This window comes from Sus scrofa, chromosome 5 (assembly GCF_000003025.6).
Source record: "Sus scrofa isolate TJ Tabasco breed Duroc chromosome 5, Sscrofa11.1, whole genome shotgun sequence".
Classification (NCBI taxonomy): domain Eukaryota; kingdom Metazoa; phylum Chordata; class Mammalia; order Artiodactyla; family Suidae; genus Sus; species Sus scrofa.
In genome coordinates this window covers 103,012,233-104,165,665 of record NC_010447.5, presented here as the reverse complement: position 1 = coordinate 104,165,665, position 1,153,433 = coordinate 103,012,233, and the positions used below count along the sequence as shown (strand labels likewise).

Here is a 1,153,433-nt window from a genome sequence, read left to right as displayed (position 1 = left end):
ATCCGTCCGGTATTTTCCCCCCAGCTTTTCTTGGGTGCACATTTCGTGGCAGGCATTGCCAATACAGGTGTAAAGCATCTGCGGTGTCTGACTTTAAGAAACCGATGTCCTTTATCTTTTCAGTGAAGACCAAGAAAGTTTTAGACGTTTGTTCTGTAGATTAATTCATTGCTTCTCAAAGTAGCTTCTGCTGAGCTTTGTTCTTGTAAGCTGCTCTAAGAATGAAACTGGCCTGGCTATAAAACCAGTTTTAAAGAATTTGTATATATACTACATTCCCTCTTACAAATTTAAGTCTCTAATAAATCCCATAGCAAACAAATCAGCTGTTTAATTTTCTTTACCAAAATTACCCACCTTTATTTGACTCCTAATGTCCATCAGCAGTTGAGTTCTTCAGGGCACGACTGGGGAAAAGCTGGCCATACGGAAGAGCCTGTGACATTGAAGATTACCATGGGGTGTTGACAACAAAGAATTTAGAGAATGAAAAGAAGACGGCTTACGGGTTTAGGTATCATTTCATCATTTCAGAAGCATTTTCAGGACGGAAAGGACATTGAACCAATCAATCTGATCTTAATACTAACAAATTAAGAGCTATCAAAAATTGGGAGTTCCCTTCATGGCTCGGCAGTGAACAAACCTAACTAGTCTCCACGAAGATGCAGGTTGGATCCCTGGCCTTGCTCAGTGGGTTAAGGATCCGGTGTTGCCATGAGCTGTGGTGTAGGCCACAGGCATGGCTCAGATCCTGTGTTGGGGTGGCTGTTGTAGCTCCAATTGGACTCCTAGCCTGGGAACTTCCATATGTTGCAGGTGCAGCCCTAAAAAGCAGAGAAAAAAAAAAATTTCTTAAGGATGACATAGTAAGTGCTGTAACAGTCATCTAGGGAGTGGGAATCTTGGACAATGGACGTTTACAACTGTTTTAACAGGATGTGAAATGGTGAGCTTGGCTACAGCAGCAAATTATGGTAAATGATTTTGCATTCCAAAAAATTAGTGGGGGGCTTTTGCAAACCAGCTACACGCTATGCACGCTCTGGAACGCCTTCAACCACAGGTCTTGAAAGGGTTGAGCAAAGGGAGGCAGGAATGGGTTTTGTGCAGTTATGCTGTGGTTGCTCACCCTTGCCTCTTTAGAGTCACTAAGGGGTGTTGCTCACCTTACCTCTTGCCTGCAGTCGTTCTGGTGTGATTCTGGCCTGTGGCATCTGGGAGCGCTCCCAGTTTTGGTAGGCAGAGTTTGTGTGAGGGTTCTGGGCCTTCTGTCTTAACTTCAAATGACGATAGAACTTCTGTTATTTACAGTAACAGGGAGGTCACAGCATCTGGCCTCATGTTTGTACAGGAGCGAGTGTGTTACCCTCATGGACCAGGCTTAAAGGGACCCTGGGAGAAAAACCAAGTTGCTTCCACTGATACTCCATAGTCCCGCCGGATCCGTGTACCGTTTATACCGCTGGAGACAACCAAGACGAGCATGCGTGAGAAGATACGGGTGGATGTCTGCCAGTACAGCAGGGCCCTATTCGAACTTGCCATTAAATATATGCTGGCACACCCCTAATCCAGGGGGGTGTGTGTGCGTGGGGGGGAAGCAGTTCTCTCCTGGGTTATTCTGTCTACATCTGTAAGAAGGAAATCTAAAGACCGGGACGTGATCGGTTGAAAGGAAGAAGCTGAAATAAATTAGAGGCACAAGCCCTGTTGTGTTGGGTCCCACGGTTCCCCCGTTCACTATTTTGGGGGCTTCTACTAAGTCCCGAGTGTTGGGCTTGATACTGAGGTTTCAAAGCTGTTTTCCCCAGCACCTGTCAATTTAGCTGGGGAGATTGACAAAAATGCAACCCCTAACTGACTCCGGAGATAACACGAGCTAAGGAAAGTCAGATTACGTCTGCTTGGAGGTTTACTTAAAAGTGAGGGTTAACAATAGAACAGTTTTTCCCCCTGCTTTTTAGGGCCACAGCCCCAGCTATGGAAGTTCCCAGGCTAAGGGTCCCATTGGAGCTGCATCTGCCAGCCTACACCGCAGCTACAGCAACTTGCCATCCGAGAATTTAACTTTGAACTAAAAGGGTGGGCATTTGCTGGGCTGAGAAGCATTTAACGCTGCAGAGATCATGGAAAGTCAGGGAGGCAGTCTGCCCTCACTGGGATTCTTAGATTGGTTAAGCATCAGAACCATCTGGAAGCTCCAAACCTCCAGAGATTCAAACTCTGGTAGAAATAAAAAACTCAACGGCAGAGTCCCTCAACCCTCCCAAGCCCCCACCTGGTTCTGATAGAGTAAGTGTTTGGGGTTTGGAAACCACTGGAATGTCTCAGCCTAAAGATCTAACTTGGGATTAGGAAGAGCTGGTTGGTCATTCTGCAACTTAGGAATGGTTTGACTGAAACTAGTGCCCACAGGGAGCCCACCAACAAACAACCAGTATCTCTCGTTACATGAATTGATTTTTATTGCTGTTTTATAAAGCTTCATACTTTCCTAAAAGCAAAAAAATTTCTAAAAGAAAAATTTATATAGATAATATAGTCATTAGAAGAGCAGAGCTAAGTAATATGAAAAAAGCTGTAAGCAGCAATAAAATTAAGACCTACATAAAACTAGCAGTGCAATAAGATAAAGCAGAAAGCAGCTTTACATTGGGGAAAAAAGTCATTTAAATACAGAAATAGCACCTCGCAAAAAGGAATCGAGAAATGTAAACTTGGTAGGTAGATTCAAGTATAAACGTTATACCCCCAACGCTTGGACCAGAATGAAAGGGTTTCTCAAACCCTGGACAGTGTAGGGGACACACACCTCCCTCAGTGTGGACTCAAAGCTGCATTTCCTTCGCAGGATCACTGACAGTCATTTATTAACATTTTGCCACATTATCAGGATAGACTCGAGCGTGCCATGGCTTTCTCACTACTCCCAACATGCGAGTGTGGGGAGATGCCAGCTGCCCCAGTACCATCCGTTGGCTCTGTCGCAGATTCCCATTCCTGCCAGAAAGAACCACTGCCTAACTATTTTCTACACATCCCCAAGCCACACGAAGAAATGACTCCTGGGTACAAAAGGACTCTCTTGTTGGTCTTCTCTCTCGAAGCCTATGGTCACAGAATCATACTCTCATTTATCAGCTTGCGGAATACCCCTCAAGAGCTGTGAATCCTCTGAGGTTTATGTGGTCATGTCATGAACAGAATTTTTAAAAAAGGGTATCAGAGAAGTTAAATGGCAGGCAGCCAAAGACAGGGAGGGGCATCAGTGCCTGTCTTCATCTACATGCACATCTCGCAAGAGGAAATGTTTCAAGGAGAGTCCGAAGCACACCTCCGTTCCGTGTGTCCCATACTCTCCTGAAAAAGACGTATTTTTGTTCTGATCGGGAATCCGTCATATTAGTTGAGGGTAACCATTACCATGCGATTAGATCAGCTCATGACGAGAATCACATTTTTCATGTTTAACTCTAGAGAAGACGGGGGGGGGGATCCATCTGGTAAACTTTAGAAGTTTAGTGTTTATAAAAATTCTATATCATGGCAAATTTATTTAACCTGGCTACCTATCTCACATTTTCAAAAATCTTGTGGGGGTGATCAGGCTAATATTATCCTGCAGTTAATGTAAAGCTATTTCACTCAGACTCCCAGAGTCTCTTCAATTAATATGCTTTATTCTTTCATATAACATTTTGTTGGGTCCAAAAATAAAAATAAAGTCCTACACCAAGATCCCACATCTAAGGATCTGAAAAAGAAATCTAAGGAGACAGGAAGAGAAAGAGTGAGGAATGAAGGAAAGGAGGAAAAATGGAAGGGAGAAGAGGAGGGAGGCAGGAAGGAAGCCATTTACTCGGGAGAGACGGTGAGTTAAACAGCAGTAAATCAAAGAATACAAAGTCTAGTTTGGCCGCTTCATGAAACCCTAAAGGAATATGGTTTAACAAAGGGATATTGCATAACAGTTTCCAGAATTAAATTTATGCGAGAACAATGAAGCCCTGCACTCCCTGTTCTTATTTTGCAGAAGGACTTTGAAAAACAACGGGTGTGAATGAGTACTCTTGGATCCTGAACATAAAGTGTTCATTTTCCCTCTTCCTCTTCCAACAACAAAGAAAAAAAGGAAGCGAAAAAAGCTAGGTCTCCCTTATTGTCCTATGTCAATTTCTACATCATCACGTCAGCAGAATCCTACCAAAAGCTCCCAACCAGGTTCCCATTTTTTGTAGAATTACTTTCCACCATCCTGATTCATTTGATAAACAGCAGTTGTTAGGAGGCATATCCCGTACCTGATCCTCTGTAGTTAACATTTAAATTAAAAACCACAAGGGCATGCATGCAGTGAAGGAAACTGGACACGGCAGGATTCTGACAAATCACTCAGTTACCGAGAAGCAGCTATCGGGCTGCTGGGGCTCATCTTAATACTCATGCCCAGGTGGGGTGCGCACAGCTCCTGACAGCAAGGTGTGTCATTCACAGTTAGCGTGGCCTTGGCCTTCCGTCACGCACATACATTTGTCCACATTATTGCTAGGTTGTAAAGTAAGTGCAGGGCAAATCATAGGGAAAAAAGCATAAACATTCAAGTCGTCATACCCTGAAAAACATGTATTTTGCTGTAGATGTAAACTTGTTTGCACTAAATCCCATTTCAGGAAAAAATAAATAATACCATAGGAGTCACAAGTGAAGCTGGCTTCCTGATGAAGCCAAAGGGAGCAGTAGCTTTTCTAAACTGCAGAAAGGAGGTTTCTCACCACAGATCAGCTCAGGGCAAGTGGAAATACGTGTCAAGAACGTTCACCTTAGTTAAGTGCTAGATGCAACCCCCCACTTCAGAAAACCCTAAGGCTCCAGGAGGCTGCTCGGATCTATTTCCGGCATTAAGATGATTCTTGAATCAAAACCACAAAAGTCAGCTGGTGCTTTCCCTGTGACACCACGCAGGGTCCCGACTCTAACTGGTTTTCAATGCACAATGAATGACAACCACTTTTAGGAAAATAGGTGCTTCATGACGATGGGGAGTGAGTGTCTGGATCAGCGGATGCTGCAGAGAGGAAGGAGGCATGCTGAAGACGAGATGGTTTGCATTCCGGTTTCTGTTCGGCAGAGTTAGGACGAGACCTTATCACAGGGAAGCTCGGGCAGCTCCGTCCCCGCCTGCCGGGCAGAGCAGCGGCTTAGTCGGACCCGCCACTGGGTATCTCGAGTCTCCGCTGTGCTGAAGTGGTGTTACGCGACGGATTCCTCTCTCTTTTCCTCAGGACAGGGTCTCCGAGGCTGCCGGGTGTCTTGAAAAATGTATCTCGCTGTGTGCACCGGACGCTCTTGGGGGTGACTGGAGCTGGTGACTGAAAGAGAGGAAAAGAGAATACGTCACAGCAGAAGTGAGGGCAGGTGGCTCCCAGTCTCTGCACGGGAAGGCCCCTCTGGACCGGTGTCCCTGGGGTCCCTGAGCAGGTGTTCCGTCCTGCTCGCTTTTCTGTCACACGTGGCCAGTTTATCTCCTTCACGGCGCTTAGCAGAACTGGAAACGCGCTGGTTATTTCGCGCGGCGAGAGGAAGCCCGACAGAGAGGCCACAGGTGTGGCCCGGGCACCTGGAGCCAGGCTCTGGGCTCTGCCATAACTAGTTGTGTGACCTTGGGAAAATCACGTAACCATTCTGCCCCTCAGTTTCCTCACCCACGAATGGGGATGATACAAGCACTGACATGACAGGGCTGTGAGAATTAAACCAGATCATGTTTATAAAGCCCTTCAGATCATGCCAGGCAAGTGGTACATACACGGATCTTTGCTGTTTTGTTCACTCGCTACCATCTATCCTCTCGTGTTAGACATCTATCCCTAAAAGGGCAGGAGCCATCACCTGCTGGCTGATACCTCTTGATTACCCAGGGCAGTGCCTGGCACATAACTGGTGATCAAAAGGCACAGGCTCTGTTATAACTGCCTGGTTTAAAAGCTACCCTTCATTTGAAGTTTTGCCAGCTTTTGAGCTTCTGAATTACTTGTCTAAAATACTTCTGGCCACAGTATAACTCTATGGGAGAGAAAGTAAGGACTCTGAACAATGTCCAAGGCATAGCAGAATTCAAGAGATGCTTACTGACTGAACTGCAGATGGAGTTTTAGGGGGCAAATAAAGTACTGATTAATTTATATTGATTATATAGACATTTATCTATGTACATCTGTACATACATTATGAGTGTGTGTGTGTGGATATATATATATCCCTTGCCTCCTAAACAATACGTTTTAAGAAATGATAGGTGCTAAAAATCTCTGAACTGGTATCAAGACTTCGGTGTCGCGTGATTGCTGCTACAGCCGCACAGTTAAAATTCAGATGGTGTCCTTTATTGATGTAGTGAAATAAGAGTTTGGAGAAATCGTCTGAATAGTCAGCATGCATCAAAAATCCCCCTGACCCTAGCGCCCAATGGAACTGGCAGCACCTCAGCAGTGCGGGGACACAGGTTTGATCCCTGGCCCAGCAAGCACAGAGGGTTAAAGGATCCAGCATCGCCCTGGTGTAGGTCGCAACTGTGGCTCGATCTGACCCCTGACCCAGGGACTCCATATGTGCAGGAGTGGCCCCCCAAAACCGCAAACAAAAAAACCCCCACAAACAACAAATAAATTAATTTAAAAACTCTCCCTGAACTATTCTTTAACTAAGTCCCTTCTAATTCTAAGGAACAGATTGACACCTAAAGCTGTAAAGCACAGGCTCGCCTGCCTTCTGCCTCGGACTCTAGGAACTAGGCTGACAGTTCTGGGTCTCCAGTGGCCACCAGGGAGAACCCGACCTAAAGCCCCCGTCCCACAGCCGCTGGACTGAAATCTGATCCCACGCAGGCAGCCCGTCCCCAAGCCCTGCGTCTTCCCTGCGCGGGGCTGACACGGACCCTCAGACTCACCTGCTGTGGTTTTGCCACAGACGCTTGATGTCCTCTGTACACGGGGGACTCGGGCTGGGTGACACGGAGGGATCTCGACGTCACCGGACTCAGGCTAAGAGCGCGTGGACCCTGGAGCGGCGCGTCTGCGGCGGGGAGTGGCGGCGGCTTGGGGTTCCCCGCGGCGGCCGGGCCGATGAGGAGCGGAGCGGCCGACCCGAGGCCGGACAGGCCAAAAGGCGCGGGCCCCGCGTGCGGGAGAGGGCCGGGTGCCGCCGGAACCCGCCCGGGCACCGCGGGGGAGTAGACAAGCGGGAAAGGGCCCAGTGTGGGCGACGGCACGACCATGCACGGGACGCTGAGCGGGGGCAGGGGGCCCGGGGACGCCCCCACGGCAGGGGGCGTCTGATGGCCGGATAAAAGCACGTTGAAACCATTTAATGCTGGAAGAGAGGCAGAACAGGGCCCAGGTCAACACGAGGCGAGGACGCCGTCCAGGCGCCCACCCCTCAGGGCCGTCGGCGTGAGAGCCCAGAGCGCAGGAGCCCGTCCCCAGGCCAGGCCTGCCCTCCCGGTGCCCCCCGGCCCCCAAGCCCAAGTACCGCCTCCTTGCAGCCGCCGCCGCCGCCACCCCATCCTGACTTGCACCTGCGTCACAGGTTGGTGGGTGCTCGCCTCTCCCGGGAGTTTATTAACGTGAGCTCCGCGGAAGCCCAGTTGAGGAGGAAAGAAACGTGGACGGGGAAACACTGTCTTTCCTTGGACACATGTCCGACATCCTCGGTGCCCTCATTCAGGATCACGGGCAACGAATCACAGCCGGATAAAGAGCACCCTGACTTTATCACGAGTCGAAAGCACGATCAATTTCATACACTCTTACAGCCAGGGCAGATTTCGTTTAAGCTCACCACAACTCGGAAGTCGTGAGAGGCCTGGGCTTGCTGTCAGATCTTTCTACGGCTACAATTCAGTTTTTTTTCTCACTGGATTTCAATAGAATTGGTTTCCGTTGTAATCCTGTGTATTTAATTCCAAGTCCTTGTAAACATCCTGAGGAGAAACCCACAGGCTTCACTACAGTGTCAAAGGGCCCGCGGCCCGGAAACAGCCCGTGATTCCTGAGCTGGGTTATCTCTGTCCTTCTGAAGAAGCTGGGTCAGTGTTTTTGTTTATTCATACATCGGCAACACGGAGCATCATGCTTAGATGAAACCCTCACACGATATTTGGTAAAGGGATAAAGAATATTTTCTAGACAAATGAATAGTAACAAATATCTACCAACCTGCGAAGGGAACAAGGACTCGAAGAAAATCACCTCAAGTCTCTTTGCATCAAGAGCAGCTTCATGCACACAGTGCATATTTTAAAAATTAGCTATCTGTTGTATTTCAGCTTTATTTCCAAAGAGTAAAAGCATGTATTGAGTCTTACTAAGTGTCAGGCACTATTATTCTAAGTGCTTTAGATGTATTATCTTATTAAATTTAATTCAATTTTCATTGCACCCCCGTGAAGCAGGTGCTATTACTGTTGTTTCACCAACAAGGAGGGCTGAATACTTAAGTTCATGCAGATAATAAGTGGTTTCACCGTCCGGCAATCTCACTCCAGACCTGGCACTCGACCACAGTGGCCTGTCAACACTTCTGGATATTTAAGAGATCAGCGTGCTGGCTGCGCATGGCGGCCATGGGGTTCCTGATGTTACCCTGAACCAACGCCAGATTCCACTGCCTTAGAAAACCAGAATCATCTTTTGCATTCATTATGCTCTTTTACCAAGTCAAGTCAAATGCATTAAAAATGAATTACCTCCCTAATTACTTTCTCATTATCCTTGAGGTTGCTGAAAGTAAAAGCAGCCCCACCTTCATCTCATGGACGGAGGAAGCAAGGGCTGAGGGGTAAAGTGACTCAGAGGTGGCTCATCAACGCACCAGTGTGGTCAGGTGACATGCACACAAATATAAACACCCAGTGTGTGATCTGACGACCCCAAGGGACACGAGGACAGGACGTCCCTTACCTGCTGGCGACTGCACATAGAGATACTGCAGCAAAGAGGGCTCTTTGGTGCTTTCGTTTTCTTTCAGAGGCTTTTCTATCTCTGAATTTCTAGAAGGATTTCCCCACTCAGCAGAAACAAAGCAGTTTGCCACAGCCTTTCCCGAAGCCTCCTTTGCAGCGGAAAGTTGCCCATTCCTGCGAAGGTCTTCCTGGGGTGCAGAGCCCCTTGTCTCCACGTTCTTGGAAGAGGCAATGTCTGTGGGATCTGAGGGTTTCTAAGCACAATCCAAACGGAAACCAGAAAAGCAAGTCAAAACCCCAGGAGTAAACTAACAGTAGAGCTTTCTCAAAATAGCGACACACAAGCGAAAGGGTCAGGCGTGCCATCCCGATGTGTGTACGTCAGTTAGTTCCTGTCATATTTATAGGAAGGGTCTGAAGATGAATGTCACGTCATGTGCTTCTGCAGGCTAGTGATTTTAAAACCTAGAAACGATGGGGATTTTAATTATGAAAACTAGCCACGGTGGTCAGACTGTGAAATACATTTCTAATCCGGATCACATCAAGGCCACTGATGCTGCAGGCTTTTGGAGGCTCGGTAAGAATCGGGTAAGAATTGCAGGGCTGGCCCAAAGCAATCTTGGTTATCTTAGCTGTGTATCTCAGATATGCCAGTCAGCCTTTCTCTTCTCTTCTGCAACCCCAGGCTATGTACAAAATTAAATTCTGGCAAGAGGAAGCCACAGAGAAGGAAGAGTCTTAATTAACGGACTGATTTCCATGAAGGGTGCCTCGCTGACCTTCTGCACAGGGCTGTAGTGACAGTGCTTCTATTTTCTGAGCATTGTGCTGGTCATAGCTCATTAACCTCCAAATGGCTGCTAAGCGGGAGACCCTGACAGCTCAGGTTTCTGTTCTTTTCACTGTGTAGCCAGGAGAACGGCTCTCTGAGCAGTGCCACAGGCACTGACACAGACCCCTAGAGCCACATGGCACCCACATTCCTGACTCTGGACCGCAGGTGCGCCCTGGATTCAGATCGTTTCATCAACGTCTTTAAAGAAAAACTAAAGGACAGCAAAAAAGACGGGGAAAGAAGATACACATATTAACAGTGACTGCTTCTGTGTGGCGGCAATATGCACAGGTTTTTTTTCTTTACACTTTTTTGGCATTTTATGCAGAGCCAAAATCACTTTTATGACAGCACTACTTTACGGCCGGATCTTTCGGGAGAGCAGATCCTGGGCTTTTTACAAGTGACGTGTGAAATCCTCCTCTTCCAGAGGCGGTAGCTTATGACTGGGTCTTCTCTGGAAGAAGCTGGGCCCGTGGGCGGTCGGTTGGCACATTCACGCGAACCCCCTTACCTTGGGCATGACCAGCGAGAGGGGGCCTTCTTCGCAGTCCCTGCTCTGCCTCTTGGTGGCGGGCCCCTCCTCCTCCTGGGGCCTCCTCTCCTCGCCCAGGCGCTTCGGCACCGAGGGGCTGGACGCGTGCTCTGCGGCCGTGACCTCCCAGCCTCTGCTGTCCCTCTCTGGCCCTGCCCCCGGGGCCGGCGCCTCCTGCAGGCCCCCGCACAGCATGAAGAGCGGCGCGGAGGGCACGTACACCAGGGGCTGCCCGGGCAGCAGGGCCGGCTGCAGGCTCTCCGCGGCGTCCGAGGCCGCGGGGCCGAGGGAGACAGCTCCCCGTCCGTTCTGGGCGGAGAAGGCCTGCGAGTCCGTGGGCGCCCCAGAAAGGACGCGGTTGGCCGGAGGGCTGGCACAGGACTCGGAGTCAGCGGAGCGGCTGGGGAGCGGGGCAGCGGCGGCGTCCTGGCCGTCGGATGGGGGCATCGCTCTCCGACGGGCAAAGGCACCCCCCCTGGAATCAAAGACACGGACACGGGCTCATCCGGGTACTGCTTCTCTCCGCCGGGCTCTTCGCTTTCAAGACGCAGGGACCGAAACGGGAGGGAGAGACGCGGCTCAGGCTGAGGCGAAGCGCCCTCCCTCAGCACCTGTCCCCCAGCCCGGAGGCGGCGGCGGGAGCACATCCCGGGACGGTTCGCGGTTCAAGGGCCGGTTGGCGATGGGCCCAGCGACCTCAGGGCGGGGCTAACGCGTGGCTCCTCCCCTGCCCCTGCGCGGCCACCATCCGCAGTCACCCAGCGCGTGCCCTTTCCCGGGCACAAAGCTGCTCTGAGGACGAGCAGAACACTGTCCTAATTTTATATAACTATCATAGCACTAGCTACTGCCCCCCCCCCCCCAGCTTCCTAGAGAGGAAAACTGAAGCTCAGAGGCTAATCCACCGGCTGAAGGTCACCTGGCCGGGCTGCAGGTGACATCATGTGACATCCAGGGTAGATAACAGGAGACTGGACCAGACCCTGATTTAAAGGACACATCTAGTCTGTCTCAGATCCGCTGTGTGAGAAAAGAAGTGGGCAGGGAAGAAACGGGTTTATCGACACAGGTATTTTCTACCATTCTTGTCCCATTTTGCGCTGTTTTACTAAAGAGGTTTTAGGCAGCGCACCTTCAAAATTAAGTCCCATCAATATAGGGGATTCTAAATAATGTCTGGGCTTTTTATGCAGAAAGGTTTCCAAATACTAGAACACGTGTGTGTATTTTTGGTATATTTTGAGAAATAGATGAGGAAATTCCTCTCAGCCTTGGTGATGGAGGCACGGAAGGCAATTTGTGCCTGGGGCCGCAGCGACAAGTCCACCTCTCCAACCGCAGCCTCCCGGAACGAGCAATGGCTACCGTTCGTTCGGTCCAACGGTGCGCCCACACCTGCTGCCCTGCCTCTGGCGCTTCACAGCTTCAGCCTCCCCATCTCCCCTGGTGAGATCACCGGCCCCCGAGACCCAGGTGCTCCGTGCGTTGCCTCTTTCTACCTCAGCGAGTCTTGGTGACTCACTTTCTTACTCTGATCTCCATTTTTCCCCAGCTGACCCGGCTCATGCCAGCACCTTGGCAGGCCAGAGAGTCTGGGAATGCTCCATTCTGGGATTTCCAAATCTGGAGCCTTTCTCTACTCCCAAAGCCCCCTGTTTAAAGCATCCAGAATAGGGGTCTTCTCCAGTGAACCTATGGTAACTCTTTACCATCCATCTGATAAATCTAAATTCTTCCACTTGGCTTCCAAAACTTTTTGCCAACTTGACCCACTTTCTTCCAACACCCCAAGCTCTTATAAATATCTCCTTTATTTGGACTCTATTTGGACATATCATCATGGCTAAACTAACCAGCTTATTTATTTCCCTCTACTCCCTGACACTGGCTCAACCATCTGCTTCTTCCCACACCTATCACTCTAAGCCTCTTCGGTTCTCTCTGGCATTTCCTTGATAATATGTGATTTTCTTCAAAATCAGACCCTAAGTCTGACTCAGCCTAGGTTTTAATCTCAGCTCCGTCACTTATTAGCATCATGACCTTGGGCAAGTAACTCAACGTCTCTGAGTTTCAGTTTCTTCTTTGTAAAATGAGGATAACGGCACCAGCCTCCAAAGGTGGTTGTTCTGATTCGATAATACACAGAAAACTTTAGGGACAGTACCTGGTAGCTCATAAATAACATTAGCTATGAGGATGACAGAGTGATTCATGGGACTATGATGTGTCATTTCTCAGTGTCATTAGTAGCGAATTGTCTTTTCTTGGTGTATGTCTATTTTTTTTCCTTCTAAGTTTTCATAGCCTATGGAGTAAATTTTTCATACTTTTGTGTCCCTGGTGCCACATCCTGCACAGTGTTGGGTACAAGGGGGAAAAATTGCAAAATTTTTAATAAACAAATGGCTGACTTTTGAATAAGACTGCTACATTTGACCTTTTGATGGGTGGCATTTCATAGTTAAAGGTTAAAACTAGGAAATAGAAAAAAAATATACTTGAAGTTTTTAAAGGACTACTTACCGCGAAGTGTCTTCTATTTTCTGTCTGTAGACAGCTGCTAGACTTCCAATTTCTAAGGAGTAGCCACCTGATTCTAAAAAGGAAAATGAAGGTCTGACAAATATAGCAAGGATTTATATACACCAATTACGTGCAGGATTCATTATTCACAGCTCAGGGATTATAAATAAGACTATCTCAAATCCATGCTGGTTTGGCTTCAAAGAGAGAACTGTCTAGAATCTAGCTGTCAATGGTGAACTCAGGTCTCATTAAAAATTAGCTAGAAAACAAAACAAAGCCCGTATTGCTTTGTGAGTGTGATGAATGGCTGAGATGCACCAGACAGGCCAACCATGGCAAGCCAATTGCTCTTCAGTCTTCGAGGCTGACTAGGATCAATTTCATGCACGGGACCATGTTCATACGCTGTGACGTCACCAACTCTTTTACCTCTCCAGATCATTTCATTTCGGGCAGGTGACAACAAACAAAAACCCCCCACCAAAACAGGCAGAGCCTTGAGTCAGCTCCCTTTACACTGCCAGCCCTGGCCGAGACGACAACGCATGGTGGCTGACAGAGTCCATGGATTCAGTAAAGGCAGATACCTTGCTTGTCTCTGTGAGGGCTGCTGGGTTCCGAGTTCACTTTCCTCTGGATCTTCTCCGAAGCCTGAACGGAGTTAAGAGAACCGTGTCGAGCGAGCTTCTGTTTTGCGCAGAACTGAATGTGGCCATATGTGTCTCTTTTCAGTTCTGGTAGGACAGATGCGGAAACATCCACGAGTTCTTCATCTAAATAAATGAGAGCATTGGTAGCCTTGTTATCCAGCTATAACTGAGGATAATTTTAGCCTTTTAAAGATACGGCTTTGAGAACCTCTAGCTGTAATCGAGCTCCCCTGTAAATTAAAAACTAAGGCAATCAAAGGAACTTTGTAAACTTTTTTCAAACCCCAATTTCTTTCAGCATACTAATCTTTTTAAAAAGTCAGTGGGTGACTTTAAAGTAAGACCGAATCCATCTATAGTCTAAAATGAACTCAACTGCAACAAAAGTAGAGCAAGATGTCCTTCGGCCCAAATTAGAATGGACCTGACACCGCAGATGCTTCCTTTGGGCAGAGGCATCAAAGGGAAACCCAGTCAGACTCAGCCCAACACGGGCGCATCAGAGACGTTAACACTGAGATCAGCCTCGTAGGCCAGAGCCCTAGGGCAGTGAGTGTAAGAAGCTCTATTTTCTATTGTTATGCTTTATTATTTCTCTCGGAGTAGGAGCTCAGTTACCAAGGACCAAAGGAGTAAGGTCAGCAGAATGTCAAGGCTGAAAGGCTGCTGAACAGCGAGCACAAGAGAAGGCTGGGCCTCGGAGGCCCATTTTATGCTTAAATAGCCCGCGTGGAATCAGGACAGAAATTTCCACAGAGTCAGGCCTATACTCTGTAAAGGAACAGTCCCCGCTGCTCAGACAGTCACTGCTACCCTGCTCTTCTACGCTATTGTTTTCTAAGTTCAAAGCAGGCACGTTTTAATTAGAAGACTAATTTAAAAAACGGAAAGGCCCAGCTAGACTTAGATTTTCTAAAACACATAAAAATTGAACATCACCTGTATGATTTTGTTTTTCTTATGCTAAAAACCCAACAAATACACTCTTTAGAAAATCAGAAATTACAGAATCGAAAAGAAAATGGGTTGAGTCAGTACCAGGTGTATTTCTTCTCTTTCCTGAAACAGATGAAACAGTGGACAAACTGTATAAAACAATGGCTCTCAAGACACCAGCCATGAGGACATGAGGGACAGTGACCCCTTAGATTCAGGAATTGGAGGAGGTGAGCTCTGAGACTGCCGCAGCTTACTGCCTGGACAATGCGTCCAGGTTAGGGGACTCTGAACGTCTCCCTAAGTTGCGGATGGAGCTGGGAGTGCAGGAGAGCCAAGGCAGCTGGAGTTTGCAGGCACAGTACTGAAGAGTAGAGCCATGCAGAAAGAATGCCGGAGGTCTGCACAGGACCTCCTGTGGGCCCTTGATATCCCCAGGGGACGGATTTCAGGTCCCCCCATGGATACCCAAATCTGCAGATGCTAAAGACCCGTGTAGAAAATGGCACAGTATTTGCATACAGCCTATGCACATCCTCCTGTATACATTACATCATCTCTAGATTGCCTGTAATTCCTAATGCAATGTAAACGCTGTGGAAATAGTTGCTGGTGTGTGGCAAATTTCAGTTTTGCTTAACATGACACAACAGAGTTATAGCTAATAAGCCAATAAGGGAGATACAATGGGAGCATTAGGCCAAAATGAGAGAGACAAAGAGTCAAAAGAAACAATGAGCAGATAGGAAAAACAGAAAACAAACAGCAAGATAACAGACTAAAACCCAACTATATCAATAATCCCATCAAGTATGCATGGTCTAAACAACCCAATGAAAAAGCATTGTTTGTCAGATTCGATTTAAAAAGCCCAGCCTACTGGAAACTTACTTTAAACATAGATACTTTTAATAGTTTAAAGGATGAACAGTAATACACTAAGCTAAGCAAGACACCTGAAGTGCCCACTATCAGATAAAGCAGATTTCGGAGCAAAGAAGGTCAGGTACGAAGAGGGTCATTTCATCCAGAAGGCAGAGCGATCAGCCCTAAACGTTTATGCACCTAAAGATAGCTCCAAAACATGAAGCAAGAACTTGATAGAACTTCAAGGAAAAACAGACAAATCTGCAATTATAAACAGACATTTCAATATTCCTCTATCAATAACTGATAGAACAAAAAATCAGTAAGGACATAGAAGAATTAGACAACACTACCAGCCAACTTGACATTGCTGTCACTTAGAGACAACTGCATCTAGCAAAGCAGGATATACAGTGAAATCTTAACAAAGAGGTTAACCTGCACACAAGTTATAGTTGGCCCTCCAAACCCTCTGCAGATTCAGCCAACTTCAGACTGTGGAGGACTGAAGTATTTACTACTGAAAAATGTCTGCTTCAAAAAGGACGGCACAGAAGTTCCCACCGTGGCTTGGCGGGTTCAGAACCCGACACGAGGTGGTGGACGCAATCCCTGGCCTCGCTCAGTCGGTTAAGGATCCAGTGTCGCCACAAGCAGTGGCATAGATCGCCGATGTGGCTCCGATCTGGGGTTGCTGTGGTTGTGGCGTAGGCTGGCAGCCGCAGCTCTGATGTGACCTCTAGCCTGGGAACTTTGACGTGCTGCAGGTATGGCCGTCAAAAAACGGAAAGGAAAGGTCTGTGCAGGAGCTCCCTTTTGGCTCAGCTGATTGAGGTTCTGGCATCGTCACTGCAGTGGCTCTGGCTACTGCTGTGGCGTGGGTTTGATCCCTAGCCCAGGAACTGCTGCATGCCACGGGTGTGGCCAAGAAAAAGAAAAAAAATAACCTGCACAGTTCAAAGGTCACGTGTATGTTCTCTTTAAGTGCACAAGAAACATTTATCAAGATCGACCACAGCTAGGAGTTCCCTGGAGGTTCCCAGGCTAGAGGTCGAATAGGAGCTGTGGCCCCTGGCATACACTACAGCCACAGCAAGGCAGGATCCAAGCCGTGTCTGTGACCTACACCACAGCTCATGGCAACACCAGATCCTTAACCCACTGAGCAAGGCCAGGAATCGAACCTGCATCCTCACGGATGCTAGTCAGGTTTGTTTCCACTGAGCCACGGTGGGAACTCCAACAATATCAATTCTAAGCAAACTCTGCTCAAACACTGAAGATGACTCTTCCCAACACACTCCAGGAGGCCAGCATCACTATGAAGCCAAATAGGCAGAGAAATCAGCAGTTTTGGGAGTCCAGAGAGTACCATACACATACAGTTAATTTATTTTCAATAAAAGTACGAAAGAAATTTGGTGGAGAAAGACTCGTCTTCAGCAAATTGATCCTGGCACAATGATATTTGCATGCCAAATACGAACAAGCAATACGGTCATGGCTCACACCTCGTTTGTGACCTTGTGTCAGGCAAAGATTTCTTGGAAAGAACACAGAAGTGTGATCACAAAAGAAAAAATTATTGCATTGGACCTCCTCAAAAGGAAGACTGTCTGCCTCTTCAAAAGACACTGCTAAGCGACGGAAAAGAGAAGCTACGGATGGGAGAAAACGTGAAAATCACGCCTCCGGTAAAAGACTCGTGTGAAGAATGTACGCAGTGCACACCCACAACTCAAAAATAAGGAAACAAACATCCACGGACTCAAAGAAGAGCCACTTCCTTAGAGAAGACATGGGGCCGGCCAAGCAACGACTCGAAACGATATTTAACACTGCTAATCACTGGAGAAACAGAAATTAACCCCCCAGTGGGGCTCCAACGCATGCCTATCACAGTGGCTGAAGGTCCCCAAGAAGTGCATGAACAAAGAAGACACCCAACGACGAATCCTCAGCAGTAAAACGGAATAAATGGGAGACGCCGACTCTGATTAATCCCAGAGTCACTCTGTGGAGTGGAAGAGGCCTGATAAGCAGTGTAGACACTACTGCTCTGCTGACTGTCATCACTGTGATACTTCTGTAAAGTCACCAGGAACGTGGAATGAACCAATGCTGAACCACCACTCCTAGAGGAAATAGTTGCAGGTTCCTGCAAGCCTCCGGTCACATTTGCATCGACTCATCGATGCCTCACCTTGTTTCACATGTAGGTCCCTTTAAAGACACCTTATTTAATACGTAGTTTTGGTCTGTCGAACTGGACGCAGTCCACAGCACTAGGCCTCGTGCCCGAAGGAAGCTCCTCGCACGTACATATTTTCTGCATAAGACACATCGCAGCCTTCCTGCACTTAGAACCACTAGACAGCATTTCAGTATGACACCTGGGGACAATTCTAAACAGCGAACTCGCCAAAGCAAACCACAAAGACGTGAAAACATGGCACAAAAAAGACCATGAGAAGAACACTTGTGTGTAGTATGAGTCAAAAGAAACCAGCATGAGAAACAAGAAGGCAGACGGCTGCCTGGTTCGGGCCTCTGCAGGAGGATGTGTGAGGCTAATCAAATCTGCTGCTCTCTGAATGACTCAGAAAAGGCTGTGAGTGTTACTTTTGGAGTTACCGATAAAGTTTCGTGAGTGGGTAAATTTGCAAACAAGGAATCTGAATACTGAGCCTTGCCGGTCTATGATTCGCGTATTGAAATTTCTTGAAAATACAACCAAATCTAGTGTGAAGGACAGCACCCCGGCTAAGGGTGGGGAAAGGGGGAGGTTTTAAAAGGCGTCGGGAGACTTTGCGGGGTGATGGGCTCCCGCCTTTGCTGGTGGAGATTATTTCTCAGGTGCATACTGTGCAGAACTTACAAATATACTGTCCTACGCATAAAGCTGTTAGAAGAAGGACAGGCCATGAGGTGGGAAGGGAGACGAGGCAAGAGACGGCAGTGAGGAAGCCGAACTGTGAGGAACTGCTCATCCAGGAGCAAAGGAAAGTGAACTCGGAAATCAAAGGTAGTTTGACATTCCTAATTTGATTGCTGGCTTGATGCCAGTGGTGCTGCAGTGGCAGCAGGACGTACAGAGAGAGGGCCAGGTTTCAGAAGGGCAGAGAAAGGAAGTGCGAGCTGAGGCTCCTGACCCAGTGCCACATCCTCTCTCCCGCGTCAGATCAGAACTTGCCCAGTTGCTGTCTTCTGTCCCACTGGTTATACAGACCCGTGAACTTGACTTCTCAACACCAGCTGAATGCTTGGCTATCTTATTTTCCTCGATGACATCACCACTTTTGAATCCCTCCTCTCTTTCCATCTCCTTATCTAAAGAACCCTTGTTCTCTGCCTACATCAGGTATAAATCTCTTGGCTTCTTTTTTCCCCCTTTAGGGCCACATGTGTGGCATATGGAGGGTCCCGGGCTAGGTGTCGAATCGGAGCTGCAGCTGCCAGCCTACACCACAGCCACACGCACACCAGATCTGAGCCGTGTCTGCACCCTAGACCACAGCTCATGGCAATGCTGGGTCCTTAACCCACTGAGCAGGGCCAGGGACTGAACCCATGTCCTCATGGATACTAGTTGGGTTCGTTACCACTGAGCCATGATGGGAACTCCTCTTGGCTTAACTTTTGAGATCTTCTAGGAGTTCCCATTTCATACGCCATGAGGTGCATGCAGTCCTTAAAAAAAAAAAAAAAGAAAAAAAGGCAACTTTTGAGGCCTTCCAGTATGTGGTGCCAAGAGATCACATCTCATGTCTCATTATTTCTATTCCGTGCCCACCAGTTAAGTCAGAGTGGCTCATCTCTCCAACACAAACCAGGTATCTTCTTAGGTATCTGTTCCTTCAGCTGAAAAAGAGCTCTCTGTCCCTCTAAAACCTGACAGTCCATTAGAACTGAACCCACATCCCGTCTGAATTCCTACATAGCCAATACTGCCATGTGTGGTGCTTCAGAGTTATTTCATTTTCAAAGGTGTGCTAATTATACAACTTTGAGAGAAGCTCATTACTGAAGCGCCTAAGGTGCCGATCTGGTGATAGGATATAATCAAAGACAGAGACCCCGTCTGGTCTCAGACATGTGCAGCAGGGACTGTGGCACAGTGTCATCACCAAGGAAACAGCACAAAGCTGAACTGCAGGAGTTCAGACGAGACACCCTTTACGCTGGGTCATGAGACATTTGAGCGGCATCTTGAAGGTTGAGTGGCCTGTTTTTACGCTGAAAAGTGAACAGACAGGTGAAAAGACGAGGAGGAGCCAAAGGCAGAGGGGCAGAGGGTGGCAAAGTCGTTCATTGCACGAGAGCGTCTGTGACTCTCGTGGCATCAGTACCGTCCTGTCTCGGAGAGATGCTGGGTTTGGTTCCAGAACACTGTAATAAAGTGAGTCGCATGAATTTTTTGGTTTCCCAGTGCACATAAGGTTATGCTCACGCTATACTGCAGCGTGAAATAGCATCGTATCTAGACCATGTACATAGCTTAGTTAAAAAATACTTGATTGCTGAAAAATGCTAAGTATCACGTGACAACACAGGGTTGCCACAAACGTTCAATTTGTAAAAAACGCAGGACCTGCAAAATGCAATAAAACAAAGTACACCTGTACAGTAATGACGCAGAGTCCACGTGCAGTAAGTACTTGCTGGGTTGAGGTACTTATACTTGGTTTTAAGGGGTTTCATCTAGATCCTAAGTGAATAATGCGTTACAAGTGAGACAGAGTGCTGTGTCTTCTGTGAGCCTGGGTGAAGTGGCAGGAATTTATACACTACGATTACAATTGGAAGGGTCATTGAAAAATAACGGTAAAGGCTTTTTTTCCAGGCAGCACAGTTATGTGTAAAGTAGCCAGTGCAGAAGGATCCAGCCCCCAGTTTCTCAAGGATTAGCCATGGAAGAAGATAACACTGTCTTTTGCTCTAGTTCAATAAAAGTATGACATTTGCAACCTATTAAGTAAATTACAAAAAGGGGGTTCAGTACATGCATACTGTATGTAAAAGCCATCTCACCACACATTATTTTTGTGAGAGTCACTGACTTAGTCATTGATAATAACTTTAACATTATCTGGACCTTTAAAAGGGAACCAACGTTTTCTTCTGCTAATGCAGAAACAACCAGAGTTCCTAAGAAGTGTCATGTTTTTTTTTAAATCCTCAGCCCCAAACCTCCAGAAACTTTGGAATAAAATGAAAAAGGTGAAAGAGGTGTCATTTAAGGCCCAGCGTCCGCTAGGTTCCAAGCTCGCAGGAGGAGCAGCATAACCATGTGTAGACAAGGCTCACGGTCCCAAGCATCCCATCCCTGGTCCAATTCGGAAGGCGATGTGGGTGATGGGAGACGGGGGCGGGGGGGAAGCCCAGTCTCCTTGTGAGGGAGCCGTCGGGTCCGGAAGAGGAGCCGGGGGTGCCGCCTAGGAGGGTGCCCACCGACGGCCCGCCTTACCGCTGGGACTGAAATCCACCGGCCCGATCCACTTGAAGGCGGGTTTGCGGCCTCGCTCTTCGGTCACGTGCACTTTCTTTATCAGCGCCAGGCTGGTCAGCACGTTGGCAATGTCGTAGAGGCGTCGTACCTTTGCTTGAAGATACAAAAACAGGTGTGGTCACCCCACGCGGTGGGCCGCGACACCGTCAGGCCTCCGCTTCCGCGCGGGGTGGCTTTTCTCAGCCTCGACCTCCGCCCCCGGCGGGGAGCGGGCGGGACGAGGAGACGGCGGGGCCGGCGGCACCCGGCGTTGGGTACCCAGGGACTCTGCTCAGGGAAGGGCATCGGGTCCTTCCGTTTCTGCAGCTCGGCACCTCTTGCAAGAGGCACCTGGTGACAGGCCGGGACGGCGGGGACGGCCGAAACACCGAGGGAGGGAAACGGGCCATAACGAAAAGCTTAGGAAACGTCCCTCTGGCCTGTGGCCCATCAGAGGCCTGCCCCGAGCTCGCCCGGCGGGAGACGGCGGCCCCGGCTCTGCCAGGCGGCCGGCCGTGACAGGGCTTCCCCAGCGGGTCTGCGGCGCCAGGTCAGGCGGGGTGACTGCGCGCCAGACAAGCAGCGCCTCCCTCCCGGCCCGGAGTCCAGCCACCCCGAGGCCCCGAGGGGCGGGGGCGCGGTGGGTCAGGCATCCCCGAGTCCAAAGACGGCGGGGCAATTTTTTGCAACTTTGAAAGTATAGGTATTGGAGGAGACATTCAGCGGGGCGGGGGGCGCCTAACACATTCACGGGGCAGGGTGGTGCTCACGATGTCATTTCTATTCAAACATCACTTCATATTCAACTCGGGTCCTAAGATCACGCCAAGGGCTCTGATCCTCGTCTGCAAACACTGCGTTCATCCTGGACGCAGCACTGTTCTCAACCCTGACGGAGCGGCATGGTGCCTAGTCGCCTCTCCCGGTGGGGGGCGGGGGCGGGGGGGGGGGCTACACTTCTTGCTGGAAACAAACAAAAAGCTAGAGGATGTTGAGCTCATGGTCTCCCAGGCTTGGATGAGCTCCCCGCAGCTAGAGGCCTCTAGCTCGGCCCAGGCTTGACGGCAAAAGAAGAGAGATGTGAAACTGGGAAACACTCTCCTTGCCCAGCAGCCGCGTCCCACCACCCGTACCCTGCCCTGCTCATTCCTCTGGTTCTTACCTGTAGACAACTCTCATGTCCACCCATCAGAAGAGTATGCAGGGGGCGAGGAGAAAAGGGAAAGAAAACTCAGACATTCCGTCTCGGATGCAGCGACACTAAAGAGAAACGCAAAGCCTCTGGCCCCTCCCTGACCTGCGCGTGTGGGCGCCACTCTGCTTCCACCGTCCACTCTGCTGGGATCTGACAGAACCTTCACAGGAATCCGAGCATGTGGCCGACTTACCTCTCACAGCACCAAGGACCTTTATGAAGGCAGGAAGGGGTGTACGTCTCAAAACAATTTTTTCTAACTCTCAGACACATGGACTCCCACCCTTTCCGTGCTGGGTGGATTTAGGTCGACACTCACTTTTGAGTTTGCTGTGGTCTGCCGTGTCTTGGCTTCCCTCTGTCAGTACTTTGGCAGCCGCGCCGAGGGTCACAATCTTGGGTTTGGAGGCCAGGAGCAGCATGACAAACTTCTGGCTCATGGTTCTCAGAGACTTGTCTTTTCTACTGCTTGCAGATGCTACAAGAATGGAAGGAAAGCATCAACACATTTGATTTGCCACAAGAGAGGCTGCGCTTGCGGTTGCCGGAAGGGTCCATCAGCAGATGGAAAGACCACTCCTGTGACGGTGGTGGCAGAGGCCCATGAGCCGTCCTAGAAGGATGGTTCCTGAAGAAGTAAGAACCATAGAAACTCACAGGAGGGATAAATCCCGAGGTGCTGTACCCTCCCACTTCGTGGACGAGAATCCACGAAGCCGTTCTCTTGAGGCAGTTTTGGGGAGAGATTAAGTAGGACACAGGACAGGGTAGGGACTCGGGAACCGTTTTCGGAATATGAAACTCTTCCCTCCAGGCGAGGACTCCAGTTTTATGGCTCTGAGCCCCACGAGCTAGAACACACCCTCCACACTGGAGGCGCCCAGCTCCCCCACCGCTTTCCGGGAGTACGTGGAGAAAGAAGGAAAGAGGAGACGCTGGTGAGATGTGCGGCTGCGGATGGCAGGCAAAGCGGCCCCGACGGACAGCCGCCGCCTCGGGTTTTAGGATAAGAACCGGTGCACAGGATGGAATTAAAATGCCTGGGGTGGCAGGTGGAATGAAAGCCAGGTCCACTCTTCCATTCCTGTTTCTCATGCTTGCAGGAGAAGGGGCCTGGGGGATACCTGAACGTTAGCATCTAAGCAGCCGGAAGCAGGGGGAGAATGAAGATGAGGGCTTAAAGGAACGGGCTGAGTATGAGCTGGGAAGGGAATAACAGTGTAAGTTAAAAAAAATGCAGCCAATGAAGCAGGTTGTCTTATCTTTCTAATCAGCATTTTCTGCTAAAGGGGTTCTTTGCAAAGTCATCTACCCCAATGTGTAATTAAAAAAATAGAATCCTCTGAAGGGAGAAATTTTCCCAAGGACTTTTTCCTTAAAGGCTCAGAAAAGCAATCAGCACGGGGCTGTCAATCCGAAACGGGAGCACAGTTGGTGATCGCCGGGCCAAACCAACCAAACACCGGGCAAAGCTGCCACTAGACAGGCTTCCGGCGCGGGTGCACAGGCCGCCCCGGCGAGTGGCCATCTGGCCTCCTGTCTTCAGGGGGGAGAACGAGAGGACAGGTCCCGTGGGGCTGTCAGTCTGGCAGCTCCCTCTTAGCCGGGACTGTCCTCAGGAGAACCCATCACCCTCTCTGTCACGACTCGTGCGCTTTCTGGGGACTCACAAGAGGGACAGTCTGGTTCAGAGAAGTCCAGCAAGTGCGGGTCCTGGGACTCTGCACAGCCGTCTCTTTTGCGTTCTCCGCATTTGTACTCCAGCAGGTCTAGCTCCTTCTGTTGGAGGTGTGCCATCTGCTCTTCGTATCTCTGCTCCTCTCCCAGTCTCTGGAGGTTCCGCAGGGTTTTTGGCAGGCTGTGCCGACCGTGCCAGCCATACTGATTCTTGGCCACCCGGCTGACCAGGTGCAGCGACTCCAGCACGTTCACAATGTCGTAGATGCGCCTTCTTTCCACGCCTGCGGGAGAAACAGGAGCCCACCGTCAGCAGGCTGGTACCCATCTTTAAAAGATGTATTTTACTGGAGTTCCCATTGTGGCACAGTGGTTAACAAATCCGACTAAGAACCATGAGGTTGCGGGTTCGATCCCTGGCCTTGCTCGGTGGGTTAAGGATCCGGCGTTGCCGTGAGCTGTGGTGTGGGTCGCAGACGCGGTTCAGATCCCACGTTGTTGTGGCTGTGGTGTAGGCTGGCAGCTACAGCTCCGATTCGACTCCTAGCCTGGGAACCTCCATGTGCCCTGGGAGCAGCTCAAAAAAGGGCAAAGAGAAAAAAAAAAAAAAAAAAGTATTTTACTGAACCACGGTTGATCCCCAGTGTCGCGCTGATGTCTGATGTACAGCAGTGGTGCACAGGTGCAGACACTCCTTCTCAGCCTCTTTCCCATCACGGTTTCCCACGGGCACCGCACAGAGTTCTCAGCACTGCACGGCATGACCTGTTTGGCCGTGCTCTATAGACTGGTCTGCATCTGCCAATCCCAAGCTTCTAACCCATCCCTCCCCCACCTCCCCTTGGCAACCACGAGTCGGCTGACGAATAGTTTTGAGGGTAAATTTCTTGAGGGCTTGGGCCTCGTCTGTGAATTTTTTTGTGTCATCCTCTACCCAGCAAATATAATTGCTCAACAAATTCACCCTAGAAGAATGCAAGCAACAGAAATTCTCTCTTTTTTCTTCCTGGGATCCAACCCTCGCTAAGATCCAGTATAAACATCCACCTTGAGATGGACGACAGATCCATCTGTATTATACCAACCGTTGAGAAACTTCAAAAAAAAAAAAAAAAAGCATTAAAGAAAAGGAGTTCCCATCGTGCCTTACTGGTTAATGAACACGACTAGGACCCATGAGGTTGCAGGTTCGATCCCTGGCCTTGCTCAGTGGGTTAAGAATCCGGCATTGCTGGGAACTGTGGTGTAGGTCACAGAATCGGTGCGGATCTGGCATTGCTGTGGCTGTGGTGTAGGCCAGCAGCTGTAGCTCTGATTAGACCCCTAGTCTGAGAACCTCCATATGCCACGGGTGTGGCCCCGAAAAAGACCAAACAAAAAAAAAAGGGGAGAAACTGTTAGGCAAACCATACAAACATTTCAGTGGGTTAACACTGGTGGGATTGAGCAATATCAGAGTAATAAACGCTGGATGAATGCTGGGTGCTTGCTTTTGACTTATATTCCTAATTAGAGTATAAAACTGTGCCCAGTAACTGCTACCTTGTTATTGGACAGTACTGTCCTTTCCTGGAGTTTGAAGGATGTGAAAAAATTACCTTGTTAATTTTCTTAATGGCCAGTCAGGAAATCAGATGGTAAATATTTTGTTTCCGATTTTGCCCTGGAAGCGCAGGGCTTGAGAGCTGGGGCACCTTTCTCACGCTGCTGGAAGAAGCTGGTGCCCTGGCTGGAGTAACACATAAGTCTCCCTCTGCTCATCACAGCTAATGTCAGTCCGGTGACAGCAACTGTCCAATTCTCCCTGCTGCCCCCCTCACCACATCCCGCCAAAGAGCCCATCAGTAGGGCACGGGGACTCTGGCACAGGCTGGCCATCCAGTTCCTGAGTTCCCTAGCCACTTTCCGAGCACTCCACAAACAGCTAGGATCCTGAGCAGTCTATTCAATCTCCTAAAAACACTTACACTGATTAAGTGTGGGGGGCTTCAGGGTCAGACTGCCTGGATTTGAGTCCCTGCGTTACCCCTTACTAGTTGGGTGAGCCTGAGAAGTTACTTAATCTTTCTGTGCCGTAGCATTTATCTCATAAAATCATCAGTCTTAAACGCAACCATAAACTCAAAGGGCTTCCGAGAGGTGTTAATTTACCAACTGTTTGCATACTATTTTGTCAATACTTCTGCGTGGCCTGGAAGAGAGCTAAAATCCCCGCTAGCTTAAGAGGTGACAGTAGAAACAGATTTTTAAAATCTCCCATCTGTGTCTCACCCTGTTATGCAACAGTCCCTTTGGAACCCACTGGCCCCATTTGAACCCATCTAGGTAACAAAAGCCTCCAGGCATCTCCCAGAACACCAGCCCAGCTACCAAAATGCCTCCTTTCTCTTCACACCAGGAGCTGTTCCATAACGAGGACAAATTTGGTGCAGGTAGCTTGTGGCCCTTTGAAGATTTAGCACAAGAAATAGATCAAATTCCAGTGCAAACTGTGGCGCCGGGAGAAAGCTCCATCACATGGATGAAGAGGCATTTTGCAGTCAATCCGACACCCTGGCTCATGACCCTGAAAGGCTCTTCACCCTCAAAAGCTCCGGCTTTGGCGCCAGATGCCTGCTGCAAGGGGCTGGCGGGAGCAAGCAGCAGCCCCTGGTCCAGATCTGCCTGTCTCCTTACTCCAGTCTGTTTTCATTTATTAACACATCTTGTTTAGAGTGTAACATCCTATAAACCTTCCCATCCGAAACGTCATGTGAATGCAGCTGAGACACCCCAGGGCCAGCCATGTGCCCGGCTCTTGTGTTATTCTGTGTTAGATACAAGCTGTTCAGCCTCCACCTGGTGGCCAGGCTTCCCAAGAAATAAAGAAAAGACCATTTGGACCCCTGGGGAGTAAGACGATGCTTGACGTACACCATACGTGTTAGTAGGTGGGGCTGGCAGAAGCCCATGTGCAGCCAGTTGCCCGAATCACCACTCGCCTTTGCATCTGGACTGAGTCCCTGGCTGGGCGGACCAAAATGTTTTCTTTCACAGATCTCAAGACCTGCAGGTTACTTTGGGGCTCACTCTGCCAGGAAGGTTCTCCCTCACACTCAGCCCTTTTTGTCTTGCACTCAAAGCAATCCTATTCATCCTAGCCAGGGCAGGAGCTACGCCCTCAAGGACTGAGCAATCGCTACCAAACTGCCCTTAGTCCCTGAAAGAGCCTATTGGGAGCATCTCAGCCCACTGAGCTAGTTTTCCAGGCTGTGTAATTTTCCATTTCCTAACGCCACTCCCAGTTCTTGAACTTCTTACCTAGAGTATCAGTATCCGATCTACCTAAGACCGGAAACTGGGAAGCAGTGCAACATGAATGCTCTCCACATCCTTGGTTGAAATATGGTCTCAAAGCTTGAGACCTGGGATATGGCAGGGAGTTCAGACTCGACCCTAAGAGACGGTCACAGCGTCTAGGAAGGGACCTTAGTTTTCGATTTCACATGAAGCGAGACGGAAGGTTCATTTGGGAGGGCTGGGTAACCATGAGGCAGTAGGAAGCTGCTGCAAAAATATCTGGAGTTCTGCTCCAGGCAGTTATAACCTGGGGATCAACGGCCCATATGAGACCGGGAGTCCGTCGTTCTGTCCTCCCTGGGACCTGTCACTCAGCCTTCCAACATCTTTTGTCTCCTGCACTGACATGAGTGCAAGCCCTCTTGATGATGGCTGCGCACATGGACGAAGCTTGCTTCGTGGAGCCCAGTGAGAAAGGCGTCGTCTGTTCGGTGGGTCCCCCCCCACCCTCCGAAGACTGGTTTCCAGGACCCTGTCTCTCAGCCGCATCTACATCAAGCCTGTGTCCAGCGGGCCCACCTTCCCTGCTTGTTTCGTTGCTACGGTGCCAGAATACTGTTTTCCATTTCCCTCCAAAACGGCTCCCCCGTCAAAGCGCCCTGCTTGACCTCCCAGCTGTAGAGGCTGCCAAGACAGCCTGGGGGTGGTGGAGAGAGGGGTACCTCTCATCAGAGCTGAGGAGAAACTGTTCCACGCAGGGAGAAGAGTCATCCCAGCCAGGCTCTGAACTGGGCACGTTCCTGACATGATGCCTATTTTTCCTAAGGTTCTGCAAAGGATGTGATGGGTCCTATGCTATAGATGAGAAAAGATGAGTTAACTTTCAAAAGCTCTCCCAGTCTACTAAGTGGAGAGCTGGGCTTCAAATGCAGCTCTATCCGACCCAAAGTCCTGCCCACGCTCTTCCCATCACAACACATTGGCTCACTGTCTCAACTTCCAGCAAGTAATACCTTTTTAGCCACTCGTTTGAATAATTCAGATCGGCAGTCATCTGCTGGGTTACATTCTTGGGCTCTAGGAAGATACAGATCAAAGGAACAACCTAAACACAGCATCTATTGTGAAGACTCTTGGGCTGATTTCTTTGAGGCTTTTTTATTTCCCATGGATGTTAACCTTTGTCATCTCTTAAGGGAGCACCCTGACATCTTAAATCACCGTGACTTCTCCTTGTTTATGGTTTGTCAACAGTGTGTTCATCCTGAAACCAAGTGCAATCCGGATCCACCAGGGGTCGCTCTTCTGAGGGAGCCCACTGCCCATCTAGAGCCCAGACGCGGCTGCTCAGGACACAGGCCCAGCCATGTGAAGGCAGGCATTCTTTGCTGCAAGGCTGAGCTGAGTTACATCCAGACGTGCTTTTTCCAGTTGGGCAGACATGCTGCGACTGTCACAGGACATGGCTTCAAGCGTAATGGCCTTGCTTTCACATCGCTCTTTGTGACAGAAGTAACACCAGTTCTGAATTCTTAGAAGCATTTTTAAAAATAAATAGCAGGATGTTTTTAAATATCTTTTGAGTCTGTCTGAGATAAGGTGGAAGTAAGATATTAGATATTAATTTGTCATGTCAGTCTTTGGTAAAAAATTTTTTTGGTCTTTTTCGGGCCGTACCCACGGCATATGGAAGTTCCCAGGACAGGGGTAGCATCAGAGCTGTAGCTGCTGGCCTACACCACAGGCACAGCAGTGTGAGATCCGAGCCGTGTCTGTGACCTACACCACAGTGCATGGCAATGCTGGATCCTGACCCCACTGAGTGAGGCCAGGGAGCAAACCCGCATCCTCAGCGTTTCTGCTGAGCTGCGACAGGAACTCCCAGTAAAGACATTTTTTAAGGTTAAGAAAACCAGATTTTGGCTTGAGCCCGAGCCCAGGAATTCCGCGCAGATGATGAGACACTTAAGGACAGAAGCAAGCTCTGCCTGCCCCTGTGTCCTCGCTCTTTTCAAGAGCCCGCTCTTCACTTTGTAAAGGAGGTGACCCGAAACCTCTGACCTGCTTGAGGAATCAATTTCCCACTGTACCTGGAGACAGGCCTCCAGCTGAGTGGATGATACATACCAAGGCTGACAGCAACTTCATCTAAGGAGATGGTGGTTTTCTCAGTGGACAGTGGATAACTTGGGTAGCGAGCTAAAAACTTCTGGCACAGGAGTCCTAAACTTTTCTGCTTTCTGCTTGGCCTCTGCTTTTCAAATTCGTCCACAGCACTGTCCCCAACAACATCAAGCTACAAAGGGCAGACAGGGAGCAGGGAGACGTCACCGTTAACATCCTGTAGGAGAAACTGCCATTGCAGCGGGTCGACTGGTGAGTCGGGGGGAGCGTAACCCATCCCACCCTGGATGCTGGTTAAGAGACTTCCTCATCTGATTTTCTTAACCTTTCTTTTACCTATTGCTGTCTCTAAGCCCAACTGTTCGTCCTTTGTGCTCTGAGACTGAGTCTGCTGGTTCAATGAAATGCAGATAAAGCAGTCACGCAAAGGTTGCTACACGCTTGCCACTGGTGGGGTCTGAACAGACCGTGCAGATCAGCATCGCTGGGAGCCTGTTAAGAGATGTAAACCTCAGGCCTTATCTCAGACTCCATGTGTCAGAATCTGTCTTCTGCTAAGATCCTGTGTAATTCTATCAATATGAAAATTTGAGATATACTGGCCTGCGTTGTGTCATCAAATGCTTATTTTTTTTTACAATTTACCAAGGGTTGGTGGAACTGAACAAGGGCAGCTAAATATTCTTCTTCCTTATTGTAAGTACCTTAAACTAGTGTCCTTATCTCATCAACCCACATTTGAAAAAGGCTCAATTCAAGCTCCAAGGAAGGAAAAGGCTTTTTGACGAACGTATTCAAGAAGAAAAGTGACATGATTATTTCAGCAGCTTCAATAAGAACCAGTTCCTATTAGCCCAAACGGGAGACAACTCAAATGGCCACAAACCAGGAAATGGATACCTAAGTCATGGTATACTCATGCAATGGAATATCATACAGCCATGAAAATGGGAAAACCATAGCTGTAAGCAGAACACAGATGAATCTTAATGATGCATGCTGATTGAAAAAGAAGTCCCAGAAGACTATATACTATGGTCATCCCTTGGTATCCATAAGAAACTGGTTCCAGGACCGCCTCCTCCCCCCTGCCCCCCACCGGCCATGGAGATAAAAAATCTGTGGGTGCTTAAGTCCCTTATATGAACGGCACAGAAGGCAAGGGAATGATGAATACACATTCTGGAGAGAGCTTACTCTGCGGAAAGGGCAGATATAAATTAAGAGTGTTGTCCGGGTTCTGGGTTGGTAGGCAGATTCATGAGCATTAACGATATTACACATGATAAGTACATTTTATGTGACCAAATAGTCTATCAAAAGATATCAGAGAATCAGTTTTAAAAAGATATTAAAAAGGAGTTGCCGTTGTGGCTCAGTGGGTTACGAACCCAACTAGTATCCCTGAGGATGTGGGTTCAATCCCTGGCCTGGCTCAGTGGGTTAAGGATCTGGCATTGCCGCAGGCTACAGCATAGGTCACAGATGCAGCTTGGATCCTGAGTTGCTGTGGCTGTGGCACAGGCTGGCAGCTGCGGCTCTGATTCGACCTCTAGCCGGAGAACTTCCATATGCTGCAAGTGTGGCCTTAAAACAAGAAACAACCCCCCCCACCCCATGTAATTTGGGAGTTCCTGCTGTGGCGCAGTGGGTTAAGAATCTGACTGCAGCAGTTTGGGTTGCTGCCGAGGTGTGGGCTCAATCCCTGGCCCAGGGCAGGGGGTTAAAGGATCTGCTATTACCACAGTTGCAGCGTAGGTTACAACTGCAGCTTAGATTCAACCCCTGGCGGGGAATTTCCATGTGCCAGGAGAACTGCCATAAACAAACAAACAAACAAACAAACACCTGTGTGATTGGTATTTGTTACATTGTGGTTCTGTTACAATACAGTATACCGAGTATTCTATTCATTTTGTTCTATTGATTTCATGTTGTAATTTGGGATTTTTCTACTCTCCCTTCCCATTTTCTTCATTGTGGTTATTTTTATGGCTTAAAAAAATCCACCAAAAGGAGAAAAAAATGGAAGACAAATAACACATCTGTGAGTGACTTTTCTTAGCAAGTCTGGGAAAAAGTTTGACGGAGAGTGACAATGATTGACCACTGATTTTTTTTAAAAAAGCATGGCTATGCTGCTTGTTCAGTAGCTCTGATTCCCCAGAGTACAGGCAATTTAAAGATGACTCTAAAGTCCCAACCAATGAACTAAACATACATGAGAATGATGAAATTTCCCAAGTCAAAAATATCCAGATTAATATTACCCTTAAAATTGGAGCGAAAATTATAATTTATGGCAGCATTAAAAGTAATGCAAATTTCTTCGTTAAATCAAGATTAGTAAGTATCATTGCTTAAAAATTTATCATTTAAAATGTACTGGTCAAGAGTGTATTTTACAGAAGAAAGCATTCATGTATGAGGAATGAGATACCAAAGGAGAGTTCCATTTTAGCTGTAAATAAATAAAAATATTGAGGATTCCTTTTGAGTCAATAGTAAGCAAAAAGTGGAGAATTCTGAGACTTTTTAACAGTCAAGTAAAAATTTTTAAATTCTAAGAGAGCCCTTAGGAGGAGCAGGCCTGTTTACCTGCAGGGAGTCTGTGAACGCATCGTCCTTGTTCTCAATGGGCCTGAACAGTCCTTTTTTCTTCTCTCGGTCCCTTATGTCCGGGCTGGCAGCACTAATGAGCACCTTCAGATTGGCTGTGGGCGTCCACGGCTCTGCCTGCTGCCTGTCGACAAGCTTAACTGGAGTCATGGGATTTCTTTCTGGAGTGAAGAGTTTTTGCTTCGATAGGTCAATGGGTTCATTTTTTATTGGCGTCTTTGGAGCCATCCTTGAGCGATCAACAAATATATTTTCCTATTAAAGAAAAGAAAACAAAAACCTTGCAGCAAATATGAGAAAGGGCAGGTACCAGCTAAGAGTACACTCTGTTCCCATCACTCACTGAGAACTGAAAATGCAAACAGGCCATACGTTCAGGGCTGAAAGCTACCAGGGCAGGACGAAGGACAATAAGCAAAAGGATCCACGGGAACCAAGGGGTCGCTCCAAAGAGAAACCCACTGTCATCCGCCACTCCTTTTAAACATGTTTTCCCCGGCATTGCTGTGAACGAGGTTGCGAGCGTATCTGTCACTGGCGGACGCCTCTGGCAGCACCAGGAGGCCATCAGGACAAAGGTGGGTGGAGTCCATCTGGCTTGTAAGTGACACATTTTTGAAGCACGACTTACAAGGTTGCCCCAACTAGTGAAGAGCAATTATGCTCTCGCTCAGTGTTCACTGGTGCTCACAGAGCAGTTAGCAGGACCAACTGATGGAGGGCATTTTTAAGAGAATGCCACGTGTGAACCCAGCCAGCCATCTAACGTCACCCGTCCAGAGCAGTGCTTCTCAAACTGCCTGTGGTCAAGGACCGGGCTCCTCTGTCCTAACTCCCACAGGCCAATATGTGGCCTCACCTCATGGGACTCATCTGGAACTCCCATCTCAGGTGGCAGGCCCCTGGCGTGTGCCACTCAGTCTGACCTCGAGCCTGCCTGACAAGGAGAGACCACTGATCACAGGCTTCGAGGTCCCAGGGGCAAGATCCAATGACACTCAGAGGTTCCTGAGTGTTCAACTCTCAAGCACTGGTCTCGGTTTTCTGCAGTTGGGTCACAGTCTGTGGACTAGCACTTGCCTCCAGATCACACTCTGAGCAGGGCGTCTTCGAAAATTTTCAGAAAAGGTTAGTTAATAACGGGTCCACGGATGAATCCATTAAGGAAAAGGACTGAGAATGGAGAAGTCACATTTGGAACCACTAGGTTACTCCAACAAAGCTCTTTCCCCCAGAATAAGATTTCGTCATTCAAAACCAGAAAGACTCTGCTGTCCTCGTGGTTGAATTCACTTCCAGGCAACAGGGCCGTGTGTAACTAGGAAGGCAGAGGGTTAAATACTTGCCACTCCCTTTCCTGTTCAGAGTATCACTCTAGAGCTTATGCACGCTCGGATTTGGGCTGGATTTGGGCTGAGCCATGGTTTAAAAAAAAGGGCTTTCCTATAACTGAGCAACATGTGAAGAGAGAGAAAGAATTGCTTGGCAGAAATTGGAGTTGGAATTTGCAGGATCAGCAGAAGCTGCTTGCTAGCCATGGTGCAGTTCCACCTTGGGGTAGCAGGAGGCGGGTGGAAAGGGGTGACGATTTCTCATGCCACCGCAGGGGGAAGCATCCAACCTGGGGCACTGCATCTAACTCACCTCTCGTAACCCGTCCTATCTGTATACTATTCCGAGGACATCATCTGCACAGGACCTCTCGTGGGAAAGCCTTGAGTGTTTACAAGGTGCTGCACACAACACCTGTTTCGTGTACTTTACCCCTGTTTACTCCTCATCCCATCCTGTGCCCTAGGTACTGTTATTTTTCTAGTGCACAGACGAAGGAATGGAGGCACCACAGGGTACCTTGGCTGAAGTCACATACAGTGTAAAATTCATCGGTCATGCAAGGAAGAGCTGACAGCAGAAGTTTCTAAAATTCTGCAAAAGCTTGTCCTGGGTGTGAACTGGGAAGAAGGTATCTTTTGGAGGCGCCAACAAAAGGTACCAACTGGCCAGTGATGCCCACTGGCACCTATGAAGGGACGACTGGGGAAGTAGCTCTCCCGGCAGGTGGGTGGGGCCAGCTCGCCTGGCTCTGCTCCTCCTTCTCACTGTACTTTAAGTCTCTCAACTGAAAATGAAGTTCATGCAAATAGCAACCACCAGCGCTGTGGGGACAGTTCCTGGCACATAGTGAATTTTCCATAAAACTTAGCTCTTCTCTAAGCCCCCCGCCCTGCCCAGTCTTGCTCTCTGTTACCGTCCATCCTGGCACCGAAGGCTAATATAAGACAGCACTTTGGAAAGCTGTTGACCTTCCTGGATGTGTGTCTTGTCTCGTTAACAGGACTATGTGCTTCTGGAGGCCTGGGAGCTCGTGCCACATGTCTCATTCCCTGCAATTTTTGATGCAATGCCTTGCCCCATGCAGGTGCTCGGAGAACATGGGGAACACGGTGCCTTGATTATCTAGTTATTCCAAAAGCTGTCCCCGCACTGGAGGGTGTGGCCCAGGCTTTTGGAGCTGGACGGAGGTTCGCCTTCTCCACCCCTGCCTCCGTAGGACCTGCCCTCCCAGAACAGTGAGCTCTTACTCTTTCCGCAGTGAGGAGCAATTCAGGGCAATTCAGATGGGTTACTTCCTTCAGCGCTTTGATTTGTTTTCACTGCCACTTAAGTAATTAAGCAGGAGGGGCGTTAGGTCACATGGTAGTTTTGATTCCATCGCACGTCTGCACCAACAGAAAAAACTGCCCAGCAAATCGTTTCCGAGGTCTCAGGTGGGTGGGAAGGCAGGTGCAGTCCACCCACACCCCATTCCCTCTGTCCGTCTGTCCTGCCAGCCTATCGCTGTAGAAGGCAGAGGAGAGGGGATTGTAATGAGAAATCAGAAACCTGGTTTTTGTCTCAGGACAAACGGTTCACTGTGTCTGGGCCCACATTTCCAGATCTATAAAATTAGGCGTTCAGACTGAAGGACCTTTCTCCAAAGCTTTCCAGCAAGGCTTCCCAGCTGGGTGGTGAAGGGGGCTGACTCAGCCAGGATCACGCCCCTTCCCAAGAGGCTGGCTCTGTCCTCAGTGCAGGGAGAGGAGCACTGACGTTTGAAAGCCTGGTCCCCTTGCCCTGTCTCAGGACGACTCGGAGGGGCCATCCCAGAAGCCCCTGCAGGGTAAACACGAGACTTCCACTGAGACTATTCTGCAGCTATGCTTCTCCCTCGAATTCTGCTGCCTCTCCTTCCCTTAAAGGGCACCAATGCCAGGGCCGTGCCCCAATCAGCCCCTTGCATGCTAAACTCCAGGGCAGATCTGTCTACCTCTTCAACCAGAGAGGGCAGGGGAATAAATACCCAGGAAGCAGGTTCTCCGGTTCCCGTATGCAGACTGAGGCGATGCACCCTGGCTCCCCTGCCCATGGAGTTGCTGTGAGCATCAGATGAGATAACGAAAGCGGCTTATGATCTGTGAGGTGCTGTGCACATGTCCGTTGTTGATCATGACTCATTATGCCAGCAGTATGGCTACACTGGGGGCTGGCACGGGAAGGGCCTGCTCATGCAAAGGTTCCAGTCTTGCTTCTGTCTCAGCTTTGTCATCTAACATCATCAGCCTGTGCAAGGGCCCTGGTGACACGTGGCCACCCTCTTCTCCAGTCCATCTCATGCACACCCCCAGTTGTGTCCAAATTGCCTGCTCGTTTTTCTTTAAACCCGCCCTGCATTTTATCACATCTGACCTGCCGTTCTTACCATCGCATCGTCTCTAAAGCCATGGGCTCCGCCTTGCCCGCTGAAACCCGACCTACTGTTTAAGGCTTATTGCAAAGACATTTCAGAAGCATCTTCTTCAAGGTACTGGAAGCTTCTAGCGCCTTCCCTTAGGGACACACTTGCCACACTGAGCGCTCGGCCCTCTTAACTCCCAGGGGTTCCTCAAACCACCGTCGGCTCTGATCCCCGCTCTCACTTAGATCACCTCTTGCTGGACCCGTCAACGGCAAAATATCCCACCTGACCTCATCCGGGCGGCCAAGACTCCTGATCATTCTGTGTTCTTTAAAACTCTCAGTTCTTCTGCACTAGCGCCCTTTCTCTTGGTTCTCTCCCTACTTCTTTCTTCTTCTTCTTCAATGTGATGGTATGAACAGCAGCTCATCTAAGGCTCTGAAAGTCTCTTGGGTAACCAGCTGCCAGCCTGGGCCTGCATTCTATTCATCTTTGGTCTGTCCATTCAGCTGAGTAAGGTGTGAATGGCATGTGTTCTGGGTGCTGTACAGACACCCAAAGATAGGGGCTGTTTATTAATTCCAACTTATGAAAGAAAAAATAGGCTTAGAGAGGATAGGAGACTTATTAAACCACTGTATGCCCAGCACCAGGAACATACATATGGTGTTGAAAGACTGAATGAATACATTTATCTCCGGTTACAGAGCTAATAAATGGTAGTGCAGGAATCAAACCCAGATCTCTGGCTCCAAATCCCACTACACCCTATCCCCAGAAGTCTTTCCTGCCTTTACGCCACAGCAGCGGAAAAAGACCGACAGAAGCCCGACCTGGTATCTCAAGGAACACGCCGTTCTCTTCAAGGGCCTCCTCTTTGACAGGTGAAATAACCCCTGCTCAGGCACACTTACTTCACACATGTAAGCCACCTTCCCAGATCTCTATGACGTCCTTTGAGGTTCTCCACACCCACTAAAACACAAACGCTCACCTGGGCACAGAGGCACTGAGCACACTAGAGTAGGAAGAGTCCCCTTCTGGAAGGTACTAGGCAAAAACTCTGACACAGAGGGAGAGAGGGGGACGCTGACTCTGGCTTTTCATAAGAGTATCCACATTCTTTCAAGGCTGTTCCATCCAGATTATAAAGGCAAACAAAAAGTTTCACTCTGAAACACCCCAAATGAAGACTTTGGATATAAACATTAAAGTCTGAGCACTGCCACCCTCCTGTAGCAGAGGGAATTTTTTAAAAAGTCGTCTTTAAAACAATAATGTTTTGGTATACTACTTTTCCTAAGAAAAATAAATTGAATGCGAGGGGAAAAAAAAACCTACGTGAAAAAGCATACAATTTCACACCTACCCAGAATTAATGGCTGTCAAGTATTCTTCAAAGGCCCCTGTAACAGGTGCTCTGTAACCAGGCAGTTTCACTGAGGATGTTAAGTCAAGTCCAGGAACCTCCAGAAGTTCAGTGCCCAAGGAAGCTGCTAAGCTCAGATTGGTCGTCAAAGATTCCAAATCCAGTTTCATTATATCTATCTGCCTTTGCTGAGAGATGCTTAAATGTTCGCTGCTAATAAATTATTACACCTTTTTAGGAGGGCACTGGTCGGTGAGCACATTGTGCTGACGTGGGTCCAGTGTAGATATTGCTACGGCAAGTTTACGTCCTAATGCTTCTGGTGGACACCACCACCTTCTTAGAAATCGCAAGTAAAACCACACGGAGGGCTCTGTGCAAAACCAGCCGGGCTCTGTAAAATACTCCGAGTATGCTGGGGAGCGCCAGTCACTTTTTCTCCCTCTATGGGAGGCACAGGTTACGATGCTGGGAGAAAGGAAAAGCCTCTAGGAGCTGGTTCAGCCACGTGAAGAACATTTCAGGGCACTTAGTAATCTAGCATCTATGGTACAAAAGTCGATTTGCCTGTAAACTGAGGCTTAGCATTCCTGCCCAGGAACAGCTAACTCTTCCTTCGCAACTGCAAGTACGACAGACCTTAGTACCTCATATCTTTGATTCATATGAATTGATTTCAACATTGCATCTAACCTAGTCTCTTTCTACCGCACAACGCCTGACATTCAACACTGACCGTTGGAGGCCTCGTCCTTTTAAAAGAAAAAGCACAGTTCTGTAAGGGTCACCCAAATCAGCTAGTATGCTTCTAAGACAAATACAAGCGGCATGCTGGAATCCTCAGCTGAATTAGACATCGCCATCATAAGCAAGACCGAGTTTAAAGGACTCCCGTTCACTTACCTTTTGCGCATTTTCCCCGTCTTCAATCGCAAAATCTCGTCTGGGCTGCCTGGGGCTGATCAGGTCTTTTAGTGTTAAGCAATTTACCTCCATCTGTAACGCACGATTACATTAGAAAAATGGCTTTACAACGGGATATTTTCTCTTTCAACAGAAATATCTATTACTTGCTCATGAACAGGAACGTCCCCTCCCTAAACCCATCCTGGGAATTTCCAGGGTCATAGACACCCCACCTCTCTCAAAAGCACATGTAGGAACACAAGCACTTTAAAGAGTGCTTAGTAATTTCCGAAAACTTGGGAAGGAAAAAACCCCGACGAAAAGAGTCATTTTTGTAAAAAGCAGCAGGACAAAATCAAGTTGCAATTCAAGACGGTGTAGGGCAAATCTGTCACAAAGTACAGGGTCTCCTAGGTCAGTTAATTTTGGCGCAAAGAACTGGGAGGAATTCGGCTTTGAGGGGCTTTTGAATCAGAGGGAAGGAAACCTGATCGCTCGACCAAACCCACTCAGCGCTGAGCGCGGCCCCGTCGCAGGCCTCTGCACAGACCCCAAGGATGAACTCTTCCAATGAACCCCCAGATCGGGAGGAAGGGCAAGTACCTTAAAAGGCCGGCCGTAAGGAAGGCTGGAGCCAAGACACCGCACGCGTGCCCGGCCCGGCGGCAGGAACGCCTCGATTCCCCGCCAGCCCCGGAGGGGAGAGGTGGCAGGCTGGCGGACGGGGCGGGAGGGTCCCTTCCCCCCCCCTCCCCGATTCCCGCCTCCCCGCCAGCGCCAGGGCCGCACGCTACTCACTCCCCCTCGGCGAGGTTGGCTTCCTGCGTCTCCCGAGACCTCCACCACCCCGCGGCGGCGCGGGGTCAGCTGCGCGAGGAGATCAGCAGCCGATCGGCGGCATCGGGCGGGGAAAGCGAGGCGCGCAGCTCCCCGCTCCGAGTGCCTCGCGCAGGCGGGGACCCCGCGGCGTCTCGGCCGCGCCAGCGCTCCGACCCGCCGAGCGCGACTCCGGCCTCGGACCGCGGTCCCCGCTAAAACACCTCCTCTGGCGCCTTGAGACCGAATTTGAGAACCCACCAATCAGCGGCGGCCGGCGGAGCGGCCCCGGCCAATCGCGCGGCTGCACGGCCCGGGCTCTCCGCCCCTCGGAATCTTGGCGCTCCTGGGCGCGCGTTTCGCCTTCACCCGCCCAATTGTTGCCGCCTCGGCCCCCTCCCCCTTCCGGGTACCTGGAAACCTCGCGCCCGGGAGCCAATTCCTGCCGGGGACGCGGGCCCCGCGGCCGCGGGAAGCCAAGGTGGGGGCGGCGGGAGGAGGTGCCGGGAAGGAGGGCTCTTTTGTTACGCGCAAAAGACCCGCTCTCGTGCCCTCGGCTTGCCGCGCGGGGAGACCGCGGGCACAGCCCGGGGAGGGGAGAGCAGATGGGGTTTGGAAAACGATATACACCCTCTGGATGCTGCCGCCGCCACCCCTTCCTCCCCCCGCAACCTGCGCGCGGAAGCGAAATTGTCCAGGCTTGTTGGGGCAAACTTCCTAACGCGAAAGCCGATGCGACACGTGAACCATGGTTACCACTCTCTGCGGCGAGCAGATGGCTCGCCAGTTAGTCCTGGAAGTTCGGCTGCCAGCAGAACCAGCTGGGTTTTTTCTTTGCAAACCCAGAAATGCTGCTTGGTGGTGGTCCCTTTTCAGAACATCTCCAGTAACTAGCCTTCTTAAGTAACTTTCTGCAATGGACTAGCATTCTGGGAAACAGTCGAGAAAATTTCCTCAACGTTGCTGATTTGTATTAAGTGTTTCACTTCCCTCAACCTTATTCACTTTAAACGTGAATGTTGATAGAGGCAGCCCTCTGGGTGTGTGTGTTTTAATAGACATACCAAGAACAGAAAAACGGAGAGGATAGTACAGAGTTCCCATGTATCCGGACCCGGTGCCACCTGTTAAGGTCTCTGCATCTGTGTGGCACATTTGTTAAAGTGAGTGAACCAATAGCGCCATATTATTCTTGACTGAAGTCATCATCTTATTCAACTCTCCGGACTCTTTACTCAGGGTCCTTTTCCCTTCTTCAAGATACAGCGTAATATTTAGTCTCCATATTTTCGTAGGCTTCTCTTGGCTGTGACAGTTCCCCACGCCTTCCCCGTCTTTGATGACCCCGACCGTGGCGAGGAGCGCTGGTGAGTCGCTTTGCAGGATTTTCCGCTGTCGGAACGTGCCAGTCTTCCTCGATGTCTGCAGACATCTTCCTACAAGCAGTATGCTTTCGAGCAAGGATGTCATTCTTATTATTCTTTCTGAACCAAGTGCTTTATTTTCCACCCCTCACCTTCCAAATGTATGTATGTAGATATAAGTATGAATATATACACACGTCTGTACATATGTGTGTGCATAAACATACTAAAGAATTCGGAATACTTAATCGAGTGCTTCAGTCTCTACTCTATTTAGATTGCTCATAAATACAGCCTAAAAATCACCGCTAGGTCATACATTAAGAAGATTTTTTAAAAAACGTTGGAAACATTAACCATAAAGATAAATAAGAATAGTAATAAAAATTTGACACTTTTGTAATAAAATGATATTTAGAACTGAAATCTGTCTTGTAGGTAGAAGTATAAGGAGACATATTTAAAGAATAAAATTGCAATTTATTAGTTTGCACTTATGTGGAAGCAGAAAATTAGATGAAGAAATGTGTGGGGTTTTAGTTCCATCTGTGCCGACTTCCTGTGGCTATCATAACTAATTACCCCAAATGGGTTGGTAAGCCAGGGATTTATTCTCTCGTGGCTCTGGAGGCCAGAAGTCCGAAATCAAGATGTTGGCAAGGCTACCCTCCTCTGGTGCTGTGGAGAAGAACCTGTTGCTGGCCTCGGCCGTAAGCAATCCTTGATGTCTGCATGGCTGTCTCACTCGGATCTCTGCCTGGGCAGTTACGTGGCCTTCTCCTCTTCTGCCCTCCCGCGCCCGCCTCTTATAAGGATACTTGTCATTGGATTTAGGTCCCATGTGTATAATCTAGGATGACTCATCTTAAGAGCCTTAATTACATCTGCAAAGACCCTTTTCCAGATTAGGTGACGTTTACTGTTTCCAGGGATTAGGACCTGGGTATGCCTTTTTGGGGGACCCCCCTTCTGCCTTCTGGATCAACATTCCAAATGGTAAATCCGTTCATTTCTCTGATTTTTGAAAATAGTATTGGTTCTTTGAAGTTAGGCAGTTTTATGTTATGGACCTTTTCCTAGCACTTTCAGAGTATTTGATCTATTTCAATTAAAATGTAGCCTCTATCTATTCGAAACAAGCAACAGCTCAATATGTAGCTTCAGACACTTGTAATTTCACTGATTGCTTAAAGCAAGAGTTATCTTAGGTTTGGAGGAGAACTGGAAAATGCATGTTTGATGGGCAAATTCACAGGTAGTATTCCAACACACTTACTTATATTGATGTTTTCAGCTCCCAGAATTTGTAAATAATCTGTCAGTCTCTCCGTTATTCAGTTGATGCTGATAGTGGCTGGGAACTCAGCCAGGGCACCACGAAGATGTGGCTTCTCCGTGTGGCTTGCCTTTCGTCACAGCGTGGTGGTTCAAGGTGGCTAGACTCACACGGTGACCCAGGTCTCCGCATGAGTCTTCCAGCCCACAAGGTGGACATTGCATTGCCCTCCGTAATGTCGCCTCAGAACTAAGCATCAGTTCTGCGATACTTTTAAACATGAAACAGCCAAAGATCAATTTATATTAAAGGCGTAAGAACATGGGCTCTACTTCTCAGTGGGAGGAGTGTCCAAGAGTTTGGGGCCGTATTTTAAAATTGCCGCACCGCATCTCACGCTATTTGAAGTATTTACAGTTCTACCTCAATAACTCTGCCTGAAAGTTCACTGACTTTGGAAGAGTACACTATTTCCTATATGGCCACAATCCCCAGGGTTCTGTATGGTGCTAAACCGTGGTTCTCAGCCCTGACTATGCTTTAAAATTAATCTGGAGAGATGAAAAAAAAAAAAAACCTCTACTTGAAGTGCACACTCAGAGATTTCTAGTTTACTCGATCTGGATTTGGACTTGAGTATTCAGTGTTTTTTCAATTCCTAGTGTCTTGGTCCTTAGGCTCATGTTAATTATATAGTTATTCCTCGACTCCTTTGGATGCTTCTGACTCAGGGATGGATCCTCCGTTCCCATCAATGAAAACAGGAAGCACGGGGAAGGTGTGTCACCCTCTGGAAGAGGTGCGGAGGTTTCCAATGGCTGGGTCTTGCTGCTTTGTGGCCATGTCATCACTGGTTTTCAGAAGGGGTTGAGGTTGTAAATGAGAAATCTGGTGGGTAGGTAGAGATACAACAGAAGAATGAGCAGCGGGGGCTGTGATCAGAAGAAGGTAGCCAGATGAGGCCTGACTTTCCTCTGTGCACAAGCCTTGCTCCACAGCTTCTCAGACTTGCAGATACTCTTGTACCCTTTGGGGCTCCAAGTCTCAAGATTGATCCCACTCTGCAGAAAGAATACACTGTGGTAAAATACAATTCATGTCACTGAGTCCGAGTTGTCTGGTGAATGTATCACCTTCGCCTGATATTTCCCTTTTCTTCCACTGCTGGGAGCGCAGGCATCTCGGTGTAACATCTGTTTGCAAATGCGTGGTCATAGGAGGCAATTAGAAGGTAGTGTTTCACCACATGGATCACAGAGGGACGTTGGCTTCACATCCTGGCAATACTGAGGTCTCTTTGGTGGATCAGTTTAATGCTTCTTCTTAAACTGAGGGCTGCTGTGTACGATGGCCGTTGTCTTTAGCCATTCCCGAGTCCAGGAACGTGACCCATTTGCTTCTCTGACCGCCTGCAAGTTCGGAGAAGGCAGAAGATTTATCCTTGTCTGACCGCAAGCAAGGTCAGGAAAATGAGTCTGTGACTGGTTCCTGCTCATGGGCTTCGAAACATTTTTTTTTTTTTAAAAGGTTGTATTAATACCAAAGGGCAGTTACGGCTCCCATCTCAAATGACATCCAGATATCCATCTGTTCCGAAAAGGTGCCTAAGCTTTGATTACATGTCCCCACAGGGAACAGAGGGGATTCCTTCTTTATAGATTCCTTGCCATCCTTGGCACCGTCGAGCAGCGTCAGTCTCCTTAATGGTTGTGTGATTTGTGTTCTCACTTAATGAAAGAGCATATTTTGGGTGCGTGTGTGTATGCGTGCACGTGTGTGCATGTTTTAGGCAAGGTTGCAGGGAGTGGGTTGTGCTGTCACAAATATTTCGGAACACACTAGGTGGGGTGGATTTTGAGCTGGGTTGGGTCTTTCTAGGAGTCGCGTGATAATGGAGAGTAATAATGGGACATCCCTTTGCATGATGCTACATTTATGGTGCAGGTTTGGGCACGGTTGTTTGGAAGGGTCATGATGTTTATAGAGTGAACATGGGGATTGAGCACTGCCCTGAAACCAGATTCTGGGTAAGAGAGGGTTGAGCTGCCCTTTCATCTCCTGCAGGGAAGGAATTCACTTTGAGCAGGGGCGAGACATAGGTTCTAGATCCAGCTTGGCCATGAACTTGCTGGATGGAACAAAAGGTTTTGCCCAGCTAGACCGCATTTTCTCTTTAAAATGGAAGGTCTGGCTTTTAAAGACTTTCCAGTGCAATTCTGACATTCTGAGTATCTATTGGACACTTAGGATGCCTCTCGAAACCGTTTGCTACTGATGCCTAATCACCTAGAGTGGATAGGAAAGAATGTTTGCTGAAAGCACCTTTCTGTTTCCATATTTGGTGAAACTGGGCACATTGCTATGCATCGTAGCACATATGTACATACACACATGAGTAACGAGCACATTAAAAAGCTTCGGGCCAAAGACGCATGTCTGCCGCCTTCCTTTTTCTAAGCTTAGAGTGAAATGGCTGAATGGAACTTTTCATACCTCCTAACAGCATGCTCGTAATAGCATGTATTGGTTAGAATATTTTGTAGGACCGACTGATAACGGTTTTCATTGGGAAGCGGAAAAAAGAGTTTGGGGTTAGGGGGTCAGGGCCCAGACACTCAACCTTAAATACTTCACCTATTACCTTCTCCCAACTTCTAGCCACCTCATCCTATGCAGGGGCCTTCAGCCTTGGAAAAACTGGACAAACGAAGTATTCAGCCCCCAGAGAGATACACAGCCCACAACTTCACTAAGCAACTGGGGACATGTTGATACACAAAGGCCAAGGTATTGTCTGCAAGAGGCCCCTCTTTGTTCCTGCAAAGAGCAGTCACTTAACCCATATCCCCTCAGAGCCATTGAAACGTCTGTCCTCAGACCACACCTTGGCGGGGGCAGGGGTGCAGCACGGCGAGCGCCTTGGAGTATAAAGCGTTGTTTCTCTGTAATACCATCTCTACCACACTGGACTTTGTAGCCTTGTTCAAAGACTCACTTCTGCCCCACCCCCCACCCCCAAGTAAATCCTGGGCATCCCCAGGCTCACATACTCTCAAGACCACTCAACCTTCCCTGACATTCTGGCCCTCCATATATTGTTTTTTTTCTGCCCCCACTGGGCATGCATGACATCGGGTTTCTCACATGGAGTGCCACCTCCTACCCCATGGAGCTCCTGGCACTCAGAAGGTCAGGGATACTCTGTGATGACCTTGCGGCCTTCATCAAGGGCGCCGCCTGCGGCCGCTGCTATCAGGTGAAGCCAGGTCTGGTTCTTTGCTGGTGCTGCTGCTCTAGATGGGAGGTGGCCTTGGCCCCCACCTTGCGCCCTCCTCCTATCCCCCAGCAAAGTCTTATCGGGTTAGTTCCCTGCTGTGTTGAAATAGGGAGTCAGAGAATATTCTGTGTGTGTGCTTATTTTCACTTCTTGTCCTTATTCCTAAGCATATTCGGGCCTGGGACCTGGGCTGGAGGCCAAGTCTGCCTAGTAGACAGCGTGTTCTACTCATAATTCCTCCCCACCCCAGTGGCTGAGACATGGTACGTGGACCAAGGGTTTTTTAAAAAAATATTATCATAGTTGCTTTATGATATTCTGTCAGTTTCTGCTATTCAGAAAAGTGACCAGTTATACATTCATATGCATTCTCTTTCTCACATGATCCTCCACTATGTTGCATCACAAGTGATCAGATAGAGTTGTCGGCGCTGCACACAGGATTTCTTCGCCCATCTGTTCTGAATGCAGTCGTTTTCATCCACTCACCCCAAACTTCCAGGCCCTCCCACACTCCCCACCTCCCTCTGGAGAATGATTTCACATTGTCTTTTTTTTTTTTTTTTTTTTGGTCTTTTTGCTATTTCTTGGATGAATGATTTCAAATGCTCCTCGCGACTCCTCTAGTTGCAAACCTAGAGGGCCACGTCTTGGGTGTGTACTAGTGGCCTCACTACATCAGATACGTTTATCAGTGAGTCTGTAGATAAGACCTTAAAGGTACAAGGCCTGGAGGGAGCGCTAAGGGCAGGTGTGATTAGTGGGGCAGATGTGAGTGGAATCTGGTAAGATGGGGTTGGGGGCAGGAGGTGTTCCTTCCTCCAGGAGGAAGGCTTGAATGGAGGTGACTCTGCATTCCTGGGGGGTGGGAAGAGACACAGGCTCCCAATAAAAGGAGAAATGTTCAGAAAGGAGGGTGGGAGGGTGGAGGCTCGCATGACCACTTTCGTGGAATCGTTTGGGATCCTGGATTATTACTCTTATCAGAAATTTGAAAGATGTATAAAATCTGCAGTGGATAAAATCTCCAGACAGAGCGTGCCTGTCAAATAACCTGCCACTTCTATGATGGAACAGCTGAGACTTGTTTTTATTCTTTTCTTTTCTTTTTTCTTTTCTTTTCTTCTTTCTTTACCCTTTTTTTGGGGGGCCACCCTGGTGGCATGTGAAAGTTCCCAGGCCAGGGACTAAATCTGAGCCACAGCTATGCCATAGCTGTGGCAACACTAGATTCTTAACCCTCTGTGCCACAGTGGGAACTCCTTTTGTTTTGTTCTTATATTCAGCTGCACCCATTATAAACAATGATACAAGTAGCATGGGAACCCACAAGGCCTTGCAAATTAGGACATATTCTTTTGGTCTATCTTTTAAAGACATGCTTACTTTAACTTCCTTTCTCTCCTTTCCACATGGGTGTTATAAAAGTCCCACCAAAAATGATTGTGTTTTGGGCAAAAGGGTGCCTCTAAATTGTTTCTTTTGTTTAATTGTTAAAAATTGTAAGTCCTTATTTGCAAGGGAGCATAGTTTTCTTTATCTTATATTTTATATAGTTTAAAGTGACAATATTTTCTTATTCCTCATGTGTTTTGCTTTTTGCGAATGAAGTCTAATACTCGGTGGCGTTGCTTTCTCCCCTCGTAGGCCTTCCCCCTATTTAGAAGATGGGTCCAGCATCCTTCGTGAGTGTGTAATTCCTCTTTGTTTTCAGTTTTCATCAGGCTTTAAGCCGATGATGTTAAATTCCGCCTTTCCTTTTGACTCCAGGAGGATTTCCTCCTGTTTCTAACGCCCAATTGACTGGGCTTCTCGTTGTTTCATCGCGTTCCCATGTGGCCACTTTTGTCGTTTTCTTAAGCTTGCTGACATCACTCGGGAGCGCACTTTTCCATTTTACACATTTCTTCACTTGTCTCATGGTTAAATACCTTCCCGATGTTTGCAATTACAGTGGCATGATGTTAGAGCATCCCCTTAGGCTACTGCATGTTTGCTCTTTTCCTAAACTTTTTGTAATCTTGTGATTTAAAAAAAATAATTACAAATTTCAAAAAGTTTCTGTCTTCGTCATTGTCAGCCTAAACCAGGTGAAGCTGCTGGTTGAAGAACAGTACATGTATGTGTAACGGGTCGCCGTGCTCTACGGTGGGAAAAAAACCCAATACGGTTATGTAAATGGATTACCTGCTTTTCCTCCCAGTGGTTCTTCTAAAGGAGTGAAAAATGACCAACTCGGAGTGTAGCTGAGGACGTACGACGCGGAGAAGAGAGCAGACAGTGCTGCCAGTGAGGACACCACGTGCTGTAACACGGGACTAAAATTTTGAAAGGGACAGCAAGAGATGAATTAAAGCTTATGCAGTAGTAGGTAATTCGTTTTGCTCTCACGGTTATCTAGTGATTCTCATGTTAAATATGCAATTAGAAGTTAGAGAGGGTAACCCTCCATACCGTCTGTGAGTCAAGCTTCACTGAATTTCCTGGCTTTCAAATTGACATCTTTGGGAGTTCCCACTGTGGCTCATCAGGTTAAGAACCTGACTAGTATCCATGAAGATGTAAGTTTGATCCCTGGCCTCAGGCTGTGGTGTAGGTTGCAGAGGAGGCTCAGATCCCACAGCTATGCTGTGGCTATGGCATAGGCTGGCGGCTGCAGCTCCAATTCAACCCCTAGACTGGGAACTTCCATATGCCACAGGAGCAGCCCTAAAAAAAGAAAAAAAAAAAAAAACACACCAAAAAAACTGACATCTTCAAACAATTACATTGAAAATGGATAAGCCGTAAGGTCCTAGCGTATAGCATATGGAACTATATCCAATCTCCCGGGAAAGATAATGATGGAAAATAATATTAAAAAAAAAGAGTGCATGAGTATGCATGACTGGGTCACTTTGATGTACAGCAGAAATCGGCACGACATTTAAATCAGCTGCACTTTAATAAGAAAACCCTGACATCTCGATAGTTTTCCCGTTTAAAGTGGTAGCCTGTCAGTTTTGTCTGTTTTGGAATAGTCACAGCTATTGAAAGAACCCAAAGCACTCTTGTCTCTCAGGCCAGTGGCAGTTTTCACGGTTCACATTAATGATGGCACCGAGTATGAATATATTTTAATGCATCAAATCTCATCGGAAAGCTGCTCTGGGCTGGGGGCTCCGAAGCTTTCCTGAGCCTCTGGTTAGTTTCATGGACTTTGTACACATCAGTTATGGATGCCAGGGTGAAACCACACTGCTGTCATGCCTTGACGGGGCCCTTTCCCTGCAGAGACACCAAGTACTTCGGAGCTGCTCACAACCAGTTTCTGCTCTCCATGCATAGAGCCCTCTGACATGAATCAGCCAGAAGCAGAAATATCATTTATGCCTGCATTTCAGACAAGGAGCCTTTGGCACTACTTAATTTTTTCTTCCTTTTGGCTGTACCCATGGTGTGCGGAAATTCCCAGGCCAGGGATTGAACTGAGCCACAGCAGGGACAAGGCCAGATTTTTGCCTACTGGGCCGCCAGGGAATTCCGGCACTGCTTCAAAGATATACCCAGAATCCAAACACAGCTTCCCACCTCCGCCACCACCTCGCAATTCCAAGCCACCTTTACCTCTTCCCCGGACTGTTTGAACAGATCTATTTGTTGCCCCCTGTAATCTGTTCTGAAGCACCTGCTGGAGGGGTCCAAATGTTTCCTTATTCTCCAAACGCTTCCATGGTTCCCCAGCTCATTCAAAGTAAAAGCCAAGTCCTTACAGTGGCTGACAAGGTCTTAAGGATTTGGCCCCTTTTTCCAGCTCTGATCTTATCGGTTCAGCTTTTCCCCTTGTGTGCTTGTCTTTGGTCGTGCTCTGCTCCTTGCTAATCCCTGGACACACTTCTGCTGCTGCCCGAGGGCTGTGCATGTACTGTTCCCTCTGTCTGGAATGCTTTCTGTCCAGGGAGCTACGTACCTCTCCGTACTCTCTCCTTCCTGTTAATTAGGGTGCTCTTAGCTTCATAGCAAAGAAACCTCCAGTTTTCAATGCCTTGACAAAGCGCTTTATCTCTCGCTCACACGACAGCTGATGCTGGTACTCCTGGGTGGCACGTGGCTTCGCTAAAATGGCCTCTCTGGGACCCAGGCTTCTTCCCTCTGTGGCTCTTCAGTCTCTTAGGCCAGGCCTCCAAGGCCTCTATTTCCTTTTTTGTTTTTTGTCTTTTTTGGGCTGCACCTGCAGCATATGGAAGTTCCCAGGCTAGGGGTCGAATCGGAGCTGTAGCCACTGGCCTGCGGCACAGCCACAGCAACGCCAGATTTGAGATACATCTGTGACCTACACCACAGCTCATGCAAACATCTGATCCTTAGTGAGTGAGGCCAAGGATCGAACCTGTGTCCTCAGGGATACTAGTCAGGTTCATCACAACGGGAGTGACAACGGGAACACCCCAAGGCCTCTGTTTCTAGATAGTGGAAGGGAAATCAGACAGTGGACAGGAATACATCACATGTTCTCACATTCTCTTGAGAGAACAACTAGTTACAGGGCCACTCTGGCTTCAGGGGGAGCTGTGATGATTACCACTGTCTCTGGAACATGTCCCAGCAAGAATCTAACAAGAATCCATGAACAGGGAGTAAGGACTCCTGGGGCAGCTGCCCCTTTACGCCACAGACTGCCATCTGGCCACCTAATATCTGTGTGAACGACCTCCTCCCTGAAGGAAAGACCCACATTCCCCCCCCCCCCCCCCCGCCCAGGGACTTCTTTGGTCATGTGTCCCTTTAGTCCAGAGACCAGTGAATTCGAACACGGATTGTCTGCCCACCTCCCCCTTCCCTCGTCAAAAAAAAAAAAAAAAAAAAGGACTAGGAAGAGGATAACTGCAATGGAAACTTGTATTTTGGAAAAGGGCAGACTGGGAGATCCAAGGCGGTGGTGGGTCCGTCGCAAGGAGCAGTCCGACTGGACAGACCCTGGAAGGCTCCCGGCCCCGGAGGTCAGGCAGCTTCCTTCCCTAGACATCGGTCCTACTTGATGGGCAGAACTTGCTTGTTCACCGTTCTCTGTGGCCCTTGCCTCTGGCCTCAGGGCTGTTCTTTCTCACCCATTATCCTTGCTGATGAGCGTGAAGGAATATGACCTCCTTGGAGCTTGCGCAGCTTTTACGGCCTGCTTCCTGCTGCTGGATATTGAGGTCCCTCGGAGAATGTTTTACTGTCACAGGCTTTTTAAGGCCCAGACTTCGATTCTTTAGAAAACTTACTCCCTTGATTTCTAGTCAGCTCCATGTGCAGTAACCATATCCCAAGTTCTTTCTTAGAAATGATTCTTGGACCTGCTCTGTCTCTTTCCTATCTTGCTCCTCCATGTCTCCTCTTAATTTAAGGGGTTCACGGAAGGCAATAGACTTGGTGGGAAGATACTGAGGCACCACGACCTGACTTTCCGCTTTGCACACCTGTGCTTAACTGAGACAGTTTCACGGTGCTTTTGCTCACCGCTCAGGTCTTATCTACAGGCAGCTTTATAAGCCTGCAAGGCCCCAAGCCCACCTTATTTCTAGATTTTCTTTAGTCCCTTCCATTTCTGTCTGCAAGCCAGCCAGTTCTTTCCTGAGCACATTTCTTTCTTGAAATCTTTGTTGAGTGCAGAGAGGAACACTCAGCATCTTTTTGGGCAGAATCCACCGCCCCCGCCCCACTTCGTTATATTGCAGAATCTAACCTCAATGTGACTTACTTAGATGGAGGCACTTGGGGTGGTTTAAGGTTAAACAAGGTAATAATGGTGGGGCCCCAACCCAACAGGATTGGGGTCCTTACAAGAAGAGGAAGAGATCCCAGGAGTACATGTGTACAGAGAAAAGGCCATGTGAAGACACAGGTCTAACCAGAAACCAACCCTTCTAGCACTTGGTCTTGGACTTCCAACCTCCAGAACTCCCAGAAAATAAATGTCTGTTGTGTCAGCTACCCGGTTTGTGGTATTTTGTTCTGGAAACCCTAGTACACTAACACAGCATCTGTTGGCATTCTGGATCTTTCAGACTGCTTCTAAGACTACAGGATCACTACGTACTTGTTCTGTCTTCTGTCTCCATGCGTATGTAATAGTTTAACCATGTAACGTGGGTCTCTGAGTCCCAGCTTCGAAGATCTGTTTTCTAATCTACCTCTTACCGAATTGCTAAACCAAAGCTCTATATTTTAGTTTTTTTTTTTTTTTTAATATTCCACTTCAAGGAGTCAGTTGCTGTAACAAATGGGCCTCAAAACTTTGGAAGATTAACACAAAAGAAGTTTACTTGTCTCTCATTTGATACTAAAATGTGGATGGTTGGAGCATGGCCGTCCTCCACTTGGAGATTCAGGGACACACCTCCACCATACCCCAAACCCGAACTGTCTAATGTGGGGCCACCTGTGGCTACTAAGTGCTTGAAAAGTGGCAGGTAACACTAGAAATATGCTGCAAGTGCAAAACACACACTGGATTTTAGAAAAAGAATGTAAAGTATTCATGAATATTTTATACTCCATACATATTGAAATAAACTATGGAAGTATTGAGTTCAAAAATGCGTAATTGCAATGAATTTAATCCATTAAATCCATAGGTTAAATTAACCCATGAAGACTTTAACATGAGTCACATCTTGGATAAACTTCCTTGGCTATGACACTGCCACTATAGAAAGTGATAGTACGTACATTCTACACTAAATATTCTTACCTGTATTAATATGGCAACTAGAAAACTGAAAATAACGCGTATGGCTCACATATCTCTCTTGGACAGCACTGCTCTAAAGCCTCAGAGACTTCTGCTTCGGTTGGTGGAAAAGGAAAGAGGCAGTGAAGGAGCCACTTCAGGTTCATTAAAAACCTCAACTTTGAGGTGAAGAAAGCGCATCTACTCAGATTCTAGGGAGGGAGTTGATGACAGGGCTCCGGCAGGATGCGAGAAGGGCTGGGAAGTGCGGTCTTGGCTCAGAGGCCCCCGGCAGCAATTCTGCCCTAAGAAGGGAAGGGCAATGTTTGTGGGCAGCTGGCCCGCAAAAGTCTTTGCTGAAACATCACCTCCTTGGTGAAGTCCTCTCTGGCCACCGCACCATCCTCAGTCCAACCCTGATTCCCTGTCTCCTTGCTGGCTTCGTGTTTCTCTAGAACATTCCACCATTTGGCACAGCATGTTTTTATGTTGTTTATTTGCTCATTTTTGTTCTTTCTCACTATATGTAAACTCCTTGAAATAACTTTTTTTCAATTTTTTGTTGTGGTAAAATAGACACAACATAAAATTTACTATTATCCCCCCCCCCTTTTTCTTAAGGGCTGCACCTGCAGCATATGGAGGTTCCCAGGCTAGTTGAATCAGAACTGTAGCTGCCGGCCTATGCCACACCAGATCCAAGCCACTTCTGTGACCTACACCACACTTCATGGCAACACCAGATCCTTACCCTACTGAGAGAGGCCAGGGATTGAACCTGCATCCTCATGGATACTAGTCAGATTCATTTCCACTGAGCCACGATGGGAACTCTTCATAGCAAATTTTTCAAAATTAAAGTATGGTTGACTTAAAAGGTTGTGCTAATTTCTGCTGTAAAGCAAAGTGACCCAGTCACATACACACACACATACACACACATTCTTTTTCTCACATTATCCTCCATCATTTCCATAAGTGACTAGACATAGTTCCCAGTGCTATACAGTGGGATCTCATTGCTTATCCACTCCAAATGCAAAAGTCTGCATATATTAACTCCAGTCTCCCATTCCATCCCATTTCTTCCCCCTTGGCAACCACAAGTCTATTCTCCAAGTCCATGAGTTTCTTTTCTGTGGAAAGTTCATTTGTGCTGGATATTAGATTCCAGCTATAAGTGATATCATATGGTATTTGTCTTTCCCTTTCTGACTGACTTCACTTAGTATGAGAGTTTCTAGTTCCATCCATGTTGCTACAAATGGCATTATCTTGTTCTTTTTTATGCCTGAGTAGTATTCCATTGTGTATATGTACCACATCTTCTTAATCCATTCATGTTGATGGACATTTAGGTCCTTTCCTTGTCTTGGCTATTGTGAATAGTTCTGCAATGAACATATGGGCACATGTATCTTTTTCAAGGAAAGTTTTGTCTGTATATATGCCCCAGAGTGGGATTGCTGGGTCATATGGTAGTTCTATATATCGTTTTCTAAGGTACCTCCATATTGTTTTCCACAGTGGTTGTACCAGCTTACATTCCACCCACAGTGGGAATCTTTTATATTAAAGTATAGTGGATTTACAGTGTCGTGAAGGACACTCATGTTTTTGTACAACCGTCACTACCTTCCATGACCAGAACTCTTTTCATTTTGAAGACGTGAAACTCTACACCCATTAAGCAATAGCTTTCCATTCCCCTCTTCCTTCTAGAAACATCCATTCTACTTTCTGTCTCTATGACTTGGACGACTGGTAAGTATCTCATGTAAGTCGTATTTGCCGTTTTGTGATTGGCATATTTTATTTAGCATAATGTCATTAAGATTCATTCATGTCGTGGCATACATCAGAATTCTGTTCTTTTACTTTTTTAGGGCTGAACCTGAGGCATATGGAAGTTCCCATGCTAGGGGTCGAATTGGAGCTATAGCTGCCAGCCTATGCCACAGCCACATTACTGTGGGATCCGAGCTGCATCTGTGACCTACACCACAGCTCATGGCAATGCTGGATCCTTAACCCACTGAGTGAGGCCAGGGATCGAACCTGCATCCGCATGGTTACTAGTCAATTTTGTTCCTGCTGAACCACAATGGGAACTCCAGAATTTCCTTCTTTTTAAAGGCTGAATACTATTCCATTATATGCATATCACCCTTTGCTTATTCATCCACTTGTCTGTGGACACTTGGATGGCTTCTGCATTTTAGCTGTTGTGAATAATGCTTATATCAATATGGGTATAAATATCCTTGATATCCCAAATATTCCGCAGAGACTCTGATCTCAGTTCATTTACATGTGTACCCCAAAGTGGAATTGCTGAATCATACAGCAGTTCTATTTTCAACTTTTTGAGGAATCTCCAGACTGCTTTTCACAGTGACTGCTCCATTTTATATTCCTTACAAAGTGGGTTCTAATTTCTCCACATCCTTGCTGACAATTGTTATTTCATTTTTTGTTTTGTTTTAATAGTAGCCATCCAATTGAGTGTGAGGTGATATCTCATTGTGACTTTGATTTGCATTTGGCTAGTGATGGGTGACATTGAACATTTTCTCATGTGTTTATTGGAGAAATGTTTAGTAATATCTGAAGGCATTGATTTTCATCTGCGGATTCATACTGTGTTGCTAGTGCCTGGAACCGTACTGCCATATATCAGACACTCAAGGATTGCATGCTGAACAAGTTAATGATTGAACCTTGCTGGTCCACTAGATAAAGCACTGAGGAAAGATTTAGGTACTTGAGATGACGCAGCTCAGAGTTCATTAGTGCAGTCAAGATAAATGATATATTCCGTTGGTTTTCTGGTATAAGGAAACCAGGGTTAGACACATTGTCAGTGTCAACTTACCATTACAGATTTTTAAATCTGAGCAGGAATTTGCTACCCTGATGTTTTGCCTGCTCTGCACAAATTACTGATTTTTTTGACAACTTTAATTTTATTTTTAAATTTTTGTCTTTTTAGGGCCGCATCTGCAGCACATGGAGGTTTCCAGGCTGGGGGTCAAATTGGAACTACAGCCACCAGCCTATACCACAGCCACAGCAACATGGGATCCTTAACCCACTGAGTGAGGCCAGGGATCGAACCTGCGTCCTCATGGATACTAGTTGGAAAGGAATGTAGTTTGGAAATCAAGAAGCAAAGCATACGGTTAAAAAAAGAAAGAAAGCCACAGAAAACAACATAAAAATCAAAGCAGAGGTTAGTGTAAAAGAAAATAAAGATATAATGGAGAGGATAAAGAAAGCCCCCAATTTCACATCTAAGTATATACTCTACAGAAATGCTTACACATTTGCATCAGATAAAATAGACATAAAGGACGGAAATGCATTACTGAAATTGAGATAAATGAAAGTGGACATACATGAAAGTCACAAATAATCAAAATGGATGCAAAAAGAAACACAGAATCTGAATAGCATTATACCTTTTGAACAATTCAAACTTGTAATTAAAAGCCTTCCTGCAAAGAAAACTCTAGTCCCAGATGGACTTCGTCATGAATTCTATCAAAAAACTTATGAAAGAAGAATACCTGTCATACTTTATGTAAGATTTTATAGCTTGCAGAAAATAAGAGAAAGGAACATGTCCCAAATTATTTTATGAGGACTGAAATTCTCTGACAACAAAGATATTAAAAGACAAAATCATTATCCCTTAGGAACACAGACAGAAAAGTTCTTAACAAAATGTTAGCAAATCAAATTTGGTAAAATATATGGACGGGATAACACCTCATGACCAAATTAGATTTATCCCAGACACGCAAGATTTGTTTAGCATTCACAGTCAATTACTGTAATTCAAAAGTAACTAAAAGAATAATAAAAGGGAAAACACTGTTATTTCTGTAGGTAAAGTAGAATTACTTTTAAAAAATTCAACACTAATAAATGATTTTTAAAAATCCTTGGGAAATTAAAAATATAACCCTTCTTTCACTTGACAAAGGGAGTCTGAAGAACCTGCAACTAATATCATATTTAATAATGAACAACTGGATACTCTCCTTGTAAGACTGGGAGCAGGCAGGAGTATATGCTTTCACTACTTTCATCCAACATTTTACTGGAATTCATAGCTTTTGCAACAGGCAAGAGAAATAAATAATAGGTGTATAGATTGGGAAGAAAAAAGTAAAACTTTCTATTTATAGAAGGCATTATAGTATATGTGAAAAAACCCTAACAATCTGTAAAAAAACCTGCTAGAATAAGTGAATTTAGTCAGATGATATGATACAAGTTTGATATACAAACTTTATTGAATTTTTTATACTAGCAACAAGCAATTGGGTAATCAAATTAAGGAAAAACACATGATTTTATAGTATAAAATTAAAATATCTAAAATTAAATTTGACAACATATATTAAATAGCTGCATACAGAGCATTATCATATGGTGCTGAGGAAAATTAAAAAAGATACAGACAAATGAGGATGTATATATGTTAGGTCCATGGACTGGAGGAATCAATGCTTTTGAAGTTTCAAAATTCCCTCAATTGTTCTAGTGATTCAACATATCCCCAGTCAAAATTCCTGTAGCCTTTCTTTTATAGGTATTGGCAAATTCATACGGATATACAGAAAATCTAGAGTATCTAACGCAATTAGAATAATAAGAATCAATTAGAAAATTTATGCTAATTTCAAGATGTCAAAGTTACAGGGCTTAAGATAATGAACATTAGTATAAGAGTAGACATACAGATTAATGGAACAGAATAGTGACTTCGGAAATATATACATACACAGTGATATCAATTTTTGATAAGATTTCAAAATAATTCAGTGGATCAAATGGTAATATTTTCAACAGATGATGTTGGGATAATTGAATATTCTCGTGGGATAAAATGAATCTCAGCACATACTTCATGCTCGACACAAAGATTATCTTGAAATGGATCATAAGACCTAAATGTAAAAGCCCAAACTTTGAAATTTTAGAAGAAAGTATAAGAGAAAATCTCTGTGACCCTGCAGTAGGCAATAGTTTTTAAGATGGTACAAACTCTAAAAATTTTTAAAAGGATAAACTAGACCTCATTAGAATTGAAACGTTTTATACTTTGAAAAAAATCATTAAGGAAATGAGAGTATGCCACCGACTGGGAGGAATTATTCTCCCCCCCATATACACACACATATATATATGTACTTTAAAAAATGTTTTTATTAAAGTATAGTTGATTTACAGTGTTTCTTCAATTTCTGTTGTACAGCAAAGTGACTCAATCACACATGGTCTTCTGCATGTAGAGTAGGTCCCTGTTGCCCATCTATTCCAAATGTAACAGTTTGGATCCACCAACCCTAAAATCCCACTCCATCCCCTCTCCCCCCTGGCAACCACAAGTCTGCTCTCCTTGGCCTGTGATCTGTTTCTGTTTTGTAGATAGGATCATTTGTGCCATAGAAAAAAGGTAGTTTTTTCCCTTGTTGTGGATTTTTTTTTTTGGCATCCAGAATCCATCAAGAATGGTCACAACTCAAAAACAGGAAAACCACAACCCAATAACAAATGAGCAAAAGATCTGAAAAAAAATTTGGCAAAAAGATATATAAATGGCCAGTGAACACATAAAAGGATGCTCAGCACCATTAGTCATCAGAATAATGCAAACTAAAGCTACTGAACCCCTAAAATGCTTAAAAAAAAAAAAAAAAAAAAAAAAAAAAAAAAAAAAAAAAAAAAAAAAAAAAAAAAAAAAAAAAAAAAAAAAAAAAAAAAAAAAAAAAAAAAAAAAAAAAAAAAAAAAAAAAAAAAAAAAAAAAAAAAAAAAAAAAAAAAAAAAAAAAAAAAAAAAAAAAATGACAAAGGCTGACAATACCAAGTGCTGGCAAAGATGTGGACGGAGCACCTGTAACTCACACGTTGCTGGAAGGCATATAAATGGTACACGCACTTTGGTAAACAGCTTTGTAGTTTACGTTCAACATGCAGTTGTGTGACCTAGCAATTCCATGCATCAGCACATGCCTAAGATAAATGAAAATATACGTCAGCCCAAAGCCGTATTCATGAACCCATGGCAACTTTAATCATAATAGCCCTGAACTAGAAACAACTTACAGGTCCATCAGGAAGTGCGCGAACATACAAACTGGTATAGCCATACAGTGGAATAATGCTCAGTGATTAAGTGAAAGGAATACAACAGCGTGAAGAATCTCAAAAATATACACAGCGTAGAAGCCAAAGGAGAGTGACTTCTGTGTGGTTCTGTTTCCTTGAAATTCTGGAAAATGCAGAATGTAGCCTACTGGGACAGAAAGCAGATAAGTGGTCTCCTAGGGCTGGGAGTGGATGGGTTGATTGAAAAGAGCCACGGTGAACATTTTGGGGATTATGGTAGTGGTTACAAACTTGTGGTAGTTAAAAGTTGTCAAGACTCTTCTAATGGCATACTGGAAATAAATGTAGTTTATCATGTGTAAATTATAATTTACTTAAGTATGATTGAAAAGATGGATGGCAAAGAAATCCATGTCAGATCGCCTAGCTTAATTTAACAGGGCTGTTCTGCACGACCAGTGGGGTGTATTCCTGGAAACATGGGTTCTAATTTGGGTGATGTAGTCAGGAAGGCTTTGAAATTACTGCTGGGGTTTTTCCATTCCAGAAATTTCTCTCATTGCTCTTTTTACTGATATCTGTTCTTGTTTCAGTGACTATAATTGCTCTCAAATATTTTGACAAATCTAATTGGAATTTTATTATAGTTTTCTCCAGCCTCAGATTTATCTCTATTTCCTTTGTGGCTATAAAGATACGTAAAAGGAACAGAGCCCTAACTGGCAGCATTTTTCTTTTCCTTTCTCTTCATTCTCCTGCTATTTGAGCCTTGCCTTGAGCCGAATGAGGAAGGATCTCCATATAGTCCTAGAAAATATACTGCCTTGAAATATAGTAATTGTTTCTAGGGTCAAATTATAAACCAAATATGAAATTATAGAAAGAACAGAGGAGACTAGAAAGCTGAAAAGGTGATTGTGCTATCTGTCACTGCGTTATTATTTTTTAGAATTAATCACGATTTCCACAGGTTTATTTGAGCTGTTGTGGCTCTGATTTTTTGTTTTATTTTCCACCATTTCACAAATCATTCTTGCCGAAGAGGTCCTGCTACAATTAGTCATGAAACTATTTTCTTCCATTTAAGTCTGTGTATACATATATCCATATATATTTGTCATTTTAGGGCTACGCCCTGAGGTTCCCAGGGTAGGGGTATAATCAGAGCTGTAGCTGCCGGCCTACGCCACAGCCACAGCAACGCCAGATCCGAGGCGCATCTGTGACCTACACCACAGCTCATGGCAGCTCTGGATCCGTAACCCACCGAGCGAGGCCAGGGATCAAACCTGCAACCTCATGGTTCCTAATCGGATTTGTTTCCACTGCGCCACGATGGGAACTCCCATGTTTGTTTATATTTTGTTAAACAGGTAACATTTAAAATTTTCACATTTAATTTCGGTTCTGCTCTGAATCACCAAGTGTGTGCTGTTTGCTGTGCACTGATGCTGAAAGTAAAGATGGTTAGTAGACCTGTCCTCACAGTGAGAAACACATACAGAAGCAGTTTAATAGAAAGCAGTTCCCTGGAGCACATTTAAAAGGCTGTGAGAACCGACTGAAAGAACATTTGACTCTTCCTTTTGAGAGAGTATCAGAGAGAGAAAGTGTCTGAATTATCTAGAGGTTAAGAAAGTGTCTGAATTATCTAGAGGTTAAGAAAGTGTCTGAATTATCTAGAGGTTAAGAAGGAGGGGGCACGCACTTGGGGAGAGTGACATAAGCAAATAATCAATCAGGGTGTTTTCTCTCCCATTACTGTCGCAAGTTGAATCAAGGAACAAGTTATTTCAACCAGCTTTCCATGGTATTTTCAAATGGCTTTCTAGATTTCCATAAACATTTCATAGATTTCCTTTCTTTCTTTTTCTTTCTTTCTTTCTCTCTCTCTCTTTCTTTCTTTCCTTCCTTCCTCCCTTCTTTCTTTCTTTTCTTCCTTCCTTCCCTTCCTTCCCTTCCCTTTTCCTTCCTTCCTTCCTTCCTTCCCTTCCCTTCCGTTCCTTCCCTTCCCTTCCCTTTTCCTTCCTCCCTTCCTTCCTTCCTCCCTTCCTTCCTTCCTTCCTTCCTTCCTTCCTTCCTTCCTTTCTTTCTTTCTTTCTTTCTTTCTTTCTTTCTTTCTTTCTTTCTTTCTTTCTTTCTTTCTTTCTTTCTTTCTTTCTCTTTGTCTTTTTAGGGCCGCACCCACAGCATATGGAGGTTCCCAGGCTAGGGGTCTAATCAGAGCTACAGCTGCCAGCCACAGCCACAACTGCAGCAACATAGGATCTGAGCTTCTTCTGCGACCTACATCGCAGCTCATGGCAGTGCTGGATCCTTAACCCACTGACTGAAGCCAGGGATCAAACCCGAAACCTCATGGTTCCTAGTTGGATACGTCTCTGCTGCGCCACGACGGGAACTCCTCAGATATTTCACAAAACCAGCTCCTCTGAACTGGCTGCACTGGAGAAGGAAGCCAGGAGGATCATAGAGGCAGTGGGGTGGGCTTTCGGGCAGACCCCTGTGCCTGTACCACTCAAGCAGGTGTTGGTTATCATGCATCTTCATGGGAAAATGGAGAACCCTGGGTCTTGAACAGCTAGACAGTGATTCAAAGCACCGCTGAAACCATGATAAAGAGAAACATTTTATCATGTGGGGAAAGGGAAAGAAAGCACACACAAGGTCAGTGTTAATAGCACAATATCCGCGAGAACCTTGCTGCTGGATTTGTTTTTTTCCTTCAATACCCACAGACCTCTGTACTCTTCCTTCTCAAGGAGGCGCAAATTCATGGTCCTTCATGAAGGATGGTTAGATTCAGAATGTTAATGGTTTCATGGCTCACATTAGTAGCAGGTTAGCAGAAGACTGGGCAAGCTGTTCCAGACCTGGCCAGATACCTGACAGGACAAACAGGGGCTTAAAACTGCAACAGCTTATTGTTTCTCAGTGTTGGTTTGCATTCAGGCTGGGCCCAGCTGCCCTTTTCCTGTTTCCGGTGACTGTATTTAGGGTCCTCCACGAGGCTGAGTTCAACTGGGAGCTCACCTGGAGCAGGACAGGCAAGGCCTTGTGTCTCTCAGGGCTGCTCTCCGCCCTTCAGCCTTTGGCTCGGACCTCCTGCATCACCGCGGCTGCACAGTCGTGCCGTTCATCTTTCATCCAAGCTTTGCTTTCTCTCTCCAGGTATCCCCTCAGCGGGAAAGCAATACGTTCAGGAGACACGCTCATTCATTGAACTCTCTCCGGGCCCTGCTTACCTCCTGCCCTTCGAAGTCTCTCTTCTCTCTCAACGCCGTCTTCACTACCTTTTTGCCGTGACACCCACACGCCTTTTTCCTTTCTCACCTGCTGTCTCGACACCCTCACAGGCTCTCGCAGGATGCGGTCCGCCTCTTGTGTTTTCTTCAGCTGTTTAGTTGATCTGAGAAAAAACGTGGCCCTGTGCATGAGTGCTTATTCTGTGACCCTACCTTTGTGGGGTCCCGAGGAGTCTTCTCTTCAGACGTGTGTCCTATTTAGAGGTCTCCACTTTCATAAGAGAATGTCAACTCTCTCCACTATATTTGTGTTTATGTATTTATTTTTATTTTTTGCTTTGTAGGGCCACACCTGCGGTATATGGAGGTTCCCAGGCTAGGGGTCTAATCGGAGCTACAGCTGCTGCCTACGCCAGAGCCACAGCGACACCAGATCCAAGCCGCATCTGCAACCTACACCATGGCTCACGGCAATCTTGGATCCTCAACCCACTGATTGGGGCCAGGGACTGAACCTGCATCCTCATGGATATGAGCTGGGTTTGTAACCCGTTAAGCCACAGCAGGAACTCCATGTTTATTTTATTTTTATTTTAAAAATTGTGTTGGGGTTAGTTGATTCACAATATTGTGTTAGTTGCAGGTGTATAGCAAAGTGATTGACTTATACATATGGGCATATCCATTCTTTTTCAGATTCTTTTCCCTTCAGATTATTACGGAATGTCGAGTAGCAGTCCCTGTGCTTCACAGAAGTTCCTTGTTGAACTCTGCATTCTGACTGACCAATGAAACATATGAAATTGAGCATTAGAAATAATTTGTACTCCAAGTTCTTGTCAGAGGTTATAACCCCTGAGTCTCTGTTACCCAGGACCTGTCAAAAGCTCAGTTGTGAAAAGCAATATGCACAGACAGTTGCCTGAAGGATATGAAGTCCTTCCATCCTCTGGACATACTCAGTTTGGTTCCTGGATTAACCAAAGCAAGAGCAGCCTGAAGGGCTTTCGATTTGTCCCCCAGGGAATTGCTGGTATGGAATTGCCCTTGGCCGTGCGCCGTAGGCTTTCCTTTTGATGGACACCACGAAGGAAAGCCTGTTCCGTTTTTGCTAATACGTTTGAAAATCTAGATTAAGTAAGTGGCTTTCCAATAAAAATATAAATGGTCAAAATTGACACAAGTGGAGTTAGGAAAACCAAATAGATCATCAACCATGAAGGCAACTGAAAAATATCGCCTAAGACTTATACCCTCCAGAGTGGAGACAGGTTTTGTTTTGTTTTGTTTTGTTTTGGGGGTGTGGATATTTACTGTGGTTTTTTGCCTAACAGCTATATCTCACCCTTCATCTTTATCTCTCCTTTTTCCTTTGGGGGGGTGGCTTCTCCCCCAACTCAATCACATGATATTATGATAGTGGGAGGTTTCAGTACACTGATTCCGCATCCTCGGAGTAAACCAATCATGTCGAGCCATGTTTTTGTTTATCCTTATGTTTAATGATCTGTGGTGGGCATGTGACCCAAATAGAATTAATAAGAGTCCCTTCCAGTAATTTTTTTCTTTTTTTGTTCTTTTTTTTCTTTTTAGGGCCACACTCGCAGCATATGGACGTTCCCAGGCTAGGGGTTAAGTCGGAGCTGCAGCTGGCGGCCTACACCACAGCCACAGCAACACCAGATCTGAGCCTCGCCTGTGCCCTGGACCAGAGCTCACAGCAATGCCGGATACTTACCCCCCGAGTGAGGCCAGGGATAAAACCCACAGCCTTATGCGCACCAGTCGGAATTGTTACTGCTGAGCCACAAGGGGAGCTAACTTTCCAGTGATTTTGTACTCACTTCTTCGGTAAACGTTCTTTTCTTCTTGGTTGCTCTACGGGGACGATGTAAGCCTGTAACTGCACGTGGCTGGAGCAACTCCCTCCCATAGAAATTAAGCTCAGGACTAATAAGGAGAGGCAGAGGGAGAGAAAGGGATGGAAGGCAGGGCTATGGTGACAGGACAGACAGACGCACAGCCAGAAACTCTTGGAACGAGAGGTGGAGCCTGAGAGAGACACACGGACGTGCAAACAAAGAGCTCAGACACAGACATGGAGATAAAGGAAAAGAGAAGAAAAGAGGAGAAAGTTTGTAGCATTGTTTGAGTCCCTGGGGCTACTTTTGTCTTTCCTGCACGTGAAGCAATAAACGTCTTTCTTCTGCCAAAGTTAATTTAATTTAGGAATCATTCTCTTGCAAGTGAAATGATCAAATTGGTTTTATAGGTGAGCTCACAAAGTTAACTAAGGCACAGATCACCCCTCCGTTCCTTTTGCCGTCCAAAGCCTAAGAAACCAAACTCCTAACATTTGTCTACCAATTTTTTAAGGCTAGCGTAACTCTGATATAAAAACTGAAAAATGATAGCACACAAAGGAAGCAGTGGGTATACATGAATACAGATGCATGTATCAAGAATGTGTCCCAGAAAACCTCTGGATGACACATTGCTGTCCCCGCAGGATGACTCTGTTTGACCCTGAACCATTCTGTGCAGAATTCGCCCCCTTCCTTGGTTTGCTCAGAAAACCCAGTCACATTAAAACCAGTCACATTATCTGTCAGGATATTCAAGGTTTTGCTGTGGTAACAAGCCCTGCCTCCACCCTTCTGCCCAAATCCTTAATGGCTTAAAGCAGTGAAAGCTGATTTCTTGATTATTCAACTGAGAGCCAGCTGGGAATGTGCTCCTGCAGGAATACAGGCTTTCAGAACGTCAACCTTTGGAAAATTTTTCAGTGACTGCTACCAGAAGAAGGAAGCACGGGGAATCATACTCTGGCTCTTAATGTGTTGTCACAGGGATGATATGCATAATTTCTACTTAGATATCATTGGCCAAGGCAAGTCACATGTCTGCATCTCACTTTCAAACGTTAAGAACAATCCTGCCTTCATCCTGGACGTGGAAGGGACTGGGATATTTGCACACAATCCTAATAATGGCTGGAGAACTCCCGGTGACCAGTTGTCCTTTCTACATTCAAAGTACAATCGTCCCTTCTCCAGAATAACCCCCCCAAATTCGCATCCTCTAACAAACCAGACTTAACGTCCAAGGTCTCTGGGTGATGGTTCATCAACGAGGAGGCGATGCCCAAGAGCCTCTGTCCAGGCTGGACGCGGCTTCTTTTGATCTGATGCTTATGAGCTAACGGTCCTCTGCCCTCACACGCTCAGTGTACCTCGGATTAGTAATGAGAAAAGAGCCCTGTTCTGGAGGTGGAGGCTGCCCTGACTTGACCCCTTGGGCATCCCTTACTCTTCACTGCTCCTAGTTTCCACCTCTAAGAGATTCTTCCTTCTCGACCATTCTCTTTGGTCATATCTCAAGGGGGCATCAGGGACTATGTCCTTTATTGGCCAGCAGCTTTATTGGCCCACTTCGTGTTCGACGGAGAACTGAGACCTATGGTTTTCTGAAGTCTACAATCTTTTTTTTTTTTTTTTTTTTTTTTTTTGTAGGTCTATACCTGCAGCATATGGAGCTTCCCAGGCAAGGGGTCAAATTAGAGCTGTAGCTGCCGGCCTGCACCACAGCTATAGCAACGTGGGACCCGAGCTGCGTCTGCAACCTACACCACAGCTCCTGGCACCACTGTGATCCTTAACCCTTCAGCAAGGCCAGGGGTCACAGGCATGTCCTCACGGATACTAGTCAGGTTCATTAACCACAGAGCCATGACGAAAACTCCTGGAGTCATTTTTAATAATTTAACTTATGATCATATTCAGTCCAGGTTGGTGGAATTCCGCAGTACACAGCTCTCAAAAACATTCGTGACTACTTTCTTACTAGACTTTGCTCAGTTCCACACACCAGTAGACGTAACCCCTTTTTTTCCTGGACGTGTCCTCATTTTGCCGCATGTCTTTTTTCCTTTACCTTCTGCCAAATGCCTTATCACTGTAGCAAATAGATTTTCATCTTTTCATGTTCCAGCAACTTTTTTAACATCTATCTCCCATGCCTCACTCCAGTGCCAAATCTGATAATGTTTTTAAAAAAATTCCAGCACACTCTACTACCAGCTATCAACTTCCATTGACTGGATTATGTTGCAGTAACAATCTAAAAATTTTAGCAGCCTAAGACAATAAGGACAGAACCCCCCCCAGCCATGTCTGCCGTAGGTTGACTGTGGGTTCTGCCTACACAGGGACAAATGGCATCCGAGATTCTATCACCTAGAACGTGGCCACTGCCCTGAGAGGGAAAAGGAATGTGACCCGTGTCACGTCCGCACATGTTTGCTGGTCGACACAAACCGCAATTTTAAGAGGTTAGGAAAATCAAATCCTATCACATATCTGGAAAGAGAAATAGAGGATCTGTGAACTACGAATACAAAATCACACAGACGCACACGGCAATATTAACGATCTTTGTGGGGACCAGAGGAAGAATTATATCACATGATAAAACCTCTGCATGAAATCTTTCTAGATCTTCTACTGAGGTGTCACCAATGTTTTCTTTTTCACTTCTTCTCCCTCGTGCAGTACTCAGCCTCACAGGCTCCACTGGCACTGCCACTTTTTTCTGTTTGGGACATAACATTCCGTATTCCTTCAGTACAGAGGGAACATTCCATTATCCTTGTTCTTTGCGCATTCCCTCAAGGTCTTATATACCACACCCAAGAGATATACGAAGCATTTCTTCTGAAAATATAGTGCTTTCTCTAAAAAGACTGGTGAACAAAATTTTCCCTCTCTTCCTACAGTAATAACATATTAGCAAGTCAAACCTAGCATTACCAAGTAGATCCTGTTCCAGAAATTACAGATGGTTTAACATTACCAAATCTATTATTTCAATATCTTGCCCTAATAGATTAAAAGAGAATATCATTTTGATCAGCTGATCTGCTTTGTCCAGCAAGGTAGACACTGGCCACACATGGCTATTCCAGTAGAAATTTGAATAATTGCAGTAAAATTATTAAAAAATTTTAGTTCCTCATTCCCACTATCCATATGTCAGTTGCTCAATAGTCACATGGGGCCCGTGGCTCTGGAATTAGCACAGATATGAACACTTTTACCATTGTGGAAAGTTCTATTGGACAGTACTGATCTAAGTAAAACATCATTTGGAGTTCCCATTGTGGCTCAGTGGGTTAAGAACCCAACTAGTACCTGTGTTGGTGTGAGTTCGATCCCTGTCCTCACTCAGTGGGTTAAAGATCCACCGTTGTCATGAGCTGTGACATAGACCAGCAGCTGCAACTCTGATTTGACTCCTAGCCTGGGAACTTCCATATGCCACAGGTATGGCCCTAAAAGAAAAATTAAAAAATGTAAATAAATAACAAGTCACTTGAAAGTAGCAGTCCTTCCTGATTTAATTTGTGTGTGTGTGTGTGGACTTCCCATTGTGGCTCAGTGGTAATAATCCGACTAAGTAACCATCAGGTCTTGGATTCGATCCCTGGCCTTGCTCAGGGGGTAAGGACTGGCATGCTGTGAGCTCTGGTGTAAGTCGCAGACTCGGCTCAGATCCAGTGTTGCTGTGGCTGTGGTGCAGATGAGCAGCTGCAGCTCTGATTCCACTCCTAGCCTGGAAACTTCCCTATGCTGTGGGTGAGGCCCTAAAAAGACAAATAAATGAATAAATACATACACATATACACACATACTTTTTTTTTGTAAATTAGAAGGAAACTTTAAGTTGAGAAGTGGTATATATGAAAGGCCAATGGAAGATAATGAACTAGGCAGTATTTTCATTATGTTCAGGGGAAACGGTAACAGTATCACAGTTGCGTCTGTTGAGGTTTCATTAGTTTTATTGGTCTCTCTTCTTTTGTTGAAGAAACCTGGACACAGGCAGTCAAGGCCGGTGAAGTGGGTCTACCCCACGGCCCCTGTGGGTACCAGGATCATTCTATCCCTAGGGTGGGCCTTCATTCTTCTGCTTTAAGATGACCACTCCAGCTCCAGGTAGCATATCTGTATTTAAGGCAGAAAAATGGAGAAGACAGCAATGGGTAAAGAAGAAAGGAGACCACTGTGGTGTCTGCTGTTTTTAAAGAATGCTCATGGAAGTTGCTACATGATACCTCTGCTGAAATTGCTCAGTGATTGGTTAAATGGCTTCACCTCCTTATAAGGGATGCTGGAAACTGTAGCCTGTATGCTGGGTAGCCATGTGCTCATTTGAAAACTAGGGTTTCCCAACAAGAAAACAAAAAGACAACTTACAGAATGGCAGAAAATAGTTTCAAACAATGCAACAGACAAGGGCTTAATCTCTAGGATATACAAGCAACTTATACAACTCAACAGCAAAAAAGCCAACAATCCAACTGAAAAATGGGCAAAAGACCTGAATAGACATTTCTACAAGGAAGATACACAGATGGCCAGCAAACACAGGAAAAAATGCTCAACATCCCTGATTATAAGAGAAATGCAAATCAAAACTACCATGAGATACCACCTCACACCAGTCAGAATGGCCATCATTAAAAAGTCCACAAATAACAACTGCTGGAGGGAGTGTGGAGAAAAGGGAACCCTCCTGCACTGTTGGTGGGAATGTAAACTGGTACAGCCACTATGGAGAACAGTTTGGAGATACCTTAGAAATCTATACATAGAACTTCCATATGACCCCACAATCCTACTCTTGGGCATCTATCCGGACAAAACTCCACTTAAAAGAGACACATGCACCCGCATGTTCATTGCAGCACTATTCACAATAGCCAGGACATGGAAACAACCCAAATGTCCAACCACAGAGGATTGGATTCGGAAGAGGTGGTATATATACACAATGGAATACTACTCAGCCATAAAAAAGAATGACATAATGCCATTTGCAGCAACATGAATGGTACTGGAGACCCTCATACTGAGTGAAATAAGTCAGAAAGAGAAAGACAAATACCATATGATATCACTTATATCTGGAGTCCAACATATGGCACAGATGAACATTTCCACAAAAAAAAAATCATGGACTTAGAGAATAGACTTGTGGCTGCCTGATGGGAGAGGGAGGGAGTGGGAGGGATCGGGAGCTTGGGGTTAATGGATGCAAACTATTGCTCTTGGAATGAATTTACAGTGAGATCCTGCTGAGTAGCATTGAGAACTATGTCTAGATACATCACAACACAACAATGGGAGGAAAAAGTATGTATACGTGTATGTGTAACTTGGTTCCCATGCTGTACAGTGGAAAAATAAATAATAAAATAAAATCGAAAAAAAAACAAACAAACTAGGGTTTCCTATGGATGAAGAGGGAAATAGATACTGGAGGACAACTAACACTTTCTGTTTTAACGTATTACTTAATATTGTTTTAGAGGCTTTAATCAAATAAATAAAATGGGAAAATGAAGTACAAATATTGAAAAGAAACAAGCACAATTATTTTTCTCTTTAGAAGATATAATTAAAATGCCTTGGTAGTTCCCATTGTGGCTCAGTGGTAATGAACCTGACTAGTATCCATGAGGGTGCAAGTTCAATCCCTGACTCACCTCAGTGTGTTAAGGATCCAGCGTTGCTATGAGCTGCAGTTTAGGTCACAGAAGTGGCTTGGATCTGGCAATGCTGTGGCTGTGGCATAGGCTGGCAGCTGCAGCTCCAGTTTTGACCTCTAGCCCAGGAATTCCCATATGCTGCAGATATGGCCCTAAAAAGACCAAAAAAAAAAAAAAAAAAAAAACCCTCAAAATCCAATTGAATCAACTGTTTCAATGAATACAAGAATTTTAAAATGAATACAAGAATTTAGTCCGATGGGGGAAATATACAGAAAACCAAGAGCTTTCTGATTGATCTTTTTAACCAGCGAGAGATGGAAAATATAGTAAAAATATGGAAAAATATAATGCCTATAAATAAATTTAGCAAGAGATGTATGCAACTCATGTGAAGATAGTAATGTATTGAAGAGTGCAAGAAGATCCAGGTAGATGAAGAACCTTGGCCTGTGCCAACACAGAATGGCTCGGGGTAACAAAGACGTCATTTCTCCCCAAATATGCAGATTTCAGACATTTCTATTCAAAATACATTTTTTAGCTTGTTAAAGTGAATGATTAAATTTAAGTTAGAGACTGAGAAAGCAAGAAAACGGAAAAAGAACAATGAGGCGTTCCCGAGGAGATGGGTTCCCGAGGAGGTGGTTCCCGAGGAGGTGTCTAAATGGCCTGTAAAGCCAGCAGGGTAGTGCGTGACCTTGGGCAAATCCTTTTTTTAAAATTGTTTAAATTATATTTTTAAGTTAAAATATAGTTAATTTATAATGTTGTGCTAATTTCCGCTTACAGCAACGTGACAAGTCATACATATGATTAATTCTTAAATTCTCTGTATTCTTTTTTTTTTTTTTTCTTTTTTGCTATTTCTTGGGCCGCTCCTGCGGCATATGGAGGTTCCCAGGCTAGGGGTCCAATCGGAGCTGTAGCCACCGGCCTACGCCAGAGCCACAGCAACGCAGGATCCGAGCCGCGTCTGCAACCTACACCACAGCTCACGGCAACGCCGGATCCTTAACCCACTGAGCAAGGGCAGGGACCGAACCCGCAACCTCATGGTTCCTAGTCGAATTCGTTAACCACTGCGCTACGACAGGAACTCCTTAAATTCTCTGTATTTTAAATTTCTTATCTATAAAGTGGGGATCAGTGTTCCCTGGTGGCTCAGCGGGATAAGAATCTGGCATTGTCACTTCTGTGACATGTTTTTGACCCCTGGTCCTGGAACTTCCGCATGCCACAGGCTTGGCCAAAAAAAAAAAGGGGGGGGAGAAAGTGGTTCATACTACATAGAGTTGCTATAAGGATATTATATGTAAGTAGAAAAGAAACTATTATTAATGCCAGAATTTAATATATGGCAAAGGTGCCATTCAAATCAGTAGGGGAAGAATGTATTATTTAGTGCATGGTGTTGGAGTAATTGGCTTATATTTGGAAAAAAAAAAGAAAGGAAGAAGATAATTAGAACTCTTGCTCACATTTATTATAAATTAAATAGTAGAAATGAAATAATTATAAAAATCTCCATAAAAATATTAGAAAAATGAAGAATTTCAAAAGTATTCTTGGAGTGTGGCCGTTCTTTTAATGTATTATTCTTATTTTTAGTATTATACCAGCGCAATAAGCCATATAAGAAAATACTGTCTGATTTTACTGCCAATCTAAAAGGAAATTAAGAGGAAGTTGTGGGTAGGGTGGTGGTGATATAAGAGACGGTAGTTGGGCAGCAAGAGATGATGGATCAGAAAAAGTTTATTTGAATACAATGAAAGTTTTATGTCTTATTTCTTTTGTAAATTGTGCTACCCATAAGGTTCACATTTCTGTTGTGAAGTGCTGTGCTTTGATGGCAGAAAATGTCAACGATTTTTTACTGTTTTTTTTTTTTTTTTTTCTTTTAAGGGCTGCACTGTGCCACATGAAGTTTCCCAGGCTAGGGGTCGAATGGGAGCTGCAGCTGCCAACCTACGCCTCAGCCACAGCAATGTGAGATCGGAGCCAAGTCTGTGACCTACACCACAGCTCATGGCAATGCTGGATCCAAGCCGCATCTTCAGCCTACACCGCAGCTTGTGGCAATGCCGGATCCTTAACCCACTGAGTGAGGCCAGAGATCAAACCCACATCCTCAAGGACGCTATGTCAGGTTTTAACCATTCGAGCCACAACGGGGTGTCCAAGTTTTTACTTTTTAAATCTCAGGAATATTTACTTTAAACAAGTCTGATTTAAATTATTGGTTTTATTTTGAACCATGTATTCAGTAGATGCTTACAGAGTTTAAGATTAGATAATAATGATGGGGAAAATATAACAGTTGTAAATCAAATGTATAAGATTTGAACGGCAACACTAGTGCAGTTTGGGTCTTCCAGATTCTACATTGGAAGTGGGTTGTTTGGGGGAAAGGAAGATGACAATATTTTTTTGTATCGTAATTGTTTTTATAATTCACATTTAATCTGGTGGAATCACCACTGCAACAGTCTTCTTCTTTCTTCTGTTTTTTTGAGTCCCCTCTTTTCTGGCAAGTGGAAGTGCCTGGACCAGGGATCATACCTGAGCCATAGCAGTGACAACATTGAATCCTTAACTGGTAGGCCAGCAGGGAACTCCTGCAACTTTTTTTTAAGTTTTATAGAAAATTAGTCACTTAGAAAATGCAAAAAATTAAAGCAAAATGGGCAGAACTTGATATTGCATCAAATATACACTATTATGAGGAAGAGTTATAACAGTACAATTCTACAGGATATAGTTTTTATGCAAAAATTGATGTAGCAGCTTGAAAATTTCATGGGCAAATAGCTACTGATTTTTAATGTGGAGACATTAAGATTTATTGTGTCAGCCTGGCTGCTACCCAATCTGTGCAAAATATTTATAACGCTGAGTTGAAACTCTTTAAAATGTAAGTGTGATAACTTACAATACAAACTAATCTTTATGTAAAAATCTGATTACGTGGATCCCTCCACCCTTTGCCCAGGAATTTGAATCCCATGTGAAACATTAATAGACGTCTCTATTTCATTTTAAAAATGCTTCTAAGGATTACAGAATATCAAAGTGACTATAGATAATAATAGGTATTTTCTTTAGCTGCACAACATGAAAGAAACTAATTTTAAAAAATGAGTTATAAGCAAGACAGTCATGCGTATTTGACACCCTTTGAATTATGAAGAGACACAAACAATCCCAGGTGTTCTTCCTCCAGGGCGATGGTGGAGCTCTTTACCCATCTCCCTCCGCGTGATTTTGCCAGAGGGAAAGAACTGGGTGCCCTTTGTCTCTCACTAGAAGACTGTTAATTTATTAACGTGTTAAAAACATTGTGTCCCCTACTGTGACAAATTAGACACTCACTGGTGTTGCAGGCATCCTAGTCTACCCCTCTGTCTCCTTCCTCTTCCAAATAAACAGACGTTTCCTAGCATGGGTCACATCATGGTAAACACCATGGCAGCTGCTGCTGTTTAAGGGTTGGGAGAATTTCTACTACGACCTTATCAGATCTGCTTTCCAAACTCTAGAGCCTTAAACTGGCATCTGAGTCTTTCTTTAGAGGCTTGTGTGTGTTGGGGTCATCTCTCTTTTTTCAAGGAAATGGGTGATGGATGGAGATGAACTTTTCTCCCCAAGTCCCATCTCCAAACTCTCTCTAAACACATCAGAGTGGCAGAAAACCTCCCACCTTCTTGCCTTGACTGAAGTTCAGCTTCCCTTTGGCTTGGTCCCTCCTTCATGCCTCCCTACAGAGGTAGCATATGGAGATGGCTTAAGAGTTTGCCTCCTATAGGAGTCATAGACCATCAGCTCTGAGGCATCACTGGATTGTTTATTTTGTTAAACAGGTAACATTTAAAATTTTCACATTTAATTTCGGTTCTGCTCTGAATCACCAAGTGTGTGCTGTTTGCTGTGCACTGATGCTGAAAGTAAAGATGGTTAGTAGACCTGTCCTCACAGTGAGAAACGCATACAGAAGCAGTTTAATAGAAAGCAGTTCCCTGGAGCACATTTAAAAGGCTGTGAGAACCGACTGAAAGAACATTTGACTCTTCCTTTTGAGAGAGTATCAGAGAGAGAAAGTGTCTGAATTATCTAGAGGTTAAGAAAGTGTCTGAATTATCTAGAGGTTAAGAAAGTGTCTGAATTATCTAGAGGTTAAGAAGGAGGGGGCACGCACTTGGGGAGAGTGACATAAGCAAATAATCAATCAGGGCGTTTTCTCTCCCATTACTGTCGCAAGTTGAATCAAGGAACAAGTTATTTCAACCAGCTTTCCATGGTATTTTCAAATGGCTTTCTAGATTTCCATAAACATTTCATAGATTTCCTTTCTTTCTTTTTCTTTCTTTCTTTCTCTCTCTCTCTTTCTTTCTTTCCTTCCTTCCTCCCTTCTTTCTTTCTTTTCTTCCTTCCTTCCCTTCCTTCCCTTCCCTTTTCCTTCCTTCCTTCCTTCCTTCCTTCCTTCCTTCCTTCCCTTCCCTTCCGTTCCTTCCCTTCCCTTCCCTTTTCCTTCCTCCCTTCCTTCCTCCCTTCCTTCCTTCCTTCCTTCCTTCCTTCCTTCCTTTCTTTCTTTCTTTCTTTCTTTCTTTCTTTCTTTCTTTCTTTCTTTCTTTCTTTCTTTCTTTCTTTCTTTCTTTCTTTCTCTTTGTCTTTTTAGGGCCGCACCCACAGCATATGGAGGTTCCCAGGCTAGGGGTCTAATCAGAGCTACAGCTGCCAGCCACAGCCACAACTGCAGCAACATAGGATCTGAGCTTCTTCTGCGACCTACATCGCAGCTCATGGCAATGCTGGATCCATAACCCACTGACTGAAGCCAGGGATCAAACCCGCAACCTCATGGTTCCTAGTTGGATACGTCTCTGCTGCGCCACGACGGAAACTCCTCAGATATTTCACAAAACCAGCTCCTCTGAACTGGCTGCACTGGAGAAGGAAGCCAGGAGGATCATAGAGGCAGTGGGGTGGGCTTTCGGGCAGACCCCTGTGCCTGTACCACTCAAGCAGGTGTTGGTTATCATGCATCTTCATGGGAAAATGGAGAACCCTGGGTCTTGAACAGCTAGACAGTGATTCAAAGCACCGCTGAAACCATGATAAAGAGAAACATTTTATCATGTGGGGAAAGGGAAAGAAAGCACACACAAGGTCAGTGTTAATAGCACAATATCCGCGAGAACCTTGCTGCTGGATTTGTTTTTTTCCTTCAATACCCACAGACCTCTGTACTCTTCCTTCTCAAGGAGGCGCAAATTCATGGTCCTTCATGAAGGATGGTTAGATTCAGAATGTTAATGGTTTCATGGCTCACATTAGTAGCAGGTTAGCAGAAGACTGGGCAAGCTGTTCCAGACCTGGCCAGATACCTGACAGGACAAACAGGGGCTTAAAACTGCAACAGCTTATTGTTTCTCAGTGTTGGTTTGCATTCAGGCTGGGCCCAGCTGCCCTTTTCCTGTTTCCGGTGACTGTATTTAGGGTCCTCCACGAGGCTGAGTTCAACTGGGAGCTCACCTGGAGCAGGACAGGCAAGGCCTTGTGTCTCTCAGGGCTGCTCTCCGCCCTTCAGCCTTTGGCTCGGACCTCCTCGCATCACCGCGGCTGCACAGTCGTGCCGTTCATCTTTCATCCAAGCTTTGCTTTCTCTCTCCAGGTATCCCCTCAGCGGGAAAGCAATACGTTCAGGAGACACGCTCATTCATTGAACTCTCTCCGGGCCCTGCTTACCTCCTGCCCTTCGAAGTCTCTCTTCTCTCTCAACGCCGTCTTCACTACCTTTTTTGCCGTGACACCCACACGCCTTTTTCCTTTCTCACCTGCTGTCTCGACACCCTCACAGGCTCTCGCAGGATGCGGTCCGCCTCTTGTGTTTTCTTCAGCTGTTTAGTTGATCTGAGAAAAAACGTGGCCCTGTGCATGAGTGCTTATTCTGTGACCCTACCTTTGTGGGGTCCCGAGGAGTCTTCTCTTCAGACGTGTGTCCTATTTAGAGGTCTCCACTTTCATAAGAGAATGTCAACTCTCTCCACTATATTTGTGTTTATGTATTTATTTTTATTTTTTGCTTTGTAGGGCCACACCTGCGGTATATGGAGGTTCCCAGGCTAGGGGTCTAATCGGAGCTACAGCTGCTGCCTACGCCAGAGCCACAGCGACACCAGATCCAAGCCGCATCTGCAACCTACACCATGGCTCACGGCAATCTTGGATCCTCAACCCACTGATTGGGGCCAGGGACTGAACCTGCATCCTCATGGATATGAGCTGGGTTTGTAACCCGTTAAGCCACAGCAGGAACTCCATGTTTATTTTATTTTTATTTTAAAAATTGTGTTGGGGTTAGTTGATTCACAATATTGTGTTAGTTGCAGGTGTATAGCAAAGTGATTGACTTATACATATGGGCATATCCATTCTTTTTCAGATTCTTTTCCCTTCAGATTATTACGGAATGTCGAGTAGCAGTCCCTGTGCTTCACAGAAGTTCCTTGTTGAACTCTGCATTCTGACTGACCAATGAAACATATGAAATTGAGCATTAGAAATAATTTGTACTCCAAGTTCTTGTCAGAGGTTATAACCCCTGAGTCTCTGTTACCCAGGACCTGTCAAAAGCTCAGTTGTGAAAAGCAATATGCACAGACAGTTGCCTGAAGGATATGAAGTCCTTCCATCCTCTGGACATACTCAGTTTGGTTCCTGGATTAACCAAAGCAAGAGCAGCCTGAAGGGCTTTCGATTTGTCCCCCAGGGAATTGCTGGTATGGAATTGCCCTTGGCCGTGCGCCGTAGGCTTTCCTTTTGATGGACACCACGAAGGAAAGCCTGTTCCGTTTTTGCTAATACGTTTGAAAATCTAGATTAAGTAAGTGGCTTTCCAATAAAAATATAAATGGTCAAAATTGACACAAGTGGAGTTAGGAAAACCAAATAGATCATCAACCATGAAGGCAACTGAAAAATATCGCCTAAGACTTATACCCTCCAGAGTGGAGACAGGTTTTGTTTTGTTTTGTTTTGTTTTGGGGGTGTGGATATTTACTGTGGTTTTTTGCCTAACAGCTATATCTCACCCTTCATCTTTATCTCTCCTTTTTCCTTTGGGGGGTGGCTTCTCCCCCAACTCAATCACATGATATTATGATAGTGGGAGGTTTCAGTACACTGATTCCGCATCCTCGGAGTAAACCAATCATGTCGAGCCATGTTTTTGTTTATCCTTATGTTTAATGATCTGTGGTGGGCATGTGACCCAAATAGAATTAATAAGAGTCCCTTCCAGTAATTTTTTTCTTTTTTTGTTCTTTTTTTTCTTTTTAGGGCCACACTCGCAGCATATGGACGTTCCCAGGCTAGGGGTTAAGTCGGAGCTGCAGCTGGCGGCCTACACCACAGCCACAGCAACACCAGATCTGAGCCTCGCCTGTGCCCTGGACCAGAGCTCACAGCAATGCCGGATACTTACCCCCCGAGTGAGGCCAGGGATAAAACCCACAGCCTTATGCGCACCAGTCGGAATTGTTACTGCTGAGCCACAAGGGGAGCTAACTTTCCAGTGATTTTGTACTCACTTCTTCGGTAAACGTTCTTTTCTTCTTGGTTGCTCTACGGGGACGATGTAAGCCTGTAACTGCACGTGGCTGGAGCAACTCCCTCCCATAGAAATTAAGCTCAGGACTAATAAGGAGAGGCAGAGGGAGAGAAAGGGATGGAAGGCAGGGCTATGGTGACAGGACAGACAGACGCACAGCCAGAAACTCTTGGAACGAGAGGTGGAGCCTGAGAGAGACACACGGACGTGCAAACAAAGAGCTCAGACACAGACATGGAGATAAAGGAAAAGAGAAGAAAAGAGGAGAAAGTTTGTAGCATTGTTTGAGTCCCTGGGGCTACTTTTGTCTTTCCTGCACGTGAAGCAATAAACGTCTTTCTTCTGCCAAAGTTAATTTAATTTAGGAATCATTCTCTTGCAAGTGAAATGATCAAATTGGTTTTATAGGTGAGCTCACAAAGTTAACTAAGGCACAGATCACCCCTCCGTTCCTTTTGCCGTCCAAAGCCTAAGAAACCAAACTCCTAACATTTGTCTACCAATTTTTTAAGGCTAGCGTAACTCTGATATAAAAACTGAAAAATAATAGCACACAAAGGAAGCAGTGGGTATACATGAATACAGATGCATGTATCAAGAATGTGTCCCAGAAAACCTCTGGATGACACATTGCTGTCCCCGCAGGATGACTCTGTTTGACCCTGAACCATTCTGTGCAGAATTCGCCCCCTTCCTTGGTTTGCTCAGAAAACCCAGTCACATTAAAACCAGTCACATTATCTGTCAGGATATTCAAGGTTTTGCTGTGGTAACAAGCCCTGCCTCCACCCTTCTGCCCAAATCCTTAATGGCTTAAAGCAGTGAAAGCTGATTTCTTGATTATTCAACTGAGAGCCAGCTGGGAATGTGCTCCTGCAGGAATACAGGCTTTCAGAACGTCAACCTTTGGAAAATTTTTCAGTGACTGCTACCAGAAGAAGGAAGCACGGGGAATCATACTCTGGCTCTTAATGTGTTGTCACAGGGATGATATGCATAATTTCTACTTAGATATCATTGGCCAAGGCAAGTCACATGTCTGCATCTCACTTTCAAACGTTAAGAACAATCCTGCCTTCATCCTGGACGTGGAAGGGACTGGGATATTTGCACACAATCCTAATAATGGCTGGAGAACTCCCGGTGACCAGTTGTCCTTTCTACATTCAAAGTACAATCGTCCCTTCTCCAGAATAACCCCCCCAAATTCGCATCCTCTAACAAACCAGACTTAACGTCCAAGGTCTCTGGGTGATGGTTCATCAACGAGGAGGCGATGCCCAAGAGCCTCTGTCCAGGCTGGACGCGGCTTCTTTTGATCTGATGCTTATGAGCTAATGGTCCTCTGCCCTCACACGCTCAGTGTACCTCGGATTAGTAATGAGAAAAGAGCCCTGTTCTGGAGGTGGAGGCTGCCCTGACTTGACCCCTTGGGCATCCCTTACTCTTCACTGCTCCTAGTTTCCACCTCTAAGAGATTCTTCCTTCTCGACCATTCTCTTTGGTCATATCTCAAGGGGGCATCAGGGACTATGTCCTTTATTGGCCAGCAGCTTTATTGGCCCACTTCGTGTTCGACGGAGAACTGAGACCTATGGTTTTCTGAAGTCTACAATCTTTTTTTTTTTTTTTTTTTTTTTTTTGTAGGTCTATACCTGCAGCATATGGAGCTTCCCAGGCAAGGGGTCAAATTAGAGCTGTAGCTGCCGGCCTGCACCACAGCTATAGCAACGTGGGACCCGAGCTGCGTCTGCAACCTACACCACAGCTCCTGGCACCACTGTGATCCTTAACCCCTTCAGCAAGGCCAGGGGTCACAGGCATGTCCTCACGGATACTAGTCAGGTTCATTAACCACAGAGCCATGACGAAAACTCCTGGAGTCATTTTTAATAATTTAACTTATGATCATATTCAGTCCAGGTTGGTGGAATTCCGCAGTACACAGCTCTCAAAAACATTCGTGACTACTTTCTTACTAGACTTTGCTCAGTTCCACACACCAGTAGACGTAACCCCTTTTTTTCCTGGACGTGTCCTCATTTTGCCGCATGTCTTTTTTCCTTTACCTTCTGCCAAATGCCTTATCACTGTAGCAAATAGATTTTCATCTTTTCATGTTCCAGCAACTTTTTTAACATCTATCTCCCATGCCTCACTCCAGTGCCAAATCTGATAATGTTTTTAAAAAAATTCCAGCACACTCTACTACCAGCTATCAACTTCCATTGACTGGATTATGTTGCAGTAACAATCTAAAAATTTTAGCAGCCTAAGACAATAAGGACAGAACCCCCCCAGCCATGTCTGCCGTAGGTTGACTGTGGGTTCTGCCTACACAGGGACAAATGGCATCCGAGATTCTATCACCTAGAACGTGGCCACTGCCCTGAGAGGGAAAAGGAATGTGACCCGTGTCACGTCCGCACATGTTTGCTGGTCGACACAAACCGCAATTTTAAGAGGTTAGGAAAATCAAATCCTATCACATATCTGGAAAGAGAAATAGAGGATCTGTGAACTACGAATACAAAATCACACAGACGCACACGGCAATATTAACGATCTTTGTGGGGACCAGAGGAAGAATTATATCACATGATAAAACCTCTGCATGAAATCTTTCTAGATCTTCTACTGAGGTGTCACCAATGTTTTCTTTTTCACTTCTTCTCCCTCGTGCAGTACTCAGCCTCACAGGCTCCACTGGCACTGCCACTTTTTTCTGTTTGGGACATAACATTCCGTATTCCTTCAGTACAGAGGGAACATTCCATTATCCTTGTTCTTTGCGCATTCCCTCAAGGTCTTATATACCACACCCAAGAGATATACGAAGCATTTCTTCTGAAAAATATAGTGCTTTCTCTAAAAAGACTGGTGAACACAATTTTCCCTCTCTTCCTACAGTAATAACATATTAGCAAGTCAAACCTAGCATTACCAAGTAGATCCTGTTCCAGAAATTACAGATGGTTTAACATTACCAAATCTATTATTTCAATATCTTGCCCTAATAGATTAAAAGAGAATATCATTTTGATCAGCTGATCTGCTTTGTCCAGCAAGGTAGACACTGGCCACACATGGCTATTCCAGTAGAAATTTGAATAATTGCAGTAAAATTATTAAAAAATTTTAGTTCCTCATTCCCACTATCCATATGTCAGTTGCTCAATAGTCACATGGGGCCCGTGGCTCTGGAATTAGCACAGATATGAACACTTTTACCATTGTGGAAAGTTCTATTGGACAGTACTGATCTAAGTAAAACATCATTTGGAGTTCCCATTGTGGCTCAGTGGGTTAAGAACCCAACTAGTACCTGTGTTGGTGTGAGTTCGATCCCTGTCCTCACTCAGTGGGTTAAAGATCCACCGTTGTCATGAGCTGTGACATAGACCAGCAGCTGCAACTCTGATTTGACTCCTAGCCTGGGAACTTCCATATGCCACAGGTATGGCCCTAAAAAGAAAAATTAAAAAATGTAAATAAATAACAAGTCACTTGAAAGTAGCAGTCCTTCCTGATTTAATTTGTGTGTGTGTGTGTGGACTTCCCATTGTGGCTCAGTGGTAATAATCCGACTAAGTAACCATCAGGTCTTGGATTCGATCCCTGGCCTTGCTCAGGGGGTAAGGACTGGCATGCTGTGAGCTCTGGTGTAAGTCGCAGACTCGGCTCAGATCCAGTGTTGCTGTGGCTGTGGTGCAGATGAGCAGCTGCAGCTCTGATTCCACTCCTAGCCTGGAAACTTCCCTATGCTGTGGGTGAGGCCCTAAAAAGACAAATAAATGAATAAATACATACACATATACACACATACTTTTTTTTTGTAAATTAGAAGGAAACTTTAAGTTGAGAAGTGGTATATATGAAAGGCCAATGGAAGATAATGAACTAGGCAGTATTTTCATTATGTTCAGGGGAAACGGTAACAGTATCACAGTTGCGTCTGTTGAGGTTTCATTAGTTTTATTGGTCTCTCTTCTTTTGTTGAAGAAACCTGGACACAGGCAGTCAAGGCCGGTGAAGTGGGTCTACCCCACGGCCCCTGTGGGTACCAGGATCATTCTATCCCTAGGGTGGGCCTTCATTCTTCTGCTTTAAGATGACCACTCCAGCTCCAGGTAGCATATCTGTATTTAAGGCAGAAAAATGGAGAAGACAGCAATGGGTAAAGAAGAAAGGAGACCACTGTGGTGTCTGCTGTTTTTAAAGAATGCTCATGGAAGTTGCTACATGATACCTCTGCTGAAATTGCTCAGTGATTGGTTAAATGGCTTCACCTCCTTATAAGGGATGCTGGAAACTGTAGCCTGTATGCTGGGTAGCCATGTGCTCATTTGAAAACTAGGGTTTCCCAACAAGAAAACAAAAAGACAACTTACAGAATGGCAGAAAATAGTTTCAAACAATGCAACAGACAAGGGCTTAATCTCTAGGATATACAAGCAACTTATACAACTCAACAGCAAAAAAGCCAACAATCCAACTGAAAAATGGGCAAAAGACCTGAATAGACATTTCTACAAGGAAGATACACAGATGGCCAGCAAACACAGGAAAAAATGCTCAACATCCCTGATTATAAGAGAAATGCAAATCAAAACTACCATGAGATACCACCTCACACCAGTCAGAATGGCCATCATTAAAAAGTCCACAAATAACAACTGCTGGAGGGAGTGTGGAGAAAAGGGAACCCTCCTGCACTGTTGGTGGGAATGTAAACTGGTACAGCCACTATGGAGAACAGTTTGGAGATACCTTAGAAATCTATACATAGAACTTCCATATGACCCCACAATCCTACTCTTGGGCATCTATCCGGACAAAACTCCACTTAAAAGAGACACATGCACCCGCATGTTCATTGCAGCACTATTCACAATAGCCAGGACATGGAAACAACCCAAATGTCCAACCACAGAGGATTGGATTCGGAAGAGGTGGTATATATACACAATGGAATACTACTCAGCCATAAAAAAGAATGACATAATGCCATTTGCAGCAACATGAATGGTACTGGAGACCCTCATACTGAGTGAAATAAGTCAGAAAGAGAAAGACAAATACCATATGATATCACTTATATCTGGAGTCCAACATATGGCACAGATGAACATTTCCACAAAAAAAAAAATCATGGACTTAGAGAATAGACTTGTGGCTGCCTGATGGGAGAGGGAGGGAGTGGGAGGGATCGGGAGCTTGGGGTTAATGGATGCAAACTATTGCTCTTGGAATGAATTTACAGTGAGATCCTGCTGAGTAGCATTGAGAACTATGTCTAGATACATCACAACACAACAATGGGAGGAAAAAGTATGTATACGTGTATGTGTAACTTGGTTCCCATGCTGTACAGTGGAAAAATAAATAATAAAATAAAATCGAAAAAAAACAAACAAACTAGGGTTTCCTATGGATGAAGAGGGAAATAGATACTGGAGGACAACTAACACTTTCTGTTTTAACGTATTACTTAATATTGTTTTAGAGGCTTTAATCAAATAAATAAAATGGGAAAATGAAGTACAAATATTGAAAAGAAACAAGCACAATTATTTTTCTCTTTAGAAGATATAATTAAAATGCCTTGGTAGTTCCCATTGTGGCTCAGTGGTAATGAACCTGACTAGTATCCATGAGGGTGCAAGTTCAATCCCTGACTCACCTCAGTGTGTTAAGGATCCAGCGTTGCTATGAGCTGCAGTTTAGGTCACAGAAGTGGCTTGGATCTGGCAATGCTGTGGCTGTGGCATAGGCTGGCAGCTGCAGCTCCAGTTTTGACCTCTAGCCCAGGAATTCCCATATGCTGCAGATATGGCCCTAAAAAGACCAAAAAAAAAAAAAAAAAAAAAAACCCTCAAAATCCAATTGAATCAACTGTTTCAATGAATACAAGAATTTTAAAATGAATACAAGAATTTAGTCCGATGGGGGAAATATACAGAAAACCAAGAGCTTTCTGATTGATCTTTTTAACCAGCGAGAGATGGAAAATATAGTAAAAATATGGAAAAATATAATGCCTATAAATAAATTTAGCAAGAGATGTATGCAACTCATGTGAAGATAGTAATGTATTGAAGAGTGCAAGAAGATCCAGGTAGATGAAGAACCTTGGCCTGTGCCAACACAGAATGGCTCGGGGTAACAAAGACGTCATTTCTCCCCAAATATGCAGATTTCAGACATTTCTATTCAAAATACATTTTTTAGCTTGTTAAAGTGAATGATTAAATTTAAGTTAGAGACTGAGAAAGCAAGAAAACGGAAAAAGAACAATGAGGCGTTCCCGAGGAGATGGGTTCCCGAGGAGGTGGTTCCCGAGGAGGTGTCTAAATGGCCTGTAAAGCCAGCAGGGTAGTGCGTGACCTTGGGCAAATCCTTTTTTTAAAATTGTTTAAATTATATTTTTAAGTTAAAATATAGTTAATTTATAATGTTGTGCTAATTTCCGCTTACAGCAACGTGACAAGTCATACATATGATTAATTCTTAAATTCTCTGTATTCTTTTTTTTTTTTTGTCTTTTTTGCTATTTCTTGGGCCGCTCCTGCGGCATATGGAGGTTCCCAGGCTAGGGGTCCAATCGGAGCTGTAGCCACCGGCCTACGCCAGAGCCACAGCAACGCAGGATCCGAGCCGCGTCTGCAACCTACACCACAGCTCACGGCAACGCCGGATCCTTAACCCACTGAGCAAGGGCAGGGACCGAACCCGCAACCTCATGGTTCCTAGTCGAATTCGTTAACCACTGCGCTACGACAGGAACTCCTTAAATTCTCTGTATTTTAAATTTCTTATCTATAAAGTGGGGATCAGTGTTCCCTGGTGGCTCAGCGGGATAAGAATCTGGCATTGTCACTTCTGTGACATGTTTTTGACCCCTGGTCCTGGAACTTCCGCATGCCACAGGCTTGGCCAAAAAAAAAAAGGGGGGGAGAAAGTGGTTCATACTACATAGAGTTGCTATAAGGATATTATATGTAAGTAGAAAAGAAACTATTATTAATGCCAGAATTTAATATATGGCAAAGGTGCCATTCAAATCAGTAGGGGAAGAATGTATTATTTAGTGCATGGTGTTGGAGTAATTGGCTTATATTTGGAAAAAAAAAAGAAAGGAAGAAGATAATTAGAACTCTTGCTCACATTTATTATAAATTAAATAGTAGAAATGAAATAATTATAAAAATCTCCATAAAAATATTAGAAAAATGAAGAATTTCAAAAGTATTCTTGGAGTGTGGCCGTTCTTTTAATGTATTATTCTTATTTTTAGTATTATACCAGCGCAATAAGCCATATAAGAAAATACTGTCTGATTTTACTGCCAATCTAAAAGGAAATTAAGAGGAAGTTGTGGGTAGGGTGGTGGTGATATAAGAGACGGTAGTTGGGCAGCAAGAGATGATGGATCAGAAAAAGTTTATTTGAATACAATGAAAGTTTTATGTCTTATTTCTTTTGTAAATTGTGCTACCCATAAGGTTCACATTTCTGTTGTGAAGTGCTGTGCTTTGATGGCAGAAAATGTCAACGATTTTTTACTGTTTTTTTTTTTTTTTTTTCTTTTAAGGGCTGCACTGTGCCACATGAAGTTTCCCAGGCTAGGGGTCGAATGGGAGCTGCAGCTGCCAACCTACGCCTCAGCCACAGCAATGTGAGATCGGAGCCAAGTCTGTGACCTACACCACAGCTCATGGCAATGCTGGATCCAAGCCGCATCTTCAGCCTACACCGCAGCTTGTGGCAATGCCGGATCCTTAACCCACTGAGTGAGGCCAGAGATCAAACCCACATCCTCAAGGACGCTATGTCAGGTTTTAACCATTCGAGCCACAACGGGGTGTCCAAGTTTTTACTTTTTAAATCTCAGGAATATTTACTTTAAACAAGTCTGATTTAAATTATTGGTTTTATTTTGAACCATGTATTCAGTAGATGCTTACAGAGTTTAAGATTAGATAATAATGATGGGGAAAATATAACAGTTGTAAATCAAATGTATAAGATTTGAACGGCAACACTAGTGCAGTTTGGGTCTTCCAGATTCTACATTGGAAGTGGGTTGTTTGGGGGAAAGGAAGATGACAATATTTTTTTGTATCGTAATTGTTTTTATAATTCACATTTAATCTGGTGGAATCACCACTGCAACAGTCTTCTTCTTTCTTCTGTTTTTTTGAGTCCCCTCTTTTCTGGCAAGTGGAAGTGCCTGGACCAGGGATCATACCTGAGCCATAGCAGTGACAACATTGAATCCTTAACTGGTAGGCCAGCAGGGAACTCCTGCAACTTTTTTTTAAGTTTTATAGAAAATTAGTCACTTAGAAAATGCAAAAAATTAAAGCAAAATGGGCAGAACTTGATATTGCATCAAATATACACTATTATGAGGAAGAGTTATAACAGTACAATTCTACAGGATATAGTTTTTATGCAAAAATTGATGTAGCAGCTTGAAAATTTCATGGGCAAATAGCTACTGATTTTTAATGTGGAGACATTAAGATTTATTGTGTCAGCCTGGCTGCTACCCAATCTGTGCAAAATATTTATAACGCTGAGTTGAAACTCTTTAAAATGTAAGTGTGATAACTTACAATACAAACTAATCTTTATGTAAAAATCTGATTACGTGGATCCCTCCACCCTTTGCCCAGGAATTTGAATCCCATGTGAAACATTAATAGACGTCTCTATTTCATTTTAAAAATGCTTCTAAGGATTACAGAATATCAAAGTGACTATAGATAATAATAGGTATTTTCTTTAGCTGCACAACATGAAAGAAACTAATTTTAAAAAATGAGTTATAAGCAAGACAGTCATGCGTATTTGACACCCTTTGAATTATGAAGAGACACAAACAATCCCAGGTGTTCTTCCTCCAGGGCGATGGTGGAGCTCTTTACCCATCTCCCTCCGCGTGATTTTGCCAGAGGGAAAGAACTGGGTGCCCTTTGTCTCTCACTAGAAGACTGTTAATTTATTAACGTGTTAAAAACATTGTGTCCCCTACTGTGACAAATTAGACACTCACTGGTGTTGCAGGCATCCTAGTCTACCCCTCTGTCTCCTTCCTCTTCCAAATAAACAGACGTTTCCTAGCATGGGTCACATCATGGTAAACACCATGGCAGCTGCTGCTGTTTAAGGGTTGGGAGAATTTCTACTACGACCTTATCAGATCTGCTTTCCAAACTCTAGAGCCTTAAACTGGCATCTGAGTCTTTCTTTAGAGGCTTGTGTGTGTTGGGGTCATCTCTCTTTTTTCAAGGAAATGGGTGATGGATGGAGATGAACTTTTCTCCCCAAGTCCCATCTCCAAACTCTCTCTAAACACATCAGAGTGGCAGAAAACCTCCCACCTTCTTGCCTTGACTGAAGTTCAGCTTCCCTTTGGCTTGGTCCCTCCTTCATGCCTCCCTACAGAGGTAGCATATGGAGATGGCTTAAGAGTTTGCCTCCTATAGGAGTCATAGACCATCAGCTCTGAGGCATCACTGGATTGTCGCCCAATTTTCTATCACTCCCGGCAAACCATCTCTCTTTCCCCTTTAAGCAAAACCTCCTTCTGTTTTGGACTCTACCTTCTGAACACACCGTCTAACCTTATCCTAGCTGTCATCTAGTTGAGGTCACTGCCCCTCACTTATCGAGGGCTTTGGCGTCTGGATCATGGTCTTACAAGTCATGCCGTGATCCTGGGTGACTTTGCCATCTACATGGATGACACACTCAATACCTGAGTTTCAAATCTTCTTAACCTTCTCATGGTACAACTACCTGCCTGGCTACCTGCTGGATTCAATCAGCACCCCTTCCAGGATATTTAATTCAGTCTTTCCCCCCAGCCTTCAGTCATCTAAAACCTGACCCACTGCTTCCTCCTGTTCTTTCCTGTGCCTTTATTTTGCTCTCTCAACTGGTTCTTTCCTGCAGCTTTAACTGGCCCAGATCTCTTCAATATAGAACACAGCATCATCCCTGATCACAGCTCAAGCCCTAGCTGTCTCTTAATACCTCTTATTCCCTTGTGAGGCAAATGCCTCGCAAAAATTATCTTTATTTTCTTCCTTGGCTCAGTCTTTGGGAATCAGGCAATGGATTCCACCAAGTCAATGAAATGGCCATTTTGGCCATCATCAACAAATTATCCTAGTCAGTGGGGCATTTGCAGACTTTATTACAGCTAAATTATTAAGTTATAGTTAACTCTATTATAGTTAATGCTCTGCAACATTTGACCTACAGTCACATTCCCTTCCTTGGCTTTCAAGGCACAGTTCTCTCAGTGTCATCTCATGGGTTCTTTCCAGCCCCCTTTGCCAGTTCCTCCTACTATTTCCCCCCTAAAATGTGAACGAATCATGTTTCTCTCTCTCTCTCTTCTTTTTTTGCATGGCTCACAGGATGTCTCCTTCTCTTCTGTAACCTTCATTTGTAGGTTGAGGATTCATAATTCTAAAGGGACGTAAATGAATGGACAAACAATTATTTTCTAAACAATGCTTCTTATCTCAGGAATGATTTAAAACTGTTAATAAGGATATAAGAAAGTACAGCTGAGAAGCACAAAATAATAGGAATGAAGAAGAATAAGGGAGAAAACAGAATACCACCCAGAAGAGGTGAGGCTTAACATGCTGTAAGTCCTAAATTTGTTCCTAAGCTTTTGAGAAACCAATGAGATGAGGGTGAAGTCTCATCATGGGTACACAACCTAAAATGCCTGTAAGGTGCACAAATCAGTTGTTCAGAAACACAACCATTGCTGCTACTGAAAGGGCCAGGAGTTTCTCTCAGAGCTGGGTGAGAAAACCTCCGAAGGGTAAGCATCAAATCCTCCAAGTCTTTCCAGAAGATGCACTCACAAGTTCCCTGGGTCTGTATCTTATTACCACTTTCCATTTAGACAATGGCGTCAGAACAAGATTCAATTTAGTTAAGGCAATTCTGTGACAGTATAAAGCCAACACAATATAGTTCATGTCCCCATGGACATTTTTTTTTTAATTTTTTTCCCCGCTGTACAGCATGGGGATCAAGTTATTCTTAGATGTATACATTTTTCCCCCCACCCTTTGTTCTGTTACAATATGAGTATCTAGACATAATTCTCAATGCTACTCAGCAGGATCTCCTTGTAAATCTATTCTAAGTTGTGTCTGATAAGCCCAAGCTCCCCATCCCTCCCACTCCCTCCCTCTCCCATCAGGCAGCCATAAGTCTATTTTCCAAGTCCATGATTTTCTTTTCTGAGGAGATGTTCATTTGTGCTGGATATTAGATTCCAGTTACAAGTGATATCATATGGTATTTGTCTTTGTCTTTCTGGCTCATTTCACTCAGTATGAGATTCTCTAGTTCCATCCATGTTGCTGCAAATGGCATTATGTCATTCTTTTTTATGGCTGAGTAGTATTCCATTGTGTATATAGACCACATCTTCCGAATCCAATCATCTGTCAATGGACATTTAGGTTGTTTCCATGTCTTGGCTATTGTGAATAGTGCTGCAATGAAACATGCGGGTGCATGTGTCTCTTTTAAGTGGAGTTTTGTCCGGATGTATGCCCAAGAGTGGGATTGTGGGGTCATATGGAAGTTCTATGTATAGATTTCTAAGGTATCTCCAAACTGTTCTCCATAGTAGCTGTACCAGTTTACATTCCCACCAACAGTGCAGGAGGGTTCACTTTTCTCCACACTCCCTCCAGCAGTTGTTATTTGTGGACTTTTTAATGATGGCCATTCTGACTGGTGTGAGGTGGTATCTCATGGTAGTTTTGATTTGCATTTCTCTTATAATCAGGGATGTTGAGCATTTTTTCCTGTGTTTGCTGGCCATCTGTGTATCTTCCTTGTAGAAATGTCTATTCAGGTCTTTTGCCCATTTTTCCATTGATTGATTGGCTTTTTTGCTGTTGGGTTGTATAAGTTGCTTATATATTCTAGAGATTAAGCCCTTGTTTTAAAGTATCTTGAAGTGAAGACAATTTTGTCTTGCAAGCACTTCTCCCTAAATATTCTTTTTGTTTGTTTGTTTTAATGATTTTTATTTTTTTTCCATTATAGCTGGTTTACAGTGTTCTGCCAAGTTCCTACTGTACAGCAAGGTGACCCAGTCACAGATACATATATACATTCTTTGTTTCTCACATTATCATGCTTATCCATTCCAAAGGCAATAGTCCACATCTATTAACCCCACATTCCCAGTCCATCCCACCCCCTCCCTCTCCCGTCGGGCAGCCACAAGTCTGTTCTCCAAGTCCATGAGTTTCTTTTCTGTGGAAAGGTTCACTTGTGTTCTATATTAGTTTCCAGATATAAGCGATATCATATGGTGTCTTTCTCTTTCTGACTTACTTCACTTAGTATGAGAGTCTCTAGTTCCATCCATGTTGCTGCAAATGGCATTATTATGTTCTTTTTTTACGGCTGAGTAGTATTCCATTATGTATATGTACCACATCTTCTGAATCCATTCATCTGTCAATGGATATTTAGTTTGTTTCCATGTCTTGACTATTGTAAATAGAGCTGCAATGAACATGCGGGGGTGCATGTGTCTTTTTCAAGGAAAGTTTTGTCTGGATATATGCCCAAGAGTGGGATTGCTGGGTCATATGGTAGTTCTGTATATAGTTTTCTAAGGTAGCTCCATACTGTTTTCCATGGTGGTTGTATAAATATTCGTTTAAAATAGTGTTTGATTCCTGTTGAGTACATTGAGCATGAGATTCCATTGTGTGGCAAGTATTCAGTCTCCTAAACTTGTATTTCTGGCTTTTGTCTGAATACTTAGTTATCACTACCTCGATGTCCCACAGCTACCTCAGATTCCCAAGCTGGACCCATTATTTTCCTCCAGACTTATTTCTCCTGGTCTTCTGGTCGGGAATTATGACATCCTTGACTCATTTTTATCAAGAAATCTCGAAGTCATCCTGGACCTTCATCTCTTTCTTCTCATTCCTCACTCATGTTAAATGCCCACATCCTTCTGATACACCGCCCTTATTTCTCATGTCCTGACCCTGCTTCCTAGCTCCAAGGCCACTGTGTGGGGTCATTCAGGACCTTATTATTTGTTGTGTGTGAATTACTGCCATACTGTCTGAACTGGCTTCCTTGCTCCTAGTCTGGCCCTTCCTCCTCCAGTCTAGTGTCCATCTGATTCACCTTAGCATCTCTGGCATATACCAGAGATTAGCACATGGTGATTAGCACATGGCAGGCAAATAAGGTATTTTTGTTGGATGGATTCACGTGTGGTTGAATGAATGTACACACATGAGCCTTATAAGGGGATACTACTGAAAGCTGCTTTGTCATAGCAGAGGAATTATATCTATACTCATTCGTGTGCTTTCGGGACTAAGGCAAATAGTTGTGCAGAGTGGTAAGCAGCAAAATGTTGTTTTCTAGATCTTGAGCCTTCTTTTCATCTGTCCTGTGGGCAGACACTTGAGGAGGAGACCAAAGGACTCCCTTCTCACATTTTTGTTGGGAGAAACTCTGAAAGATGCCTAAAGAGGAGAGGGTAAGATGAGCCATGTTCCAGCACCTGCACATCCACCAGTACCTGGAGGTGGGAGATAAGAACCGACTCAGAAGAGTAGTCGGGATTTAACTGGAGACCCAGACAAGTGCGGAGAAAAAGGGAAGAATACTCACATGCCACTGAGTGGTATTTATTGGAAAAGTGTGAAGGGACGGCAGTTATATGGAGATTAAGAATATGTGGGGATGTGTGAGGCCGCTCATAGTGAAAATTGTAAGATAAGTGCATGAAAACAGTGATTGGTTGAGAGTGTAAAGCAACACTATGAGAGGCCCTTGATGGGAGTGCTTGCACTAAAGCAGTTGTTAGCTGTAGCCTATTATCTGTTCGAAGTAGGCTGCCTGCTGTGCTTTCGTCCAAGTAAAATGGTGCCATGACTAGTTAATCGAAGAGTGTTAGAAATCCATGCATTTTGGGCTCATCTCTACTCAGCCCGTGTTTGAGAGAAGGTAATGAGCAGGAGTAAATCATTCCAATAAGCGTCACTTTATTTATGACTCTGGTCCTGGAGCTCACAGAAGCAGCACGAGGACTTCAGTGCTGGTCTTACTGAAGAACAAGCGTGGACAGGAAAATAGGTTTCCCACTCGTGCCAACTCTTGATAAGTAGCCAGGCTGTGGCTTAGAGAACAGGCTGTTTTACAGGAACTGGGCACTGATTAGCAGAGAAGATCTCCTAGAGGAGGAAGAGCATTTATTTAAATCTCAAATCATGGAGCCACTCCTTTCTCCTTACAGGCGTATTGTATCTCTTACTTCCTTTGGGCCAAGAAAGAAGAGAAAAGGAAAAGAAAAAGAAGGTAAGTTTATTAGCTCTTAAAATATCTGGCAGCAGTAAAAACCACATTAAGAGTTAAATGCCATTTGCAGCAACATGGATAGAACTACTAAGTGAAATAGCTCAGAAAGAGAAAGATAAATACTGTATGATATCACATATCTGCACAATATACAGCACAAATGAATCTATCTACAGAAAAGAAACAAACTCATGGACTTGGAGAACAGACTTGTAGTTGTCAAGAAGGAGGAGGAAGGAGTGGGATGGACTGGGAGTTTGGGGTTAGTAGATACAAACTATTGCATTTGGAGTGGATAAGCAATGAGATCCTGCTGCATAGGACAGGGAATTATAGTCAGTTGTGATGGAACAAGATGGAGGATAATGTGAGAAAAAGAATATATATATACATATGACTACGTCACCTTGCTGTAGAGCAGAAATGGACAGAACATTGTAAATCAACTATGATAGAAAAAAGAAAATCTTTAAAAAAAGAGAAGGAATGAATAAAGAGCATGATCCTACTGTAGAGCACAAGGATCTATATTCAGTCTCCTGCAATAAACCATAATGGAAGAGAAGAAACAAAAATAAATTAAAAAATTTAGGTTCATATTAAAAAAAGAAAAAAGTTAATATGGGAGTTCCCTGGTGGTTTAGCAGGTTAAGGATCTGGTGTTGTCACTGCTATGGTGTGGGTTTGATCCCTGGCCCACCCAGTAACTTTTGCATGCTGTGTATGTCCAAAATAAAAAAATTAAAAATTAATGAATATTTTTTAAAAAGAGCTAATATGTATGAAACACTATGTTTAGGGCACAGGTCTCAGTGTTTTAGTTGTGTTATTTAATTTATTTCGTCCTTGCATCAACTTTGGGGTAGGTACAATTTCACCTCCTTACACAGCCGTCTTAGATCATAATTGTGGTAAAATGGGATTCCAGCTGGTCACACTGCTTCTGTAGCTCCTCAGGTGATCTAGGGAAGACTGCCTTGCTTAAAGCCTTGGTGTGCTCACCTGTAAATTGCAGATGTAACAGGTACCTTGAAGTGGTATACTGAGGGTCTAACCTCATGGCTAGCACAGATGAAGTGCACAATGAAAGAGGATTAATGTCAGGGCCTCTCTGATTAAACTCTTTCACACTCTGTTTGTTTGTTTTTGCTTTTTTAGGGCCACACCCATGGCCCATGGAAGTTCCCAGGCTAGGGATTGAATCAGAGCTACAGCTGCTGGTCTATGTCACTGCCACAGCAATGAGGAATCCGAACTCTGTCTGCAACCTACACCACAGCTCACAGCAATGCTGGATCCCTGACCCACTGAGTGAGGCCAGGGATTGAACCAGCATCCTCATGGATACTAGTTGGATTTGTTTCTGCTGCACAACAATGGGAACTCCCATGCTTCATATTTTAAAGTCAGAATAAATTTAATTATCACTCTTTCCTCTTCCAAGCCCTGATTTTTTTTTTTTTTGAGTCTCAGAAAAGGAAGCAGGAGATCAACAGAACAGCTATCTCATCATGAGAATATTCTTGTCTCTGGCTAGTGATTTTTAGCCACTAGTTATATTAGAGCCTAGATGCTAAAGAGTTAACCATGTATTTATAATTTCCCACAAGTCCATGCCCAAATGACTACTAGTAGAGGCTAAATCAGAAAGAAAAGTTCCAGGTACCCAGGATTGAGCCAGGCCAGATTATTTTAAGTAATTATTTGACTTTCCAAAGGGCAGAACAAAGCACAAACAAAAGACAGATCAAGCCGCAGGCAGCTCTGGTTACATATTTCCCCAAAGTGAACTCAGGTTGATCTTGGTAAAATGAAGCGATGCAGATTGGTTTTGATAACTTCAAATGGTCAAAGGGTATGTAAGTGTTTTCGGGAAAACAAAAGGCAGGAGTGATAAATAGTGCCATACTATGGGGATGGTTCATGGGAAAACTAGTAACACGACCAATGTCTATCATTAGCATTCTGGGGAAGCTGCAGAATTATTCAGAGGCTTGGTCTTAATTATCTTCTAATGAAGATTTGATTTCATTTGCTCTTCGTAATCTCTCAATCTTAGTTTTCTTTCCATATACTTCCTTTGTTTTTAATTTCATGGTGTTAAAATGTTCCATACTTAATATTCCCAGTGCAGCAGCTGAGCTCTTCAGCAGAAAGATATGTCAATCTCACCAAGTAATCTAACTATAAGAGGCTAGTTATATGAGGACGTGGCTTAACTGCTTCTGGTCATAGTTTTATGTTAACTCTGTTTAATGAAGGAGTTAAGGAGGGGTTCAGAGGGAAGTGATGTGATAGCTACTCTATTCAGCTACTGCTTTCCTAATTTCTTTTATCTCTGTTAAAAAATAACTTTTATCCTTTTTCATACTTTTTAAATTAAAATGCTCCTTGAATGATATAATGCCATTTGCAGCAACATGGATACAACTGGAGACTCTCATACTAAGTGAACTACGTCAGAGGGAAAGATAAGTACCATATGATACCACTTATACATGGAATCTAAAATATAGCACAAATGAACCTGTCTATAAGACAGAAAGAGACTGAGAGGCTGGAGAACAGACTTGTGGTTGACAGGGAGGAGGGGGAAGGGAGTGAGAGGCACTGGAAGTTTGGGGTTAATAGATGCAAACTATTACATTTAGAATGGATAAGCAATTAGGTCCACAGGGAACTATATCCAGTCTCTTGGGATAGACCATGATGGAATATAATATGAGAAAGGGAATGTATATATGCGTATGCCTGGATCACATTGCTATACAGCAAAATTGGTACAACATTGTAAATCAACTATACTTTAATTAAAAAGAGAGAGAGAAATTTAAAAAATAAAATCTTCCTTGCATCAAAGTACTACATTCATATTGTTTAGAGAATGAGTTCTATAAGGCTTGTTATGAAAAACATCAATCCTTCAACCTCCCACAATGTTGGTGGGAATGTAAATCGGTGCAGCCACTGTGGAAGATAGTATGGAAGTTCCTGAAAAAACTAAAACTTCTAAAAGTATAGAAATTATTTCAAGTATCTTCTCTGACCACAATGGCATGAAACTAGAAATCAACCACAGGAAAAGAAATGAGAAAAAACTGACTACATGGAGACTAAACAACATGCTACTAAAAAACCACTATGTCAATGAGGAAATCAAGAAGAAAATTAAAAAATGCCCTGAGACAAATGATAATGAAGACACAACCTGTCAAAATTTATGGGATGCTGCAAAAGCAGTGCTCAGAGGGAAATTCATAACAATATAGGCCTTCCTCAAACAAAGAATAAAAATCTCAAATTAACAACTTAACGCACCACCTAAATGAATTAGAAAAAGAAGAACAAACAAAACCTAAAGTCAGCAGAAGGAAGGAAGTCATAAAGACCAGGGAGGAAATCAATAAAATAGAGATTAAAAAAACAATAGAAAAAAATCAATAAAACCAAGAGCTAGTACTTTGAAAAGGTAAACAAAATTGACAAACCTCTGGCTAGACTCACCAAGAAGAGGAGAGAAAAAACCCAAATAAACAAAATAAGAAATGAAAAAGGAAAAGTCACAACAGATATTACAGAAATACAAAAAACCATAAGAGAATACTATGAATAATTGTATGCTAACAAATTTGACAACCTAGAAGAAATGGACAACTTTCTAGAGACTTACCACCTACTAAAACTGAATCAAGAAGAAATAGACCAACTGAACAGACCGACAACAAGAAATGAAATTGAATATGTCATAAAAACACTCCCTACAGGACCAGATGGCTTCACAGGAGAATTCTACCAAACATACAAAGAGGAACTTATACCCATCCTCCTTAAACTTTTTCAAAAGGTTAAAGAAGAAGGAACACTTCCAAAGACATTCTATGATGCCACCATCACCCTAATTCTCAAACCAGACAAAGATACCACCAAAAAAGAAAACTATCAGCCAATATCTTTATGAATATAGATGCAAAAATTCTCAACAGATTTTAGCCAAATGAATCCAACAACATATAAAAAAGATCATACACCACGACTGGTTGGGATTCATCCCAGGTTCACAAGGATGCTTCAACATATGCAAATCAATCAACGTCATACACCATACTGACAAACGAAAAGTCAAAAACAACATGATCATCTCAATAGATGCAGAAAAAGCATTTGACAAAGTTTGACATCCATTCATGATCAAAACTCTTCCCAAAGTGGGTATAGAGGGAACATTCCTTAACATAATCAAAGCCATTTATGACAAACCCACAGCAAACATAATACTCAATGGAGAAAAGCCAAAAGCCTTCCCACTAAAATCTGGAACAAGACAGGGATGCCCACTCTCACCACTGCTCTTCGACATGGTATTGGGAGTCCTAGCCATAGCAATCAGACAAACACAAGAAATAAAAGGCATCCAAGTAGGAAAGGAAGAGGTAAAACTGTCACTATATGCAGATGACATGATACTATATATAGAAAACCCCAAGGACTCAACCCAAAAACTACTTGAACTGATCAACAAATTCAGCAAAGTAGCAGGATATAAGATTAACACTCAGAAGTCAGTCGCATTTCTGTATACCAGCAATGAAATATTAGAAAAGGAATACAAAAATACAATACCTGTTATAATTGCACCCCAAAAAAATCAAATACCTGGGAATACACCTGACCAAGGAGGTAAAGGACCTATATGCCGAGAACTATAAAACATTAATCAAGGAAATTAAAAAAGATGTAAAGAAATGGAAAGATATTCCATGCTCCTGGGTTGGAAAAATTAATATTGTAAAAATGGCCATATCACCCAAAGCAATCTACAGATTCAGTGCAATCCCCATCAAATTACCCATGACATTTTTCATAGAACAAATGATCCAAAAATTCATATGGAATCACAAAAGACCCAGAATTGCCAAAGCAATTTTGAGGAACAAAAACCAAGCAGGAGGCATCACTCTCCCAGACTTCAGGCAATATTATAAAGCCACAGTCATCAAGACAGTGTGGCACTGGTACTAAAACTGACAGACCAATGGAACAGAATACAGAACTTTGAAATAAACCCAGACAACTATGGTCAAAAATTAATCTTTTACAAAGGAGACAAGAACATAAAATGGGGAAAAGACAGTCTTTTCAGCAAGCATTGCTGGGAATCCTGGACAGCTGCATGCAAACCAATGAAACTATAATACACCCTCACACCATGTATCCAAATAAACTCAAAATGGCTGAAAGACTTAAATATAAGACAAGACACCATCAAACTCCTGGAAGAGAACACAGGCAAAACATTCTCTGACATCAACCTTATGAATATTTTCTCGGGTCAGTCTCCCAAAGCAACAGAAATAAAAGCAAAAACAAACCAATGGGAACTAATCAAACTGAAAAGCATTTCCACAGCAAAGAAACCCAAAAAGAAAACAAAAAGACAACTTACAGAATGGGAGAAAATAGTGTCAAATGATGCAACTGGCAAGCACTTAATCTCTAGAATATACAAGCAACTTATACAACTCAACAGCAAAAAAGCCAACAACAACCCAATTGAAAAATGGGCAAAAGACCTGAATAAACATTCTCCAAGGAAGATATACAGATGGCCAACAAGAACATGAAAAAATGCTCAACATTCCTGATTATTCGAGAAATGCAAATCAAAACTGCCATGTGATACCACCTCACACCAATCAGAATGGCCATCATTCATAAGTCCACAAATAACAAATGCTGGAGGGGGTGTGGAGAAAGGGAACTTTCCTGCACTGTTGGTGGGAGTGTGAGCTGGTACAACCACTGTGGAGAACAGTATGGCTGTACCTTAGAAATCTATACATAGAACTACCATATGACCCAGCAATCCTTCTCTTGGGCATACATCCAGACAAAACTTTCTTTGAAAAACACACCCACACCCACATGTTCATTGCAGCACTCTTTACAGTAACCAAGACATGGAATCAACTCAAATGTCCATTGACAGATGAATGGATTCAGAAGATGTGTTATATATACACAATGGAATACTACTCAGGCATAAAAAAGAACAAAATAATGCCATTTGCAGCAACATGGATGGAACTAGAGACTCTCATCCTGAGTGAAATGAGCCAGAAAGACAAAGACAAATACCATATGATATCACTTATAAGTGGAATCTAATATCCAGCACAAACAAACCTTTCCACAGAAAAGAAAATCATGGACTTGGAGAACAGACTTGTGGTTGCCAAAGGGGGGGGGGGAGGGAGTGGGATGGATTGGTAGCTTGGGGTTAATAGATGCAGACTATTGCCTTTGGAAGGGATTAGCAATGAGATCCTGCTGTGTAGCACCGGGAATTACGTCTGGTCACTTATGATGGAGCATAATAATGTGATAAAAATGAATGTATACATGTATGTGTAACGGGGTCACCATGCTGCCATGCTGTATGGTGGAAAATTGACAGAACACTGTAAACCAGGTATAATGGAAAAAAAAATCAGTATAAGATAAATAAATACTGGTGAAGAAAAGTTTGCAGAACAAAATAGTGAAATTCTTGGATAACAGTGTTGTATTTCTGCTTTAAAAATGTTTATTTAGCAGATGAGAAACTTGCCTTCAACCAGAAAATTTTAAATCATTAAATAAATACTAAACTACCAAAAACCCCCCAGCTAAAACTAAAAATAGATCTACCATATGATCCTGCAATCCCACTTCTGGGCATTTATCTGGAGAAAACTCTAATTTGAATAGATACATGCACCCCTATGTTCACTGAAGCATTATTTACAGTAGCCAAAACATGGAAGCAATCTAAATGTCCATCAACAGATGAATGGATAAAGAAGATGTGGTACATATATACAATGAAATATTACTCAGCCAGAAAAAGAATGAAATAGCACCATTTACAGCAACATGGATGGGCCTAGAGATTATCATAGTAAGTGGAATCAGAAAGAAAACGACAAATACAATATGACATCACTTATATAGGAATATAAAATATGACGCAAATTAACTTATTTACAAAACAGAAACAGACACACAGACCTAGAAAACACACTTACAGTTACCAAAGGAGGAAGGTGGGGAGGGATGAATTAGAAGTTTGGGGTTAGCAAATACTAACTGCTGTATATAAAATAAATAAACAACAGGGTCCTGCCATATAGCACAGGGTACTATATTCAATAAATGTAATAAACCGTAATGGAAAAGAATATGAAAATCATACACACACACACACACACACACACATATCCAAATCACTTTGCTGTACTTCCATATACAGCATTGTAAATCACCCATACTTCAGTTTAAAAAGTCAGTCAGTCCCCATACAACTCAACAGCAAAACAGCCAACAACCCAATGAAGAATGGGCAAAAGACCTGAATAGACATTTCTCCAAAGAAGACGTGCAGATGGTTAACAAGCACACGAAAAAATGCTCAACATCATCGTGTATTTCCAGTTTGCTTTCCTCTTGTCTGTTTATTTTGTCTCTGTTTTTCATGTCAGAAGCTTTCTTCAAATGTTTTAGAACATACCATGGGGGGATTCCATTTTTTCCCCTTCCTTCCTTCTTTCCTTCCTGCCTGCCTGCCTGCCTTCCTGCCTTCTTTCCTTTCATCCTTTATTTTGCTTTTTAGGGCTGCACCCGTGGCATATGGAGGTTCCCAGGCTAGGGGTCAAATTGGAGCTACAGCTGCCAGCCTACACCAGAGCCACTGCAACATAGGATCCCAGGCGCGTCTGTGACCAATGCCATATCCTTAACCCACTGAGCAAGGCCACAACCTAATAGTTCCTAGTTGGGTTAGTTTCCCCTCTGTGCCACATGGGAACTCCCCGGGGGGATTCCATGTTGAATAGTGACCTACCACCCAAACTGAATCCTCTCTTCTTGGGAATTTTTGAGGTGAGACACAGCAAAATTAGTAGTAGTAGAGGGAAAACAAAGTTGAACCTGTGCCAAGACAGGAAGCTAAGTCACAAGAATGAGTCAACGGTTGATGACCACTTTTCAGGGGATTCCAGATGGGTTCTGCTTGGTCTCTGGAACTGTTGCTGTCGTTTTCTGAACAGGGATGAATGACTTGCCAGGCTTATGAGATCAAACTGAATGGCTACTGAAAGAATTTTCTGGAGCTTCCATTTCCTTGTGTATCCAACCAACTCCCACAACCAGGTTAGACTGGGTGCTTATATCTTGCAGCAAACAAGTCTTAACATATACATATAATAGAAGGTTTAATTAGTAGAAATAATTGATGTAAAGTATAAAGTTTGCAGGTTATACCTGCTAGGCTAAAAGCATCACAAAGCCCTCATTCTCTGTGTCAGTGAGGCCTATGATCACTAGGAGTGTGAGTTCTGTGGTTAGAACTCCTGGATTTGAATCCCGGCTGTGTGACATTGGGTGTATCACTGAACTTCTCAGCCTGTTTCCTTGTTTGTGGGAATAGTAGATACAGTGCCAAAATGTATATTTAGAAGTAGGTTGTGCTGGCAGTTTGATTGGAAGGGGGGTTTGCGTTGAGTTTGTATAATGCTTTTAAAAAAGTCAATTGCCCATATCAAAAAATTGGAGTGGCTGATGGCAGTTGTGTGTGTGTGTGCGTGCGTGCGTGCATGTGTGTGTGTGTGTGCGTGTGCATGTGTGTGTGTCTGTTAAAGAAAACATTGGCATCATCATTCCTAATAGCAATGTTGGTTTATCCTGAGGATAAATAAATGAAATGATATATTGTAAACATTTAACATAATGGCTAGTAATAAATATTCTCTACATTATTAATAAGATGATTAACTTATTATAATATTTTTATCATCAAACATATGCGTGAGGTGATATGATAGAAAGGAACAAGAAGTTCTTTAAGCGACAGGCTAGTCCTAGTGTTTGCGTGTTGGTTCTTAACAGCAGGCGGAATTAACCTCTACTGCAACCTTGGAATTGGATGAGTGTTGGTCTGTTTGCTGTACCACATCCTATCTCTTTAGCACTCTAGAGATCTCCTTTCCTGTGGCTACTGTGTGTGGTTGAAAGTACTTGCTCAGTATTTGCTTTATTACTGTATCATGCCTTCTTCTACAACAGCATTCCAGAAAACTGTCCATATTGGATGTGGTGACTTTTTGTCTTTTCCGGATATATGCCCAGGAGTGGAATTGCTGGATCATATGTTAAGTCATTTTTATTTTTTGAAGGAACCTCCATCCTGTTCTCCATAGTGGCTGCACCAATTTACATTGCCACCAAAAATATAATTTACATTCTCCCCACCCTCTGAAATCACGAGTTCTCAACCTTTATCTATAGCAATGGTTGTGAAAGATAACTTTCACAAACACAACACACTCCCATGAGTGTAGCTGGATTTTGTGCAGCTCATACCATACCAGTAATGTCTTTACTCCTTTCTCTCTCACTCAAGAATACAACTGGAAATGTTGGTGAGAGTGACATTATTAATGAGATACATTAAAATCTACTGCAGTTTATAGGAAATTTATAAACTGCATTATGTTATGAGATAAAAAATTTGCTTAGGTTTCACTTCATCATTTATCAAGATGATTCAGTGAATATTAAAGCTTTTTTTCTTTTTTAAAAAATTTCTTAACAGTAGAATTCTTCTTAGCCAGCACTAACATCTGAGAGGCCCCAAATACACAACAAATTGAGAGAAAATTTCACTGATTGGATTGGGTTAAGGAGCCAGAACTCTATCCCTCCAGTAGTCTTTGAATCCTAACCGCCCTCCATAAAATCTTTAGGGCTTTGTGCAGAGTTTGAAAACCCTGTGTCCTTGATTACATCATAAGCTGCAAGCAGTGATTCCATGAAGTTGAACCACAGTGAGAATTCGCCCGGTTATGAAGCATGTAGGAAAGCATTTTAGAAACACACTGTTGAGCTTTGACAGCAAAGTACTGTTTGGAGTGTTGGAACTTGAATCTTTTTATTTATTTTTTCACATAATAAAATTTACCATTTTATTTGTTCAGCAAGCTTTTTGCATCCCAGACCCTCTCAGGTGATCTGACTTCTTCTTTTTAAATGTTTAATTTTTATATTATTTATTTTTTATCATAGTCGATTTACAATGTTCTGAAAATTTCTGCTGTATATGTTCTTTTTAAAATATGATTTTCCACCTCGGTCTCTCCCAGGATGTTGGATATAGTCTCTGTGCTATACAGTAGGATCTTACAGTGTATCCGTTCTAAATGTAGTAGTTTGCATCGGCTAACCCCAAACTCCCCGTCCTTCCCGCTCCTTTCCCCTCCCCCTTGTCGACCGCAAGTCTAGAACTCAGCTCTTAGTGCGTTGTGCCACTCCGTCATTCCCAAGTCTCTCCAGGCGATTTTGTAGTTTTCTGACATTTGTCCTTGTGATTCATGCTTATCATCCAGAGGGCAAGGATGCCGGGCCCACTCTCCTCTCCCAGACTCTCACTGCCGCCTCCTCACATCCATCTCAGCTCCGCCCATCTGGCTCTTGGCTTTCTGACTGCTCACCTGTCCCCTCGGCTGTGTCCCGAGACCCTCTCTTCCCTTGTCAATACACTCCGCCATGCTCTGCACACCCAAACAGCTTTCTCCTGTTCCTTCATCTTGCACAGTTCCTTAACGACGCCACGAACTTCTTGCTTTCCGAGGTATCGTCCCAGGTGACGCCCTCTCGCATACCCTCCACTTCACTTTAGTCACCAGTTCCTGTCCATTCTAAGTTTAAAAATGTCTCTCAAGTCTGAAATGATCGTAGCCTCTAGGCTGTTAAAGTAAGTCCTCGCAGGGAGCTTTGAATGTAGTCTGTACTCCAAAACATTTGCAGAGTGCAGCACATTAGGTTTAATCTTTTGCAAACATCTGTACCATTTTTCTTGCCTTCTTCCTGCTTGTTTATATTCTTCCAGGCTTCAATCCTGTATTTGGATGAAGATATTTAAGTTTTTTTTTCCTATTTGGGCTGTCTTTTGAAAGATTAATTGTTGTAACCTTAAGGTAGGCTTTTTATGGGATATATAGCAAACTTTAGCAATTTTAATATATAGAGCAGCCATTTCCAACCTTGACTTTATTTTGATCATGTAATTACAGAGATCAATGGGAGAGGAAAAAGTAAAGTGGCCCATTTGGTGTTGCACATGGCTCAAAGTCATTTTTACATTGCAGTCAAACAGAAATCTGCGTGTGCCCTGGGAGTGTGACGTGTTTGATGTTGTTATCTAATGTGATTTATTTATTTATTTAGAATGATTTTAACTTATTCCACTATATTTAGTTCACAGTGCTCTGTCAATTTTCTACTGTACAGCAAAGTGACCCAGTCACACATACATATATACATTCTTTTTCTCACATTATCCTCCACCATGCTCCATCCTAAGTGACTAGATATAGTTCCCAGTGCTATACAGCAGGATCTCATTGCTTATCCATTCCAAAGGCAAGAGCTTGCATCTATTAACCCCAGATTCCCAGTCCATCCCACTCCCTCCCTCTCCCCGTTGGAAACCATAGTCTGTTTTCCAAGTCCATGATTTTCTTTTCTGTGGAAAGGTTTGTTTGTGCTGGATATTAGATTCCACTTATAAGTGATATCATATGGTATTTGTCTTTGTCTTTCTGGCTCATTTCACTCAGGATGAGAGTCTCTAGTTCCATCCATGTTGCTGCAAATGGCATTATTTTGTTCTTTTTTATGCCTGAGTAGTATTCCATTGTGTATATAGACCACATCTTCCGAATCCAATCATCTGTCAATGGACATTTAGGTTGTTTCCATGTCCTGGCTATTGTGAATAGTGCTGCAATGAAACATGCGGGTGCATGTGCCTTCTTCAAGGAAAGTTTTGTCTGGATATATGCCCAAGAGTGGGATTGCTGGGTCACATGGTAGTTTTATATTTAGTTTTCTGAGGTACCTCCATACTGTTTCCCATAGTGGTTTTACCAATTTACATTCCTAATGTGTGTAATTTAACTCCCAGTGTTTAAGTTTCTTCATCTGAAAGTTGGGTATCTTAATGTTACCCAGATCAGTGGTACTCGGATCATAGGAATGGACATTCACTCATAATTAATGCAAAATTCTTAGCATGGGGCACTGGTCAAAGTAAGCCCTCAATAGTTAGGACATATTACTATCAATCCAGAGGAGAGAACTAAAAAAACGGACAGTTACAGGCTTCATTTGACCACATATGTATTTAGTTAGGCTTTCACAGTGTTTTTTATATTTTTAAATGAGTGAGTTTCCAACCTTTAAAAATTTGGGAGATATATAAAATTCATGTTTGGCACTTCTTTTGAAAAACTGGAAGACCTGGTAACAATGCTTAGCAGTGGTCAAAACCTGTCCAGTTTGTCCTAGTTGCTATTATCCTCTACTATATTTTATGATGATACCAAGGTGTATCATTCTTTCATGACAGCCAATTTCCACCTTCTGGACTAGAAAGTTTTTGCAGGCCTGTCTTATTTTAGAGATTTAAACATTAGTTTGGGCAGTGTTAACTTTTGTGAATGGCAGTGTTTTCACTTCAAAGTGAGGTGATGAGTCCCACTTCTGATGGCTTTTCTGATGTAGTTTAACAAGTTTCAAAACTGCTGATACTCATTAAACAGCTACTATGTGAGAAACAGCTACTAAGCTCCTCCTTGGAAAAACCTAATTCTTACCTTCAAGGAGCTCACTGTCTTGGAGGAGGGAAAAGGCAAACACACATATAACCACACATCAAGGAAAAACGTGGTGGGTTATTTCTTTTCTTTTTTGTTTTTTTGGTCTTTTTTTTTTTAATTGTTGTTGTTGTTGTTGTTGTTGCTATTTCTTGGGCCGCTCCCGCGGCATATGGAGGTTCCCAAGCTAGGGGTTGAATCGGAGCTGTAGCCACCGCCCTACGCCAGAGCCACAGCAACGCGGGATCCAAGCCGCGTCTGCAACCTACACCACAGCTCACGGCAACGCCGGATCGTCAACCCACTGAGCAGGGGCAGGGACCGAACCCGCAACCTCATGGTTCCCAGTCAGACTCAACCACTGCGCCACGACGGGAACTCCGTGGTGGGTTATTTCAATGGGAGAGTTACAGCGGGCTCTGGGGCCCCAGGAAAAAAAGAGGTTAATTGAGGAGTTCCCATCATGGCTCAATGGTAATGACCCCAACTAGTATCCATGAGGATGTGGGTTCAATTCCTGGCCTCACTCATGGATTGAGGATCTGGCATTGCTGTGGGTTGTGGTGTAGCCTGGCAGCTACAGCTCCGATTAGACACCTAGCTTGGAAACTTCCATATGGCACAGGTGCAGCCCTAAAAAAAAAAAAAAAGGAGAGAGAGAGAGATTTATTTAATAGGCTCTAGGGGAGAATAGCGCAGGCCTCACAGAGCGGTTTATTGTCAGCAAATGCATTCATGGACACCAGGTAGAAGAATCGGTGGTATGTGCTGGGCACACAGTGCCTTCCTTTGAGTGACCTGGAGTCTGATGGGGGAGGTGTCTATAAGTGAGACCAGCAAAGTTTGACAGAGAGAGACCATGAGAGGAATATATGGCAGATAATTTGGTGCTGTGATCAGTTCGACCTGAGGTTAGGGAGGCAGGAATTCAGTCTTTGGGAGCTTCAAGAAGGAAATAGCCTTTGGAGTTTAATGGTGAGTAGGTGCTCAGGTAATAAAGATGAGCTAAGAGGGAGTTTCAGGTAGGTTAAACCAAAGAAAGTAAGAAATGTTATTTGCATTTTACGAAAGGGGTAATTTCATAGCCGTAAATGGAAAGGGCGCACATCAGGTGTAAAGAACAGCAGCGACCAAGGCTTGTGCTTTAGGACACGTTCAAAACTGATCAGTAGTTGTCTCTGACCTCATGACAGGGCGTACTGAGAGCACACGGTGGAATGAAGGGGGTTCCAGACTGTGGAAGGCCATGACAGCCAAGGTAAGGAGTTTGACTTTAGGGGTGGGGAGTGCCAGAACTTTCTCTAGCATGGACAGACAGCGCCAAAGCTCAGCTGTGAGGTGAGCATTCTGGTGACATGTTTGAGGACTTGGTTGCTGTGGGAGGAAACCTCTGCAGGGGTGGGGGAATTTGACCGACCTTGAGACTGATGAGTCTCTTGATGATTATTGAAGACTTTGGTGGGCATTCCTAAGATGTAGCCATAAACTTATCTTCTGCTTTAGAAGGAAAGTACTATGAAAACATAGAGGAAAACTACGCAAATAAATGTGCAGGATGCTCTACGGTTTCATTTTTTGAGGGACCACTGTTGCTAATGAACTTTGCTTGGGGTGAGGAGGTGGACTGGGAGCAAGGGAGAAACTGGTGTGAGGAATATCACTGCTGTTGCAGTAACTGCCTGATCACTGAAAAGCTTTGCTGAATTTCTTCCCCGTGCCAGCTCCCCTTCCGGCAACCTATATCTGCCAAAAGGGGAAGCTATTGTGGAGGAAAATTTAATGAAAATATGAGCTAGGCATTGGTTCACACTAAGCAGTACTGGACATTCGACAGGTTCTAACTTGTTTAATCCTCATACCAACACTATGTGGTAGATTTAAAAAAATTTTTTTACAGTTGAATTAGCCAACAGGTCAGTGACTCATACAAGGTCACTTAATGAGTAAGTGGCAGAACCAAGATCTAAACCCAGGAATATCCAGATTCAAAACCCATTCTTCCTCCAACAAATGCATCATACTGCTTTGCATTTTTGTTTATCTTAAGAAATGCTTTTCTTCTCTTAGGAAATACGATTGTTAATATGTACCTTCTAAGTTGACTTTGTATATTCCAAATCTGGGCAGTAAGGAAAGGAGCAAATTAAAGAAATCCACACCAACAAAAACGCCCTTTCATGCTTTCGTTCATGCAAGTTTAAGTTTTATACACTGAAAATCTTGCTGCCACAAAATTATGCCAGCCATGAATGTAAGTGACACTTTTTCCCTTTTCTTGTCTGGTTGCCAGAGTTGATCTCAGCTAAGATTAGAAAATATTTTGGTACATCACCACTCATGGGAACATAAAAAAATAAACTGAGAAACTTATGCACTACTGTGAATTCTTTATGACTGGGTTGTCAATTGCTTCCTTCAGGCAATGAGCCAATATTTATTAACTACCCACAATGGGCAGAGTGTTTTTTGCAAGGCTTTGTGGAAAGTTTAAAGAAATAGCTGTCGACGTGATTTCCATCCCAAGAGGGTTACGGTATAATGAAGAAGAGGAACAAAATATGTAAAAATAAAGGAGAATAAAAGTTTGTGTATAAGTAACAGGAGATCATGCATGCATCACTATAATGTGATTAATAAGTGACATAAAATAGAAAAACTTCAATTCAAACCAGTTTTGGCATGCAGTCTTTGACATTTCTGGTAGAACTTATAAAATTTATTTTTTTCAGAATCTCTCAAATTTAAACCCAAAGAGATAACTAGAAGGCTAGAAGGTACAAGTGAACCACAGTACACAGAATCATCAGAACAAATATTTATATTATGATAAAAGTTGCTCATATTAACTCCTCATTAGAAGGTTCATTATTTTGAATTTAGCAGTAAAGTAAGGCATTACGCTGCTGTTATGCATCAGTGAAAAATACATTAAAGTGGCAGCTATTCTGTCTTTTGCAGTTTGAAAATACCTGTGAATAATGACTGATTAAGAATTAATAATCACATTTAAATTCGATGAATCTATAGCAGTGATGGTATGTGGTTCACAATAGTCACGAAAGGCAGCAACTTTGGAGTTAGGGTTTCGGATTCTGCAGGTCTTTAGTATTACAGTTCCACGCAATGTATTGTGAGAAAGGCAACACTTTATACTCCTTTAGGAAAAGGGTGATACAGTGGCTGAAGTGCTAGATGAAAACAGAGCGAATTATGGATGCATTTCTGGCTTAGAAAATTATTCAACTTTTACCTTGAAGAAATTGTATATTTTCAAGCCTCAATTTCTTCATTTGCCCTTTCATTCCTTCAACAATTTGTGATGTGGGCCTACAATGTGACAGGCATGGTTATAAAGTGATGACATCAGAACCAGCCTTTGTCCTATGAGACTTTACATAATAAGGAAGAAAGAAGTAGACAAAAATAAAAAATATAATTTCGGGTTGTAAAAGATTTGAGGAGGAAATTAACAGGACGCTATGCTAATGGCAAGCCATTTTAGATTTGCTGGTTGGAAAGATCTCTCTGGGATGTGACAGTGAGCAGAGACTTGAAGGTTGAGTAGGAGATGGCCAATTTCAAGAGAAGAAAGAGGGAATCCTGTACCAGGAAAGGGAATCCTATTTGCAGAGGTTCTGGTGAGAAAGGATGTGGCCTGTTTGAGGAACTTAGCGGAAGCTGACGGGGTTGTAGCTTAAGAAACAAGAGAATAGTGGTCATTGTCTGGGCTGAGGTTTGAGCACTTTAGCTCAGTTCAGGGCCTCTCAAATCCCGGTCATGTTCAGGGCATTGGATTTTATTATAAGTGACATGGGAACCCGCTGGGCTTCAGATGAGGAAGGACGCGAGCCTCCAGGCTGCTTTGTGGGGATGGATGGAAAGGAGACAAGAGGAGACAGGGAGACTTATTAAGATGCGTAATGCATTGTCCAGTTGATAGTGATGGTAGTGGACGGTCCTTTAGGGTCGGCAAGGTAAATGGAGAGAAGGGGAGGACCCAGGATGCAGTATAAGGGCAGAGTGGACAAAACTCACTGATACATTGAATGTAGGGATGAAGAGAAAAGAGATGCCAGAAACGATTCCCGGGTCTCTGGTTTAAGTGACTGGGGGCCACAGTGCCGTTATTAAGGTGGGAAGGCTGGGCGTGATGATGACCCTCGTTCCTCTGTGTTGCTTTGAGACTGTGTCTGGAAAGGTCCGTATGTTTTCTGGGGCGGGTTGGTACATAAACAAGAGCTGTTTATGGAAATTCGATTCTGGCTTAGCATAATTTAATATGTATCAAGGGCGTTGCTATTGATACTTATAAAGGTAAAGGCAAACTTCTTTAAACATTCAGATAATGGATTTCTTTTTTATTTTAATACTAAGTAACATCTTGGAAAAATTTGAATATTAAAACAAATTATGAGGGAAACTGAATTTAAAGAAAACCCTTTAATTGATATGTAGAAGACACTGGAGGAATGTGATACGTAGGTTGCAATTTTATACAAATTCCTTGCAGGTAGAATGTCAGGATGGGTTGTTAGAGAAATTTTGTGGAAGAGTAAAGAGTTGATTATTCTGAGTCAGCAAGGACTTGGTCATACACGGAATTCTAAGAACGTGAGTTTATCTTAAAATTCATATAGCGTCTCAAAGGACCCCAAACAGCCAAAACAATCTTGAGAAAGAACAAAATTGGAGGTCTCACAATTTCTGGTCTCGAAACTTACTACATAGCTAGGGTAAAAATAGTGTTACTAGCATGGCGTAGATATGTAGGTCACCGGACTACAGCAGTGAGGCAGAAATAAGCCGTGGCATATACAGTTAAATAATTTTTAACAAGGGTGCCAAGACCATTCAATGGAGAAAGGACAGTCTCTTCAACAAATGGTGTTGGGAAAATGGATATCTACATGCAAAAGGATGAAGTTGTACCCTACAGCATTATCACATAAACATAGCTCAAAGTGGTTCAAAGGCCCAAAGACCCAACACTCTAAAACGCTTAGTAGAAGGCACAGAGGAAAAGTTTCCTGATATGGGATTTGGCAATAATTTCTTGGCTATGACACCAAAAAGCACAGGCAACAAAAGAAAAAAGATAAATTGGACTTCATCAAAATTAAAGGCTTTTGCACATCAAAGGACTGTATTGACAGAGTGAAAATGCAAGCCACAGAATGGGAGAAAATATTTGCAAATCATATATCTGAGAAGGCATTAATATCCAGAATATATGAAAAACCATTACACATCAACAACAAGAACCAAACAGCCCAGTTAAGAAATAGACACATGACTTGAATAGGCCTTTCTCCGAATAAGATGCACAAATAACCTGTACTCACAGGCAGATGTTCATCATCACTGACAATTAGACAAATGCACATTAAAATCACAGTAAGAGTCCACTTTACACCCATTAGGATGGTCATTATCAAAAATCCAGCAAATAACAGGTGTTGGTGGGGATATGGAGAAATTGGATCCCTTGTGGCTTGCTGTTGGAGAGGTGAAATGCCGCAGCCGCTGTTGAAAACAGTGCGGTAGTTCCTCGAAAAATTAAAAACAGAATTACCATATGCTCCAACAGTACCATTTCTTGGTATTTACCCCAGAGAACTGAAAGCAGGGACTTAGATATTCGTACACCCATGTTCCTAGCAGCACTGTTTACAAAAGCCAAAAGGCGGGAACAATCCAAGTGTCCATTGACAGATGAGTCGTTTTTTAAAGAACGTGGCACATCCATACAGCGGAATGCTGCTCAGCCTTACAAAGGAAGCAGATCTTAACACCCTTTCAAGGTTCACAAATGAGCCTTGACGACACTACGCTAAGGGCAGTAAGTCCGCCACAAAAGGGCACATATTGCATGATTCTACTCACATGAAGTACCTCCGGCAGTCACGTTGTCAGAGACGGAAGATGAAATGTTGGTTGACAGGGACTGGGAGGGCAGGAGAATAGGGAGTTAGGGTTTAATGGGTATGAAGTTTCAGTTGAAGAAGATGAAAAAAACTCTGGAGATGGATAGCGGTGATGGTGGCAGAGGATGTGAATGCACTTAATGCCGTGGAACTGTCCACTTGCAAATGGCCAAAAGCTCCCATTGTGGCTCAGCAGATTAAGAAGCCAACGCAGTCTCTGTGAGGAAGCAGGTTTGATCTCTGGCCTCATTCAGTGGGTTAAGGATCCGGCATTGCCTCAAGCTGTGGCTTCCCTAGTCTAGAAACTTCCATATGCCACAGGTGTAGCAGTGAAAAGAAAAAATATAATGGCTAAAATGGTAAATATTATGTTATGTATGTTTTCACACAGTAAAAATAAAAAAAAGAGGAGTTCCCGTCATGGCTCAGTGGTTAATGAATCCAACTAGGAACCATGAGGTTGTGGGTTTGATCCCCAGCCTCACTCAGTGGGTTAAGGATTGCATTGCCCAGAGGTTGCAGACACGGCTCAGATTTGGCGTTGCTGTGGCTCTGGCGTAGGCCAGCAGCTACAGCTCCGATTAGACCCCTAGCCTGGGAACCTCCATATGCCTCAGGAGCAGCCCTAGAAAAGGTTTAAAAAAAAAAAAAAGCGAAAGAAAAAAGAAAAACAGGCATGGATGGGCTGGATTTGGGCCATAGGCCAGGTCTGTGGCCTCCTGATCTATGTGAACTGAATTCACTATCTGTGTGTCTGTGTGCAAATTAGTCAATTGCAGTTGTGGTTTTCTTTTAGGAAGAGCACCTGCCTTATAGTTTATGGTAAGATTAAATAAGACGATGCATTTTTTTTACCAAATTCCCTGATGATCAGAATTCCAAGGAGTGCTTACTAAAGATATGAGGTTTCCAGCTCCAGCCTGGACCCAGTGTATCAGAATCTCCAAGGGTAAGAGTCTGAGAAGCTAAACAAACATGAGGAAAACTGGGAAAGTACTGCAAAAATTCATATTAAAATATGTAGTATGCTCCCTTGCCATAGTAAGTGATCAGTAAATAAATGTAGTTTGTTTTTTTTTTCTTTAAATCCCTAACACCTTCAACCCAATTTCCACATTGGAGCCTTTTGCTATTATACCACTTCCTTTTCTTATATTTCTTTTCTTTCTTTCTTTTTTTTTTTTTGGAGTAAAGATGTAGATTTTATTTTATTTATTTATTTATTTATTTTTAATTTTATTTTCCCACTGTACAGCAAGGGGATCAAGTTATCCTTACATGTATACATTACAATTACATTTTTCTCCCCACCCTTTGTTCTGTTGCAACATGAGTATCTAGACAAAGTTCTCAATGCTATTCAGCAGGATCTCCTTGTAAATCTATTCTAAGTTGTGTCTGATAAGCCCAAGCTCCCGATCCCTCCCACTACCTCCCCCTCCCATCAGGCAACCACAAGTCTCTTCTCCAAGTCCATGATTTTCTTTTCTGAGGAGATGTTCATTTGTGCTGGATATTAGATTCCAGTTACAAGTGATATCACATGGTATTTGTCTTTGTCTTTCTGGCTCATTTCACTCAGTATGAGATTCTCTAGTTCCATCCATGTTGCTGCAAATGGCATTATGTCATTCTTTTTATGGCTGAGTAGTATTCCATTGTGTATATAGACCACATCTTCCGAATCCAATCATCTGTCAATGGACGTTTAGGTTGTTTCCATGTCCTGGCTATTGTGAATAGTGCTGCAATGAAACATGCGGGTGCATGTGTCTCTTTTAAGTGGAGTTTTGTCCGGATGTATGCCCAAGAGTGGGACTGTGGGGTCATATGGAAGTTCTATATATAGATTTCTAAGGTATCTCCAAACTACTCTCCATAGTGGCTGTACCAGTTTACATTCCCACCAACAGTGCAGGAGGGTTCCCTTTTCTCCACACTCCCTCCAGCACTTGTTATTTGTGGACTTTTTAATGATGGCCATTCTGACTGGTGTGAGGTGGTATCTCATGGTAGTTTTGATTTGCATTTCTCTTATAATCAGCGATGTTGAGCATTTTTTCATGTGTTTGCTGGCCATCTGTATATCTTCGTTGGAGAACAGTCTATTCAGGTCTTTTGCCCATTTTTCCATTGATTGATTGGTTTTTTTGCTGTTGGGTTGTATAAGTTGTTTATATATTCTAGAGATTAAGCCCTTGTCGGTTGCATCATTTTCTCAGGTCAGTCTCCCAAAGCAATAGAAATTAGAGCAAAAATAAACCCATGGGACCTAATCAAACTGAAAAGGAAACCAAAAAGAAAACAAAAAGACAACTTTCAGAATGGGAGAAAATACTTTTCTTGTATTTCTAAAGTCTGGGGTTCACTTTGAATTTTCATGAAGGATTAGAAAGTAGATTCTGCAAACTGTTGGACAATGAGCCTGATGCCCCAGGAAAAACTCTATAGGACACATTATTGAAGGTGTCATTTATAAAGAATAAGAAAACTTGCCTCCCTTGGCACAGTGGGTTGCTGCAGCTGTGGCACAGGTTGCAACTGCAGTGTGGGTTCGCTCCCTGGCCCAGGAACTTCCAATATGCTGTGGATGCAGCGAAAAAAACCAAACCAAAACAAAAAAGAAGAAAAACAACAAAACAGCCCTAAAAAGCAAAAACAAAAACAAAAACAAAAAAAGAAAACTTGCATCCCTGTATCAACAGTTGCAAACTGGGATGCCTGCTGATTCCAGCCTGCGACTTCCAGGCCCTGTCAGATGGTGGAGAGCGAACAGAGTTCCTGGCTTTTTGGAAGGAAGCCTTGTATGTCCACTGTATGCAGTACATTGTATATATTCCACTCAGCTCCTGCCCTTTATTGCTGTGTATAGCTTTCCAAGGGAAGATATGAACTTTTAAAATGTCATTAGCACATTTTGATTATTTTTTTTTAGCCTATTGGGCTCCAGGTTCCCACCATGAACCAATTCTTTCAATGACGGTTCTGATCCCATCACTCTGTCTGAGTCTTAGGGGTATATGACCAATAAAAGAGAAGTCCTTGCTTCCAGGAAACTGGAGATCAGGCCCAGCTCTGACGGAGAGGAATCCGAGCTGGAGTGATGAGAGTGGTGACTGAGTGCAGTGGCAGCATTACGGAAAGACTCTTCCTTTGTTGGAAGGTGAGGCTGCCCTGTTTGACATGGTCTTCTTGGTGGAGAGATGACCTAATACTTACCCAGCCCCGTTTGATGTCCCTGGACAGGGACTTTGGCAATAATCCAATGCAAGCACATTGTGGTCTGGGGGGGCTCACTAATATTTCATCCCCTGGGGGGGGGACGTGCCTCAATTGTGAGCCACATGGGGGCCAGCTGAGGTAGGGTCTGGAAGGAGATGGCTAGTTAGTGCAACTTTCTTCATTATTCGCAGTACTTAGAGTTAGGATTCCTAACTGTCTTTCAATTCCCACAGCTGATGGCTCAATTCACCCATACCTACGGCTGAGTTAAAGAACTTCAAGTGGCCTGTGCTTAATTCTTCTGGCCAGTTTAGAAAGCATTTTGCAACAACTGGAAGTGAGCAGATTTCACAAATCAGTGAATGAGGTGGCTTGTTCCCCCACCTCTTCTCTCCCTGCCTTCCTTTCTCCCTCCTCCCTTCTCTCTCTCTTTCCCTCTCTTTTCCTCCTTTCCTTCCTCCCTCCCTCCCTTCCTTCTTTCCTTTCTTTCTTTTTTGACAGTTACTTGTCCGAATGACCAGAATAACTCATTGGTGACAGAGTGCTGACTTTTAGGTAGTCATTCTTAAGGTCCCCCTCTTTTTGAAGAAGGGTAGAAATACAAGTTGTGCAATAGGACAAGCAGCCTTTTTCTCGGAGACTTGGATGGAAAAAAAATCAAATTTGTGGATAAACCTTGACAGTATAACTAACATATTAGACAATGTGTTTGAGAACAAGATTTCTATGGATGAATCCTGGGCATAACAGGAATTACTCCAGTCACATTGGGAACGTGCCGCCTCATGAATGGCCAGTGTGGTTGCTATACCAGGAATACCCTTGGTCACTTCCCGTCTGTGGTTTCCTTGGCTACCTTCCTCTTGTTCTTTGAGATTCAGGTTGAGAGGTGCTGTTACTTGTGAAAGGACACACATGCCCATATGTTCACTGCAGCACTATTCACAATAGCCAAGTCATGGAAACAACCTAAATGTCCATTGACAGATGAATGGATTCAGAAGATGTAGTATATATACACAATGGAATACTACTCAGCCATAAAAAGAACATAATCATGCCATTTGCAGCAACATGGATGGAACTAGAGACTCTCATACTAAGTGAAGTAAGTAGAAAGAGAAAGACAAATACCATATGATATCACTTATATCTGGAATCTAATATCCAGCACAAATGAACCTTTCCACAGAAAAGAAACTCATGGACTTGGGAAACAGACTTGTGGTTTCCAAGGAGGAGGGAGAGGGAGCGGGATGGACTGTGAATCTGGGGTTAATAGATGCAAGCTCTTGCCTTTGGAATGGATAAGCAATGAGATCCTGCTGTATAGCACTGGGAACTATATCTAGTCACTTAGGATGGAGCATGGTGGAGGATAATGTGAGAAAAAGAATGTATATATGTATGTGTGACTGGGTCACTTTGCTGTACAGTGGAAAATTGACAGAACACTGTAAACCAACCTTAATGGAAACAATAAAAAATCATTAAGAAATCATAAAAAAGTGAACCATTTCTCAACCTTGTCCCCCACTGAGGGTTCTTTGTTAATCTGCAGTAACACTCTTTTTTTTTTTTTTTTAAACTACTTTTTTTTTTTTTTTTTTTTTTTTTTTTGCTATTTCTTGGGCCGCTCCCGCGGCATATGGAGGTTCCCGGGCTAGGGGTCGAATCGGAGCTGTAGCCACCGCCCTACGCCAGAGCCACAGCAACGCGGGATCCGAGCCACGTCTGCAACCTACACCACAGCTCACGGCAACACTGGATCCTTAACCCACTGAGCAAGGGCAGGGACCGAACCCGCAACCTCATGGTTCCTAGTCGGATTCGTTAACCACTGCGCCACGACGGGAACTCCTGCAGTAACACTCTTATGCCTACTTATTTTATAACTCTTACCAAACTATAAGAAAATGAGGTTGTTTTGCTTTTCTTTGCACCCCATCCTCCTCAACTCGGAGCTTTTTGATGTCAGAGACTGCTCATTTCTACTACCTTAGCGCTAATAAAAATGCTGGACAAAATAGGTATTAAATCTCTTTGTTGACTGTGTGAAATGATTTATACCTTGGTAAAAAACATAATAAAGTACAGGCAATGCCCAATTGCATGGAAAAGGGAAATTTGGCTTAGAAATAGCATGTAAAATGTCACTTTGTAAGTGGTGACTCTGTGAAGGAAACTCATGCAAACTTGTCTGCGTTAGTAAGAAGCACAGTGCTTAGAATCGTGGGGAGAAAAAGCTTCCTCTGTTCCGGGCAGAACCCACCTGCAGTCTGTTATCATCTCTGGTCACCGTGCCTTGAAAGAGACATGGGCCAATGGGAGTGTGTTCGGTAGGTTGGAGAAAAACATGACTTGCGCCGTTTGATAACTGACTTCAAGTATTTGAGTAATATTGCGAGAAGAGGGAACCAACTTGCATTTTACAGGTCAAGCGAAAGGCCGGGACCAGTGGATGCATTTTGCAGGAAAGTGGACCGTGGCTGCTAAGGTTGGAGGTCATGACCTCGCTGTGGTACCGCTCTTGCCACTTGTCCAGCCTGCAAGAGCTCAGCCACGGGGTGACTAGTTGCAGTGAACAGGGGATTTAATGATGCATTTGGGATTGATAGTTCTATTGTAAGTCTATGGGTAGTCATACTACTTTTAGATTTAGATTTTGCATTTGTAGGTTGATATTTTATACAACATCTTATCAAAGTGGGAAAGAACTGGGATGATTTTTTAAATGTTGGTGGGATTGTGACTGAGTTTTTCCTGTGCTCAAGGGGCAGAAGAAGAGTAAAGCAAAGTTCCGTGGTGATAGCAACAAGAAATTAGTTACACCCGTGTTATGACTGGAAATTAAACACAAAGTCCAGTATTTAAGTTCCTAAATTCATTCTAAATAGCTGCTGTTTTGTACAGTGGGGGACATTTCTCTGTGACAGAGGCTGCTCTGATTTCGTGCTGGAAAAGGCGCTGCCGGCTGCACCTTGAACATGGGGCTTCGGCGGGTTCTTTGATGTCACTGAACCCGTGTCTTCATTTGTAAAATAGGGACTGTGATAAATGCCTACCCCAGGAGTATCCTAGAAGTCCTGTAACATTTTCTTTGCTTAAATGCCTACTACTAGGGCTATGGCTCAGTAAATATTTATTGAATCTGAATCACAGGATTTTTTTTTTTTAAATAGCACATATTGTATATCTATGGGTAATAAAATCATAGTGTTTTTAGGTTTAAACTTTGCATTTTTGACATTTTATACATCTTATGAGAATTCTTTTTGGGGGGGATTGGTTGCACCCTTGGCATATGGAAGTTCCCAGGCCAGGGATCTAATCCAAGTCACAGCTGCAACCTGTGCCACAGCTGTGGGAGCACTGGATCCTTAATCCACTGTGATAGGCCAGGCATCAAATCTGAACTGCTGCAGAGACAACACCAGATCCTTAACTAGCTGTGACACAGCAGGAACTCCGGAGAGTTCTTAGATGCACTTTCTTTTTGTAAATTTTTTATTCTGAAGTGTTTTGATTCATGCATAGTTGTAAGATATGTTACAGAGAGATGCCAAACACTTTTGACCCAGTTTCTCCTAGTGGTAATACGTATACTTACATAACTGTAGTGCAGTGTCACAGCTGGGAGATTGCCGTTGATAAAATGAATCAATGTTATTTACAATTTACTGCCAGCTTTACATGCAGTCATTCGCATGCGTGTGTACTGTTTAGTCCTGTGCAATTTTGTTGTATGTGTAGATTCACATGAAAACGTCACACCAAGGACCGGAGCAGCTCCAGCTCAAGGATCCTGACCCGTTTGTAGCTGTGTACTTACTCCTTCCTTCAGCATCTGGTCGCCACTCGTTGGTCCTCCACCTCTATACTTCCGTCGTTCCAAGAGTGTTGCATAAATGGAGCCACAGAGGATGTGATCTTTTGACATTGACCGTCTTTCACTCACACAAGTCCCTTGAGAATCATCCATGTTGTGGCATCCGTCAGAAATTCATTCTTTTTTATCGCCCTGCAGTATTTAATGGTTTGGACGTACCATCGTTTGTTTACCTTTTCACTTGTATGAAGGATATTTAGGTTGTTTGCGGGTGTTGGCTATTGAGAATAAAGCTTCTGTGAATATTCATGAAGAGATTTGTCTGTGTGTGAATCTAAGTTTTTATTTGCACTTTAATTAGTTTGAGGTACTTAGTATTTTTGGCTAATAAAGAAAGAAAATATACAAATTAGCGGTGACTAGAGATTCTGTCTTTGTTGGAGGTATTCCGCTTGGTCAAAATAGGAATATTTTTGACATTTATGTCAGTGGAATAATTAAATAATACAGCTGACACACAGGACCTTGTATATTGGCTGCATATATATCTAATGTATTAACATTATGCAGCTCTACCAGCTGCTGGATAGAGTGCACGACTCTACTTGTGCAGGAAAGACGTCTATATGCCAATAAAGCCCATGTGCTTACAGACTATCTCCCAAGTAACACCCTCTTCCCATTACAATATGGGCGAGAATTTAATGCATTACGGCAAAGAAGTACAAACCTTTGCACAATTTCCTCTGTGTACCCCCCTCTCTAATTCAGAATGCACAGAAGTGTCCAATAATTGAAATCCTTGGCACCCGCCCAGACTACATCAATTCTTACTCATCTAGTACCACTAAATGAGAAACTCTTTGCATGGGTGGTCATTAGTAAAGTTGTAGCCCTGAAACAATTGTTAAATGCTATTAGCAAGTCACAGAGTGCTTACTATGCTTACTACATAGCTTACTATATACCAGTCGCTGCTCTGTGCCAACACTGCTTATGTGTGGGAACTAATCTCCACTAGAACCCTACGGGTGTGCACCATCAATATGCTCATAGCTTGGAACCTGGAGGCACCAATGGTGATTACGTAACTTTCCAAGGTCCCACAGCTGGTCATTGGCAAACCTGAGATAAGCTGAGTCTTGTTCCAGAGTCTCTCCCTTAACTGCTACAGTCTTTGCAAGATTAGAGTCAATAGATCCAAATAAACCAACACACCAAAATATGATATTTTAATTAAAATTGGGGTTCTGGATTCTTCATTTGTCAGAATGGAATAAGAACTTACTACTTCCCTTCAACTAAACTAGATTTTTACAGAACTATAATGTGGTGTGCATTCCCAGCAAAGCCTTAATGCTGCTCCCCCCAGAATTAGATGCATCAGGGCAGGTTCATGCAGTCTGTTTGGAAGAAGTTCTGAGAAAACTCTTGAGAGCAAGAATTAAACTTGGGCATTAGAAGTCAGGGCCAATTTTGAGTATAACATGCTGTCTGCTATTGAGATTTGCTTTTCAGCATGATAGTCATGAATTAATCTCTAGGAGACTGAGGGCTGAAGATAAAAACAGAAAAATCCGTTATTGCTAAAAACTTAGTCATGCATTAAGTGCAGTAAGCCCCTTTGCATTGGTGGCAATTAAAAAAGAGCATGGGAGTTCCCATCGTGGCGCAGCAGAAACGAATCTGACTAGGAACCATGAGGTTGCGGGTTTGATCCCTGGCCTCTCTCAGTGGGTTATGGATCTGGCATTGCCGTGAGCTATGGTGTAGGTAGCAGACATGGCTCAGATCTGGCGTTGCTGTGGCTCTGGCATAGGCCGGCGGCTACAGCTCCAATTAGATCCCTGGCCTGGGAACCTCCACATGCCGCGGTTGCGGCCCTGAAAAGACAAAAGACAAAAAAATAGAAATAAAAAAGAACATGGGAGTTCCTGTCGTGGCGCAGTGGTTAACGAATCCAACTAGGAACCATGAGGTTGCGGGTTCGGTCCCTGCCCTTGCTCAGTGGGTTAACGATCTGGCATTGCCGTGAGCTGTGGTGTAGGTTGCAGACGCGGCTCAGATCCCACGTTGCTGTGGCTCTGGTGTAGGCCGATGGCTACAGCTCCGATTTGACCCCTAGCCTGGGAACCTCCATATGCCGTGAGAGCGGCCCAAGAAATAGCAACAACAACAACAACAACAACAACAAAAGACAAAAAAAAAGAACATGGTTAAAAGTTTGGAGCGATGCATAGGTGGGTGAGGGATCTAGAACCTTGGTGCGTTTAGGGCACTGACATCTAATGATGTCTGGTTGCAGCAAAGCACTGCCCTCAGCGCCGTGAGGACACTCAGGACCTTTCACAGCAGCATCTGGCAAAATCCAGTGTCTGTGTCTGGCTCTGATGTCTGGGATCAATGGATTCATCCATGTGACAGGAGGCAGTGCTTTGTGTCATTAGGGTACAGTGACCTTGGTGCAAAAAAATTAGCACCATGGACAGCAGATGCTGGCCCCGTGCTGGAGCACCACCCTCCCCAGGCTCCACTCCGCAGGGGCTTCAGCACTAGATACTCCGAGATGTGCCGAAGAAGTGCGGGGTGTGGGGGTGAGTGCCGGGTGGAAGCGAAGAGAATGTGTTCTTCTCAGAAAAATTGGGATGGGGAAGGGGAACCTTTATTTTTTCCTGTGGCATTTCTTTTTTTTTTCTCTATTTTTATTTTTAAGTTTTATTGGGGTATAGTGGACTCACAATGTTGAATTAGTTTTAGGTATATGGCAAAATGAATCAAATCTCTCTATATATCTCTCCATTCTTTTTCCCCATGTAGGTTATTAGTAACTACTGAGTACATTTTCCTGTGCTACACAGAGTTCTCATTAATTTTTATTTTATACAGTAGTATGTATATGTTATGCCCACCCCCCTAATTTCTCCCTCTGTCCAATGGTTTCACCCATGGTAACCATAATATTTGTTTTGAAATCTGGGAGCTTGTTTCTGTTTTATAAATAAGTTCTTTGGTATCATTGTTATCAGATTCCACATGTAGGTGGTGCCATATGATATTTGCCTTTCTCTGGTTGACTTGCATCACTGAGCGTGAGAACTGGGTCCCCTGGGAGCACTTTTAGAGGCAGGCTCTCAGAGAAGGTAGCGCTATGGCGAAAGAGATGCCATTCGTCACTATTAACATTGTTAGTGTTAACGTGCCTGGCACACTGACATTGTCAAGGAAAATCACCCTATCTAAGAATGGGTTAGGAAGATTTTTGTCTTGGTTGTTCTCAACATGGTCTTGACTAAAGATGAAGCAGTGTGTCTTTTAGATTTCGAGCTCAAGGATACCATAAACGAAAATGCCTTTGGATTCAGGGACTGCATCTTACTTTTCCTTTAATTTTGCCTGAACTGTGAGAGGGACGCAAGCACACACTCACAGTCAGTGTTTTCCTCTGACGTAGAAAATTCTTTGGAAAGTGGCTGGGTAACAGAGCATGTTCCAGTTACCTCTTACTGTATAACAAAATATTCAGTCTTAATTGTATGAAAGAGCTAACATGTTCTTATGCTATGGGTTCAATGGGCATGGAATCCAGGTAGGGCATGGTCGGGTGATCTCTGTAATACGGCTCCACCAAGAAACAGAGCCAGTGGAACATATATTAGGTTATATGCATATTGCAAGGAACTGGCTTACGTGATTGTGGGGGCTGGCTAAACTAGCTGAAATCTGTAGGGCCGGCTATCAGGATGGGCAGGCTGGAAACCTGGGCAGGAGCAGATGCTGTGTTCCACAGGTGGAATTTTTTCTCCCTCAGGGAAACTTCAGTTCTTACAGTTCTTAAAGTCTTTTAACTGACTGGATTAGCCTAACAAAGATTATATAGGATAATCTTTTTTTTTTTTTTTTTTTTAACATAGAGTCAACTGTCAATGTTAACCATTTCTTACCTTCTCAGAAGTACCTCCATTAGTATTTGTTTGAATAACTGGGCACGCTAGCTTAGCTAAGCTAAGGATCCTTAACCTGCTGAGTGGGGCCAGAGGCATGTAAGACTGACCAGCACAGTTTGTCTCTGCTCCACGATGCCTACGAATTCAGCCAGGAAAACCCAAGTGCTGGGGTGATCCAAACTATGGGGGAAGCACGAGGAGACCTCCTCACTCGTGGGACCAGTGCCTGGCCTAAGGGCTGGGCTCACCGACCCTTCCTCTGGAGCCTCTAGGTGGCCTTGGCGTCTTACAGCATGTTGGTGGCGTTTGGAGGGCGAGCAACTTGAGAGAAAGTGTCCTGAATGGATGAGGGTGAGGAAAACCAGGCAGAAGCGCATGGCTTGATCGGATCCAGCCCTAAAATCAGGCAGTGTCACTTCTACGCATTTTGTTTATTATTACTATTTTGAGGAGTAAATTAATTTTATTGACTGGAAAAAACTAAAGTGACAAAAAGTATGGCGAATAAACAATAACCATTGAGTTCTGCTGGAATTCTGTTTCCCTCCTTTCACTTTCAGCCAAACGGATGTAAAATTGTAGACAATTAGTGAGCTAATCATTTTAAGTTTCTTCAACAAAAACTGCAGAGTTTAGCAGTTGCCCAGCATTAAATATATACGTTTTTGTAAAACCGCAAAAGCTTTCATTTTTGTGTGGACCTGGAGGCTAATGGAATCATCTACATTCTGGTCAGATTTGCAGGGCTGGTGTTTCCTTTTTGGCCACGCTGATATTTGGCTAATTCTGCTTGTAATACTCTTATTTTAGAGCTTTCTTGTTCCGGTGCCACATGAAGTGAAGTGATTTCATTCTTGATACTCTGCGATTCATCACTTTACCGAAGCATTTCCGCTTTATCTTTCATTTCGCTTTCCTGAAGCATTTCTGATAACTGTGCATTTCTTGCTTTATTTCTTCATCTTTGCCTCCCCTTGAGTGATTACAGTTTTCAGCTTCTGAATTTTAGCATCTTTCCTTTCAAGTTCCAACGTCCAATCTTCCAATTCTTGTGTCTTTTAGAACTACCTCCTGGTTGTGTTTCTGATTACAAACACGTCGCAAAGACTGGCCCAGATCTAAGAGGAGGGGAGCTAGACCCCCCTTTTGCTGAAGGTGTGGTAAAGTCACACTGCGTGAGAGCGAGCGGGCTGGAGGATATGGTTGCAGCCATCTTTGAGAAGCACAGTTTGCTGCAGATGATGACAATGAACATCCCTGTCAACTGGGGAAAAATATTTAGTATTTCATTAGCTGTTCAACTTGCCTCAGACACTCAAACATGTCAGAAGTTAATGGCATTAGAAATTGAGCTCTGTAAATATACTTTTCTTCCCTCATATTCAAAAGACTATCAAGTTTTTAAAGACTTATTATTAAAAATGCAACAACTTGGTACTGGCCTGGGACTAACCCTCCTAAATTCAGTGCTATTTTGGTATGGGGTAGATATTAGAAACTGTTTTTTTGGTTTTTGCTTTTGTCTTTTTAGGGCTGCACCCTGGCATATGGAAGTTGCCAGGCTAGGGGTCGGTTTGGAGCTGTAGCCGCTGGCCTATACCACATCCACAGTAACTGAGCCACGTCTGCAACCTACACCACAGCTCACGGCAGTGCCGGATCCTTAACCTGCTGAGTGAGGCCAGGGGTTGAACCTGCGTCCCCATGCATAGGTTAGGCTCATTACTGCTGAGCCACAGCGGAACTCCTAGAAACTATGTTAGTGTAACAAATTCCCACAAACTTAGTCACTTAAAACAACACACGTTTTTTATCTTCCAAGTTTCTGTGGCTCAAGATGTGGCTTGGCTGAGTCTTCTGTGTCAGGGTCTCTCATGCAGCTGCAGTCAAGGTTGTTGGACAGGAATGGGGTCTCATCTGAGGCTTGACTGAGGAAGACGCATCTTCCAGGTTCGCATGTTGTTGTCCAGACCTGAGACAAAGGTGTGGCAACCAGGTGGCAAAGACAATTCGGGGCCAACGTAGTGTCTGTCCCTTATTGGAATGTTAGACACGGTTGCTGGAGCTTGGGAGGTGCCCTCTGTCTCAGAAAGCATTCTATGTAAATTAGACGGGCGTCTACTCCAAGATGCTAAGTGATTCCCAGCCGAGAGCTGAAACACAGCGCTGGGATGTGCACAAGTGATCTGGACTTCCAGGGGTCGGGCAGATAGGGAGCCTGGCAGTTCGCGCCCTCTGTGGCTGTGGTGTATGGTGAATGGTAATACTCCCACACTGTTCTCTAGAAGGGTTGTCCTAGCTTGTACTCTCACCAGAAAATGCTTTGCGGGGAAAATTAGGCTCACCTCTCCATACTTGCCTTCTTTCCTGGGTATTTGCTACCTAACTCCTCACTGCTTTGGAACCTCTCATATGTCTTCAGTCAAGTCTTTAAAACATATTTTGTCTAGCTTTTTAGGTTCTCCCCTGCCCCAGTAGGAAGTGGTTCTGCAGCAGCCTAACCCACTCTTACTAAAAACAGAAATCCCTTATGGATGTCCTTTGAACCTCAGGCACAGTAAAAGCTAACTTTCATTTTACTCTCCTTAAAGAAGCAGCGAATGAGTGAAAATTAGACGGGCTAAGGAGTGTAAACAGAGAAGGAGAAGAGAGAATAGCATCCATAAAGAAAAGGGCATAATGTGTGCGGGGAATCCCAAGTAGTTTAGCATGGATGGATCGTAAATTGTGAGACGGTAGTAGAAAAATTATAGAAGCCGTGTTATACAAGACCTTAATGTCAAACCAAAGAGCTTGGATTCTTATCTGAAAGCTGTGGGGAATCATTGATCATCTTAGTGCAGGAAATAATGGGATCAGATTTTAATTTTCCAAAATTTATGTTGAAAGTAGTATGGGAATGTATATGAGGGGCTGAGACAGGACTCCAGAAATTTAGTCTCATAAAAAGGCACAAAGGAAAGGTTAGGGCCTAAATTAGAAAAAAAGGGAGCAGATTTAAGATATGATTGGATGGTTAAGTCTATGTGGAGAGCGAAGAAAAAGAAAAAGTTAAAAACGACTGCCCCAAGCAGAAACAGATCGGGGACAGAGAGAACAGAGTTGTGGCTTCCAGTAAGAGGGGAGGGAGGGGAGTGGGCTGGATGGGGAGTCTGGGGTTGGTGGATGCTAATGGGTAGTCAGTGGGCTGCTCCTGCGCAGCACAGGGAACCCTATCCAGCCTCTTGGGGTTAGAACATGATGGAAGATGGTTTGAGGAAGATTGCGTGTGTGTGTGTGTGTGTGTGGTGTGTGTGTGTGTGTGTGTGCGCGTGTCTAGTGACTGGGTCACTGTGCTGCATGGCAGAAATCGACACAACACTGTAAACTGACTATACTCTAATTAAAAGAAGTGACTGCCCAGTTTCTGGATTGGGTGGTCAGGTGGGTGATGGTGTCAATAGCTGACCCATGGAATACAGCAGAAGACCTCTGGGCCTGGAAAGAGGGGCGATAATGATGAATTATTTCACTCTGTACAATGTTGATTTCAAGGTGCCTTTGGGAAATACAGGCACCTGCATAAATTGGAGCCTGAAGGTATGGTTCAGGGCTGGAGATCACTAAGACTCAGGAGTTTCAGTCTGTCATAGATGGTCGTAAAAACTTTGAGAGCAATTCGATAGCTCAGACAAGACACTTCACATAGAGTGAGAAGGAAAACGCACCAAAGACAAAACACCAGTATAAGAAGAACCAGCAGAGGAGGTAGGAATAATGAAGGAAATCAAGAAAGCGTTGTCAGAGAGGTGGGAAGAGATCCAGGACAGAAAAATGTAATCAAACCACTTGGGTCTGTATTTTAAAGGGGGAGAGATCAGCAGTATTAAAGTTGGAGAGAGGATTTTTGAGAATAAGAAATGTGTTCAGTTTATTTAGATGCTGGAACCTCACTGGCTTCAGTTGAAAAGAAGGGAAAGAGACAAAATCAGGGATCTGAGAAATGACTATAACTTACTCTTGAGATGTTTAGATGAGAAGAAAAAGAGAGCAAAATTGTAGGGCTAAGAGCCTGAAGGGTCAAAGGACTTTTTTTTTTTTTTTTTTTTTTTAAATTATGGGGGAAGTTTAATGGCAGATGGGCTGGAAAGGTACACCTGTAGAGTGAAAGAAGCAGCTGGGCTGATTTCAAGAGGTCAGAAGAGGGTTAATAGGTTGGGAAAATCTGAAGCTGCAGTTACAGATTTTTTTTTTAAAGAGTAGCAATTCTGAGTAATTGCAGGACTCTTGGCTTTCCATGCAATGCTCTTCTGAAATATTTCAGTTTTTATGGTAGCATGCATTATTCTTATAATCAGCAAAAGCAGTAAAGGTGAAAATAATGATGCAGTGAAGCATCAGATTTTCTGTAAAGATTTAAGAAAATTAAAGTGAGAAGCATCCTTAAAATGTGAAATTAGATCATTGAACATTATTCTCCCTATACACTTGTTATATAAAGGAAAACACTTTTTGAAAACCAAGAATTTATACTGTTTGTGTGGGGTACATTCTGATTTTTCCAAAGCCAGTAAAGGAGCATTTCTCTGAAGGGAAAATAGTTCCCTAAATATCCATGTTATGTAAGTCATTAGAAAACACTATCCTAGGAAGACTACATTGAGACATTTAATCATCTATTATTTTTCTCTCTCTGAACAGTATTTATGATATTATTTGCGGCACAATTTGCTTGATTCAATACTATGTTTAATAACTCCAAAAATAACCAACTGACTCTGGCAAAAAATCTGACAAGGAAAAAGCGTTTGGCAGAGAGAAATGTTACCCTTCACGAATTAGTGCCTCGTGCCACTCACTCATTCCCCCCCTTTGCTAGATTGTCCCTTTTGGTCTAGCTCAGAAGCTAGAAAATGAAAAATTGGCCATCATTAACTGAGCGATGGAAAAAGCAAGATGCTTATGTGAAGTCGTAGGATATTATAAATTCGCGCAAAATTCTGAGGACGCCTTCACTTTCCCCTTCCTGTTTCCTCCTTCCTGCACTGGGTGGAACCAGGGCAGAACATCCGATGTCTTCCAGAGCAGTGTGCTGAGCAGACTGCGCCAAGCCCGTGGTAGTCCAGTGCCGAGCATCCAGGGCCAGGCTTTGCTTCTCTGAGATGGACAGCGTGATTCCTCCACGTTTCCTGCATCCAGGGAGACACACAGTCTTTGTGTGGACTGCAGCTCTGGGCAGTCGTTCCTGGCTGCTTGGGGCATTTCAGTGAATGGGCCAGAGGCAGAAAGCGTGTTGGGAGGGTGGTGGTGTCTGCCGTGGGAAGGCGGTGTAACGGTGGCCTGCGGCTGACAGTGAGCATGGCAGGGCCTCTTCCCCAGGGATGGTACACCCTGCCTATTGGACCAGGATGAGCACGTTATGGGCACTGCCTGAGAGGTTCGGAGGTTAGCAGCACAGGTAGGGAGGGGAGCAGGAGCTTAGTGGGTAGAAAACATGTGATGGAAAATTCCCTGGATCTGGGCTCAAGCCCCGGGGCTGCTACCTTCCAGTTGTGTCATTTGGGTAATTCATTTATTCTTCCATCAGCGGTAAAGAGTGAGCAGAAAACAGTTTTCTGTGTTTTGTCTTAACAGGTGGTTGCAAGGATTTGTTTATTCTATACGTAGATGAGACATAGCTTTGTAAACTCTTGAGCACTATTCCTATTTCAAAAATTCATTAGTAATGACATAGTTATGGCGTAAATAGCGTTTATGGCACTTTTTCATTAAAGTATGGTGTCGGGAGGGTAATGTATCAAGCGCTTTGAGAACATAAACAAGAGAAAGATCACTTCCTGCTAGAGAGACTAAGGAAGGCTTCATATAAAAGCAGAGTTTCTGCTGGGCCTCAAAGTTTGCAGATTGTTGGAGATAAAAAGATTCTCCTAGGGAGAGAAAACTGGGTGAGGCAAGGCCCAAAGTGAAGAAAATAGAAGATAGGAGAATAATAAATAAACCCTCAAGTTTCATGGTGCTTTATGATTTATAATCTATTCTCACTGATTGGTAGTAATAACTAATACAATTTAGGAGTTCCCATCATGGCTCAGCGTTTAATGAACCCGACTAGTATCCATGAGGACGCAGCTTCTATCCGGGCCTTGCTCAGTGGGTTAAGGATCTGGTGTCACCGTAAGCTGTGGTGTAGGCTGAAGACAAGGCTTGGATCTGGCGTTGCTCTGGCTGTGGTGCAGGCCGGCAGCTGCAGCTCCGGTTCGAACCCTAGCCTGGGAACTTCCATATGCCGTGGGAGAGATCCTGAAAAAAGAGACAAAAAAATAATTAATGCAATTTGCCTGTACCTTGACGTACATAAATGGGACAGGAGAGAGAGAAGGTTGGAGACCCAGGTTAAGACAATATTTTGGAGGAATTTGAGTTCTTTCTGAAGGAATTTTCATAGAAATGAACCATCCAGGTAGATAAAAATGTATTGAGCCAGCACTGCAATTCTCTCTTGTCACAGCAGATCATGTGATATGTGTTTTGTATATTAATAGGCTGTATTTCACATATTTTATTTATTTTTCTTTTCAAGGGCACTTTTTTAGAACTCTATTCTTTGCAAAACTTAGTGATACCTTTGTACTTTGCCCCTGATTTTTAATGCCTCACCTGGGCAATTTTACTACTTACCTGGGCATGCTGCTGGCGGTCTCTTCACTCCACAGTCCTTCCTGCAAGGATTCATCTTACTGTTCTGACCATACCGCTCCCCTGTTCAAAAGCCTGCCACGGTTCTCCATTGCTTTCTGGATGAGGTTTGTATCCCTGAGCCTGGCCTTCAGCTTACCTGGCCGCAAATCACCCTTCCAGGCCTATCTCCCGTCTCTGGCATATGCCCTGTAGTTATATACACACCTCTAAGCACAGTTTGAGCATTCATGCCACCTTGGCCTAACCCCACACTCCTATCCCCCACATCCAAGCTGTCCTTACCCTTCAAGAGCAAACTCAAATGCCAGGTCCTATACAAAAATTTCCCTGGCCTCCCAGCTAGAAGGGGTTGCTCCTGCCTTTAACACACAACCGCTGACACTGGCATGCAGCTTATTCTGCACTAGGCCCTCTCCCTAAGCGTTTATGTGTGTAACTCATTTCATCCTTGCAACATCTACCACAAGGCAGGTGTAACTATTGTTCCTGTTTTACAGATAAGAAAACGGAGGCATATCTTTATGTTGCCCAAGGTTACACAGCAAATAACGGGCATCGTGTGATTTGGACTGAGACACTCTGACAGCAGGATCTGTGCTGTTGTGTGCCCTGTTGTCTGTCGTGCCGTCTCATATTATTTGGCTCCTTCCTAACCCTGCTGGGTACTTTCCATCTGATTGCTTGTGGATTTACCCTGCTTGTCTGCTCTGCTTGACCTTGGGCCTTTACCCCTGCTGACTCCTCCCATTCCAGGTGGAAATGAGCCCGTTGAGAGGGGATGCTGGGTTCCCTGGTTCTGACAGTGGCCAAATAGCCTTTTAAGTTTTGTCCCAGGCCAGTCTTGGCTCCTAATTCTTGCTGCACAACTGTGTTTACCTAGCCTTTGTCTTCATTTCATCTGTTGGCATTTGTGCTTGCTTCTGGTACCTGATGACAAAGTTAACTTCTCGTGTTGTTTCTTCTTTTCGTTACGCATGTTTCTGTCCTTCTTGAGTTGCTGCTGTATCTGGTTTTCAGACCTGAGACCCTAGGCTGAGAGGAGCCTACATGGCTGGCCCTCCTCCCCAGATTTTCTTGAGAAAAAGAGTCAGAAACGCCCGGATTATAAATTATGTAATTTACGTATTTATTTTTTTGTTTTGCTTTTTAGGGCTGCACCTGCTGCATACGGAAATTCCCAGGCGAGGGGTAGAGTTGAAGCTGCTGCCGCAGGCCCATGCCACAGCCCCAGCAATACCAGATCTGAGCCACATCTGCAACCTACACCAGAGCCCACAGCAACGCCAGCTCCCCGACCCACGGATCGAACCCTCATCCTCATGGATGCTCGTCAGACCGGTTTCCACTGCACCACAGGGGGTACTCCTGGATTATACATTCTTACAGGCAGATATAGTGTCCGCCTGTATCTCACAGAGTGAGTACAAGGTCTTAGACACTGGGACTCAGTGATATTTACGAATAAAAGGACGAGCAAATGAAAGGGGTCACCATCCGCTTAGTTGTCCTTGACAGCATGTTGTGCCTTTTCTGATGATGTTCAACCTATTTCTCACACCAGTCTTTATGTTGCGTTCAGATTAGGCATCAGCTCTCCACTGAGTTAAGACAGCAGGTGATTACTGAATGCCATTTTAGGCGGGGCACTGAGGGGATGTTGTGGGAGATTCAGGTAGAGATTTTAAAATAATTTTGTTCCTGTTGTCTAGTCAAGGCTTCAACGACATAAAAAGTTAGAAATGCTAACAATTTCAGACAAAACTAGTTGTTTCAAGGAAGCACATGACCAAGCAAGAAGGACAGGGAGTAATTTGGGGGAGTGGGACAAGATTACTTCAGGCAGGGATGGCTAAACAAAGGATTTCAGAAGAGTGTAGAACTTTAAAAAATTTATTTATTTATACATTTATTTGTTTTTAAATATTGAAAATAAATATATATGTATTTAAATAAATACATTAATTTTGCTCTTTAGGGCTGCACCTGCGGCATATGGAGGTTCCCAGGCTAGGGGTCCAATCGGACCACAGAAACTCGGGATCCGAGCTGCATCTGCCGCCTACGCCACAGCTCACAGTAATGGCCACTGAGCGCGGCCAGGGACCGAACCTGCATCCTCATGGACACTAGTCTGGCTCTTAACCCGCTGAGCCACATTGGGCACTCCTAAAATTTATCTTTTAACTGTGGTAAACATACAATATTTACCATCTTAAGTATTTTTAAGTGTATAGCCAGTAGCATTAATCACATTCAGATTATTGTGCAGCGGCTCTGTAGGGCTATTTTGTCTTGTCAAACAGAAACTTTATACCCATTTAATGACAGCTCCCCATTCTCCATTCCTCCCAACCTCTGGTAACCACCATTCTACTTTCTTTCCTTTTCCTTTTTTTTTTTTTTTTTTTAGGGCCTCACCTGCAGCGTATGGAGGTTCCCAGGCTAGGGGTCTAATGGGAGCTGTAGCTGCCGGCCTGCACCACAGCAACATCAGATCTGAGGTGCGTCTGCAACCTACACCACACACAGCTCATGGCAACACTGAGCGAGGCCAGGGATTGAACCCGAAACCTCATGGTTTCTCGTCAGATTCCTTTCCGCTGCGCCATGACGGGAACTCCTATTCTACTTTCTGTCAATTCGATTATTTTAGCTCCCTCAGATGAGTGGGGTCATATAGTATTTGCCTTTTTAAGAAGGGTGTTGATTTTCAGCTATGTATTTAGAGACGAGAGGGCTAAATAGGCAGAGATACAAGTGACGACATAAGGTGACCGGGTTGGTGTCGTGCCACAGTGTGTGTTTGCCTCAGATATACTGAGGTAGATGGTAGCCTAGGCATCACATTCTGTATTTGTTTTCCTTGGGGCAGTTTCCTCTGAGATTATGGATATTTTAGTTCCTGCGCACCGTAATTGTCCATATGTGTATGTGTGACTTTATCTGCCTTTCCCAGCTCAGGGGGGATCTCTGGGCATCAGTTATATGGCTCATCAGTGTAAACTGTGGTCCAGAAGCCAAAGAAGCGGCTGCCTGGGTTCTAAAAGCATGGACACGAGGTTTGTTTGTTTTTTGCTTGAACTGTAATGGAATGGAGCATTTTGATTTGGCTTTGAAACGAAGGTTTGTTTGTTTTTTTTTCTTCGAAGAACCAAAACATGACAATGGGAAATTTACACATAGGTTAATATAATAATGAACACAGGTGCATGTATAACAAACTTTAACGTGTGTTTTGCTGTTGTGTTACTCTTTTTAATCAGCAATTTCATGTCATTAGGCAATGCTAGATATTTTTAATCTATGGTTTGCAAGAGAGACAAGGCTCTGGCCCAGTTCTCATTCTTTCAGGTGCAGCATCTTCTCCTCCCCCTCCTCCTCCCCTGCCCTCCCCCCTCCTCCTTCTCCTCCTCTTCTTCTTCTTCTTGCTTTTTAGGGCTGTACTCGCAGCATGTGGAGGTTCCCAGGCTAGGGGTCTAACCAGAGCAGCAGCTACCGGCCTATGTCACAGCCACAGCAACTCGGGATCCAAGCTGCATCTGCAAGCTACACCACAGCTCATGGCAATGCTGATCCTTAACCCACTAAGTGAGGCCAGGAATTGAACCTGCATCCGCATGGATGCTGGTTACCGCTTAGCCACAATTGGAACTCCCTAGGCGGAGTATCTTCTTGAGTTTTGTGCTTCATCGTGCTCGACCTAACACAGGACTCTTCCTGACGTTTGGACAGGACCAGACCTCTAATGAGGGATTTACCACAAGTCCGTACGACGCCTTAGTGTGAATTAGGAAAGGTGGTTCCGCAAGACACACAACTGCTGGCAGAGGTTGTCTCAACGGAGCAAAGTGGTTTGCGCTCATCTGCTGGAACCTTGTAATAATTCCCGGTCACCAGTGCGACCAGTGGCTTCTAGGTGTATACAGCACACAGCCAGCACAACTGTATGCAAAAACACAGTGGCCATGGACAGAACTGGAGCAGCCTGGCTGGGTCGCTCTCTGTAAAGGCATAGGCGTGAACAGCAGTGGATTTGTATTCTCTAGAAGTGTCAGAGGGCGAAAGCAAGATGGAAACCTGGAATTTGGGTCTCAGCATCATAAGACAGGCAGAAAATGAGAGCTAAGTATGACGCGAAAATGGGGAACTGGGAAGTTGGGGTTGCCAGGAGTTAGAACTTAGGTGGATAGATGAAATGCACGTGTGCAGAAAATTCAGGTAGGAAACGCAGGTATCTAAGGCAGTTTTTCACAGCATCGTAATGCCAATTTGCATAGGGGTGAAGTTAATTTAAAAGGGCAAGAAGGGGGCATATGTCACTCGTGTTAATAGAAATAATAATAATAACTGGCATCTATGTGCTGCTTCAGAGCTCACAAGACATTTTCATAAGATGTTTTTAATACATGTGGCATTTTGATATTTTCATGTACCTTTTAAGGCAGGAGAACTCTTATTTATTCCAATTTTATAAGTGAGGATTAATAAGTTTGCATGACCTGCTTAAGGTCACATGTTTGACAAATTTATGTATTTATTTACTTACTTACTTATTCCAGCTGTACCTGTGGCATATGGACGTTCCCTGGCCAGGGATGGAGTCTGAGCTGCAGATGTGACCTACACGACAGCTGTGGCAACACCAGATCCTTTAGCCCCCTGTGCTGCAGCTGCGCAGCAATCTGAACCACTGCAGTAAATCCTTAGCCCACTGTGCTACAGCAGGAACTCCCTGACAAAGATCGATTTTTAAATCGAATTCTTCTGAGTCCATAGTATTTTTAAGTATACTATGTTTTCTTTTTTCTGATAAGGTTCCACCAAAGTATACTGGTTAAACTGTTCCCTAGAGTTCTTTGGCGAGGAATCAGCGTTATTTCCCTTTATTTCTGGGCACAAAAAATGGACTCCATTCCCAGCCAAATTACTAAACGGCAGAAACTGATGTTGGCCACCTCCGGACCTGGGCCGTAATGGGATGCCCTTCTCCCTCTCTCTTACCCTCTTTTGTCAGCTCCCCTGGAAGTTTTAGAAATCGCATACTGCAGCTGGGAGAGCCTCCCTCTGTTCTCAGTGGCTGTCAAGTGAGAGTGCTGAACCCTAACCACTTGATGTAGGTCCCCAGAACTTTGTCTCTTTGGAGAAAGAATTCGGCCAAGAGACTGAGGATAGTGAGGCCAATAAATTTTATTTAAAGAGAGAAGAGGGAAGATCGGTGTGGAGCAGCTTGTGGGTGGTGGGTGGAGCGGGAGAGAGGAAGACGGAGGGAGAGAAAGCGAGAGGGCGGAAGAGAGTGACATGCTCCGGGCTCCTTTAAATCACTTGTGGGGGGCGGTCCTTCCAGACTTCCTCTGGCCAATCATCTTGCTTTGTCTGGCTTGGGCCTGACTCTGGGCCTCCCCTGTGTGCAGGAGCATCTTTTAGCCAGGATGGATGCTCGCACACGGGTCTTGGGAGTGGGCTGGATGTGCTGTGGTCTAGTGCCCCTCCTTCCTCTGAGCCCTGAGGAATCGTTCTGTGAGTTTGCAGTTCCAGAGGTCTCCTTGACCTCAAGAATGAGAAATAGGTGGTCTCTGTCGTTTATCCATGCAGCTTTTATCTTGGAGTTGTCCTTCCACAGGGAATAGATTACATTTGCTGAGCCTGGGACCCGTCTACCTCCTGCTTCACCTCAACTTGAGTCTTCGAATAACTGCACGGAAGAGAGTCCTTCCTCTTCCGGGAGATGCACTTCTCTTGAGTTTATTAAGTAAGAAATAAACTTCTATGAAGTTAAGCCACTTAGCTTTGGGGTTTTCTCTATTTCTTTTTTTTTTTCTCTTTCTTTTTGTCTTTTTTTTAGGGCCACACCTGTGGCACATGGAGGTTCCCAGGCTAGGGGTCTAATTGGAGCTGCAGCTGCCGGCCTACACCACAGCCACAGAAAAGCAGGATCCGAGCTGCGTCTGCGAACTACACCACAGCTCACGGCGATGCCGGATGCTTAACCCACTGAGTGAGGCCAGGGACTGAAGCTGCAACCTCATGGTTCCTCGTTGGATTCGTTTCCGCTGAGCCACAACGGGGACTCTGTTTCCTCTCTATTTCCTATAGCAGCGAGTGCGACCTTAGAAAGACACTCTCTTTACATTATTTACATTTAGCCCCTACTGTGTAAGCATTTCTCTCTCGGTTGCTTACCTGTGACTCAAGTTATTTAGGGTGGGTGCCCCCCTTTTCCCTCAAGACTGCTTTGATAGTCTTAAAGTCGGCTTCCTCTCTGATCCCTCTGCTCCTTTGAAGCACATGGAGTTAGGCTGTACGTCTTTGCCCCCACCCCAATTTTTTACTTTTTTCTTCTCCATCATTTCCCCAGTGCATTAAGGATTTTAGTAACTTTCTCGCCATCTCTATTTCTGTCTATTCTTTGACCGCCTCTTCTTTTCTCTCCACTTCACTTAGTGTAAATGAGTAAGCGGAGAATGATTCTGCTCCAGTAATTCTCAGACACCATCTGGAACCCCAGTCCTTTGACCTTCCTGCTCTTTCACTGGTGAACATTCATCTTTATTTGGTTGAGATTTCTTGGTCTATGGAGTTCTCTTATAGTGCAGCAGGTTAAGGATCCAGCTTTGTCCTTGCAGCCACGTGGGTTGCTATTGTGTTGTGGGTTTGATTCTGGCCCAAGAGCTTCCATGTGCCATGGCCCCAACCAGAAAAAAAAAGTCTTGGTCTATTGTTAAATAATTTCCATGCACATGCATTCAGCCTCCTTGTCCCACTTCTACTGTTTTCACCTGGCGAAATTTCAACCCTCAGTGAATTCAGCTTTCTTCCTATTTTACGCTTGCATCAGCACAACTGCATATAGCTGGAAAAGATACAAAGTGCTTGTTGGTCTAACTTTAAGTTATGCCCATAAACCTCAACTGGATTTGGTGTCTGGCCTTTACTACTTTCCACATACACTTTCCCCCAGTCATTCCATCCAGTCTGTGGCTTCAAATATGCCATGTGTGATTGACTCCCAGCAGTAAGTACTTTTGGTCTGTTACAGCAGCTCACCTCGCCCTTGTAGTGTGAAAGCAGCTACAGACCCACGTCACTGTGTTCCAGTAAAACTTTACTTACAAAGACAAGTGGAAGGTCCCCATTGACTTAACAGGCATAGATTGCCAACCTCTGATTTAAATCATTGTTGTATGGCTGGAATTAAATGAGTGACTGAACCAAGGAATGGACCAGTGAACGAATGAATGACAGCCTCTTTGGCAGCAGCCTCTCCCTCTTTCTCTCATGAATATTCATGAGACTGCTTGAAAATCATAACACCATATGGGTTAAAAACACCACGGTCACTCTTTAGGGCTGAGTGAGGAGCCCATGAGAACAAACCTTACAAATGTAGTGTTTTGCTCCCGAGATGGGTCAGGTGAGCAATGTTATCTGGCTAGTCTCTCCTTGGATGGTTAAGGAGCAGGGCTCTTCGCTGGCTGGTCTCTCCTTGGATGGTTAAGGAGCAGTGTTCTTCGCTGGCTAGTCTCTCCTTGGGTGGTTGAGGAGCAGTGTTCTTCGCTGGCTAGTCTCTCCTTGGGTGGTTGAGGAGCAGTGTTCTTCGCTGGCTAGTCTCTCCTTGGGTGGTTGAGGAGCAGTGTTCTTCGCTGGCTAGTCTCTCCTTGGGTGGTTGAGGAGCAGTGTTCTTCGCTGGCTAGTCTCTCCTTGGGTGGTTGAGGAACAGTGCTCTTCGCTGGCTAGTCTCTCCTTGGATGGTTAAAGAGCAGTGCTCTTCGCTGGCTAGTCTCTCCTTGGATGGTTAAGGGATCTAAATCACGATTGTCTGTTTAGGGAACCTCTTCCATTCAGGATAGTTCTAACATTTCTCACCAGGGCCTTCACCATTTGTTCTGTGTTTAATTGTCCAGTGTCTTCATTATGTCTCCTTTACCCCCTCTAGCAACATGAGAGAGCTTATAGATTTGGAGTCACGCAGGCTCCCTCTCACTTCTAGGTCTGCATATCCTGTCCTTTCTGCCTCGAAAACTCTTAACTGCCTCCCTTCAGTGCCCAGGCTCACCATAATTTTTTTTCCCACACCCATGGCATATGGAAGTTCCCAGGCTGGAGACTGAACCTATGCCACAGCAGTGAGCCAAGCCTCTGCAGTGACAATGCTGGATCCTTAACCCACTGTGCCACCAGGGAAGTCCCACAATTTGTTCTTTAGGATTCTGCCTGGGTGCTATTTTTCTTCTGGAAATTGTTCTGAACTTCCATGACAAGTGGCTGTCCTTGCTCTCTGTCCAGTAATCTCTTGCTTATTTCCGTAGTTCCAATAGCTTTTGTTGCTCTGCATGGAAACACTCTTTTGCTAGTTCGTCTTCCTACTGCTGTGAGGATCTTGAGGGTGGGCACTATCTCATAGTCTTTAATTAAGGTCAGCACGTTATACAGTGCGTGGCAGGAAGCAGTCCACCAGTAAGTGTTTGTTGAATGAATGAGTGATGAACATCAGACTTTTCCTAGGAGTGGCTGAGAGAAACGTTACTCCTATTGTGTTCTCTAAACACAATTGTTCCCACCCTCTTGATGTCTTGGGTGGGAGGGAAAATGCCCTCTGTTCCTGGCTCAGGGTGGGCGACGACTGTGTCTGGTTCTAGCTGGGAAGCCACAAGTATAGCACTTGTCTCTCACGAGTATTAGCCACCCCAGAAAAGCAGGGTTTCTTAGAAAATAGGGTTGGGTGGCTGGCCTCAGTCCTAGAGGTGTATAAAGTCAGTGGCTGTGTGTTTATGGGAAAAGCCTGACCACGCCGTCAGCCTAATTTAGACACATCATTCTTTCTACTTTTGAAGTTCTCTGAGGTTCAGTTTCTTGACCTGTAAAATACAGACAAGGATATATATCCTGCAAGACTTCATCAGTCTGGGAAAGAGGTTGAAGAATATGACTGGCACCATGTCATCTGGTAGGTCCTGATCACAAGGGGTAGCTCCAGCCACGGAGTCTTATCCTAACCCTTCGATCATCCACGGAGGGAACCCCAGCGTCAGGGCAAATTACAAAAAAGGAAGAGGCTTCTTGAGTCAATTCACGACAACGCTGGCTTGCATCTAATAGCAACAACTTCCAGTGGGGATTGTCCACATTGCTGGATTTTCCATCCCTGGTAAGTCTGAGGCAAACATCCAAGGCTCTAAACTTCCCATAACTATCTTTTAAAGTGTAGGTCTTGGCTAGCTGAAAACAAAACATGTGAATCACACATGTACTTACGTGTGTAGACACACTCACACACACACACAAATCCCAGCAAATTTCTCCATTTAATCCGTTTGTGCTTGATTTGCATCATTTAGGAATGCAGGAAAGACATGAGAGCCATCTCTAAGCCACATAATACTTTTCTTCAACACAAAAGCACAGACGTAAGGGCTGCTGTTCCTTCCATCTCCTCTTTCTTGATGTTAAAGTTTGCCCAGAAGGTAATCAGTCGGCAGAAGAGCTTACCACCCGTGAGGAGAGTGTTCGAGCACAGGTACTCCTTTTCTGGTGGAGAGCTGTGAGGCTGGGGAGGAAGGCATTTCAGGTGTTTTCCAGGGCTGCCAGCTCCCCTGATGTCTCGGGTGCTGCAGAGCGAGTTCCCTCTGCCAGCACATTTAGTTTACAAGACGATCTTCGCACAAAACACTGTGGTCACGTTTATGAGAACATGTGCAAAATTAAACCACTGACCCAGGAGTCAAATAAAACCTCTCATAAATTACTGAGCTTGTTCTTTGCTTTTATTAAGGCAAACAAGCCCTTTGTCCCTTCATTTTCTAAACAAATGCCTTTGCAACAAAGAGGAGCTTTATGGGTCCAGAAGGGGGTGCAAGCTGCAGACGTATGGCTGCCCCGGGGGATCAAAGACTTCCCCCTGCTTGTTGGACTCAGACTGGGACTCCTGTGCCTTGTTCTACAAACACAGGCCTGGCATCTGTGGCAGCTCCTTGGGACACTCCGCGGTAAATCAGAGCCCTAGGAAAGCTGGACATAAGGTCTCACGATGACTTGGACTTCGCCCAGACAGGCTTCAGGTAGAACCTGCTCCATATGGTGACTTGCGGTCAGCAGATAAAATGCCTTATTTGGCACCAGAAGGAGCTTCTATGTTTCTCCATGGGCAGCAGAAATAGCAGATATGTCAGCCCCCTCTTTTCCTGATGACACTGGGGTAGAGAGAATGGGACTAGGAAGTGCGCAGGACGTATGTAATAGGCTATCCTCTTCCCTAATCACACTTGTCATAGAACTTTTTTTTTTTAATGGCTGTCCCTCGGCCTACAGAACTTCCCTTCCCAGGCGAGGGACTGAATCTGAGCCACAGCTGCAACTTCTGCTGCAGCTGCGGCAACACCAGATTCTTTAGCCCACTCTGCTGGGCAGGGACCCAGATCCACTCCTCTGCAGCCACCTGAGCCACTGTTGTGGATTCTTAACCCACTGTGCCACCCCAGGAACTCCAGGAATCCTTCTTATGTAGGACATGCAAGTCTTGTTAGAGACTGACTGGGGAAAGGTGGGGGAGCTCTGGCCCTGGTAAGTCAGGCCCCAAGGTTTTGATTATTCCTAGGGCTGCTGAATGAAAACCGAAGTGAATAAGCACAGTGTAAGGCAGTATCTCATGTGCGCACAGAGGGTTCGTGTGCGGTACCCAGGAGAAGTTCTGGTATTTGCCATCGGCGTCTAAAAGTTTATGCCCGTTGGGTAAGGAATGGCCCAGGCAAACCATGCTTGCATTACGAGTCCTTGTCAAGTTGTCCCAGCTCCTCCATTTAATTATCTGCAACACTTCCCACAGCTCTGGCAGGAAGGTGGAGACCCTTAGATGCCTGCTCACAGCCGGGAACTCACGTGCTCAGATGTGATGGGAGACCTTTCCCTAGGTTTCTCCCCAGACCTAAGTCTGAACTGACAACTTCCTCGTCTCTGTTTTCTAGCTCAGCACTTAGTGCGATGCTTTCCTGCGCTTGTGCGTTTCAACTTTGGATTATAAGCCTTTTGAGGATCTCTCATCACATCTGCATCCCCAGTGGCGAGCGCAGTGCCGAGTACAGAGACACCCCCCCGTCAATGTCCGTACGCGGGCATTTAGAAAGCCTTCCCAGATTATGGGGAGGGAATTCCTGAGCCTCATCCGCCCTGGTTCTTCTTGGCAAGTGTCTGCGTCACCACTGCGACCTGCGCTTCCGCGTCAGGGTAACCTGAGGGAACGAGCAGTGTGGCGCGTCTAAACCCACTACGTATGGTCTCAGAGTAGCTGGTGGTGACACTGCTTTACTTTCACAGTAAGCTAAATCCACATTAATTAACGTCCACCCCAAAATTCAGCTCGGTTAATGGGAGGGGAAGCCGGTCTCAGGTGTGTTGGGTTAGGGACGTGGCTGTTTGTCAATGTTTCAGCTGGAGAGTTTCCATGCGGTTGAAAATCTATACTATGTACGTCCTGATAGAATACACGGTTTTTATTTTCACTTTCTATTGACTGCCTACTGTGTGCCAAATACTCTCTTGGCAGGCCGTTTCCTGAGTGAGCTCATAATTTACTTCAGGGATTTGGCGAGGGATGTAGTTTAATGGGATTGGATAGAAAAGTGACTCCATTAATCAAACTGACGTACTTGTAAATTACAGTATCTGAATCGAGATTTATGCTCCTCCAGCATATTTATTATAATAAATATTAGAAGTCGGGTGCTTGCTTTGGCAGCACGCATACTGAAATTGGAGTGACGCATTGAAGAGTAGCCCAGCCCTTGTGATAATCTGCAAATTCGTGGGGCACCATATTTAACAAATAGATTGGAAGTCTACTGTATAGCGCAATAAACTACATCTCATCTCTTGTGATATGGCATGATGGACGGTGACATGAGGAATAGAATGTATACACGTGTGACGGTCATTTTGCTGTATAGCAGAAATTGGCACAACGTTGTGAATCAACTATAATAATAAAAAAAGTCTGCCTTTAGGCTACAATAAATTAATGAATATTTTAATAAGGAAAAGTTCATTTTAAAAAATTCACTTTCAAGTTATTTGGCTTATAGGGTTTGTCCTAAGTCTACCCATAATTTGAGAACGTATGTGTAGGCTGTATTTTCTTTGGAATCTGACTGTTGTACAAAATGATTTTCTAGTAACTGAAATAGTGCAGAACTTTCTTTACTTTGAAATGAATGTATGTTTGGGCGTATTTCTGCTGAGGTCATGCAGTGTGATCATTTTCTTGGTTTTTCTTGTATTAATATGGCAAAAACGCTGTCAATGGAAGCCGGATGCAATTTTAGCTGTAAAATAGGCAAAGAACGTTCAGTGAAAAACGAAATTCTGTGTAATTGACCAGAAGGAGGCTCCCTTCTACCTCACTGTAGGAAGTTAGACTGCAAGTGTCTAAACTCACTTCTTGGTGACTCTAATATTCCTCATTCATGGTGGTAGGAGCAGCACTCTGGAACTTGCCCTGGGGAAACCATATTGAGATTTCTTCACGGCTAAGAAGGGAGTGCGAAATGCTCTTTCCTGCCACCAGCTCAGTCATAAACTTCTCTTCTAGTTCAATAACAATTAATAAGAATGTCAGGATAAAATTCTCCTCACTAACTTGGACTATCTCAGCATTCCTTAGCTAAACCCTTATAGCTTTATTGTCTCCAGATTGTCCATAAATATCCAATATAATATTTGACAAAATAGTATTTTGAGGAATCAGTAAGGCATTTGGATTTTTTCATTTTTTAAAGATTTATTGAAGTATAGCCGATGTACAATGTTGTGATAATTTCTGCTGAACAGCAAAGTGATTCAGTTATATGCATACACCTAGCCATTCTTTTCCAGATTCTATTCCCCTTTTGCATATTTTTTTTAAAGTATGGTTATTGCCTCTACCCATCTATCCCTCTTAGTTTTTGCCCATCTCTATGTAAGAGAATTCATGTTTATAACATCGGATAATCACATTCACCCCAAATGCTCTAATTATATTGTTTTTAAAGAAGCCACTATTCAATTTAGAATACTGAACAAAAAGTCCAAAATCCTTGGAGCGTAAAAAGGAGTTTGAAGACGCAACCACCACAGATACAGAGTCTACCATCTCATGTCATGAGAGCAATTTGAATCAATTGATTTGTGAGTTGTTCTCCTTCGCTGTCAAGGAAGGCGGTTTATGTGGTTATTGCAAAAAATAGCGATTGCTCTTTTGAGAAGCTTTGCCCTTTAACGATGGAGCAGAACTGGTTATGAAATACCCAACTGTGACTAATTCTGGAGGAGCAGAATCTCACATAAATTGTCTCTTGGAGATGCTATTGGAACAAGTGAACAGGGAAATGATGATGAGTTTATCTGTGCTAATTGCGCCTTTGAGGGCTCATTCCTAGACGGCACAGAGTAGGTCAATGCTGTGCTTCTAATCTCTCTTCGCCCTGAAGATGCTGGTTGTGGAGAACTACGGCAGGCAGAACGGCCCTGACGCTGTCCCTGCTCTGGTCTTGTTAATATGCTTTGCTACAGGGAAAAGGAATTTCATGGCGTTAATTCAGGTTGTGGATATTAAGATAGGAGATAATCGCGGGTGGGCACCATCTAATCACATGATACCTTAAAATCAGAGAATTAAAAAAAAATAAATAAAATCAGAGAACTTTCTCCAGCTATGGGGAGATACAGCAGAGGGAAGTCAGAGAATTCCAACTGTGAGAAGAATTTGACACCCTGTTGGTCACTCTGAGATCTGAGGGGTCGCATACGAGGACTGAAGAGAAGTTTTCAGAGGCAAGGCCCACGCCCTGGTTGTCAGCCTATAAGGAAATGGGGGCCTTAGTCCTACAACCCCAAGGAACTTGGGGTTCAGCCAACAACATGGATAAGCTTGGAAATGGATTCTTCCCCAGAGCGCAGGGTGAGAAGTGCAGCTCTGCCAAGACCTTGATTTTAGCTTTGTAAAACCCTGCAGAAACTCAGATAAGAAGTCTGTGTTGTTGTAAGTGTTGTAAGCCACTAAGTTTGTGGTAACTTGTTATAGTCACAACAGAAAATGAAATTGCAGAAAATGTTGGGAAGGAAAAGGTATTTGTGTGGGATTATTACTTCAGTAGTGGACTGTTACAGTGAATCATGCTTCCATGAGTTTAGTCCAGGAACCTGCCTTTCACCCCAGGAAATTAACAGGTGGAATAAAAAACAGAGGCTTAACAAATGTATTTGTTTCCGATCAATGTTTTAACAGATTACACACGTTTTACGGGCTTAAAACCAAACTTAGTATCTTATAACCCTGTAGGTCAGAAGCCTCACTGAGCTGAACATCAAGGTGTCCGCAGGGCCACATCCCTCCGGAGGCTCTAAGGGAAGTCTTTTTCCTTGTCTTGTCCAGCTCTCAAGGCTTCCCGCATTCCTTGGGTTGTGGCCCCGTCCTCCACTTTCAAAGCCAGCGGCATGACATTTTCAAATTTCCCCACTTTTGCCTCCTCCTTCTCAGGACTCTCATGGTTACATCAGGACGTTTTGGATAATCATGGCTTATCTTCCCATCTCCCCTAAACTTAACCACGTCTGCACAGTCTCCTTTGCCCTGCAAGGTAACACATTCACAGGTTTTGAGGATTAAAGCACGGTTATCTTTGCAGGGAGCGTTGTACGACCTGCCTCAAAAGTCTTGCCTGGTGAGTTTATATTCTTGGAATGTTCATTCTTTGAAATACAGTTGCTGTACTGTGAAGAAGTCCGAGCAACCGTATAGAGAGGACGCCATAGGGAAGAATCAAGGCTTCTGGCCAACACTCTCAACTGACCTCCCAGCAAGCAGCCAACATCAATTCCCTGCCGTATGAACCAGGCCACTTGAGGTCTTCCAGCTAAGGAAGTGCTCCAGCCATCACCATAGAGGCAGAAATGTCTGGTCAGTCCACAGAATCGTGAAAGCTAATGAATGGTTGTTTTTGCACAGCAAGGGATAATTGAAATAACGTCATAGTGTCTTTTATAACTACCGCACTACCTGAAACTGAAGGATTCTGACTAGAGGAAAATAGGTTCCTCCATCAAATATTCAGATGAGGAGTTCCCACTGTGGCACAACAGGTGAAGGATCCATCCTTGTCTCTGCAGGGGATTGGGTTGCTGCTAAGGTAAGAGTTCGATCCCCAGCCTGGCACAGTGGGTTAAGGATCTGGCACTGCTGCAGCTGTGGCATAGGCCACAGCTATGGCTCAGATTCGATCCATGGCCCAGGGATGCCACGGTGCGGCCAAAAAAATATTCAGGTGAAATACATGACATGGGTCAAAATACTTAAAATCCTTTGTGCAGTGCCTGGCTCACAGTAGGTGTTATAAAAATATTAATTAGCTTCTCCCAAGCACTCTATCTGATGCAGATATTTCCCCCTGCCACCTTATTAAAAGAGATTTCTTTCTTTTAGAGATGTATTTGATTTAGCACATAACAAAATATCACATGTTTTCTGATAATTTTGTGTGGTGGTCCATAATTTACGTCAAAAAGTCTTAACCTGAGAATGTCTATATTTTTTCTAAAAATATCACTTCTCAGGAAATACATCATAACTGAATTTTTGACTATGAAGTGTAGAGTCTTACAGTTCATACTGTTTAATTGCACTGTCACGCAAGAATCTTAGCTTTTTTTTAGTTTATTCAATTGCTGTAATGATTTCTCATAGTGTTATAATTACAACTTGTACTGGTAAATGCATTCATAGAATTCATGGGCAAGCTGAATATGTAACTGTTCATTTGGAGCCGAGTCGATTACCATTTGAAAACAGTTAATGGAGTAGCTGATTAGAATACGTTGCAAAGAGTCATGATTTAGTTCTGCATCACCTAGAAAAAAATCTGATGCCACGCGTGTTAATGGCAGTTTTGCGGGGCATAAAGATTGACATGTTTTCCTGAGCTGAGCAGTATGGCCGTGCTGACTCAGTGAAAAACTCACATTTCAAAATACGTGAAGTAATACAAGGCAAACTTACCCGGTTAAATTTACCACCTGAGTATTGAAAATACGAGTAAAAGTGAAAGTTATAGGTAAGGTTTAAGCTCATTTACAGCAATGTGCTGTGAGATTTGGGCAGAAGTCCAGTTCGATGGCGGCTTTTAAGTTTTCCTAACTGTGCTTGACTGGGTTATGTTCACTTCGTGGGCCCCCTGCTCTTCTCACTCTTTACTTTGGAATCTCCACATTGAAGCTAGAGATTTTTTTTTTTTTTTTTTTTAACTCGCAGGTCTGTCATGTCATTCTCCTGCTTAAAGCTCTTCAGGGGTTTCCTGTTGCCACCACACAAAGCCTTAGCTCAGCACTTAGGGCTCTGTTTGAGCTGCCCCTGCTGATCCTGCAGTCTTACCTCTTACCCATTTTTCTTACTTTCTGTGGCCCCCGGCCTGGAGAAGGACTTGTCCTTCCCTAACCTCTCTTTTCTCGAGGCACATGGCCTGGCTATTTCCCCGCACATCTGTAAAACCTTGTTTAAGGGTCGCTTCATCTAGGAAGACTGTCTCGACCCTTTTTCCCCAAGTAGCCCAAGGGCACCTCCACCTGCACCTGGAGTACCTTTTGACTCATTTGATGGCTCTGATCAAGCTGTCACAACTGCTTATTTAATTGTCAAATTTCTCAATTGAGCATACGTGCCCTTTTGGAAGTCGAGTGTCAGGTTCATAATGGAATCAAATGCTAAGTACAGTGCTTGGCACATAGAAGAACTGGATGCAAATTCACTGGGTGAACAATGGATGTATTTATTCCAAGTGAGCACAGTGTGGACAAGCCTAGTCGGTGCCTGGCGTGTAATAGGCCCTGGGTGTGTGGTTTCTGTGCATCCCTCACCGTGGATCCGCACTGCAGGACCTGTCACTAATCATATGCCATTTCCCGCGGGTTTACCCTGTGTTGTCTACAAAGCAGTAAGCTGTTGGACTGTACAGTCGCATCTTATAGAGCAATTTCATTTATTTATTTTATTTTATTTTATTTTTTTATCTTTTTACGGCCATATCAGCGGCATATGGAGGTTCCCAGGCTAGGGGTCAAATTGGAGCTATAACCTCTGGCCTCAGCCACAGCTACAGCGACGCAGGATCCAAGCCACGTCAGCAACCTGTACCACAGCTCATGGCAACGCCAGATCCTTCTCTCACTGAGTGAGGCCAGGGATCGAACCTGTGTCCTCATGGATACTAGTCAGATTGGTTTCTGCTGAGCCACGACAGGAACTCCTAGAGCAATTTTTGTTTGAATTACATCAGCTAGATTTTTCAAACTGTAGCTATAGCGTCTCATTTCTAGACCTTGGCATCTTATGACTTTTAATGGGCCCCTTGCAGGTCTAGCTGCTCCTTTGGATTCAGTTCCCAGCCCAAATGATTTCGCCTCAGAGAGCCTTTCTTGACCACTCGCTGCAAATTGCCCCCCTTCTCCTGTCTCCAGTTGGTGATTTTCACTACCTTGCCGAGTAGGTTAAGTGTTTTCCATTATGCTCATCGTGGCATGAAGTCGTCTTGCTTATATATCCCTTTTGCTTACTGACCCTAACCACCGTCCTGTACGAAACCCCACGAGGGCAGGGTCTTGCCTGCTGCGCCAGTGCTTCGAACACTGGCCTGTGGCGTGGCGTGTGAATCCCTGCATGGATGAGCCTTGGAAGAAAGCTTCACCAAGTGGGCCAGCACCCTCAGGATCACCTCGATTGCCGTTAAACAAGCAGAGGTTCTCACCAGACCAATACTCAGACGCACAAAGGAAGTGGTGTACTTGACGAAATTTGCACGTCCTTCGATGACTTTCTACCAGCTCAGCAGAAGAGATGGCTGATGTTATCGTCGTAATTGTTAGTGACTTTCACTGACGAAGAGAGAAAATGGCCAACGACTTTGTGCAATCTGTAGATTTTGGAAAGTACTGTGGCAGAACAATAGAGTTTCCCCTTTAAAAAAAAAAAGAACATGAGCAATATGAAACAAAAAAATTTTCATAAATTTAGCTTTGGGGGGAATACTTTGTCATTTTTCTTCGATTTTTCTTGAGAAGCCTGTGCTCTACACCCTGAAAGGGAGGCAGTATTGAAGCGAAAATGTCCTGATTTTCTCTGTGTCACTCTCTGGCTTCTTCCTGTATGACATAGTGATCGGTGAGATGGCTCGAGGTCCTCAGTGGTGCCGTCACCATGTGGACCTGCCTCTGGCACGCCCCAGGGCATGTGAGAGTCCATGATGTTCCACTCAGGTGTTTGGCTAGGATGCTTCTGTAGCTTCAGCTTTTGCCAAGGTGGAGCCTAAGGTCTACATTTGGGGAAAGAGGAGGGAGACTATTGAGAGCGTTACCATTGCTCTGATGCAGGCGGCCCCAGGAAATGCTGGATCCATTCAGCAGTTTGTTTTGATCCCCGTCTAGTCCCCTTTATCTGTTTCTCAAGTTCATCCAAACCAATACGGGAAAGGATGCAAGTGTTTCTATAACCTGCAGCACTTCCTCTGGAATGGGAATGTTTCTTTAGTTTCTTTTTCTTTTTTTAACATGCATTAACTCATTCATTTATTTATTTTTTCTGTTCCATGATTTTTTTTAATGATTTCCCCAATACAATTTTTTTTCTACTGTACAGCATGATGAGCCAGTTACACATACATGTGCACATTCTATTTTCTCACATGATCATGCTCCACCATAAGTGACTAGACATAGTTCCCAGTGCTACAGAGCAGGATCTCATAAGGCAATAGTTTGCATCCATTAACCCCAAGCTCTCAATCCACCCGACTCCCTCCCCTCCCCTTTGGCAACCACAAGTCTATTTTCTAGGTCCATGATTTTCTTTTCTGTGGAAAGGTTCATTTGTGCCTTATATTATATTCCAGATATAAGTGATATCGTATGGTATTTGTCTTTCTCATTCTGACTTACTTCACTGAGTATGTGAGTCTCTAGTTCCATCCATGTTGCTGCAAATGGCATTATGTTGATCTTTTTTATGGCTGAGTAGTATTCCACTGTGTATATAGACCACACCTTCCTAATCCATTCATCTGTCAATGGACATTTGGGTTGTTTTTATGTCTTGGCTATTGTGAATAGTGCTGCAATGAACATGCAGGTGCATGTGTATTTTTAAAGCGAAGTTTTGTCTGGATATATGCCCAAGAGCAGGATTGCTGTGTTACATGATAGTTCTATGTATAAATTTCTAAGGTACCTCCATACTGTTCTCCACAGTGGTTGTACCAGCTCACACTCTCACCAACAGTGCAGGAAAGTTCCCTTTCTCCACACCCCCTCCAGTATTTGTTATTTGTGGACTTATGAATGATGGCCATTCTGATTGGTGTGAGGTGGTATCTCGTGGTAGTTTCGATTTGCATTTCTCGAATAATCAGGAATGTTGAGCATTTTTTCATGTGCTTGTTGGCCATCTGTATATCTTCCTTGTAGAAATGTCTATTCAGGTCTTTTGTCCATTTTTCAGTTGGGTTGTTGTTGGCTTTTTTGCTGTTGAGTTGTATATGTTGTTTGTATATTCTAGAGATTAGGCCTTTGCCAGTTGCATCATTTGACACTATTTTCTCCCATTCTGTATGTTGTCTTTTTGTTTTCTTTTTGGGTTCCTTTGCCGTGCAAAAGTTTGTCAGTTTGATTAGTTCCCATTGGTTTGTTTTTGCTTTTATTTCTGTTGCTTTGGGAGACTGACCCGAGAAAATATTCATAAGGTTGATGTCAGAGAATGTTTTGCCTGTGTTCTCTTCCAGGAGTTTGATGGTGTCTTGTCTTATATTTAAGTCTTTCAGCCATTTTGAGTTTATTTGGATACATGGTGTGAGGGTGTATTATAGTTTCATTGGTTTGCATGCAGCTGTCCAGGTTTCCCAGCAATGCTTGCTGAAAGACTGTCTTTTCCCCATTTTATGTTCTTGTTTCCTTTGTCAAAGGTTAATTGACCATAGGTGTCTGGGTTTATTTCTGGGATCTTTATTCTGTCCATTTGTCTGTCTGTCTGTTTTGGTACCGGTACCACACTGTCTTGATGACTGTGGCTTTGTAATATTGCCTGAAGTCTGGGAGAGTTATGCCTCCTGCTTGGTTTTTGTTCCTCAGAACTGCTTTGGCAATTCTGGGTCTTTTATGGTTCCATATAAATGTTTGGATGGTTTGTTTTAGTTCTATGAAAAAAGTCATGTGGCATTTGATGGGGATGGCATTGCATCTGTAGATCGCTTTGGGTAGTATGGCCATTTTTACAATATTAATTTTTCCAAGCCAGGAGCATGGCATATTTTTCCATTTATTTACATCTTTTTTAATTTCCTTGATTAATGTTTTATAGTTCTTATATTCCCAGGTATTTGATTTTTTGGGGTGCAATCATAAAAGGTACTGCATTTTTTGTATTCATTTTCTAATGTTTCATTGTTAGTGTACAGAAATGCGACTGACTTCTGAGTGTTAATCTTATATCCTGCTACTTTGCTGAATTTGTTGATCAGTTCAAGTAGTTTTTGGGTTGAGTCCTTGGGGTTTTCTATATATAGTATCATGTCATCTGCATATAGTGATGGTTTTACCTCTTCCTTTCCTACTTGGATGCCTTTTATTTCTTTTGTTTGTCTGATTGCTATGGCTAGGACTCCCAATACCATGTCGAAGAGCAGTGGTGAGAGTGGGCATCCCTGTCTTGTTCCAGATTTTAGTGGGAAGGCTTTTGGCTTTTCTCCATTGAGTATTATGTTTGCTGTGGGTTTGTCATAAATGGCTTTGATTATGTTAAGGAATGTTCCCTCTATACCCACTTTGGGAAGAGTTTTGATCATGAATGGATGTCAAACTTTGTCAAATGCTTTTTCTGCATCTATTGAGATGATCATGTTGTTTTTGACTTTCCGTTTGTCAGTGTGGTGTATGACGTTGATTGATTTGCATATGTTGAAGCATCCTTGTGAACCTGGGATGAATCCCAACCAGTCGTGGTGTATGATCTTTTATATGTTGTTGGATTCATTTGGCTAAAATTTTGTTGAGAATTTTTGCATCTATATTCATAAAGATATTGGCTGATAGTTTTCTTTTTTGGTGTTATCTTTGTCTGATTTTGGAATTAGGGTGATGGTGGCATCATAGAATGTCTTTGGAAGTGTTCCTTTCTTTAGTTTCTTAATAGAAGAAAAATTTAGAGAATATCAGGATTATATGCTGCTACCATCAAAAACCATTGGAGTGATACTACTTTCTCTAAGGAAATGTAATGTGTGTAATTTAGAAGTGGCTTTTTATTCAGAACTTGCATTTAAATGATTTCTACAGGTCTATGGTTTTCATACCATGAGGATTATGGAGCCAGGCTTGGTAAAAGGCTGCATTTGACAAAAATCAGCAAAGGTTACTGAACAAAGCATTTCTGCTGTCAACTATTAAGTAGTGTACTGTTTCTCCTTATTTTTAATAATTCCGTTCACTTCTGCAATGTGGCAGTGGAAAGTGTTTGTGATAATTGCTGGGTTTCTGTATTTGTTTCAGAAATTGATGCTTCAGAAACATCAAAGTGCTGTTTCATAGGTGCCATGTTTCCATATGTCTAGAAACTGAGAAATCATCACTCTCATTACCAGATTATAGAGAGATGGGAAGTCCAGTAAGATTGTATCATTATTGTCACTTGAATTTGATCCCACTCTAAACTCCTGTGACTTTTGTGGTCTCATTTGACTGTAATTCAAATTTTAAGAAAGGGCCCAAATACTTTGATATCTAAGGATATGTAAGAACCTGTTATAATTTGACATTAAACTCTTCTTTTTTATGAAGATGCTTAGAAAAAACTGCCCCTTAACCTATGAAGGGCTACTCCCAGTAGGAGATGACAAAAGAATAGAAAGTGACAAATTCTACCTTGTCTTAGCAAAAAGCTACTCATCTTTTAAGTTTCAAAAATGGGATATGCAGAAAGTTGTCTAACATTTTAGAAAGTGGAAGATTTAAACCCAAATCCTTGTATGGGTTATTTTGGATCAGCCTGTGGCATTTCTTAGATAACCTTCAATTCTTATCATCTTCTGACTCTGATATGGAAGAAGACTGATAAATAAGGGTGCAGATCTTTGTTTTTCCTTTTCCTGGGCTTACAGAATCAGAAGGTAAACCTGCCTATTTTGTGATCTAATCAATTTTCTTTGGTTTAACACCAAGACTAATGCATCCCCTTCTTAGGTTCTTCCAGCTTATTTGAACTTAGCATTTTAGTCATTCATGTAAAGCCTTTCACGCCAGTTTTATATTTAAAAATGGATCCCAGCTGCTCTGGCTTTCTTAATCCCTCTCAGAAAGGCGTATGTGACAGCGTCTCCCCCAGGGAGATGGCAGCGCCAAAGCTTTCTCTCCTAGGTAGGAAAAGTGCTAAGCCACACGCTATTATCCTGCTTACTTCCCTGGCCGGCTAATTAGATCCGTACATGCTTTATATTTTTTATGAAGAGACACAGGAACATAAGAACAGTGTGTGTGTGTGTGTGTATTTTATGATTATGGAAAATATCATTTTAGTAAGTACTTCTATCAGGTACTAGCATGCGGCAAGGTTTCAATAAATGTTGAATGAATGAATGTGTGAAGACATCAAAGTATTAAGTAGCCAACACAAGGGATTCTCTGAATAAGTTTAAATATTTCACCTTATTTTTCACAAAAGGTTGAAAGCTATTAAATATTTGACTTAATATATTTATTAATCCAACCAAAGAACTGAACACCTATGGGTTTGTTCTCTTTTTATAATCATATAACCCTGGTTTGGAACCTACTCCCTGAGAATTTTTAAATTGTTCTCTCTCCAAAGAACTGAACACCTATGGGTTTGTTCTCTTTTTATAATCATATAACCCTGGTTTGGAACCTACTCCCTGAGAATTTTTAAATTGTTATCTCTTATCTACATTTAATAATACTAAATCACTCAATTTCACATTTAGACATTTCAGAACAAAAGAATTCATAGGACAAATTTTTAATTTGAATACACATATCTATACATGCTGTATAGTAATTTGCTCCAGAATAAAGTTACATTAATGGACTCCATTCCTATATTCTAGATTACATCAGTAATATATGTTCATACTCAAAGTAGATACTTATATTCTTCTAATAGGTGTAGAAACAATTAAAATAATCAGTTTGGAATAATGAATTCAATTTCTCATCTTGAAGCTTAAAGAGAGTGTGGAGCTGGCCCCAAATGGTAGAAAATATGACTGTGAAAAGAATTTATCAAAATGTAGATAAAGTATCCTTAGGCTTTGAATCTATGTCTGGGAGAATGATAAGGAGGCATTTCACCAGTGCTCTTTGTCTTATTCCATTAATTCAAGCTGTATTGGACATTCTGTTGTCCCTTTGAGGGAGGGCATAAAGGGACCCAGAAGGGTGGAGCCTTATTTGGGATAATGCTGGTCTCATGAGTCACACCACATCATGTACTGGCTGCAGTGCTGAGACAATGCAGAAGCTAAAGCTTCCCAGATAGCTTAGTAAGAGGTAATTCTCCTTCTGTATGGAAGTGGAAACGTGTATAATCGCTCCTCGGTATAATTGCATCTGAAAACTTTAAAATGTCCTTTTTATTTTAAATATATTCCTTCACTGCTGAAAATAATCTTCAAGGCAACGTCATCTTAAACCTCAGTCGTCTTTTCTTCCATGTTTTGAGTGAATAAGTGGTCATTCTCTCTGCTACTACTTGTTGCTGCTTGACTTTCTCTAACTGCACACTCTGTTTAAGCACATCGTTGAGTGAAGATTAAAAAGAGTGCATTATGTTTGTACCGTAAAAGCATGAGGATATTATCCATTCAAGACAGGAAGACATTTCTGAAGACAAATGGAGTGGTGATCTCGTTTTTCATCCTTCTTGTAGGCTAACTTTAGCAGTGACAGTGTTTCCGTGACGGTGCAAGAAACTGATTTACATTTCTCCTTTCTGACGACCTGACATAAAGAGCAAGGGCTAATTCATTGCTCTCAGGAGTGTTGGCTTTCTATTTTCTCTGCCATTAGAAACACCAACTCTTGCTTTTTTTCATTAGCATCAGCTACTAGGCGTCAACACAAAGCCCTTAAATATAGTGCTTTGCAGAAGAGGATTTTAGATACAGTTTCTAGAGTTAGGAAGAGGGTAGCCCTAGGTACCCTGGACAAGAATTTGCAGTTTGCTTAATACAGCTGTTGGCCATAGCTCCATTTTATTTTAGTGAACCTTAGAGGAGAAGGGGAAATAAGCTGACGTTCTGACGTCTAACCTCTTTGTGTGTCTTTGAAATGGATTCAATGAGGAAGAGCAGTTAGTGCAACAGTGAAGGGACAGCAGGAAGCACGGGAGCCAAAATACGCCTTCTTCAAGCATCTCAGTGGAATTGAAGACAGCTACTACTCCTTTACCAAGAAGCAAAATGAGGTCGTAAAAGAGGTTCACGATACCCAGTTAAGCTATCTTCTATCAATCGAATGAATTATTATTACAGTCATCTTGACACACAAGTAATTAAACCTTTGTTCTGAGTGGATCACCGTGCAGGTGAAAAACACTTTTTAAAGCTATTTCTCTTTCTGTGTGAGATCTGGGGAGATGAGTCACTGTTTGTCTTCTTGCTGGTTGAGAGCAACTTTGGCTTTGCCCTGTTGATTATTTTTTTTTATTTTTATTTTTAACTTTTTTAATGGAAGGCGCTCTCTTGTGGTAACAGAGAGAACTGTGGGTTTATCTTTCACCCGACCTTGTGGAGGCTGAATAGAACTCTTGACCTCTGTTTCCGCCAGGCAGTCCATGTGAGCTAAAACTGGGGACAGGAGTACCGTGGTTAAATGCTCAGGAGAGATGGGCAGGAAGGGAAAAACACTGAGATGTCACTAGTTTACTGTATGTATGGTTGCTAAACCAGGCTTTTAGACACACACAATGTTAGAGCAGGATCGCTTGGTTCAATCCTTTGATTATACAGAAGGAAGCCCTGATCCCAGAGAGATGAAATAAGAGAGTAACTCAAATGTAAGTGAAGCCGGCTTTTGGAGATGGGGGTGGGTGGCAGTACCTTCTTCTCAACTCACGCTCGTGGATAGGCAAGAAAATGGGACCCCTGCTGTCAGATCTTTAGTTGAAGCCAAACATCCAGATTTTAACGTGAAATTTCCCAATTTTTAAATATTGGTGACCACATAGTTCAAACATTTTGCCACATTAAGCCACACAATTACATACCTGTGGGTCTCTAGTTTCCAACCTCTGGGTTAAGACACCTGATATAATCCAGAGAGTTATTCTTTATCTAACAACTGTAAAATGTGACCGATGTTTCCAAGAATTTTAATTCAGCGAACATGTTTAGTACCTGCCAAGTGTCTGACATGTTATTTGGTACTATGGTGGGTATGGAATAAATGATTTTAGCAGATTATAATTTAGTTAGGAGCAGCAACGAAGCATCCGTGGAACAATTAGAAGACGTAAGTAAGTATGTGGCTTCATGACTTTGAGATGAGCAATTATCTTGCTCGTGCGCATTGTAGGAAAATGTCGGAATAATTCATCAGCATGCCCAGCGATCTTAGGAACGCAATTTTTAATGGTGTAAACTGTGAAAGTCTGGGTCACCGCCGTTTCCTATATATATAGGTGTATATTTATATGTATATACCTACATGTATTTACGTGTAGCCTGCCAGCACTGACACCAAGCGGAGGGCCAGTCCCTTGTATTGGCAGGACCAAACCCATGTATTGAAATGTTTGGACTCGCATATCCTGCTGTCTGTCGCCCAAAATGGGACTCAAATTTTCCCGACTTCTAAACCTGCTTCACTCCTTTTAGGATTGTTCCTCCTCATGTAACAAAAAAAATCCAAGTCAAGGTGACCTAAACTGTAAGAAGCCGTGTTATCTAACATCATGACTGGGGCGGGAACCAGGGTTGTTTGAGCAGTTGCCACGGTCCTTTCTCCTTACACGCTTTGTTCCTTCATCCTCATCAGCTCCACCCTCACTTGGCCTCCCTCTTGTCCGTAAGATGTCTGCGGAAGTTCCAGGCATCACGTCCAAACAGGGAAGGGACCATTTCTTCCCTTTCTCTCCCCTATGGGTAAGGAGCCTTTCTCTAGAATATTGCTCTTCGCGTCTTGCTGAGGAGTCGCGGTCTTTTCCTGACCCGATTATCAGCGCGTGGAGCGGGAGTGTCGTAACAGGCCTCGGCCAGGGTTTCTCAGCAGCGTGTATTGGTGCACAGGTCATATCTTCGTTGTGTGAGCCTGTCTCGTGCATCTCAGGATGTTTACCATTCTAGAACACCGAATGAACAATACCAGAAACGCTTCTTAGTCACCAGGAAAACCCCAAACTTCCTCTACCTCTCATTTTTCCAAGAACGCTCCTTCCTCCAGGCCAGTAGGGGGGTGCGGGGTGGAGGAGAAGCGCGTGCCCTTTTAAGACTACTGGCTTAAATCAGTCAACCCTTTCGAGGGACTGAATTGGGGGAATTAACAGTGGAGACTAAGATGCTCTCCCCTTCATGGCTCCTTATTTCAGCATCATTTCCTTTGATGTCCAAGCTGGATACTCAAGCAGCATTCTCCAAACATGACTCTTCCCCATCCACAACATCTAAGAATAACCACGTCCACTAAAACATGCCTTCACTCTGTCCACCACTCTTCGTCATCTCTGTCATCGTCACAGGCCAGGCCATTATTAGCGTTCACTCAGGCCATTGTCAAGGCTTCCTAACGGGTCTCCCTACCTTCATTCCTGACCTTTATTCGCCCAACAGCAGCAGATCTGGTCTTCAGTATATTTAGTGTGGGAGTTCCCATTGTGGCTCAGTGGTAATGAACCCGACTAGTATCCATGAGGATGTGGGTTTGATCCCTGGCCTTGTTCAGTGGGTTAAGTATCTGGCATTGCTGTGAGCTGCGGTGTAGTTCTGCAGATGCAGCTCTGATCCTGTGTTGCTGTGGCTGTGGTGCGGGTCAGCGGCTACAGCTCCAATTCATCCCCTAGCCTAGGAACTTCCATATGCCACAGATGCAGCCCTAAAAAAAAAATGTATTTAGTATATGTAACGCCACTAAATTTATTCAGTGAATTCCCAACGAATTAATAATTATTTGCTAAAAGTCGTTTTCCTTTTACTTGAGCTTCATGAGCACTCAGTTATGCCTTTACAGTAGACTGGATTATCTTTCCTAATTCTTTTGTTGTTCCTTGTGTAAAATGTATATATCCATTTTTCTCCGTGTGACCTTTCAGCTCCTTCCACCAGAGCAGGCAGATTTTGTTTCCTTATTGCACTGATGTTTGACTTGGCCATGTGCTTTTCTTTGGCCAAGGGAAAGTTGACAGGCATAGCTGTTTCTAGAATTGTCCTTGCGAGGCATGGTATGTTTCCACTGACCCCCTTGCGGTCCTCCTTGTGGAGATCATATTACGAGTAGCTTCTGGTCCCGGAATGAAAATGCTTGGCGTGAAACAGAACTCAATGCAACCTGGACTCAAGCCCAGTTGAGCCCTTAGTGACATGCAGACCTATAAACAAGAAAAATATATATTTGTCGTTGCAAGCAACTGAGAATTTGGGTTGTGTTATGCAGAATTATTTCACCAATAATTGATTAAATTATCCATAGTTAGTTGACTAGACTTATTCAGGGTTTTAAGCTATTTTTTTTGGCACAGGGCAGGTATTAAATAAGTATATATCAAATAAATATACAGATTGTTAGTTTTATGATAGGAAACTATCTTTGAAATTATTGAAACTGTTTCATCTTCATTTTTTGTTGTATTAAGCCATATCAGATTTCTCTAAAAATGCTATCCCATTCAAATTAGGCTTAGAAGGAAAACATCTTAACGTAAAAAAGTCCATATGACAAGCCCAGAGCTAACATCATACTCAATGGCGAAAGCTTGAGAGCTTTTCCTCTAAGATCAGGAACAAGACAAGTGCCCATTCTCACCACTCTAATTCAGTATAACATTGGAAGTCCTAGCTAGAACAGTCAGACAAGGGAAAGAAATGAAAGCTATCAGCATTGGAAAAGAATAATTAAAATGTTCTCTCTTTGCAGATGGTAGGATTTTATATATAGAAAATCCTAAAAGTGCAATTAAAAAGCTATTAGATCTAGTCAATGAGTTCAGCAAAGTTGTAGGATATGAAATTAACATACAGCAATCAGTAGCAGCTCTACATGCTAAGAACAAAGTTTCTGGAAAAAAATACAGATACTGATCCCATTTACAATAGCATAAAAAATAATTAGAAGTAAATTTAAGTAAGGAAGTAAAAGATGTCTATACTGAAAACTACAAGTCATTGTTGAAAGAAATTTAAGAAGATGCAAATAAAAATGGAAAGCTATCCTATATTCATGGATTGGAAGAATTAATATTGGAAGAATCTACCAAAAGCCATTTATAGATTCAGTGTAATCCATATCAAGTGGCATTCTTTATGAAATAGGAAAAACACTCTTAAAACTTATAGAACCACAAAAGACCCTGCAAAGCCAAAGAGATTCTGAGAAAGAAGATCAAAGCAGAAGGTGTTATACTTCAAGTTATGCTATAAAACTATAGTCATCGAAAGAGTATGGGACTGGCTTAAAAACAATGGCACAGAATCGAGATCCCAGAAATAAACCCAGTCATATATGGTCAACTAATATTTGACAAGGGAACCAAGAATCCTCAATGAAGACAGTCTCTTCATACAATGGTACTAGGATAATTGGATAGTCACACGTAAAAGAATGAAACTAGACCCATACTCTATACCACTCGCAAAAATGAACTTTAAATGAATTAAAGACTTAAATGTAAGACCTGAAATCATGAATCTCCTAGACAAAAATATAGGCACAAAGCTCTTTGACATGGGGGAGTTCCCGCTGTGGTGCAGTGGAAACAAATCTGACCAGTATCCATAATGATACGGGTTCTATCCCGGGCCTTGCTCAGTGGGTTGGGGGTCTGGCATTGCTGTGAGCTGTGGAGTCATCACAGACACAGCTCAGATCCCACATTGCTGTGGCTGTGCTGTAGACCAGCACCTGCAGCTCTGATTCAACCTGGGAACTTCCATATGCCATGGATGCGGCCCTAAAAAGCAACAGCAGCAACACCACCACCAACAACAGCAAATCCTTGATGTGGATTTTGGTAATGATTTTTAAAATATGACACCTAAACACAAGAGCAAAATATAAAGATAAATGAATGCAAAGCTAATCAAAGTAGAAAGCTTCTGCACAACAAAATAAATCTCAACAAAGTGAAAAGGTAGCATACAGAATGGGAAAAATATTTGCAAACCATACATTAGATGGGGGGTAATACCCAAAATATGGAAATAACTTGTACAACTTAATAGATAAAACCCAAATAACCCAGTTTAAAAATGGACAAAATATCTGAATTTTTCCAAAGAATGTATATGAAAGGCCAACAAGTACATGAGAAGATGCTCGGCATCACTAGCTATCAGGGAAAAGCAAGTTAAAATCACCGTATAACACCTCACGCCTATTAGATAGCAATCATCAAAAAGAAGAGACAGCAAATAGCAGATGGAGGTGGAGAAAAGGAAATGCTTTGCGCTCTGTTGGCGGGATGGTGAGTGGGTGGAGCCACTGCAGAAAACGGTATGAAGGAACTTCATAAAATTGAAGATAGAATGACTGTATGGTTCAGCAATTCCACTTCTGGAAACGTATACAGAGGAAATGAAAAGACTAACCCCAGAAGGCAGCTGCACCCTTATGTTTATAGCAGCATTATTCACAGTGTGCAAAACGTGGAAGGAACCTAAGGTTCCAACGATGGACGAATGGATGAAGAAGTTGTGGTATTGGTATATATTTATATACACACACACAACACAGAGAGGGATATTATGAATGATTTTTTTGAAAGTTAGGAAATCCTACCTTTTGTGACCATATGTGGATGAATCTTGAAAGCGTGACGCTAAGTGAAATGTCATGTAGAGAAAGACAAATACTCTATGATCTCACGTGTGACATCCAAAACACAACAAAAAAGAACTCATAGAAAAAGAACAAAAAAATGGTTGCAGAGGTGGAGAGTGGGGGAAGGGGAAGTGGAGGTCAAAGACCGCAAATGTCCAGTTATGAGATGAGTAAGTTCTAGGGACAGACTGGACCACACGGGGATGAGAGCTGACCCTGCTGTATGACACACAGGAAAGTGGCTAAGGGTAAATCCTAAGAGTTATTGCAAGGAGAAATTTCTTTTTTCCTTCGGTCTTTTCTCTTTCTTGTATCCATGTGAGAAGATGAGTGTTACAACCTATCGTTGTACCGCATGTTTATAAATCACACCATTATTTTTATGCCTTAAACTTACGCAGTGATGTATGTTAGTTATTTTTTACTAAAACCAGAAAAATGTTATCCTGCTGAGTACGTGGATAGATCCTTTTGGAAAACAGCATTCTAAGACTCCCTTCTATTAAATTTCATTCACATTTTCAGGTCTGTAATTCCTCCGTAAATGAAATACCGTGTGTGTTTTCATTAGGGCTGTGTGGAAGTCTGTGAGTTAGGTTGTTCTGCATAAAAGTAAATTTACTCCGTCCTGGAGTTCTACCGTTCAGCATGCCTGTCTCTTAGCACAGACACGCACCTAGTGCCATCTTTGGTGGAAACTTCTTTCCTTGGGCTTTAAAGTCGATGGCATGGAGACCAAGCCCACATTCAGTTAGGGATGTTTTAGGTGAAAACTGTGTGTCCGCATCTGGGCAGGATGGCCACAGGGGGATGATAGGACATGCTGGCTCTGCCCTCAAAGAGCTTCTGGTTTCGTGGACAATGGGGCCAGTGCCTAGGAAACCATCTTGAACGATGCCAGACCATTTACTTGCAGAACACAACAATCTTTTGTGCCCTTGGAAGTAGCTTTTTAATTTGTGTGATTCTCATCACTCCGTGCTGATGACTTTGTTTGACAGGCCCCCTGCGTTGATGGCTGTCGTGTCGACAGTAACTAAGGGATTTCCCTATTTAATGTTTACACTGATGGTTACAGATGGGGTTCCCTGCTTCAGTGAGGCTGCTGGGAATTTCGTTCAAATGGCTCCATTCAGGCATGGTTGTTTTCTAATTGAAGGAGAAAACTTAGCCCAGAGGGAAGAAGACAGAGGGGGCATGATAGCTGCTGTCGAGTATTTTAAGGCCTGTCATCTGGAAGAAAAACTGAATCTGAGATAGGGAGACCGGACTGAGTGTAGGTTGTGTTCGACGTGGGACTCAGCATTGCCTGGAATGGCCTGGAGGACTTTAACGCGATTAAGGGAGGAGGTGCTTTCCAGGGTCCATGGGTAAGAGCCTGATACCATGTTCACTGCTCTTGCCCTTGGTTTGGAATGCACCACTGTCCTGCGTCCGGTCCCAAGGTCCTGGACCTTACACCTTCTGAGGAAATGGAGAGCAGCTCTGGCGGACCCCTCCCTTCCATCCTCCAAGCTGTCCAGGGGTGCTGCTAGGGGAGCAGCATGTTCTTCAGGACTGAAGGTCGACGATGAGGCATGCTAGAGAGGGGGGATCACAGCGTCAGTGTGGGGGCAGAGTGGGCAGCTCACGGGGTGGTCACCGTTTACATTTTTGTCTATTTTCGATTTTCTAAAATGTTTTAATTATACTGGAGTATAGTTGACTTACAATGTTGCATTAGTTTCAGGTGTACAGCAAAGTGAATCAGTCATACATATAAATATATCCATTTTCTTCCCATATAGGTTATTACAAACTATTGAGTACATTTTCCTGTGCTGTACTTTTTAAAACTAGGTTGCAGGGGTGGGTCCTCTGGGCTGGCCTGAGCTGGCATCACTGCAGGGTCACCTTGTTTGTGGCAGTTCTTCCCATGACGCTTCTTACACTCTATGTGGATCCCAGAATGGGGCTGTTGTCTGCTCTCTCTCAGACCCAAATCATCACCCCCTTCCATCCTTTCTCTCTTCATCCCTGGGTACCGCTGTGCCACTCCTGACCAACCCTCAACTCAAAATGCTCATCCTATGTCCTCTAACAATTGATCTGTTTATTAGAAGAAACAAGACATTAGAAACTACACAAAATCGTATTTACTCTCCCCTTGTAGGAGGGGATATCTTATGTGTTTCTCTATATTAGGGGAAAGAATTCATTCCCAAAAAAGATAATTGAGTTATCAACAAATTTTAAGGGCAGGAGTCTGTGTCTGGGGAGAATTACGAGGAAGGGTAACAAGAAGGCTTCTAGGGTCTGTAAGTTAATGAATTAGGTCAGATTCTATCCTATGGATTGTTTTGTGTCTCAATGTCTGCAGACTCATATTTAACTGTTTAGAGATGCCAACCACCGTTTTTGTTTTTGTTTTTGTTTTAAATGTGAACAAAACCTTCTAAAGTTGTCCATGCTGAGCTCGTCTGTCTTGGCCAGAGTTACCTGAGTAGCTCTGAGCATCTGTGCTCAGCTACTCTCAGCTGGCCTGGTTCACAGGGCCCACGACCTCCACCTCCCTGTTCCCTCCAAGGCGTCAGACTCATGCCGGGTCTCTTGAGGCCTAGGTCAGAACTGTTACAGTGTCATTTCTGACACACTCTGTTGGTCAGGGCAAGCCGAAAGGTCAACCTAGGTTCTAGAAGCGGGGAGATGTACTTCTTGCTGGGGGAAGATGCAAATGCAGACAGTTAAGAGAAATGGCTAAAAGGATGGACAGAAATTGTGCAGTTTGCCTCGGTGTGTTCCTGACTGTCAAGTGTTCTCATTTATGTTGTTCTTTATGAGCCTGCCAAATAATTCAGTGAGGTGAGTAGTACAGGTATTACAATTCCCTTCTTACCTAGGAGCAAACAAGAGCGTGAGAACCGAGAGACCTGTCAAGGAGCTCAAATGTCTTTTAAAAAACATGTAACTGAAGAGAGATGTTTCTTTGATCAAAGGGAGGTTTTCAACACTTTGACCCATGCAGACTCATTGAGCCTTATTTAGTTAACTTTTGGGAATTGGGACAATGGAAGGTTGAATCTTTTTCTAAATATCGCCTAACTCTAAATGTTAACCTAAGTGTTAAAATTCAAGTAAAAGAGAGAGAGGACAAGATGGCAGAGGAGTAGGGGGACATGCTCGCCCTCTCCCACAAACACAACAAAAAAAGCACATCTACAGAATAAATGACTCGCACAGAACAGCAACCAATCACTGGCAGAGGAGCCTAAACTCCAAAAATGGCAAGAAGTTCGTGACATTACTGGGAGAAAAGAGGAGAGTGAGAGAAGGTGAATCCGAGCGGGACGGGCGCTCCCGAAAGGGAACTGCGGAGGAGAAAGGGATCCCGCACCCTGGAAAGTCACCTACCGGGCGAAAGATCAAGCGAACCGGAGGAATCTCCAGATGCAGAGAAGAGTGTAGCAGTAAGTTGGAGTACGGAAAAGCCGATCAAGAACCGAACGGACCATCTGAACTAAGGGCACAGTCACCAAAAATTGAGACGCCTGGGTGGGGGCTGGGCACTGAGACCTCACCTCCGAAGGTTAGTCCCCGAGAAAGGGCCAGGGGACGCCTGGGAGGGGGGCTGGGCACCGAGACCTCGCCTCCGAAGGTTAGTCCCCGAGAAAGGGACGGGGGACGCCTGGATGGGGGCTGGGCACCGAGATTTCGGCTCCAGAGGTTAGACCCTGAGAACAGGCTGTGGGGGCGGGGCGGAGCGGAAACTGCTTGGGAGGTCTAGAAACCATTTGACGGGGCAGAGACTGCCTGGGAGACTAGAAAACAAAGCTGTCGCAGAGGAAGGGAGCAATACTCCAGGGGCGGGGAAGTGGAAAGCCGCATCAGAGGGAACCTGGGAGAAGAGCCTGGTCTGCGCCCGTGCTGGGGAGGGGAGAGAAGAAGGGGTGGGTCCCCATAGAATACCCCCCACGCCACAGCAAGCTTACAGGCCTGCTAGCTAGCTGAAAGCTGTGCTTCCCAGTGCATTCCCTCCCCCCACCCCCACCACCCCCTACGCTCTCACCGAACCTGGGGCTGCCTGCCATCCAGGAGGGCTGGCCTCAACAATTGCCTGAAGCCTACCACCACAGGGGCTGTCCCTGCACAGGCCTGCTTGCCCTTTGGAGGGGCTACACTTCTGCAGAGCAGCACCAAACACCACCAGCCCCTGAGAAAAGGCCTGCAGCCCAGAAGAGCCAGAACAAGCCTAGCCAGGCCGTGAATGGATCGGCCTAATTCTCGGATGGTTTTTCTGAGTCGGGCTGCCCCGGGGAGGAGCCTCTTGGGTCTCCAACGGCCCTGCTACCCGCCCAAGCCCCCAGGGGGTGCCCTAGTGGATCAGCTGCATAGGACTGCCAGCTCCAGGCAGGACCCCCTGCAGCCCAGAAAAGCTGCAACAAGCCTGGCTGAGTCGGGAAAGATCTCAGATGGTTTTTCTGAGTCAGGCTGCCCCGGGGAGGAGCCTCTTGGGCTTCCAACGGCCCTGCTCCCACCCAAGCCCCCAGGGGGTGCCCCACTCCCATGAAATAACTGCTCAGCACCACCAGCCCCCTGGAAGAGCCCCTGCAGCCCAGAAAAGCTGCAACAAGCTCGGCCAGACTGTGAAAAGATCCGCCTACATTCTCAGGCTGTCCTTCTGAGTTGGGCTGCCCTAGGGAAGAGCCTCTTGGGTCTCCAATGGCCCTGCTACCCGCCCAAGCCCCCAGGGGATGCCCTAGTGGACCAGCTGCATAGGACTGCCAGCTCCAGGCAGGACCTCCTGCAGCCCAGAAAAGCTGCAACAAGCCTGGCTGAGTCGGGAAAAGATCTCAGACTGTCTTTCTGAGTCGGGCTGCCCTGGGGAGGAGCCTCTTGGGTTTCCAGTGGCCCTGCTACCCGCCAAAGCCCCCAGGGGGTGCCCCACTCCTGCAGAATAGCTGCCCAGCACCACCAGCCCCCTGGAAGAGCCCCTGCAGCCCAGAAAAGCTGCAACAAGCTCGGCCAGACTGTGAAAAGATCCGCATACATTCTCAGGCTGTCCTTCTGAGTTGGGCTGCCCTAGGGAAGAGCATCTTAGGTTTTCAGTGACCCAGATGGCTGCTCCAGCCCCCAGGGGGTGCTGCACTCCTGAGGAACAGCTGCCCAACACCGCCAACCCCCTGCAAGAACCCCACAGCCTAAAAACACCAGAGCAAGCTCTGCATGACCAAGTGAAATCTGCTACCATCGTGGTGTGGACCTCCCAGTCCTGCCTGCCCTCAGGAAGCCCTCCTTTGCTTCAAAGAAACACTGTTAGCCCCATCAACACTCCAGAAAAGCCACACTGCCTCAAAAAAGATTGACCAACAACGCCAGCCCTCAGGAAATATTCCACGGCAGTGACAAGGCAAACATTGCCCGATCACGGAGAGTACAACTCCCTCAGGAGAAAGAAAACAACAAGCAAGATGAAGAAGCTGAGAAACCACCCCCAGTCAAACCAACAGGAGAACTCACCTAAAACAGTCAACAATGAAACAGATCTCTGCAGTCAGACAGACCTGGAGTTCAAAAGAGAAATAGTGAAAATACTGAAGGAATTAAGAGAAGATATGAAGAGTAATGCAGATACCCTCAGAAAGGAACTAGAAAATATAAGGAGGAGCCAAGAAAAACTAGAACATTCATTTGCAGAGATGCAAACTGAACTAAGGGCAGTAAAAACCAGAATGAATAATGCAGAAGAACGAATCAGTGATATAGAAGATAGAATAATGGAAATCACTCAATCTGGTCAACAGACAGAAAACCGAATCAAAAAACTGGAAAGCAATATAAGAGACCTATGGGATAATATAAAGCGGGCCAATCTCCACATAATAGGAATTCCAGAAGGAGTAGAAAAAGATAAGGGGATGGAAAATATATTTGAAGAAATTATCGCTGGAAACTTCCCAAATCTAAAGGATACTGGGTTCAAGATACAAGAAGCACAGAGGGCCCCAAACAAACTGAACCCAAACAGACCCACACCAAGACACATCATAATAAAAATGGCAAAAGTTAGTGATAAAGAGAGGATCCTAAAGGCAGCAAGAGAAAATCAGAATGTTGCCTACAAGGGAACCCCCATAAGAATATCAGCTGATTTCTCTACAGAAACACTACAGGCCAGGAGGGAATGGCAAGAGATATTTAAAGTGCTAAAAGGAAAAAATATGCAACCTAGAATACTCTATCCAGCAAGAATATCATTTAAAATAGAAGGGGAAATAAAAATTTTTCCCAACAAACAAAAACTTAAAGAATACAGCAACACAAAACCCAGGTTAAAGGAAATATTGAAAGGGCTTCTCTAAACCAAAAAGAAAGGAAGGAAAAGGAAGAAAAAAGAAAAGAAAAAAAAAGAAGAAGAAGAGGAAGAACTAGGACTGAGGAAGCCGCAATCAGAGAACAGTCACTCAAATAAGCCAGCATACAGATTTAATCATGAACATGCTTCAAACAAAATAAAATTAAAAAGGAAAAAAATAAAAAAGAGTCATCAAAACCATAAAATGTGGGCAAGGGATGTTCGGAAGTAAATAACCCTTCTTGTTTGTTTGTATGTTTCTCTTCTTAATTTTAATATAGTAATGAAGTGTTTGAACTTACAGGACCATCAGGCTAAAACACACAATTATGGGAAGGGTTAGCATACTTAAAAAACAGGGCAACCACAAGCCAAAACCAAATATTGCATTTGCAAAAAAAAAAAAAAAATACACTCAAGCAGATAATAACAGGAGACCATCCAACCAAAAAAAAAAAAAAGAAAGGAAGAATGGAGAACCATAGAATCAACTGGAACATGAGGTTCAAATGGCAATAAATAAACAGAAGAAAGGGTGGGGGAAAAACTGTCCTTGTAATGTATACATGTAAGGATAACCTGACCCCCTTGCTGTACAGTGGGAAAATAAAAAAAAAATGGCAATAAATAATCATCTATCAATTATCACCTTAAATGTCAATGGACTGAATGCCCCAATCAAAAGACACAGACTGGCTGAGTGGATAAAAAGGCAAAAACCTTCAATATGCTGCCTACAAGAAACTCACCTTAGGACAAAAGATACATATAGATTGAAAGTGAAAGGGTGGGGAAAAATATTTCACGCCAATAGACATGACAGAAAAGCAGGAGTTGCAACGCTCATATCAGACAAATAGACTTTAAAACAAAAGACATAAAGAAAGACAAAGAAGGACACTACTTAATGATTAAGGGATCCATCCAAGGAGAGGATGTTACTGTCATCAACATATATGCCCCAAATATAGGAGCACCCAGATACATACAACAAATATTAACAGACATAAAGGGAGATATTGATGAGAATACAATCATAGTAGGAGACCTTAATACCCCCCTCACATCAATGGACAGATCCTCTAGACAGAAAACCAATAAAGCAACAGAGATCCTAAAGGAAACAATAGAAAAGTTAGACTTAATTGATATCTTCAGGACACTACATCCAAAAAAATCAGAATACACATTCTTCTCAAATGCTCATGGAACATTCTGAAGAATCCACCACATATTGGGACACAAAGCGAATCTCAATAAATTTAGGAGCATAGAAATTATCTCAAGTATCTTCTCTGACCACAATGCCATGAAATTAGAAATCAACCATGGGAAAAAAAATGACAAAAAACCTACTCCATGGAGACTAAACAACATGCTACTAAAAAAACCAATGGGTCAATGAGGAAATCAAAAAGGAAATTAAAAACTACCTTGAAACAAATGATAATGAAGACACAACCTCTCAAAATCTATGGGATGCTGCGAAAGCAGTGCTCAGAGGGAAATTTATAGCAATACAGGCCTTTCTCAAAAAAGAAGAAAGATCCCAAATGGACAACTTAACCCTCCACCTAAATGAATTAGAAAAAGAAGAACAAAAAGTCCTAAAGTCAGCAGAAGGAAGGAAATGATAAAGATCAAAGAAGAAATCAATAAAATAGAGACTCAAAAAACAATAGAGAAAATTAATAAAACCAAGAGCTGGTTCTTTGAAAAGGTGAACAAAATTGACAAACCCCTGGCCAGACTCACTAAAAAGAGGAGAGAAAGAACCCAAATAACCAAAATTATAAATGAAAAAGGAGAAATCACAACAGATACAGCAGAAATACAAAAAACCATAAGAGAATACTATGAACAACTATACGGCAACAAGTTTGACAACCTGGAAGAAATGGACAATTTTCTAGAATCTTACAGCCTGCCAAAACTGAATCAAGCAGAAACAGACCAACTGAACAGACCAATCACTAGAAATGAAATTGAAGAGGTCATAAAATCACTCCCTACAAATAAAAGTCCAGGACCAGATGGCTTCACAGGTGAATTCTATCAAACATATAAAGAGGAATTGGTGCCCATCCTCCTTAAACTCTTTCAAAAGGTTGAAGAAGAAGGAATACTCCCAAAGACATTCTATGAGGCCACCATCACCCTCATTCCAAAACCAGACAGAGATACCACCAAAAAAGAAAACTATCGGCCAATATCATTGATGAATATAGATGCAAAAATTCTCAACAAAATCTTAGCCAACCAAATCCAACAACATACCAAAAAAATTATACACCATGACCAGGTTGGGTTCATCCCAGGTTCACAAGGATGGTTCAACATGTGCAAATCAATCAGCATCATACACCACATTAACAAAAAAAAAGTCAAAAATCATATGATCATCTCAATAGACGCAGAAAAAGCATTTGACAAAGTCCAACATCCATTCATGATCAAGACCCTTGCCAAAGTGGGTATAGAGGGAACATTCCTTAACATAATCAAAGCATTTATGACAAACCCACAGCAAATATAATACTCAATGGGGATAAACTGAAAGCCTTCTCACTCAAATCTGGAACAAGACAGGGATGCCCACTCTCACCACTGCTCTTCAACATAGTTTTGGAAGTCCTGGCCACAGCAATTAGACAAACAAAAGAAATAAAAGACATCCATATAGGAAGAGAAGAGATCAAACTGTCACTGTATGCAGATGACATGATACTATACCTAGAAAACCCTAAGGACTCAACCCCAAAACTACTTGAACTGATTAATAAATTCAGCAAAGTGGCAGGATATAAGATTAACATTCAGAAGTCTGTTGCTTTCTGCATACCAGAAATGAAACATTAGAAAAGGAATACAAAAATACGATACCTTTTAAAATTGTACCTCACAAAATCAAATATCTCGGAATACACCTGACCAAGGAGGTAAAGGACCTATATGCCGAGAACTATAAAACTTTAATCAAAGAAATCAAAGAAGATGTAAAGAAATGGAAAGATATTCCATGTTCCTGGATTGGGAAAATCAATATTGTAAAAATGGCCATACTACCCAAAGCAATCTACAGATTCAATGCAATCCCTATCAAATTACCCATGACATTTTTCACAGAACTAGAACAAACAATCCAAACATTTGTATGGAACAACAAAAGACCCAGAATCGCCAAAGCAATCCTGAGAAACAAAAACCAAGCAGGGGCATAACTCTCCCAGACTTCAAGAAATACTACAAAGCCACAGTCATCAAAACAGTGTGGTATTGGTACCAAAACAGACAGACAGACCAATGGAACAGAATAGAGAATCCGGAAATAAACCCTGACACCTATGGTCAATTAATCTTTGACAAGGGAGGCAAGAACCTAAAATGGGAAAAAGAAAGTCTATTCAGCAAGCATTGCTGGGAAACCTGGAGAGCTGCATGCAAAGCAATGAAACTAGAACATACCCTCACACCATGCACAAAAATAAACTCAAACTGGCTGAAAGACTTAAATATACGACAGGACACCATCAAACTCCTAGAAGAAAACATAGGCAAAACACTCTCTGACATCAACATTATGAATATTTTCTCAGGTCAGTCTCCCAAAGCAATAGAAACTAGAGCAAAAATAAACCCATGGGACCTCATCAAACTGAAAAGCTTTTGCATAGCAAAGGAACCCAAAAAGAAAACAAAAAGACAGCTTACAGAATGGGAGAAAATAGTTTCAAATGATGCAACTGACAAGGGCTTAATCTCTAGAATATATAAACAACTTATACAACCCAACAGCAAAAAAACCAATCAATCAATGGAAAAATGGGCAAAAGACCTGAATAGACATTTCTCCAAAGAAGATATACAGATGGCCAACAAACACATGAAAAAATGCTCAACATCGCTGATTATAAGAGAAATGCAAATCAAAACTACCATGAGACACCACCTCAGACCAGTCAGAATGGCCATCATTCATAAGTCCACAAGCAACAAGTGCTGGAGGGGCTGTGGAGAAAAGGGAACCCTCCTGCACTGTTGGTGGGAATGTAAACTGGTACAGCCACTATGGAGAACAGTTTGGAGATACCTTAGAAATCTATACATAGAACTTCCATATGACCCCACAATCCCACTCTTGGGCATCTATCCGGACAAAACTCTCCTTGAAAGAGACACATGCACCCGCATGTTCATTGCAGCACTATTCACAATAGCCAAGACATGGAAACAACCCAAATGTCCCTCAACAGATGATTGGATTCGGAAGATGTGGTCTATATACACAATGGAATACTACTCAGCCATAAAAAAGAATGACATAATGCCATTTGCAGCAACATGGATGGAGCTAGAGACTCTCATCCTGAGTGAAATGAGCCAGAAAGACAAAGACAAATACCATATGATATCACTTATAACTGGAATCTAATATCCAGCAGAAATGAACATCTCCTCAGAAAAGAAAATCATGGACTTGGAAAACAGATGTGTGGCTGCCTGATGGGAGGGGGAGGGGGAGGGAGTGGGAGGGATCGGGAGCTTGGGCTTATCAGACACAACTTAGAATAGATTTACAAGGAGATCCTGCTGAATAACATTGAGAACTTTGTCTAGATACTCATGTTGCAACAGAACAAAGGGTGGGGAAAAAATGTAATTGTAATGTATACATCTAAGGATAACCTGACCCCCTTGCTGTACAGTGGGAAAATTAAAAAAAAAAAATTTCAAGTAAAAGAGCTTCTTGAAGTTTGGTTAGTGTGAGGATATTGTAACTTCTTTCAGGATCCTTTGACCGATGCGCTTTATTTCTAACTGCAATAGATTTTTTTTTTTTTCAATCTCCTCTGGAGCTGTGTGATCAAAACACTTGAAAAAAACCCGCTCACTTGGCTGTTCCTAAGCGGTATCATTCTGCTAAAGATTGGTAGGGAAGTTTCAGCAGAACACAAGTGAGGAACTTCTCCACATCTTTCATTTCCCTTAGGTGCAGCAGAATGCTATCTCCAGGTGCTTATTCTTGGGGGTTTGCTTTCATATATAATAATTATGCTCTTTGAACCACTCTCAAGGTTTAAATTCCATTATACATGATTTTACAAAAATACAAGTTTCCAAGGAAATGAATCCTAAATTCTTGTTTCTAGATTCTGGATATCCTCCTAATTATCAAGAGGACACAAATTGCATAAACTGGCCCAAGTTTTAAGACCCACTCACAAACTGAAGTTCTACCATTAGAAATGCATTCCTTTTTGAGGAATTAAATGAAATAATTTAATTTGTATGAAATCCCATAACATGCTTTTTTTTGTTTGGTTTTTTTTTGGCTGCACCCATGGCATGTGGAAGTTCCCGGGCCAGGGATCGAAACCGAGCCACAGTTGTTACCCAAGCTGCCACAGTGACAACACCAGACCCTCAACCTACTGTGCTACAAGGGAACTCCTAACACACTTCTTGATACACATCAAAATTCCAAGGCAAATTGAAAGGCAGATGTCCTATAAAAAGTTAATCTTTCAGAACACTACCAGTTGACACATCTTCTCATTAGCCATGATGTTTGAGACATGATTCTGGGATGTCACTCAATTTTCACGATACCTTTTTGAGGGGTACATTATCTTAATTTTATGAAAGAGAAAATTGGGCTCAGAAAAAATACACACGTGTTAAGGTAAGCTAGGAAATGACTGAGTTGGACGGAAATTCTAATTTCCTTGCCTCTCAGGATCCCATTCTCTTTCCTCTGTGCCACAATTTACAACCAAGAGAAGGCAAGGCCCTCTCGGAATGAGATACAGGTTGAGTGTTTAGGGACGCAAAGACAGGAAAAAGATATTAAAACTGAGATTAAAGAGTCAAAGTCACAACTTTCGAGAGTCTACCCCATGAGGGACAAGAAATGCGCCACTCTCCGGTGGCGTGGTACCCAGGAATCAGTATGCTTTTGTTTCTCTTCTGCAGTAGAACCGTCTCTCACATGTTTCTCTGTGTACCAACTACTCAGTCGGTTTTAGACGCTCTTCGATAAGGAACAGGGCTGCAAGTCATTCACCTTTTTTGGTCATATTTTCTCTACCTGTGTTTGTACTGTTTCTTGCCTTTTCAGAAAAATAATCTACTTTTTTTTTGTACTGGTTATTTTATTTCCTACAATGATTTGGATTCCTATCAAATTCCTTCCTGGTTATTGTTAAGCTAGTGTCATAAACCTAGACTCTTGCTTTTTTTTCCATTAAAAAATTAAAATGTAGTTATTTATAATGTGCCAGTTTCTGCTGTATAGCAAAGTGACTCAGCTGTGCATGTATGTACCCATTCTTTCTACTATTCTTTTGCATCGTGGTTTATCTCAGGAGCTTGGATGTAGTTCCCTGTGCTCTACAGTAGGGCCTCATTGTCCATCCATTCTAAATGTTACGGTGCGTATCTACTGACCCCAAACTCCCAGTCCATCCCTCCCCTTCCCACTCCCTCTTGGAAAGCACGGTCTGTTCTCCATGTCTGTGAGTCTGTTTCTGTTTTGTAGGTAGGTTCACTTGTGCCGTGTTTTAGATTCCACATGTAAGTGGTATCATATGGCATTTGCCTTTCTCTCTCTGACTTATTTCACTCAGTATGAGACTCTCTAGTTGCTTCCACGTTGCTATGAATGGCATTATTTTGCTCTGTTTTATTGCTCAGTCGTGTTCTATTGTACACGTGCACCGCATCCTCTAGCCCACTCATCTGTTGATGACCATTTAGGTTCTTTCCATGCCTTGGTTGTTGTGAATAGGGCTGCAGTGAGCATAGGGGTGCATGTATCTTTTCGAATTATGGTTTTCTCTGGACATATGCCCAGGAGTGGGCTTGTTGGATCATATGATAATTCTGTTTTCAGTTTTCTGAGGAACCTCCTGTTTTCTGTTTTCCATAGTGGTTGTACCAGCTTACATTCCCACCAACAGTGCAGGAGGGTTCCCTTTTCTCCACACCCTCGCCAGCATTTGTTATTTGTGGACTTATGAATGATGGCCATTCTGACTGGTGTGAGGTGGTACCTCATAGCAGTTTTGATTTGCATTTCTCCAATAATTGGTGATGTTGAGCATATTGTCATACGCCTTTTTGCCATCCATGTGTCTTTGTAAAAGTGTCTATTTAGGTCTTCTGCCAATTTTTCAATTGGGTTGGGTTTTTTGGTTGTTGTTGTGACTCTGGCTTTCTGTTTCCTTTTCTATGTAAATTATATCTTTCAGTTTTATGTTATTTTATTTAATTTTAATTTTATTTTGTTTTATTTATTTTTGGCTGTGACTGCAGTATGCAGAGGTTCCCAGGCCAGAGATCAAACCTGAGCCACAGCAGGGGCAATGCTGGATTCCTAATTACTAGGCCATCAGGGAACTCCTATACCTTTCACTTTAAAACATTGCATTTGTTGATCAGCTTTGTGTCTGTATCTAAAACAATTGCTAATATTTAGGTGTCTTTTAATTTTAATGTCAGCTTTTTTTTTTCTATGACATTTTTCTCATAGCTCATCCTTGATCTCATTCTGACCTTTCTGTTTTGCTGTGGGTTAAAGTAGGTTTTTTTCTGGAAGTATATTTGGGCGTCTAGTGTATTTTCTGAATCCTTCCGTGTCTGAGATTGTCTTTTTGTTTCACACCTTAATGACGGCTTTGCAGATGTTGAATTCTGGTATCATCACCTTTGAATCTGTAGCAGTAAACGCGGTGCCCTACGACTGAATGTTATCCAAAGAAAACTGTGTAACTTGGTTTTATTTCATTTTGGGCCCTCTGCCTCCTCTTTATTTTTGTAATTTGAAAATTATGCTAAGTACGATTTTGTTGATTAGGTTTTCTTAGGCTATGAAGCACATCGTGAATTTTTAGACTCAAGCCTTTCTTCCTTTCATCACTTTAAATTTTATTTTTATTGCTGTAAAATTTACATAGAGTGAAATGCGAAAATCTGTGGCTGCACATTTGGGTTGTTACCAGTTTGAGGCGATCATGGACTAACTGTCCCTGGACATTTATGCAGCTCTTCCGTGGACGTCTTTTGTGTCTGCTGGAAAAATACGTGGGCAGTGGAGTAGGAGGGTGTTAAACACTGCGAAGCTGCCACACTCTTTCTGGAAGCAGTTGTGCCGTTTTATACCCCGTCAGACACGGATGAGAACTCTCATGGCTTCGCGTCCTCAGTGGCATTTGGTATCGTCAGGATCCTTTATTTTATCCGGTAGAGTTGGTAACGTGTACTGTGTACTTACACGGTTTTACTTTATGTTTCCCTAAAGTCTGATGGCATTACACAAAATTCTCTCTTATTGCCATTTGTGTATCTTATTCTGTGAGATGTCTAAGTCTTTTGCCCATTTCTATCGTATTGTTCATGTTTTTATTTTGAATTGCAGGAGTGTCTTATGTATTTGAGATACTCCTAACTAGTTATACGTTAGTACTGTGAGTGTTTTCTACCAGTCTGTGATTTGCCTATTTTTTCCTAAAGTGTAGTTGGCTTAGCATGTTGTGTTAGTGTCTGGTGCAGCAAAGTGATTCAGTTATGTGTGTGTGTGTGTGTGTGTGTGTGTGTGTGTGTGTGTGTGTAAATATAATACATATATGCGTCGTTTTGTAAGTGTGTGTGTATACACTTTTTCAGATTCCTTTCCTTGATAGTTTATCACAAGATGTTGAATAGAGTTTCTTACGCTGTGCAGTCGGGCCTTATTGTCGGTTTTGCCTGCAGTAGTCCGTATCTCCTAATCCCAAACTCCTAATTTATCCTTCCCCTGCCCCTCTTTCTTCTCTAGTAATCATGCGTTTGTTTTCTAGGTCTATGAGTCTATTTCCGTTTTGTAAATAATTTAGTTTGTATCATTTAACCATTTTTTAATTATTTATTTATTTATTTTTCTTTTTTAGGGCCTGCACCATGGCATGTAGAGGGTCCCAGGCTAGGGATCTAATAGGAGTTACAGTTGTTGGCCTACGTCACAGCAATGCCAGATTTGAGCCGCATCTACGACCTACACCATAGCTCATGGCAACACCAGATCCTTCACCCACTGAGCAAGGCCAGGGATCAAACCCGCCACCTCATGGTTCCTAGTCGGATTCCTTTCTGCTGCACCACGATGGGAACTCCCTGCATCATTTGTTTGGATTCCACATATAAGTGATATCATATATTTATCTGTCTGACTTACTTCACTTAGTACAATAATCTCTAGGTCCATCCATATTGCTGCAAATGGCATTGCTTCATTCTTTTTTATGGCAGAGTAATATTCCATTGGGTGTGTGTGTGTGTGTGTGTACTATATCATAATATACAATATATATTATATAGTATATATAATGAAATAGTAATAATAATAATTTTCTGTTTTTTTAACTGCTTCCATTGTGGCTTTAATTTAGTGATTATGTTTTCATCAGTGAGTTTTAAATCTTAATCTGCCCTCTTACTACACTCTCAGACTCATTGGTTCCTTGAATCTTGCTGACACATGGATTAGATATTTTCTAAAGGTTTTTTGATTTTGGTAGTAAATCAACATTAGAGGTAGCCGACTACCTCCTCCTCAGAAGAAACTTGTCTGGACTGTGTTATTTGTTTCTTTTTTCACCTAGCACCATGGCCGGCACATGGCAAATGCTGAAAAAAAAAATACCTGCTGAGTCAGCGAGTGTGTCCTTTTTCTAAGAGATTCCCTTCATGTACACTCTAAAAATTTTTAGGTCTCATGATTTTTCAGTTTCCTATTACTCCCAGAAGGTTGCCTGGGCTTGCCAGCAATTCTAGGAACTGAGTGAGTATTGCTAGAAATTGGTCTGCTTCTTGTTCTCCCCAAATGTTTCACAGAGCTCCTTCAAGTCTAGACGGAAGCAAGTAGGGGCAGAAGCAAACAACCACATCAACAAAATACCACAGTAAGTTACCAGTGCGAGGGAGTCCGAGAGCGAGCTGGTGCTGGAGGTTGTCAGGACGTAGGGCAGGGTCTCTGAAATGCTGTGAATTACTTGTCTTCCGTGTCCCATGTGCCCAATTCCATGCCCGCCTTGCTTCTGCCTGTGCTGGACACACACCACGGAGCCACCCGGTGTCGGCCGTGGGTCCTGCCCTTGTCTCTGGATGTCCCCTTGGTTCGAAAAGGTCATTCGAGTTTCCTCTTACTTATTGCCCAGTGGTTTGGTTGTCACAGAGCGTTCCATCCTTTTTATTTCTGGTGGGGAGCGATGGGCCGTCTCTTCCAGGGGCCGGTGCTGAGGCAGCGTTTCCAGTTTGACTATTCCATGGCTCGTTTCAGTGGTGTTTTGGAAGGAAAGTTAGACTCGTGTGCTTATGTCATCTTTTTTTCCCAGACGTCGCATAGGCTTCCAATGTCCACGTCCAGCACAGCATCTTATTTTATAGCTTGAAATAGGAAGCACTTCTCAACTTTCTTTGGATCCCCAGCTGTGCCTGAATGACTGAGAGAAGGGTTTTCCTCCGCCCAAGACCTAAAAATATCGTTCATGTAATGATAGGATCCGTGTTTTTAAGCGAGTAGTGTCCTGAGTTCATAGCTTAAAATGCATCCTATTAATTTTCTTCTCTTCCGTAAAATAGTATTTTACTTCTGAAAACACAGATACGGATGAATCAGGGACCTCTGCCTCAGAAATGTACGCGTGGTGACATTTGTCTGATGTACCGGGGAGGAAGTGATGTCCTTGGCTGGGCTTCTTTTGTCAAGAATGATCGAACGTCAGAGTACTTGCGTTCTGGCTGTTTTTCTGACTTTTTAGCTCCCTCACCACATCGGGGCCTGAGGCAGAAGGAGCAAGAGCAGCAAAATAAAATGGCTGTATTTTGCACAGAAGGAAATTGCCCTGTACGGAATTCACCAACGAGAACACAGATTTGACCCCTCGCAGAGTGTTCTTACTCATCAGACCTTGTTTTCGTGGTGCTTTACAGCTCCTCTGCCCTCAGAGATGTTCCTAAGAGCAGATGAACTTTGCTGCCAGTTTTCAGCCCCAGCACATCTCCCATTAGAGCTAAAGCTGGCAACAGCTAATGAAGGTTGCATATTGCAGAGGAACCACAATTTATTTGCCTGCTGTCTGATGTGAAGCTTCTGTCATCACACTGACGGGTGACGCGAGGCTGTGTGACCAACACCAAAGAAAAACGACCACTTCGCTACAGTATTAAATGGTGGTGCTTTTGCTTCGTCTATACAAAATTTCATGAAGGTAAAAGAAAATTGATCCATAAATATTTGTTGAACCTGCTGCTTTAAGTTCTGTGCCTTGCTGAACCCAGTGAAAGGAACAAAAGGGCATAAAACGCAGTACTTACAGGAAAGCTAGAGAGGAAATCCTTTTCTTTTACCCTTTGAAGAAATATTTATTCATTTGCTAAAATTTTAGCGAAGTGTAGTTCATTTACCAGGGTGAGATGGTCTCTGCTGTACAGCAGAGTGACCCAGTCCTGCATACGCCCCTACCCATGCTCTTGCAGGTTCTTCTCCCACATCGATTATCACAGACGACCAGGTGGAGTTCTCTGTGCTACACCCAGGTCTCCTCTGGCCAGTCATTCCAAATACCTCCACGTGCATGTGCTCATCCAAACGCCAGTCCGTCCCCCCCGCCCCCATCTGTCCCTTTAGGTAACCACATGTTTTGCAAAGTCCGTGAGTCTGTTTCTGTTCTGCAAAAAAAGTTCACTTGCGCACCCCCCCTTTTAGATTCCACATATAGTTGATATCACATGAGTGTCTTTCACTGTCTGACTAACTTTGCTTTGTATGACGGTTTCTAGGTCCCCCCATGTTGTTGCAAATGGCATTATTTCATCCATGCTCTAACGCACTGTCAATAGTTAGGGTCAAGTCTAGGTTAGAAATCTCTTTATCTAGGCCTTTAAAAATGTTCGCGGTCCTTCTCTCCGGCCACACTTTTTCTTTAATGAGGAGAATCAGACAGTGTGTCTAACAAGCAGATGGGGCTGCCTTCAGCCATGGGCTAGACCCTTTCTGCTTGACGAGTGAATCCAACATGTCAAGCATGGGAGGGATGAGTAATCCCTGCACCTAAGTGCATTCTATTTTAGTGAGTGAATAACAAGCAAACCAATAATTTCAGCACAAAACGTGGTTGAATGGAGGTTTGCAGGCATTCTTCTGTGGGCGCCTCACCTACTTTAGCTTAGAGCGTCAGGAAAATTCCCTGAGAAGTCCAGGGAGTTGATCTGAGCTTGAAAGTGGAGAAGGCTGTGGTCATTCTTCCTGCTCGTGGATTATCAGGCATTTGAACGCACGCTAGTCTCGTCTGTCTTAAAAAAAAAAAACTGCCCACATCTTCCCGGGCCCCACAAGACCTTCCAGCTGTGGCCCCAGCCGGCTCCTCCGCTTCACGGCCACACCTCCTCATCTGCGCTGGACTCGGTTTCAACACTGTCTACTTCCCCTCACACCTTTTCACCGCTCGGCTCCGGTCGAAACCACCAGTGGAGTTCCCGGCGGGGTTCAGGGGTAGTGAACCTAACTTGTACCCATGCGGATGCAGGTTTTGATTCCTGGTCTTGCTCAGGTTAAGGAACTGGCATTGCCATGAGCTGCGGTGTAGCTCTAAGCCAAGAGGAGGAATGAAATCCTGTCTATACCAGGTGAAGTGGCCAATTGATTCAGTCTGTTTCAACAAATATTCAAGGGCACTTTGTATAGGCCTGGCATTCGGGTTGGTGATAAGGAGACAGCAGTGAATCAGACGCAGCTCCTAAAGCATACATGCTCACAGCCTCGCGGGATTACACACCCTGAAAAGATCACTTCGGCCTGTAAAGAGCATAGCTGTCGGCACACAGACAGGTAGTAAAAGTGCCTGGATCCAAACTCTAACTCTACCACATACTTATATGCTGCTTGAATTCACAGTGCCTCCATTTCCTCATCTATAAAATGGGAATAGTAATTGTACCTGCCTTAAAGGGCTGCTGTGAGACTTAAATGAGAAAACGTATTCAAATCCCTTAGAATGGACCCTGGTTAGAGTACACGATTGCGAGCTATGGTCTGCGAAGTGAAATAAAATTGTCCAGGGAGATAAGAGAGGAGGGTCCTGGTGGGTATTTGGTGGTGATGGAATTTATACCTGTGGTGGAATGTACATGGTAGATGCCCAGCATCCAAAGGTTACACCTTCTTTGGGAAACATTATCCATTTGGCTGTGGTTTGCTTACCTGTGTTCAAAGTTATGCGATTAATCTCATTTTGCAGGCTGTGCCTTAGGCTGATATTACAAGGATGCTCAAGCAATCATCTTTGGCAGCTGAGCTCTCAGCTGGTCATCTTCATGCTCTTAAGAGGTACTTGTTTTGATAAGCATCAGAACGAGGCAAGAAGTTATCAAACCCCTTGGATTGCTAATACGTATGGAAGGAAACGGATAATGGTTCGAGAAGACCAATTTGTGTTATGTCATGTGTGTGTGTCTTTTTAATGCCAGTCTCAGCCGCCCTTCTACATTTTCTAATCTTTGGGGTAGGTAGAGGAAATTAGCAGGGATAGCAATTTGAGTGCTTCTCATTACCAATGACTTAATCTGACTTTCTGGAAGCAGTCACCTTTGATGTGCTCGCAATAGCACAGAAATAGGGTTTCTTTTTTATGTCCCTAGCTGTAGAACATGAACTACAGATGGGAAAGGTTCGGTTGTTGTCTTGTTTTGTTTTGTTTTAACCCCACAGAAAGCAGAGATTTAGACCTAGCGAAAGGCTAATTACGAGCACTTTGGGTTACACCAAGGCTGTCCCGTTCACAGTGATTTATGACAGTAGACAGGCTTCGTTTGGGTATGACCTCTACTGCAGCCCCCTAGCATCAGTGCTGGAGTGATTTCTCCACATACCAAAATGTTTAGCAAAGCCACTTGTTTCCCTAGCCTTTTATCCTGGGCACATGGGAATGGTCCACTGTAAGCTGAGAAGAGGAAGGAGGGTCTTCATAACTGCTTTGCATTTGACTTTCAGAATTTAAATTTATGGAATAGAGATTATGTTTAATTGGAAAGGGACTTGCGTTTGGAACATGCATTCGATATGATTAATAAAAAAAAAGAGCCTCAACTGTAATTTCGTCAATGGCAAACATGAGTATCATAAACCACAACGCAGCTGTTTTCTTTTATTTGTTCTCCCATTTAGGGAGTGTGCCATGAACCTCAGAATGGAAACCAGCACAGCAGTACTAAGCACTGCTAAAAGGCCTCAGACCACTTCTCAAGAAGTGTGTAAAACGAAGGCCTGACCTTTCCATACTGATTAGAATTTGCTGCGTCTCCTCAGGCTCTGCTGGGGCTTCCGTCTCTGCCGCTGCGGCAGAGCGGTGTCCCTGTCATTTCTTCTCACTTCTCTCACTGAGCAGCTGACACAGTAAGTGAATTTCAGAAGGCTTGAGAGGCGCACGAAGACTCGTTTCTTTTCTCACGAGAAGCTTCCGCAGAGCCCGAGGGTAAGGATAGCTGGCAAGATGTTGAGCAATGTCGCTAAGAAGTGCCAGTGGCCACCTTGGTTAGAATATGCAGACGAGGCTCAGTGATGAAGTCCAAAACAGCAGTGACTTCAGCAAAAGAGGGTCATTTATTTTGTGAGTAGTGGTCCAGGGGGCAAGCAGACCCGAGCTGAAGGCTGCACTTTACCAGGACCCACTGGTTGCTCAGCCTTCTCCACCTGTGGTTTCCACTTTCTGGTCTGCAATAGCTGTTTCAGCGCTGCCGTCACGTCTGCCTTCGAGTACGCAGTGAGGAAGGACGATGAAGCCGAGAGAATGCGTCTTTCCGTTACCGTACAATGCCGACACTGTCCTGGTCGTTTCCACTCGCATCCCATCAGCCAGAGCTTGGTTACGTGGACCAACCAGCTGTCACAAGGAAAGGTGGTCTCTGCCTGGCTGAAAATCAGAGGTTTTCTGGTGGAGGGAAAAGGTGCAGAATGGATTTTAGGAGACGACTGATGATGCTCTAATTACTTCTGTTTAAACCAAGGGAGTAGAGGAGTGAAATGGCAGAGGGGTTAGCAGGTCACCCTCTAGTTCTGGCAACCTGTGAGAGTAGAAGGTACAGAGCGTAAGTGTGGCTGACTAAAGCTGAGAAGATATTTCCCGGCTAGACAATACAGAAGTGATGAAAATGCTGGAGAATGAGGCATAGAACTGGGCTCAAGACAGTGCCGCCATGGATACAGGCAGATCACACCATGGAATGATCTACTTTTCAGAGGGCCACTGGCGACTCCTAGTTTCTTGATTTTGTTGTGAATATCATCACTGGAAACTAAGGACCGGATGCTGTCAAAACTGGAAATGAATTTTAAACTTATCTCTCTTCGAATCTTTGTGCCAGATTCAAAATCCCAGGTTGGGACACCAGAGTGTTGAATGCAGCACGTGAGTCTGCACCCGGGCTGCCAGGAGTCAGGGGTACAAGTGGTCTGACCTTCTGGGCCTTGGCAGCAGGAGGGGGAGCTGTCTCCTGGCAAGACTGACTTACACAATTTCGTACCCAAAGCACGGACAGGGGGTTCATTAAAAAAAAAAGCCAACGTGTGTACTCTAATGACTTAATAAAATTAAGCCCCCTAGGTTTTTGTGGGCAGCATTTGTAAAGTCGATGCTTCATAAATAGAGGAAATAAGGGACACTACACACATTAACTTTCGGATGTAGTTTGGAGAATTTAAAAATTTTTCTTCCTTCCTAGGCCATCTTAATATTATCTGTCCATCTGTATTGTTAACCGATTAGCCATTATTTCAATCAGTTAGCCAACACATACACGCTGAGATCCTAAAATGAATTTGGAATCCTGTAGTAAGCCAGGCTGAGAATCAGGCCCGTTTGTACTCGCCCTGATCTCCCCCAGATTTATGAGTAGGTGATAAAACTATTGTACACCATTTTTAAGAGTAGACTCAAGACAGCACTTGTAATCTAGAGGTATATGGAACAATGTCTCAAACACACACCCCAGGAAAAGTCTCTGTAGTTAGCGAGTGAACGGCTTTGTTTCCTCCCCTCAGAAGTGAGCTCTCCTCTGCTTTTGCGTTGATGACATAAGCATGTGAAACTCGATTGTTTCCACCAACTGTTCACACTGCTCCTCTAGAAATCACCCTAAGCAGCAGCCAGGAGAATGACAGAGGCAGGGCTGCGTTGCTCTGCAGGCTGCCGGAAATACAGGTGGGGTGGTGTTCGGCACCTGCGGAGGTCATTGAGAGCAGACGCCGCCGTCAGAAGTTCAGGGCACTGGAGGAGACAACTCCCTGTGGTGACAGCACTGGAATAAAAAAGTCCTGGTAAACAATGGCTCCAGGGGATTACTGTGGTCCTTCAAAACGCTGCAGGTTCTGCTGTGAGCAGAGAGATTACAAACTAGAGGAACTAGGTTGTGGAATACAAGGGACAAAGCTGGAAAAAAGTCTCTGGGCAGGTGTGAGATTGGTGTCTTCTCATCCAGCCTTAGTTTTCAGGAGTCCTATTCTTATAAATCTATCATGTCTATGCATATAGAGGGGAGGAGTGCATGCAGTGGAATAAAATTCAGCTCTTTTTTGTTAGTTTGATTTCTGCTAGTCTTTGAAAGACCGATCATTTGTCCAAACTTGTGTATTAGTAAAATTAACACCAAATAGAAATGGCCTGAAATTGTGAAAATATTTTAAGGTGCCACAGACACCTCTTTGAAAATTAGAGTTTGTGCCATTTGAATGGTCATTTCAGAGCTTCGTGGGAACAAAAGAGTAAGCTCTATGATATTCCTTTTTAGACAGTTCCAAGAAAAAAAATTCCTTTTCTTTAGGTTCGTTAGCTGAGACTTGCCAACTGATGTACAAAGTCTATCTACGTAGTGACCGACCGACCGACCTACCTACCTATTTGTCTGTCTCTCTTCCCAAGTTCTGCATGGTGTTATGTAAAGATTGGTAAATAGATCTGATTTTGTAGTTTCTGAGAGTGTAAGCATATTGTAATACTATGATATTGGCAAAATAAACCTAGGATATTACTGTAGTATTTCTCTGCCATCAAAGAGTAAGCAGAGGAAAAGTGATGAGAAATTTGTAAAATTAAGGAAAACAGACAAAAGTTTTGAAATGGAAAGAGGCAACATACATAATTTGTTAAGAGAAAGTTTTGATTTGTCCCACAGAGAAACCCTAATTTTAGATTTAAATAAGAAGCTATTACATGTGTGTGTCTGTTTTTGTGTGTCTGTGTGTCTTGTTAGAGTGCTAGCTGTTCTATTTCTTTCAGTGAAATGACCAGCAGCTTTCTCTTTATTCTGACCACAAGGGGTAATGGAAGCTTTGTAGAATCCTCAATAATTTAAAAAGAGCCATTATGGGACCCTGCTACCTAGAAGAAGCTCAGCCTCATGTAGGAAAGAGTGAGAGTATTTTTTTAATTAACTTTAGTTTTCTAAGCATAAAAATAGTACCTCCTAATTGTTGAAAATTTGTAAAACACAAACAAATAAATATGAAAATAAATGTCACAGTAAATTTGCCATTTAAATTTACCTGCCAGCAGTTTGGTTCACTTCAGTACAATCTTTTTCCCCCTAAACATGCATAGAGTGATTTAGAGCACCCATTAATGTGATGTTTGTGAAGAAATTTGGGTGACATGGGAATTCCAGGAAATCTTGGGAAAAAGATTCAGAGCTATATGAACACAATTAGAATGATATGAATAATTGAGAACTATAGGAACAAGTTGCTCCAGAGTATCCTTCAGTGAACATTAAACAGCAGCAGTTCTTTATTTACACACAGTCAGCTGGGTCCTTTTTAGTAGGCGTTTCCATATGAATGGAACCAATTACCTGTGACGGCTGTGGAGTTCCTGCAAAGCCTTCAGCTCTGTGATGGAGGAACTGTGCGGCAATCGTTGACGCCTGCCAATGTGGGGAGTCCCCAGCTATGGGAACCTGACGAGGGGCTCAGAACTCTCATCCTGTGGGTGAGCCTTTCCAGTCTGTGGATTGCACACCTGGCTGTTAGGTACATTCATAGTTAAGACAGTTATGTCTTCTCGTGAATTCACTCCTTTATCAGAATATAATATCCCATCTCATCCTCAGTTTTTTTATAGTAGTCTCTTGCTTTTCATCCATTCTGACAGTTTCTTTTAATTGGTGTGTGTAGATACTTTATATTTGATGTAATTGTTAATATGATTGGTTAGAAATGTACCATGTGGCTAGTAGTTTGATAACACTGTATTTCTTTGCTCAGATCCAAATTCTGTCTGGTATCATTCTTTATTTCTGCTAAAATTAAGAAAAATTTTATCCTATTAGTGTTCTCTGAACTTCTTGGGTATGCGTTCAATGTCTTTTATTAATTTGGGGAAATTCTGGATCATTATTGCTTCCAGTATTTTGTTCTACCTCTTTCTCTTCGCATAAGACTCCAATTGCATATATGTTAAATTGTTTAATACTGCACAACTCTTGATCTCTCTGTTCTGTTCTTTCTCTTAAAATTTTTTTCTCATTGTGTTTTTATTTTTATTTTTTGGTAATTTCTGCTGACCTGTCTTTAATTTCATTGGTTCTTTTCTCAGCTGCCTCAAGTATGCTGATTAGCTTATTAGGAACATGCATTATCTCTGCTACCTTTTTTTTTTCATTTCTAGCATTTACATTTGATGTACTGTTATAGTTTTCACCATTCTGCTGAAATTCTCTAATTGTTTATGCATACTGTCCACTTTTAACTCTAGAGCCTTTAATATAGGAATCATATTTTAATTCCTTTGATAATTGCAAAGTCTATGTTTCATCTGAGTCAGGCCCTGTTAACCGCTTTGTCTTTTGGGTTTTTGTTTGTTTACGCATTGTATGTTTTATTTGAATATTGAGCATTTAATGTAGAACAGTAAAGACTGAAGTTGGTGTTATTTGTGCTTGGAAATGTCTGCCATTTGGGGGCTAGGTTTTAGAGGGGAGAAGATACTGAAATAATCTGATCAGGAGTGGAGCTGAGTGTGGGTATATTGCTATCGGCGTCCTCAACATATCACATGCTTTAAATTTCCTGTCTTTGGGGTGGAAGCTGTTTGTTGGAGAATTTTTCTCAATATCTGCTGCATGACAGCTTTGGGTCTTCCCATTGTGCCTGTGCCTCAGACAGGATCTCCTTCCAATCTCTTGTACCTCCCCCAGCAACACACTGCTGTTAGTTTGCACACCGTGTTTGCTGGTTTGTCTGTTCAGGATGGGGATGCAGGCTGTTTTCTGTTGTGCTGGTTCACCCTCAGTCACAGGCAAGTACTGTCTCCCTTGGGGTAATACTTTCAGATGATTTTTCCTTCCACTAGTTGTAGGACAACACTAATCACCTGAGCCCAGATGACTTCCTGCCCTCCTGGAGGGACAGAAGAATTTTTGCAACCAGTCTCGAGTTTTTGTCCAAGAGGAACAGGGTTCACTGTATCTTTCCTCACTGGCTTAAGGCTTTTGTTGCTTAAGGAAGGTGGGCAGCAGAATCCACTGCTCTAATGGATGGCATTTCCTTAACTCAGGGATTCTCTACAAGAAAGGCTTTCTTCTGACTCTTTATTCGTCTCAAGTCCTTCTTGTGAGCACTTGATGAGGTTCCTGGAGAGGAGCTTGGGAGTAGGCGCATGTTCTTTTGTGTTTGTGGTTCCCAGAGGTTCTATGCTCTGATAATAGATCACACTTGGCTTTTAGCAATTTGTTAAAACATGTGGTTGCTTAGTCTTTATCATCGTATATGTTTCCCAGAGTCTTCTGTATGTAAGGAAGGACTTGCCCTCCTCATCACCTATCTTTCTTTAGGTTTGGGGTTCAGTTTTTGCTCTAAGATCTCAAATGTGTAATGAAAGTTATGAATTTGCAGATTTTTTTTTCTTTAAAGGACAGGGGCACTACTCTTTCTAGAGTAATACATTTTAACTAGAAGCCTGAATATAATTTGAGTTATTATTAAATGGGAAAAAATCCCTTGTTGACTTAATATGGCTTTGGAAAAGTTTAACAAATAATTGTGGGGTTTTTTGTTCTACATCATTTTTATTGATATATTTTTATTTTTAATGATAAAAGAATTGTTTTAATTCTTTGCCTGGAAGAGAGATGGGCCATAGATAGGGTCTTTGGAGAGATAATCATTGGATTCATTCCTAATCAAGCACCATGGATGCTGGCAATTCAGGGAGATGGCTGGAAGTGGTCCCTAAAGAGCTGATAAGTCAAAGCTACAACCATAGGGAGTCCAAGAGTGGGTCATCCTTTGCCAAGCTTAGCCTGAGGAAGAAGGATGGGGCTATGCTGCAGAACTGAGGTGACCTGCATGATGGCCTCTGGTGGGTACCACCGTACATTGGGCAGCTTCACCTGTCAGACTTCGAAGGACAATTTCCAACAATAACACCATGTGGCGGCTAGCCACCTACTAAGAGCTAATATTCACTGCCCACTTACTAATGCAGTGCACTGTTCTAAGCTCTTTACAATAGTTAATTTATTTAATTCTCACTACATGTTTTTCAGATGAGGCAGCTGGAGCCAGAGCGGTAATAAATTAGGAGGTGACAAAGCCAGAATTCAAAGCCTGGGATCCAGGCAGTCAGTCTCTCTCCAGAGACCACATTACTAGCCATTGCGTATGTTTCAGGTACAAATGACCTCTCTCACGGGGAGGAGGTGGCAGACAGATCCCCTTTCGCACCATGTAAACCTCGGGACTTTCCATAATTCAGAGGGAGACGGGGCTCTGTGGGAGGGATTTCTTGCTTTCCTACCACATGGAACATGACCATACTGATAATATTATTATCATAGTTTCTAGATAATTTTCTGCATATGCTTAGTTTTCCCCACTTAAACGTAAACCTTCTCAGAGAAATGGACTGCTGCCAATTTGCTTTGTATCTTGCCCCTCTATACTTTATGATACTTTGAAGAGTATTCTCCTTCTAGGATATAATTGGTAAGGTTTCTGTGACAGAAAAGTGGGGCAGGGCCTAAAACCTTAGATTTAGACAGATAAAACTTGGAATAAAACCTTAAAACCCATGATTTATTTAGGCTTCTGGTGATAGAAGCCTTCAGTTTCACTATTGGTAAGAAATCATTTATAAAGGAGCTCTTGAACCACAGTTTGCAAAAGACCTTCCTGAGAAGCGGTCTAAGCGAATGGTTAGAGGAGTAAACCTTGTCTCTTTCCGTGGGTAGAGACGCGCAAATGGAAGATGGCAGTGACTGTCTGTCCACGTGAATCCACTCAGAAGAGAGACTACAGATGAAACATTGGAACATTAATTTTTATGCCCCTTGAGCTCTTCTGTCTCTTGGGAACATATCTGCTGACATAGAACTTGACATCAAGGCTACCTGAAATAGTTCCTTCTAAAATGACAAAGGAAAAGCGTTTTACCCTTGCTCTTTCTGTATGCTGAAAAGAAGTGCCTGCAATTCTCAAATAGCCAGAGGAATGTCGGGTTTTGTAGGTATTCTCAAAAGAATAACCAAGGTCAGTGGCAGATGAAAAATCAAAGTATAATCATTTTTTTTTCAAAAAATGACAGAAATTAAAAGTGGGTACATTTTTTTTTCCAAAATGAAGGGAAAAAGTAAAAAAGAATGCCAGTAGCTTCCTACAAATCCTTAGAGAAAATAGTAAATATCACTATACTCTAAAAAAAGGAACTTGTTGAACTTTTTATAGTACCTTATATTTTCTCATTATAAAAACTATACTTTGTTTCTTAAAGTACACACTTTTCCTATTGGATATAAATGAAGAAATAAGACTACTCGTAAACTCCCTGTTTATCAGTAGCCACTGTCAATATATAATTCTAGATTTTCTATTCTTCTAGATCTACAAATACGTAAACATCTCCTACACATCGAGCTCTCTCTGTCAGTGCACATGCTGTATGTGTGTGAGTATAGATATTTAAAAGGAGTAATCACCATAAGCCAGCTATCCCTGTGGTAATATTTCTGACACCTCCTGCTTAAAACCACAAGTTCAGAAGGATCGTGAGGCCCCCCTTTCCCGGTCTGTGTTCATACTGAAAATCAAGACAAAGCAAGCTTTTGCTCTTCTCCTGCACGGGAGGTTTCTGTCCTTCCTGAGCTTGCCTTAGGATACTGTGTATATTTAACATGTTTCCTTCATGGCAGAAAAGGCCAGTTGAGTTTCAAACATTTAAGCTTCCCTTCCACAGTGTAGAGTTGTTTTGGGGAAGCAGCTTCCCAACCAGGGACTGCATTTCTTAGCCCTTTTGCAGCTTTGTGGGGCCACATCATTGGCAGAAAAGTGCAGTAGGAACTAAATGGACGGGCCACACCTGAGGTAAGGAGGTTAGGCGTCCGTGTTCCTATCCTTTCACCCGCTTCCAGAGTATGCTTGGAGGCCTCGCTTGCATCTCTCCCATTGCCGTGAGCAAAACAGGACCTCTGCATAGCCTGCTGGTCCCAGGAGAATAAAAGACACAAGGAGCAGAACTCCCAGCTTCCCCGTAATGTCCAATCTACATGCTGAAGTGGAGCTGCCCTGAATGCCCTGAAGGCCTGTAATTGGGAAATAAGTAATTACTATCGCATTGCCTTAAGTGTGCTTCATAGAAGCTGAAGTGCATATAATTGAGTCTGCGAAGAGGGGGTGTGTCTCAGAAAGAATGGCGAATGTGGTTTTTGGCAAATAGCCTTGATTGGAATCAGATACATGGGAATACCCCAGTCTCTTGGAGCAGATCATGTTGGTCTAACCCCAGCCTCGCTAAAAGGGCCTAAGACAATGCAAGTTATAAAAACGATATCTCATCATTCCATAGGCGAGAAGCAGGCTGAGAACTTAGTCAGGATGCAAGAATGGTGTATTCTCCAGTGGCCTTGTCAGAAAGCCAAGGAAGAGAACGTAAAAGGAGGATCCCCAGTGCACTCGGAGAGGCTTCGTCAGCTCTTCTGGAGAGTAATGGGCCAGGCAGAGACTTCCCGGGTGAGAACTTGGACCAAATCGAGGAAGATTTTCTTTCCCCAGGAGAATGTGGCAACGTTTATAGTGGGCTTTCAGAATTGCTGTGGACCATTGATTGCCATGTGCTTCTCATTCTTCCCTTTTCTCAGATGGGATTGTTTACTGTGGTTATCCTGCCTTTATTCCATTGCTGTATTTTGAAAGAGTAGGGAGATAGTCTATTTAGGTCATGGGTCTCTGAAAAAGACGAAGCACATCTAGATTTGATGGAGGTCATGAGATCCTAGACTTTGTGTCTGATATGATCCAATGGATGAGATCTGGGGGGGACTTGAGATGGGGGTGAGTATATTTCCCATATGCAACAGATATGACATTTGTAAACAATAGGGAGGACTGTAATAGATTAGATTTTGTATAACAATATTCACTTTATCCCCCATCTCCATCTTTCTATATGAAAGATTATGTCTCCCCAGTTTGACCTTGAGCTTGGCCGTAAGGCTTCTTTTGGCAAATGGTATGTTCACATCCACAGTGCAAACAAATGCTTGAAATGTGCTTGAGTTTGGATCTTGCTGTTTTTGGCTTCTGCCATTGTCATGAAAAGAACCAGTCTCTGAGCATCCCCTGGTCTTGGAAGAAGGACAGGAGACAGAGGAAAAGCACTCCAGTGACTGCCCTTATACGTCTATAACAAAGAGAATACAAGAAAATAAAACACACATGGAACATTAAGTAATCTTGTAAATAGCCCCCTGGGAAGACATGCTCTTGTTCTCTAGGGTACCCGTCAGTATAGTGATGTAATCCTAGTAGGAACAATACTAGTCGGATGGTTTGGCCTTTGGCAGATTACTAAGCTCCACTTAGAGGAGCTGGACTAATTGCATGAAGCTGCTTCCACTGGGGGAATGTTAGCTTCAGGGCTGAGACGACCAAGCAAAACTAAACAGTAGACATAAAAGATGAGAGCCATTGGATGACACCTCTTCTCCATTCATCTACTCCCTTCTCCCCTTTACCACCTATTGGAAGACTAGGGAGGCTGAGCAGTAAATTCAGAGCCCCAGTGCCAGGTAAATTTTCTTAGAAGAGAGTGGTTTATCTTGCTTGGCACAAGTTTCCTGTGATTCACAAGGCGGGCCACGGCTTTGGGTGAAAGTTGTATGGCGTAGGGGTTAACAACATGGGGATTTGAAGAAAGATGGAATTTGACTTAAATTTCAGCTTCACCACTTACTAGCAGTATAGCATTTTCAATGAAGTAACTTTTCTTTTTTTTGTCTTTTTGCCATTTTCTTGTGCCACTCCCACAGCATATGGAGGTTCCCAGGCTAGGGGCTCAAATCGGAGCTGTAGCCACCGGCCTACGCCAGAGCCACAGCAACGCGGGATCCGAGCCGCATCTGCAACCTACACCACAGCTCACGGCAACGCCAGATCCTTAACCACTGAGCAAGGCCAGGGATGGAACCCGCAACCTCATGGTTCTTAGTCGGGTTTGTTAACCACTGCGCCATGACGGGAACTCCCTGAAGTAACTTTTCTGAACCTCACCTTTATCATCTGTAAATAGGAGAAACAAGAATTAAATGTGATGCCATTTGCAAAGTGCTCACATTGTGTAAAATCATTATCAGGCATTTAACAAATTCTAGCTGCTATTATTACTTAATTGCTATGATTTTCTTAATTAATACCTGCTTGGTTCACCAGGAGTCAGGCTGCCACACTGGTCTCCCGGAGAATGAAGAGATGGAGAACTTGCTGCAGATGATTAAGTAATATGTCCAAGGGTCTCAGCTCCGTCCCAAGTGAGGGCGGCTGACCGCCCTGTCGTTCTGAGGTTTGACTGTATAGTCGTCACAGCGTCATGAACTTTCCCACATCTTGACCTTGAATGATGCTATTTGAGCTCAGCTTTTCTTTGGGTGTTTCAGCAATCCATACCTGTCCTGTATCCCAGTCATGGTGATCAAATCTGTATTTTATTTTTTTTATGAAAAAAAAAAAGAACCTAGAGCAATACCAGGGTGGAGGATTGCAGAAATTTCCCCTGATAAGCAAGTGAAATGTGACATTCAGTAGGCGGACTGCAGGGAGTTATGAAACACCACCACAGACAGTGAAAAACAAAATCAGGGAGAAGCTAAGTCATTCATATCACACATTTTCCTTTTATCAAGATTTCCTCCAGTTAAATGTAAGGCGACGAGTGCTGCAGACACCCATGTGATACTGAAATAGCTGCTAGCGTCCTCAAGGAGTCAGCCACCACTACCTCCTCAGGGGCCCCTTTGCTGCGCTACTGCTTTTCTTTTGTTTTTGCGTCGAGCCTCATTACATTAATAGCTGAAACCTTCTCAGGCAAGTTAAAAATAGATTGTAGGGGCATTGAATGCAGCGTTTCCCTCCTCCCTCCCACTCCTTTTCTCAGCTGTAATATAATGGCACTCTCCAGAAACAGTCCGCGGAAATCAGGATTTTCTCAGTGCCTTGTGTGGGAAGTGCAGACTATTGTGAGCAAGTGTTGCAGCCCACTGCTTGGCAGGAAGTCGTTTTTGGAAAAGTTAACCCAACAAACACCTTCCATTGTCTACAAAGGTTGAAAGTCCAATGAAATCTCTTTATTTCTCTCTCTAAACCAACTTGGTCGCTGTTCATACATTTAACTCTTTTGAGTCTAGAGTCTCAGGTTTATTGAAACCTTTTTCCTTCAGTGATTCTTAACCTTTTAGGATTCATGGACCCCCGTGAGAACCCAGTGGGGCAATAAACTCATGTGTTCTTTTTCAGGAGCTCTGTGGTTCTTCCTCTATTCCTCCCCCTGCCCCCACCATGTCCAGTTGTCCTGTAGTTGGTTTGAGTAATTAATCGTCAAGGGAAAAACTTAGAAGAAGAGGTGAGCATCTCCTGCCTCCCATGCTGCTCTCTGTTGCATAGTTCTCATCTCTCATCTCTTTATTTGCTAGTTTAGCCAAAGAAAGAAGGAAAGAAAGAAAGAAAGAAAGAAAGAAAGAAAGAAAGGAAGGAAATAAAGGGCCCAGCTTTGCTGACAACACTTTTAAGAGCCGTTAATCACTTTCAGAGTCTCATTTATTAAAATGATAGTATATAGGCTTAAATTCTGCCCAATGACATAAACTGAAAACAGTAACATTATTCAAAAGATTTAGGCCAGAAGGAATCGGTTGTGTTCAACTGGGCGTGACTATTATGACCCTCTCTAAATATTTGAAGGGCATTTGTGGGGATGGAACAGCCACAGAATCACCATTTTATCTTGCTTCAGAGGGCATTTGCAAAAGATTTTTTTTAAACACGTTTTACTTAAATCTCAGATCCTAAGATTTAATGTTCGACCATGGAATTGGCTGACCTGGTGCTGTGACGGGACTACTCAAGAGAAGGATGCTCCCATTATCTGACAAGAGGGCTGGAGAAGGCGTTTTTGTTCTCTGCAGCTAGATAACCTCTATATCATGCTTTGGCCCTAGAAATCCTACAAGCCTGCCCAAACGTTAGCTGGTCCATTGGAAGACCTCTCTGGAGATGTCTTTCCGTTTCTCCCTGTACCTACACCCAGGCGAGTGGGTTTAAGCAGTGCTCAGATGGAGCTTCGGTTCCCCAACGTCATTTATTTTCTGGCAGCCTTAGCTATCTGTGATGCTATTTCATGGGAACTACAACTTCTTTCCCCATATCTTGAAAGTAATAAAGTGCCCTGTTATTATCCACTGGGAATTGATTCCTGTCATTTGGAAAGAGTGAAACCACAGTCTGACCTTCAAGGAAAGAAGACATCTGAATTAACTGTCTTATCAAGAACTTTTTTTTTTTCCTCAAGCATTTTCATTTTCTGTTTGAGCATTTATATATATATCTTAAAAAATACATATATAATTATTCTTTTCTCATCGAAGATCATACTATCTTTTGTTTTCTGCGTTGAGTATATGTTGAGTGTATGTTTAACCTCCGGCGTTATATTCCAAATAGATTCCTCACGACAGGGGCTCTGTGCAATCTGGAATCCTCTACCCTGACGTTTTCAGATAGCCCTGACTTTGGCATATGTTTTAGTTACTGGGCTGCCGAAACAAAATACTGTAGACTGAACGATAAACAGGAGAAGTTTGTTTTATAACAGTTCTGGAGGCTGGAAGACTGAGATCAGGGTGCCAGCCCTGTTAGGTTCCGATGAGAGCTCTCTCGCCGGCTTGCAGAGGTCTGCCTCTTTGCTGTGTCCTCACTTGGCCTTTCCTTGGGGAGAGGGAGGGGGTGTGTGAAGGGGGGGGGGAGAGAGAATCTTTCTTCTATCTTCAGTCCCAGCAGATTAGAATCTCACCTTTATAACTTCGTATAACCCTAATTACCTCCTGAAAGCCCCGTCTACACATACAGCCACATTGAAGCTTAGGGTGTCACGAATTTCGGAGAGGAAGAATTCAGTCCTCAGCAGTATAGTGTGTCTCATCTAAACCTTGACAAAGTCTTGGACATGTGTCAGTGGGGAAATGGGACACAATTTCATTGTAACATCCTCTTACTTGGAATCTGCTCTTGTGACTTTTACTAGGAAGACATCAGGTATTCACTATAATTAAGAGTTTAAGACTAAACATTAAAATTTTACAGAAAAAAACAGAAAAGTTTAAAAAACTAATAAAAATAAACAATAAACAATAAAAATGAAAAATAAAATACAATGTGGGGGGGGAGGGAAAGAGAAGATAATGTAATCAGTCAGCATGGAAAACTACTTACTAAATACAGTGCAGAGTCAGGTGTAAGGAAAGAGATATCTTCCCTCCCCTGTAATAAACAAACACAAACCAGAAAGGCATTGGCTTTGCTCTCAGGGCTTTGGAATTTATTTGGGGAGCCAAGAGCTAAAAACTATCCAAATCAAAAGTCCATGAAAAAGAAAAGCCCATTTCTGTTCATGCCTGAGTAGCTGCGCTAGAAAAGACGAGCAATTAACACTCCGAGGGTCCTTGTGCAGGGAGAAGACCAGGGAGCGTCTGGCCGCCGCGGCTGTGGGATGTGGGGTGAGCTGGGGCGGCGATGGGCGTTCAGGATGTGAGCGGATCAGGGACGTCTTCTAAGAAGAGGTGGTGGCTACGCACTCAGGGCAGAGAGCGCGGGCCGGGAGCCTGCGAGCGTCAGCAGCTGCCTCCTCCCGGCGCCGGAGCTGGAGGACGAATCGGACGCGGAGCTGGTCGGAAGGCACGCGTCCGAGGCTCCACGGGCCTGCGGACTAGAGGTTTGCAAACAGCACAAACTTTTCTTCAACTGGAAAGCTTAGGTGCGAACGTCCCGTTTATGGCAGAGGTGGCCCCGCTGCTCTGGTTAGAGCCAGAGTGGGGCCTGGAGTCCGCCTGCTCGTCCCTCGTCATCCCCGCAGCTCCCCTCGCCGTTGGGGTTCAGGCGGACCGCCCGTCCCCCGGGGTTATAGCCGCCTCTTCCAGGCTCGTCTCCTCTCTCTCCCACCCCCTACACGGCCCCAGACAGCCTTCTGAGGGCACGTCTGATTTTGTCCCTCCTCTGCTGAGGTCCCTGCAGGGGTCCCCGGCGGCGACGCGGAGGAGCCCAGACTTCTGGGCCCGGCCTCCGGCGTCACTTTCTCTTCCTGCCCGCTCTTCCCCAACGCCCACCTGATTCAAAAGGCTTGCCCCGCGTCTCGTTCGGCCCTTGGTAGTGTGGTCACCTCGGCCCGGAAGGGCCTCCATGCCTGCCTCCTCTGGCGCCCCAGCTCAAGGATCACCCCCTTCTGCGAACCCGCATCGACCCGGCCATCCTTTTTTCACCCCGCCTGTACCAGCGAGTGCGAATCCGCTTATCGCGCTTTGCTCGGGGCCAGGCAGGGACGGTGTGAAGAGTCCAGCGAACAGGATTCAGTCAGAGAGTGGACACGGGCGGGAGGATGCGGAGGAGCTGGGAGGACACGCGGGTTTCTACGGGGATGAGACTACGGGGCGGAGGGTGTGACAAGGGGACGACAGTGCCTCCTTGGTGAAGTCAAGTTCGCCACGTCTGTGGAGGCCCGGGCTGAGCTGAGCAGTGGACTTGGGGAGGAGTTCTGGGGGCCCGTGTTGGGAGGTGGATAGACACGCAGTAGTAACTCGTGAGGGATGAATGAGACTGTTCGGGGTGTGAGATCGTGTGAGAAAGGAAGAGAGAGGTGGCAGAGGCGATGGCGAAGGAACGTGGGGTGGAAATAGATGCCCTACATAATCCCAGTTTCGCTTTAGCCATCGCTGTGGTCCCCGGGACCACGAAGATCACAGTGCAGCTCGATAAAAGCCCCATAAACAGAAACGCTGTGTTTGCTGCTCAGGGCCTCGGGCCACTCCAAGCTCCCATGACGTCCTGGTGGCCGTCCTGACAGTTGCAGTGAGGGACTCCTCTAACCTCATCCTGTATGATTGCCTACAATATCAATACAGGGCGTTCCCGCCGTGGAGCAGCGGAAACGAATCTGACCAGCCACCGAAAGTTCGATCCTTGGCCCTGCTCAGTGGGTTAGGGATCCAGTGTTGCCGTGAGCTGTGTTGTAGGTTGCGGAAGCGTCTCGGATCTGGTGTTGCTGTGGCTGTGGCACAGGCCAGCAGCTGTAGCTCCAATTAGACCCCTAGCCTGGGAACCTTCCCATGCTGCAGGTGAGGCCCTAAAAAAGCAAAAAACTAAAAAAACAAATATTTATATACACGCATATATATGGCAGTACAGTTATAATTCAATATTCAAAAAAAGTACAATTAGTAATACTGAAACAGCACTGTGTTTTGAAATATTTCTGGTTAATAAAGACTCATGTAATTTAGAAACCTGTAGCAGGAATATCCCTGAATGCTGTTTAGATAGAGCAACACTTGCCCACGAGACTTTCTTTTCCAAACGAATATGTAAGCAAACACAATACATTTTATAGCAAGAGAGGCATAGGTATGGATCTATTATTCAAAAAATACTGTTTTCTTTACCAAGAAGAAAGAAAGATCTTCTCAGTCACAGGACGCAAGAGAATAGTGAGTTCGGTATCATAATGTAGAGACGAAGTGACTTCATCCTGTGATAAATGGCAGTGAGTTGAGAACCCCCTTGAGCCGCGTGCCCTACGTTAAATCATGCGAAGCCATCTGTGGTGGCTGACGTGCGGGTCTGCACAGCCGCTTCTGAACCTTTTCAGGCTCCCTCCGGCGTCTTCAGCCGCTGCAGAAGAACGTCCCTACCCGCACACAAGGACCTCTTGGCTTTCTGGAGTACCATCCTGGTCAATAGAAGGGTACCATTTTCCACGTCTGGGACATGCTGGCCGGTCTCCGTGGTCTAGGGCACCGGGTAGGAGCTGACGGTTTTCATGGATGGGTCAAGGAACAGGCAGGGCGGGGGGCAGCTGCCTCTCAGCTGAATCGGTTAAATCCATCTTGGCAAATTGAGTAACAGGCCTCAACCGGGCTACTCTTATCTTTATGTGGTCAATTCGAGGAAGAGCTCATGAGAAAAGAAAAGGAAAAAGAATGATGTAATTTCTTTTATGGCCTCCTTGGTATGATTCATATGAATGTCCATTATTACACATGGGTCGTATATATATCACCAGCCTGGGCTTAAATGTAGAGGCACCTTTGTGAAGAAAGAATAATTAAATATGAGCTATGTATTTGTTTTAAGGAGCGATGAAGTATTTCAGAGCACATGTAAATTTGGAACATAGGCATATGCCAAATTGTTTTCAAATGTGTTATTTTCTGCTACATCCCCATAATTATCTAATTTTGGCAGCGACTATTTTTGTCTTAAAGTGCAAAGATGCTTTCCGTTCAAGTAAAAAGTTATGTGCAATAATTCTCAGTTACTTTTACAAGAAATAAGTATTAGCATTAGGTAATATCTTTAAATTAAAAAAATTTTAATTTGAGCTCTGTAGAGATTATAGACCTATGTTTTCATCTTTATTACATTGTGTACTTGTTGGTTTTTATAAAAGCAAAGGTTTTTCATGTCACCTTTTCAGATGTCTTAAGAAAGAAGTCTTAAAAATATTTTAAATTATCGATAGATAAGTACCAAGTCCTATACTACATATGTAAAAAAAAATAATAATTTACTGATGAATAAATTAAATAGGAGAAATTTAAATGACATTCCAAAGTCAAAACAGAACTAGGGCGAGAGCCCTGACGCCTGCTCTCCCAGGCCTGGGTGTGAGCGCGGCTTAAGTGTCTAAGACCTCCGTCCGTGCGCATGAGGAGAACCTGCATGATCTTCTCCCCCACCTGCTCCTCCACAACCCTCTTCCCCCCGAGACTGTGGTATCCACAGCCATCCATCCAACTGCTTCGGCCAAAAGCTTTCCATCTTTTATGTAAATATGTGCACACTCCTAGTCTCGGACCCACCTGGACGCGCCTGTCCCCTTGGCTCATTATCTGTAACGTCGCTTTGCCGTTACATCCACCCGAGTCTGAAGCACCAGCCCTTCACTGAGATTGCTGCCATAGCCTCCAGGAGTCTCTGGTGTAAGTCAAATCATTTAAGCTGTCTCTGTTATGTTTGCCCTTTTACAGTCCATTTTCTGGATCCCTGGTGGCCTAGCGGTTAGGGGCTCAACATTCTCACTGCTGTGACTCAGGTTCTGTTCCTGGCTGAGGAACTTCCGTATGCCATAGGCATGGCAAAAAAAAAAATTTTTTTTAATTTAAAAATAAATCAAGAGTCTGAAAATCTAAAATAAAAATATATTTTCTAAGGGAACCCTCCTGCACTGCTGGTGGGAATGTAAACTGGTACAGCCATTATGGAGAACAGTTTGGAGATACCTTAGAAATCTATACATAGAACTTCCATATGATCCCGCAGTCCCACTCTTGGGCATCTATCCGGACAAAACTCTACTTAAAAGAGACACATGCACCCGCATGTTCATTGCAGCACTATTCACAATAGCCAAGACATGGAAACAACCCAAATGTCCCTCAACAGATGATTGGATTCGGAAGATGTGGTCTATATACACAATGGAATACTACTCAGCCATAAAAAAGAATGACATAATGCCATTTGCAGCAACATGGATGGAGCTAGAGAATCTCATACTGAGTGAAATGAGCCAGAAAGACAAAGACAAATACCATATGATATCACTTATAACTGGAATCTAATATCCAGCAGAAATGAACATCTCCTCAGAAAAGAAAATCATGGACTTGGAGAAGAGACTTGTGGCTGCCTGATGGGAGGGGGAGGGAGTGGGAGGGATCGGGAGCTTGGGCTTATCAGACACAACTTAGAATAGATATACAAGGAGATCCTGCTGAATAGCATTGAGAACTTTGTCTAGATACTCATGTTGCAACAGAAGAAAGGCTGGGGGAAAAATGTAATTGTAATGTATACATCTAAGGATAACCTGACCCCCTTGCTGTACAGTGGGAAAATAAAAAAATTAAAAAAATATATATGTATATTTTCTATGTGGCGACCAAGTGATACTTACTGAAACAAACTCAGAGCCGATCACTGACCCACCTAAAAACTTTCGCGTTTAGAGGAAAATGCGACCTGTGGAGCCGGCGCACACACCCTGCACCATCTGTCCTCTGCTTTCCTCTGGCCACCCTTCCCCTTCTTTCACGTGTTCCTCGCGTTAACAGCCACCGAATGCTAAGTGCAAGAAGAGGCCCTCTATGCATTGGTCAAATGCGTGAACAAATACTTTTATTGATTTCCGTGAACCTAAGAATAAATTCTCCTTTGAGTTTGGTGCTGAGCAGAGTTCAAAGTAAATCCTTCGGTGTGTGCTCCTGTGAGATTTTGGGACTGATAATAGGTGAATGAACACTTAGGTCCATCAGGGCCTCCTTTACAAGCTGTACGGTGTCCCTTCCTTGACCCCTTCTGGAGGATTAGCTGCACTTGGGCTCTGTGGCCAATCCTGAGTTAAGACAGGAGCAATTCAAGGCCCTTTGTTTTACCAGCAGGTGATTCAATTTGACCATTCCTTAATACGCGCCCTGCCATGACCTTGTGAATTTTTGCCTTATTTCTGGGCCCAACTTCCTATCTTGATACTTATTTTGGTAACTGAATTTCTCCTTCTTTCTTTCTGCCTTAGCATCTGCTCTACAATCCCTTCTTCCTGGTCTGTAAGCTCATGTCCCCTTCAGTTGACCTCTATCCAATGTTTTACCGTAGTGGACATTACCACAGATGTCTTCTAAAACCAATTTAGCGTCGTAGCTGAGACCCGAGAGTACCAAAGCCGCCCCTTGGAGGACGAATGAACAGCCATAATATTGGAATTAATCCTTTAGAAAACACCCAAAGCTATTTATGCACGAATCTGGTGAAATCTCTCACAAGCAATTAAAAAACAATTACATCAAAATCCCCATGGCGTGCCGTATTTGCATGGTCCCCAAATACTTCTAAGCTCCTTTAAAAAAGGAAAACCAGAATCAGGAAAGAATTTAGAGCAGCTTGTAGCATTCTGGAAGGCCCATCTAGTGACCGGCCAAGAGGGCGATGCTGGTAGTAACGCACTTGGAAGTTGCAAGGAGAAGAGAGTCTAAGTGGACGACGGGGTGGGGGAGACTAACAAAAGAATATACTTTGGGGTAAATAACTAGACTTCTAGACTTTGATTTGCTTTGGAGCATAGCAATGGAATACGAAAATAGGTTGCTTAGACATAGTTATTTCTTAAAATAGCATGTTCAATTCAAATGACTGAAATATTTCAAATGAGGTCTTTCACCACTCCAGATTGAGTTGAAATTTTCCAGCATTTTTTTTCCCAAGTGTTGTCTTGCCCAATCGTCTCTGAGATTTGGGGAGAGGTATTAACAGGATATTTTCTGATAAAGGTGGAAATCTGGTGGCAGCACCTCGAAAGGAATCTAGACGGAGTTCCTGAAACCTCCTCCTGTAGACGGGATGGTCAGGGTGGCCTTAATCCAGTATGACTGGGGTCCTTTATAAAAAGGGGAAATGTGGACACAGACTGACCCGCACATGGGAGGAATGCCATCTGAAGACAGAGGCAGAAATCAGGGTGATTCCAGCCAGGGAATGTTAAATGTTGACAGCGAACCACCAGAAGCTGGGAGGGGGCATGGAGCAGATTCTCCTCATGGTGCTTGGAAGGAAGCAGCCCTGCTGACACCTGAGGCTTGGATTTCTAGCCTCCAAAGCTGTGAGACAATACATTTCCAGTACTGGAGCCACCCCGTGTATGGTACTTTGTTATAGTGGCCTAGGAAGTTAATATAGCTAGTCATCTGTTTCTCTAGGTTAATTGTCTGTTTGTCATCAGCTTTCTATCTATTGCTTCAGAGTAACAGCAGTAGAACTGTTCCTTCCCCAGATTTCTACCTGAGAGCCATGCCGGTTATCCTCTGTGCATCCCCTTCTGTCCTTTCATTACTCCCTTTTTCTCTGCTCTCTGCTCCAGGAAGTACCCTGTGAGCAAAGTCAATGGATCGCTTTGGCCTCTGGCTTTCACTTGGGTTCAGCCAAGGACAGGACAGGCAGCAGATCCAGAGGCTGAGAGGCAAGTGGGGTTGAGGTGGTCTTTTCCTGGGTCCTGCTCTGCCTTCTGGCTGAGTCCCTTTTCTGCAGGTCACTGTTCTTGCCAGATGCCCCCCTCCTCCCAACACAACTCTCTCCTGAGACCACTGCCCCTCCCTCGTGCCCCTTCGGGCTCAGGGCATGGCCCCAAATCCCATGGTTTCCCCACGCCCTGTCCACACCATGATCAGACCCTCCTCCAATCATTCCACCTTGAAGGAGCCTTCTGTTTCCTGCCAAAACGGATTGGTTTAAGGTCAGGAAGAGGATCTGGAGCCCAGTTCCCTAAACTACTAAGACAAATGCCCTCGAGGCTCTAGAACACTGGATGGTGCCTAAGAGCTTTTAAGCCGAGAGCCATAAACTCAAATGCCCAGGAAGGCCAGTCACGCAATGAAAATGAGAAGTATGAATTGGTGGGGGAAGCACTTCAGAGAAGCTTGGAGAACAAGCTATGGCTGAAGAGACAGCAACTACTCAGCTCCGGCTGACTTTTCACCACTTGGGAATGTAGATCCAGTGTTGCCAAACCCAACTTTTTTAAAAAAGAGAAACCAGAAATCAGGATTTTTTTTTTTTTTTAATGTGGACATTCTTGGTGTTTCAATGTTGGCGACTAGTTCAAAAATATTCAAACCCAGCAGGCCAAGCAAAATACCTCTTCAGTCTAGACTTGTGACCTTTGTGTCAGCATTGTCTTTGTACCCTTCTGGATTGCCAGAAACTACCTGGACTGTGTTACCTCAGACTCTCCAGAGCAATTACAATGAAATAACAGGCCTAGAGTTGTTATTATGATTATCGTTATTAAATTAAAGGCTGAGAGAGAAGGAAATATCTCAACCCCTTGTGTTAGCCACTTTTGAAGAGGTTTTTCACCAGATTATTTGTTGTTCTTTCCTGGGAGACGTATGGAATAAATTTCCCTCAAGAATTTAGCACCAGAAGAAAGTCTCTATTGCTTTTGGAAAGCACATACGTCTTATTTTATTGGTAAGGGATAAGTAATAGAGTGGCTTCCATGTCAGGCACCATACTTGGTGTTTTATTTAGAGCTGGCGAAGCTCGTGCTGTGCCAACAGACGCCTCCAAAGTCTTAGTGTCTTAACACAAAGTCAGGGAACTCTCCAGACTGGCTGTCTTCCTCTGTGAACCAAGCTACCTAGACATGCGTGTGCTGCATGGATGCGTGTGCTGCATGGATGTGTGTGCTGCATGGATGAGAGGCAGGGCCTTGCATGGCCTCAGTCCGGAAGTGACATGCGTGTTTCTGTTCTCCCCTCATTGGCCAAAAATGGTCTCCTGCCTGCCCTGCCCAACTGTAAAGGGGTTGAGAGGAGATCATTTTACCTGAGCTCAGGAAAGAGAGTGGATCAGGACTGGTGAGTGCTAGCAGTATCCTCTGTCGTGTCTTCAATATTATCCAAATGCTGTGAATTCTCTTTTTGGTTTTGACTACAGAAGCTCAGAGCCGCCAACTGTAAATATCCTCCAGGTATTTTCTCCTTCTTTCCTATATTAAGTCATGTTTTTATATATTTTGTTGTTGTTGTTGTTGTTGTTGTTGTTGTTGTTGCTATTTCTTGGGCCGCTCCCGCGGCATATGGAGGTTCCCAGGCTAGGGGTCCATCGGAGCTGTAGCCACCAGCCTACGCCAGAGCCACAGCAACTCGGGATCTGAGCCGCGTCTACAACCTACACCACAGCTCACGGCAACGCCGGATGTTAACCCACTGAGCAAGGGCAGGGACCGAACCCGCAACCTCATGGTTCCTAGTCGGATTCGTTAACCACTGCGCCACGACGGGAACTCCTGTTTTTATATTTGAATGGGACCTTATTGTTTGTATCCTTTGTTATTGTAAGCTGCCTCTTATTTATCAGGGAAGAACAGGAAATGAACTGATTAATGAAAGTAAATAGGAAAAAGTTAAATATGCAGATGTGTGCTTCACAGCAACATCTGAGGCTGACCCGGGCCACCGCAGACTGCGGAGCGGCAGAACATTAGGAGGTGTGAGTGCCAACAGTGGTGGCCACGGGCACAGCCTAGTCCTCCGTGCCCAGCAGGGGCTGGCGCTTCTGACACCTTTTCCCTTCATGCCCTTCCCTTCTCTTGGTGCAGCGCTGAGGTGGCTCGTGCGAGCTCACGACTGTGGGTTTGCCTTCCGGTGGGTCCCGCTGGACCCTGGGAGCCGTTGCTGGCCACGTCTCCGGTTACAGCCTCACACTGGTACCTCGCTGTTTCCACCCAAGGCTCCTCCTTCATACTGATTCTTCTCCCAGGATCCCAAGTGTGGCGTCCTCATTCTGACAGTTTTCCCATAGCCCTTCCTCTGCTAGAATGATTCTAGATAAGCATCTCCAGAGGCTTTTTTTTTTTTTTCTGATCATCCATTTATAAGCTTTTCTGAGGATATTTCAAAACCCTTATCTGGTAAGGCCAGGGGTTTCCTCTTAGTTGCTTTCATAAAGTCCAGGCCTATTCCACCTCGGTGTCTTCAACCAACAGAAGGCGTCATGCTGGTGACTTTTGTTCTTCTCCCCATTTTTTTTTCTTTTTAGGGCCACATCCATGGTATATGGAAATTCTCAGGCTAGGGGTTGAATTGGAGCTGCAGCGGCAGCCTATGCCACAGCCACAGCAATGCCAGATCTGAGCTGCGTATGCGACCTGCACCACAGCTCATGCAATGCTGGATCCTTAACCCACTGAGCAAGGCCAGGGATCAAACCCACATCCTCATGGATACTAGTCAAATTTGTAACTTGCTGAGCAACAAAGGAAGCTCCTCTCCTCCCATCCTGAGCACACTGTTAGTCCTAAGGGATTCTCCCAGGGGGCTGTTAAATTTGCGTGCTAGGGAGGAGGAGACTGGCTAACTGCCACCCAGGTGTGCGTATTGGTGGCAGAATAATAATAAAGCTTTTGTTGTTATGATATTATGTTATTCAGCCTTATTATATCATATATATTATACAATATATTCATTTATATTAACATATTATAAAGTCTTGTTATAATAACTATAACTGCTAGTGATCAAATGCCTACTATGTGGCAGGACTTCTTCATATGTTATTTAATTCCTCACAACAGTCTATGAGACTTACAGTGTAACCCACTTTGCAGATGAGAAAACTGGGCCTCCAAGAGATGAATTCCCTTACAATTTAGCGGCTAATACTATGGCACAGCTGGGAAACGAACAGCCAGCCCCTCTAGGATATATAAAAGTGTGCTGTTGCCTCCCTACTTTCTTGCATCCCACCCCAAGGAGTAAGTGCGCATAACAGCCTTCCTCTGAAACTCCGGCTACACAGCAATGTGTTTATTCCATATATAATAAGGAACAATACTCCACTATGACCTATTTTTTTTGGTAAGTTGTCAATAAATCTGATTCCTCAAGTTCCCCAACTTAAAGGGATTAAAGAGGAATGGATTCTAATGAAGGTATATTATTTATAAAAAGCTGATGTAGAAAACAGACTTCCCTTTCAGATATAACGCTTTTCAGCATGAAGGAAAGGCCACCTCGACTTTCTTAATCAGTACCTTCTGTAGAGCTACTTGGGTGACAGAGATAGGAATGTAGGAAGGGACCAAGCGAGGTGTTCTCTTCTGATGCTGCAGCTGAGATTTCATCTTGCTGGGGTCTGCAGAGCCCTCTCAAGCTCAGCAGGGAAATACTGAAGTTAGGTTTTCTCTCTCTTCTGAGCCTTATCGGATTTTCATGCCCGCAGCACAGTGAACTTGCTAGAGAGGCAGAGATACATGAAATATCCCCGTTGGTGAGGAAAAGAGTGAGCACCTCCAGTACAGCTGTCTTCCACATTTTCTGCTGATAACAAAAGGGAAGAGTTTAGTTAACCAGTAACTGTCGTGTCGCACGGGAAACACGTGAGTTCATCTGCTTATTCCAAGGAGCAACACATCTCTTTGATCTCCTGTTGACTTCACGTAAGTTTCATTAAGTTTTAAGTTTCCAACCCTCTTTTTCCTGGGGGAAAGACTAGGATCTGCCAGAAATGACACTTTGATGCTTGTATTAGTTGCTTGGGCGGTCATAACAAAATGCCAAAGACTGGGTGGCTTACCAACGGGAATGTATTTATCACAGTTTTGGTGACTGGAGGTCCAAGATCAAGATGCTGCCTTTTTGATGTGTTCACACATGGGCCTTTCTTGGTGAGTGCAGGTGGAGGAGAGAGAGAGAAAGAAATGGGGGAGACAGGGGGAGAGGGAGACGAGCTCTCTGCTGTCTTTTCCTGTAAGACCACCAGTCCTATCTTGAGGGCATCACCCCATGACCTCAGCCAAACCTGATGCCCTTCAAGAGGCCATCTCCAAACACCATCACATCGGGGATTAGGGCTTCAACATATAAGTTTGGGGAGGACAAGATTATTCATGGCCTTCTACCCTTGCCCCCTCAATTCGTGTCCTCACCTACAAAATATATTCATTTCACATGAGTAGCCCTCAATGCCTAATTTAGTTCTAAATCCAAAGTTTCATCTAAATATCATCAAAATCAGACATGGGTAAGACTTGAGGTATGATTCATCCTGAGGCAGAATTCCTCTTTTGCTGTGAACCTGTGAAACCAGACGAGATATGTGCTTCCAAAATGTAATTGTGAGACAGGCACAGGATAAACATTCCCAATCCAAAAGGGAGAAATAAAAGAGAAGGAAGAGGTGACAGGTTCCAAGTAGTCCAAAACCCCGCAAGACAAACCTTAGCCATTGGATCCTAAGACTTGAGAATAACCCTTTTGGCTTGAAGTCCCACCTTCTGGGCGCTGGGTTGGCAGTATCACCCCCACGGCTCTGCAAGATGACCCTACCCCCCGCTTCCTCATTTCCCATAGCATGTTCCTCAGTTCCATCTGAGACTTCGCCAGAATCAGCCTTACCACCCACGTTTCTGGCATGTACCTCCAAACTCTTCCAACCCTATCCTTTACCTAGTTCCAAAACTGCTTCCACATGCTTAGGTGTTTGTTACAGCAGTGCTCTTTTACATAAAATAATTTCATGAGAACTTTTGATAATGACTTCTGGGAATTTGTAGTAATCAAGATGGTTTTAGAAGTCTTCCCATTATTTTTATGCTCCAGAACCTGCTGACTTTTGCAAGAATAAAATTAATCCAAACCTGAAAGCATACTGTGGGTTTCAAAGAAAGTATTCCTCTTCAAATAATAGGATCTGTGCTTTTAGAATTCCTATAAACTTTGGGCCACTAATTATTTTCTATTTCCCTATTGATTAGCATTTAAAAATCAAATTTATATGTGCACATAGTTGCATTAGTCAATAAATCCTATAAGATATATTATGATTAATATAACGAGTTTCTCCCCTTTATTTATGGGGAGCTGGCTATATTAATCAACGCTAACACTTGAAAAAAGAAGGCAGAGCTAATTAACTCCTGTTTTGCTTCTATTGTCTCTAACATAAACAGTGGTCTTATAGGAAAGGATTTATAAAGTAACATAAAGAATAAGTTTTAGCAGTTTGTATCGTGGCTCAGTGGTAATGAACCCAATTAGTATCCATGAGGATGCAGGTTTGACCCCTGGTCTCACTCAGTGGGCGAAGGATCCAGCATTGGCATGAGCTGTGGTGTTGTTTGCAGACATGGCTTGGATCTGGCATTGCTGTGGTTGTGGTGTAGGCCAGCAGCTGCAGCTCCAATTTGACCCCTAGCCTAGGAACTCCATAGGCCAAAGGTGTGGCCCTAAAAAGACTGAAAAAAAAAAAAAGAGAGAGAAGAAATTGTAGTTTACTGTAGGTTAGGATGTAAAGAGAACACAGCAGCCTCTTTAGGCTGAATTCAAATATTATGAAATATTATTTAGTTGAGTTCAAGTATTGAGGTCTTAGCAATTTATATCTAAGGGTGCTGAAGAAAGTTTTCGGGTTCATTTTAGAACCCTTTGATATTCCAAGCAACCATTGAAAGTGAGAGACATTGTGTGTGATGGCTAAATGTCATTTTTTTTTTTTTTGAAGAAGGAAATGTCTGATTAAGTTCTAACAAGCATTTTCCAAAATACAACTCAAGAGCATTTAGAAGCAATTGGAGTGGTTATTAAGGATAGTCCAGTTTCTGTCTCTGGATTCCCAGGTTAGCCAATGGATAGGGAAGCAGAGTAGGTGGTCTTGCTTCCTTTGCTCTGCTCTGCTCAAAACCCTACCTGCCAACATCCCTTCAGCTTCATTTAAGGACTTTGCAAGAAACCTCTTCTCAATAAGTTTGAGAACACGTATTATAGCAACGACACAGCTGGGTTTCACGAAACCATTTGAAAACATCAAACTGTCTTGATGAATAATATTGGAGACACACAGGCTGAATGGTGAAAGAGTGCAGTGCTCTTGTGGTTGTCTGAGCAGTCATAGCTCCTTCCTTCTTCCCCACCTCAAAAGGCTACTCTAGGAAGATGTCAACCCTCTGTGCAATGGGGTGCATGACGGCTGTTGAGATTTCAGGCACCTTGGGGGAGGCAGGGAGACTGTCTTCACCAGGGTGTCCCTGGCACCCGTTGAAGTTAGATCAAGCTGGCAGCTTCGCGGTTATGGTTCCTGAGGATAGTATCCTTTCCGTAAATATTGTGAAAGCCACAACATGAGCTTTGCAAAGAATGAGGAAAGCACAACAAAGGACTGTTTCATATTTAAGATTTAAACCTCTGTTCTTGGCCCTGTGCCCGGTTCTGTCAAAACAATGCTATCCATCCAGCAGATCCTGTGCAAACCATCCTGTGGTGAGTACCTGCAGAAACGCTGGTGTTCCAGTTCAACTATGAATGCATAAATGAAAGCTCTTCCATTTCTCTTATATTTCTTTTTAAGAAATAAGTTCAAAAGTTAAATGTGCTTTATCAGTGCCACCTCAGAAAACTTCTCATTTTCACTGTGAGATGAATGAGAAGATGGTTTTGTTCTGTTGTAATATTTTTACTAATGGCAAATAAAACTTTGCAGAATACATGAGTTTACCAGTATGATTGGGTGAAAAAACTGGTATAGATCAAAATTTATCCTTTTCTTTTTTTTCAATGGGAATTCCTTAAAAAGATATGTATTCTGGGACACTGGCTTATAAAATGTTTTTTCATTGTGATATTTTGCTAAACTTATGGAAATCTTGCATCTAGGTTCTGACCATTTGAAAGCAGGGCTGATGGTGGTTTGGTTTCCTGGTTTGGGAGCCACTGTTTGATTGTGGCGATTTAATAAATTTCGCCGTGCGGTGGATCAGCTTTATTTAGTTTGGTGCTCACCTAAACTCTTGAGAATAAACCATATCGCTTTCCTTCTCTAGTGCTATATGCGCTCTGTGCCTTGAGTAGAAGTTAAATGCAAATATGCTTTCATTGCACTATCCCCTTGGTAATGTCTCACATCTTTAAACACAGCAACATATTGGAGGACCTTGTTATTTCGTAATCTTCAGATTCTTTGCACAATGATATTAAGAATAGAATAATGAGTAAAGATAAGCCGATGGGAAGCACATGTCTACGGGGCAACTGGCAGCATTCCCACAGCCATTAGTCTGCGGCATTGGGTGAAACTGCTGGAGTCAGCTTGCACTCCAACTGCGTGACAGAGCAAAAAAGAAGGAAGAAAAATCTCTCCAAAGTTAAGGGAGGTGAGCGAAGCATAAGATTCAAGGCTTAATTATGCTCGTTTTCACCTTTAAAATGTAGGTTCTGTTCGTGCTCTGTAGCAGATTAATGAAAAATTATTACTATTATTATTATTGTAAACACTGAGTGCCAACTTCCAGGAAAGGAGAGTTGGAGAATTGTTTTGCAGAACATAGTACCGGAAGGTTCCCAGTAAGGATACGTGGAGGTGATGGATGGTGTGCGAGGGCAGTTAAGGGAACTAAGCTGTTCCACTGTTGTCTTGATATACGGAGGGCGGGAGTCACAGCCACATGTTCTGGGACTAAATTCACGGGCAGGGCTGTGCGCTTGGTGGTGACTATAGACCCCTGAAGAGAGAGGTGAGGAGGACATGGTGTCGGAGACTCTTTCTTAGCACATTTTATCCATCAGAGTTGGTTTTCAAACCTGCCTTAACATAAGCAAGCACCACCCCACATGCATTTAGACGACATTTTACAGACAGCTGCATCCAGCAGCTTCCTTACGTAGTATTTACCACATTGTTCTGGACTTGACTCAGTTTCTGTATCTCAATATTCGTCTTTCAAAATAGCTAGCATTGCTTTCAGTAGACTTTTTACTTTAGCAGAATATTAGTGGACTTGATTGCATGTTAATTCACAAGACATTTTAAATGGACTGTGCTGGCCTGGCATATTCGCTTGTTAAAAGAGTTGACGCTCAGAGTTCCCACTGTGGTGCCGTGGTTAAGAATCCGAGTGCAGCGGCGTAGGTCACTGTGGAGGCCAGGGTTGGATCCCCGGCCTGGTGTGGCGGGTTAAAGGACCCACACACAGCTTGCCTCTGTGACTCAGATTCAGTCCCTGGCCTTGGAACCTCCGTATCCCAGGGGGGCAGCCATGAAATGAACAAAACAATGTCGGTGCTCTGTGATACTTGCCTCTCATTCTTAAAACGTAGTTTAAAATCTGGATCCGTGAAGCATGAACAATGCTCAGAGGTGGTTTTCAGCACCGTTTGGCCCACCGAAATTCTATTGAAAACGTTGTTTCTGCTTCTGAACTTCCCTATACACATTATTCGCCCATGAACTACAGCCCGTTCCTTTACGTCCTGCTCCCTCCCGCGCTCCCCCCGCCCTCCATTTCCTCCTCCTTCCAACAGGGTGGGGGTGGTACAGTCAGTGGGATGGGAAAGACAAAAGAAAGAGAAGGCTTTGCATGAAGGTGTGTCATGTTCCAGACCTTCCCCGATCTCCAAGTGAAGATGCCGAGGTGCCGCGTGTATAAGAAGGGGTCCAGAGGAGCGGGACGGGCCTATAGATGTTCAAATTGAACGCCAATAGTGAATTGAAATGGTGAAAGCCGCAAAATTCAATAAAACCATTTGAAGAGTGAGTGCAATTAAAGAGGAGAAATGGCTAAGGACCAAACGCAGGACATTTTAATATTTAGTATTTAAAGACTGGGAAGAGAAACGGACAAGGACATTTAACTGTTTAATACAATTTTCTTTCAGAGTCTACCATCCCTATGGACCTATTGATCCCTATTGGTATTTATTTGAACCTGGCACAGGACATGATTTTCTGTTCGCAGAACTTTAAAAAATTGACTGTCTGAAGTCTAAGGAAAGTTTCTGATACAAGTTGTTTGGTCCGATACTGTGAAGTTAATCCATGTTAGTGCTGGTTGTGAGGCCGGTTCTTAGATGATGGGGCTTCCCAAGACTGAGCCCACTAAGGTACATCATCAAATACTGGAACTGCCAAGGTGTCAGTCCATGGCAGATGGAAAACGTAAGATGCAGTTTCGGAAGGAGACAAGAGAGTCTGTTGCTGGGAGTCTTACAAAAGCGGGAAGGTAAAACAGGCAGGAAATGAGATAAACAAAGGTAGTAACTGTAGGTCAGAGCAGGCTGTCCGACACGAGGCGGTGGGTTGTATTTAGTCTCCCGAATGTATCTGGCATATGCCTTTTAAGCTGTGCTTGAAACAGCCAAACCACGTCAGACAAAACCTACCATCCGCCTCCTCTGGCATTTCCAGTTTTAAAGTGCGTAGTCATCTTCTCCCAAATGTTCTCGCTTTCAGTTCTGATGGTTAGAATCATGTCCACTGCTTCTTTCTAAGTGTGAGACTCAGATTCAGATTTCATTACCACGACTGAGTGTCAGATATCCACCAGGCACTGGGCTGGTCACTCACGCATACATCAGTTCTTTTGGGGATTAAATTGTTATCTTGGCCAAGGCAGAAGCTCATATAAATAGCTTGTACTGCCACAGTTTAAAAGCCATATGTAAATTTCTTGAATCCTCTTGTATGCAATATTTGCTTAATAGTTTGTTTCATCTGAAATATTTGAAAAGGAAGTCATTTTTTTTAGGGCCACAACTGAGGTATATGGAAGTTTCTAGGCTAGCAGTTGAATCAGAGCTGCAGCTACCAGCCTATACCGCAGACACAGCAACGTGGAACCTGAGCTCCATCTGTAACCTACGCCGCAGCTCGTGGCAATGCCAGATCCTTAGCCCACTGAGCAAGGCCAGGGATCAAACAATCAAACCTTCATCCTCATGGATACTAGTTGGTTCTTAACCCGTTGCACCACAATAGGAGCTCCCAGAAGCCTATAGCTAATTTTCTTCTTCCACGCAGAGGACACATCTGACGTCATGTGACAGGTCACATTGCCAAGATGAGAATAAATAGCAAACTACTTAAACAAACAAGTAAGAAACCAAGTTATAAATGAAAGAGCACTAGCAATGTGGCCAAACACTGTCACACTGAGTCTGGTATGGCATTAAATTAGGTGAGCCTTTGATTAGGTTACGCAGGTAATTGCCTCCTCTGAGACCAGCTATTCCTTCTTGGGTTATCTGTGTCCTCAGAGCCTTTCCGTGACTTAGCAGCGTCAGAGAATTTTTCTTAAAACTTGGAGAACCGAAAGAACACTTTCACTTACTCATCGGGGACAGAGCGTTGTATGTTTGCCCTTAGCTTCATTTTCCAATTGTATCCGCTCACTTTTGGCTGCCCATATGCCCCTGGAACCTTTGCCTAGTCTCAGTTCCACATCACCTTTCCTGTAGGATGCAGGTTATTTTATCATGAACCACCACTATGTCTTCAAACCAGAAGACATGAGTAAGCCAGTGGTTACCCACTACATCCTGTGGACTCCCTATCATATTCCCCAGCTGGAGTGAGCCTGGTCCTCTGGAGCGAGGAGTTGGGCAGCAAGAGCAGCCGAGCTTTCCCCCCTGGCATCCTCCATGCCTAGATGCCAGGAGAGGGAGCATCCACCGTTTCCCCTTCCAGGGTTTTCCAGTTCCCTTGCTGGAGGTGATGCTGCTGTTCACGTCCCAGGAATCCTTGCAGGAGGTACCTGTATAATTTATTACTTAACCGGGGTGGTAGAAGAAACAGGGTGCCATGGGACTCAGAAACTGATGTGCTCAAGCTGAACACTTTTGTACTAGACGCGATACTCTCCCCTACAGGACGACATTCTTTGTCTCTGGTACAACCCTCCCCCCCGCCCCCGAAGAGTTTCCTGGGAGAGACCAGTGGTTTTCAACATCATGATAAGAACTATAAAAACCAGCATTTTGAAAGCTCCTAAGTAATTCCACTGTACAGCCACGTTGAACACCGCTGCCCTAGTGCTGCTTCCAAGTCCAAACCAACGCGACCAAGAGGAGCCCTTCCTCTAATCATCTCATTCTTATTTGCGTTTTCTCCCTCTGCCATCATTAGGATCAGATAGAAGCTACCGAGAATGGAATTTGTGAGGCTGAGTTTGAGGAAGACGTTTTGCCTCCACTCTTTTCCATGCTCTTGGCTGAGCTCACTACTGAGGTCAAAAGAATGCAAACCACTCCACATTTCTGCCAGTATGCTCTTCTTGTTTTGTTCTTCTCTCTCCACAGGACCTGGCTCTCTCTCTTGAAATTCTGATCAATCTATGAAATTTCTCCAGAATTTACTGCTTAATGCTTTGAAGCCTTTCCCACTTCTAAAATACTTGGCTTCCCCCTCTGTTCAATATTTGCTTCTCATTAATAGATAATATTTTACAAACCTGGTCTGATGGAGCAAGAGAACGAAAGAGACTGTGGGTGGTAAGAGGGTTGTAAGTGTAGAAAAGGCCGGCTCTTTGGTCAGTGATGGACATTGTCAAGGACCTAACCAGGACCTTGGCTAGAATCAGCCTGCAAAGCCACAGACCAGGGCTCCATCCCTGAGAGGGATCAGCCTGGTTTGACCTTGGTGATTTCAAATTAGGTCAGCTCTTCTTGGCTTCCCAAGGCCTCCCACCATATCTGGGTGCTCAACTAATATTTGTACCAAAGCCATTTATGCTAGAATTTTCCGTGAAAAATTAGAGTTAGTTCATCCCTTGTGCCCCAGATACATACACTTCTCCGGTTATCTCCTGCCTGTTGTCAATCTGGGATGCTTATTATGAGAAGGACCTCTCTCTCATAACTTTGATGCCATCATAAACCAGCTCTCCTGCATCGTCCTGTTCTTTGCAGAATGCTCTTGCTGCTTCTTCATCGGAGTCAACTGTGGCTCTCCCATGCATGCATCATTTTCACTGCATCTCCTCCACTGCAGGGAACACAGGATTGAAGGATGTTGTCAGTTTTCTGCATTCTCTACAAAGCGGCATCTCTCTTTCCATGGTCCTTCCATTTCATAAAAAAAGATCTGCCACTCTGAGGATTCTGCCATCTGGAATGACATCTTCTGTCTCTTCTCATCCCCATCACCTGCTTTCTGACCGATTAGTCCCTCATGTGACTTAAGAATGCAGGTAACTGTTTCCCTATTATTCTCTCTAACCCAAATCGTACCATTTTCCTGGCTGCATTTACAAGGACATTTTGTCTGCAAGCACAGAAAGGTGAAACTTTATTCCCTGTGTTTAACATGTGAAAAACCTGGAATATTTAAAATATTTGTTTGTAATTGATCTCATCATGCACTGTAACCTCCATTGCCTTCAGAGTGGGAAAAATAAAACCAGAAAACAAAACCCTCAAAAGCTGAATTAGACCCTTTTGAACTATGGAGTTGTTTCAGACTTTGAAAATTATTTTTTTGTTGTTTCCGAGTCTTCACTTGGGCAAGGGGTCATTCAAGTCAAGGTTGTACTCCTTATTGGGGCAGTCTCTCCCCTTTCTTAAAGATGAGTTCTTTCCTCTCCTTTTTCTCAAGAGAATCAGAATATAGGGTGATGCTAACAGAGCCTCTGCCGTGGATGCAGGAGCTCCTGGTCTGCGCTTTCCCAGGGCCGTTTCCAGTTTTAGATGAGGTGTGGCCAAGCTGATTGTACCACTGCGCGTTGGTGTCAGCTGGGGTATAGTTGACGTGCCTGGCTCTCTGGGGAAGGTGTCCTGTATTCTCGTCAATCAGTGGCTCCCACTGCAGTTGCTGTCCTGTGGCCCTTGCATTCTGCGGCCTTCTCAACTCTATCCCAAGCACCTCCTTGGCTTATTGGTTCTTTTAGCACCTCTGTGTACCCTTAAGGGTCAAAACAGGGACCCCTCAGCTGCTTTCTCTGTGCCATGCTGGACTGCGTGCTGTCAAACCGTTGTCAGCCCTTTGTAATCCCAGGTCACAGGTCTCCATACAGATTTCCACCCAGAAGGCGAAGCTCCAGCCCTCTCTGTTTTTAATGCTCCCTTCAAATACTCGAATTCTGCCTTTTGCACCTTCCTTTCTTCCCATCTGGGCATCTCAAAGGAGTGGCTTCTGCTCCCCCATGTTACCGAGACAGCTCCTCATATGGCCATGAGTAATCATCGAGGTGCCCAGATTTCTTAGCATTTTGAGTATTTTTTTTTTTTTAACTGGAGCTCTGGGCTTCATTTTACACCCTGATCCTTTAATTTTCTAAGCACTGGACTATCCTGGTTTCATTAAGAACTTTTTACCCATTTCCTGTGTTGTTTTCCCTTCAATGCTGGTGTTTATGGGAATTCTGCCCTTAAATGGTTTCCACTCTTGTTATGGTGAAGTCTGGGAAGAGGGGACTTCTCCCTGGGGGATTGCTTTCATTTTCATGTTAAACTGGATTCTTTTTTTTTTTTTTTTTTTTTTTTTCCCACTGTACAGCAAGGGGGTCAGGTTATCCTTAGATGTATACATTACAATTACAGCTTTCCCCCCACCCTTTCTTCTGTTGCAACATGAGTATCTAGACATAGTTCTCAATGCTATTCAGCAGGATCTCCTTGTAAATCTATTCTAAGTTGTGTCTGATAAGCCCAAGCTCCCGATCCCTCCCACTCCCTCCCCCTCCCATCAGGCAGCCACAAGTCTTTTCTCCAAGTCCATGATTTTCTTTTCTGAGGAGATGTTCATTTCTGCTGGATATTAGATTCCAGTTACAAGTGATATCATATGGTATTTGTCTTTGTCTTTCTGGCTCATTTCACTCAGGATGAGAGTCTCTAGTTCCATCCATGTTGCTGCAAATGGCATTATGTCATTCTTTTTATGGCTGAGTAGTATTCCATTGTGTATATAGACCACATCTTCCGAATCCAATCATCTGTCGATGGACATTTGGGTTGTTTCCATGTCCTGGTTATTGTGAATAGTGTTGCAATGAACATGCGGGTGCATGTGTCTCTTTTAAGTGGAGTTTTGTCCGGATAGATGCCCAAGAGTGGGATTGCAGGGTCATATGGAAGTTCTATGGATAGATTTCTAAGGTATCTCCAAACTGTTCTCCATAGTGGCTGTACCAGTTTACTAAACTGGATTCTTTATACTGCTGCTTGGAAAAAAAAAAAAAAAGTCTCTATCATCAGAACGTTTCTCCAAGCTGTAGACGCGTATCGTCACCTCCGGGATGTTTCCAGGCCTTTCAAATTCTGCAGGTACAAATGGAGCTCGTTATCCTTCTCAGCGTCTCAGGATTATTTTCAGTCTGGATTGACACAACCTTATCCCCAGCCACCGGAGCTAGAGAACCTGGGACCCATTTCTTTTTTGGTTTCATTCTCTTATCTCCCACATTCCCACGATGCGTCATCCACCTGCCAAGTTCTATGCCAATTTGCCATGGATCTCTCAGTAATCATTTCTGTATCTGTTATGTATCTACATACCCTTTTACCCACCAGCATCCATCAGTCATCCACCATATTTGTCTGCAATGAAAGTTTGTCCCCCAACTTTTACGTATAGTCAAATGGTTAAAAGTAAATAAATGTAATAATTCAGGAAATGTAAACGTACATTTTCTAGCAGGGAAAAAGAAATGCATAGCTTATAAAGACCCACATTGTTAGTTATTGTTGCTCTAATTAAGCCTCAAATTTGCACTGAATTTTGGGGGAGCTAAGGTGAAAATGAGACTACCTACTTTTTATCAGAGTTACTTATATACTAACTTTTTATCGGTTACCTACTTTTTATCGGAGAAAACGAAGGAATTTTCACGGTTTAAGTTACAAATTCTGATTGGCTGCAGCTTCGTGTTGATAAAGTTTTATCTTTCCCTTTAAGCTATAGGTCACCCTAAACTGGCCCTTTGAATGAGTTCTCGCTCCCCTAAGGCCAGTCTCCTCTGAGCGTTTAAGTGTTTTTAGACTTCTCTTTCTGAAAAAGAGATCCTTTTCAATTTTTCTCAATCTGACTGTCCCAAGCTTAGGACTTGTGTTCTCTCTTTATAGAACCCCCCCCCACTCCCCACCCCTGCTCCTCCTATTTGTCCTATAGTCCCATTTTGTAATCTTGTCTCCCTTTCATAAAACCCAGGTTTATTTGCAACTCAGTATTTAAAAACCATCAAACTAGATTTCAAGCAGATTTATATATGTCAGGGATTATAGCTTGGGTCCAAGCTGTGTTCTCTTTTGGGCTCACACATGCCTAGACAAGTTCCCGGGCCTGCTGGGGATGGCTCCCCAGAGCTTTATTTCCTGTAATGATGGGAGACTCTTTGGTGAGGAACTGTGCTTGCATCAATGCCAGCCATGGGAAGAACATGCCATTCACAGTTATTACTTGCAAATGAAGCGAACGTAGTAGCCTTCACAGCGGGAGTTGTTAGCCCACATCTAACCGCTGAGCAGAAGATGACAGTGTCTTCTGGAGTTAAAGCGGGACGCCATGCACACAGTGCTCACGGAAGCGGCACCACCCTCCTCCAGGAACAGGGTTGGCTGCGGCGTGCCTTCCCAGGGGTCCGAGGATGGTGAGCGGTGGAGAGGCAGGCGGGGGTGCCAGACAGACCTCATGGGAGCCCTGGCTTTGCTCCTTCCTTAGGTACAGACTTAGGCAACTTCCTTAGCTTCTCTGAGCCTCTTCTGAGGACTGAAAACAAGGCACGATGAGTACTTGGCATCTAGTAAGTGCTCAATAAATGGCAGTTGTTATTACTATAAATATTATAGTTTTCATGAGAGGAACAAGGAGCCAAGGAGGAAGTAAATGACGAGCTACATGGAGATGAATGGATGGCTTTTATCGCCCGATGGGGAGCTCTGGTGAAACACAGTTTGAGGCACTGTAAAGTAGTAACTGGGGAGAGGAAGCTTGAGGAGGTCGGAATTTTTGCATTTTATAGCGTACCGGAAGCTGAGGAGGTCTGTGTGACCTCACTTCCTAGGCACAGGGACTGTGGCCAGACTCAGGTGTACAGCGTTTCTCCTCACAAACACCAGGATGATACAGCTATTCCATAGGGGCTCTCATACCTCGGGAGCAGGTTTAATCTGGAGGGTGTGGGGAGTTTGGTTGGTTGTTTGTTTGTTTTAAGCTTAAAAATGTTTCTGAGGTTGGGTATGTCCTATGAATACTGTATGCGCTATGAAAACTGTCCAAAGATATTTGAACTTTTTGTAACATTTTGCAGAGTTGACACTCCTCTCTTGAAACTGTCTCCTCTTTGAACCTGTATAAAACTAGTTTCTTCTGGGTTTCCCCTGCCACTCAGATCTTTCCTTCCTGGTCCTCCTCCTGGAAGCTAGGTCCCCTGGTTTCTCCCTCTCTCAAGCTCTTCACTCTGCATATTTTCCCAGAAGCACGTTAACTCTTTGGTCTTCTCCGTTTTTAATGACCACTGGTACATCCAAACCCCAGGACTGAAAGCACCATTTGCAGGTATATGACTTGCAGTTTTGTTTCTAGAGCCCAAACCCTTCTTCTGAGCTAAGGGGTCTGTATACCCAACCATGCAGCATCAGCAAAGAAACTTTAAACAAAATTGTTGGGCATGAGATGCAGCTCTTGAAACAAGATAGGGGCATTTCTGTTCACATGGGTGCCCACTTGGCCCCTGGTCTAGGTGTAGGCATCTTGGTGGGAAGAACACAGATACTGGACCTGAGAACTAGGACAAATAATTTCTACCACTTGTCAGTTTTGTAACCTTGGGAAAATTACTTAACTCCAGAGAGCTTTCGTTTAGTCATCTTTAACATAAGGAGAATGTATACACTTAACTGCTCGATTCTTAGCTCAGCGGATGCTTCCAGGATCTATATATGTTCTTTTGTTAGGTTTTATAATTTTTCCTCCTGGAATATTTGTTTTTAAAGGGCAGTGGGCTCTATATACAATTATGATCATGTCCAGTAGTATCTTTCTTTGGCGCTATTTCATCTTGAATTACCTCTTCCCTATTGGTTTAATCCAGTTTTTTAGAGCATGTATTATGCTGTTACCGTGGAAACCCAGCCTTCACACTATTGGTGAGAAGGTCCCGAGGTTGTTCATTATATTGCATCACCTTCTTACCCTCAAGAAAGCAAGTATCCAACATGTTAGAATGAGCTTATAACATCTAGCAATCTGTTACCTACATGTAAAATTTTGGTGTGGTTTTTCATTCCTAAATTGTTTTATAGACATTTGGGGAATGGAAGCAGAATTCACCTCCTCCACAGTTTTTCTCTGAATGCTAGTCTTTGTAGTCTCCAGTTTTTATACGCAAGATGTTTATTTTCTGTTGATAAGAGAAGTAATCCGAAGATGTTCCCTTCTCTTCAGCATGCTTGCTTTAGCATTTCAAGCTGGGTCAGCTTGCTGTAGCTGGGTGGGGACACCGTCCCTCTGGAATTGCTGCCATGCTCAAACAGAAAAATAGGTTGAAAAGAGAGCGTTTTTACCTGCCATCTCCAGCCGATAGAAGCCAGTTTTTCCCTTCCTTCCTTCTCTGCTCTCCTGGGGAGTCTGGATTCCTTGGCCTTAGTGAAAAGAGGATGGTAGCCTTTCAGACCCTCAATATAAGCCATCCTGATGCTCATTGCCTCTTAAATCTGTTTGTTTCTTTGGCATCAAGGTCCCCAAATGTGTGGTGGTTTACTGGCAAACGCGATGTCTACCTCATGGCCCTTGAGATCACTTTCTTCACTCCAGATTATCGGCATGTGAAAAAGTGGATATTGATAAATAAAATACACTAAGTTAACACTGAGTCCTGTTAAAACGACAGATATCGCTGTTCCTCGAGATTGAATTCTTGTGAATGCGGTCTACTCAGTGTTTATGTCCAGCAGTCTTTTCTTTCTACAAATTGTCACCTAGGTTAATCTGCATATATACATTTCCACATACGATTTTTTTTTCTTCTTATGACTACACTTGCGGCATTTGGAAGTTTCCAGGCTAGGGGTCGAATGGGAGCTACAGCTGCTGGTCTACACCACAGCCACAGCAATACGGGATCCAAGCAGCATCTGCAACCCACACTGCAGCTCACGGCAACACTGGATCCTTAGCCCACTGAGAGAGGCCAGGGATCGAACCCTCATCCTCATGGATCCTAGTTGGATTCTTAACCTGATGAGCCTCAACGGGGACTCCTCCACATATGTCTTTTTGGTTTGTCTGGTTTTTTTTATCATTTATTTTATGTATATCATAAAATAAATATACGTTTGTGGCAACAAAATGCTACCAGGACAGATTAGTAAATGTGATATTTATAATATTCTAAGCCACATTCTCTTTTTTGAAAAATAAAGTAGCATTTAAAGGAAAGTAATGTAAGACATTCATGTGGCTGCCGCGCTTCCATTTGAAGTCCTCTGTACTGCCTTGTGCCGCAGTCCTGAGAAGCAGACTGGCATCAGAGAAGGGGCATTTCTCTGGGCATTCACTTACCTCATCTGAGCTGGGTCAGGTACCAGCTATGGGACTTTGTTCATTTAAATCCCCTTTGTGGGCTTCGGTTTCCTTACTTACAAAACACGCACAGGCTAATAATATATTCCTTATTTGCTGAAAGGGTTATTATGAATATTTGATGTACATACAATGCAAAAGTACTTTAACCTCAAAGCAAATGTGGACAGAAATAAGAAATACTGGGTATAAGGCAGATCATCTAACGAAGAGTCTAACAGGTCCAGGAAGAATTATCATATTACATTTACCATTCAGTTTTTCCTACTGTTCAAAGAGAAATTGAATGTGTGTTAGATCTAACATATATGTCTTCCACTGTCAGCATTTTAACTCTTCTCAAACCACAAAGTTTCTCACATACTTTTGAAACACAAAGTTGTTTTCCACATTCCTTTTTCTTCACAGGTGGTTTCATCATTTCAGGAGCAATTACCCTTTCCACTTTTGCTTGTTATCGGTATTAGTCCAAGAGAAATCTCCCGTGTTATTTATTCACACTTTCCTTCTCCTTCTTCCATATACTTGGAAGGCAGAATGATAACTGAAAAGACACTGAATTGGCTGAAATCCAGGAAGTGGGTTTTAGGTTCGGTTCTAACACTAACTAGAAATTTGATAGCATTCAGCGTCGTTGACTCTGTCTATGCCTTGTACTTGTTGAGCTGTAAGATCTACAGGTTTGAAAGATAAACAACAACAGATCGTTGATTTTCCTGCTCCTGGGAAAAGTAAAAACCTGCTTAAATCTTTTACACAGTATCCCCAGTGACAGAAGAAAGTATGCTATGATAGACCTGGGAGTCAGAATCCAGTTTAAGTCCCTGCTTAGCTCTACGCTACCTGTGTGACCCTGGGAAATTCATTTCTAAAGTGGAAATAGTGATAGTATAGGGCGTAGCTAGTGGTGAGGACTGCCTGAAATAACCCATGGAAGGTGCTTAGTGTGGAGCCTGGCGCATGAGGAATTCCACAAACGGTGTTGCAGCTTCTTTCCTTCCCTCCCTATCCCGTTTCTTCTCTTTCCCTTCCGCTTTCATCTTTTCCTCCTCCTCCTCCTTCTGCTCAGAGCCAGTCTGAGCATGGCCAGTAATGGAAAATTTTGTGTTCTAGGATAAGCGCACTCTAATTTTCTCAAGTTATCGCGGTTAGGAAGTTTCCTTCTAGCCGATCAAAATCACACCGCTTTATCTCTGTACATACTTTCTGTCCAGGTGCCGACTTCTGGGGCATGACTACCTTTTACGTATTTGCGGATGGCTATCATGTCCCTCGTGTTACCTCTTACCTCTTTGATTTTTGTATTTTCATCATTTTCTTCCCACGATCTTCAATCACGTTTTGCATATCAACTTTTGACTAACTCGTACCCTTTTGCCATTAACTTGATACCAACCCTTTCAATCAAAATTTAAATACTAGGATGTAATAGCCTTTGGTTCTAAGACATGTAGTGATTCTTCAGATCTTCCTTCTCTGCCTCTGGAGGGAACCAGAGTTCACTCAGTGTATGGGCCTGTCTTCATTTGTATGCTCATTCTGCCCATTTTGACTCTGTACCTGAGACGAACCCTTTTCTAATTTAGGGTTGTAGGGCTCATTATAGAATTTATAGATATTTTTATACAAAGAAACATGTGGAAGCCCTCATAACATTTTTATGTACCCTAAAGGGTTACACTGACTAATCAAATTTCATTTTTATGGAGCCCTCCCAAAAGTTGAATCTTATCCTACAATCCATCCACAGAGTAAGCCTGTAAAACAGAGGATCTTAAGCATGATTTCCCTCAACTTTACGGAGATCTGAACCGGAGATTTCTCGGAGCCCATGGCCAACTTTCTTCTGTGGAACAGATATATCCTAGGTAGCTGGCCATGAGTGGGCTTATATATGCTGTGATAGACTTGGCAATTTTGAAAGCATATTTGCTCTTTCTCCACAGAATTGTCCTTAATACAGTGGAAGACAACTTTGTACCTCCCTTTGACACTCACTCTTTTGCGTTGTATTGTTGTAATGGCTTCTTATACCCTATCAGACCGTAAGCTCTTGGTGGGAAGAGAATTTCTCTTATTTTCTTTTTATGTCTTGCTCTGCCTAACATAGTACCCCACTCCAGCCTTTCGCTCAGCAAGTCTTCTTGAACTGAACTGCAACAAGGACTATAAGCGCTGAGTGACCAGCTAAGTTTAGTTCTGAAGGAGACAGAAGATAAGTCGACATTATATTCTCTCTGAAGTAAAAAACAAAAAAATCGAAATCAAGTTGTCAATTTATATTTTTCATTTTTATCAGTTGATTATAGCATATATAGATCAATTTTGATCATATTTAATGTCAGAATAATTCTCCAAATTGTATTAGAATGAAACATTTTTTATTATTAGAAATAAAATACAATAATTAAAATTGCATTTCCCACTTTTTCTTTCTCTGCCCACTGTTAATGGTAATTCTAGCATGTTTTAGGAAACAAAGACGCCCAGTATTGATTTTTTTTTTTTTTGGCTGCGTCTGTGGCATGAGGAAGTTCCCATGCCAGGGATCAGGGCTGCATCACAGCAGCAACCTGAGTCACTGTAGTTACAATACTGGATCCTTAACCCACTGTGCCCCAAAGGAACTCTAATTTTTATTGAAAAAATTTCTTTCAATTATTTGTTTCAACTTTTGTAGAAATAGTGATAGAAAAAGAAATGGGAAAATTGTGCTTACTAATGATCAGTTTCCATGTGAAAAAATTGAGAGATATCTTTTATTTAGTGGCACAGCTAGCCACAAAAGTAGGAAGGTTTTCTTTATTTAAAAAATTCTCGGGAGTTCCCTTCATGGCTCAGTGATAATGAACCCAACTAGTATTCATGAGGACATGGGTTCGATCCCTGACATTGCTCAGTAGGTTAAGGACCCAGCATTGCTGTGAGCTGTGGTGTAGTTTGCAGATGTGATTTGAATCTTGTGTTGCTGTGGCTGTGGTGTAGGCCAGAAGCTGTAGCTCCCATTTGACCCCTAGCCTGGGAACTTCCATATGCCAACAGGTGCAACTCTAAAAAACACAAAAAATATTCTTACATAAAAGGTTATATTCCAAAATATGTTTGAGTGATTGTCCAGCAAACAATAGAAGAACACCACAGAAATGATGGCAGGTACCTAGTCTACCTCAGATGCTAGATCCACAAGGCCTTGCTGTAAAATATCTTCATTTTCCCAGGGATAACTCTTTGTTCCAATGAACAGAAAGAAAAAAAGATTATTACTTTTTTTTCTTGTTAGGACTGCACCTGCAGCATATGAAAGTGCCCAGGCTGGGTGTCAAATCAGAGCTGCAGCTGCTGGCCTATGTCACAGCCACAGCAACGCCAGATCTAAGATGCATCTATGACCTGTGCCGCAGCTTGTGGCAACACTGGACCCTTAACCCACTGAACAAGGCCAGGGATCAAGTCCATATCCTCATGGATACTAGCTAGGTTCTTAACCCACCGAGCCACATTGGGAACTCCTATTTTTGAAGTTTCCTGGTTGCTCAGAAGAAGGTTAAGAATCTGGCATTGTCACTGCTATGGTTCAGGTTGAACTCCTGGCCTAGGAACTTTTGCATGCCTCAGGTGCAACCCAAAAATTAATTAATTAATTAATTAAGATAAAAAGAAGATTATTTTTTGAAGTGCGCTAATGGCCAGACAGACTAAATCCCAACAAGCAATGTTTTGAGTATATGAGTAATTCTTGTCTACTCTTCAAGGCTAATTATACTATGATCTTTTTTTTTTTTTTAATATATGTGATATTGTAATAGTCCACAGTAAGTAACACTAAGACTCTTCCACCTGAAGGCAGGTAATGAAAGTAGGACGTAATATGTAATTAAAGGGAAAGAGAGAAATGGATAGCTATTTTTGCCTTTATCCTCATCTTTTCTAGTTTCGCCTTTAATCTACATCATACTTTCCTGCTTCAGGGATTGGTTTGGCATATCCTTAACCTGAGGATCCAGGAAAAATTTATTCTGAAAATTGGTAATCACTTGGATAACCTGGCAGGGGACCATCTTTGAATGTGGGAATTCTGCTCAGTCAACAAATATTTGATAGCATCCAACATGTACCTTCACTGTACAACCTTAGGTAACCAGAACCTTATGTAAAAGAGGAAAGGGGGCCCTGTGTGGTGTACCTCTGTAACTTTGGGGTGCTCGGCATTCCTTCACTCTCTATAACATCACAATTTTATTTGAGGGACTAATCTGTGTGTATAGTTTTGCAGGGTAGAAAAATCCAGATTTGTACCTTTTATCCTCAAGCTTGATGGGACTGGAGACTCTGCCCTCAGTTTGCCCAGGATAAGATAGGTAACTTCTGTTCATCCTCTCATAATGTCCTCACTGGCTCTTAAATCTTAACTAATTGAATCACACAAAAGAGGGGTCCTTGGCACTCACTCATGATGATAAGGATGTCCCAAATAGGAGGCCATTGCTGAGATTTTTTTCTTCGCCCCCTAAACTCTCTTTCCTGTCCAGGACAGAGCCTTATTTCTCTGGTCTTCTGTCAATTCTGGGGATATATCAATCCTACCTTCATAATCTTCGTATACATTTTTCATGTTTAAGTTAGGCAGAAATTTTCAGCCAAGGGTCCTCATTGATGAATCCCAGCCCAGAGCTAGTGACCACTCCATCATCCCCAAAGCTCTAAGGACAGAGCATCACTTTAGGTTGGTTCAGATGATTGATCACTCTGATTTGTATTCATCCTTGAGCACACCCAACTTGCAACTTGTAGTTAGACCCTGGTGGCGAGAGCACCGAGTTTCATTGACATCATAAGATCGTAGGCAAATATAGGTGATGGAGTTGCTTTTGGATGAAGAGGATGAAAGGGGAAAGGGGGTTCTGTGTTATAAATAATTACCAACAGAGGGAAGGAGGCAGAGGAGAAGCCTGTGCAAAATGCAAGAACAGCAAAACCTAGCTCAGCCTCAGGATGAGAAGGGCCATCAGAAGTGAACATAGACATTGCAATATTTTCAGATGGAGCAGAGAGAGAAAAAGGGAAAATTAAATTCCCATAAGTCTTGAGAGAGCTGTGTGGGAATGTAAGGGAGATAACTGCCATATTCAGAAAATGACATGCCCAAGGCCTTGTCTTAGGGGAACCCCTGAGCCTATTAGCAACCAGGCTTTCTTGGGAACATTCACTGACACAAAGGCTCTCCTTATCTGCCCACACACAGGCACTATAGGCTTTCCTTGTTCTAGACCGATCCTACAGTGATTGTTGTGCAGGGTGTTTCCACGGCCTCACCGTGTGTGTGTGTGTGTGTGTGTGTGTGTGTGTGTGTGTGTGTGTTACAGAGACACAGAGAGAGAATGAGAATATGTATTAGAGAGAGGACTAAGTTCTAACTTCTCAGGACTTTAGTCTCTTTTTTAGAGAGAAAACCCTCTCCTGAGTTTCTGATTTAGTCCCCCCAAATCACCCCCTTTCCCTGGGCTCCCCTTGTTGCCTATTCTCCCTTCTCCTTCAAACCCAGTGCTCTTGCCTCTTCCTTTACTGTTCATTTTACTCCTGTTTCCACACCTTTCCTTTACCCTTTTTGGAGGATGTAGACATGCTCAATTCTAGTTCTTTTCTTCTGCCAACTAAGTAATTACCCTAATATCTTATTCAGTGAGAAAGCTCTTCTGGAAATCTAATTTTCCTACCAAGAATTGCAAAACCAATTTGGGAGCTTCAAACATCTGTAATTTCAGGAAAACTTCCTGAATTAAAAAAAAAATTAGATTTATAAAAATGTTAAAACCGTAAAGTTTCCAAAGTGAATGTCTTCTCATTCTTGATATTTTTATCTATCCCATGCAGTTTCACAGGAGCTTTTCCTTGCTATTCTTTTCAAAGTACTTCTTTGCAGTTACTAATATTCAGCCTCAGTGTCTTTTCAAAGATGCTTTACTGGGGACTGTTGATTTCAGGCCATTTAAACTACATGAGTTATGCAAGTGTGAAAACTTTTTTCATTCTAAAAAAAAGATGCTCCAGCCTTTTTTTACGCTCATAATAAGGGAAAAGTATGAGAACCGAAGTTGGGCATTGATGGAGTCTTTGCAAGGAAAGGAAGAACTAAGAAAAAACTTTTCCCAAATCCATATCACAGTTACCGTTAGGAATGGATGACTGATGACAAAATGGAGCTTCAAGTTATGCATAGAACTACATTTTAATTTTACTTATACTTACATTTTTATTAGCATCACTTTTTTGCCTCCTCAGACATTTAGGGAAACACAAAACATTAGTAAAAGTGTAAAAAGTTGTGTGAAGACCTAGATGATACAAAGGGTCTGCAGTATAAGGTGAATATTTGTCAGTTTTTCAAAGGTTCCTTTTCATCAACTAATATTAGTTCTCCAGCAAGTACATTAAACAGTGGATACTCACTACCTTTGAGAAATTTAGAATCTAAGGGGAACTCGGTCTTTAAATACAATCTCTCTTTCTGTGTCTATGTGTGTATACACGCACATATTTAAATGAAACCATAAAACATATGTGAGGCTCAATATATATGAAGCATCTTTTAGGAACTCTCTGGGCATTACTGAATTCCCTGATGTCTTTTAGAAATAAACATCTGTTTCTAATAAACTTATTGATAGAAATGCCAGATGAAACAAAATGTCACGGGCATGACAGAACTGATTGAAGAAATTTGTTGACTCTTACCAGCGATTTTTCCATCTCTGGTGTTGCTGCTTTTAATGGAGGGCATGTGTCCTCTCACATGTGAATGTGGAAAACTTCATTATCAGAGGTAGAGATAGCAACGATGGACCCCTGAACGTGGGTTCCCTCTCCTTTGTGCATCAGCAGAACTTAAATCTTGATCTCCACTCTCTTCTCCATGGCGGCCACTGCAAAATGGGCAGTGACTCTCCATCCATAGAATCATGGAGTCCTCTTGCTTTCACAGTCTTAGTTTTTTTGTCAATTAACATCATCCAGCAGCAAGTTGTATAATCCTCAACTAACAGAGACTCAAGAATACAGGCCTTTAATTTTCCTGCAGGGTGAGATATCTGGGAGTAGGTGGTTCTAGATTTGGTAAAGAAGCCCAAAGGCAATATCAAGGAAGGAGGAGTTTTCTGTCTTTGGTCCCTGCCACCCTCAGCCTGCTGATGTTTTGGTCCTTAAGCCACGATGGCTGCCGAGGAAGCATGCCCTGTGAAGTCATGTTTGATTTGAGAATGGACTGGAAGGGAAGAGTTTTCCTTGTGTCAGGAAGACAAACCTCTCCCAGGCTCTTTTATTTTAGGCTTTCTTTTGTGACTCATGGAAGAGCTGGATCACATGGTCCCCCATTTCTGCCCCCAAAGCTGCACAAAATATTGGCCAAATGTTAGCTAGCAAAGGGGACTAAGATTGCTAAGATTATATTAAACAAACCAGAGTCATCTCCTGGCATAAGGACACACCATCCTCTCCCAAAATGATGAGTAATCCCTTTGGCAAGGAAGACGGGGAAGGGCTGTGACTAATTAAGTTCTGCTGCTTCCCAAGCTGTGACTGCCATGACACTTCCCTCTGTCTCTTGTGACTCAGCAGCGGGAATCTTCTGGATGTTCACCTGGGTTCTTCCAATGAGGAAACCTCTTTACTGACTCAGAGAGAGAGGTGCTTCTAACTCACTCTTTTATAGCTTATCACATCTATTTCATGACTTTATATTTATGCGCTTTCTTAGCTCATTCTTTTTAACCTAAGAGAGTCTAGCGTCAAAATATGCTTTTATATTCTCTCCTATAGTTGCTTCTATCTGGGTACAAAATATAAGGGGGAAAAGTCTGTTTATCTGGTTATTTTCAGTTATCTTCTCTGATTTCAGGACCCATAAGCCTTTGGTGGGAGGTAGTTTATGATTCAGGACATTCATATTCTCTTGTTTTTACCTTTAAACACTCTGCAGGCTGCTCTTTCTTTCCCATGAATGTTTAACTAACATGTACAATGATCCTGCCGGAATTGATTTTTAATTACATAAATCATTTTCCGAAGAGATTTGCCCCATGTTAAAAATAGCATTTTGGCATGTTCATAAAAAGCAGTTCTAACCTCAGTTTTGTGTAACAGTTTGTTTTTCATGAATAGAAGCAAGGAATATTTTTTAGACATTTCACATTATTCATTCATTACTGATAAGTTAGAAGATATGAAACTAAAGTCCATTTAGACTTTAACAATTGACTTCTAAACAATTGAAAGTACAGGCAAACTGATAAATTATACATGGTCAGGGGTACTCTGTGATGTTTACAAGTCAGTAATCTGACACTAATATAATATATGCCATCTAGGGAATAATCCTGAATAGTCCTTCAATCCAAGATGAAAAAAAGAGATATAAATAAAAATATCTTAGCTTCAAAGTGGATCTCTTTTTTAAACCTTTTTTTTTTTCCTATTAGAAGTCTTTCTCATTTGGATTTTAATTGTCCTTTCTTCTCTGATTATTTGTTAATTTTCAATTTAACTAGTATTGGTAACAGAATCATACGTTTTCATATTATATTGTCCCATTGTCTTGATCACCTGGAGTCAAGTTCAGGTGTCATAGTTGTTTCTCACTGGGGAGGTTCGAGGAGGTGCTGGTGCTCAGGAGGGAAATAAGGCTTGAGAGGAGGAGCCCAGATTGCCCTCTCTGATAATTTAATATTCAAAAAATTAAAGCTCTTTCCTCCACAAGTAAAAAACACTCAAAAGGACTTCCAGAAATAAATGAAAGATAGTTGGTGCTTCCTTGGGCCCTAAATCTTGTCTGCAAATCTTTAGAGTGAAATGAGGGGGAAGAACAAGTCATCACTTCTTTACTTCATGTTCTCCAGAGCCATGTATCCTAAGATATCATAGAACTTAGCAAAAATGCTGATGAAAGGCAGACTCAGAGTCTAGAAATGCAAAATAACAGTCCATATGCCAAACCACATGTATTGTAAGCCTTGATGCTTCTGAAGGAAGATTTAAAAGGCGACAAAGAATTCCAAATTTGGAACCCACAGAGACATCTGGTATCTTAGAACTTTCCACTTTTTTTTGGCAGATATTTCAGCTAATTTTCCCACCTTGGTCAGAGTGTGTAATTCTTTCTTAAGCTTGTTCTAATTTTAACATATTCTCTCTCTTCAACTGTTACTGTGAAATGGCCCAACTCTCAGGACCCACCATTTAATTTTAACAGATCATTTAGCAATTTCTTAGAACAAAAATAAGGGGTAGAGTTTAATTAACAGAACAGGTACACCATCAACTTTTTTTGGTGACTTTACTTTTGTGTATATTTCCAACACTTGGTCTTCAAACAGACGCATGGGGGAAAATGACAGATGACTCAAAATGTAGAAAAAAGTGCATTCCAGATGGTGGTTTTCATCATCGGTGTGCACGTGGTGGCTCTTCAGTATCAAAGAGAGGGAACCAACACTATGCTGAGAGGCCTCATCATGCCCTTTACTTCCTACAGACCAGGTGCCAGGAACTGCTCTGTGTCTACACGAAGAAGTCATCAGTCTGGGTCCACATCTGCCCAATGTAGGTGGTAGAATGAGACGAGGGCTTGAGGACTGGTGAGGCTTTGGGATAATTACGATAAATAATGTACTAGGAGGCGCATACGATAATTACTATTAAGGAGGTCTCAGTTGAATACTTTGAGTATTTAATAGGGTCAACTATCCCTAGTTAATGTCACTCATGAACAGTATAAATGTCCATCAACAGATGAATAGATAAAGAAGATGTGTACATACATATAATGGAATATTACTCAGCCATAAAAAGAATAAAATGATGACATTCACAGCAACGTGAGTGGGTAGGAGATGATCACACTAAGAAAATTAAGCCAGACAAAGACAAATGTCAATGATATTGCTTATATAAGGAATCTTAAAAAATGATATAAATGAAATTACAAAAAACAGAAACAGACCCATAGACACAGAAAACTAATGGGGAAATGGGGATAAATTAGGAATTTGGGATTAACATATACACACTATTGTATAAAAATTTATAAATAGGAGTTCCTGTCATGGTGCAGTGGAAATGAATCTGACTAGGAACCATGAGGTTGTGTGTTTGATCCCTGGCCTCACTCAGTGGGTTAAGAATCTAGCGTTGCTGTGAGCTGTGGTATAGGTGGCAGATGTGGCTCAGATCTGGTGTTGCTGTGGCTGTGGTATAGGCCATCAGCTGTAGCTCCAATTAGACTACCTGGGATCCTCCATATGCTGCAGGTGCAGCCGTAAAAAGCAAGATAGATAGATAGATAGATAGATAGATAGATAGATAGATAGATAGATAGCAAGGACCTACTTATAGGGAACTCAATGTAAAATTCTGTAATATATATGGGAAAAGAATATGAAAAAATACATATACACAAAGTGTATAACTGACTCACTTTTTTGTACACCTCAAACTAACACAATATTATAAACAAGCAATATTATAAACACTCCAATATAAAATAAAAGAAATTAACACATTGTAAATCAACTATACTTCAATAAAATAAAATTTTCAAGTCAAGAAACAGTATCAAGAATTGTGTTCATTTTTGAGGTGAAAGGAACTATTTTATTAAACTCTCAACTGATAGATCAAGAAACTGAGGCACAAATAAGTTGAGTTACTCAAGTTTGCATTGCAAATGGCAGAGGACTTCTAACTTCTAGATTATATCTGAGAATAGTATTTATGGGAATGTCAGAGTATGACTGATTTTCTTTATTAATAGAATCCTAGTTTCATTCAGGGTACCAAATACCATGTTTTCAGCTTCTCTTATAGCGGTAGTGACCATGTGACCAAGATCTTTCTTTTTTTTTTTCTTTTTCAGGGCTGCACCCACAGCATATGGAGGTTCCCTGGCTGGGGTCTAATTGGAGCTGTAGCCGCCAGCCTGAGCTGGGGCAACAGCAATACCAGATCCGCGTCTGCAACCTACACCACAGCTCATGGCAACGCTGGATTCCTAACCCACTGAAAAGGCAAGGGATTGAATCCGCAACCTCAAGGTTCCTAGTTGGATTCTTTAACCACAGAGCCATGACAGGAACTCCCAGGATCTTTCTAATTTGATATAAGCAGAAGTTGTTGGGTGAGACATCCAGGGAGAATCCTTAAAAGAAGAAGAACTGTTGGGTTTCAACTAAGGGTCTCTTTAGGTCTTGTGCCTATTTTTTTTTTTTTTTAACTGGGTAGTTTATTTCTTTGTTATTGAGTTGTATATATATTTTGGAAATTAAGTCCTTGTTGGTTGTATTGTTTGCAAATAGTTTGTCCAGTCCTTACATTGTCTTTTCATTTTTTTTTTTTATGGTTTTCTCTGCTCTACAAAGGCTTATAAGTTTGATTAGGTCCCATGTCTTTATTCTTACTTTTATTTCAATTGCCTTGGGAAACTGACCTAAGAAAACATTGGTATGATTTATGTCAGAGAATGTTTTGCCTATATTTTCTTCTAGGAGTTTTACAGTGTCATGTCTTATATCTGTTTTTAAGCCATTTTGAGTTTATTTTTTATTTTAATTTTTTTTTGTCTTTTTGCCATTTCTTGGGCTGCTCCTGCGGCATATGGAGGTTCCCAGGCTAGGGGTCTAATCGGAGCTGAGCTGCCAGCCTACGCCAGAGCCACAGCAACGTGGGATCCGAGCTGCGTCTGCGACCCACACCCCAGCTCACGGCAATGCTGGATCGTTAACCCACTGAGCAAGGGCAGGGATCAAACCCGCAACCTCATGGTTCCTAACCGGATTTGTTAACCACTGTGCCACGACGGGAACTCTGAATTTATTTTTGTGTATGGTATGAGGGTGTGTTTTAACTCCACTGGTTTACATGCAGCTGTCCAGCTTTCCCAACACCACTTGTTGAAGAGACTGTTTTTTCTCTATTTTATATTCTTGCCCCCTTTATTGAAGATTAATTGACCATAGATGTGGGAGTTTATTTCTGGGCTCTCTATTCTGTTGCATTGATCCATAAGTCTGTTTTTGTGACAATACAATGCCATTTTGATTACTATGGCTTTGTAGTATATCTCACATCTGGGAGAGTTATGCTTTCAGTTTTTTTCTTTTTCTTCAGGAAAACTAAAGTCAGCAGCAGAAGGAAGGAAATAATAAAGATCAGAGAGGTAATAAATAAAACAGATTATTAAAACAATAGAAATAATCAGTACAACCAAGGATTGCTTCTTTTTTTCCTATTTATTTATTTATTTATTTTTTGCTTTTTAGGGCCATACCTACAATATATGGAAGTTCCCAGGCTAGGCGTCAAATTGGAGCTGCAGCTGCCAGCCTATGCCACAGCCATAACAATGGGTGATTGGAGCTGAATCTGAAACCTACACCACAGCTCATGGCAATGCCAGACTCCTGACCCACTGAGAAAGGCCAGGGATCAAACCCACATCTTCATGGATACTTGTTAGGTTCATTGACTGTTGAGCCACAATGAGAACTCTCAAGAGCTGATTCTTTGAAAAGGTAAACAAATCTACAAACCTCTGGCCAGGCTTACCAAGAGGAAAAGAGAGAGAACCCAAATGAACAAAGTAAGAAATGAAAGAGATAATAACCAATACCACAGAAATATAAAAAAACTGTAGGAGAATGCTATGCCAACAAACTGAACAAGCTAGAAGAAATGGAAAAGTTTCTAGAACATACATCCCACTGAAAATGAATCAAGAAGAAATAGATACTTTTAATAGATTAATCGCTATAAGTGAAATAGAATCTGTAATAAAAAAAATAAAGAACTTACAAACCAAAGTCTAGGGCCAGATGGCTTCGCTGGGGAATTCTATCAAACATACAAAGAAGAACATATACCAATCCTTCTCAAACTCTTCCAAAAGATTGAAGAAGAGGGAATACTCCCAAAGTTATTCTGTGAAGCCACTATCACCCTGATACTAAAGCCAGACAAAGACAGTACTCCCCCCCAAAAAAATTACAGGCCAATATATTTGATGAATATAGATGCAAAAATTCACAACCAATATTGGCAAACTGAATCCAACAACATATGAAAGGTATCATACACCACAATTAAGTTGGATTGATCCCACGCTCACAAGGATGGTCAACATATGGACATTAATCAATGTGAAACACCACATCAACAAAAAATACATGAAACCACATGATCATCTCAATAGAAGCAGAAAAAGCATTTGATAACACTTCAGGATCCATTCATGATAGAAACTTTTACCAAAGTGGGTATCAAGGGAACATATCTTAACATAATAAGAGCTATTTACAATAAACCCATAGCCAACGTACTTAACAGTGAAATGCTGAAAGCTTTCTCACTAAAATCTAGAACAAGAATGCCCACTCTCACCAAGTCCAAGTATGAAAAGTATTTTTCATACTTTTTCTTACCTGTTAAGAAAAAGAAATAAATCGGATAAGAAAAAAAATAAAAGGTATCAAAATTGGAAGAGAAGTACAATTATCATTATATCCAGATGACATAATACTATGTATAGAAAACCATAAAGACTTGAGAGTTCATGTTGTGGTGCAACAGACACGAATCTGACTAGTATCCACGAGGATGCAGGTTCAGTCCCTGGCTTTGCTCAGTGTGGTGTAGGTTGCAGATGTGGCTCAGATCCTGTGTTTCTGTGACTGTAGACTAGAAGGTGTAGCTCTGATTTGACTCCTTGCCTGGGAAATTCCATAGGCTGTGAGTGCACCCTGTCCCTCCAAAAAGAAAACCCTAAAGATGTCATACAAAAACTACTAGAACTGATAAATTCGGCTAGGTAGCAGGATACAAGATTAATATAGAGAAGTCTGTTGTATTTCTTTACACTAACAATAGTTTTTGTTTCCTTTTCTTTTTCTACGTTCCTTAGGTGTGAGGTTTTATTGCTTATGTGAGATTTTTCTTGTTTTCTGGGGTAGGCTTGTATTGCTATAAGAATCCCTCTTAAAACTTCTTTGCTGCGTCCCATAGATTTTGGATTGTTATATTTCTATTTTCATTTGAATCTGATTATTTTTTGATTTCCAATTTGATTTCCAATTTGATATCTTCAGTGACCTATTCAATTGTTTTGTAGTGTGTGATTTAACCTCCATGTGTTAGTGGTTTCTGCAGTTTTCTCCTTGCAGTTGACTTTAGTTTCATAACATTGGGATCAGAAAAGATGCTTGATATAATTTTAGTCTTAAACTTATTAGGACTTGTTTTGTGGCCTAGCCTATGATCTGTCTTGGAGAATGTTTCATGTGCACTTGAAAGGAACATGTTTTCTGCTGCTTTTGGATGGAATGTTCTATATATATCTTCTATATAAATAGTAAGTCTGTCTGGTTTAATGCATCATTTAAGGCCAGTGTTTTCTTATTCATTTTCTGAATTCATATCTATACATTGATGTAAGGGGATGCTAAAATCCTCTACTCTTACTGTTTTACTGTCAATTTCTTTTCTAATTACTGTTTGTATTTATGTGCTCCTATGTTGAGTCTATATGCATATTTATAAATTTAATCTTCTTGTTGGATTGATTCCTTTGTCTTTACACAATATCCTTTTTTTATCTTGTCTCAAAGTCTTTTTTTTTAAGTCTTTTTTGTCTGAGATAAGTATTGCTACCCAACTTTCTTTTTGTTTGCATTTGCACAGAATAACTTTGTCCATCCCTTCATTTTCAGTCTGTGTGTGTCTTTAGATCTGAATTGAGTCTCCAGTAGATGGCATATATGTGAGTCCTTTAAAAAAAAAAAAAACTATTAAACCATTTGGTGTCTTTTGATTGAAACATCTAGTTCATTTTCATATAATAATCATTGATATGTATAAACTTATTGCCATTTAGTTCATTGTTTTCTGATTATTTTTGTAGTTTTGTTTTGTTTTGTTTTCTTCTTTTGCTCTCTTCCCTTGTGATTTCATGACTATCTTTAGGGTTTTATTTGGATTCCTTTTTATTTTGTGAGTATCTGTTATAGTTTTTGGTTTTGTATTTATAGATGAGGTTCATATAATTTTAAGTTGATGACATCTTAAGTTCAAACACATTTTAACAACACTACATTTCTACTTCCCCCATTCCCCACATTTAATGGTTCGACATCATATTTTACATTTTTCTCTTTTGGGTATTAACACTTATTGTGGATTTAGATGATTTTACTACTTTTGTCTTTTAACTTTTATACTAACTTTATGCATTTGATCTACTATCTTTACTGTATTTTTCCTTCACCATTGAGATTTTTAGTTTTGTAATTTCCATATTTCTAGTTGTGGTCCTTTTTTTTTTGCACTTGGAGAAGTCCCTTAAGCATTCTTTTGTTTGTTTGTTTTTTTGGTGAAGCCAATTTAGTGATGCTGAACTTTTTAAGCTTTTGCTTCTCTGTTAAAATCTGTGTCTCCTTCAAATCTGAATGATGGCTTTTTCTGGTAGTATATTCTTGGTTGTAGGTTTTTCACTTCACCATTTTGAATACATCATGCCACTCTTTTTTGGTTTGTAAAGTTTCTGCTGAGAAGTCAGATGATCATTTTATGGGAGTTCACTTGGTGTAACTAGTTGCTTTTCTCTTGTTGCTTTAGAAGATCCTCTCACTACTTTAACTTTGCCTTTATAATTATAATGTGTCTTAATGTTGACCTCTTTGAGTTGATCTTATTTGGAACTCTCTATACTTCCTGAATCTGGATGTCTGATTCCTTTTCCAAGTTAGGGAGGTTTTCGGCTATTATGTCTTCAAATAATATCTCTTCTCCTTTCTTTTCTCTCCTCCTTCTGAGGCCCTTGTAATGTGAATGTTAGTATGCTTGATGATACCTTAGATGTCTCTCTCTCTTTTCTTTTTCTTTTTTTTGTGGCCACACCTGCATGTGGAAGTTCCAAGGCTAGTGTTGAATCAGAACTGCAGCTGCCGCCCTATGCTACAGCCACCACAACACTGGATCTGAGCCATATCCATGAACTACACCATAGCTTGCAGCAATGCTGGATCCTTAACCCACTGAGTAAGGCCAGGGATCAAACCTGCATCCCTCATGGACATTATCAGGTTCTTAACTCACTGAGCCACAATAGGAACTCCTGCCTTAGAGTTCTCCTAAACTACCCTTTTTTCTTGTTCAACTTGGATGATTTCCACTAGTCTGCCTAAAGTTCACTGATCTGTCCCTCTGTATCTATTCTCTAATCTACTATTGAATCTGTCTAGTGTATTTTTTGTTTTAGTTATTGTACTCAACTCTGTATTGAACTTCTCACTCTGTTCATCAATTCTTCTCCTGTGATTATTGAACATATTTATAATTATTAGCTTGAAGTCTTTATCAGGTAGAATGATTTTTTCTACTTAATTCTTCTGGGGTTTAGTCTTGTTCCTATTTGGAATGTATCCCTCTGTCTCCTCATTTTTTCTAACTCTTCATTTCTGTGTATTATATAGGTTAGTTCCATTTCTTAAGCTTGGAGACATGGCCTTATATAGGAAATATCCTATGGGTCCCTACAGCACACTCCCCTCTGGTCACCAGAGCTATAAGCTCTGGGAGTGCCCCTTGTCTAGGTTGTCTGGGACCTTTTATTGTGGTGAGACTGACTATTGTGAGCGCACTGTTATTCAAGGATAGATACCAACCTGGTTCACTGCCAGGCTGTCTTGTGTGATGACTGATGAGCCATTGATAGGCAAGGCCAGGGCCCAGCATGGCTGGCTGCATGAACTAGTGTGTCCTAGAGCTGGTGTCAGCCCATTTGGAGGTTGGGCCCTGTCCTGGGGCAGCTGGCTGCTGGGGCTTGTGGTCCTAGAACTGGTGCATGGGGCCGGGTCTTCATGAAACTGGCTGCTCGGCCCTGGGATCCTTGGGGCTGATGCTGGTGGGCTGGTAAGCTCCTCATTATAATGGGCTAGAAGAACTCCAAACGGTACTTCCCAGCACCACTGTCCTTATGGTAGAACTAGATACATAGACGGCTACTGCCATTATCTGTGTCCCCATAGGAGTTCCAATGCCTCCTGCCTTTCTGGGAGGCTCTCCAAGATCAGCAAGTGGGTCTGACCCAGGCTACTTTCAGATTACAGCCTCTGTGCAGGGACTGGTAGTATGTGGGATTTTATGTATCTTTTTTTTTTAGGGCCATACCTGCAGCATATGGAGTTTCCCAGGCTAGGGGTCTAATAAGAGCTACAGCTGGCCTACAGACACAGCAATGCAGGATCTGAGCCACATCTGCAACCTACACCACAGCTCATGGCAATGCCAGATCCTTAACCCACTGAGTGAGACCAGAGATCAAACCTGCAACCTCATATTTCCTAGTCAGATTGGTTTCTGCTGTGCCCTGATGGAAAATCCTATATATCCTTATTAAGAGCAGAGTCTCTACTTCCTCCACCCCTCAAATTCTCCCATATGTAAGTCTGTGGGGTCTGAATCCATTGCTTCTTGGAGAGAATATCTGCAATTGTGATTATTCTCCCATTTTCAGATTGCCCACCTAGGGGTGTGAGTCTTGACTATACTGTGTCTCCTCTCCTGTACCCATCTTGTTGTGTTTTCTTCTTTGTGTTTTTAGCTGTAGAAAAATATGTTCTGCTAGTCTTCCAGTTATTCTCATAGATAGTTGTAAACAGTTGCAATTGTGGTGTGCTTGTGGGAGGATGTGACTTAGGGTCTTCCTATTCTGCCATCTAGGCTACACCCAAAGTATAACTAATTTTAAAATAATTGGATTTAGGAATTTTCTATGGATTTTCTCTTTCTCTTATTCTCATTCAAAGAGAAAATCTTGCTAGAATATAATCAAGATAATTTTTTGTGTTCATGATACCATTTCTTGAACTATTGTATCATCTTATCAGAAGTAAGAGAAAATGATAAACCAATTTACCTGACCAAAGACTTATGATTAGTAGATTGTCTTTTTAATTTTTAATATATGTATCATATTTATCTAACAATTGATTGATAAATTTAATTTTCATGTTCCAAGTTCAATAAATTGCCATTTTCCTGAGGAAACTTTAAGAATTGGAATGAAGAGTTACTAGGGCCAGAATCCCTTTTGGACCACTAATTCCCGTCAATGCCTGGTGCATAGCTAAAATACCACTGAATGCATGCATTTACCTCATTTAATAATACATCTTCAGATGTATCATTTCTCCTATATAAACAATGAGGAAACTAACACTCAGATTAAGTAGATAATTAGTGGCTAAACCAAACTCTTCTTTATACAGTCTAGTTTTTTTTTAATGCCTGAATTGTAAATAGGTTACATATCTGACCTAGTAATTTTTAAAGAATAATGTTGATGATGCTTCAAAAATTGAAAAAGTTCAAGATCAATTTGCATAAGGAAACTTTCATTGAACAAATTGCAGTCTATGCAAGAGTGTTTCATAAATTGGTCAGTAGTTACTACCAACTGATGAAGTCCCTAGAGACATATTCAGTTTGAAGTAGAACTGGCAAGTCACTTATTTGACCAGGTTGTTCAGGAAAATTAGTCAACATAAACACAGTGTAAGATAAGTATCAACTTATACCTGGATGTCCCCAGGAGCCTGCAAAAATTGTCATTAATGATTTCTGGCTTAAAGTGTAAATTAATTTCTCTGTAAAAATTCTAATATTAGAATTATTTTCAATAAAATCCAAATGGGCAAAAGTAACTTTCATTAAAATAATGAAACGTTATATTTAAAAGGCATGGTGGCCACATAACATTCGAATATGGTTGAAAAATCTAAGCTTGCTGAACTGTAGAATTGTTTCACAAGAACCTTCTCTACAAGCAAATTTTTCTGATACTCTATTTATGCTTCTTATTTGAAAGGAAGAACAACATGAAGTTATTCTTCATATTCCAAATACCAAGTTATTGGTATTCAGGTTCTCTTATTTTATCACTGGATGAAGCAAAGATAATAATATTTTGCTTCTTAATTAATGTAGATAAAAGAATTATTGGTCTCTTTATTCTCACACAACTTTTATGGGATAAATACCCAATTAGTAAGGATTACCAGAGACTCAAATTAGTAGTTTTTGAACATAAAAATGTTTGGAATACTGCTTTGTTTGGTGTGTATTTTTGTCCCTCCTGAAGTTTAAAAAGGCATTATAATTGGTTGGGTATAATTGCTGATCAAAATAAAAGCACTTAGTGCCTCTTGTCTTACATCTGGCTCTCTTCATATTTTTATATCACCTGTTGAGCACTGGTGGACATTAGAAACTGTCTAATGCAGCTGACCCTTCGATATGGAATGTAGTCCTTTTTCTAAAATGGGATATACTCTGCGATAAAGTATAAATAGTGATGGTAGTCAATGCTACATTAAGATATGACTCAGGATCAACAAATAACAAATGCTAGAGAGAGTGCAGAGAAAAGTGGACCCTCCTACACTGTTTGTGGGAATGCAAGTTCATCCAGCCTCTATGGAGAACAGTATGGAGGTTCCTCAGAAAACTAAATAGAGAACTAGTATATGATCTATCAGTTCTGCTCTTGGCCTATATCTAGATAAAACTACAATTAATAAATATACAAGCACCCTGATATTCATGGTAGCACTCTTCACAATAGCCAAGACATAGAAATAACCTAAGTGTCCATTGACAGATGAATGGATTAAGAAGATGTAGTATATATATGCAATGGAATACTACTCAGCCATAAAAAAGAATGAAATAATGCCATTTGCGGCAACATAGGTGGACCTAGAGATGCTCATACTAAGTGAAGTAAGTCAGAAAGAGAAAGACAAATACCATGTGATACCATTTATATGTGGAATCTAAAATATAACACAAATGAACTTAATTTATGAACGAGAAGTGGACTCATAGACATAGAGAAAAGACTTATGGTCGCCAAGTGGGAGAGAGGGTGCAGGAGGGAAGGATTGGGATTTGGGGATTACTAGATGCAAACTATTATATATAGAATGGATAACGTCCATGTCCTACTGTATAGAACAGGGAACTATATTCAATATCCTGTGATAAACCATAAAGGAAAAGAATATTTTAAAAATGCATGTATTTGTATAACTGAATCACTTTGCTGTACAAAAGAAATTCATACAACAATTGTAGATCAACTATACTTCAATAAAAATAAATAAATTTTTTAAAAAGAGGAAAAAAGATATGATAGGGACTCCAATGTAGTAGCACTTAATAGTAGGGAAGGATGTTTAAGTGTGAAAAAACTTTTTAAAAATAGATATCCCATGAAGTATCTATGTAATTAAATTTTTAAAAGTTATTAGTAATTTGGGTAAATCGCAAACACACATATATATATTTCAAAATTTTTACAAAAATTGGTCCTATCTTAAATAAGAAAAACACAAATATTCCTTTTGCTATAAAAATAACCATGTAACTATACAAATTAAAGCATAAAAAAGGAAATCTCCCTGGCCAGGCTAACAAATAATAGTCAAACACATCACGGCTCAGAGCCTTTGGATGTTTTCAAAGAGGAAAGATGGCAGAAGCAATGTTTTACTTTCATGACTGACATTACAGCGAGTAGTGAAAGGAGAATGAGAAAATGCATGAGCAAAAATACAATGGAAATAACTTTAAGGACAATAAGCTTTGAAATACTATTATCTATGATGATAAAGTACCTTTTTTGTAACATGGAAGCTAAGTTGATAATGTACTTTCACACACGGGGAAGATAGATAACCAAAAAATCAGATGTAAGAATCAAATGGGGTAATATTAATTTACATTATTGAAGCATTCATTTGTCTTTGTTAATATTATTTCTTCCCATAGAATAGTTTACACAGGAGATGTTTTCATACATAGTGTCCGATTTGGTACACACAGTATTGTAAGATAGGCAGGGCAGTTATTTTTAACACCTACTTAATAAAAGAGGAAAATACTCCAAGAGGGCAAATAACATGATTGGGCAGAAAAGATGGGTTGATATCTTTTTATAATCTGATGGCAAAAGCACCTGTTTGTTTAATTATATCTTTGTGGATTGATTTTTTTTTGCCCTTCCTCATTCTTTTCTTGTCAACTGAAAAGTTACCCTTACTCTTGTTGTATTTCTGTTTCCAAGTTTGCATTATTACTCAAGTTCTTTTGATCAAAAGTGAAGGTAATATTTAAAATATTTAGTAATCAGAATGATGTGTGTAGCAAATAATCAGAACAGGCCCAATTCATCAGGATGTCCCACAAACAAATGGTGTAGCCGGATAGTTGTTTTAGCTAAATGTCAACCTTATGACAGAAAACCCATCTTAAATTGTTTTTTCCCTTCCTTCCTTCTTTCCTTCCTCCCTCTCTCTCCCCCTCTCTTTCTTTCTCTCTCTTTCCTTCCTTCCCTCCTTCCTTCCTTCCCTCTCCCTCTCTCCCTCCTTCCCAGCCCCTCTTTCTTTCTTTTCGTCTGCTCCCAAGGCCTGCAGAAGTTCCCAGGCCAGGGAGTGAACCTAACCACAGCAATGACAACACCAGATCCTTAAACCTCTATGCCATTAGGGAACTCCCAACTTAAACTGTTTTAAAGAATTCAGGGTAGTTTTTTGACACGTGTATCTGGGTTGTCCAAAGGTAGGCTGTTTTTAGATACTAGGATACAAGGACTCAGATGAGGTTAAGTCTTTTTCTACTAGTTCACCTTTTCTCTCTCGACTCCATTTTCAGAAGAGCTCTCTCCCTATAATGCAATATGACTTCTAACAGCTCCAGATTTATGTTCTTTTTCCTTAGCAAAAATCAGCATCTCTCTATTGGTTGCCTCAGTAAAAATCTTAAGACTGACTTAAAATTGGCTGATTAGTGGCCATCCCTGTGGCCAAAGAGATGTGATGCAATAAGCACTAAAGATGACAGTCAGCTCCAGCTAGACCATTAGGGTAAGAGCGGAGAAGGAGAGTTTAGCTCCAGCTAGACAATTAGGGTAAGAGCGGAGAAGGAGAGTTTCTGAAGGAAATCCAGGGCTGCACCCAAAAGAGATGGGGAAGGTAGTTGTCAATGAGAAACTGTAAGTGTCCACTCCACTCGCTCCTTCTGAGTTCTCCTACACCTTTGTTATTTAATTTTTTTCCTAAATTATAAACAAAACATACTCTCATTCAGGAAACTTGAGAGATAGAATAATATATAAGAACAAATTATAAAAGAAAGATAAAAAATCAGACATAGTATTGAATTAGAATGAAAAAAATTATGATGTCTGTAGCAGCATAATTCACTGCAAATAGTCAGGTGTAGAAGAGTGAGGTAATTTAATATGACTTATAAACCATATCAAACCACTAAAACCATAAGCAGGTTTTAGACTGCTCCCCACAGTCTTTAATATTTTCCTTTCTTAACCAAACTGGAGCCATAGGTTTATGCTGGCATTGTAAAATAACACTAACTATAAGTAAAAGGATTTTTTTCATAGTGTTACCAGAACTTAGTGAAAATTCTTAAAATATAAAATAAAGTGTATGGTATGTGTACTAAAATATTAAGTAAACACTAAGTTATTTATAGAAACAAAGAACATAGTACATTCTTTGTATAATGTATATATTGAAAGTGGAAAAAGAACAGATCAGATATAAAAAAATGGCTTCTAAAGATTCAAAATGTGATTAGAGTTATTGGAAATTGTATTGCCACAGTTATACATCTTTGAAAAACTATTTTTACCACATAAACCTGATATTAATCCATATACTAACTCTATTAGCCTAATACTTGAAATTTTTAATCAGCATTTTTGGGCCTTGACCTAAACGAGTGACCCTCTTGATGGAATCTTTGGTCAAAAAAACAGCCATGGATGACCAAGAACTTTGTCGTTGAAAATCCGCTACATACTGCAGTGTCCAACAGAAAAATAATGAAATCCACAACTATGAACTACATACGTCATTTAAAAATTTCTAGCAACCACATGAAAATAAAGAACTTGTGATAACATTTTATTTAACCCAATGTACTGTTATTTCAAAGTGTAATCAATGTAAAAGTGTTCCCTCGTGGTGCAGTGTGTTGTCACTGCAGCGGCTCAGGTCACCGGTGTGGCACAGGCTCAGCCCCTGGCCCAGGAACATCTGCATGCTATGGGTGTGGCCCAAAATGTAATCAACATAAAAACTTTTCATGACATATTGCATGTTCTTTTTTTCATGCTAAGTCTTAAAAATCCAGTGACAGTTTTATGCTTATAGCACATCTTAATTCTCAGGTGCTGGATAGCCCCATGTGGCTAGTACCTACCTCACTGCACCACACATATCTACTGGAACAGGCCAAAGTCTTTTGATCAATATCCAAAGTCTTCTCCTTTTATTATTATTAAGGCCTAAATTCCTAATGCATTTCTTGACAATATCATTCCTCAACTTGACTACCTATTGTTGGTCCGACTTCATGAAATTTGACAAGATTATCTGTTGAGATTGTATAAGGAGGCTATAAGACATCACTGTAGATTATTTTCATGTATATTACTTATCCTGAATTTACATATCAATTTTTATTTTTAAATTTCTGAGACCCAGCATAGTCTTGCTCAAGGTTCTTATCCTTCATTCCAAAGCATGATGATCTAATGTGAAGAGAACGCGACATACCCAATAACAGAAAGGGGAAGTCGAAGGTCTTGGAAGTACAGCAATGCTTCAAAGTGGTTAGGAGTGTTTTATTTTCCAGGTATAAGCACTTCATAAGTGTTTTAATAAGGTACAGCTACAGAAAGTCTTTTACATGGTGGCTTATTTATTAAATGCCTTTTCATATTCTTATTTTACTCATAAAGAAAGAATTTTAGTATAAACCAATATCCCCAAAATCTTGGCAAAGAATGAGCTTGGTCCCGCATCACAGCAAATCTGGGGATGTATAGGGAAGGTAGGATAGAGATACAAGTTGATTTTATGTTTTTTAAAAAATAAATCTAAGGATAGTTAGATGGATCAATTTTTTAAGCAAATTTCCTGGGATGACTTTAAATACATTAAATAAAAAGAGTAAATGACCTTTATTTTAACCTAATATATTAAATCAATAGATATCCAGTGATTTTTTTAAAGCCCAGATATATTTATAATGGCTATATGTTCCTCATTTACCAAAATGATTCCCATTCAAATATTCCTATTCCATTTTTGTCTCATTTTTGACTTAACAAAGCTATTCCACGTCTAAAGTATATGTCTCTCTTTTTGCCCTCAAAAACAAACAAAAAATACAGATTTAGCTTCTGGAAAGATTTCCAAGATAGGTCCAGTGGTCATGAAATTTTCCTACCTACGGTAGAGTTTGGAACCAAGAAAAAATGTTTGTGTTCAATATCCATTTCTCCTGAAATAATCATCATGCTTGCTTAGCAGAAGCTAGTGTAGATTAAATTATTATTCATTAGCTGTGAGAAAGTACATTGACGTCATGTCTTTAGTGGGAAAGGCACATTAGAATTGTTACATGAAGCATGTATGTGCATTTATTATAAATAGTTATTAGGCTGCCTTGAGAAAAACATTTATGATAGAAATTAGGAAAGAAGGATATTGTTGCACTGACTTACCTATATTAAACCTCAATAGAAATAGAAATTATTCATCTTATAATTTGTATTACTTTCTGAATCTGAGGATCTTGTTGAAACACAAGAACACTCATCGTTTATGGAACATTATCCTTCATAGCGAAATACTGCTTCTTTCCATTTTTTTTCTTTTCTTCTTCTGAAATTCCAACGGTACGGACGTTCAGTCTTTTCCTCTCCATGATGTTCATTTCTCTATTTAATGTGTGTTGGTGATGCACTCTGGTAATTTCATCTGATTTGTCTTCCAGTCTAATTCTTTTATTTTGTAAATTTCAGCTCTGCTTAGTCTGTTCTGTAAACTGCAGAGATTAAAACCAGGATCTGTGAAGGCTTCTGTGTGCTGAGTCTTTTATGCAGTATCTTATTCTTTAGTTTTATTTAGAAAATTAACATGAAATATACCTACATATGAGTGTATAACTTACTAACCATACTACATGTATTTTTCAGTGAGTTTCTTTCAGATGCTTTTATTTCAATTTTTTAGTTCTTTTTTGTCTACTCCCTATGTTTAGAAATCATATGTCCTCTAGCTAATCATTAGCAGACACACACAAATGCGTTCAATTGTGGTAAAGCAAGATAACATTAATTTTGTCATTGTAATCATTTTAAAGTGTACAATTCTGTGGCATTCCATACACGCGCAATGTGCAGCCATCGCCACATTGCCCCCAACATACAAGTGGAACTCTAGTTTCAGAAATTTTTTATTGCCCCAAACAGAAACTACGTACTTACTAAGTGGTCACTCCCAATTCACTACTTTCCTAACCCCTGGCAACCACTAATCCATCAACTTCCTGTCTCTATGAATTAACCTATTCTGGATATTTCACGTAACTGTAACCATACAATATGTATCCTTCATATCTGGCTTCTTTCACTTGGCATGTTTTCAAGGCTATCCATGCTGTGGCAGGTATCAGTGAAGCACGCAGTAATTTTCTCCACAGCTGAATTATTTTCTATTGAACAGGTACTCAATACTTTGTTTACTCATTTATGGGTTGATGGATATTTGTTTCTACCTTTTGATTATTATAAACAGAGCTACCATGAATATTTTGTACAAGTTTTTTGAACACGTGTTTTTAATCCCTTTGCAGAGGTATTCATACCGGGAGGGAAGTTATTAGGTTATATGATAATTCTATGTTTACCTTTCTGAGGAACCAGCACATTGCTCTCCACAGCACTGTACCATTTTACATTTCCACCAGCAGTGCACAAAGATTCCAGTTTTTCCATATCCTTCCAAACACTTGTTATTTTCCTTTTTTTCTTAAATGGTCATTCCAGTGGACATGATGTCTCATGTCACTAACCACAAGTGGTCTCAGTGTGGTTTTCATTTGTGTTTCCTCAGTGACTAATGTCATTTAACATATTTTCATGTGCTTTTTGGGTATTTGCATATATTTTTTTGGAGAAAATGTCTATATAAGCCATTAATTTTGTCATTTATCAGAGTTCCCATGGAGGAGCAATGGTAACGAGCCAACTAGTATCGATGAGGATGCAGGTTTGATCCCTGGTCTTGCTCAGTGGGTTAAGGATCTGGCATTGCCATCGGCTATGGTATAGGTCACAGATGTGGCTTGGATCTGGTGTTGCTGTGCCTGTGATAGGCTGGCAGCTATAGCTCTAATTCAACACCTAGCCTGGGAACTTCCATTTGCCATAGGTGCAGCCCTAAAAAGACAAAACTAAATAAATAATTAGGGTGGTGGTAGCTTCACAAAATGTCTTTGGGAGTGTTCTTTCCACTTAAACATTTGGAAAAGTTTAAGGAGAATGGGTACAAGTTCTTCTCTGTATGTTTGGTAGAATGCACCTGTGAAGCCACCTGGTCCTGGACTTTTGTTTGTAGAGAATGTTTTTATTACATATTCAATTTCATTCCTAGTGATAGGCTGTTCAGTTGACCTACTTCTTCTTGACTCAGTTTTGGTGGGTTGCATGTCTCTAGAAAGTTGTCCGGATTTCTTCTAGGTTGTCAAATTCGTTAGCATACAATTGTTCATAGTATTTTTCTCTTACACTTTTTTGTATTTCTACAGTCTCCATTGTGATTTCTCCTTTTCCATTTCTTATTTTGTTTATTTGAGTTCTTTCACTCTTCTTCTTGGTGAGTCTGACCAGAGGTTTGTCAATTTTGTTTACCCTTTCAAAGAACCAGCTCTTGGCTTTATTGATTTTTTTCTGTTGTTTACCGAATCTCTATTTTATTGATTCCCTCTCTGTTCTTTATGATTTCCTTCCTTCTGCTGACTTTAGGTTTTGTTTGTTCTTATTTTTCTAACTTTTTTAGGTTGTAGGTAAGTTGTTGATTTGAGACTTTTCTTCTTTTCTGAGGAAGGCCTTATCGCCATCAACCTTCCTTATAAGCAGTGCTTTTGCAGCATCCCACAGATTTTGAATGGTTTTGTTTTCATTATCATTTGTCTCGAGGTATTTTTAAATTTCCTTTTTGATTTCCTTATTGACCATTGGTTTTTTAGTAGCATGTTGTTTAGTCTCCATATAGTCATTTTTTTCCCCAGTGGATTATTCTAGTTTCATGCCATTGTGGTCAGAGAAGATACTTGAAATAATTCCTATACTCTTAAGTTTGTCAAGGTTAATTTTGTGCCCCAGTGTGTACTCAATCCTTGAGAATGTTCCATGTGCACTTGGAAAAAAAATGTATATTCTGATTTTTTTTTTGGGTGTAATGTCCTGAAAAGTAAACAAAATCTAACCTTTATATTGTGTCATGTAGGATCTCTCTTGCCTTACTGATTTTCTGTCTAGAGGATGTGTCCAATGATGCGAGTGGGGTGTTAAAGTTTCCTGCTATGGAATCTAACATAAGGCACAAATGAACTTTTCCACAGAAAAGAAAGTCACGGACTTGGAGAAGAGACTTACGGTTGCCAAAGGGGAGGAGGGAGTGGGGTGGTTCGGGAGCTTGGGGTTAACAGATACACCCTATTGTCTTTGGAATGGATTAGCAATGAGATCCTGCTGTGTAGCACTGGGAACTATGACTAGTCACTTAGGATGGAGCATGATAATGTTGAAAATAGAATGTGTACATGTATGTGTAACTGGGTCACCATGCTGTACAGTAGAAAAAAAATTATATTGGGGGAACAACTATTAAAAAACAGTAATAACAAAAAATTAAAAAATTAAAAATTAATTAATTAACAAAAAACATTATCTCCTTTAGGCTGATGTTCTCCTGTTTCACTAGTACAGTCTCTCTAGGAGTGTATTTCTTTTCTTTTCTCTTTAATCCTGCTTGAAGTACGTTGGGTTTCTTTGATCTGGATTTTGGTGTCAATAATTTTGGAAAATTCCAAGCCATTACCCTTTAAAAAGATCTCTTCTCCATTCTTTCTTTTATCACCTTTTGGAACTCTGAGTAGATATATATTAGACCACCTCTTTCTAAATTTCATGTCTTTAAACTTCTCTTTGTTAATTTCTATATTTTTATATCTTGGCTATAGTCTGTCAATCTATTGTTTAATTATCATTGAGTATTTTTATTTAAACCATTATATATTTTAATTCTAGAAGTACTGTTAGGTTGTTTTGGTCATTCTTTGCTCATATATTCAAGCTTCCCTTTAAATTCTTTGAATAGGTTAATTATAGCTGTTTGTATATTCTGACATTGTCAATATGTGATGTCTTTGCAGGTTCGTTTCTTAATCTGTTATTTCTACTTGTTTTCACTCATGGTATCGTTGGTTGGCTTTTTTTTTAAATGTGTTTCATGACACTCCAGTGTAAAGTGCTTTATTTTCGGAACTTTATCTGTAAGAAATTTTGAGGCTCAAGTTGAAGCTGAATTCTAAGAAGAGGCTTTTCATTTGTTTTTGCCAGTTACCTGGGAGCCATGATTAACCCAGAACCACTTTAACGTTTCCATTTAGGAACTTACACACACACACACACACACACACACACACACGTATGAATTTGCAACAAAAACCTGCATGTTTACTGGCTTATGGCTGAAAATTTTTAGAAGAGGGTTTTTTTTTCTTTTCTACCAAATAGAATCTGAACTAGGGAAATTTCTTGGCTTTCCCCTTCTATATGACAGACTTGTTTCTAACTCATAACCCCACTAAGGGGTAGCCTGCGGGTTTCACTTTACCTAGGATCTCCCATTATGTTCCTAACTGACTTGGAACCAGGCTGAGAATCTCATGCAGAAATTGCAGTGGAACTCCAGTCTCCAGAGGAGCGGCAGTAATCCTCAGGACAAGAGCCAGTTTCGATGTTACTTAACTTTTAGGATTTCAGTTTTCAATGACTGTTGAGGACTTGCAGATTCTTTGCTTTTGTACCAGTTCAATAAAATGCTAAAAATATTTTCTTTATATTGTATCCAGCATTTTGCTTCTTTCAATCAGTGGATCATTCAGTGTATCTTGTCTGTCACAATGTTAGAAAATAAATACTTTCTCATGTTTTCAGTTCCATCTTTTATTTCTCAGATATTTTTAATATAATTATTTCGTAGTTTGTATTCAATAATTCTGACATCTGAAATTCTTTTTAAAATTTATTTATTTTTCATTTGTAATGATTTTTATTTTTTCCATTATAGCTGGTTTACAGTGTTCTGTCAATTTTCTACTGTACAGCAAGGTGACCCAGTTACACATACACGTATACATTCTTTTTTCTCACATTATCAGGCTCCATCATAAGTGACTAGACATAATCCCCAGTGCTATACGGCAGGATCCCATTGCTTATCCATTCCAAAGGCAATAGTTTGCATCTATTAACCCCAAATTCCTTTTTACTTATTAAAATATTGTTGATTTATAATGCTCAGCCAGTTTCTGCTGTATAGCATCTATATACATTTCCTTTCTTACATTATCTTCCATCACGGTCTCTCCCAAGAGACTGCGTATTGTTCCCTATGCTGTACAGTGGGAGCTCATTATCCATATTCTAAATGTAATAGTTTGCACTAACCCCAAACTCCCTGTCCATCCCACCCCCCCTTCCCCTTGGCAACCACAAGTCACATGTTCTCCATGTGAGTCTGTTTCTGTTTTTTAGATAGGTTAATTTGTGCCATGTTTTAGATCCCATATGTATGTGATAGCATATGATATTTGTCTTTCTCTTTCTGACTCGCTTAACTTAGTATGATAATCTCTAGTTGCACCCAAAATGCAATGAATGGCATTATTTCTCATTCCTTTTTTTGTGGCTGTATTCCATTGTATATAAGTATCACATCTTCTTCATATGAAATTCTTGACAGTCTAATACTGTGTGCTGTGCTGCTGTTGTTCTATTGACCCTTGTTCACAGGAGTTTTGTTCTCTCATATGTTTTTTAAGTTTGAATTGTGAAGCATGCTTACCAGGTCTTCATATGTGGGAATCTTGTGCAATTTAATCCTTGCAGAATTAATGTGTTTCTCTTTCAGTAGTTCAGCCTTTGACCAGTTTGGGACCACTTTAAATTCTGTCGATTTGGATTTGGGGTTTCTGGAACGGTGCATGCTATATAAAATCAAACACCAAATTAATGGGAAGGTAGGTCTGTAGTAGTTAATTCTTTGGCTGTCATGTGATACCCCTGCTTAGAGTTTGGGCTGGGACAGAGACATTTTCTTGCTTTTGCTGGTCCATGCTGCATTGAGGATGTAGCCTTCCCAGGTTTGTGTAGTGACCCCAAACGTCTTGCTTGCTTCCAGTCCCTCTGGTGGCTGCTAACTCCTAGCGTCTTGGTTTCAGGTTTAGGAGAGGATCCAAGATGAACCACAGTTTTAGCACCAGGTCGGTTTGCTACTCTGCTTTCCAGCAACCTGGTCTTTGAGAATTTCTTGTTCCTCTCTATTTCTCATTTTGGATTTGTTTGCCCTTTCAAAATTTATATTTGACAGAAATTTATTTGTTTAGTTATTTCGATCCAAGAGTCAGCTCTTAGACTTACTTTTTTCTTCCATTGTTTTGCTGTTTTCTGATAAATTATTTCTGTTTTTAGCTTTATTTTTTTAATCCTGCTTTCCATTCGTTTGTTCTGCTTTTATTTTTGTTGTTGTTGTCCTTTGTTTTTCTCATCTGTTATTCCCTACTTTTACTTGTGAGATCGGTATGTCTTTCTGTATCGAATGTATTTTGTTAGCATACATTGATTATCTTTGTTAGCATTTTTGTATATTATTATGTATCTTCAAGTCATCAACTAATAGAATTAAAATGTGATATATTCCTTTTAAGCAAATAAAAATATAAGTAATTAAAACACAGCTTATGTCATGAAAACTTTTAAAAGTAAGTGAAAAGACTCTCATTGAAGGGAACAAAAGATTTCTTATCTACCAATTATGGAATAATGACTTCAGTCTTTATTGTTAGCATAGAAATTTAAATTACTTATACATATTTATACCTGATACATTTCATGCTTTGTGTTTGTTTTTGTCATTGCTTTGTTACTTATTTTTTGTTCTGACTTTTGCTACTTAAACTATAGTTTGACTATTTAGGCTATATGTTTTGACCAAAATAAGAATATGAGCATTTTTATAAACATTTCCTTGAGATTTGAAAATAAAGATTTTTACATAGCTAACTATATAACTATTTGTTTGGTTTAATCAATTGCATTATTCATTTTCCATGCTATTTCACATCTTTTAAAACGTGTCAAAGGCAGGAAGAGATATTTTGAAGTCTCCCTCAAAAATTGTATTCTTATCTCTTTCTTCTTCTATTTCAACATCTTTTTGGAGTGTGGGTGTGTGTGCGTGTGTGTGCGCATGCACACTTGGGGCCATACTATTCAGTCTGCTAAAGTTTGTGATTTTTATATCTTTATTGAATGTTGCACTTTTTGATTTTAAATCTTGAATCGCATAGTATTTTACCTAAAATTATTCAACACATATTTATAACCAGTTATAAATATCAAAAGTAAATTATCATCTTGTAAGTTTTACTTATAAAAAATGAAGAACTTAACCAAGTTTTACTTGCTTTCATTCATTCAATCAAAAAATACTTCACTAATACCTTCATGATTTACTAGTCACTGTTCAAGTTGTAAAAAAAATTAAGGAAAAATAAGGATAAAATCTCTCCCTTCTTGGAGATTAAGGGGGAGAGATAGGTAATAAACAAGTGAATAAATACATGACCATATTTCACTGATTCAGAGAAGTATTTTTTTCACAGTGTAACATCTTTTAAATTAGGATGCCTCTTACAGGTGATGATATATCGCATTTTAATTGGCTATGCTTTTTTGGATAGAATAGTTTTAAAATGATAAGTCTTATAATTAACAATGTTTTACATTAAGTGAAATATTGTAGTATGTCAAATGGTGATAAATACTGTGGAGAAAAAGAAAGCAGAGGAGGGAGATGGGAATTTCTAGAGAAGGGTTGCATTTTTAAGTAGGATGGATTTCCTGAGAAGGTGACTTTTGAGCAAAGAGCTGAAGGAGATGAGAGGGTGAGTAAGATCTCTCACATCCACTGCTTCATTTCAAGATTGCCATTCGTGTGGATTATGTGAAGAGCATCGCAAACATGCTCAGTGCCTACGGGGGTATCAAGGCGAAGTGTACTGGGCAAGAGGACATCGTAGGCGAAGGCATCGGGGCTGGGGTGCACCTGGCGTGTTCAAGGCACAGAGCAAGTGCAGGGAAGAAGAGTAGACGACGCAGGAGAGGGAAGCAGAGGCCAGCACTTATAGGGTCCTTTGGCCACTGTAGGACTTTGAATTCTACTTTGAAGGAGATGGGCAACAATCTGAAAATAGAGAAAGTACAAATGATTATATCTGGCTTATTTTTCAAAAGGACAGCACCAACTGCTGTCTTGTGAAGAGACTGAAACAGGAGGCAAATAGAATACAGTGAGATGGGCTAGCAGGCCTATTGCAATAATCCAGGTGTGCACTGAGGCTGTCTTGGTAGAGAAGGTGGAAAGCAATCAAGGTCTGAGTGTTGGAGATGTGAAGGGCCAGCAAGGTTTGCTTAGGATTAAGTGTGGTGTGTGCATGAAAGAGCAGAAAACCAAGGATGTTTCTAAGTTTTGGAGCCTAAGCAGTTGCTCTCACTCCCCTGTTCGCTTATGTAATTTGGAGTTTAAAGCTCAAATTATACATATAAAATTGCTTTTTAATAACATACATCTTCTTTAAAGTACCGTCATTTATATATAGGTTCAGCTTAATAATCAAGTTTATTGTGTTCACCTGGCATTAAGTTAAACTGGTTTTAATTCTCATCTGCTTTATTACCATTCCTGGGTTCTTGACCTTGAGCTGTCTTTTGAACTATCTCCACATCTGACCTTCATCTACAATGTCCTACTCTGTCTTTTGGTACTTGCAGTTTCCAGTTGGATACGGGGTAGGATGTGTAGGCAGTGAGAGCAAGGACCATACCAGTTTTTTTTTCTCTGTCTCTACATATGGGAGAAAGATAGCTGCTTAGTTTTCTGCTTGGTATAAACTTAGCTTTCTGCTTGTGTTTCTGAACCAGAGGAAAGACAAAGGATGAAAAAGTTCTATCTACATACCTATAACAAGGCAGGACTACCAATTTCTGGTTGTGTAACAGGCAGAGGTGTCTGATGTGATCTCTTGGTCTGGTTCCATTGACCTTGCAGTGAATAGTTTCCCCCAGTTCTGGAAGTGGTGTGATTATCAGCACTTGTTTTTGTTGTTTCTCTTTCTCTTTATCTTGTTCTGTGCCTTCGTATAATCTAATGGGACGATGGTGCAATGTCTGTCAAGAGTGGCTTGTTAGGCATTATTTTAAGTGAGAATCCTGAGATTTTAAACTTAAAACTAATAGAGCAAGCTGTCTTAGTTGAAAAGGCACCAGCCGAGAATAACTAAATTTGTTAAAAGGGACTTTATTTCCAACAGACTCAACAGGGGTCTGACTTTTAATATTTCAAAATGGCGCTATTACCTTCACATACAATTATCACATGGAGCATTTGTGGGGAATTATATTGTGTGATATAGATATATATATCTATATCTATCTATCTATCTATATCACCCTACTCCTTTATACTAAATAGCTTTCAATTTGTGTGTGTTGAGCAAAATTTAAAAGCAAAATCACCCCTATACATGCGAGACCACAACATGAAGGCTAACGGAAGTAGATTGCTTTCATGGAGACCAGAGAACTAAGAAGTTTATTCAGAAACTTAGGGGGTACCATGTGAACTGTATGCTGATGTGGTTTGGGGGCAACATCCAGCTCTGCCTCAGCTGTTTTGTGCATTTGTCATGTTGAGGTGTATTTATCAACTTACGTACTTATGAGCTCTTTACCTGCCGTGATGGGAGAGCCCGTGATTCTGGCTCTGTACGCTTCCTAAAATAACATCTCTAGGAATACTGTATATGTGTGCCTGTGTGCATGTGTGCATATGCATGTACGTATGTATATGTGTGTAGGTGTACAAATGTATGTATGAGTGTACGTATATATGAAAAGTCCATTTCTGCATGTTTCTGTTTTACTTTTATTCCTATATTATATACAGACACACCTCAGATATATTGTGGGTTGGGTTCCAGACTACCACAATAAAGCAAATATCACAGTAGAGTAAGTCACACAAATTTTTGGTTTCCAAGTACATATGAAAGTTATGCTTATACTTCGCTATATTCTATTAAGTATACAATAGCATATGTTTTGAAAAATAATGCATATATCTTAATCTAAAAACACTGTATGGCTAAAAATTGATGACTGTCATCTGAGCCTTTAGAAAGTCATAATCTTTTTGCTAGTGGAGGCTCTTCCTCAGGGTTGATGGCTGCTGACTGGTCAGGTTGTTGGTTGCTGAAGGTTGGGGTGGCTTTAGAAATATCTTAGATAGGAGTTCCCGTCGTGGCGCAGTGGTTAACGAATCCGACTGGAACCATGAGGTCGGGTTCGATCCCTGCCTTGCTCAGTGGTAACGATCCGCGTTGCGTGAGCTGTGGTGTAGGTTGCAGACGCGCTCGGATCCAGTGTTGCTGTGGCTCTGGTGTAGGCGTGGCTACAGCTCGATTGACCCTAGCTGGAACCTCCATATGCTGCAGGAGCGGCCAAGAAATAGCAAAAAAAAAAAAAAAAAAAAAAAAAAACATTAAAAAAAAAAAAAAAAAAAAAAAAAAAAAAAAATATCTAGAATAGACAGCAGTGAAGTTTGCTGCATCGGTTGACTCTTCCTTTCATGAATGATTTTCTGTAACATGCAATGTTATTCAACAGCATTTCACCCACAGTAGAACTTCTTTCAAAACCAGAGCCAACCCTGGCAGATCTAGCCCTAGGAGGGAGAGAATATGCTTCATGGATCCTTGCCCATCCAGTTCCTCATCTGGCCCCATGATGAGCACATCTGGGCAGGAGATGACAGAACTCATACTGCAGTACCCATGGGATCCCCCCAGAGTCCTGAGCCCCCTCCCTCATATCCTACATCAGGCCTCTCTCAGATGCCTCTTACAGCCTCAGTGGTGCGTCTGATCTCCTACAAGTCCTCTGCTCTCCTCTTCCAGTGGGGCTCAATTCACAAGCCCCATAGTGTCTAGTCCAGTGTTCTACAAATAGTAGCTGTTCAATCAATGTTCCTTTCATTAAAAAAAAAAACCCAGAGTCAATCTTCTTAAGGCCAGCCACTGCCTTATGGATTGTTTATGTAATATTCTCAATCCCTTTGTTGTCATTTCAACAATCTTCACAGCATCATCACCAGGAATAGATTCCATCTCAAGAAACCACTTTCTTTGCTCATCCATAGGAAACATTTCCTCATCCCTTAAAGTATAATTATGAGGTTGCAGCAGTTCAGCTCTATCTTCAGGCTCCACTTCTAATTCTGGTTCTCTTGCTATTTTCGTCAGGTCTGCAGTTACTTCCTCCGCTTCAGGTTGGAATCCTTCCATGAGGGTTGAAATCAGTTTCTTCCACAGTCTCGATAATGTCGATATTTTAGCTGCTTCCTGTGACTGTCATTAAAGGCGTCTGGAATGCCGACTCCCTTCCAAAAGATTTCCAGTTGACTTTGCTCGGATCCATCGGAGGAATCACTGTCTACGGCAGCTGTAGCCTTAGTCAGTGTATTTCTTACACAGCAAGACTTGACGGTTGAAATAATTCCTTGACCCGTGGAGTGCAGATGGATTTTGTACTGGTGGCATGAAGACACCGTGAGTCTCACTGAACATCTCCATCAGCGCTCTTGGGTGACCAGATGCATCATCAGTGAGCAGTAATATTTTGAAACAAATCTTTTTTTTTCTTCAGCAGTAGGTCTCAACAGTGGGCTTAAAATATTTCGTAAACCATGTTGTAGACATATGTGCTGTCATCCAGGCTTCGTTGTTCCATTTATAGAACCCAAGCAGAGTAGACTCAGCGTTAAGTCTTAGGGACCCCAGGGTTTGGGGGATGGTAAATGAGAGAGGACTGGTTTCAACTTCATGTCAGCAGCTGCCTTAGCTCCTAACACGAGCCTCAGCCTGTCCCTTGACACCTTGAAGCCAGGCATGGACTTTTCCTCTCTTGCTTTGAAAATCCTGGATGGCGTCTTCTTCCAGTAGAAGGCTGTTTTGTCTGTATGGAAAGTTTCTTCTTCGGTGCAGCCACCTACAGGAATGGTCGTAGCTGGAAATGGAAATAGGAAATAGGAATGGTCGTATCCTATTTCTGGATAACGTGCTGCAGCTCCTACAGCAGCACTTGCTGCTTCACCTTGTACGTTTATGTTCTGGAGATGGCTTCTTTCCTGAAGCCTCATGAATCAACCTCTACTGGCTTCGAGCTTTTCTTGTGCACCTTTCTCACCTCTCTGAGCCTTCCTGGAATTGAAAGTTAGGGCTTTGCACTGGATTAGGCTTTGGTTTAAGTGAATGTTCTGACTGGTTTGATCTTCTACCCAAACTGCTACAACTTTCTGCAAATCAGTAATGAGGGCGTTTCTCTTCCTCGTCGTCCGTTTGTTCCCTGGAGCAGTGGCTTCCTTTAAGAATTTTTCTTTTGCATTCACATCTTGGCTAACTGGCACAAGAGGCCCAGCTTTTGGCCAGTCTTGGCTGTCTACATACCTTCCTCACCGAGCTTAATCGTTCATAGGTTTTGATTTAAACTGAGAGACATGCAACCCTTCCTTTCACTCAAACTTAGAGGTCACTGTAGGGTTATTAATGGGCCTTATTTCAACATTGTTGAGTCTCAAGGAATAAGAAGGCCCCAGGAGAGGGAGAGAGACAGGGGAATGACTGATTGGTGGAGCAGGCAGAACACACCCATTTATCCGTTAAGTTTGCCGTCTTATGTGGCTGTGATTTGCGGTGCCCCAAAACAATTATAATGGGAAAATAAAAATCACAGATCACCAACACAAATATAACAATCATGAAAATTTTTGACATATTGCAAGAATTCACAAAATGTTACAGAGACACAGAGTGAGCATATGCTTTTGGGAAAATGCAGCAACAGACTTGCTCAGTGCAGGGTGCTGCAAACCTTCCTCTTGTGAAAATATGCAGTCTCTGCGAAACTCAATAAGGTGAAGTGCATTAAACCAAAGTGTATCTGAACAAGAACAGCAAGCATTCCGGTATGAATCTTTACAGGTAAAATACTATTGCCTCTTTTTAAATGTTGGAAAAGGCTAATGCCAGCCCACCAGGAAGGCCTGAAAGCCCGGCCATCTGTCAGCAGAAAGAAGTGATACCAGCTGAAAGAAATTATCTTTGACTGAAGGGAGGTTTCCTTAGCATAGTCTAGTTATCCTTTGTGAATTTTGCTTCACTGAAGAATAAAAACAAAAGCCATTCCCTATACTTTGTGCTCCTTTAACATAACTTCATGATTCCGCAATGGAGACTTGCTTTCATGCGTGGTTGTGGTTGTCAACGTTCTGAATGATATTTTCATAAAATCTAACCCTGATAAGGTTAGAAAACGTGGAGCTGTAGACCTAGCTTTGTCATTCCCAGGGCAACTTTAAGAAAATATGTTCACAGCTGATGGAAATAACAAATAGTGTGTGTTAACTTTGCAAATAACCTCTCAGCCAGAGGATATTAACAGTAGAAGTGGAAAAAAATGATAAAGGATAGTGATGATTTGTTTTTATGTCTTTGCTCTTCCCCAGAAAGAGACATGTGCTTATAAAATCGGGTGGGTGGTGAACATTTTAGACCATTCTGTGAAACTGTTCTCTTGATTAAGAAAAATTATGATGAATGCAAGTGTTATTTCTAAGCACCTTCTATGTCTACTGTCCGTTTCTAGGTATCTTGAGAAATTAAACAGAAAAACAAACAAATGTTGGACTAAAAGGGAAATGTCATGTTCTGTCCAAACCGTAGTAGAAAATAATCAGAATCCACTTGCTTTGTCATTCCTGTCTGTTGCTAGAGAAATAACTTTATTTTGTGGAGTATGGGAACAATATTTTATAGTTGTTCTGCAGAATATGACTAATTTTCTAAAATGAAAGCAAAAAACTCAGTATTAGTGTTTATAATTTCTCAATTACTTTTATCTTTATTGTGTTCTATGAGCAATATTCACAACCTTCTACTAATGTCTTTTAACCTCTGTAACTTTTTAGGATATTAAGAAGTTGTGAAATTTCAATATCACATTTCAGTGTTTAAAGCCCAATGAATAACTCAATTAATGAGTTCACTCTGTGCCATTCTGTGTGTAACACAGTGTGGCTTGCTGTCTTTTGTCAATATTAGTTGAAAGGGTTGTGGAAAGGGAGTAAATTAGACTAGGTTTTAAAAAAACAATAGAATGTGTAAGAATAAATTGTATTTACCTTAGGAGGCATTGAGGTACATTCATTTCTCCTGTTCTTCAGCCTGAGTCTCTGTTGGTGTCTGTCCCTGCTGTCATGGCTCGGTAACCTGCTGAGGTCTCAGGTGGAGAAGCAACACTTGCCCAGCTGTTCTAGGTCATCTGCAGAATTCATTATCTTTCTGTGGACAATGCAGAGGCTCTCAGCATAGACTCTTTTAAGACAATCTTTGCTAAGAAGACCACCTCTTGAGACAGTCCTGAATAGATCACTGCAGAGGAGTTTGGCAGGGAGGGCTTTACAAAGATTCCTGCAAAAATCAATCTCCCCTGTGCAATAAAACCCAAATTGACTGTCACAGTTTCTTTCGACAGAATTTTCAGGAGGGCTTATTGAGAACTCTTTCCAGGCATTTTTAGGAAGGGGTTTTTTAATTGGAATTGAAGAGATCCTCAAAATTGTTATTCCTTACAGTTTTGTCATTCAGATTTGGGACAAGGGGTTTTAATTCTAGATATTAAATATATATTGATATGCATTCCTCTCTTGAATTGCTTTCCTTACCACCCATGGATGGACTTTTGGCCAGGAAACTTATGGGTTTTTAGTGAAATGATTTACTGGTTTATAATTTGAATAGAAGAAACCTATAGAATATCAAGTATAGAGTATTGGTAGGATAATTACCTACTCCTACAAGACATTGCACCTCAAGTTGTAAATGCTTTTATTCTTTGTGTTCGTGAGCGCGCATGTAATAGGCATGTACCTGTGTACACACACACACACACACACACACACATAACTACAAACTTTGTGTAGTTATGACAGTGGGGATAACAATGCTATATTTTCTCATTAAAAAAAAGAGTAGGAAAAGAATGCATGACGGGATCACTTTGCTGTACAGCAGAAATTGACAGAACATTGTAAATAAACTATAATAGAAAAAATAAAAATCTTAAGAAAAGAGTAGGGAATTCTCATATCTAAAACTTTAATATTGGTGTCAGTGGGGTATACACACGGGAATGTGAGGTACAGAATTGGGTCTTTTATTAGCAGTGCTAGATTGGAATGCTTTCTAAAGCCAGATTGAAATCTCTTCTAAAGCAAAGGAAGATATTTACTTTATGAAGCAAAGGCACAGGAGCTCTACTGGAGACTGTTTGCTGCACAAATAAATGCTAATGCAGTGGAATGTTATTTGCGTCAGTCTCTCCTAAATACATCAATTTTCTCTTTTGGTATTCCAAATGCTCAATTAAATTCTTCAATTTTTTTCCCCCTAAGGAGAATAACTTGAGCATAGAATTAGTTCCAGCTGAAGCAAGACTATATTAACCTGTTATTTCTGGGCTGCATTTGTATACTTTATATACTAGTATGAAAATAATTCAGAATGAATTTGCAGATCATGACATAAAGTAATACTGTTAATGAGGTGGAATATGTGGTTAAACAAGCACTGATTTTAAAACAAAGGTTATATTTTAACGATTTATCATTAAGTTTTTCCTAACTATATATCTTTAAAGTACATTTTTTTTTCTGAGCCTGTGTTCATACTTACATATCTTGCTAAAAAGAAACTACACTAAATGGAAAAAAAAAAGGATTTAACATAAAGATCCAGGAGTCAGGCTATGTAAATTGGAGATATAAGAAGATAGTATGAGATACCACCTCACACCAGTCAGAATGGCCATCATTAATAAATCCACAAATAACAAGTGTTGGAGGGAGTGTGGAGAAAAGGGAACCCTCCTGCACTGCTGGTGGGAATGTAAACTGGTACAGCCACTATGGAGAACAGTTTGGAGATACCTTAGAAATCTATACATAGAACTTCCATATGACCCCGCAATCCCACTCTTGGGCATCTATCCGGACAAAACTCTACTTAAAAGAGACACATGCACCCGCATGTTCATTGCAGCACTATTCACAATAGCCAGGACATGGAAAGAAGCGAAATGTCCATAGACAGATGATTGGATTCAGAAGAGGTGGTCTATATACACAATGGAATACTACTCAGCCATAAAAAAGGATAACATAATGCCATTTGTGGCAACATGGATGGAACTAGAGACTCTCATACTGAGTGAAATGAGCCAGAAAGACAAAGACAAATACCATATGATATCACTTCTAAGTGGAATCTAATATCCAGCACAAATGAACATCTCCTCAGAAAAGAAAATCATGGACTTGGAGAAAAGACTTGTGGCTGCCCGATGGGAGGGGGAGGGAGTGGGAGGGATCGGGAGCTTGGGCTTATCAGACACAACTTAGAATAGATTTACAAGGAGATCCTGCTGAATAACATTGAGAACTTTGTCTAGATACTCATGTTGCAACAGAAGAAAGGGTGGGGGCAAAATGTAATTGTAATGTATACATGTAAGGACAACTTGATCCCCTTGCTGTACAGTGGAGAAAAAAAAAGTTAAGAAGATAGTATAAATGAGTATCTTTTTTATAAAGCTAACGGCAAAGAGTTAGGATTCTATTGTGCTTTTATTTTATCAATTAAAGGACACTGTTATCATTTGGATAGTATGTTGGAAAACACCACTCTTTTTGAAATGTTCATTTTCTACAATATGTTGTGTATTAAGAGTTAACCATTTTATATGACAATAAAGGAACAGAAAAATAATGTAATAAAGAGCCATTTATCACTGAAATAAACTCTCCTTTTGAGAGCTCATATTGGAAAATATGGAACAGAGTGATGTAAACAATATCTATAAACACTGAATTTATTATACAAATGATGAATTTTCATTTTTGTGAAATCAAAGGCCAAGAAGGGAGCATTTGAGGTCATCAAAATCAAGATCGCTGCTTCATATGCCCCTTCCAAAAGAAGTGAGAGAGAGAGAATATGTGTGCCAGAGAGAGAAAGAGACAGAAGTACAGAGAGAGACAGAGACGGAGAGAGAGAGACAGAGAGAGAGAGTAAGAGAGAAACAGAGAGAGATAGAGTGAGACAGAGAGACAGAGGGAGACAGAGATAGAGTGAGACAGAGAGAGAGAGACAGACAGACAGAGAGAGACAGAGATAGAGTGAGACAGAGAGAGACAGACAGACAGACAGAGAGAGACAGAGATAGAGTGAGACAGAGAGAGAGAGACAGAGTGAGACAGAGAGACAGAGAGAGTGAGACAGAGAGAGAGAGACAGACAGACAGACTGAGAGAAGGAGACGGCATTACTTCTAGCTCTTTGAACACTGGAAAGGTCTCCCCCTTGCCTCTTCCTCCCGTACAATCTGTCTTTTGTTATAACCATTGATTCTATCATTGATTCCTGTGAGAAGCAGCACTGACTCCTCTAAAAGGGTGCCTTATTCATTCATTAAACGCCATCCACCTTGCTATATGACACAGCATGAGCGCACCTTACCTGACCACTGGGACAGTGAGAATAAATGCAGTCACTTCCTTTCTTTCCCTAGGGGCTCAGGACTACCTGGCCACACTAAGGTGTGAAAGTAGCAATAAACTCAAAGCTTATGCTTACGCACACCCCACTCACACCCAGATGAACGAGATCCCATAGGACTCTAGTCCAGACAGAAGTCATTGCAGAGGTGCCCTTGATGCCGCAGGTCCCTCCTTCCTCACCACCTGCCTGCACCGGAGATTGCTCTGCTAGTGATGCTACCGTGGGGAAAGACACAACCACGGGGACAGAAGGGAGGCAGACATCAGCAAACACTCTTTCTTCTTTTCTTCTTCATAGTTCTCACAGTCCTACTGTATGCCTGACATCTGACACAATGAATGCATCATCAAATCCTTAGCCCTCATCAAAATGCGATGCCTGGATCTCCCGTCAGTCAGTGCAGTATAGATTCAGGGGAGAGGTAGTTAAGTGTTAATGGATTTGCTTTAGGCATTTTGCAACCTATTGGTCCTAATTAGACTGAGAAGGGGTTGCTATAGATAACCTGGAAATTTAAATAATGCATTTATTCTCATATATCCTTCCTAAACCTGTCAGTAAGAACTTAAAAAAAAAAAGACCAGAGACGTATCTTAAAACAATGTTGGATTTTGCGATTTCAAAACATAGAGCCAAAACCTCACGGATTTTTTATGTGCAACTAATTGTTTGACTTGGCAAATCTTAAGATGGTATTTCAAGCAGCGCTCATGCAAGACGCTTACCCCATGTATCACCTAAATAACATGGTTACAAAAGATATTTGAATTGATCGGTAGAAGGGCGAAGGCTATATCCTGAGATAGACCATTGTGGAAAATTATATAAATATATAATAAAAGAATATGTACATATAGGTATGACTGAGTCACACACACACACACACACACACACACACACACACACACACACACACAGAGAGAGAAAGAAAGAAAAGAAAAGAAAGGCAAAGGCTAAATTGCAGAAAAGCACGGATTCTCTAAACAAGGGGCAGGGATGGGATCTGAAACCAGCCTGGGTCTGTTTGATGTTAAGCCTGGAGAAATGAGAGCAGAGGGGTCAATTATTATATGAGATTTAATGAGCTGCAAGAGAGCGGTCCAGCAGTGGAGGTCCTTTGAGGTACCCAGAACCCTCAGATGAGGGTTGAGAGAGACATACAGACATTTGCAATAATCAATAGTATCAGTGGCACAAGCATTAATTAAAGCTGCTGCAGTTTCCTGCAACCCAGTGAGGCTGAGGTTTCAGATCATTGTACTACAGTAAATACAGTAAAGAAACAAAAGCTATTTGTCTCATATGCAGGCCATTTTCCATGCGCAATCAAATTATACTTCCTATATTCCTTAACAGCAACTCTAAACCCATGAAGGATTTAAAAATTGTGATACAATATTAGTAAGAAAATTAGACCGGTGGCAAATCGCTAGCTGCTTTCTGAGCAGCACAGTAGGAGGTCAGTTAATATTAGATATCTACAGCCTGTGTGCACAGCTCACATTTCCTGGGAGAGTCTAAGCAAAATGCAGCCTTCAGGGATACACTCTTAGCAGTTTTGCATATTTGCATAACAATAACCAATGCTGATACCAGCTAATGAAATTCTGATGCTAAAGAAGGGTTCCCAAGGCTCAGAACAAGACCCTCTAGCAAAACAGGGATAAACTTCATATTTAAAAAGTAAACAGTCAGTGTCATTTATTTGTTCATTCAACACGTATTTATCAAGGACTTTATATCACTTTGCAAAAGCCCTGGGAATGTCAGAGTGAGAAAACACAGACTCTGTCCCCGACCTCATAGAGTTTAAAACTTGAAGGAGATGTTTTACTGGAACATTCACATAAGTAAATGTAGAGTTACAAACTGTGAAAGTGCATTGAAGAAAACGCACTGGGTACCATGGAAGCGTGTAATAGAAGACCCTGGCCTTGAGTGGGAGGTGAAGAGGGGATATGGGGGTGATAGGAATTCCAGAGAAGAGGAATTCAACAGGACTCTTGTTAGAAAGGAAAGTATGTGCAAAGAGTCTGTGGCCTGAAGGAGCACAGTGCTTTAAGAAACTCAGAGAGCCAGGATATTTGGTGGGCACAGAGCCAGGACCGAGCTGTGAAATGAGTTGGTGATACATAGGCAGACACCCGATCCTGTAGCCACAAGAATTTTTTACCTCATTAATCAATGGGAGATCTCAACATGATCCTGCTGTATAGCACTGGGAACTGTTATCCAGTCACTTCGATGGAGCCCGATAATGTGAGAGAAAGCAATGTGTATGTGTGTGTGTGACTGGGTCACCTTGCTGCACAGTAGAAACTTGACAGAACACTGTAAACCAGCTGTAATGGAAAAAAATAAAAATCATTTTTTAAAAAAAGGGAGATCATTGAAATGTAGGCAGAAGAAGGTTAGCAGCCTTTTGAAGTGATCACTTTGGATAAAACGTGAAGAATGGATTGGAAGAAGTTAAGAAGTTTACTATAGCCAGTGGCCCAGGGAAAGGAATGGCAGTTTGAACAAGCATGGTAATGAAGCACATGGGGAGCCATGAGCAATTCATAGAGAGATCTTTAGGAGGTAAAGATAAATATGAGTTAATAAAATTTTAGATATGGGATTGGCAAATGAGAGGGAGGTGTTGAAAATGACTCTTAGATTCTGATTTCTATAATGAGATGTACAAGGGGTGATTTCCATGGATAGGAAACCTTGGAAAACTGACCAGTTTACTACAATTTCATACCTAGAGGCTGGGAGTAATTTTGACACAGGCAAGTGGAGATTTTTGACACCAGCTGGATATTTGCGTCTGGATCTAGGACAAGAGTATGTAAATCTGTGTGTCATTGACGCAAAGCTGATAGTTGAAGCTATGGGTGTGCGTGACCTCATCCACAGGAAGATAAGAAAGGTAAAAGGGAAGACGGCGAAGATTAAGCCTGGAAGATCTATATCTGATACAGTGGCTCCCAGAGTGTAGTCCCCAGACCAGCAGTGTCAGCATCACCCGGGAATCTGCTGGAGAAGAAAAAGAGACCTCCTGAATCACACACTCTGGGAGTGGAGCTCAGCAGCATATCTTCAGATGGTTTTGATGCTTGCTCGAGTTCGAGAACCACTGATAAGGGAAGAGTGGAAGATGTGTCTGTAAAGGTGATGGAGACCCCGCTGATGGCCGGATGTTCAAAGGAAATCCACGCAAGTCCTTGGAGGCCTTAGGGAAAGGTATGGAAGAGTTTAAGGGAAAGGTCAAGGTTAACAGAGGCAACGGCAGTGGGGAGATCAAGCGAAATGGAGATCACTTTGGACTTCAGAGAAAGCCGTTTTGGTCGAGAGTGGGATGGAAACAGGCTGGGGAGCGTTGGGGAGTGCGTGGGAGGAGAAGAAAAGGGTACAAACTGATGACTCTTTTGCGGTTTGAATAGGCTCTGAATCTAGAGGAAAAGTGGGATGTGTTTAAGACGTCATTAGCATGTTGAAATGCTGATAGAAAAGAGCAGGTTGAGAGAGAACACGGAGGAGAGGACTCTAGGAAATCAGCACTGAGAGTTCTTGGGAAGAAGGCAAAGGGCTGGGGTCAAAAGCCCAGATAGAAACACCACGTCCAGATCAGCTCTCGGAGTGTAAGTGATGGATAGAGGGCCCGTCTCATTCCATTCTCCTCCTTCCTGACTGTGCTCAAGTCACGTGAAACTCTTTTGATGTTGTTCCTTGAACATGTGATCAGCTCATCCCTCTTTAGGGCCTGGTTGCTGCTTTCTCTCTTGCTCTTGCAGCAGCTGATTCACCCCAGTCATGAGTCATGTCTGAAGTGCCACCTCCTCAGAGAGGCTTTCCACGAGCACCATATTTTAATGTTTCCACTTGTTATTGCCAATAGTGGCCCACGCCGTTATCCTACCTCTGATTCCTCTTGGCGCTTTTCCCTCTCTGAAATCATCTCATTTATTGATTTACCGGTTGGTAACTCCATGGGACGGAAGGACTTTGTCCTCTTCACAGCCGTTCAGTTCTGGTTTTCAGGATGGAATCTGGAGTGTGGTAGATACTCTGTAAACACTTGCGGGTAGAAAGAATACAGACTGAATGCATATATTACATCTATCCTTGTGTCTTTGAAAGAGGGAGGTAGGAGGATTTCCTTCTACTCGATTTTACTTTCCCTCAAAGGAATAAAAGGGAGGTCATCTTCTAAGGGCAAAGGTCGGGGAAATCGGGGATGTTGGTTTTCTGAAGACTGGAAACTATCTCCTCTAGTCCTGAAGGTGGGAGAGTGAGTAGACCACAGACCCCAGAAGGAAATCCAGGTATGTTGAGTCATTTGAGGATGATGAACTTAGCCTGTCTCACAACATTGTTGCTCTGCTGAGGGACTTTCTCCAGTGGTGCTCAGAAACAAGAGGATAATATGGAAAGAAAGCAGGGGTTTAGGTACGCCAGTATTGAGGTTTTTCCAAGTACTGTGGACTTAAGGGCCTGACAAGGCTAAAGGGTCATGGTAAAAATAGAGGTACAAGAAACGCGGAAGTTGTGCCAAAGAATAGGACGTCTTGTTCTGAGTCACAGCCTCCATGATCTTAGGAAGAGGGTTTGGTGGAGGTGGAGGTGGAAGAAGTCATTAGAAATGCAAGTCAGTGAATTGAATTTCTCCAAAATGTTTTGAGGGCCTGGAATGTCTTATAAACCAGCCAGGTATTTCTCATCCTAATACAAGATACTTAATAAAAATAAGCACAGATAAGAATCCCTCTAAATCCTAAACCATGATTGTAATATATTACCGTGAGTGTAATGTGCTACCCTAACAGAGGATGCCGTTTTTGTGCAGGCCTTAAAGTTGCATCTCTGAATTATGAATAACAAAGTGAAACCTCATTACCTCATTCCAGTAATGAAGAATTAGTGATAATTTGGTTACAAGCTGGGCTGATACTTTGTTTCATTAGTGAAAGAGCTATAGGGTAAAAAGAAATGGATTTGTATATTGACTCTGTCGCTTTCTCTGTGCTGTGGCCTTGGGCTGGCTTCTTCAGTCTACTGATTTGTCATTTTTTGCGTCTGTAGAAAGGAGGGAGAGTTAAGTGTCTCACAGCGTTATTGTGAGGATTAAATGAGAACGTGTAGGTGAAAGTGTCTGGAAACAGTAAATTCCTGTACAAACAGGTGTCTTTTTTACAATCTACAGAAAATATATTTCTGAAGAAAGTTTACAGGGTAATAAAACCATCCAAAGGCTTATTACAAATTTTTACGCATCTTAGAAGCATTGTTAAGCATCTTAGAAGCATTGTTTACAAATAATACGTAAAATTACAGTCATAAATACATAAAGTGCCCAAAAAGCTTCCATCTTGCCAATTGCACCTGAGATCAATGAAAACACACTTATTAAAAATAGTTTATAAAAATGTTTTATAATCCTGATTTTTCCAGATGTCAAAAGAGCTCCTAGAATAGAAGCTTATTTTGAAATATAGCAATTCCAGCACATGACGCTGTGTGTGTATGCAGCATGCCGGTAACTTCTGTAATTTTTTCTTTTCTGATCAAAGTTGGTACCTATAATCATTATCCTCATGTAGACTGGTTTAATTAAGGAAGTATCGATTTTCTCTATCAATGAATAGACTGATCAATGCATCTTGCTTACTAAAATCTACAACCTGACCGGATATTTCAAGTCATAGTATAAAAATGCTGAACTGAAAATAAGAACACAGCATTATTCTAGAAAATATACATAAATTATTTTGTTATATTTTAAGGCATTTTTTTATTTTTAGGGAGCTGTGCATTGACCCAAGCTTAGTATTTGGTGGTGTGAGTAGAAAGAGAGGAAGGGAATGGGTGATTTTATTTATTTATTTATTTTTGTCTTAAATTTTTTTTTTTAATTTTAGGGCCACACCCTTGGCATATTGAGGTTTCCAGGCTAGGGGTCAAATTGGAGCTGTAGCTGCAGGCCTACGCCACAGCCACAGCCACAGCCACGCCAGATCCGAGTGACGTCTGCGACCTACACCACAGCTCACAGCAACGCCAGATCCTTAACCCACTGAGCAAAGCCAGGGATCCAACCTGCGCCCTCACAGATGCTAGTCAGATTCGTTTCCGCTGCACCACGACGGGAACTCCTTATTTAGTTAGTTAGTTATGAAGAAACGAGGACACACATTTTTACAGCATATGATCAATGATGATCCCTCCACGTCTTCTCTTTACTGACTTGACAACCCCAATATACCTCCCGCCACACACACTTTTCCGTTGTTAGCACAATGAGGGGAAATTGGAAACAGACTAGTCACTCCTATTTTTGAAATGTGACGGCTGTATCTGCTCGAGTTGTGCTGTCCAGGCACTGTCAAGCGAAGATGCCACTTGAAAGGTCTATGAGTATTTGTTTTGATTACTTACATCTAGGCTGTCTCAAGCCATTAAGAGAAGGAAGCTATGTTCCTTTCCACATCAACGAACGTCTGAGCTCACTTATCCATCAAGTGAAAATGGAATTTAATTGGTAGCTGCTGAGAAAGTTCAACGAAAAGTCACCCGTACAATTTCCCAGGCTGTGGATGGTTCCCGAGGTAAACTTGCCAGGGTGCCAGCAAATGTGAACCGTCTTTCAGTAAACATTCCGTTATTTTAAAGTTTTTGGTAAGGAAACTCTTGATTTATGCTTTTTCCTCCACATGTTTGGGAAAACATCACTCAGGAACAATACAAATCATTGTACCACAGGCCTGAGGAAGGGAAGTAGAATATTCAAATAACATTAGGGGAAAAACAGGTCAAACACAATAATATTTGTAACAATGATGCATAGGTTGTTTTTCTTTTCTTTCTTCAAGTTGGATACATATTAGGAAATGTAATTAGGTGAACTAGATTAGTTTCCTATGAATGCTGCCTCCTGATTGAAAAAAAGCAGTGGTTTGAGTTCTCGTTCATGTTTTTCCATCTTGTTTTAGAAGATACTAGAAGCCAGAGCCCAGCTATGTGGTTCACAGGGAGAGCATTGTCCAACACTCCCTTCCAAGGGGAAAGTCAAACCTGACAGCACATTAGATGCACACATGGGCACACATCACCCTGACTAGCTCTGGCATGGTGTTCTGTAGTGCTGGGGACAGTTGGGTGCCGTTGACCAGACACTGAGCAGGAATGGATGCTTCAGGGACTTTCCGGTCAATGGTTTGTGGCAAGGCAGAGCAAGGGCTAAGGACAGAAATCCCAGGTACTGTCAGGCCCTCAGCATGCCATCCTTGTCATCGCTGTACTCAGCACACCTCCTCTTCCTATGAGTTTCAGCTCCAGGGAGCTCCTTTCACTTCCTAGAATAGTGGTGTATCTGAAACAGAGGGACTAGAGGGTCTTGGGCTGGGGGAGGTGCAGGGGAGACAACGGCTGTCCTCAGCGCATCTCCAAAAGGAGGATCTCTTCAGACCATAGTGGGAGAAGCTAAGAGTGACCCCCATCACCTGGTGGTAGATTCGGACTGTATTTATGATACAAAGGGCCCTTTTTTTCACACCCTCTCTCCTCAGTCTGTCCACGTGCTGTTCCTCTTTCATACCTTTCATTTTTCTCTTGGAAAACTCTTACTCATGCTCCAGGCCCCAGCTTAAACATGACTTCTAATAGGAGGCCTTCCCCCATCTCCCCCCGCCTGGGCTAAGTCCTTTCCTTTGTAGCCATTGGCCATTCTACAGCTCAGCCTTCTTCACAGGGTGTTGTGACAGCCTGTAGATTGGCTCCCACACTAAACCATGTGCTCTCTAAGGAAAGAAGCGTTATCTGCCTGGTATCCGCAGCCCCCTATCCTGACATCCCTATTGGAACACTGGAGCATAATAGGCATGTGGTAAATATTTGTTCAATGAATGAATGAATGAATGATCAATGAACTGCAACAATGTATACATCATCGCAGGTGCATTTGAAATAAGGCCTCTTGCTTACTTTGAATCATATCTGTGTAAATAAAACTTCAGAGCTACAATGTCAGGGGAAAGTACATTTGTTTTGTTTTGGCCTAAGCATTGATTAGGAGGCCTTAAAATGAGACTTTACAGACTGATCTCAGTTGACAGATTAAAAGTAACTGTGGGAGGGGGTACCCATCATGGCTCAGTGGTTAAGGAATCCAACTAGGAACCATGAGGTTACGGGTTCGATCCCTGGCCTTGCTCAGTGGGTTAGGGATCCTGCATTGCTGTGGCTGTGGTGTAGGTCGGCAGCTACAGTTCCGATTAGACCCCTAGCCTGGGACCCTCCATATGCTGCAAGTGCAGCCCTAGAAGAGACAAAAAGATATATAAAAAAAATCTATGGGAATTCTCATAGTGAATTAAGAATCTGACTGCAGTGGCTCAGGTTGCTGTGGAAGTGTGGCGCAGCCTGGCGCAGTCAGTTAAAGGATCCAGTATTGCCACAACTGTGGTGTAGGCCACCGCTGCAGCTCAGATTCAATCCCTGGACCAGGAGCTTCCATATGTCATGGGTGTGGCTATAAAAAAAAAATCTATGTGAGACTTAGTTATTATTTGTGAAAGAGTAGAATGTTCATATGTTCATGCCTGATGGTATAAGTTAATATTTATACAGTTCAAATTTTCTACAGATATCAAGTATTTATAGCAATCAGTATAAAATTTGAAATAATAATAACTGTTACATTAAAGTTTGAAATACATAGGATACCAAGAAAGCTATGAGAAGAAGGAATATTATCTTGTTTAAGATTGTGTAAGAGGAGGTAGGAAGACATATTCTAGAAGTCTTGTCACTTAAGATAGAAGGAATTTCTCCTGAGGGTCAAGTTTGGACTGAAGTATGATGATTGAAAATGGATGTTGGGAAAACTGCTAGAGCGTAATAGCAATGGATTTGGGCTTTTCTGTTGAGTCTCTAATGGAGGTTTGACAATGGTCTGCTTTGAATGACACAAGGATTTTTATTTTAATACACAATTTTTTTGTCTTGTAAATAGAAATTTTGCAAAGGGACATATTCCTCTACGATCTCAGTATCTCTATTGGGGTAAAATTTCTCAACTGGGCTCATTTCTAAAGAGCTGAATTGATCTTTAATATCTCCCCTTATGTTTATCCCCACTGGGGATAACTAATTTGGTTTAGCCCCTTTTATCTCTTTTACCTTGACCACCAGGTAGCCTTCTGATTGGCTCTTGTTTGATTCTATTCTCTTCATTCTTTAGCAAATTTGCTGCATCCATTGACTTGATCATCTAAAGCAAGAATGGCAACTCTTTCTATAAAGGGCCAGACAGTAAATACTTTGAACTGTGGACCATATGATCTCATTTGCAGCCATTCAACAAGATTGCTGTACTGTGGAAGCATCTCTAGACAATACACACATGAATGACTGAACACGGCTCTGTTCCCATGCAATGTTTATATGGGCATTAAATTGTATATAATTTTCACATATTGCAATATATTATTCTTTTTTTGACTTTTTTCAGCCATTTAAAATGTATAAAAATTCTTGTTCATGGGTTATACAGAAATAGGAAGTGGGCTGACTTTGCCTTGCAGGTCATAGTTTGCTGACTCCTGTTCTAAAGCATAAATTTAATCGTAACATCTTCACTTTCTGACCTTAAATTCTCTGGTTACAGATGGGTTATTGATTCACCTGCTGTGATAAGAAGCCACTCTACATTGACTTAAACTGGATCGAAGTTGATATTTATTTTTGTGCAATAGTCCAATGTAACTATTTCAGGGTGTGTGTGGGGACCCAGCCATCTTCAGTCTAGTTGCTCCTATCCTCAGGGCACCGCTCTCATCAGCATGGTCTAAGTTGCCTCCCATCACTATGTTTACCTTCCTGCTAGGGAGGGGAGGTGGGGAAGGGGAGGGGGAGCTCTTTCCTTCCAAGAGTGTGACCCCCAAATTGCATATATTACTTTTACTCACTTCTCATTGACCAGAATTTTGTCACATGGGCACGTCTAACTATTAAGAGAAGCTGGCAAATGCATTCTTAATTCTATGCATTGATGTGTCTGGTTTAAAATTGTGAATGCTGACACTATGAGAAGGGAGGAGAAATACGGGGGAGAGGGCAACTAGTAATATAGTGATATCTGTCTGTTTTCACCTCTCCACTCTATTACGTTCTTCTATTGGTTTTTTTTTTGGGGGGGGCACACCCATGGCAAGTGGAAGTTCCCCTGGCTAGGGATCAAACTTGTTCCCACATCAGTGACTGAAGCCACAGTAGTAAAAACACTGGATCCCTAATCACTAGGTCACCAGGGAGCTCCTTTCCATCATATTCTGAGTGAATAATCTGGTTTTGGAGTTCTCCTATGGCAGAGTGGGTTAAGGATCTGGTGTTGTCACTGCAGTGGCTTGGACTGATGCTGTGGCTTGGTTTTAATCCCAAAGAAAGGGATACAATGGCTTACTTAAAAAAAAAAGGGTGACCATCACAAAGATTTGTAGTGGCCATAGCATATTTCTAGTCCACCACTGCTCCCTGGAGATGCTACTCTTACCCTGTTGTAGGGTAGCATGTTAGTCTTGAAACTAAGTCTACACTGAAATTAGAAAGACAGAGGAGAGGAAGCTCTTTGATAAAGACATCCTGATAATTCTTTGTACAATGGTAGATGACTGAGTATAGGGCTTTGGAGGGGACAAGTTATATTGAGGGAAAGTGTGAGCAGATTTGTAGGAAGTTGTACCAGGTATCACAGATATGGGACAATGCACTAGACAGGGAACAGTGGAATACAGAGAAAATTACATAAAAAGTCATACATCTGTTAGAGTTCAGTGCAAGGAAGGAGAGCATTCCATGCTTTTAACTTAATACATGACATTTTATTCTCATGAATTATAAGGCAGAAGAGGTGGGTTCTAAGATGGGCCTCCAGGAATGACTTCTAGAAGAGGTCATAAGTCACTTGGAGCTACTACTTCTAATGCTATAAATGGTGCTGTAAGTTCAATAACAGAGCCCATAACTGTGGTGCCAAGATTAGTCCTCTCTAGTAAAGCAGGTCTGTCATGAAGCTGCTGCTGTGACAACCTCCCCTCATCACACAGGAAGCTGCTGAATGGGAGACCAGTAGCTGTGATCCAGAGATCAGAAAGCCAGAAGCTTATCCAACCATTTCTTAACAACTAGGTGGCTGGAAAACAGGCCCTGCGTCATTGTTGCAGAAAGCACCTCCCATTTCTAGGCATTGCTTGAAAGCAGAAAGATCTAAAGAAGAACAAGCCAATTCTTTCATTTTTCTTTGTCTCCCTATTTCACATAGGTGCATTCAAGAATCTTATTTGCAACAAGAATCTTGGATTCACATCAAGAATCTTAGATTCAAGGAAGTCTAAATATTTAGTTTAAGGCTTTCCAGCCAGAAGGAAGATAAAATGGAACTTGAGAGAGCTAAAGCTAACCTTCGATATCCAGCATGTATGTGTGGTGTTTATTTATGTATATGTATAAATGTGTGTTTGTGTCATTCAGATGTATCATGTATGTATATAGTTATACCATGTAAAGCCTAACTGTGCCTTATACATTTGTACTGTGTGTGTGTGTGTGTGTGTGTACAGTGCTTAACTTGAAGCTAAAATGCTAAGGTAGGCTTAAAGCTCTTTGGAAAATGACACCTATGGGAAAAAATATATATATTTGCAGTTAGCTTTACTTGTAGCCAAAGGGGATGTAGGGAAATTTCTATGAGGCTCAATAATTAATGCATTTATACATAAAAAAACATGCTTTTTTTGGGGGGGGGAGTGCACCTGTGGCATATGGAAGTTTCCAGGCTAGAGGTCAACTCGGAGCTGCAGCTGCCAGCCTACGCTACAGCCATATCAACACAGGACCAGGCCACTTCTGTGACTTACACCACAGCTCACGGCAATGCCAGACACTTAACTATCTAAATGAGGCCAGGGATGGAACCCACATCCTCGTGGAAACTAGTAGGGTTTGTTACAGCTGAGCCACAATGGGAACTCCCAAAAACATGCTAATTTTTAAGAAAAGCCTCCAAAAGTCAATAACCACTATCTTCAATGGTGCTTTGACTCATTTATGTATAGATTGTCTTTCTTACTTTCTCACTTTCCCCTTATATCACAGGAACGCTGGCTTAATAAAAAGTGCTTGATCTTTGCAAGGTATCATCTCACACTTTGCTAGTCTTCTCCTTTATGCAGCAATAAAAAAGAATATAATCACAATGAGCTAATTTTTACCTAATTTCCTTCTCCTAGGGAACAAAAGAAGGGAATGTATTTTGACCTCAATAAAACAAAATGGATTTGTACTAGTGGCATACTAGAGAAAATCCGTTAACGTCCTTTCAGATGATAAAAAAAAAATTTGAGATTTTCAGACCACACAAAGGTTTTCAATATGAAATAGCTAATTTTCCTATCATCAGAGTAAAACTAAAGCTCAATTCTCTTCTCATTTCTCTGGTTAGAAAAAAAGTGCGGCGGTTTGGGCTAACCACGCTGCTGAACTGAATATACAGGAATGCAAGTGAAGCTTTTCAAGATTCGAGGGCAATTCATCCAGGAGACAGATTCTTTTGAGGCTGTTCTTTATCAGTACTTTTTGAGACTCAGGAAACAGTGCATTGGAGAAGGAAGACTTGGGCTTGAGGAATAAAGGTTCCCAAATAAAAACAAATAAGCAAACATACATATTAGTAACTTTTTATAAAGGAGGCGATAGAAAGAATTAGGAAGGAATGTGCTTTGTGGTCGTTGCCACCAGGGGATTTTTGATGGGCTCTTCTACTTGATAGGGATGAAGACCATGTTCAGCTCACTTTCTATTGACTAAGAGAGTGTTTCAAGCAGCCTTTACTCACTGCAGGCCAAGAAGATGCACTGGGCCGACTCAGAGCCAAAGGCTATCTGAGCTCGACGGAGAAAACTTCTCTGGTTTAATAAATAATTTGTGGCAAGCGTTTTACAGAGCATGCTAGTTGGAGAAAATATACTTAGGGATAAAAAATGGATACATAATTCTAAGTCAAGTCAACTTTTAGCAAGTCAATAAATGGAGATTGGAAATGATATCCTAATGTAAAGAGGCAACATCTCAGAACAGGGCAACATGGAGCCGGGAAACCGGGGACACTGTGGAGACACTGGCTAGCTAGCTGTTTAAAATTCAATCCCTTGGTATTTTGCTTTTCTAAATTTCCCAGCTCCCTTGCACATGATCACATTCTGATCAATGGCCTGTATTTAAAAGTGATGCATGCCTTTTTCAGGCATGGCTCACACACCTCCCAAGAGAATGTGCAGATCCCTCTCGGATTTTTTCATTAGTTAGTCTGAATGTAGAGACTCCAGTAAAGGCACTAAGGTTTAGTCACTACCTAGAGCCCAGAAGGACCACCAGTTGGAAGGAGCTTGGTCCTTGTCATTGACCACCCTGCCATGTCATTGAATCTGCATTGTCTGTGACCCAAACAAGACTCCCTTGTTGGTTTAAGCCACTGCAAGCTATGGAGTTTTCATTGTAACCATCAGCCACTCTAAGTGATAAATCACACAAGAGGAACAAGAGAACTTGGAAAATGAAAGAACAGGTGTTCAGACCAAAATATATGATAGAAACTAGAATAGAATGGAGACCTGCTGATAAGAATTTCCTAACAGAAATCCTTGGATGGCGTTTAAAATTACTAATTACGAAATTTGATCAAATTTATTCTAAAATTCTCATTTGTTGCCTAGGTTTACTTAGTCTCCCTCGATTTTTTTCCGTAAAGTATTCCAAGTTAAAGACCCTCTCCAGCTTTTATTAAATTCCCTGAGGTGAAGTTCTGATGCCCCAGGTGCCTAATACTGTTTAGATAACTGTGCCTTGTGAATGCATGATGTGATACTATCAAAATCATTTGTTCATTCAGTCAGCCACTCAATCAACAAACCAAAAATGAACAATACATGTGCCAGGTATAGTGAATGGGTAGACAGGAGAGAAGGAATTATTGCTTCCTTCCATGGATGGTGGCCCAAGGACTCTACCTGTTTATCACGCCCCTTTATCAGGAATCCTTTTCGCTTCAATGCGGGATCCTGAATGGTTGCTTCTGAGTTAGTTACTATAACTTTATTCACTTTACTCTAAGATACTCCTATCTTAGACTTGGCAGTTTAAACAAACAAACAGAGAACATAAAGACTTCAGTGAAAGCAAAGTTTGTTCATCTTAGTTTTCATCATGATTTGGGGGTTTTCCTGTTGTTGGTCCCTGGCGATTACTGTACCTACTTGAGTAAAACAGTCCAGCAGAGTCACTGATGCCTTTGAGGTTTGGAATAGAGAAATAGGTTGTTTGTTGGTCCCGAGTAAGAAGGCAATCAGAAGAGAGTGTCTTTCACAAACAGGTTTATAAATATTTTCTTTCAAGTCTAAGTGTTGTAGCAGCAGCTGTGCTGCAGACATTTTTGAATGTGAGCTGGAGATTTTGTTTCTTGAGTGGAAGAATGAGTCATTTTCATATAGATGACCAAGCAAAAAAAAAAAAAAAACACTGGGTATCTTGATACAGAATCACCAAATCGATTTTACATGAGTCCTTCTCCCAACAAATCACATAGTTTTTCTTCTTTAAAGCCGGTGTTAATAAGATTTCCTTTGACTTCTGCTAGAGTTCTCCAATGTCTTTACTAGAAAGAAAAATTTTTTTGTAGTGTCATTGTCCTGCTTACGGTCTTCCTCATTAAAATTTTTAAGTGTTCTTTAGATTACATTTAAAAATTCAGCTTCTTCAGTATATCTTTTGAATAGCATCCCAGGAATGTGCTAAGGACCACCAGAAAGTATCGGTTTTTGCCTCGTGGAATGGTGGTGCTGATATTCATTAAAGAATCAAACAACTTTCGTAAGTATAATGAAGGAGAAGCATGAGAATGAGACCTGGTGAGAGAGCTGAGCAAGGGCTCTCCTGGCTGACGTGACCTCAGAGATGAAATCTGAGGGTATCCCTCGCCGTCTTCCAGGGAGGGGACCCTAGAGGAAAGAAGTGGGGAGAGATTGCCAGTGTGTTTCCAGTCCCAGAGGTGGAAGGAAGCAAAGACTGGGAGAAATTGGAGGAAGACCGTATGGGGGCTCGCAGAGTAGAAACAGATGTGTGGGGGTCTCTGGAGAGTAAAAGTTGATACCTTGAGGTAACAGAGGGTGGAGGCATGGGGTTGTTTTTTCCCCAATAATAATTAAAATTCATTAGCATCATTAAGGAGGGAATGGGGGATGAAGGGTACATTTAAGATGATGTAATTTTTCTTTGGTTTATTTTTTTTTTCAGTACAAGCTACTGCTTATTAGAAAATTATCATATTTCCTGTTGTCCCACACAGTGGAACCCACTGAAGTATCTAAGTAGGTAGTTCCTAGTCATAAAATTAGGGTCAATTTTATTCTCCACAGGAGCAAGAGTATTCTTTTTTTCAGAAACAACAAGATTCTGAATTGAAGAATGAAGCTATAATGTGACCATACCAAAACCGAACCTAAAGTAGAGATAAATCAATCTATTCTAAAAGCATTAATTGCTTATTTGGAGGGTCTTCTCAGTCTTTTCATTATCATCTTGGGTAAGATCATTCAGCTGGAAGGGAGACTGAGTGCTGTGTTTATGAAAACGCTTTGAAGATGGTGATATCTTATTCCCAGTGGGTTGAAAGCTACAGCTGCCATTAAATTATGTAAAATGCATCAGAGGAGCTCACTGTGCACGGCGATCTCTACCCAGAGATAAAATTTTGTTGGTAAATATGCAGTAAAGACATTGAACGATGACTTGTTTCTGGACCTTTCACATACAAAGAAAGAGACCTATCAGTCGCCTGAGTGTCTGGATTCAGAATGTAAACGTGGATTGGAAAGATAGCATTGGCGTGATTTCTGCCAGGCAGAGATGGTGGAGGGTTTCATTTCTTTGAGCGCTTCTGCCTTAGAAAAGGGTCCTTGGCTGATAATAAGGAGAGCAACTTGGTGAAACCCATGTCTTCAATCTAATGCCTAATCTGATACAAAGCAGGTGGCGATGCTCTCATGGTTGGTAACACCGTGGCTGTGAGGCTGACAGAGACCAAAAGGGAAGTGTGATGCTAGTAGGGCCAGTCTGTTGTTGAGTGTGCCACCGAGAGATGGTGGGTATTTTTTATTTTTTGAACATCAGTTTATATCTTTTGTGCATCATTTTTTTCCTCTTCCTCTTGTTCTCTGAATTCTATTTTTTGACCCTATTTTTCCTATAATTCTGTTGTCTTATAGGCAAATAAGATGCTTCCATTTTATCATGAAAATAAATTTTTCATAACTTATCGCCCCACCAAGAATAGAAATCTGCTATTTGTGTTGTTTGTGAAGGGTGACGTGTTCAGTGTTACCCTTCCATGAACTCGTAGTTTCTTGACAGACTTCATCCCCTGGGAAGTTTTACTCATTTTTCGCACAGTAGGTTCCTCTCCTGCATTCAAGTACTCGGATCTCTCTCTTCGATCATTTTAAGGTGCTGTTGGAAACCCTTGGTGCTATGGGTTCCTTTCCTATGAGGCTTGTATTAAGTGCAGAAATGTGGATTCCTAGCCTTTCTAAATTAAGCAAAACCTTAGAGGTCATCCCCTGCAGTCTCCTCATTTTAAAAACTTGAAGTAGGATTTCCCACTGCGGCTCAGTGGATTTAGGACCCAGAGTTGTCTCTGTGAGGATGTGGTTTTGATCCACGACATCGCTCAGTGGGTTAAGGATCTCCTGTTGCCACAAGTTGTGGCTTAGTTTGCAGATGTGACTTGGATTTGGTGTTGCTGTGGCTGTGGCGTAGATTGCAGCTGCAGTTTCAATTTGACCCCCAGCCCAAGAATTTCAATATGCCACAGGTGCAGCCATAAAGAGAAAAAATAAAATAGAAATTCGAGGTAAATAAGGCTTTGGTATATCTCGCCTAGAGAAAAGATTTCGGAACTTGAAGCCATTCATTCACGGATTTACCATCCACTGTCTGCCTGGCATTGAGTCTACAGTGTTCGGCTGTGAGGATATTAAGGAGAGACAGTAATAACCTCTGTTTTTAAGAAGCCAAAAACTAACGAAAAATGAAGACACACTAATCTGGAATTCGTACAGGTAAAAGCATATCAACAGAGACTGTTTCCTTAACTTTTAATTGGGAGTAACAAAAACAATCATAAGCTGTTAGGGTCAGATTGGGGAGGAGGGAAAAACCAACAGCTTGGACAGAAAGTCCCTTCCAAATCCCCTCTGTTTCTAAGACAGGGGATGAAACTGAAGAATACAGCAGGGCAAGGTTGATAAAGAAGAGCTGTGTCTCTCATCTTTCTCTCTGTAGTAAGCAGAAAAGACTGCCATTGTATTTCAAATCTCTTCTCTCTTGGCCTCTGGCCTCTGGCTAACACTGAGGTTTCTTTAGTGCTATGATTCGGAAGTTTGTTTAAGTGAAAGGCCATTGGTTTTGGTCACCAATGGTCTTTGGTACAGAGATGGAGCATCATTGGAGGAGAATTGAGTTTGAATTCTGATTGCACTTATCAGCTGTTTGACTATGGGTAAGTTTTAATATTTTCTGAACTCTGTTTTTTCATCAGAAGAACGGAGTATTAGGGCATTGGTATGCACTGGCTAGAAGAAAGAAGTATATACGTTATTTCTTCCTCTTACCCCGTCAGGATTAATCTTTTATCTAAATGAAATTAGTTGGGTGATGTGAATTGAGAGGCAGACTAAATTATCCAGTATTTCTCAAAATTCTGTTAGTTATATGGAATATAAAATGATACAAACATTGGAAAACTCTTTTCTTATAAAGTAAATATATACCTACCTTATAACTCAGATTGACCCCAAAAGTGAAAACATGTTAGCACAAAAATTTCTCCATGAATATTGAGCAGTTTTATACATATTAGCTGCAAATTGGAAACAACACAAATGTCTATCAAGAAGTGAATTGGGAGTTCCCGTAGTGGTGCAGTGGAAACATATCCAACTGGGAACCATGAGGTTGCAGGTTCGATCCCTGGCCTCGCTCATTGGGTTAAGGATCCAGCGTTTCTGTGAGCTGTGTTGTGGGTCACAGACATGGCTCAGATCTGATGTTGCTGTGGCTCTGGTGTAGGCTGGCAGCTACAGCTCTGATTAGACCCTAGCCTGGGAACCTCCATATGCTGCAGGTGCGGCCCTAAAGAAAAAAAGCACACACACACAAAGAAGCGAACTGATAAACAAACTGTGGCATATCTATGAAATGGGATAGTACTCAGGAATAAAAAAAGAGAATAAACATCTGAATGCATTTGTAGCAACATGGATAAACCTCAAAAATACTATGCAGGAGTTCCCACTGTGGCGCCAGGGTATCAGTGGAGTCTCTGCAGCGCTGGGGCACAGGTTCCATCCGCAGTTCCGGTTCTGCACAGTGGTTTAAGGATTCAGTGTTGCAGTGGCTGTGGTGTAGCTCGCAACTGTGGCTTGGATCTGATCCCTGGCCCAGGAACTCCATGTGCTGCTGGGTGGCCAAAAAAGGAAAAAAAAAAGCTATGCAAATTGGAGAAAACAAGACACAAAAAGTATATATCATATGACTCTTTAAATGAATTTCAAAAGCAGCCAAAATTAGTCTCTGGTGATAGAGCAGTGGTTTTTTAATGGGAAGGTTAGAATTGATTAGAAGGTGACCTGAGGAAACTTCCTGTTGTCTAAATCTTGAGTAGAGTGGTGGTTACAAGAGTGTATGTAATATCAAAACTCTCCAATTTTTGCACTTATGACCTGTGTATTTTATGTAATGTACTTTATGTATATAAAGTTTACTTAAAAATATGTCCACCAATTAAAGATCTATTCAACTTGGCAAGTTAAACCAACTCGGCAGGTTAAAGAAGAGTTAAACAGGAAGCATGGTGATCATTCCTTTCGTAGTGTGAATTGGTTTATTGTTAGTTGTTTTGCTTAGAATTTGAAGTTTAGAACTTGAAACATCTCTGTTGAGGGTAGTCATGGAGTCAAAAAATGTTTCCGTTTTATAAATATGTGGCTCTGAAGACCGGCCGAAGACATGTCTGGAGTGATAGGTTTCTTATGAGACTGTGCATGTCTGCCAGGAAAACGAGCCCCTCAAATCATCAATGACAGGGAGCATCACTGACTGAAAGCCCCACCGGTGGAGTTCCAAGCTTCATCACCAACTCTGTGCTGAGGCCACGCCTCCCGCAGGCAGCTCTCAGCCAGTGGCTGAGCCCTCCTGGGGTTCGAAGGCAGACCCATCCGCGTGAGACGTGGGGCTCCTCCGACAGGTCACTTTGACTTGAAGCCCTTCCCTCCCACCTCCTGTTCTCCGCCAGCCCCGCCTCCCAGGACCCCGCCAAGCTTTCCTGAGACTGGGCTGCGGAGTAAGACCCTCTCCGTCCAACTTTCCTCTCTCCCCGCAGGCAGACCCGCATCAAGGTTCTGCTGCCTCCCCGCCTCTTCCCATGTCCTCTTCGAGGTGGGTCCCTAATAAATCTCTTAAACATGTCCCTCTGTCTTGGTGTCTGCTCCTTGAAGGATCTGACTAAAAGCCATCTGTGTTACGTGCGTGTGGGGGTGCAGGCAGGGAGTGAGAATCGTGCAGCGTCTAACCATACCCCACCCCTGCTCGTGCAGTACCATCTCAGCTGTGTCCTAACCCTGCCTAATTTTTTCTCAGGGCCTGTGTTAGCTTCTGTACTTATAGTGTGTAGTTTTATTATGACATGGCATAAATCTAATTCTGGCTCATGTGGGCCTCTAGACTTTTTTTCCCTGATAAGGCCATTAACGACTTCGATATTTAAAAGAAAAGTCAAAGTAAATATAAGGGTTTCGTGATCCCTGGGAATATATAATAGGGATACCTGGGGGTGATTTACCGGAGTAAGTGTTTTGTCACTTGAAATTTGATTTTAGGAAGACACATTACTTCTCCCCGAGAATAAGTTTTAAAAGTCCCTTATAGGATAAAGACGGAATGAGCTGACCGTGGTACCCAATGTTAAGGCTAGAGCCTGATGAGGATTAATACTTAGTGAGATATTTTAAAACATACTCTGCTCTTTTCAAGTTGTGAGAGGAAGCCTCCTGAATCAAATGACCTGATTTAATCCACTCAGAAGATTCGGGGCAGGTCAGAGTCCACGCTGCCAGAGATCGTGGTCTAAAATTGCGAGGACGCTAACACCGAGTAAGAAGGATTCGTGCTTCAGGGGAAAGGGAGTTCTTTAAATGGAGACTGGGTGATATGTAAAATATTTCTGAAAAGATGCTTTCAAAGTCTTCAACACCATTTGCTTCAGAGAACCCGGACAGTGACCTGGGCTTGCTAGGAAATTTACACTTTGCATCTATACCTGCATTTGCTGGGTTTTTAAATTAAAACGTGTGACTATCTTGCTTTTTAATAAATAATAAAATGTTCAAATGAAATCTAGGACATGCAAGAAAGGATATAATAGGGATATAATTTTGGTGAATTCAGTTTACAGTTATAAATGGAGCTCAGAAAAATGAGTAAGTGACTGGACATCTTCTTGCTAATGTTTGGAAGAAAGAGTGACTATTGCAAGAGAAATAGAAGGAGATTGTTCAGTTATGATATATTATATTTAAAAAGACTCTTCACACAAATCATGGTTGTAATTCTATAACTGAGTCATTTGGTGTCTGCTGGTGATTCATAACTTACTGGATATTCTGGTTAAAATGTCAACATCACTTAGAATGAAAATGCAGAGGTATCAAAAGAAGAAATGCAATATTTGGGGGAAATCAGCAGACCATTACTCTGTGACCAAGCTCTGCTAAGTGAGCATGAGCTCATAGTTTTTTGTGGAATCGGTTTCAGTATATGAGAGTGTGATTAATACCATGCATTAATTACGACAGCTAATGCCCTATATTCTGTTCATGATTCTATAACCACAGATTTTTTTTTTTTAAATGAACATGCAGCACACACAGGGACGAGTATTAAAGGACACTCATTGGGAAGCAACTTTATTAAATGGGGTTCCATGTTTGTTTTCTTTCACTGGGTACCAGAAATCTTGTTGATTTAAAAATCCACAGCTAATCTTTTTAAACACCAACAAAAAGATCCAAAAATCCAGCTGTGTCCTCCTCTGCCTTTCAGTTTCTCACAGAACTCAGTCGGAAACTATATGATTCTTAAAGCAGGGTGCAATACACCTGGTTCTCTCACCATCCTAGGATAGACCCAATGGGGAAGGCCACGGACGTGGACTAGAAGATTATTTTAGTAAATCTGTCACTCACTGACTTTAGCAAATTGTCCCCTAATCTTTGTGCCTCATTTTCTTACCTCAGAGCATTTGTGAAATTAGTGAAATGATAGATTATCCAGGGAATGTTTTTGTTTTAAACTTTTATGGAAAAACGAAATCTGTGAAGTGAGTAGAATGGAAACCCCCTAAAAGATATATCTACCCAGAACCTGTGAATAATACCTTATTTGCAAAAAAAGGGTCTTTGCAGATGTAATTAAGGATCTTTTTTTTCCCCCTGTCTTTTTAGGGCTGTATCCGTGGCATATGGAGGTTCCCAGGACAGGAGTCAAATTGGAGCTGTAGCTGCTGGCCTGCACCACAGCCACAGCAATGTCAGATCCAAGCTACACCTGCGACCTACACCACAGCTCATGGTAATGCTAGATCCTTAACCCACTGAGTGAGGCCAGGGGTCGAACCTGTGTCCTCGTGGATGCTAGTCAGATTCATTTCTTCTCAGTGACGATGGGAACTCCTAAGTTAAGGATCTTGAAATGAGGTCGTTCTGGATTCCCTTGTGGGCCCTGAACCCAAGGACAAGTGTTCTATAGAAACAGAAGAGGAGAGGACACAGAGGAGACCATGCGAAGACAGAGGCAGAGGCTGCAGCGGTGCAGCACAAGCTGAGAAACACCTGGGGAGCCCCCAGAAGGAGGATGAGGCAGGACGGATTCTCCCTAAGTCCTCAGAGGGTGTGTGTCTCTATCAACACCTTGATTTCTGACCTCTGACCTCCAGAACTCCAGAATAAATCTTTTACCTTAAGCCATCATGTTTGCGGTAATTTGTTAGGGCAAACACAGGAAACGAATACCCCATGATCCAATATTATCATTGTTATATACCTACAATGATATAAGGAAGCATGGGAAAATTATGTGAAAAGTTATGAAAGTGCTATGATAGGAGTTCGCTGGTGGCTAGTGGGTTAAGGATCCAGTGCTGTCACTACTGTGGCTGAGGTCACTGCTGTGACACAAATTTAATCCCTGGCCTGAGAACTTCTGCATGCCCTGGGTGCAGCTATAAAAAAAAAGGAGGAGGAGTTCCCATCGTGGCTCAGTGGTTGACGAATCCGACTAGGAACCATGAGGTTGTGAGTTCGATCCCTGGCTCTGCTCAGTGGGTTAGCGATCCAGTGTTGCCGTGAGCTGTGGTGTAGGTTGCAGACGTGGCTCGGATCCCGTGTTGCTGTGGCTCTGGCATAGGCCAGTGGCTACAGCTCCGATTAGACCCCTAGTCTGGGAACCTCCATATGCTGTGGGAGTGGCCCAAGAAATGGCAAAAAAGACAAAAAAAAAAAAAAGGAGGGGACGTGATGTGTGGCAGATTCTCAGGTAAGAGTGGTTTTGCCCCCAAGAGACATTTGGCAAAGTCCAGAGACGTTTTTGTTGTCATCTTTGGGAGAGGGATGCTGTTGGTATCTGGTGTCATGAGCCAGGGATACTGTTAAACATTTTGCAATGGGCAGGACAGCCCCCATCTCCAAGCAAAGAATTATCCTGCCTGTAATGTCAGTAGTGCTGATGCTGAGAAATCCTGGTACAGGAGAGAGCCTGACATTGTGAGCTTAAAACCTTAACGCTGCCATGAATGTGTGAGCAAGATGGTTTACTCCAGGCCACAAGCCCTCTGGAGATTTTTGGTTTTCTCGTCTGTAAAACAGGGTGACACTAATAGCTGCCAGAGCTTTATAAAATTCCAATGAGATAAGGTTGGTCAAATAATTTTTTACTTTGTGTTCTTTAACAATAATCTTTTTTATTATCTCTGTATTTTTTAGTGCCAATAAAAGCCAACCTTTGATTTTTAATTAATATAGTTAGAAAATCCACAACGAATGGATGTGCTGAGCCACAGGGGACTCCCTTTTACATGTTTATGATTATTGCCTCATGTAGAATAGTTCTTGGGAGTTTCATGACTGTTGTTGTTTAATGACGTTTTTCAGTGGCAGGGATACTCCGGAAGCACTCATGAAATTTCTCTGGGGAACTTGCAGTTTATGTCAGATGAGTAACAAAATCGACGCCAAGTCGAGTGTTGAACAGAATTTTAACGCGTATAGTAAAAGCAGAGATAGCACTCTTAGAGTGGTTTTTTGCTGCGTGTACTTTTTCTAATTGTGAAGTGGCTCTGCGAAGCTAGGTGAACAAATGGCATCTTCTTCAGACTTATGAGAACCTTGAGGATTCGGGGAGCATCGTGCTTGGTCAGCAAATGGCAGGGTTGCGATTAGGACTCCGATTTTTTTGCTCTTATTTGGAGTGAAGTGTCTGTAAACATCGCCCTATCGGCATAGGGTTAGGAGAGTGTCGGGAAAAGCGGATACAGGCTTACTTCATTTTGCTGTGCTTCACAGATGTCATGGTTTTTAAAAATGGAAGGTTTGTGGCAACCCTGCGTTGGGGAAGTCTGTTGGGCCATATTTCCAACAGCATTTGCTTATTTCCTGTTTCTCTGTCACATTTTGGTAATTTTCACAAAACTGTAAACTTTTTCTTTATTAAGATATCTGTTATGGTGGGCTGTGATCTTTGATGTCACCGTTTTTATCAATAAAGCATTTTTAAAATGAGGTATGTACATTTTTTAGACATAATGCTATGCACACTTAATAGGCTACATGACAGTGTACCTCTGGTGTTTATGTGCACTGGGAAACCAAAAAATTCATGTGGCTCACTTTGTGGTTTTCTTTACTGCTGTGGTTTGGAACTTGACCCTTGACCTCTATGAGGTATGCCTATGTTTGTATGAAATTAAAAGGCAGGAAATTCTTTAAAAATTTTTTGTTATAATTGATTTTCCATGTTCTATCAATTTCTGCCGTATAGCAAAGTAACCCAATTATATATTTATATACATTCTTTTTTTCACAGTTTCCTCCATCATGTTCCACCACAAGTGATTCGGCACAGTTACCTGTGCTATACTGCAGGCCTCTTTGCCTGTCCATTCCAAATTTGCATCTACTAACCCCAAACTCCCAGTTCCTCCCATTCCCTCCACCTCCCTCTCGGCAACTACACGTCTGTTCTCTGTGTCCATGAATTTGTTTCTTTTCTGTAGATAGGTTCATTTGTGCTGTATATTAAATTCCAGATATAAGTGATATCATATGGTATTTGTCTTTCTCTTTTTGACTTACATTACTTAATATGAGAGTCTCTAGTTCTACCCATGTTGCTGCAAATGGCATTATTTTGTTCTTTTTTATGGCTGAGTAGAAGAAATTCTTTAATAGACATTTTAGGAAGAAAGTTTAATCACAGGACAGAACATAAGAATTAAAATTGTTTTGGAAGCAGGCTGGGAAATTGCCATGGTTCTCAGACCTGGACCTTTATGCGAGAACTTTCACTGACAACGTAGAGGACATTCAAAAACCATGTCCTAGACACCATGGGGAGGACAGAGAAGACGAAATCGGCACAGTCTCTTGCTCAGAGGGTTGTATACTAAGAAACAATTAATCATTGAAATGAATTATGCCAAAGAATCATGTGGTGTTGAGAAGGAATGCATTTAAGTGACTGTTTTTCAAGATTCGTGGAACACTGGTACCTTGAGGTAGTCTTTAAAAAGCGAGAGATTCTTCCATGGTTAAATACGTTTAGGGAACAATGATGTTTTCGTTGATTTTAGATGAAGTGTGTGTGTGTTTTCAATTTGGACATCTCCGAACTTCGTATATATGTTACAGATGCTGTCAACCAGTACCAGTTGTGGGCGGAGCTGTCCTTGGCTACACGGGGCAAACCTCATTATTACTCCTGGTATCAAACTGGAAAATGATAACCTCTAGACACTGGAGTCAATTTACAGGCCTTCTGAGCCCTTGGCTGGTCTCTGAAACTTTCTTTGACATCTTCTGATACACCCAAACTTCCAGAATAGGCGTAAGTGGCTTAGAAAAATATTCTAGAGACCATACTGAAATCTTGAGAAATATTTCGTTAGTGCTGTAGGTGGCACGGGGGAAGTGTATGGAAAGAAGACGGTGAAACTCAGTTGAAAAGTGACTCAGAACAGGGAGATATTTTCTTGATGCCGTGATCCATGCCTTTCACTCACCATTTCCCCTTTTATATATGCATGTGATCAAGTCTACCTATGAACCCGTAAGAACTCAGTCGTAGCGAAGAAATCATGTGACTCACAAAACACTGTGTCGTGTTTACGCGGCATCATTATTTTCTATTCAGCGGTACCTAAATTGGTACGTCTTAACATTAGACGGCCATTTTAGATTCAAAGGAATGGTATGTGTCCCTCTTGGCAGATAGAGAAGCATATGTCTACCTAGTAGCATCTAGAGGTGCTGATAATTAGCATATTAAAACTCTAAGAAGTTTCACAGTAGAGAAAGTTGTTTAATTTTCACATATGTCTTATGATAATCCTTCCCTTTTCCTATAAAACTTATATTTAGGATGACTTAATTTTAGATTTTTCATACCAGTTCATAACACAGTTTTGATAAAGGCATGCAACAGAGGCCAAGCTTAACCTGCAGAATTTCATTTTGAGGTACATGTTGTCATCTTTAGATAAAAGGGTTGTTTAATTCCCCCTAAAAGCAGGTAATACAATCAAATCCACATTACTCGCCTCCTTAACTTATGGGCCAGGCTCATCATAAGTTAGGGGTTTGGCAATATTTTAATTAGATTATTAGTACTTGGTTGTAATAAAGAATGCATACATTAGAGTAGCAATAGCACTTGAGATGGTTGACTTTATGGGTCAACCTGACTGGGTCTTGCGGGGCTCAGCTATCTGGTCAGACATTACTCTGGGTGTGTCTGTGAGCGTGGCTTTGAATGTCTAACTTTTGGATGGGCAGAGAAGTAAAGCCGATTGCCTTCCCTAACGGGCGTGTCCCTCATCTAATCAGCCGAAGGTCTGAATAGAATGAAAAGGCTGAACTTCCTGCAAGTACGGGGCAACTCTGCCTTGCCGCTTGAGTGGTACCTCAGTCTTTCCCTGATTTTGGACTTGAGCTGAAACTGGCTTTTCTCGGGCCTCAAGCCTGCAGGCTTTTGGGGGAGCTGTGCCATGGGTTCTCCTCAGTCTCCACCTTGCCAGCTGAAGATCTGAGGACTTCTCAGCCTCTAACTGCGTGAGCCAGTTCCTTACAATAAATCCATCTCGCTCATCTGTGTTGGAGAGGATGGCTCTAGTTCTCTGTGGAACCCTAACTAGTACAGTGCTCAGCGTTGGTAACTTTTTAGACTCCAGAGTGCGGCCCTGGGCCAGCAGGAGTGACATCCCTTGGAAGCTTGTTAGAAATGTAGACTCTCAGGCCCTCAGGCCCTCAGTCCCCAGCCCAGATCTACGGGAACAATCTGCATTTTCTTCTTCCTTTTTTTCCCCCTTTTTAGGGCCACACCTGCAGCATATGGAAGTTCCCAGGCTAGGGGTAGAATTGGAGCTGCAGCTGCCAGCCTGAGCCATAGCCACAGCAACACTGGATCTGAGACTCATCTGCGACCTATGCTGCAGCTTGTGGCCGCACTGGATCCTAAATCCATTGAGCGAGGCCAGGGATCCAACCTGCATTCTCACAGACGCTATGTCGGGTTCTTAACCTGCTGAGTCACAAAGAGAACTCCAGAATCTGCATTTTTTTTTAATTGTTATTTCCCCAATACAATTTTTTTTTTAATTTTCCCACTGTACAGCAAGGGGGTCAGGTTATCCTTACATGTATACATTACAATTACAGCTTTCCCCCCACCCTTTCTTCTGTTGCAACATGAGTATCTAGACATAGTTCTCAATGCTATTCAGCAGGATCTCTTTGTAAATCTATTCTAAGTTGTGTCTGATAAGCCCAAGCTCCCGATCCCTCCCACAGAATCTGCATTTTGACAAGATCCCTAAGTGATTTGTATGCACGTTATATTTGAGAAGCACTTTAGGGTATTTTGAAGTCTTTGCGTATAATTTGTGTTGCTGAAGAAGAATACAAAAAAAACCTTGTAATTATTTGGCATTAATACTTCAGGAGAGGCATAATAGGGAGATGGCAACAAAGGGTTTTCTTTTTTTTTCTTTTTTAGACTTTGCATACCATTTGGTGAATAATTTTGCTATGACAAGAAGAAAAAATTTTACCTTTGAAATTTGTGTTCCTAGAAAATTTCTAGATTTACCAGTTTCTAAATAGCACAGTTAACATCTGCTTATCCTTAGGTATTAATAAGATGATTTCTGAAGTTAATTTTACAGACAAACCTTATGGATGTCAATGTAAGCACTTCCAAAGACTTTAACATTTATTTAGAGTGGATTTCACAGCTGGCTAATGATAAACTGTGGCCAGTAGTGGCAACTGTTTAATAAAAATGTTTCAGATTTTCTTTTTCTTTTTTTTTTTTTTTTTTTTTAGGGCTGAACCCATGGCATATGGAAGTTCCCAGGCTAGGAGTCTAATCAGAGCTGTAGCCGCCAGTCTACACCACAGCCACAGCAATGGGGAATCTGAGCCACGTCTGGGACCTACCCCACAGCTCACGGCAACACCGGATCCTTAACCCACTGAGTGAGACCAGGGATAGAACCTAGTCCTCCTGTATGCCAGCTGGGTCGTTAACTGCTGAGCCACGGTGGGAGCTCCATGTTTTGGATTTTCTAGTGGGCAGAATAACATTTACGTATCACTTTATAATTTTCCATGTAGCTTCACATACATCAATAACTTATGAGATTCTTTCAACAAGCTTGTGAAATAGCTGTACGAATTATTCAGTTGTATTTTCACCTTTTTCAAGTCAGAAAAGTCAGCTTGAATTTAAATGTAATATATATTTATTGACACTGCTTGAATAATTTTACGGCTTGCAATTATTTTTAGTTCTATTGCCCAAGCAAGACTAGATTGGTTTGTGGTTGCTGATGACTGAATTTTGCTCTGCTTTCTCTTTGATGTGGCAGTGAAACCAATAGCTGTTTCTTTTCTTTTCTTTTCTTCTTTTTAGCCCACTTTCCTCCTTTTGTGTGCAAGAGGAAATTCTCGTGTGTGATTCATTTGACAATCTCAGCTTCTTCTTTCTGGGGAAGTAACTCTACTTAGTAGTCATCACCTCAAAGTGGCTAGCTGTTGGGCAAGAAGTTGCTATTGCATCCGCATGTCTAGGATTTAATCTTCAGAGAAGATGATATTCTATCGCAGTGAAATTCTGTCTTGCCCAAGGGACTTTAGGCATGGGAGGTGAGCCAAGCGCTGTCAAGGGGGAAGCTGACGCAGTCGAGGCTGGTTCTGGTTCTAGAGAACTGTGTTGCTGGTGCTTAGAGGAATGGTGGAGACTAGAAGGTACTTACTTGTCTTTTGCTTTAGATAAGACAGTATCATTCTGACTACAGGAAACAAACTGCCATTTTAGAGTATTGCATTATAATGCTTGGTATTTGGAAAGCTTAGTAATGCAAGAAATGAGAAAACTGCTTTGTGGTAGTTTTTACATCACAGATACACTTATGCAGTTCTTAGAATACATCAGTGCCTAATGAGTCAAGATGGTTTGAGGAAGCAGGTGTACACTGCTGTGAGATGCAACATTTAAAAATTTTTATTGCAATAAATTATGTGACACACATATGTTTGATTTTTTAGGGACAATTTGAAACTCCCTGGTTGATTTTTTTTTATAATTTATAAGTGTCAGACCGGGTCAACAATTAGGCTGATTACTCAAAATTTATACTTCTTTGTGAAACCGGTTAACTTTTCAAGGGTACAGTGGAATGAAAAAGATGATTTTTAAGAATGCAAAGCCATAAAAGCAAAGGCAGGGAGGCAAGGAGAGCTGATAGAGAAACAGAGACTCGTTGTATGCATAATTAAACAAAGTTAACTCTTTGGTAGAGAATACAAAATTCTAATTATTGGTAACAATGCTAAAACTTCAACTTTTTAACATTTAGCTTTGCAATCACTTAGCTTCTGTCATAACCCCTAATTTCTTTCTGGATAGGTTTCTTCCTCCCTGCTTTCAAGCAAGTAGAGACTGTTCCATCCTGATTACAAGAGCATCCAGCTTGACCCTGCTGATCCTGAGTCAGCACTCTGCACTGCTCTGCTCTTTCCACACCAAAACTCTCTGTCTGGTCTCCACATCCAGCGACAGTGCTGAACTTTTGCTTCATACAACGTTTCGAGTAAGTAAAAGCACCCATTACATAGTTGGCACTCGCATATTTGCACCTTTTCTTTCATATGAGATCCAAGGTTTCATTTGTAGACTCTTTGTGCCCTCTCTCCATGATATTTCATACTGTCGACGTCCAGCTGGTTGAATTTCTCTTCAGGTTTTCCGTGTTATCTCTCTTATAGATTTCTGTGTTACTCTAACATTCGTTTCCATTACCAAGATAACACTACAGGGCTGTCTTTTTGACCATACAGGTGGACCTTGTTTTGTAGCGATTTGCTTTGTTGTGCCTCTCAGGTATTTTGTTTTTGACAAGTTAAAGGTTTCGGGCAACTATGCATTGGGCACATCTATTGGCACCGCTTTTACCTTTTAATCTCCTCCCCTAACTTGCTCCCCACTGGTGACTACTAGTTTGTTATCTTTTTCTGTGAGCCTGTTTCTTTTTTGCTATATTCACTAGTTTGTTGTATTTTTTAGATTCCACCTGTAAGTGATATGTAGTATTTAGCTTTTTCTCTCTGACTTATTTCACTTAGCGTAACACAGTAAAGTTTTTCTTGGGAAATGCTTCTGGTTGACATTCAGTCAAGTCATGTCCATTCCCAACACCAAGGTTAATACCTTTTTCCCCAGATCTTTGTTAAATCACCATGACACCTGCTTCGCAAATAGGAGACATATTCCAATTTTATTAATCTGACATATTCCAATTTATTATTCTGCATAGCAGATTATCCCATCAGAGTTTACCTTTTAAAAAAAGTTATTTTATACTACTTTTTTTTTGCAAGACATGTAGTTTTATTAAGTAAAAGTAATGTTAGCATTCCGGCTGTGGTCCAGTGAGTTAGGAACCCGACGACAGAGGCTTGGATCACTGCAGAGCTGTAGGTTCGATCCCTGGCCTGGCACAGTGGGTTAAAGGATCCAGTGTTGCCACAGCTGTGGTATAGGTTGCAGCTGCAGCTTGGATTCAATCCCTGGATTGAATAACGGGAACTTCCATATGTTGTGGGTGTGGCCATAAAAAATAGTAATGTTGTCACTTTCTCTCCGAATTTTTTGTTTTATTTTTCTAGTCCCTTAAAAATTATTTTCTAGTTTTATTGAGAAATAATTGACATACATTATCGTACTGTTTTAAGGCATAAAGCGTGATGGTTTGATTTGCAACTACTGTGAAACGATTACCACAAGTTCAGCCATGTCTTTTATACAGATAAAATAAAAGGAAAACAAAGACAGATTATTTTTCCTTGCGATAAGAACTCCCAGATTATACCCTGTTAACTTTTCTGTGTATCATAACCAGCTGTATCATCATGTTATACGTTACACCCCTAATACCTATTTATCCTATAATTCTTAAAATCTCTCTCAAGAGAGGTGCCAGAATTCAGCTTTGGAATCATAAGAAGTATCATCGACCATCACCTTTCTCCAAAGGTGTGAGGTTGTTCAGTGGCAGGGTAAATTGTCTTTGATTGACAGAGTATTACCATCCTCAGAAGAGTAATAACTTTGTGTTTGGAGAATATAAGATGGAGAACTGCCTGACATACTTGGAGGGAAACTAAAGTGGTCTCTGGGTGGTTGACATTGACCTAATCCAGACCTCAGAGTCTTGAGAGCTAAGACCTGCAGGTGCTGGGAACTCAAGTGAGAGGCACTCTCGCCCCCGTCCGGCTCTGAAGAAGTAGGAGCCTGTTTCTTTGCAGAACCACAGTAGCCTGAACTTGAATCTGGATTAGAAAGTCATTGGAGTTCCCATCGTGGCGCAGTGGTAAACGAATCCGACTAGGAACCATGAGGTTCCAGGTTCGTTCCCTGGCCTCGCTCAGTGGGTTAAGGATCCGGCGTTGCCGTGAGCTGTGGTGTGGGTCCCAGACCGCTCGGATCCCACCTTGCTGTGGCTCTGGCGTAGGCTGGTGGCTACAGCTCTGACTAGACCCCTAGCCTGGGAACCTCCATATGCCGCGGGAGCGGCTCAAGAAAAGGCAAAAAAAGACCAAAAAAAAAAAAAAAAAGGTCATAATCTCAGCAGTGGATTGGTGCTGATCTGGAGTTTTGTGGAACCCAGCTTCAACAGGGCATCCACAGTGAAGAAAGAAACAACACACAGGACTCCGGTGTTCTCCCCAGTTGAATGTGCAAGTTGCACTGTGCACTCACTGGAGGGTTTTATTGATGGAGAGAGGGTTCTGAAGAAGAAGGTTAATGAATCTCTATGGAAAAAGGAATTAGGGTCTCAAGATATTATTTGGAGACGTGAAAGAGACCTCACTGTATTTACATTCTCAGATCTAGCGCATTTTATACCAGTCTCTTACGCGACCACACTGTAATTTATAGGATAACACAAGTTCACTCAGGATAGTCTTAGTCTATTGTCCTGGTAGGGTTTTAAAGAATTTTCCTTTCACTGTCAAATGTATCCTCATTTGAAAGGTATATGACATGGTTAACCTCTCTGTAAACCCCAATTCTGGGGCTCTGGGTGGAGGAGGAGCCTTTTACTTCCTGTGAAGAATCTAGATCTTGGGAATTTGATCCTAAGACAGCAGCCTGAATATTTTAAATCGACTTGATTAACAAGTATCTACCTGACCAATAAGCTTCCAAATAAAGATGAGGAGGTCGGCTCACAGGCCCATTTTTCTGCAAAGCAGAGAAGGAGGACAGTTTCCCATTCTTCCATTCCCCCCGCCCCCGACATCACCTCACCAAAGGGTGGGATGTACAAACTCTGCTCTGGAGGGTTTATTCTACAACAACAAAAAGGACAGAGAGTTCTCTCCTGAAAGGACAGCCGGGTTAATTCAGGCTTTTGAGGAACAGAAATCAGGACCACAACGGGACACCGGCTCAGTTAATCACAGGCTCTGACCAATTGCACGTGCTCGTCCCTCCTTCGGGTACAGGTAAGAATCCTACCGTCAGCTCTTTCTCCTTGTAAAGGCAAGACCTTGCGTGGACACTCACCAAAATACATGCCGTGTCTCTTCCGGCTGCGCTTTCCTGACTGATGCCTTGCTTCTCACATCCTGTCTTCTAAGCATACTTCCTGTCTCTGGCCACTGCAAAGACGAACGTGAACTCAGCTGAACTTCTGGGACCCTTCGCTGTCTGACTCTGCTCACGACTCGAGCTGCACCTACTTCGTATTTTCAGCCCAGATCAAGGACTCCTTCCTCAAACGGAATGGGCATGCAGTGGATTTCGGCATCTAGTGAAAAAGAAGATACTGATTCACAGGTCCTGCTTGAGTCCTGAGATTCTCTCTCTGTAACTGGATTCCAGGTGGTGCATTTACCACTGGTCCTTTGGATTACATGTTGCATAGCAAGGTTCTATTTGGCCCGTTAAAAATCACTCACTCAGATTAACCCATTTCTCAGAACATTCCGATTAAGTGTTGCAGACTTATCTGTGGTTATTCTTAATCACAGACCACTCATTTGAAATGCATACTCTTTTCTATTACTCTTTAAATATTTTATTCTTATAAGCTGTCATCCCAGGTAGACAGAAAGCTTTTTCATACAGGAATGTTTCCCTACAACTTTTGTAATCACTTACAGTGGGGTGACTCTGGCTTGCATGCAGCAGGTCCACACCAAGTGTGTTGGTGGATTAATTATTCACAAGAGAGTCCTTCTTACTGTTCTATTGCACAAGAGATCCTGAGATACATTTCAATTTACAGTTTGGCAGCAAGCAACTATTTCAAGCAAAATTATAAAATATATTGAAGTGAGGAAATCTGAGCAATCTGAATAAAATGCTACATTTGAATTATTAAATTACCATGCTAAAGCAAGAAGATCTTTGCTGTATAAAATAGAATATAAATCTGAATTAGGCTTTATGAACCAAGTTAGGGGAATATATATATATCATTGTATTATTGCTTTGCAAAACACACTATACATGTGTTTTGGAAAACTCACATTCAAAAAATTACAAGTTATAATCCTGAACATTAGTTCCAAACTTAAAATTTTTAAATTGATTTATTGGATGTGAATATTATCCATTTATATGGGTAGAATATATTCTTACAGAGAGTCCCACTTAAAGAGTTTTGAAAGATCTGAAAAGTTGATGATCTAGGTGTTCTTTTGTGGCAAAGTGGGTTAAAGATCTAGCATTGTCCCTGCAACAGCTTGAGTCACTGCTGTTAGACAGGTTTGATCCCTGGCCTGGGAATGTCCACATGCTGTGGGCAGAACCAAAAAAACAAAAAAAGTTAGGCTATCTACAGAAATAACATACTGTAAACGTTCTTCTTTTGAGAACCTTGGAACAGAGTTGGAAACCTCCCACAGACATCAGGATGTAACAGCCTATAGAAAAGATGGTGAAATTTTAGGGAAAAAATAATATGGTCATACATCCCGATTAAAGACTTTGCATCTCAGTTTTCAAATAAATATATTGATTGAGTCATTTCTGAAGACTTTCAAAGGAAGTCAGATGCTCCTGGGTAAATCTGACGGATATAAATGTTTCAAAATATGTGCTTTAATAAGGGTTTGCACTTGGCCTCAATGGAACAAATCTAAGTCTGCAACCACTTTAACTTTTCCTCATGAAAATCTCATCATGATCTCAGAGTTGAAGAAGTAAATTGAAAGGACCGTCTATTTTCTCATCAGCTACACATCATTCTCTATGAGCTTTTTGTTCAATTCTCTTCATTTTTAAATTAATGAGAGTTTTGGGGCATGTGTTCTTATAAACAGCATTCGACTTACATTTCTCCACTTGTACCCTATTTGGTAGCATTGGCAAGAAGAAACGGTTCTTAACTGGATGTTTTTAAAGATATTAGTGGAATTTTCTCGTAAAGGAAATTATCATTTATCTTCACCAGCATCTGTCATTCTATCTGGTACAGCTCAGAGTGGAAGACTTAAATAAACTTTGATTCTTGGATAGATTAAATAAACTTTGATTCTTGGATAGATGAATGACAACTGGAATTAACACAGAATAAATGTGGTTGTTACAGTTATTGTGGTAAGTGGTAAGGGTGGCCCTTTTAGGTAAGATTCCCGATGAAGCTGGAACTAAAACTGGCTTCCTGAGCACTTATGACTTCAACAGGTTTATAAATGACCGAGAAAGCCTCACTCGTCTGCAAAACATCAAGGAGAGACATTAGCATTTCACCGCTGCTCTCCTAGGACGGCTGTTGCAGGGGCTGAGTTATGACCCTGAATTCCGTGTCATGGGACCCAGGCCCCATCCACCCTTGCAGCATCTCGGGTTCTAAACTGCGACTTGAATCAAGTGTCCATGCGGAAGCGCTCCACAGTAGTAAAGTGTCAGGGAGTTGCAACATGAAGTGTCGCGGCTTGTCGTAAAGAGAGGGGTTCTCATCAAGCTAAACAATGCATTCCTTTTAAGATACGAAGTGGTTGAGAATTCTGTGCGAGTAGGACTTTAAATTAAGCCCATATGTGTATGCATACTCTCATCTACATGGGTTTTGACACTATGTAGGTGCCAATAAAAAAGCACCTAAATTGCAGGTATTAACGAAACATAAATCAGAAACACAAGAGCTCGTTTTCATCAAATGTGTACAGTGGACCCGCAAATGTAATATATTAGGAACACTGAGGTTTAAAAGTTTTGGATGTAGTAAATCAGACTTACAGCATAGGTTCAAATTCATGTCTATCTTTCTATCTATCTAACTGTTGCATAAAGTGATAAGTAGCTTTGGAGTACATGAAGTTGTGGGGAAAAAAGCTGTCTTTGTGTTATTTTTAGATGGTTGTTTTGCCTGAGGGCTCTATCTGCTATTTTGTCCATTATCTACATTATTTATAATAAGTAAATATTCTGTGTTTGAATCCTCAACAGCTATGATTAGAGGGGCATTCTGTGAGTGGAATAAGCAAATCAATAAGACGGTCTATGCTGGTTTTTACTTCCTAAAGGTACCTTGCTAAAAACATTAGAAAAAAACCAATAATGCATCAATGGAAGCTAATAAAATTCCTCTCCAACCTGGCCTTCGGTGATCCCTTGGAAGGAGAAAAAGTTGCATTCCTGTCACCATGCTCGGTGGAATAAATATGAGTAAAAGTCGTTGTCCTGGCTGCTTCATAGGCAGGCAGCTGCAGCTCCCGTTTGACCCCTAACCCAGGAACTTCCACACGCCACAGGTGTGGCTGTAAAAAGAGAAAAAAAAAATGAGTAAAATTCCACCCCACTGCAGGAGTTCATGACTATTCCCTCACTCTTCTGTTCCACGTAACTTTCTGCTTAGGACTTGGAACTCGAATGAATAGAAATAAACAGGACTCTCTTTAGGGGAGATGAATTTTACAAAGACCTGTTGACTCGAGAAGCAAGACCCTTCAACACATTCAGTTTAGACTTTCCACAGGGCCGAATAACTCAGAGGTGACCCCAGCTTTCTATTTACGGCTTACACTTACTGAGTGTTCCACAGGAGTGCGGCTCTGTATTCACCGACAAGGACAGTTGAAGGTGTACTTCTTCTCCCGACATCTTGAACTACTCAAATAGAAACTCCCTTACCTGATTTCTTTATTCCTGAAAGAAAAGGAGAAATCTCTTGGCGTTGGCAAGCACGTCCTGAGCTTTCATTGTGCCGTCCGTGTGCGGCAGGAAGTGATGAACCTTCCCTAACTTTATCTTTTCTCTGGATCCTCTGGCAAGCAGGGGAAAAAATCACTCTCTGTCCCATTTTATTTTCCTGCTGGATAATTCTCCCATTTTTTTCTTTCCCCTAGAATAAGAAATCTATGCAAGTGCATGGTGACCAGATATCAAAGTCAGAATCTTTTTCTCTCTGCATCACTTGGAAAGTCAGGATTGTTCTCACAGAAACAGGGCAGTCACTTTGAAAAAACAGAATATACCTTGCTTATTTTGATTCCGTTTTTGTAGGTTATTTGTGGGCATGCGTATCTGCTGGGGAATTCTAAGTCATAAAGCTTCAGGTAGGTGTGACTTCCTCTCATGTCATGAGCTGTTGTGATTCAGAGTTTGGGGTTGCTCGTTGCAGAGATTTTTCGAGGAAACCTTGGTGTGAGTTGGTGGAACAGCATCCAGGAAGACATTAGTATAAGGAGGGACATTTTTGAGGATTGAAATATTCATGAAAACAGCAGATCAAGATGATTTAGTGATAGAAAAATGTATGAATAATTTGGACACATCCTAGTTTCAGGGGTTATGTGCACTACACTTTCTAGAGGTTTGTAATCCCACTCTCATGTACGACTGGGTCCCTTTGCTGTACAGCAGAAATTGAAGGAATATTGCAAATCAACCATACTGGAATAGAAAGAAATTTAAAAATTCTACTCTCATGGTTGGTGATACATAAAAGTATAAAGCCAATTCTCCTGGTATAACACTAAGTACCTCTGAGGAGCTCACACAACTGCTGGTAGCTCTTAAACCTGTCCTTAGAGGAGGTTCTTGGTCCTGCTGCTCTCCAGACCACCAGCAAGGGTGCACGAGGCCTCTGGGAGAGAGAGAAATGTGATTCTGAGCGCTGATGAGCAGGGAAATGCAGGACTCGCAGCTGGCCCGTCTTGCTCGTTGCCTTGTCTTCTAGGTAACCAAGGCTATAAACAAGGGGCAGCAGGAATGGTCTGGAAATCAATTTGCAGATTATGTAAAAGGTCACCATGGTGCAGAGTGGTGTGCTGCGTTTCGTGGAATACATGCTCACCGCTTTTCCAATGACAGTAAGTGTCACACGAGAGGGGACCGTGCTGCCAATCTCCCGTTAATGCTTTTTAGAACAAACTAGAAGTCAATTTTTAGGACCCTCATTTTATTTTTTAAAATCTTTTTTAAAAATTGAAATATTGATTTACCATATTGTGTTAACTTCTGTACAGCAAAGTGATGCAGTTTTATATATAAACATATATATAAACATATTAATGTATATATATACACATTCTTTTTTTGTTTTATTATTATTATTATTTTTGTCTTTTTGCCATTTCTTGGGCACCTCCTGTGGCATATGGAGGTTCCCAGGCTAGGGGTCGAATCGGAGCTGTAGCTGCCAGCCTACACCACAGCCACAGCAACGCGGGATCCAAGCAGCATCTGAACCTACACCACAGCTCTCACAGCAACACCAGATCCTTAACCCACTGAGCTAGGCCAGGGATCCAACCCACAACCTCATGGTTCCTAGTCGGATTCGTCAACCACTGAGCCATGACGGAAACTCCTACGCATTCTTTTTTAAAAAATTCTTTTCCCTTATGGTTTATCACAGAATATTGAATATATAGCTCCCTGTGCTATATAGTATGTCTTGTTGCTAGTACCCTCATTTTAAACTCTTTTCATATTTTTTCTTTCAGTAGTTTACTTTTTAAGAATTTTATCAGTCACTTTTTAAATTAAACTTATGTTGAAAACATTTGAAGCCTGCAGAGAAGTTAGTCTATTACAATTTCCTTAGTTTTACCTACACATACTTTTATTAACCCATTCATCGTATGTGCATCCTCTTTCTCCATATATTAGACACATTCTTATTCTTTTTTTAAAAAAACTTGTATTTACTTATTTTAATTTTATCGGCATATAGTTGATTTACACTGTTGTATTAGTTTCAGGTGTACAGCAAAGTGAAACAGTCATACATATAAATACATCCACTTTTTCCCCACGTAGGTCTTATTCGTGTATAAGCGACACTCATTCTCATCTAAGCACTTGTTATTACTATCGTTCTTTGCAGCTGTTTCAGGGCACGCTCAGCTGAAATCTTCTGAGATACGTTCTCTTGTTTGATTTCACTGCTACTTTCAAATTCAGGCAGTAACCTATTTTTAAGAGTCCTCTGATTTAAAAATTTAGCTTTTTTTTCCCCGAAGAGATCACCTCCTTCATGACGCAACTCCAGCTGCCTCTGTGAGGGACCCTGTCCAAGTGAAGTCCTGCCACTCACAGCCGCTCCCGCCCCAGTTTCTCCACATGCCCTTTCTTTTCACCCTCTTTATCGACTTCTTGTTCTCTTTACATTTTCCCCCTCACCACTGATATTCTCATAGGCCATGTCCCCACGTTTTCGGTTCAGACCTTTGGAGAGTGAGTAGACCAGTGGCTGATGTAGGAATTAGCATCATGGCCATTTGAAAAAGCACAGGCAAACGCGGGCTGGTGGGTGGCTCTCAGAAAGCCTCGTCTCTTGTCAGCAGCTCAGCACCTGACGTTCAGCTGGCAACTCAGAGCTCTTTTAGGGTCTTCTCCCTGGAGCTCTCATCTGTTAAAGCAGAGAAATGCCATTGATCCTGAAGGTGTCTCAGAAAGAAAATGCAGTTTGGCAGCCTATTTCAGAACTTTTCAAAAGCAACTGCCACGTAGAGGCAGGGTCTCATACTATTAAAAAAAAAAAGAAAAAAAAGAAAAAAAAAGCCTATCCCCACAGATCCTCCCTCAAGGATCCAGGCTAGTAGCCTGAAATCAATTCAAGCAGCTAAAAGGATGAAAGGCGATTTCATGGTCCGGGGTGTCTTCTTTTGAGTGCTCTGCTCGGGGGTTTTCTTTGGCTGCCTGACCAGAGGCAAAGATTAGGGACACAGTGCTTGCTTTCAGTGATCTGAACTTCTATGCTTCTCCCTGGAAAGAAGCCCAGGCTGTGGGAACCAGGGTTCTTTTAATGTCTGTGGGTTAGGGTGGACAGGGTTTACATAGCTACATGGACACCAAGGCGCTAGGAAGAAGGGTTTTGCCTTTTGAGAAGGAATAGGTTTTTCCTTCTTCTTACAGCAATTACAGGGAGAAGAGTGGTCTCTCCGAAAAGGCAAATTGGCTCATTTGTGTAGCCTGAGAGGGCAAAATTTTCATCAGCAGTTTTCTTCTGCCCTGGATCAGTGCTTTGGTTTGAAGAGAGAGGGATTATTATTATTATTATTTTTTCCTCTGAGGTTTTCCTGCAGTCTAGTATCGTAAAGGGACTTTTTACAATCGCATCCATGACTATGGCGCCCGTAGCTTTCAGTGCTGAATGCAAATGATTTTTCTGACCCGGTTAGTTAGAGTAGATAAAAAATGCAATACATAATCCTTCCATAAATTTTTACTTAAGGAATAAGGTACAGGAACTTTCTTTTAACATACTTGATTGAGTCACAACACATGGGTTTTATCTTGGGATAATTTCCTTCTGAACACAAACAAAAACAAACCTCAAGATTATTGATACTTAATTACAGGGCCTGGCACCTCACAGGACAATGATTCATAGACTGTGACCTCTGATCCTGCAGCATCACTCCTGGAAGCGTCTTAGAACCACCATGGCAGGGATTCAAGGATGTGTGCTGGAGAAAATGCTGAGTTCTTTTTTCCTTGTCTTTTTATAGTTTTATCGGAGCATAGTAACCTACAATGTTGTGTTAGCTATAGGCACACAGCAAAGTGAATCAGCCGTACACACGCATATATATCCATGCTTTTTCAGAGTCTGTGTGCGCGCCGGCTACCACGGAGGCGTGAATCGATTTCCTCAGGCGGTGTAGTTGGTCCTTGCGACCGAGGGATTTTGTATATAGGGTGTGTGCGCCTGTCCCAACCTCCCAATCTGTCCCTCTCCGCCAGCGTTTCCCCAGTGGTGAGGTAATTGTGAGTTCTTGGTTCCAAAAGACAATGACGCTACTAATTCTGTGTCGTGAGGCCGTTGTTCCCAGGTTCCAGGGCACATTTTTCAGGACTTATAGACTTCTGGACCCGCCATGAGCATTGCCAATCCACTAGATCTGGGGGCGAGGTGGGGGTGAGGTGAGGGTGCAGGAGGGGTGCAGGAGGGGAGTCCTCATTTCTAACACGTTCCCAGGTGATGCCGTGGTGCTGTTCTGAGGGCTGAACTTGGAGAACCTTTGCTCGAAGACCATAATTCTCAAATCGGGCTCAACATCAGAATCCCCTGTGGTTGCCTTTAAATATAGAAGGGAATGGGCCCCGCCCGAACCAAGTCAGAACCTCAATAGGTAGGTGTGGGCATGGTAGCCTTGCAAACGTCCCAGGTGATTCTAAGGAAGAGCCAGGTTGGACTTCTTCTGCAGATCGTCTCAGAAGAATTGGTCCTCAAGTCTGGTGTCCATCAGGATCACCTGGCAGGCTTTAAAATCCCTGGAGGTTCTGATCCAATTGCTTTGAGGTACAGCCTGGGCACTGAGATATGTGAATGCTTCCCAAGTGATTCTACGATGCAGCTAAAGAACCACTGCCCTAAAGATAGCTTCCAGCTGTAAGAGTGTCATGGTTTTAGCAAAATCCTATGGAAAGGACACAACATTCAAGGAAAATGAACCTTCCTACAGAGAAGTACTAATTTATTGTATGTCACTGCATGGTTGCCCATTTTTTAATGAACTGATTTTATTAGCTGTGGGAGGTGGCTTATTTGTTCCAAATTAGCTGTATTTTTCACTGAAGCCTTATCCCAGATAGCCATAGAATCTGCTTTCGAACTAACTCACTTCTGTTATATCTATAACAGAGTAGACATATACACATGTGTGCTATATGTATAGACAAATATCCAAAGGGAGCAAGACTAAATTTACTGCTCTTTTGATTTCCTCATGTATTTTCTTGCTATTTAATATTTACCTCCACTATGGTAGAATGCAGTGCAGTGGAAATACAGACAAATAAAGAACTCTGGCCTGTCCCGCTGACAGAGGTCTACCTGTCTGGCTTGGTTGGTTGCTAACAAATTTATATAACGTTCAGAACACAATACACAGCTAGAGCAAGACCACACAGAATGGCGCTCAGCAGCCAGAGAAGCCCCTCACTGCAGTGGACTGCTGAGTCAGAGAAGCATCAGTGAAGACTTAGAGGTCCCTGCCCTTGCCTGTGAGACAGAGTCACTTCTGGAGGGAGTGAGAGGGCGAGTGACATTTATCAAAGTAACAAAAACTTATGAACAAGAACGAGATACACAGCAGACACATTTATGCAAAACTGTCTTTGTGGTGCTTATAGTAAAACGTAAGCTCCCTCCCTTTGCATCATGACAAGGACCAAATAGCTGTGTGATATTAACAAGCTGCTGAACTTTTTCATACTTGAGATTTCTTATACATGGGGTCATATATATCTTGCAGGGTTGATAAGAAACAGATGAGGTAATATAGATTGTCTTAAACCTTTCCAGCTGCTGTAACAAGAAAACCAGGGACTGAGTGGCTTCAACAACAAACATTTATTTCTCACAATTCTGGAGGCTGGGCAGTCCAAGATCAAGTAGCCAGCAGATTCGGTGTCTGGTGAGGATAAGCCTCCTTTTTCTCTTTTGGCCACAGCCATGGCATGCAGAAGTTCCCGGGCCAGGGATCGAACATGAGCCAGAGCAGAGAGCCACCAGGGAACTCCTGGACATGCTTCCTAGGTCATAGGTGCCCATCTCCTCACTGTGCCCTCACTTGGAGGAGGGAACCTAATCCCCTCCGAAGACCTTCAAAGACCATCACACTGGGGATTCGATTTCAACGGACGAATTTGGGGGACGTAAACATTGTCTAGAGCAGACGTGGGAAGCATTTAACCCAGTCACTGATACATGCTAGGTGTTCAGAAATATGAATTCCTGTTTTCCTGTCCTTTCTAGTGTGATTCCTAATTTCCTGTGTCGCTCTGTCCTCTGTCTGTGATTGTCGTCACAATCAGCACTGCTGTCCTCCTCCTCTCCCTCTCTCTACCCGCCCTCTGGTTCATTTATTTACTGAGCCAAAATACCGCAGCCAGTGTTCCAGGTACTTGGGGATACAGGGCTAAAGGACCTATCCTCCCTGTGCTTAGCACGCCCAGTCTAGGGCCGAAGCAGACAGGGGAACACAGTTGTCATACCGAAGGGTGAAAAGCAGGTACGGCGACTGCATGGGACTGGCACCAGACTCAGATACGGGTCCCAGGAGTGTTTGGAGAGGTATCCTCAAGGGGTTTAGTTTTGGAGGTTGGGTGAGCGTTACCAGGCATCATGGTGGGGGACGTGGGGAAAGGCAGGGGAGAGGGAATTCCTGGCAGAGAAACAGCGTGGGACAGGTGGGGGTGCGTGGGTGCAGTTTGGGAAGGCATGGATGGCATCAGGTAATGAGCCTGACTTGCTCAGCAGCTGTGGGGCAGGTGTGAGGGATAAAGGAGGCGTAGGTAGGCGGTAGATCGTAAATGCTCTCTGCCTGCGGTCGTCCAAGGGCGGGTCCCAGGCCAACAGCATCGGCATCAGCTGGGGTCTTGATAGGACTACAGATTATCCTGCTCCACGCAGACCATCTAAGGGGAAAAGGCGAACGGGGATACAGGGCCTAGAAATCTTTACTAAGCCCTCCAGGTGATTCTCATGCATGATAAAGGCTGAAAAACCCTGCTCTATACCATAAGGAGAAATCTGGCTATTTTCCTGAAGGGTATGGGCCAACTACAGGAGGACTGTAGATAAGACTATTATTTTTGAAGGCTTCCTCTGGAAGCAAGGTAAAAGACAAGCAAGAAAGGTACATGGAACAGGTGTCAGTACTGGAGGTAAGTCCATGGGGTGATACAGGAAGGCATTTAAGACACTTGAGTTAGAATGTAGCACCTTGCTTTGTGCTGGGCTCATAAAATATGTAAATTCTATGGTAGAGAAATAATACTCGGCTCCTAGAGTAGGATAATCTAGACATAGTAGATTCATTCCTTCTGAGAATACATTCTACCAACCCAAGAGAGTGCCATTCCCATCTATGGAGCATCTGCTACTCTTCCCAAGAGTGACTGTGGAGTCAGTTTGATTGCATCTACGTAAGACCACAGAGAGAGCCTCTTTATCCTCCCTGCCACCTCTGGAGAATCTGGGTTGAACTGGTACCACGGAAGCTGCTTAGCATATACAGCAGTGAAAGCTGATGCTTAGACCAACAAAATAAATAGACTGGACACAATTTCTCTGGTACTCCAAATACATACATGGTGGCATTAAGCCACGTGAATTTATTAACATTCTGTCTGGGCTGTATGTTGGGAACAGCAAAAATCTGAGCCTTATTTGCAACAGCAGTGAGAGAACTGCCCACTGAAACTGGTTTTCCGATAGGGCATGAAAAGGGCCAGCCAGACTAGATGCTTCTTTCCACTGGATTCTTGCTCATTCTCAGCAACAGAAGCAGACTTGCATTTATGGCTGTAGAGAAAAGGTGCCTGCGGGAAGGTGAGCTGTCGGATGAGGCTGGACTAGAGGTGGGATATACCTTCAAGCCCGTTCTCCAGAAGGGAAAAGGAGATGCTTCGTGGACTGAGAAAGGAAGAGGGGAATTTTTTTTTCTTCCCAAGATGTTTGACAGCTGTATTTTCCCGCCACCACCTTTCCTCCAAACCCACGAGTTTCTGCTTGGATTCTGACATAAAACAAGGAATGACCGTCCCCACCCACCCCATTTGTCTCCCTGTGCTTTCGGTGAAAAAAGTCGGTGCCCAGGGACGGAAACGAGCGCGGCTGAAAATAGGTGCAGGACTTGTTGAGCATACAAATCATTTCCCCCCTGGCCTCCAAGGGAGAGAAACAAAAATCCTTCCTGCTCTCTCCTTGCAGCCTGTGCTCTGCATTCGGGAGAGGCGGCGAGGCGGGTCTCGGGCGCTCCCCCGCCATCCCCGCAGGAAACTTCGCCGCAGGGCCGCCTGGGGCCCCCCTGCGCGGGCGGACGCGGCGGGAGTCCCGCGTGCCCTTCGCGGGGGCGCAGACCCCGCGCCCGCGAGGCGCCTGTCCCTTTAAATTCCAGCTGCGCGGCTGGGAAACAGCGCCACCCGCCGCCCGGCCGCAGGCGGCGGCGGGCTCGCTCGCGCTCCCGCTCCCGGCTGCGCGCCGCGCAGGCTGCTCGGCCCGCGGGCTGCTCGGCGGCGGCGGCGGCGGCGGCGCGGGGCGGGGAGGCGCGGCCCGGCCGAGGAGGGAAGAAAGACGCGCCCGGCCGGGAGAGGCGCCGCGCCCGGTCCCGCGCCCGCGCTCGGCGGTCCCGGCCGCCTCCTTCGGGGGTGACGAGCATGTGCCTGGCTGGCGGCTGCCCCCCCGCCGCCCCCTAAGGCGGTTTCCGCAGGAACCTGACCGAGGGGCTCCGTCTCGCAAACCTGAGGATTTCCGCGGCCCGCGGCCGGACCCCAGCCAGGTAACGCGGGGTCGCGCTCGCTTCCATTGCAAATCGCGGCGCCTCCTCGAAACTTGCTTTTGTGGGAATCGCCCAGCCCAGCGCTGCCCGGGCGTTTGCACCAGCGTGTTCCCTCCCAGGTGCCTGCCGCGGGTCTCCTCCCTGCTGCTCTCCCACGACCGCGACCACCTTATTTAAAAAACGTGTGCATGTATGTAGATCTACGCGAGGTCGCCCCCCGTCCTCCTCCTGCTGGTCCCACCTCTGCGCTCTCGTCGGCTTTTTCGCTGCGACCGGTGATGGGGGCGCGGGGGGTTGGTCGGGCGGGGGCGGGTGGCGAGCGCGGTCCAGGGAGTGGCGGGCTCGTGTGGCCGGGCTCTGGTCGGCTACTTGGGGCATCTCGGCTCTGCCTGCACCCGCCTGGGACCGCGGGGAGGGCTGTCAGCACCAGGGCGGCGGAAACGGGGAGCCCCACGTCTCCAGACGAGCGAGCGAGCGAGGGACGCAGGCTTGGGGGTGATGGAGCGCTCGGCTGGGTGGCTGGCGAGCGTCCAGACATCATCGCTTTCCTTCCTACTCCCCCGCCCCTCTCCGGCTCGCTCTCTCATTTCTTTCTTCCTTTCCTTTCACTGGCTCCATTCTGTTCCCTCCCTTACCTCTTTTTTTTTTTTTTCCTCATTTCCTTTTTACCCCCTTCCCTCTTGAGATAAAAGAAAGGGGAATCGTTTTGCAACCTTGCATTCTAGGAGCATGGGAAGAGCAGTGAAGCCTGCGGCGTGGCCACCTCAACCTGGTCGTTTTCAGACTCGTCGTCATCCATCAACATGTTTGTGTCCTGAGTCTATTGATCTCCCCTGATTTTGCAGAAATGCATTCTGAGCCGGGCGTCTGGATGTCAAAAATCAGAGCTCGCTTCCTTGCTCCCTGTATGACACGTATTGTAAGGGCTCCATGTGTTTTAAATCCACATAAGCCATGGTTATAAAGAAACCCATCTGTAAAAAAATTCGGCCTTATTCTAGAGAAACTTCTCTCTTAAATTATTGATAGACCCTTTCCCTTCTTTGATATTTAATTTTAGGAGACTTGGGAGACAGTTGTGTTTTTTTTTTTTTTTTTCTTCCAGTGTATGAGGACCATGCAACTTCTATTACCTTAATTATCTCCTCTTCTAACCTCATTCAGTTTTATCCTTGGTCACTGGAGTGAGTATTTCATAACTAAGGTTTAGAGGCTTGCTTCCCTAAGTCAGGGCTGGCTAAGAAAACCAAGTGGGGGGCCAGGGTATTCAGACCTGCCAAAGAATAGAAGAGGCATCTTTTGAAACTCTAGTGTCAAAAGCATAACTAGATTCTGACTTGAATACTGAAGACATGAAAATAAAATAAATCCAGACGGCTTTTGGTTCTTAGCATGTGTGTAACCATAGTGGATAGGAGTAAGTGAAAACTTAGGGAAAAACGGAGCCTATATTATAGAACCCATTCAGCCTTGTTTATGTGGAGGCGCTTTTTCACGATGGTTTTCTTTTTCTTTGAAACTTAAGATGTCTGTGACATGTGAAAACAAAGGGAAAAAAGGACTTGTTTAACCAGAAATAGGATTTATATAGATTTCTTTTCTTTCTCAACAGATCTAGTTGCTCTAAAGTTTTCCTGAGGTCAGACTATTTCATGGTTGAAAACAATACTAATCAATGATTTTTCCTTCACTTTGTTTCAGCGGCGTACACAGTTCCTCTAGAAAGAGGTCTTAGTTTTAGAGAGCTCCCCTTGCCTTCTTTCCTTTGTCTGCACATTTGTTTTTAAATTCAACTGTTAATATAGAATAAAGGATCTGGGAGCAGAGAATGGATCAGGAAGAAGAGAAACTGCTAAGATGATGGAAACTATATCCAAACCAATAAAAGATAGATATTGCCATGCCGACCCCCCGTCTTTGTTTTTAGTCAGTTGAGAAGCTGTGGGTTTTAACTGTGTTTTCCTCTTCTTAATTCTGCACCTAATGCTTTTCGTACCTGAGGTCATGTTTATCCAGTTCAAATGATTATTTACAAAAGACTTAAATCCGCGTGCCAGTGAAACCCCAAAAGCATGCTTTTCCTCTCATGTTTTTGTCACCTAGTGATAGCGGTGGTGGTCTTACATTATTGGTTGCATCTGACTTTGGGTTTTTGGTGTTCTTTGGTTGGGTGGCTGGGTAGGTTGCTTGAGATACATTTATAGGATAGTCCTGGCAGGCTGCATGGAACTTGAATGCACAGTTAATTGTAGATGCAGTAAAGTGTTTGTTTTTCTTGTTGTTGGTTTAAGAGATGTCATGCCTTCCTGCACATTTCATGTTTTGGTGTGACTACTCCTTTGTGTGTGTGTAAAAGGTTCACCATAAAGCAGGGCCTGATGAAGGCCTGTGTGATTTGAGGTTAAAAGGTAGATTAGTGACAAGACATAAATTACTTTCTTATTCGTATACATTGATCCTGGAACTGTTTTCTCCCCTTGTGATTGCGTCTGTATGTGGATCCTTTAATGAAAGGTTGGCAATGTGAACTGTCTATTTATGTAAAGAGGAAAACGCCCTCAAGTTTACTTGCCTCGGCTCCCCCTTTTTCATGCAGAGGGATTAACAGATGCTTTTGATGTGGTATTTCAACAGCTGTTTTGCTGAGCACTGCTAATTGCCAAGAATATGCTTTCTTGATTCTGGCATTGGTATAAGACATCTCTCAAGGTGTCTGGAGGGCTCCCAGTGACTCGCCCTTGTCACCCATGGTGACCCGACGTGGCAGGCTGAAGTCTGGACACAGATGGACACTTCGTGATCCTTCAGAGACTTGATAGGAAAAACGTGCTGCCTCCTTTACGTGGACTGGCAGTAACTTTTGGACTTGAATCAGGACGACTCCCAGCTTTGCAATTCCCCTTAGCCCTCATTCACCTGAGGAGTGTGTGAAATCCTCAGAAAACATGTCAGTGCCTTTTTCTTTTAAACTGAAAAGAATTTTTGAAGACCTGTGTTTGTGTATCTGACTTTGTGTGCAGCCGGGACACTTAGGATCAGAATATCACCAAATCAAACACGAGAGGCTGTGTCAACTTTAGAAACGTTGGGAGCCAGGGAGGTGTGTTTGGAAATAGGAGCCAAGAGGCCAAGGTTAAATTCTTCCTTCTTACTGCAATGCAAAGTTATTCTTGGGGTGGCCTCCTTGTTCATAGAGCTCCTTTAGCTTTGTTTTCTCTAGAAGAAAAATGGGCAGCGTAGTCTTTTTCCTGTTTTTGAATTGTCACATATATGTGAACGTGACATAATCATGTGTTCACACAAATCACGTGTACACAGAATCAGGTGCATGTACTGTACGTATGCAGCAGTGGTGGATACTAACACACACACACACCACACATTCGGAGGCAACAGACAAGACTTCTGATGAGAGGAAGGAAATCTTTCCTGTACCTTTGACACATGGGTAATGACACTAAGTATTTCCTTACCTGCCGGAAAGGGCAAACAAGGTGCTGTCTGTTCTGTGGGTATGGGTAGTGGGTGTGCAGGGACTAACCGCCTAACGTAATAGGCAGAACTGAATGACCCCAGCAGGTAATACCCTTGTGCTTACATGAACGTAAGTAAGGAGTACATTTGTTTAACAAACCACTTAGGATTGACTCCTTCCCCTCCCCCGTTTTGTAAGGAAAAGTAATTTTCTGTAAGGTTAAGTGGACCTCAGGGTAGGAAGAATCCCCGGAGCGCTCTTGCTGCCCAGACTTCATTTTTCCCTCCCGAGTCTGTCAGCAGTAATATCTGATATGAGCCTCTGGTGGTGATGTTTCCATAGGTCATCATCCTTCTCTGTCCCAGATGAAGTCTCAGGACAAGCCCTGCAGTAGCACAGATTCTGAATTCAGTGCATCATTCAAGTTGGTTACATAACTCAGAGGCCTTGGGTTTGTTTTTTTCCCCTTAAAGCTCCAGGTCTTTGGAATTGGATCTATTTACTCTTCCCTTGTTTTCTCTAAACATTGCAAAGTTGATTTTACAATAAGCCCCGTGCCTGTCAGGATTTAAAAGCTGCTTGTTCGTGTCATTAGATTTACAATGTTTGGACAATGATACTTTTATTTTCAGTCTGGGCCACATTTTCACAAGAGCCATAGCGATTAGGACAACTGCTGGTCATGTGCGTTTGGGAGACTACTTGAGATCGTGGCACCTGGAGATTTCAGGGCTGGAAGCAATACCGGTGACGTCGGCCGAAGTTCTCCAGAGAATGGACTGGAAAGTCAGCAGTTTTGACAAGAAGTGATTTGCAACAGTTGAGGTACAGTCAGGATTTGAAAGAAAAGTTCGTTTCTTTGCTCTTGCTTCGTAGATTTTTAGATGCAGTCCATTTCTATGTACAACTTAGATCTGCTGTTCAGTCTCTTCTCTGGGGAACGTCACTGAAGCCTCGGGCATAACTTAGTGGCTTTTGATAGCTTTGTAGGCATAGCACTGAGGAAGAAATGGTACCTTTTCATATGCTCATGTTGCAGTTCCAAACATGAGCATGAGGTCCATCCTGCTAGGAGTTTTGTTTTTTGTTTTTTCCAGTCGCAAGAAATATTTATGTTACTGTCTTTTGTTACCTCATGAAGACAGGATCAAACACCTTGGCTGCCTGATTGTATTGATCCATGTTAAGGCAGTATTGTAAAATACTTAAAGAGGTAGCTTCTGGAGTAGATGCTTGAGTTTGAATCCCAGCTCTGGCACTTGCTCTGTAGGTTATTTTTGGTAGTTTTCTTAATCCAAGTCTTAGTTTTCTCATCTGTGAAACCAGTGTTGAGGGGATCTTGGTAAAGATTAAAACTGGAAGGCTGTTAATGTATTTAGGACTGCTTCTGACACGTAGCAAATCTTCATTTCGCATTCACTGCTGTTGCTTTACGTCTCAACAATGGCAGCAGTATCAGAATCCAGTTATTTTTCTGTTTAGAGTTTTCCTTCTAAGTCTGACCTGAACGTGTGTCATAATACTCGTCCACATGGAACTTGTGCCATCCCCTCCTCTCCACCCCCAACCCCCAACCTCCCGCCTTAGCTTTTCTCTATAGTCTCAAGCTGAGAATAATGCCCGCGTGCCTGGGAGATAAGAATACATTTATTTAGAGGGGATCCATTGTTCTCATTTCTAGAAAAGCTTATTTTATATTCAGTGGCAACTGAATTATCCATGGATTTTTTTAATTCAAAAATTGAAACACAACATCAGGATTAGCTGTAGAAGCAATATAATATGTCGGCCTAAAAAACTGACAAACGTAAAACTTCTAGTTTTAGTACTATAGTGCTGTTGACTCACAAGCCAGAACCTATTATCACCTATTGTTAAGCCTGCTATTATAACCCTAACGTAATCCTAAAGCTACAAACTTTTACTAAAGAAGGGTGCTGAGGAATTTTTTTTGTGGAGACACTTGGAGGCTCATTGATGACAAAAGTTGTTTGTTTAAAGATGGGATGTTTCATCCTTGCTTCTTGCTTAGGGTGCTCCAGGATGAAGAGATGCATTGCGTAGGTGTAAACTTCTTTGCATTTTAAGGAGATGTCTTCATCTGCAAAATGAATGTATTGCATTAGTATATATACCTCTTTATTCAAAACTTTTCATAGTGAAAAATAGTAAAAGCAGAAGTAGAAAGGATGGTATAATGGAATCCCAAGGGCCTGTCCTCCAACGGCAGCAAATGAGGTAACCTCCTAAGATCCTCCCTGATTCCGTGATTCTCTGACCACGGAAATTCTGATGCAGTGTGGTTTTGAGGATCTAGACCACCTGCTTCTTAAATAATATTGATCCTGCTGTCAATAATATTGATACTGAAGTGATAGGTATTAAGTGATAACATTGAACATTTAATGGCAAGTCAATAAAATAACAGACACAAAATGATACGTAAGAAATGTATTGGAATTGAATAAATGCAATGCCAGGGTTAAAAACTCTGGGCCTAGTTTGATCCAACAGACATTTAATGGCTCCCTCGAAGATGTCATCCAGTAGCCTGATTGATGCCATGTTGTCATATTTAAGAATACTTTTCAAGAAACAGAGCTGTAATGAGCAGTTCTAAAACTGTATTGAGCATTGTCTTTCTTTCACTTGGAAGCTTATTTCAAGATCGTAAAAGCCAGCCTCCAAGATGGTCCCCAGGGAACATTGCCTGTTGCTAGTCATTCTCCTATGAATTCCCCTCCCATATTTTAAAAGCCCGGTTCTGTGTGACTGGTGGAACTTGGCAGTCGTGATGGCGTATGACGTGTGAGGCTGAGTTGTAGAAGACATTGCCCCTTGGCCTTGCTCTCTTGGCTGACCCACTCTGGGAGAAGCCAGCTGCCATGGTGTGGGGACACTCAAGCAGTCCCTAGAGGTTGACGTGGGAAGGAAGTGAGGACTGCTTATGGCCAGTTTATCAGCCAGATGCAGGCGCCACCTTGAAGGAGGGTCCTTTGGCCCTGGTAAAGTCTTCAGTTGACTGCAGGCCTTGGTAACACACTGACTGTATCGTCTTGAATCATCTAACTAAACTGCTTCTGAATTCATAACCCACAAGAACTGTGTGAGTCATCACATGTTTGAAACTGCTAAATTTTAGAGTGACTGGTTATGTGGCAGCACTGCAAACCCCCTAAACTGCCTCTGGGTTGTGGTTATAAGTAACTAGTTATCACTGTTTTATGGAGGGTAGAAGTTAATAGAATTCTGGCAAAATACTGTTTAAATCTGCATTTACCCCAATGATTTACTGGCACCCTAGCCTGCCTTTAAACTTTTGACTCATCAGAACAGACCTTTTCTGGACATTACCCATAATTAAATGAGGGCAGAAGGCATGATGTCTCTTGTTTCTTAGGCTGCTAACCTGGAACTTAATCCTAGCACTGCCATTTGGCAGTGCATCTGCTTAAATTTTCAACTGTTAGAGTTTTGCAAGAAAGCAGGGGTGGAGGTTTAGCCGATGCTTGGGTAAACCTGGAGTCAGTGTCGTAGCTGACGTTCAGGTTAGCCCTCAAAGAGCTCTCTCCACTCTCAGACATAGAGAAACCCCCTAAGATTGTGGCTTTCGTTGCTAGAGAAGCTATTCTTCTCTATTGTTATCTGCTGAACAAGGTAAGATTTAAAGAGCTCCAAAAAAAATATGCCTCAGATAAGGCTGTGGTCATTTTACCTAATGTAGCCATTCTTCATGAGTCTGCACTTTGGTTTTTTGTGTATATTGTTAGGCTTCCCTTCTTAAGCATGGTTTTGGATTATATGAATCAATCTGGTTTTCTCATTGTTATAGGTTTAAGGGAATCTAAAAATTGGATATTTTAGGTAAAATAGATTCTATATAGGTACAATATTTTGGTACATCCAAAATGGTATGGATTAGAGAACCAAAAAAAAAAAAAAAAAAGACAATAATCTCACTTTTTACTTCATGGATCTGTTTGATTTTATCTCCCTAAATTATCATCCCGTAAACATTTAAAAGGTGACTGAATTTCTAATATATATTAAGCAGGTACTAAGCACTTGGAGAACACTAAGAAATAACGGTTTTGAACCTTTAGATTAGGGTGAATATTAGAGTATTTTCATAATCAGGCCATCAGTCGTCTTACGGTTTGGAGCATAAGGTTTTAGTACCTTTGTTCTTTGATTTGTTAGGTGAGGTTACGAACAGGATTCTTGCCCCTGAGAGTTTTTTCAGATCCAAGGTTATCTTGGCATAAAAGAGTGATGGTGTTTACTGACGTGTATCGATATCATGCTCTCTGGGAATTGAAATTGATTTTTTTTTTTTTTTTGGTCCTTGGCATGTACATGTGCTGTGTGAACAAGCATCACCTGGGAGGACTTAGGAACATCGCTAGGCAGACATTCAGAAATGAGTTTTTAGGCCATCACGAATGAGCTGCATCACAAGCCTCGGGAGAAAGATAATGAAGTCACTAGTTCTTCTTGATATTTTTATGTTTGAGCACAAGGTGCAATAAGAACTAACTTTAGAATTGAGAATAATCAGTGTGCTTGATAACTCTGTTCTTTTTGTGAAATATGTGGAAATGAAGCTACTCTTAGTTGCTGGTGAAAAGAACCTGTGGCAGATGTGTGTAGAGTCCAGGAGTGTTTTCATAGGTCTTCTGCTAACCAGGCTCTTGTTTCTGTTGGATGATGTGTCTCATCTTGTGTGCTTGTTTTATGTATTTGCACATTATTTGGCCTTGTTTTAATTTACCCCATGAAGTAAACACGATTTTTAACAAAAAGTTTGTGGATATGTAGTAATTGCCTTCTGTAGTGTCATGATCCTAGCAGGGGTACAGTAGTGAGTAAGGAAAGGCCCTTGCCATAGAGGAGGTTGGAATGTGCTTAATTGTGAAAGTTTTTTAATTTTCAGAGTGTTGAGCTGCTTATTTGACTTTGCAATTTATTATGGTTGGGCTGCATTCAACACAAGATCCTGCTGATTTATGTTAGCATAATTGAGAGTGAGCTTGAGTTCTACACTGTTAATGAATGTTCATGCTCTTTTAGAGGTCTCCTGTAGCTGGCCCCGCTAACCACAAAGGCTTTCCCGCCTTCAGCGGATAAACTCTCAGTGTCACAGGGCGTGGCACTAGAAATTATGCCATCACCTATAGCTCTTTCCTTTTTAGCCAACTAGCTAGTAATGTCTGTTCAGAGGATTCCCTGTAAGACAAATGGGTGTATCATACTGTATGAATATGTGTGTGTGTATATATGTAAACACACACACACATCCATCCAGAATGGAAATGCATCTTAAGAACATTTAAGTAAGTTTCCTGATATTTGTGCTTGCTAATTGTATATTTTAAGAACTGAAGTGGAGTTTAGGTAGTAGTGTGTCAGAATCCCCCAGAATACCTGAATCCGTCCTGCCACTTAGCTCTGTCCCTGTGCAAATGGTCATCAGAATATCACTTGATTAATAGCTGGGAGATGTTCCAGTCCACCTTGATGCATGGTTCTTTGGAAAAAGGTGATTTTGAGCATGTACTCTCCAAACCTGTGTACGTACCTGCATATACTTGTAAGCTTGGGTCCAAGTATACATGTTTTTAGTCTCGATGCGCTCTGTTCTAGCCTGAGTTTGGGACAGAAGTCAAAAAGAGAGAGAAGTGGTCATGTCCCAGGAGAGAATTCAACTTAATTATATAAAACTAGGCAGCAGAAAGAGAGAGGGCATGGACTTTGGTTTTGTGCTCTTTAAAGCATAGTGGTCCTGTTCACTGATTATTGAAGTCCAGTCATTGTTTTTATATCGGACCTATTAGAAGAGCAATTCCCGCTTTGCAAGAGGTGGACAAAGGTGGCCCTGGTGAGGGAGGGAGAGATTCAGCAATGCAGGTAAAGCATCAGGTCCAGTTACGAGAGACCTTTGGATTTTCAGAGCTTTTTAGATGATGGAGTGCATGGAGGAATTGTGGCCCTATAGAAGGAATTTGGAGCTTGATGTTTTAACTGGATGACCTTATGGTGTTTGAATTAATCATGGGAGGGAGGCAGAGTTCTTTAGAAGAAAGCCTTTTAGTTGTTAGCATCCTATGCCTTGAGCCTTTGCTGATTTCTTTGCATGCATGTCCGTTGCCTTCATGGACCTTACACTGGGTGATGGTGGCTCTGGCCAGCTTGCCCGACTCTGGACCTTGGTTCACCAGGAGTCAGGTTAAGATACTGTACGAGTCAGAGCTGGTATCATTATTCGGAGGGACCCAAACTCTAAGGTACTGCGAATGTTCGTTGGTCTTACTGATTATGTTTACCATTGAGCAGTTGCGTCCCTTCTAGTGGGGCTGGAGGAGCAGAAATACTGCAGGATAGGCTTGCAAATGTGGCAGTGGGATTGCCTCTTCCTTCTGGCTGCCAGGATCCTTCCTCTGTGTCCCAGTCTCTGAGTGTGTGTGGCCCCAAGGGAGGTGGCATCTGGGATGAATGCCTCACCACAGAAAGACTGGGTGCCCTTGGCCTCATCCATGTAGCCCATTGTCAACCGTTTGATGACCTTAAATTTTTAAGTGAGGAAGAAACACCATGTCTTGCTCCTTCTCATGGCAGAATCAAGGGCAGAAGTAGAAAATAACCCATAAAGTATATAGCATGTTTTTATTTTTTGTTTTTCCATTTAAAAGCATATTTTAGAATATAGGGCAGCCATTCATGCTAAAAAGGCGGTACATGTTTTTGTTGTGAGGCTGTGTCATTGTTGTCGATTTCATTATTATGAAATAGTTGTAGTTGTCTGATACACATTTGAAGGTTATGCTTTCAGGGAAGTGTCTCAGAATAATGATGTCTGATTCAAATTAAAATGCTAACTTTTGAGCATGCACCTTACACTGTCATTGATCTGTAGCTGAATCTTTAGGAACAGTAATTTTCCTATTGATTCTTTTGATGCCCATGTGCTGGGGGAGTGCGTCGTCTTCTGCCTGGCGTGCGTGTGTGTGTGTGTGCATGTGCATATGTGTGTGTGTGTGTGTGTGTGTCTAGTTGTGTCACTCTTTTTCCTTCTCCTAGAAAATTCCATCGACCTAAACTATTTTACTCACTAAAGATACATATATCCTCTCTGTCCCTGTAACTACAGTGACCCTGCCCATAACACAGTACTTTTCTCTACCAACATTTGCAGTATGATACACTTGAAATATTTTCTAAGCTTTTGACAAAAAGCTTTAAATACAGTTTTACAACTTACTCTAGGTAAGAAGCTGTGTTGAGACTTCACATCTGTATGATCAATAACAAGATGGCTATTTATGCAAAGTTTGGTGCACAAGTGAAAATCTAGCATATTGGGAACTCTGGAGAGAAGTTGTGTCATTTGAAATCCATCCTGTAATTTCTCTGATGTATAATCATAAATTCATTTTAATGCTCATAGACGCTACTGAATTTTGATTTAAATATATGTATTAAAAATAGTCTTAGATCCCAGAGAGTGGATTATTCTTCCCAGTACCATGTAGTGGGCTCTGGGCTATGTTTGGAGAGTAAGTGACAGGAAAAAGGATACAGGCTTTGCCATTAGTGACTTTCTGTCCAGCAGGTAAGACTCGTGCAAAGGAAAAAGTGGCAAGTTTTGTAGACAAATACCAGTGTCTGCGGAGAGGAGCAGATGAAGGCACGTGCAGAGTGCTTGACACAGGAAGCGGTGTTTGAACAATTCACGCGAAATTCAGTTTATTCCATGGCATGTGAACCTTTAGAATTTGGCCTTGCCTCTTCATTCATCTGGCCATCTTCATCTCACATTTCAGCCATGCTGAGCTGTTTGTAGGGCCCTGCAGGTATTAGGCTTTGTCCACTTTAGACCCATGCTAATGGGCATACCTTCTGCACAAGGAGGTTTCCATGCTGAGTATTTATTTTTAAACTCATCCTAAAATCCAAGCATTACTCTCTGTAAATCACATCTTCATAGTTGTTCAGTCTTTCCGGCCACAAAGTCCTGGAATTCCAGAACTTGTATGCAGGGGATGTTCATTGTTCAATAATGCCACTTACACATTCTTGCCTTTTTTGAAGCATGTGTACTGCTGAAGGGATGACAGAGCAGATAGTTGTCCCTAAGAAGTTCCCTACTGGTGAGAGACTGAGTTTTAATGTGAAACTTTTATGGCTGTCTAGATGTTTGAAGAGGAGGGCACAAGAAAGCAGAAGTGGGAGTGACCGTTCTGCTTGCTGGCTGGGCGTCGGGGAAGAATGCCCAGAGAGGAGATGCTTGAAGTGAGTCATGAAGGATGAGTGGGAACTGCCAGATGGACACAGTGGAGGAGGGTGGGACTCTGCAAGTGTGCAAAGGCATAAGGGAGCAGGAGAAGTTACGGCACACTTAGTCCCTGCAAGCAAAAATAGGTGTCAGGAACAGGTGCATGATGGCGAAGCTGGAAAGGTAGGCAGTCCAGAAAGTGTATCGGTTCTAGATAAGGAGTATTTTATCCTGCAAGTTTCAGTGGTCATGTAAGAATGCTAAACAGGGAAGCTCTGTATAATTCCCTTTGAAGGCAGGTATTAGGGTTATAATATCTTAATATAAAATTGTTCAACGCAAAAGTGGTACCCTGTGCCAGCCAAGAGCTCTAACACTTCTTAGAAGCTCTGTGAAGCATGTGTTGTGACGTCTCCACGCCTCCATTTGTTTATCTGCAAGGTAGGTGTGGGAGTGGCCCCTGTTGCAGAACTGATGTGAGAATGAGGTGGTGTGAGAATATAGTTGCTAAAGAACCCAACTGTTAGCCCAAGTGTACAGTAATGAAGTGCACACTTACTGTGCACTCTGATTTTACTAAGAATGCCACCCGGTGTCCAGCAAGACCATGGCAGGGTGGGAAGGAAAGGGTCCTTCCAAGTCAGCGGCAGCGCAGATTATTTTAGGGGCCTGATAAAGACCAAATGCTGTAAGCCGACTTCTAAATATGTCTTGAAGTCTGAGATTGTCTTGCTTACCTGCCTCAGGAAGGATCATCAGAAAATGAGGTGCAGAAAGCAAAAATCAATTGGAGTGTGGCATATCGCATGCAGGGCCTTGAGTGGCGTTAGCCAGATTTGACTGATGGGGTTGAAAATCCCACCCACAGTCAGCCTTATTGTTTTCTGTTATCAGCAAAAGCAGAGTCAGCCCAGGAGGCAGTCAACAGAAAACAGGGACTGTTTGAGACTGAAAGAGCTCCTCCTGCCATGACTCAGTTGGTTCAGAGAAACAGCTGATTCCTGGGCCACCAAAATTGGCGTGACTTCTGCTGGCCTTTTAAGGGCAAGTCGTTATCAGTGCAATGGGGATAACCCCAAATGTGCGTTTGCAAACTCGCTGGAAAAGTCCCTCACGCATCCTACTTGGATACGACGGTTCAGCTGGCAGTAACCACTTAAATGGAATGACGCTTTTTTCAGGAAAGAATTAGATGTACATGAATACTTCAGCCAGTAAACGTGAATGCGTATCGGTGAGCATACCGCTTTCCAGCAGTAGGAGGCTCCTATCTACCAAGACATCTTCCTATATCATCGGTTTCTTAGTGAAAAAATTAAATAATATTTTTTATAAAGTGGAAGAAGATGGACACTTTATAGCTTATCTATGGCTTTATTAATTGATAATTATGGTTTTTTTTAGTTATTTGGAAAAGTGTTTTGAAGTATCTCCCTATTACTATTGCAAGATTTTAGGCTAAAAACATGATAAAATTTTTGGTGGGGGAATGGTGGTGGTTTTATCTCGCTGACTTTCCACTTAGTATTGAGATGTTCATTTTCATCAGTTTAAACAGGACCTTCAAGTGTTGTAACTCCTCATAGACACTGTCGAATGTAGTACAAAGGTGAGGTCAGTCAGACCGTGGTCCTTTTTGCTGAGCAGGTTTGAAAGATTGAACGGTGAATAATTGTTACTCTCCTGGCCCTGTGGAAGGCACAGTCGAGCAAAGGGTTTAATGATGAGGTGGTGCCGTTGATGAAGCAGAAGTGGGTGGTAAACTCTAGATCCCAGTCCTTGAAAATTAACCCCAAGCACCTAATTAGTTTCCTTTTTTTTTTTTTTGCTTAGAGTTTAATTTTGGGGTAAAGTAGTTTATTGCCCTCGAAAAGATACTCGGAATAGGAAAATGCTTCTTTTTTGGTGCTTACCCCACCCAAAGCGATTTACCAGCGGCAGTGCTGTGGGTGCTGCTCATCTGCGTTCTGAAGCCCCCGTTGGAGGTCTCGTTAGGCACCTGCGTGGATTTACTTAGAGAGGACACATCCAACTGGACCTCAGGATTTAAATGAATTCCATGGATTAGAAGGATGACCTTGTGGACAGAAAAAGATTTCGTTATTTGTCTTCCCTGCTTTCAGTGTAAACAGAAGTTGGGTGGTGTGCGTGCTGCTCGACCTGTGTGTTACACGGAAAGAATGAGTAGAAATTCAGCACCCCAGCAGTGGACGATGCGTCGACTGAGTTCGAATTCTGAGGATCGTAGCACCACGTTCTATTTTTCCTCCTGTCACGCTCAGCCAGTAATCCCATCCACATTTCAGCCTCCAGACATGCTTGTGTCTTTGGGCATGATGGGAATACCATGTGGGCAGAGGATTTTATGGTTAGAATCCTGGTTATATGGGTTTTATTTCTTGTGTGTGTAGCCAAGTAGTATAGTGTCTGCCTTTACACAGGTGTCAAAGCTTTGCGGGTCCAAGAGAGGATAAAACAGAGGCGGCTGAAAGCCTTGAACTTCCAGGGTCTGTTTCTAGTGGAAACGCAGCTCACAGCTATATGCTGAAGGGAGAGGGCTTTGGAAGCCGCAAAATGATCACAGCAAATGGAAAAGTTCTAACAGTGTACTGCTAATTGATTAGCTTTATATGTGAAGGGGTGCAGTTGTATGCTATTCCAGCCAACTGTCTTTCTTTGTTGGTTTGTTCTTGGTAGGTTTATCTGACTCTTAAACCAGATCCCTTCACTGCCTGTTCAAAGCAGTTTTATTCTGCACCACGGCCTGATCGATTTGACCAGGGGCTGCGTCTCCATGACAGCTAGCTGTGGCGATGGGGGGTAAATTAAAATAGCCTATGGCCAGGGTCAGGCCAGCTCTGACAGGTGCCCTAAGGCCTGGCAACAAAGTGCTCAAATTCTATTTTCTCCTCTAGTTAAAAACAAGTTTTAAAAAAAGGTATCATTTAAAGTACATGAGATGCAGTAAGTCATTTCCTCTTTCTGCAGATTGTTGATGGAGAATCTACAGGAAGGCCTCGCAGGGATGTTGCCCTGTTCCCACAGCAGTTCGATGCTGATGGGAAGTACGTTTTTGGTATTTGCTGCAGCTTCGTTTATGTGGTCCTTTTGCTTTATTCCGAAGTACTTTATTTAGCATAGGATGGTTTCAAGTTTGGAAGGTAAGTGGTACATGTATTTGCCCCAGTTTAAAGGTAACGAAACCGATGCTTGGAATAAAGTTCAGTGGTCTCTTTGAATTCGGAGCAAAGATGATGGGTAGAGTTTTGAACGAACTGTATTTCTGATCAAGAGAGGCATGTGGCTGCTGAGGCGATGGGGTGGGGATTCTGTGACTCCTCACTTTGGGGCATTCTCCACCACGAGAGGACTTTAATTATACCTCTGCAACATCGAGGGGAGCCTTGCTTATTTTAAAATCAGTAATGACAGCTGGAGGAAAAAAAGCACGATCTGCTTGTTTTGTTGGGGCGGCGGGAGTGGAAAGGACAAGCACATTCTTCTTGGGAGGACGTCTTTTCTGCTTGTGTTTTGGGGCCCGTGTGTCTGTCTTTGACATAGGCTTCTGCACCCTTGAGTGATGGTAAATCGTAGTCATGTGAAGCGGTCTCTTGCTTCTCTACATCATACGTGGGTCAAGTATGATAAGATTTCCATTCTCGCTGTGAAAGATCATTGTGGATAACGTGCTTTTCTCAGGAGTGTCGACTTGACTATCACTTTTTTTTCATTCTCAAAAGGGCTAATAAAACCCGCCTCTGGAATGAATAAGTACATTATCACAGGTGTTTAAATTGTTCAAATAGCATGTTTATCCCCTCCTCGAGTAAAGACGTATCGTCCCAGCACAAACACTGTCAATCGAAGAGCTCGAATGTGTCCTTCAATCCGCTCAAGATCACTTTGGATAGCTAGGGTTCAATCAGATACCGCATTTAATCAGCTAATTACATACAGCAGAGGTTTCTCTGCCAAACAAATGACAGGGGAGGAATAATTCCATAAGTGTGTAGCCCTGAATGGTTTTTTTTTTCTTTCTTTTCACCCCAACGAAATAGTCTTTGAGGAAATCCTGCTGACAAGGTTAAAGTTGTATATGCCTCACATTTTGAAATGCTTGCTCGTTACTTTAGGAGAAATATGGGAACATTTTATTGTGTTTAGGAAAGAAAATTCATTCGGGATTTCCTCCCTTCCTCATCCCTGGTGCCCTCATCTCCATGTTCCCCTTTCTGCATTAACCTTTTCTCTTCAAGGTGTCCTGAGGCTCGGTCTTTTTGGCTGCATCATTGGTTTGTCATAGGGACAGTTTCCTGGTCCTTAGAACAGACGGTAAAGCTTTCTTGTGGTCCTTCTTTAAGTCTTGTACTTGTATACGGCTTTAGGTCATTCCAGAAGCCATGCTTAGACAACTCTTCCAAGTTAGTAGGGTGCAGATTCAGCTCTTTGAGGCCCAGTGAAGCTAGAATTGGCCCAAGCAGGTGAATGTTGCCGTGGAGATGGGGACGCAGGTCTGTCTGCTCCAGATCTTTGCCTTCGCGCTTGAACATTCCAGAGTAGTGCCGCGGCCAAGGTGAAATAATCTGCTCATCTTCCTCCTCACAGTGCAGTCTTGGGTAGGAGGGGAAGTCCTGTCTCAGTCAGGGATCTATTACACCGAGCATGTGCAGTGAATGTAGTTGTAAGCCTGCAGGAGTTGGGAAGATAGCACTGCTGTGGTCCTGGGACTCTTGGAAGCTCTGCTCCAGCTGTTCTCCTTGCTGTTGCAGGGCTTGTTGCCTACTTCTAGTGTTGGGTTTTTCTCCTGTCACCAGTAAGGTTTCATGTGAGCATTTGTCAGATAGTCAAGGTTGACAGGATTTTCTCATATAAACAACTTAGCGTGGTGCTTGGAACCTGGGAGCACGCAATATCGGCAGTATGTATCCTGAGCATAATCCCTGTTCTTTTCTCTCTGCATTGCATTTTCTAGGAGGCCCCTGGGTTTGGAGGCAGCGTGGCTGTGCTGAGGCGACATGGCTGGGTCAGCGTTTGTGGGGCAAGGATTAATCTCATCCTTCAGTGAGTGTCAGGAGTCTCTTTCTCCTTGCTATCAAGAAGTCCTGCTTGGATGTTAATGGCCCAAAGGGGACTTGGTCCTAAGGGTTGGTGAAAAGGCAACAGCTTTTTCAAGGGGGCAGAAAATAAGGGAGACTCCATAAAGGGATGAGGTTACATTCTGAGAAGCAACGATAGTGACTACCATGGCAGGTGGCTGTGTTGGCCATACAGAGCTGTCATGGAGCACCTGCCGGAGTGTTGATCCACCTGCAGATGAAGAAGATGGTAAATACACGCCTTGAGGTTCGTGGGGCTGGTTTATGGAAACAAGCAGAAAATGGCTGTGAACCCTCACACTTCACATGGAAAGTGAATGCAGATTTTGCGTATTTAACGTCATCATTTTGGAATTGTTATGTACACTATTTCAGAATTAGTGAAATAGACAATCTAGAAATAAGAGCTGTGTTTATACTGGGAATTCCTTCTGTTGCATGTCTCTGGGTCACTTCAGGACCGTTTTCACATCTCAGTTTAAGTCATAACTAATGATAATAAAAAAAATCCAGAGTTCCTGTCAAGGCTCAGTGGAAACGAATCTGACTAGTATCCGTGAAGATGTGGGTTCGATCACTGGCCTTGCTTGTTGGGTTAAGGATCTGGCATTGCTGTGAGCTGTCATGTAGGTTGCAGACGCAGCTTGGATCTGGCATTGCTGTGGCTCTGGTGTAGGCCCTGGCTGCAGCTCCAATTGGACCTCTAGCCTGGGAACCTCCGTATGCCTTGGCTGCGGCCCTGAAAAAAGGCAAAAAAAAAAAAATGTAATAAAAAAGTCCAATGATCTAACATAACTTTTCAGAAAGGTCATACAAATAGGTTCTAAGATGTTTAATATCTTAGGCAGGAGTTCCCATCGTGGTGCAGCAGAAATGAATCCGACTAGGAACCATGAGGCTGCAGATTCGAGCCCTGGCCTTGCCCAGTGGGTTAAGGATCTGGCATTGCTGTGAGCTGTGGTGAAGGCTCAGATCTGGTGGTGTTGTGGCTCTGGCATAGGCTGGCAACTATAGCTCTGATTAGACCCCTGAAAAAAAGACAAAAGACAGAAAAAAATACCTAAGGCAAATAATCAGTGTGGAGTAAAAGAAGGAAAATATCAAGTGATGATTTCAGTATTTTCCACGTTCATTGTTAGGTTTCAGTAGAATTATTGTCCTTGTTGGTGAAACAATTACAGAAAGCAGATAAAAACATTTTCTTTCTGATGCGAAAGAGGCGAGGCTGGTGCTGAGTAGTGGGACTCATCCTGGGAGACAGGATGGGTACTGGCGGAACCACCGGGAAGCTGGACGCTGCGGCAGGTCTGTGGCTTCCCCGGCTTGAGTGACTCCGTGATGCGCTGTCCCTCCGTGGAAATGCTGTGCGAAGTGCCAGCTGGTCCCCAGGCCTGAAACGGACCGTCCTGGGCCAACCCCTTACCCTGTCTTCTGCTCTCCGTGTTTGCTGAGGAAGTGAGATGGTTGCAGTAGGTTAGATGTTGAAGTACTTGTTTTTTTCTTCGCGAAGCCCCCGATGGAAAACCACCGTTCAGTATGCAGCGTGGTCGGGCCGGATTCCCGTGCCCCACCCTCCCTTCCACATGCGTGCCCCACCCCAGATCCGAAGGGCTTCCTGGAGCCCAGTTGGACGCCTCTGACTTTCCCCGAGTGTATTCCACCTGCCGTTTGCCCTCAGTGGGATCCCATGCCGCATGTGTATGTCCAGAGTATGGAGGCGAATGCAGACCCTGGCAGGAGAAGATATAATCTCACCTAAGCTGTTCCTTTGGGCCTTCACGCTCCCATCTGTGCCCTTTTAAATGAAATTAGCTTTGGTCTTTCTCTCTGGAGCAGTATCTTGGGTTCATGTTATTTCCTGTAGCTTGTTTTTACCCTGTCTGCTTAGAAAGACCTGAACCTGCAGAGTGTAAATGTGTGTGTGGGGGGACATCAGTACAGCCTTGGAAAACAAATAACAAATCAGAGTGTCTGTGTCCAGGAACGTGGTCAGATGTTCCCTGACCCTCTGTAGTCCTCAAGAAGAAGGTCTCAGTGCTGAGACCCCGGTCACATGCAGTGAAGAAGTCAGGCTCTTCTCAGGGAGGTGTGCGAAGGCACACGAGCAAGGGACAGCCGTGATTCTCCCATGGGTCGCCTCGCTGTGCATCATCGGCTCGTTCCGTCGCTTGTTCTCCGTGCCCGTGTTCCTCGGCTGTCTTCTTGTCCCTTTCTGGTCCCCTTCCTGCACAGGTCGCATTCACAGTCCCACGTGTGATTGGACGGCATTGCCCCCAAGATGGCCCATCCCTGGGTTGGTGGGGTCCTCTCCTTTCAAATCTCCTCTCCGACAGGTCTGCAGCGTCCAGCAGCAGGACTCCAAGTTCCTCGCGGAGGAGGTGGAATGAAGTCAGCACACCCTCCGAGTCCTGGCAGACAGGCTGCCCGCAGTGATTTCAGCACCCCATCCTGACACAAACCGCAGCAGGAGAGAGGGGAAACCAGCTTCATTGATCCTCCTGATTCTGTGTGGTCGCTCATTATTGGCTGGGGCAGGCAGGCTTGAAATTTTGTGTCTCAGCTTTTCTCAGGGATCACTTGGAGGCTCCTTGTTGTGGATGCCATCAAATTTGTGGCCTCAGTAGTCTTAGACCTGACCTGAGGCAAGCAGACGTGCTTTTTGTTATTTCTTTTCAAAGCACTATGGGTTTTTTCTGCTTTGAGTTAGAAGACCGCCTTGGGCTAGTGGGCTAAACCTGTCTAGGTTTGCTCTTCTTCAAAATTCAGCTGCTGCTTGGTTGATGGTACCTCCCTTTCTGGTTCATTTAGTGATCTGGCCTATTTCAGGTGCAATTATCTGAGAATGAATGGTTAAAGGCAGATATCTCTGAAGAACTGTTTGGTATACAGTAGGAGGCATACAGCTTGCTACAGGGAACAGGCATGAGCTGCAGTGGGAAACTCGATGACTGTGGGTTCTCAGAGGCATGGAGTGCCCCAGTCACTGCATCTGTCAAGTACAATTCATGGAGCTCCTACTGTGGCTCGGCAGGTTGAGGACCTGATGTTGTCTCTGTGAGGCTGTGGGTTTGATCCCTGGCCTCTGTTGTTGGGTTAAGGATCTGGCGTTGTCACAAGCTGCTGCGTAGGTCACAGGCGTGGCTCAGATCTGGCATTGCCATGGCTGTGGCATAGGCTGACAGCTGCAGCTCCGAATCGACCCCTTAGCCGGGGACCTTCCATATGCTGCAGGTTGCAGGTGCAGCCCCTAAAAAAAAACAAAAGCAAAGAAACAAATGTAATCCAATAGCCGTCTTTTATTCAGAGCCCGTCATGTGCCGTGTGTTCTGCACATACTTTCCCATTTAACGCATTGATAAGGTGGTATGTTAGTATCCTATTACTGCTGTAATAAACACCAGTGTAATAGCCGAAAGCAACTTAATAAGTGTGTTACAGTTACACATTTAAAAGATCACAGATTTCCTGGAGTTCTGAGGTCACGAGTCTCCCAGTCCAGGTGCCGGCAGGGTTGGGTTTCTCTTGGAGGCTCTCGGAGAGAATCTGCTGTCTTGCCTTGCCAGCTTCTTACAGGCTGCTCGCGTCCCTTGGCTCCTGGCCCTCTCCTCTGTTTTCAGAGCCGGTGGACTGTCATCTGCAGCTCTCTTTCCCACCTCTGCTTTGGTCCTCACGTCTGCGTCTCTGATTCTGGCTCTCCGCCTGCTTCTCCTGGTGAGGACCCTGTGAGGCCATCTAGCCCCCGGATAATCCAGGATCATCCCCCATCTTGAGCCCTTTCCGCACTCACTTCTACGAAGGCCTTTTTGACATGGAGGGTGATGTAGCCACAGGTTCCAGGGATCAGGATAGGGGTAATTTGAGGGGACCACTGTTCGAGGTCGTAGCTCCCACCACCCAAATGAGAGCGTAGGTCTTAAGTTCCTCCTGTGTTTCGGTCAGGTCTTAGTGAGCCTTCACAGCCGCTGTAGGTATCGTTATTTTACAGCCGAAGGCCTGAGGCTTGGAAAAGTTAAGTAACTTGTCTACAGTCACACAGCTAGCCGGCCACAGACCAAGGACTGCAATCCATGCTGTTTGTGCTCACTCTTCTAACCATGATGCATTTCCACAGTTATTCCCTCACTGGTACAGCCAGGTGTAGGCTTTCTCTGGGTCACACAGGGGGTCAGTGTCAGGGTCAATATTCAGACTGAATCTCTGACTCCAAAGCCTCAGTCTGAAATGCTAGTCTGCAAGGGCTGGTGGTATTGGCCCCCTGTTCTGAGATTTTTGCTTTCAGCTGTGGTTACTGTGACTTTTTTTTTTTTTTGGTCTTTTGTCCTTTTAGGGCCACATCAGCGGCATATGGAGATTCCCAGGCTAGGGGTCTAATCGGAGCTGTAGCTGCCGGCCTATGCCACAGCCACAGCAACGCCAGATCCGAGCTGAGTCTGCGACTTACACCACAGCTCACGGCAACGCTGGATCCTTAACCCACTGAGCGAGGCCAGGGATTGAACCCGCAACCTCATGGTTCCTGCTCGGATTCATCTCCACTGTGCCATGACGGGAACTCCTGGTTACTGTGACTTCTGTGGGTTTGTTTTGTTTCCCTTCCTGGATGGTCATTCCTTATTGGTGAAGTCAGGTTGTGGTGTCACAGGGTCGGAAGTTACCAGGTGAAGGCCTTTGGCCCAGAGCAGCTGAGCTCCCCTGGATGGTGGCTGATACTTTGCTCGGGTGGGGTTTGTTCCTGGAGTGTCTTATTGTAGGTGGAGGTGCTTCGTGCTGGCTCGTTTGGAGCAGAGACCCTCAACTCACCCTGAATCTTAAACACTGTCCGTGCAATGGAAGGCTAATGTTTTATGGAACCAGCCACAATTTAGTTACCATAACAACTTGGTAATACTCATGCTGTCTTGGCTTACTGCTTCAGAATGTGATGGGCAGCAATCATTCTGGGCAGCTGAAATGGACTCTCACTTGATTCTCATCAGGCATATTGATAAATGGCTCTGTTTCCAGACACATAGCTCAAAGTCATCACTTTTTTATGCGGCTGCAGGTTGTATAGAGCAAAGGTGTTGGAGTAGCGCTGTGATGGTGCTGCTTTTCTGCTCCTGAGCTATTTTATTGTCACACTGTGTGTGTGTTGATGTGCGGAAGTGGAGTGAGGAGAGAAATAAGTAGATGGTTGGCTCCAATTCTTGGAGCAGAATATCAGAGTGTCATAGTTGTGTTTGTATGTCATCTGCCCCCACCCCCCAAAAAAGCTTGAAATAATGTTAAATTTAATCCCATGATTTATGCAGTAAATTTGACGTACTCTGGAAAAGGTGTGGGCAATGCAATTGAAGGGAGGGTTCCTTTCTTTCATTTGAGCATTTTATATGCACTATTAATGTCCAGCGTTTCCTTGATGATAAGTAACCTGTAGTAGAATTTAAATTTTGCACTTGGGGAAATTGACAGTCTGGTGGGAATTTGAGGGGAAGCAGACATCCGGATGTTATTTTGTATCCTAGTAGGTAGGAGAGTGTTCTTCCCTTCTAGGAGGGGTTAATAGGTATTCCTCGAGGAAGGTGGGAAGGAAGAGGCAGGGTAGTGATGCATTCTTTATTTCTCTCTGGGAGATGCAGAATCTATATTCACATTCCAAGGCTCTGGAAAGTCCGGTGGCAGAGAAAGCTATTTAATTAGCTCTTTCACTCAGCCATGGGGGCCGTGGGAGCCCCTTTCCAGCAGAGCATCTGTGAGTGTCTCGTAGAACGCTGTTGGGGAAATGGTGCTTTCAGAGCAGTAGTGAGGAAGAGAAACCAACGTCAGGATTCCACCTTCTGTTTCCAGTCGTCGCTGTGGTGATTCAGTTCTAGGACGGGTTCAGCGCGTTTCTTCTTCGTTGTAAGCCGATGCGTTGCCTCTGCTTCCCTCCCCAAATGTTGAAATGCCATTTCTTGTGATTCGTGCCATGCAGGGTTCCATCTATGCGTTGGTTTTAGGCAATTTGCTCAACACTCTGTGGAGCTGCTGCTTCTCTAAGTGTGTGTTTGTTGCTATGGAAAATTATGGAGTCTCTTTTGGAGAGTTCCAAGGAAGAGTACTGATCAACATTTTTTTAATGGCTGCACCTGTGGCATATGGACATTCCTGGACAGGGAGTGAGTCCAAACAGCAGCTGCAGCATAGAGTGAGACCTGTGCTGCTCTGGATCCTTTAACACACTGCCCCAGGCTGTGGACTGAACCCACACCTCTGCAGTGACCCAAGCTGCTGCAGTTGGCTTCTTAACCCACTTTGCCACAGTGGGAACTCTGTCATCAGCATTTTTATGGAATGGCTAGAGTTCGGTCTTCTAAGAAACAGGCAATACAGACACAGAAATCTGTATTTTTTACCTGATTACTTTATGAAAAAAAGTGGAAGTCTAGTGCTTATATTAAATTCTAAGCTCTTTGTATGCATTGGAGACACTCTTAGAATAAATTAGTTATAGCTTTCTTCCTCTAATGATGAAAAATGCATGTCTAAAGAAGTGAATTACTCATTTGGATCTTCCAACTCCCCAAGAATGCATTTCCGTATTTTGTTATTGGTGATCTTAAATTGCGGTAAGCAGAAATTCTTAGGAAAGGGCTATTAAATCCCTCTCGGCTACAAACCTCTTTTTTCCCCCCCTTTTTTGCCACACCTATGGCATATGGAAGTTCTTAGGCTAGGGATCAAATCCGAGCTGCCGCTGCGACCTACACCGTAGCTGCAGCAATGCTGGATCCTTAACCCCCTGTGCCACAGTGGGAACTCCTGCAACCCTTTTTTAAAGAGGTACGGTGGAAAGGTTGTACCGTTACTGCTGTTGGCTCTCTAAGGCATGGATTGCTTAAGCTGATGAGAAGTAGAATGTTGAGGATGCTTCCCTGTGCACACGCCTGTGTCCAGTGGTGCTTGATTTTCTTCAGGCCCGAAGAGTTGGGATGAGTGGCTTGGTGCAGTCGTCGAGCAGTGCTCACTTCGCAGCCGTTCTCAGATCCGTTCTTGGCCCAGCTGGCTTGCTGGATGTATGACCACAATCTAGTGGTCAGTGTATGGTATGTGATTTAGCGGAGTCAGTAGCTTTTAAATTCAGAACAGCCTTTGTGTGCTGTGCTGTCTACCCATGGTTAACATTACCCAAGAAACAATGCCATGCCATGGTTTTGAGGCGGTTGGTAATTAATCTCCGCCTCATGAAGCCTGCCCATGTCCCGCTTGTTAGGACATATTGTGCCTCTCTCTCCCTTTCTTTACAGTTCTTGGCCTCAACACCATTGTCTGAAATTTTGAGATAGTTGATTTTTGCATTTACATTCTGGTCAGAAAAATGGATTTATCTAGGACAGTCTATATTGTCGGCCAAAAGAATTGCACACTAGGGTGGCTTGATAATGGAGCACCCAGATGCATACTTAAAATTTTCAAGGAATTTCTTTTTTGATAATACAGAATTAGAGCTAATGGCAATAAGCGCACAAGAACCCAAAGTGTCGACCCAACATGTTTTGAAATATTTGGGTATTATACACAGCTCAGGGGAAAGAAATAGACACTCATGTGTATGACTGCTGAAATGCTGACTTTGTTTATTTTCAATAAACATAATAACTAGTTTCATATGAGGACATAATTTCTTGGAAGAAATTAGGAAGAGCTGGAGTAAAGTGAAACATATATAAGCCATATATGTTTACCCGCTAAAAATACATTTCCTGGTACACAGTCCCTCAATTTTTATTTTTAGGAGGGAAATCAGATAAAGACAATGTGTTAAAAATCCTTCTTGGCTTCAGAAATGGTAGTACTTTGCATATTTTCTTAGGTGCACGTAGCACAGTTACTCATTTCCTGGCATGATGTGGTGAAAGTATGTCTCGATGATGATTACAATGAGAAGGAAAAGGAGTATAAAGATGGGGTTTTGGACAGTTATCTCCCAAGGCGGAGCAGACAAAGAGAGACATCATCTCTCTGGCTTCAGTGGAGCTTTAGAAAAAGAAGACTCACTGTAGGCATTAATAGGGTTGGAACCCAGTGCAAATCTGATAGAATAAAGACAGAAAACTTGTCGACACTGTCATTTCACGTGCTATGTTTTTATCTTTGTTTTTTTCGGTCCCCATTTAAAAGGACCATGCCCTGGATTGTGGTGACATGGACGGGGTTTGAAGCCCACCCTTGGGCGGGCATCCAGGTGGTCCAGTTCAACCCCCCCTGCTCCCAGCAAACTTCTCTGCGTTTGGCCATGTGCTGTGGGAGCCTCAAGAGGAAATGCCTGCTTTTGGTTGCCATTCTTGATGGGTGATGGTTGCTGTGGGGGTTGCGGGGGGTGTGTGTGTGCGTCATAGAAGTCTTCCGAGGAGGAGATGATATTTGAGTCTTGGAGGATTTGTAAGAATTTGCAGGAGACACAGAGGGTGAACCAGTATGGCACATGTACGGTACCGAAAATATCCTGGGAGTGCTACGTGTTAGCAGCCTGGAGTGCATGGTTGGGAGGGCAGCAGTCCAGTCTCCAGAGGCAGACAGGGACTAGACCACGTGGGGCCTCATGTGCTGTGCTAAGGGCCTGGAATCCCTGTACTGGGGAGAGTAATGAACTCAGTCGTAAGGGTTCCAGTGGCATAGCGAATGGGAGGCGTGGATAAAGAAGATGTGGTATATGTGCACAATGGAATATCACTCAGCCGTAAAGAAGAGCAACATCATGCCACCTGCAGCACGAGGCTGGACCTAGAGATTGTATACTGTGTGAAGCAAGTCAGAGAAAGACACATATCATAGTACTGAGATGTGGAATCTCAGAAGATGATACAAAGGAACTTATTTATGAAACAGGAACCAGTGTGCCACAGGAGGAACTCCAGTTTGTATCAGTGGCGTCTTGGGAACGCTGGGATGTGGGTTTGATCCCCGGCCCAGCACACTGGGTTGAGGATCGGGCATCGCCACAGCTGTGGCTTAGGTGGCAGCTGCAGCTTGGAACTCCATATGCTGTGGAGCTGCCAAACAAGCAAGCAAAAGCCAGAAACGAACTCACGGATTTTGAAATCAAACTTACGGTTACCGAAGGGTAAACCGTGAGGAAGAGGGACCCACCGAGAGGGCAGGATTAACACACACACTACGAAGTGTAAAACGGAAACTAACAAGGACCTACTGCGTGACACAAGGAGGTCTCTTGGATGTTCTGTGAAATCCTATGTGGGGAAAGAGAATGGGTGTATGTCTGCGTGTGGCTGGTGCATTTTGCTGTACACCTGAAACCAGCACAACAGGGTAAGTCAACTCCACTCCAGCAAAACGGAAAAAAAGAGGGTGGAGCCTTGAGAGTAGGAATTTAGTAGGAAGCTACATTCAGCAGTTTATGTTCAGGGAGACTAGGGCCTAAGTTAATGCAGTGGCGGAGGGGGTGGAGAGGGGGAATGAGTAACCAGAACGACTAACCAGGTGCTGTGATCCTCAAGACTTTGTAACCAGTGTCTTAGAAACGAGAAGCGAGAGAGTGTCAGAATTAAATGCGATTCTGTATTTTAAGGCGTTTAGCACACTGCACGGTACCCGGCACATCGCGAGCACACAGGAAACGAGCCCTTGTAGTTCTGTTGTTACCCATACAGTCAGAAACATCTGGGAGATTCCTGTTTGTCACAGCAGTAACTCAGGACTTCCCCTTTGTAGAAACCTACCTCCGAATACCCACGCCACCCGATTTCACACTCGTGGTTTTGCTTGTTGGGGAGATGGTGGCCCTCCACTTTACCTGGTGCCCTGGGAGTAACACTGAAGTATGTTCTAGCTGTCGACGGTACCTTACTCTTTCCATGCCCTCATCGAATGATCTGACACATGCTTGAAATGCAGTTCAGTTGTGGACCGCATCTGTTTGCCCTGATGCTGTTATCAGAGAAGAAAGCCCCACCGCACCACTTACATTTGGTTCTTTGTCTGGCGCTTTATTCTGCAAGTGTTTTCTTTTGCTCTGTGTCCTTGGGGTGCCTGCAGATTCTGTTCCTGACGAGAGCCCTCTTCCTCGCCTGGAGATAAGCCTTCTCTCTGTGCCCTCCCTTGGCAGAGAAAGATGTCTTCTCTGCCCAAAAACCGATGAGTTCTGCCGTGAAGGCCTCACCCTCATGACCTCATCTAGCCCTGACCACCTCCCCAAAGTCCCGTCTCTACCATGACCCTGGGGGTTAGGGCTTCCACACACGGTTTTGGGGGGAGGAAACTGGTGTAGAGAAGTGATTAAGGTATTTGCTGCCTTTATGTCCTGCTTTTTTGTATTCTACCATTTTCAGACCATTCTTGATGGTCATCTCCAGCTGGTCACGCAGGTTGTTTGAGGCATCTTGAAGGTATCTTCACTGACTCATCACATAGGCACAGAGCTAAGGTTTAGAAGCCAGTGAGGTGGTTTTGTGCTTAGAAGCTCGCAGAGCACAGCTGTACTTTCTTAACTGGGAGGAAAAACAAGTCCATGCAGATGGTGTCGCTGGGAGTCATTGTCTCTTTGGGCATGGGACTCCGGGAAGATGCAAAATCAGGATCTGGGCAAGAAGGATGCTCGCCAAGATTCCTTTCAAGGCTAATGACGTACTTTATGTGCTGCTGAAGTTGACATTGCAGATAATGAAGTTTTGTCCTCTGATGAAGTTAATCTTCGTTGTGAGCATAGTTAATTTCCCTTCAGGTGTGGCCCTGTACTGAAAGGAAGCTGTTGATGTAATTACTTGTATTTAGCATCATGTTTAAATGTAATGCCAAAACACATTTTTTCCATATTAAAAAGTTCTCTGAAATCAGGATATGTCTTAAATCAATGATGCATTTTGGTTAATTACTCCCTTTGGTTTTTTATTTTCTTTCCTGTTATGTAGTATTTCTTTTCTATTGCTTATTCTTACAGTCGTGTATTTTATAACGGGTGGCACAGAGTAGTGAACTGCAGTACTGAAAGCTGTGGTGATGTGTACCTGAGTGAGCTCTTCTGTTATTAGCTCATTTAGTGCGCTTAGTGACCTGTCATCATGTTCGGTTTACAGAAGGGATGTGAAATGACAAGCTCAAGGTCATTTTTTCTCTGTTAGTTGATTTCTTCGTTAATTTTTCCATGAAATAAACACACATAGTTTTCTTAAAATACCAAGCCACAAATCTTTTGATAACTCTCAAGACTGCATATTTTAGAGGAAAACATGGATGAATTCTGCCATGAACTTCACAGGAATTTAAATCACAAGGTTGTTGGATGAAAGGTCTATCCTCTTGTATTTGCTGGTGCTCCGTATGAGATGTGTTCACCGTTTTGTCCTTCACAGTCCTGGAAGAGGAAGAGCTGAAATGAACAGCTGAAATGACTCACCTGGGTTTGTGGCTTCCTCCACTTTCAGTCTTCTCAGCCCTCCATAGCTCAGGCTGCTTAGCTCTTGCTTGTAGGTTCATTCTCATCTCATTCTCTGAGGGGACTCTTAGAGGGAATTTCAGAAACCCAGGCAATTAATTATCTTGGTTGGCTAAGCCTGAAATTAGCCGTGATTCTTGTCCTGCTCTTTACCAGATCTGGGTTCCGCTCACTGAGGTCCCTTGTGAACAAGCTTTGAACCTAGTTAGCTTGCCTGCCTTTTCTCATCACATCAGTACCTCTGCCCAGGTCATCCAGGACACAGGCCAGTCCTGCCTCCCTTGTCTCTAGACCTGTTTTCTGACGCCAGACACTGGCCCCCTGTTCTTCCTGACTTTGGGGAAGACCCGTTAAGAGCTCTGCTGGCATGGCCTGACCCTGCCTGTTGCATGGAGAGGACTGGGTCTTGCTTGTGGTCTCAGTTCTCTTTACTCTCTGCCCTGGGCTCTGATTCAGGTGTCAGAGACATGCCTGGGACACTCCCTAGCTCAGCCTTAGCCTGGCAGTCACACTTTCCAGAATCTGCCACTAACATTTCTTTCCAACAATTTTGTACTACCCACTACTATCAAACTTCCTCTCTTATAGAATTTTTTATTACTATGTTATGATTTCTGTATTTGTTTAATCTTGGCGAGCATACTCTAAGCCCCTTGAACAGGGGGCCATGTCTCTTATCTTTATATGCTCCCACAGTGACTTACACATGGGTGAAGGGTGGTGGAGCTGATAATCGTTGGGCATCCATGTGCACCTGGTGATTAAAGGTCGTAATAAACGAAAGCGTTCACAGGGAGTTGTCCTGCATCACATAATCTGTGCCTCGTGGGCCGTGTGTTTGGTCTTTGGAATGATGCTTTTGAGTGTTTGGTTGTATATCTTTCCAGTCCATCTTGTATGTGACCTATTATTAACATAGAATTTTGCTGTGTTTTTTTCCAACTTCTGGGTTGATTATCTTATGCGTGATTTGTACAGGAAATATGTATATACCTTTGCATTATATAGCTTTCTTTATAAGTGAACGTTGATAATGCTTTGAGTTTTTTCCATAGTTCAGTACTTTTTAAAACATTTTATTGGAGTATAGCTTACTAACAATGTTGTGTTGCTTTCAGGTGTACAGCAAGTGAATCAGGTATACATTCTTTTTTCCCTGGTTCAAGTACTTCAGAGCTGTTTAAATGTGTCATTAGAATATGAGCCCATGAGGACAGTGCCTTTCTTTAGCTTATTTCTGCATACTCAGTTCCTGGAACAATGCCAGGCACATAGTAGGTGCTCAATAAATATTGAGAAATAAAACTTAAAACACTCTCCTGTAATAATGCTTTCCTGGGGAGAGGAAAAGAAATCACTATTTAAAAATCCTGCAGATTTGGTGTATTGTTTGCAGTTTGATTCACCTTTAATTTCCAAGTTGCATGAGCTTATAGACGCTTCACTTCGGAAGGGGACGTAAAGCTGTATATACTCGAGCTTCTTTTTTTACAGAACAGCTCATGAGTAAGTAGCACACATGTCAGTAAGTAGAATATTCAGGAATTGTCACAGGAAGCACATGACCGTGAAATGCCAGTGAGAAAAGACCAATTCCTCAAGCACTGCCCCACTTAGCCTGCCACTTAAAGGACTGTTTATGTGGGAACTGTAGAAAATTACGTTGTATTAAAGTGATTTGTGATGTCAGCTGAAGGGGCACAAAAGTGGCTTGTTGTTGATTTGAGAGATCAGAACCAATTCTTGTGCTGTGTTTATTTAGCCTGTTTCTGTTCCATGTTCTCTGCCAGTGGAAAATGGCCTTGGGATTAGGAGACGGAAACGGAAATGAAATACTTGAGCTGCGTTTGGGGCCAGATTGCAGGTTTAGAGCACTTTCTTGGTTCATTTGCCTAACCCTATTTTGATGAAAACCATATTTTTTTAAAAGGAAATATTAATAACTTAAATTTTGTAGTTGGCCAGTTGGCAGCAAGTACCTGGGTTGCTCACTAGTTCTTGAAGTGTTTCAGAGTAGAGTCTATCGTTTTTCGATTCGTGGCTAACAGCGTTTCCCAGTGATCAAATATCATAGCCTGTCTAAAAAGACCTAAAAATATTAAAGCGCTTTTTGTGAAGCATGAATTTTCTCTATAAACTCTTCCTCGCTTTCTAGATAATCCTAAATACACTAACTTACAAAGGCCTTTTCATCCGTAAAAAGCACTAATTGTTAAAAATAGGAAGTTTCCTTATTTTAAGTTGTCGTTTGTTTGCCTTACCTCCTACCTACGCATTACTGGTGGGATACCTGATGCCATCAAGAGCATATCTAAGAGTTCCCGCTGTGGTGCAGTGGGACCCGTGGCATCTTGGGAGTGCTGGCTTGCCTGGCACAGTGGGTGAAGGATCCAGTGTTGCTGCAGTTGTGGCTGAGGTCGCTACTGTGGCTCAGATCTGATCCCTGGCCTGGTAACTCCATATGTTGCAGGGCAGCCAAAAATGAAGGAAAAAAAAAAACCATATTTAATCCCCTCACACAGATAGCCCTCTCAGGCTGAATCTGCTTTCCCAGGTTAAATAACCATAGCCTTGAACAACTGCTCACCTGCCCTGGCTCTTTCCTCTACTATCCCTCTGTCTTTAGATTAGCTGTATCTCTTGTGTTATATACTGTTTAAAAAAAATTCTGGAAAACCTGAGCATAGGGCAAGTTGTATTCTTGGATGTAATCTTAGAGGCTTTCTCTTGAAATGAATGAAGTTTTGTGTAGTGAGTCTTTACACAAATGAAGCAGCCATCCCCTTTCTTCAATGTATAGTGTTTGAAAATGGTCACTAGTCTCGGTGTGTCCTACTGGGGTCTTTACAACAAACTCAGTGACCCTGGGTTCGTCCTCAAATACGAATCAACACCAACAGGCGGGACATAAACCTGTAATTGCATAGCTGAGACTTAATGCCGGGAAGATTGTTTAATGTGTATTTAGCATACATAAATGAGATTAAAAATGAGAAGCAGTGTCATGTGCGTTTGCTCCAGCCCTAGTCTTGTTCATTAAAATGAAAGACGGTTCATTCTCTTTTGGAGCATTGCCATTATAAAGATAAATGTCAATATGTTTCGTACTTGCAGAATTTTAGCACTTGTCTACAAAATGCCAAAGGATGACTACACCAGCCCTTCTGGGTGTGGGCTGTGTATTCACAGCAGAAAGACACCAATTACTAAACTGCAAGCTTGTGCTCTGTCTTAGAGGAGTTTCCCAGTGCAGTGTTTCTCTACACCAAATGCTTTCTTAATGGGCGAATTCAAAGGAGAAAGGTCAGAGCAATCTCGGTGAGAATGTACTTGGAGGTGTTCTCTCTACTCCTCGTTCTCATCCAGCTCCTGCTCTTTTTCCATCCCCCCCTCCCCGGCTTTTCTGACTCTTTCTGTCTTCAGTCATTTTTCCCCTTGCCTTGCACTGAGCAGCACGGGCATGACTTGGTCCCAGTGGTGGCAAAGGGATTTAATAAGATTGCTGACCTCTGGGCCAGAAGGACTCCTGGCGTGCCGACAGCTGTTAACTCCTAGTGGGACATGGAGGTAAGAGAAGTGACGTGGCAGGATTTGCAGGAGGGCTTAACCAGCTTTGAACAGTGGGGGCCCTCTGTTCCACACTTTTTCTTCCTTTCTTTTCTGGCACGGGGTCTGGATGGGCCTGGTCTAACTGGTTCAGAGGTTAACACCGGAAAGGGATCGGTAGTGTTGCGTTCCGTTTGGCCTGTGGTCGCGCGTGCTCAGTGTTCTCCAGGCCTTGGTGGGTAGAGGGGACAGAGAACAGGATTCAGAGGTGCTTAGAGACCAGTGGTGTGTTCCTTGTCCCCGTCCTTGGTGGGTTCTGGCCGTGGGTGTGGACGTGGAGCGTGTGGGTCACTGCTCGGGACTGGGATCTGGCAAGTGGGTTTGGTTCGGGAGTTTCTGGGAGCGTTGTTAGCTTCCAGGCTCTGAGCACAGTGGAGACCTGTAAGAGAAATACTAGTCCACTGTTTGTACAGTTGAGGTCAAGCAAGCTTTGCAGATGATGTATTTGCCTGACTTATTGCTATTCGCAGTAGAGCTGCTATGATTTTTGCACGAATAGAAAATCCCTCTCTAACTTTTGGGACTTCTTAATACCAAATACATAGATAGGTTTTTTAAAGTAATAAAGTATTTCATTCTAGATGTTGTTATTCTGTGACTTCTTAATACTTATTATATGAATTCTCCCTCTTATGTATCTAATTTGCGATAAAAGATAGTTTAACCCCAAACTGGTCTCATACACGAGGTACCTTTGGATAACTGGTCTTGGGAACAGATAGGGGGAATTCAGTGAAGCAGCTTGCTCTGCTCACTGGCATGTAAGCATTTGTAATCCATCCGTAAAGACCCGGGGGGCATAGTGGGTGGGTGGAGAGTTTTCTGTAACCCACTGAGTTTTCCTTACCCAATACGAAAGCAGAAAGCTTATCTAAGGCCATCAGTTTCTGGTCATCCCCCCCCCCCAAAAAAAAAACCCTTACCTAGGATATATGATTTGGAATTTAAAAGCAATTCTGAAACCATTATGCGAATATGTGTCTGCTCCGAGTGTTTAAAGGGAGAGGTCTTTGGACTTGCTCGATCTTCCTCCCTTCCCCATCAGCCCATGAAAGAAAGTAAGACTTTGGATTAAGTAAGTCTCTGGTTAGGTCAGCGGTGATCCGTGGGGAGCCATGAATGTACTGCACAGACAGGAATTGTCCAGATTGATGCATCAACAAAGCAGAAGGGAGAAAACACATTCTCACCTCTGGTTTTCGTGAGTCAGGGAGAACGCCCCCCGCCCAGCCGTGGTAATAGCAGCCCCGCTAAAGAGAAAGCAAACCGGTTTCTATTTGTGCGGATCTCCTATGCTGTGAAAATGCTGTGTGTGTTTTCGCCCTTAGAAAAGGTTTCTGCAAACAGAGTGCCCAGAACTGAGCGTAAAGGATGGTGGAGACTGCTCTGTTCCTCCGCGAAGCAATATCCTTCCTGTCAAAGCGAGGGTTCAGGCGGAGGAATCAATAAGCCGGTTGCCGCGCGGGACTTGCCAATACACAAGTGAGTGTGTGGTGCCTGTGAGCTCGATGAGCTTGAAAGGCCTTGTTCTCCCGGTGGCTTATTGCCATGCAGTCAAACGAAGGAACAGATAGAAACAACGTGAGGGAGTGAAACGATAGCTATCGTCATCTTCCCAGGATGTTAATTCGCACGTGTAGCGGGGACAGCTGGCGTCTCAGTACTACCTGGTTGTGGACAGACTCCTGTGACAAATCGCTGGGATGGTGTATGGTGTGCTTTCCTAAAGCAAAACAAACAAACAGATAAAACCTGTTAGTTTTTCATGAGACTGCATCATCCTTTGGCGGGTACAACTGGGAAGTGTGGGCAAACGGACACCCGGCTGGGAGGTTTATTCCCTGAGATGCCCTTTTCAGGGTCCTGTGTGAGATCGTTAGCTGTGTCGATCAGCTGAGATGAAATGACGTAATTTATTGACCGGTGGTGATAACTTTCTAAATGCATGGAACATTTGGCGCCACATAACTGAATGCCTGGCTAATTGCTCAGACGCATGCCTGCTTTTGTAATCAGTGTGCTACTGGGGCCAGCCTCAGCGGGATTTATTGCCTCATTTTCTCTTTCAGACTGCTTAACTATGCACTGGGTGGTGTCCCTGAAAATGACAGTCCCGAGGAGATGAATCTGAGTGTCAGGGGGCAGAGGTGTCTGTCCCCTTTCCATGGCTTTGGAATCACTCTTTCATGTTCTCAGAGCAAGGCAGAGCCGGCAATTTGCATGTAAAGCACTGCTCTCCAAGGTTACCTTCTGTTGAGCGTATCTTCAGATAGTGGGCATCTATCACGGTGTAGCTCTCGCTTCTGAAATAGCTGCCAAAGGTATAGCCGAGGCGCCATCGCAGTCCTGGGGAACAAGGTAATAAGTCAGAAGCTGCCACATGATCACTATGGCAACCGTCAGGCCCTGCCACACAGCAACCACCATTGAAGGGGAGGTGCACGGCTCAGCTCGTCAGGTGTTTGTGGGCATAAACCTGTTGACATTATAGATACGACATGAGCACATTACTGTCTTTGTGAAGAGAAAGGGACTGCTTTCAGACCCCACAGGGGCAAAAACAGGGTCGTATGTAAGGGAACCTTTCGTGAGTGTAGACATGAGCTTGTCAGTATCAGCTGGCGTGATACAGTAGCATGTAATTTTTCTTTTTAAAACTAAAACCTAGTTTTTCAATACCGGGACATGAAATATTTTTAGACATTTCATGCTGAGCTGTACGTGTAGACATATGTAATTTTATCCATATTAAAATGACTAGTTATAGTGTTTTAGCTATTGAAACACCTAGTGTTTAGTACTATTTGACGTAATTTCTTCATGTATGATTATCAGAAATAAGACACCTTGAGATAATGCATTCTTCCAACTTTATTTTTAAATACATGCACATAAATGTATTTTGAAATTTTGTAACATGGCATTTGGTTTAGATAGCATCTTGGCAAAATTGTCGATGAATTTGTTCTGACGCAATTAGAATATAAGGCCAAGATTTTGAAAGGTAATATTTTCCATTATGAGAACCAGTAGTGCATTCTCAGAAGTATAATAGCAACTTTAGGGAAGTAGGTGTCCCCGAAGAGTGAAGTTCAAGTGTACAGTACATTTTATACGAGTGGCGCGGGTAGCAGTATTTCCAGTTACATTACTCGTAGTAACGTATGTGATTGTTTAGCATTTTAGTAAAGCACATAATTTAGAACTAATCAGTAGGGAGGAAAATTTTATTATTAGGATTTATTATTCTGATAAAATTGTTGGTATTTTCATAATTATTATTGAATTTTAACATCTTTCTTTCCATTGACCAAAAGGGCATTACACAATGGTAATAGCAGCCACCTGGGTAATCCCCTGTAAGAGAGACAGAAACTCATTAGGAGGATAATAGAGCAGTGGCTTCTACACATCCCTCCCCAGGATCTGAATTCTCTTCCTTTCCCTCTCCCTCCTTTGCAAAGAATGATCCAGCATTAAATCAGTTCTGTCGTTATGTCTTCAGAACGACCTGTCTAAAGGACAGGCCTGATACACCGTCATGTGTGCACTGAGCGGGGTACTTTGCTCCGTGAGTGTGAGAAAGCAGGCAGGAGTGAAGGGCAGAGGGAGGGAAGCCCTTGAGAATTTCCTGCCTCCTTGCTTGTACACGGCATGGGTTTTGAATCAGTATATCTCGTGACTAGCAGAGGAAGAGGCACAGCACATATTTAGCACTTTCAAAAAAAGGCTTCTTCCTGCCTTCTCTCTCTTCATTGGAAGGGCAGCCGCTGGGGCTGTTGCTGCTGCAAATGCAGTGGAACTCAGGATGTGGCTGGCACAGTGGAGGCTGAACTGGCTTGTGAGCACTGCCGTTTCATGGGGGATGCTGAGCCGCTGGCAGATAGGGAGCTCCTTTGCTCCATTTATGGGCTGGAGTTGAAGTAGCAGCCTGGAGAGGACAGACGGGGAGGCAGTCGGCTAGCTTCTGAGGGCTCTGCCTGAGAGAGTGTTTAGAAAGGCAGCAGTTACATGTGAGTTGCTATCTTGACTCCGTTCACTTTCCTTAGTGTCAGTTTCCATTATTCTTAGATTTCTGTTCAGAGCCACTTGCTCTGGCGTTTTTGTAGCTTAGCAAGAAGTTCAGGGTCATTGTGCACTGTAGCAGAAGGGTCCTGATGCGTCCCGCTTACCCACGGTGTGCCAGGTGCTCTGATCGGCATCTGCATATATACTTTAATCCGGAGGGCAACCCCAAGGAGGCAGTGTTACAGTTCCCATTTTGCTGATAAGAGGGCTGAGCCTAAGAAAGATTTAAATGCCTAGAAAATGGCTGAGCTGGATTTTCAACCCAGTTCTCTCTGATTCCAAAGTCTATGCTCCTTCTATTTTTTTCTGTACTGTTTGCATGAATCTTGAAGAAGGCATAACTTCTTCCCAGTTCTTTTTTTCTTTTTGCTATTGTGGTGAGAACACTTAGCATGAGATCTACTCTCTTAAGTACACGACACAGAAGTGTTAACTGTAGGCTCAGTGTTGCACAGCAGGTTTCTAGGACTGCTGATCTTACATAAGTGAAACTTCGTACCCAGTAGCAGGTCCCTGTTTCCCCCGGCCCCAGTCCCTGGCAGCCACCACCGTCATTTCCGCTTCGATGACTTTTAACCACTTTGGATCGTTCGTCTAAGTGGAACCGTGCCCTATTTCTCCTTCTGTGTCTAGCTTATTTCATTTAGCGTCATGTCCTCCTGTCTCATCCCTGATGTTGTGCATGGCAGGATTTCCTTCTTCTTTAAGGCTGAATAATACTCCATCATGTGTGCGTGTATCATATTTTCTCTATGCTTTCATCTGTCAGTGGCTGCTTCTATGTCTTAATTACTGTGAATGATACTGCAGTTGACCAAAGGAGGGAAGGTATCTGTGTTGAGATCCTGATTTCCATTCCTTTGCATATGTATCAAGAAGTGGGATTGCTGGATCATATGGTAGCTCTATGTTTAATTTTTTGAGGAAACTCCATATGGATTTCCATATGGCTACCCCATTTTACATTTCTGCAAGTAGCATCCAATAGCTCTGCATTCTCACCAACACTTATATATATTTTTTTTCAATAATAGCTATCCTAATACATAGGAGATGATACCTCATTATGCTTTTGACTTGCGTTTCCCTCATGATCTGTGCAGCTGAACATCTTTTCATGTGCCAGTTTGGCATTCGTAGGTTGTCTGTAGAGAAATATTTGTTCAAGTCCTTTGCCCATTTTTAAATTGGATTATTTGGTTTATTTTTTGCTATTGAGTTGTAGGAGTTCTTTATGTGTTTTAGATATTAACCCCTTATCAGATACTTGGTTTGCAAATATTTTGTCCCCTTCCACAGGTTTCTTTTCACTGTGTTTCCTTTGTTGTAGCAAAGCTGTTCAATTTTATGCAGTTCCACTCTTCTACTGTTGCTTTCATTACCTGTGTTTTTGGTGTTATATTCAAGACTGCATTACCTAGACCAATGTCATCAAGTTGTTCCCTTGTGTCTTCTTCAAAGACTTTTATGGTTTCAGTCTTAGGTTTAAACCTTTCATCCATATTGACTTGATTTTTATGTATGGTATAAGGATCTAATTTCATTCTTTGTGTGGCTATTCGGTCCTCCCCGCACCACTTGTTGAAGAGACTCTCCTTTCCCCATTGTGTGTCTTGGCTCCCTTGACTAAGAGCAGTTGACATACATGCCTGGGATCATTTCTGGGCTTTCTGTTCTGTTCCATCGGTCTGTGTGTTTGTTTTTATGGCTGTACCACACTGTTTTAATTACAGAAGCTTTGTAATATAATCTTGACCCTGGAGCAATGCAGAGGTTGGGTGCTGACCCTTGGTGCAGTCCAGAATCTGAGTGTAAGGTAAAACTGACCCTCTGCATACATATGGTTTCACATCTGCAGGTTCAACTAACTGTATATCATGTAATACTCTAGTAATTATTGAAAAAAAATCCTTGTATAAGCAGACCTATAGACTTCAAACCTATGTTGTTCAAGAGTCACTGTAATTTGAAATTAGACGATGTGATGCTTTCAGCTTTGTTTTTCTTTCTTAAGACTGTTTTGGCTGCTTGAAGTTCTTTGTAAAAGATTCTGTATAAGTTTTCCATAGGAGTTGATTTTTTCCCTACTTCTGTAAAAACATGCCATTGGGATTTTGATAGAGATTACACTGAATCTGTAGATTGCTTTGGGTAGTATGGACATTTTACTCATATTAAATCTTGCAATCCATGAACATGGGAGAAATAAAAGGCATCTGAATTAGAAAGGAAGAAGTAAAACTATCTCTGTTTAAAGATCACCTGGTCTTGTATGCTGAAAACCCTAAAGATTTGACAAAAATCTGTTAGAATTAACAAATTCAGTAAAGTTGCATTATACAAAATCAAGATGCAAAAATTCATTGCTGTTCTACTCTTTTTATCAATTGAGATACTGTTGACATAATGTTATATTAGTTACTTCTCTATATACCAAGATGGACTATTCAAAAGGGAAATTAAGAAAATAATCTCATTTAAAATAACATCAAAAAGAATAAAATATTTAGGAATTAATCAAGGAGATGTAAGACTCATACACTGAAAACTGTGTAATATCAATGAAAGACATCAAAGAAGACATGAATAAATGAAAAATTGCTTTCGGTTTCATTGGTGTGATTTTATTGATTGATTGATTGTCTTTTTGCCATTTCTTGGGCCACTCTCGCGGCACATGGAGGTTCCTGGCTAGGGGTCTAATCGGAGCTGTAGCCGCAGGCCTACGCCAGAGCCACAGCAACGTGGGATCCGAGCCGCGTCTGCGACCTACACCACAGCTCACGGCAACACCGGATCGTTAACCCACTGGGCAAGGGCAGGGATCGAACCCGCAACCTCGTGGTTCCTAGTCGGATTCGTTAACCACTGCGCCACGACGGGAACTCCACGTTGGTGTGATTTTAGATCTTTCTCCTTGTAACTTGCAGTTCGTCCCTTCTTAGCATCACCTTTCAGACCTTGAACCTAGTACAGAGGGAGTAACCAGTCCAGGCTTTTGGAATTCCATGGGGTGTCAGCACAGAGATGACCAGGGGAAGGTAAGCCGCTTCCGGCAGTGGCACCCTTGCACCAGAGCTCTAGACGGTGGCGGGGAGGAGAAGAACCCGTGTCCGCAGAGGCGGATTAGGGTAAGAAAATCCTGCTTCTGCCGTCATATTTGGGGTTGGATTTGAGGCCTTCTTCTGAGGTACTTCACTCTGATTTTGGACGAACAGCGTGTGGATCAGTTCCTCATCTGTGCGGAAGAGATCACAGTACTTGCCTCACCGTGTCGTGAGGGTTGGATGCGGTCATGGATCCAGGGGCCTGGTGTGGGGTGGGTACTGCCGACCTCCATTCTCACTGGCGGGTGTTTCCAGTTGTAAAGCAGCTAAAGGGTAGGTTAGAGTGAGCCAGACATTTTAGGTCAGGGTTAGTATTCATTTTCACGCAGCTGCGCTGTATTTAATATATTTACGGGTAGAGTATGTGGTACTCACGGGAATGGTATAATATTTATATCTTCTTCTCAAAGGTTACCTTAGTCATCTGTACATTTGACACTGAGCTATTCGGTTCCCACCACTGGAGGCAAATGCGGACGATCAGATGGGAAACACTCTTCTCCCCAAACCCAGATCTGCAGGCGAACCCTGAGGGTCTCTTGCCGTGGACCCTGGAGCCTGTGCAGAGGAGCATACGCTGGTGGTGACCACCAGGAAGGCAGACGCTAACGTGCTCGTCCCCTACCCTTTCTCCAGGAACAGGGTCATACCTCCGGGGGCTTCTGCTGCTCTGCCTGCCTTTGTTTTCCGGTCGTCTCATTCTTGAGAACAACATCTTAGGTTTTGTACTTTTCACCTTCTCTTTCATTTTGTTGGAAGCCCTGCTACTCAAGGGTGGCCAGTGGCTTCCTTTCACCTGGTTTGGTGGTGTTGTGCTGGCCTTGTAAATGGTGGGCTCCTGAGTCTGCAGCCCCAGCACCTGGGCACGTCCAAGCAGCGTGTCAGTAAAGGCTCAGTTCTGCTGGGGACAGAGGCAGTCAGCATGCTCCTGAAGGCCGCTAGGGTCCCAGGTACAACTTCGTGTCGTTGCCGGCCTCATTGCACATTCTTTGGGAACGATGGCAATTAATTAACTGAAAGATCCTTCTCATAATAAAGGATTGGTTTTGAAAAATATTCAAAAGCTTTCAATTTTGTAATAATTTTGTCTAACACCATCAATTGACGGTGATCATCTGTGTTTTGGAGTTTTTTTGGTGTGTGCTTTTTATTCCATAGGCTTATGGGTTTGTGTAGAAAGCAGATACAATTCTTGAGGGTTTTGTTAACTTAGGTAATGCTTAAAGTAGAACTGCTGTGGTAAGACATGTTTTGGGGAGAAATTCTCATGGTATTGACTTTCATCATCACCAATTCTGAACAACAGGCAATAGCTTGAAATTCTCGTTTCTGTTAGATGGAAACCTACCCTTTTACTGAAATGTTTTATTTTCCTTGGCTTTGCCTTTCCGATGGTAAACAAATAAGCAGTACTGTTTGTAGAGTCAGAGTTAAGTTTCTAGCAGGTCTTTATATTTAGGCTTCTTGATCTAGTCATGCTGTCACGTATTTCCTTTCACTGCTTTCTAAGAAGTTGAAACAGAAAGATACATAATTGATGAACAAGGGAGTGCTGCGATTAAGTGTTTGATGTATGGGTGCCCTTGTGCTTGCTTATTGGTTGTCTGGTCCAAAAGTGCTGCATTTTCATAAGTGATTTGGGAGCTGAAAGCAGGGCAACAAGAGACTTATTGAAGATATAAAAAGTCCCTTATTTTTTGAAATTTGCATGTGGTAAGAGTCATTTTTGGGGTATAGTTATGTGAATTAGACAAACTGCAGGGGGTATTGTAACCATCAGTGCCATGGTCAGACAGTTCGTTCCCTTTGAAAAAATCCCCTCATAGGCTCCCCTTTGTACTCAGACCCGACCCCTCACTTCTAATCCCAGAAACCACTGATTTGTTCTCCTTCCCTATAATTTGACCTTTTTCAGAACGTGGTAGAAATGGAATAATATGTAGCCTCAGAAGTTGGGCTTTTTCAATCAGAATAATGCATTCGAGAGCCATCTAAGCTGCTGTGTGTGTCAGTTTTTCCTTTTTGTCGACTAATACCCTAATACCCCATCGTATGGATGTGCCATAGGTTGCTCCCTCACATACCGCTGAGCCATTTGGGATATTTCCATTTTTCAGCACTTAGGAAAGAAGGCCGCTGTAAGTGTTCACATACAGGTTTTTATGTAAATGTAAGTATTTATGTTGCTTGGATAAACATCTAGGAGTAGGATTGTTGGGCTGTATGGAGTGCGTAAAATTAACTTTATAAGAAACTGTCAAACTTTATTTTTCAAAACAACAGTAGCATTTTGAACTCTTCCCACCAGCAAAGTAGGAATGTCTTGGTTGCTTTCCTTTGCCAGCACTTGGTCTGCTCTTATTTCTTCCTTCCTCCATCCCTCCCTTCACCCTTGCAGTTTAGCTGTTCTGACAGGTATGTAACAGTATCTCCTTGTAGTACTGGTTTGTATTTTTCTAATGGCTAATGATATTGAGCATCTTTTCATTTAATTATATATCTTCTTCAGTGAATGTTCAGACTCTGCACATTTAAAACAAAGTTGTTCTTATTTTTGAATGTTCCTTATGTACTCTAGTTATGAATTCTTTGTCATTTTGTGACTCGGTGGCTCGTCTTTTAATTCTGTTAATGGAAGCTTTTGCAGAGCAAGAATTTTACTTGAAGTTATCTGTATTTCTTTTTGGGCTCAAACTTTTTAAGAACTGTTTGCCTAACCCAGAGTCAGAAAAAAATTCCTTCTGTGTTTTCCTGTAAGAGTTTTATACTTTTTTGAATTACATCTAGATATATAAGCTGTTATCAGGTAAGTTTGTATGAGGTATACAAAATGTGGCAAGACTTTTGTTTTCTTCGTGTTCCTTTCCTTTTTTTTTTTTTTTTTTTTTTTGCATATGTATGTTCACTTATTCCATTCCCACATGCTGACAAATTCCCCTTCATCGAGTTGCCTTTGCATCCTTGTCAAAATAGATGGTCCATGTGTGCCTTTGTCTCTAGTCTCTCCATTCTGATGCACTGATGTGTGTGCTTCTCCTTTGGCAGTGCCATACTGTCTTGATTCCCATAACTTTACAAAAGCCTCAGAATCAGGTACTAGAAATCCTCCAACTGTGGTTTTTTTTTTTTTTTTTTTTTTTCCTGTCAAATTGTTTTCACTATTCTGGTTCCTTTGCCTTCTTATGTGATTTCAAAAATCAGCTTGTTTGTTGCCTTCAAAAAATTTCTCCTGGCATTTTTATAAAACTTTCATTGATTCTATAATGCAATTTCTGTATAGCAGTTTGGGATAATTGATACCTTAATAATATTGAATCTTTCAGTGTATGAGTATGATGTATCGCTCCCTTTATTTTTTATTTTTCTTACATCAGTGTTTTGTAAAGTTTCAGCATACAGTTACTGCATATTTTGTTCAAGTTTTAAGATAAATATTTTAGAGTGCTATTATAAAATGGTAGTTGAAAATATTTTTGATTTCTAGTCACTTATTGTTACTTACAGAAATAGTAATTTTTGCATTTCTGCCTTGTTTCCTGTGATCTTATTAAAACTTAATTACTAGTTAAAGAAGCTGCTTATGAGGATTTTTTGATACAGGCAATCGTGTCGTCTACAAATGGAAACAGTTTTATTGCTTCCTTTTCAATCTCTATGCCTTTTCTTTTTTCATCTTACTGCACTTCGAGATGTTGAAAGGAAATGGTGAGAGCAGATTGCTTTACATTTTCCCTAATTTTAGGTGATAACATCCAGTCTGTTAAGTTTGATGTTAGCTGTAGGGGTTTTTGTAGATGCCCTTTTTTACATCAAGAGAATCCTATTATGCTACTAAAGTAATTTAAAAAAATTAGGAATGGTGTTAAATTTTGTCACATATTTTATTCTGCATTTATTGATCTCGGTGTAATCAGGTGGTTTTTTTCACTACTTAATATGGTGAATTACATTTATTTTTAGAATGCTGAGGTAAACTCGTATTATTGGAATGAACCCCAATCAATTATGAAATTTTATATATATATATAATTTTGTGTATGTATAGTGTGTATATACATCCATGCATATGACATAGTGATATTTTCTTGAGGATTTTTGCATCTATATTCATAAATAATATTTTTAGTTTTCTTCTCATGTCTTTGATTTTAGTCTCAGTGTAATGCTAGTCTCATAAAATGAGTTGGGAGGTGTTCTTTCCTCTTCCATTTTTCTGAAAGAAATTTTATGAAACTAAGAGGTTTTTCCCCTTTAATACTTGGTGGAACTTCTCAGTGAAACCATGTGGGCCTGGAGTTTCTTTGCTGGAAGGATTTAGTGGTGAATGGAATTTTTTCACACGGTTGTAAGCCGGTCCAGGCTCAGTGTTTGCTTCACTTTGCTAGTTTGCGTCTTCCAAGGTATTGCCTGTTTCACCTAAGCTGTCAAATGCGCTGTTGACAGTGTTCCTTTGTTATCCTCTTGACGGGGTAGGGCCTGGAGTGATGTCGTCTCTTTCGTTCCTGTTACAGGTCGTTGTAGCTTTCTTTTTTCTTTGCAAATTGGGTTAGAGTTTTATCAGTTTTACTGATAAAAACTTTTCAGAGAACTAGATTTTGGTTTCAATGATTTTTTTCTGCTATTTTTTGGTCAGTTTCATTAATTTATGCTCTTACCTTTAATATCTCACTTCCTTCTGTTCATTTTAGGTGTGATGTGCTCTTTTTCTAAATTCTTAAGGTGGAAACTTCTGTTAGTGATTTTGAACTTTCTTATAAGCATTTAATGATATCATTTATCCTCAATGCACTTGTTTAGTGGAATCTCCCAAATTTTGATATGTTGTAATTTCATTTTATTTAGTTCAAAATATATTCTTATTTCTCTAGAGACTTCCTTTTGACCTGTGGATTATTTAGAAATGTGTTGTTTAATTCCCAAATATTTGGCATTTTCCAGATATCTTTACATTACTGATTTTTGCTTTAATTCAGTTGTGGTCAGGAAACATACTTAGTAGCATTTAATTTCTTATTAATTTGCTTGTTTGGTGGCCTAGGATGATGTGTCATCTTCCCTTGAAAAGAATAGGCATCTGGCTCTTAGTGGTGTGGTGAATTACAAAATGTCACTTCAAGTCGGTTGGTGGTATTGTTTACTCTATTTTTATAGATTTTTCTGTCTGATGTTTCTGAGAAAGGAGTGTTGACGTCTCCAGGTATAATTATGGATATATCTATTCATGGTTTTCATTTTATCAGTTTTTGCTCCATGTATTTAGGTGTTCTCTTGTTAGAGGCATAGAAAACAATTAGTTAAAAAAAAAAAAACAAACCTTCTTGTTGAAATGATGCTTGTCTCATCATATGTCCTTTTTGTCCTTATTTTTTTGGGTTCTTATACCTTCTTTACCTGATATTAATATAGCTACTCCAGCTTTCTTTTGAGTTTGCATGATAGATTTTTCTCTCTTTTGACTTTCAACTCACATGGATCCTTGTATTTAACGTGGATTTTTGTAGACAACATAGAGTTGGGTCTTTGTTCTTGTTGCTTAGTCTCACACTTTATCTTTTAATTTGTGTGTTGAGACCATTTGCATTTAATGCAACTACTGATATAGTTAGATTTAAGCCTACCATTGTATTAGTTTCCATTTTTATCTTCTGACCCATGTGTTCTTGAGATTATGTTCACTAAAACAAAAATCACCGCCTTTTTTTTCAGATTGGTGAATTTCCATTGACCTCAGGCCCACTGACAGTTTACCTTTTCATTTCCTTTTTGCTATTGAGACAATCCACTGACTTTTTAAAATTCAAAATTTTAAATATCAGGTTTTATTTTTTAGTGTGTGTGCTTTAAATTTATTTTTTTAAATTTATTTTCACTTGGGACAAAAGAAGAAAGAAGGAAAAAATACCTAGTAAATTTGTCCTTTCTTTTTCATGTTTTTGTCTTTTCTTTTTTGGCCACCCCATGGCATAAAGAGTTCCTGGGCCACGGATCAGGTCCAAGCCACAGTTGCAACCTTCACCACAGCTGTGGTAATGCTAGATCCTTTAACCCCTGTGCTGGGCTGAGGATTGAACCTGCATTCGGGTGCTGCAGAGACACATGCTGATCCTGTTGTGCCATTGTGGGAACTCTTTTTTTTTTTTATGGTTTCTTGATCTCTGTAGAGACTTTTCTCTTTCAGTTCATTTTAGGCCTTGTTTATATTTACCACTGTTATAACTGCTTTTTAAAAATCTTTATTAATCTTAAGATGAAGGTCATCTTAGGTTGGGCTCTATTGTTTGTTGTTTTCCTTGTGAATTGGTCAGAATTTCCTGGTGTTTTGTGTATGTTGAATGAGTTTGGATTTTATCCTGGACTTTTTGAAAATGATTTTATGAGGCTCTCAGTCGCATTCCCCTTGAGAATGGGGACTTCTTTTGTTTCTTTGTTTCAGCACGGAGACAACCCACTTAGGTTTGTGCCACTTCAGTAGGTGGTTTTCCCAATGTCAGTTCTGTTTTCCAACTCTGTGCTGTACTGCTCGGGGTCTGCTTCATGTGTTCTTCACTCTGGGTTTCATTTGAGACTTGGTGGTGGTTTGGATCATAGTTTAATTATCAAAGCCTTTGTTGGATTTCTTTGTGTTTATGTCACTAAGTGCAGGTCAGGATGGGCTGGGGCTTGTGTTGGTTTATACATTAGAGGATCCCTTTCTCCAGACCTTTCCTCACTGGATTTTCTCCAATGCTTTCTGACTCATAGGAGTCTGTTTTCCTATTCTCCTGGAGAAAGAAGCTAGCATTTCTGTGTAGCACCCTGTGCTGTTGCACAGTCCTGCCCATCTGGGCTGCCCTTGCATAGAGGAACAGTGTGGGACGGGGTTGGGAGGTTCGGGGTAAGACAGAGACAGAATGAGAAATGCTGATACCTCACATTCTTCAGACCACTTGTATTCATGTGCCCAGTTTCTTTGAATCAGGAGATGGGTTTTCTCTCCAGATCTTACTGCCAGAGTCGTAGCTGTGGCAAAAGTGCAATGATCTGACTGTAACAGGTGTCTGGGCAGGGCTAGGAAAGAAAAAAAAAGACAGATTCCCTCCATACCCTCCTGTTTTGGGGGGTCCCTTTCCCAAGCCCTCCGGAGAGAAAGAAGGCTTTTTCCTGGAAGTTTTTTTGGCCATCTGTACCCACTGTGTAGTTTTGAGATTCAGGTCCATCCTTGGGTAAAAGCAAGGATGTAAAGAAGGGGGCGGATCTAGAAATCACCATTGTACTGTTTAAGTTTTGACTTCCCTCTCTATCACCTGCTCTTTTTATTTCTTAGAGTTTTCTAGTAGTTGCATTTTGTGTTTTGGTCGTGGTTTTCAGTTATCATCAATGAGGAAGAGAGACAGAGCATATAGAGGACTTACCATCTTGGATGGTATCAGGAGACCAAAAATAAGGTTTCTAAAATTTAATATGTTATTTGCCCATAGTAAAATACATATTATAGAGAATATGGGAAATGCAAAATTATAATTAAGGAAAAAAATACTCATATTCTTCCAACTTAAAATTAAGTGCCTCTAGCATTTTTATGTATACCAATTCTCACTTTTTACTATACAGGTAGTTGTGGTTTTAGAAGCAATAGTAGTATATATAATTTCATATCTTCTTTTTTTTCATTTATTACAAAAGCTTGTTTGGTGTTATTAAAATTATACTTACAATGACTTTATAATGAGTTCATTGAATAAATCCATCATAGAGTTATTCAGTCATTTCTTTATTGGACATTTTTATTTCAAATATTTGCTGTCATAAAATTGCTGTGAGCAGCATCTTTGTGTATAAACATTTCCCTAAATCTAGATTATTCTTTGAGCTGTCTTTCCAGATGCATGATTACTAAGTCAAAGGGTATGAAAGTTTTGAAGGGATTGCCTGCATAATTCTAAATTGTCTAACACCATCATCTTAGCAACACACTATCCCACTGGCAATGTGTTAGAGTGCCCAGATCCTGGTAGTTGAGGATGCGCCACACGTCTTTTATCCTTATCTGAATCAGGGCTCTATCCATTGCCCTGAACCTGCCACGGACCTAATCAGCCATCTACACGCCACTGAGAATATGCACAATATGCCACTGTCTTGCTGTGCCTTAAAAGCTTCATTGTATGTTGCCTTGATGCCATAATACTTGTGCAAGAGTTGAACTCTTTGAGCCGCTGACTTGAGTATCACAACTATGACCACCTCACTTTCCTCTTATGAGCCATCCATTGCCTGTGGACCAATGTTCAAGCTTCTGAACGTGGCACAAAAGGCCCTTCACCATCAGCCTGGTCCACTGGTGATGCTCCATTTCTAAGCACTCTGCCTCACAAGTTCAATTTTAGTCATTATTTGTTTGTTTATAATGTACCTTTTTTCCTCATCTTCAAACATTTATTCGTGCCCTTCCTTCCATGCCCTCCCTTTGCTTCTTTCCCTAATCCCTGCCACGTAATTCCCATCCCACACGGACAGAAGCAGACACACACACTTGTGGGTTTGATGATTTAGTTGAGGTATCACTTCTTGCACAGGGTGTTCTTTCCCAATAAAACTCTGTACCACTCAACTTGCCACAATTTTATATATGTGCATGGATAAAATTATATGTATGTGTGTATATACATATATGTGTATATACACACGTGCACGTGTGTGTATGTATAGTAGTACTCAGATTATTTTTATTATTTTTCCCCTCCTCAGTAGATTACCAACCCTGCAACCTAGGAGTGTTTTATTTTATATTCCCCAGAACCCAACACAATGCCTGAAACATTGATTGATTGAATTAATGCATGAATGAACACATGCCTATGAAATGTCCTTGCCTCTGCCTTTTTTTTTTTTCTTTTTGGCCTCGCCCACAGCATTTGGAAGTTCCTGGGCCAGGGATCACACCTGCATCACAGCAGTAACCAGAACCACAGCAGTGACAGTGCTGGATCCTTAACTCAAAGAGCCAAGAGGGAACTCTGCTTCTGCTCCTTTTTTAAGGTTCTGGTGCCATGGAAGAGCATCTTACTTTGTTTTTGTCATTTCCCTTGTGTGAGCATCTGGCACTGGCGATGGTGGCCAGTTTTGCACGGACAGCTGTTTTAGCACCGCTACGTTGTGAACGGTCGTTCTTGAATCGTAGGATCATCATGAATATAGGTTCATGTGGCTCGACAAGTTTTTTCAGGCTTTGGAGTATGACAGCAGAACGCAAGTCTTTGTATATTTTGTGGTAACTGATGTGTGCCATGGAGTAATTTTTTTTTTGTCTTTTTTGTCTTCATTTTTTCCCCCTACCCTTTGAAGTTCTACATTTTGTGCCTGTAAAAACTTCAGTATGTATAATTGAAATTATTTTACAATTGATCAGTTAAAGAACTCAGAGAACCATTTGGCTTCACTCTTCCAAAGTAAAAACAGATTTTAAAAATGATAAAATATGTAAGTGGTTATTTGGGGAAGGGCATTTGGGGTAATAAAATTGTTCATTTATAAAAAACTACATAGGCTTTTTGCTTTTTTCTCTCCCCCTAATTCTCTAGGAAATGCCCAAACTTGGTTAAATCCATATTTTGATGATTTCCAAGTAGGTACTCAAAGTAAGCAGGCTGTGAAATAAGATGTAGGCAAATGGGTAAAACAGAGTATAAAGTAGACGTAACATGAGCAGAAATCTCGCCGGATTGTCAGCTACGTGCATTCTCTTAGGACCTTAACTCATTAATGTGGACTAAAAGGCCAGAATTGTCATGGTCGCTTTCACCTGTTTTTTCCCTGGCAGTGTTTTCCATTTTTCCCTATTACTAGGCATCCTTTCACATCCTTCCAGAGCCTGGGGCAAACGTCCACCTTTTTCTTTTCCCATTAAAAAAAAAATAATTGTGCTAGCTTCAAATTGCCTTTAGGTAATCCTGAATTCTTTAGAAGCTGACTCCAGCTCATGCTGTGTTTGGACCACACAATGAATTTGGGTTTAGAATCTGCCAACTGGTTTGGCCTGTATCATTCATTCATTCAAAGAAATTATTGGGTGTCTGTTATGTGCCAGGTCCGTTACAGGCGTGGAGCATCCATGGTGACAAGCGGGACACAGCGTCTCCTCTTATAGATCTCGCATGGGGACAAGTCAACAGGTCAGCAAGCACTTGCAGATCACACTGTAATATGTCAGCATAAGGGTGAATTTTGTTTTTTAGATTTTTTTCATTTTGAAGGTTTTATTTAAATATAGCTGATTTACAAGGTTGTAATAACTTCTGCTGTACAACAAAGTGATTCAGTTATACATATATACACATCATTCTCTTTCAGATTCTTTTCCCATTTAGACCATCACAACGTATTGGGCAGAATTCCCTCTGCTATACAGCAGGTCTCCAGTCATTCCCTATACCACAGTGTGCACATGCCAATCCCAAACCCCTAATTCATCCCGTTCCCCCCACCTGTCCTCTTTAGTACCATAAGTTTGTTTTCAAAGTCTGTGGGTCTGTTGTTCTGCACACACGTTCATTTGTCTATCTTTTTTTAAGATTCCACGTATAAGTGGTATCATATGATGTTTGTCTTTCACTGTCTAACTTCACCTAGTGTGGCAATTTCTAGGTCCATCCATGTTGCTACAAAGGGCATTGGTTCATTCTTTTTTATGGCTGAGTAATATTCCGCTGCATAAATGTACCACATCTGCTTTATCCATTTCTCTGTCGATGGACATGTGGCTTGCGTCCATGTCTTGGCTGTTGTACACAGTGTTGCTGTGAGCGTTGGGGTGCATGTCTTGGCTATTGTACACGGTGCTGCTGTGAGCGTTGGGGTGCATGTCTTGGCTGTTGTACACAGTGCTGCTGTGAGTGTTGGGGTGCATGTGTCTTTCTTTGAGGGCATCTGGAGAGACCTTGGTGACTAGGAATAACTTCTTGGAGGCGGTGAGACGTTAAACTGTTGCTGTTACTGAGTTGCAATTTGAAATATAGAAACATTCCTTCTGTGCTTCCGGACTTGGGTTTTGGCTCTTCCCGCTGCCATCGTAAGTCTGTCCTTATGACTCCGTACCTTGGTACTCGAGCAGTCTGTCCTTTCTCTTTCTGGCATTCCATCTTTAACACCATGAAGCATCCAAAGAACTCTTCTTGGCATCTGTGATGAACTCCATAAGGCACATTTATTCACGGCACCTAGCTTTATCCACCCTCCCTCCTGCCCCCATATCCTTGGGCCAACTGGGAGTAGTATCGCCATGAGCACTGGCCGCATGCAGTTTCCGGGAGGAGTGTTGTAGGAGGAAGGGGGTCAAGGTGAGGTTATGTTGCTTGGCTAACTTGTTGGCTATTGACAAGTTGTAGTTTACCCAGGGGCAAAAGAGGGAACTTGTGTCAGCAGTTTTGAATAGAGGGAAAGTGTTGTCTCTAGAGAAACGATAATTTAAAACATACTGTTTTCCATTTTGGAACTGGTCCTAGTAGCTGTGTGTATTTTCTCTTCCCAGCTGGGTGAATGACACTCTGTAGCACTCCAGCAAATTGGGGTGAGTTTTTTGGCTCCAGCCCTAGGGTTATAGCTGAGTAAGTGCGAGTGCCATGTTGGCTGCACACTCTCCCCTTGGACCATACATGTGCGATAGAATTTCACATCCAAAAGCAGGAGTCTGCTGGTCTTGGATATCACTTCTCCAATCAGTTCTTTGGTATAATTTTTTCGAAGGAGGTTACATTTAAATGTAACGTATGTCCCTTTGTGTGTTTATCACTTGGTATAGTCGGTGTACATCAGGGTGATTCAGTTACACGCATTCTTTTTAGGTTCTTGTTCATTGTATGTTATTTGCCGATGTTAAGTTGAGGTCCCCGTGCCATGCAGTAGGACCTTGTTGTTTACCTGTCTTATATGTAGTCATGTGTACATGTTAATCCCAAACCCTTCAGCCTGGACTGGGGGGTTCAAATTCTGGCTGTGCGTAACCTTGCCGCGTCAGTTAATGTCTCTGTGCCTTGGTTTCCTCATGTGTAAAATGGGGAGATTCACTTTCTGTAAACATTAGTAAGTTTATATACATAAAATACTTAAAACAGTACCTAGCACGGGAAAAGTATTCAAACACTGTTTGAAATCATTAAACATGGACCACACTGAACGGTAGAGTATAACTTCAGAGAAGAACAGGTGGAAATAGGAACTGATCAGTTTTTGATAAAGATCTGCATAGCCTTTGAAAATTGCCGTATAAATTTAAAGCAGTCCGATTCTGACAGCAGTTTCTTTATGCCCTGTGTCATGCAACTTGTCACCTGCTTTACCCTCCCTGCTCCATAGTCAAGGGAGCATTTTGGTCCCCTCTGACTTACCTCATTTTTATCACAGTCATCATATAAGTTAATTTAAATCACTCTTAAGGTTTCCTAGTCCAATGGTAGCCTGCGGCAGCCTTTTTAATTGTCTCATCTTATAAAATGGGTTTTACAGATCAAGCTTGTGCGTTAGAGTCTGGGTTTGTTTGCACTTTCCTTCATGTTATTTAGGTACTTACCCTGTTACCTCTTTGGAGTGCCTTTTTCTCTTGGCTTGAACTTACCATGTTTTCTGCATGGAGGGTCTCCCTTTGTTTATAACACGGCTTTGCGATGCTTTTTGTCCTTCTGGTTTTTCTTGTTTAATTTCTTACCATTTGGTGGATAATTTTTCTTTTATTTACTAATAAAATGAAAGGCTTGAAGTTCACTTAATTCAGCTTCTGCATTTTCTTATTGTTGTTTGCATTTGGCAATTAGTGCATCTTGGGTTCAGGGACAGCTGTTGCCCTGCACGCAGTGGACAGCCTTAGAAACGACGTAAGGGGCAGTCTTCACTTGGTGCACTTTGACCAAGCTCTCGTCTCCACCCAAGTTCTTTCACGTCATTGGTGAGGCTCCTTTCTGAGTACTTTGCTGTATATGTGAATTCATAATCCATGAAGAAGCTTTTAACATCAGTCTGTTTCGTTCCTAAACTAAAAGGAACTTTTTATCGGGTCTCATTTCAGCCTCCATTCAGGGAAGACCGGGGAATATGGCCCTTGGTTGACTCCCCATAGCTCATATCAAAGTTAGTAAGCTTTCACTGAAATGCCTTCCCCGCAGCGTATATGGAAATCTTACTTAAAAGATAAAGGGATGCTTAGCAAGGGAAAACATTAAGTATCATCTATTGTGAATATTCTGGCCAGAGGTCACTGGAGGTGCCTAGCAGTCCCATTCTCCATATATGAGGCTCACATTTGATTAAAAAAACATTTTCCAACTGTTGTCAGATACTTTCCCCCACCATGTAGGTGGAATACTCTTCCGTGTCCCTCCGGTTGGACTTTTCCTACGGAGTCCCCTCAGTTTTACACCCTTTTTACCGGCCGGGACACTTCGAACACACTCAGCTTGTTCTGCATGATCCTGGCTTCCTCTCCTTTTTCTTTCCTTCCTGAGATTCTGTATGGACATGGTTGCTGAGTCGTGCGGTATCACATGGAATGGTAAACTGGAAGGTGCTTTGTTTTGTTCCATTCTCGTCTGTAGTCGTTTCTCACGTGCCTGTGCTGTGCCATGCAGAAGACGCCCCCACACGGAACAGGTACATGCTTTGGAGGTTGAAACCAGCGGTGGAGCATCTGTCCCTCACGGTCAGTGTAATGACAACAGCGCGGATGGGAAGTGCCGTACAAGCTCAGAGAAAGAGCACTTTGGCAGACGGGCTGGCCAGCCCTGGAAAGCTCTCTGGATCAGTAAACCCTAAGGGAAGGTAGGATTGAACAAGAGAAGGAAAGAGTGAACTGAGGCTGAGATGTGGGGAGGGGCCTCTAGCCAGTGTGTGAAACACCAGAGTGTGTCTGTGGTGACTGCCGGTTAGAGTCAGGTCTGCTGTAATGTTACAGACACATATTAAAAATCACTGTTGCATCATCACACAGTGAAAAACCACGGGGCTTATGGGAAACCAGAGGTCGGGGCAAAGCAGTCAGAAGCTTCCTAGGAGACTTACTGATAAGGAAAGAGAAACCTAATAAACATGATAGCACCCTTTTACATATGGTAAAAGGTAAAGACACACATAAACACCACAACAAACGCGGCACATTTCATTGGAAAGGACCTAAAAGTTACCTGCGGGAGTTGGTGTCGGGAGGGTGGTAGCTTGTGCCTCATGGTGAAGTGGCGCCTGGAGGGCCATCTGAAGTGGGAGGGAACATTGTGACACTGGATGTGCATAGCGTGGCTCACAATGCAGGAGCTGGTGGGTCTTGCAGTGTGTGCTCTGCAGGGCTTTTTGCATTCCTTCCTGCCTTGGTTCAGTGGGGTGCTGTTCTCTGTTACCTTGTCTTTCCCAAAGGTGACATCACACATGAGCAAAGGCAAGATTGCTTATGCTTCGGTGTTTCCTGATGCAGTCAGTCACGTGGGAACAAATGTGTGTTTTCAAAGCAAGAGCTGTAAGAGAACCGGACCGTTGAGGACAGGACGTCTGGACAGGAGGAGATGTGGGCTGTGGTACCAGCCAAAGATGTGCCTTTCCTTCTGCAGCATCTTTTTCATACTTGGGCATTCAGTAAGGTCCTTATGATTTCTTTAACCCTTTAGCAAGTCTTTTTGGTCTTTCGTGACCTTCCCGGTGTTCGGGTCGGTTCTTTGTTGGCTCTTCAGTATTCCATCTGGTACCCTAGTGGGAATGGCCCCCATGACCCTGTTTTCTCCTTCTGACGCTTGTTGGTCCTGAGAGTGGCCTGCCCTGTGGTCAGCAGCCCAGGCTTTTCCTTGGCCTTCCGTCCTCTCTGCCAGGTCTTTTCTGCACTAATGTGAGGGCTGCTGGGAACTCAGTCCTTGGCCGCAAACCACTCTCCAGACCTTGCTTTACCTTGGCTGTCTGCCTTGCTGTGGTTTGGTTTCTGTGTGGACTGGTCACTCTTATACCTAATGTGTGGTTGCTGGTATGTTTTGGAGGCCATGCTTTTCAAAAAGTTGCCCTCAGGTGCTCACTGAGTCTGTGCTCAGCATTGAAATGGATTTAGGGGGAACTAGTTCTTTTAGATCATTTACCTGTTTGGAAAATGTAAGACCACACGTATGTCTCAGCTGTAGTCATGGTAAGCAGCTGCTCACATTTCCCGAACATGTATTGTGATGTCAGGCCCTGTTATGTAGTTTATCTGGATTATCTTATTTCATTCTCACAACTGCAGTAAAAAGTAGACAATCTACTACTGTTATCTTTATTTTACACAGAAAGCAACGGAGAGTGAAGAAGTTAAGTGACTTGTCCAAAGTCACACAGATACTTGTTCAAGGTCACATGGTCTGATGTACACAGGACTCTGGGGAGTTTGATCCAGAGCCCACACGATGAGCCACTGCCGCATAGGTGAGATCGCGCCTTTCGGATGCTGTTAGAGGCGTCTTGAACTTACACTGGGAAGAAGGCGAACGTCACTGTGAAGGACCGTGGTGTTCTGATACTTTCCAAATCAGATACAGTAGCAGTTAAGCCTCTGCCCTTAGCTGCATGAACGTATCATTTATCACAATACATGTATTGAAAACTCGAATAGATGGCAGTCAGCGTTTTCCTCCGCGTTTTTGCTAGTCTGCTTTTATTAATAGCTAGACTGGGCTTGTTGACGTGGCATAGATGAGGAGGGAGACACACGACCCCGTAGCTGTTGGACGTCACGGAGCCCTTCCCTCTATCAGAGTGGAAAGTCCCCATGTGCATTCTAGGCGGGGGGAGGGGCGTGGTCCACAGCATACCTGAGAAACGGCTCCTGTGTGAGATCTGAGAGTTCATGACTCTAAATAAATCAACTGCTTGGTTCTGTGTCTGGAAGCAGAAGACCGAAGATGGAAGCTGCAAAGGAGGACGCTCTAGTGCCCTCTTGTGGAGACACCCCCGAGGTCAGGCTCTGCCCCGGGGGCCTGCTTCTGCTGGTGGCCCTTGGTGACGGTGGCCTTTGGATGGGGGTGTGGCGATGTGTTCGCTACTAAGCACCTATGTTTCCAGCCAAATATTTTGCCTCTAACAGAGATGAATGAGATTGGATACCTCGTGTAATGGGTAACCTTGACAGTTGACAGGGCCATTGCATATGTATAGTTTTATTTATTGCATTTCTGTAATGTAGGCAGGGAAGCTATTATTCTCATTTAATACGAGAGGAAATGGGTATACGGGGAGGGTTAATTTGCTTGCCCAGGGTCACAACCAGTAAGTGATAAAGCTGAGACGTGAAATACAGGCTTTTGTGTCCTAATCCAGGGGATTTTCTTGCTCTCCCATGTTCTTCATGATGTATGAGACTCTTTCATGTGCAGGCGGCAGCTGCTTCCTCAGACAACTGCTTCCGCATCTTCTTTTCTTTATTATTGTCCCGTATTTCGATGCCTCTCTTCATTTCTGTGTGACTGGCAGTCTGGTATCCAAGGACTTCATATTCTTAAGGAAGCATTAAAACTTTTTTCTAGACTTAGGTAGAGAATGGCAAGTCTTTATGTAGAATCTTTGGAATTTGCCATCAAGGGGTCTTTGGTGGGGAGAGCGAGCCCTTTCTATCTGTAAGGGGAAGCAAGGTTTAATTTTGACTTTTAAAAGAGAACTCAGCACATGATTAAACTATGCTTTGCACTGGGCTTAGTTAAGGGAATCACAATTTCTTGAACAAACACAAAGCTCTTGTTTCTGCTTTGTCCTTGTGGACTTTATCCTCAAAGACGCCAGCTGACCCCTAGAGTCTCATTCTGGACTGGTTCTTTAGTTGTCTGGGATCAAGGCTCCTGACTGTGGTCTTCACTGCTGTGTTCTTAGCGCTTGGGAGACGTGCAGGTAATTGAAGGATGAATGAGGGAATGTCAGTTTCTGTCTTTCTTGCATCACCACCCTGACTCACTGGAAGTTAGCATGTAGCACAGTGTTAACGCCAGACATGGGCATGGGAAAAGAATTTGAGAAGGAATGGCTGTATGTATAGCTGATCCACATTGCTCTACACCTGAAACTAACACAGTGTTGAAAGTCAACTATACTCCAGCAAAATTTAATTTAAAAAGCTGGACTTGAGAGTCAAGTATACCTAGGTTTGATCCCTAAATTTGACTCTTGCTGAGTATTACCTTACCCCTCTGAGCCTAAGTTTTCTTTACTGTAAAATAGATAGTTTATAATAACTACATAATATTGTGCCTGTAAAGAATTTAGCATGTATTTGGCACAAAGGAAGTTTTGAACCAATGCTGGTTGCTCTGCATTATCATTATCTGCATTCATTGGGACTTCCATTCTTTTCATAGGATGGGCTGAAAATCCCAAGTTCAGAATGTCTGCTTGTTTTATCGCTAAATATGGATGCAGTTCTTACGACTGTGGAACCCCTCCAGTTTATAACTCTCGTTCTTACCAAATCACTTTGCATATTAGGGTGCCGGTGCACTGGCTCATGCTCCTAATCTGGGGTCAGTTGGGGGTGACGCTGTGGGTAGCAACCAGACCCTTTCACATGGGGGTCAGCAGTTGCCCTCACGAAGTTTCAGAGAAAACATTGGCCCCTTCTGGGCTGTGCAGTTCAGCACATGCAAAGTAAAATCTTGCCTGGAGAATCTTTTTGTACCTAGTCAGAGATTCTTCTTTAATTATTCCTGCAATCATTTTCCATATTTTACAAAAGTCTAGACCAGAGTTTCTCACCCTCAGCAGTGTTGGTGTTCTGGGCTGGGGAGTTCCTTTCTAAAATTTAAAAAATTTTTAATTGAAGTCTAATTGATTTACAATATTATGTTAGTTTCTGGTATAAAACAAAGAATATGTATATATATTTTTTCAGATCCTTTTCTATTTTACATTATTACAAGATACTGAATATAGTTATCTATGGTCTAGGTTATTATAAGATAGTGAATATAGTTCCTTGTTAATCTGTTTTATACCTAGTAGTATGTATTCATTAATCCCAAACTCTTAATTTATCCCTCTCCCTCCCCTTCCCCTTTGGTAGCCAGAAGGTTGTTGTCTTATGTCTGTGAGGCTGTTTCTGTTCTGTAAATAAGTTCATTTGTATCATTTTTTTTAGATTCCGCATTTAGGGGATATCATAAGGTATTTGCCTTTCTTGTCTGACTTACATCACTTAGTATGATGATCTCTAGGTCCATCCATGGGCCGGATCATTCTTCATTGTGGGGTAGCTGTCCTGTGTATCATAGCATCGTTAGCAGCATCCCTGGCCTCGTTGGCTAGATTCCAGGGTATTCCTCCCCTCCCAGCTGTGGCAACTAAAAAGATCTCCGGATTGTCCTGATGCCTCCTGGGGGACAGAGTCAGCCCTGGTCGGGAACCCTGCTGCAGGTAAGTTACCAGCTGGATGCGGCCGCCTTTCAGCTGATGACTGACTTTTCTCGTTGATTTCTTCCGTTCTCAGTGACACGCGTTCTCTTGGCTCCCTCCGAGAGCACCCATTTGCTTAGGTTGAAACCAAAGTGCTTTGTGTGAGTGAGAGGTCTAGAATCCAAGCTGTGTCGGAAGTGCTCAATGATTATGAAAATCTCAAGGGCCACAACAATCTGCAAAAAGTACAAATCGTGTTTTTGCCCTTTTTCATCAAAGAAAATTCCTCCTTTTGAACAGAGGGTAGGGTTTTGTCACCATTCGGAGGTGAGTGAATTTGTCTGGCTTTCTCCTTTTCTTCTCTCCTGTCTTCCAGGCTCCCTTTCCAAAATTCAGACTTACTGCTTATTTGCCTTCCATAATGCAAACTATTTTTACTGGCAGGCCTCACTTGATAAGCAGTTCCATAGGTATCAAATCTCAGCTAATGAGTAGAGGAGCCAAAGTATCAGTCTAATTTATTGGAAATTAGAAATACACTTGACCCTTGACCAACACAGGTTTGAACTCTGTGGGTCTCCTTATGTGAAGATTTTTTAAAATAAATACACAGTATAGTACTACATGTGGTTGGTTGAACCCAAGGATGCAGAATCTCAGGTAACACGTTAAATGGAGATTTTGACCGTGTGGAGGGTCTGAGCCTCTACCCCCTGCGCAGTTCAAGGGTCAGCAGTGATTTGAAGGACTTACTGTATTGCTCCTTGTGGCACTTGCAGTTTGTTAACAGTAAAACTTTCTCACTTAAAGAAACACATCTATGGCTTGTGCTACAACGAAAAAGAATTTTGAGCAGAAGAGTGAGGTCATTTTAGACAGAAGAGTCTTCCTTGCACCTCATGAGCCATGTCTCCCAGCCAACCCCTTTTTCTGTTTGGGGGCAACCAGCATCCATTTCAGAGGTTTTAAAATAGAGATTGTGTCACGTGCCATCCTGTAGCTTCTCAGAGTCTTCCTGTCTCCTCTGATGATGCTGTTTTGTTGTTGGTGGTGTTGAGGAGCTTTGCCCATATTCGTGGTCTATGCGTGGATAAGGTTGGTGAGCAGAGGAATAAGTCGTGCATCGGTCCAAGTTGCTGGAGGGCAGAAACGAGGTTTGAAAATTGCAGGTGACTGATACAGTAGGCTTTGGAGGGGGTGCTGGTGCAGCTCTGGTTATGGGAAAGAGTTAATTGATTCTGGAGATGCGCATAACTTGAGAGGAGAAGAGACAGCTGGAGAACATTCTTCTACGTGGCAGAGATGACACGCTGAAGCGGAGGATGGGGGGAAGGTTAGAGATACTGTGGAGAAACATTGGAAACCTTGTGGGGAAGAGCCTTTTGAGGGCTTCTGTATTATCCGTAAAACCAAAGTGTTGGCTTCCTCCCTTCTGAGTCTCATGCTCTGTTATTACTAGAGGGCTTTCCTGAGAAGCTGGGAAGGCGGCAGGTTTGCTGTTTAATCCCAAAATGCCATCAGAGGACCTCCTTTCTGTGCTTCATTGCAGTGAACGTCAAGAAGCAGACAAACAACTGCCGGCTGTGACTGTTACTTAGGCAAAGACCCAGGCGCGTTTCCTCCTCTCATTTCGGGCTTGAGTATGTTCTGTGTTCATAGACTTAGGACTCCCAGGTATCTAAAGTCAATTCAAAAGTGAGTTTGTCATTTGAAATATTTTCATGGGATGAATTCGCTTTCTTAGGTCTCGCTTGCTTTCTGGATGTTATAAAGTAATCACGGAATACTCTTTTGGGGTCACTATCCTCTTTATTTCCAAAATTCGTATGAGATAATCCTTAAAACCTACTGACAGAGCCGGTATAGATGCAGTCAAGACAATCACAGATAGAACATAACATTAAAAAAAAACTATTCTTCAACAAGCTTTTATTAAATGCCTACAATATGCATGGCATTTTGCTCTGTGCTGGGGCTATCAAAGGGGAAGTGAACAAACAAACACAGCAGCAACCATTTCCAAATTATAGTTTGCCTTTCACAGTTGGCAAAAGCGTGCTGATTAGAATGGAGCCACATACACAATACTTGGGACCTGCAGGCTGGAATACAGATGGCAAGTGAGGGCCTTTTGCTCAGGCATCTCTCCACGTGGGGTCAGCTGCAGGGGGAGTAACTGAAGGCAGGAGGAGAAGTGGAGAATGGTACCTCCCCATGTGGGGGTGGCCCATGGTGCCCTGGGTTCCCCTTCTGTTGTTCTGGGGGTGCCTTGGAACACCCTGCCCATTTAAGCTTCTCTGAAAGATTGATGGTGGGCTCACGTTCCATCTGGAGGTCTTGCCATTCTTGGATCTTTACCATAGTTTGGAATTTGACACAAAGAGCAGATGGAAATTGTGGAGAGCTCTACTTTCAGATGGTTCACCTGCGTGCTTTTGCTTTTGTGGGGTCGTCAGGCTGAACCCACCACGTCAGTCTTTTTCAGAGAAGTTCCTGGTACTCAGCCGCCCAGGTTTGAGAGAGAGGCTTCGCACAGGAGGGCTAGAGGTGCGTTGTTAACAATGGTTTAATGTAATCAGTCATTATCCTGGTAGTTAAAATGTCTGACTGGTTAAGAGGCTGAGTTTCATCGCTGACTTGCAGCTCCCTCTGTGACTCTGGGCAAGTCATATTTATTCTCTGGGACTCTGTGTTGACATCTGTAATGTGAGGAAACCAGCCTCCATCAATTCTGAAGTTGATCAAAGCAGAAATTGTCTGATTCTATTAGAGACAATTGTTTGGTATTTCTGTTGTTTTTTGGGTTTGTTTTTCTAAGAATAGGATTGGTTCTGACACCATTTCTGCAACTCCACTTCACTGTAGTTTGCTTGTAAAATTCTTACCTCTTTGCATTAAAGAGGGTGGCTTTAAAAGGATGTGAGTGAGCACCCATCCTTCCTCTTTCTACTAAGATATCCTAATTAGCCCTACTGCTAAGACCAAGGCGGATTCTTTAGCTCACCTGTAGGTAGCATCATAGGAGAACAGCAGCAGCAAAATTGGGAAGAATGAGTTGATTAATTTTTATTGCTGCTTGAGCAGACACAGGAGTAATGACAAGATAGCAGTGACTGGCGGCCTCAGAGTTTCTGGCCACCAGTTATGACTATCTTGTCATTCTTTCCCCAGCTATAGAGAAAATGCAACTGAGATGAGAGTTATGCTTCCAAGCTAGAGATGCACGGGGTAACTTACAGCAGGTCATATTTCTGCATAGAAATAAATGCGCATCAAGGTGAAATGGCAGCCACCTTCGGGAAGTGCAGGACTGGCTCGAGATTAAAACATGGTGTCCACTTTTGATTTTGTCATTGCAGTATGTTCTGGCTGAATTTGTCATCAGCCACAGTGTTGGAGCCATACCTCCCTCCTTTCATAGGAAAAACGCAGTCTTGCTGCGAGCATCCAAGAAGCAGTCCACATCGAAAGAACGACCTAGACTCTGTCCCTTGCACCATCTCCAGAGTGTGACTGCAGAACTTCTCTTAGTGTGGCAGGAGTAGAAGCAGAGAGAGATTCCAGGTGGGCTGCTTCTGACTGGCACTTCTATCCTAGGTTCTGACTTAAACTCCCCGTTCATGATTTTGTTGTTTTTTAAGTGTTCCCACCAAATCTGTCATTTTGCTGAGTTATATCAAATTTTGTAACTTGTTTCAGTGCAGTTTTTTCCCCTTCCCTCTTATTTAGATAAACAAATGCAGTGCTCTCATTTTTTTTGAAAGAAGTTTCCAGAGTGTATTGTATTTAGAGAGAATCATGAATGATTTATTTACATGCAGTATGAGAATTTCCAGAACAGTGATTAAAAATGCTTTCAAATTCTAGATTAGAAGTATGGGAATTTCCTTTTGGGCTAATTCTCTTTAAAACAGTTATAATTATAATGTGACTCACAGGAACCAGTTAAAATTAGGTCATTTGCATTTAGTCTCTTCTCTTCATGGCAGTGGAACCTTTCCATGGGATTGTTGATGCTTTTGTAAAAAAATTTTTTTTTTTTTGGATTTTTAGGGCTGCACCCGTGGCATGTGGAGATTCCCAGGCTAGGGGTCTAATTGGAGCTACAGCTGCCAGCCTACGCCAGAGCCACAGGATCCGAGCCACGTCTGTGACCTACACCACGGCTCACGGTAATGCTGGATCCGTAACCCACTGAGCAAGGCCAGGGATTGAACCCGACGCCTCATGGCTCCTAGTTGGATTCATTTCCACTGTGCCACAACGGGAACACCCTGTAAAAATGTTTTTACCTTGTCAGCAAAATTTTAAACATTTATGGGTACTTAGAAATGGTAGTTCTCCCTGATTGAATGGAGTTGAAGCCATTCCTGGGAGACACACCTCCTATCCACTGGTTAAACCTAATTTTACCTTTATCATCTTCAAACTGCTCACTCAGAATTAGGGATGTTTAGGTGGGAATACAGCATAGAATAATCATCAGTAATCCTTCTCCAGGATTCTCTGCTGAAAACATCTGGAGCATGACTAATGGTTTGGGAAATAGGCCCTGTGAGCAAAAGTTAACAGGCATTGAGAACTATTTCCCATGCAGATAAGTAAATGGTGATTTAAGTACAGATTGTAAGTGCATAGGAACGGTTGGAGGAAGGACAGGAAATGTCATCCGTCTCCCAAATACTGAAGAAGATCTTATGTTACAGGAGAAATGAGTGGTACGAATAAAGTCGAAGACTTGTCGCAGTGGCTCAGAGAGACTGCAGATTCTTTGGTGTGTTAGAAAAGGGACAGGTAACTGCCTAGGAAGTGCCAGGACCTGGGGTCCTGGACAAAATTATTTCTCAGATCTGCTGAAGTTGTCTTCACTTCTCAGTGAGGGGGTTAAATGCGCACCCGTGACCTTCAAGCTGCGTGTCCCTCGATCCCATCTCTCCGCACAAGTGTGACGAGGTCAGCAGGTCCTCCGGGAAGCAGACCCGAGGTACGTGGAGTTGGTTGCTGCAGAAAACAAATTGCAGGAGTCACAGAGCTTCTCCTGAGGATATCAGAGGTATTCTGACAAGAAGCAAACCACAGGAAGCCGTCTTGAACCGGAAGGAGTCACGGATGTCCGAGAAAGGAAAGAATGTGACCGGGGCGTCCTAATGTAATGGAGAGGAGTTGTGCATAAAGAGAACTCGTGGGTTTAGAAATCACCCTGGAAAAAGTGCATTTTTGTTGTAATTGGACTTCCAGTGCCGAAACCATGGCCGAGATGAGAGGCTGCAGTTAAAGCGGAGCGAGAGCAGTGTGTTACACACTCTTTCCATGTATTTTGAGAAAGTGCTAAATACTTTGAAGGCACTTCTTTCAGTGGCATTCTCCTTTGATTCTTTATTTCTTAGAAGGATGTTTTAGGATGATTCTTTTGGTCCACAACCACCCATTTTCTTCCTCTCTGCTTTTGCCTGGGATTGAAATAAACTGAAAAATGGAGAGCTGCCCAAGGCTGTCAGGCCGACAGTGCATCTAGCTTTATTTATGTGTGCTTAGCGGGCCTAGGGACGTCTGAGCTGCTAACTGTGGTGTTAAACAGTGTTTGACACTTTGCCCCCTTAAATCCATGGAAAAGAGCTCCTTTTTTTAATGTTCATGCAAAGGAGCCCTTTGAGGCTCGTGAGGGAGGCCTGTGGTGTGCTCATGCACAGGCTCATCTTATCACGATACACCCGGTGCAGTTGTTAGAGGAAAGAGCCGTGGCATAAAGTAATACCGAGCTGTTGGCTGCGGGGTGACGGCCAAGTGCGCTGCAGCTTAGGAAACTGGCGGGAAGCCTTGATCACGCCTGTCGATTTCAGTGGTGGGGTGTGTGACCGTGTATTAGGGCATCCATGTGATCATAGCATGGGAATGAGACATGGATCATCTCTCTTCGTGTATTGAACACACATTAATTTAAATGTCTGGGCAGTTTATTGTTTCCAAACAGCCTGAGTATAAGTGATGATTCTAATGATGATTTTTATTAATGGGGCTTTGGCCCCTAATATCGGAGTTGACTTTTTCCGTGAACCGCTGCCTAGGTGTTACATAATCAAAGCTTATGTTTGCACCAGGGTATGGTTGATAATTTTGTGGGAAGGGACCAGGGTGCCTCACAGTTAGCAAGAGGAATAACCAGAATGGAAAAAAAAGTGTTAACTAACAATTGGAATGTAAGGATACAGGCAACTAAGAGGCTGTAGAGAAATACGCTGTTCAAATTAGCAAGATCTGCAGCCTAGGTGTCACCTGAGAGCTTGGTAGAAGTGCAGAGGCTGAGTTGCCTCCTCGGACTGCTTTTGCCAATTGAAAATCACCACCTGTCACAAGCTTCCAAGGTTGTTGGTGTGTGCTACAGACGTAATGGTGTGTTACTCTCAAAATTCCCATGTCGAAGCCTAACCCAAGGTGTGTTGGTGTTGGGAGGTGAGTCCTGGAGAGGTGATTGGGTCCAGGGACAGAGCCTTCAGGATTAGGCTTAATGCCCTCAAAGCAGAGACCCCAGGGAGCTCCCTCGGCCCTTCTGCCGAGTGAGGACATAGCAAGAAGCCCGCTGTCTAGGAACCACGTCCTGACCGACACTGAATCTGCGGTTGCCTTTGTCCTGGATTTCTCAGCCTTCAGTACAGGGAGAAATGCATGTCTGCTATTTATGAGCTACCCACTCTGTGGGATTTTGTTATAGCAGGCCGAACTAAATAGTGTGCACGTTCCTCCTCCAGTGGAATAGGCCAGAAATTGAGATTCCATTTAGAATATGCAGAGTGATTGGAAAAGATACATGCACCTCTGTGTTCACTGCAGCAGTGTTCACAATAGCCAAGACATGGAAACAGCCTACATGGAATAGTACTCACCCATAAAAAGAACAAAATAATGCCATTTACAGCAACGTGGATGGAACTAGAGACTCTCATACGAAGTGAAGTAAGAAAGAGAAAGACAAATACCATATAATATCACTTATATCTGGAATATAATACACGGCACTAATGAACCTATCTACAGAAAAGAAACAAATCCATAGACTTGGAGAACAGACTTGTGGTTGCTGAGGGGGTGGGGGAGGGAGTGGGATGGACTGGGAGTTTGGGGTTAGGAGATGCAAATTATTGTATTTGGAGTGGATAAGCAATAAGATCCTGCAGTATAGCACAGGGAGCTCTGTGTAGTCACTTGTGATGGAGCCTGATGGAGGATAATATCAGAAAAAGAATGTACGTATGTATGTATAACTGGGTCACTTTGCTGTACAGCAGAAATTGACAGAACATTGTAAATCAACTATAAAAAAAAAAAAAGAAAGAAACAGATACCCAGGGTAAGGGAGATTGAGCCTGGGAGGCTCAAGTAAATCAAGGGAGTCAGGATCGAAGGGAGGTATAAGAGTCTGTGTTCAGTTTTAGTGATGAGGAGGGTGGGGGTAAGGGAAAAAGACGCTGAGGGGCATGTGGGTGTTTGCCTCTGTGTGTGTGTGTGTGTGTGTGTGTGTGTGTTGGGGATGAGGGTAGGCCCTTTGCTTCTGAAGATGCTTTGTAAATGTCTTTGGTTTTCATCTCTTTCTCCTTTCCTTTGTCTGCAGTCGGTTGGGTTCTCCTGTGCACCAGCGCCCTAAGTGACAGCCTCTGGCAGTAATGAGGTGTCTTGAGTGTTCACCACAGCTGAAACTACTGTTGTTGCTTGGCGTTTGGTTTTATGGAGTGTGCATGGGATGAATTTGTTTACAGTTGGGGGTGCAACACACACACTGGATGACTATGGAATTTTGCAGCTCTTAAATATTAGAACAAGTCATAAACTTGGATTTTTGGTCAGAGTGGAAGAGCCCCTCTGAGTCAATTTGGGAGAAATGGATGTTGTTGACTGAGGGTGGTGCAGCCTTCTGGAAGTGGGAAACCAACCAAAGAAAAGGCACGTTATTGGTGGGATGTTTGCTGGGTCTGGCTTAGCCGTGTCTGTCTCCCAGGTCTTAGGAGGAACTGTTGTATGGGTTTCCTACAGATGCCAGTGATCTGGGTCACTGAGGGGCAGGCCTGCAGATGGTGGTAAAAAATGTGTGAAGCTGTTTTGCATTGAGATGTGAGAACAGTAAGACAAACATTCTCTACTGGAAATAACAGGAAGCACCCATCTCATGGTTGGAGAAATGTCAATAATTATTTTCTGTTAACCTGAATTTAATGTTTTTTGTTAATTTTACCTGTTACCTTTTTTTTTTGGCTGTGCCTATGATGTATGGAATTCCTGGGCCAGGGATCAAATCTGAGCTGCAGCTGCAACCTGAGCCACTTCAGAGACAGTGGTGGGTCCTTAACCCTGTGAGCCACAGTGGAAACTCCTAATTTTACTTTTAAAAAATGCATATCTGGTAATATAAAAAGTTAAGAGTAAACATGTAAATCTTTACTGAACTATAATATAAAAATACTTAAGCTGTATCTCTTTATATATACTCCTTCGTAATTTCATTTCCTCTTCCTTTGCATTGGTAACTGTACTTATGGCTTGGTACATAGCTTACCATATCTTAGGAGGAAAAACGGCTCTTACGATAGCATTTGGAATTTTCGGAAAGGAACAAAGACATATTTTAGTAACAACAAATTTTATCAATAAGAATCCTATGGGGTATTTTAAGACTATGATAAAGACCAAAAGACGAGATCTTTCTTTGAACTGCTAGTACTGTAGGCAGGGAATGATGAGGTAGTTGCAGTGTATTTTGGTCTGTGGCAATTATGTCATTGAGATCAGAGGCATATATAAGCTATATTTTCAGTGGTTGCACAGCCCTTAAGCTGTGGCAGTCCTCATCCTCCACCCTTGGGGTTTAGCTCGGCAGATCCGAGATGACACACGGGCCACAAAGCGCTGTGGGTCTTAAGACATCATGAAGTCATGCGTCATGGTAAAGAGTAGGGAGAGGGAACATCAGCATTCTGCAGGAGCTAAGCTCTGCACGTAGAGGCTGAGATACGCATCACTCTGTGTCTCTGTAGTCGATTAAATCTCTGTAGAGATTGCCTTAGTAGCACCACCTATAACTTTACAGGACTAAGTAGCTTGCCTTTGTTCATGTTCCTGGGGCCACCCAGTGCTGTATGGAGCTCCTCCATATCAGAAAGCAGCGATCTGACTTTTCTTGGTATGCAATGAGTGTTACATGACCCAAGTCTTTTTTTCAGTGGTACTGTGTTGGATACTCGTAGCGGAACTTCTTGACCTTGTAGCTAGTGAGGAGCTACGGGGTCATTGGGGAACCATGGAGGTCATTCCCTCGACTGCAGTGGTGAGTCTGGGCGAGGGGAGATGGTGTGGGCAGACTCCAGCCGGACACGGGACGATGACACACCATTTGTGATCAGGCAGCTAATGGCTCCACCTCCCTGGTCCTCCTGGTCCTTAGGCCGTAAGGAGAATATGACAGCAGGAGCTCCTGGACTGTGAATAACTAGGAGGACGAGGAAGCCTGTGGCCCAGGTCCGTATTTCACAGTGGAAATTACCACCATAGTACAGTCGTCCTGGTCAAAGGATGCTTTGTCCAATAAGCTAATCGCGTTGGGGTTCTAATTACTTGTAGATGGTAGGATGAGAATGTAGGCTCTGGTATAAAAATGAATGGAAGTGTTCATCCTTCAGTTTCTTCCATTGTGTTTTCCGCCCAGAATCATAACTAGCTGTGTTTCTGGCATCTGCCTGAACTGGAAGAGGTCTTAGTATGAATCCCTTGTGGAAAAATGATGACTTGTACTCACTTTTTTTAGTGTAAGGCTTATTGGTCTTTCAAGAGATAGTTTGTTGGTGTAGGAGTGTCCACTCATTTGAGATGTTTTCCTTTCGCGTGTTCCTTGTTGTTTTAGCTTCACTTGACCTAGTCATGTATGCTCTGTGCATTCGTGTATTATTCCTTCTAATTTGTGGGGTGTACGCCAAGGCTTAAATCAGTTTCAGTTGTACATGTTTATTATGGATTCAGGAAGGGCAGCTGAAAACTATCCTCAGAGTAATCCTGAGAATTTTCTATTGCTTCTTTTTTAAAAAAGACACTAAAGCATTAGGATTAATTAGAATTAGCTCTGCTAAAGTTGAGTTTGTTTCTGAATTTGTTTTTGTAGGTAATTGGAAAGTAACTCAATCATTATTTAAACATGGGTTCTTCTGGATTCACCTACAGATGTTTTTCTAGGAGAAAAAATGTCAGCTTGTAATTTGCTGTTAAACTATCATAAGATTATACTGGACATGAGGCATTCAGGGTGTATGTTATGTGTTAAAATTTGAATACATGCATAGTAGATGGACTGTTGTTTTATATTAGCATTTTTATTTTTGGTATCAAGCCTCTGTTTTTGAATCCATTGGTTAAACGTATACTTGTCTTTAAGAAGTAGAAGATTTTTTGAGAGAAAGAGAGGTAGCCTTTTGTCTTTCATAAGTAAATTCATGGAAGGCATTTTAGAGATGGATTTTCTGTGGCAAGACTTTATCCCACATGATGTTGAAACTTTTATTAGTCAGGCCTTATCAAATTTCCATTTAGCACTTTTCCCCCTCCATTTGAACATCAGGACATGAAGAGAATTTAAATAGCCTATAAATTCGCACATAACGATTCATGGAATCCAAATGCTTCCTCTTACATTTTTGTTTTGACTTTGTAATGAAGATGATGTGGTGAATGGTGGTCAATGTTAATAAGACGATGTGGAGGGATGGACCAGGAAGGCAGCAGTGCCCAGTAAAGAGACTCACAGTTTATAATGGGATTTATTTTTCGTAAGGATAATATTTAAGTTCCCATTTTTAAAATCATCTTGACACTAGCTCTTAATTAATAGCATTTCTGCCTAAAAGTCCTCCATTAATAAGCAACTAGCAAGCCAGGCTAGAGGACACTCCACTGTGTGTAAATAGGAAGATCTCGTGCCTGTGTGCATTGGCTTATAAGTAGAGCTGAGGGGCACGTGGGTGTTTGCCTCTGTGTGTGTGTGTGTGTGTGTGTGCGTGCGCGCGCGCGCGTTGGGGATGAGGGTGGGCCCTTTGCTCCTGAGGATGCTTTGTAGATGTCTTTTGTTTGCATCTCTTCCTCCTTTCCTTTGTCTGCAGTGGTTGGGTTCTCCTGTGCACCAGCGCCCTAAGTGACAGCTACTGCCAGTAATGAGGCTGTGCTCCTCTGTAATTGAACCCTGTCAGCACTGCCCATTAAGGCCGCGTGTGTGTGCCAGCTCATTAATCCAAAGCCCATTTCTTCCCCTCCGTCATTTCCCTTTTATATCATGGCACCGTTTCAAGTCCTGATCCCCCTATTGTGCATGTGGAGGTTCAGGAATGGAGAGTAATTGGTGTTATTGCACTGTCTTGAGAAGGAACGCTTTTAATGAAAGACATGTTCACATCTGCAAACTAAGATCATTGTGTCATGATTGCATATTGTTGGGCTTCTTGGATCGTCTGTTTGCAGTCAGAGGTTTTTTTTTGTGGGTTCAGATCCAGCATCTCAGACTCTCATAGTTCATGAGGTCTTTATGATTAAAACACACACTCATGTGTATGCATATATATATGTATATACCTGTGTCTCTCTATATTTTCCTTTATAATGGATTAGACATTATGAAATCCCAATAGAACATGAAACTGCTCTGTGAGTGTACACGTCCTCCCATGCACCAGTGTGAAAATAATGGCTTCTTTATTATGACACTCTTGGTTAGTCAAACTTTCCTTCTTTCTTTAGCTATTTTTAAGTGTTGTGATATTAACATCAAAGGAATGGCTGGTTAATACTAGCAGGCTTTCATCTTCTTTACTTTCTCCCATGCAATGCATTCAGATTTTATCATTGTTTTCATTCTGTGCTTTGCGTACGTGATCCTTTTGCATGTTCAGATTGGTGATGGTCGGAGCAGAGATGGCTGAATTATCACTTCTATGGAAAAATGTTTCTAACGTTATTGTGAGTAACTCGGCTTAGAGACTTTCTTTCATCCCGCGTGTTACATACACTCTTCCTTTTGCACTCCAAAAATGTAATTAAATTCCTTTTCTAATCATTTTGAATCTGGGATCTAGTTGAGGTGTATCTTAACATGCTTGCTAAGTAGGAATCAAAGAAAATACAGTTTGGGCTTTAGTGTAGGGAAGGCAGTTGAACTCACGGTATCATCTGATCGAAGTGAGGAGTCTTCCAGGATGCGGATCCTGGACGAGAGGGAGGGTGCTGGCAGGTAGACAGGAGAGGGACTGACAAAGGTCATCAAATTCAGGTGAGTCTGTGGAAATGCACAGCTCCAAATGAGTCGTATTTGTCAGCATCATCACTTGCTGGTAGGTCACTTTGAAATGTATTGCAGTGATGTTAGGAACACTTTTTAAAAACAATTCGAATGGAAATTCTTGCTATTTGTTAAATTATTGTCTATGAAGATACTAGGCAGACTAACTTGGGCATAAGTATCCTATGCTCTTTATATAAAGTGAAAAATAGGGGAAAAAACAAAAATAAATGTCAGGAAAAAAGAAAAAAACAAGGACACTGCACCTTCTCCAGGTGAAGATTGTGTTTTCTTCATTGTTAATGTATTTGCTGTTTAGGTCAGTGTCTGAAAATGGAGTTTTCAGTCAAAACTCAGTCCAAAGAATGAAAGTTGTATGTGGGCAGATGTATTTTTCCCTTCTTGTCTGCAGTTCCTCTAACTCCCAGATTGGTGCCTGGCATAGAGGAAGGTACTCAGTGAACATTTTTTGAATTCATTAGTTGATTTACTTTATAAGGTGGAGACAAAGATGAGTTTTGAAAGGAGGATTTTCAGTCTAGCTTCTTGATGATATTTAGGATGACATGGAAAGTAAAGAAGAGGGTGTAGCAGAAAAACTGGAGAAAATATCCTTTTATTATCCAGAAACATAGTATCCAGAATGAAACCCAATCTCCAAAGTAAGCCTTGCAACTTTTCTTAACCAGGCAACTTTGTAATTGTTTCTGTTAGTGTAATCAGATGTGAAAATTACTTGTTTTAAACTCTACATTTTTTTGAAACAAGAGGTTTTTGTTTGTTTGTTTCACTAGTTAGTTGCTGTCAGGTAAGTGATAATGATGTAAATTCAAAATTTAATTGTTTAATCTCTATTAAAAATGTAACATATATTTTTTTAATTTTTAGAAAAGAAAACTCAGAAAAGGCTCCTTAAGTTTATGCAGTTAGTTTGAGCTAAATGAAATCAGAAGATATTGGAGTTTTTGAGGTGTGTGTGTGTGTGTGTGTGTGTGTGTGTGTGTGTGTAAGGAGGTGGGGGCAAAGGAAAATTTAAACATGGAATGTAGAATAGGGAGCTTTATCGTGTAGTTCTAAATAGATCGACCAAGAAGCCAGAATGCTTAAAGCCTCTTTTTATGCTAAAAAAAAAAGTTAAGGTGGGTGTGGCAGTCAGATGGTCCCCACCCTCTAATTTCAGGGGTCTCACTGATTTTGGTGTCATTAGCCCTTTGACCCTTGATGATAACCATATGACTGGGAGTTTTCAGTAAAACAGAAGTGATCCAATGGTTTTTTTAATAACAGCCCAATTATAGTGGAAGGAAAATAAACATATGTTGTATGTCTTGCAAAATGCTTGAAGAATGTGTCATCATGAAAGTTTTATACACTATTTAAATGAAAACAATATTTAAATTAATCTGTGGTGTTTTGATTATTTATATGAAAGAAGACATCAGCCGATTATTTTCCTAACATTTTCCTCTATATTTTCCCCCCAATTTTTGAAGTTGGCCACTATTGTACGTCCTACAGATGTCACATTCTCAAGGGGTGTCAGAGACCGAGCCTCTGGGAGCCATAGATAGTGTGTGCTTAGAGGTGGGTGTATTCTCTCCTGTGTAGAAGCCACAGATCTTGCAGAAGAGAGAATCATGCTTAAACAACAACAGAAACAAAACACCTGTCTCCCCCTTTTCCTGCCTTTCCTTTAGGTTCAAGAAAACTAATACCTCCAAGGTCTCACAGAGTCTTAGTTCCGAAACTTATCACATTCCTCTTTGACCCTCCCTTCAGACCTTGGTGGCCTCCAGACCAGCTAAGGGTTGTATTTTCACGAGTGCGACTTAGCCTTGGGTCTGGTACAAAGATCATTGCTTGGGTTATGGGATGGAAATCCTGTGAAATTGGATTGTTATGATCATTATACAACTACAGATGTGATAAATTCATTTGAGTAATAATATATATATATATTTGAGTAAAAATATATATATAGTAATTGCTCGCCAGTGACTTAGCTGGGGTTGTTGGGTGTGTGGATTCATTGTTGGTGGTAGGGAGCCAGTGCTGATTCTGCTAGAAGGTGCCTGACCTCTAGGTGTGTGGGACCAATGTCAGAGTCGTGAGCAGATGGAGGTCTGTGTATCATGTTCCAGAGAACCTCCTGTCCATCGCTGTGAATCGGTCAATACCCAGTGGGTCAATTTATGCCTACATTTTTGATGATCTTTCCACTGAACTTTCTAGGTGCTTTGGTCCTTTTGTTTACTGTGCTAGGATTAATATTGCCCATTAGATTAATATGATATGAGTGTTTTGATTTAGCCATGTTCTAACTTAGGATTTTATTTTGGGACTGTCCTCCAGTGTTCTTTGCTGCCAGCATTCCTCAGGTCTGGTTCCTCGGGCTCCTCCATCAACGTGGAACAGTGCCTTTCCCCTCAAGCACATCAGCTCGAAGCGTTACACAGAACTTGTGGTCTTCTGAATGAGATAAATGAGTGATTTTTCACTTTTATTTTCTTAGTCCTCTCATTGGCATTGAGTTCCCAAAATCAAATTTTACCTGATAAAACTCTTTCTTCTCTTCTTAGTTTTTTTTCACACTGTGTTTTTTCTTCTGCATTGAGCCCTGGGATTTTTTTTTTTTTTTTTTTTTTTTTTTTGCCTTTTATGCCTTGATTTATGGTACTATCATTTGGTTGGTTTTCCGAAGGGCAGGTTAGATTTTTAAAAATCTCGTGTAATATACGTCATTGCCATTATTTAAAGCTTGCCATTTGTTGATGCTGAGATAGGAGGTTCTGAAGGTGTGGTTCTTGAGTCATAGCTTCTGACTTTTACCTACAATTGTGAAGATGAATCACCTGAACTGCTTGTTGTGGTGTGAGAAGTTCAGCCTTTCAGAAGAGCAGTTTGGAGATGCACTACAAGGCTTTACATGTGCATGTCCTTTCAGAAACCTTTCCTAAAGAAACTGTTAGGGAATGCATGAAGACTTGACCAAAAGAGTATCTCTTTCCAGACAAAGGGAAGATGGTAAGGGAGGAGGAATAATTGAAGTTTCAAGAGTGGAGCCACTTCTTAAATTTCATTTTTTCATAAAATGATTTCCTACCTAGACATTCATAATGACACTGAATGTTATGTTGTACCAGTAACACTAGGGAGAATGTAGCATGGAGTATGATTCCATGTTTATTGAAAAATTAAGTGTCTTGGGGTTCCCATCGTGGGTCAGTGGGTTAAAAACCCAACATAGTCTCCATGAGGACATGGATTCTATCCCAGCCCTCGCTCAGTGGATTAAGGGTCTGGCGTTGCTGCAAGCTGTGGCGTAGGTTGCAGATGCAGCTCGGATCCAGTGTTGCTGTGGCTGTGGCATAGGCCTGCTGCTGCAGCTCACATTCAGTCCCTGTCCCAGGAACTTCCATATGCCGCAGGGGCAGCCATGAAAAAAAGAGAAAGAGAAAAAGAAGAAAAAGTGACTTGAAGTGTGTACATATACCCTGATGTGCAAATGGATGGTGAAGGTCAACTGTGAGTGTTAGGAGTATATTTTGCTTTTGTTTCTTTCTTCTTTTTTTGGGGGGTGCGGGGGGGGGGCAGGTGCACCCATGGCGTATGGAGGTTCCCAGCCTAGGGATCAAATCAGAGCTGCAGCTGCAGGCCTAAATCACAGCCACAGCAATACAGGATCTGAGCTGTGTCTGTGACCTACACCACAGCTCATGGCTCCTTAACCCACTGAGCAAGGCCAGGGATCGAACCTGCATCCTTACGGATCCTAGTCAGGTTCATTAACCATTGAGCCATTACAAGAACTCCTTTGCTTTGGTTTCTATATCCTTTCTTCTTCTTCTTCTTCTTTTTTTGTTTTTTGTTTTTTGTTTTTTTCTGTCTTTGCCTTTTCTAGGCTGTTCCTGCGGCACATGGAGGTTCCCAGGCTGGGGTCAAATCAGAGCTGTAGCCGCAGGCCTACACCACAGCCACAGCAACGCAGGATCCGAGCCTCATCTGCAACCTACACCACAGCTCACGGCAACGCTGGGTCCTTAACCCACTGAGCAAGGCCAGGGACCAAACTCGCAACCTCATGGTTCCTAGTCGGATTCGTTAACCACTGCACCACGACGGGAACTCCTTCTATATCTTTTCTGATCTTTCTCCAACAAATACACTCTCATTTGGTATAAAAATGTTGTTTTTCATGTAAGAGTCCTGCACATGTATCAGAAAGTCCATCGGAGGCTTAGTACCCATCAGATACTGTTCTTGGTGCCAAGGGTGTATTCGTGAAATAACAGCCAATATTCCAATAGACATCATATACCTAAAATGGACTTGCTGCAACTATTAGCAGTCATTCTCTATGAGTGAACAAACAGAAAGACCATTGCTTTTACTGTCTTAGCAAAATGATCATGGTTATTTTACAGACTTGTGGTTTTTATGGCCAAAGACATTCCCGCTGCCAGTGATGGCTAAAAGAAAACATGTTGAGGACATAATCAGTGTTTTTGTAGACTTCCACCTGATTCTGTTTGTCCTGAAATCCCTTTAGGTGTGGAGGTGAAATTGGTCAAGAAATTGAACATGCGGGTCCTCCCCCATCCTCTCTGACTTAGGAGCACTTGATACTTAAAAGTCTCTAATTGCTTACAAAGGAAGGAAGTATGATTTTTGTGAAAAGAGAACTCGACGTAATTAGTGACTTTGAATACCAGGTGAGCTGTGATGTTTCAGTATGGTTTTCATTAGTGGTGGGAGGGAGAGAATCTACAGTCACAACTCTGTGATCTAAGTTCCAAATTAGCCTTTAATAAAATTGTAAATGGTAAGGGTGTAGGCCCATCCTAAAATACTGTGGTATTGTGTCAGTGTGGCTTTTTTTTAATGCTTAAATCATGTTTTGCTGCCAAAACAACCATTCTGCTGTTAATAGACGAAGTCTCATCTTAGAGAAACATGCATAACTTGTTGCAAATTAGAATTGCTCGAACTGTTCAGGCTCGTGGTAATGAGTGCCCCTCAGGTTAATTACAATTAGTACTTAATCAGTATTTTTCAAATGGCTGAAAAAGCAAGATGCCTGCATGTGAAATCATTTGGGGGAGTGAACCCAGACCCTGGCGTCCACACGGCATTATTCTGTGAGATGCGGTGATGGTGGTGGTGGAGGTGAGGGTTTTGACAACAAACGCTGTGGGCGCCATTGCCTGCTGTTTTCTTGGAGATACAGAAGCACACAAGCATGTTGAAGGCGATGAGAAATTCGGCAGTAAAGAGGCCACTTCAACTTTGTTTAACGCAAAGTTTAAAAAATTTACTTAGGAAGTTTAAAAAACTTTTGTAATATGCTGTATACTGGAGTTCCTGTTGTGGCCCAGTAGAAACTAATCTGATTAGTATCTGTAAGGACACAGGTTTCATCCCTGGCCTTGCTCAGTGGGTTAAAGATCCAGCGTGGCTGTGAGCTGTGGTGTAAGTTGCATACGTGGCTCGGATCCTGTGTGGCTGTGGCTGTGGCGTAGGCCAGTGGCTACAGCTCCAATTTGACTCATAGTGTGGGAACCTCCATATGCCCTGGGTGTGGCCCTAAAAAGGCAAAAAAAAAAAAAAAAAAAAAGCCAAGTTCCCGTCGTGGCACAGTGGAAACAAATCCGACTAGGAACCATGAGGTTACGGGTTCGATCCCTGCCTCGTTCAGTGAGTTAAGGATCCCTGTGTTGCCGTGAGCTGTGGTGTGGGTTGCTGATGCGGCTCAGATCTGGTGTTGCTGTGGCTGTGGTGTAGGCCTGCAGCCACAGCTCTGATTGGACCCTTAGCACGGGAACCTCCATATGCTGTGGGTGCAGCTCTAAAAAGACAAAAAAAAAAAAAAAAAAAAAAAAAAGCCACACACTGGTATTCCAGGAACCCTCTTTGGCCAGGATGGTCTAAGCTCTAGAGCAGTGCTTCTGAAACTACTATGGTAAAATAACAACGTAAAAAATTCTTCTGTCCTAACTGGCCATGAGTGATGACGAGTGAGTACACAGCTTGTACCGCGTGCATCTGTCCACGTCCCACTGACCTGTATCCCGTTCAGTACGATGAGTACAGTGGTCATGCCGCTGGGTGTTGCAGCAACATCTGATTATAATAGTAGTTTCTAAATGTTCATCCCATTCTCTTCGGTTTCTGTACCTGCCTCCTTTGAACTGGTAACAGACACCTGCAGACCAGCGCTGGTCCGTATGGCCTCCTTGGGTAGCGGCGGTCCAGAGCCGGACTCTCAAAGTGAGGTCTGTGGACCAGCTCCGTTGGGATCACCTGGGAGTTTGTTCAAGTGCAGCACCGTGGGCCTCACCCAGACATGACGAATCATGAATCTGCATTTTATCAAGATCCCAGGGGAATTTGATACACATTAAAATTTGGGAAACGCGAATCTGGAACTATGCTGTCCAACAGAATGCAAGCCACATACCTAATTGTAAATTTCTCAGTGGATTCACTAAAACAGTCAGTTGAAATTAACTTTATTTATTTATTTATTTACTTTTTGTCTTTTTTGCTATTTCTTGGGCCGCTGCCGTGGCATATGGAGGTTCCCAGGCTAGGGGTCAAATCGGAGCTGTAGCTGCCCGCCTACGCCACAGGCGCAGCAACGCGGATCCGAGCCGCGTCTGCAACCCACACCACAGCTCACGGCAACGCTGGATCGTTAACCCACTGAGCAAGGGCAGGGATTGAACCCGCAACCTTATGATTCCTAGTCGGATTCGTTAACCACTGCGCCACGACGGGAACTCATGAAATTAACTTTAATATACCCTGTTTAACTCGGTATATCCCAAATAATTGTCATTTCAACATATCTCTATAAACTGTTGATAAGATACTTGCATTTTTCTAACATCTTTGAGATTTGGTGTGTATTTATATTTACAGTAAATCTTGGTTCATGCTAGTCATACTGCAAGTGTTGAGTAGCTACGTGTGGCTGGTGGCTATCATTTTGGATAGCTCAGAGTGTAGCATGATAACTGGGACATAGTAGGTGCTTAGCAGGTATTTATAAAAAGAAAGTGGTGTGGGAACATTTTTATTGAAAGCCAGATGCACCCCAGCTACATTGTCTCCTCGTCACTTGTGGAGATTGGTGGTTTTAGTGGAACAGCACTTAAAACTTGGCCTGACTCCTTCCTCTACCATGTTCTTTTTACCTCTTGACAGCTTTTGATTTTTGTTTCTGGTGATGCTCTTTAAGTGCTTTAAGTGGATTTTTTTTTAATGAATTCTTAACAAACCTACTTCCCCAAATATGCTTATATGTCTATTTTAAATCCTTTTTGGAAGGTCAACTATAAAAAGATAAATAAGCAAGGCTGAGTTTTTATTGTTTCTTTGTTCCTCTGATATTATCCAGATCACCTCTCTATTTTACTTGTTGCAGTTTGTAACTTGAATCCACTTTAAGACCACTGCTCAGATATGTTCTCCATTCTAGAAATACTTTTTCCAGATTTGGTGAGAAGAAGTCTTAGGAAATTGAAAGCAATTGGTCGAGTAAATTATAAATCATAGCACTTTTCTTTTCTTTTTTTTTTGTCTTTTGTCTCTTTTTAGGACTATACCTGCAGCATATGGAGGTTCCCAAGCTAGGGGTCAAATTGGAGCTGGAGCCACCGTGCCACCGCCACAGCAACAAGGGATCTGAGCCGCGTCTGCAACCTACACCACAGCTCATGGCAACACCGGATCCTTAACACACTGAGCAAACCGCAGGGCAGGGATCAAACCGCATCCGCATGGATACTAGTTGGGTTCGTTAACCGCAGAGCCATGATGGGAACTCCAAATTATAGCACTCGTCTTTGTAATGTGGGACCAGTGTGATTAAACATCCTGTGATTCCTGGGATCCCGGAGATACTGAACCTTGTCCTTGGACAACAAAGCAAAACACGCACGGATGCTGAGGTAGTGTCCTCCCTACAGATTTCAGTATCGTAGATCGGGAGAGGCAGGTCATTGAGAACTTCTCAGAGCAGAAGAGGGCAACTACTTTGGAATTATTTTCTTCTAAGTGTCATGATTAGGTTTTGGCAGAATCAAGACAGAAAACAAAACTATTTCTTGTACTGTCTCCTAACTTCTACTGCCACTTTGAGGCAAATAAAATCAGAATATTCTGGGCACTTTCTAAAAAGCTGTTCCGAAGCTACTATTGCAACTTGGTCATCTCCTGCTTGCCTTGGTCGGTGAAACCTCCCAAGATAGCTGGTGGGAAAAGTTCCTGAATTTTCATTAAGAATCCACAGTCTGTTGACTCACGTGGGAACTTAGGATACTGAGAAAAAGCTTGAGTCCAGGAATTAGGCACCTCAGGTTTTCATCTTGGGTTTGCCTCAGCCCGAGTTCTCTAAATCTCACCTTCCTCTCCATGAAAAGGAGGATGATCCAAACTAGAGGATCGCGTTGAGAGGAGTAAGTGAATCAACCTGTTTCAAGATGCAAGTTGGGCCAACAGGACTTAGTCACCATCCGTTTCCTGAGGGAGGGCATGGAGAAGTGGGAATTCGCACACACCAGTGCTTGATAGAGCATTCATCAGGGAAAGCTTTTTTTTTTTTTTTTTTCTTTTTTTGGTCCACACTGCGGTATAGGTATATAGAGGTTCCCAGGCTAGGGGTCGAATCAGAGCTGCAGCTGCCAGCCTACACCACAGCCACACCTGTGACCTACACCACAGCTCGTGGCAACACCGGATCCTTAACCCAGTGAGCGGGGCCAGGGATCGAACCCGCATCCTCATGGATACTAGTCAGGTTTGTCACCACTGAGCCACAATGGGAACTCGCAGGGCAAACGTTATGTAGAAGGCAGTTTGGTAGGCTCTTGGCGTAGCAGTGCTACCGTTCATGTGCTTGGGCAGCCAGAGGATATAAAGCCTTAGGAAATATGGACATGGGTGCTCATGATACGGCATTGTTTTGTAAAATCGAAAACTGCGACAACCAAACCGCTCCTACGTTAGGAAGTGATAAGATTATGGCAAGTCTGTACAGTGAGATGGCTAGGTATTACGAAGAATGACATGACGTATATTAGATACATGTGGAGAAGATTGCAGGGCACTCTTCTTTGTACAGAAAGCATGTAGAATAATGTACAACAGCCTCTCACGTGGTTCACTCTTGCGGAGTGGAGATGGGATTTGGAAGAGAGGAGAACATTCATTTTTCACCCTTCGGTGCTGAGATTTTTGTTAGGAGCAGGCATTACCTTTTCAGAGTATTTCTATCAATATTTATAATAGGGAATGTGCTGCCTTCTAGCTAACGATTCTGAATTTTGGAAAGCAAAACACTCTGGGGGAGGGCGCTGGGCGTCTTGCAGTGTAAGAAGCTTGAGGTTTTGCCAGACACGTGCTACAAAATCAACTCAAAAGCCTGCATCCTTTTTTGAATTTGATTCCATGTGTGAAGTTGGCCTAGAAGTGATTGTTCCAGCGCTTTTGTTTTAAACAATCGAGTGTTCTACCTTGGGATTCAAGCCTATTTTGAAACAACTTAATTTGATAGCTTGCAAGGATTCAAATGCTTAAAGGGGATACGAAAGTGCACCCTTAATGTTACATTGATTCCGTTTCTTCTCAGTTGAATATAAACTCATTAGATCTGATTAATCTTTCCGGGGAGGTCAGTTTCTAAACTCATTTTGTTTGCACTGCATAAAAAACCATGAAAGACAAAATAAATTCAAATTGATTTATTATAGGAGGGGCATATTCTGAATGAGCTTGGCTAAGTAGATATTAAAACAAATGCGGTTTATAAAAAACGTGATAAAGTAAGGATTTTTTTCCTAATCCTGATTAGATTTCAAATTGTCCCTTCAGTACTTTGCATAATTATTAGGCACTGCCACAGAATTCGTAACAATAGAAAATACCTCATTAATGCCTGTTTCTCCCTGGCATTGTTCCAGGGCGTGTGGCTTGATGTTTGCGGAGGAGAGTCTGTAGCATTTCCCCGTCTGATAGGGAGCATCAAAGATGGCTGGGATTTCTCTGGACTCAGACATTCCTGAGTTTGTCCGAAGTGCTAATATCCTGAGGAGCCCACGGCAGCATGAAATTTAAAGTATTTTGGCACTTCCTCTTTCTTGTACTATTTTCAAATGTAGCGACGTTAGGGAAGTGGATTGAGATTTCTTGGCTTTTAAACACAGTGAACTATTACGCACGCTGGGTTTTAAGCCCGTTTAGAAGGTCGCTATGATGCTGGTGACCCACGGGAATTGCTCTCCAGAGCCAGGTTTTAAATACCCACCTCGTCAAAGCCACCGTTTGATTAACGTTCGTGCATTAGCTGAGACATCAGATATGCATCCCTCATTAATAAATGAGGAGATATTGAATCTAAAGCATTGGAGTTTTATTCCTTATGCTGTAACATTTTAAAATACACTACGGCTAGCACAATATGAATCAGGAAATAGCTGTATATATAGCTGAGGATGTGCAAATACTTACAATGTAAGACGTTCCTGTCTTAAAATTATTAAATCATCGCAAGATTCTGTGGGTTTAATCTGATCAGCTCCACTTAGAAGAGGAGAGCCCTTTGATATGCAAGTGTGAATTCAAATGCAGACCCTAAATGTATGTGTATTCTTCTTGAGACAGGTACTGTGAAACCGATAAATACACTCCCTAGTGGTTCCGTACAAGGCTATGGAGTAAATATTGACAGTCTTAACCAATTAGCCATTTGAAATAAAATTCCTTACTGTTGTTTCTTACTGATAAATGCTAAATTTATCAGTTTGAACCACTCAGAAATATTCTTTAGATCTCTGCCTTTTTTTTCTTTTTACAGCTGCACCCAAGACATATGGTAGTTCTGGGCTAGGAGTCAAGTCAGAGCTGCAGCTGCAGGCCTACACACCACAGCCATAGCAACGCCGGATCTGAGCCACATCTGCGACCTGTGCCACAGCTTGTCGCAACACTGGCTCCTTAACCTACTCAGCGAGGCCAGGGATCAAACTCGTATCTTCATGGATACCAGTTTGGGTTCTTAACCTGCTGAGCCACAATGGGAACTCCATAGAGCTCTGATTTCTTTAAAAAGTATATTCTCTGGCTGTTGGTCTATTTGCAACTTTTTTTTTTATTACGATCGCCCAGTGAAGTTTGGATATTCAACAAGGACTATATGGTTTGCTAATAAATATCACAATAAGATAAATGTTTGTGTATGTATTTATATGTATGTAGTACTTCACTCGATAATAATAATAGTATTATATTAGCAATTTAATTTGAAGGTGTTAGGGTATAGATATTGAAAATTTGTTTTATCGAACTCTTGGAAGAAAAAATTCACCTTTTTTTTTTTTTTTGCTTTTGAGGACTGTACCTGCACATAGGAAGTTCCCAGGCTAGGGGTTGATTCAGAGCAACAGCTGCAGGCCTACAGCACAGCCACAGCAACTTGGGGTCTGAGCCACGTCTGCAGCCTACACCACAGCTCACGGCACCACTGGATCCCCGACCCACTGAGTGAGGCCAGGGGTCAAAGCCGCATGCTCATGGATACAGTTGGATTCCTTTCTGCTGTGCCGCAGTGGGGCCTCCTCCTCTTCTGACTTGTGACGGTGAATACGGAACTTTATCATTTGTGCGCAGTATCCTTGCGAGTGTAGGAGAGACTTCCCTTTGTGTTCCTCACCTGAGTGTGCGCCTTACCAGGGCCTGTCCCCCTTTCTGGTCACCTGGTTATGCGCCCCAAGTAGCGGGAACCCCAGTGACAGTCGGCGTCCCGAGGCTGGGAGGCCACTGCCTCTGAAATGAGACTCGTAAAACAAGTAAGGCCCTTACGGACCGGACCTGAGGGTGAGGATAGGAAACCACATTCAGTAGCACAGGATCTTCGGGACCTCGTTACTCCGGAGTTGTAGACGACACTTCCCTGTCTGGAAAGGTGGAGCCGTGGGTCCCTTGGCTGCTGTGTGCCTTTGGTGGCTCCTGAACAGCTCTTCTTGAGTTCCCCCTGTGAGGAGCTTCATGGTGAGCCCTGGGAGTGTGGAAAGAACTCAGTGCACATGAAGCAATAGCGCTGTAGCCACATAAGGACAGTTTTAGTTTCAAGCACATAACGGTGTTACTTTCACACCATCGGTTTGATTCAAAGCAGACGGATCGTGACCTAGAATTTCAAAACAGGGACAATTCTACCAGCATTCTTCTGAGCTGTATGTTCTGAAATGTCCCCTGAAGTATCTGGAAAGACGTAATCCCGTATGCAGATTTTCCAGACGTGGGGCGTGCACTTCCACCCCGTCGAGTCACTGAGGGTGCTGTGAAGTGAGGACCTCTCTGCGGAGTTCTCCATTTCAGGGTGAGGCGCCTCTGACTTTGATGTATTTTGTTTCGAGAGTATTTTCCTTGTTCCCCCCTTCATTTTCCTCGACTAGTGGATATGAATTTGCTGGATGAAACCTGAAATTCTACTTAAAAAACCATATACAAGTGAACCCATTATGAAAGATGTTATTAAAGAGAATAAGTTATTGCTTGACCTCATTCATTACATTAAGCCAGTATATAGTATCTGCAGATACGCCATCTGTGTCTGTTTCCTAGGACCCTGCCATAACACGGCACCAAAATCTAGATGGTTTAAAACCACGGAAGTTGATCGTCTTACTGTTCCATAGATGAGAAGCCTGAGATGAAGGGGAGAGTGCTTCCTTGATTCTGTCAGCTTCTGGTGTTTGCCCACGAGGCTCGGCCTCACTCGGCTTCTAGAGGCTTCATTCGAGCCACGAGGCCATCTTTTCCGTGTGTATCTTTCCATCATTACCTCTCTGTGCGTGTCCTCCTTGTCCACACCTCCCTTTTTCATAAGCGCAACAGTTATATTGGCCTATGGGGTACCTTAGTGCCCTCATTTTAACTGCATTTCCTAAGGTCACGTTCAGAGGTACTGGGCCTTAAGACTTCAGCTTATCTTTCTTTTTCTTTTCTTTTTCTTTTGGAGAATATACCACCTCATGCTGGAAATGGGGAGGACGTTTTTCATTCATTTAGGACGTGCTTACTGGAGTCAAGTTACGAGACAGAGACACACAAGCCAGGTAGTGGCAAACCTTTAAAAAATGTCTATCATTATTCATTATTTATTCACTTATTTAAACGATACAGACAAACCTCATGGATTAAAGCAGCACAGTTAGCAAAGGGTGTGTTTTCGGGACACTGGTGTCAGAGATTGTCATCATGTGAGAAAAGGTTTCTAGGCCTAAAAAAAAAAAAGGACGAAATGTTGGGTTAAATAGTTCGAAATGTTCATTACTGCAAGACTTCTCAGAGCCTTGAATATGCTCTTGGGCTCTGAGAAGCACCAGCAGGAGGCCAAACAAACTTACTTATTTCCCAAACTTACTTGACCACAGAACTTTTCTTTATAATCAGAAGAATTACGTTTCCTAGGAAAACACTGGAAACTTACTTAGTGTCAAACCATATGATCTTATTTAAAATGTCATGACAGAGTTACAGTAATCTAATGGTTACAAAAATAATTCATGGCCCTTGGGAGTCGACCAGAGGTTTTCAGAATTCACAAAACTCTCATATAAAGTCCGTCCTCAAGAGAGCGCAGATTGCTTTTATGACAGATGCAAGAAAATTCTGTTTAGAGGACTGAATTCCGTGTGTTACCCAGCAAATGTGATTAACTTCTAAATCTAATAAGCAAGGAACCCGTTCTTGAAACAAAGCAAAGAAGCATATTTGCTTCACTTTTTACACACACTATTTATTGCCATGGTTGAGAGACACAGGATGCATTCTAAACAACCCGTGTCAAACTCTGCCTGATATCCCTCTAGGGAATTTTTATTACCTCCCCCCTCCCAATTTGGCTGTGGTTGGAAAAATGTGATAGACATTATTCTGGATGTTGAAAATATGTGCCTCCCATATACTTTAGAGATGATGCCACATTGCTGATGATATATCAGCTTGAGGAAATGTGAAGTCATCTACTAAATTATATTAGGAAAAAACTTAGTGACTGTACTTATATTGGCAAGGTAGAGGTGGGACAGTTACCCAAAACCATCTCCACCATAAGAAACCTGGAAAATGAGTTCATCGTGGCTCAGTGGTTAACGAACCCGACTAGTAATCATGAGGTTATGGGTTCGAGCCCTGGCTTCTCTCCGTGGGTTAAGGATCTGGTGTTGCCATGAGTTGTGGTGTAGGTCACAGATGCGGCTCGGGTCCCACGTTGCTGTGGCTGCAGCCAGCAGTTGTAGCTCCAATTCGACCCTTAGCTTGGGAACCTCCATGTGCTGCGGTGCGGCCCTAAAAAGACAAAAGAGAAAAAAAGAGAAATCTGGAAAACGAGGTAATTGTGTGTTTGTCTTCATCGCACTAAGAACCACAGATGAGCTGAGAGGTGCTTAACAAGCAGCTGGCCCCACGTCTGCTTGGATTACGGGGTTGGGATGGGTGTGGCTCCTGCAGAGAGAAGTAGTTTCGTTAGGACTGCTTGCCTTCCCTGTTGGCGACACATTTGGATGCATGAAGTTACGGCCAGTCTGAGGAGCTGTGGAGACTTTCAGACACATCTGCACCCTCGAAATATGGAAGTGGCAGTCACATTTACTGACGACTTTCCAGGGACAGCATCTGCCAGTGTTACCAGGCCACCCCCGGGTCTGCGTACCCGCACAGGAAAGCCAACCCACTGACAGCGGGTTTTGGTGAAGGAAAGTGCGGCATTTACTGTACAGCGCCGTATTCTAGTCCGGGACAGCCAGTGTGGACGGAGCCCACACTCCCACTGGGTCTCCGTGGAGGAAGTAGGTTCCACGGAGGAACGCGTTTTTTAAAGGTCAGGTGAAGGCATCACAGGGTGTGTGATCCGCGCGCGCAGAGTTCTCTGATGGGCTGTTGGTGAGGTGATAGGGCGGTGTCGCGTTTGCCATCCTTGGGCTCCAGCGCCGTGCTCATGGCCGTCAGGTGGTTCACATCTTCCACTGGGTGGGGGCTTTCTCATCTGCGGAACTTGGGGAAATGTGCGTCAGGTCCCCTTGTCTAGATAGTTGAGAGAGGCGCTAACGCAAAGGTATGGGCAGGGTCTGTCTTGGGAGGCCGTAGGCTTCTGCTGATTATGCCCGAAAATCACCAAGTCGTCCTCCACGTGGTTTCTCCCTCTGAATTCCACGGTCTTCTAGTTTTCTGCGCTCAGTACTCCGTACCTACTGACAGGGCTAGCTGAGTGAAACCCACCTCGAGATGACATACTTCGTCTCTAACCGCGGGTAGGATAACTTTGCAGGACGAAACATGAATTCTTTGGACTTCTAAGGCCCAGACAAAGGATTTTCCAAACTTCCAGACTCAAATATCTCATTAAATCTGTCTGTTTTGAGTTTGCGGATGATGCTAGTAAATTAAAAAAAGGATCATCTCTCACGGACTTTTGTTTTGTATGTGACATCATGGTGCCCAGAAGATTTTTTGTGCCTGGCACAGCAGTTGCTAAAGCGAGTGCGAATGTTGCTGATGTATAGGTGCACAGGGAAACTGAGCGGCACTCTGCAGAGGCAGACAGCAGTTGGAAAGGTTACAGTGGTCTTCAGAAGCGGAAAGCCCCAGGACTGGACAGGGGGTCTCGTTGCTGCCTCGGGGCCTCTGTTGAGTCAGCCAGCCTGTGCTATATACTTTGGTTGCTGAGCAAATCTGAGGGGCTTGATGCTTCCTCCGCTGGCCTCAAGCATGCCTCAGTTTCAAAAGTGGAGGTGGAGACTTCTGTATTTCTTAGAAATGTTTCCGTCTCTTCAGATGAATAGCAATGTAGGAAGGTCACACATTGTGTATTATTGATGATTAGCATCTTCTTCAAGGCCACTCCCTGTAGGGAGAGAAAGCCAAGAACGTTCCCTTCATTTAAGCTTATTAGGAAAAGCAGAGCCCTGGACAGCAGGGGAATTTCTGGGATGCATACAAACGTCCCTTTGCAGTGGCCAACCAATGTTTCCCCTCCACTGGGCTCAACCAAGCAGATGTTCTTAATCTTTGGCTGATAAATGAAAATGCAGCTCATCATTTCAAAAATGCATATCATTGACCAGTGTTCAAGCAGTACTGTCTGGGTGGAACATTTTTACAGATTGCAGACCTCTTGGAAGTGGAAATGAGAAGAGATTTGAGTGTATATTAAAGAATACCACTGGGGTGTGTGTTCAACTTCTGGGAGCAACGACTGTGTAGCTGATTGAGTCCTAAGCGTGAATCCACGAGACGTGGTTGCTGTTACTGCGATCATATGCAGAAGTTTTTGTTTATTTAAGTTATTCTAGTTCAGTTGGAGCAGCTTTGGAAATGTGCTTGGGTTACTTACCTAAGCTTAGAGCAAACTTTTCATGAGCAATCCCATTGAGGACTGGAATTGTTCCTTCTTCCTTGAACTGGGACCTCCAGTTTTAAATACAAATAATTAAACTGTTTTCAAAGCTTTAGGTCTTCCATTTTGTATAGTTAACTCATTGTTAGCCAAGGCAGTTGTCATCAGGCAACTTCGTATTGTTTCTTTGGGTATCCAGTTAAGAGCCTTACTGTAGGCAACTTGATAAGTCTTCTACCCAATCCAGAAGGTCTTGAAGAGTTCCTAAAATTACTTCCATGGAGAGGTAGCTACCCAAGTCCTATCAAACTGTGATGTAGCACTTTTGTTTGGCAGGACTGAAACCATTTACATGGATAGAAATTTATACCAAACAAAAATATATTCAGGGTAATCTATAAATGTATTAGGTGGACACAAACACAGAGAGGACCAAGTGGCTTTGAAATGATTTGCATCCACCTCTGGGCCATGAGTTCCTTGAGGACAAAAGCGCCTCTTATTTGCTGGTGTCTCCAACCATCCGACTGTGTAGTTCAGCGTGAACAATAGTCTCAATCATTTTGAGGGGCTTTCTTAATAACCATTGAAAGGAAGTTTTACACCTGCTTTATGACGCCTTTCGCATCGCTGTTAGACACTCATAGGTGTGAATATAATTTGGCTGTGATGTCTGTCACACATGACTCTGTACTTCCTCGTTCCTGGTTTGTTTCACTTAGCAAAACGTTTTTGAGGCGCATCCATGCTGTAGGCTGTATGACTAGTTCATTTCTGTTTTATTGCTGAGTAGTGGTCAGTCGTGTGGGTACGTTGCATTCACTTTTGTTGGACATTTGGATTTTTGGGCCATTGTGAAGAACAGTAGTGTATGAGCATTTGTGTACAAGTCTTTGTGTGAACATGTTTTCATCCCTCTTATGTAGACTCCTAGGAGTAGAATTGCTGGGTCATATGGTATGTTTATGTTCAGTTTTACAGAAACTGCTCATTGCTTTTCCAAAATATCTCAACCATTTCTCTCCAGAAAAGTACAAGTGGTCCGTTTTCTCCGTGTCCTCACCAGTGTTTGGTATCGTCTGTCTTTGATCTCAGCCATCTGGTTGATGTGTAATGGTATCATCGTGGATTTAGTTTGCATCCTCTAATGAACAATGGTGTTGATCACCTTTCCATGTGCTCATTAGCCACTGTTCTTCTTCGGTACTACTGAGTTGTACGAAAGAACTTTGTATAATCCACATACAAGTCCCTTATCAACTATATGACTTACAGATAATTTCTAAATGTCTCTGGTCCATCTTAAAGTTTTCTTACTGGTGCCTTTTAAAGTGGAAAAGTTTTAGCGTTAAGTCCAGTTCATCAATTTTTTAATTTTATGCTTTGTGGTTTTGGTGTCAAGGTGTTAAGTGGTAGTATTACTATAGTTTTTGAGTTCAGCATCCCTACTAACTTCTGTTTAAACAATTGAGAAATGAAACAATAAAATAGAGTATGAAAGATATTCTGGGAGAAATTTTCTTGATAGAAATTATTAAAGGAAAGGAATCTGAGCTGAGTGTTAAAATGCAGGCTTATGAACTTGTTGGCACCTGGGACTCGTGGACACCTGCAAACAGTGGTGATGCCCAAGGACAACCTCAATTTTTTTTTTTTTTTGGTCTTTTTGCCATTTCTTTGGCTGCTCCCGTGGCATATGGAGGTTCCCAGGCTAGGGGTCCAATCGGAGCTGTAGCCACCGGCCTACGGCAGAGTCACAGCAATGTGGGATCTGAGCCGCATCTGCAACCTACACCACAGTTCACAGCAACATCGGATCCTTAACCCACTGAGCAAGGCCAGGGATCGAATCCGAAACCTCATTGTTTCTAGACGGATTCATTAACCACTGCACCACGACGGGAACTCCCAATCTCGATTTCTTGTAATGCCTGGGTCCTTGAATTTAAATGGGTTTGTGCAAGAAAAAAATGGTAAAATCTCTATGGGAGAAAAATCCACTCATCCTGCTAATAACACTCTTATGTTTTAGCTCTAATACATATAAGCTTAGTTTTAGAAAGAGCAAACTCTTGAGCTTAACATCTCCCATAGGTTATTCTGGTCAAAAATATGTCTGCAAGAATTTGGTGCTGTAAATGTCTTTGGGCTTCCTATTATTTGTCTAGTTATTTTAAAAAGGAAGGCGAGAGATATAAATGATCACTGAAGCTTCTTTTCAAAAGCAGGGTCTCATCTGATTCAACTTGTCCTCTTGCAAAGTGACACTCTCTGCTGTAGATTTTTTTTGTTCTCACCCTGTCAACAGGCACCCGGGTATCAATGCCACGATTAACTGATGCCTGTCGCGGTCATGTTAGAGAGGTGTGCTGTTAGAACCCACTGGAGAGAATGCTGCTGCTGGGAAGGAATTCGCGTCAGGAGAGGGGTCGTGCCGGAAAGAGAAAATACCTGTCCTCTTGTGTGTCACCTCCCTTGTCCCCCCTCTTACGCCCACATCACCGCTTGTCTGACCCCTTGGTCTTTGGGTAAGGGCTTTTTGCCAACTTTGATTTGATTTCTAGCTCTTCGGGTTACTAGCTGAATGACCTTGGACAGGCTATTCAACCTTGTTGAGCCTGAGATTTCATTGCCTACAAAACGGAATAGCTGTACCTACCTGCACTGAGTTGTTTTAAGAGGAGAAAATATACCTAGGTCCCTTAGCATATGGAAGGTGCTTTATTGGAGATTGCTGTTATTTTTATTGTTAATGTTTTATCTTCTAGATTCTGTATAATTCAAAGAACTCTTGTAATATGGAGAAGGAGAAATGATGATACTGAAAGTAGAACAAGTAGATTGACCACTCTAATGAAACTTCAATTTGAAAAAAAGTGTTGTTAATTGTCCCTAATATTTCATATGCAAATTCACACCTTTCTCTTCTATCTCTCTTGCTCTATTTCTCTCTTCTTTTTATATTCTCAAAAATAGTCTTTAAGAAGTTTAGTTGGAGACACAGAGACCCTGGAATAAACGTAGCCTATACCTTTGAGAGATTTGAGTCTTCCGTAAAATCTATAGAGTGCTCTGAGGTCTATTAGATTTCCATATTTGAGTCACTTTTTTTCTACCTAAGGACCCTCAAAACTTTCAAGGTCAGAAGAGACAAGACTCCTCTTTTGTTTTCTTTGAAATATCACCTCATTTTCGATAGTAATGCAACATTTTAAAGCCCAAACATGAAACTCTTTCTCAATTCATTATGAACATGAGTTAAGCTCTTGCAGCTTTAACATAAAATCAAGTTAAAATTCTATTATATAGAATAGAATTATAGTCAGAGTTCAAACATCACGAGATACCCTAGACAAGAAATGAATAATTTGTCTCTTGATATATATGTATCAAGCATTATTAAAGCAAGTGATTTATTTAATTATTAGCAGCTGCTCAAAAGACTGGTTTTTCTGTCTTTCAGATTATTATTACTAGAGTGTAGAAAACGAAAAGATAAAATGACTCTCTTCTGTGTGTTCTCATGCTTAAAATTCTTCATTTTCCTTCAGCATGTATTTCTTTCCCTCATAATTACACATCTACATTTCTGAGCTCAAGTACAGATTCATCCATACTAATAGAAATAAGAATCTCTCCTTCTGAATTATTGACTCTTACTAAATATTATAAGGCACTTAATTAGTTCTCATGTCTACCATTAAAAATACTGCTCAGGTATCTTGACAACTATGCTGTGTTAGGTGTTGAAAATATTCCCGATTTGTATGAATTTCATGTCTGGGCCAGTCTCAAGTATTAAAATCAGTTATGGCAGCATGTGATTCACATAAACAGGAACCAGCCTTGTAGAGGTCCCTTCCTATAAGTAGGTGAGCATGTTCCTTACCTGGTCTGCACCCTTGAAGCACAGAATCCCAACCGTAACTTGCAGCTGGCTTCACCTGGCTCAGGTCACTTTCCTTACCAACATCTAAAAGAGTTACTTTAATTTTGGAAAAGAAGGATTTGACATTTATCACCTGCCTGCAGTATACAACAGAGGTGCTAAATGTTGTATTTGGTCTTATTTTATTCATACAGGCTAAAATATTTAAACCGACATTTGGTATCAAATGGCAAGGAAGTAGGCTCGACAGTTCAAATGTGAAAGCAAACCTAGAAGAGTAAGATGAAATTAGAAGGTGATTTTGACAGTCAACTACTTTCTCTGCCTGAGGGACTGGTCCCGACCCCTGACCCCCACCCCGCACCTTCAGCCTCATTTGGTTTCCCCTGGTCTTGATGCTTTTCTTCCTTTATTAACTTGCTTTGTGTTTCTCACTATCCTTTGTGCTGTGTTATCCTGCATTCCATGGTGAGGTTTCCTTGATTTGCCCTGTTTGATATGGTAGTCACCAGCCCCACGTGGCTGTTTGAATGAAATACGATTAAATAAAAAATCAGTCATTTAAAGTTTAGGTCCTGAGCTCCACTAGCCATGTTTTGGTCGGCCAAGAGCCGCATGGATGAGTGGCTCCATATTGGATGGGGCAGAATCGACCCTTCCTGTGGTCACAGAAAGCTCTGCTGGGTAGCACTGCATCGAGTCAGCTGTGTCTCTGTTGGAATTAATAGACTAGCTGCGGAATGTTTTTACTTTCTCTTCCTGAAATAGATGAAAATGGAGAGCCTGGTCTTCACTAACTCCTGGTTTGTTGTCTTACCTGCTGTTCTGCATATTTTACTGCCGCACTGCTGTGTGAAATGTTGGAAGTTAAGGTTCTTCACTCTTCTCTTGGGAATGTGATAACTGCCCTGTAACTTGCTTTATATGACTCTTTCAGGAGAACAGTCTTTCTCATTGGCCAGAATGATCAAATCTTTGCTTATTCTAGATGACCTAAGTCAGACTGTCTTTTCATTGAATGTTTTTTTTTTTTTTCTGAAGTACGCTTTAATATTTGACTTTTTAAAAATGTTTTTAGTATTCAGTACTCCAGACAAAAAAAAAAAAAAAAAGAAAAAAACCGAAAAAACAGGTTGTGATGTCATATGTTTCTGCTTGTAATTGAGATGAGACCAAAACCAAGAGAGATGTTTATTACTACAAGGGGGGTGATGGACATTGTTCTTTCTTAATGCCTCATCAGTGGCAATTATAATAAGTTAATTAATGCACTTACTGATACATTCAAACTATGAATAGTTTAACTTGTCTGTTTAAACACCACCTGGTGAATATCAATAGGCCATCAATGAATCATTGACCCAGTTATGATAATCACTGCTTCAGATGCCTTGGAAATGACAAATAATTTTATTTTGATTTAAAAATATTCTAATGAACTATATAACTGTATTTGCACATATAATAACTTCCTGGGATGTTTATAGAAACAGGAAACCATTCATACACCATTTTTTTTTTTTAGGGCCACACCCACGGCATATGGAGGTTCCCAGGCTAGGGGTCGAATCAGAGCCGTAGCTGCCAGCCTATGCCACAGCCACAGCAACACAGGATCCAAGCCACACCTGTGACCTACACCACAGCTCATGGCAATGCTGGATCCTTAACCACTGAGCAAGGCCAGGGATCGAACCTGTGTCCTCATGGATGCCTGTCAGATTTGTTTCCACTGAGCCATGGTGGGAACTCCAATATTCCATGTTTAGTGCAGAATTTTGTCTTTATGTTAGGACCCTGAGCCCACGGTTTTTCGTTTTCTGCCTGATTCCATGTACTTCATTTGTTCCACTTGATCAGTAAAATGGTTAAATTCTCTTAAGTGGACTCCTGGGAAAATTCCAGTGACCTAAGTGTTTTAATGTGAGAAAGAAACTGGGAAAGCTATGTAGTCAATGACATGTAAGATGCAACTATAATGGCACCAAGAATGGCTGTAACTGCGTTTCTGTCTGTTGGTCCCAGTGTAGCTGAGGCGGAAGTGATGACGCCCGAGCTGGCATCACCCCCACTGTGGTCCTTACACTTCACCATGTCGATGCTGCTGTGTTAATGTTCTTGCAGGAGGAGAAGGCCAGGCCATGTTCACATGCTCGAGCAGTTTACAGGCACACAGAAGAAAAAGGTAACTTGAAAATATTTGTAAGACTAATGTGTTTTATTAAAAAATGGCCTTGCTGGAGCCAACCATAGCACTACAGATTTGGGTCCCGAAAAAGTTGTTATGGGACAGTAGCAGAATGTGCTGTGCTGAGCTCTGCTTCCAGCGAGGCAGTTCAAAACGTGGTGGACAGGTGGGTACAACTGTTGGGGGTCTTGAAAAAAAAAGAGTTTTAGGGAACAGAATTGTATGTAAAGTGAGTATCATGTTCAGTGAGAGGTTAATATTCTTGTCTTGCTTTTGGAAGCAGAGCCTTGAATTAATTAGAATTTATCTAGTGTATTAAAATACACTTTTTGAGAGTTCCCGTTGTGGCTCAGAGGAAACGAACCTGACTAGTAACCATGAGAACACAGGTTCGATCCCTGGTCTCACTCCGTGGGTTAAGGATCCACTTGATTGCCATGAGCAATCAAGCTCAGTTTCCCTGAGCTGTGGTGTAGGTCACAGATGCATCTCGGATTGGGCATAGGTGCAGCTGTGGCTCTGGCATAGGCCAGCAGCCGCAGCCCTGATTTGACCCATTGTCTGGGAACCTCCATATGCTGTGGGTTCGGCCTTAAAAAAACAAAAAATAAATAAATAGGAGTTCAGCATGGTGCAGCAGAAACGAATCCAACTAGGCACCATGAGGTTGCAGGTTCAATCCCTGGCCTTGCTCAGTAGGCTAAGGATCCAGCGTTGCTGTGAGCTGTGGCGTAGGTCACAGACGCAGCTCAGATCTACGGTGGTTGTGGCGTAGGCTGGCAGCTATAGCTCCTATTGGACCCCTAACTTGGGAACCTCCATACGCTGTGGGTACTGCCCTAAAAAGACAAATAAATAAATAAATGAATGAATAAATGAATAAAATATCCTTTTTGGAAATATCCTCTGATTTTCATCAAGTCATTTGGGGAAAATGTCAGTGTTTTCCTTCAGAGAAAACACTACCTGCATAGGGATGGTACTTAATAATTACGAAGTTCAAGGGGTATGCAGGGACCCAGAAGGACAGGCCATCTAGTAAATGATGCTCCCTTGGCTGAGTGCAGGAAGAGAAAACAAAACCCCCAGGCATCTAAAAGGGCTGCTTAAGCCCCCTGTACTCCCCCTCTTTCCTCAAACGTGGGTTCTTAGCCCCTGTGGATTCTTGCTGTAAGCGATTCCAGGAAACTTAAAGCACATTCTCCTTTTCCAAAGAAACAATACTTTTTTAAAGAGTGTTGGGCTTCTGCCCAAGGGCCAGATAATTGCGACAAACAATGGCAACGACATTCAGAATCCAGCTAAAATTTGCTGTGGTCTAAAATACTGAATTTGTTTTTTAGGCCTATAGACTGACTTTTGAAATACTGTATTTCTATTAATTTTATGTGGAGTTTTAATACAATATAAGTTAAATATGCTCAGGACATCTGACGCGCGCATAGTTGTTTACAGTGAATATTTGATGACCAGTGGCCTCCTCGCCTGAGAATTGAGAAGCGTGTTCGCTTTCGCAATGTTTTGGATTGTTCTTCTGAAATTTCTTTTTACATGGATCATTCCCACATAGTTGCACATACTCAGATTATTTGAATCTCCTAACAACCAAGCACGGATGTTTTAATCCATTCCACAGCTCAGGAGACCTGGGCTCAGAGAGTAATTCGCCTAAAGTGCGTGTGTTTAATCAAGATTTATTTACTGCCATTTTATTTTAAAAGTCATCTCAAGCTATCATGAGAGATATGCTATGCAGTCTTGCAGACATGGAAGACTTGGAAATGAAGTCTGTTTGGACCTGTCCTTACAGACTGGGAGCTTGTTGTCTGAAGGTTTTTTTTTTTTTTTTTTTTTTTGTCTTTTGTCTTTTGTCCTTTTGTCCTTTTGGGGCCGCATCTGTGGCATCTGGTGGTTCCCAGGCTAGGGGTCTAAATGGAGCCGTAGCTGCCCCACAGCCACAGCAATGCCAGGTCCGAGGCGCATCTGAGCCCTACACCACAGGTCACAGCAACACCGGATGCTTACCCCCTGAGCAAGGCCAGGGATCGAACACGCAACCTCATGGTTCCTAGTCGGATTCGTTTCTGCTACGCCACGATGGGAACTTCTGTCTGAAGATTTATAAGGATGAATCATTTACTTTTCACAAGCATGACTGCACTTTCACAGGGCAGTAAATTGGGGTTATTTCCAAATAAGGATGTGGGTAGGATCGGCGGCTCTAAATGTGGCTGCTACCCAGCGAGACCAAATCCACACCTAAGTCTTCTGATTTCCTGTCACGACATCCTTCTCATGTCCATGTGGTAAAAGTTAAAGTGATTACCTATTTTAAATACTTAGAATAATTTCATAAATCCTGTAATTTTAGGTTTTTATCATCCTTTTAAATAAAACACAGGACCTAAATGTTTGGAAGCTTTCAAGATTTTAGGTGTGAAAGTCTGAATATGGTTTTTTTTTTTTTCTTTGACTTCCTCTCTCTCCATAAATAACATTAATAAAACTTAGGAAGGTTAAATTAAAAAAAAATCCTTAGGGCAGAGAAAAAGAGTCAAGGAGTCATACTTCTTTCCTGCCATATTCTGGCTGTAGAGCATGTGTATAAGTTGGAAAATGATTGCAGGACCATGGGAAAAACATATTTCTTAACTTGCAAACTTTAAGCTCTGCCGGTGTGCCTCTATCAGCCTAGGCTGGCATAAGCTGCACTAACCACCCTCACATCTTGACCCCTTATAAAAATAAACATTTATTTTTCACTACAGAACATCTCCGTTGTGATTCCCGCGCAGTGTTCTTCCACATTTTTTCCAGTTGCTTCCCTGCCTACAAGGCAGTCCAGTACTGCTGGTCTTAGGGCAGGAGGCATTAACGCGCAGTGTCCGGCTCTCAAGCCAGGTGGGTATACCTGTCACCTCTGCCGACGTTTCATTGGCCCACTCAAGTCACGTGCCTCTGGCTGAGTTGACCCGCACGTCTCCCTGCGGCATCGCAGGGGTTGCCTCAAAGTGAACGCGAAGGCCAGTCCGCCGCGGCCCCGTGGCACCGCCTCAGTCGTTTCCCAGAGTCCGCAGAGGCGGGTTCAGGATCCGGCCTTGCTGCGAGCGGTGGTGTGGGTCGCAGCCACGCTCGGATCCCGCATCGCTGTGGCTGTGGGGAGGGCCGGCAGCGCAGCTCGGATTTGACCCCTCGCCTGGGAACCTGCCCGTGCCATGGGGGTGGCCTAGAAAAAGAATCACCCGAGGCAAGGGGACCTTCGTGAGTCTATTCCGTTACATTACTCAGAGAGGATGTATGCGAATATATAGTAATTTCTGCACACATAGGCATATGCGTGAATGCGAATGGAACAGCGACCGTTTTGTTTTCAGATTTACATTTATCATGCTTACCACCAAGACTCACTGCCTTTTATCATCAGTATTGATGGAGTGTTTCCAGGGTACTCGGCAGAGTACAACATGCAGAATATATTCCCTCTGCTCTTCAGGAGCTATGTTCTAAAAAGCTGTATACGTGCCTGCTTGTTTTTAAAAATGGGCTTTGCACTTACAGGTTTTGGTCACAGCAAAATGGAGGGGAAGGGAGGGCGGTTTCCCGCGCATCCCCCGAGCCCACACACGCGCAGCCTCTCTCATCATCCACCCCCTCCGCTGGCTGGTACGTTTGTCTCAATCGATGAGCCTGCACTGACACATCCTTGTGGCCTGAAGTCCATGGTTCCCAGTGGGATCCACTCTCGGTGGTGGACATTGTCTGGGTTGGAACCCATTTATGCTGACAGGTATCCATCGTTGTGGTATCATCAAGAGTAGTTTTCATGGCCCTGAAAACCCTTTGTGCTCCGCTTACTCATCCCTCCTGGCCCCCTAGTCCTGGCAACCACGGATCTTTTTACTGTTTTTCTGGTTCTGCCTTTTCTAGAATGTCCTATACTTGGAACTCTATTCAGACTAGAGTCTTTTCCCTTCGTCTTAGGATTTTGTTTCCTGCGTATCTGTTAATGACTGGATGGCGCCTTTCTTTTCAGCACTGTTGAAAAGGCATTGTCTGGGCACGACAGTGGGTTCATTTCCTGAAGGACATCTTGGTTGCTTCCAGTTTTTGGCACTTCTGAATAAAGCTCCTATAAACATTGGTGTGCAGGTTTTTGTGTGGATGTAAATTTTCAACTTCTTTCAATAAATTCCAAGGAGCGAGATTGCTAGATCATGTGGTTAGGATGTTTAGTTTTATGGGAAACCATGGAACTGTCTGCCAGAGCAGCTGTACTCTTCTGCATTCCCACCAACAGGAGTTGTAGTGTTCTGCATTTTGGCCATTCTCATTTCTCATGGTTGTTTTTTGTTTCTTTGTTTGTTTTTGCTTTTTAGTGCTGCACCTGCGGTATATGGAAGTTCCCACGCTAGGGGTCGAATCGGAGCTATAGCTACAGCAACACAGATCGAGTCTCAACTGCAACCTGCACTGGAGCTCGCGGCTGGATCCTTAACCCACTGAGTGAGGCCAGGAGTCAAGCCTGCATCCTTGCGGATAGTAGTTGGGTTCGTTACTGCTGAGTCACAGTGGGAACTTCCTCATTGTTTTTTAATTTGTGTTTTCCGGATGACATATGATGTAGAGCATTTTTTTCATATGCTTATTTGCTGTCTTTATATTTTTGATGAGGTGTGTTTTATGATAGGTTAATTTAAAATTTTTATGTTTTATTATTGTTGAATTTTAATAATTAGTCTTTTACCGGTCTTTTACATTTTTTGAAGATATTTTCTCCACGTCTGTGGCTTGTGTGTTCGAAAACTTCCTAACATTGTCTTTGCCAAAAAAAAATTTAATTTTGAATAAGTCTAGCCTACCAATTCTTTCTTTCATGGATCATGCCTGTGGATCATGGCTGTGGTGTTGCATCTAAAAAGTCATTTGCCAAATGTTAAGTCATCTAGATTTTCTCTTATGTTTTCCTCTAGGAGTTTTATAGTTTTGTATTTTACATTTTGGTCTATGGTCTACTTTTTTTTTTTTTTTTTTTTTGCCTGTGAATATCCAGTTGTTCTAGTACTATTTTTAAAAAAAAGAACACATTTTTTTTCGTTGAATAATTCTTTAAATTTTTAAAAAAGTTTATACAATTTTTAAAAGTTACAGTTCATTTACAGTTATTACGAAGTTTTGACTACATGCTTTGTGTTGTGCAGTGCATCCGTGTAGCCTCTCTTACATCCACTGTTTTGTACCTCCCACTCCCCTCCCCTACATTGTCCCTTCACCCCCTCCTCACTGGTCGTCACCTGTTTGTTCTCTGTATCTGTGAGTCTGACTTTTTGTTACATTTCACTAGTCGATGGTTTTTTTAAGACTGCAAGGGTAAGTGATATCATATAGTATCTGTCTTTCTTTGTCTAGCTTTACTTAGTATGATAATCCCTAGATCCATCCATATTGCTACAGATGGCATAATGTCATTTTTTATGGCTGAGTAGTATCCCATTTTATATATGCATATATATTATATATATACATAACATCTTCTTTATTCATCTGTTGATGGACACTAAGGTTGCTTCCATGTCTTTGTGGTTGTAAATATGTAAATAATGCAATAAGCACAATTCTGTAAATGGCATTTTAAAAATTGAAGTATAATTGATTTATGATACTGTGTTATTTTCAGCTATAGAGCAAAGTGATTCATACATAGGTATAAAATGAAATATTCTAAAAATATATATATTTAGATTATTTTCCATTGTAAATTATAAGATACTGAATATAGTTCTCAGTGCTATACAGCAAATTCTTATCTACTTTATGTGTAGTAGTTTGTATCTGTTAATCTCAGACTCCTAAATTTATCCCTTCCTCCCTCTTTCCTCTTTAGTAACCATGAGTTTGCTTCCTATGTCTCTGAGTCCGTTTCTGTTGTGTATATAGTTTCATTTGTATCATTTTTTAATTCCACATAGAAGTGGTACCATATAATATTTATCTTTGTCTAACTTATTTCACTTAGCATGATATTCTCTAGGTTCATTCGTGTGGCTGCAAAAGGCAGTATTTTATCTTTTTTTATGGCTGAGTAATACACCATTGTATATCACTGTCTATCTATCTCTTATATCACTGTCATTATCTATCTTATCTATCCATGTCTTCTTAAGCCAATTACCTGGTGATGGACACTTGGGTTGTTTCCATATCTTGTTAATAGTGCTCTGAACTTTTGGGTGTATATCTCTTAGGATTAGAATTTTTTTATTTTCCATTTACATGCCTAGGAGTGGGATTGATGGATGGTAGTTTTCTTAGTTTTTGAAAGAACCTCCCTACTGTTCTCCATAGTAGCTGCACCAGCTTACCTTCCCATCAACACTGTAGGAAGATTTCCTTTCTACATACCTTCTCCAGCATAAAATGACATTTTTGTTTGATGGTTTCTGCAAAATGCCTAGGAAATATCCTTGCATATAACTTAGCCCCATTTTTTAGAGAATAGAGGAAGAGAAAGATTATAAAGATTAAAGGCAACTCTATATTAGCCCTTATGTTACATAGTGCATTTATATTATTTAGACTTTGTAATAGACTGTGATGTAGGTATTGATGTATTTGTACAAGATATGAAATTTGAGATGTAGAGCTTAGATGTTGCTTCCAGTCAGATTTACATAGTGCACGGAGAAGGCACCATATGTCCTAGGGAGGAGCACACGCTGCGCACCAAGTGGCCTGCCTTTGAACCTGAACCTTGCCACTTTCTAGCTGTGTGGCCTTTGTCAGGTTATGTACCTCTCTGTTGCACTTTCTCGCTTAATAGAATGTGGGTGATAAATTCTCCTTTATAGAATATTCGTAAGAATTAGTATATGTGAAGTGTTTACTGCCTGGTCTGGTGCATAGTGATGGCTCAGCAAACTAAATTTTAGCTCTCATTCAAACCCAAGTGCGTCTGTTCTTTCCATCTGATAGATCGTATTAGTTTTGGGATGTGAAATAGCAACAGTAATTTAGCCTGATTGTACGGATGCAACAGTGAAATTTAAGAGAAGCTGCCCATGTTACATCACATAAGATGATACTCAAGACTCTTCCACATTTAGGCATAAAGTAAGAAAAATAGCATCAGATGTAGCATACCTCTTTGAAAACTCATGTTTCCATATGAAATAATAGAGAAGAAACAGTGAAAACTGACAATGGAGGATTAAAACTTAGCGTCAAAATAAGACACATCTGTTGAGATGATATCAAAAAACTGATCACCCTTTTAAACCTAAGTCAAAATGAGCCCTTGTCTGCAAGGGATGGCCAGCGGTTAATACACCATTCCGCTGAAGCACTTGTTTCAAAATAAATAGTTAGAAGACATCTTAATCCAGTTTCTTGTTGGGGAGCTTTTCTTCCAAAGAAGACATCAAGACAGTGGATTTATCAGTGGTCAGTCTGGGGACCGTTAGGAATCAATTGTGTTCAAACAGTGGTTGTGGTCATGCATCCTTGTGGAAGACGCACGGGGTACTGGGTTTATCTGGCAGTTACTTACTCCTTCCAGCAGTCCTGCGAGGTAGGTGCTGCCTTCATCTCCTCTTCCCCCTTTTACAGATAAAGAAACCGAGTTACAGAGGAATTATGGAACTAACGAGGATGTGATTGTAGCTGAAATGAAATTCATCTCAATATTGTTCTGGTCCCAGAGCCTGCATTTAGCCACTCTCTAATGATGTGTGTGAATGATTTTTAATCTTTGAAAAACTCTAACATGACCATTGTTACTGTTGCATACGCTGTTTAAATTGTCCTTTAGTTCAGGCTGCGACAGATTCTCTCCAACATACAGAATCTGAGGGGGAAATTGCACATGTGAGGTCCTGGTGGGGAACTATGAGATGAGACTCGTAGTTAAAGCAGGAGTTAAGAATTGACATAAACAGTGGCCTGAACTCAGTCTGTAGAGGTATTGGTTTACTTCAAACATAATTAAAAAAAAGAGAACCAGGAGTTCCCGGTGTGGCGCAGCGGTTAACGAATCCGACTAGGAACCATGAGGTTGCGGGTTCGATCCCTGACCTCGCTCCGTGGGTTAAGGATCCGGCGTTGCCTTGAGCTGTGGTGTAGGTCACAGACGTGGCTCGGATCCCGTGTTGCTGTGGGTCTGGTGTAGGCCAGTGGCTGCAGATCTGATTAGACCCCTAGCCTGTGAACCTCCATATGCCGTGGGTGCCGCCCTAGAAAAGACAAAAACAAAAAAAAAACAAAAAAAAAACAACAAAACAAAAACAAACCTTACGTCCTCCCATCCTCAAATCATTCCCATTGGGTGTGAAGTCCCTGGTCTAAAGAGAGGCTCCTGGTTGGTGTCCTGAAGTCTTCTCATTCAAAATGGAGCATTTCTTTTAGTACTAGTCTTCATTTACTAAATTTCTTGAGACGATATAGCTTGAAATACTATGTAGTGTTTGCTCCCGAGGCTAGGACGTTGTGTTCACAGTCACCTTTTTTGCAAATACGGGGTTGGTGAAAGTTAATCCCTTCCACACTGCTTGGCGGTGAGGCCTGTTAAAGAAACATGTCCCATGAGAGGTGCTGGAATTCTAAGGGTCGAAGTTGGGTAGCTAATTCTTGAATGACACTGAGGAAATGCTCTTCTGACCTGTTCATTGTCGTGGTAGTTTAATCACGTGTAAATGCTGCATTAAAACTCGAGCGGTGCTACCGTTTTGCGTGTTGTTCTGACATGTGCTTTGATTTTTGTGTCAACGCCGAGTCTTCAACAGCACGTGTTGGCTTCACCACCGAGCCTTTGGTGATGACCGTTATCATCACACACCGGGCGCAGGGAGGCTGTAGCTCTTAATACGGAATGTGTGTCGCTGCCCAAGTGCAGCACATAAAGAAGTTGCTGAAAATTCATTATTTTGATTATGCTGTGAGATTATAAATGCTTTCTTTGGTGCTAGTGTAAGCTTTGACTTTATTGTAGAAATGTTACCAACCCTTACGGCAGATGTATTTTGGGGAAAGATATGGGGAAGTAAATACTGAAAAATTGAAGTTGAAATTTCAGGAAGTTCCTACTGTGGCTCAGCAGTAATGTGCCCAACTAGTATCCATGAGGATGGGGGTTTGACCCCTGGCCTCGCTCAGGGGGTTAAGCATCAGGCGTTGCTGTGAGCTGTGGTGCAGGTTGCAGATGTGGCTCAGATCCTGTGTTGCTGTGGCTGTGGCGTAGGCCAGTGCTATATCTCCAGTTCGACCCCTAGACCTCTAGTCTGGGAATTTCCGTATGCTGTGGGTGAGGTCCTAAAAAGCCAAAAAAAAAAAAAAAAATTAAATTCTATAGTATGTCTTCTTTGATATTCTACTGACTAACCTTAGGTAGCATTGGGATGGAATTTAGTGTACAGCTGAGAAGCACGTGGGATGGTGGTCACAGAGTCTGGACCCACACTGCCTGAGATCGCATCCTGGCTCAGCCCGTCCTTCCTGTTAGTTTCTGTGCTTCCATTTTTTTCAGCTCTGCAAGAAAGATAAAAATAGTATCTATGCTCATACAGTTGTGTGACTCGTTAACCTGAGTTCATGTATGGAATCTTCTCAGAGCAATGCCAGGCGCTCACAGATGAAAGGAGCGCGCTCGGCAGCCTTCTCGTTGACATTATTTATTGAGAACATCCTTGATTCTTCAATACCAGAGAAAAAGGTAAACACCACGGCAAGTATCCATGGAGTAGAAAATTGGTTTTGAACTCTTCATCCTGCAGCATCTATAGAAATAATCTCTGCTGTCCTTGAGAAGGTGCTTGCATTTAGAAAACCTCCGCTATTCGTGGTGAAATTGGAGCAGCGCCACACAGAGGTCAAGGCTTTTGAGACAGGGTCCCCGTTCATCACATACTCCGAAGCCAACTGTAGGAAAGGATGGAGTCTCTCCCCCCTCATAATTATCTTTTTAGAAGTGCATTCAATAGCAAAATATTTGACTCTTGTTTCGGTAAATAAGTGGAGAATGAATGTGTGAGGGTTTCGGCACACATTCTGCACCACCACTACATCAGTTGTTCCATTCTGGCACAAAGAGTTGGTGTCATCACTAGGAGCTGAGACTGGCCTGAAAAGAGCTAAACCTTTATAAGATGTTGTGGGTGCCTTTTTTTTTTAATGGTAACCATGGCCTAAAGTTAACAGCAGGTCTGTATTTCACTCAGTACATCTGGAGTCAGACTGCATTTTCTTACAAAATTTTGCATTTATTTTTTAAATTGAAATACAGTTGATTTACAGTGTTACCTTAGTTTCTGGTGTACAGCAGTGATTCAGTTTTTCATATTTTTTTTTAAAATCTTTTTAGGGCTGCACCCATGGCATATGGAGGTTCCCAGCCTAGGGGTCGAATCGGAGCTGTAGCTGCTGGCCTATGTTCCAGCCACAGCACCACCAGATCCCTGCACACAGCCACAGTAATATCAGATCAGAGCCACATCTGTGCTCTACACCACAGCTCATGGCAATGCTGGATCCTTAACCCACTGAGCGAGGCCAGGGATCGAACCCTAATCCTCCTGGATACTAGTTGGGTTCGTTAACCGTTGAGCCATGATAGAATCTCCTAGTTTTTCATATTCTTTTCCATTATTGTTCATTACAGGATATTGACTATAGTTCCCTATGCTATAGAGTAGGTTATTTTATGTGCAGTAGTTTGTATCTACTAATCTCAAACTCCTAATTTACCCCTCCCCCACCTTTCCCCTTTGATAACCGTAAGTTTGTTTTCGATGTCTGAGTCTGTTTTTTATATAAGTTCATTTGTGTCATATTTTAGATTTTCCATATAAATAATATATGATATTTGTCTTTCTGACTTCACTTCACTTAGTATGATAATCGCTAGGTCCTTCTGTGTTGCTGCAGATGGCATAATTTTGTTCTGTTTTATGGCTGAGTTTTCTTAAAAGTTTTAGATTTTGGATGTTAAGATACTCTACCCTCTGAGGATTGACAGTAATCATTTCACATCATACAGCTCCTGAGCCTCCTGCATCACCACCGTTGTGCTGTAGCATTGCTCTGCTGAGGAGCCCAAAATTTGGCATTGACTTTGGGTGGCAGGAATCAATGGGTCTTTTTTTCCCCCGGGCCCAGGAGACGAGAGGGTGTGCTGTTAAGTAAGATAGAAATAGAGATGAAGTGGGAGTTTCCTGGCTCGTGTATTCCTTGGGGGAATTAAAACATTTCATGCAAAAGACGATTTTTCTCTCGCTCTTCTGTAGCAAAACTCTGTGTTGTCTGCAGAACAGAAAAGAGGAGCTCTGCTTTCACCAGCTCCTCCAGCTCCTTGTAGACAGACTCATACAGAAACAAGGAGCGTATTAAAATTACACTTCCTCTCCTTTGCACTCCCTCCCTGCATCTTTGGGCGGAGGAGGTGAGAAAAGTCAGGAAAGCCATGAAAATAACCTCTCTTAAATTAGCTCAAATCTTGGCAGTAATACACCTTTAAAATAAACATGTTCTTTTCCTATGTATTCCTATGGTTCTATGAAGATTTGTTCAAGTAGATCTTTTTTCTGTGTGAGCGCTTGTAATTCCAGGTGGGTCATGAAATGTTTTAATTCCCCCAAGGAATACACGCTGACAGCTTTTCAGTGCTCTCCCAAAGTGGACACTAGATATTTTAGGGTAGTTACTGTTTATGCTGCAATTATTTGCACGTCATTACCTGTGAGCTGCTGCTTTAATTGTTTTGGCCTTGTTTCTTCTTGCATCTAGTGGGGTATTTGGAATACACGTTGTTCATGTCCCTGGGCACCTGATACGCCTTTGACTTCTTTTTCATTCCCTACAACACCCAGCAGTCCTGGGCACTGAGTAGGTCTTCACTAAATACTTGATGCATCAGTTTTACTTTCCTGGGCTTCTAGGGGAATAGGGATCACGGCTTGCTTAGATTTACTCCCCGGAGCACTGGTTATTTCCTAAGTCCCCATGGTAAGTGGGGTTCCCATCTGTGTCTGTTGTTTGGATATAAAGCTTCCATTTGTGATTGCTTAGGTTTTCTAATTTACAAAGGATGGGAGTCCGTTCTTTCCTTATGGTTTGGTGGTTGCTTGTCTTAGCCGAGGCAGCATCAGTGGTGGCTGAGAGCATGGGCCAGTCCCGCTTCCGCCACCTAGCAGCTGTGTGACCTCTGAGGTTGTAATTGTACCTACCTTTTGTTTAGAGAGTTGAATAGATGTAAATAAGTTAGCAAAGAACTGGCTACATGGTAATGGCCATGGTGGTGTTAGCTTTTATTAGCAGCTTTTTAAAGCGACAGTTATTTAGTTCCATGAACTATGAGAATATTGCAGATTTGACAGGCTCTGTGGGAATGCAGCTGCTACATTATTTCGACTAATTTGAGCCTTTTGCATTGGGTTTATTTCCCTTGAACTTGGACTCTTTTCTTCAACAGAAACGTTTGTCCTTAACGAGTTAACTCCTAGAAAAGACAATAATCTTTATGTCTAGAGGAGACAGACTGAATTACAGACAGAATATTCCTTATTTTTAATCGTTTCCTCAGCAGTATATTGAATATAAGTATTCTCTAATTGGTTGATATGACCCTTGAAACTACTGCTATGTAGCCAGTTTAGACTTTAAAGTAATAATACTTTTGGATTAAAAGGGAGTTGGGGGTATTTCTTCTTACCTAATACAATTTTATATAAGAAGAGCATTGTAGGAGTTCCTGTCATGGCTCAGTGGTTGACAAACCCGACTAGCATCCATGAGGATGCAGGTTCGGTCCCTGGCCTTGCTCAATGGGTTAAGGATCCGGTGTTGCCATGAGCTGTGGTATAGGCCGCAGTCGAGGCTTGGTTCCATGGGACCCCTAGCCAGGGAACCTCCATATGCTGCAGATACGGCCATAAAAAGGACACACACACACAAGAACATTGTAACTTGCTCTTTTCCTAGTTAAGTGCTTTTAGACTCTCGGATCTTTCTTGATTTTGATGTTGAGGTATTATAAGAGCATTCTTCTGGCTGTGGTAAATGTGATAACATTGACCAAGCACTACAGAAGCCATCAAATACCACCTTCTAAGGTCTATAGACCATTAGTTGAGTGTTTTAAAAGTCGATCTCAGAAGCTAAAAAGGAACCTTTTCTCCCCATTAGACCTACACAGACTTGAAAGACTTGGTTTTCGTGTCCTATTTTTGAAATATATTTATTCAGATCCATTCTGAAGCTGGGGTTTGTAAGAACCTCTCTCTTTAACTCCAGGGAAATTGGCCTAACTTTGCAACTCATCTGCAATTCCAAGTTATCAATTAGCTGTCAAGTTTGCTGCTTTAGAAGTCAAATAAATAGCCTCTAAAATCCAGCTCTAAATCTCAGTAGATTGCTTTCTGACCGCATCTGAATCATGGTCCACTGTTGTAAGTGCTGAATAAAAAGAACCTGATACTATTTTTGACTCTACTGCTCTCCATCAAAGTGAAACTTCTAGTGGATCAATTAGGAAACATATTGATTTTTTTTAAAGGGCTCTTATCCTAGATAGAACTTATAAACCACAAGAGTATCTCTGTATATTTATGTACAGATTTGATCAGCAACTCAAATGGTTCCCCATCATTTGCCAATAGGATACTGGACTGCAATTTGCAGTGAACTAAGGTCTGTTTCTGTAAATGGGTCACCCCTGAGGATTCATTGCTTAATGTGAGCAGGAAATGGAGGTATCATATTTAGAGTGTGCATTTCATTTTAGGAAGATGTGTTTCAACAGTAGGTAAAGATTTAAAAATATATCTGCTTTGCTTATTTATAATAATCTGTGTTGGTTATGTCTATTTTGAGTGAAATAACTCAATGGGAGTTTTAGGTTATTAATAGTTGAAATGAGAAAAAAAAATCTTGTGCTCTGTGTTTAGTATTTACTAAAAAATCCTTCAAGAGCATTGATAATCACAGTTATAGACACTGAAGTTAAAATATACCTTATTCAGGAACAAACCTATATATATATATAGTACAGAATGCAATTGGATTGATGTCATAGCATATCGTTTTTGTTTCAAAGATAGTACATATAACCTCTTGGTTTTTCCCATGTGAACTCTGGTATTAGGTAAAAGGACTATTTTTATAACAAACTATCAAAAACATACAGCTGAATACTGCTTTAAAATAAGCATCACCTCGGAGGTTAAGCACTTAATAAATGTGGCTGCTGTCATGAACATTGTTGCCCCTTCTGTTTTGGAATTACAGTTTGACTCATGCACATGAACTTTACAGCTTTCTCTAAGCACAGTGCCCAAGATGAGTACCAGTGTCATTCAGGAACTTTTGTAGGAATGACTTGGCTGCAACCCAAAATCGAATCTTCAAGTGATGACGATATTCCTGGGACAGTGATGCAGATTTTGCAGACAGTTCAGCCTTGGAGCCATACTTACCTATGACTCTGGGGACTTTTATAAACAGTCTTGCCACTGCCGAAGGAGGCAAACATTTATAAAGAAAAGAGGAGAGGTTTGCTGTTTGCTGAATAGAGGAGACGGAGGAGAGGTTGAACCAGCACTTACTTCCTAATCCCAGACCTGACTGTATTCCCTTTTCTTCCTTCAAATATGTCTTAATGCTGTTTCCTAAATTCTCAGGAGTGGTCTCAAGTCTCTTTGTGAAATACCAGATTTTTTTTTTTTTTGAGGGGGATGATGGGGTCGTCAAAACAGTTGTTGGTCCTATATGGAACTCTTTTAAGTGTGAGGAATTGATGACTGTAGGAAGTATGGAATCTGAAGTTAGATTACCTTTTCCTGAAGTAGTGGTGATTAAAGAGTAAATTAATAAAATAGTTTAAACATATTTATTAAATGCCACATTTTCCTGGTCGTTGTTGCAAATGCTCTTCATCTGGGAATCTTCTTTGCTTTCATTTAATGACGACTTGCTGAGGTTGTCGCTGTGTAAATCACGGTGCAAGAGCTAAAAACTGGAAAGGAGAAAGAGCCGAAGGCACCCCGTGGTTTCTTGATAGTACTCGGCATTTGTTTTATGTTTTGTAATTGTCAAACTCCATTTACCTCTTCTTATTTGCTTCTTAGAATAACCAGGTACACAGGCTAGATATTATTATTCTTAATAAGTAATGATAAATAGACCAGATTAAGAGACTTATATGAGCTCATAATTACTAAGTGTGGCACTAGGGGTAAAATGAAGATTTTTTTTTAAAAAAATACACTCTCTTGGATAAGTAATCAGATCCTGCTGTACAGCACAGGGAACTATATCTAGTCACTTGTGATGCAACACAAGGATAACCTGAGCAAAAGAATGTACATATGTGTGTGTGGCTGGGTCACTTTGCTGTACAGCAGAGATGACAGAACACTGCAAATCAAATATAATGATAATAGTAAAAAACTGATTCAAACTGACACGCCCAGAAATTTTTTTTTGAGATTGGAATTTAGGGTGGATCTTGAAAAAGATCAATGAAAATGAGAAAATCTAGCAATAGTCTAAACTATAACTGAAGATTTGTTTTGCTGCCTTAGAAGCTGTATATGGGGGCCTGTTGGTAAAAATTCCTGGCAAGATGGATTGTGTTAGGTCATTGATTTTCAGCAGGGGATGATACTTGGTGATGTCTGGAGATGTGTTTGGTTGTCACGACTGGAGAGGGGCGGGGGGGCTGCTGGTATCTGGTTTCTAGGGGCCAAAGTGTTCCCCAGTACTGTATAATTCACAGGACAGTCCCACATAAATACTTTTCTGGTCCAAAATGTCAGTAGTGCTGAGGGTATGAAATCCTGAGCTAGATTGTGGAGGGCCAAAAACATCAATTCAAGGAGTTAGAACTTAACCCTCTATGCATTAGGGAGATGTTGGATTTGGGGGGGGGTTGTTTTAAGGAGGGAGAGGCTTCCACTACCCTGTGGAAATAGGTCAGAGATGGTAATCTCTAAAATAGATGTGATTTTCCAAGTTCTTTAACAGAAATAAAGCTTCAAACTGCTCCCTTATGCTCATAGGAAATTACAGAGTCGCTTTGTGGTAAGTTTCGCAGGCGCTCCTTGGAGGGAAGAGGGAAGTCTTAAAAGGCACTCCAACCTTACAGGCAGATCCTTGCTAGGGGTGTGAGATAATGAGAATTCAGCTCACAGAAAGGTGGAATTGAACAGACGACACAAATTTCTTGCAGCAAAAATGACTCTGGAGGTTCCTGATGCGCCCAGCAGAGCTGAAAGGGCACAGTCCGTCTGCCGATGCCTATAAATCACAGAGATGCTTTCCAGCCAGGGCAGGCTGTGCTGATGTGACGGATGCTCTCCAGACCGTCAGTGGGATGGTTCTCATGGTGATGAGATGCGAATGTTGCCGGGGTCATGAGAATCTTGAATTTCTCCGACTCGCCTCTACTCCTAGCAGCTTTACCCGGAGCGAGGTATCACGGCCTCAGCTTCCATTTTTAACCTTCAGCTGCATGAGATTTCAAATCTATGAGCTGCACATGATGAAATTTAGAGGCTGGCTTCTCCTCCATCTGTAATCATCTTCCCATTGCTTTCCCAGCTTTTTACTTTTCACTTATGTAATGCTAGTTTTCATTCTGTCATTGAGCTGTATGCACTAAAAAGCTGGTTCTCTCTTTTTTGCCATCACATGTATCTCTCTGTAAGACATGTCTCATGTGAGAAAAATGATCCACTAACAACGTAAGATGTCTCTTGCTTTAATGGGGTAGGGAGAAATGAAAGATAAATGCCAGGTTGTGATTTGATAATGGACTGGATACTAGAATTAATGAGCACGTTCTTGAACCAGAGCAGCCCCTGCCTGGGCCGACTACCTGGGCAGAACATGACTGACATGAGGCAGACTTCCCCCAGTCGAAAACCTGTAGGTTTCCAGTTTTCTAGGATCAGCTGCCACTTGCTCTAAGCAAATGTGGACATTTGCTACAGCTGTAAACTGCCTTGAGGACCAGGAAAATATTTATAGATTGCTGCAGACTGATTCAATCCCGGAGAAAGGTCAGTCTGCAAAAATTTTATTTTGTATTTTTCTAAATCATCTGGCAGAGAATAGCTGTGTCCTGAGGCATAGACATGAGCTCCAGGGCTTGGGAAGAGTGTCGTCATCTTTTATTAATATTCTTGGTTTTCATCTATTAATATTCTTGGTTTTCTGTGGCTCTCTTTCAAGTCTGGTCAGATTGATACTCTGGACCGATGCTTATTTATTGGGGAATATGAACCTATTTTAAACTAGTTGCACTCACCCAGTCTTTAAGGGAAAAGAATGTGACCATTACTCAAGAAGATATTTTAAGGCTTTTAGGTTGGAGCTTTACTCAAAACCACAAATGCAGTTGGAAAATGACTTAGGAAAGGATGGAATGTGGTGGGTGACCCATTTTGTTGGTTTGCTACATCAATTCAGAAGAAATACATTGTAAATACCAAGTATTAACATAAGATCATGAAGGGTTAGGCCTATATTTAGCTGTTAGAATAAGGCTGCTTACAGTTTTGTCAGTTGCACTCCTTATTAAAAACACAGCTGGGGTCACCGCATAGCCTCTGAATGTCAAGAGGCGTGCTGGTTGAATGTGTTTCCTAATAGATTGACCAGGATATCTCCTTCAGATGCTGAGGCAATACTAACACATCCTAATACACACACCCAGCGTTTTATGGTTAGGTTTAAATTTTATTTTGTTGGCTTTTTAAACTTTTTATGATATTTCAGTTCAATAAATTTAAGTTAATGGGTTAGATTGAAAAAAGCAAATCTAACTACTTAGTGATTTATAGGTACATATTACTTGGCAAACTTAAGGTAAGTTTATACTTTGCATAGCCAGTTTTGAGAAGATGAATCCTACTTTGGATATTCTTGAAAAAGGCTAAAACTTGATTTGAAGAAAGTTGGTTTGCTATAAGGGAATCTATAATTAAAAGCAAGTAAAACATGCCTAGGAAAGAAAAGTCTTAAAATTCTCAGGAGACCTGAAATCACTTTGATGCTATCTGTAAAAATGTTTCTGAAGAGTCCTTTTGAATTTTATGGTGCTAGGCTTGATGAGAAAACAGTAGAACTCAGGTTATATTAGTGCTGGGTCATGTCAAATAATATATGATAAGATATAACAATAATATATAACAAGATTAGTTACTAGACTCCTTGGCTTCTATGAACTTTGGAAATTTTTATGCTACATAGTACAGAAAATGTCTAAATGCAGTGATTATGGTCATTTCTATAAAAAGTTAGGCAGTTGAACCTTGAACTTGAGTGTAGTCTCCAATTATAAAATATTCATCTTGCTTAATTTATGCTTATAGATGCTTCCTTAGAAAAAGCAAGTTCCTAGAAGGACACATCCATCAAAACTCAGTCAAGAAGAAATAGATAATTTGAACAGATAAATCACTAGAAGTGAAATAGAATATGTAAATTAAAAACAAAACCCAAAACACCTCCCTGCAAACCAAAGTCCAAGACCAGATGGCATCACTGGAGAATTCTACCAAACATAAAAGAAAACCTTAAACAATCGTTCTCAAACTTTTCCAAAAGATTTAAGAGGAGGGAACAGTCCCAAAACATTTTATGAAGCCACCATCATCCTGATACCAAAACCAAAGACACTACCAAAAAGGGAAATTATAGTCTAATATGTTTGATGAATATAGATATAAAAATTCCCAACAAAATATTAGTGAACTGAATCTAACAACATATAAAAAGGATCATACACCACAGTCAATTTGGATTCCTCCCAGTGTCACAAAAGTTTTACCATATGCAGATCAATTAGTATGATACACCACATCAACAAAAGAAAAGATAAAAACCATATGATCATCTCAGTAGATGCAGAAAAAGCATTTGATGAAATTCATTATCGATTCATGATAAAAACTCTTACCAAAGTGGGTATAGAGGGAACATATCTCAAAATAATAGGTTATTTATGACAAAACCATAACCAGCATAATATTTGACAGTGAAAAGCTGAAAGCCTTGCTGATACATTCTGGAGCAAGACAAGGATATTCACTCTCACAGCGTCTATTCTATTGGAAGTCCTAGCCACAGTAATCAGACAAGAAAAAGAAATAAAATGTATCCAGATTGGAAGGAAAGACATAAAATTGTCAGTATATGCAGATGGACGTGAGTTTTTTTACATATAAAAAATGACATGATACTTTACAGATAAAACCCTAAAGACTCCACAGAAAAACTGCTAAAACTGATAAACTCAGCAAGGAAGTAGGACACAAGATTAACATACAGAAATCTGTTGCATTTCTTTACGCTAACAGTGAAATAACAGAAAGGGAATGTAAAAAAAAAAAATCCCTTTTAAATTGTGTTAAAAATACTTAGGAATAAACCTAACCATGGAGTGTAAAACACTTACATGCTGAGAACTATAAAACATTGATAAAGGAAATTGAAGATGAGATTCAAAGAAATGGAAAGATATTACATGCTCTTGGATTGGAAGTATTAATGTTAAAATGGCCGTACTATCAAAAGCAATCTACAAATTTAAACTGATCCTTATCAAATTGCCCTTGACACTTTTCATAGAACTAGAACAAATAATCCTAAAATTTGTATGGAACTTTAAAGACCCTGAATTGCCAAAGCCGTCCTGAGGAAAAAGAAGGAAGCAGGAGGCATAACCCTCCCAGATGTTGGACAACATTACAAAGCTGCAGTAATCAAAATGGTGTGGCACAAAACGGACAAGGATCAGTGGTTCAGAATGAAGATCCCATAAATAAACCTACCCACCTATGGTCAATTAATCTTAGACAAGGAAGCAAGAATATACAATGGAGAAAAGACAGTCTCTTCAGCAAGTGGTGTTGGGAAAGCTGGATGGCTACATGTAAACCAATGGAGCTAGTACACACCCTCATAGCACACACAAAAACAAACTCACAATGGCTTAAAGACAAATGTAAGACATGGCACCATGAAACTCCTAGAGTAAAACATAGGCAAAACATTCTCTGATGTAAATCATACAAATGTTTTCTTAGGTCAGCCTCCTAAGGCAATAGAAATAAAAAGAAGAATAAACAAATAAGACCTAGTCAAACTTATAAGCTCTTATAGAGCAGAGACAACCATAAATAAAACAGACAGCCTATGGACTGGACAAAATATCTGCAACTAGAAAAAAACCCACAAATGTTGAGTCTAAACAACATTCTGCTAAATAGTCAATGGGTTATTGAAGAAATCAAAGAGAAAATAAAAAATACTTTGAAACAAATGAAAATATAACCACAATATTCCAAAATTTATGGGATGCAGCAAAGGCAGTTCTAAAGAGGGAAGTGGATAACAATGTAGGCCTACCTCAGGAAACAAGAACAACCTCAAATGAACAATCTAACTTTACACCTAAGAGAATAACAGATAAAAATAAAGCATAAAGAAAAAAACAGATAAAGAATAAACAGAACCTAAAGTTAGAAGAAAGAAATAATAAAGACTATAGCATAAATAAATGAAACAGAGACTGAAGCACAACAGAAAGGATGAGTGAAACTGAGGCCTGTTCTTTTGAAAAAGATAACCAGATAAACTTTTAGGCAGACTCATCATGAGAAAAGGAGAGCAGGCCTAAATAAATAAAATCAGAAATGAAAGGGAAATTAAAACTGGCATCACAGAAATACAAAAGATCATGAAAGATTACTATGAACAATTATACGCCAACAAACTGGCCAACCTAAAAGAAGTGGATGAATTCCTTCTAATAGACAACCTTCCAAGACAACCAGAAGAGCTAGAGATATGAACAGACCAGTCACTATTAATGATACTGAATTCGTAATAAAAAATTCTACCAGAAGTCAAAAGTCCAGGACCAGTCACCCTTGCAGGTGAATTCCACCAAAGATGTAAAGAAGAGTTGGTACCAATCTTTCTAAAACTATTCTAAAAAAATTGAGGAAGGAACACTTCCAAACCCATTCTTTGAGGCCAGCATTGCCCTGATCCCAAAACCAGACAAGACACCACACAAAAAAGGCCAGTGTCACTATAAGCATGCAAAAAGAAAAAAAAAAATGCCAAAATTCTCAACAAAATATTAGCAAGCCCCATTCAATAATGTATTAAATGAATCATAAAGTGGGAGCAAGTAGAATTTATTTCAGAGATAAAAGGATGGTTCAGTATCCCTAAATCAACCAGGGTGGTACACTGTATTTACAAAAGGAAGGATAAAAACTCTCAAGAAAATGTTTATAGAGGGAGTATATCTCTACATAGTCAAAGGGCATTTATAACCCACAGCTAATATTATACTCAATTGTGAAAAGCTGAAAGTTTTTCCTTTAAGGTCAGGAATAAGACAATAATGCTCACTATTGCCACTTGTATTCAACGTAGTGTTGAAAGTACTAGCCACAACAATTAGACAAGAAAAAGAGATAGAAGGAATTCAAATTGAAAAGGAAGAAGTAAAACTTTCACTATTTGCAGATAACATGATACTATATATAGAAAACCCTAAAGAATCCATAAAAATTTATTAGAACTAATAGATGAATTCAGTAAATTTGCAGAATACAAATTCAATATACAGAAATATGTTGTGTTTCTATACAGTAATAATGAACTATCAGAGAATTTAAGAAAACAATTCCATTTATAATCACATCAAAATAACTAAAACACCTAGGAATAAATTTAATCAAGGAGATAAAAGACCTGTACTCAGAAAACTATAAGACATGGGTGAAAGAAACTGAAGATTCCACAAATAAATTGAAAGGTAAACTATGTTCAAGAATGGGAAGAATTAGTAATGTTGAACTGTCCATACCACTGAAAGCAGCCTACACATTCAGTGCAGCCCCTGTCAAAATACCAAAGACATGGAGCTTCCATCATGGCTCAGTGGTTAATGAATCTGACCAGCATCCATGAGGATGCAGGTTTGATCCCTGGTCTTCCTCAGTGGGTGAAGGACCTAGCATTGCAGTAAGCTGTGGTGTAGGTCTCAGATGCAGCTCGGATCCCGTGTTGCTGTGGTTGTGGCGTAGGCCACCAGCTATAGCTCTGATTTGACTCCTCGCCTGGGAACCTTCACATGCCAAGGGTTGTAGTCCTAAAAAGCAAAATAAATAAATAAATAAATAACAGACATTTTTCAAAAAACTGGACAATTCTAAAATTTGTGTGGAACCATGAAAGACCCTGAATAGCTCAAACAACCTTAATAAAGAGGAACAAAGCTAGAGGGGTCATGTTCCTTGATTTCAAACTATATAACAAAGTTATCATCATCAAAATTATATGGTACTGGCACAAAAGCAAACACAGATCAATGGAACAAAATAGAGATCCCAGGAATAAACACATGCTTATATGGTCAATCTAATTTATGACCAAGGAGCCAGGATTATACAGTGGAGAAAAACAATCTCCTCAATAAATGATATTGGCAATATGACCACTTTCCCACACCACAGAAAAATAAATTCAAAATGGATTGCAAACTTAATTGTAAGACTGTAGTCATAAAAGCCCTAGGAGAAAAATGGGCAGTATAACTCTTTGATGTTGGTCTTGCCTTTTTTTGGCAGGAGGTATCTGTCTCCTCGTAAGAGCAACTAAAGCAAAAATAAATAAATGCAACTACATCAAACTAAAAAGGTTTTGCATAGCGAAGGAAACCATGAGCAAGATGGAAGGAAAGGCAACCTACTGAGTGGGAAAAGGTATTTGCAGATGATATGTCTTATAAGAGGTTAATATCCAAAATATATAAGTAACTTAGACAATTTAGTGTAAAAATCCAGTTAAAAAATGGACAGCAGACTCGAATAGAAATTTTTCCAAGGAAGACATGCAGATGGCCAACAAATATGTGAAAAAAAGTTCATCATCACTAACCAGCTGGGAAATGCAAGTCAAAACCATAAGATAACACCTTACATCTGTCAGAATGGCTGCTATCAAAACAAGTAAGTGTTGGCGAGGATATGGAGAAAAGGGAACCCTCTTTCCCTGTTGGTGGGAGTGCAACCTAGAACAGCCACTAAGGCAAACAGTGTGGAAGTTCCTCAAAAAATTATACATAGAAGTATCATATGATCAGGAAATCCACTACTGAGTATTTGTCAATGAAAATGAAAACACTCATTCAAAAAGATATACACATCTCTGTTTATTGTGGCATTGTTTACAATAACCAATATATGGAAGCAACCTGTAATAACCGATAGAGGAATGGATAAAGATATGGTGTGCGGGAATGTTACTCAGCTATAAAAAGTGTAGCTTTTCTACAACATAGATGGACCTAGAGGGTATTATGCTAAGTGAAATGAGTCAAAGACAAATACTGTATGAGTTTACTTAAAAGTGGAATCAAAAGCAATGGAGTTCCCTTGTGGTACAGTGGGTTAAGGGTGCGGCATTTTCATTCCAGGGGGGCCCAGTTGCTGCTGTAGCAGGGTTCAGTCTCTGGCCCTGGAACTTTCACATGCCATGGGTGTGGCCAAAAAAAAAAAAAAAAGTGAACCAACAAACAAAACAGGTACAGAGCATGAACTGGTGTTGTGTGAAATAGGTGAAGGGGAGTAAAAAGCAGAAAGTTCTCCTTATGCAGTAAGTCACTAGGATGCATGGGTGCTGTGGTCAGTAATATTGCAATAACTTTGTATGGTGATAGATTTATTGTAGTAATCAGTTCATAATGTATATAAATGTCAGATCACATCGTTGTACACCTGACACTAAATATTGTAGCTTAATTCTAGTTCAATTGAAAAACGATTTCATTAAATGAAAAAAAAAAGCAACTCATACCTGTGGATTATTTATATATAGTCATGTCTAAATTGTGGTCGGTATATGATTTAAATAACATTCCATCTTCCATAAATAATAGTCTTCCATATATAATCACTTGATCAGTAGTATTTGAATGTTTGCTAAAATGTTTAAGTCCGTTTGAATGACAGTCTTTGCCCTTGGACTAGTTTGTTTTATCTGTAATAGATACTCAGTGCTTTTCACTGAGATTATTTTTCTCTTTTTGTGCTCGGTTTTATTAACTGGTTTATGTAAAAGACTCCTGATGTTATAATTCCAGTTGATGGTGATACCAGAAATAATAGAGAAGTGGAACTGTGATCATGAGCAATGAAAATATTTATTTTATAAATTTCAGTGCGCTTTCTGCCAGCATGTAGCAGACTTACTCAAAAATATTTTGTTTATTGAAATTCCACTTGACTACCTCCAGGTTGGGTCATCCCTGCTGCCTTTTTCTATTTTTTTTTTTTTTTTTTTTTTTTTTTGTCTTTTCTAGGGCCGCTCCTGCGAGATATGGAGGTTCCCAGGCTAGGGGTCTAATCAGAGCTGTAGCCTCCGGCCTAGGCCACAGCCACAGCAACGCGGGATCCGAGCCGCGTCTGCAACCTACAACAGCTCATGGCATCGCCTGATCCTTCACCCACTGAGCAAGGCCAGGGATCGAACCCGAAACCTCATGGTTCCTAGTTGGATTCATTAACCACTGCGCCACGATGGGAACTGCTCCCTTTTTCTGTTTAGCTTCACTAGTTCATACTTACAGTGTAGCCACAACTACCACCTGGATTTGGCCAACATCGCTTTTCAGAGTGATGGGTGTATTAGTTTTCTGTTGCTGCCATAACAAATTACAACAGATTTAGTGGATTAAAACAATATCCATTTATTAGCTCATAGTTCTGTGGGTCAGAATTGTAGAGTACAGTGCGGCCCAAGGGGTCGATGGCTTAGAATCTCACAAGGCTGATAGCAGAATGTTGGATAGGCTGCGTTTCTTCCTGGGGATGGATTCACTTCCAAGCTCTTTCTTGCTCGTGGCTGGATTCAGTTTCTTGCAGTCGTGGGACAGAGGCCACCGTTTCCTGGCTGGTCTTTGCTGCTTTCCGTGTGTCTCCTCCTCTTCACCCTCAGCAGCAATGAGGCAGGTCCCTCTCATAATTCAGATTTCTCTCGCTCCAGCCAGAGAACTTTTGAGAGGCAAAAGCAGAGGCAAAGTTCTCTGCTTTTAGCTTGTATGAGTAGATTTGGCTCACCTAGATAATACAGACTAATGTCCAATTGTAAAGTCTGTAACCTGTCGTCTACAAAATCTCCTTTGCTGTATCGCGTATTCCTGGGCTCCAGGAATTAGTATGTGGGTGTCTTTTGAGTGTGACTCTGCCTACTTAAATGGCAATAAAACAAAACCCAAAGAACTGTCCCAAGTTCTCTTTGGTCTCTCCCATTGGACAGTTGGGTGGCCTTGATCTTTCTGTTTGCTCATAGGACATGCTGGACCATGAAATCTTAAAAGCCCTGTATAGTTTATACAAGGAGAGCTTGGACCTTTTCGCCCTAACTTTCTTTTTCTCTATATTCTTCTTCTCTTTCTCATATCATTTAATTTTTGCTCACATATTTTCATTTGATTTCACTTTTTTGCTGCTGTGTTTGCATGCAACTCAAGGGGCTCTTGATTGGAAATAGATATAATTTATATATATTTAATCATAATGCCTAGCCTGAACTGATGTGAGACTATTTCTAGTCCTTATTCCAGTTAGTGTATGTTGTATGTTTCACAACAGGATATTAATGTGTTTGATAATAGCATGATACTTTAACCCCCCAGAGTTGTGTAACATATGGTATATAACCACACTATTTTCCTAAAATCTGAAAAATTTTGAGTTCTGAATCAAACTGATCTCAGTCGTTTGGCAAAGACAGCTTCCTAAGTGTTGTAGTCTTGACTTCCTATGATATGCCATATGGTTTTAGGAACTTTTTTCTCTCTTTATGGTGCTAGGTGTCAAATATTTGTTGAAAATGAAAATGAATCATATTTAACTGTGGTTTATTTAAAGTGCTTTTGCAAATTGCCCACCCATTGTGCTAATAACACACATCACTTTTGAGAACTGATGTCACAGAGCTAGGCCAGTGAAATATAGTCTCCAAGAATGTGTTGCCAAAACTATTGAGAAGCAAAATGTGCATGAACTATGGAGGGAGGGGACCTCTTTCTTTCAGGGATACGCTTGGTTTTCACTTAACAGAATATCCTGGGCATTGTTCCAGAATTTAAATTTACAGTGCTGATTGCAGCATATGAATTTGAAAGTTGGGAGATTATGCTACGCGTAGTCTATTCTCATAAGATGCACTGGACCTCAGCTCTGCTAGATAGAACTCGTGATGGGAAAATTTACTGCATATTTCTAGCAGCCTTGCTAATTGACTAATTTGTTTAATTTGTGATGCTAAAAATAATGTATTTCTTCAGCTTGAGTTCTTTTATCTTGAATGTAGCTCCTGTTAACACGTCATCTGGTTAATTTCTCTGCTTAGTTTTTAAAAGGCTAAAGGAAGCTTATTCAAAAACAAACCTATGCTGACTTTTAAATTGTTAGTTTGCAGAAAGTGTAATTGCTTTTAATTTTTGGCAGTGTTACACAGTTAATGTTTAAACCAGGAATCCCATGCATGGGAGCTGTGAGTGTGTTGACTTTGAGTTCAATGTCTCCAGAATAAAGGACAACCTGTATGAGAAAATGCTCTGCCTCCTCCCCGTCCCTTCTGGAGTTTTACCAGATAAGCTTCAGTTAGTTATGCAATAAGTCTCTGGCTCTTGTATTTCTATCAGGAGTTATTAGGATCTGGCCCAGAGAATGTTGCTTGGGTACCTTGAGATGTGTGCTAAGAGGATAAAGATGGACTATGAACTTGGAGCTGTTTTTTATTTATGGTTCTCTATGATTGCTAATTTTTTTGCCTGTAGTTCTCCCTGTACTTCCTAAGAACCAGGGTAGGGTGTGGTGTTGGTGCTGCTGTTTTTACTATTACTACCTTTTTTCATAACTCTAATTGACTGATTTCTGAACTGAAATAACCTTATTTAGATATCCAAGCACCCATTTCAATTAAAATAGATCTGTAGTGGCAAATTATTACTGCTTAAAATATGGCTAATTCACTTTTACTCTAAAGTTCTATCATAGTGTTGCAGATAATTTGGTATGCCAATTTTCCTTGTCTTGGCTGATTTTTTTTTTCCTCTGGAAAGTAAATAGTAGATAAAATGAAGAAATAGTTCTTGCTGCTTGTTCAGTACCTCTTTACCGCTTTTGAGTGTGAAACACTTGTGGGAATGGAAATTTTACTCCATTAGCCATTATGAACTTATTAGTATTTCCAAGTTCCTTGGATCAAAATTATTTAATTCCTTTAAACCCAATTATCTCTTTTCACATTCTAATATTTATTAAAGCTTTAAGTTTATCTTGTAGTGATAAAAGAAGCGCTTCCCTGTGTTTGTTTGAAAAACTTATCTTTTAAGCTTCAGAATGAGTATGGTGGGTGGGTGGAAATGATAGTTCTGGTATTCTGTAATTTTATTATTTTTAAGATTACCGGATAATTTAAAGCATGTTGTTATGTCACAGGGTTACACTTTGGTCATAATCGTTAGCTTCTGGGAAGAAGGAATACCCCCCTTTACCGGTGGTTCTCATTGTTGGGTCTGGGGACCTTTGGCGATCCCTCAAATTTTTTAGGGGTCCGCAAAGTGGACCGACTCTTTTTCAGCTACAGATCTATGTGAAGTCAGATTATCTCTATATACTTTAAGTAAAACATTGTGTCTCAGTAGAATCCAGCTGGCTTTTATTTAAGCCAGATTATAACGAGCTTTACGAAATGGTAGAATAATGCCACTCTTCTCAATGATTATTTTTGTTTTAGAAGAGAGAGTTACTTTTCACAAAAGATGTGTATGTATGTTTTAACATGCAAAGGGCACAATATTGTTATTTAAACACTTCTTAGTTTCAGTTAATAGGTAAATGCCCACAGATGCAACCCACATAAATGAAAGGTCACTGTGGTCCTCGGTAATTTTTAAGGGTCTGCAAGGGTTTTGAGACCCCAGAATTTGAGAAGACCTGCCTTATACACCGTTCATCGGGCCTGTTAAACTTGTATTTCCTGGAGACCTCCTCTTTGAGTTCCAGCATCTGGGCAACGGGGCTTTATAACTATTTTCTGTTACTTCTGTTTAGTTTTCTGTTCTGAAAAAAGATCAGAAAAGCAGTGCTCTGTTTTCTTATGCCTTTCCAGAGAGACCTGACTGGTTTAGGGAGTGGAGGTCTGGAGGGGGAGGTTTCAGTTGAATGTTGGGTCTGAAACGCTTGAGGGGATCAGAGAGTAAAGGACAGAGAATGACGAACAGCTACATGTCCACCACTCAGCTTTGCCAAATCTCAACATTTTGTGGCGTTTGATCTCCTTGACTTTGACCTTCTTACCTCCTCTTTCTCATAAGAACCCCTGTGATTATGCTGAGGCCATCTGGATAACATCCCGTCTCAAATCTGCAGAATCCCTCTTGCCATGTGATGGACAGACTGTGCTCACGGGTTTCAGGGATGGAGAGGGAGGCATCTTTGGAGAGGCCGTCATCCTGCCTTCCCATGGATGTGCACGTCTTCGACTTTGCTCGGTCTTAACACATCCTTCTCCAAAGCGCTCTTACCAGGTTTTTCTTCTATCTGCACTGTAAGAATTGATCGACTTCTTTGCCAATACCTTAATATTTGCAGATTTACTATTTTTACTACTTTGAGTATAACAGCTTTTGTGTTTTCCTTACGAGTAAGGTTGGCCATCTTTTCAGTGGTATATTTTGCCCTTTTGCATAGTCATTCCCTTCTTCTATTGTAAGTACCATCATACAAGCATAACTTGGATTATTTTGACTAAGAATATTTGCTCGCATTTCTTCTCACTCACATAACTTTTTGTATTCTTCTTGCAGTGTATTTCTGTATTGACGTTTTGCTAGCCAGAAATACTTAGTGTCATCTACATACTGAAAGACATTTATCAAGATGTAAAATAAAACCTATCTCATACTTAGTGATAACTGAAATTAATCCAGAGATTTGCCAGAAAACTACTTTTTTATATAATGCTCCTCTTTGAAAGTCTATCCCTGGAGATTTAAAATGTATGCATATTTATAGATTCATTATGGTTATACGTAATTGTAGCAAGGACATTGTTGCTTTCGACAGAAACTCTGAGTTGCCTGATTTAAATGCTGTCTGTATCTTTTCTAGCCTGGGTACTGTCTATAGTCTCTGACCTGATTTCTCTTCTCTTCATTTAGTATCATGTACTTTCTGCCCAATTTATATTCAGTCTTGGGTCTAGACTCATATCCCCAACTGTATAACTTGAGGAAAATTTCCCTGCAGATGCTCCCAACAGATTTCATAACTTTTATTCATTCATAGACCCCTTTTAGAATTTAAAGCCTTTTCAAATGTGTATCTGCGTGCGCACACTCACACACACACACACACACACACATATTCTGTAATTATGGTCCCAGAGTGTACATTGAACATATACATGGTCTCTGTCTTCCAAATTAAAACATCTGACTTTCAGGAAAATGATGAAACTGATTAGCCAACACATCAAATTGTGATGTCTTTTATGACCTGTTTCCTACATACCTTGGTTTCCAGATCAATTTCCCACTGCTGTGTCCTGCATAAACATTCCCACTACTTGAAATTCTTCAAATGTTTTGTGCTCTTATCAGTTGATGCCAACTCTGAAATTCTGGCTCTAGGATCTTGATATCTATTTCTGGGCATCCAATGACCAGATTAATAGTCAGAAGACTGTTCATGCCTTCCTTTGCCAAATACTTTGGATGGCTTTCAGTGATTTCTTTAGTGTTTTCTCTTTCGTTGCTCTTAGTCGTTATTTATCCGTGTATCAGCTTTGAATACTTTCATGACAACAGCCCTGGACAAGGGAAGACTATTTCTTCCATTCCATGTGAAAACTTTGGGGTTATTATCATTATTTTTTGGGCTTCACCTGCGGCCTGTGGAAGTTTCTGGGCCGGGGACTGAACCCGCACCACAGTCGTGACTCAAGCCATAGCAGTGACAATACCAGAACCTTAACCCACTGTACCACCTGGGAACTCCACTTTGGGATTATTATTTGCTGCCAGTTGTCTTATTTTTTTTAAGTCTCATTTTTTGTTTCTGTGCAGTGTTCTACACGTACCAGCTGTTTTGGGTGCCTTACAGTGGTAAAAGTATAAGCCAGTGTGGTGCAATGGCTACGAAGAAGGATTCTAAAGCCAGACGGACCATGTCAGTCAGCAACCTGAGACTTGCGAGTTTCAGAAAATGCACTGGAAGGTGGCTTAAATAAAGGCATTTTCTGACTCATGTAACCAAACGTCCAGCAATATGTTTTCTTCAGTTGTGGTTTGAGCTCAGCTCCAGCACCATTTATCTGTGATTATCTTGGCTGTGTCATGCTTTCTGAAGTTGTCTTTTCTTCAGAATACTTTCTCTCATAGGAAAATAATTCCTAATTCTAGGTCTCATACCCTATATAAAACCATCCAAAAGTGCAGAATATACCCTTTCTCAACCCTGAACAGGAGCTTTAGAACTTTCTTTATTTGAAGCCCCTTAGACCACATGCCAATGCCTGTGGCTAAGGAAATCTCATGCACTAACTGGCGTGTAGTGGGGCTAGAGCTCATCAATACAAACAATTGTCTTTGAATAAATAAATAAATTTAGCACATTTGAAAAAGATGTCTGCAGGATAAAAAATATTTAAGATCAGTCCCCAGGGCATAGATCCCCCCAGGCATCATGCCTGGACCCATAACGCTTAGGTATAGCTTGAATGATCCAAAAACAAAACACAAAACACAAAACCCTAACAGAATGTTTACGAAGCCATGCTTTACGTGGCAGAACCTCATCTGAAAAATGTCTGCTTTCAAGGTTATAAGGGTCGAAAAATGTAAACAGCCTGAGATTTTGCAGTACTTGCAAGCTAGTATGTTAGCCTGCTACAGTGCATGTTTGCTGGCAGACAAGACTTCTGGTTCAGATATAAGGGGTTTTTATTACTCATAGCAATAGCAATAGCTGAAGTATTAGCATTCACACTAGTTCCCTCAGCCCCTATTCCCACAGACAATTCAAAGAGGGCCTGATAACACTTCTCCCTGCACGGGGCTGCATTACAGGAAGGGAGCATGCCCAGATTAGGGGAACTGAATTTATTACACTGTCTTCTCAGCAAACCTGCCTGAGCTTTGCCTTGGCCAGAGTCATTGTCACTGTTACCCTGGACCGTAAATAGTCCTGTGCGTGGCTTCAGAGAGAGATGCTGTTTCTGTCTTCCAGTGCTGTTTTCTGCACAGACGTTCTTGAAGAGATAGTCCAGGGCAAAGACTGTTAGTGCTTCCCCTGTAAGACGTATGCAAAGGTGATGGCTCCGTAACAGACTGCCTCCCCTCATAGCCTTCTTTCATTTTCGACTTCCTCTTAGCTGCTAGAGAATTTTCCCTTGAGTATGCCACACTGTTGACCGTTCTGATCCGTCTGGCCAGCAGAAGGTATATCAGATCTGTTTAATTTTTCTCATGCAGCGTTTAATGACGACTAACAACAGAATTCCAAGCAGCATGATGAGGACACCCCATTCCCGAGGGGTGCACCAGGCACTCCCGGGGCCCAAACTAGCTAACTGTACAAATCCCGTAAAATACCAGGGCCGGTCTTAGAAAACGTGGTGCTTTCTCTTTAAGTCCGTGTCTTGACCTTTCCACCTGGCTTAAGGCATTAATCCAGGCATCAAGGATATATTAGTGATTGTGCGTTCTCTGCCTTGGCCCTAAAATGAGTAGGTCTGTGCTTTTCTATCATCCATAATAGCCTTGGCCAGTGAGCGAGGCTGACCCGAAAGCTTTCCAGGGCTTAGTTGGTGTCATTGATCATTTCAGCTGTAGTCAGAAATAAATTTCTCACTACCTTTTCTAATTATATGGCTCCTCTTGTAGGAAAAACTGCCCACGGGGTGTGTATAAATAACAAGTCAGTTATCCCTCTGAGAAGCTCACCCAAACAATGAGGGTAACATTTATATAGGTTTCTGCGGTTCTCTGAGGGCTGTGTGATCGAGTGGTGGTATTTCTGGAAGCAGCTCTGGGATTGCTTAAAACCTTCTGTGGTTCCTCATCCCTAACAGAACTGAGAAGTCCCTGTGTGGTCTGGCCTTTGCCCACCTTACAGCTGTATCTTGCCTACAGCCTTCCCCCCATTCTTGGCATTCTTTAGTACCCTTCTGTTGACCATGCTGTCTCTTATCCCGTAGTTGTTGTATAAGCTGGGCCCTCAGTTTAAGATGAGTCTCTCCCCAGTCTCAGCCTAGTTAATTCTCATTTGCCCTTGTTGTCTCTGTCTTCACCTACCCTTATTGTCCTGCTACCCTGTACCTTGTACGTTCGAGGGTTGTGTACTACTTCATGGCATTTGTCGTAGTTTTAGTTTACATCTGTTGGAGTTGTTCCTTAGCGTCCAGTCACGGCTAAGCTGTATGCTCCGTACGGCTGGCATGTGTTTTGCTTGCTTTTATATTCCAGCACCTTCCGTGCACAATCTCTGGGAAGTACTCAGAGATTCAGGACAGACTGATGATGAATGGGTTTTGTCGTGGATTCAAAATGGAGAAAAAAAATGAAGAGAAAAGAAAGGATGTTAGTGTCCAGCCATTGGGCAGTCGTCGCTCAGTCGTCCGAGGGGTCTCCCCAGTTGGCTGTAGCTTGATTGACTAGGAAAGGAGACCTGGGAGTGAGACGCCAAGTAAGTTACAGGTCGTGAAGTGAGCGAAGGGAGCAGCAGGGAAGGTCAACCAAAGAGGCTTTTGAAGCATTCGGGAAAAAGCACCCTGAGGCTGAAGAGAATGTGTTTCCTTGAAATCAGCAGCAGTCCACCAGATGGACAGGTAACACTTAATCAAGAGGTGACTTAATTTGTAACTAAACCCCCGGCTGCGTAGATGGCTTAACAGAGAAGTCCTTCTAAGAGCCAGGGTGTGAGATGGGTGTCGGGTGATGCTGGTTCCTCCAGGGACTCAGGGAGGCATAGGCCTGGAGGGTGAGGCCTGTGCGTTGGCTCTGTTCAGCCAAGTAAAGAGTAGTGACATTCCCATGAAGCTGCTCTTCCAAATTTACCTGGAAGTTCTTTTTATTTCATGTGTGCTTGTATTTTTTTATTGTGATGGTTCATTATTAGAGTGTTTGTGCTTGTATTTTTTAATCGCGATGGCTCATTATTAGAGTGTTTGTGCTTGTATTTTTTAATCGCGATGGTGCATTAGTAGAGGGTTTGTTAGGGTTAGTGAAAACACTCAGGTTCATTTTATTATTTCCCCGGTTGAGTCGAAGCTGCTCAAAGTCAGGACCCTATTTATTCTCCACGTCCCAGCTACTTAGTGTGGTGCCTGGGAGGTGCTGAGTAATAGCTCTCTGAGCTCTGGAGAGGGACTGCCGGTTTCAGCCAAGCTCTGCCTCCTCTTGCTGTGTAACCATGGGTGTTTACTCTGTTTGTCTCAGCTGCAGCTTCCTCAGGGGGAGAGTAAGGCTCATACATTCTCGTGAGGACTATCTGCCAGAATGGATAGGAAACACTTCGGAAGTGCCTTGCCCCTAGTCAGCGCTCAGCAAGTATCAGCTCATTTTTAGATGTATAACGTCACACCCTCCCTACGTTTTGATCGAGTTGGGGAGTCTTAAAGTTGGAACGTGAACAGCTTTGTTAGTGCAGGTAGTTAGTGGTAACTGCGGGTCAAGAGGCTCACCTGGGTTGTTCTCCTTCAAGCTGTGATTCAAGGGTTCGGAATCCTTCTCTTGTGGTTCTGTCTGTGCCCTAGAGCATCCTTGGGATTCTAACTGGAATCCCAGCCCCCACCCAGCTGGGCAGTGAGTAGAGGGTGAGTTTGCGGGATCAAGTTGACAGATTTAGGAGCCTGATTCTAGCAGTGATAGACTTCCCTTCTACCACTGTTCCCCTGGCTGGGATTTAGTCCTAAAGGCCCACGTGGACCTCTAGAGGACTGGAAAACATCTTCCTGTGTGCCTCGGAAATGGAATGAGGGACTCAGTAGGTTTCTGTTGTAACAAATTTCATTATTAATTACCAAGTGTCCATGATCACCCTGAAAATAATTCCATTTTCCCTGCGTTTAATCTAGTTTTATCAATGTTGTTGTTGTTTTTCATTACCCTTGTGTTCACAGATTGCCTCATATGGCCGTGTCCTGCCTGTGGGTAAATTCATTTTGACAGCTGGAAGAACAGTAGGAAGGATGGAGAAAACAGGGGACGTGCCTCCAAACAGGCACCGTGAAATTGTTGAAGCTGTTTGAGGTCTTGAAAACCATAAGAACTACAGAGATACTTCTTTATGAAATCTACTGATTTCTCACTAGGCTCTCCTTTGATTTAATTGTAGATTTAAATGGATCACAGTTTAGGCACTAATAAGCTCCAACAGCTTCGTGCTTGACTCTGAGATTCTAGTTAATCTAAACTTTTTCTAGTAGGGTATGCGTGGTACATTGTACTTGTTAGTTGTACGATAAGCTTTTAGCACTTACTCCTCCAGAGACGGGCTCCAGAGGTCAGATGTTACCTCTTTTCACCCCTTAATTCTTGCACGAAGGCAGTTGACCATGTTGGTTTGACATCCATTGATTCTTTGACATTATTCTTTATTCTCTACAAAGAATGACTTAATTCATTTGATGAAGAGGGTTTTGGATTCCCACAGCTTAGAAACAAAAGCTGCCGACTGTCCTCCTTATCGTTTTTAAACCTGAGGGATTATCAGATGCATTACAACTCTGTTAGGCTCAAGGCAATTTAATAACTTGCACATTCTGAATCATAAGAACATATAAAGCAATTAGGACAGTAACAGCTTAAGTAGGACATTTCTTTTCTAAACACAGAGGTTAGCAGCATTAGCCTGAGCTCTAGTGGAAATAACCTCTACTTGCACACCTTGACCTTGGCAATCACCGAAGACTCAGAAAATGTCTGTCGTGATTGGCTAGTTTACGGTTGAGTCTTACCAAGTGCTTTTCTCATATATCATCAAAAGCATATGTGAAATGTTGATGGTTAGACGTGGGTCATGAGGTTATGTAAATACTGCCCTCCCTTGGGGACACACACCCTCTTGCTAATACTAGCTGCTGGTATGGGACTTCTGATCTGGGAGCAAGAGTTGAAAGAGATGAGTGCAAGCCTTAAATTTCCTGCTCCTTGCTCTTGGAGAGTCATGAAGCTAGATCATAAAACTGCAGTAATGCCTGCTGGGTGATCTTTTGTTAGCATTCATGATATTAAGAGTAAAGGCTCATGTAATGGAATACATTTCCCTTTAAGCTATATTCCTTCATATTATCTGTGCCAAGAATCCTGAAAAAGGGCTAACGTTGAAGTCCAAATATTGTCTCTTCTGCCCATGGTTTCCAAGTAGCTCCTTATTCAGCTGTATTTAATGACCACATCTCGGAGCTGTTTTAACAGCCTCTGTGTAAGTAAGATTGTTTTAAAGGGATTTGTTGGTCAGCATGAAACTTTTACCATCCAGGGAAGTGTCAAGGGCATATTTTTGTCAGTGAGACCTTTCTGGACCTTGGTTGGAACCCAGGGATTCAGAAGGAAGGGCAATGATGTTTTTCTTTGATTTCTTTTTTTCTTGACTGTTGTATTTTCATGCTTTATGTCTGCGTAGCTCTCTGCACAGTTTTGTTGACTTCTAAACTAAGCAAATAAAACAGACTCTAGTGGTGTAAAGTGCTAAGTGAGTGAGCTGCAGGGAGCACATCACACCGAGGCTGTTGGCTCCCTCGGCTCTGGCTGCCGGTTTGCCTTCATGTGCAGTTCAGGAAGCTGGTTGGGGTCCATCAAGCCCTAAGTAATCTAGGCCTCGTTCACCCTGGAAGTCAGCGCCTTCTGTTTATGCTGTCCCTGCAGTTAAGCCTGGCCCGTCGTTGCCATGTCATATGTAGGAAGGTTCTGCCGGTGTGTCATTGCATGCACTCTGCCTAGAGCATCAGCCCCTTGTTTATAATGAGTGGTGGTGCGGACGAAGAGTTAGGAGCTGGACTTTTTTGAGAGTGGGGTTCACATTCTGTTTCACGGCATAATAGCTGTAGAATGTTGGTCAACATACTGCAACTGGTGATATTATTCATTATAAAAGCCAACATGGAACACAGCTGCATGTCAGATACTTTTGTAAGTTGTGACAAATCTTAATTCTTTCACTCGTCACTCCCAAGCCTGTTCTGCAGCTGTTACTGTTTCCCGATTTTGTAGGTGAGGCAACTGGAAAAAATGCTGAATATTAAGGTCTTCCTGTTTAAATGGTAATCTCATCAGACAGCATCCTCACAGAAGCACCCAGGACAATGTTTGACCAAATTCTGGGGTGGTCTGTGGCCCAGTCAAGTTGACCCTTGAAATTAACCATTACAATGGTCTATCTGATATAATAATTCATATTAAATTTATTTTCCCACTAAGTATAATGTTCTTAGGGAGGGGCCATGTATGATTTATTTTTGCTATTTAAGGACTTTATTCTCACCTGAGGTAATATCATCAAAGTCTGTGGATATGTGTGTGTGTGTGTGTATTATGTTCAGTTTGAAACCATCCATTTCTTCCATTCAGACAAGGACATTGCCTTTGTTACTTAATTGAGGAAGGGAGTATCTTTCTTAACTCCTGGACCCCTGGGAATTTAGGCATCCCTGAAGGATTTTGAACAGTAACTCTAGTTTGCTCCAGATGTGACTGCTTTCAGGTGGGGAATGTGCCTAAAAGCTGTTTGCACGAGTGTCTGTTCTAAGGCTGAGACCCAGAAGAACACTTGTGTCAGAAGTGTTTTGGCCCAGAAATGATTTTGTAAGTTCACTTTAAGATTTGGAAGAATTCAGTCAAAAATCAACACTTACAATGCTATTGCAGTTCAGTTTCTCTATTTTAGTTGTTAGAAAAAGGGAGAGGAATTGATACTTTCTGTTTGTAAAACTGTTCATGTTTTATGATGCTCTTATCCCCACAACAGCATCTAGTTATTTCGAGGCCTTGAAATGGACCCTGGACGATGTAATTTTACTGGGTTTGTGTACAAATATGCAGGAGCCATAATGAAATCATTGCTTCATCTCATTCTGTAGAATCACACTGTAACATGTATCTTTGTATGCCATTGAAATTACTTGAAACAAAATGCCGTTTAATAAAAAGACCTCTGATAATTAATCATTTCCTGTACCTACATTTCCCCCCTAGACTTGTTTGCAAAAACTCAGGCTCCCTGTACTCACTGTAACTCTATTTGGCTCATTGTTTGGTAGCATGCTTTCCATGCCAGAGCTGCTCTGTAACTTGGTCTCTTCTGTGATAACTATTAATTTATACATCCCATGCTGTTTTTGAACCTTCAGAACTACTCTCATCCTGAGATTGCTGATTGTAAGAGGAAAGTCAGAAGAAGGTTGAAATATTGAAAATTTGACTCTGTACAGCAGGTTGAATCCCACCATTAAACATAACAATAGGAAGTGGTGAGTGAGGCTGTCATTGGGAAAGGCGGGGGGGTGGGGGGGGGATATGAAGAAAAACAGTGAAATGACCAGAAGAAAACAAAGCCCCGAGATGATCAGAAACGCTAAACAAAGGGCACCTATTTCTACCATTCTGCCAGACCCTGTCTTAGGCACAATGAATCTGCTACCATTCTGCCGGATCCTGACTTAGGCACAATGAATCTGCCTAATCCTCCTTCAGAATCCTTTCGGTAAATAACTACAGGAAGGGAAAAAAGCAAAAAGAAAGAACTTATATTAAAGCAAGTTTTCCTCTAGCTTATCTAATGCCCTATTGCTCTCTCTTAGAAGCAATTCAGTGTCCTATTGTGAGTTTCTCTGTGTTGTGTGATTTGTGTGTAAGGATCGCCAGTGGATTCTGTATTGTAATTGGCCAAAGAGCACACTGCTTTCTTTTTTAAGATTCTGGTGATTTGCTGGTTTAAAGACAGAAATGCCTGATGACTTTTGAGGTGATGGATCTAATGGTTCTAGCTCTTGGCTGTCACTCAGGAAAGAGTGTCTTTAGTGTTTGTTTTTCAGTGGTTCCTTGTGACTTCACAAGGACAGGGACCTTCCCGCGTTCAGGTCCATGGTCTTGAATAAAGACTAATCTATGTGGTTAAAAACAGGCAGAGGGCGGGTAGAGTAAAGTATATGTATTTTTATTAGTTTTTCTCTTTAAAAGATGTCTGGATAGGAGACAACCCTGGAAATAATTTAACAAGGTTGACTTCTGCTCTTGACCTGGAAAGTCTTCTTGATAGCCATCTCTAAAAATCAACTTTGAAGAAAACTTACTCGTCTCCACCCCACTGTGTGTTTGGATACAGCCCTGGTTCATGAATTTTCTTAATTTAAATACAGTAGCTGCCTGTCTGTGGTGAGAAGAAACAACATAGCAACTATTGGCGAGGAAAGGTGGTTGCAAAGGCTTGAGGTGGAATAAATACCTTGTACTCTCTACTCTGGTAAAGAATGTTCGTGCTAATGTCTGGAGAGTCTTGCCTGAGACCCTGGCTCTACGCAGAGCAGCCAGAAGCTGAGACCTTTCCCTGAAGATTCACGCCGCTTGTTAACAAATCCGTTTCCACTGATACCTACTCTTCTGTCAGCGTCATTCTGCAAGAGAAGCTCTTCCAAAGGCCCCAGAGGCTCCTTTCTGCCTCAGGGCCTCTGAACTTAACATTCTTTTCTCCGGAAGCTCTTGACCCAGATATTCTCTAAGCAGGTGCTTTTCTCCTGTTTAGAAATCAGTTCAAATATTTACTTTTCAGAGACTTCTTCCAGGCCACAAACTAAAGCAGCGCTCAGTGTCACTTCGGCTGCTGAAGCGAAACATGTCACTCTGTTTGTGTATCTGTTGGCTTTTTCCATATCCCACGCCTGGAATGAGAGATCCAGGAGAAGGGGGCTTGCCTTTGGATTTGGTGCTATACTCCATATAAGCAGATAGATGTAGGTGTAGATGTAGTGGGTGCTTTAAAATAATGGTTGAAAGAAGTGTTGGTTTTCAGAAGACAGAGCCATCCTGTGGTTTCCACACACAGCTATTAATGAGTAATAAAAGCAGTGACACCACCACCCTATAACCTATGTTTTGGGAGCAGTGTGCCAGGTACTCTGCCGTAGCACAGTGCTTTACCTACATTTTCTCCAGTCAACCTTAAAATAATCTTAAAATTTAGACACTGTCATTATCCCCGTTTCTTTTTGAGCTGCTGCCGTGACAACCCTCGATACGTAACCCACTGCGCCACAGAACTCCTGTCTCCATTTTATAGATGCACAGACTGAGGTACAGAAGGGTTCCTGCTGCTTGGCAAAGCTCACATAGCCGGTAAGTGGTAAAGATAGGATGAAAATGCGGGCAGTTTGGAGTTCCCATCATGGCACAGTGGGTTAAGCATCTGATTGCAGTGGCTTGGGTCACTGCGGAGGTGCACGTTCAATCCCTGACCTGGTGCAGTGGGTTAAAGGATCTGGCATGGTCACAGCTGTGGCTTGGACTTAACCTCTGGCCCAGGAACTTCCAAATGCCGTGAGTGTGGCCATAAAATTAAAAAATAATAATAAAAAAATAAAAAAAGACGCAGGCCAATTTGATTCTTAAGACTTCAGAGCTAACTGTGTATTTTAGGTCCAGGGATATTTTCCTTTGCATCATGATACAGTTTCTGAACTTTGCTTTTAAATGAGCAAGTAAGAATATTTGGTGCTTGGCAGTTTGATGTGCTGTGATAGTGTGGAATTCTACTCCGAGTGACATTAAATGACAGAGTCTCTGAAGGTGGCTCTTTTTCCCCATACAGACTCTGCAGTCCATGTTCTTAGCTTCTGTTGATGGTGCAAATGCTGGTGGTTATTGTTCAAGGCATATTATGAAGCTAATGTTTCCTTTATGCTGTTGCTTATTGGCAGTTTTTTTTTGTTTGTTTGTTTACTTTTATCAATTATTTGTACAGTACGATGTACCCTTACTCTTTGAAGCTGGTTAGTAGTGTTGTCACATTGGCTAGAAGCTTCTTTTCAGTTGTTATAATTGTCAAATTTGGTTCAGTCGAGGGCTTTAGGAAGAAGTTACCTGTGATCTTCACATGTAACCAAACCAAATGTAATATATTCTGTTAAAAATCCCTCAGATCCTATGGTTGAGGCATTTTTTATGTTTATGTCATATGTAAGTAGTAGCGTCTAGAGTGGCAAATCCATCTGAATGATAAAGTGAAATGAAAAACGTACCCTCAGCTGACCCATGAAATCACTGAATGCCCTCATCTTCTGTGGAGCTAGGATGGTGAGAGGGCTTAACATTGCAAGTATTTGATTTTGATAGACTCTTAGAAAAACATCAAAATAGGTAGCTCATCTGAATCACCCTCTGTAAACTTAAGTACATGGAAAATGCTACCTTCATTCTGCTTTCCATTTTCCAGAACCTAGTGAATGCTGGGAAACCCAAGCTCATTAAAGATTATATGTGCTCTCCTTCCTCCATGGCTGTGCCGAGGTCCCAGGTGATGCAACCCGGTGAGACAGTGGTGTGGGCATCGGTGCAGTGGTGGCCACGGTGAGGGATAGCCTCATTTCCAGACCAGCTGTTTCTTTGGGGTCCTCACTCCATTAATTCAAGGCTAGACTTGGGGTTTAGGGATCTTAAGCAAAGTTGGGAATCTAGGAACCGTGGCGGCTAAGACCTGTTCTCTCTCTGTGTCCCACCCAGCAGTTCACCTGCTCTCTGATGCTGAACACGGTACCAGGTACCGGACCCCTGTCTCTTTCCTGCTCTCAGGAAACCTTCCTTCCTCCCCTCAGTTCTCAGAATTACTTTAAATGGGCCAGTCCAGCTCTCCAAACTGAGAAATGACAAAGGAAGGTAATTTAACATTTCAAAAGATTATTTTGTCCCAATGCATTTGAATGCCTTTTAGAAAATTAATCCTAGGATGTGACTGGTATCCTTTACTTTGTATAACAGCCATTTCGAAGATGAGGCCTGGGTCTAGACGATGTCTCAGCTGCAGGTCATGTGAAACGTCAGCCCACACTGTTTGGAACCCGGCTCAGGATAGTCTCGTGACAAATGCTGTTGTCGTCAGGGCCCTATTCTCATCCTGGGAAAAGGTTTTGCTATTTAAAAAAAATTTTTTTTTAACGTTTTTTGCTTCTTAGGGCTGCACAGGTGGCATATAGAAGTTCCCAGGAGGGGGGCTGAAGCCAAGCTACAGCTGCTGGCCTACTCTACAGCTCACAGTGACACCGGATCCCTGACCCACTGAGCGAGGCCAGGGATCGAACCCGCATCCTCATGCACACGAGTTGGTTTTGTTTCTGCTGCACCGCACTGGGGACTCTGAAAAGGTTTTTTATTAAGGAGCAAACAACAGCCAAGGAAAGCACAGATCTTTGACGAGTGAGGTCCTCAGAGCCTCCATACTCTTCCGGCCAGTCCTTTTTTTCCTGCCTGAACAAAGGACCGAAGAACTCAAAGTGGCTGGTAGTCCTCAGTGATGTGGATCCTAGAACTCACTGGCCTGCACCCCAGAGCAGCTGAGTGATGAGACAGGAGGGAGCCCTCCGCACCCCTTTCGGCCTCCTTAGCAGCAGCATTCTTGGAGGAGCTACTTCTTCCGTTAGCTAAATAACAGCAAGGCTTACAGATCTTTGATCGTTATAACATGATAAACACAGGCTGGCCTTAGACAAATAGGAAAGAGACCTAGAAAGAGGGCTTTCTCTCGGTGTTCATGCAGATTCGTTAGAGATATGTCTTTTTCCATCCTTTTCATTACCGTCATTGTAAATACTCTCATATGCGTTTGGCGTTTGGATGAGAATAAGTATCGTTCACATTATTTACTTGTGGCAATTCTCTTGCCTTGGCTTCAACTGTTATTTAAGCCTTATTTCTAATTTCACTTTGAAAAGCCCATGACAATGGAATTCATTTTGCTTTGATGCAGGGCCTTCTCTGATGACTGAATACTGTAATTTACCCAGTGCACTGACTCTGATATGTTTTTCTTGGTTAAGCTTACATAGGTATTGCATGTCACAACTGGTGGGGCTCTAATAATTTTCCTGTTCACTGGATGTCAAATTAAAAATGTCTGTGAGATAGTTGAGGATCCTGTCCCATTAATTATTCTCTTGGGATTTCTGAACTTTTCTGTTAATGAGCTGAAACATTCTGAAGACCAAATGGCTGAATATTTTAAAAGGGAGAGTGAATGAGAAAACCTGCAAGCTGGAAAATGTACGTAAAGAAGAAGAAGATAATACATAAATAAATGTGGTGCAGTCACTTACCTATTTTTTTTTTTTTTCCGGGGAGGCAGTTGCCTGCTTTTGGGAATGGACAGCAGTCTTGTTAATCAGTTCCAGTTAGTGTGTCTGCGGCTGAAAAGTCATGTGCACTGGTATAGCCCTCCTGCAAAATAGATCGAGCTTCTCCATTGAAATTCAGTGCATGGTACCTGGCAGATAAATGAATGGATGAGCCAGTAAATTCTTTTTTATTCTGTTGCCCTCACTCATATTTTGACCAAATGAAATCTGTGACTCTAAGGATGATCATGAGCTGTGTCATCAGAAATTTCTAATTCTGGGCAAGACTGGGGCACGTCGTTTACTTCTCTGAACCACTCTTCCTTGGTGAAATATGGAAAGGGATTTCCACCTCCTGGTGGTCCTTTGCGGTCTGAGGAGGTGGATTTACAGGCAATTGCTCTGTACAATCTAACGTGCTTGGCAATACTGGGTGTTTTGTGTGTGTGTTCTACCTTCCCATTGGGGTTCTTGGAACATGTCTGTAATTTCTCAGCAATGCATGGCCGTCTTAATTAACTGAGGAGCTTTGTAAAGTATGTTCTGTGTGTTGGTTGCTCTTTTAATTCATAGAAGGACCGTCTGATAATCGCTTTTTCTATTTCAGCAGAGGAATGGTTGATTACAAGTGTAGCTGTAGGAAGTAACCCTCATTTGGGGGATTGAAAAAATAGACTGGAGGAAGAGATGTAGCCTAAGAGTCCCGAAGACATTATGGAAAGTTCGAGCTCAGTAGTCATGGTGATAGGATTTTGCTCTAAGCAGCCAGGTGGTCCCATATGGCAGAGGACACTCTAAATGAAAGCTTTAATTCTGAAACTGCAAAGAATCTTCATTTTTAGCCCTTCATTCATTTTGCACGTGAGTTCCCAAAAGCTTTACTCAGAAATTTGTAGATGCCTGTGCTTGGCTGGGTTTCTCAGTTATTCAGAACCATGACATGTAGCTCTGTTGTGAGAATACATATACCACAAAGGAGTTACACGATGTGAGCTTATATTTGCTGTTTCGGGCGCAATGAGGATGTTCTTTCACCTCATTTTACTTTTGTGAACTCTGAAAATGAAGTCAAAGCAAAGGGTGGTAGTAAAGTTATATGGGCTGTTAAGTGGTTTGGAGGCGCGTAGGGTGAAGCCTGACAGACTGTTGGGTGTCTGTGGTTTTTTCACATGAGTCTTTAAATGAGACATTAAAGAATTAAGGAAATTTTTGAAAACTTGATACCTTTCATGGTTTGAATTCCGTGGAAAGAGGAGGTAGCCCTTCTTGGCTCTTTGAATATCCGAGAGGGAGGAGAGCCTGCAGATGTTCTCACCTAGATGCCGTTCCGTGACATGAAGCTATGTATCTAGGGCCACTTTTGCCTCGTCTGACTCCCTACTCTCGGACCTGCTAATTCATGCTACATTTTATGTGTTTGGTATTCTTATCTGAACCTTTATCTTAATCCTACAGATACCCTGTATTTTCTTTTCTTCTAGTTTTTTCAAACATGTCTGAAAGTGTTTCTATATTCTTTTTTTTTTTTTTTTTTTGTCTTTTTTGCCTTTTTCTAGGGCTGCTTCCCACAGCATATGGAGGTTTCCAGGCTAGGGGTCTAATTGGAGCTGTAGTTGCTGGCCAGTGCCAGAGCCACAGCAACACGGGATCTGAGCCATGTCTGCGACCTACACCACATCTCACAGCAACGCTGGATCCTTAAGCCACTGAGCAAGGGCAGGGATCGAACCCGCAACCTCATCGGTCCTAGTTGGATTCGTTAACCACTCGGCCACAATGGGAACGCCAGTGTTTCTATATTCTTAGCTTCCATTGAAATGTTGCCCCCACTAGGGTAGATTTTCTGTGATGCTCCTGAGGCCTAAACTTCAGGCCTTTCATTTGTATGAACCCTTGCTAGGCCCTCATAGGGTCTGCCGCAATTTTGTATTCATACTTGTGTCCTTTGAAAGGGGACTCTAAAATTTGTTACTTTTGAGGTTCCTGCAAATCTGAAGCTGCCCCAACTTCTATTGCTGTATGCTACCAATAGGTTGTTGCTAAAATTATCGGTAGCTGGAAACTCCCACTGCGGTGCAGTGGGTTAAGAATCCAACTGCAGCCGCTGGGATTGCTGCAGAGGTGTGGGTTTGATCTCCAGCCTGGTTCAGTGGGTGAAAGGATCTGCGGTTGCTGCAGCTGTGGTGTAGCTTGCAGCTGTGGCTGGGATTCAGTCCCTGGCCCGGGAACTTGTAATATGTCCTGAGTGTGGCAATAAAAATAATAAAACGAAATTATCAGTAACTGTAGGATTCTAATTTTTGCCTAGAGAACTTCCTTGTACCAAACTCTATTTATTCATCTGTTTTCCAGGAAAATCTCTTTCCATTGGTCCTTATTTTTCCCAGTTTCTGTGATGTGTTTTTAAAAGATCATCCTCATCTCAGACGGAGGCTGTTTTTCCATCATCTCTGTTGCTATTATCCAGGGTTCCATTTTTAGTCCTTCCTTCGTATTTTATGTATATTTCCTTTGTAACGCACCCATTCTCAAGTCTCCAGCTACCCTCAAGTGTGCCGTGTGCAGTGTACAGGGAGGTTGCCACTAGCTGTATATGGAGATTTAGCACTTGAAATACGCTGAGAAAATATTTTGGATACATTGGTACAATAAAATAGAACTTCACTTGTTCCTTTTTTCTTTTTGACAATGTAGCAATTAGAAAATTTTACACTTCATCGGTGAATTGCACTATGTTTCTATATGAGAGCACTTCATTTATTTATTTATTTTTGTCTTTTTGCCTTTTTCTAGGGCTGCTTTCCGCAGCATATGGAGGTTCCCAGGCTAGGGGTCGAATCCGCGCTTTAGCTGCCGGCCTACGCCAGAGCCACAGCAACGCGGGATCCGAGCCGTGTCTGTGACCTACACCCCAGCTCACGGCAATGCCGGATCCTTAACCTACTGAGCAAGGCCAGGGATCGAACCTGCAACCTCATGGTTCCTAGTCGGATTCGTTAACCACTGCGCCACGATGGGAACTCCTATGTGAGAGCACTTTAAAGAGCTGCCGGTGGTTGCCCGCTCTCTGGCTCTCGTCAAGACCCACCCCTCACTGGGATTTCAGTTATGAAAATCCTGCCAGATATTCGCCTGGGCATCTTCTGAGACCCTGGACTGAAGCCATCACCTCCTTAGCCAGTTCCTTCTGTTTTCTTTATCTTGGAGGAATTCTCTGTTGAATAATTCACCCAGACTGCAGACCTGGTTTCAGACTTGATCTCACGTTCTTGCTTCTGTGCATATTCAGTCAATTACAGGTCCCAATCAATTGGATCTCAGGTATTTTTCAAGTATTTCCTTTTCATTCTCACCACTACTTACCTGGTTTTGTTCTCATCATTTTCTACCTGAACCACTGTTAACAACCAACCTTCCAAGCATTTCCCCCACTTGGACCCCCTCAAATATGTTTTCTGGTGACGATGGTTTGTATAAGGAAGGGAATTCAGGAAGTCTTCAGAAAACCCCCAGACACGAGGCTTGGCAGGAGACTATGCCCTCACTCTGGAGAAAAGCGCTCTTCTAGTATAAAGCGCATGTCTTGGATGTGTGGAGTGGGTTGCTGGCTCCAAACTGCCAGCACATTGACCCAGCAGTGTGCCGCTGAATTCTCTTCTGAGAATGTGGGTGACCTTATGACCTCCTAGTGTTTTCCGTTAGCTCAGAACTTAAAAGATGTGCTTCCTCTGGTTTTGCTGCTCACTTTGATAAGCTGAGACTACGTAGACAGCTGCTAGGAATATGACAACCACTGTTTTATTTTATTTTTCTATGTTTTCTCCTTATGGGTGTACCCACGACACATGGAAGTTCCCGGTCTAGGGGTTGAACTGGAGCCATAGCCACCGGCCTGCACCACAGCCACAGCCCCGCCACATCGGAGCCCTGTCTGTGAACTGTGTTGCAGCTTGTGGCAATGCTGGATATTTAACCCACTGAGTGAGGCCAGGGATTGCACTCGCATCCTCACGGACACCATGTCAGGTTCTTAACCTGCTGAGCCGCAGTGGGAACTCCAGCAACCATTGTATTAATACCTGTGTCACTGCTCTTCTGTGACGTCTGTAGGTTGTAGATGCCTAGAGTATAAAAAGTAAATTTGCTCAAACAACCTGTGCGTGTTGGAAATCAATACATTTATTTTAATTATGTTCTCCTATTAATATTTATTAAGGCAAGTGCTCAGGAAAGTAAATATTAATCTTTAAATAATGAAGGTTCTTGGTGAGAAAAATTAAATAACCAGTTAACAAGATATCTTCCTTTAATTGGTAATTCTGTTGCCTTGAAACCCCTTCTTCCTGGGTGCAGTGCGTGAGCGTATCTGCATCGTCACTGGTCCTTCTCTCGAGGGTCTTCGTGTTTACCGAGTTGGTCGCTGGTGTTCCGGGATTCAGACTTTCTGGGGGTAGAAACACTAGAGAGAACCTATCCTCTTTGCCTCACTTGGAGAAGGAGGAGTGTTTTATTCATAGAAAATGCCCAGCATAGTAAAGATACAGAAAGGGACCAGTCGTCTTCAGATACAGAACTAAATCATCGTGGTTGTATGTCAGGACTGCAGTGTACGTGGTTAGAGTCATGTTCTGTCTTTTAAGGATATAAAGGATGTCTGTTCTCCACTGACAGCCCTCTACTTTGGTGTGAGCCATTGCAATTTAAAATTTGTATCAAGTATGCATTCAATTATTTAGATTTCAATACAATTTAATAAGCATTCTTATTAACGTTCTCTATTGTGAACCCTTCAATTTTACTTCTGAGCTGAACCAGGCTTGCGGGGATGATTGCATTAATAATACATCGCTATCCAAAATTAAAGTGCCGAGGAGAGAACATGCTAATAGTTTTCATTGATTTCAACTTGGAAAGGGGTGCAGGCAATCAGAAGGCAGGTGCAGACCTGACTAGCAATGAACGACTCTGAGAATATTGAGCCGGGATCAGTAGCAAGATTCATAGCTGTGATCCGAGTTAGAAAAATGTTAGACTTAATGAAGTTGGAGCGATTAAAGCCTTCTGGGAGAAGTGCGAATGCCGCAGGACGCTTTTCAGATGGCGATTGAGTGATGAGAGCTCCAAACTCTGTCCTAGGGATTTCTCTGGGTTTCTTCTCTTTTCTGTGCTGTTATCTGCTCATATGCGACTAAAGTGCTGCCTGCCCATGGCGCTAACGAGACACCTTGCTATCTGCACAGAGGTTGTCTGTCATTTTAATTTTCTAAAATGCAGAGATGAGGTTGAGGACACAGCTCAAAACATCCTAATATCATACTATTCATGTGCTTTTCTGCCATTTGGATTTAATCTCAATATTTGTAAAACTGCTGTGTCATTTTGGCGAATTCTGTAGTTGAGTGTTTACTCCTTTTATATTTACTCCTTTATTTTTGGCCTTAACAGTGTGAAAGAATGGATGGTGATATTTGTAAGAAGTGGTTTTAGAGTTAATTGCAGGGGAAGTTCTCTTAAAGTGCAAAGCAGAATCAGTAGTAATTCTTTTTCTGTTTCTTCTGCTTGAAATGCACACTTTCGGGCACTGTACTTCTTGATACAGCTAATAATTCAAGTGATCATCCTCAGAAGCCTTCAGTAACATGTAGAAATGGATTTGTTCACCAGAAACTAAGAGGTTCATTTGATTTTGCCATACAGTTTACAATGGGTGATGAACTGAAAGATGAGACTTCAGTTCTCTATTAGTTCACATTCTGTAATACCTGAGTGCCTAATTCCTAAAAATGTTGTATATGGCTGAGAGGTTGCTACATTGGAATGTCTGTAGAATTTGGAGCACATGCTTCGCCCACGGCCTGAGTGTTAATCCCTGCTCCAGTCACTTGCTAGATAAGTGATTTTGCTCTCAGTTTTCTCATTTAGGAACGGGGCTGATAAGGATGTTAGAACAACCTGTAGAGTTGTTAGGAAGATTAAATGATTTAATTCACTTAACCCTCTTGGAGCAGTGCCGGGCACATGCTCCGTTCCGTATAAATATTAGCACGTATGGTAGTTGTCATTTTTGTTGTTCTGTAAAGTTCTTGTACCTGCTTTTCCAAGAATGGCCCGCCAGCCGGTGTGGCTCCACGCTGATACAGCTCCCATCATCACTCATTCTCGCTAAGTCTCTTTCTTGGGTATTTCTCTCGAAATACTCTGCTACGTCTGGTTTCTTCCTTATTCCTGAGAAGTTGGGATTTGACTTTCTGACCGTTTCTGCCAGAGCCTTCAGAGTGGGTGTGGATAATGCCCAAGAATGCATTTTATTGGAGGAGAAGACTGCTCGTGCTCAAATAAGGACCGTGTCGACCTCGGTGGCTGATTCCTACACGGGGAGTGTTGTAAGGGTGTAAAAAGAGTAACTTGGCCGTAGTCAGGAGGACTCTCCCTCCTGAGGCTGTTTCCTTGAATCTCCTCAACCATTATTTGACCGGTACAAGTGTGGTTTTGTAATCTTTCGGCATCTAAATGAGAGGAGATCTCTTAGTTACTTATATCACTTCCAGTTGTGTGGTTTTCTTAATCAAGTTGCTTAATCTCTCTTAAGCTGTCCTATAAAATAAGGATGAAAATAGTATCAACTTCATAGGACTAGGATTTACCGAGTCAGTGGATTTGATGTACCTGGTACATCATGTGATCCTACTAAAATGTCACTATTATTATTAACTCAGAAATAGTCTTTATAGTTAGATTCCTAGCAAGATCCTGACAAGTCCCTTGGGCTGCAGCTCTGCTTCTGACTCTAGTACTTAGTGAAGTGGCCTTTGAGCGACACATGGGACATACGCTTAGGCCAGCTCCAGGCTGGACTGGGTACAAAGCCCATGCCGTGGTCCACACCTCCTCCTAGCCTGCCACCTCCCCCTGGCTAAGAATAGTCCTGGTTCTCTCTGCTTGCTTTCCATTTGATTATCAATATTAATTTGTTCATTTTTACACAGTAAGCATTGGTCTTGGTGAGCCAGTGCTCAATATTTGCTTCAGAAAGAGGAACAATATTTAATATGAAATAACTGAAGCAAGAAAAAAATAGAGTAATCATAAATCATAAGAGACATGCCAAAAACCTGGCTGCCAGTGGTCTTGTGTGCTGTACAACAGAAGGACGGGAGAGAAAAGCAGGCGATGAGAGATTCCTATTCTTGACTAAGTGTCCGGTTAAAGAGCCGTTCTGGCAAAACAGTTCTCTTGGTTTTCCCGCCTGCTCTACGTGCTGGTCACTAAAATAAAGGGGAAGAAATTGAGGCTGTGTAAAATTCTCACTCTAGCAAGGGCGGAACCAGAATCATAGCCATTGATTCGTTGCAATCAAATTATTCCCTTGCGGATTTTGCCTTCTATCCCGGAAGGTGCCTGAGGCCATTGGCGAGCGTCTTAGGAAGCCCTGCATCACCGTTTCTTAATTCACTGGACGGCAGTGTCCACTAGGGGTTTGTGAGGTGTACATGGAAGGCACGATTCGCTGGTGTTAAGCTGCCAGTCCACATGCTAGGGCTTTCAATTAGGTAATAATTTCTCCAATTCCTCGTTTTAATTTTCTAAAGCCAGGGTCCCGGGAACATGTTTTCCTTGAATGAATGAGCACTGGGGAAATCATCTGAGGCCACCGTGCTCGAAAATAGTCCATTTTTCTTCTGTGGAAGAGAATCCAAGAAGCTTTGAGGAATAACTCTGACTTTGTTTTGGATAACTAAAGAAAAAAAAGAAGCTTGCAAAGAATCATTGTGTATTTCCTTGGCTACTTTTGGGGAAGAAATTCAGCTTGGTCAATTCTGGATATGAATATGCTACAGAAATATTATTTCACTCTTGTCAATTGGATATTCATAGATACAGCCTTAAGTTTTTAATATCACAGTGGATTAAATGAAATTGTGAAGAATACCTCTGTAAACCATATCTGCTATTCGGAAAGACTTATTACATGACTCCACACAGATTTATTTTTAAGTTTGACTCTGACCCTTTCTATAATGAGTGTAAATGTACGTGCGCGCGTGTGTGTGTGTGTGTGTGGGAGCGCGTGTATTTGTCTTATATTCTCCTCGACCACAATTCAGTTGAGGGAGGGTCTCTATTTTCTCTTGATACTTGGTTTTATTCTTTCCATTTTGGTGACTTCTCAGGTGTTTGCTTTATAGAAAGTGTCATGTTAAATTTGTTTTCCTTCCACACCATAAAATTAGAAATATCAGGCTACAGACTCAAAGCAGATTTGCTGATTAGCTTCCTGCTCTGGGAAATGGAAATTATAAAATCGACTTGCTCAGTTGTCCATCCTCCCAGCTTCAGCCCCATTCACACCTGGTCATCTTTGATTAAGAGTGTGTTTTGCAAATCTATACATAGAACTTCCACATGACCCCGCAATCCCACTCTTGGGCATCTATCCGGACAAAACTCTACTTAAAAGAGACACGTGCACCCGCATGTTCATTGCAGCACTATTCACAATAGCCAGGACATGGAAACAACCCAAATGTCCATCGACAGATGATTGGATTCGGAAGATGTGGTCTATATACACAATGGAATACTACTCAGCCATAAAAAAGGATGACATAATGCCATTTGCAGCAACATGGATGGAACTAGAGACTCTCATACTGAGTGAAATGGGCCAGAAAGACAAATACCATATGATATCACTTATAACTGGAATCTAATATCCAGCACAAATGAATATCTCCTCAGAAAAGAAAATCATGGACTTGGAGAAGAGACTTGTGGCTGCCTGATGGGAGGGGGAGGGAGTGGGAGGGATCGGGAGCTTGGGCTTATCAGACACAACTCAGAATAGATTTACAAGGAGATCCTGCTGAGTAGCATTGAGAACTATGTCTAGATACTCATGTTGCAACAGAAGAAAGGGTGGGGGAAAAATGTAATTGCAATGTATACATGTAAGGATAACCTGACCCCCTTGCTGTACAGTGGGAAAATAAATAATAAAAAAAGAAAAAGAGTGTGTTTTGGAGTTCCCATTGTGGGGCGGTGGGTTAAGGAGCCAGCATTGCCATAGCTATGGTGTAGCTTGCAGCTGCAGCTCAGATTCAGTCTCTGGCCAGGGACCATCCATATGCTGTGGGTGTGGTCAAAAAAAAAGAGAGGTTATTTTTTGGGCAATTTCCCCACCTCATTGACTGGGGGAAAGGAACCAGTGAGGTCTACATTGCGCCTGTACAGCCTGTTAGTGGTGGTTCCAGTAAATACTATTTAAAGAAAAACCCAGGATGCTGCACTTAGATATTCACTCATTCATTCAACAAAGTTATTGAGTGCCTGTGTGTTCCAGAGGGATTGTGTAGGTAAAGACATGTTTATGGAGCACGGCTACTGGAAGTTTTTTGCGGTATGTCCATTTCAGGTGAAGTTTGCATACAGAACAGGAAGCTTAATTTCAAGTATTTTCTAATACAGAAAAAATGTGGAAATTCAAATACAGAAATGGAAATATGGAATATGGAAACCTACAGCATTCACGCGTAGAGTAAATGTAATAATGGTGCTGGCACATTTTCCTGTTCAACGGTTTTCTAATATGTACACATAGACTCTTGTGATTGCTGTGAAACCTCACCTTTATAGATTTCAAAAACTGGAAATAATTTCTCCTGTATTTTTGTTTTTCTCTGTCATGTTTTTATTTTTATTTTTTATCTTGCTGTGTTTAGAGCCTTTTGTTGTGGCTTTTATTGCATTTTTTTGGGTATGAGTATCTATTTCTTGACAACCACTGTGTGATTCCTGAGTACATAGATTCAGACCCTCTGCAGACTCTTGCAGATACTTCAACATGAAAAGAGTGACGATAGCAGGTGCTGTGTGAAATGCTGCCACAGTATTGATTTTCCTGCCACACGAACAGGAGCAAACTGAATTACTGCCATCATCCAGGCCTTTTAGTGATTATGGGCAAAAGCCAAGGTTAAGCTGGAAGGGGAATTGCATTTGGAATATTATATGACATATGGATTTTTTGGAAAGGATGGAGGCTGAAGACAGAGAGATTGTGGATTTTGCCCTGTTACGTAGTACTCATTTCTTTGGCCAAGATGAAAAACGTGTTGTAATAGGCAGACATGTCTCTTTGTCAAATAGCTATTGTTTGAGTTGTAAACGAGGAGGCTGAAAAAAATCACTGCCTGAAAAAACGAAGCAGAACTCATAGCCGGTTGTTAACACAGCCCTTTTGAACTTTGTGAACTGGTGTGGGTTGACCAATTTTTAAGGTGCCAGAGAAAATAGCGAGAAGACAGTATTTCACACACACAGGTCAATGCAGTTGGAACTCTGGCCTATATGGTTTTAAATTTCAAAGTAAAATTTTCTGCTTTTCCTGCGTTGAAGTTTCCTCAGAATTGTTTTATTTTACTTCTCAAGAAACTGAATTCTTCATAGACAGACACTTCGTTTCCTTGCAAGCAATTAAAAACTTGAGTTTGTGTGTGAGTATGTGGCAGCTGAGATAATAGTCAAGTTACTGTTTCTAATCATCAGGATATTAAACGCAGCATTTTTTCCTGTTTTCCTGTAAACATTTTCCCATTTTTAACATCTCAGCCACTTACCTTGGAACAATACAGAAATAATCTTGTAGGCTGTGGTCTTACGGTGACATTTAAGATGGGAAACTTGCTAGGAATAATTTATACTTTTTTTGAAAAAGAAAACTTTCTGAGCTGTGGTTATGGTCTGTCTCAATTGCGTTCTTCCCTTGAATTTTGTCGTGTTTTGTATTCGAATGTCTTCTCTCCTACGTAATGGTGAACACCTCCAGGGTAAGAAACATAAAATCCCCAGACATGACAGCTTTTCTGAGGCCAGTGCACCACAATACAAATTGTGTCGTGCTATGAAAAAATGAGAGAGAAAATGAACGAGTTCGAAGTCCACGAGCGTTGCAGGTCCAGCTGGCCATGGGGTGAGGGGGCCTCGAGGGTAGGTGTGTTGCACTCCTCTGGAGCCAGGCCGTGGTGGCAGGAACCGTCGGGAAACAAGGCCAGGAGCAGACAGCGATGGAAGAACAGGAGGTGGCAGAGACGCCGCAGAAGGAGCAGGGCTATTGGTGGTCATGGAGGAGGAGGGAGACGGCGACGAGCGACAGCAGGTTTTCGCACCCGCAAATCGGAAAGGCACCGTGTTGGTCGGGTAAGTAATCACGGCCTCTAGGTGGAAGATTACAAGTCTCATCCCGTTGCAGGATTCAGGATGTAGTGAATGACTGTTGATTTATGTCGTCTAGTCCAGCGCTGTCCAGGAGAAATACCACACAAGCCACGTATGCAATTTTAAAGTTTCTAGTAGCTGCTTCTCAGAGATAAAAAGAAACAGGAAATTGGCGTCATATAATTGACTTAACCCAAGGTCTCGAATATTGATCATTTCATCATGTAATAAACTGAAAATTGTTTGTGAGCTACTTTTTTTTTTAAGTGCTAAGTTTTAGAAATCTGGTTAATGATTATTTAATGCCCATCTTCATTTAGACTCATAATCGCATTTCCAGTGCTTGTGTCTAGCAGTGACTTTGTAAGATAGTGAAATTACGAATTTTTTGAAAACAAGAAGTACTCTTTGCTGCCTTCTGAAAGCAAAGGGCACCCAACATCTGGGCTCTTCTCGCATCTGTATGTTGCCATTTATAATATTAGAAGAATTCTTTCATGTACAGTGTGAAAGAAAGACTTTAGAAATTTGAACAAAATGTTCCGAGTGTTTCTAAGGTCACACCATGTCCTTGGGATCTAACTCTGGCCGTGAATAATCAGGAACTCCAGGAAGTTCCTGAGAGTGCAGGTAAAATTCTGTGTGTGTGAATGTGTGATCTGTATTCCCAGATGCTTCTCTGGGAGGCGAGTCTGTGCCTTCTGCTTAATTCTCAGAGGGGTTGTGACATCATCAGTCCTCCCCCCAAAAGAGATTAACAGCTTTTGTCAGTGTCTGCATTTCCTTTATGTAAAGAGCCCCAAATTAAGATAAAGTTGGTGGAATGAAAATTGGGACTAGAATTAAAATTGGCTAGAAGGCTTGCCGTCTTGGCTTGAATACCCGTTGTGGCAAATACCTAATTAGGAATCCGTGTGTCTGATGCACAGGATGAGTTAGAATGGTGAGGCTCCAGCCTTGTACTCGGTATTAAAATATGACAAGTCATTGTTTTCATCCTTTACAGCTTTTAATGAGGTATTTACATAACTTGCAAATGACACAGTAATTAACATAACTTGTTTGGGGGCTCCGCAGTTTGTTCTTTGATGACATTTTTCTGGCTAGGTTACCTAGTCAAAGAGTGTGGTGAAAATAACTTCAGTTATCCAGGAAGATTTATTTCTGGTAGAGCTTGTACCTTAATGATTTTCCATCTAACTTGTCCGTGCGAGAAAAAATAATGAAATTCTTTTGTTCCATGATCTGTGCCCTAGAATTTATGTTATTTTATTTTGCAAAGGGTATTGTGTTTGTTTAAAGAGATGTGAATTACAGTATCATTGCACCTTGCAGTTGTGGGGCTGATGAGAAGTCTGTGTTGCCATTGTTGGTGTATCAGAGGTAGCAGGTGCCGAGGCCTTATTTCCTCTTCTCTTTCTAAGGAATCCTATCTTTAAAAATGCCTTTGGAAAAAATTTAAAAAATAAAAATCTTTGAAATGCAGAGACTAGAAAACATTTTTTAGCCATTTGTAATTATTAATTGATTACCTTTATATTACACAAACTCTCTAGTGACTTGGCTGGAGACGACTGTGATACATCCTAGCATCAACATAAATGAATCATGAAGGAAAATAGGAGACACGTGGAGAGCTGAACATAAGATTAGAGGCGACATTTCCTCTGGAAAATAACAGGATGGGAACAAAGGCTTTAGGGAGGATGGCAGTAGATAAGCTCACAGGCAAGGAAGGATGAAGAGCAAAGGACAAAGGTTCGTAGCCCAGTGTGCAGAGAGGGTGCAGTGGGAGGGAGAGGTCCCGGTTGCAGGACAGCTGCAGGGGGGTAGAGGAGAGTGAGTGCTGTCAGTGGGCCAGGACGTGAGAAGTCAAGTCTAATGCGAAGCCATTTGAACGTTCTGAAGTGGAGTCAGTACAGATCATTGTCATGGAGAGGGAAGGATGACGTTACGCAGAATAAAAAAGAGGAAATCCAAGAAATGCGAGCTAAGAGCCACAGCTGGCAAAGCCGGCGCTCCTGAGGCTGAGCTCCATTGTGGGGTTTTGGATGGAGTTCTCTTCAAGTGACGTGGGTCTCCAGCCTTCCTCGGAGGGACAGAGGCTGCAGTCACGGTTGTGATGACAAGACGTGGATTTGAAGTCGTGTTTCTTCGTCCGTTGGGGCGTCTCATAGAATACCACAGACTGTGTGGCTTATAAACAGTAAAACTTTATTTTACGTGGTGCTGGAGGCTGGGCAGGTGAAGATCAAGGTGCCAGCAAATCTGGCAAATTTGGTGGCTGGTCAGGGCCTGCTTCTTTTTTCTTTTCTTTTTTTCTTTTTATGGCTACCCCTGTGGCATATGGAAGTTCTCGGGCTAGGGGTGGAATATGAGCCGCGTCTCTAGTCTATACCATAGCTTACAACAGTGTCAGATCCTTAACCCACGGAGCAAGGCCAGGGATCCAACCCCCTCCTTACTGAGACTATGTCAGGTTCTTAACCTGCTGAGCCACAACGGGGACTCCAGCGTCTACGTTTCAATTCATAGATGGTTATCACCTTGCTGTATCCCCGCATGGCAAAGGGGCAAGAGAGCTGTCTGCGGTCTCTCTCTCTCTCTTTTTTTTTTTTGTCTTTATAGGGCCACACCCGCAGCATATGGAGGTTCCCAGGCCAGGGGTCTAATCAGAGCTGAGGCCACAGGCCTACACCACAGTCACAGTAACATGGGATCCAAGCCACATCTGCGACCTACACCACAGCTCATGGCAACGCCGGATCCTTAACCCACTGAGCGAGGCCAGGGATCACACCCCCAACCTCATGGTTCCTAGTTGGATTCGGTAACCACTGAGCCGCGATGGCAACGCCTCTGGGGTCTCTTTCATGAGGACACTAATCCATGCGCAGGAAGACTCTGGTCTCATGACTGAACCACCTCCCAGCGGTGCTCCCTTCGAATGTCATCACGTTGGGGAGAGGCTTCAGCATTTGACCTGGTGGAGGACACAAACCTTCAGTTAATAGCAATGTGGCGTTTCTCTCCTGCATGTTCTACCAGGAGGTTGACTTTGAACACCGCACTCAACACAAGGACACGCTGTCTGGTGCTGGTCTCATCCTTTCAGTAGCCAATATCACAGTTAGAGGAGCCCTTGTGGTTCTTAACTGTTTTTGCACGATGCCCTCCTGCTGGTTAGATCAGGAAACTTTGATGAAATAGAGGAATGTTCCTTAAAAGACTTAGAAATTACAAAGCACACAGTGAGGTTGGGGGTTGGGGTTCATGGGGAAAGCAAACAGCAGGGCCTGAGGTTCTACCTTTCTTGGGGGTCCTAGCGTTTCTGGGGCACATTTTTATTGGTGAATTTGAAGCATTAACAGTGGGAATTTAAAGACTGATACAAGAAACAAAACAAAAAGCAGCTAGCCCAAGTGGTCAGGTGTTGAAATCAACCAAGATCTCGAAAACAAAGTGGGTGTCAGGGAGGTGGCCTGGCATTTTACCCAGTCTAGTGGCTGGCCGTGTGTTCATGTGACGTAGCTGAGTCTGGAGTGGACAGCGCCTTGAACTGGAAGCCTGGGCCATCACAGCTTAAGTCAGGCACTTGTGTGACAAGAAAAAGAAAACCTGTCGGCCCTTAGACCACACACACAAAGGGAAGTGTGCGAATGCCAGGACCTTCTGCGGTTGAGCGGATTGAAGTGCAGATGGGTGCTGCTGCCACACCAGAATCTGTGTTTTTTCCAAAGGAGTCCAGAAGCTGACGTGGCAGGGCTTTTCCTACGGCTCATGCGAATTGGTTTGTGGGGTGTTGGCTGAGGATAGGGGTTTCACTTCAAAATGGGCAGAATTCTTAACAAGGAGATGGGCTTGGTTGATGGCCTCCACGTCGAACCATCACAGTCTCTCCCCTGATGACTCTTGCTCGGTGCGTGTGTGAGGTGACTACTGGCTTGGAAAGGGAAGTGGGCAGCCGCATGTGAAATAAGCCAACACGTAGACAGATGAACACTCTGCCTGGGTGTTGATTTATTAGGAGTTTAGTAGGTCAGATTCTCATTTTTACAGCAAATATTGATGGATTAAGAGTTATAGCCAGAGAAGTCTGAATCCAAACAGTTCCTGCAGGAGCAGTCAGAGGGTTGCTCTCCCCTCTGGGGCAGGCAGAAGGGAAGGCTGCTGGCAGAAGCTCTAGCAGTGTTGTCTGTGCCTTTTCCCTGCCCTCAAATACTGGTTTGCTTCATTTTATAAAAGAATCTCTCCAGGGATCTGGTACGTCCTTCTGATAGTCTGTCCTGAAGATTCTCAGGAAAACCTTGGTTAATTTCTCCTTCTACACCATGAGCATGCATTTCTTCTCTTGGAACCTCTGAGACCTCAACAATAAAGTTCTGAGTTACACCCTGTTATGACTTGTCTTTTTAGGGCCACACCTGCGGCATATAGACGTTTCCAGGGTAGGGTGGAACTGGAGCTGCATCTGCTGGCCTACGCCACAGCCACAGCCACACAGGATCCCAGACATGTCTATGACCGACTCCGCAGCTCACAGCCATGCCAGATCCTTAACCCACCAAGCAAGGCCAGGGATCGAACCCGCATCCGCATGGATGCTAGTCAGGTTCATTACCGCTGAGCCATAACAGAAACTCCTGTTTCAACTTTCTTTAGCTTTAATTGACCCAGTTTCTTATATTTGAAAGTTCTTAACAACGTTTGTACCCACGCTTTTTTGTAGTAGTACATAATTAACCCTTGGGTTCTTTTGCTTTCTTTCCAGCTTTATTACAGTGCGATTGACATATAATGTTGTGTAAGCTGTACTGTAAGATGATTTGATATGGGTTATTTCTTTGATGATTCCTTTATACATTTCTTCTAACTGCAAGTCATTTTTGGAAGAGAGACTCAGCACTTTCTGGAAGATGAAGGTTTGTTGAATTGCCTAATAGAGCGTGGGTACATCCATCATCTTACCATTTATTTATTTGACTGATCATACCCAGGGATGGATGGGAAAGCTGTGTTTTATTTTTACTACTATTTAAGAAATAAAGTGTGCCAATGAAATCTCTGCACTTTAAGGACGTTGTAACAGTAAGTTTGTGTTGGTAATAACAGAGGTAAATCAGATTTTCTGGCCCACAGAAATAACGGGCCGCTGATGGAGCAGTAGAAAAGGTATTTCAGCATCCCTGTGGTGGTTCATTGGTAGCAAACCCAAGGGGTATCCGTGAAGACCTGGTTTCGATCCCCAGCCTCACTCAGTAGGTTAGGGATCTGGCGTTGCTGTGGGCTGTGGTGTCGGTCGCAGACACAGCTTGCATCCCGCACGGCTGTGGCTGCGGTGTAGGCCGGCAGCTGCAGCTCACATTTGACCCTTAGCCTGGGAATTTCCATATGCCTCAGGTGTGGCCCTAAAAAGGATGAAAAAGAAACCACAACTATTTCCCCCTGATCACAGAACCTGATGTCACAGAACCTGAATCTTTAAACAGTGACCTAAGCTGCAAAATAGCAAAACGTGCCTATGCAGTTTTTAATGTCTAGGACCCTGAGTCGGTCCATGTGATGGGAATTTGTTTTCTTTCACTTTACTTGGAAAACGGAATCTGAGTAGAAGATGAAGTGGTCTTAATAAAGATTAGTGGAAGTTGGTAATCTGCATTCTGCTATGGGTAATGAAGTTGACCAATGGGAAACTGCCTCTCCAGTAACCTTCTCAAAGTAATACTTAGTCATCTTTCTCATCCCCAAGGTCATACACTATAGGAAAGATTTTTTTCCTCAATGCTTCAATAGATGATAAATTTTCTCCTCAGCATGTGGTGTATTTTAAGAGAATATTGGTTTTGCTGCTTTGGAGTATTGTGTGTCTATAAACAATGTCATCTTTCAACCTGAGCCAAAATATTTGCATCTGAGAAATAGCTCATTTGTTTTATTTATTGTCTCCTATTTCCTCCTGTGTCTGGTTACACACAAGCTCAGGGAAAAAATGATGCTAAAACTTGTGGATGTGGACTGCTCAAACCACTTGGATCTGTGTTCGTTTTGCAGTGTTTTAGATATATTGTCTTTGCATGTCCGATTGTAGAGGAAGGACTAAGAAAAATTCAATTTAGATAGCATCATTTTCCTTGTAACTGAGATAAAAAGGTGAACACTTGAACAGTCTTTTTTCTCGTTGGATGAGAGAAAAACATGTTGATTATACTGAAGGACTGAGCAGTTGTTCATCAGAAAAAGTAAATTCATGTTTCTCTCAGTGTGTATAGATTTTTGACACTGTCGTGTATTATTAACAGTTACACCCATTGCTTTAATTTTAGAGATAAGTTATCCAAAATGTTTCGAGGAGACGAAGTAAAATTCATTGAGGATATCATATTTGAAAAGGTAACTAACAAACTCTTTAAAAATAGTTTTTCCCTGTGTTTCCTGACTTTTCAGATGCCCTGAATGTGCATCTAGCCATGCCACGTGATACTGCAATGTTGAAAGATATTTCCAAATTCCACCATCTAGGTAGCATGTGAATGGTAAATATAAATTTAAAAATATTAGCTCCAATGTTGTCATGGACTGGCAGGCAGTCTGTGTTGAAGAGAATTCAGAGTTATACTAAATTAAGTTTTATAAGGTTGGCAGAGGATCTGGAGAGATGTTTCATCTCCATCCAGCTGCTCCTGCTGTTGCATCTGAATTTCCTGTGTGTTCTAGTCGGCACCGTGCAACTCCTTCAGTGGGTGGGAGGTTACACATTCCCTCAGCTGTGCTCACTAATGCAGCTCCACTGATCCAGATCTGTTGGTGGAACACCTGACAGCAAGACATCCCGCCAGCTAGCTTTTGTGGAGCCAGAGAATATTCAGGAAAAAAAGAATATGATCAGAAATTAAAGAAACAGCATGCCCATTGAGCATGAATATAAATTCTAGGGATGGGGTCACTTTTTGTGTCTCTTTTGAACCTACACCCAAAGGAAATGAAATCGGTCCCTTGCTCTCCCATGCTTATTGCGGCGTTATGGACAGTAGCCAATGCAAGAAAACCTGAGTGTCCATCTGTGAATGAATGGATACGTTGTGATTATATATGACTGTGTGTTGTGTGCGTATGGATGTGTATGTATATAAACACAGGTATATGTATATAAATATATAGTATTTATTATAGTTTATTGGAATTGATAAATTCCAGGGAGATCTTGCCGCTTGTGATAACTTGGCGGAACCTGCAGGGCCATCATGCTAAGTGAAACCAGCCAGACACAGAATGAACGTACTGCATGTGGGATCTAGAAGAGTTGAATATATAAAAGCAGAGCGTAGAGTGGTGGCTGCGGGGTGGGGAGGTGGAGGAAATGGGGAGATGATGTTCAGAGGGTACCAAGTTGCGTCACGTAGGATGAATAAATCCAGAGATGAACAGAGCGATAACCCTAGTTAACACTACTGTACTGAGTCCTGGAAACCCGCTTGATTGTCGTTTTCACGTGCTCTGTGTAGTTTTGCGTGTAGTTTTCACCCACACACAACGTGTATGAGGAGACGGATGTGAAAATTGGCTTGCTGTGCAACCTTTTAATTATGTGTATGTGTCTCAGAGCATCATGTTGTACACCTGAAATAGGCGCGGTTTTCATTTACAAGAAGTCCTGTGTTTCTTTCTCGACAAAGTAAAAAAAAAGCTGAAGCTCATCAGCAGCCTGTGACACTACGTTGCAAACAGTGGCCAGCCAGGCACCTTGCGCTCCAGCTGCAAGACAAGGAATGGCCCTCCTGTACCCATCTTGCGGATGCATCTGTGGACCTTAGAAAAGGTCCTTGGACATCACTGCATCCTTGCAACCGTTGGTATTTCTGACAGAACAAAATGGAGGATTGATATATATCTGTTTTTCCATCTATTGTCATTTTTAGATAATAGAGATAGTTCCTCAAGCAGGATAAAAAAAAGCAGTTTCATGTGTTGTCAGTTATTTTACTGGGAACCTGCTCAAGTAAAGGCTAATATTAAAATCAGCAACCTTCAAGTCATCTGGAACTCGGTAAAGTAATAGGGATAAAGTTTGCCCAACAAAGGAATTTGGAAGAGAGAAAGATTTTGGTCCCACGGCACTCATAGTTAGGTCAGTGCGTTTCTGGGAGGCAGATTAACAGCGAATTCTGCCGCCACTATGTTATGTAAAGGCATGGTTCCTATGGGATAAGGAGTATCTTCTTCTGCGTTTTTCAGAAAAGAAAACATTCAAACTGCATCTCCCATGGTGATGTTTGTTTAGTGGACGGTGTGTGGGATGCTACCCTTTGGGATCATACTAGGTTTAAACTGGAATTTGGAAACTTGAGGCCAGGCATCCCAGTTTGTCTTAGGGAGATGTTTAGGGGAAAAAATAAGCTGATGTTTAAAAATGAGAGGTTTTAGTCTCAATACTTAGAGTTTATTTTTAAATTTTTTTCATTTTTTAAAGTTTTATTGAAGTATAGTTGGTTTACAATGTTGTGATAATCTTTGCTGTATAGCAAAGTTATTCAGTTATGTATGTCCATACATCCATTCTCTTTCAGATTCTTTTGCCACACAGATGATCACAATATTGGGTAGAGTTCTCTGTGCTGTACCGCACGTCTCCATTGGCCAGTCATTCCAAATACATCACTGTGCATATTGCCAATTTCAGACCCCCTGTCCACCCCACCACCACCTGTCCCCTTTGGTAACCGTGAGCTTTTCAAAGTCCGTAAGTCTGGTTCTGTTCTGCAAATAAGTTCATTTGTATCCTTTTCTAGAAAGAGTCCAGATATAAGTGATATCGTATGATGTCTGTTCTTCACTGTCTGTCTAACGTCACTTAGTATGATAATCTCTAGGTCCATCCATGTCTCTGACTTCTCACAAGATTTGGAAGGTCAACCATGCGAGCCTACACTCTTATGTGGCAGTATTTTTCTAAGACAGTCAGTCTCACTGTCGCCTTCAAAGGGAGCATGTTCCCTACTCTACATTCCCTGTAATTATCTCTTGTCTAAAGGTGAGGCCATGTGCAGTGTTTACTTGGCCCCGCAGAAATGAAAACCCAGCTTTGTAGCAGTTGCTGAATTTCCTGCCAATTTCAGGTTAGTGTGAAGTCTTTGACCAAGGAGTAGGGAAGACCCTCTGTCTGGTGTGAGCTGGTTCTAGCAAACCGTGGGCAATCTGCATTTGGCATCACACTTAAACTATTTTTCATGTGGTAAAGACCTCTTTCTTCATTCTTAGCTCTGTCAAAATTGGGAACATGGGAGACAAAAGACTCATATTCTTACAAAAATAAAAGGGAGGAAGATGCTTTCTGGTCCAATAGGCATACAGCTGGCACAGTTTACTAGTTTGTGGTACCTGTCTGGGTCTTCTAGGTGTTTGTTTGCTCCCTGTGGTCTAAAGGACTCAGAACACAAAAGCATTCTGGAGAGTTTTAAGGAAGCTGCGCTAGAGTGGAAAGCATATTGGAGGAGCTCTTAGAAGTTCAAGTTTCAGTCTTCTGCTAACTTGCTCTTGGATCTTCTGCAGGTCACTAATGCCACTGGAATGTTTTGAATCATAGGCCATTAGAATTGGAGGGAGCATAAGAAACTCTTTACTAACTGCGCTGGGCCGAGCTCTGTGCCTCCCCAGGCCTCGGGAACTTGCTAACGGAAGGCTCCCTCCCACTGCCACTGTGCATCCTCTGTCGCATCCTCTGCTGGAGTGATGGCTGCAGAGGCTCTGACACCCAAGTCCAACCTCCAGGCCCAGAGTGATGGCTGCAGAGGCTCTGACACCCAAGTCCAACCTCCAGGCCCAGAGTGATGGCTGCAGAGGCTCTGACACCCAAGTCCAACCTCCAGGCCCAGAGTGATGGCTGCAGAGGCTCTGACACCCAAGTCCAACCTCCAGGCCCAGAGTGATGGCTGCAGAGGCTCTGACACCCAAGTCCAACCTCCAGGCCCAGAGAGACAGGACTCGCAGAAGGTCCTCTTACAACTTTTAGTCTCAGGAAGTGCAGTCCCATAATATGTAGAGTCTGTCTCTGACCCAACAGCGATGTAGAGGGCAGGACAAAGAAAACAGAAGACGTTGGAGGGTTACCAGGACATGGAGCTGACCCTGACCCATGACGAAGTGTGCAGATAAAATTCTCTCCTGATGGTCCCAAAGTGCTGTGGTTGCACATGGCCTCGAGGACAACCCCTATGGGTCTGAGCCACTGCTGTTTCCTTGTAAAGCTTTGATTTTTCCTTTTCCTCCTCAGTCTTGCTGGCTTGGAATTGCATCTTCTCTTCAAGGCTCAGCCTATGATGTTTGTCTCAGATGTGGATTTTTAAAGAATCGGGATTAAGATATGACTCTTCTGTCAAAATAGGAATTTCTAGTAGATGGCTGGGTGACTACCACTTGAGTACATATTTACTGTATCCTAAAAACAACACTTTTAGGGAGTTCCTGCTATGGCTCAGTGGGTTACGAACCTGACTAGTATCCATGAGGATGTGGGCACGATCCCTGGCCTCACTCAGTGGGTTAAAGATCCGGCATCCCCGTGGGCTGTGGTGAAGGTCGCAGACTCGGATCCCCTAAAAAGCAAAAAATAAATGTCATTCCTGTTTCACATGCATTGAAAGAGGAAATGTTACAGAGATGATTTAGGGCTGGGAGCTCCTGGAATCAAGGAGACCTGAGATCCGATCCTCTCTCCAGTACCTGTTCAGTGGGGAATTGTGACCAAACATACAAAGTCTTGTCCAGCTTCAGTGTTTTCGTCTTCTTTTTTATTTTGGGGGGCTGCACCCATGGCATATGGAAGTTCCCAGGCTAGGGGTTGAACCCGAGCTGCAGCTGCCGGCCTACACCACAGCCACAGCAACACGGGATCCGAGCCGTGTCTTCAGACTACACTACAGCTCATGGCGGTACCAGACCCCCGATCCACTGATGGGGGCCAGGGTTAGAACCTGAATCTTCGTGGATACCAGTTGGGTTCGTTACCTCTGTGCCTTGGTGGGAACTTCCCAGTGTTCTTAAACGTGGGTCTGTGACAGTTTTACTGTTCGTTCTGGTCCCTGATGGAAACTGCCATGGGCCTGAGAAGCTCGGCCTTTGAATGACAAGAAGGGAAGGAGCTGGAGGTGGCCGAAGCACGGGTGGTACAGCTGGCTCCTTGGCCCTGGACACAGTCAAATGGATTCAGGCAGGGAGATGCTCTGACCACAGCATCTGTCCTGCAGACTGGAAGGAAAAGGAAAACTTCAGCTAAAATTAGAAACTGCAGTTGTGCTCATCAACTTGTCAGCTAAAAAAAAACCCCCCAAAAACAGTAAGAGGTTAGTAAACAGCGTGCGGCAATGTGAGGAAAGATGCGACGTGACAGGCTTGCCAGGAGGCTTTCTCGGGGCTGTGGAAGAAGCAGAGGTGGAAAAGCACGTTAGGTTCGGCTCCCGCTCTCACGGGCACCGCCTGGGGGGCACCTGTGTGTTGGAAACCTCACCTCGAGCTCTGTCTGCTGTTCCTTCCGGGCAATTTACCAATCAGTGTTTATGGATTACTATTGCTGTTAGTATGTTTATTGATATACTGAATATTTCATTGGAAAATATCCAAAATTCTAAGAGGAGAAAAGATAAGGAAAAAAAATACGTCAACATAAAATCATTTTTTTCCTGGCTAGCTGACATCAGTTAAGGGAATCTTTTGTCTGTGAACAATTACCCATTACTATATTTTGAAAGATTATTAAGTGCCATGAATTTCAAGCTTTGTGACCAAAAAAAATATGTTGGAAGTTAAAAATGTCTTTCAGGGAGCTCCTGTCGTGGCTCAGCGGAAACAATCTGACCAGCATCCATGAGGACACAGATTCCATCTCTTGCCTTGCTCAGTGGGTTAAGGATCCAGCGTTGCCCTGAGCTGTGGTGTAGGTTGCAGATGCGGCTCAGATCCTGTGCTGCTGTGGCTGTGGCGTAGGCCAGTGGCTACAGCTCCGATTCCACCCATAGCCTGGGAACCTCCATATGCCCCAGGTGCAGCCCTAGAAGTGACAAAAACATGTCATATATATATGTGTGTGTATAAGTCTACCATGTAAGATTTTTTGAACCACTCTCCACTGTGTAGTGTTTTCATTTTATGAACAAGGAAATTGAGGCTCTGCTGATATTTAGTGTTTCACAGTGCTAGAATGTGAGTTTACTGAGTCTTAGCTGCACACCTTAGAATCCATTTGGCAGAAAGGAGTTCATTACAGGATATCCCGTGACCCAAAGAACATTTGAGCAGCTAGATCGAGAGCTCAGGGCTCAACTTCTAGGACAGAGGCTGATGTCAAGCTCCCTAACTGGCCTGTTGAGGAAGGTAATGCCTCAAGTAATTAATGCCAGAAGCTTGAATTTGTTACACTGATGCCTCTTGAACGTGAAGAACTTGACCTTGTAGCCACCGAGGCTCCAGGAAACTGGATGCCTACCGTGCTTACCATTCCCCATGCTGGCCGTATAAAAACTTCTTTGAGAGCCTGTTTCCACACATTGCTCACTTGTAAAGTGGTGGCTCAGTGGGTGCATCTGGTGAGTGAAGCATAGGTCACACATCTGCGTGTTGGCTGCAGCTTGAGTTTGACCTCAATATTATGGACATAGGACCGATTGCATGGGAATATCTGTAAATATGGAAAAGTTATTCAAAGAAAGGTAGACTACCACTAATCTGCTGAATTTAATATATTGGGAAACTCTAATGACCATGTATGTGTTTGGTCCAAAGTGTGTGCTCTTCACCATAATGCAGAGCAGCCTTGGTCCTGCCTCTGCTGATGCCAGTGCTTTGCACACTGTAGTTCCTGGGCCAGCAGCATCAACAGCCCTAAACAAGCCATAGAAATGCAAATGTGTGGATGCTTCCCCAGATCTATGGAATGAGAAACTCTGAAGCTGAAGCCAAGCAATCTGTTTAATCAGTCAGTCCTTTGGGTGATTCCAAAATGCCTGAAGCTTGAGAACCTCCGCTCCATGCAATATTCTATTTTACCAAAGCTTCCTTTTTGAAGGACTTTCTACTTTTTGAAAGCTGCGGAGAAAGCAATTAAAGAATGAAGAGTGTTAGAAACCATTAGCACACTTTACACAGCTTCTTTGTGATTCTTAGCCACGTGTCTTCACTTATTGGGACTTTTCAAGTCATGGTAATTTACCAGAATTGAAGTGCATCCACTGGACAGAGGATGGGTTCACCTGAGCTTTTAAATGATGATGATAGCATGCCGGGGACTTTTACCTCTATTCTGCAGACCAGAAGTTCTCACTGTAATTGTACTTTAGAAGCTGGATATTTTAATTTTATAGAGGTCCCGGGGGAGGTCTCTCAGGCTGGTTACTCTCTGGTGTTCTTGCAGAACAAGCGGCAGTTGCCTCCAAGGGTGGGAATGTGCATGGGAGCTGGCGTTAAGCCGGCCTCTCCTCCTGGTCTGCCTGTGTGCTTCGGTCTTTTTGGTGGTTTGTTTTAAAGTCTTAGCTACGTCTGCAATGAACGGGAGAGGAGATGAGAGCATAGATTGCAAAGTCCTCATTCATAAACTATTTTTCAAGCAACCAGTACAGGCATACCTTATTTTATTGCTCTTTGCTTTATTGTGCTTCACAGATAGGCAGAAACTGTGTTTTTAATGAACTGAAGGTGTGTGGCAACCCTGTATCAAGCAAGTGTATTGGCACTAATTTTCCACAGGCCTGAAGTACCCAATGAGAATATTTCACTGTTTTTCCTACATTTTTCATCAGGAAGTATCTTCAGGAAGCAGCATATTATTTACTGTTTACTATTTACTATTATTATAAGGTATTTACTATTTACTATTATGTCCTGAATGTTCATCAAAGGTTGTTAAAATAAATGGCCATAAGAAGTTTTGCCATTCTGTATTCAAAAGTTTTGCCATTTCATATTCATATTTCATATTCATTTTTATCCCATTTCCAACATCTTCCTTGCATATAAAGATCCACAAAATATATTCTTCCTAAGATTTAACGCCGGCAAAATCTGCCTCAAATGAGCTTGCTTGCAGACAAAGAGGACTGTAAAATATCCTGAAATTTAGCTGAGGGGTGCACTTGCTCTTCAGTTGCAGAATTGTTTTATGCCCTTTTTCCTAGGATCTCTCTTCTCTTTCTCTAGATAGTTTCTGGTCTCTCTTGGAGAAATGTGTATGTTAACTGCTCTTCCTCTGTTATAAATGTTCTTATTGTAAAACTTGTCAGGTCTCTTTTTTTAAACACTAGGTTGACTAGGTACTGTAAACAGTCAAAACTGCCGGATACTGAGTGACAAGAGCCGTGAGTGCAGAGAAACATTTTGACGAGCTTGTGGAGCGGTACCGTCTGGAAGGGGTTGTGCTCCAGTCAGAGCTGCACGTTTTCTCCCCCTGACGCTTTCTGTGTCTGCCTCATTTGCATTTCCCCACACAGGTGTGCCAGTCGGTGGTAAGAGGAGGAAGACGAGGATGACTTCGCTCCTTGGTGTCAATTCCAGGTTCTCAGCGTTGACATGAGGCTGTCATTCTTTTTCCTCAGATGTGTAGTCAGTATGAAGCATGAAGCATTCTTTCTTTCTTCTCGGGAATATAAGTTGCTTCTCCAAATGGCACTTTCAAGGAAGAAGCATAATTGTGGATTCCTTTGGAAAATGCCAAGGTGAAAGTTGGTGTGTCTTGAAAATATTGCGGAAGTGAGCCTCCAGCTAGTCTAACCTGCCCCCAATCTTCATCTTAAACATGTGGCTTTATAGAAGTTTCCTTGCTTTGCTTTGCTTTTTTTGTCTTCTTCGGGCCGCACCTGTGGCATTGGAAGTTCCCAGCCAGAGGTCGAATCAGAGCCGTGGCTGCCAGCCTGCACCACAGCCACAGCAACTCAGGATCTGAGTCACGTCTGTGACCTACACCGCAGCTCAGGGCGACGCTGGATCCTTAAACCTCTGAGGGAGGCCAGGGATGAACCCGCATCTTCATGGGCGCTAGTTGGGTTCATTACCAGTGAACTCCTCCTTTCTTTTTTAATGAATGACTTACAGCTAAACAGATCTAAGTTCAGTAAGCAGGACACTATGTTCCCAAGCTGAGCATTTTAACTTTTATTTTCATGGTGGATTGCAGTGTGCTCTCCTTTAGGAAACATGGCAGAATGGTGGTCACTCACCCCACAAGAGGGGGAACTGATTTCATTCAGTGACCTAGTACTGCATGTCGAGAGTGGTCCATCCACTGTTTTATTTCATTTTCATAATAGCTTCATGAAAACATTATTTCTATTTTTCATGTATTACAAAATGAGACTCAGGGGAAAAAGTTGTCCAATATGACACAACTGGTGGGTTTGAAGCATGTGCCCATATGTCTTTCTGACTCCAGAGACTACATGTATCCCCTTGAGTATTGTGCTGAGTTGGATAGTTGAGGTCCTCAGGCAGTTTGCAAGGAAGGCACGTGGAGGTCGATGGTGTTGGCTGCTGGTGGTCCTGGTCCACTTTCACCCAGCGGTGCTTTACCGCACAAAGCCTTACCCACCAGAGCCAGCCCAGTCGTTCTGCTTGAACTTTCAGGTCTCCTTGGAAACCACAGGTGCCATCTTTGCCAAGAACCAAGTTGGAGTCCCCGTTGTGGCGAAGCAGGTTAAGAACCCAACATAGTCTCTGTGAGGATGCAGGTTTGATCCCTGGCTTTGCTCAGTGGGTTAAGGATCCAGCACTGCCATGAGCTGTGGCATAGGTCCCAGATGCTGCTTGGATTCTGCATTGCTGTGGCTGTGGCATAGGCTGGCAGCTGCAGCTCTGATTCAACCCCTAGCATGGGAACTTCCCTGCAGGTGATGCGCTAAAAAGAAAAAAAACGAAGAGGTCTCAGATTTGAGGGAAGGCCTCTTTCTCCCACCCAGTGGCCTGTAACTGTAACATCTCATTTGTAAATTAACTTGACCATAAAACTTTTTTTTTTTTTTTTTACTGCATGCACAGTACTGTGCCTTGTTACAGTGTCTTAGGAATGCAATAACAGACATATGGTCTCATTTCTCATGGGGTTCATTGTTTGTTGTGATAAATAGTAAGCTAATCATCATACAGGAAATTCATTAGAAATGCGGACAGTATTGCAACAGAGAAGTAGAGGGTGTTAAGAGCATGTCTAAAAGGAGAACTAACAGGTCTGAGGCTGAGGAGTGGTCAGCTAAGCGAAGGCGGTGGGATGGGCCGAGTAGTCCAGCCAGAGCGTCCAGATGGATTATAGAATAATCACGTGGAAGTAGGCAACATGTGTGTTAAGTTGCAAGAATAAAACATGTGATTACCTGGGGCTGTCAGACACTTTCCCTTAATTTTGCACTAACTCTGAATTCTATCCTTACCCCAAATAGTTTTATAACGCCGAGGAGACGTTGGCACAGCATGTGTATGTGTGTGTACACACGTTTTTCCTCACTTTTCATGTCGATTATTGCGTGTGATAAGCCATTCTCAACTTAGTAGCACACGATGAAGAGTTTGTTAGTGAACTGTCATGGTTTTGCGCATCGACTGGGTCCAGGGGGGTGTTCCAAGAACCCCAAATAGAAGCTGTAGGGTTTCTTCTCTAGCCTTTTCGGTCTTGGAACTTCACTTCTGCCATGCTCTTGCTCAAAAAAAAAAAAAAAAAAAAATCACTACAGAAAGCCCAGGATCCAGGGAAGGGGATTAGACTTGACCCTTTAGGGGTGGTTTTAGGACTTCAGAAATGGGCAGGCCCATTGGAGAAGAACGTGTGGGAAGGAAGATACTGTTGCCACCATCTTTGAAAAACAGCCTGCCGTTCTGAATAAAGGAGCGGGATGCTACATGGACCAAGATACAGTCGGGGGGCTGGCTTGTCTGCTCCTTATGGTCTCAGGTTTCTGATTTGATTCTTATTTTAGGAACTGCCAAGATTGATCTGTCTCCTTCCTTTTAAACAGATCTTACTCTGATTCATACAATCCCTGTGATATAGAATTACAGAACAGATCCTTGCTAAGTATTTTTGGTGAACTTATGTTATTTTTCTAAGTTAAAAAAAATCTAGTAAAAATGTAGGCTGTAAAATCTTCCGTATCTGCTACATCAGGTTGTGGTAATTTTGTCAGCGATTCACTCATTTATTCAAAGCAGCAATAACAATAAACAATTAGGGTGCTTGCTATAGGCCTGAAACTCTTCCATTAGTCTAAGGTCTGAATATAAAGTCTCATAACAGGATAGGGCCACCCATGTGCCAGGCAGCATGCTCTGTTCTGGGTATGTAAATACTAACAGGAAAAGGTAGAGAGCCCTCATGGGTTTCAAGTTTAAAGGATGAGTTAAGTGAGCTAAATGTTCACACAGATAGGAATTTAGATCTAGTGCACAAAAGCGTATCATGAGGAAAACAGCAGCTTAGCTTAGCAAAGAGACACCTACCTCGTGCCAGGCCTGGAATAATTTAAATCAGTGGAGGATGGTTCATCCCATGAACGACACGCTAGGGTCATTACTTAGGGAGTGTTGGGCGCTTGCAGAATGACTTAAAGAACTTAAGCGTCTGGCTAGGTCAGCGTGATAAAGGAACTGAACTACAATTTCGATGATGAAGACTCTTGGAGTACTTTTGTGGTGTTTGCTCCTTGTGGTATTAATTTGAATGGACAGATATGACTGAAGAGCAATGGAAATTGCTTAAAAATAGTGTTTCTTGGCAAATTCAGTCATTGTGATATATTTGTCCACTTTTTCCTCCTAAAAAATAAAAATACAGTTATCTTTCTGGCCTCATAAGTTAGAAAGAAAGGTTACCATTCCGCAGAAGTAGTAAAGAAAGCTACATCTCTGACCTTTTTACTAAAGTGATCATAAATATTCTTTAAAAGTCACAGCAGTACCATTGAGAAAACCGGAGTCTTTCTGTTTGGAGCGAAGATTTGACTTTGAATTTTATATTTACCATTTCTATACAAACACCCTAGGTGTATTGCTTAGCACTTGTGAGCCTCAATTTCTACATCTATAAAGTGGGGTAATAATATCTTTATATAAGCAGTAAAACACAATGTAAAACATTATAATATCACATTATAGTTGTCATTTAATAATATTTGGCAGTAGTTGGGATTGAATGTTGTTTCCAGCTTAGACAAAAGCCTTTGTATCTCATGTATATATTCTATTTTAAGATCAATAATTGATTTTAAAATAGTATTGGACTTTAATATCAGTTGTGAGAGATGGTGGCTAATTTTTACGTAAGGTCACATTTTATGTGATTCTTTGAGTGTTTTGCTAATTTGGTCACCTGTGGTTTTAGTGAATAATCAGCTTATTCTGCTTTATGATATGATAATAATTTTAGATTGATATGCAGAGAGTCCTTATCATCCATTGATAAAGTTTAGTAGGGAGAAAAAAATTGCTATAATGTGAAGCCGTTATTGATATTTACCTCAAAAAATAGTCTCCATTCAAACATCTCCTGTGTTTAATGATGCCGTCTTTTCCTGAACATGATTATCAAATTTCGCAGTGGGCAGTTGTTTAAATAATAATGCGAGTGATGTGAAATCATTGGAAAATGAAATGATCCTTTTTTTGAGTGAATCAGAAATGAACAATGCCTTGTAATGTTCTCATGCAAATTTGACAGAAAAATAGTGCTTCTGAAATGATATTTGATTTACTTTTAGTTCTAATTTACTTTTAGGTTTTACATTTTATAAAATATAAAATAGCTTGGAGTTCCCATCGTGGCTCAGTGGTTAGCGAATCCGACTAGGAACCATGGGGTTGCGGGTTCCATCCCTGGCCTCGCTCAGTGGGTTGAGGATCTGGCGTTGCCGTGAGCTGTGGTGTAGGTTGCAGATGTGGCTCGGATCCCGTGTTGCTGTGGCTGTGGTGTAGGCCAGCAGCTACAGCTCTGATTCGACCTCTAGCCTGGGAACCTCCATGTGCCACGGATGTGGCCCTAGAAAAGGCATATATATATATATATATATTTACATAAAATAACTTAAAACCTTTTTGCTTTCAAGGAATGCTATCAGTACAGATTTCTCAATTTATTTATTACAAGATGATGGTAGCCTTTTCATCAGGTGCTCTGGCTACAACTGTCCTCTGATACAGAGCACTTATTTTATGTTAAATTAGAACCTGGCATCCAGTTTAACAAAACGTATGAAAGAAAGATGCTAGAGATCAAGAAAAGAAATGAGCATTTGAGGGCTAAAGTTACGTTAGGAATTTTTGAAAATGGTTTTGTATGTTTTGTGTTAGTGTATCTAAACCATGTATCAAAAAATGCAGCCTCTTAAAATCGTTACTCGTTTAATGAATTCTTATTAATGGATTTGATTGTTAGTTCAATAAAAATCATTATTCCTCTGCTGAGACCTGGGATTAAAAGAAGTGATGATAATTTGAGGATGACCCAGGGAGGAGTAGATAAAATATAATTTACAGTTTTTCTTCTAATTAATTTGATTACTTTATACCCCCCTCATTGCCATCGCTTCAGTTGAAATCACACATTGTTTATTATTAGCTGTGACTGGTGGTTCACAAAAGAGGTTAGAAACTTTAGAATAACCTGGGGAAATTTATAATAATACCAATCTCCAGGCCCCACCCAGTCCAATTAAAGAATCTCAGGGGTGGGGAGGTAAGGCCTAGGCCTGACCATTTTTAAGGCTTGTTGGAGGGACTCTAACGCATGACCAAGGTTGAGACCCCCTGACTCAGATCCTGACACAGCAGCCTCTCAGAGCTGGGTGTGGGGTGGCACTTGGCAACCTCTAGCTCTTGGAACCTGTTGGTTCAAGAATATCTGCAGCATTCATCTCTCTCTCCCTTCTTTCCCTTCTTTCTTTGTCTTTTTACGGCTGCACCTGTGGCATATGGAGGTTCCCAGGCCAGGGGTCTAATCTGAGCTATAGCCGCCGGCCTACACCACAGCCACAGCAATGCAGGATCCAAGCCCGGTCTGCGACTACACCACAGCTCATGGCAACACTGCACTCTTAGTCCACTGAGCGAGGCCAGGGATCGAACCTGCAAACTCATGGTTCCTAGTCGGATTCATTTCCAATGCACCAAGACAGGAACTCCTGTTCTCTGTTCCCAGCTGTTCCTCCTTTGCTCCTGCGTAGGAAATGTAAGTATAGCAACAGGATGATAGGGCTAATCATTCAAACAAGGAATAAAGATGAGAGCACAACTGCCCCGGGATGCAGTTTCATCCAGATTCCAGCTTGTCTGCCGTTGTTGACTGGAATTGCCATTCTTCTCTCCAGCAATGTTAAACTTCATACGGTCTCAGACTGGCAAGGGGGAGACAGCTGTCTCATCTTCTAAATACCCTCAGATTTTTGTGAAGCCTATTAGCTGTTACATATTGCCCTTGAAATGGACCACTAAGAGGTCATGATGGGAATTTTGCTGATTTTATACAAGGAGGTGTCCAGACAGGCTGTGACTTGGAAAGACCCAACTGCTGAAAAGGATGAAGGTGCCAGCAACAGCTTTAGTGCTGAAGCCTGGAACCAGGTCTGTCTTGTTCACTGCTGGTTCCCTGGCTCCTGGAATAGTATCATGCACAGACTATGCGCATGATGAAAACTTGTTGAAGGAAGATGTAAAGCCCGAAAAACATAAGTGATGAATGACTTTGAGAGAAGCTGTTAGCCCTCTCCCTCTCCACACACCTGAGTGATTATATAGTAGTGGTTGTTACTGCGTGCTGATATGTGCCAGACATGGCACTAGGATTCCACACACACATACATGGGTACCTGGACATGCATACGCGGATCATATTCTTTCCTACTTAAAATCGTAACAGCTGTTAAACAAGTGTCTTCATGTCATAATTGGGGGAGACTGAGGCCTAAACAGGCCAAGCAAAGTTTCCAAGTAACACAACCAGTTTATAGCACAGTTGGCATTAGAGAGCAAGTCTCCCATCTCCAAGCCTGCTTGATGAAATAGCTATACAATACGAATCTTTCTTTCTGTGGGTCCAGCTTCAGCTTCCTTGGGAATTTTCTCAAGCATCATCCGTTTATAGCAGTTATCACCCTCAGAAGTTAGGTTATTCCCGTGCTTGTTGGCTTACCTACTTCTATGAGAAATTCAGTTTCAGTAGAAGAGTTTGGGGTTTTTTTTGTTGTTCACCTCATTTCCCCCAGGGAGTGATCAGATACCTCATCGATAGTTGTTGGATGAATGGATAAATGAGCCCCTTCTCATCTTTATTCCTTGTTTGAATGATTAGCCCTACCATCTGTTGCTCAATCAAGGTAGCTGGGCATCAGCATTGACCACTGTTCAGCTTTCTTCACCACCCATAATTGGTTGCTTTACTTACCTCTCAGATGTCAGCAGACTTCTTTTTGTCTACCTCTGCCTAGTTCAGGCACTTACTCTCCCTTTGCAGTACCCTTTTGATGCATCTCCCTGCCTTGAGTTTCACCTTCTGATCACGACACTTGGAGTGCAGTGATTCTCAACTGGAGGGAACTTTTCACCTGCTGTATCCCCAGTGCAGTTTGGCAGTGTTGACTCTCACAACTGGGTTGTACTGGCTTCTCGATGGGAGAGGCTAAGGATACTGCCAAACGTTCTGCAGCATGCAAGACGACAGTGAAGAATTCCCTGGCTAAAATGTCAACATTGCAAATACTCGCCTCTGTTCTAGAGAAAGCTTTTAATTTATGCATAGTCAAGCCTTTCATTGACTGCCTTGTACAAGAGGACAAGACACAGAGTTCATAGCCTACCACGTGGAGCTTAATTATGATTTGCTTCCTCCTTGTGACATCAGCTACATCTCTCATTTTTCTGCCCAGTGTGCATGAAATTCCAGCCACTTAAAAGCAGTTTCAGTGTTGTCAAAAGCTTTCTGTTATTTCCTGATTTCACTTGTTACAGTTCCCAGGCAAGCTTCTGGAATGAGCTCAGACTATCCAAGGTACAGCCATTCAGTAAATATTGGGTGACTGAGCGTGCAGCAGAGAGTAAGACAAGCACCATTCCTGCCTTGGAGCTTCCTGTCTTCATCTGATGTAATTAACTCCGAGCCGTATGGCACTTAGAGCTGTCCTTTCATTGTTAATAGACCACAAAAGAGACTTTAATGATCAGATAAAATGAGCAAAACTTACTTCATGTTATTCTCAGTTCATATCAAATTCACCTTTACTTGTTTGTCTAAGAAATGTGTGTATGTTTTAAACGGTTGGTTTTTCAATTCAGGTTCCAAACAAGAGCCATTCCTTGTATCTGGTGGTGTTTGTGAGTCACCTGAGCCTTTGACTCTGAGAACCAGCTTCTTCCATGAGCCCCGTCACCCTCCCTCTCTCCATTCTTGCTCACCTTCCTCCCTACCTTCCTGTCTTCCTCCCCGTCCTCTGCCCCCATCTCCTCTTCCTCCAGTCGTCCCTCTTCACTTTCTCCATCCCTCTCTGTCTCGTCATCCCATCTTCCCTCTCTTCCGTTCGATTATTTTGTAGAAGCCATCAGTTAGTTGTTGTGCAGAAAGTCCCATGTTTTGGAGTTTAGATTTTATCTGACTGCTTCTTTGTCCAGGTATTTAACGCATTCCCCTGTTGTATGTGTTTCCTGTAGACTGGATGTGAGATCAGTCAGTCGGCCGATCTGTCTGTCCATCTGTCTATCGGAATAATTCATAAGTGGTGCTGTGTATCTCACATTTCATCATACCAGTGGTAAGCAATATCTAGTTGTTTCCCTTTTATTGATACTTAGATTGGGTTTACATGGTGTTGGGGGCAGCCCGAACTTCCCCATCAACTTGCACCTAATGATTTTATCATTCATTGATGGCTATTGATTACGCAAATCAGGTGTTGACTAGATATTAAAAAAGGGTGGCAGTCTAATTATTTCATTCTGTTTGCATTTATTATATAGGATTTCCCAATATAAGCTTTTTCATATTTACTGTGAAATGCAATTTAAATAGGAATAGCAGCGTTTTTCTTCTTTTTATTCATTGGTTTTTGAAGAAATGAGGTGGTACTTTCACATTCTCTGATGGCATTCACCTAATTTAATTTTGATTTTTCTCTTTATCCCTCTCTTCCTCTCCCCCTGTCTGATTAGGAGTGAATGCCCCTTATATCTGTTACCTTATTTAAATGGTAAGTCTTCATTATTTAATGTGAACTTTTGTCCATAAGCAATGGATGTTTGTAGTTTTCTCTCATAATTGAAGTCATCTTTGTTTTAGAACTTGGGGGGAATTCGCTTAGAGAATGAAACGAACAATAGCTCTTACTGTTCTTGGTTTCTTGCCTCCCTCTCATAGACACTTGCTGAGTATCTCCTATGTGTCAGACACCAAGCGAGACAGTATTTTTGTCACAGGTTTACTTTTGGTCCTAGTATTGAGCATTACTTAGCATCAGGTACCACTGGCATGTGTATTACTAGGTAATCTGGAGATGTCTCCGGAACTTCATGCTTTGCACAAGGTCCAGGGAAGCTTATGGGTCACAGCGGAACCTCTCTATCGTGTGTATAATTCCCTTGTGTGAGCAAGTGTTAGAGGTTCTTGGACAGCGGCATTTTCCAGACGAACTACTGGTTAGAAAGGACTTCAGCCAAGTTAAAACAGGAGCAGGAGTTTAAAGTAATTACTCCAATATTTTAATTTGCAGTTGATTTCCTAGACCTTCTCGATCAGCTCTTTCCATCCCCAGTTTCCCTAACTGCTTCACATTGAACAAATGGCATTTGTGCCAGCCTATGTATCTTTCAGAGGTATGCTGTAGTTTAATCAAGGTTATATAAAAACACGTAAGTTACAGTTGAGTTTTCAACATCCTATTCCTGTACGGGTCTCGATGCCTTATAATCTTACCTGGCTGATGCACACAGATTTCCTGTGTGTCTGTGGACTGTTACATAGCTGACTTTAGCTTTAATTACCTTTCATTATTGGAAATTGCAATACAAGGAACACTCTGGGGTTTTGCTTGTCATATGCCAATTTAAAAAATTGTAATGATGGAATTCCCGTTGTGGCAGAGTGGAAACGAATCTGACTGGTATCCATGGTGGTGTGGGTCTGATCCCTGGTCTCGCTCAGTGGGTTAAGGATTCAGCATTTCCAGTGAACTGTGATGCAGGTTGCAGGTGCAGCTCGGATCCCTCATTGCTGGGGCTGTGGCATAGGCTGGAGCCTGCAGCTGTGGCTCAACCCCTCGCCTGGAAATTTCTAGGTGCCATGGGTACGGCCCTGAAAAAGCAAATAAACACGTAAATAAAATTTGCAATGAACACAGTAGTTACATGAACTGGCAATAACGATAGGATCCCTGGATGGTCCTTGTCCAGCTGCTTTTTACAGCAGAAACATTTTCTGCTTTATCTACTCACTTTCTCCTGATAAAATGGACTCTAGCTTTGAATTACATGCTTTAAAGTACTTTTAAGGCTTGGAGAATAATTTTAATACAGAATAGCTTGTATTCACAGATACTTAGTCTTTGCTAGGCCTGGGATATTGCACTAAGTTTGTTTTACCTTTTTTTCCTTTAAAATTTTTGATTGGCATGTGGTCGATTTACAATGTGTTAATTTCTGCTATACAGAAAAGTGACACAGTATGACGTATGTATGTTCTTTTTCATATTCTTTCCATCGAGGTTTATCACAGTGTAGTGAATATAGTTCCCTGTGCTTTGCAGTAGAACCCTCTTAATCTCTCCTGTGTATAGTAGTTTGCATCTGCTAGCCCCAAACTCCCCGTCCTTTCCTTCTCCAGCCCCCTTCCCCTTGGAAACTCTAAGTGTGTTTAAAAATGTCTAATATTATTTGATTTTAAAAACACCCTAATGGGTTTTCAGAAGAAAATTGAGTCTTATATGGGTTGGGTAATTTTCCCAGTGTACCATATATAATTGAAAGTGAGGTTGGGATTAGCTGAAGTCTCCCTGACTCTGTAATTTATGCTTAACTATAAGTTTCTGTCATCTCTAAAAAAGACAAATTCCTCTTCCATAGGGAGTTAAGTCATCTTTTCCAATCATAATAAATGCCTGTTTGTATGAATGAGCATATATTTGTAAGTATGAATAAATTATATGATTCTGAATAACCTAGAAACTCATTACTTAGTATCAGAGCAGCATGGCATACAAGAGACAAAGTTTGTAGTCCAAAATAATTAAACATACACTCTACTCTTTACTTGCTCTGATCCTCAGTAGACATCAAAATAACCTAAATACATAGCTCACAATCAGAATCTATCAAAGTTCCCTTTTTTCAAAGCTCTTCTCTCTTCAAGTTAATTCTCCAAATTCCTTTTCCACAATCTGTCTTTTAGAAATACTCCCCTTTCTACCTTTCTCAGTTCTTTCAACTGAGAAGAGTTATTTTTGTTTAAGAGAGAGCTAAAGGAAAATCAATCTGTGACTCCAGTAGTGGCTTTCAAACTTTCTTAAACATATAAAATGAGTGAAAAGTGTCAGAAAATAATGCAGTGGACTCCAGCATCTCTCTTTTATTCTTTTCTACTCCACTCTTCCCCACCCTTCTATTCTCCTGTGTCCTCTGTTTAAAATTTTCAGTTTCAATCCATCCAGCTGATTTTACGATTCATTAATGGGTCATAGGCAGCAATAAGAAACCAAATTACACAATTATCTTTGATTGGAGAAAGAGAGAAGTCTGTGAACATGGCTAAATTAATAATTTTGCTCCTATCACCCATATAGATACATGTCACATTAATTGCTTTGCCAAGAATTACTGTAGTGGGAATTTACATTTTGAAAAGACGTATTAAAGTCATTATTAATGAAATAAAGGATAATGATTGGGTCAGAGGGGAATGCAGTAAAACACTTTGAAAATAAGAGGATAAAGATGGATTATGGGTATTTAGTATATTTAGTATCACTTAAAACTTGTTTTGTGAAATTGTTTGGCAACATAGGAGTTTCCATGGAAGGGAGACCAGAAGACAACAATTTTAATAGGGAGTAATGACCAAGTATTAAAAATAACATGTTTTGGGAAAGATAATGACAAGTGTTGGGGGAAATGTAGACAAACTGGAACCTGGTGTGTTGCTGAATGGATTGTAAAATAGTGCAGTCAGTTTAGAAAGCAAAATGCTAAATGTGGAGTTACTGTTGGATGCAGCAGTTCCACTTCTAAGTATGTATCTGGGGACAAGGAACATGTATGGCCACACAAAGACTTGAACACAAGTGAACATACATCGTGGCTTTACTCATAATAGCCCCAAACTGGTAATAACCCCGACATCCATCAGCTGATAAGTGGATAAACAAAATGTGGTCCATTCACTCAGTGGAATAGTACTTGGCAGTTAAAAAGGGCTTGCTGATCCATATGCTGCAGCATGGATGAGTCTTGAAAGCATCATGCTCACGGAAGCTAGTCACAAAGGACCACATGATGTATAATTTCATCAATATGAAATGCCAGAATAGGCACATTTATACAGTTAGAAAGTAGATCAATGGTTGTTTGGAATGGGATGAAGCTTGAAGAGTGGTTGCTGATGGTTATTGGGTTTCTGTTTTGGATGATGCATATGTTCTAAAATTAGATCGTGGTGATGGCTGTGCAACTATGGTAATATAATAAAAGCCACTGAATTGTATACTTTAAATGGGTGACTTTTACAGTGTATGGGTTATATGTCAATAAAGCTGTTTAAAAAGGAAGAGGAAAATGGTATTTCAGGGCTGTGTGAAAGTATTAAATAAAAGTTATTATTTGATCAACCAAGTGATAGTCTTTGTGTTTTGGATGTAGTTTACGTGTTTCTTTTAGGGTTGTAACCCAAGGTGCATGGCCGTTTGGCTCGAGTTTGTATAAAATCTGCATCCATAAGCATATAGCCAATTAATAAAAAATGGTATTTTCAGAAAGACATCTAGAGCTAAGTCCAATAAAATGGCAGAAATAGTTTAAGGACAGAAGGAAGGAAGCTATAAAGAGAATGGTCTTAACAGTGTAGGCAGTACATTTCATGTTGCTAATTTTAATTCAAGATTTTTATATTTTCCCTTCAAAATTAACCTTTTATTTTGTTTTTATGCTTTAACTGGGGACGTGATTGCTTCTTTTTCACCAATGTAATTACAATTTGAGGTAATTCAGAAATAGATACCGGCGTTTTCGTTTAATTTCTTATTTTGAAAATAAGTTTATTTTTAAATAAACTTTGCGTATTGCGATTTATATTTCTAGAAAAAACTGTGACGACAGTAGAGTTTCCTTATCCCCTTATTTACTTTGCTTAAGGTTGACGATGGCGTAACTTGTCAAAACTAAGAAGCCAATATGAGCGCTGAATTTCAGAATTTGTCTGAATTTCTCAAATTTTTCCACTATGGCCCTTTTTGCTGTTCAGTGATCCATCCAAGTTACTGCTTTACATGTAATCATCATGACTTCTTAGTTTCCTGTGAGCTGTGACAGTATTTTAGCTGTTCTTTGTCTTTTGCATGAACTTTTTTTTTTTTTTTTTTTTAGGGGTACCAGTTCATTATTTATTAAAGTATTCCTCATTTTAGTTTTGACTGATAGTAGACTTGAGTCGTGAGGCTTAGGGAAGAGGCGAGGTTTCCTTTTGCTCACTTCCTAGCAGGAGGTACGTAGTATCAAGACTCCTGGTGATGTGAACTTTGATCACGTGACCAAGGGAGTGTTTACTAGGACCTCCAGACTGGAAGGTTTCTGTTTTCCCTATCCTACAGAAGCGAGAAAATAATTTTATATGATAAAAAGGGAGCCACGTTTTGATTTTTCTCTTTTATTTAGATCCCAATACACCTTGTAAATCTGCGAAGGAGGAAGATTCTGTTTGTTTCATTAAAACATTCAAATGATGCATTATTATGATGCTTCAGTGAAGTTTGATTTTCATAACAGACCAAAGATTCCACTGTAAGTAAGGGAGCTTTTTACTGGTAACAGTGGAGATGTTAATGTAAGATGAAAATTCCAAAGAGAAAGTACATTGAGGGCAATCCGTGGAAAAAGCTCTTTGAATGTTGTTTCACACAAACAATAAAGAGAAAATACTCTCCGTGGGCTTTTGTGTTGTATCTGGGAAGACGTGGCTCTGCTTTTCACCTGTTTGTCTTCCCATTTGTGGGATTTGGGTAATTCTTGGAAAGAAGAATATTTTTTCATCATCCATCATCCACTTTTTTAAAAATGATTTTTATTTTTTCCATCATAGCTGGTTTACAGTGTTCTATCACTTTTCTACAGCACGACAAGTGACCCAGTCCCACACACATTCACACATTCTTTTTCTCACATTATTCTCCATAATGCTCCATCCTAAGTGACTACATATAGTTCCCAATGCTATACAGAAAAAAAGCCAACAACCCAATTTAAAAATGGGCAAAAGACCTGAATAGACACTTCATCATCCACTTTTTAAGTTCTACATCAAGAAATGTATTTCTTCCTCAGAGACCTTTGCTTTAAAATTATCTACAAAACTTCTCCTATCCAAGGGTAATTGCTCTTGCTCCAGTTACTTCCTTTCCTCCCCAAGAATTGATTAGTTCCTCTTTTTATTTAATTTTAAACTTCTTCTTTTAAGTTTTTAAAAAATTTTATTATAGTTGATTTAGTGTTGTGTCAATTTCTGCTGTATAGCATAGTGATCCAATAATATATCTATATCTATCTATATATAGTATGTATTACATTATATTATATGTACACTTTTTTCTTTAATACAGATTTCTTCACTGAGGCTAGAAACAAGCTATCTGGCTTAGCCTTTATTTTATTTTATTTTATTTAATTTTTAAGGCTGCACCTATGGCATATGGATGTTCCTGGGCCAGAGGTCGAATCGAAGCTGCAACTGCAGGCCTGTGCCACAGCCACAGCAACACCAGATCCAAACCACATTTGCGACTATAGTGCAGCTTGCAGCAAGGCCAGATTCTTAACTCACGGAACAAGACCAGGGATCAAACCCACATCCTCATGGACGCTATGTCAGTTCTTAACCTGCTGAGCCACAACAGGAACACCTATGGCTTAGCTTTAAAATGAACGTGTGCACAGGGGCACCCATGTGTGAGTGTGCGTGCATGTACACACACACACACACACACACTCTCTCTCTCTCTCTCTCTAGTCCTTTCAGGCCAAATTAGGTTCTTGAGGCTTAAGGGCTCAGTCTTACTGTGTCTCTAAGTCTTTCACCTAAATCTCTTAAAAGGAGAGGTTACATTTATCTCTGTTACATCCTCATTTGCCAAATTTAAACCAGTTTCTTTCTGACTTCTACTGATACCCTCTACTGGAATTACTTTGTCACCAATCGTCTCCACATTTCAACTGGATTTCTTCTGCTGGAATTTGACCATCACCAACACAGTGCTCTTTTACTACGTCAGTTGATTGAAGTTGTCGGAACTTTGAATACTCAAAATGCTGGCATATATAAAAATGCCTTTCCCAGTATTGTGCTTTTTAGTTTTCTTTATTTATTATAACTAATGCCTTTCCCCTTCCATTGATGTGTAATCCCTAAACATGCATCTGAATGGAGCAGGAATGTCTGGTATGGTGAGACGATGGCATAGCCCTTGGAATGTTTCTGTGGGTGATTACTGAGTATTTTTAGTTAGTTCTCCACTGGTAATTTTACTAAATGATGTGGGGCCTGTTAGATCAGTACATGTCTGTCTTTTCTCCAACAACTCTACTTTTTGGCTACCTAAAAGAAATTTGAGCTTGTTCTGAACAATAGAAATTGGACCAAGAGGAATATACCTTTCCCAGAATAGGTTACCTGTTCTTTTTCCTGAGAAAGATCACCTGATCATCTGAACTAAAGACATGAATACTTAAAAATGAAGGGAGAGTCCTAGTCTCTGGTCACAGAGGCAGTTAGAGTACCCAGCCACAGCAGGGGAGGGTTTTTAAGCAATGTTAGAGAGTCTGCGGTCAGTCCTTAACTTGGGAAATATTTTCTCAGGCTCAAATACTCAGAAGAGGAGAATTCTGCATCTTTATATAAGGCCAAGCTGCTTTTCACTATGGAGTTTTATCTATGCTTGTGTGGTCCTGGTGGGTCTGCTCAGTGGTTATCTCCCTGTCTTCCCTCATAATTATACCCTCATTTATGCTTTTCTGTTTCAAGACTCATTGTAGAGAATAATGGAAGAGATGTTCCTACTGGAAAGAGGTGTGTAGCGCTCATCTCAATATTGTCCACATTTGGCTGGGACCACAGTGATACTAAAAATATCAATAGCAGCAACCATTTATTGAGTACCTACCATGTACCTGTAGAAGCCATCCAGGCATCGCACAGATACTCTGAAGTCAGCAACCATATCTCTCTATTTCACTGCTGTGTCTCCATCCTTGGTGGAGTCCCTGGGATGTAGAAGGCAGTTAATATGTGTTTATGTCTATACCTTGAGACATTATGGCTTTGGTTCCAGCCTCCTGCAATAAAGGGAGTCACACGAATGTTTTGGTTTCCCAGTGCACGTAAAAGTTCATGTTCACACTGTAGTCTATCAAGTGTGCAATAGCATTCTGCCTAAAAAATGTACAAATGTAATTTAGAAATACTTTTTTTTCCCCAAAATTGCTAAACATCTCTGAGCCTTCAGCAAGTGGTAATCTTTTTGCTGGTGGAAGGTCTTACCTAAGTGTTGATGGCTATGACTGATCAGGGTGGTGGTTCTTGGGGGCTCGGGTGGCTGTGGCAATTTCTTAAAATAAGACAGTAGTGAAGTTTGCTGCCTTGATTGCCTCTTTTGTTCAGAATGATTTATCTGTAGTCTGTATTGCTTTTGGATAGTATTTCACTCACAGCAAAACTTAATTTCGTAATTGGAGTCACTTCTTTCAAACCCTGCCGTTGTTATATCTACTAGGTTTATGTAATATTTAAATCTTTGTCATTATTTCAGTGATCTTAGCGCCTCCACCATGGGTAGATTTTACCTCAGGAGAACACTTAGAAGAAGCTCACTCTTAAGAAGCATCTCCATCCATACAGGTTTTATCATGAAATTTAGTCCCATTCACTTTTATTTTTCTTGCTATTTCCACGTCTGCAGTTACATTCTTCCATTCAAGTCTTGAACCCTTCAAAGTCATCCTTGAGGGTTTGAATCCACTTCTTTTTAACTCCCGCTAATCTTGATATTTTGACCTCTTCCCATGAATCATAAATGTTTTTAGCAGCATCTTGAATGGCAAATCATTTCCAGAGGTTTTCAAATGACTTTTCCCAGCTCCATCAGAGGAGTCACTACCTATGGCAATGATAGCCTTAGGAAATTTATTTCTTAAGTAATAAATCATAACTTTAAATCCAAACTTACTCCCTGATCCATGGGCTGCAGGGTGGATTTTGTGCTAGCAAGCATGAAAACAACATGGGTCTCTTAGGTCTCCATCAGAGCTTTGGGTAATCGGATGAACGGTCAGTAGGCAGTAAGGCATCTTTTTTTCTGAGCAGTGGGTCTCAACCTTGGGCTTAAGCTATTCAGTAAATCATGTTGTAAACAGATGTGCTGTCATCTGGGCTTTGTTACTCCACTTACCGATCAGAGACAGAGTCGAGTCAGCATAATTCTTAAGGACCTAGGATTATCAGAATGGTAAATGACCATTGACCTTGACTTTAAGAAACCTGCTGCCTTAGCTCCTAACAAGGGCGTCAGCCATTGACACTTGGAAGCCAGGCAGTGCCTTCACCTCTCTAGCTATGAAAGTCTTAGATGGCATCTTCTTCTAATAGAAGGCTCTTTCATTTACATTGAAAGTGTATTGTTAAGTGCAGCCACCTTCATGAGTGGCCATAGCTGGATCTTCTGGATAGTGTGCTGCAGCTTCTGCAGCAGCACTTGCTGCTTCTCCTGGTACTTTTATGTTGTGGAGATGACGTCTTTCTTTCCTTAAACCTCATGAGTCGGCCTCTGCTAGCTTCAGAAACTTCTGCAGTTTCCTCGCCTTTCTCAGCCTTCATGGAATTGGAGAGAGTTAAGGCCTTGCTCTGGAGTAGGTGTAAGGAGGTGTTGTGGCTAGTTTAATTATCTATCCAGACCAATACACCTTTCTCCGTATCAGCAATGAGTCTGCTTCACTCTCTTATCATTCATGTGTTCACTGGAGTAGCACTTTTAATTTCCTTCAAGAACCTTCCTTTGCATCCACAACTCAGCTAACTGGTGCAAGAAGCCTATCTCTTGGCTTTTCTTGGCTTTCCACTTACCTTCTTCACTAAACTTCATCATTTCTAACTTTATTTAAAGTCGGGGTGTGGGCTTCTTCTTCTTTCCTTGGACACTTAGAGCCTGTTGTAGAATTACTCCTTGGCCCAATTTCCATATTACTGTGTCTCAGGAAATAGCGAGGCCCAGGAAGGGGGAAGGACAGGGGAAAGTCTGGTTAGCAGAGGAGTAAGAACACACATTTATTGACTAAGACTGCTGTCTTCTGTGAGTGCAGTTTGGGACGCCAAAAGAATTGCAGTGGCAGCATCAGAGAGTATTGATCATAGATCACCATAGCAAATATAATAAAAAGTTGAAAAAGTTTGAAATACTGCAGGAATTTCCAAAGTGCGACACAGAGACATGAAGTGAGCAAACGCTGTTGGAAAGAGGGTGCTGATGGACTTGCTTGATGCAGGGTTGCCGCAAACCAACTTATTAAAAATATGTAATTATCTGTGAAGGGCAGTGAAGGGAAGCACGATAAGACAGGGTGTGCCTATATTAAAGGAAAGAATTGGTCTCATCCTGAGAACAATCCTAAACAGATTTATTATTTCTCTTCTGCAGATAGAGAAACCGAAGCTTGCAAATAAGTAACTTTCATAAGGCCATTTAACAGGTACTTGGTAGTATCATGTTTGAGCTCAAGTATGTACAACTTCAGAGCTGTAAATATTTCTGTTCTGCCATGTGGTTAGTAGATGGATAGATGAAATAATAGAAGAATGAGTGAATGAATGAATTGTTCTTGCCCTCTGTACTTGTATTTATTACTCAGCCATCCCTAGTCTACCTTGCCCATAAGATATTGTTCCTTTGGTGAGAATAATAGAATTGCATTTGCTGCTTGCACACTGCACTCGCACTGGGGAGAAGATGACTTTGAATACTGTTCCCTCTTCTCAACAGCCACAGGGTCCGTGGAGGTGAGAAAAAGCCAGTGGATACTGGGTTTCCAGATGGTTTCACACTATGGAGGCTACCTGCTTGGGCAGCAGTAGGTCTCTAAGTATTCCCTCTGTGTAAGTCATGAGAGCTTGTCACCAAAGGTTGTCAAGAGTATCTTGTTACAAAGGTTGGGTGTGTGTGAGTGAATGATCTGTTTTTTTTAGATGCCCGTGTCATTCTTTGGGCCTTGTGAGTTCAGGTTCCAAATATATTGTACCTAGGTAATTGTGCTCTGTGCTTTGTCTGGCCCAGAATCTGGTTAACTCTCCAAACCTGGGGAGCTCACAGATCAAGACAGTCGATTTCCAAAAAGAGTGGCGTGTACAAATGCAATTCCCCTCAGAGGAGAGGTCTGTAATAGGGCAGGTGGGAGTGGAAGACTGAATGGGCAAAGACGGGAGAAGGGCCTTCTTCCCAGAGAATAACAGGTTCATTATCACACTTGGGTATCTTCAAATTGTGATACTTTTATTTCCCTTTTCTACTTTTTTCACCAGAAATTGCTAAGCAAATTGGCTGGGAAGTAGGGAGAAGACAATAAAAGGCCATAAATCATCTACAAGTTAGTAATTCTTACCTGCATCTGAAAATTTCAAGTTATTGGATATGTAAATGGAATAAAATATGGAAACAGAATTAGAACAGCCAACATCATCTCAGAATGAATAGGAAGGATCTATTTAGCAAAAAAACAGTCTACTGGGTCTTTCAGAATCTGCCACGTTTCCAGCGAAAGACAGTTGTAGTGCCGACAAGGTGTATCCAGTTTTACTACTTGTTTATGAGAGAGTTGTCGTTATTCAGCTGGAAACATAGTATTTTAGTTTCTAGGCAAAATATGCCTGTTGTAAGCAATAATGCTTTTACATAAATGTATCTGACATTATGGGAGAAATTAAATTCAGCAGATTCTCATTTACATCTCTAATGCGTGCCTTTTGACTGTGCTGAATCTAAAGCCTTGGTTAGGACTTTGTGTTACAGTGTTAATTTATACAGTGGCACACTGTCTATAGGCTGCCAGCTTCTGGGATTTGAGGCAGTTTGAAGAGGACCATACTGCTTCTCTTTGTAACCTTTTGTTTAAAAGAGTAAAATATTTTGAGATTGCTGAATTAGAATGTTTTGAAGATCTTTGAATGCATTTTATTTCATATTTAATCATTAGTACTTTGTGCCTTTTTTTACATATAAAACAAACACTTAGAAAACAACATTTTGGAGAAGGCTTTTTTTTATCACTTCTTATTCTTTTTATGTTTAAATTTTTTTCTTCTTTTTCTAGGGCCACACCCGTAGCATATGGAGGTTCCCAGGGTAGGAGTGCAATCGGAGCTGTAGCTGCCAGCCTACACCACAGCCACAGCAACGCGGGATCTGAGCTCACAGAAACACCAGATCCTTAACCCATAGAGCAGGGCCAGGGATCGAACCCGCAACCTCATGGTTCCGAGTCAAATTTGTTAACCGCTGAGCCACAACAGGAACTCCCTGTCTTCTATCACTTTTATGTCTGTTCAAACTTAGCAACTTTATAAATATGAAATAAAGCTATTTCTTGTATGGGCATAGTTAAATACCTCATGAATAGTGTTTTGGTGTAGGTAGAGTAGGTTCTGAAGATGAACTTTCTGGAATCTTAGCTTAACTTCGTCGTTTACTAGCTGTGTGATTTTAAAGCAGTGTATAAACTTTTCTGTGCGTTAGGTTTTCTAGCTTTTCCTGAGGATTACAATAGCACCTCTTTGCTAGCCTTGTTCTCAGGATTAGCAGAGTTCCTTCCGATAATGTGTTTACTTAGAATGATAGCTGACATGTAGTAAGCATTATTTCTATTATAACTTATCTTGGCAGTTTCCTAATCTAAATCTAGTCCTGATTGGTAATTAAATTTCTAGTAATGAGAGTATTTGAATTAGTCTCCCTGTTCTTGACCGAGCAGCTTTCCATTTCCTGTATTTACTTTGGGCTCCTATTTTAGCAATTTGTGGAGAATATGCTTTGAGAGAATGCAAAGATAATGCACAGTGGGAATCAAATATAAATATTTATGTACATATATCATCAGCTTGTACCATTGTTTTGGAAATCTAAGACTGTCAGTTTACAGCGCTTGACGACTTCAGAAAATTTTGTTACAGCTGTGTCCTGTACTATTTTCCTGTGTTCCTGACTAATCGAAGCTACGTTCTCCATAGATGAGCACTTCATACTTTTAAAATCACTGAAGTAGAATAATGTCCTTCATTTGGTAATTTATGTTTTTATATTTGTGCCCCTTCTTTGGAGGAATATTAAAGTTTTATGTTTGAAACTTTACAAGCCTGTTTTAATAAGGAATGGAGTGAAAAGCTCTAAGATATGGTAATGCCTTGATTTTGTGACATGTTATTAGGAAATGATGTATTCTAAATAAATGCATTTTCAGGTGATTTCCCCTCTCTAGTGTAGTACACTTGTCCTTGCCGTTTGAAGCAGTACACAGCGAAAATAATATAAATCTTCCTTCATATACAAGGTTGTCATTAGGCATCTTTATTATCACACTGCCTAGTGATGACACAGCATTATCCTCAGGATGTGTTATAATATGTAGACCTGCCTGACCACGTGCTAAATGGATCCAGACAACTGTCTTTTTTGTGAATTCTCATATCTGCTGTTATTTCTCACCCCTGGCAATGTGCCTACTTGTAGAAAGCCAGTCCTCTTCATTTGCTGATTCCAATTGCAAGCTATGCTTTCTGGGATTGTATCTAAAATAACACTGGAATAGAGCTTGAGTGAGGATTTAATGTTTTTGCCAAGTGCAATTCATGCAATAGGAGAGGTGTTGGTATTTGTATATGGGCACTGGCTGCCTTAGCTTTGCTTTAGGATTTTTTTTTTCTGGTACATGATTCTAATATACAATCAAGTACTCTTTTTTATGATTTTTATTTTTTTCCATTATAGTTGATTTACAGTGTTCTGTCAATTTCTGTTGTATAGCAAAGTGACACAGTTGAGATCTGAGGATGAAGAGAAACTAGAAAAAAAGATCCTTCTTTACAGAGTAAACAGCATGGGAAATGCTTAGGAATGGAAAAGAGCTTGGCGCATTGTCAACACTGGAAGAGGCCAAGGTAGCTGGAACGCAGTAAGCAAGGAGGCCGTATGTTAGGACATAAAGATGGAGAAAGGTGTAAGAGCCGGATCATAAAGAACTTTGTAAGGATTTTAAGTATTTTTCCTAGTGAACGGACATTGAAGATTTTTAAGTAGAGAATGGCATAATTCGAGTGGAGATAGCAAATATTCTCTGCTATTCCTTAATTAATGGAAGTTATTAAAGAGCAAGGGGGGAAGCGATGATGGACAAAGTCAGGATATGCAGGCGCATCCCTCAGTTTCATTATCTGTAAAATGGGGATAGTTGTGTTTGGTACAGGGTATCTCGGCACACACTGGCTACTATTATTATTTGTATTATCCAATGGGATTTGCACTAGTTGGTTAGTTAATTGAAAAGGAAAGAGAAATACTAAGTAGTATAGATGCATGTCCTATATTTTATTTTAACCTAAAGAATATAAACACCTGTTGACAATATTTTGATACAATTCGGGACTATTTGTTGAATGTGAATCTGTGAATTGGGGTTCTGACCTGATTTTATTTGATTTTTCTCTTGTGTAAACCATACCCATGGCTACATCTTCCATAGTTTCTGTTTTTGGTTCCTTTATATGAAGCAAGAATTTAAAGATATCCATCAATGTCTTTATGAAGCAGGGGTGAGGATGAGAACACAGAACTTGGTAATTTCTTTTTCTTCCAATTTTGCTGAAATATGATTTTATTTTTTTATTTTAATTTTTTGGGCCTTTTTTAGGGCTGTACCCATGGCATATGGAAGTTCCCAGGATAGGGGTCAAATAGGAGCTGTATCTGCTGGCCTATGCCACAGCCACAGCAATATTGATCTGAACTGCACCTGCCACCTACAACACAGATCACAGCAATGCTGGATCCTTAACCCACTGAGTGAGGCTAGGGATCAAACCTGCATTCTCATGGATATTAGTTGATTTGTTTCTGCTGAGCCACGGTGAGAGCTCCCCAGATATGATTTAAAAATAATTCATATAGCAATTTTTCTTGGAGAGTTCTTGGAGCACGCTGTGGGCTCGGCCAAAAAAATATATCCTACCTTGTTTTTGAAGAATCACACTGTTTACAATTCAAAATTCACCAGTTTATGCAATATCTAGTTTGAATATAGAATTTCTTTAATAAGTACATACTGATACCAACAAGTTTGAAGACAAATACACCTGCCTTCTGGCACAGATGTTATTTGATTGGAAGGAGTAGAACTGTAGGGTAATGCTAGAAATAAACCTCGCATTGGCTGCAAGCATTCAGTGTGCCATGGTCACAAGTCACTGTCTGTTTATATAAGAAACAGGAAATAGCAGTTAATCTAATAATCAGGTAACTGGAGAATGGTTCCAAGGGCTGTCATTGGGTTTGGAGGTAGAATTGACATGACAGGCTCTGGGGTGTGGTAGGAAAGGGGGAGTCCTGAGAATGGTCCCCATGTATCTGCAGCCCCCCCCGGAAGAAGGGGCTGGTAGATGAGTGGGAAGTTGGGAAGTGGCGTGCACATGTGGGTTTCAGCTGAAGATGCCCGGAAGGCGTTCCTCTGGCAAGACGATAGAAGCCCTGGCGGTTCATCTCCAGAGTTTAGAGGGAGGTCTTGGCTGGCGTTGCTTGCAGAGCTGGAAGTGTGGTGAGGCCTGAACCATGAGACAGTGGCCCAGGTGCTCGGCTGGACATACAGAGTATAGAGTTCTGGTGGCTGGAGGTCAGGTGGGGAGAGGGGGGGTCTGAGTCACGCCTGAGTGAGGAGGCGGAGGATGCCGCTGCAGAAATTGTGCTGATTGTCAGGTATCAGGCTGGGCAGAGCTCCAGATGCGAAAGTGAATCAGAAAATCACACGTCTACAGAATTAGGAGATCATAGTGAAGTAGGGCAGGAAACGGATGCAGGAAATACGCTTTGATAGTAAGACCGTGAATAACGCCGAGGTGTTGCAACGCTGCTTTTGCGCGGCACGGATTGAACAGTGGGCAGGCCATCTTGAAATCTCCTCTCTCTGGTCGCTCAGACATACATACTAATTTTACTTTCTGGATGTGTCAGCAGCCTTGATACAAGGACACCCTGTCATAAGTTGTATGTGTTTATGAACACGTTAGTCTGCGTGTTAGGGGTACTCGCCTAAAGAAAGCCAGTTCGAATTCCCTTCAAAAAGGACTAAGTTCTGGGAGTTCCCGTTGTGGCTCAGTGGTTAACGAACCCGACTAGGAACCGTGAGGTCGTGGGTTAAGGATCCGGCATCGCTGTGGCTGTGGTGTAGACTGGCGGCCACAGCTCCGATTGGACCCCTCACCTGGGAACCTGCATATGCCACGGGAGCAGCCCTAGAAAAGGCACAAAAACAAAACAAAACAAACAAACAAACAAACAAAAGGACCATGTTCTGGGCCTCGGCCTTATTACCTTATCCTGTAACAGAATAAACTCGGATCCTACCAATTTATCATCTGCCTGCACAACCGTGCAGCTGTTTGTTATCCCCAGAGCCCTGCAGTTGTATCGATGTGCGAATCATCCAGTTGTGTTGGAATTCACATTGAAAACACAACACGTTCAGAAACTGGTGGAGTTTATAATTAGACCTGAAAGTAGTCTGCCAATCACCGTGAACATTGTGTTGCCTTACCCAGCTGAGTTAAGAGGCAAATTGTGGTAAGGAAGGAAGCGTTTATTTTTAGTCGATGGGTATAGCTGATCTGGCCTCTCAGTGTGGGGGTGCTGTGCTCTGATAGGAGAGACAGTTTGGCTCAGTGGCCACGTGATAACTTGTTAAGTAATTCCAGACACACCAGCATGAAGTTTCTCATTGATTTCCCATTTTCTGAAAGACTAGATAGCTGAATCTTGGTATCTTTTCTTTCTGAAGAGGCAGTTTCTTAAAGGGTAGTTTCTTCATTCTGATGGGAATATTTATATATTGACTGTTGAAACTGAAACTAGCAACCATAGATTTTGGGGAAGGGGGTCTTGATCGCTTTCCCACATAATGAAAAATATTTCCTAAATGTTTTAATATTTAATGTATAGGTATTTGATGCTTATTAACTTTTCTCTAAGTATCTATTTTTAAAAACACCCCCAAAGAAATATTCTTCTGTGTGAGAAATCTGTCACTTTCTCCTGTATATGGGGTTTTTCATTTTATGTTTAGAAGGAGCTAAACACTTCATTGTGATTTACCATTATCCCCCCCAAAATTACCATTTGATTCCTTTTTTTGTTTTCTTTTTAGGGCTGCACCTGCGTCAAATGGAGGTTCCCAGGCTAGGGGTCGAATTGGCACTGCATCTGCTGGCCTACACCACAGTCACAGTAATGCAAGATCCGAGCCACCTCTGCAACCAACACCACAGCTCACGGCAATGCCGGATCCTTAACCCACTGAGCAAGGCCAAGGATTGAACCTGCCTGCTCATGGATGCTAGTCAGATTGGTTAACCACTGAGCCACGATGGGAACTCCCATTTGATTCCCTTTCATAGGTTCTGGTGCTACCATTCAATCCCTGGCCAAAGTCAGAAACCTGGACTTCATCCTTCACTCCAGCTTTTCTCTTTCTTACTGTTTGACTCATTCAAGAATCTGTTCATGATCTTCCATCTCCACAGTGACTGCTTACTTCAGCCCTCTGTCTCCCTAGATTGTTGCAGTGGCTTTCTGCGTTCTCTGCCTCTGCTTTTTAATCCATTCTCCCCACGTTAGTCAGAATGGCATATTATCATGCCACCTCCCTTCTTAAAACATCAGTGCTCTTCAGGTAAGAAACAAATGACATAGTCTGTTGCTAAAGTCTTTGAGGGTCTGACCTCCTTCTCTTTCTTTAGCCTCAGACTCACCTCTTATTTCCTCACATTCTGAGCTCAAGTATACGTAGAAACTTCATGTAAGTTCTCAAATGTTGCATGACTGTATGCCACCCACCCCCAGCCTTCACACATGATCTTGGTTTATGCCCACTTTGCTTTCCTTAATTTGATGCCTCTCCAAAGAGGAAGTCTCTGAGGACCACAGGTAAGGATAGATGTTCATGCTCACACCCTAGTGCAGCCGTTTCCCTTCACCATGGCGCTTCGTAAATCTTTTTTTTTTTTCATTTTTTTATTACTCAAATGAATTTATCACATCTGTAGTTATATAATGATCATAATCTGATTTCACAGGATTTCCATCCCACAGCCCAGGCACATCCCCCCACCCCCCAAACTATCTCCTCTGGAGACCATAAGTTTTTCAATGTCTGTGAGTCAGCATCTGTTCTGCAAAGAAGTTCCGTCTGTCCTTTTTTCAGATTCCACATGTCAGTGAAAGCATTTGATGTTGGTGTCTCATTGTATGGCTGACTTCACTTAGCATTATAGTTTCTAGGTCCATCCATGTTGCTAAAAATGCTGGTATTTCATTCTTTTTGATGGCTGAGTAATATTCCATTGTGTATATGTCCCACATTTTCTGGATCCACTCCTCTGTCGATGGACATTTAGGTTGTTTCCATGTCTTGGCTATTGTAAATAGTGCTGCAATGAACATTGGAGTACATGTGTCTTTGCGAGTCATGGTTTTCTCTGGATAGATGCCCAGGAGTGGGATTGTTGGATCAAATGGTAGTTCTATGTTTAGTTTTCTGAGGAATCTCCATACTGTTTTCCACAGTGGTTGCACCAATTTACAATCCCACCAACAGTGTACTAGGGTTCCTTTTTCTCCACACCCTCTCCAGCACTTATTGTTTGTAGACTTTTGGATGATGGCCATTCTGGCTGGTGTAAGGTGGTACCTCATCGTGGTTTTGATTTGCATCTCTCTAATAATGAGTGACGCTGAACATCTTTTCATGTGTTTCTCAGCCATCTGTATGTCTTCTTTGGAGAATTGTCTGTTTAGATCTTCTGCCCATTTTTGGATGGGGTTGTTTGTTTTTTTGGTATGGAGCTGCAGAAGTTGTTTATAAATTTTGGAGATTAATCCCTTGTCAGTCGATTCATTGGCAAAGATTTTCTCCCATTCTATGGGTTGTCTTTTTGTGTTGTTTAGGGTTTCCTTTGCTGTGCAGAAACTTTGAAGTTTGATTAGGTCTCATTGGTTTATTTTTCTTTTTATTGTCAATACTCTGATAGGTGGATCTGAGAAGATGTTGCTGTCGTTTAAGTCAGAGAGTGTTTGGCCTATGTTTTCCTCTAGGAGTTTGATAGTGTCTGGTCTTATATCTAGGTCTTTAATCCAGTTGGAGTTTATTTTTGTGTATGGTGTTAGGGAGTGTTCTAATTTCATTCTTTTCCATGTGGCTGTCCAGTTTTCCCAGCCCCACTTATTGAACAAGATTTCCTTTCTCCATTGTATAGTCTTGCTTCCTGTGTCATAAATTAGTTGGCTGTAAGTGCATGGGTTTAATTCTGGGCTTTCTATCCTGTTCCACTGATCTATATGTCTGTCTTTGTGCCAGTACCATGCAGTTTTGAGACTGTTGCTTTGTAGTATAGTCTGAAGTCCAGGAGCCTGATTCCTCCGGCTGCATTTTTCTTTTTCAGGATGTCTTTGGCTATTCCGGGTCTTTTGTACTTCCAAACAAACTTTAAAATATTTTGTTCAAGTTCTGTGAAAAATGTCCTTGGTAATTTGATAGGGATTGCACTGAATCTGTAGATTGCCTTGGGTAGTATAGTCATTTTGATAATATTAACTTTTCCAATCCACGAGCATGGTATATCTTTCCATTTATTTGTGTCATCTTTGATTTCTTTCATCAGTGGCTTGTAGTTTTCAGAGTACAGGTCTTTTATTTCTTTAGGTAGGTTTACTCCTAGGTATTTTATTCTTTTGGATGCAATGGTAAACGGGATTGCTTCCCTAATTTCCTTTTCTGCTTTTTCATTGTTAGTATATAGAAACGCTATCGATTTCTGTGTATTGATTTTGTATCCTGCAACTTTGCAAAATTTGTGGATGAGCTCTGACAGTTTTCTGGTAGAGTCTTTAGGATTCTCTAGGTATAGTATCATGTCATCTGCAAATAGTGATAGTTTTACTTCTTCCTTTCCAATTTGGATTCCTTTTATTTCTTTTACTTCTCTGATTGCTGTGGCTAGGACTTCCAGAACTATGTTGAAGAGTAGTGGTGAGAGCGGACATCCTTGTCTTCTTCCTGATCTCAGGGGGAATTCTTTCAGCTTTTCACCATTGAGAATGATGTTAGCTCTGGGTTTGTCATATATGGCCTTTATTATGTTGAGGTAGGTTCCCATTATGCCCACTTTCTGAAGGGTTTTTATCAGAAATGGGTGTTGGATTTTTGTCAAAGGCTTTTTCCGCGTCTATTGAGAGGATCATATGGTTTTTATTCTTCAGCTTGTTAATGTGGTGTATCACACTGACGGATTTGTGGATATTGAAGAACCCTTACATCTCTGGGATAAATCCCACTTGATCATGATGTACAATCCTTTTAATGTATTGTTGGATGCGGTTTGCTAGTATTTTGTTGAGGATTTTTGCATCAATGTTCATCAGTGATATTGGCCTGTAGTTTTATTTTTTTGTGGAGTCTTTGTCTGGTTTTGGTACCGGGGTGATGGTGGCCTCATAGAATGAGTTTGGGAGTATCCCTTCTTCTGCAATTTTTTGAAAAAGTTTCAGAAGGAGAGGTGTTAGCTCTTCTCTAAATGTTTGATAGAATTCGCCTGTGAAGCCATCTGGTCCTGGACTTTTGTTTGTTGGAAATTTTTTAATCACAGTTTAAATTTCAGTTCTTGTGACAGTCCATTCATCTTTTCTAGTTCATCTTGGTTTAGTCTTGGAAGATAATACTTTTCTAAGAATTTGTCCATTTCTTCTAGGTTTTCCATTTTATTGGCATATAGTTGAATATAGTAGTCTCTTATGATCCTTTGTATTTCTGTGGTGTCCGTTGTTACTTCTCCTTTTTCATTTCTAATTTTATTGATTTGAGTCCTCTCTCTTTTTTGCTTAATAAGTCTGGCTAGGGGTTTATCAATTTTGTTGATCTTTTCAAAGAACCAACTTTTCGTTTCATTGATCTTTTCTATGGTTTTCCTTGTTTCTATTTCATTGATTTCTGCTCTGATCTTTATGATTCCTTTCCTTCTACTAAATTTAGGTCTTGTCTGTTCTTCTCTCTCAAGCTGCTTTAGATGTAAAGTTAGCTTGTTTATTTGAGCGCTTTCTTGTTTCCTGAGGTGGGCTTGTATTGCTGTAAACTTTGCTCTTAGAACAGCTTTTGCTGCATCCCATAGGTTTTAGAGTGTCATATCTTCATTATCATTTGCGGCTAGGTATTTTTTAATTTCCTCTTTGATTTCTTCAGTCATCCATTGGTTGTTTAGTAGCATGTTGTTGAGTCTCCACATGTTTGTGTTTTTTGCAGTTTTTTTCTTGTTGTTGATTTCCAGTCATATAGCATTGTGGTAGGAAAAGATGCTTGATATGATTTCAATTTTCTTAAAGTTACTGAGGTTGGATTTGTAGCCCAGGATGTGATCAATCTTAGAGAATGTTCCATGTACACTTGAGAAGAATGTGTATTCTGTTGCTTTTGGATGAAATGTCCTATAAATATCTCTTAAGTCCATCTGGTTTAATGCTTCATTCAGGGCCTGTGTTTCATTATTGATTTTCTGTCTGGTCGATCTGTCCATTGCTGTAAGTGGGGTGTTAAAGTCCCCCACTATGATTGTGTTATTGTCAATTTCTCCTTTTAAGGTGGTTAGCAGTTGCCTTATATATTGTGGTGAACCTGTGTTGGGTGTGTAGATATTTAAAATTTTTATAACATCTTCTTGGATTGATCCTTTGATCATTAGGTAATGCTCTTCTTTGTCCCTGAAAATATTCTTCATTTTAAAGTCTCTTTTGTCTGATATGAGTATTGCTACTCCAGTTTTCTTTTGATTCCCGTTTGCATGAAATATTTTCTTCCATCCTCTCACTATCAATTTGTATGTGTCTCTAGAAGTGAAGTGGGTCTCTTGAAGACAGCATATATATGGGTCTTGTTTTTGTATCCATTCAGCCAGTCTATGTCTTTTGGTTGGGGCGTTTAGTCCATTCACATTTAAGGTAATTACTGATATGTATGTTCTTATTGTCATTTTATTAACATTTTGGTTTTGTTTTTGCTGCTCTTTTTCCTTTCCTTCTTCTCTTGTTCTTTTCTGCCTATAGAAGTTCCTTTAGTATTTGTTGTAAGGCTGGTTTAGTGTTGCTGAATTCTCTCAGCTTTTGCTTCTCTGTGAATGTTTTGATTTCTCCTTCAAATCTGAATGAGAACCTTGCTGGGTAGAGTAATCTTGGCTGGACATTTTTTCCTTTCATCACGTTAAGTATATCATGCCACTCCCTTCTGGACTGCAGAGTTTCTGTTGAAAAATCTGCCGATAGCCTTATTGGGGTTCCCTTGTATGTTATTTGTTTCTTTTCCCTAGCTGCTTTCAAGATTTTCTCTTTGTCTTTAATTTTGGTCAGTTTGATTAGTATGTGTCTTGGGGTGTTCCTTTTTGGGTTTATTTTATATGGTACTCGTTGTGCTTCCTGGATTTGAGTGAGTGATTCCTTTCCCATGTTAGGGAAGTTTTCGGCTATTATCTCTTAGAATATTTTTTCTGTCTCCTTCTCTCTCTCATCTCCTTCTGGCAGCCCTATAATACGGATGTTGGTGCATTTCACATTGTCCCAGAGTTCTCTGAGACTCTCTTCATTTGTTTTCAATCTTTTTTCGCTTTTCTGTTCTGCATCCATAATTTCTACTAATCTGTCCTCCACCCCTCTTATTTGTTCTTCTGCATCCTGTATTCTGCTGTTAGCTGCTTCTAGTGAATTTTTTATTTCAGTTATTGTATTTTGCATCTCTTCCTGTTGAAGTTTTATATCTTGTATCTCTTTGGTCAGTGTTTCCTGTAAGTTATCCATCTTTGCCTCCAGTTTATTTCTAATATCTTGCATCATCTTCAGCATCAACAATCTAAAGTCTTTTTCCTGGAGGCTGAGAATCTCATCTCTTAGCCGATTTTCTGGGGTTTTTCCTTTCTCCTTCATCCGAGATATAGTTCTCTGTCTTTTCATTTTTATAGGTTTTTGGTGTGGTGACCTTTTCACAGATAATAGAGTTGAAGCCTCTCTTGCTTCTGGTGTCTGCCCCCCTTATGGCTGAAGTCAGTATGGGGGCTTGCTATAGGCTTCCTGATGGGAGGGGCTGATGCCTGCCCCCTGGTAGGAGGAGCCAATTCTAATCCCTCTGGTGGGTGGGGCTTAGTTTTTGGATGGGATTAGAGGCAGCTGTGTGCCTGAGGAGTCTTTAGGCAGCCTGTTTACTTAGGGGCGGGGCTGTGATCCCACCTGGGTTGTTGTTTGCCCTGGGGCTTCTCAGCAGCTGGCTGATGGGTGGGGCCAGATTTTCCCAAAATGGCCACCTCCAGAGAAAGGCAGCTGCTGAATATTCCTGAGAGCTTTGCTTTCAATGTCCATCCCTCACAGCAAGCCACATTCACCCCTGTTTCCCCAGGATGTCCTCCAAGAACTGCAGTCAGGCTTGACCCAGATTCCTATGGAGACTTTGCTTTGCCCTGGGACCCAGCACATGTGAAAGTCTGTGTGTGCCTTTTAAGAATGGGGTCTCCGTTTCCCCCAGTCCTGTGGAGCTCTTGCGCACAAGCCCCACTGGCTTTCAATGCCAGATGCTCCAGGGGCTCTTTCTCCCTGTGCCAGATCCCCACACTTGAGGGTTTGATGTGGGGCTCAGAACTCTCACTCCTGTAAGTGAGTCTCTGTGAACCAGTTCATTTCCAGTCTGTGGGGCTTCCCACCCAGGAGGTATGGGGTTGTTTATATCATGGAATCACCCCTCCTACCTGTGGATGTGGCCTCCTCTTTTTCTTCTGGAGTAGGGTATCTTTTTTAAGGTTTTGGTCCATTTTGGTGAAGTGTGCTCAGTCTTTAGTTGTGAATTTCGTTGTTTTTAGGAGAGAAGTTGAGCTCCAGTCCTTCTATTCTGCCATCTTAATCCCGTCTCCCTTCGTAAATCTTTATTGCCATGCCTTCTACAGCCTATAGGAGACGAGACCGTATCTGTTGCTCTGGGTGTCTGTTGCCACACGTTTTAGGTTTGTTATGACGATACCCCACTTAGAGGAAGCACAATCTGTTCCTATTACTATTTTAAAAAGTACCTCAAAACTGAGTGGTATAGAACAGCCACCACTTTGTATGCTCATGGGATACGTGAATAATAAATTTGGACATGGCATAGCCCAAACGTGGGGATGGGTTGTCTTTGCATGGTGTTGGAGGCATTAGCTAGAACGACTAGAAAGGCAGGGGCTGCTTTAATGACTACGGGATGAAATTGTCTGAAGACTTCTTACCTCTTTACTTGTGGTACAGTCCTAATGATCTGTTTTCTCTGTTGCTGCTAGTACTTTTTTTTTTTTTGTCTTTTTGCCACCTCTTGTGCTGCGCCCGCGACATATGGAGGTTCCCGGGCCAGGGGTCCAATCGGAGCTGTAGCCGCCGGCCTATGCCAGAGCCACAGCAATGTGGGATCTGAGCCACGTCTGCAGTCTACACCACAGCTCATGCTGGATCCTTAACCCACTGAGCAAGGCCAGGGATCGAACTCACAACCTCATGGTTCCTAGTTGGATTCGTTAACCACTGAGCCATGACAGGAACTCCGCTGCTAGTACTTTTTGCGTCATATCTAAGGAATCACTGCCTACCCCATGAGCATGGAAATTGACTCCATCAGGTTAATGTGTTGTTCCCACATATAGTCTTTATCCACAGTAGTTTTGCAGGAAAAAAAATATCTCGTAGCCCATCACTTTTTCTTATCTGTAAATTAAAAACACATGCCAAAATTCAATTCTTTTCTTGTTTTTGGTATCTTCCATTAACTAATATTCTCTTGAAAAGTACTTGGAAAACAGCTTGGCTAACTTAAGTCAAAAGCATCTGAGGAATGCATACATGTGCAAAGCTCTGTGCAGGAAGCAGGATGGTTTTATCCCACACAAGGAGACAAGTCATGATGATATTAATGATGTTAGGAACCACCTGCTCAGACAAGCTCAGTATATCCAGCAGTTGTGTAATTTGTGTTGACCTAGCTATTAAACAGCCTCTCCGAGAAAGCTTACCAGTTTTCACTTACAGAGAAATCGTATTAGAAAACAAGATTAAAATCTGTAGTGAGGAGTTCCCATCATGGCGCAGTGGTTAACGAATCCGACTAGGAACCATGAGGTTGCGGGTTCGGTCCCTGCCCTTGCTCAGTGGGTTAACGATCCGGCGTTGCCGTGAGCTGTGGTGCAGGTTGCAGACGCAGCTCGGATCCCGCGTTGCTGTGGCTCTGGTGTAGGCCGGTGGCTACAGCTCCTATTGGACCCCTAGCCTGGGAACCTCCATATGCCGCTGGAGCGGCCCAAGAAATAGCAACAACAACAACAACAAAAAGACAAAAAAGACAAAAAAAAAAAAAAAAGATAAAATCTGTAGTGATATCTTTGGAATTGACTATATAAGTTAGGCTGCTTTTTTCTCCATGCAATGCATTGTTATGATTAGCTTAAGCAAATAAATGAATTTCCTTGAGGTTTATGGTGCACCTGAAAGGAATACTGCAAATCAGGCTTCAGATAGGGTAGAACCAGGCATACTCATGTGGCTTTTGGGAGTCGAGACATTTTTAACATCTTTCTCTGGCAGCTCCATGGGAGATATGAACTAAGATTGTTTACTCTGCCCTTGCACTACCTTTCAAGATTTCTAAGAGCTTCCATTTTGGGTTATTCCCACAACTTATCTGCGAATGGATGGAAAAAGGAAAAGACCCATCATGAGACCTCCAGGCACTCCATGGAGGGTCTGTCGTGGGAATCCATAACACCTTGATGTAAGCAAGGTTTTATAGAATCAAACTGGATAACAGTTAGCAAAGCAAAGGTCTACCAGGCAGCTCAGAGGCAAGGGCGGTCCATTATACTGGCTGTTTTAATAAATTTAAGCATTTTGAAGCAGGCTGGCTTTAGATAATTAGTCCTGCTTCTGCTTATATAGTTCTTGAAAAGATGAACTATTGTACTGGGTCTTCTAAGTAAATGAGTAAGTGTTTTAGAACTTTCCTCATAATATTGTCATGAAGAGTCAAGGTGATATTATGCTTAGTTGTGCTCTATACCTAGAAAAAAAGTTCCAATTTTAAAACAAGCATCATCTTTGAAATGAGAGGAAAAAATGTGGTTGCTACCAATTTAAACAAGAAAATCTTAAAAAAAGGAACTACAACCTTAAATCTATGGTGGAACAATTAGAAAATTCAGTTATTAGCTAAATTGATAAACAGTTGCACCTAAGAAGCTGCAGAGTGTTTAACAAGGTTGCTAAGATAATTCAGTGGGGGAAATAAGAGCCTTTCCAACAAATAGTGCTGGAGTAATTGGATATTGACATGTAAAAGGATGAATTTGGTATACTTCATACCATAAACAAAAGTCAACTTAAAATAGATTATAGACTTACAAGTAAGAGCTGCAAATATAAAATTCTAGAAGGCAGAAGTAAAATTTCATGATCTTAGGTTAAGCAGTGGTGTCTTCAACATGACACTGAAATTATAAGCAACAAAAGGATAAATAGATTAGACTTGATCAAAATTAAAAAATACTGTTGTGCCTCAACAGACATCATCGAGAAAGTAAATTCATAACCCATAAGATGAGAGAAAATGCTTGAAATTAGTTTCTCTGTGAAGATGCTAGTACCCATACAATAAAAAGAACTCTTAGAGTTCAATGATAAAACAACCCAATTAAAAATAGGTAAAATATTTAAATATAATCTTTAAAAATTTATTTATTCCGGTAGATTTACAAAGTTCGACAAATTTCTGCTGTACAGAAGGGTGACCCAGTTATACATTTATATACATTATTTTTTTCACATTATCCTCCATCATGTTTCATCACAAGTGGTTAGATATGGTTCCCTGTGCTATACAGTAGGATCTCATTGCTTATCCACCACAAATGCAATAGTTTACATCTCTTAACCCCAAACTCCCAGTGCATCCTGTTCTCTCCCCCTCCCCCTTGGCAACCACAAGTCTGTTCTCCATGTCCAGGAGTTTATTTCTCTTCTGTGGATAGATTCTTCTGTGCCATGTGTTAGATTTCAGATATAAGTGATATCATATGGTATTTGTCTTTCTCTTTCTGACTTACTTCACTCAGTATGAGATTCTCTAGTTCTATCCACGTTGCTGCAAATGGCATTTTTGTTCTTTTTATGGCTGAGTAGTACTCCATTGTGTATATGTACCACATCTTCTTAATCCAGTCATCTGTTGGTGGACATCTAGGTTGTTTCCGTATCTTGGCTCTTGTGAAAAGTGCTGCAGTGAACATATGGGTGCACATATCTTTTTCAATGAAAGTTCAGTCCAGACATATGCCCAAAAGTGGGATTGCTGGGTCATATGATAGTTCTATATTTAGTATTCTGAGGTACCTCCATACTGTTCTCCATAGCTGTTGTACCAATTTACATTCCCACCAACAGTGCAGGATGGTTCCCTTTTCTCCACACCCTCTCCAGCATTTGTTATTTGTCGATGTGTCAATGATGGCCATTCTGACAGATGTTTGGTAGTACCTTGTAGTTTTGATTTGCATTTCTACTCAGCCATAAAAAAAGAAGAATATAATGCCATTTGCAGCAACATGGATGGAACTAGAGACTCATACTAGGTGAAGTAAGTCAGAAAGAGAAAGACAAATACCATATGATATCACTTGTATCTGGAATCTAACATATGGCACAAATGAAACTGTCCACAGAAAAGAAACCCATGGACTTGGAGAACAGACTTGCAGTTGCCAAGGGTAGGGGGAGGGAGTGGGATGGACTGGGAGTTTGGGGGTTAATAAATGCAAACTATGGCATTTGGAGTGGATAAGCAATGAGATCCTGCTGTATAGCACAGGGAACTGTATCCAGTCACTTGTGATGGAACGTGATGGAGGACAATGTGAGAAAAAGAATATATTTGTGTGACTGGGTCACTTTGCTATACAGTAGAAATTGACAGAACATTGTAAATCAACTCTAATGGAAAAATAAAAATCATAAAATAGAAAAAGAAAACCTATTTCACACAAAGACTTGTTCAAAAAAGTTTGTAGCAGCATTATTTATAGTAGCCAAAAAGTGAAATCCATCCAAATATCCATCAGCTGATGAATGGTTAAATAAAATGTAATCATTCATACATTGGAAGGTTACTTGGCAGTAAAAAGCAGTTAAGTAGTAAGATATACTACAGTACAGATGGACCTTGAAAATATGAAAAGTGAAAGAAGCTAGTCACAGATGACCAAATATTGTGTGATTATTTATATGAAGAGTTCAGATTAAGCAAATCCCCAGAAACAGAAAGCAGATGAGTGGTTTCCAGAGACTGGAAGGTTGAAGGAACGGAGAGTGACTGTAGTTGGCTTCAAGGTTTCTTCTCGAGCTGAAAAAATGTTCTGAAATGATGTCCTGTTGGTGATTGCACAGCTGTGTATATGCCAAAAACTACCCTGAATTGCTGGATTTGGGGTTATGTCAATTATATGTTGGTGAAGCTGTTATTGGGAGAAAAACCAGACAAGAGTGCAGTCGTGATCTAGGCTTGCGTCCTCGCTAGTTTATGAGAGGAGAGCAGCTTTGCCCTTGATTCTCAAGAGACGTGTAGTTTCCTGGTATGTAGACTGATTTCAGCCGTTTGCTGGCCATGGCTGCAGTGTGTGGAAGAAACGGGCCTTCCTTCCCTTTTTGGAATCATGACTGAAAAGGAGTATGAATTATCATTTGGTGAAAATTTGCAGTGGTTCAAGCCAACAGACATTTATTGGGCACCTAGTGTTGACAGCCCATGTGCCAGACACAAGATGCAAAGATAACCTGATGCCTTTTTGTTATTCATGAAACTCATTTGCTGAGAGCATCAGTTCCCACCTCTGCTGACAAAATTGCTAGAGGTTCAGAAGAGGGGAGAAAGGGAGCTTCTCTATTCTGAAATGAAATTGGATGGCATTTCAACAGAGATACTAAACTGCATAAAGCACAGGCATTCATTTCCAAATAAGAATAACTTTATTCACTTAATTGGATGCCTAACGCTATAATTTTGAAGCCGTAATAGCTAGTGGCTTAGTTGCTATTTAGAGTAATGCAACAATAGTAAAGAATGTTTATTTTGGCTTGTTGGATTCTGTATATTTGTTAATAGAAATCATTTCTAGATATTTAAATAATATGAAAAATTACAGTCTGCTTTTAATCTGTATGTTTCAAATAGTTCAAAGATAATTGTATATTTAGAATAAAACTAACATTCTGTTGTGTTTTACTTGGGAGTAATTAACATCATCATGCCTTGTAATTCAGCTAAAAGCAGAAAATCTATTTTCTTCATGTAGGTGGTTGCTCTCTATTCTCACATTTCCCTTTTATGGGAAAAATGCATGCACTACTCTCAACATAGAAAAAGATATAAAAAATGAGATATGAGTAGATTATTTGACACATGTATACTAAATAAAATACCGTTGTGAAGGAAGGGAGTTAAAGCCAGCAGTATAAATGAGTTTGGTAACAAAGTGGGAAGAACGAGTTAAGATAAATGTGAAAGAGCAAGTTTGGCGGGCATTTTGGTATGTTTTTCATGTCCTCAGTTGCTTTCAGTCAGTTTTTCTGCTAATGGAATTGGATAGTTTTTAATGTTATGGATTTGTACTATTCAATAAATTTTTGGTAAAGGTCAAAAATTAAGTGTGCTCTTTAATGTATATTCATGAAAGAAAATGCATATTTGTAACTAAATCTAATAGCTTATGTTGCATATAAGTGGTTTCATTTGAAAATATATGAAACCCCAGAGTAAGTTCATTGTTAAATATAATCATTAATCTGACTCTGCTGGTAAAGCAAAATATTTTACAAATAACCTATTCTTTAAGATACCTGGAGTCTTATATGGTGTTAAAAATGTTCTAATGTCATTTTTCTACATGAAGCTTTTCAGTTTTCCCAGCACCATGTATTGAAGAGACTGTCTTTTTTCCATTGTACAGCATTTCCTCCTTTGTTGCAGATTAATTTGCCATAAATGTGTAGGTTTATTTCCGAACTCTCTTTACGGTTCCAGTGATCTGTATGTGTCTGTTTTTATGCCAGCTGTACTATTTTGATTATTTTGTAGCTTTGTAGTATAGTCTGAAGTCAGGGAGCATGATACTTTGAGCTCTGTTCTTTTTCAAGATTGTTCTGGGTCTTCTGTGTTTTCTTAGAAAATTTAAAATTATTTATCCTATGTCGGTGAACAGTGCCATTGTTATTTTGACAGGGATTGCATTGAATCTACAGGTTGCCTTAGGTAGTGTGGTCATTTTAAGAACATTGATTCTTCCAATATGTTAACATGGTATATCTTCCTTTCTCTGTCACCTTCAATTTCTTTCATCAGTGTCTTAAAGTTTTCTGAGTATAGATATTTTATTTTCTTAGGTTTATTCCTAGGTTTTTCATTCTTTTTGACTCAATTACAAGTGGGATTATTTCCTGCTTTCTCTGAGTATTCATTGTTAGTGTATAGAAATGCAACAGATTTCTGTGTATTAATTCAGTAAAGTTGTATCCTGCAATTTTACTGGATTCACTGATAAACTCGTCGGGTTTTTTGGTGGTGTCTTTAGGATTTTCTATGTATGTTATCATTATCATCTGCAAAGAGTGACAGTTTTACTTCTTCCTTTCCAATTCATCATCCTTTTATTTATCTTTTCTTATCTGATTGCTATGGCTGGGACCTCCAAAATTATGTTGAATAAAAGTGGTGTGTGTCTTGTTTCTAATCTGAGGAAATACTTTCAGCTCATTACTGTTGTGTATGATGTTAGCTATGGGTGTTTCATAATGGTCCTTATTATATTAAGATATGTTCTTTCTATACCCAGTTTCCAGAGTTTTTTTTTTTTTTATCATAAATGGATGCTGAATTTTGTCAGAAGGTCTCTCTGCATCTATTGAGATAATACTATAAAAAAAAGAAACAGACTCATAGATACAGAGAACAACTAGAGATTACTAGGGGGAGAGGTGAGGTGGGAGGGGCAATACTGGGGTAGAGGATCAAGAGCTATGAGTTACTATGTATAAAATATTTTATAATACAGTTTTTATTCTTCAGTTTGTTAATGTGGGCTATCACATCTAATGATTTGGGAATACTGAAAAATTATTGCATTCCTGAGGTTATGCATCCACTTAATTATTGTGAATGATTTTTTTAATGTATTGTTGGATTCTTTTTCCTAGTATTTTGTTGAGGGTTTTTGCATCTATGTTCATCAGTGATATTGGCCTATGATGCTCTTTGTGTGTGTGTGGTATCTTTGCATGGCTTTGATATCATGGTGATGCTGGGCTAGCATGAGTTCAGAAGCATTCCATCCTCTACTAGTTTTTGGAGTAGTTTTAGAATACCAGATGTTAACTCTGGATTTAATTTTGAAAAACATGATATTTCATATAGTATTCCGTATGAGCCCCAAAATGTTTCTAGTCCAACTAGCTATATTCGGCAGCATTTATATTCTGTGACATACAATATAAAAATAAGAGGATGCTGGTATGGTCTTATCTTTATGTACTTTATTTAGAAATTTGAATATTATTGATAGGGAAAAGAAGGCACATTATGACCTATTTCACTACATGATATAAAGAAAAATGCTACTATGCCATGATTCAGTGCGTGTTTGTGTGATAAATATGGACATTTTCAACTAAAAACATGAATTTTGTAAAATTTCTGATTACTCAACATCCATTGCCAGCTTCACATTTATATACTGATGATCTCTTGCTATCCAACATAATTGAAAATGAGATCTCAAGAGATATTTGCACAGCCATGTTCATTGCAGCATCATTTATAGTAGCCAAGAAGTAGAAGCAACCTAATTGTCCATCAGTGGATGAATGGATAAATAAATGTGTTATATACACACAATGGAATATTTTTCATCCTTAAAAAGAAGTTTTTAATATGCTAAGCCATGAGTGAATCTGAAGGACTAAATGAAGTCAGTCAGTCATAGAAGGACAATTATGCATAATTCCACTTCACATATGATATATAAGGACCCAAACTTATAGAAATAGGAAGTAGGTAGTTACTAGGGACTCAGGGAGAGGGAGAAATGCAGGGGTGTGGGGCTATAGAGTTTCAGTTTTTCAAGATGAAAAAGATCTAGTTATTTATTGAATTACAGTATGTTAACCACCCTGAAGTGTACCCTTAAAAATGATTGATACTAAATACTACATTATGTGTTTTTTTTTTAAATCACAGTAAAAAAAAAAGTTCTAAAAATACATGTATGGGGCACAGAGAAGTGGTGTGATATGGTTTTTAGACCCTGTCTTTCTACCAGAAGGTGAATGCTAGGGAAATTTTCTCTATAAACTGGGGCAAAATTAGATATTTTACAGATAATAAAATGATACTGAATAAAACCTTTGTTATGAAAATTTAGAACTGCACATTTTGAGCTGTAAAAATTTTACCTCATAGAAAATGGTCAGAAAGTAAAAGCAGCTATGCAGTTTATTTCTCCATGGATGTTTTCCGTTATCAATGTCTGACCAGTGAATAGCATCTTTCTTCTTAAAATAGTGGGTATGGACAGACAGGAAAAATTCCACATTGAGTCTGTCTTGCATAACATGCCATCTAGTGTGGCAGATACATGCCTAAATAAATAGTGATGGTTACAGTCAGTGCAAGGAGACCGTAGACGGTGACGTAGGGTGGAGCACGGAGGATGGAGAGACTGACGGCCAGAGGCGGACAGAGAAGGGGCTGGCAAAAGACGGGTGGTCCCTTCCGTGGTGGAGAAGGATTAATGCCTCTAGGTAAGGGAAAGAGCACCAGTAAATCCCTGGAGGTGTGACGGAAGAGCATGCCTTGAGGATGGTGAGAGATTCGACGTGTCTGGAGTTTGAGCTGCATGCAGAAGTGAGAACATTTGGAGCCAGATTATCTTCTCTGGGAATTTTATGTGCGTCATGCTTTATTCTCAAGGAGTTGAGGAGCTATGCTGACAGGGATTATAATTACCACGACTAATTGAGAGCGAACCATGGGCAGTGAATTGTTTAAGTTATTTGCCTGTATTACCTTATTCCTATTTGGCAGACAAGGAAACTGAGGGGCTAAGTAACTTAACTAAACGCGCATTGCAAATGACCTGCCCAGCTGGATTTGGGAAGCACAAGTCTAAGATTCCAAAGCTTCTGCCTTTAATGTAGTACTTCACTGTCTTCTAGTGCAGTTTTTAAAGAGGGCAGATAACAGACTGAGGTGAGAGGTGTTTAAGGACAGTATTGCAGAAGCAGCATCGAGGAAGCCTCTGGAGGAAAAGTCAGGCAAAGCAACAATGCAGGAGGAAAAAAATAGCATTGGTGGGAAGTTGCTGAATCTGATACTAAAGGATCTTCCTTTGATTCCTCTGCCTGCTCTTGGAACCCATTCCCCCTCCCTGCAGAGTCAGAATGGCTATCATCAAAAACAAACAGACAAGCAGAGAAAAAACCCATAAATAACAAAAGGTAGCAAGGATGTAGAGGGAAAAGAACCCATGTACGTTGTTGGTAGGAATGAAGATTGGTGCAGTCATACTGGAAAACAGTATGGAGGTTACAAAAAAGAAACAAAGGAAACCCCTAAAAACAGACCTACCATATGGCCCAGCCATTCCATGCCAGGATATGTACCCAAAGAAAGTGGAAACACTAACTTGAGGAGATACGTGCACCTCAGTGTTCAGAGCAGCACGATTTAAAACAGCCAAGACAGAGAAGCAACTTGTGTGTCCATCACCGGATGAATGGATCAGGAAGATGTGCTGTCGGTACCTAATGGAGGAGTACTCCGCCTTAAAAAGGAGGAGGTTCTGACACCTGCAGCAGCACAGTGGACTTTTACGGTACTGTGCTAAGTGGAAGAAATCAGAGAAAAAACAAACGCTGTATGATATCTCTTATATGTAGAATGTAAAAAACCTAAAAAAGTAAGACTCGCAGATACAGAGAACAGACTAGTCGTGCCCAGTGGAGAGACGGAAGCGGGAGGGGCAGCTTGGGCAGGGGATTAGTGGGTACCGAGGATCATGTGTGAAGTGAGCGAGCGCACAGTAGGGAATGCCACCAGTACTTTATAAAGCTATAAATAAAGTACAGCCTTCAAAACTTTGTCAGTCACGGAGTCCTCATTGTGGCTCAGTGGGTGAAGAACCGGACTCATATCCATGAGGTTACAGGTTCGATCCCTGGCCTCGCTCCATGGGCTAAGGATCCAGCGTTGCTGTGCTATGGCTCACATCTGGCATGGCTGTGGCTGTGGTGTAGCCCACGGCCGCGGCTCCAATTTGACCCCTAGCCCAAGAATATCCATATGCTACAGGTATGGCCCTAAAAAGGAAAAAAAAAAAAAAAGTGAATCACTCTATTATATACCTGTAACATATAATATTGTATAAACTGTACTTGAATAATTTTTTTTTTAAAAGTGAGCAGACTTCTTATAAACCAAAAGCCCCGTGCCATTGTAGTGTGTGTGTGTGTGTGTGTAAACACTAAAGAACAGGAGACCTCTGGATCAGAGAACAGACCGTTTCCTCGCAAAGCGTCTTAGCAGCGCTGATTCCGCTGTGCTCTGGTTCCTCATGGGGCAGAGCAGTGTGGACTGGACACCTCTGTGCATGGAAGGGCTGTGTCAAAGGAGAGGAATCTCTGAGTTAGGACACTCAGAGCTTCTCTGAAGCAGCAAGTGTATTTTCCCCTCTTCCCTCATGGAGACATACATACTGACCGGCGAGGGAAGGAAGTTCCCCAGATTTTTATTACCCTTAAAATGTAAGCAGATATCTCTGTGGGAGATAAGCCCTTAAATCTCTCTGGAAAAATTCATTTTCTGTAACTTCCATTCACTCATCCTTTAACCCAGGTTGCCAGTAATCTTTATTCAGAAAGTGCTGCCTGTGCAGAAATATGAAACTATTCCTGGGGTGTAATCTCCCAGTAGTGGTTGGAACAACCTTTTGAAATGGGAGAGAATTTCTGCAGCGTTTTGAAGATGCTGGAAGCTGTCCATCATAAGCTTAGAATGTCTCCTACTACCAGTTGAAGTAGACAGGGGTTGAGGCCACATTGTCTGTAACATTCAGTTTGAAAGGTGTTTTTCAAACAAACCTCTGGATTGATCAGGTGACTGTTGGACTATGTATATTCTTATGTTGAGTACCAATGCAGAGGTTTTGAAGAGAATCCTCTTTCTTCTGTGACTTGGAAGTTTCTGAAGAAATACCAATAAATGGCCAACAGAGGGACAAGGAATGCTGCTTTTATTCAGAAACCCAGGCATTATCACAATTTCAGGAATACAGAAATATATCTCATGAATATATTCTATGTAATAAAAAAATTACACAGGGCGTGGAATTTTTAAAAAATATTAATTTTAGCTGGTAACATACATCATCAGCTTTTCTCTAGAACATCTAGTGCAACTCAGTTCTGTTTCTCTCAAAAAATGTGAAGATGCATTATTTGCCTGTGTTTTGTAAGGATCATCTGGGCAGGTACCAAAAAACAGAGGTTCAACAAATCTAAAAGCACATCAAACCTGCTGAGTCGGAAATTTTGAGAGTTAAAACAAGTGGTTATGAGTCTCTAGTATAATGCAATGAGCTTTCATTTCCAATTTTTTTCTTTCTGTTTTGCTTGCTTGCTTGCTGGTTTTTTGTCTGTGGGTTTTGGCCAAGGGGTAGTTAGGAGAGAGATCAGAAAGTAAGTATGGAACTTCCACAGATCTTCAAGTGCTGGTATTGGTAGCAAGTAACTTTCCAAACATGTGACATACAAAATTCAACTGTAAGGGGTTTTGAATTTCTTTTCGTGTTTCTCTGCCCTTCTCTTATTGCTGGAGATGATAGGAGCCTTGATTCTGTTACTTAACATGCTAGAGAGAAGAGTGTTAATACCAAAATCAAGAACTGCAGCTTAGTTGAAGGCCAGTCTCCAATGCATAGGCCTTACTTTTTGTTATATCTATATCTAGCTAGATAGATACAGATTTTTTTTTTTTTTTTTGCATTGATGATAGCAGTAAAAAGTCATGTTGGCTCAGTGGTTAACGAACCTGACTAGTATCCATGAGGATGCGGGTTCAATCCTTGGTCTTGTTCAGTGGGTTAAAGATCCTTCTATGCTATGCCTGTGGTGTAGGCCAGCAGCTGCAGCTCCAGTTCAACCCCAGATGATATGTCGTGGGTATGTCTCTAGAAGGAAAAAAAAATTTACTGACGCCTCCAGGAAGAAATCTAGAGGCCAAGTGGGTTTCAGGTCTGGCTCTATTAGGACCCAGCTCTGACTCTTCCTGGTTTCTGATCTTTTTTTCTCCTGTGTGACATGTTACCATGTCCACTTCTTATGAAGTAGCTATATGGCCACAATGGCCATTGGACCTGTGTGTTCCTTATTCATATTCAGCAGTCACTTTTATGACTTTCCTAATCTTTCCTGAATCTTCCAGGCTCAATGGCCAGAGCTGGGTCACAGGTCCATCTTTAAAATAATTACTGACATAGGAAATCAAATCACCATGATTGATGTAGACTTGTTCTTTCTTATCCTTGAAGCTGAAGTCAAGTTTATGATCTGCCTGGCCTATTGCTCAGTGGGCAAAGGTTAAGCAAATGTGGTGAAAATTGAAAGCTACATTGTTCTGTTCAAGAAAAGGAAGAATTACCTTCAGTTTAATTTTTTGATTGAAATTGTGGAAATAGTTATTGGTTTTCTAAAAACCCTTTTGTTATTCTTTTCTTTTCTAAACGCTCAGTTTAGTAATCTCACACTGAGGTAATAGTTTAAAGTGTTTTTAATATGTTAGAAAGCACCAAAGAGCAAGTTTTTATATCGTAATTTAGCAAATGTTCTGTTAAGAAATTTAATTAATGCATCCCATTTATGTCACGTCAGCTTACTATTTTTAGTAAGTCTCATTATTAACTATCGCTTGCTTGGTCTTGGCCTCCGATAAATAAGTCCCTGTGGCCATGCAGTGTGCTTTCAGCTCTGGACTCAGACATGTATGCAGATGAGTGCTGTATTGTCTTGGTTCAGGGTCTGTAGCAAGTACAGTAGACTGGGTATCTTAAGGAACAGGTATTCCTGGTCTGGAGGCTAGAAGTCTGTAAGCAGGTTGCAAGGATTATTGTTTTTCTTGGAGAAAACCCTTTTCCTAGTTCTGTCCCCACATGGCATTTCCTTGGTGTAGAGAATGAGGGGTGGGGGGAGACTGGGGAAAGGGAGGGAGAGGAGGAAGGAGCAAGAAGAGAGGGAAGAAGGGAATGAGAGGGAGAAAGGGGGCGATCTCAAGTCCTTTAACCTTTTTATAAAGACATTAGTCCCGTCGTGGGCTCCTTCATGACCTCATTACCTGTCTAAGGCCCCAGTTTCAGATGCTGTGCACACTGGGGGTCAGGGCTTCAGAATGTGACTTTGTGATGTGGGGACACAAACACTTGGTCCACACCTGTTAGGGTGCCGTGATGGGGATGTACACGAGGTGCTGTGGAGCTGGGTTAGGAGGGACGTCTAGCCAGGATTCAGAGCAGTGTCAAGCGCCCGAGGAAATAGTATATAAAATTAATCCTTGAGCAGAAATTACATGAAAAGGGCTAGAAAAGAGAGTTCCCAGAAAAAGCAAAGGCAAGAAAGACACAGTTTGGTTGAGGGTACCTGGCATTCAGTGTTTCAGTGCTTTGGAGCAGAGCTGGCTGGGTGGGTACAGAGTAGCCAGGGATGTGGCTGGACATATAGCCAGTGCCAGATTCCTAAGGGCTTTTGTCAGTTATACTGCAGAGTTGAGACTTCGCTTTGGAGCAAATAGGAAGCTAATGAATGCCATTTAAAGAAGGAATTGTGGGGAATTCCTTGATGGCGCAGCTCCTTAGGGATCTAGTCTTGTCACTGCTGTGACTTGGGTTGTTGGTGTGGTAAGGTTTGATCCCAGGGAACTTCCACATGCCATGGGCGTGGTGAAAAAAATAAAAGAAAACAAAGAATTGCCTTTATAGAGTCTGTACTTTCAAGGAGTGACTCTTTCTCTGTGTGAATAGTAGATTTCAGAGGGTAAGGTAAATAGTCTGAAAAGTTCTTAGTGATTCAAATGAGAAATGAAGGAGCTGAAAGGTCAGATTGAGGCAACAGAGGAGTTTAAGAGGTGGAATCCTGGGGCTTTGTGTTTAAATGATTCGGTAGATTAGGAAGGGGGGACTTTGAGGAGAAACGCGTGGGTGCCTGACCTGGAAAACTGCCTTAAATTGAATGATGCTTATGCAGCCTTTTCAACTGCATAGTATCTCTAGGATGTGAAGATAAATGCTTGAGCCTGGCAAAGGGATACAAATGATGTTTGTTATCAACTCTTTTGTTTTACATTCAGGTTTTATGTCAATTCTACTAATATACTTAAATATAAAAAATGTATTTGTGTTTTCTTTTTAAATTTTATTTATTAGAGTATAGTTGGTTTATAGTGTTGTGTCAACTTCTGCTGCGCTGCATAGTGACCCAGTCAGACATATATGTTGCATTTAGAGTGGATAAGCAATGAGATCCTCCTGTACAGCCCAGGGAACTACAGCCAATTTCTTGGGATAGAACATAATGGAAGTTAGTATATACATATTTTCCACTCTTCCTTGAAGCCTTCCTGATTTATATCATTTAAAAATCACTAATTTTCTTGGGTATTTAAGCATATTTCACCGCATAGCTAGATGAGTTTTGAATTAGGTAGAGGTTTTGTTTATATTTTCATGTATCTTTGTTTTGGTTGTCCTCATTACCTTTTTTTTTTTTTTGGCTGCACCTGTGCTATTCAGAAGTTCCCAGGCCAGGGATCAAATCTATGGTGACACAGCAGCTGCCCTGACTACTGCAGTGACAACACGGGATCCTTAACCTGCTGCGCCACAGCAGGACGACCTCATTACATTTATTATGAAGCACTGGGGAATTTCTTAGCTTCTATTCCTTTTGTACATTATTGATACCTTTTTTGCGATCAATTAAAATGTAACATAAAATGTAAATGTGGATGCTGTCAAGGCTAAACATTATGTAAAGTTAAAACACAAATACACGCTCCAGGCTTAGAAAGTTAGATGTGGGGGAAATTCATGCTACTTTCACAATTAATGTATAAAGAAGCTATAAGGAAATTACTACCTTTGTAATTTTTGTTCTATATCACCTAGATCCAGAGCACTAATAAAGGAATCATTACTGGGTCAGAGTTTTTGCACAATAGTTATTTTCTCACTGCTGCAACAGAGGGAGCTTTCTGAAATAAAATATATGTCAGATCTCTATCAATAAATCCAAACCATATCAGACTCATCTCTCACACAATTATTTCTTCCTGCCCATCCTGAGCTTGAAATTCTTTGTCAGCTGCAAAAAGATGTTACCGTAGCATCAAGAAGACTATGTGAAGAAAATGAAATACATGATATTGCTCTCAGTTGAGCATAAATGTTGACAGGACTGACAGTCTTTATACACACAAGCTCTTCAATGCAAAACACGGCTGATTCAGTAGTCAGACACTCAGAATCTTTTCATCCTCTCTTAGGTTTTACAGTCTTTTTGTTCGTGTTATTATAAAGTGCCTGGGATTCCACTGTAGTTTCTGGTCTTTTAAGATTTTGACTAAATAAATAAAAGAAACTAAACTGCTTTCCTAAAAATCCTATGACATTTTCATATTTAGACAAATCTGCATTATAGATACAAGTTTACTTATTGCTTAAAATTTTAAGCTCCAGTATTATACTTGGTATACTTTTTATTTATTATGTTTTGTAATGTATTATTTCAGGGCAAATGATTGTGGTTTTATTTCTCTTTCTTTGTGTGTATCCTTGTTGGATGATTCTTTAATCCAGTTCAGCCCTGTTATTCTATCTCTTAGTAAGTCTGACTTGTATGTGCTGAGTCTTTTCACCTGGTCATGCAGGTCATTATTTAGCTCTGTTTAGTATGTTGGATTATCATATTTGTTCTGTTTGTCTTCGTCTTCTCATCAAGGAAATACCTGCCATCCATGTGTTGAAAACCAGTTATCTTTAACTCTTTGCTGGAGTTACCGTTTGTATTTTTCCTTTCCATCTTTGGAGAGCTTATCAGATTCGACTGATAATTCTTGATTTGGTTTTTACATTGTTTATTACCTAATGTTCTTTTGAATTCCACCATGGTTTTGTAATGACCCATCATTCTTTATTTAGTCCCCTTACACATTGCTTCAGTGATAGCATTTGTACTAAGCAGGATGGAATGGTCCATGCTGCAGGATCACATGCAGGTGTCTTTCTTCTCATGCTGCATATTCACCTTGAGGTGATGGTGTGCTCTGCTCCACACAGCCACGCAGTGATGAAAGCTCATGGAGCCCCACGTTTTTACAAGCCCCACCTGGGACATGCCACATGTTCAGTCACAGTGTGGTAATTCAATTTTTCTAGCTTATTAGCCAGAAGCAGTCACTTAGCCCACCGAATACTGTGTGCCTGGAAGAGGAGAAGAGGAAGATGTGAATGAGCATTAGAAATCTCTGCCAGAGAGTTTGTGAACTCAGTGGTTGTTTTAAAAAATTGCTTTGAGTATGTAAGGCAGATGCTATCTAATCTTTGCTTCTGCTTTTGGTCGCAAAACGTTTTTGGATGTGTAATTGTTCTCTCCCTTTGGCTTGGTGGAATCTGGAGGGCAAAGCCTCTGAATCTCATGCATTAGTTGGAAGTTAATGTATTTTACTATGGCTAAATAAAACTTATAGTATGTGAAACACTTACAGATGTCTTAACTTGCTTTCCCAGGTTGAATACTAGCCACTTGCCCCTTCATACCACTTATTGGGTATTTCTTTTCACCACTGATTTGAATTAAATCTTTGTATACTAAATTCTTAGGTCTTTCAAGCGACTGGTAGGGAAAAGCATTACTTTTTTTCTGATTTCTTTACTATTTATATTTATTTGACTTTCAAGTGAATTTTAGAGTCATTTTATCACTCTAAATTAAGGTTTCTAACAAAATATATAAAGTGGCTTTATCTCATTAATGTTATGCATCATTTGTAGAAAGACTTGGAAATGTTTTCTTTTTGTGGAGTCAGATTCCTGGGTTCTTATTTCCACTCTGCCGCTTAACAGCCATATGACCTTGGGGAAGTAGTAGACTCTGTCTCAATTTCTTCACCTATAGAATGGAGGCAATAGTATCATCTGCCTTACGGGGCTGTTTTGAGGATGAAATGAGCTAGTATTTGTAGAGCTCTTAGTACAGTATCTCATATATATTGAGTTTTGTATTTGTGGTTTTTAAAAATATAAATGAAGTAAATTAAAAACAGAGTCCTGGAATGTAGTAGGAATGCGTGAGATTTTTAAGAATGCTGTATTAAGGATAGGAGGAAATGGCAGCATGTGTGAGTGCAGGCAGCACTATTCTTTTGGGGGTTGTTTTTTGTTATTGTTATCTCCCCAGTACACTTTTTCTCCTACTGTACAGCATGGTAACCCAGTTATTATACACATGCACACATTCTGTTTCCTCCCATTATCATGCTCTGTCATAAGTGACTAGACATAGTTCTCAGTGCTACACAGCAGGATCCTCATTGCTCATCCATTCCAAAGACAATAGTCTGCATCTATTAACCCCAAGCTCCAAATCCATCCCACTGCCTCCCCTTCCCCCTTGGCAACCACAAGTCTATTGTCCAAGTCCGTGATTTTCTTTTCTGTGGAAAGGTTCCTTTGTGCTATATGTTAGATTCCAGGTATGTGATATCATGTGGTATTTGTCTTTCTCGTTCTGACTTACTTCACTTAGTATGAGTCTCTAGTTCCATCCATGTTGCTGCAAATGGCATTAATTTGTTCTTTTTTATGACTAAGTGGTATTCCACTGTGTATATATATCACATCTTCCGAATCCAATCATCTGTCAATGGACATTTTGGTTGTTTCCATGTCTTGGCTATTGTGAATAGTGCTGCAATGAACACGCGGATGCATGTGTCTTTTTCAAGGAAAATTTTGTCTGGATATATTCTCAAGAGTGGGATTGCTGGGGCATATGGTAGTTCTATGCATAGATTTCTAAAGTACCTCCATATTGTTCTCCATAGTGGTTGTACCAGCTTACATTCCCACCAACAGTGCAGGAGGGATCCCTTTTCTCCACACCCCCTCCAGTATTTGTTATTTGTGGACTTATGAACAATGGCCATTCTGACTGGTGTGAGATGTTACCTCATAGTAGTTTTGATTTGCATTTCTCTAATAATCAGAGATATTGAGCATTTTTTCATGTGCTTGTTGGCCATCTGTATATCTGCCTTGGAGAATGTCCATTCAGGTCTTTTGCCCATTTTTCAATTGTGGTGTTGTTGGCTGTTTTGCCGTTGAGTTGTATAAGTTGTTTGTATATCTTGGAGATTAAGCCTTTGTCAGTTGCATCATTTGAAACTATTTTCTCCCATTCTGTAAGTTGTCTTTCTGTTTTCTTTCTGGTTTCCTTTGCTGTGCAAAAGCTTTTCAGTTTGATTAGGTCCCATTGGTTTATTTTTGCTTTTATTTCTGTTGCTTTGGGAGACTGACCTGAGAAAATATTTGTAAGGTTGATGTCAGAGAATGTTTTGCCTATGTTTTCTTTCAGGAGTTTGATGGTGTCCTGTTGTATATTTAAGTCTTTCAGCCATTTTGAGTTTATATTCGTGGATGGTGTGAGGGTGTGTTCCAGTTTCACTGATTTGCATGCAGCTGTCCAGGTATTCCAGCAATGCTTACTGAAAAGACTTTTTTCCCATTTTATGTTCTTGCCTCCTTTGTCAAAGATTAATTGACCATAGGTGTCTGAGTTTCTTTCTGGGTTCTCTATTCTGTCCATTGGTCCGTATGTCTGTTTTGGTACCAGTATCACACTATCTTGATGACTGTGGCTTTGTAATATTGCTTGAAGTCTGGGAGAGTGATGCCTCCTGCTTGAATTTTTCTCCTCAGTGTTGCTTTGGCAATTCTGGGTTTTTGTGGTTCCATATAAATTTTTGGATTGTTTGTTTTAGTTCTGTGAAAAATGTCATGGGTAATTTGGTAGGGATTGCATTGAATCTGTAGATTGTTTTGGATAGTATGGCCATTTTTACAATATTAACTTTTCCAAGCTAGGAGCATGGAATATCTTCATTTCTTTATATCTTCTTTAATTTCCTTGATGAATGTTTTATAGTTCTCAGCATATAAGTCTTTTACCTCCTTGGTCAAGTGTATTCCCAGGTATTTGATTTACTTGGATGCAATTTTAAAAGGTGTTGTATTTTTGTGTTCCTTTTCTAATATTTCATTGTTAGCATACAGAAATGTGACTGATTTCTGAATGTTAATCTTATAATCCTACTACTTTGCTGAATTTGTTGATCAGTTCAAGTAGCTTTTGGGTGGAGCCCTTGGGGTTTTCTATATATAGTATCATGTCATTTGCATACAGTGACTTCTCTTCCATTTTGGATGCCTTTTATTTCTTTTGTTTGTCTGATTGTTGCTGGGACTTCCAAAACTATGTTGAATAGCAGTGGTGAGAGTGGGCATCCCTGTCTTGTTCCAGATTTTAGTGGGAAGGTTTTCGGCTTTTCTCCATTGAGTATTATATTTGCTGTGGGTTTGTCATAAATGGCTTTGATTATGTTAAGGAATGTTCCCTCTACACCGACTTTGGGAGAGTTTTTATCATGAATGGATGTTGGACTTTGTCAAGTGCTTTTTCTGCATCTATTGAGATGCTCATGTGGTTTTTGGCTTTTCTTTTGTTAATGTGGTGTATGACCTTGATTGATTTATGTATGTGACCATCCTGTGAACCTGGGATGAATCCCACCTGGTCATGGTGTATGATCTTTTTGATGTGTCTCTGGATTCGGTTGGTTAAAGTTTTGTTGAGAACTTTTACATCTATATTCATCGAAGATATTGTCTGATAGTTTTCTCTTTTGGTGGTGTCTTTGTCTGGTTTTGGAATTAGGGTGATGGTGGCATCATAGAATGTCTTTGGGAGTGTTCCTTCTTCTTCAACCTTTTGGAAAAGTTTAAGGAGGATGAGTATAAGTTCCTCTCTGTGTGTTTGGCTGAATTCTCCAGTGAAGCCATCTAGTCCTGGACTTTTATTTGTAGGGAGTGTTTTTTATGACATATTCAATTTCATTTCTAGTGATTGGTCTGTTCAGTTGATCTATTTCTTCTTGATTCAGTTTTGGCAGGCTGTAAGTCTCTGGAAAGTTGTCCGTTTCTTCTAGGTTGTCAAATTTGTTGGCATATAATTGTTGATAGTATTCTCTTATGTTTTCTTGTATTTCTGTAGTATCCATTGTGACTTCTCCTGTTTCATTTCTTATTTTATTTATTTTTTTTCTCTCTTCTTGGTGAGTCTAGCCAGAGGTTTGTCAATTTTATTTACCTTTTCAAAGAACCAGCTCTTTGTTTGATTGATTTGTTTTATTTTTTTTTTTAATCTCTATTTAAGTGATTTCCTCTTTGATCTTTATGATTTCCTTCCTTCTGTTGACTTTAGGGTTTTTTTGTTCTTCTTTTTCTAATTCATTTAGGTATTGGGTTAAGTTGTCAATTTGAGATTTTTCTTCTTTTTTGAGGAAGCCCTGTATCACTACAAATTTCCCTCTGAGCACTGCTTTTGTGGCATCCCATAGATTTTGAGTGGTTGTGTCTTCATTATCATTTGTCTTGAGGTATTTTCTAATTTCCTTCTTGATGTCTTCATTGGCCCATTGGTTTTTTAGTAGTCTCCATGTAGTAGGTTTTTCCTCATTTCTTTTCCTGTGGTTGATTTCTAGTTTCATGCCATTGTGGTCTAAGAAGATACTTGAAATAATTTCTATACTCTTAAATTTGTTGAGGTTAGCTTTGTGCCCCAATATGTGATCATTTCTTGAGAATGTTCCATGTGCACTTGAGAAGAATGTGTATTCTGACTTTTTTGGATGTAATATCCTGAAAATGTCAATTAAGTCTAACTTTTCTATTTTATTGCTTCCTTTAGGATCTCTGTTGTGTTATTGATTTTCTGTCTAGAAGATCTGTGCACTGATGTGAGTGGGTATGTTAAAGTCTCCTAGTATGATTGTACTCCCATCCATTTCTCTGTTTATGTCTGTAAATATTTGTTGGAGGTATCTAGGTGCTCCTATATTAGGGGCATATATATTGACTATTATAATATCCTCTTCTCAAACAGATCCTTTAACCATTAAATAGTGTCCTTCTTTGTCTTTTTTATGGCCTTCATTTTAAAGTCTATTTTGTCTGATACGAGTATTGTAACGCCTGCTTTCCTGTCTTGTCCATTGGCATGAAAGATCTTTTCCCACCCCCTCATTTTCAATCTGTATGTGTCCTTTGTCCTAAGGTGAGTTTCTTGTAGTTAGCAGATTGAAGGTTTTTGCTTTTTTATCCCATTTGCCACTCTGTGTCTTTTGATTGGAGCATTCAGTCCATTGACATTTTAAGGTGATTATTGATAGATATGTATTTGTTGCCATTTTAAACCTTATTTTCCAGCTGATTAGTTTCTCCTTCTTTTCTTTTTTTTTTGGTTGGATGGTTTCCATTTATTTTATGCTTGAGTACTTTTCTTTTTGTGAATGTAGTGTTTGGTTTTGATTTGTGGTTGCCCTGTTTTTTAAGCACGTTAAGCCCTTCCTATATCTGCTTGCTGTAGCCTGAGAGTCATATAGGCTCAAACACATCATTAAAATAGAAAAAGAATCTATTTTTTTTCTTACTTCCCTTGCCCACATTGTATGATTTGATGTCTTTTTTTAAACATCTTCATGTTGGATCTGTGTGCTGGCTTCTTTAAGTGACTGCTTTTCAATTGTGACTTCCTCCATCCTACTTCTTCCTTTTTTTTTAATTTAGAGAAACCCTTTCAGCATTTTTTTTTAGAATGGGTTAAGTATTCCCATACTCTTTTAGCTTTTGTTTGTTGGAGAAAATCTTTATTTCCCCTTCTATTTTAAATGATATTGTTGCTGGATAGATTATTCTAGGGTGCAGATTTTTTCCTTTTAGTGCTTTAAATATGTCTTGCCACTCCTTCCTGGCCTGTAGTGTTTCTGTAGAGAAATCAGCTGCCTTTTCTCTCACTGCCTTTACAATCCTCTCTTTATCTTTAACTTTTGCCTTTTTTATTATAACATGTCTTGGTGTGGGCCTGTTTGGGTTCAACTTGTTTGAGGCCCCCTGTACTTCCTGTATCTCAGTGTCTATTTCCTTTAGGTTTGGGAAGTTTTCAGCCGTAATTTCTTCGAACATATTTTCAATCCCCTTTTCTTTTTCTTCTCCTTCCGGAATTCCTATTATGCATAGATTGGGCCTGCTTTATTTTATCCCATAGGTCTCTTACATTGCTTTCATATTTTTTCATTTGGTTTTCTGTCTGCTGTCCTGTTTGGGTGATTTCCATTATTCTATCTTACACATCACTAATTCGTTTCTCTGCATTATTCATTCTGGTGTTTATTGCCTTTAGCTCAGTTTATAGCTCTGCACATGAATTTTCTTGTTTTTCTTGGCTCCTCTTTATGTTTTGAAGTTCCTTTCTGAAGGAATCTGCATTTCTGTTCATATCCTCTCTTAATTCCTTTATTATTTTCACTATCTCCCTTTTGAACTCAAAGTCTGTCAGACTGCAGAGGTCTGTTTCATTGTTGACTGCTTTAGGAAAATTCTCCTGTTGCTTTAACTGGGAATTGTTTCTGAGCTTCTTCATCTTGTTTGTGTTGTTCTTTTTTTGTGAATTTGGTTAAGCCAAAGTGTAGTTTGGCACAATCCAGGGCGGGCCAGCGAGTAGCTTCCTTCAGCCGTGGGGGCCAGTCCACAGAGGATGGCAGATTACTTCTGGCTGCAGGAGTTGGGGGGGTTGTAGCGGGAATGCTCCACTCTTTGTGAGCCGGTAGGCAAGCATGCACACTGGGGCTCAAGGAGTTTCCTATGGCAGCGGCCCACCCCCCTTCCTCTTCCCTCCCCAACAATGGTGCCTTAACTCTCCTGCGGGTCTGGACCTTCTCCCGGTTTCCCTCTGCCGCCAGGCTTTCCACTCCCTGGCCCTTAGCGTACTGCTTCCCCCACCCACGGTGCACCACTCACTAGTCCCTTAGGCTGTCTCCACACCCCCAACCCCAGCCCCCACCCAAGCATCTCAAGCTGTGGTGTCTGGGCCAGTGGTTCAGATGATCTGTGCTTCTCTCACTCTGCCTTTCGGTTCTCAGGCCTGCTGCTGCGATTTCCTCTGTCTCGGAGGTCCCTCCGACTCTGCTGATCTTTCCGTTGTTTTGGTGACTTCCCAAGGTGTGGGTTCCCTTTCTCCTTGACAGCTCCCTCTCGGGAATGCTAGTCCTGTCATGGTCCCTTTTCTCTCTCTCTCTCTCTTTTCTTTTGTTCTGTCCAGTTATGTCAAGAGTTTCTTGCCCTTTTTGGAAGCAGAACTTCTTCTGCCAGCATTCAGTTGATGTCCTGTGCAAGTCGCTTTACATGTAGATGGGTTTTTTGATGTGTTTGTGGGAGAGAGTGAGTGCTTCCTCTTGTTCTTCCATATTGCCTCCTTCCCCCAGGGATTGTTTTGGAGGGAGGATGAACTGTCGATGTGCCTCATGTGATGTGTGCAGTGGTCCAAGATTGGAGCACTGGATGTTCATGAAGAAACAGTAAAATCCTTGTCAAGGGATCCAGACATTCTTAGGGAAAGGTTACCTAACCCTTGCCCTCAAATCACTGTCTTTTGGGGTGTGTGTGTGTGTCTTCTCTAGGGCCACACCCATGGCATATATAGGTTCCCAGGCTAGGAGTCTAATTGGAGCTGTAGCTGCCACCCTACGTCAGAGCCACAGCAATGCGGGATCCGAACCATGTCTGCGACCTGCACCACAGTTCATGGCAAGGCTGGATCCTCAACCCACTGAGCAAGGCCAGGGATCGAGCCCGCAAACCCATGGTTCCTAGTCAGATTCGTTAACCCCTGAGCCACGACAGGAACTCCAAAGCACTGTCTTTATTGGGAAGTCCTGCTCTAAAAGTCTGCATCTTTAGCAAAAATAGACTTGGAGTTTGAAATTTTTTTTCACCCAAAGGTAGCCGCTTTTTAAAAAACAGCTGTGTTGGGGAAGACCGACATGGTGTGCTGGAATATTTATGTGATGATGATGTTCTGTGAAAAGTGGACTTGATGTGAGTTCTGCAGAGGAATAGCACGATCTGACTAATGTCCATTATAAACTAATGTTGAAATATGGAGCTCTACAAACCGAGACGTGGAGAACTGAAAAATCACGTGGATCGACTCTTTTTAAATGTTAAGGATCCCTTGCCTTACACTGAAATAGGAAGAAATGAAGGAGATAAACTAATATTGCAGTGCCAACACAGAGCAATATACCTTTTTTATTGCAGAATCAGGGAACAATCCTCTGAGATTCTTATTTGAAATAGAAAGGACTGCATTTTTATTGATTTGTTATTTCATTTAAGACATCATTTTGCCCTCTTGTTTTCTTGTAGTATGCGTGTTCAATAAAGAATACATTCTCTCTTCTCCATGTTGCCACCTAAGAATTTGTTTGGCTCAGCATCAGCCAGGTGTTTCCACAGCTTGCTGTTCTGGCTTCTCTGTGGTTTTGCCTCACAGCTGGCGGGACTGGTCGTCTTGATCATTGTGTGTGTGGTGTGAATTCGTTGTGACATCAAAGGGGGTCTGGGGTCACTCTCTGAGTGGCCCTTGCCCAGCTGCCATGATAAGGACAAGCACATCTCATATTGTCCCCAGCTGATTGCGATGGTGGCTGCTGACCCCTGCCTGTTTCATGTGCCTGGTAACTGATGGATGGAATCCACCTTGGACTGATGATCAGTAGCCAGGCCTGAGAGGCTGACCACAAGCAGATATAAAAGTAACATTACAAGTAAGACTCTCCTTTCATGGTCTGATTCAGCAGGGATCTTGGCTGCTTGACACAAGCTACATTTTCATAGTCAGAAAAACAAATGGCTAGACTCTCTTTTTCAGAGAGTGTTATTTATGTATTTCATCAATGGTTCCTTTTGCTTTTAATTAGGAATATTAGAGATATCGCTTTCAGAGTGGGAGGCCTGAAGAAGAAGGCAGAGGGTACAGCTTTATAAACACATAGTAGGATTTTTGTGAGTGTTTAATGGAATTCAGAAAGCATCTTTGGTTATTTCCTGAAGTTCGTGCTGCTGTGAAACTGCTGTGCTGTCTTGTGAAACTGTCTGTATACAGATAGGTTTCAATGGGGATTTTGATGGAAAGAATCATACCTTTCCCTTCTCAGGTCTTACAGCACCCCCACTTCAATTCTTTCTTCAGTAAGGAGTGTGTGTTATGGAGAAGAGAATGTGATTTTTTTTTTTTTTTTTGGCTTAAAAAGCACAACACGAATGTTGTGCATTAGTTTTATTTGGGGTCAGGGTGAGGACTATAACCCAGGGGGCAGCATTTCAGGTAGCGCTGAGAAACCACTCCAAAGGGATATGGGGAAAGGTCAGTATATATGCGATTTTGGCGAAGGGGGAGGTACATAGAGTCAGGTGCACATTTTGCTGGTCTCATGAAAGTTCCTGCTGCTCTCGTGAAGGTTACTGCTAGTTACGAGGAGAGATGTCACCATGAAGGATTTTGGTGCTTTTCTAGATATGAGGATATGTAAGAATTAGGCTCATAAAATATTCTCCTGAAGATATGTACCTATCTGAAGACCTATTCTGTTAGTTTTTCCCAGAGCACAGAATGCCTCACTCCTTATCTCCACCCTGAGCTCCTTTCAGGGGGTGTTGAAGGTCAGCAGAGTCGGCAGCTTGTGATTCAGTCCACGTCGAGGCAGATGGCGAGTGCCAGCCTCCAGTTTGCATTTGCGTTACATTAACTGCATCGAGCTCGAGGTTCGATTCTTCCTGTCAGCTAACAAATTTTTGGAGAGAGTATGTTTGTTTTTATTCTTAGTATTCCTCTGGGTCCTTCCCTGTCACTCTTATAAGAATTTAGTTTACTATATTCCATACTTGATCATTACAATCCAATTTTATAGGATTTCCATCCGGCTTGCTTTTGTAGATGGAATTATAAATGATATCACTGCACAATTTGTGATACATGATTTTTTTCATTAATGGCTATTTTAAAAACCCGTACTTACTACAATTAAGGATTAAGTGATTTTTAATTTTAGTATTTTTATATTCTATAATATTTTATATTGTCTTTTGCTGTAATTACCTAAGTGTTTTCCTAATATCAGAAGATAATCTAAATATTTAGTAAAGGTTTTAATATTTCTTGGAAATATCATTTCATAGTATATGTATTTTGTCTAGTATTTTAATTCTCCAACTCAAAACCTGTAAGAAATTAGTAAAATTATGTGCTTTGCATTTTCAATTGTTACATAATAAATTTCTGTTAAAAATTTCCTCTGATTCCTGGACCATGTAAAAGTCGTAATAACTTTTTGAAAAATATTGCCAAGCCAAAGCAAGGCTGTCTTTTAGCCAACTCTAAAGGTCACCAGACCTTGACCACTTCCAAAATTAAGTTGGTAACTTGCTTAAAGTAAGTGTTGGATTTGCATTACTCTTTGGAGGTAAGAGGTTCCTGTTACTTCAGAGGGATTGATTTTTTTTTTAAATCAAAGTTACATTCTAAAACATCTTTTCAGGATTCTGTGTTTCGTTTCAGTGAGATGGATTTCTCAGAAGCAGTTTCCTATCAGTATTCTTCCTTTCTGAATTTAACTTTAACAAGGGGAAAAGTATTTTTTTCTGGGTAAAAGGTTAGTCTGCAGGTCAGAATGATAAAAGTATAAACCCTACAATTTCTCAAACTTGACAGGAGAACTCCTTTATTGTCCACTATTTGGATCAATAAAACATTGCTTTTATAGAAACAGATGCAGAAAACATGGCATTTGTAGAAAATCGGCCACTCTCCTTTACTGAGGAATCAGCTTCGAGTCCCTTCGTGTTAATTTGCTTGGACTCAGAAGGTCTTTTCTGAGATGTGGAATGTATACAACTTGTTTCTTAAAATTGCTTTAAGTTTCTTTGGAAAGGTAGAGATTTGTGGACTATTTGAGTAAGTCCCTCTTTTGGCTGTGACAGCAGAAGTGCAGCTTTACTTAAGGGTTAACTTGTCCTCTTCACACATCTTCTGCTTCTCCTTAGATTTACTCTCCAGCTCTCAAAGCTGTAGCAGCCTTGAACTGAGGGCTCCCATCCTCCTCTTCTCTGTCCTCTCCCCATCTCATCATCCCTTCTCCCTGCCTTGCTCTGTCTTCTCTTCTCCCTATATTTTTCTTCCTTTCTTCTTCTGCCTTCCACCCCTTCTGCTTTTACTTCCTCTCTCCCCCATCTCTACCTCCTTCTACCTCTTTTTATCTCTTGTGTCCTAGAATGTGCAATTCCAAAGCCAAGGTGGCCAAATTAACATCAAAATTACAGAGCATTTTTAATTCGTTCCTCTGAGCTATTCATCCTGGTTTTTACTGCCCTTAGCTCCGTTTGTATCTCTGCAAATGAATTTTCTAGTTTTTCTTGAGTCCTCCTTATATTTTCTAGTTCCTTTCTGAGGGAATATGCATTAACTGTTCATACCCCCTCTTAATTCCTTCAGTATTTTCACTGTCTCCCTTTTGAACTCAAAGTCTGTCAGACTTCAGAGGTCTGTTTCGTTGTTGACTGCTTTAGGTGAGTTCTGGAATATAATACATGGCACAAAGGAACCTTTCCACAGAAAAGAAAATCATGGACTTGGAGAATAGACTTGTGGTTGCCAAGGGGGAAGGGGAGGGAGTGGGAGAGACTGGGAGCTTGGGGTAAATAGATGCAGAATGTAGCCTTCTCGGTGGATTAGCAGTGGGATCCTGCTGGGTAGCACTGGGAACTCTGTCTAGTCACCTATGATGGAACACAGAATGTGTGAAAAAAGAATGTATACATGTAAGTATAGCGGGGTCACCATGCTGTAGAGTAGAAAAAAAAATATATATATATAAATAAATGATAAAAAAATTACAGAGCATTAAATTCCATGGCCTCTTAAGTTGCTGGAAAGAGTTGAAAATCAAATGATGAAACTACCAGTATTAAACAGGAGACTGGCGAGAATCTGTCTTATTTCTCTTCATGCTTCAGTTCTCTTCTGTGGTTGTAATTTGAATGTGTTCTTGGGAAAGAGCTTCAGTGGAAGAAGAACTGGGGCAAAAGTGTGGGATCATAAGAACCTAGACAGTGAGACAAACGGCTTCCCTTGATGGAGGATGTGAGAGCTTCCTAGAGCTTCACAGATGTATTTGGGCTGGGACAGTGCCGAGTGCTTCCAGGACACAGCCAGCGAGGGGGGTCCAGAATAGTGAGGCAGAGTATAAGGCCAAATCAGAATTCTAAGCCAACAGTTTTATCTAAGGAAAACTGGAAAAGAAGACTATGGTTAAAATTTCTGGAAACGGGAACTGGTGGGAGTGGAGTAGATCAAGAGAAGTCTCAGGGATACTGTTGGAGAGACGTCCCATGGGGTGAGGGTGGGTGCCAGTTCAGGTACAGTCCAAGTTGCTGTTACCTGTAATTCTCCCCACCCCTCAAAATGAAGCTGAAATAAGAGAAGTTTTCAGAGTGTGTATGTGTGTCTGTTCACACGTGTGTATTTTTTCTTACATGATAATCCGGGGTAAACCAGGCTGTCGTGTCACTTCTCACACAGCCATGCAGGGACTCTGACTCATTTAGTCTTACTGTTACATTCTTCTCAATATACAGCTTTCACGTCATGGTCCGAGATGGCTGCTCCAGCTCCTGCCATCGTATGTATACTTCAGATCAGGGGAAGAGGAAAGGTCAGGGGAGCATATATCCATTTCTTCTAAGAGCAGTAGCATACATCAGTTCTGCACAGGACCCACCAGCCAGAAGTGAGTCATATAATCAACTATATAAAGCTGGGAAGCCTCTCTAGCTAGGTAGTTGTTTACCTATTTAATTTGAAAATTTTAACTTGGTATTTTGGCAATTAAAAGAAGAAGGGTGATGCATATTCATTCAGGTATTCTATTCACTAATCACACAGTGCTGAGCTCAAGCTACTGGTTCTGATACTCATTGGGCCTGAGCAATATCATTTATCACCTACTATAATTGGCAGGGAGGGCAGGAGCACATTCCTGAAAGTAACTGAGTAACATCTTAAAAAGTTGACATGGGAACTCTGGGGAATAATGACAAGGAGAGTCACCCCAGTTGGTTGTGAGTTTTTTGAGAGAAGATGATGAATATTATTCCCAAAGTTTCACATGACTCCTAGCCTATGTTTTATCACTAAATGGACAGATGAAAATATATCCATTAAGGTGATAAGAAGGGTTACCATACAAGGGCTTAAATTATTTAAATCATGGCATCTTTAAAAAAAATGGTTTTTTGATTTTTGCAGGAGACTTTCCCTTAATATTTGAAATTGGTGTTCCAAGACACATACTTTTTCTCCGAACTTCATGTAAGGCTAAAATGTATATGATGAGTTATAGAAAGAACATGATTTTCTACCCAAATATGAATGTAACCTAAATTGCACATCTCAATATAGCCTAATTTTCAACGCTGAATTGATAACTTTGAAACCATTCCACAAAAATGGAGGGACTCTGCCTTTGTATTATATACCATATGTAACATCAAAGTCAACTGTTGTATATTCAAACTAAGTTTCAGGATTTGCCTAGCTTTTAGAGTGCGGGGATATAGTTCTTAAACTGCATAAATTGATTTTTCTTGTCATATCTTCTAGTGGTACTTCAGTAAACAGTATTACATAACAAAATTTGTATAGTCTATATAAAAAATTGCCTTTTGTGATATCGAGGTGTTATTCTATCCTCAAGTATATGTTGAAACATGTTTAATAAATATATATACTTATTAATATATACTAAATATGTGTAACACTATAAAACTCCTAGAGGAAAATATACACAGAATGCTCTTTGACATAATGACAGCAATATCTTATTTTTCCCACTTCCTAGGATAATGACAACAAAAACAAAAATAAGTCAATGGGACCTAATTAAACTCAAAAGCTTTTGCACATAAAAAAACGAAAAGACAACCAACAGAAAGGGAGAAAAATATTTGCAAATGATGCAACTGACAAGGACTTAGTTTCCAAAATATAAAACAACTCATACAAACTCAACAACATAAAAACAATCAAATTGAATAATGGGCAGAATACCTAAATAGCTATTTCTCCAAAGAAGATATTCTGATGGTCAACAGGCACATGAAAAAATGCTCAACATCACTAATTATTAGAGAAATGCACATCAAAACTACAATGAGATACCACCTCCCACCAGTCAGAATGGCCATCATTAACATGTCAACAAATAACAAATGCTGGAGAGGGTGTGGAGAAAAGGGTACCCTCCTACACTGTTGGTGGGAATGTAAAACTACTACCACTGTGGAAACAGTGTGGAGCTTCCTCAGAAAATTAAATATAGAACTACCACATATCAAGCAATCCCACTCCTGAGCATAAATCTGGACAAAACTGCAATTGAAAAAGATACAGGGACCTGTACTTTGCTGCACTATTCACAATAGCCAAGACATGGAAACAACCCAAATGTCCATTGACAGAAGAATGGATTAAGAAGAGGTGGTGAGTATATACTACTTGGCTATAAAAAAGAAGGAAATAGTGCCATTTGCAGCAACAGGGATTCAACTAGAGATTATTATACTAAGTGAAGTAAGTCAGAAAGAGAAAGACAAATACCATATCATTCACTTACATGTGGAATCTAAAATATGTCACAAATGAACCTATCTTGCAAAACAGAAACAGACTCACGGAAATAGAGAACAGACTGGTTTTCAAGGGGAAGCGGGGAGGGAGTCAGATGAGCTGGGAGTTTGGAGTTAGTAGATATAAACTATTGCACTTAGAATGGATAAGCAATGAGGTCCTACTGTGTAGCACAAGGAACTATGTCCAGTCTCTTGGGATAGACCATGATGGAAGATAATTTAAGAAATGGATAAAATATATATATGACTGGGTCACTTTGCTACACAGCAGAAATTGGCCCAACATTGTAAATCAACTATGCTTAATAAAAAAATATATAAATTTTGAATTCCATGTGTATCTGTGTGCATGTGTGTGTATTTGCATACATGTATACACGTGATATTCTACTAGATGGAAATTTTTCCAATTAAGGAAGTACAAGCTAAATTGCCTTACTGGGACATATATCTTTTATACTTTTAAATGTAAAAAATTTAATGCAGTTTATTTCTTTCTACTATGAAAATAAATTTTATGCAATAAAAAGCACATAAATAAGATAATTTATAGAGAAAGTTTAAACATCTCAATTAGCTTTAATTATAGTCAGAGCAGGAAAATATTCCATGTTGTATATAGTATAAATTCTGTGCATTTTTGCATATATGGTATTTATAGCACATCCTTTATAGTATTTTTTTCCCTTTGGCCTAAATAGCAATTGTTGTCTGTAGCTTATTCATTTAAATACTATATTTTGAGATTTTTATGTATCCCTCACAATACCTGTGGGAAGGTGCTTTCATGTACAGTATACTTTTTAACCTTCTAGAAATAAAAGGTGGTGTTTTTTCTTCCTATTTTACTGATGAGGACACTCAGTCTAATGCCAGAGGAGAGTGAAATACAAACCTAGTTCTGATCACAATCTCCTGCTTGTTGCAGTTCACTCTCCATCCTTTATTCTAATAGTTACCAATTATTGTCTTGTATTTTCTGTTTTGAACTCATCTGCTCAGGTGTGAGCTCCCTGTAGATAATGACTGAATTATAGAAAATAAAAATAATTGTTTTTTACATGTCAGCTATTAAAGCAAGTAGCATTTGTGTGCCCAGAAGAGTAAAAGATGCTCATTTTGGGGAGTTCCCGTCCTGGCACAGTGGAAACGATTCTGACTAGGAACCATGAGGTTGTGGGTTCGATCCCTGACCTCACTCAGTGGGTTAAGGTGCCGATGTTGCCGTGAGTTGTGATGTAGGTTGCAGACACCCGTGAGTTGTGGTGTAGGTTGCAGATGCAGCTCAGGATCTGATGTTCCTGTGGCTGTGGCGTAGCTGCCGGCTGTAGTTCTGATTGGACCCCAGCCTGGGAAAGGCGGCTGTAGTTCTGATTGGACCCCAGCCTGGGAAACTTGATATGCCACAAGTGCAGCCTTAAGAAAAATGCTCATTTTAATTTGGAAAATCTATCAAGACTGTTGATTTTCCTTGTGGATATATAGTCTAGGTTGCATCATATGCAAAAGACCTAGGGAAACTTCCCTGAAATTTCTGCTGTACTTTCATCTTAAGTAGTCCTCCAGGTCTTGAGGACTTAATGATGACTTCCAAACAAAATAGAAGATACAGGATGAAGCCATTAAAAATTAAGCGGTAATTAAAATGGATAGTTTTGATTTTCCTTTTAACATAAACAGACTGTTTCTATTTTTTTTAAAAAACTAAGATTTCCTCTTCTGTTGTGTTTAAGTTAATATCACTTAACTAATTTGATTAGTAGAAATGTATTTGCATTAAAAATTTGTTACCATACACACACTGAAAGAAATGGGTGATTTTCTCTTTAACTGTTATGTAAGAAATGCCACATCTACTTATGACTCAAAATTCATAGGCAATAGAAGAAAAAAATTGATAATTTTGACACCACACACACACAGCTCATGGGATAAAACATCATAAGCAAAACAGAGCTAATTTATGAACTGGCAGAAAATATCTGTGACACGTGCCACAAACAGAGGGCTTAGTACATCCTTAATATGTAAAGAATTCTTAAGAGACTAAGAAACAAAAGACTGAAACTCCAAAAGAAAAATGGGAAAAGTTATGGACTAACAATTTAAACTTGCAAGTAATGATACAAAAATGGCATTTGAGCGTCTGTAAAAGATTCAAATTCACTCATAATTTAATAGTTTCCAATGAAAATAATATCGAGATGTCCTTTCTTAACTGTTAGGTTAATGAAAATTAAAAGTTCGATGGCATTCCTGTTGATGAAGCTGTGAGGAAATAGGTTCTCTCAAACACTGCTAGTATGAACACAAGCTGGTACAATTCATGTAAGTGGGAATTGGACAATTACCATACCATTATGTTTACCACTGCCTTTTGACCAGCAACTGCACTTTTAGGACTCTTCCTTATAACTATACCTCCAACACTACGAAAGTACCTATGTAAGTATTCACTGCAGCTTCAATCAGAATTGCAGAATACCTGTCCAGTCACTTGTGATGGAACGTGATGGAAGGTAATATGAGAAAAAAGAATGTGTATATATATGTATATATATATATATATATATATATATACACACATATATATAAAACTGGATCACTTTGCTATATAGCACAGACTGACACAACATTGTAAATCAACTATAATGAAAGAATTTCAAAAAAAGAAAACAAGCCACAAAAAAAATTAAAGATGAATAGAAAAAAATACACACCAGGATACTCTTCCAGTAGGTACCAAAATAACTGAAGAAAATTCGGCATTTTTTTCTTAAAATGAGAACATAGAGTTCCACGGTATAAGAAGTCATAAGAATGAAACTCTCACAGAAATTTATAGAACAAAATGTAGACGAAATCCTCCAATTAAAGACCCATGTGTCGTTTCAGTGCTTTCTAACCCGCTTTTCACAGCGAGGAATTAATCCCCCTGGGGGATGCAAACACACTTCAAAGAGAAAATTATGCCCAGATATTAGTACTGTAGAGCATAAATTTTATACCTAAGTTTGCTCAGATATTTTGGTAGAGATCGGAGATACAGATCCCAGGAACAAGGACTAATTTTAAGGTAGATTCTTTGTAATAATCTAAATGGCAAAAATTATGCATTAAACAATATCAGAAAAAGGCAAAAAAAAAAAAAAAGAATTACACAATACTGGAAACAACCCAAATGCCCATGAGAATAATTGAAAAAGCTATGGTCTATTCATTGAATGGAATACTATGCAACAATAAAAGAGTAAAAGAGCAAAGTGTAGAAGACTGTATTATGCTACCCTTTATATCAGAAAAAGGAAATCCTTTTATATCAGCAAAAGGAAATATAAGAAAACAATTTGTCAGTTCATTTGTCCAAAATAAATACAGGAAGGATAAACCAGAAACTACTGAGATTAACACCTAGAGGTGGTGAGTGAGAAGAGGGTTGAAATGAGTATGTCAGTTTCTTAGCACCTATTTTGTAACTATAGTAACTTTCACATATCCCCTCCCCAGTAAACAGTTTGAATCAGCTGAAATGGAATTTGGGGAGAACTCAAAATGGACTGTTAGAGAGTAATGAATGTAACTATTATAGATGAATGACATAACCACACTGAAGGAGATGGGAAAAGAAATTTAGCTGATTAGTAAATTTGGAAAATAGCACTTTGTTGCATACTATAAGGTTAGAGACAAAAATGAACATTATACACATATACTCTAGTTAGTAAATATATTTGTCAGAGGGGTCTGGGTTAGTGATTCTGAACTACTTCTGTGTATATTAGAACTGAAAAAAATATGTTGTGGATAATGGGAGCTAGATTTCTCACTGTCAGAGAAATAAGTTACAAATAGAAAAGATAGAAGAGAAGGTTAGAATCTGAGCTATGAACAATTGCCAACAAACTGGATAACAGATGAAATGGATAGTTATGTAGAAACACAAAATTTATCAAGACTAATTTGCAAAGAAGTAGCAAATCTGAATAGACCTATAACTAGAAATGGGATTGGGTAAGTGATCAAAATTCTCCTGACACAAAAAAAGGCATGGACCTGATGGCTTTATTGGAGAATTCTACTTAACATTTAAAGAAGAATTAAACCTTCTCAAAATTTTCCAAAAAATTGAAGAGGAGATGACTTTTTGACTCATTCTATGAGGTCAGCATTACCTGATACCAAACCAAAGACACTGCAAGAAAACTACAGACCCATTTCCCTTTTGCGCATTGATGCAGAAATTCTTCAGACAACAACAGCAACAACAAAAACACCACTGCCACCAAACAAACAAAAACAAAAACCTAGCAAAAACAATTTAGCAGCATGTTACATGGATTAACTGAGATTTATTCCTAGAATGCAAAGATGCTTCAACATAGGAAAATTGATCAATATGCCACATCAACAGAATGAAGGTAAAAATTCACATGGAAATCTTTGACACATAGAAAGCTTTTGACAAAATTCAAGCCCCTTTCATGACAAAAATACTAAAAAAAAATGAAGAATGGAGGAAATTACCTCAATATAATAATAAAAGTCATGGATGGAAAACCCACAGCAAACCTCATATTCAATGGTGAAAGACTGAAAGATTTTCCTCTAATATTGGTAATGAACTAAGGATACACACTTTCACCACCTCTATTCAGTATAGTACTGAAAGACCAAGCCAGAGCAATTAGACAAGAAGAGAAAGTGTGCAGACTGGAAAGGAAGAAGTAAGATTATCTGTTTGCAGATCATATGATCTTATATAGAAAACCTCAGAGAGTCCACCAAAAACCTCTTACAACTAGTAAATAAATTCAGCAAAGTAGTAGTGTACAAAGTCAACACACAAAATTACTTGTACTTATATTTGTGAGTGAACAATTTGAAAGGGAAACCGCAAAATAATTGCATTTATATTCTTATCAAAAAGATGGAGTTCCCATTGTGGCTCAGCAGAAACGAACCTGGCTAGTATCCATGAGGATGCAAGTTCAATCCTGGGCCCCATTGAGTGGGTTAGGGATCTGATGTTGCTGTGAATTGTGGTATAGTTCACAGATGCTGCTTAGATCTGGTGTTGCTATGGCTGTGGCATCGGCTGGCAGCTGCAGCTCTGATTTGACCCCCTAGCCTGAGAATTTCCATATGCTGTACCTGGGGTTGGCCCTAAAAGAAAAAAAAAAAAAAAAAAAGAATAAAATACTCATGAATTAACCAAGTTTGTGGAAAACTTATATAATGAAAATTACAAATCATTATGAAAAATTAAAAAGTATGTAAGTGGAAACATATCAAGAATTGTAAGTCTTAATATTGTTAAAATATCAGTGCTACTACCAAAAGCAATCTACAAATTCAGTTCAATCCCCATCGAAATCCTGATGACATTTTTTGCAGAAATAGAAAAACCCATCCTAAAATTAACACACAATCTCAAGGGACTCGAAAAAGCCCAAACAATCTTTAAAAAGAACTAAACTGGATGGTGCTCACTTCCTGATTTTAAAGCTTATTACAAAACTATAGTAATCAAAATAGTGTGGTGCTGGCATAAAGACAGATATGTGGACCAATGGACTAGAATAGAGAACCCAAAATATATACTAACGTGTATGGTTACATGACTTTTGAAAAGGTGCCTAATGCATTCAATGGAGAAAGGACAGTCTTTTTAACAAACAATACTGGGAAACTGAATATCCACATTCAAAGGAATGATATTGGAACCTCGCCTAACACAGTATATAAAATTTAACCTAAATGAATCAATTATCTAAATGTAAGTCCTAAAACAATAAAACTCTTAGAGGAAAATGAAGGATACACCTTCATAACATTGGATATGGCAATGATTTCTTGGATATGGCACTAAAGATGCACAGATAAATTAACCAATTGGATTTCATGAAAAAATATTTTAAATTATGCATCAAAATATACTATAAACAGTATAAAGGAAAGCAACTGAGTGAAAGAAAATATTTGCAAATCATGTATCTGATAAGGGATTAATATCTAGAATATATAAACCCATTTCAAAACTCAACAACAACAAAACAATCAGATTGAAAAATAGGCAAAATATTTAGGTCACCAAGGAAGATAATATGAATGGCCAACAAGCACATGAAAAAGAAGCTCAGCATCACTAATCATTAGGGAAATGCAAATGAAAACCACAAGATATCACTTCACACCCATTAAGACGGTTGCTATTAAAAACAAGAGAACACCAAATGCTGGCAGGTATGTGGAAGAATTGGAATTCTTGATTATAAAATTGTACAGCTTCTGTGGAAAACATTATGAATGTTTCTCGAAAATCGAAAATGGAATTACCAGAGCTCCTGTTGTGGTTCAGTGGGTTAGGGACACGACATTGTTGCTGTGATGATGTAGGTTCGATTCCTGGCCTCTCTCCTTGGGTTAAGGATCTGGCATTACTGCCAGCTGTGACGTAGGTTGCAGACGAGGCTTGGATCCAGGGTTTCCACGTCTGTGGCTTAGACTTCAGTTGTAGCTCTGATTCCACCCCTAGCCTGGAATCTTCCGTATGCCTTTGGTGTGGCCCTAAAAAGAAAAGAAAAATGAATCACCATATGATCCTGCAGTTTTATCCCTTGGTATATGACCAAAGTAATTGAAAGCAGGGTTACAGAGAGGTATCTGTAGACTCGTATTCATAGCAGCGTTATTCACAAATGCTGAAACGTGGAAGAAACCCAAGGGTCCATTGATAGATGATTGGATAAGCAAAATGTGGTATATACATACAGTGGAACAGTATTCAGCCTTTAAAAAGAAGGAAATTCTGTGATATGTTACAACATGGGTGAAAATTGAGGACATTATGATCAATGAAATAAAGCAGTCACAAAAAGGCAAATGCTGTATGATTCCACTTGCATGAGGTACTTCGTCAAAGTCATAAAGACAAAGCATAATGGTGGTTGCCAGAGGCTGGGAGCGGGGCAGAATGTGGAGTTACTGTTTTATAGATACAGAGTTTCTGTTTTACAGGAGGCAGAGGATCATAGGGATGGGTGGTTACAGTGATTGCACAGCAAGGCCAATGTGTATCACACCACTGAAGGGCACACTGAGAAATAGTTTGGATGGTAAATTTTATGTTTATATTTTATCATGCTAAAAAGTGACGCAGGTGTTGAAAGGATATAAGTGCTAACCTGAGGGAGCGTCTAGTGGTCAAATCTGGAACAAACTGAACACGAAAATAGTAAGTGTAATGAATTATAATTCATAGAATAAAGCAAATATCCATACCAACATAAATAACTGAACACTTAAATTATGGAGAAGAGACAGCTTTTTCTTATGAAATAATTCCACTAAGTTCTTTCTTCGGCATTCTAAGACCATTTTTAGGGAGGCCCATGTATTTTTAGTGACATTTTGAAACGTATAAAAGAGAAGGGCAATTTGTTCCAGGGGAGTCATATCTTCTGAGTTTATCTGGTTAATCTGCCACTAAAGAAATGAAATAACAAAGAAGTGTTGGCCTGGGAAATTAAGTGTTTTTAAGAGTCAGAGGCATGTAAGAGGGGAAAACAGAATAAAGAACGAAAGAGCATCAGCTGGAGTGGAACAGCTGGGAATTTTAATCCAGGGAACAAAGCTTGAGGAGGTGTATATTGAAGAAGTTTATATAGGAAAGTTTGTGTTTGAGGTTAAAAGCCTGCCCTCTCCCTAGATAGCCATGAACAAACCATTTTGAGTGAGAGAATCATAGACATTTAGATGTCCTTTTGATTTCTTATTTTATGGAGGAGGAATTTGAAGAACAGGTGGAAGCAACTGACTTAAATCATAATTATTTGCTGCTATTATATTAATTATTGTACACAATTTGTTGTTTTAATAGGGTTTTCCAGTGAAATAAGGGATGAAAAAACACCTTAAAAATTAGAATATACAAAGGTGGTTAATTTGTCTCAAAAATCAATTATTCTACTATATTTATGATATAGGTATTATTACTACCTCCCTTTCACTCACCCAGTAAATACTCCCTGAAAACCTGTTGTCCCAGGAGGGGGAATAAAATGGTTAAAGGCCCCATTTAACTCAGAATTAGGCTGCCTGTCTCCTGGAGTTCCCTGGTGGTTCAGCAGGTTAAGGACCTGGCATCGTCACTGCCATGGCTTGGGTTGCTGCTGTCCCACTGGTGCAATCCCTGGCCCTGAAACTTCTGCATGCCCTGGACACAGCCGAAGAAAGGCTGCCTGCTTTGACCATTTGCTACCTGTATGGCCTCTCGTAGGTTGCCTCTCCTCTGTATGCCTCAGGTTCCCACTCTGTAAATTGGAAAAAATGAAAGTCCCAAATGCACAGATTTGGGTGAGGAGGTAATGAGATGATGCTTAGGTGAGAACATGGCTTAAAGAAAGTGCTATGTGTGTAAGCTATTGTTAGAATCTGTAGTCCTTTTGAAAGATTCTTCTGTAGGATTATCATTGAAGCACAGATCAAATCAGAATTCATGTTCAAGCTTAGGTTCACTGCATGCTTTTAGGTCCTAGAAGAGTAAGCATACCAGGGGTTATCTTTATTGAGATGCTAAAAAGCTTTTCTGTACTATTGCTGAACAAATTGGTTAAGAAAATTGCCTTTATGAAAAGGTTTCAAAAAATTTTATGTAGTGTTGTTAAACTCATGTAGCCATTTTTTGTTAGATAGTAGTCTACCATGTGAACTAATGTTGCTAAATTCATTTATGTAAATAGAATACATATTTGTATTTTAAACAGAAGTGGGCGGGTATTTCTGTAGTGTTTCCTGTTGCCAGTTTAGCACAACGAGATTTGCTGTCCTTTGGAACCAGTATCTTCTCCATGGTCTAGCACCAAGGTCATTTGATTTTTGTTGTTCTTTGTTTAAAATTTTGTTTAAATTTTGTTTAAATTTTGTTTAAAATTGTGTCATGCCAGCTCCTCTTTATAACTTGACTGTCAAGATTAAGAATATACCACTTAATAAAGAAAGTGCTTGCCATTCTTTTTTTTTTTTTTCTTTTTTGGCCATCCAGTGGAGTTCCCAGCCCAGGAATCACATATGAGCTAGAGTAGTGACCTAAGCCACGGCTGTGGCAACACCGGATTCTTAACCCACTGCCCTGGGCAGGTGTCAAACCACATCCCTGCCTCTGCAGACATGGTCTATTCTATTACACCACTGTGGGAACTCCGGTCCTTTTTCATCTGAAGTTATGAAATGAAAAAATTTAAATACAATCATTTCACCAAAATTTAACCAAAGTAGGTAATTGAGGTCAGGATTAGCTTGCCGTTTTTGAAAGTCTGTTTTCTAGAACATATTTGCGCAAATGTCATTTTATTGTGCTATTATAAAGCAGAGTTGATGCTTGATATTTATTAGGTGCTTGTGCGTATTTATTGAATGAAGGGACACCTGTTTTGTTTATGCATATAGTAGCCATTTGTAATTGACGGGTCATCACTTGTAAACAGATTAGTTGTAGCCGAGGTGCTTTGAAGCAGCTGGCGCTTTTGTTGAAGTGCTGTTTACGCTATTATGTGCTCTGAAATTCCTTTCAAAACTAATATTAAAGAAAAATTAAGTTCAATAATAATTCCAATTTATGAATATAAATTCAGTATGAGTGTGGATGGGTTACTGGTGATCCAAATATTTTAAGTCGTGATTTCCCTGCTTATTAAACAGTCTTTTTTGTTCACTATCTTTATACAGAGCTGGATTTTCAGAAAGATAAATACAGACTATTCACAAATAATTGACTATTCAATTTCTTTGATTGACTAATACAGTCTTTTGCCTCTCTTCATTCCTGTTTTTTTGTTTCTTATTTCCAGAATCATTTCTTAAATGGTGTGCTGAGATAACTTAGGCCTAAAGGATAACTCAAGATAGTTTCAATTGTCATTTAAGTAACATTGTTTTGGAGGGTACTGGAATGGATATATCTCATTTGACTGTACTTCCTATTTCTTTTTTTCTTTTGTCCTTTTAGGGCCACCCCCACGGCATAAGGAGGTTCCCAGGCTAGGGGTCTAATCGGAGCTGTAGCCTACACCAGAGCCACAGCAATGCCAGATCCGAGCCCCGTCTGCGAACTACACCACAGCTCACGGCAACGCTGGATCCTTAACCCACTGAGCGAGGCCAGGGACCGAACCTGCAACCTCATGGTTCCTAGTCGGATTTGTTTCCGCTGCGCCACGACGGGAACTGCAGTCTATCCCATTTCTTAAGCTATGTTTATACTCATTGTGAATGTTTAAACATAAGAGCGTATATATTTGTGTTTAAGTTTTATTTCTTGATGCCCAACATGTGTGAGCGTATTAAAACACTTCATTAGTAGTGATTGGAAACCTTTTCTTTAATGAGATCAGGACTCTGTAACGCTCTAGCCTGTTTGGAAACGGATCGGTGGCATAAAACACCCCTTCATCCTCCTGAGGACCTTCCGAGTAGCCCAGGAGTGGGCTTGTGCAGCGGCATGTTGTGTGTTCCAGCAAAAATGGGAACTTAAAAAAACCGTGCACTTTCTCAGTTCAACCAGATTTCATGGATGTACATGGGAACAACAACAACAAAAAGAGGTTTTCAGTGTGTGATGGTCGGATTCCCCGATTCCAGCAGAGAGGAAGAGGAACCATGCAGTGCTCTGGGGGATAGGGCCAAGGGATCCTATTTCGTAAGAAATGCCACATGTCAGTGGCATAACACAACACAGGTGTATTTCTCACTTGTATCACTTTCGGATGTGGGTTGGACCACTCACCTTGGTGGCTTTTCTTCACCAGTAACTCTGGGATCCAGCTGATCCCCTTTCAGCTGCACAATGGGAGAGAGTGTATGTAACAGTCGAGTTTCAGAAGGAACATCTTTTGCTGTTGAGAAATGAGCAATGTGATCCCAACCCTGTGGCTGAGAATTGTGGCCTCCTACACGCAGATGAGGAGCAAATGCTGCGATGAAGGCACAGCCTCGCTGCTTCTGCATCTGTGGATAGTGATTCACACAAACACACAACTGACGAAAGAAGAAGGTGCACAAAGCAGCTCTTCCGCTGGACGCACGTTACTACTGACCGCTCCCCAGAGGGCCTCGCCTCTCCCCACCCTTGTAGAAATCTTACTATAAAGGAATGACCTCTGCCAAGTGCTAGTCTGTCTTTGTTATCGCTTCGGAATATATCACTAGTCGCTCCAGTAGAAAGTTTCCAGTTCTACGTCCTGGCCAGACTTTTGATTCTATGCTTTGCATAGAGTTCTGATATTTAATAGAACTTGCTCCTTTTTTGTGTTATACTAGTGTCCAAAGTATAACGAAGGTTGGCTATAACAGAAGGCAGTGTAGACCATTGGGCTCTAAAATGACAAACGTCATGACTTAGGATGATCTGAAATCAAGGAGGGCTAAGAACATCTTTTAAAAAGGGGAATATTCTTCTCATCAGAATAGCTGTAGGTTGAAGTCCACTGATAAAAATAGTAAAAGGCTTTGGCTAAGAAAGTGGCAAAAATTAAGGGAAGGTGTACAAAATCTTAGAATATTAAAGTTGTATTAGAGATTGTGTATTTAATCCTTCTGTTCGGAAAATCAAGAAATTGAGTTGAAACCATGATGGCTATACATGGAAGTTCTGAAAACCTCTAATTCCAAATTCATGAAGTACAAACTGTTTCCTTTAATCTACCTCTTACCTTTCTTTTCAGTGCTATATATTCATTCAATGCTATTGCCTCATCTCCCCGTCATTTCCTTCCTCCACATTCAGTAGCTTAGAACAGCAAGCATTTATTTTCCTCTTAGTGGATCAAGCTGGGTTTGACTTGAATTTGCCATCATGCTATGGATTGGACTTAAATTTTCTTGATGTATTTCCTCTTTCTGCATGATCCACGAGCACCTGAGGCATGCTCTTTTCACAGAGGACCATAGGAACTCACGAGGCACGCTGATTTAAAACCTCTGGTTGCATTAATCTACTCTTGTTTTCTTGGGCAAAGCAAATCGCATGGACAGGTCCCAAGTCATTGAGGCAGGGAAATGAGAGAATATTTACTGAAAACAATCCAGTCTATCATGTTCTTTATCAGGCCACGTTTTCTGTATTGTTGAGGGTGAAGGCTTATTTGCAGTATCAAAAAGACCCTGTGGTTGGAACAAGATTGTAACTCATTTTTCACGCTCCTCACGCTTTGGAGGGAGGTCAGAATTCCAGGGCAGGCGAAAGGGTCTGCTCTGGGGCCCAGGTTCCTTTCCTCTCATTCCCTGACGCTCCATAGGGCGGTGTCCTTATCACCTGCTTGAGGCTTTCTGACCAGCACAGCTTTACATCCCAGCCCATGGGAACGGGCGGAAGAAAGAAACTTGCCGCAGGAGCGATTCCCTTTCAAAGTCATTTGAAAGTGGTGTATGCCAGCTCTGCTTGCGTTCCATTGGCCAGAGCATCGTGAAATGGTGAGACCTTGCGACCAGGTAACCCGGTGAATGTTAGTCTCTCATGTCGAGGCCCGTGTGCAGCTAAAACCTTGAGGAGAAGCAGATATAAATAGATAGTGGGTGACAATCAGCAGTCTATGCTCTCAGGAGAGTTTGTACTAATTACACAGATTTGTCTACACAGCCTGTATAGGGAATGTGCATGGGTGGAAAAGATGAAAAAATGCTGCCTTCCCCTTGGGAGCAACTGTAGATAACCGTCTTCCACAGCCGGAAAATGAGGAAGATTTCTAAAACTTTCCTTAGTTGGCCAGCTTTCAGTGTAACTTCTATGGTCACCTTGGTAGAATGATTTTCCTTTTGCTCTTATAACAAGAAACAGCCCTGTGTTTCGAGTCTCCCCTAAGGGAGCCTGTATTTTCTAAATAACCAAGTCCACGTACAGACTAAATGTGAGAACCTGATCAAATAAAAAGATTGATTAAAGTGACATAATAAGGCCTTGCCCACATCACAATTTTATGCACATAATGAATTGCTGTGTCATCTGGGTTGTGACCTGAATTACTGGAAATTATGTGTGTGTGTGCGTGTGTTTCGCCTCTCTTTTGAGCTTGGAAACTCCATTTCAGAACTATTACTGAAGATCGAATTGATGTCAGCCAGGAAACTGTAATTTCCTGTCACTTGGCCTTGAATTACTATGTTGGGTTTTCAGGCAATAAACAAATTTAGCTAAAAGATGCAAGCTTTTTTTCTACTTATCATTAGTACCTAAGAATATGAATGTTTCATACTCTTCCGTCTCCATTACAGCTACGGTTATTGGCTCAGAATCATATTCAAACCTCCTTGCATCCTTTTATCTTGAACTAATCAAGTCCCAACTTCCTGCTGAAAACCCATGTATGTTCTTTTAAATGTGGGCTGCAGAGCCAATTTATCTGATAAAGCAAATACCATTTCCAGTCTACAGAAATGAAGCAAAGCAGCCATGTTGCAAGGAACATAATGCTTTCCCTGCTGTTTTTATTTCTCTTGCGTATCACCAGTGGGAAAGATGAAGTTTTAGAAGAGTGTAGCTTATGAAGCATGATACAAGGCAGTTTTTTGAAAAGCACTTTTCCTGCACATGTGGTATCCAAGAGAGAAAATAGTTTTGTTTTACAAAACCTTTGAGATTTGTGTTATATTTGTGCTGACTCTCTGGTGGCCAGGTTCTGTGTTGCACCTGAAAAGGGATTTATTTATGGGGCAACAGTAGCACTAAGGCTCTGTTTCATTGTGTCGAGATGAATCAGGTAGAACATAAAGATTTCCTGCCCACCTCTTTGGTTGAGAGGATGAGCTGGGAACTCAGCTTAGGAGGAGGGGACAGGGCAGAGCCTTAAGCATCTTTTCTTTTCCTGATCTTAGAACAATCTCTGACACATAGGAAGCTCTGGGGGAAAATGTTATTAAAGAAAGAACCCCAAGGAAGGGGCCATGCTCTTGTGGTGAGAGTCTTGAACTTGCGCTGCGGTCAAGTCAGGCATACTCCAAAGCTGTTTGGTACCGTGACTGTGTCTGTCCACGGGAGATCTAGGCACCCTTTTTCCTGGTGCTGGATTGTACCAATTGCCTTGCAACACGTATGTCATTCCTCGCCCCCGTAAATGTCCTCCAGTTAATGGAACAACCAAAAAGAGCCCTTTCCTCCTGGCACATTATCAAGTGCCACCCACCTATAGGGAGGTGCCAGTCCTGAAGGAAACTATGTGTTATACTCTAGTTGGTTAGTCGGTTGATTTGTCTATTATTAATACTTTTACATTCTGTAACTTCTCACTTTCGTTGTTTTTCATAAATGTTTCTTATTTTTATTGTGGACTCTTAAGTATTAAGAAAAGCACAGCGAGTAAGTATAGAGAATACACAGAATTAACACTTCTTTTTTTTTTTTTTTTTTTTTTTGTCTTTTGTCTTTTGTTGTTGTTGTTGTTGTTGTTGTTGCTATTTCTTGGGCCACTCCCGCAGCATATGGAGGTTCCCAGGCCAGGGGTTGAATCGGAGCTGTAGCCACTGGCCTACGCCAGAGCCACAGCAACGCAGGATCCGAGCCGCGTCTGCAACCTACACCGCAGCTCACAGCAACGCCGGATCGTTAACCCACTGAGCAAGGGCAGGGACCGAACCCGCAACCTCATGGTTCCTAGTCGGATTCGTTAACCACTGCGCCACGACGGGAACTCCAGAATTAACACTTCTATGTACTCAGCATCTAGCTTTGCTACGTTTTAACATCTGGCTTGAGAAATTTTTTAAAGACATGGAATCCTGCATCATTATCAAAGCTTCCTTTGCAGTCCTTCCCAGTCTCGTTTCTATGTCCTCACCCTGGGGGGAAAACAAAAATTACAAACCCTGCTCTCTTGATGTTAGATTTATTATCTCTCACACGTTTCTATGCTTTTGTCATGTTTCTGTATGTTTCTAACTGGTAGTTGGTATTTCTTAACATGATATTACACTCTGTTCTTGTGCAGCTTCCTTACTTGATGCATGATTATGTTATCAGTATTTGTCTTTGTAGATAGGTAGAGCTTTAGACTATTCATTTTAAAATCTATAAACCATGTAACACAAACATATGCCATAATTTACTTATCTGAATTTCTGATACTTGGATGGAGTATTTCTAACTTTTAATCAGTGCCAAGTGTGCTATAATGACCATTCTTATACATGTCTTTTAGTGTCTGCATTTCTTCCTAGGAATTCGATTGATGTGTCTGAGGATCTGATGACATTTCACTCTAACTAGTTAGCTGGCAAATTACTAACTATAGTACTGGCCATATACTAGCAGGACAGTTACCCACCTGCGATTCGTGAAAGTTTTAGTATTACCACATCTTTTCTAACAGTTGCTAGTGGTGACATATAAAAATTTTTAACAAATTGTCATCTGGAACATACTTTATCTCCCCAGTTTCTACTTTTCATCTGTTTTCATCTCATCCATGCTTGTAGGTGTTACCTGTTCATATAATTTGTTCCTTTTTTCTACTGGGTCTTTTGTCTTTTTTTGTAAGAATTCTGTTTTTAGTATGTACACGAACAAATACATATATGTAGTCAGCAAATAGCTGTTGTCAGTTTTATCTACCTCTTGTTAGAGTTAGCATTTTTTTTTTTTTTTTTTTTTTTTTTTGCTTTTTAGGGCCACACCCACAGCATATGGAAGTTCTTGGGTTCAGGGTCTAGTCAGAGGTGCAGCTGCTGGCCTACACCACAGCCAGAGCAATGCAGAATTCAGGCTGCATCTGTGACTTAAACCACAGCTCACAGCAACGCCAGATCCTTAATCCTCTGAGCAAGGCCAGGGATTGAACCTGCATCCTCATGGATACTAGTCAGGTTCCTTACTGCCGGGCCACAATAGGAACTCTGAGCATATTTTTATGTATTGTGTAAAAAAAAATTTATCTATTAATCTTATTTTTTTCCATGTAGCTAACTAGTTGTCCCAAAATCAGATTTTAAAATTATTTCTTTCCTCAATAAATTGCAACGAATAGTCTTCATGAGGGTGTGTCTGTTTCTATGTCTGAGCTACATATTCTGTTCCAGTAATTTGTCTTTTCTGTTGCCTAATATCTCTATGTCTTAAATGTCCTTGTTTTATATATATCTTAATATTTATGAAAGTGTGCATTTTTCAAAATTGCCTTGCCTAGCCTTATCTTTTTGTTCTTACATAGGAATTTAATCATCCTTTTTAGTTACATAAAAGTTATAATTTGAAATTTTAATTGGAATTGAATTTACAGAATAATTAAAATATAACTGTTCTCTTTGTGATGTTGAATTCTCCTATCCATAAACATGTCATATATCCCTTTATATAGAAAATTTTCACGTTTTTCAATTTAAAATGAGATCTTTCTACCTAAAGATATTAATATACTTAATATAGTTTTTATAGTTTTATTTTTATCTCTAAGTATATTATATTCTCTGTGACTCTTACTAATGGAATTGATTTTAAAATTATGTTTTTTTCACTATTTCTGTTGTTGTTACTGATATGAAAGCACATATTTTGTTGCTGTTTCATAAGTGATAGCCTTGTTTGATCTAAATTATTATTATTATTTTTTTGGCTTTTTTATGGCCACACCCACAGCATATGGAGATTCCCAGGCCAGTGGTCTAAACCGAGCTGTAGCCACCAGCCTTTGCCAGAGCCACAGCAACATGGGATCCAAGCCACCTCTGCGACCTACACCGCTGTTCACAGCAACGCCAGATCCTTAACTCACTGAGCAAGGCCAGGGATTGAACCCACAACCTCATGGTTCTTAGTCAGATTCTTTAACCACTGAGCCATGATGGGAACTCCTCTTCTAAATAATTTTAAATAAAATTTTCAAACTCTCCATATAACCAATAATATTATATGCAAATATTTTTTTACCTTTTCTATCCTTATTATTTTAATTTTTTTTTTTTTTATTATTTTCCCACTGTACAGCAAGGGGGTCAGGTCATCCTTAGATGTATACATTGCATTACAGTTTTTTCCCCACCCTTTCTTCTGTTGCGACATGAGTATCTAGACATAGTTCTCATGCTATTCAGCAGGATCTCCTTATAAATCTATTCTAGGTTGTGTCTGATGAGCCCAAGCTCCCGATCTTACCATGGTGATAAGTACCTGTGTATAAAGGTTTTTAGTTATATGGTTATAGACATTATTTTATTCCTGATTTTTAAGACACTTAGCATCACATACATGATTTTATATGTTTCGCTCCATTTGTCTTTATTTATAAGTAATGATTTGCATTTTTTACACTCTATATAAATGGTGTCATATTCTGTACAGTCCTCTGTTTGTCATTAGTATGATATTCTCTGCTCTAGCTATTTGGCTTCTTTCTATTCCATGATATTCTCTGCTCTAGCTATTTGGCTTCTTTCTATTCCTGTTTCTCTAATTTAAAATTTTCTTTTTATATTTAAATCATGAATGGGTATTGATGTTTATCAAAATGTTTTTAAGCATTTTTTTACTGCAGCCATATTATGCCAGTAGTTTTCTAGTATTTTTATAGTGGTAGGGTCCTTGATTAGATGTTACACTGGAGTCACAGCTCTGTGACTGGTTGGTTGGAGGGCAAGTGGAACTTCTGGCCCCAACTCTCTTTTTTCCTGGGGAAACTTTTCATCTTAACCCTTTCAGTTTGGGCCTGGATCCTTTTCTTTACCCCTTGGAAATATTTAGTTACGTAGAGATGACTGTTGACCCATGAACATTTTTTAATTGCCTGTCCACTTGTGGATTTTTTTCGCAGAATGCCTTCTGCAGTACTACACTGTCCACAGTGGGTTGAATCTGTGGACGTGGAACCATGGAAGTGGGGGACCGACTGTGGCGTTATACTTGGATTTTCTACTGCACAAGGGGTTGCTCCCTTCGCCCCCACTTTATTCAAGCGTAAACTGTATTGAACAATTCATTATCACAATTCAGAGCATGAACAATGGCCATTTCACCTCGGAGTAATAGTTAAAATTCCAAAAGAAAGTTCCGGTCATTTTTTAAAATGGTTTCCGGATCTGGTTTTATTACTCAGTCAGCAGTGTAGACATAGAAACTGTTGATTCTTTGGCATTCTCTTCGACTTCAATAGAGGTCATAGATCCTGGGAAAAATATGTGAAATAAAGTGCACTTCTTTATTTTCTTCATTTGTAAACAAGAAGCGTCCAGGAAGCCTGAAAGGATATAGAGTTCCAGATGATTACAAATTCTGGTGGTAAACTGGGCTTTATTTTTGCCACGTGCATGAATTGGAACACATAAGCACAGACTCCCACCCACAGAGCAAAAGAAAGTAATGAACTACTGTTACAATAAAATGACTCATGTGAAGCCTCCAGATTTAGTGTTGAAAAAAAGAAAAGCAAATTGAGTACACACGTAATAACAAAGTGTCAGGAACAGAGAAAGCAAATCTCTGCTGATAAAGCCGAGTAGTAGTTACCTTAATACTGTTGCAGGAGGGAAGAATTGGGCGTTTCATGGAGTTTTGGAAATGTTTTTTAATCTTGACGTGGTTGGTGGTTAACTGAGTGAATTAGAGGCTGTACACTTAAGATATTTGTACTTTTTGTATGCATGTGATGCCTTAATTAAAAAGAATGGCTAAAATACTTTCAGAGAGGGCTTGTTGCCTTTTCTAAACTGTAAATATGTTTTAATAGAAAGATAACTTTGAAACAACCTTTTCAGGTGTATAGGGTATTATAATTGGCCATTCACTGAGGTTTGAACTGTGCAGGTCCACTTACATGTGGAGTTTTTTCCAGCAAAGAGGTACTACAGTTTTACACAGTCTGCAGTTGGTTGAACCCATGGATGCAGAGGGCTGACTGCAAGGTGGATTTTCAATTGTGAGAGCATCAGTATTCTTAAAACCTCTGTTGTTGAGGTTCAGCTGGATTGGTTAGTGTTCTTACATTCACGTAGGCGTGTATGCATACATACATTTTATACGTTTTCATCAGAATCAAGAATCTCTTAATGAATGGCTACCAGTCTCCAGGTGTTATGTCATACCTTGGAGCTTTTGAGAATGTATGCAGGGGCTGACAGTCTAGGGCGGACGAGTAACTAGGTAAGCGTGATAGCATCAGGAAGTCTATAAATGCTAGTAGAACACTGGGGAAGACAGAGCTGACTCATCTAGAATAGGGTTGGAGGCATAAATGAAGTATAGCCTTCAGAGGGGATGCAGATTTGAGGAGACATTTTGAGAATGAGGGAAAATTTGTCAGGTGGACATGTGGCACTTACGGATGTGGTAATGCTCAAGTTGTAGAAGGACACATTGTCCTCAGAAACTCTCAGGTTTTTTGGTTTAACTATAAAAAAACAGAGAAGCTCAGAAGTGGTAATGCATGAAGCTGGAAAGTTAAAAAGGAATTGTGTTGGTGTAGCCTGTTCAATAACATATTAAGGCAATTTGATTTTGATTTTTTTTTTTTTTTTTTTTTTGGCTTTTGGGGTTAGAGAAGCATTGAAGACTTTAACTAAGTGTCAGGATTGTGTTTGCATTTTTCAGGAAATTTTGGCAATAGTATTAAGGTAATTTGGATCTTCCCTGGAGGTATGCCTTTGGTGCTTTTCTCAATTTATGTAATTCCATGAGTGATCTTCTCTTTTGACTGATGACTCTTAAAGCTAAAGCTAAATCTCTATTCCAGACTTCTCTCCTTTTTTTTTTTTTCAAACTTCTGAGTAGAATTTTTTTTCTGTCCCTGGATGGAAATGCGAGTTATTTCAAGTCTTGTTCACCTTTAGATAATAGAAGCTTTATGATCACTTTAGGTCACAAAATACATTTTAATTCAGAATTTAGAATATTTATTCAAATATATGTATGAAGATGTCATTATTCCACAGCTCTCCCTCTTCACCCAAATCGTCTGGGTACCAGTGCCCCTCCTTACCACATTGAGCTTGCAACATCTTACGTAACTGTAGTTCAGTGTCAAAGCCTGGAAATTGGCATCAGTGTAATCCACAGGTTTATTCATATTTCACCGTTTTATATACATTCCTATGTGTGTGTTGTTCCATGAAATGTTATCACATGTATAGATTCATACAACCACCTCTACGATCAAGATTCCATATCGTTCTCTTACTAGTAAATAAGACCTTCTTGTACTATGCCTTGTAGGCGCCCTTCCTTCTCTCTGATTCCTAACCCTAGGTAACCACCAGTCTCTTCTCCATCCCTCTTATTATTACTCTTATTATTGTCATCACCGTTGGGGCCCTATTCAAATATTTTCCATTGTTGCCTGTCCTTGCTTGAATTTTGGATTTTTTATATACAGTTATATAACAAGTACATTTTCCTACTCCGAGTTGCATTTCTATTTTATTATTGGAATATTCTGATGAATAAAAGTTCTTGATTTTAATTTAATGTTAATTATCTCTTTTTTCATTATGTGTAGTGTCTTTTGTCTCTTCTTTAAGAAAGCTTTCCTTAGATCATGAAGTAGTCTCCCAGAAGCCTTATTGTTTTGTCTACAATCCACCTGGAATTGATTATTGGGGCGATATAAAGGTCAAGTTTTATTTTTTTCCATATGAATATCGAATGGACCAGAACATTTTTTTGAAAAGACACTTACCCCATGGCTTTGCAGGTCCATTTTTGTAATTCATCAGGTGGCCGTATGTGTTAAGAGTCCTTCTCTGGGCTTTTGGGTTCTAAACTTGTCTACCCTTGTACCAGTTATATACTTTTAAAAAAATCATATTTAATTAATAAACACATTATCCCAATGGTGATTGACATTCTTTATAAAAAATGACCCAATATTTACAAGTTTCAAACACATTATAGGTTCTACACATGGTCTAGTAGTGGGTATTAGATTCTTTTTTTTTTAAATTTATTTCCCCAGTACATTCTTTTTTTTTTCTTCTGTACAGCATGGCGACCCAGTTACACATACATGCTTACATTCTTTTTTCTCACATTATCATACCTTTTTATTTACTGTTGTTTGATAACAGGTCTTCACATCTGGTAAAGTAAATTGTTGCAACTTGTTCTTTGTGCGTGTCTTGCATTTTCTTCGTCTTTTACATTTCCATGTATATTTTAGGAGCATCTTCTAGAGTTGTAAAAAGAAAACTGAAGATTTTGATTAGTAATGCACTGAATCTATAAATCTTTTAGACATGAATTGACATTTCTGTACTACTGAATCTTAGCTTATTAATATGTCATTGCTCTCAATTCATTTAGATCTTAACTTTTTGATGATATTTTATTTCATTGCTTTATCCTAAAGTTTTTAACCTCTTTTATGAGATTCAGCCCAAGATATTTGATATTTTTAGTGACAACATAAAATAGTATCTTTTTTTTTTCCACTGTGCAGCATGGGGACCAAGTTACACATACATGTATACATATTTTTTCCTCCCATTGTTGTGCTGCTATGTAAGTATCTAGACATCATTCTCAATGCTACTCAGCAGGATCTCACTGTAAATCCGTTCCAAGAGCAACAGTTTGCATCCATTAACCCCAAGCTCCTGATCCCTCCTACTCCCTCCCCCCCCCCCCCGCAGTATTTTTTTAAAGTTTCATTTTCTTAGTATCTGCTGCTGTTATAAAGAAATGTTATATATTGACTTTGTATCCAGGAAACTTGCTAACTTTGCTTACTAATTCTAGTACTTTATCTCTTGATTCTTTAGTATTTTCTGTATTTATCATCATTACATTTGCAAATAATAAGTTTGTTTCTTCCTTTTCAGTGCTTCCATTGCTTGCCTGCATCCTTCTCCCTCTTTCCCTCTTTCCTTCTGTCTCTTTTTTTTCTTTCCCTCTTTCATATTTTCTTCTCACCGCAAGGCTAGGACTTTAGGCACAATATTGAATAGACATCATGTTAGTGGATGTTTATAGGCTGTTCATGAGCAAATGGAAAGCCTTTAACTTTTCACTATTAAGTATGATGTTTACCATACATGTTTTGTGAATATACTGTCAGATAAAGGAAGATTACAAAAGTCCTCTTTTAGTCTTCATTTGTCTAGAGTTTTTTCTCACGAATCATGTTTAATTTGTCATATTCTATTTCTGCACCAAAAGAGATGAGCATATCATTTCTCTTCACTGTCTTGTTAATGCGGTGAATTACACCAATTGACGTTCAAATCTTAAACTAGTCTCTTATTCCTGGGCTGATACCAACCTGGAACTGGTGTGCGATTTATTTTATACTTTACTGGATTCAGTTTGCTCATGTTCCTTTAGGATGCTTGCTTCTGTGTTTGTTCATCGGTGAGACTGGCTTGTAATTTTCTGGATTTTAGTAGGCACCTTTTGTTTGCTTTATAAAATCTCTGATCTTCCCCATATCTTGAGTGCTTCTCTTGTGGGATTTTCTGCCTCAGGTAAGGATATCATCATCCATTTGCTCAGGTGCCCTTGAATCACACACCCACACTCAGGTCCATTCCAGTACCCGTTCCAGCACCTCCTCCCTTTAAACACCATATCACCCAGCTTCGTTATTCTTTCCAACTCCTCAGCTGCTGCACTAGTTCAGAATTCTGTTGTCTCTTTGATTGTTCTGATAATCCTTATAAGGTTTCTCTGCCAAAAATTTTGTTCTCTCCCATCTATTTTCCATGTTACAGTTAAGGTAAACTGGAGTTCCTGCTATGGCTCAGCGGGTTAAGAACCTGACACATAGTGTCCATGAGGATGCAGGTTAGATCCCTGTCCTCGCTCAGTGGGTTAAGGATCCAGTGTGGCCACAAGCTGCAGTGCAGGTTGCAGATGTGGCTCAAATCTGGTGTTGCTATGGCTGTGGCATGGGCCTGCAGTTGTGGCTCCTATTTGACCCCTAGCTCGGGAACTTCCATATGCTACAGGTGCAGCCATGAAAAGAAAAAAGATATTAAAGTTAAGAAGAACTGTTAAAGTCAAGAATTCTTTTATGTTAATTCTTTCTTAAACATTTGCAGTGACCATTTATTGAATTTCTTAGAACTCCTCAGATTGGCTGTGTTTTATCTCTCACACCCAAACCTTTGTTCTTTCAGTTTCCTTTGCTGGTAACATTCACATAGTACACAAACCTGTGCAGCAGAGCAGAGGGGAAACCTATGCAGCAGAGCTGAGGGGGTGTAGAAAGAGCAAGGGTTGACCAAAGAAAGACTAGTCAGGAAATGGGTCAGGAGCTGATTTTTCAGACATTATCTGCTTTATCATGGAATTTCTGTTTGACCTGGGATGTTTGTGGTACCTGGAGGTGAGTTCTTAAAGGGAGCATGCCATGCTCGACCCTTGTGCTCATTTCTGGATAGTACAGTTTATGGGTCATGTCAAAAATAAAGTCTATTAAGTAAATAACCAGGGTGGTGAGGAATTGTTGCAGCCACTGGGGATGGTTAACGCTGCTAAGGTGATACTTGAAGAACTGTCAAATGAAAAGGGAAATTAAAAAGATTTTGTGTACATTGATGACTAGCAGGATATAAATAATTGCAAATGTGCAGAAACATTCAGGAATAGAGACTTCATCTCCAAATTAGGAAGAAGAATCTAAAGACTGGAACTGCCCCAGTATGGAAGGTGCTGCCTCTTGAGACACTGAGTTTCCTCTTGTTTGACGTATTAATGCTGTGGTTGGTCACTTACGTAAAGAGAATTTATATATTAGGGTAGTGGGTACAAGACTCAGACTGCATCTAAGACTAAGTAAATTACAGACTCGGGATGAGACACAAGAATCAGTAGTCTGTGAAGCTTCACAGATGATTCCAAAATGCAGACAACTTGACAAGTGTCCTGCATTAGGGGAAGATTTCAACGCTTCTGTGGTTTTCTTGCATCAGAAGTGCTTAGAAGAGATGGAAAAACAATAATAAGAAGAACAGCCAAAACAGAATTTGAAGCACTACCCTGTAGCTTCCGAATTAGCAGGGTTGGGTGGACCAGGAATCTGTGTGATTAAGGTGGATTCCCAGGTGATTCAGTTTTCTAATTGGGTTTGGGAACCACTGGATTATAAGGAGAATGCCTCGAGCCTTCATAATCCAGCAAGGCACTTAATAAACTCATTAATGGTATCCCTGTGGACAATAAAATATGCAATATGAAATAAGACAACTGTGTCTAGGACAAAGAATGTGTTTGGTATTCAAAGGTATCTGAATTCAAATTCTAGTCCTGCTATACTGAATAGGCTTGAAAAATTTACTTACCCTTTCAACCTCCTCATCTCAAAATGGAGTAACATTATCATTTTATAGATTAATTTTGGAGTTTAAATAAAATTATTTATGAATAAGGAGTTCCCATTGTGGCTCAGTGTTCATGAACCGACTCGCATCCATGAGGATGCGAATTTGATTCCTGGCCCCACTCAGTGGGTTAAGGATCCAGTGTTACCATGAGCTGTGGTGTAGGTCGCCGACGTGGTTCACTCCCACATTGCTGTGGCTGTGGTGTATACTGGTAGCTGGAGCGCCAGTTCAACCCCCAGGCTGGGAACTTCCATATGCCACGGGTGCAGCCCTAAAAGTAAAAAAAGCAAAAAAAAAAATTATTTATGAATAGTGTCAGTTATATTGGGTTCTTTCCTAAATTCTGAAGCTCTGTGAATACTGAAATTAATCAGTGGGACCCTGGAGCATATACATGTTTGGTGAGTGTCCGTGTATTCCCTTTTGAGTTCAGCTTCAGTGTGCTTTGTATCCCTGATTTTAATATTCTCTTTAGTACAGGTATTATAATAGGTATTTTAAATCCCATAGGTTTAAAGAATAATGCCTTTCACTTGCTATTACTTTTATGTGAAATAGAATTCATGCATACATTTTTTTTTCGAAATTGGATGTTTCAGGTAAGAATTTTTCATTAATTGTGCTATGAAAGGCAGAGAATTAACTGTGTGCTTATTTTTTTTATCACAGGTTTACAGGAACTGCGTAATTATTTATTAAAATGGAAAACTGTGAAGAAAGAAGAAGATAGCAGTTGGAGTTAAAATTCCTGGATGAATATTTTGCTTTTGAGAAGTTAGCATTTAAAAACGATATGCTGATTTGGAAAGTCCTGGGAGTAGATTACCAAATTCATTTTTTCCATTCAATCAATGGATTTTTTAATCATCCCTTGGAGTTGATGAAGCTCAGAGACGTGTGTGACGGGAAATGTGGCATGCCAGTGTTTTCCTAGTGATTGCATCTCGGATTAGTTTGCTGCTTTTTTGAAGAGATTCCATTTTGAAGGGTAAGAACCTAATGTGATGGATTTATCTTCAGAGATGAACAGACATGAGAAGAATCCAGTGAGTCACAAGCTAGAAGATCAGAAGAAGGTAATGCAAATCCATTTTCTTTTGCTTGGTCCTTTTTGGTTAGGCTTACATAGAATTTTGCAATGTAAAATGAATGTGCTTTGAGAGATAAAGTAACCTACTGTCTTATGGAGATGAATGCTGCCATATAGCCATGTGTTGCTGTGGGTCCGGATTTGATTATCAGTCTTCGGAATTCATCCATCCAGTGGGTTGGGAAAGGGTTCTGCTGTATGCGTTCACCCTTGACTTGAGTCTAGTGCCAAGCTGGCCTGACCTCATGTGAAGTTTGCTGAGACTGAAGGTGAGGTGTGTGTTCACCTTGAGAGCTCCCCTAAAAGAGAAAAAAAAAAACACCTACCTTAGAAGTTTTCTGAGATTCAGGGTGAGGTGTGAATGATGGAGCAAGTTAGAGCTCCCCTAAAAGAGAAAAAATGCCTAGTTCAGAAGCTGTAGCTTGCGTCGGAAATTCTGACTTCATGTCCTTGGGGGCATGTCGACTTCTCATTTTTATAGCTAGCCTGGAAACAGAGTCATGAGGCAACTATGAGCTTCTTTGGTTTGCCTCCTCCTGTGTGATGTAGGAGGAACTAATGGGAAATAACCAGCAAGACCTGAGCTAATATTTCTTAAAAGAACAGGCTTAGAGAGCAACTGAGGAGGAAGCTGGGAAGTGAATACTGAGGATTGCATTTCAACCTCATTTTTCACCTTTTTAGAAACTCTTACCTGCCAAACCCTTACACTGTTGTGAGAACCAATTAGAGAGCGCTTATCAGAGGGGTCAGGGATGGTACCCAGGAGAGGAAACTTGCTCATAAGGAAATATATTATTTTTGTGGTGCTTTTATTGAATCTATTAGTACAAGAGAGGTGTGTGGGGACTCAGTGGCTAAGGCACAAAAGTGAAGAATAATGAGGTCATAGAAGGAAGATTTTTACTTAGACCTGGATCTGTGGGGCATGATTAAGGTTTGTTTTTCCATCTGTCTCACCTTTTACTTGTCACTTTGTGCTCCCAGAAGACAACCAGCTCTTTCACAGGGAAGACATTTAGAAAAGGCCGTAAAGAGTCCATAGCTTCTTAATTTGTTCTGACATTATGACCAGTGCCCCTAGAATGAAGGCTACAATGATCCCTTTGCATCGGTCCAGGCAGAAACAGGTGGATGGTTTTTATTCAGTTTGGTTCCTTCGTTGAGTTTACCTTAAGTATATCTCAGAAAACACTAAGTACTGTAAAATCCAAGATGCCTAGGATCAGTTGTCCATTCATGGTTGGATATAAATTTCTGCACAAAGAACTGTGTTACCAAGAATGCTATTGTGTTTTAAATGGCTGGCATTTTTTCTTGCTATTGGCACGAAAGATATTAATCCAAAAGAGCTGGCAAGGTAAGTTTCCGTCTAAAGCATGCTCTTCAGTTTCTTTCCTCCTGAAGAGCAGTGTAACCCCTTTCTCTATGCCTGCGTTTAAAATGTCCTCACGCTGATGATAATTTGCCTTATATACTGGGCGAGGGAGAGGAAGTGGTTGGGTAAGCAACTAATACTGCCGAGTTCACGTTTGTGATAGAAGTCCTGCCTTTCTGGCAGGAAAGCAAAGTACCTCCACAAAGGCTATCCTTTCATTTCCTGAATGAGAACTATTTTCTGCAAATGCAGAAAGGATTGCAAGCTAAAGAATGGACTGAATTTTAAAAGTCACTTTGAAAACTTCTTGAATGAGGCCTTAAGCAATGGTTTGTAATGCTGCTTAGGTGCCCAGATCAATTCACAAAGGATTGTTCAGCACATAAAGAACAGAAATAGAGTTTAGGCAAACTATGGAGATACACGATTCTGTTGGGGGGTGGGGGACCAACAAAAAACAGCTCGGTGTGTGGGACGAGATAATCCCCACTCCACTGAAGGCTCACCTTCTCGTTGGTAGGGAGATAGGGAAGGGGTGAACATTTTCAGTGAGTAGTATCAAGATGGCAAATGGGATTCTAATGATTTCCTGGCCACCCAGTTGGCGTAGACATGGCAGTGAATAAGCCAGAAACTCGGATGTTGATTGATCCATTGATCAATACTTAAGATTCAAATTTGTTAAGTGTCAGCGGGAATACCAGTCTCAGTGACAGTTTTGTGGGTCTGTATTAAGGAGAAGAATGAAATACAGCACCATAAATCTTGGCGGACTAAGCTCTGGGCACAGCCTGACGCCACACAATTGCCAGTAGAGATTGTAAGACATTGGTGTAATTAAGTGTGTGTAGTCCTTTGTGACGGATTAATTTAACAGGCACAGTGGTTCACATCAGCGAAATAAAATGCATTCCTTCTGACCTACAACTTGAGAATCCAGAGGTGAAACATTGATTTGGTTTTACTAAGAAATGTGGTCTTTCCCCACATTTGGCGCGTGGTAGACATTCAAAGCAATGTGCACTGGACTGGCTTGAATATAGGTTCCTCTTCTGAACTCTGCACAGCTCATTTCTTGTTCAGTCTATAAGTAGCTCACTAGCTTTTGTTCTTAATTTTAAATATGCGGATTTGTACTAATTGTGCCCTGTTTCTAAGTGGAAACTTTTAGGTCGCTGAGCGTGCGAATGTGTGAATCTGTTTTCTAGTGCAGTAAGTAGGCGGATGTCGGTGAAGAGGTCGTTTGTGGGGTGCTCACTATACACAAGGCACATGTTTGGACCTTACTGACTTATTAAGAAAGTGTCTTCTGACAAAGATAAGCACCCTTTCTCCTCCTTAATATCTTTGATCCTGTAAAAATAATGGCAAGAATATATATACTAAAAAAAATAGACACACTGTTTTTCAAAATTAAAGCGTTCAAAAGTGTGTGTGAATTCTTGGGCTTCCTTTTAATTAATGCCTCATCACCTTACTTAGTCTGAACAGAGGAAAACATACTTGAAAGTTAAAAAGGCATCATCTGGGCAAATTCTGCATTGAAGTGTGCTCTTCATTATGCGCAAACCAGAAATGTGGATCTTAAAGAGGATGAGAATACGTCTGAGAATCTCAGATCAGCTCGGATTAGTGTAGGACTAGGTGGAATTCAGTTGTCTTTTTGATTCCTGTGGTTTTTATCAGTAGGACTTTCAGTTACGATTGGCCCATAATCCTGCTTGTGGCATTCAGCTTGGAATGTTCCAGATGGGAAAATTATGATGGCATCGCAAAGCTCCTGAATGCCCATAATGAGGTGTTTATTTTTGGAAACTTTACCTTTTGACCCTTGCATGCTTATTGTTGCCAGTTAAATTGGTATATTGCTTTTGACTAGTTGTATTGCTTTGTGGCATTACTTCTGCAAAAGCCCTGGGAAGAATGAAAGCCCTCTAGGTACAAATGTCACTTCTGTGTAATTAATTGTGACCTTGGACCGAAAAGCACAGCTTGGTAGATTTTACTGTCAGTCTAATTGTAGCAGTTTGCCATTCAGACAGCCCTGGGACACTGCTTCATTGCTCCATGAGTATTTTGTGTATTAAACCAAACCATTTGTCATAGTTAGCAATTTACTAGATACCGCTAAGAGTAGCAGGATACACATTTTGAAATGATGACAATTAAACACAATTAATGTAGAGTTGGGAGTTCCCATTGTGGTGCAATGGAAATGAATCCAACTAGTATCCATGAGGATGCGGGTTTGATCCCTGGCTTCACTCAGTGGTCGGGGATCTGGCATTGATGTGAGCTGTGGTGTAGATTGCAGACATGTCTCAGACCCCATATTGCTGTGGCTGTGGCTGGCAGGTGCAGCTCCGATTCAACCCCTAGCCTGAGAACTTCCATATACTGTGGGTGCAGCCCTAAAAAGCAATCAGTTGATCAGTCAGTCAATCAGTCAGGCAATCGATATAGAGTTACCTGTAGGAATTATTTTGTTTCTCTGTTCTCTAAATCAGAAAGGGATGAACAGCATTTTTTGCACATTACATGGAGATATTTGCTTTTATGGAATTGTACAGGATTGATGCCATCTGTTTTTCACTTCTGGAAATCATGCCTCTTACATGTTAGTATTGTTTTTACACTGCCCTGAAAAAAAACTCAATGTAATTTCCAACACATCATGTCTTTCTTTCTAAGCGATGACAGTTACTTCAGAAGTGACATACTCTGGGTATAGTCTGAGACATGGAAAATCATGGAAATGCGAGAAATGATTGTATTTATTAGTAGAAAAAAGGAATTCTGATTTTGCGAGGCTGTATTATGGGCAGCCCCTTTGATATTGTGGGGCTTAAAATCAAGTTTAATTGGGATGTAGAGAAAGCATCGTCTGTAAGTGACAGAGAGTGCTTCATCACTGTCTCTGCATAGACTAGTTTTCTTTTTTTTGCAGTTGATGTTATATAGAAGTGTGGTCCAGGTGTGTATCTGCATATGACTGGGTTAGACTATTCTAATAATTTTACCGAAAACCTTACCCAGTTATGGTTGCCGATGCTTTATAGAGTAAAAGTACTTTATCAATTTAAAGCTTGTCTCATTTTTACCTTTTTTTTTTTTTTTTTTTTTGGAGTGTGCTGATACTCTTACTTTAGACTTCATTTGCAGCATTTTTTTTGCAGTGATGATATATAACATAGCCTCATAGAAGAGTCAGGAAGTGTATTGGGATTATTCTCACACGTGTTGAAGACTACTTGAAATTGGGTATATTGTAAACTGATAAAGTTCTGTCTTCTTAAGAGAAAATATGGAGATCAATCACTAAAGAAGAGAGGCTTAGGACAGATCCAGCCCCTGCATTCTTTGATATTCGTGAAGGTTGGACTTTGAACTTTATTTTCATAAATCTGTATGACTTCTTTTTTGTTACTGTGTATGATACATGTTAAAAGGACCATGAGGAAGGTGAGGTTTCTGAAGCAAAAACCACATCATTTATTAATCGTCCAATCCTGAAGTATGACTGCTAATATGAATGGATTATCTCAGGATTTCTTGAGACAGGTCATCCATTTACTGGTTATGAAACGTTCAGTTTTTAAAATATAGTTGATCTTTTATTAAGACTTGGCTTGAACTATGTGGATCTGCTTAGGTGCACATTTTTTTCAATATGTACCTACTGCAGTATCACATGATCCATGGCTGGCTGAGTCTTTAGAGGCAGAACCTCGGGTAGGGAGTGTGAGTGGAAAATTATAGGTGGATTTTGGACTTGCAAGGGCGTCGATGCTTCTAACGATGCATCGTTCGAGAGACAGCTGTACATTGAGCAGCGCTTTTGTACCATTATTTATTAAGGAGACACCAATGTGAATATCAAGCTCACAAAGAAAACAGTACTGTTACATCATCGTGATGTTGGTTAAGCTGCCCCGAACTTCTCCCTCTGCCTCGTCGTCGTCTTTTATAAAAGGATGCTGTCAACAGCCAACTCTCAGGCTCTTGATCTGGAGTTCTCTATGGATGAATTAGGTAAGGTGAGGTCTTTTCCTGCTCAGAAATGATCCTAGAATCTTCTCTTTCAAATGCAAACTTGGACGGACCCTCCTTTAAAACTTCCTCTGCCGTATTATTGATGTTCCTCAAATAGACTTCTGTAAGTTTGTGTGGCCACTTGCCTTTTTGTTTCTGATAGCATATGTTTTCAGTGTAAATAGCCTGGGATAACAGAAAGAACTGGAAGTAGATAAAAGTAAACACTGAATAGTGGTGTTCCTTTGTTCTGAACTACACCGTGTTCCTTTTCCTGATTGGCGGATTGAAGATGTCAGTGGATATAATGACCATATAACCTGCATATAGATGAACAGACAAAGCAGATAAGCCTGAAATATATGACACTTGAATTAAATATGTTTTGAACATTCCGAAGGCAGAATAATACTGCACTTCGTATATTGTAAATTGTTATGGTAATTAGTTATCATAAAATATCTCAGTGTTAATTTTACTAACATAAGGTTTAGTAAGGTTTAATTCCTGTTTTTTTTCCATACGTACCTTCCTCTGTCTTAATGTTAGTATGTGTTATTCAAGCTTTTATTATTTCATGAAGGAATGACTGAAACTAATTTTCTTTCTTTTAAAATAGACTGAAAGGTATTCGTACATATGCAATGTAGAAAACTTGGAATATACCAATGCCCCAGTATGCTCTCACCTTTCTATACATATATCATTCAATTTTATATATACATTTATATCTAGAGTATACAAAAATACAACTTTTTAAGGAAATATTAAATATTTCGTGACCTGTTTTGAATGGCAAATTATATCATTGTTAGTTTCTTTTTAGGATTGTGTTTCTAAAGGGGCTGGGGCTTGTTTCCTTTGGACCATAGGAATATATACATTTGAGCATCACACAATAATTTAAAACCAATAGTTTGCCCAGGTCCAGTTATCTCTCTTTAGATTCTAGTTGAGTATAAACATGAGGACTGAGCTTCCAGAAAGCTTACCCTTGGGTAACCAAGTGGGTAAGAGCTGCATGAAATGAAAACATAGCATTTCGTTTATGCATGAAAACATGCCATTAAAGAAGGCTGAGGTCACAGGTGTGGCTCGGGCTGGCGGTTGCAGCTCTGACTTGATCCCCAGCCTGATAACTTCCATATGCTGAAGGGCGATGCTCCCCCTCCCCCCAAAAAAAGAGGGCCGAGGAGTCCCTGCTGTAGCTCAGCAGGAGATTGAGGACCTGACTAGTATCCATGGGATGCAGGTTTGATCCCTGGCCTCACTCAGTGAGTTAAGGATCCGGCGTTGCCACAAGCTGAGGTGTAGCTCACAGACATGGCTCGGATCTGGTGTTGCCGTGGCTGTGGGTAGGCTGGCGGCTGCAGCTCCACTCTGATTTGACCCATAGCCTGGGAACTTCTATATGCTTCAGGTAAGACCCTAATAAGAGGGTGTGAGTATCAAAATCAGGAAGATAGACTTATTCCTCATTTACAGAGGCCATAGATTTGTGAATCCGCACAAAATCAGAATACAAGTTGGCGCTATAATGGAGGGAGAGCAAGAACAGAAGGTATAAGCAGAGAAGAGTTGGAGGTGTTGGGCGAAGGCTGAGATGCTTCATTTCGTTTCATGGCCCCTCATGAGCAGGGCCATCTGGTTCAGTAGCACCAGAACAGAGTGGACAGACGTTTCTGTTTCTGTTTTCCTTCTGTAGAGACTGGCTCAGTACTTCCAGGACTGAGGCGGCTCAGTGGTGATGCCGTGTCTGGGATAAGGGGACATGACAAAGGAGATGTAGTGATGCGTTATAAAAGCAGTGGACATACATTTTGTCAATTTGATGTGTAAATTTGAAGTACTTAAAGGAGAAAAAATCAGGACATCATCAACATCTTGCTCTTCAAGGGATGTTCTGAGGAGCAGCAGCAAGGGCATTCTCAGCTGGGAGCACGTAAGGAGCCGAGCCTCAGACCCCACGCTAAATGCCCTGAATCAGAACGCATGTTTGCAAGGAGGTCTCGGGGTGATTCTGAGGCATCAGCGGTCTCTGTCCTAGCGACCGTGTCTGAGAGGTCCGCAGTGGGATTAAGCTCTAGTCATCTACAGTCGTGATAAAATGCCCTTTATTTCCTTTCTTCTGGTTCTGGTCCCTTTGCTACTTTCCTTCCTGTGTTTCCCGGAATTGTCAGCCACATCAGCTACTTGCATTTCAGTAATTGTTTCTGTCCAGCTCTGGGGAAACCTAAACTGAGACATTCTATATCGAGAGTTCTGGGCTCATGTTTGGCTCTGTGTTAACACAGCTGCTTGGAACTGAAGTTTTTGAGGAATTCTGCTATCCTTTTTATTCATTCCTGTTTTATCCGTGGCTATCCCAAGTGCATACCCAGACAGATGATAACATCAACATGTGTGCAGTAAGACTGACCCTGACTTATTAACTCTCAGTTGACAGGTAACCCACTCCCAGGACAGCTGCCGCCACCTCCCACTGTCACCCCTTTGGGGATGGATTCTGCAGCTGAAAGCATCCCAAGCAGTTGCTAAAGGAGCTGCCTTCACCTCTTTCCATCTCCCCCTTTACCCCATTCACTACGAAATAAACAAAACTGAATCTGGTATTTGGGATTTGGGGCGAGATTTTATGTGAAATCCTCCTATTCACTCCTCTCTACAAGTAAGTTTCCCTGCTGTGGAAGCTAAGTATACACACAACAGTGGTTAAATGGGACCAAAGGGTAGCATTACAATAAGCGTGTGTGTGTGTTTGTGTGTGTAAATATGTATGTGGTGTGATTATTAGAGAAATGCAAATCAGTGCTATGAGGTACCACCTCACCCCAGTCAGAATGGCCATCATTAATGAGGAGACAAATAAGGAGTTCCCATCGTGGTGCAAGAAAACAAATCCGACTGGGGACCATGAGGTTGTGGGTTCGATCCCTGGTCTTGCCCAGTGGGTTGAGGATCCAGTGTTGCTGAGAGCCATGGTAGATATTGCAGATGCGGCTCAGATCTGATGTTGCTGTAGCTGTGGTGTAGGCCAGAAGCTGTGGCCCCAATTCAACCCCTAGCCTGGGACCTCCATATGCCGTGGAAGTGGCCCTAAAAAAAGTCCACAAATAACAACTGCTGGAGAGGATGTGGAGAAAAGGGAACCCTCCTGCACTGTCGGCGGGAGTGTAAATTGGTACAACCACTATGGAAGACAGTATGGAGGTACCTTAGAAAACTAAATGTAGAACTACCATATGACCCAGCAACCCTTCTCTTGGGCATACATCCAGACAAAACTTTCCTTGAAAAAGACACATGTACCCGTGTGTTCATTGCAGTACTATTCACAATAGCCAAGACATGGAAACAACTAAATGTCCATTGACAGATGAGTGGATTAAGAAGATGTGGTATATATATGTACACACACACACACACACACACACACACACAATGGAATACTACTCATCCATAAAAAAGAACAAAATAATGCAATTTTCAGCAACCTGGATGGAACTAGAGACTCTCATACTAAGTGGAGTAAGTATGACAAATACCATATAAATACCACTTGTATCTGGAATCTAATATATGGCACAGATGAACCTTTCCACAGAAAAGAAAATCGTGGACATGGAGAACAGACTTGTGGTTGCCAAGGGGGAGGACACAGAGTGGGGTGGACTGGGAACTTGGGGTTAAAAGCAGCAAACTATTGCCTTTGGAATGGATAAGCAATGAATCCTGCTGCATAGCACTGGGAACTATGTCTAGTCACTTGTGATGGAGCATGATAATGTGAGAAAAAGGAATGTATATGTGTATGTGTGCCTGGGTCATCTTGCTGTACAGTGGAAAATCGCAGAACACTGTAAACCAGCTGTAATGGAAAAAATAAAAATCATTAAAAAAATAATATATATGTGAGTGGAAAAACATGTGGAATACTACTCCTAAAAGTAGATTGTCACTGAGAAAATGTGGTATCTTAGGTCCAGAAGCCAAACCTGGGTTGTCTAGTCCCTCTCAGCTAGGATCGCTGCTCCACTAAGCAGACCTGAACATACTAACCAAGTTGGTTGTGTGGATGATGATGGACAGAGAGAGAGACTTCCCAAAGAGAAGGACCCTGTTAGGTAAACTAACAAATAAGCAATGCAATGGAAAACCCATTTATGCTCATGATGCTACTGTTTGCAGTAAGAAAAAAACAACTGACCAATAATAAAATACGGTCAGTAAATAATAAAATAATGTCTTTGGGAGGATCCAGTAGAAAGTAGTGTTGGGATAGTTAGGAGCAAAGGATCCAGTATTTGATTCTTGGCTTTGGCATGCCATCAAATTACTCAACTTCTGTCTTCTCCTAGTTTTCTCATTTGCTTCATTGCATAAAATGGGAGTAATGAAAATGATAATATACAAAGCATTTGGAGCAATGCCTCACACACAGAAAACATTCCTTAACTGGTGGTTGTAGGGGTGAACTGAGGAGTTAGACATGGTCTCTCTTCTGTGGACAGCAGCCAGCATGTGAGCCAAAGGGCAGACTTCTCATGCTTAGACTTGCTGTGAGGACTTGGAAGTGCTGAAGCTGAGTGGCTTCTGGTTAAGTCTCATCACAGCAGCCCATTTTAGATGTCTCTCATCCATCAATTTAAACACTCTTAATGACAACTTCCTGAAGGGTGAAGGCTTCTTTATTTGAGAATAGGAGCAAAACACACACACACACGCACAGAAAGATGGAAGTGGAACCTGGCAGTCAATCTTCATTTATCCTAACTTGCTCTAGGGTGAAACTTCTCTGTGGGTCTGAGCACTCTTTCCTACTTTCCGTTAGACTTGGTGTTAGTGGTTCATATCTGAGGCCAAGGCTCAGGTTGCCTGATTCCTGAAGAGAGTTAGGAGTTGGTGCTTAGAATATTTTATCTTAAAATACGGATCAAGGTCAACCCCATGTGACTGGAGCTCAACCCCAGAGCTGGTCAGAGGTAAAGTTGTGCGTTCAAAGACTTTATTTCCCTTAGGTGATGAACTTGATAAGCTGAAATACTTTCTGGCCATGGCATATTGATGAGTAAGAAGTTACATTTAGTTAATGGTACGTTTTAAATAAAATTTACCCTCCAAATTCTAAGCATGAATATGGGTTTTGTTTCTGTTTTCAAAGTGTATCAAACATAGGGAAAATTCTCAATTCATCCACTGGACTTGTGCTTTATCAGAATTTCCACAGTGAGAGTGAAAATGATATGTGATAAAGCAAACATAATAAAATGCTAATTGTAGAGCCTAGTGGTAGGTATATAGGTGTTCACCGTAAAATTATTTTAACATCTCTGTGTGCATGGAAATATGCACAGCACCGTGGGGGATATGTTAATGAGGAATGACGCTTGCTTGCACCATGTTTATAATCTAGTAACAGTAACATTTCTCTAACTTTTCTGCCTTATTTGTGCAAGCCTGATGCTCCTCTTCAGTGTAACTTAGGGATCAAGGGAATTTAGAGGATTTTAGAAGGGTTACGGGCGACGCTGCTACTCTTTTTTTTTTTTTTTTTTTTTAGCTGCATTATGTAGTTTTTTTCAATTGGCCTGGGATCCTAAGCAGCATTTTTTGCATGCTATAAATGGGAAATACACTCATAATTTTCAACAGTTGACTTTAAAAATCAGTTTTAGGACTCCATCCTATATGTATTGATTTTTCCTTGACTTAAAAATAAATTCTGTGTTCAATCATTTGCATGTTTCATAGAAACATATTCATTTGAATATGGATATGATCATTCTAAGCATTGATGCAATAAAAGGAAATGTATTTTTGTGGTTTTTGAAATCATTCTCTGTGACCAATTTTTTTTGTATTTTATAGCATAAATTCCTTTATAAGTACTTCTCAACACATATTTCAGTGGACAGTATAGTTGGTTAAATACATTAAAATGCATTAAATGTGCAATATTTAAAATTGTATATTTAGAAGCTATTTCTTGTTTTTTTTTTTTTTTTTTTTTTTTTTGGCTGCACCTGTAGTATATGGAAATTCCCAGGCCAGGGATTGAATCCAGGTCGCAGCCATGACCTACTCCGTAGCCATGGCTACGCCGATCCTTAACCTACTGCACCAGACTGAGGATTGAACTTGCACTTCAGCAGTGATCCGAGCTGCTGCAAAGACCACACCTGATTCCCAGTCCGCTGCTCCTCAGTGGAAACTCTTCTTGTGAGCATTTTTGTGTAGTGGCAGAATAATGCGTTAGTGCCCAGTGGATGCACTTCTTGGCTAAGAGTTTTCTACAGTATTTGGAAGGTTCTACACATTGCTTGCTACCTTCCAGCTGATTAACTGGGCTTTGGAAAGTGATCGAGAGCTAGAGATAGAGCTGAGTCGAGTGAGTGGTAATGCTACCCTTTGTTGTATTTTAGCATAATATTTTGTTTGAAGGTGAATATTATCAATTTACAAATTGTACACAGACTTAAATGGTGCACTATTTTGGCCGAATGCATTGTGTATTTTTGGAATGCCTATAGTGCCCTGTGGTAGGTAACAGGAATGCACTTTACTCTCTTGACTAATGAGTTTATCCATTTATATCCATCATCTTCCTTTGCATAACAAAGGTAGTCTCCTAACTAATATTTGAGTATCAACCTGTAGTTTGTTCGATTTTAAAATTTTATTTTAGTGTCATTGACTTACAACGTTGTGTTGGTTTCAGGTGTATAGCAAAGCGAATCAGTTATATGCATACATATATCCATTCTTTTTCAGATTCTTTCACAGGTTTTTCCAGAGTATTTAGTAGATGTCCTGGTGCTATGCGGTAGGTTCTTGTATTTATCTGTTTTGTATGTAGTAGCGTATATATGTTAATCCCAACCTCCTAGTTTATTCTTCCCTCATGGTCTCCCCTTTGGTAACTGTGAATGTGGTTTCGAAGTCTTTGCGTCTGGGTTCCTGTCGTGGCTCAGTAGAAACAAATCCGACTAGGAACCGTAAGGTTGCAAGTTCGATCCCTAGCCTTGCTCAGTGGGTTAGCGATCTGGCGTTGCCGTGAGCTGTGGTCTAGGTCGCAGACGCGGCTCGGATCCCACGTTGCTGTGGCTCTGGTGTAGGCTGGCAGCTACAGTTCCGATTAGACCCCTCATCTGGGAACCTCCATGTGCCACAGGTGTGGCCGTAAGAGGACAAAAACCAAACAAACAAACAAAATCTTTGGGTCTGTTTCTGTTTTGTGAATAAGTTATTTTGTATCTTTTTTTAAGATTGAACATATCAGTGATCTCATATGGTATTTGTCTCTCTCTGACTTACTTAGAATGGTCATCTCTAGGTCCATCCACGAGCACCTGTAGTTTAGAGCACTTTTCCTCGCATTTCTCTCCACACCTGCAACACAGTGGAGCTGAAAGGCAGAGATATTTTTTATGTACATTCTCGGGAAGTACTTGCCCATCAGAGAACTCACCAGGTTGCTTCTTGTTTTTTGCTTAGTGGTCTATGATTTTATTTAAAAGTTTATCTACCTGTGTTTAGGGTGTTTTTTATGTGCATGTAAATCAGTAGCCAGTCATCTCTCTTCTTTCTTAAAGACATCTAATTTATTGATGTTTTGTTAAAAATCCATTCGAAGAATGTAAATATGTTGAAGCCTTTCTCGTTTTCTTTTTTAAAAAAATCGTTGCAGTATAGCCGTCTTGCAATTGGTGTTCATTTTAGGTATAGAACAATGTAAATCCGTTATATGTATATCATCCCTTTTCAGATTATTTTCTCATATGGGTTATTATCCAGCATTGAGTAGATTTCTCTGTGCCATACAGTGTGAGTCTGCATAAGGTATCGTGCTCCGAGCAATGTTTTTAAGAGCTACTTCCAAAACGACTTTGAAAAGGTGGGAAAAATGAGACTCCAGATCTGGGAAACGGCCCTTCTCTGTCAGCATTCAGCCTGGTTTGGTCACATTAGACCTGTCACACTTGGGAACTTAGAGTCAAGGTTCTCTGTCTTATTAAAGGTGACAGATTTCATTAAATCAGACTAAGCTTCATTTAATTGCCAGAAAATATGTCGTAAGGAACAGAGGTCCTGTTTAAACTTGATAGGCTACACGGAAAGGTAGGGCCACAGTCCATCTCAGCTTCTCAGCTTTGCCAGCCTCATCAGGCACCAGAAAACCCGCAAAGCTTGGCTCCCTGTCCTCCTGGCTGTGCCAGTGACACATGTGAGTACATGCAGGTGAGGGGGCTGCCTGGCTTCCCTGCAGTGAGGCAGGATGTTCTCTTGGATCACAGAAGTGTGCGGGGTTTGCTCACCCTGATGGAGACGGATGGGGGGTGGGGGCCATTTCCAGGCCCGGCCACGTCGTTTCTGAGTCAATAGTCAAAATGAAGTAAACTAGAGATGTGCCCATCTTTGGACCCAACATTTTGTATCTTATTTGGTGCAACAGGGAGATGGCTGGGGTGTTCTCTATCAAGGGCCCTTTTCGATTTTCTACTTTTTTTTTTTTTTTTTTTGTATTTTAGCCTTTTCTAGGGCCTCTCCCACGGCATATGGAGGTTCCCAGGCTAGGGGTCGAATCAGAGCTGTAGCTGCCGGCCTACACCAGAGCCACAGCAACGGGGATCTGAGCCGTGTCTGAGACCTACACCACAGTTCTTGGCAACGCCAGATCCTTAACCCACTGAGCAAGGGCAGGGATGGAACCTGCACCTTATGGTCACTAGTCAGATTCGTTAGCCACTGAGCCAGACGGGAGCGCCTCGATTTTCTACTTTGACAATGCTTTGCACTGGTGCTTCAGCCGCAAGCATCATCTTTTCCTAACGTTCATGTTTTTTACAAATGCTAGTAGCTGTAGGGTATGAACTGAAACGTGCCCATTCAGCTCTGAGGCAAGGCTGCTCTTCTTCAGAAAGTGGTGGAAACTGCATGAATTTGTCTGTTTTCTGCATTTTGCTGCTGGTAGTTAATTTTATACATTATATTTTCATTATTAGATGTTCTCCTTGAAACCCTTACCAGCTGTTTGATTACACAACTTGTTGGCTACGCTGTACTAGTTTTAGCTCATCCTGTCTTGGTAAGAGGCCTTTCTGTTTTAATAGTTGCTGGTATTGGCAAACCGTAATGTTTGCGAATAACAGATAAACAACACCTCGTTTGTACGTGTATATCCTCTAGCAGTGGGAAAGGGTTATTTAAGGTTAAACTTGAAAAACAATGTGAATGTTGTAATTCATGGCTGAACTTCTCTCTGTTAAATGTTTTTATATAATTATGAACTGGTGGAGTGATGTCCACATTGCTTTGGGAGAAAGGTGTAAAATAGTGGGAATAAAAACTGTAACCTGGGAGTTCCCATCATGGCTCACTGGTAGCGAACCTGAGGAGGGCTCGATCTCTGGCCCTGCTCAGTGGGTTAGGGATTGGTGTTGCCGTGACTGTGGTGTGGGTCGCAGATGTGGCTCAGATCCCGAGTTGCTGTGGCCGTTGTGTGGACTGGTGGCTGCAGTTCCGATGCGACCCCTAGCTTGGGAACATCCGTATGCCTCAGGTGTGGCCTTAAAAAGGCAAAAAGAAATAAAAACACCTACGCTTGGAGCTCCCGCCACGGCTCATTGGGTTAAGAATCCGACGGCCGCGGGTCAGGTCGCTGTGGAGTGTGGGTTCAGTCCCTGGCCCAGTGCAGTGGGCGAGAGGATTTGGCATTGCCACAGCTGTGATATGGGCCGCAGCTGTGGTTCAAATCAGCCCCTGGCCTGGGAACTTCCCAATGCCGTAGGTGTGGCCATAAAATGAAAACAAAATCCCAAACAGAACAAACCCCTGGGCCTTAACATTTCTGTAGCACTTGCGTTTATTCGGTGTCTTTCATGGTCGTTTCAGGTACGAAGTTAGCAGTCACTGGGATCAGTGGTGTAAGGGATGCTTTAAAAGGCGCGGTGCCTCCAGGTTTATCACTTGCCTTCCTCAAACTTGCAGTGCCTTCAGGGCACAACCTGAACTCCCTGCCACGGCCTGCAGGGCCCTTCGTGATTTACTCCCCTCCCCCTTCAGTCTTGTCTCCAAGCTTCAGGGCTCCCCGTTCCTCCTTTTCAGGTCCCACGTGTATGCACGCCCTTGCCAAGGATCGCAGGCGTCAGGACCACCACATCAGACCTGTTTCCGGTTTCTCCTTTTCGAGCATTTTCCTTTAGACAGCAGCCACTGTTTCGTTTTCTCCTGTCAAACAGTGTTGGATTATGCTCTCTGTGCCTGGGTGGTGGGCTTCTAGTAAAACTCCCTTGGACTCTGGACAGCGTTAGTTTCAATAATTTCCAGTAACCCTTTTGCTAGGGAAGAGAACACGAGCAGGTGCACACACACACACACACACACACACACACTCTTTTATGGGCCATACTGATATGTAAAATACATGATGTCAGTAGCTCTGTTGATTTCCTTACCTCTATCAGTTCTTGAAAACTTGCCCTAGTGTTACTTTGTAATTTACACTGACCACCTGCTCCTTCTACATGGGTTCTATTCTGTAAAGTCTTACAATATTGATTGGCTCCAGTGTTAACAGTTCTTTCCTGGAAGAGTTTATTGCTGGTGCTTAGGCCAGCACTTTGCTAGCAAGAAGATGTAATCAGCCCTTTGTCTGTTTCTGTTACGTGGTTAGACTCTCTCCGGTGTTCAGAATGACTAGGGGTCCGTTCGCACACAGCGCTATTTTATTTTTTTCTTAGATATAATGGGCTTTCATACTCTTGTTTACAAACATAATTACAAATAGGCTTTTGTAGAGAGCAGCTTAATTCTAATAGAATGTTGATTAACTGAAGTGTTACTTAGTTTTTTTCTCAAAGTGTTAGAGAGCACCTGACAAAAATTTAGGGTTATTTTCCAGAGAAAGCGAGGCTAGAACAGCTACTACAGAATAGAAGCCAGAGCTTAGAAAAGATTTGAATACTCTATCTGTGCTTAATGATACAGTATTCACTGGCTACTGTGTATATGACAATTTAAATTAATTAAATAATTCAGTTCTTCAGTTGTGCTAGCCATATTTTAAGTGCTTCATCTCTTACGGCGAGCAGCGACCATACTGGATGGTATGCATGTACAATATTTTCATTGCTGCAGAAAGTTCTGTGGGACGCCGCTGTTGTCCTGGGTAAAATGCAGTGGATGATGGGATGCTAGGGAGTCAGAGTCAGAGTTAGACAGTGAAAGTCAGAGGAAATGCAGCAGTCGTGGAAGGTATTTTAACATTTTAGTGCACAAAATTAGAATGGGAGACCATCACTGCCCCCTGAGAAGGAGGATAATAACCTTTCTCCTGCTGGCTCAGTGAATAAAGTGCTTGAAAGGATCTTAAGGGTCAGCTATCTCCGTCAATATTATTAATCTCAAATTAATATTTGAACTGTTTATATTGCTTATTTCTCTTTCTGTGGAATAACCCCAAAGCTGCCAACCTTAGGAGGCAACGTACATTGAATAATGAGTGAGAATCAGTTTTGCATTATATAGAAAGGAATCATTGAATTATGACCCATCGTTATGCATAATAAATTATTCGACAACAGGGTTTTGCTACTGAATGAACATGAAGACGTTCTGAAATTGTTTTCCGTGACCTCACAGGGAACTAAGTGCTCTTTCGAATCTTAGAACATCATAAGGCCAGCCAGGAAATGAGTGTCCGGACAAACGTATTGAGGTCAAAGAAGAATTTTAAAATTCTCACAAAAATACATGCATAATATTTTCCATAATTTGTCAAATGATTTGAAATCATAATCGCACCCATTTATAGCGTAGTTCAGCTCATCTGTTGTATATTTGTACTGTCTTCTTGCCAGCCGATAAGATCAACAGAGCCGTATGTTTCCTAAAGTCCTCTTAGCAATTTTACTAAAACTAGAACAATGTTTAATGTTAGCCAGTCAGCAAAGGCATCATTAGTTAAATTTGTGCTTCAGGAAGCATTGGTCCAAAGTATGTATTACAGAGGCCCGTTTTCAGTGAGATAATATCAGACCACTTTAGGTACAAAATGTAAAACCGAAGGAGTGCCAGAAAAGCTTAGTGACACCATTATATTCATTAAAAATGAAAGAGTAGCATGGAGATTAAATAATGCAAATTAGATACATGAATACTTAATTTGCCAGGAATGTCAGGTCTTGGTAGACTGAAGTATGTGTTCCATGTAACAGTCACAAAATTTTAAAGCCAAAATAAATCTTGGCGATTACATGGTTCACTCTGGAGTCAAGAAATCTGAGGCCCAGGGTGGCCGTGTGTAACTTTCTCAAGGTCGTCGTGTCAGAGCTGTGATCGAAGACACATACACTGATAGTTTCTATTTCATCAAGTGGATTTTTTTAAAATGAGGGTGTTCATTGCAGTGTTTATCAGCTTATAATTTTCACGTTTTTTAAACATACATTTATATACACCAGTCATTCTCAAATTTAATAGAGAAGCTTGTCTTTATGTTATGAGGCAATACATGTTTAGTGTTATATGTGACCCGGGATGGGCAGGAACAACCCACCAGAGCACTTACACGGCCTCCTTTGCTGTCTCCTTGGCAATTGCAGACACTGGCGTCCACATCCCAACCTGTGTTGTGGTTCTTCATGGAGAGTTTGGCTTATAACCACAGGGTGCAGGTTCTTTAAGTCCTAGGTCCATATGTCCCCCTATATCCCTGGTGCCTAGCGTCAGGCGAGTGCAGGCCACCTACAGTGTTTGTTGAATGAAGGAATGAATGAATGGCCATAACCTCCTGTCCAAAAAAGGTCGTACTTTGGTAAGTGCTTATAAAGAAAGAAATTCACATGAAAAGCATAGGGCTAATTTCAGAAATACTCATTTTTCTCTTTTTCTAAAAGCAATGATAACTTCGATTCTCCTTTTCAAATTTTAAATCCCTTTTGGAGTGGAGTTTTAGCTGGCTCTCTGGACAGAGCAGTAGGAGGTGAAGGCAGGGAGTTCTAAGGACTGGGCACAGCAACCCAAAACTCAGGAGCAGCAGGTGGGAACACGCCAAAGAGATCGGCCTGTGGGTGTAATGGAGCTTTAAGCAAAGACAGCTCAGTATCCCAGAACCTGAACTTCTGTAGGTGAAACAGGAGCATCAGACTCCATCAAAGCCAGAGCAGCCTGGATTAATTTGAAGCTGGAAACAAAGTGTCTAAATCCTGAGACAGAGATTGTTTTAGGGAGGAAACTTTCTTTTTTTGGCCGCCCCATGGCACATGGAGTTCCTGGGGAGGAGGGGAATCAGCTCTGAGCTGCAACTGCAACCTACGCTGCAGCTGAAACAATGCTGGATTCTTTAACCCACTGTGCTGGGCTGGGATCGAACATGCATCCTGAAGCTGCAGAGATGCCGCCAATCCTGTCGCAGCACAGCAGGAACACCAGGAAGGAAACATTTTATAATTTTCCCCCTGTAGGAGGATTGTAGTAACATGACGTATTAGGAGACACACAGACCTTGGAAAGAGGCAGACAGTCGTTCAGATTGTGGCTCCCATACTTACTAGCTCTGTGAGTTTGGCTCAGTGAGTTAACCATACTGAGCGTCCACTTTCCTTATCTGTAAAATGGGTCTGCAGTGTTAGTTCCCCTTTTCATAATATGGCTGCTCAGAGACTCCTAGTCAGCAAGCATTCTCTGACATAAGGAAAATAAGGGGGAAGCGGAAGGGGTGGGATGGACTGGGAGTCTGGAGTTAATAGATGCAAACTGTTGCATTTGGAGTGGATGAGCAATGAGATCCTGCTGTAGAGCACTGGAAACTATGTCTAGTCACTTACGATGGAACATGATGGAGGATAATGTGAAAAAAAGAATGTGTGTATATATGTGTGTGCCTGGGTCATTTTGCTGTACAGTAGAATTTGACAGAACACTGTAAACCAACTATAATGGAAAAAACAAAACTCATTAAAAATATATGGATACTTTTCTCAAATTACATTTATCATCTCTTTTGTAGATGACGGTAGTCAAACGAGCGGTTCCAGCAATTGTACTGGACATTTTCTTAATAGAAAGGAAACTTGCAAGATTACACTCTCTTAAAAAACACATTGGCAAATAATATTTGTCCATGCTCAGATCGACAGAGTATGTGCACATATGTACAGTGCATGTATCCAGATGGAATATGTGCAGATGACAGCTAAGTTTATAATCAGATACCATAGGTAACAAAAACCAGCCTACTGATTTAAGCTATAAAAGCATGAACTTATATTTGGGTCAGAGTTCAAAAGAAAATTAAGACATCGTTTTGTAATAATTTTAAATGGAATGTAATCTCTAAAAATGCTGAGTCACTATATATGTTGCACACCTGAAATAACATAATATTGTAAACCAGCTGGATTTCAATACATTACATGAATAAACTGAGTTAAAAGAAAGTTAAAAATTACGCTCTTCTTGGAAATCACTTCCCAATGTTCCTATGAAGAAAATCTCTTCCTTTTTCTGGACTCTGGTGACACTCGGGTGGCGTGTGCAGTGGTGACGGATTGCTGCTGGTAAAGGCCTGTGATTATGGCGGAGGGTAATTGTCTACAGGCCCCTGAGAAAGGCCACAGCACTCTTGACCCTGACAAAGATGTCAGTAGACTCTGGAGAGTATTGTTTTAATTCATCTTTGAACTTTTTGAATTTTTTCCATCAAAAGCATAGTCTCTTGCTGAAGCCTTTTTCTTTTTTCATATAAATTATATGAAGAACCACAGCATGGAACATCTTAAACTGACATTGAATTTAGTTGATGACTCAGGATGTTTTACAAGAACTGGATGTTGAGCATGGGCTCTTTTTTTTTTTTTTTTTTTTTTTTTTTTTTTGTCTTTTGTTGTTTTAGGGCTGCACCTGCAGCATATGGAGGTTCCCCGGCTAGGGGTAATCAGAATTGTAGCTGCCAGCCTACACCAGAGCCACAGCAACGCGGGATCCGAGCCGTGTCTGCGACCTACACCACAGCTCACAGCAATGCCGGATCCTTAACCCACTGAGCGAGGCCAGGGATTGAACCTGCAACCTCATGGTTCCTAGTTGGATTTGTTTCCACTGCGCCATGACGGGAACTCTGAGCATGGGCTCTTGAGTTAAGCGGGCTGGATGTGGACAGCACTGCTCCTCTTTCCTAGTTGAATCACTCCAGTCAGGTGTTTAATCTTGGTGTTTGAGTTTTCTCATCTGTAAACTAGGGGCAATAATAGTTTTTCCTCACAGGGTTGTTGAGAACACAAAAGAAAACCCCTCATGTACACTTGGAATTGCGCGTGCGTGAGCGGGTAATGTAAATTAGGGTTAGTGGTCACTGTAACTCCTAAGTGATATGAGGCCGAAGCAGTGGTCTTAAAGGAAAGAAAACACCATCTCGGTACCGGGTCATCATTCCACAGGGTAAATAACACTTCCAGGGAGAAGTGGTGTGCCCGTATCTGTGTCTGGTACTTTGGGTGAGGTGAGGGCAGAGTGTGGGCACCTCAAGGATGGGACTGAGGGTGCTTCATCAGCGGTGGGTTAAGCTCCCAACCTGCTTTTGCCCAGGTCCTCCTCCCTGATTAAGATGGAAAGACGCAATAGCAGATGCTACAGTAGGAGTGAAGTTAAGATCCCACTCTCGTGGTTTGAAGTATTCACATCAATGTGCTCATTCTTGAAGATGGATCGTCAGGAATTTATTCATGGAGACTTAGGCGACATTCATGAATGGACAGAGAATTTTATGGTGATTAACAGAGAAGCTTGTGGAGTCCCACAGATCTGGGTATGAGTGCTAACATTATTCTTTTTCTTCTGTGTGATCACAGCCCTTTTCGCTTCAGTTTATTTATCTGAAAAATAGGAGTCATAATAAGACCCACCTCATTGGGTGGTTGTGATAAGGGTGCTAAACCACGGAATCCCATTGTTTTGAGCCGTAAGAGCGGCTCAAAGAAAAGAGGACGAGGAGGAAATGGTGTCAGACAGACAGGGTGACGTGCTGACTGAATTCCCCTGAACGGTGCTTAGGGTCGTTTAACTGGAAAACTGGGTGAGATGGCAGACAAGTGGATAAGACAAATACTGTTCTCCTCGTGTATATTAGGGATTTTTTCTAAGTTCGTTACTCACTGAAGTCACTGTCTTCTTAATCTCTCCATCATTTTTGAAACCTTATGTCTTAGAAGTAGCAGTTAATTGAAAAATGTGTTACTTTAATACATTTCAAATACACCGAAAGAGATGTATCTCTTTACTTTACTCTTATGGACAATGGAATATATCTTACCAGCCACACTTCCTTTATAGTTTTTAGGATTCTTTCCTGTGGGGAAATGCTTGTGATGGTCCCTTTTTAATTCTTTTGTATGAGTTGGAAGTAGGAGGTATTTCTGGGAAAAGATGTAAAATATTCAGTCAGTGATGTCAGCTGTACATCTGATGTCTACACCTGCAGAGGAAGAGGCGAAGGAAGCCGGTGCTACAGATTTCTCTAGAGATAAAGTGAGTAGTCAGGAAATCTTATTCAGCATTTGATCAGCTGTATTCAGATGTGTCATTTGATTTTAAAACTGTTTCAACATCAGGCAGACATAAAGCAAATTCTTCTAGATGGCCTTTCCAGAAAGGAGTGTGCCAGGAGACTGTCCTGTGACTATGTGCACATTTATATTTATAGAAGCCGGGACTTAAGTATGTGTATTATGTGTGTATTTCTATGTATGTGTGTGTATTCATGTTTCTCTGTATCCAGGTACATGCACAGGCGTCTGAGTAAAATACCAGTATTTACTATTGATTGACCTGAAAGTCTACCCAATCTTTAGTAAAATGTAAAGACTACTATGAACTTTTGAGATGGTTTATGGATGGTAAAACACTTTTCTGTTGAAACAAGCCTTCCAAAATAGGATTTAATGGTAGGTTGTTGCATTAGTGTGAGAAACTAGAAATTCTGGGCTTCTTAATGGGCAGGCACCATGGGTGCTTTGCACAGTATCTGGCTCCAAAGCCAGCTTTGGATCCTGCCTGGCTCACTGGGCTTTCCTCCCAGGTTTTCTGATCAGAAAATTGAAGGCCAGCTGCTGCCTGTCATTAGGAAGCTTACTGAAAGTCAACATGGGGTGGAAGCTGGCTGGGGGCTGATGGGGCACTGTCCACACTCTGACCAAAGGCTCATCAAGAGCGGGCCTATGCTAATGCTACTTAGGATTGCTGCATGATGTCTCTGCTCTACAAGCAGCTCCAGAGAGGTAACAGGCCAGTTTCAGAATGTTCTATTATTGTAGATATATGTCACATGTCATATGGCATTCTTTGTTCTCAGGCAAAATAAAGAGATTCCCTTTACGTTGGTCTAGAGCTTTTATTGAAGTAATTCCTTGTCCTCTCGATTTTCAACAGGAGTCTAATCATGCCTGTCAAATCCTTTTTGTGATAGAGCAAAGCCTCAAAGGATGATTTATTTTCTGACCTTCCTTAATGAAGATAATCAGATCATGCCCCGTAGCCTAAGAGATGTGTCCTTGGTCCGTTGTCGTGGTTAGTGCTGCTGCGTATGTTGTACTTGGTCTCATATGCTAAACTGCAAAAATCCTCTAAATCCCTCTAAATGTCTTGGCTGAATGATCTCCTCTGGCAGTTGATTACTCAGGTCGCCCATATACTGGGTATTCTGAATTTGCCCTACTTGTATCAGACTGTTTCATACAATGTCATACTTTTATTTAGCAAAGGCTATTTGAATAAAAAGAAAATGCTGACGTTGAATGGAAGGGCCAGAGGCCTTATGGAATGCCAGAGGAATTCTACAAATACTCTTTCTTAGTGGCCTACGCAATTGGGATCTAATTCTTCTTGGGCAGCAAGTAAAAACTGAGCTTCTAAATGGCATGAGTCACTGAGTCAAAGGGCTTGGTGCTGTGCCATGCAAACAGCTCTGCTTTTTTGTAGCCTGCAGCAAGGATGGAAGCCAGCTTTCAGAGAAGACTGAGCCTCTCAGAAAGAAGAGAAACTCAAATCACTCTTAGGTGACAAGAAATGATCATAGTTGAAGAAATAATGAATCTATTGAAAAGGAAGGCCACCGTTACACCAACGCTGTTGACACTCATCAGCTCTGTAGAGTGTGTGTGTGCACCTGTGCCTGCGTGTGTATATTTTTATCTCTAGGTTTTAAGTAATAGAAAGCTGATTACACTTCTTCTAACATTCTTAACTTCTTCCTCACTCTCAGGCTCTCTCCCCCTCTTCCTCTGTCCTCCTCTCTCTGTCCTTGTCTCTTCCTCTCTCCTTCTCCCTGTTTCTTTTCCAAACAGCCAATGTGTTACATTTTAGGGGAGAAGGGGAGTCTGTGGGGTAGAAGGAAAAGAAAGCAGATGTTTATACCTTGTTAAATTGTCAAAAGTCTTAATGCTCTTTTCTCAGTATTTCACCTCCTCTCTCATGTCACATGATTCTTCTACCTTTGCAGTCTTGAGCACACGAAACTACTTATATACTGGCAGAGTTTCTGTCACATGTTGAGGTACTAATTTTTAAACAAATTTTGCATAATTTATGTCTCTGCTTATTTTCAGCCAGCAGGTCTGTTTAATGCTAGTGGCAAACAAAATCCTAAAGGGAAAATCTTACTAAGACCTTGCTGTTGAAACAACAAAAAAAAAATGCTAATAAATTTTATGTCTTTTAGCAGAGGATTATGGGTGCTATTTCACACACTTGCAATTACGGACATTTTATTTGATCATTGCTATTGCCCACGGTGGAGGTGGGGGCGGGGCATAGCTAGTCTGCTGTCCTGAAAATGTTGTCATGGAGAAGGGAACAGCCACTCAGGATTCTGTAAACATCTATCCTCGTCTATCTGTGCCAAGAAAAAAAGGGGGGGGACCAACTTAGCCCGTCTCCCAGTGTTTAAATAAATGCACCCAGTTATTTTAACCAGTTTCCACTGACTTGTCAAAAATCATTGTGTATAATGAAGGTCTGCCATTGGTAAGACTGGATGGAAATATTGTGCAGTGTTGGATTTTGTTAGTTGAAATCTGGCAGGACAGTCTGCATTTTTACTTGGAAAGAGGGTTCCTCAACCAGAGTGAGTTTGCTGTTGGGTTTTAGAGTGCTAACATATCAGATCAGGTGGCTCTAGGCAAAAACAAATTGGTCCCAACGGGAAAGTGAGTCAAGAAAGAAAAGCAGGAGGAGGTGAGACACTTTTCACGTGTGGATAGAAGATTAGAAGACACTTTTCCAGAGCCTCCTTACTGGGCCTCACAATGGAAAGCAGGCGATACACAATAGGATAATTGTTTTTACTTCATATGATTTGCAATCGCCTATTCTTTTTTTTTAAATACAATTTTGCTTTAATACATCCCAAGTGAGGAAAACCCAAGTAAGAGGGGAAAAAAAAGAATTCATGAGCAATTTAATTCTGGCAAAATACGTCTGTGGTCTAAGAGCCTACTGATTGGAAAGCAATACTGATGGTGATAGTTTCTGGACTTGTTTCTTATTTAACGTCGCTGGCATGTGTGTCTGTGGGTCAGGTGTTTAATTGTTTGTGTCATAAGTGCATGATTTTAACAATAATGAAAAATATGCAGTGTGTTCTCTCACCCTGACTTCCGTAAGTGGGCTCTAAGTTAGAGGTTGTGCTCAAGACCATAGAATGTTGCTGTGGGCATTTCTGTTATTTAACTCTCAGGATCTTGTGGTAGCATATTAGTTTCTTGTTGGATATTAACAAAAACGTCATCCAGGGGAACAGTCAGTTGTATTAAGCATGAGTGGTAGGGTGTGCTGACCTGACCTCCTTATTTGTATTCCTCAAATTGCAGCAGTTAATTCATGGTACCTACTAAGGTGGACTTCCCAATAGACTGAGACTGCCTTGTGGGTAAGACTGCAGCATACCAATATTTATATTCAGTGCAGTTACTGACATATAGTAGATATTAAGTGAATACTTACTGAACAGATCCCTCCATGATTTATATTTATTTCCAGCAAATCTTTTATCATGTCAAAGAAGAAGTTTATGGAAGAAACGGACCATCCCATACAATTGTGAACTGTATTTGCTTTGCTGTGTGTGTGTTTAACTTGAATATTTGTCATCTTCACACAGTTCTAATTAGCTCTATGCCAGAGACATTTGTCTGGCAGATGAAGAATAAGCAGGAAAGTTATGTACTGAATTGTAGAGTTGTTTATCTTAAGTAGGGGGAAACTTACCTTAAGAACACAAGATTTACTGCGTTTATAGCTTTTATTTAAATGTCTGGTCCATTCGCCATCTCTGAGCAGCATGTCATTTTGGTCACATAACTAGTGACTCAAAGTTGGGGCTCTGGGTCCACGCAAATCCGAGTCCAAATCCCAGCTCTACTCCTTTCCTAAAATTGACACTGGACAAGGGGCTTGATCTCTCTGAATCTCTTGTACTCAAGGAGAATAATAATAGCATTCAGGGGATGGCTGCAATGTACTCTAAAGCCTTTGCAAGTGTGTGATACATGCAAAAACTCAAAAAATGATAGTTTTTGATTATTTGAATGTATTAAATGAACAGGTTTTCTTTGTACAGATCTTGGATTTGATCAAATTTTAGCCTTTTTAAAAGTTGTAGTTATTTATAATGTTGCGGAGGTATAGCAAAGTGATTCAGTTATATATACATACATACATATATATATACACACACATATTCCTACATTCTTTTTCAGATTCTTTTCCATTATATATTATTGTAATAAAACAACCTGAAAAAGTTTAGCCTTTTTATCAAATCGTCTCTCTCTATATATATATGTATGTATTTTTGTCTTTTAGGGCCTCATCTTCAGTATATGGCAGTTCCCAGCTTAGGGGCCGAATCTGAGCTGCAGCTGCTGGCCTACACCCCAGCTTTAAGTGGCACCTGCAGCCTGCACCACAGCTCGCAGCAACGCCGGGTCCTCACCCCAGTGAGCAAGGCCAGAGATCGTGGATACTAGTTGGGTTCATCACTGCTGATCCACGATAGAAACTCCCCATCTTCGTGTTTATTGATAAATACATTGGGACATAAATATTTTACTCTTTAAATACCAGTACAGTTAAAATTTAAATGTATTGCCACCAGCGTATATAATTTACAGTTCAGCTATCTTAGTTTTCAAGTAAAATTGCATAAAAATTTTTTCCTCAGATTTATTTCTGATACTCACATATTCAGCCAATTTCATAGATGATGATAGAGTGGGTCAGTATATTTTAGCATATCTTTATACTTTTAAAGACTCCTTAAATGCTCAATTCTTGAAGCAGTCATTTCCAGATGCTGTACTGGGTCCTGAGAATGGAGGATGTAAATGACACCTCTCAGCTTTCCAGGCACTCAGAGGCTAAGAAAGAAAAACATTTCAGGAAGGTCCCATCATCATGGCTCAGCGGAAACGAATCTGGCTAGTATCAATTAGGATGTGGGTTTGATCCCTGTCCTTGCTCAGGGAGCTAAGGATCCAGCGTTGCCGTGAGCTGTAGTGTAGGTCACAGACGCGGCTCAGCTCTGGCATTGCTGTGCTGTGGTGTAGGCCAGTGGCTACAGCTACAATTCAGCCTCTGGGCTGGGAACCTCCATATGCAGCAAGTGAGCCCTAAAAAGACCAAAAAAAAAAAAAACCCACTTTTTAGTACATTAGTCACCAAAACAGAGAAGCTTGTATAATGTACAGAAATAACAGGAAGTAGTGAGTAACTGTTGAGGGGGTGGTGGACCTAGGTAGCTGTTTTGGGGGTTGTGTTTGAACGAGGCTGGTGTGTTTGGGCATCCATGTGCAGTTTGACTTTGCCAGAAAGTAGAGTTGATAGGTTGGGTGGAGAAAGGTAAAATAAAGTTGTTGATCCGAGTGAGATCATGAAGAGTTAAGGCCGCTCCTCCGTGTATCCGTGGATTTGATTTCCTGCCAGTTCAGGAGCTTGGAGTCATGATCAGGCCACCTCAAAGGGCAATAGGCTGATAGGGATCTGTGTCCATCTTTCTGTAAAACGGTTTTCACATAGGGTGAAATGAGCATGTGATGTGGAAGCCCCGAAGAAGAACTCTTTCAAAGGAGAGAGTTGATAGAAGAGTTAAGTGATATTTGGGGTCCAAAGGAGCAACTCCTTCCTAACGCCTGTTCCTTCTCTTTGGGGATAAGTTTGACACCACCAATAAAATACATCACTACCCGCTTGTCTGTGTTCCTGTATCAGATTGTATTGGCCCCTGATTGATAATAGTCATGTGATGCGAAATGACTTTTTCTATGTCTCTCTTGTTCACTAAGCCATAAAATCTTGATATCCCCAGTGTACAGAGCAGATACTCAATAAATACTCAAACTCTTTATCTTCTGGGCTTAGAAATGTTCAGTGACATTAAGAAAATATCATATTTTTAGTCAATTGAATAAATCTTGGCCAGCATAGTGATTATGGTTGTGATTAAGTTTTAGAGGATCTTGAGTTAATTGTATTTTCAAGGAGGGGTTTTAGTAGACTTTTATATGAAATTCATGGGACAAATATTGGGTGTTGGGAACAGTTTGAGTGCTGGGGATATAAACATGAAAATACACACCTTCTTGTTTCAATAGCTCCCAGTTTCTGCCCTCTCATACATGCAAACAATTGAAATACAATAAGAAAACAGAGGTGTGTACAAAATACAATATGTGGGAGTTCCCATCGTGGTGCAGTGGAAACAAACCTGACTCGTGTCCATGAGGATGCAGGTTCAATCCCTGACTTCGCTCAGTGGGTTAAGAATCTGGCGTTGTCCCGAGCTGTGGTGTAGGCTGCAGATGCTGCTCGGATCCTGCATTGCTGTGGTTGTGGCTGTGGCCGGCACTTGCAGCTCCAATTTGACCTCTAGCCTGGGAACTTCCATATGCAGTGAGTGCGGCCCTAAAAAAAAGAAAAAAAAATACAGTATGTCAAGCTGCACTTGAGTCAGCTTGATATGGTAAGAAAACTTTGATGGAGTTAAGGAACATTTGACCTGGTTGCAAGATAGTTTTTAGGTGAGTTTGCAGGGGATGGATTAGGAAGTTCACTGAGGAGTTAGTCCTGGATGGGAAAATGAAAACCTTCTTCCATCTCTGACAGTGTGGACGAAGGAAAAAGGGAAAAGGTGGCAACAAGACAGGTGTAAATGAAATAAATTTATGAGAAAATCTGAGTACCGAAGAAATGCATGTCTGGTAACCATGGTATTTCAGTTGTATAAAATTCTGTTCCTTCTTTCTATAAATAGCCTAAAATTTTAAAAAGTTGTATATAGTCATACATACTTCTTGTGGAAGATTAGACCTTTGAATGTTACCTTTGAATATATTTATGTGCGTTTTCAGCAAATTTGTGATTTTATTACATCTCCTATTTTGTCATTGGGCTTTTTTATCTCAAAATAAAGTGGCCATTTAAAACACGCATAAGATTTATTCTACAGCATCCTTTTAAATGGTTGTATTTTTTTGTTTGTTTTTTGCCTTTTTAGGGATGCACATGTGGCACACGGAGGTTCCAAGCTAGGGTCAGATCGGAGCTGCAGCTGCCAGCCTATGCCACAGTGAAAGCAACACTAGATCTGAGCCACGTTTACCACCTACACCACAGCTCATGGCAACCCCGGATCCTTAACCCACCAAGAGAGGCCAGGAATCAAACCTGCGTCCTCGTGGATACCAGTCAGATTCGTTTCTGTGAGCCATGGCAGGAGCTGCAAATGGTCCAGTTTTTTTATTGGATGTATCTCAACCCAAGTAACCATTTCACTGTTGTTGGGAATTTAAGTTTCCATTTTGATTTGCAATGTATCACACCGTTGAGATTCCTAAGAGCTAAACATTTTGCTAAATAATTCAAAATATATTTCATTTTTAGAGTAAATTTGAGGAAGTGGAATTGCTAGATAATAGTTATATATGTATTTGAATTTTTTTTTTTCTGGCCACACCTTCGGCATATGGAAGTTCCCAGGCTTGGGGTTGAATTGGCGCTGTAGCCACCGGCCTACACCACAACTCACAGCAACATGGATCCTTAACCCAGTGAGCAAAGCCAGTGATCAAACCTGCATCCTCATGGATCCTAGTTGGGTTCATTACTACTGAGCCATGACAGAACTCCCGTGTATTTGAAATTTTTATAATAGTGCCTAATTGTCCTCCAAAATTCTTGGGATAATTTAGAGCATGACTATTCATTCATTCATTCATTCATTCATTCAGATACAGCTTGATTGAGGTATTGGTATATAAAGACTGCACATATTTAATGTATACAATTTGATGAGGTTGCATGTACGCATACACCCATGAAACGAATACCACAATCAAGGTGATAAACATACCTCCACAGATTTCTTTATGCCATTCTCTTTTTTTGTTTTTTGTTTTTGTGTTAAGAACATTTCATATGGGGGGTTCCCGTTGTGGCTCAGTAGTTAATGAACCCGACTAGTATCCATGAGGATGTGGGTTTGATCCCTGGCCTCACTCAGTGGGTTAGGGATCTGGCGTTGCTGTGAGCTGTGGCATGGGCCCGCCATCTGCAGTTCCAATTGGACCCCTAACCTGGGAACCTCCATATGCCATGGGTGTGGACCTAAAATGACAAATGACAAAAAAATTTCATATTGCATCTGCCTTTTTAACACATTTTTAAATTGCAGAGTATAGTGATGTTATCTCTGGACACAAGCTCATGCAGCAGATCTCTGGCTGGAACTTACTCATCTTGTACAACTGAAACTTTATACCCACTAGGCAGTGACACCCTCAGCAATCATTACTCTGCTTTCTGCTTCTGTGAGTTCCTTTTAGATGCCTCATTTAAGTGATTTTATGCAATATTTGTCCTTTCTGAGAATGGTTTCTTTCACTTAGCATTAGGTCCTCAAGTTTCGTCCATGTGGTTGCATACGGCAGGATTTCATTTTTTTTTTAAAGCGGAACCCTGTGCTATACCATATTTTCTTTATCCATTCATCCATCAATGGGCATTTAGCTTGTTTCCGTATCTTGGCCATTGTGAACGATGCTGCAGTGAACACCGTATGCAGATCTCTCTTCCAGATCCTGATTGCCATCTTTTTTGGGCACGCACCAGAAGTAGGGTTTAGGCACGAGTTTTATTTTTCATTTCAACCATGCCAATGGCATGTAAAAGTTCCCCATCCAGGAATCGAACCCATGCCACAGCAGCAACCCTAGCCACAACAGTGACAACACTGGGTCCTTAACCACTGAGCCAAGAGGAACTCCTAGGCATGATTTCCAATGCTCTACTCTGGTATAATTTATCAGGTGTACTTACCAATAATGTGACTTATAAAGGTAATACTGAGCCATCATTAAAACAACTTGTGTGCCGTAAATTTCTCACTAGTCAAAGATAAAACAAAAACCTGTAGAAAACCATTTCAAGAGAGAATATTCAATTTTTGAGTAATAGTGATAAATATTTATTCAAGTATTTTCGAATCCTTGTGTTTCATCATTATCATAGTCCTTTTGACAGTTGCAGTTGACAAAGTCTTAGTATTTTTCTCCAATTTTATCTCTTTATACATGTTAGCATTACTAAAAGAAGATTCAGTTCATTTCCCTCGCTAATAAACTGCTGTGATTTACATTTGAGAGATTGTAAATTTTTAATCAGGTTAGCTTCCAGTTTATAAGAAGCTAAACACAAACCCAAGAAATAAAGAGCAGGAAGGCACATTAATGATTATCCAGTTTTTAGTCCAATCCTCTCACTGTGAATAGAAAGTCAATTTGCAGAAAGATTTTGCCATTAGGCCAGTAGAGCAGAGTTTTAATTATTAAAGAAGACTGTCAGATCTTTGAGAAACTACACAACATCACAGATTTTTTTTTTCTTCTTTGTAGCCATCCTTGCTGTCAGAATATATTTAGAAGCGTTGATGTTTAAGCACATGTGTAATACATGTGGTCAGAGTAATGCAGCATTAGGCAGTAAGTTTACCCCAGAGAATGCAAACCTAGAGTTTTGATGTTTGTGCTTAAATGTTTAGTACCTAGGCCAGGTCTATGCAGAACTGGTAAAATATACCTTTGGCATTCAAATTTTTTCTTTTCTTTTAATTAATTTATTTTTTTTTGGTCTTTTTAGGGCCGCACCCTCAACATATGGAGGTTCTCAGGCTAGGGGTCGAATCAGAGCCATAGCCACCAGCCTACACCACAGAGACACCAGATCCAAGCTGCATCTGTGACCTGTGCTGCACCTTGTGGCAATGCAGGATCCTTTAACCCACTGAGAGAGGCCAGGGATTGAACCTGCATCCTCATGGATACCAGTCGTGTTCTTCACCCACTGATCCACAGCAGAAACTCCCTGGCATATTCACATCTTCTTTCAGCTTTGTTCTCTACAGGATTACTGCTATGCTGGTCTGATCTGTGGTCTAGTACTGATCGCTGCCCAGTATCTCTTAATTCCCTTTTACTAAGTCTCCAACACAGGTCCTTCTGCCCTCCTGTCTATTCTTTCCAACCCGTCTTCCCCAAGCTTCATATCCAACCTTTGGTGTAGGAATTGGGTAGGGCAGTTGGGGATGGACTGTAGGTACTGTGGGGAAAACCCACAGTGTGGGTATGACCTGTGTGTCTGAGGTCAGACCAGAGATGGGGAACTTAGCGGAAAAACAACCGGCAGGTGCATTTTCTCAGAAGGGGATAGAAACGCATCATAACTCAGGGAATGAAAATGTGAATGGGGCACTAAAGAAAACAAGTCCACTGGATGGTAGAGCTGGAGAGGAAAGTGCAGGAATTGGGTCAGAGAGACAAATCAGTTTCATCCCCGAATAAGTGATGGTGAATGATCATGAACTAGGAATCAAGAGCTGGTTCAGAACCAGTTTAGCAGATACTGGCTTCCAGGGTCTCTGCAGATATCTCTACAGGTATTTGTACATATTCTGGGCCTTAAAGGAGCAGCCTTCTTCCAGGTGTCCTACAACATTTGAAACTTAATTATCTAGGTAATAATTAGCCAGTTGTAGAGATGTATCCTTACCAGATAACACATAATTAGTCATGCCTGCTGTTCACGCAAACCTCCAAGGACCCTCTTTATCATTTCTTGTAGCATTTTCTTTTGGAAATTGTAAGAATAGCTAGCTTTACGTGGTGCTTAGTGTGGTGGTTCCTGTTTTAAGTGCCTTATAGGTAAATTCATTACAAATCCAATTCATTTACATTTTATTAGGTCTTTATAACTCGTTACAAATCCAAACCTATGATATCCTCACAAATACCACTTGAGGTAGGAATTCAGATGAGGAAAGTGAAATTCAGAGGGTAAGTGACATGCCCGGAATCATAGGACAGATGAGTGGCAGAGTTAGGATTTGAAACGAGGCCCTTGGATTTCAAAGCTCATGCACTTTACTCTGCCTAAGCTACTGTCTCGGCCAATGCTTTTCCTCTTGTAACCAGAAAGAGGAATTTGATGGGGGGGGTGAGTCTAGGCTGAATATAAGGGAGCACTATCACCATTGTATGTTTTCATGCTGATAGGGTGCTTCCTGACATTCATTAAATCAATCTTTGAGAAGTGCTTAAACTTTAGAAAGATTTATGAAGTTATTCAAAAAATATTTACTACTGTTCAGCACATGCCAGGGTACTAGAGATGCAAAGGTAAATAATGATTTCCATCCTTCAGAAATCTAGAGTGAGTCAGACATGCAGACAGGTAAATTAAAATATGGTTATGACTGATGTGACAAAGGTATGAGCAAACTCATGTAAATAGAGCACAGACAATGGAGCAATGATCTTAAGGAAAGATTTCTGAGAGTCTTCATTGATGATACGCCATTTTTACTGGGACTTAAGGGTTAAGTATGTGTTTTCATGGCCAAGAAGGGGAAAGGGGCTATTTCAATCAAAGAAACTTCATGAGAAAAGGCGTAGTGTCATGAGAAGGCTGAGATCATTGTGGAAATAATGGGGGCTTCTGTGTAACAGGAGCGTGAGGTGCACAGTGAGGAATGCTGGGAGGTGAGAAGGTCTCTGTATACCAAGGTGAGGGATTGAGATCATATTTGGTAGATACTAGGAAACCTTTAGAAAATTTGATGCTGAAGACAGGTATCAAATACTTTATGCCACAGGCTGTTGGAAAAGAGACTGTAGTGTAAGGAACATCAAATGGGAGACTTAGAAAATGCTAAGCCAAAGACTTTGGCATCTAGAGCTCAAGCAGTATTGGTGCACTCGGAGAAGAGGAATTGATTTGCGCTTTTTTTAAACTTTGTTTTAGATCTTTTAAATTGAAGGATAGTTAAGGTACAATAGTATATGTTACGGGTATACAATAGAGTGATTCACAACTTTTAAAAGGTTAGAGCCCATTTACAGTTACTATAAAATATTGTCTCTATTCCCTGTGCTGTGCCTCTATTCCTTGTAGCTAATTTTATACCTAATAGTTTGTGCCTCTTTCTCCTCTATGCCTATATTCCCCTTCCCCCTTCCCTCTCCCTACTGTTATCCACTAACTTGTTCTATATATCTATGGGTCTATTTCCTTTTTGTTATATTTACTAGCTTGTTGTATTTTTTAGGTTCAAGGTATGTTATATTATACAGTCTTTCTCTGACTTATTTCACCTACCGTAATGCCGTCCAAGTCCATCTATGTTGCTGCAAATAGAAAAATTTCGTTCTTTGTTATGGCTGAGTAGTATTCCATTTATATATACCACATCTTCTTTGTCCATTCGTTTGTTGATGAACATTTAGGTTGCTTCCATATTTTGGCAGTAGTAAATAATGTTGCTATGATCATTGGGGTGCATGTGTCTTTTTGAATTAGTATTCTTGGTATTTTGATATATACCCAGGAGTGGAATTGCTGGGTCTTATAGTGGTTCTATTTTTAGTTTTTTGAGAAATCTCCATACTGTTTTCCACAGTGGCCATAGCATTTTACGTTCCTACATTTCGTGTGCAAGGGTTTCCTTTTCTCTGTGTCTTCGCCAACATTTTTATTTGTTTTCGTTTTTCCTGAAGCCATTCTGGCAGGTATGATGGGTTACATCACTGTGGTTGTGATTTGCATTTCCCTGATGATTAATGATGTTGAACATCTTTTGATGTTGGTTTGGCCATTTGCATTTCCTCTTTGGAAAAATGTTTATTCAGTCTTCTTCCCATTTTTTAATTGGGTTGATTTTTTTGATGTTGAGTTGTATTGGTTGTTTATATAAACTGGATATTAACCCTTTATTGGTCATGTAATTTGCAGCTATCTTCTCCCATTCAGTAGGTTGTCTTTTTGTTTTATCGATGGTTTCCTTTGCTTTGCAAAGCTTTTTGGTTTAATTAGGTCCCATTTATTTATCATTGCTTTTCTTTCATTTCCTCTAGGAAATAGATCCAAAATATTGCTATGATTTATGTCAAAGAGTGTTCTGCCTGTGTTTTTGCTCTATGACTTTTATGGTTTCTGCCTTACATTTAGATCTTTAATCCATTCTGAGTCTACTTTTGTACGTGGTGTTAGAGAGTGTTCTAATCTCATTGTTATACATAAGCTGTCCATTTCCCCAATGTCATTTATTAAAGAGACAGTCTTTTCTCCATTGTGTATTCTTATCTCCGTTGTCATAGATTAATTGACCAGAACTGTGTGGCTTTATTTCTGGACTCTCTATTCTGTTGCTTTGATCTGTGTGTTGTGTGCCAGTCTTGTGTGTTAGGTTATGAATTTGAGATTTGAGATTATTTTCTCAGATAGAGTGACCAAGTTTTGATAAATGATTGAAGCTAAGGGATAAGATATACAAATGAGCAGTTCCTCTGAAATTTCTACCTTGAGATGGGGTGTGTATTCTTTAGAATACTGCTTAGGTGCTCTACCAAAGATCCAACTTAATAATCCTTGTTTCTACAAGGCAGATGTTGATGGATAGATGGATCTAGAAAATGTGATGTGTATATATACACAATGGAATATTATTAACCTTAAGAAAGAATGAAAGCCTACCATTCGTGACAGCGCAATGAGCCTAGAAGACATTGTGCTAAATAAACTGGATGAAGAAAAACAAAAAACTGTATAATGAAGTTATATATGTATAACTTCAGTTATATATGAAGTCTGAAATAGTCAAACGAATAGAATCAGAGAGTCGAATAGGGAGATGCTGGTCAGGGATCCCAGAGTTTCAGTCTTGTAGTTTGGACTTAGGTACAACGTTGCCACTCTAGTTAACACTACTGTATTGTATTTTATGCTTGAAATTTGTTGACAACAGAGATCCTAAGTGTTCTTACTGCATTAAAAAGGAGGACAGCATGTACTTGTGATGGGTACTAATTAGCATGATTGTGGTAATTATGTCACAGTTTATACATACATCAGTCATCAAGTTGTGCACCTTGAATGCATGTAGTTTTAAATTGTCAACTATTTTTAAAATTAGGCAGAAGTTAATTTCTGTTACAAGGGAACGATCCAGGTTTAGCAGTCAAGAGATAATACGGGCTTCTGTACTATTTCAGATTCAGATACACTTTTTCTTGCTTTCTCTTCCCTTAGGGTGATACCCTCATTCGTGTAGTTGAAGAGGTCTCTTTCCCAGTCCATCAGATGGGAGGAAGCATGATCAGGAAGTCTGCTCACATTCTGTTGGCGACCACTTAGACACACAGACATTTCTAGAAGCAAGGAAGGCTGGGAATTGTAGTCTCTATTCTGGATGACCGCGTACCCAGATAAAACTTGGGGGTTCTATTGTTGAAGAAAAAAGGGGAACTGGATTTTGAGGTATAGTTAGGAGCTTAGCTACAGAGTGTCTGATGACCACATCCATAGATGTCTGAGATGAAGGAAGTAGGAAGATTGAGGAAGACATGGGGAGATGATGAATTTGTTCTGGATACGTTACTTTTTATTTTTTTTAGGGCTTCGCCCGCGGCATATGGAAGTTACCAGACAGGAGTCCAGCTGGAGATGCAGCTGCTGACCTAGGCCACAGCCACAGCCACAGCAATATAGGATCAAAGCCACACCTGCAACCTACACCACAGCTCATGGCTATGTCGGATCCTAAACCTGCTGAGAGAGACCAGAGTTTGAACCCACATCCTCATGGATGCTGGTCAGGTTCGTAACCCCTAAGCCACAGCAGGAACTCCAGGTATTTTAATTTTTAAGGTGTCTCTGAGACTGCTGATAGCTGTGTCCAATAGGTAGTTTGGAATAAGAATTTTGATCATTACAGAGATAAATTTGATAGTCGTCAGCAGTTTATTGCTGTTTCAAGTGAAAACTGGGGAGGGTGGTAGTCGTGAAGATTAAAGACTTAACAGCAGAGCCTTTTAGATGATCTGCTAGACAACGACCTTGGAAGGACGGATTAGAGGTAAGAACAGAAGCCAGTCAGAAATGTGAATAGGGTAGAGGCGAAGATGGGGAAAATGGACATTAGATTTCTCCTCTTGAAGTTGGAGACATTTCACTGATCCTCTGTCAGCAGTCTACAGCGTCCTTGCACAGATTACCATGCCCTTAAAACTAGTTCCCGTCGTGGTGCAGCTGAACGAATCCAGCTAGGACCCATGAGGTTGCGGGTTCGATCCCTGGCCTTGCTCGCGGGTAAGGATTCAGTGTTGGCATGAGCTGTGGTGTGGCATTGCTGTGGCTGTGGTGTAGGCTGGCAGCCGTAGCTCCGATTAGACCATTAGCCTGGGAACCTCCATATGCCACGGGTGTGGACCTAAAAAACAAAAATAAATAAATACATAAATAAAATTGATTCCACTCAATAGCCTCCTTTGGATCAGAAAACAACTTCCAGATACCCTGAGTCCGGTCACAGTGGCCTTCAAACGTGGCCTCAACTATATCTCACTTAATTTTGCGAAGTGAAAACCAGTGCAACAGGGAACTCTTAAATTTTGCAGCCCTGAGCCCTCAATTCAGAGAATTGAATCATATAATATTTCTCCATTCCTTGCAATAATTGAGCATTTATCTCCATCCTTTTCATCATTAAGGAAATGGCCAAAACAGTGCCGTGGGCATCCTGGACCTTCTGATGCTGAACATGTTGGCTTTTAAGGCTGGTAGACTTTAGAATTGACTCACCTGAATAGGTTCACCTGAAGGCATGCCCATGCATGCTCACTGGTACGTGGAAACCAAGGAAGGAGTACTGGGAGAGATAGGTAAGGTGAGGGCTAGAACTAGGCATGGGGCATGGCATTGGTGAACTCTTTGGTGACTGCGGCAGGAGACGTTTTTGTGCTCTTGTGCTAGTAGAAGATGGAGGAGCAAACGTGTGGTGTGACGCATGGTGAGCTGTGGTTTAACAACAACTGAGCAGAATGAAGTCAGAAAACACTTCTGCTGAGGAGCAGAAGCTAGGTGGGTGATTATGATGGAGGGAAAGGGGGGGCAGGATAGAACCATGAATTGAAGACAAATCTCTAATGAGTTGTAGTCTTCTTTCTTCCCCTCCTTCCTCCTAATTTCCTCCTTCCCTTCTTCTCTTCCACGTGGAAGTTTTCAATGTGTCAGTAGTCTGAGAGGAAGGAGCCAGTGAGAAGGGAGTCAGTTAAAGCCTCAAAGCGCAGGCAGGAGCTGTCTAGTGAATGGAGGAAGTCCTTTTAAGAGAGATAGGAGAAAGGCGTGTGAGAAAGTAGACTGTATTGGAAAAGTTCCGAGAGGATGTTTGAGGAGGACAAGTTGGAAGTGTTCTTGTTTGATGTTCTCTATGAGTTAGAAAGATGGTTTATCAACTAAGTATGATGGGATGGTTGGAATGGAGGACCTCGGAAGAGTAAAGGGCTGCGGCGGGAAACGTAAAAAGGAATTCACTAAGGACAGATGTGACGAGAAGCTGAGCAGTGCTGATGGCCCACATGGAGTCAGAAACCATCAGTTGTACATCAGGCATTATAAATGATTTTTTTCAGCAATGCTTTTGATTGTAAGCATTCATGAAGATATATATTTTATTTATATTTTTTTTTTTTTTTTTTTTATCCAGGGCAAAAGAGTAGGCACAAAAGAAGAATATGAGAGAAAGTGAATCAAGAATGCTGAAAAATTTTGAGTTTCCAGGTTGGCTAGGAAAGTAAGTAGTTTGAGATGAAAAGTCAAAGGAATAGGAAAAGGATTAACATTTCCAGAATGGTGAACCATATATATGCTGTCTTAATAAAACATGAACAGAGGTTTGATAGAGAATCTAGAACAGTGCCTGGCATAGAGTAGCCACAAATTAATGTTCTTTAAATGACCGATCTTCCTTCTAAGAACCATACATTTATCTTTACACTAGTGTTCAGGGTGGAGAAAATCAGCTCTCTGGAGTACAACTGAAATGCAAGTTGAGCCCTGGATTGTTGTCCTTTTTCTGTGATGATGCTTTCTTCCTTTTGAGTGTCTCCTAGATTGTCTAGTTTGTGCTGATGTAGTTCTTAGTTCACTTCTGTTTCTTTTGCCCTTATTTAGATGGGTTTAAACTTTATATAGAGAAGCAAACTTTGTGTATAGTTGGTAGAATTTTTACTGCTTTGGGGATGTTTAGGTAGCTGATTAAGAAATTTTATTCACTATCTCTCACAAAACTGGACCCTTGTATCAGTGCTGCGCTATGCACAGAGATAAACCTTGTTCCTTTAAACTATGACTTTAAGTAAAGACTTACTTAAAACTATTTCGGGTGATGCACTAAAGGAGCAAAACTAGTGGAATCCTGTGAAATGCCTGTTTGCTTTAGAAGTTGACTGCATGTTGCCATTCTTTTTTTATTTTATTTTATTTTTTTATTTTTTGGCTGTGCCTGTGGTATGCAGAAGTTCCCAGGCCAGAAACAGAACCTGTGCCACGGCAGTGAACCCCGAACCCCAGCAGGGACACCAGATCCTTAACCCACTGAGCCACAAGGGAACTCTGCATGTTGCCATTCTTTTTTCAGCATTTATTAAGAGCTAGTATCTAAGTTGTAATGAAGAGGCTGCATCATCATTAATGATGAATCATTTCAAACACCGTTCAGTTTTCTGTGCTGTAGAAATGCCTTTTAGCTACAAGAATTCTAAATAAAATGATTATGAGATCAGTCAGAATCACGTCGAGAAAAAGGCCTTGCAGTCGTTTTTCTCCGTCGGGTCATTTACGCTCTCAGAGTCTGCATTTCCTCATCTATAAAATGGCACTGCTCTTCCCAACCGCGTAGCTAGGAAGATAAAGCTGGTGGCACGCACCCTCTGGAAATTGCCTTTAAATGTTTGTTTTCTTGCCCACGTCCTGTTACACTAGAAGATCGGTCACTCAGTTGTCTGTCATTGTACCCTCTCCATGACAAAGAGTCGAGGAAGCAAAAGCTGCAAAAGCCCTGCCTCTGCTCTCAGATGTACAAACCCCAGGGAGAAGAGTAGGCTGTCGGTCCTTATCTCAGCACATTAGTGTGCACTGGGCCTTCTTTACCATGCTCATTTGTCGTCCAGGATTGACCAGAAGAGGGAAGGGCGGGAGATAATCACAACGCCTGCCTCTCGGATTATAGTGGCAGTGTCCACTCTGGAAGGCTGGCAGTAACCGGTGTTTGTTTTGTGTGCTTCGTCTTCTTTAACTTGCTTTCATATCCTTTACCGCGTATGATGCCATAGGGAACAGTTCACTCATACAAGAATATGTTTTAACATGCAAATACTGTTTTACCACTGTGGCTGAGAAAATCTCAGTTAATGTTTGCCTTCCTGAATTTGTTGGGTTCCAGATCCCCAGAGAGTTCTCCCGAAAAACCCCTCGAGTGAAACAAGTTACCTGGTAGTGGCCTGAGTTAGTGCTTTGCATTTTATTCTCTGGAATGTCCTCATCATGCCACACAGCAAATGACGATTTTTTTCAGGAATGAGTTGTGATTTTAGGAGGCTCAGTGTTGGGTGAGAGTATTAGTATTTGGCTTTCAAACCATAGCCGTTTCGTATTGAAGGCAAGGAAATAGCCATGCCGTTAATAGCAGATGATTATATAAAATGATGATGTGGTTTATTCTGACTTTTTAGTGTTATTTTTATTAAACCAGCGCTGGATCAGGTCCCTTTCTTCCATAATATTCTAATATTCCTTTGCTTACCGTTCTTAATTCATCATCACACTGTATTGGTTTAGTTCTTCCATTTCTTTTTTTAACTCTTCTGCTAGTGTGTGAGCAACTTCAGGGAAGAATTTATGTGTCATTTTTTGCTGTATTCCTAGAACCTGGCATGGGCTTAATGTGTATTTACTGAATTTACTGAATTTATGAGTCAAATGTATTCAGTTTCACATTAAGGGAAAATCTGCTAGAAATGCTTTGAATAAAGGAATTTGACTTAGTAATGTAGCCTCCTTTGCTCAGGACTCCTATCACCTCTTCCTGTGGTTTGTTTAGCCCTTTACATCCTCAGAGCAAAACTTCACACTCAGGCCTGCTTCCCTCAGGCTGCAACAGGCACCCTTACAGATCAGGGCAAGAGATAGGGTCAGGGTCCCACGATGCTGGAAGGAGTCCTATGTCTCACCCCAACGGAATTCCCTTGGGTCACATGCCATCCCTAAACCCATGACCATGGTCAGGCAGAGAATGTACGGATTGGCTTTGCTGGATTGTTACGTTCTACCCCCAAAAGATGATAGGAGTCAGGAGACAGATGCATTTAAGAAGATTACAAGAAAATGTTTCCTACAAGTAAGGAATGGAACTCCAAATCTCTTGTGCATTTTAATAAAGTGTAGTAAAATGAGACGGTTGAAAGAAATTAATAGTTCAAAAATAGTTGCACATACATTTAAAATTTGTTAGTAATAGTTCTAGCCACCAATGAACTGAAACCCAAGACTTAGTTTAGCAAAAGTTATACAATTTTTTTCATGATGCAGTTTGGGAAAAATCTGCTGACATCTGCATCTCCACCAACCTGTCCTCTTAACTCGGTGAAGAATTTCAGCTTCCAACAAGGAATGCATTTTTATTTCGGTAATGGGAGAGTGACTGGATAACTGGATAAGGGAAAAGAAACAGAAAGGGAAAATGGAGAGGCACAAACTTAAAGGCACACAGTTGTGCCTTGAGTAATCCCGTTTATTCCTGACTTCTTGAAAACTTGATTTTGTGTGAGCATTTATATTTTGCCAGAATATACATGAATGAAGGAAGGGTCTAAGGGGGGAAAGTGGGAGAGTAGCCAGAAAGCCAAAACCAATATAGTGGGAATGATAAGTATGCATAAAACTTGTCATCTTTGGAGTTCCTGTCGTGGCTCAGTGGTTAATGAATTCGACTAGGAACCGTGAGGTTGCAGGTTCAATCCCTGGCCTTTCTCAGTGGGTTAAAGATCTGGCATTGCCATGAGCTGTGGTGTAAGTCGCAGACGGGTCTCGGATCCTGCGTTGCTGTGGCTCTGGCTTAGGCCGGCGGCTACAGCTCCGATTCGACCCCTAGCCTGGGAACCTCCATATGCCACGGGGTGGCCCTAGAAAAGGAAAAAGACAAAACAAAACCAAAAAAAACCCTTGTCATCTTTTAGAATGTGTGTTTATCAAGTATTCACCTCCATGGCACTGCCACTTTCTTCTGTTTCAGCCACACACAAATTCTTCTGTCTGGTCCATTCTTGTCTTACTCCTATACTGCCTCATAATATCATTTGACTGTCTTCATTTATATGTATTGTCTCCCTAAATGGCATGTAAATATTCTGAGAGCAAGGACTTTGTCCTCCTCTTCTCAGCATTTTGTAGAGTTTTATAGTAAAAAAAAAAATGGTTGCTGAATAAATGCTTGTGGAATTGGGTCAGATGTTCTCTTTGGTAGTGATTTGGGCAAGGGTGCTGGGATCACAATGATGTGAAAATGTTTGCCTAACTTTTTTTGTCTTCACTGAGAAACTAACTTTAAAACTTAAATATTGACATGCAAAGGAAAAGGTCCAGCAAGAAAGGAGACTGTTACAGACTTTCAAAGGGAATGGAAACATTTGAAATTATTTTCATTGCTTTTCTGATGCCAGGTTTCTAATGACTGTCAACTAAATAGATAATAAAGGAAGAAATTTGATGGACATGTCACTGCATTTATATTACTGCCGTAAAATTCATGAGCAATGTCAAGAAATGGACATCCTGCAATATTATTCAAACATTCTTCTTAAATAGATGCAGGGCGGTGAGGAGAGATGGTGCAGTATCATTATTGTTTCCATATCTGTGGCTGTAAACAGAGAAGTTCTTGTTTTTTGTGAACTGCCAGCTTAAAAGGTTCTGCCAAAAACCTTCTAAAGCAAGTCCTTATTAAAATTAATCACAAGTGTCAGTTGAGATAGTATTCCCCCTTCCACGTGATTTAAACAGACTGTTGTAGCCTACGTGCAAAACATTTGCTTTGTTTGCGATGTGGATTTGGGCCATAACAAGATGCTAATAAGAGAAGGACAATCTTTTGCCTTGGCTGAGGCTCAACATGTTGAGCAGCTGAGGTCGTACCCTGTCGTGCGTCGTAGAGATATTTCTGGGCCTCGGCCGAGGTTTACCCAGGCTGGTAGCAGCATTTCCCCAGTCGTGATCCAGAGTCAGCTGGGGATGCTCCGTTTCCTTCTCCTTGTCTCACTTGTCAGGTCCCATCCGTCGTCTTTATGCAGATTCTGGGTGTGTTCTTTCTCCTGGGACATGGCGAGCAGGAGCCCCCGTGGACTGGGAGCCACAAGGCTTGGCCTTAGGTTTACGCTTCCTCCAGACCTTTGTGTGACCTTGGGCACGTCACCTAGCATTTCTGGGCCTCGGCTTCCCGACTCTGAAGGTCCGCCCAACTCAGGTGTTGTGCTGCTTCCGTGAACATGCTGCCTGTCCTTTCGTCACATCTCACTTGGAGGCAGTGACAACTTTTCATCCTGTATCAGGCAGGGCTTCTGACCATTCCATTAAATCTTCCTGAAACATTGATTTATCTTCTTAAAAACCTGCGGTTTTTTATGTATTTTATGATACTTTATTGATTTGTACATGTAATGCTTGTGAACATTTCTATACATGGGTGTTACATTTCAATAAAGAGGTTAAAACCCTGATGCTTAATGCCTTTCTGTGACCTCCGCCTCAGGTCTGGCTCATCAGACTTGCACTTAGGGCTCTCAATAACCTGGCCTCAAATTAGTTCCTGTGTAAGCTTTCCCTACCCCAGAAATTCCCACCGTGCACTACCTAGCAGTATATTACCTGGAGAATTTTTTCTTTAGCTTGAAAACCTTTGCTGTGGAACAGAATTCTTTTTTTTTTTTTTTTTTTTTTTTTTTTGGTCCTTCTCACTCTGGGTGATTTTGATGCTTCTCATCCACTGCAAAGCATTTGAAAAACATTGTGTTGGACTCCCTATGCCTTTATTTGTGACAGTGATTCTGAAACTTCGGTCCACATGAGAAACCCCTGGAGTGATTTATTATTAAATTTTACATTGTTGGGTCCAATGCCAGGGCTTCTGATTCGGTAGGTTAGGGATGGGGCCTGAGACTGGGCACTTCTAACCGTTTCCCACATGGTAGCTGCCAGGCCAGGGACCCCCTCTGGGGAGCCACTGGCTTATGCTGGGGCTTTGCCCTGGCTGCCGTTTCCCTACAGCATCCTCACCTGCCAGCATGGTCACCGTCACCGCGAGGCTGCCTTCCTGCAGCCGCCCTCACGGTCCCGGAGAGAAGGGATCTCTTCTGCGTTCGGCCCGACACTTTGCTTCTGCCTCTGTTTCCACTACTACCTGCTTCAATCAGAATTTATCATTGTCCTAGCCTCACGTCTATGGTTGAAGGATTTGTACAAGAGAGGGAAGTTCAATAGGCATTTTTGAATGAATGTCGACCACTCCAAATTTCTTCCTCCATAATTTTTTTTCTACTTTTTACTTACAGTTTTCTGTTTCCCCTTCCATTTTTTTAATCTCACAAGGCATTGTTCAAGTAATATTTCTGTTTAAATGTTTAAAACCTCTGTTGAATGCTATTTTCAAGAAGACAGGTTTTGCCATTACTATACTGGTTTCTAAGATATGCTAAATCTTGCCTCCATTTAAAAAAAGTTGCTCCCATAGTTACTCTTCTTTACCCTCAAGAGCTGCCACTTAAGAATACATTACGTCTGGAATTGTCTTTCTGCTGTGGTCCTGGTTCTCCTTTTCTTCATTTTCAAACTACAGCCTTTCTTTGACCTCCACACCCTCCGTGTCAGGTACCTCAGTAGATAAGTAGCTTTGGTGCTGGAGGGAATTCTGTTCCATCTGTTTGCAATGGACCAGGAAATAGAAAGTAGCCCTCATGGCATAGCTCACTTAGAACCTGAATTTTATTGTTGGGAATTGGCCAGTAGATGACTCCATTCCATTTCATATTTTCAGAGAAACACCCTGAAGCCAGGTATAATGGGAAGAATTGTGCTGGTCACAGATGGGACTAGTGCTGGATCTGTGACTCTGTAGTTGAGATCTCGACCTAAAACTCCATCAGGAATCAGTTGGACTCTATGTATTGAGATTCAAAAGAACATTTCTTTTGGCTTGGACCATAGTTCCTTACCTCCAGACAGCACTAATAGCGTCAAGTTCTGCTGAAAGGCCTGAGAAGGGGAACCCAGTTTCCACGGACTCAGGAGTGAAGCACCTCTTTCTGTCTTTGTATTTGAAAAGTGGGAAATTGTAAGAGACTAAGTGTTTTTGACCAAGGATGTGTGTGACCATTACACGCTTAGAAATAAAATAGACAAGAAACTAGAGTAAGTGAGAAGTAAAAACTAAACTGTTGAGAGGATGTCCGATTTTGAGGTAATTGTGAAAAGCAACATTTAAAACAGTTCTTCCAGATTCATTAGCTTTTCTAATTGACAGAACAGTGTAAACCAGCGATAATGGAAAAAAATTAAAATCGTTATATAAAAAAATAAAAAAGTAAAACAGTTCTTTAGCTCTGCTTGATAGTAATACTCATGTCTGCTAATTTTGACTATGTTAGTAATACTGTTTCACTTTAAATGCCAGTGTGAGAAGAGTTTAGTTTTCTACCTAATAACCCCCATCAGAGGGTGAAAATAAAAGTGCTTTCACCAGGGCACCCTGCAGGGCGGTGTTTCCCAGTGAAATCTCCCTTCTGACAAAGCAATGTTGTTTTCTAATGTTCCATTTATTTTAATGTTCCATTTTGTTTATCTTTTCCTTCTGTCAGAAAGCTTTTCCCTTGAGTTGGAGAAAATGAGTTTCAACACCTAGATTTTTATGCCTCTACTTTCTCGGAAAAAAGAATTATAATTTCATTGAGTTTGATGAGACTGAGCAGAAGAGTGAAAGGCTAGTATAAATACTATTTTCTTACTTTGAAAAAGCTGAAACTAAATTTTGTTTTAAAAGAAATAGGTGCATGCTGTAGAAAATTTAAATGCACACAAATACCTAAAATGAAAATTCTTAGGAGATGTTGTGCCAGTTGCCAGTTCTTCTCTTCAGAGGCAATCACCACTCACAGGTTTTGTGCATCGTTTCAGTTTGAATCTGAGACGCCCACACTGCAGAAATCGACTCATGTTCCCTACATTTACAAAGCCTTGATTTTCTTTGGAGGTATTTTAAAGTGTATACTTAAAAAAGATGAGTGAAACTGCTATAATAAACAGAAATAAATAATCGAAGATAGCTCATTAAGAAAACTGTTTTAACCTAAAATGGATTAACACCTGTCCTTTGGGAGAAGAGTCCTTTCATGTTTTAAATGATCGATTTAGGAAGCTGGTATTCGTTTACGCAGAGATGTTTGCTACCACTCCTTGTTTTTTGGTTTTGTTTTGTTTTGTTTTTGTAAGTGCTCTTACTGAGCGAAGGAGATGATGAACCCAGAAACATCGTATCAGAGATTTTGGATGGCGTTTATTTTGAAGATTTCCTTGTCCATTTCTTGTTTTGATTTGTAATGAGCTATTAGCACAGATAATTTTTAGATGTGTTTGCCAGAACAGACTAGACCTTATGAGTTCCTAATCCTACGGGAAATAATGTGAAGAGACTCTGAAGAGTAATTGCTGGAGAAATCATTTTATGTTATAATAGTACTTTATGTGAATTCGGTGAAAATCCAGCAACTGTTTGGCCTTGTTGTGAAGAATCACTTCTCAGTTACTCTTATGGCAGGTACCGCCAAATGCTGATCTACACTTGTAGAAAATATGCGATTTTGAGTTTTTATAGAGTAGAGTGAAGCTTAAGTGTCTGATTCCCTGTGGGATAATCTGCTATTTCTGTAATTATTTCTGCCGTTCTTCCTGGCAGAGGTGGTTATGGCAAATGGTATGACCTCACGGGCAGGACCCTGTCAGTTTGCACTTGCTCTTTGCAGTCTCTCAAAATGAGTATTTTCTGACTCACCCTGCAGGTGGGAGGCAGCTGGAGAGATGGGTCCCCTTGGTGGTATCAGCTTTTCTTTTCCAGGGTAATTTGCCTTGACGAGGGCATGCATTTGTCAAAATCTATTACTATTTCTTGTGGGTTCAGAAAGCACCCCAACAGATTTTAGAGGAAGGAGATGTTTTTCTCTAAGGTTGCTTTATTATTTTAGAGAATTATAGTTTTCCAGAAATAGTTTTCATGATCTCTAGTTTTCTCATTTTAAAAATGCCTCCCCCTGCCATTTGGAAGGACTCTCCTTTAGTGGCAGTGACCAATTTCTCACTGAGCTCTAGACTCCTCTTGCCTTGGAAGCAGAATATTTATTTATTTATTGCTTTCTAGGGCCACACTCACAGCATATGGAGGTTCCCAGGCTACGGGGTCTAATTGGAGCTGTAGCTGCCAGCCTAGGCCACAGCCACAGCGACTCCAGATCCAAGCCACATCTGCAACCTACACCACAGCTCATGGCATTGCCAGATCCTTAACGCACGGAGTGAGGCCAGGGATCAAACCTGCAACCTCATAGCTCCTAGTCGGATTTGTTTCCACTGTGCCGCGATGGGAACTCCACTGGAAGCAGAATAAACTAGATTTTATTATTTGTTTTTTGGCCAGTTACTTACATACTTTGCTCCGAATTCTAAATAGTGCCATGAGGGGGTTTTAAGCACAGTTGAGTCCTCTGCTATTGTAATCTCTTCTTCGTTTAAAAAGGAACCCAACACTTTCATTTCTGTTTATCCATGTTTTTAGCGTCTGAGAAGTCTGTTGCATCCGTGCATAGTTTGGGGGCATTTGGGAACACTTCAGTCAAGAGAAATCTGGGCGATGAATCAAGGCGGGGTCAGCACCCTTTTTACAAGAAAATTGTGCTCTGGGGACTCAGGTGTCTTGAAGTGCGCTGTCTCCTCTCTCATAGAGTCTTTTGCCCTTGGTGTTGACTTCGCAGAGTACAGCAGAGGGAAATTCTTGGTATTCAAGGCAGCCTGTGTTCTTCCAACACTTGTGCTAGCGAATTAGAAAAGGGCCTTGTTCTCAGTGTTTGTGGGTGAGGCTGGAAGGAGTCTGTAGAGGATAAATGGCCTCTTTAGAGTCTAAACTCACATATGCTGCCATTTGTTTCTGTGTTTCCCTTGACAGTTCACGGAAGCTTTGTCACTTCTCTGCGGGTTGGTCTTTTTGTCCACTGGGAACTGCAGGGTCTTTCTTCCAAGAATCCATTATTTAACTACACACCAAGTTGACCTGGCACCTGTTTGCTGATTTGATACCAGGGGGCCTGATCTTCTGGCTCAGCTTCTCTCATAAAACATGAATGTGTGATCATGCAAAGGGAGAGCTTGGGCTCTGGACCCGGCACCTGTGTGTCTGGGCCTTGTTACTTCATTCAGCCTGTGACCCCAGCAAAGCTGCTCGGCCTTTCCAAACCTTGACCCCGTCTTGTGTGAAATGTATGTGGTGCTAAAATGTTTGTAGATGCCCAGCCCATGGCCTGAACCAAGTAGGTGCCTTCAGCGAATAACTCTCCTTCTGGCCAACTTTGCTTTTGTTGTCTTAATGTTCTCGGAGGTCAGTGTTTATCTTCCCGGCATTGGTTCACTTTCCAAAGCATTGGTATCTCTCTCTTGTCCTTCGAGACTTAGGATATAAAACATTATGGAATTTGAAGGTCGGTGGAGATTTATTAAGTGTGAGTCAGTATACTAAAGTTTCAGAGGGAATATACATTCAAGACCAACTTGCTCTGTGGTGTCACGGACATTTTAAGTTGCACAGTCTTTGCTGTGGGTGGCTCTTTTCCACGGGTGTGTTGCTTTGCAGCATCCCTCGCTTTATCCACTAGATGTCAGTAGCACTACCCTCTTCCCTGCGGCGACTGAAAGTGGCTCCGGCCATTGCCAAAGGGCACCGGAGGGGCAAAACTCACCGCTGGCTGAGGACTGTTGATCTGTAGGAAAAGGAAGTCTGGGCATGGATGCCTTTTGAACACAGAGCCTTTATATTACAAGTGTCATCCGTTATTGCGGCACTAAGAGCCCTGTATTCTTTAGAAACTTTTTGTCAGTCTGACTCTATTAGTGAGAAGGCACTTTTAATTAAGATTTAAAATATTTATCACTATTATATTTTAAATCACTTATTTAAAAAAAATGGAATGGAGCACCTTTGTAGACCAGGCACTGGCCTATGTAATGAGTATCTTAAAATAAATAAGATGAGACACTATTCACTCAGCACTTAAAGAGTATGTGTTTTAGCGTCAGATTGCCTGATTCAGTGACTGGTTCTAGCATTTCTGGCTATGTGATCTTCAACAGTCAGTAACTCGGTTTCATCATATGTAAACTGGTAGAAATAGTACTGCCTGCTTTCACACCCTTTTTGGTAAGGTTAGATAAAATCAGAGGCAAAGCACCTACCTCAGTGCTTGGTGCATAGTAGTGAGTGCTTAAAGAATGTTAGTCGTAGTGGATTTTATAGTTATCTGCACCAACAGCATTACGATTAAGGGTGCAATGCTCATTCGGGAGAGTGGCACTTAGTCTTGATGAGGGGTTAACAGCATAACTCTTTTTGGAAAGAATGAGCTCTGAGCTGAGACCGGTAGGACTAGGTCATTCAAAAGGACGGTGAGGTGAAGAAGCAGGGCGAAGGGCATTCCAGCACAAGTATTACCTTTTCTATTGTGTGCAGTCTGTGATATAGAAACAGGTATTATCGAAATATTTTAAAATGTAGTATTTATTTTTTAATCCGTATTTCCCAGGCCCCAACTCTCTATACTTTATAAAAGGTTATTTTGCTGTTAGAAATGCTTCGTGAAGTTTTTTTATACTGTTTTCACAAAGTATTGATTTTAAATGAGAACCTTATTTTTCCTTGAAAACTATGTGATAGTCTTGTCTAATTTTGCATTCCTTTTGATCCCAGACTGAAGGAAGCCTGGGCATTTCCTACTTCCTTTTGCTTCTTTTCAAATAATATCAAAGCCCAAGTTTTATTTAATGGATTTTTTTCATTCTCATGTTAGCTGTTTTATTTATACGAGAGAATGGGTCTAATCATCCTTAGGCAATTCTTGGTGAATGCTCAGCTGTCCTGGTGATTTAAGTATAATATTTAAAAATAAAGCATACCCCTTCCAAACACTGGTAAGACGTGATATTATCTCCAACATATACTTAGGCTTCTGGGACTCCTGTGATAACAGTAGGCCAATTTTGCAGGTAGGGAAACTGGTCTCAGAAGTATTGCAACTTGTCTGTGTTGACTCAGGAAGTATCAGAACTGGACAGGGACGCCAGGTCTTCCTGCCCTCGAGGCTGCCGTCTGTGCAGACACCGTCGTATGAGGGCACACCCTGTGCAGTCGTGCTCCTCCTTTTCAAAGACCTCTTATTAACGGTCATGTTAGGATGATGGGAAAAACAGCTCAGCGTCTTTTATTTCTTTTATATTTTATAGTCCTAAGCTAGTTCTAATGGACTTAAATTCCTGATTCTTTTAACTCTTCGCTAGTGTAATGACTTTTTTTGTAATTCAGTAGCAGTGTGTTGGAATCCATTTGAACATTGACATGATTCCGAATAATCATTTATCTTGCTCATTCTTGGGAGCTTCTTGAGGACACCTTCTGTACCATTATCTTTGACACTTTTCACAGGTTTGCTCAGTGAGTTCCACACCTACTGGAAGCTCTTTGGACAGCTGACTATTGAATTTTCTAGGGTAGGTAAGACAGCTCTTAAGTTTTGACCATCTTCTAAGTGATTGTAGTGGCCAACTTCCACATGATCCCCAGTGATCCCTGCCCCTTTGTAGTCAGGCCCTTCAGTTCCATCTCACATGGAGTAGGGCTGACCTATGTGACCAAGAGGATGCAGCTGTCAGACAGAGACGGAGATCCACGCCAAGCCTGGGTCAGGAAACTGCCATTTCATGAAGATGCAGCTGTCTCAGGAGCAGCCCTTATGGAAAGGAACACTCGGGAAGGGACTTACACAGTGTAGACTATGTGAGGAAGCCATCTAGGAAGTGAATCACTCCGCCACAGCCGAGTCTTCAGATGGCTGCAGACCCTGGCCACCATCTGGACACAGCACCATGAGAGATGCTGAGCTGGAACCCCCCAGCTAAATGACTTGCTCCCAAAGTCATGACCCGCAGAAACTACAAAATAATAAGTGTTCATGGTCTTAAGCCACTCGGTTTGGGGATCGTTTGTTTTACCGAGCAGTAGTTAACTCATATAGTATTTATTTGAAATGATTTTAAACCTCTTGATAGTCAGTTACTCTTAAAACATAAGGGAAATATAAAGTACTCTACATATTGTTTTGTCTAATCCAAATGGAATATGCCTTTCATTTGTTCATCTATGCGTAATAGTATAATTAAACAATGATTCTTTAATTGGTTTTACTGATTGTCATTTAGTATTTTAATTTAAATAAAAGAGACAAATGGAAAACATTCATAAAACTAAAGTGCTAGGCAGTTATAATCTGTTGGGTTAAAATCATTTCTAAACTGTTCCAGTGTGCTTTTTAACACATTTATATGGTGTCTCGTACATTAGCAAAATAGCTTGAAGCAATACCCCCTTAATAAAAAATTGATTGTAATCCTTGAATATTACTTTTGGCTTAGTATTTTATAAGATTTATTCATTGATCTTGTGATGCCTCAGAGAAATAAAGGCAGAAGAAAGGAGGAAAGGTAAGGCAGTAAATACCATTAGCCTCATTTACAAATCAAGAACTGAAAGCACATAAAATATCAGTTGATTGTCAGTAGCCTGGTAGAAGTTCCTGCTAGTACCCAAAGAGCTTATGTTTCTTTTATTGTTGCATCGTCAGGATAAGCTCTGTATTACGTAACCAAAAAGTGTAGCTTTGAAATCTAAGGACATAAAGGTTGACTCGGGAGATTTGCTCACAAAATGAGAATCTTGTTACGATAATCACTGAAAATACGTTTTATAAGCCAGGTTAGTAGTATGTCAGATGCTTCCAGAGTGCAGTTTAGTGTTTAGTATACCATCTTGTGCTTTTGGCACAATACACTTCCTTCATAAAATCATTTTATTTTACTTTGCTCCCTTTTGAAAAAGTAGTTTATTATGTTGGCATAATGTAGTGATCAGTGGCAACCTTACTTCTTCATGCTTCCTCAGACAACAAAGCTGTCTCTTTATCCCTACTTAAGTTTATGAATACTGTCAAAAGCCACAAAGCTTTCTGAAATATTTAAAAGGAATGTGTATTCATCCACAGTCTGTTTTAGATTCCTTAAGTTTCTGCTGATTAAGACCATAAGCCATATCACACAGATCCAAAAATCAGACTCGAAGTCTTTATTGCTCGTCCTTTGTTCTGAGCAGAGCACTAGGCTTTCATTATGTCCTCTCACTTTGACCGTTTTCTCTACTGGCAAAATAAGTAAAGTGTATGTACTAAAAATGTAGCTGTGCATCTTGGCATATTTTCTTGCCTTGAGCTTTGATGGCAGGTGCGCTTGGTCTTCCAAGCGGGCCTTTCATGGTCGCTGCAGATGGTGTGTCTTGTCAGTTGGATTCGCACATGATGTGTGGCATCAATTGTTTCTGGACTGTTGAAGGAATGGATGCTCTTACTATCAGAACACGTGGGAAAGAAAAAGGAGTAAGTCGAGCTGTCGTGTGTGAATTACTTTCTTTAAATCACCATTTTTCTTCATGTCTGTTTCTTTTTTCTCTGAAGGAACATGAGGAGGCACTCCATTCTCAGAATGACTTTGTAGTAGAAGCATTTTTTAAGAGAGGAGTAAAATTGCAGGTTTGGAATCTGTCTGTCTGTCTATATGTCTCTTTCTCTCCCCTCCCCTCTCTCTCTCTCTTACACACACACACTCACACGCTCCAAATGTTCATCCACTCTTTGGGTAAAGGATTTATTTAAAGAATGTGAAAGATAGATAATTCTGTGTTTACTGCTATTACCAAAATAGAAATAAATGTTCTTAATTAGTTAAAGATGGTTTCCATTTGGAGAGTACCTTTTAGACCAAATCGTAAAAATTAATGTCATTTTTGGAAAGACGAGAGATCTTTCAGCTTCAAACCAGAAATTCAGCCTTCCCCTCTTCCTGTGCCTGACTTTGCCACTCACCTCTTGTGAAACCTTGGGCATCTTACTTCCTGAGCGTCATCTTTCTCATCTTTCTAATTTTTTTTGAGATAAAAGGTGCTGAAAACTTCTCATCCCATGCTATTTCTTAGAGCAGTTGCTCAATAAATGTAGTCACTTTTGCTCCTCATGATGATGTTGGCAGGTGTTGCTGAGTCACAGAAGCAGATACTCCAATGGGATCTATTCAAAGATTTACTTGTACCCAATCTTCAAAATCACTCTTCTGATTTTGAACATCCATTTTGTGAGAAAGAGACCTTTTGGATGTTGAAAGAGTCCAAAGGAAAATATTTTGGCATTTGTATGAATGAGTTGAATGGAAAGTTAAAAAATTAGAACCTAGGAAAATAAAAAATCATTTAACAATTGAATGAAGAAGATGGTTAAGGAGTTCCCACTTTGGTCAGTGGGTTAAGGACACAACAGTGCCTCTGTGAGGATGTGGATTTGATCCCTGGCTTTGCTCAGTGGGTCAAGAATCGGGCAGAAGGTGTAGGTCGTAGATGCGGCTCAGATCTGGCATTGTTGTGGCTGTGGTGTAGGCCAGCAGCTGCAGCTCCACTTGCCCCCTAGCCTGGGAACTTCCCTCTGCCACAGTTGTGGCCCTAAAAAGAGAAAACCAAAAGAAACAAAAATGTTGCGGAACAGGTGACGTCATGGTGAAAGTTTGGAACAGATGTAGATATGGCAGCATTAGTGGGAGAGAAGTGGGAGAGACTGAGGAGGGGTAAACAGGCTCACATTTTTAATGATTCAGAGAAACTATTCTTGAGGAAGGATTGGATTTTTGATGTGATGGAGTTCATTCCGAAACTCATTCTTTCTGTGCAAGGTGTTAGAAGTGATAAGCAAACAATCATGTTTATCATTTATAAAATTATTTCCCCTGTTTTTTGGGATTAATCACTACGAAACCCCAGGGGATGGTTAATTAAGAAGGCTTCCCACACCGTTGGGCCCTATTTTGATGGTGAAGCTACAGACACTGGCACGTGTAAGCACTGTCCCACTGACAGAGCACCCAGCAGCACAGCATCTCTGAGAAGTGAACCCCTGTGGCCTCTGCATAAAGCGGACACTTTGTTTACCGCTGAGGACGTAGCCAGAGCTAATACAGCCTTCACTGAACTCTCACTCTCAACAGCACCCCTCCTTTGCGTACCGTCTTTGAACTCAGGATGTCTCATCAAAGGAGGACCACCCCCCACGACAACCACGTAATTTACATTTTACTGCCCATCATTACATCATTTCATATCTTCGAATCCAAGAAGTAGTATTTGGAAGAATGCAGTATGTAAGCTCCTAGGATGGGCACGGGGAATGGTGGACACATTCAGATTTAAGGTTCTTGTTTTTGACCAGGACGTTTTGGCTCCTTATCTTTCTAGGATGGCGCTTGTCCCAGTCATTATTACTCAGTCACACAAGGAGGAGCATGAGTAGAGGAGGCAGGAGACGCATCATTATTACTCAGTCACACAAGGAGGAGCATGAGTAGAGGAGGCAGGAGACGCATCATTATTACTCAGTCACACAAGGAGGAGCATGAGTAGAGGGGGCAGGAGACGCATCATTATTACTCAGTCACACAAGGAGGAGCATGAGTAGAGGGGGCAGGAGACCACAGCTTTGAATTTCAAGACCTCAGTGTTTTGCCACCACATCACACTGACTCAGGTCCATTGTGCTCTGCTTGATGCTCATCCCCATGAATTTTTAATTGGAAGTTGGAGGAGAAATGATTACGCATGCACCAAGAAAACATGATGCATGGGCCAGTTGTACTGTTTCCAAAATATTTAGAAAGGCAATAAAGTCCTCATGGTATAGTTCCTGACTTCAACACGTTGTTTTCTGTCAGTCGCACTAATTTCATTCCATTTACTAAATGAATTTTTATGTGAAGAGTTTATGAAACATAAAGTTGGATGGAATATGTATGTGTGTATGTATAGAACATGTATATCTATAACTTATGTGGTTTAAAGATAAGTGTTTGGAGAACTATGTCTAGATACTCATGTCGCAACAGAAGAAAGGGTGGGGGAAAAAACTGTAACTGCAATGTATACATCTAAGGATGACCTGACCCCCTTGCTGTACAGTGGGAAAATAAAAAAAAAAAAAAAAAAAAAAAAAAAAAGATAAGTGTTTGGCGTCTGAAACAGTACTGAGAATTAGATGCAGACATAGAATTATTTTGTCATTTATGTGTGCACATGTGCAAGTGCAGAGCTGTGTGTACCCAGGGAATGGGGGGTACACACATAGTGTGTTCGGTCGATGATACTTATGGCACAGTTTTATGTGAGACGATCTCATAATAGAAGGTAATGGATACCAAACTGTATTTACAGAAATGTGACTTGGCAAATATGAGGGCAGGAAAAGGAAAGCTTCATCAGCATGCCTGCTTTAGAGGTCTCGGTACAGGATGGCTTTGAGGCCAGAACACATTGCTATTATATAAGTATGTTTTGTTTTTTTTTTTCAAATCAAAATACAATATTTTTCCATTACCAGAAATTGATTCTTTTACTAAAATACTGTAGGACTAAAAATAGAATGTTGAATTAAATGACGTTGAAGATAACAAGGGCCTGTTTTAACTCAGTGTCTCTTAGGCACCAGAGAGCCTTGTGGGCATCTTGATTAGAGATGTGCTTCAGGAGGCTAATCCGAGGATAATCTATTCAGCAGATTATAAGCAAACAGAGAATTAAGCCAGACTGGGAGGAGAATGTTACAGAAAAACAACAAGAAACCTCAGAGGCTTACGGTTTATCACAGGTTCTTAACTGGGGGTATGGAAATGGCTGGACGCATGTTGAGCTGTTACAGTGCCTGGAGGATGCCCCTGGTATTGAGGTGATGGGAATCGGGAAAGGGAAACATGCTGCACTGTAAGAAATCTGCACAGCAGAGACTGTCACTCCTGGCGCAGGCACAGCCCTCGAGTGAGTGCTGTAACAGGCAGAGGAGTTTGGGGGGTGTTATCTAAGAGGCAGTGTAACTGGAAATGCAGAACTTCAGGGGAGTCTGCTTTATTTCCGAACACCATTATGCAGTGTTCGCTGAGACAGAGGTAGTACTTGTTCTTGGAGAGCACTCAAATGCTAGGATTCTTCCTTAAGTTTTCTCCTAAAAGAGAAGCAGGAAGCTAATTCTTACCAGTAACATAAAAACAAACATTCCAGCCTTTAAATTATTGAAAGCATTTTACAGGAGAGAATTATAGATGAAAATATCTGTTTGAAATTCAGGGCATAAGCTTATGAATCAGTCTCCTTAAGTAAAATAAATGAAGAACTTGATTCATTTACTGCTGTGCTGGTGAAATGATTATAAGAAGAATTTTTGTCACGAAACTCGTTCATTCTTTTAGCGCCTTTCCCCACATCGACTGTGCGTCAGCCCCGCTCTAGGGCTTGAGCACTCAGTCGTGTCTTCGGGGAACTTAATCGTGGGGAGGACTGTAAATGATGTCGGGGGGGTAATCAAAGCACCGGGAGCGCAGGGAAAGTGCAAACGGAGTGACAGTGGCGTGTTTTAAAAGGGCCGGCCAAGGGGACTGTCTTGAAGAGGTGAAATCTTGAGTAGAGACCGAATAAAGGACAGGTGTTGGCATGTGAATATGTGCGTGGAAAGAAATTGAGCAGAATCAGCAAAAGGCCTGAGAATATTTGGTCATGTTGTAGAGACCAGTGAGCAAGAGGAAAGCTGTAGAAATAAAGCTGGAGAGAGAGCCAAGTGCCCAGACAGATGGGAACTCCGTGCTAGCCCATGGAACAGCTTTTATTTGAAGGCACCTTAAAGGCCACTAGAAGATCCTGAGTATTAAGAGAGGTGCAATCTGAAAAATGTTTCAAAAGTTTCACTCTGAGCTCCATGTAATTTTTTAAAATTTAATTTTAACTTAATATTGGAGGATAATTGATTTAGAACATAGTATTAATTTCAGGTGCATGGAAAAGCAGTTAACTTATACATATACATATAATCCATGTTGTTAGGTTCTTTCCCTGTCTAGGCTATTACGGAATATTGAGCAGAGGTCCCTGCGCAGTGCAGTAGCTCCTTGTTGATTTTCTCTGGTCCATGTTGTAGTGTGCGTATGTTCACCCAAACTCCCAATCCATCCCTACCACATTTCCCCTTTGTTAACCATGTCTGTTTTCCAAGTCTGGGAGTCTGTTTCTTTATTTGCAAACAAGTTCATTTGTATCATTTTTAGATTCCACATATAAGTGATATCATATGATATTTGTCTTTCTCTGCCTAACTTCACTTAGTATGATAATCAGTAGTTGCATCCGTGTTGCAGCAAATGGTGTTATTTCGTTATGTTTTATGGCTGAGAGGTATTCCATTGTGTATATGTACCACATCTTCCTTATCCATTCCTCTGTCAATTGCCATGTAGGTTGCTTCCGTGTCTTGGCTGCACTGAGCATTGGACTGCATGTATTCTTTCGAATTATGTTTTTTTTTTTCCTCATAGACGCCCAGGATCCTATGGTAGTTCTGTTTTTAGTTCTTGGAGGAATCTCCATACTGGTTTCTATAGTGGTTGTACCAATTTACATTCCCACCAACACAATAGGAGAGCTGCCTTTTCTCCACACCTCTCCAGCATTTATGGTTTGTAGACTTTCTGATGATGGCCATTCTGACTGGTGTGAAATAGTACTTCATTATAGTTTTGATTTGCGTTTCTCTGATAATTAGTGATGTTGAACAGCTTGTCACATATTTTTTGCCCACCTGTATGTCTTCTTTGGAGAAATGTCTATTTGGATTTTCTGCTTATTTTTCAGATAGAAAGTGAAGAAAGAAACCCACACACCTATGGTTAACTAATCTATGACAAAGGAGGTGAGAATATACAATGGAGAAAAGAGTCTCTTCAATCCATAAGTAGTGCTGGGAAAACTGGATAACTACATGTAAAGAATAAAATTAGAACATTCTCTAACACTAGACACAATAATAAAGTCAAAATTGATTAAAGACCTAAATGTAAGACCAGATACTATGAAACTCTAAGAGTAAAACATAGGCAGAACATTCTTTGACATAAATTGCATCAATATCTTTTGGGATCCACCTCCCAGAGTAATGAAAATAAAAACAAAGATAAATGGGAATTAAGTAACTTAAAAGCTTTTGCACAGCAAAGGAAACCATAAACACAATGAAAAAAACAATCTGCAGAATGGGAGAAAGTATTTGCAAATGAAGCAGCCAATAAGGGATTATCCTCCAAAACAGACAAACAACTCACGCAACTCAATGTCTGTGTTGTTTTCTTGGTTTGGTGAGAGTAGAAGCAAAGGTTGACTTGGGCCAGGTGGAAGGGCAGGCAGAATTGTGAAGCGGTTATTTAAGGTAGGGCTAAAGGATATGCTGAGAGATGGAATATAGGCTGGGAGAGAAAGAGAAGACTCAAGAATGACTCCAGGGTTTATGAATTACTTTCAATTAATGGAGTGTTCATTTGAGAAACTAACATTGTTGCAGAATTAAAACTGACATTATCTATCATATTTAGCCTCTTTAAGCCTTTTCAAATACTGTCGTATAATTAAAGACAGTCACCCTAATTCTCAGGGATATTTTAGCGGCTTTTTCTAAATGGCAGATTTTTCCAGCCTTTGACTTTGGTTTGCCATAGTTTTCTAAATATGTAGAATGAGGCTCAAAAAAGCATGTAAGAAATACTTCGTGGAGGGATGAAGTATAAAAAATAGAGAAGATTTTAAGACTGCCTGTGTTTAAACGCTGAGGTCACCGCTAATGAGCTTTCCAGTGTTAAGGAAATTAGTTGACCTCTTTTTCCTCGTCTGTAAGTTAGAAATAATGACATTGTCTACTGTAGAGGATCATTGCGAGGATGTCGGGATTTACTGCATATAAAACGCTCTGAGCAGTGCTTGGCGCACAGTAAGTTCTTGGTGTTAAGGTTTTTATCTATTAGTACGTTTGTTGATAAAAACAGATATGTAGTGATTTGAATTTAAAAGGAGGCAGGTTCAGAAACAAAATGTCTGAATAATCTGTAAGCTGAACAAGCCAAAATGAATAATTGAAAATGAGTTCTGCATAAAATTCATGAAAGAAACAAAACTTAGTAGATAAATTTATGTGTAAAAAGTTCAAAATTGTATCAGACTATTCTTGTCTAAAAATATGCTTAAATTTGTAACCTGGGGGAAGAAACACAATATCAGCAAGAGATCCTTTTTTTTTTTCAATGATTATTTGTATCATTAAACCGTAATTATGTTATGCATTTGCTGTTTTTTTTTTCCTGTTTGCAGATTGTTTCTGAGGCACAGAAATTCTATTTTCTGCATTTTCCAGCATTTTCAATTACTTTTTTAATATTTATGGCCACACCCACATGTGAAAGTTCCCAGGCCAGGGACTGAATCCGAGCCACAGCTGTGACCTATGCAGCTTTAACCCACTGCACTAGGCTAGAGCTCGAACCCGCACCTCCACAGGGACCCAAGCTGCTGCAGTCAGGTTCTTAATCTATTGCACCACAGCGGAAACTCCAGAATTTTAAATTTCTTAATAGCATTCTCGAATACATTGAAGTTACTAAATTGAATATACACATAAGAAAACTTAATTGCTCATATAGTTGAACATAATTCTGTCATACTAAAAATGTTCTTAAGAATGCTTAAAGTATGGTTTCATAAGATGCTGATCAACACCTATACTACTTAATAATAATTTTTCCCAGCACAGAAATGATAAAGTTGTAAAAAATGAAGGCTAACTCATTTACAAGCCCATAAATACTGTCTTTCTTTTGAGTCTAGTAGTAGCATTCTAACTGGCTTGGACATAAGTATTCAATAAATATTTTCAGCTTGATTAATGTTTAATTTATAAATTTCGTGTGCTAAATGAAGTGAAATAGAGATTCTGAGACTGCTCTATGAATCACACAAACAGAGCAGAAAATAATGTGCCTTTTGAAGTGTAATTGTGATAAGTGGCCTTTAGTTTGACATTTTGAAGCTGACCTGACAGCGTCGGGATCATCTACAAATGTTTATCCAGTATCCATTATTTAATGTGCATTGTGATTGGAGCTTAGGCATTGCATTTGCAAAGCTGTGGGTAAATAGGATTCTTTTCTGGTTCCCTTTATCTCTTGCTTGGACTCATACAATGCCATTTACTCTAATTTTCCCCCTGGAAAAATGTCCAAAACATTAAATCTTCTCTGCAATGTGGTACCAACCTAGCTTTCCAAGCATGATGTTATTTATTTAGTAATATCCTGTTTTACTGTCACGATGCACTTTATTGCTTAAATATATGTATGCCAGATTAACTTTTGTACTTTAAAAAACTCTCTTCTGTGTTTAAAATGACTTTCTGCTTCTTATTCTGTGTTTCGGGTATGCCAGGGATACAGAGTGCTGAAAGTTGAAAAAAAAAAAAAGCCAGCTCAGGAGAAGACAGGAAGAACTAACCTACCAGGTTGTAGTAGTTGCAAAATTTCCATTGTTGCACAACCCAGGTCTTTTTAAGGCAATCTGCATTGGGGCCAACTCATGGCAACAGTGGTTACAGAAGTAGTCGCTGGAGGAGGTCCCATAGCTTTAGCACCAAAGGTGATGGAAGCCAGGTGAGAGAAAAAAAAAAAAAAATCAGGACTTGGACAGCGGACTCCAGGCCTTAACTGACCAAGGTCAGCGTTGGATAGGGAAGCTGCAGCCAGATTCTCTTTGAGATGCTCTGACAGTAGGAGTGTGAAGAGCAGGTCACGCAATTGCAGATTCCTCTCCCTCTTGGTAAAGGATTCTCCTAATGCAGTGTCCGTACAAGCTTACTAGTGGAGTTCAAGGGGTGGCTGTGCCTACAGATGATCAAGATATTAACTCTGCAGCTATGAGCACCTCAGTGGGCCAGGAGTTGAACCACCCTTCATGGATATCAGCTGAAAACTGTTTTCCTTCCGTTTCCTGGTCTGTTTAATCTGCTTATCTTCTGTGTTCTCAACAGCATGCTTTCTGCAACTCCTTTATGGAACCTCATGTGGGGAATCGGCTTGGAAAAGAGTAAAACCGTGCACCTTTGCACCAGCCTCCACTTCTCTCCAGTAACTGGCCCATAGTAAACACTCAATACATGCCTTCTTGAGTGCATTGGGTTTGTGAAATATTTTGATGAAGTGAGGGAAGAACAGATTTTTTTTCCCCTTTTCCCTATTGTCTTAACTGCTTGTATTTAAGGTTTTTGGCTCCATAAGCCTCCCATTTCTGTTAAGATATATGGGAAAAAGAGAAGTCTTTTATTGCTTTATTTCAGCAGAATTGGCAGATTCGCACCTGAAGATTTAATCATCTATTTTCAGGCCTCATTCACCCTCTGCAGGCTGGGTGAACAACTTGCTGCTCGTTAAACAGATTGTACATTAAAGTATAGAGTATAAAAGCAGAAATATCATACATTTGGTGATAATTAGTAGTGTTCATTTCCTCACTAAGTACTCGGGCATACCACACTGTTTCCATAGCAACCTCTATTCTGTTCAATTAACTGCCTAATGTGAATATATGCATAAGTTTCTGTGTTTAAGGAAGAAGCCCCCAAACAATGGGGTGATTTAAGAGTTTACACTTACAGATGTAAATATATCAGTTTTGCCTTTTTTTCTCCTTTACTTTGGGAAACACATTTTTGTTTTAGGTACTGGTCATAACTGTAAAAAGCATAGAAAGCGAATGAATTTGAATGAATTTCTAAATGGCCTACTGAACCAGATCCTCCCAGTCCCCAGCTACTCCCTGGTCGTAAATGATGCAAATACACAGGCTGCCTTAACTCTTTCAGGACACTAGGGTACCATTTGGCAAGGGGTACTCCGGGGTCATCCATCTAGGGGGAAAAAAAAGAAGAAAGAAAGGCCATTTCATAGTAATTAAATCAGTGTTACTTTAATTTATAAAATGTCCCTGGAAAGCAGGGTTGGCATTAGGTGGGTTTTCTCTGAAGAGAACAGCTTAGGTATTTTCAGCAGCGTCTTGGGTGCTGTGGCCAGCAGGGCACTAGAGAGGAGGCAGCCATGACTGTGGCGTCAGCGATCTAAGCTTGGATTTGGAGCCGTCATGCACTAAGGTGGAGACTGGAAGTGCCAGCTTCCCCTGCTGTGAGCACAGCAGTCATACTGGTAACAGTAAGTTGATGCTTCCTGTCTTTCACCTTCGCTGCACGACTGTGTCAGGGCACAGCAGTGAGTCAGGAGGGACTGGTTTGCCTCTTCTATCCCGCGGAACATTATTAAACTGTCGTATTGACCCTAAAGGAAGTAGTTTCCATGTGGTTCGGTTTAGTACCTGGGCGGGAGACACTTGGGCACAGGGAGGCCAAGGGAGGAGCACGATGTCACATGACCAGCCGAGGTACACCAGGGCCTGCTCCCTTCTAAACCACTAATATGTGCTCTTTGGCGGAGTAGTCTGTGGCCTCACACATTGCAGTAACCTGGAAATCATTGGTACCTTTTCAGTTGCTGATCATTGGTTGGGTAATGGGTAGAATGTCGACCAGAACAGAGTTTTCATCTGCCTGGTGTTGCCTACATGGTTCGGAGCTTGGTGGAAGGATTGAAATTGGCTGGGGAATCAAGAAAATTGTTTTACATCCACTCATTCCGCTAGGAGACACTCCTTGAGAGCTCAACCATACTCTTCCTTTATTATCTAAAATGAGAATGGTGATGTTTATGTATTTGTTTCAAAGGGTTGCGATCCTTTGATGTTCTTTGTGAAAAAAAAGCTAATAAGTTTATCCTACTCATACAATTATATGTTACTGTTAAATGTTCATCACCATCTCTCTCATCTTTACTGGCTATTTTAAAGAAAAAAATCTCAAGTCCATCGCTTATACCACCAGAAATGAGGAATGTTTTAAAAGAAAAATATCAAGTTTGGGGTTTTTTTTCTATTCTATAAATGGCTATAAATATTCTGTATATGCATATACAAAAAGATACATCTATATTGATTTTTGAATATAGTATGTATAAATGTTTTAGATAATTGTATGTTGAATATATCTTAGGAAATATACATATATGTATCCCATTATTTAGTATCTTCACTGATGTTTAACATGCCTAAGCACTCAGAAATATTAGTTGTCATTGCATCTGGTCTTCTCTTATCTTTCATATAATGACACTAATTTGAACAAAATTATTTTTCAGATATTTCCAATTTTGATTTATTAGTTCATATTAAGGGAGAAGTGAAAAGATATTTCTATCAGAATGAATTCTGTTATTAAATGAGTTTTATTGATTTAAAAAAGCAATATACTAGGCAGAATGTTAAATGCTTTACATGTATTATCTTTCATTGTTTGTTTTTTAAATTTTATTTGTTTCTCTCTTCCCATTACAGCTGATTTACAGGGTTCTGTCAGTTTCTACTGTGCAGCAGCGTGACCCAGTCACACATACACATACTCTTTTTCTCACACTGTCCTCCATCATGTTCCATCACAAGTAACTATACAGCAGGATCTCACTGCTTATTGATTCCAAATGCAAGAGTTTTCATCTATTTGCCCCAAATTCCCAGCCATCCCACTTCCTCCACCTCCCCCTTGGCAACCACAAGTCTGTTTTCCAAGTCTGTGAGTTTCTTTTCTGTGGAAAGGTTGAATTGTGCCATATATTAAATTTCAGATATAAGTGATATCATATGGTATTTGTCTTTCTCATTCTGGCTTAACTTCACTTGGTGTGAGAGTCTCTATCTAGTTCCATCAACATTTCTGCAAATGGCATTATTTTGTTCTTTTTTATGGCTGAGTAGTATTTCATTGTGTATATATACCACATCCTCTTTTTTTTTTTTTTTTGTCTTTTCTAGGGCCACACCTGTGGCACATGGAGGTTCCCAGGCTAGGGGTCTAATCATAGCTGTAGCCACCAACCTGCACCACAGCCACAGCAACGTGGTGTCCGAGCCGCATTTGTGACCTACACCATAGCTCATGGCAACACCAGATCCTTAACCCACTGAGCAAGGCGAGGGATTGAACCTGCAACCTCCTGGTTCCTGGTTGGATTCGTTAGCCACAACAGGAACTCCCACATCTTAATCCATGGACATTTAGGTTGTTTCCATGTCTTGGCTATTGTGAATAGTGCTGCAGTGAACATACAGGTGCATGTATCTTTTTCAATGACAACCTACAGAATGGGAGGAAATAGTTTCAAAAGTTGCAACTGACAAGGGCTTAATCTCTCAAATATGCAAACAACTTATATAACTCAACAGCAAAAAAACCAACAACCCAACAGAAAAATGGGCAAAAGACCTGAATAGATATTTCTCCAAAGAAGATAGACAGATGGCCAACAAGCAGATGAAAAAATGCTCAACATCACTAATTATTAGAGAAATGCAAATCAAAACTACTATGAGGTACCACCTCACCAGTCAGAATGGCCATCATTAACAAGTCCACAAATAACAAATGCTGGAAAGGGTGTGGAGAAAAGGGTACCCTCCTCCACTGTTGGTGGGATTGTAAATTGGTACAACCACTGTGAAAAACAGTAAATGGAGGGACCTCAGAAAACTAAATATAGAACTACCGTATGACCCAGCACTCCCATCCCTGGGCATACACACATGTCTTATCTCATTGTATTCTCACATTACACTGTAAGATCCATTTAGTATCTTAAGTGTATGTCATAATTGTAATACTCTCATGAATCTGTAACCATTTCATTATATATTTTACAGAAGCAGAATGAAGCATTCTGATTAAAAAGTTAAAAAAACTTTTTTCTCAATACTTATTGTTAAAGTCAATGTATAACTAAACTAATATAGAACACTTCTTTTGCTAAAGTTAATCTACAATTGTTGCATATATGTAATTGTTCACAATGTGAAAATTAAAATAATAATTTTTTCTTCAAATATTAAGATTTGGATGAGTTCATAAAGGTGTTTATCAAAGAAAATTAGATATTGATCTTGACACCATGCCAGAAAAAATCTGAAAGATTCAAAACACTTTTTAGATATTAAATAATTCACTTAAAATTTTTGGAGGAGAAACTGATTTACATTGGAAATAGTAAATAATTGTTAGCATTGAGCTGCTATTTTTAAAGTGCTAGAGAGTTCTTGTAAAGTTCACAGTCAAAAATATTTCATTTATAAATCATTATTTCAATAAAGAAGTTTGCAAGATAACTATTTCCACTTGATACTTATTTCTTGTGGGTAAGGATATGTTAGGTAAGGTCAAATATGCTGATTTTATTCTACTTGAAAAACAATTATTATAGGAATGATCATTGGAATTGCATCAAATATATGTATTTTGGATAATCTAACATTTTTATGATAAATTTTCCCATAATAGAATACAAAATGAATTTTTAAGTGTTTAAATTTTGTTCTATACCCTTCAAAGATTTTTTTAATCTTTTTTTTATTATTGTTATTAAAGTATAGTTGATTTACAATGTTTTGTCAAGTTCTGTTTTACAACAAAGTGGCCCAATCGCACACATTCCCCTGTGCTGTATAGTAGGATTGCATTGCCCATCCATTCCAAATACAACACTTTGCACCCCCAAAATGCCCATCTACCCCACTTCCTCCCATTCCCCCCACCCCAGACCCCCAAGTCTGCTCTTCTTGACCGTGATCTGTTTGTTTTTTGGTTACTGTTTGTTTGTTATTTTTAGATAGGATCATTTGTTCCATATTTTAGATTCCACAAATAAGTGATATCATATGGTATCTGTCTTTTTCTTTATGGCTTAACTTAGTATTAGAGTCTGTAGATCCATCCATGTTGCTGCAAATGGCAATAGTTTGTGTTTCTTATGGCTAAGTAATATTCCATTGCATATATGTACCACATCTTTTTAATCCATTCATCTGTTGATGGACATTTAGGTTGTTTCCATATCTTGGCTATTGTCAGTAGTGCTGCAATGAACATATGGATGCGGGAATGTTTTTTAGTGAAAGTTTTGTGCAGATATATGCCCAGCAGTAGAATTGTTGAATCATATGGTAGCTCTGTATTTAGTTTCCTGAGGTGCCTCCATGCTATTTCCCACAGTGGTTGTACCAATTTACATTCCCACCAACAGGGGAGGAGGGTTCCCTTTTCTCCACACCCTCTCCAGTATTTGTTATTCGTGGACTTGTTAATGATGGCCATTCTGACTGGTGTGAGGTAATCTTCAAAGGTATTTTGATGTTTTCTTCATATAATCTTTGTCTCTTTTGAAAAATTCATTTCTAGATTTTAATAGATTTGTAGTTAGTATAAATGGAATACTTCTTCCTGCGTCCGTTTCTCACTTCTTTATGTGTGTTTTGATTTTGTTTCCAGCCACCTTAGCAAATCTCATTAATTCAGGCTGTTTCAGAAGAATCCTTTGAGGTTTTGAGAGGATAAAAGTGAGATATGCTATTTTAAATCTTAAGTGATGCTGATACAGAGCGAGTCCTCAAGAGACAGTGTCTGTTTTCCTAACCTGAAGCTCCGCTTTCAGGCTGCATGGTCTTTACAGAACAGCCTCTTCAGCATTTGGTGCATCCACTTCTATTCTGAGGTTTGATAGATTCACTTTACTTTTAAATAGCTCTTACTGGGTTTCTGCCATTGCATGTTAGTTGCTTTTAAATAGATGCTTTTGGATCACTTTGCGAAGCAGCATGAGAAATAATTTCTCTGTTTTAAAGGCTTTCACACCATCATCAGTACCACAAGGGACCGGCCTCAAGGTGATTTTAAGTTGGAGCTACAGCTCATGTTAGTTAATTAAAGAGGGTTAGGGCTCACGCTGAAAAAGATGTGCTTTTCCTGGGACCGTCTTTACCTTTAGTAGATGACAGTTTGTGTGTCCTGAAGCACAAATATCTGTATGTTTTTAACATGTAAAACATGGTACGTACAGTTTGAAGCTTTGAAGTAGTTGTCCCCTTTATTTCCATTTTTTTGAATTCTCTTAAAAATATTATGTGTTTATGTTAGTGATGAGAATTCCCTAATCCTTTCATGTATTCTTAGATTTTAATAGTAATTAAAAAACATATTTTTCGGAGTTCCCGTCATGGCTCAGTGGTTAACTAGGAACCATGAGGTTGCGGGCTCAATCCCTGGCCTTGCTCAGTGGGTTAAGGATCCGGCGATGCCGTGAGCTGTGGTGTAGGTCGCAGACGCGGCTCGGATCCCGCGTTGCTGTGGCTCTGGCATAGGCTGGTGGCTACAGCTCTGATTCGACCCCTAGCCGGGGAACCTCCATATGTCGCAGGAGTGGCCCCAGAAAAGGCAAAAAGACAAAAAAACAAAAAACAAAAAACATATTTTTCTATATGACTGATAAAATTTACAAAGACAATAAAAGTCTAGGAGAAAAACAATGAAAAGATAAATCATTCATGTTTGAAGATTTATAAATGGTACTCATATCATAACCCTGGGAAATATTATTTTAGGGACAGTGTTGCCTTGTAAATGAGTGGAATGGTTTATAAGATGAGAAATTTAATTTAATTTGGGGAAATACATATAGATCAAATTTCCTCCTGAAATGTTTCTCTGGCAGTTTGGTGTTATAGCTATAGTTGTTTAAAAAATAAAAGATGGAAGATGTTTTCAGATGCTCTAAGCCTTCATCATGTGACTTTGCTTAGGACCTTCTAATAAGCTGGGACTGGTGAATTTCTCTAACTTACTGAAGAGGCAGTCAAAAACTGATTAAAGAGCATTTGACTATAAAAACTACTAATTTCTGTATCATTTATTGAACACTACTCCATTCCAGATTCTGAGATTAAACACTTAATCTTTTCAACAAAAATAACCTGAAGTAGGAGCAATTATTTTTCCAGTTTTGAAGGTGAAGAAGTTAAAGCTATGAGAATTAAATATACTTCCCCAAGTTACAGAATTAATATAAGGCTGGTGGATACTCAAATTCCAAAATCATCCTCCCATCCCCTGTATCCTACTACTTCATTACATTAGAAATAGTGACATAAATAAGTTTTCTTTAAAAATATTTAAGTAGTTTATAAACATCTAGGGATGCATTGCAGATTTAATATGTAAAATACATCAGCTCTGTAAATGTTTGATTACTAATGTTTGTGACCAAAAATATTGACCATAGAATTTGTAATACTTAAACCATCTCCGAGATTTAAGATTTGTGTGTGACATTTAGAACTGTAAAGATTAAGTCTTCGTTAGAATTTTAGGGGGAATATATCCTTGTCATCTGGAAAATTGCAGCATATTTTTTACAATTTTTGATCTTCAAGGATAGAGTTGAAGCACTTTCCAGTATTGACATAATCATGTATTTTTTTCAAAGATGTATATGTATTTTTTCCCAAGTAATTGTTATCATACAGATATATAGTAACTGCTATACTCTAGAGACTGCTAAACATTTATCAATAGTAACTTATTTAATCCTCACACTCCTGTGAGGCAGGCCATGAAGCAGGCACTACTGTTATTTCCATTTTACAGAAAGGGAAGTGAGGTGTATAGACTTGCTCATGTTGACATAGCTAGTAAACATGGCCATTGGATTTCAATCTAGGCTAATTCCAGAATCTATGCTCAGTGCTGCCTTTCATCCATATAATCTAAATACTTATTTCAGTAGTCTAGTCAGCACTTTATTTTAAATGTATTGCATGTATTTTACAGTGTTCTGTGTCCTAGTAAGTAGCTGATGTCTGCCAGTTGTAATTTCAAAGAATGTAATAATTTTTCTAATTGTGCTGTGATATGGCAAAGTCATGTTTTTAAACAGTGTATTCTTATTTCCTCATTTGACTACTGTCATAGACTTTTTAAAAATTAATTGACACGTTAATTGACAAGTCAGAGGTTCTCAGTAGACAGTGTTTGATGCATCATAAAGTAACCTTGGTGGTGTGCTCTGCTGCCAAATGCCGTCTTACTTGTGCACTAGAGCATGGAACATAATGTTCCCTGTCCTCAGAGATTTCTTTAGCAATTGATCATTAATTGAAAACCATAGCATGGCTAAGTCCTAAGAGAGAAATTAATGTCTTGTCACAATTAAATGCATTAATTTAAAAAAATAGGATGTAGAAAGGATTTTTCTGAATTGCCAAACTTCACTTTATACTGCAGTCTCGTCTCAGGTATGATGGGGAATTGTTTCTGCTGCTTTGAGAACAAAGGATAAAATCTTGGAATTTGTCTTAATGCATTTTACCAGCCCCATGATAGGATAATTCATTGCTCTTCTGCATCATTATTCTCTTGAGAGACCAGGAATCTGTGCTGTGTACTTTTGTCAGCTTACTTCTACCTTACACTACTTCTATGCTTTGTACCTTCTCTTTGCTGCCACGTCCCATGTGGCATCTGCTTTCTCTGAGAAGTCATGGTCTCATGGGTGTGCTCAGTCTTTCAAAGGCTTCCAAAGGTGATACCTCAGGAGCTGCAGTTCTCTTATTTTCTAAGCACTTTCATTGTTGAGAACGGAAGTGCTTAGAAAATAAGCACTTTGTTTCTTTGTTTCTTTCTTTTCTTTGTTTCTTTCTTTTTTGCATGCGCAGCATGTGAAGGTTCCTAGGCTAGGGGTTGAATCAGAGCTGAGCTGAGCTACAGCAGCAATTCTCTAAGCACTTTCTTGATATTCTGAAAATACCAGTTGGGGAACAGAGCAACTTAAGAGAAGATTCTGGCACTATTTTTTTGAACTTGTAACATTTTTATATACTAATAGTTTGGCCATTGGACTTGAATAGATTCAGACTCTCCAAACAACAATAAAATTAGTAATATCTATACTGCCATCACCAGAGCAGTGTCTTCAGTGACCAGATCATGATCTGGGAACTTATTTATTCTTTACCTCGTTGCTCTATTGTTACTCTATTCAAGTTGTTATCTTGAATCTGCTCTCTAATGTAATTAGGTGACATTGCTGAAACATACTCTAGAAAGGATGACTTTATTTGGATTCATGCTTTTCTTTTTAACCTTTAATATATCCCACATGGCATGTTCAAAGTCCTATCTGAAGGACTTTGGGGTGGGAATTCCCTTGTGGCTCCAGTGTTGTCAGTGCAGTGGCTTTGGTTGCTGCTGTGCTGTGTGTTCAATACTTGGCCTCCGGAACTTCTGCATGCTATGGGCGTGGCCGGAAAAGACACTGGGGTAACTATTCAGCAAAGGTTTTCACATTGATGAATGGGCACTGAGCATCCTGGTTTAGAAGCACCAAGGAAGATTCGGGGGAAATACCCACAGAGATAAAGTTTGGGGAGCTGGACCATGTCCCATTTAGATCTGGATTTCCAGTAGATGGAAGATCTATGAACAGTTTTCATTTACCTTAGTCTTCCATTTATAAAAGACTACCTGAGCTTCCTTCATTTATTAATTTGGCCAGTTAGCAGTCTAATCTAGGTTCTAGGCACTTGTGTGGCTATAAATAGCTCAGAAATGAGCACGTTAGACCCACTCTCTGTTTTGTAGAGTTTATAGTCTATAGAGGAATACTGAAGCAGAAACTGAATGATTCATTCGTTCGGCTATTCAACACACTTTATCTGTAGCGCTCTTTGTGATCTGACACATTTTAGATTTAGCAGCTTGTTTCTTGGCTGCCTCTGCCAGGAAGGATGTAAATTCTAGGAGGGCAAGGGTTTGTCTACTTTGTTCATTGCTGAAATTCCACTGCTAGAACCCTGGCTGGCTCCTGATATGAAAACAGGGTTGAAGGAGAAAAGTTAAGGGACACACATTTCCTCTTCATCTGTTAGATGTGCATATGCTCAGTGTCCGGCGTTGAAAGATGAACGGGAACCACAGGGAGTAGGAAAGCCCGTGTGGGAATAGGCAGTCCGGTGAGAGGTGCCACATGCAGTGGCCGTCAGAGAAATCAGGTACCAGGAGAAGCACAGAGAGGGCTAAGTTCAGGTTTCGGAGGTGAGGAATAGCTTCCCAAAGGAAATGAGGTCTGACTGAGCAAAGCAATCCTAAGTCTTAAAATCCAAGACTCTGGGATCTCAGCATTAATCTTCTCCCTACTTGCCCACACCCCTGACACAGACACTTGCCCACACAGAAACAGAGCACATGCACTGTTCCTCAGAGACACAGAGGGAGCAGAGATGAGAGTCTGACTGGTGACATAAAAAAGACCTGCAAATGACGAACACCTGACCTGAGCTTTCAAAACGGGGGCACTGGTTATGGAAAAGAACCCCCACGGCTGAGGGACTGGCCCAGGCAAAGGGACTTGCATAGACTCTTCCTGACCACCATCCAGTTTTTTGACCCACATGTTAGAGATTAAGCCTGTTGATGACTCTGGTATCATGAAAAACCTCCCCCCCCCCCCCGTTTAGATATGCTGCTGTTTGCTTCCCTTAGCTAAGTTGTATGGTACTAAAATGGACCAGGGAAGTAGAAGATTTTGATTGCCAAGCGTACTGTACAAAAGAAGTGATGAATTTGGAAAGCTAATCACAGAGATGCAGAGCAGAGAGAAAGAGACTTGCCTTGCAACACACAGGATGAGGCAATTCCTCAGTGGGGGATGAGTAATCGTGTCACAGAAAAGACTGGAGAAAAGCAAAACTTTCTTTAAAATACTGCTGATAAAGAAAATATAAATTGCAAAGCCACTTTGGAGAGCAATTTGGTGAAACCTAGTAATCCTGAAGTGACCCAGCAATTCTACTCCTGTTAAAGCAAACTGTGTAAAATTGCTGATACTTAGCTGTTTTTGACCTTCAAAAATGGCAGTTTTAGGTGGTCTTTATCTGTCTATCCATCTATCTTATTTATCTATGTCTTATATGTCTATATATCTATATAAATTGATGTGTATATATATAAATAGGTATATAAGAAATAAGTATCTCTAAGAAATATATTTTTTTTTCCTAGAGAAGTTTGTCCATGTGTTCAAGAAATACAATAGTAGTAGCAAAAATCAGAAATAACCTAAATAATGCCATCAAGAAGAGGGTGTATAAATTACTGCATATTCATACAATGAAGAATTTAAAAGCTGAGTATGAAACTTCTTCATAGTATAAAAAAATAAAATGGGGGGGGCAACATTTCTTGGTAAAGGGAGAGCAGCTCCTCTGAAAGGCTTTAAATGTCTTAGCTGGTACACCAAATTGTATTTTACTCTGTTTTGCATCAGCTAAAAATCACAGTAAGCTCAAGTCATTAGTCTTCTGAAACAACTCCGGGCTGTAACTAGATGTAAACTTGTAGCACATTATTTTATTTTATTTTTTTTTTTGCTGGAACTGAATATACATTTTTTTTTAATCTCCGAAATTGGAGAAAGTTTGGGGCTTGAGCTTACTTTCTCCATCTTACCCTCCTTCCATCCTGCCTTCCAGAAACACTTGAAAGGGCACGTGATGAGAATCAAGTGACTGCTTGTTTAGTGCTGTTTCTGATCCTCTTCTTTCTAATATGAAATGAGGTTGATTTATTAACATTTTACAGCCAGTAGTATGGTTATCCTGTGCCAGCCCCTCCAAGGGATGCAAAGAAGTAATGCAGATGTAACCACTCCTTCTGGTAATGCTACTACTGAATCGTGTTTTACTACTGCCGAAAAATAAAGCCTGCCTCTCAGGAGATTGCTGGATTTAAAAGCACAGCTCTACCACTTCTACACCGTATAAAAGAAGAATGTGGTTTTCTGTACCTTAATGTACAGTGTAATCTCAACTTCTCCTAAAACAGATGGGGAAATGCAATAAGATTACACTTTGGGTCCTCAAGACCAAGGAGAAACCTGGCCGTGGTTCAGAAATGACATAACAAAGAGAAGAAAACAGATCCTGATTTTTCCCTGATGTTGGACCCCCTATCATTGCCCCAACAGAGATTTTGGCCCATTAGAAAAGTCATGCCTTTTTGGAAAGGCATACAGAGTATAATGGAGTAGTGCAGCTTTGTCCAGTAAAAGTAAGTCCTCATTTCAAATGAATTTCTTTGGAGGAATATAAAAGCCAAGACTCTGCTGGCATTTATTACCAAACATGGTCTGATCCTGAATTACGCTCTAATTCAGCTGTAGTTAGAGAGACCTGATCTTTATTATCTTTTCATTGAGACATGCACATGTACACACACACACACAGACACTCTTAATTTTCCTTAATTAACTGGGCTCTTGGTTGGAGACTTTAAGTCATGTATGGTGTTTTAAGTCAAAAACATCGAAGGTGGTGAACGTTGCAGACAAGCAATTTAATAGTGGTATTTATATCTCACAAATTACAGAGTCTTGGAGTGTAGTACTGACGGGTTATTAAATGGTAATCGTTGGATCAGAGCCAAACTGATTATTCAAGTGTTTCTGCGTCTTGGTTATGAGCTTGGCACTCAGTGGAGGAGCCTTCTCAGACTGCGATTGTTCATCCAGCTGCAGAGAACCTATGAAGAAACCAGCACATCCAGCACATCCCCTAAATGTCATAAAATTTGGGGTGACTGTTTGCTGTAATAATCATCTCAGTTTTGCCTCGCGTGTGAAGGCTGTAGACCCAGTGAGGCCTGTTAACGTTTCTTTCAACTCTTAGTCTCTATGAACTTTCCTGAACGTTCTACTTTTGCTAGCAAATTTCATTGGTTAGGGTGTCCACTGAGGAATTTTTTTTTCCTTCGGAGCCCATTAGAAGTCCTCGGATTGCACCACATGTTGCTTTTGATGGGATTCATTCTGTGAGCACGTCATAGAGTACGCTGTTTGGGAGCTACGAAAGTACCTGGGAGGTGGCGCAGGTAGAATCGGGCTTAGATAATGAGCTGTGATCATCGGTCATTCCCAGTATCTGGTCTTCCCGGGGCTGATTCTCCTTCAATTTCTTAAATAAATTTCAGAATAAAGTTTGGGTTAGAACGTGTTTAAAACAGTAGCTCTGCAGAGAGACTGTTACCACATAGACGGACCTAGGCTGGAAGTGAGAGATTCATTCATTCCGTCAGTCAGCCTTTACTAGCACCTCTTAAATGGGAGGCATTATGCTAGGCACTGAGGATATTTTAGTGAATAAAACATAGGCTGCTATTGACCTTAGATTGTTCGAAGTCTGATGGTGTTTGTGTATTTCAAGTTCTATATTGAGAATTAATGAGACAACTCATGAAATGTAACCCCTGTGTATGCTATATTACTTTTTGTTCTATGGGTACTTACTTCAAGTTATAATTTATCTTGTTTGGTTAAAAGGAATAAATTAGCACATCATGTTGTTTGCATCAAATTATGCAGCTGAGTAGTTGGCTTATCTTTGACTCACAAAGTGACTTCAACATATATGCAAGGAAGAATAAATTAGAAATATAAAGAAACTTTCAATTTGAATTTAAAATAAAAGAGTGACATAGACATAGAGAACCAACTTGTGGTTGGCAAGGGGGAGAGGGGAGGGAGTGGGAAGGAGTGGGAGTTTGGGGTGAGTAGATGCAAATGATTACAGTTAGAATGGATAAGCAGTGAGGTCCTGCTGCATAGCACAGCGAACTACATCCAGTCTCTTGGGATAGATCATGATGGAAGATAACAGAAGGAAGGGAATGTATGTATATGTATGACTGTGTCACTATACTGGACAGCAAAAAATTGGCACATCATTGTAAATCACCTATACTCCAATAAAAATTTTTAAAAGTGAAATTTATATGCACTGTAGCCACACATCATTGTGACATTTACATTGTAATCTTATTAAAAAATGACCTTGTTATGACAGACCACATGAACAATCTTCTGTAGTGTGGCAAATTCAGACTCATTTTACCAGTGTCACTTGCTGTCCGCTGTATTTTGTATGATGAAACATTTTTAACATGCCTTTGAAAATGATTGATTTAATAGCCCTTTGTTTTCAAAATGATAGTGTATACTTTTGTTTCCCCTTGCAATTATGCAAATTCTTTTCTTTACCATTTTGTGTTTCTCTTTCATTTCAGTTTGTGTCCCTTCATGAATCATTCAGCCAGAATATGCCGAACAAAGATCTTTCAGCTCAGATAGACTGAGATAAATCTTTGAATTTCCATGGTATGGCTCTGGTCTTCTCTTTGTCTTATAAACTTGTCTTTTCCAGGTTTGGTCCCTATCAAACCTGTCTGTCTTTCCCTTTCGAGATATTTCCTAAGTGCCAGGCTCTGTGCCAGCTTCTAGAGATGATGTGATGAGGCGGTTAGTCACATCCGCCTTTGATCTGATAATAAAAGAAAATTCCTTAAATAATCACGTACAGTAATTGAACTTCTTGTTTTTAGTATCTTGAAAGGAGAAGTATGAGGTATATTGAGAGGTGTAGCTGGGGAACTTACCCTGGGCTGTGGAGCAGGGGTGGGGAACGAGGAAGTCTTCCCTGAAGATCCACAGTTAAGCTGAACCTTGAGCATTTCTTAGTTGGAGAGAACAACAAAGGACTTGAGGAGAAGCAGCTCCAATTGCCGCTTCTCTGCTGTCAGGAGATACTTCGCTTGATGCTGAGTTTCAAGGAGGTACAGCTGGAAGCCTTGTTACTTGCTATGCTGAGTTAATCTAATGCATGATTTGAAGAGAGATTTGTCTTAAGTGCAAAAATCTGATGGAGAGAAGAACATTTTACCATATATTATGAGCCATGATAGTATTTCTATATGTCCTTGAGTTGAGTTAGTGTTGCTTATTACATCCACTTCAAAATTATATACATTGTAACTCACTTGTGGAAGGGTGTTTGTTTCATAGGGGTGATGAATCTGAAAGTGTTCTTGGAACCTGGTATCAGTTGTAGGTAAACATCAGTTACTGTTAATAATGTAAATTTCCTATTTATGGTATTGTTTAATAACAAGCTAATAAAGATCATAGAGATAATGTTTGTAATACCTATTATTAGGTCAACCATAAGATTAAAATCAAACTAAAGGTACTACTAATGATAGGAAGTCTTCAGACTTTCCACCTGTTTTCAAATGATTTGATCCAATTGAATGAATACGAGCATCGAAAATCCCATTTCTCATAAATATTTAGTAGCTATCTTAAATCTACAATGAATTCATCCAGATAACTCTGATTGTTATTAAAACTTGCTATTCAACCTTTTAGACTCATCAAAGTACAAATGTGTTGCACATTGCTTTTCTATTTTAATGAAGAATGCCTGACACAACACCTCCCTTTGACTCAAAGTAATTGTAAAGCTTTTCTATTTTTAAATCCAGCTGCTTCCATAATTATCTATTGGCAGACATTATCCGTTTCTTAGAAATTTTTTGGTCATTCAAATTCAAGGGAATCCCCCGCCATATTTATATTGAATTATAAAAATATTAAGGTAAAATTTCAGCTGCCTTTTCTCTGTGAGCCCTTAATTCGTTCAGACGTAGCCTGACTGATCTGTTCTTTTGTTTTCATCACTTTGCTGGTGACTCAGTTTGTTACTACCAAAACATTTCCCAGGCTTTCTTTTTTTTCCGTTAGTGGTTCTGGCTGCTTCTGTGAGTTACTGGAATAGATTATTTAACTGTCGCAGGGATTTTAAAGCACCTTAGAAAAATCTCTGAAATTTGGTCCATCATTAGGGCAGACTTTTCCTTTCGCCTTAACGTCACCAAACCCTTATCCCATGTGGTGCATAAGGATGTAAGACCAGGTGACTACTGCATCAGGTGGCCAGTGGTCCTTCCATATTTTAAGACTCCATAGTATAGAAGCAGAATTTTAGCAGTGCTGGTGTTTATTATTTTTTAGGTGACTTTAGTTACATACAACAGAGTAAAATGTGGCCATTTGAACAAAAATTGAATTTACTAAAAGGATGTCTGGCAGCTCAAAGGATGTAGAAGAAGGAGAAGACAAAGAGCCAGGCTTTGTAAAACGGTGGGTCCGCAGTGCTTTGGGCTGTGCGTAAGCAACAACGCATGCCTTTTGCTTGGAAATCTAATTTTAGGGAGAATCTAATTAGCTTATATGAGTCAGTTTTTCAACTGCAGCTAGTGAAAGGCAGGTCCTAGTATGGAAAGGGTATCTTTCAAAGTAGTAGTTGGGGTATGATGCCCAGAAGGAAATGAAATGATACAGGAAGGGAAAAAAAAGAGTAGCTTTCTGCTCTGCTTTTGGGACTTAACTTCTCTCTAGTATCTTTGTCTATAAAAAGGAGATATTACTACCTCTCTTAGGTTGAAACAATAGTGAAACTAGAAGCACTAAGTACAGTGCTTAACAAATAGTAAGTACTGTATAAATAAAAAACAGAACAATTTATCTCTCTGTACATCCATATCTGGATGTATATATTGTACATGAATGCATTACAGCTCTGTATACTTGCATGCATATATTTGAGTTTCGTGTTTGCAAACACATATATGCATCTATGTGGGAAGGGTATTAGGAAAAATTCTGGTTTTCTGAATCAAAAGCATGCAGATATCCCCTGAAATGAGAAATACCAGATAGCCATCTTATTTTATGGTAATTATATATATAAAATTAATGTGTCAAAAATTACTTACTGTGGGTAGAGCAATGTCTAATTGAAGTTCTTCAATGCACTACCACTATCGGTTTAAATGTGTGGTCTGTTAAATAGGATAGAAAAATTTTAGTAAGTAGGTATCAGTCCTGTTTTTCCATTTGAATGGAATTCGTTTTATCTCAGCATTTATGTCAAATATCATGATGTCATAACTAAATTACTGGTGTTGGGAGTTTGGGGAAAGTCAGAACGATTCACTTCTGTGAACCAATTCTGTGGCTTTAACAGGATTTTAGACTTTTTTGTATTTCTACCGTAACTTTTCTGCATGAATTGTCTAAAGGTATTTCTTTTAACAGTTTTTTTGAAGTATAATTTTCATATCGTGTAGTTCACCATTGAAGTTTACAGTTTGATCTGTTTGAGGAGATATGTACAGTTGTGTAACTGTGGCCCCAGTCCAATTTTAGACCATGTCTGTCTGCACCAGAAGCTCCTTCTGTGGGTCTGTGCTGTCAGTTCTCGTCCCCATCCCTGGCCAACTGCTACCCATTATGGGCAAAATGTTTTACATTCCCACCAGCAATTCTTGAGAATTCCAGTTTTCCATATCCTCAACAAACTAGTGTAAATAGTGGTATCTTACTGTGGTTTTAGTTGCATTTCATAACTGTGGATCAATGTTATTAGGTACAAATTAAATGTTTTCTCATAGTGAGTAGCTTATGTTTTCACTTAACAGTGTTTTTTTGAAGAAAAGGATTTTAATTTTGCTGATGTTAAATTTAACGCTTTGTTTCTCTGATGGATCATGTCTTTGGAATAATACGTAGGAAATTTTTGCCTAACTCCAAAGTCAGGTGATTTCTGCTTTCTTCTCCTACTGCTACTAGACGGTTTGTAGTTTTAATTTGTACATTTGGATGTATGTTCCATTTTGAGCTTATTTTTGTAAACGGCATGAGGCTAGATTGTGTATGTGTTTTACATATAACTACCCCATCATCCCAGTGTCCTCTCATTGTCCTTTACTGAAAAGGCTTTCTTTTGCCTTGGCACATTTATCAAATCTCAGTTGGTGTAATCAGAGGGTAATTTTCCAGACTTTCCATTCTGTTGCCTTGGTATTTATGTCTACATGGAAATTTATATCTATCTTTATGGAAGTAGCATACTGTCCTGATTGAAATACCTTTTAAAATTGCACTCCCCAAAATAAAATACCTGGGAATACACCTGACCAAGGAGGTAAAGGACTTACATGCTGAAAACTATAAAACATTAATCAAGGAAATTAAAGATGATGTAAAGAAATGGAGAGATATTCTATGCTCCTAGCTTGGAAAAGTTAATACTGCAAAAGTGGCCATACTACCCAAAGCAATCTACAGATTCAATGCAATCCCTATCAAATTACCCATGACATTTTTCACAGAACTAGAACAAACAATCCAAAAATTTATATGGAACCACAAAAACCCAGAATTGCCAAAGCAATGCTGAGGAACAAAAATCAAGCAGGAAGCATCACTCTCCCAGACTTCAGGCAATATTACAAAGCCACAGTCACCAAGACAGTGTGGTACTGGTACCAAAACAGACAGACAGACCAATGGACAGAATAGAGAGCCCAGAAATAAACCCAGACACCCATGGTCAATTAATCTTTGACAAAGGAGGCAAGAACATAAAATGGGAAAAAGACAGTCTTTTCAGTAAGCATTGCTGGGATACCTGGACAGCTGCATGCAAATCAGTGAAACTGGAACACACCCTCACACCATGCACGAATGTAAACTCCAAATGGCTGAAAGACTTAAATATACGACAGGACACCATCAAACTCCTGGAAGAAAACATAGGCAGAACACTCTTTGACATCAACCTTACAAATATTTTCTCAGGTCAGTCTCCCAAAGCAACAAATAAAAGCAAAAATAAACCAATGGGACCTAATCAAACTGAAAAGCTTTTGCACAGCAAAGGAAACCAAAAAGAAAACAGAAAGACAACGTACAGAATGGGAGAAAATAGTGTCAAATGATGCAACTGACAAGGGCTTAATCTCTAAATTACACAAGCAACTTATACAAGTCAACAGCAAAAAAAGCCAACAACCAAATGAAAAAATGGGCAAAAGACCTGAATGGACATTCTCCAAGGAAGATATACAGATGGCCAATAAGCACATGAAAAAATGCTCAACATCCCTGATTGTTAGAGAAATGCAAATCAAAACTACTATGAGGTAACATCCCACACCAGTCAGAATGGCCATCATTCCTAAATCCACAAATAACAAATGCTGGAGGGGGTGTGGAGAAAAGGGAACCCTCCTGCACTGTTGGTGGGAGTGTGAGCTGGTACAACCACTATGGAGAAACAATATGGAGGTACTTTAGAAAAATATACATAGAACTACCATATGCCCCAGCAACATCACTCTTGGGCATATATCCAGACAAAGCCTTCCTTAAAAAAGACACATGCACCTGCATGTTCATTGCAACTCTATTCACAATAGCCAAGAGCTGGAAACAACCCAAATGTCCATTGACAGATGATTGGATTAGGAAGAACTGGTACATATATACAATGGAATACTATTCAGCCATAAAAAGAACAAATTAATGCCATTTGCAGCAACATGGGTGGAAGTAGAGACTCTCATACTGAGTGAAGTAAGTCAGAACGAGAAAGACAAATACCATATGATACCACATATCTGCAATCTAATATACAGCACAAATGAACCTTTCCCCAGAAAAGAAAATCATGGACTTGGAGAACAGACTTGTGGTTGCCAAGGGGGGGAAAGGGAGGGAATGGGGTGGATGGGAGCTTGGGGTTAATAGATGTGCTCTATTGCCTTTGGAATGGATTAGCAATGAGATCCTGCTCTGTAGCACTGAGAACTATTTCTAGTCACTTATGATGGAGCATGATAATGGGAGAAAAAAAGAATGTATACACGCATGTGTAACTGGGTTACCATGTTGTACAGTGGAAAATAAGGATTGGATTGGGGAAACAACATTAAAAAAAAAGATGAAAAAAAAAATCAAGCAGTGTAACTGAGTCACCATGCTGTACAGTAAAAAACTGACAGAACACTATAAACTAGATATAATGAAAAATTATTATATTAAAAAAGGAATGCTAAGAAACAACAAAAAATTTTCTTCAAATAAACTTAAAAAATTAAGCAGTATACGTATACAAAGTTGAAATTTTACCTTTTTTAGAATTGTTTTAACTATTCTAGGTCTTTTCCCTTTCTATATGAAATTTAGGATTAGCTTATCAATTTCTACAGTAATGATTGCTGGTATTTTGTTTGAGATTCTGTTGAATGTGTAAATCACCTTGGAGATTAATTATATTGAATCTTCAATTCCATGAATCTGACGTGTCTCACTTTCTTTTTAGGTCTTTTAAAGTTTTTCCCAGCAATGCTTCATTTTCAGTTTTTGGGTATTGCACTTGTGTTAAGTTTATTCCTATATATTTTTTTCTTTTAATGCAATTGTTAAAAATTGGTTTTTTTAAGTATATTTTTGGATATTTTATTAATATCATGTCAAATACAATTGATTTTTATACTTATATCCTATAAAATTGTTACTTATTTTTTTAGTTTTAGTAGTTTTTTATGGAGCCTTAGTACTTTTATAAGACACCCCATTCTGAATGTCTCCCAGAAATAGTCTGTACGCTACTTGAGAATAGATACCCATGCCTAGCACATAGTGAATACTTGATACATGCCTATTGAATGATGGCATGGATCTTTGCATATATTTCGCCTATTATGCTTTTCTAACTAAAATTAACAGGTACTTTAAAAAAAATGAGACTTTGCCCATGGGTTTGCTGATTATATATATTACATTTTATTACAATTCCATTGCAGATGTTTCATTCTTTAGACTCCATTCCTAGGCTTTACAGACACCAGGAAAACAAAACAAAATAAAAAACATAAATTGGCAGTAAAATAGAGTTGTTTTATCCAACAGCGTTTTGGTAAAAGGATTCACATTTTTCTTTTTTCCCAAGAGGATGAATATTTTAAATGAATATATGATCAATACTAAATGCATTAAGAATGCATTCCTTATAGTCAGGTTTAACTTCATGAAAGAAAAGTGTTATACCGTACCATGTTTATTGCATAATTTACAATTTACAGCAACAATGCATCTATTTAATTTTCACTTAAATGTTGTAAATTATGCTCTTTAAGAATACATTGAGTACAGATCTTTTCTATTTACTTCAGTTTTTTTTTAATAAACAATCTGAGTCATTTTAAACATCTTACATTTTACTAGGAAGATATTTTTCCTTAAATAATTTTTGAGTGAAGATATTTAATTGTATAAAACACAAACACCTGTTTTCCCACTGTGTTAACTTATGTAATGCCAAGCATCCATCATAATCTGACTACTTTTGAGTTGTGTCATAACGTACCTCACTTTTCAAGCCAAACACAGGTTTATGGAGTTTTTAATTTGTCAGTTCTGAAACTGTATCAGCTTGGAAACTAAGGAGACAAATAAAAAAATAAACACAAACAAAAGATCCAGCATACAAAGTTAACTTTTTCAACTACAGGTAAGGATTACCCTACATGTGAAGCAACATTTTTTTCAAGTGTGTGTGGGGAGCCTGCACAGTGAGTGGAGTGCATGGATGTATATCCGTGACCCGTGTGTTTTAATACTGTACCTCAAGTTTAGTCAGTATTAACCCAAGAGTTTTTACAAAATTGATATTTTTTCGTGTCATCATCACTTCCATTCAGCCCATCTCTCTGCACCACCTGTGTTAACTTTTTTTTACCATTACTCCCAGAGAAACTGTAAGCAGTCGGTATGAGCCAGGACTCTGGACCGTACTTTCGAGGCTCATATTTTTGGCTCAGTCACTTACTAGCTATAGAATCATGAGCACTTTATTTATACTCTGCAATACCATGTTTTCAATCTGCAAAATGGAGATAAGGATTTACCTTCTTGGGTAGATGAAAATAGATACGTATTTAACTCTGTGTATACATGTGTGTAAGTGTGTGCCTGTGTGTTAGGGGCACTATATCTACTTGTAATCTCTGTGTCTGTCTGTCTGTCTCTCTACCTATCTGCATATACATATGCATACATACAGACGTAAATATTTCTGCCTGTGTGTGTGTAAATATTTATTGTTTGAATAACAGTGATTTGTCTGTAAGTGATCAGTATGTTTTAGCTATCCTTATTAGATTTGGCTGAAATGCCCTGGTGTAATATTTCTCAGTTAATGGTATGTAAACCGCTTCTTAGTATTAACCTTATAACTTGGTGTGAAGTTTGATGAAAATAAACATGATGGGAAACAAAATCAACTAAATTGACAAACTATGAAATTTCTCAGGTTTTGGCATATGCCATTGGTGAAGTACATGTGAGATGGCTAATGACATGTTTATATTTAATTTAGATGTTTGGATCCACATTATTTTAGCGACGTGAGAACCGTGCATCCTTTTAAGTGCCCTTGATCATCCTGCTTGCCCAGTAGCAGGATAATTTTCTACCCTGTACCAAATAATTGTGATAGTCAATGAGAATTAGGTCCTGTTCCACATAGTGTTGTTTTTGTCCTGGAGAGTTGGCTAAATATTCACTAGATCTGTATTCACAGTGCTTGAGCATATTTTAAAGTACTTTTTGACCCTTTTAATGTACACTTGTAATTATAATAAAGTAATAGGAAATCGGGCAGTGTCATTATTAATGACAGATATGATCTAGTGAAAATATATCATTTTAATAGCACTCTGTGAAGTCATAGACGATAATGTTCTCATTTACAGTACTATTATAATTCTGTCATAAATCACATCGAATTTCAAAAGTAAAGTACTTGTTACTGTATAAATCTTTGTTCAAACTTCTTTATCAGTTGAAATGTGCTATCCTAACTCGTTCTCCCTTTATGTATATTTATTTACATTAAAAAACAAGAATGGAAATGCTATAAAATCAGATCATTGTACAACTACGAATATAATAAAATTCATTGAATAATTAAAAAAAACCAAGAAACCAAAAAGCACACTAAAATCTTGCTAATCTGTATAGATTCTTCTCTGATAACACGTTGTCTTTGTAAACTGAAAGTAAGTACTGGCAACAGTTTCTGTAAATCAGTTTTCAGTGCTCCGCTGTGCATAGGAGCTGTGATTTATGTCAGCGCTTTTGGAGCAGGGATGCTCGACCTTTTGTGGTTGGATTATGTATCCTTTTGAGAATCTGTAACGTAATCTGTGAAAGCCTCAGACCTTTTCACCTGAAGAAGCATGTAGGCACTAATGCAAATACAATTTTGTGTAGTTCCTTTAGGTCACTGGATCTTCTAAAGCTAAATCAAGGACATATCCATAGCATAATTCTTACTCCTTCAAGAAACCCAGCTCTACTTTTTCTTTGTAAATCAGAGCCATAGTTTCTTCTGTTTAGTCAGCATCGCAGAAATCTCACTGCCTTCCCTGTTTTACGTGTTTAGTTCTAAAGACCAAACTATTAGGGGCCTTGTGGCATTACTTCATATTATAGGTTTTGTATAAGGATTACACATTTTCTAAAGTTACTCTGGGAAAAAATAAGCAGTCTCTTTTCATCATGTTTTCTTATCGCGACATTATTCTTCTCTGTCAGGAAGTTGTGAGGAAGTCTGCATTTTTGGTCAAATATCCCGGTATCTTGGGAAGAGAAGAACTGTGTAGAGCTTGTACATCTTGAAAAGTTTTATATTCTGAAATTCACTTGTAAAAATTAATTTTGACTGTTAAGCATTTGCTGCATGCCAGACTTTATATGTGGCACATAATTGATATAATTTCATCCATCCTCATAAAAACCCCAGCAGATCTGTTCAGGCTGCTGTAACAAAAACATCATAGACTGGGTGGCTGAAATACGATTCTGGAGGCTGGGAAGTCCAAGTTCAAGGCACTAGCAGATTTGGTATTTGGTGAAGACAAACTGCCTGGTTCGCAGTCAGTCGTCTTCTGGCTGTGTTCTCACCTGGAAGAAGGGACGGGACAGGATTGCTCTCTGGGGACTCCTTTATAAGGATACAAATCCCGTTCTTGAGGGCTCTGCCCTCATAACCTAACCAACTTTAGAAGGTCCCACCTCCTAATACCGTTACACTGCGGTGCTAGGTTTCCACATAAGAATTGGCAGAAGAGGGAGCAGGAAGATGGGACACAAACATTAAATTTGTAACGAGTATACATGATCATTTCATTTTTACAGTCAAAGTACCTGAGGCTGACAGAGTTGCAGTAAGATTCCCAGGAATACTTATTCAGTAATTACTCTGAGTAATTACTCGATTATCTGTAGGACAGACGGGGAATTTCCTGACACTTTGTCTTTCTGGCCTCTAATTTGTGAACATTCCACTGCAAGCTAAAATGGTTTGTCTGGGATTACCAAAGAAATGCTGTTTTGATAGTTTCTCAGATTAGAGAAGAAACAAATTTAGGTTGCTTCTGTGTCTTCGTTACTCTAAATAGTGCTGCAGTGACCATGGGTTGCATGTATCTTTTTGAATTACAGTTTTCTCTAGATAGATGCCTAGCAGTTGGATTGCTAGGTCATAAAGAAGATACATACAATGGAATATTACTCAGTCATAAAAATGAAATAATTCCATTTGCAGCAAAATGGGTGGACCTAGAGACTACCATGCAAGTGAAGAAAGACAAATATCATATATCACTTATATGTGGAATCTTAAACAAGTGATAAAAATGAACTTATTTACCAGAGACAGAGTCACAGACTTTGAAACCAAAGTTATAGTTACCAAAGGGGAAATGCTTCGGGAAGGGATAAATTGGGAAGTTGGGATTGGCGTAGACACACTACTATCTACAAAACTGATAAGTAACAAGGACATACTGTAAAGCACAGGGAATTCTACTCAATACTCTGTAATAATTCATGTGGGAAAAGAATCTGAAAAGGAATGGACATGTGTATATGCATAACTGGTTCACTTTGCTGTCCACCTGAAACTAACACAACATTGTAAGTCAACTGTACTCCAATAAAATTTTTACAAAAATGTAAAAAAACTAAAAGAAATACACACCATGTGACCTCTCAAAATCTTCACATATTTCATAATAACTCATTTGTTCAGTAAATATTTACCTAGTGTTTAGGTTTAACTGTCCTTACTTGATAGATGAGAAAATTTGAGGAGCCAGCGCCCTTGTGATTGTAATTAGTTTATTGTCCATTAATCATAACGTGTGTACAATTTTTTCCTAATCTCTGTTTTTTGCAAAATTCTTTTGGGTATATTCATGTAGACAAATGTAGCCCCAGGTTGTTCCAATCAACTTTTGTTTGTTATACAATCAGAGACTTCTATTGAATCTTTTCAAGCCATTGATAAACAATTTCTTTTCAAATTACTGGCAGAAGAGTGGTCCTTGGATTGTGAGTTCAATAACTACTCCTATTAAACTAAACTCCTTGTTCATAGCAGACAAGAAACAAAACTTAGAGAATGAGTGACTTAATGAATAAATTTGTAATGCCTAGACTACAAAAAAATGAAGATTACTTAAAGGGACGCAATAGTTTAATCTGATGTGTGTTAAATAAGCCAGATTCTTGAATATTGTCTTATTAGGAAAAAAATACTGCAGAAAATGATGGCTTTAATTGAATGCATCCAGAGAATGAAATCAAAGATTATAGAGCAATTGACTTGCGCTAAGTATGTCTAAGTATTCTGCTAAAGTACTAAATTGAATTATGAATTAAATCCTCTTATTTAAACAAATGTATTATGCTTCTTTGAGGTTTATTCTATCTGTATTCAGTATTTTTATTTGATTTAGACTTTTCCTGTGATACTTAGATAAGAGGATAAAATCTATTTGAAAGAAATTCTTATAAGTTTGGTGTGATTTATTATACTTCTATTGAAAGTTTTCTTTTTCTTTTTTTGAAACCTGTTAAATCTTGACCCAGAATTTATTCGCCAATCTGCAAGTATTCAGTCATGTTTTGGAATTCTGTCATGGAATTCTGTCATGTTTTGGAATACAATAGCTTTTTAAGTTTCTTTAAGTAAGAAGTAAGATAATAATCATTAAACAAATTTTGCATTTATTAAACTGCCCTCACACTTTTAGGCCTGGGGGTTAGACAGTGAGAACAAAGGGCCAAGGCTACCGTCACTGAATTTGGGAAGTGGGATGGCAAGGCAGTGTTTCAGTACCCTTGGTCCCTCCAAAATAATATAATGTAAACAATTTTTTCTTTTTTTAAAAAAATGTTTAATTTTTTTTAATTGTTATTTCCCCAATACAATTTTTTTCCTACTGTACAGCATGGTGGCTCAGTTACACTTACATGTACACATTCTATTTTCTCCCATTATCATGCTCCATCGTACGTGACTAGACATGGTTCCCAGTGTCACACAGCAGGATCTCACTGCTAATCCATCCCAAAGGCAACAGTCCACATATATTAACCTCAAGCTCCCAATCCATCCCTCTCCCTCCCCCTCCCCCTCCCCCTTGGCAGCCACAGGTCTATTCTGCAAGTCCATGAGTTTCTTTTCTGTGGAAAGGTTCATTTGTGCTGTGTATTAGATTCCAGATATAAGTGATATCATATGGTATTTGTCTTTCTCTTTCTGACTGTCTTCATTCAGTATGAGAGTCTCTAGTTCCATCCATGTTGATGCAAATGGCATTATTTTGTTCTTTTTTATGGCTGAGTAGTATTCCATTCCAATCAGATTGAACATTTTCTATGTGTTGCTTATAATGGTGTCTAGCAATGGGTTTCTTTTGGAAGCAGATTTCTTTTCTGGATGTTTCATGTTTAATTTCTTAAGGAAGCCAAAAAATTTAAAATAATGGTATCCTATAAATAAAGAATGTATTAAGCTCATATTATATGAACTAAAATGGAGTTTGTGAGTATTGAGTACTGAATTACTCAAAATAATACTTAAAAATTAATTTTCAGAGTGTGAAGTTTTTTTTTTTTCTTTTAAATCCATTAGTCCCATGTCCAAATTCCTAGAATAAATTTCCAGTCACAAAGAATGTGAAGGGGGAATGCAAGGAATTCTGTGGGAAAGGAGATACCAGTTTTAGTCATTGTGAAAATGGACTTAAAAATTTTCTGTCTATTTTACAGACAGAAGAGAAATAAGAGAAAAGAAAAGAAAAAACTACAGACTCCAAATAAACTGTGCTCGCCTTTGTTCTTCCTATTCTTTTTCTTTTTTGCACTTTTTAAAAACTGTTATGTATTTTCACATTAAGGAGTCTTTGTGGAAATTAGTAGTTCTTACTTGTGTTTGCTCATATTTACTGGTAATCAAGTGTAGTTTGCTTTATAAATTGAATTTTTTAAAATTCACCCTTAATCATTAATTCAGAGATACTAGCTCATGGGATGATCAATTTTTTCACTTGTCTTTTTTTGTTGAATGATGTTTCTTTCATTTTGATTAAAAACTCCTTTGGCAATGAACTTTCTTTTCACACATATTTGAATTTAAAATTACTCTTTTTAATCAAGTTGCATTGCAAGACCTTCATTCTCAGTGTGCTGTATGAATGATTAGACAAAGCTTAACAGCTGCCATAGTAATTTCTTTTGCTTCATTGAAAGGGGTAACAGTGGCAAATACTAGTATCACTGTTAAGATTTTCTCTTAACATTATACCCAAAGCATAGCATACGTTTCTCAGTTCCTGTGCCTACTTTCAAGCATGAAATCTTCCTTGAGCCAAAGAAGGTATCTATCTTAGCGGATATGGAAGACGCACTAATTTGTTCAACACCTATCCAAGTGATTTGACTCACAAGTGGCATCAAATCCATTTGAAAATGAATATTATTTCTGAATTTCTATATGGTATGTTTGATATCAGCCTTTCTTAAGACTTACCTACTTAAAAAATGAATGAGGTGGGAGTTCCTGTTGTGGCTCAGTGATTAACAACCCCAGCTAGCATCCATGAGGACGTGGGTTCAATCCCTGGCCTTGCTCAGTGGATTAAAGATCTGGTGTTGCTGTGAGCTATGGTGTAGGCTGCAGACATGGCTTGGATCCCATGTTGCTGTGGCTGTGGTTTTGGCCAGCGGCTACAGCTCCTATTTGACCCCTAGCCTGGGAGCCTCCATATGCCTTGGGTGCAGCCTTAAAAAAAGACAAAAAGGCAAAAAATAAAATAAAATAAAAATAAATGAGATAGTTGAAGATCCTTTTCTTATGAGAAGGATTTTCAACACAGAAAAAAATTTCATTTCTTAAACTGGAATATCTAGAATTAAAGGAGGTGGTATTTCATATCTACTTTTCTTGCTAATATATTATGATCAATGTCTAATGTTAAGATTGTGCCAAAAGGACAAGAATTTGGTCTGCCTTTAGAGTGTGAATATAGGTTTTTATTAAAAATATTTACAACTCCCTATATTCTCATTCCCTAATATTAACTTCCAAATTAATATCCCAAGTTATGAGATGAATCATTATTTCCAAAGGGATCTTAACATACTATTAAGAATGTCATAAAATGTGGTGCCATTTAGCTGTCTTGGAGAACCATAAAAATCTCTGTTTCTGCGTAAATATAAAATTGGCAAACCAATTTATGAGCTCTTCTTCATGCAGCACTGGCTTTGGGCCCTTTTCGCTCCTGTGATTTGGGTCGTATTACCTAAAAAGGAGTTCAAGATCTCTGTGGTCTGAATCTACCCCTCACTGAGATGTTAAAACCGAACTCCCAAGGTGATATTCCGGAGGATGGGGCCTTGGAAAGGTGAGGCGGTCAGGAGGGTGGAGGCCTAATGAACAGGATTAGTAATCTTATGAAAGAAGACCCTAGAAAGAGCCCTCATCCTTTCCATGGAGAAAACTCTGCAACCAGGGTCCCAGCATGGCTCAGCGATGACGAACCGACTGGTACCCATGAGGACGCAGGTTTGATCCCTGGCCTCACTCAGTGGGTTAAGGATCCCCATTGCTGTGAGCTGTGGTGTAGGTCACAGATGTAGCTTGGATCCTGTGTTGCTGTGGTGTAGGCCGGCAGCTGTAGCTCCCATTTGACCCCTTGCCTGGGAACTTCCATGTGTCGTGGGTGTGGCCCCCCCCCAAAAAAAAAAGGTAAGAAAAGTCTGCAAACCAGAAGAGGGTTCTTGCTTGAACATCAGGCACCCTGATTTGGGACTTTGCCTGGTAAAACTGTAAGAAATAAATATCTGTTGTTTATAAACGACGCACTCTGTGCTCTGTTATTACGGCAGCCGAGACCGAGTAACAGTGAGAGGTAGTAGGCTGCCTACACAGGTAGAGCGAATCACACCTGTGTTTCTTCTAAATTCCGCCTTCTGTATCTCACACAGGTGCTTTTTGAAAGGTATCACTAAGGATCAACTATCAAATGCAGATATTTTCAAATTATATTCATATTTGGAATGTGGGATATTTTTTAACACCATGCATTCATTCAGTATTTATTGATCACCTGCTGTATGTCCTTGGCAGTGTGCGCGGTAGTGAGGCTAGATCAGGGACCAAGTCAAAGCTGTCTCTTTCTTCACAGGGCTTAAACTTGAGAGGGGAAGACAAATGAACGTCACATAATGAAACATTCACTTCCACCATAATAAGTGCTGCAGGAGGGGAACAGCAGGATCTGAATTTGATGGGTGGTTAAAGCAAGCATTCCTGAGGGACATAGATCTGTAGACGGGAGCAGATGCCTCTCCTCTGGATGGAGAATAGGATAAGCGTCTTTCGAGCAAAAAGGAGGAGTATGCATGAAATCCTCCAGGTGTGAAGGCCTTATTTACACATTAAATTACTTATTACAAGCCAAATGTGCATAAAAATGTGATATATACATATTTATCATTATTTTGGTTTTCTCTGTGGCTGTTTGATTATATCAGTCCACGTTCAGCCAGAGATACAGAAATCGTAGGAGATATGTATTGAGAAATTTCTTATAAGCAATTGGCTCACACAACTGAGGACATGCTAGGTAAGTCCATTGGCACATCCGTAGGGCAGCCTGTTACTCTTGGCAGGAGCTGGAGCTGCTGTCCAGGGCAGAATTTCCTTTAGCTCTGCTTTTAATACCTGTCAACTGAAAGACCCACCCAGAATGTCTAAGATAGTCCTGCTTACTTAAAGTTCACTGATTCTGGATTTTAATCATATATACAGAACACCTTCACAGCAACACCCGGGTTATTGTTTGAATAACTGGGAACTCTAGCCTAGCCAAGGTGACACATAAAATTGACCATCGCACCAGTACAATTTAAATTTGTCCAGCATGGGAGTTCCTGGTGTGGCTCAGCAGGTTAAGGACCCAGCATAGTCTCTGTGAATATGTGGGTTCGATCCCTGGCCTCGCTCAGTGGGTTAAGGATCCAGCATTGCTGGGAGCTGCAGCTCAGATTCGGTGTTGCCCTAGCCTGGGCAACTTCCATATGCTGCAGGTGTGGCCCTAAAAAAGGGACAAAAGGAAAAAAATTTTAAAACGTGTCCAGTATGAACATTTACGCAGTTCTTTTAGGTAAACCCCAGACTCTCATTTAGATAAAAAATGTGCTCCTTGAACTACCTCCTTCTCAAGCCACTTCCCTCTGTGTGATGGGATCCCAGTATCTGAAGCTGACTCTTATGGGAAGGCCGTGCCTTATGGGGTCTGAAGTCGTGGGAGGGGTGCCGTGCTGCCCCTCATGCTGGTTCTTGCGTGTATGTGTACACTAGCTGATGTGTGTACCTTCCAGATGTCTGTGCGTGATCTACCCGGTTGATGTGTGTCTTCTGTGTGTCTGGAGAGTCCCCTCAGTGGCGGGTCCTGCAGACCTCTAGACCTCACCTTTGTCCTCCATTTGGCTCCTGGCCTGGGAGTTTTCTTAGCCCCTCACTCTCCAGGAGGGCTCAATGGTAAACCCACCGGTTCTCAAGACATCACCACCTTGACATGGGCAGCAGCTTTGGAATGCTGGCTATAAGGTTCTCCTCTGTCTGACAGACTCCACCACCTTGATTCCTGGGATGCCTGGCTCGACAGAGGGGAGCCGAGATTGCAGCCTCCTTTCGTGGCCTCTTTCTGGCAGATGAGATGCTGCCTTCAGGGCTTCCCCTGTAGAGCCAATAAGCATGTCTTTGTCGGTTTTTATTCTTATTTTTTTCTTCCCACAATCTCCCAGGATTAGAAAGGGGTGGGCTTTCTTTCCTTCTTGGCAGAACTCTTCCGTGCGCTTTGTTAACCCCACCCCTTGATGTCTTTTGAAAGGCAGAGTTTAAGTATCAGTCACGTCCTACACCAAGCCGAATTGAGGAGAAAGAACCTCACTTCCTTCTGCTGGCAAACTTTACTAGGGAAAGTCAAGAGCTTGGGGCGGGGGTGGCCAGGGCTGGGAAAGTGAGGAGTACACTCATTAAGCTTCGCTCAGAGCCTCAGAATTTAAATGTCAACTCCTGATATGAATGACAATTCGATTTTAAAAGAGCTTCTTTACAGCAGTAAAAACTCCCAAACCAGCGCAAATGGAACACAAAGTGTTTCTAACAGTGGTGCAAATGGATTCCTAATGATCCGTTTATCTTAAAGACGTCTCCACATCTAACCAGAGGCATTGTCAAGTCTAAGTTATTGGAGAGAGGGTTTCAATTTGAGGCCTAGAAGTTAAGTTTATTTTTCAACAAATGTGAGCGAGTGTCGAGCACAGCCTGTTATATGAGTTCTGAGTCTTAGTATAATTGGTTAATTAGCCATTGCAAAGACTTATTCTTTGAAGAATAAAATGAAGATCAATAAAAAATAGAATTTCATACATTTTGTGATCTAATGGAGCAGAGACAGGGCTGACTTGTGCTTAGAAGAGCCCACACTTGGTTTAATGCCCTGCTCTGGTCATCTTAACATTTTTAATTGTTCTAAAATTAGAAAATGACATACAGTCATTTTTTAAAATTCTAAAGTGTTGCCCTAACACTGCCAATCTCTATTTTCTAGTCTGTGGTTAGTTTTCTTATGACAAGTGATGGGTTTTTGTTGTGTTTTCTTGCAAATTTCAGTGAAAGTTGGAATATTTTGTTTCTTATAATGTTAAGATTGCAAAATAGCAAAATTTTCTAAAGGAAAGCTAACGGGCTTTGCTATTATGCCTTATTAGCATTGGCTGTTAGGTATTGACTATTTAGCTTCTATTTTAAGGAATTAATATTTGATATAGAGTTACAAATTAAGCACATATAAACTCCAATAAATAGGGAAGGAGCTGTTGGAAAAATGAGAGTGGTAGATTAGGAGGAAGCAATAGACATAATACGGTGATACTGTATTTTAGAAATGTATAATCAACCTTATTTGAGAAAGAATTGGAAGCAGAATACCATTCAGCATACCAGGGGAATGGAGAAATAGACTTCTCATAACTGGTATTTAAGCACTTAGATGTTTGCTTTAGCGTATTTTAATGGAAATTATTGTTTCTATGGAAATCTTAAGTATTGCAGGCATCTGATTCAGAAAATAGAATGTACTACCCATAGTGTTTCTTTTATTAGTAACTCAGGGTCACCACTGTGAATATCATGTCTTAACTGTTTTCTCTTTGGGAACTATAAAGGGGCATAGGAGTCTCTTGCATCTCTCAAGGAGGCCCTCCAAGCTCCTGCAGAGTTCTAGCTGGTACTTATTTGTTTCATATGTTGGCATGAGCTCCGCTTTCTAATAACCCCTTTAACTGATGTGAGTAGGTTAGTTTCTGTGGCTTCCCCCTTTCTCAGGATTTTGAAATAATTTGATTCTGGTCAGTCTCTTTATGTGATTGGAATTAAGAGATCTGTAAAAATGCAGGAGCCATACCTCAGCCATCTCATACCATATGGTACCCTAAGAAGGATAGAAATCGAATCTCAGAGAGTTGAGAAGTAACAGAAGGACAAGGAGGAAGGAGAGAAGAGATGGAGAGAGCTGCCCAGATTCCTGAAGGCTTTCTGGCTTCTGTTTCCAGGGCCTCATGAGGTCATGCTTGCTTTGAGATTCTTTAAGCATCTCATTATCTTTTAAGTAACTCCAAAACTTAAAAAAAAAAGTTTGCATTTGCATCCTTTTACGTGTGAACAGAGGCATCGTAAATTTGATTGTGTCTGTATTAGACTTCTGAGCAGCTACTATTCAATGTTAACGCATTTGAATTTGCAGTTCACAAGCTCTGGCTCTTTTTGTTTGCCTTAACCCCAATTCAGGACTTTATATATAACTCTTTTTACTTCCAGTATCACTGACGTTATGTGTATGAATATCATAATAGTCTAAGTAAATGATGATAAAGGCCTCGGCTAGTGTTAGGACCCTAAGGGAGATTCTGGGTAACTAGGAAGGGCAGGATAGTATTAGAGGGGGCTTTATAGACCTTTAACAGGTGCGATGAGCCGAATGGGAGGCTGAGTCTTGCAGAGGCTTATGAAGGAGTGGGTGGAGTTTGATGCTGGTCACGACAATAGAGCACAAAGAAGGTGTGCATGGGATGATGCATTCCTTTCAGGTTCTGTTGAGTTTGCTTCCCTTGAGGAGGAAAGTATTTGAGTCTGGAGCTCCAGAGAACAACCTAAATGACAGTTAAAAAAATCCGGAGTTATCCAATTTTAACTGAGAATTGACTCCAGAGTGGTTAAAGAGACTACTCAGCAAAGGTGTGCAGTGTAAGAAGAGAAAGCTAGAGGTGGGGCACTGAGAACAGCTTCCAGTGGAGGAAGCGAGGAGCTTCTGGGAAAATTGCGAAGCAGCAGCCTGGGGGGCATGAAGGAAGCCAGAAAAGAAAGCATCAGAAAAGACAATCAAGAGATGTTTTTGAGAAGGAAAGAATAGTCAGTGCTGTCAACTGACCTTGGAAAGTCTAGTAGGTGAGGAGTGTTAGACACCCATAAGCCGTGATAGCTCAGAGACAGCTGCCGCCTTGAGGTTCCCTGCTGCTAGTGGATTGATGGGGGGAAGGACAGATAACAGTGGAAAGAGACCAAAGGGACAGTGTGGAGGTGGACATCAAGTATCTGCCTTTCAGAGGCTGAGCCGAGAGTGCAAGGAGAGGATTTATAGATGCAAGAAGGTGCAGAGATGAAGGGAAAGGCTTTTTAACAATAGAGATTGTGTGCTGTCCCACTGAAGGAAGAAGGAAGTCAAGAGGCACAAGGGAAGGGGGGGGATTAACTGATGCGGGGAGATGGAAAAGGACAGGTTGTAGAGCCTTAGTGTCTGAATTTACTTCCGATAAACGTTCTGGACAGACACACTTAGGTCAGCAGGGAGATATGCAAGGATGAAGGTGTACTATCCCCAACCCAGGGGTGGTATTTCCCTTCGTAAGGAATGGCCACTTAGGAGGGTACCATTGCTTCTGTCTACCTTAGGGGGAAGAGCGAGGCATAATTTATTTAATTTGTGAATTGGGACAAACCAGCCTTTTTTTTTTTTTCTGCCGTACAACAAAATGAGCATCAGTTATCTGTATACACACATCCATTCTCTTCCAGATTCTTTTCCCATGAGGGTTATCACAGAATACTGAGCTGAGGTCCCTCGACTATAGAGCAGGTCCCTGTTGACCACCATCCATCCATGTACAGTAGTGTGCATATGCCAGCCCCAAACTCTCAATCCATCCCTCACCTCCCACCTTTCTCATATGGTAACCATAATTTTCTTTTCAAAGTATGTCTGTTTCCGTTTTGTGACTGATCTTAAGTTTTTTTTTATCACTTATTTTAGATCTAACATATAAGTGATACCATATGTTTGTCTTTCTCTGACTTATTTCTCTTAGTATGATAATCTCTAGTTGCATCCATGTTGCTGCAAATGACATCGTTTTGTTCTTTTTCATGGCTGAGTAATATTCCTTATGTATATATACATCACATCTTCTGTATCCATTCTTCTGACAATTTTTGTCTTACTTCTCAACTGTCTCAGAATTCAGCCAGGAAAGAGGCATCCTTTCTTCTTGGTGCTCTTTATTAATTTTTAGCAAACTTTTCTTCCAAAATATGTGGGGAATGGTTGATAATAGAAGATAAAATTTCTCTGTGTGTATGCAAATATAAAGCTAAGAGCATCTCCACCTTTTGCCTTCAGGTAGGAGGCAAGGGTAAATACTAGGAGAAGGGATCAGGAGCATGGTAGAATCTGAAGAGTCAAGTGTAGAGGAGTTCCCATTATAGCCCAGTGGAAACAAATCCAACTAGGAACGATAAGGTTGCGGGTTCCATCCTTGGCCTTGCTCAATGGGTTAAGGATCTGGCATTGCCGAGAGTTGTGGTGTAGGTCGCAGATGCAGTTTGGATCTGCTGTTGCTGTGGCTGTGGCTGTGGTGTAGGCCAGCAGCTTCAGATCCAATTAAACCCCTAGCCTGGGAACCTCCATATGCCATGGGTTCGGCCCTCAAAGGACAAAAGACAAAAAAAAAAAAAAAAAAAAAAAAAACATGTGGACACACAGAAAATGTAGAGACTGGCATTTTACATCAGGTGGAGGCAAGAACTTATTAAAATAATTTTCCTTTTTATTTTTCATCATGGTTGACCAGGATCATGAGATAAGTTTTCAGCACGCTCTTTGTTAGATTTCTGGCAATGGGTCTTCATCTTTTCTATCTTTAACTTTTTCGGAAGTTGCACTGTGTCTACAGATATCCAGTATTTCCATCTTTCCTGTTACACCCTCCAAGATGGCTTGATCCTTTCTCTGGTGAGCTCTTTACCTTGAACATCTTTTAATTTTTTATGAGGTTTCAATCCCAAACAGTGGTTCCCCAACGTACGTCATCTCCCTTTGGAGCAGTGAAATTGAAGGCTGGTGGAAGCAATGTTCAGTCCGGAAAAGCAGACCCCATGCCCTTTTGGCGGAAGGCAGGCAGGTAGGAGGTATTCATGCTGGTGATGCCAGAGCTGACGAGGCTGCGGTCAGCAGGGGTTCTGGCCAGCAGGTCCCCGGCGTTGCCTTTTGTAGATGGAAAGGATGATTTTCTCACGGGCTATTATCTGGCTTCCTGGGTGGAATCATTGTTGCAGTGGTCCTTGTTCATGGGACGCAGGGATCTAGAAGTCACATCCCAGGTGCCGCAAAGCTTGGCACCTGACAACCCCTTCTCATACGCTCCCTCCTTCTCTGCACTCTGGACACTGGTTTTCTTTGCCATTTGGAGGCCTTTGTTCATGCCGGTCCTCGAACAAGAAGGTCACCCTTTCCCGGCACCGTATCTTCTTGGTTAACTTCTGTTTTCAGACTTTTAACTCAGACATAACTCACTCAGAGAAGCTGTCACTGATCTCCCAGATTAGTTCAACTTTCCCTTATTATTATTTCTTAAAATTATGTGTCTCATTTTCAGTCTTATTTTAGCTATAATTTCTGTGGTTCCTTGATTAGCACATATCTCTCCCAATAGACCAGAAACTCTTTTGGAGGCAGAAATGTATTGATGCCTTAAAAAAACTTTTATATTTTTGCACATTGTTCTCTCTCTTGTATATCACAGCACTCAAAAACAACCAAAAAATGAATGACTGAATGAGCTAATGAAATATCATTACTATACCTTTGTATAAATAACGAAACCTGCTTCTTTGCCCCAAGCATTGACTGTTAGCTCAGAACTGTCACTAACAATGGTGATGGATGGTGCTGGGAAGAAGCTTTTGGACCCATCACGAGTAGCACACAGTGCAAGATCCAGAGTGTACAGCACACCGTGCTCAGTAAAGTGCTTGGGCAAATTCCTCTGATCCTTATCACAATCCTATAACAGTCGGTGTAATACCATTTCCTTTTTACAAAGGTGGCATACTAAGGTTAGAGGGGAAATGAGTTTGCTTAATGCGAGTGCGAGGAGGTAGAGCACCAAAGCAAAAGGATGAAAGCTGGCCTTTATTATCAGTAAGACAAAGCCTTATTTGGTTAAAGAAATGTTTGTTTGGAATTTTAATTCAAAAGAGACTCTGGTCTGTGTTGAAAGACCTACGTGTGAGTGGCATTTGCTGTTGACAGAAGATCAGAGCTTACAGAGGAACACGTTAAATAATCCACTCTTTTCCTCAGTGGGTCTCGATTGGGCATTTTCTCCTCTTTCGATGGTACACTTTCAAACAGGAAGATTCACTGATCTTAGGTGTTGTCCGATGCATTGTGATAAATGTATGCACCCATGTAGCCAAAACCACAACTAGAATACATGGCGTTGCCAACTTTGCTTTTATCCCACTCTCTCCCAGAGGCAATGGCTCCTCAGGTTTCCGGCTTCATAGAATGATTTCATTTGTTCTCGAACCAGTTGTAACAATGGGTTATACAGTAGGCATGTTTGAGTGCCTGGGTTCTCCTGAGCCTAAAGTCTTGGAGATTCATCCATTCATCCTCCGTCAGAAGTTTATTCTTTATTGTTGCTGAATAGTGTTTGATTGCATGAATATATTGCAATTGTGTATTCATGCTCCTGATGCGTGAGCCTGGGTTGTTTACACTTTTAGGTTATTATGAATAAGATCACCATGGATATATGTGTGTAATATTTTGAGAGGCATATTTTTATTTATTTTTCGTGAATTTGTAGGAGTGGAAATAGTGGATCATAAGATAGCCGCGTATATAAATTTGCAAGAAACTGCCTCATGATTTTTCACAGATGTTGAGCGGTTTTATACTCCGACCGGTAACATCTGAGGGTGCTATTGTTCTGCATTGTCTTCCACAGTGAATTCTGTTAGTCGTTACCTTCAGCCTTTCTAATGAGTGTGAAGTAACATATTCTGGTGGCTTTAATTTGCATTTCACTGATAGTTCTGATGAACGCACTGTCATGTGTTTGTGGACATTCGTCAAGTCTTTTGCCCTTTTTTTAACTGACTTGTTTGATCATCATATCATTATTTATTTGCGGATATTATTTAGATAGTCTGGGTACAGTGATATGATTTACATACTGCAGATATTTTCTTATTTTATGATTTGGTGTCTCGTTTTCTTATGGGCGTCTTTCAATGAGCAGAAGTTTTAAGTTTGATGAAATCAGATCTATTATAATTTCTTTTATCATTAGTTCTTTCTTTGGTTCTGTCTAGAAAATCCTTTCCTAGTTGGTCACAAAAATAATTTCCTATGTTTTCTTCAATGAACTTCATAGTATAGCTTTTGTATTTAGGTTTGTAACCTGCCCCTGATTAAGTTAATTTTTGCATGCTGCCTGTGATATGAATCATATTTAATTCAGCCAAATATGTTGAAAAGACTTTCCTCTCCTGACTGAATTCCACTGAAATCTTTTCAGAAGTCATTTGGGTTATTTATGGACATTCTGCTCTGTTCCATTGATCTTTTGGTCTTTGTGTCAGTACCCAGATTATTTTTAACATTATAGTAAGTCGTAAACTAAGATAATGTTAATCCTTTAATTTCCTTGTTCCTTTTCAAGATTCTGAAGCTGGCATTCTGTACTTATGTGGAGCCTACTCTTCTTCCTGTGTGCTAATTGAAAATGACTCTTTCATGAATAGGTTATTGAAGAATTCCAGTACGTAAACACACATGCATCTTTTCACCATGCTTCCTAGAAGCAGTGTGTGACGTGCCATGAAATTTGTCAAGTGTCTGAGCAATTCTTTGGTGCAGTGAAACAGGTTTCCTTACAAGTGTGCCATCTGCTGTCAGTGTTGGCCAACTGCATTCATTACAAGACGATAAACTTAATTTCCTTTCTTTGTTCATTCAGTGCCTTCAGCGACAGACTATCTAGCCCAGTCCCTAACACACTCCTAACAAACACACACACACACACACACATACAGTGTGTACACTGGCAAATAGATGTGCCATTGTTTTGTATCTTATTTGGGTCCTGGCTAGTGTGTTCTTCCCTTCCCAGGAGTTTTTTGGGATGCCCGGAGGATTCAGATTTCTGCTTGGAATAAGCCTCGGAGAACTCTTAAAAATGACTTTTTGTCAGGTCATTGCCAATCTGTTCCAAACCTCATTATAGATAATTACTTTCAGTGTTTTTTAAAGTATTCTGTGTCGTCTCTAAGACTTCCAGGTAGTAGGATCCATTAACAACATGAAAAGTTGTTTTTAGACATAACAATTTGTAAGTAAAAAGTTCAGACACATCAAATATATTTTGCTTCCCTATTCTCTTGCCATTTGGAGTGCTTAAGAAACTTGAGAAAACTTGAAAAGGTTTACCATGGGCAGGAACTATTACTTGCTAGTAACGTGTTTTTAGCATTACCAGCTAAACACGAGGTCAGTTTTTGAAAGTCAGTGTTTAATTGGAGAGTGATTGATTGACTGATTAAGCTATCGTCCTCCTCTTTGAGTCCTGATATGTGACTTTCCAGGCCTACCTTTGTGATTAAACTTAGCCACAGTGAGTACTGACGATTTTTTTTGCATTAAAATCAGAGATTTTGTTCTAAAGTTGGTTTTATAGTTTGGCTCTTTTTAACAAATGTGTTTTATACCTTTTTGTAACATTAGAATTAGATTTTATTTTGTAAGGCCATTTTAAGCCTCAAAATCAATGATGAGTCCACACATAGCACCCATGAGTGCTGAATGCTTTGTGTTTCTTCTGTCTTTCTTTCTTTCTTTCTTTCTTTCTTTCTTTCTTTCTTTCTTTCTTCCTTCCTTCCTTCCTTCCTTCCTTCCTTCCTTTCTTTCTTTTCTTTTCTTTTCTTTTCTTTTCTTTTCTTTTCTTTTCTTTTCTTTCTCTTTATGGCTGCACCCACGGTATGTGGAGGTTTCCAGGATAGGGGTCCAATCACAGCTACAGCTGCCAGCCTCCACCACAGCCACAGAAACGGCAGATCTGAGCCGCGTCTGCGACCTGCACCACAGCTCATGGCAGTGCCAGATCCTTAACCCACTGAGTGAGGCCAGGGATTGAACCCACAACCTCATGGTTCCTAGTCGGATTCATTTCCACGACGGGAACTCCTATTTCATTTTATCATTATCCCCATTTACAGAGGATGACACTGTGCTTAGACAGCTGAGATAATTTACCCCTGATCGTAAGCAAATGGTGGAGCAAGGCCAGTATTTTTACTAGGTCTATCTGAGTTCATAATAATCTCTTCATACACATTACTATTTCTCTATTTCAGACATTTGCTTTTTAAAACAGCTGTCCATAAAAGCTCTGAAGTTTTCAAATCTCAGCTATTTTCTAATTAAAATTTGTGTTGTTAATAAATTTATAAATTTAACATGAAGGAGAATTTTTTTAGAAAAAGAAAATGTAATGGTGTGTACATGTCTAGAACATAATGCTGCTTCTCAGCGGGGTCTTTCTTTTTTCTATAATTTTGCATCTTCACTACTCCATCAGCCATTGTTCATCTTGTCTTAATCTACAATTTCCTGCAAGTATTAGCATATGCATTTGTCAGTCTGCTTATAAGCTTTTATTTTTATCTTTTACAATTTGATACGTAGTTGACTTATGGTGTAAGTTTAATATATACACCATAATCATTCAGTACATGTATAAAATTGGATTTTTCTTCCTAACATTTTCTGAGTCTTATTTCTGGTCAACTCAGCTCTCTAATTTTATACCACCAGGATGAAAGAATGTGAGCAGGTGACGTGCAGTATTCTCTCTCTCTCTTTTCCTTGTATGACAGCTAATCCGTTAAGAAGCAGAAAGTGGCCGGTGCATTTTATTGTCTCAGGCCTGCTTTTCCATTTTTGTGAGGATGCTCTGCGCTCTTTGGACCTCTGTGTGTTCACGTCTGAGAATGGGGGTCTGTGTGTGGACACGTAGCGCCCGCATTACCAGCACGTCCTGAAGTGCACACTTCATCCTCCCCCTGCTGGGTCCATCTCAAATTCATGTCTGGGAGTCCAGGATCTGAAAACACTTGATGTGTCTGAATATGCAGACAATCCAGAGATGGCTCATAGGCCCAGGAAATGCCTGGAGATAATGAAAGAATCAGTCTAGCTTCTATCTGCCAGAGTTTTCAATGGACCATTTAGTTACCAAGGAACAGGTCAAGTATGAGCAAAAAAGAACAGCATATGGAAGCACAGCATTCTAGCATAGTAAAAAGGAAAACTCCTGAGAAAACCAAATTCTTAGGCTCTACTACTGAACTTATGAATGTAATATGAATTTAAATTGATATGACTTTACTGATACAAATTCAGATTTAAAATATGAATTTAGGTGGGTTCCTCAAGCTCTATATAGTAAAGCAATGGTAATGCCTTTGACTATAAGCTCCTCGAGGATCAGGACAGCATCTTATAAATCACTGTATTGCATAATAACAACTTCGAAAAACATCAACATGTCATATAAGGATTTTAATCTTTTTGACCAAGTATTCCTTCAAAATAATTTTGAAAAAAATGTACTCTAATCTATATCTTAATTTTTCATTATGTCTTCATAAGGATATAATTTTCTCTATATCATAAATATTGATTCTACATAAAAGTGTTATATCACAGTTTCAATTGTATGCAGTAAAATATAAACATCATAGCAAATTAAAATTCACTGATATCCATTTAAACAGTAGAAGTACAAGCTCAGTTTTAAGAGATGGAATTTTAAGGTGTTAGTTTTCTTCTTAAAATTTTCCTTCTGGTTCAGTTCCCCCCCCCCCACGTAATTATTATTGGTCCACAACGTTCGAAAAACATTAATGTATTTAAAATGTTTATGACTGCTAAAGATTTATATGAAACACGTCTCAATTAAGTGAAGAGGTGCTGCCAGTGATGTTGAATTAAGGAGAATTCAGGCTTCTCCTCATGAAGACCATTCCTGACCCCCTGGACCTGGTTAGACCTGCTCAGTTTAATTCTATTGAGCCATCAGTAAGCGAAAGAGAGTAAGAGCTGACAGAAATGCAGCTAGGAAAGAGAAGTCATAACAAAAAACAGTGGCCAAATAAAGCATAGTTAGAACAAGAAGTGATTTACTACAGTTGCATGATTTTGGAGATTGAAGTTTCAGCAGAAGACAGTTAATGGAAGTTAGATTGGAGAGAATATTAAAGAAGGGTCGTGGAAAAGGAGAGGCAGTAAATGAAAAGAAAAATTCCATGAAATTGGGGTATGTGAGCTTGGCGGGGGGGGGCTTATGGTGACTGCTCCAAGCAGTGCCACATCATCGTTAATGGATGAATGAAAGGCTTTCTAAGATGTTATAAGAAGCCAGCTGGAACTGGAGTTCCTGTTTTGGCTCAGCGCATCAAGAACCCAGCATAGTCTCTGTGAGCATGCAGGTTTGATCCCTGGCCTCCTCAGGGTTAAGCAGCCAGCACTTCCACAAGCTGCAGTGTAGGTCGCAGATACGGCTCAAATCTGGTATTACTGAGGCTGTGGCCTAGGCCTGCATCTGTAACTCTGATTTGACCCCCTAGTCCGAGAACTTTCATATGCCACTGGTGTGGCTGAAAAAATAAAAAAATAAAAATAACAAAAGAAAAGAAAATGGAGTTGGAACATCTGAATTATCAGTAGGCCAAATTTACATAGTTCTGTGTTTTTTTTCTCAGAAAGGACTCAGCTGAAATCAAGACCATCTGAAGTGTATAGTAGGGTAATCCAGGATTTAAGACTGGATAGCAGAAGGGTTAAGGAGGCAGTGGGGTTGAGAGCATTATTCAAGTCCTTATTCATAGAAATATGGAAGATCTCAGCACCCTGAGCAGACTATTTCCAAGTATTAACAAGTCTAAAAAAGATAACATTTCCTGCTGAAACTGCTGCTTCTTTTCCAAGCAAAATATGTTATTCTCATGTCTTGAACATCTGCTGCCAGGAAAAAAAAAATCTCAGAAAGCTCAACATTATATACCAGTGTTCGAGCCAAAGCAATGTAAAATCACTGAATGAATCAAGATCAGCTCGTCCAAGCTTCCATTTTTGAACATGTCCTCTACCAATGGTTGAAGTGCAATGAACATTGTAAACTAAACATTTCAGCCTCTTTTGATGCCATAGACTAGTCTGAAATGTATAACCAATACAGGAGAGCCCAGATTTCTCTAGGCAGTGGCTTTTATGTCGGATGTTTCAGGAAGGTGGTGTAAGATGTCTGTGAACCCAGAACTTTTAAGGGACTAGCAGATGGTGGTTACCGTAGCAACTGTGCAGTGTACGCTACTTAGATGTTTTCCCTGAGAGCCCCTTGTAGAAACCCTCTCCTGGCGTTTAGAGGCAGTAAAAGGGAAAAGCGAGTCAAAACCCAAACGGAGCTGAGGGTTTATCATAAAGGTAACATTTCCAAATGATCACTGCTAAAAGCTTCATTTTTAGCTGTTTTTGTTTAAGGTAATAATTAAAATGGGGAAGCAACATTTTGAGTAATTCATCTATTTTGTACTATTAGGCTTTTGTGACACAATTGAGTTTTTCCATTCTTTCAGAAATCACAATACGACTGATTATCACCATCACCAAGTCAGCCACTAGATTTCGGAGTGTTAACTATTAGTTGCAGTCTCCATGCCCAAGAGTGATGATCATACCCAAAATAAATATAATCATACGTAGCTTTTTTTCCCATTTGCCATTCTGAAATGAAACTGAATAATCACAGACATTTGAGCGGTTTTCTCCCTCTCAGATAAGTGGGTGTCATACTTCGGGGTTTATTAACATTCAGCTTTCATCAGGTTCTTCTGGGGCCATCTGCATCAGAATAATTTACGGATTTTTTAAAGCATGGACCTATAGATTTTCAGGTCCCATTCTCAAGCATTCAGAATCAGTGCAGCCTAATTTTTTTTTTTTTAATTTCACAAGCTATTCTGATGCAGATGGTTCCTAGACCACACTTGAGAAACAAAGTGTCTCAGCTTGAGGCCCCAGGGAAGTCTTGGGTCACTTTGACAAATGAGAGACTCCAAAGGAAGCAAATAAATTTAGTGTTGATTGTATGAGGCTTGGAACATAAAAGCACTGCTAAAATGTCTAGAAAATCCATTCTTGAGAAAGGATAATGTTTAGTTGCCATTTCTAACAAGGTAATTAAGTTCCAATAAATCCTTTAAAATGTTTTCTACTTTGAAAACATCATTCTAATATAAATACACTTTAAATTCCTAAAACATACATTTTAACTACTTTCTGTTATCAAAGACATTCTTATCTCTGCCCCATGTGGAGCAACACGGTAGAATGAAAAGAGCTTGGGCTATACAACCAGACAGCTAGGCATTCCATCCTGAACTCTGTCATGTGACAGAACGATATTAGGCAAATTATTCACTTTTCTAGAGCTTCAGTTTTCTCCTTCGTTGAAGTGGTAGTTACCTTAATTATAGCCCTGGACAGCTGTGAATAATAAATAGTAAAATATATATGTGATGTCTGGAGTGATACTCAGAAATCGCCCCCTTTTTCCTCTTTCCTTCATATAAAAAGGAGCACTCATTTAGTGCTGACAATTTTCGAAGTTTATGTTTCAGCAGTTCAGATTGCTAAAATTAAAACCAATCTCTTCAGCTATACCTACATATTAGCAGTAAATTGTACTCTACATTTGTTGTCGTTCACATAGTTTTTTAAAATGATATCCATTGTTTCTCTTACATTAATTTTCCAGGTCTAAGCCAAATCAAGTAACGTTATTTTATGTTAATAATGGATTTATTAAAAAATAAAGATTCTATATAAAATAATATTAAAAATATTAGTGAATAATAACTGTATGACAGATAAGAGATAAAACTTCAGGAAGCCAAAATAAATTCATTACTCTTTGTTTTTTAGCACCTGCAGCACTGCTTGGTACATGGAATGAATAGTCAGTCAAGCCCTGGTAAATGGAAAGTGAAATCAGATGAAATGGAAACTTCAGCTTAATAGAGTAGAAAGTTGGCTACTGTCCTGTTTGTATGAGAAAGGAAGCAAGTGATATTGTCCTGATAAGGGTTCTGTGAGTGAACATCTTTCCTATCACGTCTGCTTTAAAATCGAGGACATTTAAAATAGCACTTTCAAATGCGACATTACAGTGAGGTAAAATAAAACCACATCAGAGGAGACCAAATGGTTAGATGTCATAAGATGGGGCAGCAGGTGGCAAGTCGGTCAGAAGGGATTTCATCATTGTCAAGCAAGTTCTTTTAGAGCCATTAACAACTCAATTATTGTATGAATTATGGCTTTAGGATTCAATTACTGTATGACATTCCCTTATAAATGGCATCCTTTATTTCTGCTTGGTTTATTTGAACCTGAACCTTTAATAGTTTAGGGATCACAATGCAAACTCAGATGGCAGGTTCTGGCATTACCTCTATAGGACGCCGTAGAGAGTCATGTCCTGAGAGGAAGTAGGCACAAAGCATCAAGATGGAATATTTAAGGTGCCGTTACAAAGCCAAGAGTGACTCTTCATTTATATAACTCTCCCTCGAGAGATTCTAGTACATAACTTAGGAAGTTTCTGTGCCTAAGATTGTGTCTAAAACACTGGAATATATAAATTAAAGATGAGAATAGGAAGGCCCAGAATATTCAGTATGAAATGTAGCTGTTTTATACAATGAGCCTTTTGTTTTACGTAGAGATACAATGACTATATTTTAAATTTATATGAGAAATCCATAATGAAATATTTCCCTTTTATGGTTTTACACTATACGAACACATAAATATTTTGAATGAGAAATAGACTAAGAAGCAACTTGGGTCAAAGGCAGTGCTCTACCATTTAAGAGCTCCATAGCATTAAGTAAACTCATTTCCCCTCTAACCTTAGTATGCCACCTTTGTAAAAAGGAAATGGTATTACACCGACTGTTATAGGATTGTGATAAGGATCAGAGGAATTTGCCCAAGCACTTTACTGAGCACGGTGTGCTGTACACTCTGGATCTTGCACTGTGTGCTACTCGTGATGGGTCCAAAAGCTTCTTCCCAGCACCATCCATCACCATTGTTAGTGACAGTTCTGAGCTAACAGTCAATGCTTGGGGCAAAGAAGCAGGTTTCGTTATTTATACAAAGGTATAGTAATGATATTTCATTAGCTCATTCAGTCATTCATTTTTTGGTTGTTTTTGAGTGCTGTGATATACAAGAGAGAGAACAATGTGCAAAAATATAAAAGTTTTTTTAAGGCATCAATACATTTCTGCCTCCAAAAGAGTTTCTGGTCTATTGGGAGAGATATGTGCTAATCAAGGAACCACAGAAATTATAGCTAAAATAAGACTGAAAATGAGACACATAATTTTAAGAAATAATAATAAAGGAAAGTTGAACTCATCTGGGAGATCAGTGACAGCTTCTCTGAGTGAGTTATGTCTGAGTTAAAAGTCTGAAAACAGAAGTTAACCAAGAAGATACGGTGCCGGGAAAGGGCGACCTTCTTGTTCGAGGGCCGGCATGAACAAAGGCCTCCAATTGGCAAAGAAAACCAGTGTCCAGAGTGCAGAGAAGGAGGGAGCGTATGAGAAGGGGTTGTCAGGTGCCAAGCTTTGCAGCACCTGGGATGTGACTTCTAGATCCCTGCATCCCATGAACAAGGACCACTGCAACAATGATTCCACCCAGGAAGCCAGATAATAGCCCGTGAGAAAATCATCCTTTCCATCTACAAAACTCTGTCCCTTGTGGTCCAGTCTGTACTCTAGAAATCACTTGGGCCAACATCTGTCTGTCTGGCATCAGCTGAGTGGATACTTTGCGAAGATGCCATTCATGCTAACCATGGATCCGCTCAAAGATGGAGGTTCCCTTGTTGGCAGCCTGTTACCTATTATGGCTTCTGGTTTCTTAGTGGAGACTGGGAGGCCCTGTTGGAATTAGCCCTTTGTACTATTTTGGTGTAATCATGGGGCTGAACAAGAGTATATCACCTATTCTTCTGACGTGGATCAATACCTGTTACCATCCCCCATACCGGATTAGCCTTGAAAACAGCGGGTTCATAGTCCTATTGTCCCAGTAGCTATGCTTACAAAAATTATCTACTTTATTTCCTGCTCTGGGCTTTCACTCTTCCCCCAAAAAGGCATCAATCCCTATGACTTTCTGGATCACAGAATTCAATTCATTTTACTTCTCTGGGTGCCCTTTTTAACATCCTTCAAATGAAAGAGAATCTGCCTCTGCTTACAGCCTTTAACTCCAACTGACACAATGTTCTAACAGAATGTATGAGAACTATGAGGATGATGTGTCTCTTATTATCTGCAGAATAATTGGGGACTGTGCTGGCCCCTGAAGTCTTGCCACAGCAATGTAACTCCCTACTCTGTCCTTGATTGTCAAGCTTCATGATGCCTGTGATCTCTCTTTCCTTCTGTCTCCGTTTTCTCCTCCATAATCCTAGTACCTGCAATAGAATTCTGTGATTGAGTGTGATCATGGCCAGTTTGCTACTCCAGGGGTGGTTATAAACAGGTCCCTCCTTCCTTTGAAGCTATTATCTGTCTGCACACAAACCTTGACAGCCAATTTCAATGTCCAGACCATGTGGACAGATGAAAGCCAACTCCTGGACTACCTTTAACTTGAATAGTCTCTTCTTGAACTGTCTCTGGTTTGCCTAGCCATCCAGATATTAGGAATACCTTTTAAAGGAAAAATTGTTCAGACATTTGTTGAAATGCTGAGGAAGATGTCATTAAGAACTGCTGTGATACGTGTCAGTGTTATCACAATAAGGGGGAGAGAGAGTGCTCAAGACTGAAGACAGCAAAGGTAAGTGGGCCTTTTAGTCAAAGATCAGGAGGAGGTGTCAGTGGATAGAAAAACCTAGGAGGAGGCATCAGGGGTGGAGGAAGGGTTCTTTCTGAAGTCGTATAACCAAGGTGGGGGGATTCTCACTAAAAACTGAACTCAGCAGACCGATGACAGGGCCAAGCGCAAGTCTTGCTCAAAAAGAGGGCTCAGAGGAGCCTATCTAAAGTTTGATCAGAGAGTTTTTGTCATCGTCTAGTACTTTGGTCTTTTTCCCGATCCTATTCCTGTGTTTCTCCGGCTGATGGCTCTCTGAACTACGTGTGGTATATAGTTAAAGTTAGGGAATTTGGATTCAAAAAACACCAGGAATCAATGCACAAACCCACCACGTGCTAGGTGACCATGGACAGGTTACTGTAAACTGGGTATAGAATAGGATCCAACGTATAAGCAAATTAAATTATATAACGTATTCAGTAGAAGAGACATTTAAAGATAAAATACAGGGAAAACAGCCCCTTGGCTGACACCCAGTAGGCACACAGCAACAATAACCGTAGTCTTTTATCAAACCTCTAAGTCATCACAGAAGCTCTCCCCTTACTTGAATGCAAGCTTTTTAAGGACAAGGCTTTGTCCATTTTGATGCTATTGCCATTTCTAAAATTAGAATAATGGTTCTAAAACAATACGTATTTGTTAAATGAATGAATAGAAAACTCACATGTCATTAGCGTAGAAATTAAAAGGAAGGAAATCTATGATACTACTTTCTAAAGCGATCTGCTATCACTCCGCATAATCTGGTCCTGTAGCCTAAAAACGCACCCCTTCCCCGTGTACCCCCATTATTGGTGTGGTTTGAAATTAAGGTTTTGAGGAAACAAGCTGCTATGTTAGATTCATGTGACGTTGAACTAAGAGGTGGCCTTTGGTCAACAGCCAGCAAGAAATGAGACCTTCAATCTGACAGCCCGCAAGGAATTGAATTTTCCCACACTCATGTGAGTTTGGAAATGGATTTCTCCCCAGTCGAGTCTTCAGATGAGACCCAGCTTTGAGCAACACCTTCACTGCAGTCTTAGTTTAGACCTTGAAGCAGAGGCTCCCCTTAATTAATTCTGCCTGGTCTCTTGACCCACAGGAATTATAAAATGACAAATATGTGTTATTTCAAGCTGTCAAACTTGTGGTAATTTGTTAAGCAGCAAAAGGTTGTGCGTACGTCAGGCTCACCATTGGCAACACTGGGAGATTAAGTACAGGTGGAGCAAAGTTGGCAGCACTGCCATATTCTCTCACATCGTCGCCTTGGACCGCCTCCACCTCAGGCACTGACACTCATCTCATGGCAGGTGGACTGTGCTCTCAGCACATGCTGAGACAGCCTCCTCACCCCTGGAGTGAATTTTATTCTAGGCGGCTGGCCTCTTATAGCCACATCCTGGGTTTGGCACTACAGGTGTATCATAGAGAACAGGTGGTAGTCAGAGAACCTCTTGTATCGTTCACAGATTGAGGACCCCTAAGAATTTCCAGATGACCCCATATCTCCTCTTGGGCATAAAACATAAGACAAAGACATCTATCAAGGAGGTCAGTATTTAATGGGGTCAATGAAGACTTGAGCACCATCCATGCTTTCCAAATTTTCTGTAGAAACTGTGGCCAACACAGAAAGACACTTAGCTGTGTTTTCTTGATTTTAGAAACTTTCTCTGGCTTCCTAACAAGTGGCATTGGCTTCATCCTAAGTAGGAATTTCTGGCAAGTCACAGCCCTTTCCTTGAATATTTTTTTCAGATTTAAGGATTTATTGTTATTAACCTCTTAATCTCTAAACTCCGATTACAGAATTTTGTGACAGGCTTTAAGAGGTCTTCGAAAGCTGAATTTTTGGTATGTGTGTTTATTTTTGTCTTCAAAGGTTCCATAGGCTTCATCAGATTCTTAAATCTTCTGATCACCACGGGGGAAGCTGGTGGCAAGGGAGGGATTAGGAGGATAGGAATAACAAACACAGAACCTATTGTGTAGCAGGGAAACTATTCAATAATTTGTAATAACTTATATGGGAAAAAAGAATGTTGTGTATATGAAAAATCAGTTTATATAAAATCAGTTTGTTTCTTTTAAAATACATAAAATCAGCAAACTGATTCACGTTTCTGTACATCTGAAACTAATATAACATTGTAAGTTAAAAAATATATTTGAAAATGTTTTTTTAATTCCCAAACATACCTAGAGTATCTTTTCTCTGTTGTTGCTAAGTAAGACTATTGTGGTTCTCTAGGGTGTACAGCATATGATGCTCTTATACTTTCTTTGTGACACATGGTAAGACTCTGAGCTACGTGGGTGCAGGGGCCATTCCTCTTTCTTCCTCTGATTCCTGGTGACTGTCCTTGCACCTGAGACATGATGGGTGCAAATAGCTTTGCTAAATGAGTAAATAACGACATGGAGTGATGTATGCATAGGCTTCCTACATTCATCTGTTCACCTGCATATAATCTAATTCTGCTTGAGCACAAACATACTAGAAATGATTGTGCTTTATCACTAACTCATATACTTTCCATAATTATTTCCAACTACTACCAGTTCAAAAGCAGCATATGTTTAGCTCATTGGCTTCCTCTTTGGTAATATAGCTGACAGTCTCTTATGGATGCCTTTACTGTGCCCTCTGTGTGAAGGCTGAGCTCTTCACCATATTACAGAGCTGCATTTCTCTGCTTCTGACCCAGTTCCCTCCCTCAGAGCGTTAGCACACTTTGCTGTCTTGTGAACCTCTTCCGTCCTGGAGGAGCCTGGGTTGTGTAGTTAACCCAAACAACCCTCTTTCCATCCAGTCACCTCTCTTTCCAGGCTTCCTTGAGCCCCTGGCTTTCCCAGCCCTCTCTCTGCCTCTAGATGTGCCATCACTGTGTCATCATCCATCTCTTCTTCCTTCTCTACAGCTACCCTCAGGCTGGTCTTGGGACATCTCCCAACAGTGCTGAGCAGGTTGAAATGGCTTCAATTAACTGACCAAGCATGATAGCTAACACCAGGGGCACTGCAGTCAGACTTTCTGGGTATAAACCTTGATAACTTGTGAGTTATAACAGTGACCAAGTTGCTGAATTGTTCTTTCTCAATCTTTTCATCTGAAAAAGGAAGATGATAATTCTTTAATTTTTTTTTTTGCCTTCAGCTTCCATTTCTCACCTTAAGCTGGCATAAATGTCCTTTGAATTTCATATTTTCATTGTTTTAGAGTTGTATACAATCACGGATGTACATTTCATTTTGACTCATTCCCTTACCCCCTCAGGCATTAAATAAAATTTTAGTAAGTGCCTACATGTGGCAGACCCTATGACAAACACATGGATGAAAGGAGTAATGAGATTTATCCCTGCCCTCAGTACTTACAGACTGAAATGAATGAGCTCATATACAGTGCTGTACGTTAAGGAATAAGATATCTCTCAGGAGCTTAAGGAGAAAGAGCTGGGAACAGTAAACTAGGGATTAAGGGCTTCCCAAAAGAGGTGCTTGATGGTAGAACTGGTCCTTGAAAGATGATCAGCAGTTTATGTTAAAAAGCAATGGAAATGAGAATCTAGTTAGAGAAATAGAATTTGCTTTAAGTTGCTAATTTTTATATATTCTTAATTTAGACACTTAACTGAGAAACCATGTTTTTCTAATATAAGTGTTTGGATGTATAAATTTCCTTCTATCACTATGTGAGCTGTACCTCAAAATTTTTTGTTAAATCTTCTTTATTCTTTAAATTATTTTCTGGTTCCCATTGTTATTTCTTCATCTCACAGATTTTTTTTCTGTTTTTAATGTTTTTCTTATTAAAGTATAATTGATTTACCATGTTCCTTCAATTTCTGCTGTACAGCAAAATGACCCCATCATTCACATATATATGTGTGTGTGTGTGTGTGTGTGTGTATATATATATTTTTTCCTATCATGTTCTAACCCAAGAGGTTGGACATAGTTCCCTGTGCTGTACATTAGGACTCCATCGGTTATCTGTTCTAACTGTAATAGTGTGCATCTACCAACCCCCAATTCCCCGTCCATCCCACTCCACCCTCCCCCTCCCCCTGGTTTTGTAGATAGGATTATTTTTGCCACATTTTAGTTTCTGCATATAAGTGATATCATATGGTATTAGTCTTTCTCTTTCTGACTTACTTAATAGGAGAATCTCTAGTTGCATCCATTTCGCTGCAAATGGCATTATTTCATTCTTTTTATGGCCGAGTTACTAGTAGTATTCCATTGTATATACGTACTACATCCTCTTAATCCATTCATCTGTCAGTGGACATTGGGCTGTTTCCATGTCGTAGCTGTTGTGAATAATGCTGCAGTGAACATAGGGGTGCATATGTCTTTCCGAATGAAAGTTTTGTCTGGATATATGCCCAGGAGGGAGACTGCTGGATCATTACGGCTGATCTGTTTTCAGTTTTCTGAGGAACCTCCATGCTGTTTTCCATAGTGGTTGCACCAGTTTACATTTCCACCACCAGTGAAAGATGGTTCCCCTTTTACCACATCCTCTCCAGCATTTGTGGTTGTTGACTTAATGAAGGCCCTTATGACCAGCTGGAGTTTTGATTTGCATTTCTCTAATAATTGGTGATGTTAAGCGTTTTTTCATGTGCCTCCTGGTGATCTGCATGTCTTTGGAGAAATGTCTGTTCAGGTCGTCTGCCCATTTTTTGATTGGGTTTTTATGTTGTTAAGTTGTATGAGCTGCTTGTATATTTTGGAGACTAGGCCCTTGTCAGTTGCATCATTGGCAAAGATTTCCTCTCATTCCATAGGTTGTCTTTTCATTTTTTTTTTAATGATTCCCTTTGCTGTGCAAAAGCTTTTGAGTTTGATTAGGTTCCATTGGTTTATTTTTGTTTTATTGTCATTATTCTAGGCAGTGGATCAAACAAGATGTTGCTGTGATTTATGTCAAAGAGCATTCTGTCTATGTTTTTCTCTGGGAGTTTGTAGTATCTGGCCTCACATTTATGGCTTTAATCCATTTTGAGTTTATTTTTGTGTACGATGTTAGAGAATGTTCTACTTGCATTCTTTTACATGTAGCTGTCCTGTTTTCCCAGCACTGCTTATTGAAGAGACTGTCTTTCTTCCACTGTATGTTCTTGCCTCCTTTATCATAGATTAGTTGACCATAGGTGCTTGGATTTATTTTTGGGCTTTCTAAACTGTTCCACTGATCTCTATTTTTCTTTTTGTGCCAGTAACATATATTCTCAATAACTGTAGCTTTGTAATTTAGTCTGAAGTCAGGGAGCCTGATTTCTCCAGTTCCATTTTTATATTTTTTTTCAATATTGCCTTGGTTCTTCAGGGTCTTTTTGTCTCCAAACAAATTTTAAAATATTTTGTTCTAGTTCTGTGAGGAATATCATTGGTAATTTGATACAGATTGCATTGAATCTGTGATTGCCTTGGGTAATGTAGTCATTTTGACAATATTGATTCTTCCAACTCAAGAGCATAGTATATTTTTTCATCTGTTTGTATCATCCTTGATTTCTTTCATCAGTATCTTAGAGTTTTCAGAGTGCAGGTATTTGTCTCATTAAGTAGGTTTATTCTTAGGTATTTTATTCTTTTCGATATGATGGTAAATGCAATAGATTCCCTAATTTCGCTTTCCACTCTTTCACTGTTAGTATATGGAAATGCATTCAATTTCTGTGTATTAACTTTGTATCCTGCAACCTTACCAAATTCATTAATAATATATATTGGTTTTCTGATTGTGTCTTTAGGATTTTCTAGTATAGTATCATGTCATCTGCAAACAGTGATGGTTCTACTTCTTCTTTTCCAATTTAGATTCCTTTTATTTCTTTTTCTTCTCTGATCGTTATGGCTAGGACTTGCAAAATTATGCTGAATAACAGTACTGTACTGTACTCCCTCAAGACCAGGCAGGTTCAATCTGGATTTGGGCAACTTCAAGAAGAGCCAAGATACTGTGGGTAGGCCAGATATCCCTTTAGCTTCACTAGCAGTGGCAGCAGGGAGAGTCCGACCCACCTTTATACTGGTTCGGAACACAGGTGGCAGTTTGCCAAAGTGTTACGTAAGAGGTGGTCCTCATCCCTCTACTGTGCATGCACATTTGCAACTATCATTATATAACGGTTGATGCATTATTCTTCTCTGGAATAACATGGCGGCTAGGCAGAAAGAGCCTGAGTCACTCCATTTTCTCCACACTCCACCCCCTCAGGGTTTTTCACCTTATAATCTAATGCATTCATTCTTCAGCAAGGTCCCTTGGCGAGGAGTGAGGAGCACTCTACCCATAGGCTGCAGCAGCATTAAACACTATAACATCCTTCACTGTTGGTGGGAATGTAAGCTGGTCAATCAGTATGGAAAACAGTATGGAGGTACCTCAGAAAACTATACATAGAACTACCACATGATCCAGCAATCCTACTCTTGTGTATATATATATATGGACAAAACTTTCCTTGAAAAAGACACATGCACACGTATGTTCATTGAAGCACTATTCACAATAGCCGAGACATGGGAACAACTTAAAGGTCCACTGACAGATGAATGGATTAAAAAGATGTGGTATATATACACAATGGAATACTATTCAGCCGTAAAAAGGAACAAAATGCCATTTGCAGCAACACGTATGGAACTAGAGATTCTCATCTAAGTGAAGTCAGAAAGACAAACACCATGTGGTATCACTTATATCTAGAATCTAATATACACCCCAAATGAACCTTTCTACAGAAAACAAAACCATGCACATGGAGAACAGACTTGTGGTTGCCAAGGGGGAGAGGGAGGGACTGGAATAGACTGGGAATTTGGAGTTAATAGCTGCAAACTATTGCCTTTGGAATGGATAAGCAATGAGATCCTGCTGAATTGCACTGGAAACTATATCTGATCACTTATGGTGGAGCATGATAATGTGGGAAAAAGGAAAGTATATGTGTATTTGTGACTGGGCCACCCTGCTGTACAGTGGAAAATTGACAGAACATTGTAAACCAGCTATAATGGAAAAAAATAAAAATAAATAAATAAAAGAAACACCACAACAGCATGCTATCAGGAAACATGCCATTCCTCCTAAGATGACTAAAGCAGTGTACCAGCTGGTATTGAGGGAGGCCTACTTCTGTAAAGGCTCTCCTGTTAGTTTTCCCATAGCTACCATTTCTGTAGCTAAGGCATCCAAGGCTTGGCTACCGTTAGAGTGCTCCTCTGGTGTATACACAGCATTCTGAGCCAATCGTAGTGCTACTCAACCTTCTGATGCCTTTAACATATCCAGGACCATTCTAGTCTGTAAGGTCACCTTCTGTAACTGATACATTTCATCATTAAGGAGCCCTATGGCTTGGTATGTAGCGTTAAACACCCAGGCTGTGTGCAGGGCAGGGGCAGTTCCCTCTGCTTCTGTCACAGTGGTGACTCCTTGTGGTGTAAAGAGGGCCAGTGGATAGTAGCACTCTAGGACTGCTTTACCCAATGTTAGGCTCTGAACCCTCCCCAATTACTGGGCTATTCCTGCAGGGGAGGGGTCCATTGGGCCAGGAGGAAATGCCATCTCCAAGTGCAGCAGCCTGTCCAATTTCCCGGTAACTACGGCCAACCATACTGACTACAGACCCCTTGTTTCAAAAGATCATTGTACCTTAATCATCTCTGCTGCTTTGGGATCATGGGAGACATGGAAAATTCATTGCACACCCATGTCTCTTGCCCACTGCTGCACCTTCGAGCCTGTGAAAGGGGCACCTTGGTCACTTTCTGTGACTAGAAGGTGCACATATTTTGCACACAGATGGGCTAAGGTGGCTAAAATTGCCCTTTGATCTGGATGTGGGGCGGGATACGTAGCCAGCAAGCCCATGGCAGTGTCTCTGCATGGCGTTGGCCCTTGGAGCATGGTAAGGCCCAATTATGTCCAGTCGCCAACATGTAAGGTGTAACTGTCCAGTCCTTTACCTATCCTGCTGTAGGGTACCACAACAGGAGCAGTGGCCGTTCTGCTTCCAGTTGCCGCCATATATGGCCACCAGCTGCTTTTCATCTAGCGAATGTTGCATTTCAGCTCCTTTTCACAGGTGGGACCCAAACCGTGTTAGCTATTGCAACTGTCCTAAGCCCTGTCCACACCCCATCTAACTCACATGGGTGTATAGAGTCAAACACCTGTAGGGTCTGGGCTGCATTGACAGCCTATTTGATAACCAGAAAGGCAGTCTCAGCCTCTGAAGTCCAGTCCCACTTTGCCCCCTTTTGTATAAAGGCAAATAGTGGTTTCAACACCTAAACGGGAGATACCCTAGGAGTGCCTCAAACACTTGTAACTGTCCAGCTGTGGTTGGGACAGGATATGCCCGTATCTTATCTATAACAGCTTTGGGAATAACCTTTGTCTTGCCTGACCAGACAAACCCCAGAAACTTGACCGACAGTCCAGGCCCTTGCAACCTGGTTTCATTGATTGCCCAGCCGCTTGACTTCAGATGTGTCAACAAAAGGGGCGCCGCCTTCTATCAGTCTGGAAGAGATTAATGAAATGTCATCAGTATAAGGGTACATGTGGACTGGCATCAGTTTATCCCATTTGGCCAGGTCTGTGGCCATCAGGCCATGACACAACACGGGACTATGCAGATATCCCTGTGGTAACACGGTGAATGTCCACTGCCAGCCTTCCACGTGGATGCAAATTGATCTTGACTCTCGGGCTGTGTCAAATGAGAAAAACACATTGGCCAAATGTGCCACAAAATGATAGGTGCCCAGTTTGACTCAAATGATCCATCAATTCAGCTACTTGGGGCACAGCAGCATGCACAGGAGGGACAACTTTATTTAGCTCACAATAGTCTACTGTCATTCTCCAGGTGCCATCCAGTTTCCGCACCAGCCACATAGGTGAGTTATAGGGGCTGTGAGCTGCCTGTATAACACCTACCTAGTCCAGCTATGGTCTCCATAATTTCCTCGTGGCCACATGGGGGACGATGATGTTTGGTGGTGACCTGTCCCAAAACAGACAGCCGCACAGAGGCATGCTGAGCATGTCCTCCTACCACTGTCTTTATCGTATGCACCCGGAGGCAAAATTCGCCCGCTGTAGTCTGCAGCCATTGCCCTTGGAGCACTCTGTTCCAAGTTATATTCTTGGACTGGCGACACACACACCTTATGTTCCCTCGGCGGCAGTCATCCAGTTCCTAAAGGTAACTTTATAGCTGGGACCTTAATGCTGTGGCCACCATATCCATCTACACACCACACGGGACCTTAGAATTTCTCAGGAGTGCCATGTAGGAGCATGCAGTCAGCTCCAGGATCTGCCAGGGCTAGCACGCATTGCACATTTGCTGAGGACCAACGTATAGCTAACTCCACATGCGGTTTCTGGTCCCTGTTTGTCTCCTGCAAACAAGCACCTTGGCCTTTGCCCTACTCAGAGGCAAAAAGGGCATCTTCCCCTGCTTGGGGCTGCAGATAACACATGGTCCTCGAGATGCAGGACCCATGCCTGTGCTATTGACTCCTTGAGTCCTTCTTTAGACGTGGCCCCCGCCTCATGGATGTGAACTTCTGATCGCCCTGGAGCTGCTGCCACAATTCCAGCAAATATGCATTAGACTTGCCTTGATCAACCCCTGCCCTTTAGAGGTCTGTCCACGTTTAGGTGTGGGTAACTCCCATGGGCTTATTCGTCATCTTTCTGGGGGTGCTAGCATGTTTGATAACAGTATGAACCCCTCTTCCCTGGTGCTGGCTCTGCCTCACCTAGAAGTGCCACCGTTGTGGTTACATCTTTAATCCTTCACGCCACATACGAAGCCAAAACAGTCATTAAAGACCCAACGGGTGCTAAGGGGGCACTCCGTGGCACGAGGTCCCTCATTCCTGCTGTAAAACACGCCTCATGAGGCCCATGAGCATTAGGATTAAACACGGCTTGTTGCATCCCCCGTTCTCATAACACTTGTACCACCTCGGCATACATTTGCCCCTTACTCACAGTTTCAGGTCCATCTCCCACGTTGGCCACGCAGTCCTCAGGGCTGCCATTATCCAGTCCCAGAGGGAATGGTTACCTTGACCATGTCGCCAACCGTTCTGCCACAGGTCTGCTGCTGCTGCAGTGAGGGGCATACGGTGACGGAGGCTAACTTTTCCATTTCCTGGGTGGAACAAATAACACATCCACCATTAAATTCCATAACCTCGTAACCAGGCAGCCAGCATTTCGACTGGCCATTGCTGGAACTGTTTGCTCTGGTCCACCAGCTCTGCCTGAGTGTAAGGGCACTAAGTGGTAACTCTGTCATTTGTGGAGGCCCAACAGCATGACTCCCCGGGGCCATCGGCTGCTGTAGTTTCGTTTTCTGGCCTACTACCAGATGCACTGTAGCAGTGAGGTAGGCTCTTCCTCTTCCTCAACCGAAGGTCCTTTCTTTGGAGTGTCTGTGGACTAGTCCCTGGAGTTGGCACCCTCCTACTGAGCCTCCAAACACTCACAGAAGGCTGCCACCTCGTCCTGTAGGTCTTGTACTTTGCTGGACTCAAGCAGCAGTCATGCTCTGCCCGCAGGGTACCCATAGCCCACCCACACCCACAGCTCATCCCACAGCCCTGTGCGAGCCATTTTTCCAAAGCCTCCCCTACTGCATGCAGGGCTTTCTCTCTCTGCACAGGGGACCTGTTCACCTCACACCATTTCTTGGGGTGGGAGGGTGGGGTGCACCCAGGTACACAGGCTGGTCACTGAGTACTGCAGGCTTGAGGGCGGCCACTTCTGGACACCTCCCAAAGGGGCTGAAGGTTGCGGTGAATCCTGCCCACTATGCCCACTGTTCTGCTCTCTCTTGAGAACCAGGCAAATTCAGTATGGATTCAGGCAACCTGAAGAAGAGCCGAGGTGCTGTGGGTAGGTGAGACATCCCTTTGTTAGCTTCACAGGTGGCAGCAGCACAGCGGGGAAAGCGCCGCTGGCCTTTATGCTGGTACAGAACAAGGCTGGCAGTTTGCTGGTGTTGCCTGAGAGAGGGCCTCCTCCCGTTGTCCTGCACATGCACGGGTGTAACTATCATCATACAACAGCTGATGCGCCGTCACTCCTCACCGGAATTCCGTGGCGGCTGGGCAGTCAGCCTGAGCTCTTCCACTTCCCATCCCTCTCCAGGCATCCATGTCTTGTTCTTGATCTTGGTGGAAATGCTTTCGGCTTTTCACCGTTGAGAATGATGTTCGCTGTGGGTTTGCCACGTATGGCCTTTATTATGTGGAGGTAGGTCCCTCTCTGCCCACTTTCTGGGGCGTTTTTATCAGAGATGGTTGTTGAATTTTGTCGAAAGCTTTTTCTGCATCTATTGAGATGATAATATGGTTTTTATTGTTCAGTTTGTTGATGTGGTATATCACATTGATTGATTTGAGGATATTGAAGAATCCCTGCATCCCTGGGATAAATCACACTTTATCATGGTGTATTATCCTTTTTTTTTTTTTTTTGGTTTTAATATTGACATGATTGCTTTTTCTTAAGTAATCAAATACCTGATAAAGACAGTGTGAAGCACAGTAAATTATTTTGGTAGGACACAAAGTCTTTGCTTTCTAAGCAGATTATTTAAAAGGTAAAGAAAATTGTTTGTTTACAATTTCTTATTAAGACCAGAACAACAATCTTTTAAAAAATTTTGTCCTTTTAGCAGAGAGAAACTAAATTCTAATTTTGCTTTGAAATACTTTTGATATTGAAATTTATTTTTGGAAAACTTCATTTCAAAAAAAAAAAACCTTCATTTCAATCTCGGCCAGTTCAACTGCACATAAAACTCCTTTTCCAAGATTCCCTTTCCACAGATCTTCTACAACTTTCTTATATCTCTTCAGAGTTTATCTTATTTTCCCCCTTATTTCCAATTCTGGAATAACTAGTCATTTTACTTTGGGAAAAAATTACTTTCTCTTTTCCCTCGCCAAAACAAAATAAAATGAAAAACAAAAAAAAACACTCTCCATACGTTTTCTTATCCAAAAAATAACTCTGCTTTTCTTACCTACTTTTATACACAGTTGTTTTCTTTCACCCGTATTAGTTCTGAGTATTTGGGGGGTGGGGTTGTTTGTATGTTTGTTTGATTTTTAGGACACACCCATGTGCATGTGGAAGTTCCCAGGCTACGGGTCGAATTGGAGCTATAACTGCTGGCTTGAACCACAGCCACAGCAACCCCAGATCCAAGCCTTGTATTCCACCTGCAACAGCTCATGGCAACACAGCGTCCTTGAACCACAGCCACAGCAACCCCAGATCCAAGCCTTGTGTTCCACCTACAACAGCTCATGGCAACACAGCGTCCTTAACCCACTGAGCAGGGCCAGGGATTGAACCTGCCTCCTCATGGAATGATCCTTTTTTTTTTTTTTTTTAATAATGATTTTTATTTTTTCCATTATAGCTGGTTTACAGTGTTCTCTCAATTTTCTACTGCACAGCAGGGCGACCCAGTCACACATACATGTATACAGTCTTTGTTCTCACATGATCATGCTCCATCACAAGTGAGCAGACATATTCCCAGTTCTATATAGCAGGATCCCATAGCTTATCCATTCCAAGGTGATAGTTTGCAGCTATTAACCCAAAATTCCCAGTCCATACTAGTCCCTCCCCCTCCCCCTTGGCAACCACAAGTCTGTTCTACATGTGCCTGATTTTCTTTTCTGTGGAAAGGTTCATTTGTGCTGTATATGAGAGTCCAGATGTAAGTGATATCATACAGTATTTGTCTTTTTCTTTCTGACTTACTTCACTTAGTATGATTTGTCCTTTATTATGGCTGAGTAGTATTCCATTGTGGATATATACCACGTTTTCTTAATCCATTCATGAGTCAATGGATATTTAGGTTGTTTCCATATCTTAGTTATTGTGAATAGTGCTGCAATGAACATGTGGGTGCACATGTCTTTTTCAAGGAAAGAGCTTTCTGCATATATGTCCAAGAGTGGGATTTCTGGGTCATATGGTAGTCCTGTGTATAGTTTTCTAAGTTACCTCCATGCTGTTCTCCATAGTGGTTGTACCAGTTTACATTCCCACCAGCACTGCAGGAAGGTTCCATTTTCTCCACACCCCCTCCAGCATTTGTTATTTGTGGATTTATGAATGATGGCCATTCTGACTGGTGTGAGGTGGTACCTCATAGTAGTTTTGATTTGCATTTCTCTAATAATCAGTGATGTTGAGCATTTTTTCATGTGCTCGTTGGCCATCTGTATATCTTCCTTGGAGAAATGTTATTCAGGTCTTTTGCCCATTTTTCACTTGTGGTGTTGTTGGCTTTTTTGCTGTTGACTTGTATAAGTTGCTTGTGTAGTTTAGAGATTAAGCCTTTGTCAGTTACCTCATTTGAAACTATTTTCTCCTATTCTATAAATTGTCTTTTTGTATTCTTTTTGGTTTCCTTTGCTGTGCAATAGCTTGTTAGTTTGATTAGGTCCCATTGGTTTATTTTTGCTTTTATTTCTGTTGCTTTGGGAGACTGACCTGAGAAAACATTTGTAAGGTTGATATCAGAGAGTGCTTTGCCTATGTTCTCTTCCAGGAGTTTGAGGGTGTCTTGTCTTACATTTAAGTCTTTGAGCTATTTTGAATTTATTTTTGTGCATGAAGTGAGGGTGTGTTCCAGTTTCGTTCATTTTCATGTAGCTGTCCAGGCTTACTAGCAATACTTGCTGAGAAGACTGTCTTTTTCCCATTTTGTGGTCTTGCCTCCTTTGTCAAAGATTAATTGACCATAGGTGTCTGGGTTTCTTTCTGGGTTCTCTATTCTGTTCCATTGGTCTGTCTATTTTTATGTGTGGTGTTTTGTGCCTTTTTTTTTTTTTTTTTTGCCATTTCTTGGGCCACTCTGGTGGCATATGGAGGTTCCCAGGCTAGGGGTTGAATTGGAGCTGCAGCCACCGGCCTATGCCAGAGCCCCAGCAATGCGGGATCCCAGCCGCATCTGCAACCTACACCACAGCTCATGGCAATTCCGGATCCCCAACCCACTGAGCAAGGCCAGGGATCGAAGGTACAACCTCATCGTTCCTAGTCGGATTCATTAACCACTGAGCCACTGTGGGAACTCCCTGTATGTCTTTTTTGGTACCAGTATCACACTATCTTGATGACTGTAGCTTTGTAATATTGCCTGAAGTCTGGGAGAATTATGCCTCCTGCTTGGTTTTGTGGTTCCATATAAATTTTTGGATTGTTTGTTTTAGTTCTGTGAAAAATGTCATAGGTAACTTGATAGGGATGGCATTGAATCTGTAGATTGCTTTGGGTAGTATGGCCATTTCTACAATATTAATTTTTCCAACCCAGGAGCATGGAATACCTTTCCATTTCTTTGCATCCTCTTTAATTTCCTTGATGAATATGTTATAGTTCTCAGCATATAAATCTTTTGCCTCCTTGGTCAAGTGTATTCCCAGGTATTTGATTTATTTGGATGCAATTTTAAAAGGTGTTGAATTTTTGTGTTCCTTTTCTAATATTTCATTGTTAGCATACAGAAATGCGACGGATTTCTGAGTGTTAATCTTATATCCTGCTACTTTGCTGAAGTTTATTTATTGATCACTTCCATTAGTTTTTGCGTTGAGTCTTTAGGGTTTTCTATATATAGTATCATGTCATCTGCATACACTGACAGTTTTACCACTTCTCTTCCGATTTAGATACCTTTTATTTCTTTTGTATGTCTGATTGCTGTGGCTAGGACTTCCATACTATGTTGAATAACAGTGGTGAGAGTGGGCATCCCTGTCTTGTTCCAGATTTTAGCGGAAAGGCTTTCAGCTTTTCTCCATTGAGTATTATATTTGCTGAGGGTTTGTCACTGATGGCTATGATTATGTTAAAGTATGTTCCCTCTATACCCACTTTGGTAAGAGTTTTTTTTTTTTTTTTATCATGAATGGATGTTGAACTTTGTCAAATGCTTTTTCTGCATCTATTGAGAAGATCATGTGGTTTTTGACTTTTCTTTTGTTAATGTGGTGTATGACGTTGATTGATTTGCATATGTTGAACTATCTTTGTGAACCTGGGTTGAATCCCACCTGGTCATGGTGTATGATCTTTTTTATATATTGTTGGATTCAGCTAAAATTTTGTTGAGAATTTTTGCATCTATATTCATCAAAGATTTTGGCCTATAATTTTGTTTTTTGATAGTATCTATGTCTGGTTTTGGTATTAGGGTGATGGTGGCATCATAGAATGTCTTTGGGAGTGTTCCTTCTCCTTTAGTCTTTTGGAAAAGTTTAAGGAGGGTGGGTATAAGTTCTTTTTAGTTTGGTAGAATTCACCTGTGAAGCCATCTGGTCCTGGACTTGTATTTGTAAGGAGTGTTTTTATGACATATTCAATTTTATTTCTAGTGATCGGTTTGTTCAGTTGATCTATTTCTTCTTGATTCAGTTCTGGCAGGCTGTAAGTCTCTAGAAAGATAGCCACTTCTTCTAGCTTGTCAAATTTGTTGGCAGACAATTGTTCATAGTATTCTCATACAGTTTTTTCTATTTCTGCAGTACCTGTTGTGATTTCTCCTTTTTCATTTATTATTTTGTTTATCTGGGTTTTTTCTCTCCTCTTCTTGCTGAATCTGGCCAGAGGTTTGTCAATTTTGTTTACCTTTTCAAAGAAACAGCTTTGGTTTTATTGACTTTTTTCTATTGTTTTTTTTAATCTATATTTTATTGATTTTATCTCTGATCTTTATGATTTCCTTACTTCTGCTCACTTTAGATTTTGTTTTTTCTTTTTCTGTTTCATTTAGGTGTTGGTTAAGTTATCAATTTGAGATTTTTCTTCTTTTTTGAGGAAGGCCTGTGTCACTATGAATTACCCTCTGATCATTGCTTTTGTGGCATCCCATAGATTTTGAGTGGTTGTGGCTTCATTATAATTTGTCTTGAGGTATTTTTTAAATTTCCTCCTTGATTTCCTCATTGACATAGTGGTTTTTTTAGTAGCATGTTGTTTAGTCTCCATGTAGTCAGTTTTTTCTCATTTCTTTTCCTTGGCTGATTTCTAGTTGCATGCCATTGTGGTCAGAGAAGATACTTGAAATAATTTCTATACTCTTAAATTTGTTGAGGTTAGCTTTGTGCCCAGTATGTGATTGATCTTTGTGAATGTTCCATGTGCACGTGAGAAGAATGTATATTCTGATTTTTTTTTTTTGGGATGTAATGTCCTAAAATGTCAATTAAGTAACTTTTTTATGTCATTTAGTATCTCTGTTGCCTTATTGATTTTTCTGTTTAGAGGATCTGTCCCTTGGTGTGAGTGGGTGTTAAAATCTCCTACTCTGATTGTGTTCCCATTGATTTCTCCTTTTATGTCTGTTAGTATTTGTCGTAGGTATTGGGGTGCTCCTATATTACAGGCATCTATATTGATGATGGTAATATCCTTCTTGAATGGATCCTTTTACTGTTGAATAGTGTCCTTCTTTGTCTTTCTTCATGGCCTTCATTTTAAAGTCTATTTTGTATGATATGAGTATTGCAACTCCTGCTTTCCTGTCTTGTCCATTGACATGAAATGTCTTTTTCCACCCGCTCACTTTCAATCTATATGTGTCCTTTATCCTAAGGTGAGTCTCTTGCAGACAATAGATTGTAGATTTTTGCTTTTGTATCCAATTTGCCATTCTGTGTCTTTTGATTGGAAAATTCAGTCCATTGACATTTAAAGTGATTATTGATAGACATGTCTTTATTGCCATTTTAAACCTTGTTTTCCAGTTGATTCTATGTTTCTCTTTTCTTCCTTTTTTTTTTTTTGGTTGGGTGGTTTCCATTTATTTTATGCTTGAGTACTTTTCAGTTTTTGTGAATGTAATATTTGGTTTTGATTTGTGGTTGCCCTGTTTTTTAAGTATGTTAACCCCTTCCTGTATCTGCTTGCCTTAGCCTGAGAGTCATAGAGGCTCAAACACATTATTTTATTTTTATTTATTTATTTTTTTTAGCGGGAATCTCCTTTTATTTAAGACAGGAAAATCAGGAGTGTTTTTCTTACAGTTGTGACAGCTCACAAGAATCAAAGTCCTCCTCATGTCTAAGAGTCTGCATATCCAGAAAAGCAAACAAACAAAAAAAACAAAATAACAAAGGAACAAAGCCAGACATGTTTGTAGAACAGAGTGGACCCAGGGCAGCAGATACAGTCTGATGACTGTAAGGTGGCTGGGCAGGTTCACAGAAGATGCCAGCTGGGGTTGCCTCAAACAGAGAAATCAGAACTTCTAGGAGGCAAGGTGTCCTTTTAGGCATGCTGAGCTCAAACACATTTAAGATGGTGTGGGGGAGGGGAATAATGGTACAATGATGGGATCAGATCCTCTGGGTGGTCAATTTCATGTACATTACACCACTGCAAGCCACTGAGTTAAGTATGGCTTCCCTATTTTACAGAGAGGAGCCTCCACCAGTTACATTGAAGGAGTCCGTGTAATGTGTCTGTGCCTACTCTTCCTCTGCCTCCCCAGAATTTAGCTGGAACTGGGTAAATACGTAGTGAAACTAGCAGGTGCACTCATGAAGTTGACATTTCAACAACTAAAGACTGTAACATGGAAAAAGGAAGCAAACTGTCTGGTGTCTGCACACAACATAGAGCACAGAGACAGGTGTCATCTTGATAGCTTATTCATTCTGCTTCTGGACCTACGGGACCGTCACACTCTCCTATTAGCAGAGGGCTGGTCAGTTGCCGATTACAGATTGGGACTTTTCCCAAGACACAGTTTAAGTCGGACTCTGTAAACAGTGGGGAATCAGAAAGGATTTCTATAGTTTCTGTTGTGGCTCACTGGAATCGAACCCAACTAGTGTCCAAAAGGACATGGGTTTGATCCCTGGCCTCACTTGGTGGGTTAGGATCTGGTGTTGCCATCAAACACATTATTAAAAAAAAGAATCTATATTTTCTTACATTCCTTCCCCATATTATGGTCTTAAAGTCCTTTTTTAACATCTTCATGTTTGTCCTTTTGCTGTTCCTTGTGTTTATCATTGCTTTTACAGTAGGTTCTTTCATTTTTCCTTTTTTTAGGTCTGTATGCTGATTTATTTAAGTGATTGCTTTTTAGCTGTGGTTTCCTCCATCCTATTTCTTATACTTCTTTTTTTTTTTTTTTTGTTTGGAGAAGCCCTTTCATTATTTCTTTCGAATGGGTTTAGTATTGCTGTGCTCTTTTAGCTTTTGTTTGTTGGAGAAATTCTTTATTTCTACTTCTATTTTAAATGATATTCTTGCTGGATAGAGTATTCTAGGCTGCAAATTTTTTCTTTTCTGAACTTTAAATATATCTTGCCACTCCCCTCTGGCCTATAGTGTTTCTGTAGAGAAATCAACTGATAGTGTTATGGGTTTCTCTTATAATTAATATTTTGTTTTTCTCTTGCTGCCTTGAGAATCCCCTCTTAATCTTTAACTTTTGCCATTTTTATTACATGTCTTGGTGTGGGCCTATTTGGGTTCAACTTGTTTGGAGCCCCCTGTGCTTCCTGTATTTTGATATTGATTTCCTTTAGATTTAGAAAGTTTCAGCCGTAATTTCTTCAAATATATTTTCAATCCCCTTTTCTTTTTCTTCTCCTCTGGAATCCCTATTATGTATAGATTGGCCCCTTTCATATTATCCCATAGATCTCTTATGTTGCTTTCGTGTTTTTTCATTTGGTTTTCTGTCCGATTGGGTGATTTCCACTACTCTATCTTCCAAGTCACTAATTCGTTTCTCTGCATCATTCATTCTGGTCTTTATTGCCTTTAGTTCAGTTTGTGTCTCTGCAAATGAATTTTCTAATTCTTCTATGTTCCTCCTTATATTTTCTAGTTCCTTTCTAAAGGAATCTGCATTACTGTTCATAATGGAATGATCCTTTTAATAAATGGTTGGATTCAGTTTGCTAAGATTTTGTTGAGGATTTTTGCATCTGTATTCATCTGTGATATTGGCCTGTGATTTTCATATTTTTTTGTGTGGTTTCTTTTAACTTTATAAGATACCACCAAATTTTCCCAAGTACCTGTAACATTTTCCATTTCCTCAAGCAAACTATGAGGGTTCAGATTCCTGAAATGACAAGTTCACTTGGCCCAGTTTCAGTCATATATGCACACCTTGGCCGTAAGAGAATAGGATTGCTTTTCTGTCAATTCCACAAAGTTAAAGTCGATGAGAAGGCAGTAATCTTCCAAACAAAATGAGATCCTGACGATAGAAAAGTGATTGCCCAAGGAGTTCCTGTCATGGCTCAGTGGTTAATGAATCCGACTAGGAACCATGAGGTTGTAGGTTCGATCCCTGACCTCGCTCAGTGGTTTAAGGATTCGGTGTTGCCGTGAGCTGTGGTGTAGGTTGCAAATGCAGCTCGGATCCCATGTTGCTGTGGCTGTGGCGCAGGCAGGCAGCTACAGCTCAGACCCCTAGCCTGGGAACCTCCATATGCTGTGGGAGTGGCCCTAGAAAAGGGAAAAAGACAAAAAAAAATTGGAAAGTGATTGACATAGATGGGGTTAGTAGCAGCAGTCCCAATCTGGAGTTTATAGGGTGTTGTTACCAGAGCTTGCACTTTGAATATGAAGGCTACCATGTCCTAAATGCTATTTAGTTAAGCACCCCGATCCCTATTTGCTTGATTTCCAAAAGAGTATTAGGTGGACATCCTCTGGAAATCCCAAGGTAATCCAGCAGTCATTGCTCCTAAATCTTTTAAAAACTGGGTACAACTCCATAAACCTGCCTTTTAGACAGCAAAACATATCCGCCTCTTCTCAGGGGAAAGATGAGTCTATGGATTTTCCTATCCTCATTAGTAGCTCAGCGTAATACTACTACTAATAAATCGACTCCAAGTATCTGCTAACCCGGAGTGAGCTGGACTCCATGTTAGCAAGTTGAACGTTAGTAAACTAGACTGGCCCAAAGCTGTGTTACAAAGAGTCTAAATGAATTAAAGAACTGCGTAAGAGGTTTTTGATTTATCACATTTGAAAGATTCATTCATCTACCTGTGCTCTCTGAACTGTCCTATCAGATCAAAGATCCTCAGCGTATCTAGCAGTTTACCACTCATAGGTAAGTTTCTGGGTAGCATTACCTTCGAGGATATTTGAATTTTAAATCTACTTTATATTTGTGAAATGAAATATTTTATGATATGATTTTAGAAATTTAATAGCTCATGATAAGTTATTTTTAGCATGCAAGAGGCAGTGATGGCAGAGTGGAAGAATCCTGCTGTTGTCCTAATGTTGCACTAACCCTATTTCTATATTAGCTTAAAGGCGACTGTGTCTTTGTCGTATTTGCCTATTTACTAATCAGGACTCTTTCCTGCATGATAATGAATAAATGATAGAAACTAGCTCAAAACAGGCTTGAAATTAAAAGGGAATTTACTGGCTAACAATACGTGTAAATTTAAATTATGGTATAGCTTTAGACCTAGTCTCCTAAATTATATTTTAACATATTATCTCTCCATTTCTTAGCATTAATCCGTATGGTTCCATTCTTGGACAGCTTCACGAAAAATAATAAATAAAAGGAGATTCATGTGGCCATCAGCAGTTGCAACCAGATGGGGTGCATTAGCTGGTTTCACTTGGGTCATTTGCCAACCTCAAGTTCAGGGATGGATTTAGCCTCTCTGAAATCATAGGTACGGTTTAAATGCTAATAACAAACAGTCCAAGTTTATGCCATCAGGGAGCTTAATGTCATAGCCACAGTGTGCAGATGTAGAGCTGTCGGATATCAATCAATAATGGAAATTTTTTATAAATGGGATTACACTTGACATTTTTCCTTAGCCTTATGTGAATTTTCAAATATTCTACAATATCCATCTTATTTCTGACTTTAAGTTGCATATTTTCACAAGTATTTTTTCTTCAGCTAGAATTAATTCTTTCATACATGTATCCATTTTAATTGTGTTTTCCCCATCAAAGCTGTTAGAATAGGGAGCTTTCTTAGAGTGCATGACATCCATAATTGAGAAAATACCATTTTTTTCATAAAGACAAGAAAGTTATTGTTGAACAACCTCTAGCTTTTATGATTCATACTTCAAATCAAAGATTACCCTGTTGTGTAGTGAAGAGATATGATTTAATAAAAAGTTAATGAAATTTCTGGTAGACTTCTCACTGTGCAGACTGTTCCAGAAAGCCTGGTATATCCTTCTGGGGAACTTAATTAACATTAAGAGATCTCCATTATGAATGGTGACAAAATAATATTGTAACTTTAATGAGTACTTTAAACTTCGAAAAGTGCATACTGTATTTCCTGAGAGTTGTTCAGACTTTGAGATCATATTCTCATTTCCACATAAGACTTTCTTCAAATTAGGTGTGAACTCAACATTTTGATCTATACCTCTGTTATATTTTTGAAATACACCGGGACATCTTTGAAACTTGCCTTTCAGTGTTCGTGCCCTAATACCTGCCAGGTGTTACGATTTCGCAATCGTCTTCCCTGGACCTGATCACTCTTCCCACACTGGAAATCAAAAGACAGAACAGACCCAGGGCCAGAACATCTAGGGGAAAGGTGTGGTTTTTTACGTATTATAGTATGCATGTCTCTGTATGTTTTGCCTCCTTTCTTTTATCTACTAATTCTATCTTTTTTCTTTTTACTACCAGGCAGTTTTAACTTTCTTTTCTTCTATGATTCACAGCATTTTCCTTTACAATGACCGGGTGCTTACTATGTGTCTGCTCTGGAAGGCACTGTGATTATAATATCCAGTGACTTTAAGAGACCTGCAGTAGAATATGTATTCAGTCAGGTATTTTGGGTACCGCAAAAATATTTGCTTGCTAGGGGTTATATCAACCATTGTGGACTTTATTCTGATACAAAGATTTAATACCTATATTTTCCAGGTGTACAGCATAGTGGTTCAGTATTTTTACATAGTATACTCCACTTAAAGTTATTGTAAATTAATGGACATACTTCCCTGTGCTATATAATGCATCCTTCTGCATGTTTGTTTTATACATAGCAACTTGTATCTCCTAATGTCCTTGCCCTTTCTTTTCCCTCCCTTCTTCCCTCTCCTCACTGGTAACCATGAATTTGTTATCTATAAGTCTGTCTCTATCTTGTTATATTTATGCATTTGTTTATTTTTTAGATTTCACATTATTTGTCTTTCTTTGTCTGACTTATGTCACTAAGTAACACCTTCTAGGTCAATATATGGTGTTGCAAATGGCAGAATTTCATTGTTTTTCAGAGCTGAGTAATACTCCATCATGTGTGTGTCTCTTTATCTGGTCGTCTGTAGATTGACACTTAGGTTGCTTCCATATCTTTTTTTTTAATTTACTGGACAATAGTTGACTTACAATGTTGTGTTAGTTCCAGATGTATGGCAAAGTATTTCAGTTGTGCATACACATATATCAATTTTTTTTCAGACTCTTTTCCCATGTAGGTTATTCAGTGTTTTAAAGTATAAAAAGTCCTTTATGTTCAAAATTTATACGTAATTACAACAAAATGGTGAGTTAGTTATAGCCTCACTTGGTCATTTATAAACAGAGGTAGTGAGAAATTTGGGAATATGCCCATTGCCATATTCTGGAAAAGGGCTTTTGAATGTCAGCATTCGTTCTAAGGTTTATTTCCTACTCTCCTGTTAAATTGCAACCTTCTCACTATTGATTTTGTATTTCCTGCAGTTAGCATTGTGTCTGACATGGAGTAAACATTCAATAAATGTTTAATCAAAAAGTGTGTGTTTTCCTTCCATGTATATTTTCCAGCTGCTTTCAGTCTCTCTGTGTCCAGTCAGCTAATGTTAAAGACTGAGCCCCACCCTGCAGACCAGTTATACACATGAACCTGAAGAGCTGTACGGAATCTTGAACTCTTCAAATATGGGCCTAATACGAGCATCAGCAGAGACAGATCTCAGCTGGCATTACTGCTTAAAGTAATTATTTTTCGCAGTAATGTCTGTCTTAGAAAGATGCATTTTGAAAGCACATTGTTATTTAATGGATCCTAACCAAAGTGGAAAAAAACAGCAACAACAGCAACAAAAAACAGACAATGATTATTCTTTCTAGGGTGTACACTTTTTTCTTTTAAATACCCTAAGGTATTTCAAATATAACACACTTCAAGTCATCAAAAGATTCTTCCCTCTCCAGAACACTTAAAATCACTTCAAAGCAAAATGCTTTTGCATGGACTCCTGATTACAAAGTAAAAATTATAAATTTGAACATAGATTTAGTTTGTGAATCTTAAACTTTTTTGAGTTTTCCTGGGCTTCATCCTGGGCAACTGTTTCCTGTCCCAAAATTAACATTTTGGATGCCGTGCAGCTTCCTGAGACTCATGGCTTAGAAGCAGAAGTGGAAGACTGAGTTCAAGTTTGAATCTGGGGACGTTCTTTGTGACATTGAAACTCGTCTTCCTTAGGCTACTGATTTTTACATCTGGTAAATGGAGGCTACTATAATTTATCCTGCTCCCCCCAGAGATACTCATAGAAATTATTTACAAGTGCCTAAGAATATGTTTCACAAATCTCGTTTAATAAACAAACTAATGGAGGTGTTATTCTGTAACTTTTCATGAACAAAGTCCTGGAAGGGTGTCACTGACACACACAGACAAGAACTTGAGTTTTTTGTTCCACTCTCTTAAATCTTCATAGAATTACACCAACAAGAAAGATAGCACTTCATGTGACCTGTGTTTCTAGAAATGGTTTGAGTGTTTCCTTGTTTTAGCTCTTGGCAGTGGATTAAATGAATTAATATAATATGCTTGGCAAAATTTCTTTGAGTCAGGTTTTCTTTTTTTGGCAGCTACCTTTAAACATAGTTTAAACCATTGTTTCTAAGAATTTTTAAGTTATTCAGTTTTTGTTGGTCAGAATTTTATACCGTGAAATTTCTTGGTTCCATTTCAAGTCAATGATCTTATAAAACAACAAACTGAATAAAAACCCTCTTCAAATACTATGTCATTTTGCATCTCAAAGAAATGAAGTTATCTAGTCCCTGTGCATTTTGGAAATAATTGCTGAGTGAACTGACTCAGTGCACAGCAAAATTCTTTGAGTGGTTCGCATGTTGTGAAAACATCAAACCCACCTAGAATCTCCCAGTCAACTCCAGACCTCCTCTGACTTTGCATTAGAATTACTAGTGGGAGCCTCAGAGACTCGTGTGGATAACCCATGCATCTGGACAGAAGTAGAAAGTTACGATTTTTCTTGTGTCTTTTTTCCTGTGGCCTCTGCCCTGGCTTTTTGCTCTCTGTGCATCCTGAGTCTCATGGGAAATTCCTTTTTGTTATTAGTGTTATTCTTTTCCAAACTGCAAGGGAAACAGTGAAAGCAAGAATGTTGTGTTAAGTGTTTCATAATCTCTTTATTTTTAAAATTTGGGAGATGGACAAGAACTTTGAACTGATCTTGAAATGATGGCTTAAAGACTGGAGGGATGACCCACAGGATCTGACCTCTGGCTGCAGCATGAAGTGGGGTGTCAAGGGGAGCTGAAGGGCAGACATGCCGCAAGTCCTGCTGGTCTCGTTTCTTAAGCTGGCTAAAGAAGGTTAGCCAGGATGTCAGTGGGACTGGGGGTCTCTGAAGAAGGGAGGTGTCCACAGACTGGAAGCTTTTAGCTGGAGTCCTCGTTGCTGTGAATCTGGTGATAATTTTTTTATCACTATCCCCTGGGAGCCAAAGGACAGCTGCTGTCCTTCTGAGCCCCTGATGCCTGTCTCTTGCGTCTCTCTCTCTCTCCCTCCCAGGGGCCCAAAGCTGTCCTGTAAATCCCTGAACCTTTTTTCTCACAGAGGGAGGAAATTGCAGAGTGCAAGTTATACTTGCTTGTAATAAATTTCATGTCAGTTCCTTTCTTATACTCCGTTAGCTGCAGGCATGCAACGTTGGACAATCTACTCGGGCACACCACTGTCATTCCCTATTTATTAGTTTTCGGTGCTCATCTTAGCAGTGGTCCTGGACTAAGCTCTTTTGGAGCTCTAGGTTTTGGGGAGAGATGTCTTTATTTCCAGTCTAGGTATCTTCTTGAAGCTTGAGATAAAAGCTGCTATTCTAGCAGTCACTAAACGGCCACTAAATCAGCTCTCAGGAAATTTTCTGCTTCATCTTCGGCCATTATGCCAACAAATAGAGCTCAGGTTCTTCCCCTTCAGCTTGATCTTCCTGTTTCTTTATTCATCGCCTCCTGTATTGAGTTTTATGCTTTCTCTGGTGGGCTGTTTTTAGAGCTCTCTATTTCCATTGAACGCATTTTGCCTTCCCTCTCTCTCTCTCTCTCTTTTTTTTTTTTTTCAAAACCCACAAATCCATTAAAAAGCTTTTAGTTCTTTTGAATTAAGACTGTCTGCATTTATCCTTCGACCCCTAGGTCATTTAAACTACCTGTAACTTGAGCATGTTAAAAGCAAATGCTGGTTTTAGCTGTCTTGTGTTATTTTCTATGGTTGCATTTTATCATGTCTAACTTTGGTACACCCTGTAAGTCATAGTCTCCTTCTTAGGAGATAGATATTTTTGTGAAAATAAGCAGCAGAAACTAAGGGGAAGCTAAGAGAAAACAAAATTACTGGACCAATGAAAGATATTGCAGTTTAAGTAGGAGGAGAATATCATCCTGCATTTATCATATAGGCTTTTCCCCTTGTGAATTTGTTCCACTTTTAAGAATACTAATTGTTTCCAGCAAGTGCCAGTTTAAATGAACCCAGGCACCTCCCATGTGAAATTTATCGAAAGCACGATCCTTACCTCAAAGCTCAGGAAACACGGAGCTCCCGTTGTGGCACAGCAGAAATGAGTCCGACCGGTATCCATGAGGATGTGGCTTCAATCTCTGGCCTGGCCTTCTCAGAGGATTAAGGATCTGATGTTGCTCTGAGCTGTGGTGTAGGCCAGCAGCTGCAGCTCCAATTCAGCCCCTAGCATGGGAACTTCCATATGCTGCACCTGCGGCCCTAAAAGCAAAGCAAAACAAAACAAAACAAAAATCCCAGAAACAGGAAGATGTCAGTCCCATGATAAGTTCAGAACCATAAATGTTGGGGCCCAAAAAGTGTTCCCAATGAGAGGCCACTTCTAATTAGAATTGAGTCTCTAGTAAGATAAGTATTAGTCTGATGTCATAGCCAAAATATGGTTACAGTGATCCAAAGGTGCTTAATATCTTAGTTTTGACTGTTGTAGTTTTTTAACTGATGGTTGCAATAAATCCCCCAATATGGACGTTTCTTTTCAAAGGGGATTTATTTTAACTCCTATAAAATGCTTAAACAATTCACATTTCCCTGAGAGAGTAACCATTGCCTCAGAGTTTGCATGGAAATAAAGCAAACTTATACATGCCCATTACTTATGTTGATAAACTGGCAAAAGCAAAGTCATGGAAGTCACTCCACACAATTACATATGGTGAAATTTCATAAATCATGTTCTGGAGCAAATAGCTGCTTTTCTTAACAAAGGGAGCAAGTGACTCAGTGCTGTGTGACTGTCCCCATGATGGGTCTTCTCGAGCAAAAGCTCACGGCCACCTGGGGTTGCAGCCCCAGGCGTCTGCGGTTCAGACATGGACTGTCCTACCGCTCCTTGGAGTCAGGATGGTCTCCATGGAAGCCAGCTGAGCCCAGGGGTCTTCCGTTGATCAGGAGGCACTGATAAGACCAAGAAATGGCCTTTTCAGTCAGTTACAGGTGACGGAAGCAGCGCACCTCTGTGCATGGGTTCACACGCTCATTTAGGTGTAAGGAAACAACCAGAAGTCCATTGCTTTAAAGAGGAAGACTGATGTGTGCCTGCGTTGTTCTCTGATGTTTTAAGCATTTGTTTTTCTACCCAATGATAGAAATACCTTCATTGACAAAAATATGGTGTATTCTGAAATTACCTAAGCTGTGTATCGGTATCTTTCTGTTCCTTTAGTGATATAGTTTTAAAATGTTGTTAATGTGTATGCAGTTTTTTCGACTATTTTTACCTTACAGAGTGAATAGTTTTCACATCATGAAAGAGTACTCCAACACTTGATTTTAATAATACATTCTTTCTTAACTACACGTGGAGGGGAAGTTAGTGACTCTGCTGACTGACGTGTATTGAGTACGTGAAGGTCGTGAAGTGTGGAGGGGAGCGCCCTGCTTACTCTATTCTGTGCCCTTCGTCATGTTTTAAAGTTTCCCTTAATCATCTTCCTGAGATCTTTTCTAAGGACCTTTGATGTCTTTATTTCCCCCACTGCATCCTTTTTCTCTCTCTCCAGCCGAAGGTTGAGTATGTAAATGTGAAATCCAGAAATGGAGATAAAGCAACTGTACCTGCTTTGGTGGTGGCTGCTGGCATGAGCTTCACAGTCAGAAAACCCGGATCTGAATTTTAGCTCTAATATTTACCAGTTCACTGGCTGTGATGAGCTAAGTAATCCTTTAGATTCGTTTTCATCGTTTCCACAGTGGAGACAAGAATGTTTCCTAGCAAAATTAAGAGTCTAATTAGTTTTAGTTATTATTATTACAGTTATTATATATTTTATAACATTACATTGAGGAAATACTTTTTCTGCATAATAAAAATATACTATTTTACAGAGGTAAGAGATATTTTCTCAGTTTTCTTCTGGGAATGTAGTGATATATCTATAATTGTATGTGTGTATATATATATAAAACGCATAGCTCGTGACAGGCGTTTGAAGACATTCGAAAGAAATTGATGTTACAGACGCTCTTCTCAAAATCTTGCCCAGAGATTGAGGATATCAAGCATACAGATGTCAAATTCCTTTAGGAAGTTTGGGACATGAAGCTATGAAGAAATATCCAAAATAATACTGCATGAATGGGTAGAGAAGATCCAGGGCAGCTCTGCCCTGTACTTAGATTTACCCTAGAAAACTTATCAGTTAAGGCTATTAATTTTTCAGCTCCTAGCTGCGTGCTTAACTGCAATGAACCCTATATACATCCTCTGCTTAGTAGATCTAATTCCTGGTCTTCTTGACCTTATTCAGCTTTGTGTCCTACAGACTGTCAAATCTTTTCAGAATTGAAGGCACAGCCCCATCTATGGGTGAGATTCAACTCTTATTTTATTCCTCCAATATATACTTGACTAAGGCCACCTTAGAACATTGGCTTTTTTTAGAAATTTCTATAATAGGACCTAGTAAAAGACATCTGCCTATTGGATGTTGAAACATTAAAATGTTTTAGATTCAACAGCATTTATATATGGTTTGTTTATAATAGAAATTCTAAACATCCATGAATTCAATTTTTTATTTTGGATTTAAATGTTTTGTTTTCAAATCTCATTATATGCTATTTGGAAGGAAATTTGCAAAGACATTCCTTTTATAAACTATCCCTTACAATTTTGAAATCTTTGCCATTTTAAATACACTGCAAGATGTAAGTTTATACAAAAGTTATTGAAAGTTCCATTTGGCTTCAAAGAGTTATATATATATACACACACACAGATATATAAAAACATTTTTTCAGATTCACAAAGTGCCTTTATTTAAAAATATCACATTTACTTTTCATAATTAGTTTAACCCACAAGAGATTAATTTAGATGAATGCTAGGGTATTAAGTGCCATGTAAGTACAGATAAATGGCAGGTCACATTGGGCTCTCCCATTGAAATTGTAACAGTGAGAAATATAAGACATTAGTTATAATGCCATCTGTCAATAGAATTATTTTGGTAATCCACCAATTGTGATATTAAATTCATGGGAGTATTTCATAAGAAGTATGATTTGATAATTAAATTAGAATAAAATGTAGCTTTTGTGAGGTATAAGTCACATATATCAGTTTCAGGTGTCTAACATTAATGGGTTAATATTTGTATATATTCTGAAATGATGAGCACAATAAATCTAATTAAAATCCATCACCATACACAATTATAGTTTTTTTCTTGTGACGAGAGCTTAAGATTTACTCTCTAAGCAACTTTCAAATATATAGTACAATATTATTAATTATTATTAACTATTCATATTGAAAACATCACCTGTCTTTACCATACCTTTGAAAATTACCTCTTCAATCAGTGAATATTCATTAATATATAGTTAGTATATAATGGAATCAAACCTTCAGTAAAAAAGTGCACATTTCAGGTGTTGAAATAAACTTTGAAACTTTGATTTTTAGGTCCATTTTGTATCTACATCTGTTTTTGTTGCTTTTTGAATATGACTGTCCAATAGTTTAAAAAATGTACAAATTGGCAAATATTTATACATAAATGCACTATCATGTACCTATATATATTAGATTATTAAAACATTTTCAAATTTTAGCTGGTAAGACTGTTTTTTACTCAGAAAGAAGTAGAGTTACTTGATTACTGTGAATGGACGTTATCAGTGAAATGCACTCTACCGTTGCTGAGGACACTAGTTTTAGATACATTAAACCGCTGATAATTCTTGAAGTCTTTTTTCCAATGTCTTTTGTTACTATATGCGGGGTATCTTATTAACAAAGTGGGTGCCTATGGGCTGAGTAGCAAACCTTTGCTCACTCAGCCATTTTTTACTTCTTGCATATTTTCTCTGCCTTGTGTGCCGTTTTGGTGAATGATGAAAAAGTTACGGAAGCCTCCAGTCATTCATGTAGGAGTCCATTTATTTACATCATCGGAACATGAGGTCTTTATAAAATCAGGCCTTAGGTACATTTCTAGCTACTGCTTCATAACTGCAGTAGAAATTCTCAGAGCCATAGATAGCTAAGACCGTTACCGAGATTTAGAGGCAAAAGGAAAATCACTGTACTTCTCAAGTCCAGTGTATTTACAAGTTGTATTTGCAATATACAAAACCTCTAACTGTAACTTTGGATCTTTTAGGACATGTCAGATTCTTAAAATGAAATTTAGTCTCATCTTTCAAGTTGAGTTCATCAGTATTTTTTCTTTTCTTTTTTTTTTTTCATTGTGTGTGTGTGTGTGTGTGTGTGTGTGTCTTTGTCTTTGTCTTTTCAGGGCTGTGCCCATGCATATGGAGGTTCCCAGGCTAGGGGTCGAATCAGGGCTGTAGCTGCTGACCTTCACCCCAGCCACAGCAACACCGCATCTGAGCCGCGTCTGTGACCACAGCACAGCTCACAGCAACACTGGATCCTTAACCCTCTGAGCGAGGCCAGGGATCAAACCTGCATCCTCATGGATGCTAGTCAGGTTTGTTTCTGCTGAGCCATGATGGGAACTCCAGTATTTTTTTTTTTTTCTAAATGGGGGTTTAAATTACGTATTGCAATATCTGTTTTTTTAAAGTAACTGTGGAATTCAAGAAATCTAATTGCATTTCTCAAAAGGAAATAATGAGATTTTCTTTTCTTTGCACATCTGGGCAGTTGTTTTTGCCCTATCTAGCATGCAGTCACTGATTTAGAGGAAGAGCAGAAATTATGACCTTTACTTTTCCTGCACATTTTTTCAATCATGACGTGGAAATTTATAAGCACCTTATCTAAGCAACTGAAATAATTTCTCATATGTAAGTTCAGGGTCATAACGTAACAAATCAAGTTACCAATGAATAAATCTAAATTCTCTCTTTTTCTTTTGGACTAAAGTTGTGGCTAGAATCCTAGACTGGAAATTCCACATACCTACTTTCAATCTCAACTTTGTTATTTATTCACTCTTGACTTGACATTTATATACCTCAAGTTCCTCATCTGTGAAAAGGGGGGTATAGTTCCCACCACACCAGGTTTTGATGAATACTAAATGAGATATGCATGAAGCAAACTCCATCTGGGAAGAAGATTAGACATCTCATATTGACAGCGCAAATCCTATACGATAAGGCTTTTAGGAAACTGCTTGTAATGTTTATTACACAGTAGTAAAAGCGCTGTAGTAAAAACGAGTATAGCAACTACATTTTGCAGCTTGCTGAAAATTAAACATATGTTTGTGCATGAGTGTGTGCATATGTGTGTATGTAGGGAATTATTGAACAGCTCTGATTTTTTATGCTTCTTTCTATTGTAGTAAAAATATGTAGCATGGAGTCTGCTCTCTAAAACTTTAAGTGTGCAGGACAGTATTGACTATCGCACAGAGCTGCACAGCAGCTCTCTGGAACATTCTGATGCTGAATGACCGAAACTGCGTACTCTTCAAACAGCAACTTCCCCTTGGGCTCCTGATTAGCCTCTGCCAGTCACCTTCCCATCTTCTGCTTCTAAGAGTCTGACTCCCTTAGATGCAGATCAAGAGAGTCACGTGGTATTTGTCTTTCTGTGACTGGCTTGTTTCACTTAATATAATGTCCTCCAGGTTCACACATGCCATCGTATGTGACAAGATTTCTTTCCTTGTGAAGACTGGGTAAGAGCTCTATTATTTGCATATACATTTCCGATGTCGGAAAGTGTGAGGCCTCCAGCTTTGTTCTGTCTGAAGAATGTTTGAACTATGCAGGGTCCCATGTGCTTCCATAATTATTTTTTCTGTTTCTACGGAAAATTATCATTGGGATTTTGACAGGGATTGAAACCTTAGCAGGATTAAGTCTTCTAGGACATAAACATGGAATATCTTTTAATTTATTTACATCATCATTAATTTCCTTCATCAGTGTATTATAGTTTTCAAAAGTGTGTTATGCTTTCTTATTTCCCTGATTAAGTTTATTTCCAAATATTTTGTTCTTTTTGGTGGTCTATTTCTAAATATTGTATTTTTTTGGTGCTACTGTATATGGGATTGTTTTCTTAATTTCATTTTTGTAATATTTGTTGTTAGGATATAAATGTACAGCTGCCTATTATATATTGATTACGTATCCTACAACGTCACAGAATTTGTCTTTTAATTAAAAGTTTTTATATCTATGTGGGATCTTTATGAATTTCTACATTTAAGATCATGTCATTTGTAAACAGATAATTTGAATTGTTCATTTCTAATTTGGATACCGTTTATTCTTTTTCTTACCTACCTTGCCTTGTTCCTGATTTTAGAGGAAAAGCTCTCAGTTTTTCCCATTGAGTGTTTTAGCTGTGGATTTTCATATATGGCCTTTATTATGTAGAGGCAATTTTTTCTATTCCTAGCTTGTTGAAGGTTTTTTTATCATGAAAGGGTGTTGAATTTGTCATTTTTTTCCTGCATTGAATGAGATGATCATGTGATTTCTATCATTTATTCTGTAAATATGTTATATTATATTGATTGACTTCCATATGTTGAGCCATCTTTTCCTCCCAAGGATAAATTCCATTTGGTCATGGTATATAGTTGTGCTCTTGAATTTGGTTTGCTAGTATTTTTTTTTTTTTTTTTTTTTTTTTGAGGATTGGCCTGTATATTCATCAGTTGTATTGGCCTGTAGTTTTCTTATAGTATCTTTGTCTGGCTTTGGTATCCGGGTAATTCTGTCCTCCGAAGATGAATTTTGGAAGTGTTCCCTCCTCTTCAATTTTTTGGAAGAGTTTGAGAAGAATTGGTATTACTTCTTTAAGTGCCTGATAAAATTTACCAGTGAAGCCATTTGGTCCTGGATTTTTCTTGGAGGAGAAGCTTTTGATTACTGACTCAATCTTCTTTCCAGGTGTAGGTCTGTTTTCCCTTTCTTCTAGGTTATTCAATTGTTTTTAGCATGTAATTATTCATAGTAATCTTTTATAGTTCTTTTTCTTTCTGTGGCATCAACTGAAAAGTATCAGTAGTATCCGTGTTCATTTGCGACTCTATTTTTTATGTCCTCCTTTTTTGTGTAGTCAGCAAATGTAAAAATTTGTTAACTAATAAACTTGTCCAAAAAATCAACCCTTAGTTATTTTGATTTTTCTACTCTCTATTTTCAGTTATTCCTGGTCTAATGATATTATTTCTTTTCTTCTGCCGACTTTGAGCTTAGTGTGTTCCTTTTTTTCTAATTCCTTAAAGTACAAAATTAGGTTGTTTCACATTTCTCTTCTTAAATATAGGCATTTACCACTCTAAACCATCCTTTTTTTTTTTTTGCATAGTGTAAGTTTTGGTATTTTGTGTTTTCATCTTATTTTCATTTGTCTCAATATATTTTCCAATTTCCCTTTTGGTTTTCTTTTGATCAAATACTTGGTATAATTTTAACCTTCTTAAATCTGTAAGACTTGCTTTGTGAGCTAAAATGTCATCTATCCAGGAGAATATTTCATGTGACCTAAAACGTCATCTATCCAGGAGAATATTTCATTCCTCGAGAGGAATTTGCGTTCTGCTCCTATTGGATAGATTGTTCTATACATGTCTGTGAGATCCCTCTCGGTTATCGTCTTCATCAGGTCCTCCACTTCCTTCTTGATCTTCTCTTTGGATGTTCCATTTATTATTGAAAGTGGGGTATTGCAATCTCCTACTATGTTTGTGTTGCTGTCCATTTCTCCCCTCAGTTCTCTCAATGTTTGCTTCATATATATGGGTGCTCTGATTTGGGTTCATATGTATTTATAATTTTTCTATCTTTATAATGACAGACTCTTATTATTTTACAATGCTCTTCTTTGATTTGTGACCTTTTTAAATTTAAACTTTATTTTGCCTTATATATATATGGGATATCACTACTCCATTTTGGTTATCATTTGCATGGGTTATGTTTTCCCATTCTTTCACTTTTAGCATGTATGTGTCCTTAAATCTGGATCTCCTGTAGACAGTAGATAATTGGATTTTTAAAATCGATTCAGCCATTCTGTGCCTTTTGATTTGAAAGTTTAATCATTTACATTTAAAGTAATTAATGATAGTTATGAATTTGCTATTGCCATTTTGTGAATAGTTTTCTATCTTGTAATTCTTTTATCCATTTTTTTCTTCTCTTGCTGTGTTTCTTTGGATTTGTTCACTTGTTAAAGAGATATGGTTTTTCTCTTTCGTGTATCTCCTATAAATATTTTCTTTGCAGTTTCCGTGGGGCTTCCATAAAGCATAGTTTTAACAGTCTTTTTCAATAGTAACTTAAGTCACACGAAAAGCTCTGTTCTTTTACTCCTCACGCCACGTGCACTATATGGTATTGATGTCACATGTTACATCTTTGTATATTGTTTAGTTATTAACATGATTTTATGTTATACTATCTTTTATACTTTTGTCTTTTAACTCCTCTACTAGACTGAAAAGTGGTCTGTGAACCACTGTGATAGTATTACAGTATTCTGGTTTTTTTGTGAGCTCAGCAGTATGGTCTGAGTCTGATTTAGAGATAAATTTGTTTCTCGATCATGTTGCTGATGCGAGAGGATGATGGTCCAGATCCAGATCCAGTGGATTCGCGATGAGCCGGGGACGAGGGACAGTCACTTAATGTCTCTGAAGCTCACATCTTCCATTTGCGAAATTTGGACACTAGTCAAATTCTCTTCAGTACTTGTGGGAGTGCATTGTTAGAGTATAAACTTGAAACTTATTTACTGTATGTCATGACTATAGGATATATTATGAATATGTGCCTTCTTTTCCTCCAGTCTAATTCGTGCAATTAGCTCATTTTGACAGTAGTTATTTTGCTCTGTGTTAGCATAAGGAAGAAATTTGAGTCTACTGCAAATTCTGGGTAATTAAAATCTTGTTGAATTTCTGTTTTATATTTAAGTCTCTCTCATATGTGAATGCAGCCATATCCGTTTCAGATCTGTTAAATCCTATAATTCAAGGTAGATTACACTTAAATCAGTGCTAGTTGTAAGAAAGAAACATGGCTAAGAAAACATGAGGCAATGAATTGAGAACAAAGAGAGTGGCTTTATTTATTTTCTTTTTAAAATCAGTAATTGTTATTATGCATCATTCGTACGGAAGTTATGACATTATATGTAAGATCTGAAATGCTGACAGTCATATCAGCCATGGATACCCAGTTTTGGAAAGTTCTCTGTAAAAATGTAGCAATTTACATAGCAAACACTCTCAGGGAATGCAAAATAATTCGTGACCATTATCTGATTTGTGGGAGGTAATTAAGGAAAAGGGGCTTTCCTGATTCAGGAGAGCCAACCCTAGCCTTGTCTGGAAACAACTGTACTGCTGAGGTTTTCTGTGAGTAGAAATTTAAGAAGAGCTCACTTGGAAGAACTGTGATTTTTACCCTGTGCCAACAATTGCCATAAACCATGTGCTCTGTGTATTTAAATGGAACTGAAACCCAACTCAATTTTCTGCTAGACAGATGTTTGCATTGAAAAAAGCATTGACAATGCCCACAAACAACCCTTTCAACATGATGCACATTTTTGTCTATTCTCTTGTTTTATTGTAAGAGTGGGATTTCTGTAGAAAACGAAAGACATGAAAATGATTTCAGTTGTGTTTGGTAGTATTTTTCTACACTGTGTACTGGGCTGTAACTGACATACTTCATTTGATAGGAATTATAAACACCTTTTGTTCAGGAGAAAGGGAATTTAGACTTCCTATAATTAATGTACTTGTACCCTTTCAAGCAAAGTACATGCTGTGTATTTATATGTTAAAGCACAGATATTATAAAAAATGCTGTTGACATGGTATGTGATAACTTTCAGCTTTTGGATGTTTAACCTTTGCTTCTACAAAGCATTATGCTGGTAATGCTGTTTAACAATAACTTTTGATTACTAAAGGGTTATGAAACTTTTTTAAAATGAGCAGTATTTGTATTACACGTAAATTGCACTAATGGAAAAAAATGAAAAATATTCTGCTATAGTCTGGGAGAAATTTTGTTAAATAATGTTGTTATATGGGTCGTTGAGTTCTTCAGAGTCTTTTGAAGAGTGTCCAGGCTGTTTCCATTCTTTATTTATATGGGGAAATGGTTTAAATAAAAGAATGATCTGAACTATTCTTGAATTAAGCCAAATATTTATCTTATGGCATTATTGATAGAAATTTTGTCATGTTCCTTGGAAATCATGCAATGTTTACAAGGATAGCAGTTTTCTAGCCAAAACCTTACTCATGAAGTTCACTGAGTCTTGAAACAATTGTTCCTTTTCTCCTTCTTTATACTTGGCGTCAGCCTCAAGGAGGTGAGGCATAGATGAATGTGTGCAGAGTTTCTGTCTGTCAGTGACTCTGTATAGCAGTATGGCTGTAGCTTTTATGTGACAAGCGGTAGTGATTTTAAATAATTCTTCTGCCTTTCAGGATCTTCCTCAGTATTTTTATAGTTTTTGATGCACTCTCTGTAAAATATATAAGCCATTTCCTGTATTTATTGTCCTTCATTCTTCAGCAAATATTTGATTGTCTACTATGTGCCAAACACTGGGCAGGTTACTGGGTGCAGAAGTGACAGTGGCATGGTCTCTGCCCTCTTGGGAGAGTGTGCGATGTACCAAAACATCACGGAGTCCCCTTTCCTTTGTCTGGCCCTGCCTCTTACTGATGTGCTGGTCATTACAGTAAACTGAGGAGAAGATCCCTGTATGCGGTGTTACCCTTTTACTTTTGCAGAATCGCACCATGTAGTCATTATACTGAGTGCTGTTTATTTGAAAAGTATTGAGAGTTTTGGCTGCATAGAATAGTGCCTAGGATGGGATGGTCCTTAAGGAGACAGGCTGCATAGGCCATAAGAATCATTGAGCAGATATTTAGCAAGTCACACTGTGTGCCCAGAACCCTGTTGGCTGTGGGAGATCAGTGATAAAATAAAAATGATCCTGTTCACCTAAAGTAAATATATTCCAAAATTTAAATTATGAAAGATGCTCTGAAGAGCTTGAGTCTTCTGGATCACGCGTCTAATCGCTACTGGAAGTCCAGGTGAAAAGCCATATTATAATTGCTTGGATGCTTAGTGATTATGGAAATAGAGGATTAATGGCTAGATCCTGATCACTAGCCGGCGGACGCCCTTTCTGTGTTTTTGTACAGGTTTAGGTGCTTGTTTTCTAGGTGATCTTGATATCTGGTACCTATGTGCCTGTTATGACAAATTCCCTGATATTCTGATTGTTTCATTCTGCAGTGTTTGCAGCTCATAAAGTGAATGTTTTCAGTATGGTGATGAGCCATGTTCATGTTAACGTCTCAGTGTTTGATCCTTGGTATATATGTGATTTTAAGTAATGAATGCATGTATCCATTTATTTATCCTTTGGATATGAAGGTAGTTTGAGTCTTTGTCTCTTAAACTTTCCTATTCATTATTTAGAGATATGCCAAATAAATCACACTTTTCTGCATCCATTAAATGTGGATAATAATACCTATATATATCATTAGCTTTTTGTATAACCAAATGAGATTATGAATAACTTATTTTAACATTATTCCAAGTATTTGTGTAAGATCTCAAGAAATGTTAGATATTACTGACACTAAATTATACCACATTCTGAAACTAATATGGAAAAATAAGTCATGTTTATCTTAAAATTGCCTCTTTCATACATAATCCAGGCTGAGCTCACATATGTGGGTACTTGTGTTTTTTCTGTGGTCCTGTTATTTGATTCTACCTTATCCAACTTTACTTTAGAGAGCAGAAATTCAGGAAACTCACAGTACCTACAAATAATTAACTCAAAAATCTGGAACAAATCTTAAAATTATCTTTTATGATATGGTCATATTATGAATGTATAACTGTAACTACAGAAAAATTAAAAATATGTAGGCTGCTTTAGGGGAGAATCAAGGTATTGAGTGATACTTCAAGCTTTGAGTAATGTTTGCAGTAAATTCTTCCTGTCCAGGCTAAAGGATTCAGCAATACTCCATGTGTGCCACCAGAAGGTGCTAGAAGGAAATGAAACCGGCTCTGTGGATGCTTTGCACTAGTATTTTTGTTTTGTTTTGTTTTGTTTTTTCCATTTGTTTGGTGGTGTTCTTTCTAAACAGTTTCCTCTTTTTGGTGACAGTTTTCATATGGTTTCAATATTATATCTATGAAGTTTCAGGGATTTGGCCATGTGCAAAAACAAAAGCAGAGTTTTAATCTGTTTATTCACCAAGAAATAACTAGAAAAGGCTTTTAGAAAAAAAATGTGCACAGACTATTTGAGAACACAACAGTCATGTAACTGAAAACAAATATATTGTGCTTCCGTATAAAAATCCATCTTTTAGGTCAACTTTATAGAGAAACCTTATTTTCTGTCCTAATTTAAATCTCAGATCTTTCAAAGGCCGGTTTACCCTCCAAAATAAGATAGGACTGCCATTGGTATTGTTGATCTATCTAATCTTATAAGTAAATTCATGAACCTTAAAGGCTTTGCTGTCCTCCAGGAGTCCTAAATATGAACTAGCATTAGGTATCCGTGTGTGTTTTATTCAGATAGTTTATTTCAAGATCGTTTAAACATCGAGGAGATGCTGACATTAAAAAAAATTCCATCTAGGATTTCCCTTTCCTTTCCCATTAGGAACTACAACACGTTCCTCAGATTCCGAAATCCAGTGCTTGTTTTTGTTACTACTGCAAAGACATTGAAAGGGGGTAAAATAGTAAAAGGGTAATAATACCTATCCTGGCAGTTATTTCTGTCTTTCAGTGCTAAAGGTGACCAGGCTATACAGATGCTTTTTAAAGTCCTCTTGTAATAGTAATGTCCCTGATGAAAATTTATTCATTCACAATTTTAGTGAGAAAAATTATGAAATTTCTCTGCATAGTTCTCTGGATATTTACCATCTATATTTTCATTTAACGTGTTTAGGAAGAAAAAAAACTGTTGCATTTGTGAGCCAGATAATTTCTCCAGCTGTTTTTAATTTCATACGTTCGGTGGAAAGATGACAGTCTTAAGCACAGTGCTTCAAACTGTGCTGGTGAAATAGAGCTAAAAGCAGGGAAAGGCGAGGTTGCCGAGCACTTGCCTACAAAACACACAAAATTTGAAGAGAAAGCAGGACACCTCTCCTACCCTAATACATCCTATTGTATTAGTTTCCTATTGCTTCTTTAACAAAGTCCCATAAACCGATTGCTTAAAACTCCCAAATATTTTATCATCAGACATCCAAGATGGGTTTCACTGGGATAAAAGTTAAGAAGGCAAGACGGAGTTCTTTCTGGAGGTTTGAGAGAGACTTTTCCTTGCCTTTTTCAGTTTCTAGAGGCTTTCCGCTTTCCTTGGCTTGTGTTTTCCTCTGTCTTCTAAACCAGCAGTGGCTGATGGACTCTCTCCCACCCTACTTGGCTCTGACTCTTCTGCTTCATCTTCCGTGTGTAAAAGACCCTTGTGATTGTGTTGGGCCCAACCAAATCATCCAGGATAATCTCCTTATTTTAAGGTCCACTAGTCAGCAGTCTTAATCGCCCCATCTCATGTAATACAACATGGTCAAAAGTTCCAGGGACTACAATGTGGACCTCAGGGAGGGGGTTGTTGTTCTGCCTCCTATGTCTATGTCCTGTGTACTTTTACAGAATTGAAGTACCATGTGTATAATTTTTATTGAGCATTTTCTCACACCAACAGTTTTTAGTATGTCTTTTTACAACCGCACAACACTACATTGACAGAATTCACCATATTCGCCTGATGTTGGCCATTTCACTTATTCAAAAAATACTTACTGTGTCCCAATTATGTTAGAGGTATTCTGCAGAGAAATGGAGTTTTAGTCATAAATTTAAAAAAGGTCTGCCTTTGGGTAAGTTGTTGAAAAATGTAAAAGAAAGGAAAATAAAGAATTAACCAAATAATTGATAAATTAAATTTTTGGCACGAAAGTGAAAAACGGGGTGCCATAAAGATGGGAAGGCTCCTCCCTGGTTTCCCTGATAAAAAGGACATTTAAGCTAAGCCTGGAAGGATGGATGGATTTGTACACTTTAGGGAGTGGGGAGGAGTGTTTGAGGCGAAAAGAAGAGCATGGGTAAAGAACAAAGGTCGGGAAGTTGCTCAGCAACTGAAGAAGTCAAAGAAATCTCCTCCTTGGTGAGTAGGAGAATGGCTTGAGACAAGGATGGAGAATGGGGCAGAGTCCAGATCATGCAAGACCTCACACTTCAGGATGAGAACATTGGGCTTTGTGTTAAAGACAAAGGAAGGCTACTGCGTGCTCTTAATCAAAGGAGAAACACAGTAAGGATGCATTCCAAACGCTCCCTTTGGCTGCAGCCATTCGTGAAAGAAAGGAGCAGCAGGGGCACTGGGGAGGAGGTCTGTTGCGGAAGGTCCCTAAGTCGTTGAGGAAGCAGGTAGCGAAGGGGGCCGTTTGAGAGTTGATTCTATTTATAGGTACAGGCAGAGAAAAAGCAGTTGTGCGGGAAGGCTGATTCAGCCTTGGGTGCACCGCGTTTGAGAGGCTTCGAATCATCAATTGAGAGGCCGTCCAGTCGGTCTGGGATGGAGCTGTATCTGTGGAAAGCTTTGGTCTACGTAAAGCCGCAGTACACATGGGACCAAAGTAAGGGGGACGGGGGGGCATTCCTTCACCCCTTAAGGGGGACAATTAAAGTATTGCATAATGGAGTTCCCATTGTGGCTCAGTGAGTTAAGAACCCCACATGGTGTCTGCAAGGATACAGGTTCAATTCCTGGCCTTACTCAGTGGGTTAAGGTTCTGACATGGCCACAAGCTGCAGCGTAGGTTGCAGATGCATCTTGGATCTGACATTGCTGTGGCTCTGATTTGACCCTTGGCCCAGGAACTTCCATATGCCACAAGTACAGCCCAAAAAAGAAAAAAAAAATCATAATTTTTTTACTATTTTTTATAACATTTAAATGTTCCATTACCAAGTTGAAGTACAAATATTTTAATATTGAAATGAAACTTCCACGGCACCTAGGCTGATACAACTAGGGAAAGGCATTCCAGGGAGAGAGAATAGCATGAGCAAGGGTCAAGAGGTGTCGTGGTATGTATTGCTCAGCATAGGCTGGAAATGCTGGATAAGAACAGGACAAGAAATGATGCTGAAATACTAAGCAGGGTATAATGGGCTTTCTTTGTCTTGGTAAGAAGAATTTTGTTTACATATGACTAATATTTCTTTAGTACTTACTCTGGAGCTGAGACTGTTCTAATATTTTACCCTTATTAAATTAGTAAGTCTAAGAAGTAACTACTGTCGTTACTTTCATTTTATATGTTAGACAGGTATTGCACTGAGAAGGTAAGTGACGTGCCCTCGTTACACGGCCCGGGAGGAGCTGTGCTGGGGCTCAAGCCCTGACAGTCAGTGTAACATACACGGCAATGCTGTTGCCCACCATTCTTCCAATTGTTCTTTCTGTGGGAGACCACTCCCCCATTCATCCTGTCAATCATTTCCACTCCGATTGCCTATCAGAGCAGGCAGGAAACCCAAGCTGGCTTCGTTACTCTCTTTCTTTGGGATTACAAATTGGAAATAAAAAGAAATTCCCCTGTGGAACTGTTGCAGAAACCGTGGCCGCGGAAAGAGACCAGCGGCGCTCGGAGATGTGGAATAGCCAGGTTTATTTGGCACAGCACCGGTGTGGGCTCAGAGCAGTCGCCTCCAGAGACTGAGTACCAAGGCTTCGTCCTGTGTATCTTTTCTATAATACAGGCTTCCAGGTCTGGTTTCTCCTGCGCAAGCAGCCTGGCACCCCCCCCACCCCCCGCTTCCCCAAACAGACTGTGTTCCTGCCTAAGAAGCTGAGTAAACAAGATTACAAGAAGGAAACTGATGAGCAGTGCTTGGTGCACCAGAGCTGCTAGCAAGACATAAGGCACATAGTTGCTACAAGGTGACAAGAAGGGTGGTTTGGGGCGAGCAGAGCTGCTGTCAGGCGCTTAGCTGCCTCTTTAGGCAGGGATTGTTTCTCTAGTTAAAACTCTTACTTCCTCCCCCTCTCTTGATGTTCAGGGTACATCTGCACCCATCAGAATGGATCCTGACAGGGTCGGGGGACCAGATTAAGAGCACACAACAAGCATCTCCGGGCAGCCGGTTCCTGGAGCTTCAGCCGTGCGTTGACTGCCCAGCCTCCTGTGTGGGCAGGGCAGAGCACGGAGTTGTTGTCTCCTCCTCTGCATTGGCAGGCGTGGCGCTTTCTCCGGGTCAAGGGCAGCTCTCCGTCCTCACAGCCATTAGTTGGGCAGCCAGTTTAGCTCTGGAGAGAAGGATCCAGGTGTCTGTCCTGTTACTTTGAGAGCAGTGGGGGTGGCTACAGTATAGGGCCCTTTCCTACTGGCTTTAAAGGCTCCTTCTTCCAGTCCTTTATCATACCTGGTCCCCCAGGTTGTGGGGGTGCACTGTTGAGCCCAGAGATACAGGCATTCCATCTGTGACCCATTTGTGTATTTGTGAGATGGGAGTGCCAATCCTTGCAGTTGCCTTTGTAAGCCTAAGTCTCCCAGTTCTCTGGTGGTTCCTCTCAAGCTGATCAGTGGAGGCAGCCTTGCATATAAGATTTCAAATGGCGAGAATCCTATCCTCGCTCTCAGCAAGCATCTCACTTTTAGGAGGGCCACTGGCAGCATATCTACCCAGGGCAAGCCAGTCTCCTGACATAACTTTGCTAGAGTCTGCTTAAGGTTTCGGTTCATGCATTTTGCTTTCCCTGAGCTTTGAGGGCGATAGGCAGAATGTAGCTTCTGCTGGATCTGTAAGGCTTTTGCCACCTGCTGCACCGTCTCAGCCACGATGCCGTCCATTGTCTGACCCGATAGTCAGAGGCATTCTGTATCTGGGAATGATCTCTCAGGAGTGCCTTGGTTACTTCTCTTACCTTTTCAGTTCAGTTGGGAAGGCTTCTACCCATCCCGAAAAGGTGCAGACAAAAACTAGCAGGTATCCCTGCTTGGGGTGACTTTAGTGAAGTCCACGTCCATATCCTCAAATGGGGACAGCCCACAGTGTTGTGTCCCAGCGGGTCTGCTAGGCCCCTGCTGAGCATTATTTTGTAGACAAGTTATGCACTGTTGGGAGATGGAGGAACAGAGTGTGGGAAGATGTGCAATGAGGTAGTGTTGACCCAGTAAGGTCTCTGCAGTTTTGCCCATGTGGGTCAGTTTGTGTTGCTGGTGGACAGTTTGTAGACCAGCTGTTCTGGAACATAAACATGGTGGTCCTGTGTGACCCACATCCTGTCTTAGGTGTGGTTCCTCCTTCCTCTTTTATCCCCTTTTCCTCTTCTAGAGAGTACCTGGGGACAATTGGCACTTCTGGGGCCATCAGGTCTTTGGGTTTGTCTGGTGGTTGCCCCGGGCTGCTTGTCTGGCATCTGCATCAATGCTGCGGTTTCCTTTTGCCATCACATCGTCTCCCTTTTGGTGGCCTTTGCAATGGATAACTACCACTTCTTGAGGTTCCCGTACTGCCTCTTGGAGCTTTAAGATTTTGGCTTGGCTTTTGATCCCTTTTCCTTCCGCAGTAAGGCTTCCTATTTCCTTTATAAGGCTCTGTGGACATGTAAGTTGCAAAGGCATACGGTGCGTCGGCATAGATATTAACTCGCTGGTCTCAGCTGAGCTCCAGCGCTCTGATTAATGCCCATAATTGTGCTCTCAGTGCTGACCAGCCTTGAGGAAGTGCCTCTGCTTCCATCACTTCTGGGTCAGACACCACAGCATATCCTGCCATCCTTTTTCCACCCTCCGTGAAGCTGCTGCCATCAGTATATAGAACTAGGTCTGGATTTTGGAGCTGTCTACCAGTTAAGACAGGCCTGGTGGAAAACACCTCATCTAGTACTTGTAAGAAATTATGGTCTGGGGCCCCCGCTTCATCGGGTAGGAAGGTGTCTGGGTTCGGGGTTTGTGCAACTTCCAGCTTTATCCATGGATTTTCACATAGTAACCCTTGGTACTGAGTCATCCGTGCATATGTGAGCCAATGGCAGCCCCGATTGTCCATCAGGGTTACGACTGAATGCGGGACTTTAACATTGAGGTTCTGTCCCAGAGTCAACTTGTCAGCCTCCCTTACTAACAAGGTGGAACTGCCAGCACTCAGAGGCAGGGAGGCCATCCGACTGAAACTGAGTCAATTTGCTTAGAGAAATGTGCCTCTGCCAAGTCCCAAATTCTTGGGTTAGGACTCCCAAGCCCATTCCATTTTTCTCATGAACAGAGAGGTTGAATTCTCTGGTTACATCAGAAAGTCCTAAGGCCAGAGCCTCAGTGGGTTTGGTCTTGATTGTCTGGAATGCTGCCTCCTGGCTCGGTCCCCATTCCAGGGGAGCCTTTTCTCCTCCTTCTAGGGCCTCATACAGAAGTCTGGCCAAGTCTGAAAGCCTGGGGATCCATATCCTGCAGGATCCCGCTGCCCCTGGGAACTCACAAACCTTCCCGTGGGTGGTAGGGACTGGGATGGCACAAACGGTGTAATTTCTGCCAGTCCCCAACATTCGTTGGCCCTGCGTAATGTTAAAGCCCAGATACTTGACTTGTTTCTTACAGATTTGCAACTTTTTCTTTGATACCCGATGCCCAACCTCCATTAGTAGGGAGAGGAGAGCTTTTTCTCCTTCTAGGCATTGAGCCTGCACGGTGCTGGCCAGCAAGAGATCATCACTATACTGCAGCAAGACACATTCTAGTTTTGTCCCAAAAATTCAGCCAGGTTTGCAGCAGGAGAGTTCTTGAATCCTTGTGAAAGTCTTGTCCAAGTGAGCTGCTCCTTTGTCCCAGTGTGTGGATTTTCCCATTCAAAGGCAAAAAGGGGACACCTAGCAGGAGCCGCTTGGAGGCAGAAGAAGGCATCGTTTAAGTTCCAGCGAGTGAACCCCTCGACAGTGGAAGGGCTCCATCCCAGCACCGTGTACAGATTAGGCACAGACAGGTGCAACATGATTGTGGCCTCGTTTATGGCCGTCAGGTCCTGAACCGGGCGGGAGTCTTGTGTCCCTGGTTTCTTTACAGGCAATAAGGGGGTTTTCCAAGGCAACTGACGCTTTATCAAAAGTCCGTGCTCAAGTAGCCTGTCCAGGTAAGCCTGGATTCCCTGCCGAACTTCTCTGGGAATCGAGTACTGTCGTAGCTTTACTGGTTGAGCTCCAGGTTTCAGAACAATCAAAATAGGAGTGTGTCTGGTTGCTGTGGCTGGGACTTCCAATACTAGGTTGAATAGCAGTGGTGAGAGTGGACATCCCTGTCTTGTTCCAGATTTTAGTGGGAAGGCTTTCAGCTTTTCTCCATTGAGTATTATACCTGCTGTGGGTTTGTCGTAAATGGCTTTTACCATGTTAAGGTATGTTCTCTCTGTACCCACTTTGGTAAGAGTTTTTATCATGAATGGATGTTGGACTTTGTCAAATGCTTTTTCTGCATCTGTTGAGATGATCATGTGGTTTTTGACTTTTTGTTAATGTGGTGCATGATGTTGATTGATTTTGCACATGTTGAACTATCCTTGTGCACCTGGGATGAATCCCACCTGGTCATGATGTGTGATCTTTTTAATATATTGTTGGATTTGGTTGGCTAAAATTTTGTTGAGAATTTTTGGACTTGGAGACTAGACTTGTGGTTGCCAAGGGAGAGGGGGAGGGAATGGGATGGATTGGGAAGTTGGTGTTCATAGATGCAAACTGTTGCCTTTGAAATGGATAAGCAATGAGATCCTGCTGTGTAGCACTGGAAACTATGTCTGGTTACTTAGGATAGGGCATGATAATATGAGAAAAAAGAACGTATACATGTATGTGTAACTGGGTCACCTTGCTGTACAGTGGAAAAAAAATTGTACTGGGGAAATAACAATTTAAAAAAAAGATGAAGAAAAAATCAAGCATTGTAACTAGGTCACCATGCTGTACAGTAGAAAATTGACAGAACACTATAAACTAGATATAATGAAAAAAATCATTGTATTAAAAAAGAAGGAACACTAAAAAACAACAAAAAATTGTTCTGCTTTTGAACCAATAGTATCAGACACAGTATTGTGTCTGGTAGCAATAATTTCAGACACAATTGAGAGTCTGAAAGCAAGATAATTAATCAGAAATGTATATACTAAATAGAGAAACCATTAAATACTTCCTTTTACAGGATTCTGCATCTAAACTTTTAGTTCTCCTGCTGAGGCAATGATAGATTTCTTTCTCAAGAAAGGCATTTCTAGATAGCGACAGGTGAAGCTCCTCTGTTGAAAACATACAAACTCCACCCACTGACTCTCCTGGAAAACCCATGAACCAAGAAAGTCTAGCCATTCACGCAGGTCCTCTAATCTACCGTACAAGCCTGCAGTAACAGAGAGACTTCCAAGGATCCCGGGACACTTGAGGAGTTCCTTTAATGTGGGACAAAAAACATGGAGGAAAAAATCAGGAAAAATAACTCAGAAGAAATGAAAACATTTACAATACGCATAGCAAAAGAAAAACAGCCATGCTTGATAAGCTCAGAGGAGAAAAAATAGAATATTCATGAAAGAAGAATAGGGTGAGATTTTTTTAAAAGAATATTTAGTGAACAAACAACCATTTTTAGAAATGCTGAAGTATTCCAATAAATTTTAAAAAATAATAAGGTAAAGTGTGGCCGTTAAAAGTGAGAAAGACACTTAGTAATAGTGAAAAAAGACATGGGAGAACCATAATAGGAAAGAGAAGGTAAGGAAGGTAAACCAAGAAATCTAGTTTATCCTAATTAATATATCAGTCAATTCTGTTGAACAGGATTATGTACCATCTATTGTTTTAGAGGCTAGGGACACAGCAGTGAAAGAAAGAAAATCCTGTGATCGTGAGTTCTCGTAAGAAGAATTGGGAAAATGTAAGTGAAAAAATGAGGAATGAAGTAATGTAAAACTCATCTAGCATGAATTATTGATGTCCCAGATACAAGTGCCCAGTGAATTAGATGATATAGTGAATTTTTTGGGAAAAAAAAAAAGCAAATCATGATGAAGTTTTGAATAGTCAGGATAAAGAGATGTCAAAGCTTTCAGAAAGGAAGATAATTTTCAAAAAATACGATATGCTCCAAAGAGGTGCTTGAAGCTAGAAAAAAAAAAATGGAACAATTCCTGAAGTACTCGAAGGAAAGTGATGGCCAACCTAGAATTTGACATTTAACTAATCTCCAAATAACATGAGAATGGAAACTAGAAGAGCAATGAAAGTGTTTGAGAAAACACACGGCAGTGACATTTTACCACACACAGGGCTCCTCAGTCCATCAAGTCAAGGGAATGAGCCAAGAATGAAGACAGTGTGAGATTCAGGAATGGGATCGAACTCAGAAGGCAGGTGAAAATAATTTCCAGAAAAAAAGAAGTTTAAGGCAAGAGCTGTGCCTGGTGTCAGAGGCACAGAGCAGCCAGTTCCAAATGTTGCGGTGTAAGGGAGGCTCCAGGGGAAGGTCTCGGAGGAAAGGAAAAGTTAAAATGACGATGGTCCTGTGTGCTCCACCACTGATATTTATAAAACAACTTAGTGGTAGGAACAGAGAAAACTATGCAGATTTTTAATCAATTAATTCCAAGGAAAACAAAAAACTTGGGTAACAGACTGATTTTATAATGCAGTGCACGATCCAGCAGTAAACAAATTTACTTAGTTACCGTAATATAAACACTGAATATTGATTTCTACCCAAATTATGATTAAAGAAACTCATCAGAGAGTAAGCTCATAGGAGAAAGAAAAATCCCCATCTTCCATTCAAGAGATTGTTCAAGTTTCAAATAATAGGAAATAGCCTGGATATTATTTATGTCTTTGAGATAAATTCTAGAAGAGTTAACTAAGAGAGTTAAAATAATTGCCTTTCAAGGAATTGAACGCTGTGCTGACTCTCACATCTGCTGTATTTATTAAAATCTTTCCAGTATTATTTAACTTATTTAAAAGTTTGCATATAACATTTTGAATATTTAAAGTAATTTGTATTATATTCGTTAAAACAGAGGAAGAACGCTTGAGGGAGAGACAGCAAATGTATAATTATACATTTATACATTGTAATAACTATACAGAATTATCCATTGCACACAGTTGTAGCTTGAACTGAGCTATGAGGGCGGAAGAGAAGTGAGGAACTATCGCCGTATTTAGCAGTTTTAGTGTGGGAGAAGTTTGAATCCGTTTGTAGGACACAGAGAATGAAAGGACGAGAGAGGACGAGTTTGGAAACAAGGCAATAGAGATGAGAACCAACAAACTAAATCCCCCAAATAACAGATTTTGCATGGGGACCCCGAAAAGGATTGGGGTCACTGCAAGTTAATATTTCTCATGCTCATCAGGATTCCTAGTGCCTTTCCCACCTACACTTAGTAGCCTGCTTTGTAGCCCATATGTAGGGTCCTCAAGTAGGATTGTGTCCCTTAATGAGAATTTCCAGAAAAAGTTGTGGCTTTGAAATGGAAGGAGGAACGGATGAGGAGGCATTTAGGAAGGGAGGTGGACACTAACTGAACTTGAGAAGAATTTGACTGAGAGAGAGTGTCTGTCTGCAGAGGGAGATTTGAAGGGAGGCTTTTCTTACTGTTTCTGAAAGTTCCTCCATGGGTGTGTGGACCAAGTTACAAGACCTCAACACTGTGTCTCAGTTGTTTGATTGTTTTGTGACATACTCCTTGATCTAGAGAGGATTCAGTACTTCCTGTAGATTCATTGCATAAGTGTTTGAAGATTCCTGCTAACAATTACTGAGGGGTTACTACTACCCTGTTTTCACTACTTCATATAGATTGTCATGCTAATCCTTGCCACAAGTCTCTGCAGTGAAAGTTTTTCATCCCATTATACAAAAAAGAAAAACGAGAAGTTTAATTGGCAAGTAGTCACCCCCTAGTGAATAGAGGAGCTGATAATTAAATCTAAGTAGGCAGACTCTTGATCCTATGTGGTGAATCATCATCCTATGTCAGCTATAACTACATTGTAGACACAGGATAGCAGGTGCATAGATTGAAAAAAGAGTGTATTGGGGCAATTGAAAGTTGGAAGATAGGCTGTATGCTGCACGTGTAAAGGGAGTATGTGGGGAGCTGGGAGAGAAAGTCCGTAGACATCAGAGAACCCAGCTCCCGAAGAGCCTTGTTGTCATATCGAAAACCTTGGAGCTAGAAGGAGCCTTTGAAGGAGTTTAAGTAAGAAAATAATGTGATTGGATTTGTTTCAGAAAGTCCCTCTGCCCTTATAGATGAGACGTTGAAAATGTTTGAAGAAGGCGTGTAGCACTGGGAACATTTAAGAGACTGATACTGACTGAGGCGAAAAGTGCCAGTAGGCTAGAGAAGAGGGGACAAATAGAAGAGGCACTAGGGAAGTACGTTTAATCAGACTTCGTGAAACACTGAAAAAGGAGATGGTTCTTCTGCTTTTGCCTTGGGTAACTAGGTAGCTGAAAATGCATTCGCTTATGTAAGAAAACCAGGAAGAAGAACATTGAGAGACAAGGAATAGTGTGTTTAGTTGGAGACATAGCAACTCTGCGTGACCTTGGAAGTTTCTCGATGGACACGTGTAGTGGTTGTTGCTTTAAAGTCTGTGAAGTGTGAGTGTGTGTGTGTGTGTGTGTGTGTGCCGCGCGTGCACACACATGGGGGGGCGATGATATGATTGAATGAATGAATGAGTATGCATGACCTATTTTGGCCTGTATTTCATCTCTATAAATCACCTGCACATATTGGATACATTTGTAACCATCTTAGGGGCGTAATAAAGTTCCCAAACATCGCCTGGGACAATCTGACAAAGATGAACTGAGTGGTAAAGGGGAATGTGGTTCCAGTTTGGGGGAGGGTCACACTTAAATAGTAGCTGCAAATAAAGACCACAGAGGAGACTGAAGAGGAGCCAAGTTCTGAGGGAAACCAACAAGTAATGGTTTCGTGAAAGCTTTTTCAGGAAGGGTGATCAGTTTTACTGAACAGCCACTAAACCTTTGGGCACTTAGCAAGCCATTGCTGACTTGGTTTAGATTACACTCTTTGAAGATGTTGAGTTAAGAGCTTGTTTTCGGTTTATAATAAAAGAGAGGTAAGGAAGTAAATGTGATTTGTTCAGATGAGACATCTCCAAAGTAGGAGATAAGTGAGGGGAAAATAGAGCCAGTTTTTTTGTCTGTTTTTGAGATGAGAGAGACTCAAGGAAAAGAAGCAGAAAAGAGAGGTATATTTGAAGATTCTGAGCAGAAGGAATTATGGAAGAACATTTAAATAGGAAGAGATAACATCCAGAATAGAGGGGCCATTTGACTAGGATAACAGCTGATAATATCTTTGTTCACTAATATTATTAAGAACTTGGTAGAGAAAATCTAGCAAGATGTCAACTTGATAAACACAATTTTTTCACATTCTATCCTGTCTTCCATAAACTAGTCATTTTTCCTTTCTCTGAATTCCTGTGGTATTTGTGGTCATTTTATTTGCATATTTAAATAGGTTCTTAGACCCAGTTGCAATGTGCATGGGCATGGGGGGTGCCCCTCAGCTCCAACAAGCAGTTCTCAGATTCCATCAAGGTGTCCACAAATTCAACTCCATTCTGAAACAGTTTACCCAGAGATAGCATCAGATTCCATAGGAATGTAGGAGTGTGCCCTCACTTCAGACATTAGTCATAAGCCCCGGTTGTTAACTTGACTTCTGAGTGACTTCCTATACATCAGAGGTTCCCATAACGTCCTTCTGGGGTTTGATTAATTTGCTAGAGCAGCTCATAGACTTAGAGATGTTTTTGCTTACTAGATTACCACTTTATTATAAAAGTATGTAACTCAGAAACAAGCAGATGGCAGAGAGGCGTAGGGCAGGGTATGCGGAAAGGGCACAGAGTTCCCTCGCCACTCCCCCATCTCCACAGTGTTCAGCCTGGAAGCTCTCTGAATCGCATCCTTTCGGGCTTTATAGAGGCTTCATTATGTGGGTGTGACTGATTAAATCGTTGACAGTTGGCAGTCGATTCAGCCCCCAGTGCCTCTCCTCTCTCCAGAGATCAAGGAGTGGGATGGAAGGTTCCAACGCTCCTACTGTGGGGCTGACTCTTTGGCCACCAGCCTCATGCTTAGGTGCTTTCCGAAAGTCGCCTCATCAGCATATCACTCTCCACACGTAGGCAGTTCCAGCAGTTTTGGGAGCTATGAGCTGGGAACTGCGGACAAAGATCCAATGGACGTGAGAAACACAGAAGATTTTTATTTATTTATTTATTTCCCCAATACGCTATTTTTTTTCCTACTGCACAGCATGGTGACCCAGTTACACATACATGTATACATTCTTTTTTCTCCCATTGTCATGCTCCATCATAAATGACTGGACATAGTTCCCAGTGCTACACACAGAATCTCATTGCTCATCCATTCCAAAGGCAGTATATTTTGATCATCCAAATGACCATATATATATTTCTTTTAAATCAATATCACAATGCTTTTTTATCTTGAAGGCACAGTCCATGTCTGTCTGTCCTTCTCATTCCTCAGATTCCACATGTGTGCTAGCCACATGGTAATTTTTAAGGAAAATCTTGCTGAGCTCTATATGAGAAATACTTGGCATAGAGTGAGACCGTGTTATGAAGCACTGACTGATGACCTTTCTAGAAGTCATAGTCACAGCAACTAAGTTTGAGGGTTTTGATTTGCGTATTTGGATATAATTTTGCAGTCTGAGCAGATGGTCTACAACCTGGCCTCAGAGATCCTCATGCAGTAAATTGTAAGATGTGCTTTCTTTTCTTTTTTTTCTTTTCTTTTTAACCTCCAAAAGTGGAAGGGATGAGTCAGCCTATCTGGGATTTTAAACAGCCAGTTCCAGGGACACCGTACAACCCAAAGCCATGCCTCTAGCAAGTCACTATTAAAAATATTCTCTATTGGGCAAGACCTCCTAATGTGTCAGCCTTGACTGGTTCCTTTTAAGTAAGAGGAAACATTAGGAAGCAAAAACAACGGAATTATTACGGAAAGCAGTGATAAGGTTACTTCCTTCATTTGCCTTTAAAAAATCTGTTTTTTTTTGTTTTTTTTTTTTTTTTCCTTGAGAGCCTTGGAAGTTTTACATGAACAAGCAGATATAACTCATTCTACCAAGGACAAAGTGAAGCCGAATCAACTTTCTCTCTGAAAAAGCTAATAATATGTAAATGGATTTGCAAATATCAGTGGCTATACCGTTTACACGCACTTGAGTGATGCTATAAGCTTTTTCTGCACAGGCATAAAGAACATGATATTATTTCCATAATTGCAAAGATGTAGACACAACAGGACAAAGATATTTTGAAAGAAAAAATGAGAAATTTTGTAAATTTTGGTAGGGCCTTTTAATGCCTTATAAGTTACATGTTGAAAATCGGTTCCCTGAACATTGTTCTAATGTTAGTAATAGAGTGCTAGAAAGTGATACTTTCCTTTGAGTATAAACACTTCGTTTAATTATTCTTAAGATGTGAATTTCAGTACAAGTGAGTATGTACAAAAATATTAGTGATGAATGGATTAAAGTAGCGGAAAGTGCAGGTCACTGTTCATAGTAGGAGCCCGGCAATGGTTAGCTGAACTTGACTGATGTAGATAAGAGGGAAAACGCGTTAAACCCTCCTGAAAACAGAAGGTCCCCGGAAGGAGTCCTTTTTCCTAACTTGATTAAGGATTTAGGGTGATTATTTCTCTTCTTTAGATTTTACAGTGTCTGTTTAAATTTTCTGCCCTGTTAGATATGACTTTGTCATTATAATCTGAAATATATGTATTTTTAACGTTGGAAAGACAAACTGCTTCCTCATATGGGCTTTTAAGGTAGTGCTGCATGAAATGCCTGTGCTTTGACTCTGCTGTCACAGCTCCACACACAGCGTCTCCTGAAGTGAAGTGCCATGTGCAGCATGTGGGCACATATACACCATTACTCCAGCTTACACCGGAAATAAAACCCTGAAAACGAGTTACCAGAGTCGCAGCAGGGCATCTTCCATCACCATCACTCACAGGTTTAGTGGGCACGTCTGCATCTTTTCAGTGTCCGCCCTCTGTCAATGTCTGCCCTTCCCGTCTGCTCCTCAGAGAGGGACTCACAGGGAGAGGGTGACAACAGAGGCATGAATACTAGAAACTGTGGTTCACTGGGGGCCACCCATGACTTCCTGCTATAAAGAAACTCCATTAAAGTTTTATTATGTGTTCTCTTGGCTCTCAGGAAGCATTGCTAGTTACCATGAGAATTCTGATTTTTGCCCCCAGTGGTTGAAGCCATCGCGTGCATTTAGGTAAAGGAGTGAAAAGGTCAGGCAGGTCTCTTAGGCAGCCCCGTAAATGATAGATTTCAGAAGAACAAGACTATTTAATGAGGCCAATTCTAAAGTAGTACAATAACATTGAGGTACGAAGTGATTTGAGCCTGAAATTATGCTGCTTTTATTTTTTTCCCTAAAATTTCCTTTGGTTTCCTTTTAACTCTGGAAGAGGGTGAAGAAGTAAAGATTAGGGGGAAAGAGAAGAATGGTATGATTCTCTGTGTAGCGACGCCATTCGCTCAGATGAGGGAGGCACAGGAAACTTTGTCTTTTAAAGATGTCTTGACATTGAGGTTTCTTTGGACATACAAGGAGAAATATGTCCTGGTCATATCCTGCCTGGACTTTGAACAGAGAGAGATCTAGAATGGTGATGGAGATTTAGGAATCATTTGCGTACTGATGGTTTTTAAAGCCTTCGGAGAGAGGGAGCTCACCCGAGGAAGGCACAGAAGGGTGCTATAGAGAAGGGAGGAGTAGCAGAATGCACTGGGGGCATTCGCAGACTCGGCGTTCGTTATGCTGCCCTGCCTCTTAATGGAGAAGGAAGCACACGTGCTTTGAAAAAGCTCCCAGGGCCTGCTTTTGTATGCCTTCTTCTCCTGAGAGGGATGTGGGCATTGCTACTGTTTCAAAAGTTCTCCAGGAGCTTCTGAGGTGCACCCAGGATTAAGAACCGCTCAAGGAAAGTGAAAACAGAAGAATGAGCATTCCATTTAGGGGAAGCTATAGTCAAAGGAAAGAGGCCAGACCTGATAATGTTATCTGCAGATGACAGGAACAAATATACAGTATTAGCAACGGTCACAAAGTTTTTCCAGACATGTTTTTAATTTTTTTTTTTAAGTTTTACTGAAGTACGGTTGATTTATAAGGTCGTGATCATTCTGCCACATAACGAAGTGATTCAGTTGGGCAGGCACACATACCCACTCTCTTTCCGAGTCTCTTTCCACATAGATTATCACAGACTACAGGGTAGAGTTCTTTGTGCTACACAGTGGGTCCCTGACAGCCAGTCACTCTATATACCTCAGTTGCGTATGCTAATCCCAAATGTGCCACAGATTTAAGGATAACTTTATGTATGTAATTTCTGTGAAGGACTCACAGCCATGCATGGGGTTCTTCCACTGCTAGTATACCCTCTGTCATGTAGGAATTCAATAGCCACATTTTTTTCTAGAAATACACGTGTTTCTAGTACTTCACATTGATTTGGTGACTGAATCTGACCATATTTCAGAAACTTTCAAACATGCTCTCCTGTGTTTCTATAGCTCTCTTTTTCCCTAGCTTGCTCTTCTCTCTTTTCTTTCCTTGACGTTGCACCTCATCCTTCTAAATTTTGGCATCCTTTAGAAAAGTTCCTGTCTCCAGCTTATTCTTCCTCCCTGGGTTCCTGGGTGTTTACTTTAGCTTTAGCTGTTTATGTTTGTTCTCAAGTGCATCTTTCAAGATGTGCAGTCTAGTCCATGTCCAATTAGATCCTGATGGCAAATCAAATTTAAGTGTGAACTGTGGAATTTTCCTTGGCCTTTTAAAACCTCTCCTAACAGCCATCTCTCTCATCATCTCTTTTTACCTTTTACCTTTTTAACTGATCAGTTAGGAGAATGAAAATGCCAAGCCTTACTGCGTCCTCCGAAGCCTCTCTGCACTTCAGTTGCTCTGTGAAATGGAGACATAGCAGTATCTTCCTCTGGGGGCAATTAAGAGGCTTATAGAAGGCAGTAGACATAAATTACCACGCTTTGGCATTGACCAGTTAGTGAGCACTCAGTAAATATTAGTTGTCATTACTTCCTAATGACACCTCCTTTTCCCCCCAAAGTTTACAAGCTTTTCTAAATGAATTAACCAAAATATAATTAATGGGAGCAATACCCACAAGTACACAGTGGCACATACACACTAGCACATAGGCACACACATAGGTATCCTGATTTGGGTGGTGGTTACACAGGCACATACATGTTCCCAAGCTTATCGAGCTCCGTACCTACGATGTAGGCGTTTTCTAGATGTGAGCCACACCTCAGTCTGCTACTTGTGGAAAAAAATGTAATGAGGAGCAGAGTAGTAGAGCAGTTAAAAGTGTGGGTTCTGGAACTAGATTTAGGTTTACATCCTGGCTCTAGTACCAACTAGCTGTGTGATTGGAGGCACGAGAAGGCCTGTGCTTTTGTTTCCTCATTAGTTGGATCTGGATAAAAGTACCTATCTCATAGGGTTGCTATGATGACTGCAGGAAGTAATCTAAAATAGTGCTTGGCGTATCCTAAATAGCATATAAATATTGTTTTTAAATATAGTTTCCTAAAATAACAGCATTGCGTGTATCTATGATCTATATCCTTTTCTTTGAATTGCCCCTATCTTTACTTGGGTAGTGTCTTTTTTTTAATGCAGCGAATAAGCCTTTATACGTTTTGCTACCTCTTTGTAAATCCAACGTTTAGCATGGCACTACATTTACCAAGAGCAAGATCAACATTCATTGACTAACTAAATGTTGACCAAGAAGGTCATGTCGGATCAAAATATGACAATTTTTATTGGAAAAACTGATTAAATTGAGGATTTCTAACGAGTAGTGACATTGTATATGACTGATTTTAACCAAATTTCCCCAAAGCATAATTATTCCTTTAGCAGCAAATTTAAAAATGGTATGAAAATAAGTTTGTGAGAAGTAAACAGATTTTATTTTAACCTCAACTATTCTACTCAACCTTTCAGATGCCAGAAAATTATAGTAATAATAAATTGGAATAACGTCAGATGATGGAAAATTCAAACCCACATGGACAGTGGTCTCTTGTAAATAGAGTGGCTGTGGATCTGGAGCTTTAAACATTTAAATCTGAAAGGCAAATGTCCGAGTGTCTTGGGACTCATAGTGGCCTTTTTCATTATGCGTTCGAATTGTTTAAACCACATTTTAAGGTGGAGTGTAAAATCTGTTTGATCTAACAGTCATTTGCATGAATTAGGAGAATGTCATTGTGCCTTAGGAGAGAATTACAGACTATATTTTTTCAATTTTAGCTGATGGTAATCATATTATTAATGTGACATTGTCTCTTCTCTCCGTTATACAGTAAAAGGAACAAGATGCCACTTGATTCCTAATTCTCGGTTTGGGAACTGATAATTACCACTTATGGCATACCAGTTATTTTTCAGTTCCTGTCCTTGGTGGATTTCACAGGTTTTATTAAACCGTGGCAGTATGATTATTATCCCTGTGTAGACATAAGAACACTAAAATATAGCTCTCAATTTAAAGCTCGAACATCCTTCACTGGATGTGTGAACATTTTCCTCTTTAATGTGATATTTCTAACATTTAGAAAATTGACATACAGAACCAGAATAATTTAAAAACTGTGAAATAACTATATAGAAAGTGATAGGATGATATGTAATAAAATAAAGGCTATTATAGAAGTGAAAAAATACATTTTACTGGTTGCAATAAATCTGATTTTGAAAAAAAATGTTTATGATGTATATGGGGAGAGGGAGAGAGTTATCCTCTTACAAAGTAAATTTGAAGCAGTACGTTAAATAGTTTGGTTTGAGCAACAGAACAACAGTGAAGTTAGGACTCATGGCTTCAGACAGGTGTATTTCCAGTTAAGGGAGTATTTCACCCCTGGTAGTGTCCTGATAAAGCCCATTCTGTGGTTCTGACCACATTTGGAGTACTGAATCCATTTCTAGGGGCCATGAACCCAACAGGCACAGCCACACAGGATCTGAGCCTTGTCTTCGACCTGCTCTTCAGCTCACGGCAACACTGGATCCTCGACCTACTGAGCTAGGCCAGGGATCGAACCCGCATCTTCATGGATGCTAACTGGGTTTGTGAGACATAAGGGGAACTCCTGGTTTTAATGGTGTATTAATAAAAAAAGTCAGGGGGAGGTGTATCAGGAAACTAATATTTAAAATATTCAAATATCTTATGGACAGTGAAAAGTCCTACCAGGCTTTTTTCAAAGATAAGAACTTAAAAGAGTGCAGTAGTTCTAACATAGGTCATGAGAATATCTCTGGATACGACATAGCTCCATCTTTTTGTATAAAACTTGCCTTTCAAGGGGTGAACAATACTCTCTCTATATCTTATTTTGGTCAGTGAGATAGGAAATACGTATGACGAGGAACTTATTTTATTTTTAAAAATTAACACTTGGGACTAAGGTGTCTTTTGGTTCCAAACTAGTGTTGCACTAATTTGTGCTGATTTTAATATCGTTAGACTTTGTCAAATGAATGGGTAGCTAAACCGTCCCTTTGTTAGTGGTCAGTGTTACGTCATCCGTTCTGCACGCAGCTGAGGCTGTCTCTCGTCCTCTCATTATCCCAGTAAGAGTTCAGACCCCTTAGCCAGGTAGTAATCACTGGTTCTTGAGAAAGCTGGGAACGTTTGAGTCAGTCAGACGAGCGAGAGAAACAAAGACAGTGATAAAGGGAGCAACGAGCATTTAGTGGAACAAATTGCCTGTGAGAAGCCTGGGGATTGGCCCAGGAGCCTTGGAAAGTGGAGCTCGGTGACAGGACGCCTGCAGGAGAAGCCAGCCACATCTTCAGGTGGGGAGGAAGGGGCTTGCAAGATGTCATGGTCTTCTCTATAAATTCAGAAACAGGTCCTCTGCTCGGTCAGTACACCTTGAATGAGTTGAGGGATTTAGTGAGGGAAGAAAAACTGAGTTTTAATGGGCACGGCAAAATTCAGCGTTAGGCATGGAGACAAATGCGGGAAGGAGTCATTGAGGAGCAACGGTGAGGTCTTGGCGTGTTATGACGCGATCAGGATGGCTCTGCAAGCTTTCCGGTGGCCCCTGACAGAGAAGGACAAAGGGAAATACAATTCCACACTAAGTGAGACGACAGCAGACTCTCAAGTGGCGGGGAGACCAAGGAATTATGTGGGGAAGGTCAGATTCGGAAATCTTAGACCAGAAACCCATACGCTCCATAAAGTTAGCAAAATACTATGGGCAAAATATGGGACCATATTCTAGGAGCCGCTAGTAAACGGTAGTAACCTGCTGCCCTAGTCTCTGATAATAGCAGTCGAAAGAAAAACTGTCAGGTCAGGCCAGTAGAGCTTCTACCATTACTCTGTTAGTGGAGGGCTCTCTGTGTTGTATATTCTGCCTGTTTGGGGAACGGGCAAACATTTTTTTAGAGATAGAGGGTATATGCTTTCCACTTTGTGGGCGTATTTTCTATCACAGCTGCTAAAATCTACCATCATAGCAAAAAAACAGGTTTCGAAAATCTGAAAATGTGTTTATGTGAAAACTACAGGTGGTTGCCCAGAAACTCAACTGTGAAATCCCTGTTAGAAATCAACATGAAGAAGTACCAGTATAGGAGTTCCCTTGTGGTGCCGTGGGTTAAGGATCCAGCCTTGTCAGTGCTGTGGCACAGGTTCAATCCCTGGCCTAGGAACTTCCGCCTGCTATAGGCACAGCCAAAAAAAAAAAAAAAAGTAGCAGTATAAAGAGTGTTGCAGTCCTTTTAAAGTAAATAAACTACCTAGCCTACTGGATGTTAAATAATTTTTTCAATATACCTACAAGAATCTTTACCTGTATGTGTATGCATATGTGTGTGCACATACACACATTCATTTGTGTATGTCTGTATTTTATATACCTAAGGCTGTCTTCGTCTCTCTAGATAATACATAGAATCTAAAGATATAAGCTCTCTACCAAGGAATGCCAATCTGTTTGGAGAAGGAAATGGGGGAAGGGAGATTGGAGGACTGCAGATAATTATAAACTATCACGTAGTTGGACAGTGAACTGACTGCTAAAAGGTGACTCAGTGACTGCGAGTGCGGAATGCCTGTATACCAAGCAGGAAGGTTTATCTCCCTTTGGATTTGAGATGTGAGACTGTAGCCAACCGGGAACTCTTTTCTCACATAGAGTATTTCACGTACTCTCATGCTTTGGAAAGATGAAATAATAACTCATTTTTCCAGGATTATTTAATTTCTCCTTCTTAGTTCTTTCTGCTCAATGTTATGGAAGCTGAATAGTTATTTAGAGTCAGAAAAATGTAAAAATTAAGGAGTTTCCATCATGTCTCAGCAGAAATGAATCCTGGCTAGCATCCATGAGGGCGCAGGTTAGATCCCTGGCCTCGCTCAGTGAGTTAAGGATCTGGCGTTGCTGTGAGCTGTGGTGTAGGTTGCAGACACGGCTCAGATCCCTCATTGTTACAGCTGTAGTGTAGGCCAGCGGCTATAGCTCCAATTTGACCCCTAGCCTGGGAACCTCCATATGCCAAGGGTGCAGCCCTAAAAAGACCAAAAAAAAAAAAATCTAAAAATTAAATGGATCCTTTTCAGACTCAGTCACATTTTGACTGGTATAATAAAAGTCTCCCACAATATTTGATGCATTGAAAGTAGTGTCTTGATGTATTCGATATAAACTTTTTTTCTCCTTTTAAAATATTTTACTGAATTATAGAACAAATTCATGGCAATAGATTAAGTCTGTTGATTGTATTTTGGGAAGTTATACCTATGAAAAATAAAGACCAGTAGGTAAATCCTATTTAGTATTTGCCAGATTAAAATGATCATTTAAAAATCATTAAACCATATTTTAAAAGTAATCGGAAAGTAACATGTAAAAAAACCAGTATTATAAATTTGTTCCATTTTGATATGGTGAACAGTCTGTTGGAAGGGCCCAGTGCTGTCACTTTCTGCTAGTAATTTACAACAAAATAGAATCTGAGATTCTAAATGGAAAATTACATCATTGATCGTTCAGCGTCTCACTGGTGTCTCTGTGAAGCTGCCTGAGCAGGTGGGTTGTCACACTCACTGTGCAGCTTCTATTTGTGTTTTGCTTTGTTCATTGTCAAATTCAAGATTTCTATCATTTTGGTTGATCAAAAATTTTTGTATGTCTAACTTTCAAGATGGTGGGTGAGATTCAAGTTGGCCTTTTAAGATAAAGATGGCGCGAAGCCTCTGCTAGAAACGAAGCACCCCAGGCTGTCAACAGTAAACCCTTGATGGCGCAAAGGGAAGTGGGAACGAGGAATCATGACCTGACCCAGAACTACTGAAAAGAGATACTCGTCTTGAGAGATACAGGCACGATGAAGGGAAACCTGATAAGAAACACAGTGCTGAAGAGAGGGTTCTAGCCAGACCGTGCTGATGGGTATCAGACGAACAAGGAAGGAAATTTGTTCGTAGATGAAAAAGGAATTTGTCATTTCTAACAATTATTTTTTCTGTCTTTTTAGGGCCACACCACAGCATATGCAGGCTCCCAGGTTAGGGGTAGAATAGGAGCTGTAGCCGTCGGCCTCCGCCACAGCCACAGAGACTGGGATCCGAGCTGCATCTGTGACCCACACCACACTTCGTGGCAATGCCAGATCCTCAGCCCACTGAAGGCCAGGGATCAAACCTGCATCCTCATGGATGCTAGTCAGATTCATTTCCCTGAGCCATAGCGGGAACTCCTTGTCTTGTCTTGTCGTATCTTTTAACAATCCTGTTATATTGAGGGATATACAAGGATCTGACCCTGAGAGATGCAACCCCAAGACTGGGGTTAACATTTAAAAACATTTTTAAATGTTAAAACCTCACTGACATCATAACAATATATAATCAGGAGTTCCCATCCCCGTGCAGTGGAAATGAATCTGACTAGGAACCAGGAGGTCGTGGGTTCAATCCCTGGCCTTGCTCAGTGGGTTAAGGATCCGGTGTTGCCGTGAGCTGTGGTGTAGCTTGCAGACGCAGTTTGAATCCTGCGTTGCTGTGGCTCTGGCGTAGGCTGGCGGCTACAGCTCCTATTAGACCCCTAGCCTGGAAACCTCCATATGCTGCAGGTGCAGCCCTAAAACGCAAAAAAAAAAAAAAAAACCAAAAAAGAAAACAAAACTGTAATCAACTTTTCGTAGATGGTCGAAACGTAAGAGGGGCACTGATGTCACGGATGACATCATCAGTGCACATAGCTAATGGCTTCAGTTGAGGGATTGCATCAAGTTATGGGATTACACTTGAATGTAAATATGTATTTTAAAAATCTATTTGAACAATTTTAAAGTAGCAGAAACACAACTTGATAGCAAATGATGCTTTTTAAAAAGGTTAAGATGGGTATTTTTATATGACTATAAGGTTGATATGAGCCAGGAGTATCAAGCAGCAGCTAAAAGTAACAACCTTAGGCATGATAGAAAAGTCGTCAAGATCAAAAGAAGTCCTGGACCCACTGCACGCTGTGAAGTTCAGGCTGCATCCAGAGCATTGTGCTGCTGTGTTTGAGCCTTTTTTGAGAGGGCTTGATAGGCCAGAGTGGGTCCAAATGAGGCTGGAAGCTGACCAGTTTCTTCAGATATTCAAATTGCCAATGGAACCGGTGCTAGAATTATTTTCTTTCAAGTAAAGCTTCAAGAAGCAGACTTGATTCTCCTGGGAAGTTGTGGGCGGCTGCCGCCAGAGAGGTATTCTTTGGTTGGGTAGAGATTAAATAGAATGACTTTTATTTTCCTTTTAAAAGTTGAGGACGCCATGATTATTTTCTTTCTTTTTTTTTCTTTTGGCTTTTTAGGGCCTCGCCCACAGCATGTGGAGGTTCCCAGGCTAGGGTCAAATCAAAGCTACAGCGCGGCCTACCCTACAGCCACAGCAACGCTGGATCTGAGCTGCATCTGTGACCTACACCACAGCTCACAGCAATGCTGGATCCTGACCCCCCCCCCCCGAGCAAGGCCGGGCGTGGAACCCAAACCTCATGGTTCCTAGTCGGATTTGTTTCCTCTGAGCCATGATGGGAACTCCGATTATTTTAATGTCAATGAAATATTGGAGAAAGCCAAAAGAAAGACAGCCCTGGGTAAAAACTGAGATGGGTGTGTGACTGGGGGCGTCTCACCCATGAAGAGCTTCTGGGCTTATACAAGCATTCGTTTGAACCCCAGGTCTCCATTTAAAGGTGGAGTGTGATACAGGGGTGAGTGGTGAAAGCATATCGTGAAGGTATATTGCCAGCATTCCAAAGGGAGACTCAGGAGTAGTTTCACGTGTACTCTGTCCCAAGTCAAGCCATTCAGTGAGGAGCAATAAAAAAACACAAGACTCACAAGAAATGAGGACGCTCTTTGGCAATTTTCATGTACCTACAGGACTACAGTTTTTTACACTACAGTTCACTTAGCATTGGAAATAAAGGTGCCTTTGGGTACGTGACTGCCCTTATGATTTGCGTAGTGAGTCCCACAGTCTCATGGCTAATTGTAAGAATTTTCTTTTTCTCCTTCTCATTTATTTTAGGGGAGATTTCCCAAAGAGTTCTGTTCTTTAGGGTTTCACAAAGATGTGGTAGAGCTTAGTTTCAGCAAATTTCATCCTCTTGTTTCTTTAGACTCTGTTAAGCATATGAAAATTTAGTTTGGTGTGGGTCAGGCCCAGGCAGTATAAGGACCCTGGATAACAAAAGAGACAAGAAAGAATAACTAATGTGTTACGCCCTCATAAGCCTCTCTATTTCAAAGGTACCTTCTTGGCGAGAGGTCCATTGAAAGGACTCTTTTTTTCCTCCCTCAAATCCAATAACCACCACCACCCGGGCACACACGGGTGTATTCACATTTTTCCTTTTATAATCTAGAAATGTTAAACGAATCCAGAATACATTACTTATTATTAAATGACACTTTTCAGTGCAAGGTGTTTTTTCCTTTCACAATGGAGCTCATAGTCAGTTGTTTATAGTCAGTTGTTCTGTGACATTAGCACATTACAGTTATCCTTAGTTTGTTAGTCAAGAAACTATTGGGAATATTAGACATCTCCAGGGAAATTTTTTAAGCACATATTACCAGCTGAGTGAACATTTATCCTTTCCAAGAATATAAAATTTGTGACTCATTTTTATCTTTGGTTTTCCACTGTAAAGAATGGGTGTCAGCTTCCTATGTAATTTTGATTTGTTTATCCAGCAGTTTTGTTTGTCCGTGCAGTTTTCTGTGTGCCAATTGTGGTCAATAGTTGGTTTCCATAAAAGGTATGAGTTTTCTTTGAGGCTGTCTTTCTTGCTGTTGCCAAACCCACAACTGATGCACCATTACTTCGACTTTTGTTCTTAATTTAAACTTGGCACCAATCCTTTCCTTGGTGTAAAACATGAAACAAACTCCATCTTGACCTGGAATCTGGGGAGGAAACTATTTACTTGACATTCTCTAAAGGGATATAGGAACAGAGTGTTTGCGTTGCTCTTATAGGGACAAAACTGTTACCTGGATGTGCTAGTACCCATGAGTTCAGGGTTGGCACTGCTAATAAAAAAAAGATCTGCCCAAGTCCCTTTTTCTCAGTTTTAAAGGAAAAGCAGATAAAGATGCATCAACATGCCTCAGTTAAATGGAATGCAAAGCAATCCATTGAAAAAGCCCTAGGGCCTTTTCCTGCTGCAGTCCTACTGGACAGAGTCAGTATTGTGTAGGGTTTAGATCAAGATGGCCTGGGTTTGAATCCTGACTCTACCAGGGATACGCCCCGGTGAATTGTTTCACCTCTCTGAGTTAGTTTTCTCGAACGTAACATGAGACATCAAATTTTTGGCCTCATAGAGCCCTTGTAAGGGTCCACGTAAGTGATTTAGAACAGGGAATGACACAGGAGCCTCCTCCTTCTCCTCATCTTTCAAAATTAAACAGGCAAGCTACGTTCCTTTTTGGCAAGACTGGGATTCAGAGCTGTAAAGGGTTAGCTTTGGGCGTTCTGGCCTCGTAATCTCCCTGCTCTAACTCACCTGGTCGGTGACATAGTCTTTGCTTCTTACGTAGCAGATGGATGGTAACCCTGTGACCTGAAGGTGCTAAGATGTCAACCATTCAATCATATTTTATGAATAATTTGGGTCTTGCAAACTCAGTTCATCCATACTTTGGAATTCGTTCAATCTTCAGCTAACAGCAATGTGAAGCAAGAAATTGAAACCACATAAAAAAAGTAAAAAAAAAGAATTCTGACCAGCCTTTACCTGTCAGATCAACCCATTTATTCATATTTATTGAGTGTCTAGGACCTTCGCAGTGGAGAAAACTACCTATCATTCTCATGAGCTCCCTGCCTTGCACATTGTAGGCACCTAATAAAATGGGTTTTTTTTCAATTGAAGTTTATGACCAAGCTTTTCACAATAAATATTCCTTTTGAAATATTTTCTAAATCTCTTCTTTTAAAAGTAGATACCCAGGCAGAAGTGGAGAAGTAGCAATTGCTGAGCTTAGCAGGAGCCAAAAGCAAACTTCATCCCTAAGTCTAATGACAGCTTCTTGGATGCAGCTCATGTATGTTTCTCTTCTCTTTTTAAAGACAATCCCTAGGTCTGGATCCACTGCTGATTTTGCAGTTTTTACTGGTTAGGTCATAGTGAGAATGATGATAGCACTGAAAATGAAGTGTTGTATTCTTTTTTATCCTTTGCCCCAAATGAGTGGAAAAGGGAGAAAGAAGATGGGGCAAACCATTACTGTTGTCCTACAACAGCCAACTCGTTGCTTTTTAAGAAACGGCGTGACAGTTGTACACATTGTATAAAAAATTCTTATCTAACTTGAAATTATTTTATAGAAGAAGATAATGAGCACTTCTTGAGGTAATAATGCGTCAAATTATGCTCAAAGAAGAACTAACTGAAAGGTATTTTGTCATCCCATGCATGATTCCACTAACGAGATCCAAGTTTTTTGACTGTGGTCAGGCTGCCTCTTTTCGTGCCACCAAGTCAGCTGGAGTTTCCGGTGCCGACATGCGGGGCAACCCTTCGCCAGCACACTTGAGTGTGTCTCCGGCACAGTTAGCAGCTCCAGGTCTGTCACTGAAATGTAAAGACTTCCCAAGGAGTCTCTCCAAAGACCTCTCCTAGGCATCACGTCGTTCAGCATCACGCTGCGTTTGTGAGTTTTACGTGTTTGGAGCTCCTGTTTTAGCCATTTACGCTCATGTCCTTCATTCTCCTCAAGCTGATCTTAACACAGGATTAGGAATTCCAAAGCTTTCCGTCCCGTGGAACCAGTGCCAAAGAGATCAACTGAATTATCTAGGGGCTTAATTCACCATTTATGCTGACATGGAAAGGGATGGCAATATATGTGAAAGTTCTTTCATAGCTACATTTCAAGCCAAACTGTGGCTGTGAGCGTTTCCCCATATTGGCTCATTATGGTGACTGTCAATGATCCTAAAAAGCTACTCTACCTAGGCTTTCTCTTCCGTGGTCTTAATCCAGAGCCTACAAATGTAGGTGTCTGTATGTGCACAGCCTAGACTTTGAGGGTAATTGAATGTCTCATTCTTACCTACTAAAACTTGGACAGCTGCAGAAAGCAAGCATCTTGCAATTTCATGTTTCTTGCTGCTATTAAAACAGGCAGGAAGGCAGGCCTGTTAACTATTATTAGGGAGACTTTGTGAAAACCTAGGAAAACATCAACGTTCCTTTTGGCTGTGTTTCCAATGAATTAGCTGTTTATATGAAACTTTGCCTCAATTGCTCATGAAACCAATGATGCTATGAGGTTTTTCCCCCTTGCTGGAGAAGAGTGTTGCCAGAATTGTGTCCCTTGGAATACTGTTACTTTATTCCTGATTTTATACTAAACCAAGGACATAATCAGGTAGTGATTGAGGAAATAAGAAAATAAATTTAAAACTGTTGGCATGAATAGAGAATATTTTATCAAAAGATTTAAATATGGTATTCTAAATCATTTTTTTAAAATCAATGTTGGGGAAAGTTTCTTTCCTGAATAAAAAAAAACCTACTAGTTTAATTTCCCCCCATTTTTCATTTAGCCGGAAGGTCAACCTACAGGTGAACCTTTTCATACGAATGTGTACCTCGTCATCTTGATGTTTCTAAGCCTCTTTTTCCTGATTTTACTCAGTCTTTTTTTCCCTAAGGGACTGTTTCTGAAGTTGATGCAGATCTCTTATCTCACCATTAATAATTTCCAGTTTATGTTTTCCAGTAAACCTCTTCTGACTAAGGTAAAATGAAATTCATGACTTTAATTTAATGTAGGGTACATGTGTTTTGGTCTCTCTGCGCATCTGTATCTACTGTGTGCACTTGTGTCCTGGACTTGCAACGAACAGGTGCAAAGCTGCCTGCTTGTAGCTGATCGGACTTACGGCCTCCTTTTTGAGCAACTACTGAATGGTACCCTTAACGAGTTAAAATAATAAGTCAGTTTGGAAATCCTTTTAAGAAATATTTTAAAATAAATGTGCTTTAAAGATCTTAATACACTACAGAAAAGCACAGGAGAAAGCCTAAAACACTAACTTAGGATGGGCTGGGAATAGAAATGTTAACTTTGGAATCCTAGCACTGATACTTAACAGGCACGCATGACACTGGCCTTTTTGCATTCTCGTTTTGTTTTCTTTAAAAAATGGACCTAAAAATAGTATCATCTTCAGAAAGAGAAAGACAAATACCGTATGACACCACTTATATGTGGACTCTAAAGAACGGCACAAATGAACCTACCTGCAAACAGAAACACACTCGCAGACGTAGAGACCAGACTTGTAGCTGCCAGAGGGAAGGGAGGGGGGAGTGAGATGGGCTGGGAGTTGGAGATTAGGTGATACAAACTGTTGTATTTGGAATGGATAAGCAACCAGTTCTCCCTCTCTAGTACAGGAACTACATTCAATCTCCTGGGACATACCATGATGGAAAATAGTATATAGAAAAAGAATGTATGTGTATGCATGCCTGGGTCACTTTGCTGTACAGCAGAAATTGGCACAACGTTGTAAGTCAACTATACCTTAATTTTAAAAAAGTATTAAGTTAAAAAAATAAAAATTTAGCCATGTGATAAGTCAACTTCCAAAAAAAAAAAAAATAGCATCATCTTCATAGAGGTGTTTGAGGCTACGTGATGTAATGTGCACAACACCTGCCAGCGGGTACATTCTTTCTTTTTCTTTCTTAATTTTATTGGAGTGCAGTTGCCTTACCATATTGTATTGGTTACACCATGTAGGTTTTTAATGCATCATGCCTTTTATTTTTATTATCAATGTTATTAAAAACAAGAACTTATTAAATAGTTACAAAAATTTGAAAATTATAGGATAGAATAATCTTTCAGAATGTTGGCTCACAAGACTTTTGAAGTTTATGTCTGTCATGCTTATTTAACTCTCAGATTTATTTTTAAAATTTCAGTTCCCTCTCCTGCCTCCAGGAAGCATATATTTTTGTTTGCCTACACAGTATGTTGTCCTACTTATTATTTTGGACATGGGAATAAAGGGGTGCTTGGAAATGTCTAGATTATCTTGGCCATTTTCTTGTTACATTCAGTTGCGTCAGTAAGACAAGCTCCCTCAGGAGCTCTCTGGGTTATGAGTCTGGAGTGTCATATAAAAAAGAAATAGCTATAACTCTATATTTTATGGCTGGAGATTACATAAAGATTCTTGCCTGACTTTCTTTTGAATTAAGTATTTCAGTAATGTTTAAAATTGAGACTCTAAATTATTTTTATTATCTATTGTTTTGCAGTTTTCTGAAAGCAGAATTTCTGATAACTAAAATAGTTTGGAAATATCTATGAGATACACAGTGTCCACAGAGTCTGCCAGTCTACATGTAGTGGGTACGTTTTAGCTGTGGTATTTATTTAATGGTTCCCTGCCATTTAAGAAAAAATTATATTTAATGCTTTATCTCATTCCTGAAAAGATCTTCTTGGTCAGGCTTCTTGCTGGAAACACCTAACTGCGCTCTTAGGTTAAGGTTTTAGCTACTGCCTCCGTGAGGTGAGAACCTCCCCATTTTCAACTGATCCAGCAACCTCTTTCCATTCGTTAGGCGACCTTTGCTAGTTTCTACTGTGCGAAGAAAAGCCTTCGGGAAGTTAAAGCTTTCTTCCTTCCTCATGTTCTGTATGGTGAGCATCTCCCTTCAGGTCCTTGTCCCTGTGGGATCCACGCTGAGGAGCAGCTTTTTTCTGAGCCATGCCAAGACGGTGGCAGGAAGGGAAAAAAGGATTGTGAGACCACGTGCTGGCTCTTCCAGCATCTGCTCACAGGAAGGCCAAGGTTCATGCCTCTTCCACTCCCACTTCCTGAGCCCCAGTCAGTCACATGGCCAAGCCTGATGACGGTGTGGTGGGAAGGATAGGCGCCCTGAGACCCTGGGCCTGGTTTGTGGGGGGAGGGAATCATAAGACTCTTGAGACAAAATTGCAGTCTATCCAGTCTGTCTCACTGCCTCCACACCGCTGTCCTTACGTGGTGAAAGGTCCCTTCCTCTCTAATTCTGAAGTATCACGGATTCATTTTTTAAACACATATTGGACACAGTCAGTGATTGCGTAGGCTGTAATTTAAGGGCCATAAACTGAAAGAAAAGTCTGCGGAGGTCCTTGGCTCTTACCCTCCTGGTATTTCTATTCACACGGAAGGACCTTCATGTTTTCCTTGATACTTTCTTCTCATTTACCTTTTATGATGCCAAATTTCAAATGGATTTTTTACGTAAGAGAGATAGTATCTGAATTCTACGTCTATAATTCATTAGTTATGTGATCTTGGTTAAGCTATTTATTCTCTTTGATCTTCTAGTTTCCTGAGTACTAAAATGGAGGTATTAGATGTCTGCAATTTAATTGCACAAAAAATGTGAGTCACTTTGTGCTGTCACCTTGTTGCATTATAAATTTTCAGCAAGTCGTATATTATCTCACAAGATAACCCTCTTAGGCTTCTCATTTCACTCCGAATTACAACAGAAGTCCTTTTGGTGTCCTACAAACTGCTCAGTGATCTGTCCCCATGGTTCTCACCCTTGCTTAGTTTGCTCCAACTATGAGGGACTTCCCAACAATCCGTAGCACAAAGAGCACAGTCCAGGCGTGGCACTTCTGCTGCTGCTGTTCCTGCTGGAATGTTATTCCTCTAAATATCAACAAGACTTGCCTCATCATTTTGTTCTGCTTAAATGTCATCTCATTGGAGAGGCCTCTGGCCACTTTAAGATATCAATCTTTCTATTATTCTCTATCTGCTTTCCTTGACATTTGTTTTCTATTCTGGTATATGGTCACTTGACATGTATACGTGTTTGTTTACTGGTGTATGATTTTTTCCTCCCTCTAGAATTTAAACTCCATAAGAACAGGGACTCTTTGTACACAGTGCAGTCTGCCACCTGCAATGGTTCCTGCCTATAGCGGGTGAATAAATTATGAGTGAATAAATGTAACATAGTATACCATTCAAAAGAATAAGATGGAACAAAGAAGACAAAACAGGTCCCTCATATTATTTATCACTGTATACTCCAAAACTAATCTACAAAGAGACATAATTACAGAATTGATGTATTTATCTTCAAAGTCACTGTCCAACTGAATGCAGTCTAAGTAAATGGAAATTACTGACAGCTATAAAATATACATGATTATGTTACTTTTTAAAGCAATTTCTTCTAAATACTATTTCTTACAGGTAGAAACTGGTTTATTTGAAATGTAAGCTATGCTTATGCAGGTGGGCTAAAATAGGAGTAAAATTGCTTCCTTTCTTGGACAATAGATAAAAGGAAAAAAAATCAAACAGTACCTTGAGTTTAGAGCAGTGACTTTAATAATAAGGAAGTTAAATAATTTCACAATATTTGAAAAATTTAAGATCTAAGGTCTTTTATTTAAGAAGGTAAGGTTTTTCATTTAAGCCAAGGTATTATTTCAACATATCATCAAACAAAATTGTTAATAAGGTCATTTACTTTTTTGAATTTTTAATTCTTTGAAATTGATGTGTGTTTAGACTCACCACACTTCTCAACTTGTATTGGCCACATTCCAAGTGGTGAGTTGCCACCTGCGGCTAGAAGCTACCACACTGGATGTCGTAGTTCCAGTCTGATCATACCCATACGTGCAGATGCTCTTTAACCGCATCTTTAATTCACTGCTGTGGCATTCTTTTTTTTTTCAAGTTTAATAGACAAAAACATTTCATCATTTTTAATTTCCGGTTTTGATTACAAGGAATATTAACCATAACTAGTAGTAATTGAGAGCGACCTGTATGCTAGGATTGCACTAGCTGCTTTACAAATGTCACCTAGCTCTTCACAAAGAAATGAAATGTGTTAAAAGGAAAATGGGGCCCAGAAGGGTTACAAAATTTGTCAGAACTCACACAGCTTAAAATGGCAGAGCTGGGATTCAATCTCAGATCTTAGCTTTTGGGCTGATTTCAGGAATTTGTGTATGATCTGTCATCTTGAGATTCCAGGGGCTATAAACTGAACTTTATTTCATATGTAGTGAAACTGTGTTAATTGAAATCAAGTGTGAAGCTTTAAATACGGTCCTGTGACTCTTAGGTAACCTGTCAAATGCAATCATTCCAAGTGCCAATATAGCTGACATTAACCTGAGAAATCTGCTATAAATGGATTAAATTTCATCATTTTGGTTTTTGGCTATGTTTCTTTAACTGGACAAATATTAAGTAATCCTGTGTGGGTAATCAGTATTCTACTAATAGATACGCAGGAGTTAAGATAAAATAAAGCTGTTACTGATAAAGACAAGCCTGATTTTTCAAAGTATTTCTGGCATACGTCTCAGTTTGATTCTGGAGAGATCAATGACTTTTTCCTAGTAAAGCATTTTACCTGCCCAGTACTGCTGTTTTTCTAGATTCTGAAGAACTGTCACGTAACTTCTCAGTAAAGTTAGGCTTCAGTATGCAGTGGGCCCCTGTTTGCAGCAGACACCCAAGAATGAGTTGAAAGTGTCTCCTTTGTTTGTATAAATTAATGTATAAAAGCTTCTTTCTCAGGATCCTATTTAAATCCAAGGAGTTGGAACATCTTAGTGATGATTGAACATCTAGACTCTGAACACAGTGAGCAGCAGAAGGTCTCTGGGTAGAATGTATTTAATGTTTGAATCTCAATTAGAACCAATATTAAATCCAGATAGGGCAGGAAATATCCACGGGTATGAGGAAAGCAGTATCCTTCAAGTCACTGAGTAGCCATATAAAAAACGTTTGAATCTCATGCCAGAATAATTTTCCTTTTGTCAGGATTTCAGTTACACTCGAGTGGAGATCATTTTTACGCCGAGGAAATACCTTGGTGCTGGTCCCACTGTCCTCAGTGGGACAGGAGTGGGCAGCAGGATTTCTGGGGAACTGCACGGCAGCCTGCACGTTTGCTTTGGAGGCAGACTTTCTTGCTCTGCGTGTGAATTGCAAAGTAAAAAGTTGATCTGCCTTAGCATCTCTAAGCCTTCCCTGTTGATTTTGGCTACTGTTTCGTGTCGCTTGTACTAGAAGCACTTGGAGAGCTTGAAAAGGCGTCTCTGGCCTTGTTTTTAATATTACTCTAGCTGTCAGTAAGTAGAACCTCAAAGCCATTGTTGTGAAGAAGTTGCATTGAAAATGAACTCCATTTGAGATGAAATTCTTGGTAAAAGCAAAAGAAACACTGTCATATAAGTTTTATGGTATGCCTTTTTTAGTGTTGACTTGGAATGCTTCAGTATGTGTTCGGGAGAACATGGAGCATACATAAAACGGAAGGAAGGTAGAGGGCACAGCCCTGGGTCACTGGGGCACCGAAACTTTATCAAGAGCATGTGCACACCAGGAGTTAGGATCGTAGTTAGTTCTGAGGGATAGGGTTTTCCCCAGGACACTGGCCTTCTGGGAAACAGAGTTAAGTGATGTTTAACTCTGACCACTTGAAAAGCCAAAGAAAACCCACCCTACTACTCTGTCTCTGACTGAGGCCTTAAGCTTACCCCAGGTTTCAGGTCAGGCTTTTTGGCATCCGCAGAGATGGAAGAAACTAGAGGATTCCAGCAGAGGCCGTATCCCCCACACAGATTCCATGGACCTCTCAGGAGGTGAGAATTTCCAGTTACGTCTGTTTTCTTTGGTTGAGCATGTCAGCAGGAAGTACAGGCAGTGAACAGGTATTTGAGGGGGTAGGGTGGAGATGGAGGGACATATCATAAGCAGAGTGCTCTTCCACAGAGAGGGCTTGGCATCCGTAGAGGGGTTTCCGGTCTCCCTCACTGAATGCATTTCAAAGTAGGGCCCTTGTCCCAGAGGAGTCCAAAATCATTTACATGGTAATGAATCAGGGAACCTTTAGGGAAAACATGGCAGTAGGTCTTTTCACTCCTGCAGGAGGGCACACCAGGAAGACAATCTGCCTATGTGTGGATACTGGGTGATGCAAGAAATCGGGGGGCAGTCCAGGCCCCTAAATGATGTGAGCAGTGCCACGTACTGGAAATTGACTGTAGGGCTGCAGGAGAGTACTGCTGAGGGCTGATAATCCAAACCAAGACTGGTCTAGACATAGAAGCTGAACGTCAGTAGTCGCAGTGAATCCTGACTGAGATGGGTTGCCATGGACATAAAGAAGGCACGGACTCTGTACTAGACCTTGTAGGAAGAGCAGGGATGTCTCTAGACCACCCTCCGAGGTAGGTCCTGAGTACCGTATAAATAAGAAAAACCATTTACCGTTTAAAACACACTGATCGGAGACTGCGTTAGTACAGTGTCTAACATGTTCGCTAGTCCAGCTCTTCCTCCTGTCGCTGTGCTGGTCTCTGCTAGGTTGTTGCATGTTAGGACACAAATATATATTGGTACTCAGTAATTCCATCTGAATTTAGATGCACTTCAAAATCGAATATATCTTTGCCAAAGTGAAGAAATGGAGTATCTGAGCATATCTGAGGCCTGTTTGACCATGGGGATGATGACAATGATTTTTTTTTTTTTGTCCAGAATATTTAATTATGTTTTTACCTGCAAAATGGTGGGATTACATGGCCATAGTGATGGAACTAGATGATTCAGAGAGAAGAGTGAAGGAAATAGGATAAACCACAGATTCTAGAAACTAGAAAACTATCTTGAAACCACTTTGGGAATTCCACTGTCTCCTGTCAAAGAAGAGATCTAAGACCATTGTATTCCAGCAACATCTTAAATATCTTCTGTTTCAGTCTGCTACATGGTGTAACTATCCACTCCCAACATTCCTGGCATCTGGTCGGTGACATTTAAACGCTCTTGTGGAGTTCCCGTCGTGGCTCAGTGGTTAATGGATCCGACTAGGAACCATGATGTTTTGGGTTCAATCCCTGGCCTCGCTCAGTGGGTTGGGGATCTGGTGTTGCGTGAGCCGTGGTGTAGGTCACAGACGCGGCTCGGATCCCGCGTTGCTGTGGCTCTGGTGTGGGCCGGTGGCTACAGCTCTGATTAGACCCCTAGCCAGGGAACCTCCACATGCTGTGGCAGTGGCCCAAGAGATGGCAAAAAGACAAAAAGAAAAGAAAAGAAAACTCTCTTGTAATGGAAAGTGTCCAAAAGTAACTGTTCCACGTGTGAACGGGGGTAATTTCTGCAGAGATCTTTTCAGTCAACAGAACCCTCCCCCTAAATCGCCACCCACATTTTCGTGCTCCTTATTGTTAAATGCAGGTTTCGGCTAATTGATTATTTCCCCTGTGAACACGGCTGTTACCACTTTCAATGCCACAAATCTTCAGAACCTCTTTATACTGACACAATAGGCATTTTGCCTCTGCAGGTCCATGATTCCATGTATTGAATGCCCGTGAGATTCACGTCCCTGCATTATCCATTGTTCTTTCCACGAATTCTGGTCTCTGGTGGCTCCCTCAGAGGTCGCCTGTGTAAACAGTAATGACCATGAATGGACGTCTTACTCAGAATATGGAGGAAAACGTGAACCATAATTTGTTTTCTAGTCACGTTAAATTTCCTATTCGGCATTTGGCGTGTGGACAGAGGCTGATACATCCATCTTTCACTTACATTTTTTCATGGAGTCTTTGGACCATAGTCACCACATTCCTAGAATGTGACCATTTTAAATGTGGCCTGTGCCCCTGCCTCCCCCCAAGGCCACCCATATCGAGAGGATGAGGGGCTTTGGGGTAGAGAGAGAGGAATTGCCTCTTCATGTAAGAAATAGCTCTCCTTTGACCCTATAGCTTAAGACTGGCCTGGGAAGCAAATCGATAGGAGCTAAGAGAGGATTTTGATCCCAAGGGCCCGTTAGCTTTAGAGACAAAGGTTTTGAAAGGCCTTTGAGAAGATAGATTTGGCCACCACCAGAGGAATCCCTGACAATTAGCATGGAACCTGCAAGTAAGGAGGGATATCAGCCTGGATGCAGTGGACATTGAGCCAGTAGGATAAAGAATGCCCACCGCACCTGCTTCCCTCACATGCTGCAAACCAGTAGCATCACCATAGTTGGAACTTGAGCCTAGTGATACATGGGACCACACAGCTCAAGTCCTAGGGCCGTGGTAGACCACTGCTTGCCCAGACCCAGATCTTGCTCTCTGACCAGCATAATTAAACATTATTCAAAATCAGTTATACATGCGCTATTTTTATGACTTGACCTGGGGCAACCCTATGAAAGAAATACTGCACTGACCAGTGAGAGGGATCCCTTTCCAGGCTGCTTTCTAGAACCAGGCTGCGGTCACTAAGCCCTGAAATAGGTGTGAGTCCCTGAACTAATTGGAACAGTAGTTCACACCTTACTCAGATAAAGCGTAGATGAAGACCTCACATGGAGAAGACAGGGATAGGTCCCATGGGTTTCTGGCCTGAGCTTGGAGCACCACACCCAAGGAGCACTGTGCAGGGACCCCAGGCACCAGTGTGGGACTTCCTTAGAAATTCAATGAAGTGGTATAACGTTTTAGTCACACAAGAGGAGTAAGTTCTAGAAATCTGTTGTACAACATGGCACCTATAGTTAATTGTACCGTGTTGCACACTTAAAAGCTTGTCAGGAGGATAATCCGCATGTTAAGTGTTCTTAACACACATGCACACAAAAGAGGGAGGAAACTTTGGGAGTGATGAAAGTGACTGCTACTCTGGTGACAGTTTCTTAGGTTTATGCATGTGTTCAAACGCATCAAACTGTGTACATGAGATATGTGTGGTTTTTTTGCTTATTAGCTATATCTCAAAAATGATATTTTAAAAAGTAAAGGACATTTCAAGGAAGGCACTTCAAGAGTGGGAGCACCCGAGGACTGTCACCTCAGGAGCCTCACTTGCTCGATTTCAAAATGTAGCACTGCCTAGGGTGGCCGTTTAACCATGCAAAATTATTTCTTCTTGGTTCTAAGTCGTCTTCTCTTGTCCTTCTCTGTGTCTTCAACTCTTCCCACAAGTGGGTAAATGTGTCCTGAAGTGTAACAGCATGTCATATGCGGTTCTTTCATGTGTGTGGCCATCTGGGCACGGGCGTGTCTTTTCTAATTAACTTAGTACCATCATCTGCCTTGTGTTATGTTTTGTGCATTCACAGACTGTTATAGAACCTATTCACGATCAGTAAAGTCTCCCCAGTTGTCACGCGTCAAATGCGAATGTTGCCACACAGGCAGTCCAGGTTCTGGGGGTCCACGTTTGAAGACCCCCACCACTTTCTAGGTGGGGCCTGCCTGGGTGCTTTGGACAGGTAGATAAAAATGAAGTGTTTAAGATGACTTTAATCCAGCTCCAAAATAGAATTTAACCTGGTTTAAGTTGATACTTCATTGATTTGGACATGAAATAAATTTTCATTATGCTTCCTGGCATTTTTTAAAGAGATTTTTATTAAATTGATTTTACACTGTTATTAAACCCACTGCATCATTTCATTGTTATTAGCTGTCGGAAGGAAGAAATTTTCTTCTCCCATCTTAGGTTCTTCTGGCTGGCTAAGAATTAAATTAAGGAGTTCCCGTCGTGGTGCAGCAGAACAAATATGCCTAGGAACCACGAGGTTGTGGGTTCGATCCCTGGCCTTGATCGGTGGGTTAAGGATCTGGCATTGCTGTGAGCTGTGGTGCAGGTTGAAGACGTGGCTCTAATATGGTGTTGCTGTGGCTGTGCTGTAAGCCGGCGCTACAGCTCTAATTGGACTCCTAGCTTGGGAACCTCCATATGCCGCACCCTCAGCCCTAAAAAGACAAATAATAATATAATAATAATAATAAATAAATTAAACTAAGTTCACATGAGACAGATTGATAGGGAAACATCAGAGAAGAGATTAATGCACATACATCACAGAGACCCAGGAAAATTAACTTGCCCAAATGAACAAAGCCTTCACCTTTGCAGCTAAAGCCAAAAGGGAATGTTGGGGATTATAGTTTGGGACTTCAGCTGGGAGGAAGGCAGTTGACATGGAGATGGGAAAGCAAATGTTTGGCGACAAATGTTGGCTGGTTCTTCCATGCAGAAATGATGGACCCCAGACAGAAATTGTAGCAAATAGACTTGTCTTTCTTTTTTTGTCCTTTTAGGGCCACACCCGTGGCATATGGAGGTTCCCAGGCTAGGGTCTAATCGGAGCTGTGGATGCTGGCCTACACCACAGCAGTGCCAGATCCAGCCACATCTGTGACCTACACCGCAGCTCATGGCAACGCCGGATCCTTAACCCACTGAGCAAGGCCAGGGATTGAACCTGCAACCTCATGGTTCCTCGTCGGATGTGTTTCTGCTGCACCACGACGGGAACTCCAAGACTTGTTGCTTCCTGTTATACACCTAGTTCCTACGGCAGTGATCTGTGGAAGCAGTCCTCTGTACATTGTTTTAGGCAGTTAACAGGAAGGTCAAAGATTCTTCCTTAGTCTCTTGTGTCTTGATTGTTTTCAGCTTGAATAATCCACATGCCAGGGTAGCAGGTTTTGCTGTCCTGCGTGATGGCATTATTGCTTCTTATCCTGCTTTGACAGTTTTACCCTCTTATAGGTCTGTATCTCTGAATTAACGAATGGACCTTTCATTTATAAGTGAAGTGAGTAGGTACATAAATTTCTGCATGTTCGTGTCTCTGGGTAAGTGACATTTGGCACGTCTGGGCCATTGTTTTGGAAGCTACCCCAGTTCGTATAACAGATACCTCATCCAAGAAGTATCTGCTTGTGCACCAGCAAGCCAGTCCTCCTCATGCCCTCTTGTAAAATCTCTTAATATTATTGTCAGTTATTCTAGGTTAAGAAACCTACTTAAAAGTTTTCATGAACATAAAACATTGTGAAGGCTATTAAATTAAAAAACAGTGTTTGGAAAGTGGAAATCCCCAGAAGTCCTAATCTTTTCAGCGTTCTCCTTTATTCACATCTTGTTGGAACAGCACAGCATTTTCATACCCTTAGCTGGAGGAAGACTCCAGATAAGAGTGTTGCTGCCAGACCTGAATTCTTTAGTCTCCAAGATTCTCTGACCTTCTTGAGGCCCTCGGTTGCTAGTCCCTTTTCCAGCCACTTCAGCCTCTGCTCTGTGCTCTTAGTGTCTCTCTGAATGTCCGTGTTAGGAGCTTACCCCATGATTCCAAATTTGTCCACTGATCAGACCGTCAGAAACGAATTGTGGAAGAGTATTATGACTAATTTCTAGGTATTTTGACAATTACTTAGGCCTTGAAGATAAATGATCTGCTTCACAGAGGGGCCTTTGAAGAGTACTTTCTGCTGGAAGATAAGTCCAACTACAAAAGAAGGGGATGGGTGCCACAGAGACTTATGAAAATATAGAAGCAGCAGCAGCTGCTGATTGTGTTTCAGACATGCGTTACGATGATTTTTAAGCTGAGTCACCAGGAAGCCAAAGAAGAAAAGGACCGTGTGAATAAAAGGAGGAGCATGACCAAAGGCATACCCTTCTGAAAGACCGTGGGGGTCTGGGAAACAGGATGGCTGGAGTCTAGAGTGGTTCACATGGGAGCTGTTAAGAACTGCAGCTGGAAAGGCAGAGGGGGTACAGTGGAATAAAAGGAAGTTCAAGGTGGGCTTGCAGACTAAGAGTAGAGAGAAGGCCGACAAGGAAAGTGACTAGAGAAAACTGACTCGGTAGGAAGAGGATACCAAGACCAAAGAGTGAGAGAAGAGGAAGAACCAAGAGCAGATTGTAACACGGGAATAAGAGAAAAATGTAACGAAGGGACAAGAATCAACAGGGAACTTTCTAGGAGGAACATGAAACGAATGAGATATGGGAAGTGATTATTGAATATCAGGTCTGGATCTGTTTCAGCCGACTGATTGGGAAAGAGCAACGGTTGAGAATGTTAAAGGGTGTGAGAAAGAGGAAATGCTGAGTGGTCAAATTTGTTGAAGAAAAAAAAAGAGAGCGAAGAGGTAGGAACCGAGGTCTTATCCAGGCAGGCTACTTTTCCCTCCCAGATAGAAAAATATAGGTGACGTTGCTTGCACAAAGGAGAAGAGCTAGAGGAAAGGAAGGCAGTGAAGATACAGGAGATAGGGGAGATGATAATTACTTTTAAAGGAGGAGTGGAAAATCTGTCAGTTCCTTTTACACATCAACACGGCTTTTCTCTCTCTCCATTTCCTTTCCACGTGAAACGTAACTCCCCCTTTGGCAGGACTGTAATCCGCCAGCAAACTCCTCTTTTATCTCAGTCTCGGAACCTGACTCAGCACTTTCCTTAGTGGCTTCCCTTTCATTCCCCAGCTCTCGTGGCCTCATACGTATCATCACATCACTGTCCAATATGGATAATGGCCAAGAGAGTGTTTTTAACATTCAAAGAGGATGGATTTAGTGTGAAAACATTGATAGCTGAAGAAAGTAAAAAAGAATAGCCACATGGCCTCAGGACAAGTCCCTTAAACACGCTGAGCTCTAGTCTCCTTTTCAAATATTTTTTAAGGGTAGGTTCAGGTTTGCAATTAAATTGAGGGAGGCACATCTGCCTCCTGTGCCTACACACACAGTCCCTTCATTATCCACATCACTTACCAAAACGGCACAATTTTTTTAGCAAGAACGAACCTATATCAACACATCATAATCACCCGAAGTCCATAGTTTACCTACTGCACATCCAGTAGGCTTGGGAAAATGTTGACATGTATCTACACTACATGATCATATGGGGTATTTCCATTGCCCTAAAATTCCTCTGTGCTTTGCCTGATCAACTCCCCTCTCTTCAACCCCTGAAACCACTGATCTTTTTATTGTCTTTATAGTTTTTCCTTTTCAAGAATGTCATATATTTGGAATCACACAATATATAGTATTCTCAGATGAGCTTCTTTCACTAAGTAATATGTAGCTAAGCTTCCTTCATGTCTTTCATGACTTGATAGCTCATTTTTAAAAAATGCTGAATAGTCCATTGTCTGGACATACCACAGTTTATTTAGCCATTCATCTGTTGAAGTACATCTTCGTTGCTTCCAACTTCTGGCAATTATTAGTAAGACTGTTGCACAAAATTCCGTGTGCAGGTTTTTGTGTAGACAGAAGTTTTCAGCTCCTTTGTGTAAATACCAAGGAGAGTGATTGGTAATTGCATGGTAATGATATGTTTAGTTTTACAGGAAACTGCAAAACTCTCTTCCATAGCGGCTGTACCATTTTGTATTTCCATCACTAGTGCATGAGAGTTGCTATTACTCCATACCCTCACCAGCATTTGGTAGCATTAGTGTTTCAGATTTCAGCCGTTCTAATAAGTATGTGGCAGTATCTCATTTTAATTTGCTTTTTCCTGACTATATATGATTTGGAACATCTTTTCACATGTTTAATTGCCGTCTACGTATTTTCTTTGGTGAGGTATCTATTGAGGTATTTGCCTCATTTTTTAATGGCCTTTGTTTTAAAGTCTGTTGTGTCTGATATGAGTATTGCTCTACCCCTTCTTATTGTTTCCGTTTGTATGAAACAGCTTTTACCATCCCTCACTTTCAGTTTGTGTGTGTTTTTTGCCCGGAAGTGAACCTCTTATAGGCAGCATTGTAGGTTCTTGGTTTTTGTTTGTTTTTTTTTTTTTTTTTTTGTTTTTGGCAAAGTTCTAGGTCTTTATTTGGCTATTAATTTTTTTTTTTTCCCACTGTACAGCAAGGGGGTCAGGTCATCCTTAGATGTATACATTGCAGTTACAGTTTTTTCCCCCACCCTTTCTTCTGTTGCGACATGAGTATCTAGACATAGTTCTCAATGCTATTCAGCAGGATCTCCTTATAAATCTATTCTAGGTTGTGTCTGATAAGCCCAAGCTCCCGATGTTTGTTTGTTTTTTAATAACATCTGTCACTCCATGGCTTTTGATCCATTTTTAAAACTGGGTATTTTGTTTTCTTATTATTTGGTTTTAAGAGGGTTTGTATGTGCGTGTGTGTTTTGGATGGGCAGTCCTTTATCAGATGTGTCTTTTGCAGTATTTCCCCCAGTCTGTGGCTTATCTTCTCTGCGGAGCAGGTTTTCATTGTAATGATGTACACCTTATCATGGATTTCTTTTATGAGCCATGTCTTTGGTGTTACATCTAAAACACATCACTCTACTCAAGGTCACCAAGGTTTTCTCCTATGTTATCTTCTAGGAGCTTTAGAGGGATTTTTGGTTTTTGTTTTTCACATTTATGGCTTAATTTTTGATAATTTTTGTGACGGGCATAAGGTCTGTTTCCTCCATGTTGTTCTTTTTTTTTTTTTTTTTTCTTTTTGTCTTTTTGCTATTTCTTGGGCCGCTCCCGAGGCATATGGAGGTTCCCAGGCTAGGGGTCCAATCGGAGCTGTAGCCACTGGCCTACGCCAGAGCCACAGCAACGCAGGATCCGAGCTGCGTCTGCAACCTACACCACAGCTCACGGCAAAGCCGGATCGTTAACCCACTGAGCAAGGGCAGGGACCGAACCCGCAACCTCATGGTTCCTAGTCGGATTCGTTAACCACTGCGTCACGACGGGAACTCCTGTTTCCTCCATGTTTAAAAACGATAACTTTGGATAGATTATACCTAAAGTGTATTCCAGCTAAAAACTCAAAATTAGTATTTTATTAATTTTATACTAAAATTAAGCTCCTAATAATTTTATGAAAAGCAGTTAAATGTGGCAGTGTGGATGTGTGGTAGAAAGTCAGGGGTCAGAGGAGCAGGTTCTGATGCTGGTGTCTCATACGGTAGTTTTCCACCTTTACCTAAGCTGTTTGAACTCAGTCTTGACTTTAACTTCTTCCTGATGGGTAGGAGTAATTTCCTGCAAGACTACTGTGAGAACCACAGGAGATGATCTGGGTAAGACAGCCAGCACACATGTGTCACATGATGGGTGCCTAATGAATATGTGTGATTCTCTTCCTCCTAAGGTTAATTTTGCTCATTGGTAGTACCTTTTATCAAGAAAATACTGACTTTGAAAAACGGTTTCCAAAGGAGACCAGTTAGGGGCTGGGATGGGCCGGAGGTTTGGGGTGGAAATGCTATAAAATTGGGTTGTGATGATCATTGTACAACTGTAAATGTAATAAAATTCATCGAGTTAAAAATGTTAAAAAAAGAAAACACTTAAAGCAGGCAGTGAATGAAAATTTACTATGAACAAAGCTTTGTTTTGTCCTTTGCGTAAATTAATATGTCTCATCCTCTTGGAAATCCCTTTGCGACAGGTATTATTTTCACTGTCATCATGTAGTTGAGGAAACAGGCATAGAGAAGCTAAATGATTGGCTTGGGGTCACTCATACAGTGAAGCACTAAGCCCACGCTGAAATCCGGCCAGATTAGCTCCAGAACCTGTGTTTTAAACTACTGCAACTGATGTGTGTTTATGAAATAATTCTTAGTCAGATATGTGCTTGATGTAAATTATATTTGATATGAGGCTCGGCTATATATGGATTCTAAACTTTCAAATATAAGTTCTAGTATAGCTTCAGACATGTGTAAAATGCCCAGTTTGTCAGTAGTAAGTAACAGGACAGCACAGGTCCCAGAGCCGTCGTGCCATCTGCCAGAGCATGTTCTGATAGTGCAGGGTTTTCTGTGTTTGGAAAGGGATGTTGATCTGTCTTGTATGGTAGCCAGGTAACTACTCTGTACACTTTCATTCTTAGCCTGAAAGAGCAAACAGTAAATCCATCGAAGAAAAGTCACAATAGTATTGAAAAGACAGGGAGTTCCCGTCGTGGCACAGTGGTTAACAAATACGACTAGGAACCATGAGGTTGTGGGTTCGATCCCTGGCCTTGCTCAGTGGGTTAAGGGTCTGGCGTTGCCGTGAGCTGTGGTGTAGGTTGCAGACGCGGCTCGGATCCTGCGTTGGTGTAGCTCTGGCGTAGGCCGGTGGCTGCAGCTCCGATTAGACCCCTAGCCTGGGAAGCTCCACGTGCCACGGGTACGGCCCTAGAAAAATGCAAAAAGACAAAAAAAAAAAACAAAAAATTGAAAAGGCAGTAGTGATCATGGATTAACAAACCCCAATTGTTACAATTTTTTAAATTAGTAAAGAAAATCTTGACTCTTTATAATAATTTAGTAATAATCTCAACTAAAATGGTTTTCTTTTATAGTTTAATTAATGTCTTTGAAGTGAATGTTTGAAATTTACTGCCGTTATAGAAAGTCAGATGTCTCAGCAAGGAAGTTATTTTTAAACAGTTACAATTATTATTATCAGATCTCTTAATAGAGCATATGCTACATCGATTTTTTCCAGTTAACTTAGCAGCGAATATTATTTAAAAAAAAGAAACCCTGTCAGTTCCTATTTTGTGATAGTAACTTCTCATTAGTATATCTAGTAAAATGAATATTTAACTAGTTACGAGGGTATTTGGGTTATTTTTTTCAGTAGAATTAAGGAGCTAGAAAGAGAAATTATCTTTTTTAGAAAAAGATGACGGGTTTGAATGTGGGTATGTTTCCCCGAGAAGCCAGTAGGTATGTGAAAGCATAGGACACAAGACGGTTGTTGACGCTAGCGTCCTAAATTTTATTGATTTTACTTTTTCCATTGGCAATACTAAGGGCCCAGGGCTGAGGGCTTTCTCTAGTTTAGGAGACAGGATCCTGTCCCAGAGGACAGCACATTCGCAGGAGCGAACCAGTCAGCAATGAGAACGCGGAAGCGCGTGTAGGCAGAGAAGAGGTGGTGCGTTTGCAGCTGTGGAAGAGGAGCTGCAGTCAGAGACCTGCCGGAGGCCTGTGCTAAAGCCGCCTTGGGCTTGGTTACCACTGGGATCGAGCAGGTTAAGGGACGGGGAGTCAGTCAGCTGTCCTCCCAAGTCGCCGGAGACTGTTACTTAAGAGGGACGGCTGCTCCATCAGCTTCCAAGCTCCTGAGAAACCGGCCTCAAAGTTGAACTTGCCTTGGAGGTGGCTGGCCTCGACCTTGGCCAAGAGCTTCAGGCCTCAGCAGTTAAGGGCAGCCGTCACACCCCCCCCCCCCCACGGCCTCTGAAATCTGCCCTTGCTTCCTTGTGTTTATATGAAGTCCAAGATTTGCCGCTATGGATTTAGGTCAGCCCAGAATATGATCAAATATGAAAAATTAGTACAATTTTCAGCACTGATATGTGCCAATAATATCTAATATATATCACCCCCTTGTGATGTGCCAGGCATTGGGCTAAGGGTCTCTTCAGACTTCACATCAGCCCTGCATCTCATAACATCCTTGGCTCCATTTGCAGATGGAAATGCTGGGGCTTGGGGAGGCTGTATGGCTTCCTCCAGGTGACAGTGCTAACAAGGGGTAGACCAGGATCCATCCAGACATGGTTCTGTCTGACCTCTCCGTTATACTGATGCTGTGAAGGCTTTTCCGCCGGGGTTAGTAGAGGCAAACTACTGCATTGAGAGTGGATAAGCAGTGAGGGCCTATGGTACAGCACAGACGACTCCATCCGATCTCTTAGAATAGAACGTGATGGAAGATAGCATGAGGAAAAGAACCTTACCATTAATTAGTAAAAAGCAATCACTTACCACCAAAGTAAGTTTTCTTGTTCGCAACTCTTTGCCTTGGACCTGTCGTTCCTTTTGCGCGTGTGTGTCTTTCTGTAAGGAAGTCTTCCGCGCCATCAAATCCCTGCTAAAGGCTGGTGATGGATAGGGTTGACACCGACATTGAGTCCACTGAGCAAGATTCGTAAGGCAGTGATAGCCATTTTCTTGGTGAAAGCCCAGCAGAGGTTTTTTGTTTAGCTCTCCTTTTATCTTGAATTTCAATTCTTCTTGGTTGGCGAGCTTCTGTTTTGATGGGTAAGCTCACAGTCACATGAGAAGCTGTTTAACAGGAGAATCCTTGATGGTTCAAGCAGGTGGAATCTGTGTTAAATTCTTCCTGAGGTTTAGGATGACTCTTGATGGCCAAAGTGAGCTTGTGGGACAGACATGTCACTTGATAGCACACGGGCCTGACTTAATGAACTGAGCAGACTTGGTCTCTTCTATCAGCTGGCCCAGTCTTTAGCTGTTTTCCTTACGGCTCTTCGTGAACACCAGAGAAGGCCGGACCTTTCGATAGCATGTATATTATGTGAAGAAATAGGAATGTTGGAAGAAAAACCAGGCTAGTTTCTGACACTCTATCATACCAGTATTTAATCATTTCAAATGGCAGAAACAGATGAGCTCTCATATTGGCTACAAGGCCATCCAATGTCATACCTATGATGTCTTCGTGGGATATGTATCTGGTTGGCATGTACTTCAGGAAGAAACAATCCGAAATTATTTTCTCCCAAAGCATTGATTATTTACCGTATCATCTTTTTTTTGCCAAAAGCATCAGTTTTTTGTTATTTTCCCTAATGATGATCGCGAGGGATAAGGATGTATTGAAATTATTGTAGACAAAAGCAAAAAGGCTGTAACTGTTACCACCAAGATTTCAAAAGAAAAACAATATAAACAAGAACAACGTTCATTGGGAAATTCTATTTTATATCTATATTCATTGACTTTGGTTTTTGCAAGTTCTTTCATATATTGTAAAGAAAATTGATTGCAAGTCATGCTGTTTATTTATTCACAGATATTTATTGAATATTTACTAAGTGCTGGGAACACTTACACAGTTGGAGATATACAATCCCTGGCTTGGTGAAATAGAAAAATAATTATTGTCCTAGTGGAGTTTAAAATCTAGTATGGGAGTCAGACAATAAATAAGATACCGAAGCAAGATACATAATATGTTAGAAGGTGATAAGCGATGTGGAGAAATATATTAGGAAAGGCAAATAGTGAATGCTATTGAGGAGTTACCAGGAGGTGCAATTTTAATGGATTAATTATCGAAGATTAACGCTCAAGTATGTATTTTGACAACTTTATATATGCTATTTTCACAGTGTACATAAATATTATTTTGATATATTCATCTACTAAATTATATAATTATACTATATGCTATTTTTATATTTATGTCAACCAACCCCTGCAGTTATATTAATGGACAAAAAGCTGTAGGATTTAGTACATTCACGAGCTGCTCTTCTGTCTCAGAATCTGGTAGGTATTGAATGTTTACTTTAGAATTAATTGTGATTATACTTTTTATTATGTTGCCAAAAACTCTGTTTTGATGTATTTACCTTACCTGTAAATCTCATGATCGGAAATAATGAGTCATGTGTTAAAAATGCTTGAGTTCACACAACATTTTTACATCAGCATTACTGAATTAATGTCAGTGAAATCATTTTCTTGAGAATGACATAGCAACTTCCAGTTATGATGTTCATGCCCAGGTGAACAGCATGTACAGTTGCCTGCCCAGCTGTAGAGACTAAAAAGAATAAACCTGCTGTCTTCTACTCAGATGCTCAGATGGTTATATTATCACATTGGGAAAAGTGTCAGGAAGCGTCTGAGATTATCTAGTCATTGCCCTGCTTTGATCCACTTCCATGAGGAGGTAGGGTGGACGTCATTAGCCTTCAGAAGTTGCTGCTGGTCGTGTTATTCTTCTGTATTACCACTGCTAGCTCAGCAGCGTATACGAGCGGTAGTCAAGGCACTTCTCAGCATATTATTTTGATGTCACTGCTCCAAGTGTTTATCAAAAGCTGGAATGAAAGAGTATTTATGCAGGATTCCTGGAAGGAGGTGCAGGTCGTTCCTACTCTGCATGGATTATTACAGATTTAAAGGACTAGAGAAGCCAAAGAAGTAAGAGAATGGACTGAAGGAAAATATGTGACTTGTGGCATCCGGGTGTCACGTTCCCATCCGAGGGATAATTATTTCACTCCTCACGCCACGAAGCACTTGCAGGTTGACTTCTGCAAGCAGATGACCACTTTGAAAATGTGCGTTTAATTTCTTCTTCTTCTTTTTTCTATTTAGGGCCTCATCCACAGCGTATGTAAATTACCAGGACTGGGGCTCCTGCAGCTATTGGAGCTGCAGCTGCTGGCCTACTCCACAGCAATAGCAATGCCAAATCTTAGCTGCATCTGCAACCTACCCCACAGCTCACCTAAGTGGGACCAGGGATCAAGCTGGCATCCTCATGGATATTAGTTGGAGTTGTTACTGGTGAGTCACAACGGGAATTCCTGAAACCATGCATTTAAATTGACTAAAACCAGAGTTCCTATTGTGGCTCAGCAGGTTAAGAACCCGGCTAGTATCCATGAGGATGTGGGTTCAATCCTTGGCCTCACTCAGTGCATTACGGATCCAGTGTTGCCACAGGCTGTGGCATAGGTATCACATGCAGCTTGGATCTGATGTTGCTGTGGCTGTGGCATAGGCTTGCGTCTGAAGCCAGATTCGACCCCTAGCCTGAGAACTTCCAAATGCTGCAGGTGTGACCCTAAAAAGAAAAAAATAAAATAAATAAATAGATAGATAAATATATAGATTAAAACTTTCCTCTGGTTACAATAGGCTGGTATCTGATTAAGATACCCGAACCTGGAGTTCCTGTCATGGCGCAGTGGTTGACGAATCTGACTAGGAACCATGAGGTTGCGGGTTGGATCCCTGGCCTTGCTCAGTGGGTTAAGGATCCGGTGTTGCCAGTGAGCTGTGGTGTAGGTCGAAGACGTGGCTTGGATCCCGTGTTGCTGTGGCTCTGGCGTAGGCCGGTGGCTACAGCTTCGATTAGACATCTAGCGTGGGAACCTCCATGTGCTGTGGGAGCGGCCCTAGAAAAGGCAAAAAGACAAAAAGAAAAAAAAAAAAAAAAGATACTGGAACCACATTTTCCCAGACTCTGTTAAAATATATTTTTATGAATTCTAGTGTATTGTGAATCTAAAAGTCTACACTGAGGAAGTTAAAAGATAAAATTCTATGAAGCCTGTGGTTCTATCTACCATAGTTTATATATCACAGAGTATTCTTATGAGCAGCCTTGGGAGAAATTTCTGTCTGGTCTTAGTACCAGGATTAGTTGAGCTTCTGCTTAAACAAATAGCTGATTCTATCTTATGAATAAAACCAGTAAATTTGTACCATTCTATACCAGGAGCTTGTTGCTTTAGACATGGATATCTTCCCTAAAAAGAGTCTGTTTGTCAATTTGTGCTGTTTCTTGCCAAAGTTAATTTAAATTCATGACCAAGCTCTAGCCAGTGCATCTCATCTTAAAAATCTTAAAATCTTGTCTGTCAACTACCCTCCTGATTTTATTGTATCTTTCTTATTTTCCCTATGATCTGTTTCCATATCTATTTATTGAAAAATTTGTATCTTGCTTTTATTGTATATAACTATATAGAACACCTTAGAACTCTGGAACAGGTGAGATTAAAAATAAATGAAGAACTTCCAAAATCTATACTGGTTGACATGTTTCTTAGCATAGTAGCATTGCACACTAGTATATGAGGTTGGTCACAAATGCCAATAATTTTGTCACCAAATTAACCTAATAATAACAAAACATTTACATTTTGACAAGGATTGACTGTTACTAGACGGCCCTTATAGTATGAGATTTTAAATAAGATTATTGTTCACTTTCTTAAGTTTGACAAAAGAAATGCTGGGAGTGGTGTGTATACATGATTGCCACTAGCTCATGTGGTACCTTTCTATGATTTAAAAAAGGACATTCTGTCCTCTCAGAGAATACAACCCAAGATCAGGACACAAATTTTATTCTCAGGATATGGCACATATTGCAGTCCCCATCTCTCTCAGACCAGGAATTATTGGGGAAGGCACAACCTATTGGACCATTCACAGAAATCTTACTAGTCTATTACATGTGAATTTCATCTGCTGCATGTGTCTGACCAAGGAAAACTAGACTAAGAGCCAAAGGAGTAAATTCTAGGTTGTCGACATTTTATAAACATGTAAACTAAACTGGACAGTTCTAATCTCATGGAAAAGGAAGATATGACCATATGTCATATATGTTTCATATAACAGATTAGTAATTTTTTGGTATGTATTGAAGTCTTCCTGCATTTACTAGCTAAATGCTTTTTGCTAAGTCATAGGCTTCTTGAAAATCTGATGCAAGCCATGGTCCCTCTCTCTAGAAAAATGTGCAAAGGCGTAAGCATATATATTTTTATTAAATTTCTGCAGGTTATCAAATGTTAGGAAAAAACTCCAGCTATTAATTACAGAGAGCTCATTCACTATCAGTCCCTTGCTCCATGGAAGATTGAGAAGGGTGACCTCTTTATGAAGATATTGTACTTCTCTGACCCTATGTCTCAAAATCATCAATCCTAAACTAATTAAAGCCATGCCCTGTGGTTGTACCACTGATCAATGTGGCTTCTGAGCAAGTCTGTAAATAGGAGCAGAGAATTTTACACCGTTCACACAGTGATTAATAGGAATGAGTGTAAATATTCTTTTCCTTATCCGTCCAGTCAATAGTTCAGCTTCTACCAAGTGTATTATGATGCTCAAGCATGTTTAATAGGAAAGGGAGGATTAAGTACATTGCACATTTAGTCAGTAAAATATTATATGGTCATTTAAAAGAAGGAAAAGAATCAGTGATCATTTAGGAAAAAATCCTTGGTTATAATATTAAGATATTAAAGTAGACTGTGTAATAGTTTAATCAGTATGATTATTAAATTTTTCTTTTAAAAAGACTCGAAGATACTACACCAAAAATATCAGATCCTCTTTGATAAAATTATATTGTCTCTTTTGTTATACTGTCTTATTTTCCATATTATTATAAAAACATTATTTTATATTAAAAGTAGGAAAACAGTTTGTTTTAAATGTATAAAAAGTAGTTTGCTAAGAAACGAAATTATGTAAGTATAAGATGTTGTCTTCAAGGAGTTCCTGTTGTGGCTCAGCAGAAACAAATCTGACTCGCATCTGTGAGGAGGCAGGTTCAATCCCTGACTTTGCTCAGTGGGTTAAGGATCTGGCATTGCCTTGAGCTGTGGTGTAGGTCACAGACACAGCTTGGATCTGGCATTGCTGTGGCTGTGGTGGAGGCCAGCGGCTACAGCTCCTATTCGACCCCTAGCCTGGGAACCTCCATATGCGGAGTATGCGGCCCTGAAAAGAAAAAAAAAAAGTTGTCTTCAAGCAAGAATGGTCCTCAGTCCTCACTAATGAACGCACGTGTGACCATGTACAGCAGTTATTGTCTTTGGGGCAAAGAACGACAGAATCATTTTAGTGATAATCGGGATAGAGTGTCTCAAATGATCAAATTAAGCTGTCATATATAATGTGTGTTGGTATTTGTAATTTTCTCAGATTATTATAAAACACACATTAATAGGTTTTGAAAATATAAATTAGGAAAAGTGTCCTTGCTACTAGCCTGTGACATCTTGTATATTTGAAAATAAATTACTGGAGTCTACACTTAAATATTGCTTTGTAATGACACTTTTGCAGCCGTTGGCTGTATTACTTATTTCTGCTACAAGTGTCAGTTTTGGATAAATGTTATAAAACCACTAAGATTTGTGGTTTGGGGTTTAAATTTTGTCAGAAAAATTTCACCCAAAGGATATGAATTAAATTTTTGGCTTCTACCCACGAATTCAGGAAACTAACACTAAAATAATACCTCATGAGTATAAAACCAGCCATCCCAATAAGATGGACATACAGGCGTATCTTGTTTTACTGTGCTTCGCTTCATTGCTCTTCACAGATACTGCATTTTTAGGAATTGTACGTTTGTGGCGACCTTGTGTTGAACAAATCTACTGGCACCATTTTTCCAGTAGCATTTGCTCACTTCATGTCTCTATATGACATTTTGGTAATTCTCACAGTACTTCAGACTTTGTCATTATTACTCCGTTTGTTTTGGTGATCTTTGATGTTACTGCTGCAAAAAGATGATAACTCAAGGCTCAGATGACAGCAATGACGTAGCTCTTGGTTAAAGTATATACATTGTTACTTTAGACATAATGCTATCGCACACTTAATAGACAGCAGTATGGTGTAAACATGAGTTCTTTATGTACTGGGGAACCAAAAAGTTCATGTGATTCACTTTATTGTGATACTCACTTTATCACGGTGGCCTGCAACTGAACTCGTAGTATCGCCAAGGTGTGTGTATTCCGAAACTGAGTTTTGTGTAGCTTGTAACTACTCAGAGCATCCAGGACTGCTGAGGAAGAGAATTTTCAACAATCTTGAACTCCTCGTGGGTAAGAATTCATAGGTGCAGCTGGGCCACCATCTTGCACACCTCCATGCAGTTCAGTGTGAGCAAAAGTATGAATGGGACTCTTGGAATTGGGCAAACACTGGATGGAGTTAAACAAGGAAGGCTTTACTACTCACGGCTGTTGCAATAAGGGCCACGACTGTTGCAGTCAAGTTCAAGATTATACAATAGAGGAGGCAGATGGTTTAGATTTGACTAAGCCAAAGGAGAGCAGAATTTTCAAGGGCTGCAGTGAGCTAGTGGGAATGGTTACGGAACATTCGTTGGAGGTTGCAATGCACTGCAGTGCGTTTGCAGGGTAACAATTTACCTTTTAGGCTCCTACCCTCCCACAGAGACTGGGAGATTGAGGCTCAGCCTTGATCAATGATGAAACTTCAAAGGAATGGTTTCCAGATCCTTGAGAAAAACTTTGCTAAGTAGTAGAATGAGCCAGAGGCTGGGAGAAGATTTATATCTCAAAGAAACAGAGAAACAATTACAAATTCAATTTTTCTCTAAGAAAAGTGAAGGCAGAGGCCGAAAGTCGGGAATAAACGTGTGTAAAGTTTAATGATACCCAGGGATGATTAAGGCCGTCCTGCTCCCCTTCGTTTTCCTCAGAGGCAGCACGGAGGTAGAGGATTCTAACCAGAAGAAGCAGGTTTCTCCTTGGCTCTGGCTTAGGTATGTTTTGGGGATGTTACTTCTTCTCTATAAGTTTTCTATACTGTGTAATAGTGACCACCCACTTAGTGGCTTAAAACACCAGACATTTATTTATTTGTGTCACAGTTTCTGATCTTTTGGTTAGAAGCAAGTCTCATTTTCCATATGCACACTGAATGGGAGACTTTTACATAAAGATGCAAATGTCAGGAGGCTTCTGGCATCCCGCATTTGCAGAATTAAAGCTGTATTACTGACAATAGTTTCCTCAGATCCATAGGAATCTTCAAGTTGCTTCTAGGGAAGTCTCTCATGGTGGTGGGGCCCTCTCCTTCCTTATATCTACTTTAGCCTAAGCAGCATGTTTAGATTCCTGATGAAATTTGTCTTTTCCTTTCTTCTCTTTTTTCTTTCCTTTTTTTTTAAGTTCTTCTCTTTCCTTAAAAATATAATTAAAAATGCACTGCACCAAATAATAATCGTGATCACAGTAGCTAGAAAAGCTAGTTTCAAGTAAAATTTAAAATGAAAACTCAGTACATAAACTAAAGCTTAGCCTTATGAATTTGACTAGTCAAAATTATGATGTGACTTATCCTGGAGAGAATTTAAAGATTCTCTATCTTGAGCAAACATCTATAAGCTGGTAGCTTACTTTGCCCAGAGGTACATAGAAACAATTCAGTCAAACTTTTCCAAACAGCTTTTATCCTCTGCACGTTCTTGTGTCTTTCATAGCTGTGCCTCCCCAAAGAGGTCATCACACTTGAAAGAGCAAAGTCTAAGAAAATCCTAGTGGAGCTGAAAGTAGTATCCAGATGAAAAAGGATCAAGTCATACATTGATATCTTCAGGTCTCTTTATTACTTAGTTGAGCTTTCACCTTTGAGAACATATTTTAATTTCCCCCCACTTTTTATTTGCAGAGTTATCTTTTCTTTCTTAGTGTGAAAATGAAGCATATGCTGATACAGTGTCTGAGGCTGTTTTTGCAGACTCTCCGGAGGTAAAGTGGGAATGGGAGGCAGTGTGGGAAGAAGCAATTCCTTGGCCACTGTTTTTCTCATTATGTGGTTAGGCAGCCCATCACGAGTTACCCTCAGAACATATTTTTTATATTCATTTATGCTGGTGACTCTACCTCTATGTGATTATTAATTTTTTTTAAATTTACAATACGAAAGGCGTCATCTTAAAGGGTGTGGATTCCAGCTGCTTTGTGTTTTCCTTATTAGGACTGTTGGAAGCCATCCTCTCCTTTATACTCATAAAGTGTAAGCACATGACCTTTCCAGGCCTGGTAGGAGTAGCTCCCCAGATGGAGCACATGAAGGCAGCAGTTGTGAAGAAAGAGGAACAGGTGCAGATTTGGTGGCCTCTGATTGCCAGCATCTGGCAACCACATTCCCTTCCCTTAAGACGTGCTGGGAGTGTGACCAGGCAGAGGCACAGTAAGTGCATCCAAGAGGTGAACTTAGCATAGATGAGCATGGAGCACAGAGGGTGCCTGGAGCAGAGAAGATCACAGTGTCCGCCTCCAAGGGGCTCAGTGCCTTGTCGAACTGGAGGGATGTGGGCTATGGGGAGAGGGAGTAAAGTGTTAAGGGAATTAAAATAAGGGGCATATTTTAATAGTGGGGGAGTGGGGAAGACTCCCTGGAAAAGGATGTGTTTGGTTGGGATCATACGGAATGAATAAGACTGAAAGTGGCGGTTATTGGGGGAGAATATTTCACATGAGAGGAAACCTGCGTTAATAAAAGGATGGCCATCTGTGATGTAGGGCATATAACTTACTTGTAGATACATGCAGTTGAATTTGCCTGAAGTTCAGATTCCATGTGGCTGAGAGAGACAGGTAGGGGCACAGGGAAAGGTACCTCTGCAAAGGCAAATAGAAGCACATCATGGGAGTGGAGGGGACTCAATTACCATGTTAAGAGCTGTAGATTTTTTTTTATTATTGGTTTGTGTGTTGGGCGCAGATTGGATTTACAGTGATTCAGACCCGGGACTTTGGGATCAGAGTAACCTGGGTTTCCACCTGACTCCACAAGCTACATGACCTTGTATAATGCATAATGCCTCTGACCTTTAATTTTCCCACCAATAAGTGAAGATCAGTAATGCCAATTTAATTAGGAGGTTATGAGGATCAAATAAGATTATGTGCCTAAAGTGCTTTGGCCAACACCTGTTAGTAACAACACTCTGTGAGCAGCAGCTGTGATCATGCTAAAGAAAGAGACGGCAGTGGCACCGACCTCAACGCAGCTCTCGTCAGTTGCAGATGTTGTAACGGTCCTTTTCTCCCAGATAAGCACACACCGTCCCTGCTGGATGGAGCTTATTGCCAAATGGATTAGAACACTGGACTGAGCAGGAGGCCAGTGACATCACGGAGAGAAACTTGAATGAAAATCGTATCGGAGCACATGTAACAGAATTATCAGTGAAGAGAGGAGAATCTAGAGATAAGGCAACAGCACGCAAAAGGGAAACTAAAAGAGATAGAAAGCCTGTAGAATTGAGCCCAGAATGAGTTCCTTGAGGTGACAAGGCTGGAAGAGATTCTTTAGGAGCCTGTAACTATGAGTTGTTCAACGAGGAATCTATTACGGTGCTTCCCTGGTCTGGACAGAAAGGAATGGTCATTCTTTATCCCTTCTATTAACCTTTGTCGTTCTGAGTAATAGAAACTGAAGACCGAGAGACTCACTAAGATACACACCATGAATGGAAGCTCGACCACATACTGATGGAAGTTAGGATCTGAAAGTGTTGATAGTTAAGCACCTCCGCTGTCAGAAGTTAGGCCGTGCAGGGAACACAAAGCTAGGACAATGCTCCCTAAAGGAAGGACGATGTAGCTCATATCCCATCATTGAAAGCAGGATGTTCCCTGCGAAAGGCACATCAAGGTTAGAGGTGAAGTGAGAGTCATCAATAAAGCTCAGCCTATTGCCGAGTCAGTCAGTCTGCTCAAGGAAGCTGTTCCTTGAACTACTATCTTGTACTTTCTATTTGCTGTATAGTTGGTGAAGCAATAAATTAGAAAGATCAATTTGGGTAGAGCTGACATTGGCAGATGTGTCAGTCAAGGATCTTAGCACCAAGTCATGGACGTGAACTCCCAAAAGTGAGATGGGAATTAGTAAGGATGATGCCGGTTCAGTGACTCAGGGGGAAACTGCAAGTACAGATTTGGAAAGTGGAAGGAACTATAGACAAGCAGAGGGGATGAGCAGGAGCTGCAGTGAAGGTCATGTAGTCTGCATGACCTCCAAGAGTCCCCCTAGTAATTACGGTATCACTTACCGGCAGTTAAAACCTCAGAGGGCCTCTGACTGACCTGGACTCTGCCCATGTCTGGCCCCTGTCTGTCCTGATCCGGGCAGTGAGGTTATTACCACTTTGACTCCCTTAGTGAGAAGAGGTCACTGTTTCTTAAGACTGTGCCGTGGGAGATGCCTAAAACAGAGACTGGGTGCTAATGGAAAAAGATTTGTATGGTAGACAGTTATGTTCCTAGAGGGCATGAAGCAAAGGAGGAGGAGAAGGGCAAAGGGAACTCAAGAGGGTGGAGGGACGAAAACACAAGGCAAGCTTCTGGGAGACACACCTCAGGGCTGACAACACGTTCATGTTTGGGGTGTGGGTTCAAGGGGAAGATTTGAAACTGAGCTCGTCTGAAGGGTTTGTGGAGACACAAGCAAGAAGACGTCCGGAAAACAGAAGTATGTGTGTGAGTAGAGGGGCAACGCCTGTAACAATTCCTACCCTGTTTGCAAGCACGGAGTTAGGATTCCTGGAGTGGGAGTGCTGGGTACACGTGGGCTGCTTAGTCCACAGCCTTACTGATGAGAGCAGTGTGGGAAAGGAACACTTTTACTTCTCTCTGGTTCCCTTGACTGGTCTAATCGCTAAATTGACACAAGACATTATTAACAGGAGGAAAAAACCCCACAAATTTAAATTTGAATCTGCATGGAGCTCCATGAAAGAGGAGAGTCCAAGAAGTGACCAGATCGGGCAGCTCGTGTACCTTTTAGACAAAGAAGCCGTGCACTTATGAAGAATTGACAAGACAAAGAAGTGTGGGCAGAAGGTGGTAAACTGGTATAGAAGTAGCCGGTTTGTTTATACAGCCTTCTGGGCTCTAATTCTCTCTCTCTGATGATAAGGATGTCTCTCTCAATCTTTCACAGGGAAGATTCCTTCCCTGCTTTCGAGAAGACAGAGCAGAGTCAGTGTTCTCCTTGTACCAGCTATTCCTTTAGGAACTTTCATTCAAAATAATCTATATACCAAATGGCACTTTGGGGGCAGCTTACTCTGAACCCCATCAGGAATAATGAAGGGCTGCTATAGTAGCTGTTATACAGCTTTTTATCAGCGGCAATGTGCAAAGTACATACTGTCAAAACCCAAGAAACCTGTGGTCTTCGTCCTTTCATATCCCTTAGTAACAGAGACTCTGGAGACTGAGATGAAATGTTTGTCATGCTGAACCTTAAACAAGTTAAGGCTTAACAGGAGCTGAATGATCTTTTTTGATGAGTGTAGATTCATAAGCATTTTGGCTTGGGGCTTGGAATTGAATTCTCTCACCTAAGCTGTGGGAGCCCGTGAAGTCTTTCCAATCAAAATCATTGCAATTGGGATTTTTGCCAAATAGCGCCTCTTTAAAAAATACCTATTAAGTCATTTCTCAAAAATAATTGAAAATGTGTACTTTGTCATGCTCCTAATTGCTACGTGGTAGGACTCATTTCTTTTCGAGAAGTATGAGAGAGAATAAGATAATTCTGATGATGGTGAAATATGAGAACACTGATACTATTTGATTTGGGTTTTTTTTTCCCCTGATTTAATGCTCTATATTTTTGGATTGTTTATCATATATCTCTTTGCCTGCTATCATTTCCAAATGGTGACTATTATACATGCATTTTAATATTCTTCATATGTCATTTTAATGTTGTTCATATGTTGAAACTGAAGTGACTTTTTTTTCGTCTTTGTAACACTAGGATAATTTAAAGAGAATGTTTTTGAAACATCGTTCTATTTTATTGTAAAGTGGGCCAAATAGAATATTTTTGTTCATTTGGGCAGCCTGTCAATAGCCATGGAGTTCAAATAACAAGTACATTCCCCTTAACAGTTTGGAGCAGTTCAGGTGGAGGCGGCATACAAGGTGGGTGCTGGTAAAGGTCCCGCTAAAGCTGACGTTGAGAGTTGGGGGTACAGATGAAGGACAATATGGAAGAAATCCCTGAGTCTCTCATTCTCTCCTCTTCCTGCCCTCATCATAGCCTGTAGTATTTCCAACTGCTCCAAGTCTCTCCTTCCTAATCCTACTCCCAGCCCATGTTATCCTTGGTTCTGTCATGCCACTTCCCTGCTCAGATTCCATCTATTGTTCTCCCTCTTTCAACAACACCCGAGAAGGGCTTTGATGTTTTGAGAACTATTTTCTACTTTGAAGTTGATTGAAAAGTACTCCCTCTATCCTCTCCTCTCCTCCTGAGGTTGCCCAGCTGACCAACTCCAGGGACACCTGTGGAGAACAGGCTTCCTGTTTGTGTGGCTCAGCTGTCCTCCCTGTCCTTGAAGTCCAGCAGCACCTGCTTAGATGCTGTGAAGGTAGCTGAGGTGCACACACTGGAGTGACCAACATAGTTTACAGGCATCGTTTCCTTTATGAGCTATTCGTTGTCTAATGGCTATAAATTCATAAGCCTCCACCTAGTAGAGATTCTTTGAACTAATAAGTTAAGCAGTTTTTAAAAATGATCTTCTATGTTAGCAGTTTGGAGAAAACTGTTCATTTTATGTAAATGTGACCTACCAAGATTATTTTCTAGAGATCATCCATTGTGGCTCAACAGAAATAAATCCAGCTAGTATCCATGAGGATGCAGGCTCAACACCTGGCCTCCCTCAGTGGGTCGGGGATCCGGCGTTGCCATGAGCTGTGGTGTAGGTCATAGGTGTGGCTCGGATCCTGTGTTGCTGTGGCTGTGGTGTAGGCCAGAAGCTACTCTCCGATTTGACCCCTAGCCTGGGAACTTCCATTTGCCACTTGTTTTGTAGGTTATCTTAAAGTTTGTATGGAGTGTGCAGTTTGATAGCTTTGCAGATGTTCACATTTTTCAACTTATTCATGGACTTATCTGAATAATGATTAGATCTGGATTTAAAAGACAACATGTTTGGAAATATTTTCACTATTGTTATTATTTTGTCTTTTTAGGGCCACACCTGTGGCATATGGAGGTTCCCAGGCTAGGGTCAAACTGGAGCTGTATCGGCTGGCCTGTGCCGCAGCAGTGCCAGATCCGAGCTATGTCTGTGACCTACACCACAGCTCAAGGTTTTGCCAGATCCTTAACCCACTGCGTGGTACAAGGATCGAATCTGCATCCTCATGGATATTAGGTTCGTTTCTCCTGAGCCACGATGGGAATTTCTATTTTCAGTATTATTGAAATGTTTTACTAGCCCTATTTGAGAACAAACTAAACAAAATTTTAAAAAAGCAAAATATTAAAATATTAAAAATAGCAAAATATTAATAGTGATTATCTATGGGTAGTGGATTTCCTAGTAATTTTTTTGTTTTTTTTTTTCCTGTGCAACTAGATATTCCAAATGAACATTATGTTATCATTATAATTAATAAATTATTAAAAAATGCTGCCTTGAACATTGATAATAAAAAAAATAAAAAATAAAAAAAATACAAAAAGAAAGAGATGATTGAAAGACAGTATATTATAGAGTTGAAGATTCTGGAGCTAGATTACTGGAGTTCCAGCTCTGACTACACAAATTATTAGCTCTGTGACCCTGGATAATACATTTAGCATTGATATTCCTTGCTGTTTTCCTCTTTAAAGTATGGGATTGTGGTGAATATCAATAGACCTAAATAATGTCTTTACTGTGGGTTTTATGGAAGTGTATTATAAGAACATGTGCAACTTTCTAACTGTTCTTGGAGTTATTCCAAATGATGTTGAGATGCTTCTAGTGAAATTAGAAATCCTGCATATTAAAAAGAAATGCAACTACTAAGTGAAGTAAGTCAGAAAGAGAAAGACAAATACCATATGCTATCACTTATATCTGGAATCTGATATACAGCACAAGTGAATCTTTCCACAGAAAAGAAACTCATGGACTTGGAGAACAGACTTGTGGTTGCCAAGGGGGAGGAGGAGGGAGTGGGATGGCTGGGAATTTGGGGTTAATAGATGCAAACTATTGCCTTTGGAATGGATTAGTAATGAGATCCTGCTGTGTAGCCCTGGGAACTATGTCTGGTCACTTAGGATGGAGCCTGATAATGGGAGAAAATAGAATGTACATGTGTATGTGTGCCTGCATCCCCATGCTGTACAGTAGAAAATTGACAGAACGCTGTAAACCAGCTATAATGGAAAAAATAAAAATCATTTTATATGTACAAATACATATGCACACACGACAGGTAGAAAATGTGCTGCATTCAGGTCTCGGTCTGTGATAGCTTTTGCCTTAAATCAGCGCCGAGTGTGGCCAGCAGAGGCAGCAGCACAGCCTAATAGGAAGAGCCCTCCTGAGAGGGGCTCCTGTGCGTGACCTTGACCAGGTTTCTCAGCAGCCTCTCTACCCCTGTTGTTGTGTCTCCATGAAAATGCTAACTTGGGTTCCACGAGGGTCTTTCCGCTCTGAAAGTCTGTGACTCTTTCAGCATACTTTGACTTCATGAGTTTTACACCGGGAATAGTCTTGAAAGCATTAAGTTTAAAAAAATAAAAAAAAATTAAAAAAAAACAAAGAAAAAACAAAGACGTTTTTCAGGTGTTTCCTCTTCCTCCTCCTCCCCACCCACCCCTGTGCCTTCTTCTTCCTTCTATTATGTAGAATTGGTAGAGATTCCGGCCCTGATGACTGCTTACAGGATGGTTAAATAGGATTTCCATTTCTAAGACACAGTAATTAGGATTCCATGAGATTACATTCTTCTAGCAGATTAAAACAATTGGAAAAAAACAACAACTTTATTTTGTCTCTGAACTGAACTCATTGTCTTCTCTGTTCTTAGCTCCCAAACTCAGCCTCTCCCCTGCTTTCCATCACCTTGCTCAGGCATCCCCTTCTCCTCAGTCTTCTCCAGCGGGGTTCTGGAAGCTGTGGGTGGTGCAAGTTTCCCTTACCTCCTCCCCCATCCACAGCAGCTGGTAATAAAGTGGTGACCCTTCTACTTGCTTAGCGTAAGTCCTAGTCCATCCTCTCCTGTCCATTTCCTTTGCCACTGGCCTACTTCAAGCTCTAATCATTTCTAGCCTGCTTATTCCCACCAACCCCTTTTCCCTGTTTTGGTCTCAAATCCTTCCAACAAATTTTCTACTTCTCTACCAGAGTAGCATTTCCTGAGTATATGTCTGATTATAGCATAGCCCTTCCCTAATAAATTTTTTCCAATTTCTTCCCAGCCCTTCATCGACTGCCTCCTGCCTATGTTGCCATGGGATTCATTTGTCATCAGTCCCTCTTTTCCCTGACTCTCTACCCTCTAAGTTTTATTGAACTGCTTTCTTTTCCTGAGTACTTTTTGCTGGTACCCACTGCCTAGCTATTTATGCTCCTGTTCCCACTGTCTGGAATACCTTTCTTTCCCTCTTCTGTCCTGTGTCTGCCAGGTGAGCATCCATTAAGCTCTCAAGATTCCACAAGTCAGTTTTGCAGATTCTACTCCTGGGAGAATTTTCTTACTACCCTGTTAGCTCATGCCATTTGTGAGTGAAATAAATAAGGTCATTTGTGACATAAATAACCATAAAAAAATGATAGCAAACTTTATCGTACTACAGCTGAGATCCACATGGGACACATGCTTTCTATAACTGACCTGATGTCTTTCACAAAGCCCCATATCTTCTGACTCTCCAGAAAAAAAAAAAAAAAAAAAAAAGATATGTAAAACTGGCTCTTCAGATGATGCTCAGCCTTTCTAGGAGAAAACATTCCGTCTTGGATTCAGACATCTGCTCCATTTTAGGCTTTTTTCCTAGACTGTCTGAAGATAAAACATTGAGAAGTAAGTGGCTTGCATACTCTTATGGGTAGAGGTGAGGTTTCTGGGTTCTGAAGCTTCTGTTTTCTTTGATCCCTGGGTGATAACCCTTATCCACCTGGTTGCTGGTCTCTGCAGGTGGGAACAGCTGCCAGTGTGATGTGCAACCGGCTTCATGGCTTGGGCAGGACCCACATTTGTCCTCAGCTCACCAGGCTTAGCTTGTTTTAGAGCCTTGCTGGCCTTGGAGGCTTTTCAACCTCCTCTTTAGGATTTAAAATTCTGGACATTCATTCGAGCCTATGGGATTCACACCAAAGGGAGCCCTCAGGAGGCCCAGTGACTCTCTACTTAGTATCTAGCGTAAGAACATTCTGGAATTAAAACCACAGCCTCTTTGACCACTCCACTCAGGCAACCTCTGCTAACTGAAGACCCCCTTATCTTTTTGCTTTCTTCCACTTACCTTGTTTTTTTTTAAGGTAAAACACATATATCTCCATATACCCTTTTGTGTCTTGTTTCATAGGAGGAGGAAAAGGAAGTGACGCCAGAATTCGGCCTCTGTGTGTTGGTGCCGAATTGAAATGCAGAGACAGTTTTGGGTAAAGGTGAAAAAAATAGCTTCATTGCTTTGCCAGGCAAAGGAGGGTCACAGCAGGCTCATACCCTAAACACTGTGCCCCCCCCCTCAAAGAATTGCCAGGAGTTTTATAGTAAAAAGGAGAAAAACATGTTTTAAGATAAGAATCAGAATTGGGACAAACATGCATTGTTCTTTTGGGAATCTTAGTCATCAAAGCTGGAGTCAGGAGATCTTGGTATGATCATGACAGAGCTACCATTTGATCCAGCAGTCAATGGGTTATTTTGCCTATAATAGTGTACTTGAGAAAAAGTCATGTTGATCAGAGATTAGAAAAACTAGGAAAGTTCCTGAAAAACATCATGTGCTAATAATCTTTAACCCACAGGCGTTATGCTGAGGGCACCTAATCTTTAGTTTACAAGTGATTGTGTTTAGGGTGCACTTAAGGCAAGGAGAAGGACAAGGAAGGACTCTAAGCTGTAAATTTTGAAATATTAATTTCTTTCTTTTCTTTATTACTCAATAAATTTATTACATTTATAGTTGTACAATGATCATCACAACCCAATTTTATAGCATTTCCATCCCAAACCCCCAGCGCATCCCCTCACCCCCCAACCTGTCTCCTTGGGAGACCATAAGTTTTTCAATGTCTGTGAGTCAGCATCTGTTCTGCAAAGAAGTTCATGCTGTCCTTTTTCAGATTCCACATGTCAGTGAAAGCATCTGATGTTGGTATCTCATTGTCTGACTGACTTCACTTAGCATGATAATTTCTAGGTCCACCCATGCTGCTAAGAATGCTGGTATTTCGTTCATTTTAGTGGCTGAGTAATATTCCATTGTGTATATGTATCACATCTTCTTGATCCACTCCTCTGTCGATGGACATTTAGGTTGTTTCCATGTCTTGGCTGTTGCAAATAGTGCTGCAATGAACATCGGAGTACATGTGTTTTTGCGAGCCGTGGTTTTCTCTGGATAGATGCCCAGGAGTGGGATTGTTGGATCAAATGGTAGTTCTATGTTTAGTTTTCTAGTTTTTCTCCATACTGTTTTCCACAGTGTTTGCACCAGTTTACAATCCCACCAACAGTGTACTAGTGTTCCTTTTTCTCCACACCCTCTCCAGCACTTACTGTTTGTAGACTTTTGGATGATGGCCATTCTGGCTGGTGTAAGGTGGTACCTCATAGAGGTTTTGATTTGCATTTCTCTAATGATGAGTGATGGTGAACATCTTTTCATGTGGTTTTTTGGCCATCTGTACGTCTTCGTTGGAGAATTGTCCGTTTAGATCTTCTGCCCATTTTTTGATGGGGTTGTTTTTTTTTTTTTGGTATTGAGCAGTAGGAGGTGTTTATAAATTTTGGAGATTAATCCCTTGTCAGTTGATTCATTTTCTCCCATTGTGTGAGTTGTCTTTGTTTTATTTAGGGTTTCCTTTGCTGTGCAGAAACTTTTAAGTTTAATTAAGTCCCATGTGTTTATTTTTATTTTTACTGTCATTACTCTAAGAGGTGAATCTGAGAAGAAGAAGTTGTTGTCATTTATGTCAGAGAGTGTTTGGCCTCTGTTTTCCTCTTTAATCCATTTTGAGTTTATTTTTGTATATGGTGTTAGGGAGTGTTCTAATTTCATTCTTTCGCATGTGGCTGCCCAGTTTCCCCAGCACCCCTTATTGAAGGGGCTAATTTTATTTATTTGAGTCCTCTTGTTTTTTTGTTTTTGTTTTTTGATAAGTCTGGCTAAGGGTTTATCAATTTTGTTGATCTTTTCGAAGAACCAGCTTTTACTTTCATTGATCTTCTCTATGGTTTTCTTTGTTTCTATTTTATCAATTTCCACTCTGATCTTTAAAATTTCTTTCCTTCTACTAACTTTAGGTCTTGTCTGTTCTTCTCTCTCTGGCTGCTTTAGATGTAAAGTTAGCTTGTTTATTTGAGCTTTTTCTTGTTTCCTGAAGTGGGCTTGTATTGCTATAAACTTTCCTCTTAGAACAGCTTTTGCTGCATCCCATAGGTTTTAGAGTGTCATATCTTTGTTGTCATTTGCTTCTAGGTATTTTTTAATTTCCTCTTTGATTTCGTCAGTGATTCATTGGTTGTTTAGTAGCTGGTTGTTGAGTCTCCATGTGTTTGTGTTTTTTTTGCATTTTTTTTTCTTGTTGATTACCAGTCATATAGCATTGTGGTCGGAAAAGATGCTTGATATGGTTTCAAATTTTCTTAAAGTTACCAAGGTTGGATTTGTAACCTAGGATGTGATCAATCTTAGAGAATGTTCCATATGCACTTGAGAAGAATGTGTATTCTTTGCTTTTGGATGGAATGCCTTATAAATATCTGTTAACCCATCTGGTCTAATGCTTCATTCAGGGCCTGTGTTTCCTCATTGATTTTCTGTCTGGATGATCTGTCCATTGCTGTAAGTGGGGTGTTAAAGACCCCCACTATTATTATGTTATTGTTGATTTGTCCTTTTGTTAGCAGTTGCCTTATACATTGTGGTGAATCTCTGTTGGGTGCATAGATATTTAAAATTGTTATATCTTCTTCTTGGATTGATCCTTTGATCATTATGTAGTGACCTTCCTTGTCCCTTAAAATACTCTTCATTTTAAGGTCTCTTTTGTCGGATATGAGTATTGCTACTCCAGTTTTCTTTTGATTCCCGTTTGCATGAAATATTTTCTTCCATCCTCTCACTTTCAATTTGTATGTGTCCCTAGAAGAGAAATGGGTCTCTTGAAGACAGCATATATATGGATCTTGTTTTTGTATCCATTCAGCCAGTCTTGTCTTTTGGTTGGGGCATTTAGTCCATTAACATTTAAGGTAATTACTGATATGTATGTTCTTATTGTCATTTTATTATTTGCTTTGGATTTGTTTTTATTGCTCTTTTTTCTTCCCTTCTTTTCTTGTCCTCTCCTCTTCTGGTTTGATGACTACCTTTAGTGTTGTATTTGAGTTGCTTTTTCTTATTTGTGTGTCAATTGTAGATTTTTGGTTTGCAGTTACTCTGAAGTTTTGATATAAGAGTCTGTATATATACGAGATTGTTTTCAGTTGTTGGTCTCTTAATTGCAAGCGCATCTCCAGTGTCCTGAACTTGTACCCTCCTCTTCTCATGATTTCTGATTTTAGTGGCATCATTGTGCATGGATGATTTCATATTTTGCATCTCTTGCTTAAGTTTTATTTCTCGTATCTCTTTGCTCAGTGTTTCCTGTAAGTTATCCATCTTTGCCTCCAGTTTATTTCCAATGTCTTACATCATCTTCAGCATCAACAGTCTAAAGTCTTTTTTCTGGAGGCTGAGAATCTCCTGATCTCTTAGCTGATTTTCCAGGGTTTTTTCTTTCTCCCTCATCTGAGTTATAGTTCTCTATCTTTTCATTTTTATAGGTTTTTGGTGTGGTGACCTTTTTACAGATAATAGAGTTGTAGCATGTCTTACTTCTGGTGTCTACCCCCCTTGTGGCTGAAGTTGGTACAGACACTTGCTGTAGGCTCCTGATGGAAAGAACTGATGCCTGCCCACTGGTAGGTGGAGCTGATTCCTATCCCTCTGGTGGGTGGGGCTTTGTCTCTGAGTGAAATTAGAGGCAGCTGTGTGCCTTGGGTGTCTTTGGACAGCCTCTTTACTGATGGGCAGAGCTGTGATGCCACCTGGATTGTCGTTTGGCCTGGGGCTTCTCAGCGCTGATGGGTTGGGCCAGGTTTTCCCAAAATGGCCACCTCCATGTGCTGACGAAGATTCCCAAGAGCTTTGCTTCAGTGTCCTTCCCCCACAACAAGCTACATTCATCCTCTGTTTTCCCAGAAGGCCCTCCAATAACTGCAGTCAGGACTGACCCAGATTCATATGGAGACTTTGCTTTGCCCTGAGATGCAGTGCACATGAAAGTCTGTGTGTACCCTTAAAGAACGGGGTCTCCGTTTCCCCTGGTCCAGGGGAGCTCCTGCGCACAAGCCCCACTGGCCTTCAATGCCAGATGCTCCAATGCCAGATCCCCAGCATGGGGACTTGACATGGGCTCAGAACTCTCATTCCTGTAGGTGAGTCTCTGTGAACCAGTTACTTTCCAGTCTGTGGGGCTTCCCACCCAGGAGGTGTGGGGTTGCTTATATTGTGTAATCGCCCCTCCTACCTCTTGATGTGGCCTCCTCTTTGTCTTCTGGAGTAGGATATCTTTTTGAAAGTTTTCTGTCCATTTGGCTGAAGATTGCTCAGCATTTGGTTGTAATTTTGTTATTTTTAGGAGAGAAGTTGAGCTCCACTCCTTCTATTTCACCATCTTAATCCCATCTCTCCTGAAGTAGTCATTTCTAAAATAGGCATAAGGAATATAACTTTTCTCTTAGGTATCTAAGATGCCTGTATTCTTATGAGTATTCCTTGAGAGGGAACCAGGATCCTGCCCCAAGGCTGTACCAGTGTTGCTTGACTGTTCCCTCCTTCCCTAATTAGCAGCTGTCTGAACCTGTCCCTAGGAATTCAGGGAAGGTCATGGTGGCTGAATGAGGCCCTTTTCCTAAGAACAAAAATGGGGGACACAGAAAGGCTTTTGCACCCAGGAGCCCCACAGTGCTGTGCTCAGTTTCAGACAAGAGAGAAAAGGAAAAACCTTGACCTCAGCTTGGTGTTTTCTTAGTTCCTGTAGGACAGTGAGAAGGGTTGACTTTTATTTTGTCACTTCTTCCTTCTGACACAGCCTAGGATAGACCCTAATGATAAAAGAGGGTATTTCCCTTGCATTAGGGTACAAGTTCTCTGATATGATCCAACAGGCTTAGCTCTTAGAAACTAACTATGGATGTTTTAAACATAATTGCCCCTTTAGTCTTCATAACTCTCCTACAATGTAAGTGCTGTTATTGCTCCTATTTTCAGAAAAGGAGCTGAAGCTTGCAAAGGGTAATAAGTATCCCATGACTTACCAAAGACACGTGGCAGAACCTCACATCTGTATGTACTATTCTAAAAACTGCCTAAGCACAGAGCATCTTAGATTTTTTTAATCTTATCTGTCTAACATTAGCATCATTCTCACTTTGTGTGCTACTGTCAGACTTATTTTCTTCCAATTCCTCCAAACTGTCTTTTTTTTTTTTTTTTTTCCCTTCATCTCTGGACCATCTGCTTTTTCCTCTGTTTGGAAATTCTTTATCCTCCTACATGTAGCAGATATAAAGCTTAGTTTGAAAATGCAAGTGCTAAGCGATAAAATAGTCTTCCTTTCATAGCTCGATTTAATTGTGACTTTTGCCAACCTCCTGTCAACTGGCCAAAATTAATCTTCAGCCTTTTTAGGGCCTGCTCATGTACTCACCTACCATGGTACCCAGGTATCATGCAGGGCTAAGGCATTGGATGTGGATCATGGTAGCCATGAGAACAGACCTCTCAGGCCAGAAGCTACAGGGAGCATGACTGGACCATGACCCCTGCTGCTGGACCCTAAAATCCATCACTGCATTGATACAGGGTTCCTGGGCAGTTTCTTCTCCCAGCCAGTTGCTAAGCACAACAGGGATATTAAGGTAGACCTGTTCCTGGAAAGTATGGGATTCCTTTGATGGGCAGCTTTGGTTCAAGGACTCCCTGCAGCCTTGCTGAACCATCCTTTGACTGTCCAAGATACTTTCATTCCCAAGGGTCCTTCCCTCTGTCCTCCATTGGTATCAGACTGGTACAGTCTGAAGGCAATCACAACCCTCTAATCCTCCCTCCTTACTTTCTTTTATTAATGTTTCCCATAGTAAAATCTTAGCACATTTCATCCTGCCTTGGCATCAGTTTCTACAAACCCTCTTATAAATATCTAGGGGATCTGGACATCAAGTTATCACTTCCTGCCACTTACTACCAAGAGCCATGTCTTTCAGTGGATGTGTTACCAAGACCCTTCAAGTCTGTTGGCTCTTGGCCAGTTCATTCCCTGATTTGAGTGCAAGAGTCTTCAGAGAGTCATCCATGATTCTAGGTGCCTAGTTAGCCCAGGACAGGGAGTGAAAACTTTTCTTGGGCTTCGCTGATGCCAAACTGCCCCCACCCATACCCCAGATAAGGCTGCCTCTATGAACTTGAATTCTACTGAGAAAACACAGATGTTGATGCAGTGAAATGAATAAACGAGTGAATAAATGATTATAGCTCATTGTTAATGTTATGAAGAAAAAAAGAACAGTAGAGATAACAATAAAAAGAGTTAGGTAATGGTCTGTTGAAATCAGGAAAGTTGCATTGAGAAGGTGGCATTTTGTCTAAGACTGAAAGAGAAGTGGTCATTACTTCTTAACATCTCCTGTTTAAGGTGCTGAGGGAGTTAAGTTGTAGCTTCCCATGTCTTATAATATAGGAGAAAAGCGCTGAACTTAAGGAATCTGTTCATAGCCAAATTTTCTTTTCAATCAAGTAAAACCTTGGGCAGTTAAGTAAACTCTTAGAGACTCCGTTTTCTTATTTTTATTTAAATTGAGTGGCTTTTAAGATCACTTTACCGCTAATGGCCCCCAAATTGAAATCATTCTTCCACTTAGCTGTGGATTGAGAAGACTGATCTTGCCAGCTATCTCTCTAAAACTGTATCATTTTAACATCAAACTTTGTATTTTTCAGAGCACAATACAGCAGGGTCAGAGAAACTTGGTTTCATCTATGATGTGTGACCTTGATAGTGGTTTTCAACTTCTTTTTATTAAAAAATGAAAACAATAACACTTTTTCATACTGGGTGTCAGATTGGAGAGTATGTGTGTACATTGCCTAGTGCAAAGCAAGCAGATGTGCAATCAACAGTGTCTCTTCATTTTTTTCTTTCATTTACCAATATTCATGGAATATACATTATTGCCCTTATATTACAAATTAAAAAACTGAAGCATAGAAAGCACAACTTGCCCAAGTAGTGAGTATCAGAGCCAATAAGAGTACTTACTAATGAAGATGAGGACTGCAATTTGTTATTTCTGTAACCTATCATTTACATGTTGTCTTCTTCAAAAGCATCACTTGTGGGTTCTCAATACATATGTATAGGTGAATGTTAACCTGATTCAGAAATTATAATGTGACTGTATTTCATTATTACTTGGGGTAAGTAAAGCAGTAACTAACATGTTCACTGATTTAATTTCCTGTACCTAAGGATTAAACAGAATTTTTATAAAGTAGAATGTAGTGACGTATGCACACTGAGGTGTATGGAATGACTGGCCAACGGGGACATGCTGTGTGGCGCAGGGAACTCTGTCCAATATTCCGTGATAATTTATGTGGGAAAAGAATCTGAAAAAGAACGGATGTGTGTGTATGTGTAACCGAATCACTCTGCTGTGCAGCAGAAATGATCACATTGTAAATCAGCTCTACTCGATTAAACCTTGAAAAACAAACAAAACAAAAGAAAGTAGTTTAAAGATCACATATTGCAAAACCTTCATTTGTTCGATGAAAATTAAGTTCAGGGTAAGTAACAGACACTGCATGTTTAATAAATTTGCTTTAGTAAAGACAGCTTGAAATTAAGCATTTCCATTGATCTTTCCCTTTTGAAACAGATTTGTGAAATATAAATAAGTTTAGTATTAAGCTTGTCATAAAATCATAAACATAGAGAAATGCCTAACTTTATATAAATATGTAGTTGTTAAACTATATGTAGAAATTATGGGAAAACAGTCCATTTGATAGTTGTGTGACATCCAGCAATGCCACTCCTGGGCATCTACCCGAGAAAACCATGACTCAGAAAAATACATATGCCCCTATGTTCATTGAAGCACTATATACAGTAGCCAAGACACGGAAGCAACCTAAATGTCCCTTGACAGAGGAGTGGATAAAGAAGTTGTACTACACATACACAATTTACTCAGCCGTAAAAAGGAATGCAACAATGGCATTTCCAGTGACATGGATGGATCTAGAAGTTATCACATTAAGTGAAGTTAGTTGGACAGTGAGACACAAATGTCATACGCTATCACTTATACATGAATCTAAAAATGGGATACAATGAACTCCTTTCCAGAACTTTCCAGAAAGTGACTCACAGACTTTGAAGAACTTATGGTGAGCAAGGAGACGGTTGTGGCAGGGATGGACTGGGGGTTTGAGATGCAAATGTTGTAAAATTGGGTTGTGATGATGGTTTTACAACTATAAATATCACTCATTGAGTTTAAAAAAATAGTCGTGTGGCAAATTACTTAACGTCTTGAGACTCTCTTGCCTCCCCTGAGGAATATGAATGAGAGTAAAACCTTTTTTATAGGCTTTGTGAGGATTGAATAAGATAGTGTATAGTGCCTGAATGTGTAAGTGTTAATTTTATCATTATTTTTAATGATAACTAAATATCGTAGTTGTTATGATTGCTGTTGGAGGAGACCTCCTTTCCTCTGCTCTCGTGTCCCTGTGAGACTCTAGGGGCAGGTATATGTAAGATTTGACTTTCCAGTGTTGATGTGCCATATACGTATACTCAGTTAATGAATTCATGACACAGAAACACTTTTTCATCCAAACGAGTAACTTAGAAACGTCTTCATCGGAGGAGAACCACACCATCGATTAGCTTTGCTACATGACCAAGCCACCGTTCATCAACAGATTGTTCTGTGGCTCGATGGAATGGCCTTTCTCCGCCCACGTGCTTTGGCTGTACTAAAGCATTAGCACTGGGTTGGCTCGTCCCACGTAGCTGCCCCACGTGTCTGGTAGAGCACAGCTCTCCCCTGGGCCGCCTGTCTGTGACAGCCTAGCTTGGCCCTAAACAGCAAGAGGCAGGGTGCACCCCAAGAGGTCAGTGTAATGTGCAAACATCTGCCTGTGTGGCGTGTGCTCTTCTTCCATTGGCCACAGCACATGTGGAAGGAGTCGGTGCGGGGGGAGATGACACGGGGTGTGGATACCAGGGAGTGTGACTCACGGAGGCTCTTCCTTGTAACCAGTATGACAGAGTACTTTTGAGCCTCGCTCGCTTTGTTGGATTTTTACCTTGCGTTGGAAGAGGCTTTGGGTAGCTTTCCTGTCCACGACGTCAAGTGGGTGAACCATTGAACAGGATTTTAAACACCTTAGTCAGCATGATCCTTTATTCAGAGTTATTGCCCAGTTATAATTCTTGGAGTTTCTGTTGTGGCACAGCAGAAATGAATCCGACCAGTATCCATGAGGATGCGGGTTCAATCCCTGACCTTGCTCCATGGGTTCAGGATCCAGCGTTGCTGTGAGCTGTGGTGTAGGTCACAGATGCTGCTCGGATCTGCCGTGGCTGTGGCCGTGGCTGGCACCTATAGCTCCGATTGGAGCTTGGGAACTTCATGTGCCATAGGTGCGGCCCTAAAGAGGGAAAAAAAAAAAAGGTTATTGTCCAATTATAGTTCTTAGGTCAGGTTGTAACTGAGCCAAAGTTCGTTGCTACGACGGGTGATAAATCCTCAGATGTATCCCTTCCTCTGCGATGGTGATGACCGCGCCTGACAGGAAGCAGGTTCCTCACGCGCCTCGCGTGGCATTAAGTTCTTCACTTGGACGCTCCCATCTCAGGAGTCTTATCGTAGACTGCTATTATTTTTCAAAACTCAAGCAGGAAGGTGAAGCACGTGGAGGCTATGAACTCCCCCAGGAGTAGAGGTGATAATTGACATCTGTTGGTCGGACATCCGAACAGACTTCTGATTACTACACAGTCTCATAGGTTGTATATGTATATACATACTTTTGTGTATATATATATATATATATAACATTAAATGAATATATGTAGTAGCAATGTTTTACATTATCTGTACTTAGTTATAATGCTCTTATATTATTTGATTCTTCCAGAATCTCAGCAGTAATTTCAGTGAATACTCAGTGTTGCAAAATAATGACACGAGTAGATCAAATGTGCTACAGCCATCATGCTCACATTCGCATGCACTTGCTTTCTGACGGTAAAACATGTCAAGCTCTGGGCGAAGAAGAGTTTAATAACAGGAGACTTGGACTTTCATGCAACATCAGCAGTGGTGTCATGCAACGGCTTTGGAGAGGCCTTGAACTTGGCAGCCACTGCGAAGATGCAATTTGGCCCGTTAAGCATGGGTAAAGGCCAAAAGGGAAGAGGGTAAGCAGGAAGGGACTGGCTGTATTTATGGGTGGGCTTTAGAAAGGAAGCTGTTCCCAAAGCAGAAATGGAACATGCACTTCAACTCCCATAGCTGGTAAACTGAGACATTCAAATCTATAAATCACACCAACTTCATTTTGGCTGTTGTTGTGGGAAAGCGCTTTGCTTCCATGGTGTAAAGTAAGTGGGTTCAAGGGAGCGTGCAGTGGTCCGATGTTCTCTGGCCTCACATTTTTCTTGAGAGAATGTGAAAATTTTGATGGTTACTGAATATTTATAACTAGAGGAAGTTCCCGATGTGGCTCAGTGGTAACAAACCCTACTAGTATCCATGAGGACTCCGGTTCGATTCCTGATCCCACTCAGTGGGTTAAGGATCCAGAGTTGCTGTAAGCTGTAGTATAGGTTCTAGTTGTGGCTCAGCGCTGGCACTGCTGCGGCCGTGGCTAGGCTGGTAGCTACAGTTTTGATTAGACCCCTAGCCTGGGAACTCCCTTATGCCGCAGGTATGCCCCTAAAAGGACAAAACAGCAAAAACAACAAAAACCTATCGCGTTCCCCTCACCCCCAAAGTCATTGGTTTGATATTAACCTTAGTTTACTAAGATTTACTAACAAAAAAACATAGGCATTTTTTTATAGTAGGCACTATTATTGTCTGTAAAGAATTTATAATTTTATTTGGAAATGATTTTGTAACTATGCTTTAAAAATTAAAATTAACAACGCACTTTTGCATCTACAGAAGTGGCCTACATATCTGAGTTTATACCAGGATAAGTTGTGAAAAATTAATTGGGATATTTTTAACAACTGCTTTTTAGTGGGCACAGATCTGTGAGATAAAACACATAATAGAAAACCCTCCTTTATTTATATTTGTTGTATTTATTTATATTTATTTATGCTTTTTAGGGAAGGTAGAAGCAAGCATTCACCAGCCTTTTCTTTTTTTTCCTTTTCTTTTCTTTTTTCCCACTGTACAGCAAGGGGATCAAGTTATCCTTACATTTTTTTTTTTTTTCCTTACCCTTTGTTCTGTTGCAATGTATCTAGACATAGTTCTCAATGCTATTCAGCAGAATCTCCTTGTAAATCTATTCCAAGTTGTCTGATAAGCCCAAGCTCCCAATCCCTCCCACTCCCTCCCCCTCCCATCAGACAACCACAAGTCTCTTCTCCAAGTCCATGATTTTCTTTTCTGTGGAGATGTTCATTTGTGCTGGATATTAGATTCCAGTTATAAGTGATATCATATGGTATTTGTCTTTGTCTTTCTGGCTCATTTCACTCAGGATGAGAGTCTCTAGTTCCATCCACGTTACTGCAAATGGCATTATGTCATTCTTTTTTATGGCTGAGTAGTATTCCATTGTGTATATATATCACATCTTCCTAATCCAATCATCTGTTGATGGACATTTGGGTTGTTTCCATGTCCTGGCTATTGTGAATAGTTTATCAGCCTTTTCTTTGTTCTTAATTCATTTTATTAATCTAGAATACTCCTCATTTTTTTGAACATTACAAGAATTCACAGTGGATTCTATGATTCTGTTAAAGGAGCAATTAGGTAAAAAAACATGACAACCTCTTTTCACACCAGAAATGATATATTTCTTTGCTTTCCCTTCCTGAACATTAGAATGTGGAAAAAAAATTATTTTTGAATTCAGATTGTGATCCATCCAGCTTGACCTTGGCTACAATATTTCATCTCGGAGTGTTCGTTCCATACAACAAAAAATTGATCTGTTAACCTCCCTCGAAGTGTGGCGCTCAGGGTCAGTGAGCGAAGCATGTGACAGCCACCTGGCAGAGTGGTTGTCATCTAAATATTACTCAGTGACTGTTCCCTCCTTTCCTCCACTTGTGTGGTTACATAGCACGCTGTGTGTGTGTATCTAAGTCTGTATGTATGTACACATGTGATACTGTATATATAATTTATATCGTTACATAGCATGCACTAAAAATGCTATCGTTGTGAACAAAAACTCAACCATAACCGAAAGTGATTTTAGAGATATAGTGGATTTAAAATTTTCATTATTCATGGATTTTAATGTCCTGTTTCTAAAATTCACATCCTTACCCTTTATTTTCACCTCCCTCACACAAATATACATCCAGAGGGAGAGGGGGATCTTTGCTTTTCCCGGGACTTGAGAATTACTGTGTTGACACGCTGTACTTAGGGTATTGATTTTCAGGGCCCAAGAACACATTAATACTTTTTTTTCCCCATTCATTCTTTGATGAATAAAAATGCAACCTGGGATATCTTCACTAAAACGCTAACAAAGTAATGTGCTCCATCCAAATTGGAAAAATGAGTATATAAAATACTTTTTTTTTTCTTTCTTGGGTTTTTTTTTCTTGCTTGCTGGTGCAACCTGGAGTGCTTGCTGTGACTTCCCTCTGAAGACACCAGTTTATTGCTTGGAACAAATGAAAGTTGCCCCTGATGTCTGCACTTCTTCATTCACCAGCCCTCTGGGGTTGCCCTTAGCCTGTGAGAGAAGTTCGTCTTCACTGCTTTGCGCTTTCTAAGCGACAAGGCCCTGTCTTAGCTTCCTTCTCACTGAGAAAGCTCCTGACGGACAGACTCCCTCTTTGCAGCACCTTTGCTCGTAGTTGCAGCTGACTTAGTATTTGATAAATTAATGGTCATTTAGTCTCTCACATGTCCCATGTCAAACATCCCGGGGTTGTATGGGTAAATACAAACACAGGCTGAAGCACTACTTTAAAGAATCCATCTTTTAAAAGTGTTTGCATGGGTATAAGAAAATGAGAAATGATTCCTGCCCAGAGAGTTTGGTATTTAATTTGATCTTTGGTATATATTTTGAGACTCATGCCTTTTTATGTTCATTCTCTCCTTTCCCACGTTAGCCTCAATGTGCAAGAGTTACTGGACAGAAATCAGCTGAAATTGCAGTAATGACTTTCAATAGCAAATACAATGAATCCTTCTGCAATAACTGACTTAAGGAACACCAGACCTAAGAGTCTTGAGAAGTTTGCTGTGCCATGAATTTTAGGTTAGATGAACTGTGTGGTTGACATTTATAGCTCAGTCAAGCTTATTTCTGATGTTTAGAAAAGAAGAGACGGGTTTGCTGTTATTTCCAGATATTCAAAAGGAAAACAAAACTTTTGCTGAGAGGTTTAAATAATTGTTTTATATTAACAGATATTGGAGTGATAGAATGTTTCAAGCAAACTAACTTAATGAAGCCCAAAACAATATTTAAAATTACATTGTCCTTATTTACCTAGCACCTTGAAAATTCCTTCAGATGATTTTAAAGGGTACATTCATTATACAGCATCCTATGTTGGAAATTTGTTTGTTTTGGTCATGCCTGTTGCATCAGTGAAAATGCCAGATCCTGAACCTGCTGGATCCTTAACCCACTGTACCAGAAGAGAACTCCTGGAAGATGTTTTAATAGCAACATGACATTGTCTAGCTTTCTTCCTTGCTGTATTGTTTGCATTTCAGCCAGTGAGCTGAGGGATGAGTTTCTTTCTTGCTTTTTTTTAGTAATGAAAAATTTCAGAATAAAAAATATTTTGCTGATGTGGGTTGTTTATTCTTTATATTTGAACTCTGTCCTTTCAGTGGGGTTGAATTGCTGATTTCCATTTCATACCAAAACCACTGTTGTGTGGTTTTTTCCACGGTGAATTACAAATCATTGTGGCCTTAATGTTTGACAGATATATACTTGAGCTGTGTATCGGATCTGCTTTTCGTTGGGTTCCTGATTGCTCCAGTACAGCAGAAATTGAATAGCTGAATATTTTTATTGGCTTGTCACCTTTGTGTTGTTTAAAAAAAAAAAAAAAGCTAAATCAAGTATCTATTAAAACCAGATTCTCAGATGCCTGACTGTTCAGAATGGTCTGTTCAGAATTGATCCAGGTTTTGCCTTCTTTTTCAGTTTAATTTCAAATTCTTTTGGTCAATTTTCTGAACTTCTTAGTCATTTTACACATTTCTGGTAAAAGATCCATTATATGTTTTTATATTGATCCATAATCTTTTATTACTTAGTGAATAACTCAATCTAGTCCCCCCAGACTTTCATCACCTCGAAAGGAAAACCTTGGACTCATTAAGCAATTGCTGTGCATTTTCCTCCCTCTGCTCAGCCCCAGGAAACCACCGGTCTGGATTCTCTCTCTGTGTGTTTACATATAAGGGATAGTTCATAGAAATTGGAGTTGTATGACAGATAACCTTTCATCTGACTTCGTTCACTTAGTGCAGTGCTTTCAAGGTTCATTCACACTGTAGCATTATCAACACTTCACTCCTTTTGAAGGCGGCATCCTTCGCTGTGTGTGTCTACCAGTTTGCCTCTCTCTTCACCTCCTGAGGGGCTTTGGCCTGTTTCCACCTTCTGGCTACTATGAAGAGTGCTGCTGTGGACATGAATGTGCATGTAATGTTTCAGTATGTTTTGAATGCTTCGAATCTTATTTTTAGTGCAGTACGATTGACTTACTGAGTTTCAGGTGTGAAAGATTGTGCTTTGAGGTGTTTATGCATTACGAATGACCGCCCTGTCTTGTTATCTGTCGCCGTGCAAAGTCATCGTAATGTTATTAGCGCTGCCCCTGGGCTGTGTTACATTCCGGAGACTGCTCCTCTTGATCTCCCTCCCCTATTTTTCTCCTCTTCCCACTCCATTCCCCTCTGGAAACCACCCTTTTCTTCTCTGAATCTGTGATTCTGTTTCTGTTATGTTATGTTTGCTCATATGTTTTGTTTTGTAAGTGAAATATTATAATATTTGTCTGGTTCTGACTTATTCCAGTTGGCACAGTGCCCTTCAAGTCCATGCATGTTGCTGCACATGGAAACGTTTTTTTAATGGCTGGGTAGTGCTGCATTGTCTGCATGTAGATGTACTTAACCATATCTGCTTCCATTCATCTGTTGATAGGCACTTAAGTCACTTACATATCTTGGCTCTTATAAATAATACTGCACTGAACATAGGGTGCTTATAATTTTTCCAATTAGTGTTTTTGTTTTCTGCAAATACCCAGAACTGGAATTACTGGGTCATATCATGGTTCTGTTTTTAATATTTTGAGGAATACCCAGACTGTTTCCCACAATGGTTGGACCAATTCACATTTCCACCAACAGTGCACAAGTGTTCCCGTTTTTCCCACATCCTCCCCGACACTTGGTGGGGACTCTTTGATAATAGCCATCCTGACAGATGTGAGGTAGTGTCTCATCGTGGTTTTGATTTGAGTTTCCCTGATGTTGTGTCATGTTCTACATCTTTTCATGAACCTGGAATTTCTTCTTTAGGAAAATGTCTATTCAGGTTCTCTGCTCATTTTTTAATCACTTTGTGTTTTTACTTTTTTGTGGGTAGTTTTTTTTTTTGATATTGAGTTGTATGAGTTTTTGGTATATTTTGGATATTAACCCTTTAACAGGCCTATCATTTGTAAATACCTTCTCTCATTCAGCGGGACTGCCTTTTCATTTTAACAGTGGTTTCCTTCCCTGTGCCTAAGCTTTTTAGTTTGAAGTAATCCCATCCCATTTGCTTATTTTTGCTTTTGCTAACTGTGCCTCAAGAGACAGATCCAAAAAATATTGCTGAGACCAATGCCTATGTTTTCTTCTAGGAATGTTGTGGTTTCAGGTCTTACATTTGTCTTTAAGCCACTTTGAATTTATTTTTTTCATATGATTGTAAGGTTGAGTTAAATTCTGTTGCATGTAGCTGTCCAGTTTTCCCAACACCATTTATTGCAGGGTGTCTTTTTCCCTATTGTATGTTCTTGTCTCCTTTATCATAGGTTAATTGCCCATATGAGTATGCATTTATTTCTGGACCCTCTATTCTGATCCAATGACCTATGTGTGTGTTTAGGTTCCAGTACCACGCTCTTTTGATTACCATGGCTTTGTAGTACAATTTGAAATTAGGGAGTGTGACACCTCCAGCTGTGTCCTTCTTTCTCAAGATCACATTGACTATTTGAAGTCTTTCGTGTTTCCATACAAATTCTAGGAAATTCTAGTATTCAGGAATAAAATTGTTGGACCATATATGATGACATTATGCTGATTTTAGGGCAAACTATGACCAATTATTTATTTGATATCCTAAGAAAAGATAATTTATCGAATATTATGATTGTATTCACTTTAACTTTTGCATTAATATGATTTTAGTCATAAACATCTTATTAAAATCATGTTCTACTGTATCTGAGTTTAAAATAAAAGTTTACTTCTTGCTTTGTTTTAACTCTTAAGCCTTCTATCTTCTTAATGTTCAAATTAGTGATCTAGTAAGACGATTCTTCTTTTGAAGGTGCTGTTTAATTCTGAGCCTTGATTGTATCATCATGCTTTTATTTACCCTCAGCCTTGATGTTTCTTTATAATATTCCCCAAGTCGGTAAACATAAGCATAGACAATTTTATTCCTTCCTCCTAGGATTTCTTCACTCAGTCAGACGTATATTTTCCTTTATTTCCTTTTCCTGCCTTAGCCTGAAATAACAGCCCCATATCCTGTTGCTAAACTTCATGCCATTCAGATTCTTTAACTGTAATGAACTTCAGCTTCAGTTTTGCTCCTTCAACTGACCTTGTACTCTCCTTGGACTGGGGATACCTGCATTTCCATTCTTAAGGAAATTCAACTAGTTAAACATCAAGATAAATGACTCAAATAATGAAATGCTATTTAGAATTACTTTTTCTCCCCACCCTCACTTCCGTGATCATAGCAGAGATCAGAGGTTTAGTCCCACAAAATATCAAGGACTTTCTTTTTTCTAAAGTAATAAAAATCGTATTTGCTCATTGAGCAAAACTCAGGAATTGACATAGACATTCTTCATAAATAAAAAGTGACCAACTTTTTATGGGTACTGAGATTCTCTTAGCCATTGGGACCTGGGCAGAACGTTCACACAAGCAGGGAGTCTGTGTGTTTGCCTCTGCCCAGCATTCACTACTCCTTCTTTTGTTGACAGCACACTCATTTCACTTTGGGGAACCAGCCAGCACAATGGGATACTGTCTTGGTAGGACGGATGATATATCAAGGGACGCTGCTTTTCCTGGCCACGGGGTAGGGATGTGACCCAAGTTTTGTGAATCACGTTTTTCTCCCCAGGAAGGCGATTCCTGAGTGGAGTAACAAACACGTCTGGAACTGACTGGGGGGCCCTGAAGAAAGTGCCCATCAGTCCCTGCCACTTGCCAGATCTGATCAATTTTTTTTTTCTTCAGTCCTATTTTCATCTCCTCTGCATCCTCCTTCCAATGGTTACACTCATACATGGAGAGGTTACCCCAAATCCTAAAGCCATCCTTCAGAAAAGAGCCTAGGAGAAAGATGAGCCCACCAAAATAAAAGGGCTTAGGCAAGATGGAATTGCATGTTCTTAGGAGTTATAAAGGATTGGGCTGGTCTGCAGTCACAGGGCCAGTACTAGATTGGTTCACATGACTACACTCCAAAAATCGGAGTCTGGCCCTAATCCACAGTATTTCACCGAGAGGAGAAAAGTTTAGAACTTCAGTGTCCTCATTTCTTTCAGTATTTTTTTCTGGCATCTAGGGTAAATGCATCTAAGTTACTCTCAAAAGTAAATCCTCTTTCTCGCTCCTCTCTTTATTACACATGACGAAACAGTGGCTCACAGAGTAAGGATTCCAAATCAACAATGCTTAGGAACTTGTTGGAAAAAGACATCCTCAGGTCTCACCCCAAATTTATCATTTCAGGGACTCCGGGGGTGGGGCCCAGCCATCTCTGTTTTAGGACCCCTGACCTAATATCATGCTAGAGTTTAGTAGCCACTCACACATCCAATTTCCCAGAGGAAGTAACGTGTTAATTAATGCCCAGCGAGACTCATGGCCCTTCATAGGTTGAGGAAAAACTGATTTGGAGAGAACATTCCAGTGTCTCCTCGTATTTCCTACCCTGTGATAAATTTCACGAGAGTCTTTTGGGAAGATGTGGTCTCCCAGCCAGGCATTCTGCTTTCTCTGCCGTGGCCTGGCATTGAACTCTTCTTCCACCAAACTCTACACCGTGTAAGTCAAAAGAGGAATAAAGTGACACCAAAGCAATGGAGATCTTTATTTGAAATGTTATACCAAGAAAACATCAACAGGGACAGAAGGTTGAATTCAGGGGGAATGAGTGGTTTAGAGCCAATAAAAACAACTGATGTGTGGTAGGCAGAGGCAGTTATAGAAAGAAGGGAAACACTGGATCCTGTGGAAAGAACTACAGAACCATGGAGAAGTAGTTTGTAAACTGAGAAAGTGAGTCCCCAACAGCACAAGCCTACTTTCCTCCTTAATTAGACTGGAATTGTCCATTAGTGGGACCCACCTACAATTAAAACTCAACAGAACAGAGTAAACTACTGGATACACAAGCTTCACAACAAGTTAAGGCTGTTTTAAGTGCGTTCATGGTTTTTAGATGTTGATTAGCTTGCTGCTACTGCTGGTGCTAAGAATCACCGAGGCTGGGATGTGAACCCCCAGTTTGGGAAGGGGAAGAGGTTTTTTCCCCGAAGCGCTGAGATGCATGCAGCAAGATGTACCGCCTTTGCTGTCATTTAAGTTGGCACTGTTAATGGAGCGGGTCCTTGAAACCCGTAGGGCTGGGTACTGACAGGAGCATCAGCTTAGGACAGTGTGGTGGACAAGGCGGTGAGTGCTGGTGGTGGAAGAGGGGACACAAGCTTCCTGAATTTTAGTTCTGGCTCTGTTCCGTCCCACTCAGATGTTCTTCATTATTTCAAAGTAAAATTTTAGGCTACATAAATAAATAATGCAAAAAAATGTAGACTGACTAAATAAATAATGCAGTTACAGTAGACAGTAATTTCAGTCATAACGTACTACTTAGCCCAGTGCAGCTTTTTTTACTTATGGCATGACAGGTTACTTATGTTGTTTATATTGCAGCAAATGAGGCTCTGCCTTGACTGGAGGATGCTCGAGTAGGCAGTGATGCCATTACCAGTACAGTAAAAACACAAGTGGTGAAACTTGAATATCCCATCTTGTGAAGAGGCTGCTATGTTATTATGCTACTATCTTCTCATTACTAGAATTACACATATGCATTTTCAGGAGCACATAGTAAATATTGACCTTCCATTTTAAATATTTGGGTAGCTAAGGATCTCCACCATGAGCAGAGAGGTTAAGTATAATGCATTACAAAAAATCCTGATATACCCCTGATGAATGGCTTTTTAAATTATCATGTATATCATCTCCAGTAAGTTGTAGCTTTTGAAATTACACCGTAGTCTCATAAAATTTTCACTTTATGTTAGAACATCTGAGTTCTAATACAAAGTGCGGTCATGGCTTCCAGAGATGTCGTAATTCATCAAACCTTCGCTCTGCATCCCATCTGCACATCCTTTCCAAGTTGTACACTGTGATTTTTTAGACTGCCAAGTATGATCTAGCAAATCTGAGAACTCGGGTGGGGTACTTAGCAATTTTTTAGATATTCCAATAAAATAATAATCTGATGTTTAAGGAAACTGGATAATAATTTTCTATTGATATTTTATGGTATTTTGGAACCTTTTAATATATACCAGAATTCATGGAGAAATGAAATACATTATGTGTCAAGATGGTCTCATATATTGAGTGATTTTAGAGGACAGGGGATAAGAGCAAGAATACTGAGGAAACATAAGACAGAATTTCAAAGGCGGTAAGAAGTTGGATGGGAGAGTAATTGAGAATGAATTGGTGGATATTTGTGGATAATTACAAGGCACATTCTGGGGGAATGGTATTCATTGGAGGGGTTAAGAATGAAGACTGTTAAAAATATTAGAGGCGTTCCCATCATGGTTCAGCAGAAATGAACCTGACTGGTGTTCTTGAGGATGAGGTTCGATCCCTGGCCTTGCTCAGTGGGTTAAGGATCTGGTATTGCCGTGAGCAGTGGCGTAGGTCTCAGACGCGGCTCGGATCTGGCATTGCGGTGGCTGTGGCATAGGCCAGCAGCTACAGCTCTGATTCGACCCCTAGCCTTTGAACCTCCATATGCTGTGGGTTCAGCCCTAAAAAAAAAAAAAAGATTTAGAAATAGAAAGTCTGGGAACATGAGCTATTATTTTATGATTTTTTAACTGTAGTATCCAATTATTATCTAATGTATCTTTTCAAACTTGTTGACCACTTTCTAATGTGGTCAACATGTAAATAAGTGGTTTTAGCCTTTTTACAGAGAGAAGGAATTTGTCAATCTTCTGAAAAGTGAATACACTGGAAAACCACTTTTTCACCTTCTAGATAGAATTGGCACATGGTCAGAACTTTCAGATCGGTTCCAAGATAATGACATTTATTTCTTTTGGTCCCCGTCCTATGAGTGTATTATTCAGGATTTTCTAGAAGCTCTTTACCCAGTGTGAGCACAAATGACAAGAAAAATGGAAGGTGAAGCCACCAAGTAGCCTCTGACATGCTTTGGCATCTTCCTCTCCCTCGACTGGCGCCCGGCTGCGGACCCTACAGGCTTTATGCCCTTAGCCTTTGAGTTTTGCTTATAAACACAGGATCTTGTCCCTTTCAGCTTTATATTTATTTGATTTTATTATTTGCCCCTCCTCCACCTTCCCTAAGCCAGACTTGAAGAAGAAATGTTTTATGTCAGTGGGCAGCTGTTTTAAAAGTTATTGAAAATAAATAATGTAGGGTTTTACGTTTCAGCTCAATTCTGAACATCTTTAGGACCTCCAGCCTCTGGCGGGATGCTCATTGTTTTCCAGTGAACTTGTGGAAGTGCAGAGAAAGTAGTAAAGGGCCATGTAGGTGTTAGCAACCCTATGAATTCTTGCTGATTGACAAATTCAGTTTTGTGACCGTGTGTCTGCACAGGTGGTATTTTACATGCTGCTGTCACACTGTGGTTGCTCCTGTTGATTGCAGTTTTTTCATTCGCTTTTCCAGTTACTATTTCTGTCTTTTGGGTGGCTCTCTATTGATCCTTAATCCTAATTTACTGCAGATACTTGGGTGATCAGTTTTGGAAGGATTTTTATAGGAGCTCAGATGCTGAGGCAGAAAATATGCCAATAAAATGTAAATGGGAGAGAAAGAAAGTGAAAAACCAAACTTTAAACCTTATCTAAATAGAGCTCACTATTTTAATTGCCTGGAATAAGTATGCCCTCTTTAACATGCACTAGTAATTTTACACTTTTATGGAATATTCTGTAAAGGAATAATAAGCCTGTTCTTTGCCAGAGTTGTTTTGTTTAAGTTAGATCCTCTGGAGAAAAATTCAAGAGGAGAAGCTGCGGAGCGTAATTTTTTTTAAGTTTCTTTCTGTATATGTATTTTTTTCCTTTAAAGTTTCCTTCAGGGCCTTGGTTTTGATTAAAACATTGTGCAAAGTTCCCCCAGTGATGTCGTCAAGACCACACTCTGCTTTTCTTACTGCAGAGGCAAGTGTTAACCTCTCCTGAGCATTTTCCCTTTTTCAGTTCTTATCATTGCCAGATGCGCAATTAAATGGTCCCTTCACCTTTATTGTAGTTTTTGGGGCATGGTATTGGAATTATTTTTCTTGTTTATGTACACTGTAGCAGTTGTGGTCTCCATATGCTTATTTGGTTACATAGCTCTTAAAACCCAGCTGAGAGATGCAAACTGGTGGGGAAAAATCACCACTGGTCCCTCTTTATCTCCTTTTAACCCTCAAAGGGGTAAATATGTTTCTAAGCATCTTTCAGTGATCAGGCTATACATATACATATATATACACATATACATATACACACACACACACACACACACATATATATACATTTTTTTTTTTTTTTTTGCTTTCGCAAAAAAGCCTACGGAGGTTCCCAGGCTAGGGGTCTAATTGGAGCTGTAGCCGTCGCCTACACCACAGCCACAGCAACGCCAGATCCGAGCCGCACCTGCAACCTATACCACAGCTCACGGCAACACCGGATCCTTAACCCACTGAGCAAGGCCAGGGATTGAACCTGCAACTTCATGGTTCCTAGTTGGATTCGTTAACCACTGAGCCATGACAGGAACTTCCAGGCAATATTTTTGTATAGTTCCTCAGTATCAAGAATGAAGAGGCCTAAACTATTGAACTTAACCTTGTCACTTAAAAAGCATTGGGCTATTGAGATAGCACCTTTTAGGTAAGATACCATAGGAAGATAAGTTACAAGCTGAGATGTAGTGAAATCAATATATGTAGAAACTAGGCTTTTTGTGTTTGGGGAAGGGGACACGTTAGAATATCTTGACATATATATATATATAAAGAAAACAACTTCAAAGAACACTGGGGTTTAATAATTTAACTTAAAGTCATACATTGAATTGAATTAATTTTTCATAATGCTGTGGTTAGAGAAAACCCAAATATCCTGTTTTATGAGAATCTGGGGTATGGACAGTAGAAAGTACTAATATGCCACCATCGCTGAAAGACTCACAGAAATAAAACCGCTAGGATGCACATGCTTTTTGGCATGATTTTTTAAACTTTCCCATGAAAGCTATATATAAATAATTATAAAGACAATATATATTTGTCTTTTGTCTTTTTAGGGCCACAGCCAAGGCATATGGAGGTTCCCAGGCTAGAGGTCAAATCAGAGCTGCAGCTGCCAGCCTGCGCCACAGCCATAGCAACGCCAGATCCAAACCATGTCTGTGACCTACCAGATCCTTAACCCACTGAGCAAGGCCAGGGATCAAACCTGTGTCCTCATGGATACCAGTCGGGTTTGGTGACCACTGAGCCATGACAGCATCTCCCAAAATGATATATTTTTAATGTGTGACTGTTCTGTCTAATAGGAAGCAAGGAAATTGGCTTTAAAGGAGAGGAGTCTATCCCATCCCATTAGAATCATGAAACTTTCCATTTCCACTTGTTCAGAGTGTTTTATGTTGTTTTGTTTTCTTTGCCTGTTTTTGTCAGAAAGTGTGCAAAGCAGGCGGGGTTGTCCCTAAGACTAAGAGCATGTGAACCCCAATACCCTTTGTTTACAGTGGCCGCCGTGTGGAAGGTCACGCGTCCTTAACAGAGTCTGTAGTGAAGCAGCACATGTGGGAGGATCAGGGGAGCATCTCTCCGTCCGAAAGGCTTTAGAGAGGGGGTTGCACATAACACATGACCCTGCGTCTTAAACTTGCCCTCTTCCATTCTGCCTGCGTCTCAGAGAAGAAAGTTTCGGGGTTTTTCTATTGATTCCAAAAGCATGTGTGAGAGGTTCTGTATTACTTATGATAAAGAAGATGAAAATAAATGCATTTATTATAAGCCAAGTTTAAGTCAGGAAAAGTGAGGGTACTTTAAAAGTTAGCAGACTATTCCTTTGCCTGGTTCTATATTCCAAGTGCACATGTAGGTTGGATTAGGGCAGTTGTTGATAGATTGATAGATTTCAGCTCATCCCCCTTTCAGCAAATCTAATGGTACTTTATTGCACTTTACTTTGGCTCTGCAAGGGTTCTCCATATTCTTAAAATCCACTGCAGAGCGTTTGCACAGACGGGGGGAGATCTCTGTCAGTGATAGGGAAGCTGATCAACGTCAAAGCTTCTTGGTGCTGTTGGGGAACTTGGCAGAGAGTAGGCTCATGGCAGCAGGAGATATTTCTGTGCACTTTTCATGAGTCTCATGGGACACTTGTAAATGATTTTGGTGGTTCCTTCTCACCCTTTTGTTCCATTTTTGTCTGAACTGAATATCGATGCAACTGGGGCGTAGAAGCAATGCCAAGTAGTTCTGCTGGGAGCCACCTGGGAAGTCCAACACAACACTAGCATAGATATGCTGCTCGCCCTCAAAGTGCTGGAGTTGACTGGTGATGAGGTATGAAGCTGAGGCTCCTGAGTCCGTCTTCTATTAGATAAAACTCTGCTTTTTTGCCGTCTACTTAATAGCATGTTACCTTCCTCATTTTCACGTCTTCTAAGTTTGTGGAATCTCTCTAATTCTTAAAAATATAGCTATTAAAAATGAAAAGCAGGCTGAAGTTGTAGATACTAAACTGAATTACCCTTTTTTCCCCTATTCTCATCCTTGATCCTTGCCCATTCCCTAAAGCTTATAAATATTTGTGGAAGAGCTGTGGGGGGTATAAGAAACAAAATGTTTTTGTAAAAATATTTACCAAGAGAATATGGATACAGAGAATAAAATGAAGAAAACAAAACATCTTAGCCTAAATTTTCAACTTTGTTAAAAATTGGAAACTTCTAATCTTTATTTTATATTGATAATGATAAAAAAGCCTTAAATTAAAACTCGTCTTTACAGACATCTATTGTGCTTTGTCAACATGACGTGATGCTTTTCTATTCAGCCATTTTCAAGCTTCCAAACAATTGAAATAGAAAAGAGGAAAATATTTTATGGCAACATATATATCATTCGTAAAACCGATAATCAAAAAAAAATACGTAAGGAAGAGTTAGGCAACAGTTTCTATTGCTGTCAGAAATCATTCTTCCATTGTGAAATTTCAAGAAAAGAGGAGTTCCCATCGTGGTCAGCAGTTAGCGAGCCCGACTAGCCTTCAGCAGGATGCGGGTTTGATCCCCAGCCTCGCTCAGTGGGTTAAGGATCTGGTGTTGCCATGAGCTGTGGTGTAGGTCACAGATGTGGCTTGGATCTCATGTTGCTGTGGCTCTGGTGTAGGCCGGCAGCTATAGGTCTGATCGGACCCCCTAGACTGGGGAACCTCCATATGCCTTGAGTGTGGCTCTAAAAAGACAAAAAGACTGGAAAAAAAAAAAGGGAAAAAAAGAAACTCTTGAGACTTGGATGATATGAAAGTGAAGGGAAGGTATATTTGGACATAGACATTTTAGTAAGAAAAGAGATAATCGAGATAGGGATGAATACAGTGCCAGTCAGAGGGATGAATACATCAAGCTGCGTTGGTGAGAGGCGGATGAAAAAGGAAGCTTCGAAGTGTGCCCTCAGACTTTTTCAAGCTTGCATCTTTTATGGAATATTTTCTGTGTATTTCTGAATCTAACGGATTAGGGTCCCTGGTACAAAAACCCGGTTTTCCAGTTTTTTGTCCTGTTGTATTTCTGGTCTGTTGTGAACAGAACCGTTGCGTACAGCTGGGAAGATTACGCACTGCACCAGTCCGGGTGTGAAGGTGCTGCAACCACAGGTGGTGGCCCTGGCTCAGTACTTCCGCTCAGGGGAATAAATAAACAGGTGCTCTTAAGGTATATGTATTTTATGCTGCTGACCAAGCACCCAAATAAAATGCTCAGGATATTAGAAGACTAGTCTTTAGAGCTGATGTTTTCATCCTTTCTTCCCGATTCCCTGTTTCTCGTTTTAATGTCTACAGATGAGATGAATAACAGGTGATCTTTCTGAATCTCTCAGTATTTCTTCTCTCCTCCCCGCTACCACACACACAGCTTTTTGAAATGTTCCCCAGGGTTCCCAGTAAAACGCTGCATCGTCTGATAAAGACCACCTTTGTGAAGCTGTTGATTTGGGTGGGTCTTCTGGGTGGTCTCCTGGAATGGGAATGACAGTTAGTTACATCTGATATTCCCTTTGCTAAAGCTAAGGGACGTAGCTCCTGATCATAGGTAGTGATTAATTTAACCCACTTTTTGGGTTAAAATACAAAAAAAAAAAAGTAAAAAGAGAATGGTAGAAAAGATTTCATCTGAATTCCTGAAAGAATTCTCACACACCCTCAGTGTGTCTGAAATAAATCAGGGGATAGTTAGCATTTTTATTCCGAACAAGGGCAGTGGTTCTGTATCATACCCTAGGATGCTTAGGATATGAGAGTGTGTAAAATTCCAAGTGATAGTCCTACAAATTCTTCAGAAAGTACATTTGTCCACAGTATTTTTACTGATACCATTTAAGCAGTTAGGTTTTTTGGGTCATCTCTTTATCTTAGCAAACTCATTTTTATTTATTTAAATCTTAAAATGTTATTGAAGTAGAGTTGATTTGCAATGTCATCCTGATTTCTGTACCACAAAGTGATTCATTTATACGTATACCTATATCCATTCTTGTTGAGATTCTTTTCCCGTAGAGGTTATTACAGAACATCAGGAGGTTCCCTATGCTAAGTACCGGGTTCCCACTGAACATTCATTCCATTTACAGTAGTGTGCGTCCGCCAGTCCCAAACCCCCCATCCATCCCTCCTTCTCACCTTTCCCCTTTATACCACAAGTGTGCTTCCAAAGTCTGTAAATATGTTTCTGATTTGTAAATAAATTCATTTGTATCATTTTTTCAGATTCCACATATACATTTATATAGCTCAGGTGACGTTTGTCTTTGTCTGACTTCACTTGGTTGGATAATCTCTAGGTCTATCCCTGTTGCCGCAAATGGCATTATTTCATTTTTATGGCTGAGTCGTATTCCACATATGTATAGATCACATTTTCTTTGTCCATTCTTCTGTTGATGGTCAGTTAGGTGGCTTCCGTGTCTTGGCTATTGTAAACAGTGCTGCAGTGAACACCAAGGTGCCTGTATCTTTTTGAAATATGGTTATCTCCAATATACGTTCAGGAGTGGGATTTCTAGATCCTGTGGAAGTTCTATTTTTAGTTTTTTGAGGAACCGCCATACTGTTTTCCATAGTTATTGTACCAGTTTGCATTCCTACCCATTCATATTTATATATAATGTTCAAAAATAGCTAAAAATAATGAAAAATGTCAAAGGAACAGTCGTAGAAAGACGATACTTTCATAAAATAGTCTCTTTATATATAGTTATGCTTAAAATTATTCAGCTGCATTTACTTGGGACCAGACTGACAGGACTTGGGCTAAGGTCCCTCTCTTTACTGTCACAACACAATGTATTTTTATACTTATGTGCCAATAGGAATAGTCTTTTCAAGTATAACTGTTTTTAAATTATTAATGAGCTTTTTGAGGAAGATTTTCTTTCTTACTGGAGCACTGAAATTTATCTGGCACGACTACTGAAGTGATTTTTATCTTAATGAAATAGCTGTCCTTTCTCCAGATGTGTATATTTTTGACGCTGGTGGATGATATTCTGGAAGGGAGAGTATCAACATGCAGAGCCATTTCAAAGTTTACTGCATTTGCTTTTCATTATACTTTGTGGTTAAGAGGCCCTCTGAACTTGGTGAATTTTATTTTCTCAATTACCTATTATCAGTAGAATATTGCAAGGAAGCCTGTACGACGCTAAATGTATGCCATAGAGCAAATGTAATCAGTTTTCACTTCTCCTGCACTGGTCCTCGTTTTAGTGGGTATCATGTACACTTCCAAATGTCCATTGGCCATTTTCCTATGGGCTCCTTTGCACTCATCACCTTCCTTTATATTTGAGCCAGCTGGTTTACTTTATTTTACCCTGCCTAGTACCACAATAAAGGCATATTTTGGCTTATTGCCCCCTCAAATATTCTATATGGCCAATACTTCTCTCCGCATCAGATTTTGCCAGATATCTGAAAAAAAAAAAAATGATGCCAATGGGGATTCTGGAAGGAAACATTCTAAAACAGACCTCTGTGTTTTACGTGTTTCAAGCCAGGTCCAGAGAATAGTTTTAACTCCATGCTCATTGTATCCTGCATCATTTTTTATTATGTAAATGTTCTCATTAGATTTGGCAGACGATATATCCCAATCAATCAAACATTTTGCAAGCTGTCAGGACAAATTGTTTCTTCTCTAAGGTTTATGCAAAGTTAAATGAAGGAGGCTAACCAACAAAGTTTTTGAGGTTTTTTTTTTTTTTTCATGAAAAACTACTAACAGTCAACAAGTTTTAAGGTAGATTGGAGAAAAATATTAATGTCTGACTCTTTACTTTTGGTTCTAACCGTTATAAATTAACAGAGATCTAATTTACTCTGCTGTCCTAAAAACCTGGCAACTGGACAGAAGTGTATGAAACAACGTCCCTCGGCGATGGGAAAAAAGGCGACATAGGTGTGTGACGTTTGAGAGCAGGACAGTTAATACATAGTCCTCCTGTTGTGCCCGTTGACTTCCTGGAGGCATAGCCAGATCCCGGAGTAGGGTGGACAACTCACGTAGAGCCCGGCACGGTGCTGAGTTGCAGAGACTGAAATCATAGCTCAGGAGAGCCTAGAGGTCGGCAATTTTTCAGACAGAGTATCAGGAGGGAAGGGAAAAATGAATGAGAGAAAGAAAGAGAGAATGAGAGCTAACACTGGAAACTCCGAGAGGCATTTCCTCTAGTGTTTGATGGAGGGCGACACTGTTATATGCAGGAGAGGAAGCAAAGTTCAGGGAAAGAAGAACAAGCAAAAAGTACGATAAGCAAGTCCCACAATTTATGTAAGTTACTTGGTGTTTTCACCTAGATGGAGTGGAGAGAACACTGAATACCTGAGCCTTTGCTAGAGTTCAAAACAGGGTACTTATTTAAGAGTGGTGTTAAGTTAGCCCTGGACAACAAGCTGATCCATATCTTTAAAAAAAAACAGCTTATAAGAAAGCCTTGAAAGTAACTTAATCGTGTCATTCCAATGTCATATACTATGTGAAATCCAGCATACAACAGTGTATAATTTAAAATGTCTCTCATCCAGTAAAAAATTTACCAGGCATGTAAAAAGGAATATAACAAGACCATATCCAGGAAGAAAAAGAAAGATCCATTAATAGAAACATACCCCCAAATGACAGAGATGATGAAACTAATATATAACAATATTAAACAGCTATTATAAATAGTCTCCATAAATTCAAGAAGAGAGAAGAGAACTTAAATATGATAAGAGAGAAATGATAGATACAAAGGACACTCGTGGAACTTTTAGAGATGAAAAATTCAGTATCTGAAATAAAGTACACTAAGTAAGACGAACAGCAGAGTAAGTACAAGATCGGTGAACTTGACGGTGTGGCAGCAGAGGTTTACTGATGGCGCAATGAAGAACAGAGAGTTAAAAAGACGTAAAGAATAATGAGAACCTTAGTAACCTGTGGTACAAAAGCAAATGGTCTGACACATGTGTAACTGGAGCCCCAGAGGAAGGAGGAGGCAGCAACTGTTTTAATATCTGTTCAGTATTCTCCAAACTTGACAAAACTATAAAGAAGAACAACAGATAGGGGGAAAAAAAAGGAGAAGAAATATAACTAAAGTAAAATTGCTAACAAAAACTGGATAAAATAGCCACAGTATGTAAAGAGGAGCCAAGATCAAAATTACAACAGACTTCTTAGAAACTGTGCAAATGAAAAACAATAGAGTGGCATCTTTAAAGTACTGAAGAAAGATAATTTGGTAACTTAGAATTCTGTGCTCAGAAAGTTTCTATTAAAATCTGAGGTGAAGTAAACTTTCTCCTACCAAACAAAAGGTGAGACAATTATTACCAGTAAGTCTTACATAAAGTAAATGTTTCAGGAGGTTTTTCAGGGTGAAGGAAGACGATACCAGATGGAATTCTGCATCTTAATAAAGGAATGAAGACCACCAGAAATAGAAATTTTGTGGATAAATATCAAATGCATTTTTATTCATTTTCGTTTTTCTTAAAAAGATAAATGACATTTTAGAACAAAATAGCAATGTGCCATTCTAATGTATTAGAAGAGATAATAATAATAGCACAAAAATGTGAGGGGAACAGGAAAATAAATGTCGTGACCTCTGTATTATATTTAGCCTCTCACTTACTCTTACTTGCAGACGTATGTAGTGAGTTAGAGGTTCATACGGTTAACCATAGAGCAAACATTAGAAAATGTGGAGACAGAACTATACGTAATTAAATCAGTAGCAGAGATAAGAGGCACAGATTGTCAGAGAAAGTAAAAGAACAAGACTGAATATGTATCACCTACCAGAAGTCCACTTTAACCGTGAAGACAAAGGATAGAAAAATTGTACCAAACAGTAATCGAAGGAAATAACAAATCATTGCCACCGTAGATGTTAGAATAAGAAGTATTAATAAACATAAAGCATTTTCAAAGTTCCCTTGTGATGCAGTGGGTTAAGGATGCAGAATTCTCACTGCAGTGGCCTGGGTCCTGCTGTGGCAGAAGTTTGATCTCTGGCCAAGGAGCTTCCACATGCTATGGGCATGGCCAAAAAAAAAAAAAAAACGAGAGAGAGAGAGAGAGAGAGAGAGAGAAAGAGCATTTTCATTATGTGTATTAGAGGAGTCAACTCATCAGCAAGAGTTAATAATCCTAAATATGTAGGAAGCCATGATAAAGCTTTTTTTTTTTTTTTAATTTTCCCACTGTACAGCAAGGGTGCCAGGTTATCCTTACATGTATACATTACAATTACATTTTTCCCCCAGCCTTTCTTCTGTTGCAACATGAGTATCTAGACAAAGTTCTCAATGCTATTCAGCAGGATCTCCTTGTAAATCTATTCTGAGTTGTGTCTGATAAGCCAAGCTCCCGATCCCTCCCCCCTCCCCATCAGGCAGCCACAAGTCTCTTCTCCAAGTCCATGATTTTCTTTTCTGAGGAGATGTTCATTTGTGCTGGATATTAGATAATAACAGGAGACCATCCAACCAAAAAAAAAAAAAAAAGGAAGAATGGAGAACCATAGAATCAACTGGAACACGAGGTTCAAATGGCAATAAATAATCATCTATCAATTATCACCTTAAATGTCAATGGACTGAATGCCCCAATCAAAAGACACAGACTGGCTGAGTGGATAAAAAGGCAAAAACCTTCAATATGCTGCCTACAAGAAACTCACCTTAGGACAAAAGATACATATAGATTGAAAGTGAAAGGGTGGGGAAAATATTTCACGCCAATAAACATGACAGAGAAGCAGGAGTCGCAACGCTCATATCAGACAAAATAGACTTTAAAACAAAAGACATAAAGAAAGACAAAGAAGGACACTACTTACTGATTAAGGGATCCATCCAAGAAGAGGATGTTACTATCGTCAACATATATGCCCCAAATAGAGGAGCACCCAGATACATACAACAAATATTAACAGACATGATAAAGCTTTAAACATAAAAAATAACTGATGATGTTTAAAAGGCTTTGTTAGGAAAATTGTGGGGCATCAAGAACTGTGCCAGGTCTGAGATTTTACTGTCAGCCAGCTTACAAAATAACTTGGCATATATTCATGGGTGCTGGCAGAGACATTAGAGACCAGAGACAGTGTACTAACTAGAGAAAGAGCAGTAGCCAGAAGATCATATTTTCTCGGGCAGGTTTCTGCGCCCTCAGTTTCTACAGCACAGGTGATAAGGACCAGGTGGTCTGCAGGTGCGGTGGATTGGCTAACAGAAGAGAAACGCTGAGCCTGGGGTACGTAAGTATTTTCTCACTAGTTACAAGCAAACCCGAATCACCTTTTTTCCTGGAGAGAAGCATGGTCTCTATTAAAATATACAGTAAGCAATCTACTCTTTGCCTCAGAGGGAACACCACTTCTATCTTTGAAGGCTTTTGGCTACTAAAAATCTAGAAAAGCTAGTTTAGCCTAAAAGCACAGTTGGTTAGGGGTGCTGCTCACAAGACTGAAAAAGTGTGAGAACTATAAAGAGAATTGTCTTCCAACAAAACACCGTTCACACACTAGGAGACAGTGGTTTCAAAAACATTTCTAAGAAAGGACCTATATCCAAAATATGTGAAGTGCTATTAAAAGTCAGTAATCAACAAAACCATGGGCAATATCTTGAAGCGGCAGTTCACCTAAGATGGTCTGTGGGTGACAAGCCACATAAACCTGGGAGAAGATGCTCACATCAGCAAAGCATTGGAAAGCTCCCAGGAAAACTGCAGTGACACAGCACTGCCTCTCCGTAAAATGGCCGCGGACAGTGACCAGCGGGGACGCACCTGGAGCCCCGGGACCTCTCCTGCATTGCGACTGCTGCGTTTCGGAAACGTTTGCCAGTTTCCTGTACAGTTGAGTATATACTAACCAGAGGACTCAGCAATCCCTCCTAGTTATTAATCCATGAGAAAATAATATCAACGCAAAAGATGTACTCACATTTATAGCGCTTTATCATAACGTCCTCACACTGGAAGCAGCCCAGATGTTTGATGATTGCATAAGCAAACTGTGCCTCATCCATGCAATGGAATATATCCAGCTCTACAAGAGAAAGAACTATTCATACACATAACATAGATACATTTCAAAAGTATTATGCTACCTGAACACAAATCAGAAAAAATGCTGCATGATTTCATTTAAATGTGTGCTAAAAAAGGCAAAACTTACGTGAGAAAGCACTTGGTCGGTTCCTAAGGTGGGCGTGGATGTTAACTGCAGAGCGGCGAGCGAAGGTGCTGGGATGAGGACGGGGTCCGCGTGCTGGTTGTTATTTCTAATAGCGGAATTGTTTCCCTCGAGTTGCTGAACTGTGTTATGCGTCATTTTTACTTTAATCCAAATGTTCAATATAAGAATATGACTCTATCTTCATCTTAGCAAACGTGAGATCGGGCTAACCAATCATATTTTGTCTTTTTGCAAGAATGTTTTTAGGGTTGACTGTTGGTTATTTTTCTCTCTCTTTCTTATAAATAGCAGTTAGCAAATTGTCATTTCATGAAGTTTATTATTTATTTTTAAAAGCACTGATACTAAAATCTGGTTAGAATTCTTTTAATACCTTCAACTTAAGCATGGCTTTAGGAGGCAGTGTGTTTTAGGAGTCAGTGCTGCTTTTCCTGTTAGATTTGATGGGGAAAAAAATGACTATTAGCTCATTTTTATTTTCAGGATTTTCTCTAGTTCAGTTCTGTTAACCCTTATGATCTGGCCACATTTGCAACTATGCTTCTTAATCTTACCACAGTAATTCTCAAGGCTATTTCTTATAATATTAGTGGTTAACTTTTATTGAGCACTTACTATATGGTGAAAACTGTTCCTATGGCTTTATCCATTTATCTCCTTTAATTCTCATAGCTACCTTGTGAAAGAAGTATATTTTTTCCCATTTTACAGAAGATGAGACTGAGTCGCATCAGCTGCCAGATTCACACAGCTAGTGAGGAAACAAAGGTTTGACCGTAAGCCATTGAGCTTTTTAGAGCTCATTCCCTGAACCGTCAAGCTATAAGTCAAGTAAAATACAGATTTTAAACTTTAATGTATAGGAAAATCCATCCCTCTATTTAAATTCAGTTCTCAACCTTCTCTCTCTCCCTCATGATTCTGATTTGGTAGATTTGTGATGAATTCAGGAATCTGTGTCTTTAGAAAGCACCCAGGTGGTGGTTTGTTGAACCTCGTTTGAGAAACCCCGTTTCCTGTGACTTTAATTACTGCTCAGCGCCTTTGTCTCCTACTCAAAGGCAGTGTTCTTTTAGGATGAAAATGATGACAGCTCCTGGCACACAGTAAATCTTCTGCAATAAGTTAACTTGTTCTTACTGTTCTTGGGGGTAGATGTTATTTCATAGACTATCGACAGGAACAACTATTTTCAACTCTACATTTCAGCCCTAGTGAAATGACATTGTCTAAAAACAGCAGACATTTTAGAGTGAAAAGACGCCTTACTGAATGCGAACATTGTTTTCAACATGGTTGTGTCCATGTTCCCCCCCGTCTATGTTTCTGAAACACCCGTTAACTTATTTGAGATGGGCACGTTGAGTTGTGTCGATTTCGTGTGAAAGTTAGGTAGCTTTCTACAGGATACATTCTGGGCCAAGGGACACAGAATAGTCAAAGCAGAATTATAGCCTTGAGTAGGAAAAGAAAGCCTTAGCTTTAATACTTTCATACTTTGGGCTCAGTTTTACGAAAATCTAAAGAATAAATCCCTGCATCTAGCGATTCCTTACCCAAGAGCTTGCCGCTTGTCTTGTGTGACTCTTCAACGTCTGCATTTGGCACTGGCCCCTGTGCCCATTTCTGTGACAGACCTTTTGGCTCAGAGTTTGCCTTCCAACCTGATTTTTTTCCCGCCAATTCGAATTAAAGTACGGCCAGCACTTCTATTCAATTTTCTTGTTTGTTTGCTTCGTTTTTAACTCTGAGATGAACTGCTTGCTTGGGTGGTCCAAATTATCCTCCAAAGTACCAGTCTTATTTTTGCTAGTGGTCTGTTCCCACAGTTACATGTGTTTTGAATGGTCATCCAAGAACGCTGTTTCCCCGAAAGGCTTATTACTTTAAGTATGCCATTTCGTTTGCGTTGTGTGGCTTACAGGATGCAAACGCCTTCTCATAGAATTTAAATCCCATTTTAGGAACTTAAACATCTCCTGCTTTGGAATATCTTATAGCCTGAGGAAGGGATAGTGTGTTAAATGGTTCATAGATGGTGAAGTAACAAACTTCTTAAGAGTGATCATTTCATTTCTTCGGCACCACTCGTGTATTTGTTCCTTATTATCTCGTTATGCAAAGCCCACTTGGGTTACTTGTTTTGAGTCTTGGAGTTCCCACTGTGGTACAGTGGGTTAAGGATCCACGGTTGCTGCAGCTGTGGTGTAGGTCGCAGCTGTGGTGTAGGTTGCAGCTGTGGCTCAGAGTCCATCTCTGGCCCGGGAACTTCCATATGCTGTGGGCGGAGCCCAAAAAAGAAAAAAAAAGAAAGTCTGCAAGATTCCTAAGTTGTGTTTTAAGATTTTCTATACTTATATCAAAAGAACAAATCTTACTTTAGCTGCTGGCTCCTTCTTTTGTAATTTACCGCTTGTTACATAAAAGAACATAATAATTTTAGAGCTGGAAATAGTAAACAAAGAAAATCCTTCCTACAGAGATATCTTCTATAATAGTGATTATAATTTTCATAATTTCCACTGTATCTGAAAGAGTACCAAATGTTTGCTAATTTTATGGGGATGGTATAGTATTACTAATTACTTGTAATAGTACCAGTTCTTAAGAGAGTTGATATATAAATATAGCAAACTAAATTTTAAAAAAGAGGAGGGAATCTGTCAATGTCTTACAGATTCCTTCAACACACAGGATATAAAATCAAATAAATTCCTCTTGTTAGGCAGAAATTTTCTATTGACATCTCAACATTGTCTCATAATTATATTTGCTAAATGAAAGGGGGATTTTTCTGGGTACCCATTATCTAACTGCGACTACTTTCTAGACAATAATGCTGTGTCAGATGCTTTCTTAAAAACGTATCTCTTGTCGTCGGCCTTGTGGCTTAGTGGGTTAAGAACCCGACTAGCATCCATGAGGACGCCTGTTCGATCCCTGGCCTCGCTCATCGGGTTAAGGATCTGGCTTTGCTGCCAGCTACAGTGTAGGTCACAGATGTGGTTTGGATCTGGCGTTGCTGTGGCTGTGGCCTAGGCTGGCAGCTGCAGATCTGATTTGACCCCTAGCCTGGGACCTTCCGTATGCCACAGATGTGGACCTAAAAAACAAACAAACAAACAAACAAACAAAAAGAACTTACCCCTTGCTTTTGTTATAGATCCTAACATGCTTTTACCACAAATGGAAATTATCATAAAATCATTTTATGACTAGAAGGATTATCGTTCACAGTCGTTGACTATATCACTGAACACTTTTTAGAAGTTTAGGAATTTTTTTTTTTTGGTCTTTTTTCTCTTTAGGGCCGCACCCACAGCATATGGAGGTTCCCAGGCTAGGGGTTGGAACTGTTGCTGCCGGTCTACACCACAGCCACAGCAAGGCCAGATCCGAGCCCCGTCTGAGACCTACACCACAGCTCACGGCAATGCCGGATCCTTAACCCACTGAGCGAGGCCAGGGATCGCACCCGCAACCTCATGGATCCTATTCGGATTCATTTCTGCTGCGCCACGATGGGAACTCCTAGAAGTCTAGGATTTTAAGTTGGATTTAATGAGCATGAGTAATAGTGTTAACAATTTTAAATGTGTTTCTAAGTGGCTATTAAAGTTACTCGTTAAATGGTACAGGCTCTTCCACTTTCTAACTGCCTGATTTTGGTCAAATTATTCAAATGAACCTGAGTTAACCTCTTTCTGAAGTGGAGAAAATAAGTGTGCCTCTTCTTGAGTTATCCCATTGGTTCAACGTGCTGATGCGTGAAGTGCTTGCCCAGTAACTGCTGTGTAGTGTATTTCCCATCTGTATTAGCTTTAAATGTTTTTATTATCACCATTATTAAATTTAAAAATGATTACGATATAGCTAGTGACCTGCTCTCTGTATTTACTATATTTTCATAACCCAGGCAGGCAGATTGTGCTGAATGATTTAGCAGCTTTAGCTGCCATTGCATGAACTAAACCTGATTTCATGGGATAAGACAGAATGAGCACCGTGGTTCATGGCTGTCAGTAGTGAAAAATAGCTGGAAATCAGACAAACGGCTTCATTGCTGAGATTGTTTCCGGGCTAAAAGTTCTTCCAACAGCTGTTTGTGTTGGCCATTAATCGTGTCCTTTTTTTTTTTTTTTCCCAAAGCTGAGGGAAATACAATTTTCTTTAAAAAGAGAGTGTAAGCCGGTTATTTCTGAAGTCAGGAAGAACGCCTGTCCTTCCCCTTCCACTCTTGTGGTCTTTTAGCTGCTTTGACAGTTGAACTGAAGGGCTTTCCTTTTGTTCTTTTTCATTCTCAGTGCTCAGACTCAGACTGCTGTAGTGAGAAGAAGTAAAACTAGCAGCTCTTTAATGCTAGAGAAGGAGCTTTGTAGCAGTTACCCTTAAGAAAAGTTTTCTCCCCAAAGGAGTATTTAAGATTACATGGGCGCTGACTCTCTGAACAGAGAGAGAGAATGAATATATGAGAGAATGAGAATAGGAGAGTTCATGTTCGCAGGAGAGAAAGACCCTTAACTAAAGATGAAGGGGAGTTTTGCCTCTTCCTGAAAGTAATGTTATTAGTTTTTTTTGTTTTGGTTTTTAAATCATGATGACTGCTAGTTCTGTGTAAAGTATTTGTTCTGGAAATACTGAAGTTGGAGTCTACCAGACTGAGGTTAGAAGCATTTTCTTTGGCAGCAAGAAGATACTTTATAGAAGCCATGCCTGTACTTGGGGTTGCCTCAAAACTGAGGCAGCCAGCTGTTGGGTCAAAGCCTGTTCATACTGCTCTTCCGATACCCAGTCTTGGCACTCCTGGGTCACAGCACTATTCTTCAAGCCCTTTGGAACTGACTGAATCTGAGAGCTCAGTGCTTTCTTGCAAGCTCACATTACATTCAACCTGCGAATGTGAAGAGACGAAACCCGTCCAAGGAAAAGCTGAGGAGACAGAAGACAGCAAGGTTAGTGTCTGAAGGTTATCTACAGACCTATGAAGCGAGAATGCAAATTTCCTTTTTGGTGGACTCTAAAGTGTGTTGTGTAATGGAAAGCAGTAGAGGAGTGCCCGTATAAGAAAGTAAGTAGTTTGCAGAGCTGGAAAGCTAAATATTTGGCCTGTCTTGAGCTGTATTTATAATTACGCTTGTTGCACACGTTGTGCACAAAGTTCTCTGAATATGCATACATGTTCGTTACTGCTCGTGGGTGAAGGGCCTGGTGAAATCCCGGGTATCTCTCTTCCTGATAACCACAAGCAATCACAATTAGGAGGAAAGGGGGAACTATTTTTCAATATGTTATAATGTGAAAGAAGATTTGTTTGTAAAAACTCATAGAGATGCCGTCACTTTACTCTAAATGTCCTTTGCATCTAAACACTTTCTTGTCGACTGTGTGAATCCTGGACTGCTTAACTCTTCGCACCATGAAGGAAAATGAAATATGATTTTCCCTGATACTGCCCATTTGTCTGTGTTCTCACTCGTACACTGAAACCCTGCTGTTTCACTTACTACTGACCTGGTTTTCAGTCACTTAGCTGAGGGCATTTGTGAGCAGTAGCTCACAGCTCTCGGGTGTAAGTTGTGCTCCACTCGAGTTTTCTCCAGGTGCTGGGGAGGAGGGGTCTCCGGTTGGTGAACTTCAGAGGACCATTCGTACCTGGAGAAACTTCGCTTTTTAATGCAGCCTTAATTATGATGTCAAGCTTTACAAGTCCCCCTTCTCACCTCTGGCTTCTTAGGGAATGGTTTTCTTTTACTCTACTACCCAAGTGTAATTTAAATTTTAATTTAAGAAAAAGCCTTCCTCTAGAAATCAGTGAGTTAAAAAGAAAGTCACCCTTTTTGTCTGAAATGTCCGTTCCATCTGGTCTCCACCTTTTCGTTTCCTCTTAGGGGCAACCCATATGCAGCCTTAAAGTCTTGGCCAGTTACCCTTTTCCCCTCGTCCCTCTCCTGGGATTCTTCATCTGTAGTAATGCTTGCGAAACCTTAATCTATATTGTATTTTCCTTATCTGGACAATTTATTTCTATGCACACTAAATTGAAACGATGTAGAACCCAGGGCCTTTCTCTGTGCTCCAGCTCCCTCTCCTCAATGCTTTATGCATAATAGTTAATAGTAATTGAATGGATTAATACATGAATGAATGAGCAGACAATTATACTGAGAAAGATTTAGTTAAGTTCATTAGTTTCTTTGGGTCATTCAATCTATAAAACATAAGGTTTGAAAGGAATGATTTTTAAAGTGCTTCTAGGGGTAAAATTACTCCTTTGTGTTTTAAGAAAGCATTATCTACCCAAGGAAAAGCAGTTAAAAATAATTAATTTTAGGCTTAGAGTGCTCAGTCCAACATAAGCAATTCAATGAAAAAGTAGGAAAGTGTAAATTATCAACAAAACACTAAAACTTTAACATTTGCAAATAATTAAAAGCAAATGCCTTGCCATTCTAATACTCTGTATACCCACAGATTAGATGTAAGAGAAACCGTTTTTCCTCTTGACCATGGCTATCATCTCTGCAGGTTTAGTCAAACTTCCGCTTTGATAAATGGCCTTGGCCTAAGACTTGACCACTGTAAGTACTGTTTGTAATAGAGTTTTGGTTGATCTCTTTGGTTAGAGAACCTATCACTCATGCATTTGATATGCCAACAAGACTCTGTGGTAAGCCATGCTGTATTTATAGGGATGTTTTTACCATGCCACTTATCAGATTAAAAACTTTTTCAAACAAATGTATAAAGAATGCCTGGTCAGCATTTCAGAGTATCTCTAAATGTCAAAAAGAATATTTAAAGATTGTATAAACCTTTGAAAAAACAGAACTGAAATCAGTAGCAAAAAAGATCAAGGGAGTTGTGTTAGAGATAATTATATTTGGCTGCAAATAGTAAAACATCAGCATAAAAGTAGGGTGACTTCATGAAGTTGTCAGGGAACCAGGCTCGCTCTTCTTTGTCCAGCATCATCGTTTTGGCATCTGTCTCTCACACTTGAGTAGATAATTGAGTTCCAGTCAATTAAAAGGACACATCCTATTTTGTGAAGGGTTCTTCCGTCCGTTTGGCCCATTTATTTTGTAATTCCAAGGCCTTATGTAGTTGCAGTGGAGACTGGAACATGTAGAGTTTATTCTAGGCAACCATGTGCCCAAACTGAAAATTATGGGTTCTATTTCTAAGCAAAAGCCTCCATGAATAGTAGCCACAATAGACGACTGTCATTAAGAAGCGTTTATGTGGAGTATTCTGCTAGTCCTTGCACCAAACAGCCTCACGATCTGGTTAGAGAGAGCAAACCCACATAGGAGAAGGTTGGAAATGTGTCTCCAATGCAGGACGCCCTTCTCCTGGCCTTGTTTTTGATGAGTGTGCATGTGTCGTCATTCTGAGCATCTATCCTTGAATTCCTGGTGTAATTTCTAGCGGTGCGCCTCGCTGTCGCACATTCTGTACTTGGCTAGAAACTGGAGATTTCGATGGATCCCCTACGTGCATCCCCATGCTTTGACCCTTGTTTTCTGTCAACTCTGTAATAATTCCAAATTGGTCTCTCTTCCTGTAGCTCTCCATTACATCCACCCAACACATTCACCATCCTGATTAAAGAAAACCTTAGTTCCTTCTTCTGTCTTACAATCGTCCCCAGGCATTGTCACCCCGTTTTCTATCCTAACTCCATCTACATGTGCTATGTCTCATTATTGGATGTCCCACCTTTTTCAGACTGCTTAATCTCACTGTTCTTTTTTTATTGAAATATAATTGATGTAAATATTACAGAAGTCCTAGGTGTACAGTATAGTGATTCACAATTTTTAAAGGTTATATTCCATTTACAGTTATTATAAAATATTGGCTATATTCCCTATGTTATACAACCTATTCTTGTAGCTTTTTCTTTATACCTAATAATTTGTGCTTCTTTACTGCCTCTCCCCCTTCCCTCTCCCCAAAGGTAACCACTAATTTGTTCTCCATATCTATGAGTCTGCTTCTTTTTTGTTAAATTCACTAGTTTGTTGTATTTTTTAGGTTCCACTTTAAGTGATATCATACAGTATTTGTCTTTGTCTGATTTGTTTCATTTAACATAATGCTCTCCAAGTCATCCATGTTGCTGCATTTCTGTTCTTGTTTGTGGCTGTGTAATATTCCATTATTTGTATATGTACATTAACTGTGTGTGTGTGTGTGTGTGTGTGTGTGTGTGTATTCTGCATCTGCTTTATCCATTCGTCTGTTGATGGACACTTAGGTTGCTTCTGTATCCTGAGTATTTAAATCATGCTGCCATGAACACTGGGGCTGTGTAAATTTTTTTTTTTCAGATATTAACCCAAGAGGGGAATTGCTGAGTCATAGGGTAGTTCTATTTTCACTGTTTTGAGAAACCTTAATACTATTTTCCACAGTGACTGCACCAATTTACATTCCTACCAACAGTGTACGAGGGTTCCCTTTTCTCCACATTCTCCCCAAGATTGTTACTTGTGTTCTTTTTTATGATAGCTATTCTGACAGGTATGAGGACATATCTTACTACGGTCATAACAAATGAGTAACTTTAATTACAGATTCCATGTCACATAAATTTTCAAATTCTACCATGATATCTCAAGGATTTACAATTTCTCTCTTACTCTGATTTCTTACTTTCCTTAGATTTTTCTGGCGTCTCCTCCCGTATGGATTGTTTTCTCCATTCTTCCTGGACATTCACCCACGTGAGAAAGAGAGTCAGTTTGGTTTAGAAACTTTACTTAAAGATCAAGGTTAGAAAAGAGTGTTTACATCCTCACTGTTAAGCAAATAGCATAAACTGAGCATCAGACATCACTGTTCATGGAAATTCCTCAGCTGTACCAGTCGCTAAAAAGGGACCTTCACTTTTTATCCCCAACTTCCTTTAAACCTAACTTTTACCCCTGTTTTCATTTCCACCTTCTTTCAGCCTTGGGCTAACTCACCCCTTCCTCCTTAGATTACCTGTACAGACTCAAGATTCTTTTTTACGTTATTATAGAAAACAATTTTTTGAGCACTTCTCTTCTACTTTATAGGACATTTCCCATTTTAGTCTCACAATGTTTCAGATGAGGTATCTTATCCACATTTACAGAGAAATAAACCGAAGGAGAGTGAATGACACTCGTAAAATCAGTTAACTGCTAGCACCAAAATCCAGAATTTGAATCTAGATCTGTCTCTAAAGCCTCTTTTTGTCATTTGCATTACACTCTTTCTTTCTGATACACTTGCAGTATTTTTTTCTATTTATACTCTTTCCTCCAAATTTCACCTACTCTTTAGACTTATTTCAAAAGTCAAGGAAAAGAATAAACAGCTGCGGAGGTTAAAAGGAAGGAATGTTTACATCCAGGTGGGGAGATAGAAAAAAAATTCTTGGAAGAGTAGTGACATTTATATTTGTGGTAGAAGAGATGTTTGTTTTATCTTCTTACCCTGCTAGTTGTAAGGACAATCGAAATAGAGATTATCTCTTACTGTTTTGTTAATATGTGTCGACACTAATGCTTTGAAAACAGAAGGTACTCGAAGCAGTGCATGTAATATTTTTTAAACATAAATTACGATATGGACAAGAAAATGTATTTTATGGATAATATTGCTAATGTGGGCAGTTATTTTGTAGGATTTTAGATTTGAAAGAAATCCCATTGGGTGGGAACATTCAGAAAATACTTCCTCAGGTGGTTGGAATTTAGTGGACAGATAGGCCTGAGATAGAGAGCGGAAACAACAGCATTCCTTAGAGGACAGGGTTTATGGAGGAAAACCAGTGAGAAAGCCATTACAGTTTGAGCAGACCATTAATGAAAAACAAGTAGTTTGGGGGCAGATTATAGCTATAGGCAGACTTCATTAGGAAGACGGTGAGGAAGGCTCTGACGTAACAACGAGACAAAATTACACTGTCACTGACATTTAGGAGAAATCGTACCAGAAGGAGACTGGCATTAACTAACGTTTATAGAGGCTTGCAGTACCCCGTTTCCTGGCCCAGGCACTTCCTGGAGCATTCCATTCCGTCCTCACAATAGCCTTACTATTCACGCACTGTTACCATCCCCGTTTTACAGAGGAAGAAAGTGAGACTGAGGTTAAATTTGCCAGTATCTCAGTGTGGGTGAGTATGAACTCAAACGCAGGCTGTATGGTTCCAGAAAACACTGCCCTTTTGCAATCAACAACACTGCAGCAGTGAAGTCTTCTTCTGGTGCCAAGGGGAGCGAAGAAGCACTATTGGTTGACTTGACTCCTTGATATGTTAGTAAGGTTTGTGTTAAGGAGTTAGCATTGCTAGTGAGTTGCGAATGAATCGGTGTGCCCAAGTGCCTACAGTGACCAGGAGAAGACAATTAAGATGACACATGGCCTCTACCAAAGTGTTGGAAAACCAGAAATAAAGAGAAGTGCTGCAGGATGTCAGTGGCTCTGGCCACCAGCTGTTTCCTTCCCGGGAAGGCGCCTAATTGCCGAGGTCTGTGGGCACCCCGGCACCCCACTCGATTGGCTTGCTCACGTGGCAGCACTTCCCGAGCTGGCCAGGCCCACAGCGGCACAGGTCAGCCCTCAGTCTCTAGAGGATTCCGCTGCTCTGCCTGTTTCTGCTGCCCTTGCACATTCAGTTATTTGTAACTGAAGAAATACGATGATTTCTTTTTCTAGTTGTCGTTCATGTTCCCAGTTTCATAGTGAAACTGTTACTGCTCTTCTGTCGTTGATTTTGCCTTTGTGGCAGCAACGATGTGAAGAATGGGATAAGGATCCTTGAGTTTCACCTTTTTCTCTGCTAGGCGAAGACTCCGGTTTTCAGTGTCATACATTTATTTTCCTTAAGTACCAATTTGCAGAAATGTGGCAATCTAATACTATTGTCTACAATTTTAGTTTGTGTTTTACAAAGTCTTTGAAGAATATGTGTAATTCATTAAACTATGAAATTACCAGAAATTCTGGAGTAAATTATGTGTGATTAAATGTTATTGAAAAGATCATACAACTTTTACACTGTTCTTTTGCAAGCGCCAATATTGGGAGTGTATTTGATGCCAATTTTGCCAAATACATACTTCTTAGTTAATTCCTTTCCAATATACGGACATTTTTCTTTCCTGCAATAAAAAGGAAGGCATGAAGGAACTCCCATTTTGGTTCAGCAGGTTAAGAACCCAACCGTATCCATGAGAACACGGTGGGTTGAGGTTCCGGAGTTGCCGCAGGTTGTGGTGTAGCTCACAGATGTGGCTCAGACAGATCTGGTGTTGCTGTGGCAGTGGAGGAGGCTGGTGGCTGTGACTCCCATTTGACCTGGGAACTTCCATATGCCCCAGGTACAGCCCTAAAAAGACAATAAAATAAATACAATACAATAATAAAATAAAAACAGTGTATTTAATGTCTTCCTTTTTGATTTGTTTTGATTTTTCTTTTTACGGCCATACCCACAGCATATGTAAGTTCCCAGACTAGAGGTGGAATTGGAGCTGCGGCTGCCGGCCTACCCCACAGCCACAATGAGGGATCTGAGCAGCAACTGCAACCTATACCACAGCTCATGGCAATGCCAGATCCTTAACCCACTGACTGGGGCCAAGGATCAAACCTGTGTCCTCATGGATACTAGTCAGGTTCATTACCACTGAGCCACAACAGGAACTCCAAGTATGTTGTTTGTGGAAACATAAAATCAATAGGTACATCATTAAATTTTTCACAAAATAATTGTTTTATGGCAGTCTTGCACTTAAAATATAATATGGTATAATTAAAAGAACATCAAATTAGGAGCTCAAAGATTTGAATTAGGTATCTGCTAGGCTTTGAAAGGATAAGGTCATTTAAACTCTTTGAGCTTTAGTCTGTGTGTCTATAAAAAAATGAAAGGCAAATGAGCAAAGAGTTCTTGATAAAGATTTTCTAAGGGTAATTTTTTTAAGGATGATTTTTTTTTAATCTTCTCTCTTCCTTCTTCTTCCTGATTTTGCTCTATCTTCCATATTTCTCTTATTTTTTCATTCTCCTTCTCTGCAATGGATTCTTCTGACCAAGATTTTCCGAACTTGTCACATTGGGACCTGATAATTCCATGACGTTGCTCTTGTGCGACAGTGAGCACCGTCCCTGCCATTTTCTGCTCCACGCCAGGAGCCTTCTTCAATTACGACAACCAAAGGTGTCTCCAGACGTTGTGAGGTGTATCTCTGGGGAAGGCAAAATCAAACGCAGTTGAAAAGCATTACATTAGAATCAGCTTCTAAAAATTCTCGGATCTTTACTATTTTTAATAATGTGAAAAATAATGGTAATTATTATTATTAATATTTTCAACCAGCTTCAGATGATCCCTCAGAATGTCTTTGTAATTTTGCAGATACATTTCTTTGAAGAGTGGTTTGTGGGAGTTCCTACTGTGGCTCAGTGGGTTAAGAACCCAAATAGTCTCCATGAGGATGTGGGTTCGATCCCTGGCCTTGGTCAGTGGGTTAAAGATCTGGCATTGATACAAGCCATGGCATAGGTCACAGATGTGGCTTGGATTTGGCATTGTTGTGCTTGTGGCACAGGCTGGCAGCTGCAGCTCCAATTCCATCCCTTGCCTAGAAACTTCCATATGCCACAGGGGTGGCCCTAAAAATAAAGAAATAAATGAAAAGTGGTTTGTGTCTCTTGCCACTATTTCAAGCCTTAAATTTGCTTTACTCTTTGTGGTTTCTGACTTCTGTTTTTTTAGAGGTTATCAATGACTTTAAAAAGATACCTCTTCTTGGCTAACATTGAGCCTTAAATTTGCTTTACTTTTCCTGGTTTCTGACTTCCGTTTCTTTAGAGGTTACCAATGGCTTTAAAAAGATACCTCTTCTTGGCTAACATTGACCTCTTGTTTTCATCCTGTTTGCAGCACTTGACATCTGCTGACTGCAATTCTCATTTTAGAATGCCCCAATATTTACTTAACAAACGACCTTGGCAAGTCAATTAACACTTATGTCTCAGCTTCCTCATCTGTAAAATGAGGGCAATGATAAAAATGAACCACGTAAAATTGTTACAAAGAATAAATGAGATGTCGTATGTAAACTATATGGCAGCAGAGTGCCTCATATAGAGTTGGTGGTCAATTTATTACCTATTATATTATACTATACAAGTATTGAGTAATTGAATGCAAAAATTAGTAATATTAAGAATTGATAGTAGAACAAATGTGACAGTGATTAACTTTCCATATATGAGCAAAGTTAACATTTCAGCCATGTTTTGAAGAATGCATTTGTTTAACCAAATAAATATGGAAGAAAGGGCATCTTACATAGAATAGCATTTCCCAAAGGATGAAATACTTGGCTTTATTTAGAAAACTACAACTTTTGTACCAATTCTAGGACGTAGTTAAGAGAGAGGAAGTTGAAATAAGGCAATTGGGAAGATGGCTTTAAATGCCCAGTAAGGAGGTTGGACTTACCCTGAAGAGAATGTGGGAGGATGTCAAAGAGACATGATCAAGTCCACGTTTTAAAAGCTGAGGATAAATGGAATATGGAAAGTTCCAGTTAAAGGAGAGTTCAAAAGTGCAAAGGATTAGGAAAATGTGCTGGAACAAACTTTTATCTAAGATACCTTGCTCAAAAGCTATGGAAAAAGGGCACGTTTAGTGAAATAAGCTACAGCTGTTTGGATTAACTTATTAATTATCAACAGAACACAAAATTCTACGTCTTGCATGATACCTTTTTCTTCACACAAAAACTTGGAGTTTTTTAAGAAATGATAATTTTGTAATTTGGCAGCAACTGGCAATCAAAACTAGCGATAATTCCTAACATGTTTTGGGTACCTACCACATGCTAGATGCTATAACCACTTTATTATTATTACAATTAAATATATGTAGAAACTTAGGTCTGGGCTTGGACAGTGCGGGAATTCCAACCTACGTCTATTTAACTCTTTTAAGTCCTTACTCTTCAACCTCCCTCTCTGTCTCCCTCTCACAACAATTTTTAAACCACAATCAAAATCAGTGTTATTCTTATTGCTTTTTGTGGATCCTGAGTTACATAATGGGAAAGAAGAAAAACTGTGGATTCTTACAGGAATGCTGAATTTATCTTTGACAGATTTCACTTTGAACTCTTCATCTTCCCCCAGTCCCCACTGTTGCTCCATTTTTTGCTTTTAAAAAATGCTTTTCCTTGGATTCCTAGTCACTGGAGCCAATGGAGAAACTCAATATCTGTGGGAGAGATCATTAATTGGACACATGGCAGGATTTCTCCACCATTCTCAGTAAATAGAGTGATTTGTTTAAAAATGTTGCAATTCTGCCTGGAGATAGTCACTGGATAAGATGGCCGTGGCAAAAATTCACCTAATTTTTTAATAAAATAAATGATTCAGTCTCCGTCAAAGAAAAAACCAAACAAACGAAAACAATAAGCCATCTCTGTCGCCCCCTCTCCTTTTTTTTTTTTTTTTTTTTCTTTTTTGGAATGTATTTTGATGTCGCAAAGGACTCTTTTGTAAAACTGAAAACCTGGGGTGGGCAAGTTCACAATTCCCATCACAAAATGTGTTAGAGTAAATTTTGTCAACAGGACAATGTGTTAGTTAAGGTAAAGCTAACTTCTCTACCAGAAAACTCTAGGTCTCAATGGCTTAGCACAGTGGGAGTTTATTTTTCACTCTTTTGGCTCTTCCATATCATCAGAGGTTGAGAAAGCATGGTCCATAGGTCAAATCTGGGATGGCACCCAATTTTAGTAAGTAAGGTTTTGGACATTCGTTTCTGTGTTGTCTGTGGCTGCTTTTGTGCTATAATAGCAGAGTGGAATAATTACAACAGAGACTGTATGGCCCACAAAGACTGAAATATTTACCGTCTGGTCCTTTAGAGGAAGTTTGCTGACCCAGGCTTATGGTAACTCAGGAAACCAGATTTTTTTTCTTTTTTAGCTTGTGGTTCCATCATCCCACCTTTAGCTAACCATCAGCGAAAGAGAAAGTGAAGGACCGGGTAAGAGATTTAGAAATTCCGTGTCTCACTTACTCTGTCCTGTTGGTCAGAATTCAGTCATGTGATGATACCTACTTGTTAGAAAGGCTAGGAAATAGAGTCTAGCTGTGTGCCTAGAAATGGTTTGGTGAACTATTAGCCAGAATTTAGTTAGCCCATGACTGCCTCTTTAGATCTTCAAGATTAAGCAAAAATTGGCCATATGAAAAATAGTCTAGGGTGCCCAGAAATGTCTTCTAGATTGTGAACAAGTTGCCTTGAATTGTAAGGGCATGTCTTACAATTGTAAGAGCAGAGCATTGAATGAGTGGGGGAACATAATTATATTCAAGTTACTAAATGCACAGAAATCAAATACCTTATGGTTAAATCTGCTTTCAAAAAATAGGCCAGAGCTATCTGTAGAAACATACCCGTAAAAAGCTCGTTGTGGGATTGGGACTCCTCGGGCTTCCTCACTTTGTGACTTTGCTGACCACCTTCAGTCTCTGCCATTCCAACTTGCTGATCCAGATTCACACCCCGAAAGCAACTCTCTCTTGGTCCTGTGCCCTTGTTTCTACTTATATTACTCCTCAGCTTGTAGCATATTTTTCTTGCTAGATCTGGAAACGCTTCATCATGTTGGGAGCCAGAAAGGCCAAGGCAGTGTCAGATCTGAATTCTAGACGTGAAATTTATAAAGAGTAGGGCTGGAGTCAGGCATCCCAGTGGGAAGGAGGCATTTGCTGGCTTCTGGATGGGCAGTGGGTGGCTGCATAGTTGTGTGCGAGAGATCTGCTCTCTTGGCCCGGAGGAGCGGTGTAGCTTCTCTCTGTACCTTGCAGATACTTTCCAGAGGGGACCTAATGAGGATTATGAATGGATCATTGAGAAAGCTACCGTTGGTATTGAAAGAAGCAACTCATTTTACAATCCTCTCAGACCCTGGTGAGCAAGGAAGAAGAACAGTGCATAAAACCTCTTTTCAAGTGCAGTGTAAATTTCTAAATGACTTAATTGGTCTTTATATTTAGTCGTGCATCTAGGACTAGCCACTCAGGTTTGTGCTTCTCCTGGAGAGTGTTTATTGAGCTTTAGCATGGATCAATTTAAACTGCTCACTTTTAGACTCAAAAAAATATGCAGGTAGTAGATATTTATCTTTATTGCCCCCAAATGCTTCTATTTTTAATCTCTCTGTGACTCTCTCTCTCTCTCTTGCAGTTTGTCACATTTCTGCCAGAATCTTTTATGTTATTGTTATGACCCATATATTTTTTTGGATTCTGTTTTCCATTTCCTTTCTCTTCAAACCATCTGCTTTTTATAGCTGTTTCTTCCTTCCTCTGGCTGCCTTTTCGATATCCACACTTGTGTGTTGCCTTCTTCCGCTGAACACAAGGTTTATCATCTCTGACAATACGTTCCTCTGCTCTTTTCCCCTGATTCAGGCTGGATCCATTGTCTTCGAAAACAAAGTTGCTATTTCAAAAAATGGCAGCCCCTCGATCTCAACTTCTTTGTCTACATCATGTATCCTGGATGACTTTTCTTATCTTTATTGATCAGCCCATCATCAGCTGTGTATTGTATACTTACCATGTACATAGAAGAGTGTGTGTGTGTGTGTGTGTGTGTGTGTGTGGTGTGTGAAAGCTCATTTTAATATGATAGGCTTTGTGGGAAATACACTAGCAACAACTGGGACTCTTTCTAGGAATATGTATCTAATCTTTTGGCAACATTGAATTCCTGTTTGACATTACCTAGAAATATCAGAGATAAATATAATTCAGATTTGCAATCATAACTTACACATAACGTACCACAGCATATGCTTGGGGTATGTTGTTTGATTTCAAACAGGTTTATTCTCTCCACTTGTATCAGTCAGAAATGTCTCCAGATATTGCCCGTTCCCTTCAGGGGAAGAAATTGTCCTCAGTTTCATATCACTGATTAAAATCCTGTCTTGTTTGAAAAACAAGGATTTAGTAGTTTTTTAAATATACAACATATAAGATTTTAATACACACACAAATAAAATAGGACTGTAGGAGGAGTTCCCACCGTGGCGCAGCAAAAATGAATCTGACTCGTAACCATGAGGACACAGGCCCAACCCCTGGCCTTGCTCAGTGGGTTAAGCATCTGGCGTTGCTGTGAGCTGTGGTGTAGGTCACAGGTGGGGCTCAGATCCCACATTGCTGTGGCTGTGGTTGGTGTAGGCCAGCAGCTGTAGCTCTGATTCAACCCCTAGCTTGGGAATTTCCGCATGCTGTGGGTGTGGCCCTAAAAAGACAAAATAATAATTATAATAATAAAATTTTAAATAGGACCATTAGAGTTAAAGAATACTAGAATAGGACAAAGCTGGTACGGGAACTTGCGTTGTGATGTTTTGTGCAGTTGCTAAAGTCATCTCCACATTTGGTGATAAGTAAAGGTTAAGCAGGTGATTTTTAGTCAGTGCCCAAAGCATGAGCTAGTATTTGCCTAGGAGGTTCACATCTTTGTTTGCTTTCGGGTATACAAGAAATATTCCCTAGGGGATTACAGAGACATTAGTGTTTAATTAAAATAACAATTTTCTTGAAAATATTTTCTTTTCTTTTTACAGCCACACCCATGGCATATGGAAGTTCCCAGGCTAGGGGTTGAGTCAGAACTGCAGCTGCCAGCCTACACCACAGCTACGGTAATGCCAGATCCTTAACCCACTGAGTGAGGCCAGGGATCGAACCCCCATCCCCACAGATACTGTATAGGGTTCTTAACTCACTAAGCCGCAATGGGAACTCCTTGATAACAGTTTTATTCCAAGTTTTACTTATTGTTTTCTCCCCTTATTCCCACCTTCTGTGAGGAATGAGTATGATTAAAAAAATAATAGTTAGGTCCACAGAAGGTGTCCACCTGCAGTGGTTTTCCCAGAACTGTCCTGATTTTAGCACTGAAAGGTTTTGTTTGGGGAATCTCTTAGTCCAAGGCACACTGGGATGCTAGGTCACCCTAATTCTGGATCAGATTTTTTTTTTTTTTTTGCCTTTGTCTTTTATAGGGCCCCACCAGTGGCATATGGAGATTCCCAGGCCAGGGGTCTAATCAGAGCTGTAGCTGCTGGCCGACACCACAGCCACAGCAACGCAGGATCCGAGCCGCATCTGTGACCTACACCACTGCTCACGGCAATGCTGGAGCCTTAACCCACTGAGCGAGGCTGAGGATCAAACCTGAAACCTCAATGGTTCCTACTCGGATTCATTTCCGCTGCACCACCATGGGAACTCCTGATCAGATTTTCTTGTGTTCCTTTTTAATTTTATTTCATTTTTGTCTAATTATTCATTTTAATTTTGTAGTCATTGAAAATCCATTTTATACTTATCAATTTAAACATATCACCTTGGAGTTCCCGTTGTGGCGCAGTGGTTAACGAATCCGACTAGGAACCATGAGGTTGCAGGTTCCATCCCTGGCCTTGCTCCGTGGGTTAAGGATCTGGCGTTGCTGTGAGCTGTGGTGTAGGTCGCAGACGTGGCTCGGATCCCGTGTTGCTGTAGCTGTGGTGTAGGCCGGCGGCTACAGCTCCGATTCAACCCCTGTACTGGGAACCTCCATATGCCGCAGGAGTGGCCCTAGAAAAGGCAAAAAAGACAAAAAAAAAAAAAAAATAAAAATAAATAAATTTAAAAAAATAAAAATATCACCTTATGTAATTAAGGCGCCCTTGTCACTCTTTCAGTTCTTTAGTGAGCTTTAACAGAACCTGTCCTTTATTGAATGACAGTCATTCAAATAAGAAGTAACGTTTTTTAAAAGCTTAGTTTTTAGTTTTTATTAAAGGACAGTTGGTTTACAGTATTGTACCAATTTCTGCTGTACAGGAAAGTGACTCAGTCATACATATGTATATACACACAAATAAGAAGTCGTTTTTGTTGAGGTTTTAGTTTTGAATGGTTTTTTGGAGGGGGTTTCGCGTATCCTCCTCTGAGCCGCTGTAACTCGTGCTGGCGGTAATGACTGTCCCGTTGCTGCCTTTGGAGTGAAAGGCTTAGAGCTTCGATGAAACAGACCTACAGAGTTGCCTGAGTTCCTGAGGTGTTTCCAGCACAGTCCTGTGCAGGCTCTGAGTTGCATCTGGAGATGTCTTGAGGTCGATGTGTTTTCTCTGCACCTTCAGAGACCCTCCACCCAGACAGGACTTTGATTTTACTTCAGCAGCAAGCTTCTCCCTGAGAGAGGCAGGATGTGGTCTGGGAGAAAGGCCACACTTCAACAATAGACCGCTGACAAGATGTTTGGAAGCTGCAAAGGGGGAGCGAGCATCTGTCTACACCCAAAATCATCAGAGGCATTTGTGTGCGTGTGAATCTTAGGTTTCAGAAAAATGTTTTTTAAGGTCACCCATTTTCCTTCTGTTTTTATTGGACAGGGCAGATTGCCTTCAAGATAACAAAACATGTTAAAGTCAGGGAGAAATTGCATCACACTGTCTCATTATCCCAGGCAGAAAATTAATTCCCTCAGGCCCTAAAGACATTTTGTTTAGCCCTTATGGATGGTGTGTGTGAAGCAAGCCAAGAGAATTAAAAGAAGGAGAAGATAAAATCCAACCAGAAGATGATGCTGCAGAGGATTTGGCAGGAAAGGAGTCCTTTTTGGGCAGAAAGTGGCCCAGGTGCTGACATTATCTGCAACTCACTCTGCATAAAATATGAGAAAGATGCTGCACAGAGTAAGGGTATTACAAACACTGATACAGTGATCCTCTCCCGCAGCCTTGATCAAAAAGTCATTAAAAGTTTAATTAAGGCGTTCCTGTTGTGGCTCGGTAGGTTAAGAACCCAGCATAGTGTCCGTGTGGACACAGGTTCGATCCCTGGCCTTCCTCAGTGGGCTAAGGATGCAACATAGGTCCAGATGCAGCTCGGATTGTGCATGGCTGCGGCTGCAGCGCAGACCAGCAGCTGTCACTCTGATTCAACCCCTAGCCCTGGAACTTCCATATGCCACATGGAAAAAGAAAAGAAAACATTTTTTAAAAAATTAAATTGACTATCTTAAGGAGTTGCAGTACTATCTTTGTCATCATTTTCCTGTGTTCATTCTGGTGCATCTGAAGCTCCTTTCACCTTGCGGGGAGCGCTCCCGTGGACGCGACCCTGTGGCCGTGTTGACTTGTGTGAGCATATCCAGTGGGTACGGCTGCCCTTAGGTTGAGAGAAGAGTTAGAACAGGTCCCAGTGTGTACCTGGGCTTTGTTTCTCTTCACGGGCGGTTGTGTAAAAACTTCCATTCGATGTCTTACCACTGAGTCCTCCTGTGGCTGTGTCCCTGCTCTGCAAAGGACTTGGCAGTGGGTGCTTCCTGTTGAGCAATGGGCTTGCATTCACAGGACCTCTGCAAAACCGCACATGAATAGAATAGCCGTAATCGCAAACATCGGCCTTCTGACGGACGCAGTAAACCTTCAGAGCACGTTCTCGCGCCAGGAGAAAGTGCCCTCAAGAACCGATGTGATTTAGGATGAGTGAGACGCGTCAAGGTGCAGGTCTTTTCGTCTCTACCCGAAAACAACACTCGAATTTCCTGGCAGTGCCGTTGTGTAATAGCTGTGGTTTCTTTCTGTAAACCGTGTCTCAGACAGAGAGGAAGGAGGAACCAACTGGATTGCGTAACTTTATAAATAGAAACAGCCCTGTTAAAACAACAAGACTGCTCTGAGTCAAGCCTTGCTACGCGCTGCAAGGCAAGGCCACTGACTGAAGAGCAGATCCATTCTGTGGGGTGATTTTGCAGGTTTGCCCAAGACTATGCTTCCTGGGAAAATCCATGAGACAGTCCCACCCTCCTTCCATTGCACTCCAAGTGTTTCAGTCCAAGCAAATCAAAACCTTTCTCTGTTGGAAAGAGCCAGGTTGGAGACACACAGGAACGTGGTCCCCCACTGCAGAAAATAAATACGGAGCGCTCACCCGTGTTCATACACTGCATCATTTACTAAACCCTTGGAACAGTTTATCCTGGCCGTGACACAAGGATAAAGAGGTACCTACCTTTTTATCTGTCGAACAAAGTGTTTGCTCCTTTTGCCATACGTTCTGGGACCCTAGATGATTTAAATTTCATTGCTGTTCTTCATTTCAGAGGGCAGAACCCAGGTAAAGAGAGATAAATTTCCTTAATAAAGACTGAAGCCACCGGTCTTCTCAGCGTGATTCCATTCAATTTGATATACATTCCAAACAAGAGATTGTGCTGTGTTCGCCAGGTCTCTGAGGCTTGTAGATCATAAGGTTTGAATCTCTCAGGAATGACTGTGTAACAGCAGTGTTGTCTTTGATTTTTATGACTATAAAAGTGATACTAGTCCTTCCTAGACACTCTTGACAAATTAATCTTCCCTAGCACAGCTGGGAGTCTTGGCATTCATTCAAAGTTCTCCCTAATCGGATTGAAATGAATTTTCTCTTTAAACTCTGACTTTAAGAGCAGGCCTGATTAATTCATATTTCTATCCCCAGAGATCCCTTGCATGCTTAAGAATTTAAACACACTTATCGAATTTAAAAAACTAATAATGATTTTTGTAATTTTGGTTTTTTCACTCATGATTTGTTTTGTGACTTTTTTCCAAAAAGAGCTATCTGGACCCTCTTCGTGATTGCTTGGATGTAAATATGGGCTCTACTATTTTGGTGTATTTCTGCTATTTTGGTGACTGAAGGTCAAAACCTTTGTAATTTTGGCTTTAGTAGAGTGTCCTAGTCCATCTGGAGTGACTCTCTCCCAATTCAGTGGTGATTTGATATATCTCTGATTTTCATGTCTCCTCAAATGTGTCATTTTAATAGTGGGAAGGATAGCAGAGGGTTTTCTAATACTTGTATCTCTTTTTGTACGTTGGTAAAATTAAGATCCAGCCAGTGGAGATGGACTGTCTTAAAGCCTATCTCTTAACGAGTGAAAAGAGGAGTCTTGACCTGAGTGTCCCATTTGTTGCTAACTCTTACCCGGGTCGCTGAGGAAACCTGGAGAGAGAAGACTGACTTGAACATTAAGTCCAAAGCTCCTTGTTTCCTAGAAACAAGCCGTGGCTTTGGAAGGGAGGATCAGTAAGGACGGAAGACGTTCCCGCCCTGCGCCCACACCTGACGCCATCTTGGTGTTGTCTGATTCTCGTGTCAGTTGGGACTTAGTGGGTAAGGTCCCTCTGCTCTGACTCGGTCCGTGCTCTGTCACCAGGATAGGTTTAGAGATGTTAATACAGCTTTCCTTGTCTGGGGTGATGGATGATCCAGATATTCCTGTAAGCAAGTCCATTGCCGTGTGGTAAATTCAGCCAAGTGCGTTGTAATTTATATGTTTGACTTAAAGGGCTTTAAGACACACTATTTCTCTGATGTATAAAAAATATAATTTTGTATTTTCTATAGCATGTCTATTCTCCATTCCTACTGAGGGAGGAAGAAAAGGAGATTGGTGAGGATGGGAGAAGCTTACCTAGACTCCTTTTTACTTCGTTTACTTGTTTGTTTGTTTAGGAAGGCCTCATTAAAGTAAATATTTAGTCATGTGAAGGTCAGACTTCTTGTCAGTGCTGCTTTCCCTTCTCTCTGAGGTTTCTCTCCTCTTATAAAGTGACATCTTTTCTCATCTGTCAAATGACATCATCTGAGAGAGGAACACAATATGTCTAGGGAAATTGTCCTTAAGTTAATAGCAGGTGGCGTGGGAAATGCTCTCTGGTTTGCTTGCAACCGTCTGAATCCTCGCAGTTCTGTGCTGTGATGGCCCCACACAGCTGGCTCATTGGGCACGCGGTGCCACTTTGCGCAGACGAGGGCTTGCCGTGCTGTGTGGACACCTCCTGCTGGTAACCGTTGCCTAAACTCTCCACAGGTCTTGACCTAATGCCACCTCTGGGGAGCTCATCCCGTCAGCACTTTGGCTCATCCTCGCTGGGCACACAGGAACCCAAGATTCAGCTCTGATCGGGCGTCTGTCTCAAGCCCGATCTGGCTAAGCCTGTCCTGTTGCCACTTGCCCTCTACTCTGGCTATTAATATTGGCAGGGGCGCCCTGCTTTTTAGCCCTCCCACCTACCCAGTGGGAAAAGGGACACATGCCCTCTTTGCTTTCACCCTGATCTTCAACCTGTCTGAGGACTTTTCTTATCTAGTCGTCAAGTGTGAGAGTATTTCCATCTTGGATCCTGATGCTGTCTTCTCTTAGACTCACTCCCTTTGAATCTTCTTGCTTCCTTTAGGCTATGTGAACTTTTAAAAATTCTCACCGTCACAGGTAGTCTCTCTGGAAATATCTCCTGCATCGTCTGCATTGTATTCAATAGTACAAATCTATGCCGGGTTTTCAAGGGTTTTCCTTTGGTAGGTAAAAGGAAGCTTTTGCAGTCTGGTCTGGAAAATGCTTTTCCATCCAGTGAATGCTAGCTTTTGAGATTATTTTGTCACTGTGGAATTAAAAAATATTTGAAATAAAGTTGAGCGATTGCTCTCTATTATGTGCTGAATTCTGTCTTCTTGAAATAACAAATGCCATTGTTTCAATGGATGAAGGAACCGTATGTCAACTAAGAAATAGAGATAGATAAGGACAGAATATGTTGTTTTAATATCTCAAAAATACACTCCAGCCTACATAAATACAGTGACCATATATTATGATTTTGAGAAATTCACAAGTTATTGTATTTCTTCCCTAGAATGTTGAAAACATTTTCTGATTCTGGTCTATTAAATCCCTCATGAAAGACCACTAGAAATGATTAGTTATTAATGAAAAACATTATTTGAGATACAAAATTGAATATGTATAACATGCATGATACTTTTTAATATAGAAACATACACTAAGATGTGCAGGATTGCTCATTGTGTAGAATGGAGATAATCTTACCTGATTTTTAAAATATTAATGTCAGGGTTTTTTGTTTTTTTTTTTTTAATCTTTTTTTTGCCCTTTTTAGGGCCGCTTCTGCAGCAAATGGAGGTTCCCAGGCTAGGGGTCGAATCAGAGCTGTAGCCGCTGGACTATGCCACAGCCACAGCAATGCGGGATCCGAGCCGTGTCTGCGACCCACACCACACTCACGGCAACACCAGATCCCTAACCCATTGAGCGAGGCCAGGGATCGAACCTGCAACCTCGTGGTTCCTAGTCGGATTCGTTAACCACTGAGCCACGATGGGAACTCCAGTTTTGGTTTTTCAAGTTGTTTCTGAATTCATCAAGCAATACCCCTAAACTTCTCATTTTAATACAGGTATCCTTCTCCATTAAAATATTGATTAGTTGGTTTGCCAGAACCCTTCCACTGACCAGGAGTGAGTGTCTTACAAGGTATACATTTTGTCTTAGACTGAGGGAAAAAGTGCCTCTTTTTAACTTCCATTTACTGGTTCTAGTTCACGAATGTATTGTTTCATTTACTTATTCATTCAAAAGACATGTGAGTCCTGTCGCATTTCAGACTCAAATAGGTTTCAGGGACACAAAGACGTGTAAAACCCTGAGAATCTCAGAGTTGACCTTGGGACAGAGGCCTCCTGAGGGCACACGCGCTCACAGCCATACACGGTGGAACAGAAATGAAAGCGCCTCACCCCAGGATCCCCTTTCTGCGCGGGCCTTCAGCCAGTCCACACACAGTATGGCTTCGAGGCTTCTTAATGTCTTGGCTATTTAGTTATTGACATCTTTACACTTAAAATGTAAAATTAGTAGTGGCAATTGTCCCAGGATGTGTTACCAGCAAAGAGGCTATGGTTTCCTTAGTTTCTACAACCAGAAGGCCTCCTGTTTCTGTGGTTTCAGCTTCAAGCAGCTTTATCATATTTTTGGCAGTGCTCATCTAATTTGGACGTACTCAACTTGATTTGAATAAATCTGAGTAAATCCCATAGATCTTGTTCTTTTGATTATCCTCTGACATCTTCAGCTAATTTTTGTTACGCAAAAACTGTGTGTCATTATAGCCCCTGCTTTCTAGGAGTATTTAATGGTGCAGGAGCGTAAAGGTCATTGAAAAGGTTAGGATATGAAGTTGTGTGATGATCGAGACCCAATTATGTCTCTATATGTATATGTGTGTATTACATGTGTCTTTGGATACTAGCATGTAATTTTATACCCAGCTATGCTAATTTCCAATTTTCTTACCAGTCATGCTAGCTATTCCTATTATTTAATCTTTAAATCAAAGAGGAGCACATCTAAATCTTTTAAGTCTAAGTATCCATTACTTAGAAATTGATTAGTACAACGCGTCTGAGACCTGTGTTTTCTAAAAATTCAGGTAGATCATGTCACTGATTAGTTGTATTTCTGGTTCGATCCCTGGCCTCACTCAGTGGATTAAGGATCTGGCATTGCCACAAGCTGTGACAGAGGTCACTGATGTGGCTCAGATCTGGCCTTGCCATGACTGGTGGTGTAGGCCAGCAGCTGCAGCTCCAGTTTGAGCCTTGGTCGGCAGGTGCAGCAGTAAAAAATCGACATGAAATGTTGTAGCTCCTCTCATCAAAGTGGGGTAAGGGACTCTACCCCCATTTTGCCTCTGAGCCGACTTTGACATTTACTTCTAGCGATAGGAGGTAAACATTCTAAGCGTTGTAGGCGGTGTAAGAATTCTAAGCATAGTAGTTTTCCTCCTTTCTGCTCTTGGCAACCCTGAGTGACCAAGCCTGGGCTTGCCTACTGGGCAGTGAACGGCACATGGCCCAGGTCCCCAGTCAACAGCACCCTAATTCCAGGCTCACTCAAATGAGTGAGCCATTGATCTCCAGCCCACTGCAGATACCCAGGTGAGGCCAGCCAAGGTCAAGCTAAGAGCTGCTCAGCTGATCTTAGCCCACAGTGTCAACCCACAGCATCATGAGCTACAAAGCAGTTGTTTCAGGTTACTAAATTGTTGATAGTGTGTTTAATACCAAATACTAACCGATACAGATATGCCCTGGATTTTCATAATAATGTTATAAAGTTTATTTCTGGGTAAGTTGTATTGTTAAATTTTCTTTTCCATAAACATTTTGAAATGTTACTGTTTGGAGGTAAATATAATTTTTCAGAAATTCATTTTATCCTGGCACTTATGCATGAATTGCAAAAGGATGCTTTATAATTCTTTTAACCAATGGATATACGTTAAGATCTAAGTATATGCTGTTTGTTCTTTTTTAGGAAAATCATAGCTCATAGATCTTGGGCTTCTATTTTTAGCGAATTCTTTTCTGGGGTGGGCGCACTCGTGGCATATGGAAATTTCCAGGCTAAGGGTCAAATCAGAGCTGCAGCCGAGGGCCTACACCACAGCCACAGCAAGGCCAGATCCAAGCCGCGTCTGAGACCTACACCACAGCTCATGGCAATACCAGATCCTTAACCCACTGAGCGAGGCCAGGGATCGAACCCGCAACCTCATGGCTCCTAGTCAGATTTGTTTCCACTGCACCACGATGGGAACTCCTATTAGGGTATTATTATTTGTTCTTGTTACCTTTACCTGTAGCTGTTTAAGTTTGAGTGTAAATACCAGTTTATGAAATGATAATGACAGGGTGAAATTAGGAGAAAAATAGTGATAAATTGCTCATAAATTCTGAAAGCTGAATGTTGGCATCTTCTGAGTCCCAAGAGCTATGATCTCACACAGATGATCCACCCAAAATTTATCTTTATTTTTACGGCTGCATCTGCAGCATATGGAAGGTCCCAGGCTAGGGACTGCATTGGAGCTGTAGCTGCCAGCCTACAGCAAAGCCAGATCCGAGCCACATCTGCGACCTAACACCGTAGCTTGCAGCAGTCGATCCTTAACCACTGAGCAAAGCCAGGAATCAAACCTGCATTCTCATGGGCACCATATCATGTTCTTAACCCACTGGGCCACAGTGGGAACTCCCCAAATGTGTTATCTTTAAAGTGTTAAGGTACATATTGGAAATTTGATTTGTTTCAATTAAGACTATTGGTTTAACTCAATCTTTTGAAATTTTTAACTCCAAAAATAATTGAAAAACATTATCCTGGAAAATTTTGTAGTGGAAAGAATGTCACAGAGCTTTGTGTTTTTTTTTGTTTTTTTTTTTTTTTTTTTTTTGGTCTTTTTGCATTTTCTAGGGCCAAACCCTTGGCATAAGGTTCCCAGGCTAGGGGTCTAATCGGAGCTACAGCTGCTGGCCTACACCACAACCACAGCCACAGCAACATGGGATCCGAGCCCCGTCTGCAACCTACACCACAGCTCACCGCAACGCCAGATCCTTAACCCACTGAGCAAAGCCAGGGATCGAACCCACAACCTCATGGTTCCTAGTCGGATTTGTTAACCACTGAGCCACGATGGGAACTCCAGAGTTGTGAATTGCTGTAACAAAAAGTAAAATGATAAAAATGAAATTCTTACCATTATATTATTTTACTTTGGGGTACTATAGAACATTAAAATGGTAAGTTGAAAAGAGGAAAAATAAAGTTAATTATCTACTTTCTTTTCTGAAATAAATAGTTGAATATTAGAAATGGCTTTTAAAAAAATATCCCCAGATATTGTGGAATTAAGCATTTTAAAATTGAAATGGTTTGGATTGAAAATAAGAAATGTTAGTTTCTGAAAATAAGATTTTACAGATCTTAAAGTGGTTTTAAATGTTTACTCTTTGGGCAGTGAAAGGCTAAGAATAGTTAAATTCTAATGTTTAGTCTTCATATAGCATTATCGAATATTTAAAACTGTTTTTCTGGCTTTGCATTGAATATATTTTTTAACTTTTTTTAAACAAATACATTCATTTTGACAACCTAAAATATGAGATACCAACTAAGACAAGTTCAAACCTATGTGTTTTTGATAAATTTAGGGAGGAATTCACACGTGAAAGTTGGAACCTGACAGTTTTGCGTGCAAATTCTAGCCCTGCCGCTTATTAAGGGCGTAACATTGAATATATCATTTAAGCTTTCTGTGTTCCTTGTCTTTTCTCTCTAATATGGAGATTATCATATGACCTTCATGAAGTTTTCGTAAGGGTTAGATATCTTTTTTACCGTGTCTGGAATAAATGGAGCCTTTGATGAATAATAGTTATTGTTATAGACTCTACGATTTTAGTTTAAGCTTTCATTGAAATCCTAATTGTGGGATTTCTGTGTTATTTTTAGTGGTGATGATTGCATGGCATAAGGTTTCAACAAAATTTTTTTTAAAATATTAAGTCATTGATTCAGCAACTAAAATTATAATGTAATCAATTCTATTATTTTCAAATATTCAACAATACTTGTAATGGTGAATTTAAAATATCATCCTTCTGGTTCCTAACAGTTCCTTTTGTCTGAATTTTGAATCATTACCTTTAGCTATATATAATATTTCTTGGATTTTTTAAGGACAAGAAGAAAACAAGGTTTTGGAAAAAGTCTGCCTTGGATAATCTTTTCTTCAGAGAATTAACCATATTAAATGTCCTTGCAAAAAAATTTAATACTCAGATGTAAAGCTGTGTCCTAAAACTGAGGGTAATGGGAAAGCTGTGTTATGTGCCTGGAAGATTTAGGTGGAAAATGGCCTTCCTCATGAAGTCCTACATTTATGATGCCACAGCGTTGGTGACATGTTTAATGACGCAAAGTTGATGAGTTTTCTTATTGTTACGTTGGCTTTTATTTCTAGTATATTTGTAGGAACAGAGATACAGAAGTGAAAAAATTCACAGTAGACACCAAATATATCTATGAATTTTGCCAAGACTAAAACACATTCTGCGTTTTGGACAAAATACAATCCACATTTATTTCATGGGTTTAAGAATTTCAGGGGGTCACTTCTGTAGGAGAGTTCCAAGGGAGTTAGGCATCTGGCCTGTGATTTTTACTTTTGGCAGTGGCTTCTGAAATAAAACACAATAGCTTATAATATTTCAAAAAGTTATCCATCATTCACAGTGTAGAGCGCATTGCAGTATTTTAAGCTCTGGGGTATGGCTTCAAAAATTCGCTATTCATGGGAGGTGGAAGACATGAAAAGAAAGTGAAAGTAGGGGACGGAGGCTTAGAGGGGATTGAGTTCCATGTGGATGAAGAATCTGACTCAAAATACATGTGTTCCAGGAAGTGTTTCAGGAGGACGGCGTTGTTCACTGAGATTTCCAGAGGTTCAGTGAGAGCTCAGGTTCTCAGGACGTGTGGTGCAGACAGCCACCACGTTAAACTTAGTGTCTAAGCCTCCCAGCTCTGTACATACACAATGGATTTACCAGGAGAGCAGGGGAGAAAGCAGCTCTGCTGAAGACAGACTGGGAACTCACAGCCCTATTTTAGTACCACTGTCTCATCGTGGTTTTTCACACGGTGGGAATTCCGCTGCCAGAACGAGGGCAGCCTCTCTGCTTTCATTTCAGTCTGACCACTTTTCTTCAGGGAAAGCAAGAGCTCACAGATCACACGTTTGCTCATGCTGAACCCCAGGAAATATTTAAAGGGAAAAGCCTGCTACCTAAGCCTGCTTATCCACATAACAATAGCTGCTCTACCCACCCTCAAACCAATCCAAATAAAATCTTGCAAAATCTCATTAGGTATACAGTAAGGGCATATGCAGTGCTGAGCAGAGGCATTGCCCTGGATAATTCTGTTACGGTTTTCTACTTATAGAGATGCAAGCTTCTTTACCCCAGCCTAAAATCCTAAAGCTTTTGTGTTGATTGACTGGCATTACAAGGTATTTAGTATCATTACAACTAGAGAAAGTATAGATTTTTAGTCTATTGTTTCAATCCGTAAGGCTGTATCATTCACAATAAAATCTCTTCAGTCACCCCCAGTCCAAAGATGAGAAGAAGAAGTCGTTTTTCTAATTGGTTGAGATCTCTCTTCAGTCTTTCAGAGAGGAGACAAAAGTTGCAGTTCAGCTGTGATTTTCTTTAATCATGAAACCCTTAGTACGTCTTCGCATATTCATCAAGTTTCCTTTATGAATGTTCCCAACTTGGCAACTTAGAAATGATATTGTAAAACCCTGAAAATGATTATGGCAAACGTGTCTCAGAAGCAGGATAAAATGTAACTCCAGTCTTCGGAGTTTTCGGTTTTGTCAGGGAGAACTGTAGTCCATTGCGATAATGGTTTTATGACAGAGTAGTTTTCCAGGCTTGAGGAACGTCAGAGGTGGTTCTCTTGGAAGAGCAATATTTCGGGTAACAGCAAAGACTCAGTGGAGAAGCTTTGGAAGCAAGGGCTAAATTGATCATCTCCTCTGTGGTACCTCTCTTGATGGTCAAGACGGTGTTCAGAATGGACACTGCACCCAGTGTGAACTCCGACACGCCCGTCGTTCTCGTCTTTCTCATTTCCTTCTCTCGCTCCCACTGTCACCATGTCAGTTACTGTTTATGCTTCCTGGTATTTCCTCACAAGTTGAATCAGCTTCTCCTACCCAATGGAGCACATTTTAAATACATCCATGTTGATTAAAAATAATGTGGCTGATGCACCTGTGCTGGTAACGGACTAGACTCAAGGTAGGTCAGGTGGAACAGTGGGGTGGAGACTGTGGTGGGGAGGATGCTTCCCTTTTTGTTACCACAGACACACAATATGTATTTGCATGTGTATGTCCTTATGTATTTATGCACGTACCAGCTCTGGAATGATACATCAGAAATAGCAATGATCACCTCCAGAGAGAGAGAAGGAAGCTGAGAAATTGGGGGGTCAAGAGTACAAGTAGTCTTACTTTTATATAAAAATATTATTATACTGTTTTATATAATTTATATACATAAAGGTAAGGTGTGTATACACACACACACGCACACACCACACATGTATATATGAAACTGACAACACTTAGGACTCCAACCTTAACCGGAACCCAGATTGGGACTTGAATGCACGTGCCAAGACTTGAACCTACCCTAAACCCGCTTTGGGACTTGAACCCACCTGTCAGCCTCCTATCCAGTCAAAACCCAGACTGGGACTTGAACCCACAGTTTTTAAATTAGAATCATTCACCCAGTGTCTGGACTTAACTGAGGTTCAGATTCTTTGTGCCTCAGTGCAAATGGAATTCAGTGAGAGACAAAGTGATAGGCAAGAAATAGATTTATTAAGACGGTTCTGAGAGATACAGGCAGTGGAGGCTCAGTCCCAGGATTAGGTGGGCTACACTTTCACCATCCAAAGGAAGTGGGAAAAGACCGCCTCTTCCTTTCTCCAAGTGGTAGCTCCTTCTTCGGATCCGGTAAGAGAGTATTTGACCCTACAGGGTCAAACTAGGACTCTCAAGGTGCTTATTCAAGCCAGCAGAGGGCTGGTCCTTAAGGCTAATGACCTGAGGCATCTCTCCTGCTTTTGTTTGTGCTACACCTGCTTTGTTCAGATGGCTTTCCTGAGCAAGTGTTAGCTTATGGGGATCTCTCCACACTCCCTAGGTCTCCCTCTCTGTCTGCGGTCCCCTCCTGGGACGTCCCCAACTGCCTGTGTACCTGTCCTACTCCATTCCTATCATATGTGTGTATGACTGAGTAAATATGTTAAGTTAGTGCCTTAACATGCACATATGTTTACACACACACTTTGTATTGTTTAAATGTTTATTATGCAAGTTATTTAAAATCAAAGACTAGTAAAATGCTGCTGATGTTTAGAAAATAAATGTTAAATCCTTTGTCATACTTGAATTAGAAATAGCCATTTCCAAAGTTGTACTGAATGACAGACAATCCTGAGTATTCCAACAAGCAAAACTCTGTATTTTTCTAGTTGCTGGACAGTATTTCTATTTTGTTAACAAACATTTTCTTAAGTGCTTTCTGGGTATAGGAGGCAAGTTGTGAGTATTCAGTAAAGCACTATGACTTTGGAGTTGGAATAAATTGGCATTATTTTCTTGGAATAAAATACAGTCCTTCCAAGGCTTCATTTGACATTTAAATAGAAAGAAGTTAGTTTTTACTATCGAAATATTAGGCGAGGTTGTGAGTGCCTCAAGTCAGGTTTAAAATTTTAAATAGAACTCCGCAAGGGTTTCAAATTGAATGGGAAGGGCTGCTGGCGGTGTCTCTGGCAATTGTGAATGGCAGTGAACTCAGCATCTCAGTAATTCTTAGTCAGTCTGCTTTAATTGGCCTCTAACAGGGAAGTCAAGGGCTTGGTGATCAAAACTACCCTTCACAGAATATGGGTAAAGACCGTGACTCCAGTCTGGGTTATTTGGCTGCTTGGTACACTATTCATTTGATGTGTTTGTCGAGAAATGATGAAGAGCCATTTAAAAGCAGATAGCAGGAAATCTTTTTAAAACCTTTCTTGATCTCGGAGACATTTGTTTTGGACACTCATGTGTTTCAGCTTGATGCTGTTACCAACAACGAAAAATACACAACCTGCAAGCTGAGAGGGAAGTTTTATTTGGGGTGAAGTTAGGACTTAGGCCCTGGAGACAGCATCTCCGGGAGCCCTGAGAAAGGCTCTGAGGCGGTGAGGGAGGAGCTGGGATGTGCAGGGGGGTTTGCAGCAAAGGTCAGGGAGCAGGAACAAAAGAGGCCTGGGCTCCCTGAAACCGTCCCTTTGATGTGCACCCCAGCTCTCAGGGCCAGCATCCGGAGCTTTCCAGCCTGAGGAACTCCCCGCTCTCACCCGGAGGTGACTGTATTGGAGGATGACAGTGACATTCTTTATTCTTAACCTGCAGACTGGGCTGAAATGCCACCCAAAGAGGAAGGGGGGATGTCGGGAGATGATAAAGGGGAGGGGAGCTGCATGCAGCATATACACACTTGACAAAAGTCTGGCTGGTCTCCTGAAGGTCACGACCAGTCACGGGGAGCAGACATCACCATGAAGGATTTCAGGGTTTTTCTAGAAATGAGGAGATGCAAGAACTGGGCACATGAAACCTTCTGAAGACATCAGACTCTCCGAAGGCCCATTCTTCCGGTTTTCCCAGAGCTCACGGTGCCCACTCCTGGTCTCCAGCCCGAGCTCCCCCCAGGGGTGCTGCGGGTTTGTAGCTGAGTGGCTCATGTTTTACTCCATGTACACGCCTAAGGCAAGTGCCAGACTTGAGGTGACAATGCCATAAAACTGCCCCCTCTATAATAGAAAGTTAGCAAACGAGTGCAAAATCATATGGCCCTGTGGTGTTTATAGGTTTATAAATGATTAAAATGTTTCCTTGCTCAAAAAGAGGAACTCAAACTTTCTTCCCTTTTTTTTCCTTCTGTTTTGTGCAGATAGTTTTATATATTCGTCTGCATGTAACTCTTACGTAATCAGGACCAAAGAGAAGTTTTGCGACTTTTTGTCCAATTTTCTGTGTCGGGCATGACTAAAGAGGACAGTATTTAATGGGTTAAATTAGTAGCATTCACATTCTGATCAAATGCTAAGAAACCTGGGGTGATGTCTGCTGCACCCAGCTTGTGCGGCTCCCTTAAGAGCACATTAGGAAATGCTTCAGCATTGTCAACAGAGCTTCATACAGCACCCCGACGCTGCCCGAAAGATGACACCGTCATCCAGGTTCTTGCTCATGGCGCTGGAGGACTGAACTCTGCAAACACACTGGCAGCGAGCAAGCAGAGTCTTTATTAAAGAAAAGCAAATAGCTCCCAGGACAGCTGGGAGTGGGGAGAAGAGCCCCCCTTCTCTATTGTCCTGTAGGGGTTTTAATTCCTGAAAGATGGGGAGGTACCAACGTGGGGTCCAGAGAGAGGTGGTTTTCTTCCGTTGGCCTTGTTCAATTACCTATATCAGTCCTGGTCCAACAGGGTCCCCGAAGTCTCATGGTTTCTTGGTCCCTTTCTTCCGGTAAACTGCGTCACAGGGGGTTAGAGATTAATGTCCCTCTGGGTGTAGGTCCACTCCCTAGAGTAGACAAGACCTGTGGGGATGCTACTCCCTGGGGCCCTTAAGCCACACCTGTTCATCCGTGGCCACATCAGAGACGGCCTGGAAGCCCCTGCTCCCACACTGACGACCTGAGTTAATATTCTGCCTCACTGATAAAATAAAGCACATGATTAAATAACGTGAAATATGGCCCCTGGATAGCTTGAGCCTTTGCGACCTGCTGCATACGCAACAGGCTAAGTTAGAATTTCTGTTGCCTTCTGGCCAGATATCATGGAAGCCAATCTGGCTTTAAACTGTTGGGACTGGGGAAAGGGTGGCTTATGGAAAAAACAAAAACACAAAAACCTCCAAAAATCTTAGTGGAGGCTACAAAATCTCCTGGTACTTTAAATAATTTCCATGAAGTTTATTTCCTAGTCTACATTCTATTACCTATTATGTTGAAACGACATTATTCTACCAAAGAAGTTCATTTTTTGAGCCATTAGGAAAGCCATCATTCTCTTCCAAGGCTCATAGCAGTGTGAATAAATATTAGCTAGGACTTCCATCATGTTGATCAACTGATATATAAATTTTGTCTGTCTAAGAGTCCTCTTAAAATATACAATCAGAAGTCAAGAAGGAATTCCATACAAACCAAAAGATACTTTCCCACTGTCTCTTTCTGACATGTTTTCTAATTTTTCCAATGGATGATATTTTGACGATTGTTATTTTAAATAATAAGCAACTACCGCTCTTCGGAGGTTTCTCCAGATGTGGACACACATTAAAAAGAATTATGTTGCTATTCATGAGTCTGTGGAGGAGTACTGAATAAAGTAACAGTCTATTAATTTTCTTTTTTTTATATCATTATCACAATGTTTTTTAAATGCTTTCAAGTTAAGTCTGTAGAGAAGAGCAATTCATCAGGTGTCCCTGAAGAGCCTTTTGAACAAAGGAGAATGTGGTGTGACATTTTAATTACCTAAAGTTTAACGACAGAGCTGGTGCGATATCTTGAATCAGTTCTGCTTGTCAACAAGATGAATTTGCTTCCAGTTTTGCAATGCCAGAGAGTCTGGGGGGAAGGTGAACAGAAAGTTGGACAATCAACTGAAAGTCATGCTGAATCTACTCTGGCCAGTCTGTAGAATCTGTTGAATAACTTGAGAGTATTTCCTTTGGCTTGATGTTCTATTTGGAGATGGACCCAAAGTGAAAACATGTATTCAATTCATAATCCTTCCTGTAATCCCTCTTCGCAAAGTCCAATGAGTGTACCAAGCAAATGATAACAAAAAGTATTAAAAAGACAGCTTCATTATTCTCCTTTTGTTTGAATTCTTCAAGTAAATGAAAGCCCAAAGGGAAAGTTTCGTTTCATTGGTAGTGAAATGTGACCTTTTTGAAAACATTATTTTGATTAATGATAGCTTATCTAGCGTTTCCATATTAATCAGGCAGAAGTTTCTTGGATGAAGCAACTAGTTATTTTAAGACTTGAATGGGGACAGGATGAAGGAGGATCTATCACACTCAATTTTAGAAGGTCCTGAAACCCTGTCTTCCTTTTACTCTCCTCTTGAAACAAAACAAAGCAAAACAAAGCGGGGCTGAAGTATTCCATTCCTTGATTTCGCCATCCTGAACGCTGCGTGTTACCCTTCTGTTTCCTTTCTTCTTTGTTAATGAAAACGTTTTGCCAATGACTTGATGAGCTCCTCATATTCGTGAGGAGCTGACCTCCTGAAAATCTTTGCTGAACTATTTGCAGCACTCACACCAAATGCAACTGGGTTAGATGTAAAACGGAGGGGCGGAGAGTGCCAGCTCTCCAGGTGTCAGAGACATGAAGTGCGAGGTGTAAACAAGTAACAATTCTGTTGATGTTTAGCTGGACCAGAACACATGCTTATTTGACAAAGTTGACTTTTATTTATCGAAGGATCCTTGAAATGAATCATCCACATTTAAAGTCGTAGAAGCTCAGTTCTCTTCAGTAGATGCCGAGAAGATACGCTGACGACTGATTAAACTTTTATAGACCACCCCGGTTTTTGGGTTTCTTTATCACTTTGTATTTCCTTCTAGTTTTTGGTAAACAGTTTTTGAAGTCCTCATAATTAAGTATTTTAGCTATTTTTTTCTAAAATAAGTAATACTGTAAGTTACTCTACGTATCATTTCAGAAACATATTTTTTAAATCTGTTGGTTTGATTTGTGGTAAGTCTAACTCTTCAGTTTTCTTTTTGCTGTGACCCTCTGCATGCCCCTTTGACCTAAGTGAGTAAGGGATTCATTCAGCTAGCAACATTCCTACGTCTTAAATTATTCTTTTGAATGAAAAAGTTTGAATTGACTACATAGGGGAAAAAAATTGCTCTAACCAGAAAGAGAATGTTTTAAGGCTACAGTGAGTATATTACAGACCTTTGAAAGTAGGGAAATTTAGAACTAAGCCTAAACAGTTAAAGATAATTTTCTTACAATCGATTTTGGTTTTTTCTTTTTTAATAATGGTGCTATTAAATCAGAAGACAGGAAGAGGAAACAAAAATCATTTAAGGGAGGAGTTCCCCGCTGTGGCGCAGCAGAAACGAATCCGACTAGGAACCATGAGGTTGTGGGTTTGACCCCTGGCCTCGCTCAGTGGGTTAAGGATCTGGCGCTACCGTGAGCTGCGGCGTAGGTCGAAGACACGGCTCGGATCCTGTGTGGCTGTGGCTGTGGTGTAGGCCGGCAGCTACAGCTCTGATTAGACCCCTAGCCTGGGAACCTCCATATGCCGCAAGTGTGGACCTAAAAAAAAGATTAGAAAAAATAAAAAAAAATTAAAAAAATGTAAGGGAGTCATGCAGGGTGATCAAGTTCACAGTAACAGATCCACGGGTTCTCAAACATTTCAACTGATATTTCATTGATCTGTAATTGTACGGCTGTGCTTTAAGATTCTTTTCCCATATAGGTTACCAGAGAGTACTGAGCGAAGTGCCCCATGCTGTGTACACTCAGTCCTCATAACCCATTTACTCTCTGTGTGGAAGAGTGTAGATAGCAGTTCCAAGCCCCTGATTTACCCCTGCCCCTGCCACGTTTCTCCTTTGGGAAACATAACAGTGGTTTCAAAATCTTTGAGTCTCGTTCTGTTTTGTAAGTTCTATTGTATCATTTTATTTAGATTCCACATATTAGTGATCCCATATGAAATGTGTCTTTGTCTGACTTCACTTAGCATAATAATCTCTAGGTCTATCCCTGTTGCTGCAAATGGCATTATTTCATGCTTTTTAATATCCCATTATGTGTGCGTGTGCGTGTGTGTGTACACACCCCACATCTTCTTTAGCCAGCCCTCTCTTCGCTCTTGATGGATGTTTAGGTTGCTTTCATGGCTTGGCTCTTGTAAACGGTGATGCAGTAAACACTGGGGTGCATCTGTATCTCCGCATTATGGTTTTCTCCTCCGTGCCCAGGAGTCGGATTCCTAGAACATATGGTAGTTCTGTACTTAGTTTCAGGAACCTCCGTACTGTTTCCCTTAGTGGTTGCATCAGTTTCCATTCCCATCAACAATGTAGAAGGGCCCCCATTTCTCCACACCCTCTCCAGCTTTTATTGTTTGTGGACTTTTTGATGATGGCTCTTCTGGCTGGTGGAAGGTGGTACCTCATTGCAGTTTTGTTATTTGGTCATTAGTAATGTTGAACACCTTTTCATGTGCCTTTTGGCCATCTGTCTGTCTTCTTTGGAGAAATGTCTGGGTTTTTGGTTTTTTTTGTTTGTTTGTTTGTTTGTTTTTTGCTTTTTACGGTCACACCTGTGGCATATGTAAGTTCCCAGGCTAAGAGTTGAATCAGAGCTACAGCTGCAGGCCTACACCACAGCCACAGCAATGCGGGATCTGCGTTGCCTCTGAGACCTGCACCAGAGCTCACGGCAACGCTGGATCCTTAACCCACTGAGCAAGGCCAGGGATCGAACTTGCAACCTCATGGTTCCTAGTTGGATTCATTTCCACTGCACCACAGTGGGAACTCCTGAGAAATGTCTCTTTAGATCTTCTGACCCTTTTTTTAAATTGGATTGATTGTTTTTTGTTGTTGTTGTTTTACATAATGCTGTAGCTTCTTTTAAAAAAATAGATGGTTTAACTAAAACCTATTCAATCTACAGTTCAAAACTCTTTTGTAGTTTATATAAATGCCTCTGTGTGTTTTCCTCCTATTTTTATTTTACTTTATTTTACTTTGAAAAAGGAGGAAGAACTGTTGTGTGAAATATTCCTATTGAACTAGAAAGAACAGATGCTTCCCTTTATTCTCACAGTGTCTATAAGATGCTGAGTATTTCAAACCTTTTCAGCAAACGTAATACAACTTGCTTTTGTCTTCCAGCTTTCTATTGTTATAAACAGACTTTCCAAGGAGTAGTTTATGTTTCTTTGGAACTATGTCTATCTGTGAAGTATAGCAAAATACACATTAGTCAATATTTGATCCCTTATAATGTATTTAGTAACTGCTGTTGACTATAGTTAATTTAAAACATTACTCCTGTTTACGTATTCCATATGTGATAATTTAAGGAAATGATGTTAAGTGTAATATACAGGGATGTTTGTAAGTTTTAAAATATTGTATTTAACAAAAAAGGAATGAAAAAATTTCTATCGTGTAACTGTCTACACCATGAAACAACCAATTGCTTCTCTTATTCTGTATGCATGCTTTTGTCATCCTAAAATCCATTTGCTTAGTGACGACTTTCAAGCAGACTTTCCCATTTGCTCCTTTTCCCTAAGCGTTGAGGGTTCTTACTTTGTGTTCGGTAGATAATCAGTATATGCTTTTTAAAAAAATGCCTGAGGAGTTCCCATCGTGGCCCAGGGGAAACGAATCTGACTGGTATCCATGAGGACACAGGTTCGATCCCTGGTCCCACTCCATAGGTGAAGAAGCCAGCAGCGCCGTGAGCCGTGGTGTAGGTCACAGATGCGGCTTGGATACCACGTTGCTGTGGCTGTGGCGGAGGCCAGTGGCTACAGCTCCAATTGGACCCCTAGCCTGGGAACCTCCGTATGCCGCGGGAGCGGCCCTAAAAAGACAAAAACAAAACAAAACAAAAAAAGCGTGAACAGACCATCCACTGCTCTTGGGGGTGTTCCCCTTGACCTCACATGATGGGAGTTGTCAGCTTGCCCCCAAAACAATATGAGGTAAGATTTTCCCATTATTTGTTTACCAAATACAGCTTATAAAGAATAATTAATAAAATTCCAAGCTCATTATTTGAAACCAGATTTTAATTTAAAAAAAACCCAAATTCAGAAAAAATAATTATTGAGCACAGTGGATATATTAATGCTGAGCGATTGGTTAACTTGGATGAAATATGAATAGTGGTAAAGGAATTCTATGGATGTGAGAATTCCCTTATCCTCCTATATCCTCCTATAGAATTAAGATTGAATACATAAAGCTTAAGGTTTCGTTGGAATGGTTTTGAGGATTTAGACAGTGATACTGGATACAAGAAGGCAGTGTTTGTTTTTGCTTTTTAGGGCCGCACCTGTGGTATATGGAAATTCCCAGGCTAGGGGTCAAATCGGAGCTGCAGCTGCCGGCCTACACCTCAGCCACAGCAATGTGGGATCCGAGTCACATCTGCGACCTACACCACAGCTCATGACAACGCCACATCCCTGACCACTGGGCAAGGCCAGGGATCGGACTTGTATCCTCATGGATGCTAGTCAGATTTGTTTCTGCTGCATGACAAAGGGAGCTCCAGGAAGGGAGTTTTTAGGTTTCATTTGCTTTTTCTCTTTTCCCTTTTTTGCTGAAGTATATTTGACATGCAATACTTATTTCCTGTGAACACCGTAGTAATTTGACGTTTGTGCAGACTGTAAAATGATCACCACAATAACGTAGTTACCATTTTTCACATAAAAGGTAATACGGTATATTATTGATTGGGGTCCCGAGGCTGTGCATTACATCCCCATGACCTGTTTGTTTTCTAAGTAGACGTTTTTAGGGAAGGGAGTTTTTAAAAAGACCTTGATGCAATAGGGACAAGTTAGTCTAAATGGCTGCTGGCTCCCCACATTCCACAGGCCCCCTGGTCCATGGGGCCATGGAGGTACTTTGACTTGATTCAGAGAAGCAGCCACATGATGCTGAACCAAGCAATGTATTCATCCCATGTCAAGGCCAATACCTAAGAGGGATTATAATTATAGAAAATTTTTGAGTACAGACTTGAGACAAATTTACTATGTTGGTTAGTTATAAGAAGTTTGCCATTTGATCAAGATTTGAAATCTCTTGTTTATAACATAGAAGGTATATATTTGCTCTATATTCTTCTTGAATAACTCAGCACATTACTTGACTAGCTCACCTAATAGTTGTAAAAGGAAAGAAATCCTCTTAGTTTCCAATCAAAGCTTTGGCGTATTGCTACATTCGCCTATCAAATAATAGGAAACCTATATTCCAAATGAGAGAAGTCTGTCAGATTGTCTCCTTCATGTCTAACACCTCCTCAGTGTGACCAAATAAGATTGTTAACGGGCATATGTGTTCTTTAGAACATGCACATAACTCAGTGAGCGTTAAATGTAGCAGCATGGCAGTCAAAACAGCAAATTTTACAGTTTAAGGGGAAGTCAGTATTTAGGAACGATAAATGCAGTTATTCAAGTTGGGAGTGGATGGAGTTCAGGACACGTGACAATTCGTTGTTCCTCTTGACTATTGAATTTCTTATCACATATTGACTTTCTCTAATCTTTTCTCTAAAAGAGTTTTTTGGAATTTTTAACCTGAATGCATATGTGGGACTTAAGTACATTTTAAAAATATGCAAGTGTTGTAACTAAAATATAGGTTAGTGTATAAAATCCCAAGAGTTATTGTTTAAAGTAAGTGAAATTAAAATTTAGCTGAGCCTTCTGCCTTGCTGTGGTGCAAGCCAGCAGCTGTAGCTCCTCTTCGACCCCTAGCCTGGGAACCGCCACAGGTGCAGCCCTGAAAAAACAAAAGGTGAAAAAAAAATTTAGCTGAGCCTAATGGTTACAGAGAGGTGAATACTGAATTATCCTTGGAAAATAATGGATAGTGTGAGGAAAAGAATGGAACACATGATGTGCCTTCAGACAGGATAAGCGATGGAGAATATTCTAGAGTATGAGAATAAACCGCGAACATTTCCTAGTGTGGCAAGCAGGTCCTTCCTGCAGCCGTAGACCCGAAAGGTATAATCAAAATTGAAATACTGATGCGATCAGTTTGAATAATTGTAGTGGAGAACAAACTTCTTCTCCATAATGGAATAACCCTTAGAGTGCTGTTGTGACCCCATCCCTCAGGCTCCAAACAGTAGAAAAAGTAGGCAGCCTGGCGTGCCTGCTGCGGCATAGCCAGACGGACGGCATCTTGGGAGTGTCAGGCGGCAGTTCGATCCCTGGCACTGCTCGGAGGGTTATTAAGGATCCAGCTGCAGGGTTGTGGCAGCTGCAGTTTTTGGTCGTGACTGTGGCTCAGATCTGATCCCTGGTCCAGGAACTGCATACGCCACAGGGCGGCCAAAAATGAAAGTTAAAAAAAAAGGGGGGGCAGCCTTCAGTTCTGGGCTGCACTGACCTAGCAGTTTGCATGGTGCCAAGGGCACTCAAGCACTGAGGAAGCCTAGAGTGAGGTCTGCTCCCCCCAGGTACTGTCCCTCTCAGACACAGGCTCAGCATCGTGGACTTGCTGGTTCTATTGTGTTTTTTGTTTTGTTTTGTTTTGGGGGTTTTTTTCTTTGCTTTTTTTTAGAGCCACACCTGCAGCATGTGGAGATTCCCAGGCTAGGGATCTAATTGGAGCTGGAGCTGCCGGCCTACACCCCAGCCACAGCAACGCGGGATCTGAGCTGCGACCTACACCACCGCTCACGGCAACACTGGACCCTTAACCCACTGAGCCACGCCAGGGATTGAACTCGCAGCCTCATGGTTTCGAGTTGGATTCGTTTCCGCAGCACCACAGGAACTCCTGCTGGTTGTATTGTAAATCAACATTTGCCATTTTCTCCTAGTCTTCAAACCTTGTAGTTGGCTCCAACTCAAAGAGCTCTTAATATGAGGGAGATCCGAGAAGCGTGAACGGCGTGCTGGGATCCCTGGATCACAAGGTGGAGAGACACAGATCCAGGAGGTACTGTGCCCAAACTACCCTTGCAGGTCCACACACGCCGTTCAGAGTGACTGTTTAAGGAGAGCAAGAACGATCTTCTCAACCAGCTGAGAAAACAGGTTTGATTAATACGCTGGAAATGCCATCAGGTGGAAAGAAGCTGGGCTTTGGGCAGGGGCCACTTACTTCGTAGGTTTGCCCCTTATCAGCAAAGTTGCATAACTGTTCTAAACAATTTCCCAGATGTAATTGGATTCCATTAAATAACGATCTAAAGGGAGGAAAAAATCCTATGTGGGATGAGTGCCAAGTAGAAACCACTTGGTCCTGGAACACACGCTGGAGGAGTGATCGTCTTTTTCCGAAGCCACCCGTCCGGTGCGCTGATGTAGTGACCTGCAGCCTCTTGCTGCGTAAATGAGCCTGGGTCTCCGTCCTCAGGAGTTTTGGACGTGCCACTTTCCATCTGCAGCTTTCTTTGCTTGTCCTTCACCTGCTTAGCTCTTACTCCTTTTCAGACTTTAGTTCAAACTTTACTTCTTCAGGGTCAACTTCCTTGACTACCTGCCTCCACCATCCAAAAATAGATTAATTTCCTAATTAATGATTAATTATATCATATTCTTTCATCAAAACCCCTATCTCAATTTTAATAATATATTTATTAGGATAATTATTTCTTTAAGTATTTTTCCCACAAGGTCATAAATTTTTTGGAGGGAAAAACTGATTTTTTTTTTGGCCCGCTAATGTATTTCTAATGTTTAACATATACAAGGCGTATAGTGTTTGGTGATGAATGAAGAAGGAATGTCTGTGGTGCACTCACTTCTGTTCTGCGTATCATTTCGGCATCACGTAGGACTTAAGTAAATATGCAGTCTTGTGTTGTTACCTAACTCAAATTTTTTAATCTAAGACAGTTTACCAAGAAAATATCTGAATACATTACGGCAACATAAAATATAGAAATAGGATGTCTAAAAATTTCAAGTGGTCTTCACATCTCTGTAATTTCAGGCAATGATACATAGGGATCAAATTACTATATTTTAGGTGACTGAATACGTTAGAATAAAACAGAAAATTGGAACATTTTCTTTTTACTAGGGAGACCTTTAAGAGTCAAAGTCAGGGAGAAATATTGGGTCTGAAAATGAAATTTTATCAAGTAAATGAGACAGTCATGATGCTTCTGCTACTGATTCTGGAACATGTCTGGCCAGGGAAGCTTCCATTCACTGAGGGCAGAAAAGAGGTGAGCAGGGAGGGAAACTCCAGTGTTTAAGGAGCATTGGGCAGAGGAAGACAGGTAGTAGGAGACCTGGCAAGAAGTTAATCCATGAATATCTTAAAAACCACACCGCGAGAGAGAGGGGGAGAGAGAGAGAGAGTTTAAACTGAATTCTAAAAAACTCCAGTCTTCCCATCTTGGCTCAGTGGTTGACAAACCCAACTAGGAACCATGAGGTTGCAGAGTCAATCTCTGGCCTCACTCAGTGGGTTAAGGATCCAGCGTTGCCTTGAGCTGTGGTGTAGGCCGCAGACGCAGCTCGGATCCAGCATTGCTGTGTCTGTGGTGTAGGCTGGTGGCTACAGCTCCGATTCAACCCCAGCCTGGGAACCTCCCATGCTGCAGCCCTAAAAGACAAAAATAAATAAATAAATAAATTGTAAACCTCCAGTCATTTTTCATGAAATTCGTAGAGATTCTAATCATCTTCAATTTAAAAGCGAGGAGAAAGCCTGTGTAAACTTTGCTTCATTTTCACCATTTCTTCGCCAAGTGTTCTGTTATACTTTTACGGTTTTTTGGAGACAGCAGGGAATAAAAAATACACACCTAGCTGTGTCCACGCACACACAAGCACACCCACAGGTGCGAAGGATGAACTAATGCAGCCCTTGAGAGTAACCGACCGGTGGTAGAAAACCTCCTTCTCCTTGAATCGGATCGTTTGTAAGGACATTAAACGAGGAATACGCCCAGCCTCACTCACTGGCAGCATGTAGTCTATTTTTTATTTTAAAGTTTTTTTGAAGTATAGTTTGTTTACAGTGTCGTGGTGGTTTCTTCCGTACAATAAAACGATTCGATTATCCATATACACACAGGATTCTTCTCCCCCATAGATGACCACAGACTATTGGGTAGAGTTCCCTGTGCTGTACAGCAGGTCCCCACTGGCCAGTCAGTCCACACAGTGTGAATACACGAGTCTCAAACCCCTAGTCCATCCCTGCCACGAGCTGTCCGTTTGGTGGCATAAGTTTCTTTTCGAAGTCTGTGAATCTGTTTCTGATCTGCAGAGAAGTTTATTTGCATCCTTTGTAAGATTCCAAATGTAAGTGCTGTCTCGCGATATTTGTCTCTGCCTGACCTACTTCGCTTAAGTGAAATGCATTTTAATACACATCTCGGTGGATGGACTCTTATCTGAGAGGTAACGCCGATAAAGTAGCGTATAAGTGGGAAATAAACTTTAGAAGAAGGTGCCTTTGAGAGTTTCTTAAATCGAAGAGTAGCACACATGATAGTTTCGTGTATTATACTTTGCATGCAGTTTTTTGGTCAGTTTTTTTTTCTTGAGCCTGGGTGCGGATTGCCATTCCTTTAACTGAACACAAAATAGGTATGATGAGTCCAACTAATATGAAAAATTAAAAATAAATGATAAGCAAGATGCTGCCTAAGTAGATTGGTATTTTTGCTAACTTTGCATATACTGTAACTTCACTCTGAGCGCTAAATTTCTGGAAAACAAAAAAGCCTTCAAAGGCTATCCCAGTGCGGGTGACAGTAGTGGAAAGGCATGTATTACAGCTGAGGGTGAAGCCTGAAATGTTTCTGGGGAAGGGCCGTGGTCTTGGGACACAGACCTTGGACTCAGGAAAAGCTCCATCTGGAAATTCTAGGACCCAAGGCCAACTAGGCCAGAACCACCAGTTAATGACGATCCTAGAGGAACAAGAACATGTATAATAGAGGCACAACTATTGCGAAAAGTCACTTGAAGCTTTGCGTTTGCTTCAAGCTGAGGACTTGGCCCCTGGATCCCAAGTCATGTTTGCCAGTATATTAGTATTGCCTTTGGTAGACCTCTTTAAAATTTGGAACCCTCTGAATATGTGCTTATAGCTCTGATTTTAACCAGTGTGGAACTGTTTTTTTCATACCATTTTTCTTTTTCTATCATGTTGAATAAATATAATGTATGCTTATTTCAGAGAACTTGAAAAAAATAGATAAAAGTTTAAAAAACCTCTAAACCATTCATCAGATATTACTTTTAATATATAATTAGCTTTAATTTTACTATCCATAAAGATGTACATTTTATACATATCCTTTTAAACTAATCTTTCTTAGATGTTTTTCCATATCCATACATATTTTGAGGAAGCTGATTTTTTAAATTGAAGTACAGTTGTTTGGAATGTTGTGTTAGTATCTGGTGTACAGCAAAGTGATCCGTGTTTGTGTGGGTCTGTTCTTTTCATATCCCTTTCCAAAGAAACGGTAAAAACTCAGCCATGCTTATTTCTTCTTTAAAATAGTTGAACTTCCAAAAAGGACTTTTTTTTTTTTTTTTTTTTTTTTTTTGGTTTTCTGTAGGGCCGCAGCTGTGGCATATGGAAGTTCCCAGGCTAGGGCATCTAATTGGAGGTATAGCTGCCAGCCTACACCACAGACACGCCAGATTTGAGCTGCATCTGCAACCTACACCAGAGCCCACCACGAGGCTGGATCCTTACCCCGCTGTGAGAAGCCAGGGTTGGAACCACCATCCTCACGGATCCCAGTCGTGTTTGATACCCTCAGCCGTGACGGCAACTCCCACCATACATTTGTTTCTATGCCTGTGAGTCTGCTTTGGTTTTAAATAAGTTCATTTGTATCTTTTTTTAGATTACACATAGAAGTGATACCATATGATATTTGCTTTTCTCTGTCTGATTTGCTTCATATGATAATCTCTAGTTTCATCCATGTTGCTGCAAATGGCATTATTCATTCTTTTCATGGCCGAGTGTAATTCCATTGTGTGTATATTACACAACTTTCTTTATCCATTTTTCTGTTGATGGACATTCAGTTTGCTTCCATGGCTTGACCATTGTACATAGTACTGCTGTGAACATTGGGGTGCCTGCATCTTTTGTTGGGAGGTTGATTTTTAATGACTGAAAAGTATCTCTTCTATAGATCTGTTAAAATGTATCTCAGTATATACCTGGTGTTTAAGGTTTGTTATGTGTAATTTTTGCAAATTTTTATAATGTCATAGCAAAGAAATGTGACTTTTAAAAATTTAGGGTAAATATCTAGAAAAGAAATAATGTTAACATTTTAAAACATGTATTATATTTTATCATATTACATTATATTGTATTATATGAAATTTCTCTTTCTAAATATTTTATCAATTTGTTTTTTCAGGAACAATGTCGTAAGTTATTCATTTCTCTGTAACTTAAGCTAATACTAGGTGTTAACATTCTTTTTAATCTTTTAAAATCGGTTGGGTGGATTTTAAAAATACCTGAATTTATTTATATTGTACTAATTGCTGGTGAATACTTGCATGTGTGTAACTTAACACATTATTTCTGAGTAGTCTGTAATGTTCTTCCTCTCCATTTGCGTGTTCCTCTACCAGTACACAATATGTAAAGAGGCTCCTCGTCCTTGTATATTCGGGGAAAATACTAAATATTTGGGAAGTACTTAGCATTTTAGCTTCTAAGTCTTTTTCTAAGGCATAGGGTAGAGTGAGAATGGCACTGTGAGCTATTATTGTTATTTCCATCAAAATTCTAAAGTAAATAATGTAGACAGGAAAATAAATGTAGAAATGCAGTTGGTTTGTGGTTCTCTCACTGTTGTGTAGCCATGGTCTGAGAAAATGGCACAGCCAAGCGGAGCCTCGGCAGACACGCCAGCTGAAAGTATTATGGTGTCCTAAATGAGATACAGACAAAAAGACATTAAGTAAACTGAGGAAATAAGAATTATATATGGACTTTAGTTAGTAATAAACACTGATTCATTGATTGTAGCAAATACACCGCAGTAATGTAAGATGTTAATAGAGTAATTTGGGTGCTTGGTGTATGGGAACGCGCTGTAGTATCTTCTCAATTTCCAGTCAATCTAAGACTTTTCTGAAAAAAATTATCTATTAGAAAGAAAGCAATGTGATCTGGTTAAGAGGTCTCTGGCAGGCGGAGCTTAGACATTCTGGTTTCATTTGTTTTATTTTGTCTTTGTTTTGGTCTTTTTAGAGCCGCACTCACAGCATATGGAGGTTCCCAGGCCAGAGGTCGAATTAGAGCTGCAGCTGCCAGCCTACACCACAGCCACAGCAACACAGGATCTGAGCTGTGTCTGCGAGCTACACCACAGTTCATGGCAACGCCGGATCCTTAACCCACTGAGCAAGGCCGGGGATCGAGCCCTCATCCCATGGATACCAATCGGGTTCATTAACCACTGAGCCACGACGAGAACTCCCATTTGTTTTATTGTAATGGTGTGATGGCTTTTAGAATTCCCATGACACGTACCCTTTGCTCTAGAAGCAGCTTTTGGCTGTCAAATTCTGACCTGCACTGCTTTTTGAGAATGGCTGAGAAAAAATAATCTTCACATCAATCTCATATATGTTAACAAAGCGTTCATCGTGTGGAGACCTGAAGTGGTAGATTTTCTGCTCCCCACTGAACACATTTGTGTGATGCCTGCACACACCTTGTGCCAGAAGAGGCCGTTTCTTCTTTTCTAATGATTCCTGCCAGAAGCTGCCGCTCCTAATATAACAGTGGGCAGTGCCTGGAGCTCCATGCCACCAAACATAACGATGCTCAAGGGGGTACTTATGGGTTAGTCAGGGGGCGTTGCACCTTAGTCCAGCCTCAGCCTGTCCCTCTTCACGTCTTCTGAGAACCACAGCCTTTTAAAGGACCGAGTTGTTTGAGTAGACATCTAAAATCAACTCTCTTCGTAAGGCGAGACTCCTGGTCGCAGAATTCAGGTTGACTGGGAATCAGTCATATTTCACTTGCAGGGCTGTATAAGCAGAATGAAATTGTGTAGGTGGACACTGTTGTATAGCTGTAAAGTGGTCCGTGTGGATGACGTAATTGTGTAATCATCAGAGCTCAGGGTCTCCCAAGACAGTTCGCCTCCCTGCTGGTTCGCTGTAACTTTGTTAATCTTTTTATTATTCCTGCTAAAGTAAAGTTGATTTACAACGTTTCTTCAAGTTCTGTCGCACTGCAGAGTGACCTAATCACACACGCTTCCCTGTGCTATGCAGCAGGGCTATAACTTTTTAAAAAGCACTTCTCACGTTAAGGCAAAGGTGTCTTTTCTCTCCCTTCATAGTACACAGCGGGTGAGCAGGAAGTCCACGCATGTGGGTTAAGATGCTGGCCGACCTACTTACTGGTCAGGACCTTGGATGAATGACAAGTTTTCTACTCTAATTTTCCGCATCGCTAGAGTTGTGATGATCTCTGCCTTACCCAATATTATAACTGTGATAATATTTGTAAAAATGTGTCCATTCTAGGTGGCTAATGCATGGTAGTAGTTATTATTATGTGAATTTTCCTTTTCTGTTTCAATAGTAGGTAAGAATCAGTGACTAGGAGCCCCAAGCCTTCCCAGCCTCCCGGTGGCAGTTCGTAAAAAAATGTCTGAACCTCGTTTCCAAGTAATAAAGACACAACAAGTGGCATAATTCTGTTCCTCTTGCTGTACTTCTCATTCTAGAAAGACATCAGCAGGAGGCCTGAGGGGGAGAAATCTTTCTTTGGCAAATGGCTTCTCTCCTAGCGGTGTTGCCCCGTGTAAAACGTGGTTCCCTCATTGTCTGCAAAGTAGACGATTCTGTTAGCACGAAGTTACTTTGTACTTTACAGAGATTCCGTATTAGTTAGAAGGGGGGTAAACCCTGCAGGCAAGTGGCACTTCTTTCAACTTTCAGACCCTCAGTGCTGTGCTGCTCCAACTTTAGCAAATACCATCTACGTAGACAGGTGTACACGGTGCCCCTGGAGCTGTGCTGCGCGTTGATGCCGGCTCCACCTAGTCTGCCAATTAATAACCAGCCCTTTTATAGCTATTTTGAGGCAGAATGCCTAGAAAGCTCTGCTTCGCTTTAGGCTAACGTAGCGGATCTCAGACCTGAGTGTGCTTCTGTATGAGTTTGTTGGTATAGCACTGCTTTTTGGCTGCACCCACTGCATGTGCACGTTCTCAGGCCAGGGATAGAACCCCAGCCATGCCCATGGTTGTGATCTGTGCCACCGCTGTGGCAATATCAGCTTGTAAACCCACGGTGCCACATGGAACTTCCTTGGGACGACACCTGTGAAAGGAATGTTTGTTATGGTGATTTTGACCTTAGGAGCTGGCCTTAGTGTGGGTCTCTCTTGCCACCCTGTTCTAAGGCTTGACCCCACTGCGCTGGTGAAACTTTAAGTCATTCCAGTGTTTGCAAATGGTCAGTAGCTCAATTGGAACCTTCCGTGAATTGCACACCCGCATCAGATTTCACCATCCAGCAGCATTCATCGAAAATGGTGGTGCGTCTTTTACAGCTTTCCCGCTGGTCCGCAAAAGCATTGGACGTAATTTGGTTAAAGGGCTGTTTCCTTCTAACATGTTTCCTGAGAGAGAGTGTGAGAGAGAGCAGGCTTAACAGCGAAGAGACTTATTTTCTCTCTTCTTTTCCTCGAAGACAGTCTCTGCTGCTCTACACGGCTACTTGGTTTTTCTCTTTCTCTTCACTTTTGGTATATACCACAGGGAAATCAGAAATCACTGGTCCAGCTGGAAATCTTTCCCAGACAAGATTGATTATACGTCCATGCCATATTTTTAAAAGAGTTGTAAAATAAATGACCTTTGGCCACCTGAAATGTTTTTTTCCATGTGATCTGGTAGTGGTTTGAAATAAAGCTAAAAGTAACCTCTCTGGGAGGCCCAGAACCTACCATAGCTTGAATACTTGTTGTGTTCATTCAGTTAAAAAGGCAGGCAGAGCTGGCTTCTGAAGCCAGTGGGTTCCTTTAATGACTGGGTGCCCTTGGCATGGTGCTTAGAAGCAGCTTCCTGTGATTCTCAGAGTCACCATCAATTTAGTAAACTTTAGAGGAGGAAATAAATGTTGACAGTGTGAAATGATGCACCCCATTTTCAGAAATGTTAAGTTATGACGAATGTATTATCACATTAAGTAATAAGGGTGATGATGATGGATGGAGCAGTTCTGGAATCTCATCTTTACTGTTAAAAAGTCATTCTTTGTGGACTAGATCAACTACCACGAGAAGTATGTCACGTCAAATTTTGTGTCCTTTGTTTTAAGGTAAAGGAATCCAACCATTTAGTTATCTCATCATTGTTCCTGAAAATCTGATGATATCTTTATGTAGGGTAGGGGAAAATTAAAATATTAAGCTTTTTCTGGGGGTTTTCTAGTGTCTTATTACAGTGAAGTGTGATAAAATTCCTCAGCTTATGTCAGATCACAGAGCTTAGAATTCAGTGGTGTCATTGTGCAAATGATCAGTTTGAAGTCTAAAGAGATTCCATAGTTTTCCAAAGCTTTCGCGCCATCATTTTTTTAGCTATATATGCATATGTGCCTCCTATTTTCAGAAAAAAGATAGCAGTACACAGTACCTTGCACAGAATGAGTGCTCAATAAATATGTATTATTTTATTGTCAGTAAACATCTCTATAGTTATTTCATGTATTGGTCATATACGAATGTTCCTTTCTCTCCAACAGACTTTTTGTGAATCAAAATTTTTAAGCGTGTGCTCCGATCTTCAGTGGGAAGTGCCACTCATATTCACTCTGTATATCTCTACTTATGCCCATCTCCTTCCCTTAGCGTCTAAGTCGAGTAGTTACTGATTATTAGGCAGTTAAATACCCTGGAGTGGTCGCAGTCCTAAAAGAAGAGAACACTGCTGAAGCAAAGAATGTGCTTGCATTTTGAGTCACTTTCTAACTGTCCTCTTGCTTAAGACTAGTTTTATTTAAAGTGAGATACAGCTCTAGTTCCGTGATCTTTCTCATCGTTTTTGACAGTGGGACCGACTAAATCTTTCCATTTAAGAGTGTTTCTGTTAAATAAATAATACTTTTGGCAGCTCTTCCTCTCAGTTGAAAGTGGCATCATTCATCTGTTTATCTAAGCCAAATATACATTCTCCTTTGCAGGTATCAAATCAGTCACCACATCTTGCTTACTTTATGTCCTAAATATTCCTTCCGCCCCCTCCCCCATCTATCTCTTTTGTCACTGTCCCCGTCCCTCCACGGTCAGCTCTCATCATCTGTACCCTCCAGTCCCCTTGTCCCAGTCCAGTCCTGCTGCCTCCCCACCAGTCTTTCAGCTGTGGCCTGAGAAACGTCGGTTGCATCACACAACATCCATGCCAGTGCTCCTTATTGCCACAGGGTGAATTTCTCTCTGCTCAGTGTGGGACACCAACCAACAGCAACGGCGGCAACAACTGTGGTCTGGTCTGTGCATTCACTTCCAGCCTCATCTCTCTTCTCTAATAACGCTCAATGGCTCCTGCTCACACCATCTGCTGTCTAATGGTTAAGCTTTTCTTTTCCCCATCTCCTTTCAATTCTGTATCTTCTCCCATTATCACTACAAAGTACGTGTCTCTATCTTAGACTTGACGTAGTATATTGATTTATATTATCCTTCTCTTGGTCTAGCACAGACTCAAGCATAGTGACCGTATTTGAAAATATCTCAAAGTGGCCTTGAATATCATTTAAGGATTTTATTTTTTCTATCCCTAAACAACTTGATACTGAATTCTTCTTTCTTGAAGGTAGGTTTTAGGTCATTCTTATTTTTAACACTTGTAGCTTGCTGAATAAAAGCCACTAAATTTGGTATAGGTTTAATGTCATTCCTTCATCTTTTTGGATGGAGGTACTTTAAAAACTCTTTTCTTCTTAAATAAACATCTAGCACGGTGCCTACCACATAGCCAACTCTCTGTAAGTAACGACTCGGCTGAAATGAGCTGTGTAATTGTGGTCCTAGGCGGGTGTTGCCTTTGACGTGATATGTGACTCTACCTCTATAGTCAATTTAAAAGGTCTTCATATGAGCTTTTTCAGTTGCTTCAACTTAGTGTAGTGTGGACTCCAAGCTCTTTGAGAAAAGAAAATTCTTATCTAGGCTAATGGCGTTTTGACAATAGTTTTCCATGCTAATGAAATAAGCACTTATTAAGTTCCAGCTACAGTGGCAGATGCTGAGGGTGCACATTTGTCCTTGCCCTAAGGAAAACCCCATCCTCAAAGTACGGATGCGCCCCTCATGTGGGTGTTCCCTCAAAGGTGCATTTAGTTTAGAAAATTTCATTTATAGAAGCTGGTAAGAGTGAGAGAGAGCGGGAGGATGGGATTAGACGTTGAGAGGAGAGAACTGCGATGCTACGGAAACTGGGGCCCATCATTTCTTTCATTCATGCCCATGCGTAGCCATGCGAGGGAAGGCCTGAGTCCTTGCTTGGTTTCAGTTTCTACGCAACTACATAGACCTGTATACTTAGGACTCCGCACGCTCCCCTTTAGGGGGACCTTAAATATTTTCAAGGGGAAATTGGACTGTGAGTAGTATGCGCCTCATATAGTAACTTCAGAACCGGTATCCAGATGTGGAAAGATGTGACTCACTGTGTTTATCAAAATTCATATTTATTTGTGCGATTGTGCAATGCCTGTCTTCTCCACTGGACGGTAGGTTCCGTAACTCAGAGACCACGTCTGCTTTGTTTGCTCTGAGGTCATTAGTTTTTAGCAAAGTGCCCAAAACTTAATAGGAACTTAATGAATATTTGCTGGAAGAGTTAGGGGAGTTATTACATGTAATGTGATTTTCCCCTTAGATGTATTTAGATATTTGCAGTGCTTTTGTGATCTTTAATTCTGGATTCCTTTTTTTCTGTAACTTGTAAGTTATCTTTTTTAAACTACTAGCTTGATCAATATATGATTTAATTTATTTTTGAAATAATCAATACAGTGTAAGAGAACTTAAACCCTGCGTTTCATCTTAAAAATTAATGAGGTTAAGAAAGAACATCCACCTTTAGGTGGCGCCACAGTTAACTTCATGTATCAGTTGATTGGGCCGCAGGTGCCAGACGTGCGGTCCAGCAATGGCTGTGAGGATTCGATGGGTGAGGTGACATTTGGCTCCGTGGACTGAGTAAACCCGCCCTCTCTAACGTGCATGTGCTGCATCCAGCCGTCGAAGACAAGAAGGCTGAGTGCTTGCGCTCAGATGCCACTGTTTTCCTGCCCCGGGGCTGGAGCTTATCCATTTGGTTTCCTTGGTTCTCAGGCCTTTGTCTCAAACTGGAATTAGGCAGCCCTCCCCCCGGGTCTTCAGCTTGACGAAGGCAAACCTTGGGATTCTCAGCCTCCACACGCGTCGATTCCTTATAATAAATCTCATTATACATAGGATGTATATTATATACTGCATAATATATAATATGTATTATATAGCACATATATGTTATATATTACATAATATAATTTTGTGTTACATATAAAATATACACATTATATATATAAAGTGTATATACACATTATATATGTATATAAAATATACCTTCTATTTTCCTAGAGAACGCTGACTAATACAGATAGATTTCCCTAGGATTAAAAAAATATAAATGTTGGACAATTTATGGCAAATGCAACTATTTTAATACCATAAATTATTTCAGTGATAACTCAGTAGATACTCTCTTGTTTGTAATAATTACTGTTGTTCTGAACTCAGACCACATGATGCCAAATTTAAAGAACTTCGTCACTGATCTTCATCTTCATCACCAGTAGTTACAGCTCAGGATTAATGGCTGTTGAGTGGCTGGAACCGGTTATTATTAGAGATGTACATGAGCAGGAGCTTGGGGTTTTTTTCCTTAATATTTTTCCTAAGTACAGTTCTTATCTTCAAGGTGGAAGAAAATTCAAGTCTTCTCATGAGGATAAGAAAATAAGTCCAATAGTTATTATCATTCATCTGCAATTGCTAACTTCTCCAGAATATAGAAAAAATAGCTATTATAAATTTGAACTCTATAAATACATGCAGTAGTTACCACTCTTGTTCTGTAGCTCTCTGAAGCCTGGCTAATTATTCACAGCTGAAACCAAACCCAGTGAGTGCATAGAATAAGAGAAAAACCTAAGAACTAGAAGTTAATCTTTCCCCAAGAATCCCACTCTTGGGCATATATCCAGACAAAACTTTCCTTAAAAAAGATACATGCACCCATATGTTTACTGCAGCATTAGTCACAATAGCCAAGACATGGAAACAACCTAAATGTCCATCCACAGATGAATAGATTAAGAAGATGTGGTATATATACACAGGGGAATACTATTCAGCCATAAAAAGAACAAAATAATGCCATTTGCAGTGACATGGATGGAACTAGACACTGTCATACTGAGTGAAGTAAGTCAGAAAAAGAAAGACAAATACCATATGATATCACTTGTATCTGGAGTCTAACATATGGCACAAATGAACATTTCCACAGGAAAAAAAATCATGGACTTGGAGAATAGACTTGTGGCTGCCAAGGGGGAGGGAGAGGAAGTGGGATGGACTGGGAGTTTGGATTTATGGATGCAAACTATTGCACCTAGAATGGATAAGAAATGAGATCCTGCTGTATAGCAGTGGGAACTATATCTAGGAACTTGTGATGGAACATGATGGAGGATAATGTGAGAAAAAAATGTATATATATGTCACTTTGCTGTACAGTAGAAAATTGACAGAACACTGTAAACCAGCTACAATGGAAAAAATAAAAATCATTTAAAAAAGAAGTTAATCTTTCATTTTATTTTACGTTAGTCTCATAAGCCTTCAATTTATAAATTCTTGTCCTTAACAAATTATAATTTATATTCAGTCAAATCTTAGTTTTGGTTAATTTTGTCTTATTAATGACCTTTCTGAGAACTTGGCTATTTATAGCCTATTTTGATTTTTTTAATTTTAAAGAAATTACGAAGTATAGAAATCAAATAAAATTTTTATGCTCAGCTTATATCTAATTCATTCTGGTTATCCATGGCTGGAATTAGGAAAACACATCTAGGCATTCCCATCATGGCTCATCAGTAATGAACGCAACTAGTATCCATGAGGATGTGGGTTCGATCCCTGGCTTTGCTCAATGGGTTAAGGATCAGCATTGCCATGAGCTGTGATGTAGATCACAGACACAGCTTGGATCCTGCGTGGCTGTGGCTGTGGCTGTGGCTGTGACTAGCGAATGCAGTGCTGATTCAACCGCTAGCCTGGGAACTTCCATATGCCACAGGTGTGGACCTAAAAAGACCAAAAAAAAAAAAAAGAAGGAAGAAACCATGTCTGTTTTTTTACCTTTCCTTTTAAATTGAGAGAACATTTGTTATGCTTTGATATTTATATAAAACCTCAGAGGGTAAATAGCCTACTTGATTTTGACTTAGAAAAATATTCCTCAATCTCAATATAACAACTATAAGATTAGAATGTAAAGTATGCAGATGAGTTTTTGCATAAAGTAGGTTCTGCACAATGCGAATATATTTTAAAGAGTCTTAAATAGCTAGCTGTAAAATCTGTAGGAAGACTTTAAGTTCTTATGAAAGTAGCTTCAAGTCACATCAACATCAGAAATGCCTATAATGTTTCAGAAACGAGTTCAAAGGGAGGGACTCATGCCCAGTATTCTAATATGATAAATGGTTTAATAATCTAGGCACAAGATATTTCTCCAAAGCAGCCTGTGGTTAGTCAAATATTTCCCACCCTTTCTTCTCTTAAGGAAGATTATCCTATTTTATAAGTAAGACTCCCTGCTAATTTAGTGCTCACGATGAAACAGTAAAATCTTCCTTGGTATTTCTGCTTTAAATATTGGTGAGTGAAACAAACTGAAATAACAATAACTTCAATATATTTTCCTAGTAATTGAGATATGGTTTCTGTATCTATGCTGCGATTAATATAAATGTACTACCGAAGATTGTTTTGATCCTAACGTAGTCATTGTTTATGTGGTAAGGATTGTTTTCATGTCGCCTGGAATGCAAAATATTCTGTGAAGTGCTTTTGTTCTCGACTCCTTGTTTATACTCTTGGCAGACAAATATAGATATATTTTCTCTTTGAGGTAATGGCCAACTAGTTTCTTGTACTCTCAGATCAAGATACAAGCATACCTTGGCGATACTGCAGGTTTGTTCCAGACCACTGCAATAAAGCAAAAATTGCAGCAATTCAAGTCACAAGTGTATTGGTTTCCCAGGATATATAAAAGTTATATTTAGACCGTAATGTCTTCCTTTAAGTGTACAAAACATTATGTGTAAAAAAAAGTACCTACCTCAATTAAAAAACACTTTATTGCTAAAAAATTCAAACCATCCTCTGAGCTTGCAGTGTCATGATCATTTGCAATAGTAACATCAGAGGTCCCTGATTCTAGTTCACCATAACAGGTGTCACCATATAGCAATAGTGCAAAAGTTCAAAATATTTTGAAAATTACCAAACTGTGACAACAGAAACACAAAAATGAGCAAATGCTGTTGGAAAAATGGCCCCAATAGGCTTGCTTATTAGCACAGGGTTGCCACAAACCTTCATATTATAAAAATGCTTTTTCTACAAAGTACCATAAAGCAAAGCACAGTGAAATGACATATGCCTGTATGTTTTTCCGGAACTCTTTAACAAATTTCCTGTCGTATTATTTGTGGCTCATTACATTTTTGAAGCAGCAGAAACCTGAGTTCGGTGATTTAATGTGATGCCCTGTATCATGGAAGTCGCAGTCAGCAGTTTAACAAATGCGTGTACATTGAAACAATTTGAGTGAAAAGATTTGCGCACACCTCCAAAAGCCAGTGGCCGTAGAAATAGCATGAGACTCCTGCTTTTGCGTTGACACCTGCTGCCTTCCAGAGACAAGCCATTGACCCCGAGGGCTGCCTTCCCTGGCCCGTTTATTTTCCTTCGCAGGAACGGTGTCATGATTCTGCCAGTTTCTCCCCTTTGCTGCTCTGTGACCAGCAGGCGTACAGGTGTAATTCCTCATCTCCCAGCCTAGCAGAAGCCTCTGAGGAGGCTAGTCATCCACTCTAACTTTCATGGGTTTAGAGGTATTGACCTACACAAAAATTTCTCAGATGTATTTGACCATGGGACACTTTTGTAAGTGTAATTTTTTGTTAATTACTATACTAACCAGATACAATAATGGAAAGGAATAATCCAAACCACGATTAAAGTAGAAAGCAAAAATGGTCTCCCAAATTAATTGCTTAATAAATGATCAAAACATGACATTTGGTATAAAACAAAGGTAAAGATGTAAGCCCACATTACAGCCTGTAATCACTGAGTAGAAGCATTTAGTGCAAAGGTGAGTTGATGAATGCTGCCTGTGCCTCCTTGCTGAAGGTAAATAAGTTCTTTATGTATCAGATGATCACCGCAGGTTTCCCAAGGTTCATAGAGGAGGTGAGCGGTAGAAACAGACCCTCTGGATTTCATTTCAGCTTTACTGTTTATGATCTGTATGATTTTGAGAAAATTATTTAACCCCGATTGTCTCATTTTCTTTATCTCAAAATTAGAGTAATAATGAGGATACAGGAAATGCTTTAATAAGAGCACCTGGTTAAAAGTAATGAATATATGTTGGCTATTAAAATGGAAAAGCAGAAAGGAGAAATGAGTATTTGGTAGGGAACCAGTTTTGGCATCAGTTAAGTAAGGAAACAATGGCCCAACTGATGAATTTCATGATAATCTTTCAGTGCCGTTGGGAAACAACTAGTAATACCTCCGTGGATGTTAGTTTTCTGAAGGAAGGTGCGTAGAAACACCGACATAGTTAGAAGAACTTTATATCTAACTCTAGCCTTTTTCCTTACACGGTGTGGAAAAGGCTTTTATAAATATACAGTAGGATTCAAAGGAACATAAAGACACTAAGGAAAGAAATTTGTTCTTTTTAAGAACCTCAGGAATGAGTTAAATAACCAATTGCAGTTTATATCGTGTTACAAATATTCGAATGTCAAAGGTTACGGAGGTCCCTCCCCTTCTACCAAATCAAGCATTTTCTTAGGAATTTACTGTTAAGTCAGACTTTCTCTGCTTCTTAATATGAAGTTTTTTCCTCAAGGATAAAACCCAGAAAAGTAATGGAAATTGTTTCTTTACACTGAAGTATAGGTGATGTACAATGTTGCGTTAGTTTCTTGTGTGTAACGGTCATTCAGTGTGTGTGTGTGTGTGTAACAGTCATTCAGTGTGTGTGTGTATGTGTATGTAACAGTTATTCAGTTTGTGTGTGTGTGTAACATTCAGTATGTGTGTGTGTAACAATCATTCAGTGTGTGTGTGTAAAAGTTATTCAGTTGATGTGTGTGTGTATAACAGTTATCCTGTGTGTGTGTGCGTGTGTGTATAACACTTATTCAGTGTGTGTGTGTATGTAACAGTTATTCAGTTGATGTGTGTGTGTATAACAGTCATTCAGTGCGTGTGTGTGTGTGTGTGTAACAGTCATTCAGTGTGTGTGTGTATGTGTATGTAACAGTTATTCAGTTTGTGTGTGTGTGTGTGTAACATTCAGTATGTGTGTGTGTAACAATCATTCAGTGTGTGTGTGTAAAAGTTATTCAGTTGATGTGTGTGTGTATAACAGTTATCCTGTGTGTGTGTGCGTGTGTGTATAACACTTATTCAGTGTGTGTGTGTGTATGTAATAGTTATTCAGTTGATGTGTGTGTGTATAACAGTCATTCAGTGTGTGTGTGTGTGTGTGTATAACAGTTATTCAGTTTGTGTGTGTGTAACATTCAATATGTGTGTGTGTAACAATCATTCGTGTGTGTGTGTATAAGAGTTATTCAGTTGATGTGTGTGTGTAACAGTTATTCTGTGTGTGTGTGTAAAAGTTATTCAGTTGATGTGTGTGTGTAATAGTTATTCCGTGTGTGTGTGTAACAGTTATTCTGTGTGTGTGTGTAAAAGTTATTCAATTGATGTGTGTGTGTAATAGTTATTCCGTGTGCGTGTGTAACAGTTATTTAGTGTGTGTGTGTATAAGAGTTATTCAGTTGTGTGTGTGTGTAACAGTTATTCTGTGTGTGTGTGTAAAAGTTATTCAGTTGATGTGTGTGTGTAATAGTTATTCCGTGTGTGTGTGTAACAGTTATTCTGTGTGTGTGTGTAAAAGTTATTCAATTGATGTGTGTGTGTAATAGTTATTCCGTGTGCGTGTGTAACAGTTATTTAGTGTGTGTGTGTATAAGAGTTATTCAGTTGATGTGTGTGTGTAACAGTTATTCTGTGTGTGTGTAATAGCTATTCAATGTGTGTGTGTGTATAATAATCAGTGTGTGTGTGTATGACAGTTATTCAGTTGATGCGTGTGTGTGACAGTCATTCACCGTGTGTGTGTAACAATCATTCATTGTGAGTGTATGTGTATAACAGTCATTCAGTGTGTGTGTGTGTATAACAGTCATTCACTGTGTGTGTGTGTGTGAGCGTGTGAGAGAGAGATTCTTTTTCAGATTCTTTTCCCTCATAGGCTATTACAGAATATTGAGTATGGTTCCCTGTGCCATACAGTAGGTCCTTGTTGTTTTTCTATTTTATGTGTAACAGTGTGTGTCTGTTGATTCTAAACTCCTAATTTATCCCTCTCCCCTCTCTGTATGTTTTATTTTTAGATTCCACATATAAGGATATAAAGTATTTGTCTTTGGCTTACTTCAGTCAGTGTGATATTTCTAGGCCCATCCATGTTGCTGCAATGGCATTGTTTTTCATTCTTTATGGCTGAGTGATATTCCAGTGTGTACATCTATATATTTATACATATCTGTATCCATCTCTCTGCCCACACACACCGCATTGTCTTTATCCATTTCATCTATGGATGGATATTTAGGTTACTTCCATAAGAGTATTTCAAAGAAAAGAAGAAAGGAAAGAGCCAGTAGAAATCCGTAATGTCAATACACTGATACTCGAGTTGAGCTGCGCACTTACACTGACTTCGTCACGTCATTGGAATAAAGCATCTTATCAAAAGCGTACTGATAAAAATGAAGTCTCCTGAGGTCAGAAAAATCGGGTAGCCAATCTAAGAAAATTGGGGGGATTGAAAATGTGCAGGTGTGAAGCTTAACCTGACTCTCAGAGGACGAGATTTGATCACAGACAAAATCAGGGGTTTAGGATCATAGGCTTTGGAATAGCGACTTAGGCCAATTCCATCCAAATGTGTCCAGTTGTGTTGAAAGAAGCGTGAGTTTGTCAGAGCTGTAAAGACGCATCTTCAGGGGGCTCTGAGAGCTTGTTTTTAGCGGTTGCTAGTACAATGGAAACGCCCACTGTAAGCACACTTCTGTTCTCCTAGTCGCTAGTCACACTAGCGTGCTCTGAAACAGAGACACACAGCTACCTATTTTCTCCAGGAAGCACCAGGGGCGTCATGGGGCTGCTCATCTGTGCTCATCGGTGTTGCTGCCCTGCTCTGACGCCTTGGCGCTTACCTGTTTCCCCTCCAATCTATGATTTCGTCTCCTGGGTCCCAGAACTCTCGCTCCCTTCTCGCCTCCCAACTTTCTGAAATGACAGCAGCGTTGTTTTGGTTTGTCGACGTTGGGATTCGGCCAAGCACGTTCCTAGATATTTTTCGACTCGACTAACACCGCACCGGCGTGTTGTCACCGCCTTCCCAGCATGACAATGATGAGCCTGAGAAAGTTTTCTAAAATAAGATTCAAAATGGGTTATAAGCCAAGATAAAAGAAAATATACATCCATTACAGATCTTGGAATCTTCTAAGTGATAGCTCATGTTATTATAAAAATACCAGTAATTTGGGCTAGGAAAACAGTAACCTACTGATAGTGAAGCCACCTCAATTATGAAAAAAAAAAAAATCCTTGGGATTTCATTATTTGAGCCACCCCTACCAACTGAAGGTAGCAGAATTGGATGGGACTCGCCAATACCTCGCACGGGGAAGGTAAAGTCAAAGAAACGTCTCTGGGAGGCGTGGAGAATAAATGTGTGAAAAGTGCCGATGACGTGAAATCACAGGTAATGGTGCGGAGAACAGCCAACTGAAAAATAGGGCTCCATATTCAAAGGGCAGCTCACTGTGGACATGCAGGCCTGGGGCCTGGTGCTGCCAGATCTTCCCATTTCTCAAAAGAAGGCAGACGTCTGAAATATTCTGAGTTTTAAAAGCCAGCTAAAACCTTTGGAAAACACTGTGCTTGCAAACAAAGCATCTTTGGAGGACCTGATCCCCTGAGTACCCCTTGAATTATCTTGCTCTCACAGATATATCTGGAGGACTCCTTTTCTCTTGACACCAAATGCATCACCTGTACAGGAGTAACTCACTAAGATAGTAGCACCTTAGGGCGCGTGTGATCGAAGAAAGACGAGAGAAGCACAGCCGTGTTTCTTGGAAAATGTGTATCTTCCCAGAATACTCCAGCGGCCAATTTGCATGGCTAGGCTCCTGGTGATGGGATACAAGGGAGGGAACTGGAGCAAAGAGAGTTATGGGGACGAGGAGTGAGACCTCAGCAGAGACTTGCTGATTGGTCTGGGACTGACCGAGTTTAAAAGCATACTTTAAAAGCAAGGGTTGGGGGGGTGTTTTGTGAGAAGGAGGAAAGAAGGAAATATGAGCAGACTGTGGATGGTATGATGTTCAAAATGCTGCTCATGATAAACACTAAAGGGAACCTTTTTGGAGTCGTGGACGTGCTGGAGAATATGGCATGTACATTATGCTCTCCAAACACACGGTCAGCATTTTGATTAGAACCTGCCTTTCTCCTTTTTGGCTTTGACTTTATGTTGTGAATGTCCTCAGCAGTTCTCGTCTCAAGGCGACATTTTACTCCTGAGCTTTATGTAAAATATATTGTTTTATGTTTTCTTAAATATTTTAAACTGCCTACTTTAAATAGGCATTATGATTCTGTTTCATCTGCCTTCCTTCCATACCACGCCACCCTATACACGCAGACACACAGACACACACACACACACTTTAAAAAATTCTGTCTGGAAACATTTACGCAAATGTTCCTTTTAAGAAAATACGCAGATCTGATAAGACGAGTCGTATTTCCCACTGCATTGCAAAGATCTCATATAAAAGTGTACATTATGATTTATAAGCACGGAAAGTGGGATTTGATTTTGTTCTGAACTTTCGTGACCATTGAGTTTGTCTTTTGATCTCAATTTCCAGTAAAAAGGAAAAAAAAAAAACCGTCTTTAATGCTATTCTTAGGACAGTGGAAATCTGTCACAAAACAGAGAAAGTGGTGCTGTTAGAAAATTAATAAATTAAACCCTTTATAGTAAGGTCGTGCTTTTTATTTTATCGTCATTCCCGTTAGCAGGAAGCAAGATTGTTTTCAGGATCACTACAGCCCCATTCTCTAGTTTGTCAAGCCATAAATTTTATCTAAAAGATTGACTCTGAACCTCTCTCTGGGTTCGCTGTAGGTAGGTGTAAGTACAGCTCCTGAACCTGCCTGCACGTTGAAACCACTGGAAATATTAGTGTAACGAACCAGAGGACTGCGAGGGGATCCAAAGGCGGCTGGCTCTCAAGTCCAGCTCTCTGTTTTCTATTAGACGTTCATTTCGCAGCACTGTTGGCCCAGCTCTGTCTTAGGGCCTCGAAAAAGATGAATCAGACCGTGTATTACAAGGTCAGAGAGGTAAAGGGCATTAAGTGGCAGGTGATATAAACGATTGCTCTAGGCAAAGTGTACAGTGTGACACTTGGTTGAAGCTTTCGGTCTCAGTTTCGGCAGGCACGGGTACGGAAAAGCATCTCTCTGTAAACAAAATCAACCATTGCACGATGAATAGACGTGGTCTCTGCCTCAGTCAGGGATGTGCTTGGTGGTGAAGGGGGCTGTCGGGCATCAGGGGGACGTGCTTCCCGCAAAGGGACAACGCTCCCTCGGCTCCAGTGTCCCCAGTGGTGGACAGATGCAACGATGCACACTGTCTTAGGATATTGAGGGAACGGGGAGACCCAATCTACGTGAGATCTCCAACTTTTTCAGGAGGCCAGTGAACAGCCACTGAAGACCCATGTCAGGTTCTCAAGTTTCCTGCACCTCAGTGCCTCACTGGTTAAAGTGTGGACCCGTGGTAGAAGCCTCCTCTGTGTCGCCTGGCCTATGAATGTGTGAAATATGCAAGGTCTCATGCCCTGCCTTAGATTTCCTGACACAGAATCTACATTAAATAAGTCACAGGTAATTTCTAGGCTCAACAGCATTTGATAAATTCTGTTCCAGGAAGGCATCAGAAAGGAAAAGTTTATTTTTCTCTATCGTGACTTGAAATTCTTGGCCCTTCCCCTTTTCTTTTTCTTGTGCCTTTCTTATGCCCCCTGGCCTCGTTTATTGATTCTTGGTTTCTCCTAGAGAACAGCTCATCTTAGCTTTCATGGAAATAAATCTTCTGAAAGAACTGCAAGATGTTTTAATGAATGGCCAGTGCAGACGGTCACACGACTCCATCCTTTACCTTGACAGGAGGCTGGAGTCTTTCCTGGCATCTCCATGTCGCCCTGGAGCTCCGAACTCATTCTCTCTTGCCCTCTCTTGCCCCATCTCTGCTCTCTCGTATTGATTTTACGCAAAGACAGAGTGGTCTTTCCGCAGCTAGACCTTGGTCACGCCTCTGTGGACTTCGCTTTCCAGGTGCGTTGTCACAGCACTTTAAACTGCAGGCTGTAGGCGTCCTGGGCGTGCTACTGATCCGGCTGCTGTGGCTCTTTCTTCTGCTTCTTTTCATCATGAACTGAACCTGGTCTCCACCAGCCACTTCTGAGCGCCTCTTTTGTCCTGTTTTCCTCCTATGGGCAAATGGCGTGTCCGGGGCTAGGTGGCAGGTGTGGAGGGTGTGTGTGTGTGTAAGACATCTGTGTTCTCTGGTACTCGTGTCACTCAACACATGGTGGGAATGGCACCGTTCAGAGGAGACCTCCAGAGAGAAAACCCACGTACGTATTTTCCTGTGGATTCTACACTCATCGAGCTCACCTGTCAGTCTCACAATCCTTTGTTTCTCTGTGGGTCTGTCTCCAAGTGGTTTGCATCTCAGTTGACCCTCCTACTGGAAGGCTCATCAATAATTTGTATTATAACTACCTATGTTTTTGGCATTTCGATGCTTTTTGAAATTTACATTCCATTTTTTCCTATAACAGCCATTATAGACTTGGTATCTGGGTATCTCAGTTTCACAGACGAGAATATGATGATTATGAAAATGAGCTGATTAGACTAAAACCACATACACTTGAACCAACACTGAATTTTTGGCCTTTGTTACTTTTCTGGAATCATGTTATATCACATACTCATCACAGGATAAAGAAACGCCCTTATAGGAGTCTCCGCTGTGGCACAGTGGGTTGAGGATCCTGCATTGTCTCTGCGGTGACACGAGTTGGATCCCTGGCCTGGTGCGGTGGGTTAAGGATCTAGTGTCGCCGCAGCTGCGGTGTAGGTCACAGCTGCGGCTCTGATTCTCTCCCAGCCTGGGAACTTCCATAGGCCATGGGTGCAGCAAAGAAAATAATGGTAATAATAATGCCCTTATGTCTTTGCATTTCATTTCATTTCAGCTCTCATCAAACCAGTCAAACTGAGTGAATGTAAGCTTTCATCCTATTAAACACATAATTAAATATTACAGAGCGTAAAGTTTTCAGAGTTTGTGGACAGATCATACATAGGAAATAAAAGGAAGAGAAGAGTCAAGGATGCCACTGAGGTTTTAAAATGACTGGCTAGAAGGATAAAGTTGCTGGGAAGTGAGTTAGGGAAGAAGGCAGAAGGAGCCAGTTTGGGTAAGTTAGAGATCAGAAGCTCAATTCTGGGAATATTAAGTTTGAGATGTGTATTAGTCAGGGCTCTCCAGAGAAATAGAGTGTTTTACATATACTTATATATATGAAGATATTTGTTATAGAGATGTATTATTTACTAAAAGATGTTGGCTTGCAGTATTATTGCACTAGTGGCTGAAAAATCCCGCTCATGGCTGGAGACCCGGGAAATCTGATGGTGCAGTTCAAAGGCATGAGAGCCAGAGAACTGTCAGTGCAGATTCCAGTCCAAATGTGAAGCCCTGAGAGCCAGATGGCTTAGAGAAGAAGACGAATGTCCCAGCTTAGTTAGTCAGCTTGGCAGCCAATCACCCTTCTCTGCCTTTGGGTTCTATTTGGGCCCTTAGTGCACTGGACGGTGCCCACCCATGCTGGGGAGACCCATCTGCTTTACTCAGTCCATCAGTTCAAATGGTAATCCCTTCCAAACACCCTCACAGACACACCCGGAAATAATTATTTTATCAGATACCTGAGCATCTTGTGGCCATATCAGGTCAGTGCATGAAATTAACCATCGCAAGATGCCTTTTGGATACAAATAGGGATAGTGTGTTGGAGGTGAATCAGTGCATCTGGAATATAGGGAGAGACGATAAGTATAGTTCATAATTTTGGAGTCAGTGATGTACAGGTAGTATTTAAAGTCATGATCCAATTCGGTCTCCAAAGAAGAGAGTGTAAATTGAGAAGAGACAAAGTTTCACTGATGATACTGGAGGCATGTCAGTGTTTAAGAGTCAGGGAGATGCGGAAACAAACAAACACGCAAACAACCAAACAGTAAATGGAGACCAAGACAGAGCAGTCGGGGAGGCCAAAGGAGAACGTACAGACTGTGGTGCCCTGGAAGCCACATGAGGAAGGGGTCCAGGGAGGGGAAATGACCATGACCTCAAAGGCCACTTATATGTCATGCGTATGAGAGCAACAACAACAAAGAGCCCATGAATTTCACACTTAGAAGTCATTGTTGACCTTTAAAAGGCAGTGGACAGGAAGGATGGAAGATGGGCTCATAAAACTCAGTGGGCACATTGGATGCTGGAGGATACAGGATCATCTGTCCAGGGCTTCTTAAGGAGACGTAACTGACCATTCCTGAAGATGTAACCTGAGTTTGGAGAAGGGAAGTGTGCAAAATCTAAAATTTTAGTGATAACCTGGATCATAAAATGATGCTTATGAAACAAAAAGGAGTTCCCACCATGGCACAGTGGGTGAAGACTCCAACTGCAGCAACGTGGGTCACTGCAGAAGCATGGATTCAGTCCCCGGCCCGGTGCAGTGCGTTAACGGATCCAGCGTTGATGCAATGTAGTCGAAGTTGTGGCCGGGATTCGATTCCTAGCCCAGGAACTTCCATCAACTGTGGGTATAGCCGTAAAGTTTTAAAAAGTGAGGCATATTTTATATGTTCAAAATTTTAACTGTTCATTCACTAGCTACAAAAGACGCATAATGTAGTCAACTTAATTTCTGTTCCTATGTTTCTTTTTTTTTTTCTTCTGTTTGTTGTCGTCTTCTCTGTTCTATACTAACTGTCCTTCTTTTTTTGGCTTTTTCTTCTTGAAGTCTTGACTCTTTTTGTTCCTTTCACCTCCAAACCTGCTAAGTAGATTTCTCGACGGAAGGGATGGTTTTCTTCTACCCTGGGGTCACGTCAAAGCTTCCGTGTAGGAGGACCTAGAGTCTGCCTCTTTGCTTCTCTATGGAGGGACACTTTGGCCATGGTAATGCTTCATTCGTCTGATCTTCTTCAGCATGCTGTCCTTAACTCTGCTTTACAGCATGGTCATCTTGGTTTTCATTTCATTCGTTGGCGTATAGTTGATTTGCAATGTTGTGTTAGTTTCACTACGAATCAGCCATACATATATCTGTTCATTTTCCCATACAGGTTATTTCAAGCTATTGAGTTGATTTTCCTGTGCTATAGAGTAGGTTCACGTTCATCATCTGTTTTATACAGTAGAGTGTATATATTATTCCTGCCCTTCCAAATCTTCCCTCCCCCCAGCCGTTTCACCTATGGTCACCATAATGTTGATTTTGAAAGCTGGGAGTTTGCTTCTGTTTTTGAAACGAGTTCTTTTGTATCATTTTTACTAGATTCCACACATAAGTGATATATGATATTTGTCTTTCTCTGACTTAATTCACTCAGTATGATAGTCTCGCGTTGATACATGCTGCCCTAAATGACATTATTCTGTTCTTTTTATGGCTGAATAATATTCTTTATAGGTTCCGTATCTTTTTATCTTCTTTTGATGGACATTTAGGCTGCTTCCATGTCTTGGCTGTTGTACGTAGTGCTGCATTGAACGTTGGGGTACGTGTATTTTTTCAAATTAGAGTTTTCTCTAATTTGGATGTATGCCTAGGAGTGGGATGGCTGGATCATATGGTAGTTCTTGTTTTATTATTTTAATTTTATTTTTTTCCGCTGTGCAGCATGGGGACCAAGTTACTCTTACATGTATACATTTTTTTCCCCACCCTTTGTTCTCTTGCAATGTAGGTATCTAGACATAGTGCTCAGTGCTACTCAGCAGGATCTCCTTGTAAGTCCATTCCAAGTTGCATCCAATGACCCCAAGCTCCCGACCCCTCCCACTCCCTCCCTCTCCCCCAGGCAGCCACAAGTCTATTCTCCAATGTGGTAGCTCTGCATTTAGTTTTCTCAGGAACCTCCACGCCATCCTCATAGCGGTGGCACCGTGTATACCCCCACCAACAGTGTAGAAGGGTCCCTTTTCCTCGCACCCTCTCAGCAAGGTCACCTTGAGGGCAAGAGCAGGCACAGCTTCTGAGCATGAGGGACACTTAACACAGGTAACGTCAGCAGTTACAGAGTCCACGCGAGTCCAGTGCAGGAAATGAGGTTCACACGGAGAGCTCGCTGGGTGTAACGTCCCAAATCCGGGCCGCCCTTGCCTTCGATCCTTCCTTTTCTGGTTCTCTGGACGAGCCGTCACTTTTTCTTTCAGCTACCTCCTCTCTCCTCTGCGTCATTCTCAGACTGAGCTGTTGCTGCATGTTCTCAGCTGAGCTAACCGTAAAAAGGAAGCTTCTCTTTCATTTCTGTTTGGGGGTCTCTGGGTTTGCTTAAATATGCTGCTCTGAGGTTAACCAGCACCGTCTTCCTGAGGGCACACAGCCGTGCCCTCTGCTTTAGCAATGTCGTCACCGAATGAATATACGTGGGGCGTTTGCGGAAGGAGAGATGACCCTGCGGGAAGTGATTTCATCGTCATTACTTTACCCTTATTTCTCTCTCTCAAACAGTGATTTATGTTCTGGAATTACATTTTAGTTGCTATAGGCTTTCTAAAATTATCCTGAAACTTTGACTAGATATATATATATATTTTTGTCTTTTTTGTCTTTTTAGGGCCCCACCACGGCATGTGGAGGTTCCCAGGTTAGGCGTGTAATCGGAGCTATAGCTGCTGGGCTACACCACAGCTGCAGCAGTGCCAAATCTGAGCCATGTCTGCGACCTACACCACAGCTCTCAGCAACGCCGGATCCTTAACCCACTGAGCGAGGCCAGGGATCCAACATGCAGCCTCGTGGCTCCTGGTCAGATTCGTTCCGCTGTGCCATGGTGGGAACTCCTTGACTAGATGTTCTGCTGATGGTGGAATTACTCTGAATTATCTCCCTTACTTAATCATCTCTAATTAGGATGCTGCTCTGCCTGAAACTGGTTTCTAGACGGATCGTGCTCACTCCATGAAGGGGTCAGTCCCACTAAACCAGTAGTGTGACTGGCCAACCAGCCACTTGATGGACTAAACCACTGTGTGGTTTTATGCATGTAGACAGCCCCCATGAAACTGGGTCTGCGAGAAATGCACGAAAGATTATCCCAGAAAGTAGGTGGTCATGAAAACCGAGCCAACAGGGAATAGAAAATACAGCGGGGTCCTTATTAAATTTGCTTTAGAACTACTGCCAGTTTCTTTGAATTCTATCCTAACTTATTTTGGGCTCAGGACCAAAAGTTGTTTTCATGACTCTTTCATTATACTTCTGTCTACTCTAATTTTCGTTCTATACTCTTCCCAAATAAGTGTTGGTATTTGTTTTCTGACCGTGTTGGTTATGCCATATGGTTGCATTAATTTGAGCAGGTAATTTTTGTTTGAAGAAAATGCCAAGAAAGAGATCTGAAATACGTGTGTATCAGTGGTGACAGTGCATACATCAAGGAATAAAAGTTATTTTCGTACTGCTCAGTGGTAGCAAAGTCAAAATGCTATCCCGCAGTGTCTTTTTTTTTTTTTTTTTTTTCTTGTCTTTTTGCCATTTCTTGGGCCGCTTCCACGGCATATGGAGGTTCCCAGGCTAGGGGTCGAATCGGAGCTGTAGCCACCGGCCTACGCCAGAGCCACAGCAACGCAAGATCCGAGCCGCGTCTGCAACCTACACCACAGCTCACGGCAACGCTGGATCGTTAACCCACTGAGCAAGGGCAGGGATCGAACCCGCAACCTCATGGTTCCTAGTCGGATTCGTTAACCACTGCGCCACGACGGGAACTCCTATCCCACAGTGTCTTAGTGACCCAGTATATCTGAAATTATTTCACCTTTCCACAGAACAAAGTGTTGTCTATGTCTTCAGGGATTTGGTGATTCATAAGACCAACTGGAATCTCAATGTTCAGAGTCAGAGTGGATCGACATACTCTAAGCTATAAAAATTCCTTTGGGGGAAGCGGTGTTCCTGTTGTGGCTCCTCAGGTTACAAGCCTGACTAGTAGCCGCGAGGTGGCAGATGTGATCCCTGACCTCGCTCAGTGGGTTAAGGATCCGGCGTTGCCACAAGGTGTGGCATAGGTGTCAGATGCGGCTTGGATGTGGCCTTGCAGTGGCTGTGGTATCGGCCAGCGGCTACAGCTCCGATTCCACCCCCAGCCCGGGAACTTCTATATGCTGTGGGTGTTGCCCTAAAGAGACAAAAAGAAAAAAAAAGAATCTTCCCCGAGAAGATACGACTTTAAGAGAGTATGGAAAAGCCAAACAGGGCCTCCACGTCAGAAGGGACACAGCGCACGAAAGCCCGAGGTCAGGAGAGATGGAGGCGTTCGTCCAGGTAACACGTAATCAGTCCCAGTTATTCATTTCTGTGGAAAACCTTTCCTCCGGGCTCTCTCCAGGCCGAGGTGGGTTGGCACGATGTCTAGCAGCCACCAGGTGAGGGCTCTTGGCAGCCCTGTCGTCTTTCAGGACCTTCCTCAGCCGGGTCTCTTCCGTGGAGCTTCTCTCACACACCCCAGGCCTCTCCTGGTTCTTCCTTTGTGGTAAATAGCAGCGCGAGTCACTGGTCACCTCCCTCGCACAATTTTCTGCGACTTTCATGTCTCTTCATCTGTTCATTGGTTTCATTCCTCACATACGTATGTCCTCCCAACAACTCTGTGAAATAGACATGATGACACCTGACCTTTCAGTGAAGGAAGCCGGGACCCCCTACCCTCTCCTAAGGGGCGGCTCATGCGGCCAGTGAGCTTGATACTGGGCAGGGGAACAAGCTCAGGAAACATTAACTGACACGTTATTTCTTGTGTGGATAACGTGGCTTGCGTGCCACACACTTGTAAGTGTGTGTGGATGTACGTGACGTGTTCTTCCGTCATATCAGGGGCTGGAGAAACGCAGCGCCCTCTGTACGAGACGTGGTTTCGTTGCATGTGTTCTTCCATCATGTTCTGGAGGCTGGGAGTAAACCAGGCCTATTAAAAACTATAGAACTGTGGTTCACAATGGTTTTTCGCTTGTTTTCTTATGTTTTAGTCTTATTGTAAAACATAATGAAGCCTTGGTTGTAAGCAGCAATCACAAATTATATATTTATTTGTCAGCAGGCTATTCCAAGTAACATGTATTCAGAATTGCTTATTTCCACATAGACTTCTAATTTCATATTGGAAAATATACATAAATATTAAAATCACCATATTGTAAATATAGTATAAAACCAACACCATATGTTTCTAGAAGGTATTGGAGCTGACATATTGTTTATGACTTCGTATGGTCTAAATACATTATGCTCCACTGAAAAGTTTGAAAGTCTTTGCTTTATTTATTTTAGTCCTATCAAATGGTTTCCAAATGGACATCACTTACCAAAATGTGCATCAGTGTGTTAGAAGAAAAAGACGCAATGACACAATGATGCAAATATTTTTTAAAGGGAGGACAGGACGTTTTGAAAGAACACGTCCCTGCGCATCTCTGGCTTCTGGTGTTCAGACAGTTCTTGCCCATCATACCGATTCCGTGCTGTAGCAATGTTTGGATTTTCCACCGTTCTGGAAAGAGTAGGCGTCATGAAAGGAAGCACGCTTTGCCCTCATGAGCGGCTTAGACAGTTGCGAGCGCTTGATCAGTAGGTGGGTTTTTACGCTGCTTTACTATTTACAATGTTTCAGAGACGCGGTCAGCATACCGTTCCGAGATTTTTTCTCCGCATAATTTATAGATCAGATTGCTCCTTCTGTATAGCAACAGCACGTTATCCTTGCCTGGGAAAATAGGCTGAATAGTTTGTCTTTAAAGACTTTGAAAGTGAAAGCAAACCATGCCTGGTTCAGGGACACGGAACATGGACTCGGAAATAGGTGCCTGGGACCGAATCATGGTCTTGGCGTTTGCGTAAAAGCCATTTAGTCTCTCAGCCTCAGGATCCTTACTTGTAAAACGGGACTAATGCTGTTTACCTTAGAGTGTTGTTGTGAGGATTAAGCCAGACACTCAGTATCAAGCCCCTATTATAGGTCCCACCCTATAGCCAGTGCTCAAAATGCGGCTACTGTAATTATCGATTACGCTTGCGGGTATCGGATTTTGTAACTCCCTGATCATTAAAGATGACATAAACGTTAACACAGAAAGTAAAAACCAGTAGCGTATCTGAACACACATAGTTGAGATGTTTTTAGGGACCATTTTCATCCTTTGTTTTGCTAAAGCACTGGTGTGACGTAGGCCTGTTTCCGGCCAGATGATGACTGCATGTTCCGTGCCATTGCAGCTGACTCGCAGAGAAGAGGGAGGAGCACCAGAGCTGCCAATTCAAAGTCTATAAAAAGAGGAAGCAATGTTAGGAGGTCACGGCCCTACATGCCGGTGCTTGCGCTCATGGAAGGACGGGCAGATGCCCTTGTGTTCTTTTAAGTTGAGTCGTTCTTTATTGGAACATACACAGGTACACACACTTTGACTTTTTGTTGCTGTGGTTTGGCTGCGCGGTGGTAATGCAGACGTTCCCAGGCCAGGGCGGGACCCCAAGCCACGTCACAACGGTGGGCCAAGCCTCGGCAGTGACGATGCTGGATCCTCAACCCACTAAGCCACCAGGGAGCTCCTGCTTGTGCCTTTTAAAATCAGCTATTGGCATGAAGTTCCGTCAACCTTTTGAATGTAGCATTCATTATCTTGTGTGACTCAGTGGAAGTGGAGAATTTATTTTATGGCTTTCTTATACGAGTAATCTTTCATGAGTGCTTCGTGTATTGTGGAATAAGCTCTCCAGTCTTTATAACTAGCAGATTATTCGAAATGATTGGATTAGCCTCAAAGTTTGCAGTGACAAGCTGCATTTTTAAAGGTATCACAATTTACCTTAACATGAAATTGAATATCTAAAAGAAGTGTTGAGCATCCATTTGCCCTGGTGGTGTGGATACCTTCAGCGATGAAGCTAACATCACGATATTTAAGCTACCATGTGAGTGGTTTCACTCTTGTCATTCCTGACACATCTTTACAGTGTTTCTGCTATTTTTATTTTAAAGTTCTTTGCAGAATAGCACTATTTTACTGTGAAGTTATTCTTAAACTATGCCCCATAGGGAATTCAATTTAGAGAGGATGGCTTAATATGTGGTTATTCTTACGTTTAATAAAATTGGAATATTCTTAAATTTCACAGATTTCGAATAAGGTATTATCATCTACAAACTCTCTCTTGCCTTTGTCGAAGTATCTTTGCTCCAAATTTTAGCAGCATGCTAGGATCTGGTCACAAGAAACACTGAATCCTCATAGCTGAGAAACTGTGGATCCAGCAAATGCCTCTGCACCTGAAGTTGGTGCCATAGGAAGCCCTGGGTACCCCAAACAGATGCTGTCCATGGAAGAACAGGGCTGAAAGGCCCCCACAGACTGTGCCCTATTATCTGTATTCAGGAGCTTCCCCTAGAGCTTGGCTGGGAAATGGACACCCGTAGGCTGGTGATGTGCTTCCAAAGCCATTTTGCCTGAAAGCTAAGGGATGAAAAAAACCTGGGAAACAGGTAAAGCAGGGAGAGAGAGGGAGGGAGGGGAAGAGGGCACAGAGCATGAGCTAACCGGGTCCTGAGATAGTAGAGATGCTTGTCAGCAGAGACAAACAACAGAGCAGAGGGAAAACTCCCCAAACTAGAACTGAAGAGCCATCTTTTTATACTTTATCTGCCTGTGGCATGATGCCTGGAAGAGACTATGGGCTAATAAAGAGATCAAGAGGAGGGAGGAAGGAAGGGAGGGAAGGAAGAAGGAAAAGAAGAGGAAGAGAGAGGAGGGAGGGAGAGGGAAGGAAGGGGGAAGGGAGGGAAGGAAGAAAAGAAGGAGAAGAGAAAGAAAGGAAAGAACGAAGGAAAGAAAGAAAAGGGAAAGAGAGGAGGGAGGGAGAGGGAAGGAAGGGGGAAGGGAGGGAAGGAAAAAAGAAAGAAGAAGAGAAAGAGAAGAAGAGAAAGAGCAGAAAAGAAAAGAAAGAAAGGAAAGGAAAGAACGAAGGAAAGAAAAAGGGAAAGAGAGAGGAGGAGGGAGGGAGAGGGAAGGAAGGGCGGAAGGAAGGAAAGAAGGAAGGGAGGGAGGAGGGAAAGTGGAGGCCCTTAGAACAGTACTGCTGTGGTTTCAGCCGAGCAGAAGCTGTAAGAACTCACTAGCAGTGTGTCTGAGGAGAGAGCCAAGAGCAGTCTTGATGAGAAAACCGATCAAGTGCCTCAAGACTTCGTGATCAAGCAAGGTTAGAAATGAGGTGTATCCTAACCTGTGGACATTCTAGGGTTTCCCTGGGGAAATGCGACTGGACTCCGGCATTTTCCTAAAATTTATCCAGGTTGTTGACCGGGGACAGCAGGCAACGTTACCACCAAAAAATGTGTGACTTTCAACTTCTCATGCCAAAATTGTTTTAAGATTTTTCACTCAATCTTATGTCTTTATTTTCTATTAGAATGTTCAGTAATAAGAACAGATTGGTTTATTATCAATTCAAATTCAAAGAATTGAATCCTGCACAGGACTTTCTGCAACTTTCTGACAAATGATAATCCATCCTATTTGTGTATGTGTGTGTGTTTGTGTGTGTGTGTGTGTGTGTATATATTTAAAAAAACTATCATTCTGGTGATGTTTCTCTATTTTAACATCTATCTACAGACTGATGTAGTGAATATTTTCTTAAAAGAGTTTGCCAAAAATTAGTTCTCTAAACTTGTTTTAAGGCTAAAATTGTTTGTAATACCCTATGCATATTTAACATTCCATTACAAACTGTGTTGATTTTAAAATTAATGTCTTTAAATCGCTGTCAGTAGACAAAGTTGATTTCCGTGGAAGATGGACCATGTTAGTCAGAAAGGTGCTTATACCGCTGGTCACATATTTTGTGTCTCCAGGATATTAATGCCTCAGTTTCAGAATCACGGGCTTTGTAGTCATGCAGTTCCATGTTTATGTATTTTTAACTTTTTAAAATTATTTCCCCAATATAGTTTTTTTTTTCTACTGTACAGCATGGTGACCCAGTCACACATACATGGGTACATTCTTTTTTCTCCCATTATCACGCTCTGTCATAAGTGACGAGACATAGTTCTCAGTGCTACACAGCAGGATCTCATTGCTAGTCCATTTCAAAAGCAATAGTTTCCATATTTAAAATGAGACTCTGGGGAGTTCCCATCATGGCGTAGTAGAAACAAATCTGACTAGGAACCATGAGGTTGCGGGTTCAATCCCTGGCCTCGCTCAGTGGGTTAGGGATCTGGCATTGCCGTGATCTGGTGTTGCTGTGGCATAGGCCGGCAGCTGTAGCTCCGATTCTACCCCTAGCCTGGGAACCTCCATATGCAGGGGGTGCAGCCCTAAAAGTACAAAAAGACAAAAAAATAAAAAACAAAAACAAACAAGCAAGAAACGAGACTCTGCCTCCTACTTGCTCTGTCTTTCCAAAAGTAGATTAAGCTTAGCGAGCTTTCTTTTCATCAGTTAAAAGGGAATGATGCCTATTCCCCTGAGTCAATGGCAACCATTCATTGAGGCAGCATAGTGTAAATTGCCTGGAATTGTGTCCCTCTAAACCGTATGCGGGAAGTCCTAACCCGCTGTACCTGCGAAAGTGACCTTATTTGGAAACGGGGTCTTTGCTGATATAATCGAGTTAGGATGAGAGCATCTTGGACCATAGGGTGGACTTTCATCCACTGACCGACCGGTGTCCTTACGAAAAGAGGGGAATTTGGACACAGACACACAGGGAAGATCCCACGGAGAGAGAATCGAGTGGGCGCCAGAACAGAGTGAGAGAATAGTTAAGAAGCCTCTTAACCCTTTTACCGAGATACGCTGTTAATCTGATTTGTTCCCAGTAAACGGTCGGATTGCTGGAAGCATCTTTGGTATGTAAATGATCATAAATCAGTTGCTTAGGAATCCATGCTAGAACTTTTCCATGAGTCAGCATCAAGTTAAAGATTTGCAAATACTCATTTTCACCAGTTTTGAAAATTGGATTAATCTCTATTTCTTTCTTTTTTTGTCTTTTTTGCCATTTCTTGAGCCGCTCCCACGGCATATGGAGGTTCCCAGGCTAGGGGTCCAATTGGAGCTGTAGCCACCGGCCTACGCCAGAGTCACAGCAACGCAGGATCCGAGCCGCGTCTGCGACCTACACCACAGCTCACGGCAACGCCGGATCGCTAACCCACAGAGCAAGGGCAGGGATCGAACCCTCAACCTCATGGTTCCGAGTCAGTATCGTTAACCACTGCGCCACGACGGGAACTCCTTTTTTTTTTTTTTGTCTTTTCTGTCTTTTTAGGGACACACCCATGGTGTGTGGAGGTTCCCAGGCTAGGGGTTGAATCGGAACTGTAGCCACCAGCTACAGTTGAAATTCCTAGTCGGATTTCTTTCCGCTGTGCCACGGCGGGAACTCCAATCTCTACTTCTTAAGATGATGATTGCCGTTGTTATTGTCTCTGCATTTTTTTTAAGAAGTTTGGGAGAGCAGTGTGTGCGCGAAGACTTCAGTATATTTTAAATATCTCGATATTTTGAACTGTATTTTTTCTTATCTTCTCTTATTTCAGTGACCCTTAATAATGTTTTCCAGTTCCAGGTTGTAAGTTATATTTGAATCACCCCTTCGTTGAATGTAATTTCAAAGTCCATTTATGGTTTGAACAAATGTACCCCATCGGGGAAAAAAACCCTTAACACAGCTTCATTGGCCCCGTGGATGGTTTTCGTGTTTGGGTGTCCTGTGCACACATGCCTTTTCTTCACACATTGTGTGCACAGCGCTTCTTGCACTCAGAGGAGAGCCACGTGGCCACACCACAGGAAGGGACGGAAGGGCAGTCCAAATATAAATGTCCAGTAGCCCCCAAGTCTGTCATTGAGACGGCGCTGTGTGTAGACTCTTCTAAACAGTCCTGGCAACACGTGCTCCGTTCAGTAAACCGCTGGGAGATTCACGTCCTTTGACAAGAAGAGCAGCTGTGACGATGCTCACAGTGGCCACTTCGGGAGAGTTCAACCACGTGCTAAGCGTTGTTCCCAGAGTTTCCTGTGTCCTGCGTGAACTCTCTTTAACTGAGTTCTTAGGATATGTTGACTTAGGTTGTAGTTTATCAGATGTTTATGAGGCTCTGAAGTCAGGGGCTATGTCTACGAATGAGGCCTTAAGAAGCTAGATGCAAAATAGGATTGGCGTGTCTTTATCTTCTCTCACTTGTCCTGAGTTTTGTGTTTAAATATAACCAATAAAATGTTTATACAATTTTTACACCAGGCTTCAGGCATCTTATAGAGGGTTTTTACAGTGTGTTCTCTTAGTTATGCGCCTCTGCTTTCTGTCTATTGTACCTACCCTTTTTCAGTCTATCCTGGATTTCTCAGGCAGCTTTCTTCTTTTTTTCAGCCCTGTGCCTAGGATATGATACAGATCCATTGAATGGTAACTTTTTTTCTTAATTCTTTGCGGGTCTTAATCATATCCAGTGCACAAGTCCCTCGTCACCTCTGAGCCATGACATTTTGGGGAAGCCAGGTCGAGGTTTTATGAGGCTCTGCTTTTAATTGAATAAAAATTTCAGCAGATGTTTAGCTGGTTAATAAGCCCCATAATTTTTACATTTTGTATCTATGCCAACTTTTAAAACTGCTTCAGGAGAGAATCATCTAACAATCTCTTCTGCAGATGAATACCTCTTGGTCTTATTGGCATGTGAAGAGAGCATGGCATTGGTTTACTATTAGAAGCTTTGACTGTTTATTCACTCATCAAGCAGCCCATCGGTCAATCATGTGAGAAGGTGTAAGATGTTTTTGGAGGTTCAAGATGATTTCGACTGCTTGTACTTCAGCTGGCCCCTGCATTTAACAGTTACTTTGATATCTTAGTGAGGGATGCTCTCTAGTGTTTTGCTGCAGATGTTTCTGTGTCATGAAATGTAAGATAAATGATTTTGCTTTTATCTAAAAGTCATACTTGAAGGATAATTTCTTGTTTGGGGGATTCCATTAAAATAAATTATGGCCACAGGCATGGATTAAATTCCCTCAAAGGGTCAGCTAGAGCCCTATGGGGTAGTCTCTATATCTGACTTTTATTTTCCTTGCACAAATATGAAGTTACAGTCCGCAGGGTCTTGCCTAGACTGTCGTGGACTAAAATGAATGTGGAATAGTTTGTAAAAAGCAATTTTCAGATATCTGTTCTCATTCAGAAAACAGACATTTAAAACTCAAAACAATAAACTTAAATGCATTGCCCATTTAAGAAAGATGTAGGTGCTTTGTCTTTGTTTCATGATCTGATGTTTTCCATTTTGTGTCTGACGCCTGCGTTGCAGCTTGCATATTATTTTCCAATATAAGTCGCTTAAATGGCTTGTAAAAATCCAAGCCAAATGCAGTTCATTAATTTCTGAAGATCGTTTAGTTTAGTTATGCAGTGTATGTTTAAGAGAGATGCTGCATCTTTGGATTCCCAGCTGCCAGCATCTTGAAAACACCGTCACAAAGCCTAAACGTCTTCCTTCGTGCTGCACGATCCTCCCTGCTTCCAGTGCTCTGCAGAAATTTCTCCACCCTGGATTTACTCCCTGGCCAGCTGCAAATTTTCTTTGACTTTTGCCTCCTCCCAGAGTCAAGTGGCTTAATTTCCATGTGAAATTAATTTTTATTTTTAAATACAATAGTGGACACATCACAGAATTTCACACTACATGCTTTATGCAGAAGAATGCATCATAAGTAGCCGTTTGTGTGTATATTAAATTAAACGTAACATTTATATAATGGTTAAAAATTCTTCCTGGCATTGCATAGAGCTGTGGAGTTTGTTTAGGGCTTTTCTGAAATTTCCACTTGTATAGCCCTCTGGAGATTTGTCAAATAAATAACAGATGTAGAGATTATCAGTTACTGTTGAATGTTTGACAAAAACAGGCATGCAAGCCAGGGATTTCCCACTGGGCCTCTTCATGTTAAAAGAAGGAGAAGGTCTTCCAGCCAGAATCAAGTTAATTCAACTAGATAGTATATCCTTTGTATCGTTTAATGTAATTTTTGCCATTTTACATCTGTAAATTTTGTCAGGACCAGGCGGGCAAATTTCTATGATCTTTGAAGATAATCACATTATCTCTGAGAAATCATTTGACTGCAGCCTCATCCTCTCCAGTAGAGCCATAAAGACATGGCAGTTGTAAAACTGGTAAGACGTTTCCTCTGTGTACTTCATGGCCTCATGGATTCCTCATTCATTCATTTTATCCCGTCAGTATTTATTGAGCACTTCCTGTGGACCAGACCTGGTTCAAGCCCCTGGAGACAGAGCAATGAACAAGGCAGTGTTGAAAGACATGAAACTTACATTCTAGTGAGGCGGACAAATCTACAGACTCTCAGGTGATGCTAAGCACTTGAGAAAATAAAGCAATATATGTAGTTACACAGTGACAGAATTACGTTGTGGAGAGAGTATTTTATCAAGAAATTTAAGGAAGGCTTCTCTGAGATGGTGATTTGAGCAGAGACAAGAATGAAATGAACACATGAATGGTTAAATGAATGATTCATTGATGGAAAAGCATTATGAGCAAAGGGAGCAGTGAATGCAATAGGACTTACATGACACATTTAAAGCTAAAACACAAGGACTATGTATTATTTGAAAGTCTTTGGAAAATAGGTACTATTGGTCCAATATTTCAGGGAAGAGGAAATAAAAAATCCAGAAAACGGTTTTGACGGGAAAGGTGAAGGCTCTTTCTGGTTGCATCTTGTGGGAGTCCCGTTCCTTCAACTAACGGAAGCAAAGAGGAAGGAATGATTCATCCTGCCCAGAGAGGGGCGCATGGTGTAAAGGTTGTATTAGAAACAGAATACAGGCTCCTAGGCATTAGCTGAAATAGAAGGAAGGCAGGTTTTCCATAGACTTCAGTGAACATTTCAGCACAAGTCTAAATCCCCAGTGCACCTGTTGTATTCAGTATATTTTAATCTATGAATACTTGTGGTGGTAGGTTGGCATCTTAGACAGCGAGCATGTCTCCCTTCCCTGGTTTCCTGTCTCATCGGTTGGCGCTGCCATCACTTGTCTAGCCTGTTCCCTCTCGGTATAGAAAGTGAGAGGGCTTTCTGCTCCTGCTGAAATCTGGATTAAACATGCTTACTTGTCTTCGTGGTCGTTCCGTCAGTTCAGTCAGTGATACGTAAAGTACCTGGGTTGGTTTCTCTTTTCCTGACTGGACCCTGACTATTCCCATAATTTTGTACCCAAAGGCGGCGACCGAGTGGATCCTTTAAATCTGTAGTTTCTGTCCTTGAACATGGAAAGCATGTAGTGGCATTGAGAAAAGCCTCGCTCAGCTGCACATGGTCAGCAGCATTATTTTCTAGCCGGAGGCCAATGAACTGTATAAAGTCTAGGTTGAATGAATCAACATCAAGCATCAACACCTGAAATTTATACTTAAAGAACAGTATTCTGGCCTTTGGTATAAAGTGGTCAATTGTGATATTTTTATCTTCTTTCTGGATCCTAGGGATTCATCCTACTTTAATGATTAGAGCCCTTCTTGAGTGAGATATGAAACACCAATTTGTGACTCTTTCTTCGGGCAAGTTTTCATGGTCAAGGCTGCTTCCTTTTGGGGTGTCTGCTTTTTCTTTTCCTGGTGAAGGTATTTTTTATTTTATTTTGTTGGTTATATTTTTAAGTTTTATTGCAATATAAGTTACAGGTTGTGACCAAAGTGATTCAGTTACACATGTGCACACATCCGTTCTCCTTCAGAGTCTTTTTCCACGTAGATTCTCACAGAATATTAGGTAGAGTTCTCTGTGCTATTCAGCAGGTCCCCGCTGGCCAGTCATTCCATATACCTTACGTATGACACTTACACGCTGTCAACCGGTGACCTGTAAATGGAAATTATTTGGCTAAGTATAGTTACAGTTTATGTAATGCAGACCTTTTAGCTCGCTAGTCCAGAGCACTTAGCTACTGATTCTGTCAGCACATCCATTCCTGTTTTTTGCTATTGGAAATGTATCAGGTGCTTTTGCTACAAAACCAACTCAAAACTCCTTGTCTTATGAAAACCATTTATGGAGTCCACAACTTTGTGGGTTGACAGTTTGGCTTGGGCTCATCCAGGCAGTTTAGCTGTGTTCCAGGGACACTCATGTTTGTGGTCAGTCGTCAGGAGCCTAAGGGATACTTTCTGAGGGTTGGATGGCCCTCATCAAGCTGGCCCATGATGGCCTTTCCTGATACAACTGGGATTACTGGGCCTTCTCTCCACGTGGTCTTTCCTCACCCAGCAGAATAGTCCAGGCTTGTGCACATGGCAGCTCAGAATTTCAAGAGCAGCAGGCAGTGGAGTCCATTGTACCAGAGCTTTTCCAGGCTCTGCTTGTGTCCTGTAACCTGAAGCATTCGTAGGAAAACCCAGTCCCATGCCCAAAGCCAATTCAGAGAGAGAGAGAGAGACTCCAAGAGTGAACAGGTTTGTTATCTTCTGCCACAGAAATGTGTACGACAGGCCAGGTGATTCATTCAAGGAAGAGAAAAGAATGAACCCAAGGGCTGGTTGGAGGGGAACATAGGAGAAAGAATATAAAGACAATGAGAAAGAGGAAGAATTAGAACCTTTAGTGAATGAATTAGGGAAAGCAACTTGAGTTTGGAGTGAGTATACGTTATCACAGAAAGAGAAGAAACAGAACTAATACTTGTTGTCCATGTGCAAAAAGAGATGGATGCATGTAGAGCAGGCTCTTACTCACAGGTTAGGGTGAGGGTTAAAGGGTGCTCAGACCTTTCTTGGCTCTCTTAAATCTTGACCAACTATCTACATGAATTGAAACATGGCTCACACCGAATGAAGGAACTTTATGTGAACTAGAGTGTTTCAAAATTCCTTATCAGAAGGCCCACATCAATAATATTGATTTATACTTCTACTCTTGGGTGGATGTGGAAGGGGAAATTTCACCTACTGGGGTGCAGCTTAACTTCTAAAAACACTTAGGCAAAATTGTTGCAGCTTTACACGGTGGAAATGGGAGTAGCCAGGGCTACATCAGCTCTAAGGGAGCCAAAGCCTGGGTGCTGCTTTTTCACCCCGTTTTACCAAAACATTGTTTAAAAATTCAAAAATCTGTACTTCGGCTTACTTCGTAAGGTGAAATATGTTACCTAGCAACCACCGAAGGACGTCTTTATATCCTTCAAGGGAGAGTTTGTATTAATTTATAAAGCATCTCTTTTCTTATGAGCCTAGAGGTGTTTCCATCGAGACAGTCTGCAGGTGCAGTGTTCTCAGTGGCATTTATACCCCCCATGTTTTATATTTGATCAGATCAACAGAATTCTGCCTCTCAAAGGGCCACTGTTTCTTCACCTTCATGAAAACCTAATTGAGCTTTGACTGTCTGGTGGCCTTTTGTCCTTGTTGGGGCTGCGTGGTTAGAGTTTGAAGGGATGGTCGATGTTTTCTACAGGGGACTGAACAATCGTTTGTATTTTAGCTTTAGAAATGACACGATAGATAGGGCAAATTTGGACCTTATCACCATTCTCAGCATTACGTATCACCTGCATTTAAAATGTAGCATAGTGTTAAAAGCTTCAGTTTGTTAGGTTTGGTAAAGAGTCTTGACTTGGCTACTTACTGCCCGTGTAAACGCTGACAAATTGCTTAATATCTTTAAGCCTTATTTTCCTCACCTGTAAAATAAGAGTGGTAAGTGTTGTTTTGGGAATTACATTCGCTTTACCTGTATCGAGTGTAGCACAGTGCCTAGCCCAGGTAAGAGATCCATATATTTTATTGTTATCATTACTGTCACTCAAATATATATACTTAACACTCTAAAACTCATAATTCAGGCTTGAGTAAAGAATATTATGCTCTATATTTGTGTGATTTTTCTCAGTTTCTTTGTATATTTCAAGCTGTTTGATTTTGTTTGGAAAAAAATTGGACGTTGTTTTGAGAACAGTCTCATATTGGACATGAAGAAAACAGAAAAGATAAATTAAAAAAAAAAAAAACACAATAAAAAGCCCCTAAACTATAAAGTGAATTGAGTCCTAAATGACCTTTTTAGTTAGAAATTTCATAGAATAAATAGACACTTCACAGCATTTTTCCGGAAACAATTAACTTGCGCATGCAGCCAACTCTTTGCCTTTTTTCTACTTGATTTGCAGGTATAAATCCAAATGTTAACAGCAGTACTTGTCACGAAAAGTTGTATTAAAAATTCCGTGTGAGATGCTTCTTGTCTGGAGAAGGAGAAGATTATCAAAGAATAGGCGGCACTTTTGATTGCTTTACCTTGTTAATGTGGAGAGTATTAGCCTTTCGGAGGTCATTACTCAGGTTCCTTTGGGTTATTTGCTCACACCCTTGTCAAAAAAGGGCATGGAAAGGCTACAGGAGAGAATTCTGGTTAGAAAAGAGGGCTTCTACTTATTCTATCAGAAGAACATGAAAAGGACACCCATTCCCAAGACTGAAGGTAGAGAAGCTGAAATTTAAGGGTAGAGATTTGCGAAATATTTAGCAGACTTTTTGACAAAGCCTTAACCTACTTTAAGGGATGTGAGTTGGTTTTTGTGGTTTTTGTCATTGTAAATCTAGTAACTGAGAACTGATCTGACCCTCACCCGTCTCCTCGCTCAGATAAGCACCGTGGTCCCTCAGTGTCCCCGAGGGATTGGGGCCAGACCTCGGCCAGCGCCTGGGCCTTATGTAAGGTGCCACAGGGCAGCTGGCGCTCTATACCTGCAGATCCCTCATCCCCGGATCCCGAGGGCCAACTGTGTAACAGCGCTCATCGCATAGGATCCTTTGGAAGAAATATGAAGTAAGACCTGCCCGGTGCCCAGCTCACGAGGGTAAAGGCTGTATGAAGGCAGGTGTCCTTCAGGACCCCGGGGGGACTCTGGTAATTAGATCAGAGCGCCCTCCGACTCTTGGTGTCAGGGGACTTTGAGGGTAAGAGTCCCAGTCATTTGCTGAATTCAGGAAAACCACTGCCGCTGTCAGCCCTGAAGACACTTTAATTCAGCCCTCGGTTCCAAGCACCTCCTCACCCTGAAGATGCCAGAATAGCTGCCTTGGGACGGTTCCCTGCCTCTGTGTTTTAAAAGCTCTGAGCTGTGAAGCAGGAGGGGTTTTGTTTGGTTGGTTAGTTGGTGGGTTTTTTTTAACGTCACTGTCCTTTTGGAGGCTGATGCTTTGTGTGCAGTCTTCTCATTGCTTTCCTGGTCACAGGCTCCTGTGACATCCTGGTTCTGGTCTGTTCTTGACCTTCTAGCTCTTCGCTTGCCTCCGCGCCTGCGCTCCTAAAAAAAATTCCTCCTCAGTGCTTCTTCTGGCTCTGCCGTTTCCGTGTGCCTGCCTTCTCTTGTTATCCTACAGAAGTGTTGGTCCTACTTTCTGGACAAACATGGGCCACCCCAAAAGGGCTTTGCCCTTTCAGACCACATGCCAACTTTGGCCATGACCCTTGTCCAGAATTGGCTCTACTCTTCCCTCTTGGCACGCGTCCCTTAACTTAGGTCATCCCAAACTCCTCTCGTTACCTGTGCTTCTCTCCAAGGGAGTGAAAAGTAACAGTGACTATTCGCATAAGATGCCATAGCACAGCCAGGAATAGAAGAGAGAGAGAAGCAGTTTCAAACTGGCTCTGGAACTTGCCATTTATTGACTCAGGATGAGTTGGTGAACTGGTCTGATCCTCGCCCATCTCTTCTGTAAAAGGAGGAGACACTAGTCAGATTCAGAGTCTTGCTGCATCTTCTTTTATCTAGAAGACCAAAAAAAAAAAAAAAAAAAAAAAAGGCTCTTAAAGTAGTCTTACTAATTTGCTTATAGCACCTGTGAGGTAATTGAAATCAATTTTAATTGTCTAAGAAATATACTATTACAAAATTTCATTAAATGTAGAGGAAAAATCTGTAAAGCTAATTACCATCATTTCAAATAATGTTACACACTTCCAGTACTTTTGCTTCTAGTACTTTCTACATGTCCTCAAGATTCTTATATTCTGCTTTTTTTTAATCATACTTTTGCATTTTGATATACAAGCATCATGGTTTCTATTTTTCATGGCTATTGAATGTTTCATAGGGTAAATAAACATTATTTAGTGATAATAATTTACCTGTTAGGTATTTGTTTTCATTCTTTTTCAGCATTATAATTCATATTACAAATGGCGTTTTCTTGGCACATAGATGCGCCTTAAAAAGTGAAAAGGAATATCACAGCAGTGCATGGGAAGCCTAAAGCCCACTTGAGAAATATTTTTTTAAAAAATGCACCTTTCTTTCTCTCCAGAATCCTACCAATTAAATTATAAAAGTGAAGATTTCTGAATTTTAAAAACCAAAGCTTGTGCTTTTACATAATTTATAAGCCACTGAATTTAATTTCACGCACATGTCAGAACTAAAATGGAAAGGAGGCAGTGATAGATTTAGAAATTGATCATCTACCAAATTTTTAAAAATTATTTTACTGAAGTTTGGAACCACCATTGCCATAGAAACTATGTTACATACATGATGGTTAGTTTTCCTGAACAGCGCCCCTAAAAATCTGTATTTTCCCTTCTGTAGGTGTATAAAATAGGACTACGATTATAACACCTACTCTGTTCAACTCAAAAGAGTATTGTCAGAACAAATGAGATGACCCATTTGCAAACTGTAAAGCAAAACCAGAACACGACACACATTTATTTATTTTTATTTTCTTTTTCTTGGGCCACATCCGCAGCATATGAAGGTTCCCAGGCTAGGGGTCTGATGGGAGCTAAAGCCGCCGGCCTACACCACAGCCACAGCAACACCAGATCCAAGCCGCGTCTGTGACCTACAGCACAGCTCCTGACAACGCCGGATTCTTAATCCACTGAGGGAGGCCAGGGATCGAACCCGCAACCTCACGGTTCCTAGTGGGATTGGTTAACCACTGAGCCATGGCGGAAACTCCTTCTACATACATTTAATACTTGGTTGTGTTTTTATCATTGTTTATTAGAAAACACAAAAATGTTACACCAAGCTCTGAGGATCCCAACTGTGGGAGTTTGACTGAGCTATCCCCGCATCCCCACCCCAGGGACAGAAAGCAACAAATTGAAGGGAATTGCTGAGGGTCCAAGCTCAGAGCTTCACAGGAGAAGAGAGATGTGCCTAGTGATAAAGAGCCCGTAATAAGTGCTCAGAAGATGCACACTAAGCAAGTGAATGAAAAGGATATCTGGAATGAAGAGAAAGTCCTTGGTAAGGGCTCTGGGCACAGGGCACTGGTCTCTGCAAAGGAAATGGCAGTGTGTCCTATTTCCCTCTTCTGGCGTCATCACCAAAGTCTTGGACACAGGGCAGGTGTTCTGTGGCGAGTCTTTGGCTGTGAGGAGAATGTCTCTGTGGTTTAAATTAACACCAGTCTGTAACCCGCACCTCAGTTCCGCGGGGTCGTTATCACAATAGCTGTTTGCTTCTCACTCCCACAGTCCAACCGTTTCCTACGTGTTTGGTGTGGAGTCGGGATGCTCTTTTTCAGACAGTCACTCAGGAACTGACGCTCCCTCTGCCATTTTCATCATGTGGCTTCCACGTTTCACCTGGCTGTGCACTTCGGCTGCCCTGAGGGCAAAGGGGATGGAGGACCGGATACGGGACGTTTTGATGGGCCAGCCTTGGGAGAGATGACTGTCACGCCAGTTCGCATCCCGCTCACACCTTCCCACCGAATGGCGAGGAAAGGAGAGGGCGTTCCTTTGTGAGGAGCTGCTTGCTGGAGGATGGTCTGTGCTGTGGAAGCTGGAACACAGGTTTTGGCGAACAGAAGCCAGTGCGTACTAGGTTCTCCGACGAGGGGTGGGAGCAGGGACCCTTCTAGTCGTGAAGCAGTTGGAAGGACAGTCCCTGGTTGGGTCAGCCCTTCATAGAAAGCATCCACCGTCCAAATACACAGCCGATGTATGACCTTCCTTGGAATAGATTAGGCGATACCTCAGATCTGGACAGGGAAGAAATCCGAGATAAGCATATGTTTTGGAAGTAAATTCATTTCTGTGTCTCATTGATGCCATTAAAAAGCCAAAATGTAGTTGATCTCAGTAGGCATGTGCCGTAGTTTTCTGACACGATTGTATGTTTGTTTTGGGGGGATGTGTCTTTAAATGTGCTTCGTGGGTAACATGTTTCATTGATTATCATAGTGGTGCCTTGTTCTGAATATTTTGCTTTTGCAAGTGTTTTCTGTTGCAGCTAGTCCTCACAGGAACCCTCTGAGATAGGCAGGGTTGATAAGGGTGTGATCCCTGTATTAGGAGGAAGAAACCCAAGATCCAGTAGTAAGTGGTGGGACTGGGAAAAGAGCCCAGAATTTCTGACTCCAGGCTGTACTGCTCAAACCCTTCAAAAAATCTGACTTCATTTTTTTGTCCTCAGAGGGGTTGGGATTCAGAGAACAACGTCGGCTGAGAGCAGCTTCCCTGCTTCGTGAGAAGTGTTACTTTCTGCGTAGCCCGTGTCGGGGGAATGTTTTAGACCATGTTTCTCATACCTTTTCCCTTCTTTCTTTGGTCTTTTTAGGGCCACACCTGCAGCATACGGAAGTTCCCAGGCTAGAGTTCGAATCGGAGCTGCAGCTGCCTGCCTACCCCACAGCCGCAGCAATGCGAGATCCAAGCCGCACCTGTGACCTACTCTGGCCAGTGGGTTAAAGACACACCGAGCGAGGCCAGGGATCGAACCCGCGTCCCTGTGAATACTAGTTGGGTTGTCAATCCCCTGAGCCACAGTGGGAACTCCTCTCATACCTTTTGAGGAACAACTGCAATCGCTGAACAGGTTTATAAGGAAACAGGCTACAAAATTTGGTTTGGAGGCTTGAAGTACTGACCAAATTAGAAACTTAAAAAAAAGTTTTCTACCTGCATTTGCATATAGATAGTATAAAATAGTGAGCAGTCTGCCTTTTTGGGGTTTTTTCCATTTTTATTCTCCGTTTTCCTTAATATAGTGTCATGATGAATAAGGGATCTAAGTTGGATTGTTAGCAATCTAGCTGTTGGGAAAGGAAGGACTTCAGAATGAAGTTCGGAGATTTTTAAGGTGACTGTGAATGCGATGACTTCCGAAATTTCGATGCTGTCTTAGAGGTCAAGAGATGACACATGCGGTTGTCCCATCACCTGAACAGGTTTACTCTGCAGCATGACAGCTGCGGCACAGTAGCAGCTGCTAAGGGCCGATGGTCTTGGAATTATGTGGCACTAGCGCCCCACCGTGGTGGCTTTGAGCAATAGCATGTCACCAGATAGAAACTACCTAAAGGAAGCCAATAAATAATTGTGTCTGATTGGAATAGAAATCGCATCAAACATGTGTCCTTAGCAAAGAGCACACTGGTTGAGGGATCACGTATGGGTGTGTGTTACGCATGGTAGTTTCAAAACTGCCTCATAGTTAGGAAGATAGGCTATGCCCCAATGGGGATTCACAAAATATTTCGAATAGCGTTGTGTTTGCTTAGAATTAATGTCACAACAACAAAAAATTATGGCAAGAAAACAAGTATTTTCCAAAGTCTCCTTTAGTCCCCAGAAATTTCACTCCTGCAACCTAGCAGGGTCTGGCTGGATGGATGAGAGCTCCTGGGGTAACGGGTAACGCATTTTTATTTCCATTACTTTCCACTGCAGCTTTTTAGCACAGCAGGAAGTGTTGTTCTCTCTCAGCCTCCAAGTTTTATGTTTTTAGCCTAAGTAAATGTGAACCAGCTCTTGTCCACCTCTTTGTAAATAAATAAATAAATGATTTTCTTTTTATCTTGAAAACACTTTGAAACAGATGCTTACCTTAAAATTGAAAGTTTTTAACATAGAGGGATGAATGGCTTGCAAAGAGCATTTACAGTCAGTATTTTCTGGGCTCAGTGTGAAGTGTGTGCTTTGTTTTGTTTTGTTTTCAGTAGCAAGAGACGTTTAGGATGTAAGGGAAAATACTATATAAGCCATGAATCTTTTGTTACTTTTCCTGTACATTGAAGTAATATTCTCTTTACATTGAAACACTGTGTACGGCATTAGAAATAAAACCTTTTTTTTAATAGGTAAAGATCCTTGTCTATGCCTGTTGTTCTCAGGTATTAGCCTGGAGGGCTTGTTACAATGCAGGTTCCTGCCCTGCCTTCAGAGTGTCTGAGTCAGTGGATCGTGGTTGAGAACTGATAATTTGCATTTCTAAAGAGTTTCTAGATGACTCTGATGATGCTGGCCCAGGGGCTGTACTTTGAGATAATACCAGTCTAGGTTAAATGTTTCTATGTCAATTCTTCACTGCTAATTATTGGAATGTGAGTGAAATACCCGTATCAGAAGCCTAGAAACGCTGAACTGCTAAGACGAATAGAAGTTTATTCTCTCTTAACATTACGCTGCATTGATATTATTTTCTTACACATGTTTTTCTGCCATATCATTTGCTCTTTGAAGAACCTGGAATTAATATTAACCTTGGATTTAATTGACATCGTTTACGTCCATCAGCAGACTGAGATAACAAGAAGGTAAAAGAACTTCAAATGTAATGCCCCTTTTTTCCCCTAGAAAAGTATGAGAACTGAAAGTTCTCCAGGATTTTTTTCTACAATACTCTTTGATACTGTTTAATATGCAGATTTTAGCTCATGTTGTCACCTGGGATATTAGAATTTTGCAAGCTATTAGGATGGATTCCCCATAGAGCATTCTATAAATGCCAGATGTTGTAGCAGTCGTATAAAGGAGCTTTTCTCCCATGTTTTGAGATGCATGTGAGATGCAGTGGAAATAACTGTAGGAGGCTGGAATTAGGAAAGTTCGTAAATGAAATAATTCCTTTTATGTGGGCTGCGAGTAGATTCTGGGCCAGAATATCAGAATTATTTGGCACCCTTACCTGGGAAAAATTGAGACCTGGGGAGAATTTCTGTTTCAAGATCCTCGTGTCTCAAGTGGAATAAAAGTATCTTCCTCTTGGGGAGATTTGAGGCTTGACTGAGTTAAAACATTTAACATGTTTCAAACAGCGCCTTACTCTCAACAATGTTATTAGTAGATGCTACATCTTGAGGAAAGAATCCTATTTAGCCTCTTTTTTGTCATGCTGCTGGTAAGAGTGGAAATGCAATTGAAGTTAAATGGAAAAAATATAAATTAGAATTGCACTGTATAGGTATAATAACCCATTTTTCTTCAAAAATTTATAAAATGTGTCATCTTCTCTGCGGAAGAAAAAGATCATTACTAGGAACTGTGAATTTGAGACAGGGTGGATGATTCTTCTTCAGATATTTAATTCCTAGCAGATTGTTTAAAAAAAAATAGTGAAGTTACCCAGGATGATGGCAACACTTAAGGTTAGAGGAGAAAATATGACTCAAAAAATATGACCTCAGATGAATGCTAGGGAGTCTTCAGAAGAGTGTGGGGAGTGAGGATTTGGACAAAAAGCTAGGTAGCCAGGACACCGCCAGATAGGCAAGATGGACAGCAACCGTCATTGCAGAGAACCCCTGGTGGGTTCTCAAACTTGGCTAACCTGCTTCCTACCCAGCCCTCCCCTCCCTCTTCAAGGACAAACGAGGTGTCATCCTTTTCAGTGGTGGCCACAGTGCCCGGGACGGCACGTCTCAGTCGGTGTTGTCTGATCGGATTTGATTATGCGGTAACACAGTTTGCATTATGGCTGCATTCTTTTCTCTATAAAGAAACTACAGACAGGAGTTCCCATTGTGGCTCAGCAGGTTAAGAACCCAACTAGTATCCATGAGGATGCAGGTTTGATCCCTGGCCTTGCTCAGTGGGTTAAGGATCCAACGTTGCCGCGAGCTGCAGCACAGGTCTTCCAGATGTGGCTGGTATCTGGGGTTGCCCTGTCTGCGGTGAAGGCAGACTGCTGCAGGTCAGATTCCATCCCTAGCCTGGGGACTTCCATAGGCTGCGGGTGCAGCTGTAAAAAGAAAATATAAAATAAAATAAAGAGAAACTACAGCTAAAAATAATCAGGACTATTGGATTAGTCTAGGGAACTCTATCTTTTCTTTCCCTTTTAGTTTACATTTAGGTAGATTTCTATTCATCCAAACATGTCTGTCCCCATTGTGAAAATACACTTACCTTGTTTTATTGTTTCATTTTATTGAGCTTTGCATATATTGCATTTTTTACAAATTGAAGGTTGTGGAATGAGCTTTTCCAATAGCCTGTGCTCACTTTCTCTCTGTCACGTTTTGGTAATTTTTGCAATATTTCATCCTTTTTCATCGTTAATACATTTGTTCTGACAATCTGCGATCCGTGGTTTTTGATGTTGCTGTTGTAAAGAGTTTATAACTTGCTGAAGGTTCAGATGATGGCTAGAATTTTTTAGCTTTAGCACAGTATTTTTCAGTTAAGGATAACACATTATTTTTGGACAGTTCTGTTGCACACTTACTAGGCTATGGCACAGTGTAGACATAGCTCTGACATACACTGGCAAACAAAAACATTCATGTGCCTTGCTTTATTGAGATACTTGCTTTTTTTGAGGTGGTCTGGACCAAACCTGCAATATTTCTAAGTTTGCTTTTAGAGAGATGTCATTACATTACAAGCTAATAATGTGTGGCTATAAATATTAACAGATAAATGCAGTTGTAAATGAAAATGTCAATATAATTTCAGTTTCAATAAAATCTGAAACTTGAGTTGAGGGCTACATTTGGCTGCTATTATTCCAAGAAAATATGGAGGAGTTCCCATGGTGGTGCAGCAGAAATGAATCCCACTAGGAACCATGAGGTTGGGGGTTCGATCCCTGGCCTTACTCAGTGGGCTAAGGATGCAGTGTTGCCGTGAGCCGTGGTGTAGGTTGCCGATGAAGCTCGGATCTGATGTTGCTGTGGCCATGGCGTAGGCCAGCAGCTGCAGCTCTGATTCGACCCCTAGCCTGGGATCCTCCGTATGCCACAGGCGTGGCCCTAAAATAAAAGCAAAAGAAAAGAAAAGATCATTGGGACAGGCAGGGTTGTGTGCGTGAGAATTGAGAATACTGATGTTAATTATTTGTTCCACCTGACTTAGGGTCAAAGTAAGTACAGTAGGCAGCCTGGGTGTGTTCTTTTCCCAGATAGGAAATAATTGTCAAATAACTTGAAACACAGTAATAATGGAGAGTGACGCTTTTGCATATATATGAAGTTTAATCATGCTTACTTAAGACTAGTAATCCCTTTACATGGGATATATTATTAAGTAATATATGTGACATGACTAGAGTTCCAGTATACCAATCATCAAGGAGTTTTCTTCCTTGCAACCAAGAATCAAATATTTTTTTAATTAAGAAATAATTTATATTTTCTTAAAACCTAAAAACTAAGCCATCATGTATATCATGTGTATATCGTGTATATGGGCGGCATAGAGATGCCCCAAAGGCTTTAAGCCAGGCTTTTTTTTTTTGGGTGTCAGCTGAGAGGGAGGCACCCATATTATAACTTTCTTAAAGTTTTATTCTCCTCTTATTTTTCACTCTGTTTTCTTCTGACTTTTTTATCTGCCCAGCTGGTGTCTGTATTTTATTTTAGAGGATTTCATCAAATGCAGAGTAACTTTTACCTCTGTCGGTATCAAGTGCAGGACTCTAAGAAGTAATGTCCACTTGTACACACGTTTCTTAGGCCTCTGGGGCTCATAACAGGCCACCCACTGGTCAGCTAGTTGCTTCACGAGGTGCCTTGAACGGCAGTGTCTCTTGGTCTTGGGCATGTGTCATAGGACTTTCCATCTCTGGCTGAGGCGAGGCTGCGGAGATATAATCTTGCATTTCTGCAGGAGAAAGAGCCTGGGAGGGGAAGACAGTTTGCTGGAATCTCATCATCAGGATGTGTGATTTTGTGTAATCCCTCATTTTCATGCCTGTGCCTCCACCTGCATCCTCACCCTCACCTTCGTCTGCATCTCCTGGCTCTTGGTGGTATGAGGGAGAGACAAGGAGTCACCTAGTTCTTAACCCTGGCTTCCCCCACCTTCCATCTGCTCTCTTGCTCACACTTCCTGAGCTGCACTGGGGTTCTGCGAGGAAATGTGTTTGCAGTGCTCGGATACCACCCTCTGCAGGCTCCCGTGGGGTTGGGGTTTCTCTCTGCCACGTTGTGAAGTCATGTATCACTCTTTCCCTGTTCAGATATTGTGGTCATGGGAGATAGAGTTTGAGTTTTTGGGTTTTGTTCTTACTGTTTTATGGGAGAATTCCTAGAAAACACAGGGTGGAAAAGTATTTGTTTCATCATCTGGAAAGTGGGAGTCTTAGGTCTTAAGTCTTGGCCTTCTTAAGTAGTCCCCTTTATTCAGTTTTTCTCTGTTCTGAACTATCCTTCCTAGCTACACAGGAGCTAGAGTTTAGAAATATAGCCATATCTGTCATTTTTATGTCTCCTACATAAAAATAAGCTTTCACCTAAAAATATTGATACAGCCTCTTACATTTTCACAGGATCCCTACCTGAATCCTGCCCTCTTCTCTCTAGGTTTTCCATGTGCCTCTTCCCCATTCTCTGACCAAATGGAATTGTTCAGTGTATTCAGAATTCAACATATTAAATACACTTACACCCCTCAGTAAGTTTCATCATCCTGTATCTCATACATGAAATATGCTTTCCCCTTTGCTCTGCTTGTCAGAGGCCATCCTTTCAGCTATCACTTCTCAGTCTTCCATCGTTCTTCTAGAACCTTCATAATTGTGACTTTCTTTTCTCTCTCTCTCTCTCTCTCTTTTTTTTTTTTTTTTTTTTTTTTGCCATGTTTCTTTAAACAAATTCACTGGTAAAAACTAGATTGAATTACCTTCATAAGAAACTTTTATTCTATGTAATGATCTTTTTTTTTTTTTTGAATTACAGCTGGTATACAGTGTTCTGTCAATTTTCTACTGTACAGAAAGGTGGCCCAGTTACACATGCATGTGTATATTCTATTTTCTCCCATTATCATGCTCCATCATAAGTGACCAGACATAGTTCCCAGTGCTATACAGCAGGATCTCGTTGCTAATCCATTCCAAAGGCAACAGTCTGCATCTTTTAACCTCAAGCTCCCAATGCATCCCGCAACCTCCCCTCCCCCTTGGCAACCCCAAGTCTATTCTCCAAGTCCATGATTTTCTTTTCTGTGGAAAGGTTCATTTGTGCCGTATATTAGATTCCAGATATAAGTGATAGCATATGGTATTTTTCTTTATCTTTCTGACTTACTTCAGTCTGTACGAGAGTCTCTAGTTCCATCCATGTTGCTGCAAGAAACTTTTACTCTAAAGTGGGAACTATTGTGTGATTTTTAAGTAGGAAGTTAAATGACTTGATCAGATGTATATTTTAAATCTGTCTGTAGCGTATAGAATAGTTTAGCGCTTAGCCTGCTTACCTTAGAGACAGTTCCTATGACTTTTAAAGCGGTTTGGTTGAGAAATGTTGCAAAGCTGAACCAGGATAATGACAGCAATAATGAAGCCGAAGGGTCAAAAGGTAATAAGGAGATAGAATTAACAGAACTGGGTCAGAGATTAGGTATGAGAAATAAAGAAAAAAATGAAAAAGGAAAATTTCAGAGTTGATTTTATGTTTACTTTAGAATTTACTTGCTTTCAAAGACCTTCTACTGACTAGGGTTGTTGACTCATTAATAGTCACTTTTAAGCAACCTTCAATCTTGAAATTTTTTTTTAATCTTTTTTGCCTTTTCTAGGGCCGTTCCTGTGGCGTATGAAGGTTCCCAGGCTAGGCATCTACCTGGAGCTGTAGCCGCCGACCTAAGCCAGAGCCACAGCAATGCAGGATCTGAGCTGCGTCTGTGACCTACACCACAGCTCATGGCAATGCCGGATCCTTAACCCACTGAGCAAGGCCAGGGATCGAACCCATAACCTCATGGCTCCCAGTCGGATTCGTTAACCACTGAGCCATGACGGAAACTCCCAATCTTGAAATTTTTGCACAAATTTATTATTTTTTTTTTATTATTATTATTTTTTTTTTTTGTCTTTTGTCTTTTTTGTTGTTGTTGTTGCTTTTTCTTGGGCCGCTCCCGCGGCATATGGAGGTTCCCAGGCTAGGGGTTAAATCGGAGCTGTAGCCACCGGCCTACGCCAGAGCCACAGCAACGCGGGATCCGAGCCGCGTCTGCAACCTACACCACAGCTCACGGCAACGCCGGATCGTTAACCCACTGAGCAAGGGCAGGACCGAACCCGCAACCTCATGGTTCCTAGTCGGATTCGTTAACCACTGCGCCACGACGGGAACTCCTTTGCACAAACTTATAACTGTACAATAGGAGAAAATTTATTTCTCCCAATACAAAGTATTCAGTCACTTCTGGTTTAAAGCTCAGTCTTAGAAGAAAAGGCCCAGTCAATTCCAGATTTCTTTCCTTCCCTTGCATACCTTTTCTCCCTCAAGTGATGATAGGCTGGGGAGGGTTGGCAAGCATGGTTATTTATTACTGTGGCACCATGATGCTACATCTTGTGGGGCACTGGTGTCCATCAGTGCTGCTGTCTGGGAGGTGGTGACGTCATGATGCCTGTCAGACTGGAGGTAGCCTCCATCTTTCCTCGCATCTTTCTTGCGGTCTCTTCTTTCCCGTATCAGGTCTGTGCATCCCTCCTATCCTGATTCCAAGTCCTCTCTTGGATCACTGGCTTTCCCTTAGGTGATTCCCTATAGCAGTTGGGAAAAACAAACGCAAACAAACAAAAAACCCGATGCGCTCCCATAAACTTTTGGTAGTTGTTATGTTTTGTGAGTCCTTATCAGGTCCAAATGGTATTATGAAACTTCACCCAGAGAGGTGGCCTGTTAGGTCAAATTTTAGCACCTTTCCTTCTTTCTAATTCTCTTCCCAGTACTAGTTTTCCTCTTTGTGGGGAAGATACTTTCATCATTGATCTCTCTTCCCTAATCTGCTATTTATGGCTTATCTTTTACATGCTTAGTCCTTTGCTGATTTATTTAATGTAGAAACCCAGTTATAGCCATAGAAATTCTTGATTTTCAAAACAGTTTCTGTCTGCTGTGGATTAGAAGAGCCTATTTGACTTTTCAAAGCCAATAATTTGAATAAACCAGAGAGCAGTGTACGTGGGAATGTCACTACTCCTCGAATGTTGCGGAGAAACTAATGTGTATAAATAAATGCAGGAGTAAAACCAGCTCAGCCAAGATTTAAAAATCGTCTGACTATATTTATATTTCCAAATTAGGTTATAGATTAGTTTCTTTCTGTTAAAACAGACTCTGGATGAAGAGTTTGTCTTTCTCCACATACTTCTCTACATTCCTTTGATTATTTTATAGTCATTAAAAATAAGTTGTTGACTCTTATTAAAACATTTGTATACCTGGGAGTTACCGTCATGGCGCAGTGGTTAATGAATCTGACTAATATCCATGAGGATGCGGTTCGATCCCTGGCCTTGCTCAGTGGGTTAGGGATCCGGCGTTGCTGTGAGCTGTGGTGTAGGTCACAGACGTGGCTCGGATCCCGCGTTGCTGTGGCTCTGGCGTAGGCCGGTGGCTGCAGCTCCGATTGGACCCCTAGCTTGGGAACCTCCATATGCCGCGGGAGTGGCCCTAGAAAAGGCAAAAAGACAAAAAGAAGAAAAAAAAATTTGTACTCCTCAGTGTAGGACATAAAATAATGAAAAAGTCATAATCATTTTTATGTAACAGGTTACTTATAATACTCAACTAATACTGAAATTACGGTAAAAAATTCGGTAGAAGATTGCTGTGATACACAAAGCAGTGCACTACATTGTCAGTAGTGAAAAAAAATCATTCTAAACAAAAGTTTGGGACTCCTTGAAGACACAAAGTAGATCTTTGGATGTTGTTTCGTTGTAACAAGACGAAAGCAGTACGGTGTCTATATAGTGTCCTCTACTTTTGTTTGCTTTTTATGGCCATATTTGTTATTTATTTATTTGCGGTTCTACTGAGAAATAATGGAGGCACCTCGCTGTATAAGGTTAAGGCATATGCAGCCTGATGGTTCAGTTTGCACACATTGTGAAATTATTACCACCATAGCCTCAGCCAACATCCGTCTTCTCATATAAATAGATAGAGTAAAAAGAAATAAAGGGAAAAATCTCGGTGTGATGAGAACTCATAGGATTCACTCTCTTACTCTGTTTCCTATGTATCGGACGCAGTTACATTCTTAGTGCTTATTTATCTGGTGAAACACTTTTTGACCCCCTTTCGTCAGTTTCCCTGCCCCCAACCCCGTGCGCCATCTCGCCACATCTGCTAAGCACAAGTCTGATCTTTGTTCTTTGAGGATTTTTGGTCTTTTTTTAGGTCGCACATGCAAGATAATGCCATGTTTGTATTTGTCGGTATGACTTTTTCCGCTTAGCATAATGCCTTCAAGGGTCGTCATATTGTGCAAACAGTAGGATCTCCTCGTTTTCCAGGACTGAGTAATATTCCATTATTATTAGATACTGGAATAGAGGTAGATATTAGATATCCATGGGGTAGATAAAGAATAGTATATATTATTATTGTCATTTTATAGATGAGAAAAATCTGATACTGAGAGGAAATAAATTCCAGTCAATATCCACATGAATGTTAAGTGGCAGAGCAGAAATTCCAAGCATGTGGAATGTTTTTCAAATATCCATTATTGCATAATAGGCCCTAGAATCCAAGCTGATAAGTATGAAATATGAAGTGTGCCATATGGTGCTTCTAATTTCTCTTATTTTTAATTACTGTGAATGAATTATTAAATATACAGTTGTACCAGAGTTTCTAGGTAGCACTTTGGCAAATGTAATCTCATTCATTCTTTTGAATTAACTGAAATATAATGATTACATGAGATGGTGACATTTATATTCATAATAATTCACTTAAAACAGTTGAGGAAAACTGGTTTCTGATGTTTAAAGGAAAAGGATATTTAAAGCTGTAGTCAGAACCTTGATTACTCAATTACTCCATGACCATGGTTTGGAAAATACCAAATATTGATTTATGATTAATATGATATTATTCCCAATTGTATCTGTTTCTTCACTAAAAAAGCCTAAATTAATTCATAACATAATCCTACAAAATACATTGCCACACATTTTGCAGCTCACTCAACTGAGGCCAAGGGGGTAAATGCTGTGATTGTTTTGTGGAAATGAACTGAAGGCAACTTTGGAGTTTTGATCTAAAATCTGGACATGCTCTCACCTTTCCACTGTATTTATTTGAACAATAGATTCTAATGATGGCCGATGATGGTCCTCACTCATCAGATTATTAAATTTGTTGATGAGTTTTAAGTGTATGTATAGACCGTGTGTTCTTTGCGTGAAACCTGTCTCATCAAAGACACTCGTAACCTTTCCACTTTTTACTTTTTTTATTTTTTCAAAGACGTGAAAATGTAGGTTTATATATATTATTAAAAATATGTGTAAATCAGTTTTTGTCATGGCTCAGTGGTCATGAACCTGACTAGTATCCATGAGGAGGCAGGTTCGATCCCTGGCCTTGTTCAGTGGGTTCAGGATCTGGTGTTGCAGTGGGCTGTGGTGTAGGCTGCAGATGCGGCTCAGATCTGGCATTGCTGTAGCTGGGGGGTAGGCCGGCAGCTGCAGCTCAGATTCGACCCCTAGCTGGGGAGCTTCCACATGCCACAGGTGTGGCTCGAAAACCAACCAACCAAACAAAAAGGTGTGAATTGCTTTATAATTGCTTTATGTTTCAATATCTAGACTATAACCTTTTGAAAGGCGCTAATTGACTGAATCGTGCGTCTTTTACATGTTCATTACAAAGAATAAGTAGACTGTGCAGATTGGAGGTTCCCAGGCTAGGTTTACTTTACTTTATTTTATTTTTGTCTTTTGTCCTTTTAGGGCCACACTCCTGGCATGTGGAGGTTCCCAGGCTAGGGGTCAAATCAGAGCTGCAGCTGCCGGCCTACTCCATAGCCACGGCAAAGCGGGAGGTATGATCTGAGCCTCGTCTGTGACCTACACCACAGCTCAGGGCAAAGCTGAATCTTTAACGCACTGCGAAGGCCGAGGATCAAACCTGTGTCCTCATGGATATTAGTCAGGTTCTTTAACCGCTGATCCACAGTGGGAACTCTGAGAGGACAAGTTTTAAATACATTTATTTAGTTTGAATAGATTTCCCTTGAGTTCCCGTCATGGTGCAGTGGTTAACGAATCCGACTAGGAACCATGAGGTTGCAGGTTCAATCCCTGGCTTTGCTCAGTGGGTTAAGGATCCGGCGTTGCCATGAGCTGTGGTGTGGGTCGCAGACCCGGCTCAGATCCCGTGTTGCTGTGGCTCTGGTGTAGGCCGGTGGCTGCAGCTCCGATTGGACCCCTAGCCTGGGAACCTCCATATGCCGTGGGTGCGGCCCCAGAAAAGGCAAAAAGACACACACACACACAAAAAAAGAAAAGATTTCTGTAAACTGGTACAGCCACTATGGAGAACAGTTTGGAGATACCTTAGAAATCTATACATAGAACTTCCATATGACCCCGCAATCCCACTCTTGGGCATCTATCCAGACAAAACTCTACTTAAAAGAGACACATGCACCCGCATTTTCATTGCAGCACTATTCACAATAGCCAGGACATGGAAACAACCCAAATGTCCATCGACAGAGGATTGGATTCGGAAGATGTGGTATATATACACAATGGAATACTACTCAGCCATAAAAAAGAATGACATAATACCATTTATAGCAACATGGGTGGAACTAGAGAATCTCATACTGAGTGAAATGAGCCAGAAAGACAAAGACAAATACCATATGATATCACTTATAACTGGAATCTAATATCCAGCACAAATGAACATCTCCTCAGAAGAGACTTGTGGTTGCCTGATGGGAGGGGGAGGGAGTGGGAAGGATCGGGAGCTTGGGCTTATCAGACACAACTTAGAATAGATTTACAAGGAGATCCTGCTGAATAGCATTGAGAACTTTGTCTAGATACTCGTTGCAACAGAAGAAAGGGTGGGGGAAAACTGTAATTGTAATGTATACATGTAAGGATAACTTGACCCCCTTGCTGTACAGTGGGAAAATAAAAAAAAATATTAAAAAAAAAAGAAAAAAGAAAAGATTTCCCTGCCTGAACCAAGTCAGTTATTTTCTGAGCAAAGTTTCATGTGTGAGGGTGCTGGACAAGTCGAAGCATAAGCTCGGGATTTTTCTCGAAGAAAATCCTGGACCAAGTGAAAGAAAAAGTCGCATGAGGTCCATCTGAGGAGGCTTTCCCAACGAGGTCTCGAAGCCAACCAGCTGGCTTCCCATCTGTTTTCTCACCGAAGTTCCCGGAGGAATTTGGATAGAGGCTGAGGCACTGTTGACATGCATTTGGAGAATAAAAGTATTATTGTTTTTATTTTTAATACATTCCATTCTGTGGGTATTTAAAATAAATATATTTTCCATAATTTAACGCTTCATTTAAGAAAAGTCCATGTGGTCTATAGTTTGATGGAGGTGGTGTCACAGTGGAGGGAGCTTAGGCCTGGATGAGACCACTGCAGCCTTAAAACTGGATGCGTTCCTCCGAGTTTGGACGGTGGACAGAGCTGTGGCCCCAGTGGATGAGTCGGCCAGAGTCAGGGATGTGAGTGGAGGGAGGAGTATGATTTCTGCAGTCTGGCCAGTGCTCTCACATTTCTTACCCTTTGCAAAATGATACCATCAACAAATAGTTGTTGGAAAGCCACCACAGCAAATGACACTTAGTGCCATAACACTGATGATGATAGCGGGCATTTCTTCCGGGCTAACTCAGTGACAGGTACTCTACAAGCGCTGTTTATTTAGTCCTGACACAATCCTTTAATGTAAGTATATTATTATCCTTATTTTGCAGATGAAGGAATCGAATTTAGCAAGGGCAAATAGCTTGTTTAAGGTTCCGGTGGTGATAAGTGGTCTGTCCATCACAAAGCCAGGACCAACTGACTCTAGGATTCATGTCCTTTGTCTTTGTGGATCTTTTAAAGTCATTTAGGGAGTTCGTCCTGAATAACTCTAACTCACCACTTAGGGGATAGGTAGAAATCAAGTCTGGCTCACCCTGAAATTTCTGCTACAAAGCCAAGCAATTAATGCTGTCATTTGATTGATGCATAGATAAAAGGAAAGTGCTCATTTTTTGAGATTCTAAACAGTGTAAATCCTTACAAAAATAAAACTTGACAATAATACTTGCAGAGTGCAGTCTTAAACTGAGAAAAATAATCACCAAACAAAAGTATGTCTATCTGTAAATCACGTGTCTGTTTTCCAATTCAGGAGCCATTTGTGGGAGTGATTTTTATCACACTTTAATATCTGCAGCATAAACAAGATCACAAAGGTGGAGAAAGAAGATACAGTGTTGCTGTCCTACATGTTTTTCTTATGCAACAGGATGCCTCAAATTGTGTCTTTCAGGACTCTTAATGCATTAAGGTGCCACTCTGTCTCTTCTAAAATAAAGAAACACTTTAGTTTTTCTTCCCTGTTATATTTTGGAATGTTTATACCTAGGGTCTATTTAAAAAAGCCTGGCATCCCCACTCTTAGGTTTTGGTCCTATAAAAAAAAATACTAGTATATAAGTGTGCAAAGATATGTGTATCAGATGTCTCTTGCAAGTTTAGAAACAAGAGAAACATTTGTAAATGAATTAAATATCCGTGAACACAGAGATTGATATTATGTATAATATAACATCAAAAGTAATGATATAATGTCTGCTAAATGGTTTTAGAACCATTATTAAAATATCGTTACTTAAAATGTTGAGAAGAGTTCCCACTATGGCGAGTGGGTTAAGAATCCGGCTGCAGCAGTTCAGGTCGCTGCAGAGGAGTGGGTTCCATCCTTGGCCTTGTTCAGTGGATTGCAGAATCCAGCATAGGTCATAGCTGTGGCTGGGTTTCAGTCTCAGCCCCAGGAACTTCCATATGCTATGGGTGTGGCCATGAGAAAAAAAAAAAAAAAAAAGTTGAGAAATTCAGTGATATGTAAAATTAAACTAGATTTGGTTAAACATTCTATTGTGTGTGTGTGTGTGATTCAGTGTCATATGGTGAAGAGTGTAGGGTAGAAAAAATGTCTACAACTATACCAAGTTATTCAAAAGTGGGTGGAGTTGCAAGTTGTGGGGAAACTTTCACTTCTCATTTTCTACAGTTATTTTATTTTTACAAAGGCGTATGTATTAGTTTTGTTAGAAGTTTTTTGAAAGATTCCTTTACAATTTGCTTGGCCCTCAGTGCTCATGACTGCAAGACGCAACTTACCTTTCCAGTCTGGCTTGTCCGAATTTCAGGCATCCTGCCGTATTTATACAGTTAACTACTGTGCCCTTGATTCCTCTGCTCCTCTGCCTTTCTGGATCTTGTACCCTCTGTGGGGAAAGGCCTTCCTTTCCCTTCTTATCTGCAGGTTCTGTTATGTTCCCAGTTCTAATCCCAGAGCTTCTGGAACTCATTTTTATGTGTCTATTTCATAGTTAATTTTCCTCCTCTATTTCTCATTTCAAATTTTGCCTTCTACTACATTGCATATTGTAGTCTGCCTTGTAATAAACACACTAATAGATTCATAGGAGCCACTCATGAAGTTGAAGGCTTAATTTATTGCCTTACAATTCGATTACATCACATTGGTAAATACTGATAACATTTGAAAAATCAGTAACATATGATTTTTGTGAAATTTGGAACAGTTTGAGCTTTTTTCTTGTAATCTATCATTAGAGAGACACCTCCACGTGAGATCACCAACTTTCTGGCTCATAATCTCCTTCTCAATTCTGCATTGTAATTTCTATGTCATAACGGCATTTGCTTCCTCTCTTCTCTTACACAAACACATTTCACGAGGCTGAAATGGGAGGTGACGGTCCAAATTAAATATCTTAGGAATTTGTAATTATTTCATAAAATGATGCCAAAATATTGTCACATACAGTATCTCACATGACAAACTTAATCACGTCTTCCAGAGAAACGCATATTTTTACAGTAAGATTCCCATATAAATGAGTCCAGGTGGCTTCCTTTTATAGGAACAGACAGGGTTATTTTCCATATGATAGAACCAGGACAGAGTGAGTGAAAATTCAAACTCATTTGCAAACGGGAGCTTCCTCGGTAGTCATCCAGGAAGGGAGTTTTGCTGTGTCACAAGTGCCGAGTCCCTGATTTTGAAAGAGAGTGAGTCATCCCCCTTTGAAACAAGAGATAAGTGGGGGAAAGAGCTGTTTAAAAATTATTTTACAACTATTTCCTTTTGAGCTATGACTTCTTACACTGGAATGTGATCCAGAATAACTTCCCTTTGAATCCAACATTTGTCTTAAGCATTTTTATTGCCTCTCTTTTCCCTCGGCCCATCTCAATCCTTCCCTCCCTCTGTTCAACAGATTTACACGGACTGGGCCAACCACTACCTAGCGAAATCGGGCCACAAGCGACTGATCAAGGATTTGCAGCAAGACATTGCAGATGGAGTCCTGCTGGCTGAAATCATCCAGATCATTGGTAAGACCTGCCTCGGAGAGAGTCCAGGAGAGTCTCTGCCCCCGCCCATTTTGGTAAAATACAGTTTGAGTCGAGTGCATCTGAGCTGGGTCCATGTGTCTCCGAGGTTAATGCAGCTCTCCCCGTGATTTAATTAAAAATGTTTATGTGAGAATGTTTGAAAAAGGCCGTTTGGCCATACTTAGCAATGGCTGGAACTGTATCTTTCCATACACTGAATTGTCAGAAGGGAACGCCTCATTAAACCATATGTCTCCCATGTGTGCGTTTCGTTAGCTGCAGCAACTCATACACTCTGAGATTCCTTGAAACTGTATCCTGATCCAGCAGGGACAATTGTGAAAGGTTTCATGTCAGCAGTCATTTGGCACAGGCTAAAGAATTAGCAACAACTTCCTTCTCACTCACTTTTTTTTTTTTTTTTTTTTTTTTGCCTGATTTGTGCATATGGACTTGGCGGCTGCTAACAAGTGTGTCCTCTTACACGCGGCTTGGGAGACAGAGTGAATGTAGCAGCAGCATTTTGCTTGGTGTGTTTTTGTTTGTTTTTGTTTTTGTTTTTCCCTTAGTCTCCTTTTGTGTGTGTTTCACTTCATGGCTTAAGCATGTCGTTCTTTTTTTCTCTCTTTTATTTTATTTCTTGGCTTTAGCAAATGAAAAAGTTGAAGATATCAATGGATGTCCTAGGAGTCAATCTCAGATGGTAAGAATCATGTTTATTCTGAATATAATGCTCTTTTCACTTCCAGAGTTAACTGCATTTATTAATGGGCTAGAAATTTCTTTTGCATGTCTTCCTGCTTGTGTAGGAACCATTTGATCACGTGCTATCATATGTATTTCTTTGGGTGCAGTTTATGAAGAGGTGAGGGCATCAGTATGGTGGAATATGTATGACTCCTCAATAACGCATCTCCAGATGTTTTATCTGAACCTTGTTTGTTTTTTTTTGTTTTTTTTTTTTTCCTGATGTGTGAATAATTTAACGCTGGGCTTGGTGGCAATAAATCCCCTTTCCAATTTTAAGTGGAGCCTTTTTGTCTGAACAACTGGTTTGGAGAACAGAACTTGCCGTGTGCATTTTAAAAATATATAAATAGTATTTTCTTTTCTCATAACAAAGTCCAATGTAAACACATGGACTCTTCAGCACTTTTGGAAATAACTCTAAAGGCAGGGGGCTGGAATTGTGTTGAGCAGAGATTAACCAGGAGATATGATTCATAGCCTTTTCCAGAAAGTTGTCGATTTAGAGATCTGTGTCTCCTCCAGCCCTCTCTTTTCTTTACCAGTTGGAAAACCTTAGAGTTTTACAATAAAATAATAGATTGATAAGCTGCTGGGGTAAAAAGTCACCCCTTTCTTAATTAAATAGCCGAACTTAGTTTTATAGGACAACATGAAACCAAAATGCTTTAACCAAAGTTTTGTCAGCAGATACAATCAGGAATGATAGACAAAGTCCACAGATGAGGTTTCCTCCCAAACTCTTTTTAAAATAAAATAGGCATTTTAAATAAAAATAATGAGTTCTTAATTGACAGAGATTGGAAGAATGAAAAAAAAAAAAAAAAAAAAAACTCTTTTGACTTACTGACCTGCCTTACTTAATGTCAGAAAACTGAAATCCAAAATAATAAAAGGAATTTATTTTTAAAGAGTCATTAACTAGGCGTGTGGGATGTATATGCATGCGTGTGTGTGTGTGTGTGTGTGTGTGTTTAAGCACTCTAAGGACCTATTACAGTGTCATGAACTCTGTGTCGCTGTTGTGAAAAAAAATCACTCTAAAGAAAGATTCTCTGTAAAATACCTCAGTTTTAAGGAAACTTCCTGATCTAATTCCTCTGAGCACAAAGACAACTCTATAAAAATTAATTATAGTTGTTTCCTGACATTTTACTGAAAGCAAATTATACCTTCCGACTTTGCAGCAATAAAAGCTACATAATGTTGGGGAAGGCATGTAACTTTGCTGAGCCTCAGCGTCTCATCTGCAGAATGAACCCTAATTAGGATATGGTAATAATGTAATTGCATGCATTCTTTACTAGCTAACCGATATGGAAATGCAGGAAAGTATTGCTACAAAGTTAATAAAGAGCACAGCCATAGACTCGTGAACACCCGTTCAAAGATTTTTAGGGCTTTAAATGTAAAAGCGCCGACATCCGTGAATATCATGCGTTATGTTTCTCAACCCCAACACGTTTGTTTTACTTCCATTATTTCAACCATAAAGAGATGCTGGATGCTTAAACTTTTACTTCCTGTGCTGTCATTCCATTTTGATTCTGGTTGCAGAGAATTCAATAAATAGCCAAGCAAATACTTTATGGCAGACAGTAAACAAACACAAGGACACACCTCCCAAGCTAGTAACTGTGAAAGAGGTGGAGTCTCTAGACGTTTGTCTGAAACATCTGTGCCAAAGAGTCTCTGAATCTGTGAAAATATTCCTGTGAGTATCAGACTCTTAATTTTTTATTATTCCCTCTTCCTTCGACCCCCCCCAAGTGTCATGTAACATCTAATATACATTTTGGTATCTGTTTTTTATTTTAAAAACTCAGAAAAACCAAAACCTGAGACCCGCCAATGTTAGGAGAAAGGTAGTTTTTCCAGCCGAAAAGTTTATTTGGAATTACACTGAAATTTTGAGGAAGAATGACTCATCACCTACTCTTTTCAAAGTACTTGAATTTTTAACCTGAACTTGACAGGCCTTCAATCTGGTGATTCAGAAGGTACATATGACACATGTAACTTTTTCGGTTGAATTATTTTTGCCCTTGTTCTTAGGAATTGGCATTGATACCATGTTATTAATGAGTAAAAATTCCAGATTGTCACTGAGACAAGAAAGTAGCAGGGAGACGTGCGATCGCAGGACCAGGCTTATAAATGTCCGTATCTATTCCAAACAGGATGCTGCCTGTGTCTTTCTTGAGAGAGAACCAGGCAGTGCGCGGCGAGTGACAGGGAGCACTGTCCTTACCCATAGGACGACTTGGCCAGTTCTTGTGTGTATCTTATTTTCACCATCTTCGATGGGTGTTTATATTTACTAACAGAAGGTAAGGTGAGACTAGGTCTGCTACTGTTTCTACCCACCAAGTATCTTTCTTTTTAATGGCAAACTCGGTAGTACTTATTGGATTATTTTAAGCCTTTAAGAATAGAAGTTCTTGTGTGGTATGAATCTACAGTGTATGGATGAATTAATGGCCAGCTCGTTCCTACGTAGGCAGTATTAACTGAACACATAAAGCACCAGGTATAGAGACCCTTTGCAGATAAGAGGAACAAATCTTCAAATAAGTAATAGCAACAGTGTTGTATAAGGAAGAACAAAAGAACTGTGAAGGAAGTGAGCTCTGTGTGTTCCAGAAAGAGAAGACCACTGTGGCTTGAGGGCAGTGAGAGGTGTTTAAGGGGACCTTGGAAGCCTGATGATGTCGCGCCAAAGAAGGGAGTTTGTGCGTTGCTCTAGGTTGATTGCGAAGCTTTTGGAAGACTTTTAAAGCTGGCCGGTGCTATGATCTGATGTAAATATTTAGAAAGATCACCCTGGGTGCTTCCTCAGGATTGTGGAATACTGAAGTATTGTCTTTAGTTGGATGAGGGAGATGCAATATACAGGGAATATGAAATGGCCCCTGATTTTTTTGGCCTGAATGAGTAAATAGTTACCATTAAACAAGATTTTTTTTGAGGGCGTAAACAGGCTTAAAGGTACATGCGGAAGATGACAAATTGATATTTTGACAAGTAGGATGCGAGGTACCCAGTCAGAACATGGAGCGGGAGGTGACTGGAGGCGATTAGGCATGTGTTTCTAGAGGTCAGAGTACGGTATTAGTTAGAATCTACCTAGTGTGTAAGGAATGATTTGGCTCCGTGGACAAGGATGAGCTGTACCAGTGGTCTGTGTAAAGTCAGAAAGGAAGAAGGCTGAGGTTCTCACGTTGGGGAATAGCCACCTGTGTGTGATGAGCAGAGGTATGGAAGTTAGAAGCGGGTGAAGCGTGTGGGAAGAGAGAAGCCCAGTGTTGAACCAGCAGATGTGGATTGCTCATCCTCAGGCCAACTCTGGTAGCTTAAGCCGTAGTGTGTATTTGGATTAATCCCATGGGACAGGGCGAAGCAAGATGAGCAGAATGCGGTGTATGCTGTCAGATCCTGCATAGCTAATGAGTTGGTGAACTGGAAGGAGGACAGTTTAGCTCTGCTAATTAGACAGGCATTAAGGACCTGTATGCAAATAGCTTCTGTAGGGTGATGGTAGGTTCAAGAGTAACTGAGAGATGCAGATGTGCATTGAGTCTTGAATAATCTTTCTAGGAGTTAACCTGTTGAAGGAATAATGAAAATTTGTATCATTTGAAAGGAAGGCAGAGTGAGGGAAGTTTTCCCAAGTGGGAAGGCAGGCATCAGAAGAAGAAGCAGTAAGAAGGGAGGAGAATCCAGAGGAATAAGGAGACAAGTGACAGTGCCAAATCCTCAAAGACATCGCAGGGAGAAAATGGGACGTCTGAGTGGAAGACGTGATATTAGAAAAGAGTGGGGATACATTTTCCTTTGTCTCATGTCATAGGGTAGGCATGATTGCATCGAGAGGCGAGTATTGGAAAGTGGGTTTCATAGAAATTGAAGAATCCTAATCAGTATGATAATGACTTTAGAATATTAGATGATATTAATGTGCTCCTTTCCATGTCATTCTCTAATAGCTACCTTATAAAGAGAAATTTTGATTATAGTATTTTATAACAGAGAAAAACATCAACATTGATAAAATTCAATTATCATTGACTCAGGAGCACACACTGAAGAAAAATATGAGCTTGTCTTTACAGCAATTTATTGGCACAATTATTTCGAGGTTTTGATTTGTACTCTTAAGTTTCAGCTGCTATCTATTGCTATCATTCCTTAATAAGCTTGAGACTAAACTCATCCTGAAGGAAACAGAACTAAGTTTGTAGGAGCTTATTCAGCACTATATTTAACCTCCTCCAAAGATGAAGTTACTAATATGGATGGCACCTGTTAAGTAATTTCGAGGTGGGTGGTATCAGAATTCAGAATATATGCTGCATGCCACAACTTTGGTGAGGTTACATGAGGAAATAAATGAATAAACTATAAATACCAGGAATGTCCAGAATGCCCCGCAGATTAAAAATAGCAGAAAAGAATGCCCAACATGTATTTGAAAGGCAGAGGCACAAGTGCAAATTTCTAAGACAAAAATGCAAGACATGTAAGGGAAAAGTTGTTTCGAAAAGAAATTTATTTTAAAATAGCCCATTAGAGCGCTTGGCCAGTTAGCTCAGTTCGCCAGAGTGTGGTGCTGATAAGGCGGACCTTTATAATTAGTCGTCTTTACAAATGCATGGAGGGATTAGGAGATCTGGTTATGTGAAATAGTCGCAAGACAAGAGTTAGACAGGACTTGGGGCGAGCTGAGGACTGGCAGATGTGCTTCGCAGCCTGCCTTTCTCCTCACTGGCTCCTCCTCTTATCTCGCGCTAGTGGCTCCACTGCGTTTCAGCCACAATCTTCTGCCTTATTTTCTATCACAGCATATTGTTTAAAATCAGCTGATATGAGGATTTTTGGCATGCGTGTGCTTCTCACCCTTTTTTCTTCCTAGAAGATGACAAAATTGCTTTTAGTCTTGCCTGAATTCTCTGATTCCATGTTCTGCAAGGTTGTAGCTGCCGCAACAGTTACCATTCTAGATTTCGCAGGCATCTTTATTCCCTTTCTATGGTTTATAGTTGTCTGGGCAGTGAACCTGTTCTCCATTTAAAAAAGAAAAAGTATCCCATTCTTTTATCAGCATGCCGTCCTTTAAGTTTTAATTCTTCCAGCCACTGCTTGTTAGTGCTACTCTTCTAAAGAGTCTATTTAGGTAAGATAAGAAGACGAGGTTCCTAACCAAATAGGGAAGAGATAAAATATTGGAATGCTCTAAAGGTTTAATAAGATCTTATAAATGGCGCACTGCAGGATTCTAGCACCATGACTCACAGGAGTGGGGTATTTGCTAAGCTAGTCCATTCACATGAACCCCTGCCATTTTGAAACTGTTCGTCTTCTGGAATGTCGAGAAAGAGATAGCCTAATGAAGACAAATGCTTTCCACAAATATAGCTCTGATTTCTAAAGAAATACTAACTGCAAATCCCTACTCTGTCATTTCCTTAATGATTTCATTATTTTTACTTAGGCTCAAACTTCAGAAGAATAAGCATAAACTACAAGTATTAGGAAATTTATCTTAACTTATTGGAATAGCGCCCTGATGATTTTTAAACTGAGGTTGTCTCTAGAAGTTAACTGTGAACAGTAGTAATTTAAAATTCAAGCGCAATAACTGAAATAACATGGAGTGTTGAGAATGTGGCATGCTGAAGGACAATGGTCCCTGGAAGTCTGATTCTGAATAGATGACCCAGGAAAAAGGATTCAACAAATGCTCGGAGTCTTCACTCGTTTCTGCAGGGAGGAAATTAGACTGACCAGCTCTGAAGTGCATTGGAGCTCTGACTTGCTAGACTGATTAGACAAAACACCAAAGACCATGGCTTCTGTTCAATACTTCCTCTGAGAGTTATACTTGGGGATTTAATCTTTACAGCTTTTTAGAACTACCTTCATAGTAAGATAGAGGTATTTCCTAAAATATGCTAAGATCAATTGACAACAAAAAAACAGCAACAGGAAAATTATATTTTTCTGAGTTATGTATTCTGCCATTCAGAAATTAAATAAATGCTGAATATACAAGAATGCTTTTCTACATTAACAATATTATAGAATAAATAGTATACCTATTTTTCTTATTAGTGTCAATATTTAAATTGGTTTTCACCATTAGTAGGACAAATAGAAATAGAAGTTAAGTAACAAATTTTGGATTCCAGATTCCACAAATAACTAATTTTTCTTTTTGGAGACAAGATAAGAATATTTCTGTCTTATAACTAATTAGTAAGTTTTTTATATATACATATAAAAACCATTGCAAATGTACTTGGTATTTCTACTATATATTTAAATATCAACCACTTTCTTAAAGATTTAGAATATGCTTATCCTAATAGTTGTGACTTAAAATGTTGTAAATTTTTCTCACTGATGAGCCAGTATCCCAGTAAACATAAGATATGGTCACAGTATTAGAAAACATGTTTTGTAGCATTCTTTCATAATTTTAGTTTTTATTATCTTCAATAATCTATTTTTTAAAAAGAACTAACTGCTCCATTTTTTATTCCCTTTCTTGAAATTAATAGAAAAATACTACTTTTAATGCTGAGTAGTAAAATATATGAAATAAGAGTTTTTAAAACCCTCGTTCAGAAAACCGCATACTAAGATATGAGGCCATTTTAATCATGACCTGTGATATTCTTAGCTTAAAAACGTATGATGATTGAGCAGGATTTTTAAAAAGTTCTTCCATAGAACAGAGAGATGAAATGAGGAACTCCTGTGCCCCTGATCTCAGTGTAATCATTTGAGAAGTTTATCTTTGATAAGATAAATTATTTGAAAACCAGTAGATACCCGTCTACCTGCTTTATGATATTAAATTTAAATGATTTTAATATGAATTTAACTGATCTGTGTGGATGGCCACAGTCAAAAATTCATAATATATGTGATTACACTTTAAAAAATCATTTTGGCCGCTTGATTTGTATGAGCCATGTCTCAAATGCAAAAAAATATTGTGCAATCATCTCACAGAAATAGCAAATTTTAGAGCTGGACCTGTGAGTTCAGCCAATCTAACCCTAACCCTAACCCTAACCCTGGCACGAATACACCAGTCGATTGAATGGCACCTGTCTTTATCCAGTACCTTCCTAGATGCTCTTCCTGCTGTTTTTCATTGGGTCATTGTAGCAAACCTACAAAAGAACTTGTCTTGTTGAGGCTTTCTGTGTCCCTTTTGAGAAAGTGGAGGAACCAGGGTTTGGTCTCATGTCTGAGTCGGGGCCAAGTTGGTTTAAACTTAGGAACAAACACATTTAACAAAATAAGGCCTGGGATTCAAGTCTTGAGATGTCAACCTCTTCCTCTTCCCCTCTTCTCCCAGCTCCCGCTCCCCCTCCAACGCCCGATAGCGGTGAGCACCTTTTCTTTAATACGATGCTTCTTTTTTCCATCTAAGGCAGGAACATAAGCTTGGTTAGGTTGGGAGAGGCTGGCGGCTTGTGAGATAAACAGTGGTTCATAGATTTTAAGGTGAAATTACACAGCTGGAACATAATTATTTATGACATGTAACTTTAGTCCTGTATATAAATAGATATGTTTATATCTATTAAACTTAGATATTTAAGTTTAGAATAGTTTTACAACTTCATAACTTCATAATAAAAGAGTAAGATTCCTTGTTTGGTTTGTCCTCTGAAACAAACCGAGGAACAGGAATTTATTAAAAACGACAGAGTATGTTTCTAGGTGAGTGAGTACAGATGCACTATTTTATAATTTTATAACACTTCATATTGACAACTGTAGCTTATAATGAAGATTTCGTATCGTAGATAATTGGCAGTTAATACTGAATGATATTCATTATCCTCTAATCACTGAGTCAGTTAAAGCAGTATATAGATGGAGTTCCCCCTGTGGTACAGTGGGTTAAGAACCTGACAGCAGTGGTTTGGGTTGCTGTGGGGGTGCAGATTCGATCTCCTCCCCTGCCCAGATTCAATCCCTGGCCCAGGAACTTCCATTTGCTTCTGTTGCAGCCATTTAAAAAAAACCCAAAAAAACAAAAAACAAGAAAAACCAAAAAAAACATTGTATGGAAATTTGAACAAAAAATATTTTTATCTGATAAAATCCTAATAAATTTTCCATAGCAGTACCCTTCTCTAGCTTTCTGTATATCTAGTCACACACACACTTCTGCTATATATGTGTTTTTAGAAACCATTTCTATTGTGAAAGATATGTGCAGGCATACACACACACACAGACGAATATACACATACACCTAGTATGGAGCTAAGCTCTTTACAAACATCCTTAATTCTCACTTAATATATTATGTGTAAACCGCTTTCATTCCCATTTCACAGACATGGACGCTAAGGCTTCAGATTCTCAGTTTTTTTCTAACATTGTGTAAATTGCATAACTAGGATTTAAACTCAGATTTATTTGAGTGCAAACATTTAAATTATTACATTGTAGTGTTTAATTAATGAACTGACTCCTCGTCGACGACCAAACACAAAACCGAAGAGCTAAGGAGCTACTATCTTCTCCTTCTCCCACCGCACAAACTGCCTTGAAATAGGAAAGGAAAACGTGAGACATAGTGTCGATGACATGAGGTCCCTGGCTAAACTGCGCCTTTCACCTCCCTTCTCCACACACTTAACAAATCAAAACTCAGAGAGCAGGGCCTGGAAACCCACATGCCTGCAGAAACCAGTCCACCCTCAGGCTTGCTGAACGGCTGATGTCTCCTGCTCTGCTGAGTAGAGAATGGTATTCGTTTCCTGTAGCATCTGTAACAAATTGTCATAGTCCTGGTGCTTAAAGCAGGAGAACTTTCTCTCATTTGTCTGGATGCCTGAAGTCTACAATTAGCAGCACAGGGCCAAAATCAAGGTGTTAGCAGTCCTGTGCTCCCTCCAGAGGCTGTAAGGCGAATCCACTCCTTGCGCATTCCAGCTTCGGGTGACTGCCAGGGTTCCTTGGCTTGCGGCCCCAGCATTCACTGTGTATGTTTACCTACAAGGAAGCCAAAGTGTACTGGATGTCTGTGAAGTAATGCAGAAGTATTTAAACCTGTGAATTTAGGAAATTTACGGAATAAATAAGTGTTTGCATCTTCTTTCTGTCACCTTCACAGTGTACAACATCATCCCTGTATGCAACCAAATATTTAAGGAGCCCCTATCTGTGCCTGGCCATATTCCAACCGCCTGTCAATCAAGTAGAGAGCTTGAGTCAGCCACTGGAACTGCTTGGGTCAGAATGTAAATCGCAGTGGTAGGAAGTACAGTGTGGCAGAAATAGTGTGTTCACAGCAGACTGACAAGGTTGAGTTTGAATTATGGCTCTGCTCTTTATTAGTTGTGTAAACTAATAAAACATATCCCTCTATGGACGGTCATAATAATATCAGATTTACCAGAGTCTGTGGTGAACAAAAAGGGCTTTGCATTTGGAGTAAATAACACACATGCTGAAAACTCTGTGTGAACGTCCTTCCTGTCCTGGGTTGTGAAGTGGACAAGGAAGCGGTAGCTTCCAAACCATTTCGCTCTCGCTTCTTTTCTTGACATGTAGTATCTGGGTCTCAAAGTACAGCTTTTTCACCTAGCAGACCACGAAAATATTTTATAAATGACATTTCAAAATGAAATACACTAAAATAAACCTTTCAAAAGCTAGAGTGCAGTGCAGACAGTATGGGTCGAAACTGATTTGGAAACTCTAATCAATTGCCGGTCTGTAAACCTTTGTGTGTACTGCATGGTCATACAAAATAGATGTCGTCAATGCAATACTGATTCTTTCTTTCTTTTGCTTAAAGCTCACCATTAGCTCCCTGAGCCGTAAGATTCAGCCCAGGCCCCTAGCAAGACGTGGCGGCTCTTGTTGCTCATCCAGCCCCAGTTTATCTCTGTGAGCTTGTCCTCTATGGCTGGATTCGCTAGATCTCAAGGTTCTTGTTCCTAGAGCTCTTTCTGCCTGATCTTTCCTCCTACATAGTTTCTTAAAACCTGTCGAAGGCCACCAGCCTTTGGAGTGGCCTCTTGTCACATCAGTCAGCAGAGACGTTGTGGGGAAAGATTCAAGTGTGGTTTGACTCCATATCCCTGGCTTTTCTGAATTCCTTGCAAGTCCCTACACTTACGGTGTTTCTCAACCAGGAACAGTTCACACATTACTCCTTCCTTGGGTTCACTTCATACCACATCCTGTTATTTGGTTAACCCCTCCTGACATTTCAGGGACTAACTCAGGCTGCCATTGAAGCAGAAAAATGTGGAAGTTAATGACGTGGGCTCTGGCTTTGACGTATTCTCTCTGTGTAACCTTGAGCATCTCAGTTTGATTCTCTGATCAAAATTGTGTCATTGCAAACATGCTATAGTTACAGCAGCTTCAGAAGATACCTTTGTAACCATGTTAGATTCTTAGTTACTAATAACTATATCCTTCCCTAGTCCTTTACCTCTGATGGTGAGTAGACTCTTCTACATGCTTCTTTAGGAGTCTGTGTTTCTCTGATTATGACATTTGTTGCATTACGTTGGAATTATCTCTCTTATGAGCCTGTATTTTTAATGGCTTGGACATGTCTCCTTAAATAAATTATTATGTGAGTGAATGAAAACAGGCGTCTTAAAAATTTGAACAAATGCAAAAACTATTTCATTTTACTTTAATTCTCCAAAGAGATATATAGTCATTCTGGATATATTTTAAAATCTTTGGCTAAAATCTATATAATCGAATTTTATAATAGCATGGGAGTTTGTGCAAACTGAGCCACCTTATGTATTTTCTTTGGTTAAAATCAGATGCCATTCATTTATGTAATGACACTATGCAAATAAAATAGTTAATCAAAAATAGCACAGGGCACCGAAGAATTTACCATCCAGAGAGATAAAAGTTACATTTGGTTTATGTATGCTTCTCTTGTCTGGTTCACAAGAGAAGCACCTTCATACATGCCCTCACCAGGATGCTTTGTCTCTATAGACAGAACTCAGTCTTTGAAGTTTTGTGCCTGCTCCCTGGTTTACAATTATTTAACTTTTTTTTGTTGTTAGGATTTTTTATTTTTTCCATTATAGTTGATTTACAATGTTCTGTCAATTTCCACTCTACAGCAACGTTAACTTTTTATAGTGTGGTGGTTTTAGGATCCCAGGGTGCATCAGAGGCTTTTCGATTCCGGCGACAGTCAGCTCTGTAAACACAACTGCAGGAAGGGAAGGCTGTCATGGTCTGCTCTCAAGCATCCTTGTGACACTTGTGCTCTGGGCTGCACTGGTAGTCACGCCTGCTCCTCCTTTTGAAGCTTGTCTAAACTTATCCTTGGTGTCAGAATGACATTTCTTCAGTGAAGCTTCCCCCAGATCCCCAGTGAAAACTGATAAATCCATTCTCTTCACTGTCATATAGCCTATCCTTTATCATTTTCCTTTGGAAGAGTATGCCTTGTGTTATGGTGATATATGAATCTCTTCTTGTCTCTTCAGCTCTTTTACAAGCTCACAAAGGCAGAGACTTTATAATTCATTTGTTTTCATATTCTTTAACTGTCTAGCAGGGCTCTTTGCCCAAAATAAACAGTCAGTAGTTGCTGAATGAATTTATCACTCATTGCCAAGTGTTGGTGCCATGCTTAACACTTAATCTCAAACTCTGAGAATGATATTAATCATGCTCAGAATTTAATTTCCATTAAATATCCATAACTGAAAGCGAAAGAATAGGCAAGGGATCGTTTTGTTAATATTGTGAAGATGCCTCCTTCCAGTTCCACTTTCTAAAATGGGCTGTACCAGTTTTGTAGTAAAATAAAAGCTTGGGAGGCACCAAACATGCAAGTTCATGCTTAGGAGCCTTGGAATGAGCTGTGCCAGTTAAAACACTATATTTCTTGGAATAGTATATTCAGCACCGAAATGAATAAATACACGTTTTTCCAATACACATTCTAACCATGTTGATTGTGTTGAGAATACATATTGACACCCTGGCTTTAAAACATCTGAAGATACAAGTACACTGTTAACTGTCTGGAGTTTGCACAAGCGACGATAATAAAACTCCTATTTTCCTCATTTGAAACTCAATTAGCGATTTAACAATTAGCCACATTCATATTTAGCAACTTCATAAGGGTCAAGATAAATGTACAGTTATGAAATTAAACAAATTTCTGGGGGTAGTAGAAAATATTGGAAAAAAATCAATACTCTGTAGAAAAGAATAGTGGCTCTATCTTAAAATATATATCTGTAGCACTGAGCACAATTCCAGGCATAAAATAAGTGTAATAAATGTTTGATGAATGAATAAATGAATGGTTTGATTTACAGAAAATAAGCAAAATTAAGTGGCAGTGCTTTAAGATACTAATATTAATTATATAATTAGAAACTACTCATATCTAAAAATATGCATCAACTGAAATTAGTTTGGTGTCTTCAACAAAGAAAATATGCACACTGGAGTTCCCTTTGTGGCTCAGCAGGTTACAAACCGGATAGTGTGCATGAGTATATGGGTTCGATTCCTGGCCTCCCTGAGTGGGTGGAGGATCTGGCTTTGCCACAAGCTGCAGCATAGGTCACAGATGAAGCTCAGATCCTGCGTTGCTGTGGCTGTGGTGTAGGCCAGCAGCTACAGCTCCGATTAGACCCCTAGCCCAGGAACTTACATGTGCTGCAGTTGTGGCTCTTAAAAGAAAAGAAAATCTATACAGTGGTCAACTTACGAATTTACTCTAGAAGAGCTGTGCTTTTGTTTAGGCTATTGTTTGACATTAAGTGTTCATATACTATCCAAAAGCCCAAAGGCTCACTGTGCCCAAAATTTTGAAACTTTTGACAGCATTGACTGGGTCTAGAAGTTTGAATCTCTTGGTTGTATTTTCACTATACAGTCAGTATTTTATAGTTATTTATCCATGCTTACATTTAGCAGAAAAAAGAGGCAGTGTAGGTGTTCCATAACAATAAAATGTAAGCGGTAAATAGAAGGCCCCCCAAATTGTACATGAGATAAAAAACAGGCATATAAAATTCCTGGGAGTGGTCCACGAGCTGCTGATTTGACTGAGCCGAATGAGAAGTGAGGTGCCCAAAGAATTGAGAGTGAATTTCTGGGTGTTACTACTAGAAAGGAAGAGATGTGTTTTAATAGAAAGAGAATAAATGTAAAATACGTGAATTGTATAGGTTCGAATAAACAAAAGAAAGTGCAACGCTGCAGTGTTAACGGGGCAATTTGTGCATCCACATGGGGAGACCCTGAAATTGTATGCAGTTCTTTTCTGTGAAGAGCGTAGATTGTAGCCTTGGTTTCCAAGCATTGCTGCAGGTTGAAATTACCTGGGGACTTTTGAAAGTTTTGCTAACTGGCTGCTCTCCACAGACATTCTGATTTAACTGATGGTAGTGTACATTGGGCGTGCATAGATTTTTAAAGTTCTTTAGGCAGTTCTAATGTGTAGCAGAGCTTAGAACTGGTGGCTTAAAAGTTTGGGAAGCAGTTTTTATTCAGTGTGGATAATTCTCAGAAAATTTGCTGTAAGACCAAAAGCCACAGAGGCTCTGATGCCATTTTATACCATCGCCACCTGCTGTTAATAGGCGACATCATACTCATGGCTGCTTTTGTCTGAGTTGATCATAGTTCTTCCTGCATGCAGTGCGCTGTGCTGTGCACAGTACAATTCCACTGGACCCTCTGAGCAAGAAGCTACATTATCTGAGTCTCATCTCATTATTTCATTTGAAAAGGTAAAGTAAGATGATCTTTATGGGCTCCGCAGTGCTGAAAATTTTCATTATTTTTATTTTTCTTTTGAAATTGTTAAAATTTATTTATCTCTATCAATCCTGAGATATAATGTTGACAAGTTCCCTCTGCACATAATTTCAGTATTTGTGTCCTCATGTTTACTCAGCAGTATAGGATTTGACTAACCATTTGATGTTTCTGTTCTCAGAATTTGCCTTTTATCAGCCTGTTTTAGCTTTCCAATGTCGTCATCATCTTCTCTCTCAATATAAAATATTTTCTTCCTTGACCTCACAAAAGTGAAAGACCAGAAACTGGATTTGGGACCAAATGATGACAGAGCTTATAACCTAACTCTCTGTGTATTGTATGCATTCACCCATGTAGACAACAAAAATGCATGAAGAATCTACTTTGTGCCATGCATTGTATCAAGTACTGGAGATAGAAGGGTAAATGGGGGGCGGGGGGGCTGCCAGATCCATCCCGGGGAGATGAGTGTGATGAGCTTCAGAGAGGAGAAGCCTAGGATGCTGCCCAAGTCTAAGCTGCCTTGGCAGATACACTGAATTTGCTTGTTAATAGCATTAAAATTATCCTTTGGTTATTGCCCCTTTTTATTGGAACAATTTAGGCATAAAATACTATTTTATCCCTGTGTAGTTCATTTATTCCTTCAGCAATTGTTGATAGCATGCCTAAGGTACTCTTCCAGACACTGGGGAGAGAGCAGTGGACAAAATAGCAAAGAGTTCTCAAGGAGGGTACATTTTTCTGCTCAAATATATGCATGTGTGTGTATTCCTTTATATATATTTGTGTGTTATATATTTTTATAAATGTATTCACACAGAGAGGGGGGAGAGGGAGGGAAAGAGAGAGAAAGGGAGAGAAGAGGGAGGGAAGGAGAGAGAGAGGGACAGAGAGGGGGAGGGAGGGAAAGGTGGGGGGAGAGAACAGCAGGAGGGAGAGCACATGCCTGAGTGAGAGTGCCTCAGCCCCTGAGTGCCATCAACCCTGAGAGCCCGGGAATCGTAGGATCATGCCTTTTATGAGTTGATTTATTTAATCCAGAATCCTAGAATCAATTCTTAGTTCTCCTCTTACGTCCCAGCTGCTTTTGCTAGAGCGTATCTCTCCCTTGGCGTTAATATTCTTTCTGCAGGTGGTTTTCTGGGCCCCATGCTCGTCTCTGTCTCGTCTGTTGGCTCCTCCTGTTCTTTCCAAGGGCTGTGTCTCCTGGAGCTCAGTATCTGTTCCTCTTCTCTTTTACATCTGCGAGTCCCCGTGGCTTTCATTACAGCTGCATGGGGATGACTCTCACATTTGGGTCTCTGTTCCCAAGCCTCTCAGTTGAACTCCAGACTGTGTGTCCAAATGCCTGTTCATTCCTTTGGATGTTAATCAACCAGACCACGTATCCAGTCATTAACTCTTTGTGCCTTCTGTGGCTTTTTCCATCTTGATGGATGGAGATTTCAACCATCTAGTTACTGAGGCCAAAAACCTTGTCATCATCTTTGACTCTTTTTTCCCTTATATGCTGCATCTTCCTATTAGATTCCCTCAAAACATATCTAGAATCTGGTCATTTCTCTTCCCCTCCCTGCCATCACCATTGTCTGAAACACCATCACCTTTTATTTGAATTACTTGCAAGAGCCATCTAACAGGTTTCTGTACATCTGTCTTTATGCGCCTGGAGTCTGTTCTCAACAAAACAGGGGGCCAATCATTTTATTTTTAATTTGAGTAAAACATATGTAGAAGAATATAAATACTTTCGTGGAATCTGAGGTAAAGCAAACATAGAAAGCGTATAAATTACTCCAATCTTAAGTATATAGCTGATGGATTTTAAATATATATACACCTGTGTGTTTCCCACTCAGATCAAAACGAAGGACACTTTTCAAATTATCTGATAACTAGGAGGGGCCTACTGCAGAGCACAGGGAGGCCTACACGGTATTCTGTAATAACTTATGTGGGGAAAGAATTTGAGGACGAATGAACATATGTATACGTATAACTGAACCACTCTGCAGTACACCTGAAACTAACACATGGTGAGTCAGTATTCTCTAAATTAAAAAAAAAAAAAAAAAAACCAGCACGAAGAACACGTCTAGTATGTCTGTTCCCATCATTGCCCCTTCCAGACCACAACCCTCCAAAGTCCATCACTATTCTAATGTCTGCTGTCATTGTTTCGTCTTGCTGATCTCGAAGTTCACATAAATTAGGCATCATGTATACACTCTTTGGTTAGCTTCTTTTGCTCATCTTCACATGAGACTTTCTCTGGAGATCAGCTGTTCAGTCTGTAAAGATGAGGGTAGACGGAGAGTAGGAACTAAAATTTGAAAACAACTCCAACCCCAACACACAGAATTTCGGATTCTTGTTTTCTGGGGTCAGGCGCAGGGGAGTAGTATATTGTAAAGGATCTCAAAGAGAACCTCTGAATCAAAATATGTTTTTTCTTTTTTTTTCCTATACCCATTTCTTCTAAAAATACAAGGATCAGTTAGCCACCACTCTGTTTTTCTTCCGTTCTTTCTCAAGTATGCACTGAGCATCCATGAAACGCTGTGTAGGCTGCGGAAGCCACATGAGTCCACAAAACACAGTTCCTGTCTCCGAGAGGCTAAAAGTTTCACTAAACCCATATTTTTGTTAAAAAAAAAAGCCCCAAAACAAACCATGAATAAATAAAAAATAAAACTCACCAAACATCTCTATATGCCCATAAACCAAAAAGAGAGAGTGAGGAGAGAGATCAATAAAAACTTTGTCAGATAACCTAGTAATTTTGAAATAGTTGCTTAAATTTTGTCAAATAACTGGTTACTTATAAAGTACTGACTCACATTTCAAGTCATTTGCTTTCCTTTTCAAAATGATTTTATGTCTAGACTAATTAAAGGAGACTGAAGAGTTAGAATTCTTTTCAGATCTTAGACATAAGGATACCATTTGTGAACATATCCTAAGAAATAACTGTGTGATTCTATGACCACATTGTATTTTGAGTATTGTTTTGTTTTTGTTTTTGTGCCAGTTAACTGATGTAGTAAATCTTTGCAGGGACTTTGCTTGTGAGGGTACTTTTCCACTTTCTTATTAGCCAGTGAATAGTTACCTCCCCAACCCTGGAAATAAAAGATATTATCAATATGCCAGTGCTCTGGTCCTCTTTAGGGTGGTAGGGCAGTGTTTTTAAAATTGTGGATTACTATCCATTAATGGATCCTGAAATTCACCTAGTGGATATTAACCAATATTTAAATAGGTTAAATAGTATTAATTAAGATAGAAGACAAAGCATCACAAGTGATTTAAATTTAATAAGTGTAAGTGCTGATCAATGAAACTTTTGTTTCTATTATATTTAGGCAAGCATACATTGAGTTGTTCATTAAATAGTTTATTAAAGTTCATGAAAAGATTCTAATTAAAATTTGACCCAAATTATGAAATGTTAAAATACGTTTTGAATTTTGATAGCTTATTTGGTATCTCATGTAAATAATACTTAGGATAAAACTCACTTCAAGTAACTGGATCAATTTGATAGCAAAATCACTTTTATCTGTGATTTCAAAAAAGTTTAGAGGTTTTTAGTTTGAAGATCAATGTGGTTTGACATGAAAAAAAGAATCAATAACTAAAACAGTACTTATAGGACTGTTTAACTGGGAAATGCTTGGGAACAATCTATTTTTTAAAGCAGGAATTATGAGAAACTAACATCTCAAATGTATTAAAATAAAAATAGTCGTTAACCGAAATACAGTATTATACAACTTAAAAGTCTTCTCAAATATTTTCAAGTATGTGTCTGATGAAGCAGCTGATCATGTGAGTGACAGTGAACATTTCTCAAAGCCATTTTCTTTCTTCTTTTTTTTTTCCTTGTCTTTTTAGGTTACACCCATGACATGTGGGAGGTCCCAGGCTAGGGGTCAAATTGGAGCTACAGCTGCCAGCCTACACCACAGCCACAGCAAAACAGAATCCTTAACCCACTGAGTGAGCCCAGGGATCGAACCTGCGTCCTCATGGATACAAGTCAGGTTCTTCCTGCTGAGGCATGATGGGAACTCCCCATGTTCTTTTACTGTGACATATCACTGTGTCAAAAGTATAAGTAGTGCCAACAAGCATATTGAATTTATAAATAACTTTGGAGTTAAGTAAAGAAAGGATATTATTTTATGTTTATTATGCTATTACACTGTGGGAAAATTAATTTTGACCAAAAATAAGTACTGGGGAATAAATAATTACATTGTAACAAACTATCATGTAATAGTCGCACTGGAAATTTTGTATTCAAGTACTTAACTCTGTTGCTGTTACTTAACTGCTGTAGCATGATGGGAAATGGAATTAATTGTCTTAAGCTATTGGTGCTCATGGTGAGTGACTGTAGGATAATATTGCAAAAGTTTGCATGCTTCTGATAAGTAGATATGAAAGGATGTTAGGGTATATTTTGAGTATTTTTTTTTTCTTTCCTTTCCCAGGACCCTTTTGCTTTCCCTTTCTAATTTATGCTGCCTGTTGAAAGAGGGAGTTGTTTGTCTCTGCTACCCAATCTTGGCAGCAGTTTATTTTTTATTCTGTTTAAATAACCAAAAAAAAAAGCCATCTTACAAACCTAATTGCAAGGACTGTTCATGAACCTGTTCTTGGTTTTCCAGTGAACTGATCTGTTTATGTATAATAAAAATAACTAAAATTTAGGCAATAATGGCCTGTTAACATTTTACAATAAATTATGCATATTTGGGCCACAAATCTTACTTTCTATAAAAGGTATAAAATTGGTGTAAAATTATTAACATCAGGATTATTATGGCAAACACTTACAGATATTCAGGTCGTCTTATTATTAGGCCAAGATAATTGTTTGTCATCTTTTATTTATTATTAATTGACCTGAAAAAAAGAAAATTTTAAAGAATCCATAGGATAGAGACCGTAGTATATCCTGTTTGTTACACTTTTTTCTTGCCTTCATCATAGAATCTTATTTTTTAGTCGTGAAGGGAAGGCCAGCAAAAGAAAGCATTTGAAGTAGATTCCAGCACCACAGGTTTTGGGTGTTTAGATGCCGATGGGCAGAATGAGAAGATCCATTCAGTAATGTATCCAGCATCTTCACTTCACTCATTTCTTCAGTAGAATGATTTTAGTAAAACTTACTTTGAAATGAACCAATACATTTTTTTTTCTCAAAGCAAATATGTATACCTTGGCTGTAATCATTTTTAAGCAAAAGACCCTCTCATTGGAGATTATTTAATTTTGTAAAGAATTACATTTAAAAAGGCAAAGAAACAGTTGTCCATTTCATAAGGACAGATTCTGGAATGTATTTTTCCTTTTTTCTTTTAGAGACATTTTGACCTTACTCTGAAGCTCAGCTAGAAAGGACATTGGCAGGACTTTGTATGTCCTCATGCAGAGCTTTTGACACGAATTTAATAAGACAGAAAACAGTACCTTGCCAAGTATTAACTTTAAATCTCTTATTTACTTTAGAATTTAAAGATTTATGAAATACCAAAAAGCCCAGGGAGATGACTCACCAAGAATTCCAACTTTCTCTTTCCTACACTCTTTTAGAAAGTCTTTCGCTGTTTAACTTTGCCGTATAATGCCATGATTAATAGTGGGATCAGCCCATGAATTAACATAAATTAGTTGCTGTTTTTTTTTTTCTTCTCACCCTCAATGGCTAAACAGTGGTTATCACATTGAAATGAACTATTTAAAAGCAGTGACGTCACTCTTTGAAATTATTAGAGTGACACCTATATTTAAGCAGAGAAGTACTCAACTATAGAAGTACAAATCTGGTTTTTAAAACAAAGAATTCCTATGCTTTAGGGTGAAAATATGCTTCATTTCTTCCATGCATACCAAGCCTCTCTTCATCTTATTTATCCTATGGCATACTTGCCAAATATTACTGTTTGAATCTCAGTTACCCATATCCTAATGTTCTAAGACATACAAGCTAGAGTCTCCTTCTGCTTGGATGCTTTAGTTGAGACTTATTTGTAAAACACAAGATTGGTCTGATTTTATGTTAAGTGGGTGGCTTGCTAATCTGTAAGAATGCCATTCTGGACCAGGCCTTTATGAATTGTTTGTAAGTAGCAAACTGGACAATGCAATCTTTATACTCATTCAGTAATTAGCCGAAATAATTCTAGTTAAACTCTGGTTAAAGATCTCTAGTATGAAATGAATGTAAAATATTCATTCTTTATCTTTCTTTCTGGCTTCCTTCTAGCTCCTTTATTTATTTAGAAATAATCTTCTAAATTACTTTTTCACTGCTTTTCATGTTGCAGATTGAAAATGTTGACGTCTGCCTTAGTTTTCTAGCAGCCAGAGGAGTAAATGTTCAAGGTCTATCTGCTGAAGGTAAGAAAAAGCGCAACTGTCACAAACGGTGTCCATGTTTTTAAAAGTTTTTTATGACGCTAGAAATGGAAAGTGGGAATACGTAACTCCTTAATACCACAAGGGAAGTCAGTAAACTTTCTAAAATAACAGAAACATAAATGCAGTTGTTATTGATGCATGCTTTAATATATAGGTATGTTCCAGATTTTGCCAGAGTTGTTCTTTACATTACCAAGCATACAGGAGGGAGGCATAGCAACAAAGTATCTTTATGTTCTTACCAGTGGGAATATTTTCAGACTCTTAAGTAAGTAGATGGGTAGATGGATAATGCAGGATGATAGATGGACATAAATACAGGTAACATAGTGTAACTAATGTTCAAATATTTTATCAATAGTGGTTTTATAATATGACTACGTTAGTAGTCCTAGTCTAAATATTTGGTAAGTTTAAATAAGTCATCATGAGTTCTTAAATAATTAGTATTAAGCATGTTAATAACTATACTAATATTCATATAATAATAATATTAATAAAGGCCTTAAAATCACTAAGGATTTGAAAGATTGTCACTGACATTGAAATATAGAAAAGTGGAAAAAGACAACTAGATCTGTCATTTTTTTGTGCATCTCTTTTTCTTCATCACTTATTTTTAGGAAAGCTTTCCAAAATTTTCAAGTAGTACTACTAACAAAAAAGCAATTGCTAAAGTTAACTAATACTGAGTCCTTTGAGCTCTGCATCGATCACCATTTTAATCAGAATTTTAATTATATCAGAGTAAACATTTTTGATAATTTATGTTGCCTAATGTTGCTACTACAATCAATTTGCTCTGAAAAGCCTTTCCCCCCGCAGATGTACAAATGTTAGACAGTTCTAAATTTTTGAAGTTTTGCTGCCATTAGAAAAAGAGGAATTGTGTGTCCTGAAATATTATGGACATGTACTAGAGTTATTTACTTTTCCCAATTTTTCTTTGCTGTCTAAATTTTATTTTAAATATCTTTTATCCTTTATATGTATATGCCATGATGTTCAATATTAAATTACACATTTGGTGCCCACAAAGCTTAGGTTCAAACCTAACTCGTGGTTCTGTTACTTAGAATAAAATTTGATAAAATCCTCCAGGATAGTATTTTACTTTCTAGGTGGTTAAAAGTAGACAAGAAATGTTACCATTTGTTCATTTTATGTCTCTTCCTTCTCACAGATCTTTTATTAACATAATTCTCTGGATTTTTGTTTATCTCCTAAAAATATATGAATGCTCGAAATGATTTGCTAAATTAATTAAACATGCAGAGTAATAAAACAAAGTTTTAAAAAACCTCTTCCCATAAGATTATTCTGGTTTATAGGATAAAATTAATACTTTCTCACTGTAGCTTTATATCAATCAAGCCAAGTCTTCTATAGTATGGTCCCCGTGAGTTTGGAGGGACCTCATTTTATATGAATAATCCCACTGCATAGTGTGTGTCACATGATAGACCATCAAAGAGCAAGAAGACTGAATAGTTGATTATGGTTTCTAAGTTTCAAAAAGGAGACACAAAACCTTGACCTCAGAGGAGGATATATTTTATTACCAATAGCAAGTTTTGTTTAAAATATGATTACCATTTGCATACCCTTATTTCAAGCTTTACTTCCATCCTTTACTCTGATTTTAAAATTATAACTGCAGGAGGAAAAGCTCAGCTCATGTTGCAGCCTACTTTGTGCATTTAATTTTTTATTAAATATTAGAAAACCTTACACAGGAGCTGCCTGTGTCAGCACTAGGAATTCCACTTACATTTATTCAATATATGTTATCAGGAGTCATGTGTAAGCTGATCTTTAGTATTTATTAATATGTCATGAATAAATTACATGAATTAAAGGAATTCGAGCATGAAAACTGGATACCTATGTTGTAGTCTGCTTTGGGGAGGATATATATATATACATATTTTTTTAAATACATTGAGTGTATTTAGATGGGTGATTTAGAATAATGCAGTTATAAATCTAGTTGCTCTTTTGAGATACACCCATAGCATCAGTACGTATAATGCAGAACAACCAGCATTTAAGTGGCTTTCTCTCTCCAGCTCACAGCCACCCTTCTCTTGCTAACAGCTCTGTTTTTGTGAGGGACGCCAAGTGCGAAATCACACAGTTAGCGTAAGCCATCCATTTCCATGAAGAAGCTAACTCTAGAAAAAGTGTAGTTCAGGGTCAGCAAAGAGCATCACTGAGTAAGCTCTCTTCTCTCTGCTCTCTCCATCCCTTCTCTGTCTCCCTGAACTCTCCGAGCTGGTTAGACATGTTGGTAAGATTCATAAAATCAGAGTTGCTTGAATCTGTGACCGAGAGAATCAATCTGTAGTTCTAGCTCCATAGGTTGTGCCTAAGAGAATTGCTTCTGGAATTTCATTTGCAAAAAAACCTACATCATTTCGTATGATGCTGTTTTTATATTTTCCACTCGATGCAGAAATAAGAAATGGAAACCTAAAAGCCATTCTAGGGCTGTTTTTCAGTTTGTCTCGCTACAAGCAGCAACAGCACTATCAGCAGCAGTATTACCAGTCTCTGGTGGAGCTTCAGCAGCGGGTCTCTCACGCCTCCCCTCAGGCAGAAGCCAGTCAGGCCAAAACCCAACCAGATATGCAGTCCAGGTAAGGAAGGGAAGTGGGACTTGCGCTTACACTGAATTCACCTGCAGGCAGTTCTTGTTTTTCGTGGGTGTTGCTTTGTGGGTTTGGAATACTGAGTTATGTAGTTGTTGCAATGTGACGGGATTGTTTGACTAATGTTACAGAAGTCAAAACGGCTTTTGTCTTGGTTGGATGACCAACACTTGTCACGTTTTAGATGAAATATTTGTGTTTGTTTCTAAAGGTGATTTTGGTGTGTATCTAAAGGGGTGACGTGTCTTTCTGGAAAGGAGTGTGGCGCAGTGGCTTCCTTACGAATTATCTTTGAGAATGTGCGTTTTGAGTCCTCGTCTCCAGTTGTGTAGCTTTCTTTTGTTGGTGCTTGTGATTGATTAAATCATTAAATCTGTCAAAACATTTCAGGTCTGCTGAACACAGGAGTTTGCGTGTTAGGAACATGCTGTTGTTCGTGTGAGATTGTGGGTGTGTGGATGTGTGCATATGTGTGTGTGTTTATATACACACGTTGTGTTTGTTTGACTTCAGTCTATGGGCACCTGTAGACACAGCCTGGGTGGGGTGCTGACAAACATTGCAACTTCTTTTACTCTTTTATTACTGTTTTTTTTTTCCCCCACTTTGGCGTTCTCTCAGTCCTGACTCAGCCAAGAAGCAGAATCAGTCAGAAATAATGTCAGCATGTTTATTGTAAAGAATTGGTTTACATGACGGTGGGAACTGGCTGGGCAAGTCTGAAATCCTCGGGGCTGCACAGCAGAAAAGACAAGCTGACACTGTCAGCATGAAAACTGCTATAAACAGGTGGGATTTCTTCTCTCAAGGAGACCACAGTCCTGCCTTTAAGAGCTTTCCAGGGGTGAAGCAGGCCTCCTATCTTAGTGATAATCTAGGATAATCTCCTTCACTTAAAGTGACTGCATTGGACTTGAACCACATCTGCAAAATGCTTTCACAGCAACACCCAGATTGCTATTCGATTGAATAACTGGGTCTAAATAAACGTAGCCAAGTCAACACATCAAAAAAAGTGATTACAAAACGCAATTGATAAGTTTCAGGGCTATTTTGCTTATTTGTTTCTGATTAATGATCAGGGCATCAGAGAATTAGCTCTATTGCATGCACAGTTATGATTGTTTTTGTCAAGGAATGAGAATGTCCAATATAAAAATATTCTTTATCATCTTCTAGAATATGCACATGTATCAAACGCTTACAAATATGTACCTTTTCCTTCTCCAAAACCAAGTCTAAAACCTATTAACATTGTTTGCCTTCAGCTTGTTTTTGGTAATTAGCATCGACTCAAAAAGCTAACATAAAATTCCAAGATGCATTTACACATCACTTCCCACTTGTTGTCAAATAGTGAGCGGTTCGGAACCGCCGCCGTCTCTCACCTGCCAACCATCCCTCACTTCATTTTAGGCAATATTTCTGTCTCTGTACAACCGTACAACCATGTAAACTCTCTTTCCTTTAGCAAACTTTACTCATTGGTGAGTTATTAAATCAATAAAGAGAAATTAGTATGAAAGTACTACAAAGTCCATGGAGTGATAAGGATATATTTGCTTTTACTCAGTAATGCAGACGTGCTTCTGTCCTTTTAGCTTGTCTTGGTATTTTGTGAATGTCAAGTGAAAATAGTGCAGGAATCAAAGCAAAAAAAAAAAAATTCTTTACAGTGAAAGTTCTTTGGATTTTCTTAAGTGTAGAGAAGGAGCGAAAGGAAATACCTGTTTTTATTTTTTTATTATTAATTTTGGGGGGATTGTGGTAAAAACAGATCTAGATTTTGAGAGCTGCCAGAAATAATATTTCCTAGAGTTTGACTTAAGCCATTTGAATGAACAAGAAGCAGGAATACTAGCTGGAAAAATACAGGAAGTCAAGTCATGTTGTGCAAAGGATGCTGACTCTGGAAGTGATAGGAGATGTCATTGGCCACCGCTTTACCTCGTTCGATTTCTGTATCTGCCACGTGGAGTTTCCTGGACAACGTCTCAGTGGTTGGGACCCTTTTGGGGAGGTGTTTTTTCTATTCTTACTGGATATGCGTGGATATTATGAAACTGTATTATAATGTGAAATATAGAGCTTTATATAATAGGCATGGTCTTTTTACACCATCTTGGGGAGAACTGTCTTATTTTTTTTTTCAGTGAAAGGTTATGAAAAGCATTCTTTTCACCAGCGTCCTTTAATTCAGAGATAGACTCAATTTTTTTCTTTTAATACTGGACTTAATAGCTTTTTGTCTTGGTAAGTTAATAAATGCAGAGAACTCACTTCCTAGACGTAGTGCTTAGTTGGACCATGGTAAAGAGGAGGTCAGCATCTTCATTTTAATATAATTTATTATACGTTTCAGAGGATGTTATATTTCAGACTTTAGTACCTATTTCCATTTGTATAGATTTGATATAGTGAAATAGTCTGCGAATTATGATTTATGTGATCTTAAATACAACAATATATTTAAGCGTTTTTTAAAAGCCTATGTTATAGCATACATAGGAAAGGAATGTGTATACAATAGAACCAAGGTAATGCAGAAAAGCAAGGTTAGTGACACATTTATCTTCATTAGCTTGAGATGCGAGTCATGCATCATGATTTATGAAACCTTTCTATTGATTCCAAAGTTCTTTCCAAGTAAATAGCTTACATGACTAGTTGCTATATCATTCTGGATTTTTCGCCAGAAACTGTTCTTGCATTTTTCTCTGTAGAGCCAAAACATTTTTTCTCTGTAGACCTAAAAAAAATTGTTTCATGAGAGTGTTTTTGTTTTGTGCTTTTTGTTTATTTAAAATAAATTGGCACAACTGTGCATATTTCCACAATATTGATTTTTGTACATTAAGAATTGCTAATTTGATTTTGCTCTTTTGAGAATAACCCCAAGTGTTATTGATCAATTTGAACATTTTCATTCAAACAGACATTTTGATCTGAAGGTTAACAAGTAAAATAAACAAAAGACAAAATAAAACGTGGAGCAAAGAAAGTGAGTGTGGGTCACAAGCTCCCCTTTCTGGCCTCTCAGCTCCCTCTCCGTGTTGAGTGTGACTGTGTGGGTGTGTGAGTGTGTGCTCACATCTACCTGAGCAGGTGTGCCTGCGTGTGGCCTGTTCAGGCGGCAACCGGAGATCTAGCTGTTACGAGAACCTCAGGGATCATCCTGCCTGCCTGTGGATCCCAACTGCATCGCTTCCTAATTGTGTGACCTTGGACAACTTATCTGACCTCTCTGTGCTTCAGGTTCTCCGTTACTTAAAGGGTATAAAAAAATGGCACCAGGGAGTTCCTGCTGTGACTCAGTGATTAGCAAACCCAGCTAGTATCCACGAGGATGTGGTTTGATCCCTGGCATTGCTGAGTGGCGTAAGGATCCAGCATTTTTGTGAGCCATGGTGTAGGTCGCAGATGTGGCTCGAATCCCAAATGGCCGTGGCTGTTGTGTAGGCCAGCAGCTATAGCTCTCATTCGACCCCTAGCCTGAGAACACCCATATGCCATGGGTATGGCCCTAAAAAAGACAAAAAAAAAAAAAAAAAGGCACCAATCTCAAGAGGTTATTTTGGTGGCTCAACAGGTCAGTACGGATAAAATGTTTTGAAATACCTGGCAGATGTCACTGTTTTGCTCACAGCCCCGCCAAGGTGTCACGTAGCCTCGGCTTGCTCCCTCCTTGGGAAGGTGCTATGGCTGATTCCTTTGCCTGGAATGCTTTTCCTCTAATAGCCACTCCCCTGAATCTCTCACTTCCTTCAAGTCAGCTGCTCCAGTGTGGCCTTCTCGCTGGTGCTTACCTTGGCAGTTCTGGTTTTGTGTGTGTGTGTGTGTGGTCACGCCTGTGGCGTGTAGAAGTTTCCCAGGCCAGGGATCCAACCCAACCCACCACACAGTGCCTCAAGCCACCTCAGTGACAATGCTGGGTCCTTAACCCTCAGCACCGCAAGAGAACTCCATACTCTTTTAAAAGAAATTATTTAAAATATAGGTGATTTATAAAGTTGTGTCAAGTTCCGCTCTGCAGCAAAGTGACCCAGTCGTGCATGTATATACACATGCCCTTTCTTACGTTGTCTTACGTCCTGTTCCATCCCAAGATACTGGATGTAGTTCCCTGTGCTGCACAGTAGGACCTCATGGCTTATACGTTCTAAATGTAATAGTTTGCATCTACTAACCCCAAACTCCCACTCCCTCCTCCCTCCCCCTTGGCAACAACAGGTCCAGTCTCTATGTCTGTGAGTCTGTTCCTCTTTGTAGATAGGTCCATTTGTGTCCTATTTTAGATTCCACATATAAGTGATGTCATATGGTATTTGTCATTCTTTTTTCTGACTTACATCACTTAGTGTAAGAATTTCTAGTTCCATCCATGATGCTGCAAATGGCATTGTTTCATTCTTTGTTATGGCTGAGCAATATTCCATTGTGTATATGTACCACACCTTCTTAATCCATTCATCTGTCAATGTACATTTAAGTAATTTCCATGTCTTGGCTATTGTGAATAATGCTGTAATGAACATAGGGGTTCATGTATCTTTTTGAACTGTAGTTTTGTCCAGATAGATGCCCAGGAGTGGGATTGCTGGGTCATATGGTAGTTCTATATTTAGTTTTCTGAGGTACCTCCATAGCGTTTTCCACAGTGGTTGTACCACTTTACATTCCCACCAACAGCGAAGGAGAGTTTCCTTTTCTCCACACTCTCTCCTGCATTTATCATTTGTAGTTTAATAATGATGGCCATTCTGACCATCACTGGTACTTCACTGTGGTTTTGATTTGCATTTCTCTAATAATCAGGGATGCAGAACATCTTTCCACGCACCTATTGGCCATTTATGTGTCGTCTTTGGAAAAATGCCTATTTAGGTCTTCTGCCCATTTTTTTGATTGGATTATTCTTTTGGATATTGAGTTGCAGAAAATGTTTATATATTTTGGAAATTAATCCCTTGCCAGTTGCTTCATTTGCTCCCATTCTGTGGGTTGTCTTTTTGTTTTGTTTATGGTTTCCTTTGCTTTGCAAAAGCTTTTAAGTTTAATTAGGTCTTAGTGGTTTGTTTTTGTTTTTATTGTGATTATTCTAGGAGGTGTATCAAACAAAATACTGCTGTGATTTATGTCAAAGAGTATTCTGCCTATGCTTTCCTCTAGGAGTGTTATAGTATCTTGCCTTATATTTAGGTCTTTAATCCATTTTGACTTTATTTTTGTGTATTGTGTTGGTGAATGTTCCAATTTCATTATTTTACATGTAGCTGTCCACTTTTCCCAGCAGCGTTTACTGAAGGGACTGTCATTCCTCCACTGTATGTTCTTACCTCATTTGACATAAATTATTTGACCATAGCTGTTTGGGCTTCCTGTTAAACTGATCTATATTTCTGCTTTTGTGCCAGCACCATACTGTTTTGATTACTGCAGATTTGTATTATAGCCTGAAGTCAGGAAGCCTGATTCATATACTTCTGTTTTTCTTTTTCAATATTGCTTTGACTATTCATGGTCTTTTGTGTTTTCATACAAATTTTAAAATATTTTGTTCTAGTTCTTTGAAGAATGTCCTTGGTATTTTGACAGGGATCACATTGAATCTGTAGATTGCCTTGGGCAATATAGTCATTTTGACAATATTGATTCTTCCAATCCAAGAGCATGGCATATTTTTCCATCTGTTTGTGTCACCTTTGATTTCTTTCATCAGTGCCTCATAGTTTTCAGTTCTCTATAGTAGGTTTAGCCCTAGGTGTTTCATTCTTTTTAATGTGATGGTAAATGGTATTGTTTCCCTCATTTACTCTTTTAATACTACTGGCTGCCTGTCTCCACATCTCATCATGGTTGCCATGGTTTTTCTTCTTTTCCGTAGCTCTAATCATTCCCTAACCTACAATTTACTTATTCACTGTATGCATTGTTTATTATTGCCATACCTCCCCTCCAGAATGTAAGCACTGTAAGGACAGCAGTATTTTTGCATTTTAGTCACTTTTTCTTCAGAGATTAGTACAGCTCCTTAAACACAGTAGATTCTTAGTAATTGTTTCTGAAATGAGCTAAGGTAAAAATTAATAAATCTGTATTAGCTGCTTCTAATTTTAAGTAGGAAGACTTTCTAACATTTACAGTTTCAGTGGTAAGTCATTTAAAATAAAAACTGTATTTATTTACAGAAGTAGTACAATGAAGATAAATATGTTGTTGATTTGGGGGTAGTCATTATACTGAACTACAGTTAGCTTCAGAACAGTATGCAGTAGAAGCATCAGACATTATCCAAATGCAGGGAAATATTTGCCTCCACCAAATTTATCCTTGTATATTTATCTTTGGTTTTTCATCAATTGATTATAAATGTTGTATCCCCTTTGCTCTCTGGCTGTCATTCATTAATCTGCTACTAGCAGTGTGGCTGCCTCTCTGCACTCCCACTCCTTTACTGATATGTAGTTTCTGTTGTGTGGGATAAGAAAGCAAATTACTAAGGTTATGTGCATTTGGGTACCACAAAAATTAATAGGTAACATGAGCGAAGTGCTCGGGCTATGGAGAATCATTGATAGCTTAAAGACATATTTTATAACTCCTTTCTTCTCGGTCATGTTTGATTTAGACAACCAAATAAGGTAGTATTAAGAAACAATTCATCTTATTTACAGCTAGTACAAAGTTTAGAAAATTTAACTGCAGGTTAATTAAAAATATTAATGCTACTACCAACTGACACAAATGTATTACCTTTAAAATATCCAAATTATCTATTTATTTTGTTAATAAATATTAATATAAAAGTTGTCCTTACCTTGTCAATAAAAACTAATGTTACAAGGAGAAGAATACTGTTGAAAGACAGCATGTTCTGGATTAATCCCAAGATGGTGTGGCTGGTGTGAGTTAGTTGGTGCTGTACGAAGGCAGTCTTATTCCTTGATAATTGGTCTCTTTTGCCATTTGAATTATCGACTTGTAGTATCTGCATTGAGAGAAAGCTGGAACTCAGTTTCTGAATTTCCCCAGTCCTTCACTGGGAAATAGTTGATTATATTTGAAGTGATAAAGACTTTATTAATCAAGGCAGTCTGCAAAAATTTGAACACACTTCATTAAAAAATTAGATTTTTCTCTATGTCAGTAGCCTTTAGAAGGCCTTTACCTAGGTAAAGACTAAACATCTTGCTGTATTAAAAAATGTTAAGTATCCAGTTTGCACTTATTTAATATAAAACATAAAATCAGTTTCTTCTATTTTTCTAGCTTTTCATTTTATTTTGAAAAGAGTGCGTTAAAGTCCCTCTATGCAACCAACTGGAAAAAATATGAGAAATGTGTTAAGATAAAGTGCTAAAATCTTATATAAGTGTTGTAATTGCAGTTACTTTCTACTAGGAGATGAGGAAAGTGCTCCTTATTCAAAAAACGAGTAGATGTGAATCCTATACTTTTAAACTTGGAAAATTTGTTTCCATTAGTAAATTTGTAATAGGCATTCAGGATATTCTTTTCCGTATGTTGTGTCTTTACAATTAAGAGTATTAGTTGGCATGAAAAATAACAGAAAGTTCAATTTTACCAAAACCATACACAGTACCTGGCACATGAGTCCAGACAACAATGAGCAGAATTCGTGTCACGAATGTCTAAGTTCCCTGAGAATATCTAGCAAAGCATTGTGGTAGAAGAAAATTAAAAGACAGAAGTTTATTTTCTCTCATATACGGGTTTTGTTATATATGAGATAGTAGAATAACAGTGTAGGTAAAATGTAATGTTTTCTACTTGCTAAAAGTTTTTTAAAGGGAGGTATTCTCCTCAAAATATGGGCCTTTTAGCTTAATTTTGTCTACATTATTAAATGATTTTCCATCCAGTTATTAAATAGTCGGTGAACTGCACCAACCCCAAAACAATGATGATCAAATCACATGAACAAATATTTTATTTTTATATTATGGAGAATTAAGCCAGGTAAAAAGAAGAATGTGCATGTGAAAGTGTAGGCAAGAAATTAAGTCGATAGAGGATAGATGTGCCAAGGGCAGTGATGGGAGGTAATTCTGAACTAACGTAAAAGCTGTTTGGGGAACTGGGGAGACTGTGGGCTCCACAGAGGATCTTTGGCCCTTCTGCTTTTCACGGTGGAAGAGACGGTCAGCAATGTGTCCATGTGCTGTTTGGATGGACGTGCTCCTTCCTGCAGGCCTCCCAAGTCAAACTGCAGCGTCTATGGGCACATGCTCTTAAAGTGGCGTGTCTATACCCTTTGCTGCCCCGTCCCGAGGTTCCCGTGACCCCCGGCCCACAACCTGCTTTTGGACCCCTCTTCCGTGGAGGACACTGGCCTTCCTCTTTTCCAGGAAATATCATTTCCCTTTGGGAGATTCGCTCTGAAACTGGGATGGTTTACAGCTTTTCAGCCTGGAGTTATAAATCTTGAAAAGTGTACAAGGAAGTTTAATTTAAGATGACAGGAAGGCTCTGGCAATTTAAGTCTTCAGGAACCTGGCTTCAATTAGTTGCTTCATTCAGCTCTGTGTTGTGGCCTGTAATGTGCTCTTTAAAAAAGACAGTGAATCAATTAAACACTAAAGAAAATGAAATGAAAAGGGCATTTATGAAATCTCCTTTTTAATAGCAGGAATTTGTTACTACTAAAGAGAAATCACTGAAGGGAAAGAAATTATTTCTTAATTGACTGATTTGAGAAACCAAGAGAGGGTGTAATATTGAGTGTATGCGCGCACGCGCGCGCACACACACACACAGACACACACACACACTGTGTATGTTCTATGCTTTTATTCCAGTATTTAAAACACTTCACCACCACTCATAGTTCTGTTGCATCTATATAGTTTTGGGTATTTCGAAGTCAGGCAAGTGTCGGTTTCAGTTCTGCCTACAAATTCCCAGAGTGTGTCATTAGGCGCATGGCTTTAACCTGCTCAGGTACCAGTGTTCTTACCTCCAGCACCAGGGTGGTGATAACTTTCTCCAGAGGGTGTTGAGAAGACCACATGACATGGTTTATGTTTAACATTCCTCCTTAGCACAGCACTCAGCTTGTAATAGACAGTCACATCAGCCACTTTCCTCTTCCCTGCTCTTACTTCAAGGTCATGTCACATGTATAATAAAATATATCACCTGCACTAGAAACCTCAAGTCAGTCTCATCTCTGTTCCTTCCTTTCTCACTTTCTCTGATCAGTTTGGCCAATTACACTGCTAACTTTTATTCAATATATAGAAGTAATTCAAAGTAATAACATCCCCATGATTTAAAAATAATGGCCCTTGGAGTTCCCATTGTGGCACAGTGGAAACGAATCTGACCAGGAACCATGAGGTTGCAGGTTTGATCCCTGGCTTCACTCAGTGGGTTAAGGATCTGTAGTTGCCATGAGCTGTGGTTTAGGCCGCAGATGCTGCTCAGATCTTGCATTGCTGTGGTTGTGGTGTAGGCTGGCAGCTGTAGCTCCGATTAAACCCCTAGCCTGGGAACCTCCACAAGCCACAGGTGTGGCCCTAAAAGGCAAACAAAACAAAACAAAAAAACAAACAAAAAAAATGTCTCAATGCTCAGAACTTCCTAAGTCGGATCTAGCTGCTTAGAGGTAACCTGATTAAATATTTTAGGTATTTCTTTTAGTAGTTATTCCCATATAGCTAAATAAATACTACTAGTACTAATTTTTATTCACTAACTTGGTCATTTATCTTGATTTATGTACCTCCCCTCCCATCTCCCATTAATATACACCACACGTTTGTTAAGCACTTAGTGTGTTCCAGGCACTCTTCTAAGCACAAAAGTATAGCAGAGGACAAAAGAGATGAAGAATCCTTTCCCTTTTAAAGCTTACATTCTAGTGATAGACAAAAAAAAAAAAATTAGTAGGACTCTGTTCTAGTAATTGGACAGCTGATGGTAAAGAAACATACATCAGAAAGGGAGAAATAAGATATTTAGGTGCCATATTTCTGCACATCCCAGTGAGTTTCTGAGGATGTCTTCACTCAGATGATAATTGAGCAAAGAGGTGGTAGAACTAGGTATGCAGTTATCCTTTAGCAGAGAGTTACAGGCTGGCAGAGGAGTAAGAGCTAAGACTGAGGGTTAGGAATCTATCTGGTTTAAGAAGAGGGGATGTCCCTGCTGGGCTGTATGAGAGGGAAGGAGGTAGAAGAAGAGCAGGATATACGTCAAAGGCAGAGCATACAGACATCAGTATGACCCTGTTACCATTGCAAAGACTGGATTCTATGCCAGGAGAGATGGGAAACTGTAATATGCCATAAACAGGTGTAAAAATCAAGGGGTCACTCTGGCTCCTCTGTTGAGAATCAGTTGTAGTGGTAAAAGCACAGAGTCATGGAGAAAAGCTTGGGCCACCATAGTGAATGTGGAGAGAGGAAGATGAATTTCAAATATATTTTGAAGGAAGTGTCAGTAGGATTAGCGGACAGATTTGCAGTGGGGTTGGTAAACAGATAGGAAACGCTCTATTGGAAAGATCGTATTTCTGTCTACTGAAGTGGAAAATAATATAGGAAGAGTAGGCTTGGTATGGAGATCAGATATTCACCTACTGATATGTCAGTTTCGAAATGTCTACTGGGTGTATCTCAGTGGGGATATTAAGGAGGCAAGTGGACTTGCGAGTCTGTAGTTTGGGACAGGTATAGGCTATGGATAATAATTCTGGAGATATAAGCATGTAGAAATCATAAAAAAAAAAACCTCTGAGGCTCAATACAGTAAAGGACCAAAAATCTGTGCATAGACGAAGAGGGCTGAGGGCTGGAGTCAGGAGCCCACCAATATCTAGAGACCCCAGTGATGCTAAGACCTGGAGTGAAGACTGAAAAGAGGCAGACTATGACGTAGGAAGAGAACCAGAACCTGTTTTCCTAGAGAGCAAGGGAAGGAAGTGTTTGAAGGAGCCGGGAGTGATCAGTGGTCATAATTCACATGGAGTCCTTTCTGTGTTCTTTATACACATACTCATTCTTTCAGTCTACACAGCAACTCTGTGACATATACTATTACTAATCCTAGGTTTCAGATCAAGAAACTGCAAATGGAGAAGCCAATTAAATTGCATAAACTTTTCTGGTGACTAATTTGTAGGTTGAATCCAGGCAATCTGGCTCCAAAGTTTGTGTTTCTAACTACTAACCTTCCTAACTGCAGGATGTCAACTGCATCAAATGTTTCATGTAAGTAGGATGAGTACTGAGATGTGGTCCGGGGACTTTGATGAGAGCTATTCCGGGGAGTAATTGCTGTGATAACTTGATTGGAATCTGTTCAGTGGGAAACAGGAGGAGGGAATTGGAGATAGATAGTAAAGGTAGACTGGCCTTTCTAGGAGTGCTGCTAACACAGGTAAATTCCCCTCTTTGTAGGTCTTTCACTGGTTAACTTTGTAACTTTAAGTAATGGAATAACGTCATGTCTTTCTTTTTACAACAACTGTGGAATATCTTTTGGTATTCTGTTTTGTAAAACATGAGTATTAGCACTTCAGTTCTCCCCCATCCACTAACAACTTCCAACCTCTGTCGTTTGCATTTTCATTTTCTAAAAATTAATATTCATAATATTTGCATTGCCTGTATACACATAATTTTTCCAAGTTCTTAGTATAGATTGATTCCAAAAGTTTTCAAACCTGTAAAATGTTTATATAATGGCTTTATAAACATGTTCTGCAGACATACTCTGATTCTTTCCTTTTCAAAGCATTCCTTGGATGTCTGCTGAAACTTACTTGCTTCAGTGTGAGCATAACTGGTGCATAACCCTAAGAATGTCTTCTCCACCTGACTTGTTTAACTTAGCATAATACCCACCACGTCCATCCATATTGTTGCAAATGGCACATTTTCATTATTTTTTATTAAAGTATTATTCTCTCGTGATACATGTATTATTACAGTAGCAAATGCTGGAACGAAGTACAGAAAAGCGAGCCCTTGTGCACTGTTGGTGGAAATGTTTATTGATGCAGCCACTGTGGAAAACAGTACGCAGGCTTCTCAAACACCTAAAACTGGAACCACCACATGACCCAGAAATTCCAGTCCTAGGTTTATATCCCCCCAAACCCCAAAAACCCTAATTCAAAATGATACATGCACCGACATTTCCATCAACAGATGAATTGGTGAAGGAGATCAATAGATTACTGCTCAGCCTTAACAAAGAATGCAAGTGACAGTATGGATGGACTTGGTGGGTATTATGCTAAGTGAAATAAGTCAGGCGGAGGGAAAAAAGGGCTGTACAGTATCACTTATATGTGGACTCTAAAAAATAAAATGAATTAGTGAATACAACAAAAAAGAAACAGACTCGCACATGCAGAGAACAAACAAGTGGTTACCAGTGGGGAAGGGAAGAGGGAAGAGACGAGAGAAAGGTAGGGGATTAAGAGGTACAAGCTACCATGTGTAAAGTAAATGAGCTGCAAGGATCTATACTGTACAACACAGGGAATAGAGCCAGTTGTTACAGTAACTATAAATGGAGTATAATCTTTAGAAATCGTGAAACGCTGTATGATACACTGGAAACTTATATCATAATAGGTATCAACTACCTTCAGTTAAAAAAGAATGGGCCATAGCTCATTTAATGATGCTTTAGAAGGATATCAGTCCCGGTGAACTGGGGGACCCCTCTTTGCCGGCATTAGTTCTCCGGAATTACTCAGTTGTTATAGTTAAAATCGCTTCCTGTTTATGTGGACGATAATTAATCAGTTTGTTTGTGCCTGGCCATAGAGGGTCGGTGGTAGTAATTGACAGGCATGTTGATGACTCTCCCTCTCTACGTCCTCTTCCCCGTGACCGCGGCTGCCTTCCTTCCTTCCTTCCTGCACTCTCCTCCGTATGTGCGGTGGGGCGAGGCGTACCTGCTATGGGTTCTTCATCCACAGTACTTGACTTATTTACAGTTCTCATGTTCTGTTCATGTTTCGTGTTCATTGATGGTCCCCTTTAATGTTATCCTTTGGTGTCGTGACCTTAAACCTTGATTATTCCTTTATCGACCTGTTGATGGCATCCCAGTCGTTGACAGAATCGTTCTTTATTCTGGTAACTTTATTTTTTTTCTTTAACAAAAGAAAAATCAGTTAACTGAGATTAATTTCTCCAGGTAGAAGATGAAAGCATCATAATTATACTCTGTCTCTCCAAGAGATTATGTTGTGAGAATATAGTATTTTTAAAGTATTAGACTAACTCATAAGTCAGAGAATTCAAGGCTTGTGCCCTGTGCCCTTTGACATAAATGTCTAGGAACAAACAAGGCTGAGCCAGTGTTTTAGAATTTGGTCTTATAACTAACAAAGACATAATTAATTTATCACCGCAGAGCCACGACTCAGAACAAATAATTTATGATTTTGTTGTTTCACGTTTACTCCAGGACATTTTGATCTCCTGTCTACATAGTGTATGAACACCGTCTCCCACACACTGGGAATTGTTTGGTTCCATTTGATTTTTAGTATTTCTGGGGCATTCTCTTCTCAGACAGAGTGCTGATAATGCAGCCTTATTATTACATCTGCTGTCTCTACTCTATGAACTTATGTATTAACCTGTTTTCCACCAACATCTGTGTCTCAAAGGCTCGACTTACTAATATTACAGAGGAAAATGTAGCTGTCCCCGAAACTGTAATCATCCCGTTACAGTCAGGAGGACCGTTGAATATTTTCCTATTGTGAGATCCACGTGGGAAAGTCCAATTTTAATCAGAGGATGACAGGGTGAGCGGGAGCTGGTTTTGGGGGACTTGCCCATTTCTGCAGCTGCGATAGTCTTGCCAGCGGTGAAGGGTCCCTTCGTTACAAGCACACGGCCAGCGTTCGCCTCTTCCTGTCCCATTTCCTGTGCTTCTGCTTCTGACCATCCTCAGTGTCTCCCCTTCCTGATCGACCTCGCAGTTTCAAAAAACAAAATCAGACTCCTTTCCCCACAAGGCTGCGGACAGACTCCAGACCAAAGTCCACCCTGCGATGTTTTGAGACCCCAGAGCCCCCTTGGCAAGACGAGACTGAATGCAGCCATGATTACATTTGCTTTGCAGGGACTGAGGATTCTAAAAGAGACTTTCTCTCAGATCTTCAAACATGTGTACAGTTATTTTATAAGTGTAGCAAACCTCACCTTCATGAATACGTGCACCAAGAAACAGCTCGTTGGCATATTTTGTGCTCACTACAATACTTTTTAAGTCGCCCTAAGTATTAAATAATCCAGATTTTTTTGGCTAATCAAGATACTCTTTGCCAAAGTTTGCTTCAGTTTTTAGCTTAAAGGATAGTTTTATCTCCCAGGATTCAGGGGCCAGTTTTTTTTAAGTGGTGTCATTTATACAAACTTTGGGAATGGCGCACTGAATGCATGGCGCTATAATTTTATTCCATACTGAAAAGCTGTACATGGGAGAGAGCCATGTAAGTAAAAGCAGTGTGGAAAATCTAATGTATGATAACATCGTGGGAGAAATATGAGCCTGGTTTCCCGAGTTCTCCTTTATCTTGAAATTCTACATTCCCAAAAGAGCCGGAGACTTTGATGCAGTGATATCTTACACAGCCCTCTTCCCTCTTTAGTGACAGTCCTGAGAGCCCACAAAACAGACTATGCAGGTGGCCTGATGGACTGTCAGACAGAATTTAAGACAAGACAGAGGTTATAATGTCTTTCCATACGTATTTCACTAATGGGATGCGTTATCACGGTAACCTGTCTCACGTGGAATCACGATGATAGTTCAGCCACCCAAAAAGCCGCTCTTTCACTAAAAAGAAACACGTGTGGATGAAGACTAAATTTCTGACTCGTTTACGGATTAGGCAATAACTACCGCTAGTGAAGTCTCAGCCAAATTTAAGTATGCAGACCAAGTGTTTTATCACATACTCTGTTGTGAGTATAGTTGTTACAAAATGACCTAAATATTTTTGAAGGAACATAGGTGGTTTTGTGGTACATAAGATATTGCCAAAGAAGTGTTAGCTTGTGACTTACCATTTTGTAACTTGACGCAAGAAGTCTACAGAAGGGACTCTATATATGCTAAAGGATGGACGTGGTTTAAAGAACTCTTTCAGTCTTTATTCTGAAGATGTGGTTTCATTTCTAACCTTGGCAATCACGGGGTGTGTAAGGAAGTATATTTCAATCTATGTCAGCCTTAAAAATTTCAGTGAATGTGATCTCCAGTCTTCAGTGTTATTTTGTATAAAAATTCTTAGTTTAAGACTTTCTTCCAATGTATTTAATTGTAATATCGCTTGGGTATTTTATTACTAATTTTCTCCGAAGCCATCTTTCCTAATTTGAAAGGAAATAATTCCTGCCTTCTTAACATGATACCGTCTTATGAAAATAAAAGTAAAATTGGGAGGTAAAAAATTTCCACTAAAATTTATGCCCAAGAAATGTCTTACCTCATATTCTGTAATTTATTTATTTTTATTCCTCCTTGGGAATGATGCTGTTAATAGAACAAATGTGATGCTATGATTAAGCATTTTTTCCCTCTTTCTTGGAATCAAGAGTATTAAATGCCTGCCTGGAGAGGGATCCTGCCTGGAGGGGGTTCCTCTCTTAGATTTGTGTGGCTGAGAGTAAGGAGACTGAAGGGAGGGAAGATGACTGATTCTAAAGAGTTGTTTAAATAAAATTTCTTGATATAGAAGAGGAGTTATAAAAATCCATATTATATGAAAAATTGTTCTGATAAACAGTTTATTCAATTATGTTTATATTTAATACATCCATTTTAAAAAGTATTGTTCGTTATTCTTATGTTTTGATGAACCAGTCCCTGTACAGCCGGGCATAGTCCCTGAATCCCATGTGGCTTAGTGAAAAACAATATTGCTCTAATGATCTTGCATGTATTACCCAAGAGCGTGAAGTTCATTCTCATTGCTGACTGAGAAGTTCAAATGTGACCTTTAAACAAATAGAGATTCAGCCCCCACTGTGTGCCAAGAATTTTGCCAGATGTGCAACTGAGATCTAGTGATGCTTTAATCTTTCAAACCACCCACCGTCTAATTGAGGACCCAGGCGTTTAAACACGTGGTTCGGGAAGGTGTGGTAGCTAAAGCCTGTGGAAAGGCACTGATGAAGAAAATGCCATTTCACCTTCAGGAAGCTGCCACGTTTTTGGCCAAGGAGAAATTAAAATAGGCATGTGTTCTCGGTATCCATTGATGTTTAAAAGACATGGCACTAAACCATCCTACTTTTCTTATCCTCGTGGGTTTTGTGAGCTCAGGAGCCACACTGGCACAGCAGGAATGGCCTATCTCTATACCGCTGTGTCCAGGAACTCCACGGGGAAGCGGCCGTGGTGGAGTGTCCCAGATCTCTGGCCGGCAAGACATCTGTGGTGGTAGAATCCACTTCCAAGATGACCTCTTCACCCACCCGTCTGGCAGCTTAGCTGGCACAGGGACCACATATGTCCTCCCTGGCATCGTAGTCTCGGGGGTATTGCGCTTCTGATGTGATGACCCATTGGTTGAAAGAGTGACCAAGCCCACCCAGCTTCAAAGGGAGGGTGAGCGGGCCAAAGGTCTCACCTCCTAATGAGAGGAGCCCCACAGAACTCATTATAGCTCTGAGTTTTGACTGGCACAGGATATGGTAAAAGACAGGCAGGAGAAGTAGGCAGAATCCAATTTATGGGGCTCCGGAGGCACCATTTAAGATCTGGGAGTTCTTTCCTGAAGGTGAAGGACGTTGTTTGGGGAACTTTATTAGCAGAGGAAGAACGGTGCTATTTGCTGTTTATAACTTAGGAACATGGCCTTGGTGACAAGGTGGAGAAAAGCTGTGCTCTGGGGAGAGGAGAGGGAGGGGCACAGCAGCTCCACAGGCGGGAGAGGGAACAGTTTCAGGTTAATAGGCAGGAGGATGGGCCTGAGGAAGACGGACTTGGGGACTGCTGGAGGTTAGGGCCGGAGAAGTCACCACCTCTCTAGTTTTGTGGGCTTCTGAGTGGTGATGCATTTCAGTAGGGGACCATCGTGCCGCTGTGGTGAGAAGAGGGAGGAGGGGCAGAGGAGGACGCTCAGCCCTGGCCTTCCCGAGTTTGCTGTTCCACTGGGACTTCCAGAGCGCGGTGTCCAGTATGAGGCTCTGGAGCCCAGGAGAGTGGTCGGGGCCAGACATGAGGACGTGGGAACACTGGCTTAGCCGTGCTTTACTGACTGAAGCAGGAGAAATGGAGGCAGTGACTCAAGAAGAGGTTATAAACTAGGGCAGAAAGGGGGCTCAAAACAAAACTCGAGGCCACAAATACTTATGGGTAAAGTGAACAAACAAGAAATGTTCCTTTGTTTATTTTGCAATACATTCAGAGCTGTGGGGGCCTGTTTGCTCCCTTCTTAAAGGCGAATTGTTTCTTTGTTGTTGTTGAGAACTTCCTCATTTTCTGAGACAGTTCCTCCTCGTCTTTCAAATTAGTTGTGAAATCTAGAGTATAAATCTAGCACAAACCTGGTTAATATTAAAGCATATATAGTATATATAACATAAGGTATCAAAACTGCATTTTCAGGAGTTCCCGTCGTGGCTCAGTGGTTAACGAACCGGGCTAGCAACCATGAGGACGCAGGTTCGATCCCTGGCATCACTCAGTGGGTTAAGGATCCTGCGTTGCTGTGGCTGTGGCATAGGCCGGCAGCTACAGCTCCCATTAGACCCCTAGCCTGGGAACCTCCATATGCCACGGATGTGGCCTGAAAAGACAAAAGACAAAAAAAAAAAAAAAAAGAAAAGAAAAAAAACCCTGCATTTTCATCTACTGACTATGGCACCAAACAAAATGCCTGTTAGATTCCGTGTTTGAGATGCTCTGGGACTGTGCATCGTGCTGAGAATTGTAGGTTCCGGAAGGCTCGTCCTCTGCATATATATTGTTTTGGGAATGGTGGTTGTTGGATGTCCTGTCGGGGCAATTTCTAATGATTCTTCATAAGATTAAGACCCGTAGGGCTTGAGGTTGTTGAATTTAGGAAATAAGAAGAGTGAACAGAGACGGGGGAGGTTTGAGGCAGAATTAAGCAACCAAGGTAATTGTGAACCAGAAGACAGAAGCCGAGGTAAAAATTCAGACGGTGTCCTGAGATGCCTGGTGTGGGTCTTAGCGGAGGAAGGGAGGAGCTTCAGAAGTGAGAGCTGGGAACCAAAGGCGGTGGTGCGGAGACTGCCGAGCACGGAAGTGCACGGCACCTGTGGGACTTAGGGATGAACAAAGGTGGAGTTCCCGTCACGGCTCAGTGGTGAACGAACCTGAACAGGACCCATGAGGATGCAAGTTCGATCCCTGACCTTGCTCATGGGTTAAGGATCTGGCATTGCAATGAACTGCGGGTAGGTCGCAGACCTGGCTCCGACCCTGTGTTGCTGTGGCCGTGGTGTAGGCCAGCAGCTCTAGCTCCAATTCAGCCTCTAGCCTGGGAACTTCCTTCCGTGTGCTGTGGGTGTGGCCCTAAAAAGACCAAAAAAAAAAAAAAAAAAAGGAATATACAAAGATGTGTTGTGCCGAACTCAGCAGAATATTTCTAGGGCCTCCTGTGGGGGTTTCGTGAAAGCAGGGACTCCCAAACCTTCATCTGAATGCCACTGCATTTTCTTTTTAACGATTCCAGCATTTATTTGTGCCAGACACCCTTCTGAGTGGTTTGCAATGCAGTCCTCATAAAACCTCGAGGTCGTTAGAGCTGACGTCCTCATTTAACCCGTGAGGACCCAGGCACAGACAACAGCTCAGCTGGGCTTCAGATACAGCAGTCGGCTCTAGATTTGGTGCTATTAACCAATTTACTAGATCTTAGCTACTGGCATTTCAATTTACTCATTCGCGGAAATAGATATTTGAAGGTACCACTTTTTGCCCATGTGCCCTCATATTTTTGTGTTTCTCCTTGCAAGCTCCAAGTCAGTTCAGTTTCTATTAAATATGAAATTACACTTTTTAAAGGAAGGTTTTGGAGTTAGTGTCCCTGGTTTTCAGGGTTGTGCTTCTCAGAGTGAAGCATTCATCCCTACATGCCTAAACCTCATTTTCCCAGATTAAATCTTTCTAGCACAGTTCCAATATGTGCCAATGGTCAGGAAAAGCCTTTGTAATGATTCGTTAATTGGTTGGTTACCTCCGTGAAAATACACTTGTTAGAAAAAGTAGAACACAAAACTAAATCAAATTTCTCAATACCTGTGTCCATCCGCCACTTTAAAAACCTTAGCGGGAGTTCCTGTTGTGGCTCAGAGGTAACAAACATGACGAGGACCCAGGAGGCTGCGGGTTCAATCCCTGGCCTCCCTCAGTGGGTTACGTATCAGACGCTGCCGTGAGCTGCAGTGTAGATCGCAGATGTGGCTCAAATCCTGCGTTGCTGTGGCTGTGGTCTAGGCCGGCAGCTGCATCTCTGATTTGACCCCTAGCCTGGGTACTTCCATATGCCTCGGATACAGCCCTAAAAAGCAAAAACAAACAAACGAAACCCCTTAGGGATGTGAAGTCAGTTCTTATTTATCCATTTATTCAATATCCCAAGTAATATGCGCTTGCTGAGAGCACTTTTAAAATAGCATCTGGGGGCCGTCTTCATCTGGGCTGCGAAGGGGGTTTACTCAGCCGTGCTCATCCGTCTTCCTAGTATTTTCTGTCATTGTATTCACCCTTGGACGAGTGACATAACCTAGGGGCAGAGGCCTGATTTTTCCTCTTCCTACACGGCTTCAGGGATATATGATCTCTTTTAGCTGCACGGTGCTCCTGGGTACCTGGCTGTGCAGTTGGAACCAGAGGCCGGGGAGTCATCTGGATTTTCCCCTTCAGTTCCCGTGTCCATGATGATAACTTCTCTCAGGAGTCGTTTACTCCTATTTCCTGTGCCTCTGCCTTCAGGCCCTTTTCAAATCCTTCCTGAATTGTGGACGTAATTGCTGGTCCCAGGCTTGCTGAATATCCCAGCCTCCTTTGTCCCCCAATTCCTCCTCTATATCTAAGAAAAAGATCTCACTATTCTGGAAACTTCTTCTTTCTTCTGCAATTTAAACCTTTCGGTCTTTTCCACTGCGGTCTGATCAAAAGCTCAGCTTCTTAGCAAATGGCTATGGTTCTTCATGTTCTTACCTGGGAAAACAGTAGATGTTAAAAAAATAGTTTTAATAATAGAAGTTGAACACAAATTAAGACAATTCAGATATTAACTATCTCAATGAAATTGCTAGGAAGGAGCTTGATAGTAGCCAGTGGAGATAAAGAATGATAGACGTGTGAGGCTCAGATATAATGTTTTGATGATTTTTAATGATGCGCATGTCCCTTATATTTGAGTCCAATTTGATTTGTGAAGATGAAAACTAAGGAATAAAATTATGTGGGTTTTTTTTTTTTTTACTTCTGCATAGAAGTCTACTGCTGGCATAGCTACAACAGAAATAGAAACTTCTGCCCTGAACGCCTCAAAATCTTAATAGCATTTTGATGAGAGCATTAAGGAAGACATGCAAGGTTTTACTCTTTCTTCATTCTAAGTCTTTTGCTTAAGAGGGGTTACTGGAATTCTGGCCAACGTTGTTAAGGCTACCATGGGGCTCAGCGGAAAAAATTCCGTGATAGATTAATTAGTCGTGTGTACAATGAGCATGGGAGTGGCAAGTTGTAAATAAGATGCCATATTTGCTAGCTTTTACTAAAATGGGACCTAAAATTTAATAGTGCTTACTTGGAAGATTTTTGAGTATTGTTTAGATACTAAAAGTAGCTTACCATTGAAAAGTTGTTTTACTGTCTATTTCAAATTTCTGCATAAAGTAACCTGTTGAATGAAATTATTTAATATTCTCCATCTGAATGCTAAAGAGTGTCTATTGAAAGTGGATTTATTTGACATTGGAAGAGATGATATACTGAAGGCAATATGAAGTTATTATCATAATATCTTAGGTATTTCACAAACCCAAAGGCAATGAATTAATAGCAAAAGAAGCATTAAAATATTGTAAGTTGTGGCTTGCAAGAAAATGACATGGAATAGGAGAACACAGCACAGCTTATAGAATCCAAAAGACAAAAGTTTAAATTTCAGTGCTGTTATTTATAAGATATGTACCTTGTACAAATGAGCGCTTGTTTAAAGGCTTCCCTTTCTTATTTTTCAGTCAGGAACAGAATATTACCTTTGTAGGATATTTGTGAGGAATAAATGATAAAAATAAATGTAAACTGTTCCTGATAAGGACATGCTGAGGACTAGTGTTATTTTCCCTCCTTTAATAGACTTCAGACAATTCTGTTCTTCAAAGAGTTTCCCTTGATTAAAAGATGGTGACGTAACATTACCATTATTTGGAGTTCCTGCTGTGGCTCGGGGGTTACAAACCCACCTGGTATCCATGAGGATGCGGGTTCTAGCCCTCTCCCCTGCCGTTGCTGTGAGCTGTGGTGTAGTCACAGACACAGCTTGGATCCTGCGTTGCTGTGGCCGTGGCGTAGGCTGGCAGCTGCAGCTCCAATTCAACCCCTAGCCTGGGAATGTCCATATGCCGCAGCAAAAAAAATTGTTTGATAATATGACCCAGTAAATAGCAGTCAATCGTTTAGTTATTGAACATATACCAACCCCATGATAGGAACTGAGAATGCAAAAATGAACAATATGTAGTATCTGTTATAGTGAACAATGCAGTCTGTTCAGGAGACAGGCATTTACCCTGATAAATTCTCATTTGAACCTCGTATTTAGAAAAGAGTGAAAAACTGGAGACTGGGGCGGGGGGGACAAAATGAACTCTAGAAGACTTGAGAAATGCCTCCACAAGAAGGTGAGATTCGAGCAGGATTTTGAAGGAGAAATAAGATTTCATAACGTGGGGAAGAGCAGCAGTGGTGTTTCAGATGAAGGAAGCCTCGTGAGAAGAGCTGTGGACCCGCGAGAGAAGAGGCCCAGGCCAGCGGGGAGGGCGTGGTGACGGTGGAGAACACGGCTGGGGGACTGGAGCACGTGCAGAGGAGGTGAAGCTGGAAGGGAGTCTGAGGGGACGCAGGGAAGGAAGCACTCTGTGACCCCAGCCGCAGAGCTTGGACTAGATCCTGCAGACAGTGGGGAGTCAACAGCAAATTCAGAGAAAGAGAGCAACAACTCTTCTTTCTTGGGAAAGTGACTTCTGTTGGCTGTGAGAAAAAGAATGAGAATCAGCTGGCAAGAAAAATGGACTGGCAGCAGAGACTAGTGGAAAGACGTTAATAGAGTCCATGAGAGCAACGACACAGAGGTCAAGAAAGGAGTGAGTCGTGATCAAGACACTCCTTTTAGTTCAGTGGGAAAAAAAAGGTATTGGTGATGCTAAATCTAAATGGTGAAGACAGAGAGGGGAGGGTTTGAAAGAAGAATGATGAGTGAGGTTTGAATATTTGGGGACTCTCTGGGAGAAATCTAGCTGATAGATCCAGGTGGAATGTCTGGGAGATGATGCGATCTCTAGAAAAGAGGCTCTGAGTTTAGAGTTGAGATTGGAGTACAAAATACAGATTTGATTTAAAGACACTGGAGGGATGGATGAGCTGATACGCAAGACTATGATTTTGAAAATATTCATGGTCATAGTACGACATGTCCAAGGTGGGGATGGAGAGTGGACCTGCATCTTGCAAGGAGGAGGTGTGGCTCAGGAGACAGATGTTGTGTTGAGCAAGCAGAGTGAGGTGAGGATTACTCAGGCAGCCGCATGACGGAAAATGAGGTATGGCTTGAGGTATTCAGATTAGGCGCTTTGACTTGGGAAACAAGTGTTTTTCTTCCAAGATCAGACGTTTGTGCATGTTCTGTAGAGCACAGCTTCTACGGCGTTATTATGCGTAAGAATCCTGGCAAAGTGCAGACTCTGACTCAGTGGATTTGGGATGAGACCCGAGGGTCAGTATGTCTGACAAGGCCCAGGTGACGCCAGTTTTGTTGGTCTATGGACAAGACTTTAGGAAGCGAGCCTCTGGTGGCTAATAAAAATATGTAACTGCAATTCAGGACCTACTTACTATAAGACATTTTCTTTCCTTATAATAAATGGATGTTAAAATTTCACAGGGAGCTTTGCACGGAAGCTGTAGTAGATGGTTCTGGCAGTTTGGATCCTTCTGTGTATTGAACCAGCAGATGAGTTTCATCCCTTTAATTGACTGTCTCTAATCTCCTCCTCGTCCCTTCCGTGTTGGGGGAAATAAAAAGCATTCCTTTGATCGTCCACTTTATTAGACAGATAGGAGCAGATCCCTCCTTTAGTAGAATCCACAGTGAGTCTCAAGATATTTATTTTATTATGCTTTTGCTTCTGATACTCTTTGCCACTCGTTAGCTAAATGGAGTTTCACTGACAACATTTCAGGAAAAGAATGTGCAGTCTTCCGTCCAGATACCTGCACATCCTTGGTTTACTGGTGTTCTAACTCTATTCATCTATACCCCCCTTTGCCTCAGAGCTGTGTCTACATGTCCCTTGTGTCTGTTTCACTAATAAATTGCTTTGGCTGTACCTACTCACCTGCTCTGTTACCGGTCTGTTTGTAAATCTGAAACTGGGGAAACGGTATTGCAAGCACTGTGGGGAGAAAATGCGTTTCTGCTGCACAGGGACTCAGAGTCAGGTAAAAAATGAAGAAAAATAAAGGGAGCTAGAGTCCTTGTGGGGAGTGCCTGGGCTTGAGTTAGTGTGGGACACATGGGAATTGAAGGAGAACATAAATGCAGATAAATTTGCTGAATCAACATGGTGGGTAATGATTGCACGTCTACAATAATTAAAAGGAAGGACAAAGGGAGGCGTTGACTGGTGCGGGTTACAAGCCCAGAGGCCTGAAGAAAGTGGTGATCCTGTGAACAGAAATCAAGAAATGCAGGGAAGGATCTGATGGGAACTTGTGCGACTGAAAAAAGGAACATTGTGAGTCTGAGGTGATCACTGGTTTTGAAGGTCATGGACGTGGCGGAGTCTTTTATCCAGTTGATCTTGATGGTGGGAGTGTGATGCAGACATTGCCTCTAGTGTCTGTCAGATTTTACTTGAAATCTTGGGTAAGAAGCAAGTGAAAGATTTGGATACAAGTGTTGGAGGAAAGATGGCAGTGAAAGAGTATGCCTTCAAGAGCTGGGTAACAGAAGAGGGCTTGTGAGAAAAGCGAAGGTGGACGGACCTGACGGCGGACACATTGAGTTCCTTAGTGTGGCGGTTTTTGAAAGAGTGATTCAGAAAGGCAGAGGGGCCAGTATGGTCAAATGCAAGGATCTTAGAATATGGTGAAAATTTAACAGAATCCTTGTGTTCAAATAACGCTTTCACAGTTTCGAGGGTACTATGGCATAGAGGCCAAGTTTCGAAGGATGCAAGTAGGATGGCTTGGTATACAAACACAGATAACAAAGCATTCTCTCCTAATCATTAGAAAAATGGGTAGGTCATACCATCAAATTGATTTTGGCCAAGTTGATTAATCTGTCTATATTTTGTTGTTGTTTTTCTACTTCTATACTAGAAATTATGATACTTCTTTAAAATCAAGGCAGTAAAAACCAATGGGGTGGTTTCAGTTCCCTTGTGGGAAAGTATGCTATTTTATTTGCATCTCTTCCTGCTAATTTTTGTGTTCACTTTGGAGGGTATAGGACTGAGCACATTGGAGTGAATCTTTAGGTAGTTAGTTTTATTTCTCTTGGGTTAATGAAGAGCAGACTGAAAAATTCACAGATTTTTTTTTACTCCTTGGGTACTTTCCCTTTTAAATTTAACTTACGAATTAATAACACATTTTATTGAAACACTTTGGTTTTTATTTTTAAATTATCCACGGATGTTATTGTTAATGAGGTGGTGTGGCCAGTTGTGGCTGGTTGTCTCAGTGCCCAGTGCAGTTAGAATACAGAATGCATTCTATGCAAATAAGGATGTATCACAAGGGTTCCCATTGTGGCTCAGTGCGGTAAGAGCTCAGTGTTGTCTCAGTGAGGATGCAGGTTCAATCCCTGGCCTCACTCAGTGGGTTATGGATCCAGTGTGCTGCAGGCTGTGGTGTAGGTCACAGATGTGGCTTGGATCTGGTGTTGCTGTGCTGTGGTGTAGGCCTGCAACTGCAGCTCCAATTCAACCCCTAGCCTGGGAACTTCCATATGCCACAGGTGTGCACATTAAAAAAAAGGGGGGTGGGGGGAGAATATAACTCATATCCAGTATGAAAAACAAGTGCTCTGAAAAGCTGCCTAGATTTGAGGATTTCTTTACTCGTCCCTAGCCAGACAGTTCTAAGGACTGGCTCCCACCGCAGACTGGCTCCATTGAGTATAGGTTAACTTAGGAAACATGCCCCCATCTTAAGGTGACATCCTTCCCTTGATTAAACACCCTCTGCTTGGCAGCAAAGCAGCTGGATCAACTGCAGGGCTCCACATGGCCCCTCCACCCAGATTCCAACACCCCCATATTGTTCCAGTTTCCTTGGAGGCCTTGGAAACTGTGCAGACACAACTCCTGGGTGCATGTAGAGTCATCACAATTCACCAGGAAAGTGACTCTCCACTCACGCATCCACCCACGACAATCACAGGGCCCGTGCACATGTTTCAGGTCCACGGGGTCTTTCTCGACCCTTCCAAACATGGTGATTCAAAAATGAGTTTAAACTAACGCACAGGTTTTCATTTTGTTTATAAAGCATGCACTTCTTCAAAGCCTGTTTTAAATAATACTTTCTGGTGTGTTTTCAACCAAAGGTTTTGATTGGTAAACCTTTCAGCCAAAGGTTAATGGGGAACCCTCAGTGGCACAGAGGGTAAGGATCTGGCATGGTCACTGCTATGGCTCTGGTTACAGCTGTGGTGTGGGTTCAGGTCCTGGCCTGGGAACTTCCGCATGCTGCCAGCATGCCCCCCCCGCCCTCCAAAAAAAAGCCACTGAGAATTGGAATTCAGTCTGCCCAGATACTGCCATCAGTAGTTGTTCAGTTCGTTTTTGAGGAAGGCGACTCCATTTGAACCTCCGTGTTTGCATGGTCTTTCTCCAGAAAAACATCTTATATGGGTTACTTCCGTAAAACATTCTATCTAGGACTGGAGAGCAACAATAAATGATTAGTCAGAAACCAGGTATTGTAATCATTTGGTTTTCAAAATTGTATTTAGTTAAAATTGAAGTTTATTAAAGAAAATAACTCTCATTTCATTCTTTGTTTTTCCATTTTAACCTTTTTGAGAAAGAGACCTTTCTATCGTGTAAGTCAAACTTTAACTTTCCTGAAGTTTTCATTGTCATTTACAAAGGTTGATTTTTTTCTTTTTTTTTTTTTCTTTTTAGGGCCACACCCGCAGCATATGGAGGTTCCCAGGCTGGGGCTCGAATCAGAGCGGTAGCCAGCCGCTGGCCTCCACCACAGCTGCAGCCACACCAGATCTGAGGCGCGTCTGTGACCTACACCCACCACAGGTCACAGCAATGTCGTGTCCTCAACCCACTGAGCGAGGCTAGGGATCAAACCCGCGTCCTCACGGATCCTAGTCGGGATGGTTAACTGCTGAGCCACGAGAGGGAGCTCCCAAAGGGTGATTTTTTTTTAATAAGATGGAGTAATACGACTTAAAATAATATTAATATCATAAGTCATTATCTTAAAGTCACTGGTGACACTTTATTACGAGGGGTGCATGGCGTTATTTCATAGTATGTTTGTAATCAAAGGTCATGGTGTATATGTTGCATTATCATAATTTTCTAATTAATTTATCCTTTATACATGTTAATACATGTTCCAATTGCATTTCATGAACTCAGTTTTCTTGTAAGTTTGTGCTTTCTTTCCATGTTCAAAGAATCTCTTTAATTCAATTTCTCTGTTTCTCCTCATACAGTCTGGCAGCCAGATATGCAACTCAGTCTAATCACAGTGGAATTGCAACCAGTCAAAAAAAGCCTACTAGGTCAGTTAATATCTCTAATTTATTGCTTATTAGTGGTAATAAAGTAATGCCCAGTGATATTTTGTCCTGTCATTCTACATTTTTTTTCGAAAACTGACTGACGTCCGGATGGAAGGTTTAGAGCACTGAATTCTTCCAAGTCGATTTCCATGCCCTTCTTGGGGGTGAGCCTGTGCGGGTTAGACCATCGAATCGGTTCTGGGTTCCTCTCACTTAGCCTCGTCGTGCATAGTGCTGTAACTGGGCTGACGTCTAGGTCCTGGGAACATTGGAAGTCAAGGAGAAAAATTACTTTGAAGCCCCCATTCTTTCCAGGTCACAAAATCTGGAAGTTATCTCACAAGGTGGTAATTACTTTTTGAAATGGCCATGCTTTAATTATTGCGGATTTTGAAGCAGAACTGAACAGGACTGGGAAATGGCAGATTTTTGGTGGGACGTTATCTCCAGATCCCCCTGGACTGTTCTTTGACCTATACTGGTTGAAATAATAATAAATTTTATGACAGTGCCTTAAGTGCTGTCTGGAAAATACTGGTGTATAAAATATGGGGGACGTGTATTTTTTTTTAATGTTAAGTTACTGAAGGCATGATGGTACGGTGAGTGGAGCCACAACCTATGTGTTTTGCACTCCTGATTATTATGTGATCACTCGGAGGCGGTGTACTAGTCACTGCTCTAATAGCAAATCATGTTATGCGGTATTTGACCACAAGCACTGCTGGTGATGCACTGGCTTGAGGTATGTGCTTTTTTCCTTTGCCTTGGTGTTCTAAGTTATGTTCATTTCCGTGGTAATTGAAGTGATTCTGGAGAGGCAAATTAAGAGGGTATTTAATTAAAAATCAGAAGAAATGATCAAAATTACGATATGCAAAGAACAGTGATCTGCCATGTTCAGTAAGCATTTTTTGTTACAACTTCTAAGATGTATGAATGTAAAATATATTTTAAGTACTTTGATTTAATGGAGCGTCTCTCTTTTTTTGGCTTCATTCTCATTTCTCTTTTTATTACTTTGATGAATGATCTGGAACTCTGGCTGACTGTCAAATTAGGGTAATGAGAAGAGCAAATGGATTTTTTAATTTGTTTTAATTTGTTCTTCTGAGAACTAAAGATCACTTGGCTTCATGGGTGACAGTAAAGATTAAAATGCATTTGAATTGCTTTCTAGAAACAGGTCAAGTTTCACTGCAAGTAGGGCAAATTCTGTGACAAAGTTTGTTTATACGTGTGAGTTTGGAATGAACTTTCGGAGTTGACGGCTGTGTCTATGGGACTTGTTCTCAGATTTAGTGTGATTGGGACACGTGGCCACATGAATTAGTTGAGTTCTTCGTACACAGTACAGTCTCTAGTACTCAGAATGCCTGGTGTCTGTGGTTAACGTGCTGTGCTTACGAACCCTGTAGATCCATTGAGCAAATGCTGGAGTCCTTTGGAAAAGTTTTGTTTCTTGTACGTGACACAACCTCTAATTAGCAAAATAATTGAAGGGATTCCTTATTAGCCATATGTATTTAAACTCCAGAAAACAGTCAACATTTTGAAATTATCCATTATTCCAAGATATCGACATTGGTTTCTAGGCTGGTATTTGTGCTTTTCTAATGTTCGTTGCATTTTGAAATACCTGTTACCATTTTTAAAGCGTTATGGTACACATTTAAATGTTTGATTTCCTAATAATCTATGGAAATAAAAATTTATCAAGAAGTGTAATAGGGTGAGTTAAAACTTGAATATTGTAATGGCTGATTGTGAACTTGTGGTCTATTGGGCACCAAGATAATGGGTATAAGCTTTCTTATATTTTATACATTCTAGTTGAAGGAGAACAGTGAAAAATTCATGGCTGCATTTAGAAGTTCTGGACTATTTATTTTTCTTTTAAAATAGAAATTATTTAGGCAGTACACAGTGGCACTCATATGGTGGCAGCACATGCTAGCCAAGATGCTGGCAGCCCTTAGTGTGTTTTTAGATATGTCTAAGAATGGCAGTATTCGTTGGTAATTTCCAGTTTTTAATTTACGGGGATTAAGTCTGTTACACATACACAATAATGTGTATATGTTGGGTCCACGCACAGTAATAATAGAAAAGGAAAATACAGGAATCGCCTCTTTGGGCGCAATTCCTAAAATAACTGATACTTGATCTTTTAATGTGGAAACTGTTTAAATAGTACAATAAATGATCTAAACTGACATTTAATTAGAGCTCGAATAAAATAACTGCAGGTCATGATCTCCTGTCAAACTCCCCCTGACTGCAAGGTCGTCCGCCTGTTTTTCCTCCTGTCCTGTCCTCCGTACACGAAGAGTAGCTGGAACTGCTCTCCTCACGGGCATTTTTTAATTGTCATTCTGCGATTGGATTTTCTTCTGAAACTCGCATCATTTCTTGTCAAATGGCCCGTGTGGACCAGCTGGCCGCTTTCCTGAGATAACCAGCGACTGTCTAGGTGCTCACTTTTCACAGGAGAGTCCAAGTTTTCACGTGACACAGATCAGTCAAATAGGAACAAATTCATGGCGTTGATGTCCATGTCACATTTTACACATTTTAGAGTAACTGACTCGGAGGTCCCGTTGTGGCTCCGTGGGTTACAAACCCGACTAGCATCCATGAGGATGTGGGTTTGCTCCTGGCCGCACGCAGTGGGTTAAGGATCTAGCATGGCCACAAGCTGTGACTGCAAGATATGGCTCAGATTCCACATTGCTGCGGCCGTGGCCTAGGCCTGTGGCTGCAGCTCCGATGCGATCCCTAGCCTGGGGCCTTCCATATGCCACAGGCACATTCCTAAAGAGGAAAATAATAATAACAATAGAAAAAAGCGTTCCGATGTCCAGCAAGCATTGGCTGCTAGCAATTTGTTCTGTAACTTTATTCTCGTTGTGATTAACATACAAGAAATTAATTTAGGATACCGGTATCTACGACAAAAGCACGTGTCCCACACATTGAAAAGAGCAAGTTTACAGCTGAAGGCAGCTGGGCAACACCCTGAGGACAAGCAGAGTGAAGGGTACGACCTCACTTGCTTTCATTTAGTGATTACGGTAACTTCACATCAAAGTTCTACTCATCGGAGGTGTGATAAGCGTGACTCCTTCAATTAAAGAGGGTATCTCATTGTCCTGCATTATTAATATACTTTGGAGACAAATTAGTTTTTATGAATCAATATTTTTCTGAAATTCTCAGACCTTGTGCTTAGCTGCTCATCACTTAAAGCAACATTTTCTGCTGAATAGATTCTGGAATGTCATAAAAAATGATTTGCCCATTGACTCATCCCTGCTCAGAACCTTCCATAACCTACCTTTTTGCAACATATCATAATGATGTAATTTTTCTCGTCCTATTTTAGGCTTCCTGGTCCCTCTAGGGTGCCAGCTGCAGGCGGCAGCAGCAAGGCCCAGGGAGCGTCCAATTTAAATAGGAGAAGTCAGAGCTTTAACAGCATTGACAAAAACAAGCCTCCAAATTATGCAAATGGCAATGAAAAAGGTAAGTGCTTGCTCCTTACGTCACTATGGTCCAGGTCTCATAAATTCCACGCTAAATCTGGTATTTAAGCTGCGGTCGGACATTTGGAATGGAAATGTTATCAGCAGAGTTTCTTTTATTTTCTAAGTGCCTCTTCCTGAATTGCAGCTTTCTTCAGGACTTTTCTTCCTGCAGAATATTTAAGGGAATAAAGTCAATTATATTATAATGATTTCCCCAAGTTTAACATCTCCTTCTGGAAAGAGTTCCTCCTGGATGCATGTAAATAGCGTTTTCTTTTGTCTTCTCGTGTTTGACGAACACTTAGCCTGAAGTCATAAGTCTCTCTTAAATATTTCTGAATCTTTTGTTTTAGTTGACCTAAGCGCTGTAAGTGTTTTGGGCCGTTAAGGTGAGAACATCACAAATTAAAACACAAGCATGACGGGTATTTCATTTTGAAAAAGCAGCAGGAGAGATAAACATCAGGACCTTAGTTATTCCTCTAAGAGACAAATGATTCGCTTGGTTTTACTTTCTGGAAAGGGTGCATGATAGAACTCTCTGATTGCAAATACCCCGGGAAGAAAGGACCCTTGGTGGAAGTCTGTGTTAAAGGCAGATCATGTGTTAACTACGTGATGCACAAGGATCTGTAGTGTGCACAGTGTGTGTTTAAAGAGGTGCTGTTGGTGCACATCCCCCTGGAGCCTGCGTACAAGCGGGCGGACGTGCAGTTTATACCCCGAACCATGAGAAAATCAAGATCCTCTGCTGCTGGGAGCAGTACGACGCATCAGGGACTAGGGCGTTCCGCAGGATTTCGAGGTAGTAGTTTCCAATCAATCACATTTTAACTTCTCTCCATGCAGCCTTAGCTCTCCATGCAGCAACGCATGAAATTCGAAAGTGCGAAATATGCTGCTAATTTGGTTTAACTCCTTGAACCAGGTCGAAGCTTTTTTTGCTCACATTGAGAGCATTTCAAATTGTTGCACAACACAGAGACGATGTGACGTGCGCTGACAGGGGATAATATTTGAATGAGACAATTTTATGAAGATTTCCTAACCATTAAGACCACATTGGACAGACTGTAAATCCTGGAAACAAATCTTTGTGTCTAGATCTCTGTAATATCCCCAGTTCTTGAGCTGCATGGAAAAAGAAGAAAGCAATGTGTATTTGGAAGTGAGGAATTTGTCTTTTAAATAGAAAACCAAAATCTTTGATTTGAGAACCTCTGAAATGTTTCTCTCAGAGAAGAGGCAGACAGCAATTTGTCATCGCAAAGATGTCTCCCTCGTTTTGGTGACTGTCCTAGACAGCATCATGCAAAGCCTATGTGTGCTATAAATATTAAGGGGGCTAAACATGTTTAGATACAGAGGTGTCCAATTTAGCTAAGCAGTCCTACAGTTACCTGATATTTTTTGAGGAATAGCATTGGCAAAGAGACTTCAAAACCTAGAGGACCTAACACTTCGATATCATCTTTTTCTGTCATGTGAAACACTTTTTTATATTTCTAGTGTCTAAAGGCAAAAATGCAAAAGTAGCCAAGTATTCATATTTTTTCCGCATAGCCATTCACCCACTCCAGTGTCTGTCTAGAAAATAGTACGAAATTAGAAAGTAGCAATATTTACCATAACCACAAGGTGGAGACAAATGACATATATTGTGAGGCTTTTAACCATAAGCAGATCTCTTTTTAGGTATCTATTGGGAGCAAAAATCAAGAACTTTCATGGTAAATCAGCTCTTACTTTTAATCCCAACAAAGTAAAACCTCCAAACATTTAAAGTGTATAATCTCACATTCGCAGATAATTATAATACACAAATATGGCATTAAGTGTCTGTAAATTGCCAGTAATACTTAGAGTATAAATTGTATAATATAATATAATATAATATAATATAATATAACATAACATAATAACAGCCATCTGGAATTTGCTTTACACACTATATGGCATTTTTTATTAACATGGAGTTACAACTTCATGTCAATACATCCAGTGTCATTTTTTCTAAGTTAATCATCTTATCATGCTCTTTTATATTTCCAAAATATTTTCTTAAGTTGTAAGAGCAAACAAAACAAAAATAAACATCACTTAGGAAACAATTTATAATTTAGACTAGTCCAATGGTACATATTTTTGGATAAGAATATTCTATTTAACCTTTCTGACATAGAAATTTGTGGTAGTATAAGTTATATAAAAATACCAGATTCCATCTCCTGACAGGTTGATCTCTGCGACAATCGAGTTTGCATACATATCCTGGGCATGACCAAGTTAGGTGAAAATTAAACAAGAAGTTTCACGGGTTAGAATATTATAATGACAGGATTCAGGAAGTGTTAAGTGCTCGGGAGCTCCTGTGGTGGCTTAGTGGTAACAAACCCAACTAGGATCCATGAGGATAAGGGTTCAATCGCTGGCCTCTCTCGGTGGATCCGGCATTGCCATGAGCTGCAATATGAGATCTGGCATTCCTGTGGCTGTCATGCAGGCTGGCGGCTGCAGCTCAGATTCAACCCCTAGCCCAGCAACTTCCATGTGCTACTGGCGTGGAGGGACCTAAAAAGACCAAAAAAAAAAAAAAGTACTGAATATTCTAATTGCCCTTCTTTTAAAAATTGTAACATTTAAATGTGATAAATTAAGATATTTTTACTTGAAAAATTAACCAGACTATGTGTAATGTGCTCCCTGAATTTTTTAAAATGCAAATGTACTTTCTACTTTCTTTGACAAGATGATGCATTATATGAATCAGTTGAAGAATCTGTAGAATTTGCAATAGATTACAAAGGTTTATTCACAATCAGAACAATTTCACTTCCTTATTGAAAAATATACTGTTGAAAATACAATAGCTTTTCACATGTATGGGATGGTAAAAAGAGCTTATTTACAAATTTCATGACTTACCTAATGAAAGGAAATCAGATGAAAATCACAAACTGTACTTCAAAACACACATCTCATAGCCTTTTCATAGTCATGGGGCCGAAAAAATAGTGTGCTCATTTTCATTTGGCCAAATGGATCGAAATATCAGCAAACATGGCCATAGATTGTTATCCCTTGCGGAGACGGCTGAAATGGAAATGTTAAAATAGAAAGCAATGCCATTCCGCCTTGCCATTGAAATGGAATGTAGAACAAATTTCTCAGAACAAATGGTGAAATGAAGACAGCATTGTTTGTAGAGACGCATTTCTTTGGGGAATTTCAGTTTCTTCCCTTGTGACCCCACCATTAGAAACAGCCAATGAATGATATGTTCCGATTCTTAGCATTTATCAATTTGTCCGTGCACCCGCTGAGATTATTCTAGATGGGTGTGTGCCTTAAAGAAAAATCAAATACTTGTTCAGTGGAAGTCAGAGATCTTGTGAAAAAAATGCCCTGATTCATTTGAATGTACATTTTATATGCCTGAGGCAAATTATCTTAAGAAAGAATTCTTGTTTTATAAAATCTACATGATAAAGGTGAAAAAGGCTGAACTGATGAGTATTATTAGGAATGTAAATATCCTATCTTTATTTGGAATTCATTTCTGAATTAGGATCTGTAAACACTTACTACTGGACAGAGAGATGTTTTTCTGTGTTGCTAAGAAACAGCCGCACTACCAAAGGGCACGCCCCCTCTCTTCCTTATTTCTCCCAAGTGATTCTTACACACATCTACGGAAGGAGAGATTTCCTCCTGTCCTCCTAGATTCTAATAAAGTGTCTTCTGGCGTGAAAGGTTTTTTTTGTTTTGTTTTGTTTTGTTTTCATTTACACTCAACATCGATTTAGTAGGATTGATACTGAGAATTTATCAACATCGAAACAACTTTTTCAGAGTATAGGTTCTCCGTGAATGTTGCATTTGTCATAAATTTTTGACATCTGAAACATAGTTACCTAGTTCTTAAGTACTTTCTTTGTGTTTTTTTAAATTACTCTTAAATTGCTGTAGGCTCAAAGAACTGAACTGTTTCCATTTCAACACAATGCAGATATGTTACAGTGAATATAATGCATTTTATTCCTTTACTAGTAGTTTAATTATTTTACCATGACTTTTTGCTCTACTTCCTTAATACTTATGTTAACCTGTAATATAATGTCAATATGATAATGTCACGTTAATCCTGGGGATTCTCATGCGGAAACATAATCAGGTATATAAATCTAGTGACATGGTGAAATAGACCAGGGCATATATGTCGTTTGCTCATGTATACACGTGCTCACAGATATACAAACCTGTACAGAAAATTACATGCTTTAAAAAAATCTGGCTGGTGAATTGAAGCTTCCATAAGTTTTGCAATAGTCCACCAAGCGGCCCTCTTGCATTTTACCGATGGTCAATATATACGCGTCCGGAATGGGCAGTGCCTCCAGGATCCCTCTAGGAGCTGCGTGTTTCTGGTGAGTCTTTGCAAAACTGAGGATTGCGGCATCTCCCAAGCCGTCATTTATGGGACACAGTGTGATGAGGTAACAAGGGGTCATGTGTTAACAAGGTGTTCGTTTGTTTGTTTTTTGTCTTTTGCCTTTTCTAGGCATATGGAGGTTCCCAGGCTACGGGTCGAATCAGAGCTGTAGCCACCGGCCTACACCACAGCCACAGCAACGCGGAATCCGAGCCGCGTCTGCGACCCACACCACAACTCAGGGCAACGCCAGATCCCCAACCCACTGAGCGAGGCCAGGGATCAAACCGCAACTTCATGGTTCCCAGTCGGCTTCGTCGACCACTGCGCCACCACTGGAACTCCAATTTTTTTTTTTTTTTTTTTTTAACGAGATGTTTAAATTTGAATGTTCCTTTTTTTTTTTTTTTTTTAACTTTCAAAATGTTCAGATGTTTGGGATATTTTCAATGAGAGTCAGTTATTTCCCAGACCAATTGTTGTGGCCCCATTCATTTCCTTCCTTCTATACTGATCTGTGATGCTGAAGCTAAGCTGTGTTTAGCAGAGATCATGCTTGTCACTGAGCAGAGCGCCAGCTGTGCAGGGAATACTTCCTTTTAAAAATAGCGCTGTTAGACCCCCAGCCTGGGAACCTCCATATGCCACGGGAGCGGCCCTAGAAAAGGCAAAAAGACAAAAAAAAAAAAATATGGTGCTCCTGTGGGTTTTGCTGTTGTGACTTTGTGTATGGTGACTTTGTTGTTGCTTTGCGAGTTGAAAGCTGGTTGGCTTCCATCTAAGCAGCATGCTCCCCTGTGAGGAAGACACAAATAACATCCCGTTCCCAAGTCCTTTCTCAGGCTAGTTGGCAACCTGGCACTGAGCTCGGAAGCCGGAGGAAGCTCCAGGGAGAATCGTCTTTATCTCAGCTTCCCATATGTCTGTGGCGACTGCCACATTTACCTCCCTGTATTCATTTGAGAGCTGGGTTGGCATGTTCCCCAGGTCATCGAAGTTATTTTTCGCAATATGAAATAACTAAAAATTAACCCTGTGAGTTTAGGTGTCTTCTGAGCAGGAATTAAAATCTGTTCTTACATCAACTCAGAAGGATGGTGCCAATAGGATATCCAAGGACACAGTGTTTAGTTTAGGGAAGAGTATCCGGTGTGGTGTCGCCTCGTTTATACTCTGCTCTTTGGGGAAGAAGGAAACCACACTTCAGCGACTTGCTCAGTTGCCTTCAGTGTAACACAAACACGTGGCTTTCGGGAGAAGCTTTATCAGCAGAATTTCCGAGTGGGCAGCAAACTCACGGACAGGAGAGATCATGAAAAGCCTCCAGATGCTGAGTCCCGCACACCTAGGTGCCAACTTTGATTTTGTCTTTTCTAGATTTTACTCTGTGCATGATGTGAAGCAAGTTTCTCTTTCTAAGCTTCGCTTTTCTCATTTCTAATAGAGGAAGGCTTAGGTGTGTGTGAAGTATGGCTTTAAATAGGACGCATGTAGGCAGAGCTCTAACTCTGCCACCACGTGGGCTTCCTGCTGTGGCTTCGTGGGTTAGGAATCCCACCAGCATCCACGAGGATGCAGGTTCCGTCCCTGGCCTCACTCAGTGGGCTGAAGGATCCAGATTGCTGTGAACTGCGGTGTAGGTTGCAGACGTGGCTCCGATCTGGCACGGTGGCGGCTCTGGTGTAGGCGGGCAGCGGAAGCCCTGACTCAACCCTTAGCCTGGGAACTTCCATCTGCCATGTGTGCAGCCCCCAAAATAAACAAATAAGAATTAAAAAATAAACATGATACCATGTGTCAAAGTACTTGGGAAAAGTAAGCACTTGAATTGTATTATCTGGTTGTGATGGAGTTGTGGTGGTGGATGTGAGGTAGAGGAAGGGGAAAGAAACAAGAAGGAGTCGGGAAAAAATTCTTTTTGGAGACCAGAGATGAAGAATAGCTGTGGGCAGATGACGTCCTAGCAAACGCAAGATCCAAGTTTATAGCAGTCATGCTTTTGAACATGTGCATGAGGTGTCTCGGCTTTTCTCCACTCCCAGGTAATGATTCAGTCACAGTCAGAAGCTGAGTAAACAACACTCAGAAATGTACCAGTGAGACCAGGCTACTTAATATTGAGTGTGTAAGTGGCTCAGAGACTAGAATTTGTGGCAGAGCTGCTGATGCTGCCGTCTCAGTACTGCTGTTGTGCAAGCTTTCCTGCGATGGGTCTGGAGAGACCCTTATTGTTCTAGTGCTCACCGGATGCCCAGTGGTCTGTGATTTGCACAGCTCTTCATGAAACATGAAGCCCCTCGTGCTCCTGTCAAGAGATGAGCTGGGGACGTGTTTAGGGTTTAGCTCGGAGAAGTGTCTTCTGTGTGTGCTCATCTGAGAACCATTTTACAGCTGTCGCTGTGACCGTGGCTGTGGGTTGGATATGGATGTTATAACTTGGAGTCCCTCCTGTCCCATTTTCGGGTGTGATGATACTGAAATTCCTCTCTGTGCTTAGTCTGGGAGAGCAGTCTAGCTAATGTCAGCATGACCATCCTGACTGGTCCTTTCCTGCCTTTTCTTATCCTCAGCAAAGCTCCTGCAGGACATGGAAGTTCCCAGGTCCAGTTGGAGCTGCAGCTGCTGGCCTACACCACAGCCACAGCAACACCAGATCTGAGCGGCATCTGTGACCTGTGCTGCAGCTAGTGGCAGCGCTGGATCCTTAACCCACTGAGCAAGGCCAGGGGTCAAGCCCACATCCTCATGGATGCTGGTTGGGTTCTTAACCTGCTGAGCCGCAATGGAAACTCCTCCCCTGGTTTCTTAAACAGTTGTGGAAACACAGAAGATATACACTAAACATACGGCTAAAATGATGAAAGAAAGGACATTAGGAAAACAATACGGGCTTCCTTTTAGTGATCTGTCGCCACAAAGTGCCAAGCATCCAGGGGAAGGTGGAACTAGCCAAGGTTCCACCAGAGAATATTAATGCTGCATGGCTATGGAACATTTAATGAATTTAGCCAGTTTGGATCCTGTCATAAAAAATAGCTCTTTAAAGCTGATGATGTCAGCAATTGCCATGATGGTCCGATTTACTCGAACTATGTTACTCAAAGAAAAGGCTGAGGCCAGCAGAGTTGGCATCAAGGGACAGCTTGCTAGAAGTGCAGACCTCGGGGCCCCTGCAGACTCCTGCAGCGCTGTGTGAGCTGCATTCAGTGGGGTCCCTAGTGACTGAAGTGCACATGAAAGCTTGAAACCATTGTGACACTTGGAATGTCAGATCTGCTAAGACAGTTGTAGAGCTTGGACTCCAGAATCACACACTGTGGGATCAAATCCTGCCCCACCATACCCGCCTCACTGGCTGACACACCAATGAGTCCTTTAGACTCTCAGAGTTGGGTTTCCTTAAGTGTGAATTAGAAACAGGAGCCTTTCCAAAAAAGTGATAGAAAAAGTAATTCATTATGAAAAAAAAAAAAAACCCACAAAAATAGAAAAGAAATAGGAGCCCTTCCCACCTCATCAGGTTGTTGTGAAAACAAATGTGAGGTAATTAAAGACCCTTCAATAAAATGCCAGTTGGGATTTTTATAATTGTAACAATTATTAATATTATTTTCATTGTAGAATCAGAAATATCACAGATAACTTTTAAGGTCAGGGTGAGAAAGTAACGATTAATTCAATGATGCCATCATGTTCCTCTTAACAGTAATACAGCAGAGAGACTTTGGGTGGGGGGGGGTACCGTGTTTCTCTCCGACTCTGTGTCCCAGCAGGTGTATGTGCATACTTTTTGTCTTTTTTTTTTTTTTTTGTCTTTTTGGGGTGGCACCTGCAGCATATGGAGGTTCCCAGGCTAGGGCTGAATCGGAGCTGTAGCCACTGGCCTACACCACAACCACAGCAATGCCAGATCCGAGCCATGGCTGCAACCTACACCACAGCTCACAGCAACACTGAATCCTTAACCCACTGAGCGAGGCCAAGGATTGAACCTGCGTCCTCACGGATAATAGATTGGTTTCTGCTGAGCCACAACGGGAACTCCTGTGTATGTACATATTTTTAAATGTAAATAAATGGAAAAAAATTCGCATAATTTCCTTTTAAAAACTGTGTATTCCTCCTGCCTTGAATGCCTGCATGTCTCCCTTAGCGCATTTGTCCTGCTCTCACTTAGCGGTGCGGCCCTTTGTGCCTTTCTGATCTCTAGGGTTTCCTTTCCCACCTCCTACTCATTCAGCGCTTAGCATTTGTTACTCATCTTTCTGAGCCTGATTTCTTTCCTCTTACTAGATTCTAAGGTGTCTCGTAGAGTTTTGCATAGAATGTCCACTGAGTAAATATTTATTCATAGATGTTTTGCCTAATTCCAGTCCTAGAGATTGCAGAAACCGAAGAGCATCCATTAATATTTCTGTAAACACCAGAGAAATCGAGCTATATCTGTTGGACAAAGATCCGCAATACAGTGAGGTCACTGTGTGAAATGCATGGGCATGAATTGAGAAAATTCATCTTATTCGGAGGTGTTCTTAGTTTCCAGTTGAATCTAGGTAATTGAAGAATACATTACAACTGACAGAAATCTCCGAAAAGCATTAATTTGACATTCACAATTTTCCCTGTTCCTATATTCAAGGAATAATATTGTAATAATCGATAAGCTATTGAAGTTAATTCATATGTATTTGAAACACAGTATTATACAGTGATTGACAGAGTTAACTTAGAATCCAAGCGAAGTTCAGTTCTCAGACTTGTCAGTTACACATTGTGTGACTTTGGCCAAGTTATTTAACTTCTTTGTGCTTCGGTTTCTTCATGTGCCGGCTGAGGGTAAATTTAAAAATTTCCTGCAGCTGTTCGAAGAATTGAGTTATTTATGTCAAATACTTGGTTTAGCGCCTGTCACCTAGAAGGTGCTATGTGCATGCTAGACAACTACGCATAATACAAGCCATGGCTTTTGCTTTTAAGGGCCATATGTACAGTGCAGTAGAGGAAGCAGGCAGGTGCAGCGGAGTTATTTATCATGGCTGTAATAGAAGAAGTGATAAGCTATGGAAGAAGGTAGAGGAGTCACCTAATGCAGACTTGATCTAAGGATAGGAGCTAAACGGATGGTGGGGATAATGGTTTGGTTTTTTCTCAGATGTGAAGTCAAAGTTGAGACCTGACCAGTAAGTAGGAGTTATCCTGGAGAAATGTCTGGTAGGTCTCTCTACTCCGGGTCATCAGTCTACTCTGCTGTGGACAGTGATTCACAGCATGAGGCAATGTTGACAGTCTCTGAAAGGGATGCACAAGTGAAATAGCCTTGAATGAGCTCTACTTAACAGGTAGGAGTGCCCGCTGTGGCTTCAGGCATCGGCAGTGTCTTTGGAGCACTGGGATGCGGGCGGATGCCCGGCCTGGCACAGTGAGTGAAGGCGCCAGTGGCATAGGTCACAGCTGCAGCTCAGATCTGATCCCTGGCCTGGGAATTCCATATGTTGTTGGGTGGCCAAAAAAGAGAAAAAAAAGGCAAAAAAACCAAAAAATATCAGTAAAAGATATTGAAAGTGATTGAAATCTTCACTCACACAGAGAGTGAAGGTATATGAGACATTGAGTATTTTGGATCTTGTTGGATTTGTTCGTCTGGAATTAGTCAAATACTCCTACTGTTTTTCAGAACCTTAGTCTTTGTGCATGAACCAAATGGAGTCCTACAATATTCTAGAAATGGTCACAATTATAGACTTTACATGGATACTGAAAAAATCGATGTATCAACCTATGCTTTAAAATTCAAATATACCATGTAAACATGTTGACTTACCAGTAAACTACTAAACTACTGTATTTTAATCCAGAGTCTGCACTTCCAGTATTATACTAATTTCCGCCAGTTAGGAAGAGGGATTGTAGAAAGGTAGTGAGAATTAGAAATCAATGTTGGGGAGTTCCCGTCGTGGTGCAGTGGTTAACGAATCCGACTAGGAACCATGAGGTTGAGGGTTCGGTCCCTGCCGTTGCTCAGTGGGTTAAGGATCCGGCATTGCCGTGAGCTGTGGTGTAGGTTGCAGACATGGCTCGGATCCCGCGTTGCTGTGGCTCTGGCATAGGCCGGTGGCTACAGCTCCGATTCGACCCCTAGCCTGGGAACCTCCATATGCCGCAGGAGCGGTCCAAGAAATAGCAACAACAACAACAACAACAAGAAGACAAAAGACAAAAAAAAAAAAAAAAAAAAAAAAAAGAAATCAATGTTGGTTTACTAACAATATGAAATACATCTGTCTCTGCTATTGTTATTACTATAAACTTCACAAATATATTATTTTAGACATATTTATTTTTAGAAAACCCCAAGTCACACATATATTTAGTCATTTAACCTCTTTTCCTGTCTCTGACTTCTTTATTAACTTTTTTGTATGTAAAATTCTTCTTCTGAAAAACGAGTAAAAATTCTTTACTGATTGCCTTAACTACATATTATTTATAATGCATTTTGATACTTCTGAGGAAAACATTTAAAAGTGTTGTGGTTTCATAGTTATGACTATTTCATGGAATTTAGTGGACTCTAATTCCTGAATATTATGACAGAATTTTTTAATAAAATATTTCCTTTGGACATTTTTTCAGAAACAGCTTTGCATTGATTTGTCAGTATCTAGTCTGTTAACATTTTCAATGTTGTCCATTTTACATAAATATCCAACTTAATCATTTATCACTCCATTTTTAAAAAGAGGATGAAAAGGGAGGTATTTATATTATGCTGGACGAAACTTAAGGTAAATGTCATGACTAGAATGCGTAGTTACCAAATGCTAACATTTATAGTGACATTTTTAACTGCAAACTCAGTTATTTTTTATTCTGTACCCTTTTATAAAATCTCTTTTTGATTTCACTTTTCATGTTTAAAAATAGGACTTGTAATCAGGCATTAATCAGTGCTAGAACTGTTGTATAAAAATTCGTTTCATAATGAGATTTCTGAGTAGAAAGTAACACTAGTGCATTACAAGGACTTATGTGACAGTATGCAATTGTCATTATTATATAGTGTATAGTTGACAATTATTTTCTCGTAGTCCCTCCAAAATAGCTTGATTTGTTTTAGAATTTAAAGTTTGCTCAGATCACTGAAGGAGGCTGCAGGTGTGCTCGTTAAGAGCAAAGACTCTGAAATCAGTTCAAGTCTAGAGTGGGTGACTTTGGAAAAATTCTGTGGGTTTCTTTTTTTGCTTCAGCTTTAAAAATTATTTGTAAAATGGAGATGAAAGTATTGATACATAACATGTAGGGTTGTTATGAGAATTATATGTATTATGTATTATAGACATGATTTATATAATTTCTTAGTAGATTATCTGACCCATATACATATACCTTTCAATTCTTATTTTATACAATTAAAACTCAGCAATATTAATAAAAGGCAAAATCATGATTCAAAAGTATATTTAATCAGATAATAATAATCTAGACTCCCAATAGGTTAAAGCACTTTCTCAGTATTCATTATACAATATATGTCTATAAGGCAAGGCGGAATGTCCGTTCACGGCTATGAGCTGCAGTAGTCATTGTAAAAAATGCAGAGAATTGCTTGGTAATTAGGGGAGAGGATAGTGTTTTACCCATCTTTAGACGTCTGTGACCAATAAAATTCATTTGCCTAAGAGTAATTTTAGAAGGGGAAAAAAGTGCCCCCCCATGTCCCTGAGACACTGAACGTTTGATATGTGGCGCAAAAACAGCCACATCACAGATGTGATGGATGCCACGTAAGGGTGTCTGTTTCCGTCTCAGGAGAGAGAGGCTTTCTGATGCTTAGAGTTATCAGAGCTACTCAGTGGTTTGATGGGAGTGATCAGATCTCATCAGAATTTGCCTTTGTTTTTTGTTCTTCACCATGTCCAGATTCCTCCAAAGGACCTCAGCCATCTTCAGGTGTAAATGGCACCATGCAGCCCCCCGGCACTGCTGGGCAGCCCCCGGCCTCCGCCATCCCGTCCCCCAGCACCAGCAAGCCCTGGCGCAGCAAGTCCATGAATGCCAAGCACAGCGCCACCTCCACCATGCTGACCGTGAAGCCGTCGAGCCCGGCCACCTCTCCCACGCCGCCTGCGGACAGACTGAAGCCCCCTGCCTCAGAGGGGGTCAAAACGGCTCCCTCGGGACAGAAATCCATGCTGGAGAAGTTCAAGCTGGTGAACGCGCGGGCTGCGTTGCGCCCCCCCCAGCCCCCCAGTTCGGGCCCCGGCGATGGTGGGAGGGAGGATGATGCCTTTCCCGAGTCGGGCGAAGTGGAGGGCTCCAGCAGTGGTCTGAATGGTGGCAGCTCAACCAACAGCAGCCCCAGAGTGTCCCCGAAGTTAGCCCCTCCAAAAGCTGGAAGCAAAAATCTCAGCAATAAAAAGTCTTTGCTACAGCCAAAGGAAAAAGAGGAAAAGAACAGGGACAAAAATAAAGTCTGCACTGAAAAGCCCATCAAGGATGACAAAGAGCCGGTGACGGACGTGGCTCCAAAAAAGACCTCTAAAATCGCAAGCTTCATCCCAAAGGGCAGCAAGACGACAGCAGCCAAGAAGGAAAGTTTGATCCCATCTTCCAGTGGGATTCCAAAACCGGGCTCAAAGGTGCCAACAGCAAAGCAGACGGTTTCACCCGGCAGCGCGGCAAGCAAAGAGTCTGAAAAATTCAGGACTCCCAAGGGCAGCCCTTCCCAGTCCTCACCCAAGCCCGTAACCGCTGAGAAAGCGAGCACATCCAACTGCCCTGCCCCTTTGGAAGGAAGGGAAGCCAGCCACGCCGCTCCGGCTGGGTCCTGTGCTGGGCCAGGGGCACCAGGCAGTGGGCAGAATGTGGGAAATGGTGCCGTCCAGCTCCCGCAACAACAGCAGCACAGCCACCCAAACACGGCCACGGTGGCTCCTTTCATCTACAGGTAAGCTTTTCAACACGGACAGGTCTGCGTACGCAGAGCGTCATAAGGTTGCGGATCCTGTTTCACGTAGTCGGGTTTTGGAACAGTGTTTCATTCGAAAAACAGAGGCCTGGAATTACAGTCTTCAAGAGAAAGCCCCCTGTGTCCTCCACCTGCTTGTCCTCCTCTCCCCACCCCACCCCTTTCCTCCTCCCCCCCCAAATCAAAAGACTTTGAAAGGGAACCTGCTTGTTGGCAAAGGCAAAATCGAACCCAGATGCCATGACCTTCTCCTGTGTCTGTTGCTGCTACTCCTACTGTTTTTAAAATGTCTTTTAAAATAATGCTCACTTTGATAGCGTTTAGAGGATTTTAGTTTTCACTCTTGGGAGAAAGTATACCACAGTGGTTAGGGGGAGGCTCTAGCGTCAGGCAGAAGTAGACTTCATGCCCGGCTCTGTCCCTTGCCAGCTACATGCCTGGGGACAAAGTTAACATCCTTCAGTCTCATTTTCAGCTGTCAAATAGGGATAGTGGTATGTAGCTTGTAGACTTGGGCAGATTAACAGACATGCTGCATATAAGATGCCTGCTCTATATTATGGCACATGGTAAATGTTTGTTGAATGCCATTAATTAAGGCATTGCTTTCCCAGCATAATATTTAAATTAGTTTCCCATAGTTAGGCCTGTGTTTCTAGGCAAACATAATAACCTCTGTAAATATTATGTTTATACTTTAGTAAATTTGTTTTTGTATTATGTTCATTTATATTTTTCATGTATTAAAGTATACAGTGTATGCTATGTTTTAAAGTATGTATCTTACTAGAGTTAATTAGAAAAAGTTAGAGTTAGATAGAGTCAGTTAGAAAAAGAGCACATTTTGCCTGTTGTTTCGTGATAAGTTTTCGTCAGTTAGAAATATGTCAGTGCTGCTGTGTCTCCATTTTTTTTTTTTTTTTTTTTTTGTCTTTTTGCTATTTCTTGGGCCGCTCTCGCGGCATATGGAGGTTCCCAGGCTAGGGTCGAATTGGAACTGTAGCTGTGGGTCTATGCCAAAGCCACAGCAACTCGGGATCCGAGCCGCATCTGCGACCTACACCACAGCTCAGGGCAAGGCCGGATCGTTAACCCCCTGAGCAAGGGCAGGGATCGAACCCGAAACCTTATGGTTCCTAGTCAGATTCGTTAGCCACTGCGCCACTACGGGAACTCCTGTGTCTCCATTTTTATTCACTGTCTTTTCAGTGAGGAGATGGCCAGGGAGGAATAATGTCTGTCCTTTTGACAGGTGCACAGTTCAACCAGAGGGAAAAAACGGGATGTAGGACCTGCTGCAAATAGGAAACACTCAAGATTATACAGTTTACAAATCTTAGTAAATTGATTAAAAGTATGGAATTTTTTAAGTAAAGAAAATAATGATAATGCTTTGTTTTCCCCAAATGAAAAATCTAAGTGCCTTAAATGTCTTTTTCTGGAATTTTATACACTCACCCAAACAAATATATAGTTGTAGTTCAGGCCTCATTTAAGTCTGCTCTTCTGACTTTATAGCAATAATTCATTCACGACCTTGTACTTAGATCACGCGGGAGTCTGCAAATCCTTCTAACTCCAGAGACCTTATCTGACACTGGAGAATTTAAGATGTCAAAATCATAATGCACATTTCAAAAAGAAAAGAAAAAAATTATGAAGTTTAAGATAGGTCCTACTCAGCACACTTGTGGCTCTCAAGCATATTCTGTAAAAATCCGTCTTTTCGAATCACCACACATGAATTTCATGGGAAAGTATAAATCTAAGCAGAAAGAATATATCCACCAGTTGAGCAAGGTTTTTGCTAAAAAGCAGCAAGCTTTTTTCTTTGTTTGCAACAATATAACCAGTGGATAATGATTTCCATTTGAAAATGTAACCTTTGCTAGTTTTAAAGAGGAAGCAGGGCAGGTTAAAGGCTGAAGCCTGAATCTGCTGCATGACTGCCAAAGCCTCCAACGTCTTTGAGTTTCTTGTGTTCTCTTTAAGATGAAGATTACAAAAGTGAGATAATGTAGCCAAGAAGCTAGGATCACAGGCTGTAGTGTCTGCTTGCTCTGCCTTTGTTGAGAAATAATACCTTGTGTTGTGAAATCAGTAGCCCCAAGATGCAGCTCGCCCTGGCTGGTCATCCTGATGATGCCATTTATTGGTCATGTACCTTTGTGTGATGTATTTGAAGACTCTGAGCCTCAGTTTTATAGTCTGTAAAATGGGGATGATAATAATAATAGACGCTTCCTTATAAGCGTATTTTGAAGAGAAAATGAGTTAACATTCATATAGGACTTAGAACATAGAAAATAGTTCACAGTAAACAGCCCATGGCTAATGGTCTACCTCAAACTTCAGTTTCTCATCCTGTAAATATTGATAGAAGGGTAACTACCTCATTCTGGTGTCTTAAAAAGTAAGTAAGGCAAATCTCATGTAAGGACTTTAGCATAGAGCCAGATTCAGAGTAAATCGTTTATACATGTTAGTCGTTATGCGTATTATTATCAGTAATCAGTAGTTGAAAGTAAATAAAACCATCTAATAAACATTTCCCATCATAGTCTACACATGAGGCAAAGGTTGCTTGAAGTCTTTTCTAAATTGAGTAATTTTATAAATGATAATATAAATTCCCTCAGGGTAGAGGATTCAAGGTCTTTCACTGTTAGTGAAAGATATATTTGAGTCATGTCATGTGACTTATGTAACCCCTGATGGCCTTTCAACTCTGGGCCAACATCACTTAAGAATTTTTCTTGCAAAATCCCTGACAGCCTTTTATGGCGTTGCTAATCATTTGATAATAGTAGTAATTTACTATTTCACAGTGGTATTCGTTGAGTGTTTACCCAGTACAAGTCTCTGTATTGCAAGATTTGTATGCATTTTCTCATTTAAACATTGTCATAAGCCAATGAGAAAGGAATGGCACCCCATTTTACAGAGATGAGAAGCAGCAATTTCAAGGCAGAATAGTGATAATCTCTGAAAGTCACAGGGCTGGCAGGCATTTGCCTTTGAACCCGCATGAGTCTGCAGTGTGCACTCCTTCACTTTTCATTTCTTCCTGTATGCACAGATATCAGAGGTGTTTTCACTAGAAAATTCATGCTGGGAAGATATCATTGGAAGATCTGCACATATTTCACTCAGAGCTCATTTATAATGGAAAAGGCTTCAATGCTTTTAAGTAGAGTAAATTTTAAAAATATGTATATGAATATGTATAAACTAAGGAAATTAAATCACCTCTATATAATGAGAAGATGGATGGGTGATGGTGACGTTTTCCCTCCTTCTCAGCCCACTTCTAGGCCATTCTGGTCATTAATTATTCCTTCTGGGGTCTTGATATATGCCTCGTCATACTCTTTCTTGCAAATTGAATGTTCTGAGTCCTTTAAATATAATGTTGAGTTCTGGAAGTTAACGAATTTCACATTAATCCTACTTCCTGTACAGCACAAGGATATTCTGTATTAAACTTTTATAACTCATTTATCACTACAATGTATAAAAGTAGTTTTGAATTTGGCATATCTTTATCCATTTAGTGAATAGTGTAACTAAAATCAAAGGTGAAAACTTGAAGATTTAAATTCAGTATAAGAAGTGCCTGATAATTAGACCTATATGAATGGAACAAGCTGCATTTTCAAGAGTTCAAGGTGACTACTGGAAATTTGAAGAAATGATGTAGTGAGCAGTTGCCATGGTTTAAGGGGGAAGTCACCGATTTTTTTCTTTTATGTACTCATCACTCATTCTGCAACTCATACAATAAGAATTACAACAAGCAAAAAAGAAAAAAAATTCTGTTTTCTGAGAGCTCAGTTTATTGGTGAACATGATAAAAAGTTAATCAAAAACTTTTAAAAAATGGCTGTCATGGAAATGTATGCGACACATAGTGTAGCATGGTTTTCCTGAATCTTACATGAGGGTGGAGTCAATAAATGTATCACAAAAGAAGTCCGAGAAGAGATGAGACTTAAAGAATGAGTTAGAGTTTGTCAAGTGGAAGGAAGAATGTTATGGCATCATCCACATTTGCCATTCTACAACTGTATGACCCAAGCGCGATGAGAAAATAGCAGGCAAATTGTGAAGTGCTGTGCAAGATGCTAGTAACTAAGGCTGCTGCAGACTAGAGGTTAGAATTCATGATGTCTTGAATGGGGAGACTAAGGATGAAAGCTGGGAATGAATCCAAACTTTGTTCTTCTCTTCTAGTCACTGCTCCCACATATTATTTACGGCTAGTCCTGTTGTCTCTTCCTCCAAAATATACCCTTGGTTGGGCATTTCTTTCTGTTTCTACCCTCCCTCCCCTGGCCCAGGACACGTCACCACTGCTTTTCACCTTGTTTCCAGTGAGACTTCCAGCCTCCACTTGGTTCCTTTTCAGTAACATCCTTCACACAGCAGGGTGAGACCATCTACTGGGTTTCCACTGTGCTTAAGAAATAAAATCCAAGCATCTTATGAAGCCCTACAGACTCCTACATAACCTGGCCTTCTATCTAACCCTTAAACTACCCTCATACCATTGTGCACTAACTCCATGCTTTCATTCTGTTTCTCAAAACACTAACCTGTCCTGCTTTAGGGACTTTTCTTTTTTTTTAGGACTGCCCCCGGGCCATGTGGAAGTTCCCAGGGTAGGGGTTGAATGGGAGCCGCATCTTCAGCCTATGCCACAGCTTTCAGCATTGCTGGATCCTTAACTCACGGAGTGAGGCCAGGGATCAAACCCTGCATCCTCATGGATACTAGTTGAATTCTTAACCCACTGAGCCACAACGGGAACTCCTTGCTTTGGGGACTTTGTCACAGATTTCATAGATGTCTTTCTGGAAGTAACTCTCTTCCAGATCAAAGCAGGCGTCTTCTCATTAGATCTCGCCTCAGATGCCCCTTGTTCACATTCGCTGTCTCCACCTGGCCAGTCCAAAGGGACACGCACATTGCTTATCTCCAGAATTATACCCACTGTCCTTGTGTGTTTTAGTCATAAAGTTTATCACCATCCCTGTTTTTTTATTTACTTACTAACAAGTGTGAGTTCAGCTACCTCCAACTGTAACATAAACTCATTGAAAATGATAGTCTTATTTTTTTTTTCAATTTAGTAGTGTAATAGCCCAGGAGAGAGCCTTCCCACAGTAGGCACTAAGTAAAAATCATTGAATGAAACACCGTAGTTAATCATGGGTTAGACTTACCTGATGTGGAAGAACAGATAGGCTGCCAAAAATGTGCAACGGAATAAGAAAAACTCAGAAGTCTTTTCTTTCCTGTAAATGACAGGATTTAGTTGCAATATGAACAGCTTTGAACTGTTGAAAGAATATAACCAGATTATCGCTCCAGGGCATTCATTCCCTTATTTTTGTTTTTCCTCTTTTGACTACTTACTAACTACTCTTACTGCGTAAAGCATCAGGGTTGGAGGGAAACATCACACGGGTCGTGTTATTTTCCTCCCATTGTTCACAAAGCAGCAAACAAGAGACTCACGCAAACCTAACTGCAGAATGAAGCAGAAAGTGTAAAATCCCACCGGCAATGACCCAGACTTGGTACACTGAGACTTCCAAAGTGGAAAATTACTGCTAGCTGTTGGAATCGGGCAAGTGTCTCATGAGCTGGGTTCAGAAAGAGAAGTGGGATTCAGAGATCGGGGGGCGGGGGACCGGAAAGGGACTGTAAGAGTAAAGGGACCAGATAAACAGGGTGAACTCAAAAGACGCGTGGTGGGGGGCAAGTACGTCAGTTTTCCTAGAAAAGGAGAATTGATTGGATCTGGATTGTCAGAGAAATGCTTGAGTGTCCAGAACTGGCACGTTGTGTGTTTGCACACAGTTGAACACCTGAGTGTGTGTGTGCAGGTCAATCCTGGAAGATTTCTGTGTCTCCGTTGTGTAAATGGGTGGTTAGTGGGAGAAGTCGGGGTAGGGTTGGTGGTTCAGTGGTTAGATGAAGGAGAAGCCTTCTGATTTTCAGACTTAGCACTGTTAAGACTTGAATTAAAGGTCCCACTTGGAGAGAGAAAAGAGAAAGAAAAGCATAGTGAAGAAGAAACGGCCTACTTTTCCTTGTTCCTCTTCTTTCTTACTGTCTGCCATTGATGCTGTATCCGCCAAACTTGTTTTCTTTGCCTGGAGTTCAAAAATTGTTATCTTAGCTCCTCTGAACCTTCAAAATTGCCTCCCCTCTCCTCATGTGTTGTTTTTCTTCCATCGCTTTAATGTTCATTACTTTACAGCTCTATCCCTCATGCTGGCAGAGCTGTGAAGTGAAATAGTGAAGTGACGGGTTACTTAAGGGGGAGAGAAAGACCTGCATGTTTTCTCCAAACCTCAGTCTTTTTAACAGCCCTCAATAAATTTCAAAATAGCTATTACATGGATTCATAACTTGCTATTTTGAAGCCTACCTGCCCTTTTGTTATTTTCTGAACGTTGTAGTAAATGTCAAGAAAACATGGCACTAGACATAGAGCAAGCATCTAAAGGCACAGGGAGGGTATCAGGGTGTGGACAGTCACAAAGGGGAGAGAGGAACCCAAGCTTTAGATAAGGCAGAGCATTGTTTAAAAGAGCAGAAACTCATTGTGCCTCTTAAACCTATTAAAATAAGCAGAAACCCTCTATCCACAGGTGATTTAGAAAATCAGGTTAAGAAGGTGTGAATTTCGAGGTTTCCTTTCATTTGATATACTATGATGTGCCTTATACAACTGCATCAAGCGTTCTCAGGAAAGATTTTTGTTGTAACAAGATTTTTGAGGCTTCAGATTTGCCTAGAGAGTGACACAGAAAATCGACATTTGAATATGCTATGTTCTGAAAGGCAAAGAATGTAAAACATTCGTTTTGAAAATGCTTACTCACATGGTTTTAAGTTTGGCTTATTTCTTGAACCAGTAGATTGAGTAGGAGGAGCCACGAGTTTACAAAGATTGAAATGGGAAGCGTATAACCATCAATGCAGATAAAGCCTTCGTGAGTCTGTAGCTGTCATTACAGATGATGCTGCGATTGTGGTTTTATGTGAACTGGGCATAATTGGTCATCAGCACAAACTGAAGCTTATTGAATGCTTGCCTTGCAAACTTGTCTTTTGCAAGGTTTGGTGTTTGGTATATATCTGTGCATCAAGGAGCCATTTAACCTCCCTCACACAGCAGTATTTTTAAGACAGATTCAATGACAGTGCTGTGTAGAATTCTGCTATGAGCTGGCATTCTCTCAACAGAGAAGCTTGATAAACTACCCTTTCTGTATTTAGCTTATGTGGTTTGGTGCCAGATTGCCCAACCACACCACTACTGCTTCCTTATATATAAGAGCAACCAGAGACTTTATTCAAGTTATGAGTTTTCCCAGAGGCACTTCATTTACCCAGGATGAATGTTGAACCCAGTTGTCGGGTCATGCAAACATCCCTTAGTCTGGAACAATTCTTTGATCCTCCATGACTTTCAGGACGTTGATATATTGAAGAAGGAATTTTATAGAATGTTTCTTAATGTAGGTTTGTCCGATACTTTCTCATGATTAGACCCACATGTGTATATACGGTCTAGAATGTCACAGAAGCGATGCTGTGTCTTTCCAGGGCATTCCTCCCAAGTATCACAGTATTTCCCGTTTTGGTGGTACTGAATTTGATTGCTTGATTGGGATGTTGCTTCGCCACTGTTCTCTAAAGTGACTTTGCCCCATTTGTATTTCGTGAAGGCACTTTGAAGACTCTGAGAGGATATTTTGAGACTCTGTAAAAATTCTGTTTCTTGCTGTCCTGTCACCCATATGTTTCAGCATCTATTGAGGTTTCTTGCTGAAATTAATAATTTACTTGAACGGATGTCAGGGGTTTGTAATGCCATCATTCCTTCTGCATTTATGCCTTGCCATTCAACTTGAAGAAGGAGATGCCCCTTCTTATTTTTCCCCTCCTCTCCCTCCTCCTCCTTCTCTTGCTTTTTCTGCTCTTTCTCCTCTTCTTCCTTTTTTCTCTCCTTTTCTCTCTCTTTAAATTCTGCGCACTAATGGATTCCTATGTTGATGGATTATAATCCATCAACATAAATATTTATTTTGATGTTTAAATTTTCCCAGGTGTGACTACCAGGATCCCCTCCCAGCTGGTTTCTGCTCATTATTCTTTGAGAACTTTGTTCCTTTTTGGTGCAGAGCGATCTGGGCACCTCTTGTTGTTTCGCTGCCTTGGCTTCAGCTTTTATCTAAGGTGTCCTGATTTCTTTTGTGAAGAGCAGTATTTAGAAACCAGATCTCATTGCTCCTAGGCTTCTTAAATGGTGAGATATATGTAGGCACACACACGTATCTATCTCAATATCCATGAGATATCTCTTATGCATAGACATGTAGGTAGGTAGATAGATTAGGTAGATAAAGATATGAATATGTAACCACAAGCATGAATTCACCACACCTCCAGTTCCAAATCAACACACAGAACTTATTCTTAATTTCTCCTTTCCATACTTGCACTTCCTTTTGTCAGCTGAGGGACCTGGCTCCCACTATCCTCTATATATTTTCTTTTTTATTCAACCCCCCCCCCCCACACACACATACAGATCTAACAAACTTCCTATCCACACTGGGCTACTCTTCATTCTGACAAATTCCTGGCACTGGCCCTGGCTGTCACCTGTCTGCCACCTGTCTGCCTTCTCATCAGGAAGGAGAGAGCTAGTTTTGGAAAGATGCTTATTTTTTCTCTCTTTGATATTGTGTTTTTAAAGCAGGAGTTGTAAGGCAATTAGTCATTGTTGCTGACTCAAGGCATTTCTGTGTGTGTCCACATTTGTGACTAGTATATCCATATAAAGAGGAATTCTCATGTAGATATGTTTTAATATGAATCAATGTTCAATACCCATACTTACGAAATTGAAAATATGAAGATTGATAGTATCTAGATTTATTGTTGAATTCCTTTCAATGGCATGCATAAGAGCTTCCTTTTCTTAAGAGTAAAATGTGAAGGTAGTGAAGAGAAGATTTAAGATTAGACCCTTGGATATTGTCACATTCAAATTCTGCCTGTTAACAACTTAAATAACTAAGCTATCTGTCAGCTAATGAGGCATCACATGCATTAACATACTCAGTGTCCAGAGACATTTGGGTGGAATTATACTGTAGAGTAGTGGTTAATAGAACAGTATTTAGAAACTGCCAGACTTAAGTACAGGTTAAATATCTACCAGCTTGTTACACAGGGCAAATAACTAAAACTCCAGAAGCTTTAATTTATCTATAACACCTACATTTCAGGTGTCCTAGTCTGTTCAGATGGCTACCTAACAGGAATACCATAGACGGGAGAGCTTAAGCAACAGACATGTATTTCTCACAGTGCTGGAGCCTGAGAAGTCTGAGATCCAGTTGCCAGCAGATCGAGTGCCTGGCGAGAGCCTGCTCCCCGGCTGGTAGATAACCATCTTCTCGCTCTGTCCCCCCAGGGCAGAGGGGTCAGGGAGCTCCGCAGGGTCTCTTCTGTAAGAGCGCTGAGCCCACGCGAGAGGGCTCCACCCTCACGACCTAATCACCCCCAGGTCTCCACCTCCTGGCATCACACTGGGGATTAGGTTTCGACAGGTGACTTTGGGGAAGAAACAGACACTCAGTTCTTAGCAACAGGATTCCTGTGAAATTAAAGTGACATGCCCTGGGTAAAACACTAGCCATAGTACTCGGCACGTAGTGATTGCACAGGAACAGGAGAGAGCTTTTATGTTAATCATTAGTGAAATTTAACTTCTGGGAATCTTGTTAACAAGCAGTAGCACTGAATTCTGGCTTATTAGGACTCTAAATAAATGGTATTTCTGCAACAGCCCACATTACAGTTTCAGTCTAAGTGCTTAGAACGTGCTGACCCTGCTTAAGTGCACAGAAAGATAGTCTGCCCAGGACTGTGTCTCGCACATATTTTGAAAGGACATCATAATACTTATTTTTGCCTTCCCCCCATCTGTACTAGGGGAATGCAGCATTACTTTACGTGGGAACAGGGAATGATGCCACTGCAGTACCTACCTTTGAATCAGAGAACACTCTTGACTCTGAAGTCTTTATACATTGTTTTATGAATCAACCCTGGTCCCTTTTATTTTGTTGGGATGAAACATGAACAGAAATAAAGGACACGCTGAGAGTCTTCTGAGGTTGAACTGAACCTCTTTGATCATTTGTATAAAAGTTAAATCTTTACCAACTAGCTTTGATTGTCTCTCTAGAGACTGGAGTTAAAATCTGATTCCACTTTATATAAATAATGAGGGGAAATCCTAGAGGAATGGACAGCTTGTAACATACACAGAGCAGGGGATCTGGACCCATTTACAAGTGGCTGCAAAGCAAAGATGTTTCCTAAGGTCTTTTTACAATGATTTGAAGTTTGACTTTTCCGTGTCCCTTCCCTTGAGAATCTGTTCCCCTGCCATTGCTGATGCAGGCAACTCAGATAGGGACCGGTGTGCAGCTTACACCAGAGAACCTGAAACCCTGGGCTACAGGGTTGTCTCTTATGACCTAAACTAAAACTAAAACTAAAAACATAAAAATAAAGAGCAAATCAGCCAGAAATGTTTCACTGCCATATTAGAAAGTAAATAAAACAAAGGTTTCAAAGACAGAAACCTGAATACTTTTTTTTTTTTTTGGTCTTTTGTCTTTTTAGGGCTGCACCCCCAGCATATGGAAGTTCCCAGGCTAGGGGTTGAACTGGAGCTATAGCTGCTGGCCTACACTACAGCCACAGCAATGCAGAACCTGAGACGTGCCTGCCACCTATATCACAGCTCATGGCAACGCCAGATCCTTAACCCACTGAACAGAGCCAGGGATCGAACCCACACGCTCATGGATACTAGTCTGATGTGTTAGCCAGTGAGCCATGACAGGAAGTCCAGAAGTCTGAATATTTTTTTTGTCAGAGAGTGGAGACTTAGCCCCTGGAATTGAGAAAAGGGAGGCACATGCTGAGAAATACTGTTTAAGATCTGTTTATCCAGAGCAAAGGAAAACTCCACCGCAAAACCTGCTCTGAATATTCCCTCACTCCATAGAGATTTCCTAGAGGAGATTCTCTGACTCCTTGTAACTCACATGGTTACAGGTATTCTGGTTCTTGTGGCGGCTCTGGTCTTGCTCTAGAAGGAACCAGTTGGCATTGAGCTTTAGACAATCATCTTGGCATACGAACTCTTGTGCCTCTGCCTCTGAGAGACCAGCCTGTGAGTGCCAAGCCTGCAGGGCTGTAGGCAGCCCTGGCTCCCAGCCAGTTCACCCAGACACCGTGGCCCTCTGATGCTTCTTGGCAGGCAGCCACGAGGCTTGCCCGAGGGTCTCCAGTCTCACTCCATGCTTTCATTTAGACTTCTTCAGCAAGTACGAATGATCCTCAAAAAATCTGAGAGGATGTTTTTCCTTCATTCATGGATAGGAAGCTGAGGGATGGGCCGAGAGAGTACAGCCGCTCACAGCAGACAAGCTCGCGTGGGAGAATAAACAGAAAGCAATGGACTTTGGAGGTCCCTGGGGAGGGGCAATAGACAGGGGATGTAGAAGGCGCTGGGGGCCAGAGAAGAAGAGAGACGGACCGCGAGGAGAGGCAGATGTACCCCACATTTTACCAGTGAACTGGTCCCCGCGTGCTCAAAAGGTGGCCCTTCCAGGCCGTTGGTAATAATAGTACTTGAGCTCACCGTTATTTTTCGAGGGACATATTTCTTTTTGCTTTTACACATAAGCAAACAGATGTTCAGAGACGCTAAGTAACGTAGCAAGGTCACATGCGTTAATAACTGTTTTGCAAGAGCCAAATTTTACAACCACATCCTAAGCATGGACCATCACGCCACGTTTCCTTCCACACGTTTTACCCGCCGATGATACTGACTTATGATCACTACTGATGAGAACTATTCATTCAGTTACCAAATTTTTGCTGAGTGTGGTACATATTCTGGACATGGGACTAGGCATTGGGGTACCATGGTGAGCTTAAACATGGAGAATAGACTCTAGTTTGGGAGATAAACATTCATCAAACAATGACTCAATTTGCACATTACGAGGGTGTGAAGTGCCATCAAGACAGGTGCAGCGAAAAGTAGGTACTTCTTCCTTGGGATGTCACCTGAAAATTTGGGATGATTCTTTAAAAAGAACCATCCCTTGAGCTGAGACTTGAAGGGATAAATTTAATTGGATGATGTGGGAAGGAAAATCTTCAAGTTCAAAGGCCCTGTTGAGGGGGAGCTATAGGAGGAGGGTGGAGGACTCTTGTAACAACAGAGGAGAAAGACGAGGGAGTCCTGTGCACAGTGATACTGGAGAGGTGGGCAGAGATCCGAACAGGCCAAGCCTCTTTGGCTCCTAACACTTTCACCCAGGTCCGCCATGAACAAGAACCAGGTTTGTTGGGAAACTATCGCGAGTGCAGTTCTGTACGTGATGGGTTTGAGTTATCTCTGTAATAATCTAGAGGGGATGTGAATTGGGCCGTTATGATTCACATCTGGAATTAGAGAAAAGTTCTGAGCCAGAGTTTGAATTTGGAATTCGTATGTGGGTCAGCAGTCCTTAGTAGGATGGGCGTAGTTGAGGTCATCTAGGCTCGACCGTGCAGCCTGGAAGAAGCTTAGGATAGTGATTCGAGGAACCCCCAACCATTGCCCTTCTTTTCACCACCGACATTTAGCGATTGGGTAAAAGAGAACAAAGAGGAAAAAAGCAGCATCCAGAGAGAAAAGGGAACAAACTAGAAATTTGTTATCATAGACGCCAAGGTAGGAGAGTCCCCTGAAAGGAGTGGTCTGCTAGTCCACATGCTACCGCGATATCACGGAAGGTGGAGACGAAAGGTACGTGGTGATTTTCACAGCACTGACCCATCTTTGCTGGCCTTGATGGCACGTCCTGTCATGTGAACAGCACATCCTCTTTCTTAATTTTGCCATGCTGCTTTTATCCAACTTTAAGTTAGAATAAACTAGAAACGTTTACCAGTAATCGCTGGAGTCAAGACACAGCTTTGTATGGATTCTTGCATAGCTCTCTCTTTCCTTTCTATATCCACTCTTATATACACACAAACGTATGTACAGCCTCTAGTTTTCCATGACTTATTAAAATCCTAAGGAGCTTTTCAGAGGGTTTAGACCTGTCAGATAAAGATAAAATATTTCTGGCATCCATGATTACACTTGATTTTCTCTCAAACAAAACCAGGACTTATAATAAAAGTAACATATTAATTAAAATTGATTTTAAAATACACTGAATTTTTCTTTCACTTGTATATCTTCTCTCTAGATGTTTCTTAAAGTAAGAAATATTTAATGATCAGTCGCCATGGTGCAAACCCAGTACCAGGAATGGACTTCAAGACAAATGAGAGAAGCGTGGGGAACAAAGCCCAGTCAGTGTACAATGTGCCGCGTCGTCTCTCCTCCTCCTTTGTCTTATAGTTCGTGCTGTGGACTTTTGAAAGATGTGGGGGTTTTGACCAGATATACACAGATTTTGAAGCTGCATAGGGAAAGATAGTGCTCTTAAAAAATTTGCCCGTACATGAAAAGAAGACAAAATGCATGAAGACTGAAATATCAAACATAAGGAGTCCGTCTGCGAAGTGCTTTTTGTTTGATTAGGCTTACTCTTTACGTGTTAACCATACACACGAATACATACCCATGCACGTATACACAAATATAAAACATCATATAAATGAGGGTTGTCAGAATGAGAATTTGTTTTTAAATGACTTTAATTTTTTGGAAATCAAGACATCCCAGTGATATTTATAGCCCATAGCAAATTCAATATTTATTTTTCATTACAGTCTGCATTTTAGGATATATATTATAGAATTTTCATGCAAAAAATAATTTTAGGGCTGTTTTTCATGCTTTTTTTAGTTATCCTCAGAAGAACAAATTTAGCCAGATTTTCTCTAAAACAGCAAAAAAAAATGTATCTTTTCAAGTCTTTTGCCAAAAAATGAAGTCAATTATTGGTAATTACATGCTTTCAAGAAAGTCTATGAAATCTAATTTAGTATCTCATTCCAACTCGAATTGTATATGAAAAGTAAAGAAATTCTCCTGTGGATAGACAGCTTTGGAATATGCCAGTCATAAGGAAATGCTCCCTTCCCTTGATTGAAAACTTTTAATGCTTTGGTTTCTTCTTGTAGTAGAGAACTTTGATGAGTCACTGGTGACAGCAATTGGTGTTTCTGTCTTCTTGGCTAATTTCAGAGCACATTCAGAAAATGAAGGTACCTCTTTACCATCTGCTGACTCCTGCACCAGTCCTACTAAGATGGATTTATCATATAGTAAAACAGCTAAGCAGTGCCTAGAGGAGATATCTGGTAAGTGACCTGACTGATGGGTAGGTCAAACTCAGAATTTTTGTAATTTCTCCGTAAGTCTTTTTTTATTAAATCGTACTTGTGCTGTACTGTTTTCCCTTAGGCGTTAATGGACTGTGTGCATTTCGTGCTTCAGAGATTCTTAGGCATTTGACTCTTCTGCTTAGGAAACTGTCTTTGTTGTTCTGTCAAGAATTCTGTAACGAATGGTGGTGTTCTCCGAGGCTGGGATTTTAAGTCGTCATTGCCCTCAGTCAAGTTAAATACAGTCAGAGAAAACTTAAAGAATCTTTTGTTTTTAATGAGGTAGTCCTTGAATATAGTTGGAGATTTAAAAAATAGTAATGATCGTTAATGTAAAATTTCCATGGCCATCCAACCCTGCTCTGTCTGTCTTCAATTCTGTATGATTTTGAATATTTATACATGGTGATTCCAAAGGTGTATTCTGGGGAAAAAAATCTAATTTTGGAGATACTTCATTATATATAAATAATGTAAGAAACATGACATATACATACTCCAGACACGATTTGTCAGATTCTCAGCTTTAGTCCAGTGTTTTTCCTAGGATCCAGATAAGCCTTGGCACCTCAGGAAGGCCTTTGGTGTAATTTCATTTTATTTAGTTCCATGTTCATGAGAAACTAAGTAGGATCTTAACATAGTATACTGATCCTAAGGGGAAAGAGAATTTAAGAGCGTTTTATCTGTTTTGAAATATAAGAATGTATGGAAGTAGAGGTATGTCTGTTATCCCAATATATCTGTGGCTCAGAGATTCTTTATATTGTGTATTCCTAAGGGAAAAAACAAAACAACTATTTAATTTTCAAAATTACTGTAGTACTCTCAGGACCTTGAGTATTGTTCTGAAACTCATGAGAATAACCATATCCCAAATTCGATGGCTCAGCAACTTCTGCACAGACTTGTAACACAGGCAGGCATTGGCACTTACTGCAGCACCCACCAGTGGACACTGACAGTAGTGGCCACACAGCATCCCAAGGGTTCCTTTTGGAACTAACATCAGTGCTGTCATTAGGCTTCAGAGCTTTCGTGTGCAGATACGGGTAAGGGTTGAAATGGGAATGCCAAGGCTATGGTGATGCCCTATGGAGGTTTTCAATCTCTTGGAGAAAGTGCTGGTTTTCCATAGCTCCGCAGAGTTGTGTGGTCATAATGTGCATCCGTATTGACCAGGTATTGTATAAACATCGTGTAGCAAGAAGATGTATATGTTTCACACATTCCTTTGTTCATGGATATCTTCAGTTAGTATCCACATGCCTGCAGAAATACTAGAGCTCAAATATATAGAAGAAAATGCACTCAGTACACTTGAATTCTAATTTTTCTGTGAATTTCACAAAGAAACCTTGTTTTTCTGAAATCATTGTGTTTTCTAGTATCTCTGATTGAATAACCCATGTTTGATTTTTTTCTCATTTCTTATTCTTTCAATCATTGGATGGTTTTTTCAAACTTCCATATTTCCATTTATATAAGTCACATCATTATGTTATACACCTTAAACTTATACAGTGCTGTACACCAATTATGTCTCAATAAAACTGGGGAAATTTTTCATTTCCATTTAATGTTCTGATCTTTTAATAGAATATTTGAAAGTGAAATATAAACTGGACTTTAACATAATACAGTAGTCTGGTGGATTTGTTGAAGGGTATAATATTAATTTGTAACAATGATTATGATACAACGACATAGATTTGAGCCTGATTTAGATGGAAATCTAGTAAAAGGAAATAGCAAATAAATGCTGAAATGAGTCTTCTCTGATTGTGTCATTCCTACTTTTGTTTTTTTACAGTGAGCCTATGTAGAGTACTGACAGTTTTGTTCCATGCAAACTTGAGATTTCATGGAAGAAAGATTTTTATTTCTGATTAGTAAGCTATAAGTTGAGTGCCGTAATTGGAGGAGGCTAGATGAGTGTATACTTGTAGACCAGTGATGAGAGCATGCTGTTCACAGGGAAGTGGATTAGTGACAGAGCATAACTAGCATACCCTGGCCTTTCTTCTAATGCTCTTGTCTGTTAATTCCTCCTGAGCTACTTAATCTCTTACTCAAACCCTATATCAGGGCATTGTCAGATTCTGCAGCTTCCATGTACCCCACGCTTCCTGATTACAGCCTCTTGTCTTTGCAATGCCCTTCCGTTCCTTCTCTGACTTTGCTGCTGTATCTAAACTTTCCTGTTCATTGATCCTACTACCTTTTACTTACCCTCACCAAGCCCTGCACACCCTTCTTCCCTCCTTAATCAGCTGAATTCCTCTGGTGGCCGAAGAATGGAGTATGACTTTTCACATAGCCTTTGCTCCCATGCCCTCTCTCGCTTCCTCGCACTCACTGGGTGAAACCTCAGACCCAGTTACATTCAAGTCTCCACGTGGCCCCTGCCAGCAACGAATGCACCTGGAGAAGGACACACCACATGTCGATGTGATTCACTTCACGTTCATGACCACCAGCTTCAAGTGAGTTGTTAATGCTGCCTGGCAGTCATTCTGTATTTGACGAGTACATTTACTCTTTTTGTCATCTAAGAGCTGGAGAGGTCCAGCCTTTTTCCTTCTGCTCAAAGCTACGATACCACTTTTCCCATCCTTTCTCTCAACTGATGACCTTGATGTGGATGTCACTGAAAATTAAAGCGTGGAAAGAGAATTTCATGAAGCCCCGCCTCCACATCTACCCATGTACAGCAGTTATACTCATTCGCTTCACTTTGCCCGGCACTGCTCTCTCTTCTACCTCTTCAATATTTTCCTCGACACTGCATTATGCTCTCTAACCCACAGGATGTGGCCATCTCTGCAACTTTTTTTTTTTTCATTTGATTTACAGTCTTGTGATCATTTCTGCTGTACAACCAAGTGATTCAATTAAACACATATACACATTCTTTTTTTTCAGATTCTTTTCCCACATAGGCCATCACAGAATACCCAAATTAAAAAAAAAAAAACAAAAAAACACAACACTGTTCTTGACCCTTTCCACAGCATTCTTTCTCTTTCTGATTTCTCTTGTTGCTCCTATATTCTGGCTGCTAGAGAAACCGCAAGCCACAGAGACACTTGCATTTATTGCAAAGCTCTACCTTAGACTGGCTCACAGAGTAGTTCCTCAAAGATGAAATGAGACATGGGAAGGTAAATGTTCTAGGGAATGGAAAAAATTAATTCTGGCCTCTGAACCGCCATTATTTAGATCTTTGAATTGTTCTTTGGTTCCCTTTTTTGTGAGGTGGCTCTAAGGATGCTTAATAATCTCATAGTATTGTCATCAGAGGCCTTATAAATGCCAAGCAGGTCAAGGGTTGGGAAAGGAAGCAGAACTGAAACCTGAGCTTTCCTGCAGAGGAGTAAGAAACAAACTTTAACACTAAAAATAATTGAATTATTCGATTTATGGGAACAACTAAGTTAGCTGTAAAGATTTATACGGGGCCTAAAAACAACACGTGTATTGTAGAATTCTACTGGGCAGAGAAATCGAGAAATACATTCCAAGAATAAAAAAACTCAATGAAAAGAATTTGAAAAGAAATTTCCCTGACTTTATTAGTTTCATTGGTTTCTTATTGTAAAGCCTTTGGGATCTTGGTAAGTCATTGGTTTTCCGTAACTCAGAGTTTCACGGCCATTGCTGTTGCTGAACTCTTCTTGCTGAAGGTTGCTGTGGAGACCTCACTGGGAATAATTTGGTCCTGTCCCCACCCGCCCCCCCACCAAGTGAAGTAGCATAAATGATATAGAACTCTGATGTGTCAGTCTTGGCGGGAAAAGAGCCAGATTTTGTGAATTTTTATCTTTTTTAGGGCCTCATCCACAGCACATGCACGTTCCCAGGCTAGGGGTTGAATGCGAGCTGTAGCTGCCAGCCTCCACCACAGCCACAAGATCTGAGGTCCGAGCTGTATCCATGACCTATGCTGCAGCTTGCAACAATGCTGGATCCTTAGTGCACTGAGCGAGGCCAGGGTTTGAAGCCACATCCTTGTGGATACTAGTTGGGGTCTTAACCCCCTGAGCCACAATAGGAACTCCCCAGATTTTGTGAGTATTTTCAGTTTATATACAGCAAAGTAAAAATGCAAAATTTTTACTGAAAATAATACAGCAAAGTAAAAATGCAAAATTGTATTGCTTAGGAAGTTAGAAGGTCTTAAGCACCATTGGCTTCACGGTAGACATACCTCGATGTCCTGGTATAGTCTTGTCTGACCAGCATCCACTGTCCCACCTGCTAATAACAGCAATTTTTGCTTTTCTGTGGGAGAGCCATAGTCCCATCAGTCTTTTCATATGGTGCAAATGAAATTGAGCCAAGCAGATCCACTCAGAACCACCCATTCCACTGACCACAGTGACTCTCTCAGCAGTGGACATTTGACCCGATTCAGTTCAATCAGAACCAGTGAGAATCCATCTCAACTTTTCTTGAGACTGTTAGGAAAGAGACTGTGTTTTTCCACTAGATCCGAAGTTAATCAAGGGAAAGCATGGAGCTGTTGGCAGTTACCTTCACCCTCAAGTGAAACAATGTAGAACAACCAACTGATAGCAGGAGAGAATAGGTCAAGGTCAATGCAGGAAATGTCTGAGCCCCGAACAAGCCAGATCTGAAACTCCTTCTCCATCCTTCCCTGCACTTTTCTCTTATGCTGCCCCGGAAAATGCCTTTTTGTACTTAAATGTGAAAAGCATCCTTATGGCATGACCTGTGAGATGCATGACATGTAAAGATCTGTGATACCATTTATGAGCAGTCTTAAAGGGTTTACATCGAAAAGCAGATTTGTCAGAGTCATTCACTGAGACAGCCAGCCAGCTTAGGTCTGCATGTCATCAATGCGGCAACTCGTGAATTTAGAAAACCCCCCAACCAACCAACCAGCATCTTCATGAGTAATGATCACAGAAGAATGCAGCTGAATTGTCATATGAAGGTAAGTGTCAGAAAGGAGTGGCCCTCAGTGGGCCGGCATGCCAGAGAAAACTCAAGATTTTACCCTTTGGAGACCTCATCGCTCTTCAGAGTCTTTAGGTGTCTCTCTCAAGTTGCCCGAGATTTGCCATGTTCTTAGGGGGAAACTAGTGCTGTTTGCCCAGTCTGATGATGGTGGTTCTGTTAATTATTGCAGTCGCATGATCGGCAGTATGTAATTTATGACAAGGTGTGAGTGAGCTCCTTGCTGTTAGCCTGTCCTTAAAGAATCCCGCCGTGACCTCAGTATCGCAAGTCCAGCGATGGGTGGTGTCGAGTTTACTGCTTTGGCTTGGGTTTTATCTCTCCTTCGTTGACAAAAACGAATTTGGCCTCGGAGACCGTCCCTTTCATCAAGTGCCGAGAGATCCTGCCACGTGTAACGCGAGCTCTATGTTTCATTCCACTGGAGTCATTTGGAATTTTTTTAGATTTCTTTTAATACATCGGAGAGGTCCCGCTGTGGCACAGTGGGTTACGAATCCGACTACAGTGGCTCAGGTTTTTATGGAGGCACAGATTCGTTTCTCAGCCTAGAACTTCCGCGTGCCAAGGGCGTGGCCAGTAAAAAAACAATAGGTTCATACCTGCCCATCTTTTGTATAAGACTATCTACCAACATGCGTAACATTTATATAATCCACTTTCTAACCCTTCTCTGGAATTATAACTGAAATAAAATGATAGATGCCAGACTGACTCTCTATCGACAAAGCCAATATGTCATTTGTAAGAAAATAATTAAATATCGGATGAATTCAGGAAATCATTTTGGAAGTGAGAATTTAAATTAAACAGGAGGATAAACTAATGGTACATGTGTTTTTGTGTTTGTTTGTTTCGTTTGTTTCCTGACGGCCCAAACTTATTGAATAATGGGAAATATCTGGTACTTAAGATCTTCGTAAATGATCATTCAATTTGCCTTTTTCTTGGATGCTTATAAAGAGTAAGTTGATGGAGCTCAGATCATCTGAAAGCAGTTTAGATCTTTTACTTAAACAGCTGCTTTATAATTATGTTTACTAAAGAGCTCGAAGGCTTCCCTTCTCAGAACGTCACAGTAGCCACCCTTTATGTGACGTGTTGGCTGGGAATGGGAGTGGTTGTGTTTTTGGCATGGATTGGGCGTATTTGTCTCTGGGGCGCTGAGGCTTCCTCCGCCACCTTGTGTAACGTACGAGTAAACGAATGAGGACAAGGAAGTATAAACACGCCCAAGTGTGAACGGAAGCCCAGAGCAAGCAGAGACGACTGCCTCAGGAGAAGCCGTAACTGGGCTCCCTGCTGCTGTTCAAGGTAAACGCAAGGACCGATGCCGTTTCCCGGGAAACGGTGGTAACTACGTCGACAATAGTGCACTTACGGAAAGAAACAGACAAAATGTGCTTGCGATGTTTTCCTCGGTGAGGGTTATGTCTTCAAAATAACCAGCCCTCACCCTACCTCCACCGGACATGGATCCCCCACTTCCTAAATTCACCCCGCAAGAGGTTTCTGTTTTCTTGCCCCACGGAATCCGTGTGGACCATGCGATTTGACGCGACCGGTAGTATGTGAGTAGAAACGTGCCGTGGGCCGGTCGTGAGCAGAAGCTTGGATTTCCAGTCTCATTTTCCCTCTGTCATACTCTCAGCGCATCGCAGACTGAGGTGCTCTTTTAGCCTGGGTCTTAGCGTAGAGGCAGCTTGGACAGAGCTGCAGTAACATCGAGTGGGCATCAACGTGAGCAAAATGCGTCTCTGTTTCTGTAAGCTGCTGAAATTCCTAAATAATCTGTAAATGCAATTTAAAAACTCACAACAATAAATTGCAATTAATTAATAATTAGTAATAAATCCAATATAGCATTTATTTAGTAATAAATATAGTATTCAAGAATCAATAAACATAATGCAACTTGGTCTAAGCCAGAATTTGTCACCCTTGGCACTATCGATGTGTGGTTTGCATCATTCTTTTTTGGGAGGGCGTTCCTGTCACTGAAAGCAGTATCATTGGCCGCCACCTCTCAGAGGTCAGAAGCACAACACCCCGCATTTGGGACAACAGAATATTTCCAGATATTTCTAATGTCCCCTGGCGTGGGGGGACATAGTTGAAAACCACTAGTGTCAGACTCTGAGCGGGGTTCCAGAGCCAGTAGTATCCACATCACCTACAAATGTGCTAGACATGCAAAGTCCCTCTCAGACGGCTGAGGAGGGATGGGGCCGGGGCCCAGCACGCTGTGTTATAAGAAGCCCTCAGCGAGGTTTTGAACATTCAAGTTTGAGAACTGCCAGTCTAGGCTGACTGGTACACAAGTATCCTTGTATACAGAGAGGAGCTCATCAGTGCCTTCGGTTATAGGTGCTCCGGGAGGTCTGTTGCGGTGCAGTGAAAATGAATCCGACTGGTATCCATGAGGACACAGGTTCAATCCCTGGCCTCGTTCAGTGGGTTGTGGTGCAGGTTGCAGATAAGGCTTGGCTCCCACTTTGCTGTGGTTGTGATGTAGGCTGGCATCGGTAGCTCACATTTGCCTGGGAACTTAAAAAAATCCAAGTATAGAGGCTCCAGATGAACTCTTTTGATGCCTAAAGCATACAGATTCCCTCTTTGGTGAATTCGTAAGACTTTAGAGTATATGCGGCATGGACACTTGAGTGCAGCACATGTCGAACAAATGAACGTTTCAGAACCTTAACACGCTGAACTCTAGTTTCATAATCTGGTGACTGAGTGATTCAGAATCACTCTGAATGAAGAAAAAATGTTTTGCTTAGGAGTCCAAAGTGGAGTAGCGTTTTGACCTTTTAAAAAACACTTTATAAAATGCTGTTTTTAGGATAGTCATCAGTTTCTCTGATTCAGCCTTAGTGCCCTCATTTCATTTAAGGACATTTTATATAAACATAATTTATATTTGAAGAGTGAAGAATTGAGAATCAGCATTCAGAATTCACAAGTTTGTTTACTTGCCAAATTTTATCACAAATAATTGCTGTTCTGTCCATCCGATTCCCTTTTTTGTGTCTGTGTAAAAGGGAACCCCCTTGAGCTTGGGCTAAGGACTAATTAACTTGGCCAGCAGGGTGTTACCATATATAAGGGCGTAGGCAGTGTATTTTACAATGCTAATTTAGATAATTAAGAGACTGGGCATTCCCTCTGGTTGCATTTAGCAATGGGATGTGACAAATGAGAATTAATTTGATCATATGGGCTGAGAAAATGCTAGGGAATTCTTTTACTTGGAATGACACCATGAAATATTTTAATCTACTCCTCCACTTCCTCCTTTTAGTAAGGATGGTTTATGGGCAGCACACCTCCGAAGCTTCCCTGATACTCTCCTTAAGAGCTCTCAGTGGTCCTCGGGTCTCTACTGTACCTGATCAAGTGTTTTAAAAGTTTTCCTAAAATCAGAATTTCAGAGTGGCGATTACAGCCAGTACAGGATAAATACAAGAAAGGTTTTCTACTGTTTTAAAAAATATTAAAGAGCTGATTGTGCAGCAATAGGATATGGAATAGCCTAGGGAAAATGCTCGAGGTCAAAAAACATAATATACCTTTTATGGTTTTTGTCACCTTATTATCTTCCGCACGCTTGGCCATCCACTTTCAATTATAAGCTTTGAGTGAAAGTGTTCCTTCGCAAAAGGCAAAGGAAACAATCCTTGGAGTTGTTCCAGTGCCGTTTTGTACAGGAGTAAATCTTGATTGTTACGGTCACACGAGGATTGCACTAAATGTTTTCAGAATAGAAAGCCCTTGAGTTTGTTCTTTGGATGAGAAGGTGAAGTCTGTCCCTTTAAAGCCTCGTCTGTCTGCAGGGAGAGTGTTTTAGGTCCTTTACACGCTCGAATTTGATTTGTCCTTTTACAGCACACATCCCCACGTTCGGAAGACAGATCTGCCTGCTTCGGCTGCCTGCAGCGACAGAGAAATCAGTCTGTCATTCTCAGTGTCGTGAAGTGTGTGTTATGTGTGTGAGCGAGTGTGTGTGTGTGTGTGTGTCTCTCTGAGGCGGGGTGGCGAGGATGATTGAAGCGTGCACAGGGTTAATGGTGTAGCATCTCATTCAGGCTTGGCTTTGAAACCTGTGGCATTCTGGGCTGGACAGCCGCTTCCGTGCCTCTGTTTTAATTTAGCAGGATGTTTGCTGCCATGGCAGCCAGCAGCATCCACTGCAGCAGCAAGGAAGAGCCATAGATCTGAGAATGCAGGTGGAATACTAAAACACGAGAGGCGCATGCAGGGCTGGCTTCAGGGCTGCATCTCTGCTCTTACGGGGCTCTGATGCGGAGGCTGTCCGTGCTGTACGGTGTCAGTTCCTGCAGAGTCGAGGGCTGCAGACCTAGCTCAGGGCAGGGCTGCTGAGAGGCAGGGGGGAAAAAGCAAAGCAAGAGACATTGCTGCTGCTTCACTACCTTGCATTGGGGACGCAGAAGCAAGAGAGGGAAATGTGGTCCCGTCGCCTTGCTGAGACATGTGATTGGATGAAGACTGGAAAACGTAGTTGGCTTCCTGTGCTACTTTGCAGCTGGAGCGGTGCCTTTGGTGAACTCTCTTCTGCTTCTTCCGATACACACAAGCACAATGTTTGTAAGTACTGCCGATGAGGGAGGTGACACGGCAAAAGCTGAATTGCGGGCGACTCCTTGATCATGCTGTGGCTCCCGAACGTACGTGAGTGCTTGCCTGGGCTTTGAGTGAAGTGCACGGCTCCTTAAAACCAAAAGGGCAAGGTGGCATCTCTGTGCAAAAAGACATGAAGTTCCACTGAAGCATCAGCAGCCAGTGAGGGGAGCCATGCAGCGGCCAGCTGACCTCTCCGTCTTTCGGAGCAAAGAGGGAAGGCGAAAGGGCGCTTGCCTGCAGAAGCAAAAGTCTCTGACCAATCTGTCGCTGACCAGCGAGGGGGAGCGGCGCCCCGCCGTGCGCATCTCCAACTGGTTCGGAAATGCCGCCAAGGCCAGCCAGAGAGAAGCCAGCCACGCGGAGAGGCGCTCGCTGTCCAGGGCCCTGTCCCGGTCGGTGCAGTCCCTGTACCACCCCGGCGGCGCGGGGGCCTGGAACCTCCTGCCCATCAGCCGCTCGGGAAGCGAGCGCTTCGGGGAGTGGATGCTCAGAAAGGGCCTGGAGGGGGACAGCGATGACGAAAGCCCCTCGGAAGACGAGCAGGTGTCCCCCGGGCCGGGCCGCTGCGGCAGGAGCTGGGCCGAGGAGGAGGGAGGCAGCTGCCTGCGGGAAGGCACGGCTCATCTGGACGAGGACGTGATCCTGACCATGCTGGGCGACCTGGAGCAGGCCCTTTACGCGGACCTCTTAGGTGAGTGGAGTCTGCTCCCACCAGGAAGGTGGCGCTCCAAGAAGCTGGCCCTTGGCACATGCCAGATAGCTTCTGCTCTTCCAACGGGGTTTTGTTTTTTGTTTTTAACTATAGTTACTCAAAACCACTTCCACTTCCTTCTCAAATGCAATCATTTTCTTTGGAAAACGGACCTCTGAGAAACCCTTGTCCGCCTGTGTGGACACAGTCCTTAGCAGCAGTTTGCCCTGGACGTTACTGGTCTGGAGTCGGGTCCATCCTAGACGTGCGCTGATAAGCGTTGGCGGGTTAAAACTCCAGCTGTGTGTGCTTCACGCGGTCATGAATGGGGGCAGCTGTTCGGCTGCCCTCAGGAGGGCCTCACCACAGATTTGGCAAGAAGAGTGGAGGCCTTCGTGGGTCCCTTTTCTTGTGTAGTCGAGTTTCTGCAGCTGCCTCCGTGCTGTCTCATCCGATGGCCTCGTTTGCACCTCAGTGCCAAGCATTCTAGTTACACTTGCTGAAGTGCAGAGGCCTCTGAGAGCTCGAGTCACTTACTTTTTTAAAAAAAAGTGCTGTGGGAAAAAAAAAACTTCTGCGTGTGTATATTAGAACTATTTAAATTACCATGTAGGTGAATATGAGCCGTTTTGATACTTCATGAACTAAGCCTTTTTGATGACGTGATTCTTAGCAGTAACTTCTTATATCATCTTTCCTTGATGAGACATCAAGATGTCTGAGGTTCTTCTTCAGCCGTGACCATCCACCAGAATAGCTAAATTGTATGCATTTTAATTGTTGCATCTAAATTCGTACAAATATGAATTCATTCATATATTGCATGTAAATACATTACAGTAGAAAGGATGCCTGCCTCAGAAACTTAAAGCACGGGGCTGTTGCCCACATTCTGTTTATGTCGGTGTGGTTTCCACAAAGGACCTCATGCAGGACTCTTTAAATTCAAAGAATTAAACCGGACCGGTGATCTCTTTGTTTCGGATTCATACAACTGATGCCAAATACAGGTTTGTTTTTACTCTCTCTGCAGACCCTCCTGTTCCAGGAGGTTTTATAGGATTTTCTGGAATGTCAGTGAACCAGCTTTAGAAGAAGAAAGCTTAGAGAGGCAGCAGAGGCGAATATTGCTCAATTGTTCATGTCAGTTTGGCTCTAAAAGAGTAGTTTCCATAGCTGCAGAAGTGGTGATTTCTGACTCTGAATACACCAGGTGCTCAGACACAAGATTTATTTCTGCACCATTGTGTGATTTCTGTGATGAACTGCTTCTCATAAAAAAAAAAAAAACCTGCCTGGAATACAAAGGCAAGAGAGGGAATCTTAATTCCTAAGATTCTTTTTTCTTTTTCTTGATCCTCCGGAACAGTCCCATCCAATCATCTTCCTCTTTTGCCTTGCAAATAGTAGCATTTATCTTGCTCCAGGTGCCTCTTATATAAGTATTTTCAGATAAGACCAGAGCGAAGTCCTCTGACAGCGTGTGTTGGCTGCTCTGTGAAATTACAGTGTGCCGTGGGGGGCGGGGGGGGTGTATATGACACAGGCCTTTTTGTGCATAAGTAACCTGGAGCATTCCTGTCAGAGGGAGATCTCTCAATAGGTGCCTGTATGCCATGGTTTTGGAGCTGAGCATCTGCTGACTGTATTTGTGGGATTATTCTCGTTAAGGCTCTCCCCCCACCCCCGCTAACATATGCCAGTGTTCAAAAATACGAATGAGCAAGTAAGAGGAAGAGTTTATTCAAATAGCTCTGATCTGCATAATCATGCCGGGATAATGAAGCTCTGCAGTGCCGCGGCCTAAGGAGGGATGCCTGTTGGGTTGCTCAACACCTCCAAGCCGCGGCACACGGCGATTTCGGGATTTCGGCCACGGGTTTGACTGGGGCTCTGCTTCTGACTCAAAATGGCCTCTTGCGAGTGAGTCTGAGGCGGGCGGCCTGAGTTCACCTCCTTCAGGTGCCCCGATGCCCCAGACAGGCGGGTCTGCGCTCCAGCTCTGCGGGAGAACGTCTGCAGTGCTGCCGTCAAGCCGTCAGCCGCCTTTTGCTATTTTCCTCCTCCACGGCGTCTGCTTTAACTAGATGTGTTGAAAAATGTCCTGTCCAACTCACTGTTGGGGTCGTGCACAGAATTAGGGTGATGTCTTCAAATAGATCAGGCAGCCGTGCTGTAAAAAGGAGCATTTGTAGCGGGATGGTGCGGAGGCCTTGATTCTCTGTGCATCACGATTCGGAGAGAGAAGGGGGCACGACATTTTTGTGACTCAGTTTCCTGCGTGCCTTTGTCTGCTGACTTATTTGCTACTGGATATTTAATGGTATTTGTGCTTTTGCATTTGGCCTCTTCCATTCTGATTCCCTCATGGGCCCCAATTCTCTAGGCCTCATTTGAATACAATGTATAGGATATTTCAGGCTTGTGCAATTCTTAGGGGGGTTGGAAGTGCGTTTAAGTTTCTCTTGCCTTTCATGGGTCATTGAGAACATTTACTGCAATAAATTTTGGTTTTGTTATTATCCTTCGTGACGTGAATGAGGTCGCAGTCATGTTTTGCTCCGTACGTGCTGGGAAGAAAAAGCCCATTTGTCTGATTGCCGTCGTGGGCAGTGGCACAAGTGGATGTCATGAGAAAAACCAAAGTGGGGGGGATGGTTCCGAAACTTGAGGGAAGCTGTATAAACAAACCGTGGATTCAGTTGGAAGAATCCAAGGACCGCAGATGCCTCTTGGATTGGAAGAAGCAAATTTAAAAAGATATAAAGAAGATCTGAAACAATGCTGAGTGAAATGAAATGTTTGAAAACCATATTCTTAAAGTTTATGTAAAAAAGATATTGAAAGTAATTCAAATATCAGTGTTAATAATATTATGCAACAGGCAAGTGTTGATATGCAGCTTGATTACAAGGTAAAAGTTCCCCCAGAGGAAAGGGGCTAGGGAATGGGGAACCCTTGAGGAATTTGTTTAAGGTCAATGACTTGCGTTTTTTCCTCCTGCAATAAAAGTTATCTCAATACTTTCTCTTTTAAGACTTGTTTCTGGGAGTTCCCACTGTGGCTCAGTGGTAATGAACTTGACTACTATCTATGAGGACGTGGGTTTGATCCCGGGCCTCGCTCAGTGGGTTAAGGATCCAGTGTTGCTGTTGCCGTGAGCTATGCTGTAGGTCGCAGATGCAGCGTGCATCCCATGTTGCTGTGGCTGTAGGGTTGGCTGGCAGCTGCGGCTCTGATGTGACCCTAGCCTGGGAACTTCCATATACTGTAGGTGCAGCCCTAAAAAGACAAAAAACAAAACAAAACAAAAAAAAAACAACATAATTTCTTACATTCACTTAGAGTCTCAGGCTTCTCTACTGTATGAAGTCTTAGCTACACTGTTGAATATTCGTGCATCTCCAATTGGGTCTCATCCTTCTCTCTTACTTTCGCCCACTTAGAGTAAAATCTTTCCTTTACCTCTGCCTTTCCTTTTACTGGAATATTTTTTCCTGCCCTTTAAGATTTTCCTTAGAAAATGTTCCTTTTCCTTCAGAGTTCTACCAGATCATTTTGGAGTAAGACGTAGACTTCTTTCCAACCATTTCTCAAATATGCTGTCTTATATTTATGAGAGGATGGGAAGAGTTTCCAGAGAAAATATGATTAGGGTTATTAACAGTTCTGAGTTTTAAAATAAATTGAAGCAGAGTTCCCTCTGAGGCTCAGCAGAAACGAATCTGACTCGCTTCCATGAGGATACAGGTTCAATCCCTGGACTCGCTCAGTGGGTTAAGAATCCGGTGCTGCCGTGAGCTATGGTGCCAATTGCAGCTGTAGCTCGCGTCTGGCTTTGCTGTGGCTGTGGCGGAGGCCAGAAGCTACAGCTCCGATTTGACCCCTAGCTTGGGAACTTCCATGTGCCATGGGGGTGGCCCTAAAAAGCAAAATAAATAAATAAATAAAATAAAATGAAATAGATTTAATCTATGAATTTAGAGATTGTATGGCTTGAATTGTGGTTGGACAAATTTATGCTGCGTTCTGAGGGCTGCAAGGTGCATGAGGGCCGCTGTGCCACCAGGGAACTCTGTTGGCTTTTGTATTTCTTAAAAAGAGATTTACTTAGGACAGTTTTTCAGTACTTTATAAGTTAGAGAGAATGATACAGTTATTAAGCATATTTCAGTCGCTCACATAATTTGTGAATTAAAAGGAAGAGATTTGCAGACAGGTGGCAGAGTGGTGGTGGCTCTGGAGACCACTGAGGAAGAAGAATTCGTAACGGGACAAGGTTTGGCTAAAGAAGGAATTAGCAGCTGCCGCCCTTTGAGTGGCTGCCGGGTGAAGTGGTGTAAAGCCATTTAGTTGCTTTCAGAGGCTCTGGGGTCAGGGGGTGGAAGTTAAAGGGAGGCATATTTTACTCATCCTCCAAAGTGTTTTTTTACAATTAGCATGGATTAGTCCAGGACTGGAAAGAGTCACCTCTTACTAGAGAGGAGGCAGCCTTTCCAAACTTGGAGGTTTCTGGTAGAGATATGTGGCTACTTTGCTACTGAGGCAAGATTTGTTCCCTCATTGGCTGAGAGGGGAGGTGAGACAATCTCTGAAATCCCCACCAACTCTGAGATTTGTTGTACTTAAAAAATCTGGCGTGAATATTGTGCAAGAAAGATGAACAGGGTGAATAGCTACCTTATTCTTTTTTATATTATTATTATTATTATTATCTTTTTTTAATATGGCTGCCCCAGCGGTGTATGGAAGTTCCTGGGCCACGGTTGCAGATGCCAACACAGCAGCAGCAACCCTGGGTCTCTAACCCACTGCACTGAGCGGGAGAATGAATCTGCTCTTCTGCAGAGACCAGAGCCACTGCGTTCAGCTTCCTAACCCCCTGTGCCACAGCAGGAGCCCCCCTGCTTATGTATTCTTAAAGCAGATTGTAGACGCTGCATCCTGACTTGTCTGTGTGACAGTTTTCACACTGGAATGGAATATAGGCTCTTTTCTGCTTTTTCTTTTCCTTCCATAAACATTTCCGTCCCCTCCCTTTGTCTTCCTCTCCCTCCCTCTCCTCTCACACCTCCTGTCCCTCCACAATCTGTCTGGTCCCCTTCCTTCCTTTCTTGCATGCCTTCTTTCTTTTTATTTGAAATTCCTCATCCCTGGAAATAAAAGAATTAAGCCTAATTTCCCTTCCATGTTATCTTCCTTCTTCTTATCCAGATTCACCAGATTCGGATCCCATTGGCCTGGGAATTCTTACGTGCACATAAACAAAATGGTTTAGTGGCGCCTCTGCCTCCACAGGATAGGTAGAGGCTCAATAAGGGCAGCAGTGGTCACGCTGGCAGAGCTCTTTATGTTCTGTGCAGACACACTTCTGGCTTAGGTGCCTAAGACTTTACTGGAACCCTGGGGTCACAGGTGGATGTTTTCGTTCCCTGCAGAAAGTGGAGAAATCAATTTAAAAAAGGCATCCAACCTTCTGAATCTTGGTTCATGAGTCTAATAAAATAAAAAACTTAAAAAGATACCACTTCTACGAGAAAAGCCCTTTATCTTATTCCCCAAAGTTCAAATGTGTTCTTGCTACATGAGTTATCTCCGCTCTTCTGAGTACACTTTGAAACAGGTGATTATGGAAATGGGATCCAAGTAATTTCAGGTTTTTAAATGAAGCTCAGGAGCGTGGAGTGCTGCACAGTGTATTTCCACACGACTCCCTCATGTTGCAGTGATTAAGGACCTAGTCCTCCAAAGTATTATTATATTATCGTCACTTCAAGTCATTACTTGCAATGTTACGTTTATTTGTATTCTCATGTATCTGTAGAAAAAAAAGGATTTTAATTTCAGAGGATAATAGTCATTTAGAATTTTCTGCCAGTTATTTTACTTTTAAAAAAGGAACTTGCATTACTTTTATACGTATACAATTATTCTCAGGACAGTAAATGGCATGAATAACAAACTTATTATTGTGTTTCTCTTCTACAGGTGAAGACCCCGAAACAAGAAGGATGAGAACAGTTAAGAACATCGCAGATTTGAGGCAGAACTTGGAAGAGACCATGTCCAGTCTTCGGGGGACCCAGATAAGCCACAGGTTTTCCTCCCTTCTGCCTATTGGGGCCCATAAGGAAAAAACAATTATAATCGAGCTCGTAACTTCCTACAACAATCAAGAAGAATTTTGGTTTTCCCTTACTATTTTCTCCCTTAGAGTTTATGTGACAATCAACTGGTCACTTCTCGGAACAGACCCAGTGATATTTCTTTGCTCCTTCCCGCCCCTTCTTCAATGTAATGCCCTTTCAGAACGAGTTAGCTGCTGAAAGGAGGGCCATCCCTGCCCAGCCGATTTTCGTGTCTGCCTTAAGTAACGATGCAGAAGTGGTTAAAATGCATGGGGGCGGGGGGTCCTAGAAAGTCTTTCAAAGATCATTGTACTCAACTTCAGGAATAGTTCTGGGAAGACCACAGTGGGTTAAATTAAGGTTTGCTTGAGAACGTGAGACAGTATTACTTTATCTAAAGTGTCATGATGGCCTCTCTTAGAAAAGCAAAAGCAAGAAAACAAAAACAAACCCCCGAAAGACAAAATTAAACAGAACCTGCCGCGGGCCCCTTCCTGCATTCTGATCTCGGCAGATCTTCGATTATATTGAAGTCACGACTGCGTGATGTGACTGTCGGGGACGTGGAGGTACTTTTGAGAGACGACCCCCCGCTGCCGGCTTTCCTGTCTGGACGCGTCCGGGTCCCTGGCCGCGCGCCGGGGTGTAGTGACCTCTCGCTTTCCTTTGACAGCACCCTGGAGACAACGTTCGACAGCACGGTGACGACGGAGGTGAACGGAAGGACCATCGCCGCCTTGGCAGGGCGACCCAGCCCCGTGACCTGGCGGCTGGGCCAGGCGTGCCCTCGGCTCCAGGCGGGCGATGCCCCGTCCCTGGGCGCTGGCTACCCGCGCAGCGGGACCGCTCGGTTCATCCACACGGACCCGTCCAGGTTCATGTACACCACGCCTCTCCGTCGAGCCGCCGTGTCTCGGCTGGGCAACATGGCACAGATGGACACGAGTGAGAAGGCGGGCAGCGACCTGGACGTGTCCTCCGAGGTTGATGTGGGTGGCTACATGAGTGATGGCGATATCCTCGGGAAAAGCCTCAGGACCGATGACCTCAACAGCGGGTAAGCGGCCGGGCCCCCGCGAGAGGCGGTCTCCCCAGATGCATTCGCTGTAAAGCAGGTGTACAGCTTCGTTGACGAAGTCGTTAGAAAACTCAGGTCATTGGGGCAGTGTTATTTCAGCCCTCTCTTCTGCTCATTCATGAGAAGCAAAAATTCCTATAGAATCTTTTCATCATCATCCATTAAAGTTTTCTATTGTTAGTTCAGAAAAAAACAAAACACATGTGCCCTGTGCTTTTCAGAGTAGTTTTCACATGCTTCTCAAATAACAGATTTTGTAGTGAAGGACGTGGGAAGGAGACAGGAGTTTTGCTGAGCTGCTTGGGTGGTTTTTTTTTTTGGCTTGTCAAAGCTGCCTGTAACTGCCTTGAGATACACATATTTTAGAGCAGTCTTAATTATGCACCTCCAGTGTAACTTGAGAGAAAACCGTTTTAGATGTGAAAGTTTCAATCTACTTATTCCCTTTTGATGGCATTAGGTTTTTTTAAATGGTAGCTTCTGTTTTCTTTCTGTTTCCTCGTATATTCCAAAAAAATGTTGTGATTATAAAACTCTTGAAAGTATTTTGGCAATTTGGGGTATTTAATTCAATCCGAGGAGGAACCCCAGTGGAGGAACTAAAAGAGTCTCTTAACACTAATTCTGCTCATACCGGTAGTTTCCCCTTTAAGACTTGTTATTCCCCGTCTCACTCTTGTCGGGGGTTTTAAGGACAATAATTCATTTAACCACCCGCCACCTCCACCAACCCTCATGATGTATTTTTATACCTGTTTTACAGGTAAGTAAACGGATCCCCAAAAGCTGGACATGCACTAAAACTTAGCTATATCTGACTTCAAAACCCAGGCTCTGTAATGTAAGGAGAAGATTCCCAATTCATACTTTTTTTTGTGAGGCTGGGTTTTGAGCTATTCTTTGTCCTTGTGCATCTTAGAGGGCTGGAATCAGAAGTTATTCTTCTATATAAGTAACCTTTCCTGACTTCATCCATGAAAAGCTTGTTGAATGGTGACAAGACCTTAAAAGTACAAAAGAGCTTTTGATCAGACTTGCAACTCTGCTTTGATTCCCACGTACCCACCACTTCGTTCCGGTGGCCACCGTCTCTTGGGTTTCTGAAGATCTAGAATTAGGGAGACAAGCTATCGTTAATTAGGGTAGGGGGTAGTTGAGTTGCCACTGGAGTCAGAGTGTCTAAATTAAGTCTCTACAACTTGCTGTCAGTGAACTCTTTGAGAGCCTAATTTATCTAGAGTCCTTTCTGTAATAAAAGTGCAGAATCTTCATGAAATTTTTAGAGATAGAGGAAATAACTCACAAAATTGCACTTAGCACGGAGCTTGTCACAAGATGTGTTCCGTAAATGTATTATCATCATAATTTACATGTATTATCATTAATAATTATTAACCTGATGGTTATAACCTAATAGTCATAGGATATGACCTTATGGAGGAGACAGTGGAAATTGTGGGAGGTGTGGCGAATCCTGGGAAAAGAAGAGGGAGAAAGAGGGATCATGGGCTGAGCTGTACATTATGTATGTTCTGTGTTCAGAAATACTGGAGCTCCTGTCATGGCTCAGCGGAAACAAATCCGACTGGGAACCATGAGGCTGTGGGTTCGATCCCTGGCCTCGCTCAGTGGGTTAAGGATCCGGTGTGGCTGTGAGCTGTGGTGTAGGTAGCAGACACGGCTCAGATCTGGCGTTGCTGTGGCTGTGGTGTAGGCCAGCAGCTACAGCTCTGATTCCACCCCTCGCCTGGGAACCTCCATATTTCACAGGTGGCCCTAAAAAGACAAAAGCCAAAAATAAAAGAAATATTCGTTGAGTTCTTCCTATGTGTCAAACAATATTCTAAGCACTGTGTGTTCAGTAGTAAACAATACAGACACAGGACCACGTATTACTCAGACGTTAAGGTTTTTGTATTTGTGTACAAAACATTATTCAATAAATAAATAGTAATATCTGTACCTAATCGATAAACTAGGTAATAAGTGTACATATGTATGTAAGTTGTGTGTATGTATTCTTAGATAGTATTTTTTTGGGTAGCTGATTTATTTTTTTATTAATATGGATTTCAGCTTTGTGAATATCCTTATTCTATTGGAGTTTAGAGTTGCTTCTTAATACTATCATCTACAATAATTCTAATGTAAGGGGTACCTTAAACCTCTTCTATAAAAAACTTTTACCTCTTAGTTTGATGAGATTTCCAAGAAATACCAGATTTTATAAGCAGACAGGGAAGCTGCACTCATGTACATTAGGTAGTCTTTATAGAGGCAGTTAAAAAAACTGAGTTCTGCTTATAATAATATATTTATTATATAGATATAATAATATATTTTAACCAGCATAACTGTACTCAGGAGCATTTTTTGTTATCCAGACTCTGCTGTATTAGTTAACTAATTACTATAACAGAGAAATCTCAAAATCTCAGTGACTTAAAACAAAGAAATTAGCGGCTCCTTCTCTTAAAACCCTCCCTAGTGCTTTCGACCCTCCGTTGGGAAACGTGTGCCGCAGAGTTTTCCAGAGACTATAGTAGATGGTAGGTAACCGGGCTCTTATCCATCCACATCGCCGGTGTAACCTGGGCCTGGATTTCAACAGGCAGATGGCAAGAGGTATGTCCCAGACTGGACGTGGGCCGTGTGACTTCTACCCACATTTCCTTCCCTGGAGCAGCTGCACGGCCCCATCCGAGGGTAAGCGAGGCTGGGACCCCCTGTTCAGCTTTGCGCCCGGTAGGAAGAGGAACTGGTTTGGTGAGAACTAGGTGGTCTCTGCCAAACTCACTAATGAGAAGTTTCAGATGATCATCAGACGCTTTGTCCTTCCTCCTTGTCTGCTGCCTCCATGGGAACCTGATTCAGACTTCCCTTCTCCAGCTTTATTCCCTCTCAGTCTTGGATGGTCCCATGCCTGCGTCTGTGTAAGGCTGCAGTAGTGTCTCCATGGTTTGTGTTGACCAGCAGAGTCATTCAGTGTCTAATGTAGAAGATGACGAAAAATAAACGAAGAAAAAATAACACGAATCGCGTATGCACGCTTCCTCTGGTGAGGTTTACCTGCCTGGCTTTCTACCTCGTGTCTTTCTGATGGCTGAGTACAGGACATTGAGTCACTTCCCGTCTGGAGGATGACTTGACGTGGTCATCAGGCAGTGTCGTGGTTCTCAGCTCACGGGGCATGAGGACACCCAGGGGGTGCAGTACTTTGTCGCTGCTCGCCTGTGTACACGGTACATGGTGTGCCCTTGTCAACACCAGTAGGACGTAGCCCGATGTATCAGCCTAGATTTAAAAGACAGGAAAGACATCCAGGGGCATTTTCTTTGTATTTTGTTTATTTTTTTGTATTTGTTTTGATCACAGCATGCGGGGGCTGATGTGGGATCCCAGTTCCCAGACCAGGGATTTCACCTGGGCTGCAGCAGTGCAAGTGCCAAATCCTGACCACCAGGGAACGCCTGGAATTTTAATTTGGGTGTTTTCTTTAAGGAAAAAAAGGGCGTAGAAATGCCTCTGTTATGTTCATGAAAATATTGAATCACAAAGTTAACACTCTCTTCCCAATTTTTTAAAAGAATGTTTTAGTGATGAAAGGGACAAAAAGGCTCACAAGACACAGCAAGAAACGAAGATGTTAAATTAGGACTTTTTTTTCTTACATAACTACAAGGAATGTCCTGAAGTAAATGGAAATGGAGTTTCTTTTTTTTTTTTGTTTCATGTACTTCAGGTAGAACTCAGAAAAATAGTTAATCGGCCTTCTGAGAATTTGAAGTTTCTCGAAGCATGCACAAGCTTATCTCTTTCTTCTCTTCTGAAAATTACATTAAACACTTGGGGATGTAAATTTGCCGGTAATTAGAAATTAGTCAGAAGAAGGCCTTTTACATATAACGAATCTCTTTGAAAGTTATGAAGCAAAAAAAGGAACAGCCCTAGCCAATTGGCCGATAAGTTACATATTTTAATTGGGAGGAAATTGAAGTTATCTGCAGGTGTCACTATGATAAATGGTTGAGGCAAGAGTACAACCTAAAAGTCTACTCTATGTCCCATGACCCACCCCGAAGTCATTTAATTCTGGGGCGCGACATTTTTTAAAAGGGAGATGGACGCTTTAACCCTGCTTCTCCCTGACCCTCCCTCAATTCTCCCTTAGTAAACTTTGCGGTGCCTTGAAGCAAGTGTGAAGTTGGAAAGGGCGGGGTTACCTGAACTGGGTTACAAGGATTTACATGGTAAACCACAGATTCCTAATTATGATGCTTCTGTCATTTCATACTCAGGGTACGTGAGTTAGTTGTGGGGAGTATAGAAATTCTAACGGAAAAATAGCTGGTATTGCCCATCGAGGCACATGCAGCACTTGTCACGGGCTCGGTAGTGCTCTGTGCGTTGTGACCCAAATCCATGTGGATCTCATCACAACTGTAAGAGGCAAGCATATCACTACCACCTCTGTTTACAGGCGAACTAACGGAGGCATAAAAGATCAAGCAACTTTAGTGACAGGTAGAACTCAGAAAACTAAGTAATTGGTATTCTGAGAGTTCAAGATTTTCTTTTTTTTTTCTTTCTTTTTTTTTTTTTTCTTTGAAGGCCACACCTGCAGCATAAAGAGATTCCCAGGCTAGGGGTGGAATTGGAGCTGTAGCTGCTACCTACCCCACAGCCACAGCAATGATAGATCTGAGCCGCATCTGTGACCTACACCACAGCTCATGGCAATGCTGGGTCCTTAACCCACTGAGTGAGGCCGCGGATTGAACCCTCCTCCTCTTGGAGGCTAATGAGATTCCTTCCCATTGAGCCATGGTGGGACCTCCCAGAATTCAAGATTTCTTGATGCGTGCAATGCTGGACTTGAACTTGAAAGTCTTAACTATCTTGACCTACTGACCCCGTGAAGTTGTCTACGTGTCTACTTCTACACATTTCTTTCCTAGAGTTGTTTTTCTTACAAACAAAGTAACAGAGCTACACAACAATCAGTCATATGCCCTATATGTTCATGTCATAAAAAATAGCTAATTGTAGCAAATAGTTTCTGATATGAAGTATAGAGTGTAATAATTCTAGGAAGACACACTGCAAGACTAGGTTTTGAATCTTTCCAGATCCCCACAAAAAACATAAAAAGCAACTTCATAGAAAAGCCAAAAAAACAGGATCACTGTTTACATACAAAAAGATGATGGCAAGATATTATCTCGAACCCCAAGTAAAAAGCAGTTATGAGCAAACTGTCAAAAGCCAAAGGACCAGCATGATAATAGCATGAACGGACGAAGAAACAGAAGGCAGTAGTGGGGCTTCTATATCCCGAGAGCAGAACAACCCCAAATAGCCAAGAAAACTGACTGGAAAACACACAGGGCTCATTTGAAGACAGCAGCTAAAGCTCGTGGGGTTTTGACCACTTGGCCAGCCTGGGAGGGTAAAGGCAGGAGGTCACATCTGAAGGGATAGTTCCCATCCGTTCGTCACACCATCCCCCAGAGCTGCTTTCCCGAAAAGAAGCCCACACTGGGGAACACCTCTGGGGACAGAAGCCAACTGAGCAGGACGTGGCAATAAAAGTGAAGGCAAAGAAGGTCCAGATGAAAGTGGGAGGTGGAAACAGAGTCCTACATCTCAAAAAATTGATTGCTGCCACGTTTTAAAACACTACACAAAAATACCAAAAGCGGTTACTGTATGAAGTGAGGAAAGTATCTAGGTCAAGTTTCTTTGTTCTCAGAAGAGTTAATGTCTCAGAAGAATAAGCAAGGGGAAGAGTTTCACGAGAAAACCCCTGTCCGCCACAAACACACGCAACACAAATAGCTAATAAAGGACTAGCATCAATGAGGAAAGAAAAAACAAAACATAGAGTCCAATAGAAAAATGCCCCAAAGGCATAGACAGACATTTCACAGGCAAGATGTAAATGTCCTCAGACAGAGTAAAAGTATGACCATCCTGCTCGGTAATATGGAACTGGTAAATTAAAACCAACACGAGAAGTTTTATTCACAGACAAATAGGAGTTTCTTCTAAAACTATTTTTTGAAAAGCTCTTTGGCAGTTGACTAGTAAGGTTTGAGTGTGTATCTGTCATGACCCGTTGACTCTCTTCCTACATATGACCTTGGATAAGCTCTTGCCTGGGGGCCCGAGGAGACGTGTGTGTGTGTGTGTGTGTGTGTGTGTGTGTGTGGTGTGGTGTGCGTGTACTTTTACATTGCCTTGGATGCTGCTGGGGCGGGACGTGTGTGTGTGTGTGTGTGTGTGTGTGTGTGTGCGTGTGCGTGTGCGTGTGTGTGTGTGTGTAGATGTTCATGGCGGGGGTTGTCTGTAACAGCAAAATAGCTAAACATCTCAAGTGTCTGTTAGTAGTCCAAGGGATAACTAACCCGCAGTGCGTTTGTGAGATGCAGCTAACACACAACTCGAACGTGCACAGCACGGCAGTGCACAGCAAGGTAAAACTTAATGTTGGGTGAAGGAAATAAGCCTCAAAAGAATATAGATAATGCGATTCAATTTATATAAAGTTCACATTCATGAGATGCTAAACAGTGTATTTTTAGGAACACATGCCCATGTGGTAGAACCATAAAGAAACGTAAAAGAATGCTGAACATAAAATCCAGGACAGTAGATATCGCTGGAAGGGAAGCTTGTGTATGTGGGCATAAGAAGAGCCTGTGTGGACATCCAAGAAAGTGTAAATGTTCTTTATCTGAAACCAGGTATATGAAAATGGGTATGTGAAAATGGATGTTAGTTTTAAATCATTATTAAAATGTACTTTCATGCTTTTTTAAAAGAAACATGGAGTTTTAAGTTGTCTGTCTTTTTTGCCTGCACACTCAGCATGTGGAAGTCCCCAGGCCGGGTATCAAACCCACGCCTCAACAGTGACCACAGAGACAATGCAGGAACCTTAACCTACTGTGCCACAGTGGGAACTCCTAGAGTTGTACATGCTTATTTGAGAAAATGGGATTGAGCAACATACAAAAATAAGATGTTTGTGATTTCTATTTCAGTGAATTCCAGACATAATTAGAACATAGTGATTCGGATTCACAAATCTGAACAGGCTCCATCCTGTGGCGATTGACGGTAGTGAGTGACAAGAGGAAAGTCGTGTGTCTAGATGGTTGGCTGGGGGGACGGCATGTTTCCCTGTGATTATATTAGCATATATAAAGGAGCATGCGCTTTAGGGGTGAATTAATGCTGTATTTGAGGTGCTCATGGGGAATCCACACACTGGTGCGCGGGAAGCAGTTTCACACCGCGTTCTAGAGCAGGATGGAGCAGTGTGGCCTGGAAACATTAATTCGGAACACACACACCCCAAGAAAATATGCCCGACTATACGGGAGTTCTCTATCCAGAAGGAAAAAGAGGGTAACAATGGGAGGGAGGAAAAATGAGGCATTCTTTCTGAGACTATTAGAGTTTTTAAATGTGACTCATCTTACAGCTTAAAGAACTTGCATGCGGCTAAAATTACCTCAGACTGTCATAAGTTGAGAAGTTTTCTTTTTTGTCAGTAACCTGCACAAGCCTCCTTTGCAGCTTTTTGTTTGTACCAGTCTTCCTCGCAACTATTACTTAAGTTCATTTTAGTTAACGGTTTAGAATCTAAATATAACATTGTTAAAAAGTCGTTTTGTTTAATTGCACATTTTTCTTTCAAAGTGATCTCCAAACATTTATAGCGCCTAAGTTGTAGCAGAATTTTTCTAGAGGAACCATGAAATTCACCATCTTTTAGATTTTTTAAATCCTTCGGAACATCTGAGAAGAAGGAAGACTTTTCAAGAAAAAAACATTTAAATCAAAAATTTGCTTAACTGGCGTGGTGCCTGTATGTCATTTTTCAAATAACCAACTCATGGTTCTATCATAAAAATAGACATAATTAGACATAATTAGAACATAGTAACGCAGATTCTCAAAGCTGAGCCGGCTCCATCCTGCGACAGCTGAGGTCGAGAGGACCATGCGAGGTCCTACCAGCGTTCAGATGCGGCAGTGTCTGTGGACAGAGGAGTTAGACACTGGGACTTTTGGGTTGAAGTGATACCTGTTATAAACTTACTTGATGTTACCTGGAAAATTCAAGAGCCAAGGAAAATGAATATCCTTTGACATGCTTCCTGAAAAAAATGTTTTTCTTAATTCATTAAAAATTTTAAAGTATTGTTTTCTTTTGAAAATAGTTTTCGGGGAGTACCCTTCATGGCTGTGGCTGTGCCATAGGCTGGCGGCTACAGCTTAGATTCGAGCCCTAGCCTGGGAAGCTCCATATACCGCGGTTGCTGCCCTAGAAAAGACAAAAAGACAAAAAAAAAAAAAAAAAAGAAAGAAACGTATGAATTTTATACACAAAACAATAACACGTATATACTGTATTATCCTTATAAGGTACCCTGCATAGTTAACTTTCTGGATTAACTAGAGGCTTTAATCCCACCCAAGTTAAAAAGAATGAAAAGGGGCGGTGGTTTCCACCTGCCGGCAACACCGGCATCCTCTTTTGAACAGGGAGTGCTGGACGGGACTTGACTGTTTTGGCGAGTAGGTCATGATCATGAGCATGGGTTTCCTGTACTCGGCACAGCGATACTGAATGCGCAATTTAAGAGGAAGGATAACTTTCATGCTTCTTAGTTTGTCAGCAGCCACATTGGTGCTGTCAGTGTGTCAGTGTTTATTCTCACTTCCCGTTTCTTCTTTTCCACCCAGTTCTCCACCCATCTGAACTGTTTGTCTTCTTCTCTTTTTAAAGTGAAACATATGGAATTCCTGATAAAGTAAAAGCATTTAGTGAGAAATACTTTTCTCATACATCTCCTTTTGAAAGTTGTTTTAAAAGTGCGAAGATACCAAAAAAAAAAAAAAAAGTTTGAAGGTGGTAGAAATGTTTTCTCCAGATCAGTAAGATACTCCTTAAAAAAAACAAACCTTTCAACGTGCTTAATCCAATTTTAACCCAAGGAGAAGGTATAACGATGTATCCATTTTTGCATCTCATTGGTCTGTCAGAGTATCTTCAAAAGTGTTTCGGCAAGTGTTTTGTATGTAGTCTATTCATGGCAACACATGAAAACAAGACGAGGGAAGACCGCTTCTATTAGAAACATAATCTTTCAGTTATTCAGTGTTTACAGAGAAGTAAGCTCTAAGACAAAGTTAAATGCCTTGAAAACTTTTTTTTTTTGAAAGTTCGCAGGCGAGGGGTCGAACTGGAGCTACAGCCACCAGTCTACACCACAGCCACGGCAATGCGGGATCCCAGCCACAGCTGCGACCTACACCACAGTTCACGGCAACGCCGGATCCTGACCCACTGAGCGGGGCCAGAGATCAAACCCGCATCCTCATGGTTCCCAGTCAGATTTGTTAACCACTGAGCCACTAGGGGAACTCCCATATATTTCCTGTAAAACATATGTGGGAGAGACTTCGCAAATAACAAGTCACTACTATTTACAGGCTTCTCAGATTAAAAGTTGTGTGTATTTCTCCTTTAATTATCATAAAATCTATCTTCTGTAAATTTTATTCTTCCCATTTTCAGGCAGAGTTTAAGAAATTTGTTCAAGGTCCTTCAGCTGATAAGGACAGAATTTACTAATCATGTAAGCAATTAGTCAGTTTCATACTCCTAGTTTTAACTGTTTGGTTAATCTTCAGAATGATAGTGATTAAAATTTTTATTCCAAATAGTGAAATCAACTCAAATTCATTTAGGCAAATTGATTAATAAAGAAGCTGATTGTAAAGAAGCAAGAGTATCTCCTAGAACCCGAGGACAAGTTGTGAAGCTGAAACCTCACGGCCAAGCGCCTGCTTATTTTTCTGGACCCGAGTCATTCTTTCTGTGCCGAGACCAGCTCAGCAGGATGGGGCTGGAGAACAGGGGGCTTTGGAACTTAAGGAAGAAAAGTTAACATAAAACAAGACACAGAGACATTTATCTGAAGTAAAGGTGGGAACCGGGGGACTCGAGAAACCACTCTGCTTCTATTGTGCTCTCGAGGATGAAGTCAAGCGAAAAGGGGGTTGTAGTGCAGGATATAGGGGTTTTTTTATTATTATTATTTTAAAAGTCACTTAGCTGGTAGATGGTTAAACTTTTACTCTAAACTTTAGGCATTTAAGAATCATTAGCATTTGAGTTAGTTATCTATGCACAGCATTTCAGAGAATCCTCACTGTGCTTCAGCAAAAGGCGTGCCTTTAGGTCCTTGTTCTTAAGTCATTTACCATCAGGGACTGTTTTTCAGGCAGGAAGACGGGACAAGATGGAGTTTTCAGCAGAGAGGCTAGGAAAATGTTATAAAAACATGCCTCGCAGCACTTCTGCTTGGCTGATCAGCTTTCTCTGTGGCCCCTTGCATCTGGGGATACCCACAACTCCTGGGCATCCACTATCATCACCTCTTTCCACACGGAAAGACTGATGGGGTGATTTACAGCGTTGTGCCAATTCCTGCTGTGTAGAAAAATAACCGGTCATACCTATATACACCCTCTTTTTCTCATACTATCTTCTGTCATGTTCTTTCCCAAGAGATTGGATCTAGTTCCCTGTGCTGAATAGTAGGACTTCATTTCTTACCCATTCTGAATGCAATAGGTTGCCTCTGCTAACCCCAGACTCCCAGTCCATCCCACCTTCACCTCCCCCTTGGCAACCACAAATCTGTCCTCCATGTCTGTGAGTCTGTTTCTATTCTGCAGACAGGTTCATTTACGTAATAGTTTAGAGTCCACATGTAAGTGATATCCTGTGGTATTTGTCTTTCTTTTTCTGACTTCACTTAATATGAGACTCTAGTCGCATCCCTGTTGCTGCAAATGGCTCTATCTGCTGTCTCTTAATCCCGGCTCTCAAGAAGGAAACCGTTGATTGGCCCCACACACGGTAGGAGATTAACACCTGTTCTAATCCCCAAGGTCAAGGAAGAAGGATTTTCTAACAGTAGCGTGTGGCTGTGAGAGTCTACCAGCCTGAGTCACGGTGGAGACCCTGTGACGGCAAGAAGGTGGTGCTCAAAGGTGGAAGCGGGACAGACAGTGTGTCCCTTCAGTCCAGACATCCCTGCATGGGGGTTAAAGCCATGGTTTCTGGAGCTGGCTTTCTAGATGTATTCTCAGTTCTGCTGTGGTTCACTGACCTTCTATAAGTCCTTAACTTTTTCATGCTTACTTGTTTTCTTTATCACTAATGTGGGGATAATATTATTACATATAAACTGTTTAGAACAATTCCTGGCAACATCTTAAACACTGAACACATTTTCAGTTATTACTTTATGATAGTGGTCTGTTGTGGTATAAAGTTAATCTAATTTTAAGATAACTTCTGTGACCTTTAATGCTTCACAAATGGTATATACTGAATGAAGTGACCTTGCTCTTATTTTGCTAAGGGTACATTATAAGTCGATTCAAAATATTGATAACAAAAGAGAGAAAAAGGAAGGCTTTATAATAGGTCAGTTGCTTGTTTCAGTAAGGAAGATTAATTTTCTAATAAACTTGAAAAGGTATTCTAATACTTCCTGGTGAGTAAAATGTTTACAAAGAAAAAAGCTATAATAGAGCATATTTGCATAATTATTAAAAATTGTGAACACAGCTTATTGTTACATTATACAGATGAGGTCGTTTAATTTTCTGTTGATTAATTAGGCATTTATTTTCAGGTACATGACAGATGGAGGGCTCAACCTGTATACTAGAAGTCTAAACCGAGCCCCAGACACGGCGACTTCCAGGGATGTCATCCAGAGAGGGGTCCATGATGTGACAGTGGATGCAGACAGGTAATGCCATCCGCATATTTGATGGTGAGGCGTGCATAAAGCGATTTTATAAATGAGCTCCTAGGAGTTTTACAGTATAAACCAAAGGACTTTTTATTTTGATATAACTCTTTTGGGACGTTTTAAACACCAAGGTGGTTTTGCTTACAAGACTCTTGTAGCTCTGCATGCTGAAAGATATTGCATTCCTGGTGAAAGATATTGGTTAAATTTCAGGCTCTGTAGTAGCAAATTTTAATATGTGTAAAAGCAAAATTATACACATAGACATGTGTTTTTTGTTTGAAAAGAACCCTAGTGGATAAATTCCTTTCAATTCAGATGCCTTCAGATCTGCCTGGGAGCTAATGATATAAAGATGAAAACATAATTCTAATGATCAGGTAAAAGAAGCCTGATGCTTTTCTTGAGGGGGTTCTTGAAAGCATACAACCCTTGCTGTAGGCTAATTTCTTTCATATTTCAAGTTGCCCAACGGTTTGCGTGTGCAGGCATGTGTGTATGTTTTGTTTATTAGGATGATTTCGCGGGGAACTGTTTTGTCAAATTGTATCAGAGTTACTGCCGTGCAAGTCATTGTCTCTGTGAAATAACGTGTGGTAAGATACGTTTCTGACAAATTTTGCCCCTTCTTCACTCAGGATTTTTACTTGCTTGAGCAGGAAGGGATTGCCTATTTGCAGAACTCCAATATGTCCGTAGAGGATATACCCTTACCTAGAGTAGTTCTTTTCTTCTTCTTGCCGCCTCCTAGCCTATGGGGTTCCCAGACCAGAGATCAGATCCCAGCCACAACTGCCATCTGTGCTGCAGCTGTGGCAGTGCAGGATCCTTTAACCCACTGCGCGGGGCCAGAAATTGAACCTGCGTCCCAGCATTTCAGAGACGCCACCAATGGCATTGCACCAGAGTAGGGACTCCTAGAATAGCTTTTTAATTCAGCATGTGTGAAGAGGACAAATGGATTTGATTGTTTGTGTTGCTATAGTGAAGGTTGTGGGCTCCCCTTTGATCACCTTTGGGAGAAAACGTGATGGGCGAAAGAGAAGAGCTGAATTCCTCTTCTCAGCAGATTGAAATGGCCCCAAAGAAAAGAAAGGGCTTCAGGCAGGCAGCCAACCATTTCGTGTTTTAAGCATTTTTTTTTTACTAAAGATATTGCAGTTCCTTTGCTTTCAATATCAATCCAACACCAACCCCATTTCCTTATTAACTTGACTAGGGAAAGATTACAGAATGGAACTAATCCTTATAGATGTTGGAGGCTCTCTGGGACCTTCATAAATAAGTTCATAATGGACACTTAACATATGTGGGCTTTATCCATTTGGCTTTGGTTAAAATGAGGTCAGTCCTAATTTACATACACTTAGTTTCACTGAGCTATTTTTAAAAGGTCATTTGAGGGAAAGAGTGGGAGATGATTGGTGTTTTGGCTTTTTTCATTCCTATCACTGTCCTTACCCTGGCTTCTGGACTAGCATTAGCAAGTATTAATTCAGTAAGTATGTAATTACTCCTAAGTGCCCGGCATCATAGTAGCACCTAGGGTAAAAGTGAAACAAAATAATAAAGGCGAAAGGGCCTGAGTTCAATGCCAGAGAGAATAATGCGAACAAAAAATAACATGATAATAAAATTGGCCGAGTCATAACGGATGTGTATACAAAGTGCCTTAGAAACATCAAAGGAAAATAGTTCTTTCAGCCTGGGGGAGTACAAGAAAACGCTTCCAAAAGCAGTGTGAGTTAAATGGAGCCGTAAATAAACCAGAAGACTCTTTGACATACAGCCTGAGAGGAAGGAGAAGAACAGGGGAGTGAGCATATAGCGGCAGAGAGGATTCTGGTTTGAAGAGCTGTGAAAGAAACCCAGAGGCCGACAGCAGTTAAAGCAGAAAAAATAGATTCCTTTAGGAACTAAGGCAGTAGGGAACAATTGACTTCGGTAGAGAACTGGGCTTCATTCTGAAAACAGGAAGAACAAGAGGGGGTTATAGTCAGCAGGCAGAATGAGGGGGGTTAGGAAAGGGAAATTTCTGGGGGAGATTTGAGGGTGGGGGATCCTTGCTAAACCCACTCCACAGGATTCTTGCTGAAGTGTGGGCCAGGCCATGATCAGGCGCAGAAGGTGGAGGCTGAGAAGCCTGAGCAAATCCTGAAGGTGACCAGCTGTCTAGGGTGGAGAATTCTTTCTGAAATGACCTAGAGGACTTGTAATAAGACTGGGCTCTACAGGCCCAGCAAGGGGCCAAGGTCAAGGCCAAGCTGGGAAGCAACCTCAGAGGACTCTGTCTCAAGTTTTGTCGAGTAGGGAGTCTTCCTCAGAGCCAGTGGTAATGTGATTGTGCTGGTGTCCTGGGGATGTGGGCAGGGTGGACAAGAGATAATGGGTCTGGGTGGCTGTGCTAGGATACTGGGACCTGTAGGAGATGTCTTACCTATTTTAATTAGTTTTTAAATTTTATTTTAAAGCAAGAACACATGCTGTAATCGTGGTATGTTAAAAAGAACTCGTGCTAGCAACTATTGAAGAGAATGACCCCAGCACAGATAGACTTGCTAAGGGAAGGACTGTTTACGTCCAAGAGAAGGCAGGTGAGCCTGAGCCGAAGAGAAGCGGGCATCCTTCAAGGGGAACTTGGGCTCGGTCCCTCTGCTCAGAGTGCCGTAACAAGGTGACACAGACGGGATGGCTTAGACCACAGAATCTGTTTACTCACACTTCTGGAGGCTACAAACCCATTATGGTGCTGGAAAGTTCATTTTCTTATGAGAGCATTTGCTGGGCTTGCGGGCATCCATCTTCTCCCTGTGTCCTCATGGGGCCTTTTCTCGTGCTCTCCTGTGATGAAAGAGAGGTGTTCAGCGTCTGCTCCTCTTCTTATAAGGATACCACTTGCAGTAGAATAGCCCCCCCTTCATGACCTCATTTTGCCTTAAATTCACCTCTGGCAAGGTCCCATTTCCAGTGTAGTTACATGGGATAGTAAGGGCTTCCACATATGCGTTTGGTGGTGGAGGGTAACGGGAGGGACACAGTTTGGTCCAGAGCACTGTGTAACGCCCGGCAGCTGTATCCTTGGAGACCGAGGATTCCGTCACTCTGTAGATGCTTGGTTAAAGTAGTGAGTATGTGTAGGATGCCCCTCATAAGCTCAGATCCTCCAGGGATCAGGAATGTCACATGAAATGGGCAAAGGAGAAGGGCCAGTAAAAACCACGGATGCCGGTCCAAACAGGCATCTCTACCCTCAGCTCTCGAGCTTTCTGCCTGTGGAAATGCACACATGCGGAAAGGAGGGCTGAGGATTGCCAAACCAGCTGATTTTTTAAGTGCAGTCCAGAGTCTTGACTTTTTTGAGAACATTCCCAGTTTTGACGGGACCACCCATCTAACCCGGGCTATGCAGACTTAGCTTCTCCCAGTTTTTAAATACTGGTAACTGTCTTAGCAGATCTGTGAGATCAATAGATAAAGATGTGCATTTGCTTCAAAGTCAGATCATCTAGGAAATCACAGAGAATCTTACATAAAGCAAGAAACCATGGAGGTTGTTGTGGTGCCAAGGGATTGTCGGCATCTCTGGAGCACCGGGACACATGTTTGATCCCTGGCTTGACGCAGTGAGTTAGGGATCCAGCATTGCTGCAGTTGAGGCCACAGGGTGGCCCAAAAAAGGGAAACAGAAAAGAAGGAAGGAAGGAAGGAAGGAAGAAACCGTGACCATTTTCACCTGTGGTCGTGTAAATTTCCTAGGTTCATTAAAGCTTCCCAAAGAGATATGCTGGTGGAGATACCACCTCCTCCTGTACAGAAAGAAAATGCCACCAGTCATGAGATGTCTGCCCGGCAGGTTCGAGGAATGGTGGCAAAACTATCTGAGCATGTTTCTAAGTTTTTCACATAAGATAAGACGCGTTTAAGCATCTCCGCCATAGCATCACTCCGTGGATGCTGTGAGGCCTCTTATGGCAGTAACTGTAATTAATTTTGTTTAAAACACTATGTGGCTCAACTCTTTGCAGGCTAAGAGCACATTTGGGTCTGTGATGTAGAGTGAGAAAAGCCTTGAGAATGAACCTTGGACATTTAAAAAGGGAATAAAGGAAGAATAGCCATTGAAGAGACAGAGAAATCAGCTCTGACGCCGAGGTGAGGGCACGTGAGATGAACTGGAGCGAGGAGAGGGTAGGCCCCAGTGTCAAGTTCCATGGAGAGGCAAAGTTAGATGAGGAGGGTTTGTGCCAAAAAATAAAATAATGTGAAGTGGAACATCTGAGAGCTGAAGGTCTCCTGGGTGACTCGGCAAAGGTACAAGTTGTAGCCTGAGTTACCGAAGTAGGAGAGTCATGGAAGTCTGGATTCCTTTATGTAGATGATTCATTCAGGTGGCCACGAACTCACTGTGATGACAGAATGAGTCTCAAAAGAAAGGAACTTACAGGTGCAGGCACCAGAGTCTTTAACGAACATGGATGAGGCCCCCAAATTGTACCAGCACAGACACCTGTTCCAGTTCTATTCTGCGTTGTCTATTCCATTGTCACCCAAAGTACAGTCTTCAATATACTGATGGTTCATTTCAGTCATAAACGAATCGATTTAACTCTTCATTTTTTACTGATTCTTTACATATTTAGTCATGACTTTTTAAGATAGAAAAGCATAATATATCATAGAAACTATTATTTTTATATTGCGTTGTGACAGATTGATTGTGGCACTCTAATCAGGATACTAAAATCGCAGCTGATGAAGGCGTTCACAGCAGGCCTTAAGGATTGTCACGATATGACATGCCTTTCAGATGGTCAGTCATTATAACTTCATATATTGAGGGACGTCTAAGCCCAAACATCTAGTCAGACTGAATGGCTTGCTGGGAGGGAAAAATCTTTTCTTCCACCCTCTTTGGTTTGGTGGTTGGAGCCTGCAAATTACACTGACTACAAAAATAGATCAACAAGCGTAAAGACAAATTTGTATTCACATACGTGTGAGAGAGATCCGAGAAAGACGTGACTTCAGGAGATGGTCAGAATTGGGGACATCACCACAGGAAAAGGGGACAGCGAGAAGAATTCCTGTGGGAAAACCAGTGACTTCTAGGAGCACCAAGTGGGGGAAAGAAGGGAAATGGGAGAGCTTAGCTGCAGTGTCTATTCAGGCAATTTCTTCTTCAGTGCCTGCTTTGCGTCTCTCTCTGGTGCCAAGAGCCCGTCCTATCTGCTAGTGGATTTCCCAGGGAGGGATTTGTGACAGTCGAATTCCTTGGGGAGACACTTTTAGGCAGACAATGGGTGTTCAGGAAGAAAAAAAAGTTCTTTGCAGTGGTATATTTTGAATCCCTTCACCCTAAATCTACAGTTTTCACCCACGTGCAGAAAATTGCTCTGCCCCTCCAGAAGGGTTCATGGGAAATTCTCATAAAATCCGTGGGGGGTCATTTCTAAGGGTAGGGGAGGCCTTTGCTATTTTCATGACTTCTCCAAACAAGACAAGTGAAGGCAACAGAGATTTCTCCTAAGCCACCAAGCAGGTATCTCTGGAGGCTGGATTCCGATGGTTGGCACGCGTCTGTGTATAGGCTAATAATTCCTTCTACTCTGTGTTGATTTATTCTAGCGTCATCGCAGAATCAGTATATGCCCATATCTTAAATATTTCCTTCATTAGCCTACTGGCTTTCCACAGTAATTAAAAGTAAACACAAAAAGATTAATAGACTGAGATGAAAATAGATATGAAAATAGATAAAGTAAATGTAATTACTGCATTTTATAATTAAACGGGCTGCCGTTTTTGTCCGCCCTTCTTCAAGTAGAGAGAGACCGCTGCGAAACACTGAAAGCAGCAAAGGTTTTCTTTGCCTCCTTGACTTTCCTTTGGTACCCTGCTCATCTTTGCGGTTTATAGCTGCTGCTTCACCTCCCTCCTGTGTCCTGATTCTCAGAAGCACCTGACCTCATTGGGAAGGATTATAAACTCCAACACTTTTACATAGTACCCCTCAGAGAATTAACTCGCAATGTACCCGTGTGTTGAGGACCTGCTCTGCCGAGGACGGTGCCCAGGCACGATGGACCCTGTCCTCAAGGGTCTGACACCAGAAAGGCTTTAAATTCAGGACTATTAAAGCTAAAAAGCCATTGAGATTCACGGGATACTTGGGCAATAAGCCAGCTAAATGTATAGGGTTTTTTTTTTTGTTTGTTTTGGGAGGGTTTGTTTTTGGTCTTTTTAGGGTCACACCTGCCACCTATGGAGGTTCCCAGGCTAGGGGTTGAATCAGAGCTGTAGCCGCCCGTCTACACCACAGCCACACAACACCAGATCTCTGCCGCATCTGGGACCCACACCACAGCTCATAGCAACATCAGATCCTTAACCCCCTTAGCAAGGCCAGGGATTGAACCTATATCCTCATGGACACTAGGTAGATTCTTTTCCTCAAAGCCATGATGGGAACTCCCTCAGTGTGTGGGTATTTTTTATTGTTAGCTTTTCATGTCTTTTAAAACATGCATACAGGTACTGTGAGCTGTCTCGCCTTTTCTAAGGCTGCCTCTGATGTTACACTTGGCCGCAGCTGACCTTTACCCTTACAGAATTAATCTCCCAACAGCAGAGGTGGCCCCCGTACCCTTAGTCATACAGTAGTTGTACCTTAGCTCCTTCCACTACAATTAGTGATGACTCTCCTGAAAATGGTGATGGTGGAGTTGAGGCCGGGAGGAGTCGTGGTCATTGCAGGGAAAGCAGCCATGACACCCATCAGTACGAGCATCTAGGAAGTGTCACCAACACACCGTACGACTTAAACACGGGATTACGTTTTACCTTTATGACAGCCACAGGAAATGACTTTATGACTGCCGTTTCACAAGTGAGGCAAATAGTCTTTGGAGCAAATAACTTACCTATGGCCACTTTGTTAATGAGTAGTAATGGCTGGATTTGCATCCAGTTCCCTATGTTCCTACTATTATTCATGAAGTTATTAATTTGGATAAAGGTTTTTTTAAAATCATGCCTGGATAACATCTTCTGATTCTTGTAATTATTTCCGTTGCCCCTTTTGGTCTAAACATACCCATAAAATACGAACAGACCTTTTTCATTCAACTTTGTGAATGTTGGTAAGTTCCTTTAGTATGTGGTCATATTCTGCTTCTGCGGTAGATTGTCAATAAATGTAAAAGCAAAATTGACGGAACGATGTTTTCCCATGGGCTGGAGCTTCTGAAAGGCTGACTGGTTAATTAACATCAGTGAAGCAATTTAGCAAAATGTTTTGTTCTTTCATACGTTTAAGTCTATCATCATCTTTAAACCTATATCTGCCTCTCACAGGCTCAAGGAAATAACGCAAAAATTGAAAGAGGAGAAATATGTTCAGCCTATGTACAGAGAAATACTAAATGAATACTTGTATGAAGCGAAAGGCTGTGGGCCTTTTGTATTATGTGATTTTTTTCCCCACACAAAGCAATAAAAGGGAGAGTTTTTTCACAGTTAACTTTTATCGGAGTGGAGTTGATTTACAATATTGTGTGAGTGGCAGGCGAATAGCGACTTGAACCAGTTACAAATACACACATATCCGTTCCTTTTCAGGTTATTTTCCCCTGTAGCTCACTGCAGAGTCCTGAGTGGATTCTCCTGTGCTGCGTAGGTCTGTGTTACCATCCCCTCGCTCTGCAGGAGTGTGTGCATACTCATCCATCCCGCATACAGTGGCGTGTGTATCACCCCCGCCTCCAAGAGGGAGAGATTTTTGTCGCTGAGTTTAATTGTTTGATTTAAGAAGTCGCATCTACACATGAAACAGTTTTGTTTTCCTCTTCGAGGACTATGGGTGAATTCTTTTTCTTACGGGCTAACCAATGGGGTAAAACATTCAACATGGGCTCATTAAACTGAGGGCTCCTGGCTGGCACCTGATAATATGACGTCTACGCCATTCTGGCTGTAGAGAGTGGGCGGTATGGACTTATTTACTAGAGTTATCTGTGCTCCATTGATATCTTTTTTTCTTGCTTGACTTAATTTGTGTTTGAAACGGTTAAAATGATTTGCAGTGAAAGAGCTGGATTTTTTTTAAAGCATTAGCAGAGCTTCCATGTGCTTTTTTAGATAAGGTGCACATGAAAGTGTTTTCATTACAAATGAATGCTTATTTTCTGAATTAAATAGTTATTTTGTTGTTATAAAGCTCTTCTGTGATTATGAGGAAAGTTCACTGAATAAATAAAAGTATAAAGAAGAATCTGAAAATCATCCCTGGAGTTCCCGTCGTGGCTCAGTGGTTAACGAATCCAACTAGGATCCATGAGGTTGTGGGTTTGATCCCTGGCCTTGCTCAGTGGGTTGAGGATCTGGCGTTGCCGTGAGCTGTGGTGTAGGTCGCCGACCGACGCGGCTTGGATCCCCCGTTGCTGTGGCAGTGGTGTGGTTGGCAGCTGCAGCTCCGATTGGACCCTTAGCCTGGGGACCTCCATATGCCATGGGTGCAGCCCTGAAAAGACAAAAGACAAAAAAAAAAAAAAAAAGAAAAAAATCATCCCTAATCTTCCCATCCCTAAAACATCCCCCAGTTCTGCTTCAATATATTTCTTCTCAGGCTTTCTCACCCACTCAATCTACACAGTTTGGGTTTTACCACTAATAAAATAGATTATCCTGCTTCCTTATATCATGAACATTATCCCATAGTATTAAATATTTCTAAAAATATGACTTTTAATAATTACATACTATTCTGTTATTTGAGATCATTTTTTCTAATGAGTTTGTGTAACCAACCATTAAATTTTTGAGACATTCATCACATTTCTAATTTTATTGACAGGGTAATTAGCAGAACCTCATTGGTTGTATGTCTGTATCTATGTATTTTTTTCCTTTAAAAATAGACACCTTAGGAACTCCTGTTGTCACTCAGAGGGTTAAGAATCTGACTGGTATCCATGAGGATACAGGTTCAATCTGTGGCATTGCTCAGTGGGTTAAGGACCTGGCGTTGCCATGGGCCGTGGTGTAAGTCACAGATGCAGCTGGAATCTGGTGTTGCCATGGCTGTGGTGCAGGCTGGCAGCTGTACCTCAAAAACTGAGGTGCTTGACCCCTAGCCTGGGAACTTCTATATGCCACATGTGTGGCCCTAAAAAGACAAAAAATAAGATAAAAATAAAAATAGACACCTCACATATGTACACGTGCATGTTTGTACATACGTGTGTATGGATATTCAAAGGTCCATTTGGAATTTAACTTTATTCCTCCAGGTTAATTTCATTCCTGAAGAGTAAGTTTTATAATTTACTTTTACTAGATTTAAAAATTTTCAAGTGTATATTTAGGGTCTTTTAAAATTAAACTATAGAATTTATGAATTTGGTATAATTTTAAAATATTGCATTAGCCAGATTTTCTTATAAAATAGGTGGTAAACAATATTGACTGAAACTGTGCTTCTAATTCTTCAAACATAATCACATATCCAGAGGGTATTTCATACAGAACAAAACCCTATCATTTGTTTCTTTAAGAATATATTCTACTCTGAGCCCAGACAGTTTATACAAGCCATGTCCAGGCGACAAACCAAATATTTACTGGACAAAAATTAAAATAATTATAGTTTCTTTATTGAGTGTCTCATTAGTACCAGATGTATTTCTTTATCATAGGCGATATTAATATATTCTTTCAGTCACCAATAGAAAAGAAGACCCCCCAAATCAATAAAGATAGAGAAGATTTGACCCACACAGTAAGAAAGTTGACCTAATAGACATGTATAGGACACTCGAGCCGCAAAAGGCAGAATTCATTATTTTCAGGTGCATACTGGATATTTACAAAAAGATGTGTTGGACTGTGAAGTAGGTCTCAACAAATGTCAAAGAACTGAAATCCTATAGAGTACGTCCTTTGACCCCAGTGCTATTAAGGTAGAAATTATTAACAAAAAGGTTAATTAGATAATCACTGTATATTTGAAAATTAGGAGAATGCTTCTTAATAACGTTTGTGTGAAAGAAAAAATTACAATGGAAATTAGAAAATATTTTTATCTGAATGATAAGGCAAACACTACATATTAGAATTTGGGGAATGTGGCTTGAAATTATACTTAGACGGAAGTTTATAGCCTTAAATAGATATATTTATAAAACAAAAACCAAGAAAGGCTGAAAATCAATGAGCTAAGTTTCTGAGAAGTTAGGAGTTCTCCAGTTCAAGAAGTTAGAAGAAGGAAACAAATGAAGCCCAAAGAAATAAGAAAGAGATAGACATAAAAGCAAGAATTAATGAAAGAATTTTTAATACTCTACAGGCATTAATTAATTAATCCTCATAGCAACCTTCTCTACTTGGTACTGTAATTATCGCCTTTTTGCAAATGAGGCATCCACAGCACAAAGAGATTAGTAATTTGCTTTAGTTCACACCTTTAGTAAATGTCAGAGCTGGATTTAAACCCAGATGAGGTAAAACAAATAAGTGGATTCCAAAAACAACATTCATAATATATAGTTTTAAAATTCTTTTCCAGCTTCTGCTTTGACTTAGTAATCTGATTGCCCTCTGTCCTTTTTTTCTATCCTACTTTTATTGGCTCGTGCCTAGGAGAGATTTATCATGGTGAAAACCAATAAAAATGCTACTCAAACTCCAATTAACTTTTTAATTTTTAGACTATGTTGATGCAGTTGATTGTTAAGATCCAGAGGTCACACCACCTCTGCTGCTACTGAAACTCTCCAGATGTGTCCGTAAGATTTTTTAAAAACACATAAAGCCACAAAAGTCAAAGTAGAGTTGGCCCCCCAATCCACAGGCCCCCCAGCTGTGGCCATTTTATGGAAGGGACTTGATCATCCACGGATTTTAGCATGGGGTGAGGGTGCTCCTGGAACCAGTCCCCCCTCCGATACTGAGGAAGCAATCTATATAAGCTGTAGAAGCTGTAGGAGCAAGAAGGCAACAGTAGCAAGAAAGCTGTGAAAATGCTAAGACACAGGGTGAATAGCGGCTGATTTAGCAACCCCATGAAGGCATGGAGCACACTGTGGATGAAAGCAGAAGCAATGTGATTTACCACAGGAACCCCAAAGGCTTGGAGATTTTAGGATTCCTTCTTAGGATGTAAGGAGGAATAGGAAATAAAAATAGGAATTAGATGAAAACATTTTTAAGATCCCCCGATCCGGATCCGCAACCCAACCGTGAGTGACTGGGCATCTGCCCCTTTTCTTTCTTTCTTTTCTTTTCTTTCTTTTTCTTTTTTTTTTTTTTTTTTTTGGCTTTTTAGGGCCACACCCATGTCATATGGAAGTTCCCAGGCTAGGGATCTACAGCTACTGGCCTACGCCACAAACACAGCAATGCCAGGTCTGAGCCGTGTCTTCGACCTCTACCACAGCTCATGGCAATGCCAGATCCTTAACCCACTGAGCAAGGCCAGGGATCGAACCCACGTCCTCATGGGTACTAGTCAGGTTAGTGAACCACTGAGACATGGTGGGAACTTCTGCCCCTCTTCTGTTTTAGCAACAGACTGGAGATCATTTTCTGGGACAGAAAAAGAAATAGAATCTGTGCGGGACACAGAATACAGCTAAGGATTGACCACAGGGTAATTAAGTGAAGTTTGCCTAATAAACAGGGAAATTCCTGGCTTCCCCCTTCCTCATTTAGATCCTAGAACCCTGGCAACAGGATATGATTCATCTTTAACCTTTGCTTTCCCCATCTATCCGCCATGTGCTTACTGATTACAAGTCTGTATATCACTCCAGGTAATACACACTTGGAAAAAATATAGCATTGTGAGCTAGAATTTAGCCTAATTGGTTATTAAAAAGGGTTTTGGAGTTTGGATTCCTCGCTTCAGATCCCAGCTAAACAATGGCTGTTAGTGTGATTTTGAAAGTTATGTAGCTATTAGCCTCATTTTTACACTTGCAAAAATGAATGAACTATTAGTAATAACTAGTTATATTATTAGGCCTCTTTTGATTGTGAATTACAGAAAGTCATATTAAAACTAGATTATGCATGGATTTCCTTCCGTGGCTCAGTGATTAATGACTCTGACTAGCATCCATGATGACGCAGGTTCGATCCCTGGCCTTGCCCAGTGGGTTAAGGATCTGGCGTTGCCGTGAGCTGTGGTGTGGGTCGCAGACATGGCTCAGATCCCACGTTGCTGTGGCTGTGGTGTAGGTTGGCATTTGCAGCTCCAGTTTGCTCCCTAGCCTGCTAACCTCCATATGCCATGAGTGTGGCCCTAAAAAGCAAAAACAAAACAAATAAAACACTGGATTATGAGAAAATGTGTGCCTTGTTCCCGTAACTGAAAGGTCTGAATTCAAGTGTGACTGGAGGTTTCACTATCTGGTTCCCTTTATCTGTGGGCTTGGCTGTGGAATCTTGCCCGGGGTAGATTAGGCTCTCCTCTCCTCCTTGCGGCTCACTCTGAGTCCTACATAATTTAGGGTTCAGGTTCAGTGCAGGAGAAGCAAGCTTCTTTGACATTCCTAAGAATGAGTGAGATTGGCAGGTTATCATGTGCCCATTCTTGAACCAGTTATTACAGCCAAAGAGGCCTCTTCACTACCTAAGTTATTTGTATCTTAAACCTACTTAATCTATACATTTACCATTGCACCTTTTTTTTTTTTTTTTTTTTTTTTCCTCCTTCTCTTCTTCTGTTCTAAACCTGGGCATCCTGGCGTCAGGCCTACAGCTTTCTCCATATCTGGCCTTGCCTGATCTCACAGTTTGTGCTTTGAAAACACTGAACTGTTTACTGCCTCCCCTCCACACACATATACATACAAATACACCAAAATCATCCATTCAGTGTCTTTGCTTAGGCCTGGAGTTCCATATGCAACCCTTCTGATTTCCTTCATAATTCTGACTCGTTCTCTGAGACTCAGTTCAAGTGTATTTTTCCTCTGTGAACTTTCCTCAAAGCCTCAGCAGGCTCAGTGTTCCTGCCTGTGTGCTGGGTGTGCTGCAGTCTTATAATTCATCTTATTATTTTGAAAACTCTCTGTTCATGTCTGTCTCTCCCAGAAGCCTGTGATATACACAGAGTTGGGGGCTGTGTCCTCTTCATCCCCGTAGTTCTCGTCAATATACATCCATTGTCCTGAAATCCCATCTTATCTTAGGCATCCATGTATTATGCAATACCCTCCACATGGCATCAAAAGTAGTTTTCCACATCTTGAAGTTTCCTGGTGACCTAGAAGTTCAGGATCTGGCATTCTTACTGCTGTGGCATGAGGTCTATCCCAGGCCCAGGAACTTTTGTTTCCTGTGGGCATGGCCAAAAAAAAAAAAAAATAGTATTTTTCAGTGTCTTATCTGACAGTATTCTCAGCATCTAGCACACACATATATACATACAAATACACCAGAATCATCCGTTCAGTGTCTTTGCTAAGGCCTGGAATTCCATACGCAACCCTTCTGATTGCCTTCATAACAATGTATTGTGCCCAATACATTGTTAGCACTCAGTGTTTATTTAAATGAATGAATGAAATGCTTTATTTTATGGAGAGCTTGTTTTGGAAGAAACATGTGGGTAAGAATGTCGGCATTGAAGGGCTGGTAGAGCTTATTACGTGTGACTGTCTTTCAAAACCATTATCCAGAACATTGCCGTTTGCTTCTTTTTGAAAAAAATTGGGATTGTAAATGGCACACAACACCGGGTGAGTTTAAGGTGTAAAATGTGTTGATTCGATTCTAGCTGGTGACCATTTAAAATATTTTGGCCAAGACACTGAAACCAGAAATGTAGTTGTTTTTTTTTTTTTAATTGCAGTTCAGTTGCTACAATAGTATCTAAGTTACAAGTATACAATGTAGTGAATCATAATTTTAAAGGTTATACTATATTTACAGTTATTATAAAATACTAGCTTTATTCTACATTTTGTACAGTATATTCTTGTAGCTTATTTCACACCTAATGGTTTGTACCTCTTACTGAAATAGCGAAGTATATTACTAGGATATCCAATGGCAATTTTCTGCTTTAAGTATGTTTTGATTGTACCCAAGATGATACAGAACTCATCTCTGAGATTAGAAAATGCAAAGTAAAACTATAGGCTTCTAAAAGTTTGTGCGTATATAATTCATATTAATATTTCTGGGAAAAACATAATTATATGTGTAGACCTTTCAACATTTAAGTTTTTCCACATTCTTCATTTTTTGGTTTACTCATTGAACGAATTCGGTGAAACTGGGAAGGTTGTTAAAAAGTCTTATTCTGCAAGTAAAAATAAGAAAGTTCAATGAAGTTAACTGAGCTTCCAGTAATTAAATGACAAAGTTGGAACTGAACTCAGCTTTATTCTTCTCTAGACCAGGGATTGGCAGACTTTTTCTGGTAAGGGTCAGACAGTAAATATTTTAGGCTTTGCAGAGTAAGAAGCAAAATGAAGAAATTTTGACCAGGAGTTTCCTGGTGGCCTAGTGTCTAAGGATGCAGCATTGTCACTGCTGTGGCTCGGGTTCCATCAATGGCCTGGGAACTTTTGTGCACCATAAGCATGGCCCAAAAACAAAAAAGACAGAAAGAAAGAAATTATGTGTGTGCTCAGATAACAGAGAAAAATAGTTGCCACGAATTTTTTTCACATATGTAAAAATATGAAGAACATTCCCAGCTCATGGAGTCTACAGCTTGGATTTGGTCCACGGTCATAATTTGGTGACTCTTGTTCTAGGCCATTCTGAGGCCTGACATTTATTCTCTGTATTAGCTTGCTAGGGCTGCTATAACAAATTACCACACATTGGCTACCTTGAACGGTAGAAACATAAGGTCACAGTTCTGGAGGCTACAAGCAGGGGATCCAGGCGTCTGCAGGTATGACACCTTCTAACGCCCGTGGAAGGGACCCGCTTGAGGCCTCTTTCCTGGCCACGGCAATGGCCTTCTTCTCTTGGGCTTCACAGTGTCTCCCTCTTTCTGTTTATGTGTGTGTGTCCACATTTCCCCTTTCTACGAGGATGCCGGTCAGGCGGGATCAGTGCACACCCATCTCCCTCCACAGAAGGCCCCAGCTCCCGACATGCCAGGAGTCGGGCCCTGCCGTGGGAATTTAGAAATGGGGCGAGGACAGTAGCATACGGTTCCACCGTAACATTCTCTTTGTGCCGCATCCAACTCAGCTGCCACCAGGAGGTAAAGTAACAAGTGTGAGAGTTGGCTCTTCCTCTCTCTGTCCTAAATTTCAGTTCATCGCTTCACTCTCTGTAACCCTGCTGTGTGATGTTAGACAAACATAGCTGAACCAAGAACACGGAGAGACGACCTTATAACACTCGCTGCTTCAATGCTACCAAACACCCAGAGGAAGATGTGGCACGACATCAATCATCTGAATATGGAACCATTTTAGAAAATGGGCGGCAATACTTAGAAAAATCAAACTGTAAGGAAAAGTATTCATTTTCATCACATTTCTAACAACTATGCTGCTGGGTAAGATCCTAACTCTGTGATTCCCTAAAAATATCAACAATGAGACCCACACAGATCACAGCCTCCTCGCCCGAGCAGCAGGCAGAATTGACTCTCAAATGAAACTGTGTCTGAAATCCCCAGCTGTGAATGTGCCTCGTTGTTATGAAGTGTCATCCTTTTTGTCGCCAGAGCTGTCACAGCACGCAGAGCCGCGATGCCACCGAGTCATACAGCTGGGGACAAGGATGGCTTAGCATAGGAATTCTAAAGAGGGCTTTTACATTTTTTAAATGAAAAGACCAGGTGAGGTCCTTGGATATAAAAGCTTAGATGTGTAGCTTAAGTACCTGACACCGTTTTTGGAAAAATTAGAGTCATCAATTCTGAAAGAGATGTGCTTTACCACAGAGCATGGTATTCTATCTCTTTGAAGTCTCATTAGGTTGCCATTGATCCCTACATTATTTTCATGACTGATGACCTTTTTATCAGCAAAAGGAGGCAGTATATTTTGTTATTCGTTGTTTTGATATTTGGCATTTGATACCTGCTTCATCATCCCAAACCTGCTTCTATAGGACAGGGGTAATCTGATAAAGTGCCAAGCACAGTTCTCCTTCTTTCTCAGCGCAGAAGAACGTGTTAAGCTAATTCTTTTTAAAAATTCTCCCATCCTTAAAAATGTGAAAACAACCATGAGAGTTCTTTCATTAGCAAGAGAGTGACTAGATTCCCTGGTGCACTGATGATGCCTCTAGAATGGAAACATCTAGAGAGAGAGAAGCCGGCGAGGGCGTGATTAGGCTTCTTTACCCAGTGGTGCTTCCATCACTTCCATGCAGGGAAAGTGACGGGTACGCCTCTCCCGGCATGTGGCAGTAGAGAGATGGAAGGGGACTTGACCTTGTTTAACTGAATGGGCGATGACATGTCACATGTTCTATATTCAGAGCCAAAATATTGCCTCTGCCTATGAGGCAACTCAAGCATGGAGCATGAACACAGGTACCAAACCAAATGCATTTTGTTCGTATTTGAACACTATGTGAACGCAGCCCTGCCGCCCCAACACATCATCTTGAAAGCATAATCTCAAACTGTCCACACATCTAGGCTTGCTCTCTTTTCTTTTTTCCTTTTCTCTTTGTAGGGCTACCCCCATGGCATATGGAAATTCCCTAGGGGTCGAATCAGAGCTGCCGCTGCAGGCCTCCCCACAGCTACGGTAAAGCAGGATCTGAGCCACATCTGAGACCTACACTGCAGCTTGTGGCTACGCAGGATCCTTAACCCACTGAGCAAGGCCGCAGGCGGAATCCGCATACTCATGGATACAGCCTGGCTCTTAACCCTCTGAGCCACAGTGGGAACTCTGACATCTAGGCTTTCCTGAGCAATATTTCAGACTAGCATCGTTTAGAGATTGGTACAATTGAGATTTTTTTCTGACTTACAAGTTATACCCACTCACGTGGTGTGGGTTGACGTTTAGCAGTACCAGAAACTGGCAGAAAGCAGAAAAGGAGAATATCACATCGCCTTAGCGAACAGGCAGCAGCAGTGGAGCTGGCCCCGCCCCCGTTTCCTGAAGACCGATAGGAAGCCTTTTGCAAAATTAAGCTGTCTGTGTGATATGTGGAGGGAGCCTTGAATTAACTTTTAACTGTTCTCTATCATGAAACACACGTTTAAAACAAAGTTTCCCCAGCATGAGTGTCCTCTGGAGTAGAGGTTCATCACCACGCTTTGAAGACACTTTCCTTAACCTTTGGGTTCCATTGTTATTGCAACGACAGCAACTCATTAACACAGCGGGTGTCCGTATGGATGGTGACTTTTAGATCTTCCTTTTAATTTCAATTTCTACTTAAAACAGATCATAACTCTTGATTGGCTGCTGCCTTGGACTTTTTCCAAGATCAGGGTGAAATAGCAGTGTTCAGAGGGATACCGATGTCCAGGGCACCTGGACGTGTTTCTCCTACCGGGATGCTCTGTTTGGCAGAATGCAAAACGGTGGGCAGTCTGCACTGCAGAAATAACCATGAAAGTCAAGTGCATACGGCAGGTACACTCAGCACCGTCGAACTATCTCAGAGTTGTTTATGACTTTATTTAGCTGAGCACATGCACGCAATAATGACAAATAGGCTAGTTCAAAATCCTCTTAACCACAGACGATTTGGTCGTCCTAAGTTCAGTCTGGTGCATTTTAGAGATTGTATCCACGGGACGAGCTGGCCGGTGTGAAGAGGGAAGTAAGGCAGGAAACAGACAAGTCAGCGTTTGATCTCGCCCCCCTTAGGAGAAAAGCCTGTCAGGGTAGCTCCGTAAGGCTTTGTTTAATGTATTTGAAGCATTCAGATATTTACATTGTTCTCACATCGCTAATATTTATAAACTGTACAGCGTTGTAATGTGTTAAGAGAGGGTGAGGTGGATTTTTCAGACACGGAAATGTTCTTTTCTTGATAAAATTTCTCTTGGGCATGGAGTTCCCTTGGTGGTGCAGTGGTTAATGAATCCGACTAGGAACCATGAGGTTGTGGGTTCGATCCCTGCGTTGCTCAGTGGGTTAAGGATCCGGCGTCACTGTGGCTCTGGCGTAGGCTGGCAGCTACAGCTCCGATTGGACCCATAGCCTGGGAACCTCCATATGCCGTGGGAGCAGCCCTAGAAATGGCAAAAAGACAAAAAAAAAAAATCTCTCTTGGGCAGAGGCAGCAGACACACTATGCCTTTTGTTATTCCTCCTGTGCAGGTGCAGCTAATAAGCGTGTTAGTCCAGCTCCGCAGGCTCACGGTGGGCCTGGTGCAGACATGGGCCTTGGGGCTCAGCATGGCTTGAGGTGGTGATTGCAGATTTTTACAGGATGTGAATGGCGGGCGAGGAACAGGGGACCTGCTTTCTGTCCTTGGTGCACCTCTGGCTTATGTCCGCTGTCTGTCTTGCTGACAGTCACTTCTTGTTAGCTGTCAACAATTATTTCCTCTCCTTGACTCCTGCTTCTTTCCGTATTAAAACCCTGACCTAGACATTTTTCTATACCTGCGAAACCTGATAGGCACAGATCTGGAAGTGGAGGCTAAGGTGAGGGGCTAAGCTCTTCCTACGATGTGGGAATGATACTGTTTCTCCCAGTTCCAAGAGAAGCCAGACTCAGGCGTCCTGAGTACTGAGTCTTCGCATTCACCAGTCCCTTATTTGTTATTTTTATTTATTTTTTACTGTTTGTTTTTTGCTTTTTAGGGTTGTACCTGTGGCATATGGAAGTTCCCAGGCTAGGAGTCGACTCAGAGCTGTAGCTTCTGGCCTCCGCTGCAGCCACAGCCATGCAGGATCCAAGCCATATCTGTGACCTACGCCATAGCTCATGGCTAGATTCTTAACCCACTGAGTGAGGCCAGGCATCCTCATGGATCCTAGTCGGGTTCGTGACCACCATGCCATGTTGGGAACTCCTTCCAGTCCTTTTTCTTTGTATATATAATGATTTTTATTTTTTCCCATTATAACTGGTTTATACTGTTCTGTCAATTTTCTACTGTATAGCATGCTGACCCAGTTACACATACATGTATACATTCTTTTTTCTCCCATTATCATGCTCCGTCGTAAGTGACCAGATGTAGTTCCCAGGGCTACACAGCAGGATCTCGTTGCTAATCCACTCCAAAGGCAATAGTCTGCATCTATTAATCCCAAGCTCCCCAGTCCCTCCCACTCCCTCCTCTCCCCCTTGGCCCCCACACGTCTAGTCTCCAAGTCCATGGTTTTCTTTTCTGTGGAAAGATTCATCTGTGCCCTATATTAGATTCCAGGTGTAAGCAATCTCATATAGTGTTTGTCTTTTTCTTTTTCTGACTTACTTCACTCAGTATGAGAGTCTCTGGTTCCATCCATGTTGCTGCAAATGGCATTAATTTGTTATTTTTTATGGTTGAGTAGTATTCCATTGTGTATATAGACCACACCTTCCTAATCTGTTCATCTGTCGATGGACATTTGGGTTGTTTCTATGTCTTGGCTATTGTGAATAGAGCTGCAGTGAACATGTGGGTGCTTGAGTCTTTTTCAAGGAAAGTTTTGTCTGGATATATGCCCAAGAGTGGGGTTGCTGGGTCACATGATACTTCTATGTATAGATTTCTAAGGTACCTCCATACTGTTCTCCATAGTGGTGTACCAGCTCACACTCTCACCAACAGTGCAGGAGGGTTCCCTTTTCTCCACAGCCCCTCCAGCACTTGTTATTTGTGGATTTATTAACGATGGCCATTCTGACTGGTGTGAGGTGGTACCTCATGGTAGTTTTGATTTGCATTTCTCTAATAATCAGGGATGATGAGCATTTTTTCATGTGTTGTTGGCCATCTGTGTATCTTCCTTGGAGAAATGTCTGTTTGGGTCTTTTGCCCGTTTTTCACTTGGGATTTTGGCTTTTTCGCTGTTGAGTTGTATAAGTTGATTGTATATTTTAAAGATTAGGCCCTTGTCAGTTGGGTCATTTGACACTATTTTCTCCTATTCTGTAAGTTGTCTTTTTGTTTTCTTTTTGGTTTCCTTTGCTGTGCAAAAGCTTGTCAGTTTGATGAGGTCCCATTGGTTTATTTTCACTTTTCTTTCTGTTGCTTTGGGAGACTGACCTGAGAAAACATTTGTGAGGTTGTGTCAGAGAATGTTTTGCCTGTGTTCTCTTCCAGGAGTTTCTTTGATAACCTATGCTGGCTAGTTCTACCTCTGACCACACCACAAAGATTTTTTTTTTTTTTTTTCATTTTAAAATGCTGAACTTCCTAAAGACAAGAATGTGGATGTGTTATTTCCCTGGGTACTCCTTAATTTACCTCATTCCCCAGCATATTCACATTTTCCAACAAAGTGTACGGGCAGATGAATTATTTTTCTTCATTGTTTTGTCAAGCTGCTGAACAGTTCTGAAAACACCTGTGCACAAGTTTTAAAGAAAACACGTCCTTTCAGGTGAGCTGACTTTTTTCCTGCTGAGTTTTAACTTGAAGGTAACAAGTTACAGCTCGAATACTTGGGAATTTTGTTTTAGACATGCTCTGTGTGGTTCCTGCTCATCTATCGCTAAACAAAAGCTGTGTAAGATGTAGTTTTCCTTAACATCTGAACAGGTGTTTGATGTATACACTGCTGTTACATACATCAGACCCTCGAAGACATACATTTAATGTGATAATTGAATATTTCTTCTTCATACTTTACCCCACAGCTGTAGAGTTCTGTAAATCCGCCTTCTCCATCCTCCCCGATACCCTAAACCCTTGAACTGTGCTTGTTGGAATTCAGAACCACTGCGAGCTAAATTGCCTCTGTCAGGAATCTCTTCTTGAATCACACCCTTCAGCTTCTTTTCACTGTAAACTGCCTCTCCCCGCAAGCTTCTGATTTCATTCTGTACCCCCCCCCCGCCCCCGACGCCTGCAGACCTCCTAGGACTAGGCCTGGGTGTTGACTGAATGTCCTCCTTCCTCCAACCACATTCAGTTTTGAAGCCCCTGCCATCGTTCTGGACCCCTCCCCCCACCATGCCTTCTTGGCGTGTCATTCCAAGAAGTTAAACTACTCTCCCTCAGTTATTCACAATGTGGACTCAGTTTTTGTCCCTTTCTCTAGCACTACACCTGTCATAATCCTAACAACCACACCTGTCATAATCCCTAACCACACCTGTCATAATCCCTAACCACACCTGTCATAATCCCTAACTACACCTGTCATAATCCCTTATCTCATCAGTGTCTCCACATACTTTCCAATGGCCTTGCTTCTCAGGACCCTGACACCCTACCTTGCGATGATCTGGCTTCCGTTCTGTCTGTCTTCGCCATGTGCTCCACTGTCATATCCTAGAGCTGTGGTTAATAAAAGCTTTACTCTCTCCATTGAAATAAATTTGAATATTATGATAACAATCCCTCAGCCTCTTTCCAGGTACTCCTTTTATTATCCCAGCTATAAGAAGAACATTCTCCTAGGACCTTAAATCCATTAATTCCACACTTTTCAGAATCCCATCCCTTCATCGTGCCCTCATAGTCATCTTTGTGCAAGAGAGATTCCATGATCCATCCAAAAAAAAAATCCTTTTCTTGGATATAGCTATCTCTGTACTTGATTGTCCTCTTCTCCCTCTGCTTATGTGACTAGGAAAACTTCAACCTTTGGTTGAACCCAACGTTTCGTCTGCTCTTCACATGCCCTGCTGAATGTGGCAAGAAAACCTCAGAAATCATGTGGACTGATTTCATCGTCAGTTATTGAACCGTCCTCTCAGCTGGATTCATAGGGTGCCCAGAACTCCCTCAGCCCCAGTCACTCATCCTTCCAGCATCTTAACAAACAATTCACACCTCTTCACACGCCTCGTCTTCCTCGTCCTTGTGATTTCCAGTTGTCAGGCTTACCATTTCCATGGGAAAATGGAAGCGATTCAGATAGAAGTCTCACCCTTACCTCCCTCCTTACTTAGAGCTCACTCACATTCTGTTGCTCTGTCAGAACTGTCTCAGCTACGATACGAAGCCAACGTTCCAGTCAGGCCCTGGATCCCATCCCCTATCTTCCGTTCAGACTTTGAGCTCTGTTATTTCTAAGCTGCCTGCATCTCCAGTTGTTTGTTTGTTTGTTTCCACTGGGCTACTCCTATCAGCACACAGACATGTGGACATTTCTCTCTCCCCATCAACAAATACGACAGAGCCTCCTGGGCAAATTCCATGCTGCCCTTGAACCACTCTCTGCTCTTAACACCAAAACCTTGAAAAGCTTTTTTTTTAAATTCCATTCTCTTGCTATCTCAATGTCTCTCTTCTTGCTGTCTCTTGACTCCTCTCTTCCAAGTCTTTTCTTCCTAAGGTAAAGCATGACTTTCTTATCAGGGCTTTGTGGTGACTTTCACTGATGTCAAAGACATCTTGCTAAGTCCGTGGTCGTTTCTCAGTCCTCTTCTGACCTGACCTGTCAGCACTATTTGATAAATGAATTACTTAGTCTTCTGTGAGACCTCTCCTTCCCCTGCCCCTCGAAAATTATTTATGATATTATATTTGAATAGGAGAGTGAGGATCAGTGTTCCTTTGAGGAAGCGTCATCTTGATAGAAGCTAGAGAAAAAGACAGGCATAGGAACTGCAGACATCAAAGGCAGGGTCCTGATGAACATAATTAGGATAGTAATGATGTGAAAAGAAAGAAAGAAGAGGATAAAAGATACGGTACATATGTAGGACTAATGGAAATTGCAATGGATTTGTCACCAAGGTGAGAATAACATGAACATGTGTGTTTGCAGTTACAAGAAATCACCTGCTAACTTCAGTGGCTTGCAATAACAAGCATTCATTCCTTGTTTACAAAACGTGCCACAGCTGTGGGCTTACTTTGTCTTCTCTTTCCTTGACCCAGGTTGAAAGGGCAGCTTCTGTTTGGGATATCTTTTCTTAAGACAGAGAGAAAGAACAGGAAAGCCAGCAGAAACATGCTTTGCTACTTAAAGAAGGTGGCATATGTCCTGTCTATCTACGGACATTCCGTTGGCCAAAGAACATCACATGGCCAAGGTCAAAGTCAATGGGATAGACATGGATAAGCTACAAAAAGAGAAGGGGATAGAAGATTTGTGAACAAGAATACCTTTTATTACAGGGGTAATTCAACCTACTAGTGCTGGTCTCCTAAGGGATTGTGAAAAGGATGGCCAGAAAATCTAGTAGAAAAGATGGGTTTGGGAAGGAAGAAGACAGATTCAGTAAGAACCAGATTTTGTGTGGGCTGATCATCCAGGAGCAGATGTCAGACAGGCAGTTTGCGATAGAAAACCGGCACTTAGGGAGAAGGTCAGGGCTGGAGATTCCGAATAGAGCCAAGAACAGACCATTTGGAAACACCTACATTTTGGCGAAAGGAGATAAAGGATTTAAGTGTAAGAAATCGAGTAGCTGGTTCCCAAATTATAAAAATCCAAGTTCAAAGTAAAATGCATCCTGGTAAAAGCATGGATTGGTGATCCGCTATTAAGCCACCCAGACTAACTCAGCAATTGGGTTCTGAGTTTTGTGAATTCATCAGAGAGACAGATGGCACAGAAATTAAAAACATAAGGTCAGGAGGCCAAGTTACGGGTTTACCTGAGCTATTTGGTACTCAGTTCGGCCAACTACTTCACGTCCCCTAAGCCTGTTTTCTCCTCTGCTTATCCTCATGGGATTGTTGGAATTGTGAATGAGATTATGGTTGCAAAATGCTCAGGCACCCCCTGGCTTTTTAAATATTGAACTGTAGTAATAGTGCTGTTCCCAAAATTACAAAAAGAAAACATTAGCTCTGGCTTTATTTACCTTTGCTTTTGTTGAAGTCTTTTCTTGAAGCATATGTTTTCTTTACTCAGGTTAAAATTTCTTTTGACAATTTAACAAGAATGTCCGGGAGGTGTATTATTGGCCAATTGTGTGAAAAATGCAAATAAGATTAAATTCGGTTATAAAATATATACAGCACTTTGAGTAATAACATATTTATTTTTAGATTCATTGGGCCCCAATGCTCGTTTCTTGTTCCTTGCAAGAGTATGGCTGAGCAGAGTTCCCCGTGTGGCTCAGTGGGCTAAGAACCTGACGTAGTGTCCATGAGGATGCAGGCCTGATCCCTGGCCTTGCTCTGTGGGTTAGGGATCCAGCATTGCTGCAAGCTGCAGCGTGGGTCACTGATGTAGCTCGGATCCAGTGTTGCTGTGTCGTGGTGTGGGCCTTCAGCCGCAGCTGTGATCCAGCCTCTTGCCTGGGAACTTTCATATCCCTCAGGTGTGTCCTGAAAGGAGGAGGAGAAAAAAAGAGCAAGACTGTGCCGCATGCACATTTATTGCTACCAGTATTTCTGTCATTAAAACTATGAAAAGTTATTTGGATGATGTTAATGCTGTTTACCTTCGGCTTCCGAAGCTGTTAGGCAAGTCTATGGTAAAGAAAAAAATGTGAAGGGCTAAAACATTGCAGAAGGATCGCTCCATTTAGCTTGGAGAAGTAAAAGAAGCCACTCTTGTAAGCTGGCTAGGATGAAACGCTTGCAAAAATGTATCTATTCTGATGTCAGTATTTCTACAGCCCACTTGCGGCCTGGTTTCCCTGCATTTTGTTCTGTGCTGTCACTTCTTTCCATTGAGATCTGATTTCCGTTCGGATATCTCTGTGTGTTGGGGTCATAATGTAGTTTCACGGGCCGTCTTTCTTACGAGTAAAAAACATTAAATGCTCTTTTGTCAAGAAGACTCCCTCTGTGTCACCCACACTTTTTCCTAGCTTTTTAATCAGCTGCCCGTAAGGTCTTAACAGTTGTCAGAGAAACACCGTGTGCTCTAGAACCTGAAGCCCGAATTGCTCTTTTATACTGTCTTGTGGTTTTCCTGTGAAATGGCTTTGGGTGTTTATTTTTTTTAAGCATCACTAGCCATTTGTTAGACTGCGGGGCCAATTGAAACCCAGACTCCCATGTGAGGCTTACAGATGTTACCAAATCAGAGGAAGTGAGCGTCAGGTCTGGCAATGGTTTTCTAAAAATGGTTCTGTTGATAGCACTGAAATCGAGGATTTCTTTGCTAAGCTGCCAAGACGCATAAATCTTCAGTGAGAGCTGCTTTTGTAACAGACCTTGACACGCATGCTCTAATTCTAGAAATCAAACTTTTCACTGAAAATCGGCGGTCTCAGGGAGGCTTAAGGGTTATTTTGGCGTCCACACGTGTATTCTGTCATGTACTGGGCAGATGAGTTTGGAGGGTTTTTGTTACATTCAGAAGGAATCCAAAAGCATCCACAGCTGTAACTGTTACCTCCCCTCCCACCAGTCAATTGCAGGGCATCGCCCAAAGGTGAGCTTGTGCCCAGGGTGGGATTTACCATGCAGTTTTATTTATTTCTTTATTTTTAATTTAATGCCAGCCATGTTAGTGGATGGTGAAGTAATCTAGCAACCGTCAAGTAGATTTATCCAAAAAAGTAAGACCTCACCTTCTTGCTGTGTCTAGAAATAATAGTTTATAAAATGCAACCTCTAAAATGAATGGTCTTCTTTTAAATGTTTATCCTGTACATTATACAAAGAGTGTTTTCGAATGTAAATGGCAAGACCTTACATTTAAGTAAGGATGCATTTTTTTGCCCTAGTTTTGCAGATTACTCCTAATGGAAGATTAATTTGAATCGTCACTTGTAGAGTCAATATGATTAATATGAACTTTTATTTTTTATTGCAAAGGCAATGCAACATAGAAAGTTTTTGCTAAATAGAAAAAATCCCCACCTCTTGTCTAAGCACAACTATTTTTATTTTTTTCTAATCTTTTTTCATAGACGTATTTATATCGACCTACGTGATAACGTAAGATTCATTCAATTTTATATGCTGCCTACTCAGTATTAAGCCTTCTTACGATGATTGTTGTTATAGCTACATAATTCAAGTATTATATAAAATACATTAAAATCAAATAGTGATTCTGAAATGCATATGGAGAAAATATATATGTAGCATATTATAAACAAAATGTAACAGGGCAAAATATAAAATTCATTCAAACGTTGTCTTTATTTCCAAATACTTTTCTAACAAAAAAATATAGTGCTATTATTATAGATTATGTGAATATATTATCACCTCAAACAATGTTATTTGAACTAGGCAAAGAAAAAACCCCATAACCAAATTAGCTTTGCAGCTTTTACTTTTGAACTTCAGTGCTTTATTGAAAGGCACAGTCATTATGAACTTACAGGTGATGCTGACAGTGTCCTTTCTAGAAGAGAAAATCTGAAGTTCTTCATCCCACTTCTTTCTCTCTTTTTTTCCTCCTCTCAAGAGTTAAACTCTAGAAGAAATGGAAAGAAGTCCTCTTATCCAGAAGCTATGTAAATGCTCCTGCACTTGTGACCTCTGCAACTCTCAAGGTCTTGCTTCTCTTAGGTAGCACCTACTTGCTTGTACAGGGGTCCCCAGAGAATCGGAAAGTGGGACGGACCATAATTGGAGAGCATGAGCAGAAAGATGGCTGAGTGTCCCATAGCACTGCATAGTGGGATGCCAGACAAACATATGTACTAACAAGATAGGATCCAGAAAAACATGTGTGAAGTCCCCAAAAAATGTTTGTACCACAGCCTCCAAACTCTTCTCTTACTGGCATTTAGAGTAGATGTTTTAGCTTTTGACCTGTCATAAGAAACTATGCAGTTCACTTTGAGCAGCTGCACATTGAGCTCTTAAAATTTGAGGTTATTAATGGATTCTATTCGTCTTATATTTTGAAGTTGTCATGAGAAGCATCTCTGTGCAGTGCACGCTCTGCAAATTAAATGACCAGCTCTGGTCATTTAAATTTGTGACTTAATCAACCAGCTTATTCGTAACCACCACCATCATCACCACCACTCCCTTGCACCCCTAAAAAAACAAAAACAAAAACAAAATAACCCAAGCTTTATAGAATCCAACCTACTTATAAGCTCAGATTTCTTCCATCTGATGTTTAATTCAAGTGGCGAGATTAAGCCAATACAGGGGAAGTGAATGAATCAGAAAGCGTAAATGTGACATCATATGACGAGGCCATAATTACTAATAACATATTCAGACAAACGTAATAACAACATAACAAACTCCATCTTATTTAACATGTTGAGAGAATCAAGGCACATTGCCTTGGTTAAACAGGCACACTGGTGTTTCTGACCTGGCACATAGTAAGTACAGCTCTCCAGAGTCCTCAGCCTTTTCAAAGATGCTCTACCTTTGACTTTCCCGAGGTTTCCTTTCTCTAGTTGCCTTCCCTTATTTTTACGATGAAATAAGCTTCATTTCCGTCGCTTCGTTAGCTTGGATGATGGTCTTAGGTCTGGCGCTAGGGATGACTGGGAATGTTAATCCCGTTGCCATACAGCCATTGGCGTCAGGCTCGGGATGGAAATTAGGACTCTGGAGTCCCGGTGAGAAATACGCGGTGTTTTACGGGAAGTTGGTTCCCTCCTCGCTCCTTGATGTGGTCACTCGTACCTGTCTCCTAGTTGGCAGTACTTCCTTGGCCACTATATCTAACTCCTCTAGTCAAAATTAATTTCCGATCCCAAATGCTTTGGTGTATCTATCCAACCTCCCCTTGCGTTCTTCTTCAGCTTTGGCCTTGACTTCCTGCCTGCTGGTATCTTCAGTCCCTTTGTGCTCTTGCTTATCTTCTACATCTGTCCAAAATGACCTCGCTCTCAAACTCCGGTTTAAGCTCTCTCTCCCCTGCTCTGCACCGCTGGCTTTTATGTGATTTTGTTTACTTATTTTATGAAGTCAGCTACATCATCTTTTTGCAAAATTACAATCGTTACCTAGGTTTCTCCTTCTCTTGTATCTCCACAATCTTCTGCGTCAAGCAATATTTCGTAGAAAGGCACTTCCAAAAAATATTTTGAAATTTGAATTAAATTGCTATACTTCTTTAGTTCCAGTACTGCAGATAAATGTGGATGGTGTAATCCTAAGCAGTGGAGCATTCAGAGGTGTTAAGGACCTTCTCCAGGATTCTAGTTGAGGCTGCTGCCTGATTCTAAAGCCTCTAACATTAACCGCATTGCCTGAAGATGATGCCTGTTAGATCTCCCCGTGGGAACTGCGTCGCAAATGATTCCAGGCTGTGAGATGAATATAAAGAAGGTGATGGGCGAGCTGATGGGGTATTTTCCCGGTGGTCCTGGTGTCACTGATGTTGAGCCTTGTTGTCATTATATTGTGAACTTTGCTATCAGAGTAACTAGGCACTGCTTTTATAAGCTTCTTAAAATTACCACCATGTATGTTTCTAAATTTTCTCTGAAAGAAAAACTGCTCTGGTTGACGCCCCATGCAACGGTCTTGATGACCTATCTTTAAAATGATCAAGAGGGTTTCATAATGTTGCTTCCATATTTCTATACTTCATTGATTTCAGAGATAAAAGTTAAACAGATGTGAAAATCCCTCTTCATGGGGTCCATCCTTTCACTTCAACCTCTAGCAATAAAAGTGAAAGATGAGTGGCATCTTGCAGTGTCAGGGCTATTTCTGTGCCTTGTGTGGATGTGTATGTGTGTGTGTGTGTGCGGGGTGGGTGTGGGTGTGTGGTGTGTCTGTGTGAGTAATCCAAAGAGATGCAAAATTACCTTTTTACTCAAGTAACTAGTATACTGTAAAGTGGCATAATACAATTGAAAAGGTACAGTTTACATTTAAAAGTGCCTTTTTGAAATACATCAGAGTACAAACCTAGCTAATTGAGGAGACCCTGCCTAAAATATGTGCTTGAAGTGTTAAGATCATGTAAATAATGCTTAATGTTTCTATGGATGTTTAGACATCTATAAGCTCATTTGAAGCCATAACATTTCATAATAACCTTAGTTTTGTCCACAAAGCCCGTTTCAGAAGAGGGTTACGATGAATTCTTTGGGGGTGGCCTATTGGCCCGTTCTTGCTAAAATGCGTCATTCTTTGATTAATGTTGGCTATTTTTAAATTGTTGAAAATTAATAATTCAGGAAAGGATCCTATGATAAAACCTTGTTACTCAACAGCTTCAACAGATCTAAAACTGACCTTGAGATATTTAAGTGAAAACTGTTTTAATCAGGGTCTAGCATGTAATTCATCTCTTCCTTGGCTATATCCTTATTGTTCCTCATTTCCTTCCTTTTCAGTTTTCATTTTAAAACGAACAAAATACAAAGCATCGCTGTCATTCTCAAAATAGCGCTCTTCACTCTCAAGCTAAAGGACAGTCATGAGGATAAGAAAGAAAATGGTCACTTAATTGTCCTAGTGCAATTCATTCATTATTATTCCATCAAATACCCACAGCTAATATATACCAAGTACTGAGGATACGACAATGAAGGGCACAGATTCCATATAGCCTAGATTTTTACAGAATTTCTTGAATTTGTGGAAAGTTCACATTAAGTTCAAGGCTATTTTAAGTAACATTGCAAGTCCATACCTGTGTAAATTGAGGGTCAAGGAGGCAGAGAGAGGCCAGCCCTTGTATTAAATAGTTGGTTTATATTGAGGGAGAGTAATAGAGTACAAAATAAATACGTCTTTAAACATGTGCTCATGCTTGGTGTGATAATATTTTCTAGTGTGAGGAGAAAACTAATTTCACCCTTGAAAGTATTATCTGCTGAATGAACTCTTTCATCCATTTCCACTTGGGCCTTAAACCAAGTTCTAAGACTATTCCATACCAAGGGATGTAAGACATTTTGTCTCTTCCTGTGTCGTAACACAGGGTAAGTATGCATTAGGTTTTCATTTATTGATTAAGTATCAATTGGTGGATTGGTCAAATCCTTGAGAGAAATTTGCCAAGTCATGTCTACTGCCCACAGTGATTTCTATTTGGTCAAATTCTAACTGGTTGGATTTTGTTCATCTTCATAGACTGAATAGGCCTAGGAAATACTTGCAGGGTGAATGAATAAGTGAAAGTAGAAGTTATTTCATGAGCAATGAATGTGACTCATTGAGTAACATTTTCAAGTTTCTGTGGCTATATCTGTGACTGTTGTGGGAACAAGCATATGCAAGGGTAGGTTTTATATAATGCATTCTTGGTTTTCTGTTATTTGACTAAAAATAAGTTGAAATTCTCATTCTCAGTTATAGATATTTACCCATGTTGTTTTTCTGCATCCTATATGCTTACTGAGGATATAAGCTAATTTTAATTTTTTACTTATTAATAATCGCAATTAATATGGAGCCTGGACTATAGAAGGTTCTCAATAAATCAAGAATGGAACAAAAGCACAGAGGAGGCATTTTAAGCTTTGATTAAGAAATCAGAAGTACCCTAAATTCATTGGTATATGAAGTTCTGATGGAAGTCATACAGTAAATCCAAATATTATGCTTGGAAATAAAGCCCTCATCACTGAGGGTAGAGAGATTTGCAGAGCACTGGGAAAGCTGTTAGGACTAGAGGCCATCAGCTTTCCATGTCATTTTTTTCCAAAACACAGGGACTCTAGGGATTAACAAAACAAAACAAAAAACAGCAGAGCATTAAGCAGTAAACATTATTTCCTACCCGAAATCATCTTTCCTTTTATATTAGAAGGTATGCTTATTCAGGACCATATCCAAAAGACTTTTTTTTACAAAGATGAATCTTAAAAAATAATAGTCAATTTATCTTATTATTATTTGTATTTTTAAGGAGAAATTCTAAAATACTGGTTTTGAATACAATACAATTCATGCTGTGTCTGTTCATTTAAGAGTTTGTCTAAATACACTATGAAAAGAGTTGTTTGTGGAGACTTGAGCCTGGTGGGAATTTCCTCCTAACATGCAGCTATGGAATCTGCTTGTCCTGTATCCCCAAACAATCTTGGAAATACGGATTTCAAATGCCTGAGGATAACACAATGTCCAGGTTGTTAAGCAATGGGATGCTAATTTTTAATTGAAATAATTCAGTGAGCGTAATGATATAACATTTTAGCCAGGAGAAAATAATTTCCCAAATCAAGAAAAATTGTGTCTGATAAAGCTCTACCAATGACTGAAATGACTGCAGATGACATATTTAAACCTGAGCGGTGGCATTAACCCTGTAGTATCATTATGAACATCCTAAATTATTTGAATTACAACTCTGTAAATATACAATTGTAAATGAATACCATTTTAGTTATTATTAGAAAAAAACCTCAAGAATCTGGTGAAGAATAAAGAAAAAGTGTTTTTTTTCTTTAAGTGATAGAGGATTCTATAATAGTCGCTTTCATATTTATATAATTTATTGATTTCAGAGATAAAAGTTAAACAGATGTGAAAATCACTCTTCATGGGATCCATCCTTTCACTTCCAGACTCTAGCAATAAAAGCGAAAGATGAGTGGTATCTTGCAGAGTGTTGGAGTTATTTCTGTGCTTTGTGCGGATGCACATGAAAGGACTTGAAGATGTTTTAAAATGTTTATTTTTATTTTTTGGCCATGCCTGTGGCATCCAGAAGTTCCTGGACCGGGGATTGAACCCAAGCCACAGCAGTGACCATGCTAAGCCCTTAATTGATAAGCCACCAGGGAACTCCTTAAAATATTTCTTGATATGAGAGAGGATAATTTCTTTGTCTCATACCATGCACTTAACTCTGTCGATATCTCAGTTTCAGACAGCCTGCAAATTAGATGGTCTCCATAAGAAGATATTGCAGTTGCTAAAAGTGACTTCTGTAGACTTTCTCAGTCAGTCCAGACTCAAGTAGTGAAGGAAGAGTCAGGGAAAAAGAGAGAAGGAACATGAGTATTTATGTTCATAAACACAGTGGAAGAGTTCCTGGGGCTCGTATTCCACCACTCCATTCCAGGAGCCCAGACCCCAGCACAAGCACAGATGGAAGAATTCTGGTTGTGGTTCTCTCAGTCTTATGTACACTTGTCTTTTGTAGCATGAGACAAGCAACAATCCCAGGACTGGGAACATCTTTCTTTCATATATGGGGACCCCTCAGCAGAACCTTGCAGCTTTGCTAAGGTGACGAAATTGCCGCATGTTGTAATGAGACTGAGTGAGGTCACCTCGGGAGGAAGGACAGACGGAGAGGAAGACAAGTGGAAAGACTTTGGCTTAAGGATGCCAAAATCTGCATCTTTTGCCTCACTTGAATTCTTACTGGACTCAAACTAGTCTTCTATGTGTTAACAGTTGAAAAGGAAAAATTGCCAAATTGTTGCCCTTTATTTTTCAGACATTCTGTTTCAAATGCCAGGAGAGGCTGGGGGATAGAAGTGTTTTAACCTTCTGAGAATGAAATATCCCCATCTTTTATAAACCTATTGTTAATGTAACTGTAATATTTGTACTCGTTTACAAAATTTATTACACATGTAATTGGAAATATGTCCATAACCACATTCAAGCAGATCACATCCCAATGAAAAACATAGACAAAGAAAATACGCAGTATTGATTTGGTGAGAGAGCTGCTGTAAGGAAGACTATAAATATTCGAATTGGATACTCACAGTGTTCACAGGATGGTTATTAAGAGCATCAGGCATTTGAAAGGGCTTTTGAAAAGGGATACGGTTTGACTGAAAACATATAAGAGTCTTGGGAGAATAACTGTGTGAAAAATACATTAAGGAATGCATCAATTTATGAAATTGAGAAACACTTGAAAAAGTGCCAAGTGTCTCCACATGGCTATATGTAGAGAAGCAATGGAAACTAGGCCGAAACACAAAGAGCAGACTTCGAAGGGTCCTTGTGCCATGCTAAGCTCTTGATCATTTATTCTGGTTTTTGGAAGGATATGTTAGAAACTCAAGCCAGAGGCAGAGACGACAATAAGGATGGGGAAGTGCTGAGACCATTATTAAGACAATGGCAATGGGATGAAGAGATGCAGTTGGAGAGAATATAGATGATATTCGTCTGGGTGACCAGTTGGCTATAGATTATGCGTGATGGAGAAATCTAGGTTTTTGTCTTGGGCAAGTGCTTCCGTGACGGGACTCAGAGTGGTCATATGTAATCAGACAGTTTGTGAACAGTACAAGTATACACGCCTGAATGACTGTGGGGCTGAGATACAGACCATACTCTGCTTTCAAAGCCCTGCTCCTGTGGAACCACAGAAAGACACTTGCTACAAAGGCTATTGACACTCCTGGAAGTAACCCAGATGGAATCTGGGAAATGCAGTAGTTTGGGTTTAAATGCTACTGGAAAAATGATCCTAACATTTTAACTCATAGGAGCCTGAGAAGAGTATTCCATATTTCTATCTTATTCCCGAAGCTAAGACAAGACAGAATTAAATCCACGATGCAGAACAGAGAAATATAATTCTCTAGATCAATCTCACGAATGCATAAGATATGTCCCAGCCAATTGTCTGACTTTCTCCAGGCTTACAGAATAAAAACCTGGTTCTTCTCTTCAGAGGACCAAGGAAGAACATCACAACTTGCCTCCCAACCTGCCTGGAAAGGAATTGCTTTTCTCCACATCTTTAGCTCACCTTCTGTCTGCCCTACTGTTGCCCTCACCCAATCCTGGAAAACTGATTTCTGCTCGAGTGATAGAAATGCTCTCTGTTTGACATGAAAGACTGACCCATTTGTCAAGATCTTTTTCTGTTACTGAGTGTCACATTTTTTTTCTCCTTTTTCATCTTCTGAGCCTTTTCAACAACTGTAAATCTGCTAACTCCCAACTGTGCTAGAATTCAGTGACCTCTCTCTTGCTTGCTTGCTTCTGTTCCGCCCTGATGCTTTGTTTTGGAGTGTGCCCTGACTCCACTTGGCCTGTCAGAGGTGCGAGGTGGTCTGTTTACCAACCATTGCCTCATCTTCAAAGTGTCACCTTTTCTGAATCCTCATTTCCTGCTGGGAGAGACAAAAGAAAAATTCAATCAGATATTACAATCCAGGATTAGCAACAGAAATTTATAGATGAAATCTTCATGCAGAAGGAAACAGAAATCAAAAAATTATCAAACAGGGCTCAGAAACAGAGACTGGGTGTGGAACGTGAGAGTAGCTGGCAACTTTTCAGACCCGGAGATAGTTTAGGCAGATCAGCCGTGAGTGGGCACCTGGGATGCCTCATGGGACTCGGACACCTCGCCAGGGTCATGTCTTCACCTCACCCTTGCTTTAGGTTGAAGTCTTTCCCTGTCAATGCAATGCAAGTGTTATTCTTGCAATTTTTTTCTCTTTAAATATCCATGCCTATCTTACAGGGATACAGCACTTGGCTCTTTGTGATGGGAAATATAAATGGCCATTTTGAAAGTGTGCCAGACAGGCTCAGCTGCAAGTTTTCATTGTTACTGCTGCCATCTGTTGTTCTTCAGTGCTGGGATGTGAATTTCCTGGCGTACGTCTCTCTAATTCTGAACTATCTTTCACCCTTTCTAGAGATAGTCACTTGCCAGAGTGGCTTTTAAATGTCCTAAAAATATATATAAATAAATAAAAAGATATATAAATAAATAAAAAGGTATATAAATAAATAAATTGCCAAGACCAGCTCAGCAGGATGGGGCTGAAGAACAGGGGCTGTGAAACTTAAGGAAAAAAAGTTAGCATGAAACAAGACACATTTATCTTAAGTAAAGGTGGGACCTGGAGGACTCAAGGTCTCAGGAACCAAGAGCACCGCCTCAAGAAACCACACTGCTTTTACTTTGGCCTTTAGGATGAGGTCAAGTGAGGAGGGGGCTATGGGTGGAGGATATAGGGTTTGTAAATTCTTTTATTATTTTAAAAGCCACTTAGCTGCTAGAAGGTTAAGCTTTTACTCTGACCTTTAGGCACATGACAATCATTAGCATTTGAGGTAGGATCTATGCAGAGCCTTCCAGAGACTCCTCCCTGTGCTTCCGCAAAGGGCAGGCCTGTTTGAGGCAACCCTGCGTGCCTAGGTTTGCACCTTGGCTCTCTTGGCTGATGCAGAGTCTGCTAACGACCGCTCATGAACCCCTTGGCCATGAGGTTCCTCTTCCTCTTATTCCTTAGAGGACGTATCATGCTGTGCAAACGGCGCGCGCCAATCTGCACAGGTCCATGTGCCCAGACCAACGCATTAAGTCCTCATTCAGCTGACCCTGTGAATAGCTTATGCCTTTAGGTCTTTGTTCTTCAGCTTAAGTCATTCACTGTCACTGCGACTGTGTTTCAAGCAGGAAGATGGGGTAAAGTAAAGCAGGACAAGAGGGAGTTTTCAGCAAAGCTGAGAAAAGATTGTAGAAACATCTCTCACGACAGTAAATAAATAAATAAAGGAATGTGCTTTACCAAGGCATTCTGAATGTTTTAAAATGGAAGAGTAAGGAGTGTTTTATTTAACATATTTTGTGCATCTCAGAGCAAAAGTAATTAATGGTATTTTTTCTTAGAAACAAAAGCATTTTATTCAATTCTTACTACTTCAGTGTGTGCTATTCAAGCAAGAAAACACACAACAGGTTTCTGTTTCCCAGGTTTCTGTTTTGTGTGTGGCTAAGGCTGTAGCGAAGTAGTCACCTTTTATCTAAGTTCTTTTATGTCTACCTAATGTTCCTCTTTCACTCAACCTAGAAATTACAGTAATTTGGGTGCTTCTATTCTTCTGAAAGAAATAGCTAGTGCCAAAAATATTTCAAGTGATAAAGGAGGTTTTGGAGAAAGGGAGACAATTTAGCTGAGTATTAGTAGCTGTGATTGCCGTCTATTAAGTAAAATGCCTGTAACTAAATGGTCAGATGTCAAAAAAAAAAGACAATTCTCAAAAGTGAGAATCATACATTCTCTATGTTAAAGTGAAAGTTCTGTCTTTTAATATCTTATTTTTGTATTCTCAGTGTCTGCCATCATGATATCACTCAATAGACCTTTCATGAACTAATAAGTGAGTAATAACGGTAATGGTAATAATTTTTAGAAGAATAGCTAATTACTGTAATTTTGAGAAAGTTTTTTAAAAGGCTTGATTTCTTAGTTAAATATATATTTTTAAGTTGTAGTCTTTAGTCTTTAAAAAGAAAAAGAAGCCCTCTGAGCCTCACTAAACTAGAACCATGATATTACTGCAAAAATAAACACATAGGTCAATGAAACATATCTGATAGTAATTTTTTAAAAACTAGCATATATTAAGGCTAGATAAGTGAACTATAATAATAAATAGAAAGGAATAATTATTGATAAATGATCTCTATAAAATTCACTAGCTATTTTTTTAAAAAATACTTTCTCAAAAAAAAAATTCTCTCACTTTACCATAATAATGCAACATAAAAAAGAAGTCAAATTATACATGCAAAATTTTCTGGGAAAAATTGTAGAAGAAAATATCAAAGGTTGATTTTTTTTTTTTGAATCCTATACATTAAAATATAATTAACAAAAGTGAAAGAGTTCCTATCGTGGCTCAGCGGAAGTGAATCTGACTGGTATCCATGAAGATGCAGGTTTAGATACTTTGCCTGGCTCAGTGGGTTAAGGATCCAGAATTGCTGTGAGCTGTGATGCAGGTTGCAGATGTGGCTTGGATCCTGCCTCACTCTGGCTGTGGTGTAGGCCGGCAGCTGTAGCTCCTATTCAGCCCCTAGCCTGGACACCTACATATGCTCTGTATGGCCCCAAAATGACAAAAAAAAAAAAAAAAAAAAAAAAAAAAAAAAAAAAAAAAAAAAAAAGAGTGAAAACCAAAACCAAGAAATAGATTGAGATAATATTTGAATTTTTTTTTCTGGTATTTTTAGGCCTGCCTTTGCAGTATATGGCAGTTCCCAGGCTAGGGGTCTAAGTGGAACAAGAGCTGCTGGCCTTCACCCACAGCCACAGCAATGTGGGATCCTAGCCGTGTCTGCAACCTACACCACAGCTCAGGCAACATGGGATCTTTAACCCACTGAGCGAGGCCAGGGATTGAACTCATGTCCTCATGGATACTAGTCAGGTTTGTTACCACTGAGCAATGATGGGAACTCCTTGAAATATTATTAATATGTAAAAATCTAACTTATACAAATAAGTTATTTAAACCTTTTTGGAAAAATACACCAAGGCCATGGACAATTTATGGATGTAAAAATAGGGAATAAACTTGTGGAAAATTTAATGTAATAATTTGGTCAATTTAATTAAATCTACAATATGCAACTATTTCACATTTCAAAAATTTTGAATTACAGAAGGAAACTGGCGGCATACCTGAAATTATCCAGGGTTTTGTAAGACTGGTACATGGCTGGCAGGAGTTTAAAATGATGTGTTCAATTGTTACGCTGCTCTTGCAATGTTTTAAAAGTTTGTACTCTGTGAATCACTATTTCTCTTTCTAGGAATTTATCCTAAGGAAATATCTGTAAACATAGCCTAAATACTTATATATAAAATATTCATTGCAGTATTATTTACAGTAGTAAGAACATTGTAAAATATTTCATATATCCTAAAACAGAAATGATAAGATGTGTGATAGTTCATATAATTTTGTCAAAGAAAATTTCAGGATATTAAAAATCATTATAAAGTAACGTAAATACATAAGGTACAATCATATACATGATCAAATATAATCAGCAAGGTATCAAACCAGGTAATTTACATGTATATGTATAGTAATACATCCAGAAAATGACTGGACAGAAATCACAAAATATTAATGGTGGCTGCGTCTAGGTGGGATTACAGATTAATCGCTTCGTGTCTTTTATATATGTTTGGACTTCTTTTCAATAATGAGAATGTATTGGTTTTTTAATTGAGATACAATGTATAAAAGATGCCACCTAGACTTTGAAGAATCCTGAGTTGGCTTTCATATGAGTTACAGGTTATATTCTGAGCTCATCACTAGTAGAAGACCTTTGAAAAACTTGTGCAGATTTAAACCGTATAGCAAACCTCGTGAAGATGGTTTTGAAATAAAGGAGGAAAACCATAGCACATCGTTCTAGTGATGGGATTCAGCAGAATAATTTTAATGGGATTATTTTATCTCTTGTGTTTTCAGCCCATATAATCATAAAAGCAAAAATGATGTTCCTTGGGTGCCTCGCACATCATTAAAACATAAAATCCTGCCTGGTGGCATCAATTCATTTCAAGCTACCATCACTCATCACATGTAACCCACGGCTTTTTTTAAGAAAGAGCAAGAGCTTTTTATTTTTTGTTTATCTTATCCTATCTGATGCCATAATAGAATAACTGTACATGTTCATTATTTGTGTCCCGGAGAAAAGAGAAGGGAAGGAAAAAGCCAGTGCGTAGAGTTTGTTGATGCGGTCCTTACTCAGAACCTCTGCAGTATTGATGGTAGTCTCTGTAAATATTTCATGGATAGCTGTATACCATTTTGTGCACACTAAAAATAATGAAGGGTCACAGACTTGAAACTCATGTTTATGTGAATTGCCAATTTTGTCACGAATTACACACGTAAACTGCTGCAGGCTTCCCTTGATATATGACAATAATGGTACTTGGGGAATTTGAGACTAAAATTATGGTTTATGTCCTGTCGATGGAGTCTTTGCAAAAATCCATTCATGCCTCTGTTGCCAGCAGAACTATGCAAGAGATCTAGAGTCTTTTTTTCTCTTTTACCACATTGCAGCAAAGAGAAACTTAGTTGTGTGTTTTGTACACAACCTCCACACTGAACACTCCTGACATCAAGAGTGTTTATTTGTTTTTTCCACATCACCCACTTCTTCAGCACCGGCTAATTATCCTACAATTCAGCTCAGTTCTGGTTTTGCGTTGCAGCTGGAGTTTGCAGCTGATTCCACAAAATTAAGGCCTTGATCAGTAAGCTTGCCCCCACTTCAGATGCTAATTCCAAGTCTGCACCTCTTGTATTTCTCACTGACGAGCTATAAATTGGGTGTTCCCATGTCTCCCTCCGCAGGTTCAATAATTTGTTAGAATGGGGAGTTCCCATGTGGCTCAGTGGAAAAGAACCTGACTAATGTCCATGAGGATGCTGGTTCGATCCCTGGCCCCCCAGTGGGTGAGGGCCCAGCATTGCCAAGAGCTGTGGTGCAAGGGGTGGGTGCGACTTGGATCCGGTGTTGCTGCGGTTGTGGTGTAGGCTGGCGGCTACAGCTCCAATTCCTAGGAAGCCTGGGAACTTCCAGATGCTGCAGGTGCAGCCCTAAAAAGCAAAATGATAATAATAATGATAATTATACTATTACTATTATTATTATTTGCTAGAATGGCTCACAAAATTCAGGGAAACATTTACTTGTATTTACTGGTTTATTATAAAGGATATGACAAAGTATACAAATGATCAGCCGGCTGAAGAGCTACATGGGGCAGGGTATAGAGAAGGGACACAGAGTGTCTAGGCCTTCTCTTGGCCTGCCACCTTCCCAGCACCTCCATGGGTTTGCCAACGGGAAGCTCTCTGAAGCCCATGGTGTATGGACTTTAATGGAGACTGCGTCATGTAGGCGTGGTACATTAACTCATCTTCCGCCCCTCTCTCTCCCGGAGGATGGAGGTGTGGGATAAATGAACAAATGGTCTGGTCTTTCATAGTCACACACTAAGGCCTTCATCTGTGATGTTTTCACTCAGCCTAACATGTAATTGTGCAAACAGTTATGGGTTATGATTTTTTAAAAACGAGATCAATGGGCTATCCAGGAGCCAACCAAGAGTTGCTTTCGAACCAAAGGCGCTCCCGGGATTCCAAGAGATTTAGGAGCCCCGCGTTAGGGACTGGGGTCAGAGGCCAGCACCAGAGCAGAAGGGAATCCTAGCATGTGTATCACTGAGCAGATTCCAAATGTTTTAGGAGCTCCCTTTCAGAAACGGACAGAGAGCAAATACACATTCCTTACCGTAATCACACCAACCAGCAGCAAATCCTGTCATTGCTACCTCCAAATGTATTTTGAAACTCCCTTCTCTTAGCTTCCTTGTAACCCCCTCATCAAAAACTAAAGGATGTTGCAATAGCCTCTTCTTCGGGCTTCCCACTCCTACTTTTCCTTACCTCTAATATATTTATAACACTACATAGGGTTTTAAAAACCTGTATCTGCCCATGTCACTTCACGACTTAAAATTATTTGATGAATTTCTGTTGTCTTTCTAAGAAACGCTAGCAGCTTAACACTGGCTGGAAAGTCCTTCAGGGGATGGGCTCTGCCCGCCTTCCCAGCCCCAGGACTGACCCTTCCCCCTGCCTGCGGCTGCTCTGCTCTTGCTGACCCTTGACCTTTGCTGCTGGCGTCTGGGTCTTGACACTAAGGGTCTCCTCTCCCTGTCTGGCTGTCTTCTCCACGCCTTTCACGGCCGTTCCATCACCCTTCAGCTGACCGCTGAATGACTGCTTCTAACTGCCTCCTCAAAGAGGCCATTTAGTCACCCGGACATAGCAGGTTCTTCTTATTGGTTTTTCCCGCACGTAATCACATTGATTTTCTAATCACAATTCATAGTTATGTGCACATTTAAGTGTTAGGATGATAAAGGAACCGCAGCTTAAAGCTGTAGTTTTGACTGTAAGACGAGATGATTTTTTGATTTATCCCACATTAAGAACCTATCGTGGGCCAGATGCCAACCTGAGCTCTGGAAGCACGAGACAGAAGCCACTGCATTCTCCCTCAACCGCAATCTTGGTTGGAACCTGCATTGCTGGCAGGTGAAATTACAGGACAGTGGAAGCACACATGCAGTGAACACAGACCTGGAAGGGTTAATATTTCCTCGCAGGTCTCAGAAGGATTCAAAGAGGAAAGGGCATTTCAGCTGGTATCTCAAACAGTTGCTCAGATTCCGCTAGATTAGCCAGTTAATGAGAAGTGGAAGAATGAACCACCTTTGAAAGTAGAAGAAAATGTGTTTTAAACTGCAATAAACACTATATTCATTTTACAGAGGAAAGGACTATTTTTAACATAAAATCCTTTGTGGTAGGTTGATGTTTTGCACTTAGGTTTTTCCAATTCTAAAGTCTTTTTTAATGACTTGTTCTTTTTGTTCTTGGTAATGAAATATTTTTCTAGGGAGATGCTGAACAAATCATTGTTGAAATATACTCCATTGCTTTCCAGCAATGACCCTGAAGTAGTATAGAATCTACACTTCATTGGTTGTAATGTTCAAATGTGACAGGTAGTGTATTGTGTTTGCTGATAAAAAAAAAAATGTATAGCACAGGTCTAAGTGGTGTTGTGCTCATTTAATTTTGAGGAAAAAAATCAGATTTAATGATTAGTAACAAGGTTTGAAGCCTAGGCAGTTGATTCTGCATATTTTTAAAACTATTATTGCAAAGATAATTATGCCTAAATATTTTTAGCATTCCTGTATCTCTTCATGAGTATTATTTAAATAGGCATAAACAATCAACATGGAAAACAAAGTTATCCTGAAATGTGATAGGACTTTTGTTTTAAGTGGTGCCTTTATTTTCTTAGGCAAATGTTATGTATTTTTCCCTTAGACACAGGAAGCTTCTCCAGAAGTTTACACACAATGATATTAAGGATAGCTACAGGGACTTCATTTTTCTTTTTATGAAATAATTATTTGTCTTAAGAAATATTTAGTAAAATCCTTAGGATGTGTACTTTCTCACATGTTATTATGTTTGTCATTGATTTGGCTGGAAGAGAAGTGATTATTTTTGTCAGTATGACTCTCTTTTGAGATTTTCGACATTGGGTCTTTGACACACCAACGAAATGTTAGAGGTTTGTATTCCCTTTTCTTCCAGCCTCTCTATTTTTCTTCCTGTTTCTCCTTATACCTTAAAAATCCCCATTTTAAAATTGACACCTGTGGCACCAATGGAAATCTCCACATTTGTCCAAGTGTCCAAAGGGCCTAAACACGTCTAGTGAATCAAACTATAAATTTGTAGAATGTCCGCGGGTTTCGAGCACTGGACCTTGATGGCATTATCAACATTTTTTGCCAGTGGCAATCTCTGCTCCCTAATTAGCTTTTAAATCATATATAGAAATTAATGCCTTACACCTTTTTCTACTCCTAACGTTATTGAAAATGGAACCAAGGATATCGGAGCTTTAGTTCAGAATTTGGCGTGAGGCTCTTGTGGGGAAGGTCAGGGCTTGATTCAAGCCCTGTCCGTCACATCTAAGTACTGTCTGAAGACCGAGACACAGGTGGGAGTGGAATCCACACGTCAAACTCACAGCACAGTCGTCTGTTCCTGGTTGGTTATGTGGAGCCCCGCTGGGCGATGACCATCAGCATCGGGAATTGGGAGGACATTCCGGATCCTCGGGAGGGAGGGGGAGGCAGGCTGGGACCCTGGAGGTGGGACAACATGCGCCTGGAACCTGATGGCAAACCTCAGGCGCCTGGTTCCACAGTGTTCTGAGAGCCCTGGCCTAAGAACCGTCAAAGACCGACACTTATTAAATACACATAGTTAGATTTTCTCAATAACCATACAACGTAAAGTCAAATCATTCAAAAAGTTATACACACATTTTGTATGGCTCTTTCTTATTTTGCACTTTGATACAGTGAGCTAACAAAATTGCATGTTGTGAAAAGGTTAAGACTAAGATGTGTTGTTCCGGCAATCAGAGATACTGTCACCTTGGTAGACAGCATTCTGATGACTGGAATATGTAATGACCTAGCAAATGAGGACTGAGGTTACTGTGGAGTGCCTGAAGTGTAGGAATGAATACTCGTTGAAATTAGCATTCATTGCAAGAAAATCTCTGTGTTTTACATGTATTTGTGTAAGTTGGCCTGGCACTGAATTATCCAGGAGGCTGGCTGAATACCTGCTCTGCGAAGGGCTCCGACACCGAAAAACCAGTGTGTGGAAAGTTTACCTACAAACAGGACTTATCATTTTCCTCTGGAATTAATTTTAAATCTGCAACATTATTTTAAAGTTATTTACTTAGTATTTCAGAATTATTCAACATAAAAGCAAAAAAAAAAAAAAAAAAAGACTTAGAATTTATAACACCTTTGTTTTCAAGCAGATTTGCTTCTCAGTGTAACTCCAGGGCGAACATGGGAGTCAGAGCCACAAGTGTACTGGATAGATACATAAAATAGATCCCCCACTGCATTGAGTTATTAAGTATTAAAAATATAGAGTAAAGGGCATAACCAAAACAATCCTTTTCTTCTTAGAATAATTAATAATCTAGTGTATATCCATACTGTAATTTACCAACAGGTTAACTACATTTTTTTTCCTTTACATGCAGTAATTTTTCCCCTACAGTTCTGAGTTTTGACGTATGCATCAAGTCATGAACAGGCACCACAAACCTGCCCACACCCCCATGCACTGGCAGTCACTGGTCTGCCCTACATATCTATGGTTTTGCCTTTTCTAGAATGTCATATAAATGGAATGTATGTGAATGTTCTTAACAGCTTTATTCATAGTATTTCAAAACTGGAAACAACCCAGTGTGTAAATGTGAGCGCTGCGGATAAGATACTCAGATTTCTAATTTTTTAGCTGTCCTAGACTGTTGAGAAAAATTTAGCAGAGTAATAGATCTGTTACTTGAAGGACATAAAGACTCGCCCTTTTACAAAGAATATAGTCGAGAATTCTTCGCACTTCTTAATGAAATTAAAAATGAAAGGATGAAGAAAACATACGATGAGCTGGAGACATTCTACTCAGAGCTAATTATGTGAGTCAATTAACATTTTTGTCAGTTTAAAAAAAACTATTTTCGGTGATGCTTTTAAACTTAATTAAATGTGCCATAATAAACAAGATTAATTGCACTCTAGCTAGGGAGCATTCTGGAGGTACAAAACCAAAGACGAAAGTCAAAATCATAGAACCTGAAGATGAAGAAAATGACGCTGTCATCAATCTAAATTTGTGCCGTTAAGATTGCTCGGCAAAAAAATATGGTGAACAAATTGTTCTCAAATTCTGCATTTATTACTGTATTCAGTCCAATTTACCTTTACTGAATAGAAGCAATATTTTCAAAAGTACATTTATTTTATTCTTTTAGCAAACATCTACGAGTCGCCTATTCAGTCGTAGACACCATGTTAGAAGCTAGAATTACAAAGACAAATGTAACACAGTCTCTGACTTCAGATGATTCAGATCAGTAGCAAGACGACAGAAAAACACCAAAATAGTGGTTGAGTCAGGTGATTATGCTGTTGCAGTGATTAACTTTTATTTCGTCTGGGCACTCTGCAATATCCCTGTCGTGAAGAAATTTCTCTTCAAATGAAGAACTCGGCCTCTTCAAATGAGCAGGAGTGGCTTTGTCCTGCCATTCATTTAACATTCTTCTGCATTTTAGCACCTGCCATTTTGTTTGGTAATAATTTGTTTAAATCTTTGCCCTCAGCAGTAAAGGGTGAGTTTTAAAGGAGAGCAGCTATAGTTACTTCTTCACGTAGAGTAAGAACAGATCCTTGCCAGCAGCTTTTACGGAGGGAGGGCAGGCGTGCACTGAGATGACGGGGAACGCAGGGCTGCCATGCCACCTCACAGCGAGCTGGAGGCAGCTTGGTTAACGCTGATGCCAACAGAGAGGAAAAGGTGATGGCATTAGTGTTTATGGCAGAAGGATAAACAGGGAATCAGGAACTAAAGGGAGAAGATCCTTGTAAGAGAAAGGGTAGAATCTGGGTAGAGTGAATTTGAGAACTGACATGACATCCTTGAGAAGGTGTTCGGTAGAAGGCTGGACATGCGGATCCATTAGTGCGGAAAGAAGTCCGGGTTAGAGATGTGAATTTGTGTTATCATCATGAAGCGGTATCAAAGTTGTGAAAGACAACTTTTAAGAACGCATGTCTAAGCTCAGTTAAGATTAAGTTCTAAATACGGAGGAAAGCAGTGGAATCCCAAAGCAGGGGGAAAAAGTCAAGGTTTCTGGGGACTGGCAAAGTTTGCAAAGAGCCCACCAAAAGGCTTACCGTTGGTGTGTTCGAGATAAAAGGGGAAGCAAGGGGGCAGAGGGCTGACCAAGCTTTGGGACCTAATCCCTTGGTTCAGATCCCAAGTCCACCCTGGGACCTCGGGCGCATCATTCAACCTACCGAACCCCTTTATCTTTATAATGCCTGTCTCATGGTTTCGTCTGAGGGTGCGGTAATACATAGTAAGTGTTCCGGAGAGTAGGACGCATAGTAAGCACTGAGCTGATGGATTTATTGACCTTGGGGAAGGCCCTCTCATTAAAGTATTAGGAGGAAGACCTTAGAGCCCAAAGGCAGAAGAAAGAAACAAGGCTGCATCTTTGGAATGTGAGGAAAAGCACTTTTGGGTGAAGTAGAATTTCTAAGTAGTTCTGAGATATCACCTGGGGTTAGAGAACTTGAACCTCCGTGACTTCAGTCTTTGTAACTCTTACTTACGTATCATACGGCATATAGTATTGTAGCAGTCCTTCAGATTAGCTGTGTTTGTTGTCATTTTCCGAAGTGATAATGGAGGCCACATGCTTAAGTGACACAGAGTCGGGACAGGTGCGGGAGACCTCTAGGGCGGCAGGAGCTAGACTAGAGCACGGGTTCGATGACCGCTTTAGCAACCTCTTTGCTCCATCGTCTTTGGACCCTCATCATTCAGGAAAGATCTCAGCGGAGTCAAAAGCACAAGAGGCCTTTCAAAATGGACAGCGAGACGTAGCTATAACCTGGAGTTCAAAGTTAGGAATCCGATTTTAGACTGCCAGAAGCATGGGAGATCGTGCTCAGAAAATGAGAAGGATTTGAGATCAAGGTAAAGCAGTTTGAGGAGACGGGGAAATGTGAAGTATTATAAAATGGCTTATATAAAGGATTCATTTGCCTCCCACGCTCCCCCCAATACAGGTAAATCAGAACAGCAAACTTAAGGGAACAAACTTAAGGGAATGCACCTCTAATAAAAGGCTCCAGGGAAAGACGTGAATTTTAAAAATCCATTATTCTTTTCATTACCCTAAGGTAAATTTAGAAACTTGTTCTTCAAGTCTGTGATAGGGTATTAGTTATTTTAATTTTTTTTAATTTTTCTATTGAGAGATTTGAAAACCTTCAATCTCATTTTTTATTCTTGCATTTATACCATTTTAACCAGAAAGTTATGTTCATTTGATACTTTAAATGATTTTAAAACAGAAGTGATTTTTAAAATTTCAGTAAGCGTTGTTGCATTTAACGTTTGGTCGCTAATGCTAGGATTTACATGGGTAAAAGCTATTACTGGACATATGGATTCTGTCTTCCTTCCCAGAGAAATAGTTACTTTAAAAATATTCATTATTTTATAAAGGTAACATTTCCTTTTTGTTTAACTTTCTTTGAATAATGAACATATTATGCTATTTCTTAAAAATTAATTTTATGTAAGTATGAAAATTACCTTTGTAATTGCCTTTCTCTTAACTCAATAAAACATGAGACTTTTATTTCACATTTATTTGTTGCCATAAATAGTTGAAAGTCCAAGAAAAGTAGCCCACAGATCTGTGCTCAGAAATCTCATAGGGTAATGTCCGTTGAGACGTGTTTTTTGGAGATTTATAAAACAGGATGCTAAGTCTAGTCCTGTAGTCTGTAGCCGGTATTGTGACAGTGCAGAGGGACGGCTCCCTGATCCGTCCCGACAGCAGCGAGGCGAGTCTCGGGGGCCTCCCTGCAGACGGAGGCCGGGACTGCTCTGGAGGTACGTGTGGGTCAACCAAGTGAGCAGCATCGTAGCTGGATCAGAGGCAGAGCTTGGGAGCAGTGTGATAGTGATGCGACCTGCCTGCAGCACGAGGTCAGAGGATAGACTCTGAGGCAGGGGATGCAAAGAGTTTCAGCTCCAGAAGCAGGTGAGGGCCGCAGAGTGGAAAGCCTTGTATGCGTGTCTTTTAAAGGAGCCTGACCTTTGCTTTAGACTCGGGGTTGCCCAAGTGTGTAGATCTATAATTTTATGATTATATGCATGCATTCCTGTCCGAAGGTAGCATATGTATTCTATAACGTATATAAACGTGAAAAAATTAGAGGGTATATGAAAGAAATAATGTATTTTTAAAATTATGAACATACTGGTAGAAGTTCTTAGTTGCAAACTATAGAGTATGCTGTATCTACCTTAAGAAATGAAGTGATAGAAGAAGGCTCTCTGCGTAAGTGGGGAGCCTGGAGCCCCAGGCTCTGCGCGGGCTCCTAGCTCACCTCGGCTCCAGGACGTCAGCGCTGCCTCCCCTCAGCGTTTCTGCTGAGCCTCCAAACTCGAGAGCACATATCTGCCAGTGCTGACAAGAAAAGCCGAATGACTCTGCTGTTGTGTTCACCGGAGGCTTTTTTTTCTCGTTTGTGACTCTGGGTGCGTGTGACAGACCCTGTGGTACATGTCATGTCTGCCTATAAGTGAGTCTGAAAGTATGAATTTTTTGTAGTTTGCCTTGGGAAGGTGAGACTCATAATGTGGGAAAATCATGAAAATAAGATGTAAGGACCCATTCAAAAGATTTGAACAGGCACAAATGACAGATCTTTGCTACAGTGGTACAAAATACCCTTTTTCTCTCATTAAAAGTACTTATTATTGGAGTTCTTGCTGTGGCTCAGTGGGTTGAGGAAAAGTGTTGTTGTAGCTGTGGTGTAGGTCGCAGCTCCAGCTTGGATTCAGTCCCTGGCCCAGGACCTTCTATGTGCTGAGGGTGTGGCCAAAAAAGAAAAAAAAAATACAATTGTTGTTGGTAATATGACTTATAAATATGCTTCGTAATCCTGCTTTATGCTCTCTGTAGCTCATCTCTCAAGCAAAATGCACACCCAGGGAGGCTCCTTAACAGTATTTTCTATAAATTCAGATTTCGCATTTTCTTCATGATAATTACTTTCCTAGTTGCCTTACCAAGGGATCTCAACACATCACTATTATTTTCAATTTATGGTGTGACTCATAAAATGCATATAGCAGAGGAGGCAAATCATCAGTTCCCCGTTCCTTCGTGATTAACTTGGGGTTGGTTACAGATGCTCTCTTCGATACACGGATTACGTGCAAGAGGTTTTTCGAAGCCACTTGTCTATTTTATGAGACGTAACTTTTGTCTGTATCTAATATCGGTATCCAGCATGCATGAAGTCCATTAAAAGAGTGCCGGGGAGCAGCAGTGCGTCACAAGAGACTGACACGCAGCCAGTAAGCGAAAGAACCGTGGTTCAACCCTTCCCACCGTGGACTCTCTCTCACCTTCAGTGATCCTGCTTACCCTGTGTTACTTCCTCCTCTGACACGGACTAAGAGAGAGTGCCCATGTTAGTCTGCGCGTGAATATGAATGCAGCCTATTTTATATGTTCTCCTTTAGACTAAGAGCATATATATTCAGAATTTCAGGTATTTTTCCTTTGCCCCAAAGGATTGCTTTATGCACACCGTAGGGCAGGTGCATTCCATCTGGGAATCTACTGCTCGGGTAAAGAGAAGACTTTGAAGAGTCATAAGCAAGGGAGTGACATGGCTGGATGTGAACTTAGGAGCATTGACAAAAGCTTGGCAGATGAAGCTGTATCGAGAAAGACCAAAGGGGGCAAGGCTGGAGAAGAGGCTATTATATGCTGTCCAGACCAGAAGGCCTGCGATAGGCGGGAAGGATGACACAGTAGAATGAGTCTCAGTCTTCAAGATTTGGTGAATGACTGGAAGTAGTTATAAAGAGAGAGGAAAGAATGAGGAATCATCTTCCAGTTCCTGACTAAAGCACTTTAAAAAAAATTTAAGACAAAGGGTGAATTCTTACATGCTTATTGCTTTTGCAGGAGGACAAAAAAATTATAGGTAATTCTGTTCTTTCCTGGTGCCATGCAGTGTTTGTAGCAGTCTTTTCATTCCTTCTGTAAGCGTTCCCTACATCTGATCTAGACACTGATTTACTTATTTATTTATTTATTAATTGCTCTTAGGGCTGCACCTGCGGCATATGGAACTTCCCAGGCTAGGGATCGAATTGGAGCTACGGCTGCTGGCCTCCGCCACAGCCACAGCCACAGCCACAGCAATGCCAGATCCAGGCCACATCTGCAAGCTGCCTCACAGCTCATGTGGCAATGCCAGATCCCTAACCCCCTGAGTGAGTGAGGCCAGGGATCAAAGCTTCATCCTCCTGGCTCCAAGTCGGGTTCGTTAACCACTGAGCCACAAAGAGAACTCCTGGATACTGATTCTTGGTAAAACTCCCGTTAGGTTATTCTCAGATTTGCTCTCAATTTTTAATAGTGTGATTTTCCTAAGATGAAGCAGAAACAGGAATTCTTGTCCCGAGACGGGATACACGTTGAACGGAGGCATGGGTCATTCGTCCTGTGCGTCCTGCCTCTCGCTCACGGCTGTCGCATGTCTTCTCTTTAGCTGGGATGACAGCAGCTCTGTGAGCAGCGGCCTCAGTGACACGCTGGACAACATCAGCACTGACGACTTAAACACCACGTCCTCGGTCAGCTCCTACTCCAACATCACCGTCCCGTCCCGGAAGAACACTCAGGTGAGAACGGCCTTCTTGCTTTTCCTGGGCTTCTGCCAGATTTTTCCCCAGATTATATCACGTGTATTAAAATACAGCGTCACCTCTTAATCTGAAGCAGTTGCGTAAATGGAAGCAGCTCGTACATGTATGTTTTTTCAGTTGATGGGCATGGAACCCAGAAAGCGTTATGTTGCCTCTCGTTCTTTATAATATTGATGTATTTGTTTAGAAATCCAAAAATCATTTTAGGAGTTTAGTTGTGGATGGTTCTTGATGAATTTTATATTGATCTCTGAGAGATACTTTGCTGGATCACTTGAGAATGGTGAGTCGAGAATGGATATGAGATAATTAAGCTTTGTCTTGTCTTACTTTGCCTGGTTGGATTTGGCAGAGAAAATGCTTTGTCTCTGGAGTGTTTAATTGGGGTTTTCTGCACACATTTCTTCTGACGTTCTCTAATATGTGCAAGTGAGAATTATAGGGCTGAAATGAACGAAACTTAAATGAAGACAAAGATAAAAATAGAGGAGTCTTTGGAATTCTTTTGAAGTACAAATCACTGCTGCTCCTTTTTTTTAACCCAGTTATCTGAAAGTACTTTCCAGACCCTAATTCACACTTGGTAGATGTCTCTGCACAAAGTTTTTCTGTCCTATTTTCTGCATAGCTGAAGACAGACTCCGAGAAACGATCTGCCACAGACGAGCCCTGGGAGAGCCCCGAGGAGCTGAAACAAACCGAGGAGGACTTTGCGAGCCACGGCGATGGCGGTGGCAAGTGGAAGGGCGTTTCCTCGGGACTTTCTGAAGACCCTGAGAAGACGGGGCAAAAAGCCCCCCTGTCTGTTTCACAGACGGGGTCCTGGAGGAGAGGCATGTCAGCCCAAGGAGGAGCGCCGTCTAGGCAGAAAGCTGGAACCAGTGCACTCAAGACCCCTGGTAGGCTTGTCATCTGGCAGCTGTTGTGTTATGCAAAATTATGTTAATTTGTGTTTCTGTTCCATCTTTGCTGTCTTTCATAGCGACTTTTCTTCCTCATATCAGATTCTTCTCTGTACAGCTAAATATTTTTTTCTGTGAAAAGTTTCCATGCTCGGGAGTTCCCTGGTGGCCTAGCAGTTAAGGATCTGGCATTGTCACTGTTGCGGCTTGGGTCACCGCTGTGGCTCTGGTTCACTCCCTGGCCCGGGAACTTCCGCATGCCATGGGCTCGGCCAAAACCAAACAAGCAAGAATTTCACAGGCTTTGTCATATAGACCCACATGAATATGGTATCTCAGGCATTCTCTAGAGGCCTCGTCATAATTTGGTGTATTTATTTTGCCACAGTCCTTTCTAGTCAAGTGGAAATAAAATACGCCTACTTATTAGTAAAAATAAGACTGCTTCTGTTCTGACTTTCTTGCAAAAGTTCGGAATATTTATTTTAACTCTGCCCCAGGTTTCACTTCCAACTCGGAGAGGCAAGAGCAGTCCCTCTTGGATTGCTGGAGATTTGAAATATCATTTCTGAGTTAGACTTGATGGAAAAAAGAGAATGAAAGAATGCTGCCATATTGTACCATCCTTTTTTTTTTTTTTTAAGGCTCTCTCCCTATTATTTAAATGATGCCGCCTCTTAAACAGTGCCACCTGAAGTCCCTATGTATCAGGGTACACCCACTATAGTCATGTCATAGATAATCCAATGAATTCTTTTTCAAGCACTTAGCTTGATAAGATTGTGTCTTCTTTCTAAAATAAGAGAGATGCAAGATATGGCAACAATAAATAGCAAAAATATGTGTTTTCATTTTCTCTCCATCTCTCATCACCTTCCTCTCACAGCCACATCGTTAGAGCTTGGGACCTAATCCTTTCACTACATTTGAGTACATGTCTGTTTCAGTCGAAAACAATGCATATTGGGGAATCGATGTATTCCTCAAAATGTGTCACATTTTACACACCACTTAAAGAAACATTATGAGAGTCAAACGTGCAGGCACATGCATCTGTGTATTTTTTGTTCATAGGGAAAACCGATGATGCCAAAGCTTCTGAGAAAGGGAAAACTCCCCCAAAAGGGTCGTCTCTGCCAAGGTCTCCTTCAGATGCAGGCAAAAGCAGTGGAGATGAGGGGAAGAAGCCCCCCTCGGGCATTGGAAGGTCCATGGCCACCGGCTCTTTTGGATTTAAGAAACCGAGTGGAGCAGGGTCAGCCGCCATGATCACCAGCAGTGGCGCCACCATCACGAGTGGGTCAGCCACGCTGGGTAAAATCCCCAAATCCGCGGCCATTGGTGGCAAGTCAAACGCCGGAAGGAAAACCAGCTTGGATGGCTCCCAGCACCAGGACGAGGTTGCGCTGCACGTCAGCTCCAAGACCTCCCTGCAGTACCGCAGCCTGCCCCGCCCTTCGAAATCCAGCCCCAGCGGCATCCCTGGCCGTGGAGGCCACCGATCCAGCACCAGCAGCATTGATTCCAATGTCAGCAGCAAGTCAGCGGGGGCCACCACCTCAAAACTCAGAGAACCCACCAAGATTGGGTCGGGGCGCTCGAGTCCCGTCACTGTCAACCAAACAGACAAGGAAAAGGAAAAAGTAGCAGTCTCAGATTCCGAGAGCGTTTCTCTGTCAGGTTCCCCCAAATCCAGCCCCACTTCTGCTAGTGCCTGTGGGACCCAAGGGCTCAGGCAGCCAGGATCCAAGTATCCTGACATTGCCTCCCCCACGTTTCGAAGGTAAGAGCCTAACAGGATGCTGTGAAGCTTTGAAATGCTGTGTCTTAGGAGATCCATCCTATCCTATAAATACCTATCTACATAGACAGATAGGTATGCTCCATGATACATGTATCTTAGAGTTTTCTATTCAATTTGCAAGTACAGTGAGTTTTAAGAAGCTGATGATAAACACAGCTAGTGAGAAAATACTACTCATTTTGAGAAATGCTCCGACTTGGCAGTTTCATTATCATTGTAGCAGCACCAACACAGACAGCATTTACGAGAGACTTAAAAGCAGGTGGCAATACCTAGGGAGTTATAAAATGAAATAGTAGCTTGTAAAATTTCTATAGATTTTCAAATTTCCACAGTTAAAAGTAAGTCTTTATGACTCTTGGTATTCCTTTCTAGTGTTTATTATCGTGCTGGCTCTTGATGAGCTGATGATCCTAAGTGGATGAAGCTGCATCTCTTGTCCACTGGGTCACCGCAGACGTAGTTATACAGTATCATATTTTGACATGTTAATGAAAGTCAAGGTATGATACGATTGGCACAATTTGAAAACATTTGGGTGTTCGATACAGGATTGTACCTAAGAAATGGGCTAGGCTTTCTACCTCTTCAGCAGCTTTCTTTGACATGACTCTGAAAAGCAGCAGGACTTGGTTTCTGCAGCAGGACTCGTGGTCTTTCATGCATGACGCTCTGCTGAGAGAGGTCACTGTTTTTAAAGAAGGATGTGTTTTAGGCAGCAGGAAAATACGTACAGCTAAAGACTTGGGACCGATACGTAAATCCCTCTGTGTCTGTTTGCTCATCAATGAGATGAGAGAGCATGACTTATAGTCCATTACATGTTAAGTATTTTTAACGTTCGCCTTTATTACGCTGCCCGAACCAAGAATTTTGGTATCTGGGAAATAGAGGGTCTTGGACATGTACTTTTAACGCTTCAGGCAGTCACAGATGTGTGATTGTTTGAACCCCTGGAGGTTTTATCCTCCTCGGTAGAAACGGTATTCCTGAAGAAAGGGTTTTGGAAGTGTCGGTTCTCCCTGGGAAGAATAGTCGCTGGAAGTAACTGTTTCTGCTGCTTAAGTCAAAGCCAGGAGTGCCCTCCAGTGGCCCATTACCTATGAAACAATTTCTCCTATTCGTCATAAAATATTTCACTGTAGGAAATATGGATGTCATTGCAACGGAATTAGTAATCATGATGCCATTACTCCATATCACTTTATTTCCATATTTCCATAAATTCAGTGATATCATCTGCTTCATTTACAAAACTAAAATGTTTTCTGAACTGAACTCCAACATCGACCTTCGCACCAACTGCGTTTCAAATCACTATCCTGTGCATGTATTTGAAAGCACTGGCAACTGACCTAACATCCTTTGGTCTTTCTTGGGGAAAATACTGACAAACCGACCTGTTGCCGACAGTGTCCAATATTGTTTCTAGCCAGCTACTCTCTGAGTCCCCCAGGCCACCAGCTATACAACGCAACCTCCTAAACCTTGCCTTAAGCATTCCTTTTAGATTCTGAGTAAACTACTAAAATGAAAAAAAAAAGAAAAATTATTCAAATGTCATATACCGAATGCGTAGAAGTTGTTTCATTATAATGGTTCTGTAAATAGGTAACAGCAAGCATGTTGAAACGTTTTAAATTTTGCGCAAGATTCTGCTGATCCCTTCATTGTGAAAACCAGGGGTTTTCGTGTTTGTTTTTGCCATTTCCTTTTGTTTGGCCCATGTCCCCCCCCCCCCACCGGGGTGGCAGCCCAGTACCAACTTAGCCTTACCGTGAGAGGAGAGACTTTTGGCACTAGATTACAAAGTTCAAGTTTACCAAGTTCATGAACGTAGAGACAGGAAGTGCCTGGCGGCTGGGTCCACCACGCACCCTTGGCTCTGTGTACTGTAACCCTAAATATTAAATGTGGATATTAGCTTCTTGGAACAACTGAAGTTGTTATTTGTTTTTCTTTTAGGTTGTTTGGTGCCAAGGCAGGTGGCAAATCTGCCTCTGCACCTAGTACTGAGGGTGTGAAATCCTCCTCTGTAATGCCCAGCCCTAGTGCCACGTTAGCGCGGCAAGGCAGTCTGGAGTCACCGTCGTCTGGCACGGGCAGCCTGGGCAGTGCTGGTGGGCTGAGTGGCAGCAGCAGCCCTCTCTTCAATAAACCCTCAGACCTAACTACAGATGTTGTAAGCTTAAGTCACTCGTTGGCTTCCAGCCCAGCGTCGGTTCACTCTTTCACATCGGGTGGTCTCGTGTGGGCTGCCAATCTGAGCAGTTCCTCTGCTGGCAGCAAGGACACTCCGAGTTACCAGTCCCTGACTAGCCTCCACACGAGCTCCGAGTCCATTGACCTCCCCCTGAGCCACCACGGCTCCCTGTCCGGACTGACCACAGGCGCCCACGAGGTGCAGAGCCTGCTCATGAGAACGGGCAGTGTGAGATCCACTCTCTCGGAAAGGTGAGCTCTCCGGAGGCGCTGCTCAGGTCCTCGCCCCCCTCCCTGTGCTGTGCCTACCCCCCTCCCCACCCGGTCCCCCTGGTTTCAGTGGCAGTGCCACTCTGCCAAGGGCCACAGGATCCATGAGACTGGGCTTCTTCTGTGGTCCTGTAACTAACGTGTACCCTTGATCAGAGTTTGAAGAGGCGAAAAACCCCAAATCCATGAGGAGCTGTGCACAACTGGGTAACACACAGTCTCTTCATCTGAATGCGTACGTAGATACCCAAAAGGCGATTTGAATACAATTCAAAGCATGTACTTGTGTATCGAAGGATGTCTTCCCATCAGTGATTTGGCCAGAGTTCCAGGATAATACAGCTCTTGATGGTCATTTAAGCATTTTTTAAAGACCACATTTAAATGGGGGCTGCGATGGTGCTCAGGGTAAAACGGTCAGCTTGCTTTATTGGCATTTCTATGGAAAAACAGCAGCTGGATCACTGGGAATCCTCATGGAAATGGAAAAAAAAAAAAAAAAGATCAGTGGTTGGATATCAATTCTTAGAGAAAACTGTAAGGCTAGTGACGTTTTTAAGAGGCCCTTTGAAGATAAGCCACATCACAAGGTGTCCCTATGATTTAATGAGTTACTGTTTTCTTTGAAAGTAAAATGAAGGACATAGTGAGTATTCCTGCCTCCTACGCTGACCAGAAAGCATCTCTGTTGACCAGAATGGCTGTAGATTTTCTCCCCCCCACCGAAAATCCGTCCTCAGGTACTTTGGTGCCGACTCCCCCAGGAACGTGTCTTCAACGGCCCCTTTTTTCCTGATAAGCCCAATACTATTTGTTTCTTGGCACAGCTAAAGCTTTCAAAAATGGTCTTAATTGTGTTATTTGTGAAAGCACTTCTGGTCACGGCAAATGCCTGATATTTATGATTTCATTTTGTTTATTTATTTTTCATGCTGACATGATAAGCACACTGCAAGCAGGTTTTTATTTGTTAACTAGAATCTCTCTCCAAAATACTGATGATTGTTTCATCATATCTGACTGCAACGAGTTGACCATATAGCCAGTAACCTATTTCTTTAATGTTCATACCTTAAAACACAGAGAAATGGCCAAGGAACTATTCGCAACCAAGTAAGCCTCAGTTCTAAACAGATGATAAGTTTGATGAGTTTTATAGCTGTAACAAATGCACTGTTAATATTTTACTTTGATCTATATTTTAGCAGAAGTCAGCATACATTGTCACTGCAGAAATACAGTGACAAATATGCAGTTTCTTATTCTCTTTAAGCAAATCTTTTTGTTTGTTCAGTTGCTTAGTCTTGGAAATAGACCACTTTTACAAATGGAAGTGTTCTAGTATTATAAATAGCCAGATAGACAATTTTTCTAAAATAATTTTGAGTAAATGCTTTTCCCTTGATTCTTAGTAAAATATATCGATAAACATTAAACGGAAAGGCAGGTTAGTTCCATAGGTATCTTATATGATATAAACATTATTTTCTTCCAATAAATTACTGGATTGAAGTAATTTTTGACATAAGAAGTTATACTTTTTCTTTCTTGAAAAAAACTACAATTAATAGCAATTTATTCTAATCCTTTAAAGTGCACCCAAGAACGTCATGATCCGCTGACAAGAAAATTAGATCCTCTCAGAGATCCTGGCTTAATTAGAATTAAGTCCATGTTGGAAGTGCGAAGAAAGCCAGGGAGCCATGCCTCAGAGACACTGTGCTCAAGTGTAAATATTTAAGACAAAGTAATTAGGTATAATAGAGATGTGTGTAAGTCCATGATTTACCTCTTTATAATTTCAGAAGATTTTACTGATATTCATTATTCTAGCACTACTAGTTTTTCATAACGATTTTAGTTTTGTTCTAAATTTCTCCTCATTAATATATCATAAACAAACAAATTCTATAACTGTTTTCTAACTGTTCTAGATCATTGGTGGCCTTTGGCTATAACTAGTTTAGGTTTGTTTTGTTTGTTTTGTTTTTTGTGACTCAACCAAACCTTGAAAATCATTTGAAGCGATAGCAGTTCCCCCTGTGGCGCAGTGGGGTAAGAAACAAACAACAGCTGCTCACATGTCTGCTGAGGCGCGGGTTGCATCCCCTGCCTGGTGCAGCAGGTTAAAGGATCCGGAGTTGCTGCAGCTGCGGCGTAGGTCACAGCTGTGGCTCAGACTCTGTCCCTGGCTTGGGAACATCAGTATGCCATGGGCGCAGCAATAAAGAAAGAAATATAAAGAAAGAAATCGAAGTTGTAGCCAGCTTTAAAATTTTGTCTTGTTTTTAAGTATCAGATTTGGGGAGTTCCCGTCATGGCTCAGCGGAAGTGACTCTGACTAGCATCCATGAGGACGCAGTTTCAATCCCTGGCCTCGCTCAGTGGGTTGAGGATCTGGTGTTGCTGTGGCCGTGGCGTAGGCCTGCAGCTGCAGCTCCAGTTTGACCCCGAGCCTGGGAACCTCCATGTGCTGCGGGTGCGGCCCTAAAAAAAGACAATATATAAATCAATAAATATCCGATCGGCTGCCCTGCCTGTACAATGCCACACCGCATCTCCTGGCTTTAGGCAAACAGTGGCCTCCTCTTTAGACAGTTGATTGAAATTCCTGCTTCACTCATTCCCACTGCCAGCCTGGCCCCTGTAGGCATATGAGCTTTCAACCTTTCAGGTTTGAGAAAAGTGTCTATATTATAAAAGAATTCATATCCAAATTCAAACAGGTATTTCTAAAGTTTTAACTTATATTGTCAAAATTTTCTGATTTTTTTCATTAAATTCTCTGTCATATAACATATGATGTTTATACAAGAATCACATAGGCAAAACAATACCTATTTTTATTGTCCTCTGCAATGTTAAAATTTAATAAATTTGCAAAGATGAAAGAGATAAACTTTAAAATGGGTTATGACTATTATCTAGGCTTCATCACTATGTCATTCATAATTAGAGTTCTCTCATATTTGTTCAGTATAATTCCTTTTTGTTTACTGGTTTACCCACACCACTAAAAACACTCCTATAACCAACATATATGCTAGAGTGGGGGTTCCTGTTGTGGCTCAGTGGAAACGAATCTGACTAGTATCCTTGAGGATGCAGGTTCAATCCCTGGCCTCACTCAGTGGGTTAAGGATCTGGCGTTGCTGTGAGCTGTCCTGTAGGTCACAGACATGGCTCAGATCTGGCGTTGCTGTGGCTCTGGTGTCGGCCACCAGCTACAACTCCGACTCGACTCCTAGCCTGGGAACCTCCATATGTCTCAGGTGCAGTCCTAAAAAAAGACAAAAAAGAAAAAGGTATATTCTAGAACTGGCTTCTAATAAAGTAATCACTGTCTGTGGGCCTTCCCGATGCATAACGTTGTGCGATGGTTTTGGATGCTTCCCACTGCAGTGCTCATAACGGAGAACCACAGAAGAAAACATTTTAGCTTTGGTGCTGAGTGATCACCTTCCACGTCAGTGTGTCTGCATTCATGTTATCTCATCCCCATACGCACACCCTGTGTGTTTAATTTTGGCCATTCGAGGTTCTAGTGGCAGAGAGCTGTCATTCTGCAAATTCGAATGCATTTTATTCTTTGGTTATCCTCGCGCCAGAGGAACCTCTAGACTTGTCCCCCTTGGCGGTTGACACCCTCTTCCTCTGTTTAACAGAGACCGTTTCTCATTTTCTCCAGACACACTCTTCCTTCCCTTTCTAGGACCAACTGAGAATTCTTTAAAATTGAGACGGAAAACTTACAGACTTTTAAATATCTAATTCATACTTTTTAAAAAGCAGAATAGTTTAATTTCATTAAAAGCTGTAGATCAGTGGTGCCGGTAAACATTAGATTTCAAGCAGATATGTACTATTTTTCTTCTCTTAAGTGTAAATGGGATTATATCTGCCTTATTTTAATTAAAGATAATTTAAATTTAAAATAAGTATTTAAATACAAAATAGATGTTTACATCTCTGTCTGTGGGAATTTGTCACCTTAGCTTAGGCAGAGGTCTTTCTCCTTCCCACCGCCTTGATTCTTCTGCCTGTGAAATCAGAGCATAAGGCTAGTTATTTACATGGAGACAGAAAAACTGCCCTGGCACTAGGTCAACAGAATTTAAAGGAGAATTAGGTCAAGGTCTAATTTAATCTATCTTCTCGTAGTCCTGTCACTACGTTGTCATTGACTGTATTACAACCGTGGACATCTGGTCACCTTTGCTTGGCCTTTTCCGATGAGTTAAGCATTAAATATGTGTTACCAGAAAAACTTATTTTGTGTAATTCAAACAGAGAACCATTTTTGTTGGATGTGTAATTTCGAAGTTTTGTTTACATTATGTCCTTAGGGGTTTTCTTTGTTTTAACAGCATGCAGCTTGACAGAAATACACTACCCAAAAAGGGACTAAGGTATATATTTCTCTCAGCACAATTGCTGCCTTTCTTTGTTGTTATGTAAACTTTGTGTGCTGTCTCCTTACCTCTTCCTTTCTTTGTTTGTGAAGAAGCACCTGGCATTGAGGATGCAAACAATTTTAACCCTGATGTTTTCTCTAACCTGAGGAGCTGCTGAGATAGCCCCCAGGCAGAGACTGTGATACAGGCTAAAACTCAGAAAATTAAATCTAATGTAAAAGCCATTATTTGGGGGGCAGCAACTTTTAGTAGAATTCAGAACTCACTTCTGAAAATTAAAAAAAATACATTAATTCCCCCAATGTTTGCATCTGGGAGGCATATGGTTACAAAACCTCAACCCATAGAGTCTATGGATCCGGCCAGTGAGTGTTCAAAGATCGAAGGATGTTCTAATTGGAATCAAAGAAAATATATTTTCATCAGCACAGGACAAAGACTATAACTGAGGTATCAACTTTTAAAGAATCCTTTTGGTAAACGCTCAAGAGTTTTACTCTCTCCTTTTGAGGAGTGCTGGTATCTATCAGATCAATTTGGACATGAATTAGCCTAGTGTCACGTAATAATGACAACATAACTATCCAGCTCATCATAAAAAATAAAATGAACATTTAATGCATGGCCATCCTTTACCGTACACTTTTATCTGATGAGAAGATAGAGATTGAACTACTACGACTCGTAACACAATATGAACCTGATACGTTGACTGTTCTCTGGTACTAAGACTGTATTCAGTGCAGTGCAAGTGGATACCGGCCCAACAGGTCTTTCTCTCTTAGCCTCCTCTCCCGTTCCTGAGCAGTAGCAGACAGCTTGCAGTTATTTCATCATAAGATTTTTATTCCAGAAGTTTATTTTCCAATAGCGGAAGCCCGTACTTCTCCCATTTAAAAAAAAAATCCAGACATGGCGTCCAGGGGCATTTGAACCCAGTAGATGTTTTTGCTTTGTTTTAAAACAGATCTGTCCATTTATATTCTATCTCCCATGTCTTCTGTGGCCATCACTCCGATTCCCTTGGCTTCTGGCTTACGACCACCCGCCGTGTGTAGTCTGTGTTTTCACCCTCCTCACACCCCCTCAACACTGTGCTTTTGAGCCCCTTTTCAATTAACCTGACCCTCTGCTTGTTGCTTATGATTTGCAACTACGTATCTCACAGAGCCTAATTTTCTTTGCAAAATCCTTGCCTTTCTTTGCTGTGAGAGTCAGATGGTGTCACGTCCTCTGGAAGAACTGAGCCATCGTGATTAGAGTCAGTCGGAGAGTGTTGTTCAGTCTGAGCCGTGAGCGCCTCTCAGTTGCGTGCTTGTGCGGTGGCGCCTTGCCCTGCAGGTGTGCTGAGATGTCTTAGCTGTGCTGTTTTGCAGATACCCCCCGTCGTCTCGGCAGGCCAACCAGGAAGAGGGCAAGGAGTGGCTGCGCTCCCATTCCACGGGCGGACTGCAGGACACGGGCAGCCAGTCGCCCCTGGTCTCCCCCTCGGCCATGTCGTCTTCCGCAGCAGGAAAATACCACTTTTCCAACTTGGGTAAAATATTCAAAATATCAGTTTCCTCTGTTCCTTTCACCCCCTCCTCTTGCAGGAGTCCTGGCATCTCTCCTAAGAACTGGCCATTTAAAGAGGAGAGAAAGACTCCATAACAGGATCTTGTGTGATTGCTTCCTATCCACAAAATAATTTCCAAACTTTATCCAGTGTATTGCTCATGGCAATAAGCTGACCCAGGTGATCCAGTTGGTATTTTATAGTCTAGGATCCAGAGGCACAGAGAGATTATTTGACTTTAAAAAAAGAAAAAAAGTCTTCCCACTCACAAGGGATAAAGGCAGTAATTGATGCCAGGATACCTGACTTTCTCACTGTCCTCTCAAAACCATGACAACACCTCCTTATTTTCTGTTTAAATTTTTTTTTTTTTGTCTTTTTTGCCATTTCTTGGGCCGCTTCCGCAGCATATGGAGATTCCCAGGCTAGGGGTCGAATTGGAGCTGTAGCCACCGGCCTACACCACAGCCACAGCAACGCGGGATCCAAGCCACATCTTCAACCTACACCACAGCTCACAGCAACGCCGGATCTTTAACCCACTGAGCAAGGGCAGGGACCGAACCCGCAACCTCATGGTGCCTAGTCGGATTCGTTAACCACTGTGCCACGACGGGAACTCCATCTGTTTAAATTTTTAAAATTCTTATAAGTACATTACTTATCTTTGGAAGAAAAATAGAAATAATTAGGAAAAAGAAAAATATGTGAGTCCATGACTCCATGATCACTTTTTTAAATCACTTTAAAGTTAATACTCTCCTTAAAATGCATATAAGAATTCCTTTTAAGATAATAATACCCTATGGATATTTTTGCATAAATGCAATGAAAAAAACTGACCATCTGTCATTGAATTACTTTATGCTTAGCATAATTTGTATGAAATATAAAAGCATTTGTACATAGTTCATAGAAAACAGGGAAAAGTAACGAAATAATTAAAGCACAGTGCTTTTAAAAAATAGATTTCTTGGAGCTCCTGTTGCAGCTCAGCAGTAATGTACCTACCAGTATCTGTGTGGATATGAGTTCCATCCCTGACCTCGCTCAGCTTGTTAAAGACCCAGCATTGCTCTGAGCTGTGGTGTAGGTTGCAGACTTGGCTCGAATTGGGTGTTGCTGTGGCTGTGGTGTAGGCCAGCAGCTGCAACTATGATTCAACCCCTAGCCTAGGGACTTCCATATGCCGTGGGTGTAGCCCTAAAAAGACAAAAAAATAAAAATAATAATTCTTTCTATAAAGTCAAATGTAAAGTAGTCTCATTTTTTTTTACTTGAATTTTTTTTTTTTTAATAATGAGAGGCCAACAGATCGTCCAAATTCTTTCATAATTTGTACTTGTCAACTTGCTGTCCTGTGGGGACAGTCAAAGCTATTTCTCCTCTATTGTTAACTATTCCTCCTCTACAGAAGAGATCTTTTGACAATGAAAAAAAATTAGTTTGCGCACCGTTTCATAATCACTAATGAACACATCTCAATCACCAGCTTTTTGTTGCTCAGCCTACATAGTGATGAGACTTTGTGTCCTATTAAGACATTTCTCTTCGCCCATCATACTTTTGTCTTATACAACTTTTCTTGGTCTGTTTTGCATCATTAACTTCTGTGCCTTCCAGTCACCATCCCTAGAGGCCACCCTTAAAATCAGGGACCTTACCATATTTATCTTTCCATTCAACCACAAAACCAAAAAAGCAGACCTGTCGTAGGTTTTAACTGAATTGAACATTTTTAAATACTATGCATAGACTTGCAATGGAGAAGCTATCTGAAGGGCTTAAAAATGCCAACTCTTCCCTTTAAAATCTACCCTAATCCTCATTAATCTTTCACTTGGGATGAGCCGTTATGTTCTGAAATTATAGGACATTTCACCTGGATATCTCTGCAACCATTTTAGTAAGAATTATTCAAAGCCAAACAGTGAACAAAATGTCCTTCTCATCTCTAAGTACACATATTAAAAAGAGGCACTGGCATAGGTATTGAATATTTCATTTAGCAAAAAGTCAGTTCGTACTGTGGACCTAGAATCGTATGATTTGCTCCAATCCAGACACCTTAACCATAGATCTTCAAACCTAGAACGTCCTGCAGGGCGTCTGCTGGCTGTCCTCAGCACTGACTTGCTTGGCTGAAGGAGTGTGCCTGCAAGACCGCGAACTCTTCCTTCCGCTCCTTTCTTTTCTCCTTCCTTTTCTTCCTTCCATTCGCTCTTCCCTCCCTTCAGTGGGTTGCAGACTTTGCACATCCCCTGCTGTGTTCATTATTAAATGCCGCAGATGCACACATAGATTCAGTTCTTAGTCTTGTGTCCCTTTCCTTGCTCTTCTTTTACTCCGTTTCGTAGCTGGCACTATCACGGAGCTCTTCTGTATATTGATTCATTAACACCTGTAAAATATCCAGCATAGTGCCTGGCAAGTAGAAGATACGCTCCTTATCCCAGACTGTCCACACGCCTCTGATTTTACATTGTTCTGAGACCCAGTAACTACATTGAGAAGGGGAGTGCTGTGTCGAAGAAAATACCATATTTTGAAATGATACTGAACTAATTCTAAGCCAAAGACATAAATTCCCCAAGGTTTTGAAAATACTCAGCAGTTCTCTTCTTACCCTAAGAGGTTCCTACCTGCTCCCGCATATAGTTGAACAACTTGCTTTTCTTAAATAAAAGCATTGATGATAAATATGTTTAATTTTCAACCTTGCTTTTATTCCAGATTTTAAAACAATGTTCTTTTCCAATGTAATCACACATTTAGTCAACCACATCTTTCTTTAAATTGATTATAATCAGTTGGCGTAAGAAGTTGAGTGTCGCTAGAGCTATTTGGTAATAGGCACTAGGTAAATGAATTTGTGTTTCAATACAGACTTCAGGTACTGCTTTGGAAGTTCTTTCTTGTTTACTTCTTTTATCTGGATGCCGTTTTAGTTCTTCCACTATATTCTTCAATTTTAGTTCTCTCTCTGAGAGTACGCCTAGGCACACACCACTCAGTGAGAGTCGTCTCTGTAGCTTGTTCTTTCATACATATTTTAGCGAAATCAAGGACTTAGTGGAGGCCTATATTTTTTAAATATCCCCTGTAAATGGATTATCTGCATCCATTGCTTACTCTGTGACCCACAAAAAGGTTACAGACTACAAACTTAATTAACGTAGGATTTTTTGACACAAGGACCATGTCTTAGTTCTTTGGTGGCTCTAAGAGAGTACCCTAGGTTAGGTGTCCTCAAAAGAATAGAAATGTATTTCTCACAGTTCTGAAGTACAGCTGCCCGTCTACACCACAGCCACAGCAACACTGAATCAGACCCGTGTCTGCGACCTACACCACAGCTGACGGCAACGCCACTTCCTTCACACACTCAGAGAGGCCAGGGATCGAACCTGTGTTCCCATGGATACTAGTCAGATTCGTTTCTGCTAAGGCACGACAGGAACTCCTAGATTGCTTGTATTTTATGTTCCTTTTTATTTTTCTTTTCCCATTACAATGATGTATTTTTCTCTAAAAAATTAATGTGCAATGTGCAATCTTTCCTTCATAGTGGCCAGCGGGAAATACCAGGGGACCTCTAGCAAAAACAATCAGAGGGGACTCAGTGGTATTGTTCTAGAAATTGACCTACTGCTTGCCATGAAAGTGCTCGAAAAAGAAAGGGATTCGCCTGAAACTGCTGTGGAAAATTTCAGATGCGGACGTCCAAGCCCCGGAGTCATGGGCTGTGTGCTTTGTTTTTCAGTGAGTCCAACCAACCTGTCTCAGTTTAACCTCCCCGGGCCCAGCATGATGCGCTCAAACAGCATCCCAGCCCAAGACTCGTCCTTTGACCTCTACGATGACGCCCAGCTTTGTGGCAGTGCCACATCTCTGGAGGAAAGGCCGCGGGCCATCAGTCATTCGGGCTCCTTCAGAGACAGCATGGAAGAAGGTAGGCATGGGGGGAATGCTGTACAGAAGAAAAAAAATTGTATTGGGGAGACAATAGCAATAATAAGAAAAAAGAGGAAGCTGCTTTCGTTGACGAAGACACGCAAGCCGTCACATCACTCATGCCACGAGCCTTCCCCTGGGAGTAAAGAAACAAATAGAATTCTCATTTGGGGAGCCCTGGAGCTTGAAGGCTTTTTAGGCTGTGTCACCTTGCATTTCTTTATGCATTCGGAAATATGCCACCAATTGTTTAGAATAATACTGGGCTATAGAACAGTGCAGAATAAATCTGGTGTTCTCGTACAGAAATCTGTAAACATTTAGAGACCATTTGCCCTGGTGTGCCAGCTCTCAGAGCGACTGTTTTGTTTGACACCTCGTTCAAAAATCGTAAAAGCAGCATAAGCCAGAAAAAATTCTCTTAGGAAGTGACCACGTGCTGCTGACTTTTATTCTCAGAAACTCCCTTTGGTGTTAGTTTTTACTGTATCGTCGTAGAGTTCATATTGCATCTACTTTTTGCTTTCGTAAGTTACATTTCCTTGCCCATTACAATAAAATTTCACCTGACCTAATAAATACCTTTGTAGTTGTAAAATTCTACGTGAATACTTTATGATAAAATACATCTGAAAAGCTCACGAGGCTTAATTGATTTTCAAATATATATAATTTTCTAAACTGTATAACCTCAGATGTCAAATTTGATAATATTTGAGAGATATTTTCTCGTCTGATTTAATGAATTATTCTTAGGTACCCACGAGGGAAAATTGTGGCATACATGTTATAAAGCATACCAGCCAAGGATAGAAGAAAAAAAAAGACATTCAAATCAATTAGTATAAAATCAAGCGTGTGATCAGCCATACTATTCTAGTCCTTCGTAAGTTTAGATAAAAGAATAGCTTCAAATCTTGAAGCATATCAGGGTTTAAACCTCTGATCATCCATTTCGTTGTGGTATGAACTTGAGCAGGTTCCATAAGCTCGTTAACCCTGATTTCTGTATCTGTAATTTCAAAGGCTGAAGTCAGAGGAAAGGATCCTTCTGTGTCTTTCTCTTTCCCCTTCCCACCTTCTTATTTAAGGTGTCTTCTGAGTAAAGTTTGAGCAGTTCTGAAAACTGACTCCTGGTCTTGAGGTTGCCATGGTCCGTTTAACTTGCTGGACCAGATTTGCCACTGCCTTTTGGGACAGTCACCAAACCAATGAACTCACCGTAACAGGTAGAGAATTTTGCTCTGAGAGTCTGCTGATGCCTGCAGATGGAGATGACCTAAAACTAAGCTCATGGGTAATGTCCTTGCTTTTCTGAAATGGTTCTATTACTCTCTTCACAGACAGGCCTCTTAATATACTGGAAAAATGACGTGCTAAGCACACAAATGGCCTTCTAGGGTGCCTCATTTGCAGAGAGAATGCTATTTATGTGCTGGGAAATTCTGGCCTTGCATGTATGAGGATTAAAACACTGAACTGTTGAAAGCCAGCTCCAGGGGGCAAGATGGGTTTTTGATGTCTGTGCATTAACTCCTGAGCTGTTAGGGTCTAGAATCCAGGAATTATTGGGCAAAGCGATGGAGGGAACTTTACTGATATCCCACCTCATGCTCGCAGTGAAAGATGAGGTGACTGAGCCACGAACGTTAAGGTCATAGACCTTAGGTAGTAAGTATCATCGAAAGACTGAGGCTGAGATGTTTGATTCCTCGTCCATGTTCCTCCTGGTCCCCGTGCTCACACGCCAAGTTCATACCAGCGTTGGAAGAAACTGAAAGGAGTCCCTTTTTTAAAAGATAACTAACATTTTCTACATCTCACAGAGTGATCGGCTCAAGCTAGGACCCTGGGAGTCATTCTTTATTCCTCTTTGACTCACATCGGGTTTTTTATAACTTTATTGGGGTATAGTTGTATTAGTTTCAGATGTATAGCCAAGTGAATCGGTTGGACATGTACATATATCCACGATTTTCCCGTGTAGGTTATGGCAAACTATTGAGTAGACTTCCCTGTTCTATAGGAGGTTCTTAGTAATTATGCATTTTATACAATAGGATGTCTATGTTACTGCCTTCCTCTTAATGCAGGCTTCCCTCCCCCGTTTCCCCTCTGGTAACCATAAGTTTGATTTTGAAATCTGAGTTTGTTTCTGTGTCATGTTTATTAGAGTCCACATAAAAGTGATATCATAATGGTATCTGTCTTTATCTGGCTTACTTCACTTAGCGTAACAATCTCTAGGTCCATCCATGTTGATGCAAGTGGCATTGTTTCATTCTTTTTACAGCTGAGGCATATTCCCTGTGTATTTGTGCCATATCTTCTTTACCCGGCCCGCGCTGAGTGGACATTGAGGTTGCTTCCTGACCCACATCAGTTTTAAAGAGGTTCTTCCTGATGTTTCTCACATCCGCCCCTCTCTTTGGTCGCACTGCCTCAGGCCTACACAGCTTTCCCAGTCCTCTCCAGACCAGATTCCAGCACTCAGCAGGTGCTTTTGTAGTCCTGGTACATTGCTTTCCGTAGTGTTTATATGACCCTGTTGTGACTCACTTTTTAGTTACGTTATCTTTCTACTTCTTTTTGAACTCCTAGAATTGTGACATTTAATTTTATACTCCCAGGGTCTAACAAGGGCCTGTCACATTGTGTACACTCAAGTCATTTTTATTTAACGGATGAAGAAGCGGACATGACTTTCTATTATTCCAGAATGGAAAGAAGGCTTTTCTGCAAATAGCGTTAAGCACCATTTTATCCACCTTTGGGGTGTAATATGTGGGACATGCAGAAATACAAAAGAGTCTGATAAATGTTCAAGATGGCATTTTGATACTCCTACATAAAAGACAGTATGTAGTTTCCATTCTTAATTTCGGTGAGATACCACCTTGAAATCAGAAGTTCTTTCCTGTTACTAAAATTTCAGAAGAAACTGGGCTTCTTCCGTTAAATGGGTATGATCAGCTCATCACTGATAGTGTTGAAAGAGCTTGTTTCTCTGACGGTATACGAACACATAAAGTTTTTAAAAAGTTTAAACTTTATGGCAACTTCAGATGTCCATGATTTTCTGATTACTTATGATGTGAGAGCTTCCTCTAGCAAAGCCTGCTGGAAGGGTTTGTACTTACCACTTCTTCTCTCTAGCATGGTGTGGGACCTTTCCACGTCTCAGCCCTGGGATCTCTGAAAAGGACGACAGACCCCTCAGACTCTGCGCCTCGCTGTTATTTTATCTCCTTAGGTGGTTACCCAGCTCCGCTTCCGTAACCACCTCTTCAGGCCGGGTGGTTCGGAGCAGACTTCGTTATTTCACCTCTTGTTCTGTTTTACTTTCATCAGTTCACGGCTCTTCCTTATCCCTGGTCTCCAGCACTTCTTCTCTTTACTCTACGGTAAGTACTGGCCAAGTACACCAACGGTTAAACGGGTTGACCTGTACACCAAAGTGGCACATGAGGGCTTACTCTAAGCCGCTGCGTGTCCCGACCGGGTGTCTGGTGCGCCTCCAGCCCTCCAGCGGTCCGTGTGTACGTGCTTCCAGTGGACTTTTATGTTCTCGTTCTGATCACTGCGTGGATGGAAACCTGAATCTCGTAAAACCTGGTGGGGCGTAATCCCTGAGACCACGTGCTGAGTTCCACGGTTACGCTATGCTAGGGACCATTTTGCTTCATTTGGTTCTCTATGCTGTTCTATCTTTTAAAAATTTAAGTTCATTTTTTGAGAAGACAGTACCCAAGGGTAAAGGCCTAAAAGGCTTAAAGATTTTTTAAATTGTATCTTCTGAAAGATACTGCCAAAAGAGGGTGATTTTCAAATCTTGTAGTGTATCAGCTTATTTTCATAATATTGAAATTATATTTTCTTTTTACCGAGATGAGTGTTCTGCTCACTGATTATAATTTCATGTTTTTCAAAAAACAAAACAAAACAAAAATACCCCTGGGAAGTTATGTTTTATAAGAGCGTGCGTGCCCTCCTCCTTGGTTAGAGTCAGGTAAATTTTAGTTTATGAATTTCGCTGGGGCTTAAGCGCTATGAATAATCCGTAATCCGGTACTGAAAGGTTCATGAAGAGTTCAAAGACACAGCTGTCACGAAGTCATTCAACATTAAGGGCAACACTCAGTTTTTCACTCATTTTCATTAAGTTAAAATGTTAAGCCCCTCTCTTTATATTTATAGCTTTATAGTTACTCATGATCAGACCATCATTGTCAGAGGCAATATTTTGCCTGTCATTTCTCCTTTTAATGATTAAAATTGCCAGCACATTCTGTGAATAATGAAATCACTGGTAGTGTTTAAATAAATCTACTGTTTTAGGCAAATGGAGAAAGATGTGAGAAATGGAAAATGTGCTGGAGAAACACAAAGAAAGAATAGGTATGTTAGGAGGTAGTGTTCTTCCTCCGGGGCCAAGGCCACTGCTGCAGGGAGATGTATTCTGGTTTAAACTCTCGCAGCTGAAATCCCTGTAAAACAGTGAAGAATGCGGTTCCCACTGTGGCTCAGTGGGTTAAGAACCCGCCTGATATCCATGAGGATGCGGGTTCAATCCCTGGCCTCGCTCAGTGGGTTAAGGATCCAGCGTTGCCATGAGCTGTGGGGTAGGTGGCAGACCTGGTTCGGATGCCTCATCGCTGTGGCTGTGGTGGAGGCCGGTGGCTGCAGCTCCAGTTCAGCCCCTAGCCTGGGAACCTCCATATGCTGTGGGTGCAGCCCTGAAAAAGCAAAACAAAAACCAAAAATCCCACAGATGCAGTATCGTTATAATCGTTTTAAATATATACAAAACCAGTATTTGGATAAGAAACTACCTTCATGAAACCTGAGAAAACCTCTAGAAGAAAAGGATAATAGACTGAGGAAAAACAGGAGACTCCTTCGTATACCCGAGTCCAATAGGCCTTTTTCTGTGGTAATAAAATATAGCTGTGCTGTGTGATACAGTAACCACGAGCCACACACGGTATTGAGTATTGACGTTTCTAGGGTATGGCAGAGGAACTGAATTTTTAACTGTGGAATTCCCGTCGTGGCCCAGTGGTTAACAAATCCGACTAGGAACCATGAGGTTGTGGGTTCAATCCCTGGCCTCGCTCAGTGGGCTAAAGATCCAACATTGCCGTGAGCTGTGGTGTAGGTCGCAGATGTGGCTCAGATCCTGCGTTGCTGTGGCTGTGGTGTAGGCCGGCGGCTACAGCTCCGATTCAACCCCTAGCCTGGGAACCTCCATATGCTGCAGGAGCGGCCCAAGAAATGGCAAAAAGACAAACATAAATAAATAAATTTTTAATTTGAATTAATTGAAATTTAAATAGACATGGACCTCACGGCTACTATATTGAATATTGCAGATTTATAGGGAACAAAGGAGGTACATTCTGAAAATTATGGATTTGTAGGATTTCTAGTATAAGGATAAATTTAAAAGTGAAGATGAGCAATATTAAGGGTACGCTATGAAATGAGAGCAGAGATGGAAACAAAGAGACCATGTGCACATGTGGATAGGCCACCATTTATATGGTGAAACAGACCCTGAGGTTACTAAGTGTGAGAAGAATGGATTGGGTCATCCAAACACACAAGAAGGCGATACTAGGAAATTGAGAAATTCAAGGAGTTGTGTTGGAACTGATGAAAATGATGTACTTGAACTGACACCCTGTAGTAGGACAGTTCAAATAAAAGCATATTTGGAGGCATAATAAAGAGAAAAATCACAGACGATGGGGAGTCGTTCTGTATCTGCTTCCTCATCATCACGCACTGAGATTTGATTGGCAGTGAAAAGGTGTCTGTGAAAGTGCTTTTCAAACCACGAAGTGAAACATCAATTCCTCCTTTTTCTTCGTGCCTCCGTGAGGACCCTGGATAAAGATTCCGTTGACTTAAGTTCTTGCCTGACTCCATCCGTAATTACTGTGTGACATCAGGCAAGGCGCTGAATTTCCTTGGGCTGTCCCTGTAACAGAAGGCTGGCAAAGAGCAGCCAGACCTATTCCGTCTGTCGCCAGAGGTTTCTGCAGTAACTGCAGAAGATCGGGGTCATTTACCATAAGTTACCAGAAAAGTGTGAGCTGCGTGGGAGCACGTTTCTGTCACCGTCTCTGTGAGCTGCCCCCGGTGAAGTTACGCATTTTGCAGTTAACATGGTGGTGCCTGGCACTCCTTCATAAAACAGAGTGTTTAGGAAAAACGGTTCTTTTGCTAGAGGAATATTAGACATGATTTTCTATTATTAGGCAAAGTACTGCTCTTAGATATAACAATGATGTTTCATCTCACACCATTTATGTAACTTTTGGAATAATATGTTTTGGTTAAAAATATTAAACTAACAAAGACGACTTGTTGCAAGAACATTTATTTGTCAAATTACCAATATAATAAATCCAAGTGAAAGAATTCTTTCTTCATGTAGAACTTTCAAAGTCTCTACCAATAGTAATTTGGTAAAAATTTGAAAAGTACCTTGTTATAATAATGCTGAGTGAATTGCCTTACAGATTTTTTTTTTTTTTTTAATGGTCTCACCTGTGGCATATGGAAGTTCCCAGGCTAGGGTTCGAATCAGAGCTGTAGCTGCCAGTCTACACCACCGCCATAGCAATGAAGGATCAGAGCCACATCTGTGACCTACACCACAGCTCATGGCAATGCCGAATCCTTAACCCACTAAGCAAGGCCTGGGATCGAACCCACATCCTCATGGATACTATTTGGGATCTTAACCCACTGAGCCACAATGGGAACTTCCAACATTCTTTTGACTGTGACATTTTTATCGTAAAATTCTCTTTCTGTGCTTAATTCAAAAAAATCAAACTTGATATGAAACCTTGAAATTATTGTAATTTAAAAATATTAAATCTTCGCTTTAAAAAGTTGAGACCTAAAACATTACAGCTTTATGTCAGCATTTAGTTTTAAAACACAGTTTTCTCATAAAGGCTATTATGATTCTACTAGGTAACCACTCTATTTAACTGCTATATGACTAACTATACATATATTTAAGATAGAGAAAATATAGGAAAGACAAATCTCAATTTAAAAGAGATGCTTATGGGGAATTCCTGCCCTGGCACAGTGGGTTAAGAATCCAACTGCAGCAGCTTGGGTCGCTGCCGAGTTTCAGTCCCCGACCAGTACGGTAGGTTAGAGGGTCCAGCATTGCTGCATCTGTGGCTCAAATTCAGTCCCTGGCCCATGTGCCATGTGCCATGTGCTAAGTGCCATGACTGCAGCCACAAATTAAAAAAATAAAATAAAAGAGATGCTTATACATGAAAAAGTATCCTGAGTGTTATTTTACCTTTTTTTATTTCATATTTTCTGGAGAAAAAGGGATGATAAAAAATAGTTGAGGTACTTCTACAGAAATTCATCAAGGCGTGTCCCAAAGGAGCGCAAAGAGATGAGAGACTGTTTTCAGCAGTAGACCTGCTCAAGGCAATGGGCAGACTTGTAATATTCAGCAATATAATGCATTCTCCAGCTTTCTCAAGGATGGGGGAGCTTCCCAAATATAATGGAGCACATAACTCATTTTCTGGCATTTTGCAGCCCAGTGCAAAGAGGAAAAGCAAAGCCAGAGGTTTTCTACAACTCAAGCCAAAACACCCCAGGAGGTCCTACCGTCATCATTTGCATAATCTGCCTTGCGATGTGTGTCAGCCACTCTCATCACCACTTTACTACTGGGTGTTTTAATGTTTTGCTGACTTGCAGCCCAGTAAACCTGTTTAGTAATTATCAAGAAAAGTAAATAAAATAGAAACTAATAAGCTGATTTTCTGTGTTTGTCAGTGCAGGTCAGTATTTGTCTTTAGTTTGGTCTGGCGTTTATCTACATCAGGATACAATTCTGACCTCTAGGTCTTCACTAAACATCTCTATAATTTCATGGAGAACATTTCCTAAAACCTGTATGAAAAAAAATTCCACTATATTATTTTTTAGAGTATAATTTTATAACAGTTTTGGTTTTATGGTCATGAGTTTAGGGTAACACCGTCTTTTAATTCTATCCTTTGTTTTTAAGTTTATTTTATACCCATAAATCAAATGACCTATATATTTAAAATACCATATGGTTTATATACAAAGAAATATCCAGTCTTCAGTCCTATAGTTTTCCCATTCCAGTATCATATATTTTATTATATTCTTATGTTAGACTAAAATAACATTTTAAATACATAATATAGGTATGTTATTCTTTTATACTTGTGGAATGAATTGACACTGGTTATGTGCAGTTAAATTCTTTTTCCTTTTTCCTTTTACAGGCTGAAGAAAAGGCTCATTCAGAGGTAAAAACTTTGTAGCATTTTTACGTGCCTATTTTTCCTTACATTGATGATGAAATGAACGTTTCTGCCACTAGAGGGCTCTGTGATACAACAACATAGCTCTCCAGCTCTGCTGATGGAAATTACCCAGCTAGCTGATCAACTGTCTTGGGTATTTCCTCTTAAAAGATAATAACACCAAGCTTTTAAAGGCAGACTCTCTTCTCACATTCTATATTGGCGTCTTAACATCTAATCAGTTTTCTCTAGTAGTGAGCACTTAGAAATCTTTGATGAGTGAATGACTACGTGACCTATTACAGTCTCTTCACCCACTGCCTGTGGGACTGAGTGCATACGATTAAGGCAGATAGTGAATTTTAGGCACTAGAACTCCACAACACGAACTGCTAGCATCTCAGTCCATCTATTCTTTGGTGCCAGGACTTTGCTGCTTCTAATCATTGATGTCTAATATGGTATGTTATTCTAACGTCATACATTTCACATAGACACAATTCATTGCAGTTGTATACAAATCAGATTGCTACCTATAGGGAACATTCTTTTTTCCCCCTTTATGTAAGAGCTGGCCTGGCCAAGGAGAGTGGGAGGATTTTAATTAGGCCTTTGTTCAAGTGTGCTAAAGACTCTTTGGTTTTACACTGAGCAAAGAACGTGTGTGTATTGGCAACAGCATCTGCAAAGGAACTCATCTCTTTGAGTTCAGCAGAACTTCAAATATTACCACCTTTTAAAGTAAAATTTGTGCAGTGTTTTAAAAATATCGAAGTGAAAATTTTTATCTTTATGGTCATTGTTTATATTTCATGGCAACATGAGACATGCCGATTAAAGTATAGAAAGTGTTTTAAATTTTAAATAGTGTGTATACTCTTTTTCAGGTCCACTTTTATTCAAGTATAGTCTTAAAAAGGAAATCATTTTAGCATATTTATGCCATTGGTTTAGCAAGCTACTTGTGCAACATTACTGATTTCCTCTCCTTTTTTCTAGGCTATGGATAATCGATAAAGCATTTCTGCTCAAAGCTGTTAGTAACTCAGTGAATAAAGGACATTATAATAAAGATTTTGGAAGGCCTCTCTGCATGTTAATCATTAAAACTCCAGCCAATAAAATTATTCTCAAATATGGAATCACTAAATGTTGAAGTAGAGCCAGTTTTCAGTGACTGCTGGATTTTTTACAGCTTCTGAGAAGCTGACACATTCTACTAAATAAAAGTAAACATACCCTAAAAAAGGATAAAAAAATAAAATGGGGTACTTTTTGCTAAAAAGACCTGGAAATTATGTATGTGTATATGTGTGTGTGTGTGTATATGTACATATAAACATATATACACATGTATGTATATGTATATACATATATATATATAATTGTTGAAAAGAAAAGGTTTTACTCAAAGTTTTAGAGGTAGAAGATGCAGTGGAGGAAGTGAACTGACTCTTGAGTCAAGCAGGGATGGCAAATGGAACAGATAAGCATCCTTTAATTTGCAGATTTGAGTTCAGTTCTGAACATGGGCACTTACCCTTATAAATAGCATCTGTTACTGTGTAGCCAGGATCCCATTTCTTTAATTTTCAGGAACTGGTGCTGATACAGTAGGGGTAGAAAGAGCTAATCATGCATTTGCCTTCTTGGACTGAATTCTTAGTTTTGAATTAAAATCTACAAGCATATTTAATTGATTTTTTTAAATTACATTCAGCAAATCCATAAGCTACGGAGAGAGCTGGTTGCATCCCAAGAAAAAGTTGCTACCCTCACATCTCAGCTTTCAGCAAATGTAAGTCACTCTCGATTTGCCTGATACATTAAAGCAGATGTGTTTGGAGTAAATGGGATAATTTTAGTAATAGACTTACAGACGTGAAATGTCCAAAATTATACAGATGTAAGTCCTTAAACAGTGGGACTTGCCTGCCTGCTGAGTAATGAAATGGAAATCCAGACCGAGGAGGGTCCCGGTGTGGCCAAAATGGCTTTTTGTTGCTAAGGTTGGAAGCGTTGTAATAGCCACAGGGTTCGTTCTTCTTTCTTATTTTTATTACCTGCCCCCGCAGATAACACTCTCTTCAGCCACAGGGCATTGAAGGGTTGGTGGTGATTAGCTTGGGTAGATGAAAAATCTGTGTGCCCTGCCTCCTTCAGCCAGTTTACTGGACCATTAGTTAAGCATCCAACGAATGCTGGGAAAACAATTCAGGTATCTTAGCTCTACGTGCGTGAGCTCTGGCTCTCTCCAAAGCCTTGGCAGTTTTATCTCAGCAGTCGAAGCGCTGAGGGGGGCAGACGTGATGGTGTTGAAGACCGTGGGTCGCGCTGGCATCTGCTGAAGAGCTTTCCGTGTGCCAGGGCGAACGCGGATGCAGAGATCAAAGAGACCAGGTGACAGTGAGCCTGTCCTGGGAACCAGGACTGTCCCGGAGCAGCTGCCAGGTGTGGGGAAGCTCGTGCCGTTTGGCCAGATGTCTTGCCACCTTCCCTCAACATTCATCTCCTCCCTTCCACTGGGGGGGCTCCGGGCCTGTTCCCTGCTTCCCCCCTCTCTGCTCTCCATGGACTTCTTCCGTCTCCTTGACAAAGCTTGACGGAGCAAGAGTGAGCAGGTGTGGGCCTACCAGGCCTGACTTAAATAAGCGAGATTTTAAGAATAAAATGATTGTGTAACTTCCACAGGATCTAAGAAAGTCATTTCACTCACGGTGCCTTTGTTTTCGCACTGTATTTGAGTTGGTTCTCCCTTTTAACTTTCAGAGGATCGAATTAGTTTTAGGTTGGCGGTATTTATTGTTCATGGATGTTATGGGATTCTTAAAATCATAGTGGGTTATACTTAGTTTTCATAGATGTTGTAAGGGGATTCTTAAAAATAATAGCTTTTAGAGAATTGTTTAGGCAGTCCTGGTAGAGAACAGTATTATTTAACCTATGTTTTGCATCTTAGAATAACTCTTGAATAGTTCTGAAGCAATGGTGAGTTTCATACTAGAAGTGAGATGTATAGCAGTATAAAACGCTCCCACCTAGACTCCTAAATTTATACCCAGAGGACACTGGGTTGTGTTTATCTGCAGTGAAGAAGGCTGATTGATAGAACCTATATACTGGGTAGTCAATCTGCAAATTTTTTGAACAGTTACTCAAAGTTTTATTTTATTTTATTTTATTTTTTGCTTTTTAGGACTGCACCCACAGCATATGGAGGTTCCCAGGCTAGGGGTTGAATCAGAGCTACAGTTGCTGGCCTACACCACAGCCACAGCAACATGGGATCTGAGCCATGTCCTCAACCTATACCCCAGCTCACAGCAACACCGGATCCTTAAGCCACTGAGCGAGGCCAGGGATCGAACCTGCAACCTCATGGTTCCTAGTTGGATTCATTTCTACTGTGCCTCAACGGGAACTCCGTCGGAGTTTTACTTTGTAACTGTCTCTCGCTTGGATGTATATTCAGTTATCGGATTAACCAACAGCTACTCTACATAATGGAATTCGGACTTTTCCCCGGTAGTACTTACCCTCTCTCTATTTTAAACGTAGTACGGTTGACCCTTGAACAACATAGGTTTGAACTGTGTGGGTCCTTTTATGGACATGTATTTTAAAAAATCCATGTATAAGTGGCTCCACACATTTCAAAATATCTGTGTATAAATGGACCTGCATAGTTCAAACCTGTGTTGTTCAAGGGCCAACAGTACCAAACCATGGATGATCGAAGCCTTGTATGTGAAACTTGGAGATATGGAGGCCCAAGTATGGGATTTGAGCATCCATGGATTCGGATCTCCAGGACAGGTCCTAGAACCCATCTGCCAAGGATACCAAGTGACAAATGTACATATATATTGTATTAAACAGAAAAACAAATTAAAAGAAGTGTTTAATAAATACATACTTTTTATTTTTCTTTGAAACTCCCATTCCCATGTATGGTTATTGGTTTCTTGTGTTTCATTTCAACATTGTTCTTTTAGATGCCATGCATGCATATATTATATATAAGACACACTTGCAGAGCCTTATGCACATACGCACAGACACACAGACATACATACACACAGAAGACAAATTCTAACGCGGGAGAACAGTCCTGGGGGAAAACCAGTGAAATCTTTGGAAAAGGAGCAAACATTTTTAAAAGATGGCAGCCGTTGGCTACCTACAACTTCTGCTCAGTTGATGCAGGCCACACTTTCTCCACTGATTTTTTTCATGATAGTGGAGTGAGTGTGTTTTCTCAGCTGGGCTTCAATATATGACTTCCAAAATGTGAATACTGGGTCTTGTGGTTAAAAAAAAAAAAAGTTTAGTTTTTTTAATCCATAAAGCACAGATTATATAGAGACTACAAAAATAGATATCCAGCCTATCTGTAGTTTTAAAATGTTATGGAAGGGAGTTCCTCCTGTGGTACAGTGGCTTAAGGATCTGGCTTGCTGTACCCGTGGCATAGGTTGCAGCTGCAGCTCAAATTCGATCCCTGGCCTAGGAACTCCATGTGCCATGGGTGCAGCCGAAAAAGAAAAAAAAATTCCGTGGAGGAAGGGGGCAATTGGGGGAAAAAATCTATACTGTCCCCTGAAGGAGTGATAAAAAAAAAAGCAAGAAACACAAACTTAGAGAAAGCAATGCCACATAGATAAATTTGTTTAAAGAGTGCTGGTGTTGGAAAAAACTATCCAAATATCTCCAATTTCCCCTGTCCATATCTATGTTATTATAGTAAGTAGTACATTTGCATATGAGTGGGAACTTAATATTTACCCTACTTTGTAAGTTCTTCTATTTTTTTACTTCATAATGAATTTTTAAAATATTCTCAAATCACCATGGACCCACACAAAGACCTGCATATGGAAGACTTATTATAGTGAAAGAATTTGGAAACCACCAAAGTGTCTTAATAGGTCAATGAATAAACAAACTCTTATACATTGATACCATGGACTATTACTCAGCAGTAAAAATTAAAAAGTATTAATATACGGGACAACTTGAGTGGATCTCAAGTGCATTAAGCTGAGTGCAAAAAGGCCAGTTTCAAAGGTCACACGCTGTAGGACTTCCCGTCGTGGCGCAGCAGAAACGAATCCGACTAGGAACCATGAGGTTGAGGGTTTGATCACTGGCCTCGCTCAGGGGGTTAAGGATCTAGCGTTGCCATGAGCTGTGGTGTAGGTCACAGACGCAACTTGATCTGGCATTGCTGTGGCTGTGGCATAGGCTGGCAGCAACAGCTCTGATTGGATCCCTAGCCTGGGAACCTCCATATGCTGCAGGTGCAGCCCTAAAAAAAAAAAAGGTCACATTTATTCAGCATTCTAGAATGATATAATTATAGAAATGAAGAACAGTTTAGTGATTGCCTCTCTCCCTGAAAAGTGAGTGTAATATTAAAAGGGTAGCAATAGGTAGAGTTTTGTGCTGATGAAAGGTGGGTATTTACATGTGTAAATCTATACATGTGTCCCTATAATGAACTTCTGATTTTGATATTATAAGATTTAATCATTGTAGCAAACTGGTTGGAGGGGTGCAAGTGTCCTTTCTGTACTCTCTTTGAAACTTCTGAATCTACAGTTCTTTCTTTTTTTTTTCTTTTTATAGTCACACCTGCGGTATATGGAAACTCCTGGGATGGGGTCAAATCAGAGCTGCAGCTGCAGATCTGTCTACACCACAGCCACAGCAACGCCGGATCCAAGCTGCATCTGCAACCTATGTGGCAATGCCAAATCCTTAACCCACTACGTGAGGCCAGGGATCAAACCCTCATCCAGGATTCTTAACCCGCTGAGCCACATCAGGAACTCCTCTGTAATTACTTCAAATTGAAAATTAAACACCTTAAGATTTACTACAATTTTAAAAGAGATTTTGGTTTTTAATTTCTTAGGAATTTCATGCCTGTTTTCCCATTAAAGGTTTTTTTATTTTTGCTGAAAGTGTCAAAGGATAAAAGTCAAGAGATTCGGGTAATGAAGATATGCATCTCTTTTCCTCTTCTACAAAGCAGTTTATTAAAATTCACTTTAAAAATATTGCAGAAACTAAGCACTTATAGAAGTTGATGCATGTATACATGTTTATAAAAGGATTTTAATGTCATCCCTATTTTAAACATATTTAATAGTGTCGTAGCTACTATGGATAGAATCTTGTATATTTATGTCCATTTGTGTTTTTAGGGATGTAATCTCCTTTACACATTCAGAAACTTTCATTACTCATAAACTACAAGCCATCTTTTTAAAAAAAATTTATTATAGTTCTTTTACGGTGTTCTGTCAATTACTACTGTACAGCAGTGACCAGTTGTACATGTATATATGTTCTTTTTCTCATAATATCTTCTCATGTTCCATCACAAGTGATTGGATGTAGTTCCCTGTGCTACACAGCAGGACCTCATTGCTTATCTCCTCCACATGCAATAGTTTGCATCTACTAATCCCAACCTTCCGGTCCATCCCACTCCCTCTCCCTTGGCAACCACAGCTGTTCTCCAAGTCCATGAGTTTGTTTCCGTTCTGTAGAAAGGTTCATTTGTGCCGTATATTAGACTCCACATATAAGTGATATCATACGGTATTTGTCTTTCTCTTTCTGACTTACTTCACTTAGTATGAGATTGTCTGGTTCTATCCATGTTGCTGCAAATGCCACTGTTTGTTATTTTTTTATGGCTGAGTAGTATTCCATTGAGTATATGTACCACATCTTAATCCATTCATCTGTTGATGGACGTTTAGGTTTTTTCCATGTCTTGGCTATTGTGAACAGTGCTCCAATGAAGATAGGGCCATATCTTTCTGACTGAAAATTTTGTCTGGGTATATGCCCAGAAGTGGGATTGCTGGATCAGATGCTAGTTCTATATTTAGTTTTCTAAGGCACCTCCATATTATTTTCCACAGTGACCGTACCAATTTACATTCCTACCAAGTGTATAAGAGGGTAGCCTTTTCTCCACACCCCCTCCAGCATTTGTTATTTGTAGACGTGCTAATGATGGCCATTCTGACCAGTGAGGGGTGGTACCTCATTGTAGTTTTGATGTGCATTTCTCTAATAATTAGCGATGCTGAGCATTTTTTCATGTGCCTGTTAGCCATCTGTATGTCTTCTTTGAAGAAATGTCTATTTAGTTTTCTGCCCATTTTTCTATTGGGTTGTTTGTTTTTTTGCTGTTGAATTGTATGTGCTGTTTTTGTATTTTGGAGATTAAGCCCTTGTCAGTTTTTCCCATTCTGTAGGTTGTCTTTTTTATTTATTTATTTATTTATTTATTTATTTATTTATTTATTTATTTTTTATGGTTTCCTTTGCTGTGCAAAAGCTTGTTAGTTTGCTTAGGTCACATTGGTTTATTTTTGGTTTTATTTCTGTTGCCTTGGGAGACTAACCTAAGAAAACGTTTGTATGGCTGATGTCAGAGAATGTTTTGCCTGTGTTCTCTCCTAGGAGTCTGATGTTTAAGTCTGATGTTTAGACTTATGTTTAAGTCTTTAAGCCATTTTGAGTTTATTTTTGCGCGTGGTGTGAGATGAGTTCTAGTTTCACTGATTTGCATGTAGCTGTCCAGGGTTCCCAGCACCACTTGCTGAGGAGATTTTTTTCCCATTTTATATTCTTTGCCTCCTTTGTTGAAGATTAATTGACCATAAGTGTCTGGGTTTGTTTCCGAATTCTCTATTCTGTTCCATTGGTCTGCATGTCTGTTTTTATACCAGCACCACACTGTCTTGTGATTGTAGCTTTGTAAAATTGTCTGAAGTCTGGGAGAGCTATTCTTCCAGCTTTGTTTATGTTCCTCAGGATTGCTTTGGCAATTCTGGGTCTTTTATGGTTCTATATAAATTTTGGATTCTTTGTTCTTGCTCTGCGAAATATGTCATGGGTAATTTGATACGGATTGCACTGAAACTGTAGATTGCTTTGGGTAATATGGCCATTTTAATGATATTAATTCCTGCAATCCAGGAACATGGCCTGTCTTTCCATTTTTTTTAATGTTTTTTAATACCCTTGAATAATGTTTTATAGTTCTCAGCATAGATGTCTTTCACCTCCTTGGTCAGGTTTTTATTCCTGGGTATTTGATTTTGGGGGCTGTAATTTTAAAAGGTCTTGTATTTTTATATTCCTTTTCTAATATTTCATTGTAAGTATACAGAAATGCAACCGATTTCTGAATGTTAATCTTGTATCCTGCTTCTTTGCTGAATTCATTGATCAGTACAAGTAGTTTTTGTGTGGAGTCCTTAGGGTTTTCTATATGTAGTATCATGCCATCTGCATAGCGTGACAGTCTCACCTCTTCTCTTCCAATTTGGATACCTTTTATTTCTTTTGCTTGTCAGATTGCTGTGGCTAGGACTTCCAATATTATGTGGAATAAAAGGAGTGAGAGTGGGCATCCTTGCCATGTTCTAGATTTTAGAATGAAGGCTTTCAGTTTTTCACTGTTGAGCAGTGGGTTTGGTACGAACCATCTTCATTTCATCCTCTTTAGGATTCAGTTTAAAATATCACTTAAGGGAAGTCCCTTGTGGCATGGTGGGTTAAGAATCCAGTGTTGTCACTGCAGCGGCTTGGGTTGGGTTGCTGCTGTGGCACGAGTGCAGTCCCTGGCCTGGGAACTTTCACATGCTGCAGGTGCAACAAAAAAATACTAATGATAAATAAAAAATATCAGTCCTGATTCAGTGCACCACAGTGAGGTATCAAAGGATTTACTTGAGGATACACTTCATTTTCCCTCAGTTCTAAGTAGTACTGAGTTTGAATTTCACTGAGTGTTTCACGTCATTGTCTCTGGGTTAATATCTTTTGACATATATAATATATGCATTTATTTTTAATATCCATGTACAGAAATTAAACTAATCATAAGACAAAAAATTCTGTAGAGTGTTTTCTGTGTAAGTTGAAAAACTTTTAAAAATTCTTGTACAGTTCCTGCTGGGAGGTAGATATAAACCTTTTATCTATTATTTTATTCAGATGACCAGGATACTTTCTACTGTTTGGTTAATCGTAACCACGCAGTGACCATTGTGGTATAGAAGTGTGATAGCCAGATAGCCATGGTTTATAACGATGAATTACAATGCCTGGTTCTATGGAAAATATCATTATTGTTCTTTTTATTTAGTAATCATTTAAAATCCAGCTATTCATTTTTACTCACTATATGAATAATTCTATGGGATTGACATGGTTTTCCTTAATTTGGGTTTTTTTTTTCCTGAAATTGATATATCACCTGTTTGGACCTGGCGTGATTATATTTATATGGATTCCGCATAATAATAAGTTTTCATATTTAAATTGGAAACATCTGCATCTCTACCAAAATGTCTTTTTTTTCCTCCTTTGTTAACGAGGGCAGTAGTAAGAAAGGTATTCAGTCAGCTCCCCTCTCATTTGCCTGGCAGAGAATAACCTCCATTCAGTAGAAGGTACACTGTGCCTCTGTGCCACTTGTGAAATTCTCTGAGCAGAGCTGCAGAAAGCCCCAGGAGGCCTCTTTGTCCACTAGGGAATCTGTAGAAAGGGGAGAGCGTATGTTGGCCAGTGCTTTTGCCTGGCCGTCTTTGAATCAGAACCCCACCAAGGAACAGGAAGAAAACAGGACCCCCAATCCAAGGCCACTGTGAGTGTAAGGTCACTGTGAGTGTAAGGTGCCTTCTGGACTCTCGCACACAGCTTTATGCAGCCGAGCCGGGCGGGATGTGTTTGTTTGTGTCTTAATGTACTTTCTTGCAAATCTCAGCCCTTAGATTATCTGTAAATGGGCCCAAAGCTAGCTGTCACCACCTCTTTTCAAAGACACCGCTGGATAAATAAGTAAGGAAACAAAAAGGGTTTTTGTTTGTTTGTTTGTTTGTTTTTTCTTTTGCATTTCAGCACATAAATCTCTTAACCAAAAATCTCTCAGGTGTTCTTTTGCTTGGAATTGTGTGCTATTTCTTGGCTCTCTTTAATATTTTTATATAATCTGGCAGTTGCTTTGGTTTTCTGCCTTTCTTAAAGAGAAAGCTGTTTTATTCAGAATTGATAACAATAAGAAACACTGAAGGGACAATTTTATACAGTAAAAGAAATGTGAAATCTTATTTATGATGTTTCTGAGTCATCTTCAGTTCATCTAATTATTGGTTTTCAAATACGGAGTCATTGGTATCCATCTATAGATTTATCTATCCCCATATAAATCTCCGTATAAAGTACTTTTTATTTGGTCGACGGGCTGTCACCAAATTCTGAATGCACAAACGCAGTGCAGGGATTTTTCATAATGATATTCCGTCTTATTGTTTAGTATCACAGTTCCTTACATGTCTATTCAGATTGTGGTATGTGATTCCAAAGCTGAAGACAGTGTATATTAAAAATACATTCCCTCGACGAATATCCAGTCTTATTTGCTTTACTACTTTAACAGGCTTCACCTAACACAAGTAGGGAATATTCATTAATATATCAATACAGTTTACTCTGGCTTGAAAAATATGCAACCTAAAAGTCAGAAGCAAGTAAACTGTGATTAACAGCCCCCCTAAAAATCCACATAAAAAAAGTCATCATTTTATAAAGCTTTTCAGACAAGATATATTTTCCCATAGTTTAATTAGTTTTATATTCCATTTTCTCTGCAGGACAGTAACAAAGATTGTCACTGGTAGAAATGCCTTCCTTTATTTAATTCTTATGCTCATGTTTCACTAATCCAATTGGTAAGAAATTTAACCTTTTGGAGTTCCCGTCGTGGCACAGTGGTTAACGAATCTGACTAAGAACCATGCGGTTGCGGGTTCCATCCCTGCCCTTGCTCAGTGGGTTAATGATCCAGTGTTGCCGTGAGCTGTGGTGTAGGTCGCAGACGCGGCTCGGATCCTGCGTTGCTGTGGCTGTGGCGTAGGCCGGTGGCTACAGCTCCGATTCAACCCGTAGCCTGGGAACCTCCATATGCCGTGGGAGCAGCCCAAGAAATGGCAAAAAGACAAAAAAAAAAAAAAAAAAAGAAATTTAACCTTTCATGACCTGCATTGTCAGAAAAGTATGATGAGAAACTAGCCAAGGGGACATAAACTTACAGCAGTATTTTGCGGACATACTTTCAGCATACTTTTCACTGAGAATAAAGTGACTCAAATTAAAATGTTCTTTTGTAACCATTATGTGTGCTTGTGAATAATTAATGAAGAGCAATTTCTAAAGATTGAAAGCTGACCTTCTAATGGTAAGCATTTTGTATGTACTCATAGTTTCCAAAAATAAACCATATATTTGTCTAGCATCTTCTTTACAGTCCTGCTTTTTTTGTCATAATTTTAACTCCTATTAAACTGATAAAATGTGCACATGTGGTAAAATTTAGTAATTTTCTATAAGTTTATATATTCAGGTACTCATAGTCCAACAATTAAACCTGAGATTTGGGAGAATTTAAACTTTGCAAAAATGTTGAGTAGAACATTGCGTTTCTTTTAGTGAAGGTTAACAAGGGTTTTGCATTTTGAAAGAGGACAAGGGATTTTAGCTTTAGGATTAAGCAACCCATTGACTCGCTGTAGCACGACATATTTTTTCTTTTTGGGAGCACATTTGTGGCCTGTGGAAGTTCCCAGGGTAGGGTCCAATTGGAGCGGTAGCTGCCAGCCTGTGCCACAGCCACAGCAATGCGGGATCCACAGCCACATCTGTGACCCATGCTGCAGCTTGCAGCAATGCCAGATCCTTAACCCACCGAGCAAGGCCAGGGATGGAACCCACGTCCTCACAGAGACTCTGTCAGCTCCTAACCTGCTGAGCCACAATGGGGACGCCAGCACAATTGTTTCTAACAGTTTAAACTGGAATCAGGACAAATGATCATCATGGCAAAAATAAATTAGATGCCACATAGAGCAGTGCTTTGCAGTAAAATCTGACTCCTGCCGCACTATACCACATGGATGAATCTCAAAACACTATGTTAAGCAAAAGAAAATTGTCATTAAAAAAAAATCTTGCCATGTGATTCCACTCAGAGAGTTTTAAAAATAGACCAGGCTAAAATACAGTGTTTAGCGATGCAAGCTTAGGTGGCCAGACCTCTAGAGAAGAAGGAAAATCATTATCAGGGAGTTCCCGTTACGGCTTAGCAGGTTAAGAACCTGGCACACTGTCTGTGTGGATGCAGATTCAGTCTCCGGTCTCGCTCAGTGGATTAGGGATCTGGCACAGCCACAAGCTGTGTCACGGGTCACAGATGCAGTTCGGATCTGGTGTTGCTGTGGCCGTGGTGTAGGCCAGCAGCTGCAGCTCTGATTCGACCCCTACCCCAGGAACTTCCACATGCCGCAGGTGCAGCCCTAAAATTTTTTTTTTAATTAAAAAAAACTATTATCGCACAGGTCACCATGCTGGTTATTTCTGGGGAAGAGAGAGGGCCCGGGGGGACCTCCCTGGTCTTCAAAGTCCCGTTTCTTGAATGGGCTGCCGAGCGTGTGAATTTTCACTGTGACCAGCCAGTGAGCTGTGCACGTTCACTCTGTTCACTTTTCACAGAGTGTGAAAGCGAAGCGTAAGGTGAAGTGGGACATAACCTTATGCTGATTTCTGAAGGTTCCAAGTCGGAAGCAGTGGCATTCCTGGTCACTGAAAATATTTTGAACAAAAGACACAGTTCCCTTTTTTTCAAGAGTGTTGTTTGTCCAGTTAAATCTGCTAACAAACCTTGAGTACCCTTCCAAGGTTGTGTGTATGTGTGTGAGCCTGAGGGAGGGAAAGGGGGAAAGAGGCAGGAAGGAGTGGGAAAGAACAGTCACCCTGAGCGACCGAAGCGTCCTAGCATTCCCCACCCATCCTCTTCCTCCGTGTGGCAGTGTCAGGAGAAGAAAGCATCTCAGCAGCACTAGGAACAAAACACCTCTGTGTCATGATGCTACTGGGAGGGATTTGTACACTCTGGCTGGTACCAAGGCTGGTACTCACACTGAAATAAACTTCTCGTGCCCTAATTCTCGGTACCAAGGCTGGTACTCACACTGAAATAAACTTCTCGTGCCCTAATTCTCGGGACTCCCATGACCTATTTGATAATCAGCTTTCCCGCTCTGCTAGACTTCCAAGGCAATTTCTTTTAATGGAATTCTCTCACTCCCTCCTCTCAAAAAGTAGTCTTTTGCCAAATTTTCCCTCGCACATCGTTCATTGTAGATGTAGGTTGTAACGTATTCTATATTTGTATCCTTTTAAGGGTGCAGTAAAATTTGATCATGTTGCGAGAGCACACCTGTCGTTCTACCTCAAGCCGTGGCGGGGGATAATGTCAAAAGATACTGGCCTCTTTTAGAGCTATAATAAGATTGTCAAGTACTTCTTAGTAAGAGTAATTGTTATGTCCTGCAGTAGGTATACTTCTCTAAGATTTAAAATAAAAACGCCCAAAGCCACAAAAAGTTAAATAAAATATGACTGAATATTATTTCCAGCTGGCTTACCTTGGCTTCCTTCGTTGAGGGGAATAAAGTGGGAATAAAAGCCCTTTTGTATTGAAAAGAGTTTGGAAAGCAGAGACAACTCTTTTCGATTCAATTCTTTGTAAGTGGAAAAAGAGGCAAGATAACGCTATAGCTGTCAGCAGATGTCTGACCCTTGGAGGAGAATATCACTTCGACAGAGGAGCTAACAATATCTTCAAAGGTCATCACGCAGGTATAAAAATGAGGAACATTCGTCCATTGACTGTTGCAGTGACCTCCTCTTGGGCTTTGAGTCTAAAAACTTGGCAACTCAGAACTTTATGCAGTATTTTGGGTGTCAAATCCTCCACAATGTGCAAGTTCGAAGGTGTTATTATTTGCAAAATACCATTCCCTTGCAGAAGCTGAACTCACATTAAATGTCAAGGGACTGAAACATTGACTTTTAAACTGAAGTTTAGAAATAACAGATGACGACGTGAGTGAAAGGAGAGCCAGCGCTGAAAGCCAACCAGGACGGTCAAAGTATTTAAAGAGTTCGAATGCCTGCAATGAAGGGTTTTCATCCATCCACAGGAGGCTCTGGCATTTAAGACATGTTCTTTCCTTTTGTTCACAGGCTCACCTTGTCGCAGCTTTTGAGAAGAGTTTAGGGAATATGACTGGCCGACTGCAGAGTCTAACCATGACAGCGGAACAGAAGGTATGTCCAGGAATTGCCACTGGGGCTGGAAGCAGACAGCCGGTGGCATAGGGTATTTAAACAGTACCTGAGATGCAGCTCTTTAGAAATAAGTCTGAGAGATCCATTCTAATGTAAATGGAAACAATGGCAAGGAAGTACCTTTTCTTTTCAGATTTTAATGCAAAGCTTTATGATTCGGATTACCCACATTGTAACACACACATACGCAATTTTGGAGTAACAAGGACTACGTGGCATCTGAGGGTGCTGTCTTTGAAGTAAAGCTAAGTTATATCAAAAGCATTAAACCCGAAGGATTTTATGACATGGGGGAAGGAACACTTAAAAAAAAAAGAAACAGAATTTGGTTCACAGAGACAGGAATATCAAAAAGGTCCTTATAAGACAGAAAGAATCCGGACACTTTCTATTTGGTGATCAGTAACTTACCTCCCACACTATCAGCTTGGTGGCCCTAACCTGAGTTCTTGGATGAGGGTCTAAAAAGTCCTTAAAATTTCAGGGAAATACTTGAAAAATGGCATATGTTCATAATATGAACAGATGTCATGGTTTTCACCTAATTTTTAAAGAGATCCATAGCCTAAAAAGTTTTGGATAATTTTGGGATCAGTATCCATATCTATCCATAGAGATGGCTTCAATTTTGACGACTTCTGTAAAGTATAGCATTGTATTTAAAGAACCAGCATGCATTACCAAGTTTTGTCACCTTACCACTTTTTTAAAAGTTAAAGACAAACAAACAAAAAAACTGAACAGTCCAATTAAACCGAAAAAGAGAATTGAATACTCCTGTAATAGCCTGGTCTAATTAGGAAATCTGTATTCTATTTGCCCTTATCTTCCATTCTTCTATGTCATGGCACAGCCCCCGCCCCCCTTGCCCAGAGAACATTATCCATCCCTGTCAAGTCTGTTCTGAAAGAGAAGGTGACAAACTCCTTTTGACCACATAAATTTTATCTTAATCTTTTGGGAAGGATACAATTTACCCTTTTTCTAGGTACCATAAGAACTCAGCAGCTAGGATTATGAGGCCTTTTTTAGGGCAGCCAAGTAGGAAAGAGTGTCAGTGTTGGAGCCCACTAGCCCTGAGTCTGGATCTCAGCAAGGTCTCTCAAGAGCTGTGGAATCCTCCTTTCTCACCTGCAGTTTCATCTTTTAGAAGGGGGAGTTGGTCTTTCCCTTTCTGACTTACTTCACTTAGTATGAGAGTCTCTTGTTCCATCCATGTTGATATCACTTATATTTGGAATCGAATATACCGCACGGATAAAGCTTTCCTCAGAAAAGAAACTCATGGACTTGGAGAACAGACTTGTGGTTGCCAAGGGGGAGAGGGAGGGAGTGGGATGGACTGGGAATCTGGGGCTGATAGACGCAAACTATTGCCTTCGGAATGGATAGGCAATGAGATCCTGTTGTGTAGCCCTGGGAACTGTGTCTAGTCCCTTACGATGGAGGGTAACATGCGGAAAAGAATGTGAGTGCGCATGCGCGACTGGGTCACTTTGCTGTGCAGTAGAAAACTGGCAGAACACTGTCAACCAAGTATAGTGTAAAAACTAAAAACCATTTAAGAAAAGAAGTGGGAGTTGGAGTAATGACCTTGTAGACGCATTATGAGGAGCGAGTGTGGCACTGTCACATGTCCCATGCAGTGATAGGCAGTGTGCTACCTCTCCTCCCATGTCTCTCCTTTCTTCCCTTAGAAAATATAAGATAAACCAGATGCACCACTGGCTATTTTCCAAGCATAGTGCTAGAAAGCATGATTAGTATTTAAGACATAACATCTGTAGGAAGTCAAAATTAATATACTTTGCCACATCCATATTTCCTTCAGTGCTTGTATTCGTAGAAGAAGTACTCACAGAAATGGGAACTATATCCATGTTTGCTAGTTTATGTACATGCCTATGAATAATTCCTGAATATTTTAACACGTATCTCCATCATACAAAGAATTGTGTAGTTGTTCACCGGTTATCCTTAAAGTAACCTTGCCAAAATTATAGTTTTCTCAGAAGACACCGTGATGTCTGCAGTTACCCTTGCCATTTTTTAACTGAAAATAGAATGATTGCTCTTTTAATTGAAAGGTGTACTCAGGCAAAACAGTGTTTCTTTTGTTTTGTTAACATTGGGGTTTTAAATATTAACATTGTATTTTATTAACAGTGTCTATTTTATTTTATTATTTAACAGTGTTTATTAATCTGAGATTTACAACTTGCCTCTTCCCAAAGTGGTTTGGAGAACTTATAAAATTTATTGGGTTATAAGATGGAAGAATTCAGTGAGAGAATCTAGTGAAAACCAGCAGAGGAATGTATGTAACAAGATGCTTGAGGCTGGGTAATTACTACCACAGAGCCTAGCCGAACCCATCTCAAGGAAGCTAAGCCACAAAGGCAGATGGCTTGGCGTGTTTGGTTCTCATTTGCCGACCAGAAGAGCATAATTTAGATTGACGAGACAAATTTTCAGGCACTGAATTCACGGACGAATTCAATTTCAAGCACTGAATTCAAGGTTTAAAGTTTTTAAAATTGGGGTCAAGGAATCACAGAAGGCAAAATCGCTCAAGTAGACACTTGTCTAAAAGCTGAGGGCATATGCCATTGAATTACATTTTAGTAAAGTCATTTCTTCAGGGAGCTGAGATAAAAGGGCCTATTGCTCTCTGGTGATCTAACAATCCCGGGCAGGGAGGTGGGGGGTGGAAAGCAGAGACTGTGGATCAGAGGTTTGAAACTGTGTTCTTGAGTTCTGAGGTTCATTTGTCCAGGTAGTCATTCGCCAGAGTTATACTGGATTTCTATTGTGTGTGAGATACTGTTCTAGCTACTGAGAATTCAGCAGTGAAATGCACAGGCACACCCCCACACAGATATACAGATGTATATCCTAGCTTATAAGTGTTTATAATATAAAATAGAGGCTATATTCTAGTAGGTGACAGATTATGGTAAAAACATAATTGGGAGTTCCTGTTGTGGCGCAGTGGTTAACGAATCCGACTAGGCACCATGAGGTTGCGGGTTCGGTCCCTGCCCTTGCTCAGTGGGTTAACGATCCGGCGTTGCCGTGAGCTGTGGTGTAGGTTGCAGACGGGGCTCGGATCCCGCGTTGCTGTGGCTCTGGCGTAGGCCGGTGGCTACAGCTCCGATTCAACCCCTAGCCTGGGAACCTCCATATGCCGTGGGAGCAGCCCAAAGAAATAGCAAAAAGACCAAAAAAAAAAAAAAGAATATCTACATTTGGAGTTCTCTTGTAGCTCAGCATGTTAAGGATAGGCATTGTCACTACTGGTCACTACTGTAGCATAGGTCTGGCCTAGGAACTTCCACATGCTCCAGGTACAGGCAAAAAAAAAAAAAAAAAAAAAAAAAAAAAAGTATATATATATGTATATATATATATATATATACATATATATATAATTAAAATGTGTCGGATTTCAGGAGCAAATAAACACCACTGAAAAGTTTAAAGCTGAGAATGAGGACATTGGGAGGCGAGGTGGGATGCTAACACAGGAAGAACCAAAGGCCCAGGTGGTTTCATGTGTTTGGTGATTGACTTAAAAATATATATAAACTAAACTAGGACTCAAATCCAAGTCTCCTGCTTCCACATGTGATTTTCCACGTAATATGGCATGATTTAGTCTGAAAACTATGTCAAAATTTTAGTTTGCTTTATAGACCAAAATCATTCCCTTACAGAGTGTTCTAAAGTGTTTTCTTGTTTCCAGATGCCAAGTCACACAGATTCTCTTGCCAAACGTATGTGCCAAAGTACTGCTGCTATATACTTGTTGCCTAGTTTAAAAAAATAAAAATAAAAGACATGTAGGAATAACTCAGGAGGCAGAAAATACGAGGTACCGTTAGAAATGTAACAGGACACTGTCCTGAGTGTTCTCACTGGCGTTAGGGGAGAGGGGTACCAGCAGGCTCTGGGAGGATGAGGAAGGCGAATTCTGGGGCGGGTTCCCTTTCCGGCTCAGGGGTTCATGAACCCGACCAGGATCCATGAGGATGCGGGTTCCATCCCTGGCCTCGCTCAGTGGGTTAAGGATCCGGCGTGGCCGTGAGCTGTGGCGTCGGCCGGCAGCTGCAGCTCCGATTCCACTGCTACCCTGGGAACTTCCATGTGCCGCTGGTGTGGACCTGAAAAAAAAGGTTAATTCTGGAGAGACGGAGGACATTAAGTCATAGAGAAAGGAACACCCTGAGCATGAAGAGCAAGGAGGGACAGTAGGGGGAGCCTTACCGGAAAAAGAAGGCATGTGAAGGGAACTAAGGCTTAAAAGATGTGCAAGGAATCTGGCCTTTGAAAACAAAGAGCCGAGGGTTTCGGACACTAGCATGATAAAAGTTAGCTACGAAGATCAGTCTAGCAGCTTCCCTAAAATTGAACCGCATTCCCAATAGCTGCCAGAAGACCACGTTACATGAGAGGAAGTGTGTAACTAGAGGTAGTTGAGAGGATTGTCACCTGTGCTGCCAGGACAGTGACATACGTGATCCCCAGTATTGGCCCGAACCTAATCTAGGGCTCAGCAGATTGTGACGGTGACAGTTTAACCAAGAATTTTACCTGGATTTCGGGTCCTTGTCCCTTGGCTAGCCCTTCTCCACCAAGATTCTTTCATGGACTTAAGACCTAAGGCCCTGAAGCATCTGTCACATGTGATGAAACTGCTTATTTTCATTGCATCTGCTAGCTATGTACCAGCCTTGTCAGAATCAAAAAAATTGTCACTCAAATTATTGTTCAGGGTTTTTTTTTTTTTTAGCTATTTAGAGTCATAGCCATGGTACATGGAGGTTCCCAGGCAAGGGGCTGAATCGGAGCTACAGCTGCTGATCTATGCCACAGCCAGAGCAACGCGGGATCAAGCCACATCTTTGACCTACACCACGGCCTCCGAGCAACGCCAGATCTCCTATCTACTGAGCAGGGCCAGGGATGGAACCTGCATCTTCACTGATACTAGATGGAGTCATTTCCGCTGTACCACAATGGGAACTCCTTGTTCAGGGTTTTATTTCTTATTGAAAGCCTGCAATAAAGGTCAACACAATGGAAAGAATTCTGCAAATCTAAATCCTGAGGAGTGAAATTGTTACAGAGCTACTGCTAAATCCTTGCACATTTACTAGGGGTGTATTATATACTCACTGATAATTAGAGGACTTTCACATCTGTTCCTTATATGTCTCTGTAACGCCAGACACGATTAGAGCATATATTAAGGCATGCTAGGTTAGCCATGTTAGAAAGTCAGAGCTTGACAGAGGAGTATATTTTTGGGTGAGTGATGGAGCTCAGACACTGATTCTTATGCTAACTGCAGTCTAGGGCTTACTCATTCTTACCTCCGTGAAACTACTTTTTGGATGTCTAGATGAATAGAACCTTGTATGTTAAAAGTGAGAAAATTCAAAACCAACTGTTGGAAATAGATAATGTAGAACCTAAAAATTTAGTTGAGTCTTTATATTAAGTCGTCCTAGTTCAGATTAAAATATGTCTCATCTAGAAGTGTTTTTAATAATTTATCACTAGACTCAGAAAATACATTTGTTAGCCTTTTAGGATAATTTGAATCCATAAGTTAATTATGGATACAAGTTATTGATGCCACTGTGGTTTGATAAATCCACTTCATTTAGTTAGCGCCAGGGCTGGCCAGGTTCTTTCCGTGAAAAATTCTCAAGATTTCAAGACACATACGAGGGGATGAGGAGTGGGATGTGTTCAAAGAAACTGTATCTAGACCACGTGAGATCTACCATGTCAACGCAAAGAAGAAAAGACAGGTTCAGTGGAAAGGATTTAAGAACCCTGCCTAGAAGTTCAAGTAGGGGGTCCGGTGGGTTGATGAGATTGTTGCCCACCTGTGGATCCTCAACGAGGCTGGTATCCAGGAGGAGTTGGGAAGGAGGTCAGATCTAGTTCGGAAATTAGGTTGGAAAAACACCAAGCAAGGCTTCCATTGTGACACAAGATTTTATCATTTTATTTCCAAGTATTTCAAGGCTGACCTTGCTAACTTGTTTTGCCTCAGAAATATGTACAAAACTGTTAGAAGAGATAATGTCTCCATCCAGCCTCTTTTACACAAGAAGTTCTCATGGAACCCGGAATATTACATAGTTACCTATGTTTGGGCATCATTATCTTGAATAGCTTATTGTAAATAAATGAAATTTTAGTTTGGTTTTCACGTTTTAAAGTATCATTTTTAAAAAGTGGGAAATAGCAACACAGTATTATTTGATCATCTTATTTGCAAGACCCTTTGCAGAATTACTCCAGCCCCATTCTTCCATTTGGTAGCTAATGAGGAGCACAGGAAACTCAGTTAGAGGAACAGACTTCAAATTCGTATCTTGATGGCATACGCATTTTCCAGGTTCTTTCGGAAGGTTTAATAGGGATTTTCAGAACTTAAATGTCTTTTATTAGGTCACCTTAAAGATGCAAAGATGATTTTGCAAAATCAAATATTTCAGATTATAGAACAGTTTTATAGTTTGCTATGTCTGGAACTCATTGCTAATTATTTTCCTCACCCACATTCCCCACCATGGCCAAAACCCAGGGAATCCATGATTGTACTTGAAAGCAACATTGCACATTCCATGAAACATGGACAACTTAGAAAATATATAGCTTAAAAAATAAATGTGAACAATCTACTGTAATAGCAAAGGGGGGAAAAGGAAGTCTAGAAATAAATTATTAAAAATCTGCCTCAATCAAGTCTTCGTTTAAAAATGCATTATATTCATCACTACACCCTATTGGAAAAGAAAGAAAGGAAAACCCACCTTGTTGCCATCCCAAGGAAATGATTCCCCTGCTTTAGCCATATTGAGACTTTCAGTTTCTAAGGAATGATAAAGTTATTGGCTTTTTCGGTGTGGCTGCCCTGAGAGAGCAGACGCCCTCATGTTAAACCAGCGGTAGACTTACAGTTTACACCAGCCCTCAGAAGGGAGAGACCCTGTTTAGCATAGACCAGGACATCGGAACGAAGTCAGCTGAACATTTACTGAGGTCAGATCATAAGTCCGATGAAAAGACAAACGCTTCAACAACTAAATAAGCTGAGTGTATCAAGTGGCCTGCAGCACAGAGAGAGGGCCTGTGCGTTTTTCCTGATTGGAAAACCACAGAGTGTCGCAGGTACAGCCGTACTTCGCCACGGCCCTTGAGGGTGAGGAGCGGTGTTCCGAGCAAAGGAGGCAATCACGTGGGAAGACGCAGGAAGAGACGGTTCTACCTTGAATGATGGGGAGGCTGGAGCTCCTTAACCGAAGTAAGAAAAAGGAAGGGATTTCTCTAAATGTGGAGAGAGAACAAGTTTGGGTGTGAACAGCGTATCGGTGTAGAATTTAACTCTTTTCACCTAAAGACAATGGACTCTTTTATAGCTGCTGGCTTATACTTACAGGTTCTCCTAAAGCACTACCGCTGTGAATTCGGCTACACTAATGTTTCCATAGATGTGATTTTCTCACTCGATATAATGAATATATTGTGGTGTTTTTTGTTTTGTTTTGTCTTTTTGCCTTTTCAGGGCCGTGCCCGCTGCATGTGGAGGTTCCCAGGCTACGGGTCTAATCGGAGCTGTTGCTGCCGGGCCTACACCACAGCCACAGCAACGAGGGATCCGAGTCGTGTCTGCAACCTTCACCACAGCTCAATGTCAGATCCTCAACCCACTGAGCGAGGCCAGGGATCAAACCTGCAACCTCATGGTTCCTAGTCGGATTCGTTTACCACTGCGCCACGACGGGCGCTCCTGAATATATTGTTTACCTAGTTATTCCTCCAGCGGGCTTATTGTGCCACACTGTGTGACAACTACCCTGCTAATGTCTGCTTCTTTTTTTGAAGAGATAGAAAGTGATCATTCTTCTATTTCATTCAGCACAGTTTCCTGAAAAATCAAGGTTACCTGAAAATTCAACTAATTAAAAAAAATAGTTTCTAGAAGAGATTTCTCTAAAAAGGATAAAATTTTGACAGTGAACCCATAAAATTAAGCTAAGTTTTTAGATATTTGCATGAGATTTCATTTTCATTTTCCCTCTTTAAACCTAAAGGCAAATGTTTTAGCAGATTTTTAATCCAAAGTACCAGCACTATTGATCTGAAATTCAAGGATGAAAATCTGACTTTAAAATTTAATATTCATCATAGCCTCTATGTTTTAAAATTACTCCTTAAATTAAGTGATTCATTAAGTATGCACTATAGGTATCCTTTTGTGAATAAATTTCTTGTAAAAACAGAATGAATTTCCAGTAAATATTTTACCACCTGAGAGATTTATTTTAAATGGGAAGATACATTAAAATTTGCCAAACTTATCTATTACAAGTTGGGCAAGGGACAGAATATAAATAGAACTCAGAGAGACTGAGAAATTATGATGAATATCTGATTTTTTATCATGACATTGGCAATTTTCCATAAACATGTTCTTTTGCCTTTATGATAAGTAAACACAAATGAGATTGCAGTCAAGATTCATTGAAGATGTGTCAGTGAATCCAGGAGGTCACTATTGATTTTTCGTTGTGAGGGTCTTTGACTTATAAGTTATTAAAAGTCGATAGGAGGGTTTGTTTTTTAAAATATCTAACTGTCCTCGATGAGGAATATGCCAGATACTCAAGGAAAATGGGTATATGAGGTCCCAGGTACCTATTTCCAAACTTGGATGTCATTTCAGTTAGTGCCCTATTTTTTTTTAACTTTCTACAGTCTTTGGGCATTCCCATGTCGAAGCAGTTTTCTGCAGAGGCAGTTGTCACCATCCTGACTTTTTTCATATTTATTGGGAGACATTAAGCAGGAATAAACCGCTTACCATGGAGTGAAGAACCCAAGCCTAATTTCTTTTGCTTTTGCCAAAGATGCTGGAGCAAATGATGAATGACGCCTATGTTACACAGGCACTCTCCCCCGAGGAGGCTGACAGGGATTCTAGGTTTTAGGGTTGCCATTGCTGCCGAGAAGGAGAGTTGTTTTTTGTGCTCCTGATGGAACGTGGCTTCTGCTGAAACAGCACTCCCTTTCCTCTTTGTCGTTATTGTTATCCCCTCTTCCTCGTAAGGAGTCCTTTATTTACTGATTTAAGTAAATCTACTTAAATTTATTTATTTATTGAAAGATACTCATTTAAGTAACTGTGGAAAGTCCTATGTATACAAGTATTTTCATTGAGGCATAGCTTAAAATTGCCCTAAATTCAATAAGAAAATAGTTTAGGTGTCTGATCCAATTTTAGTCTGTAAGCCTTTTAAAAATAATTTAAGTATTTTAATGACTATGTATTTCTCTTCATCTTCTAAAAATTCCTATATTGCGTTGGCTTGAGGAACTGGGTCTTCATGGGAGGAAGTTGATTGGATAAAAAGTGCCAGAATCCAAGATGGCCTTGATCTGACAGCAGAGTTAGTAATATGGCACTCGAGTAAGTTAGGAATGAAATCTGTGTTTTGTACTTGGATGTGAAGAATCGATTTGTGAAGTACAAAATAAATGAGACAAAATCTGAGATTCCTCATTAGACAAACACACAAGGTTTCCATTCCGATGCACTAGTGCCTCACTGATGTGTAACTCTGCAATGAAGTCATGAGTACTGCTAAGAAGTGTGGTATCTAAGTGAGCAAGAGGATATCTTGTTTTGTGTTGTACTGGTCAGCTCTCGGTACTAACCTTTTAAAGAAATAAAGACTCCTTTGTACGGCAGAAATTGACAGAACATTGTAAATCAACTGTAATAGCAAAACTAAAAGTCTTTAAAAAAACCCTTTGGATCCCGTTCATAAGAGAATAACCAAGACTTTTTTTAAGAAGTCTCCATTGCATTGAGCTTCGTACATTTACGAGTGAGAAGTTGTAAGACACAACTTGAAAGCTCAGCCAAGCATCCCAAGCTCCTAGGACGTCAGCACTACAAAATATCAAACTCCTTTGATAGCAGACTATGAAAAGAAGCGTTTCCTTTCCTCTTCAGGTATTAAAGCGTCTAAATTCTGTTTGTTTCGCAGGAGTCTGAACTGATAGAGCTAAGGGAAACCATCGAGATGCTGAAGGCTCAGAACTCTGCTGCCCAGGCAGCCATTCAGGGAGCCCTGAACGGTCCAGACCACCCTCCCAAAGGTAGAGTTCGACATCCGGCCATTTTCCCTCCAGCATAAGAAGCGTTTATTTATTAAGCAGAGCAGAGCTGTTTTTACTCAGTGGCGTTGCTTTTTATAACGAGTGCGTGGGTATTACTGCAGTCACAGTCCCAGGATTTAAGAGCAGTAACTTTCTGCATCGAGTAATTTTTGAATTGACCTTGAGGAATTTGCTTCTACGGTCATGCACACTTCTCTCCACTTGATGTGTGAAGGTGGGTCTGGGGACGTTGACTACTACCTTCACATCTCCCTTCAAGCCAAACACAACTTGGGAAGGAGAATGAAAATCTAGCTCTGTATACAAAGTACAGTGATCAGTACGGGGAATAGCAGATGTGGGGAACAGCTCGTCCTAGGTGGAGCCAGAAAAGGTGTTCCTGAGGAGAACTTTCTAAACACTGATGAAAATGGACTAAAATGTGTGTTTTTATGAATACTCTGCTTCAGCAGTTCCAAACACTGATGAAATCATCTTCTCTGACACCAGCCTCCCCTTAGCTGGCCATTGAAGAAATACTGTGTGACAGTGTCTGGCCGCTTTTTTCGTTTGTGTGGGTTCCGCTTATTCCTGTTCTCTTTTCCGTAGCAGTTGATAGGCTCCACTGTTTACCAGCTGAGAACTGCTTTCTTCAATCTCTAGGGATTAGTGCTCTATCATCTCTCTTCCCATTTCCGCATGACTTTGGGGAAGTTTGATGGAATCATTCAGTGTCTTCAACAACCAGACACACTTCAGACGAGTATGGGTTCTCTTTCCACTATTCCGCCAAAACTCTTCCCTCCAGCATCAATAATGACTTAATATCCCTCTAAATCCAGTGCATTTGAAATTCGTGGGATTGGTCTGGGTTAAGGATTCATTGTTGTTGCTGTCGTGGCTCAAGTCACTGCCACGGCATGGGTTCAGTTCCTGGCCCTCAGAACTTCCACATGCTATGGGCACAGCACTCCACCCCCCTCTAAAGAAAACCAAAAAAAAAAAAAAAAAAAAGAAAAAATGAAGCCCTCCCAAGGAACTTAAAAAAAAAAAAAAAAAGAGCTTTAAAAATTAAAATTAAAAAAATCTTACTGTGAAGTTCCCGTTGCGGCTCAGTGGTTAAAGAATCTGACTAGTATCCATGAGGACGTGGGTTTGATCCCTGGCCTCAGTCAGTGGGTTAAGGATCCAGCGTTGCCATGAGCTGTGGCATGGGTCGCAGATGCAGCTCAGATCCCGTGTTGCTATGGCTGTGGCGTAGGCCAGCAGCTGCAGTTCCAATTTGACCCCTAGCCTGGGAACCTCCATATGTTATGGCAGTGGCTCTAAAAAGACAAAAAAAAAAAAGTCTTACTCTATTTGTCATGGAAATAGCATTCGCTACTGAGGCCCATTCCATTATACTTCAAACATTCACTTCCTTTAATGCTCAGGACATCTAGCATTCTTAGTTTTTCTTGTGCTCCTTTGAAATCTCTTTCAAGGTTTCTCTTGTGGGGTCACTCATTTGTATACATTTGTAAAACACTGGTGTTTCTTAGAACCAAGGCCTGAACTTTCTTCTGTTGTGGTTTTATACATTATGATTCTCTTCATCGCAGCTAAAATTCTGTACAAGCTCATCTAGTACTCTAGCTATAATTACTATTCATGTGTTGATAACTGTCAAATATATCTCTCCAGGCCAGGTTTATCTTGTGAGTTACAGGTCGGTCCATCCCGCTGCCAAAAAGAGAATTCCATTAGATTATCTTTGGATGTCTCTTTGTTAACGTCTCCAAATTTGACGTGTCTTCTTCCTTCTTAGACCTGCTTTGCCTTCCGTGCTCCTTGCCTCAGTAAACGGCATCACCATCCTTCCACGCAACCAGAAATCTCCCCAGTCAGTAAATCGCCAAGTTCTGTAGATTCTACCCCGTAAAAATCTCTGGCTACCTTTTCTCTGATCCTGCTGTCAACTCTCCCTCATCTTTCCCCTGACCTATGACCACAACCTCCTGACGAGCCTTCCTCCTCTTTATCTCTCACGTCTTCGTGATACTCTTCATACTGAGACCAGAGCAATTGTCTAGCAACCTGTCTGCCTAACAGGTATCCCATGGCCTTTAGGTGAAATGCACACTCCCTAACATGTCATAATTTCTCTTTGCTCTGTTCATTCCACAGCTATTTATTGATTACTATTTATGTGTTAGGCACTGTTCCAGACCTTCTGTCCTTTTGGCCATAAATGTGGTGTATTTCATATTTCAGTTGCCCTGAACCTCCTCCGGCTCTTCAAAAGTTCTTTATATATTCTCTTTATTCTACTTGGAAATTTCTACCCTGTTTGTTGAGCATAAAAGCTTTTTGAAATCTTGCAACAGTTAGCCTAACCATGCCTCCTTGACTCATCAGCTCTACGAAGTCCCTTGGTGATATATTCCTGGAAATAACTGTACTTCCTCTATCAAAATTTGCATTATACTTTGGTGCCTTAATTTATCTATGGTCTGCCTTTCCTGGTTGAGGGTAGAGTGGTTTGTTTTCCTAGTCCTTAATCCTGGCCATAATGTTGCCGTGCACATCAAAGGGGCTTATTCAAATTTTATAGAAAAGAATAATATAAATTTTAAAAACTTGAAATTTAAATTTTTAAGAAAGTGATTTACAAAAGTGAGATATACTTAAATTGAAGGACAAACTGGTTCTCTTGGGGCTACTTCTGTTAAGAATTTAGCAACTTTCCATGTGGGGGAGTTAATTTATATGCAGCATGGAAAATTACTGAATATTTAAAGCTTATCTTAGAGCTATAATAAAGCAGCTTATGTTCTAAATCTTCATGTCGTAAATAGGTCCAGAAGGGATTTAAAAAGGCTTAATCCTTTCTTTACCACAGTACAAGCCACTGAAGTAAAACTTCCTGGAAAGGTTCCTTTTATCTCAGGCAACAGGTAGTTTTTTTTACTATCTTTACTGGAGTTGAAAAAGAAGAATTCCTTTGCTCAGAAATGTGGGAAGAGTGCCTAAAATAAACAAAATGACAACAGTTAATATTCAAATTGGGCAAGAAAGATTTAAAAAATTGTATAAAGTTTAAAAGTAACAAAAAAAGTTATCGAGAGTTGAGTATATATAGGATATTCAGGTTGTGTTCCTGTAGTGTTAAAACTCAGTATTGCACTAAGGGAATAATAATAATAATTTTATTCAACGAGTTCCTATTGATTACCTACCACATGCAATACTCTGTACAAATCCCTGGGTATATAGTGGTAAACAAACCAGGCAGTCTCCATTAAACTTTTAATCTAAAGGGAGAGAAGAAATAAAGAATGTTTGTGGTCGTTGGTGTAGCCGAATGTGCATATAAAATCGTCACAAGTTCCAAAATGGACAAGAAAAGGTACCATAGAGAATGAGGTTACCAGGGAACCTACCCCAGTTGCATAGTCAAGAAAGGCCTCTACCAGATGGCAGCGCATAGGGGGAGGCCCAGAGACTAATTATCAAGCCATATAGCAAATGTTGAGAGAAGAGCGTTCTAGCAGAACTTGAGACAGAAAAGAGAAAGCGCCTTTTATGGAACCAGCATAAGGAAGATGATGACCAAAGATAAGACAGGTAGAACCGGGCTGGAGAGATAAACACTGACCAGCTTGCTGAGGGACCTTTAAGCCCTATTTAAAAGTTGAAATGTTTCCCATTCTTATTCAAATAGGAATCTGTTGGGAAGTCTGGTAAGGGAGTGATAGTGAGATTTTTCTTTAGAAAAGGTTTCTCTAGCTACAGTCTTTAGAATGGTTTGAAGGTGAGTTGGACAGCTCTTCTTAGCACCAGCAGGCGATGGTGGTAGCTTGAACTCCAGCAGCAGCGGTGCACAGGGTGGGAAGCTGGGAATGAATGAGTTTGTGACGAAAGTACATATTTTTAAAACAAGTTTCTCCATTCATTGAGGTTGGCGATATTCGTTTGGTCAATGTTCTCTGCTGAGCTCTATGATGTCACATGTATTCAGTCAAATACTTAAACACTAGAAAAGAATTGTTAAAGTAGCATGCATTCCCTTGAGAATTTTTACTGCAAATGCAGTCATATCATAGCTGAACATAACTAATACTTCCAAGGACTAGTTTTGGCCTATGGTTATAAGAGTTTACCTATCTTTTAAAATTTGGGGATTGATTGAAGTCAAATATAATTTGTTAGTTTAGGATATAATAAAAACTGGAATACTTTAATAATCCATCTGATTTATTCATGAAAGTCAGTTATTAAGGTAAAATTAGCAAATACTAATTTTGTTCAGAGAAGCTTATAGCCAATTGAAATAGAAATTTAATATATTTATTTGTTTTATTGTTATTTTTTGAAATTCATGGACTTGGAGAATAGACCTGTAGTTGCCAAGGTGTAGGGGGAGGGAGTGGGATGGACTGGGGAGCTTGGGGTTAATAGATACAACCTATTGCCTTTGGAATGGATTAGCAATGAGATCCTGCTGTGTGGCACTGGGAACTATGTCCAGTCACTTACGATGGAGCCTGATAATGGGAGAAAAGAGAATGTGTAACCGGGTCACCATGCTGTATAGTAGAAAAAAAATTGTATTGGGGAAATAACAATTTAAAAAAATGTGGTATAAAGGGAAACTTTCTTACATCAAAGTTGTTTATAAAATCGAAGGAACACTATGTTTCATTATGTCTCTACCATTCTGGAGTACTCAAATGTTTCTTTCATATGGCCATTGTTAATTATGGCCTTCAATCTAGCTTTATCATTATTGAATAATAATTTAGGTTTGTAAAAAAAAAAGAAATTTAATGCATTTAAATTTATTTGTTTATTTAATAAGCACCTATGCATATTCTTTTATTGCTTATTCATATAATTTCCATACTTGTTGACTATGGGATACTATACTCCTTTATTACTGTATCAAAACAACACACACAAATGCCTCGATTTAGGTTTTGGCACCTTAAATATTTTTGGCATACAAAACTTTAAATGTTCTCCTCACATAAAAAATACTTTTAAACCAAACTCTAGAGAGTCTTAAAAACAGCTCTTGTTTTCTCTACTGTGGCATTTTTCAGCATTATTATTCTCTTAGTGGAACAAAGTATTTATTATATATGTATGCATATGAGTTCAAGGATAGAGACATATATTTGTAAATTACTCACCCACACTTATTGTAATTTCTGAAAGTAACCACTTACAATTCCATTGCCATTAGTCATTTTACCGTTAAATTAGTCAACTAGAAAGGTTGATTATATATTATTACTTCTCTGGGGACTTTTTGAAAGCTACATTGTAATTTCTGACATCTTCTAACTTCCACTGACTTTTTTTGCTTGGCTGCTCTACATTGATAGCTATTAAATATAGCAATAGAAATGGCCTAAAAGTATATTTGACCTTAAACACAATTTTATAAATTATTAGTGTCTCTGCTGACACCTAAGATCAGTTCACTCTAAGTAAAAATAATTTCCATTGTAATAATTATAAATAAATCTTATATGCTGATTGTACAGAGTAAGTGAATATCTTTAACCAGTGATTTAATATCAGATGGTATCCTCCTCAAAATATCTTGTTAACTGGAGAACCACTACCTGCGTTTTAGAAGTATAGAGAGGTGGCAGCTAATGCAGTAGACATTAGGATCTGAATAGGTCTCACATTGACTCCACTATTTTCCAACTTTGTGACTACAGGGTAATTATATTTAGTGGTTTCACTTAGTGGTCATCATTCCAGTGGTTTGCTTTAATAATAAAATTCGATACTCCCAGAGCAGAATAGGCACATAGTAAGAGCTAGCTTTATTACTACCCCTGTTATTATTGTTACTGTTATTACTGTTCTGTCATGAACAGAGGTTAGGGGTATGGTGGAAGAATTGCACTGCCTTAAATATGATTTCTGTTAAATTCACAAAATGCATTCTACCCAGATTCTCTCCTGAGGATCTTTGCCGCATTGGCTCTTTGACCTTGATCGAGGTACTTAACTTCTTTACACTTGACTTGCCCCGTCTGTGAGATGAGGTGCTTCGATTGCTTGCAAGGTTTGTTTTGGCTCTAACATAGTATGAGTCTATGAAATGGAAAGTTAATATATTTGGCTTCAGTAACTTTATTCAAATGACAAATATTAAAAAGCCACAATTCTCATGCTATTATAAATTTCCATTTACTTCATGGAACAAATCATTTGGAATAAATCATTTTGGATGTGCTGTTTGAGCCAGTTATTCAGTTAAAAATCTCTAGCATAGCATTTCATTTGGGGACAAAACTCAGAATTCATTAAATCACCAGTGTTACAGACTTAATTTGAGATTCCCATTGAATCTTAAGACAGATGTCCCAGTTAATCAAAGCAAGTATGGTTGTATTTATTAAGTTTATAAAACAAAAGCTGCATAGAAATGACCTATACAAAGCCATGTTGCCTTTTATTGGAGGACTTCCTCTCAGCAAGCCTCAAAGTCTTGTTTGTTCAGATTGAAAAGTCTTGATAACACATGTGATCATCTCTATCTGTTGCTAGACCTCCGCATCAGAAGACAGCATTCTTCAGAAAGCGTTTCTAGTATCAACAGTGCCACGAGCCATTCCAGTATTGGCAGTGGTAATGATGCTGACTCCAAGAAGAAGAAAAAGAAAAACTGGGTAAGCCACTATCATTCATCTCTTTCAGAAGCTTACTATTGCACAGTGAGTCAGGCTTTTTCCTTCTGAGCTTTAGGGACTCTCAGCCATTTATAGAGCATCTCAGCAAAGTGACTGACACCTCAAATGCTACGCTCAACACCAAAATTAGGGGAGCATGGTGCTGAAGAGCATACATTTTGGAGTTGGGACTAACTGAACTTGGGTTTCAATCCCAGCTCTGATGCTACTATTTGGATTGTAGGAAAGTTACTTCCCCCTTTGGGGAACCTAAATTTTCTCATCTTTAAAAATTGGATAATTAATATTGACTTTACAGAGATATCATGAGGAAAAATAGAATAGTATCTGTAAATAAATGGCTCAGAGCAGGGGTCTGTTGAGGAGTTGGGAGATGAAGAAGAAAAGGATGATGGTGGTGGTGATGGTGGTGGTGATGATGGTGATATTGGTGGTGGTGGTGGTAGTTGTGGTGATGGTGGTGGTGGTGGTGGTGGTGGTGGTGGTGGTGATGGTGGTGGTGGTGGTGATGGTGGTAGTTGTGGTGGTGATGGTGGTGGTCATGGTGATATTGGTGATGGTGATATTGGTGGTGATAGTGGTGGTGATGATGGTGGTGGTGGTGGTGATGGTGGTAGTTGTGATGGTGCTGGTGGTGGTGGTGGTGGTGGTGGTGATGGTGGTGGTGGTGGTGGTGGTGGTGGTGGTGGTGGTGGTGGTGGTGGTGGTGGTGGTGGTGGTGGTGATGGTGATGGTGGTGGTGGTGGTGGTGGTGGTGATGGTGGTGGTGGTGATGGTGGTAGTTGTGGTGGTGATGGTGGTGGTGATGGTGGTGGTGGTGATGGTGGTGGTGGTGGTGATGGTGCTGGTGGTGGTGATGGTGATGGTGGTGGTGGTGGTGGTGGTGGTGGTGATGGTGGTGGTGGTGATGGTGGTGGTGATGGTGATATTGGTGATGGTGATATTGGTGGTGATAGTGGTGGTGATGATGGTGGTGGTGGTGATGGTGGTAGTTGTGATGGTGCTGGTGGTGGTGATGGTGATGGTGGTGGTGGTGGTGGTGGTGGTGGTGGTGATGGTGGTGGTGGTGGTAGTGGTGGTGGTGGTGGTGATGGTGGTGGTGGAGGTGAAGATGCTGATGGAGGAAGAGGAGAAAGAGAATTGGTAAAAGAGAAAGAAGAGACCTTGAAAGCCTTTCCACCCCTTGCATCCACAGGGCTTATGATGTGAATAAAGTGTCACAAATAAACTATTTATTTTTATCAAAAGAACAGTAGAAATATACACATGTACTTTAGTAGAACTAGCCCTTTGCTAGAGATAATAATTTATGATGTTAAGTAATGGCTGAAAAGCTGAGGGGAAGAGGCTATCACTGCAAAATGTTTAAAAACATGAAGTAAAGGATTTCTTTTAATGCCATGGAAGAAAAGTAGATTTCAATAAGTACACCTCTTGATGAAATCTGCAATAGAACCAGCAGAGGCTTTTACTGGAGTGCCTTCTATAAATAATGAAAGAAATATCTTTTTTGTTTTAAAACAATGTTTATGCAGGTAGTATTTTAAAATACTGATCAGCCTTCATTCCCTTGATTTGTAATTCCACACTCTTTCATGTTTCTGCAAGGTGAACTCTAGAGGAAGTGAGGTGAATATAAACCCTGGACAATTTGGCATGCATCTCTAAAAATACCCACCCTTGGCATGAATGCTATTCATTTTGGCAGGAGGCTTTTATATCTTTTAAAAACAGATTACCTTGTATGTCTTTTCTTTGTGTCTTTTCATTTTAATTTCAAATTTTCAAGAGAAGAAAAACTACTTGGGGAATGGTGTGCTATAGGGATTCCAATTCTGGTTTCGCATCGTCTGGGAACTGCAAATTTGAATAGAAAAATCACAATTAATGAAGTGTTAGGTGAATTTGACTTCCTTTTGCTTTTTAAGTTTATACTGTCAGCAGGCCCTGACTTGATTGTAGCGCTAAAGTGGCCATTTAAAACAAATTGCCTTGAAGAGAGGAACATTTGGCATGGCGATCCCTTCAAGGTACTTCGTTTTAAATGCGTGCTCTGACAGCCATGCCCTTGACCCTGCACTGTTTCAAAGCCTTCCATGTTTGCGCTGCGCTGGATTAATACAAGAATCAAACAGAAACCCCCAAACACGGTATCATTTGTTTTAGAGATACCGTGCTGCAACTGTTAATACTCTGCTTATACGTACTGACCCCAGGCAGTGGCTAGGATGGCATCTGCAAACTAACGGCCCAAAGCAAAACTCCCCACTGTGAATAGACTGGAAAGGTAATCGCTGTGCTTCTTGCAGCTGAGAAGCTCATTCAAACAAGCCTTTGGGAAGAAGAAGTCCACCAAGCCTCCCTCCTCTCATTCGGACATTGAAGAGCTCACGGACTCATCCCTTCCAGCATCCCCCAAGCTACCCCACGGTGCGGGTGACTGTGGCTCAGCCTCCATGAAGCCCTCGCAGTCTGCCTCTGCGTAAGTCCCCCCTTCTCTGGGATGCTGAGGTCTGTGTTAAAAACAGCTTCAGTCCAAGCCTGGATCTGTGTTCTAAATGGAGTCAGGAATCGGTCATTTCACAACTGCAGCAGCCTCTCTACATCAGTCGTTGTCGGGTCTGCGTGAATCCGAAGGAAGCAAACAGCATCTGTTGCTGTTTTGTTTTCCATCCATTAGAGCCTGAGTGTTTCCGGATCTTGTTCTCCACTTTTCTGAGTTATGATTCTCACTGCTTTTCACTTGCATTTGTCTGTGTATCTGTCTAACTGTGCATTAAATGCAGGTCACCCCTTGTCTGGCCACCAAAGAAACGGCAAAATGGCCCTGTGATCTACAAGCATAGATCCCGGTAAAATGGAGTGTGATGCATGAAAACTGCAGAGGTCCTGGTTGTAACCTAAGCAGTGTTTGCTCTTGCTTTTCCTAAAATCACTCGCATGCATTTCAACAATGACTGCTTCCTCCCTCCTTCTGTTCTGGAAGTAAAACTTGAGTTCCTTGAGCCAAACTGCAATCCGTTTCTCTTCAATTGATACGTCAAAGAAAAATAGCGAAACGCTTTTTATAGTACCCCGCTAGATGAGGTGACAAGACAGAATAAAGTACTTAGAATGTAAGCACGTGCTCTGATGATTATCTTTGTTCTGTATACTATTTGAATCAGATTTCCTTGTGTGCCCATGACAGTGGTGAGTCTCAAACTGTCATAGGAAACAGGGCCACTGGTCAGACCATTTAAGACCCTCGTACATCATATAAAATTTCCGGATGTATAGGAAGGACATGGCACTCTCAGTTTGTGACCAGCAACTGAGTCCTCACATTTTAACTGGAAAAGATGTTCATTAATAGAAAACCAATGCTTTCGACATAGTTCCTGCAAAGCTGTCTACAAAACAGCAAAAAACACAACAGTAAGGACTTAATGTATATGACCTTCAAACAGCCCCCAGCTAGCGATGCAGCTTCAATGCTGATTTCCTAGATCAGCTGAGCCTACCAGGAGGATTATGTACCACTCATCCGTTATTCAGATGTCCCAAGCGCATCTCCCTGATTTATTTTCTACAACATTTAAGTTAAATGTTCATGATAACCTGAAGAGAGTGTTGTGGCAAATAAGGCTATTCTTGGCAAAATTTTTACAAGAAATCAACATTTTAAGGACATCATAACTTGCTAAAATTCAAATGTTCCAAATAGAGTTTTAAGTTCCTGGAAAAAAAAAGGTAGAATGAGACATGGTAATGCTATGACTCTTCAGCCTCATAAATATCAGCAACATGGGAATTTGGAGGCTCGCTTTGTATATGGTAAAGATAGATTTAAACTTTAAACTTCAGAAAATGAGAAGGAAAGATTGAAGGAAAGAGACAGCTACTATTTTCCATTTTGAACCTGCGACTATATGACTGTTTGTAGAACTTTCTCCTTTTCTCTAGGTTTTGCCAGCAGCAAATAATCTCTGTACCTGCTGGATAAGATTGTGGTTCAGTTTTTAAAAGAAGCATTGCTTTTCCTAACCCTCTGGCTTCCCCCACCACTGAGTTTATGCCTGTTTCTTCAGGATCTGCGAATGCACAGAGGCAGAGGCAGAGATAATTCTGCAGCTGAAGAGCGAGCTCAGAGAGAAGGAATTAAAATTAACGGATATTCGGCTGGAGGCCCTCAGTTCTGCTCATCATCTCGATCAGATCCGGGAAGCCATGAACCGGATGCAGGTCAGTCCGAAAGCACCTTCGGGGAAAAAAACAGAGCTTGGAAATGCTGCTTGTTGTCCTCTCCTAGTTAATATAAAAACAGATCTCACCTTCAAATTCTTTTTGGAGATGTCCTCTGTTTATTTAGTCTCCGCAACTCCTTTCTCAATAGCCGATGGAGAATTTTGTCACGTCCAGGTTTGCAAGTGGGAGCGCCCACCGGCCGGTTGCACGCGAGGACCATTGAAAACACTTGTGCTACTGATTGGACTCACTGAGAATTAAATTTTTCGAGAAACTCCTACAGCCCTTGCTGCTCCACGCTTCCATGATTGACGCTTCCTTTGCATTAACTTTTTCCTATTCTTTTGAAATCTGACCTTCAAACACCTTTACCCATTTTCTGTTGAAAAACAAACGTAATGAGGAAACTACAGAAACACAACACATGCTTTCTAAATATGAAAGTAAAAGTGCTGCAGAATGCCATCTGTGAAAGTAAAGCTTTTGTATTTTTTGGACGCATCGGAAGGCTAAATTCAGAACCAGTCTGTGCTCAGACAAAGTTTTCATTTTATCGTCGTAAACCGGTAGTCACTTGGTACCACAGATGATTGAAACAGGAATAGCTCATGGCCCAGCAGATTCATCTGCCCCTGTGTATTTTCATCAAAAGGCTTTTGTTGTTTTTATGCGCTTAGGGCCCCCTTTTGAAGGAACAAAAACTTTTTCAGACATCAACTCGAACTCGGAAAGAGTCATTTTAAATCACCTTATTTTTATTACCTTTGGTTTCCTCTGGTTTTCAACTCTCTGAATTCAGATGATTCCAAGCAGCATTATTTTCTGTTTAACAGTATTTTATTTTTTATTTTTTTAAAATATTTTTAGTTTTTAAAATATTATATTGACGTATATTTGATTTACAATGTGTTAGTTTCAAGTGTACAGCAAAGTGATTCAGTTACATATGTATACACATGTATATACAGAGATATTATATATAAATATATACACACACATACACACATACATACAGGGATACATATGTACTTCTTCAGATTGTTTTCTATTGTAGATTATTACGAAATATTGAGTTCCCTATGCTATACAGTAGATCCTTGGTGGCTACCTATAAATGGCAATATGTATGTTTAGCAGTACTTTTAAAATGAGAAATGGTATGAATTCTTCAATTACGTTATTCTTATTGAAATGAGACCCCATCCTGGGAAGCTCCTCATATATATGATAGAGTTCAAAAAATTATAAAAAATTCTAGTGGTTAGTATGTCAACACTTGTGACTACCCGATGGGTGCGGGTGAGAGACAGAGAGAGGAATTACTTTTCCTTCTTTGAAAAACCATGAAAATCCTGTTTTCGCTGTTTATATTTGCTTATTTAATATAGCAGCATGTGCTTTACTTAGTAGACAAGCCAGTTAACTCCGTTAAAAGGATCGGTACCCTTTTCTCAGCCAAGCCAGCTCCATGCTTTTTGCGCTTTCCGTCTTCCCAACAGAACGAGATTGAAATACTGAAGGCGGAAAACGACCGGTTGAAGGCGGAGACCGGCAACGCGGCGAAGCCTGCTCGGCCCGCATCCGAGTCCTCCAGCAGCACCTGCTCCTCGTCTTCGCGCCAGTCCCTGGGGCTTTCTCTGAACAATCTGAACATCGCGGAGTCTGTTACCTCAGGTGATCATGCGCACACACCTGCTTGCCTCAAAGCGTGCTTATGGCTTCGGACGCAGGGAGACCTCCGATGTCCACACCCAGCCCTCACCCCATGCCCTCTTCAGAGTGTCAGCCCCCATTGCGGCTCAGCAGAAACGGACCCGACTAGTATCCATGAGGACGCGGGTTCAGTCCCTGGCCTTGCTCGGTGGGTTAAAGGGTGCAGCGTTGCTGTGAGCCGTGGTGTGGGTGGCAGCCGCAGCTCCGATCCCACGTTGCTATGGCTGTGGCTTCGGCCAGCACCTATAGCTCCAATTAGACCAGGAGCCTGGGAACTTCCGTGGGCCTTGGGTGCAGCCTCAAAAAAAAGAGACAAAATGTTAACCCCCCAGTTCTCAGAAAGAGTCCTGTTGTCCTCTTGTAAATGCATTCTACTTCCTTATCATTTTAAAAGAGCATTCTGTGTGGAAGAGCAAGACTTAAGAGATAAGGATTTCATATCATTTAAAAACAAGTACTTCTGTTTGAGAAGTACTTCCTCCCTGATTACAGAGGATGAAGAAGCAATACTCTCAGGGATGATCCTTAATACTCCTGAGCAGAGTACTCAGAGCCGCAGGCAGCTGTGTAGTGTATTGAGTGTAAGAAGCCCATTTTCAAGTGTATCAGGACCTAGTCCTAAATTTGACTAGATGGTCCTGCATGATGTTGCCCAGGAAGAACATAATGCTGCTCCATCATCCAGCTCTGTTACATTTTCAACAAACAGAAAGAACACACTGGATGCTTTTATCGTGTCCAGGAGGGCTAACGATGGAACAGGGTACAGTTTGATTCAACTGCAAACAGAATCATAGGACATAATGTTGCCTTCATAGCTGAGGAAGTATTCAGTTGTAAAATATAACTGCTCCTATGGCATCAAACCATTTTACGTATTTAAGACTTAGTTGAGGAAAGATTTACATGAGGCTCTGCGGTAATTGCAAAGCCCAGCCACTAGATGACGCTTGGAAATCAAGAATATACACGTTCCTGGGCAATTTTTAGATTCCATTATCCAACTGAGAAAACTTCACAGCTTGCATTACATTACACTGAAATATAGAAAAAGAAGGTGAAGATGAAAACAAAGAAGACAAACAGCTCCAACAAGCTGATACTGATATTTTAATAAGTTATATCTCTTGTTTCTAAATGGTCAGAATTTTTTAAATGCTACTCATTATATCTGCCCTTCATGGTGTAAAATGAATGGCCCAAATGCATGCTTGCTTTCTTCTTATAAAAGTCAACTGGAAACCAAAAGGCAAGTGGGAATTCCCTGCAGTTCATGACAACAGTGTTTATATCATTTGATGGAGATTAGGGAAGAGAAATGAATTCTGAGAATAAACATCAAGTGAAAGAAATATTGGTAGCTAGGAAAAAGCAGACATTTCATATTTAAATGAACTTATAAATCATTAGATAAAATAAAACTATCGCTATTGAAATATGGTAATAATTATGTGAACTATCTTTAAAGTATTATCAACCACACTCTCCAAAAGGTGGTTAAAAAAAGAACAAAAACTTTAAATGTGTAGCATCTGAAAGTCCTGAGCAAGATCCTATATGTTGGCCTGCGGGCGATGAACCTGGCAGAGGTGAAGTGGGATCTCTGCCGAAAGGCAGTCCGTTCCTGCCTGCATCCACTTCCACGGAAAGCGAAGGGCTGTACCTTATAGGAAGGCGTAACGGCAGGGTTTCACTGCCTGTTGCATGATTTTGTCTTAGCCTCTGGAAATATGATAAAGCTTGAAGGAGGCAAAGTTAGTATTGAAGGTAATTTAGGAGGAACAACCATGTAAAAATGAGGCTAAGATTCATGTCTGGGAAGACTGGGACTCATAAACATAAAATCAAAGAAGGTAAATTTATAATTTCTGATGGCCGTGATTCAGAATTTGGACCAGTTTGGTGGGGGGAGGATTCGTGGTTTTTTTTGGTTTTTTTTTTTTTTTTTTTTTTGTCTTTTTGCTATTTCTTTTGGGCCGCTCCCGCGGCATATGGAGGTTCCCAGGCTAGGGGTCCAATCGGAGCTGTAGCCACTAGCCTACGCCAGAGCCACAGCAACGCGGGATCCGAGCCTCGTCTGCAACCTACACCACAGCTCACGGCAACACCGGATCGTTAACCCACGGAGCAAGGGCAGGGACCGAACCCGCAACCTCATGGTTCCTAGTCGGATTCGTTAACCACTGCGCCACGACGGGAACTCCCGTTTTTAACAGTGTTGTATAATAACCCATTTCGTCATTTACTTTTAGTCCGACATTATTTTTTATTTTTCAAACATGATACTTGCGTGTGAACTAACAAAAATTTAAAATCACTTGACTAGGGTATTGCTTTGATAGTCTTCACTCTTGTTTAGCGGGTTCATAATTGGAAATTAAAAAATGCCCTTATGCTGCTTAACAGAAAAGCTTTCTAGAGTTCATGATTAATCTAAAAAAAAAAAAAAGAGAGAGAGAAGAAGTAGGCGGAGGAGAACTGACACATCTCCAGTTCCTGAAATAGTCATAGAGTATGTTCATACATCCAAAAAAGACAGAAGTTCAAAAAACATTTAGTTTTTGGTCAGAATTTCACTTGATTGTAACCAGAATGGTAAGTCTTTTTATTCTTTTTTTCAAAATGTTCATAGAACTTCTTTTTTTTTTTTTTTTTTTTTTGTATTTTTGCCTTTCTAGGGCTGCTCCCGTGGCATATGGAGGTTCCCAGGCTAGGGGTCAAATCGGAGCTGTAGCCACCAGTCTACACCACAGCCACAGCAACGCGGGATCTGAGCCACGTCTGCGACCTACACCACAGCTCATGGCAACGCCGGATCGCTAACCCACTGAGCAAGGGCAGGGACCGAACCCACAACCTCATGGTTCCTAGTCGGATTCGTTAACCACTGCGCCACGATGGGAACTCCTTTTTTTTATTTTCTAATTAAAAACCGAAACAAAACAAAACCCACAGCAACGATTATCTCAGATTGGCTGTTACTTGTTTTTACAAAGAATTGCTTCTTTATCCCATCAGTGGACGTAAAACCTGAGGGGCAATTGGATCCAGAATGAGTCATGATGTGCTCACTGTCAACAGAAGGACTTAGAATAAACACACAGAGAAAAGGAATAATGGTTAGAATAGCTAAACTTACTAAACACTAAGAGCTTTGAAAGCATTGTCTGTTATCCTCTCCAAAACCCTGTGAAGCAGGTAGTTTTGTGCCTCATTTTACATGTGAGCAAAGGAAGACTTAGGAAGGTGACCATAGTAACAATATGATAATAATAAGGTCATGCATCCAGTGTGAGGGACGGAGCCAATATGTGAACCCAGGTCTGGATGACCTCAGTGTCTGACCTCTTCATTACTATGTTCATTTTGCTTTAAGTAGCCGCCTATGCGAGAGTTAGGGATGGACATTCATTCATTGATTACCTCACTGATGTCAGAAGATGTTCCATATTTTAAGCCTCGTCTGTAAGCGTAAGCATGACATAAAATGAATTACGTGTTTTCTAGGGCAAACTTGAGCAGAAAAGCGGATCAAAAGTCAGATTGCACTCTTCCCCTGGACTACTAAAAGTCACATGATCTGGCCCTAACCCACTTCAAAATCACGCTCGCCTTGGTCTTGGTACTTCTAACACCCAAACATTCGTCTGGTTCCTGAACGTTCGTACTTCTTTCATCAAGGCTTTTGCATTTGTTCTTGTTGACCGAACCTCTTTTCCTGGGTCTTCACTTGGATAACATTTGCAAACCTTTTGGTGTATTTCCAAGTACCACCTCCTCAAGGAAGCCTTCCAGGATGACCTGTGTGTCTAGAGCAGACTCCCTTAATTTACTCTGTTTCACTGTCCCGCCCTGTTCCCTCTTTCTTTTCTTGCACTGAAAACATTCTGAGATGATCTTATGTGTCCTCCTAACGAGCAGGGGACTCATCTTCTTTCTCATCATAGTGTTCATTCCCAGTGCCCAGCACAGTTCTTGATTTCTTTGATGCTTAATAAACTACTATTTAAAATAAATACTTTTGAATATTCATGAGTAGTTATGAATGATCGAGCAAAGTCCTAAAGAGGTAATTAACCATGAACTGTAAGATATTTAGATGTGAATGACAACCCACTCAAACTTTTGAGAAAAGGAACAAGAAGAGGATTAAAATGACCCTTCAGGAGTTTTGAGTTAGACTGACAAAAAGGTGACAAAGTGTGAAGATGTTACTCTAGTAAGATAAATAAATTCCAGTAAGGGAGATTGTCTTTGACAGTTTAAAGAATTCTGGTGAAAATCTCTCTACTCCTGAAACTTTAAAATGTGTTCTTTCATCATTATTTTTTTCACTCCATCTTTTGCAAAACTGCATATTCCTAATTGTTAATATAATAGGACTATTTTATTTTCAGAAGCCATTTGATCTGTAATGGTACAGTCACAGCTTTTGACTCTCTAAATTTACAGTTTGAGCAGTTGTATTCTCTGGTCACCAGGCTCATGTGCGATTCTACACGTAACTAAGTTTCCTTGGTCCACAGAACACTAGTTTTATATTAAGCATGGCTCTAAATAGCATCATTGTCAAAGAAAAACATTATATGTGGAATAGTTTGCTTTAATAATTCTCCATACTGGACATTAGTCTCATATAATATATTTTGAAAATTAATCTTTAATCGCATTTAAAGATTGGTAGTTTAAAGGCTAGCTGGCTTTATTGTGCTTCTGTAACTCTTAGCTGATTATTAGAAATGTTATTTTGATTTTGAAACTATAAGCATAAAGGGGGTAGGAAAGTGATAATTAATATACTTCTGCAGGAAAGTATAATGCTATGGTTGAAATTCATAACATGACCTAAAATTATAGATATAAGGTAAGTAGTAATATAGCTGGGTAGGTGCCAAATGCTTGTGAATAATTTCAGTTGACAGTCAATCTCAGTACCTTTGCATTCATAATTACATGGGTATTGAGCTTGGTTATTTTCAGTTGGTTGGAAAAATCAGATTGCTTTTCAGTTTGTCAGTTTTAATGGTATCTGAATATTACTCAGGTATGACCCAGACCTGTGTGTAATAGAAAAAGGAACTTCCTCATCTAAATGCAATGGCTCAACACTTGGGTGAAGATCTTTGGAAGCAGAAATAGATTCTTAGGTGGAAACTTTGACCCAATAACAGTCACTCATCCTCATGAGAGCTGAGATTTTTCAAACCGGCTGGGCTAGAATGGGCAGCAGAAGAGCTCGATATTCCATTGAAAGATGAAAGATTATGAGGAGGAAACGATGACAGTGAACAACTCTGAGCTAATGTGACTCTTTTGTGTATGTGTTTCTGTGTGTTTCTTTGAAAATTTGGTAGATATTTTGCTAGATGATGCTGGTGATGCAACTGGACATAAAGATGGCCGCAGTGTGAAAATTATAGTCTCCATAAGCAAGGGCTATGGCCGAGCAAAGGTATGTCTTTAATTTTATGTTCTTTGTTACTAAGAGATGAGAATGAACATGAATCAAATGTATTTAAAAGTGAATATTTGTCCTGATAAATATTTTATCAGCAGTGTTTGTCTTGACATTGGCTTAATATCTTATCCAAGCCTGAAAGTTGGGGACTCAGCAGAAATGACATCATCCTAAAGGCGGAAATGCATCTCAGGATGCCACGTTCGTTCATTGAAAACAATATTAATTGTCAGCCACCCTCATTTCCAAAACCTAAAGCACACTGCTTTCTTTGATAGAAACACTACATCTTGTCTAACTTATTCTTTTGATGCTACTTGAAGAATACAGGTAGTGTTTATATGTTCTAATGTGTTGCTAGAGCTGTCAGTATATATACAAAGAGGAGACTATTGGCTCTATGGCCATTCTAGACACTGGAAAGATATATTTTATTGAATTCAGAATGACAAGTTCCATTGATGTGTGTGTCATTTTTAAGTAAGGTCTTAGCTAATAAGGCAAGTATTCTAATTTTTCTGGAATCAAATATTTCCTTCAAATTGAGAATACCATTCTGACTCTAGCCTTTTCTTAAAACTAAAAATATTATTTCAAGTTAAATTTGTATTTTGAGTGGCCAAAAATACAAATTTGTTAGTATCTAAAATTTATCCAACAGAAAAATACAAAATTCTACAGAATTTTTAAATAATTGTATTTCAGTTGCAAAAGTAAGCTAGCAATTGTGAATGTTTACAGTGAATGTATATTCCAAGAATTCCAGTGCCATAAAATTTCTGCTTGAGCTGCAGATCTGTGCCTGAATTTCCCAAGTGGGTGTTTATGCAAAAGACTTTAATAGTCTCAGCAAAGCTAAACTATCTCTAATTTAAAAGCAGCTGCTTAAAAGCACTGTATGCATGTTCATCTTGACTCGGATACAACAACACTGGAAAACAAGTTTCCTTTTTCAAAATCATTCTGAAAGGATATTTTTGAACATTGGAAAGTAGTAATCTTGATCTTCGCGGGTTATCAAAACAAAATGCTGCGGACAAGTTGGAAATTTACTTCTTCAAGTTTTAAGTCCAAGATCAAGGTGCTTGCTGATTGGTTCCTGGCGAGGGCTCTCCCCTTGGATGATAGATGGCCACTTTCTTGCTATGTCCTCCCATGGGAGAGAGGGAGGTTTCTCTCCTACTTCCTCTACTTGGAAGGTCTCCAATCCCATGATGAGAGACCGACTCTCATGGCCAGATCTAACTGTTGTTACCTCCTGCTGGCTCCATTTCCAAACACCATCACTTTGGGGGTTATGGCTTCAATATATGAATTTTGACGGAGAGGGGCACAAACGCTCAGTCGATATCTGAAGTTAAAAAGTAACAATAGTTTTGCTGTGAATTTCCCAACTTTTCTGTAACAAATATAGGCTTCTAATCAGGCTATATCTAAATAATTGTGGTATTCATTTACCCTTACAGAGTTAAATGTTATAGATGAAGAAATTGAGGCTCTAAGCCAGCTAAAAGACTTACCTGAATGTCACATTTCTTAATTACGTGGTAGCTGTTGTATGTTTTAGAATCCATTTCTTCTAACACCTGAGTCATTTATCTTTCTACCACCTCTCAAGAGTATGCAAGTTGGTGGCTAGAACAGGATTGAAATGTATCAACTATCTAACTGTATCTTATGGTATCATGATCACTACCTCATGTAACCATTCCCGTCCACATTAAAAAAAAAGGCTTCATTTAGACTAGAAGTCTGGAATTATTTACTTTTCTAATATGTATAGAAATTCCTCTCAATCCCATTTTATAATAAAAAAAGATCCATTGTGGACCATTATTTGCATTGTAAAGGAATTCTTTGCTTGGCAAAATGAGTCCTGTAGGATTCCCTGGTAAGTTCTTTTAAATACTGAATTTTCTGCTGAATTCAAAATGAGACCTGTTCTATAAATATGTGAATGCCACACCAGCATGGCTAACTTGGTGTTTAAAGCTGGATTGGATTTTAGAGAGAATTTAAATAAGTAAATACAAACTCAGTTGTGGACTTAACTAAGATCAGATCACAAAAATAGTGGTTCTAGGACTCATGGAATAGTTCTGTTCCATCTCTATCGTCATTTCCCTCCTACCAAGAAGACTGTCCTCTCCTGGCCCTTTCCCGTCTACTGAACAGGTCATGCATCAGTTTTTCTTGACCATACCACTCAGTCTAACCTCCTTCCCTCTCTTTTTTTTTTTTTTTTTTTTTTTTTTTTTGTCTATTGCTGTTACTTTATTTGGTTACTTTGTTTATTGGGCTACTTGGCATTTTATGTAATCCACTGTGTGTGTCTGATAAAACCCATAGGCTTAATAAATATTTAGTGTTAATCACAACTACGTGACTATGTTTTAGGAGAAGATATAGTATTAAAACAAGCCATACAGTGGGTTTTATCTTGTTTTCTTTTGCTCTTACTTAGGATCAGAAGGCTCAGGCATATTTGATAGGATCCATTGGTGTTAGTGGAAAAACCAAGTGGGATGTCTTAGATAGTGTGATTAGACGTCTCTTTAAGGTAAGTTGTGTAAAATATCTTGATATTAATTTTCGGGATGCTTCCTTTTTAGCTTTCATAGCTTAGACATTTCTGCTTTTACACTCCTCCATTTCAAATATTAAGGAAAGCTTTCTCTATGCTCTTTGATATTAATAGTTCCATGTCTAAAATTCTTGACAGCTAGCTTCACATACCCATGAGTTTTGTATTTGCTGTAGAGGAGGTGGACTCTTCTGTTTTGACTTTACTTTTTTGTGTCTACTATTTTAGGAGTATGTGTTCCGAATTGACACATCCTCTAGCCTTGGTCTGAGCTCTGACTGCATTGCCAGCTACTGTATAGGAGATTTAATTAGATCTCATAGCCTAGAAGTGCCTGAACTGCTGCCTTGTGGATACCTTGTTGGCGATAATAACATCATCACTGTGAATCTGAAAGGTAAAAGATACAAATGAAAAGATAAACACAGTTGTGTTTTTTTAACCAGTATTTCTTTTATTTGCTTTTTTGAAGTTTCCCTTCTAATTTTCATATTTGAAAACTGTGTAACCACTTTAATAGTCTTGGTATGAAACAAACCGTCTTTATGTTTAAAAACACTAAGAGACTGCTAAAAACACAAAAACCCAAGTCAATGAAATTCTTTGAGTTTTGAGATGTTACTTTGAAGATTCTTAAAGACTGTGATTTAGTGAATTGCAAATTTCTGGGTTTTCTCCGTGATCATCTTTCATTTAGGGAAAATTCAAAAAGTTTATTGCATATTCCAAGGTAATATATTCATCACTATATCTTTAACTTTAAAATAAGTATACCCAATAAATACTCACTGAGGACAGAGAATGGAAGTTAAGAATCAGGGATGAGGGTGTTCTCGTGGCACAGCAGGTTAAGGATCCAGTCTTGTTGCAGTGGCTTAGGTCACTCCTGTGGCATGGGTCTAATCCCTGGCCAGGGAACTTCCACATGCCTCAGTGCAGCCAAAAAGAAAAAAAAAAAAAAAGCATAATTAGGAATGAGAAATTCTCTTTGCTTTGGATCATGTGATTAATTCTAGGCAAATGGAATACCTAAAGTATACTTGTCTCTGTAATTCTTTGTTCATATATGTTAAAGAGTCAGAACACATCTATATAAACTATGGATTAATAGAGGGAATTGTCAATATTTGACTTTATGATTAAGGTAATTGGGTTATTAAAAGGAGACACTGTTTCTCTCCTTCATAATTCCTTTCCAAATATCACAATTTATATTCTTCAAAAGCTTAAGTGGTGGTACAGCTGGGATGTATAATGAGAGGTAGAAGGAAATAAAGAAAAAGAAAAAATACACATTTATACCTTTTATTTTAATCTTTACATTTCCTCTTAACAAAACTACCACCTTTAAAAGGAAGAAGATTTTGTGAGAGAATTCACAGTAATGCTTCCATTTCTCTCTGGAACATACGTGGGAAGCAGGATGTCGATAGAGTAAGGTAGCTGAGGCAAAAGGAAATGGCTCGCCTAATTTGGGTGTTTGCTCTGCCTTTTTACTGGTATTTTCTGTCCTAAAATAGCAGCACATATTTGTGGGACAGAAATATCAAGGAAGTATTTTGCAAGGACTGCATTCCTACAGCTAACAAAGCTGATTGCCAGTTGACACTCTATTTTAAGTTCTAGCTTATATAGAACAATAAAGCATGCTCTTCCCTTTGTTTCTTCCTCCAGGGGTAGAAGAAAACAGTTTGGACAGTTTTGTTTTTGATACACTGATTCCTAAACCAATTACCCAAAGGTACTTTAACTTGTTGATGGAGCATCACAGAATTATACTCTCAGGACCTAGTGGTACCGGAAAGACCTATTTAGCAAACAAACTTGCTGAATATGTAATAACCAAATCTGGGAGGAAAAAAACAGAGGATGCGATTGCCACTTTTAATGTGGACCCCAAGTCTAGTAAGGTAAGTTACAGACTCCTAAGATAATTGCTGCTCTGTCTCAGTAAGTGTCTTAAACAACCAGGTTTTAACATTAGATGAGACTTCCATACTATTTGTGGAAACATCCATCTCTTTGACCTAAACTAGCATCTTTAGTGAATGACTAAACCCTCTTTCAGGAACTTGAACAAGACTGCTCAGTAATACTGAGTTATCCAGTTAATTCACAAGCATTGGGAGTATAATGAAGAAAATGACAAAATCTTTATTGTCTGATTTCTCTACACATCCGTTTAGGAAGGGTGAAAGCAGAAAGAGATTCACGCAAATATTACAGAAACAAGAGGCCAGAATAACTCTTCCCGGAGGTATCAGAGCTCGGTAACAGTCAGTGCTTGCTCTGGGTCATAGTCGACAAGTAGGAACTAACGGGAGTGTTACAGCGGCGGGTGGAATTAACATAGCCCAGGCAGAAGTTCTGGGAGCAGCCGCTTGTTTACGTCATGTTTCTAGGGGATTTCTGCTTAGGAACCTTAGGAAATTGAACAATATTCCATTTCACCATCAGCTAAGCTCTAATGTTCCCTAGTAACCACTCTGAACACTCCCAGCCCTTAAACAGGCACAAGGGGCTGTAACGTCCAGCCAGTACTGTCATATATTCCGAGAGAAATAAAGAATCCGAACAAGGAAATAGGTGCTGCCTAACATGTTCTCAACGCTGGGCTATTTTTGGCCAATAAATGTTCATTACATTCTCAGTCGGGACAATCTAAGCTTTTCTTAGGAAACTGCATCTGTTATAAGCAATACCTTGAAGGTGTCCAGATAATACTGGGTCATGTTATTTTTCTGGTTATATGATGGAAGCCAACACAATCCCGAAGAAACCTCTGGCCTGCAGATTTTTAGAAAAGGAACACGATTCCCTCAAGCGACCGAAACCCAGTGGATTCTTGAGATGGACAAGACATTTAGTGAAGAAGAAATTCCTAAAGACACAGTTCATTGCGTCTCTGTCACCGACCAGCTGTGGGACCTCGGGTGGATTGTTCAGTCTCCTTGTGCCTTAGTTTTCCCAGATGTAAAAATGGGGAAAATGATAGGGCTAAGTGTGTGTGTGTGTGTGTGTGTGTGTGTGTGTGTGTGTGAGAGAGAGAGAGAGAGAGAGACAGACAGACAGACCCAGAGCAGGAAGGAGGGACGAAACTGGGCACATTCAGGGTGGTGTGGCTGTAGACAGCAGGAAGGCCACCCACCCGCATCACACACATAGACCTTTGTTCAGAATTGTCTAATGTGTGGAGTTCCCATCATGGCTCACTGGTAACAAACCCGACTAGGATCCATGAGGACATGGATTCGATCCCTGGCCCCACTCCCTGGGTTAAGGATCTGGCGTTGCTGTGAGCTGTGGTGTAGGCTGGCAGCTGTGGCTCCAGTTCGACCCCTAGCCTGGGAACTTGCATATGCCACGAGTGTGGCCCTAAAAAAGCAAAAAAAAAAAAAAAATTGTCTAATATGTATTTTTCAAGGAGAATGAAGGTGAATGTAAAGCATGATGAGATCTCTTAAAGTTACATAGATACAGCATATGCACTCCAAATATTCTCTTGAAACTCTGCTCTATTCAGATTATGGTTGAACTACCCATTCTTATTTCAAGGAGAGAGAGACACAGCATTTGAAGCAAAGTATTGAACACTCTCGAAGTGGAAGTGGGAAGAGCACAGGTGTTTGTTTGCTTCAGCCTGAGTGTTGAATGCCTCAAGTGGCTCCTGGGGCTCCCCATATCTTTCAAAGCTCTTAACGTATTTTGTTGTCCTTTCAGATAAAATGATGAAAGATTTGACGTCTCTTAGTTACCCTCGGTGTTCTCTCTGGTTTTTCCTTAATGTTGATATGATGGGACTCTTTAGAAGTTACTTCATTTCTGAAAAAAAGAAAACAAGTGATTGGAAAATAGGAGGAGAATAGATTTATTAGAGGAAACAGGAATTTTTATGAAGTTGGAGAATCACTTAAATTCAAGTTGTGGAGCAAATAGATTGATTTGGGCTTCGTCATGATGTAATTTGACATAAAGTTGGTTAACTTGCATCACTTAGAAAATGCTTCTCATCCCCAAGTCCACGGTTATGTATAAGTTCTTTTTATTTCAGTTAAAACAGGTGTAGTGCTGGAAGATATTCTTAATTGACAGTTGTGTGTCCTTCAACGTTGGATCAGCGATGCCCAGCGCTCTTATTATCTGCTTTCCCTGAGTAAAATCGCTTGTGCCGTTATGAGGGCAGCTTCGTTTTTGGTTATTTTTAGCTTTTGGTTATTACAAAGTAATGAAAAGTAAAGCCTGCCAAGAGCCTTTGGACAGAATGACTGGTGCTAGGAAACAGTTGTGGGAAGAAGTCGGTGGACGGACCACGTGGCCTTCACCACAGAGAAGCATGAGATGCAACCAGCAGAGGTTTCTTGCTTCTTCATGTGTGTAGGACGTGATGAGCTGTCGGAAATGTTGAATCCTGGGCCACGGCCAGAGGGCACGGGCCAATTCTCGCCAAGTGGTCAGAGGATCCATACTGTTTGTTTTCGGGCAGTGGGGTGGCAAGGGAGAGAGGTGTAGAGACATGGGGAGGCCGGGCTGGGGAAGGGAGAGCGGCTCCGTCCAGCTTTGCCGAAGTGTGAATGAGGGATGCCGTAGACTCTCTCCCTGAGAAATGGAGCTGTGTAAGTGCTGACATGCTTTATGCTGTGCCTTCGAGAGCGCTCATGGGACAAAGCCACAAAAAAATGAACCGTGAACCATCCAGCGACAAACAAATCTTTTCATGGTGTTGGTCCCTCCGCATTTTACATTCTGTCCTCTTCCCACTCCTCAAGCCCTCTCCCAAGCTGCCAGCTGGAATACTTTGATTGAGAGCAGGACACAGAAACAATTATACTTTGTGACATTTGATATAGCGGGCCCTGAAGGCTAGAGATGGATTTAGTAAAGAATATGAGGCCAGCTGAAGCCCCTTGGAACGTTAGGTGGGAAAAGATCAGAAAACTGGACTTGGCAGATTCTTTTTGAGTGTGTCTGGAGTCAAAACCAGAGAACACGGTGATCAACAGTTCTTATATAACGGCTGTGTTCTGAGTATAGTTTCAAAATACGGAATTCATCTCATTATCAGTGTCCATCTGGTGGATATTCTTGTTTGCTTCTGCCTGATTAGATCTGGGACATGAAACTTCTAATGCTAATTCATCAATATTTCAATCCAAGATCTTACCCCAATTAAGATAGAGGGGCGACCATGAAGAGATTTCAAAGGGTTCTGAGAAATCTCCCAAGTTATAGGACTGCATGTTTGTGTGTGTGCCTCTTTCTACTTGCAGCTGGCCCCTAGCTTCCATTAGATCCCCAAAGGGATTTACTGCCCTTCTCAAGATGAGAGAGAACCACAGTAGAATCTAATGGCGTCCCTATGTTTCCAAAGCTAGCCTAGTGATTTCTTTTTTTTTTTTTTAATACTCAACCTAGAGCTTATTTTTTTTTCCATTATAGTTGGTCTATAGTGTTCTGTCAACTTTCTACTGCACAGCAAAGTGACCCAGTCATGCATATATATATATACATTCTTTTTCTCACATTATTCCCCATCCTGCTCCATCACACCCGACTAGACGTAGTTCCCAGGGCTACACAGCAGGATCTCATTGCTTATCCATTCCAAAGGCAATAGTCTGCATCTATTAACCCCAGATTCCCAGTCCATCCCACTCCCTCCTCCTCCCCCCTGGCAACCACAAGTCTGTTCTCCAAGTCCATGAGTTTCTTTTCTGTGGAAAGGTTCATTTATGCCATATATTAGATTCCAGATGTAAGTGCTAGCATATTCACCTAGCGATTTCTTTTCTAGAAATTCCATGCCTTTGCTGCTGCTGCTCCTCCCCCCCTTCTCTCCCTCTCTCCCCCTCCTCCCCATTCTCCCCCCCCCCACCCTTCCCCTCCTCCTCTTGGTCTTTCTCTCTCTTTATCTATGTATACCAAGTTACTAGAATTGATCGTCCCCTTCCAGAAACTGTTCTGATGTTCATGATTAGCTTTCCCTCCTTACTTCCATCCTACCCTCTGGCAGCTCTTTCTCAGTGTCTTTCACTGACTGCTCTTCCTTCACCTGCCAGTAAGTGAAAATAGCCCCACCATGCTGTCCTCTCCCACTTCTCTTCTCATCTGGATGACTCCCCTTGTTTCAACTTGTGTTGGCTCCAAATGGACCCTGTTAGCCGTGCCCACTCTCCCATATGGTAGGCATTTTTGTTCGTTTTCAAATGTTTCCAGTAGCATACTGAATATACATGTTTAGAAATTCCAGCTTCAACTCTGAAAAAGATATCTTAAATCCATCATCTTTCATCCATCTCCACCACCACCCTCCCGCCCAAATACACCCTCTAGCACTTGGTCTGCTGCAGTTGTTTACTGACTGCCTGACTTACAACTTGCATTGAACTCCCCTTCTCTCTCTGCCTCTTTATCTCTTCACCTCATGGAAACAGAATGTCTTTTCATAATTAGAATCTGACCACATTAAAGTCCTGCAGTGTTTCCTCATTGCTTCCTGCACTGGGTCAAAAATCTTTCCACATTTCTATTACTATTCCTCTCGAGTCCCAGCTGTCTCTTGGCTTCAACAATTTCAGTATTATCTCAACCGATTTCTCTTCCTTCTTTGCAATATTCTTACCATGCTTTGAAATCATGATCCTGACTGTATTCCTCAGCTCCCCCAAGAGTCAGTGTTTCTTCACTGTCATCTTACCAGTCATTCAAGGTTGCAAATGTCCTTCTACAATTTATTTACCACTGTTTACCTTCACAAAACATATGCTGCTAGTTCTTTCCTACATGGATACCATACGTTTGTGTTTCCACCTTTGCTTGTTCTTCTCCCTCTATGTGGAAATCTCTTCTTCTGTTTTCTTTTTCCTTTTTTTTTTTTTTGCCTTTTTGTAGGGCTGCACCTGCGGCATACAGAAGTTCCCAGACTAGGGGTCAAATCAGAGCTGCAGTTGCCAGCCTAAGCCACAGGCACAGCAATTCGGGTTCCGAACTGTGTCTGTGACCTACATCACAGCTCACATCAATGCTGGATCCTTAACCCACTGAGTGAGGCCAGGGGTTGACCCTGTATCGTCATGAATCCTAGTCAGGTTCTTTACTACTGAGCCAGGACAGGAACTCCCTCTTCTTCCATTTTTAAGCATCAAAACATTACCTAATCTTTAAAATAAGGGCTAATAGCCAACAGTATGTCAACAGAAAGTCTTTCCCAGAAGCCACATGCTCTGAACAAAATCTTTGATGTGTGCTCTTTTGAGGTAATGTATTATTTTTGACGGTGAATTGTAATTATCCATATACATGTCTAACCTTCTCTTCTGGGCAGTAAGCATCTTGAAGGCTTTTTCCATTTCTAATTATCATCCTGACTTCACACGTATGTTTCCTTTGCTAAAGAAATTCCTTTCCCCTGGTGAAAACAACAACAAAGACAGTGAATGGTACCCATAGTAGAATCTAAATTCCTCTGCGTGAAGTCAAGTCTTTTCTGTTTTCTCTTTCATTGCCATCACTAGTCCCAGGTACCATCTCTCTTGCAAAAGCAGAACACTATTGTTTTTCCAAATACGTCACAGACTCCTATTTTCCAGCTCTCTTTACTCTCCAGTTATACCTCCTGCCTCTATATCCTGTTGTTCTCTGAACCTTAAATCTGGGTTGGATGGCTCGCTTTAGTTTTTCTGTAGTGTTTTGTGAGTTTCACTTGTCACACTGCATTGTTACTTACTTGTTGGCCTGACTTTCTATCAATTCTATCACCTGGAATTTAGAATTAATTTCTCAATCCTTGGTGCCAGAGTATCTGGCACATAGTAGGTGCTTGCTAAAGTGGTGTCAAAAAAATAAAAATCTACATAATTACCATTTGGAATTCTCTTTATTATTCAAGATCCGTTATGCAATTGTTTTTTAACCCTGATCAAGATTTGCAGATTGAAAATGTCATTGTAAATATGCAAATACTATGGAAATGCTCTTACTGATTAGGATAATTCTAGGAAACCTAATTATATTCCTGGCCTACCCATCTGTGAGAGCAATCGGTGAACTAGTTATCATATTTAGATTAAAAGCTTTTAGGAAGGAATAATACCTGTAAAGAACCAAGAAGCTTAATAAATGCTAAATGCTAATGTCAAGTGACCCAGTGATACGTAACAGATTTTGTCTTTGTTTAAAACTACAACAGCTGTATGCAGATAATAAGTAAATAACCAAATCTCTCAGCCAAACAACCAACCAACCCTAGATTTATTTGAGTCCCAGGGCTATATTTTCAGATGCACCTCATCGAGAAGAATTGGAATTAGGATGTTCAAGGTATTAATGGAAGCTTTGGGGTGCCATTTAAGATCTAGTCTCTATGTGAAATTAAAAGGTTTGCTAAAGCCCATCTTTATCATGGTAAAACCAGGAACAAAGTCTCAATGTTTGTGGTTTATCATAAAAGCTCAAATCCAGAGGGTTTTGTTTTGTTCTGTTTTCTTCTGGGGGGAAAACAACTGGGAAAAATATCCTCATGTTTACAGTTTTATTTTTGCTTCAGGTGTTCTCCACTGGCTCTCCTCTTTCCTCTACAGATGTATCCTCTCAACATTATATGTGTTTTGCTTTGTAGAATAAGGCTTTCTATCAATGGAATTATTTATGAGCATTAATCAAAGAATCTGAGTGAAGATAAAATGTGTTATTCCTAAGCTACTCCTTGCTTGCCATTGGTATAACTGTATCATTGATGTATCTGTTTTCTCTACCTTTTTAAAGGAACTGCAACAGTATCTAGCCAACCTGGCTGAACAATGCAGTGCGGATAATAATGGAGTAGAGCTTCCAGTTGTAATAATTCTTGATAATCTTCATCACGTGGGCTCTTTGAGTGATATCTTCAATGGTTTTCTCAACTGTAAATACAGCAAATGGTATGCTTATGAAATATTTTGAATGATGAAAATATGAAAAAAATGGTGATCAAATTTACATTCTTCTCACCTTTATACCTTTTAAGACCTGTGGCAAATGTCATTAGAGAAGCCGTCATGATTATTGCACCATAGTTCCAAAGAATCTCTATGTATTCCTTAGAATATCTATTTATTCATTCAACAGCTATGTCCCAGGCACATTTAGCAAACATTATTTGCTTACGATGTTAACTTCTACAGGCATGCTGGAAGTCTGGGAGCCCAATATCATTGATGAAATGTTTGAATCAGAGAAGTTTGGAACTAGAATGGGGGTGTAGGACTCTGCTCTCATTCTTAGACCATATTAAAGTTTGAATTCAAACTTCCTATAGAAATAAATTTAATAATTCAGTAAATGTCTCTCCATTAGTGATTCTAGTTTTTAGCTATTTACATGAAAGAAAAGGTTACAGTAGGGAATAAAAAATCTGAAAGCCCATGTAAGATTCGCTATAGTACAGCTTCTAGAAAAGGACATAGAGGCGTCCCCTGTTGGCCTGCCACTTAAAGGATCTGATATTGTTACTGCAGTGGCTCGGGTCATTGCTCTGGCATGGGTTCAGTCTCTGTCCCAAGAGTTTCCGTATGCCACAGGTATAGCCAAGAAAATTTTTATAATAAAAAAACAGTTTTAAATTAAAAAGGACATAGAAGAGCAACAATACAAATGTTTGTTTTACTGTTGCAAGTATCCTAGCTAATTTCCGCTGGAGATTTTTTTAAAGTTAACAGTTAATCAGCATAAACTAAATATTGAAACGAATACCTATTATTTCGCATTATTAAGAACCTTTGAAATAATTATGAAACAGTAAAAGAAAAATAAATAATTTGAATTATAAGCGTAAGAATCATAAGATGTAGGAGTGGGGTGAGACCCCTGTGAATATCCTCGCCAACCTTTTTATCTTATAGATGAAATGTGAGCTCAGAGAGGGAAAATGACTAAAATGATTTGCCTAGGATGCCAGAGCTGAGATTAGAACCCAAATCCTAATGTCCAGTTCAGTTACCTTTGTCATTTTCCAACCTAATATTACAGGATCACCCTTTTACAGCCTAATGTTAAAATGGAATAATCCATATTTATCTAAATTGTTTTCTGAGACAGTTTTAACGTACTAATCTCTTGTAGCTTTAATACACATGTATTTTCTATTTTTTCTCAGTCCATATATTATTGGAACAATGAATCAGGGAGTTTCTTCATCACCAAATCTAGAGCTGCATCACAATTTCAGGTAAAGATAAATTGATTTTTTGGCTTGTCTCTTTCTGTTTGCTTTTGGATGTTGTTTTTCCATTTGTACGTTGGCATATCCTGCCAGTGGTGACCTGGGGTGTGAAATAATTCTCACTTCTTCTGACACTCTTTCTCTGACAGACGTCTTGTGATCCTCAGCTTGTAATCAGAAGTAGGATTCTTTAAAAGGGGGGAGAAAATGTTTTTCCTGCTCACCATGTCACCAGCTAAAGTAGAGTACTTTTCTTCTAAGTGTGAGAAATGTGAAGAGAGTTCCTATTTCAGGATTTGTGATTCTCTGGCAGAAGAGTGCTCAGCGTGTACCCGCCCACGCCGGCTCTAGCTCAGAAAGGATTAGTCTCATTACAGCTCTAATGCTCATAGACCTTTCCATCCTTTGGCCGTTAAAATATGGCCACCAATTGAAACAGGAGCATTATCATTTTATTTGGGAAAGAGAATCACTGTGGATTTTATTTACATAAAGTTTAATTTATGCAAAGATTTCTGGATTTTTTTTTTTCTTTTTGTAGGTGGGTGCTATGTGCAAACCACACAGAACCAGTGAAGGGATTTTTAGGCAGGTATCTTCGAAGGAAACTGATAGAGATGGAAATCGAAAGGAACACACGCAATAATGACCTAGTCAAAATTATAGACTGGATTCCTAAGACGTGGCATCATCTCAACAGTTTTTTGGAAACACACAGTTCCTCGGATGTTACCATTGGTGAGTTCCAAAACTGCAATATGCCAGTTCCAGGAACGAAGAGTACGTGATAAAGAGGCCAGATTGGACGGCAGAAAATAACAAGGGAAGCTAATGTTCTTTGAGCTTCCAAAGAGATTTAAGTTCTTTCTTTCTTTTTTTTCCTTCTGAAAGTTTGTCTTCTTCTAAGCTTTGTATCTCTAATTAGATTTCATTTTGTCTGACTCTTATGGTTGACTAAGAGTTTACTGACGTCCAAGAAATTTAATATAGACAAACATCTAAAAATCAGGTAACAATTTGAAATAAATTGTATCCATTTAGGGTACGTTTTGACTGCTAAAAACAAATTTTAGCTAATGGCTCACATCAGATACAGTTGTGAGAAATTTTAGAGATAAATTAGGTATCATATTTTTCATGAAGACGAAATTGTTTGAATTATTTGTCTTGAGTTGGCATAAAGATGTTTATTTATTTATTTTTGTTTTTTTGTCTTTTCTATAGCCGCACCCATGGCATATGGAGATTCCCAGGCTAGGTGTCCAGTTGGAGCTGTAGCCAGCGGCCTACAACACAACCACAGCAACGAGGGATCCAAGCCGCGTCTGCGACCTACACCACAGCTCATGGCAACGCCAGATCCTTAACCACTGAGCAAGGCCAGGGATCAAACCCGCAACCTCATGGTTCCCAGTCAAATTTGTTAACCACTATGCCACGAGGGGAACTCCAAGACGTTTATTTTTGTGTTCACTCTTAAATTGCAAGGAAAACATAAGTCCATTTCCCACTGCTGTGGATCATAAAGACATAGTCACTAACGAGTGTAAATTGGGAAGAAGAATTCGGTATTTAGGATGAGAAGACCAAGGTGGAAGCCCACTTCTGCAAATAAAAACACATTTTATATTTAGCAATTCATCTCAACATAGTTTTGTCATTTGCAAAATGGGATGGTTTGAATAGATTATGACTTTATTTTAAGGTCATAATGTTAAGCTGTTATGTTTTTTTCTCCCATTTTTTGAAGTTTTATTGAAGTATAGTTGATTTACAATGTTGTGATAATTTCTGCTGTACAACAAAGTGATTCAGTTATGCATAAACACACATCCATTCTCTTTCAGATTCTTTTCCCACATAAATTATCACAAAATCCTGGATAGAGTTCCCCGGGCCATACAGCAGGTCCCTGTTGGCCAGTCATTTCGTATACCACAGTGTGCATATGCCAATCCCAAAGCCCCAGTCCATCCCTCCCCCTGACCTGTCCCCTTTGGTAAACATAAGTTTTTCAAATTCTGTAAGTCTGTTTCTGTTCTGCAAATAAGTTCTTTTGTATCATTTTTATTAGATTCCATATACGAGTGATATCATATATTTGTCTTTCTCTATCTGACTTAATTCGCTTAGTATGATAATCTCTACGTCCACCCATGTTGCTACAAATGGCAGTATTTCTTTTTATGGCTGAGTAATATTCCATTGTGTGTAAATGTACCACATCTTCTTTATTCATTCCTCTGTTGATGAACATTTATGTTGCTTCCATGCCTTGGAAATAGTGCTGCAATGAATATTGAGGTGCATGTATCTTCTTGAATTATGGTTTTCTCCAGATAGATGCCCAGGAGCCAGATCATTTGGTAGTTCTATTTTTGAGAAAATCTCCATACTGTTTTCCATAGGGATTGTACCAGTTTACATTCCCACCAACAGTGTAAGAGGGTCCCCTTTTCTCCATACCCTCTCTAGCATTTATTATTTATAGAATTTTTGATAATGGCCGTTTTGACCTGTGTTAAGATGGTACCTCATAGTAGTTTCGATTTGTGTTTCTTTAATAATTAGTGATGTTGAGTATCTTTTCATGTGTGTTTTGGCCACCTGTCTGTCTTCTTTGAAGAAATGTTTTTTTAGATCTTCTGCCCAGTTTTCGATTAGGTCATTTGGTTTTTTTTTTTTTTTTTTTTATTGTTGAGTTGTATGAGCTGTTTGTGTATTTTGGAGATTAATCCCTTGTCAGTCACTTCATTTGCAAGTATTTCCTCCCATTGTGTGGGTTGTCTCCATCGTTTTGGTTATTGTTCCCTCTGCTGTGAAAAAGCTTTTAAGGTTAATTAGGTCCCTTTTGCTTATTTCTGTTTTTATTTCCATTATGCCAGGAGGTGGATCTGAAAAGATAGTGCTGCTGTTTATGTCAGACAGTGTTCTGCCTATGTTTTTCTCTCATAGTTTTATAGATTCTGGTCTTATATTTAGGTCTTTAATCCATTTTGAGTTTATTTTTGTGTATGGTGTTAGAGAGTGTTGTAACTTCATTCTTTTGCAAGGAGCTGTCTAGTTTCCCCAGCACCACTTATTGAAGGACTGTCTTTTCTCCATTGCATATCCTTGCCTCCTTTGTCATTGACCATGTAAGTGGGAGTTCATCTCTGGTCTCCGTTCTGTTCCATTGATCTAGGTGTCTGTTTTTGTGTCTGTACCTCACTGTTTTGATTACTGTATGACTGATATTCTGTTTTAGATTAAGATTTTACTGTAAAAGGAAGGGAAAGTCCTGGAGATTGGATCTTTGTAAAATAGTCTTTAATCATAATCAAGCTGTCCAAGATTATAATTTTCTAAGAATCCTGCAAGAACTATATTAATTCCCCCAAAATGGTGTCTAAATATGCGTCACGATCGCTAAATGTAATGGTTCTCAAAAATGTTGTGTTGTTTGTTTTTTCTCAGGTCCACGGCTTTTCCTTCCTTGCCCCATGGATGTAGACGCTTCCAGAGTATGGTTCATGGATCTCTGGAACTACTCCTTGGTACCTTATGTTCTGGAGGCAGTGAGAGAAGGTCTGCAGGTATAGTACTCAATTTTCTTTACTGTTTTGAAAAACTAAGTGGAAAAAATCATCCTTTAAAAGCAAAAAGAAGTCCTTTCTCTGGGTATTTGTGCAGAACAATACAGACAGACATAGACTGTATAGATACAGTGTTAAAGTTTGAAAGAACACAGAGTATATGATGCTTTTTTCTCCTATTCCGAGAATAAATACAGAGGAGAAAGAGCAAGCATAGTTCCAACAACTACACACTGAAGGCCGAATGTATCACCACAGGTGTTTATAGACTGTCCTTATGAGATACTCCTTAATCGTGCAGTTCTGCATCTCGTAAGGTAGCTCGTTAACTGCACAGTTCTCTGTCTCATAAGGCAGGCGTGGTATATGGGCCTTGATCAGATATTCTCTTATTATATAATCTGCAACAAGTAGTTTTTGCTTATAGGTTCCCTGCTCTAGTATATTTCATTGTTTGAAGCCCTTTAATGTCACTTGCAAAATCCTTTCCTGTTTTTAAAAGTGCTTTAAATGTAAGGCGTCTGACTTTTTAAAAATCTGTGCCAGGTTGGTTTGGCATCCCTGCTGTCCCTCTCATCTACCTTCTATCCGCAGGCCCTGCAAGCATTCCTTCTCTTTACTCTTAGTTGAGTCCAATACATCCCTAATGGGAAAATCTTTTTTCTTCAATAATGTATGTTAACCCTGTTCCATCAGTCTTGATTTTGTCCTTATATCGAAGTTAAATTTCATGAAGCTGTGGAATTATAAAACTGAAGTTTGAATCTTTTAAGATTCGTGTTGTATAATCATCAAACTTGTCATTGAAAAGTCTGGTCATCTTTGCAGAAACTTAGCCAAGGTTTAGACAGTTTTTGCTGAGACATCTCTATTTCTGGTTGTCACAACTGCTGCTAGAAATAAGACATAGTTCTTGCTTTTCGCATTTTGTCATCTGCAATACTGTGTTAAGTCTTTATTTTGCTGTCTGAAAAGTCGGTTCTCTGTTTTCCTTCATTATACTTCCTTTTGCCATCACACTTTCCTCTCCTAATAAAGTGACCTAAAACTGTCGTGATGGTTCTGATGAACACGATGCAATCGCCAGGATGGCGTCACTCAGAGGCGATGCCTAGAGAATGCTATCAGTTGGTTCTGCTCTAGACTTAAATAACTCGCTTCATATCGTTAAGGCTATGAATCAAAGCAATCCCAGAAAGCATCTTCGAAAAAAATGAAAGACTGTATCAAAGGTTTTTATTTTTCAGGTATAACATATGACGTGTCAGCATTACTCTTAGACTAAGATGCTGCCTTAGATGTGAGTTGGGTCTCTTGATCCAATCATTTGTACAAAAAATATTTGTATGAAAATTTATTTAAAATATTTGTGCAGTCATAACTTTAAAATTTATTTAATTGAATTATTTGTTCTCTAGATACTATTTCCACATTAATAAACAATTATCCAAATCTTTATATATGAAATTCTCTGAGTTTCTTACTCGTTTGCTAATGCATAGAAAAAATATTTTACAAAATTTAAAAACAATAAAAATCCTTAGATCTCATTTTTAAGTACATATGTTTTTAAATATTCAAATCAATCTTATTTATAAAACACTGTCTTGACAATTATCATTCTATAAAGCCTCCCTTTAAGCAAAAGCATAATCACTAGCTAATACCGGTTTCCCAATGTGAGAGATACTTAAAAAATTTTTTTTGAGGCAGGGTAAAAATATCTCAAGCTTTTTCTCTGGCTCTGGAGGTTTAGTAGTAGGTTAGTGTAACAGTGGATCAACTATGATGTAGAGAGTGGCTGGGCGTCGGGGCTGGGGCAGAGGGGCAGGAGAGATTCAGCCCTTGGAGAAAGAAACGAAAGCCTTCGGTGAGTAGGCAGTTGCCATTGCTGCTGGAGGATGTGCTGGACTGGCAGTCTGCTGGCAGTCGATATTCCTGGGATGGTGCATATGTGACTCCTGGAGGAGCAGGAAGAAAAGGAATCACATGTGTCATGAACATTTCCTTGGATCTGCTGGTGACAAAGAACTGTGAAGTGGAGCAAGAGGTGGAAACACAAAGCCTGGCTGCAAGAATGAAAATGAGTTGAGAGGAACAGAAAAATCTCCTCAGATGAAGGCTCATGCTTTGGTGGGGAACCATACGGGGAATACTCTTGGCCAGATGTTCTAGTTGGGAAAAAAAAACACTGGTGATGCACTGGATTCCGACTTTTATTCTCGTGATTCTTTCTTGAAATGTCAGCAATCCGTTCGTCTTCTTTTGAATGCTGACATTTCTCTTCTTTCAATTTTCTTTCTATCACTTTACTCTGAAATACAAAATTGAGCCTTTTTACTGATCACTTTCAATTTTACTGTCCTTGATGATTCTTTGAAAGGCTGACATCACTTGATTCTACTAGACTTTCATATTCTTTCTGTAACCTTTGCTTTCTAAGAATTATACACTTTCCTTCAATTAGTCAGAATTGTGTAGCAAGCTCTGTCTTACCTCCTCTGTAAAGTAGGTTTTGAGCTGAGAGGAAATGTCTGCTCTGAAACAAGAGAACTATCAAAAAGGAAAAAATCTGGTGATTGCTTCCCTACCCGTCTCCTTAAGAAATGCACAGATATCAGGACCTGAACATTTTTTTTGAAAGTCAGTCCTACCACTACCTCAAACCTTGTTCAAGTTCTCCAAGAGAATCTCAAAAGACAGTGTTCAAGACAGCCCATGGGCCCTTCGTGGATCAGTGTCCATGCTGGTTTTGTCTCCCTGAACCCCAACAAGCCACACAGAACACTCACAACGGAGCCCTGTGCCATCCGGGGCCAAGTAGCTGCCTGACGACTCAGTGGAGTGAAAATCCATTAAAGAATGAATGTACCCATGTTACTGCTTTTTCTTAATTTTTAGCTTTTTTTCCTCTGCCTCTTTGGTCTTATACTTTTTTTTTTTTAAGCAAAGTCCCATCAGTCTCTGTCTCCTCACAGCGCCTTTCCCAGTTTGGTTTTGGCTTTGCTTCCAGCTTAAAAATTCTTTAACATTTTTTAGATTCACCTTCTGCCCTCTACTCCACCACCAGTGCTTTAACCAGCTTTGTCATTTCTATCTTGTTAACTTTCTCCCTACATATGTGTTCTGACAAAATTTTCATTTCCCATGGTTTTCCTATTTTACTGGTGGTCTTATAAATAAACAAACGTCTAAGAGGAGATTTAAGAGGAAGCACTAAGATGATAAAGGAAGTTAATCTGAAGAAAAGAGTCTTATTTTCAAGGGAAGTTACAAGAGAATGAAGTAGACAGAGAAAAGGGTTTTTTACTCATCATCTTTCTGAAGTGCACTTTAGTACAGGAGGCTATTTAGTGTCTGTCATGGCTCTTTTCATTTCTCCATCACTGGAACTTTCCTTTCCCAGTGTTGAGCTTTCTCTTGGTTTGGAAAATTGTTAACAGAGATGCATGTGGGCAGTCATTTCTTCATGTGTTTAAAATAAACCTCCCTCACTCTCTCCCCCAAATGCTGACTCTCCATCCCAGATGTTCAGATTTATCTTGTCTACAGCTTTATTTTGTTTAGCCTTCAAGCTTCAAGTGAGCTAGGTAGACAGATATATGTTTAAAATCTGTGAAATTGTGTATGGACACTGTGTCCTCCTGAAAATCCCACAGGTACTCAATGTGCAGAGGAATAACTCAATTAGTAGTCACCTTTCATACGGAACAGAAATGCATTTTATGGAGTTCCTGTTGTGGCGCAGCAGCAACGAGCATGACTAGGCCCAACGAGCATGACTAGTCCCCAGCAAGCATGACTAGTCCTCAATGAGCATGACTAGTCCCAACGAGCATGACTAGTCCCCAACGAGCATGACTAGTCCCAACGAGCATGACTAGTCCCCAATGAGCATGACTAGTCCCCAGCAAGCATGACTAGTCCCCAACGAGCATGACTAGTCCCCAACGAGCATGACTAGTCCCAACGAGCATGACTAGTCCCAACGAGCAAGACTAGTCCCCAACGAGCATGACTAGTCCCCTGAGGATGTGGTTTCGATCCCTCGCCTCGCTCAGCGGGTCGGGGATCCAGTGGTGCCATGAGTGTGGCGTAGGCGTTGGTCTCAGACTCGGCTCGGATCCTGTGTTGCTGTGGCTGTGGCTCTGATTCAGCCCCTCGCCTAGGAGCCTCCATATGGCTAGGGTGCAGCCCTAAAAGAAAAAAGGAAAGAAAGAAAGAAATTAATACATTTTATATGTGCTGTATGTGTGATCGCTTTTCAGATGTATGGGAAACGAGCGCCTTGGGAAGACCCCTCAAAGTGGGTGCTTGATACATATCCTTGGAGCTCAGCATCTTTGCCTCAGGAAGGCCCAGCATTACTTCCGTTGCGACCAGAAGATGTTGGGTATGAGGGCTGTGTGTCCACGAAGGAAGCCACAACCTCAAAGCACATTCCACAGACTGACACAGAGGGGGATCCCTTGGTAAGAGTCTGAGGTTTGATTCTTTCCTCGGTAATTCTGACTACAGTGTACAGTCATTAGCATTTAGTCATTTGCTTAGAGACATCAGTTATCCAGTAATGTTTGAGACGTTCCTGCTACTGATACTCATTTTTAAAATGTTTACTTTTAGCCTACTTCATGGGGTGAAGTTCTTGACGCAAAAGACTAGACTTGTATGCTTAAAAATAATTGAGAAACACCAAAGCCAGGCTGAACTCTGTGGCCATAATTTTTCTTTTATTTTGCAGAAAGTTGTGTCAATAAGTAAATAAATGTTAAACACTGCATCACTCAATTCATTAAGTATGTGAGAAAAACTGAATTTTGTTCTAAAATGAAAAACACAAAAGAATATCATCTAATGTATAGTGGAGGAACTAAAGAATATTTTGCATGCACCAACTAGTTTAACTAAATTTTGAATTAGTGTTCTGTTGCCAAGAGTAGGGAAGAATAAACTGATTTGGAAATCAAAGGGCATTTTTCCCTGCCTTGTTCAGTTTGCAATCTTGAAAAGCCTAATATAAGTCAGTAAACCTCTGAGGGATAAACACTCTGCAAATATTAAGTAAATGATATTCTTAGTAAAATTACTTGATTTTTGTATGTATTTCTTATTTTTATAGGTGACTTTCTATAGATTAGTATCACATGAAAGGTGTTTGTTGGCATACCATTCTCTTACTAAAGAGATTATTGGAAAGTTCCTTTGTGGTGCAGTGGGTTAAAATCCGATTATCGCTGCAGCTGCTCAGGCACAGATTCTACCCCTGGAACTTCCACGAGCCGTGGGCATGGCTAAAAAGAAGGAAAAAAGAGATCACTGGATAGCCAATACAGAAAGAACACATGCTGAAATAAAGATCATTGTGTTACTTAAGCAAAAAGGAAAGGATTAAAATCATAAGCCTATAGCTACGCCTAAAAACCTGAAATGACTTGATATTTTGGGGAATGTGCCATTATACCGACAGCCCCAGCACATATACGGCATCATCCTCGTTTCAGCTGATCATTCTTAACGTTGGAGGGGCCACATGTGAACCATCTGATAAAGTGTGACGATCTTTTTCCCGACAAAATGCACACACGCAGTTTTGCACACTATTTCAAAGAGTTCCATAAAATATAGAAGTATATACATTGGTCTACTTAGAGTCCACGGATATCTTCTTTAGGACTTTTGATCTAGACCATAATAACCTTCTTACAGCCTGGACTTAAATTTTTATAACAGGTATCTGGCCCTTTAGCTCATACACAGCTAGACATCAACAGTGGTTACAGAATTGGTTTAAAGTCAGCATAATTTTGAGCATACACTAAGTGATACCTCATAGAATGATTAAATTTTATTAGAGTTACAATAAGCCTTCGAGTGCAAATATTGGTTATTTCCTCTTCGTTTTTTTTTTTTTTTTTAACAATTTCCAATTCTCCTTTTGCAGTTTTTAATACTCTTCCCAATAAGGTGAGGTGTTTATAGATTTGTTTTCATGGTTACTCTCTTAGAGTATGGGACATTTAGGGCGTGTCCTTTCTTGCTCTTGTCTTCTTCTGTTATAGAAAAGGCATTCAAAGTCTCCTCACTCTGAATGAGAATTTGGGTTAAAACAAAACAAAACCAAACCCTAATTCCTAACCCGCTCAACTAAACATCTTAAGGAACAAAAGCTTATGCTATCTGACATGTTAAATGACAAAAACCTTATCATTTAAAAATAAATCTGTGAATTAAGCACATTCTGATAGGAAAGTAAATATCTCTCTGTCTGCTTTTATTGCTCTGTATTTTTATAATTACTGACATAAGGTAAAAACATATTTGCAGTCTAGACTAAACCAGGAATACTAGGAAAGAACCTGCTATTTAATGTTAGGTAGTATATTTTTGAATCTGAATAAGGATACAAGTTTTTGGTACATCTCACAGTATTTTAAAAATACAATGTGTACTCATTAACCAAATCATTCATTCCTACAATAAATATTGCAAAATAATAAATATATAGCCAGGGATATGACATGGTGATCAGAAAATGCATATCATTCTGATCTTAAGCTCACAGTCTCATTGTGGAGAGAGATATTTACATGTACAGATTATAGGAAAATAATGAGAGAGGTGCATTCTAGGTACACTGTGAGTCTTCTGACAATGGGAGCTGATTAGGAGAACGCACTGGCAGAGGAGGAGATGCTCGAACCAGGTCTGGAAGGATGTCCCGAAGGGCCGTCCTGGGACTGGACTGAAGATGCAAAATTAAGGAGACAAGTGAAACAGGACGGAACAGAACAAGAAAAATGAGTTTCGGGAGCTGTCTACACATTGGCGGAATTAGAACAAAAGGGGCAAGAGGGTGAAAGCTCAGAAGCCTGCAATTGCTAAATCAGGTCAAGCCTTGCTTACATTAGAGGAGGTGAAAACTTTATCGCACAGACATTGGGCACCTATCAAGTTAGATGTGTAGTTTATAAGGGTGACCTTGGTAACGGAATAGAGGGCAGATTAAAGGAAGGAGGCTGGAGACTGGATGACTAGCAGATTTATGAATACCAGGGGTGAAAAGACCTGACCAAAAATGAGAGACATTTTAGTTGTGACTCCGGATATGGGAAAGAAGCACGGGAGAAAAGGAGATACTTTTTGAGAGAATAATGATCTATCCAGTGACCTTGAATGGTGTAGGACCTTACCTCCCTCTTGTAGTCTTCCTCGACTTGAATGTACAAAGCTACCTACAAAAGGTGGAGTGAAGCCTTCGTGTATTTCTCATGAATCAGATTTCTGAACTTATTCTAGTGGAACACATTTACCTTATGGCACCATTTTCAAAACTTAAGAATTTAATAATGCTCTTAGTACACCATGAAACTGTTACAACCTTCAGCATTCGAGGGATTTCAAACATTTGGGACTGAGATAGAAGCGTAACCCCGGAAACCATTTCTACTCTTAGCAAATCAGGAAGGTGCTCAAAATACAGTTCTCTTTGCAGATTGTCTTCACCCAGATGCCTAAACATAACAGCCAGCTACTAATAAGGGAGGGACTGACAAAAGAAAAGAGAAAGCAATAATGAATGTGCATGAAGGCATGGGTGTGAGAGAGAGACAGAGAGAAACAGAGAAGGGGGGAAAGAGAGGGAGAAGCAGCATGTTGATGCGTTCGGCTTTTTGACCTACTGGGTTCCAGGGCTTATCATTAACCCTTTCACATCTTTATGTAGCCAATTTAGTAAATTCAAGTAATTAGACCAAAAAATTGTGTTGAAAACTATTGTCCTGAAGAATATGAAAATGATTTTAAAATGTAGCCTCTTTGTCAGACAGGCATTCTTTCTGGAATTGGTAATTACCAGTTTTTCAAATTATTTCACAAGCTTTTTTTTGAACACACGTTTTATGCTGAATATAAAACAAGCATGCTGAACCTAATATATGACTAAAGAATCCTCTTTAGATTTCTTCTTTCTATTGGATCAGATCCCCTACATGTCTAAGTTGGAAAAAAAGGAAAACAACTTTGATTGCATTCTAAAGTAATCAACTTAGCATGCATTAAGCAATATAAAGATTATTACAATTTATTGAAACCCTTAATAAGTGAACAAGTCCATACCCTCAGGAAGACATGCCAATTTTTCTGTGCTTTCTAAAACTGTTAAGCCATTTATTCATGATTTGCTTTTAAACAGTCTTTCTTTTTACGTCCCTACCAGTGGATCTGCAGATCTATCAAAACCCAAGCAAAGCGGCTGCCTTTTATTTTCTAGTACATGGAAACGGGAGCTGTCCTCCTCAGCTGCTTTCTTGCACATGTCCCTTGCACTAGAACAAACACGGCCATTGTCCTCTGAGGCTGGGAACCTTGAGACAGCCGCTCTTGTTCCAGAAGCTGGTTTTTGTTTTCGGTGCTCTATCAAGCATATTTTAGCCAGAAATTCAACAGCAGAAACTTGACAGTGCTTCTTCCCTTCTCTCTCTTCAAACCCTCATGGTCGACTTGATGCAGTCACCTCCTGTCGAGGTCAGCTCCTAGGCGGCAGATGGTGGGCTCGCCTGCAGCAGGTGCCTCCCCTGCACTCCCTCCCGCCTCCTCTCCAGGGACTGTGCGCGGGAGCCTGCGTGGGGCTGCGCGTGGGAACATTCAGGACGTTGATTTGCCATCCGGTGCCCTCTGCTGCTCGCAGCCAAAGAGCTGGGCAGCTTGGCGTCCTCTCTAGCCACGCGCCCAGATGTCCAGCTGTGATACAGTTTCCTTTTCCCTTGCCCTGCTGGAGCTGTGTTCATTCACGACTGCCAGTAAAAGACCTGTCTGGAAGCCCTGTTTTGTCCTTACGGTTCGGTGTTGTAGGCTTGTTTGGGAGAAATAGGGTAGGAGGCAGGCGCCACTAGAAAAACTGGAAAATCGTGTTTTCCAGTGTCCCTGGGACGGGGAGAGCGTGCCTCGGTGTGGCTCGGGGCCTCGTGCTCTGCGGGGCTGGCGTCCGCGCTGCATCGGCCTCCCCTCCAGCGTGTGTCTCTCTCTCTCTCCAGATGAGTATGCTCAGGAAACTCCAAGAAGCAGCCAATTACTCGGGCACACAAAGCAGCGAGAGCACCAGCCGCCACGAAGACGTTCCCGATTCGTCTCTTGAATCCACCCTCTAGAGGGTGAAGACAAGTTAGGGGAAAAGACTATGGTTTAAGGAAAAAAGTGTTTCAAAAGGAAGGTATTTTCACTAAACCACTGCCAGTATGAAAGCACCCTGTCAAGGCCCCCGACCCAGAGTCGTGGTCTCCATGGAGGCAGCAGAACCAAGTCGGAACCGCCAAGACGCTCAATTGACACGGAAGCTTCCCTTTATTTTCTTTCTAGGCGTTTGTAAATCCTTGGAGTGATGTGTGGCTCCGTTACTCACTGGACCCTAACGACAGGGCAACCTAGGAGACTGCCCATGGGATAGCCAACTGGACTTTATGCTTTTTCCTCTTTAAACGTTTACAATGCAGACCTTCTTTGCTTTCTCTTTTTTTCCCTTTTCTTTCTTTCTTTTTTGGTTTTTCTTTTTGGGTTCCCTCCTTTTGTTTCCTCTGTGGGGCTGTTCTCCCCGAGCAGGGTCCATTCTTCTGGTCCGTCCACCCTCCTTCGTGCCACATGGTGCTGGTCGCAAAGCCCCAGGATGTTTGTGTTGAGCCCTCACCCCGTTGCAGAATGACGAGGCCAGCCCTCCGTAAGCACAAGTGCGATGGTGCGACCGCCAGGGAAACAGCACTGTGGCACCTGGATAAGTGCCAATGCCATGCCTAACTGCCGCGTGCACGCGATGTGCTCCACCAACTTTTCCGTGTATGAGTCACAGGTTTTATAAGGTTGTTTTACCACCAATGTCTTTTTAAACCACCACCTGCCCACTCCCTTCAAAAGAGTTTTATACCAGTTATTAGTCAACACTGACAAAAGGCTTTTTTAGGGCTTTATGTGTTTGAGCCTTTTCAGTGAAAAGAAGAAACATTTCCTGTGGTGCTGTCTCACTGCCTTAAAACAGATTTCTACAACAGTTTAACAGGTGGTTTAAATCCAAAACCATCGGTAATTTCCACTGTCTTTTCATTTACAACCAAGCCACATCCGTTAACACAGTAGCCTCATCTCTCTCTCTTTTATTTTTTTGTTCTTGAAGAAACGGATGGGAGAAGATCAGTATTTTCGCCTTGTGAATAGATTGTTTCGCGTATCCTCCAGAATATCCACGTAACCCGGAAACCCTCTTGGGCTGTCACTTCAGAGCTGAGCCGTATGGCTGCATTCAGTCTAGTTTTAGGCGAAAGAGGTTCAGAAGGCAGGAGATGTGGAATTTTTGTCCAGTACAGCTGGATGCAGCATGAGCACAATTATTCGGCTTTTCCTCTCTTATTCTGTTTTTTTTTTTTTTTAATTATGGTTATGAGTTCTGAGCATGTTGTTTTGATTGCTGTTGTTGTACCTGAGAAATTCGGCATTCGAGAACACTGATGCAGTGACGTCACTGTGGCTGAGGAAGCGTTTATACTGTAAAAGAAGGTTAGATTTGCACAGTCTACTGGGTAGGTATTGTAAATACTCATTTTAAAAACTCGCACAAATCGAAACACACACGCAAAAGTTGTATTTTATCCTGTGGGTGTGAAGAGGTGTTTCACTTGCTGAGATTTCCTGTACGTTGCCAACAAATACAGAATGCAAACCCTCAATGCTGTTAGTATCTGGTGTGCTTGTCCTGTATCTAACCGTTGTTCTGACTACGCAGGAGCTATCAGTGCTAGAGTGAGCATGCTTCAGAACGGCCCATGAAGCCAGTCCATTTCTGGAAAAGTGAAAATGCCTGGAAGTGCATCTGTCGTGCAGGCTTTTAGGCGAGTGCGTGGGCACTGATGGGAGTGACTGGACAAGTGACCACACACAGAGGACAGGTTTGACGTTTCCAAACGCAAGGGCTAGGCCATGGCGTAGACTTGTTCTGTGCGTGTGAAAATGCGCTGCTTGCAGGCTGTGCAATTGGTGCTACCCTCTGCGACCACCCCTGGGTCCGTTGCTGTAGAACAGTAGCAACACGAGGCATCTGTGCAGCTTGTCAGAGTGTCACGCAGTCTATAGCCTCCACGGTGCCGTTGCCCCAAGGGAAATCTGAACTGAATTTATGCACATAGAAGGGTCACCCTGACGCTGAAGCCTCAAACATGGATCAAAACTGTCGTGAAACATGGAAATACGTAGCTGGATGAGTGACTCGTGGCCCTTGTATCATATGTGAGCTAAGAGAACTGCTAATCTTTCCCTGCCATTTTGAGCAACACAGTCCAAACATGATCATAAACAGAAATTCCTGCAATACATCCCAGTAGGTCCACCTAGTTTACAACTTAAACTAGTTTGTGAAACATTTGTCTGTATACATTTTATATTTTGTACATTTTTGATGTAACATATCATGTAAATAGACAGAAACAGTGAAATAAATCATCTGGAAAGTTTTGTAGTCTTTGTAAAGCCCCAACAATAAGTACTTGGTGTCAATGGACTTAACTGGGTGATGTATTTTCTATTGGTTGAGTGTTCCTCTAGCTTGTAAACCAGCTTGCATATATTTTTTTGCAGATGTGCACCCTGTATCTGTCTAAATTATTACTTTGCCATTAAAGTGGAATTATTTATTGACAAAAAGGTGTGGCGTTTATGTATGGAGAAAATTGAGTAATTATGCACAGAAGTATCAAGCTTTAAAATACCACTTGCACTATCAACATGCCATGAATAAGGGTGGGCATGAATCTTCATTTTATATTCCTCAGCGGTAGGACCTCACAGCTTTTAAGTGAGTAGAGAAACTGAAGGCACGAGGTGTATCTTTTAAAGGGAAAGTTTTTATTCAGTGAATTTTTAAAAAACTCTGACTAGCCTACCAAGATAATTATAAAGTAAGAATTAATATAAAATAAAATGTTACTATTTGCTTAATTACATCAGCTCATTACATGTTTCTTTGTTTTTAGTCCATTAACTCTTCTTTTGGCCTTTTAGCTCTAAAGATGCTTTTAAAGTAGAATACTTTTTTTAGTGGTGGTTTATTTTTTTTTTTTTTCTTTTTTGGTCATACCTGTGGCATATGGAAGTTCCCGGGCCTGGGATCAAATCCAAGCTGCAGCTGTGCCCTCGGCCGCAGCTATAGCAATGCTAGATCCTTGACCCACTGTGCCACAATGGGAACTCCAGTGGTGGTTTATTTAATAATAGAGATGATAGGAGTTCCCGTCGTGGCACAGTGGTTAACGAATCCGACTAGGAACCATGAGTTTGCGGGTTTGATCCCTGGCCTTGCTCAGTGGGTTAATGATCCGGCGTTGCCGTGAGCTGTGGTGTAGTTTGCAGATGCGGCTCAGATCCCGCGTTGCTGTGGCTCTGGTGTAGGCAGGTGGCTACAGCTCCAATTCGACCCCTAGCTTGGGAACCACCATATGCCGCAGGAGCGGCCCAATAAATGGCAAAAAAAGACACACAAAAAAATTAATAGAGGTGATGAAAAGAAAAAGAATCCCCTAGAATTCTCTGGTTGGCTTAATGGGTTGAGGATCTGATGTTATCACTGCTGTGGTACAGGTTTGATCCCTGGTCTGGCAGCTTTTGCATGCGGCAGGTGCAGCCAAAAAAGAAGAGAAAAACAAAGAGGAACCTTCTCTAAAATTAGAATTTCTTTCTGTTACCTTGATTTCCAACCCCAGACATTGGAACATTTATTTGGTTGATATAAATAGGGTTTTAATTCTAGACAGGAGAATTTCTAGTTAGGACAATTGCGGAGCCAAAGCAGTATTGATTAAAATGGATCAAGCACTGATAATGGATTAAAATTGGGACATTTGTTTCCTCATTCGCAGTTTGTGAGATACAGGAAATTTCCGTAATTCATCTTATCCAGATAAACAGTGATGAATACAACCCTTGGACATAATTCTGATGCAGGCAACGTCCAGCTGTGTACGTGTGAATTACAGCACTGTCCTCTCTGTCACCTTGCCCAGTTTCCTCACACTCCGTGTCTAGTTTCCTCATCTTCAAAAGCATGATCGTAGGGACGTCGACCTCTCAGATGGCTGCGTTGTTCAAGGGTCAGAAGTAAAAGTTGCAAAATTATTTGAAGAAAGTGGCTTCTACCTCAACTCACTTATAGCATGGGAATAGTAATAGCACCTACCTCATAGGGCTGAGGGGAGCATTCCGTTTAGATCCAT

At 41.2% G+C, this 1,153,433-nt stretch overlaps 2 protein-coding genes, 1 long non-coding RNA gene, 1 other non-coding gene and 1 pseudogene across 20 annotated transcripts; 2 read left to right on the top strand and 3 right to left on the bottom strand.

Annotated features, from left to right (window-relative positions):
* On the bottom strand, positions 2,084 to 38,742 carry E2F7 (E2F transcription factor 7). Its single transcript, XM_003126756.4, has 13 exons — positions 38,488 to 38,742; positions 37,687 to 37,779; positions 31,679 to 31,954; positions 29,084 to 29,252; positions 23,671 to 23,961; positions 22,320 to 22,478; positions 20,785 to 20,919; positions 13,452 to 13,637; positions 12,862 to 12,934; positions 10,315 to 10,810; positions 8,961 to 9,216; positions 6,950 to 7,371; positions 2,084 to 5,372 (listed from the first exon to the last, which is right to left on the bottom strand). Exons 2-13 carry the CDS (start codon positions 37,777 to 37,779, stop codon positions 5,202 to 5,204), a joined length of 2,727 nt encoding a protein of 908 aa, XP_003126804.1. The 5' UTR covers positions 38,488 to 38,742; the 3' UTR covers positions 2,084 to 5,201.
* MIR7139 (microRNA 7139) lies at positions 33,475 to 33,534 on the bottom strand. The gene has a single exon (NR_128455.1). It is a non-coding gene; the product is annotated as a microRNA 7139 (primary transcript).
* On the bottom strand, positions 250,474 to 294,050 carry LOC100737081 (annotated as a pseudogene).
* NAV3 (neuron navigator 3) lies at positions 302,444 to 1,151,868 on the top strand. 17 transcript variants are annotated; one of them, XM_021093078.1, is made up of 40 exons: positions 302,444 to 302,686; positions 550,886 to 551,292; positions 896,806 to 896,923; positions 897,574 to 897,626; positions 917,827 to 917,899; positions 920,376 to 920,559; positions 947,525 to 947,593; positions 950,979 to 951,118; positions 963,473 to 964,499; positions 978,829 to 978,944; positions 995,278 to 995,386; positions 996,091 to 996,474; positions 1,008,222 to 1,008,341; positions 1,057,746 to 1,057,878; positions 1,058,531 to 1,058,801; positions 1,059,879 to 1,060,587; positions 1,062,574 to 1,063,062; positions 1,067,448 to 1,067,489; positions 1,068,872 to 1,069,032; positions 1,072,814 to 1,073,002; positions 1,076,356 to 1,076,408; positions 1,081,317 to 1,081,340; positions 1,083,058 to 1,083,135; positions 1,095,453 to 1,095,536; positions 1,105,631 to 1,105,742; positions 1,112,295 to 1,112,416; positions 1,114,046 to 1,114,066; positions 1,114,747 to 1,114,919; positions 1,116,508 to 1,116,661; positions 1,118,164 to 1,118,338; positions 1,123,732 to 1,123,829; positions 1,126,300 to 1,126,395; positions 1,126,648 to 1,126,816; positions 1,128,094 to 1,128,329; positions 1,135,180 to 1,135,334; positions 1,136,549 to 1,136,620; positions 1,137,156 to 1,137,352; positions 1,140,071 to 1,140,189; positions 1,144,458 to 1,144,661; positions 1,149,222 to 1,151,868. In XM_021093078.1, the coding sequence occupies exons 2-40, from the start codon at positions 551,221 to 551,223 to the stop codon at positions 1,149,333 to 1,149,335; spliced, it is 6,915 nt and encodes a 2,304-aa protein (XP_020948737.1). In that variant the 5' UTR covers positions 302,444 to 302,686; positions 550,886 to 551,220; the 3' UTR covers positions 1,149,336 to 1,151,868. The 17 variants fall into 17 exon arrangements, with proteins under 17 accessions (XP_020948737.1, XP_020948739.1, XP_020948732.1 ...); XM_021093080.1 differs by lacking the exon at positions 897,574 to 897,626; XM_021093073.1 differs by lacking the exons at positions 302,444 to 302,686; positions 550,886 to 551,292 and adding an exon at positions 796,792 to 798,281.
* LOC110260830 lies at positions 589,034 to 606,896 on the top strand. Its single transcript, XR_002344366.1, has 3 exons — positions 589,034 to 589,044; positions 594,668 to 594,670; positions 605,788 to 606,896. It is a non-coding gene; the product is annotated as an uncharacterized LOC110260830 (long non-coding RNA).

Coding starts and splice junctions, on each gene's coding strand:
- E2F7 (XM_003126756.4), bottom strand. CDS start 37,779: ATGGAGGTAAATTGCTTAACACTAAAAGACCTGATCAGCCCCAGGCAG. Junction 20,920..22,319: donor AGACCACAGCAAACTCAAAA/GTGAGTGTCGAC, acceptor TGTATCTTCAAG/CAAAGGTACGACGCCTCTAC. Junction 12,935..13,451: donor CCCTCACAGAGACAAGCAAG/GTATCTGCCTTT, acceptor TTTCCTTTTTAG/AATCAGGTGGCTACTCCTTA.
- NAV3 (XM_021093073.1), top strand. CDS start 798,039: ATGCCTGTACTTGGGGTTGCCTCAAAACTGAGGCAGCCAGCTGTTGGG. Junction 995,387..996,090: donor GGGACCCAGATAAGCCACAG/GTTTTCCTCCCT, acceptor TTCCTTTGACAG/CACCCTGGAGACAACGTTCG. Junction 1,076,409..1,081,316: donor CTTCTTCTCTTTACTCTACG/GTAAGTACTGGC, acceptor TTCCTTTTACAG/GCTGAAGAAAAGGCTCATTC.